The following is a 1126502-nucleotide window of genomic DNA, read 5'->3' on the forward strand; positions in this document are numbered from 1 at the left end:
ACCGATGCGCTTTTTGCCTTTCTTTATTTTCCGGTCTGACTCCGATCGACCGTATGTATACACACAGGACGCAGACGCTCTTCATAAATCGCGTGAATGTAAATTCAAACTCGCGCGAATATTTGTCTAATATAAATTCACGAATGAAAATTAAATTCAACGTAGAAGCGATAAACAAGCACCGTAGGCGGCAGAGCTCGCCAAAGTCAATTAAAAAAGTAAAGACCGCGAAGTACAGCTGTAGATTACGTCGCCGCAGCCGCAAGAGGATGGAGCTCGATAAATATTTCAGAAATTAAGTGCACCTGCAATTAAAAAATCTCGCCGTACATTAAAAGTAAATCAGCGTCGTTATAATCCCGCGTGAGTGTAATAATAAAATAAAAGCGCGATCGAAAATTTATGTAACAGTATATATAGTGGCGGCACATCCTCGCCGTAATCATTACGCACAATCGGCGACTCGTGCTCATGTAGGACACGAATAAATTTCGCAGCCTCGGTAGAGTGCTAAGCGAGTGCATATATGTGCGCATCCTTTCTTCTCTCCGGCGATTCGCTATCGCAATCGACCTTGTTCCTCTCCACCTCCTTCTTCTCTCTCTCTCTCTCTCTCTCTCTCTATCTCGATCCTTCGCCTCATGCTCTTCTATACCTATACTCTTTTCGTAATCCTTTCGAGTGTGTTGGTGTGATTCCTGCGCGCTGTGGATGTATAGTACGAGCATGAACTCGAGGGTATACTCGCGCTGCTGCAGAAGTGTAAGCATACGGTGCCTCTCGCCGCGACTCGCGAGAGAGATGCCCCTACTGCGTGAAAAACGGCGCAGGAGCGGAGCTATTGGGAGGTTCGCCCTGAGATATCTGTTGTAATTTTATTAAAATTTATTTTTACCGATTGATGCAGTCATGGGCTAATTTTAAAAATAATTTCTAATCTCTTATTGGTAGTTATGCGTGATTTAGGGTTTACGCATCTATTAGAAGATAAACTAAATTGTTTGATAAGAGTTCGCGATAAGAAGGCCGTTTGTATTATTGCCTGTGACGCGGGAAAGATAATTCATATATGGCTCTTATAGATTACCCAGCGCAATTTCAGCCGTTTCCTTTTTAGAAAAGCAACAATTTAGCGATAACTTTTAATACGATAATTTGTCACACGCGATAATTTCGTTTCCAACGATCTGCCTCGAAAGATCTTAAAAACAAGTAAAACGAGCAAAAAACGCTTTGTTTACAGCGACTCGATTATTTTCCCGGGTAACTTGCCAGAATCCGTTCGGGTCGCTTCTCGAGCTAGTTTAACTTCAGCCGTGAGCGTGTTATAATAAGACGAGTTGCTTAACGTGCAGCGCGCGGTGGAGTCGCGTGGCGCATAATCTTCCGCGCGCGAAACTTTTCGTGAAAAAAAAAAAAGTCCGCCTCAAAAGCCGAGAAATGTGAAATATTACACGATTGTTTGGCTTTAGAATGCGGGCTCTAAAAAAAGAACGCGGCCTTGACTCAGATAAGGAGAAGAGGCATAATTCCTAGCTGAATTCGGATGATTCGGAGAGCTGGTTCTAGAAGATTTTTATTGCGGTTTATTGTGTTTGTAAACTATTTTCTTCAAATATCAACTAAGAAATGTATTCTAGCGAAGCCGAGAGGCCGAAAAAAACCCGGCCTGACATGCACCTCACTGAAAGAGCTCGCCGCAGGTATGGTACGAAAAAAAAAAACACAACCTCGTGATACGCGCCTGAGAGTATACCGGCGGCGCAACCGCTTGGCAGCGCTGCGCGCGGCAGTTCTTTGACTCCAGTCCGGCGCTGCGCGAGTCCCGCGAGTCAGTCAACCCGGTGACGGCTGCCGAGCTACACCGCGTGTTCCCGCTTCACTGCCGTTCGCAGAATTCGCCCGCGGCGTTTGTACTGATGTAGGAACCGGTATTCTTTCCTGCATAACGTAATACTTACACAGTGTCGTCCGTACTTTACTCTCAATATAGTGCATTAAAATAAGTACAGTATGTGACTGAGGGACGTGATACATACGTATATAATAAAGTTCTTCAAGTGGATCGTGTGCCGGTCGCTCAAGGTCAGGCGCGTGTTTTACACCGCTCGGGTGTAGATTTCGGTGAACTCGGGACAAAGAAGAGTCGTGTCCCGGAATCGAACATAACCCCGCGCGCGGAAAAGTTCCGAGGAAAAATAGCGCGCGCTTTGCAGCACAGAGCCACTAATCTCGCTGGAAGCGCGCGTTCAAGATGTGAGAGATAACTCGTGCGCCTCTCACACACGTATATACAGCAGCAGCTTCACGAGTAATAATATACCTGTGGCGCAAGCGGAGAGAAGAGGAGGAGGAGGAGAAAAATAAATCCGGAGGGATAAGCATGCAGAGAGCCGCTTCCGGCCGCCGGCCGAAAATACGCTCGCGCCCTTTTTTCCCCAGGTCGTGAACGACACATAGGCCCGTCGAACCTGAGTCGAGATCCACAAGTTTTTTCCCTCGCTTCCCGAAGAAGCTTCAGCCGTTCCCAGGTGCAGGGAAAATCGGCCGTTCGTTATAACTATACTCGCAACCGTCATCAGCCTCGCGATGGAGGACGAGCTGCGCTGTCCAGCTTGCAAGAAATTCTTCAGCGACCCGGTGCTGCTTCCCTGTTGGCACGCGCTATGTCTAGCCTGTGCGGTGGGCATGCAGGCACCTCCGGACTCGCCTCCGGACTCTGCCTCCTCCAGCGGCGTCGGCGACTCGAACTCGATGAACAACGGCGCACCGGGTGACCAGGAGGCCGACAAGCTGAGCATCCTCTCGGAGACGGACTCCGGTGTGGTGTGCAGCAGCAGCACTTCCACGGGTTCTAGGCCGGGAAGCTACGTCGGCACACCGGGCAACGGAGGATGCTTCCCGCCGAGCGGTGGGACGCTGTGCCTGTCCTGTCCGGTTTGCCAGAAGACGGTCTTCTTCGACGAAGGCGGCGCACACAACCTGCCAAAATACAGGGCGATGCAGAGAATCGTCGACAAGTACGTCGAGGCGAGGAACGTCAAGCTCATGTGTCAGATGTGCGAGAAGGAGCCGCAGGAGGCCACCGTTGCATGCGAACAGTGCGAGGTGAGATTTTTTCTTTTTTTTCCAACACGCTGTGCGTGTGTGTTATCCCGACAGAGACTATATCTCCCCGAACTCGGTTATCGCGTCGGCTCCCTCTGATGGACGTTTTTACATTTCGCTCTTTTCACTCGCTCTCTCACACTATCCTTTGAAAATTCGCGCGACGTTAATAGACCAATCGAATTACCGGCGGCGCAAAACTTTGACGGGCGAGCGAGCGAGAGCCGAGCGGAATTTCGCGCAAAAATTAGATAGCGCTGCTGCAGCGTCGGCTCGAAATTCGGAATTTAATAATCACTCGTATGTGTGTGTGTGTGTGTCTGTCTGTCGGAGTTTGATTCGCGCGAGAGGCATAAAGTGAGAGACAATTGCAGTTCGTTATAAAGCTTTGTGTGCAAGCGTGAAAGAAACTATGCGATGCGGATTAGAAGTCGAGTTATTCCGCGACGGTTTTGAAAGAAAAATCTCGCTGTTGCGTAGCGTATTGTAACGTAACTCTCTTTCTCTCGGGTTTCAGCGGGACGGTATTAAAGTGCCTCTTGTGCGAGTAGTGGAGAGAGAGAGAGAGAGTTTTGTAAAGCGGATAGTGTTTGGAGAGCCGATAAGAATTCGAAGCAACAGAGGTATCTCTGTTTACCCGATAATTTTTAAGAAACACATACCGGCAAGTGGCGACGTTATAGGCGTTTTGTTCGTATCTAAATATTACGCCTCGACTTTCCTTTTCCTCTCTCGAAGCTTCTATCGCTTAACGCTGGATATAGAAACTTCTTCCAAACGCATAAAAAAAATACCAACGAATTCGTTCAATCTCGCTAATCATCGCTTGTTTGTTCCTATCGACGCGTCGGCGACATTTCAATAATAATCATCGTCCCCCCAAAAAAGCAATAAAATCCGGAGAACATCGTGCCCCGAAATTCCAACGACAATCTAACGCACATACAGACAAGAGCCAACCGAGCCGTGAAAATAATAGTTATATACACGTCTACATACACACTCATCTCTTCGCGACGTTTGATTAAGCAAATTGACGAACTCGACATCAAGAACCTCGGCAATTTCATTAAAAGCCCCATAGAAACACATACACCGCGACGACCCATACTAACACGTTATATTCCTTTTTCTCGCTCGCACGCGGCGTCAAATCGATTGCTCCACATAAACGCCGTCAAGCATTTCCGCGCCTTTCATTGCGAAATTGCGCGCGCGCTGTGTGTATTGTCGATCTCGTCCTCTCTCTCTTTCTGCCCATACTGTATATACGGGGATTCTAGCGCCTACTGGATATTCGGGATTCTAGCGCCTGGTGTGTTTCTTCGTTTTTTTCCCCGTCGACAACCGTACGTTTATTGCAAAAAGAGATATAGATTCCGTCGCAATCGCGTGCACGCTTTTTTTCTCTCACACTAGCGCGCGTTGAATATGAATCTATCGCCGTAGCTGCCTTCGATCTTTGTGTATAACGCAGTGTCGGCGCTTTTTTACACTACCAGTAAAGGATTGTGTTTTTAATTAAAAACTCGATTCCATTCGCGTGTGGATTTATCCTTATAATTGAAGCAACGCATCGTTACGAAGAAAAACCGGGCGTATTCATTGTGTGCGCGCGGAGCGAGTAAACGTGCAATTACTATGCGCTTAAATTATGAGAAAACCGAAGGAGGAAAAATACACACGGCCAATTTATATATTCCCGCAAGAGAGCAGCGAGCAGTAAACGGTTTAATGCACGTATATCGCAATTGGAGTCGCCGCCGCGTCGTCGTCGTCGTCGTCTCGCCGCACAATTTTATTGGTATAGCTTTGCGTGACTTCGCACACCGGTGCCGCCGAGCGCGTAATTTTACGCTGCGCCGCATATTAAACTCGTAAAATGCGTATATGAATACGTTCGTCCGCGGAGAGCCACGAATCGAACGCTCTTATATGTGCATACATCGAGAAAATATACGTGTTTATAGGCCGTACCCGAAGATTAAATCCGAGTCGAAAATTCGGTTACCGAAACACGATCCTAAATAGAGCCCGACCGGAGCAAATTAACTTCTCTCTCCTGTACACTCACACACACACACACACACACACACACACAGAGAGTATAAAACGATTTCCACGTTATGGCGCAAGACTTTCGCTCGCCGTGTGTGTCCCTGACTTTTACGATTTCCCCCTCGTATACTATATACTATACACTGCTGCAACAATGGAATAGGCTGCTGCACATCGCGGCACACACGAAGGTCAACAAATCCGCAAATGTGCAGCGCCTCGTCGATTATATGTCCTTTGAAAAGTCGCCGGCGCTTTATACACCAGTAGCAGCAGCGCTAGTGTCATGATGTAGGGAGAGGAAACGATACAAAAGCTGGAAAATCAATACTCGATCGTGAATTTTCGCACGCCGCCCCGCGAAGTCGTTAAGTTAAATTGGATTCCGCATTAAGCGCGAGCGGAGAGAGAAAATCCAAGCTGCGGCGGTTCTTACGAGTCCGGGGACAGATTTCAATTCGGTTTCTCCCGCGTTTGTATTAAACTCCGCGTTCTGCACTGCAGCGAAGTCCGAGGGGTTTTTTCTCTTTGTTCCACAAAGTATATTCTATATTCGAAATTAGCAATCGCGACAGCTTTGCTTCGAAACTCTTTCCTAGAACGCAATCTTTACGACTCGCGCGCGCTTTTTCAGATACGAAGAAGAATAATGTCGCGCGAATAACAATATAGTATCCTAGAGAGAGAGAGAGAGAGAGAGAGAGAGAGAGAGAGAGAGAGAGAGAGCCTGCAGTGACACATTTATTTACTGACACAGTGCGCGAGCTCGCGTTCGTTATACAGCGCGGAAAAGCCTGACGCAAAGCGCGCGTTGTTTCAGCGCTCTTATTACCATAACGAAGCTGCTTCATAGCGATTCATAACGAGGCCAGTAAAACATCTGGCATCAAAGAATATGAAAACGCGCCGCTCCGGCCTTTGCTCCTTCCACACTTATATTATATTCTCTCGTCGTCGCGATAAGAAAATCCTCGCCGAAATTTATATCTCCTTTAATAAAAGATCCCGCGTTTCACCGCACACTCGAATTCACCTTATTAAAAAAATACATCTTCCGTTCCAGGTGCTGTACTGCGAGAGCTGCCGCGAGTCCTGCCACCCGAAGCGCGGCCCGTTGGCCGCCCACAATCTCGGCCCGGCCCAGGGCAGCTGGGCCAGCTCGACGCTGAGCCGAGGCATCCGGGGTCCAGGAAGTCAGCAGGAGAACGGCGGCAATCCAGGTTGCCTCGAGCACGCCGGCGAGACGGTCAGCCTTTACTGCGCCCTCTGCAAGATCGCAGCCTGCGGGCTTTGTCTGCGAGACCGACACACGGCCCATCCGCACGACGTCCTGCCGCTGGCAGCCGCCTGCAAGGCACAAAAGGTGAGCGCATGATGCCGGTTCACTTTCCCCTCGTCTCTCGCGTGCGCTATATAGACAGCGTGTGTGTGTGTGTGTAGTAGACCGCTGCTGCTGCTGCTGCAAGAGTGGCCTTTGTTCGTGAGATTTGGGGAGAGAGAGAGAGAGGAGGTGAATGACGGGTGTCTTAAATGGCTGATGGGAGGGTGATTAACGCTTTTGATTTTGGGGATGTGTGCGTGAATTAGTTTATTTTCTGCTGTTTTCAGCCTCTAGTATCGGGTAAGCGATTGTAGGTGGCGCACGGATACTTTCTCATTTCCCACCATCGGTATCTGTGGATCAAGCGCATATACTGAAGCCATACGCTATACAGGCTAAAACTGCCTTCTGTTGGGTCTGCTTGTGCAGCTCGTGCTTAAGCAACTCCGAAACTGTAACAAGTATACGCACCGAATATATATTTAATGAAGACGAACAGCCATAAGCGTTCGCACTCTCGCATTGTTGACCGTCGGCTTCGCGGTCGGGGTTAAAATTCCCGTCATCGACAGCTTTATATATAGCTCTCCCTTAAACGCGTGAAAAATGACTGGCAAATGAAGCCAAGTTTACTCGGGCATTATATAAATTGAGGCTCTGTTTGCCCGAACATTGGCGTCGTTTAGCAAAGCCGCTTACACCGACGTCCCCGCGCACACACTCACGATTCTTCCATCAGCACAGCTCCTGCGAACATGCGCATAGATCAACACAGTTCAAACAAAAGTCTGAGCATATCGCTCTCGCTCATCGCGGATATTACAACGACCAACTATGTATCCAGATTAATATACTTGCTACAAAGGGCTTATCGCTGGTCCAAACTTTCCGTTTCATTTGACGACGAATAAGAACGCCCCCGCACACGATATATGCCTCCTAAACCATCGGCTGAATTGCGAGCACACGCGTCCTTGTCGCGCATCGGAGCACGGACCATTTTAAATGCTCGTAATTATATATGCGATGAGTGGCCGATAAGAGCCCTTAATTGTGATCGGATAACGATAGAGAGAAAGCCAGGCCTGCCGCTGTTTGTTTACGAGAACATTCGCGGCTGATTAGAGATACAGTGACGTATGCGAGTGTGCGTATAGAGGTATACAGGGTCGTTAGGGGCTATATAGTACGGAGAACGGCTGTAAAAAGGGCCTTTTGATGCTTGCGCTCGGAAATTTCGCGCTGCTGACGCTTCGAGAATTTATACGAAAGGGTCGTTGCTCCCTTATACTCTCTCGCAAGATCGTAAAAATAATTATTGGCTGGTGAGGTGATTTGTTGTCGTTCTCTACTAGACGCTCACATATGGCTCTGTATACGTGAATTGAGTAATTACGTAACGCACGTGATGTCGAATTGCAGCAATTTTCATTGCGCAAGTATAAAAAGCAAAATTTTAGCCTTTAGCGATCATTTTTTTGTCATCCGAGAGACGTCTGTTTTTATCCGAGAAAAAACATGTCACAACGCGCCTGCCTACGAATAAATCATGACTCTCCCGGCGATCGACATACGCGCGCGTGACAATTATCACGAATAATTTACGGCATTGTCGTCGGCGTGACGATGCGTCGATTTTTCTCTCTCTCTCTCTCTCTCTCTCTCTCTCTCTCTCTCTCTCTCGTATATAACGTCGGCCGTTTATTAGTACACGCGCTATAATGTAAAAGCAGTCCCGCTTCGTAATGGACGCTCGCGTTATCTGGCTCTGCCTCGTCATTCGAGCCGAAACACGTTCTCGTGACCCTTTTTCCGATCGTCAATGCATGCGTGTCTCCATTGTTAGCTCTCGAGAAACGCTCTCGCAGCCTTTTAAATTATCCCGCGGCATATGGCACACACATATCCTTCAATTCCAGAAAACTAAAGCCGATTCGAAAGTTTCGAGCGCTAAAAACTCGCGCGACGCAATTACACGCGCCCAGTTCGCAGTACACTATACGCTTTATGTCCATATGCATACATACAGATATACGTATGCATATGCAATTCGAGAGAGTGGGCGTGCGTTAGGGTTAAAAGCCCGCAGCGAGTCCGTGGAAAACTGCAGCTCAGCGGCCCAGAGAGCATTACGCGAAATGGAGCTCGTTAAGCGCGAGCTGCTCGCGGGATTTGTTGAATTTTTTAACACATTTAATTTGCTGCGCGCGTGATGCTTTTCGCGGAAATGACGTCACACGCGAACACACGCGTGATTTTGTAATTGAGCGCGGTTTGCGACTAACTGCGTGCCGTTGTGCGGATATGGGACTTGAGACGGTATACAACAAAGAGTTTTTACTGCAGTCGAGAGGGATCTCGTGATATTTCGTTGGTTTTTTGCCGTATCGTCGTCGTATAACTCTAAAATCTTCCTCGAGGATTATAGACACTCTCGTCTCTGCGTTTATGTCTCTCGAGTGAGAAAAAAGAGAGAGAAACAACAACACACAAGCGCACAATAATCTCCGGGGCATTCCCGCCGCGTGGAATAAAGAAGAAGAAGACTGCTGCTGTGCTCGGAGTAGAATTAAAAACGCAATTCTCTCCCGTGCGCTGCGCCATCATCATAATCAAGCTTTTTCGCCCTCGCGCGCTGAAATTTCGCCCTCGTAATTCTGAAAATAGCATAGTAGTCGTGCGCGCGCGCGCCCTTTTCTCATTAATTTTTCAAGCGGCTCTCATTCGCGACCCTTTCTCAACCCCTTCGATTAAGCCGCGTGCTGTCCTTGGCTCTTCTCTCTTCCTTTTGCGCGAGCCATATATCTTGACCCGTCCTGTCCTGGCTCTGTATAGCTAGACGTCTGTGCTTCGTCTCTCTTATTCTGGCGTGTGTTTTTTTTTCTCCGAGTCTCGATGAAGTTTCGCGGCGCCGAGTTCTCGAGAATGTATGGCTTTGTGTCGCCTGTACTCTGTTTTCGTGTTTGGCTTATTCTCGGGGCTCGACGTTACACATCGAGTGCAGTATGTCGATTGTGTCCGACTGCGGCAGATGCTTCGCTCTTTGGATATATTTTCCCGGTGGATAATTCCGAGGAAAGGAGAGTAAAAATAGCGAGCGCATTGTGTAACTCGCTCGCAAAGTATAAAGTACCTCCTTCGCAGCTATCCCAGGACTCCTTAAGCCCCCGTCATTCCTGCACACTCGTCCATCCCCTTCTCGCATCGTCACAATGCCATTCTTTCCTCTCTCTCTCTCTCTCTCTCTCTCTCCAGTGCACAACCCTTCCATCCCTTTTCACTCAGCGCCACACACACACACACACACACACACACACACACACACTCTGCAGCTACTCATCCCACACACACGCACGCGTTCATCCTTTCTCCATATCCTGCCGATGATAAACTCGCTCTTCAGCACTTGCGCAACCCCGCGCGCTTTTTATCCTTCCGTAATACATCGTGCATGACATTGTTCGACCAACTTCTCCCTCTCCCTCGTGCGGCAGAGTGCAACACCTGGTCGCTTCCCGACATATGGACGCGACGACCCCCTCGACCGAACTGCCGTAGTTGTAGCGGTAGTCTGACACACAAGAGAGAGAAAGACGAGTGAACCGCCGTCGTTGCTTCCTCGCGGCGATTAATCTAACAAATTGCCACCGGCAGACGTTTGGTAATTGATCTGTGTAATACGCGGGAGGATAGAGAGAGAGAGATACAAGAAGTTGTCGCATGTGTTACCTTCAGTCTGAAGCTTCTGACGGCGTGTTGTACCGCTCTCGCGAACTGATATACGCGAATTTGTAGCTGCTGTACACGATGAGGATGCTGCTGCGTGGGCCGCGCGCTTGATTGATGGTTGTGCGCGATTTTTTTCGACTACCGTCGCTCTCGCCGCGCCTGTTATGGGGCATATGTTGTTGTTATCGTTTCGCGGTTACACGATGCAGCAGCAGCGCAGTATACTATGGCTGAGAGAGAGAGAGAGAGAGAGAGAGAGAGAGAGAGAGAGAGAGAGAGAGAGAGAGAGAGAGAGAGAGAGAGAGAGAGAGAGATTGTTGATGTTGCGCCGAGTAGATGAAGAGGATAGACAGATGGCGCACGGTTGGCGCTTTGTTAGTGGGTTAATTGATTCTCGGTAGCGGCGTATTTCGGACCGGCTTTATTTTTAGAGAAATGATGGAAACTTTGTGTACGTTATGCGATTGACTCGGTGACCCCGATAAAAAAACTGCATCGTTGTCACGCTGAGTCATCGCTCGCCTCTTTCGCACGACGCACATCATAAAACACTCGTGCTCCACTCTATTCAATTGAGCCTCTCTATTAAAAACCCCTAAAATACACCGCTTCGTCGTCTACGTAAGCACTGCACTGCGGGTAAAAAGCGACCGCACACACGCGACTGAGATAAATCATCCCCGGCGCAATTAATCTCCCGTATCTCCGGCGGCCAAAAACCGCGCGAATCTTCCGGCCCAATTTCTCTCCCTATCTCTTTTGCGCGCGCGCGCGCGCGAAATTCGAATACGAGCTAATCGAAAACTCGCGCGCTGCTTGATATGCGCGACCGGCGCCGCGAGCTCTTTAAATCACGCGACTCCGCGCAGAGTTGTGCAGTGTGTGTATCTCACCGGGAAATTTACGATCATCGCTATACCGCACACAATCGTCACGTCCCGACGCGATTCGTCATTTTCTCTTTTCTCTCGTTGCCCAGGAGCGTTATTATCTGCGGAATGCGATGCGAGCTTCTGTGTGGATTGTGCGCTGGAAAGGATCGGATGGTTTCTAGAGACCAGCGAAGGTTTCTGCGGTCGCTCGAGCGGAAAGTTTATTTATAGCTCGAACACGCATAGGCTACTTGAGGCTATGCGTGTGTACACGCGCCGGGTAAATAATCACTCTGCGTATAATCCATTGTCTCCGAAAGTATAGTGTACACACGAGGCGCTAATTATAAGACCTAGAGGTGTTGATTTTCCCACGGTTCTGCACAAAAAAAAATCCCAAATCTCGAAACACCGGCCAATAATCCCACGCTGATTGGTGGAATCTCCGACCCCGGCATATTACGCATTAATTTTGATTTACGATCTGCGGCTTATGCCTCGCTGCCTCCCTCCCCTAATACACCCACACACGCGTTCGATAGTTTAGTAATTAGCAAAATCTCCGTCTCCCTCACGCGTGGGAGGCTTGTGCGCGCAACGACGTGCCTCGCGGTCAGTGCAGCGCGCGTGCAAGGTAATCGGCGCGGGCGATAATTTTCATTAACCCCTATATATACCCGCTGCGAAGCGACGACGCGCATATAGGCCGAAGATCCGCGTACGCGCGTGGGCAATAATGCAGTCGAGATATTTCGACGGTATTACGCCATCGGATCGAGTGGAAATGCGCGCGAGCGAATGAGGTTTTGCTCTGCGAGATTGAATTAGATTTCGAGGGACGTTAGCGTCGAACCGCTGTCTATTGGCGAATGATTGAAAGTCGCGGGGTTATACACTTTAACGGAATAAATGCTCGACCGACGGCTGGAATATTCCGCGAGTTCTCGGAGCGAAGAACCGCGAAGCTCGCGAGGAATAATACCTGCGCGCTGTGCCGTCATCGTCACGAAGACACACACACTACCCATAGATCCACACGACGGTACCCCCATCTCCATTCGCATTGAAATTCGCGAGATGGAGACGCGAAGATCCAGTTTGACACGCTGTCGCGCTACGACGACGTCGACTGTATCTCTCTCTTTCTCCTGAGCGAGAGCACTCGAAGCGAGCTTTTTTGTCTCGAGCGACTAATTAATACCGGTTGTCGGGGAATTTCGCGGCTCGCTATAGGTATATAGTCGTCTTCAGACGCAAATTGCTCCATCCCCGAGTCTAGCTTATTCAGAATATTTTTTGTTTTCTCACTAAATGAAAGATCAGCGATTTTCCATCCCGAATCAAGCCAAACGCGGTGTAAATCGTTCGCCAGCAGAAAATCCCACCGTCCGCTCGATATCCCTCGCGCAGCAGCGAAAAATTCGGCTACAGCAATCATTCCTCTCTCGCGAGAGTGCAAACACAAACTGCAGCGAACCTGCAATAAAAACCTATTTACACGCCTGGCATATCACCTTGTGTATACGATCGAAAAAAAAATTGATAATTTGCCCATCCGATCGCAAAATAAAGCATCGCGATAAATCACGAGAGTTCAGTGCAGGGAACTGCGCGGATGGAATTTTATTTCGTTTTCACGCTATCGTTGCGTACACGTCGAGAGAGTATCAATATTAACGGGACGTATATCCGAGAGCAATCTCGCCGAGCGGGTCTAAATATTCAAAACTGACCCCTGAGCCCGCGCACTGCAGTGAGAGTATTAGGCGTCTGCAGATGATATCGGACGATATGGTCTACTCTCCCGACCCTATAATGCTCTATGCCGCTGCAGTGAGTATACGGGGCCCGAAATGGCCTAATTAATATACATTATTCAAGCCCCTTGAACCGCAATGATTTGATCGCGGCGATGAATATTTCAGGCGCGCTGCTGCTGCTGCTGCACTTCTCGCGCGCCCCTGCGCGCGATGCATCTCTATAAACCACCCGTAGCTACTTCGACGTTTGAAAATGCAGATGCTAATTACGCGTGCTTCATTGACTCGTCGTCACAGGGGTGTTAATATACAACAAACCCGCCGCTGCGCACGCGTTATCTCGGGGGCGAAACTTGCGCATAAGCAATCGCGCGATTAATGCCCGACTCGAGAGCGGCGGCGGCGGCGGCGGCGGCGCCTGTGTAATAACGAGGTCAACTTTCGCGCGAGTACCTATAAGCGCGCGCGTAATTAACTCTCCGCGGGAGGGCGGCTCGTAAATTTTAAACGGATTTGCTGTTTATTATACCATGTACACCCATAATAGAATACAATATACACGTATTATACATCGATCGCTCGCGACGATAACCGGCCGATTGGATCCGCGGGGGAAATTTAATTCCGGCACACATCGCGTGCCGTGATGAAGAAGTCAGGAGCGCGAATTCATCGGTCAACGTCGTGTCTGCGCCGAAACGAGCCAATCAATGAGCCAATTCCACATCTCATATCCTCCCTCTCTTGACACAGCGCAGCTGCATCGAGGCAATCAAACTTCAAAGAGGGATAGAGAGGGATTACGATTGAAAAAGGCTTTTCCTCTCATTATAAGCCTTGGGAGTGCGAGTGTCGAAAATAGCATTCGCGCGAGGAAATTTGACCGGCACCGATGAAAAATCGATGACGCGTCGATATGCACACACTCCGCGCGCGAGCGAATCCTCTTGATCACTTATTAGGCCCCGGCGCGCTGTGTGTGACCCCCGACGTCATCCACCAAGCAGCAGTATCTGTATATAAACACGTACAGAGTGTGCCCTATACAGAGCTGGAGAAGCGAGAGAGAGAGAGAGAGCCGCTGTATTAACAAGGATTATTCGATAACACGGTAATTGGCTGTAAATAGGCAGCGAACCGCGCAGCTACGTCTATATACCTACCTACACACAACAGCAGCAGCAGCAGCAGCACCCTTCGCGTCGAGACCAGAGCCCTCTCTCCGCGATAATGTATTGTTGGCAAAGTGAGCGCGTATTAACGCGCCAGAATCTTGCGGGCATCGCGTGCGCTGCACTACCGTATAAAGCGCACACGACGACGACGACGTTAGCCCTCGCGAGAGTGAAAAGTTTTTCGATTCCCTCCTGTAACGAGCGTATTCGCAGCGAATTTATAGGTGTATATGTATAAGGTACGTCAGCTGGGGTCGTTGTTCCTGCTGCGCATCGATTTTCCCGCTGTACTCGCAGCGCACTGCTGCAGGAATTGCAGCGTCTTTGCGGTCGTCTCTCGGCTTTGCTTTGCGGAGAGAGAGAGAGAGAGAGAGAGAGAGAGAGAGAGAGAGAGAGAGAGAGAGAGAGGAGAGAGTGGCTCGTTAGCGAGTTTCTGATTCCGTAAGATTCCACTTCTGCCTCCTGAGATACTCTCTCTGCGTTGGCTTTGTGACACACGACTCTGCTGATGCGTATACAGGGTAGGCTGATGTGACGTGCGGTCTCGAAGCAAAAGTGCCTTTTAATCGCGGTGTACTAATGCCCCGCGCGAGGGGGAGCAGCTCCCGATGTACCTGAAACAGCGGGAAATTATTTTTTTCGTCGTCGCTGATACAGAGAGAGGGAGAGAACTTTAATATTACAAAATCCGTCGACGTCACTATCGCGGCATTATTCACAAATCCTCTAATCACAAAGGAAACGTCGCGGGCGCACAAAGCGACTGTACACACCCTTCCCCGCAAATATCATCCGTTGAAACTCCCTCCTCAGCTCTCTCTCTCTCTCTCTCTCTCTCTCTCTCTCTCTCTTTCTTCTCTCCTATGCAGCAGACGCAGAAAATAAAAGCCAACGAGGCGCAAAAAGCTCTCGCTCCCCCAAAACAAAGCTCGCAAACAGCCTCATTATATCCGCGCGTACGTACACACGCATTCTACACACATACACGCGTACTATAGCTCTCGGAGAAACGCCGAAATCTTCCGCGTCGACGAGCGGAGACCCTTTTAAAAAGTTCACGCCTCGCTGACCCCGCCGCCGTCAGCGTACGACCGGCCTGGATTTGCCTGTATGAGAACGCATTACCGACCTTGCCTCCTGCATCGGGTATACACGTTTGTACGAATGGGGCCGCGAGAGAAGGAATATTACGTACCCGTTTGACACACCGGGGGATTTTCGTTTTTCCGCGAATAACGATAAAAATAAAAGCGCCGAGATAGAGGGTCAGCAAAGCCTTCTTAATTTTATCTCTCCTGCGCGACATGAAGCTATTAAATCACGTTTTAGCGACTTTTCGCGGCTGACCGACGGGCGAGCCGTATATATACGTGCACCATATACTCGGAGCTGCCTCGAAGCCAAGGAGAGAGAGAGAGAGAGAGAACACGAGGGACGAGATTTGAGCCGTATACGCTCGATTGCCGCTCCGTCGTAGCGTGTAGCCTCCGACGTGTGTCTACGAGCGCAGTATATGGTCGCTGCAGTGCGCAGGAGAGAAGGAAGAAAGTGAAGAGGAGAGATAGGCGGCCTGGAAAAGGAAGAAGAGGAGAGAGAGAGAGGGGGGGGGGAAACCGGCCGTGACTCGAGCGCCGAGTGTACGTTGCTCTCTCTTTCTCTCTCTCTCTCTCTCTCCTCTCCGATATCGAGTATTACGTATCTCAGGACTCGTATACGCGGTGTCCCGGTTATAAGGACCTTCTCGGGGCAGATGATCTCGGAAAAAGTCGCGCCGAGACGTTGATGTACGAGCGCGAGTCATATAATACAGATCGATACGCGAGGGATTAGGAGATAGCACGATGTTTGCTCTGTGCAGCGCGCTTTCGCGTAGCGGATTGTTGAATCCGCATAACGGCTTAAACGCTCCTCCGCTCGGCGGAATTAATCAAAGCCGCCTTTATCAGTCTGCCTCAGGAATCTCCCTCTCTCTCGGCTGTGTATAGGCAGTACACAGCAGTCCCGGCCATAAAAGCGTAGAACGCGCGAATTACTCTCGCTCAAAGAGACTGACTGAGTGAACCGCGCGCGCGCGCGCGCGCTCTCTACAATGGGCCGCACCGGCGCGTACCGGTTATCGAGAGCCAGCAGCCATAGGCCAGTCACGTCTGCCTAAATAATATCCCGAAATAAAGGCCGTAAATCCCGGACTAGAGAGAGAGAGAGAGTCGAGTAATCTTTCGCGGACGCGACGGGCATTGTACGAGAAGGTGGACATGACAATGTGCTCTCTCTCTCTCTCTCTCTCTCTCTCGACACCCTGTATATTTTCGTGCAGCGCACGCGCGCTCTGATGGCTTGTGCCCTTCTCACCTCGCCTCTTCTTCTTCGAGCTTCTTTCCTCGACGCTCTCTCCGGAGAGTATCATTATACGCCTGTACGAAGGGCTTATTTCGAGAGAGAAAGACGAGTGCAGCGGAATGCGTAGAAAAAACCTTATATACTTCCTTCGGTCTAGACGTAATGAGCAGCGTTGCATTAACATATTCCGTCCTCTTTCTGTTCCAGGTGAGTCTCGAGAACAATCCACCGCATATACACGCTGTATACGTAAGTCCCGAGATTTTTTCGAACAAAAAAGAGAAGGAGGAAGGAAGCCCATCAGCTCGTTAAAGATCCTCCCTCTACACACACACACACACACACACAACGTCGGACCGCTTGTACCTCGACGCAAGAGCAGCGGGAGGAAGAACACGAGCCTCCCGCGAGGTACTTCGCGGCTCTGCGTGTATATACTGTATATCATACAGCCCTGCGCGCGCCTGTTTTCGTTCTCTCGTGTCTCTCCGTATGCAGCGAAACGTGCCGAGGGTATATCACCGGCATGCAAGCAGCGTCTGGAAATTATTCGCTGTCGAAACGCGCTTTTTTGCCTCGAGTCGAGCCGCGCGCGTGTGTATCCGTTTTTAGCGGAGGGACGCAGAGATGAAGGAGCTTTTGTGCGCGGGAATTTCTGAATGGATTGATTGTCGACGTTGTAAAATTTTAACCGTTTGTAAAGCGTCTAGTTTTAGCGTAAAAGCGGAGTTAACTCTTTAAAATACTTTTTTCTTAAAAAAAAATCAAATATTCCTCTCGAACAAAAAGGCCGTCAACAAAACCCTGCTATTCATCAGTCCGATAAGCCATACGACAACTCCCGACTCTTCTATCTCCCTGAAACATGCAGAGGCCCATGCATACGTCATACATCACTCGCTCGCGCAAGCTCTCTCAAATCGAAGCTCCGCAGTGCGTATAAATAATTCCCAGTCGCCTATCTCTCTCTCTCTCTCTCTCTCTCTCTCTCTCTCTCTCTCTCTCTCTCTCTCTCTCTCTCTCTCTCTCTCTCTCGCGAAAAATCCTCGAACGCAGGCTCTATGATCGGCTGAAAGATTCAGAGCCGCGTAAGAGTTGCAGAGGCAAATAATAAACTCTCAGCAGCTCTCCCGAAGCTCTCTCGAGGCATACTTACGTCCCAAGAGAGACTCGAGTATAGGGTGCCGACGTATACATGTTTCGCGCGAATTTTTCATATACAACGAAAAAAAAATCGGGAACAATACGTCGCGGGCTAGGTGTAACTCAAACTATAACGCGCATTTCGAGCACGTAATCGCGACAAGCCGGACACCCTCGCATGCGGAAATCCTCTCTCTCTCTCGCTCGTAAAATGATCGTCGACGTAGAGCAGCAGCAGCAGCAGCAGCTTGTCGGGCGTGTCTTCTTCTCTGTATATCCCGTTGCCGGTCGATCCGAGCTCTCGGCTCTCGAGCTGCCGGAGGCAGCGGATAATGTATTTAAATGACGAGCGCGCGCCGCTGTGGCAAAAACGCCTTCCTCCGCTCCTAATGCTCCGGAGAGCTTTTTCAGCTTCGATTTTCTTGCCCGGATTTGTCCCTGGGTTTGGACCAGCGCAAAAACGAGTTTTTCGAGAATTCGGTAAATTAAGCTGGGGGTGAACGTATGAGGAAGCTCGATGTACGCCAAATTAAATGAGATTCCGGCGCGCGAAAAGCTCTCGGATTACCGACACGAGGAGAGGGGAGAGTGAGTGCGCGGAAGTAATATAAAGAAAATATACTAGGCGGAAAGAAAAGTTTTGTTCGATGCCAATTTCCAAGTTTGCGCGTGCGGGCCGAGGAAAAGAGAGAAAAGACTTGCTCTTTGCTCGCCTTTTATTACGTCCTAGGATGGGTATATACACTTTGCTTTCTCGTTATCCAACTTATTCGTTTTCTGCGCGAACGGCTGGGAAAACGCGAGATATGTGTTTATGGACGCGTTTTCCTTGTCTTCGGGTATAGAGTGTCTAGCTTCGCTTTTCGCGTACAGCTGCTCGATGTTACGATAAGTATATCTAAAAAACTAACTTGTTACACAACAGTAAATAAATCGGCGCAAAATTACTCCCTGCACACTCGCGGGAAATATCTCGCCGATAACTCAAGAATATAACCCCTTGTATACCTCGTCGGACTCTAGCGCGAGAAATGATTCATGGCGATTCGCACACGCAATCCACTAAACAATAAATTAATACAAATTCGCGTGTCTCGCGGTATAGCGTGTACACACTCACGACGAGTGTATAAATTAACCGATAGCATAAATCAGCCTGTCCCCGTTTTTCTGCAATCGCCTCTTTCTCTTTCTCTCTTGAGAATATCGAAAACGGACAAACGTAAGAGAGAAGGAAAAGCCCCGCCATTACCGTCGAAGATCTCTGTAATAGGCGAGCATTTGTCGGCCACGCGCGAGTGTATACGTCGCGAGCCGCTTCTCTTTTTTTCTTCGCCAGCGTGTCCCGAGTGCTTTTAAAGTGATGAGAATCATTGTGAGGCTTTTCACCGACGTCGCGTGTGTACATGTATACGCTTTTTTTATTAGTACGTGTGTCTATGCAGCTCTCTCTCTCTATCTCTCTGTATTCAGGGTTCTCTCTACTTTAATTTTTCTCCTTTCTCTTTCGGGATGTGTCCGCAGCACTTTTGTGTATTAAAATACGTACTCTCTGACTCGCGTCGGTGAAAGCAGCGATTTTTCAAAGAAATCTATTCTAAAAAATCTCTTCTACATCCTAGCTTGAGAAAAATGCCTCCCCCGCATATACGGTCCGTCGCGTATTATCGACCTCTGCGGCGACTGAAAGCCTCGTGCGGTTTCTGTGGCGAAGAAATCGACAAGAGCGCGTTCTAGCTCTTTGCGGTTCTCGTCCTCCGCTGACCCTCGTTGTCTTGCGCTGCATATGCTTTTTTCTCCCCTGTTTTCCCGATGCGGAACTTTCGCAACAGAGAATAGACAATCGGCGTATTTTTTTACGATCGCCCGTTGTTACAGAGGGATTAAGCCACGACCGTTCGAATTCTTTAAACGGCCGTTCCGATCGCAGTTTTCGATTTTTATTACCCCCCGGACGAGTATGGCTGGTGTAATTGTTATACCGTCACGTTTGTTTGCTCTTGTGCGAAAATTATCGGGAAAACAGAGAGTCGAATATAATCAAGCCGCGCGAACGCGTGTTTTCGCCGTACATACACGAGCGCTCGTGTCGACGAATAATAAAAATGTTTTTATTATCTCTGCAGAGCTGTCGCGAGTGTAGAGTTACGTTTTCGAAAATAATATTTTTGTGTTAACGTTATCAGCCGTCGAAAGGATATACTCGAGAGCTCTGTGTGTGTGTGTAAAGAGTTATTTCCCCAGCGGGAGTATTCAATTCTACGTCATAATCACAATTCGAGGAAAGAGAGAAAGCGAGCGCATGAATTTTAAACAAAATCATTAGCAAAATCTAAGAAAACTCGCGCGAAACCTGTTTCAACCTCCGTGCGTTATTTTAATGTGGCGCATTAATTTTTGAGCTCTCCGACTTTTGATATATATATTTATACATATATTGCTATACCCGACGCGGATCGTTGTATATAGAGACCGAAATTGAAATTAATCATCTGCCGGGAAAGGCGCTGTATATAACGATCCGATTTTCCAGAGAGAGAATGAATCGCCGCAGGAAAAAAGTGTGTCAAAGAGACTTATTAGATGAAAAAAAAAGAAAGAACTCGGCCACACCCCCCCGGTTAATTGCTAATTAACGGCTCGATTCCCTCGGCTGGAGAAAAAAGCTCCGGGTCTAATTTGAATTTCGCCGCCGCGAGTCGTTTAGCCGCGCGAGAATTCGAGTCCTTTCGTCCTCTCTGCTCGTTACAATGGTTACCTTGAAGGAGAAGCTGAGGTATACGTAAGGGGGGGGGGGAGAAGAGGAGAAAACGTCTTTTGACGACTATTCGCTTTGCGTTTGAAACCGCACGGCTAAGAAGCGCGCAAAAAAAGACAAGAGAGAGAGAGAGAGAGATTTCCACTCGTCTGTCTGTCTGTCTCTTGGCTTTGAGCTGCGCTCGTAATGCGAGAACTGCGAGAGAGAGAGAGAGACGAATGGCGATGTACGACTCCTTCGCTCTTGCTCTCTTCCTTCCTTACCCTTTTAAGAGAATGTAATTGTCTCGAGAATGATATTCCTCTCCGTGATATTCCTCTTTGATTTTGATTTTTGCAGGGAGATGCGGATGACGTTGATTTTACTCTCTCGGAAATTCCAAAAGCCCTACTAAATCAACGAGCAACGACGCCACTACGCGTTCCTTATCAAATCCCAGCGTTAATTTTATAACTCTATACACACACGCGTGGAATATTTCCCATACAGCCGCGCAAAAACTCGCCTCCAGCTAAAATATGCAAATCACGCCCCCGTGCGAGCTTAGCTTTTTATACGCGGCTTATATCTCCCATCAGATATAAAACAATCGCGATTACACCCCCGCGAGAGCCTGCCGCCGCGCGAGCGAGCGATAATCCCGCTAATTTGCTCCGGGCCTTTCCACTCTCTACACCCTTCTTTCCACTGCCTTGTTACACACCCACACACACGTGGCCAGAGTTCCGCGTGTTAATCGGGTCGCCGCCGCCATGGAAAACCTTGAAAGTCCGCGATCGGAAACAATTTTAATATCTATATACACGATTAAATAGCTCGCGACAAAAAAGTATATACATGTAAATTACCCTCGACTATGCGCACGACACGACCGCATAGAGATTCTTTAACGCCATATTCGAGCATAAATTACTCCCGGCCGGCAGCGCAGCATCAGCGGCGGCTTTAATGGACCATCGGCCGCGGGGGCATTAATGGGAAATAAATGAGAGATTATCGGGTATCAAGCCAGCCGCGGCGATGAGAATTTACTACTTGACCCTTTCCGTATGCTCCGTAGCCGTGCGTGTGTGTACCGGTGTGCTGCAGAGGGAGAACAGCGCGCGCTGCACTGGACCGTGAGGTGATAAAGGAAGGGAATCGAAGCGCGATTGGCGCGACCGCGAAATTGCCTCTCTGGGGACGAGAGGATCTTAGATCGCGTGTGTGGGATTATGACTGTTATGTGTATACATATGTGTATGTGCGCGATGTGCTGTGTTATAACGAGGATGAATTTTCGTTCTCTTTCACGAGCCGCGCGTGTGTGCAACAATGGAGCTCGGGAGAAGAATAAAATCTCGCGAGAAAGCTGCTGCAGAGCCCGAGAGATTAATCGCGATTCTATCCGGCGCTATATTTACTCGAGATAAGGTAATTTATTGTACGTCGCGTGTGTATATATAATCGGCTCCTCGGGAACGAAGAAGTTAACGGGCCTCTCTCTCTCTCGGAGCTTAATCTCTTTTTCATAGTTATTTTTATCTCTTCCTCTTTTATCGCGACGCTTCGATCTGCCTCCAAGGAACTTGTTTATTTTTACGTTTATATACGCAAATCACCCGTGCGCGCATTTCCAATTAAAGCGAATAAAAAAAGAAGCACACCTCCCAATCAGCGGCTCTGCAGAAACAGCCGTGCAATCGTCTTCCCGGCTAACTTTCGTCAAAGCTCTTTGCGGGGGTAATTTTTCCCTTTCTCTCTCTTCCTCCGTAGCTTCGGAGAACGATTATTCAATTAATTTCCGCGCGGACGGGCCGCTCATTTAATTAAAGTCGCCGCTCGCTCGGACGCTGCTGCAAATCGAATCAGGCTCTCGTCCTCCCGAGAGTAGATGTATATGTATACGTGAGCATGTCTCTCTCTCTTTCTCTCTCTCTCTCTCTCTCTCTCTCTCTCTCTCTCTCTCTCTCTCTCTCTCTCTGCGGTAGAGCGAAGTGGATTTGAAAATCGCGGCCGATTGGATTCCGATGATTCGAGCTGACCGAGTGCCTCGGCTTCCACCGAAATCATTTCTCCGGCCAGATAATAGTATGCATTCGCGAAGTTCTGCGTATAGCTGAGAGAACAAGGTCACGAGAGGAGGACACTTTATCAGCTGCGCGACCCGCCCTGGGAAAGTTCGCGCCGCAAAAAGAATGTCTCGGAAGTGGGACGTTTATACAAAGTGTGCTGTGTGCATATATGCGCACGTGGGCGCGCGCGGATAGCGATCTCCGCGCGGCACACGTGGGAATCTGTCAGGCGAAGAAATTACAATCCGTCGATCGAGCGAGCTGATAGCCCAGCGAAAAACCGGAAAAACTGTGTATATAACGTCGTCGTTAAGCGATAGAGAATTTCCCTCTGGCCTAATCCTTCTCCACACGCGTATATAACACACACACACATAGAGAGCGTATAAGAGCCGATGCTACATCAATGTCGCGTATACAGCGCGATAATATCGCCGCGGCTCCATCTCCATAATCGAGCAGCTACCGCTCGAATTATTCGAGAGCGACGTCTATACGTATAGCACACGCACACACCTATAGAGCGGCAGAGAGCTGACAAGTGTCCTTATTATACCCTTCGACGTTGGCAGCAGCAGGGAGAGCCGTGTAGCTCTCTCGCGTCGATTCCCACGCTGCTTCGTCCTTGCTGTTGCTATAGAAGAGCTGGAGTACCTATAGGTGTATAGATGTATCGAGGTGTCGATTGGGGGGAGAGATTCTTTGTTTTTCGGGGAGGCGCTTCGTCTCTCCCAATTTATGTGTTTTTACTGCGCTTTTCGGGGGTTTTGTGTCGTTGACGATTAGCTCCGGCGTTTAAGAACCAGCAAACTTATCAACAATATAATTCCGTTTTATTCCCGAGCGAGTCCGAAAGCGTACTTTTTCATTTCTCTCTCCCTCTCGCCGCAGCAATTGCTCGAGACCTGTTCCTTTCTCCTCCTCTATATCATTACCACGTCATTTCTTTCTCTCTCCTCTCTCGGCGTCTTGTGCAATTTCCTCGTCTCTGTTTTTCTCCCCTCTCGCTCTAATTTCAGGGCCCCGCGTTCTTCGTTCTGCGGAACTGAATAAACCCCGGCGCTCGGCGGCGAATTGAAAAAAGCAAACGGCCGACGAGCTTTTTCCATCGTTAAACAATCCCGAGCTAAATATTTCCGATCCATTACCCGGAGTTGATTTCTCACATCGCCGCGAATGAAGCGACGAATAAAATAGCAGCTCGTTTTTAAGATAAGATAAGCCGACCACCAAGCTCTCAACCGGGATTATAACGATCCGCGCGCGCGAGTTTCGCCGCAGAAGAGCAGAACGTCCGCGTTATTTAAAATAAAGGCCGCCAAAGCGTCTGCAGCAGCCATTTCCCTCCATTTTCCTACTCCTCTCTCTCTCTCTTTCTCTCTCCCCCTCTCTCTCTCTCTCTCTCTCTCTCGCTTATCTCCGGATTCCTCATCGACCAGCGCCAGCGGAGAAAATTTGTCTTTTCATTATCCCCGCGTTTTTAACGCCTCCGTCGCGTCTTATACATTGTTTTCCTCCATCGACGCCGCGGCGTCGGAAATGAGCCCGAGAGGAAAGTCCGTGAAATCCCTTTGTGTGCTTCTTCGGCGGCAGTAATAGGCGACGGACCGTAGAGAGAATAAGAGCGATTTCTCTCTCTCTCTTTTTCTCGTATTTATGCGCGCGGCCGCCGCTTCAAATCCCCGTCGCCGTTTTTAAAGGATCTTTTCTCTCTCTCTCTCTCTCTCTCTCTCTCTCTCTCGAAGATCTGCCTTTTCTTCGGCGGCGGCGGCGCACCGTCCCTTGAATTAGCGCCGGCGATAAAGAGGGCTCGATGGGCGGTATTATTCAAAGGCGGAAAAGTTTCTAGCGAGAGCATAATTGCGTACTTTCGGCGGTTGTCTTTATTGACGAGAGAGAGAGGGCTTTTTTGTAATACTCTTTGCCTTTTATCGGCGCTTTGTTTCGCGGGAGCATAATGAGAGGGAGTATTTAGACGTTTTCTTTCGGTCTGCGGGGCTGTAAAAAAGTTTCGACGCTATTGTTGTGTACTCCCGGCGATTTAATTATCGGTTATTGCGCGTCGAATATCGATTCTCCGAACTTTCTCTCTCTCTCTCTCTCTCTCTCTCTCTCTCTCTCTCTCTCTCTCTCTCTCTCTCTCTCTCTCTCCACCCCGATTGCATTAAATCAGCGCAGGAAATAATTTACAATTTTTTTCTCTTCCCTCCAGAGTGTAAAGGGGCTGAATTTCTTCTTCTGCAAAAATTCCACTCGACAACTCTGCACGTTACCGTAGCCCTCCTCCCAAACAAGCGCGTAAACCAGCGGCCGTACACACACACACACACACACACACACACTCTCGCAGCTCGTAAATTCCAGTCGCACGCGTAATTGTTTCGCACGTGTCCTATGCTAAATATTCTCTCGCCTCTACCGCTGCTCTGCTCTCGCGCGTGTGTCTGCGAGTTACACGCGGCTAATCGTCGTCGCAATTCCGGGTTACGCGCGACGATTCGTCCGTAACGCAAGCTCGGAAAGCCGATTGCCGCCGCAGGTTTTCGCGCGCTGCGGTCGAGCCTTTGAGCGAGACCCTCCACTGATGCTGCCTGTGGCGACAGAGAGAGAGAGAGAGAGAGAGAGAGACCGTATACACGCGCGTGTGAGCCCTTTTTATTTGGGACGTATACGCGCAATTACTTTGGGTCGGCTCTCTGACTGCTGGGAGTTTTTTGCGCTGGTTTTCAGAGTTGGATATAAATTCTTTTTTTTTTCTCCGACTCGAGTTTCGTGTAGTTTTTGGCGACTGTGCGGAAACGTTGATTAAAACCGGCGAATCTGCATATTTCTGGTACGCTAGCTCCCGATATTCCGGACTTTGGATTTTGAAATTGAATATTCAAATGTTATAGAGCTGGATTTTTCATTTGGCCTTGGGGAGAAATATTCTCTCTAGCTTTTATCAAAAAAAAATATCGTTGTTACGCACGGATATAAAAGTATATTAAATTTTTCCGCGGATTATCACATTTTTTCCTCGTGCGCACCGGTCAGTATGTACATTCGGTGGAAAGAAACGCTGCAGAGTAACCTTCGCGCGTACAAGCACGCAGACAGTGCTTTACACGATTGGTCATAATTAAAACTTATACAGAAGCGAACAACGGTTTCCGATGATAATCAGATAATCCGCCTGGTGAAAAAAGGCAAATAACGCGAGAAAAGCGCTCGGTATTTTCCCTCGATCGCCCGCATCTTCGCTCATCTCTCGACGTCGTCTCTCCACTTTCGACGAGTTATATATCCGCAGATAATTCTTTATTCAGCGATTAATGCGATAATTTATTCGCGCTTGTTATCGGAAAAAAATTCCCGGCGTCGAAAACAAGATATTTTAAACGTTTATTTAAAGAAAAGTTCGCCGTAATATTATTCACATTTACGTCGACGAGAAGAACCGAGAACGTCGTATTATTATTCCCGGAAAAAACGTTAACTGCGCGCGCGCCAGCGAGATAAAAAAGCGAGCGAGCTCAGTGCACAAAAGTACGCGCAGTAGAGAAAGCGGGATCCAATTGTTGAAAAAATCCAAACTCATAAAACAAAGGGCGAATTAACACGGAGCTCGCGCGAATAGTGCATGGGAACAAACCCCGAAGTGTATTTTTGTTTCTCCGAGAGGGAGTATACGCAATCAAAAAAACAATAGCGCCGCAGCCTGTTGTCTCGCGTCGCTATCTTCAGAAGAAAAAAAAACGTTTTCCCATCGAAACTTATTTTTCTTTTAGAGCTAAAAAAATCAACTTTGTCCTTTTTAAAAGATACTCGCTTCTACTCCAGACACTCTCAAACCGGCAGCTAGCCTCTCCCATAAAAAAAGGCTCTTATACCAGCCCTCGCGCTCTGCACGCATGCAAATCCAAAATTTATCCGTTCGATTCCGCGGGATAACGGCGCCGCGCGTAATTCAGCAGCTCACCTCTGCCTATGTAGCTACAGCTATACCTGGCGCCTATACGGAGCTTCCCTTTATACGTTCGTCGGCGCGCGGGATTTTCTACGGCCCCGGATTTATTGGCTGCGCGCATATCCAACTTCGAGCTAGGCCTTTTTAAAGTGCCGCCGCCGCCGCCGCCGACGCCGACTTCGCTACACCCCCGGAAAGATACGGCCTGTATTTTGCCAAAGAGAGAGGGGGAATTTTTTCCAGAGAGCGGCCGCGAGAGGATTTTGCGAAAGTACGGCTGAACAGCCCGAGGCACGTTCCGGCTATCGGTCCTCCGCAGCAGCGTGATTTTGACGCGCGTGGGAGCTTGCGAGATAGTATTATCTACGTAGGGGAGCTGCGAGAAAAGTTTGTTTCGATGCGTCGAATCGTGAGCATATTTTAAAGCGAACGTACAGCGAAAATTATTCCAAAGCTCCCCTTCTATGCAGAGCATAGCTATGTCTAATCACGTGTACACACCCAAGAAATTTGCTCCTACTCGAGCGCATCAACACCTCGACCTTTGGGGGGTGTCTCTCGATTCTCTCTCGTCTGCAGCAGCAGCAGCCTCTCTCGTTGGGAAAGTAATTTCCTCGCGGAAATCCCCGCGATTATCCTCTCCACTCTGCTGCAGAGGTGAAACGACGACGACGACGCCGTTGCTACATCCCCCTACTTTAGCCGCTCTATACAGCGGCAGCAGCGCGGATTAAGGGGCGTCGGTGTTTACCTCGAATTCACGATCGCTCATCGGCAGCTGGTATACAGCGGACGTCGTTATAAGCTTGTTATGGAGACGCCGTACGTGTCTATACACGGGATCTCTTTCCTTCTTCTTTTTTTCATCGTCGTATACGCACGGGCTTATCTCGGCGGATTTTGCACTCTTGGCTGCTTTTTTCGGAGAGAGAGAGAGATAGGGAATCCGTACGCGATATCCGAGAGGAATACTTAGAAGTTGGATTATACACGAGATTTTGTACGGGATCGAAGTCTGCTGCTGATTTATCGCGTTATTCTTTCATTAAAAGCTCGCCGGACAACGAGAGAAGGTGTAAGGTACTTCCCGCCGCGCGCGGCTTCTTCATTTACGCGCTGAACAGCTGCCTCTTCCTCGAGAGAGTAGGGGAAGGAGGGAAAAAATAAACACAAAACATCGGCGCAGACTCGTGGTGCATAAAGCTCGAGCTTTCTCTCGCAAAAGCCTTGAAAAAGAGAACAAGGGGCGGAAGATTTCGCGCTGCTTTTCCGCGAATTAAACGCGGATCGGCGCTGCAATTTATGCTTTTTATACATGTCGTAGCTTCATCGTCGTGTGTCTGGATTTCATATATACTACATCGCGATGCTCCCTTTTACCCGTGTCTGTAGCAGAGGCGCGGATTCCTCTTTTTTCGCGCCGCTGCTTCGTCGGCAGGCTATGTGCTCTTATTATGTCGCGTTGAAAGGTTCGCGCAGCGTGTATGGGGTATACGTTGCCTGCAAGCTCGGCAGGAGCTTTGGAAGCTCGAGGAGAGGCATGCGCCGGTGGAGCGGAATTTTCGGAAAATTCTTGGATGGAGAGAGAGAGAAAGAGAAGGTTTTTCTGGATTGTGGGCTCGCTGGAATTTCGAATGGTATTTGAATTTTCGTAAGAAGTTGAATCGCTATTAAAACGCGCGCGCGCGATCTATGCGGAATCCAATTGCTCCTCCTCCGCAGTTCTGTACACGTACACTCACACACCGAGAAAGAAACGCATCTCTCTCTCTCCCTCCGGTTTATAACGGTTCTGCGCGCCCGAGAAGAGGAGGAGGACGGATAATCTCTCTTGACCCGACGCGAGCCTCTCGCTGCATGTACGTACGCACACACACTCCTGGGAATAAATGCGCTTCGCGTACTTACGAGCTCGGAACGCGCTATGCGGTATAAGTTCCATTGAAACGTCCGAAGAGAGTCACGTTCTCTCTTGCGCTGAATGGAACTCGATAGGCCCTTGAGATTTGCGCTTTTTAGCAAGGGACGTAATAATATATTTCCTCGAGAAAAGCGCGCTTTTAAAGCTCAAGAACAAAGAGGGCCAGCCGCTAATCGCTCGGCGAATAAAGCCAGCATCTCCGGAGCTGCGTATTAACCGACATTCGTCGCTTAAATTTTCCTCGGATCGAGCACGTTCTCCCGCAGTGTAGTTTCCAATACGCATATCGTACTCCCGCACGCACGAGTACTCACGGCTCCGAACGAGAAAGTCTCATCCTCCGCAAACTCCTTCCTTCCTTCCTCTCTTCTACTACTACCGCTACTACTACTCCTTCGCCACACGTAATTTGCATCGGGGCTGCGCTGCAGCTCTCGTGGCTTTTATAATGAATAGCTGAGGAGTCGGAGCTGCTGCTCAAATTGAGCCTGTCGTTTATGCGAGAGAGCGAACGTAATTCGACGGAGCTTAATAGATTCCCGGGAAAACTTGCCGCCGAGCGGTTCGACTAATAACGAGATGTTCGCGCGCTCGCGGTTTTTTTCTCTTCCGTAAATTCTCGTTTGCGAAAAATTTGGAGAATCTGCGAGAGCTGAGAGAAAAAAACGAGCGCGACGCTGCGAAGAAAGAATAAACGAACTGAAGAGCGAATTCCAAACTCGAGGCATCTCTCCGCGGAGTATAGAGCGGGGAGAGAAAAAGTGTGTGTATAGTCGAGGAAGAAGAAGAAGAAGAAGAAAAATCGAAGTAGCCCTCCTCGCAGTCGTCGTCGTCTGCGGTAGGTATTACCCTTAAGAATTCATGCGGGAACGTGAGAGAGAGAGAGAGAGAGAGAGAGAGAGAGAGAGAGAAAGAGAGAGAGAGAGAGAGAGAGAGAGAGAGTGAGAGGGGGGGGAGGATGAAGTTTGGCGGCGGAGTCGCGGCTTAGCCGTCCGTCCGACGACGACGAGCCGCGAATTCGCAAGAGCAGAGCTCCTACACGAAGGTTAGAGACCTCGCGATCATCTTGAAAATCGCACGGCGGCGAGGAAAAGTTGCGCGCGCGCGCGCGAGAGAAAAGTTGCCTTTACGAGCGATTTCGGACTTTAATGCTGTTATTATTATTGCGACAGGTGTGTCGTCGTTTTGCGGTGACACGGCAGTGTTACTCAATGTCTTATGAATGTCGTTCGATTTGGATTACGTAATCCTTTGTATGTGAAGACGTTAGCAACTCCCGCGTGAATTGCTAACGTCATCCGCAGACCGAATGTGTAATCGTGTCGAGTATGTTTGCACGACATAAAGTATACGGGAAAAAAATTCAATCGATCTCTATAAAAACTCTCGCATGATCGCGACAAATCGTTCTCCCCTCGACTCACTGCACAAAAGCAGAAGAAAAAAGAAACGGAAGCCGGCAGCCTAAACTCTGATAAACTTCCTCTCTTTCCTCCCTCCAAGCAGTAGCTCTGCCGTCGCGTCGTCGATCAGAAACAAAAAGAAGCCTTATACCTATACCTACTCCCTCACGGAGCAGAGAAGCTCTCGCGCGCATAAAAGGTGAAAAAAATTGACTTCCCTCCCGCAACAGCGGCAGCGGCGCCGACAGCCGTCAACGCTGCGCGAAAAGCCCCGTTGCGAAATATCCTGCCAAATCGAATACGCTTCATCGTAACTCTCGCGTTTCCTTGCATCGCAGCAGCAGCAGCTTCTCTCTATATCCCACCGATTTTTATTACTCCGTCTATATTCGCGCTCGCTCTCTCTTCGATGCATGTACCTATATATATACCTGCTGCCGCGGATTTGGTTACGCGAGCGCAGGTCTATATGCGCGCGAGAGTAAGAGCGATCGACAGCCGAGATATATCCGACGCACATACGTATGTATGTGCGCAGCTTCTTTCTCTGGCGCGCGATGTATGAGGATTGATAGGAATTCGTATTTTCGCTCTCGACGAATGAGGAGATTGTGAATGATTTCGGAGAGGGGCGTTATGTGAAGGGAAATTAGAGATTGATATGCAGTGCGCCGCGCTTGCGACGGCGAATCGAGTTTCCGTGCGTGTGTACTTCGAGTCCTCGAATGGCTGGCAAGACAAATACGGGCGAGTTTCGGTTTAATTTGAGCAATTGCAATTAGTTGAACCGACTCGACATTAGCTTTGACGATTTAATTTTGACGATCGTCGAATAGTACATGTTTCTAAAGAAAATAAAAAGCCGGTTCGGGAAAATCGAGAAAAAAGAAGGGAGGTATACCGATAAAACCTCCATCACCGAGAACAGTCCACAGAAACCCTCTCGAAACCCTCCGCAAACGCGATTGCTCTCCAGCGAAAAATCACCCAATACCTCTCTCTCCGCGAAGCAAATTTCGAAGGTCGACCTCCAGACCCAGGGGCACACAAAAACTGACACACACATTGAGAAAGCTCGTTTAACGAGAGAGTTCATTCCTTGGAAAGAGCCTCTGTGACTTTTCTCGCTCTCGCAGCTGAATAATGCATGAGCCGCCCGGCGATTAAGCATTCCGCGGCTCCACGTGCTCCGTCGCCCCATTTTTTACCTATATACACTCCGTACCCCCCCGCTTTTCAACTCCCTGTGCGCACCAGTGTGTGTGTGTGTGTGTGTGCGGGAGCATACAGCGCAGATACGGAAACGCCGGGAGCGCTCGCTGCCCGTACAAATAGCAATCGTTTCGAAAAGCAGCTGCCGCGAGAGAGAGAGAGAGAGAGAGAGAGAGAGAGAGAACCGTGCACCACCACCGGACGCCCGCTATGCGAAAGGCTTCGAGAGGCTGCCGTATGTGTTGTGTGTGTGTGTGTGTGTGTGCGTGTGCGATGAGCGTGACGGTGATGTGCGGTCGGTGTACTCTATGTGCGGGCTTTCGCGGGTCATTAGAGAGATTCGGTACATACTCGCCATTTTTGTCAATTAATCCGCCGGGGTGTCATTGTTCGAGAGCAAAGGCTCGCTATTTTTTATTATCTCGCTCAGGGCTCAATTCGATTAATTCATGTATCCACGCAGCGTAAAGAAAAAAGGGAATTATAAAGAAAAATTCATTACGAGCACTCAAGCCAATAAAAAAATTACGAGCCGCCTCCTCCTCGCGCGCGACCTTCCCCGCGAACTTTCCACTCTCTCTCCCTCCCACGCACACGTACACACACGATGGGGGACGTACACAACGCTAGATCCCTCCCCGCGAGCGCAGAGCAGGAAAAGAGGCAGCAGCAGCAGCAGCGGAGTGTCTTTGCAGCGACGAGCGCGTCGCACTCTGTTGAATTAGTAAAATTAGTTTGTCCTGCGGGCTTCGAGCGGGGCGAGGCTATGTAGTCTGCTGTATGGAAAAAGCTGCTCCTTCAGGAGAGAAGGGATGCTTTAATGTGTCGCGCGCCGGTTGGCAAATTATTTAGCGAATTTCGGAGACGGAATTTTCCTTTAAAGAGGAAGCGCGTGATTAGGGGGATGGATTTAAAATTCCCGCGCGCTGCTGCTGAGGAGTTGAATTATTCCAGGCGCGGGAGTATTTTAATAACGTTTTGCTTTTTTCCGGGAGGAGAGAGCGGAACCCGAGACGGATGAGCTTGCTGGAATAAAGAAAAAGTTAAAAATTGAGGGAGTAGACGGTATAAAAAAAGAAGCTCTGGGGTGATGGTTTTGTCGTGAAATAGTATTGTTTATATTTATAGAAAATGTTCTATTCCTTGCCGCTTGAATTTTTCGGTTTCCTCATAGCCTCTGGTCAGCGAAGATAGGTGGCGCATAGACAATATTTCGTATTCCCCTTCACAATCTGCGCGTCGAATAGTATATAAAGGTGTATGCCAAAACTGTCTTTTAATAAGCCTGCTGATCGGACCACTCATACTATAACTGCCAAAAGTGTCTGTCGTATATATCTTTGTATATCAATAAGGTAGAAGCTTGTTGCAACGCAACGAATTTCGTAAATTCGTAAGTCGTTCCAAATTCGATTGCTAAGGCCGATAATGCACGAATAAACATATTTGCAACATAAATAAACTATTTTTAACCCTGGGACTACGCTACATGGGGGTTGCTAATTTTGGATAGCTTTTGCCAGGCATTTTCGCATCAATGCTTTCCAACGAAGGATGAACTAATTAGTGTTGTTCGTTAATTTTCTCAGGAGATCTAGTTACACGCCCTTCCTTCAAATGCACGCGAGCCTAGTGTACAGAACATATCCATTTAAAACGCAATGTACATAGGAATACACATGGATTAGCGTTTTGTATAATCCTAATATATTTCTCGGAGTAATGAGCTGCAGTGTCCCGGGACGACGACGCTGAGCTTTATGCCGTCGAGAGCAGAAATGAACGATAATGTCGCGTTAGCATGTTTATGGGGCGTGTGCAGATGCAGCGCTTTTTGGCCGCCGACTGGTGTATTCGTCGTCGTCACGCGCTATACCGTATTAGAGCATAGCGCTTCCTTATCACCAAACTAATCTGCATACAAATCGATATTTCATTATGATTTACGTTTTCCTTCTACAATACCGCCCCCGCTAAAATGTAGAATCGCCTTTAATTAATCAATCGTTGCATTTTTCTTTATCATACGCAATTGCGAGACACACGCGAGAGCGAATCTCCCTCATATTAGGTCCTATTGTCAACAGGGCTCGCGATGCACATAAAGGGAGGCTGCTGCTGCGCGCCGGCACCGTGGCCGCGTGTAAACAGAGCCAGCGACGCGGTGATTTGTGCGACAGCCTGTACAAAATGTTGATCCAGCCGACGGGGCTGACCCGACGAAGCGGTTATGCTGGCGGTTTAATCGATCCGACGCCGCCGTGTATCTGCGCTCCCTGCTGCAGCAGCAGCAGCGACGAGACTGCTCAGCTTGGTTCGGCTGCTGCTGCCTTTGCTTTGTTGGCTGATTTTTAATTAAGATAATCGAATTGTGGCAGCGACTTTGTCGGACATATATCGATATATGGATGATGTTATCAAAAGTAAGGCTCTCTCATACGAGCTAAATTTAGCACACATCCGCGGCTCGAAAATCCTATCCCTGAAACTTTCACATAAACATAAATAACGATTAATCCGGCACAGCACAGCTTGGGCCCCGCCAGCCACGAGGTTATACACGTTCTCGCCGCCGCCCGCACGCAAGAAGTTTAGTTTCGAGCCTATTCTCAAGACGCCAGCTTGGCCAGTACGAGCAATTAGCCGCGATTTATGCAACTTCTTAGTTCGGAATTTCCCTTCGGGAATACCAGCCCGAGCTCTGCTTTTTTCCCTTCGTACGTTTCGTTATTTTAGGGGAAACACGAGCTGTTCCGCTGTTCCGTTTCGAGTAATTGCGTTTTCCCTATGAATTTTTATGCAGCGCTGCGCTGCTCCGGGTTAATTAAGCGTGGATTTCGCGCGCCCGCAAGAGACTGTTCTCTTTTTTTCGTGGGCTTTGTGATTGGATATGCTTTGCTTTTCATCCCGCTGCTTTTTCACGTATGATAAGTTCCTTTATAATTTTCAGATTTTTTTCAAATAAAACATAAATTCAGGCACAGACAATTTCTCACCAATAAATCCAATATTCAAAAACAAAACTGCAGTGATAAAAACATCGCGCGCGAGCCAAGCTCGTCTCTCTGCAACCCTCGCGCCAATTTCCCTCTTCTCGCCGTGGCTGTGCTCGTTTCCTTAAACTTCCCTCTTCTTAGTCGTCGTCGTCGTCTCTCTCCCCATCGCAGCTTTATGCACAGCTCCACGCGCGTGTATACACACTGCGGCGTCCCCAGACGTTAATGACAGCGGCAGCGACGACGACGGCACTTGACGGCTTTTATTTCGGCTGCAGACGCTATTTTTGTACACGTGCGCGCAGAGAGGCTTCGACGTTATATTACACTGTTGCGATGGCTGCAGCCGCGCATGGCCTGTAGAGTTTGAAGCTTGAGATTTCGAATGGGAGGCGGAGGATCGTAAATTTTTTTTTCGACTTTATAGGCTGAGGGGTGAGCGCACGCACTTGTAGTGAGTGACTGCAGAGGATGTGTGTTTTTTTTTCTCTCTATTGCAGAGTTTTTAAAGTTTCTTCAATGTAGCATAAAAATGTACGTGTATGTTTCTTCCGAGACTTTTTTACGACTCTCAAGATGAAGTGCGGTGTTGACTTTTGAAAAAATTATTAAAATTAAATCTCTAACGCGAATCCGTTCTTTTCTGTTCCAGGTAAGAAAAAATTCCGACAGCATCGAAGAAAAGCCATAATTGCAGTCCATTTGCGTAAGTGAAATCTCAAATCTCCGGCGCAGGCCTCGGAATAATTTGCTCACCCGCAAAGAGCTTACATTCTCAAACCAAAACCCAGCCGCTATATAAATGCGACCTTAGAAAGCTGTAAAGCGCGCGTCGGCGGTGGCACAAAGTCGGCTTTTCCCCGAAGCAACAAAAGTCGAGCATTTCTTTCTCTCTTTCCTTCACGTCTCGAATGATAAACAGACCGAGAAGCGTTGAAGCAGCAGCAGCAGCAGCGTATACACCTATTCACGGAAAAAGTAAATTGGTCCGAATTGGAGGCTGCTGCGAAGCGATTTTCCAAGGAGGTGAAGGCGCAAATCGTCTTAAGAAGGTGGAAAATCGTTCCGGGCAGAAACGGAAGCTAAGCGCGCGAACGCGGCAAATTGGGCAGGAAAGAGGGGCCGCGATAAGAAGAGTGAGAATTCGATATTTTCGTCGCGCGCGCGAACGTCGATTTCATACTGGATGGACTTATTTCGTCAACGGAAGCTTTGTTTACTCGTGTTTTGATGAAATCGGAGGCTGACAAAAAAAACAAAAAAAATATGAAATCGCGTCGACTATTATTTTCGACCCGACGGACTCAGCAGCGAGATGCTTATCAAAACAAACGAAAAGGTTTAAAGCGATTTGGAAATCGAGCCATAAAGTAGAAACGACGTCTGTCAAAATTCTACGTCGACGTGTATTGACGCAATCCTCGCGTATTTTTACAGTTGCGTTACATACTTCATTTATCACCGTTCGAAACACAGAGCCCGCCAATATTCTGAATTCTAGAGTAGCTAAAAATACATTTCCCACGCGACAAAAAAAAAATTGTCGTAAAACTCGCTCTGCTCTTCTGGAACATCCAAAAATCATAATTTACGCGACTGTCGCTGTATCCTTAACGTCAAAGCAGCTCAACCATACAGCATTCAGGAGCCGTAATACCCTTGCAACAGCGGTACATACCAAAAGCGAAAGTATACAAGCCTTGAACCGGTGCCAGAGCGGAGGAGCCGTGAGAGAGAAAGCTCTCTTATACCCTCCCTCGCGGTATAGCTAGTGCGTTGGCTACTGGCATCGCTTTCGTAAATAAACGCACGTGGCCGCACATTAAGACCCTCTATCTCTATACTCTCTTGGCTAAAGACAGGCGAACAAAAAAAAATAGAAAGAAAATCAAGTCGTATTTGTCTTTCGCGGACGTAGAGAGCAACGAGTCCTCCGGGGCCCCGGGCCATTTGAGCGCTGCAGCGGAATCCCTCTCTCCGTTCGTTATTAATTGCAGCGGTATTAAAAATAAATCGCTCTCTGGAAGCCCATTGAGAGAGAGAGAGAGAGAGAGAGAGAGAGAGAGAGAGTGTGTGGGAGCACAGCGCGCTGTGTAAACGTCACTTGGACGCGCGCCGTCGCACGGGGATACGGAAATTTATTAGGCGAGAGCGACAGGCTCGATGTGTCTTCCACGGCGGCGAGCTGGTAGACACAGGCTGTTCGTGCTTTGTGCCTGGGAATAGCGCTCTTTTATTTTTTTTATTTTAACGCGAGATCGAGGAGGCTGTAAATAGGTGTATACGGAGAAAAAAAACTATTTTGGGGTAAATCACTTCAGGTACGAATATTTCTCATACCTTAACCAGCTTATAAATTACCTCCCGAAAATTCGCCAGATCGCTCGTGTAATTTGTCGAAAAAAAAAATGATATCTCCTCGTCGTCGCTTCCCCCATTTTATCGCTGAGTGCCCAGACGTCGACGTCGTCGTCGTTGTCTGTTCGCCGTGGGGGGTGACACTTCGTTTCCCGATAGTTCGAACTTTTATTTCCTCTGCCGCGCGCCGCCACCGCTGGCCTCCTGCCGACGAGGGAAATGCATATAAACTCGAATGCGTTTTCGAGAGCGCACAGGAGATTGATGCTCTTCGATCTCCCCCGCGGAGAGAGAGAGGGAGTTTTGCCTTCAGCCCCCCGTTATACCATAACGCCTCGGCGCTATTGGATTCGCCGAGATAAAAGGCTTAATAATACTTCGTCGTTGGCTCTTCTCGTTTCTATTTTTTAAAGGAAAATTTAATTGGAAAAAGCAGCTCCGCAGCAAATATGTGGAATATTCGCGCTGCTAGCTGTTGCGAATTGTGAAAAAATGAGAATATTCCATGGAAACGACGGTGAATACGTAATTAAATGCAGTTAAAATATACGTAAACGGCAGCGCTCGCGTCGCGCAGAATATTATTATACCGTGTCCGCGTCAGCTGGCAATTATAAATATGAATTTGCATGCATTAAAGTATAGTTATTAATTCCTGTAACACGTTCGTACGTGCTTCGGTTGACGCGCGATAGAAGGGGTCGTCGTGTGCGTCTCTCTCAGAGCGCCCAGTGGCAACGAGACGATGAATTCGCTAATGATATTTCAGATTAAATCCTGACGTGCGGGGATTTGAACCGAAATCCTCTTGAAGGACACGACACATTGGAGCTCTCGAATTCAGCATACCTATAACACACGTAGTTAACGCAGTAAGACGATCTCGTATCAGCAGTTTCGAATTATTACTTAAAAGTCCCAAAATAGCCCTTGAAAGCGAACGCAATTACACGAGGGCTGTATGAAAAGCAGCGTTAAACGCCCGGCTACTTCCGAATCTCGAATTAATTGAAGCCAACGAGAGGGTCCTCTTCCTTCCCCGAACACAACGCTGCGGCGCCGATAAGCCCACGTTGATTCGCCCGCGCGTATAATGTATTTTCATTTTTCCATCGCGCGCTACGAGCTCTGCGCTGCATAAACAACAAAGGGGCTTAATAATCTCGAATGGCCAGATATACATCTTCCCTCCTCTCTCTGGGCGCACAGTCGCTATTTTCCGTGTCGGTAAATAAGGAGGGTTGCTTCTTCCTGCGCTGGCGGGAAGATCTGTCGCGGTGGATATTGAATGCTGCTGTGTATCTGTACGTTGTGGAGGGAGAGATAGCGAGATTTTGTAATAACCCGGCTTTTGTGTTTCGCTGTGTGCGATGCGATGTATAGGGAGGTGACTCGGGACTGCCCGCTCGAAGGGAGATTCGCCGGAGATTGATGAATAAGAAGTGGCTGAATTCTTCGCATAATTTGATTTCGTTCGTTCTTCTAGAACGCCAAGCAGCTCGCGATAATTACGCGTACGCAATTTACCCGATACGCAGACGTATCACACTGCAGTATTTATCGAGCTGCGACTATAATTACTCCGTATACGTCGACCGGCGCGTGGCATAATTCAATTTCCCCTCATTACCGCCTCCTATTCTTATTTCGCCGGCGTGAAGCCCAATCGATAATACTCGAACGTTGCGAGACATTCGTTTCGGGAGGGAAAATAACACACGTCGTGGTCCTCGCTGAATTGCGGTTATTAATGCCTCGACGATTTTTTTCCATTAACAGGCGCGTATACGGCGGCGTCACCAATCAGGCGACGAAAGAGCACCGAAATAGCAGCGGAACGAAAATAGCCGAGAGTGTTCTTATCGAAGTGGGTGACACGGGAGTGACGAGTGCGTCGTAGCGCGTGTTTACGGGACACTTTTGTCGTAACGAAAGGACAATAGAGACAGCAACTAATAACCTATTTTTCGGCAAAAAATCTCATCTCCCCCATATAGAGCGAAAAAGGAGAAAAGAATAGCGCAGCGTTTCTCTAAGAAGCTTCCTAACCAAAAGCCGTATTCGATTCCTCGCTTGCGCTGCAACTGCTGCTCCAACGTTTACGCGAATTACTCCGCTTTTCTCTTTCTCTCCCTCTTCACCCTGGTAGAAACGTTAACGGTTAATAGGCTAAGTTTTGGGCCACTTAGCTAAGTTGTGGTTAACAATTTAAATAAATAAGAGTTTAAACATTATAAATGCATAGATATACACATTAACTCAAGATAAAACAGAACATTTGCTTGAAATTTGTCAAATGTCTGTTACAATTCAGAAATTATAGAAAAAATAATTTTTAACTTAAAAATAATACTGTGTTGGTATAATAGACATGCATCACTAAAATTTTGTTTACATTCAAATTTGACAATAATGGTCAACTAAACTTAACTTTTTAACGGTTTTCACTCGTTAATTTTCTACCAGGGCACTCGTCCATAGAAAGAGCATACATATAGAGAGCACATAGAGCGAGGAAACGCCAGACAAGATCGCTAGAGAATCCACAAAGAAAAATCGCTCAGCTCAGCACAATTCAATCTCTCCCTGCCGTGCAGTTTGCATATCTAGAATCGCGGGGATGAGAGGCAGCGCGGTGTGGTATACATAGCATACTCTGACGGTCAGCGGAACTCGAACAGAAGCGCGCTGCACAGCTGCGCGCCCTGAGTCTCCGACCGCCGCCGACTAATTAAAATTACGGAAGAAACCCCCAAATGGATTTACCTCTTTCTCCGCGCGCCTCGTTCTTTCTTTCTCTCTCTCTCTCTCTCTCTCTCTCTCTCTCTCTCTCTCTCTCTCTCTCTCTCTCTCTCTCTCTATCTCTCTCTCTCTCTGTGTATAAAGGAGCCTCTTATCGCGGCGGCCGAAAGAAAGCAGACCGCAGAGGGAGAGTCGGATAAAAGGAGGACGAGGAAAACTACGACAAACAGCCCGTGAAAGCGTAGGCGGCTGCGAGCAACTCTCGTTCCGTCGAGACGGCCGGAGAAAAAACAAACAGAACAAGCCGGGTTTGCACTAGCGTTGTACTTCGTTTATGATTATTCAAAGTTTTCGCGCTATCGCGTTATACTATACTCCCGCGTTTATAGCTCTCGAAAGCCTCGATAATCGCGTATACGGAGATCAACGCTGCACCAGCCACACCCCTTTCACGCAAACAAATAGCGCAGTCGCGTCGACTTCCGCGCGAGAGAGAAACGCTTAAAATTCATGAGCCACCTAAGCCCCCTTCCAGTTTCCGTCGAGAGCCGTTTTCCAACACAAGCTCGCACGCAGTGTGAACGAGGCCTGACGCGAGAACGAGGGGGTTACACACTCGCCTCCTTTTTTCCCTCCTCTCCGAGTGTTTAGCTGGACGTGACTCCGTGGAAAAGAGCGAAATCCGAGCGAGCTTTTCACGCACGTTATTTCCCGAGGAGTCGATAAACAAACGACGACCCTAGGCTCTTTTATACCGTGATATCGACTTTTTTCTCGTATTATCGCACAGTGCCAAGCGTCGATAGAAAGAGCTGCACAATGAGCTTCGAGGGAGAGCGGAAAGCGGTTTTAATTATAAATGTTAATTAAAACGCGACAGCGAGACGGCTGGGTCCTGCGGGCGCTGTGTGCCTGTATTTTGATATTTTATAAATGCACGACGCGAGTCATGAATGCATTACGAGGTCGCCTCTCCGTCGCGCATCGCTGCGGCTAGTCCGATCCGGGCGATAAATATTAAAACGACTGCGGGCCGCGAAGCTTTAATATGCGATCGATGCTTATTTATCCAACTAATCGCGACCGAGTATGTGTCTAGCAAAATTGAAAATGAAACAGTACTAGGGGGGTTCGTCAACCGCATCAGAACGAGTATAAATCAATGATCGCCCGGTCGCGGGCCGAAAATAGGGATCGCCGCAAATAAAATAGACTCCGCTCTCTCACTCGATAACGCGCGCGTATCAGTGAGCGCTTTCAACTCCCTCTCTTTAATCCCCGTATCTCTCGAGCTCTCGGACTGACTGAGTAGGTAGTTTCATCGAGAAGATAAAAGCTCGAGCGTCGTCGACGTCGTCGTCGTCGTAGTCCCGCGAGACCACTAGAAGCTTTCTCTCGATAGCAAAAAGTGTGTGCGTGTGTGTCTTGTCGGTTATAATCAAGCGATAATCTCTTATATACGACTCGCTGCACCCGTGTGGTTTTCCTTTCCATTCGACTACTCGTTTATCAATGTTACAGACAAGAGGTAGTATAAGGTATGTCTATGGATTTATGCAAATAATAGTATAATCGAAAAATCTCGAAATTCGCGGCGCATCGCTTATTCAACGGCGCATTAGCGAGTCCTGGAATCGCGAAAACCCCCGCCGTTATACACGTCGTGATCGCGGATATTACCGCGCGCGCGCGCGTATGTGTCCGACAACGCCTTTTCAGCTCGCTATGCAAATTCGCCGCCTGTCGTTGCCTCTCTCTCTTTCTGAAGCGGTACGTGCGCGGGAAAATGCATATGCGAAGGGCGCGCGGAGGTCGGCATTGACATTTTTATTTATCGCCCTCCTATACTGCTGCAGAGATTATGAAAGACGCCGTTGGGATCGGTTTTTGCGGGAAATTCAATTTTTGCTAGAAGCGCATTCGGTATAAAATCTTCTCGACATCAGTTCGATTCCATAGTATATATAGAGAAGCGTTTCTTTCCGCGCTAATCTACCTGCCACGCACGTATAATACGGAGGGCTTATCCGAGAAATCCCGCCGAGAAAGGGAAAACAATAAAGCAAACGATAAGATAGCCGGGCAAACACAATGTCCTCTCTCTCTCTTCTATTATACACTGCATCGGAGAGAGGTGGAGCGCAACAGAAGAATGCACTCTATCGCGGGAGTCATATACGAGTCTTGCGCGCCAAAATCCACGCACGCGACGTCGACGGTCTGTCCCCGTATACACTCGAGGTTCGCTTTAATCCTGTTTACCAGCGACGTATTTATGGATGGACGACGAGGACGACGAGGTTATGTACTGCCAAGCGGCACGATATGTTTCGTGACGTATTTCCTCCTCTGAGTCTTGTTCGATGCGCTATCTAACGCTGCTGCTCTGCGGAAGGTGCAGCAGCGCTGTGTTGTGTGTGTGTGTGTGTGTGTTTTTTTACGCTGAGTGAGAGCTGGTTTATGATTTTTTAATGCTGTACGCCGCTCGAATGGTTTCGGAGGGCATTGCCTGCTGCTGTAATCTATGCGGTGCTCGAACGGTTTTTAAAGTCGATAGTTATGGGAGTGTATAGGTTTCAAATTGATGGGGATATTTTACGAGGCAGTTTGAAGTTAGCGAGCCCGTATAGCGAGGTTCGCAAAAACTAACAATTATTATTGTCGATTTTTACCTAGCTCTTAAACTCTCTCCGTGTGTCTCCGGCCAGCGAAGATAGATGGCGCATGGACGCTTTCTTATTTCTCACATCGGTATCTGCGAACCCAGTGTATGTGTAGAGGGATGTCACCTGTGCCAATTCAGCCTTGTTCGGCTTCCCGCTTGGGCCGCTCATATTATAACTGCCCGTTACTTAGAGACTTCAAAAGAAATTTTAATTTGATCTCGTTCTTTGTTCGTGCTGCGGATTATGAGTTAGCGAACCGGTGTCAAGTTTACGAATCTATCTATTATTATTATCAATGTTCGAATTCACGATATCGTATATATCAATCGAATGTTGCCTTCGTTAAAATCGACGCGTCATGCGCTCGTATATCACATTTGCAACATGCTCCGCTGTTCGACGTTGGATTCAAACATTCTAATCGTGCTATGCATGTTACATCGGTCATGATTTTCGGCTATCCCCGGTATACAATCAATCGACTGCCTTTATTGTTACGAAAGCCATATACCTACCACATATCGCGTGTTCGGAGTACAAAAGAGCGTTTACTATACGCTCGCGCAAAAAACATTCCATATTTTTCATTTCATAAAGCTAACAAACCTTTTTCGTATAAAAAATATATATATATATATATATATATATATATATATATATATATATATATATATATATCACGTCGGCGGCGCAGAGAAATTGCGCGCGCGCGGGCGCTCGAGCTTTTCACCGACAATTTTCAATAATTTCATTCTCCGACGGAAAAAAAATCCCCCAGCGAATGTGTACACAAACGAAGCTTCGTTTGCTTTGTGCGCCCACCTGTGTATATTCTCTGCAACCTCCCGAAGTTTCATTTTTCGCGCGCGTAAAAAAAAATAACACAAAGCATATCAGCCCCGCACACAGGTAAATATCGATCTCGCTGTATACGTATATATAAAGTCAGAGGAAGAACCAAAAGCTATACGTCTATATTTCCAAGCAATAATTTATCGGATTTAAAATATTCAAAGAAAATCGATGATTGATTTCGCCTCTCCGTTCAACGCAGGCTTTATTTGCAATCCATATTTCACGCTCCTCTGTATTTTTTTGTCCGTTACACAGTTCCCGCGCGTTGATTTTCGCCTTTTTGCACACTGCTTTTGTCCATCGTTTTTCCTCGGCCCTTGCTTTTTCGAGCACCGCGCCGCGTTGTACTTGTTTATTTTGCGTCTGCGTGCATTTTATTGAGTTCGTTCAATTTTTTCCCAGCGGAACTGCCCTATATATATATATATAACGTGTATTTCATTAGAACCAGATTTCCCGCTGCGCTCGATCGCGCGAATCGAAAAGTGTCTTCCATAGCATATTTTCATCGAAAAAAAATTTTCACGATATGGGATATGCGGAGAAGGAGAAAAAAATCGAGGAGAGAAAATATGGTCACTCAATTTGTCCCGCATATACATGGTCGGGAGGGGCTGTAGCCAGCGGCGTCGGTGCGGCCGCGACGAATCGATCATGTCCCGGACAGTCCGCGAAAATAGATACATTACGTGCCCTCTCAACGCGTCACGTACCTATGTACCTTCAGCCCTTCGCGTCCCGTATAAATTCCTTTTCTCTATCCCGGCTGCTGCTGCTATCGGATGGTAAAAAATATCGACAGACCTTAATCGAAATTGTTCGATTCGCACGGCGAAATCTGTCGGACGGGGGAAATCGCTGCTGTTGTTGTTTTATCTGCCGGACGCCGAGCTACGTCCGTGACGGTCTACGCGGATTCATCAAGCGTATAGTATGGAATGTTTTAGCACGTTTCCTTCGTTAATTGCAAAAATGGGGGAGTCGGAAGTTTTTATGCGGGATTAATTAAAATTTGATCATTCTCGCGCAACCACCCGCGCGTGCTGCTTAAACGCGGAGAAAAAAAGAAATTGCTTTTTCGCCCAGTGATGTACTATAAACGGCATCAGTCTAATAACCTTAATACCCGCGAAATCCAATTAAACTCGGAGCCATGATCATCAGCAGCATTGGAATTCCAGAAACTCGTTTAATCTACTCGGCCGTCTCTCTCGAAAAAGTGTCTTTAATCGCGACTCACGTACACCCCATGAGCGGGTGCGCAAGCATATATATATATATATATATATATATATATATATATATATATATCGGATGATTAATACGGTCCTCGCGCGCAGCCCCCGCTTCGCGCGTTTATATACACGCCCTGGTTTTTTGCTCCGTATTTTGTCAACGTCTCGGGGGCTGATTACTTTTTACACACTGACGAATCGTACTTAATTTCTCTCTCTCTCTCTCTCTCTTTCTCGCGCGACAGCAGGTATATCGCGATTGTCATTTTTTAATCGTCCGAGTAATCGACCGCGATAATGTGATTGGGCGCGAGCTTCTTGGAAAATGCACGACACACGCGCACTGATGGCTTTTGAAACTTCGCTAACAACAATGCACTCGATAGCAATCTCGCACCGCGGAGAGAGATTATTATCAACTACGAGGAAAATCTCTCACTGTACATATAGGTCACGGCCCGTACACAGCAGCAGCATCGACTCCCGCTAATTCCCTCTTCATTAAACGAGAGCGAGCTGAGCTTGAAAAGCTTTTTCCAAAAAGTTTCCAAATAACGGAGGGAAGAAAAAATCCCTCTACGGGAGAGAGCGTAAATTCTGAAAGCGACGCTTCGCACTGCACAGATTCGCGCAGGAAGCCGAAGAGAGAGAGAGAGAGAGCGCGAATTCTCTCGTAGGAGAAAGACTAAAGCCAGCGTTCGCGGATGAAAAAAAAGCTCCCGCGTCCCGCAGAAGCAGTTTTATCGGCACGACGAGCACGTGCGCGAGCGCGGACCGAGTTTTCACGCAGCGCAGCCTCTCGTCGTGCTCTGAACAATTGACAAAGCTCGCTCGCGCTCTCTGCACCCGCACCTCTAATACAAGCTCTCTTTTTTTCTCTCTATTTTTTCATTCTCGAGGTTCGCTCTCTTTCTTCTTAATCGTTGATGCTGCGCGCGATATCGACGCGCGTGTATGCGTCGCTAATAAATTATTCTCCTGAGGCTTTTTCCCATTAGGCGTCGGCATTCACGGTTACAATGCGAATGGAAAAGTTTGCGTCCCGAGAAGTCATTTGCAAGAAATTTAAATTTTACGCAATAGACTCCTGTACAGTCGCACTACCTACCGCACGGGAATTACTCAAAAAGGGCTTTTATCTCTTGCTTAAACTATCGCCAACAGACTCCTTTCTCGTCCCGGCGCCCTTGGCGCACGCACACACTCACATACACACTATACTGCAGCAGCGGAGAGAGGGAGAGCGATAACCGCGTGTGTATACTTTCTCGCTGGCACGAGTCGTCGCGTCCCCCGGGATATTGGGAAAAGAGATCGCGACCCTCGTACTCCCATTCCTGACGTACTTGGTTTCGCTTTCATCTCCCGCTGCTGCAGCCAAGAATAACCTTGGATCGTCGCCCCCTTATACTCGCTCGCGCAAAATTTTAACGAAGCCGTCTTCCGAGAAATCTCTTTCTCTCGCTCTCAGCGCATGTGTATACGCGTGTATAGCTATATATCATGTGCGCGATGTTATTACATTAATTGAGGCGGCGCCGAGACGCTAGATTCTCTCTCGCGACAAATCGGAGGCGTGTTATATTCCGTCGAGAGGTGGCCCGAGACGACGACCTCTTGCCGAGAGTCTTAATTAGCGGAGGCTGGTGAGGCTCTGTTGGTAAACAAGTTCTATTCCTAGAAAAGCTTAGCACATCGGTATGACACAGCGAAAAAATGCAAAACGTCCCTCGTCGACAAATCACAGCAATTTCATCGCACCCCATCGACCAGCTCGATATTATAAAAACAGCGGCACGTGCGCGTGTCCCTCTCCCTTTAGCGAATTAAAAAATTCCACTTCGCATAGCAGCATCGCGTATAATACAATCCCCGTCGCGCACCTCCGCGCGCGTTTTAATGAAAGGAACAAGCGGAGGATGTGCGGGGCGAGAGCTTGTCTCGCGCGTGCGAAGAGCGTTTAATCGGACAGGGCCTTTGAGAGAAGGTATACGTATACGAAGATCGCCGCCGGGCAGCAGTTTCTTTGATGTTGAAGCTTGCGCAAATACGAGAGAGTAGTCGCTCTCTATATGATTAAAGGCATACTACTCGCACGTATGGTTTGTAGAGAAAAATACGCGAGAAAAAATTGCAACCAAAGTATAGCTAGCTTCGATCGTTTGCTCGGCGCCATCCCTATCGCGTATAGTATTCTCTCCGGAAAATGACGCGAGGAAATAACGGAACACACTGCGCGTTTAGCCTCTTTTATATCCCTCGCGACGCCGGAGAGAGAACGTTTACACCACCAGCGACGGATGATCCCTGCATCAGGCTCAGGCGACGACGGATCCAATCAGTCGTCCGTTTGGTAAGCTCGACTGCTGCGCTTATATAGTAGTGTACAAATCCTCCTCTGAGCGTAGACGCGCAGCTTTTTTTCCCTCCAGTCTCGAATTTCACGCTTTGATAAGTGCCCGATGATAAGAGAGCCGAGTAGGGTGACCGGAAACTTTAGGAGACTATATACATGGGGTGTTTACGAGCGCGAGGGGAGACGTTTGATTGAATCTTGTGTTCGGAGAAGCATTACGGAAGCGGACTCGAAAGCTCGCGCTTCGCAGACGAAACAACGTGTATCGCTTTTAACTCCCCGTAATACACGCGTTTAACCCCGAGAGAGTCTGGAGCTTCTTTAAAATTGGCTTCGCTCCAGCCAAACAAATGAGCCAAGATAACCTTCCAGAGGCAAACATTGTGAATAAAGCCACCGTTTCTTCAAGCGAGGTACAAAGGGCGTGAGTTCTATTTCGAAAAAGGGAGAGAGAAAGAGACAAACGCTCGCCGCCTGCGAATATCTCCATTTGCAGACACAGCTATATAGCGCCAGGCATCTCTGGCACTCGCTTATAATCCGCGGGCGTCTGGCCGATAGTTGGTGTAGCCCCAGTGTGTTGTACAAGTAGAGACGGTATCTTGTACAGAGGAAATTCCGGTTGGTTTCTGTGGCGATAAACTTTTCATATTTCCCCGATTCCGTGATCCGTCATAATTAGCATAAACACTTCTATAAACAGCCACATGCCCCCATAATGACTCAGCAGATCAGGCATCTCGTGACATTTCCGTCGGCCGACTCTGAATTCGCGAACGTTCCTCAGCTCGGCTTATATATAAATAACCCCTCAGAGTAGAGCATAGCGAGAGAGGGCAGCATTATACATTCGTATTTCGCGTGTGCGCCCGTGTTTTTGGAAGCCAAGAGAGTGTACACACAGCGAACTGACTGACTGACTGACTGTCGGATGTAGGTGTCGCCGTATTTTTATTCTTTTCCGCTGTTCGCGCGCGTGGGCCGCGCTAAAATAACACTCGCTCTGGAAAAGTACTCTCGGAAAAGAGCCACAGCGGCGAATAGCTCGGCGTTTCATAATATTATTCATTAGGCTATTAATGTCCTTCGGATAACATCGCTGTGCAGTGCAGCGCATATATAACCTTTTGTGATTGGGCATCGGGGAAATTAAAATAATAGTCAATTTGTGTGTTGGATACGCACGAGAGAGGCTGATTTAGGGTCGCAAAAATAACTCGTACGCGTATAATGAATCTTCGATTTCGCGGAATTCCAGCGCCCTTTGACGTTGCTACAGCCATCAGGCCGGTGTGCATGTGTATTCCGAATTAACGTTCGCCGGAAATTCATTAATCAGCTGTTTGATACACGTCCCTGCTATACCCGGCCCGCGTGTCGTACATACGGAATTTCGAATTATTCTTCCATCCATCAACTCTGCGTGCAGGGCACATACACTGATTAATCGCGTTGATTGGATTCGAATTATAATTTATTAGCCCAATTGCAAATCGTCATTACGGCACGCGCGCGTGTACTGAAATTCCGATTTCGGTCCGACACGTGCGTCATTTTCTCCTGTATAATTGGAAAAAAAATTGAATGGACGATGATCGTATTATCGAAGATATATGCACGAATTCCTCGGTTATATCAAGAGAGAGGACGACGCGAATCGAAAGTGTAACGCAATTACATAAGAGCCGCTAGCTTCTCGTCGGCGGGCTGGCTGACATTTTCATCTTGGTAATTTAATTGCATCGGCAAACGCTTACTTCGACTCATCGTCGTCGTCGTCGTCGTCTCTCTTTAGCACCGGCGTCGCGGCGGCGGCGGCAAAGTAGATTCGGAAAGTGCAGCAGCAGCAGACTACTATGTACTTCTCGCGATGAGCGACGCCTAGGTATATACCCTATACCCGAGAGTTAACGCACCGCCTCAGGGAAAATTCAATCTTATCCCAGAGCCTCCTCCCGATAATATTCGCAGTTAATATCGCATTTACTTTCGTTGATTGGGTTTACCTTCTCGTTTCCCTCCTTTTCTCTCTCTCTCTCTCAGCTTCTCTCTAAGTCGAGGTAATAATCTGGTTTGCGAGTAATTTTTCGGCGGCTTCCTTTTCACACTGCACAGTCGAAGCGTCGGAAATCACTTAGCCCTTTGGAACCCTCGCTCCTCGATTCGAAGCTCGCTCGAGTACGCAGAGCCCTTCGTGAGGGATATAATCGCACGCATCGGATCAGTATTCATGTATGCCGGATCCATCCCTCGGCGCAAAAATCAATGCGTATATAGTTTTACAACGCCTTCGGGGACTCTCTCCGACGGTTTTTCGAACGATTGCGTTAGAGAAGCTTCTCTCGAACTCGCGTTAATAGCCCACCCCCGCATACCTGTCCGAATTTTCCGACCGACTGGAGCAGACCTTTCTCCCGTCAGTTTGTTCTCGCGCGTTATTGAGCTGTCTGTTTTCCACAGTCTCTACGCGCACGGCAACCGGTCTCTTTTCGGACTATTCCGGCCGTGCGCAAAGGAGGGAGAGCTTGCAGATACGACTTGGCCGCGGCGGTGTGCGGAGGTTTAATTGAATTTCCGGAGCTGTTGGAACAGTGGAAAATTTTAATTAGAAGTCTCTCTCTCTCTCCTCGCGCGAGAGCTTTTTTTGTGCCGCCGTGTGTGCGTAAACGTTTCTTTACTTTTGCAGCAGATATGCGCCGGGCTTTGTTTCTGCGCGCGCGCGCGCGAGATAGATAGAGAGAGAGAGAGAGAGAGAGAGAGAGAGAGAGAGAGAGAGAGAGAGAGACGGTTCGCGGGAGCTACTTTTTCGTTGCACATTTTTAACTAGATTCTTTGACGATTTTATATTAGAGAGTTGAACGTCCGCTGGTGTTTTATTACACGGTTTCAACGCAATCGCGTAGTATGGCAGGATTACACGCGAAAGAGCGCGAGACTTTGTGCCCCCTAAACAAGAAAGAAAACAGAGAGCATACGCGCTTCAAAAGAGATTGCACGTGCTCTCATTCATCCGCATTTTAATTTCTCATCAGCCGCAGTTGTGGAAATTCTCTTTCCTCTTTTTTCTCTCTCAAAACATGTATACATACACACGGTCTCTTTTTCCCGGAGAAATTCAAATATTCTTTGGCATCTCGCTCGCGCGGACGCTAAATAAAAGTCTCGCTCGCTCGTCCCTCGCCAGTAATTGAACTGCGCGAGCGGCGACACCGAAATTAAAACTCGCACCGAGAGAGAAAGACGATAATTTGGGGGAAAGAAGGTAACGCTACGCCCGGGGTCAGGAATTAATTTGAAATTCAACAATTTTCTCTGTGGAGTGTAGGAATGTTTTTTCGTTTAGGAGTAGGTTTAGAGCTTTGCTATTGTATCGATATGATTTGCAAGGGAATAACCGGATAATAAAATTATCGAAAGGCAATGCACGATATAAACTCTAATTTATTTATACGTAAGCTCGACGTGTTATAACAACCAAATTTCCTTGTGTAAACATTGCAATAATCCACGATTACGTTACACCACGAATCCGAGAGTTTGGATATTTAATAATTATCCCGGCTCAACTCGGATAATACTGTTTACCCGCACGCAAACCCCCACAATATACCTAACAGAAATGAACCAATGTTCACAAAATCGATAAATTCAATCATTCGATTCTCCATTACACTCACACTATTATACCAACGAAAATCTCAACGTCAAACAATGTTTGCATTGACTTATTAAGTAACACGAACCAAATTTCTCCCAGAACTCAAAACTGTAATACTCTTGCACTCCCCATAAATATCTTTCTTTTTCTCTCAACCCAACAATAGTTAAACTCACGACTGCACATTACCTAAAACTTTCTCTCCTCGAGACCGAAGAAAAAGCAGCAGCAGCGAATAAATAAAATCCTCCCACCCCCGCATCGATACGCAAAACTTGGAGGAGCGGAAGCGTAATTAAATAAGTGCGCGGGCGCGCTGGCGTGTGCCATTGAAATCCGAGTTTATTTTGCCCCCAGCGGCTCGAGATATATATATATATATAGATACCGGCGACGCAGCAGCCGATACAGAAGAATGAAGGGTTTAACGAGTAAGAGCCCCAAGCGCATCTGCAGCAGCCCCTCTTTCTTTCCTCCGACGCCGTTGTCGATGACAATGCGCCGCATCGGCGCGGAATACGCACGCCTATATATATATATATATATATATACATACATATTATTTTCCCGATCCGCGCGCGCGGCGGATGTATGCGTATATATAGCTGTACACATTATGTATATAGGACTCGACTGCGCAGGGAATGAAGTGTAGCGCGCGAAACGAGCGTCTGTGTTTTCCTACTGGTTCTCCTCGCAGCCGTAGTCGCTCTTTTCTCGTTTCTCCAGCTTTCTACATTTTTTCAATACATTATTTCTGCGGATTGGCAAACGCGTCGCCGTCGCCCACAGCCGTGGCTGGTACTTCGAAGAAAATTTTAAAGTCTATATAATAGATACAAACTCTCCGAGCTAATGCTTTTTTAAGAGGGTCCACGCTACACCCGATGAAGTCGTTCACCCCCACACAATCCAAACCGCAACCCCCCTGCTGCCGGTCAATAAATTTCAAGCTCATCGCTATGCACACCCATTCGAAAACGCAACAGCACCGCACCTCCTTCGTATAACGAATTCGTTCGGCATCGAAGAGTTAACGACGCGTTACGTCCTCGTCGTTGCCGGCGGACTTTGCTCTCCGCGTCTTCGTGTGCGTGTATAGTATAATAGGACACACGGAAAAATTGATATTCCTGAAGCGTGCGCGCGTCACGTGGCCCCGACATTGCGCGCGCGTGTGCCACTATATAGCGCACTGCGGGTCACGCGATACATTATATGCGCCTCGTCCCGCCTCTCATCGATCAAGCGCGACTGTTATACTTAAATTATCGGATGGGCTGAGCTCGACACTCTCTCTCTCTCTCTCTCTCTCTCTCTCTCTCTCTCTCTCTCTCTCTGGTTATCGGTCAGCGGGACGCGCTCGTGCGAGTAATTTGCACTTTTTCGAGCTCACTCGTGATTACGGGTAAACATCGAGAATTACAGACTCATTGAATATTTATCGCCTGCTGTACTCTCTCTATTCTCAACGTGTAGGTTCTGTAATTTAACTGCGAACAGTGTAGAGCTTCGCTTTCTAATTGCAGAGTTTTCACGAGCGTTTACCCTAAATCAAAGGGAAATTACATCGTCAGACAGGCCTAGGCCCCTCAAATTCGTCGAAAAATAACCATTGTTCAAGGACATGCACCTAATGCATAAGGGCTCAAACAGAAAATGTATTACGATAGGAAGAGAGTACGGGAAAAGAGCTTGAATTTAAAAAAAAATGCGTAGGAAATGCTTGATTTGGTCCAAAGTTACGCACAATTGAAAATACGGAAAAATAATGAAAAAAAAAAATTTTCTTGACTTGGAAAAATTCTGCAATTTTCATGATTTTTTCGCATTTTCAATTGTGCATAACTTTTGACCGAATAAAGCATTTTTAACGCATTCTTTTTAAATTGGAGCTCTTTTCCCGATCTTTCATCTTACACATTTTCTGTTTGTGCTCTTGTGCATTAGTTACATGCTGTTGAACAGTGGCTATTTTTCGACGATTTTGAAGGGCCTAGAAAACAGTGTCACAAGGCATTTTTTCGTTATTGGAACGTTCTACATGGTTCTAAACATGTAAAATAAGAAGAAAAATAGTTGCGGGCGCGTGCTCCTACATTTGTTTTGTTTTCGGTTTCTCCAACCAGAAAATTACATTTTTCCCGTAGAATTCCCCATATAACGGTATTTCCCGTAAAAAACGAAGACTTGCTTGGCACCTCGACGAGCCAAGAACATCAGCGCTGCATTTGTTTATTACGATATCCGGGGGTGGAAGATCCCGTTCTAACGAGACCCGCGAAATCCTTGGCGGAGCGGCATGCCAAACTCGAGGAGGTTTTTCGAGTCTCTTAAAAAGAAAGTCGAGTGAGAGGGAGAGCATATCGAGTGTGCCTCGGGTTACGCCGCGGGTCGAACGCGTTCGATCTCTCTCTCGAGAGAAGAGGAACCCCGGATTTTTAAAGAGGGTAGATGTCTTGGAGCGATTTTTGATGAGTGGTTTTACGGGAGGCTTTAACATCCTTATACCCGAGGGTGGAAATTTTTACGCGGAAGCCTAGTTACCATATAGATTCGGGGCTTTGAAATTTTAGGAGATCGCATCGTCTATATTCTTATAACGAGGAATCGAATATTTACGGCTAGCTTATAGGTGAAGCGATAACTATAGTATAATCTGCGTGTTTTGATCGCGATTGCGCAACCACGATTATTGCAAGCATCTCAACCGGCGTTTTAACTTGTCCCCCGCTCGCTCGCGGGAATAAATTAACGCTTTATCTAGCGAAATTTATTATGCGGACTGACAGTCGTTTAAACCGACGCCGTCGTCGTGGCGCAAAAGTTGCTCTCTCTCTCTCTCTCTCTCTCGAGAGAGAGAGAGAGAGAGAGAGAGAGAGAGAGAGAGAGAGAGAGAGAGAGCAGCGCAGCGCTACAAATGTAACGTAAGTGATTTTATTAAATGAAGATATGCTAATGCGCGCCCGACTATATAACGTTGCTCTGATGGAGCCGTTTTATTTCGCTGCCGCTGGCAGCGCTGGCTGCGTTTGACAAAAATAGATTTACGCCTTATGTCGCGCACGGGTATTTGATAATTGAACGATTTTACGGTGTGATAAATTAATGCTTGAGTTTAATATGCGACTCGACTAATCGAATCTTCTGTTTTCTTCCTGTTTCAGGTGAGTCGAGCTCCTCAAACCTTCAAATATTCAATGCGACACTTCATGAAAAAAGGTACGATACTTACCGACTTCCCAGACAGCATCTGCCTCTTCAAAGGCTTCCGGATAAAACGTCAATCCTCAGCAATTAAAAAAACTTCCCCTTTAACCAAGCGCTGCACTCATCATCATCAGATCTCAAAATAAACGCTATCCCCTAAAATCTCACCCAGTCTCTGCGCACATATGCTGCATACATCCGGATCCCAGAAAGTTAAGGCATATCATCGCTTAGACTCCGCGGAGCCATCCCTTTCCCTCTGGAGTGTTGTTTAACGACGTGATAGTGGCCCGCGCGCGCTCATTCATCCGAAATTCAGTTCGCGCACGGCAAGTTTAAACGAACTTTGCGTGTCTAACTAAACGGCTGTTATGTATGCATAGAGGATTTGAAAAATATACAATCGCGAGAAAATTCGCGCCAGAAACACTTTCTGTACGTGCACGTGCACACATAGCGGGACGAAACATCGAGAGAGAAGTAGGTGGCAAATTAAACTGCCGAAATTCGGAGGCGTGGCCGGAATAAAGTTTGCTCTTCTCGACGGAGCTTGTACACGCTGTCGGCCGAGAGTGCTGAATCCTGTAAGCGGCGATCGAGCAGTTTGGGTACAAGTGTGCCAACGCGAGGCTTTCCGCCGATCTTTTATCGCGTACAACTGTTCTGTACAGCGCTTCGCCTTTTTTGTGAGAAAACAAATTTTATTCTGCAAAGCTGTGTAAAAATATTTCTGAAAATTCAGCCGTATAACCGAAGCAAACACAAACTCCGTCAGAAATATCCTCACCCTCGTGCCGCATATGATCTACGAGCGTCAGAGAGCTATGGGGTCAGAGAGAAAGAGAAGCAAATGCAGCAGCCGCACTCGTTACGCGCGCGGGCCACTTAATGGCCGCTTTATAAAAATAAATTGGCAACTGGAGCGCCCGCGCCGACTCTTTCGCCGCACGCGCGCATTCGTTAGTCCCTTCGTGCTTTCCTTTTTTGCCCTTTGCACGTTCGAAGCTATACCTATATGGGTAATAATAGGCGGGAATAATTTTTACGACTCGGGAACATGGTCAATTAGAGCTGCCGGGATGGATATCGGCTATAATTGGGATTATGTGTCTTTTGGTTATCCCTCTAGGATATACATTCGCGTTTTGGATATCATTTCGCGCGGACGAGCTGAAAACGCGGCTCTAAATTACGCTCGGCGGTCCATCGAGAGAATGTATTTCAAGTCGACTGGTGTAGAGCGTGTATAGCAGTGCTCCATCAGCATAACTTTGATATTGATACAGAGCATAGTCCGCGTGTTTTGGCAACATTTCAACTCCCCGGCTCTCGAGTGATTTATGCCCGTTGAAATCTATAATCTATATTTAAAGTATCCTAGCTCGTTCGAACGCTCGAAAAATCCACGCAGGCTCGCGAAAATATTTCCTGATAAATAAATCAGCTGCATCGATGTACTAGTCGCTATAAGACACGATTCTACCCTCCGTTGAGAATAGGGTCAGCGAATATATTTCCGCGCTGAGCCCTAAAACGTCGTCTCGGGGCAGTCAAAATCCAATTTAAGTTTTGGAAAGCACGCGAAAAAGCCGCTCCGCCGTAAAGTTAGCCAGCCGCTTACAAAAAAGTCACCCAGAGAGAACGAGGGTCCGAAGCAATAAATTATTCCGATTTTTCGATAGGAAAAGAGGTCAGTCGCCCAAGTGCGGCCGCGCAGAGGTGGAGAGATGTATATAGCGAGGTTGACTCGATCCGACCGGACGAGCATCTCTCCAGCACGTAACGTAACGGAAGAGAGCTGCTGCGGCGCTCAATTTTATCGGCTCGATTGGCTTCGAAAAAGGCGGCGGCGATATCCCGCGAGAGCCGCAGCAAAAACACGAGAGGAAGAAAATTGCGGAGCGAAACGTTTCGGCTGTGTGAGGTATCTCGGATTCATCGGTGCGAGACGCGCGGAAAACAATTTTACATTTAGACGGTAATTCCATCGGGTGTACCACTGCTGCAGGAACTGAAGAAAATGATGAACGACTTTTCTTTTCTCTTTTTTTTTTTCGTTTCGAACACTCTGGAGATTTATACTCGCTGAACTGCACGTGTGTACCTGCACCGCCGGCTTCCTTTCGCGATTTATCTATGCGAATTTCTTAACGCACTAACGCGGCCCACGGATTAACGGTCCGCCCGCGGCATTTCTCACTTATCTGAGCTCGTTTACGATTTCGCGCTGTTATTTTTCAGTGTCTGCTTTCGAGTCTCGGATTTTTTCGTTCTCTCTGGAGCGCGTACGTGTTTATTGGGCGATAACCGATGTGTTTTTCGATAACGAACGGTATTTAGCAGGTGTCCGTTCGAACGTATAATTTCTGGAACTTTAAGAATAAGCTTCGGTCCCAAAACCATAAACGATTTCCTCACACCTCTCACGCAGCAGAGCCCAAAATAAGATCCATCAACTCCCCTATACACTAATCCAGCGCGATCTCTCTCGTACTTTGAAACTCCCACACCTCAGTCGATTAACATACGACGAGTCCGAAAATAACCTCTTCCCTCTCCATCCACTCCACCGACTCAGCATCAGGAATAAAATCTCGATTTACACGTTTTCCTTATCGTCCCTATAGACTGTGCGCCAGAACGAAATACAAAAAAAAGGGAGAATCCACCGCAGCGACGTCAACGACCTCCGCATCGATATTATTACCGCGTAGCGACTCGATTTTCCGCGCTGGCAAAACAGCGCCATTATACATGCACGCGCGGGCATAGAAAGACGCGTCTCTCTCTCTCTCTCTCTCTCTCTCTCTCTCTCTCTCTCTCTTTCTCTCTCTCTCTCTCTCTCTCTCTCTCTCTCTCTCCTTCCGCGACCGCTGCATTATAAATAATAAGGAGATGCGTCTCTCGGCCTTTTGCTTTTTTCTTATGCGCCACTATAGAAGAGTCTGGAAGTAATTAGCGTAGTGGCAGAGAGAAAGAGTTTGGTAATGTGCCCGCGCGGTCTATAATTGGCGCGATTAATTGTCATTTGGTTTAGTACACCGTCGCTGCACGGCTGCTATCCGGTTATTTTTTCGCGGGCTAATTAGATTGTAATTTTTTTATTGTTATTGCACGCGGTCTCGCATTGTGTGGGCTCTTAATTGGTGGTTATTTAATCAGCCGTTGCGCGGTGTATGGTTTTTATTATGCAAATTACGATTATTGCAATAAATTTTCTAATGGAATTTCCTCGTAACGATTTTAATTCGTGAAGTGTATTGATATAAGAGACTGGATTCTCGCGACGACAGCCATTATGCTCGTATGGAAATCGAAAACCACTGACAGTGGAAACTTGATATCACCCGCGTGCGCTGCCGCTACGTCAAGAATTCTCCTGAACACACTTCCTTCATTTATCACTACACGTATGGAGTATAGCCGCTCTTTTTACACATTTAATATTTATTATTTAATTAACAAATCCGCACCAAGGCCACGGTTCTCTGGATTTCATTCGGCATTAAACGCCCGGGTGCATAAGGGGAAGTTAGAGAGCGAATCCAGACACGCCATAGGGGACATTAGGGACCGCGATATCAGTTTTCACGTTCGGTTAACGAGCTCCGGCGTTCGTGTTCCGCACATGTCCCTTCTTCTCTTTATACGTGTTGGTGATACGCTAACGGCTCTCTCTATGCGCAGGAAATTTCTTTCATAAAGTCCACTAATTAAGCTCTTTATACATATATTATGTCTCAAAGTAAATAATAAACCTTTCACGATGTCATCGGCTCTAATCAAGAGCGAATGATTCATGTAACGATTCGGCTGCAGAAATGAAAATTCGCCGGAGCTATGCAGGCGCAAAATAACGGCGCGCCAAATCACGAACCCCCTAAACGACGTTACTTCCAATAAAAGTGAAGCACCTGCGCGGCGCGCAAACCCTCGAGCATCAAACCGGCCTCTAAACTCGGACCCTTATGCATCGCATCTCGTCGACCTTTACCTCTGCCGCGTACTCAAATTCAAAATCGCTCGAACCATGATAAACTCCATATAGAGAGGGGCGACGTATGTGCATTCTTACGGCTCATCAGCTGCGCGCAGTAGCGAAGCCCGTAACAGCAGCTATACATCGATGGACGTTGGCATTGCTGTTGCCTCCGCGAATTTCCGGCGACGAAGCTCTCTCTCTCTCTCCCTCTCTCTCTCTCTCTCTCTCTCTCTCTCTCTCTCTCTCTCTCTCTGAAATAAGAGCCCTTGTAAACACCGGGAATGGCCTCCGCTACTACGGTGCTATTGTAGCCGAGAGTGACTGCTACGGCCACTTTGCGAGAAGAGCAGCGCAAGGGAAAGTGTCGGCTGAGATTCGATTCTTCTAATTCGTCTTTATCGATTCGTTGCATAACTGCAATCATCCTCTCTCTCGCCTATAAAAAGCTCGCTCGCTTTAATCATGATAGCCCCACCCACTTGTATATAAGCGAGATGCTGAGTCACGGCTGCAATTTTCATTCCCAAATACGCGAAGAAAAAAAGCACAGCTTTCGCGAGTGCGAGATCCATTAACACTAATTACCCTCCCGACCCCCCGAGGAGGCTAATCAGCCGTGTAACACGATATCCGCGAAAGCTCTCTCTCTCTCTCTCTCTCTCTCTCGAAGTTTGTAAGCCGATCAGCGCCTTCCCACGCCTCTCTCGCAAGTTCATCGATGACTGCTATTAATCCTGTGGGTATACTGCAGCAGCGACTCGTTGCGGGCTTTTGACGGACGGCTCGAAGATTGCGGGGTCAAGTATGCGGTGCGCTCTCGGGGAAGCTTTTAATCGCAGCGAGTCAATCAATTTGTCAGCCGGAGCTTTGTGAGCTGCTGACGTTCGATCAGAAGTACGTATAGTAGTGCGCTTAGCTCGTTAGATAAGGTTAATTTAATAGACTGCTGGATATTGCCATTTGAAAAACAAAATACTCAGAACATACGTATATATATAGTGCACGTCGATAATTATAATATCCAACAGATTTGTGCATTATAGTTGGACGGATTGACGCACGGGCCAAACAGCCGGCAGATTGAATAATCTATTGAATTAATGGCCCGGTCAATCGCGCGCATTTTCCCGGCTAATGCACTGGCCTCTCTAAGCCCGGCGCGCATAAATATTCATAATTCGCCGGGCGATTATCAGAGAAATTTATGCGTAACATGCCGAGTTTAAGTTAGAGACCATAATGACGCGCGAGCGCGCCGGATATAATCTATTTAAACTCGCCCCCGCGCGCGCGCGCAAACATTATTATACGCTCCGTTGTTCGCCCAAAGCGCCTCTGTGTATTAGCCCGGCGTTAATTTCACCGAAAAAAAATTCAACCCTCATAATTATGCGCAGTAGTACATACCCGTGAGTTAATCGCGCGAACTACCGGACAATCGAAACGTATTATAGTGGTATTGTGGAGCTGGTCCGAAGAAAGAGAGCTCGCTTACATCGATTCGAGTGTTTCCTCCCCTTAACTCGATGAGTCTAGGTCGGAAACGAGCCTCGAGTAAACCAAGCTCGCTCTATCGCTCTCGGTGAGTCTTTTAAAGTGGCACTTGCAACGACGTTCTCTCTCTCTCTCTCTCTCTCTCTCTCTCTCTCTCTCTTACTCTTCGAGTTCGGAGCCAAGACTGTTCGGAAGACCGCCGCCGATCCTTAATGAACTCCGGCGGAACTATTTCGCGCTGCTTGGGATACCGGAACTATTTCGTCTTGTGACTGTGTGCGCGCGCGCGCGTGTGTGTGTGTGTGTGTGTGTGTGTGTGTGTGTGTGTACGTGGCTCGTCCGGACTATACCGTGGAAAACTTGTCCTCGTCGTCTGGCGGCATTCCGACACACGGCGGAAATTTTCCTCCGTACATGGCGCAGTAGCGGCTCACGGTTATATAATAATTAAATTTTCGGACTAATTTAACTTTGACTCTTCTTTGCACTCTACGCTGCAGTGTGTTTTCTCTCGGAGTTAATTTTGAGGAGGTGAGCACACGCTGTTGCAGATACTTTCGGCAAATTATAAAATAACACGACGCGGAGAGAGAGAGAGAGGAATTTCGCGGTAATTGTGCGCGAACGCGTTTATTTTCGATTAGGAAAGAATTTTCCGGGGAATACATGCCGGCGAAATTATACGATTGTATACCGTGCGCGAGTATGTTCGCTTTGGAAATTCTAATATATCCCGCTGTAATTATACACTGCGCTCGAGTTAATTAAATTATTCGACATAACAACGCTGTTCCCGCTAATTACATCTCAAACATTATGACTCGCCGTGTGTGTGTGTGTGCGATTCGAAACGTGGAATATAGTTCGGTGAAGAATATTTATATAGTTGAAAATATAAACCCTCGTGGGCAAGCGCGTAGGAACAAAGGGTAAATTTCAAAATCGCGTCTCTTGAGGAACGAGCCATAAATCGAGCCCTTTATACTCCTGCATCAACGCAGCCTCTCCCGTACGCACACATACACGCACGGACATAGAGGGCCGTAAAGAGCTCCGCTGGGAAAGGCGGTACACGAAATCGATTTTGCGCGCCACGCGCACAAGGTAATTGTCGATTATCGAGAAGAACAAGTTTATACTGATCTCTATATATAGCTTATACTGTACTCGGATTAGCAAGTTTAGAGAGAAATAGCGAGTCGCTCAAAGCAGCGGCTCTCAAATTGAAATTGCGGCAGGAGGTGGAATCCGAAATCCGGAATTTAATTTTAGATTGAATCGAAAGATGCAGTAGCGGCAGCTGAGCGATTCCTCTTCGCACAAACAGAGAGATCAACGGGTGTTGGCGAGAATCGGCGCGTGTATGATGCGAGAAAGGATTAGCTTGTGCTGCGGCTTGGGAATGCGAGTTGCAGAGCGGTATTCCGGCTATTCGCTCGCCAGACTGTTCCGGAAGTATTCGTACGAGTCTTTTTTGAATTACTAGGTTTGGTGGATTCTTTTTTCATTTTCCGAGGAATAAATTCGCCGATATAAATCTTCAAATTTCATATAACTCTCCCTTTCTCTCCGCCGGACACCGGACACAATAACCTAATGCTATTTCTCCGGGCAAGCGCATCTCCTAAAGCGTCGCCGGGCGATATAAAGCGAGAGAAAAGGAAAAAAGTGTCCCCCGCCCTCTCGCCGTCGAAAAAGAAACCGGAGGCGGCAGCGAATAAAACAAGCTGGACGAGAGACGAACGTGAGAGGAAGAAGCAGCAGACTACGACGACTCGAGGTCTCGTCGTTTACACAGACGAGCCGGACGTTTAGGAAAAAGCCAGGAAGAGCGTCGGGGGCTGCTCTGCTCTGCTCTGTGTGTACACGGCTATGGGGGACGAAAATGCGAAGTGGAAAAAGAGAGAGAGGAGAGGAACACTGTGCTGGGGGGGCCGGTAATAGCGGCCGAAAAGCCACGACGACGATTCCACGCGCGCGAGAGTGAAAGGGGCTGGAAATTTCTCGCGATCGGGGGGAGAGGCTTTTCTTTGCCCTGATGTGTATTTTGTTAGCGCTGTGTATTAGGAAATTGCGAGAGGGAGTATTAGGTCGTTCCCTCTGGCTGAGTTGTGCAGAAATTCGCGTACGCTGCCTGCACCGCCTCTTATAATTCTCGCGCAACACGCGCTTCAACGTTGCATACATCCTCGGAAATGTTCTCTCCTTATTTTCATTTTTCTGCAATATTGCATACAGTAGAGCGCAGACGTATTTCACCGCGCGCGCACCTGCAGCCGAAAGTTTAACAAAATTTCGCGAACAACTTCCGCGACGTTATTTCCCCGCAGCTGCATCGTACATATACCCTCTTCTCTCTCTCATCTCTCTCTCTCTCTTGCTGCAGTGTTTGCCTGCATCTCCTCGGGCGCTTTACTCTCTCTCCGCGCGCGCGATTCTTTACGAGTCGATTCGCGCGGCCGCAATATCGTCTGCCGAGGGCTATCCTCCCTGCGAACACGAAACACACACACACAGAGAAGCTTTACCCTCCGCGCGCGCGCGCGCGCGATGCACTTCCGTCGTAAAAAGAGAGAAGCCTTTACGAGGCAGGAGGAATTATTGATGTATCGAGGCCGGAAATTTGTCGGAGGGGTGCAGGACGCGCGCCCGAGCGTTTATTGGAATGATTGTAAAGGAATTTGCATTTTTATATGCCGGGGCGGTGAGCTTCTTTTTTTTTCCGCGCGTGTGTGTGTGTGTATTATTTTAATCAAGATCTGCGCGCAGCGAAGTTTTATGCAAATGGAGGATTACGGTTATTGTGCCGAGAGCTTTTTACGGCGAGCGAGCTACTATTTTACGATTCGCCGTTTATTTGTCGTGATTTAAATGGAAATTCGCGCGAGAGAGAACAATGAGAGAGAGAGAGAGAGCTTATTATACAGCAGCTTTTAAGGCGATAAATGTACGATGCTTTTTAAGCTATAATATAACGATGAAGGAGGAGGTTTAATAAATTTTTACGCGCACCGGGTGGTGTCGCGGCGCGGAAACTTTTTGAAAAATCGCCGCCACGCCATTCTTCTCCGGAGCGTGTGTGTATGTGAAAGACGCGGATTTCGCTCGTCGAACGATATTTTACGGGCTTTTCCTCCGCCCGCAACAGCAGCAGATTGATTCCCCTGGACGCGCCCGCGATAATGGACGTTTACGGCCCTCCTGTGTAGGTGTGTGTATGTGTCTGCTGCTGTATTTATATACGCTCCGCTGCTGTACAGATCGGCATATTAGAGGATTTCCTTTATTTATCTTGCCTCGAGTTTTCCTTTTCTTTCTACTATAGCGGAGAGAAAAATGCGCGCTGCTCGAAGCTCGTGACTAATGGCACAGGGGATCGGGAATGTTTTTCTCGTTATCGATCGGAAAACCTGTTACATCTCTTTGTATAAATATATCTCAGCCAGAGTCACTTGCGTCAATTACAAGTCGGCGTCTAGCTTCTCGTCCAACAACACGCCCACGCTGCAAGCTTCCTTCGATAGCGGACTCGTCCTCCCGTGTGTAATCGAGAAGAGCCGAGAGACAAGACACCATACACATCAGGGACGCGTGCTTTGATAGTCAAATTCAATTGGGTGTGTATAGGTATAAGTCAAAGACGTAAAAATCATATGCTTTATATTCACCGTAATCTGGATTCGACGCGAAAAAAAGCTGTTTTACCGCATGTTCCACCGTAATCCTCGAAAAAAAAACACAGACACACGCCATTAGCTCGTCTAATCCGCAAAACCCCCCAAACTGAATTCAATCGCCGTACGATCATCGGCCGGGAGCTTTCTCGCCATATGCGCACAAAGCGTTTCATCGACACACACAAAACACACGTATACAATATACACAGCGGGGGAAGATTGGCCGGTGACGCTAATGCCCGCGTAAAACACGAAGGACACTCGGTTGCAGTGTACCGAGTCTATCGATGTTTGCGCAGGGGCTGCTGCACGCGCCGCGCTGCTGCTGCTGCTGCTGCTGGGGTCAAAGGCCAATATAAGGGAGTCGGGGGTAGAATCGAATCGCTGATTGATCGAGGGTTTTACGCGCTTCTCTTCTCTTTTTTTGCGTTCGCTCACCGGTGTGCTTGCAGCCCATGTGTGTACGGGGGCGGAGGATGAAAGCGCACAGGCGCGGGGGAGGGGAGCTTTTTAATTATTTAGCCGGCGTAAGTGCCGTGATACGAGCTTGTTGTTGTGTGTACAGGAATCGATTTTTTTTTCTCCTCTATCCGCAAGAGAGCATCGTTCGAGGCGAACTGAAACTGCAATTATGGAGTCTGGGACAATGAATAGATAAGAACAACAATCGGCGAAACTTGCGCGGTGCAACGATAACCCCTCGCGAACTCTCTCGAAAATGACAAAGTAAAAGGCCACAATGCGTATGCTATATCGCAAAGCCAAAGCGCAGAGGTAGTACAGAGAGCTGCGGAGGAAAAAAGCTCGGAGTAAGCAAGAAACCATAGAGACAAAGAGCGGCCGCTGTGAGGAAGTTTCGCGTGGGGGGGAAAAGGGCCGGCTGCTACTGGCTGATAAGGACGAAGGAGAACGGATCTCTCCGCGTATATATAATACACAGTTCCAGCTTCTCTTTCTCTTAGTCTCTGCTGCGACGAGCTAGAGCGCGCGCGACGTGAATATATAACCGAGACAGCTGCCGCGGCGAAATGAATTTTCGGAATATCGCTCTCGAGCGACAGTTGTGCGAAAGAGCGAAAGACGCGCCATTTGGCGCATCTTGCGGAGAGGGGCGTTCGATTGTACATATACCTTATACCCCCGGAAACTTGAATATCCGCGCAACGCGGTCTCGTGGCTTGTTTCATGCATCGCTTTCGAATTGCAGTCTATGTAAGACCAAGAGCCGAGAGAAAAAAAACACGGATACAGAGTCTAATCTGAAAGTCGATCGTCTCCGGTGGCAAAAGCGAAATCCCATTCGGGTGAATTTCGCGACGCAATCGCGATAATGGTCGGCGAGTAGCTTGCACAACAAAGACAATGAAGAATAAGAGAGACGACGACGTCAGAGCGGAGCCTAGTACATAGCTGGGCTGAAGATTCGACTCTGAATTATTCATGTGTTGACTCGCTGTTCCGCAGTCCGTCTGTGGATTCGCGAAGCAGTAGTAGTCTAGGCTTCTCCAACAGAGCAGAGAGGAATCGATCGACAGGTCGACCCAGGCTGGATAAAGAGACGTGTGTAGCTGCCAGTGTTGGGGTAAAAATGAAGATTTATCTCCGACGGACGGACGTCGTAATCTCGCGTGTATGACCCCCGTAAACAAAAGTGTCGTCGCGCGATGGAGAGATCCGCTGAATATTCATCGCCGAGAAAAATGAGACGAACGCTTTCCACTCGAAAAGTCTCTTCGAGCGTCTCTCTCGTTCTTGAAAATTATTCACGCCGACGGCCAGGCTCTTCACAAGTAACTTAATTACCGCCGAGTACTAATGGCAGTTCGCTTATAAACGCGGAGAGAGAGAGAGAGAGAGAGAGAGAGAGAGAGAGCGGAAGGAGTGAGAGAAAAGGGGACTGCAGTGTCTCGAGTGGCGAGCGGTAAATTGAAAATGCTCGGACTGCGCGATTGGCCGTGTCTTTCCTCCGATGAAAAGTCATATACTCGGAATCGTCTAGAAGAAATAGATCCGCTGACTCTTCCCCTGGAGAGTTTAACGAAGCTGTACGTCGAATTCTCTGTACTTCGAAATTTTCCGATATAAGCTTTTGGCGTTTCGAGCACGAAAAATCGAAAAGCGCGCGCGAGACGAATACCGATGTTTTTTCGAGAGAAACGCGAGTGAAATCCTAACGAGCCCTATAAGTCTCTCGAAACTTCTCGGTTACCATAGCGATGAATAACGCATCGCTCTATCGCGACAAAGTGTTTTTTACGCTCGAAAATCCGCGACACAGCTGCCCCCCCCCCCTTATACGTAAGCGCGTATTACACACTTTAGGCGGGTAGCACAGCGCCAACTTTTTTCTCCCGCCTGTGTATATAAGTACACACGGCTCTTAAGAAGTTTTCCACCGCCGCCGATGCAGATGACTTTGAGCGGGTATAACTTTTCCCGGCGGCTCGAGTTTCGCTTTAATAAGCCCCGCGTCGCGCGCGTTTATTCACTTTTCGCATTCGCGCGCGATGTGTGCGTACAGCTCAGCCGGCGTGTAAATAAACGAAACGTGAATAAGTCGCGAGTAAGTATACATAGTAAGAAAAAAAATTGCTGATTCGAGTGAGAGAGCTGAGGGAAAATTCACACCTCGCGAAATAATTTGTTTACCTCTCTGCGAGCGCTTGGCGGGCTAAGGACGTTAATCCGCGCCGAAAGCCATGGGAGGCCGGCCATTTAAATGTAAAGCAAAAAATTATCATAATTTAACTTGCAAAATAAACTCTCGAAAGGGGAGCAGCAGCAGCGGCGGCTGCGAACTTCCTACTCTTCCACTCGAGCAGCAGCAGCAGCAGCAGCAGCTCGAAAAAGGAGTAGTAGGGTAAGAGGAAAGCGATTTACCTGCCGAATAGCCTAACTTTCTCGTCGTCCCTCTTCACCCCAATCTCTTCTTTCTCCTGTGTCTTTTGTTGAAGATTCAGCTCCTTCTCTCTCTCTCTCTCTCTCTCTCTCTCTCTCTCTCTCTCTGCTCGCGCGAATCCTAATCAGACTTCTTCATCGTTGTCGCTTCGTCCCCTTTGTATACGCTAACTTGCATTTTCTGTGGCAAAAGGCTTCGATATGCATTATTATTTTCGCATTATTCCGAAATAATCCCGCGAGCAGAAATCCAATCCGCGGAGAGAGACTGCATCATCCTATATCCACCTCGTCTGGTCCATTGTTTTCGCTCTCCCGCGTGTGCTATCTCGTCCCGCGTATCTTTTTCCGTGTCGATGGGCGCGAGCTCGCGTTCACAAGCGTATCGCGCGCGCAAACGAGACTCCGGAAAAAGGGAGGAATAAGCGACGGAGGAGTGGACTCTCTCCGGTGTGCGTATACGCGGAGGAAAAAATTCTCCTCTGCCGTCGTGCATCCCGGCAATGACGAAACATATCGGATGATGTACGCTCGATTAGTTGATGTTATAGAGAAAAATCCCGTAATTGAAACCTCCGTCAGACTCGTTAAAACGCAAACAATCGGGCGAAAACAAAGAGCCGTCCGCGTAAAAAGATGTAACCTCCGCTCGTATATTTCCCCGCGTTGGAAAAAAGAGGAGGCGAGGTGTCGATCAGGTCTGTTAACGAACAATGCCACAGCAACGGCTCTCGTCGTCCTCTGCGCCGAATTCACGCGCAAACAAAAGCCCTGCGTATACGTACGTACGCGTTGCTGCAATCGCGGCTAATGAATAATCAGCGACTCTCGCGCTTAACGGGCTTCTTTCTCCGGCTATTTAGTGCCGCGATTACGAAGCGATGTGGAGGAATTCCGAGAAAAATTTGTTTGTCGCGAAAATCGAACGGAAAGTTTTTCAATTCCGCGCGCGCGCGCGAGAGAGAGAGAGAGAGAGGGGAATGTCGAAGCGGTAAAATCATCCATCGATCAGGGGACCTTGACGCCCCGCCGATGGAGACGTATAAACTGCAATAAACTGGCTTTATAGATACCGATTACGAGGGAATTTACGAGAAAGGACAGCCGCGCGCGTTCAGCGTAGTCCATATGGTTGGCGTATCGATCGGCGTTTATCGAAATTTCAGTATTTTTTCACTAGTTTTTGCGTCCCCCGAAAATTCTACCGCGTTATTTCAACCTATGAGCAAAACGATCCCGAGTCATCATCCATCATGAAGCTGCATCAAATCCTCTCCAATTCTCTCTCGCACACAACGATTTCCACTCGACGCTCGCGAAATCACCCCCGCACACTCGCTCGCGCTAATATTATTTTCCACCCACGCAATCGCTCAAGAGCACACACGCGCGTATCGATCTGTTTGTTTCGCGCTGGCCCCTCCCGAAAAAGGGGTTCGCCTGAATTTTCGCGTTTCGCGCCAAAATATAGCGCGAACGCACTACGACGCTAAGACGGAAGTCGAGACGCTGATCTCCCTGTGTGCTGAGTGTTTGAAAAGCGGATTAATTAGCCCCCGAGCTTAACGATCCTGCGTCTCGAGTTTGCGCGTATCCCCCGCGAAACTGACGAGTATTATAATGTATGACCGCCTGCGGCTCGCGTTGTTATTGTCGTCGCGCCGGAATAATCATTACGGAGTCTGGACTTTTTCCCTATAGCGACGATATGTGGCGCATAGGCACTTTTCTTGTTCCCTCAACTTAATCTGCGAATTGAGTCTTGATATATAACGGTGTGCTGCACATATGCCAAAACTGCCTTCTTGGGTTTTCGTATTGTTTGGGTCGCTCATGCATGTGAATGTGTAGATAATGTATACTGTGCCATTCAGCCGGAGACAATAAAGGAATTTAATTATATCGTAGTGTGTATATTCCTATACACACGCGACGAAGCCACAAAAATAAAACACGAACCCGTGCGAGCGTTTACTTTATATTGACTCTATAATATTTGCGGTGCGCGCCGCGCTCGGCGCACTGATTTTCATCTCCTCGAATTGTTTGCTTTAATTATTATTGTTATTATGACTGCAACGAGCGACGAAGCTTAAAAATAAATGTAAAAGCTGCATAACTCACGAAATAATCCACGACCGAGCGTATAATTTCCAGCATATTACACGTTTGCCCCATCATGCGTGTGTGTATATGTGCGTACGCAATAAAAGCCGCAAAAAGCATCAGCGGCAGCTGCGGAGATCCGAATTATACGCGCGCATAATATTCAAATGCACATCATATAACGACGCTGCTCCGCGGCGCGTATACATCAAAGCACTAATTCTCTCTCTTGCAAAAAAATAACTAATTCTCTCCCTTGTGTTTCAGACGGAGCTATCGCAGAATCTCCAGCAACTGTCGGAACGAGCGAGGTCCACGACGGAGTTCATTCAAAGGCTCAAAAGAATGACGGATAAAGTGCACGTAAGTCTGTGTGTGTATACGTGTATATGTGATACCGCACGACGACGACGACCTTTTTTGCACCCCTTTGTACCGCACACGTCTTCTCTCTACGTAATTTTAGAGAGATAGAGAGAGAGAGACAGAGTAGTCTCACCGCGATTATAACAATATTGAAGCTCCGCTACGTAATAAACTTTTTGACGAAGAGAGAGCGAGAGCTTTTTCGTAAAAGAGCCGCGAGGCACGCCTGCCTTTGTCGGCGCAGCCTCTTCCGCACGCTCTCTATTTTCCTGACTTTTATCGGGCCGCTTCTTGCAAAACGATGCCAAAGCGACGCGGTGTGCGCCTGCGTGCGAGGAGTAGTTGATCACTTTATTGTATATTTTTTGTTCATGCGTGTGTTAGAGCCTGATGGAAAACCGATTGATTAACAGCACTTAACAGCGCAGAGTAACGAATTTGTTTCTAAAAATTTTCGCTCCACTACGCGCACACTTCCAATGAAAAGCGTCGCCTCTAATTAAAATCCCAAAGGGTGTAAACACGAACAAAACTATATATATTCGCGCAGCAAACGACTTAAGCAGCTCTCTTAATTTTCTTCCTCGGGTCCGCGCGCGAGCAATTACGCCCCCTCAAGCTTCTCGTATCGAGATAAGCGCGGCCAGCTGAGAGCTAGCGTCAATTTGTCCGTAAAAAAGTAATCTGCGCGCGACGAAAAAGAGAGAATCACGAAGGCGCGCGCGCGGCGACGCGTTAATTACGTTTATAACGACGCGACGTCGTCGCCGAGGTGAAGAAGAAGAAGTAGCAGTTTGTGCGCGCGCTTGTGTACACCTCCGCTGTGAGACGTTCATTTTCGCGTGACGCCCCGAGGAGAGAAACAACGAAAATCCAGATACCTCTCGCGACGTGACTTTGCGCACGAGCAAGCAAAAAACTCGATTAACCGAATCACGCAATCGCGTCTTCGTTTTTTTTTTTTTTTTTTTTTTTGGCAAAAATAAATTTTCCGGCGCGTGCATGCGAGAGAGCGAAAAGCGCAAATCACGTCGGCGTGTATGATAAATTCATGGGGGAATTTGCGATTAAAGCTTGCAGCAGGCACTTTGGCGTGTGTCTCGGCTGCTGGGTAAAAAAGCGCGCGCCTGCAAAGGGTTAAGCAAAAAATGCAAGGCGCGTCGCTCGCTCTCCCGTGGATTTAGCAAATTCGACGGGCATATAGAGCTCCGCCGTGCGCGCGTGCGCATCCACTTTGTCCTCGACGTGCGCAATAAAGCGATAATTAATACCCTCGGTAAGTGGATGTCGGAGATTGCTGATATAAAGGAGAACGTGTGCGCAGCCAAAGAGAGAGTATGTGAACTTTGCTCTAGGAAAAAACTGCTGCTGGAATTTTTTTGCCAATTAAACGTTTCGTTAATTAATAAGTTTGTATCGAGAGAGTAGAGGCTGCTTTCGATTTTTGCTATATGCACGACGTTTTACTACTAGAAATACGCGAGATTTATCGCAGCGGAGAAATTGAAAATCTTATGTGGGAGAGCTTTTATTAGCATTTTTACGAGGCTCGCGTTCGTAGATTATCCGCGCGAATCGCCGCGAAAAAATACTCCATAAATCTCGCCGCTTTCAATTAAGCTTATCTAAATTACGCATCACTGCAGCGCGCGCGAGCATTATACGCAAGACGTAACGACTCGCGCTGTAATAATTTCCCATAAACTTTGATTCACAGGAGGAATGCATCTCGCTGGAGGAAGAGGTCGAGGAGCGCATCAACGCGCTGATCGCCATGCTCCAGTCCCGCAAAGCTCGGCTCATCGAGGCGGCCCGTCAGACCCGCGAAGCCCGAGTTCGTCTGCTGCGGGACCAGGTGTCTCGCTGCGCCGGTCACCTGCAGACCACCACAGGCCTCCTCACCTTCTGCATCGAGGCTCTGAAAGAGACCGACAGCGCGGCCTTCCTGCAGATCGGCGGTATGCTGTCGATGCGAGCCGCCACGGCCGCCGGTTCCTGGGGGGCAGCCGAGGGTGTCCAGGAAATCGCCAGACTACCACTGCTGGATCTGACGCTCGACGACAAGCCCGTTAGGAGGGCCATCGACCAGCTGACCTTTGTCCAGATGAAGCGTGAGTGTCTCTCGGAGTGGGAGGAGTTTGTAGATAAAGGCTGCTGCTGCTGGTGGTGGGCTGCATAAGGGGGAGGCCTCCGTGCGGAGGCTTCTCTCTGTATAACGTACTATATAGCGTGTAGAGTTTGGTATTGTAATTAACCAGCTATACTGTACTTACTAATGTTAACCATTACTAATCTCGAGATAAGAGGGTCGAGACGATTTGCATACGTACGCGCTAGCTTCACTCGTGAGAGATGATGATTCGTAACCCCGACGCGTCTGAGGAACTTCGGCTTGTATTATTATTCGAGATAAACCTAAAGAGTCGTTCTTTTCCTTCCACCCGCGAAGTTTTAATCGTTGATGAAGGGCGAACGAAACGGATTAATATTCTCGCGTACAGAGGATGCGCGGAAGTTTTGATTAAAAATTACTTCTTCCTCCGCACTCCGGGCGCGTTTACGGAATCAATGTTTAATCTCGCGCCGATAGTCTCTCCACCCTCTCGTCCGCAGCGAAAAGGAAAAAAGTGCTTCTCTAATAACCCATTAAACCCCTGCGACGAACGAACGAACGAACGAAAAAAAAGTAAGAACCCAATCGAAAGAAAGAGCGCAAATGATCCAACTCGCCACTTTTTCTGCGGACGCTGCAGCGACGGAAGGCGAGGACCGCTACCCGACCTCAGGTAACGTATCCATCATGAAAAAAAGAAAATCACAATCCTGCACGTCTGCGCAAAATTATCCCTCCCGATGAACGTTCGACCGCCGTCTAGACGCAATTTCGGATTTACCTAATAGTCTCTCTATCTTTAACGTCTTTCGACCGTGAGATGGAGTGTTTCAAAAGCGGATTAATTAGCCCGAGCTTATAACGATCTCGTCTCGAGTTTGCGCGGATCTCGAGTAGGCTGAGGAGGATAATCTATGACCGCGTGCGGATCCTGTTGTCATTGTTGCTGGCTCGAGTGATTTGTGTAGTATATTTTCATTGTTGAATATGAAATTTTAAAACAAAATTTCGGACTGGCCTTTCCCCCACTAACTGCTCTCTAATCACCTATGCCAAATCTGTCTTGTTGGGCTGTAACTACAGAGTCAAACATCCGACATAATCAATTGCAAATATTATGACTCTTCCTTTAAACACTATCTGCATACACTCCCGAGCTTTAATCTGAATTCGCTCATTCAATTTCCTATGCGACTGCTTCTATGCATCCGTGTAATATATACTCACTTATACATAAGTTTAAGCGTCGCTTATATAACGCGCTTTGCCGGTCTATCCTCGCGCGCGAGCTTTTGTTTCCCGCTGCGTTGATGAGCCAATTCAGATAAGCTCTCGATACTGTATACACAGCCAGTGGATGCGTCTAAACGAAGAGTGAGCCGTAAGTTGCGATTGATCTGATAGTGCCGGATGTTTAGTGCGCGCACCTGCTTTTATTCGGGTTAACGTATACACTCGTTGGCTCGCTTCTCTGTGTGTGTGTGTGTGTGTGTGTGTGTTTATTCACTGCCGAATTTGCTCTCCAGCTTTTGCTTTGATTTAAGTTTGGCTTTCTGTGTATTTACTTTGCCGCTTGTATGTACGTAGCTTGTTTAATTTTACTTTATATATCATATATTATATAATTCAAATATAGTTACGTTTATTTGCATTTAGCGAAAAATACGATTTTCCGACGTACACGCCTCCTCGATAAGACTCTCGACTCACGGGCGACATTCGATCTCAATATTCCACCGCACAAACGCATATACCCCGCACTATCGCAAATATCCAGGTCAAAACGCTCTCGTTCGCCATCGGACTATATATAGCTGTGAGAGAGAGAGAGAGAGAGAGAGAGATATATCATCAGCAATTAATGCCCCGAGCGTTCGGACGACTGAAACGCTTACCTGCGTGTGCACTGTGCACTGCACGCAACAAGCGGTAATTTCAAATCTCCGGGCTCCTCGGATTTTATTTAATTCGAGCGTACATAACAGTCGCTTTGACCAAAGGCCCGTGTGTGCGTAATTAAATTCGCAAAACTCGCGGCGGAGCAACGAAGCTAACAGCGGCGCAGGCTACTGTTATCGGTTTAAAACGCAAATAAGGAAATGGAATTTTTCTCGCTCCTCGAGCTCACGGAATTTAATATAACGCGACGACTGTGCGCCTCTGTTTTTTTTCCGGAAAATCCTCGCTGTTTGTAACTATAATACGCGCGCAATCGGGTAAAAAGCTACTTAGAAAATCGCTTCCCCAGCCACGCGCGCACACAAAGCTTCGTTCGATTTACTTTCCGGCGTGGGTGTAAGCGCAGTATGTACTTTCCGCAGTAGACTTTTACGAGGAGGCTGCAAGCCGATGTTCTCGTCTCTCGAAAAGCTACGAGAGCTTTCGCAAACTGTCGGGCATCATCGATCCGTCGCAGATAGGGTATGCACCTATAAAAACCTTCAGCTCTCCTGTAATTGGATAGCGCGTTACGGGTCGTTCGTCAAAATATCTCTGGCATTTTTTCCGCGCCTCGAATCGAGCTCCTATACACTATAACACAAACATAACGTTGAAAAAAGTAAATATGCGCGCGCGCAACTCGGCGAACATTCGAAAACAATTTCTCACTGTACAGCGGCGCGAAATAGCACGCAGCAGCAGCAGCAGGCGACCCGTGTTAAAGGTGGACAACCGGTGCAGCGCAATAGCGGAGCGCCAGTCGGAGGAAATAACTTTGCTCGAAACCGCAGCTCGGAATGGTCGCCGGCGCAAGCTCGGCCCGAGTTTATTAGCGGTCGGTAGACAACTTTCCGGGGAAAAAAGTCCCGGCGACGACTGCGTTCGTGTGTGTGTGTGTGTGTGTGTGTGTGTGTAGGTGAGCCTCGTGCTGATGTATAGGGGGTGTCATCGAGGGAATTTTCGGCAGGACTTTTGCCTAAAATTCTTCGGGCTGTATACACGTCAGGTACACACTGCACCTGTGTTATTGTGCTTGCGCACGGACACATAATACAAGCCCCGGGCTATAGACAGCGAGCACATATACACATGACGGATCGGCGCGTTCGCATGTGATAATCATAATAATTATGGCTCAGCTCTCTCTCTCTCTCCGGAGGGGGTAGGCAGCGGCAGCAGTAGCCATTTAATCACGCGTGCAGTGCCTGGCCTTCTGCTTACCCGAGCCGCTGCAGTATTATATGCACATTATATTATGAGAAACTTCCGCGTGTATAAACGTCCTGCATAATATAATGCGCGTGTTTGCGTCGAACACTCTATGCATCCAGTGTTTTACCTCTCGGGAGGTGGTATCGCGCGCGATTGTTTGGATTCTGATGGAAACGTCGAGTCTTCGCTTTTTTTTTATTTCAACACAGGCACTTCGTCACACATAATTTCAATATTAATACACTGAGCATACACCTGAGGTGGTGGTAGCCGTGGGACAGAGCTGTGCGACGAGTATAGGAGTTTTAAGAGACCAGAGCATATAGGCGCGCTTAGCTTTGGAGAGCTCGCGCAGTGCGTTTCTCAAGTATTCCGCAACTATTTTCCATTATTTTACGAGCTTCTCTCGGCTCCCTCGGCCATTATAAACTTGGCTTTATGCGAAAGTTCGCAGCGCGCGCGTGAATGCTCGCGTTAATTGTACTTATTCGTTCGAAAATTGTGTGTTGCGCGAAGCTTAACTTTTAGGAGCTGCTGCTGCTGTAGAGAGCTTTTATTGTTGTGGGGAGGAGAGACGAGAGGTGACCGTTAAGAGTGCCTGTATTATTCAGCCGTTTGCTTCGTTAGCCACGATTATACACCTGCACTCGCCCTCTCTCTCTCTCTCTCTCTCTCTCTCTCTCTCTCTCTCTCTCTCTCGGTTATCGCGAGCTGAAGTTTCTATAGTGTTGTATTTTCAATATACTATACCAATGCTTTTTTCACGTACAGCGTTTCTCGCCTTAATGGCACATCTCCGAACGGTCTTCAATCTTTCGTAGCCCCGTTTTCAGCGGGGCAAAACAAAAGCCCGTCGATAGTCGACGCGGGAAAGCAAACACCTCTAACCCGCAATTCATTAAACTCCCGTATAAATCTCGGAGCGGCATAAAACACTCGCGATCGCGTTCTAATTAACATCCAAAGTCCCCGCGCGCGTGCGCGATAAAACAGCGGATCCATTAATCAACGGCTGCAGTGGCAAACAAAGCCGCGAGTCGAGAGTCAATTATCGCGCCCGCGGCTCTACGATTCTTCTCTCTACTATGGCTGATGCTCTGTGTGTCTTGACGTTATTTTCACTTATGTGTGCGTGTCGACGACGTTCGAGTTTTAAATCGAAGTTTACTTAATGCAGCACCAGGAGCACCGCTGCTGCTACCCGAGGAGTGCAGCGCGGAGAACAACAGCGTGACCGTAGCGTGGCAGGCGCCACCAGGATGTGGTCCAGGACAGAGGGGACCTGCGATCGAGGGATATCTGCTCGAGCTTGATGATGGATGCGCTGGAGAGTTTAGGGTGAGTTTTTGTTCTCGTGGTATTTTTAGAAATTATACAGAGTATTCTCAACTATACATCGGTGTTCGGTGATGAGAGGGGAAATATTTACACACCGCGGAACACGTTCAAACAGCTAGATACAAAGTTGGCGCGCACGCAACCAATCTTCGCGGTTCTAATAAAAATCAACATAGCGGAAAGTCCGTTTACACGGCCGCGCGCATAACGCGAAAACTAGCTAAAATTCAATTTTCCCTACGCATACGTAACAATCTATCCCGCCGCCGAAGGCATTTTATCATACACATCAACCGCGCACCGCGTTATATACAGCAGGAATTTAATTGGATTTAATTTTATGCCTTTCCGTCACGCATTTCTCTCTCTCTCTCTCTCTCTCTCTCTCTCTCTCTCTCTCTCTTCCTCTGCTACTTCGCGTTCTGCAAATAAGAAGTTGCAACGTTTGCCCGGCAGGCAGTGTTGACTCGTATCTTTTCCCTCGTTATTCCGCGAATCTTGAGGATTCTGCAAATACTCTCAGTTAACAGCGTGTTCAATTATGTTAATCATAAGACCTTGTGATTACTTGCTGATTTCAGGATTTAATTTAATCGATTTAATGCTTTCATTAGTGCACTTTGCTTCAAGTTATTGGCTGTCTAATCAGCAAACTCCGAAAATTTATGAACAAACCTGTAATCTAATGAACGTCACGAACTCATCGAAATAGAATTCTTATGATTCACGACGAAAAGTCCTCGCAAACGGAAAACCTAACGAAGCCATCTTTCCCGCTAAATATTAAGAGACACTCTCGGCTCCTTCAAACGCCGCAACTCACAAGCCGATAAAATTCCCCATGCATTTCCGAGCGCATAAAAAGATTCCCTAAAAGATCCCATAAAAAGAAAAACCTCGGCCCATCCGTTATTTTCTCAACAATCTCCGAGATAGTCGTCGGCGTCGTCGTCCCTCGAAATTTATAGACTACTCGGACGAACCATAAAACCCACACGTATAACGCCAAAATTCGCGGGCCACTTCGATACAATGGCATAGCACATATACACACACTGGCTCGTCTTGGGATTTATTAATAAATCACGCGCGCTGAGGGCACTGAGGAAGGAGAGCTGTACATAAGGGAGAGATGACTGCTTAAGAATTTATTTACGACGGCCGGCGCTATTGCCTATGAATTCATAACCACCTTGAGCTGTGCGGTCTATATACAGGCTGTCTTTATATCCGCGTGTAATAATTATCCGTAAAACGAGGCTCCGATGATCTCTGCAGCGACGAAGAGTCGCAGTTATAAAGCGAGAGAACGCGATATTCGCCGCTACGCTGAATATGATATTAAATTCAAAGAAGTCATAAAGGCGAAGCGAGCGAGGAATTATGAGGATAGCCGCGCGGCGCTTTAGTATTTCATAAAACGACTATTTACGCAGCTGCCGGAATCTGTTGTGCGTTTCAGCGCTCTTGGCGGGTTTATTAAAGATTTCCAGCTGGATCAAGTCCTCTATTTCGTAATCTCTGCATAAATCAAGGAAACATGCGCAGATCCAATTTGAAACGAATTCTCTGTTCTCTGCAGGAGGTGTACTGCGGTCGCGAGACCATCTGCACGGTGGACGGGCTGCACTTCAACTCGCTGTACAACGCCAGGGTTCGAGCCTTCAACAGCGCCGGCGAGGGCGACTACTCCGAGCTCATCGGTCTCCAGACCGCCGAGGGTAAGTGTTTTCTTTTTTTTTTATTTTTTTTTCTTCCCTTTTTATATCCGCGTATACGTCGAAAAATATAGCTTATCCGCTCGGTTCTAATAGAAACTCGCCGTGTTTTCCGTCGGATTTCGAGCTCGTTAGCTTCGTACATTATTGGCTGGGGCGCTCTTTGGCTCCGAATAATTGGATGGAAGTCCGTACTGCGGTACAGAGCGGGAATGGGATTTGATTGTTTTTGATGCTATCGGATTTTCTTCGGCTAATTGAAAGCAGGAGAGGCTTTTTACGATGGATGAGCGGATGCTGAAAATATTTTTCGTCTTCCTTTGTTCACAGTGGCCTGGTTCTCCTGGGCGATGTGCGCTCCGGGTCTGCCCCAGGAGATCTCGATGTCCGAGGACGCGATGAGCGCCTCCTGCGAAGGCTACGAGCACCGAGTCGTTCTGTCCACAGTCGGTTTCTCGCGCGGTATCCACTACTGGGAATTGACGATCGACCGGTACCACAGCGACACCGATCCGGCCTTCGGTATCGCTCGTGCCGACGTCTCCCGCGACCAGATGCTTGGTGAGTTTGAATACCTGTCATACTGTCCCTTTGTTAATGAAAACGAGTATTACATCAGTCCTTCCTCGATGATTGCAGGCAAAGACGACAGGGGCTGGAGCATGTACATAGACCGTCAGCGCTCCTGGTTCATGCACGGGGGCGTTCACGCTCAGCGCACCGAAGGCGGCATCCAGCAAGGCTCGACGGTTGGTCTCCTCCTCGACCTCGAGTCCACGCACACGTTGCGCTTCTTCGTCGACGGCCAACCCCAAGGCGGCATCGCTTTCCGAGACCTCTACGGCGTCTTCTATCCGGCGGTCAGTCTAAACCGAGGCGTCTGCGTCACTCTACACACAGCTCTGGACGTGCCCAGGCATCTACTGCTGCTCGATCACCAGCTCGAAGACGCCTACGTCTGCGGCGACGTGCTCCAGAGCTAGGGGTACCTCAACGTACTGAGAAAGGGCCTGCTCATGCAGCAGGAGCTACTGCAACTACCGTTTATGCAGCAGGTTGGTGCCTTCATTCGAATGAAGTTGTAAGCCTTTTGTTTCGTGTATTAAATTTATGTCACGCGAAGAATGAAAACAGGAAGCGCTGGTTCAGGATGTAGTCGCGGGTACTGCTCGTGAATGAGAAATAAGACAGACGGACGGACCTTGACATAACATTCAAATTTAGTCGATAGCGTTGAAGCTGTTCGAGACGTTGAAAAATCTGTTTTCGATACGACCTCCGTACTACGGTCTCGCCTTTTGAATGGCAATCTGTGTCCTATCGAACATTCTTCGAGAATGCCAATAAGAAATCAATTCAGGCTTTTTCGTATCCATTTTCCGGGACAACGAAAAATATGAAGAAAAAAATTCCAATCTTGTGTTATAGGGTCATGAACGTTTCAAGGAGCTCAGTGAGTTAGCCCAGGTGCAGACGCTCGAGAGGATCGTCGAGGAGAACGTGGCCGACGTTTGCGCCTAAGACGGGGGACGCCCCGTCGCTCGAGCTACTCATAACGCTGCGTTCTTATTTCCTCATTTCGGACGAGAGTAACTATAATACTGTATTGAATTTTCTCTTAGATGACTTTATTTTTTACACAAAACAGCGACTTGTCCGTGCGTTCCGCGGGATATTAAATGCCATATTATTAGTACTATACGTATGTATTATGACTACGTGAGCGGTAACGCATTTAACGCGATGATTGCGCAGAGAAACCTGTAGTATGGAAATACATTTTAAACGAATCGGCGGAGAGATACGGTGGTAAATTCTTTATTCCTCAAAGGCTTCCTCTGTGCAATCAGGATAATTTTAACAGTGTAAAGTACTTAGGCGTTTTGTTGAAGAAAATTCCTTTATGTTTATCATTGTTTGCTTAAAAGTATTATTTATTTGATAAATAATTGCGTGAGGGACGCGAAGCGAAATTTATGCACAGTGTACGAAAAGTGGTGCGATTTCCGATATTCGAGCTTTTCGAGTGCGTTTGCAAATTTATTATGAATGCACGACGACTGAGCGCGTCGTTAAAAAGAGAAGACTGTGTACGAGTACATACATAATATATATAAATCTATATTTACGCATAAGCCATGTGCGTTGGAACAATAATTCAAAAAAGGAGCTTCGTTACTAAATATTCGAGATACACTCTAACTGCATCATATCGATCGTCTTTAGTGTCATAATTACTTCGTATAAGCGTGTATACATTTTCTATTTGCGATTTTGGTGTTTGTCGAACAAAAATCACAGGAATCTGCCTTCAAGAATCGAAGTAAACGTGAGTAAAAAATTTACGTGTTTTGAGATATATCGATGATGACGCGTGCTGCTTTGTTTTGTTTTAAGATATAAGATAAAACGAATGATTGGTAAAGATTATCGACGTAAATGTATATTTTAACCCGAAGCGAAGACACCTGTCGCGTAAGTGCAGTGTAAGAGTTGTAAGGACTTTTTATCGATGAAACATAGGAACGATTTTTAAGACGATGTTTTGCTATTTAAAGATATAGGAGAAAGCTTATCGATACAGAGTATTTGCTAAGAAAATGAATGTCACTCGTCTTATATATAAGAATGTTTTCGTAAGTAAAACAAAATTTATACAAGACTTATACTATATAAAAATAACATAAATGTACCTAACGTTCGAGAGCGACTACTAAACGCGTCGTGTAATATAAAAAATAAACCTATGCATCGGTAGGTTTATTCGTCATTGAGCATCAAAATGTATTTAAAATACCTTTTTTGATTTGTGTTCAAATGGGTTTGTGTTTGCTCATTCGAATTAAAACCGTACGTTTTATCAAAGGCAGCTATATAAGAAAGTATTAGTTCATTTAACATGTAGTTACATATCTAACTGAGTGTATCAGTATCATTTTCTTTGAAATGTACTACATTGAAACACGAATAAATTGAAGTGAGAGGTGAATTATTTGATTGATATTATGTTTTAATAAAAGGTTGAACTCCAATATTTACATTATTTATTATTACGACCACATACCATATCATATTGTACTATCTATGAATATACTAAAATTTTGTTAAAGACTAAACGAATATTTCTACACCTTGCAAATGTTGCACAAAAAAATTGAAAACTTGTAAGGACGAACGATATTTGTACTTTCTATAGATTGAAAAAGCTGCATTGTCCGACTGAGAAACTGAAAACTTTTTCAATACAAAGAAAAAAAAATGATACATCCGCAAAGAAAACTCGACTGTAAGACGCTGTATAATTTTCCAATTTTCATCACTGTCAAAGATAACATGCGAAATATAAAGATCGGAAAGTCAGCGCTCGCCCGGGCACACGCACACACATATCATAAAAATCAGGATCTCCGCACAAGCGCACACGCGCATAGCCGCACAAACATCTGGAGAGAATAAAAGCCAAGGGAAAAGAAAAGAAGGCGAATCTTCTCATTTTCATACCGGGCGGGCTGCAGAGAGCGACATAGACGCATGCACGCGCTCGGCCGCTCGTATCCTAACGTATGATATTGCATAGCGCAGTAGTATGGAGAGACTCCGCAGTGCTAGACTCTCTCTTTCTCTCTCTCTCTCTCTCTCTCTCTCTCTCTCTCTCTCTCTCTCTCTCTCTCTCTCGCGGACACGAGCCCTGCGCGTCTCGCCTTACATGCCGAATGAGCTTGCCGCCTCCTCTGCTGTGCCGCCGCATCCACTCCAAAGTCTGGCCGTGACGCGTGTCTCGAACTGGAATATCGGAGGGCAGAGGATAGTCGTCGTCGGAATACAGAGGAGAAGAAAGGGAGAGAGAGAGCGCGCCTACGGCTTTGTGACTATGTGCATGCGGCTGTGCATTTACATCTGTATGCGCGCGCGAGCGAGATATGCACACGTCCGAGCTGACTGCTTTTATTGTACATAGCTGTACATATACATAGTGAGTGAGAGCGAGCCAGAGAGAGAGAAAGAGAGAGAGAGTCATGTATTGATTGTACACCCCACCGACAGGAAGATCGGGAACAAGTTGTATACTGTACCATTTCACCGATATATATTGTATCCGACCAATAAAACGTACATATATATTATATCTGTGTATTACATATAGACGGCTGGATGCTAGGAATCTCTTTCTCGGAGATATGTCTCTCCGTTATAATACACACACAATTCCTATATCAATTCCTTGGGTATTGTTTGGGGCACTCTCTCCGTCCCTCGATTACACGCTCGTACTTCAGGCTTTTGTCTCTCTCTCTCTCTATATATATATATATATATATATATATATGAGTCAAGACTGCACTCCCCGTCTCTGTCGCTGCGGCTATCCTTGCGCGTTTCCCTCTTATCGCTCTCGTTGTTGCTTTGTTTCCGCATTAACCGCTTCGCCGAGCCTCGATTAATGTTTGCCTTTGATCGCTTAGTCGACGAAATCCTTTCTAAATTATTAGTCCGAACATACAATCCTTCTTTCGCAAGCATTTTATTAGGTCTACGAAAAAAATCACGGACAACTCGAGAAGAAAACGAGCAGCCACTCCTTCCCCCTGCGATAATAACAACAACGATCGTAATACAGCCGCAGAAAAAAGCGAAGAAACAAAGAAAACGCCCGAGTACACGATAATCTCATTAACGAGAGCCCCAATTCAAAAGCTCGTGGCAGCAGCAGCCGTTTCCTAAAAAAGAAGCATCCCGACACGAAAGAACCGGCAGTATATACCGCAAGCCAGAAGAGAGAAGAGGGAAGAAACCCAAGAAACACAGCGGCTTTTTTTCAATTACACAAACCTGGCGCGCTCTGCGTGATCTCCTCTCCTTCCCTCGCATCCGCGCAGAGGGAAGAGGTCGAGATTAAGTTGGCCGTCGGGGCACGTCTTGGAGAGATCTTTCCTCTCCCCCCGTACACTACACAGCCGTAGTATACTCATAATCACGACGCGTGTGCGCCCTCGCCGTGCTGTCCATTAGGAAGAGGAGAGTTTCGTGCGCTGCTGAAGGGAGCGTTTGATTTCCGCGCGCGTCGAATCGAGGGGTGAGCTTGCTCGCGCAATTTCCTCTTTCTTCGACTGTGAAATTCGGGACGATATCGAAGTGTGTGTGTGTGCGTGTGTGTGTAGGAGACTTTTTTGCCATCATCAATTGCAGCCAAAACGGCTCTGAAAAATCCAAACAAACTACCTTTCGTACATTTCAATTCAGGCGTCGCGGCTCATCCTGTTTAAATCCTCCGTCCCTCAGCAGTATAGCTTACTATTCCATTCTCCGAGCCTATCCTTCTTACTTAGCGCTGACAGTGATAGCATTACGCGGCCCATTAAAATGATACATTCTTTCTTCATCGCCTCGTCGTCGCCGTCGTCTACTGCCAGCGGCGAAACCGCAGAGCTTCGCGAGTTTATCGGTTGCTGCAGTAGTAGACTCTATATATATACAGAGAGAGAGAGAGAGAGAGAGAGAGAGAAGAGATGCCTCGAGGGACATGAGTTTTTGGGAAGGGTCACGTTCCCGTCGTTTGATGCCGATTTACTTTGATTAGGAGAGTGAGAGGGAAGGGGATGATTAGAGGCGGGCTTTTCTTTCGTTAAAAAATTCTCAGCAGGGGTGAAAAGTTTGATTAGATGGGAAAGTTTCGCTCGTCGATGCTGTTGTATGTATAAATCATCCACGCTATATTTCGAGTCGTAAATTTTCTAGTCGAGTTTGTTCCTTCGATTTTCACAAATACGATGAGAAATGGAAATAAACGAAAAAGTTCGCGGACAGTGACATACTGTGCGAGAGGAGCTGGAATTCCGCGCGGACCATTTTTCCACATAGTACCTATACGTGTGAATAAGCGTCTCTCTCTCTCTCTCTCTCTCTCTCTCTCTTCAGCATTTGAAATTCGTTGTCTCAGCATTTTCCAGCCCTTTTCGCTCGGCGTATAATAAACATCGATAAGTCATACAAACTTTTTTCGGGTCAGCAAAGTCAACGGGGTTTACGTACGTGTAAAGGCGAGCGACTGTGGTAAGCTCCTCCGGTATATAAAGTTTCTCTCTCGCGGATGATGCTTATCGTTTGTCTGCGGCTCTCCGAGAGAGCCGGTAGCACTTTCGAGTTTACGATCCGCTCTGCGGCCTATTTATTATTAAGCTCATAAATATGCAGATTGACGTGCGGATATCGATTCGTACGGCTGCAGCGGGGAAAGTTTGCGCGAATTTCATGAAATTTTAAGAACCGCTGCACCGGCCGTAGCGTAACTTGGAGGAGCGTATTGGGAATATAGCGTTGGAGAGGAGATTGTGTGACTTTCCGGAGAATCCATATATAGCTCGATCTCGAATATAAGTGGCGGTAACTTGAAAAGTAGACCAAAAAGCCTTCATCGCAGCTCAATCTCGTTCGGAGCAGCCTCGGGCGCATCGCAACATCGATTCCCGACGTCGCGTCTGCTCGCGGTCGATTAGACTAAGCCGTAGGGGCGAGCTTATATACCTGCGCCCCGAGGATTTAGCCACTTCCGCGATGTCGCTTCACCTAAAGTCCCGAACGCGATTTGCCGGTTAACAAGCACCTCGGCGATGTTTTCGCTGAGAGAGAGAGAGAGAAAAAAGGGGAGGCTAAAAGCTCGAAAGCTCCTTTTCCAGAGCTTAATCGAATCGGCTGCAATCGACGCGCCGGAAGAGAGGTGTGGGCGGCACTTCGTTAACGAACTTGCTCGACGCTGATTAACCGTTTGCCGAATGGAGGAAGCTTAACTGCTGGCGCCTACCTTGTAACTAACTGCTCGCTCCACCTGCGCAGGGCCGCTCATTGTGCGGAACGTCTGTGGGAATAAGACAGCTGTGTGCGGGTAGGGACGAGGTTGGCTATTATGCGTGATTGCAGTCCGAAGAGTAAGAGAGATAATCGTTCCGGGGCCGGATCGATTTTTGGGGCGAGCTTGCGATCGACGCGGAATTTTCCATTCGCCTTACGTAAATCACTGTGGTGTAGTGTATGTATAGGAAAACGCGTAAACAACGATCCCTCAGCGCGAATTTACGGGCCGATTATTCGAGCGAAAAGTATGCGCCAACGCGTAAAATGTAATTCACCGAAAGGAGGATGATAAGTCTTTCGAAATTATGTATACGCGTGTAAAAGAGGCGGCGAATATAAATCCCGAGGCGCACACGAGCGAATTTTTATGCGCGAAACTTCGCGCCAAGAATCACGGGCCTATTCGACCCCCGACGACGACGTGATTTCTCGCGCGCGAGCGCGAATCCAATTTTCGAAAAGCTCGAGGGTGTGCCGCTACTCGTGCGGCTTTTCGGCAACTTTTTTTCTTTCGGTGACGATTTTTCTTTTAAATTAGGCGCGGCAGTCGTTAAGAAGCTTTTTGCAAGCTTGGTTGTACTAAACTTAATTCTGATACGTATACACGTATAGTAATAATGAGTATATAACAAGCGCAATGATTTCGACGCTTCAGCGCTGAGCAATGATTAAACCCGGCAATTTTCCGGCTCACGCATTCGCCGACGTAATTCAAATTTATGAGGCACATCCCGCGGCCGCGACGTCGAAGCGGCCCATGCATCATCCCGGCGATAAGTCGTCGGCTACCGCAGCGAGTAGGAAAATAAAGACGGTTCGTACTTTCGAGCGGGAAATTCGAATAAAGGACTTTATTATGCGTATAAAACAATATTCAAAAGCCACGAAAGCTTCCCGCGCAAAACGGAAAAATCCTGAGTATTAACCGATTTATCGATTCCCGATGTGAAAAACTCCCTACTCGCACGCGGAAGGCAGACGCGGCGCTATTAATTCCGTCGGAGATTTTCAGCGCTGCAGGAAAAAAAGCGCGCGACGACTCGTAATCTGATTTATCGTCCTCGCTTCCACCGGTACATATATTAATACATCACACACGGAATTGGCCGGCCAGATGCTTCATATACTCGGCGCCTCTGGAATTTCGCCATTTATAAATCGCTCGCGCGAGCGGGGGTGAAACGAATTCGCGAGAGGCTGACCTTTAAATCAAGCTCCATTTATCCGTGGGAGAGCCAGCAGCGCATTCGGCTTTATCAAGTCTGCGCAAGCTCTATATACACGCGATGGCTTCGGTTGATAGCTTTTTATTATCTTCCATAACACGCTATACCTTGAATTTCATCGCGCGACTAAATTCAATGTATAACCAAAGCTAATTTCGCCAAGGCTAATCATCTATAGGAGAACACATAAAAAGCTCGGGCGAGCTTCTGGCTCCAAGGAAATCTCGCACCTGCAGCAGCAGCAGCACCGGCAGAAGCCGCGTATATACATCCCATCAGCCTGATGGCTTTTACTTAGCGCGTGCATGAGGCGAGGCGAAGCGTAATCGAGGAGAGACGCCGGCGTAGTCTCCTCTCATCCCGCAGTACCTTATTGGCGTTTAGCTTATAGACACACTCCAAGGGTATACAAGAGGGACGCGCTACTGTACGAGAACCTCTTGTTCTATGACGCGATGCGAGAGGGAGTCGAGTTATTAGGGGGTGCGAGGGTTGTTCGCAGGTGAGCTTTTTTGTTAGGAATAGAGAGCTTCTTCTCGCGGGATATTGTGCTTTATGGGTAGGGCCTTGAAGAGTGTCTGGAGGATACTAAGGAAAAAAATTTCGAAATAACGCAATGATGAATTCCAATATCAGGCTAAACTACCCCCTACATACGTCCGTGAATCGCGCATAAAAGCATCCCCTAAAATTCCCCGATAGCTCTCTCTCTCTCTCTCTCTCTCTCGCATCGCGCGCGAATCGTCGCGACTCCGTCCACCAGCAGCACCGCAGTAGCAATAGTAATATCAGTAACCGTAGAAATCGGAAACGGGGCATTACGTGCCCCACCAGCCCCTACACGAGCGCGCATCGTATCTTCCAGGACATTATTCGCGCGCGCGCGCAGCTAGCTCTTATCGTTATCGGCCCAAGATCGTAGCGCCGCGCGAGTCGTTATACGCTATCGCGCGAATGCGTCTCCTATTTCTTCCTGTATATAGCTGTGTATTACATTTGTGCGTGTCGTCGGTCGATTATCGGTGGATAGGCTTCCCTTTTTCTCCTCTTATCTACAGTAGAACGTCTCATTAGTAAGCAGCGGATTATTCGACTCTCGAGAAGCAGCGACCGAAAGCCAAACTTTCAAGCTCAACTTACACTAGCATACAGCACCTCAGCGCGCGAAAATTCAATTCGGCTCGGGCAGAGTAGTGCAGGCGTCTGAATCGCGCATACGTACACACAGACACACGTCCGTCCTTAAACACAGCGAGCGCAGCAAAAGCTCCACCTCGCTCGCTAAGTACCCAAAAGAGCAAGAGCTGCAAAGAGAGAGAGAGAGAGGGGTAGGCAGGCGCCAAACAAGATCGAGCGCGCACGCGAAAGTTAGTTCCGTTCGCGCAACTTGCAATAAGGAGCTAACCGCCTGCTGCTGCCGCTACCGCTGCAAACTTCGAAATGAAAGCGCTCTATACGTGCCTCGCCTGTATAGCCGTAGTCTGTCATGTAGAACGTACATAAGGTATGCGAGATCATCTATGCTGTTTTGTCTTTTTGTTTCCTGGTAATTGTTTTTACACCCATAGGTAATATAATAGAAGAGCTTGAGCGCGGAGAGGCGTGAAATTGAAGTTCGCGCGCCGGCACTTAATGCTAATGCAAGCATCGGCCAATTAAGCTAATTGTGTTACACACAGCCTATCCTCGCGACAGAAGAGAGAGAGAGAGAGAGAGAGAGAGAGTATAGAGGAAGACGAGAGGCTCCGCAGGATCGATATGCAAAGAGGAGCTGCGTAATGCCGAGCTTCTGCCAAGAGCTTCTGCCTGCAAGACGACGGCTCTTATCGCGAGCTTGCAGAGCTCTACTTCCCCTGTGTTTGACTTTTGACGGTATTGGCGCCGCGCGCGGGATACAAACTTCCGCGCGGCGGATGATTCGCAAAGGAGTTATCTTTTATAACGAATGTTGCTCTTTGCAATTCAACGGATATAGCACTAACTATGACGAATTCAATCCACTCGACAAAAAGAAAAGCAGAGGAAGCGACTCGTCATCCGCGGCGTGAAAGCCGAGACTCGAGCCACTTTCCTGGCTTCTAACCTTTTGTAACTCGAATCTGCGGCTGCGGTGCGATACACACACACACACACACAATGATATTGCGGTCCGCGAACGTTAACCCACTGCAGGCAGAGCGCGAGGCTGGCCGAACAAAAAACAAGCGTACATATACAGCGCCGTGAAAGGGAGACGCGCGGATTTTTCCGGGGTGTTGTGCAGTGTTGTGAGCTTCGAGGGAGAGAGAGAGAGATGAGATGGACGTGTGGTTGGGTTACGCCGGGAGGTGAGAGGATATTGCACGGATCGTGGCTTTCGAATTTTCAGCTCCGCGCGTGTGTAGCTTTTACTGCTATTTCTCCTGTGACTGAGATTATACGTTGAATTTTCGTTTTCGACTCGGCGGAAGCTTTTTCGAATAAACTCCGAAAATCGCGCCGTGATTGACATCAGCGGTGAAGCACCCCTTTCGTAACGTAATACGATGCGTGCGAACAATCGCAAAGCGAATATTTTTAGAGCTCGCCGCAAGCACGCGGCTGTTTGCGCCCGCGCATTAGCGAGAGAAATTTCGCGAATTCATCAACGCCGCGCTCTGTTTCATCGACCCATACGGTTAAACTAAAAATTTTCCCGACAATTGTTATAACGTCAGTCATAGAGTAGCCGTCACACGTGCCTCAATGCAAACTCCTCGCCTCCCGCATACACCTGGTATATCCACAGCAGCGCGTCTGGATTCCCTCGGGGTTCAGCTCGCCCGAGAGCTAGAGCTTATGTTTGATAAATCGCGCGCTGCTCCATACGGCTTCTCTCTCTCTCTCTCTCCGCTGTACATTCACGCAGACTCTCTCTATATATCTCTCTCGTGCGATGTTATTGATCATCCCGTCGATGGACACTCGCACGATGCACACACCCCCTACTCGAACTTTCGTATGCTAATAATCGCGCCGGTCTGCCGGCGAATTATTTAAAGCATCGGGCTGCTCTTCGGCGTGCTTTCCAATGCGAGAGAGATTGTTTTTTTGCGCTTGTCCAATCCGTGTACTGCCTGTACTTTGCTCGTTTGTGCTTGCGTTTTCTTATGGTCAGACGACGTGGCTGCCGAGTGTTTGGTATGACTCTATAAAACATTTATGAAGTTCAACGATCGATATGCGTTAAAGTATATGCATAATGGATGTGGACGTAAGTCCGTTCTCGAGCGTGAATCTAGATTTATGAAAAATTGCGTGGTTTTGTAAAATTTATATAGTTTTATTTAAAATAGAATAATTTATCGCATACTTCAAAAGTGTGTATGAGAATATACGATTTACGCGTCGGCCAACAGGACTCCGAATTTGTTAGACACGGAGGATATCTGAGATTCGTGTTCAGACGAGTCTTCCTCGGAATCCTCGGATCTGTCCTTCTCGGAGGTCTCGTGCTCGTCGTTTGTTTCCACATCGTCCTCCTCAGTGTCAGACGATGAGTCGTTTCTTTCAGAGTACTTGTAAGTATCCTCGTCGGTACGACTTCTCGCCTGGATCCACTTGACGGTGTCAATGTCGGGATGAGATTCCCAGCGCTCTGCGGAAAATTCATACGAATATCGTTAACTATGAAACTAAAATCAAAGCGAATATTTATGCCTTATAATTACCCTTCTCTTTGGACCAGTTAGGAGGATAGGCGTAAACGCAAATCTTTCCTTCCAAAGCCATTCTCAACAATGAGTTAGCAGCTCTGTAAGTGTCCAGTCTAGCTGCCTTTGCAGTGTGATAATTCCTTTTGGCAGCCCAACTATCACAGATGTCCATTGCTGACCAGGTATCGTCGTTGTCCTGGTGCTGGAGTTTCAACAATTTGGGCAGATCAACTCTCTCTGCCATGAATTTGATCGTTGTGTATGGCTCTCTGACTTGAGCAATGGGGAATGATCCCATCAGAATTTGGAACTGCTTAGGTACAGTTGATGGAAAGACTAAACCGGGACAGTCACACAGGCACACGTTCTTTGTGAGATAGATGGTTTGGAAATGCTTGGTGTGGCCAGGAGTTCGAGACACACTCACAACCTTCTTGCCTGAAACCAATATAGGAAATATTAATGAATTGCCTGATTATTACTTGAACTTATGTTCTACTTTACTGACCCATCAAGGCATTAATTAATGATGACTTTCCAACGTTCGGGGTCCCAACACAACCAACCGTCAAAACTCCGCTTTTGTATTTCTCATGCGCGAAATAACTAGTGTCTTTCTTCTCTATGACAACATTATCTTTTCTCTCCAAGTCATCGAGATCATATTCTAAATGCATTTCTTCCTGAATCTTCTCATGCCAAGAAGTTAAATCTACTTTATCACCTACAATTTCCTTGCAAGTTTCCATGATCTTTTGGGCTCCTTCTGCAGCCATCTTCAATTTACCCTTCCTCCTTCTCGACTTCAAACCTTCTCCTTCTTCGCTGTAGTTCTGTCTTAGATTGTAAACTGGAAAAGATGTGAAGACCAAAATGTGAAGTTTAGGGTATTTAGTCTTAAAATACTCTTGCCATGCAACAACCAGTGCTGCAGGTGCCAAATCAACTTTGTTTAAAATCAAAATCATTTCTTTGCCCAAATCATTAGTGACATAGTTGTACAAATACGGTGGGAACATCATAACAGGATATCTAATATCAACAATAATCAACAGTATATCAGACATTTCAATTACTCTCCATAGCTGCCGCCAAGTTTCAAGATTAAGCTCAAAGTAGCTGATATTTGCCAGACTTTCAATATTCTTCAAGTAAGACTGCAAGAAAGACAATAAATTAAGCTTGAATCAATAATTGCAATAACAATATTCTGAAATGTATTCCTTACAGTAAAATATCTCTGCTCTCGAGCCTCAAGTTCTTCCTTGCTCATGCTAAAATCCCAGGCTGGCCTCTTCGGCATATCTAGACCAGTAGGAAAATAATCATCAGAAACTTCTTGTTGTTCTATTGTGCATTGCTCCAATGCTTTTCTCGCATCTTCTTTTCTTTTTTGCAATTCTTCTTTGGTTTCTTGAAAGAACTGTAAGGCATACCTATTTTTACCAGTGTTATCTCTTGGCTGTTTGTTGATTTTTTTAATACCACGCCCAAAGTCTGCAGCTTCCTGATCCGCTTCTTCCTCTTTACTGTAATTACCAGCTGCGAAATTAAAGTTATAGAACAAGTTTTAGAGCAAAATAATCTGATCCTATATGCAAAGCGCATTATCAATCGCTTTATAATTTATTAAGTAGAGCAAATTTTTAAATGCCTCGCTTTACTGGAAGGTTCTATAAATACACTCACTGAGCAAAACCCGAGTTTTTCGTTGTTTTTTAGCTTGCATCTGCTGTTTCTTGGCTTTTCCGCTAAACGGAGTTTTCCTCCTTCCCTGTGGCATCTTGACAATTCACTTACGTCTTACTTTCACAGATAATATCACAGTTAAATCAACATTTAATCTCAAGCCGGCGGATTTCTTTCTAGAGAAACAGGCAATTGAAAATTTCGTTTACCTACGTTGCGCATAAAACAGCTGACGGCATCTGGGCCGATTTCCATAATGCCTCGATGCAATACGCAAGCGCGCGCGTTGGAGACGCACATTTACGTGCAAAATCGTATCGTACGCCTAAGCCCTAACCTCTAATCTTATAAACAGAAAATCAGAAAGATGGCGGACATGGCTGGGAATTGGTGTTTGATAGAGAGTGATCCCGGCGTTTTTACTGAATTAATCAAAGAATTTGGTAAATATATCAATTTAAAGATCCTTATTATTCTGTAAATAATTCTGTTCACGCTCGCTATATCAAAATTTTGAGTCTCAACGGGTTTACCTGTTTCAACGACGATGACAAGACAAAAACACTTATAAATTGTCATTTGTTTCTTATTGCTTTATTTTTTAATTTACAGGTGTTAAGGGTGTCCAAGTTGAAGAATTGTACAGTCTCGACGATGACCAATTCGAAAATGTCAAGTAAGTTAATTTTACGAATTATTTTTATCTAGTAGAACTGGATAACCCTGCATTGTTGTTGTGCTTGCACTAGTTCAACATTTTGATGATTACCAATTTCGTTATTTGTTTATTACAGGCCAATTCATGGATTGATTTTTTTGTTCAAATGGGTACAAGATGATGAACCATCTGGAGCTATTGTTCAAGACAACAGACTGGACAAAATTTTCTTTGCCAAACAGGTTTGTTATTACATTGTTTACAATTATATTTTTTAATTAAGACCAGGTTATTATGACCTGTTTTAATCTAAAGTAGTTAAAAAATAATTGCACATTGTTTATAACTTGAATTATAACTTTATATTCATAATCTGTTTAGGTGATAAATAATGCCTGTGCAACCCAAGCCATTTTAAGCGTTTTGTTGAATTGTAAACATGCAGACATGTCGTTGGGTCCAAATCTAGAAGAACTGAAAACATTTTGTCAGTGTTTTGATCCAAAAATGAAAGGTCTTGCTCTTAGTAATTCAGATGTCATCAGAGAAGTTCATAACTCATTTGCAAGGTAATTTCTATTGCTACATTTATGAAAATATTTTGTAGTACACATGTTTATATCTTTAATATATATTTTTTTTAATTATAGGCAAACTTTGTTTGAAATTGATAGTAAACACTCTGCCAAAGATGAAGATGTCTTTCACTTTGTAAGTTATGTCCCAATTGATGGCCGTTTGTATGAATTAGATGGACTGAAGGAAGGCCCAATTGATTTGGGCCCATGTCCATCTGGAGATCAATGGGTACAGGCTGCTAAACCAACAATTGAAAAGAGAATTAAAAAGTAAGTTTTTTGAAAGAATCTGGGCATGAAGATGTAGGTGTACTTTGAGAAATAAATTATTTATTTGAATTTACAATTCATTACAGGTACAATGAAGGGGAAATACATTTCAATTTGATGGCAATAGTGAGTGACAGAAAAATGCTATACGAGAGACAAAAAAGTTTAACTACTGATCCTGGTGAAATTGCTAGATTACAAGCTCTTATTGATGAAGAAATATGGAAGTCAAAGAAATACAAGATTGAAAATATTAGAAGGAAGCATAATTATCTTCCACTGATCATAGAACTGCTAAAGATCCTAGCAAAAGAAGGTAAACTTGTTCCTCTTTATCAAAAAGCAAAGGAAAGGGCTATTGAAAAGGAGTCCAAAAAGCAAAAGGCATAAAATGCTTTGCAAAAAACAACAGATTTATTTCTAAGATTAAAAATTACTAACTGGAACTTCATATTATATAATTATATCATTTTTTTAAATATAAGAATTATGAAAAAACTCGATTATTTGTATAAAATTTATTTACATCAGTCTTTAGCCACAATTACTCAAAAGTACATAGTACTCTTTTTAGATTTATATCAACTGTCATTGATCATGATCTTCATATACTGCATTTAACTTCTCTATGTATGACATTCTTTTCTGTACATCAATTTCAAAATGTACAAGTTTATTATCGTCATATGTTAGTCTGGGTAGTATTTTATCTTCTGGCTGTTCTATTAAATGAGGTAGATATTCTGTGTATAAATATATTATTTGATCTGTAAATAATACTTTAGTAAGTACTTTTATCATTTTTTATTTTGCAAGTTACTTTAATTCATTTAATCGTTTTACCTTCGAATTCAACGCTTTCGGTTTTTATCCTAGCAACTTGCAGTAAGTTATTCAAAACTCGGTTCAAAAAAAGTTTTGTCATACCATCAAAACTTAAAGTCAAATTGTGCCAATTAATATCTCTGGTTTTTGTGATTCCTTTTTGATACACACTAAAAGAAATTGATTTTAACTTACGAAAATTTATTTTAAAAAATTACGCTTTTTTATTTTTTGACACTTACTATTCGACCATCTTTATTTTTGTATCTATCAAATAGATTGGTTGAGGACAGAATAGTTGCAAATGTAACTTAAAGTACCAAAGCTTTTTTAAAGACTCGCTGTTTGTGTTTAGCAATTTTTCTATTTTTTTCCAAACATATTCAGGTATTGTATAATTCTTTAATTCCTTTACATCATTGCATAAAGTAATATCCATTAATGTTTTGATAAATTCATCGATCATTTCTAATGTCCAATCATCAACTGTAATAATAAATTAAATAGTTCATAATATTTAAACTTTACTTCTTGAAAATCAATTTATCAATTTATAAATTACAATATTAACTTACTTGATGTATCTAATTTACTCTTATTATTTTTCGATGCCATTTAAAATTTAATTTTTATGCTGTACTTCAAAGAATATTCTACTTAATTTTTTTTTATTTTGCAACCACATGTGTCTTACATTGCTTTATAGGCACATCACATTGGATATAGATATAATTTCTATTTCTAGGTTAAGTTTTTGTATATATATATAGTATATGCGCTTTAGGAGTATCACACGTAAAAAGGAATAGCAGCTGACAGCCAATCAGAAGTAAGCGTTAAACGGACTTGTTCCTTATTGAGGTGGTGGGGAGAGAACATGAAGGAATGAGTCCGTTTAAAGATTGCTTCTGATTGGCTGTCAGCTGCTCTTCCTCGTGTACATTTTTACGTGTGAAATTGTGATAGCCGCCAATGTCAATTGGCCAATCATCATCATAGAAATTTTGAGCGCGAATCATCAATTATGAATATAAAACTAATTCATGTGTAGTAGAAGTATTTTTATTTATACAAAAATATTCTTATAATTGTATTTTACAAACTTTTTTGTATTATAAATATTGTTTTATATACACGGTAATGTAACTAACTCTTTTAAAAAGTAAATTTAATTGACATCATGCTGTCGAACTTTACAGGCTTAATTTAAAAAATTTTTGATAATCATATTTACAGAAGTCTAAAATTGCCAGTTATGTATCAAATACATTAATTGCCCTGCCATTACAATTATTATGTTATTCTTCTGCCAAAGGGTCACTAGTAATCCTGTTCAAAATTTTTTTCTCTGTACCTTTGTCTATACATATAATTCTACCACCTTTATAATATAATTTCGGCAAAATGACATCAGTTGTTTTGTCTTCTAATTCAGGAATATGGTTTTCGTATAAATATTGTACGATTTCTAGAAAAAATTTAACGTTTGAATTAAAAAGTTAATAAAAATGAATTTTATAATATATATCTATATCAATATATTAATATATACCTTTCAAGTTATTAGAGTCGATTTTGTTTTGACCATGCTGTATCAAATGATCAAATAATTTCGATAAAAAATCTGTAGTAATGCCATCAAAACTCAAGCAAACGTCTGCCCACAAGATATCCTCTAAATTTTTTTCTTTGTTCTCATGCATGCTGCAACATAGTTATGACAATTTTAATTGGATCGAATTATTTAAATCACTATAATACTTGTAAGACTATTTTGTATGCACTTACTACTCAATCAATTTCATTTTTGTATCATTTAAATAAATTGGCCCAGGGGAAAATAACTGCAAATGAAGTTGACAATGCCAAAAATTTTGTAATGTCGTGCGGTCCACACTTATACTTTTTTCTACTTTAATCCATACACTTTGATCAATTTTTTTATATTTTAAATCTTGTACGTTAGAACTTGACGTCTCCTTTATCAGTGTTTCAATAAATTTATTCACCAGTGGAGAGGTCCATTTAACATTAGTGTAAACTGGAAAAATGAAACCATGATTTATTGTAAAATATAAAATTATAAGTTTTAACGAAAAAAATTAATCAGTTAATACCTTTTTCATGAATAATCTTTTTTTGTCTTTTTGCATCACTGTACGACGTCTTACTTTTTCTAGATTTTGTCTTTACCTTCTTTTTATTTGAGACTTCCCTTTCATCACTTTCATAGTCACTTAAATCACTCTTTCTATTGGTCAAGTTGTGAATTTTTTTTAGTTTTTGATAACGAAGCCAGACTGAATGTCTTTTTCTTTTTAAAATTTCGGCTACTTTAGCACACTGATTAACGATTGCAGCAGCGGATGCGTCGCGAAAATGCGACATTATTATCTCATCTTCTTTAGATGAGTATTTACTAAATAATTTAATATTTTTTATTATTAATAAATAATAAAATTCATAATTATACTGCATGGTTCAATATTACTTACCCAGTACCTACATTTACATTGAATAAGTTTTTAAATCTAAAATAAACACTATATAGACTTCTCCATGGCAATCCATTAGCTAGAAATCGCACAAAGTTTTTTCTTTCAGTTAGTTCTGGAATATAATATTTTCCTTTGTGCCTCATACTTAGAAATGGGCTAACAATATTTTCATCCCATTCATGAATCTGAAAATTTTAATGAAGGCATCGTAACATAATTTTATTAGATGATTTTCTAATTAAAATACTCACCTCGCAAAAATCTTGCCAATTTTTTCTTATTATTTCGTCTTCACTTTTGGTGAATGAACCTCTTTTTAAAGGGCCATATGTTTCAAATTCTTTGGACTGTTCTTCACTCATTGGACGTGATCCTGCATTGTTCTCAATTTTATGCTGGGGTGGCACTTGATGTTGTAATTTGACTTTCATTAATTTTAGTTTCTGAAAAATAAATTAACAATTTATTATATTTTCACATAGGGAAAGTTGTAATTGAAAAAAAATAAATTTACCTTTCTAAGTTCATCAGGTAATGCATCTTCCATTTCCTTGTTTTTGGAATTAGATTTTCTTCTTGAATAATTTTCTTCTTCATCATGTGAACTATAACAAACTCTTTTTGAAGTTGATTTATCAAAGGTATTGCTTCTCGTTCTTTTTTTTGGTGGTGGACTCTGCAAGTGTTCAATTTCATCCTTTTCATCAATATGTAAAGGGTCTTGCACTGGATCGTTTTCTATTTGATCTTCAGGCATCTCCATTCCTATGATTGGTTGAGATAAAATATTTGAAATCAACTTAGGATCGGCTAGTAAACTACTTAAATCATGAGACAGCTCAATAGGCTCATAATCAGCAACATTGTCATACATATCCGTGACTAATTCATCTTTTACTAAACTAGTATCACCCAAATCACTTATGCTTAGATTTTGCTCAGATAAATTAGGTGTTGATATATTTTTCACCTTTTGTGGTGACACTTTAGGTGTTACAGATTTTTTTGACAAGCTTTGACCAATTTTTTGTCTTAACTTAGACTCGTTGCTAGATTGCGAACTTACGACAATATCATTGTCATCACTTTCATTTTCCTTATCTTCATATAAACTATTTGTTCCATTTATGATTGACTTTGAAATTTGTAATGGATCTTGATTTTTAAACTTTATTAATGGTGTTTTGAATTTTGTTACGGCATTCTCATTTCTGTTTTTATTTGAGTTATTTTCATGGCTTGTTTCAGCTTTAGAATTATTTTTACAAAACCAAGTTTCCGCAAGTGTTTTTTGATGTGATTTATTTTCTTCTAGAGTGTATTTAGGACACTTCATTTCAATTTTATTATATCTTATGCTTATTTTTTAGGCTTGATTTGCAATTGCTTTGAAAAAAACATGTGCATTGATCTACAATTTGATCAATATATTCCAACCGATTCCTTACATCTGACTATGTTGAAATAACAGAAATTTATCAATATTGGTATTTAATTTCCTTTAAGAGTATGAAATATTTTATAATTCCAAAAGTTATTAAGTTACTAACATACTAACTAAACTTACCTTTGAAAAAACTCATGCCATCCATACATAGACGTCTATGCATCCATAACCGTATTTCTAACCTCGTATCTATATGACATCCATCACTCGAAATTTCAACATGCATAAAATAAGTATGATGTGTTTATAACTTAAGAACATACTTATTTTGTATACTTAAATAAAAATATAGAACACTATATACGTAAAAACGCGGTTGAACAATAATAAATAATAAAGAACGGGTGTCCATGCAGCTGTATTATATTAGCGGGAACTGCCGTCCGCCGCACATGCGTATATATACGTATAACTTATGAATCAGCGCGGTGCTGTGCTAATTACTTATGCATACCTATATACTGCTATTCTTCATAATAGCGGCTACAAAAAAATGTTCGTTTGTTTTAAATGTTAGTAGATTAATTTAAATAATAATAAAATGAAATAAAAATATTAATGGGAAGATACTTAAAATATTGATGGAAAAAATATCAAGGCTCATTTTATTTAACATAGATGATTTATTGGTTTGACTTTGATTCTTTTTAAGCAATATTGCCTGCATATCGCTTCTTTTGAAAATTCCAAAAATAGATCTTTTCTACAAAAAGTGTTTATAATTTATAAATAAAAATAAAATTACCTATACATGAATAGAAGTCATTATCTCAAGAAAAATGTTATTTGCTTGGGACTATGTATATTTGCCATATTTAAAAGAAGGTTCATTAATTATTGATGTTCAATAATATCGTTCGACTCTTTGCCTCTGTAAATATATTAAACTGAAATCTGAAAATCCCTAATTGCAAATTTACACTATAAATTGCCTATTAATTAGACTACTAGAATCTTCAGTAAATTTAATACATTGAGAGGCTCGTTTTAAGACATTTCTGCAATCAGTGGTAGAAAATAACCACGGATTGTACAAATTAAGCAATATCTAGTCTGAGAAAGTTTCAAATATCAGTGTTCTGGTTCATTCTTTTTCTTGAGTAGATGCTGTTGGACCATATTGTAAACCATTCCACAAGTTATACATCCGACAACCATAGCTTGTGCACCAACTCGAAGTTGCATTAGAAAAAGAGAAGGGGAAACCAAGAATCCTTTAGTTTTGTATCTGTTATAACCATAACCAAGTGCTCCAATCATTCCCACAATACCTAGTAGAGAACCATAAAGATGTGCATTATCTGGACTTTTTAAAATTTTGTATAATCATGCTTAGTGATGATAGTATACATACCAGTCATTACTACAGGTTTTTCTTGGATTTGTCTGACAATTCCAGACCCAAAACGTTCTTCCTCATAAGTGCTGGTGAACTCAGCAATAGTCCCTGGTGGCTGATTGTTCGACATTTTAGATGAAGTTCAGTGTGCGTCCGCTAATCTAGAATATTAGAAATTGACATTGATGATGCAAAATGCATGATACAAGTTGAAAATGAAAGGCTGTATGGCACGTCTCCTATTCATGTGATAATCAATAATCAATTTTATCTTTTGCACTTTTTAGGTGAATCCCCTACAGCTTGTGAATTTGTATTGCATCATTGACCAAAAGGTTCTTTACTTAAATCCATTTCACATTATTTCGCAACCTAACCTCCGGAAACGATTAAGAACAAGATTGCTCGCTTTAAAAAATGACGATTACATCACTATTCTAAAAAAATCATTCACAAACTTTTCCTTCACTACAACGCCGACGACCAGTCGCCTTGCTCCAAAATATCCCGCCCTCGCCTAAAACATGCCATAATACTCTCAAATCTCAATTACCTTTCACTTTCACGAGTTTCGTACACTCACGATCGAAACAACCAATTGGCAAAGGAATCATGAATCGAAGGTGGTGTGGCTTACTTATACAGCCAAATTATCGCGGTATTTCGTTATACTAACCAACGATATATATAGCAGACAGTGAACTTGAAACTTTTCCCTTGAAGTAACTGCGAGAGAATCAAGGCCACGGGCTTTGCGATTCGATTAAGTATCGGGTGGTTCGTCGGCAGCTGTGAACTGAACGTCACGAGAACATCCTCACTGGCACTTTGACACTACCTACGTCCGCGACATTCACCTTCAGATCATCCCCAAAAGCCGCGTCGAACGAAACTGTACGTGCCAATGACAGCTTCTGCTATATGCACCTCGAGCCCCCCCCCTCCCCACCTCACCACTTCGCGCAAACTTTCCGCGACCGCGGTCCGCGATATCTATACGACACACGACGTTTCGCGTAAGAGGAGAATTTATATTTAACTCTGATATTCTGTTGGTATTTGGAGCTTTTATAGGTCAATGCGGGCTGAAACGATCGGTGCTGAAGTCTTTATGTGATATGCAAAAATCGTAAAGTCAGTTATTGATTATATGGATCGCTTTGCTTGTAAATGTATAAAATCAACCATTTTCCAGCTTAGCCTGATGAAGCGTTCAAATTTGCCGCTCGAGAAGCCACGTGGGCTCAGCTTTTTAGAAAGTCCGCTTCGGGGCGTTAGCGACTTCCGCGGATAAAGGAATGTAATATAGTCGCGAGTCGCGAGCTCTGCACTCTACTATAACCGACAGGCTGACACAGTTACGGATTCGGCCGTGAGTTACGGAGGTCCGCGAGTGATGACCAACGATGACTGATGAAAATGTTCGATAAGTTAATGGAAATAAGGAATCTCTGACGGTAATTATTATACTATCGTGGTGATAAGGAAAACTCTCGAGTCATGCTGGATTGGATGTTGTTTGTCTAACGTGCTCAGATCGCGTGCGCGAATATCCTTAGAATAGAATGGAAAATGTTGTTTTAAAATTCATAGAAAGTAGAAGTAGTATGCTAATAAATCACGGAATAAGTTGACGTTCACATTCAGCCTACGTGATTTTAATGAGAAGCACCTGATTAGTTTATCTTGCGACGTGCGTTATCCTGTATAAAGTATATTTTGCTGATTACGAAATCATTTTAAGCCATATTGTATGCATTCATGATACAGTTTCATAACTAAAGCTGACTTGCTCTGTGCTAGCTCTCATTTTTTAATTCCTGCTTTTTTTTTATTATGCGCAGTGGTGTCTACAATACAATGGCGACCGAAGAGCAGAATGTTTTTCGAGTGGGATCTCGAAAAAGTGAATTGGCTTTAATTCAGACAGAATATGTCATAAAATGTCTGAAGGACCTCAACCCCGACAAGGAGTTCAAGATAGTTACGATGAGCACCAAAGGAGATAAAATACTAAATATCTCATTGCCAAAAATAGGAGAAAAATCTCTGTTCACAGAAGAGCTGGAAAATGCTCTGGAAAATAACAGAGTCGACTTTTTAGTTCATTCCTTGAAAGATTTGCCAACTACGTTAAGGGAAGGCTTGGCTTTGGGTGCAATCCTAGAACGCGAAGATCCTCGTGATGCAGTAGTAATGTCCAAAGCCTTCAGTGCCTTTACATTAGATACGTTGCCACCTGGTAGTGTTATAGGTACAAGTTCACTCCGTAGATCTGCATATCTAGCTAGAAACATGCCACACTTGAAAGTAGAAAACATTAGAGGAAATCTGAACACAAGATTTAAAAAGTTGGACGACGAGAAAGGAGCTTACGCTGCTATAATTTTAGCAGTTGCAGGATTAAAAAGGATGGGTTTGGAAAACAGAATAAGCCAGTATTTGGACTCAGAGGAGACACTGTATTGTGTTGGCCAAGGAGCTTTAGCTGTCGAGTGCAGAGAAGTAGATCCAAGAGTTTTATCTCTCTTAGAACCCTTAAATCACTTCCATACAACGTTAAGATGTGTAGCAGAAAGATCATTCTTAAAATATTTAGGTGGTGGTTGTTCTGCACCAGTTGGTGTTTCAAGTACTTTGGAAAATAAAGAATTAAAAATCACAGGTGCAGTCCTGTCATTAAATGGAAAAGTGCTGATCAAAGACACCCTAAAATGTAAATTGTATATGCCCAGTGATGATGGAGAACCACCTAAAAAGTGCCCTTACAGAGAACCCAGAACTTATTGTGGTACTGTACCAGGCAACATGAATGCCATCAGTCTCTTTGGTGCTGAACAACTAGGCAAGGACATTGCAGAGAGTTTGATAAAACAGAATGCATTGGAAGTAATGATGGAAGCAAGAAATGAAATCCATAGTACAGTTTAGAACAAATTGATATATTTTAAGGGTGGGGGTTTATTATTGCATATTATATATGTAAAAAGTGTTTATACTCTCTATAACTGTGTATAAAATGAACTATTACGGAGGTTTTATTGTTTAGTCTTGTTATATTTTAAGTTGATATATTGTAAGTTACCAAATTATAAATATTGTATATTTATCTAAATTTCAAAGAAATAAAAATCCTTTTTTGCATTTAAAAGATTTGTTCTTTTAAACCTGATTCTATGATGCCAGAAAGATGCTGTATAAGTATATTATCAATAACTGCTTTACATGCAATATTGAGAAGACATAAATCAAATAAAAAAATATGATGATGATTTGCTTTGAGGATCATTATACATAAAAGACTTCTATAGACATTGACAAATTAAACGAAATGTGACGTTTAACTATATACTTAAAAATTGTAAATGACAAATGTAATTTTCTTAAAAAAAGGCCATAAAATGAAATATATTATGGAAACGGAATAAGAAACTAAACAGTATTTATCATTTAAAAATTGATGTGTATAGATATACAGCTTATTAACATTCAAATTTCCCGCCAGCGACCATTTTGTGAAAAAATCAATACATTGCTTTACAAATTCTTCACAGGTGGCAGTCGCTACATCCGGTCATATACTCGGTGTAACCAATAGCATACAGCCTTCAGTGGCTTCAGTTTTTTGCTTTGCTGCATTTCCTCTCTGACGGCGTTCCAGCGACGCGAGACGAAAATCAACACGCCTGACATTCGACTCCGGATTCTGGCTTTTTCTATTGACATATTCCAGTTGACTGCAACAATAATCGCAGTTCTTCTTTTTCCATAACAGTGAAGTTATAATCCCATAATGGGTGACATCAAGGCATTTCTGCATCAATGGTGTGCCAAGAATTCAACGGAGCCGTCATTCGAAGTCAGGCCCACTGGTATGTACAGCCATTTTTGCATCTATATGCGCCGGCTAGTCAATAGATTGTTATGCTTGGCATAATTTCCAAAGATTACGAGCCGCTGTTTATGTAAGATTTCACAGCGAACGATCTCTATTTCATTATTGTTTTGAGTGTATAATTATAGACCGATGACAGAGTTATGATATTGATGTATATGCAAAGGATGTAAGCCATGCACTATATGATGCGTTGCACATTAGGGAAACTTTCTGTTACCGCTGGGGAGGGGGTATGATTTAAGGATGTGCCTATAAGTAAACATCATCATTATTTACGATTATTTTTTGTTTTTCAGGACCCAAACATCGTCAGCGTTTCCTCTGTGAGCTACGCGTAAATGGCTATGATTATGTTGCCGTTGGTAATTCCACGAATAAGAAAGATGCCCAAGGAAACGCTTCCCGGGATTTTGTCAATTACCTAGTGCGTATAGGAAAGGTCAATGCCAAAGATGTGCCAGCTGACTTACCTGCAGCTGGAGGAGCAGGATCAGGAGAAGGATTAATTGGTGGTGCCATTAATATTAACACCCCAAGCAGACCAGTATTTAGAGATGGCATGACTCCAAATGATTTTGGTCAAGCCTACAGACCGTACAATGAGAGAGGAGAAAAAGACTACACATATATCGATAGATTGGCTGATCAGAAGAGGGTTGAAGAAGCAGAAGATGTAGACGTCAATGCTAGCATTCACGGAAATTGGACCATTGAAAATGCTAAATCTAAGCTTCACCAATTTATGCAAATTAATAAGCTTAATTCTGATTATAAATATACACCAGTGGGACCAGATCATACCAGGTATGCAGGACTTAGGTTTAGATGACATTTTGTAAAGTAGAAATCCTTGAAAAAAAGTAATGAAAAAATGAGAACAAATTTTGTGAGTTTCAAAAATTTGCAATGAATGTAAAGCATTATTCAAAGTGAATTTCTGAAATCTCAATGTAAACAAAAATCAAATCAAATTACTCAGTAAAATCAAGTTTGCTAACTTTGTTGTACTTAGTAAGTAGAGCGTTAAAAATATATTTTTTATTAAATTATGAACGAGACCATTTTGGAGTACAGCATCAAAGCAATAAAAAGCAAATGCAGTAACTTGTTGTTATACTGCTCAATTGAAAATATCAAAGTGACCAATAAGATCATTATTGAAACCCATCGAAGAACTTTGTCTTCTGATGGTATTCAATACTAGAATTGGTACATTTGATAATTTTGCAATACTCGTATAACCAAAACTTTTATTGAACTGATTCAATAATAGTTTTGGTGCTGCTTCTTGCAGATATATGAACTATGTGCTCCAATTTGGTCTTGGTTAATTTGGAAACTTGGTGAGTAATATTTATTTATTTTTTTATTGAACTTTTTAACACCCAAACAAATAAGTTGGCTTATTTTTTTCATTGATTAAAGATTTATTCTAATAATAATCAAACGTTTATAATTTTTACAGGAGTTTCATGGCTGAAATGAGTTTCTATGTTAAACAGCTTAATAGAAGTAAGAATAAATTTTCACCTACAATTACTTTGAATTAAATAATACATGTTCTAACTGCTAAAAATTTTACAGCTATTACTGGAAGAGAGACTGGATCCAATAAGCAGACAGCATCCAAAAGCTGTGCTTTATCAATAGTGAGGCAGTTGTTTCACTTGGGTGTTATTGAAGCATTCACTGGAACCTTGAAGACTAAAAAAGAAGGAGATCAAATGAAACCTTACACAGTGAAGATTTCTTCTGATGTTATAAATGAGTTGAAATCTCTTTTGGATGCTTTGGAGATCTCTCCAATCAATGTGCACGAGGTAAAAATCATAGCTTATCATTTGAAATTTGGTTTATATAAAAAGATACATTTTTTATCGAAAATGTCTGAATCATATTTTCTAGCCACCATATCCCAGGCCAGATGCACAAGGCACCTCAGAAGGTGGAAGTCAGGCAATCAATCTAATTACAGACCATGTTCTAGAAGATTTTATCTCTTCCAAACCTCAACCAGCGGGCGTTGTGAGCTGGTCTCCGCCTCAGCAGAACTGGAATCCCTGGACCGGCTGCAACATTGACGAAGGCCCATTGGCGTCAATGCCGCTTGATCAGCTATCTGATGATATCATGAAGGAGGCTCGCGACCGCATGCAACAGTCAAACGAGCTGCAGATGAGCAATGTGAACCGAGCTAAGCTGCCGGTATTCGCTAAGAAGCACGAAATCATGGACGCTATTAATGAGAATCCTGTCATCATTATCCGTGGTAACACTGGTTGCGGTAAAACCACTCAAGTTTGTCAGTTCATCCTCGACGACTATATCTCCACGGGACAGGGTGCCTACTGCTCCATAGCTGTGACGCAACCTAGGAGGATTTCCGCTGTTTCGGTGGCTGATCGTATCGCAGTTGAGAGGTGCGAACCCCTAGGACAGAGCGTTGGGTACTCCGTTCGTTTCGAATCCTGTCTACCTAGGCCCTATGCCAGCATCATGTTCTGCACCGTTGGCGTATTGCTTAGGAAATTAGGTATGCCGAGGCTTTATTATATTGTAATAAAAGTATTCTTTATTGATTTCGAGTAGTACATAAAAAATACTAATTACGATTTATATTATGTTTGACTAGAGGGAGGCTTAAGAGGTGTATCTCACGTAATTGTCGACGAAATTCACGAGCGCGACGTGAACTCTGACTTCATCATGGTCGTGCTCAGAGACATGATTCACATGTATCCTGATCTCAGAATCATTCTTATGTCAGCTACGATCGACACTTCTCTCTTCAGCAAGTACTTTGGCGACTGCCCTGTAATTGAAATTCCGGGTAGAGCTTATCCAGTCCAGCAATACTTCCTTGAGGACTGTATAGAAATGACCAAGTTTGTACCCGTGTTAGAGTCGAAAAAGCGCAAGTCTCGCAGCAACGATAATGACGACTTGCCTACCGATGAAGTAGAGGAAAATCTTAATAAGAATGTCGGCGGTAATTATAGCGTTCAAACCAAGAACGCTATGGAACAGCTGACCGAAAAGGAAATCAGCTTTGAGCTCATTGAGAGCCTGCTTCGTTACATCAAGGACCAGAATATTCCAGGTGCCGTTCTAATCTTTCTGCCTGGCTGGAATTTAATCTTTGCTCTTATGAAGCACCTCCAGCAGCATCCGCTCTTCGGTGGTGTTGATTACGTTATCATTCCACTACACTCGCAGCTGCCTCGTGAAGATCAACGCAAAGTCTTCGATCCTGTACCTCCAGGCAAGACAAAGATTATTCTGACAACAAACATTGCAGAAACATCCATTACTATCGATGACGTTGTTTACGTGATTGATTCATGCAAGGCCAAAATGAAGCTCTTTACCTCTCATAACAATATGACGAACTACGCAACTGTCTGGGCTAGCAAGACCAACTTAGAGCAGAGAAAAGGTCGCGCTGGTCGTGTGCGCCCTGGTTTCTGCTTCCATCTTTGCTCAAAGGCCAGGTATGAAAGGATGGACGAACATATGACTCCTGAAATGTTCCGTACTCCGCTGCATGAATTGGCTCTCAGCATCAAGCTGCTGAGACTGGGAAGCATCGGACAGTTCTTGTCCAAAGCTATTGAACCACCGCCTATCGATGCTGTCATCGAAGCCGAGGTCATGTTGAGAGGTAAAATTTGATATTTGGTGTAATGACTAAAACCAACTACTTATATCTAGATGATAAATTTAATTCAATTTTTTCCGTTTTTAGAAATGAAATGTTTGGACAAAAACGACGAGCTAACACCTCTTGGTAAGATCTTAGCTAGACTGCCGATCGAACCACGTCTTGGTAAGATGATGATCCTCGGCTGCATGTTCCGCGTGGGCGACGCTCTTTCAACTATGGCAGCCAACAGCTCAACTTTCCCGGAGGTTTATAACATGGGACCAGAAATGCGTCGTTTGACACCTCAACAAAGAGCTTTCGCTGGCGCTCGTTACAGTGATCACGTTGCAATGTTACACGTGTTCCAGTGCTGGGAGGAGGCCAGGACCGGAGGAGAGTACGCTGAAAACGCTTTCTGTGACTCGAAAAACGTCAGTCTACCTACCCTTCGTGTCACTTGGGAAGCAAAGGTTAGTGGATTGTCATTTTTTTAAGCAAATAACTCAAAAATCATACACTAAGTAGATTAAAAATGTTATATTGGATTTAAATTGTTTTCAGCATCAATTGCAAGCCCTTCTAATAAGTGCTGGATTCCCAGAGGAAACTTTGTGTCCAACACCTCTCAATTATCAGGCTGGTGCTGACCCACGACTTGATACTATTACAGCTTTACTTTGCATGGGTCTCTATCCCAATGTGTGTTACCACAAAGAAAAAAGGAAAGTTTTGACCACCGAATCTAAGGCTGCCCTCATCCATAAGACTTCTGTTAACTGCAGCAACTTTGAACAAAATTTCCCATACCCCTTCTTTGTTTTTGGCGAAAAGGTAATTCGAGTACAAATAGTGTTATTTAATCTTTCTCGTTGTAATTTAAGATTCTAATTTTTCCTTTTGTTTTTGTCTTACAGATTCGTACAAGAGCAGTATCTTGTAAACAAATGACGATGGTATCTCCCCTTCATTTACTGCTCTTTGGTTCTCGCAAGGTGGAATACGTAGATAATTTAATTAAACTAGACAATTGGATCAATCTGGATATGGATCCGGAGCATGCAGCGGCTATTGTTGCGCTTAGACCAGCTTTAGAGAGTTTGGTAGTTAAAGCAGCCAAAGATCCGGAAACTATTCTGGAACTCACTCCTTTGGACGATAAGGTTCGCAAATAATTTTAATATTTCTTTTGTCCTGTGATTCCACTGTTACTCGATCCTTTAATCTTCTATTTACAGATTGTAAGTCTCGTGCGAACGTTGTGTGGCATGAATACATGCCGTCACGAGATGGAACCTATCACCGGTGGTGGTTTCGCAAGCAGACGTCCACCTCGAGGACACATGACCGGCATGGGTCCCAACCGAAACTTTAACAATGACGTAGGTCCACCACCCAAGCTAATGGCCATGGATTCTGGATACCGAGGCGGCAATGATGGCGATGGCTACAGTGGGGGCGGTGGTAGTTACAGAGGAGGATACGGCGGCGGCGGTGGCGGTGGTGGTTACAGAGGTGGATACGGAGGCGGCGGTGGCTACAGAGGAGGATATGGAGGTGGCGGCTTCCGTGGCAGGGGAGGTGGCGGATTCCGCGGACGATACTAATATCTACATTACTTTATTTATACTGTAGCTTTTTTTAAAGAAATTTGTAACGAGATACAAAAAAATATTACACTTCCTCATTTGTTCACCTTGTTCTGACATGAATTTTGAATTAGATAACTGATAACTCAATAGGTAAAATGAGCAAAATTATTATCTGTACACCATTGAATATTTACTTGTGACAAGTATTATTCGCGTGATCAAAAATAATTTCTGTACAAAATGTATTAATGTACCTACATTCTTTGTAGTGTGACTAAGTCAATAAATATATAAATCCTAGACTAAAACATAACAACTTTATTGTAAAATAATAACAACCCTGATACAAGTGTATACAAGTATATACGATTTCCTATTACATAACCGGTGGCACATTAGTAGGAATTTTGTCGATTTATTATTACATTGGGCAAAATATTGAAGTAAGTATAACATTTTCGAATCCTCACGAAGTCGACTGGAAGCCATCTGCTGGTGACCACCTACCGGGATAATATTTGCCGATGCGCGCACGTGCTGCGTGAAGATACCGACTGCAGAGTACGCGTTCGGGCCTCTTTTTGCCTAACCTATGGTTCGGGTGCACCGTGCATGGTTCGCCCAACCTAAATATGTATTCTTTTGCCAAAAACCGAAATTAAATTGACTGACAATTGGCAATTGATTGTTTACAACCGACAGCTTAACGACAGCGTAAGTTCACGGGCGAATAATTGTTAACCATCAATTTCGGAATTGCTAGTTATAATGAGCGATATACGAGTGTCTGTATTAGTGCTTTTGGTCTCTTGTACTTGTGTGCTTTATGATTATATAAATAACGTTTTTGTAGTTTAATGGCAATGTTGCAACTCGGTGGAACGCTGTCCAATTCTACGGTAAGGATAACTCCACGGGTTTCCTGGTGGATCACTGCCCAGCATTTGCTGTCCGCAAGTTCGATGTCAACTATTCCCAATCCTGTTGAGGACAGCACCAAGGTGATTGACTGATCTTTATACAAATTTATTTTTAAACTCTTGCTGAAGTCGATCTGATTTTGTTATTATTTATGTGCTTAATAATTGTTATCTTACTGAGCAACATTTTATGATTTGACGTTTACAATGGAGATATTTCTTTTAATAGGATACGCAAACGTAGAAAATGTCATAGTGTCGATGGAGACAAACTTTTCTTTTTCAAATCAATAAAAATAAATAAGAAAAATTGTTAATCTAAGCATTATTGGCATGACATTTTTATGTGCTAGCCATTTCATGCTGACTCTATGTCATTGTTTTAGATATATTTGTAAAACTCTTGACATGACATTTCTGTAGACAACGCTTTTAAATAATCTCATAAAGTACAATATAAAATGTTTAAATTCAATATGAACTTTTTATAAATTTCAGCATGAGAAATTTGTTAAGACTCCAATAAAACAACGAACTGCGCAGAAGAAGATAAATGTTGATGGATCACTTATAACAGCTGCATTCAAAAGTTTATTAGAGCCTCCAGACAAGAAAGAAGAAATTACAGAAAATATTACGAAACTTAATGATAGGATAAATGCTGCAACTACTGTTGATGAAGTATTAAGCACAGTGGAGAATCCAGAATTCAATTCTCAAAATGCATATTCAGTCGTGTATGTTCTGTGCAATTGGGTTACAGCAGGAAAAATTAAAATGGATGAAATACAAACTGATAAGAGGTATTTGAAGATATGTAGTATGCTGGGTATAAAAACGAATACAGCAGTAGTAAATAGAAAACAAGATGAAGATGACAATTATAATTCAGCTGTGTATGGACTTTTACAAACAGAAAAAACAAAGAAGCAAATTGAAAGATTCAATGTTTATGAAATAATCACGGTGTGAACAGTTTTTTTTTTTTATATACCTAGATTGTTTGCAGTGAAGAGAAAAATAATTTTTTTTGTTTCTTTCATAGGTTTTGTCAACACTAGCAGCCAAGCAAAAGAGAACAACACCATTACTTAGAATGTTAACATCAGAAATAGCAAACACTAAGGAAAATCTCAATATAAAGCAGTTGGGAGATATTTTGTACAGTGTAGCTGTGCTTAATTTTTACGATGAGGTAAGGATATATTTATCTATTAAATATGACACTTCTATAATTAAGGATTAATAATTTATATTTAAAAATTCTTCTTCTAGGTGTTGATGAAGAAAGTCAGTAAAGATTTATATACAGCTATACCCTCAAATGAGAGACATGCAGTTATTGGGTCAATATTAACATCTTTAGGAGTGCTACGTTATAGAAATGAGCGATTGTTAAACTTATTATCAGTGTGGATTGTTGAACATAGAAATATAATAAGGCCTCAGGAAATAAGCAGTTTAATGAAGACCCTAGCTCATATGGGATTCACTCCAACAAATTTCAATGAAGTGTTAGAGGTATTTATTTATCATGGACAAATTAGTTTTAATTTTAAACATTATTAAAAAAAAAATTACATTAATTTGTGTGTCATGTAGCATATTATAACGCCACTGAAGGAAAGTGAAATGTGTCAAAGCAGTGACTGGCTAGATATCGTTTGGGCATTGACTGTGCTTAATAAAGCTACTCCAGAACATTATGCTTCTGTTTTAAACAGTGGGTTCTTAAATAGGCTATTCGGTTGGTATTTAATTAATTTAAAATTTTAAGTAAGTTATTGTATTTTCATTAACAATTATACTTTTGTTACTAGATTCTCCAGAAACAGAGTCAGTGAAAGCATTTAAACTGTTAAATGTTAATGCAGCAGCACGTTTGATGATAAAAGACTACACAGGTATGAAGTAAAATTTTTCCAAATCTAAAAACTGATGACGCATTTTGTAATAGCATCGTTTTACAGGGCCATTACTTCCCGAAGACTCTAAACTATTCGATACTACGATATTAAGGGCAAAAGAGAAGGCGGCTCTTTCGAATTCAGTCGTCAGTGCGCTGAAAATATTGTTACCTTCTGATTCTATTTATTTAAATATTAATATAAATACAAAAATGGGATTTTTGTTAGGTAATTATTTCGAGCTAAAGTAAAAACGTTTTATCGTTATTTTATGTATTAATATGTGGTAAAATTAATTTTCAGATGCTGAATTTTGTGTTGATAGTAAATGCGCGCCCCTACCTGTGAATTCAAAATCTGATCAGGATAAGCAAGTATTCAGGATAGGAGTCCTAACGTGTGCTTATCACGAATTCTGTCGAGGAGCGAATGTCGTGCTGGGGCCTGTAAATTTGCGCAAAAGTTTATTAGAACAACAAGGATATAAAGTTCTGTTAATACCTTATACAAAAGTAAATATCAAAGATAAGCTCGTTACACGAGTCAAGTACATAAACGATAATATTAAATTACTTGTGTGAAATTCCTCGACGCAATAAATTTTGTTATACAGAAACGATCTTTTGTAAATTAAACAAATAGACCAAATGACAAGATAAATGTGTAAATTGATAAAACGATTCAACGCATTGTATGTATCGCATACAATCAATGAACTTCAATTTGTGTAGATACTTAGTTAAAAATTTACTACGATTGTCATAAAATTATGCTTCGAGAAAAACATAATAAAGTTTTTAAAAAAAGCTGTACGAAAAAATGTAGTTTTCTTTTTTATGAACCAATGCCACCAATAGTTTCAATTTTGACCGCGTATCGTGTTAGGTATGGGGGTTTTGCGTGTATTTTGCGGCACTTATTAATTGTAGTTATTTGGAATACGCCGATTTGAAATACGCCAAGTCCGCGTATAGCTTATTTGGCACGCCATCTATAGCTACCTCGTGCGCTTTGGCTTTGCGACGGAAACACCGCCGGGAGTCGGGACTGCACCGGGATCTGGCCTTCTATATAATATAGGACATATAGGTATACATATATAACAACACAGTATCTACAATGGCGGCGCCTGCTCGTGACGAATAAAGTGGTGCTTCGTGGCATAAATTCGATACCTTTTGTTATCTATCGCTTTTTACATTAGATATAGGAGAGTGTTTATGGAATAGATACTCGTAAAGAGAAACATAACTGACGAAAAATGGTAAATTTGCGATTTCCGATCCTTTCTCATGTCTCTGAATTTCTCGGAGCTGCTTGGAACTCATTTTCGGGGGGGGGCCTTTCCCATCTGTTTTTCAGATGCAATTTATGCTGCTGTTCAGCCGTCAAGGCAAACTTCGTCTACAGAAATGGTACGTCGCGCACCCGGACAAATTGAAGAAGAAAATAACGCGAGAATTGATCACGACAATTCTCGCCAGGAAGCCAAAAATGTCGAGCTTTCTCGAGTGGAAAGATGTCAAGGTCGTCTACAAAAGGTACTTTTCAACTATTTGCAGTCAATTTTTATGTTTGCATATTGTCAACTAACACAAATTCATTTCATAGGTATGCCAGTTTATATTTCTGCTGTGCGATCGAACAGAATGACAATGAGTTGTTGACGCTTGAGATCATCCATCGATATGTTGAACTTTTGGACAAGTATTTTGGCAGTGTAAGTTGGGACTTTTTGCAAGAATCTCGTAATTATGAGAAATGAGTCATTAATCTCACTCTTTGTTGATAGGTATGCGAACTGGATATAATCTTCAACTTTGAAAAGGCTTATTTTATACTTGACGAGTTGCTGGTCGGTGGCGAGATTCAAGAGACCAGTAAGAAGAATGTCCTCAAAGCTATAGCAGCCCAGGATCTTTTGCAGGAGGTTAGTCATGGGGATGTTCCCATTGAGTTGTGATCTGTCTTATTGAATGTTGTTTATATGTCTATTTCCTAGACCTATGGATCATTATGGCTTCACATTAGTCTAAATGACTATTTAGGTGAATCACTAGATGAAATTCGTTTTGTTAAAGCGTGTGAATTTTTATTGTTTTATTTTTGTTGTTATATGAGATTGTTTATAATCAAATGAGTGTCTCAGGGCTCAATTCAAGTGATCTATATGCGCGCTTGATGAACTATTGTTCCTTGCAAATTTTAACGTATAGTTGACTTTATGAAAAAGTGAATATCTAGAATTCAGTATTAGCATATAGTGTGAATATGAACGTAACTATTAGTGATTCACCAGCAATTACCTTGTCGTTAAACGTACTAACTTGTCCATTATAAAATAGTACAAAAGTATTGATCTCTTGAATCCGGTACAAAAAAATTACTTAATAAGACAATTCTTTACTATTCGCACAATTATCGATGTGCCACAATGATCCACAGTCTTTGTTGCTCCCCTGACCCTCAGCCCCACCCCCCCCCCCCCCCCACCCCCCTTGGTAATTTATGTTTGTCATATCTAACATCAAGACAATGTGTGAGGTATATAATCCGCAAACTGAAAAGTTGCATGGCGAGCACTCTCGCATAACAGGATATAGTACAACTCAAATGTGTCAATTTCCAGTACATTAATATGAATTGTTTTCCTTGTGTGCGCGCCTGTATGTTATTATTTGTTGGTATACAGCATGCATAATACATATATACACGAGAAAATCTATATTAATATAATATAATACGGTATATATAACCAATGAGTACGAAGGCTTATACGAAGATAAGGCAAATGTCCGTTTGTTTTAACTTGTATATCGACACTTGTTACATATAGGGGAACTGCAGCGCGCATCCTATTTTATTTCTTGCCTTATTTTATACACGCCGTTTTCAAATGCCAGGACATTTACCTTATCATATATACGCATATAAAATTTTAAACTCGGTTTAATCATTGTCAAAGCTATATATAATTATTAATTATTTAACAAAAGTATACGGTACACAGAGCATAGTATTATTTAAACGAAAAAGATATATCTAGCTAAATTATAAATTATATATACACATTGTTAATCGTGCCTGATTTTCTATATAAAGTTGTGCAATATACGTGTTGAGTATCGATTCGTTCGCAATAATAATAATAATAATAATAATAATAACATAATGCATGACTCGACTCGCGTGCACGCTCTTATTGTCAAGCTCGAACTTTCGAACGTGTGTAAGCTCGCTGTTGTCTGCATCTCTCGAGGAAGAGCCTAGAGAGAGAATTAAAACTGTCGCAAGTGTCGATGTGTGCTGCAACGTTGCAAAAAAAAAAAAAAAAAAAAACACCGAGAGAGAAAGCTTAAATTAAAACAAGCCAGGCTCGAAGTGCGTGCTTTAAAGATTTATCCATATTATTATATTGTTAGTCCAAGCTTCTATTTTAGCGATATATCTGTAGACAAAGTTGTACCTATATACACACATTTGTAGCAGCATTTCCAGTAAAAGCGGCTACGCCTTGTATTACGTGTATGTATACACGCACTGCTCGTAAGTACTTTAAGAGCCATCAGCTGAGAGTAAGAGTTTGTCTTTTCGAAGTATATTCTTGAATTAGTAGTGTACTACTTATTGTGTGCCCTTTTTAAGCTTCTTTTTACTATAATATCGCTTATTATTATTATATTTTAGGGAAACAGACATCGACTCTGACGACGCATGCCATTATTATACTCGCTTTTTTATCGCGAGAATCAAGAGAATATCCTAACTTATGAGATTAGTGTGCTTCTAATGAGCGCGTGGTCGATTATGAAATTAATAGTATATCGTGTACCAAGGGCGTAAAGTGGGCTTTTTTAGGCCGAGTGTGGATTTTGCAGTACGAGTCAAGGCGAGTTAGCCCGAGCCGAAGGCGAGGGCGTTTACGAGCCGCAGACGAGTACTGCAAAATCCACGAGGCCAAAAAGCCCACTTAGCCCGTGGTGCACACCATATTTTATGTAACGCGCGGACGTGTTTTCGCGTTTTTTCGTACGTGTTAAGAGGGACTGATGTGACCATTTTTTGACACGGCAACCGTGCTCTTGTCTTGTTCAAACATTATATAAAAGTCAAATTCATTTTTGTTTTTTTTTTGTAAATAAATAATTGATTTTAACAGTACCGAATTTATAATGAGAAAATTGGAAAAAAATGAAATAAAGTATTATGTAAAGGGTTTTAATGAAAAAAATAAGAAATTTCGACAATGTTAATTTATATTTAATTATAAATTATATATTGTTCAAGAACATAACAGCTTGTACATTTTTTATTTAATAATAAATAATGCAAATTTATCAAAATCATCTTTTTTTTTAAATTACAAAAAAAAATTCTGCGGGCAATAAAGGCCATTATTGCCCGCTGTTTGAATATGCGGGCAATAAAGGTTTTTATTGCCCGCCGGTCAAAAAAGAGTCACTTTAGTCCCTATTAATAGGTACGAAAAACGCGAAAATCGTTCGCGTGTTACATAAATTTTGTTTTACTATGCTTCTTAATACTCAGTTTGTTTTTACAACTTTTTATTTTAACGAAAGTCTGTTTTGTCTGTTTCCTGTAGCCCAAATCTCACCCAGTATTCGAAAGGTGTGTTTCCCGTAGCTCAAGTAGTTTAATCTAGTCGAATATACCTATATATATATTGTTAAACCAATTTTCCGCCGCAGTTTGCCATTTCGCGGCTAAATATCCATTATTATATGCAAAGAAATTCCTGTATATCACAGAAAACCTACTTGTGAAGTTGATTACGATGATATATATTTATTATTATAAAAATTAATAAAAATTTACATACACTTGTTTCGAACATGGAAGTGCTGCTAGGCCGCATTGAATCATGTATAACTGTATACGTTTTTATTATTTGAGAACTTAATAAATTGCCTTTTTACCAAGTTTAACCAGAGCTTTTGAAATTTACATCTGCATTAATTGCTGTGTATACATATGCGAGCGAGTTCTATATGTACCTTATTTTATTCTGCTTGGTAGTCTCACATGTACATCTCAATACCCGCGTTGTGTCGTTTTGCCTCGTTTATTATATACATATATACATACTTTTACTCAGTGTCTACCATCTCTCTATGCATTATTATGATTCTTCATTTTTTTGTTCATTTTGTTCATCTGTACACATGTATATCCTGCGTTGAAGAGTGTGTCCGAGCATACATACATCCGATCCCGATTAACAATCTATAAAAACTCAGGTGAAATTGATCGGATGCAGGGGAGCTCTGGCATCCATTCAATTTCACGTGACTCCCCCGAACAATATCCATAATCTAGGGCTGCCGAAAATTTGCATATCCGGATATTCGAGAGATTCGAGTTCGCCACGGATACACGAATATTCATACATATGAATTATATCCGGATATTACTTACGCGTCGCTTTTAGTTTTCTTCTCTCTCTCTCGACTCTAAATTAATTAATAAAGCCTCGCACGCGCGCACGTGACAATAATCCGTATACGTACGCTCTCTCTCTCTCTCTCTCTCTCTCTCTCTACTGTATATTTATAAATATCCAGTATATCGATCGTTGCGAGCGCGCAGTTGTTTGTGTTTCCAAATGTGAATTAATCAGAGCCGGCCGCCGCTCGGCACAAGGGAGAGAGTTTCGGGCGAATTTTAGCAAACATGATACAACGCGCTCTCTCTCTCTCTCTTTCTCTCCGCTGCTGCCGCGTGTAATGCATTATTCCCAAGATCAATAAGCCAACGAGTATACGCGCAGCTCGAATGTAATTTTTGAAAATAATGAAAACAGAAAAAAAATCGGGTATCCGGATAGACGGCAAGCCCTATACTACTCTGCGATAGTCCCAAAATCAATCGATGCTAAAGACGGAGTGTGATATGTTTGTTTGCAAAAAAAAGGACGAAGCCGTGGAGGGTGCGCTGCGAGAGATAGGGCTTTTGTAAAACGATCGAAACGGTACCTAGGAGGGGGCAGAAGGATGCAGGATATATCATCGTCCGACGAGTGATCGAGATCAACGCAGAGCCAAAGAACATGAGTCCCTCAACCGCCTCTCGTCGTCGTCTTCGTCGCAGCTCCTTCGTTCAGGAATTCTCTGCACTTTTTACTTGTTATACACATCCGATATTCACTCGACACACACACACACACGTATTACCTTTTAAGCTATATATATATATACACTTACGCGCATTGAGAGAGAGAAAAAGAGTATAGAGAGAGAGAGAGAGAGAGAGAGAGAGAGAGAGAGAGAGAGAGAGCCTTGTACCAACGTTCAATATTCACGTCGGGACTGACAGCTCCTGCGGACTCGATGCATGAATTGTACATGAATTACGTCTGCTATCCCGCTCGCGTAAGCGGCTTTGATATGCGCTGAGATCGTATGCAGATCCGTGCGTTGTGATTGAAATGTTTCCGTTATGAGAATCCACCCAAGTGTGTTTTATTTTTCTTTGTGTACTTATATAGTTTTGCTTGTTTTTTTTTTTACGTTTTTCAGTGTAAATTTTATTCGTTGACTTTTTATGATACTTATTATTATCGACTTACTCTGCGAGACTGATATGTACTGCAGAGCGAGATGTGCAGACATTCCATATACGTATATGTTGTATTCAAAATCTGTCGAAATCCGCATATTACAGCTGCCGACTTTGAAACTACATGCTTTTTTTCCAAGTGATAATATATACGTGAAAAGTTTATATTTTTGTTTTTAATTTTACATGATACTTGATAACGAAAAATCTTCCTATGCGCATTTTACCGGGACAACAGCGTCTTTTTGCTTCCTAACACGACACGTGACTTTTACACACTTACACACACACACACACACGAATATGAATATGATGAACAAATGTAATCGATACGTCGTTTCTATACATACAAGACTGCAGACACAAACCTCGAAACCGTCGACTTGCCATATTTTTGTACGCGGACCCACGTGTTCGTCGATTTATAAATGTACGACTTGTATACATTGTAATACGAAAACGATGACGAAAAGATATAAGAAAAAAGAGAGAAAAGTGTGCTAGACCAAAAAAAATGAGAGATACAAGCGTCAAAGTAATATATTTTGTTAAAACGTAGATATGTAAGTAACCTTAGTCAACTTAATGATTTAGTCAATAGCTATACCTATAAATCTACTTAAGAATATACATAATTTACGGCAATAAACAAGCTGAGCCTGTCTATGTATAACACTTACACAGCAAATAGTGTAACATCATAATTATAGTCCAGTTCTATAAGCTGATGTAGCGTCGACAATTAACTGATGTAAAACGCGAGATTTTACTCCGAATCCTCGACGAGTCGAAGAATACACACATCACCCTTTTAGCAATCTATGTCAATTGTCAATGTGAATGCACTCGAGTACACACACGCACCTCTTAATATCAATCAGTAATAAAGCAATCTTTTGAAGTAGAAACCAACATGAACTTGTACAATCACTGTCGCATTTATTTGTTCTCACACCTTATATTATATCTTATATGAGTATACACGATGGCGAACCGAGCAGTTCGTTTATTTTTGTTATTGTTTTTATGTGTTTTGTTATTATTTTAATTTGTACTTTTCGATTTGAACGAAATTCGCAAAGGTATATCAGTCTGCCTTTGCCAGACGCGCGAACATAATGATAATAATAATTATTAACCGAATAATGGGGTGGTAATATATACTAACATCTTTGCATTGCAGCGTCTGGAATAATGTCGGTCTTGTTTGTTCTGTTTCTTTCTAAACCACTACCTCTATGTGTGTGTCTTACTAAAAAAACAAAAGGCGACGATGAGAAAGAGAGCCAAAAAAAGAGTATATGTAAAAATGTAGGCGTAAAAAGGCCTCTGATGTGTTACACGTATGAAAAGGGTTCAGTTCATCATTTGAAGCTGCCTCGAGACGACTAATAAGCTTTGATCTCTGAAAATGAAAACGTAGGTACGTGTCTGTTATACTACATACAATAATATCGTATTAAGCTGTACATAGTTAACAAATTGTCTTGTGATCGATGTGTAAGTGCAGCATCAAAGTAATTGATCCCTGTTCATATTATTTATGCATACGTCCACCGGCGAAAAATGTTCTCCTCGATTGAATAATAATAAGAGAACATTTTTCCACGTGTACGATGAAATGACCTTTTGTATACATTAACTATCTAAAATTTCCTTTTCCATGCGTTGCTCTAATTTTCCGCAAATTCTTCGACTGTTTCAGGAGGAGACACCCCAGGGATTCTTCGAGGATCACGGACTCGGCTAAGCTTTAGAATCTCGATCTAGTCTGTTCTCTCTCTCTCTCTCTCTCTCTCTCTCTCTCTCTCTCTGTAGTGAATCTGTGATCGCCGTTTTCTTCATCGACTGCTGACTACACGTTTCGGGGGATCAAATCAAAAGCTTCGCGCCAAAAAAGAGAGAGGGCAGATATTCACGTTATCAGCGCGCGCACACTGAACTATACAACATCGGTACTCGTACTGTCCTATTCCTTCTCCATATACACATATAGAACGGTGCTACGAATGCTCGGCTTACGTTTTGGCGAAATTCGCTTTTCATGGTATTTTTTTTTCTTTTTATCTAAAAATTCGTATTTTGGATCTGTTCAGTATTTGAAAAATTACTACATATGTATGAATGTATAAGAATCTCTTCAGAGTGAAAAAAAAAGAGGGAAAAACGTAAGCGGAGTGTTTAAGACGCACCGAAGCGAATGTTGACTTTTAATTTACTGTATTTCATCGATGGACGCCTAAGATTAATGTTTAAGCGTAAGGACTCCAGGACGTGTAAGCACCTTTTGTTCTCTCCTATGAACTTCCTTTTCATCTTTACATTCCTTTGAATACTTCGAATAAAATTTTGTGTCCCTAACCATACAATGAACTTACTATACACGAATCTACGCATCGCTATATACATGGAAATATAATATAATAGATATAAACATGCGCGTATAAAGTGAAACGAATTATATCTATTAACGGGCAGGTAAAAAATTTATTGTTGTTGTAATGACTCTATGTATACGGGTGCAGATTATATATACTTGGCCTTTTTAGTGATTAACATAATCGCACACACGCACAATAATTAGACGAGGAAAGTTTTTTCGGGCAATCTTTAGCAGGGACTTTGTACCTAATTCTCTCACAGATACGCATTACATGGTTTTTAGCTTTTTACTATACGCTATATAATTATTATTATTACAGTTATGGATTAAATCCCACTGAACTATTATTAACTATTAGCACTATATTGATGCTATGTTATACACTATTATATTGTCAGAACGAAGGAAGGGTTCGAGTGTTTTTTCATACAATGCCTTTTAACAATTTAATGCTTCATCATAATGCTGATTCTTGTGTTAATTGAAGACTTCTGTAATCAGTTGAAACTATGAAAATTCAAAAAATCCGTTAGTAATAATAGTAGGTTAAGCTATGATAGAGTATTCGAACACTGATAATTGTTCCGACGAAAGATTATATACAAGAAATATTTTGCTCAAGTCTGATGGTCGTTCATTTTGACGATGCATTGCCACTATATTGTATTATTATTAGAAACAATCAACTTATAGACGCTTGTTCGTAGTCTCGCCGAGTGGCGAGATTTTTTTCGATGGAAGTATATTATATATTCAAAACTTTGTAAAGGAAAGATGCCAACATTATGGTTATTGTCGTTATTGGTAATGAAGATTGTATTCTATGGAAATCGATTATCCCGTTATATACACACACGATAGACTATGCTTTCAGCTCCGTCCATATAATGAAAGAGTATATATGCCAATGATAAAAATATACGTAATGTATGCGAGTTTTCTCTGATTTTTAATGTTTCTGATACATACAATACATTATGATATAGGTGTATTCTTTTATCGTCGTACACGTGAATTTTGACTTTTAGCGTGATAACTTGTTTATTATCTTCAACTTTTTTTTAAAAAAAAAAAGAGTTAGAAATAGTTAGACATTATGAATTTTTGTAAAATAAAAACGATGTACAATAAAAACTTTTTTTTTTTCCAAAGCATCGCATTACCTTTTGTCTCCAACATCGATCGAGTAAAATTTCCCAAAAGCGTCACTAACACGTTCGCTAAAAAATCGAATCCTCTCGGCGGTAACGACGTCGCTCGTCCTCCACCTGCGGTCCGAGCCAAGTCGGATTTTTCTACTTGGACCATTGTCCGGCGCAGTGAAAAACGCGCGCGCTGGTCAGCCACAACAAACGCGCACAACAATGCCAAACTATAGATCGAGCATCGGTCGAAGTCAAGCGGAACGATTCAGGTAAGACACTCCCCGGGAAGAATAATAATCTCGTTTCCAATTATCCATCGAGAGAGAATTGCATCCAATCAAGCTCGGAAAATTACGAATCACCGCGCGCTGTACGCACGCGGGCAGTAGAACAAATTCCGGTATACGACAAGACCATATAGTCCCTCCTCCTCCTCCTCCTCCTCTGCACAAGTGGGTCAATTTTTTTCGAATCTCCCAGCTGACCAGAGCGAGGGGGAGAGAGGGAGCGATAATCATCGCGGCGGCCGCGTGTCTCCTCCGCGTTTATTTCCATTTTTACGAGGTCCTTCCGTGATCTGAGCTCGTTTGCGCGCGAATTCGCTTTTCCGAATTTAATTTTTTTAATTTTAATTTTTTTTCTCTCTCTCCACTCGCAGGCCGCTCTGTGCGCGAGATCGATTACGTCGATTTCGAAAAATCAATAGTATACAGTACAGAGAAAATCATAATTCCTCCCGACTGTGCAAGACAACGCTCCACATACGCTGTATATACGCTCTCGGGCATACAACTATACACTCCTCCTCGTGTCGGTGAAGTGTGGCCCTTTGGGGATATCTCAGAGCGAGAGAGAGAGAGAGAGAGAGAGAGAGCCTGGCGCGCGTGTATATAACGAAAAGGGACGTGAGCATCGAGCTGCTATGCTATACTGCGCGGGTACAGAGGGGCAGCTCCGAAAATCCGTGACGTCATCGCTCTCTGCGCCGGCGCACATACACACACACACACGCTCGCGTTTTTATTTATACACGCGCACTCGGCTCTCCCATCTCTATTTACCTACATAACCTATTCTCTTGTTCTCCCACGGCTGCTGCTGTCGCCGCCGCCGCTGCTTCTGCTGCTGCGTTTCCGGCCCCTCTCTCTCTCTCTCTCTCTCTCTATTTTTACCTTATCCCTCTCGCGCTCGTATATACACATGTGTAACACGTATATGCGGCAACAAACACATGGAAGCCCTCGCGGGTCGCGCGCGTCGAGAGCAGCGCCTGCGAGCTTTCTCTGCTCATGCGTGCGCGGGTCTAAATATATATGTGCCATCGAGTCGGCGTATAACTTTGCAGGCGACTCTGTGTGTGTGTGTGTGTGTGTGTCTGTGACTCCATCCTTCTCCCCTCGCGCGCGCGCGCGCGCGTGAACGAGAGAGAGAGAGAGAGAGAGAGAAAGAGCAGTGTGTCTCGGGGAAAAGTCGCCGACACAGTGTGTCCGCTGTAGCTCTCTCACCGGGTGCAGCTCGCTCTGCTGGAGCCGTCGTCGAGAGGTATACACCATAAGAGGGCTACGTAGTTACTATTCGAATCTGCTTATATACGTGCTGGTGGTGGTGCTGCTGTATACTGCGCATAGAATTTCGCCTTAATAACTTTCCACAAGGGGGAAGAGAAAGAGAGATAAAGAGAGAGAGAGAGTTTAATGGTGGCGCGGATCTCGCTGAGGCGGCCTGGTTGACACAGTGAACGAGTGGTGAATGCGACGAGCACACAACTGACCGAAATAACGCGCGTGTCGCGCGAGAAAGCGCTCGCGGTCGTCGAAATTTTTACGTAAGCTAATAGACCGTCCTGTGTGCGCGGCGTATAATAAAGTTTAATAAAGTCTCTCGCTTGTTCGCGTTTCGGTGCGTGCATTATCATCGCGCGGGCAGCTATTAGCCAAAGTGGACGGTAATAAGGCGCGCGCGCGCGCGCGTGTGTGTGTGTGTTGTCGACGCCCTTGTGTCTGTGTGCTACTGTCCATACCCATCCTCGCGGTGGCCACTTTTCTATATTTATACACTCACGCGTATAACAGACGTATACGGGAGATTAAATGAAAAATCCTTAATTAGCCCGGGAGCGCGTTCGTGTGTCGCACGCACCTGCGTGACACACCCGCTGAAAATACATCGGGTCACTCTCTATCTCTCTCTCTCTCACACTCTTCCAGCAGCTGTCCCGCATTCGTTATACAGTCTATATATATACCTATAACTAGCTCTATCACACTCCCTCCGGGGATGACAGCTCGCTGGAATTTTAGACGCGGGGTATAATACGCGTGTCGTGTGCGTGTGTGCGCCGAGTGGCTGCGAAATTTTCGTTTCTAATTCTGTCGCTTTAAGCATTATTGATTTGTATTGTGTGCGCGCTCGCTCGCTCGTGCGCTCTGCTGTGGCGCTGCTCTCTCTCTCTCTCTCTCTCTCTCTCTCTCTGCGCTATCTCTCTCTTTCTCTCCCCCAGCTCCGTGTATACCTATATACACGCATCGTATCTCTCCGTCTCGCTCGTTCTCTCGCCCCACCAGAAAGGTTAAGGATTGTCGCTTTCCAGCGAGCTCAATGGCTCGTGGAGGAGAGAGAGAGAGAGAGAGAGAGAGAGATTTCTTTGCATTGTTTTCGAGATCGCGACGGCCGTCAGCTGCGAGCTTGTAGCATTTTACTACTCGGCGCGCATAATGGCTTTTCAGTAGTACAACGCGTTCGAGTGCTATAAACAAACAAGTAGTAACAGTCGAGCGATCTTTGATCTCGGCTGTATACAATACTGCACGCGGAACAAGTGGCGTATAGCCTGCCAAGATTCAAGTGGGCTGGTAACACACACACACACACACACACACACACACACAGACCTCAGCTGTGCGCGCATAACATCGACATATCCGAGTCCATATAGTCGCGTATCAAAAATCGATCCGAACCGCACGAAAACCAACCTCTCTCCCCCGAAAAAATCATCCCCGAGTGAAAAACACGATCCCCCCTCCCCTTAACGCCGGCGCAGAAGTAGCCCCGACAGCGCTCCCCTCGCGCGCAAGCGCAATGTCCAGTGTATAGCAGACGACCGCACGAAAGCCAGTAGTGTATCTAATACAATATCTCTGTGTGTCTCTGTCCAGGAGTCGGCAGCAGCAGCGGCAGCAGGAGAAGAAGAGCATCGCCGCAGCTCCGGACGCCGCCCCCTCTCCGGGTCTCTCGCACACATCAGAGAGGGAGAGAGAGAGAGAGAGAGAGAGAGAGAGAGAGAGAGAGAGAGAAGAAGACAGAGCGTCGTGCGCACGCACTTGTCGAGGTGCGCGCGCGCCGGAGACGAGACCCGGGGACGGCGGGGAGCGAGCGCGCGCATCGTCGGATAGCAGCCACTATACATACTATACACGGAGAGCGTAGAGCGCCAGCGAGAAAGAGAGAGAGAGAGCAGTTGCGGAGCAGCCATCGAGTGCGTCTTCTCTCTCTCTCTCTCTGTCTCTCTCTCTTTCTCTCTCTTCCCCTCGGACACGTAAGAGCGAGAGGTGTAGAGAGAGCAGAGAGCAGTAGCCATGGTGAGCAGCCCGGCAGTAGCAGCTCCTGGGGAGTGAGAGGAAGTGCGCGCTTAATGTTGCCGATGCCGCGAGACGACGCGATATGATTAGCTGGCCAGTAACGAGGGAACGAAGAAGAAGACGAAGAAGGAGCAGCAGTGGCCAACATCACGATGAGGCAGCAGTACTCGGACAAGTGCAGCAGCAGCAGAAGAAGCAGCAGCAGCAGCAACAGCAGCAGCAGCTCGTCCCAGCAGCAGAAGCAGCAGCTGAGAGTCGGGCTCCTCGCTGCAGCGGCTTGAATCGGCTGCAGCCGCAGTCCAGTGCTGGAGCATCGCTAGCGGGGCTCGAGCAGTACCTGCAGCCGGCCTCGCGATGTCGCTCGCCTGCGGCTACTCCGAGATCACGTAGTAGCGCCGTAGCAGCCGCTTACTGCACGGACGACCACGACGACGACGACTACTACTACTACGACTACTACTACTACCGCAGCTACCTGCACTACGTCATGTGAATAGATCGTCGCCGCTGTCCCCCATCGCAGACAAGCAGCAGTGGTCGCTCACGCACACACGTACGCTGCGCGCACTCCTCTGCGGATAGATAGGGGCATAGAGAGATTGCGCGATCGTGTGTGTGCCTCGTAATAATAGTGATAGCTACATAATAGAGAGCTGAGAGGGAGAGAGAGAGATCTGCCGGAGCGCGCGCGCGCGCGCGATGCAGGATGCTGCACAAGAGGGCTCGCTTCTAGTGGAATCCGCGTCGACCAGCCGAGGCAACGAGGAAAAACACAGAGGAGCTCGCTGCTGAGATTAAGGAAGAGGAGGAGGAGGAGGAGGAGGAGGAGGAGGCGGGGGGTGTGTGCTTGCGAGGTAGCGTAGTTGGATCGGCGGCCTCACGGTGAAGATCTGGCGCGAGAGGCGCCAGCGCGGCGGCAGCGGGAGCGGCGCTGGCCCAGGAGCTGCTACGCTGCAGCAGATGGCGGCCCAGGGGCCCCCAACGACGAGTCAGGCTCAGCAGTCTGCTGCTGCTGCTGCAGCTGCGCTCGCACAACAGCAGCCGCAGCAACTGCAGCAGCAGCTCGAGCCGACAGTCGTTGTCGGACACGGGCACACCTTCGCCAAGAAGACCTTCCACAAGCCGACCTACTGCCACAGCTGCACCGACATGCTCTGGGGCATCATACAGCAGGGATACATTTGCGAAGGTGAGAGACACCCTCTTCTTCCTTACTATTTTGTTTTCGTCGCTCAGGATACTTGTAAAACAACAGCAGCCTAGCTAACAGGCCATGTAGACGAAAGTCATCGAGGCGTTGTGTGCAGCGCCGGCACTTTAATCCTTATTCCCTTCCGCGAGCGACGTGTGTGGGTATATAAGCTACGCTTGTGTGGCAGAACAGCCGACGCTTTTGAAGGGCGAGGGGTGAGAGAGCTAAAACGAGAGCTTGCGCATACATTGATTCGCTTCGGGAAGCTGTTTCATACACACCTCGTTGACGAGCTGCTGCCGTTACGCTTTATAATCGCGCTTAAAGTAACGAGCTCGCGGAATTCGACTCGTTCGATATTTTCGCGCGCACGGCAGTATTTCGGCAGTGCAGGCGCCTTAATTAGGCGACAGCTTCTTTAGTCCCCGTTCCGGCTTTCTCGCTCTCGAGAGGAGTCTCGTTCTTCTTTTAGAGAACCAACTCTCTTTCCCTACTTCTCTTTCGGTCTTAGAATCGACACTCGCTTCGATCAAAGGCTTCGATCGAGAGAGAGAGAGATGCCTCGTGCATAATTGGAAAATCCGATTCCCAAAATTAAAGCAGCTCGGTAGCGAGAGAAAGAAAGCCACCGCCGTCGCCGACGACGATTCAGGTCGCTCTTTGACAGAGAGAGAGAGAGAGAGAGAGAGACACGCCATCGCAGCCCGCAAAACTGGCTGACCTCCAAGCGCGGATGAATGGGAAGTGCTCATTCAGCGCTGTACTGCAGCCGCTGCCACTGCTTTTCTCTCTGTTTCTGTGTGTGTGTGTGTGTGTGTGTGTGTATGCGCCGCTGCTGTCTTCTTGGGCGTCTCGTTGTTGTCATACGGCTGGGCTTTGTCGTCGTCGACGAGTTGATTCTTTCGCGTGCGTTACACGAATTTTCACGTCTGTATGCGCGGAAAAGCGCAGCTCAGGAGGAGGAGGGAAATGAATGAACGAAGCGCGGGAAAAGTAGGTCAAATCTCTCTCGCCCAGACTGCCGCGCTCAAAACATTCCGGCCGCAAGCTCTCTCTCTCTCTCTCTCTCTCTCTTCTACGTCATAACTCGAAAGAATACTCGGGGATTTCCTGCACCCGCGTGTTATAACGTGCGCGCGGCTGAAAAATCGAGAGGGAATTTCAAAGCGCCTCGGCAGTTTACAACTTTTAAACTACAATTGTGTGCGCGCCAGCCGCGCTGCTGCTGGACTCGGGTATAGAGATAACGAAATCGATATATATATATATAACGATGCTGTGCGTACGGTGTAAGTATTATACATTCCGAAAGCGCGCGCGAGAGTTTGCGTCTCGCCGTCGGGTGTGTGTATATTAGAGGAGGAAAAAGGCGGAAGAAAAAATCAATCGGCCCACAGCCGCACGCGCGCGTGTGTCTCAAAGACGAACGGTTACACACAGCCTCTCTCGCCGCTGCTGCTGCTGCAGCAGCTATTCGTCCGCGTAACCCAGAGAGAAAGAGAGAGAGAGAGAGAGAGAGAGAAAAAAGGATGACAGAGAGAGAGAGGGCGCTGACGTCGCCGCTGCTCTTGTAAGCATTGATCGTGGGGGGTGGTGGTGTGCAAGAGCTTTCTCTCTCTCACTCGCGCGCGCAGCTGCCCAAAAGCGAGAGAGAATATACGATTCAGCGTGTGGCTTCTCTCTCTCTCTCTCTCTCTCTCTCCCGCTTGAGTGTGTGTGTGTATACAGGCGCTTGGAAGCTCTTGCGGATATGACGACGTTGTTTCGTCTCTCACTCCGTGTGTCCGTGTTCTGTGGCCCGGCTAATTATTGAATTTTTCATGCTTTGTTAATTGAGCCAGCAGCAGAGTAGCCGAAGCTTGCAAGCTCGCTGATGCCTTTTTCACGATCTAGCTGCTTATCTCGCATAAATCTAATACGCATACGAGCGATTCTACGTGAATATTGCACAGGAGTAGCCGATGCACACACTTCGTTCTCGTTTGCGGGGAAATTCGGGCTGAAAGAGAATCGAAGAGAGGGATATTCCAATCCGGTCAAGAAGTAGCGCCGGCGCGATATGGAAGTTTCGAAACTGCGGCGAGAGCTGTTTTTAAGCGTAATCGAACTGTCCTCCGCAGACTCCTCTCTTTCTGTGTATACTACATGTATCTGCGTACATTCGATTCGGCGAATATGTCGTTATAAGCGAGGTTGCATACCTAGAAATCCCGGACGAGCAGAATTAAATGTTGAAAGGGAGAAAAAAAATTAGATCCTCGTGTACACACAACGCAATCCTTGACTCTAAAAACCCACGCGATTAGCCTCTACTGGTTGTTCTAAAAAATCCTGTACAAGACCGTCCCTCGCGTGTATATAATTTTTCTCTCTCGCTGCATTATACACGGCTCGTGTGTGCATCGCGCGCAACTAGCTCATTGATTATTAATATCCCTCGCTTCTCTGCATCCTTCACACACACACACACATACGTACACGCAGACATAACGTATAATAATATATAGTCTCGTCCGCGCGCACACAAGACACCGAGAGTTTACAAAACTCGGTAATAAAGAACGCGGTCGTCGACGCCCTCATTATATGTTTATAAATATACGAGCGGCTGCTTCTGTATTATAGCCTTTCTCTCTCTCTCTCTCTCTCTCTCTCTCTCTTTGGTAGAGCGTTAATCAAGGTCGGGCTTTATTTTTAAGAAGCGGAAACACGCGCTGCACATACAGGGAGGAAGAGCCGATGCTCCTTCTCAGCTCTCTTTTCCTCTGCTATATATAGCGACGATCTATCGGACTTTCTTTTCAGAGGTGCGAGTATAGAGGGCTGGCTTTAATGAGCGGCGTATAATCATCGGAATCCGATGCTACGATTATCGCGTTAGACAAGCTCGGGCTTATTTCTAAACGAACCGCGATGTCGCCAACTTGATCGGATCTGTAATTATTCACAGGGTAAACACACCGATGCCAACGAAAATATCACCGATACATTCCCCGATGACTCATCGGGATATCCCGGAGAAATTTTCTCTGCATCAGCCGTCTACACGGCCGCTGTTTCTCCGAAGAATCGCTCGATTAAAACTCTCGCATCCTCTGTTAGAAGACTCGTATCCCACGCTCACGCACGTGTAGGCCGATTATTCATACCGACGCGTAAATTGCGAGGCTCGTGTGTCCGCGGCGACGACGAAAGCAGCTCTACACGCGAAATTGGCCGCATCGACTATATACGCCGCCGCCGACGTACACACACACACACACACACACAGGCTGGTTTTAAGGGTTGACCTAATTTTCATTAACATCATTACTCGCGCGCGCGCGCGCGGACAAACTCGAGTTTCTCTCTCTCTCTCTCTCTCCCACTCTCCCTACGGTACACCTTATACGCCTATGAATTTCATTATGTATATTTATGCTCCTCAGCCGCGCGCTCGGGCTCATTACCTAATTTGCGTGTCTGCCGTTTCACGCGAGTATCTCGAGGAAAAGTGGGATGATAATCGTTGTAGTTTAAATAAAATATTATACGTACTGCGCGTATAAGAGAGAAGACACGTCAGGTTCGGTTTACTCTCTCGCGGCAGTTTATCAATAGCCGAGAGCGCGGGCGAGTTTCTGCATTATACGATTATTGACAGAAACATGAATTAAACTTTGCAGCGCGACGAGGCAGAGACGAGGAGGAGGAGGAGGAGGAGGAGGAGGACGTGTAAAGTTGATAAAAACGCGCACAGCGGCTAAATTTAGCAACGATGTAATGGGAAAGCGCTATGCTGCACATAATATCTGATGCTTACTCGTCGTAGCGCGCAAGTAGTAGTAGCGCCGGTCTAGTCAGACGTCTACTTGGCTGCTGGCGCTGCACAACGTCCCAATTAATTCGACTCCGTATAGTTGTAACTAGTTTTACTCTTTCCCGTCTACTCCTCCTCGCTGTTCGCCCTCTCGTTAAAGTTACAGCCCTTGATTCCGCAGTACGTATAATCGCTCGGCGAAAAAGTCACTAAATTCCCCTCGCTCTCCGAAAATAAACCATACCCGCTCGCCAGACGCGCTTCGGGTTATAAATACGAAAATTCGCTTTAATGGAGCTGCGGGAACGAGCGAGTTCATTTTTACATGGGCCGTCGCGGCCACGTTATAACCATCTCCTCCGCTCGCGCACTAATGGACTTGATTATTCGTTCTAATGAAGTTACAGATAGAATGTATAAGATGGCTGGGAACACGAAGGAAGGAGACAATGCTTCGCGGGGCCACGTGCGCCGCGTGAATTTTCAACCGCTTAAAAAGTGTACTTGAGCTAACCGCGCATCTCTCTCGCTCGAGCGAGGAATAAAAGCCGGACGACACTACTGCGGCGCGAGACAGCGCTCTAAATATATATATATATATATATATATATATATATATATATATATATATATATATATATATATATATATAAGCCGAGTATTGAATGAATCGCGAGTGTCAGCGGAAGAGGCTGTACCTTAGACAAGCCTCTCTCTCGTGTTTTAATAGCGTTAAACGCCGCGACAATAGTCCGGCCTACATAAGCATTGTCAATAAATTCCCTTCCCCCGAGAGAGAGAGAGAGAGAGAGAACGAGAGCTGAACGTATACATGTATACAAGTATATGCACGCTCTCGCGCGCACACTCAAAGGCCCCTTTGAAAATCCTGACGTTTCCGTCGCGCCTTCGCTCAAAGATATACTAGCGACGGCGCTATATGGCGCACTGCGCGCATGAATGTTTGTCGCAGCCGAGCGTGAAATTTTCCCGCGTGTATGTGTGCGAGCTTGGAAAAATCGCGAGACGATTCTTTTGTGATTGTTTTATGACCGCCGCCGCGCTTATTTCGCTGAATTCGCTCGCTGTTTCGGGACCGATATGTCGGTCGGGAAAGTTATTGCAAATATAAGCGTTTTCAGTAGGATCGGTTATGTGTGTGAATAGGCGCTTGGAGGTGCGAAAGCGACGATTTTAATTCGAAACGATCGCGAGTTTCTTTGTATTTTAAGCGGTTCGGGAAACAATTGATAAACACTCGGCCGGAGCGACGGGCCGAAATTTAAATACTCTCTCGGTCAGGGCTGTGTATAAGCGATTCGTATATAATATGCCATGTGTGTTTTGGACATTAATCAACGGAACGACGTTTGCTTTCAGTTTGCAACTTCGTGGTGCACGAGCGCTGTCTCAAGACCGTCGTTTCTCCCTGCTCCAGCATCTCGGCAAACCTCATTAAGGTAACGTTTTTACTACACTATTTTCACATCATCATCATTATTGTGTGTATATGCATATCCGAGAATTCGAAGAATTCGTATAACTTTACGTGTACGAATAGTAGCCGATCGTGAAAAATTTAATCCGCGGTTTAATTATTAACGGCCCGCGAATTTCAAAGCTTTAGCAGGCACAATTCCAGGGCCATATACGTATACGTATATAATGAAAAATTTTCCTCGGCTTTTCAGAACCCGGTGGCGCATTGTTGGTCCGAGCCGGTACACCACAGGAAGAAATTCTGCAACGTTTGTCGGAAGCGGCTCGATGACAATCTGTCCATACACTGCGAAAGTGAGTATTATCAGCTGCGTTTAAAACTAGGATTTACGGAGATACACGTACATATTATAATGAAATCGTTGCAGTATGCGAGTACTACGTTCACACGGAATGCCAGGACTTTGCGGTGGCGGACTGCAAGGAGAACGCGACGTACCTGCCCGGCAAGGATCTGTCGTCGGTGAAGCACACGCATCACTGGCGAGAGGGAAACCTTCCGAGCACCTCCAAGTGTGCCCTGTGCAGAAAGACCTGCTTCTCCGTCGAGTGCCTGGCCGGCTATCGATGCGAGTGGTGTGGCATGACGGTTAGTAAAGGGATGAAAAAATATAGGCGGCCAACCGAACGCTCACCCTTACTACTTGAAATTTTTTATTACAATTCTATTAAAAACTCTCCGCGAGCCCGAGGCTCCTACTTGTGCGCCCTGTATAATTCCCGGAAGCGAAAGTCTGACCGAGATTCTTGTGGTTCGCAGTCGCATGCCGCCTGCTACAGGGAGATCCCCGAGGAGTGCACCTTCGGCATGCTCGAGCCGATCTACCTGCCGCCCCACGCGGTCAGCATTCCACGGACGGAAGTACCCATGGAGGCCATAATCGGGGTGCAAGTGCGCCGAAAAGAAATCCTGGCGCGTGAGTACTCACTTTGGCATCGCTCTATACGCTACTCTCTCTCTCTCTCTCTCTTCTCTATATCTTTATATATTATATATAGACCGTATAATGTATAGTCTCCCGAAACGCATTTTTCTTTTCATTATTCGCGCGCTCCGGCGCTAGAGGATTGAGATTCAACGGCAGAGTGAAAAATCGCGTTGTGCCGTGTACATATAGAGATGCGGGAAACGGTCGTAACACCCAGGGTTTATGCTCGCACACACTTGTTACACACACCTTTTTTTTTTTTTTTTTGTTTCGAGTTACGGACACTTTAGAGGAGTGTTAGAACGCTGTGATATTCGCAGGGGAGAATCGAAAGTTTTTTTGTCAGTGCATTGTTTCGTTTTAAAAGTATATATTACACGCTTGACACACATAGACTGTGTATACTATAGTTTTGTACAATCTTTTGACTTCCGTTCACTTATATTAGCTTTTTATTACTTTGAGTTTTTTTACCATAGGTTGCGATTATTTTGATTCTGCTTGAATTGACTTGCTTACACATCTCGATTTCACTTTTCGCTTCTGATTACGTATACTGCATACGTTTCAATACAAACTTGCAGTTGTACCACTGCATACGAGATAGCGAAAATTCTTCACCCAACCTCTTTAATATATAGACGCACACGTTTATGCAAACAAGATCCGAATACGTGTAAGATATATCACGCGGTGAAAAGAAGCGGTATATTTCGGAGCTCGAGACAAAAAGAAATATGAGAAAAATTAAATTAGGTCGACGGATGAGTAGCGCGCATCGTCTAAAAATAAGTGTCGTGTTTTTTTTTTTTTTTTAAATTGTAAAGTTTTCCATGAAAAAGCTCACACACACAGAGAAGGACTTTTCAAAAGACGCGCGCAGCGAGCAGCAGCGAAAATTGCAAATTTATATGCACGAGGTACGATAAAAGCCGTCGTCATCGATTTTTGGGCGCAGCACATCGCGTATGTATACGTAGTGAAAAGGAGAAAAGCTATAGAATAGCCGCACATGACGACTGCGGGGGTACACACGCGCGCGCACACACACACATTACAAAATCTCGTCTCGTCCCGCCCCCTATCTCGCTGTAAATATTTATGAATATATAATACACTGTACAGATATATCTATAGAACGAAGTGTCACATGCGGAGCTCGGAAGCTTTTGAAGTCACGTTTATTATACCTATATCTATTATATTATACGTGTATACAATGTTAAAGTCGTGTCTTATCTGTGTGTCTCGTGCATATTGCAAGTTATACACACACACACACACACACACACACACAATATACGGCTCGATTAAAGGTATAGAAATATTCTTGCCAACTGGGTCACGTTGTTGTTGCTGCTCTTCTTCCTTTTTTTGTTTTTGTTTTATTCTCTCTCTCTCTCTCTCCACCTTCCACACACACGCACACACACGTTCTTTTTTTTATTTTTACTCTTTCTCGCTGCGCCTCTTTATTTTATCTTCTCTCTCTCTCTCTCTCTCTCTCTCGCCCTCTGTCTTTTTTTCTAAAGCGTACGCTCGATCTGCGCTCAAGTGTCGTTACTTCGCGCGCTTTTACAGCGGCGGCAAGCCCTAGCGCAGGTGAAAGTTTTTTTATCTCTCTCTCTCTATCTCTCTCCGTGTACGTGATATCGCAGTATGTGTGCGCTCGCAGTATATATACGTAAAGACACGTACACAGGCAGACACGAGCGTTGAAGTAGCGAGAGCGGCGTTAATTTTTGACGAGAGCTAAGCGCTCCCCGAAACGAGGCTAGTTTGGAAATTGATGACGCTGCATTATAGTGTATATACCGCTCGTCGGTTTGCGAGCCATATAACTGCGAATTATTTATGTGTCCTTTTTTTCTTCTTCTTCTTCTTCTTTTTAAGTTGGATTTAGCTCAGGGTTTCCCCCCCGCCCCTCTAAATAAAAGGAAAGGAGGAAAATGTCGCGCGGGCGAGAGGGCAGCCGAGCAAAAAAGCCATACAGCCTTAATTGTGTGTGCAGCATATAGAATGAACCAACTGTTACCTTTTTGTTTTGTTTTTTCTCTCTCTCTGTCTGTGTTGGCGCAACCTCGTGTCTCTGATATTAAAGAGGAGAACAGCGGCGAGCAATTCGATTTTGCGGAGAGCGAACGTGTCGGCGACGCGGCGGGGACGGGCCGCCGGCTGGCCGCGGCTTTGAGGCGGCTTTCACTAGTTTTGCCACGTAGCTGCCATGGAAATTGTCATGCTTCCCCTCCCTACGTCGAAGGTATACCATACAGTCACACAATACACTATACTGACATGCATTGATTTTTTTGTTCTTCTACTACTTACTACTATTACTACCACTTACTACCACTCTTTTTTTTCTTGGTTTTTCCATGAAATATATCGACTAAAACGGACACGCATACACATTTGGTTTGCGGTTGATGATCTTTTCTTTTGTTTTTTTGTTTTTGTTTTTGTTTTTGTTTTTGTTTTTGGAGGAGGTTTTTCACTTGCGCAAATTGTTATACACACTAACTAACACCGTATGAGCGAGCAGTTTTTGTACACGGAAAACAGATCAGCACACTGAGCATCTTTGTATAGGCATCTTGCGGTCTCTTTTTGTTACAAAATAATAACTTGTCGAGAGAGAGAGCGTCGTCCCTTCCATTACGTGCAAGGAAGTGGTGCGCGCGCCCGACCGTTGTGTGGATTTTCAGCTGCTTGACATATATTATATCGTTGTTTTTCTTAGATGCAATATAACTATGTGGGACAAAATCCGAAGTGACCGACGATTGCAGCGCTTTTTAGATTTATTATATATGATGTGTTTGTATACCTAATTTTCGTTTGCTCTTGCGTTTACGATATGCGCAGCTTTCGTAGATTTGATGCCGCTTTTGTATATCTGATGCGCCGACGGCGAGTCATGTGTGTGCGTGTGCTCTGTACTTGTGTACTTGGAATTATTATTCATATATTAAATTTTCCTTCTACTTTTGTTTTTGCTGCTCCAACACACTAACCGACCGCGGAAGTCTTGTGTCGAAAAAAAATTGCTTTGAAAAGAATATTTCTCATACCTTTAACCGCGAGCTGTTCTTTTGGGATAAGTATAAGTGTAATATCTATTGTGTATACAGGCAATCGACGTATATATATACATCGGCACAAGTTCACGCAAGCCAACGTGTTTCGCATTCGGGTATCGATGATACGACGCTAATTGACGACTTCGATGTATAATTCACTGCATTATAGTGTTTGAAGTGCGAAACGCGCTATGCTTGTATAACAAAAGTCGCGGCTGCACAGATTCTTTCAATATCATATGCATAAACCATCAGCTCTCTGTAATATACAATCAACTCCGCACATTAAATTCCTCTATAACTATTATTTATTTTTGCTTGCTTTACATCAATCCGTCTTCTATTAAACCTTGTATTATTTTATACTCTATGCGACTATTATATATTATTTTCTCCGTTATATTATGACTTACTTTTTGTTTTCTCTCTCTCTCTCTCTTTCTCTCTCTCTCTGGCACTTTTCGTTTTAGCATGCAAAAAACAATGTGTATCGCTTCAGTGCACGAACAGTCAAAACAAACCCACCTCTTCTCTTCGTCATCTTCCGTCCGATCAGCCGCTCTCGTATGGAAGTGCGAGAGCCAAAAAACAAAAGAAAGTATATAATAGCACTACCCGTAAAAAAGAAAGAAAGAAAGAAAAGAAAAGAAAAGAAAGCTTCATTGTCACTACTCTACCCTCAATGTATATAGACGCAGTCTGCAGCTCTGGAATGCTCCACTGTCCGCTTTGCGCAATGTGCTTCGCTATAAGTCGTCGAGATAACTATCGGCCATGGGTAAGAGGTGCGAATAACACCAACATTAAAACCAACAACCACCAACCAATTAACCGCAAGAATTTGACATAATAGAGTTTTTTTACATTAATATAATCTATGGAACTGAGTGAAATGATGATATTGTTAACCCCATGATAATGAACCCCCGCGGAGGAGATGTGACGATGTTGCATATGTGTTTACACACCCGTAGAGATCGTGGTTCCCATTCTATAAACGAGATATATATATATATATATATATATATATATATATATATATATATATATATATTAATGCTCGTTGTGTCGCACTATAAATAGTGTATCATACACTCTTGATCGAGCACGCAACTTTGTAATCACATTTGTCTTTGTTATGCGCCCGACGTATGAGTAACTTTCGGAAAAACTTTTGTCTTTTTGAAAATACCCACATTTTCCGAAATCTACTCGTATATTCGTGTACTAAATGTTATTCACTAGCACCTTTATATATAACAGTCTTTAAAAAACGTCCAATGATAAAATAAATAAAAGTTTAAATATAAAGAATGATTAAAAACTCCAATCGCAATTGTACTCTAAAACTCGCTTCATAAAGATACGATATAAATACTGTAAATTGCTTACAATAAAATCCGCCAGTAAATACCATTGTGCCTTGTGTTTTAAGAAGGCTTACACGAAGACTTCCTTCCACCGAGCTGACTTCGATAATTAATTATTGTCTAGGAAAAATTAATTTGGAAAGTTTCGATAAGCCTACTTTCAACTTGAAACACGAACAAACGCACTGGTTTATACATAAACGTGTCGCATAACGCCCCGCTTCACCTCAAATATAATCATTCAAAGTATACTAAAGCGCAAGAAACTTTTTCATCTCTGAGCAAACTCGGCACTTGAACAGAAAATAGTCCAAAAAAAAAAAGGCGCCTGATGAAAATCCATAACTGTATAACAGATACATACTCCTCCCTTTTTCTCTGTAACCCACACGTAATTGTGAACCTGCATCGGCTTGACTAGAAAATTTAGACACTCTCTCTCTCTCTCTCTCTCTTTTTTCTCCGTTATTATATACATAAAGCTCCTTTTCAGGTAATCAAATTTTTCCACTCTAATAATTCTCGACCAGAGACTTTCCGTATACAGCATGCGAGCTATACATTATTCTATATGACCCCAGAGGGTTTTAAAAAAGCTCGATAAGGGAATGCGAGTGATGCAGGCGATGACCTTTATAGCATGCGAGAGACATAATAATAATGTAAAAGTTAAAATTTAAAAAAGTCAGCGATCCCGATCTAAAGCTCAGAGGGCAGTTTTCATCGAAAACTGCTCGCTGCACTCGTGGCAACGCCTATAGATAAAAAAAGACGAGAGGTGAAAGAAAGAGACGCGTACTGACTCGAGGCTCGTATGTCTGGCGGTTTTGCAGCGCGCAGCATCTCGGAGGAGTTCAGCAGCGGCGACACGCGCTGCCGGGACAACGAGGAGCACGCGGCGCAGCCGAGCACCGGGACACATCGAGATCCCCGGTCCGGCAAGGATAAGGACGACAAGGAACGAGACGAAGGTATGCGTCTTCTGTTTATGAGAGTTTTGGACTTGTACACCTGCTTGGAGGCTTAATGACGGCGATTTTTCAGAGATGATCAAAGTATACGACGGCAGCAATTCCCTGAGACGGCGAATATTCCGAGTGATCAGCGTGTCCCGACAGGCCACGATCGAGCAGATCCTGACGCTGGCACTGCAAGCATTCCACATTACCAAGGACCCGAGTAACTGTCTTCCAGAGCTTGCGTAGCGTTACTCCTCTTCAAAAGCTTGCTTCGATAATTAATCGTGGTTGTTTGTCGCAGGCAATTTTTACTTGACCGACCTGTACACGAACGAGGAGACACCCCTGTGCGATCCCACGCCGATCTCCAACCTGACGCGCAAGGAAGCCAAACGTCCGGCTGTCTTTCTGCGATACAAGTGAGTAGCCCACGCGACCTTTCGTTTTTAAGAAATAAAGAATAAGTTCATTAGGTAATAGACTAATGCAACAACGCGTTTTTCAAGGGATGTGGAGAGCGGCGAGGTGCGCGTGTACCCGGGCAAGCTGCAGGTGTCGGACGCCTTCTGTATAGTTTCCGTGACGGAGTCGACGACGGTCGCCGACCTGATAAAAGAGGCGATCCTGCGCTTCGGTCTGGAGAACAACAACTGCGAGAACTATCGCTGCAGCGAGATCCTCCTAGATCGCGGAGGTAAGGGCGTCGACGATCTGCACGCGATAACGTGCTATATTTAGCTGGGCGCGTGTGCTAATGAAGCGGAAAATGTCGCAGCGGTGACGGAACGAGTGCTGACGCGGGACGAGCGGCCGCTGGAGATCGTGAAGCTGCTGGGGAAGGACTCGATCAGGCAAATGGAATTGATGCGGTTCTACCTCCAGTTGAAGCAGGACCCGCACGGGCCGAACCTCGCTCTGTTCGTTGGCAACCTGCCGCCCGGACTCTCCGAGCGCATGTACGAGAACATGCTCATGGAGTTCCTGGGCAGGGAGAACAGGTTCTCCTCGATCGGGCCGATCTACTACGAGTACGGTTCGATGGTGATAATTTACGAGGACTCCAACACGGCGGTGCGCGCGCTCTACACGCTCCGCGAATCCAAATACGAAGACAAGCATCTCCTGGGTGGGTATATGCGTATACTTAGTCATACCTAGCGCCCCTGTCGTACTAAATCGATTTTAATCTCTCACCAGTGATGCTGCTTCCGAGCATCGAGCCGAGCATGGTGCCGTCGGGCGTGCAGCCGCTGCTCGTTTTTGTAAATGTCAAGTCGGGCGGCTGCCAGGGCCTGGACCTCATCTCGAACTTCCGCAAGCTGCTCAATCCGTACCAGGTTTTCGACCTGGACAACGGCGGTCCGCTACCCGGACTCTACGTGTTTCGGCACATCAAGAACTACAAGATTCTGGTCTGTGGCGGCGACGGCACGGTGGGCTGGGTCCTACAGTGCCTGGACAACGTCGGCCAGGACAGCGAGTGCTCCTCGCCGGCGTGCGCGATCGTGCCGCTCGGTACCGGCAACGACCTGGCTCGAGTGCTAAGGTGGGGATCGGGCTACACCGGCGGCGAGGATCCTCTCAGTCTGCTGAGGGACGTCATAGACGCGGAGGAGATTAGGCTAGACAGGTGGACTGTTGTCTTTCATCCCGAGGAGAAGGAGGACAAGTTTCAGGCGCTCGTACCCAATAACCAGGGTAGGTTTTTCTTTTAAACCCACGATTAGCCGGAGGAATTAATCGAACGCGTTTGCTTTGCTTTTTACAGTGGTCGCAGGATCGACTAGCGAAGACAATACGCAGATATACGTGATGAACAACTACTTCGGCATTGGGCTGGACGCAGCTCTGTGCCTGGACTTCCACAACGCGCGCGAGGAGAACCCCAACAAGTTCAACAGCCGACTGCACAATAAGAGCGTCTACGTCAAAATGGGACTGCGCAAGATGGTCGGCCGCAAACCCTGCAAAGACCTGCATCGCGAGATCAGGCTCGAGGTCGACGGCAAGGTCGTCGAACTACCGCAGGTCGAGGGCATCATCATCCTCAACATTCTCAGGTAATAATCGGCGAGCTCCGGACTCCATTCGGTCTGACTACACTCGACTGCGTCTACTTGCGAACAGTTGGGGTTCCGGCGCCAATCCCTGGGGTCCCGACAAGGAGGATCAGTTCAACAAGCCGAACCACTGGGACGGCATCCTGGAGGTCGTCGGCGTCACCGGCGTCATTCACCTCGGACAAATTCAGTCGGGGCTTCGCAATGGCATGCGGATAGCTCAGGTTTGCTTATAATCTGGAATTTATACTGGCCTTTGTTGCAGCTCTAGACATTTCTGAACTATTTAACGATGATTTTTTGATGCGACAGGGCGGACACATAAAAATCCACTTGCACTCGGACATCCCGGTACAAGTGGACGGCGAACCTTGGCTGCAAAGTCCCGGGGACGTCGTCGTACTGAGATCCGCGCTGAAGGTAAATGGCATTCCCGATGACTCTTTTCACGTTCCTCGCTTCCGATCCTATCGAATTATGCAATTTCTCTATACGAATTCGAGATATATGATTGAAAGCGAGGGACTATCTGTTTTTTTTTTTAATCTAAATGTGGCACGTTACGATTTTTCGCCAAAGGCATCCTCTGTATGTTTAACATATCCTCGTAGATACATCTATCTATCTTCTCCCTCTTTTTCACTCTCACGTTCGTTCTGTCTTCACTCCTCGTTTCTCGTTTCTATCTCTCTTTCTATACATGTGTCAATATTCTCTCACCACATCTCAGTCCCATTATCTCTCGAACGTGTCGTAACCTACAACGCTCACATCGCATCAATGCAAACTTCCCCCTTACTCTTCAACTCCCGCAGCATATCTCGCAGAACGGCATACTGGTTTACGAGGAAAACACGATTTAATAAAAATAAATAAACAATGCTATAGCAGCAGCGAGAGCAGCAAATTAGAGCAGTGACGTTGAACAATGCATCGCAGTCGGCGCGTTCCGCCGCGCACTGCTGGGAAAGTTCATTTTATTTAGCGCTGATCGAGGAAGCGCGCATTATGTATGCACACTCAGGTATATTTTTAGCATCGGAAAACAATGCTCGTTTAAACAATACGCGCGAAATATAATAAAGGCTCTTGGGTTTTTCTCAAGTGAGTCATCGCTGATAAGCGAGTGTTCAGTCTGTATACGCGTTGCTATCTTGACGTGAAAAAAAGTAATAATGATAAAGACTGAATAATCATCGTTAATATATACTTATGTTCATTTCGTGTTCCATAAACAGAAAAAACCAGATATGCTCGGACGAAGTTGCGTACATGCTCCACCCCCGCCTAAGGCGCACTGTCTATTCTGTCTCTTTCACCTTCTCTTCTACTCTCACTCTCTCTCTCTCTCTCTCTCTTTTTTGTATACTAATGAAAACTTTCCTTGTGTGTTCCTCTGTTCACTTCAGGCGACCATGTTGAAGAAAAATAAGATCAAGCGTCGGAATACCGAACCGTCGATCCTACCCGCTAACGGGGAGGGGGGCAAGAGCACGGACGAGTAGATGCCAAAGCCAACGTCCCCCCTCTCATATAATTACAAATTGTAGACAAAAATTATATATACGACTCTCGTTGAGCGGCTCGCTATGTATAAAATACTCTGATTAACGAACGCACACATCATACACACACGCGCAGACCTATTCGCGCGAGGTTCAACCTTTCGGAGTGTTTTTTTGGGCAAAGATAAACTCCGAGAAGCTCGGCGTTAACTGCGTAGTGAGGAAACCGCGTGCTTAAGATATATATATATAGGCCGAGAAAAACGATGTATATCGAAAGAGTGTATAGATGGACGGCGAGGCGATTTTCATGTGGAGACTCACGGGGCGTCCGCGCGACACGATGCCAATGAAAGCGACATGTTCTAATTGTCCTATATGCTTATTTTTCCAGAGTACAAAATACGATACACTATATAATATATATATATATATATCTGTGCGTTATCTAAGTATAAATATAAAGAGAATATAAATATATAACGAAAGGTGGACGCCCCGTTTGACGCGAAAGTCGCTTCCGCGGTCGTCGTCGTGCGCCGTTTTTCTCGGTTTGGAATGACGAAACGATGTATACGTGCGATGCGACGCATCGAAGCTATATACTTTAACTATTCGCTCATGTTATTCTTTCACTCTTCCCTATCTCTCTCTCTCTCTCTCTCTCTCTCTCTCTCTCTCCCCTTTTCTCTCGCAACGTGTCTTTGCGAATAACTCTCGATCTCACATGTGGCTATAATATGTTATACAGTGTTGTTGTCCGTTGCATGCGCGGTATGAAATGCGACCGTTTTTTTTCGGGCGAACGATCACTCGGCAAAAATGACGTCAGACGGAGAGCCGCTTTAAACAAAGTATACATATAAATAAATCATATATTAGACATATTATTCTAGTCAAGGGAAGTTCTCTCTCCTTATCCTCTTTTTCGACAATCACGTGTACGAAGATTTATTTTTACATGATGTCATAGTTTTTTCGACAGATTGATCATATCGTAGTATCCTAGTGTGAGAATACAATATTATATTGTTATACGATTATATTGCATTATTATACATATTCGACACGTATAGATTATATAGTTGACTCTCTCGCATGTGTATACTTGCAGTTTTTCTATAGAGTCACATTAACGCGCGCATATGTATTATATAGAGATCAGGTGTATAATTATAACGTCTATATATATATATCAGAGTTTATTGTAATAACGAGAAGCATTAAGGTGATATATTACGTACTTAAGTAGGTCGCGCCCGACGACGACTATAGTTGACAGAGAGAAAACTTTAATAAACGTTGTTGACCATATATTATAATCGAAGCGGCGGCTGTTGCTCGTTCTTTTTTCTTCTTTTACATTTTGTCGAGTGATCGAATCGCGACGAGAATTCGCTTCTCGAGCTACTGTGCGAAGGGAAAATCAATACGATCGTGCTTATCGAATACTTATATAGCGATGTGTATCATATTATGTATTCAGTAAGTATATTCTATACCGACTTGTTACGATAGAGAGAGTTGAATTTACGAAAATTTTAGAAGCTTCTGGCTTTTTTATCAAGTATACAAATTATAACATAGTTTAATATTAGAGAAGCTATATCTTAAACGATGAAAATTCACGCGCGCACGCATCGCAGAGGCACGACTAATTCGCTATTGAGAATTTCCATGGGGGAAAAAAAAAAGGTTACTACCCTGCCACTTCGAGTCAATATATGTATATCTTTCGCTCTCCATCTCTCAGTGCAAATTCTCGCATACGATTTTCCCGACACGTACACATACACATACGCATCTACAGACATACTGCACCTGCAGCGACGACATTTACATTTTGGTACATGCCTGCAACACACGAGTAGTTTCTCTCTCCACTTGTGGTCGGGTTATACACAGCAGACCCTATCTCCCTCTCGCGTAAGCTTTTCTCGCATATACACGTAGACTGTATACCGGCTATTATCCGCTTACCACACATGCCATTATGTCCGTCACTTGCGCGTACAGTAGAGTAAAAAGTCCATACGACGCAACACGCCGTTTTCCTTTTCTCTTTTCTCAACTGGCTATTCTATCACCAAGCTTATACTTACACACGTGACGATGACGATGATTTTTTTCCTATACTGCTGTATAACCCTGGTTCAAAGTCTTCCTGTATATTATATACGATGTCGAACTATCCCTCTGCTCTTTTTCTCTCTATCTCTTTTCTCTCTGTCTTTCTCTCTCCTTCCTTCTCTCCTAGATGATCATTCAGGTCGCCGTTCTATTTATGCGCCCTTTTATCGTAGACCGATTATTATTACTTATACATTATATACATACCCTGTATTTAATTAGCCGTATATTTTGTATGAACTTGCATTTCTCGCATTTGGAGGCTTATTATCCTTTCTCAAGCTTTGGACATTGTGATTTTGTAAATATGTATGTAATCTTTCGTTACACATATGTGTGCATCTGTATACAATTCGAGAAAGCTAGTCATGGCGCGTATGTGCTAGCTGCGAAAGGATGATTTTTCCAAGTGCGCTACTGTATTTCTTTTTTTTTTGGACCTGATCTGTTGTACTTTATATACCATCATAGTCATGCGTATGTATTAACTTTAGTATATCAGTGATGTAACGTATCTGTATTTATAACGTTTTGTTTTTCTTTACAAGTATATATTGTTTTATTTTCTATTTATTTGAGCGCCGAGTACTTGCGTAGTGCATTAAGTAGGTATACGTATGTATCTATCGTTTGTCACGTAACTATGTACCATATAAATTGTTAAATTAATGCCAATATTTTTGTTTTTCTCTGTATTTTTTTACTGTGTTTGGCCTCTTTATTTGCGCTCTCTCTCTCTCTCTCTCTCTCTCTCTCTCTCTCTCTCTCTCTCTCTATTATGCTGTGTGATCGCGAGCTGATATGAATTTTGTTTTTCTATATAGATTACATACTTACATACAGCCAACGTTCTGCGAGAAATCAGTTAGCTAACCATTAAAAAAATCAGCCAGCAAACGATTTCTCACAGAACGAAAGCTTCGCACTCAGCCTCTCCACCTTCCATACATCATATAATATATCACAGCTATAACGTTGTTGGGAAATCTGAAAAAAATTAAACACCCAAACACACATGGTAATCCGACCAGCATACATAGTCGGACTATCATATACATCACAAATAACACACCCACACAGTACGCTAAAAAAGAATGGCAAAAGTGAACCCAAAAAAATCTGTCTCGACCGCGCACAGGCGACGATGCTGAGGAAGCCGAAGAGCAAATGACGAAGGAACACGGAGTCGAGCGGCGGCCAACAGCAGCAGCTCGCGCTCCAGGCACCAACGGGTTCCAGCGGCCAGACGAGTTCATCAGCTGCTGCAGCGGGTACACCTACAGCACCGAACGAGCCGGACTCGGCCGACGACCTGTGAGCGCGATCATCGACTCCGTTAACGTTAGACATGCATACACACACAGAGACACGCGCGTTGTACATCGATTTTCAAAGAGCAGAGAGATGTATGATGCGGGGAGGATAATTATAATACGCTTGAAAAGCGACGACGCGGACGGTTGTGCTCGTCGCGGAGGGAGACGTGGGCCGGCGGAAGCTTCATGGCTTTTCCGCTGCTCCCCGACTCTCCCTTTCGTTCAGATAAACTTAATACACTAATAATAATAACGTGAAGAAAAAAATAAAACACACACTCATACAAACACACTCGAGATAGCGGCGAATATACTTCATCCTATGTTTTCCGGCACACATACGCGCTCTGTGAACGAAAGCCGATCGATCGCTTCTTTTTCGCGAGGGACGATGTGTTTTTTGTATACCGAGAGAGAGAGAGAGAGAGAGAAAGCATAATTATATGTAAAGCCTTGTTTCGCGTGAGCTATTGTAATAGGCTGATGCTGTACTCTCTGGTGCGCCAACGAAAAACACGCATTAATTCGCACAAACGATCTCCTCGTGTTTTTTTCTCGCGTTTACCGATTGAACGTTGTTATTATAAACACGTGTAAGAAGATTTGAAAAAACCAAACTGTATATCGTTTCGCCGCGTACTTTCCCTCTCCGTATACACTATACGTAAAGGCAATGTTTATCGCACGCAATTACGCGCTCTATATATTTTTATCGAACTTAACGGAATCTCCAGAATGACACGTTATATATGATACACGTATTGCACAATCTACACACACACATAAAGACAGGAATCCCGGCGAAGCGACCTCTCGCTTAGCAATTTTTATCGAAATTATTATTATGCACAAGAAATACATTATAATACACGCAAAACACGTACAAACAAAAAACGCCGCTGCGCGCGATATGATAAACACAGCGCGCGATGACGACGTCGCGCGCATAATAGGAGCGAAATAAAAAATAAATAAAAATAATAATTTTAAAAACGGCGAATCGTACATTATTAGCATTTACTCGTCATCGTGACGGCGCTAGTCGCGTGTCACGATGTAAAAGAAAAAAAAAACAAATTTAAGTAAATAATTAAATGAAGAGAGGATAAGAGAAAGAGAGGAAGATAGTACACTTGTTAGAGAAAGAGAAAAAAAGCGAGCGCGAACGAGAGAGAGAGAGAGAGAGAAAAAAGCCGGTTGTTATTACTGCATTACTCTATGAAATATTTACGATCGAGTGGATATATGATCGCCGCCGCACAGACGTTTTCCTTTCAATCATTCGTTATACCGTACTCATACACACATATGATAATATACATATTATTATGTTTCGACTATACATTTATTGCACACGTATGTACATTCACGATGCATCGGATATATCAATTCGTTGTACACACTACGTTGCCGCATCGTGTCTGAATAATTCTCTCGCGAATAAAAAGTAGCCTCTTCTCCAAAGCTCTCGCGCGAATTATTCAGCACATCACGTGCGCAGTAGTATACAGCCTCTCTCGCGCGCGCAGGAGGATGTGTACGTATGTGTAGCCTCGAAAAAAAAAAAAAAAAGAGAGAGAAAAACGTGCGCGGAGCTTAATTTGACCGTATGCAGGCCAAGTGGCACGTGCTCCTTTCCTTCGGACGAATCAAACGCGCGATGTGCTCTGTACTATTGTGTGAACGTGTATATGCGATGTGAGGCGACGATTTTTCCTCTCATGTTTTGTTGTTTTGCCGGCGATCGGTGTGACATCCCGAGATACAGGGACGGCACGGTGCCAAAGACAGATTACACATTAAACTCGAGAGCTGCGCGTATAGAGACGTATATTATAGACGTATAATCGACTGTTGAGCCGATCGCCGTGTATAAAGTCTGTACTTTTTGTTCTCGATTCTTTGTGTTCCGATGAAGACGTATACTTATACTTGAGAATCTTCGGAGTGTGTGTGTGCGTGTGTGTGTGTGTGTGTAACGAGATCAATCCGCAGCGCGTCCGTGGACGGTCCCGCGGACAGAGCGTGTGCCCGAGATAAGAGAGAGAAAAATCAATTCTGGTGTATAAAGTGCACACACATACACACACACTGCGCTGCTCCCCTTCCTATATACGCTAGCTAAATATCAATCTATGTAACACGTATACGACGGCGAGAGGCGTTTCTTATACTCGAAGGATATGCGTGTAAGCGACGGAGACTATACGTTTTCATTATACGGATTACTCTGTATTAAGCCACTGTAGACAGGAAGACAGGATTTCTCATTTCAACGTCTACCATTATTATTATTATTCATTATTGATTCATACGAGGATTATAAATATAGCTGTATATGGACTGGTTGACACAATGCGTGCGTTCGCGATTAGACGGTCGAACGTTAAAGCGACACGACTGCTCAACGGAGTATCTTATATAGTGTGTAAAGCCGCGGAGGGAGAGAGAGAATTCTATTATATGAAGAAATTTCCCTATTATACAAATATACGAGAGATAGAGAGGCGTTTTTGACGACGATGATCTGATAAACGATGATGATGACACACGCATATACACACACGCACACGCAACAAACAGAGATACGTAAAATAAAGCGCAAAACTTATAAGTGAACAAAAAAAAAAAAAAAATATTGTGTGGGAGAGAGAGAGAGAGAAAGGAGGAATTATAATTAGAAGAAAAAAAATAGGAGACGTGGGGAGGACGCGAGAGCGTACGATATTGCGCGTATGCTCTCGCGTCGATTAAACAAACAAAAAAAAAAAAAGAATTAAAAAAAATTAAACAAAAACCGAAGTGATAAAGAGGTATCGGACAAGCGAGTGACAAAAAAAAGCGCAGGTGCGAGAGAGGTATAGATAAAAGTCGAGAAGAAAAAATTATAAACGCGGATCGCAGAGAGAGAGAGCGTGCGCGCGCAGATTTTTTGAATTTGCGCGCGAAACGCACGAGGATAGGCGCGAAAGGCCGTCATACCCGGATTATTGACAGGCCTCTCGTACACCGAACCTGCCTTTCGATGTATAGGGCTCAGCCGTTCACGCTCGGGGCACATCCGGTGACTGATTCAGGTAGCGTGGGCAGCGCATCGTCCGGCAGATTCGCTGCATTCTTAACAAAATCAAGAGTCGCGTGTTATTACTATTATTACATAGTATAGTCGAGAAGGAGCGCGTTGACAAAAAAAAAAATAAATTGAAGCGAAGAAAAACGGAGAAAATTGAAAAAAAAAAAATTAACGATGCGAGCGAGGGAGCTGTGTGGGCGAAACACAAAAAAAGTTTGTTATTCTGACCAAGCTGTAATACTGTAATAATATTGCTGTTGCATAAAGGATAGACGAAATAATAAGCTATGAACAATCTACGTATAATAAATAAATGTATGTGCTATAAGAACATCATTCTTACCTCTTTCCCACAGTCATCCTTGAGTCTGACTATACGTTACTTATGTATGCGTGCGGTGTGCGAGTCGTCTTTTTTGTTTCGTCACCGGCTACTGCAGCATATGCTTACAACTGAACGATCATTCCTTTTTTTTATCTTAACTATTCCAATTGTTTTCTTAAAAATAGATGCGGACGAGTCGGGATGCAAAAGAGAACACAGCCGATATACGTATAAAAATATCTTTATTTAAAAAAAGATTGTTTCTAAGTATTTATCGCAAATGTAACGCTTGGTTTTTACAAGAATATTCGTGTGAACAATCTTGCTTCACGCAAATCACTTAGAATAAAAGGAAAAAAAAATCGTCTGCGACAAATAGTTACATGGCTCATACATACAAGACTTGGCGCATGCAACGATTCAGTCAATACCAATCGAGGTAGGTATGGTGTAAGTAATTTTTCTTAAGAAATTTTTCCTCTTTATCACAATCATTCGCACACGTGTATACACCGTGGCGCGCGCGTAACAATAATAGCGGTTTTACGATGTATAATGGCACCTCTTAATAATTTAGTATATTACGTATATAGCGGCGGCGCAACAAGCCGCAAGTCTATCTAACAGTTCACTCATTTTCATCAAAGTAATAATAATAATAATAATAATAATAATAACAACAGTAGGTTCTGCATAGGTACAAAACGCGTTACTTTGGATCAATTGGCAATAGGTTATTTCTGCATCACTTCGGTATATGCGATTAATGTCACTACGTACAGTTTTAGAAGTGGGAAAAATGTTAACGTATCTCTTTTCTTACAAAAAATGCGTCGTGGTATATCTATATACCCTCGGCTATGCTTTAGTAACATCATTTTGCAAGATTAACGCATATATAGTTCTATATAACTTTAGTCCGAAAATAGTTTAATTCAATTTTTGCTTTCGATAATGTAAAATCAACCGTAAGTAATGTTCAAATCTCGACTAAAATATTCTGCAGGTTTGTAAAAAAAAGGGATTCTCTTTAAAGGTCGATTGGTAAACCGAAGCTAGTGTACAAACGATATCGCACCATTATCTACAATTAAGTCATGTACACTATGTAGTATTTACTAATATGTAAAAAAATATTTCAATCAACAAATCAACTCAAAGTTCGAAACTACAAGTTTCCAGCATAAAAAAAATTAAAGAAGAAAAGTCGAGACCTGCTTGCTATTTACTCAGCAAATCGCTAATACATTACAAAAAATCAATATGAGTCAGCTCTCATTAGAGTACTTTGTAGGATTCTCTCGCGCTTTTCTACTGCTTTTCAACTTGCGCTCTCGTCTTGTACCGCTGGATCGGCAGTCGTTGTGCACGGCTTGGACGACACCGAATCAGACGGCAAGGAGTTTTTCCGGCTACTGGCAGAACTAGTCGAGATCGGGCTCAGATCAGCTTTCCCAGGTATGTCCCACTGGTCGCCAATTTCGTTTCCAGACTTTGTCTTGCTCGTTGCGGAACTTCCTAAAGCTTCGGGTGGCAGAGAACTCTTTCTCTTGATGGAGTCGAAAACAGGAGAAAGCGACGTCTTACGCAAGTCCGCGTAATTGCCCATGGCAGACTGGGTGAATCTGGGCGCCGACGGTGATCTAGTTTCCCATCGTAGCATAGAATTTATTTCGCCGAAAGATAGCGGCGAAGTCCGGGTCCATTTGTATTGGGATGGGGAGCGTTGGAAAATCCTGGCGCCGGGAGAAAGAGACGAGCGCCTGGAATTTCTATCGCCAGAAGGAGAAATTGATGATCGCGAGAAGCGTCTTTCGCTAGGAGGTGATGGCGAGCGCCTTAACGGTCTCTCGCTGGGGGGCATTTGTGTACGCTTGAACCGCTTGACGCTGGGAGAAGGAGACGAATACCTGTAACTCCTATTGGGAGGAGGGGAAACCGTCGACAACTGTCTGTCACTAGGAGATACCGACGAGCGCTTGAAACGTCTCTCGCTAGGAGATACTGGCGAGCGCTTGTACCGTCTGCTGCTAGGAGATACTGGCGAGCGCTTGAACCGTCTCTCGCTAGGAGATACTGGCGAGCGCTTGAACCGTCTCTCGCTAGGAGATACTGGCGAGCGCTTGAACCGTCTCTCGCTAGGAGATACTGGCGAGCGCTTAAACCTCCTCTCACGAGACAACGATGGCGAACGCCTAAGTTGACTTTCGCTAGACGATGAAGACGAGCGTCTCCGTCGTCTGCTAGAGCTGGGTGAAACAGATGAGCGTCTCGACCACCTATCTCTTGACGGTGAAGCGCGGCTGGGATATTTACCACTCGGCGATGGTGACTGTCTTATCCACCTTTCGAACTTAGTCGATGGCGATCGATTGGCGCGCCTGTACGCGGCTGGGGGCGATCTACCACCACGATCCCAATTCGTCGATGGCGATCTGTACCCGCGCTTTCTATCCGGCGATGGTGAAAGCGAGCAGTCGTAGCTGTCTCTCTGGCGTTTTAGTATCCTCTTTATCTTTCTCTTCTCGTCCATAAGCTGACGCATATCAAGGTCTAGGCCCTTATACTTTTTCTTTTTTTCCTTTTTGTACTTACTGTCGTACTTGCTCTTAGATTTTTCTTTTTCTTTTTTAACCTTCTTGGACTTTTTCTCAGCAATTATGCTGATTTCGTCGTCCTCGGAGTTGCTGATGTTGCCGAGCTTCTTAACCCTGATGATTGGTGGCTTTTCCTCGAACTTTTCGGGGCTCACTTCTCGCTTTACCGTGACAACCGGATCTGGTTGAGACGGTTTCGATATAGGTGTTTCATCTTGGTCTTCCAATTCTCCCTCTTCCACTTCAATTTCCTTCTTCACGGTCGTGCTGGCCATCCCGGACAAGTACGATTGATTGGGTTGGACCGAGAATTCGAATCCATCCATCGTCTTGAAATTAGCCGAGGCTGGAGGTGGTGATACTGAGTTTCGGTCTCTCTCAACCAGAGAGGCAGGGCGATGCACCGGTGTAGGCATATTCATGAAAGCTTCTCGGTCCAAGGTAGGCGAGAGCATCTCTTGCTTTATTTTAGTAGGAGGAGGCAACTCCGTTGTCGTCACTGGCTCATCTTCGTCGATAGGTTCGGTTTTTATGCGCACTGGGAGCTCAGTAGAATCAGGAAGCTCGGTCGAGGTGGGAGGCTCGTTAGTATGATCAGAAAGCTCGCTAGGATCGATGGGTTCGCTTTTGATACGCACCACAGGGAAGGTTTGTGTTGGCTCCTGCTTCGGTGTCACCTCCTTGGGGTCACCTTTGGATTTCTCTAATTCATTGTTCTGGACACTACTGTGCGGTTGTTCTCTCGGCAATTTCTCTTCGTTGCAGTCTTCGTCCAATTCCATAGGCTCGGATTTAATGATAGCATCGAGAAAGACATCATCGGGTTTGCTGCTTGCATCGGAATTCTGCTTGGGTAACTTATTAAAAGTACTGTCCGGACTCAGTTTTCCCTCTTCTTTCTCAACGGAAGAGCGCAGACTCTCTTGTTTGGGAAGCGGCGGGGGTACACTGAAGTCTGGTGCAGGAGGCATGAAGCTTGGTGTAGGTGGCATGAAGCCTGGTGTAGGTGGCATGAAGCCTGGAGCAGGCGGCATGAAGCCAGGTGCAGGCGCCATAAAACCCGGTGGAGGTATGCTGAAACCCGGTGGAGGTACGTTGAAGCTCGGTGGAGGTATGTTGAATCCCGGTGGGCGTACGTAGAAATTAGCAGGGGGCGCAACATAATCTGGTGGCCGTGCACTGTGCTTTGGAGGAAAATAACCAGGGAGAGGTGGACTATCAAATCGAGTTTCCTTCTTCACAGGAAACGTAGTAGAGTCGACAGTCTCTGTTTTGAATGTTGAAGGGATATTGAACGCTTTTCTAGTGATTGCAGTCTGAGTCGGAGCTTCGATTCGCGGTTCTTTCTTCATAGGTGGAGGAGATCTGGAATTCGAGTCTTGCGATGATGATGAATTTGGAAAACTTTGTTTTTCTTTTTTAATAGAAGGATAATCGAAGCGATTTTCTTTTTTTGGTCTCATTGAACCCGGATTATTTCGTTCCTTTTTACGTATAGGCACTTTTTTCTGATCAAAAGGCTCCCGATTCGGGTTGAAAGTGATTGCTTCTTCTAAAAAATCGCATCGTGGATCAGTGGATAGAGGCAACGAGGAGTCCGATCTCGACGAGAATCCACGCCGTGGATCAGTAGGTGCAGGAGACAAAGGCTTCATGTCTGAGAGAAAATCGCACCGTGGATCGTTAGACGTCCTTGATGGAACGTCCGATTCGGCTTTGATAGATTTTGTTAAGAATGAACTATCAGATTTCTTTGACTCAGCACTACTTGAATCGTTACTTTTTGGTAATAATGGACTATCGTACATTTTTTTAAGACATCGGTTCGTAACTGGGTTAGGTACCGATTCATACAACTTGGCTATATCTATAGTTGAGCCATCAGACTTCTTTGATTCGGCACTAGTTGAATCGTTACTTTTTGGTAATAATGGACTGTCGTAAATCTTTTTTAGCTGTCTGTGTACGACTGGGTCTGGTCTCGGTTCGTACAACTTGGCTATATCTAATGGTGGGAAAATTTTTACTGGTTTACCATAATCTGGAGGCAGTACACTTGTCGGCTCGTCATTGTTAGATGGTGGTGGTGCAATTACAGCTGTCACATTTTCACCTTTACTACCTTTTGGAAGCGCTGGACTGTCATACTGGCGGAATTTCCCATATCCTTTGCCTACAATTTCAGAAGTTTTGACATCAGGAATTACTACAGGTTTCACACATTTGGAATCAGAATCTTCCTTTAAGTTGAGCGTTGGACCAAATCCAATCAAATCTACAGATGGTTCAATTAAAGATTTTCTCTCGAATACCACGACAATATGAAAATCTTCAGGCATTGTCGGAGACTTCTCTACCACGCATGCTTGCATGGGTAAGAACTCATCACCCATGTGATGATCACTTGATGTTAAGATTGTTATGTGTTTTTGAAATTCTTTGGAAAATGTACCATATAATGCAACTCTCCATACAGTAGGTAAATTTCGTAAAGACTTCATAACATCAGGACCTAAATTTTATAAAAAGAAATAATTAATAACCAAGCTTCTACGTTATCCAACTTCACTAATGATAATCACAGCAATGAAAATAATTACTTTTTCCAAAAGGTGTAGCTAGATTAAGCACGGCAACTGATATATTCTTCTTGACCAATGATGAGCATTTGGTAAAAACATCTTTTGTTGTGCAGGAAATAAATGAAGCATTATGGATTTTATTAAGCTTCATGAGTTGATCCGCAAGTTTAATATCATTACTCTCGTGACTTAAACCAATAACTTTGTCACATTTCTGAATAAAAAATAATATGTTAAATGATAAAATTTTTCGATAGTTTAGCCTTTGATATTTCAGAAACTTTACATATTTTAAAAATTATATTACCGTTGCAAGCATTAGACTCAATACACCAATACCACACCCAATATCTATCACAGTGGTTTCTGGAGTTGGATTTAAATACTCCATCATTACTCTTCCTAACTGCTCTGATTCTGCAGAATTAAATGTTATTTTATTCTCTGCATTATAATTTATTATTATTGGTCCAACTTTGTCTCTCAAATCTATTGTTCCGTACAGATGTTTGGGAGCAGGTCCGTTTGGTTTATATTTTCTTAGAGACCTATAATAGTCATTAAAATCACTAATTTTTAATAAACTTAGTATTAAAAAAATTATTGGAATAATAATTACATACCATAGGCTATTTATGCACGATAGCGATACAACATTGCAAGTTCTTCCTACTCCGTACTTGAAAACCTTTTTCAAAGGTTCTAATAAGGGAGTAACCGCTTTTCCATAAGCAACCAGTAATATTTCATTTTTGTAATTAACTCTCACTCTTATTTCGGTCCAACTTGGTCTTTCGTATGTAGTATCAGGGACTACATCAGAATCCAAATATGGATTCGTTTTTGCTGTTGCGTTTACAAAATTTTGGAATAGCTAAAATATAAACTTAATGTATTATTTTATTCATAAAAAGAAAAAGTTTCATTTAAATCCAAAACGAGATTACTCTTTACCTCCACAGTACGCATTACATGATCAGGGAATTCTGTACGCATGATATTTTTAGTTTTTGTTGAAACATTTGTTGGAAAATGTTCCAGCAGTATCTCTTCACAGTCAGCAGTATGAGCATGGTTTGGTTCTGGTGGATCAACTTTGCACTTAGTATTACCTGTAAAAATATTGTTATTTAAAACATTAAATAACTAGGGAATTTACGTGGTTGTTAGAAGAGGTACAAACTTTTAAAATAATCTAATGATTTGAAATTCTCTTAGATATTTATACAATTTTCAAGATATTAATATAATGCATTTTGACACTATTTTTACAATAAGTTTCCAAAGCTAGCTTTCGTGAAATGCATAAATTTACTGTGAAATGTAATAAATACTTTGGCATATTGTCATAAAAATTAAAATAAAGGGTAATTTAATACTAACATCTGAATTTCCAGTAATTTTGCCAAGGTTTGTTTACTGGCGGATGCCTTGGTGGATTTATTTTGCAGAAGGGTGTATGATGATCATGTTCAATTCGTTTTATATGTTCCCATGCTTTTCGACTTGCATAACTAACAAGTAAGCTCAAACTTCTCAGGCGTTCTATAGCAAGCTGTTGTTTTCTGTCAAGCTAAACAATTTGAAAAAAGAAATATTAAAAATGAAACTATGACAGTGAATGTTTTTCTTTTTCAAAACAAGTAGAACTTGACTTACATTTTTCGAGTACCACAATGGGATTTCACCAATTGGCTCCTCAGGAGCAAACTCGTCATAAAAATCTTCATATTGGTCTCTGTCAGCCTTTACAATTGTAACGTTTTCAGCCTTTGGAACTGTAGAATCCTCTTCAAGTAATTCTTCTTCCACTTCTTCCAATAGTTTATTGACTTCCTCATCATAGTCTGGATCATATCCTAAGTCATTCTCCTCGGACCTGCTTGGTTCAGGAATACTTCCAAGCATCGACATGTGATTGAAGTCCCTGACCTCACTATCACGGCCATAATTGCCATGATAGTAACTAGTGGGTTCTTGATAGTAATTCATATCTTGATCATGAATGTACGCAAAATTGATACCACTGTTGCAATTCTTTAGTCTAAAATTTGCTTTTAGAAAATGACTGTCACCACTTTCTTTCTGAGGTTCTTCATAAGGACTCTCAAGTTCATCAAGGTAAAACTCATTGTAATCTAAAAAAAAAAAAATTAAAAAAAAATGGTTTACATCCTCTAGTAATAACACACAACTGGTATAACTCGTCAACAATCAAAAAACGTTTGAAATTTCTTGAAATAAACCTTCATATATACTGAAGAAAAATCTCATTTGTTAGGTAAATCTAAATAGAGTGCATCCACTCTATATACAGGAAATTACGTTCGAGTTAGCTCTTTGTACATTATACATAGGTAGCCCTGCATACGTTGCAATTCCACGCAAGCGTGGAGGAGGGGAGGATAACTTATACTTTCCCACCAAATGAAGGAAAGAGATAAACAAAATGTAATGGGCAAAAATCAAAGATCCCAATTGAATAAAGAAGCAAAAAGAAAATTCTTCGTCCGAAAAAGAACAAGATAGAAAATAAGGAAGGTTAAACGTTGTAGCGTCACACAGCGTACGCGTCGTAATAGACGCGACGCAACATAAACATCTCAAGTTTATAACAAGACGCGCGACTTCGTTTATTACAAAGCACACATACTTCAGACTATTTAGCGTATATAAATGGTAGCTCAGGATTGTCCCAAAACAAAGACGGCGACTCTGTGTGCAGTGTGGGTGTGTCCTTCAGCCTGCAGATCCTGGTATGATATCTGTTTGGTCACCGGCGTGGCGTCGTATAAGTATATACTCGTAGTACAGAAGGCAGTCGACGGTAGCGTATCCGTTGATGGCTCGACGTACAGTGGGCCGAGTCTCGATCCGTGGAGTCGTCGAGAGAAAAGCAAGCCAAGCGGCCTCAACATGGCCGCGGTTTGGATTCCGGCATCGCGCGCGCACAGTTGCTGCGGCGGTTGGGGAGCCAAGCGAGCGCCGCGAGGCGGGGGTCTTTGATCTCGCGGTAGACAGAGCTGGCAGCGCGGGCGTAGCTGTAGTCGCTGTATAAGCCGCAGCTGCGCGCCCAGTGTTGCTCTAAGCGAGTTTTTTGGGACCAGTAATAGCTTCTATATGGTTGGGCTGTGCGGTGGCGCGTCGTGTTTCATGCTTTTGTCGAAGATCGATGAAGGGCGCGAATACTTGTTTGAATTCCTTTTTGGTATTATAGTGGAATAGAAAGTTGTTTACGTATATACTATCATTGTATCACTTATATAAGAATTGTATGAAAGTATCTCGAAGCCAATAAGTGATTCTGTCAATCTGAGTATTTTTTTTTATGAAAAATTAGTTATTCCGATACTAGCAATTTTATGCAAGAACAAAATTCCGATAACTTTTTTTTTAGTCAGATAAAACATCATGTTTCTGGTCACCACCGCTGGACTACTTAATTCTCATATATTGCATTATTGTGCAATGTATATTCCAGATCATGATGAATGATAATTCAATTAAAGAAAAAAAATATCTATTTCATAGTATATCATCTTCTAGAAGCTCCTTCATTCGATTGCGAGTTTTGATCGTTTAGGCGACGAATGTATAGTATATACACAAGTTTATTTGCGAGTTTGCGTCGTAGAAGTAATATTTGCTCTTTAATTCGACAACGTAAACACAAGAAACTTTACTAGTAGGTACTAGGTGAAAAGGAACATGGTTTGTTTAGATAAAAGATGATCAATATAAACAAAGTACGGTTCGACACAAAAAACTTTGCAATAATGAAGGCATAAAGAACACTATAGCTAACCTATTTTATTTACGTTCTTCGTTTCGTCTTCTTTCGGCCATTTGACTTCCGAAAGATCAACATCTTTGTCCCAGCTGATGTCCCGCCAGCGGTTCGCAGCCTCCGTTGCATCGAAATGTGGGAACATAAATGACCAGTGTCTTTTAACCTTGACAGCTAGATATCTTCGTGATTTCTCAGGCTAAAACTGGCTAATTTTAAACCGTATAAGACAATCGTGTTCTTTCATTATAATGTGTACATACACGTAGAGCTATGTGCGATCAGCGTTTACGCACAAAAAAATTCATCACAAAGCACGTAACTGTATCTATTCTGTACAGACGCGTAATATCCGCGCACCACTTGTTGATGATGGCCAGTTACACAAAAGCCTATGATGTCAGCGACAGAATTTCGATCGTCGATTGATCAGAATCGAGTAGGTATTACACACACTAACAAAGCGCCCGGTTGATTCGCTTTTCACTGTTGAATGAACGATATATATCGTTGTATGCATGTATGTACACGCGTAAAATTAGGTGTATAAGCAGGACTAAAACAACCGGCATCACTCGCGAGCGACAAATGACTGAGCCGAGCGATGTCGGATAGGAGAGAGGATGTGTGAGATACCTACCGCTTGTCCGTGCGTGTTTTGTGTATATGTATACACACAATAACATACTCTAATATTTTCTAAGAAACTCGCGCCTGTTGCTGCGACTCTGCAGTTCTTCAGTTGTAGCCTACTCTGGTTTCCCATGACGCGAAAAATGGTATATTTGGATAGATAGCGTTTTTGTAAGATATATAAATAGCGCGTAGGAGTAAGATGATAGGCGACAATCGACGGTTTGATGAGACGTCGAGACGAGCATTTTGACCTGTCGTGGCTGCAGCGCCAAGGCTTTGCTTTGGTTTGTCGTGGACGATAGGGTGTATATGTTCAAGGTGAATATTTTTAGATCCTTTGTTGCTCAAGTATTTTCGTCGCGCGGACTCTTCTGTTGCTTTTTTTTGTTGTTGTATGTACCGTGTGTACACGTTTCTACTACACCTATTAATTGGTTATGAAATTATAATAATAGTCAGCCGTCAGGTCGGTGACACACGACAGGTGTCTGCTGTTTTTTATGCGTAATTGGAATAAAAACAAACTCGATTGTAATGTTATTTATCACGATCATACATTCTCACGTAGGTCGAAGATTTTTTCTTGTAAATTCTTTGTATCGAATATTCTCTTATTATGCAGGTTAGAACACGAAAAGCCAAACTCCGTCTACTTATGCTGAACTGCATCGCGATACGACCTCCGGCACACCTTTGTTGAAAAAAAATATTGCCAGCTATCGAAGGAAAGGGAAAATGTTATCCTCTTCGAGGGACGACTGCAGCTCTCACGAGTGCGCAATGTTCCGGTAATAGAATAAGCTTGTTCAATTAATAGTCGACTAAGCGTCATAATCACTGTTTCAGTTCTATTGACTTTCAGAATATTACATCGAAGCCTCGCAACCTTCACCCTCAGTCAGGATTTCCAAGAATCGAGAGGAAAAGATTTAGCGACATAGCGCGAACCTCCGTTTTCGCTGCTTTATTTATGAGAATGGATAGTTTGTAAGTAGTTATTTTTATTTAGATTGACGTATTACGAATCAAACTGCTCGAATTTTTATATAAATTTAAACAAATTCATAGGCGCAGCCATAAAATAGTATATGTTATTGACGTTGTTCGTTGGAATTGCGGTGTCTCCGAAAAATGATTTAGTATAAATGTTGTTCTCGAGAAACAAAATGTTTACCAGTTTCGAATATGTTTTTTTTTTGCCTATAAGTAAAAATAAAAAGTAAAAATAGAACGACATTATGCAAATATTGCGGTCGAATCTGAATTTGAAATAAGTAAACACGTTTCAAAGTCGATCAGCGATCCTCGATGAATATCGCCATTTCCAGATTTGTCTTATAATTCTAATTGGCCATTGAATGATCGATCAAACGTGTTCCACGTAGCTGACCGATCCGTAATTTTTCTGACACGTTCGGATACTCGATAGTCTCGGAGTAGTGGTCTACGTGATAAATGCGCAGAACTTTATTAAATTCCTCAACGCAGGTATCTGCAGCATAGGTTGAAAAAAAACGAGATTAAATTTAAATCTCCCCTATTGTGACCCCACGCGTGCATGTTTTATTTCAAGTTTTTTGCTTTTTCGTCTATTCTTATACATCGCTTTTCGTATGCGAATCAAAAATTCGATCGCGACAGGTTCAAGTCTCTTTTTTTAAAAATTAGCATGCGCATCCACGTTTCTCGGTGAAAAAAAATTAAATTTTTATTTAAAAATTAAAATACAATCAATGAAAAGTGCAGTCAACAGGCCCCTATGCACATACGTAACTTTATCGTCACGTATTGCGCGCGTGCGATACAATTAACGCGCATCAAACTCGTTTTCCCTACTCGCGGGAAAGATGATCGCGAACATCTCGAAATCTGCTCTCGGGAAATTTTCATCTCCCGCCGCGCGCGCAACGAAAAAACCATCGCTACTCCTAATCAAGCCGGTTTCCCTAATCTCTCGAAAAGCCGTATAAGCCTCCCCGAAAAAAAAATTCGCAAATAAACATTACGCTCTCGGGATCTCCGCGGAAAATACATTATCCGCGCACGCGTGCATATGTTGACGCTTGACACAGCCCTCTATATGTTACACACACATAGTCGTGCATATATACGCACTGCTGTAGTGGGGCTATATATATAAGATACTCGCGCACGCGCTCACACACATCGTGAAAAAGTGACGTCAGAGCCGCTATAGTGTATAGACAAACGCCGGAATATCGCGCGGGCAGCAGTGACTATACAGCGTCGCGGCGTTTTGCTTCTTTTCCCTGCAGCGACAGAGATCCGCTTTGGATTCTCGGAGCGCCTCAGTCAGTAGGCTGCGAGCCACGTCGCCGATCGCTCGGCGATTCGGCCGGCTCTTTTTTTTCTTCTCTATCTCGCGTCTCTCTGTCTACTATTCGTTTCCGGTGTACAGTGTGCCGGCAACACACGCGAACTCGCTATTTATAACGGTAAGTTTCGATTTAGTTCGGAAGTCGTTAAGTAACGATGAAAAAAAAACGCCGGTATGCTAGCTCTCCCTCTATATGCTGTCTCGCGTTCGGCATTTTGGCGCGATTTGTGCGTGTGTGTGTGTTATTGTCGTACAGTGCTGTTCTCTGGATTCCTCCGGCGTAATATTGCGCTCTGCGCTACTGGACGACGCCGATCGTAATAAATGGTTCGTTATACCCTACGACGAGAGAGAGAGAGAGAGAGAGAAGATAGACGATGAAAACCTTGACCCCCCCCCTCCCCGGCATCCAGCAACATCACAGCAAGCGGACAGAGTAGTTCTGCTGAATTATCTCGTTTAAAGCGTGTTATGCTTTATTATGCACGACGAGCTCGTGACGATCTTCTTATCGAATGCGCGGGACTGTTTTGCCGTTGCTGCTGCTCGCGCGACGAGCGCATCTGATAAGTGTCTTCCAAGTGTGCGAGTGAGATTCACCTCCGTGAAGTTCAATTTTATATCGAGCTTTGCGCCTCGCTCGATCGCCCTGAACTCGATGATTCACAGCGCAAATAAATGGATGCGTATCATCCGGGAACGGTTATTGGATTTTCGTCGTTGTTTTTCTTTATTCCCCGATCGTTTCGAGGAGAGCTTGTTTGTTTCTCTTGGCAGGAATTATGTACCGGTCTTCGGCGGCGCGATCGGTATCGATATTTTCATCCACAAACGACGAGATTTTTCGACGAATCGGAAGAAAGAAGAAGACTGGAAACGGGCCGGTGATAAGCGCAATTGGAATTCGAGATAGGCGTTTACTTGGCGCGTATATTTTTACAGCTCTTCTCTCTCTCTCTCTCTCTATCTCTTTCTTTCACTCTGCTGCAGTGTAGCGCTTGCTATTTATGTGAATAGGTGTATTAAACGATTTCCCGGCAATTGAAATCACGCGGTAATCGAGTCGAACCTGTGCGTGTTATATGTAACAGGAGGACAAAACAAGCCGGCGATCGACAAACTTATCGTCCGAGCTTAAGTAACGGTACCCACTTTGCGCGACTCGCAAAAAATGGCATCGCGTGTCCACGTGTTGTTTTTTTTCTCTGGTGAAATTTGATTTTTCGTAACTAAATCGCGATCGAAACGTATAATATAGGGTTTGTTTGGGTGCACGGATCGCGATTCGTATCTCATTCATGCTTTTGGGTTTGCCTCGCACGTACAGCGCGTGTGTGTACCTATGGACACTTTCTCTCGTCTGGAATAATTGTTTTCGTCTCTGCCGATTCTTTCGTCGATTTTTCCACAACTTTTGCATCAACTTGCTCGAGAATTCATCAAAATAAGCACTTGCAGCGCTCGATATTTCTGGACTGCCTCTCCACTATTCTTCAATCGGATACACACCGACATGTGTCGATGCCCAAAATAGACCTCGACTCTAATTCGATTCGGACTATTTTCGAATCGACAGACGATACACTCCTTTATTTTCGTCAAAACCGAAAATCCTCTTTTCTCTCCTTAAAAAATTACACACCCGCATCTCGTATTCATTCCAGGCTTACAACTCATAACTCGCAGTATTTCCCAAATACAATAAAGCTCTCCTCGCCTCGGAAGAAAATCGCACACGGAGGGCGAAAAAGTGGCTTCCAGAGGCCCGCGCGCATTTAACTCTCTCTCTCTCTCTCTCTCTCTCTCCCGGCGTTTCTTCTTCTTCTTCTCTCCTCCCTCTTCTTTCATTCGACCAAAACCGCAGACGGGCCGGACGTTACTTACCGAAAATAGAATCAGCGCAGACGGAGCAGTTCGAATTCTTGTGTTCGAAAGCAAGTGGAAAAAAGTGAGAGGGATATAGTCGCGGAAGAGAGCCACTATACACGTTGTTTATCGCGACGATGATGCGCGTGTGACATCGCGCGCGCTATCTCGGCGTCGGCCTGCGTGTGTGCTTTTTTCCATAATCATCGCTCCGGTCCATCTCTGTGTGTGTGTTGTCTGTGCGTCTGTTATACTTGTGAGCGTAGTGCTGATGCAGGATTCAGGCTCGTTTCTGCGTTGCGAAAAAAAAGAGAGAGTAGAGAGACACTTTTAGTTGGTCTGGCTTTTTAGCGCGGAATGTTAATTTAAGTCACGCGGGAACTCCTGAGCGTTTTTGAGGTGGTTTTGAGGGGAGCGATTATTGTATACTACAAAGAGGGAAAAACGAGAGTTGTTTCAGTTATTTAAACACTTGTACGCGCGAGAGTGATATCAGAAAATTATGACGATTGCGTTTGTTTGTTTTCGCCGAGGGGAAGTACGGAGGCCGATCGAAGACCTTGGAAAAAAATCCTATCGGTTTTCGTACGCGCGTAAGTGGTACGTAATTTTTTTCCATGTCGAACACCAAAGACATTGTTGATACAAGTCGGAGCAAATTATTATTTCGTTCAAGTATTACTATCATTTTTAATACGTACATCGGCCGAGTATATAAATATTCCACCACGGGTTAGGGTAACCCGAAAAGATCTTCTCTTTGTTGTTTGTATAAACATGCTTCTTTTTGCCAGGAACCGCCCGTAAACATCGTTACTCCGCAGATAATCCGTTTGGATGAATATTCCATTGTTCGCGTGGAGCAAAGAGAAAAAAGGTCTCCTATATACACGCAAGGCAAAACGAGGAAAAAGGTGGCTCCAAACCCACGCGAGCATGAAGAAAAATAAATCTAAATAATAGATAAGACGAGCGCGAGAGAGCGACTACAACAACGCATCAGCGAATCCTCTCGTTATACGTACACGCACACACACACACACACACTGCGTGGATAAAAAATTAGTCTTCAACTTGGGCTCAGAGCAACACAGCATCGTTACGCGATTCCAGCCCTTTTCATCCGTGTACGGACCGGCGATGAATGGAAAAAAAATTGATGAGAAATTCGCTATATCCGAGTGAATTTTAGATACACGCGTGTGTGTCCGGAAAAAAGCTGTCGGCCGTACGTTGAATAAATTACCGAGTTAATTCACAATTTAGGCGCCTCGGCGAATAAAAAGAAGGGGACGCGCGCTCTCACGTCGAGCGAAAAAATCTCTCTCTCTCTCTCAAGGTATACCATACATTTCCTCATGTGCGTTTTATCGGAAATCCGCAATCGCCCAATGATTGCCTAAGCAGGACCCGAGCTCGGGTGCACCTGCGATTTTGTTGTAAAATCTCACGGGATAAAATGTTGACCCGCATTGAGAGCGCAAAAAGTCGGTATTATCTCGAACGCACGTGCGCCGTAGGCGTGTCGATTCTCTCTCTCTCTCTCTCTCTCTCTCTCTCCGCAGCACGAAATATCGAACAGAGCCGGCGCGGCGTTGGCTTGATATCCTCTGCGGCGCCGAAAAAGGTCGAGACCGTCTAGACCTTGAGCCGCCGCGCGCTCTCTGAACCCCTCCGACTTCTCTCTCTCTCTCTCTCTCTCTCTCTCTCTCTCTCTCTCTCTCTCTCCTGATGTATAGTACTTATACACTTACAGCGCGTGCGTGTACGTATAAATACAAGGTGCTCCCGAAACGTTTTTGCGCGTTATCGGACGTATATTACGGATTCGAGGTCGCGGTTTTGCTGACACCTGCGAGTTTTTTTTTCCTTTTTCGGCTGTATAACATATAGGGAGGATCTAGAGTGAGACACAATATGGGCCTGTGTGTGATTTGTGCGGTTTTACTCTCCGTTTCGCTTTGATTGAAACCTCTCTCGGCGCGAGGATTCCATTGGAAATGGATTCGATGGAAGGATTGCTTTTGTCTCGTGTATGAAAATCATAGACGATAATTTTTCATTCCGAGAAAAAGCTCGGGTTTGCCAGACATGCCATACGCAAAAAAAAAAAAATATTGGCGTTACTCAGAGGCGGGAAATTTTTCGTTCGCCGTTTCTCGAAATTAGACCTCGTGGAAATGTACGGCGTCGCGAGAAAAGCCGTTTTTATATACGACAGGGACAATAAATAAGCATCGCGTTCACACTACTGCTGCCGGGGGACAATTGAATGAAAACTACTCGTACACACACACTGCGCGCTGTGAACGATAAATAAGGGCTATATAATGTGCCAGTATATAGGCGCATGACGCATAATATAAAAAGAGCTGCTGACGATACGGCGCGGCGCAACGTATACGAAAATTACTCACACCATTAAGGAATTATCAATCAGAGCGAGAGAGAGGCGAGAGGAGAACGATTGAATCCGTGTCACCTTTCCTACGACTGCTTGACATTTTAATTGTAATGGATCATCTTTTCGACTGATGGTCAATCGAGTCAGAGCGTATATACAATAAGGTCATGCGCCTCACCTATTAATGCTTTATGAATGACAGCGGTGCTTATCTTCATCAGAATTCCAAGTGCAACTGCTGGGATTGGACATATACACGTTCCCGTCGCTTGTATACGATCGTTTTATCTATATATACTGGGACTGTGTCCGATGATAAACTTCTGTAGAATCATTATCGGGGGAGGAAAACAAATAACAATACTCATCGTAATTGACACGTTGAGAGAGTCTATAATACTACCTTATCTTTCGTATATTGTTCTCCATCGATTGTAGAGTAAATATCTCGTACTCCCGCAGCCGTCCTTCGCAGGTTAAGCTGTTTGTTCAGCTGTTAATTGGGGCGAGGTTTAAATTTCGATTTGAATGCCCTATTAGTACCCCCTGAAAGAAAATCGCCTTTTTATTTTTCAGACCCGAGGCTCCGCACTATGCTCCACAATGGTTCGGCTCAAGTGCAACTGCCCACCGGTCATCGCCTGGCTTCTCGCCGTCGTGGTCATCCTCTCGGCAGCAACTCCCAGCGTTGCGGACGTCTGCCACTCGGATCGCTTGCTGAAAAACGCCGACTTCGAGGTGAGGTGTACCAACTCGCCGAACCTCCAGGTTCACATCCTCTGCAAGACCAGCAACAGCAATACCTGGTCGAACTTCCCTCGCGAACGGCTGAATCTCGTCAAAGTCGAGTCGACGATCTTCCGGAAGTGCAGCTTCGACTCGGACCTCAACCTCCTCGACATCACCAGCAAGTTCCTCAACCTGCGCAGCATCGACAGGCTCGTGTTCGAGCACTCGCTCGGTCCACCAGGTCGTGAGAATCTACGTGGCTTCAACCTCCAGCGACTGCAAATCGTCGACAATGACTTCGTCGAGTTGCCTGCCGACATGCTGCACGACGTCAAAGTCGACGAGCTCCGAGTCGAGCGCATACCCTTGAGTAGCATTCCCAGAGGCTTCTTCGGTAACTCCAGTGAGATCAGCAGCATCGACATCGTCGGCACGAAACTGAATCACATCGAAAGCGACGCCTTCAGCTCGCTGAGCAAACTCAGGAAGCTGGCGCTGTACAACAACAGCATCGAGACCATCGCGCCGGACGCGTTCGACGAACTGGTCAATCTGCGATTCCTTGATCTTGGCTTGAACAAGCTGCACAGCCTGCCCGGGGATGTTCTGAAGAAGCTCACGAAGCTCGAGATCGTCAACCTCAGTCAGAACGAGTTCGACGAGATGCCTGGCGACTTGCTGCAGATCGACAAGAGTCGGCTCCAAAAATTTCGGCTGTCTCACAATCGAGGAAAACTCAAGACCCTGCCTTCCGGATTCTTTCGTGGACTCAGTGGGCTTAACGAGACCGAGCTGACCAGCAATGGCTTCACAAGTCTGCCCGCTGATCTGTTCAATGACTCGATTAACCTCACCTCGCTGAACATGAGTAACAATAGTTTGATGAGTCTGCCGCCCAATATATTCGACAACACGAATCTCAGGCTGCTTGGACTATCGCGCAACAAGCTGGAGACGTTGCCGCAAGATATCTTCAGCCACGGTAATTTGCAGACACTCGATATGAACCACAATCGACTGAGGAACTTGTCCAAGTATGTATTTTTTCTACCAGTTGCAACGGTAGTAGCACATTATTTAAGACGTAATTGAATTTCTTTCGCAGAGACACTTTAGCCGAACTGGTGAAACTCGAGACGCTGCAAGTTTCACACAATGATTTGACGTACATCGATGGGGATGCTTGCAAAATCTTGAAAGAATTGCGAAACGTGGATCTGTCGTATAATCAGCTAACCCTTGATCATCCTAACAATTCCATGTCTATCCTACTTGACTGTAAGAACATCGTCGACGCTAACTTGTCTCACAACAAGATCACTCGGATTTTCGGCGACTGGTTGTATAAATCGCAATTGAAGAACTTGAATCTAGAGTACAACGACATCCGCTACGTCTCGGTGAGAATTGTTAACTTTCTTGTAAGGAATTTATTGGAGTTTCAGAGGATAGCATTGTAATCGATATTTATGTTTCGCAGGTGTCAGATCTGAGGATACTACGCCCAGATGCAGTGCTCAATCTCAAAAATAACAAGATTACTACGGTCAATCTAACGGGTCTCGTTGAAACGGTTGAGCAGTACAATAAGCATAATAAGAATATTTTTAGAAATGCCAAAGTTTATCTAGATCATAATCCCTTGCACTGTGACTGCCACCTGCTTCAGCTCTTTGAATACTACAATCGAACAATGAATAACGAAATCTACTCTTACGTAAAACTAGAGCCCAGAGATCTGAAATGCCAATCACCTGTACAGTTTACCAATATTTCCATTACCACTATCGGTCTGGATAATCTCAATTGTCCGGTCAAAACGAACGTGACAACCGACGCCTGCAATAACACCTGCACCTGCTGGGACTATCCAGGCAAGAAGGTCCTGGCAGTTGATTGCTCTTATCGCAATCTTACCAGTGTACCCAAGGATGTCGGCAATCCGAACAACCGATCGATTGAACTCGATCTTTCTGGAAACAAGCTGCTTAAGACCCCAGCGATGAACATCTCCTACCTGCTCAACGTGACCGTTCTAAATCTCTCGAGTAACAACATCTCCACGGTATCCCTGAGCGTCTTTTCTAGCAATTTGCAAAAACTCATGCTGCACAACAACAGCATCTCACGACTTGATAATAGTGTCGTTGAATACCTATCCGACTACAGCACGTTGAGCAAGTTGACCCTCTACCAGAATCGTTGGATCTGCGATTGCGAAGCTCGCAACTTTCTTATCGTCGTTCAAAAGAAGCTGTCGCAGAAGCAGTCGCAAACATTACATACCATCGATCTCCAAGAGGACACATGCAGCGGCACTAATCGTCTTTTCTCGAGCATGACCGTCAACGAGCTTTGCGAAGGCGCCATCGCCATTATCGTCGTAAGCTGTTTGCTCATCGCGCTCTTCGGTGTGATACTGGGACTCCTGGCAGCATTGTACTACAGGTATCAAAAGGAAATCAAGGTTTGGCTGTACTCGAAGCAGTGGTGTCTGTGGTTCGTTACCGAGGACGAACTTGACAAAGACAAAATGTATGATGCATTTATAAGCTTTTCACATAAAGACGAGGACTTTGTGGAAAAAGAGATCGTGGCTAAACTGGAAGATGGACCTAAGCCTTATAAGCTCTGTTTGCATTACCGCGACTGGCTAGCTGGTAAGTTATTGGCAAAAAGTTTCATTTCACAGTTTTTCATTGATCCCGAATTAACACTGGCAATTGATGGATACAGGTGAATGGATACCAGCCCAAATAGCCCGATCTGTTGATGAATCGAGAAGAACGATAGTTGTACTGTCTCCTAACTTTATTGAAAGTATTTGGGGACGAATGGAATTCCGAACTGCGCATAGCCAGGTAAATATAGAACTTTGGTTCGTTAAAGTTTTGGATTAGTTCAAATTTAATAAATCTCTGTTCAATTTTGCCAGGCGCTGAGTGAGGGCAGAGCCCGCGTTATAGTGATCCTGTATGGCGACATAGGCAACACAGAAGACCTGGATCCCGAATTGAAGGCTTACCTCAGCATGAACACGTACGTCAAGTGGGGTGACCCATGGTTCTGGGACAAACTCAGATATGCTCTACCACACAGGTATGAGCCATCAAAGCGTAGGACACGAACTGCCCGCATAATTGAAAATCATCTGGCACAGCTGCCTGTAAATAATCACAATGATCACGTCGGAAACAAGTCCGAAATCATTCCTATGCCCAAAATTAGCACCAGCTCTAACGATTCAGCTAAGCTGCTTGACTCGGCTGCCGAAGACGACCGAATCGTTCAAAACTGTTAGCATTCGCTTATTATCTAACTACGCATTTTCGTCAAGATACTTTGTGTTATATGAACTAAGGCATAGAAAACGTACAAAAGTGTATGTAGATTTGTGACATCGTGAGCGCACATTAACTCTATGTTAAACGCGTATAAAATATAGCGTGATAGTGCTATAGTTTTTAGTGCTCTGATAAAAGTGATTTTGGTTTTACGAAATCATATTTGTTTTAACTGTGCAGAATATCGATTGAAAATCTATTTATTTTTCATTAATTGAAAAGCTAAACAATATCCTAAAATATTATCGATTTATTCTGAGTAAGCTCGTTAGATTTGCTATGATATGCTGTTTAAGTATCTCTGTACCTATTCTGTTAAAAACACAAATATCTTCAATCGTTGTTGAATCCTAAATTATCGTTTACAGTGAATATAAAGCCTTGCTGTAAAAATGCAGTTTGATTTATTATTATATAATCAAGTATCAGAGTATGCTAAATATTAAATACCACCTTGTGTTGCTCCAAATTTGTTGAAAATGACTCATCTAGAAAAACATTTAAAAAATGATGAACAAACAATTTTGTACAATGCTTTTGCTATAAGTAAATCATTGTACGCTGAGTTTATTGAAAGACTTAAGTTCAAAAAGACTAATAAAATATTTGTATAAGGAACATTGAATCCTAGATGCGGTTAATGCGGTATTCAAGTGCTAAAATTATTTGAAATTTGAAAAATTAAATTGAATACATTTTTTACAAATATTTTACTAGTTTTTTTTTTTTAATCAACGTATTCGTGTAAATCTTTAAGATTTAGGTGTTAGTAGTAATAACGATATTAATGACTGACAGTAATCCCTCTAATGATGTCAAAATATGAATATTTTAGCAATGATTTTGCTTTTCGACATTATTAGAACCGAAAACAGTTGTTGTAAGATAAAATGTTTGTAACATATGCACGATTTCGGCGTTTTAAGGCACAAAAATCGCAGTATATCCCAAAGGCTAAGTGGGCTTTTTGACCTTGTGTGGTTGTGATACTCGTCTTTGGCTCGTGCTAGCTAGCCTCAACTTGTAATGCAATCTCCACACTCGATAAAAAAAAGAAAAAGAAACACTTTTCGCCTTTGGTACACAATATACTATTTAATTGATTGTATATCATTTTAATTTATCACTGAATCTTAAACATATTCATTAAGCTGTAACAAAAGTCACACTATCCTTATTTTTCTGGCAACTAAATTAAATTACGTCTCGACTTAATATCTGCTATATAGATGATTCAATTTAAACCTATAATATGTTCTATTGCCGCTATTATTTAAACATATTAAAAGTAGAATCTATAGACTTATAGTTTAATAAGCCTAAAGAAAATATCGATAACTGAAATGACATTTCTGGTCTTAACAAACACCAGTGTAATTATTTCACTTACAAGATTATTTTTACTTTGTAAGATTTCTTGTATATACTTTTGTTGTACATACATCGTGTCTTCGATTAAAAACGTTAGTAACTGTTGTAGAAATTAAAATTTATATTATAAATACATTTTTGTAAGTCGTAAAACAACTTACAAAAATGTATTTATAATATAACACAACTAAACAACAAGCGTAATAAATTACAGATGTAAAACTGTTTAATTGTTCAATTATCTTGTAATTTTGTATACTCATTAGCTGTAATTTTTTAATTTATATTTTTGTAAGAGATTGTCAAGAGATCGTAAAAATCGACCAAGGAAAAAATATATCTAATCGACTTTTTTATGTAAATACGTATTACATTAAGAATAAACTATAAATGAAAATATTTTGTTTCAGATTTATTGTTGTTCAAAGAATAATAAAATTAAAATCATGACTGAAATTCTTAACATAATATATACATAAATACGTTTCTTATCTGTTAAACTTATTAATGTTTAATTACATTTACAACATTACTTCAATAATGCAAGTCTTTTCACATCTTACACAAACTATTTTGAGTCATTATAATTCTGTTAGATTCACATGAAAAAAAAATCATCATACAAACATTTATAATTTAGCCTCGTCATTAGGTAAATAATTACACATTTTACAGGAAAATAGTCTCTGTACATACAGAAAATAGTCTCTGCATCTATACATTTCACTTGTACTCATCAAGTTCCACTTTTAAGGCGTCTTTTTAGTTTGACCAAGTACATTTTTAAGTACAGTAAAAAATTCGAGCTTAAAGATAATTTTGTTAGTAATCATTTGGAAAATGTTAGAAGGAAATGACTAGGCATCCAGAAGTTCATCATCATCACTTTCCGACTCTTCGACGGTCGGATCAGACTCATTTAAAAGCAGGTGAACTTCTTCCATGGTATTCACCTGCAATAATTAAATCAAATATAAGTTCGATTATGATGGGTGAAAAAAAAATTAAAACAATAATTTTATTTTTATTTTCAATTTATATTTTATACAAAAGCTTGTACATCGAAATCGACAGTATATGAGAATGGAAAAACTGTACATCGTTGTAAAAAAATAAACTTATAAGTTTCAAACTTATTCACTTTTTACAGGCACAATAGTTCTTACACTTTCTCATTTTTTTGTTGTTGCTGTTTTAAATATATTAATGCTGAAGGAACTTAATATTTTATAAAGCAAATATTTAAAGCTCAAAGTAGTTACAAATAAAGTACATAGGTAGTACCATCTTAAATTCTGTAATAAAAAAATTAAAAAAAAAATCTTATAAGCGATAATAGATAATGCGCATACGTAATAATGTCTTATACTCATTTTAATAACATTATTAAATAAGCCCTAAAACAACAATTTTTTTCAAATTTAAAATATTTATATAAGATTATAATCTAATAATGCTTATGTTATGTAAAGCTGACGATGATTTCTAAAGAATGATTTTTTTTGTAGTATTCTCGGTAATTAACATACGCATAGATTTTTTTAAATTTTATCTAACAATATAAATCTCGTTAAGAATGTTGAGTTATATATATATAATACTTCTACATATGGAACTAAAAAACGATTTCGTTGAGAGATGACGATGAGGTACGAATTTTTTTGCAACATACCCGAGAATACTTAACGCGATCACAATTTCTTGAAGTTGAGTTAGAAATCATCTCAAAAAGGTGCGTTCGTCTTGATTCGTTTAGAAGATAAAAAATTCCTATCACAACAATAAGTACAGGAACTATAATACCCATTATTTTGCCTCCTGAAACCAATGGAATATATAAACGTCGGCATTTTGGATTTATTATTTATTATAATACGATTGTACCTTACCGCTTAATGAAGCTGCTTCATTTGGAGCTATGCTATTTTTGGTATCAGTATCTTTAGAAATTGAATTTTCAGGAACGGACAGAAAACGACATATTTGCGGTCTATCCCATTCGAATTCCAAATAACATGAACTCTCCTAAACATTGAAATTAAACGTACATCATACACATGTCCCGCATCGATAATTGTAAAAATTTTAAAATTGTTATGAATGTTTAATTACCTTTAACAGAACTGGTGGACTCAAAATATTCTTGTTTCTACAATTTATACTTAAAACGGATTGAGCAAGCGATCCATCACTACATTTACTTCCTCCCGTAAAATGTAGTCGAATGATATCAGATGATTCAGCATAATCATAAAGGACACTTACACTGGTACCATAGTTGACCTTATCATCGCAAATAAACCCGCCATTACATTCTTTCTTATTTCCACAAAGGGAAATTTTATACACGGTATTATCTTTACCCGTGACCTGTAACTTATATTACATTAGTTTTTAATAAACTGTTGCTTTTGAGAGTAAACAAAATACATTGCATAATATACATACATAACTTATTAAGCCCTTGTTTTGGGATAATAATGATAAATTACGGAAATCTCCAAGTGTATTATTGATTGAACAATTGTCGTTAAAATATCCATCTACTTTCCCACACACTAAACTTGTTTTCCATTCAAAAAAATACGTACAGTTATGGTAGGATAGGAATCGTGGTTGCGTCTGCAATAAAATAGATACAGTTTATATAGACTATTTTTCAAGTAATATTTGGTTTACTTCTTTGAATCAATATTTACCATTTGGCTGTTGATATCACACAAGAACGAAATACTGGATTCAATTCTTCGTCTTTTATCATCTTCGCAAGCCGACCCATTATGGTAGACTATAACGGCACTTTGATCACTAGAAGTGTTCGGGGCGGAATCAAAACTTCCTAAATTCTATTTGTAAAATACAAGTTCTATAAGCGATACACGAATTTTAGACATACGTTCTCTTAAAATAAAATAAATATTAACTTACAGTTGTACTTATTACTTTTCCATTATTAATCCTAAGTTTACAAATACTGGCTTTTTCATCTGTGCAAACACTAAATTTGTCATACTTGACAAGTGGTTGACACAAATTTATATGATATTCTGTGTCATCAGATTTAATCACATAATTGGAAAGCTGTAACATTAATGGACTAAGATTGACTTGATTGTTATATGTTGAACAAGTCTTCTGCAAAAAATGTATTGTTAAATTACGAAAGCGTAATTTAAAGGAGAATCGTTTTAAATTTATATTATGCTATACCTGTATTTTGCATGCCAGTGGAGTACTATACTTAATTAGATCATAACACAAATCTATTACATCGATTTCATAGTCATCTGGACCACAATAAAATTCAATCACTGTATACTTTTGCTGTTTACCAAAACATACATCTCCATTCGTGTAATTCAAGTATGGTCCACTCTCTTTCCACATCAAATTTGAATTTCCAATTCCACCTGATGTACTTTTATGACGTTTACATGCTCCTAAAAAATCATAACAATATTCATAAATGTTTCGTACTTTGGTTAAAAAGAAGAAAAAACATTAATAGAATTAAATTTATTTACCTGTTTGTTTTTTGCAAGTAGTGTTTGTTATTGCATTACAAATAGTAAATTTGTAAAACTCATTTGTTCCAAATGGTTTCACACTTAATTCTTTATTCATTAATGCTGTGAAATTGTAAGTTTGGCCTGTTATTGGATTTTTCACTGCACACACATCAGAATTTGCTTTTTCTAAACTCTTGGCATGTAAGGCTTGTTCACTGCAAGCAGCTGCTGTTGTCCAGTTAAAACGGTAGTGACACAGTTCCATACCTCCTACATAGTCTGGTAATGTTCCCTATTTTTCAAATGAAGATCAAATGAATAAATTTAAAACAAATCTCGTTTTTTAAGCGATTTAAAATCCTCAAAACCATATTTACAATTGCATCCAAATCACAAATAAATGTTATTGTTGCTTCCAATTTTGAAGATGCATTTTCTACAGCAGATGAACATAGTGCACCATCCGTATATTTTAATGACAAAGTGCCATCTACATTGTATTTTAAATTTTCATTAGGTTCACCTAAAGGTGAGCTTTAACGATTGAAAATATATAAAAATTAATGGTATTCTTTTTCCATAATTTTGTAGAATACATGATGGTTATAAGTGATTACCTTTTAGCAGTTTCTAAATCAATTAGACAAGCTGCATTATTGGATTTGCATGTATTTGGTCCATAAATAACAGAGTGGCATATATTTAGAAGTACTTTTTTTGTATAATTGGCAAAATAGACTTCATAATTTCCGGAAATTTTTGTTAATTCACTGAGATCATAATGATCAGAATTATGATTAACAGTGCAGCTTATTTTTTTCGGTTCAGTGCAAGCAGCTGAAGTCCTCCAATCCAATTTGAAATCACATTCATTGTATCCCTTAATAACAAATTGCATTAGTAGTAATAAATTTAATATCAGATAAAGATTCAACAGATCAAACAAATTTATTTAATCAACTTTTTCAATTTAATTAAATAAATAAATATCTTACAGCCGCATATAGCTCCATGCCTTCATTGGCATCTGTAACTCCCAAATCACACTTCATCCGGATCTCTACCGTGTAATTATGCTGATTATCACATTTATCACCAGTATATTTGAAAATAATTTCACCAAACTCGCGAACAACTTCAGGTGGATTTTTTCCTACAACAATCATTTTATATCAAGATTATAATTAGTCGTATAGGTGATATTTATTTCATGTATTACTTGTTACTTGAAAAATAGCATACCTATGCCTATTTCTTGTCCGGTTTTATTAAGACAAATGGAGTAGCCATCTTGACCATTGCAATTAGTTTTTAACATGCCACAAGGTTGCAATCTCAAAATAGCATCAACATCATGCTGAATGCTATAATCCTTATTAGAATTTGACAGCCCCGTGAAATTAAATAAATGTGAAAATTCCGGTTCCCTAACTAAGCAGTAGTTTTCTCTGATAAATTTCTGTGATGGAACAGGAAACAGTGCACACCTTAGTCGTTTTTCCCCTTGTTTAGTGATATCATGAAAGAATATGATAAAGTGTACCTTACCTCTCTTTTAATTTTACTCGTTATGACTCGAGCCGCCAGAAAATTCGGCTGCAAAGCGGCTAATAAAATGAAAATGAAGAAACGCATCTTTGAAGTAACGCATACAAGAATTTCTACATCAAAATTCAGCAAGAATAGTCTCCTCTGCAACAGTAAAAAGGCACAAAGGTAGGTATGACGTTATCGCTCTTTCGCCGGTAAAAATAATCATGCAACTCCAGCATGGCGTTGCGCCTTTGTTTTGTCTACTTCAACTACTTATGCTTTACCTCGCGCTAGTTTTATCCTTTCTTGGCAGTAGCAGGCAGCGAATGCTCTCGATTTTCGGAGCATATCTCGCAGTTTCGTCTCTAAGCACTTTTTCCGCACTCGATGATGAACGGATTCATTCAATCCTCACGATTGCTCACATGTCTCTTGGAACACTGTAGAGCTGCACTGAAATTTAATCTCCGAGGACTGATATGCGTTTGTTTTACTCGGAATCCCAACGGAATATACATACCTATGCGAGTACGTCGTAAACAAATAATACAGGCCGGATTTCCAAGCACCAATGACAATGACCCAAAGACTGCGCGGGCGGCCGCGGCTAATGAGTAATGTGCGCGCGCAGCTCGATATTTGGGCTTTTCGGAATCGATGCGCTTTTTTTCAGACCGACTGAAAATTGACGAGACGTTTCTGAGCCCGTATGATCGATGGCTAATGATTGCTGTATTAATTTAATTACGTTCGATAGTATACTCGATAACTCCGTAACTTATCGCCTTTTTTATGAGAAGCGGACCTGCGGCTACGTCGGCACCTGCGCATAATTCGACCAGTCGCATAACTGCATATCTGTTTGTCCGCGATATGCCAATAAATAATGTATTTTTATCAGGACGGGTAAAACGTTGCGTGCAAAAATGATAAACGCAAAACTAATGCGTCGAAGAATTGCATGTGATAACTTTGTATTTGATTATCATAAGGAGATCGATACAAGCAAACGCTGAACAATCGAAGGTGGTTTTGATAAATTATTACATGCGCATTTTCGCAAGTCAGTTTTGTCGGCTGCACCGCGCATGCGATAACAGATCACGTGTGCACCTCCCACCATTAGCACGACTCAACCTGACTTGACGTTCTAACCTTGTGCATTTCAAACTTCGATGCAGCCGTAATCATTGTTTACTTTCAGCGAAAATGTTAAATGAAAAACTGATTGAGTTGATTTAATTGTCGTCATTTTAGTATAGATAAGTACTCGCTAAGATGGAGGAATTAACGATCGAGCAAGTGTTTTTAATTCTAAAACCAGAATGCGAGTCGTTTATGAGTGAGCCAAGTGCGAAAAAGGCTATGAAAATTGCAGCCATGGTGAACAGAACTTCAAAAGTATTTCTTAAGAAAATCTATGAAAACATACTGTTCCCGATCACTCATCACTTGAAAAACAATACTCTTAGGTAATTCATATGATTTTTGGAGTTAAAAATTCTTCGTTCTTTTTATTCGTTCCTATTTTTTACAGTAAAGATGACAATTTAGAATTGGTGAAAACTATTCGAGCTGTACTTTGCAATATAAGAGTAGAAAATTTACTTGTGTTTGTTCAGATTTACAATTGCTTACGCTGTCAAATATGTCAAGAGAAAAGCACAATGGAATGTAAGTCAGTCTAAAGATTTTATGACATTCTTCATTGAGGAATTGGAGTACTTTTAATATTTATATACATTACTTGCAGTGATAGAAGCGCATGAAGAGCTGAAAGAAGCTGTAGTTTTGTGTTTGAAAGATCTTGTTGAGAGCTGTTCTTTACATGTAATTGAATCTTTTTATACACGACAGCATGCTGCATTACTGAGCCACGGCATTTATCTATGTGTGAGACTAGCGAGGCTAGAAAAATCTAACTCTTTACGGTAGGGTTATAAATTTTTTTTCAATAATAATAAGGTATTCGAATACTCAGGATGGTCAAAACTAAAATTTCTTTATATTTTTCTTTTTCACAGATTAGCTGCTGTAGAAGCTGTCATGGCATTAGTTCAAGTTCATGATAAAGCTGATTCTCAGGATATTGTTTTACGTAGTCAAATAGCTGATGTTGTCATGTTATATCTACCTGGAGTGTCAAGTGGATTATTGGAAGTTGCTCTTAGGAGTGACATTCAAAATCACAAAGTAACAATGGTAATTTAGGCTATTGTACCTGATATTTGTAGTATGTAAAATAAAAAAAATTAATACGAAATTTTTGTACTCTAGGTGGCAATTCAGGCATGGAGCAGAGCAATGGCTCTGGTAATGCAGGATATGCCACACGAAGAAGATTGCGATTTGACAGCCCCTGCAATAACATTGGAAAGTATAATGAAAGAAAAAGATCTCAATGATAGTGAAAAAATGAAACGTGCCTTAGAAACTACCAAAAGAACTCCTCAGTGGTATTCTGCAGTGTCTGAAAAGTTTAAAATTCTGTTTAAAGAATTGGATGTTTTATCTGAACATTCTCATTTTAAAGTTAGAAAGGAGCTGGCTGTAGCTGTTAGTCTTTTACTCTTAAATTGTTCAAGGTACATTTTTGTATTATTTGCAATAAAAAAAAGTCATGTCTTACATGAAATTTTGTATCTTTTAGAAACATGAAACCTTGTTTTCAAACTCTATTGGAAGTATTAATAACGTTGTCGGAAGATGAAAATCAAGAAGTTTCTAAAACGGCAAATGATGCACTTCAAAAAGTGCAAGAAAAGTGCCTTCAAGATAAAAATATGAAGACTGCAGTCGAAACGCTTGAAGAGAATCTATATGAACTCTTAACGAAATTACCACGCATCATAAGAACGTCTGGTAAATTGATTTTTGAATAATTATCTTTTAAGTTATTTACTCTATTTATATTGTAAGAATAAATTCACAGGTGAATCCGTGCAAATAATGTGGCTAAATCGTTTAGCTGGATATTTAAAAGTACTTGGCAAGCAAAGATTATCTAGGATTTTGCTCTCCACAGCTCATTTACGAAAATTGTTGGTTACTCTTGTCTATATAGCTGAACTTGATTCTAGCAATGTTTCATTGTTGGAAGATATCACAACTACAAGTAAAACTTTTTAAAATAAAATCTGCATGTATTAAACAAATATTAAATACATGATTCTTATTTTTAGACTTTGAAGACTCCATGTACCAAGGAGTTTCTCATTCATGGAAACAGTTTAAGTTTTTATTTGATGTTGCCACCAGTGAAAAATTATATAGTATATTTAGGATACTTGGAGAATTCGGAGATCATAAAACATTAGTGGACAGTATTTTGAAAATGTCATTAGATGTGCCTAAATTTAAAAAAGAACTAACTTTGATTCTAAATACAATATTAGAAGGTAACAATTTAATTACGCAAATTTAAATAAGATAGTATTGTACTTAACTTAATTCAAATTTTGAGACAGTTCCTAGAGATACAACAGTTGAAATGCCAATGTACAAAAAAGTCGTTGAACATTATATAAATCCTGATTATTGGAATCTTCCAGTGAAAGTATCTGATGAAATTACACTTCAAACTGCACAAAGTAATATTGTGGAATGTTGTTTAATTTTAGAAGGTTTGGGAATAATAGCTAAAGTTCTAAAAGAGGACTACCAATGTTTTCTTCTAAAAACATTGTATTTAGTAATTGAAAGAGCAGGTAATTATGATGGATAAACTTGTTAAAATTAGTGACGCAATTGCTACCAAAACTTTTTTCATTTTTAGGAAGTGAACACAGTTTGATACGTTTGCTTGGACTCCAAACACTTGAAATCATTGCAAAATCTCAAAATTTAGAAACAATCGGAGATCTATTTCGAGTAAATTTTGATTACATTTCCTACCATGTAACGGTAAAACTTCGTAGGGTAGAAAGAAATCCCGGGGTTTTAGATGTTGTAGGAGTTGTAACTAATTATAGTACAATGGATTTCCTTCCACATTTGAAGGATATTGTGGATGACCTGCTCCTCCAATCCGGTTCCAATACTCAAAAACGAAATGTTAGCTCATTTTTAAAAGTATTCTATGCATTTGTAATATGCGTCAAAAGACTGACGCTGAATAAAGATTCAAAAGAGAATGACAAGTTCTTTGATGATTTGAGATCTTTGAGGTCAGCTGAAATAGTTATAAATTCCTTCTTAGAATATTATAATGCTAAAAAAGATTCATTGATGATCAATGTTAATGACAAGATGGAAGTAGATGAAGTTGCAAATCTTGAAAATAACTATGATAATGTCTGTGACTTTAAAGAGGGTTTGTATATTATTTATTATTTATTTTAAATTATTAGATTAGAAGCGAATAAATGTGTACATTTTACAGATGAAAATGAAGTAAAAGCACCTTACTTTGTCAATATGGTTAAAGATATCATGAAGAGGTGCTTGCATTTTCTACCATCACAAGAGTTCACAGAATCGTCCTTATCAATGTCAATATTGAAAGAAGGCGCTATAATTTTGAAGGATTGGGAAAATGAGTTATTGCCAATAGTGCATGAACTTTGGCATCCATTGGTTGACAGATTCCAAAATCCAAATCCACTCGTGATAAATTTAGCATGGCAATTACTGTGCTGTCTCGCTCAAGTTTCTCAAGATTTTATTCGATCTAGAACTTTGAAGTACTAAACTTATAAATTAATATTAACAATAACAATTTGGAAATAAGTATTATTAAAATTTTAAATATTCTTTTAGACAAATATTTCCGCCACTTTCAAAATTTTTGAAGAATTCCTCTAAAGAAAGTTATAAAAAAGATTCAGGAAGTACTTACAAGTTTACACAGATATTTAAATTACAGAAAGAAATACTAAGTAAACTAGGAGGTCTCATAAAGTATTTAAAATTGCTTGAAAAAGATACATGGGATATTTTAGATATAGCTGAGCCTTATCTTGATAGTTTACAACATACAGAACTTCAGGTACCTATGAAATAAAGAAAAAATGAATTTTGCTAAGTTATTTTGAATATTGAAAAATTCCGTTGATATTATTTCAATATATCCGCAGGAATATTGTGTAAATATGTATAAAGAAATTGCTGAATATAATGCTGATATCGTATGGATCAAATGCGTGGATATATGGCATCGGCAAGTTGAAACTGTGACACCACAAGATGATCTTAACACTTGGTACTCTAATATAAAAGATTGCAATGCGCAATCAACCTTTCAACATAATGTACAAAATATTTTAGTGTATATTTATGATAAGCAGAAACTGCTGTAATTTGTATTATTATTTTTTATATATCTTGTAAATAACTTGTTATATATGTTCATTGTTTTTAAAATAAAGTTTTCGTTACCTAATTATTTTAATCATTTAAATTGCATAAAAACCAAACAAAACAATCAGAAATTGAGTGTGAAAAGTATTTATTTTATTTATTTTATTATATATTAAGTAAAAAGTTGGTGATTTCAATTATTGATTCGCTGAGCTGGATTTCTCTTTAAAGTGAAATAATCGGTGATGAATTACCAAATAGTACTTACAATTGAAAATGCCGAGTGATGTACTAATTCATGTACAAAACCACGTTTATTGTGCTTTTTCTAAGTCATGTACGATTGTACATACATAATACATATAAATGTTTGTATCTATGAATTCTCCTTTGGTTCATTTTGGCCAGTTAACATTATAATGTATATTGCTTTAAATCAAACTTTATCCCAGAAAAAATGTATCGATACCTCTTATAATTTTTCAATGTCTTTTACACATTTATGCACATTTGGTTTTATAATTCTTAAAAATTATTAACATAATAATATAGACTAGTCCAACGATACAAAAGATCTTACAATATTAAAAGTTTGTCTGTACATTTAATATATCTTCTAATGAAGTTCGGTCTTCAACCATAGTTACTTTATTACACATGAATATATTCCAACTTGCATCTTAATGTTCAAGGTATGGAATACTTTTAAATAATTGTTTGCAATGACGCTAACATTAATTCTTTGAAAAATGTTCCCCCTTTTTAAATAGTACACGTTAGATGTTGCAAGTTCTTGGCAGTTGAAACTGAAAGCTTCTTTCTGATGTTATAAAAAGCCTTAATACTTGAATGCAGATATTGAGGAATCTTTAAATGCACTTGTGAAATAAGATAACTATTTACTAGTTGTAAACAATATTGATTAACCATTAAACGCTCAATACGTATTTGCTTTTCAACAGTCTTTTTAACTCGTTACAGTTATCACTCAAAAACTGTCGTTTACAAATGAGACACCAATCAATAATTTAGCCAAGTCCAAATTTCACATTTAAATAAATCTATAAACATGCGTATATGTATTTTTTTCAAACATGTTTCTAAAAATCATTCAACTATTGGTTTTCAAATCCTAAAAATTCAAATAGACAAATATTTCAATATATTTATCAAATGAATTTTTATGTTTATCCTCTTTTAATTCACATTAGATCCCTGAATCATTAGTATCACAACTATCATATACCTACAAGGATCATTGAATTGAGCGCAGGTTTAGGTGTTTGTAAGCGTAACTGTGTACGTGTGAATGTGTAATTCGTATCGTTAATGGCCATATCTTAAATTATTTTGTTGGAACGCATCTTATTCATATCTGACATCCACATATTAATGCGAATGAAAGCAGATTGAAGATGTCAGACGATCGAAAATATTAAATTATCCAGGACATCATTTCCATGCTTGCTTTTGTACCTTTTGTGAAGCTAATTTCTTCGTTACATACGAAGAGATTAACAAAGCCGAAAGTACTATGACAATTAAATAATAATCAAAATCTTCTTTCAGTACATCAAACGTTTTTGATGGCGCTACCCTTGTGTAAAATAGATCTACAAAATAAACATTAATTAGAACGGTGCACATCTATTTATATGATTTATTAAATTGATTGTTGTCAGTTTAAACTTACCAAGACCATGAACAAAAACTAGACATGTGCTCTCAAGGCCACTAGGACTTGTGTGTATTCCAGAAACCCTATAAACACTCTGGTTGTAGTTTATTATACCATCCATATGAATGGGTATTTCTGGCATATAAGGAATGACTCCCTCCTCTCTCATCTCTGGATTGACGGGTCTTCTTGGATCGACCAGCATCCAAGGCAACTCCAAAACTCCTCCATTAGCTAATGCGACTAAATCGAGACATATTTGTTTTTAAATAGAATTTATTAAGCAAACAATTAAGATTGTATCTTGAAAAATGCATACCTAAAATATGTTTGCTAGTAATGCCTTTCTCGGTGATTGTCTCTTGCATAGATTCTACTGAAGCAGGGAAAATGAAGGCCTGCCTCTCAACAATTGGTAACTTAGTTGTTGCCAACGACGAAAAAACTATAAAACGATAAAAGCAAATTGTTAGTACGTAATTATTTTGCCATATTTTATTGAATTTGAGTTAAAAAAATCTCATCCTACCTGTGGTATTGCTCTGAGTTTTTCCCTCGTAAAGTTCAAGAGTGGCTATCTCAGTCCTGCGACTCTTTTCGTTAAAGTAACTATACACTAGCCAGTTTTCGGAATGAACAACATGCACGGGACCTTTGGTGCGTTTGTGGACAATCGAGAACACCATCGAACCCGACACAACGTCCAGCAAATATAAATTAAGGGTATCTGCGAATTCAAGATTTAATTTGTGATACAAGTATCTTCATGATCGAACTATACAATGAGAGAAACTGTATCTTACTTTTGTGAGCACCGCTGGTGCCTTGCGTGACAACAGCTACCAGGTTCGGGTTGATGTACTTGTAGAGCACCGACCTATCACCCAGCACTCGACCCTGCGAATGCACGCGCTCGATGGGATCCTTCGAGACTACATGTGTTATGCGTTGGTTCTTCGGAGAGAACACTAGTTCCCACACCTTATGAGCGACAAGATTCTGCGGTGTGCTATACGAAAGGGAATAGCCAGACAACACTCCGGTCGTCTTATCGACAGTGAAGATGAAGGTGTTGGGTCCGGCAGAAGTGGCGATAGCGCTAGCGTTCTCTGGGAACACGTGTACACGCTCCTTGTCGTCGAGCAAAACGATGCTGCGCAAGAAGTTGTCGGTCGTCGCGTGAAGTAACAAGGATTGTTTTACCTTGTAGTTAAGCTTCTTCAGACCACCAAGCAATTCACCGTTTATTGGATTAAAGGTGAAAATGATGCCGTTGCCTGTATCCTGCAAGTAGTCACGGATCGGCTATAGCTAGACGACATGTTAAACTGCGATTTTTAGATATATGCATAGTATTAGAATTCGTGCAAACCTTATCAGCGGCGAGAAGTGAGCACTGAGGTGGATGTGGGTAGTGCCGACTACCGCGTTGCACGTAGAGGACCATGTTATTGCTTTCCTGAGAGAAGCCCCGAATGTTGGGTACTCGCAGCTGCCAGATTATCTCGCCTTTCTTTGACTCGATACCAAATATTTTTCCAGCCGAAGTAACAGCCACGATCATTTTGTGCAAGCCGAACTTGTCGCGCACTAAATCGGCTCGTTCGCTGGACTGCTGCGGCTCCAGCCCCAGTAGAGATTGGATGAAAGTGCTTGCCTGGTTGGCCTGGGAAGTCAGACGACGCACCAACATACCGATAACGTCCCCTAATATATAAATACGGTTATTAACATTTGCCGAAGTTATTCATTATAAAGACTCCAATCTATACATGGTTCAAAGAAAAACATGGGTGAAAAAAATCAATTCATATTCTAATACAGGTAATGTAAAAGTGCACATAAACGACAATGTTTATGTTGATACATTTTCGTTACAAGAATTTTAGGATCTTGCAAGTTGTGTTGATTACAAAATGTAGTTCTTGATATGAATTAGTAATCATTACGTAAGTATTTGAATTGTTTGCGTGCACTTCTAAAACTTAAATTACAGGTCGTTGACAAAAAACAGAAACTCTGTCGACCAAAAGCACACGTTTCCTAAAAGTCACTGAGCTGATAAAAAAGTAATCACAATTCCTACGAAAAACTCATGCTGAAAATCGAAAGAATCAAGCAGAAAACCAACTCGCTATTATGAGTCGTGAGATTTCATGCAAACTATACAGGGAAACTTAAAGAAAGCTCGTTTTCGACGAAATAAAAAAAAAACTTTTATCAGTAAATAGGTTTCAAATTTAAGAATTACGTCCATGCTACTGTAGGTCAGGTTCAATGCATTACCAAAATTCAAACAAAACTTTTTAATACTGCCTGCTCCGATTCGCTACTTACATGAACTGTCTACATCAAGACCTGACAGCAGCCATTCATAGAAGAAAGTTTGTTAATATATTGTTATAATAGTGGAGTATGTTTTATTTTTTAAATGGCGTTTTGCGAAAAACCACGTTCCCTTTTTTAATTGTGTTATTAAGAGAATAGGGTTCATTTTATATCATATTTTAGTCTTGTGCCTACTCACTCTCTTTTTGATCGAATTCTGTTTCAATAGCTCGATCCCGCTCCGACATGGGCAGTTCTATAAACTCAACGGCGACGATGTTTGCCAAAGCTTCTTCTCTCGTCCAGAATACTTTTTGCTGTAGTAGGCTGATGCTGTGATCCTCCGACGTCATTAGATATTTGCACATTTTAGCTTTCATTGATTGATAAGTACAATCTATAGCAACTAATGCAGGATTATAAAGTGCTTTGTGGTTCAAAGATCCTATCTTCTCAGGTTGAGCATCAGGTTTATTGAGTTCAGTAGCAGTAATTGTTGTTACCTGTACAGAAAATATTAAATTATATTTTTGTTAAACTATTCAAAACGAAAATGCAAATACTATGCTTACTTTGTTATCATACGATGATTCTAATACTACAATATTGTCACCAAACTTATTAACATATAAAAAGTTGTCTCCTTCGATATCTCGCGTATGAAGAGTAAGATTTTCATTCTCGTGAACATACATTAAACGCTTTCTACGATTATTATCAGCACTGATTGATATGGCAGCTACATTGCCAGGAACAAGAGAAATACGATAAGGTCCTTGGGAACCAGAACCCATTATATGATTAATTGTTAATGTCTCTGGCTGTTGTTTTGGTTTAAATATATTAATTGAGAATAATATCACGCTATCACTCTTCAAGCAAACATAGTGTGGAGCTGCTAGGACACATCTGCAAAATTAAATATCATTTAATATTTTCAGTTTCAGAACAAATCAAATCATGAAGTAAACTGAATGTTAATCAACTAACTCTGTGTCTTGAGATATAAAGGGCGCTGAAATCTTTGTAGTTTTCAATTTTTCACCAGTTTTGCTATCATATGAAGTAACTTCAATTCCACTGTTGTAAATTGGTAATATGTGATGTAATGTTCCATCTTTAATGTGCCACTTAACATCCTCTATTCTGTAAAAATATATAAATCTCATACAATTGTTGTTTTTTTTTTTAAATTGTGAAACATAGACGATTTGTAATTAATTTAAAATATAAATTTCAACACATCAAGTATATATAAACATCAATTTGTGAAACATATTGTGTATTTTTAATATGATTTAATATTGAGTTAAAGAAATTGTTTGAATGTGCATAATAGTGCACTCTGACAAGTTTTTGAAAAGAAACCTTTCACTACTGTAAAGCCCTTCAGTTGTATATGATATAAATGGAGAATCAATTCTGAAATAACAGATACAAATAAATTAAAGCTTAGGTAATGTAGAACTATCAACATCTGCTAAGATAAATTTTAGTTATATGGTGCTGTTTGAATATTGTACCTGATGCTTAATAAACCTGCAAAATTATAAATTATTAATAGATTTTTTATTCACTAACCTATCTGGATTTTGCTCAGCCAGTGTCCACTCGTTGATGATGTGCCCAGTAGCTGAATTCCAGTAACGCACTATAGCAGGAACTCCTCCATTGACTGAAATGAGTTCCCCATCCATAGTAGTTTCCATTGCTCGTATACGACCAGCATATCCTTTTTCCAAAACTCTCCTCCATAATATTTGACCTAATAATCAAACCAATTGTATCTTAGCACTCCATCGTACCAATTAGATATAGAAAACTATGAGCGAATACCTGTTTTAATGTTCAGAGCAGCAATGACATTTTCTTCAGTGGCTACAATGATCTTTTTTGCCGTAGAGACTGAGTCAAAACTAGCAAATTTGATTTTGCCCACATAGTTTTGTCTCCTGAAATGAAATTTAACAACCTACAGTTAATAATTATACGGTACAGTAATATGAATGCAGGAAAATCAATAAAAATGTATTTCATTGATTGACCAAAGGTTGAAAGGCAGCAACTTTGCAATTAAACTACAGCCTAGTGAAAACTTAATGTTGCCATCACAGCAGTTGCCAGGCAAGTGTAAAAATCACTGCATCAATCGAATATTCATGAATGAGAGAGACAGGCATATTGCTAATTTCCATTGTCTATCATTTTACAAAGCGCACGGCCCAATGTTCATAGCTGATCCCTATCGAAAAGCCAACGCGTTATCATATAGTCATCGCCGTGATCATAATCACGCGCTAGAAAAGCCCGAGCAGACCTCGCGGATGACTATTCAAAAAGCAACACGCCGCTAAGCTGCCCGATACCTTCTGAAGCTCAAAATAGCAAAAAAGCGCTCTATAGCAAGTAACTTATAATAGCGAAATAATAGCGTTCTTTTAGCATTTGGATTATTCAGCATGTGTGGCCGTGTAATAATCGAGTAGAGCTGCGGAGTAGTCACGGACGTAGATATCAGAGTCAATAGGTGCTCACCAGTCGAACTTGCCGACCTGATCCTCGTAGAGGCAGAGCGAAAGGTTGAACAAACTGAAGAGGAGGATGAGACACTGGAGAAACTGCGAGTCTGTGAACAGCCGGTTGAAGTTTCCTCGGAAATTCGGACTCGCGATCAGCGAAGGAGCCATGGCGATGTGGGTTGAGTCGACGTCGTCGTCGTACACACTCGTACGCGACCTAGCCTATATTATGCTGGATGATGGGTCTCGAGCGGGGGGGTACGTGTACCTATAGGTGTATAGTATATATATATATATATGTGCCGTCGCGCCAGGCAGCAGAGCAGCTGCTACGACGATATCCTCTCGCCCCCTTCCATAACCATAAGACCTCGAGCTGCGCCCCCTGTGGCTAAAATGGGTATCGGAAAAGCGAGTGTACGATGCGGGATGCCGATGCACAATACAAAACATGTGCATTTGTGATACTCTAACATTATGGTGCGACAATGAGATCATCTCATTGACGTCCTCCCTAATCTCATGCACAGATTTAGTATAGATTTCTTTATATCCCTTCTATAAAGTTAAACATAAAGTAGAATTGATAAAAATGATGGAACTTAGGGAACCAAAAAGGAAAAAAGGTGGAGGCAGACTGGTTCCTAAATCTTCGCTGCCACTTGTTTTTGGCAATAAGGGTGAAATAACTAAATTTCATGCTAATCTCACAGCCCTGGGATCATGCATAGCAGATCCTACAGAAATGGAAATAGTTTACAAAATGGTTGATTCGCATGCTTTTTTGTTTACTAAGAAATACTTGTTCCAAATTAATTTACTCATGATAATTATTATTTTTGTTAGGGTTGTTTTGGCAAAGGTTCTCTATCACGAAGTCATCCACAATTTGGAAGATCTAAATTCGGCGTACCACCTGTGATTCGTACTAGGCAATGGCAGCGTCGTCAAAACTGGATTAGTGAAGTACAAAAACTTAGTATAGAATCATTTTTTGATGACGATAATAATGAAACTGATCAATCAAAAAATGAAGAAAATATTAGCCAAGATGGTATGTAAGTCTTTAGTGATGTGCTTATTATAATTACTGGATAAATAATTTTTTAAAATAACTTTTAGGTGAAGACAGGTCTATTGATAATCAAGATTTGAATAATTCTATAGAGACAATCGAAAGTAATTGTGGATCAAGTACTGTACCTGATGGAGAATGTCCTGTAAATCAAGGGAAGCTAGCGTCGGACATTGAATTAGTAGGTGGTGGTGTAAATAGTATTCAAACCAATGGGCGAACCAGTCAGACAAACATGGAAGTAGATGAAGTTGTGCTTGACTCGACAGAAGAAGAAGATGTTTCTGAGGTTTCTGTAGACACTTACAACTTAGATAATTTTGATAAGACTGATCTCTTCAATAAAGATGTAAATGATGAGTTTCATAAAGATGTCAGGAGTATGGAAGGAACAGTTTTAGTTTTACCAGATAGTGACTCTGACACAGAAAATTATTTGATAGATATTAAACCAGAAATAAAGCATGAAAATTTCCCTGTCAGAGAAACGTTGCACCTCACATTTGAAGAAACCTTCTTTTTAATGTATGGGCTTGGGTGCTTAAGAGTCATAGACTTTGATGGAAAATTTCTTAGTATTAGTGAAACTTGGGAATATTTTTGTAAAGAACAAAAAAGTTTCTTACAGAAATATGTTGCATATCATTACTTTCGCAGTAAAGGGTGGGTTGTAAAAACTGGTCTTAAGTATGGTGGTGATTATTGTAAGTAATCAATCATTGGTCAGAGGTATTGTAATGTTTTTTAAATTCAGTTACAATTAATTATAAATATTGTTATATAGTACTCTACAAAGAAGGACCAGCATTTTACCATTCATCATACATTGTGATTATTGATGTTTTGGATGCAGTCACTCTCAAGAGGATTGAAAGTAAAGTAAATAGAAATATGACATGGAATAAATTTATTGGATTAGAAAGACTAGCAGAAACTGTTAAAAAGGTATACATTATAATGCAATATCAGTACGAAAGTTTATCACATTGTGATCTATTGTTTTTTATAATGGATATTATGCTTTGTAGGAAGTACTTATTGCTCAAGTACTATGGCCTTCAACAGTTCCAATAGACATAGTTCCAACATCTCCAGATGTTCTTTCTCAATTTACAGTTAGAGAAGTTTTATGGAGAAGATGGAAAATCACCCAAGAAACAGGATCTAACGATGGATATACATGTGATGCATCTTGTGAATATGATGAATACTACGAAAGTGACTATTCATCTTAAAATATAATTAAATGCATGTATAAAAGATGATTATGTATGTAAAATTAACAAATCAAATTCTTTGTATGTACATCGTTATTTATAGTTTTTTTATGAAAAGTAAATTACAGTTTTGCATAACATACTTAAAAGCTACTATCATGTATATATAAATATATTTAAAACATATTTCCAATACGAGCTTTAAAGTCTCTAATTTTCTTAGGCTCTCCAGTTCTCCGAAAATCTGATCTTTCTTTCAAATATTGCTGCTTGCATTCTTCCCAAAAATCTTCATCCTTGTACCAGCGAGTTAAACATTCTTTTAATTCAGCATTTTGTTTTCGACATGTGAACACCATTAAATATTTACTCTCTTTGCAACATTCATTGAAAGCTGAAACAAAAATTCTGTCAGTTGCATTCAAACAAAAATCAAGATGCTATTACAAATTTACCTGCAACTTCTGGTACACATTTCTCATCTCTTGTTCTATCTCGTACAACTTTAGCTACCAGTATGTCTTTTTCTACTTTCCTCATAGAAAGATCATCAGGATCTCCTGTATAAGAATAAAAATTATCATAATTAACAAACAATGTAGGTAATATGCTAAATTATAATAGCAGACAGTCACATAACCTGGCAGCAAAATTGAAATGTGTTTTAGAGATGAAATATAATGCAAGCAGTACTTAAATTCACATTGAAAATTTTTGAAAATAAAACTTTACCTAATCCATGTGGACCTCCTCCAAGTTTTTTACTCAACACTGTATATTTCACTTTTTCTTGTGTTTTCTGCTCCTCATCGGCCATTGTTTATTCAAAATCGTTTTTTTTTTTCTATTTTATCGGTCATACACTCAAAAAGTTTATAGATTCTGATATAGTATTCGGACAAAAGTACGGCTAAACTTGCTGATCTGTACACACACACACGCACATATATATATAGGACAACTATAACGACCTGTAGTGGTTGAGCTTGGTACTGATCTATTATTAAGTTATTACCGTAAATCGGTAAATTGCGTCAACAACTGTAATTGATTAAAACAAAAGCAATTATAAGTATGGTATATATGAAAAAAATTATATATGGATTTTCAGCTATAAAATCTGAATAAACGAATTTCTAATTGAGATTTGCAAATTTTTGATATTTTTTTTAGGAAATCAAACTTACTACGGCGTGTCGGCGTATATCACGTGACCTTGTTTCATCGCCCTCTGGTGGAAGTACTTGGCTGGCTTGGAATTCAGAAATAAGTTCAGTCCACAACTTACCTACACTTTGTTCGTGAGTTTGCAGATTTGAGGCTGTCAGCGTTGCTTTTCGAAGGGATGCTCAGCTGCGTCTGTTTTCCGTAGTCGAAAATACGGATAAGTTACTGAAAAAGATTATTTAAAAACGATTACTTCAAAGGTATTACTTTAAAGGTAAGTTTGGCTAACGGCTATTCTTCGTAATCGATAATATGGTAAACATTTTTACATTCGCTTTCGAAGCTTGGTGTTTAATTAGTAGCGTTTATAACCTTAAAATAACATTATCAGTGCCATTTTCATTTCGCAGGATATTTTTGTTGAAGAATCCACAAGTATACTTATATTTTTTATCGAATATTTTTCTTTTTTTAGAGTAAACTAAACCCACAAACATGGACAGGCTTTTACGGTTAGGAGGTGGCATGCCAGGATTAAACCAAGGTCCTCCACCCTCAGATGCTCCAGTTGTGGATACTGCTGAACAGGTAAAATAACTAATAATCAAGATGTTAATTATATACTGCCACGTTATTTATTCGGTATATTTATTCATAGGTGTACATTTCTTCCTTGGCATTATTGAAAATGCTGAAACACGGGCGAGCTGGAGTACCCATGGAAGTTATGGGTCTTATGCTTGGTGAATTTGTTGATGATTACACAGTTCGAGTTATCGATGTGTTTGCAATGCCACAGACTGGAACTGTAAGTTTTGTTTTTTTCTTAAACTTGTGTAAACCTTTTTTTATGTCTTTTAACTATATAAATTTGTTTTCTATATTAGGGTGTTAGTGTGGAAGCAGTGGATCCAGTGTTCCAAGCAAAAATGTTGGATATGCTGAAACAAACTGGTCGGCCAGAAATGGTAGTAGGCTGGTATCATTCCCATCCTGGATTTGGATGCTGGTTGTCTGGAGTTGATATCAATACACAACAGTCGTTTGAAGCTCTCAGTGAAAGAGCAGTAGCTGTTGTAATTGACCCTATTCAGTCAGTTAAAGGCAAAGTTGTAATCGATGCATTTAGGTTAATCAATCCAAATATGATGGTAAGTACTTGCTTGAATTCAGATACTAAAAGATAATGAAGATTGTAATTTATTTGTAACAAAATTTGAATTTTTACAGGTCCTTGGACAAGAACCTCGACAAACTACTTCTAACTTAGGTCACCTTCAAAAGCCATCCGTGCAAGCACTTATTCATGGACTGAACCGACATTATTATAGTATTAGCATTAATTACCGTAAAAATGAACTTGAGCAGAAAATGTTGCTAAACTTACACAAAAAAACATGGATGGATGGCTTGACCCTTGCAGAATATTCAGAGCACAGCAAACTCAATGAAAATGTAGTCCAAGAAATGCTTGAATTGGCTAAAAACTATAACAAGGTAAATAATTTACTTTTTGTTTTAAACAAAAAATTTCCCGTTAGGTTATTTAACAATTTTTGTTTAATGAAATTTCATCATTTATTTTAGGCGCTTGAGGACGAAGAAAAAATGACTCCAGAGCAGTTAGCAATCAAGAACGTTGGTAAGCAAGATCCAAAACGACATTTGGAAGAGAAGGTCGATAATCTTATGACGACCAACATCGTTCAATGCTTGGGTGCTATGCTTGATACCGTTGTCTTCAAATAACTATCTGAATTGACTTGCAATGCGAATTTACAAAAAAAGAAATATCTTTTTAATACTACCTTGACTAATTTTGTTTTTTATACTCATCAATTTTTCAATTGAAAGTGCTCACGGATGTGTAAAAAAAAGTAATGTATTAAGTACATTTTCAAATTTTTAATGAAAATAGTAAATTGTCTTTACAAAACTAATTTGGCCACGAATCGTGCGACTTTCATTGCCTGTGCCTTACCTCTTTCACCATCAACGTTCATACATGCATTCTTATAAACTTTGAAAAAATTTAATTCCCAATGAAAACAAATCTATCTACTTATTTTGTAAATAACTGCAATAGACAAAGAGTTTTTGTATAAAAAAATGTGAAAGCTTTTAAAAGATAAAAAAAATCTTTTTGTAATATATAATATTCTTTGTTTTGTTGAATGTGAAAATATTCTATTACAAATATTTATATACAGCTTAAATATTCACTGGCTTTCATCCATGAACATTATATGGAACTTAACTTTGGCAATATCTGGTAAAGCCAAATATCATATATAGCACAAATACATCATTTTGTAACTATCACGAGTTGTACTATTAGAATTTAAAAAAGTTCATTTTGAATTCTTGATGTAAATGCGCTCACAATCACTCATATACATTTTCAATACAAAATAATAAAAGGTAAGTCGTTAATTCTATAAAAGTTTTTAACATTTTCATTCTTCTGCAGGCTCCTCTTCTTTGCTCTTCTTCTTCTTCTTCTTCTTCTCTTTCACGGGTTGTTCCTAAACAAAAAATTACAATTAATATTTTCGAATATTTACTTTTATTTAAAGATTAATATCTTCATTCAACTCATTTACCTCAGTTTCTCCTTCTACAGCCATCGACGTTTCGGCTTCTGTGTCTGATTTGTCTTTCTTTTTGTCCTTCTTCTTCTTCTTTTCTTTTTTGTCCTTTTTCTTATCTTTAGGTGATGCTATCTCTGCGTCGACTGGTTCATCAGCAGGAGTTGCTTCGTCCTCTGCGACCAAAGTTTCATCGTGCTTTCGCTTTTTAGCGGAAGCCTCGCTAACTTGTTCTGTTGTGTCTTTGAATCCGTTTTCTTCAGTCTGAAATTAAATTGCATTTTAATTTTTTTATTCAATGATAATCGTGAGACATTCGTATTTTTATTTGATTTAAACAGTCTTACCTTGACTTTAGAAGCACTGTAATCTGTGTAACCAGATAACCAGTCTGATGGTGTGTTTTCATTTGGTTTTCCATGTTTGTCAAGTTTGCCTTCCACAATAAGGCGTTTCTTCTGAGAAGCTTTTGGACCCAAACCCCATTTTCTCGGATAGGCATCCCTTTCCATGATAACACGTTTTATCTTAGCAACTACTCCGTGGTCACAAGCGGACATTGTAGGTGTTGTCATGAGGGCAATAGCTAGAAGATTGCAAAAAATTAGTTTCTTAATTTTATAGATTTTTCTTTTTCTTTTTTATCAATTAGTAATATTTTAATGTCAATATATAGCGTTTAAGTATTTACCAAGCGCTACAGCTTCTCCTTTAGTGGTGACAATGACAATTTCTTGATTCAATTCAATGCCTTCATCATACATGAGAACACCAGGCAGCATTATTTTTGCTCCATAACATATAGCATTTACCTACGTGAAGGTATTTACCATTAGAAATATTTTGGAGCAAGATATTCTTATTTAAAATTTTCCGTGAATATAGTATTTTGTTTCATTGCAGTTAAGCAGCAAATCATCAAAACATTTCACATCATGAAATTGTTGGTTGAAATTAGTATATACTTACTGCGCTATCTTTGACAATAATTCTTTTGTGGTTGACAAGAAGAGATTCCAAAGGTCTGATGACTCTCCTCAAGTAGGATTCATCACCGTGATTTTCATAAAGCCATTGAGCATCAAGGATGTCATGCATGGTGACTAAGCCATCCTTCTCAGACATAATACCAGAACGATTTCTTCGCAGCTCCTGCATTTGGCAACCAGTACCAAGAAACAGACCAAGATGCACGCATATTGTTCTGATGTAAGAACCAGCTTCACAGCTAACTTTGAAGACTCCCATATTCCTATCCTCATCATAGTCCAAGAACCAACTGTCATACACAGTTCTTACTCTAAGTTGACGTTTGACAGCTGATATGAGAGGAGGTCTTTGGAACAAGGCACCTTTTAATTTCTCAAGGGCTTGGTGGATCTAAAAAACAATTAAGAATTTTTCGTTAAAAAATGTACATTGTACAAAAGCAAAATTCAAACATATATTTCTTACCTTCTTGACATTGTCTACTGCTGAATGAAGTTTAAAAACTGCCACATACTCCTTTCCAGCTGATTGTTGAGACTTTGCTAAACGTGTAGCTCTGTCAATACAAACAATCAAACAGCCAGATACCTTAGGATCTAAAGTACCAGAATGACCCGTCTTTTGAACTTTTAAAATTCTCTTAATCCATGCTACAACTTCATGTGAAGATGGATTGGAAGGCTTATCCAGGTTGATACAACCGGATTGAACGTACTCTGACAGAGTACGATGTAGAGGTGTGGATCCAGATGACAAAGGTGTAAAATGTTTTGTACGTGTCAACATTTTGTCAAAATTCTAAAAATTTATCATAAAGATTATAGCAATATTATCAAATATATTTTTAAACAAACAAAGTTTTGTAACAACAGATCATATATATACCTTGAACAACAAAGGCCAGTCTTTGCATTCAAGTTTGCCTACATCGTTGGAAGGCTCCATTTGACACTTCATCTTGGCTTGGATCTCGCCAAGAGACTTTTTGTTTTTCTTCTTCTCTTTCTCTGAAAGTAAAACTCGTGTGAGCAACGTGAGGCCATAACCTTAAATCGAAACTTTGTAACCTTGCCCAAATAACAACAACCGCTCCGAATCGCGAAATATAGCGATCAAACAGAAAAATTAATGAACAACATCGATATTGGATATCAAGCTTTCGCATTTTACAATGTACTTCGTTAAATTACGATAATCGGAAAATCGAGGAAACCACGTGTTTACTGCGTCGTTCGGACGGGCAATCATAACAGAAAATTATTACGCCGCAATTGCTTTTTAGCGTTAAGCAATTGCGTCCAAAACTTTTTTGTATAGCAAAATTGGATATAGTAAATCTTAGAGGAAATAAACAATGTTTAATTACCTATTTCAGCCATGGTTAAATTTAAAAAATACACGTGCAAACGATATTTGGCGTGCCGACGTCGCGGCTATACAAAACGCGGCCTGTCGCCACGGATCATGAAACTATAGTATAGTCTTTCCACATAGAAATCCGACCGATATATAGGGAAATAGTTCTAAAGTGAAATGCGCGATCTAGGGACTTATTCTTCTAATTTCAAGACACCTATTAAATTGTTATTTATTAATTTATTTTTTAAATTTTTTTATTAAAGGGAGTGTAAGTACCAGATACGGTATTAAATTTTCATTTGTTTAAACAACAATGACAATCGAAATTTGAATCCTACATACTTCGGTCGACCAATGAAAAATCAAATACCTGTCTTAAAGATTTTTGGAAACGGACTTTAAGTCGCAGTCAGATGTTATTTTGTTATTGTTATGATTATTTATGGTCCTACTGCTACGTTGACAGTACGCGAAGGTGGAATGCATAATCCAACCTTTTTATGGGACGATTTTTTAAATTTTTGCTCAAATAATTGTACATTTTGTTACTATGTGATTTGACAGTTTAATTGGTTTATCTTCGTTATTTGTGTATAGTGAAACTAGTCATAAGTTGATTGTTGTTAAAAATGGATATTGAAACAGAGAAAATTATTGACTTGTTATTTCCTGAGGGCATTCCAGGTAAATTTATATTTGAATATAAAAAAAATCAAATTTTAAAACGAGCTGATTAGAGTTTATGAATTTTGTTTAGAATCATGGAAAGACAATCCAGATTTTTATCAATACTTATCAAAAGTTGGAGGATACGATGTAGATGGATTGCGTGAGTTAACATTTTTTTCTATGGTACTTATGAACTTGAATACTAGCTCTAATTGCAATACACTTTTTTTAGTTAAAGAACCAGATCATCTTGCAGATGAAAAAAATGCTGTTCAACAAAGCACGCAAGAGCTAGTTTTTTCCAACTATAAAATATTTCTTCGCTCTGCTGAAGATTCTCGAGAGATATTTAGAGAGGTCAATAATTTACTCAAATTGAGTTGTGCTTTAAATCACATAAATGTATCTTAACGTCAATTTTTTTTCATAGTTTAATCAAACAGAAGACCGATTGGATGGCTTACTGGAAAAAATTCCACAATTCATGAATAAATGTAAATCTTTTTGTAATACTTCAAAGGATATAAACACTCATAAAAGACTGAATAGCTTAATACTTAGCAAAACTACAGAGCTTTTGGAAATTTTAGAACTACCACAATTAATGGAATCATGTTTACGAAGCAATCAGTATAGTGAAGCCTTGGAGCTTTCACAATATGTGAGACATTTAGGTGCAAAACATGGAGATATACCAATCATTGCTGTAATTTGATACCCTGTTTTATTATTGTAGTCCTAATACATTAATTTGGCGTAATTAAAAATAATATTTTTTTCAGAGTATAGTAAATGAAATTGAGAACAGTTGGTCTATAATGGTGAATCAGGTTGTAAATTCATTAAAAGAAGATTTACCACTTCCTCGATGCCTGCAGCTTATTGGCCTATTGCGCTCTATGGATGCTTTTACAGAGTCTGAACTACGTATTAAATTTATCCAAGCGCGAGATAGTTGGCTGCAAGCATTGTTAGACTCTATTCCTGCTGAAGATCGTAAGAAAATTTTAATATTGCTTGTATATTAATAATGCTACTTTACATACTTTTAAAGTTATAATTCATGTCCATTTTATTAGCTAATATTCATTTAACGAAAACAATTGAACTATCAAGGATACATTTATTTAATATTATAACACAATACAAAGCAATGTTCAATGATGATGATCATTTAGCCTTTGGAAGAGATAGTATAATAAATGATTCAGCAATATTTTATCAATGGTTAGAAGAGAAGGTAAAAGTGCTTTAAATAATCTGTAATAAGGTTTTATATATTACGATTTAAAGTAACGTTCTATTTTTTTTTTAAAGGTATCACAATTTCTTAAAACTTTGGAACAAGATTTACCACATGCCACATCAATTGATTCCATACTTGGTCAATGTACATACTTTGGATTATCTTTTGGAAGAGTTGGAGCAGACTTTACGGGTCGCATGTCCGATATATTTATAAAAGTAATAAGTAATAAATTCGAAAGTAATGTTTCAAAAACTACAAAGAAGTTTGAAAAGGACATAGACAATTTTACATTAATACATAAATCTCATAAATCAGATACAAAAATTGAAACTGTTATGAATTCTGTAAGTAATTTTAGATACATCATTTGACAAAAAATTTCTACATCAATTATGAATGACATTTTCAATTTATTCTAGGAAAATCCACCAGAGCAGTTGGTGGAGTATTATCCACTTGCTGAATATTGTAATGGCCTTATTGCAGCATTTAATGAGTTAAGATTAAACACTCCAGTAGCTCTTGCTCAATCATTTACAAATTTATTACAAAATTCTCTCCACACAGTTGCTAAAACTATGTTTTCCTACTACAAGAAACGTCAAAAGGTATTTGTTAATTCTTGAATATGTGATTACTTGATAAATAAAATATTTTTAGTAATATATTGTTGTAAATTAATAATTTATTTTCAATTAATAGAATTTCACACCTGCTGATAGGGAAAATATGGTCAGATTCACTGAGTGTTTTAGTGAACAATTGATTCCTTATATTCAGTATTGTATACATGCTCTATTTCCTCCAAATCAAGTAGCTACACATCTTGGTACTTCAGTCAGTCAGTTACAGAAGGAAGTATGTATATTGTTTCTTAAATATAATCTACATTATTTGATTATTTTAATGAATGAAAATTATTTTTTAAACAGGAAATATCATATTTGAATCAAAAGTCTATTGTTGAGCCTTTAGAGTCACTTTTACCAATTAAAAATATTCCCATGGATATTTATATGCCAGACATTTCTCCTAAGGATACTATCAATGCAGATTCTAATATTGAGATAGAACCATCCCAACACGAGCTCATAAAAGAAGCTGCTGCAGATGTGCAGCCTATAGAAGAAATGATTACTAGTACATCTCAACATGAACTCATAAAAGGTGATCCAACACATGTAACTACAGGAGAATTGATTGCTAATACATCCCAACATGAGCTCATGAAGGAAGCTGCTACAGATGTACCTATAGCAGAATCGATTAGTAGCACATCCCAACATGAACTGATAAAAGAAGCTGCTACACATTTACTTACTGAGGATTCAAACAGTAGTACAATCACTCACTCAAAAGATATATTAGAAGCTGTGCAGGACTTGGAAAGCTCAACAATCAAGGAAACTTTAACAGCAGATCATGATGCTATTGAAGTTGGTTCTAAAGTAAATAATTCATAGTAACTAAATAAAATAGACTTTTTAAATAAAAAATGACATGCATATTTATTTACAATGAAAAGATGCATACTTTTACAATTCTTAAAATGTCATATTTTTGGTTATTATTAGATTTTAGTCAAATCCTTTTTTATATATAAAGTGATGTTTCAGTTAATAACGCAAGATGACAAATTTTATTCAATAATTGTTATGACTGCTTGATCATCCAATATTACTGTATTGGAATTTGTTTTTACTTTCTTATTGTCTTTAGATGATTGTTCTTCATCTTCATCTTCACTTGTGTTTATCACTATAACATCAGATTTTCTCTTTTTCTGAAGATCATCAGCCTTAACTTTTGCAGTTTGTTTATTATTTACAGTTTTTGTATTGGTATCTTTCTTAATGGTTGAAGTGTTTTGAACTTGTGCAGGTTTATTTGTTGCTCTTTGTAAACTAACCACAGGGGTTGAAGTCTGTGGTTGTACAGATACTTTTTTTGCTGGTGTCTTTGATGTAACAATTGTGCTTGAAGGTTGTGGTTCTTTCACAAGTTTTTTTGCTGGTGTCTTAGATACTACAGTTGGAGTTGAAGTTTGTGGTTCATTTGCCAGTTTTTTGGCTTGTGTCTTTGATTCTACAGTTGGAGTTAAAGTTTGTCGTTGTATTACTACATTTGCTGCTGGTATCTTTGATTCTACAGTTGGGGTTGAACTTTGAGGTTCTTTTGCTAATCTTTTTGCTGGAGTCTTTGATTCAACACTTCTGGTTGAAGTTTGTGATCTTTTTGCCGGAGTCTTTAATTCAACAGTAGTAGTTGGAGTTTGAGGTTCTTTTGTTAATCTCACTGACGTTTTACGTAATTCAATAGTTGGGTTTAAAGTTTTTAGTTGTATTGTGGGAGTTTTTGTGGATTTCTTAAATACACCTGATGTTGATGTTTGTGGCTCTTTTGCAAGCTTCTGTAATTCTTTATTTGGAGTTGAAGTTTGTGGCTCGATCACTACTTTTTTAACAGTTTTCTGTGAATCAGTAGTAGGTGTCGATGTCTGTAGCTCTTCTCTTGGTTTTTGTACTTCAACAGTTGAAGTTGAAGTTTGTGGTTCTTTTGTTGGTTTTTTTGAAGTTTTCTGTAATTCGGTGGCAGAAGTTGAAATCTGTGTTTCTTTTGCTGGTTTGTTGGATTCTACACTTTGCGTTGAAACTTGTGATTCTTTTACTAATGGTTTTTGTGGTCCAACTGTTGAGTTTGGAATTTGCTGTTCTTTTGTTGGTTTCTGTAATTCAGTAGTTCCAGTTGAACTCTCTGTTTCTTTTGTAATATTTTCTTGGCTATCAGTTACTCCATTTTTTGAATTTGGAGTTTTACAGGAACTCTCATTGTCCTCTTCATTTCTTATTTCTTCTTGATTTCTCACAGGCTCTTGCAAAGGGCTTACTACATTTTCATTATTTTCTTTTGCCTTCTTTTTAGGAGAGCTAAAAAACAATATACAAATATTAAAATTAAATTCTATTTTTATTTATGATAAGTGAATCAGTATAATGGAGTATGTTACCTATTAATTTTCTTGGGGTTAGACTTTTTCTCATGGACATCAACAATATTGTTAGTTAATTTATCTCTTTTTTGTACTATGATTTCTCCAGTAGATGGATCAAATTTAAAAATCACTCTCTTAGTTGAGGTGACATCATCTATTTCAATTTCATCTAAACTATTATTTACCGTAGTGTTTTCTTCGTTTGTCACATTTGATTGATTATTATTTTTGTTTTCTCTTGCAGAATTCTCCAGCACAAAATCACTAGGAATGTCATTTATTTTTTTTTCAATCTGTATTTTTAATAGTACTTGTTTACTTTTCTGAGGTTTTGTAAAAGGTATCTTAGACTCTGCATTTTCAGAAACTATCAATATATATGGATTCAAACCTGGCTGCAAAGCTTTATTACTTTTTAGTGGAATATTTTTCATCCTCAAATTAGTTTGACTTTCTGTATTGATTTGTATCCTCGGATTTTTATGCAACTGCTCAGTTGGTGCACACAGAAGTACCATTGATTTCTGCCCCTCACCCGAGGTATGTTTGGAATCTATAAGGTTCATTTTCTTTTTACAGGCAATTGCTTTCTTTTTAAGATCCTTTGGACTGCATTTTTTGTTTTGACCTCCTTTCACAGAAGCTAATTCATCTACATAGATGTTTTGAAAGTGCTTCAATGGAAATATTACTGGTACAGCATTCTCTTTTAATCGAGGTTCAATATCACTAAAATCTATGTCATCAACATGAAAATGTGTACTGCATATTCGATGATGGTCTTCTGGTACCCAGTTTGGTATTCTAATTTGACTCAACCACTTTTCAAGTAATGGTATATTATCGAAAGGAAACCTGTAACAAAGTGAATAACTTTTTTACAATCTATACTTTTTTACTTTTCTAATGTTGTGTATTTGGAAGGATTTCCTCTCTGCAATACTTATTTGTACATCAAAAGAAGTTATGTTGAATAACTTACTTATAGTAACCTATTGTTTGTCTATTAAGAAATTTGTAACTTTCACAACCTTCAAGACAGCAACTTGGCATGTTGTATACAGTATTTATATATAAATACACCACAAAACACTTAACTTAGTTTCAATAAAATTTTTGCAAAAATCTATTGCTTAGCATTATTGTTCTTTGCTCAGCTAGTTATATTTACTTACAGCCTACGTTTGCTCCAAAATTACACAGTATGCAAACTCTTCCATTGCCAAGTATGTGGTATCTGCTCAGCGGCGTCGCCGCATATATATAGTCACCAACTGAAATGAAATCGATAAACTAGGCATCTTTTTACCATGTGTTTACTACCTATACGTGCGCAGATGGCACGCGTTCGGCCCGAATCGAATCCTGTTGCCGGGAAAGCAGTGCACGTGGGCCCAACCATATAACGCGCAACGACTAGAGGTTATTAAATAGTGAATCAAAACAACTTTTAAAGGGATGTCTATCGGTTATTGATTTTAAATTAGCGGTCGTAAAAATGGTTTCGACGGAACATAACGAGGGCTGGAGTACTCTCGGAGTACCTTCTGTTATAACAGAAGCCTTAGTGGAACAAAACTTTTATTCACCAACAGCGATTCAAGCCTTGGCACTTCCCCCAGCAATTTTGGGGCGAAGAGACATTCTAGGTGCAGCTGAGACTGGCAGTGGAAAAACTCTGGCCTTTGGGATACCCGTGTTGAATGGCATTCTGGAGCTGCAGAAAAAAGAGGGTAAAACGGTGCAAAGTACGAGTGGTAAATTCAGAGAAGTGAACAAGGATGAGGAAGCTGCAAGTGATATAAGTGACAATGAGGGTGATGAGAATGACGAACCTATGCCTGAAGAGCAATCCATTGATAAAAATGGTATTGGTTTAGTGAAAGTTGTAAATAATGTCAAATTCGATGAGTTTGATAATGTTAAACCAACAAAACCATTGTATGCTCTTATTCTAACTCCTACAAGAGAGTTGGCTATACAAATAAAGGATCACTTGACTAAAGCAGCAAAGTATACAGATATCAAGGTACTTTATTAATTCACTGATTCATTATACATTAGATAAATATTTAGTAACCTAATTTATTTGCAACAGATCGCAGTAGTTGTTGGCGGTATGGCAGCAGTGAAGCAAGAAAGAATTCTCAGTAAGGGTCCCGAGATCGTCATTGCTACTCCTGGTAGATTGTGGGAGCTCATAGATGAAGGAAATCCTCATTTGAGTCAATTACCATCCGTAAAGTAAAAATAAATACCTTTACTCTAATTTTCTTTCACGTTAAAACAGTTCTAATTTTTTTTCAATGACGATGTTACCAGGTATCTTGTCATTGATGAAACCGACAGAATGTTGGAGAAAGGCCATTTTTTGGAATTACACGATATTATAGAAAGGATAAACTCAGTAGAATCAAAAGTTAAAAGACGTCAAACGTTTGTGTTTTCTGCAACACTAACATTGGTACATGATATACCTGACTATTTGCAGAGGAAAAAAATTCGCAACTCTAAAAGCAAAATTTTCAAATTGACACCTGGGCAAAAATTACAAAAAGTTATCGACATGTTGAAAGTTAAGAATCCAAAAATTATCGATGTCACTAAAGACACAGGTAACATTTTAATTTAGTTAAAATATTTAGTGAAATAATTTAGGATCAACAGTGAATTATGCTATTTGATATGATTGACATAGGTACTGCCAGGAATTTGACAGAATGCAGAATAGCCTGTACTATTGATCACAAAGATTACTACCTTTATTACTTCCTAAAAAGACATTCAGGACGAACGTTAGTCTTTTGTAATAGTATCGGTTGTGTGAAGAGATTAGCTACTTTGTTTGGAATTTTAGAGTGCAAACCTTTGCCTCTGCATGCCAGTATGCCGCAAAGACAGAGATTGAAAAACCTTGAGAGGTTCCAAGCTGATGAAAATGGACTACTTATAGCTACAGATGTAGCAGCCAGAGGATTAGACATACCTTGTATTGAACACGTTATCCATTATCAAGTTCCTAGAACTTCTGAGGTACATATTTAAATGTAAAAATATTCATCATTTTACGCGTTCACAAAACGTGACATTTTTATTATCCTATTTCAGAGTTACGTTCATAGAAGTGGAAGAACAGCCAGAGCACAAAAAGAAGGTATTACTGTTTTAATGATGGAACCAACTGAAAAACCATACTACAGTAGGCTTTGCAAGACGCTTAATCGGAGTAAGTACAGAATTTGGCGATGAAAATTTTCGTTTGGATAACAGATTCGTGATTTATTTGGTTTTGTTTGTAGCTGAGGACTTACCAACTTTCCCGGTAGTCGATCGTTTACTCGTCGCTGTTAAAGAGAGAGTGAATGTAGCTCGGGAAATAGATAAGCTTGAATTAACGTGTCGAAGGGATAATTCTCAAAAAGGATGGTTGCAAAAGGCTGCTAAAGATATGGACTTGCTGTTGGACGATGAAGAATTGTTAGTATTATTTATTTTTGTCGATTATTAAACAGCTTTGATGATTATTGTACCATACTCAAAAGTAAATATTTTCTTATTTCAGTGAAACGACGATGGAAGTTAAAGAAATGGCCGATTTGAAACGGAAATTGAAAGGCAAACGCGCTCATTTGGCCAGTCTTTTGAAAAAGCCGCTGTTCCCTAAGAACTTTTCGGGTAAATTCTTGGATACTTCGCTAGAATTGTCGCTGAATCAAAACTCTCAAAAGGCAATAGATGTGATGAAAAAAGCTATAGATGATTATCCAAAGCTGAAGAAAAAGAAGTTATCCGTCATCCCCAAAACAAAGAATATCGCCTCAAAGAAACAACTTGGAAGAGAAAAAAAACGACGTGAAAAGAAATTAAAGTAAACTTGGTTCAAGTACAATTTTAGCTTGATTTCTGTGTTTAAAGAAACTTTGTACATTCGTATGATGGAACTAGGTTTTTGCAATGTTAGTATTCATAAGGATATGTGGAATTCTTACGTTACAAGATTCTGCAAATTTTTTTACAGATATGTACAGAATCTGTACATATGACTCGTTAATCTGCAGAAAATAGAAATGAAGTTCTATTTTCGAATAAAATAATATGAAACTTGAATTAATCGATGTTGAAAGCTTTATTGTCATTCGTTGTCGCGTTGTGTGTGGACGGGAATTGCCCAGGGTAGAAATAATATTCAGTCGCATTTAAGTTAGATTCTTTTATTTGAGAAAACCTCCTCGAGGTTCCATTTATAAACTTAGTAAATTAATATGACAGAACTAAGCTTTCGAACTGTTAGTATTTATAACAATACGTAGACTATGTACAGAGTGTTCTGTTACTCGAAAAGTTTCTAAAAAAACGGTCACTTTTTACATCTCATTTGTACATTGTACAATTCGTGCATCAGTCTGTACACACAACTCGTCGATACAAATGATAATTTCTTAGACAAATTTTAATTTGAATAGAAAATAAATGTTGTAAACTTACGACATAAGAGCTAATCGTTAATACCATGTACATAATTACAGAGTGATATAACCAAAGATAGTCTGAATAATCCGAAGAATCTCACAGGCCTCTCAGCGGCAGAGGTCAGAAGACGGTGTTATAGATGATCTCGTCCTCGGCGTTGACGATTGAATCCTGGTGATGGCTGTGACTGCTGGTCACGAAGATCGAGTTCACGTACTTCCTGTCAAGTTTCCTGCCGTCGATCACGTCTCTCTCCGGCTTGTACTGGTGGTCCTCCTTCACCAGAATCTTTATCCTGGCCATGACGTGGCTACCCGGACACTTGTTGGGACTCGGAGGCCGTGGCGGTGGCGGCGTCGGCCTCACGGGCACGTGGTTCTCGCAGATCTCGGCGTAGATCTCGTCGTTGACGACCGGCTTCAGGACCGTGATCGGCTCCGGCTTCGGAGTCGGTGTCGCCGGTGCCAGGCTATCCCTCACCCTCGAGTAGTCTGGCTGGAGCTGGACATTCGCGGACGACGAAGAAGAAGACGAGGAGGAGGAGGAGGATGCAGGCGGTACCTCAAGGACGCTGGTCGAGATCGATCTCTGGACCGGTTGCTTCGAGGAGGCTCCTCCGATCGGCTGATTCTGCGAGCCCGACTCGGATGGCTCGAGGCTGGAGTACTTCTGCGCAGCCTTCATAGCTATTTCCGGCCGCACGGCGAACGTGAACGACGCCGATTTCTTGGCCGGATTTCGACTGCGACTCGCCTGGCGGAGCTTACTGATTCGCTCCAAAAATCCACCGCCACCACCGGAACCGGCTCCGCTGCTGCTGTTATTGTTATTACTGGGATTGCTGGAGCTGCCGGTGCTGTTGTTCCGTGTCCGGTCGATCTTGCTTTCACGCGCGCTGCTGATGCTGCTGTTCAGACTGGCAGCCGGCTTTTTCAGCTGTTCCAGACCTTCGCGAAGACTCTGAAGAATCGGTTTAGTTTCGGGCTTGGGCTTGATCTTCTTCAGATGCATCTCCTTGAGGTTCTCGTCCTCGGAGTGAAGCTTCTGCGGGGCAACGCGAGGCTCGGTCGCTCGGTCTCCCACTGCGCGGCTGGAAATGGATTTTTTATTAGCAGAGAAGAGATTCTTATAGAAAAACAGAGTTGAAAAAGTGCTCGTTTGAATCTTGAAATCGGCTATAGTGTCGCAATGCAGATGCCATAAATGTACTTTTGCAAAAAGAAATCGATCGAATCGCGACGTTAACGTCTGTTTAGCCAACCGGAACCGATTCGCGAGTCTCCGTTTCTCTTTTTGCTCGATGTAAAACAGCGAGCCGAATAAATTCGAAACGACGCGTGTCACTTTTTCCTGTCGCGTATAGAAACTCGAAAGAGAGAGAGAGAGAGAGAGAGAGAGAGAAAATAGCACGAGTCTTAAAGGCGAATTTCAATTTGGTTGCAGTACGCGTTTTGCATGTCGAGTACTCGAGTTCGCGCGCGAAGCTCTGACGGGCACCTGTTTTTATCCCGCGACCATCTCGCTTTGTTTGGATAAAGAAAGTGCCGTTTTTAACCGGCTGTTTCACCAGCTCGGCTTAGCTCGAATTCGAGAAAATCGCACCAACTGCGTAAGAGAGGAAAGTGATTTTTCCGATGCACGTTCCATTACCGACGAAGAAAACACGCTTACCTGCAAGCGGTGAGTAACCGCTGCATTTTAGGCGACGCGAGAAGTCTAGCCTCGGAGGGATAACCGAGTCTGGCCCTCCTGACCCTCGGCGCGCCGTTACCGCTGACCAGTAGCTCAAGCATCTCCGGGTTGTAGACCGGCGTCTCCGGTACCAGACAGCCCAGGACGATGGGTCCGCGCGTCGACGACTCCAGCTGCATCAGACCGCCGTATTCGCGAGGCAGCGGTACCGGTAGCGGACCGGCTATCAGACGGACTCGCAGCGGCAGTTGTCGCCTCGCCAGTTGGTGCACCTTTGTAAATTCAATTGTCAATGTAAAACGATCGATCGACCTATGCGATATTGTAAAAGCGAGCTAGTTTACGTTCTGTAATGTTATACCTTGTAGAGAAGAGCGTCGCTGCCAGTGTCGATGCTGTTGCCGGACGCGTCGCTCTGGCAGACGGCGTAGAACTCGCCCCGGCCGGACAGGGGTGCGAAGACCTCGCGTCCGTGGGGGTCGAGGCACTGGGCGTACTGGTCGCGCTCCGACGAGTTGCCCGATATGCTGAAGGACATCGAACCGCACCTGCGCGTGTCCTGGAATATCGCCACCAGACGCAGCACTTCGCCGGCCCTTATCGTCGTTTTTGTGTAGTGAGCTCGCAGGTTGCCGTTCTCTGTAACGAAATTTTTATATTATTATTATCATTGTACGTGGGTGCACATTAGCTGCGTTAGTGCGATGCTCCGCCCTAGGTAAATAGCCGTGGTTTACTGCTGAAAATGCTCGGGAATGCGTGTGAAAATTCAGTCGAGCGAGGACTTATGCAAGTGTAGGATGCATATTGTGTTTGCGCGTCAAAGGTAGTTTCTATGAGCTTCTTCGCGCCGGGCTTTATAGGAGGCGATTACATAAGGTTTTGCATAAATTTCCATGTGAGAATGAGACTGTACTTTGCGAGTGCGCGAAGTAGTGCGGAGTGGGTCATTCCTCAAATCTTGCTTTGCATATCAGTATATACACCTCTATTCTCTATGGGCTTGGGTAATACACGTACAATGGTGAAATTACGCTTTTAAATCGCGTTATTTTTTGTAGTATCGTGGATACCTAGGCACATATACGCGTATATGTGCGGAGCTCGTTATCGTGATTTAGCGTTTTACAGTCGAGTTAAAGGTCGAGTGAAAATTAATAAGGACTCGTTTGCTTATGCAAAAGCTTTACATTATTGCTCACCTGCCCGGTGAGTTATTGTGCAGTTGCAGTATACTTGATAAATTATTCAATAATATATTTGCATATCTTAGTATATCCACGAGTAAAGTTCTGCTGTTCCTTGTATATTGTAATTCTCGTACCCGCGTGATTGACTCTTTTATACGCAGGAATAACGTCAAATACTCATTTTTCAATTCTATTTTTTATCTTTTTTTCTTTTTTTTATTCAATCATTTATTGGTACGCGCCTAAAGAGTATTTTACGATACGCGCAATTTTTGCCCTTTTTTCGTATCTCCCGCCAAAATGACGTCACACTGATATTTGAACAACAATCCCGCATATATTCGTATACTTCATGCAAATCGAGTTATCCTATAAATCCTAGAAATAAAGTATTAAAGAATTAATATTTTGCAGCATTGCAATCAATAGTATTAGTGAGATTTTTAAAAATCTCGAACTTCCGGTCGACACTTTTTGGGACGGGACATTAGCGCCCTCCGCGACCTCCGGCCCTCCACCCCGCGCATTTTCTCGGCGGCCGGCGAAGGAGAAACAGCAACCGTCAGTTAGCGCGTCGGGTTTTTTGTTCGCCCATAAAAGTTCTTTATCGTTGACTTCTTTGCTCTGTGCATACCAAGAAAGTATCGGTTTTAGAGTCAGTGCGTGTTCCAGATGATGATGTTCGTTAGGCCGGGTGAGAGAAAAAACCGTTAGACGAGAAGGTGTTCGAGGAAGCCGGGGGAAACCGACTCGCGCATTGGCGTTTTTCGCAAAGTTTTCGGTTAATTATGCGTTTAGCCACGCAAGTTTGACTTTTGGTAACGTTTTCTGTCGACACTCGGTAATTTTCGTTTTTATCGCTCGCGACAAGCGAAACAAAGCAAAGACTTTTCCGCCATTTTCGAGTCATGGCGGTACCTGACGTGCAGCCCTTCTACAGCTATAAGGTAAGACGATATCGTTACTACTCGTGCATAATTTTTGTGTTTGATGTTTATTTACCGGTGAGAGAAAATTCCGCCGCCTCTGATGTGTGACCGTTGTTGCAGCGCGTTGCCCCCCCCCCGTGGCGTCTCTCTCGACGCCATCTTTATTTTCCCGAATTTTTAACGACTTTTTGCTCACTCAGCTTTTCAAGAGGTTTCAATGCATTATTGAGTATTTACTAGCGAATAGCGAGTATTACGAACAAAAAATCCGTTGGCACATTACGCTTGCTCGAGAGAAGACTCGAGAACTCGAGTAAGTAGCGTTGACGTTTTCGATCTTTTGCAGTGCTCCCCGATATTGAAAGTCAATTTCCCTTTTGCAGTGCGATACTGAAACCGTCGCGATGCCCCCCCCCCCCCACCTCTCGCCCTGCCGCAATCGCAAGCCACGCATCCTCGGTAATTCAGTTTCAGAAGCTACGTCTATTCCGAGTGATGTAATGCTGTAGTAAATCGTCAGTGGCTGGTAAGTGTTTTTTAATAAACACATGCAATGGAATTTAAAAAAAAACCGTTACACGTCGAAACTCGATAGTCCGCGTCCTAATGCAGATCTCAGCGCGGCCGAGACGGATATATAATGTTTATTTGTTTTTAACGATCGTACACGATTTGTGCAGGAAGTTTATTAGCCTGTTTTTTAAAATTCTCCAGATAATTTTAAAACAAACACAGAAAGCATTAAGCGGCGCAAATCTGTGCATTGACAGCTACACAAAGTGGAGGATAACGAGTCCGTATAGCAGTGCTCAAACGCTCATCATCGGTCGTTCATCCCAAAATCATCCTCAGGCTATACAAGCGAACCACACACGCCATAATTATACCTGCGTGTACTTTTTCCTCCTCTCGACGTCCCTTTATTGTCTCTCATCTCCCGAGAGAGCGCACGCGAGGAGCGTGTCCTACGGACATCCACATACTTTTGATTCCACACTCGCAAACGGATCGCAATAATAGCTTAATAAATCCCCGATCGATTCCTGCCTTACGCATAAACTTTTACGCGCGTCGCGACTTTGGCAACGTCCGCTGCATGCACATGTGTGTGTGTGTGTGTGTGTTATACACCTCCATAACGCAGCGCCACAGACAAAGAAAGCTGCGCGCGTTCAGCTTTCATAATTAGATTCGATCTGCTCTCTCTCTCTCTCTCTCTCTCTCTCTCTCGTGCAGCGCCGCTCGCGTGTGTATTGAATAGCTCTCAGCTGTTACGGAGATAAAATTCGTAAGGCGCAAATCCCCGTAGGCGCACGCATTTCTGGCCAATTTCACGCTGCAGCGGTTCTCGCCACTCTGCGTCAGGCATTCGGGTCAAGACCACAGGCGCGCGATTCTATGCACGTTTAATACAGTATATAAACTATATGTGCCGACACGCGCTCGGTATATCTATCGGTCTTGCTCTGCGCAAAGCGGGCTGACATTCTCAATAGGGTTACGCTGCCTTTTTCGCGGCGCCGTGTGTCTATGTGTGTGTTCATGGGCGCGTTCGAGCCTCGTCACGAGAGAGAAATTGACGCAATACCGATTGCAAAGCCGCTCCCGTATATAAACGCCGCGAGATCGCGACCGCGTATGCGCGCACGTTACATGTATGTGTATTATGGTTTATAGACGTATCAGCCGAAATTTCTGGGGCCGATAAATCTCCGTGGAAAGACTGATGCTCGTTTTTCATTTTTTTTTTCTTTCGACGTTGTGTCTTCGGTGGGAACGAGCTTTCAACGGCGATCGTTATAGCAGTGCCTATAATTAAAATCACTTTCCTCCCGCATATTTTTTTCTCCGCTCGGTAAGTATAATCGCTCCGACGGATTTTATCCTCGGCTCGTTACTTGTCACGCGATTATCCCGCTTAAAGGCTCTATTTTAGCGGCGTTAAGTTTCGCGTCTATCCGAGTAAACAAAATTTTTCAAACCGATCAATTTACTAACTGCATTACGTCTCAGCGGCTTCTATCGCGCTGCTTCCTTTTTCGCGACGGATGACAGAATCCTCAATTGTCTCTCTCTCTCTCTCTCTCCCTCTATCTATCTTCGAGCAGCTCTCGCACAAGAGTATACAAGACCGTTAGAGAAAAATTAGCATAATCCCTTCGAAGCACAAGAGTCAGTGACAGCATCTCTGCAACAACGGCTCTCGCGTGTATAATAACAGACATCCGCGCGCGCGCGCGTTGTTGCAGCTGCCCACTCGGCCGCGCAAAAATCCGCGATGAATAATGCGCTTTGGGAGTTTCTCGCTCGCGGGATAAATCATCGCTAGCTGCAGCGCACATAATATGTATATAGAAAGTCAGAGGCTCGCGCGAGAGCGGATATATTTCATAGAAAGACTTACCCATTTTCGAGTGCGTGAGGATGTACGCCCGAAGCGGTGCCGCGAGCAGGAAAGCAGGAACTCCGGCTCGGACGAGCGTCTCGACGCGCCGGTAAACCCTGGCGCCGCCCGATGTGCCGTTTCCAGATATCACCGAGAACCAGCCTGTGTGCAGAGAGAAGAAGGAGGAAGTTGTAAATTGTATTGATACTGTGCCTGGTGGGTTATTATTTTTTTATTATCCCCCCCCCCCCTTGGCACGTCGGTCAGTCGCGTGCGCTGCAGTTTGTTCATACATCGTATTACGTGAACTGTGTGCGTGCGTTCATTGTTATGAAATGTAACGTTGCTTTCTTTGCCTTTGCACTCTCGCGCTTATGCGAACGAGCGAAATTTAAAACTATTATATTATTTCCTCCTAACGCGATTGCGATCGGGTAACTCCTTTCATAAGCGCAAAATTTATGATTTACCTATACACAATATTATCGCGGATAATTAAAGCGGTGTTCCCCCTTCGATTTTACAATTCCTTAATTAGTCGATTATCCATAAGCCAAAGGCGAGTATCGCATTTCCCCCCAGACGTGTGGATTTTTTCTCAGCCACAGCACAGAGAATAGAGCCATTACGTGCAATTACATAGACGCCCGTTCATTTTCACATTGGAAAATGTGTCTTCGTGATTCGCGCAGCGATACCGATCGGCTGCTTTGGAATTATGACGTATGAGCGATAATCGCCGGCCGAACGCGAATTTCAATCGACAAATCGCTTCTAACCACGCGACGTTTGTTCCGATTTTTCGCATACCGTTTCCAGGGCGTAACCTTTCTCTCCACGAGGCGTGATTATCATTATTATCGTATGGTAAAAATGCGCAGCTTTCGATCCGAGATAGGATATTATAAGCACACACACACACACACGCGCACACACATACACACACACAAGGGAGTTCAAATTCACGATCATAAATAATAGCCGGCCATTACGGTTCTAATTGACGTGAAATATCATGCGCTTCGTGTCCGGCGAGATCTACAGCTATGCGCGAGAAACGAGAAGAAGAAGAGAAGAAGAAGAAGAAGAAAGAGTTGGAACTCCGCGTGTAGTATAATTTGTAGGGAAATGCAAGCGCGTCTTCCGTTCCTCGACTAAACGGTTTCCCAACTGGCCGTATATAATACGACGATCCTGCGTATAGATATTAAATACGCAGCTGCCTCCGAGTTTCATCGAGTATAAAAATATGCGCGGCCAGGTCGACGTTGAAAAATACATTTTCGGCCGCGGCGTTGGAAATGTGGGACGCGTCTGTACCTAACGATCAAGGAAAGTTTTTAATCGTCTATGCAAATGTCCGGATTTGTAATTAACGTTAAAAAGAAGACCGAAACGCATGTATAAACGGCGCGATTTGCATTCGAATTAACAACGCTGCCTCTCGCACCCGATCCAGTTTGTCAAGGTTGAAAAAGTGCCAAAGTATATTCCTAACGCCCCCGAGAACCGAAGCCCCATCATCGATCTCCTCTCGAGACACAATACGCGTATGCACAGGCTCTCGTAGGCTCACATACACTAATTGAAGGTTCACGAAATCGCATCGCGAGATAAGAGCCGCATACCAGCGAGAGTGAAATATATAATCCTCCTCTCTGCCTCTATCCTCGCGGGCAAATAAAACTCGCGGCGGAAGGAAAAGAAAGCGCCAAGGCATTATACGTATTATATCCGATGAAGATAGCTCCGCGGATAATTGGATGGCTCAAGGACGCGCGCACTGGTGTGGTCGCGGCGGCGGCGGCAGAGGCGATTGTATGTATAGCATTATACGTACAGGGCGATATAAGCGAAAGAAGAGCGCCAAAAGCGCAAAAAAGGACGTCCTAAGCTACGGCGCGAGACGCGACGCTGCCGGCGCTGCTACAGCAGAGCGGCGAAGCTTGAAAGAATCGAAGGTCGCCCGCTTCTTTCGGTTTCGCGCTAATTCATCGGCGGCTCAGCGGGATACCACTGCTGCAGGTGGATATAATGGCGATCGTTCGCATCAGCCCTGCTGAAAGAGAGAGAGAGAGAAGGGGGAAGGTGATGTCCCTAAAAACGGGAGGCTTCTGTATACCTGTTTCGAGCCGTGCTAATCTGTGGGGAATTCGATTTTTTTCTCTCATTTTCATGGGTTGCCTGAGAAATTATTTGCCAGGAGATCGTGAGCTGCTTTGGGAATTCGACGTGAGAGAGCGACTGGTTTTTGGCGAGACTCTTTACACGGAATCTCCCGTACTTTTTACCCTGAAAATCGATGGCTTTTCTTATTCGCAACTGATGAACGATGATATTATACGTCTTCGAATAGAAGGGTCAAAATCCAATGCCAACGAAATTACTCAATCTGTCAATGCCGCGCTGTCCTAATTAGAAAGAGTATAATCGAAGACAAAAATCAGCCGCCCCCGGACAAAAGAACAAACAACAATCGCCGCATTAATTAAGCTTGGAAAAAATTGTATTCTGCACGCTGCACGTATACACGTTTTCCTCCGCCGGGTCGCGTGCGCCGGTAAACCACACCCGGAATTTCGCGGCGCGATTCAAATTACGCGCGCGCGCCAACGAGCCGATTGTGCCGAGCGCGATCGGAACGTATACGTTATTAAGTTGTTTATTGTATTCTAACCACTGCTATACACAGAAAGCCGAGCGTGTCCGAGATCTCTAAACGTATACTAAAATTGCAATCAGCTAGGAATCCGCTATACGCAAAATTCGGTCCGTTTTGCGAAACAGATCCAGCAACAAAGAAACCATACGCTACAACGAGTCTTAAATCTTCCGCGCGGTGTAACGCACACTGGGGCAAACAAAAGAAAGCATAAATGAAGCCATACACAACATCCTCGCATTCCCGCTTTACGAGCATGTAAATTCGCCGAATGAAGCGATAAAAGTCGCCGTCCAAAATAACGCGCTTGCGCCCACGCGTTTTATCTCCGGCACAGTCGTCCCTCGAATCTTCACACACGCGATGGTCGACCGAGCGACAAACGAGCCAACCATATAACCGTGCACACACGCGTGCTCTCGAATTACGCAAGAGCCATGCCTTCCTCCTTCACTTTCCATTTCCACGCGTCTGAATTCGTATACAGCCGAGAGAGCACAGAACAAAACAAGGACTTTCGGCGTTGCCCCCGATCTTACAATTAGCGAAGATCTCGTTGAGAAAATCTCGTCGCAATCGCGTGAGCATAGGCGCTTGGTTTGGTTGAAAAGAATGTGCTTTCTTTATTGTACATCGCGCGTCACACGTTGTGCAATGAACGTATTAACGGACTTATTATACTCGTTATAACGTGAATTCTTCCGTGCTTCCGATGAATTTTCGCTCTGGCAGTCGAAGGATTGTTCTCCGTGCATCTTTTTTCCTTATCGATTAGTTCGCGGCGATGCGCGTAATGCGCATTACGTTTAACGTCTTCTTTGCGTAACTTTAGCTGCGTGCGAAGGAATGCGTCTCGAGGTATTGTTGACTTCATCGGGTGGAGTAATTGCATGTCGTAAGAGCCGGCGCTATTGGGTGTAAATATTTTTTTCCCCGTGAAAATACCGGGCAATTTGGCTAGATTCTTATAGCTCGAGAGAAAACCAGATTAATTCATTAGCCGGGTAATCGGCCGGCGTTGGGAAAGCGAAGAAAGAGACTGGACTAAAATGCCCGGAGTAAAAGAATCGTTGCGCGTAAGTAGCGCCAATAAGCTTGAAAGCCGTCGTTACGCGCCGTACTACATTAATTTCGTGCGTATAATTTTTCCCTTTTCATTTCGCTCCGCTATATGAAAGACTCGAAAATAAAGCGCTATAACGGGGCCGCGCGCTGTTAAATAAAACACTCGGAGCAATTGTTGCCGGGGGCGTTTACCGCTGGACAATCTCCTGCCGTTAATATGCGTGAAACGTGTTTCGCATTATCTCGAAAGCCGCGCACTGGAATAACAGACGATCAAGCGCGTTCTGCTCCTCTCCTTAACAAACACTCTCGAACCTGCGCGAGTCAACGATACGCACGTCTCTCTCTGGCGCGTGATTTCGACATTAAAAGCCAATCGATCATTATTAACATTCTCACCGCAAGTGATTTCTTTTGACATCGATGATGACGATGCCTGAAATTGGAGCCCCGAGAGTCTTGGTACACTCTATGCGCTGTTTGCTTTGGTTCGAGTATGGCTCTCTAGTGTGTTTTTATTTCTCGAAGAGAAGGAGAATTTCTCGAACGAAAGCGTGTGGGGCCTTTTTTGTAATGAGGGGAAATGAAGGGAACAAAAAAATTTTTGGTAGATAAAATTAAATTGGTTATTAAGTCTGAAGTTGAATTATAGCGTGCTGAGAGCCGAATTGACTTTGTCAGTGCGGAGGAATTACAGAAAGCACTCGAGTTTTCTGGAGAAAAGAATTGTTCTCTTGCGAGTGTCAAGTAATTTTTCAGTGGCTAGAACCGAGAGATGCTTTGAGGTAAACGGCAAAATTTTCGGTGCAATGCCTAAAAATGTTTCGAAACGTGTCGCTCTCGAGACAACAAACGGCGCGCGTGTGATCCTAAAGAATTACATTCACGCGAGAGCAGCGCGGAATGTGCTCTTGCGAAAAGCCCTGCAGGTATATTATTCGCGCTCGAGTCAAGCTGAAAGAAAAAATCGGCCGATTTTTCTGCGGATCGGCGTGCGGGTGCTAAATCTGTCACAAGCGATGCGCTCGCGATGCAGACACTGTAGTCCCTTTCGCAAGCCCTATAGGCTCCGCAGTCAAACTTTCTCCGATAATCCAATCCGATTAGCCTCGATTCCGATCTCTCTGTCATCGAAGCGTGCCGGTGCATACGTATATCGGAGAAGACGTGATCGGCGTGCGCTATAGCCGTGTAATAGCGGCGTTCGACACTCTTCTTCGCGTATATAGTTATAGACCGCGGGGCTTAGACGTGTGACCTTTTTATATGCAGCCATAGATCGAGCGCGATGGTATTTTTCGGGGCGTTCGCCGATTCATCAACATCATCGGGCGCGTCTGGTGAGATAGGATCTGGCTTTTGTACGGCAGACATCAGCGTGATCGGCCCGTGTGTTATGTAGCTCCGAGAAGAACGGCCAGTTAGAGAAAGATATATTCTTAATTCGGGCTTGATGTACAGTGGAGTGAAAGCAAGTCGCTTAAATGGGAGAAAAATTTCTCGCTCTTTTGACTCTCTGCCCTGCTTGTATCGCCTTTTTTCTCTCGGTGCGTACATGTGACGTAAGGCCGCAAGTGAAAACGCGCCGGTTTTGTGCGTCGTGTGGTAGCACACGTGTAGCTACACGCGTCCATTTGTCAGGATTTAATTATGTTTCTCTCGTCGGTTTATAATACACGAGAAATACTCGCAACGAAATGCGATATTAATCCCGTCAGTCAGATACGTGTGTACTGTACATACGGACGCGAGTATTGTAATCCCTATATAAAAAAGTTATGACCGGATGAAGTGAAGCCAAGAATGCGTCGTCAATATGATTGGCTCATGTAGTGCGCATGCGTCAAAAGTATCGTTAGAATTTTTTTGATTTGTTTTTGATTTCTGAAATTGATTCAAATATTGATAAAGACGTAATATAATACTATAATACATATCAAATTATAATTTGTGTATTTATAATATTCTATTGTAAATATTATTATTGTTACGAAAAGAAACACGATGTGAACGTTGACGCGAACTGAGTTGAGACATAACCTTAAAATTTTAAAAGGAAGTTGGCGACGAAACCGTGGCAATTTTGAAATTTATATGAATAATATATTGTAAAGTTTGATATATTTCCGTGATAGAAAACAACTATTAAAAATATCAACCAAGCATTTATATTTCGTTTAATAAGCTAATGAAGTAATAGTCTACTCCAGTGCGCGCAGCGCCAAGTCTATTAACAAAAAGTTATATTGAATCAGTCGCGGAGAGGATATTTTGAGATAATTTTCAGCCTTGGAAGGCCGCGCGATCATTAATCATCTTGAATTTTAACGTCGCGTATTTAATTATAACGTGAAACCTCCGGGCGCGAGCGTCCCGCTCTCTGTGTATACGTACGAAGAAAACAACGAGCATTATGTGATTAAACTTTTGACGTGATAAATGTAGGCACGAGCTGAGAGCGAGAGGAGAACGCGTACAAGCGAGCGCTCAAAGGGATACATCTGTTTACGATTATTAAACTCTGAAATCTCAATCTCGCGCGCGAGCGCGACTTTCGATTTTTCAACAACGGACACTTTCCCGCGCGATGGATCTCGTTTTCACGCGCGTATATTCGAATGTAATTAATATACATAATAATACGAGGCTTTTTCCTCTTACGCAACGAATTATATTAGAAATCTATTACCGAGCTGTAAAAATATTTCCCCTCGCGCGCCCGCATTGTCCTGACGTAATATACTCGTATATTCGGATCAATTAATTCCACAAGGCTGAGCATATAGCTCTCGAAAATTTTCTCTCTCCGCGCACACACGCACACCTTATCTCTCGCCCCATCGCTCGATACGATACGTACTACGTGCCCAACAAAAAATCGAACGGATCTCCCGGTGCGAAAAGACGCTCTCTCTATTACACACACACACACACACACACACACACACACACAAAGAGCCCACGTGTTACAGCGTTGTTACAAAACTCCATTCCCGTCCCTCATCCCTCCCGAGATATATTCAATCGCGGCACCTACGACAACAAAGGCGAAGAAAAATCGTCCCGCATCCGCTATGCTATACCTGTGCTCGCCGAGCAGCTGTGTGTCGCCGCCGTCATCGACGAAAGCTCGCGTATAAAAAGCCGGGGACGGAAATTACAATCCCGCGCGCGCGAGCGGCCTCGAACTTTCCTCGCGGCCCTTGCACACACACACACACGCTGGCAAACGCGCGAGAGAAAGAGTGTGTATACCTGTAGCTATACAACAGAGAGAAAGAGAGAGAGAGAGAGAGAGAGAGAGGCACACGTAGACAGGTACGGAGGAGTCGGTTGCGCGCGGCGCGGACAATGCACTCTCCCTAAGGGAGCCCCTTCGGACAGATGCTGCGCTGCCGCTGCAGCTCTCCGCGCGGGGTCGTCGAACTCGCAAAACTTTATAGCGCGTGAGCGAGAGAGGAGTGTCGAGCGCTCGAACCCACGCGCTCTCTTGCTCTCTCAGTGATCTCTTCTCTCTCTCTCTCTCTCTCTCTCTCTCTCTCTCTCTCTCTCTCTCTCTCTCTCTCTCTCTCTCTATGTATGTGTGTACGTGTATACCTGTACGGAGAAGTGGACCGAAGGAGGAGGAATTTTAAGAGGGTGAAGAGAGAGAAGTTTGCGTGTGGCAGCGTATATTATACTATATGTGCACGCGAACGAGAGGGAAATCGTGGAATTTTTTAGGCGTTTTTCGAGCCGTGCGCCCCGCGGTTTGTTTTTTTTCTCGCCTCTTCGCTCGGGGCGACGCCTGGGTAATTGGAGCTGATGGAGCGGAGAGCGTAATTTTACATGACTTTCAGACCCGGAAATTGATAAATTGCCGCTCGCGCTCTTGTTAAGCTGACGGCTTTCGTTGTCTTCGAAACGCCCTAGCTGCATTCTAATACTTTCTTCCAGCACGTTTTCTCTCCTATACACCGAAGAAATTTGTATCGACTTAGCCGCGAACTAATTCGATAATTTCGAAGCCACTAATACCCAAGAGAAGTGGAGAGAGAGAGAGTAAAAGAAGTACGGCCCGGCGACAAATTGCTCGGTAATTTTAATGGTCAACTACACGTTCTCCGCTTACCTCACTCCGCGCGACATACACACGCATTTTTTCCCTCCAACCTTCGCTTCACGATAATTATTTAAAACATTATTGCTCGAGCCCTTCTCCGGAGACTCGCGCGTCGAAACTGAAAAATGTATAAATTCCGACAAATTACATTAATCTATAGTATCGCCGTGATCTTTTTTGCATAATAAATGCATGCGCTTAACGTCCGGCAAAATAAAAAAAAAACGACACACACACGTACGCGCGGAGGAGAATCGTTAAAGCGTGGAAAATGCAGCGCACACTCGACGCTACAAGAAAAATCCCGCGAGATAGTAAAATCCCACGTGCATGAAGTACTTATAATTTCTCGGACCTTTACTCGCCGACTCGAAGGTCTCTCTCGCTCTTTTACTCGTTCCATTGATACTGCAGCCCACTATAAGCTGCGCGCGCGAGAGTATCGGATATCGAAACGCTGCAAGCCGGTCGATCGAAGCTGGTTATACCTATATAGTTGCCACGAGTCGCGCGCGCGCGAGCGCGAGTGTACAGGGAGATCTATGGAAATCCAACGCGGGTTCATGGATCTGTATAATATGTGGGCTAACTTACACGAGCATTTGATATACAATACGCTGAGCTGCAGCTGCTGTGTGTGTAGTATCTTTGTTATAATACAAGCGGAGGATCTGCGTTATCTAATAATACACGAGATTCGAAAATACGTATAGATTCCGAGAGCGAAGATTCCCACATTATACGAGATGCGCGCGGGATCCATCGATAAAGTCGATAGGAAATAAGAATCGAATATACACAGGCGAGATAAAGGGATGCACACGGCGAGAGCGGTATAGAATAAATTTAATGGAATGCTCGAATAGGCGGAACACACGCTTGAAAAGAGTCGATTCACCGCTAAAATCGTGAGCGGACTTCTCACGAGATCCTCGCGGATACACCATCGCGTATACTATATACTCGCGCGTGTATATCCGAAGCGAAATAATAAAGAAGGTGTATCTCTTCGCCATTATTATATAGGTTGTGGCGCGTTGTACACGCGTACATTTTCTTGTCGTAATGGAGCGAAATGCGATGCGCTGATGGATTTTCGTTATTCGACAGTGTTGTAATCTAATATAAAGTGACCATTAGCGTATGTGACGCGTGATTTTATGCGATCCTTATCTCTCGCTTTGTTACGCTTGTTCGGCTCAAAAAAGCCAGATTATTGTGTGTGTCTCATTAATTATGATTATGCCAGAGCTGTTGCACTGTATCGGTTATACCCCCCGTTTTATTGCGTTTTCGTGTCCGCTTAATAAAATCTTTCCGTATATAATAAAGCTCGTAATTACAGAACGCCCGTTTACCGCGAATATATACCTACTCACTTCTGACGGACGATCGCAGATACGACTCGCTCTGTGCGCGGCGTTGATTAATTTGCCTCTGCTGGCACTCGTACACGCGCGTGTATACGGCCTCGGAGGGAAGGAAGAGAAAGAATTTTAAAAGGGTGGGTTTAATCCGAGGGAGAATCTACATCGAGTTCGGAGGATCTTAAAGGAACTCTTTCGTCCGATCATAAATTTTTATGAAGAGCTGCCTCGCGCGCGCGAGTATTATATACAAAAATGCATTACGCCAATCGGGAATCTCGTGAGAGAGGTCGTCGGGGCTTTTCGCGAAAAATATCGTCGATACACCTTTGATTTTGATGCACGTCCAGAGCTGATTAAAATTCATGACTCCCTCAGCACGGCAGAGAGCTGAAGAGATGCAGATCTGCTCGCGATTAATTGCTCGGGTGTAAGTACATTCCGCGAGAATAAATTAATACCGCGTGTCCCTCGCTCTTTTAGTTTCTCGTAAGCTACTTCATCGGAAGAGGTAGCTTGCACGACCAGAAAAAATTCAAAAGTATCTCTCTCTCTCTCTCTCTCTCTCGAGAAAAAAAGCACATCGATAATGGCTCGTCAGCAGTATCGGCGCGTATCGATCAGGCCCGCGCGTGCATATCTGGGGGGAGGGGGGGAGGGGTTATATAATACCACTCGCGACGAAAAGAAGAGAAGCAGAGGAAAAGGCGCTCGGGTACGTCGACCCTGGTACCAGTTTTACGCGTCTAATAAATTACCGTATAAACTGGATCCAAGCCCCCTCTCTCTTACTCTCAAGAGCGCGAGATGCCGAGTTAAAAGACGCTCGCTCGCGCGCGCGGTGATTTGTGCGATATCGTACGTTTGCGCGCGCGGCTATCGGTCCCTGGAATCGGATGCTCGGTTAAATCTCTCTCTCTCTCTCTCTCTCTCTCTCTCTTTCTCTCTCTCTCTCTCTCTCTCTTTCTCCCTCCGGTAATTTTATACCGAGAGGCTGCCGCTGCTGACCGGAGATTCCATTTCGCGCTACCACTCGCGAAGATGAGACTGGGGAGTTTTACGCGGAGGGGAATTTTTTTTGCTGATACCGGGAAAAGCGCGGTTGCAGGGGGTTCGTCGGCGAGGAGAGGGCTCTCGCTCCGTTGATTGGCGAACGAAATTATTGTCCATTAATTAGAAAAGCTTCGAGTGAATTTTTCCCCGATCGAAGGACTGCGCGCATCCCCTTATCTGTCCGACGACGCTCGTTTAAAATAGAAGACTCCCGACTAGCGCCGAGATTTCGCGCGCATATAATTGCGCTTATCGCGCGCGCGGAAACAGGTTTTTCCATTTATGCTGAGCGGCGGCGCATCCTTCGCGGTTAAAATTGTTTTCCATCGGAAAAATGCCCGCACCGCGCCACACGTTGTTAGAGAGCTATATATCGATAGGAGTTTGAATTTTCCCTGGATTTTCTCCGGAATGATTTATATCCGAGCGCGACCGCGGCGGAGACGAATAAGGAAAGATGTTTTAATCGTGCTTGTACCGAACCCGGACGCCTATTATATCCGCGGTGTATCGAGATACTGTGTGTCTATACGTTTCTCGCGCGTTGTTCCCTTACAAATTTCATAATTGCGCACACACGTTATTATGTACACATTATAATAACGTCCCCGAGAGTAATTGCAGCTCGGGCGACGATAGTTGTCGCGCAGCTTAATTACGCGGCGTTCCGAGAGCCATTAAATCGTTAAGACACTGTGTGTGCAGTATGTGTACTATACGTGTATATAAAAAGCCGATATACATAGCGCACAAAGAGCGATCTCGTCCCTTATGCACATGCGCACTTTTATTCAAAACTCGTCTGCACCGATGATTTACAGCGCTCGGGCTATAAATCACCGCGGCGGTGAATGTGTGTGTGTGTGTGTGTGTGTGTGTGAATTTTCGCGATATCCACGAAAAGCCGATGTGTATAAGCGGCGGCTCGTAAAAGTTAATTGAATGGCCGTTACATCTCCGGGTTGTCGAAAGAAACGCGCAAAAAGCGATTCTCGGAAAAATGGGCGGGAATTTCAAGCGATCAAGGTCGGCATTCCTCGATCTCGTATCGTTTATAAGATAGCTTGCGTTACATCTGACTCACATCGCAGAAACACGCACGTGAGAGCGCGACAGTCATCATCGTCGTCGTCGTGACGCAAGAAACGGTACCAGCAGCAGCAGCTGTGGGTCTAGTCTCACTCGCGTGTGTAGAGAAGATTCTGCAGCGGAATTCGTAGGCGTCGCGCGCGCGAGAGTAATGCTTTCCTACTCGATTTACTGTTACCGCCCTCGATAACCTGCCCCCGTGAGACTACGCCTCGAGATTTTAATTTACGAGTCTCTCTATACTCCTGTAATATGCGCGTGCGCAGCTTCTTGCGAAAGCTTTTCGACTGTTCGTAATGTGGCTCGCTTTCGTCGTCGTCGTCGTCGTCGTCGTCGTCGTGGTTTGATTGAAAACGTGTCAGCGCGCTCGACCGCGGCTAATTTATCGTTCGACTTATATATTGTGCGAGAGAGACTTTTTTTCAGCGCGTAACTTCTCGCTCTGTGCATAAATTAAATTACGCGGCCCGCGCGCTGAGATATACTAATATATTGTTACGAATTTATTATACCGGGCGCAATTAAAATTCTCCGCGCCGGAATCGGAGAGTTATTGCGCTCTAGGATCGAGCATTTGTTTGCCGATCGTTGAGTTCTCTCACCAGCAGCGTGTCGTTGTTAAGTAATAGAGAAATTCCGCTTTATTTATGTACCTGCCGTGTAATACGATAAAACGCGCGCGCGTGCCACTTTTTTCCTCGCACCTACGCACTAGCAGGAAACCGAAACCTCGATACAGGCCCTTTTGTTTCTCCTCGGAACAAACCGATTTTCACCCTCTCAAGGCAGTTTCCACGATAGCAATCGTCGCGCAAAAACCGAAAGTCCTCCCTACCTACTTTCCAGTCGGTTAGAGAGAAGAAAAAAAAGAACGGCTCCGACAAAAGAAGCGCGCGAACGACGCTTCCGAGAATCGTAATAATATAATACGCTTCGCTATACTCCCAGCGTCGTCGTCGCCGTCGTGTCGATGGTGCGAAGGAATGCCGATCCTTCCGAGTTCCGACGACCCCATTCTGCTGTCTATACGCGACACGCCTAATAATTACCGATTCTCTCCTCGAGAGCGCGCGGAAAACGAAATGCGATGGCGAGTCGGAGAGAGAGAGAGAGCGACGTCCTGCAGTGCTGTGTACATATAGCTGTATAGCCGATACTTATCGATCTCCCGGATAGCGCTGCTGAAATATACGACCTTATGCAGATTTTCTATCTATGATTGATAGTCCGGTTATGATCGGTATTATATTAAGGGGCCTGCCTTATCGATGTGATGAAATTCGCAGTTGTTCCCTGTGTGTACATATAGCGATCGGATTTGTTTATGTAAACGTTGCTTAAGGGATTTGTCGCTCGAAATCGAAGTCTCGTTTCGGCATTTAACGCGGCCAATTACGCAAAGGACGCGAGAGATGCTTTATCTCCGTATCTGCCGATCGTAGGTGAGATAGAGTGTCCGGGAGGAAAAATGCATACATTATAAACCGGCTTATTCATGCATCATCGGCTCTGCTATATGAGCGCGAGAACTGCGGAGATCTATTCTTAGCTTTTACTACGGCGCCGTATAATTTTACTACGCCCGCGAAAAAATGCTGTTTACGTTTTTTGCCAGCCGTGAAATATCGTTTCGCCTCGAAGCGTGCGCGCGCTCAGTCCAAACAATTTTTTCGCCCGAAACTAACAGCGACGGCTGTTAATTTCGTTCCTTCTATGTATCAGACGCGCGATAGAGTCGCCTGTTTTTCCGCCTTGGGCGCGCACGATTAATTCGACAGGAATTCCTAGGTAAACGAATTTACATTTCAATGGGATACGCGCGTGTGAGTCATAGTGGTCCTCGAGATCATCATCGTCGCGGGCGTAATAGTTGAGTGGACCAACAAAAACGTATCGGTAGTCGCCCACAGCCATCGGCATACAGTGTCCCATAGGAGAGGAAATCTTATAGGAGCGAACCAGTCTAGAAAATCGAGCGGAGATAAAGACGCTGGTAGGACGAGCTCTCGAGCAAGGTCGGCTGCAGCTGCTATCCAGTCGGACAAGCTCGGCTCGGCGCGTCATATAGCTCAGCATCGCAGTCGTTCTCGCGGAGAAAGCGTTGATTAGTTGTAAACGATGCCGTATAGTCGCGCGAAGCTCTATACCATCGGCGAAGGGACAATGTCGCACGCGGCGAATCGACGTCTGTATGGGCCGCGACGTGTGCGAATAAATCGCGATAATTGAACGCTGCGCGCTTCCGCGAGATGGAGTAGAATGGCTTTGGATTGGAGGCTTCTTTGCTCTTGTTTGTCGCTCACCTCTGTAGACTGTATACACAAGCGCTGATGTGAGTTATGGAATATCAATACTCATCTCGCGGGGAGAGAATAAGCCTTGTTTACCAGCAGTCGAGTATTTTTTAATTGCGCTGATTACGGCAGCGTAATTTTACGGCCGCTCGCGCAAGTATAGTCGTAAAGACTTTTTACCGCCGCTCTCGTTCGCCAGGACGTTAAAACAGTTTTTGGATGATTTATCGAACTGTTTGGGAGGGATCACCCACGAACCCGACGATAGCCGGTAATTACAGCTTTGTAAGACGAGGATAATCGATGGAGAGATAAGAAAATCGAAATTTACATTCGAAATTAAGAAAACCCGTTTCTTGAACGCGCTTTTCTATACGGGAGAGGCCTTTTCCAGCCGACGAGAAAGTAATCCCGAGCGTTGAGGTTTACACGACTACTTCGTACGGGAGAGGCATGTTATCGTCGCGGTGAAAACGAATTTTAGAAAATAGCCGTGCTCTCGATTTCATACGGACAATCGGGTCGCGTGTGGCTTCTCTTAAGCGAAGATTCAATTAAAACTCACGCATCTCGGACTTTCGTCACGTTGGATGACCGGATCCATATTAGGCACTCCGAATCGGTTGACGTTCTTACTTAACGATCGTGTTGCAATTTCCACCGAAAAAAAAATCGTTAATCACTCGCGCATGCGTTTCGCGATGTGTCCTCCCTGTCATCGGAATCGATCATTATAAAACCAGTTCGCGGAATAATCGGCCCATCATAAAGCCGCAGATGGAGTCCAATAGGAGACGATGACAAACAGCTTCTTCTCTCCCCTGATTGTCCAGGAATTTCTCAAACTCCCTCGGAACAATAGAGCTGCGGCTTTCCGCGAAGCAGCAGCTTCTCCGAACGGTTAAAGGCGACTCTTGGCAAAAAAAGCCTCCACTCGACCTAGCCATTCCCACAGTAAAATTAACCGACCTACTACTTATATCCTCTCTCGCTTTATATAGCGCCACGACGGCGTTAGTTTAATCGCAGCGTGTACGGTACACATGCACTCAGCTCTTGAAATCGCTATAATTGAATGGTCCAGTGGTTCCAGTTGGATATGGCTCGGCGCGCGTTCATTATCGCTTTGCGCTGATGCACAGACCAGTTCCTCTTTGTCCGCGGGACTACTACTGCTACACTGCTAATGGAGGCGACGTCGCGCGCGACACACACTTGACACCTCGCGCGGAATCCGGAAATGATTGCCGTATACGCAGGCTCGCGTTTATCACTCGCGGGATGAACTACTGCTGTTGCTAATGTCCTACGCAAATACGCGTCGGCTACCGCGGCTTTTGTCCAAAGAGGATGAAAAGGTAATGCAAATTTCAGAGATTCGTCATCGAGTTGCGAGTGGTTGGGGAAAAAGCTGCTGCGGCTATTATAATGTCATAAGGGGACTTGGTGTTTCTCGGGGTGATAATCGAAGTAATGATCACCGAGAGGTAGGTGCTTTGATCTTTTCACGACGACGACGGGAAAAGGAGTTTCCGACCTCTGTGATTGTTTCGATTCTATCGTGGATTTTCTCTCGTGCATTCGACGGATGACAATATCACGTGTTTGTGTGAATTAAATCGAATGAATCGCGTTTACGACACAATTACTCGCGAGCAAGGACTCCGTTCACTTCTTTTGTCGAACTGCGACTCTCCTTGCTATTACAGTACGTATACACATAGACGTATATAATCCATTTCAAACGCTGTATTCGCAGCCGAAGCTATGTCGCTGATTGAGAGGTGACACTCGTCTCGCGTCATTAGCATATATTCAAATTATTAAACTCGCGCGCGCTTTGATTTCGAATTTAGAAACGTCGTCGCGCTATACAGATAAAGATGCGTGGGAGTGCGTTATTAAGTAAGTCCGCAGGAAGCGCGCGCGCCTGTGATTTAATCTCGCTTAAACGAACAGGTCATTCGCGGTCTATTAAATCATAGTCGAGAGAGCCGCGTGTTCGCTTTTCAAAACACGCACATAATTGAGTTTAATACAGCGGTGCCTTTTTTTACACATAAGCGTTTCGTGATCTGTTGCGATTAATCTAATAGCCGTGTGTTGTACGAAAAACGAATTACACGATAAAATCGGCGATCATTAATCGATACATCGTTGCGGGAAGAGCGTGCGAAATTGAATTATATATTTCGCACGCGGGGCGCGTGTCGAAAAATAACATACAACCAGCTCACTTTGACAATTAACTCGTCATCATGCTCCTTGCACGCATATACTTGTAGCGAAAAGCTGTAGTATAGCTACCTCCGCGTATAAAAATCGGTAATGATAATGACACTTTACAGCTGGAAAATAAAGCAGCCTCGCCAATAATAAGCACCGGAAGAACCGACGAGCTCCGGCTCGTTTTCTCTCCCGGATAAAACGATCCCAGGAAATCGATGCTGTTGCGGCGGTGGCGGCGCTACCGCAGAGTGTAATTCATAATCGTCAGAGTATACGACTCGTCTCGCTCGAGGCGCATCATCCTCTCCCGCGGCTGGCAACCGATAATTTCTAATTAGCTAATAACCGAGCGAGACCCGCGTCCGAAAAAAAAGAATCGAAGCTCCTAACTGTGTTCTGTACACACGCACGGGGAAGTTGAAAAAGATAGTCTGTTTACTGCCGCGGCGTCGTTATTACAAATATCTTTTTGTGCCTTGATTCCAAAACCTCTGCTCATCGTTATATTTGCGAATCCATGGAAATCGATTCTTATACGCACATACGCATACGTATTCTAAATATAGCATCGGCTTTAAAATAGCCGGTATTTTTAGAATACCTCGCGCTGATGCTCTCGCAGCTAGATCGAGATACCGGGGATACTTTTCTTGGCCACATCGCCCCGTTATCGGGGATCATGAATTCTGCATTTAATCTCAATGCTCTCGGCGCGCGCGGCGTGAAGTGAAAAACAAAGTCCGGATCTATTTTCGTCCCTACTGCGTGCACCAGAACCAGTCCTACCGCACAGCGGCGCCGTAGAGAAAAATCGGTATGGCTACATTATCCAAGCTCTGCGTTTTTTTCTCTTCGTTGAACCGTCACGTCGTTATTACGCGAGCGAAAAGAAGAAACAGCCCTTCGTGATGATAAGCCGGGAGTCCGGAAAGCGATTATACCAACCAGTGCGATGTTATAATACCATAGCCTCGGAAAAATCGCTCCCGGCCCCGGCGTTGCGTGTTTTTAACGATCGCGTCGTGTGTGACACGGATACCGATCGTGTCGATTGCTGAACACACATTTGTTTGCCGCGCGCGCACGGGGATGTGTCTGTTTGCACTTGCACTTGTTATGTGTAATACTCTTATTTGGAGCGTATTCCACATTTATGTGGAACGCGAAGGTCTTTTTTCGTACCTCTTCTCTGCAGCAGCTCGCGTTTCCCAATAAAATTGCGTTTTAATAGAGGTTTCGTGTCGGGGCAATTTCCTCGGCCTCGCGGGTAATGAACGTTCTTTTTATTACAAGTCAATGACATAATATTATGTACAGGCTCGCGCGCGCGCGCGAGAGAGAGAGAGAGAGAGGCGAAAAATAAATATCCAAGCTTCTCTCTCTCTCTCTCTCGGGCTATTTCCGTAACGCCAAATTGCACAATTACAGCATTGCAGTGCAGTGTCGGGGGGAAGTTGCCGGCTGGACACACTCGTCAGATTTTTCCAGGAATTTAATGGATTGATTATTTATTAATCAGATATGCAAATCGCTTGAGTGTACACATACGCGCTATGCTAATGCAAACTTATTGCCAATAGAAACTTAGATAGTGTTTGCGCTGCGGGTAATTTTCTATCGTCCGTGCGTGTATGTGTATGCAACGTACAAGTTCGATAAATAATCCGGAAAATTAATTCCGCGATTTATTTAACGCCTGTAGTATGCGATCGCTCTCGGTGTAAAATAAAGTTCTCCAAAGCAAACGGACGAATAGATGATAATAGCAGCAACGGCAGCGATGTTATGTAAAATAACGCGTATAGTCTCTCGCGGGGCGGGCTGACGACTTGGGTAAAAACGCCGCGTAATTTATCGTTAATCGATTGAAATAAATGGTTCGGCTCGTCCAGCAATTTCTCGAATAATAGCGGAAATAAATCTCGCGCTCTCCTGTTGAATATTTACGCTGCGGACGGGCTATTACAAATATTATATACCTCGCATGTATAGACTTTTGCAAAGTGCATTCGATGACTCGTTTGAAATGCACTTTCATCGCTCGTCTCTCTCTCTCTCTCTCCCTCGCTCACGGTTTCGTAATACTTTCGCGTCAATATAAATAACAAGACCTTGTAACTCGCCATCATCGTAATTTAAGTTTCTCTTCGCCGTCTCTGTGCGTCTGTCGGAAGTAAAAGTGCAGACGCGAAAAAGTGTCGGCGGGGGATACGCCTCGCGTTTGTGAAAAAAAATTCGTAGAGCCCGCTCGCTTATTAAATCCAAAGCGCGTTGAATTGAGAATGTGTTTAAGTTTCGAAAAATAACAAACGCCGAGCGATCGTATGTAGTTGAAAGTCGGCGTTATTATGTCTTTAACTCTGTGTGTCGCTTGATTATTTTTAATTAGCTGGAACACATGCCCGCCGCGCGCGGACGATTACAGGTTTACAATGCAGCGAATCAGTCCTCTAATTGGCTGCAATTTTCAAATCAGCCACTTTGTTCTCCCATACACACAGAGCGGATTTAGCATACGCGGTTCAATCATCATTTCTAGAGCCAATTGCCGATTCGGAGCAGGCATCCCCCGGCGCGCATTTGCACCCGAATGATTTCTCGTATAAACGTTCGAACGACACGCACATAGCATGCGAGGATCACAATTCGGCATAAAGCATGATAATATCTTGATCAACGTCCGCATAAGATTATATTACCAGGCGGGCACGAAGCTCGTTTCATTGCGCAGCGCCGCAGCAGCCCAGAACGATCGTTCCACTGTTTTACCTTATCTCTCTCCTAATCTCTCGGACCTGAAGTATGAGTCGCAATCGCAATTAGGAATTATAATGGTCCTTTCTTAGGAAAGAACGCAAGTGCTGCGTAGACGCGAGGAAATAATACATATACTAGACTGCGAAGTGGATCGAAAAAATCCGCCATTACTTTCACCTCTCTCGCGCCCGATACGGCGAAAAAAAAGCCGCGCCGCAGTGTGTGTGTGTGTGTACCAGTGCGTACATGATGAAAGACTCTAATGCGCGCGTACGCACTCTGCAATTTCCTTTTACTCCGCCGCGGCCGCGCGCGTATGAAGGTGTGTATGAGGCGGAGAGAGAGAGAGAGAGAGAGAGAGAGAGAGAGAGAGAGAGAGAGAGAGAAAGAAAAGTCGACTTACCGGGATATCCCTCGGGAATGACGATCTCCGGGCCCACCTTGACGTCGTGGCGGTATCGGTGCATGAGGAGGGTCGCGGTGACCCTGAGCGAGCGCTGCTGCTGCTTGTAGAGCAGTACCGGTCGGCCGGCGCTACCCTCGAGGCGGACGACCCTCGGCAGGGAGAATCTGTCGAGGAAGTCGCGCAGAGGCATGTAGCCGCCGGAGGAATTGGAATTACCCTCGGCCGTGGCCTCCCGCGACGACGGCAGCGACTTGGGCAGCGAAGGCATTTCCCCGCTCGACATCGTGGAGAACTCGCCGTTTGATGACATCTTTCCCCGACTACCGATCGCTACCGGTTCTCTGTCCACTGCTGCAAAGGGTATGGTGAACGCTCGAGAAGAAGAGGATTACGCAGCCGATTTCTCAGCTTTCAAGCGCTGCTGCTGCTGCTGCTACTCTGGATACATACAACGGCGGCGGCGGCGGCGGCGGCGGCACTTTCTTCAATTATGTCACTCGGCACTGTCGCTTTCTGGCCCGACGACTGCGCCGTGCCATGACTGCGCAGCTGCCGGCCGCTGTCACGCCTCATGAGATCGGGCCGGATTCACTGTGCGAGCGATCGGCGGCTCGTGTCGTCGGGAGTAAGCACACGCACAAATACACGGACACACTCGGTGCTGGACTTAGATCCTCGTTGCTGGGCCGCAACGGTAAGCAGCAACCGGGCGCGTCATTACCGATCTCGCGCGAGCGAGAGAGAAGAAACGACGACGAGTCGAGCGGATCGTGCGGTTACACTGCGGCGCGATCGAAATCGAGAGTCGCTCGTTGTTGTTACACTTTCGACTTGTTTATTCGTGCATCCGGAGAGCTAGCCTAGCTCGTCCTCGCTTCCGTCGACGCTTCACTGCTCGATTTCTCTGTCACTGAGCGGCTCCCGCGTATATACCGATCGATCGGTCGCACTCGATATCCGCCAGGGGAGAATGCACTTAGTCCCTCTCCCTTCTCTCTGTGTACTCCTGTCTCTTTCTTTCTGCGGATGCCCCGCGGCGATTATGATTTACCGGCGACTCTCCTACCGATCTCTCGCTTGCGCGCGCGCGCGCGAGCGCTCGGCCGAGCGTATCGAGATCCTCTTCTCCCTCCCTCGATTTATATTCTCTCCCCCGTCGTCATTGCGCCGAGATCTCGCCCTCGCTTGTTCGCTATTTGCTCGGCTCGCTCATTTTCATACGACGGCCAGCATTTCTTCTCTTTCTCTCGAGGCGATCGTTGGCAGCGATGTGCGGCTGTAATGAGAAAAATGTCACTTTCAGAGATGCAGGGTATTATACCTACGACATAGGAATTTACGCCGCGAGAGAGGCTTTTTGATGCGGGCGCAGGAATGCGTCGCTCGGGGAAATCGTTTAGATATCGGAGCTATGTCGATTAGCGTTAAATTCAGCGGTTAGCAGTAGCATCCGATGATTGATAACGCATTCCTCTGCCGCTTTACCGATACTCAACCCCATTCATCTCGCGCCCGTGTGTGTGTATACTAAGGAGATATTATTCACGATTATATACGGTTATATGGAGCCAAATACGATGCACGCGGGATGTGTATAACCGATGAAAACGCGGTGTCCGTTAGATCTAGTTCTGCAAATCCTCCGGCACGGTCATTACTGTGACCAAGAAAAAGAAGAGGAGGAAGAAGTTACATCCTTATATATACCGATATATGCGTTTTATTGCGCTACGATCCTGATTACACATGATTATCCGACTCTGATCGCTCGCTCTCTTGGCTCGAAACGATCTCCTGCGCTCTTCCCGGTACGCGCATACGAGTGTAGTATAATTATCAATCGGTGTATACTGTCGTCCCGGGAACAAACCTCAGCGCAGCTCCCCGAACGAAAAGCGTCTCCTCAGCTCGCCTCGCACAGAGTATAACGTAGCAATATGTATATATGTACAGTCGCACGGACACACAAGATAGAGAACCAGTCCCTCGAGTAGGTATAGCGCACACTCTGCAGCGCAGCTCGTGCAGGACTGGCAGCCAGTCGCGCTGGTAATCGAGCGCTGCTCCGCCGCGGTGTATACCTCCACCATACCTCTCTCCCCACCGCTGTATCTCGGCGGGGCAGAGAGTCCTCTATCCTGGCAAGAGTCCCTCTCTCCTCTACACCTTCTCGAACGACTCGCGAGCTTACGCGCACGCAGCTGCGCTATACGACGACGACTGCGAGAGATGCAGGATTTTCACGCGCAGGGAGAGGCTCTCGATCCGACCCACGTGCTTATATGTTCCGCCGGTATGCGTATATGATAGTAGTACCATGTGTGTGGATATGTATACGCCAGAGAGAAAGAGAGAGAGAGAGAGAGAGAGAGAGAGAGAGAGAGAGAGAGAGAGAGAGAGAGAGAGAGAGGATTATCCAGGCGCTTGTAGCGTGTGTGTGTGAGCGCGTCTCTTATTCAATAAGATTCCATTGTCTGTCCCGCGGGGAAGAGCACAGCTCTCCGGTACATGCTTCGCGTATGTTATGAGAAAAAATTGCACAACCTGATAAACCTGCGCACGAGCTCGCTTTTCATTCCAGCCGCGCGATGTTTTTTACCACGGCTCTCTCTACCTTTTTTCCCCTCTTTCTCTCTCCGGATTCCTTGCGCTGCAGTGTGCACTTGCGCGCGCCGTTCTTTTTTCGGACGATCGGCGCGCATACCGAGGGTTTGTAATCGATATACGCTGTTGGAAAATTTTTTCGCGCGCGTACGGGTCATTGGCATCTCGACGTGGATGATGACAAATATTTAATAACACATTCCCGCCACGAGGCGCGCGCGAGCGCGGACTTCCATTGTGCGAGCTGCGGGGGAGGAAAGGCGCGCGTTTTGCATATGTACGCGCGACTCGTGTGTGCATGCAGCGGTGGAGAGGCTTTGTCGGTTTCTTTTTAAAATGTTTTGACGTCTCTGTTTTCCTTTTTTTAAGTAGGTGTATTATCGCTCGTGTTTAGAATCCGCGATCGTTTGCCTAATGATCGGTTCGAGAGAGCTGATTTCTGAATAATACATAAGCTCGCTGCACTCGTTCTATTATCGTCTCTCGGGCCATTGTCTGCGTCTGCGCGAGTGGTTTATGAGAAAAAAAAATGTACATGTGTATAGAAGAACTGCTCAGGAAATGTACGATTTCGACGGTAAACATCGAGTGCCTTTTAATGAACTTCTCCAGCCGGGTTTCGTAACACCAGTAGTAGTATACAGTAGTTTGGGAAGTGGGACGCGTTCTTAATTCGATAAAAGCGCGGGTAACGCGTCGAAATTTGAAAACCGAAAGTGCGACGAAGAAGTTTCTGGATCTTGGGTGTGTGAGGATTTTTCTCCCATGGAACATTCGCAAAGAGGGGGGAGAGAGAGAGATAGAGAGAGAGAGAGAGAGAGAGAGAGAGAGAGAGAGAGAGAGAGAGAGAGAGAGAGAGAGAGAGAGAGAGACATACGACCTTTACAAAATACGTAAACGCGCGCGCCTGCTTATTACGATAATATTTGTAATTAGACTCATTTTTCGAGCTTGAGCAAGAGAGCACACGGCGTGATTTTCTCAGATAAATTAATTTCACAAGCGAGCCGCGTGTATTATTTAGTGTGATTCAATGATTCATTGTGTCAAGGAAAAATCGCGCATATGAGAAAAAAAAAACAACTGTAACAAGAAATTTTGAATCATATTGTTCCCCAAAATACTGCGATGCGTATTTTCTCATAGAAGAGCGCAGTCCGAATCCTTGAGTTTTTTTCTTAAAAATTTACATGTCAAAGGGTACATTACAGCGCTGCGTTTGCAAACAAACAACGCCAGGTGTCTTTCCGAGATTTAACGGCCTGTGTGAGCGTTTCAGCATAGTTACAGCCCATAGGATTATAAATATGCAATATTGATTACACCAGTAAATATATGCTTATACAATTACGCAGCCGTTGCCCAACGCCCCGTTGTTCGCGCGCAGTGTTCCAATGTCACTTACGGCGCGTTTTTACAATGCAGCGCTATAGCTTCTCTGTGTGTCTTATTGCGCTACACCTGACTCATAGCGACCCATTATATTTCTCGCGCGCGATTTCTTATATCATTAAAAGCGCATTTCGCGCGTAATAACGATAACGGCGGCAAGAAACCCTTTTCCAAAACTACGCGCGCTAGGTCCAATTTTCGCGAAAAGCAAGCGCTCATCAGCGTAGTCGCTCCCTTATAATAATCGTTTCAGGAGAAACGTTAATCACGCATTATCGTCGATGCCGTTAGACAGCTCTCGCTCGAGCTCTATAAAGAAAGAGGCGCAGGTATATAAAGAAACATCGCGCACAGGAAGTACGTACGTACGCGCGTGCGCGTATGGGAAACGGGAACGACCTTGAATTTTTTCCTCGCTCTCGTAGGCTGGCTTCTCTTTTTTTTCGACGTGTATATAGCGAACTTCCTTTTATAATACACACAGCGCGAGAGAACGTTGCAACAGCAGCGTAGAGTCGTCGAGGATTACGATAAATCTCGCAGAGGCGCGAAGCAGTCACGTCGCGCGCGCGAGGATCTCTGGCCCCTTTAACGCGCTGATTATAATTTCGGCCTTTCGCAAGGACTACTTGTGGCTTGTGTCGTTTTTTCTTGCTTTTCGTTGTTCTCTATACCGTCTGTAGGGCGAGAAAAAGTCGCCGACGTTTCTTGGGCGGAGGTTGCTGGAGGACGCAAAGTCGGTCTTCTGCACGTGGTTTTTGTTTTCTGCGAGAGCCCAGGGATTTAGATTTACGACGCGACTGTCTGGCTCTCTTCAGCTGCTTTTTTTTCGAGGCGTGGAAGGTTGCCGGACTTTTTTCGCCAGAGAGAGAGAGAGAGAGAGAGAGAGAGAGAGAGAGAGAGAGAGAGAGAGAGAGAGAGAGAAGGCTGATGGGCTTTCGGGTTGGATGCGTGTATAATGTTCGCGGACGCGGTTTTTGCGATTGACATTTCCTCGCAAATGTACTATAATATGCGTTATCTAGCTCAAGAGTTCACGGAGCGAAAAAAGTGAAAGCATCGAGGATAAGTGTCGCGTCATCGCGCGCGGATCGGAACCAATTGGAAAAACCGTCGTGTGTCCCTCTTCACAACTAAGCAATTGCACAACTTCATCTCCGGAGCGGCGCATAAAAATAATTGAGCGAAGCGCGCGGGTTAAAAATCCGGAAAAAAGTGAGGCACCCACGACAAAAGAATACTCATTAAGTATACGCTTTGCTGGGCTTTTGTGCAGCAGCAGCGGCAGCAGGCTACTGAGTCATAATTATAAACCGTTTTACGAGGCATCTTCAAATTGGAATTCACCAGCCGACCTTCGGCTATCCGCTACACACGCGGAATGACGTATCCTAAACATCAACAACTGTTATAATGACATACTTTTTTCTCTCTCTTCCTTCACTCAGCGCTTTCAGAGAGATGCGCGTGTGCAGCGTGTCATTTATACTCTCCTTTTATTTTCTAACGAGCCAATCATTTTTTACGGCCTAAGCGACTGGTATCATACTGTAATATTTTTGTCTTCTCCTCTATCAACGCGAGATATTTTACTATTACAGAATAATTAACCAGCAGCATAGAGATATAGTCGAGCAAACAAACCGAAGCGCAATAAACGAGCATCCGAAACATCGCGATCGATCCGCGCAAAAAGAAAAAGCGTCGGCGGCGTTTCGCAGGAAAGAAAATTCCTCCGCATGGACGCACGCGAGCTTCGCACTATACTGCCATTGCACAACTGCGCTCTCTCGATAGCAATTATTCGATCCCCGTTAATTCCACGTTCGCGCGCGCGCGCGCGCGAGAGAGAGAAAGAAATAGAGCGAAGCAGGAAACTTTCGAGCGCGTGGAGAGGAAGTGTACGGCGGCGGCTGCGGTGTGCTGATGGAAGAAACGCGGAGAGAGAATCAATATAGAAAATAGAGCCAGAGAGAGGCTTCCCACGGTACGGAGCAGCCTTGGCAAGGACGATAAGGTATATAGCGGGGGAGTCGTCGTTTCGGATATGCAAAGGACTCGTGGGTGTGGCGACGACGACGATGCGGTTATGCTGCAGTGGAAAAAATGAGGGGGTATACGCTGCCGCAGGATGATAGCTATGAAATCGCGGAGAGCAGGAAGAGGGAGCTGCAGCTATTTTATTTTTACTCTTCGATTTCTCGACGTTGTTGCGTATTGTAATAAGCGCGCGATGATGCGGATTCCTCGTTAATAATCGTTGCGTGCGCGCGCGCGATGTACCGTAATTTAGATATACTGTTCGCTCTTCGATCCGGTCAGTGATTTACGAGGTGTATCGCGGAATCGATTTTATGCGCCGAAAATTCGCTCTCGCTTTCTAATCACCGCGTGAAACGCCGGGAGACGTTCCGATCGTTTTACACTCGCTTTTTTTTTCATCGTTCCGAATAAGACTGTAAATATTCCTATAACGCTTTTATTTCCTCTATACACACAGCCCGAGGCATTTCCATCTTATGCAAGTATTATTATGTCTCCAGGCTGGCCCCCATCAAGACAAAAGCGTAACGCAAACGAGCCGCCGACATCAATCACGACTACTTACTTCCCATCCGCTCTCGCGCTCGCTCACCGAAAAAAGCTGTGTCGGTTCTCGCGCAATAACCACGAAAAGAGGTAAAAAAAAAAAAAAAATAGGAACGCACCTAATATCGCCGCTCGAAAGTTTTCCAGCCGCAACTTTCCTCCTGGCGCGAGCGCGAAAAGGAGCGAAGCGTGCGATATCAGCCGATACGTCAACTCGCGCAATTCTCATCCGTTACGAAATCCGGGGGTATATACGCGCTGCAGCTGGGAACTTTGTCGTAGACTCACTCGTTATCCGTGTCGACATCTCTGTGCGAGAGTTGGCTCGTCTCTGATGCAACTCGAGTACACGCGTGTGTGCGTGAAGAGAGCAGTTGAATTTTCAGCTGCTGCTCTTGTTTTCGTCGTTACAGTTGCCTGGCTGTATTGTAGGAGCGGCGCGTGCGCTGGGAGCTGACGATTGGAAGGGATATTTTAACGGAACATTGATTTTCGCGGCTGTTAGACATGGAAATCGGTCTAACGTTCGCGAGTGGCAGCTATAGCTGCGATGGCATTCGTTCTTTATGAAAGTGAAAATAGCCGCAGCGAGGGATATCTGATTGGCTTGATCTTCGAGCTCGGACCTCGTTGTGATGGAATACCTTGAATTTCGTTTACCGTTGCGCGGATTTACCTCGCAGCTAGAGATCGGCTTTGTTTATTTTCTATTCCGCGCTCTGTGTGCCAGCTCGTGTTTGCAGATAGAGTAGATCAGGAGGAGCGATGAGGCTGACGCGTGCGCGCGGTTTATTGGCATGAATAACAGTGGTATAAAGCCGATGATGAACGACTGGATGGTGTACAAATTAAAGCGATCGGTATAATGCGATATAATCAAGTAGTTGGAGTCGTAACAATCGGTGCTTACACGGCCGCTGAAAATCGAGCTGTATGTGAGTAAAAGTCAATTAGGTATAGCAGAACGGAGATTTAATGGTGGCCTGACGCAACGAATTAAACGTAAGTGGCTTCATTCGGTGCATTGTTTTAGCGAACTAATGGGCGTAATAAAATATACTCGACAAAAAATCAATGATCCCTTCGAAATCCCTCTAAAGAGAAGAAAAAACGCATCCGAAAGTGTCACGCGCTGACCATCATCCCCATCATCATCATCATCATCGTCGTCGTCGTCGTCCTCATCACCGAGCGAACTCAGACAGCAGGAGCAGACGTGATCCGAATAGAGGTGCAATCGGCACTTTAGCCTGACGCTAATGAGGCTCGCTAATGCAAGCGTGCGCTGTAGTACGGCCTGGCTCCTCTCTCGGTAATTGGTTAGTTACCGCACTCTCCTCGGCTCCTGTTGCTACCACTGCCTATACCCCCACACACACACACACACACGTATACACAGCCGAGTCGCGATACAAATATCGCGAGCGTACCAGCCCGAGTTCTAATTGGCGAGAGAGAGAGAGAGAGAGAGAGAGAGAGAGAGAGAGAGAGAGAGAGAGAGAGAGAGAGAGCCTTTTCTGGAGCGACGATACCTATACTAGTACTTCTGGCTATGCTTAACATAAGTAGTCGGTTGCGTTTAAGTACTTTATTTATAGAACGATGCGAACCGAACTCTGGATCCAGATTCGCAAACGGATGTGTGTAGCAGCGATTGTTCGATTACGCGTTAATCAGCCGATTCGGTATTTGCTGCAGCTGCACACGATAGCGGATAGATAAGCCGGGTGTATAGTTACGCCCGTTGCGGAAAATATATCCGGCGGTTATTTTTTCGTTTTCCCTCGGCCGTTCGATGCTAATTGGGGAAAGTGAAAAGGATTATGAGCGTCTGGCGGAAACTCGCTCGCGCTTTACAATCAAACCGACATCGAAAGTGCGATCGGGAATCGAATACTGCGTTATCACCGCAAACGAGAGTCGTTTTTCTCGGATTCCCCTGAGCTTCGACCAGGCGTGAATAACAATTCCTATTTGCCACGATTGTTCATCGGAGCGTGATTTATATTTTTCTTCTCAGTCGCTCCTAGCTCAAAATCCCTCTACCTACAGCAGAACACAAGCCGTCTCTTCTTCTCCTCCTCTGTTCCGTCACTGCCTTCGTTTTCTCGCACCTTCGTCCTTTCTCTCTCTGCTGTCGTTCCTCCCTTTTGCTCGCTTTGTTTTTTCTTCCTTCTCGGCTTTTGTTTGTCATGTCGTTCCGCCGCGCCGCGGAGAGTCTCTCTTTTTTGTCGTTCGGCGCGCGTCTTTGCTCTTAAACTATAGCCGAGATAGGAATATATGGGAGGAGGCTGCCGAGGAGAGAGAGAGAGAGAGAGAGAGAGAGAGATAAAGCGATGCACACGTCGGCTGTACTTAAAGGAATAACGAACAAGTAGGCGAAGTCGTGAGCGCGCGAGCGGACGGCATTGGCAGGTGCCGCTCCACCCAGAGAGGTCAGGGATTTTTTTTTTTTGCTCGAGCTGGGTTAGATATCGACTTTTAAGACAGATCGGGCACGCTAAAAATGCTAATCGCGCTCTCTTACGAGTCGATAACAGTTCTCTCGGTGAGGGACCGTTTTGTGTGGATGTGAAATTTGCATTTCAATTGAAACTCGCGAACGGTTCAACGAGAGTAATCGATATACTTGTATTGGGAAATACTTTATCGCGATGTAAGTATAAGCTCGAGCGTTTGAATTTTTCCGATAAACCGCGGCATGAGTCAGTCGCATTGATTGCGTTACACGGCAACCTTGAGAGAAAAAATGGCGAGCTATGCGTGTATCCTTTTAAATTCCCCGCCTCGGAATTTCGAGCGTTATTTCCCCGCGACTAAATACGCGCGCGAGTTTCATAGAATTATTTCGTTATTTTATAAGCGACCGCGGGGGATTTTTGGTATCACAAACGAGTCGATGATTCACTTCGCGAAGGACTTGCTACTTGCCACGCTCGAATGAATTTATTTCCCGCCGATATATCCGAGAATATAACGCGCAGGGGAGATGCGAACTCGGTAATCAGTTAGCAGGAAAAACTTTCACCTCTTGCGCGCGGAAATCGAATGGTAACGCACACCTCGTCGATAATACACGCGCCGTGGGTTTTTATGAATGATTTAATGATTCGCCGAGTCATTGTGTATAACCGGCGTAGGTTTTATTGGCTGATTTTACAGTATAATTTTTCGGCTCTCTGCGCCCCGGAAAAGAAACGCGCGACCTATGAAGCCGTTTTCACTCGTCCGAGGAATATCGCGCGCGTTATTTTCACTTCTTTTGCATTATTCAACCGTGTATAGTGACTTTTGTTTATCGGAACGAGGTTAGCGCCCGGATAAATGGTTTTCCATTCAAATTTCTTTTCCTCCGATGTATGCACCGCAACGAATTTATATACATATCGGAAGTAGTAAGCCTCATTAGAACTCGTTACACCAGCCACGTGATCGATTTCAGTCGCGATATGAAAAATAATTTTTATCGCGAAAGCCGCCGGTTACTCGCTCTCTCGCTGCTAGGAAACAAGCAAGCGCTATCTGGAAATGATAAACTCGTACGATTTCAATTTAAATGCTCTGCTCGCAATAATTATGTTGTTCGAAGGGTGTTACTCCCGTATCTCAGTATTAATTTAGAAACGTCAGCCGAGAAAGAGAGCTGCACTGCCTCGTCGCGCGGCGACGCTATCTCGCGGGCAGAATCTCTCTCTCTCTCTCTCTCTCTCTCTCTCTCTCTCTCTCTCTCTCTCTCTCTCTCCACGCGAAAACCAGTTTCCAGAGAGCAGCAGTGCGCGCGAATGTATATAAGCAAATTCGCGAGAGCCGTTTTGGAAAATAATTTCAAAAATAATTATAATCCCGGGCGAAAACCGCAGCGCGTGTGGTGTAACGCCGGAGCGAGCGTAAGGTCGCTATATCCGTCGCATACTTTCCTCTCGCGCGCGAGTAGCGAGCGTAATTGCCGGCGTACTTTTTATCGTCGCGCGGTTCCAGATCTTATTGTTGTCGCTTTATCTCTCTTCGCAGCAGTCTGTAGCTTTTATAGGCGCAAAGCCGGGGCCCGAGGCGGCTCGCGCTCTTCCCATTTTTCTGATGGGGGTAATAATTAGCAGCGAGCGCGTTGTGGAATTGACGTCGAGGCGTTAAAAGTGCTCGTGATATATATATATATATATATATATATATATATATATATACGCTCGTAAATATACAGCGTAACCTTGCCTTATGACATCTTTGCGAGCGCGGATTTTTGCCCGCGCGGAGAGAGTTTTTCAAGAGGGAGATGCGTCCGGAGAAATTATTGCTCTGCAGCTCAATGCGGGAGGATGAATTAACACGTCATATTTTTTCGCGCAGTGCGCAATTCGTTCGGTTATTAGGAAAAGTGGAAAGTGCAGAATCACGCCTCAAGGAGCCACGAGTGTATACGTATACTCACGACGCCGTCGCGAGTGCATTGTTCAGTCGCTCGCGTGATGCAGTTACGCAAAGTAAAATTACACGCGTGATCCTTTCCCTGAAACGCTATAAAATCCCGATGCGCGCAAACGCACCCTTTTCTCCTGCACTGCAGACGCGTAGGAGTATATCGTATATACATATAGCATACGGACAGTGCACGCGCTCGCGGTAAGGATTTATCGAAGACAGGCCACGAGCCAAGTACGGTAAGCTCGGGTATATCCGCGAGGGGTATATGTGTGTGTGTGTATATATATATATATATATAAAACGGAGCCGCGTCGTCGTCGTGCAATCTCTCGACTCAACGAGCCAGAGGCACGCATGCAAATGCGCCTCCATTAGGATTGATCGACAACATTAATACAAGTTAGTGGCGACATGCGTGAGTCTCTCTCTTGAGAAAGGGAGAGAGAAAGAGCGAGAGCTGCCCCGTTCCGCTTGGCTATACGTGTCATTCGCGGCCTCGGTTTATCGAGAATCTATACTGCAGCTAGAGAGAGAGAGAGTGGGCTTCCGACATGCTCGCGCCAAAGATGCCCTTCGTGACTGAGTGAGACGTCGCGTTGAAATTTCGCGCTTTTTGTTCTAATAATTCTGGCGACGATTCGAATTAAAATCGGTATCACGTGCGCGTGGAGATGATCGATTTACGGACCGTTCAAGCGTAATGAGTGCGACGCGAGAGGTGCGATAATATTATATTTCGGAGAAGGGAGTCGCATTCCAAAATTTATCGTTACGTAATAATCTCGCCGAGCGTTATAGCATCGTCGAGAGGAGGAGGCTCTGTACAAATGAAAAAAGAAAGAGGAGATAACGATTTCACCTCGGCACTTCCTCGTCCGCCGAAAAATACCTGCAGTAGCATATAATGCGTGCATCGGACCCCTCGAGGCGGTTTCACTTTTCGGCGAGAGGAGTCTCTCTCTCTCTCTATCTCACCTTGCACACCGCCCGTCGCTTTATCGTGCGATTTATATGCCCCCTCGTTCCGTAAGACTTACGTAATTTTTTTCGGGGATCCTCGTAATCTACCTGCGCCGATTTTCTGGATCTTATTAATCGCGTGTGGTTATAAATTCTTTCGCGTCAGGTCGATCGGAATTTCTTCGTTTTTATGAAAATTTTAAAACTATAAAAGATCGCTGAATAGCGCTTTCGTATATTCGAATGCAGGTACACACAGTGCAGGTATAGTTTCTCGTCGGAGTCAAAAACGAGGAGAGAAGAGGACGCGGCGCGACGACGACGCCTCGAGCGCTTATTACACGTTTCTCCTCTCGACACAGAGGGAGACTGTATCCGCGCGCGCGCGCAACCTCGGAGAGGGATAAACCGGGAATGGAAACAAGAGGAAAAAAGCCTCGCTCCTCGTCTTCGCCGCTTCTCTCTCGCTTTCTTACGAGAAAAATTACGAGCCGGTGGAAAAGGGGAGAGAGAGAGAGAGAGAGAGAGAGAGAGAGAGAGAGAGAGAGAGAGAGAGAGAGAGAGAGAAGAGGCGATAAAAGTTTCACGCGCTCGCTCGCGCATACTTTTGGCCCAGGCTATTAAAGTTAAGGATTTGCAACGCCCACCGCAATCATAGTGATTACCCGCTCTCTCGCGCTCGCGCATTACAATGCATGTATACGCGCGCACGCGCAATCCAGCCTAGCAACCCTCCGCCCCCGAGCTTCGACGGAGTCTGCGCGAGTTTATGGCTGGCTCTGATGCGTTGGGGTTGTGTCTTCGGGAGATACTGGCTCCGTGGTGGTGGCGATTTTTCTCGTCCGTGGAGAGGGGATGCGCTGTGGCTTTTTTAAACGGCACCTGCGCTCTTCCACCGATGCAACGCTGCAGGATGACGCAAAGAGTCGTTGCGTAAGTTTTTGTGAAAATCGTGTCAAACGTGAATGCGCATGATTAATACTGGCACGTCCATCCCGTACGAATGATGGCTCTTCGATTTTCACCGAGTAAAAATTACGGATGAAATACTTGATATACAGGATGTAAAAAATATCGCTTTTACGATCGTCTCTTTTTGCGAACGTGTATGTCGCTCGTAAAAACACTGATTTACAGTGTTGCGTTGGGCAGATAAATTTGTTTCAAGGGTTCTCCACCGACGGCGAGACGAGCAATTTTTTGCCACAGTTCGAGCAACAAAGTGTATGGATATTTTTCAAAAGCTTCGAGTCCTAGCGTAAAAGTCCGAGTTTACAGCTCTCAGACGAAATATATTTCTCCTACACGCTTAATTGAGCGATTACGGTTATAAATACTGCGTGTGTACTATTATCGTATACACACAGCTCTCGGGAAGTCAATTGAGATAAATCAAGCCTCTTTATTTTTCGCATCGTTTCGTCTTTACCGAGCCAGACAGACGTCGGCGGAAAAAATGATCCCTATTAAGGCAAACTTGATTTTCTCTGTGAATGCGGTTCCCCTCGAGTTTATATTTTTCCCGCCGCGAGTCAATACTCGATTAATAACAACAAAGTTTGCCTCATCAATATAAATTCCCGCGTATAATCGGAAACATTTCGCAAGAAAGTTATCCCCGCGCATCGTCGTCGCGTTTCTCTCTCCCCCAATTTAAGCAGAAACGTAGTTATAATGAATCGCGCATGCGCGTGTGCGTATATATAGTAGTTTTCTCCTGAAAAAGCACGATATAAACAGCGATCATTACGAGGCAGATGGGTAGATAAACTTGCAGGAATGCAAGTGCCTTGAAATTGCAAATTGTAAAGTGTAAAATGGATTTTGCAAGCTGCGGAGCTGCAGCGCCAGCGTGTGTATATCTGTGTGTCTGTGCATACACCTGAGCCATACATCGAACAGTCATGCACCGCGAGGAATATTACGGTTGCATTCTTGTCTTGGGCCGCAGATTCTCCTTGTATACACACTCTTGCGCGGTTGAAACAGCTTTCGAGCTGAGCATATTTAGCCTCGGCTGTATAGACTGCGATGTTTTTCATCATTAAAAAAAAAAAATAGCAACGATAACAGTAACCTATATTTTCCCTGATAGTTATAACAATCGTGTATGAAACTGCGGAGAATCGGCGTAGCATCGATTCCAACGCGATTAGATAATAAAAAGCCGAGAGACGCTCGCAGTGCGAATATAAATCGAGCTCGGAAATAGCGACCAGAGAGAGAGAGAGAGGGGGGGGGGAGGGGGGAAGCAGTTAAGGAGAAGATGAAAGAGGCCTCGTTAGAGATAGGCCGAATGATCGTCTCTCGATACTGGCACGTGCGCTGCAGTCGCGGTGATCGGAAAATTAAGAGGTAATGACTGCTGCTGTGATGTATCGCCGACGAGCCGCACGGCGGCGGTGCAGCGCGAGAATCGAGCGATTGAATGAGTTTACGCTGCGTTACGTCTTATGTGTGTATACGGAGGATTCGATCTCTTTCTCTCCGTTGATGCTTCGGTGCAGCGAGTGTACTATTAACTCGAGGTTACTGGATTTAATTAACGAGAGAGTGGGCTGTCAGTGTTTTTGGAAAATGGGATTTCGATTCACATGATTGATAATATTCCTTTAATCTTTTTTCATTTCCTCTGCTTATCGAATCGATCGACTGAGATCTTCGCGATCTTAACACATATGAGTAATCGATTTACAAAGTTCAATATCACAACCATCATTACCCGTCGAGTGGTGCACACATATCAAACGGCAAATCCATAAATTGGCGAACGACAGTCCGTGCGAAAATCAGTTTCCTTTATCTGCTTGTTTGTTCGCTCAAAGATTGCCTGCAGACGGCCGGTTTGTTTTTATCGGCGATTAGGTGGCAGACTTCGCCGATAAAGTCCTCGGTGGCTTTTTTATTTTTGACCTGAAAACAAATGATCGATCGTTTCCGTTCCGTGAATATCGCAATCTCGTGCAAAAATCGATCGCTCTGATAATGTACATAAGTGTAAACTATCGCCTGAATATTATACTCACGCCATTGAGAGCAACGGACGGGACTCCCAGCAGAGGCGACTCGAAAGCTTTCGTCTCTTCTCCGTACGAGATCAAAAGTTCGTCACCCGTAATACCGTTGCTACAGCGTTCGATGTTATCGATCGATGCCTCGGTCAGACCAATCCTCTTAGCGCACTGAAAATTGGGAAAAAAATTATGCAATCGTATCGACAAGTGAAAAGTAGTACAAGAGAAAAAGCTTACGTCCAAAGCGGCCGAGGATTTACGACTGTTCGCCATAACGCATCCCACGATATCCACGGCTGCCCGTTGTCGGTGCGTAAGACTGACCGATTGTTGAATCTCGAAGAGAGCGCAAGCCTGCCGCTTGTTGCCCTGGCACTCGGCTGGACCATGTTGACACGTGAATCTCACCGGGAAGCCCTTCACGTACTGTTGAAATCGAGTGTTGCACGAAACAATTAATTTCAACAAGCCGGCAGGATCGTGTAGTACACGAAATTGCAGCGATGGTTCTTACCGAAGCCTTGCCGAATGGCACGAAATTCACCGTCACGTAGTCTTTCAAGTACTCGTAAGCAGGAACCAATTGCTGAGTAACGAACATAACGCTGTAGGGACATAACTGCTCGTAGTACACGTCGACCTTGACTCTTTCAGCGGCCGACTGAAAAGAACAATCGTTTTTTTTTCAATTCTCATTTCATTTTTTTTTTTTAGACGAGTCATACTTTATATTCGTTTTAAATAAATGAAACTCACCATACTGCCGGTCGACAGAATCGCCAGAGCGACGAGAGCAGCTGAGAAGCGAGGCATGTTTCTTTCGGTAAGACTACACGACAAATGAAATGATTGTCAATCGTTAGCTGTGCCCTGGTGGTCATCGCAGTTAGTCCCACGGAGGGGAAAGAACAAAAGCGGCAGAAGTGCGCGGAGAGAGGGAAATCGTATCGTTTAAAACTATCCACTCGGCGACAATGAACTGCTATCACAGATACACATACATACGATCAATTAAATCGATCCACTAATAGAGCCGGACTCTCCCGTCGGCGAGAGTACATACAAAAATAGAAGTGACCGTCGAGTTTTAAAAACGCCAGCCACGCGGTAATTGGCGTGCAGTTCTGACAGATCGAGCTCTCTCGCGACGACAGGTTCTCTCTTGGAGAAAAAGTGCCTCGAGACACTGCACACGCGCGCGTCGCGAAAGAGAAATGCCTTCGCCAAAAGCGGCTCTGCTCAGCGCGAAAAAAAGGATCAAGGCGAAGCGCTCTTCCAAACAAGACTCTCCGATCGCGCAGGGAGAGAAAAAGCGTATGCACCTGAAGATTTTTCGAAGGATTTTCGTTGCACACGCGCGAAGCTGCGCACGTATAAATCGCCGCAACGAGAGAGGGCGAAACGGAGACGTAACGGGACACGGGAGGAGCAGTTCTCCTTTGCAGGCTGCTCGTATACGAGAGAGATCCTCGCTCGTGACAGCGAAAAGAGAGTTAAGCGAGTCCGCGCGAGCGAGCGATCGGTCGCCGAGATTGCGCGAGAGTCGAGGAGTTACGTCAGCGTCTTATTGCTATACGCGCATAGGTACATTAAGCGGCCGATCAAAGGGACGCGTTGCTGCTGCGCTTTTCAGCGGATGGGCGTACTTTGCTCCTTTTTTACCCCTTTTCCGGCGCGGATTTTTCTCATCCACGGCTAAATTGATACGTCCCGATGTATCGACTCATCTCTCGAGCTTTTTTAATCGCTCTCGAAACATTCGGATGGGCTTCCGATGCAGCGAGAGGGACAAAGAGCAGCTAGTACGGCTCGTATACCGAATCGATTTAGCGGGTTCGGCGTGTTATAGCAGTACTTTCCGCTAGAGACCTCGTTGAACGGTCACTCCTATGTAGCGGCGCAGTTGACCTGACCTTCATTAATCAGGCCCCCGGCGCTTCCTGGGTGATAAATAATTCGCACCGTTTACACACGCTAACGTCCGCGTGTGTGTACACACACTGCAGTGCTTATACACGTGAGAATTTATTTATAATACCTATAGTGGTCTCCGAGTATATAGTGTCGTTGGAAAACGGAGGGAGAAAGTATGTGTTTTTTCACGCATAATGCGCAGAGGGAATTTCGCGCACGGCTTATACTTATAGGCATGGGATTAGCGGCTATTTTGTCGGGTTGTAAATTTTTTTCCCGTGCTCGCGCGCGCAGCTCGAAAGAGAGGCAGTAGGCACGAGTGTCTTTGTAATTATTGGAGAAGGAAATGATCGCCGCTGATTGTATAGCCGGTGGATATTGGAGTGCGAACTTGGAGAGCTCGTTCCGATGCAGTGCGGCCGAGTGTCGGGTATTAGTATAGACTATAAGCGAGTCTCGTTGCGAAATCCGAGGTAATGGAATTTTACGGAACTGCGGGGAGGGTGTATCGTTAACTTTTGTTTTTGCCGCACGATGGAAAACGCGTCGAGAGTCTTTCGAGTTATTACATTTTTACACCCAATCGATGCCTTATTCATGAGGCGACGATCGATCAAGCCTTAGTGGAATAAACTAAGATATATCTGCGTGTAATTAGTCCCGACTACGCGCGATTCGCATGCAAACTTCAGAAAACGTCTGTGTTAATACGTGATTAATAGACTCTCGTCTCAGGTATACAATTCGGCTGCGCAGTAGTGGATTAGCATACCATAATGAAAAAAGTCCGAATCCTTTGAATTCCACCACAGACGCCGCCGATGTGGATCACGAAGAATATTTTTAAAATCGTACCTAATCCCCGCAACGTCGACATTGTGTGTACGGAGTATCGTTCAAGGACGACTAGATTATACCTACTGCTAGTCAAAACATACACACAGCGGTACACGCTGGGGTCCTCGGCGTCGCGCATTAAAACGCCATTACATAATTCAGTTGACCGGTTCTCTCACTCGCGCAGCTTGTTATGTAAGGGACAGCGAATTCTAAGTACGAATTTATTGGTCATCAGGACGAAGAAGTCTTCTCTTCCTCATGGGGATCGTGATCGTCAAATATTTGCTTCCTCGCGTGCAGATCGGAGAGAAAATACGCGGAGGTAGATAACGGTACAGCCGACGCATTCTTTTTGGATTCTTTCATACGACGCTTGAACTCTCGAATTTTCCATCGATTTCTAATTCTTCTCTCCAGCCGAGCTAACGAAACCTAGCACTATACATCCGTTAAACCGCACCGATTAAAAGCCTGGCGCGACTCTCGTTAATTCGATGCAACACGTCACTTAGCGCGCGTTTTAGGACTCGAGCGAGTAAACCTCGGCCGCGAGCATAAATACGAGGAGCTGCCCGCGTGCGTAAGTGTGAAAACGTGTTCTGTAATACGGGATATAAGCGATTCCCGCATCGCGTCGTCGTCGTCTTAGAGGAAGAAAAAACAGTGGGAGAGAGACGAGCTCGTGAGATCGGCAACACCCACGCGAGCCACGGCTTTCACATTTCCCATAAGCCGACGCTGCTGCTGCCGAGTGTTTTCTTTCCAGCGAGCGCAAGCCTATAAAGATGCGCGAATACCGTTTTTTGCGCTGCCGCTGCTGAAAAAAAAAGGGTCGGACGGCTGTAATGTAACGAAAGTTATTCGCGGCCTTTAATTAGCCGTAACAAGCGCGTTGCGCAATTTCTCGCCGTTATTATTGCGGCTGTTCTGAAAATCGATGTACGTGTGTGCATTTCGTTCTTATACCTCCTTTTTTTGCGCGATCGTGAATTCGATCGTCCGCATTATACAACGATTTGTTTTTATTTACCTCGAATTTACGAGCTTGTTCTCCTTAATTCGCGCGATCAAAATCAATAAGCGCACAGCCGAACAAAAACAAATTTCTCCTCTCTCGGGTTCACAGCTGTAGACGACACCCGGCTTTTACGTAATCGACGCGCGCGATTTCCCGAGATCGTCTCTGCGACGATATGACGTATCGTGGATAATAGCTCGCGGTACGCCTTTCTTTCCCTTTCCGCCGTTTGACACGGGATATCGTGGGAGTCGATCGCGTTTTCACTCTCTCTCTCTCTCTCTGCGGTCTATGCCCTCGCAGCGCCACAAGCGATTCGACTGTCGGTTCCGTGAGGACAATCTGCATTGGAAAGTGCGAAAAAATCCGCCGGCGAACGCTTTCCGCGCGGCGAGGCCGATGGCGAGGATGAGGATCGGTCGCCGATTTATGCTAATGCCGAGTGAAGGAAAGCGCGATTGCGCGAATAAAGATGTTAGCTCTCTATACGGGCTCAACGATGCTGATGCGGTGAGGATTTGCACGGTTTTCGATACGCGAGAGAGAGAGAGAGAGAGAGAGAGAGAGAGAGAGAGAGAGACCGTGTCCGATTTGGATTTTACGTAATTTTCGACGTTTCTTCTCTCTCGCGGTATATTGTAAAATAAACAAAGTAATTTGCCGGATTTTTAAGTCTTTATAGGAGTCGGTTATTGCGTAAGCGTAATTAACACCAATGTACCCACGCTGCTGCTGCGGATATAAAAACGAAATTCCCTCCAGAGTGAGGTAAACTTCCTGGTCGTAAACTCTACGAGAGCAACTGCGTTTTCGCTAAATCCACACCGCAGCCTCGTTTCCCAATCGGAGAAAAATCGTCCCTCTCATAAGCGCGCGGTATAGCGCATTAGCGCAATAAATACACACCGCAGCGCACACATCCCTGCGCGCTCGGACTTTGACGAGGCTTCTACACGTATGTGCGACGCATCGAGAACCCGGTTTTACCGTTCTCTCCACTCCGCGGCGCCTCTCGCTCGGCCTTATCTAAGCTAATTCCCAGCTGCTCTCGTCGCTCGCGCTCGCGCTAATTCCATACGGCGCGCGGCGGTGCGATCTTGACTTCCGAACCCGATCGTTAGTGCGTACTCCGGTAGACACCTAACGATGCGCCTCCGACTCTCCTCTCCTCGCATACCTCGTTATCCGACGTATCGCGTATGCAGAGAGAGGTCCCATACTACGCTCGATTTATTATATAACGTAATGCTCGCCGGCGAAACAGTAGCCATTCAAGCGAACTATACTGTATGTGTGTGTGTATCTCGCGCGAGGATCACATGGAGGAGGAAGAAAGTAACAGTATCCCACTGTTTATTGGAGTCGTATAAATCGTCGGGTGGCGCGCGGCGCGCGAGCGAGAAGCGAGCAAATTGTCCGGTAGCGTCTTACATCGTGAGGGCCTGGAAAAAAAGACGGAACAACGGGAGAAGAAGAAGCTCTCGTACATAGTCTGTCGGTGCGCGGTGCAACTACGGTTAACAGGAAACGCGAGCGTGGTGTATATAGGCAGCGAGCGAATGTAGAGACTGTAGCTATTAGGTGTATCTTTGCGAGTTGGGAACTATAGAGAGCTGGTCGAATTCGCGTGTGTGAATCGCAAAGGGAAAGGGAAGGGGAAGATCGTCGGTGTTGCCTGTGTTGGCGATGTCAACAGACAGAACGAGGCCGAAGATCAGCTTGAAAGCAGAAACAATCTCGAGCCGCCAGTCTGAGTGTCCAGACGGTAGTGTCGTTTTGCAAGTATCTTGGAGTGACGCATCGGGCGATAATAAGCTATTCGGAAGCTAAACCAACGAACATGGCTATGCTACTTCGGTCTGTAGGGTCAGGACGTATTCCTCTTCCTTCTGTACCCATCGCTGCACCTACTGTGGATACAGCTGAACAGGTAGGATAACGTTTGAATCGACATACTGTTTACTGCTAAATCGTTTCTTCAGTTGTTATTTAATGAATATCTCATCGCACAGGTATACATTTCTTCCTTGGCATTGTTGAAAATGTTAAAACACGGCCGAGCTGGTGTACCAATGGAAGTCATGGGTCTTATGCTTGGTGAATTTGTTGATGATTACACGATCCGAGTTTATGATGTCTTTGCCATGCCACAGTCTGGAACTGTAAGTTTTGTTTACTTTTTCTTAAACTTTTTTTTATATGTCCTTTAACTATATTTATTTGTGGTCTGTATTAGGGTGTAAGTGTGGAAGCAGTGGATCCAGTGTTCCAAGCAGAAATGTTGTATATGTTGAAACAAACTGGCAGACCAGAAATGGTAGTAGGCTGGTACCACTCTCATCCTGGATTTGGATGCTGGTTGTCTCGAGTTGATATCAACACACAGCAGTCATTCGAAGCTCTCAGCAGTAGAGCAATAGCTGTCGTAATAGATCCCATTCAATCGGTTAAGGGCAAAGTCGTCATCGATGCGTTTCGGTTAATTAATCCAAATACGATAGTGAGTACTTTTTCAGATTTAAACCTTGTTAAATAATCGACATTTGTATTTCGAGATGTGAGACAACTTGTAATTTTAACAGCTTCTTAGACAAGAGCCCAGGCAAGTAACCTCCAACTTGGGTCACCTTCAAGAGCCATGCATGCAATCTCTTTGTCATGGCCTGAATCGACTTTATTATAGCATCAACATTAATTATCGCAAAAACGAACTTGAGCAGAAAATGTTACTCAACTTGCACAAAAAGACATGGATGGATGGCTTGACTCTTGAGAATTATTCAGAGCACTGTAAACTCAATGAAAATGTAGTCCAAGAAATGCTTGACTCAACTAAAGCTTATAAGAAGGCAATTGATTTACTTTTTCTTATCATGTAAAAAGTTGTCATTGGGTACTATAACCATTTTTTCATTAAATTGATTTCAGTCTCTTGAAGATGAGGAAAACTTGACTAAAGAAGAGCTAGCAATCAAGCATGTTGGTAACCAAGATCCAAAACGACATTTGGAAGAGAATATCGAAAAGCTCATGGTATCAAACATTGTTCAATGCATTAGAGCTATTACTGATACAATTGTCTTTAAATAACTATCTAATTTTTGTATTATCCATTGAAATCAAATTTACAAACATAATTGTCTTTACAAAATGATTTTGGTCACAAATCGTGCGATTTTTATTGCATGTACCTTACCTGTTCCAGAATTGACGTGTATATTACATACATTATAATAAAATCTGAAAGAAATTATAAGTTTTAATGCTTAGAACAGATCTATTGATTTATGTTATAAGTAACTACAATTGACAAATATTTTTCGCATGGAAAAATGTGAAAGCTCCTTAAAGATCACGAACAAATCTATTTTGTAATAGAAACCTATGTGATCTCGCCTAGGAATCAAGTTAAGAAAAATAAACTAACCGTGTCTCACTGCTTATTAGAGTCGCGTACAAATTGTCGAGTGACGCGAGAACAACACGAAAAGAACTTTTCGGATGTGGAAAAATAAAAGAGCGCATGGAGTGAGTGTATGTATATATATATATATGCATATAATGCAGTGAAGCAAGGTAGATTACATGCAGGTGTCTTAGCTATAGCCGGAGACCAGAGAGCTCGCCAAAGTCATTTTTGTAGTAAACACGGGTTACGGTGTGGGAAGAGGGGAGAGATCATCGGTGTTGTCCTCGCATCGATCGCGACAACAGGTTAGTAGCTGATCCTCATTGAACTGACAACACCAACGATCTTCTAGCTGGACGAAGCCAAAGATCGGCTCAAAAACAAAATGAATATCAAGCCACCAGTCTGAGTGTCCAGGCCGGACAGTAAGGTAGTGTTTCAAGTATCTAGAAGTGTCGTGTCGAGTAATAATATACACAAGAATTAGGAGGTTATTCGAAGCTTCTGATAGTTTATTTCTGGTAAGCTGTCAACTAAACCAACAAATATGGACAGAATTCTCGAAAGAATAATTTTGAGCACGGGGGGTCCATTGGAAGAATCAGATGAGGAGACTGTTATAGATGTACCAATTGCTGACACTGCTGAACAGGTAAAACAGCTAAATAATCGAGGTGTCAGTTGATCAGTAGCAAATCACACATACATTCCATCACACAGGTGTACATTTCTTCCTTGGCATTGATGAAAATGCTGAAACACGGCCGAGCTGGAGTACCTCTGGAAGTCATGGGTCTTCTGCTTGGTGAATTTATTGATGACTACACAGTTCGAGTTGTCGATGTTTTTGCGATGCCGCAGACTGGAACCGTGAGTTTTGGTGTTTATCTTACTTTTTGTAAACTCTTTACCAGAGTTTTTCATCTAGACTAATCAATATTTATTTGTGGTCTGCGTTAGGGTGTAAGTGTGGAAGCAGTGGATCCAGTGTTCCAAGCAGAAATGTTGCAAATGCTGAAACAAACTGGCAGACCAGAAATGGTAGTTGGCTGGTACCACTCCCATCCTGGATTCGGATGCTGGCTGTCTAATATTGATATCAGCACGCAGCAGTCGTTTGAAGCTCTCAGCAAAAGAGCAATAGCCGTTGTAATTGACCCCATTCAGTCGGTTAAGGGCAAAGTAGTTATCGATGCATTTAGGTTAATTAATCCAGATATCATAGTAAGTACTTGTTTGGATTTACTTGCTGGTGAATAATCGAGATTATTTTTGAGATGTAAAAATGGTACATTACGATACGTGTGAACCATTTAAGTCAAGAGTATCGTATAAAATTTTATAGCGCAGACTGCTAAAGTCCGCAAGTCTCGCCTATTCGTGACTTAATAGCGGATTTTAGCCACACTGTGCTATAAAGTACATTTTTTTAGCTTATGAGACAGGAGTCAAGACAGGTAACTTCCAACTTGGGTCACCTTCAAAAGGCATGCAAAAAGGCAGTGGTTCATGGATTGAACCTGCATTACTACAGCATTTGCATTACTTATCGCAAAAACGAACTCGAGCAGAAAATGTTGCTAAACTTGCACAAAAAGACATGGATGGATGGCTTGACACTTACAAAGTATTCAGAGCAAAGTAAAATCAATGATGATACAGTTCAAGAAATGCTTGAATTAATGAAAAATTATAAGAAGGTAACTGTCTTACTTTCGCGCTAGATATTTTAACGAACATCTAACAAAATTTTCCAATTAATTTCAGTCTCTCGAGGACGAGGAAATGTTAACTCCAGAACATTTGGCAATTAGACACATTGGTAGTCAAGATCCGAAACGACATTTGGAACAGAAAGTCGATACTCTCATGTCATCTAATATCGTTCAATATTTGGGTGCTATGCTCGATACCGTAGTCTTCAAATAACTATCTGAATTGATTTGAAAACCCGATTTAAAAAAATAGACACGTTCTTAATATTGCCTCGAGTATCGTTCTTTTCTTTTTTTACATCGATACAGAACTCTCTTCGCAATCGCGACTATTGTTGAAAATTTCATCGCGAGTTTTCACGAGAGAGAGAGAGAGAGAGAGAGAGAGAGAGAGAGAGAGAGAGGGGGGGGGGGACAGTTAACGCGCGCAAATTATGTACTTTTTGAATTTTAAGACGCATAAATAAGCCGCTGATGCCTCTCATTCCTCGGCGGAGCGAGTTGTAATTTCGTTCTCATTAGCTGAAAAAAATCATCGAGGAACTCGCTCTCGTCGGGGCCAATTTCCGCTGTTTAAATTTATCGCGGTAGCTAGCGATGATGCGACGACGTTGAAAATTTAACGATTTTCTCTCGCGAAAATGAGCTTTCTTGCCGGAGAGCGAGAGCTCTCGCGAGCACGGCCTGCAAGTTTATGCTCAAGGTCGTAATTTTATTTCGTTTTGCACTGCAGAGTACGAGGGTAACGAGAGGGGGGAGGGGAGAGGAGAGCTGGCTGTATACCCTTCTCGATCATTAAGCTCTCGATATCGAGAGGGATGAGTAGCTTGTATATACGTATACAGGCATCCAATCAGAGATTCCAGATCTACGACTCGGTAATGATGTCACGACGCTGTGTAACTTCTGCTCGTCGTAAAATTTTAACAATATTTTTACGAGATAGCCTCGCTGAAAATAATAAAACATTCGCGCTCGCTTTCATCTACATATATAAAAACTGGCTCGTCTTCGTATAATACTTTGGCGAACTCGGCGCAAAACAGGAGAAAGTGGGCTCAACGCGAGACGCATCCAAATTCTTATGTGTATATATACACACACACGCGGAAGTCTCAGCTCCTATATACGACGATTGTCATTCTCCTCGAGCTCGCGTAAGGTCGCCGGCGATAGTCGCGGCCCAGTTTTTTCGAGCGATATGTGTATACTGTTTTCGTTTATCACACACTTTCCCAAGCGCTCGTTCGCATAGCAATAAGTCGCGCGTGCAGATTTGTGCAGCGAAATGAAAACTCGGTCGACTGTTGGCTCGGACGTAGCATATTATAGCGTGTAGAAAAGCAGCCACTATCGCTTATCGCTCCGACTATGCGCTCTTATGGGAATGGCTGAACGTTTTACGGCGCGTGTAATAAAAATTAATCATCTTTTTTTTCTAAAAAAAAGGTCAGAAAATAAAATTCCCGCAGATAATACACGACTCGAAATGAAGTTTACAGTATAAGGAGGCTGTATCCGCGAGTTGTATCATCATGGACGCGGTGGTAATAAAGCGCGTCTGCGGGAATTATGAAATATTTTATTATATTCATGATGTTCGGCGTCGAAACGTTCTAAAGCCTCTCCTATAAGCGCATCGCGCTGCATCCACACCAGATATTCAGCCTCTCCTTTCGCGCACTTGCGTATATGTACAGCTATATAGCTTGGCCGCACAGCTGCCAGTATGTCATTGTCGCACGCGTCTCTTATCTCCCGCTGTATACGCGCGCGCGTACACCGCCTCTTCTCTATTTTCTATTAAAAAGCCCGTAAATCAGTTTGAGCCCCGGAGGATACGGATGTACCGTACGACGCTCTACTCGCATTCCCGGCGCTATGTCACTGTCGCGCGCGCGGGCGAGAAGAGGTCGACGCCACGTGTATGTGCTATATATACTACCATATACTTGTACGTGTGTATAACGCGTATTATGCAGCGCAGGGTAATCGAGGGCTGATCGCGCAATCCGAGAAATCGAGGACGTGCGAGGCTGCTGCGCGCGAGATGTGACGTAAGCTACATTCCCAGCAGCAGCTGGCGCTTTATAATCAGAGGCAATTAGGCAAGGACGTACGTCTCTCCGACTCGCTGTCTGTGTGTGTGTGTGTGTGTGTGTGTGTGTTGCACCTGATGCTGCTCGTTACACGCACCGTCGGCTCTTTTTCTCTTTTAGCTCGAGCTCGTTTCCGCGAACGCGATGATTTCTTAGCTCCCTCGAAATGTATAACGCATCGCGTGTGCATATCACTTATACGCTGAACGATTCTTCGGAATGGAAGCTCGTAAATAATCGCCGCGGCGAGAAACGACTCGCGGTCATACCTATAGCTCTCCCGCGATCGTCAATCACTTTTATCGGCCATTGTTTTTTCGGCGCGGCTATTTCCACACTGTACTCGCTAATTCGCTTTGCATCACTCGCGTGTGTGTACGTTATACCTATGCGTATATAATATGGTCGAGAAGCGCCGACGATCGAGAAACGCGCTAACGCGGAAAAACTCGCGCGCGAAATATAATCAGCCGGATCAGACGCGCAAGTGTCTTCGGAGTCGCAGCTCTCTCGTTATATGTATACGAGTTTCGTCATACCGGCAGTCCCACGGAGTTATGCCAACAATAGAGCCGTGTACGCGCGCGTTTGCGTTCGATAACAAAATACACGCTCCCGGCCAGATGGATATCGGATGTGTGTATGTGGGAATCGCGGCGTGTGTGTGTGCGAGGGTATAATACGTAACAAAAGCGAGCGCGACAATTAGACGCTCCGCTTCTGCAATTAGCCGCGCGATCTGCTCGAAAATTTCGCTCTTTATACTTACTCTCTCTTGCTGGAACCCCCACGCAGAGCCTTGTAACGAAAAAGCAAACGCACTTTCGTAATGACGACGTGTTTTTTGCTCGTTTGCGTAGTTATGCTCGCGCGAGCATTATTATGCCGTGTATACAGCTTCGCGGCGGAGTTTAGAGCTGCTGTAGGTCGAGGGGAATTTTGAGATTAATGAGTTGTGGTGCCCGGTGATGGGTCTTGCAAAACTGTCAGCTATATGGTGAAACTGGCGCGAAATTAATTCGTCGTGTGTGCATCGAGTTCGATTGTAGATTCGCGGATTTTTCGGGGCGCAGGAAGTCGACGCGTTCCCCTACGTCGCGCCTAATGAGCCGTAATTCGCTCTGTATGTGCTATATTAAATTAAAGTGAAACCGCTCTCGGAAACAGCGAGGCAGATCCTTATCTCGCCTCGGATTATGCGAGTCAAAGTTTGCCGCAATTCGACTGGGAAAATGAAGTCAAATAAAGTGAAAGTTTGCTCTAATTCACTTTAAATCTCTCAGCGAGAGAGTTTCTCGAGCACACACACGGTTGACTTTAATTGTCCGACGTAGGGATTACATTTTTGACACCGTCACGGTGAAATTTTCCTCTCCCGCACTAGTCGGCGCATCACAACGAGCTCGCGCACAGAACCAATGTACATTATGCATATATTCCCCGTCGATGATTTTTAATACTCACAGCTTTGAAAATTTTCTCCGCTTACATAAATCGCTTCTCGCGCCTCACGTTCAAAGCCATGGGAAGTGCATATCGGAATCGGGCGCAATAATATCTCGCTTTGCGAAACCGATTTTTCCAAAGAGTCTCTCTCTGCGCGTGATTTTTGCCCTATACGGGGATCGGTCGGCGAGCATATAAATACGTCCGTTGCGCAAAACTCTTCTCTCTCGCGTCGAGGGTCGCCTACACACACACACATGCACATAAGGAGCCGAATGTGAAACTCTCACTTTCGCCGTGGTATGCAGTCGAGCAAGGACCCAGAGCGCGCAACAAATGACATAAGGCTGCATCAGCCGCTTCGCGTGTGTGTTAGTATGTGTGTGTGTGTTGCACTGCTCGGTCCGATATATCCTTCATTGATTTATGAAGATTTCTCTCCCAAGCGGCAAATGGCCACGAGTGCAGTATATATACGGCGAGCATTCCTTCTTCTTTCTTCTCGAGCTCTCCTATTGCGCATGCGCATTTTGCACATATATCCCTCATTTTTCCGTTATAGCCATCACTACTGCAGCCGGTAGTCGTTGTCGGCGGGGAATTATATCGGTGAGCCTGTCTCCTATATACCGCGCTGCAGCAGTGCACGGTGCACTACCGGAATACACGATGCAAAACCGGTCATTATAAATGCTCCATTACGACGAGTGCTGCTCTCCGCTGCGCCTTTATAGGTGTATATACCTACCCGCGGAGAAATTGAAAGTATTGAAAAAGGAAAGCCTACAGAGCGATGGATCGGATGTATAAGTACGGAGTGATTAACGAGAGAGCTCGTGACGTTATCGTTTACGCGAGTCTTTCTTTCGACTGCGATCGCGGCGAAATTCATACGAGCGTCACAATTAGTCAAGCCAACGGTATGAAACTCTCTCGGTATATCCCCTGGAATGTCATTCGAACAGCTGAAATAAATATCTCGGCATTTACTATCGACAAGCCGAGAGCCGGCGCGCAAAAAGCCGGGACTATAAATAGGCGAGCGCGCGCGAGGAGAAAGAGAGAAAAAAAGGAGAATAAGTACATTAATAAAACACAGGCCGTAAAAGCGATAAGTAAACGACATTTGTCGCAGATATAAATCGCGCTATAGGGCTGCGCTGCGCACACATACCCACGTATCTCTCATTCGTCGGGCTCTCTCATTTTTCGCCGTTCTCACTTGCGCGGCTCCTTATCTCCAGCGCTCTTTCCAAGGGCCGTAAAGCATATGTGCTCCGGTAGTGGTATAGTAGCTACGCCCAAGAGACAATGTTGTAGGGAGAGAGAGAGAGAGAGAGAGAGAGAGAGAGAGAGAGAGAGAGAGAGAGAGAGAGAGAGAGAGAGAGAGAGAGCGATTATCGTGGGTTTGCCGCGACGTATTTAGCCGCGCAAAACGGCATAAATTCAGAACGGCATCTCGGACGGACACGACGGCTTAATAAATCCGCGCACGCGAGGCATTAGTATGCCACTGGTGTCCCGCGCGCACCAGACCCGGAATTTTCACGGTCCGACGAGCTGCGCTCCCGGCGGCTCTCGCTCCGTGTGTATGTGCCTTGTAGCCGGTGGAATTCGATTTCTCGCGTTCGCCCTGATTTTCGCTAATTATAAGCAGACGCCGCGTGCATTGTACTGTTACATTTCGGCGTCAAAGCTCCAAGCGCTCCTTCAAAAGCGAAAAAATATCATGCACTCTCCGACTTTTTCGAGCCGAGCGAGTATAAAGAAGTGATAACCGCCGCTTCTCTCGCCGTCTGCAGCAGCAGCAGCAGCAGCAGCGCGGCAGTATACACTGCAGTCAACGGCGGCGGCTGCGACGCGAAAGTGCACGGAGAGGTGGCACGAGGTCGTTAAAGGCGGCGGTCGAGGACGAACTGCATAGCCGCTCTCGGCACTGCTCTCGGTCCGTCGTTCTGGTAGTTCGACGACCCAAACGTTCAAGGCTATGCACTGCGCGCAAGCGCGGCTCTGCTTGCTGCACGCCGGCCGATCGTACGAGAGCGAAGAGGAAAGCTCAGGACCATGAGCGTCGCTGATATACACTGCTCCGAATTGCGCAAATTCTGGGAAGGCTTAGCTATTTTCTTTGCTCCCTTTTTTAGTAGTATCAAAATTCATTCACTCGTCTTTGTTCGGGAACAAAGACAAACGATCAAACGCGCTGTAAATAAAGATGATTTGTACCAAGTTTGCAGCTATGTACGTGCGGAATAATTGTTAAAAGTCTCAAGGACAACTTGACGTTAAAGCTGTTAAAGGATGACGGCAGTTTTCTCTCAAGAGAAAGAACGTTTGAAATACGCGAGTGATGCCGCGCGCGCGGCCGGTAGTAGCAAGAGGTTCCTGATTGCGCCCCGAGAGCTTTACGATGCGGAGGGAACGATACCCATTTGGAGCAAGCCGAGAGAGAGAGAGAGAGAGAGAGGACCCCTCGAGGTGAGAATCGACCTTGCGCATAAACTTCAAGTTTGTTATATGCCCTGGCCGACCTCAAGCTATATAGCCAGAGACGCGAAGTAAATACTTCGCAAGGCACCTGTGCTCGTGTCTGGAGAAATTTTTGCACCGTCGAAACCGAAGAATTTTGTGAACATCCGTACGAGAAGATTGATTACAATGTGTAATTACCATTACCCATCGACTCATCGCAGCTCGTTAGTCGCTCGCGTCTACAGCACAGATATCATTTTCCAGAAATTACCCAACCGACACGTACCAGTCGGCCAAACCCCTTTTCGCTTCCTCCTTTCCCAGCGTAATCTCAATCCCAAATCCCCGCATCCCGAAGCAATAAATCACCGGCTCTCGAACAAAAACCTGCTCGAGCAACACTCCATCATAAACAGTATTAGACTATGGCCGCACTCGCAGAGAGCTGCGAGTCAGTCCTGCGCAGCGCGAGAAACGCGCGCGCGGTAATTAACTTTTTCAGCGCAGCGTCCGTCTCTCGCGCGCGCGCGCCTGTATAATAGAAACGCGAGGAGAGAAGACACGGCACTCCCACTTCTCTCGAGCGACACACACACACACACACACACGCAGAGAGAGGGATGCAATCAATTGGTACTTTTTGCGCCGCGGACCTGACGTGCAGCACTGGACTATCCGCTTAACAGTATACGTAAGCGCTCGTTGATGCGCCGCTCTGCTCCCTGGTGTGGCGGGCTCTAACGGGGCTTCGGCTTTGCGTGCTTGCAGCTCTTGAGAGCGAGAGAGGACACGTGTTGAGCGTCGCCTTCGGCGCGGCTTGGCTTAGATTCGCGCGCGAGAACTTTGCGGAAGTGATATACTGAAATTTCACCTTATCTATGCGGATTCATATTTAAAAGCTCGCCTCGTAATGGCTCGTTTGGTTATTTTTTCGCGGCTCTGGGAGTTGTAAATCACCAGAAGGAATAGGCGACTTTCTATAATGCAACGCAAACGGGATTTCGTCGTCGTCGTGGTCGTTGTTATTGTTGATTTAATAATATACAGCCCAGGTACGTAATCGGCTGTTGCGGCATAAGGCCGAACAATCGCGAGTCGTTCGCAGCTGGCGCATTTCCAATTTAAATGCCCGAGTCGATATAAACACACACGAGGAGTTTCCCAACAACTCTCTACGTATGTACGTGCATGTGTCTTCGGTCAATTAGCTTCAGTCTCTTTGGGCTTTTTCAAAATCTCGACTTCGGCATCGTGGAAAATCAAGCCGCGGCGTGATGCAATTAAGATGATCCGCCGCCGCGACGCTGCCGTATAATAACTTTCTCGACCCCTTGTGCGGTTTGTCTATATGGTCTGCGTGTTGCAAGTGTAACATACCGAATAGGACGCCACCGTTAAAACTGCGGATAACTCGCGACTCTCACACTAGGCGCGACGCGCGGATTTCAAACGCAGATTATAAAAACGTCGAGACTCGAAAACTCGGGAACAGTAAAAGCATGGAACGGAAAAAAGCATAAGCAGCCATAAAACAGAGGCCCAAGCCGAGGACTAATAACGGTCTGGGGAAATCCCAACGCCGTCCAACGGCGCGGAGAAGGCAGCAGCACAGCAGAGTCAGGTCAACGCGGGCGTTCGCCACCGGCTTTGCGACGGATCTTTTCATCACTCCAGCCACCCGCGCGCACCCTCCCCCAGGGCCTCAAAACACCATCGAGGAGGGGGAAACCGAGGGGAAATGCTCCAGAACGAGAAACATTAGCAGACCAGTTCGAGACGCGTTCCGATCCACATCATATTTTTGTAACCTACAGTCGAATAAACGCAAGACATCTTTCTAAGTCTTGCTTACTGTCAATTCAGTTTGTTTCCATTACCGAATAGAATCCTGCTAAGATCAATTCCTTTCTTTTACACAACTTCAGCTCGGGCGTCAAATATAGTCAATTTGAATTGCGCGCACGAATCACGCTACCATTTTGGCCAAACGAACGCACTGGGTTATAACACAAGTATGCTATAGCGGCTTATTGCTCATGCATAGTCGTGCAGGCGTGTGCTGCATCTGTGCGCTTTCACAGAGTCCTCGCTAGATACTACTGGCTTTGCGCAGCGTGTAATCGTCATTGATTACTAATTGCACGTCCCACACACTCGAGCGAGAGACGTTTATTGGCGTCGATTATTCTCTCTCGTGTCTGTGTATAGACACAGCTCTGCTTAATAGATTCGATTAATTGCTCGGGAACGTTCCGCTGGCAGCTCTTCCTTCGACAAATTGTCATGAAAATTTACAGCTTTTTTCGCTGATCGATCGCCGGACTTCTTTCTTTTCAGCCCATACTCGTATTATACATAGCCGCGCGTATCTCTCATCGAAGTGCGTCTTTCGAGCTGCGCGCGAAAAAGTCCGAGAAACCCGCTCGTGCGCGAGATATCAGAGGAAAATAGGTAGTCGGCCTTGTAATGCGTGCGTACGTATACGTGCCTATGTGTTGCAGCTTATATGCGCGCGGCGTTGCGTAAGCCATTTGCTCGTGTGCAAAGGCGTCTCGTGGAAAAGCGCGCAACATGGGAAAGAGAGGCCCTGCTGATAATTCGCGCCGTAAAATTCTGCGAGAGAGAGAGAGAGAGAGAGAGAGAGAGAGAGAGAGAGAGAGAGAGAGAGAGATTCTACGCGGTGGCCGATCGGATGTCGTGCACGCGTGTGCGTGTGCGGGGCTTCTGCAGCAACTCGCTCGTTAACCGACGATTACGCGCAGCTATACGCGAGTTTCTTCAACCCTGCGCGCTGAGCTTGCGTATATTCCGAGATTCTCTCGGGTTAGTGGTCTTTCGAATCACGGCTTTAATGCAGCTGCTGCCGATGCTCGGCGAGGATATGGCTTAGGATTTTAGTGTCTGCGCAAAAAGTCGAAGGTTGCGAGACGAGCTTCTCGGTAGTACGGCTCTTGCTTGATTAATTTTTGCCAGTAACTTGATTTCGTGGGGTTTTTAATGAGCATCGTCGTTTTTTTATTAAAATAGTGTAAGTTCAACAAGTCTAAAGCTAGCAATTTTAACAGTGTGCAGTACTGCTTATCATTGATTAATTTTGGCTCCCTTCGCCATTTGCTCGTAAATCCAATCAATGTAGGCAGAAACTCTTGTGAGCACTTGTGGCTTACGTAAGAAACCAGCGCATCCTAAGTTGGGACTGAATGACACTATTCCTACCACTGTTTCATCTACGGTTAGAGGGCCTCCAGAATCACCCTAAACGAAATAAAAATCGTTTGTTATTCGTGAAGAAGAAATTTTTATTTTTATTTAGTCAAATAATCTATAGTTCTTACGTTGCAGAAGCCGGTGTCTGCCGTGGCATTCCGTATGCAAACGTTTGTCGGTCTTACAGGGTCACCGATTATCTCTCTTTGACAGTATTCTAAGGTCTCAATCAATACTTGAGCTTTTAATAGTTTTGGTGATAAAGGTCCCTCTTTCTGTAAGCAAGTTATAAATGTACAAAAAAATAATATATAGTAAAAGTGAAAATAGATTATCCATTTCTGCCAATAATTATTCACCTTGATTCTTCCAAAACCAGATACGACAGCTTCGTCCCCTGGATTAACTGCAGCATTTTTTATCGGAAGTTTTGCTGGTGCTATGTACTTGTTAAAGTTGAAAGGCGGTTTGACCTATGTGTGACAATTTTAAGATATTATGATAAATTGTGGCATTTAATCGACGAGAAATGTATTTATTGAAATCTTACTTTCAAAATAGCTATGTCATTTTTCCAGCCGTCGTCACCATCGTACTCTTTATGAACGTGAATTTCCGAGACGTTATGGGTTGTAGCGGACTCTGGTAACTTATATAAATTGGTAGTTCCCGCTATGATCTTCATAATACTTGTATCGTTCCTATGTTTAGCGTTTAGAACCAAAATAAAAAGTTGCAGTAAGAAATAAACTTTATTAATTAGTAGAAATTAAAAAATATTATACTTACGATCCTATACAATGAGCTGCTGTAAGTACATAGTCTTTATTCAAAATAGATCCGCCGCAGTCATGGGTACCATAAACGTTTAAAGATATCTAAAGATAGAATGGTGGTTTGAAAAGAGTATATTACTTATATTTTATTAAAAACCGTAAAAGAACTTATAAAATGCTAGAGCTCATGAAAATATATTATTACCTGGTACGGAAATTCGCCAGGTAGTGCTTCTGCTCCATTAACAATTCTACTCTGGGCTCTTCGTGCTGAACCACCTTGAAATATTTAAAAAAATTTTAATCCTTCGTAATCAAAACATTTACCGGTAATATTTAATAAATTTTGATTTAAATTAGAGCGGAGATCATCAAGTTATAATAGAGCAAAAGTTGTCGTTCATACGCGCATTTGCTTATATTACCTTGAAAGGTGATCAGCGCAATGGTAAGGCTTAATCCAAGATATTGCATTGTTGAGCGTTTCTTCCAATTCATCGAATTGACCCCAGCAAAGGTAGCTTTTATATGGATTACTAGGTTTAAACAGCTGATGCATGATATTTATAGTGCTGATCTTCAAGCTCGTTAAATATTCGTATTAACGCATGCTAAATAACGCGTAGTTTAAAAGACAAAAACTTTTATAATCTATGACAACAGCGGTGACAAACTATCCGGTTGTTCATACAAAGTATATGTTGATGTATACCTATTATTTCTTGTAATGTTAATTAGATTTCTAGTGAAGTGTGAATTTACAGTTTGATAGCCCCCCACGAATAAAAGAAAGTATAGCTCTTTGTCTGTCATGTGAAAGAATACAAATATGCATACGAGAAAGCGTAATTTCTAAAAAATCATATCAGTACAGTAAAAGACATTGTCTAATGAAATTCGACGTCAACTTATTAAGTAATTAAAAGTAGAAGTATCTTTTTAGCGTTGCTTGGTTATGAATAGTGTCATTTTTATCTATGTGATAGGACATCCAGTTTATATAAGTAGATGTAACATAGCGGTTTTGCCTCTACGTTGGAGCTACTGAAATGCCCCGCCAGCGCAGGGAATGGCCTAAAAAGCCACTTATAGTTAACAAAAGATCTTTAGAAAGATTTTTTAGTGTATTAATGCTCGATGAGAATGGCTTTGGGTTTTAATGTCGTCGCAAAAATTCGAAGTTGTGCGAGATTCCCGATTGTACAGCACTCATTTGGTTATTTCAGATGGACAGCGAATGTGGAATCAGTAAGAAGTATATGAATTTTGTGGGGTTTTTAATGACTGTTGGTTTTACTTAAATAATATAAATTAAACAACTCTAATACTAATTTTAAGTATATACATTTTTAATAGCGTACAAATATTGATCAGTGATTTATTTTTGCTTCTTTCTCCATTTGCTCGTGAATCCAATCGATATAGGCAGAAACTCTTGTCAATACTTGTGGACTACGATCCTCGTCAGCACATCCTCCTCAGCAAATGACACTATTCCTACCACTGTTTCATCTACAGTTAGAGGACCTCCAGAATCTCCCTAAATGAAATACAAATCATTCGTTAGTCGTGAAGAAGTAATTTTTATTTATATCGGGTCAGTTCTTACGTTGCAAAATCCTGTGTCTGCCGTAGCATTTTGTGTGCAAACATTTGTCAGTCTTATATAGTCTTTGGGTAGCTCTTTTTGACAATGTTCTACCGTTGTTGTCAAATTTAAGAATCAAAATAATAAGTTATAGTAAGAAACTAACTTTTTTGATTAGTAGAAATAAAAAAAAATGTTACTAACGATCCTATACAATGAGCTGCAGTAAGTACATAGTCTTCATTCAAAATAGATCCGCCGCAGTCATGGACACCATCAACGTTGAGAGATATCTGAGGATCAAAAACATGGTTTGGAAAGATTATAACTTATTAAAATGCTGATCTGATAGAACATTTGCTTTTTGCAATAATTCTTTAGGAATTTATAATATAGAATCCAGCTTTTTGGTTCTTTTTTATGAAAAAATATTATTACCTGGTAAGGAAATTAGCCAGGTCGTGCCTCTGCTCCATTAACAATTCTACTCTGGGCTCTTCGCGTTAGACCACCTTGAAATTTTTCATAAAAATTAAAAACCTTTATTAAATCAAAACCATCACCAAATAATATGCAATAAATTGCAAAAGTGACCGTTTATACACATTTGCTTATGTTACCTTGAATGGTGATCAGCGCAATGGCAAGGCTTAATCCAAGATATTGCATTCTTGAACGTGACTTATAATTTACTGAATTAACTCCAGCAAAGGTAGCTTTTATATTACTAGATTTAAACAGCCGATGCATAATATTTATTGTGCTGATCTGCAAGCTCATAAAATATTCGCATTAACGCACACTAACTAATGTCTACAGTTTATACAGCTGATTAGTGACAAGCTACCTGATTATTAACGCGTGCTTGGCCGCGTCTTCATTCATAAATCGTTCAAAAATTTGTTGATATTTGTAACTATGTGCGTAAATTTCTCAAATTTAATATTTGTAAATAAAGTAAACAGTATTTTATTTTTGTTGCAGAAAATTCGTTATATTTATTTTTTTTAATTTACTTGACGCTTCAAGTTTACAATATATTACTTAATATCCAGTCAATATAAGCAGAAACTTTAGTATACACTTGAGGTTTGAAATCATTGTCTATACAACCATTATTAGTAGAAAATGATACGACACCAAGAATTTTTCCATTCACACTTAGTGGACCGCCAGAATCAGCCTGTATAAAGACATAATTGCGTTATTATTAAGATTATATTAAATCACGTGTAATATTCGCTTCCAGAGTCTTACTTTGCAAAATCCAGTAGCTTTTAAAGTATTTTGTGTACAAATGTTGGTTAGTCTAACAGTAGACGTATAGTAACTTTGACAGTGTTCTAAGTCAACGATGTAACTTGTCGTTTTTAAAAGTTTTGACGAAAACTCTCCCTCTCGCTGTAAAAGTGGACATTTAAGAGGTAGGGCATATTTCAACTTATGTAATACTAAATAAAAATAATATTTACCGAAGTTTTTCCAAAGCCAGAAACAACTACAGTTTGATTGAGAGAAATAGTTTCATTCATTTGAGGAAGTTCTACTGGTGCTATATATTTATTGAATTTGAACGGTGGCTCTACCTACAATTAGATAGTCAATATTAACATCAATTGGAATTTTTCACACTAATAATTAGTTCGTTATTTACTTTTATTAAAGCAATGTCATTTTTCCAACCGTCTCCCGTCACATATTTTTTATGAGGCCGAATATTGACAACTTTATGGATTGTAGATGATCCAGATAGATTTTTCACATTAATGGTTCCCGCTATAATTTTATAAATTTTCGTCAGATTTCTCCTATTGAATCAAATAAAATTTAATCAGATTTTTATCGAGGCAATTATGGTTGTTGATAGAATAAAAGTACTAACGTTCCAACACAATGTGCAGCAGTAAGTACATAATTTTCATTTATGATGGCTCCTCCACAGGTGTGTGCATTATATCTTTGTAGAGATATCTGTAAATTGTATGCAAAAGCAAATCAGATGTATAAAAAAATAAAAATTGAATCGTCATTTCAACTTTCATTATAATTATTCAACATTTATATACGTAGATATTTGAAGACGAATATACATAAGCCAACATCTTACCTGATAAGGAAATTCACCAGGTCTCGCTTCTGTTCCATTTACAATTCTTGTTTGGGTATTTATCGCTGATCCTCCTGAAATAATCCATCATATATTTTATTGACAAGTTCGGTGCTGAATGCTCATTTGATTTTAAATTATACACAATTTTACCTTGAACTAAGATTAATAGAAAAGCATGAAGTAGGATAACGTATGACATCTTCACTTCACTCAGAAATGTTACTATTCACCAAAGTAGAATGGAAATCTCTCAGATATATACTGCTATATTATATTTAAATACGAAAAGTATTACAGACATGTAACTACCGGTGATATTTAGATAAAATAATTTGTTAGGACTTTATCGAGAAACGGAGATGAAGCCAATGCGCGCAATCACAATGTGACGGTATCAACTACCATTATAGACTGACATATATACGACGTCGAATTCTTCGGGCGAGAAATTCGACGTGTGGGGATCGTCGTCATTTTAGTGCCACGGCCTGATTTGCCTTTTGAGGTCGCGCATTCACATTAGCATTTGGCCATTGAGCCCGCATAGGTAATAAATATGAAACGTACGTTTTTTATCAAAAACTTTCATTTAAATTTGTAAACTTTAGATAGAGCTACAGTAGTAGGTAAATTAGTAGTACTTGCCTACTGGTTAGTATTACAATAATCTGGTTTACATACTTAATCATCATTAGAATTTTGATTAGTATCTCTGTTACAAGGTTTTGTACTTTATTTTTTAATTATATCTTGATAAAGCGTCTGCGATCGTTTGCTATGCACGACACGAAGGTGATTCGGCATCTGCCGTACCAACGATGAACGGTAGCCGCGTATGGGTTGCATTATAGGCGTAGAAATTTTATTCTGTAAAAATTTCAATGGTATACTCAAATAAAATACTCAATCACTATATAAAAATTTATTTTTTTGTATATCAATACTTATATATATATATATATATATGTATATAAATATCTATAATAATAATAACAATATTTTCAGCGTGAAACGGTTGCGTTGAAAAATATAGACGATTTAACTTATTTAACTTATCTTACGTTGACAGATCAAGAAAATGTTATACACAATTACATAAATTTCAGTCTCTTGGGAATGCCCGATCGACTCGATACGATCGTGCAACCTACGTCAGTTTCGATGACGTATACACTACAGTAAGACCGAGCGGATGTAAAACGACGATCCGGATCCAGCCGGATGTATGACTTAAATTAACTAACCACAAGGCCGTATGTGGCGGAGATCAATAGATATAAATAACGCTCCTGCAGGGCCCGAAGGCTGTCCACAGGAAGACGTGTCCAAGCGGTCACCGGGGTTATGATCAGGAACCAATGGAAGATGCTCAGAAAAAGGACTAGGAACGGATAAAGCTTATGGATTTAAATAATAGTAAGAAGGATCCAGCGGAAAAGGAACACTCGGTGTACTCAGCTGGACTCGCGCTTTCGCCACTAGAAGATATCGCTACTAGGTAGTCTCAACCAAGAAGAAAACGAAAACGACAGGGCCTTGTGGTCTTTTACAGTTCTGGAGCGTCGTCCATGTCCTCGTCGGTCGTAGTGTCGGTTGTTCCGTCGGTGTCGCGAGTTTCGGGGCTGCCGTCGTTGCGGTGTCGTGACCTGATGTGCCTTTCCAGATCGCGCCTCCTGACCAGAACTTTGTCGCAGAGATGGCAGCGGTAGGGAGTATCGCCGTCGGCGTGCAGTCTGACGTGCTTGTTCAGATTGCTCGGGTCGCCGAACGGCCTCAGACAGAATTTGCACTTAAGTGGCTTGTAGCCGGTGTGTGTTCTGAAATTAAAGCGAAAACGGATTAGATACAGTCGTCGATTGTCTGCAGTCTGAGTATCGTTCGAACTTCAGAGCGCCAAATTAAAAAGAAACCAGCAATCGTAAGTACCTGATGTGAATTTTTAATCCGTATTTTCTGGAGTAGATTTTGCCGCAGTAGATGCACTGGTGTCCAGCTTTCGATTTGCCCAGATTGCTGGCGACGGTTTCCATGTGAGCAGCGTGAGCATCCGGCTGAACTGGACCCGGACCCATCGGCATAAGAGCCACCGGAGGAGGAGGAGGTGGAGGTGGAGTGACGACGGTCAGGAGGTGATACGCCGGCATGATGGGTTTGAGAGCTGGCGGTGTCACAGAGCTCGGAACGACAGTGGGCTTGTGCATGCTGTACGGCTTGAAGGCCGAATGCCTCTGGCCGATGTTCCTCTTGACCGGCGAGAGAGGAGCGTTCGAGGAAGCGGACGAGCAGTACGACATCTGTCCCGGAGACTTTGGCGAGGTCTGAGTCGACGAGTTCGGCGAAGTCGAGGTCGAGAGCGAAGGCGACAGGGTGCTGCTGCCGCTGAGCAGAGCTTGGGTGCTGATGTTGAAAGTTCCTTCCAGGGCGATTGGTGAGATGCGAGCTGGCGTGAGCGTTCGGCTGGGCGTCGATGCATGAGCCGGTGGCGACACGCTAGCTGGGGACGGCGGCTGGCTGGGCAATCCTGTAAGCGTGAAGCTGAACGGTGGTGGCGGCTTCTGGAAGACGTCCAGGGAGAGCATCGGTAGCGGTACTCGGTTGAACTCCTTGCCCAGCTGTCTCCACAAGTGATTGCTGTCGAGACGGTTGCAGTCGAGTGCCAGGTGAATTTTCAAATTATTCGGATAGTCAAATTGAAGTTGGCACACGTGGCATACGTAGCGGTTGTAACATGCTACGGAAAGAGTAGAATGATTAGTTACGAGTTTACTTTTTGTAAAAATAAAAAAAAGATTAAGGGGCTGTCGGAGGAACAGCCGAACGGTGCAGCCGCAACGTCCAAGTGGCTCTGCGGTCAGGTGGCAAAATTCCGATTGAACAATAGATACAACAGAACCACGTATTTAAGAAAAAAAATCGCTCTTTACCGCCCTTCCTTTTATCCTAAAGTAATAGTAACCCGTGCAAAACATCGTATTAAGTGCATTTTTTCGATGTAGTATTGGAATTACGTTACATCAACAGAGCAGCCGAACAAGCAGCCATCTTGAATTTATATACAGCACCGTGCCTTGGTAGGTCATATCGTAATTCTAATAATCCGTCGAAAATATGCACTCAATGCCATGTTTTTCATGAATTACTATTACTTTAGGATAAAAGAAAGGGCGGTAAAGAGCGATTTTTTTTTCTTAAGTACGCGGTTCTGTTGTATTTGTTGTTCAATTGGGATTTTGCCACCTGATCGCAGCGCAACTTGGATGTTGTGGCGGCACCGTTCGGCTGCTCCTCCGACAGCCCCTTAATTGATGAGAATTGAGCGGATGCTTACTTTCAATATTCACACTGGTCAGGTAGGGCATGTTTAACATGGCCAGTATATTTTGCGTGAACCACAGCAGAAGCGTCTCTCCGGATACGATAGGTCTGATCGTTTTTAAAAAAACTCCTTTTTCGTCCGTCATCAGCAGAACGTTAGAACTTTGGCAATCTTTGGCAATGGTTATGATCTTGAGCCAGCACTCCGCTTTGATCTGATTATCCACGCAGTACAATTTACCCGCCGCCTCGGCGATTTCGACCTGGAAGATGAAAATTCGGAGATTAAAACGTGAAGAACTTTTCTTCGACAAAAGACTCGCGAGACGAGCGAAATCGCGAAGTTTAAAGTATACGATAGACGTGCGTATTAAACTTACGTATTGAACAAGAGGCCCTGGCGCCTCGTCCGTCATGAGACTGTCGACGTCGATGATTTCTGTGAAAGAGTCTTGACTGAGCATAGTGGACGCCTTGACGATTGGCCTGTGCTGCGAGACCGGTGGAGGTAGTGACAGCAGTCTGTTTGACGGCGACATTGCTGGGAGTGCAGGTTTGGCGAGCGCTCCGAGGCTCATTATCAGTGCGTTATTAGAGAATCGATGTGTGTACATATCACTGTTCTGCCTTCTCGCGACGTCCAACATCAGTGTAACTTTTATTCTTGCAGTATGCTCATTGAAAACGAAATTTTAACTCCGAGTCCCAGCCGCTTGCGCCTGGCACTACAATAGTTTTTTTTACACTTTCGACGCACTTTCTTGTAAACTCTAAACTGCGCTTGTTTCCGACGGAGTGACGACAGCGCTTTTCTCGCCAGTTTTGGAGAACGTCCCTTTGCAAGTCGGAATGCTTTCGACGGGGTTGACTAGAATTGGTTCGGTCATCTGTTCGATGACGATCGCTCTGTGTGGCGCTAAGTTTGAAACTGATCTGCCGCTGCAGTACGCAGCCCTTATATATGACGGGAAATCGAGGTGCCGTGGGTAGCGGTGCGCTAGGGGGAGAGCTGCGCTAATGTATCTCTTTGGCTGGCCACACCCTCCTTAATTCGAACCCCCGCCGAAATAGCATAGAGTAGACCACGCCTCGACGCTGAGATGCCGATCTAAACGACGCGACGTTAATCTGCGCGCGCTACAAGTGCATCGTCGGGCTGAGGATGCGCTGAGACCTCAAGAGAGGCGCTAATTTACGTCGCCCAACTTCTGGAGCCGGACTATATTGCCACTGTGGCGTTGGGTTATGGCTGACCTTCTCCGAATGTTGTTGATCCGAATTAAGGCGATCCTGTTTTGGAGCAAGTCTCAGGTACACACTACGCCGTCCCTTGTACTTGGTGTTTGGTACCGCAGCTGCTCGGCCGTTCGGCTAATCGTTCGTATTTAGAATAACGTGTGCCAAGCTCCAGGCGCACGCAATTGCTTCGCGACGGATTTTGCTGGTTGCGCAATTTCTTTTGTTTACCTATGGCCGTTTGACTTGTGCTCTCGATCCGTCAATCCGATTACGACTGTCTCTCTCTCTCTCTCTCTCTCTCTCTCTCTCTCTCTCTCTCTCTCTCTCTCTCTCTCTCTCTCGTACAAAATACGCTCGCTGGTATATAATTATAAATTGCAAATTTGTTGGTAAACTTTTGGCGCTCGATTCGAAGCACGCTCCCGCTCGCGATAGCGCCCCCTAATGGCACACACGATTCGAAAAATGCGACACGAATGGACCGCGCTTCGAACCGCAGGCTGCACGCGATCACCCCCTGCGCAGGTTCTCTCTCTCTCTTTCTGTGTACATACAGAAGGGGCTTGATAGCCGTGTCCGCATGACAGGGTCGTAAAAGCCCCGCGCACGTGAAGGGACATTGTGCGCGGCTCAGCTGCTCTCCGCGCTAGGTGCATCTGAATCGACGATTGATTAGCAAATTAAGTTCTTCGTTCTTGGCCAGATCGCAGAGGTGAGATAAGCCTGTGGGGATTTCGCCCGTAATCTCCGTATAAGGCAGCGAGAGCCGATCATATAGATGCGGCCTACGATCGTTGATGTTTTTTTTCTGATTCGCGGGGGGTTCACCGCGTATAATATGCATTGCGCGCATGTTCGTGTACGGAGATTGATACTTTGGATAAGGAATTAAGAGAGTGAACGCGGACACCCCGGTGGACCGAGAGGCGTGATTGTTGTTGATGCTGGATTCGATTATCGAATCAGGGGGGTGATCGTGAATCATGGCCGACGAGAGTGGTTGAATTTTTCGTGCAAAAAATAATCTCGAAGTTTTATTTATCATGTATAATCATGAAATTTATTGATAATAGAACGAAAGCAACTGAATGTACCTAACGATGCATGCAGAGTGATTTTGGAAAAACATTTTTTCAAATTATTTCAATTACACCTCTAAATACGTTTCAATGAATTTTAGGCGAAACTGTAATTCCACTATTACAAAGCTTCCTCTAGAAGCGGTGAGGGTAGACATTTTGAAAAATAAAAATTAGAAAGGGTAAAGATTAGAAATTCAAAATTTATAAACTAAGATTTTGAAATGAAAAAATTTATAAAACAAAAATGTTGAATTGAAATATTGCGAAAGGTCATATTTGTCGGAATTTCAAAATTTAGGTTTTTAAAATTATACCTTTCCAATATTCTGGGACTTAAAATTTTACCTTTCTTATAATTCAATTCGTAATTTTTGCTTTTCAAATATTTATTTTTCAAAATTTTTACCCTTACCCCTCTAGGAGTAAGCTAAATTTTTGAAAATGCAACAAATTTTAGATAAAGTGCTCTTAAACATAGATTTCTTTTTTGTAACGTATATTTGTAAACTTCCGGAATATACGTTAAGGCTGCTACGCGAACTATTAAGTTTCGAGCTTAATGAGTAGGACTAGTAACAAGGACTCGTCCGCTAATACTCGAAAACATTAAACAGGCGCCGGGAAAATTCACTAATTTATGACTTTTACTGCGGCCAGATTTTCCTCTGGCCGAGACCTCTTCGAATATGGTATAATTGGCTACCGATACGCCAATACCTGGCCTGCGTTCAAAGCTTACAATTTATGCTGCTTGTAAACCGTCACGACAATTCGCTGGCGTATCTTGGTTCCTATCTACAGCAAAGTTTGCCATTGCAGTGCAATAGTTTATTACGAAGCCGCAAGGACAATTTTCACGCGATTTTAATGGAAAAAATCCCTATCAATCTGCAACCCCAAATAAAAACCGCGACGCATCATCCATCCTTCCTCTCTCTCTCTCTCTCTCTCTCTCTAGGCCGTGATTCATCCTGCTCGGTCGTGCGCGAGTGCAAAAGATAAAACCTCGCGTCTCGCAATGACACGAGTGCAGCTCACCCCTTGGACGCGTATATACAAGTCCCTATGTACAGCGAAATTCGAGCACGGCTCGTCCTGTCTGTTTCGAAACGTTTTGCCACTTGGGCTCTCTGCCCCACATATATATCCATCCATCGCTCGAGGCCAGCTCCCTTGTACTTACTTATGAACCCTCGCTCGCGCGCGGATGCATCCCGGTGGCAGCAAGTGTTCCGCAGGCCACTTGCTTCTCTTTTCAGCTGTCGCTCGATATCTATGTGTGTGTGGAGGGAGTAGAAGGAGAGCGCCTAATTGAATGCCGAGAGGAAGATAAACAATAAACAAATCGGGGGTGCAAACGATTTTTCAGGGATGTGGGGATTGAATTACTGTAGGGTTGAACGAGCGTTTGAGATTTTTTTTCAATTCGAATAACCTGGCAATCACGGGTACAATTTTACTCGGCCGTGAGCCGAGGTTTATTATTATCGTCGAGATATGAAGTTGATAATTTTCACGAAATTGTTAGTTCCAGCTCTCGACAAGCATGAAGCGAGCCGCATCCGCGTACGAAAGCGCGCGCGAGATCTTATCCGTGGTGTATAGTACAGCCGTCTGCTGACCTTTCAAAAACGGCCTTTCGCACCAGGAACCTCCTCTCCAGCTCTCTTTCACCGCGCTCAGCAGTTCCGCATATCCATAACATTACGCATCTCCGATCCGTCTTTACAATCCCCTCCTGTGTAAAGGCCGTACACTATACGCGCGCCACTCACTCCCCCGAAAAATCAGGGTGCAGTAGTGTATACGGTATAGACGGCAAACCGCAGGGAGAGAAAGACGCGCGCGAGATGAGGAGGCTGCAAGTGTTCCGGCGTGACCAATGGCCGCTTGCACGCATGTGTGCGCCCTTTCCAATGCGATATTAATATCGCGATTATCATCTACGTATTATCGCGAGACCCCAAGCGCGGCTTGTATTATACAGCGAGATGGTTGGAGAGGACCCTTGTACAAGCGGGACGCCCCATTGCTGCAGTAGCGCGTGTTATAATACTGCCTTGTCGAATGCGATCGTCGTCATTTTTTGGTACGAGGGTGACACGACCGCACCGGTGCGCGCCGCCGATGAAAAATGACGGATGATGTTTCCTTTTTGTTTTCTGATTTCGCCGCCGCGATATCTATTGCTGAGGTATAAACAAATGGGGTTTGTTGATATCACTGGCACGCGCCAAATGGCAGCTTTTGGATTCGAGATTTTTATCGCTAATAAACGTATGCGCGCCTATTTTTTTGTTCGAATTTATCGACTCTCTGCATCACTGACATAGTGTACATAGTTTTTATATTCACCGAAATAAAACTTTACAACAAACTTGGCGTATACATCCCAGTAAAATTTGACACACTCCATGCTCGTACTTCTTAATCACGTGTCGGCGGGGCCGAGAGCAAAGCCGCAAAATAATTCCGCACTACGGGCGCAAGCTCCGTCATTAGCCACACTCCCGGTCGTCGCAGTCGTCACGCTTGTACGGCTACCCAAGACAGGGTGCATTTCTCTCTCTCTCTCTCTCTCTTCTTACACAGCTGAGGGCGAGTATAGCGTGAAGGAAATTTCATTGTACATCCCGCGCGTGGTGCCGATCCCCATTGTTGTTTGGTGGTCTCAGTGGCAGCGGCGATGCCTGAATTACGATCAGAAAGCTGACGCGCGGGGAGAGCCGGCTATAAAGCCGATTCGTCGCGGTTCTGCAAGTGTCAAAAGTGCGATTCTAATGGCGCGAGCGCCGCCGGTGCTGTAGCAGCAGCAGCCGCCTGCACGCGTTATTAATAATAATTGACCCGGAGCTCGATACCCGAGCTGTGTATGAGCGGGAGCATCCTTTGCCACAGTCCTTTGTGCGCTATGTTCGACGGGTCTCCTCTCCCCCTTTGGATATTCGAAAATTGTTATTCGTATATTGAATCGCGAAAGTATAAGTATGCAGTTCTTATCTCAGTTATTCCGGCAATGCCGCACTGTAAAACACAAACGGAATTCAATCGACAATATACTGGCGCTCTTATCGATCGACTCGCTTACGCGTGAAATTTCGATGACCGATACGCACCTCGGCAATTATGCAAACCGTCGTTATAAAAATCCCTCTGTTTTGATCCCATTCGCACGTCGGCAATAAACACTTTAGCGCACATTACTTCAAGAGAGAGAGAGAGGGAGAGTCACGTGCCGCGAACATATTGGCCTATACGGCGCGTGCAGTCGAGTGCGGGTAACGTGACACGTGACCATCTGATACCCTTCAAACAACTTGCTGCACTACACACGGAGGCGTCGTGCACACGTTAAACCATTAAGTTCTATTTGCCCGCGTTTCGAAAGTCAATCTGGCGGCGGCGGCGGCCTGCATTTCACGTATTTGCACAAGCGTTGCAGCTATCCTGCGCGCGATGTCTATCTTCGCGCGGAACCCTGGCTTTTGCGGGGTAATGATTGGCATAATACGCGCTGCATTGTGCCTGTAAGAGAGATAGGCTTATACTTGTATTTTTAATACACCCCTGGTAGCAAATGGCCGATAAGTTCCGGCCCGTTCCCTAGCGGTAGAAATGAAACCCAGAATCCGTCGAGAGAAATATGCGTAGTTTCTACGCTGAAACTTGAGTAGCAGAAGTTCTCTTAATTTTTTGCGCATGCGCGTACGGTTCAGGCCAGGCATACTAGAAGTATATGACGCGTATTGTAGAGGTTGTCTGCTATGTTATACAGCAGAATAGCGTAGCAGACAGAACTACAGTTCTCACAGTTTCAGTCAATGTGGAATGATGAATATTTAGCCTATTAATTCATCTAGAATGATTTTGAAGGGAAAATATGATTTTCAAAGTGCCCATTAAGAGTGGAAACCTAACCCTACACATGTATGCTGTCATATATGACAGTATGTGCAAACATGCTGTACTGACTGACTTTGTGTTGTTCAAGTGCAATTACTGTGTGAAAAGTGTCATCGATGCACTCAAAGTCACCAATGATGAGGTTTGCACACGTATTTCAATCTCATCAGTATGCAAGCGCAGTCACTGTCAACCACCAAATCTCTCATAATCATGCTAAATCCATGATATTCAAGTTTGATGTCTATTCTTTTGCATTAAGACTTGTTAAATTATTTAGAAACAACCTACCATCTCAGTTTTTACTTAACAGTCTTGGTTCAGCTTTGCACCCTGAACCCTATGGGTTCGGCGTTAAAAAGTACAGGTGGGTCTATACATGAAAGTTGAATTCATATCAGCTAGAATGAATTCAACTCAATATATTGTTACAACATGCCAACACAAATTAAGTTGCAAAATTTCAGCTCTCTAAGTATGATGGTTTTCAATTGAGAGCCAAAATAAAATTGTGAAAAAGTAATCAAAATCAATAAAATTTGATTTTGCTCTCAATTGAAAACTATCATACGAAGAGGGCTGAAACTTTGCAACTTAATTTGTATTGGCATGTCGAAACAGTATATTAAGTTGAATTCATTCTAGCTGATATGAATTCGACTTTCATGTATAGACCCACCTGTATTTTTTAACGCCGAACCCATAGGGTTCAGGGTGCAAAGCTGAACCAAGACTGTTAAGTAAAAACTGAGATGGCATGTTGTTTCTAAATAATTTAACAAGTCTTAATGCAAAAGAACAGACATCCACCTTTAATATCATAGATTTACCATGTTATGAGAGATTTGCTGGTCGAGAGTAACTGGCTTGCATACTCATAAGATTGAAATACCTGTGCAAACCTGATCATTGGTGTTATACATGTGTAGGATTAGGTTTTCACTCTTAATGGGCACTTTGAAAATCATTTTTCCCTTCAAAAAACGTTATAGATAAATTTATAGGGTGTATATATATATAAAATATATATATACAAAGTATATATATATATATATATATATATATATATATATATATATATATATATATATATATATATATATATATACATATATTCATCGATTTATGAATATTTTCAAACAATGTAAATGCAGAGCATGATCATTGGTGTGAAAAGTAAGGTTATATAAACAAATCATAGTGGAGAAAATATTTTACCGAGATTTCTTCAATAAATCATGTCTAATTTATCGGGGTTTTCATCTAGATTCTACTCTGAAAACCTGCTAGATTTGAAAAATCTCGGTAGCTTTCAGGTACTTTCTCGGGAACGCTGCTACCAGAGACCCACAACGCTTATTACGGAAGCAGGCGTCGAGCTCTCGATGCGGAAAGTGCGATTAGACGTGGTCTAGTTTTCGAGGTATCGACTGATCCGGAGAGACGTGAACTCTGTGTGTGAAGCAAGTGCTGTTTTGTCAATCGCTCCACTTTGCTTCGCGCATCATCCGATGGCTATCGGGATCGGGAGAAGCTACACGTGCGGCAAGATCGCGATTCCCGATACGCGTTCGCTTCTTCCTCCCGCCAGCGGTGCGCGCACACTACGTCATCGTGTAATTACACTCGCGTCGTTGCATATTGTGTTTGTCCAGCGCTGGAAATCACAGGTGAGCGAGCCGAGCGCATGTAATTTCGCCGAATCATCGTTGAATTGAAGAAAAAAATCGTCACTTGCCATCGAAGCCCTTAACTCATTCATGCCACATAAGCCAGCGATCGTCATCTCGTCAAGAGAAGAAGCTAAGCCCGGCACGTGCGCGCGCCCGGCGAGTAGAATAGGGCCAGATCGCACCTCTTGATATACGATTTTTTCTCGCAGGCAGGTGACACGAGATGAAATAATACTCGTATATGCAGTATAAAGCCTGAGCGCCCTACCCCCTTGAAAAACACGACTCACTTGGCTGCTGCTGCTGCTGCTACTACGCGACTACTCTATACTCCCCTCTGCTCGATTTAATCCAATACACAATATGCCGGCCGTCCCCACTGATCAGCTTGGTATACAGAGAAAGATGGGGTGGCGTGAAACGAGGGCCGCTCTGGCTTTTTAAAGCGACGCCGCCGCCGACCTCAATTCTCCATTAAACCTCATCCTATTATGATTGATATCTGCGCGCGCGCTCGACGATTGATTCGGGCTTTCGTCAAGCGCCATTGAGTCTAGGAGAGCTGTCGTGCGGCCTTTGTCCGTGTGCGCTGCGAGTTTTTGCAAATTTATGTGATGCCCGATGAGTAATTTGTCAAATTCGGTCAATGTTTTGGTCGTTAGAGGGGATAGAGAGTCGCGAGTTCGCGAACAAATGCCCGCGCTTTCATATGCTAATCGCTGTATGTAGCTGCGATGCGCAAGTGTATGTGTATAGGGACGGGCGTGAAGATTGAGGCTTTGTAGGGAATTGTTGCGATTGTCTGGAGTATTAATGAGAAAAAAACCTTTTTTTATCTATTAGGTTTTATTATTTTAAATAAAATATGAATTTTTTTTTTTTAATTGATGCGTATATAAATCTTTTTTAGACATGTAGGCGCCTTGCAAAGGGGTGCGCACTTGATGCTCGTACCCTGTCTCTGCATTCAATAACGTCGGATGAATATTTATTTTTTTACGAATCCTTCTATGCGTATGATATCTCTCCCTGTTTACGAAGCGTAACTATCTGGGCCGAGTTATTGTAGACGTGCAACAACAATTCTGAAAATAAAATACCAATATTTGTCATGTTTATTAATTTTTCTAATTGGCTCGATTAGCCCACGAGTATTTATTAGGCAAGTGCCTTATAGTTTTGTAATTATTCTTCACATCAGAGGTCTGGTGCGCTAAGTCGATCCAGAGTATACCAGTAAATCAAAATTACCTTGAATTTATGTACCAGCAGCTACAAATGAAAAATACTTTTGTCGATGATTACCGCGGAACCACAAGCAAATGCTTATTAAATGATTGGACTATAGTCGTCTTGTATACCTGAGCCAGCTTAGAAGGGGACTAGGGTATTGTATTGGCCTGGCAGCCAGTCCGGCGTATAGGACGCCACAGGCACAGGCTGAGGAGGTGGAGCTGTCGGCGCTACGGCTACGGGTGCTCAAGATACCTCCGACTGCGCCACTGTTCTAGTGGCCGCGTGCAACAGTCGGAAGGAAATATACAGCTTGTCTGAGGTTCATATGACGTGGAAACGAAGGTGGATATTTATGGTGGCATTGTTTATTATTGCTACATAGGCATTTTTCAGGTAACGCTGGCAAACGCCTGCAGACGCTTGGCAGACGCCAGACAACGTGTCTGATCGATATTAATATGTGCGCAAAGACAGGTTCAGTCTGGCTTGTTGATTTATTGCATTTTAATTCGTAGACCGACAGTTTTATAGAATAAATAAACATTTTTTATAAATAATTTGATTATTTTAATATTTAAGTTATCGTTCTCTAGATACAGAAAAAAATTTAGTTTTCCCAACTAAATTGTCATTGAATCAATGAAATTCAATCAAAAAATAATTAATTCCTTCGAACACTAGTACATTACGATACGTATGGCTTAAATAGCTCTTTTTTACACGGCGCAGTTAGCACCCGAGCGTAGCGAGGGCGCTAAGCGCCGTGTAAAACTGAACCATTCAAGTCAAGAGTATCGCATAAAATTTTATAGCACAGACTGCTAAAATCCGCAAGTCTCGCCTATTTGCGACTAAAGTAATCCTTATTTGCACCGCGAGGTTAGCGCACGAGCGTAGCGAGTGTGATAAACACGGTGCAAAAAAGGACTACTTTAGTCACAGATAGGCGTGACTTAACAGCGGGTTTTAGCCACACTGTGTTATAAATTTAATGTATTCAATAACATTCAATCAAAAAATTTTTTTTCGGTGTACGAACCATGTTATAATATTTAAAAGAAATAAAAAAATGTGTTTCGAGTGTTCAGTATTCGCTGTGGATTATTTACACTGCAGATATTTTAAATCAAATTTGCAACTTTATAATATCGACTTTCAAAGTTTGGGCGTTTAAAACGTAATCCCTATATCCTGGGTCCTCGCGAAACTTACATTTTCGTTGATTGTAGCCGATCGCTTCTTTCGATCTAGTTGAAAAACTAAAGTAAGGTCGAGCCATGCATAGAAAGCGATAGCGGCGTACTGTACTTTTGGCAGGGATTTTAACCGGTCAACGTCCTTAAGACGAATCATAATCAGAAAATGCTTAGCTAAGCTTAATCCGCATTTTAAGTAACCAGCGACGTTATTTCACTGTGAATTGAATGCGGTACACGAAATAGATGATAAATCGGATTACAATGATGTCATGTACCTTCAATTCAATGTAACTTATTAAAAAAAAAATTTCACAAATATAACCACCCATAACGCAGTGAAAGTGCGTCACGCATTATTTTCTCATCTGCACCTGTTAATGTTCTTTCTCCCCGTCCGAAGGAAGCTTTGGCCTAATGTAGCGAGTTGAGCGCGGCAGTTAAAATAAAATAAAAATTCTCGCTGACGGCGCACTGCAGCAGACCTTTAATACCCGCAATTTCTCGAAAGTAGATGCAATGCCGCGATAGCCGAGTCCTCTCCGCTGTCCACGTATTCGCGGGCGGCGCTTTCGGCCAGTTTACAACCTGCACGATCAAAATTTTGCAAATGGCCAGCTTTCTCAAAAGGTTCGATGATTCACCGCGTACACCCTGCTGAAACGGGTGTACGGTCAGGTTAGTGCGACACTAACTCAAAGCTAAACATCTTTATGACGATGGTGGGACCAATCGGTATTGTGTTGCCAAACGTCCAACTCGTAAAGGCACTCGCGACGCTTAGACTGCACGTCGGCTGGCTCGAACGCGCTTTGGCCGTGCGGTTAATTGTTTCGCGAATGTTTATTGGTTTTAAAGCGGGGATTATGGTGATGCGCCGTGAGATTATGGAAGACGTTGCCGGAAGGACCTTATGATTTTTGAGATAAAGACATTAGTCGTTGCCGATCGCCACGAGGAGATAGCGCGGACTTATACAGCCGTTGGTTATACGACGGTGCCTGCTCATCTTCGACACCAAAATGTAGGTGCGCATCGCATTGAGCGCAGGCTAGTGCCCGTTTTCCGATGACTACGAAAATTTTCACTTAGTTCTATTACAAGATCGTTTAAATGCATATTTTCAATACTTTTTACCGAGTATTTTTATTATAAATTTTTACCCCTAATTTTGTAGTAATTTGTAAAGAGAACAATTTATAAAAGTAAGCTTACAGTTTTTGGATTTTCAATGCTAAAATGAAACGCCTAGTCAAAACACCCAGCAAAGAGCAATCCACTGCTCTGTTTTTCTTCTCCAAGAGGAAAAAAAGCCTAGAAAAACAATTAAAAATCAAATGGACGCGCGCACCGAGCTCACCCATACCTCGGCATAAGTATTGTTTTTCAAAGAGGGGGAGCCGGTGATCGCTGCCACCCCTCGCTCGCGTACTGCAGCCGAAAGATGGATTTGTCCTGCAGCTGTGTACACTGCTTAATGTAGGAGAGATGCAGATACAACGCGGGGGGCTGGGCTGCGTTTGGTCCATTGCTGGTTAAGGTGTCCCTAAATCGAAAGCTAACTCGCGTCCCGTTTAACCGGACGCTACTACGGCCCCGGCGGGGATTATCGCTTTACTTCAATTACACGTCCGGGGAGCAAGTCAACAATTCGCTCGCGAGCGGATATTTTTTTCTCGTTAACGCTGCGTTGGCAGGTTGTCTTTGTCAAAGCTGGGATTTGCACTAGGAGAGCCAGAGTATTACGTCACTATACTTTATTATAGGTTTATATATACAAAAATCACGAAGCTTGTACGCTTTGATTATAATGGAATGAGTATTTCGAAGAATTCTGCATTGAATTTTTTTTGGTTAACGTTAGTAAGGAAATACTGAGATAGAGCTTTGACAATTTGAATTTCCCGCTTTTTTTATCGTATACCGGATTTTTAGTCTTGTCGATTGCTCTCGGCGTCGATGTTGGAACCTGTGCTCATGGACACCTCGTAAGTGTGCTCTTCTCTGCACACCTCCTCGATGCTCTCGATCTGCGATCTCCTCGAGGCGTCGTACTCCTCGCCAAGCTGTCTGTAGGTGTTTGCTCGATTCTCGATGATTTCTTTTACGATATCTGAAAATTCAAAGATTTTTACGTTAAAATTTGAACTAAAAAATTTTAGTTTCGTAAAAAACCTCTTAGCTATACTTTCGTCAAAAAAATCTCGAGAAAAAATTGACCGATTCTCCCAATGTTTACAAAAATTATTCCGAAAGCAAATTATGCACGCTCGGGGAAGTTTTCCAAAGCCCATTAGAGGCCAGAGGTATAAGCCCGGAAATTAGCGTGGTAAGGGGCCGGTACACCTGTTTTCCAGACTTCATACACGAAATCTCTCTTATCTTAATTGTACTATGTATTATTTACGATAGTCAGGCCGTAGGATTAGCCGATTGTCGCGACGCAGTGGCACCGTAGCCACAGGAGGATACGCGGGGAAGCCTCGCAAATGCGCACGTTATACTACCGTACCTAAGCGCTATGACGCTCTGCTGTGGGTATTTCAGGGTATTCCAAGTCAGGTACCACCGATTGTCTATCAGCAGAAGCGAGTAGGCTATCGAGAGCGTCCCAACCGCAAAGCGCCGCGCCGGCACGCGTTCCAAGTGTTCGAGTATTCTCCCGTCTCTATTTTTGCGCTGATCGTGTGTGTGTGCAAGCGAATACAGTTACGCGCGTTTAATTATAACGACGATGATTAGCGGTTTGCTCGACCATATAGGTGTGGGTGCAGCGATTCGTTTGTGATTTCTATTACGCTCTCCGGTCGCGCGCGTGTACCGTTAGGAATTATTAATTTAATTTTTTTACGGATCGATCGGAAAATATTTACCTTCCAATATTTCTCGGCTCTCGAACATAGTGCCCATCTCCTTCTTCACTTCTTTCATCAACCAGGGCATGAATCCTTCCTCCACGTCTGGAAAGAAGTAGCAGTTTTTTCTTATATACAAAGAAAATAACGCACACTGCGGATAGTCGTATACAAGTTGTAACAACATTTCCGATAATACTAATCGAATCTCGGGGAGGTAATAACGCTGCCGAACGACGATAAAAATATTAATCAACGTCAATCACCTGCTTTTATTTCATCAAGTAGGAAGCCAGATATCTTGAGACTCTCGAGAACGGTCGGAAGGAGCTCGGCGATGTAGCCCGTGAGAAGAACCGCCGCAGCCACGCGTTCCTCCGTTTCTTGTTGCGTTTTTATCGCCTCTTCGTGCTGCTTCACCCTGCGATCCTGCGTATAACGTTGTTGCCAATAAAGCAATGCGCGTGGCGGAGAAAGAAGCGAGAGCATAACAAAAATTTAAAAAAAGCCGATCGCGTGCCGATTTTCCGTATCGATGCTCGGGTATAGTACCTTTTCTTCGCGCAGACGCCTGTCCTGCTCCTCGAGCCTCTGTTGCTCGGCCTTTTCCGCAGCCCGGAGTTCGAGGAACTTTCGTTGCTGCTCGCGCAGCGTCGCTATCTCCTCTTCCTCGAGTACCTCGATCAGTGCTTGCTCGATAGTTTTACCGACTAAAACCTCGAGAATCGGCTGAACCTCGGTGTCGTAATCGAAGAGCTGCGAGAGATTTTATCATCATTTATCATTATTTTTTCGCTTACTACACGATGATAAAGAAAAGATAACTCACATCTCCGGGTTCAATCTGTGTACTAGCATCTTCACCTTTCTTTGGAGGACAAAAAGGTGGAGTAGCGGGTCGGTCCAGAAAATAGTCCGTCTGAACTGCTACTTCCGATTCATCTGGCTTCTCGAATAACTGCGAAAAGAGCACTTATGGTGAATGCACAAGTTGATGCTTTTCATTATACCAAGCGCGAGCGCGGGAAAATTGAATTTTTCAAAAAGAAAAATCGAACATCCACCGCAACCGCGCGCGCTCGACTTAATTATTCTAGTGCAAATTCATTATGTAACGAGCGTGCGTCGAGAGAGTGAATTTGAGAAACCGCAATGCGAAGTCCGCGAAGGCGTTGAAGTAATTTCTCCGGTCTAGCTTTTATGGCCACGTGCCGCGCAGACTTTATAACGGAAAAATTGCGGCATTACACGGAGAGAAATGTATCACTAAATATTCCTACAATTTTCATCAAAAATTACTATACCAATATAGTAAAGAGGTCACAAACTCGATTTATAGTAAATTATAGTATACGGTATGGTAAAATTTCAAATCATCAAATTTTACTATACTACATAGCAATTTTTACTATACCGCATACCAAATTTTACGGATAAAATATATTTTTGTCCCTTTCATTTTGTCGTCTGTTAATGTTTCTTCTTGTATTTATGTTTGTAGCGTGTTGGAGGGGAAAACTTTCATTATTTATTTGTCACATTCAATCTCGCAGTTTAAGAACGAAAGTCGCATCGCATAGAATTTCTTATATGATAACCTAATTTACATATGTCGTAAGCTAATTATTACACATTTCACATGTCGCAACCTAACAACGCATCGCTAGACTAATCGCATTTATATTTATATATAATGTTCCAATCTAGAAGTTATTATTATATACTTACCTTATATACTAACCGAACAGTTTTTCATCACTTGCGAGTGGAGTTTACGAGACACCCCCTAGCGGCAGTAAGTGAACAGGCGAATTTCTGTCGTCGGGTTAATTTACGACGAATTTTTGAGCTATGTCGATAACTTTTTACCGACGGAACACAGCAAGTCAGAGCGAATTGCAATTTTTACTATACTGGTATAGCAATTTTTGATAAATGTATAGTCAATTTTCACACAAACATACTAAATTTTCTGCACACGTCCGAATTCGTGCCCCGATTAGTATACAGTATAGTAATTTTTAGTGATACATTTATCTCCGTGTAGAGTAATAACCGCGCGCATAAAGCAGACGGGAAAGCGTCGACTATGTAAACAACCGTTCGCCTCCCGCATAAAAGCTTCAAGTTTATCCTGTCCAAATAAATACAGCCAATAAAAAAGGCCAAATAACAGACCCCGCGGTGAGTTTACGCGTCTCCGAGCTCGCGCTCGCACAGTCGATAAAGCAGGTGATTATATCGAGTGCAAGGAGCGAGAGTAGAGTAGTGTGCTTGTAGGCGGCTGTAAAGGAGAGAGAGAGAGAGAGACTATACGGTAGCCTTAAAACGTGCCTGTCGTTACCTCCTCGAGGAAAAGTTCCGTCTGCACGGGCTCGTGCTTCCGTCCTGGTACTGGAGGAGGTGTGCCGATTCGCACCAGCGTCGCCTTTGTTGCCTGCTGCTGGGCTCGCTTTCTTATCGCCTGGCGTCGACGCGATTCCGCCTGTCGTGCCGCCTGAGACAGCTCGCCATCGATCTGGGAAGTTTTTTCGTGTCGCTTAATTCTCATGGATAATGAAATTATTTCTGTTTTGAGATCGATGGTGTAAGTGCTGAGCGAAGGTGTAGAGCTTGTGACATTGTCGTAAAGTTTGAACGACTTATATAGTTGTGGTGCATATTAGGAGAGTACTTACGAGGACTGGAGTAGCGGCGAACATACTGCCGCGGACAATCCTTCGGTCGAACATGAGATTTCCGAATGGAGGCGGATGATCCCTTGAAAAATATGAGAAATTTAAGCAACTATTTCATAATATATAGACAGTGTAATTAATCGTAAAGAAGAGTGACTACGTCTACGCGCGTACTTGAGCTAGAAAGTATAAAATCTCGCTCATCAGTGCGCCACGTGTATGAGTAATTCATGCCATACTGAGTATTAATGAGAAAAACTTGTTTATTCAATTTTATCCCTCTAAAAGATTCATGTACTTCACCTTTATGAATGAGTAATATTTTGCAAAATAAAATCTTCACCGCTCCATTTATTTATAGCAATTCGGCAGCTTAATAATTAATGACAAATAAATCGATGCTTTTCAGGCCGATCGACATGGTTTTAAACAAAACACAACACTGCGGCACTGTGCAAGCGGCAAAAAAATGTAACGATTGGTCAGAAACGCTACAGCTGTACAAAAAGCCGGGCACAGCAAAATCCACGAAGAAAAGAATAAGAGATTCTAATCGCACTCTATTACTTTGCCACTTTTTTTACCGAATCGATTCTTTTTTCTCGTTTGACCGTCCAGTTGCTATCTGTTCAGCTATCAGTCACTCGTTGTGGAAAGGTATTTCTGCTCGAGCTCGATTTCACGCATTGCAGACATATACTTTTAGCGTTTCCTGGCCTACATATACCTTTCCAGTAATAACGGATTCGTGAACAATACGTATAGGTATAGAATAAATAAAGGTTAACTAAAATTAAGGAATAAGCCCGTCAAACAAAGAGCTATAGCATTCGATCGTTGGGGCGGAATAATAAAAGATTGGTATAGCAGTGTATGATATTGTCGTTACCAGGGCTTCGGCAGCATATTCTTTGCGCCCTCGATCGGATCCAACTTTTTCGGTAACGCTCGCGGCGTCAACGAGGTGGATCTAGAAAAATAATGCCCCCGTATTTTTGACGTACATTTTGACTCACTATTATTTTCATTTTGCATACAAGGAAACCATATGTGATAAGCTGCACAAAGCCGGCACGCAAGCGCTATATAAGGTATGCTGTACGCGCACCACTACTGCGTTGCATGCAGCTATAAAGCGGGATCGTCAATCTTGCGAATATGCATGTACGGGGGAGAATACGAAGTGAAAAGCTCTAATTTGCCGACTAATGAGCGATGCGTATTATTGCAGTGTTGGGAGTAACTTTTTATTAGCGATGAAACGCGTCTATGATTTTAAGGATTGATAGAGCCAAAGAATACGAAAAGTAATTGTTAATTGATTAAAGTTTGATCTATACCGTAATGTCATGCCGTGTGAAGATGTCCTATGAAATTGCTGTATTGGCTATAAGTAAATTGATCGTGCCAGTGACTGCTTTTTCAGAGGTCAAAAAAGATAAGTTCTCTTCAAAAAAGTGAAAAACAGAGGTACCTCATCCTGGTCTTCTTCGAGCGGCCGCGATACATTACTCTGACAAATCGTCGATGAAAAGTAGCGGGTTCCATTGTAAACAACCAAATTAATCATCAACGAGCCGGCTATACCGAAACCTTGAATCGAGCTTCGTTAAAAATAGCGGAGGTTCGTTACCGGAACCTGCTTTATTTTTGCACTCGATTCAATCCAATCTCCGACCGTGAATTAATCTTTAATCCCTGTTTACGTTCGCAGTAGCTTGCAAGCACACTCAAGCTCGGCTTCAGCCTAATTGCCGCTATTAAAAGCCTCGCTAGAGTCAGCACACAGTGAAAAAAGAAAAAAACCAAGGAATAATAGAGCGCGCGGCGACAATCGATGGCCCCAAAGAGCAGCGATCGAACTTACGTCAGGTGCGAGTCTCGCTTGCTGCTCTTCCTGGCGGTGCTCAGCGCACTAAAGTCCTCGGTCGCCTTCAGCGCCATCGGACACCTCGAGTTGTGCATCTGGTGCCTGACCTCTGGCTTCCTATTCAGCGAGACCAGCTGCTGTCGGAACTTGGTCCTGCTGCAGTAGCCGTCGATGTCGTCGATGTCCGAGTTGTTCGACCCTAGGTTTGGTGCGATACCTAGGAGGACCGCGACCTCTGGAGGCGGCATGAGGAACTCGCCGGTCTTAACGGTGGTGATAAAGGGTCGCGGGTGCTGTACATAGTTGGCGCGCACGGCCTGGCGACGCTGCTCGTCCTCCAGCTCCTGTTCCTGGATGCGCCGGAGCTTTTGACTGAGCGCCTCGTTGAAGTCCTCGGTCGACAAGTGCATCGAGTTCAGATTGCATCTCTGAGCTGCCGGCTTGACGCGCTCGTTGAGGTGTCCGTTGCTCTTGCTGTAGCCTCGAGTGAGCAGACGGCTGCAGGGCAGACTGCTGGCAAGCTGGTCGTTGGACCTGCTGAGCTGACGCCGTGCAAACACCGAGGACTCGTTGTTGCGGAAGTTGCGGTTGATCATGGTCAACCTGGAGGCGACCGAGTCGTCGTCCTCATCCTCGTCCTCGTCATCCTCTTCCTCGTCGGCAGCTCCGTCGTCGCCGTTGACGTGGAGCAGCGGCAGAGACGAATCCAGGCCGTCCTTCTGGAGGATGGTGAAGGCCTTGGCGGTGCTCAGCTCCAGGTCGACATGGTCGTGTGGGGCGGCCGGTGCCAAGGCCGAGATCCCCGCGGGCATTGCGGCGACCTTGTGTCCCGAATACTAGAGCGGTAGTAGCGCTGGTGGTAGTAGTCGTACAGCCGCCGCCGGGCGAGATTGATGGCGGTAGCGGCTGGTGCTGCTGCTTCCGGCAGCCTGAGCGTCATCGACACCGGGAAGAGCTTCGTTAGCCGCTTCTGCTGGCCTTGCTGCTGCTGCTGCTGTGGCTGCTGATAGGCATTTTCGTGCTGGACGACGATCCGAAGGATTCGACCGGTCGATGATCATGCATCTTTAATGTCGCGTGACTGCTCCGAGCCGAGTTGAGGCTTCTTGCAAGGAGAAAAATATCACGTCTCTCTCTCTCTCTCTCTCTCTCTCTCTCTCTCTCTCTCTCTCTCTCTCTCGGGAAGCTCCTATGGGGCACGAGCATTTAGCGCGAGACTTTAGACGAGTCGCTTGACTCGTTAACGGCGATGTTGCTATTTTCGGAGGGAGCTTGGCTGATTTTTTTTTAATTGCTGCAGATTTTTATAGAGCGCGGGTAATTTGTCGATATTTTTTATTGATTTATTGAGGGTATCTCGAACATTTGAGTACATTTACGATAATTTTCTCAGCAACTTTGTCCATAAAACTTAGACAATCGAGTTGACGATTGACATAAATGTGTATTGTACTTTTCTATTGACAAACGCCGATCAATAAGTCCACAAAATCGACGAAAACGCGCGGACACCGGCTACAATGTACTGTACACTTTACATAAAATTGATTTTTCAAAGGAACATAACGTGTTGTCAAGCTGACTGGCAGTGTCACTGCATTAACATATCTAAATTTATACGGAATGCATATTGCGTGTCACTAAACTAGGTCCCATAACGCGCGTGGTCTACATTCTCCGATAATTTGAAAATTTATAGAGAAAATTTATATTTTACGATGTACACAAAATCTTTAATTAGCAATAACACACGTTCGGCCTAAGGAAGGTCTTTGCAGTTGTACTTGATTCTAAATCTGACGTTCAAGCGATCAAAGGTCGCGGAGCATTATAAACGCGAGGCCTGTGTATAAGGTCAGTGACTTTTGAATTTAATAGCCGCGCAGCTCGATTAATGGTATAGTTTGTGATGTAAAAGGCCGGTTTCGACTGAAGTACACACGTGTACATTTTCTTTTACCTCCTCTTACTTCTGTATTGATTTTCGATTTGGCGGGGAAAACGTACATTTCGCATCCTGAGACGAAAAATGAATTTTTCGCTAGAACTGGAATTCGAACGGACACTGCGCAGCCAAGCTTGAAAACACTCGCGTGTATGAGTAATCGAAAAAACGTTATTATTTAATGCAACCAGTTTATATAGTCTATCCGAACAACCGTGACTCACTCGACCCTACTTTATATTTATAAAATTTCAAATGAAAAGTTCCTACACCGTAACCGCGTAAACACAACACTGCAACCTCCGAAAATAGCAACAAAGCCGACGAACGATCTCAGTCCTCTCGAAAGAAAAGAGCATCCGTCGAAAAAGAGCTAGCTGCGGGACTACTTACATGGATCGAAAATCGTCGCGTGAGTCCGAGTATCGCCGGGCATATCGCAGTCGCCTTTGGGGGGTTGCCGTGTGCGCGCGACTTGCGCCGAGTACCGAGACTGGACAGAGCGGCGTCTCACATCAGCTATGAGGGTTCCGCCGCCTCCAGGAGGGCGCTCGACTCTAGACCTATGCGGGTTTACGTGTGCGCGCGAGCCACACACGTGTATTTTTAACAGCCGACCACTCAATACCACTGACCGCGAGCTGCTTGCGCATGCCTCGCTCTTATAGCTCTACTCGCTCTCTGCTACTATAGTTGAGCTTTACTATGGCTATAGGCGTTCGCGTGTATGTGTGTGTGTATAGGGACACGAGGGGAGCGACACGAGTCGCGACGACGGTCAAGCGCTGCAGGTATAGCGTTGTTGGGCTTCAAGGTGAAATTTTCCTATCGGCGCCCTTATCGTTTGCCGCCCCCACAGGCGAAACGTCTTGGCGTGATCGGTCTTGGGCGAGGAATTACAGATCACCGCATCGCGTTACGCTGCCTTTTTTCTCTGATAGGTGTGCGTAACGACTTTGTAATTTCGCTGGGTGTTTGAAGAGCGTTTTTTTCTCGGTTTTTTGGGAAATCAATCGATCAATCGAGGATGGATGCACGCGAGTTGGGAAAAAACTAGTCATACGCTAAAGGGGAATAACCTCCGTATCGAACTCGCACGTGCTAAGCACGGGTCTGCGTCTTTATTGTGTGAGGCTACATTGATTTTTACCTGTTTGTCGTTCATATAGCCATTAATAAAGTATGTACGCCAGGCGCTTACTCAATCGCCTGCAATTGCCGATGCTCTTTGCCATTAATCTGAATATTATTGAGGTGTTTATATTTATATCGTTTCGGCCACTGCAGTGAACATCGGCGAGACTTTTGCGGCGCACCGGTGATTTGCATACCACTTCGTCACACAGGTGCTACCGCGAGTAGCATAAAAATTACAAGATGAAGAATGACTTACCTGATAAAGATACGCGTATAAAAGTCGATGACATGAACTCGAGAATAAACTTCAGATTCTGAACAAAAGCCGCGCGGAAAGCGTGAATAGAGTGTCGTGACAGATTTAAAAAACAACCGCGAGATTATTGAGAAAAAAAGTAGTTTACAGGAACTGGGCTACCTCGAAAGATCGTAATCGCTCACGCCACACACTTTTAAGAAAGCTCCTGCACAGCGTGCGCGACGATCATAGCGAAGTTTATTAACGAATTTCGATGTTGCGTACAGAGAGCAGTTAATAAGCATAGTTTCGCCTGGCCTACGAGTATCGATCGGCTTCTTATTTCGTGACTCGAGACTATTCTTGATTTTACAGCTAACGTGCGGGCACGAGGCTTTCTCTCTCTCTCTCTCTCATTCTTCTATACATTCGCAGCTCCGACAAGTGGGATGATAAAATCGCCCTCGTGAGGTCATTCCCTTCCTCGGACGCCGCGAAATGTACTCTCGGCTTAACCCTTTTTACGGCCCACCACCGCGAATAATTATCTTCAATTTTTGCGCAACGCTTTTCACGCTGAGAGAGAATTGTTTTCGTCCGGCGCGGAGATCGTTCTTGCGTGAATTTTTTAAGGCTAAAGCTGAGCGTAATGGCTTGCAAGCTTAGCAGGTGTATGCACCCTTGTGTGCGCTCTGTTTACACTGACTGTGGGAAGTGCTTGCGCTTTGATGACTAAAATCACGGCGTTGTGATGAAAATTGAGCAATTTGTTTCTAGGGGTATGTGCGAGCGACGAATAAAAAGCACCTGATAATCTCGGCAGCCATTCGTTGCTCGACTCATGCAAAGTATGCGAGTTAGAAAAATGAGGCATTTAATGAATAATTTTCGATCTGCAAAAATTGGCTTATCAGAGAATGCGAGTTTGGCGAAAGTATATGCATCTATTTTAGAAACTGGAGGTCAACCGAAAGTTATTGTCCCAGCACAAAGCACAGCATGTCTTTTTGTCACATTTCAAGATAGCGTATGATAAGTGCCTACGACTTCGAAGTCAACCCCGTTTTCTTCCTTTCAGCATATCTACGCGTGTTTATGTATATGCATGTGCCGCACGTGAGGAATGCGCGTCGTCCACTTTTTATTTCTACCGAGAATGAAAAACTACGTGGGAATAGTATTTTAACAAAAGACTATATTTTTGTCAGCAACGTATACGTTTTGACATAGTTTTAATAAAATCATTGCGATAAAATTGAATAAGCAAGTTTTTTTTTAATATTTATCCAGTGATTAAAAATACATTGCTCACGGCTATATGAAATGTTCAAAGTACTTACGCGGGTCGGCATTTTCGTTGAAGGCTTGTTAAGTGCACCGTCGTTCTTGGACTCTGTACAAGAGTGTAGGTCTGTGTTCCGCCGAATTTGTCGGCACCATTTCCAAAAGGAGTTATACCCCTATTGCACATTTGGCACTGCTGTGTTTTCATTGCCATTGTTCTGGACTGCTGTGGATACTATATTTCACTTAGCTTGAACTCATTCTGAAAATATTCTGTGTAAGAATGGAATTTTACTGGTTTATAGGCTCAATAGCAACAATTAAATTTCATTTTTCACTAAGATATGTATCGCGAAAAATAAATAACTTCAACAAAAACGTAAATAATGGACGAAGAGGTTATTGTTACGACGCAAACAAACTGAAGCTTATTCAATTCATTCGATGACGAACCTGAAAGTTGGCATGGAAACATAACAAGAGAGTTCGATCCTTTGTAAAACCATATTTGTTTTGCTCAAGTCATGAAAAACTATTACTGCGGATAATGATTTTCGCTCGATTGAAATATAACGAAACTAGTTAAGCGAGTAGTTCACTAAATTGACTATTACCTAAATGGATTAGGAATTTGCATTTAGTTTAACGGTTTGTGTTAATTTGCGATTCATGAAATAATTTTTGTTTTTAATTTTAAGTACAACTATTCAATTATTTGAATGGTTCAACTTATATTCAATAAAAGGTTATTTATTTTTATAAATACCATACATTATGCATATGAGAAATATTGAATTCAGACCGCAGTGCCATCTATCATCGCTTAGCATAATTAATTATTTATCATGTGTAGCCTCTATTATAAATATACCCTTTAGAACAATTACGAGATTTATATCGATATTTATCAGTAAAATAGGAAAGTTCAATAAATTTTTGCATTTTGATTACAGTGTTACTGTGTCGATATTGATTCGTCATAGGGAAAGGTAGATCACACACTTACCGAGCCTATTACCTGTTGCCGAGCTGCTTTGATCGTGATCTACTTTGCCGATAGCTGCATCTGAATTCCTGTGTGGTAAGTTATCGAACGTTGTTATGATGCTCATATTTTAATAATCAAATGAATTTCTATAATTTTTCGTTTTACGAATTGCGATTAATAATTTTTAATTGAATAAATCAATTTTTGAACATAAAATAATAACTTTTCTACTCTCGATGTGAATGAGTTCGTTCATAATCCACTAGAGGGCGTCGAGTAGGACTGCAAACTGCGTTATGCTACAGTGATTTTTCAAATACTTACTCGTATATAAAAGAACAATAGTTTTTAAAATTAATAGAATTATTATGTTTTTATACAACTGCGAGTCATTGAATTTGGCACCGCGGTCATCGCACATCACTCGAGGGCGGCTTTTCAAGCTAAGCTTCCTCTAGAAAAAAGAAAAAATATTTTTCAATATACTCGATTCTGTAGTCTGCCTCATTTATTACACCTACTCGCTGCATCAGAAAATCATTTGATTCAATTAAGAAAGCCGATTCAATAATTCTCACATCGACTGAGCACGCACAGCGCCATGAGGGATTTTTCAAAACAGAAGTGAAAAATATTGAAATACTTAATTATCACGTAACAAGGTGCATTTTTCAAGCGGCCGCAGCACTTGCGCGTTAAAAATGACTAGACGATTATTTCACGTCATCGGCGGGGATCCCCGAAGGGCAGGGCTGAGCCTCATGCTTCCTGGCAAACATTCAATCACTCTTGTGGTTTTGGCTGCGGCAGCTCCGAAAGAATGCTAACCGTAAAGAATCATTGGCATTTTAATTTCGGGTTGCGGTAAAACGGAACGAACGAATGGAGGTGTGTCGCGTCTCATCAGTATCTCGTTCTCTCTCTCTCTCTCTCTCTCTCTCCCGCTTTTCCACGTCCGAACGTTTCTGTTTTCCGACCTGCCTCTCGATGCACTTGATTCCTCGGGTTTATAATCACCAGTTTTACGAGTCAATAGATCCCGGTAATTGCGGTACACAAATCGGGTACGCACCCATATAATCGACGAAAAAGATTATACTTATAGCATCGTGTATTATCAGCCCGTTAAACGTATTTACTCAGCGCTCGACGTGTTTGCTTTGAGATCTCCGAAATTTCATTCGTTATAGAGGCGTCAAGCTTCACGAATCCCGGGCGAATATCAATTTGACGAAAAACCAACGGAGAAATGCCCGAGCTAAACGGGCATCGTCGAGAGGTTGATGATCAGCGCAGCGCGCATAGCACACATCAGCCTCCCAAAAAAAGAGCCAAACGAGTACAAAGTAGGCGGGTGGGAGTGTAAAAGGGGAGAAAAAAGAAGCGTAGGCCCCGCAAAGATTTTGGCACCCTGCTGAGGCTTCTAATTGCCTCGCCTCCTTGCAGCTGAGAGAGAGAGAGAGAGAGAGAGAGAGAGAGAGAGAGAGAGAGAGAGAGAGATAGAGAGAAAATCCTCTTTCGCTCTCCGGTGCATGAGCAGCACGCCCTTGAACCTTTGGGCCCGGGCCCCGAAACCCCATGCGGATCAGCATATCACGCTCGCGCGCCTTTTTTACTCGCTATCTCGCTCGCTCTTCCTATATACCGAATGAGCATCATCATCTATCACCCTGTGCGAAACGATATATTTGTTTTCGTTCCTCCTCCGCGCGTGCTTCTTCCTCCCTCTCTCTTTCTCTCTAATTATTTATTTACCCGTGCGCGAACGCTGGCCTAATGCCTGGCCCTATGCAAGAGAGCTTCTGAGCTTTCGTGCTTACTTTAACTCCGGTTTTACTCGAGTTTTCCGGACAATGTATGCCTTATCCTCTATAGGACATTACGCGGAGAATTATTCATTCCCGGGTTCTGTGAACATGACACAGTTGCATCGGTAAGGTTACCTCAGTCTTACATGTCGACGTCGGGTGGTATTATTTCCAGCTATCGCTTTAAGTCCGAAGCAAACGTTTGCTAATCGTTTCCCGAACGACGATCAGCCTCCGTTATCTCGACGTTTAATATAGTTAAAAATGTTCGATTCAAATTTTTTGTGACGAGGAAAGCCACAAATTAAAGTAGCCGAGCATCAATCACAAAGCCATTATCCCTCGTTTTTTCGTCCTCTCTCAGAAGAGCATCTCCAATGCGTATGGATACAGGTAATACAAGTAAAAAAAAGTAAATAGAAGTATAAAGCTAGAACGATACACGGCAGCAGAAGCAGGAGAGAGAGAGAGAGAGAGAGAGAGAGAGAGAGAGAGAGAGACGCGCGGATGCCTGGCATGCCATCGCGCAGTAGGGCCTAGAGAAGAAATATGTGCTCGCGATGGTATTCGGGGCCCGAGAATAGCCGGATAATGACTAGGAAGTGCGGAGGCGTGGTAATGAGAGCCCGATCGGACAGTCGACCGCGTGGATCTTTCGGCTCTCACGTGGCGCGAGCTGCACTCGCGTATCTCGAATTAAGAATCTTCCGCTGCTCATTTTCGATGTGGACATTGTGTGTCATTTATTCGCGCTGGATTTTCAAGTAAAAACGTCCCTGAGAATATTTCATTCGCTCCTAATTTCTGTTCTTTATTAAGCCAATGAAATAACTCCATCGGGCTATAATGAAACGCCAAGCGCATCTCGCGAAGGGATGAAAGCGCTGCAGCGGAGCAAAAAACAATGCAGCCCATTAGCATCTACCTGAAAGTCCTCCACCTACTCTCTCTCTCTCTCTCTCTCTCTCTCTCTCTCTCTCTCTCTTTCTCTCGCGCCTCGTATTATATATTGTGCAGAACTGCAAACTGCTTCGCCACATACAGTCCCTCTTCAGGCCACAGCAGCAGCAGCAGTCATCCTCGGATAGCCACTAACTCCTTTTCAGCCGAGGCTCCAGTTTTAGGTGTCGGCTGTCGGATGATATATAGACTCCGGCTCAACCGCGTGCCGATTGTTTTCGCGATCGCTTTCCGAAATTTCTTCCCGAGAAGAAGTCTCCAGGGGTGTCTCTCTCGGCGCCGTAGATCATGTCGGGAAATCTCGCGGCGGCGGACCATATACCATCACGCCTACTCTTCGCTCTTGCTTTCTCCCCTACAAAAATTGTACCTAAACGCTGTGGCCGAAATGCGGTACTCCGCCGTCCGATATTCCCAAGTGGCGGAGGTGCGGTATTCTTATGTAAGCCTGCGGGCTGTGTATGGGGATGCGCGCTGCAACCCTCGCAGTGCGGTGCTAATTATTTCAAAAAGAGCCTCTATAGTTTATTTACATCGCGTTATTTATGGTCGCTGCTGGCCTGCGCGGCTCTCCGAGAGAGCAAGTTATTTATTACACTGGGAAGCCATATATACTTCCGAACTGTTCATTGTATTCGGATATAAACATAATAAATTCGCCCTACTGTTTCGCTATTGACGTTCGTTAATAAAAGCATTAATTACGTAAGAATAAAATCGTAAAGTCTACATAGCCAGTATAATCAATGGACATTGTATGTCAGAAATACAATACCGATCTCTCAGCTCGCTCGGAATTCCAAAATGGCTATAATTCCAAGCTACGAAGACCATCTTCGCGCAGCACGACGAAGTCGAGCCAGTAGTGCCATTCTCAGCAGTCGGGCAATTTCGAAAAAGATCGGCACAGCACACCATACACGCAATCGGAGAAAGCAGCCGCAGCTGACGGATGTCTAGGCGACTACTCGCAGCAGTCCACTTCGCGGCGTATGGCGCTGCACAAAGGGAGGCCGTGAGAAAAGCGCCCGGGACTGCTTCGAAATTAAGTCTCTCTCCTCCAACGGGATCGCGATGAACGATTGGCCGATTTCTCGCGAGCGACACGTCGATTTTTTCCCCCCGCGCGCGACGATCATGAGCCGAGTAACGGAGCCGATTGGCCAAATTGGCGACGGCGGCGATATTATCGCAGAGAGAGAGAGGACTTTCGCGGAAAAGCGGCGTGTCGCTCGCGCGCAAGCACGCGCCACCGTGCCCCATGGCTGCCGCTTCGTAATGGCGCTCTAGCTATATAGCTCCTGCGGAACAATGTGCTCTTTTCCGCGGTCGTGCGATTTTTTTTCTCCGCGCGCGCTCTCGGGGGTCGCTAATTGGGCGAAAGTGAGGTATAGCTCGGATCGGCCTCAGTTTCGCTCACATTTTTGTTTTACAACTTTCCTATAATAACGGAGTGTGATATTGCGGTATAACGTAAACGATTCGAGGACGCAGATAAGAAAACACCTGTAAGGAGGCGTATTCACCGGAAAAGTAATTACGTTACTCCCACACACACACACACAACACACAGAGAGCAGTATAGGTCACTTGCTATTCTCGAAGCGCGCGACAACTTTTATCGCCGGAGCAGATTTCAGGGTAGCGCACTACCGATGTTCCTGCGTCCGCAAAGCATAGAGAGTAGAGTCTCTAGCCCGCGATAAGACGCATGCGACGATCATTTCCTCGCAGGCCCATTTCTCAGAAAGCTTGTAAACTCACCAGTCGTGTCGCACGTCCCGCGTCAATACCCGGGACAATAAGTTTGTCACACAGGAGTGGAGATATAGGCTCTTCTTCCTCTCTCGACTCCGTCCGTGCTTTTTAAATTGCAACGCGCGTTTCCGAGAAACACGTGTAGCCGGGCTTGTAGCCGAGATAACGGAAGGAGAAGAAAGGGACGTGATCACGTAAAATCTACAACACCGAAAGAGAGACAAAGATTCGTGGTACAGAGAGAGAGAGAGAGAGAGAGAGAGAGAGAGAGAGAGAGAGAGAGAGAGAGAGAGAGAGAGAGAGAGCGCGTGATAAAGCTTAGCCCGAAAATAACAGTAAGCGCCCTCTCGATCGCTGCAGGTAAGAGAGATCGTGTGGCGCGATCGCGAGTCGCTCGTCCTTGAGTCTCTCGTCCATATACCGATACCCATCGGCGCAGCAGAGGATATCGCGGAGTAATCTCGAGGGAAAACATGACGGGCTCGCTATGCAACCTGCACACTTTTCTGCCTTCTTCTATCGGGTGCTACACACCGCAGAGATGCGCCGCTGCCCTCTACCCTCTTGTGGCGCTCGTCTCGGCTCTTGAAAAATATGGAGAGAGTTGCGATTGTAGTGTGGCATATTCGAGGGGTTTCACTTTCACAAAATTGCGTGAAAGGAAAGTGAGAGGACGGAAAATGGATTATGAGCGAGCGAGAGAGAGAGAGAGAGAGAGAGAGAGAGAGAGAGAGAGACGGTTTTATGACACGTGAGAGCTGACACTACTCGGGGGTCGCGCAGCAGCCGCTTTTGTCCTGCGCCGAAGCTGCATTGTGGGCATTATACCTGCGGAGAGTCAAGTTTTTCTATACGCGCTAGCTGTTTTCCACTCGCCTAATTATTCTTATAATTGTTGGGTAAACAGTGCATTCATGAATACATATTTCGCCGCGTGACGAGCTTTCAATGCGCTTTCCCGGGGCTGACAGCGACGCGGGGTGCTGCATCGCAGCGTCGTTTCCACGAAAGATTTGTATGAATTTGAAATTCAAAGTCGCGCGCGACGCTTCCAGCTTCTCGAGTGTGCAGTTACTTCCAAATTAAAAACCATTTCCGAGTGTGCATGCGTGTAAGCGAAGCGTATTATCATCGATTGCGCAGCAACCGCCTCTTTTCCGCAGCTCTCGAGACGATTTCGTAATCGAGTCATCGCACCCTGTGAACACATACGCCGGTCGAAATTCGAATTTCGATCGAGCAAGGGTAAAACCCGCCACGTGTGTCGTCTATGAATATTAGCCGATCTCCCAACTATACACATGCATACGCGATCGGCCGATCTATCGAGAGCTCTTATAAACGCATGCAGCAGCCCGAGTCCCTTAACTCGCTCGCGCTCGCGATCTCGCGATACATAAATACATCGGATTTTTCTTTTTCCTCCTCCTATACGCCGCGGCGAGTGAGAAAAGCGCGCACGGAAACGCGATCGTCTAAGCCGAGCCGATAACGTCGCGAGAGCTGAGCGCATACATAATTCACGTATTATTTCGCGCATTACGTCGTCGTCGACGCAGAGAGACGACGAGGACTTATCGGACGCGACTATCGCGGCTGGCACCTTTACGTAAGCAACGACGACGACAGCGTGTTTTTATGGAGTCGATGAGTGGCCGTCATTAGCGCGTTAAATCACTAACCCCCTTTTTTATCTGCTACACGCGATAATTGCGGCGTGTCCCACGGAGAGTCGTTATTTTTTCTGGTGCTCCGTTCGACATTTGAAAGCAACTTTTCCGGTAACGACTGTTTACCCTCGACTCCTGACACCTGCGACCTGCCAGTTCAGCCTCCGAATCTCCAGAAAAACTAACTATCTTCTAATCCACCCTAAGTAAGCGATCATACAGCCGGGCGTGATTCAGCCTCGTCAAGTGCCTCGACTAATTGCCCCGAGCTCTCGTCCTCTATACACAGCAGTATAGACGAAGAGCTCGCGTGACTTTACAAAATACCAGTCTACCTGCACTGGTCCACGCGCAGGCGCATCATAGACGAAAATCGAGAAGGAGAGAAAAAAATCCGACTCCGCAAGGTAGAGAGGCGCTTCTTCCTTTCTTTTCTCGGACTCGGCGAGAAGGGTGGCGGGCGCACTTAAGATCCCGCGCTGATACAGGGGCCCTAGGGCCCAGTCCGTCAGTTTCTAAAACAAAAGAGAAGATCGCGCCGAAGATCCGACTGTCAACCAGGCCACTCGGTAGCCATACTGTTGCGCGCGTGTGCGACGCGCCAGCCGATGATCGCACGCGCCCCTGCGAAACAATACCCCTGAGGACCCAGGGCTTGTTGTACCCTCTTGCGCACAGGCGCCGTTTGAGTTATGCCCGAGACTTTCGCGGAATTGCGGCCCTTTTTTCGGCCCGTGCTCTCGGCTATTTTCCACAGTTTTGAGGCGATTAAGATTCCGAGTGAAAGGAGAGCCAGATAAGGGGGTGGGAGGAATTTTCGGACGTGATCTCCGGCCACGCTGGCTTTTGACTCGGGAGAGAGAAAGCGTGTGGCGACTGTATTATGAAAATTACGGGGTGACGGCGATACACACACACACACACACACACACCGGTCGTTAGGTACAAATGGATTGGCCTCGTTTGAATAATGCCTCGGCGATGTTTGGCAAATTTCGGAACGCATCGTATTCAAATGCCAGTTCTAATAGAATACTCCGCGGCGCAATTTGTTGTATCAATATTAATGCATAAAAATTTCGAAGTACCTGTCAAAACTCTCAAAAATTTGAATGCACCGTTGTGCGCAGCTCCCGCAACATTATCACCTGAAAGGACGATTCTCGAGTGGTCCACCTCTCGAAGATAAAAGGTCCTCTTTTTTCGGAAACGTTAAATATTAAAAGCAATTTTTCCCGATCCGCGAGGAGCCATTGTGTTACTGCGCAGGTGCTCTCAGCTCGTTCCTGTATTCTTTTCACAGGCGAACCTGCCTCTCGTCTCCTCCGAAAGTGTGTCGAAATGATAAAGGAATCGTTAGCTCGCTCGGGGGGTGTGTGTGTGTGTGAGCGACTGCGGAGAAAGAATAGCGTGTCAACTTTCAGGCTTTAAAAAACCCTCGCTGAAAACGGATTCGAAAGCGTGGGAGCACACGCGTATACGGCGGAGGAAAAGAAAGAGTGTGTATGTTGCGCGCAGCGGCAGCGGCGAAGATCCCCGAGGCCATAAATTGTCCAGTTTAGTCCTATTTAAGCGATAGATCATGTTTTAAACAAAAGTACACACACGGCAGCGCAACCTGCCGTTGATCCAGCGTTACACACACACACACACACACGCACACACACAGACGCAGACGGACATAGTGGAAAAATATTCCACGCTCGCGCGGGCGAGGACAGCGCGCTATGCTATACGCCCTTTTTTTAACAGACGCACGCGGGAATATAAGCCCATAAATCCTTCAGGCTTGCGGCTCGCCGCAGGTATTTTCCTCATATTTTGATTTATGCCGCTTTCACTGGGCCAATTTGATGGGCTTTATCCTTTATTTGCGAGCGAGCTGTGAGCGCGGGTGTTTAGGCATCGGAAATTTGTCCGGGCGTCACGCTATGCTAAGCAGTTCGCGGTTGCCGAGAGCCGGACAATGCGCTCTCGAGAGAGCTTTCTTTCGCCGACGAGAGCAGCCCTCATTGTTCCTGCGTGTGGTTCCACTGTGATGAGGGAAACCGCGCGCACGACGAGTCGTTACGTAAGCTTATAGATTTTTCATCTTCTTGTTTTCGAGTGCGCTTTTCTTCTGCTTCCTCTTCTTCTTCTTCTTCTTCTTCTCGGCGAGGGCTGGAGCTTGTTCTTCTGGAGGGAAAATATTCCTTTCAGCGATTATGCGTGTTTCGGACACTTCGGGGTGGTATGCATTATTCCTCCGGCCGAAATTGGGGTATTCATGTCCGAGCTCGGTGAATGCAGGAGTCAAGTGTGAGAAAAAGCGTGAAAGCAGATGCTGATAACACGCGCGCGTTTCTTGGAGAATTTCGGGATATTATATAGTTCTTCTCACACTACTATATACGATTTAATATTTCATATACTGAAAATGTAATTATTCGTGTTACCCTTTTGGGATAACACGGCTTCATTACCGAACTGCGATTGCGCTTACTCGAATAAGGACACGCTTCGCTGCGACGAAATCCGCGTAAGAAAACGGCACCCTCAACTGCACCAGGGGGTGCTGGGTGCACTGCTATACCCATAGGAAAGAATCGTAAATCATTCGCGCCAACGCGCGGATATGCTCCCGTTCCGGAGAGTCTCGGATTTAGATATCACAGGGATGAACGCGAAAAAAAAGATCGGCTAAACTTCCTCTCCGGGCATTGTGCGCCAGGCTAATGATTCGTTCTGATCCGGCGAGAGTCGAAGGGATGCGCGCGGAGAGTATTGTGTTATACGCGCGACTCTGACTCGGGATGACGAGATTGTGGGAGACAAGTAGGCTGTGAAAAGGGACGTGGGGTGGATATATGCGGAATGGACGGACGTAGAAATGGGCAACGGACGCGTGTGTGTCTAAAGAGAACGATGAGATCATATTTTTCACTCGGCGGTGCGGAGATAATGCGATGTGTGCGAGTCTGTTGGTTTTTCGAATCTTTGCTTTTTTAATTGTGCGTAATTATAGTGTAATTAAATTTGTACGAAATGTCAATAAAAGATGATAAAATAATAAGCACATACATAGGAAAACGATAAAAATGAAAAAAGAAGAAGCCACCGGAACGGCATATCGACACGGAGCTGCGTTATGTCCCCGGGTAATATACAGTCCGCAGGGAGGGAACACGTGCGCCTACGGCCGGAGTAATACAACGATTCAATCCCTTAACCGGCGTTACGCCGAGCTTCCCCTAATTTATCGTCGGGCCGACACACAGTGACGTCGCGTATTTTGTTGATAATATGACCGGAACTGCATTGGCCGATCGGCTCGCGATGACGCTCCTATAAAAGTGCCTTTATTGCCCTTTCACGACGCCGCATGCGCGCGTTCTTTTTTTCTCTCTTCTGTCCGGCTTCCGGCCGCCTGGCCTTTTGGATCATTGATGGAAGAATTTATTTTTGATCGCGCTACGATTGTCCGCTCCCGACGATAAAGACGCTTTTACGAGCGGCGTATAGGCCATAGGACTACTCGTGTGTGCTCTCGCGGAGAGTCGCGCAGAGGTCATGTGAATATTCAGAACGTCAATTCGTACGTATAGCGTATATGACGCGTTCGCCTTACGAGTTCCGATGTCGTGGACGTTTTAGTCGAAGGTAGATTTATGTACCGCGATTCGGGTGTTCGCTTTTTTTAATTCATGACGAGATTAGAAAAAAAAACACGTTTTTTTCGATAACGATGAAATAATTAAAATTTCTTCAGAGGATCCGAGGGTGTAAGCTCGTTGCGCACACGCAGCAAAGAGAAAGTGGCTCCGCTCCTCGCGCAGACGTAACCCATATCTCAGAGCTAATACGAGCGCGAGTATAATGCGCGCATTCGGCCATAGAGTCGAGAAAGAGAGAGAGAGAAAGAGAGAGAGAGAGAGAGAGAGAGAGAGAGAGAGAGAGAGAGAGAGAGAGAGAGAGACGGACCTTGTTTATAATGGGTTGAACAAGGGTGCTAGAAGTCAGTGGGGGCTCGAGACCCCCTAAGGCTCGGGGCCTCATGCGGCACGGTGTTAAACTGCCTTCTCTCATATTTGCTCTCTCTCTCTCTCTCTCTCGCTCTCTTTCTCTCTCTGTCCGTCTCTCTTTCGAGCGCCGCGCGCGTTGCGTATATTTAGGCATAACAAGGGAGCCACTTCATCATCTCTCGGCTGACCGCGCGCGCTATATGCACTCTGCGGCGAGAAAGTCAGCTCTTCTCTTGGCTCGGCCCGTAATGTTACCTTGACGCGCATTATTTAAAGCGCGTATTGGAATCGACGCTCGCGCTCGCTCGCGCTTTGTTTAATTTGTCGGATACGCGATATCTTAAAAAAAATGAGCCTCTCGCGGGAACGTGATATATTATACATTCGAAAAATCGTATGCGATTATATCCTAAACGCGCAGTAATGCGCCATACGTATGTGTAAAACGAGCGTAGAGATCGGGCGCATATTCTAATTTGATTTAAAAATTATCCAAGGGCTCGAATGCAAATCTGTAGATAATATCGTATCGCACACGCATCGGCTCCTCATTAGTGATTCGTGTTTTCGACCACGAATTTTCCGAACAATGCGTCCGCGCAGCGCACGCGCCGGTCATCGCGAGGAGCAAATGTCAGTCGCGCGTCACGGAGAAAGAGAACGTTTGCTCATTTAAAATGTAAATCGATTCTTTTTCGTCGTTCGGGCAGACGCTGCGATCGTTGTTTTATGCTTCCTCTGGCCGCACTCGCGCGATCGATCACCTGAATTTCGATCGTTTTCCTGCTCGCGTGCTCTTGGAAAATTCCTGATCTAAACTTGGTTGCGCAAGTCTTCGTTGGAAGGAAAGAAGTGTACGTAAATATTTTGCTGGCGGTAGAGCCAAGCTCGAGTTTGTAACCCGTGACTAGAAGAAGATTAACTAGATTTATCTCATTTCTTGAATCTATTCGACAGAAGTGGCGTATCTGGTCTCGGAAAATCGACTATCGGACAGAATTACTTTATGTCCCCCGGATAATAGGAGTCATCAAGTTAACATGTTTAACCTTCAATTTGTCAAGAGCTTTTTTCTCATTCAACGAGAGAGTCGACGAGCAGCTCCGACACATAAAACATCGACGCTCCTCCAACTATCGGACGACAAAAGTCCGACGTCTTCCTCGAAATCCGATTGCATCTCTGCCCGACATCCCTTTTTTCGGTTTTCCCCGTATTGACCATCGCCACCTCTCGATCCCTCCGATCTGACGTTTCTAGATCGTGAAGAGCATCAAAGTCACACGCCAGTCAATCCCTGATGCGCCTATTGGCCCTTTATGTTAATTCACCGTTTATGCGTTGACAGTCGGCCGCTTCCGAACCGCGGGGGAAAGCTGTGTATGTAAATCGCCGGGAGGAGACGAAAGATCGAATTTAAATCGTGGCGCCTGTCTTTTTTTTCGTACATTTATTATATTCGGCCACCTCGAGTCGTCGTTGTCTTTCTCTATAACCTTTCGACACTCGATCGACGACTCGACGATGACTATAGCCGTTGACCCCCCAGGCAGAGCGGGACACAGTATTCTTTCTTCTGTTTCGCTCTTTCTCTCGACTTCCTCTTTTAATATGCATTAAGCCGCGCGAGTCGCTGGCGACTTTTGACTTTGACTACACGGGCGGCTGTGTGTGTGTGTATGCGTGTACGTACACTGTATACCGGACGTCTGTAGCGCTTGCCGATCTTGACCCGAGGTTCAACGAGCCGTCACACATGCTCGTCATGCGCGCGTGTATTGTTTCCGTTTTTCACGGGTTTTCTTATTTTCGAGGCATATACATCGGTGCTAATTACCAGCGCGTTACCGATGAACGGTCGTGTTCTCCCTTTGTGGAAAATATCTAAATATTCCGAGAAAGCAAGGCGACGAAAATTTTCCCCGAAAAACACAAGTCCGATCGCTTCGAAAGTGCTTGTCAGAGAGCAGATATCGGCGGGCCATGTCAGCTTCCGTCGATTGCTGTGCCGATGTAAATCGCTCGAATGGCCGTCATGTAAATATCCTCGCGGAGCGCGCCGAGCGATGTATTCAAATACCGAGAGCGCGCGCGCAATTTAAAGTCAAATTTATTTTCGAGAGGAGATCGACAAACAAGATCGTTTCACAAGAACTTTGACGACGATCGCGTGTGATCAGCCGAGAGAGCGAGACACGACGACTTGTCGAACGCCGATGTTAACTAATGGCCTACCTAAACACTATCTTGTCCAGATAAGTCCTTGGCAACCCTTGAGGTCGAGGAAAAGAAAAAGAAAGGTGACAGGGTTCGATCTCTCACCTCTCTCGACTGGTGTAGCTTTCCCTTTTTTTCTTCCCCGAGCCGTTACGCTCTCGTGTACGACGGGAAAACGTCGGGGATGTAGATCCCAGCAGATTTCAGCCGATATTGCAGCGCGACCGATTTTTCACCGATTTTATTAATACCCCGCTTTCTTCCAGGGCCGACCGTGCGTCGCTCTTCTCGGTAACTTTAAAATTCCTCTCGGCATTGTTTTCCCTTACCGATCTTTTTGTTCTACTGCGGCTTATCTCGGCCGAGGCTTGCTGTCGATCCCTCGTCATTAGCAGTGATATTTTTCGTCAGTCAGCTGCGCGCGTGCGACCGAGGACTGTTGTTCTGTATTTATGTGCTGCCGCGCGTACGCGAAGGGTCTTTTTATACAAATGAAACGCTATGTCGCCTGCATAATCGAGCGCCTCTGCTTTTTCTAAATTGCGTATAATTAATTTACAGTTTAAGTAGGGGATCGCTGCTGTACACTGATTCCGTATCTGTGCCTCGTTGAATTACAAATTGTCGCTCGACATATGCAATCTCCCTCTTTATGTGTTCTTCTGGGAAGCTCAGTTTTCCCCCGATTTTTTCATCGCCCGGGCTATAAACTGCGTATAGGCTCATTACACATACTAAAAAAAGCCTCACGCGCCGCTGGGAATGATCGGGTAATTATATTCGAGGCTGGTTTTACCAAAATTGATAAAAATAGAGAGCCACTTGTCAGGAGAAAAAAGTCGGCAACGGCGGGCAGACGAGCGCTGTCGTGATGCATGCGTGCCGCAGATGTGGGCTATATAGGTAGCTGGTCTCTCGCGCGTGCGGGCGAAATAAGCAGCGTTCGTGATACCCTTTGGGCCTCTATCCGGGATTCGCGCGCGGGCAGCGAACGAGGCCTGTAATAACCAATTATTTTCGAGTGTATAATTAGAAAATTACTGGCCTGCTTCCCGCTCTTTTTCTATCCCTCGGCAGCACAGCGGTGCAGTTAGACGAGTCCTCGAGGAGGCGCGTCTTCCGCGAGAGCTTCGTATGTGCACACACACACACACACGCGTGAGTAGGAAGCGCGGCAGCTTTGGGAATGGAGATAGAGATACGCGCAGGACGCGCGGACTTAAGTATAGGGGATCCGCGAGTTTAAGTGCAAGGTGAGCTGGGGCTCGGATATACTCTGTTTCTGCGAGCGTATGTGCTGTATAGCGGAGAAGCTGCGTAAAGGGTGTGTAGGTGTGTAGGTGTGTACGAGGCGCAGAGGGGCAGGCAGACGAACTCATCGCCCTGGGCTACCGGGCTGCTTCGGGTATAACGTGTGCGACGATGTGGTCAAGAGTTTCGATGCTACCTGAAATATCACGGATTTCAACTCCTGAAAACGAAGTCAAAGAGAGCACGCGAGAAGGAGACCGTTCGCTTTATCCCTCAGTCCGCACACCACCCACACTTCCAGACTAGCAGCAGCAGCAGTGTGTCGGCGGATCGTGATACCCCGCGGACTAATGCCGATAATTGCATTTTGCAGTTCGTGAATTCCTCCTGTTCCTTCGTTGCCGCAGTTTCTCTCTCCTCCTCCTTCTCACCCCCTCTTATTCCGCACCTCCGATACTTGCCTTTCACGTCCTACGCTGCTGCTGCTGCTGCTGCTGCTGCACGATCGATCTTTTTCGTGCCCGGCCTCCTTCGCCTTTTCCTCCTTCTTTTTTCGCAGAGCTTCGACCTGTCCGCGTCGCGTTTAAAGTGTACACGTACTTTCGCAATGGTCGTACCGCATCGATACACAGCGCTAATTTGTCAAAGCTGCGAAATCTATAACGCGCGTGTACAGCGAAGTCGACACAGCCTCCTCTCGGCGTCATAAATACACGCGGCGCGGACACGGAGGAAGGCGCAAGTGTTCTTCCTCCTCTTATTCTCTCTCCTTATGCTCTTATTCTCCGCGCAGTCCATACAAGAAGATTTCCTCCTCGGCCGAGAGAGAAAGAACACGCGGTTCTTTCGGCGAAGGAAGAACGAGGAGAGTTAGAGAGAGAGAGAGAGAGAGAGAGAGAGAGAGAGAGAGAGAGAGAGAGAGAGAGAGAGAGAGAGAGAGAGAGAGAGAGAGAGAGCGGTACACGAGGCTAAGCAGCGCATCCTGTCCTGGAGGAACTACAGAAAATACGCATATACGCTTAACCGAGGCCGTTGGGATTTACGTGCGCTACTCATAGGATCGGTTGCCGCGCGTTGTTCCAGCCTCGCGCGCGAGTTGCTCTGCTCGCTTTGCTGCGTGTGTGTCTTTGTAGCGAGATAATGCATGGCTACAGCGGCGTGTGTTATTGCACATCGAAATTAACCCGAGAGCCGAGTAAACAGCGAGTGAAATTAATTTGCTCTCGAAAAATTGAGCGAAATATTTATCAGCGCGTTATCTACTCCAATCATGCTATAACTCACAGTTATTTGCGCACGATCGAGTTGAGCCCGTCATCGAGTCTCGGACAATGAAATAAAGCAGCCCAAGGCGTCGGCAGCGATATTAATCCATACTCGATGCGCGCGTACACCTCTCAATCCAAAATCGCGATATATATTACAGCCGGCGGTCCGATTACGGAGCGTGTCTGCATACACACAGGGGAGAAAATCCGCTTTACCGTACGCTTTTCTCTCCCGCACATACGATGCATCGATGTCGTGCGCTGGCCGATCCTCGCCGCCGTGGCCACTTATATGAAATATATCGTAAAGCCGCGGAGTTGCTAAGCCTGTAATCACGAGATTGCCAGGAGCTACCGCGAGCGCGCGCGGAGAGCCCGATTGTTATCTCTCTCTTGCTCTCTCTCTCTCTCTCTCTCTCTCTCTCTCTCTCTCTCTCTCTCTCTCTCTCTCTCTCTCTCTCTTCGGCGTGTACACGTATATCTACACCCACCACTTTATCGTCGGCCATCTTATTACCCGGTCGACATATTGACGTCACGCGCTCCTGTGTATAGGCGAATCTTCCGCGCGGCCCAGCTTTTCCGTCTTCATTTTCCGCGGAGGATTCGCATATATACCTCAGCCAAAGTCGCCGCGAGGATTATTCGACGATGTGCCGTTAAAACCGGTCTAATTCTACGCGCGGGAGCGTTTACGCCGTTGCTCTGGCTGCACAGAGCGAACGAACTCTCCCGGGCGCTTTACGTAAGCCGGCGCTGATTTCCGATGTTTATGTACAGTTGATGCCGCGGAAAAATCGGCGTAATGCCTTGCGTAATCGTTTCTGCCGATGTGCGATTCTCCAGGCGACGGCCGAGCCGTTTTCGCACACACGAACTTCGCCGCCGGCTCGGACAACTTTTTTTTTCCACAAAGAAAAAGCTGCACATCCACTCTTGTTTTTCTCATACGGTGTGCATAGCCGTACATCACGTATACGCCGGTGACTGCTACCTTGCGGCCCGTCTGTGTGTACCTCTTAATAATAATTTCGATCGGCACAAATTGGTGCGGTGCATATTTCAGCGGATATCGATCGCTATCTCGCGCAACTTTCGGGCCTTCTTGCGCAGCGGCGGAGCAGCCCCTGGTGGGCACTACCACGCTACACCGCTGCCCCGGGGATTTCTGTATAGTTTATAAGCCGCGGCGCAGATTCGAGAGAGCTGGGAAGCTATATGCATGCGAGTGAATTTTATGGGCATCTAAGTGCCGGGCTGCGCTGAGCGCCGCAGCCGAATTTCGGCTACTATGCGCCGGCGGATTATTTTTTAGATATTATACACGGTACATTGTAACTCGGACGTACCTGTAATTTCGATGCGAGAAAGGAGGGAAAAAAAACGCGGATGATTATTATATACCCGAAACTCTTCGAAAAGTCGGAGTAGGACCCCTGGACTCTTACGCACAGGTAGGAGGGCGGATAATTCACTTTCGGGCCGCTCAAAGTTAAAGAGGCATAACCGCTCGCGCTCGGATGATTTCAAACGCAAATTCGCGGCCGCGGTATATCAGACGCAAGGAGGTTTCTAGCTTTCGATTCCCAGGTGAATTTCGACCTCTCCCAGCACCGCTGCCGCCGATTGCGGTCCGGAAAGTTAGCCAAAGCAGCAGCAGCAGCAGCAGTGCACGTCGATTCGATCCGCAGCCACGACTACTATAATCCGCCGTCTGCGTGGAGATACATATAACTACGTTGTCTGCCGGCGCTGCTGCACCCGCGGGCGCTCTAATGATTAATCCATTTCTCTCAGGACTAACTATCGAGTATCTGCCTAACCGAATAGAGCCGCGCGGAATAATGCGCGAATGAGCAGTGCTAAAGTCGTTCTCTTACCAATTAAACGGAAATGCTCTTTCGCGAGAACTCGGCAGCCCACACCCTTGAGAAATCTCTCCAGTGCGCGCGCGCGTGTGTGTGTGTATGTGTGTGGCGCGTCGCGCGACTTTTTTGCCGAGGAGGCGATGGGAAAGTCGAGAGATTCGTCGCGGCTGTTTCACGCTTTGGATTTGGAATTGCGGCTGGTGGTTAAATTTCTCTTTTATAATCGATATGCACGTATAATACATATACAAGTGCGTATCGAATATTTTGGAGAAACTTGCGCATTATGCGGAGGTTTGATTTGTGGGATGAGAGGCCGACTTTTGAAATTTGCATACTTGCAAGCATAAGCGAATCGCGAGAAAGAAATTTCGAATTTTTAAATATTTATCGATTTTTCTATCTAGGCTGAGGTTGGGATTTGCTTGAAACGTTGTTAATATTCCATGGGATGAAAAAATAAAACGTCTAGACGGTGGATTGACAGTCGAAGGTTTTCGCTGACGATTGAATTTCAGGATTTACGAGAGAAATAAGCGCGGAATATCACTCGTGTGTTTCGGAAGCTGTCGTTACCACGCAAGTTACGTAGTACGCGACTCGGGCGGGGGATGGCAGCACGTGATCCTGGACTGCAGAGTGACGAATGTTTCATACAGCGTAGCATGTGAATATTTTATTTAAAGTTAAATAAATTTTTTTAAACTATTAACTTATATTCAGATAAGAATCTAAAAAAATTAATCCAAAACAATACTGCGTATCAGATCGAAACTCGTAAATCCCAAACGTGCAACAGCTCCCATATCCGAGTTAACAAACTAACAGCCCATAAACAAATCCAAGCATCCCCATAAACCCCCGTCGAAATCACTCCTCTGCTATACGCACGATCTCTCTCTCTCTCTCTCTCTCTCTCTCTCCCTCCCAACAGCGGCTAATAAACCAAATCAGCATATAAACTCGAGCAGTAGGCAAATGAAACTCTCTCGAGTGCACGCAGAAGTATCAATAAATCCGGCAAAGAAAAGCGATGAAGCAGAGGCTACAAGTCGATTCCTTACTCTCGATATAGCCGTGCGCTGCTGCCACCTGGTATTCAATCGCCGCAACGATCCCCCACCGTCTACCCTTGCTTTCTTTCGCTCGATCCACTCCTCCCTCTCTCTCTCTCTCTCTCTCTCTCTCTCTCTACAGCGTATAGAGTGCCTATACTCTAGGTGCAGCACTCCCTCGCTCGGGCGAAAATTTATCCCCGCTGATGCACTTTGTCCTCCGCAAACTCATTTTTTCCTCGCAGCTCCGAAGATACGCGCAACGGCCGGGAAAAGGAGCCTGGGCTGCTCCATAAAATCCCCGCGGCGCGTGTATTAAAATATTAAAATATTCATTCGCGAGAGAGCCAGTTCTCTCTCTGCCATTCACGTGCGCGCTCTTTTTTATGGGCACGTCGCCGTTGTCACGACCTACGACACGTTCTAAATACTCCGTTTACAAACTCGCTGCTGCTGCACGGTGTGCCAGCCGATGGGGCAGTATAATGCGGTAACGATGCCGTATTCGGGTAAACTAGCTGCCACGCTCTCTCCCCCTCCCTCCATTAAAAATATGAAAAGGGATTTTTTATTTGTTCTCTAAAGTTTTTACGCCTCGTCGTAATAATTTTACAACGCGCCCCTACGCCGATATTTTAAGATTCCTATTTTCTTTTTACCGCCGCCGCTTTTACGCCGGACTGAGCATGTGAGAAGAGCCTTTTCTTTTTCCTCTCTCTCCTCACATCCGCGACCTGTATACATAGTTTCAAGATTGCGTGCGTGATTTTTTTCGCGACGAGAAAAAGCCCTACACTACGCGTAATCACGGTGAGGGCGGTGCATCAGGTTTTCGATCATCCGGGCATTTTCAGCCGTTACTTTTAATTTTCCGTGTCCCGGCTCCGCGCGCGCGCGCCTGTTTATTGTCGCTGACGTCCGCGAGCGAGCTCTGATGTGTGTGTGTATGCGCAGCTAGTCTCTCTTTTGAAAATTCGACGGGTCAGCGAGGCGAAAGTTTGCGCTGCAGCGCCGGAAATAATACGGCTGTCGCGCCGCGGTCCCGCGCGTGTGAAAAGAGACATTTGTTGTCGTCGTCAGATGGAAACCATTATTTACTTTGGAAATTTTCAACATTTCCGAGTGGCATTGTCATGTAAAGCGGCTGCTCCGCGCTGCACCGAGAGCCAGAGAGTGCGTATATGCGCGCGAATATTGAAGAGCCGAGTGCGCGCAATTATTGTTTTTTTTTCGCGTGTTCGACTCGATATAAAGATATAATGAGAGACGAGCTGGGGATAGAATGAAAAATTCATAAGTGGAAGCACGCTGTCCTCTCCGCATGCGGGAGTGATTTCGTTGAGGAGCTGACACTAGCCCTCCCGAATCCCAAATCGCATCAAGTGTCGGAGCTACTGCTATCTATCCGAATCGCGTGTGCGTGTATCAGCTGTACAAACGAACAATCCCACGCGACGATATAACACAGTTGGAAAAGCGCTGCGAGTCTAGCTTATCTGATGGCCTTGAGGATATATCTTGACTCGTGAGGCTTTTCACAAATGTTTTCGCACCCTCGAGAGAAAAAGCCCGGCGCCGGCTAATTATGCAAGCGCAGGTAGCTGCACGCGCAGTGTGTAGCGGTATATAGCTACGCACAGAGAGTCCTAAACAAATATTTCGCCCCAGACATCCAATCCAATTTGACGCAGTGGCGAACGCGGAAATCGAATTAAAGGGGCATGTAGAGGAAAGCGGCAGCCGCGCGCGAGCGATCGATCGCCGCAGCGGCTGCAGCGGCGGCGGCGGCGGCGGCGTTTGTTCGTGCGAGCGCTTATTAGATGAGGTCCGTTTGCTTGTTTGTGTTGCGGCGGCTGCTCTCTCTCTCTCTCTCTCTCTCTCTCTCTCTCTCTCTCTCTCTCTCTCTCTCTCACTCTCTCTCCCTCATACGTGTCTGTATACACCGCTGTGTTTAACGCTAATAAGGAGAAAAACGCTTAGCCTTCGTCTTTCGCTGCAAATTGAAAGTCAATATATGGAGATTAATTAATTTTTCGTCGATGCTGTTACGGCCATCCCTTACGCGCAGCAACGACAGCTTTATAGAACTCGAGCTGTTTTGATCGCTATATGGCTTTTAACGGGAGCCGTCGCTCCGCGCGCGCGATATATCAATTCTCGCGTGCACACATCGCTCGCGTATGCTAATGCAATTGAGCGCTCGCATCGCGTTTTTAACGCCCCGCGCGCGTTGTATCCCGCTAAAGCAGTGCAGAAGAGTTACGCGGCCGATCGCGCGGCCTGTATACGTGTTATTATGCAATTTTGCAGTGTCTGTCTCCGCGACGACGTAGCTCTCTCTCTCTCTCTCTCTCTCTCTCTCTCTCTCTCTCTCTCTCTCTCTCGGTGTTTCGAACGCGTATTGCGGAGCGACTGTACGGTGCTGCCGCCGGTGGCGAGTTCAGGAACTAAGCCTGTGTGTGGCGTTTTATAAGGATGGACTTATGGCTTTCATAAATCGGGAGATGATGACGGGTATCGAGGGATTTTTTAATTTTTCAAAAATATTTATTGACCGGTGAACGACGTTGAATTTTTTACGCACATGCACACACGCACGTCAGCTCGCCGAATAAATCGAGGCTGATTACTCTCTCCCGGAAAATAATATATAACGATCGAAGTAATCGCGGCGTTAAACTATGCAGGGACTTATCAGCGAGAGCACAATACAATATCCCGGCCATGTTTGCTTTACAAATAAGATCGCGCAATAATTCATTACCCAAATCTCATGCGCGGCACGTTATATATATCCCGGACAACCTGTTTCTCTCTCTCTCTCTCTCTCTCTCTCTCTCTCTCTCTCTCTCTCTCTCTCTCTCTCTCTCTGTACAACACTAGCGTGTATAAAAAGTGATAAGATTAGGTACGAAGTAGACAAGTGGCTTATTTGCTATGGACATTTAAACGAAGCAGCTCTCTCGCGCGAAATCGGCCGCTCGCTTATGAAAAAAACATCGCCCTCGTGAAAATTTAATGCACGCGCCCGCACCTCCACACACACACACACACGCACACACACACACACACTCACACACATTGGCGCGTGTATAGTGATCTAACTCACCCCTCTTAAGGGGCGGCTGGCACGTAGAGCATAATGCTCGCTCTCCTACCTGTGGCTCTCATTTAAATGTATTAAAGCTCGAGCGCGAAACAGACTTGTTTCATTCGTCTACTCTCTCTTATTGACATCGTCCTGCCACTACTGCGCGGGCTAATTAATCGCGCGAGGAATAATGAGTGTGTACCTGTTGCTCTTTACGCACACACACACGGGCGCATGCGGGGGGTCAGTCGTGGGCTCTGAAAAATCGCACGGCTGAGAGAGATTATCCGCATTGTCTGCGAGATATACCTGCTGGGGACTATCTCGCATTGTTCGGCCGCGCGGAGATAGGCATCGGTGCGTATACCTGTCGCGCGGATCGTTCGAAAGTTACGCAAAGTCGAACGCGCTCAGTGTGTATAATAAATGGGATTCGCGCTCCATTTTTCCCGGGGAAATTACATCTCGCGAGAGATCAGAGAGAGAGAGAGAGAGAGAGAGAGAGAGAGAGAGAGAGACGGCGGTGGACCCGACGCGCGCGCGCGTTTATATCGAAAAGGGAAAAATATAGTAAAATAATATCGCGAGAGTGGAGCTGGATGCAGGAGGAAGGCAAAAAGGACGGGAGAGCAAGAAAAGCGGGGGGGGGGGGGGGGGGGCGACGGAAAGAGTCGCGTGGCGGGAGGGTTGGAAAAAGGAGAAAATAAGGAAAGATCCGAGGCTGCAGCGCGAGTGTATGCGTGCGAGCGCGCGCGCGCGAGGGAGAAGAGAAGAGAAGAGAGGGATCGGTGGGGAGAGCCGGAGGCGGGGCCGGCACAGCCCTCGGCCGAGGCGCGGATCGACGGCCACCTTGCCTCGCAGGCCAGCCAATGCAGGCCGCGAGCTCGGGCCTGGAGGGGATTCCCACTCCCGTGAGCGGGAGCCGCTGCGCCGCGGCGACGGTGGCGCGCATGACGGCCGGCTAGCCGCCGCCGCCGCCGCCGCCGCCGAGCCGCCGCAGCCGCTGACGAGAGAGCTCGGGCTCGCTCGCTCGCTTCGAGCCAGTCAGTCGCTCTCACTGCTCTACGACATGCATAACGCATGAGAGAGCCAGTCCGCGAGATCCATCTTTTCTCTCTCTTTCCGTCTCTCTGTCCAGTCTCGATACTCGAGTCAGCGGGAGTCAGCGGGAGTCAGAACGGCAGGCAGCAGCAGAGACTCGAGCCAGTCCGCGGCAGTGAGTGCGCGAATGTCGAGACAGTTGGCAGCGCGAGCCTGCACCATGCAACTGCGAGCCGAGTGTTTTTCCGTGGATTACAGTGCGGCCGAACAAGCTCGATCGTAGTTCGTTCGTTCGTTCGTTCGTTCGCCCGTTCGGTCGTTCGTCGACAAGTGCTCAGTACCCAAGTAGTATAATAGGGAAGAGAGGCTGCTCCGCTCGGCGTGTGACAACGTGTCGGAATCGAAGAGCGCGAGACAGAATCAGGAGAGAGCCAGGAGAGCGTGCAGCCAGGCGCGCCAGGAGTAGATGGCCGCTACGACGTACATGCCGATTAGCAGCGCAGTGTCTAACGAGCTGGATGGTGGCACGGGATCCGCGAGCGGGATGAACATCGCCGTGGGCGGCTACTCGTCGGGCTCGCCGCGCAGCGCGGCCGACGCCGGGGAGATGAAGTACATGCCCGCGCCCCAGCACCACCACCACCACCACCACCACCACCAGATGACCTCGTCGCCCTCGCCGAACGGGCTCTCGCACCCGGCGAGCCTCAGCTCGGCGAACCCCTGGGCGAGCCTGCAGCCCGGCAGCGATCCCTGGGCGGCCAGCATGGGCATGCACCACCCGACGCACCACCCGCACCACCACCCGCACCAGAGCAACTCGTCGCTCGACGTCAAGCCCCTCGCGGCGGCCGCGGCCGCGGCCAGCGCCAACGACGGCCAGGGCATGCACGGCGGCGGCGGCGGCGGCGGCGGGCACCGGGGCGGGCCCCACCAGTCGCCCGGCATGGCCTCGCCGCACTCGTGGCACGCGCCCGTGGTGCCCTCGGCCCACTACAACCCGAGCGGCGGCTCGCCCTCGCCGGCCACCCTGCAGCAGTACCACGCCGCGATGAACGGCATCCTGCACCAGCACAACCCGCACCAGCACCCGCACCAGCTGCACAACCACCAGGCGGGCCTGCAGCACCACCTGCGCGACGCCCACAACCACAGCCCGCCGTCGGGGCACCCGCTGCACCCGGGCGCCGGGGGCCACCCCCTCGACAGGGATCACAGCGCCGGCGAGGAGGACACGCCGACCTCCGACGACCTCGAGGCCTTCGCCAAGCAGTTCAAGCAGCGGCGCATCAAGCTCGGCTTCACCCAGGCCGACGTCGGCCTCGCGCTCGGCACCCTCTACGGCAACGTCTTCTCCCAGACGACGATATGCAGGTTCGAGGCGCTGCAGCTCAGCTTCAAGAACATGTGCAAGCTCAAGCCGCTGCTGCAGAAGTGGCTCGAGGAGGCCGACTCCTCGACGGGCTCGCCCACCAACATCGACAAGATCGCCGCCCAGGGCCGCAAGCGCAAGAAGCGCACGAGCATCGAGGTCTCGGTGAAGGGCGCCCTCGAGCAGCACTTCCACAAGCAGCCCAAGCCCTCGGCCCAGGAGATCACCAGCCTCGCGGACAGCCTGCAGCTGGAGAAGGAGGTCGTGCGGGTCTGGTTCTGCAACCGGCGGCAGAAGGAGAAGCGCATGACGCCGCCCAACACGCTCGGCGACGGCATCATCGAGGGCATGCCCCCGGGCCACCAGGGCCAGGCCGGCCTCCACCAGGGCTACCACCCCCAGGACCACCTTCACGGCTCGCCGATGGGCCACAGTCACAGCCCGCCGATGCTCAGTCCTCAGGGCCTCACGGCGCACTCGCTCGCGGCCCACTAGCGTTCGCCGGGGCCTCCCCCCCTGGGCCTCGTCACCTCTCAGGCCAACTCGCTCGCCGGCAACGCGCCGGAGTCCGTCTTGCCGCCCTTCTATCACCACTACCTCCAGGCGCGCTCGAGCAGCTACTCCAGCGGCTCGTAGCTGCTCGCGGCCGCCAGCTGCGCCGCGACCTTCGACCTGCTCCAGGGATGAGCCGGGAATCGAGGATCGGGGAGACTCGCGCAAGAGGATGGACGAGGGACAGACCAGCCGAGGACACACGACTGCACAGTGCGCGTCACCACGGGGAGGCTGCTAATCACGCGATCAGCGACAAACTATGCACTGAAATAAAGGACTACTTTGACTTTACCGCACACACAGACCCACGAGCGCGCGCGCGCGCGCGCACGCCACGCGAAGCGGGGGAGGATCGATCCAGCTCTCGCCGCGAGATGATGCCCCGCTTGCGTAGTGAGTAACAGTGCCGCCGCCGACGATGTATCTATTTCTCTATGCTCTGCATCGCATCGTGACGGACACATACACAGTGCGCGGCCGCTCAATTAAAAAACACACAGACACACGCCCACACACACACGTACACAACCACACACGCGTTCTATGTTAGCGGAGAAGCAACGCCGACGGAGAGGCCGCGCGGCGTCGCGGCTCCGTCGGAACCACTGTAACATAAGTAAATATGGACTGTAAATAATGTACCAGTTAAAGCTAGTAAGTTCTAAGTGAAGATTGTATAAGGCAGAGAGAGAGAGAGAGAGAGATAGAGGGAGAGAGAGAGAGAGAGCGAGAATGATGTAGAGGACAAGCTCGTGCTCCGCGCGAATCTCGGGGCTTGACAAAAGTGCGACGAGAGAGACAGCAGCAACGGCCGTCGCGAAAATTCGCGAGAGCGCAGCGAGCTGTCCCGTCGAGACAGACCCGCCAATTTTAACCACACGATTCTCTACGCAAGATTTCAAACGAATCTCTCGCACGCAAAGTCCCTTCTGTATAAAAAGAGTAAGTATATAATTACGACGACTAATGGCAAATGAGAATAAAAAAAAAATAAAAACAAAACAGATTACGAATATAAACGCAAAGATGTCGACAGATTTTAGATATATTATTAATGAATTATAATTGTCTCTCCTCGTCGTCGTCGTCCTCGTCGTCGTCGTCGTCGTCGCGATCGTATATATTGTATAATAACCGTCGTCGCCGCCCGCGATTCCGGATCCGCTGCGATCATTCTATTATTACTTATTATTGTCGGTCTACCACTTATAATTATTATCGTAACTATTAATGTTAGCGCGAGCGTTCACGGCCGGGATCGAGTGCAGAGTGAGCGATTATTTTTACTCTATTATGTACATTCCGTATGTATTTCTCTCGCGCGCGACTAGTTTGGAAAATTTCTTGAACGAAAAATTCTCGTGGCGATGGTGTTCGAAGTGTTCGGAGGCCTCAGTCTGCAGTCGATCTCGCGGCGCCGCGCCGACGCCTTTCATTATTATATTTGTGTAATATTAGTATTATGAGAACCTTTTCTTTTTTTGTTCTTTCTTTTGAGTTTATCATACGATGCGAGATGCGCGAGAACGGTTAGCTCCCGAGTTTTCTGTACATACTAGGCTCATTATTATTATTATCAATCAATATTATTATTATCGTTGTGTGATGGATTAAGAATTTCGCGCGAAAAATCAAGGGAGGAGACTATATGGATAATGCGTTGTTTTCTCTCATTTGAAATTTCACGATCGAGAGTCTCTGTGTGTATCTTCGCTCTTCCGCGAGCGATCATTTTGGTTGGCCCAATTCTCGCGTGTCTCAAAAATTGGCCGGTTATTGCAGCGCACAAAGAGTTCATTCGAATATTCGCCGACTTGGGCCCGTCAGAATGGTCGACTTTTCGCACGTATGGACAACAACGCTGAATTCCGCTGATCCCGGAATCGACGGACAGACGCGCGCGGTGTTATATATTCGTTCCACGTTTATTCGGCTATACACGCTGTATAATTTTTCTTTCTCGATCAGCGAGTCCCGAGATGACTCGAGCGAGGGGACGCGTTCTCAATCTAGTTGCTTATATGTATAAATTAATTGATTGTTTCGCGAGAGAGAGAGAGAGAGAGAGAGAGAGAGAGAGAGAGAGAGAGAGAGAGAGAGAGAGAGAGAGAGAGAGAGAGAGAGAGAGAGAGATATGTAGAGAAGAGTTGCGCGCGTTGTAATATTTTTGTTCATGTACATGTATATTATTGCTGCAGCATAGGCGAAGAGGCTGAGGAGTGATACGTAGTAGCGAGAAAATGTCGGGGAGAATCTCTCGGGTGAGAAAAAAAAACGCATCGCGAAAGCGCCGATCGATCGGTCGTTCGTTCGTTATTATTATTGCATTATTATTAATATTATTATTATTGCCCACTTTGGTTTTTGTTATTTTAATGAAACGTGAGGAAGAGAAGGAAGGAGAGTATATATTATATGAACATACGTGTACAGACGCCGAGTGGCTGACGATTTGCGATGACGATGTGATTGGATATATTATATATAGAAAGAACCACGTACGGGGTGAGTGTGTCTCGTTTTTTTTGTTCGGAGCGAAAACTATATACATAATATACATAGAAGAGAAAAGAAATCCGATTATGCGCTGATGAAAAACTCTCACACTCACACATCACACAGAGCCGAAAAATAAAAATGTAACGTTATTATACAGAAGTACCGCGCGCAGATAACGAAATTCTTCAAGCTCGACTGGGTGTGTATGCGTATACGGACGAAATGTGTGCGATCGTTTGCGTTGTGTTTTTTGCTGTGTGTATATTGTACAAGGAGCGAGAGAGAGAAAGAGAGATGCGTGTGACAAAGTATATCGAAGTGTTCGAACGAGGCCGGAATCGTCGTCGTCGTTTTCTCCAAAATCACGCGGCTCTATACCGTGTATAATTTATTCTTGAAAAGAATGAAAAAGTTTATTTTTGTTATGTACGCTTGGAGGATCCAAACACGTGTTGTGTATATTTACATTCGTTTTGTCGTTTCTTTTTTTTTAATCGAAAAGAGAGAGTCGAAGCGACGACGACGAGGATTCCGGACAGTCGCGTGTATGCGTACGATTTCCTTTCGAAATGGACGATTTTTGTGCAAAACTACAGCCGGATTCCGCTGGTACGGGAATATGTGCGCCGTCACACGTACACACATAAGCTTTTCCGAATATGTGGAAATTTTCAAAAAAGAGACTCTCGAACCAACGAAGCAATGAGACACCGCAGACACGGACACGCACACACACATCAGAATCGATCGACAAAATTAATTTGTAATACACGCGCGCCGAGAGACGAAAAGCGAGAATTGAAGTGAGAGAAAAACGAAAAACAAACGAATAAATAATGGTGAAACGAAGAGCCGTTGTTGTGCGAAAAATCTGACTCCTTCCCCTGTATATTATTATATTAAATATTAATTATTATTAACGTAAAAAGTAAACGGAGAAAAAAAAAACACGAGAACTGGCGAGTGGTAACGTTTTGTTAGAATGGCAGAAACTAAATTACTACTGAATTTTAATTAATAAACGAGATGAAAGTATACAACAGTATAAACATGACTTTTTATACCTTCCGTCACCACAACACCAACAACCCTCTCACATAACCTCCTCACATAACGATATCTAGTCTCTTAAGTTGCATGTTAGCGTTAAGCTTTTGCCTATACATCGAATCGTACATATTTCTAATCCAAGGCATACGTCTGTAGCGTGAACGCGTACCTTCGATGCTCTCAAATTTTCCGGGGCAGCTTGTGTGCCAGATCTGTTTGAATTTATACAGCTGGCTCGCGACGCACATTTTTTTTTCTCCACTTACGTACAGCCGCTACCGAAACTCAATAATAAATCAGATCGCTACGATGACTATCGATTTTGTTCTTATTTTGCTCGTTATTACGCCAAAATCATTCGCGGGATGCTACATCGTTGCGTCAAGCGCTTCGCTCGACTGAACTTGATCTTCTATATCATTGGTCATCTATTACAGCGAAAATTGGTTATACAATCCGTATGTTTGATTTCAATTATAGCCGAAGAAACTCTCCTGTACACGAGTGTGCGGGAGGATTGACATTTTTGACACTCCCGGGGTCGAGCATATCCAATCAAATATTGATCCACGAAATCATGTGTAGCCTATTGACACACGTCGATAAGAAGCCCCGCCGCCACATCACAGCATTATGACACTGATACTCGGCTGCCTTTTGTCATCGCATAGCGCATGGAATATTTCCCTCGATTTTTTCCTTTTCTCCTTATACTCAAGCTCGCAGAAATTTCCCGTCGGAAAAGCATCGTCAGACTCGCGCACGCGGCCCGGAATAAATTAGGAATCGGCGCATCGGAGGCTCTCGCAGCTCCTCCGAAAAGGAGGCCCAACCGCACGAGAGCATCAGGTAGAGGGAGAATTGTCTCGTAAATCTCGGCTGGAACGAGCGTCGCTTCTGTCACGTCGCCGCGCGCAACCTTTCGTCGAGAGGAGAGCAGAGCTGCTGCGCGCACGGCTTTCTTATAGTATTCGACGTTGCAAAACGCGCGCGCGTGTTTTTTCTCGCTCGTTGCGATTGTGCGCGCTTCGTCGTTGGCGGATCACGTGGACGAGTAGTCTCTCCTGTTCTCTTTTTTTCGAGTTGGCTTCTTTTCTTGCACCGCCGCGCGGAGAGCGAGTTTTTTTCGGTTGAAAAACGTAAGGTCTTTCCGCAGCGACTCTGTTTTGTTCGGACGCGAGTTTCGATTAGAAAAAAAGCTACTATCGATTATCGCCGGGAAAAATAGCGGCTTTCCTCGAGCGGTACATCAGCGCGGCGCGCGTTCATTACAGTGCCGTCATAAAACTGATATCACTGCATCGCGCGGGGCATTTTTTCATTTGAAAAACACACATTTTTCTCGCGCGCGCAGTCGCAGATCATTTTTCCTCGCCGAGGAGAGAGAGAGAGAGAGAGAGATAAAGGCATTTGCGTGTCGCTCGCAACTTTGCCTCACCTATTCGAATAAAACTCGCTCGCGCGCGCAGTGCATATACGGCGGCGTGACATTATAGAGCGGCCATTTTTCAATTGCACGCGCGCGCGCGCGATCTCGTTCCTCACTTTTACCCCAGGCCGGGTGAAATAGTGCGAGGAAAACGATAATTCGAGCGGAGAATAAAAAAAGTCAATCGCGCCAAAACACTCTCCCCACTCGAGGTGCCAAGCAATATCCGATACACCCAATAAAGCTTTCTCGAATTACAGGCTTCTCTCTCTCTCTCTCTCTCTCTCTCTCTCTCTCTCTCTCACCTGAGAGAAAAAAGAGACACACATCGGTGTCGATTCCCGCAACAATACCGCATATACTCGCGTGCAGCCCACTTCTTTATAAATATCCCGGCGTCTGAAGTGTGAGGCCGTCGTCGATAATAACCGTAGGTACATTACAGCACACACACACACACACACACACACTACTCGCGCGAGCCGTCGGAAAGCTTCGCGAGCACAGCCAGGTGTCACTGTCTATACAGAAAATCGGCGACGGCGGTTTTCCTACCGGTGCGTGACACGCTCGAACAATGACACACACACGCGCGCACACGTGTGCACGTATGCGAAAGCGAAAAAGAGAAAGCGAGAGCCGTATGTGTATGTGCGGCAGGGAGGATAGGGGAAAATCAGTATACGCGAGAGTAGAGGAAGGGATACGACTCGTCGGGGGGTAGGCGTGGGCGGTAGGGGGTGATGGATCGGGTGGAGTCCGCGGCTCGACTTTATGGGCATGCGCGGGCGCAGGCGCGAGCCAGCTACCCCCGGGTGCGGCGGAGAGCACTCGTTCACACCTACTGCGGCGACGCTTGCGGATGCGCGTGTACACGCGCTGCGCCAAGCTGGGAGAGGTTAGAGGAGCTGATATTCCTTCTTGCTTCCTTGGATTTTCCTACTGAGGCGAGTGTATTTTTTTCTGGTAAGGGTATATTGACTTCGCTCGTGTGGCACAAGGTTAGTATTGGATACGTGCGTGTGAGTGCGAGAGTCGCGGTGAAGAAAAAAAACGTGGTTGGTTTCTTCACTGCGATGCGCGTTTCGAAAGAGCTTCAAAAACCATACGCTGATTGATATCCCGATCCGAGCTGCGCTTTTTACGGCATAATTTTTGAGTCGTTAAAACGTGATAAACGTCGGATTCGACTGCACAATACGTGCACACATACAGCAGCTGAAGCTTTCTTTTTATTGTTTGTTTGTTTTACGCCGCGCGCGTCTCATTATCACATTATAAATTTAAATTCCCGGGCGAGAGAGATTCATAAATAATCTCGGTATGTACATAAAAAATAATTAGAATAGATACATTTTCGAGTGTGTATAAAGCGCGAGGAGAGCGTTGAACCGAGCAAAAGTGAAAATTATAGGTTTGGGGGACGAGGCGTCCTATAAATGACTCATGAATTTGTATTTAAATCTCTGTTTAAAATTTACATCACAAACGCGAGAGCGCGAGTGTATAGATGTGAATGTCTGATTCATAAAAAGTAACGTAAGAAGAGCGCCGCACTGATGTCAATACAGCTTAACCATATGCACTACTGCATTATGAATCGTTATGCATAATACTGTGTGTACATCTTGTGTTTAGGTTGTTATCCTCTGTAATATTGCACGATGATACGCGGAAGACCTCCGCTCACTTTTTTGCTCGATTATTATACTGTATTATATCAGAGTAGCGAGTGTGTGTGTGTGTGTGTGTGTGTGTGTGTGTGGCGAACAAACAATATTTTGTTAATCGACAAAGAATCGAACATGAACTTTATACAACTATTATACCGATCGATATGTATTATTTTGTTAAATAAACATCATCATTGTATATACAAAAAGCGTTGTTCATTCGTATCAGATAAGATGCTCCTTTATCATCTCTCAGTGTATACGCACGATATATTGGGTAATACGCAGTGTGTAACTGAGTTGCATAACTATCGTCAGTTGTATTCGAATTCAGATCGAAATCCAACTCCTTCATCTTACAAAACACATATTACTCTAATTTGTTTCATACACTCGACTTCTCTTCTCCGCGGCTGATGGGCCGAGAAAGAGTGAGATCGATTTGAATTAATTTCACAACCACACGCAGCGCGAAGAAGTAGGCACAGACCTGTCCATCAAGCTATCCCAAATACAAAAACAAATGCCATTCGGTCGTCGAGAGCCGAAAAAAGAGCAGCGAACGGATTATTAATGACACGGTCCAATTCTCTAACGTATATACACACACACACACATACACACCGGCACTTTATACGCCGTTCTTCATTAATTCGATACCATTAATTACGAGAGAGAAAAAAGCATGTTGCGCATTTAGCCGCGGCTATTGTTTGGACAGGTGTGGAAGTTTCATTTTTCTTCTCGCTCGCTATCAGTCTATATTTCCAGAGACGAGCCTCCGGCGCTATAATCACTGCCCGTTCCGATTCGGCAGCAAACCCGCGGCCAATCCGTCATCGTCGTTTCCTGCGCGTGAACAATACCAGCAGGGCATACATATAGCAACGCATCAGCGACATTCCTCGGGACTACATGTACGCATTAGCAAAGGCGCGAACAGATCGTCGCACGCGGCAACGCATTGATTTAATAGTCGATGCCCACGTACCGAAGCAGCAGTAGCAGCAGCAGAGCAGCGGCGGACGTGGATACCTACGTGTGCGCTGGCACTTGCGGCACGCGTGTGCGGAGGAAACAATTGAGCCGCCGCCGCCGCGCGCGAGCGCAAGTTCTTCCTTCGTCGTTGTCGTCGTCGTCAGTGTGTCTCTGTCCCCCACTTCTCTCAGCGGCCGGCTGACGAGAGCTTAATAAGCAACGCTACCTACATTCCATTTCCGGCGCTGCGCAGTGACGTCACTTTGGCCGCAGACGTGCGTGTGTACGTATATACATAAAACGAGGCTGTATGTACGCGAAACTCCCGGCGAGTGTGTGTGTGTGTGTGTATTATGCGCTTCTCGGAGGCTTCCCGGAACCGCGAGGATTTCCATCCTCCGTAAAAGCTCTCCCTTCTTATATTAGAAAGTACCTAGATATATAGCTCTGTGGAAAAAGCATACAGTCTGAGATTATTGGCTAATGGAGGGATAGACGTGTCCGAATTGGTGTCGTGCACTTTGATTCGGATCGCTCCGCGCGCGTGATGCAACTACACGGCTATTACTTTATGGGCTTTGTGAAATACGATCGGGCCTACCCGTCCTTTTATTCCCGGGAACGGATCGCAGTAAACTTTTCGATTAAGCTCTCGTTTTCGAGTTTACAGCGCTGTACAGAGCCGCGTACGTCTGTTCCGTTCTCGGGCGACGCTATATGTGCACCTGAGCGCGTATGCTGACCCAATTTCGAGCGACTCCGCCGCGCGAGTGTAACTCACTCTCGACAATAGAGAGAGGACATAGAAAAAAAATTTAGCGCAATAATTTGCCGCTGCTACATGCGCACACAGTTGACGGGTAATTAATACTCGAACCCGCGAGTATACGTGGATAAATCATCGTATCGACTTCCGAGTTGGATAAATCGTGCCGCGTATCCTCGAGGCTGGAATATTATATATAGTATACGCGCGTATGCGTGTAGCGGATCGTTTTGGCGAACGTCGCGCCGCGTCGCAATTTTATAATTAAGAAAACGGACGCAAGAACGTCACGGCGAGACTAAAGGGCTCTTACGTATGTGCGAGAGAGAGAGAGAGAGAGACTATTTCGGCTCGTCTGCCTTATATGAGCGGACGAAAATTGCAGCGACGTTTCAGCCAATTGCGCGGAACTTGGGAAAAGATCTAGCTTATTCGCGCGAGCGGCTTTTTCGATTTGACCCACTTGCCGCCGCGCGAGTGCTATATATGCGATCTATGTACATCGGCGAACATTATAGTGTCAGCTATTTCAATATCGCGCAAAGTATATGCGCGGATAGATTCGTAGATTAAATATTTATAATTTTGGTAATGAGTCGATAATTATGTACAGTATGTATATAGTTTGTATAACGAAGCACACGGGAGTGTAATCGATCGTGTATAACGGAAGTTTGCGGGCGCGGAGGTTAACGACCTCGGCGGGGAATTAACATATTCTTTTCGATTGCCAAGCTGCGCAGCACATTAGACGCTATATGTCCATGCTTTTCATTGAAAAAGACAACACATCTGTCGGGAGATTCGCATTTCGCAAAAATCGCTCATGTATAAAGTGGGCGTATCCTAGTAAAAATAAAATTTTTCCTACGCAAAACAAGCCGGGCCCGAAAATCCCGGAGAGCAACAAACAACCTCGTCACGCGTATTTTTCCCGCTCGTCGCGTTTCCCTTTTTTTCTCGCACGAGAGCTTCACACACACACACCGAGAGAGTCTCGAGTCCCGTCGTCAACGTTGCGTATACATAGCGAACCTTCTCTCTCTCTCTCTCTCTCTCTCTCTCTCTCTCTCTCTCTCTATGCGCGACTCGCTCGAGCCAATGGCGATCGGCTTTATCCGTGCGCGTATGTATATAGCATACACGCATACTAAAACACGCTCGCATATATAGTCGGGCAGGCCTTGAACGCCGTCGGGACCCACGCGCGCACTTTTCTAGGAGTGTTGCGGCGAGAGCTGAGCCTGTGTGTGTGTGTGTGTGTACCTATATAGGCACGCTATACACCTCGTCCCGTGGCGCTGCCGGCAAAAGACGGATAAATAACTCTCAGCGCACACGGCGTTGCGGCCAAGTAATCGAGCCTACGCACATACATGTGTGTGTGTACACAATACACACCTGTGGCTATTTTTCTCTCATTCGGCATTTATTTGTCTCTTCGGCCAGCCTATTCAGAGCTGCGAGTCTATCGGTATACTATATAGCGAGCTGTCGATTATACTAGCGCACGTGCAGCGGCCGGAGCCACGTGCTATGCGCGCCGAGCGCGTAAAAAATTCAGAGCGCGATATATGCAATTGGTACACACGGGATGTCCTTCCAGCGATATACCTTCCGCGAACGCGCGGATCTCTTTCTCTCTCTCACTTTCCAGGTGCAGGGACCGGCTCTCCTGGCCGGTGCAGCTTCTTTTTATTCTGCTTTCTTTGGGCTCTGGAGTCGCTGCCGCTGCTCTGCATTAACGAGCTCAGCCTCTCGCGGGACGATGAATGGACGAGGACGAGGAATGGAGAGCATGTGTGTGTGTGTGTGTGTGTGTGTGTGCGCGCGTTTGGAAGAAAGGCCGGTGAGGAAACGAGATGGAAATATGGATCTTGAGGTTTCGAAGGTATTAATTAGATGTCGCCGTTGGAAAAGTTTATTCTCGGTGATCGATAAATGTTCATGTACTACTTAATTTCTCTCTTAATACTCGTACTACTTAATTTCTACGAATTACATCAGCCCAACGTGATCCACACGAGCGTTAATACAGCGACGAGCATCCGTAAAAATGATCCAATACGATAATGCGGCAAATTATACAGGCACGCGCATAGCCGTAGCGCTCGAAGAGAGCCGGCGAGCATCTCGAAGAAAGACAATGAGAGGGAGAGAAAGAGCGAGGTACTTACATGTCGCTTGCTCGCGCGCGCGTCAGAGCCTCGATCTCGCGTAGGAGAGCGCGAATACGCACCGCTCCTAATTCCGACTCTTATAATCGTTGCCATCTCTCTTCGGACAATTACTTTATTGTCTCGTGTGTGTATATGTCCGCGTGCGCGTGCGCTCTTTCTCTCACTCTCTCTCTCTCTCTCTCCGCTTGTCTGCCTGGCTGCCCTCGAAGTGACGTTTTCCTTTCTCTCTCTGACTCTTCTTCTCCATCTTCTAAATTTAGACGACGATTTCAAGTTGTTCCTGCAATCATACACATACTGGTGACCATAAAAAAAGCCCAAATGAATCACGCCGTCTCATCATTAGAAAGCCATCAATCAAGCTACTGGAAACCGATCATCGTCTCGCTCGCGTCCACGAGATAGCCATATTCATCCGTACATATACATCAAAGATTTCTCGCTATTCCGCGATTCGGTCGCACGCAAACATCAGCCGAAAGTGCAGCGATTCGCGCGCGGCTGAATGAACGGCCGCGTTATAGGTATACACGTACACGGTACAGAGTACACATACGCCTGTACTCGCGAGAGATGCGGACGGACTGACAGACGGACGGGCGCACGCCTCCTTACTCACTTATGGAGTTAATTGAGGGCAAACGCGTCCATCTCCCAGCCTGCGCCTACTGACTAATCCGAAAACATTGTCCTCTCTCTCTCTCTCTCTCTCTCTCTCTCTCTCTCGCGGGAGCTTGCGGTCGAAGCTTGCGAGAGACGTGAAAATTTGTCTTTTTTCCAATCGATTAACTCCGCGATAAGCTGCTCAAATGAAGCGGTAATAGATCGTATAATACAAGGTGCGAGCGGGGAAAGAAATACGAGCCGCGCACACGGTAGCTCAAAGGGCGAACCGGCCCCGTCTATATATCGACGTCTTATCGGTGCGCGCGTATACACACAAGTTTCGGTTTTGCGAGGCTTATCGCCGGGGCAGTAGCCGATGCTCTCGCGTCCGAAGCTACATCGCAGCGAGAGCGGCTTCGAGGCTGGGAAGATTTAAAGGGCAGATTATCATCGCGCGCATTAACGTCTCTGTCGGTTATAGAGAAGCGCCGAAGGGGCGTCACCGCAAGTGCGCGTAAATCTACCGTTAATGAGAGCTGAGAGAAGGTGTACGCCGAGTCCAGCTGTACCCGTGATCCGTTTGTTCTATCACGCCGAAGTTACGTCGTATGGTAAATAGATTCGACACAATAGATTATAGCACCGGCGGTTAATTTCCATAAATTATGTAACATCCAGCCGAGTTAAGTCACACTTAGCGATAACAAAAAGGAAAAAGTCACCGGTATAAATGTTTGAGCCGCGCGTGCGTGTTTTAGTGCCCCGGCGATACACCCAATAGCGATGCAAAACACAGAGAGCGCGCGGCGCGAAATCTAATTTTGCAGAAAATTTATTAAAATTAAATATTAGCCCCGCTCAAATAAAGCGCCTGACACTGCTGCGCGCTGCTGCAGCTGTTCGAAAGTGCGCAGATAGCCATGCTAATTTTCGTGGGCCGCGGGCTTATCTGCCGTACACCTCGAATCGCTAAATTCTCCTCCAGCATGAATTTTTTGGGCGGAATAAAAATTCGCGCGCGAGAGTGACGTCTTTTGGAATTACAGCACTTTGCTCGGACTGATTTCGCGGATGAGAAAATTCGGCAAATATGTCGCACGCGTGTGTTCGTATCTGATAAGGCATAAAAATAAACGCACGTGCTAAGGACACTTTTGGCTGAGGTGCACCTCGCTGATATCGGTGTTGAGAATATTTTCAGTGTAGTAAAAAACATAACAATAAATTGCCGAATATATAGTCGAGTGTATGGAGATGGAGCGATGAATTATAGTGGCGTGATGAGCTACAAATATTGAATCTAATTATGGTAATGACGCCGCTCTGCTGATCTATTTGCGCTGCCTGGCACACACACACACACACACATAATGAAGACACAGGTGGCGCGGAAAGATCCCACACCCCGTGTGACTGACCCAGAGGAAGAGAGCATAGATGTATATAACGCGATTGACATCAGCCGAGAAGAAGAAAAAAAAACAAGGAAGCACACAAGGATTTATTAATCGCGTGCGGTTTATACTGCACATGCGCGACGAAAGCTGCACATACGTTCAAGTCTCTCTTTTGCGTGCAGTCGTCGAATAATCGCGTGAGAGAACAATTAGCAATCCGCGAGCTGCAAGAGCCTATTGTACAAGTTCGCGTTTATTAGTGAAAGTGTTTGTAAGTGCTTAACTGTCGTGACGAGGCCACCGCTTCTAATTTCTGCGATGATGGAACGCACAGTGCCACACTCGCTCTTTCCTCAATAAAACCTTTACTTCACATATACTTGCTCTCTAACGCAGTTCAATAATAAACACACACGCGCGTGTACTCCAGATCCATTGTATATACGCATATGGTGGACAAATACACGAGCGAGCAAAAAGTCCAGCGATCGCGAGTCGATTTGTACAGCGCGAAACATGTCGCGCTTGGGCACATAATACCCGCGCTGAGCAAATAGAAAACTCAGCGCTCTTTCTCTCTCGGCCGTGTGTACGCGGCAGTGGTATCGGAGATGTGCCTTAGAAAGGGAATTGCGGAAGGTGCATACGCACGCATAATACTCGCACACATACAGCCTGTGTGTGAGAGAAAATGTAAATCCCGATGCGGCGGGCAGGCTGTTAAAGTGCCGGTTCTTCCGCGCGCGCGCACGCGACCTTCGCCATCATTAATGCGCCGCGCGCACGCTGCTGCTGCTGCACATTCCGCGAACAGAAAGAGGGGGAAGGGGTCGATAAAGCGTATGCAGATTAAAACATTTTATTTGAATGATAATATAACACTTGTTGATGCGGCTTAGCATAATAACAAACGTTATGCTGCCACTGCTGCTACTGTGTATTTCGACGCCGAGATTTTTTTCTCCTACCGGAATTCTCTCTCTTAATTGATACCGCAACCCTTCCCTTTCTCTCTTTACGATGTCCGTGCGCGTGTACTATACTATGCACGCACTCGTCTCATTAAATCCGTTCCTCTCTCTCTCTCTCTCTCTCTCTCTCTCTCTCTCTCTCTCTCTCTCTCTCTCTCTCTCTCTCTCTCTCCCTCTTTCACTTTCCTCGAGACGTTCATTCATTAAACGAGCGCCGAGCCCATGTGTGTGCGTGCGCAATTTTATCGATACGCCGATCGACTTACTTCTCGAGACCGGCTCTCTCGCGAAAAGGTGTATGATTATCTGTAAGCGTGTGTGTATGTGTGGAGCTCATCGTCCTTTGTTTCTGCTCGTGAAGATAGCCGCGTAATTGCGCAGCTTCACTCGCAGCTCTTGTGCGTTAATCATGCTGGATTAATGCACTAGTGGTTGTATACATGGATATACGATTCGGTAATGTTACGACACGCTCGTAAAATCGCGCCGAAAAGTCAGCAGAAGCGCAGCATATAGCCGCACCGCGTATTTATATAAACGTGTCTCGCTGTTCTTCTGCTGGATGAGGGAGCAGTTTTAAAAACCCGTCGCGCAGCTTGTAATACGTGCCGGAACTGGATTTGATTTTGTTATAATGCAAAATCATTTTCGTATATATAACTCTGCAGGCTCCTTGTTTATTTTCCAGATTGAAAAACAGCGCGACAGACTTGAGAGAGAGAGAGAGAGAGAGAGAGAGAGAGAGAGAGAGAGAGAGAGAGAGAAAGATCTGCAGGCGCCGACCTTGGACCGAGCCCGTATAGATAGAGAGAAAAGTCTCCAGAGAGTGTCCATTTAGCCTGACAAGCGCGAGTGTATGCGTACAAGAGAGAAAGAGAGTGTCGTGCGCATGTAGCTACAGCGCGCGAGAATGCGTGTCGAGCTAGAATCGAGACTATCCGATAAGAGCCGGTGTGCACTTGCGCGCGCGGCGCAAGTGGTCGGCCGAGAGAGACAACGCTGCGCGCATAATACCGACGCACGCAATTGCGTCGAGTGGAATTTTCGAGCTAACAATGGTCGTGCGTGTGTCCTGTATGCTTTGAAAAATGGCTATCGAATATCCGAGCGGACTACTATGCAGCTGCCGGAACGGCCGTCCATCTCGAATCGCCGTTGTATTGTGAAAATAAAATTTAAAGTTAGGTAAGGAGTGTCAAGCCCTTTACAGTAATTCCCATCAATAATCGCGAGCGACGCAAGAATGCGTGTGAAAGCCAACAGGTGCCCCTGCACAGAATCCGTCTCAACCCCAGTGTCGATGTGTGTATAGAGAGAGCTGAGAAGCACATAAGATCAAACGCCGAGAATAGCAGAGTATACGGCCTATAATGTCCGGCAATTCCAATCCAACGGCGGCGGCGGCGGCGGCGCTGACGACGACCCCCCGTTTGTCAGATTACGAGTGAGTAGGCCACTCGTTGCCCACCGCTCTCTGACCGTATAGGTCATTCCTTCCTTCCGACGTTCGGCCTCTCGATACTCGCTCTCAGCCGGATCCTTTAGTTATACGTGTACAGAGCGACCCGACCCTTCTTCCGGCCGAAATACGCGACTCTCTCTTTCGCTCTGCCATTCGCAGTCGAGATTGCGATCGGATGTAAACGCGATGCAAATTTCCAAGACGGTCGCGCGCGTGCAAGAGGCCGTCGTCGTGGAAATTCACACCTGTGTGCAGCGGTGTACAGCTATGGTCTCTTTTTTCTTGCTGATTGAAAAATCAAAGCTCGATCGATCTCCCTTTTTTCTTCGCCGGACTGCATCTAATTCAGCTTTGTATGCATTACCGGCTCGTTTGTCAAGCCGCAAGCGACATAATGATGCCGAAATCTCGGGGAGAAGATCGACAGAAGGCGTCCGCCGAAAAAAGAACGTTCGCTCGCCCGTAATTCTCCATTAATAACGTCATCATTTCCCCGCATCATCATCATCATCATCGTCGTCGTCGTCGTCGTCGGCACGGCATCGGTAGCGAAAAACTGACCTCGTCTGCCTCGCGCCAATCAATTACCGAGCCGTCGCGGCGCCTCTGGCTGATGAAAAATTAATGTTGACAAATCGTCCTCCGCAGCGACTCTACGCCTCGCATTGTGCTGTCCGTCTGTCCGAGTCTCTTTTTCTCCCGCTCTCGCACACAATGGATCCTGTATACCGGTATATAGGCGTTTTGCGGCAGAAGCTTCGCGCGTAAGGGCGGGATATATAGGTGCTGCAGCGACAGACTTTCTTTTCGAGGGTAAAACGCGCGCACGCGTGCGGGAGAATTAGCGCGCGCGTGTGTGTACACGTATGTTTTTCGTTTTCAAAATAGGGGATGCGGAGAATCGAACGCGGCGCGTGATCGAACGCTTTTCTCCGGCTGTGTACCGCGCGCGCGCGCGCTCTACGCTTTTCTTTGCCGCTTCAGTAATACCCCCCTCGCACACTCTCAATTTGTCGCTCCCCTCGCGAGAGCGAGAGAGAGAGAGAGAGAGAAGTCATACTTTTAAAACCGTATATACAGTTTGTGCTTTTTTCCGGGGGGGATTTATGTTCTTGTTGTTTTTTTTTGTCGGGACACGCTGTATTGGGCATTGTTGCCGGCGCGCGTAAGTCGTAAAGACTCTTAAGTACGATTGTTGGGCTCGCACAATGATAGGAAGGTTTTTTTGGTTGGGTGAGGTAATCAGACACGGTTATTAATGGCCGGAGTGTTTGGAAATTTATCGCGGGGTAAGTATACATTTTTTCGGTGAAATCTCTGAAAATTTAGTTTTTTCAATATTCAAACTATACTTACACGCGCGCGACACCCGAGTATCCGTCTATACGCGCGAAACGGGCCTATCCCCCGAAAGAAGAGCCAGCGTGATCAGCGGCTTTGTGGAGACTGGCTCTCTCGCGCGCTCACAATGGCATATCGTCATTGTCGTCGCCCGGCGCGTCCATAGTCTTTTTGTGCTGCGTACACTCGTCTGCAGCGCGAAACGAGCCATGGGGTCCGGTAAAGAGAGACAGCTGGCCATCCGGTGCCCTGTGTACGCGCAAGCGAGCCTCACCTCCCGGATAATAATCGAACGAGAGGTGTCGCAGATAAGGTATAGGCGAAGGGCAGGACACGACCCTTGCTAATACTACTCCCCCTTCAACGTTTACACTCGCATTTGCGCCTAATGTCGGAGAGACGCGCGTCACAGCTTTTCACGGCTCGTTAGATCGATAATTGTTTATAGCTCTCTCTTGGTTTGCTAGCGATTTCATTCTCCATTTGCTCCGAGTATAGTCGAGAGATCGAAATCAGGGAGTTTGTTTATGCGCCGCTGATAATTCATAATTTATTCAACCTTCACCAATTAAAGAAACGCCGCGAGTCCCACAACACACCTCTATAACCCGTCGCCGCTGAGCTCAAAAAACTTGAAGTAGGTCGAACTACATCCGAACCTTGACGCCCGTCGCTCTGCTATCTCTGGAGATATTAGTTGGAGAGAGAGAGAGAGAGAGAGAGAGAGAGAGAGAGAGAGAGAGAGAGAGAGAGAGAGAAAAAAAATTAATAACCATAGGAATTCCAGTAGGCGCACGAGCGCAAAAAAAAGGAAAAAGGTGAGAGCGAAAAAATCCATCCCGTGCGTGCGAGTTACGCAATGTTATACGCGCGGGTATAACCGACAGGTCGTGGATATAACCGGTACATCATCAGCTGCGCGACGTTGATTGAAAAGCGTCAAGATTGGCCGGCACAGCGGGAAACGCGAGCTCTTTCTCGCTGCAAATCCGTAAAAGTTAAGAGATCGCGACAATGGGCCGAGCGGAGCGTAATAAGGGGCGTTTACAGGATTAGCCGCTTTCTCTCTCCTGGGCCAGGTAAGCGCATTTTCGTGCTGTCGTATTTATAGAGGAGAGACTATCACGTGTGAACGAATTTAGGACGGAGCTGCCCGAGAGATCCTCGCTCAGCTGACGAGCTTGATATACTCACTCGAGAGTGTCCGTGTGTCTGTGTGGAGGTAAGTATACGAGGATGTCACTTTCGTAACGTGGGCTCACAACCTTGGCGCGCGCGGGTTTTGGACTTTCTTAAAAGGTTCTCTCGACTAGTCTACCGTGACTGCTTCGACCTATTTTTTTTCTCTCCTGCAGAGCGCCTCCTCTCGACGCCGTTTCTCGCGAGCCAGCTATATTAATAATTTTGAGTTGACACCGCACGCGCGATGATGAACATTTCCGAAATAGCCTGCACTTTTAGCGGCTCTAAGAACACAAAGGCGCCCGTCGCGTCTTAATTGTTAATAGCCGGTTATATCGAGCGTTTACTCGCGCTGCTGAAAAAGAAGAACGTCAGCGCGCGGCAAGCTAATAATTTCAGATTTGACACGCGCTCGCGGCAAAAAAATCGAGAGAGGATCCGAGCGAGCGAGTCGATTTCGTGGTCGTAATCGCTCCTGGAATTGACTTTGAGCAAGCAACACAAGCAAAACAGTTCTGCTGATCGGCGTACACACACACGCGCGCGCGCGCGCGAGAGAGAGAGAGAGTATAATATTATAAGAGCGAGAATCGGTGCGGCGGTGGCGGGTGACGAGCATAAACGCACGCGAGGATTTTCGATCGGCTGCCGATTAGCAGCGCGCACGGCTAAATACGACGTTTCGAGAGCGTAATAGCTCGGCAATTATCGCGTTAGTATACAGAGCCGTATTCTCCTTCTTCATCTCGCTGAACGTATATAGCCACACGGAGACCTTTCCCCTGCGTTATATACGTGTATGTAATTACGTCTCGTTAAGCGCGAGCACCTGTCAGTGTAATAGACGCTCTCGTCTGTTTGTGTGTGGATCCGATCGGGCTACCGATCGAAAATCGACGGAAAGTGCGTGCGGAGATATAGGTTGCATCAACGGGTGGTCTCTCCCAATTATACATTATATATAGAGGAAAGGAGAACATTTTCCGAAAGGCCAGCTCCGAGGATCGTTGATGGTTATTGGGTCGTGTGTGTATACGATACAATTATACCGATCGGCGGATTTCGCCGCGTGGAATTTTTCCAGAAGATCGTCCTCGCGCGCGCTTTGCGCAATGGTAGCTCTATACGCACGACAAAACGTAACAGTATACCTATGGCGCTCGTAGAGAAAAAAATCTTGTTCCCCGATAAAATTAGCTATATCGATTAGCCGCTCTCGCGCAGCTGGTGTCGTAATTATTTTCTAAAAAACCTTGGTCGCTCCGGCGTCTTATAAAAGGTTAAATTCTCGTTCTCGTCGTCGTTCTCTCCTGGGAACGACGATACCTCGAGCTGAGAGAGAGAGAGAGAGAGAGAGAGAGAGAGAGAGAGAGAGAGAGAGAGAGAAACACGCACGAAAACAAGAAACTGATCATTTCCCATAATTCTCGAGCGCTTTTTTAGCATCGTGAATTCATGATATTCGCGAATCCAAAACCGCCGGGTTTTACCCGTATATATTTTTGCCAATTTCGCCGCATAAATTAACCATCGCAGCGAGTTGGTGCACAATGTACCAACTGCAGCAGTCGTCTGTGGAGATTAATTAACGCCGCAAAACACAACCTCCCCCCGACCGATAAGACCGTCGACGACGAATAAGGTCACGCGCAAAAGAGTCCTTGTATGCTCTCGCGCACCGGGAGAATCCCGCTGTAAGAGAGAAACGACGAGCTGAGGAAGAAAAAGAGAAGCATAGGAGCGTGTGGCGCTCGAGGCGGCGACGAGCTGCCCCCCGACATGACGCCTCTACCTAGGCTCTATCTCTCGCTGCGGCTGAGGTCAGGGGGGATACGTAATCCTTCGGCTCGTCCGGCTGGCACGATCCTCTTTTCGGAGAGAGAGAAAGCAAGCCGAGCGATGTGCATATAATATTCTAATGGACGCGCGGGATGCCTTTTTTTTTATAATGAAATCGCGCGTCGAGAAAACTTTTACGCTATATCGTTGCGCAATCGATCGCATCAGCGGGAGTATCTCGTGTTTAATCAAGTGCCGATAAATTCGGAGTGAGAAACGCACAGTTCTAGAATTCACGCGGGTGACGCAATTTGCGCAACATATCGCGCATATAATTCGGCAGAATCGGGGGGGAGGGGGGACATAAGGAAGCGCGCATATAGTATAACACTGTTTTATCGCTTATAAAAGCAAACACATCAGCTTACGCAATTGTGATTCACCAGCGAGTCGTAAACGCGGCAGAAATCGTTCCTACGCGATATTCCCGATCCTGTGCAATACTGGAGAAGAAAAAAATCGTCTCGTAAAGTAGCCTCGCGCGATATGTCGCTTATCGTAAAAGTCACTTTACGCAGCGCGGCGCACGCGAATAAGCGGGCGCATCAGTCGGAGAAAAAGAGCCAAGTACACAGACACACAATGACCGGGTCACGAGAGGTCGGTCATTAAGTAACGAAGAAAACGAGCAGCGCGGTGTGTGCTGTATGTAGAGAAAGGAGAGAGACAGACGGAGAGAATATAGGTACATATTGTCTGATGCCGCGACGCTCTACGTCATCGAGCGTGCGTTCCACCGCGATCGAGTCATCGTTTTGTCTCTCTCTTTCTCGCTCCGCTCACGCAGTTTCGCGAGATCCGTGGAAAGAGATCTGGTATCCTCGCCGGAATAGCTCGAATTCCCCGGGCGCGTGTCTGTACACCGATTTTATTTTTTCGTTACACTCCTCCGAAAATGAATCCCTGTATATTTTCCACTGTGGAAATAAACGGACATATACGCTCTCGAGTCGACCGGTTTCGCACAAACTCCTCTATAGCGTATACCGGCCATCAGCAGCCCTCGCGGCTGTTTCTCACCCTCTAGTTGCCCGCGACGACGATAGAACCGCGAGTGTGTGTCGTCGCACCGGGGAATCCTCGAGCTACTATGTAACGTTTCGACGAATCATTTATCACGTCGCGTGTGTGCAGCGCTTCGCGCGCGTATACAAGCGGCTCTCTCGTGTGCGAGTCATTCTTCGAGTTTGGATTGAGATGCTGGCGCCTCTCGGCTTGTCGGACGATGATTGTTTTTCGGTGCGCGCCACGATGATTTCGTTCGCGCGTCAGCCGTATGCGCGTCAGTTCGAAGAGAGAGAGAGAGAGAGAGAGAGAGAGAGAGAGAGAGAGAGAGAGAGAGAGAGGCTTGTACAAATAGGGTTATGCCGGAAATTAGTACATAATGTGCGAGTCATTTACCATAGACAGTTACGGAGTGTTTGCGTGATTAATTTCTCGATGTAGGAGCTTGGATTTTTCTCTTTTAAGAGAGCCGGGATGCGAGGATTTTCATTCCTTCTTGTTGATAAATACGCTGTTCGTTTGATCGGAAAAGGCTTATATTTATCAGCAGAGCGACGAGGAAATAATTACGATTTGCAAATCTGGAACGGAAACATAAATCACGCGTTATTTCAATGCTCCTCGCTTGCGCTCGAGAAAAAGAGTATAAGCCGAGCGAGTCGAGGATAGAAGCAACCTTAGCGCCTCCCCACGAGAGCGAGTGTATAGGTGTAAATCATCTCTCTCGCTCGACAATGCCTGGTAAAAATCCACCCGACCAATCAACGAATCTCGAGCGTAAATCAACGCGAGCTCGCTTTTTCGCGAAAATTTCGCTGCGTTTGATTATACAGAACCACATCAGGACAGAGGGGGGAGATCTTCTCGTGTTGTCGCGTCGCACAGGAAAAAAGGAGTCTCGGAATAGAGGACGCAGCTTATTTACCTTCGCCAAGAGAGAAGAGCTGGACTCGTCGTGCGGCTGAAACGGGACCGAAATCCAGTTTGAGAATCGAGTTCCAGCCGACGTAAATATACTCGCGACGGCCAGTCAGCTCTCTGCGCAGCAAACGGTCCAGCAGCTCTTCTCTCCTCTTTTCTCTGCTGGTGAGCTCGAGCTGCTGCTGCTGCTGCCCTTGCAGAACCAAACCTGCCGCTGCTGTGGATCCCGATGCAGGTGTTCGCAAGGGGTTGCCGCTACTACCCCCCGCGTAGGAATTACTTATGCAGGAACTGGCCGAGAGCTGTGTGGGATAGTAGGAAGAATCGTCGAAGAGGAGATCATGTGTGGGAACGAAGAGCTATTGACGGAAGTGCGAGGCTTATTTTTGTAATGCCGAAAAAAACAACTCGATCCTTAATAACAGAACCACAGCTTGCAAATCACGGCGAATTTCAAAGTCGATTCCTTATCGGCTTATCACGCACGCGCGGCGATAAATAACTCCGAGGAGGGCAGTACAGCCGCATGGACTCGCGGAGGGTAAGTATTATCGTTCCCAGACGAGAGGGATCACTCGTTAGATCGAGCGGCTACCGCTGCAGCCGAACGATAATTAAGCCTAACAAGAGCCGTCATTAGCACGGCATTACATAGTTATTATAGGGCGTCGGAGGATCTCGGGTGAGAAACGTCCGATGATCACGAAAGAACGACCGGCGACCAAGTTCAAGTTCACCGCGTCTTTTCTCCCTTTCGTATATGTATCGTGTACCTTCGGAACATCTTTGTAAAAATCTGTGCGTCCAATTAGAGAGAATGAGCGGTGAGCCTCAAAGAGCCGCGCGAGGTGAGTATCCGTATTAAGCGAAAGCGGAGCTCGCGTGATGAGAAACGAGCGAAATTACGTTTCTCGTATTGTCGACCGTTGGCGATTACTCGGGCATTTCGGGAATTTCGGGGATGCAATTTCCGCGCACGCGAAATTTCTTTTCAACATAACGCTGAAGCTCTTCTTCAAAAACAAAAATGATATCCTGGACCCGCACACCTTCTCTCGAGGTGTCGCGTCGGACGCTAAATTCCGCGTGCACCCTGGGAGAATAACTTGTTTATACAGGGAAAAAAATCCGCGCGCGCTCGCTTAAAAAAGCAGTAAAAAGCGCGTAAAAAATTTTTCAAAACGCGCGCGAGAGAGAAGCCCGCGAGCAAGAAATGGGTTAACGACGTATATAAAGTCAAGGTCGTCGCGAGAGAATATATAAGAGAGAAGAAGCTGTGCTCGGAGTATCGCGATCCTATTTTCTCTCTCTCTCTCTCTCTCTCTCTCTCTCTCTCTCTCCGAGCTCCTAACCCTTTCATTATATACACTGCAGCGTATATACGTACATGCACCGCGTGCGCGAGCGGAGCAGAAGAAGCCGCGGAGCGCATAATGATATTAATCAGGGCATCGTTCGGCTTCCTTAAAATTGCCAGAAGGCTCAATTTCTCACTTAAAGCCTAATTAGAGTGTGGAGCTTTCTATACGCGGCAGCTACCCTACTCGCGCGTCTGTGTGTGTGTGTGTGTATACAAGGCCGCGATTCGCGAGCTTTCTTTTGGCAGTGTATACGAGCTGCAGCCCGGAGGGACGAGGTTCTCTCTATACAAGACCCACTTTGCGAAATTGCAGTTTCCTGATTGCCGGACGCAGGCGAGTGGATTTGGCGCTCGAAATTACACGGGCTGATCCTTCGGCGCTCTATAATACAATGTCGAGTTATTTGGATGCGGGTATAGCGTGTTATATATGCGCCGGAATGCGGATCGAACTATTCGAAAAGTGCAGTCTGTCCCTTTACCAATAGCATAGACACGGGAAGAAGAAGCCGTGTAGACACTATATAGTACAGCGGCTAAAAAGAGATACGGAGCGAGAGAAAGGCCGTGTGCATACGCACAGCTTTGTCGAGTGAAAACATTATTGCGCGCGTGTACTTTACACACACGTATGGCCGTGTGCCTCGCTCGCTGAGAGGAGCCGCGAGAGATCGAAGCAAAAAGTCCTGTCGATCGTTAGCAAGGTACAAATTTCGCCATTTGCAGCAATAAACTTGCGGCCGCGCGCGAGAGAGAGAGAGAGAGAGAGAGAGAGAGAGAGAGAGAGAGAGAGCCGCTTGTAACTTCTTCTTATGGGAGGCATGAATAATCGCCTTGTTAGCCCTTATGGGCTATAGCTCGCGCGAGCACGAGGAGACGAAAAAAACGTGCGGCGAAACACTGCATGATACGCCATCGACATTGCGTAGAGGAAACGAGTCGAGCGCCGCGATGGACATCGACGCTGTGTGTGTGTGTGTGTGTGTATACGAGGGAGGAGAGAGAGAGAGAGAGAGGTGTATACGCGCGCACGGGAAATATGAGCGGCGCGTGCATTTATCACCTCTTTTTTCTCTCAGCTCGAGTGTCGATGAGTCTGCCATCGGCTCTTTTCCGTCTCCCTTATATCTTCGTCGGGATCTTTGTGTTCCGGCAATTAAAATTTCGCGGCTCTACACGGTGGCCCCCGCGTGTGTTATAATTCGAGGAATAAAAGCTGAATTTTCCAATGAACGTACAACCTCGTCGAAAGCTCTCGCGGCCGAGTTTATGCGCACGCGAACACGCGTGGCCTCGTATATTATCTCTCTTACGCGGCGGACCCATAGGGGGTCGCGCTGTTTTATCTTGTAGCCGATTAATAATTCTCTCTCTCTCTCTCTCTCTCTCTCTCTCTTGGATAGACGCCTGTGTGTGTACGCCTTTTTTGCGTAATTGATATATACAAGCTCTCGGCGCTCGCGAGTTTATGCGCGGCTTTTCGTCGGCGATCGAGATTTTTTTTTACTGTATCGCGTAGCTTTAATAATTCGGTCGCGATGAATTTAGGAGGTGTTAATTAACCCCCGAAATAAATCAGGAAACTGCTAAAGTCCGTAGACGGAATCGAGAGGGGGAACTAGATGGCTGGCTGCAGGCGAGAAGTTTAATAAATTCAGATTTAATGAAAGAAAAAGATTGATGCTGGCCGCTGTACTCGACGACGTTTAATAATACTTTTAAACAGCGCTAAAAAGTTCAACGAGTAGGTACAGCGCCGCGCTGTTCCGCGTATCCCCTCATCTGCGATGCGCAATTAAGAAAAGAAAGGGTTACTCCTTTTTTTCCTCGCTAGCTCGCTCTCAAGGCTTTGATTTATGCTTCATTTTCCTAAGTCGCGCGGCTGCGCTGCAAGTGTCACCGGGATATCGCGGCAGCATGTTGCTCTATATAATATTGCCTTAAGAGCCTGAAATGAGACTCCTTGGGGCGTTTTTTTACCCTCCGGGGAATATAGCGTTTAATTGCCGATTCAATTCGATCATACAATTTACTCGAAGTATAGCGTCAATCGGCGCGCGAGAAAGTCTAGCAAAGGATTTTTCCAGGCGCTCCGGGGGCAGCGCAAAGAAATAATATATCTCGTGCAGCAGCGCGCGCATCATCCCCAGAAAAACAGCGAGTCGCCAGGAGATATCGCCGAGGGAGTATAACGAACCCGGGGATATAGAAAGATGCATCAGTGTACAGGGGGGCAGAGAGAACGCCATGGGACGGTTGGCGCGCATAACTCGGGATTTGCCGGTAGTATAGGTGGTACACACGAGAGAACAGGGGGGAGGTAGTTGATCTCCTGCCAGAGAGACTGAGAGAGAGAGAGAGAGAGAGAGAGAGAGAGAGAGAGAGAGAGAGAGAGAGAGCGGGGGGCTATGAAATGACTTTATGGCAGATCGGAGGCTAGCTTTAGATTGCAGCGTAAAGGGGTACGCGCGGGAGCAGCCGCGGGTTATATGAGCAGCGGACGGCGAGTTGGAAATGGGTATATGGAGGGCCCCTGGGCTATATATGCGGCGGAACGTAAGTGGAGGAGGCGTGTGCGCCGCGGAGAGGGTGACAAGAACACTGTCAACGACAAGATCCGCCGTTGAGATCTATGAGCTGCGATTGCCCGCAGAGAGAGAGAGAGAGAGAGAGAGAGAGAGAGATGCTTCTTGCGCTCGGGATTCAATTTGACTGTACGTGTTTTTAGCGGAATAAATTCAATAATCCAAAATAGAATCGGCCGAAATTCCTCGAAGATGAGCTATCCGGCTATATTATACGTACAGTTTGAGCACCTCTTTTGTAATTCCGCAGCTCGGCAGCTCGTGGGGTGGCTAAAGCTGACGCAGTCTGGGGTTGCCTCAGCAGTAGTAGCCGACCTCTGCCGCCCGGTAGCCAATTCCCGACTGCCTCCCTCTTGCCTATACGTGCACGTGTATACATGTATACATGTATATACACACACGCAGCGAAGCTGCCGAGGCGGTGGGTCCATTCATCGCCGCGCACTACGTGACCGGTTTACCAATCCACCGGCGCGCAGCTATGCTATCTATGTGTTCCTCTGTCTACGTGTACACTGCGCGGCTATATAGGTGCGCGTCGACCAAACAACCCCTGCGGAGTTATATCGACCGGCTGCGAGAGACGCGAAATAATAGCGTGAGAGAGAGAGAGAGAGAGAAGAACAATTTTTCGTACAAGTTGACTTTCTTTTCTATGTGTTACCTTTGAACGTCAACTGCATTAGCCCAATCCGAGTGAGCTGCAACTTTTGGCAAAAGAACAATTAGTCACAAAAAAAGAATAAGAGACACGCGTCGATGATTGACTGCACCTCGTACGCACTCGAATATTCCTGATGACATGTTAATTTATGGACAACAGAGAGTTGACTGTCCCCGCGGATAGAGGGTGGTGCGCGCGCACGCGCGCCAAGTGTCCCCGAGAAAAGAGAGGAGCCATATTGTCATTGTCGCCCAGCCTTTTTAAATCTGCATACAATGCGATACGTCGCGTTATAATACGGCCGCCCATCGTCGAAAATTACAGAAAGAGAAACGGTTGACGCATACCACAGAGAGCGACGTATGGGCACGACGACGACGCGAAAATTCGTATGCGCGCGACCGCGCTCGAAGGCGTCAATTGCCGTAATTTATGCTCCGTGGAATACCTCGCCGCTGCATTCAAGGGCAGCGTTATATAAATTTATAAGTGTACGAGCGTTGGCGAAAAAATTTGAGGACGCGTCGAATTCGAAATATTCCGCGGGAAAATCTGGCGAGGATTAGCGCGTTTGCTTGAGAAAATCCCGGCAGCAGCGGCTCGTAAAAACAATAGACAGTAATAAACGTTAAAACGGCGAAAAAGGAGTATAAAACTACGCCGAGAGCACTGGCGCGTATGCCGATTAGAGCTGCGAAACGCTGCGGCGCTGGAGCGGAGGAGTGGATCGTAACTGTTAGTCCTGCTTCGTTTTCAGTTGAATGGAGGCAACAGTTGCGGTTTATGAAATTAAGTCAGCCTCGACGAGCGAAACGAGCGACACATTCTATCTTCTCTCTCTCTCTCTCTCTCTCTCTCTCTCTCTTCCACCCCGTACGCCGTCTTTCCCCCTTTAGTTGCGCGCACGGCTTATACGCGCATACACAGAGCTGCTCTTGGGATATATGGAGGGCGTCGCGAAAGAAATTTTTTTCTCCGCGTTCTATTTTTTCACAAAATAAAATATTATACAAGCAGTAATACAGCCATCAAACTGCGCGCTCTGGAAACAAGTTTAACGCCCGAGAGCCGTGTGCGCGCAGTAATACAGCATGAAACGCACTGCACAGCTATCCTCGGCGCGAAAAATTGAGCTATCAAAAGATCCGGAGCAGAAGCATCGCGAGAGCGACGCTCGGGAATCTCTCGCCCCGGCGGTGCATCGTGTGTGTGTGTGTGTGTGTGTGTGTGTAAGAGAGGCAGAATAAAAGAGCGCACGAACTCGGCATTTTTCAAGTATTAATTACCGAGGAATTTAAATTTAGCGAGACGACTTCCAAGATTTCCATCGCGATTAACCGCGCGCGCGCGCGCGCTGGGCCCGAGGCGAGTTCTCTTTCGAGCCCCCTCCGCGATCTCTCCCTTTCTCTCTCCGGGGCTGCATGGCAGAGAGCTCATTGTGCCTCGCGCGTATATTACACCGAGGTCGCGCCACTTTTATCTCTTCTATTAACCCCACTCGGGGTAATTAAATTAAATGATCCACGGGCACTCGATCATCCGCCGCCGCCGCTGTTATAGTGTCTATGTAGTCCCCAGCAGTACTGGCGCCCTCGGAAGTTTACTTATATTAATTTTCTCAACGCGGATGCAGATCTGCTCCGCCGGGCGTGAGGAACATCATCGTTCGACATCGTCTCGGAAACCTCTGTAATCCCATTAAAAAGTTCGTCCATGCACGCTTTCGAAAAAAAGCTGCATCGGCACGCGTTCTCGAATTTTTCGCCCCGTCGATCTCGGCTCCGAAAAAAAAATCAGCCAGTCTTCTTCTTCTCGTCTCTGCGTCTACTACACGCGTATACGTATATAGTATAGAGCTCGACGCAGTATAGACGCACGTGTAGGCTCGAGAAGGGGCTGCCTCTCCGGGGAGCTACGTGCCATTTTGCATAAATCGCGAGACACCCCGCGCACGAGGGAAAAGGGCGCGAAGACGAGGCAACTCGATATCCTGTACTTACTTCTCTCTCTCTCTCTCGGTGCAGTCTTTATCTCGGGCGCATATCCTGCGGGACTCGACTCTCTTTCTGTATAGGGACTACTGTGGAGTTGGGTATACGCGTTCCTCTACACGCCAGAAGCTTCCGTGCTTAGCGAGGAGATTTCGTTTTGAATTATGCGTCGTCAGTACGTTTCTCCTTTTATTACAAAGTCAATCTTTTTCGGTCGCTTCCGCCTGCCTAAGCCCGTGTGTGTTTAGATTTTCTGGGATTTCCCCCTGGTTGAGCCTACAGGCCAGCGGATTTGATATTCAGATGGGTCAACGTCGCGGAAAATCCTTCGACATTATAATTAGGACACACAATGGACAGATATCGAAGCGTGAGCGCTTATAAATGTTTAAGGAAAAGCGAGCGAACGTCCAAGTCACGTAAAAGCCATCGGGGAATTTTTCCGCGGAGAAACGATAAAAACTACTCGCAGAAAATCTTATCGGGAAGCCCATAAACCTCTCTCTCTCTCTCTCTCTCTCTGAGCCGCACTTTGAAAAAGCGCAGTGACCCCTTAGTCGAGCTTCATACGCGCCGCGTGTATGGCGTTCGCGTAGGTCTCCATCAGCCTCTACGCGTCTCTCGAACAAAGACTCACCTGTGAATTTGTAGTTTTAGAGCCGCGGTGAGTTATTGATGGAGATAAGTCCAACACCTCTCTCTCGGTGCGCCGCGTCGAACGTTAAATTCCACAGCAGCCAGCAGCAGCATCTCTCTCTCTCTCTCTCTCTCTCTCTCTCTCTCTCTCTCGGCTTAGCTCAACAATAACCGCAATATGCTCTCTCTCTCTCTCTCTCTCTCTCTCTCTCTCTCTCTCTCTCAGGCGCGTAACAGGGCTGTATTGTTTTATAGCCGGCGCGCGATAACTTGCGGGGGTGGGCCGACGCCCCGGACGAACGAAATGGAACAATAGCTCAGGGTGTAGTTAATGCGCTCGCGAGAGCTGCTGCCTTTGGCGAAATTGTAACGCGCAGCAGCCTGGGAAATTGCAAGCGGAGCAGCCAGTTGGGGAATTTTGAGGGTGATAATTCGGGGTGTACGCTTTGCCCTGCGTATCGACGAGTTAGTTAGTCGAAAATTTATGCGGGATACCTGCCTGCTGCGGCTTCTGTGTTTCGCAAGTTCGGCCAGCTTTTATGGGACAGATTATTTCGAACGCAAAAAATCGCTCCATGCCTCGATTCCACGTAGCTTTTCAGAAAATAGCAGCGCATAGCGCGGAGGAGAGTCTCTGTCTACGACGAGGATTGCGAATGACAAACAGAACGCGCGCGTTCAGCTCTTGGCGCACAAAGCTGTTTTTTTTATTGCTTTACACCTTTCATTTTCAAGGACTGGCATTCAGAAGGAAGCCGGCTACGCCTACATTTCCGACGATCTCTCGCCTATACACACTCGCGCATACACGTCTATACTAAGAGCCTTATGCGCGCGAATGACTCGTAGCTCGGGAGAGCTGCACCGTGTGTTATGAGATGATTTTTCTTCGTTAATCTCGTGCGCGTCTCTTACCATAAAGATCAGCGAGCCGAAAAGCCGTGTGTACAGTTAGATAGAAAAGTCGTGCGTGTATCGATTTTACTATCCGGAAAGTTCCTTCTCTGTGAATTTGACCCACTTCTCACTCGCTCGTTCTCGCTCTCGCCACTCCGAGAGTGGATTTCAGGTGCACCTTTGTACGGGGCCGCGACTCGAAGGGAGCAACGCTATGGATCGAAGAGCCAACACACTAGCGGCTCGGCGTATCGGCTCTGCTCGGACGTCGACGACGGCTTACGCAAGCCCTCATACCTATAACTTAAGATTAACCTTGCTTAGCCTCTCCTCGCGGCTAGTCTCTCGCTCGCTCTGAGTCAGGCGCGTTTCGGGACCGGGTAACGAATGAGGACACTTGACGGGATTAATTTATGTCCACTTTGGTAACCCAATGCTGCCGCCTATTCCCCCGTTGCGCGAGATATAGGTGTACACGCGTGCGCTTATGATTGTGTGTGTGGGTATAGAGCGACTCGAGGGAGATGATGAGACGGCAAGACAATAAATTATATGGAAACGTAACGAAAATGCGTGCACGGCCGGACCTTTTCCTTTTCTCTCGATCATCGCCGTGGGTGGAGTTGGATTTTTACTCGATTCGATCGCGGGAGAAATTGTTTCGGTTATTTACGAGCTGGCACTGAATCGGAGTATCATGAATCCGTTCGAGATGCAGCAGAGAACGCTGAACACTCGCCTGCGCAAAAGAAGTCGTCGACGACACATAGCAAGCGCACGTCCGTCTTGATTGATTTTTCTCTCCCGTCCGCTTTTTTCCGCCGCGATTATGACTCTCTGATCCTAACTCAAAGTCGCGCGCGCATTAGCATAATCGACTCGCGCGCACATTTCTATATTTATATACGCGAAGCAACAGCGCGTCGTGTGCAGGTATAATATACAGGTGAAGGTGAGCCGTTTTCTCTCTCTCTCTCTCTTCTGCCGCGCGGACTATCGGACGAAAAATATATATACATATACGTAAAAGCGAGGGTAGGCCGAGTCGTCCTCGCTCATAAGCGCGCGCGGGCAAGTGCGATATTGCCTTGCGCAGGCTCGGCAAATCGGGAAGTTAAATTCGCGAGTTTACGAGCGGCGACGCGAGGAATCCCATTGCCGCAGCATCGTGTCCTTTTCCTGCATCATCTCTCGGAGATAGCTTCGTTCGCTCGGCGCCTTCGCTATCCTCGCTTTCGTTAATTTTTTCTCTTTCTCTCGCTCTCGACCGACGCGATGACCGACTGAATATCAGGTTCTCAATCGGACGATTCGGCATTAAAGTAGGTAACCTTCGTCTTTTTGGGATTTTTTCCCGAGCCAAGCAGCTCTCGCTTGCCGCAGCTGTAAATTCTTTCTGGAACCGGTGCATCGATTCCGTAATATTGGTTATCCTTCGCGCGGTATTAAAGCCTCTTGATCCGAGTGTGACGATCCTCCAAACGATCCGAGCTCGGCCGATCGCCGCGCGTAAAGTATCGAGAGGAGTGTGGCGCTTGCGATTATTCCCGGTACTTTATTCGCGGCTTATCTGGAAAAGGAGCGCTCTTTTTTAAGAAAAATCTTGTTCGACTTCTCAAGTGCCATAATTTGCACGTCGTCCGGGGGCTTGTTTGTAAATTATTAATCGCCCCTAAAGTCCCGCGGTTTATTCGCACCAAGTGTCTTTGTATTTCGAGGTGTATTTTTACGTCTGTATCGAGCTTCGCTTATCCTTATTATTACGTCGATTTCTTAATACTATACTCTATTCCGTATTGAGCAGTTTTGAATTCCAATTCAGAAACGCACAAACAGTCGTCATATCGAAATCGGAACTCATCGATACGAAGCCAGCACGCCATACCGATCTCCTCCTCTCGCGCGCGACGTCCCACAGCGAGCGCGCGAAGGGAGCGGCTCGTTAAAACCATCCCTACTTCTCCCTCCTCGTCCGTAATTTATTTATCGCTCGCCTTCCTTCTCGCGCGCCAGCACAAAGCGGATTATAGGCCAGCTTGGGATTGGTTCGGCAGAAAAGTCGCCCGGTAGCCTCTCGCGCGCTCGCGGTGATTGATAGTGATTTGGCAGATAGCGATCGGCACCGAGAGAGAGAGAGAGAGAAGCTGCACCTGACCGGCGACTATCCGGAGGCTGCGGCGCATTTTTGTGCAACGGCTCAATGGAGAGAGAGAGAGAGAGAGAGAGAGAGAGAGAGAGAGAGAGAGAGAGAGAGAGAGAGAGAGAGATACAGTGCGGGAGAAGGACGTTCGGTTCGTTCATTCAGATTTTTTGCGAACGAAATGATGCATCGATTGAATATTTCCCCGGCTGCAGTTGAGCAACGTAAACTGGACGATAAGATACTGTACTCATTCGACTATGCGTGTCTTGATTGCGGTTTATGGTTAGCTCTGGGCTCGGATTTTACGGCGTGTGAAGAATTTCCTTAACTATACTTAGAAACTTGATTCAGCTCGCAGCGTGTATTCATACGCGCCGTATAAGAGCGCGGGTACAGGTTGAAATTTGCGTTTTCCCAGAAACGCGCGTACTGTGCGTAACCAGAGTCAAAATTTGTATCGGAGCGATCATCGTCAAAATCCATTCATCACTGCGTACGCGTGTATACCCATTTAAGCGATTACCATCGCGCCTCTTATCTGCGCACTCGATTGTCTCCAGTCGACGACGCAACCCACCCACGCGTAGAGTAACCAGAACCTCCTAATAATCCAGTAGCCCCGAAAAACCTCAGCTCGCAGGGGAATATCTCCGAGAGAATAGCCCCCGAAACGATCTCTCTCTCTCTCTCTCTCGCGCTGCACGAAAGACAACTGCGAGGCGAGGCTTAGCCCGCGGGCCATTGTATACCCATACGAGCGCACACACACACGCGCGCGCGCGCGCGGGGCTATTATCCTGCGCTATCAACCGGCACGATCTTCGGGCCACCCTGCGGAGAAAGAGAGAAACCGCCCCCGCGGAGAGTATTCGCCCACTATAGACACCTCCTTAGACACCCTTTCAATTTCCTATAGCCGAACGATAGGCATCTGCGGCCTTTTGTGCGTGCCACGATGACGTTGCTTCGCCGAAAATAAAAAAAAAGAAGAAGACTAAGAGAGGAGGTGGAAAATCGAAGGGTGACACTGCACTGCGAGGAGGAGGAGGACTGCACACGTCGATGCAATGCGTGTGTGACGGATTTGTCATTAGTTCTGGCTGTGATTGATTTTATTGGGCATAAGTAGAGAAAACAGTCGCGACGGGACGCGCCGCGATGATATGAAGATGTTACGTGGAGATTTTGAATGAAAGGCTCTCCACTCGCGCTATACTTTTCTTGCGATGATTTATGACGATTTAACGAGAAGTCGGCGATCGATTTCCAAGGGGACATTGGAAAATATCGATGAACCGTCGCTTATACATACAGATAATTATCATTCCTTTCAGAAGTAAAAAAGCAACGGCGATAGACTTTGTTGCCGGAAATTATACTGCGTAGCAATATACTGTTATATACCCCGACGGTTACACGATCTCTTCTCACCTATATATGCGCGGTTAGACCTGTTCGTCGGAATAACATTGTCGCGGCCACCCCTGGCAGCTAAATTTTCCAAAGTGCCCAATCACTCGGCGGGCATTTTTATGCAAAAATATCCCCGTATAGTCGTACACGCTGCACCTTAACGACGCGCACAATGCCCCGGCGTATAAATTCACGGGCGAAATAAACTTGGCGCGTTGCGTTATTATATACGCACATGCATGACACGCTGTATACGCACAGAGAGAGAGAGAGAGAGAGAGAGAGAGCCTGAGAACCAGTCGCGAGAATCGAAGCGGATTTTTGCCGTGGCGGCGCGCGATAAGCGTGATGTGTCTACTTAAGTGCGCGAGTATATATCTGCGGGAACGAGGCATCAATCATTTGTCAGGGGGAAACACACTCCATGCACGTGTGTGTGCATTTGAGGCTGCCAATCGGCCGAGATAAAAATTTAAATGGGATAATTTAATGTCAATAACTTATGCGACGATGAAAATGTTCATCATTTTAATTGATTGGAATATAAATTGCGAAAGAGCGTATACTCTGTGTTGGCTCTTCTCGTTTAAATTGCACTGAAAAAAACACAGCCATTTTAACTGGTCTCGCACCAGTAATCCGTTATTTTACGAAGACTTGTCAAAATTACCGTAGCGTTCAGCAGTTTTAAACAATCAGTTCGGTCGTTTTTGCTGGTGTCCCGCGTAAGCGACCAATTTTACGAGTCGCGACTCGCCAAAACTACCAGTGGCACACCACACCGTTGTTCTTACTGAACAGTCGTTACGGTGGCAGAACGGTCAAAACTACCGGACTTTACAGCAGAAACGACTGTGTTTTTTTCAGTGTGCCGCGTGTGTGTGTGTGTACCTACTTGCGAATTCGTTCTGTAAATTTTCCTAAGATCCATACGTCACCTTCGGTAAACTTCGCGTATAAATCCCTACAGGAAGTAAATAATTTCTGCAACTGGCTAACGGACACCTCAAAAAGACGACATCATTCACCCACTCCCACGCAAAGTCCACTAAATAAGCCTCGCTCTCTCAGCTGTTTGTAAGAGGCCCAAGCAAAAACGAGCATCGCGACTGCACACCGGGAGAAAATCGAAAGGAAGAAAGAAGTAGCGGCAGCAGCACAACAAGCCGGAGTCGTGTACAATCGAAAATACACAAAACGAAATTATTATCGCTGCAGGTGTTTCGTCCGAAAATTATCGCGAGCCATCACGCACACACACACATGAGAGAGCTTTCGCGGGAGTTACGAGCGGACGCTCGGCTGTGTAAACTGTCCAATAAGTAAGGCCCCGAACACGCGCCGAGGCTTGTAACCCTTTGCTTCTTGTACTTTGTCGAGAGAGAGGCATAACGCACCCGCTTGCGCGCCGCAGAGGAGAGTCTGCGCGCGCAGGCTAATAAAGAATATCGCGGGAGGGAGAATAAAAGGTCGGCGGAGGTTGACTTATCTGAACCGGTAGGTCTGCTCGGCAGGCTTTTTGTTGGCTTCTTTCTCTGATGCTCTCGTCGCTTTAGAGCTATGCCATTGATAGAGAGCGGAAGGAGAGATGCAGGCTACTGACTTATAATTAAAAGTATAAAAATACGATTATTTTTCCAACGAAGTACGAAAATATTAAGTCGAGAAAAAACAACCTTGTTTGTTTCCAGACATAACGCGCAAAATCTGCAAGAGAGCCTCTCGTCACGTCGATTGAATGCCGTTGCGCCGAGCCGTTCGAGCCGCGAGATGAAAGGAGCAGCGTGCAAATGTAAGTAATAGCAATTAACACAATGCTATAGATATTTTTCTCTCTCTCTCTCTCTCTTACCTCAGAGAGTCGCAGCGAACGCGAGTATTACACACGTTCTCTAGGCAGTTATTTTTAGAGGTCGAGTCATGTCAACCGGTCTCCCATAAAGACTTGCGCACATTTGCGCACTCGCGGCTCGTGCACTTAGTGTAAAGACGGACACGTGAGCACAACTGGACTTCCTAGTTTTCAGAAATTGACTTTGCCTGTCGGCTTCGCAATCCTCTCTCTCTCTCTCTCTCTCTCTTCTCTGCGGCGGACGTTTTTATTTGCAGCTTCGAGACACGGCTTCGGAGATTTTTGGCCAACTTGATCCACCCGAAGAGAAATGGAGTGTGTGACTGGTGGGTTAATAAGGAACTCACATATAGTCGACCTTTTTCTCTTCCTCAGCCCAATCATCGCCGCGAAGAGCTATCTAATTAAAGCAACGAGTATAAATCTATTTATGTAAGCGAATATGTACAGCAGTAAAGGCCTTAAATAACGTATCATTAAAGCGGCTTTAAGAGCTTGCGGTTTATCTAGTCAATTACTGCACTACCCGTGCGGCCCGCGCGCGAGTTTCAACATTTCCAGCGTATCCTTAACGTCGACGTTAAACCGACACTTGGAGGGAATAATTTCTTAATTATCAATAAAACACGTGCATCGCCGATATATTTTCTCCCGAATCAGCTCTCGACGACTAAGTAAAAGCTCGATGACGCAATGAGCGTACATCTCCGAGTTTACATCCTCCTCGCTGCAACTTTATTAAATGCGATCTCTCGGCTGATGTAAGCCTCGGGAATATTTATACCGATCTCTCGCGGTATAAAACTCGGACCTTTCGTGTAGTCCATCGATCGAGAAGCAGCAACGTTACCAGCGCTATGTATAATACGCACCGCTACGCACGCACGCAGGCTCTCGTAGCAGCAGCAGCGGAGCAGCCATTTCTCGTTTGCGACATGTATACAACATTTAAGCACTTGCAACAACGTCGCTGCGCGCTTGCGTAGTACGCAAGCAATTTTATGGGGACCTGTGCGCGCGTCTCTCTCTCTCTCTCTCTCTCTCTCTCTCTCTCGCGCGCGAGCGCAGCTGACCCTGAGAAACACGTTCTTCCTCCTTCTCTCCTCTCTCTCTCTCTCTTTCTCTGTCTAGCTGTCAAGAACGTAAATCCACGCGTTGACGACTACGCTCGTGTCTGTGAAATAAGAAAAATACATGCCGGCGCGTATAGAGAAGGCGTATAATACACACACACGCACACACGAGCGAGCGGGTCCTTTTAGAAGCGCAAGTATTTATTGACGCAATGTTTGCGGCTTTGTTTAATTTGTTAAGTGTTAATTTCCGATAATTTCTCGGCCAAACATAGCGCGAGTGCGCGAGAGATCGCACGCGAGACTAAACGGACGAGCAAATAACACCGGGAGCTCAGCTGCTGCTCCTGCGCCGCGGATGTCTGCTCGTGTGTGATGACTATTGTGCAGTCGCGAGAGAGGCTTGACTCGCCGGACAAAAAAGTCTCGCCGCGGAGAGAGATCTATGCGGAATTTATCGCTGTGTGGGAGATAGAGCTGTGTGATGTGCTTTTATGTCGAGGCGTGGAGAGAGAAAAAGGGTCTAGGATGCGAAAGAAGAGAGGATACTTTTGTGCGAGACGGTCTTACGTGACGCCTCAGCTATTCAGCTCTCGACGGATCTCGTCGTTTTTTCTCAAGAGTTTCTAGGTTGATATCGCTAACTAGATTCCGTCTAATGCCTTGACGAAAATTTTCAACGCGATCCTTACATAGCCCGTAATCCATTTTTACCCGGCAACAAACACCTCAACGTTAATCCTGCAAAAGCTAACAAATGATCGCAAATGCCGTATTAACGCGCGCATAAGCAGCCTACAAGCAGCCGCTCTCGCTGAACAGTAAGTCCGCATAGATCATGCCTCAAAGAAACGCGTATAGAACATGATCGCAAATGTAGGTGTATAACAGTTCTGCGCAAAGTTTTCGTTGTTATTTATTAGATCTCAGTCTGATCAAAATTTTTGTTTACTTTTGCCTTGAATTTTTGAGGATAACGTGTGTTTCTAGTAAATTTCATTATTTTGCCCATTTTTCACTTCAGTCGATAAATAGTTCCTGTAAAATATTAAATTTTCAGTTATTAATGAATTATTTTAAAAAGTATCATACATCTACTTACAATAAGAAGTCTAGCCAGTCTTTTCGTCTCATAATTGGATGTACTTTTGGGATTTGTAAACCATTGAACTCGTTCGCGCAACTTGTCGAATATGCACCGATGTCTGCCCAGACAAGCCAATCTCCCACATTAAATTCCGGTAGCATACTATTTTTTAAAACGACATCAAAAGAATCACAAGTAGGACCCCACACTGAGCTAGGATATTTTTCGTCGTCCGTTGATGTAGACTGGATAAGACGCTAAAATCATTTGTTGCTATGTTACTACACTTATAAATATTTTGTAGCAGATCGTATTAGAGGAGCATGTAAAATACTTACATTCCTAAAACTACTAACTGGACTCCTAAAGTAGTTATTAGTGCACAGTTCTTCATTGAAGGAACCATACACACCATCGGTGATATAATACATAAAAGTTTTTTGGTTTTCTTTCATCACAGTTTTCTTACCTATGACGTAAGCTGCAGAATTACAAGCCGATGCAACAATAAAACGACCAGGTTCGCTGATTATTTCTACAGACGAATCTATATCTTCAAGTGCATTATTAACCATGTCTGCAAACTGATTAAATTTGATTTTACGATCCATGAGTTAAAATAAGTTAATTTTAATATTTATTTTTTGTACCACAAGCACGATTTTCGCGTTTTCGTGCCTATTAAGGGCATCCCAAACGCGGGCGTAAAGTACCTTTTTTTTCAAACTGGTGGGCAAAAAAAAATCGTATATGCATGTGTTTGTGTGTGTGGAAACGCGGATACCAGTACATGCGTTACAAAAAATATGGTGTGCACCAAGGGGTAAGTGGGCTTCTTGGTTTCGTGTGGTTGCAGTAGTACTCTTCTACGGCTCGGACCAACTCGCCTTGACTCGTACTGCAAACTCCACACTCGGCCTAAAAAAGCCCACTTTACGCTCTTGGTATACAATATACCATTACTCGTTACCTCGTCAAGTATGAAATCTCGTTCACCCGGAAAGCCTCCACCGATATCGATTAATTTAACATCTCGACAACCCATCGTTTTTGCCGTATCGATTAAATCTTTACACCGATAAATTCCACGACAAATAGCCACTGCGTCCTCACATGGACTACCAGCGTGAAAACTAAATCCGTGGAGCTGTAAACCAAGATCCAAAGTCATTTTTATTAACTGAACAGCATCACTGGAATGATCACATCCGAATTTGTCATCTAAGCAGTGAGTTCTCGCAGTCTTGACTGTTGAATCGCAACGAATACGTATTACAACCCTGAAATCAAATTATTCATTTAAAATTGTAAAGCAACAGAATCAAATCAATAAGTTACTACTTTGCATCTGGGTAAAGTTTTCTAATTTTTTTCAACTCTTCTTCGCTGTCAGCTGTCATTGTATCTACTCCAACTTTTCTAGCATATTCTAGGTGGGATGGAAATTTTATCGGATTAGCAAAAATAATTTTATCACTTGGTACTTCATATTGCATAACTTGAACGATTTCTCCCTGCGAAATGTATTTACTGTTAGCACTTTATGATTTATGTAGTCTCCTACAATACAAATTATTTTTTTTTTTATAACCTTGGATGCACAATCAAAATGCCCTCCTAACGCTGCCAAGACTTTTATTATCGTTGGATTCGGATTGCATTTTACGGCTAAAAGTAAAGTTTATTTTTTACAGGCATAAGAAATTCACTAATAAAATTGTACAAGAAAACTATTATTAAGTCATACCATAGTAAGGAACCACTCTTGGTATCTTCTGTATCCAGAGTTGATGCTTTCGAATAATTTCTCCAACGTTCAACAGGTGTACTGTATTTTCATCATCCTTCTCGTCCACTAAATTTCTCAACATTTCTAATTCTGACGTATGATCGTCGACTATTTTTATTTCACTTAAATCGAAGGTAGCCATTTTTTTTTTTTTTTTTGACAATTCGTGAAAAGTAGTCGTATAATATCGTTCAAGTCCAGGAGCGTGAATGTTCAACACGAAAGTAATGTATAACCAAGAAGAGGAAAAAAGAACGGTATGGCCAAGTTGACTGGATCTGCAGAACTGGATTTGAAAACTGCCCGCGCTTGGACAATTAGCTATCGCAATTGGTCACCGCATCGACACTGATAAGGCATGGATCAGGTGGTATGCTCGGACTTTGCGAGCTTGCCACTTGCTTTATCTATTGACCGTGACGCTATTGTCCCGATTGTCCCGACACTTCCTCGTTGACTCTACATATAAAATACGTCACATCGTACAGCTGTAGCTGCGATATATTTGTGTATTAAAAAAAATAGAGCATACCTTCTAAGTTGCTATTAAATATGTGGGGGGAAGGAAACGAATTATCTTTCTAACTAACGTCATGGTGGGTATAGGGCCATATTTAATGGGTATAACAACAATAACGGTAACAAAAATAATAATATATAGATAGCTACAATATCTAGCGCGTTAGAGGCCGTCCGTCGTTTTTCCACTTGCGTACATAGGTGTGCGCGTGTATGGCTGATCGAGCTACCGGAATGTCCTTTCCACAGCGGCTCGTTATCGTGGCGAAGGCTTCATGCCCTGTCGAGCCCGAGAGAGTCGAGGACATTTCTGCGTCGCCGAGGCTGCTCTCTCGCTACAAAATCGAATTAGCCTTCGAGACATTTACCGAAACGAAGTCCTGAGCAGACTGTTGTTGAATTAACGTAGTTATAGACTCGGAGAGGTCCTTATACGCGCGAGAATTTCGTTAGTCCTGCAGCTGGAAGCGATAAATTGAGGAGGATAGGTTGGCCTGAGTTTAAAGTTGATCCATTATTTTCGATCGATTATTTATCGGAAAGTGTTTACTCAGTTAGCGCCAAGGCGTGTAAAAATTATGAAAATCACCTTTCATTACCTCGTTGAGCGAGACGGTAATGAAAGGTTAATGGACATTGTAATATGGACGGTAACTTATTTTAATTTCATGTTCGTATAAATGAATTTCAATTTATTCGATTAGCCTTAGAAATTAGCATAGGAAAAGCATAGGCACCCGTGGGGAGTACATTATGTCTCTTTCACTTGTATACTAATAACTGCAAAAATTATTCTCACTTTTATTCTAATTTATGGATACACAGAGACACACGATCGCGCTGGCGTAACTATGCGATAATTTTGATTAAATGGCTTTGAACTCCAGTGTTAATATATTTAAAAAAAAAACAACATCAAGCATCCGCAGACCGTAGAAATTTTTTGCTTCTCGGCGCATCGTCAACCCTCATCTCCTCGCGCCTGAGCTCGCGCCTCGCAACAGCCCCTAAACGTCAAAGCCGCGGAGAGAATAAAGCCGCCACTAAAGAACGCTCGTAAAGGCTGCTCTGATTTTTCACGTAAAAACGTGCAGCGGCAGCAGCAGCAGCAGCATGTCCCTCGTCACTTTTATGCGGAACAGCGAGAATTTTAATTAAAATCCCGCGACGCGCTCGCCGAATAAACCAAGGCGCCAAGACGCCAGGACGACGACGACGACGACGGCGCACCTACAACAGGATATGCACACGCGAGCAGGACTGCAGGTATGTATATAGGTATAGTACACGTGTAGTGAGGTATGTACTCTCGGGAGGAGGATGAAGATACGCGCGCGCGCGCGAGAGAGAGAGTGAGAGAGAGAGAGAGAGAGAGAGAGAGAGAGAGAGAGAGAGAGAGAGAGAGAGAGAGGGAAAAGGCCCCGGGCTACAGACGGCGATCATCGTCGGTCGGAGGAGCTGACCTGTGCGTGTGTGCGCTTATGCGTGTGTGTGGGTATATATGCAAGAGGAACTTCTATTCGCCAGAGTATGCCGGTGTCTTTCTTCTTTTATTATTTTTTTTTCTCGAGCTTTTCGTGCATGTGAGAGGAGATGGGATTGAGCGGAGAATAAATGAACAATCATGCGGTTAAAGGTGTGCTCCATTAACTCGGTGGACAAGTACGACTAATAACAGTAAATCTTTTATTTTCAATCGCGCGAACGCCTATCAGCTAGCGAGGAAGAAACAGTATACGAGCGTAAAATAACGACTCTCCAAAGTAACCTGCCGTAAACGTATAAACTAACGCGCGCCGAGGGCTACGCCCGGTATCGAAGTTGTCGCGGAATCCCGTTTCCGGGTCCTTGGGTTCAGGCTCGTACACGCATATCCAGCCAGTATAGTCGTCGTCGTCGTCGTCACCTCCAAAACCTCATCTCCAACACACGCTCGAGCGGGTACCTATGTGTACGGGATATTCTTGTTCCTTCCACTCCTCTTTTTTCCTATCTCTGTCTTTCTCTCTTTCCATACTCGTTCTTTTGCTTCTCGTCTATATTTCTTGTTAATTTATCGGGCTTCTCTAGACGAGCGAGGCTGCTGCTGCGTGTATGTGTGTGTATACGCGCGGAGCAGAACCCGTTCGATTTTATATTTCGGGCCAAATATTTTCGGCAGCTCCGCGTTGTACAGCCATGCGACGACACATATACATACAAACAGGCGGCGCTCGCGCGATTCGCCGGTTTGACGCTTAATTTATGGCAGTCGACAGCCAACGACCTTCCTCGCTTTTAATGAAATTCGAATCGTAGATATTTCGTTGAGAAACTCGAAGAAAGTATTACACGTGCAGATATAATGAATGAGTGTTTCTATCTCTCCGCTCGCTTGTAAGCGGGTTCTTTGCAGTTCGGTGGAGATATATAAAGTAGAGAGAGAGAGAAAAAAAACACGAAGGAGAGATGCTTTTGGCTCTGATGATGATGATGGTCAATTGAGCCGCGCGCGCGAGTGAGGATTTTAACTTAAATACGTTTTTCATGCTGCGGATTGCCGCGTTGCCTAGATTCGGGAATAAATTAGTTGTGTGTACGGCATTCCGAGGAGATCCTTACCTCGTTTTTGAAAGACTATAAACATTAGGTTTTTTAGTTCGTTTTGTGAGACGATTTGACTTTTTTCGGTCTCTCTCTATATCGAGATTCCGTTATATATTATGCCCGATTAAAAAACTTTTTTTTCCAAAACGAATAACCTAGTGACTTGCAAGCGTATTTTGGCTTCTTCTTTGACGAAGCCTTAAGCAGACATAACAGTGATCGGAGGTTGAATGTGTATTCTACTTGCTATAATTGCCCATCGAAACGCAAAATAACATTTAAGAAGTCAAGTGCCAATCACTCGATAAAAACACCATCCAAAAATCTTCGCTCATCAATCGGAACTTCCTGCGATGGCACGTGGGCACCTCGCATTTCCATCTTCCGTCTCGGCATACATTAGCATCAGTTTTACGCACTCCCCGTCTCGCGACTCGCGACTTTAACACAGCGGGCACGCGACTCCGGGCAGTGGGGGGATGTTCGAGAGAGCAGGATTTTTTTCGCAAAAAACGAAGGGAGCCAACTCGATCCGACCGAATCGCGGCTCGTGGAATTCGAAAGCACGCGAGAGAGACGGTAGCGGACGACACGTGTGTTAAGAGAGGAGGTAAAAAGTTTGTCGCGATCACGGACCAAGAGCCGCTCTAATGTTATGCGGGATTCGCTACCCCGTGAATATGAGAGAGAATCAGCGCGCGCGAGAAGCCACTTGTTCTCCGTATACTAATGAGAATGAAAATGAGACGAGTGCGTTTATTTTAATTTCATCAGGTGCATAAGTCTCTAACCCGTTTCTCCGCGACCACCTGTCCGTCATTCGCCTGCGCTCTTGGTATGCCGAGAATTTGCAAAGGTTGGGTTTTTTATTTTTTGAAAACTTCGACTATTCGAATAAGCCAACGCACGCGTCGATCATTCGAAAATAATTCAAACGGCAAAAAACTCCTCTCCTCCTCAAAACGACCCCAAACGACACCATCACCCCGTCGATCTTATATACGCATCTCCTCTGCATATACGTTACATCACTCTCTCCTCTCACCCATATCCTCCGGGAAAAATCCCGCCCCGCGCATCCGTTACGCCAGAAGCCAACGTCTCGAAAAAAAGATCGCTCGCGCGCGCGCGTCGAATAATAAAAAAACGGTTGGCCGAAAAAAAGTCGCTCCTTTGCCTAACAATGGAAGCTCGCGCGTGCAGCTATATGCACAGACAGCCACAGAAGCAGGCTCTACATCCGCATGAGAATCTCGCGGAAGAGATAGGCTCGTTACGTATGCACGATTGTCTCGGCTGCTACTGCTTCAGGAGGAGGGATGCAGGAAGTGCGAGAGAAGGACGAAGGGCGGAGGCTGCGGAAAAAAGGACACCTGGAGAGGAGGTGGTGGGAAGGGTTGGGATTTAGTCACGCAGCTTGCGCGACTACTGTCTGCACTGCGTTCGCTACGTGCGTTTACGTGATAGGAAGTTTTCCAGCATTTTTTTCGAAGAAAATTGCGCAAGATGGGTGGAGTCTCGAGTTTTTTGCGAAATTTCTGGGGCATCGCGGGCAATCCACCTGCTCGATGCAAGGTACATTAGTCCGAGAGCAGGCGCATACATAAGAATACATTAGTATAAAAACTAAGAGGATCGTTTAATATTTATGATGTATACAGGTTTGGTATACGATGCTGAATATTTTAGAAACACCTCTTGTCTATTAGACGCTTTACAAAGTGGTAGGTATCTCTCTCTCTCTCTCTCTCTCTCTCTCTCTCTCTCTTGCGCGCTCGCCGCGCATAAATTGCCTTTAATTTGTATAATTTGTGGCGTCTAATAAAACAAACAAGGCGACAAGTGCCGCGCTGACGAGCAACGACGCTGAAAGCTAGTATCAATATAGGAAGCTTCTTACGATATCGTGTACGTACGTATTACAGTTTAAGGATCGTTTCCGCAAAACTATTCCAAACCATCGGCGTCGGGGCATTGCGCAACAGGGCAGAGTAGCGCACACAATGCAGAACGTGGAAGAAGCGCGACAGGAAGGCTCAGCGCGTCGGTGACTACCGCGTCGGTGCAGCATCATCCTTCCGCGCAGCGGCAATCTATCTCAGGGGTGTGATCTGTTGGTTTCCCCTCTCCTCTCTGCGGCGCTCGCGCGCATCATCGCATCCTCGTAGCTCTCGGTCACACGCACCCCTAGCGCGAGCCGGCCGTGGGGGTCACAATGGTTTGCATACACTTTCCCATAGGGATGACACCGGCTCCACAGACACATACCTGGACTTTTAAACGCCCCGGAGAAAAAGGGATAACATATGGAGATCTATGCAAAATCGCGCACGACGAGAGCGAGAGGCATACCTGTGCGCGGAAGGAAGGATGTATCCGTCCGGTCGAGGGGTTGCGCCACATCGTCCCATTGTTCCAGATCTCTCTGGAAGGGTTGCTGCTACTGCTGCTGCTAGCCACCCTTGGAAGGACAAGAATTTAAATATATGCAAGCAGGAGACAGGGAGCTTTGGGCTTCTTGATCGCGATGCCTGCGTGTGTATTCAAATCGGGGCGCCCATTACCTGCCCTCTTCCTATTCAAACACCAGCGAGAGAGAGAGAGAGAGAGAGAGAGAGAGAGAGAGCCCGCCAACCCCCCCAACGTAGAGTCGCTGCAGATCATCGAAGATTTATAATAAAACAGAGCGGCGGCGGCCAGGAACCACCAGCGGACTGTGGGAAAAAACTCGTCGCTACTTTGCCTATCGTCGCAGTAGCGCTCAAGGGGGCCCTTTCCTCCTCTCTCTCTCTCTCTCTCTCTCTCTCTCTCTCTCTCTCTCCTTATTGCTCTTCGCGCTTATTGGGACATGTACGCGCTCTCGCATCGCCGATTATTTACATGCATACAATACGTATCGGCTCATCCGCGCGACCGTTAACTCGTTACGCTCCGCGTATGCGACGGAGATAGAGAGTAACGGATCGATCACACCTGCGATTATTTCGGATATTTAAATATATGCACCGCGCTCGCGCGCCTCGAACAACAGATCGTTGCTCCTTTCGCGCCGGCCTAAGCTACCGGAGCTGATTGATCGTGAGTTATATAATATCGCATCCAAGACGCTGTTTGTCGAAGGAAATGAGGGACTTTTTATCATGCAAATCGCCGCGGTAACTGAAAAAATCCTTTTTGCCGCGCTTCCGTAACGTATATCCATCGAAAAAAGTGTTACGTTGAGTCGATGCAGGAGAGAGAGGAGAGAGAAGGGGTCAACGAATCCTGGAAAGCCGAAACTTTTTCGGAGCCGAGGCATCGATTGCATTCCACCGATGCGAGAGAGAGAGAGAGAGAGAGAGAGAGAGAGAGAGAGAGAGAGAGAGAGAGATGTATTTATGGGCAGCGAAAGTTCGCTTTCGAAAAGAGACTACACTATCCGAGTTGTAAGAGAGTTTAGAATCATTTAAATGAGATCCTCAGGTGAATAACGCGATTTAATTATGTCTCCCGCGGCCGATTTATGGTGGGGTTTTAGTAGTATTTTAAGTGGTCTTATGATATGAGTTATGTGTTTAACTTTCCTATACACCGCTCACCGCTGCGGCCGCGACGAACTACTATTAAAGCGGACTTTCGAAATAGCTGTCGAGCGTAATTCATCGCCAATTTTGAATATACTCTAATTAACGCGGGAAAATCAAAGTCGCCAGCCCTTCTCATCTCTCTCTCTCTCTCTCTCTCTCTCTCTCTCTCTCTCTCTCTCTCTCTCTCTCAATAGAGAAGCTCGATTATCGGCTCCGCTACACACAGTCCATTGTCAGCGACACTCCATAAAAAAAGCGAGCCACTCATCAAATAAATTACACGGTTAATCGACTCTCTCTCTCGTGTCCGATGGAAATCAAGCCGCTCGAATCCACTTCACACTTCCACGTTAGACGCATTATTATAATACTCGTCCGTCCGCCGCGTTTTATTAGTCCTCGGCTGCTCAAATCTCATAAAAAAAGCAACGAGAGAAAGAAAGGAGAGAGAGAGAGAGAGAGAGAGAGAGAGAGAGAGGGAGAGAGAGAGTGAGAGAGCCGCAACATAATAGTTGGCGCCAGTGGCACGCGACCGCATGCTAATGCTTTTCCTTGAACGATAATTAGATGCCCGAGTGAGAGAGAGAGAGAGAGAGAGAGAGAGAGAGAGAGAGAGAGAGAGAGAGGAAGGTTTAAGGTCAGTCCTCGTGTGTGTGTGTGTGTCGCGCGCGGGATCGAAAATTAATGCAATGCACCGCGGGGAGATGCGGCGGCGGCGGTCGTATGCAAATGTGCAGCTACTACTACTCAGCTCGCGCCCAAAGCAGTCGAAACAAGGAAGAGAGAGATCCTAAGGACTGCTCTGTGTATTATACGCGCATTATGCCGTATACCCGTTTCGTTTCTGCTTCCTTCCTTTTTTAACTCGCGCGTATAGGCTGCTTTTTTTCTCCTGGACCCGCGGATAAATAATTCATCGGACCGCCGCGTGCTTTATGACGATTATGCTAATTTCGGCATAACGCGCGAGAAGAGGAACCTGTTGGTGCGTACGGTGCATCGCGAGAGAGAGAGAGAGAGAGAGAGAGAGAGAGAGAGAGAGAGAGAGAGAGAGAGAGAGAGAGAGAGAGAGAGACTAGATCTCTCGAAGGGAAGGCGGAACTGACACGCGCGGACCTTCATTAGGGATTCGCTCGTTTTGGCTTCTCGGAAAAAAATCCGCGTCTCTTTTCTTTTTTGCGATCCGCGCTGCTGTGTGTGTTAGCGCCGCCGCAACACATTGTTCGCCGCCCAATCTGAATACGAATAAGGACATTAGTTTTTATGCGCGCGCAAGCGCCTGTAAACACACTCGATTATGTATGATAATTTCGTTAGCTAACGTTTTGATTATGCGTATTTACACTTGTGAGTTTGTATCTCAACAGGTGAGCGATATATATATATATATATATATATATATATATATATATGGCCCGCGAAAGTGAAATTAATTTTTTCGAAACGATATGCGACGATCTTGAATTTTCGGGTACGCCGACAAAGGAGCGAAGCAACGGTGAAAAGTGAGATAAATCGATATGGGCGAGAAGAAATACATCGTGTCTCTCTCTATCCAGTTTCTGGAAAGCGGGACTTTTTGGGAGCTGCTCTTGTGGGCTTTGAGCGAGAGATATTTTTTCTTCCAGCGCACACAGCTTCTCGCGACGATGTATATGGTGTATAGCTGAAAGCGGCGGAGAAAAATGCGTGGCTTACAGGTGCACGTCGGGGGCCCCGAGAAGTGGGTAAGGCCCATTATCGAATAGTGGGAAACCGGTGACCCACTCCAAGCTGCCGCTGCCGGCGCAGACTCTCCGCTCGGTCCTTTTCTTCTTTAGGGAACGTCGACCCCAGAAATTCCATTTTATACTCTGCGCGTTTAGATCGTCTTTCCACTGCACTCTCGTTGTTCGCGAGGCGTCGACTGCTATTGAGGTTTATTATACACTGAGTATGCGTGACCCTTTATCGTTTTTTAAATTCGTATGCACGCGACAGCGAGTGTATTCCAGAGCTTATGGAATTAGATAGACAGAAGTATTAGCTTTTCTTATCGGACATGAATAGCAATTTAATTTTTCAATACAAAGGAACCCCGCATACGTAACCGCACGCAGCCATACAAAACTGGTATATCACAGGCGGTACGAACAAGATTTTACGCGCCAACCGCGTTGTCTCCTCCACAAATATTGAACCGTCAATATAGCAGAGCCGCGGAGCGAGTGTCCCACGATTGACAGAAAAGCCAAGCTGGCGCACGTGTAAGTAGATATCACCGTCGGCGCTGGGACAATCGATGCCGAGTCGAGAGGATGAGCATCTCCGCGAGATATCCGCTGCTCCTTATCTCTCCTCCGTCGCTATACTCGTTATTAGCGCTGGCGTTTATCCGGGCCTATGTAATAAATTGTCCGCGCCGCGGTGCCGTGTGTGCGTTAACGGTTAGAGGTCCGTTTCACGTGTGAGAGAGGACTAGAGAGATTCTCCCGAGGAATGTGGACGTACATACAGTCCGGATCGAAAGTGGCTATACGGGCGCGGAAAAAAAGGAAAAAAAATTGGTCGTTGATCCCCTGATGGATCGTCTATAAATCCGCGCATTAGGACTAGCCTTTTTTCGATTATTCACCGCCTCGACTTCGCGCGAGCGCGTGTATTACTCGGAGTGTTAAACCGAGTAACTGTAATTACCCACGTTTATAATGTAACATCGATCTGAAATAACCGTTAATTTCGCAGGCGTTAAAGCTTTTGGCGCAAACTGTATCGAGATACGCGTCTTGTCGGACGACTTGCGGATATGATTTCTCTCTTTCTGCCGTCCCGACGAAGATTATTTCGAGCAGTCATTCCATTACGGATCCGTCTCTCTTCGCGCGCGCGCGCGCGAGGAAAGTACAGTGATTACGGACGCACGGGGCGCGACAAGTGCCTGTCGATTCGGAAAAATTACACTCGTCCCCGTGATTCAGAGCAGGCATTATACCCGCGGGATATTTATTCCGTCGATCTCGCATTATCGAGTTTGCGATATAGGCGTGTTATGATTTACACGGAGACCTTCGCGTCGAGGATAATAAGCGCAGGCAAAAGAGGAACCCGCGTGTCCTGCCAGACACTCCTCCGCGTTTTTGCTCCCGAAAAAAAGAGCGCGACGGGTCATCTCTCTCTCTCTCTCTCTCTCTCTCTCTCTCTCTCTCTCTCTCTCTCTCTCTCTCTTACGCTCAAGCTTGAGAAAAACAGTCCCACTTCCGACGCGCAGTGTCTCCTTTCAGGAGATACTTGATTCCCCCGTCGGTCGATCCGATCGCGCAACCCTTGTGTCTGTGTGTATACACACGTGTACGTACGTAACCCTGGACCTTTTTTCTCTCCCTCTTTTTCCGCCGCGTCTCCACAATACACCCGTAGAGAGAGAGAGCGCGCGAACAGGTAGGAGAGCCGGAGAGCTGAAAAGAGCAGGTAGTGTGTGGTGCCTCGATGCACTTCTATACACGCACGTGAACGCCGAGCCAGCGCGGAAAAAGGGAAGAAAGGTGGCGGGCCAGCAGCAGCAGCAGCAGCAGCGAGTTAATGCGTTTCTTTTATTATGCAACGTAGAGGCGAACCTGACCTGCAGCCCCGGAACCGTTTAGGGAAATTTTTTCAGTGTTATTCAAACGAGGGTCCGAGGGTATGTGTGTGCGCGGTAGAAAAAAAGACCGAGGCTAACTCTTTCTCTCTCTCTCCCTACTTTTTTCGCCCATCATCCGAGCTCATATGCATATCGATCGCGCCGCGGAGAACTTCGATCAATGATGTGTGTACTCTGCGCGACAGTGGAAAACCCTTACATTACTGCAACGGTTTTTTTTGTCTGTTGTTTTCTAAGGTCTCGACGAGGCCTTCGGTTATATAGGAGGGGCGAAAGGAGCGCTCGTCAAAGAATTTGCATAAATTTAGCTCCGCTGCTCTGCTTCCCCTTTTTTGGCCGACGTATGCGCGCGTGTGTCAAGACTCGTACGGACGATTTCGCGCTGTGTTCCAAGGTGTGCTACAGCTTGCCTGTCTCGATCCTTGTTTTTTTTTTTTTTTTTTTAATAAAAAATATTGCACGCTGATAGAATCATCAATCGCTCGCGCGGCCAACTGCTCCCCCAAGTCGTATCGGAAACAAATCCACCATATACAAACTAGCCTTTCTCCGCTGCGTACAATACCAGGGGTATCCACGATCGACTGCGTTACACGTTTCTCGCGCTTTGCTCCGTAAGAAAAAGACCATCGCCGTAATAGTCCATACACAGCAGCAGCGGCTCAACTTTCTCCGGCGTTCGGATTAACCCTATACCAGTATAGAGCGTGTGCGCGGGAGAGTCTGTGGGCAAACAAATGAAATCCCCCGAAGTTCGACGCGTGTAATGCGAGTGTTTGCGGTGCGCGCGCGGTTGTTCTCTCTCTCGCTCTCCCGCGTCTTTTACCGGCAACAGCCGCAAGATATACGTTCTCTCCGCCGTGTTTGTGTTTGAGAAGTAAATTACAATAATTGAATAAACCGCTAATTCACTCCCTCGAAGCAGCAGCCTCCCTCTTCTACTTCGCAGACTGTCTGTGTTTGTATCTCGGCTATACGCGATGCACATGCAGGCGCCTATGCGTACTTTTGCCCCGGCCAGTATTTACGAAGTCATATTTTTCGCTTTAATCTCGTTAGCTACTCTATGCAAAGCCAAGGATTACAGTCGGACAAAGGCTTTTTCGAATATCACGCATTATTATTGTTTCGATCGTTTGAGCTAGTCGACTTAGCGCACCGGTGCGTTGCCGACGTTTTTTTTTAAATTATTTAATAACGAGCTGCGTTTACGTGCGCGCGGTGTGTAGCGAAGGCCGTTTCGCGCGCTGTATGAAACGCTTTTTAATAACGCTTAATGATTCGACAATCTTCGATCCTTACGGCGTGTATTGCCGTGGCGCTGCATAATGGCTATAATTGAAAGTCTAGAAAAAATAATAAGCAGCCGCAGTGAGTCAGGATTACGATTACATACATTAGCGCTAAGGTAAGCAAACATTATATGTGGAGAGAAGACAGCATCTCCGACGCACTCGTGAATTACGGCATTCCTCTTTCGTATACGCGCTATAATACTATATAGAATACGAGTGAAGAAGAAGCAGCAGCTCGAAACGCATTACTATATATACACAGACAACGCTCGCATGAATCATCGCAAGCGTGCATCGCGCGACTTGAATGCAAAGTCGCCGAAAAGTCTTGCGTGGAAAATTTTCGAGATGAGTATATTACACGGCGTATAAAAAAGCAGCAGCAGGTAGAGGTTTTCGGACCCGCGCGCGAGACAGTTACGCGACGAAAGGGACGAACATGCGGCGACGACGCTCTGTCTTCTCTTCTGCGCGTCTTTTGGCAAACATTCAAGAGAGTGTGTGACGCATCCGGCTGTAGGTACGCGGAGGAGTTTTTTTTTTCGTTTCCTCGAGTTTCTGCGGTGACTCTAGGAACGAGTTTCAGGTGGGCAGCGCATAAATATTTTCCGCTCAGGACACGAAAATAATATGTTTTTCGAAAAAGTTCAAGAGCTGCCGAATGCGGCGATGTGGTCAGGGTTTTTTTAATTTCACGCGGGAAAAATTTTGGATCGATTCTTGCGCAACTCATTGCTCGGGAAAAAAAAGGTAAAATTCCGTTTTGTCCCGAAGTTTCCTTTTTTTATCAGTGAATAAAGGCACTTGTGTGTTAGTCGCGGGCGAGAAAGAAGACGCGCGACGAGTCGTACCTTTACATAGGTGATTCGTTCAAAGTTCCGAGTATTCGTTATTTGTTTGTCGGACTCTCCACGCCGAATGGTTTGACTATTTCAGCTGCTTCTTCTCGCGCGCCGCGCGCGGGCACGTTCCTTTTCTCTCATTCTCGACTCGTTTTATTTTTAACGAAAATCCATCCACTCGCTCTTTCTCTCTCTCCTTCGCGTCATCCTTTGAAATCGCACAGGTATACACACACATGGAAGAGGGCGACTTTTGAGGCAGAGGCCAAAAAGAATTCGGCACCGGTATTTCCGTATCGGAAAAAACGAGCAGCAATAGCTCTATGCAAAGTCGGCTGAGAAACCTTAGAAGGCTTTTTTTCTGATTCCCTCTCAATTGAAAATTTCAGGCCGGCCAGTAGTAATCCGAATCTATACACGGCGCACAATTGATTCACAAAAGCATATACGCGCGACGAATAGCCTTGACTCGCACGGCGCATATCAAATAGCGGATTTTCAAGTATCTCGCTCTCGCTCTCTACTGTTTCGATTTTATTATACACGTGCGTATACCTGCAGCGCTGCAGTCGGCAATGCTTATACTGCAGCGCAACAGAAGCATTTCCGTTTAGCGATATCACTTCGCGTGTGTGCTGCGCGGAGTATATATAACGTATAGAGGAGAAGAAGAAGAAGAAGCGCCGGGAATGCTCTCGCTTGGGGCTATATAGCAGAGAGATGAGAGAGAGAGAGAGAGAAAAAAAATCGGGAGAGAAATACTGCGAAGGAGAGCGAGCGAGAGAGAGAGAGAGAGGGAGAGGTCCCCGTTGTACGGACTGACGATTATAAAGAACGGTAAAAAAGGAAGCAGAAGAATGGAGTGTAGCCATCGCGTCGTTGGCTGTGTTTAAAAAACCAGTTGTGCCAGCCGAGCCGACAACGCTCTCTCGCTCTCTCTCTCTCTCTCTCTCTCTCTCTCTCTCTCTCTCTCTCTCTCTCTCTCTCTTGACTCGACTTCGTTTTCTCGAGCGCGTGGGCCGCACGGGCCCTTAGGACGCGCGCGCGCGATGCTTTTGGCTTTCTCTCTACCGCGTATAGCGTGTGTCTCTTCTTTTCTTTTTCGGTGAGCCTCTCCCGCGTCTCTTTCTGTCTCTCGGCGCTTCTCCTTTTCTAGCTCGCTCTCGGCTTAATGAAAGCACTCGATAGCGATATTCTTTCCTTTGCGCTCTCTGTTTGCGTAGACTGTAGAATTTTAAAGAAAAGTCGATAAATCATCGGCGATCCGATCGATGTATGCTGCCGGCAGTCGGCCAAATGTTTACTGCTTCTCGCGTGGATATAATAGAGGCTGTCTAACGGGAGAGGATAACTTTTCCGTGTTTGATTTGCATTTTGCGCGCGGTGGTATGTTATGTAACCGAATATACAGCCTGTTAAGTCCGTATAAATGTGAGCCAATATTGGAGTACTTATTCGCTCCAGCGATCGTAATTTTTCGGCAAATATTTTAAGTCACCTTCCGGCGTTTGGACATCGTTTGCGCTACGCAGTCGAAAGGTTTGCCATATTTTTTCTCTCGGGTAATCGTACGGACGAGTCGAAGCCCATACGAATCTCTTAATGAACGACCGGCGGAATAAAGACGATTGAATAATAACCAGCTCCTCCGAGAGGAGAAAACGCGCTCGTAAAAGTCCGCGATTTTCCTTGATGAACGCGACGACTCAATAGTAAAACAGCATAATACACTATTCCGCGGTCGCTTCGAAATCCTCTTACGCGTCCTTCCAATTGCCCCGCGACAAGATCGACAGCCAAAAGTCAGTCAGTCAGTCTTTCTTTTCGCGATGGGCTTGGCTCTCTCTCTCTCTCTCTCTCTCTCTCTCCGTGACGTCATCCGCCTTCGCAGTCCTGCGGCGCGGATTACCTCGCGCGAGAGAGAAGTGCATCCGAAATTATGCAAATACCATGCAAATCCCGACACACTTCGTGACGCTAATCCGCGTCACAATATTAGAGGTAATTGGCCGCGAGTGCGCTGACATCTCGCTTTCCTTTTATCGCCCCGCTCGCGCTGTTTATGTAGCCCCGGGATGTTCCTCGTGTAATTGCCGCTACGCTTCGTCGCGGATCCGAAGTTCCACGGGCTCTCGTTGTAAATTATATGCTTTGATGATGAATCTTTGCGGGGATGCGTGGTGTGTGCACTTCGACACTGTACGCGTGCGCGAATTCGGTTTCATTGTTGTACGTAGCTTTGCTGTTTAACTTGTAAATACGATCATTCCAGCCAATGTTTTCGTTGTAAATCATTAAGTTATTTAAATTTTCGCGTGATTTAATCGTAGCGCTTATTGAATATAATAATAAAGCAGCGATAACGATGCTAATAGTATCTCTCACTCCGCTGGCTCAAGGCTGATCAAAACAAACATTTGGATAGAGACTGCTTTTTTCTGGAAACTCGACGATCGCGGATATTTTGGTTTTTCGCTCCTTCTCTCTCTCACTCCATGACATCACGAGTAACCAAACAAGAAGCAGAAGCTCACGGTGGTTCCTAGAAGGTAGCCGAGAAATTTTCCACCCATTTCCGCGATCGCGCGCGCGCGCGGCTGTGTAATCCGATATTTATTGGTTATCACGCAAAACTCGTCTCTGTTGCGCAATTGTCGCCTCTTCGCGGACTCCGATGCGTTATTCTCCTTAATTCTCCCCCTCCCCCTGGAAAACAATAACTCATATCAAACCGCGTGCGTGCGCGAGCTACCGGTCTTGATCTCGATCTCCGAGTGATCCGTGTTCGCGTCCGCAAGTCGAACGGTCAGACAAAAAGCCCTCCATCAATTTAAATTTCTTCATCGGTACGTACACCGCGGCTGTGACACACACACACACACACACACAACTGCGTTTTCGGCGTCGTTCGTTTTTCAGCCCGACTCCCCGTCGTTCATTCATTCCTCTCTCTCTCTCTCTCTCTCTCTCTCTCTCGATGCTGAATTATCTCCCTCTTCTGCGGCCGCGTGTATAATATCCTTTATCGGCTCCTTTCTCTCTTGCGCGTTCATTCATAATACCCGCTCTGTGTGTGTGCTCTTTGAGACGCGCGCGGTTAATTGAAACTTACTTTCCGCGTCCGTTTGTTATTGAGCGGGCGCGGCGCCGGTCATTACCCGCAATTTGAAAGTCAAATACTCGCGCGCGGCATTTAAATTTTGTATAAGCTGCCGCTGCTGCGTTCGTATAATTTGCCAACGTAATAATTTCGATTCTTCGTCGCTTTTTTTCTCTCTCGATCTCCGCATCACGTGCGAATGATGACGTTACACACGCAGCGAGCAAATGACACAGCAGTTTGATTCTCGTATAGAGTGTGTAAGAGCTGAGAGAAAATAAAAACACGAGCTCGTCCATTACCCCGCGCGCACTATAAAAATTCATATTTTCTGCGCCGGTGCAGTGCGCGTATACAACCTCGGCGAATAGGCGGCAAAGGAGTAGGTTGATGGATGATGGGCGGTCGGCCAGTACCTCGGTTAAAGTTATCTCCGGGTAATCTGAGCCTCGCGCTCCTCTCGCTCTTATACTATCTCCCAAGCAAGGGCGAGGTCAGACACGCGGGGTATTAAGGCGTTTCTCAAAGGAGGACTGGGTCAAGACGCCGCAGCGGCAGCGGCAGCAGCAGCAGCAGCAACAGCCGAGCGTTGCATCAGAGCGTGTGTGTACATACACGGCTCTCAGAGAGAGAGAGACTATATTACACACGCAGCGCATCGTTGCCATCAGACACTCACACGCGCACACACGCACGCACGTGTGTGTTGTTCCTAGCGCGGACAGAGTCCTTGACCCACTACGGGCGTGTAACATGTCGGGCAGCCACGGCGACCGCTGCCGGATTATCAAAATTTTTTTCGACGGGAATAAAATGTGGGAGACAATTTTGGCCGAGAGAGCTGGTTTTCAGAGAGAGACACGATCTTATCGCGCGAGAGAGCGACGTGGACGCTGTTTATGCTCGTGAGGAAGAGAGACGTATATAATTCGCGGAGTCATGGAGCGAGTTTTTTTTTATTAATACGAAAGTCGTCTCTTTGATAATTATTAATTTCGCAAGGTGTTTCTCGTTCTCGGCCCGAAAATAACCGCCCCGCGCGGTTGCGCAACCCGCGGTCGTAAAAAATGAAATAGCGACATCTGTGAAGTGGCGACGGAGAATAGCGCAGGTGAAATAATCGGTAAAGAGTTGAAAGAGCCTAGAGATACACACACACACAGGGCCCAAAAAAGAGCGTCGAGACGTCTACCTTACCCTTCGCTCGGCTCGCGACCCCAAGGGGTAAGTACCACACAAGGGCCCTTGTATCACCTCGACTCGCACCTGAGAAAATCTAATCTCCCCTTCGCTCTCTCTCCGACACAGACACACGCGCACACGGACGAAACTGGTCGGGTTGGTACTGCAGGCTGCAGCGCCGAAAAAAAGAAACGAGCGAGAAAGCGAACCGGGAGCGCCGATACACAGGCCCCTGTAATTTTTTGCTGCCGCGCGTACGTGCGCGCTGCCACTGTAGGAATCTGCAGCGATCGAATCCCGATGCTCGTCTATCCGCTCCGGGGCGTCACGATTCGGCAATTTTCAATACCGGGCGCGCAGCTCTTTTTCTCTCTCGAGCCTATACCCACACACGAGTGTATAATACACGCACACGAGCCTCGACTTTCGGAAAGGTCAGACAGGTTTTCGCTACCCGTTACCAGAAAGAGAGAGAGAGAGAGAGAGAGAGAGAGAGAGAGAGAGAGAAGCTGCGTGTCCGCGTCCGTGTGTATAGAGTCGCGTCGGCTTTAGATTTCGAGCCGATTACGAGCGGCAGACGAGAGAGAGAGAGAGTTTGACCCGCGGACCGGTTCGTTAGATCTTCTCCTGCGGCTCGACGAGCGCAGAAAATAATAAAGAAAAACAATGCAGCACGACGGAGTTATGCTCGCATGAGCTACGCTTGCGTGCGCTAGATCGTTTTCCGAAACGTCCTGATAGCAGCGCTGCGCTTTTTCGGCATACATAATTGCCTCCTAATAATCCACGAAAAATTTCAGCCCGCGACTGTTCAAAATTACAACAAAGTAGAAAGCTCTACATCAAAGGCCTGAGTATAAAAATTCTGAAAGGTATACACAGTAACGGAATCGCGCAAGCGTGACATCCCGCAGAAAACGGAAAAGGAGTACTCTTGCCCAATACCCTCCCGGCCGATAAAATCTTATCGAAGCCGGCGCTATTAGTTTTACAGCTCCCGCGCGGAGATTTAGAGTCACGCGAAGAGTCGAAATCGTGTTGCGCAATAAACGTGTATAACATGCAGCGAGCTGCGCCGTGTGACGTCAGGCCGCTGCATCCACCGAGAGCTTCCAGATCTGCCGCTGCTGCAAAAAGCGAGTGTATGTACGTCGCCGCTGCATAACAAGCCATGCACCCGCTGCTGCAAGAAGGTCACGCGCGGAAAAAAGAGGCGAAAAAAAGGAGGAAAATCCTGCGGCGGCGACGACGACCAGTTTCTACTCGCTGCTATAGGCTGACGTCATAGCGCGCAAGAGAGCTATGAGCTGTGTTGTGTGCGCGCGACTCGCGATGATGGTATATATATATGTGTGTGTGTGTGTGTGTGTGTTCCGAGATGCTTTTTCAGCGAATCGCGGGAGAGATGATGATCGGAGGCTTCATACTTTTATGGATATAAGTAATCGCGCTGTGGTGTGTACGTATCGAGGTATACATCGTCGAAGAATCGTTATATTACAAATAATTTCTGTTTGATTGTCGATTCTACGAGGGAGGCGTTAGTGCATTTGGCAGCCCACAGCCTCCTCGGTTACAAAAATTACATACTGGGTATGTCTTGATGGCCATACCCCGCCGCTCCACAATATTGCGGATCGACGCGCTATCGAAGTAGCGAGTACCCTTTTTAATTCTCGAGCCAGAGTCTGGCCGCGCTTAAGTCACCTCGCGGTCTCAACTCTCTTACGTGCAGCGTTTGCGCGACGCCGCCAAGCGGCCGATCCGCCGAACCAACCACACACGCGCTGCCTATATCCGCATATATATGCGTACAGGCACATTTGTATCGTCGTCGCGCTGTTTATCGAAAGTTTCATTGTTGCGCGCGCGCGCGCGAGCCTCGTAAAAGGAGTCGGCGGAGATGTGACGGGCTGATGTCATCAATAAGTTGGCAATTAATGCTTAGTTATAAGTACACGGCTTTATATACACGTAGGCTGGTAGCAATAAATTTCTCGGAACCAGCCGCTCGCTCGCGCTTTCGTGATGTAAGCTCTCAGCAATTCCCTCGTCTGAGGCTCTCGGCGTGCTCCTATTATTTTTTCCATAATCATCGGGATTCTTTGAAAACAACAACGCGTCGAAATATATCAGAGATCTCTTTCGCAAAAGTCATCTTTACATAACACTCAGCAGTATAGGAGCGACCGTAACAAGCCGATATTTTTGCGCAACTGTGTCACCCTGTACCCCGACACACTTCCAGAAAAAGGCGCGAGACACTATACGCCCACGCACTCGCGGGGACAAAGTAAGAGTGGACAACGAGAAGCAGTTCCTCTCTCTCTCTCTCTCTCTCTCTCTCTCTCTCTCTCTCGCGCGCGCGAGCGCCATTCAGTTATTCCTCATGAATGAGCTCTCGCCGGCGCGCACGAGTGTACACCGCGAAGAAATGACATCTTCATACACGGCTCTCTCGCGAGTCGCATTATACACGAAGGTATATATAATACGTGCTCGGCTCATTGCGCAACGCGGGGAGAAAGGAAGTGTAAGTACACACAATGCGTGAAAGGGAGAGAAAGAAGAGAAAGAAAGGAGTGTGCAGCGTCCGAGGAGCCGTATATGTGAGATAATAATAAAGAGCCGCGCGCGGCGAGAGAGATGAAGAGATATTTCGCGCGTTAGTCGTGTACGCTGGTATAGATACTCGCGCAGTGCGCCGACACGTTATTGTTGTTGTTATTCGGTAGCAATGGGGCAATTGATCGTCGCGGACGTGCCGACGAGTGAATGGATTATACAAGCTCGCGCGCGGTGAGGCCGCTCGGGGACTGTGCACACACCGGCTCATTGAATCGATCACTCGACTTATTGATCCGAAGCGATGCGTGTGTGATTTTTCGACGGTAAGCTCGATCAATCGCTCGAGTCGTGTGCTGGCTGCTTCGCAAAGAGACTTGCTCGGCTCTGCTGCAGCCTCTCTCTCTCTCTCTCTCTCACGCACACACGGGCGAATATTATTTCCTCGAGCGCAGGCAAAGGAGACGACGAGGCAGGGCTGCTACAGCAGTAAAGCGGACTTAACGCCACGTATAGCGAGTCCGCTGCAGCTGAGAGAGAGAGAGAGAGAGAGAGAGAGAGAGAGAGAGAGAGAGAGCCGAACCGGAGGCCCGACAACAGGAATGCCGTGTGTTAAAATACCTCTGCTCGCGGCGCGCTTAGCTTCTCTCGAGCGAGCGAGGCGTGTGTGTGTGTGTGTGTGTGCGAGCATGCCGTGAGAGTAGCTACGTGCAGCCTCGGGCCCAGCATCACCTGTCGGTCCCCCCTTTCTCATCCTTTGCCCCCCTTTTGCCTCGTGTGTGCGTGTGTGTAGAGATCGAAACGACGGCGCGATACGCGAGGATTATCGCAAGGGGCTGCTGCCGTTGCCGCGCAGCGTCTCTTTTTGCTCGGGTTATCTTCCTTCGGCCCGATTAGATGCCCGGTGATTAACGGAGTCGGGCCACGACGCGACGGACCGAACTCCGGGGAATTCGCCTACTTACCCGCTCGAGGCTTGTTGCTCTCTTTAGATCGCGAGGATCGTGAGTCTGCAGCGCTGGTTCGTTGCCGCTGTCTGCTTCCTCTTCTTTTTGTTCGATTAGGTAATGAGACGTTTTAATTATCCCGCGGAAATTCGAGCATGACTATCCGCCGCTGGATTTATGGTTTAATTAGCGCTCGAGTTTTCAAGGACAATATATATCGGAAGGATGAATCGTACTGCGGTATAATTTCTATGATCGCAGCTGGGCCAATTAATTAGGATTGATTGAAAAATTAACGATTGTCGTGCGCGGCGGGTCATGACTCGTAGCTATAGGAAAACAAAAACGTCGTTCGCGCAACGAAGTATATATGATTAGAACAACTCAGTTAAAGCGGCGAAGGAGGATTGAAAAAAAAATGAAGTGTAGTTTTTACAAGCGAAGAATCCGCCGCGAACGAAGCACTGCGGGCGAAATTATAACGTTAGCCGCGTCTCGTGTCACGGACACACCTCATCGCAACTGGCTCCATACATCACTAGCACGCAGGACTGCTCCTGTCTAACAACGGGCGCTACCCACATCAGCGGCGGACAAGAAAAGGGCGCGCGGAACGCGCTGGCTAAAAAGTGCGAAAATTCCGCGCAAGTTTCGCCGTTACTGCCCTCTCTCTCTCTCTCTGCGGTTTTGCGGTCTCTCTCTCTCTCTCTCTCTCACTCTCTTCTCGTCCCTACACACCTTGCGCGCATTGATCAGCTGCTGCGCGCCTGAAATAGCGGGAACCAACGCCGAGGCTCTCTCTCTCTCTCTCTGCTTAATGCCGCATGCGTGTGCGGGTATGAATTGTGATTTCCTTAACCGGTTGCCATATACTTGTCATTGACTTTTTGCAGGGGATGCTCTCGCGGCTACCGGCCGCTGTATACTACCGCCTGCTTATTAATTGGCTTTCTTCTCTCGCTTAACGCGCGAGAGAGCTGCGCGCTCGTAGATTTTCAATTTGTCGGCGGGAGCTACACGCGCTGATGGAAATTACGCGCGCGCGAGCTCGGCTGTAATTTCTATTATTTAACCATTATATACCGGCGGTTTTTAGAGTGACTCGACGATTTTACACCGGGAGTAGGTTAGCGTGCGAGTCGTAAATTATTTACAAGATGCTGATAACGTCGCTCGGGCGAAGCACTTAATCAGCGGTATGTATCGATGCTCGGTATCACGTATACGAAAATAATTAGCGATAATATCTCTCGGAAAAGTAGTAGCTGCAGCTACCGTATTACCGATTTACAAAACGCATGCCACGAGCCGGGCTGTATTAGCATAGAATCCAAATCGACGATGCTCCTCGCGATAGTAAACAAAACATTCCGTCGCTGCGTACAATCAATTTACCGATAATTTATACAAATCGGCATCAAAACTTTCGTAGCTCCCGCGTTCCGCATCTCCCACTTTCCTTCCCATCGCTACAGCAGAGAGTATTATACGGCCGTAAAATCAGCGCAATTAATCGACGGCCTATACAGAGAAAGTATATGTATATATAGTATACCCTCTCTCGCGGATATTACAAATCGGCGCTAGAAGCAACACGAGAAGCCGTCTAATGGTCGACCGCCGCTGTATAAAATTAATTACATACGCGTCCGCATCGAAGCTACACACCGGTAGGGATAAATTTCACGGCAGTTAAAAAGAGAGGCGTCGACTCTCTGAGATATACACGTGTAACGTATGCATATTCCTGGAACATTTCCGAGACTCCAGTAGAGGCACCTATTCGCATTGTTCCGCGAAAAAGTGTACCCGACAGAGCAGAGAGCAGTGCATATTCTGCATATACAGCTTTCTCTCTTGGTCCTTTGCTTATATTTACGGTCTAGCTTCGGGATTCCTCGGACGGCATTTTGTGCGGCTGGCCAAAAGCGGACGGGATGAAAGGCCCCGCGACGCGTTGATCTAGTGCCGCGCGCTTAACTAGGGTCGATACCGCGCGAGCGCTTGGATAAGAGCTGTCCCGCACATCCATTACGGGCTACCACTGCCCCCCCTCCCCTCTTGTCAGCGGCAATTTTCGCTTTTTGAGGGACAACAAGGAGCGAATAAGCGAGCAATTACACGAAATCGAGTAAATTGAATTAATAATATACGCAATTTCGAAGCCATAGCGCAGCTTCCGAGTATCGATGCAGATTCAGTGATTAAAGCTCTGCGCTTGCGCTTATGGAGTTGTTGATTTACGCGCGCATGTATTAAATTGTCGAGCGCGGAAGGATGACGTATGAAAATTGCCCGGCTCTCGAGCGAGACGACGGAGCGCGCACTTTTTCTCCGCGGATCACCGGCGTTATTAATGAGAGCAATTACAAACTCCGGCTTCTTCGCTCAGCCCGCGTAATTGTCCGCGACGCATATTTTGTTTAAACAACGCGAGCGAGAGCTGAATTATGTTCCAGGTAGATCGATCGAAGCGCGTATCACGGATATCGCGTCGGAAATAATTGAATGTAGAAACGCAGGACTACCGTTTCGGCCGTTGTGGCGGCGATCGTAAGATTGATCGGAGTGTCAAATACGAATCTCAACAATCCAGGAACGGGGCAGCGGTCAATCAAGATACTCTTCATCTCTCGACGTGAATTCCGGTAGGAGCCGAGAAGACAAGCGTGGAATTCGGTGCGCGACCGAGCTTCGAGTGATTTCAACAATACATCATATACATATACAACCTCTTGCGCAAGGCTTTCGTATTTGGATAGCTGTACGCTGTATATTGTCACGGGAGCTGCGTGTACTAAGCCGAAGATGTAGATTGAAATTAATGATCCCGCGCCCTCGCGGCTACCGGTTGTCACATTCGAGAACTTCATACTTATACTTACTCTGTCGTATCGGCCACAATTTTAACGAAGCTAGTACGGGCTTCTTCTTTTTTGCCCCGATAATCTCGTCCACCTATGTACTCGATCAATTAAAGGCGGAGCTCGTAATAAAGTCCCATTAGAATTCCCGCAACCTCATTCCCGTTGACAAAAAGCCGCGCGTTTACAGAGTAGGTGTCGCGAGCGCTCGAATCGCTGAACCAGAATAGCAAAATTGTGCAGCAATCGCATAAACGATCGGCAATTTTCTCGCTCGATCAGCGGCGTCGTTAATCGCGAGGAAAAGCGGCAATTAAACATTCGCTTCTCTCCGCTGCAAAAAGCGTGAGAAGTATGGGTGGGCACAGACACACGCGAGTGAGAGAGAGAGAGAGAGAGAGAGAGAAAGAGGTGGCAAAGGATCGCATACACGCGGTGTGTTGTAACGTTTTCTTCCTCAAGGTTCTGGCTCCGCTGCTGCTGTTGCTGCTGCTGTGTAGAGGCGTCCCGTAGGCGTCGAACGTTAAACGCATTCCACCTTAGAGGTTATGCATTGCGAAAGATCGCTGCTGTAGTGCGCGCACGCGGCTTGGGAGGAGAGTGTAGTGTGTCCGTGTGTTCTCGTTAGCCGCGATTCGCATGTCCTTGATTCAAGTTCACGCTGATCCCGTTTCTGTCGCCTGCGTCGGACCGCCACGCTGCGGCGACACCTATATATGAAGTATTTTTTTCTGATCCTAAAATTTTATTCGTCGGCGTTTTATATGGAAAACGTAATCATTTTACTGGGGCACGCGTGCCAGCCTTATAGTAGGCGAAGGTCTGAAATGATCCAAAAGTCAGTGGGGCAGCGTGAAAGGGAAAGTCTGACTCATACACATAGCGCGTGACAACTTTTGGAAATCGTGAGCGCAGTCTCTGCGGTGTCGGATTTCGATTTCGTTCTGAACGATTACGTACACGGTACAAGACTAGTAGCCCCGCACACGCACTGGTAACCTGTATTTTATGCTCTCTCGTGAAGATTGCAGGATATATCTTCTGAAATATTAATATCCAGTATACGTTTTATTATGCTGTAAACGCGCGTAATATTATTACGTTTATCGCCGTTTACGCACAACACGCGCCGATTCTAGATTCGAGTTCCAAGCGTGTGTATGCATTCTTTAATTGAAACGCATACTCCGCGCCTCGGATTAACGGTAATTCATATTAATTATATTAAAATCACGTACGGCGCATATCGTATGAGCGCGGTTTTTAAGGCTTCGAATACGATCGGAAGAAAATACTACGGCTCGCGCTTGATAGCTCAATAATTTTGGTTACAAATTGAGAGCTAAAAAACTCGTTTCTCCGCTGCACGTCGCCGTGCGGGAAGTTACGTTCGAAAATTCAATATTTACATAATGCGTATGGCATTATCATCGCGTTGAGGAGAAAAAAGGCAAGGGGGAAAGAGAGAAGAAAATTTTCTGAATATCCCGGCGAAATGTTAAATTACAATCGTCTCTTTGCCGCCCTGATGGCAGAACTGGTTTAACCGCGATGCAGCGGGCGAACTATTCAATAAACAATTCGGGCATCAGAATAAAAGGAGAAAGATCGCGCTGCCGTAATTAGAATTTAGCGTCGTATCTCCTATAACCGGCCGGCGACACCTCCATCGGCTCCGTCAAATAGCGTCGCGAGCGCGCGGGTAATTCCTGCAGCCCACAAATTCACCGACTCCCAGCTTATATACACTCCCGATACGTAGCGAGGGACAGCTTCTTAAGCTCGTTACGGCCGAGCAGCTTCTATACGCTATACCGACCAAACAACTTTGCGCGCGCTCGCTGGATTACGTAACGCGTACGCGAGAGAGAGAGAGGAACGAAGGCAAGCAGGATCGCAGAGTCCACTTGGCTGCGTTATAGTTGTATTATACGTGTGTGACAGGTATTTCTTTTTTTTCCCTCTCTCTCTCTCTCTCTCTCTCTCTCTCTCTGGAAGACGGAGAAAAAAGTCGCGACGGCTGCAGGAGGTATTTATCCGTAATATACTTCCGATCGGCCGTGCGCGCGAGTACGGCGCGCGGCGAGAGAGGAGGTGCGCACTTTTCGCGATCTCAGCCGCAGATAAGAGGCGCAGCGCCGGTTTTCTGGACTGGAAATTTCCTCGACGCGAGTTTCTTATCTAGGCTTCTATATACTCGTCTGTCTGTGTGCGTTTGTGAGTTTGTACGAGAATGAAAAAAAAGGAGGCGAGTGTGTGCATGTACCTGCAGAGCAGCGGATTATATCTGAAGTGGGACTTCTATAGAGAGAGAGAGAGAGAGAGAGGCATCAGAAGATCGCGCGTCGCGTATAATGAAACGGAAACGGTCTTCATACGCGCGCGCGTTTTCTTGAAAGTAAAAGCATCGCGAAATTCTAGCGGTGTATGTGCTCTCCGTGAGTGCACGCAGCTGATGTCTTCATGCGCGCGCTGGACGACACTTCTTTAAACGCGCGCTCGCGGCTTTTAAAATTCCAGCTCATCGCGTAGGCTGACTGTGGTGATTTCAAGGAATCTTTTTTGGATTCTTGGAATAATTCCGCTTAATATCATTGTTATTGAGCTTAGATCATTCTATACGTTGCCGGTCAATCTGTAAGCAAAAGCGAAACGTCAAGAGGACACATCAGAGGCGATTTTAATCCAATACCACCGGAAGGTGCAATCACGCGACTGTCGTATTAAAAGGCCCTCTCGAGTAGCGCTGCAGTCTCCCGCGGCGCTGATCTTCCGGCAGCTTGTCATTGGAGCGCGCGTGAATTATATTCCCTCGGCGGTCCTCTCTCGCGCGCGATTCGTTCGAGAGAGAAACTGGTAGCTGCGCCGCTCGGTCAATCGCGGCAGAGGGAGAGAGAGAGAGAGAGAGAGAGAGAGTCAGTCGCGAGATCGAGATAACGGGGGTTTTAAAGGCTCATCGCATACACGTCTATACTTGAGGCGGTTTCTTGCGCGGGAGCGACGTGACACAGACCTCGCGGGTAGAATCTCGCTCGAGAGAGAAAGGGACGGCGTACAATCTTATTAATTAACGCTTTTCATTGTAAATCATTAGCTTGACACGCGAGAGAGAGAGAGAGAGAGAGAGAGAGAGAGAGAGAGAGCACCGGGCGATCTCATAAATTCGTGGGCACACAATAAATAACGATCTTCGGCAGCTTGATTAATCGCGAGCTTTTTTCAATTATAATTGTTGCGCCGCAGAGTGTGCTTCGTTTTTTGCTTCTCTCTGATGATGCTGGTGGTACCGAGAAACGTCCGGTTGTCGCTTTTACATTTTTCGGCTCGACCGCGCTCCGCGGAAAGGCAGTTCCAGTGAAACGTTGTAAAAATAAAAAAAGATACACACAAGGTGGAATAAAACTCTAGGCGAACCGGGATAGTAGTTTCTCTCTCTCGGCTTGTTCGTGGATCCTTTCGAATGTTGTCATTCTCATGTGGCGCGCGAAGAGTGCACGGGTTGACCTTCGTAATGGAGTGGCACTTGTATAGTTAGCTGAAGAAATGGCTTTATCGTTATCTGAAATTTGAGACCATCGGCGTATACGATTAACCCGAGTTTCCTCAAAGGCAGTAGAGGAAAATTGAAACTTTACCGAGCACAGTAGAGCTAACAGCCGAAAATTGTCGGGTCGTCCTCTAATTTAAACAGCGACTGTAGCTTTGTGGATTACCATAAATCGTAACGAATCGGATGACCGTGTGCGCAGGGTGAGAAAGCGCAGCTGGATCGAAAGCCCGAAGGCCGTGGTCCGCATTAATAAAACAAACATATGCGGCTTGACGCAATATTGCATATAGCTGCTGTTGCTGCACACGAATATACACGCGAGGCTACTCGTCCCTGAGGCGATTCGACTGCCGATTTTTCGTGTTTGATGGTCGCGAGGATGGCCGCTGCAGCCGAGAGGCATAAATGTGCCCGAGCCATGAATAATTGTTCCGTAGCACATGAAAATCCTTCTGCGTGTCTGGCTCTCCGCTCGGTTACGGTTAATTCGACCGTACTTTCATCGGCTATAATATTTGTATACGTGACATCGACAGCTCTCTCTCTCTCTCTCTCTCTCTCTCTCTCTCTCTCTCTCTCTGTGCGCAGTGTTCGATTCCCTCTCTCGCTCTTTCTCTCGTTTTGTCTGTGGCCGCGCGCGACTGTTGTTTTTTTAGAGAGAGGATGCACGTTTTTTGCTCGTTTTATGGAGGCGATACGTGCACTCGGTTTTCTGCTCGTAAAAAAAATATTTTTTTGTTTTTCGTATCGAAATTGCATTTTTCTTGCCGCGTCGGTGTCATGTTTGTACGAGTCGGGCGAGTGGCCGAACGAGTGAGGAATCAGGGTTAGCTGTGGTATTAAATTGACGAGCTCTGCGTTGATCATAGTGTGTATGTGAGTGCGGATACGCCGTAAAGCAGGAGAACATATCGGTTACCGTGTACGACATAAAAGCCAACGGACCAACGCGCTCTGGAGCAAAGGGGCTAATTGCTCGGCAAAAGCGAGAGAACAATAGGCTGCGACAAAGATGCGAGTTGCCCTCCGATTATACTTTCAATAACCGCTTGTCTGTGTGTTATATACTAAACTTGCGAAATATGATAAATAGTATCCAGTTTATCTAAAGCGTCAGCCCCCATTCCAAAGTACCGAATCCCAGCGGGGTCTCTCAAACAATAATCGATCGGCGCCCGCCAAAAAAAAGAAAAAACAGTATAACCAAAATATCCTTCCGCACGAGCGATCACACTCGATCACAAGCACAGCACAGAACAACTCGAGCGCCGCCGTTATATTATCCAATGAATCCGTAATGGTTTCAACTTCCATAGGTACTACAAGCCGTACACAAGCGTACGTATCCAACTCGCGCTAATGAATGGCCAAGCGACGCATAATGCACGAGACTCTTTGCGCCTTTTCTTTCACTCTCTCTCTCTCTCTCTCTCTCTCTCTCTCTCTCTCTCTCTCGCGCTCGCGCGTCGGGTAATGAGAGAACGAGGGGCAAGGTGTAGGTACACGTGCTCTATTATGCACCGCGCGAGAGATGATCAGCAGCAGCAGCGAAAGGTCAAAGCCGATCTCGGAAACGCATTGTCCCCCTTAGCGGGACTTTCCAATGCGAAACCTCGACCCTCAGACTGTACACTCGCTGCGTATAACGTCTATTATCTTAAATGGAAAGTCCGTTAATTGCCTTCGCCTGCCAATCTTCTTTCTCTAGTGCAGTGCTGCTGCTGCCTTGGATATTGGGAGGAGGGATGTTATGCACGACGAGAATGAGTAATGACATGTTGATTCTGAGGAGGAGGAGAGGGCGGGGGCTTTGGGAAATTTGTTACGGTTAGCTTTAATGAGGCCATTTTTAATCCGCGAAAAGTGCAGCGTTCTTCTCTCTCGGGATGATTGAACAAGTCTCGTTTGTTTGCTTGATTGATGGGGGCAGAGATGGCGAGGAGAGAAGGTGAGCGCGATTATTTAGGCTGCGGCGATCGCTGTTGGTTTCTTTGGATCCTGAGCGCCTCCGCTGTGTGTCTTTCGATTTGTTATACGCGTCTTTTATATTTACTCTTTCTCTCTCTCTCTCTCGAAAGAGAAACGCAATGACGAAATCATTTCATTCTCTCTTCATCTAATGCACTAAGCTTGTCCGAATCGGAACAACGGCCGGGTGTGTGTGTGTGTGTGTCGTTAATGAAAAATGTCGCGCCGAACACAACTTTTGTCTCGCTCGAATTTAACGTTATCGTTATGCGTGTACACGCGCAAGTATAAATTTGACTTTCTCTCCTTTTTCTCTCCCGCCCCGGTGTGTGTATGTGTGTGTGACGCAACCGGCGTCACGAAACCCGCGCGCTTGTACCGTACGAGCACAAAATTCGCTTGTCGATAATACGAGCGACGCTCGACGAACGAATCCATTCCGCAAAATTTTAGCCGTAATAGCCTCGATAAAGCATATCTCTCGTTATGTACGTATATCTACGGGATAATGAACGGCCTCACGCTGAAAGTATCTATCTTCGTTATCTCTCTCCGCGCGGCTGGCGTTCTGTGCACACATGCACGCTAACGATTGTCTCGTTATCTAGCACCTTTCTTGTACCCCATGTGTGTGCATATAGCGTACGCGATCGATCGTCCAGTTATTGCTCGATCGGGGGGCCCTCGATAGATCGCTCGTTAATGCCCATGTAGCTCGTATAATGTATATATCCAGGTAGGTACACGCAGAGATCGGTATACCTACGGACACGCGAGGCGTTGCTGCAGCAGCTCTCCGCGACGCTGTTCAATGGAGAGTTGCGACACGGACTCTTCCAACGAGTCTTTCTCTCTCTCTCTCTCTCTTAAAGGCAGCCATCCTTGACTGCGTGGCAAGTTGCTCGTTTGTCTCTCCTCCTCTTTTTTTCTGCTTTTTTACGATCTCGCGAGTCTCTTTCGTTGTTTTTTTTTCTCCTTCGCTCTTTGTGTGACGAGAAGAGCTGCTGCTGCTGTCCGCATAGCTACGACGCTCGTATGCGTGTGGCGGAAAAAGTATGTTTTCTTGAAAAGTGCGCGAGCGCTGAGTTTTAGAGTTATTAAATTGCGAGAGACCTCTGACACCGCGAGAGTCTTCCATGTGTGTGCTCCTCCCGACGGGGGCTTGATGTATTACAGGTTTTTACGTCAATAAAGTTGAAAATTGATTGCCCCCGCCGAGAGCGGGACTTTTGTGCGCAAAGTATATTTAAAACGACTAGTTTTCAGAGCTCTTATGGCGAGGAGAATCTCGCTAATTGTGTTTTTAAACGGATTTTACTGTCTGCGTCTTTCATTTTCTCGAGCTGGGAAACCATTGTTTATACACTTCTAGAACAGCGTGCAGCGTGTACTCGCTTCGTCGATTATAAAAATCCGAGAGAACCAATTATATTTCACTCGCTTATTTCCGAGCTCAATCATCGTAAATCCGTCCTATTAATCACGCATAACTTAATACCTATCCTTTTTTTCGACCCATGATCGATTAGTCCGCGTCTAGTCCGAAAAGTAGTCTCTCCACCGCCGACCATCGAAGAGAGTGAGACTCCTATCAGCGGTTATAAATAAAACGCTCGATTGAATGTGTCAGGCATATAACGAGAGACACAACGACAAAAAATTCCGCGCGCTAACCGCGAGTGACAATTATCGAATTGTCGTACAGGAATGCCAGCATAGAGCGCAAAAGGCGCCAAATGACACGCTTTAAAGACACATTACGCCGCGACACGCAGTGATTTATCGCGCGCGAAAGTTCCCTTTCGCTGTCAATTGAACAATTTTACACATAAGCATCGATTAATATTATATTAGTTTCGCATATTATGTGCATACTTTGCGCGCATAAACGAAACCGATAAAACTCGCTCGACAATTAGCCAATGTAAACAGCCATACGGTTATACGACTACGGTTATACGCCCGTCACAGCGCGCTTAAGCAGGTCGACTTTTTTCACGCTTAATAAATAGGTGCATAATAAATACGTTGCTGCAAACTTTTTTCCCCACGACTTCCAGGAGATCGATGCGCTCGTGTACTTATTAAAACCTCTCGAAGCGCGCACGAACGTGAAATAAGCGCTATTACGGATATAAGGCGGTAGCAGCAGCGGTGGCGATTAGGCGCCGAGATATACAGGCGCGTGTGTGTGTGTGTCGAGACGCAGGTACATTAGCCAGTGGTACCAGCGTCTCTCTCGCAGCTCTCGGAATATGCTCTTTTCTGCGACGGCGAGAGAGCCGCGCGCGCGCGCGCGAATGAGGTCTCGGTGACAAAGTGAGCCTTGGGTGCGCCGCTCGCGCGCGCGCAATCCGTGCCGCGAAACGCGCTCCCGCTGTCGCTTCTGTGTGGCTATGTGTATTTATAATGTAACGCACACGCGTTCACCGGCTGGATCTTTTTTTATCTTTTCAGAAGTAGGACTTTTTCTCGGCCGCCGTCCTATCGTTTACGTGTCGCTGGCTGCTATTAATCGTAGTCCTCGATTTAATCCGTTTTTTCAACCCTTTCTTTTCGGCGCGGATCAGCTGGGAATTAATCGAATTAAACGGCACGGAGCCGTAACACGCCGGGAAGCATAAACCGCGCAGCCGTCAATTAAACAACAAATAAAGCGAATTATGCAATAACAATTATTTCTCGCGCATCGCCGGCTTTTTATCGCCGAATCGAAATCCTCGCGGCGCGAGCAGCTCACAACTTTAATTTACGCACATCGCATTTTTAATTTCAAGGATGTTGCGCTGCCGGCATCATGTGCATTTTATTATAGCTTTTATCGGGCAATAAAATTTTTTTATACCCAGAGATTGCATTACAGCCGCGCGTATAAGTGTGCGCGCGCACCGGTTAAGCGCCCCTGGCGCGCGAGCGCGAACAGGGAAGGGCGACAATATAACTTCCGTATTGATTTAAAGTGTTATTTTATGTTTCGTAGTATTTTAATGCATGAATCACTGAAACGCGCGCGGCGAATTAGTATTCTCAAATGTAACATCTGTTTACAGACGTCGTGGCCGCGGCGGCGGCGAGCTTGAATAATGACCGCGCTGTAAATTCAAATGCTCGCTTCAATTACATTATCGCACCCTTGAGTGATAACTCAGCCGCTGTCGTTTCGCAATTTTCCGCGTTAAATTACAAAGTTCAAGATCAGAATAAAGAGAGAAACGCAGCTAGAATCGTTATACAGCTGGCGGGCGCATTGACACCGCCGTCAAAAGAGAAATCCGTCTGCGAAATCTCTCCCGGGCAATTTACGAGCGAGAACAGACTGTAAATATCATTGATAGGAGGATTCACCCAAATAATTTGCATGCCTCGGCCGAATGAAGAAATCGGCGAAAATCGAGAGGTCGTCGGACCTGTCGAGACTATTTACAGCTTCGAGAAGCGCCATATGCAGATCGTATGCTAATACGCTGTGCTGTGCTGCGGCGCTGCATTGTCTCCTTCTCTCTCTCGCGCGCGCGCGCGTTTTAAAAGGATGTTTGCGCAGAGAGAGTGAGGGAGAAGAAGCGGTGAACGTCTATTACACATCCTGGACTGTATGATTACACGCTCGTGCGCGTAATATGTAGGTGAATTTTTAATGCGGTCGGCGAGCGGCTCCAAGGGCACTGGATGACGGAAGACGGATGTCTCTGGAGCTCTCGATCATATCGGCTGAAAGTTGTGCGCATTGTGCCGCGAGAGTTTCTCCTCTGCGCGCATTGTCGTCTCGATTTTTCCGAGATGACGATTGTGTCGCAAAAGACGAGAAAGTGTCGTAAGTAAGTAATTGCTCTTTTTGAATATACTCGCGATAATAAGAAGCTGTGGACGACTCTGTCTATTGCGGCGCCGTACGATTGTGTCATATCGATGTAATGCCAGGGTGGACGTTGTATTGTCATTTGTACACGAGAGTGACGTATGTTCAGCGGTTTTCAGAGTCGTCCGTGGAAATTTGAATTTCGATATAAGAACGTTTTTAAAATTCGCACAACAAACAAATTAACGAGCAGCGCGCAGTATTAACCTATTGGCTCGAGGCTGCACAAGGCAAGGAGCCAAAAAAAAAAGCGCTGACAATACGCGCGTGCGCGCGAGTATTTAAACGACCTTCTTTGCATTATTTCCATCATAACGACTCTCTTTTTTCCCCAAAGTTCTTGACACGCCGTGACCCAATGCGTCGCGTCGCAAAGTTCACACAACGCGCGTAAAAACCTTCTTCTCGCTATATAACGCACTCGTGCGCGCGCGCGAGAGAGATATTAAACCCGCGCAAAAATTCGGCGTAAAAAAAGGGCAGGTTACGTATACCGGATTTTCTGGAAATCCTAGAGCAGAACTCGTCGCCATAGATCAAGCCGGCGGTGCACGGAGAGTCTCGAGCAGGATCGAGGTCGCTTTTCGCGAAACGCGCGCTGAATTAACGGCCGATCGTGAGGCTCTCCTCGGCTCTTTCTCTGGCTCTCCTGACGAGTAGCTGCGCGCGCCATTAAAGTCTACTGACACTCGCGCAAGCCGTGACCCTTGCCGCCGCGCGAGAACGATCCTTCTCATGGAAATGGCTTTGTTGTCGCGCGCGCGCGAGCGAGAGAGAGAGAGAGAGAGAGAGAGAGAAAGAGCCGTTTCTGCGCGCCGCGAGGAGAGAATTCTCGGAGAGCAGCGCTCGGCGCCGACGAGGCTTTATGGATTGTTGCGCGCCGAGTTTTCTGCGGTGTGCTTTTGTTTCGAGATAGGCTATTTTTGATACGCCTCGTGTGCCATATAACAGCCTCGAAAGTGTAACGAAGATTTAAATATAATCTGCATTGGTATCGTGTATAAGGAAAAAATCGTTCTCACCTCTCAGTCGACCATCTGGTTACACCGTCATACAATGCAGCTACTCGATTGAGCCGTTTCGAAATATCCCATGAGTGCGAAAATATGATCCGAGAATTTTAATGACTCATTAAGGATCTCTCGCACCTAGCTCGCGCGCCTTCGAGACAGATAAACGTAATTCAGCCTACGTGGATATTAGACCACATAAAACTCCCATGAGTAATGAGATTCGAGAAGCCGATGTGTTTGTGTACATACACACATAGGCCGAAGCTGAAGCGAGCAATCAATCTTGGCTCCGTTTAACGGAGTAGAGAAAAAAGAACGTCGAACCGCAGCTTCCTCGATGCGCTAAACGGACACTTATCAGCGCCGGGGCCCCTGAAAATCTCCGAGGCGGCGTCCGTTAATGATTCGGTCATAGAGGGAGAAAATGCATGTATACGACCTCCATCGCCCTGGGAATTTTCTCTTTGCTCTTGCTTTGTGTCCCGCCGGCTGCTCTGGCTCTGTGTGTATACTCGTGTGCAGTCTATGCATCTCTCTCACTCGCGGAGCAGCCGATGGTCACGGCTTAATCGAGCGGATTAATTATTTATGAGGCGTGTTTCATTCATTCATTAAAGCGCGCCGAGAGAGGGAGAGAGATCATTATGACGTGATAATGTCTTAATTAACGGTGGTTAATGAATCCCTATCGCGCCGATCGTTGCGCCTTATATAAAGCTACTGCTATCTCGCGGTCTCTAAACTGCGAATTGACCTGCGGTTAATAAACCGATTCATCGACTTCTCTCTCGCTTCTGCAGCTCCTTTTTCCGTCATTACGAGAGGCGTGTGTGTGTGTGTGTGTGTGTGTGTGTGTGTTCTTCCGCGGGAGCAATGTGTGCGCTCTCTGGGCGATAAGTGAATGCGATTTTCAATCGACGACGTAGGGAGAGGCCGTCCGGCGCCTTACATCAGCGGCTTTACGAGGACTCGTTTCCGCAGCGCGAGATTAGGAGTGTTAAAGTAACAAGTTTACACCTAATAAGGAGCTGCGATACGCGAGTGGTGCCACTTATAGCGCGACTCTATACCGATAATACGAAAAATACCCGCGGAGGAATCCACTCGATCCTACGACGCGCAGACACGCACTTTCCTTTTCCGTGCGTCAACGGAATCTCGCTAAACAAACACTCGACGCGAGAAGTCGCACTCTTCGGACCGTCATCGGCATCTCTCTCGTGTGTCGCGACGACCTTGCCCCTGAAGTGCGAGCATCACGATCGGCAGTCGATGCTTCTCTTTCTTTCTCGCTCTCTTCCGTCGATAATTCTATTATGTACGGTTTAATGTACAATTACCCGATCACTTAGGGCTTGACGTAGTGCCGAGTCACGACGTCTTATTAAGTCCTTACTCCGCGAGGGGCAGCAACAGCTCGGCTTTTAACTACACGGCCTGTCTCTCGATCTTTCGCCTTCTCTTTCTCGAGCGATATACTGCACGTAAACAGCGGAACGGGATCGACGATCTATTATACCAGAGTGTTTAGCGCGAGATTTTCTCCGTTCCGCCGGAAAGTCACGACGAACACTTCCCGGGGGCTAATTAAAGCGAGCGTCAACCGCAGAGGACTCCACCGAAACGACGAAAATCCGGCGAGACTCGAGCCCGGAGAGAATCAATTAAAAGCACCAGCGAATGTTAATTGGTTCCGCGCTCTCTCTCTCTCTCTCTCTCTCTCTCCCGATCGCACCCTTGCCTCGGAACAACAGCGGAACACAGCGACCACACGGCTGATATTTCAATTTTAATTGCGAGCACGATATCCGCCGGAGGAGGAGGACGGCTAGCGAACGATTTCTAATCTCGAGAGTTCATTAGGGATGAGACTGTACACAGCGAAGCATTTTAAAGCGACCTCGTCGTCGTTGGCGCGTATTCTGGAAGCTATACGAGGCGACGTGTTTACCCCTCTCTATCTCTCTCTCTCGCGTGCGAGCCCGTCGTTCGTGTAAATTCGCCAACAGCAGCGCGCGCAGTGTACAGCGTGGCCGGCGAAGGATCTCCCACTCGATTTCCATTTTAATTGAACTCAACGCGACATCATACTTAATGCCAGAAACGCGTCAGAAGCTCCAATTAAATCGGCCGCCACGCTACCGTCGTTTCGCTTTATCGTACACATCCGTACACACACACACACACACATACACAGAGAGACTGCTGCACAGACTGATGGTGTCCGGTTAACGCTCTGCTCCCGCTGCTGCAGAATATATATAGCACGCTTGCATTTATCATTCGTAATTTAATCTAGAGGCTTATGCGCGAAAAGGGTGTGTGTGTAAGAAGCGGGAACACGCGATTGGCGTAATTTAGATGCGCGATTGAAACGTTATGCGCGTGTATAGAGCTATGATCTATCGTAAAAGCGAGACGTTCCCGCGATTTAACTCGCTCGTCTCGATGCCGCGAGCTTTATGGACACATGCCTCGTTTTACACAGTGGCGGCTTTTTGCGCGGGGAAATAACCAAATCGATCTATCGGGGATGTAAAAAGCGAATGACGAGTATGCGCTTCGCGAGATCGAGATTGTGTCCTATAAGTTATTGGCGAACTTTTACGATCACAGCTGAAATCGGCGTTAAAACGCGACGTCGCTGCGATATTCGATGTTTTGCGGTGCTTCGCGAATCTGCTTAGAGATCGATTAAAGTTTGTTTCTTTTTTTGCACCGATCGACGTCACTTTTTTCCAGCTATTATTGAACTTGCAACGAATCTTGATCTTGCTCGTTTTTATTGCGCGCTTGAGTAATGAGCCTTTAAAACGATCGGCCGCGAGTGATAAATCGCTTTTAATTTCAAATTTTCCGGCGCGAGCTTCTTTGTTGCGGCTAACGATCGGAGCATTTCAATTTGCAAAGCTTCGTCGTTCTACAATAACGATCTCTCTCTCCGTCGTCGCATCGATTTTTTTCCTCCCCGCCGCAAACGAACCCATAAATCGCCGCCGATTTTTTAACAAAAAGCTTCCCTCGAACTTACGACGCCATTAGAAAGCCTCCAGCTCGCATCGACGAAAGAACACAAAGCCTCGGTGCAGCGCAAAAACTGTGCAACTCGATCTCGATGAAGAACCGAAAAAAAAGAGCCGCGAATCGGAAGCTGGCGCAAAGAGAGAATCCCGATCTCCTCGAAAGACGGGGGGGGGGGGGAGGAGGAGGAGGAGAAGGATCGCGCGCGACGACGGCCGCAAGATGGACGGTAATGGAGGATGATGTTTTTTCAGTCGGGGCGAGCTGTCGCGCGCGCATGAATAAGGAAGCAGGGAGCGGCAGCAGAAATGCCGAGGCCAGCAGCAGCAGCAGCGGCAGCGGAGTCTCTATATACCAGTCGCTCGAGCGCTCGCTCGCGTTGATTTATTGACAGGAAAATCTAGTCGCGGCGGCGGCGAAGCGTTCGGGGGGGCTTACCTCACCTACTCGAGAGAGAGAGAGAGAGAGAGAGAGAGAGAGAGAGCGCGATCGAAGCGCGGCCTTCGGTATATACGCGACGCAGCTTTACTGCTTTTGTCGCTCGCGCGCGCGTATACGCACTTGGCTCGATCGAGATCGCGGCTTATGACGGGGTAATAAATCGGCCATGCGACCACTGTTTGATGGGTCACGGAGTTCGATAAAATTGCAGGTGCAGCCGCTTAACGATCCGCTGATTTACTTCCATCATCGCGCACGTCGAAAATTCTCATTCGCGCGTGTGTACGTTACACACGCGCGGGGTTTTATAATCGCTTTGCGTAACTCGCGGGATCGCTATACGCGCGAGAGGAGAAAAAAAGAGACGCGCGGAGTTAATGGAAATTCAACTAGTTTTTCACCGCGGCGCGGTGTCATTAGCGTTTTGCGCAGCGATCCCCTGCCTTGGAAAGAAGAAATCAAACGATAAGTCGGGATTATCACGATGAAGTGAAAAAAAACTCGCGGGTGTTTTCCGTGGAAAAACCTGCACGCGTGTACATACCGAAACACACGAGCGCGTGGAATCTTCCTAAGCCCGGTGTGAGCGATCAAGGCCGAAGATCGCGAGGAGGAGAGACCTCGGCGAGGCGAAGAATTTCGACTCGACGCGCTCACCTAGAGGAGGTCACGGTACAGTTAAATAGCCGACGACGAACGACTACCGCCACACTCGCGCGCGCACGGCTCTCTGTATATCCTATATATACATACTCGTTCGCAGCACGCGATAAAATTTCGAGGTGCTGCTGTGGATCGATTTTCGGAGGATTTATTTTTATTCGCCGACGACACTCGAGTATTGATTGCCGGGGATTCCCCAACGCGTCTGAATTTATTAGCGGAGGCTCGGCAGATCCTGATAACATTTTGGAAATCGAGGACGAAGCGTAGTGTATGCATATATATTCTATAATTTTTCGGATTTTCGAATTTAAATGTCTGTTGATCGGAGACTTTCGCAATAAAACGTTGAACGCATTGAACTACTGCGAGGAGATCGCCAGACCAGACTGTTTAAATTATACGAGCATCACACGCGAGGATGATGCGAGAGAAAAAAGTGCAGACACGAAATTCCACGCTTTACCATATATTAATTCGTCCTGTGCGCATAATTCTCTCTCTCTCTCTCTCTCTCTCTCTCTCTCTCTCTCTCTCTCTCTCTCTCTCTGTCGACTATATAACCTAATTCCTGCGTATGTACAGCTAATTGTGGCTACAAGTTCGTTATAAACATAATTGAATATCTCCGCGAGCGCTCGAGTCCGCCGCGCTTGAAATCAATTAAGCGAACTCGCGCGGGGCGATTAAAAATTTTAAACAGCCGCGCGGTGGCTCACTGCGGAATATAAACATTGTTTCGCGCGAGAGTCAACGACTCGGAATATCATCACCTTATGTATTTCGCTTTTGAATAATAAGAGCTGCGAGCGTGAGTTTCCGTTCTTTTTTTCCCTCTCGACGACGACCAGCACTCAAAATATATATCAAAAGGAAAAACGACAGTCGTCGCTCTCGGGGAGAGATTTATGGCCGACGGGCAGTTTACGCGCGTACTTAAATTCAATAATCAGCGCTCGGCATCACGCGACGTCCTCCTTCGCGGAATCAGTGGGCCGTCGGTCTCAGCTCCACAGTGTATGTATATCTGTATGCATATAGGCGCGCGCACACGAGATGATCGAGAGTAGCTCATTAGCAGCGGCGCGCAAACACACGCGCGCGTATAGATACAACTGGAGTGTTATACCATACATGTATATAGAGGTATCCAGCGGCGAAACAAATGCAATTCCCTTAATAATTCAATTCTCGGCGTAATCCGCTTAAGCCGCCGCCATTAGCCGCTCGTCGTCGTCGTCGTCGTCGTCGTCGTCGTCGCAGAGACGTTTGTAAAAGCGCGCGCACATATAATGCTCGACGCGCCTCTGCTTTGCGCGAAGCGGAAAGGAGAGAGAGAGAAAGGAGGAAGAGAGGGGGGCTAATGGATTTTTTAGATTGAGATGTGTGCGAGAGAGTCGCGCGCGAGCGCGATCCAGCTCTTCTCGTTTTTTGCGCGATAAAAATCCCGCGCGTGGCGCAATCTCGCGCGCTGCTGCAGTCATTGAAAAAAAGGACTTTTTTAATGGGCGGAACACTGTGTCCTGTTAGTGAAATTCATTGAATTTCGTGGAGGCCGGACGACGATTGCCGCGGCTGCTGCTGTGTTCCTTTTTTTTCTGCTCGTTGTCGACGACAAGTTTTGCGCTTTTTTTCGGCCGAGAGGATCGTTGCGAGCCGCGCGTTATTGCGTGTAATTGTGGGGTTAATCGAGTTAGCGCTCGCGCGGGGGAATTGCCTCGCCGTGATATAGCTTTGCTGTCTTATTGGATTCGGTCTCGTTTGTATCCATATACCCGAGAGCCCCTTTTTCGAAGGTACACCGCGCATGTGTATATGGAATTTCGAACTGTTATATTTCTCGAACTCGCGCAATTTCGAAACACGCTCTCCCGAGATATAAGGAAGGGGAAAAAATCGGCAAAGAACAAAAGCCGACGGAGGCGCGCGTTAAAAATTATTCTCCGAATGCTCGGATCTTGTATCGTATATAACTCGGCTGCAGCAGCAACTTCGGCGGCGGCGGCAGGAATGCACGCGAAAGAGCAGCCAACCGGTGTGTGCGACTCGCCCCCAGACCTCCTCCCCCTCCTCGCACACACACACACATGCGCAGTCTCGCGCTCCTCCGTCTGGTTTTCAGCTACCTCGCGTGCAAGATCAAGGTAGCAATGTATATCGTCGTCGGCGGCGGCGAATCGGAAGACAACGCCGCGGGGGCTACCGGTGTTGTTCGCCGCCAGACGAAGATAGCGAGAGAGAGAGAGAGAGAGAGAGAGAGAGAGAGAGAGAGAGAGAGAGAGAGAGAGCGAGAGAAGAGCCGGTAAGCACTTTGCTGCTGCTGCTATTGATCCCGAAGGGATTCGCACAAGCGAGAAAGAGAGAGAGAGAGAGAGAGAGAGAGAGAGAGAGAGAGAGAGAGAGAGAGAGAGAGTGAGAGAGGCCCAAACCTATCAGTCGGTCTCGCTCGCGCAGAGCCATTGAGATGCAGAGAGCGTGGTGCTACCGTGCGATGGTCCCGATACCACCTAATGGACTGTCCCGCCCTCTTTTCCCTTCATCCTCTCTCTCACCTCGCCCTTCGCGCTGTATATATACTCTCTATACACCTACTCGGCCGAGCGAGCGTTTATTAACAAATGCAGCGCGAAGAAAAAGAAGTGAGAGAGAGAGAGAGAGCTGCGGTGTAATTCGACGAGATGCGTGAAAATCGCCCCGACCGCGCGCGCGCTTCTCAAATTTTTAAATTAGAGGACCGACCGGAGAGTAATCGCCCTCTCGCTCTCGGCTCTGCGTTGTTTTGTTGCTCCCGCGCGTCTGTGCGGCAGCGCCTCGAGAAATATTGTAAATTGCAGTGCAGTAATCGCTTGCAAGAGAGAGAGGCTGTATGTGCAGACACGAGTGATTGAGCTCAATATGCGCGCAGATTGATAAGCCGAGGAATTCTTTCCTGGAACTGACTATGTGACCAAATTTCATTCGATGACACTAATGCCGTCGCAGACGTCAAAGATCAACAAAACTCACATCCTCGTATTGTCTGCGGCGCTGATCGATTACGTATTCCGTATATAACTACGTCTCATTAAAATCGACTTCACGTGAGCGCTTGCGCGAGATCCATTACGAATTTAAAATCGCTACACACGCCGCGAGCCGAGCGGGGATAATTAAGTCTTAATGCCGGCTCTGCCTAATTAAACGACTCCGCGGCGTTATCGATCCTCATCGCGATCACACAGGCCTAAAAATAAGCCGCCTCTATTTTTCGAAAAGTCCGATCGAATCGCGATTGCCGCAGCCAAATTCGTGACACACGTACGCGATAAGACGAGAGCGAGCACAATATCAATTAAGCCATTCGAGAGTATAATGTATTCCCGAGTACAGAGACTAACAAGGTAATACCGAAGACAATGCAACGGTGTGGCGCGCGACAGCAGTCATCGAAGCTATATACACTATATACTTGCACACGGAGAGAAAGTCTCCGAGCTGCAGCAGCACGACGGTCAACTATACAGCGTTTAATTTCTCGGCGATTGCTCATCCGGCCGCTGATAATCTCCGTCTGGTATACCTGGAAACGTTCGACTTACAAGCGGCGCCTACGATTACCGCTTCGCCGTTAGATACACTGCTATAATGCAGCGAATAACAGATTTATGCAGTCATTGAGCCGATGGATATATTGTCTAGTGTACTATGAGCTCTCTGAGTCACGCTGATCAACGTTGCGATACACGCGTGTGTAAGACTCATTTTTTTTCTTCGCGAGAACGACAGAGTCAAATGGCTTTATTTCGTGAGACGATTTCATCGAACTGTATAATTGCCGGAGACGTCTTCGATTAATTCGTATTGTACGCGCGGGTTATTTAATGAAGGAGTTGCTGCGCGCTGCATTTATCACGACGGTTGTAATTTTGATTCGGTTATACTGGGTTGTGTCGCGGTAGCGAGTATTGCACAAAGTCGCGGCTGTATGAGCGATAACGTAAATACACGACTGTATACATACCTCCGAGTCGAAGATGAAAAGGCAGAAGCTGCGCCTAATTTACAACCGCCTCGACGTAACACACGTCCAATCAATCAAACGCGTCGCGCACGCAGATAAAACTCTCTCTCTCTCTCTCTCTCTCTCATCTCAACCACCATAAAATTGTTTACACCTATATCCTACGCGGCATTTTTCGAATATTCCGCGCGCTAATACACCTCTTACGCTAAATAATCGAATCAATCGCCAGCCACACTACAACACTCGCTTACACAAAGGCCCCCGATGCATTGTTCCCGATCGGCGGAGGAGTACAGCGCATACAACGCTCCAGCTGCAGCGCAGCGCGCAAGAAAGAGAGAGTGTGAAAATATACGCGTCCGTATAGTCTTCATCCCGCGCGCAGACTCGAGCCGCCTCGGGCTATCCGCGTATATCCTCTCTCGCTTCGGCCTTTATTTTTCGCTGCGCGGTTCTTCCTTTTTTTTCACCGTCTCGAGCACGCACCGGCCACGCAGCGGCGCGATACATATATAGAGGAGCGAGCTATATTCTCGCACGTACACACATACAGCGAGGGCTTTCGTACGGTAGCTCGGCCATAACCGCGCGCGTCGCGGCATCATTTATATTTACGAGACATTGCGAGAGGGAGCGCGCGGCGGGCATTGTTACTGCCCAAGGGCCTTATAACCGGCGCGTCTCTGGGCCTTATAGGGCCCCGTGCGATCTTCGTGAGAGAGCGAGAGAGAGAGAGAGAGAGAGAGAGAAGCTTCTGCCGCCGCCGAGGTAAAGGGAGAAGAGATTCTCATCTCGATTGATCGGATTTAATGTACCGCCTGTGCGGGGGGCGCGAGTAGAGGTCTCCGCGATGCACAATTGGGTTAAAATGAGCTATTTCTCTTGTGTTGCAGGTTTCACTGGAGAAGCTGCGCTGAGCTGATGGGTGAGTACCGAAATTTTCAAATTTTTCCAAAAATAATAATTACCTAGCGTATTATAGCCAGAGGGGTATCTCTGCACTCCATGCCTTATTCAGCAAATTAGATTAGGACAAACGGCGCCGTATAACGCGGGAGCCGCGTGTCGAGCGTTCTTCATCTCCCCCTGTCAATCAGCCTTATTGCCGCGGCTACTCCTATACCCCGCGTGTGCGCAGGCAGCTATACTATGCCGAGTTATGAGCAGATAAAGCAGGACCTTAACCGCGTCCAGAACTGCCTCCTCTACTCGCGCGCACGCGAGAGCATCAATGATGCAGCCAACAGCCGGGCGTTTGTCTTCCTTTACGGAAGTTTACAGTCCCGCCGCTGTATATTATCCTTCGCGATCGCGCCTCTCATATATATATAATGCACAAGTTCTCATCCGCGCGACCTTCGATGCAGTGAGGAGTCTCGCGCGAACGGAATACCATTTCGTATTTGGGTTTCTCCCGAGCTCTTCCCGGAACTTTGCTACCGTCTCTTCTTCTTCTTCGACTTATAACGCGACGAATGCGCGCTTTGTATTCCGATATCGTCTGCGCGATTGTGTGCGTCTCTTTCTCAGCGCAGCGATCGAAATGAGAGATTTTGCGGAAATCGAGTCGCGTTGGTGTAAACTTTTTCCGAGATTGCGCTCTTTGTGACTCACGTGCGCGAGTGATTTAGATGCAGCCTGTGGACGCGTTTGTGATTCTCGTTCGAAATTCACGCGGTATTTTTATTCCGCATAATATTGGGAATAAGTCAATTTTCTGAGGTAAGCTCGAAATAAGCCCATTAGGGTGAGAGATTTCGAAAATAAGGAGATGAAGAAATCCCATCGGGAAGAAGACCGTGATTCGGCGTATCACACGCGGATATGAGGAAAAAAAAAAACATATATTCATCCCCGCGATAAAATACGTAAATACCGTATACACACAGCCGGTGTAGGAAAAGAAGAGACACAGCGCAGCCCCCACATTTCTCAAAATTCCTTCGTCCCTATACACACACGCGCGGAGAGTGGGTCGGTTCAATCACCCGTTTTCCGTCTCTGTATAGGCGTATACACGCGGCGGCGGTGGCGGCGCAGGACCTTAGGATTCTGCTGATCCTCGCGAAATCCCCGCTTTCTGGCCGACATCGAGGGTCCTCTCGAGCAATAGCCGCGTCGCCGAAAAGGGAACGACGTTTTAAACCGCAGCGATATCCGCTCGTTTCGACGAAGCAGAGAGAGAGAGAGAGAGAGAGAGAGAGAGAGACTTTGCGCGCACACGTAGAGAGAAAGTCCCTGTGGGACTTTGCTGGAAAACGAGGGGGTTGCTGCCTTTGCTGCTCCGGAGCTGATGTTCTTTTTGGCCGTGTTGCTGGCAAAAATTGCAAAGGGTTTTATTCCGACTGCGGTGGCTTTTGCCGGGGGTGGAGGGAGGGGGGATAGCTTGATTCCGTCGATTTTATATTTGAACGGCTGGGGTTAAATTATTACACGCGTTATTATCTCGATCAAAATAGCTTCAACGCGCGCGGTAAGCGCCTTTACAGAAACGAATCCTTTCTTCCTCAAATCCGCGAGAGAGCTCGTTTCTCACTCGGTTTAAATGCGCTCATAACAAAGATGATATACGAGCCCCGAAAACTCGTATCGTGACGACTTTCTCTCTCTTTTGGCCGCACGAGTGGGTAAAGATCGGGAGGGTAGTTAGGCGCCGGGGAAATAAGGGCCGAGAATCACGCAAAGAAATATAAAATTCCATCAATCCGACGACCGGCGAGCGATACATTTTTCCAGCGCTAACCGGAAGATTTTTCTTTACGCGCGTGTGTGTGCTGGGGTTTCAGGCCTTATTAATGATTGATCGGGGGATATCGACGTCCCCCCCCCCTGCGTACACAGACGCGCGACTGATATATGGGCCGGTCGCGCCGCCGGTTCGCACGTGACGCTATAAAACAACGCCGAGGAGAAAGATGATGCCGCTGCTGCGCTGCCCTTGCGGATTTCACGCTGCGTATGGTCCTGTGTATGGAAATGTTGTATATAGTTTGCTGGATTGATAAGGTATCAGCGTGTCGAAACGATTTTCCGGCGTGCGACGATATTTTTTTGTATCTATGTACATGCGTGTGGCTGAAATTAGACGCAATCTAGACGATAAATTGATTCGGACCTCGATAAATTCGCATAGGTTGAAATTTATTCTTACACGTATAACTATAGCCGGATGATTAATGCCTATCCCGAAGTTGCCCCCACGCGAACTCGGTTAAAAAGAAGTTTATTCTCGCTCGCATCCCCAGAGTCTCGCGTCCAACTTTCCCTATACACGCACACGTGACATATCCTCAAAAAATAAATTAACACTGACCTTATAGCAGGGCGCCGGCGTATAATACTAAAAACGCAATGAATCTTCGCCCCTCAGCGCGACTTCGGCCACCGCCGGGCAATTAAGCTCGGCGAATCTCCAGGTAGTTGAAAATAATTCTTGGATCCCGCACCGCCGGCAAGGCAGCGGAGAAAAAAAAAGAAACAGCAACACACACACACACACACACATAGGGGTTAAAGGTAGGCGTGCGCGCACGTGGATCCCCGAGGGTGGCATTAATCCCAGCAGAGGCTCGCTCTCACCCCCTGCGGCCCTAGACAACGGCGTAGGCAATCATATTTTCCGCCCCAGAGGCTCGATTCGCGTCAATGCGAATCAGACTTAGTGATCTAATGTGAATGCCGATAGCGTCTGATTTACTCGCTCCGGCTATGTGTGTATGGTGTAAAGCTCTTTTTCCGCGATAGCGCGCCTGCTTCTTTGGAATTATCGTGAGTGTGTGTAACGCCGGAAATTTGTATTCATGCTCGGCGGTCGCGGGATATTGAAAACCAGCTGAATATCGCCAAATGAATTTCCGCCTGAAAAATAAAAATCAAGCCTCGGATTTCGCTGATCGTGTATACTAGCCTCCAGATCTCTCGCGAACACATCGGTATATTCCCCTTTGGCTCATCTTGTTTCCTCCTCGTCTCTCTATACACCCGCTTGCGCTTTCGAACTTAAATTCGCGCTGTGCCCCGACGACGACTACTCCCTTGCCCCTTCTTCTCCTGGCGTTCTCGCGGCGGCGCACGTCCGCCTCTCTCTCCCCAGTGCTCTCGGCTTCCTTCCCCTTCGCGCGCGCTGGCTTTTTTCCGTTTTTCATTCGGATTCCCGTCACGTATGTGGCGAGAAAAATTGCAGCCGAGCGCTTTACTCGGTTCTGCACGCCTTCCCCTCTCGGTCTATCCCGTAGATCTCGAGACCTTATAAGGCACACGCCGGGGCTTGCGCCGCCGTGCTTGCGCGCCCAACCAACTTCCCCCGCGCTCTCTCTCTCTCTCTCTCTCTCTCTCTCTCTCTCTCTCTCTCTCTCTCTCTCTCTCTCGCGTACACAAGGATTCGATATATATCGCCGGAGCCGCTGCTGCTGCTGTAGGGAACTTCTCGGGAATCATTCGATAACAGACCGAGCGGAGAAATTTCTCATCGCTCCTGACGCTCGCGCGCGGGAGTATTTTTCCGAGGAATCACTCGCGAAGCGTCGGAATTATTCGAGAATTTCTTTTTTAACCGCTTACAGTTTTAGCTCGTGCGCTACTGCACGTCACAAATGTTTCAAGAGCGAATTGAAAGCGCGTGTCGCTATCGGGATTTCCATAACTTTGAATTGCAGAACCGCCGCTGAGGTTACGGAACTCTCGCGGCTGAATCGCGTCGCTTATTTTCAGAACTTCGGTATAAGTAAACAAACTCCGTTATCAGTCAGCCCCCGACAATAGCCAGATATACACACACAGAAAAGCAGTCGTTGGAGTCACTCCGTAAAAGAGTTAGAGCGAGGCAATGGCGCCGGCAGAGCGGAAGTGGCCGATCGCCGGGCACGAACTTCTATATGACCTACGGACGGACGTGTCTTTCCCTGAGCAGCCTCTCGCGTTCACACACACACACGCGCGCGGCTATGGCCATATACACGACATCCCAAGGAAAGACACGCGCATCCTGCGCGAGCCGTGACTACACGCGTCGTCGCTTCTTCCTCCGTCATTCTCTTTTAATACGTGTCCCCCTGTACACATCTCCTGGCGAGCGTCGACGGATGAGAGGACTGTTATATTCGCTCTGCGCGAGCTGAAATGCCAGACGAGTTCGGCGGCCGAAAAAACGGCGAAACAAAGCAGCCGCGCGCGATAACGAGCGTCCAGTGTACTATCCGCATTGTCTCTCGCAAAGCTCTCTCTCTCGCTTGCGATAAACATCTCATCTCACCTCGCGTATACGCGCTATAATACTCTCTCGGAACAGTGGCAAGGCCAACATAACAGAGAGAGAGAGAGAGAGAGAGAGAGAGAGAGAGAGAGAGCCAGCGACTATGCCTCGCTCGCTCACTCGGTAGAATGGGTGTTGCGCGCGCGGAACGCGGCATAAATATGTAAGAGCTACCCCCGTTCTCGTTCTGCGCTTCCTCCCTCTATTCAGCTCACGAGCTCCTCTCTCTCTCACTCTCTCTCTCTCTCTCTCTCTCTCTCTCTCTCTCTCTCTCTTTCTCTCTCGCTCCCGGCTGGCGCGACGTCATGGAGCAAGCTCGTGACGTAGCGCGGGCTGCGTGCAACGTCACACTGATCGAAGTCAGCTGGTGCCGGCGCTGGTGGTGGTGGAGCCTCCCCTGGAGGAGCCAGTTTCGCGCCCAGGGTCGTCCGAGAGCTTCGAGTTCGCGGCTTGCATGTATTCATGAGGCCCGTATACGTACGCCGCCGGATTCACTAGCTTTCGCTGCTCTCTCTCTCTCTCTCCGTGTCTCGCTTTCGCCTATCCGTTTCATTGCCAGGATGGGCTGGCTTTAAAGCACTGCGGCTTTCGTTTTTCTCGATTCGGCCGTGGTTTTCGCAGCTAACTAGTCTCGCATCGCGACGATAATCTGATACGGATCGGTACCTCTCGGAAGTCGCTCCTGCATCTGCATATCAGTCTTCCTCATCAGTGACGCAACAGAGAACTAGCCGGAAGGGCGAGCGTCGCACTCCTAGCCCAAAAAGGAAGCCCGCGGAAGGTATATACAAGGTGCTCATTGTGATGAAGCATGAGTCCGACCCAGTGGGGTAGTGGGGCAGGTCGGAACCGAGAGCGAGCGGATGATACATACATATTTATGTCGCGGCGTCGTCGCCGCCGCACACCCTCTCATCCCTTCTTCTCCCTCTCGCTTTCTCTCGTCGACTCTACTGGCCTGTGTCGTGCTATAGCAGCGGAGGAGCGACGTCGACGACTGCCGCTGCCATTGGCCTTCGCGCGCGAATGCGAGAGCTGCTGCAAGCGCGCGATGCTAATCAGGCTGTGCGCCGCATCCCAACGCGGACGAGAGAGCTTGCGCCGCACGATTCTGAAAAGCTGGCCCGTACGGCCGGCACGTGATGCGTCCGAAACTGGAGGCATCGATCCTTTTTTTTTCTCTTTCGACTAATGAATCTCAAACGTTCGCGATTTAAGTGTATACACACCCGGCGAATAATCAGCATCAATATGATCTCTCGCGCGCGCGCAGCGAAAATGAAGCAATTAAACGCAAGCCGTTTCATCAAATGACGCTCTCTTTTTTGCTCTCTCCGTAGCCGCAAAAACCGGCAAAATCGCTCGCGTAAAAAGTCGAGCACATCTGCGTCAGGATTTTATCCATCAAACGTCCGCTAGCAAAAAGTCAGCCTCTTAAAGCCTCATTAACTCGCGCAACTCGCTCATCGCAAACAAAGTAAATAGGAGAGCAAAAACAAATCACTCGCGCGCGAAGATGCCGTTGACTGATCCGATATAGCTGAGGTGTATGGAAAACTGGGTAAACTAGCGCGGAGAGCCTGATTTTAAGATCCGGGAATGCGAGAAAAACGAGCCGCTCGACAAACATCGCAAGAGCGACAGTAAACTAGTTGGCGACACTTCGAGTTTTCGATATTACTAGAAAATTTATCGATCGATTTACCGTCCCCTCAGGCTGCCCATACTTCAAAATTTTTCACTTTCGATGTATCCGCGGCTATTAATAGCTCCTCCCCCGACGAAACAACCGCGAAGATGTGCATACCACCTCCTCCTCCCGCGACAAGCTTCGAAGCGCATGATCGACGATAGGCGATACATCGCGGGGATAAGTGCAGCGCACGCACGCCTGTGCATATACACACATTCGCGAGGGGGGACAGACGACGACGTTGCGCGCGCGCTTGCATGTGTGTAGGCCCCGATTTATCGGCCGATAATATCCTTACGTAAAGTGTTTATGTCTCGGGCGCGCCATTAATAAGCCGTTTTCGCGACGCGGCTAGATAAGCGTCGCGGAGCCGTGCTCGAACGCGAATCATTATCGTCTGATTTTTTCCAACCAATGTCAGAGCGCTGACCGCTCTTTCGGCGCAAGCGGCGCCTTGGAACTCTCTGTGCGGGTATATCGCAGCGACAGGTTGATATTGAACTTTTCTCCGCTGAGTAGAGAACGAGTTTTTATTGGCCGCAGCTCGCTCGCGGGTGATTGATTCGCTTGTTTTCCACATAATTTTTCATTAGCCGCGAATATACGTGTCAATTAGGCGGAAAACTGCAGCCGTTCTGCTGATTAGCGACGATCACGCGGCGTCGCATCCCCCTGTGCTTTTCTTCTTTTTACGAGGCACGTTGTGTTCCGCGAAGCCTTACGCAACGAGATATAACTCCATTAGCGCGTAATATGTATCTCGTGCAGCCGATGATTCACTTTCAGGTTATATTGTACCTACGCGTTTTACTTAGCGCTCTCGCTTCATTATACGCACGTATACTCCCTCAGCCTCAGATAGCTGTAACCCACACTCGCGAATTCCTCACCCTAGGAAAAAAAAGCCATAAAATAATCCCTCGCGCACGAGCGCGATAAAACGCTGTATGCACAAAGTAATTTTACGTAAGAGCGATTTAGGAAATTCATAAATTACCGCGAGCGAGAGAGACCTCCTGACTCGCCAAAGATACATATTCATGAATCACACGTGCGACATCGAACAAAAGATCGATTAGCCGTCGATCGAGATTGTCTCTCTTAAGACAATATAGCAGCGCGTACGGCCGCCCACGCGGCTCTTGTCTCAAGGCGCTGCGCGCGAGCGGCGAAAGGAAAAATTTTCGGTGCGATATAAAATGCGCGCGCGCAAGAGAGAGAGAGAGAGAGTGTAATACGTCGTCGACCTCCCGTAATTCGACGTCCGCGAGATATATAAGCGACGCTATCGTTTTTCGCCTGAAAACTTTATTGCCCGCTTGTTATACCTCGAGCTGATAGCTCAAGGCTGAAGCGTCGCTAGGCGCCGTGCATGGGAGAGGAAGGATTTTTTTATTTTCCATCGCGGCTGCGAACCTCCGGGAAATTGTGTACGACGTCATATTTACGATAGAGAGCTGGTTATGGGTGTATTGCTCTATAGGAAGGTATTTTAGAGGCATAACTCTAGCTTTGTAGGTGGATCGAGCGACGCGGAATGACAACGCTTCGCCGACGACGAATATGGACCGTTAGTCATCTCGCGCGTTTTCTCGCAAACGCCTGTCTGCTTTGGGTGTGGTTGCTATGGTGACATTGCAAAAATATTCGTAAAAATACGCGCATATTATACTTCGAACTATTTGAAAATTCAAGGAAAGTATACCCTGCACTTCGCTCGTACACACGCGAGTTAATCATTTAACGCGTTGATGTGCCGCGCGGCGGCCCATTTAAAATTCAATCGTATTCTAATCGTAAAAGGCTCACGGCGCGCTTTTACATACATCAAAGTAATGTTTATCCGTGCCGGACGGCATTAGCATAAAAGGATAAACACTGTCATCAATTAAAGCTCGTTTTATTGGCCCATACTCCGCGGCACAACCTATACTAGCATTAGCCCCTTGCCTTTACTGTTAGGGCACGCTTCTGTCTCTCGGCCACGATATCGGCGGCACTTTTGAGCCACGAGATATGCGCGCGACTCCTTTGAGGACGACCGCGGTATAGTGTTAAGAGAGTCATCATCTCGATGGATTTTTCGGCGCTCGATACGGGTATAATCGAGTCGGCGGCGCGTTCCTGGCTGACTCACGGAAGTAATTTGTCGTTCGTGCAACGCTCTAGGAGTGCGAATGAAAAACGTAATTGCGATTGTTATTTGCATACATTATACGCGACTGCGTGCATATGTGAGTTAAACGTTTCTTAATTGCGGATTTTCTTTTTTTCATAGCCGGGAATTAAGCGCCTGAACGATGTACAATGTACGAGGAAGATTGTTTTTTTTCGTAAATTAAGAATCGATTTGCAACCAAAGCTCTATCCGACGCATGACCGATAGCGAGGCATAAAGTAGCTTTTAATCTCTATAACCTACATTGCGCAATCGACGCAACGCACACCTTATTTATTGTACACTCGTTACGCGGGCATCTTGTAAACAAAGTTGTTAAGATATCGAATGAAGATGGAGAAAAAAAAATAAATATAAAAGTTTGAAAAGAGAACGTCATGCGCATACACACGGAGAGACGATCGTCGACAGCAGCAGCACGTCGGAATGCTTTGTTTTTTCTCCCTCGAACCCGCAGCGTTATAAGATTTATTATACGTCGGCGCGTAACGACGCTTGAAAAACCAGCGGAGAATTAGACGCGAGCTCTCGATGAAAGCATCATCTCGCGGCCGAGAAATGCCGGGACTCTGCGAAAAAACGACGCGTCACATACGCACACACACATGCAGTATAACACACGGAGAGTAGCTTAAAACTCGTGCGCCTTGACTCTCATAACGCGCAGGACTGCAAGCTCTCTTGCGCGCCACGTGATCAAATTCCACGATGATAGTGCAACGCGCTAATGTTACGTAAGCATCCTCAGCTCTAGCCGCACACTATGCACGTATACGTGTGTAATAAACGCATTCCCCGTCTGAGTAATCCCCGGCTCTTTATGCCGCACACTGACGCGTCCGTGATCTTCGAAGCTCGCGACGACGAGAGAAAAGGAAAACGGATTAAACGCGCAGTTGGACCGCAAAAAGGAGAGACGGCGTAAGTGCGCTCGTCGATATACAGTGTCAATTAACGCGATTATATCGTATGGCGGGCACAACGATTCTCCGCGAGCATTAATAACTCCGATCCACGGTAATTACCGCTGAGACGATTTATCGCGGGTAATGGCGAGTAATGAGCCTCGACGACGCATCGCTCTCTCTCTCTCTCTCTCATTTTCTGGAAGAATATATACGTGTATCCATATGTTCCGCACCAGCTGTCCTTGCGACGCTGTCTTGAATAAACGAGAGAGAGAGAGAGAGAGAGAGAGAGACGCTTTTATCGTACGCCCACGCGCGGATATGCACGTGTTGCGAAGTATATGCATGACGGAGGTGTGAGAGCGTGTGTGCGTCGATCCGCTACTGCGTTAGGGCAGGCGACCTCGCGCAGCTCGGTGAGATTGAGAAAAGCGAGAGAGATGACTTTTTTTTAAAAATTCTCGGTTGTATCAAGGACGAGCTACTCGGCTTCTGGATCGGAAAACTACTTTCTGCGACACGTTGCGTTTCACGAATATAATCTGCGGATTAATGTACAGTAACAATGGCAATTATCGATGTCGGCTTTGTTCCAGTGCCCGATGTGTGCAATGAATCTCTCGAGAGTTTTCCTCCTCTCGTTTTCTCGAACATCTTAATTGTGTAACATTTATCCAACGTTGATTGCTCTGTAATCTTCTAATCTCAACAACAAAAACTTTTTCCTGATTCTCGCACGTACACGTCGCCGTTCCATACACTATCCTCATACGATATTTACTCCCTTACGCCGCTTATGCGATCGAATCAAAATCGCAGTGACACAGTTTGCGATTAATAGGCAATAAATCCTTCCAATATATAATCACATGCGCGCGCGAAAGCAGGTAGCCACTACCATTCCTAATTAGCCGTTCACAATCACACAAATATCTCAACACGAAAGTGCGCGACGCTCACAATCGATCACTCGTATACGCTGTGCGTATATTAGGTATCGACTTAATGTGATCGACTCTTGTACACGCATATCCTTGACTTTGGCTCGAGGGCACTCTATACGACTAGAGAAATCGTCTAGAAAAAAGCTTATAAAAATCGACTCGCGCGCGCGCAGATGGGATTATATTCAACGCGGAAGAAAGAAGAGAGAGAGAGAGAGAGAGAGAGAGAGAGAGAGAGAGAGAGAGGCCCGTAGGCGTATAGAGGAGCCGATCATTGCGGTGTAGTACGCACGCGGCGCGCGGCTCACCCCAATTTTAATCAGAAGCGATCCTAGAAGCTTCTTCCGAAACGGAACGTTACGATGCATGTAATTTATTTTTATTGCCGGCAATTTTTTCTCTCTCTCTCTCTCTCTCTCTTACCGACCCTCGCGAGAGCGAACGATCGGCTCTGCTAATTTCGCGCGAGGGCGTATAAAAGTGCCGTTCGAGCGCCGAGTGAGGAATGTCAAGTGTACGGTAATTCGAGCGATTGCGCGCCGTTTGGGGTAATTGATTTTTAAGAGCTATGGAATTAAACGTCGTGTATTTGTCATTCTCGAAAAAAAAAAACAAGATGTTATACCTTATCGTCAGATCTGACACACCTATCTCTTTACATCCGACCCTTATATTCTCGCGAAAGAGGCATAACGTACAGAGACGAGCGCCACACGGCTCGTGCGGCAAATTAAAGGGCGGATTCTCGGGGAAATAAAATTTTTCCCGGCACCGCAGAGACACACACACACGTATATATAAATAACCCGGGGTAAAAGTGTATATAACTCCTAATAAAAGCTCGCGGCCAGAGAACATAGCGCGCAAGGAATATAAGCCGCGGCGCTAACTCGCCTCTTTTTTTCGGGGGCAGATTCCATCTAACCGCGCGTATACGTATATACGCTTCTCTCCAGCTCTTATGTGGCGCTTCGCGGTTTATGCGCTTTCTCTCCACCGCCGCCGCCGCTGTTGTATTTTAAAGGCGCGGAAGATTTATCGCGACCAGAGAGAAAGAGATAAGTGTGCGTGTATGTGCGTGCGTGCGTGCGCCTCTTTTTTTCGGGGGCTATTATACGCGAGCGCGCTCTCGGAGGTTATTGCAGTAAGCCTTCTCTTGGGGGTTCAAGAATATTACGGGAGAGAGAAAGCGGAGCAGAAGCCTATACACACACCCCTGTACACAGGATCGGGCTCTCTCTCTCTCTCTCTTTATCCCTTGAGTTCGGATAGAGGAGCCGCTCTCGCTGCCTTGGGCTGTGTCAGAGTGTTCCGCCGCCGCCGCTTTTTTTGTCTCGCTCTGATTCTTTATCGCTCGCACTTTATTCTCCCTAAATTTCGCGGAGTCAAAGCCGAGGCACTACTGTATACTGGAGATAGGTGATCGGGACTCGAGTGGAGGCACTTATTCCGGGGGGTAATCAAATTGGATCGGGAAATTTAGGTGAGATCGTTTTTATTAAATGAATTTTACGCGTGTACGCAGGAAAGAAGGTGTCCCATGCTGTACTGAGCAATTACTGGATCCCTAAATAAAAGGCAGGTCGATTTACTTGTCGATCAATCATCAATATTATCGATTTACTCCCACCCGCAGATCTCATTTCTGCCGGCCACACTCGATTCGTCGTCCTCGCGGTTATCGCTCTCTCTCTCTCTCTCTCTCTCTTGCGCCTATACACGTCGCCTCACGTCCTCGGCGTCTCTCGCTTCTCTCTCGAATCTCAAGCGCCGGGCGGGGGAGGCGAGCTTTTTAAAGGCGCCCCACTTAAAAGAACACGCTTTACGTTTATAGCCACTCATTCGCCAGTACGTGAGCTGTCGGCAATTCCGTGCGGGGCGCGCGCGAGCGAGTGAGAGGAGCTACTCCGGAGTGTGATAAGCAATAACGACGGCGACGAGGTAGAGAGGGAGAGAGAGAGAGAGAGAGAGAGAGAGAGAGAGGAGCGTATGCTCCGGATCGTTTCGACCAATTGGGACCTGCGCGCGCGAGCGAGCGAGTTTTCTCCTCGGGGGTGGCTTTTTTCGATGCGCGCAATTGACGTTCATATCCGGGCTCGGGGATTGTGTGCAGGCTGAGCGAATTTTTTCCCTCTTGTAATTTCATTCGCCGAGCGTACGAGTATGATTTTAATAATTGCGTGTTGTAGATAAGATAAACAACGCGGAGGTCCGCATTGAAGGAAAAGAAAAATCAGCCCGACATTCCAACTTTTATCCTGAGCGCTCGAGCGCTTGCGTTCTTGGAAATTAAGCTCACGGTTCTCAATTTTCTGATTGGGTGGCGTCGGCGCTCGAGTTAGTTAAAAAATGAATTAAAAGTGTGATCCGGCAGTTGATCGAGAGACGGAAGAGAGAGAGAGAGAGAGAGAGAGAGTGAGAGAGAGAAAGACGGACGCCGCGCAGCCGAGAAAAGACTGGATCTGTTACGGCTCGTGATTCTCTCTCTCCGTCTGGCGCGTCTCGCTGCTGCTTATAGCATCTCTCCCTGGAGGACAAGAGAGAGAGAGAGAGAGAGAGAGAGAGAGAGAGAGAGAGAGACGAGTCGCTACCGAGAAAGAAACGGTCTAATTAAAGAAGAAGTCGAAGCGACAGAGTCCGACTCGATCTTTTTCTTCCTAGTAAGAACAACCTTACCCCTCATTTACCTACGAACGGCAGGAGAAAGCGAGAGACGTAAGATTCTCCTCCTCCTCCTCCCTCTTCTTCTCATCAGTGCGAGATCGCTTTTATTTTTTTTAATCGCCCGCCGCCGACGTAACTTTCCCACGACAAATTGCACCCTCCCAACGACCTCGCCGGGAAAACGAACGTCGATCTTTAACTAAAAAATTTCCGAATCTGGTATATCCCACAATAAACAATAAAAAAACAATCGCGCACCCCGAGCTCACTCGAGAACCACGAGGGGAGCTATCTCACACTGAGCCTATATCAAAAAGCCAATCCAGTCCTCTCTCTCTCTTTCTCCTCATCCAGCGCACGTGGCTCGTGGGTACAATTAAGCCGCGCGCGTGGAGCGTCGCGAGTCAATCTTCGAGGCTGGCGCTTAGCCTCGCTTTATTTAACGCGCGTTTAAAACTAATAAAAGCCGGGGGGTCGCGCGCGCCCGAAGTTGCCGTCTTAGCGGCGAATCTGCGCAATCAAAGTTGAAACTCGTAGGCCAAGCGCATTAGCTGTACGCAGGGCTGCTTTTCGGATATTTCCCGGACGCGACGCCGGAAAGAAAGCCGGCGGGACTGCGGATAATACCGCGATTAGCGTAGTCTCGCGCTTCGAGTTTTCGAGAGAAATAGGGGCTTGATAATACCGTCGGGTTTATTCTCAGACGACTCGAATTCGGATTCAGCTCGAAAACGACAACAGTCGAGAAATTTCGCACACGAACGTTATCGAGCAGTTTTTGCAGAATCATCATTTATCGCGCACTCGAGCGGCGCACTCCAGAGAGATACGCCGCGGCTGAAAATCGTTCCTGCGCAAACACCGAGGCTTGCGAAATTTTACGATACATACCCTCGTCGCCCTGCGCGCTGCACTTTCGAAAATCCTCAGAGCCTATACACTTGAGAAAATGCGTGCGATGCTGCTGCAGCACATCAAACAGACGTCTCCGCTGCACTTTAATGCAGGTAGTTTGAGTGCGACCTGCTGCTACGGCTGGTGGTCGTATTGACACGAGTCAGCAGGTGGTATGGCGTAGGACCTACCCCGCCTCTATGTAGGTATATAGCGGAATCGGCTGTTTGACGAGAGCGAGAGAGTTTGCGCTTATGGGAGGCGGAGACGTAGTCTCGTTAGGCGCGCATTGTTTTTCCTTGTTTATTCTGCTGGTGGTGGGTGGCGCAATCGGGAATGAACGTGCTGATCGCCCTAATGCGATTTTCGATGAGCCAACAACTTGTTCCCGTGGATTTGACGGCTGCTTCCGAGGTAAGAATGCCTCGAGGGTTGCGGAAGCGTGCGCGAAGGTAATTATGGAATTGGAACTGGAATTTGCATAAATATTTCGTTATATTATATGCGGTTATCAACGATTATTGCGATTTCAAAAGCGGCCATCTCGAACTCACCGTTAAAATTCCAGAAGTATGTATCCAGTAGTACTAAAACTACAGCTCCGTCAACACTTTTTACACCGTCTCGCAGAGCCCTCATCCGTAGCGCAAACCATAACTCGCACACACCTCTATAAACCAATAGAGCGAGAGAGAGAGAGCGAGCGCGCACTTATATTTACCTTTACCTCCAAACACTCTCTCTCTCTCCCGAAATCCGTCCTCCGACGCGCCGTCGAAAACAGCCCACACCCAAAATCAACAGCGGCAGCACAGTGTATAGGTGCGAAAAACCTGCCGCCGCCGTTCGCTGTCAATAAAACAATTAAACCTCCGGATGCCGGTAAGCGTCGCGCGCGCGCTCGTTCTCTTCCTTTAACGATTCCCACGTTTCGCGCTGCGTTTATAATACACCATAGAGCGGTACGGGGCCGAGGCCGCGCTAATACCAAACACATGTTGGACTACGACGTGCACCTGAGAGTAAGAGAGAGAGATGACCATCGCACCTTTCTCTCTCTTTACGGGGGTGGACTGCTGCGTCGCCACGTGTTGACCAGATGTGCGCGCTCTCGCACTTGCGCCGCGCTGCGAGAGGACGACAGGTACCATATAATATACCTGCGACGTGTCCCGGAAGGTGCCGCACGCACCGAATAGGGAGATAAACCGAAAATTTTGGAAGCTTCTGGGAAGTGGACGCGCGATGACGATAGCATCGGATTTATGGTCGGGGGAATGACAGTTTTTTCAGGGGGAGGAAAGAGAGAGAGAGCGGTACACACAGTTGTGTTTACAAGAGAGATTTGAGTCTTTTTTTTCTTCTTGCGTTTTGCTCGGTTTTTATCGCGGAACCATCTCCGCGAGAGCGTGTTATATTCTCGTATTTGTTGGTTGATATTGGTGTGTAACCATTTCGTGTTTCACTTATACGCTAACTTCTCTTCTGTATACGTAACTCGAAATTACACTCGATTAAGCGCCCTCCCACGCATTAATTCAAAGTTCGCGCGCAGGGGGTTGTACAAAGCGCGTACGAGCGAATTTCTCTAATTTTATTTTCCCGCTCCCTTTTTATTTAATAAAACGCCAAGAGCCGCCGCTGTGTACACCGATATAGGGCAAAACAAAGAAGAGGTGGCCGTTACACAAGACTGCTCGAATATAAGCCGAGAAAAAGCTCGAGGAGCAAAAGGTATGTATACGTATACGCAGCTATCCGGAAAAAAAAAGACGAAAGCCGGGGCAGAGGAAGGAAAGGGCGATAACGAGAAAGAGAGAGGAGGGAATCGTCGATCGCAAAAAGAGGAGAACGAGTGCCCGCGAGAGGAGGAGTATCCGGTCGTGTGCGCGCCGCGTGTGTTCTCCCTTAAAAGCAATCGGCTGTTCCTTCTAGTTTGAACGTTTCGTCGCCCCGCGCCGCGGCGGATCTCGATGCTGAGCCTCGCTTTACACCGGGGATGTGTATACCGCCTACGATGAAATTATTGCGGTCTGTAGTCCGCCGCCGCGGTAGGCTTTTGCGGTTCGTTCGTGAATTATATACGTCGGCGCAATGAACGCCCTCGTATAGCTCGCGTTTATACTCGATTTTTCTCCGGAGATAATACAGCAAATATAGTAATTCGTTCTCGTATTTACACACAACGAAAGCGTCAGCCGCCTCTGATTAATCTATCTTGGCTATTAGTATAGCCAACAATTTACAATTATGCAAAAAGGCAGCTTTTATGTTTATTCAATAGCTCGCGATCGGACTCGCGCAATTTTTTCCCCGCCATATAATAGCACTTAGGCCGAATTTTTTCAATCGCCGCTATCTCGAGTGCGCTCGCAATAATATAAATCGATCGAGCTCGACGGCGGCGGCACGTGTCGGCGACGCGCGCGAAATAACGATTCGATCGCGCGCGGGGCTACTATTATATACGTGACAGTGCAGTGCGCGCAAGGTGCAGGCATAAATTAAATCAATAATAACGCTCTCGCGCGCGATGTGTGTATAATGTATTCAGCGTCGATCCAGCGGACGCTGCTGGCCTCTAATCCGTCGTGAGCGCGAGCCGAACCTTTCAAACCAGTCCTTCTCGTTTCTTCGCGCTCGGATGTGTAACTCGGAGCTATATATACTACTATAGCGCGCGCAACGTTGTGACATAGCTCGCGCTCGTTTTTACGCAATACGGTGTGCGGTGTATATGTATATACGAGTTTGCAAGCGCGGATCGGAACCATTTTTCTTTTTTTCTTTTTGCATGGTGCACGACCAGCGCTGCGCTGTCATGGTTACTTGCGTTTGGGAGATATCGTTTACCGCGAGCGTATATTTTTGCGCTCGCCGAGTCGACTAATTGAACGCTCGTATCGATATCTACGAATTTCCACGTTACAGCTTTTCACGCACTGTACGATCGTGAACGTCCCGAAATGTAAAACACGGTAGTTATCTGTCTCTGCGTGAAATTCAAATTGCGAAAGTTGACTAATCCAGCGTGTCGGAAAACTCATACATCACTATACCTCTGCGACGGCCGAAACAAAGCGCGTCGCGCCGCAGCGCCAAAACTCAACGTACAACAATTTCAAAATTCGGCTATATTACACGCGCGCGCGTTTCGGATTACCCCATCAACCTCGCTCGCCGATCTCTGGACACGCACACACGGATACATCCACGCGACGAGGACGACACACGACCAAAAGTGTGCAGCACGTACGTGCGCACATACATACGCGGAGCGTTTTAAAAGCCCAAGGAAATTGTGACACAGGCGCGTCGGCTATTACGAAAGATCGTATCTCGCCGGTCTCTCTCTCTCTCTCTCTCGCGGTGGGCGTATTGCATCGGCATCGCTCTCTCTCTCTCTCTCTCTCTCTCTCTCTCTCTCTCTCTCTCTCTCTCTCTCTCTCTCTATCCACCTCCGCTCTCTCGCATCCCTCTCCCGACCGAAATAACGCGAGGAGAAAAAAAGCGAGCAGAGGAGGATATACTTCCGGTATACGTGCGGGATTGTGCCGAAAATTCATTTTGTTATTGTTTTGCTCGATCTACATAACGCGCACGTGTAGTATACCCGATACGCTCGGTAGATATAGTTGTGTGTAGGAATGTATGTGTCTACAAGGACTTTTTTTTTGAACGCACAATACGCGCGAAGCGAAGAACGAAGAAGAGACGACTTTTCAGGAGCGTAGGTGTAGAGAGAGGGAGAGAAAAATGAAAAGAGCGAAAGAAAGGATTGAGCAGTCGAGACGTTAGCAACAAAAGGGGTGTCGCGCGCGAGAAAGAGAGAGAGAGAGAGAGCAAGAGTAGAAGATGGCCCTTACAATGCGCCTCTGATAAACGAGCCGAGATTGTCTGTCTGACTGACTTGACTCTTCTGAAGCTTCTTCTTCTTCTCCTGCCTTTCTCTCTACGACTCCTTTTTTCACTCTCTGGACGCGCGTACGCGCGCCGGTTATTCTATGTGTCTGGCGCGAGCCAAGACGAGAAAACGAGATCATCGCCTCGATAGATTTTTCGAGCAAGAGGCTTCCGTGCATACAGCCATTGAACCGTCGCTTTTTTTCCATAATCGGTGTACGTGTATATTTAGACCATGAGTAGAAACAACGCAGTAGCCGCGCGATTATTGAGAATCTCACTCTTTCGCGCCACAAATCATGTTTTAACAGTTACACATTTGCGCGCCGCGAGAGAGATTATACCCGAGCGCGTAAAAAGCGCGCAATCAATCAGCCGCGACTTGAGCAAACAAAGGATCCATCAATAGGCGCCGTAAATTTTCCGTAATCGCGGCGAAAACCTAAACAAAAATCGAAGAAAAACCCACGAAAACTCGTGCCGAGTTTCAAAAAGCGTACTTATCTCGCGCGATATTAGCATGCGAGCTCGAGACACGCATTGTCCGGTTTTTCTCGCTTACTTTTTCTTTCATTCCGCGCGACACGTGTACACGTCTTACGTAACCCGAATTCGCCGTAAAATGTAAAATCCTTTACTCTTATATGCCTTCGGAGATGAACTCTCGGAATAGTCCACGTGCGTAGGTATAGGCTTTCCGCAAGACAATTACGCAAGTTCTCTCTCGCGCGAAATATCGAATCCTCAATAAGCAACGCGCGATCTTTATCGCCGGCGTATAGACTATGATTTACAATGCAGATCTCTCTCGCGGCGTTATTTTTTTTCTCGCCGCCGCTGCCGCCGCGATCTCAACAGGTGAATTGCCATCAGCGCTGATTACATCGGGATCAATATTTCGCGCGGATTCGTGTCTTTGTTCGACTGTTTTTTCTCTCCTCTAAATCGAGTGTCACAAGGAACATAATTAATGGCAGTTTGCATCGAGTTTCGTGTCGGCCGCAAAAAGACGAAATAATTAAAAGCGCAATCGCGCTATCGAGTGAGAAGATTGATCGTGTGTAGTTTCGAAAATGTTTAATAAAAGCGCTGCGCAGTGTATAATTATCCCCCGATAAAACTCTCCGGCGGTATAGAAGGAAAAAGCGTAGTTTTTCGCGGATCGGACTCGCCCATACACGGGGGTGGATCTCGCAAGAGTTATATAATCCATAATCTCGACGAGTCTACACGTATACAACACGCCGCGGACAGGATGTTACTGCTCGTTCTTGCTTCTCGTCCAGTATAGCGCTACTGGCGAAGCATTGTGTCGTTGGAATTCTCGTAAAATAATTAAGAGGCTTCTCCGCGCTGTTCGGTAGCCGGTGCAGCCTGGCTCACGGTATTTTAAAGGCTCGTAAAAGGGACATTAAAATCTCGCCGTCGCGAAAGATGCTCGCGCGAAAGTCGCTTCTTTCTTAGGAGGAATTAATTGACGCCGGTAAGAAACTCCTGTGCGCGGCCTCTGTGTGTGTGTGTGTGTGTGTATCGCTTTATAATTTCGGGCCCAGGATTTTCAGTTAACCTTTTTGCCGGGGGTAATAAATCCCCGGGGGTGCGAGAGAGAGTGTAGCTCTTCGTTAAGTCTATCGCTCCGTTGTAAATTTGCTCTCTCTTTTGTTCTCCGATCGGACGTAGTCGTATACTTGGCGACAAATTCGCGCGGCGCGATGTGTGTGTGCTGTGATAAATTATACCGACGGGTGTATCGAGGTAATTATAAGCCGATCGATCATTCAACAGCTAATGGTATATTTAGAAGGTATGATATGACGATCCGAAAAGGCAAAAAGTTTATCGCTTGATTACGGATTCCATTACTCGCGCGCTTTTCAGATACTCTTACGCAAGTCGTGTCAGCTGCAGAAACAAACACACACACACACACACACACACTCGTTTTAATCGATTCAATTTCTTCTGGTTCTCTTTGCGCGAGAGAGCGAGTTATATCCACTAATTCAAACCCGCGTGCGGCAGAATTTATGATTGACAAAAAGTGATTAAGAAATGCCGGTGACAAAAAGACGCGCGATCGGTAAAAAGCGACGGATAGAGTGGAATCGAAGCTCTCGACGCAAAAAAAGCGTACGTAATGAACCGGCGCTAGCCGTCCGTTAATTATGCCAAAGCGTAATGATGGTTATAGCCATCATCGCGGATGGTTCATTACGTGCGATAATTATTGGACACGTGTGTGTAGTGTTGATAATTGGATCGCTGCGCAGATCGATGTTCGGTGAAACGCGTAAGAATGGCCGTTATTGGAGGTACTTTTGTGTCGCCGGGTTCTAATCAGGTTGAATATTTCGGGCGGATAATCAAGTAATTTAGACCGAAACGTAGCTACAAATTAGAGCGGCATCAGCGACTATAAATCCTCCGCAGCACGTGATATTTCACGTTTATGAAATAAAACTATGCCCCGTACTCTCGCTTGAAATCCCATTATAGCAATAATCCCCGAAAAAACCATACCCCAAGTCCTCTCCCGCGGCGCATATAAAATACGACCGCGAGTAGTTTTCAAAATCCCGCGTCTCGTCGCGCGGAAGCAATAAAGCAGCGAGAGCGGAGGCAGGTAGTTCTCCTGGACATAATTAAAAAATAAAGTACCGCTATATCTACGCACACAGACGGTCACTTTCCCCGGCGCCGAAGATCGTCCGATTTTTTTCTTCGAGAAAAGCTCGACTAAGATGTAGAAATTTGAGGTCGGATGCACGCCGCAGGGGCTATGACCGTCGATCCGATCGTTCTCGTGCGGGTATACGTATATAAAGTGGGCTGATCGGCTGCCTCACCCAAAAACCAGTGTGGGGGACTGTGCCTACCTTTTGGCGCTCGCAGCAGAGAGGAGGCGAAACTAGTTTGGTGACAACCGAGAGGGCCTCCTTTCGACCGGGCTCGCTCTTTTTTTAATAGACTCTCCGTGCGTGTGTAGGTAGGATATACCTCGAGAAATCTCGCGGGAGAGAAAGTACGCGCGATGAAAAAAAAATAGTGCCGCTCGCTTTTTCGATAATTCGATCTATACGGACCTCTCCTCTCCTGAGAGATACGACGATCGCCGTGAGAAAAAAATCCCGTCATATGAAGAGAGAGAGAGAGAGAGAGAGAGAGAGAGAGAGAGAAGCTGCACGACGAGTTTCTTTATCGACGCACACTTCCTTCGATCTCGGTAATTGAAAGATAAGGTAAATGTCATGTACAGCGAGGAAGTGACACGATGCGAGGAACTTGGCTATTTTGTTAACAACAATCCCGATTCCATATTTATCGGCGGCAGAGGCCAACGCGCCTTTGAATCTCACTTAATTTATATAGGCATACGCCAAGCCGGCAACAGCGAAAAACCTCAAAAGAGCTGGGCCCGAAACAAAGGGACGAAACAAAACGGCGCGTGGAGAGATACACACATAATACGCCGGCAAAAAGTCCTCTCTCTCTCTCTCATTCTCGAAACACCTGAAAAAAAGGCGCAGATAAAGGAGGCTACTCGCGCGCGCGCGAGCCAAGAGCGTATCCGTATATATATATATATATATATATATATGTGTGTGTGTGTGTGTGTGTGTGTGTGTGTGTGTGTGTGTGTGTGTATAGAGGAGACACGATTCGCGCTCTCTGCAGCAGCCCTCGCTTATCTTGCATCGAGCATTGTCGCTCGCGCCGGCTGACAGTACCAGAATTGCCGCGAGTAGCTGCTGCGCACGAAGGAGTAGAGGAAGAGGAGATCGGAGAGATGCTGCTGCTGCGAGGAACAACCGCAGGGGGACGACAACGAGCTTCGTGTGTATAGGTATATACAGCTACTGCTGCTGCTGTGCTGGAGAGATCGAAACAGCGGCGACGCGACGCCCGTCAGGGACGTTACGCCGAGAGACAAGTTGCCGCAGATTCTACAATTACTCACGGGCTTTCTGCAAACTTACTCTCGCGCGCGGCTACTGCAATGAGCTCTCCGATCTATACTTTCGGCGTTTCAATGAGCGATTGTGTTATTTCGAAGATAATCTCGATATACGAGACTTACGCGCGAGTGTGTGTTTATGTGTGAAGATCGAAAGTCGTCGTTGCGCAAAGCTGGACTAGTGTTAATAAGCTCCGTTGATCGATGCAGACGTTATTACGCGTAGCTGATAAGCTCTTCGGTTTGGAAATACACGAAAGTGTAGACCCGCGATTATTCTACTCTCCGTGGCTGATCGACGTAACGTTGCGGAATATTGTCACACTCGCTCGACTATAGTTGCGTAAGTCGCGAGGAAAAGAAAAACACGCGTTATTCCCTTATCTGCAGCAGCATCCCGCGATGGCGAGAGAAGTCACGTTCCTTCAGCTTGGTACAATGATCGTATTGCAAATTTAGCGTCGAAACTCTCTTAAAACGATCGGTTAGAGACTGTATAATACCCTCTCGCCGCACCTCGTGCCATATACACGCGAGGATCCCGAATCTCTCTTGTATTTCCTCTGCACACATGGACGCTGCGAACATTCCATCCCGCTTGTTTTTATCGGCGCGCGAATGGGACTTTACGATGTCTCGTCACTCCGAGTTATCCTTTCCTCGCTTTTACGTCCCTTTCCACCTATATACACACATACGGAGCAGCTCTCCCTCTCACCCTTCGCAGAGTCAACCCCGTTTTTCTTTTCGCAGCTCTAGCACACGCATACGAGCTCCTTCTTCTCCCGAGACGTAACGACGTGTCACTAATACATCTGTTATGGAGAGACGCGACTACCGAATACGTCTGCTGTGTCTTATCGACACGTTGAATATTTCACGCTCGAGTATGCCCAGTTTTCCCTCAGCTATGCATTGAAGCCCTAATAATGCATAAGTGCTGTGCTGATTAAAATTTAGAGAGAACGAATTACCCGCGAAATGGAGTTTGAGTTTTATGACACTACACCTCGATCTAACGCGGAAAATTCTGTGCTATACACACACGAGAATCTTGTTTTTGCGTCGAGGAATTTTTTTTTCCAGAGGATCGGGTTACGTATAGCTTGCGAGAATGCAGGAAGATAGAGCGGGACTCGTAAATCTGTTGCGGCGGCCTGAATCTGCCTGCGATCGAAAAGAGTATTATTGATTGGAGCCGGATAGGTCGACACGTGTGCCTAAATTCTGAAGTGTCTGAGATATGCAAATCAGGGCGAGCCAATTCGCTTTTCTGCGGAAAACACAAGGTATTGTATTAACGAAAAAATATTAACGGCCAATCGATGCGACTCCTTATTGAGTTTGTAGGTTTACGGCCGAGGCGTTTACATAAAAGCGCGCGAAAACTCGAATATCATCGTCCCCCCGCGCGCTTATACAGTGTCTTCTAGCTCTCTCTCTCTCTCTCTCTCTCTCTCTCTCTCTCTCTCTCTCTCTCTCTCTCTCACGCGCCAAAAGCAAGTTTTACTAGCGCTTGCAGCTATATTCACTTTTACTGCGATGCATCAGATTTTAGTGCCTTTACACTCAGCTCTCAGTTCTCGTCCACACACACATCCTCGCGAGCTTTCTCGCCGCTGAAGAAAGTAAAGCATAAACCCTGATGTGTGTCTGCAGTGTAACTCTTGTGTGTCTCTCCGGCGCAAAAAGAGACTGCAGCCCAGAATTTCCGCGGCTTCCGGCTACCGGCGCTGCAACAGCACACACGCGACGATTTTTCCCTGCGGAGAGCATAAGATCGGCTGAACAGCGGGTGGTGTTTTCGGCGCTGACAGATTTATACGCCGGCGGTTGGCTTCTTTTTTAATCCTTCGCTCTCCGCACTCTCGTATCTGGCTTACGGCCGCGGCTCTCGTTGCGTAAGCGCGAGAGATATCGGCAGAAACCGGTAATCTAGAAGCGCACGCTCTCTCTCTCTCTCTCTCTCTCTCTCTCTCTCTCTCTCTCTCTCTCTCTCTCTCGTATGATGTATGGACGCCCGCGCGCGGCTTCTGATAATAAATAGCCCTAAGGGACATTGTATGCCACTTTTTCACCAGCGGCGCCGTCCTCGTGTACAGCCTTTGATGCGGATTCGTTTACAGGAACCGCGAGGCTTTAACCCCTCAGCGATCGATCGGACCGAAATTAAATCTGTTATAATTCCGGCATCAAAATGCAGCGCGGCACGCGCGAAATTATCGCATTATATGCAGATGCCCGCAATTTCGCGCTCGCACACGTAACGACTTAGAAACGAGCTGGCAAATATATCATTTATCCGCCGTCGACGAATCCGCGGGGAGGAGAAAAAAAAGAGCGGTTCTCGTACGTAGGAACGCTCGCGCACAAGAGATATATCCAGTCTCTGTCGTATAATTACCACTTTCGTAACGCGACATTAATCATGGACAGAGTCTCGCCTCGACCTTTCGAGTCGACAACGATCGATTTACGATCTGATCTTATAAATATTTTTCTCGATATTGAAAAAGAAACTGCGCACACTATACACGCGAGTCAACAAACAACACTTTTCGCTTATTGAAAATATGCGCCGTGCTTGCGAGCAAGGACTCGAGAGTGAGAGAGAGAGAGAGAGAGAGAGAGAGAGAGAGAGAGAGAGAGAGAGAGAGAGAGAGAGCAGAACTGCGTCGTAAAACGATATAGACGAGAAAAGTTTATTCCTCGTTGCGAGTGTGTGTTAACACAGATTTCTCGGTATTTTATGCTCGCGAAATGCCGAGCGAGCTCGGCTGTCGTAAAGCGAAGCTTTATAAACGAAAGCGATAAGTTGTAGCCTTATTTCCTGTGCGAGTAATGTAAAGTGTATACTCGCGCAAGTAAGAAGTTAATAAACCAACAGCGAGAGCATCCGTGTCATACAAGAAATTTGTCAGCGAATAGCGCTTAGGTAAGAAACGTCAACATTGAATAACGCCGTGAGGAATCCGCACACCTATGTATGTGTCCGTATTTTTCTACGAACCCTAGCACAGCTGACTCATATAATCCGCGCGAGCCAGAGCCCGCAGAGATTCCCGTCCGTCCAGAACGCATATTTGGTCAGCTCCATTCATCTCTCGCCCGAGAGAGGGAGAGAAGGTCTAGCGTATAAAAATCTCGCGACGTGAAATGTTTATACCGCGCGCCGGCGGCCGTCGTCCTCGGAAACAATATTCGCGGATACGGCGCTCGTAAAGTGGCCACCGGGGTGATCTATCAATCGACATCGGCTCTGGAATTATCGCGATGTGTCTCCAGATCGATGTGCCCGCTGTCGTTAGAGGGGAACCGGTATCCCGTACGTTATAACGCGCGGAGCATTTCCAACCGGAGCGTATATCCATCTCTCGAAGAGAGGGAGAGAGAGGACCAGCTGAAGGAACTCCACTGTGTGGTTCTGTAGAGGCCGTGAGCTCGGCGATAATTGGACGATGACGCCACGCGTTCCAGGTGAAAAAATTCTGAAAAATCGAGCGGTATCGATCGGTAGCAGCAGCAGCAGCGACACAGTTACCTTAGGCGACTAACGTTCGATTTCAGTGATAAAACGAGCCGGCTTGAATGATGGATGATGTTGACGCGCTTGTATCTAACGCACGTGTACCGGAGAGTGAGCGAGAGAGAGAGAGAGAGAGAGAGGCGTTACGCAGAAGCGGGAAAATATTTTTGTCTCCGCGAGCGAATAGGAATTGCTGATCGGTAAGCGATGCGTGCGCGAAATTCATCCCGCTGCTTTTCTTCGACGAGATTTCGCCGAGAGATAAGCGCTCGACTGCGCCGCTTGATTTTATTCCGAAATCGGAATTTTCAATTCTGTTATCGACGGCACGGTCGAGTGATGGATCGTTTTCAGTCGACGCGTATTGTCTCTCTTTATATACATTACCGATGGGGCATAAGGTTGTGAAACAGCTCTTCGTTAAAGAGCCCGCTGGGGTAATTGATTCGCTGGCAATTAAGGACCTAAAAAATAATATCTCCTTTAATGCGCTGACGGAAAGAAATCGATGACACGTCGGATCGGGAGATCTCTCGACTCCGCGCTGGCACTGCCGCCGCGCGCTGCGAGGAAGAATCGAGCCCCAGAAGTGCCCGATTAGCTTTCACGGCACGATCTGACCTAAAACCGTGCGGAGCTAGCACCGATCGGTTGGACTCTCTTCTCTCTCCCTCGGTCATCTCTCTCCTTTTCCTTATAACACTTCCATCTCTCTTCCGAGACGATCGAACAAATTCTGGGATCGCTCGCTCGCGAGAGCTGAGAGAGAGAAGCGGCTCGAGTTCTTGAAAAAATACGTTTTATAGCAACGCAGCAGCTATATAACAATGGATGAACAGGACTTGTGACTTTGAGTTTTATGCCTCCTGCGGGCGATGGACTTTTATCCTAAGTGCATTTCCAAATCGAATGTGGAGCGTAACAGTTCACTCGCTCGTCGAATTAAGTATTGAAGCGCGAATCAGCCGCATATCGGTGTGGAACAACAGCAACTCGTTTTTCTACGAAACCGCGTCCGCCTCTCTCTCTCTCTCTCTCTCTGGTATATCGTCGGCGCGGAATCGCGAAAAACCACCGGAATGATATGCAGAACGCTCGGACAGATTAGGTAAGAAGAAACGTTTTCGCTCCGAAACCGGACAACCGTATACGCCATACCCATCTTTCCGGTAGAGCACACCGATCGGCTCGCTCTTCTTTTTACTCCCATTCGCGTGTATACACGCGCCGGGGCAAAAAGCCGCGGCTCGCGAGCATTATATTCAAAGTCTCCTCGAAATAATTCTACATATATGAATATAATCGGCTGCGGGCGATGCACGCCGCCGCGCCGCGCGAGTCTCTCTCCTATTTCTGTTGCGCGCGCGCCCGCGCAGCTCGCGAACGGGGTATCAAAAAGAAGACGACCTTGCCGAGAGTTTCGTGTGTGTCGATCTGTGTCTGTTTCTTTTTTCCATCGTGGCTTCTTTATTTCGTCATTTTAATGCCTATTAGTGTCACCTTAGGCACGGGATGAATTTTATGGTAATGGGGGCTTGATTAACACTTTTAACCATTTGACGTTTTCTCGGATTACGCCGCGCTGGCTGTACAGTTGCGCTACGAGAGAGAGAGAGAGAGAGAGAGAGAGAGAGAGAGAGAGAGAGAGAGAGAGAGAGAGAGACGACTGTTTGCATAAGCGTTCGCACATCAATGCCATAAATTCATTTTTAAGCATCTCGCAGTACGTTGCTAACAAACACGTCGTTCACTAGTCAATTCAGGCTAATGCATCAACCCTTTTTTGGCATAGGTGTGGTAATAGCGATGAGGGAAGTAGAAAAGTGTCGATGCGCCACCTAGCGTCGCTAGCCAGAGACTAAAATAGTATGGAGGTATGGCCAGTCCAAAACTGCTTTGTTTTGCAACTTCTACGCAGGAGCTTGACGCTTCCACGACTGATTCCGTACGCTCGGGTAGACCGCTGTAGCGTGACGGGTCTTTTTTCTCATCCACGTGTATAACAACAAAGCAATTCAACGACTCCGGCAGAGAGTGAGCGACTTATCGATATCCACACGGCCAGCTACTCTAGCGCCGAGGAGATAGATAACGAAGACAAGCGAAGCGGGAGAGATGCACGAGCAGTGGAAAAAGAGAAAGAAAAGCTGCTGCAGCAGCATCGGGGTGTCCGCTCTCCTTCTTGTATATACGCGGGCGCGCGCGCGCATCGAGAATGCGGTTATGATAATGCACCGGCCACCGCACTACGCAGAGATCCGATCCGCGCGCGCGCGCGTGCAGGTCGGTAGGTGTATGTGTATACAGTTGGGAGATATACTCGAAATGCTTGCTTTCTTTTCTCTCTTCCCTCTGCTCCTTCTCCTCCTCCTCCTCCTTCTTCTTCATCGACTCGTTATCTGCTGGACCGCTGGAGAGTTTCTGTCTTTGTGCGGTCGTCGGGGTTTCTCGATTTCGCGATTTTCCGTATGTATACGAAGGAAATAAAAGTAGCGTATACACTGGCAATTAATCGGCGATTCCCAATCGGATCCAATTTCCCATCCGGTCGCGGCGAAATCGACGGAAATCGGGCGTTTGTATCCAGCTCTCGGAAGGGCGGGAATAAGTGTCGCGCGACATTAGAGCTAACGCATCGTCGCCTCTGCTACTCGGAATCAAGCTCGAGTCCGAGCCATAACCGCCGAGAGTATACGTATAGCTTATATTGTACAGTATAGGAAAACTCTTACGCGAAAGCTTGAGAGAGAGAGAGAGAGAGAGAGAGAGAGAGTCTCTGCTTCTCCGGTTAAATTGTTTCCAGTCCATTAGCCATTAACTACCGGCGCACCGCCTCGGGGATTCGGATTCGAGGTTTTCTTCCGTGCTCCGATTCGCAACGAGTATAAGCGAAATCCATGGAAGAGCTGCTGCTGCTGCTTCGATTCCTTCGGCCCAGAGCAGAGAAAAGAAGATGCGCGCGGGTATAAGTGAGTAAGCTTTAGCCCGCCGTATACACGTACATATATACATAGATAAGAAGAAAGGTATACACACTGTGGAGAAAAGACGCTCCTAGAGTCTCTTCGGAGAATACGAGAGAAGAGAGGAGAAAGAGAGTAGGAGCGTTTAAATAATTCCACTATTTCCATGCATATTGCAGGAAACAATTACAACTATAATTGCTAATAGAAGATTCCAGACGAGACCAGCTTTATCTCGCGCGGGCGGACTTCAAACTAGCTCGCTCGCTTTGCTTTTCGTGCGCGCGCGCGCTCGGTGCAGTGCGGACTCGTCTTTTTGCTGCGAGAGCAATACACAGCGAGAGACTGAGTTTATCAGCTTTTCCAGCCGTTTCAGCGTTATTTCAAAGGAAAAAATTTCTCCGTTTGATAAATCTCGCGCGCGAGTTATACACACCGCACGATAGCGGTGTAATGAGTTATTATCTCGACACGGTGTGAGTAACGCCCGCAAAAAGTGCGATTTATCGCCGCTACGCGGCGCTGATCCGGCTATCTCTTTCCCGCATTGAACTATAGTTTAATTAATTTTCGACTATGCGACGAACAAGTATATACCGTACTATATATAACGGCATTTATCACTCCCGTTCAATTTACCGCGGGGAGACAAACGCATTATACTTTTGTTTTTATATATCGAAAACACTCTGCTGCCCCGCGCGCGCGAGCTCTCTGCGTAGAGAGAAAGAGAGGAAGTCGGGCACACGGGATGGAAGAGAAGAAGAGGGAAAAAATCAAGAAAATTGGTATGCAGCACACAACAAGCGCCGGGAAGAGAGAGAGAGAGAGAGAGAGAGAGAGAGAGAGAGAGAGAGAGAGAGAGAGAGAGAGAGAGAGAGAGAGAGAGAGAGAGAGGTAAGGAGAGGACGGGCGGGTTTAGGCCAGCTGGGGGTTGCTCGGAGGGTGGGATCAATACTCTCTCTCTCTCTCTCTCTTGGAGCCCGGCTGCTGCTGCTGCTGCTGCTGCTGCCGCTACGCACGAGCTTCCTTTCTTCCGTCTCTCCTACAGTCTTTTCTCTCTCGCTCGTTCTCGCGGAGGGAGATACTAGCACTGTGCTGCTGATGCTGTCCCCGACGAGCTTCATCCAGAGATTACCTAATGCGCTGTCATTTTCTTGAGCTTCGAAACCGGATAGCTCGCTGCTACTGCCTTCCGCCTCTGCTATTAGCCGTTCTGGCGTCTTTTTTGCTCTCCGCCGTGTTGGGGTACTTTTCGTCATTAAATTCGTATCGTTTTATCAGGTTTAATGCCGTTTTAAAGTGCGCTACCTACACACAGCGTAGCCGTGGAAATCTATTTGCTCTGCTTTTCAGGGCACTTATGTAGAACGCGCGCGAATTTACATAGTTCCGCCGACACTTGTTTTTGAATCTTGAATCCTTCCGCTTTTTTTCCTCTCTCTCTCTCGAAACTCGATAGCGTATACGAATCCACGGGCGTGTACAAACACGCAGAGCTGTTGGATTACTATAACGAAACAAAATTTCAAACTTCTTCTTTCCAGCATGCGCGCGCGGGCGAAGATTACGTCCAAAGCGGGTCAAAGACTCGCGCTCTTCGCGCGCCTGACGTCAGTGGAAGTTGCACACGTGTAAGTATATAGGTATACAGGTATACGCGCACGTACAGCTGCACATCCGCGCGCGCACGCGATTCTCTGCTTTGCATCGAAGAGCTGCGCTTCGCGCTCTCTATACCAATAGGGGAAAACAATTGCTTGTCGCGCACTATGGAATTAGCCTGGCCGGCAAAGGGGGCGGACTCGCGCGCGTAAAACCTTCTTGGTATTTCTTTGCATACAAAGAAAGAGATAGTATGTGACAAAGGCAGCGCGCGCGAGAGGGAGAGAACGAGAGGGACAAAGAAAGATATATAGCGCCGACGCCGCCGCCGCCGCGAGACTGTGAAAAAAACTGTATTGTGCTCCGGCGAAATTCGAGAGACAATGAAAGTGAAAAAAAAGATATTTGCGACGAGCCCGCGCTGCCGAGTTAACTTCGATGATTATTCGAGTTATTATTTATGCGCTCTTGCATTGAATCTTACCCTCTTCAAAAAGTCATCCGTGAAGAGTGAAACCAATTTAATCGGCATCTGATTGGTAAGGTAACAAAAAACGTAAATTATTGCTTATGATGAGTTTTGGTTAATTTTGTTTGGAATTTCAGGTCCTGATAAATAAATAATCTTGATAAATAAACAAATGATTCAAATCTTTTGAATTTACCGCTCTTAAGCTCGCCGAGTTCCATGTCAAAGCGTCCTGCAGTGCTCAGTGTGGAAGAGGGCGCTGATTCTTCGGGATCGATGGTGCTGCCCTCACTTTGACAGGGATCAGCTGTTCTTTTAGAAGTGGGGGTAGCACCGACGCATTCCTAGCTGGTCAAGGCCGAAGGTCGCAGGAGAGAAATCATCAGTCTCAGCTTGAGCGTTGGAGAGTGTTGTTGCATTCTACTCAACTCAGTCTTTCTTGGAGTGTCGTATTAGTGAAATCGACGACATCACACACGAATAAAAATGTCTTACATGCTATGTCATCTAAAGAATGGTTGGCAGGTGGACCAGGCAATATTATCTGAAGAAGACCGTGTTGTGGTAAGTTAACCTCAAAGTTGATTTTTTCTTTGTGTAGTTCAGGACTATAGACATACATAAGAGCGTCTGTACGCAATGCACATGAGCAGCGTCCATACGCATTGCGCATGCGTAGCGTCTATAGATGCGCATGCTCATGAGACTCTCATGACGGACACATTTTAGTCGGATGCGTCGCCATTGATGAATCGTTACATGGAAAAACTTTTGGCACTCTTGGAGTCTAAGAGATTCCACTTTTGGACCTCTGGGGCCCCCACTCTGGCATGCAAGCCAAGACGGGCCGAGATGCAGGCTTTCCCCACCACCGTTTTCTTTGCGTGCGTAAACACGCTCGCGTGGTGGGGGAATGGCTTAGATTCGGGAATTGGGCGCCCCAGGGTTCCAAGTTGGAGTCTCTGTACATCCGAGAATCTCGGGTGTACAGAGCTTCCAAAATAATATAGCGTAGAGTCAAAACCGCGTCGTGAGGACTCCAAATAATGTGTATAATTTTTAGAGCTCCCCGGGTACCAAAAGTTTTTCCGTGTACATAAAACAAATCATTATTTGCAAAAGTTGAATTTTTATTCATTTGATTTGCAGGTGATTAGGTTTGGCCACGATTGGGACCCCATGTGCATGAAAATGGACGAAGTCTTGTACAGCATCGTAGAGAAAGTCAAGAATTTTGCTGTCGTCTACTTGGTAGACACGTCAGAAGTGTCGGACTTTAACAAAATGTATGAGCTGTACGATCCGTGTACAGTAATGTTCTTCTTCAGAAACAAGCACATCATGATTGATTTGGGCACTGGCAATAACAACAAAATCAACTGGATAATCGAAGATAAACAAGAGATGATCGACATTCTTGAGACGGTATACCGAGGAGCCAGGAAGGGTAGAGGTTTGGTGGTGTCGCCAAAAGATTATTCAACAAAATACCGTTATTAATATGTCTATGTATGATAAAAAAATGCATGCCTTGAGTCATTGATTTTTCGAAAAATAAATATGAAAAATTGAATTTAATAATGAAAAACTATAGCCTTTTGAAATATTCTCCCTGTTATTAAGGACATCACTCTGCACGCAATTGGTCTCGTATTGCAAAATACGAATACCTCGGATTTACAAAAAAGTATAGCACACAAGCTCGTTTCTAAGTACGTAGAATCACCACGCAAAAACTATGACGCCATCACTTGAAACAAGTGGCTCGGAACAAAAACGGCGATAAATCACGGAAAAATAAACTTGAGCAGCAGTTTTGCGCGCGGAGTGTTAATATATAATGACGATATTCGAGTTCGCGCGCGCGCAGCCTGTTACGGATTAACGAAGCGCACAGGCCTCGCTGGGGCATCCTCTCGCAAAGGGTTGAAATTCCCCCTCTATACAGTCGTTCTTTTTCCTCGACTATTAAACTCCTTAAGCTGTACTGTCTTTATTGTATCTCTCTCTTTCTCTCTCTCTCTCTCTCTCTCTCTCTCTCTCTCTCTCTCTCCACTGGATTGGCGTCACTCCTCCCGTGAGCTAACTACACTCCCTTATTCCGCAGCTGTAAGAAACGAGAAATTACTTTAAGACTCGGCGTTTGGGAGAGCTTTGAACTATATTGTTTTGATAGGATTCTTTTTATCATTGGGATTTCGCGATGGCTTGTTTTTAGTTGATAAATTCTTACGACAGTCTTTCGGGTGACGAAGACGGTGATTAGGGACGATTACGATAAGCGCAAACGCAAATTTAACCACCGCACTGTAAAATTCGTTTCTATAAAGGGGAAACTCGTGGTCGGAATTTAATCATGGAACTTTGTCATCTGTTCACTAACGACTAGTGCAAGTGAGAGCGGGGTGAACCCGAGAAGAGCCAGTATTTTGTAGGCCAGACCATCTGGGCTCTTTTTTAGAGTCCTAAGTATATACTTTATATTATACTTGGATCTTTGATGTTTGCTTGTAAAAAAATCTGGATTTTAATAAAACAGGATTAAGTGCGAATCGACGAATTTCTCTTACACCTGCCTGGAGCCGGTGTATTAAAATAATTCTAGAAACGCCGCGATTATTCATTCTCGAAAATCCTTCGACAAGCCATTAAACCGATAAAAGCAGCAAAACTCGTCGCGTCTCTCGGCAAGAAAGAGAGAGCAAGATACAACAAAACTCCGCGCGCACCATAAATTACACTTAATTCAACTTAATCGCCTCAATTTGTTACATACGAAGCCTCCGAACTCGCCGTTCTTTCCGCCAATTTCGCCGATAATGCATAATTTTTCAATCTCGAGCCTCATCGCGCGCGAAGGCTCCGAAGATACGCATCGCTCCGCGGCTTCTCGCAAAAACGTCGAGAAAAGAAATAAAATATTTGCGAGATCGGCTACCTGAAACAAAAATGAGAAGAAGGTTTCGTCGGCGGCGGCGATTACGAAAATCTTCTTGCACACGCGTTCGCGCGGGCAGCTCATTAGCATAGGGACAATCAGCTCGCGCGAGAGTGTGAGACATAACATTCGGCTGGTGATTTCCTGCCGAGTGACCCCGCGCACGCGTCGGCCTGACGGAAGTCGTTTTATACGGAAAAGGCGATTGGCCGCCGATCGAAACAATGACTCGCTGTGCCGTAGAGTTCACGGCTGAGGGCTTAGTTCAGGGGTTAGGATTTCCGGCCCCGATCGCTGATGATTCGTCGCTGCTGGTCTTTATCTAGCGTTTCGTGTGTCATCAAGGTCACCTACCTTTTGGACACGCGGAAATCGGCTGAACGACGAACTTTTCTCCGGGGACGCGTGTACTCGCTGTGCATTCGATTATATGAATTTGGCTCGAGACGACAAAGCACCTGAGGTACATCATCTTTTGTATTTAAATTGCTGTTTGTGGTATAATGCGGTTTATTAAAAGAAAACGGAACAAAAGAACGGTAAATTCGGCGGTGCTGGAATATAAGCGAAGCGTCACCGGCGGGGCGTCGAGTTGACGATGAATTTTCTAAGAGTGACGATGGCTTTTACGTAAACGTAATGAAAATTTATCGTTACACAGCAGATACGCATCGGTATAAAATACTTCGATTAGCCGAAGTTGCGTACATCGAGATTCGCTCAGTGCGACTTGGATTTCGGATCGTGAGTCACGCCGCCGCGCGAATCCGTGTGACTCACGTTAATGATGCGCGCGGCTATTGTGAAGGTATGTCACGTGCCGGTGACACGATTTCTTTTTGGGTCCTTCGATCTCGCGTTGTCGATACGCGATGCGTTGCCGTGTGGACTGACGCGCGCGGTTCCGAAGAACGTACGTGATTTTATATTAATTTTTCACGCCGCGACGTCGATGTAGAGGAAAGGGTTACGTGGAAATTTTCCCTAGATACAATGCGCACGCTGGTGTAAAAGCAACGCGACAGTTGGTCGACGTAGTGGGGATGAAAGATAAGCGAGTGAGAGAGAGAGAGAGAGAGAGAGAGAGAGAGAGAGAGAGAGAGACGAAAGAGAGAGAGAGAGAGACGAAAGAGAGGCGGCGGTTACGGCTAAAATGTGCAATAAATAATAATGATTGCCGCTACGTGTTCGCACAATGCGGCTCGGCGCTTAGAGGCTACCGCATTGCCGGTGCGTGTGCGCCGCTGAGCTATACATATACCGAGGGAGAGATGCAGCACAGTAAAGTCTCTACCAGCGGCATCAGTATATAAGGTTATACCTGATGCACCGCCCTTTACGGAGATTTGGCTTGACGCTCTTTTCTTTCCTAAGCCCGCTGTTTCCGGTTGCCGCGTTCTCCCTGCGTGTACGTGTGTGTTCGCGTCATTAATAACTTTCTATACGGCCGACGCAAAAAAACGTCGTCCAATATCACAACATTTATGTAGCCGGAGCGAGGAATTTTTCCACGGCATTATTGCGAAATCTCCATCATTTTTATACCTGCCCGCGACGCTGTATGCGCGGCGTATAATAATTTTGCGATATCTGGCCACAAGGGTCTCTCTCGCTCTCCGTACTACGGCAGCGTGCGTTTACACGTATGCGAGCATATAAAGTAGTTGAAAGTTTAGAACGGTATGCGAATGGATATTATAAGCCGGGCCTTTGTACTCGCGGCGATATGAATTCTTCTCCGGCTCTCCGGCGCTCGATGAGGTTAAATATTGGAGTGGGCTAGTAGCTCGTTTAACCACACCCTCATAAATAAGATTTCACTGTGTAATACGTAATATCGCGTGCGGGGACCTTTCCATTGCAGCGCAACGCGGTAGCCTTATCTTTATACGCCGCTTACGGCGAGCGCAGGACACAGAGGCCGAGACCGCGTACACACACATTCTTCTGTGTGTGACCTCATACCCCTTTGATCCCGCAGCGGAGATTTCGCTCTGTAATCACGTCCGATTTCCAGGCCAGATTAAACAAACTATTGCTTATTTGCCGATCGCCGGGTCATTTCCTCCTCCTTTGCAGCGCTAAACACCGTCATTATATTCCCCCGCAAATGACAGACTTACCTACACAGAGTCTGCCGTTTAAAAACGACTAAACGCGCATCGCGAAGCTAAAATTCATTTTACCAAATGCAAGCTTTTCACTCAACCACGAGTAAATCGCGTTTAGAAAAACGCGAAGAAAGAGCCGTGCGTGCGTGAGGCAGTAGGCGCGTAAGAGATCCCAAATTTTCAAAAGCAACAGTCGCCCGACTAACGAGGCTTCATTGAAACTTCACTCTCTTGTACGCGGCGCAGTACACACACACACACACACACACACACACGAAAGGCGGCGTTTCAAAGCGGCGCGTATTCCCCGGACGGATCCACCCTCGCCACCTGCGCGTCGCAAAAATCCCGGGTTGAAATATGCAAACTACCAGTCGCTGGGGGTCCTTGCCGAAACGAGCGAATTAAGAAGCGGGGAAAAGCGCCGCCGCCGCTGCCGCAGCCTCGTCAGCGCCATCGGCAAAGAAAAGATTGCTCGCGCGCGCGCGCGCGTCGGACCCCGCCGCGAACAAAGAGCTTTGATAATGATATCAATGCGTGGCTACAGGAGAGATGACGGGCTTTTGATTGTGGCTTCAGTGCGAGGGAAAAAATAACTGACTTTGTGTTATATATAGTGCGATGCAGAGGTGCGGGAGACGCAATCGATAATTCAAGTCTCGCGCAGCGCCTAAAAGCTGCGGCGCGCAATTTTTATAACGCTCTTACGTCGGCGACGGCGGCCGGAGAGCATTGAAACGTCATTTGTCGCAGTGCCCCGCAAGATGTCGAGCGTATAACAATTTCGCGGCGGCGGCGTCATACAGCGGCGGAGAGCGCTCGCAGAAAGCTCGAATTAGCCAGGTGTGCGTGCCGGCGCATAACTTTCCTCCGCTCCTCCTCGTCGTCGTCGTTGGCTTTATTGGCTTATACCTGTCCCACTTACACCTTATTATCGACGTCCTTATCTCTCTCTCTCTCTCTCTCTCTCTCTCTCTCGCTCTCTCTCTCTCTCTCTCTCTCTCTCTTCCTAGAATCATCTCTTTAGAGAGGCAGCCGCAAAACAAAATTGACGCGCGCAGCAGCGACACTTTTAAGTGGCCGCGCTTCGCATAAATAACCGGCCTGATTGAAGCTATTTTCGACGACGCGCGCGAGAGAGAGAGCTATGTAGGCTGTAAGCAGGGATATGCGAGTTCTTTTGAAAAAGCATCGAAAGGCTTAATCAGAAAAGTATTCGCGCGGGGGAAAAACGTGACGCTTGGACAGAGTCGCGGCTGTAGTGCACTGCTGGCTTTAGAATTCAACGGAGCATTGATCTTGCTCCGACGTTACGCACACGTGTCTCTTCTCTCTATATATATACGACGTCCCGCCGGCGTTCCTAAACATAATCGCCACATGCCGGGCATAGCATAGAGGAGGGACGAGAGCGGAGGAGATGTTGTGTGTAGCCAATATCGCCGCGAGAGGTATCATTTCCAAAATACGAACTGATTTCAACCTGTGTGATTTTCTCCGTGATTTACGAGACACGGCTTCCTGCTTTCTGAGAATTTTTACGATTCGGCCTTCGAGACGAGCTCTCTATTTTTTGTTTTGTTCACAGAGCGAAAAAGGTTTATTCACGCTTATCAATCTGGGGCAGTCGATCGTATACGCGCTATCAGCTCCGTCGGAGCAAAAAAGGAACGAGAAAAAAGTTCGAACCTCGACGACATCCCATAATCGCCGCGGCGTAATCATATTAAAAAGAGTGACAAATGAAGCTCTGCCCGCGGCGCACGGAAGATTCCGCACGCGGAGCAATTAGTTATCGTCAAGCGCAGAGACTCGCTCGACGCGTCGCTGTATCCTCTCGAAAAATCGACGCCCCGCGTGCGACATCCGCAAACACTCCTCTCTCTCTCTTTCTCGATGTAACGTCAAGATTTGACGCTGTCAGAGCTTTCCCCTCCGGAAAAAAAGCACACGCCGCATCAGCGCGCGTCGCGGAAAACATCGCCGCAGAGGGGGATCGTTGCGGCATGTCGTCTATACACAGATACGATAGATATACGTATATAGAGAGGGAGAGAAGCAAAGGGTGTGTAGCTCTCGCGCGCGAACGACGCTCACTTATTGGCGACGTGTCTGCCGGTATGGCGCTCGGAGAGACACACGCCACCGCCGCAAATGAAAGCGAGAGAGAGAGAGAGAGAGAGAGAGAGAGAGAGAGAGAAGTTGCGCGTTTTGACTCTCTCTCTCGGACCTATATCTATACATACACCAGGACGGCGGAGGTATAGGGTCTCCTCGCGTGTGCTGGCTGGAAACAGGTGGCGCCGAAAGCACGGCGTGGCTGTCAAATATTGCGGTTGCTTTAAAAATCGATCGGCCTCGATTCTTTCTCCTCCACCCCCTCCCCCCTTGCGCGCTATATATACGCTGCTGCTGCAGTGGTCGACCCCAGCAGCAGCAGCAGCAGTAGCCCGCGGGGTAAACGTACGTGCTTCTGCATAGGCCTGCCTGCTTTCGTATTAGGCGGAATGAAGCAGCCGTTTCTTCTCTGTGTTCTCGTTTCTTTCTCTCTCTCGCTTCTTTATAGGCTGGAGGTTTTCTTTTTTACAGCGAAATTGGGGAGGGAAATCCATCCTTCCGCGCGCTTTCAAACTGTTGTACGAGAGCTGCCGGATGATGAATGGTCAGGGATACGTGATAGGATGATTTTTGGGACACGGCGGCCGTTTCGAGGATTTCCCGAGGTTTCTCGGAAAATTTTGCCGCCTTTGAAATGTCGTGATTGTACAGCTCTCGTGCAGCGGGTATATCAAGGAAAGTGAATGTAATGAGCAAAAAATCACGGCGTGGTCTGCTTACGCGTGTTATATGCGTTCGGACATGATTTTACGAGAAGACTAAATGGTCCAATTACTTAGCTCTCGGTGAGCTGCCGTTGAAACCGCACAGCTCGTATATTTTCTGGGCTCGCTAGCCGCGCGATTATCGAGAGAGGCTTGCGCGATATTGAAACGCAGTTGCGAGGGTATTTTCGCATTTTTGAACGCGAGGAGAAATAGATAATAGGTTCCGTTGTTATTCTACACCCACGCGTTTTTTAGCGTAGCTCTTGGAGCCCGAAGATAGAAATTCTCGAAACTACTTTTTCACCGCGAAATCGTGAGAGAGCTGCTCCGAGAATATAGGCAAATACTCCCCGGGCGTAAAGCGAAGCCGAGCCTAGATACACATCTCTCTCTCTCGGCAATTATCGGTACCTAAAAGAAAAAATGAATATCGAGCTTATTTCACTCGAGGGAAGGTTCACCCGTTCCTTATTCCTGAAAATCCGGAGATTCAGCCTTGGACCGCATGTATGCGCCTTCGGTCACTCATTAGACAATTTAAGACACGTTATATCCCAATTCGCCACGGCACAGCTCTTCTCAGAAGAGACTCCCCCCTCGCGGCCCTTATACACACACATCGCGAATATAATACACATATAATATAACGAAGGATCATCTCAGCTGAAACTCATCCCTGTCACACTTTCTCAAAAGGCTCGGTCAATTTGTAATTTGAATTACGCGCCACGTCTCGGTCCCTGGAAATTAATTTCCGCTGGGCGCGCGCGCGCGCGACGAGCGGTAAAAAGGTACATACGCGCACATAGCTATATACGATTTCCGTCTTGTCCGGCTCTCCTCTTCCTCCTCCGCTTCGCCAGACGCATAATAACACGTTGCCGCGCGGCGGCGCTGCCGCTGCAGGGCTCAAAAACATCGAAAGTAAAACGACGACGGCGGCGGCCCACACGAAACTGCATGCGCGCAGGGACAAGCCCGCAGTCGGTATCTAATGACCCCTAATCTCGACGAAATACCCATAACGCCGGGGCTAACTAAAAGTTGTTCTATGCGTATAGCTCGTGAATTTTCGCCGGATTCCTAGCTGGAATTTACCTAATATTCGTATTATTACGGATGCGCTGACTGCTGGGTTGTTCGCTGCGCGGCGAGAAATTTGTTTATCCCTTTTACGGTTTTTCGGGCGAATCGCGTTCGAAATGTATAATTCCGAGTTATACGCAGACGCGGATAATTGTGCGGCTCCGATTTTGTGCACGGATTTTTCGGGCCTTTACGATTTTAAAAAATTTGAAAAATCCTGTCTATAACCCCTGCAGCTCGTAGACGCGCGCTCGTTAACCAAAAATCGAAACGAGAGAGAGCTAATTCCTGTCATCAGACTTGCACTCGGCCGAAACCGCATAATCCAGTGGCATCCGCGGAGCAGGTGAATATTCCACTCGATAAATCGCCCGCGCGCATAAGCATAAAGTCCGGGCTATTTGTCTCGTCGCGAAAAAATAAAGAACGAGCCGGCGGAGCAGATTTACGAGAAGAATTCATGCAAGAAATGGAAAAGGATCGACGAAACAGAGAGAGAGAGAGAGAGAGAGAGAGAGAGAGAGAGAGAGAGAGAGAGAGAGAGAGAGAGAGTGCGCGGAGCGAAGCTGGCGGCCCGGAAATGATGTATGTCCGCGGAGATGACCCCGTATGTGTGTGTGCGTGCGCAGAGAAGAGAGACTGGATGTATATCGAGGACGCGCGCAAGGGGCAATACGATATGCACGGTGCACCGCGAACAGACGTTGATTTATACTTCTCGGGTGTCAAGAGCGAGTACAGTGCAGAGCTGCTGTGGGGAAGAGCGTATGGCTGGACTTTCCGGCTGTGTAACAAAGACGAGAGCTTTATATGGCGAGAGAGGTGAGAATACTTTTTCAAAATATAACTCCGTAATCAATTATCGAAAAGCTAACGCGCACGTCTCCCAATGTATACGTATAGAGGCTAGTATACAGTGGTAGTGGTTGCATTCTGGTAGTCGCGCGAGGCGTCACGTATCCCCATATCGGCGCGGTGTCGATGTGGAAGCCGATATATTGGCATACCTCGAGACGCCAAAAAGAATTTCCCTTCGAGCTACTTTCCTCCGGTTCGTTTGTCTGCAGCAGCAGCAGTGCGACGGTCAGGAGCGCGCGAGAGAAGGGCTGATAGATGTCCCCGGAATGCTACGTCTGTCCGCCTTTCTTCCTTCTTCTGTGCGCTCCTGCTGCTGCCAGCCCTCGAGGAGAGTCATCGATTGATTTACCTCGATGATTTACGGTCGGACAGCCGAGAGCGCATTTTTCTTCCCCGGCCCGAGCTTTTTTCAATTACGAGTGTCTTCTCGCCTGTGTGAAAAGTCGTCGCGTCGAGCTAATAAAGTTCTGCGCCGATGGTATTGTTGGCGGGTTCGAATGAATTTTTGAGAGGTCATGCAAATCACACGCGCGCTGTACACAGAAACGCCATTACGAAGGCCTGTCGGTGCAGCAGCAGCGGAGTATATCAAAGTTTCACGTTTGAAAATAATGATTTTCCGATTTGAATACGTTCGCTCCGACCTAGAAACTATCTCGGATTTTTATCGACCCCGTTGATTGCCCAAGTCGCTCTCTCTCCCTCGCATTGTTTATTTATGGAATTTCAATAATAAATAACTCGGGCTAAGCGCGACTGCATCTAAATAACGCGGTAATCCCAGCGCTCGCTCTGGCGACCATTAAAAGCCAATGAATCACTCGCGCGAGCGCGCTACACGGCGAGCGAATTAAAAAAAGCGCTCGTAATATTTCTTTGTATGCTAATACCAAAAAGCAGAGTAATAATATGTACGAACGAAAAAAAGAAAAGACCCGGGCGAAAAGTTTTAAATCTCGTCGACGACGCGTACATAAAAGTGCTAGCTGATCCACTTTTTGCCAGGGCTTAAAAATATCTCATCTATATACTCGTATCTTATTTTCTCTAATAATTCTCGTCGACGGCCGTCGCTGCCAACGACAGATGAAAAAGTGCGCGCGAGCCGTGGCGCGGCCACGCTGCGCATAAAGCGGCGTTCATCACACACAATAGACAGCCATGAAACAAAACGGCGGCCCGCTGCGGCCGTAAACTGGAAATATGTCAAAGATAATAAAACAATTAGCCATAAAACATAACGACCCTCGTACGTATCATATAGATGGTGGGTGCGCGCGCGCGCGAGAGAGAGAGAGAAGGAAGCTGCATAGGCTGACGCATTCACGAATACAGTATAGAGGTGAAATGAGCGCTCGCGCGAGAGTTGTTGTGTGTTAGTTGTATGCGTGACGAGCGAGCGACTGTCGGGGGGATGAGTCGGAAAGAGTGAATAGGTATGTGTTTGTGTACGCTTGTGTAGAGGAAAATACGTATGGGTCTCTTTGAAAGAGATTAATCATCGATCGATGTGCTGCTGCTGCTGCTGGCTTCTTTCGAGGCGCGAGAGAATTAGAATACGATTTTTCGGTGAATAATGACGTGTTAACCCTTTGAAAAGCCTACACCAAACAACGGGATGAAAAATGAATCTCAAAGAGCCCGATTGAATGTTTTCGTATTTAGAAATCACTCTATCCCAATGTACATGCGTGAGGCTTACGAGACAAAGTTTTTCACGGCAGACAATGAAGCCAGACTGTACAGATATAAATTGCGCGAAAATTACCGGAACAAGAGACGCGTCATTAAAGTAAGCTCTCTCGCGCCTTGCGATAAATCACCGACGCAAGACGTTCCGCAACCGCCATTCAAATGAAACGATCTCCGCAGCTAACGAGGGCGACTTTTAATAAGAGGCATCTGTCGATCGCCGCTCTCGCGCGATCGACGAAAACATCCCCCGCCGCGACGCTATGCACACTCCACAGCGAGGAGAGAAGAAAAATTCCCTTCTCTCCCCTGCAGCACGCGCGGGCCGTTTAAAATCGTCCGCGGGGATGAGAGAGAGAGAGAGAAAAAAAGCGCGTGGGGGAGCCGATAGTGAGAGAGAAGAAAAAAGGGGCGAAGCGAGATGGAAAAACGCTACTTTAAGGTTCTCTACTCGGCGAGATCTAGGGTCGAAATGGTGAAAAAGAGGGTCGCGGCATCGATCGGGTTGTAATGAATTCGGAGATTAATGGCTATAGGAGAGAAGCAATAGGCTTGCGAGGATTGCGTGAACCCCTTGGATTCATAGGCGGTTTGTTTAACTTTTCTCATTGACTTTTATTTGGACAAGCCGAGAGTTATCTCTTTTCGATTTTTCTTTCGCGCAATTAAAATATCCTGTACCTCGAGCCACCCAAACAGCAGCATAACCCACATAGCTCTCAGAGCGGACATTCCGAGAAGGAACTGGGTCCATTCAGCTCTCTCAAAAGCGTCCGCGATTTTCCGCTAAATGGACCTGCCGTTCTTCTCTCTGCGCGATTGCGCAAGTTTCTCTCACACGCCGCAGCGAAGGCGCCTGCTGAAATAATAGCCGCGCGCGTACGACACGCCGCATTCCCGGTATAACGTCTTAACAGAGACGAGTTGCGCGCGCGCGCGCGCGACGAAAAAAACGTCAGGCTTTCTAGCGGCGTATAGGTGTATACGTATTCGTTTCCGGGGTCATGCCTCTCGAAATAGAAGTTGCAAACCGCACAAGAGAGAGAGAGAGGCCGTATCGTCAGCGAGTAGTTTTACGAGCCGGCGGAGCTACCTACGCGTGCGTATGCGTGCGTGTCTGTCTCTCGCGCGCGGCCACAAATCTCTTCTGTTGGTCTCTTTTTCGCAGCAGCGAGAGAGCTTCTTTACGATTCATCATCGGACGAGACGACGGCGAGCTTTTAAACGCCACGGGCATTTGAATATTTAAAGCCGCGAGAGAGAGAGAGAGAGCGCGACCGGATAATGGACAATCTCTGTGTCTTTGTTGTGAATGATCTCCGCTGCCGCGCGCTGCTTCTGTGTGTGCTGGCGCGAAATTGCCGGCGAGAGAGAACGGCCGTTTCGTTTTGTGCAGCCTAAGCGAGCGCGCGCTGTCTCTTATCGGTCGACGAGTGCGTTACTTGTAATGATCAATTTTCCGAGAAGTGCATGCGCGCGCTTTTTCTACCTCTGCCTCTTTCAAAGGACTAAACGGCCAGGGGAGTTTTATTGCCGTTGATGCCTGCGCGACACGACGGTGCGGTTACACCTATGGCCGTTGTTTTTAACAGTTCTCTCACTGCGCGCGTTAATCGCAAGTAATAAGCCCATCACACGAGCCTCGAAGACGTAGAGAGAAAAAGAATCGGAGAAAAAGGTCTGCTATATCGAATCGTTCACGCTTTGCGGAGCCACTCATCGAATCTTTCTGCCTGGGCGAGAAAGAGCGACGACGGTATTTTTTTTCCATTTCCACCCCCTCCGTATATATACGTCGCGCGCGATGTGACCTCAGGCCGTTCCACAATGGCAGAAAAAGGGAGCGAGTCGGCGAAATGATTCTATTAATTTTTCCATCGAGAGCGTCACTCGTGCATGCCGCCCCTTTTTTTTCCTACACCCGCGTCGTGGTAAACGAAGGCACGAGTCCGCAGGATTCCTCTCCGCGACCCCCAGACGTTATTTTTTTTTTTTGTGCTTCGTTCGACGGGGTGCAACGCGTGACTCCGATCCTGCTGTGGGTGGCACAGCCGACGGTTTTTTTTCTTTTCCCTGTGGCTGAGTTTTAAAGTTTCCGCGGTGGACTGGGATGTTTTGGGATTTGCTCGAGAAATAGGGATTGTTTTTCCTCTATATAACTTTGAGGGTAATAAGACTTTTGCGGACTGAGAGAAAAAAGTGAATTATTACGGCGCGCGATTCAATTAGCGACGACGAGGAGCCAGGGCAAGATCGATTAAAACCGAAGCAAAAAGCCGCGCAACAATGAAGCGCAGCGCAATACGAACTCGTAACTCTCCTGGCGCGTGTAGCCGTATAATTAGAAATACATAATTCTCGGTCTTGTATTATCAATAGCGGCTGGTCGCGGTGAACGAAGAGTAGGAAAAAAACGACGCCGAAGGTGAAATTATAAGAGAGTGTATAACGCGGACCTAACGCAAAGGTTAACGTCTGTCTGGTCCGCCCACGCACCTCCTCGCATTCGGACGACTCTATTGTCTTTGAAGTCGCGAGGAGAATCGGCGGGAGAGCGAATAACCGCGCGCATATACGAGAGGAGTGAGTGAGTCGTACAACTCAGTCCTGAAGAAATATTGGTACAACGCATGGATTCGCAGTCCGCGATTCATCATGCTGGCGCGCGTGTGTGTGTGTGTGTACGTTTTAATTAGGAGCGTTTTATCCGCGGCCAAACGGATGGATTTCAGCTTTCATTATCGGCGCTAATAAATGATCGCTTTTTGCCCTGTCTCTCTGTCGCGTCGAGAGAGGGGGAGAAAAAAGCTAGCCAAACAATACGAAGGGTCCCGGGACGCGCGGATAAGAAAAAAGTCCACTTTAGTTAAGGCTCGCCGTTGATGCGACTGAAAGGCGAGGACGACGTGGAGAAGAAGAGCCGCGCGAAAGAAGAGAAGGGACAGACAAGGGATATGGTACGTATTCGGCACAGGCGCCACCCTGACCCGACTCGACCTCGAATCATCCGTCACTCGGTTGATGCGTCGCTGCCGCACACCGCAGAATCAATGTGCCAGAAAACTAAAAGGCCCCGCGACCGCGAACGAGTTAACCGAATGACTCCTGACCTCCTCCTCCTCCTCCTCCTCTCTTTCTTCTTATATTCTCTCCGCGAGGCGTCCGTGTCGACGAGCTTGATTTTAGAATCACACAAAAATACTTCGCAGTCACCCTCTGCGGTATCCCTTCGATTCGCGAGTCAGTGCGTTCCGGCCGCGCAGAAAGGGGAGGTACAGCTCGCTCAAACACGAGCAAAAGAGAAAAGAAACGAGAGAGAGAGAGAGAGAGAGAGAGAGAGAGAGAGAGAGAGAGCGGAACAAAGGCTCTCTCTCTCTCTTTCTGCCACAACCAGCCTTCTTACGTGGGCGCCAAGACCGATGTAAATAGGTATATAGACACATTTTGATGAGTACCTACCTGCGTCGCAAGAGACAAAGAAAGTGGAGGCGCGTCGGGCGAGGAAAAAAGGAGAGACTCTATATATGCGCGCGCGCGCGAGAGAGAGAGAGAGAGTCGACAATGCCATGGATTACGAGCGTGTGTGTGCGTGCAGCAGTGCTTTTTGCACTCTTCCTTTATCGTCGTCCTTCGCTCGTCTCTCTTATCCCTCCTCCTCCTTCTTCTTCTTCCGTTTTGGGGGCGGTTTTTGCGGCAAAGCAGCTCGATCTCTCCTCGGGCGCAACAATAAATAAACGGCCTGTTTGCCTTTCGCGTGCTGGTATATAATAGTGTGCGAGAGTCTGAAATAGATCTATTAGACAAAAGCCGAAACCAATTCGGTTCGTCGCGTGCATCGCACGTGATTCTCTGCGAGTCATCCTCGAGGCTCGAAAAGAAGGCGAGCCCGCGGGTTATTGCTGTTATCGACGACGGACGGATGGAGGTCAAAGGAGGAATATTGTGATGTAGCAACACCCACGAGGCCGTGTTTACAAGTTGTCTAATCGAGCTGGGGAATCTGCCAGTGGATTAGTCGAGTCTCTGGTATAGAGGTATGTCTCGAAAATTCGTTTCCGGTCTACGTCGATCGGGTATATGAATATTTGTACTGTTAATTCATTGATGCTCGCGCCGGGCTCTCCGTTCATTCATGCGCCAGATCTGTCGAGTCATTACTTTTTTCTCTCGGTGAATGGACGAGGTGTTACGACGTATAGTAATTCGATTACTTTTCGTTGCTTCGCTCGCGTTTTGCAACGCACGACACGATCACCCGAGGCTCCGCGGAAAAATGCCCGGTCTCATGGTCTAACAGTATTGTAAGAGCTGAATGGCTATACACACGCGGCGATACATGAATGGATTAATCGGAAAGCAGCTCATGCCGCTGAATGAAAAAGTATCGGCGTATATCCCCGCACGGACTACCGGAGTCACGACTGTAACCCCAGCTCCGACCGCACGAAGAGCGCATCATCGCGCGTCCAAGGCCTCTCGAATGATTCAGCTCTCCGCCGACGAAACCGCAAATTAAATTAGCGAGTCGCGCAGAAAAAAGCGTCGCTACCGTCTGCTTAACCCTTGGAGCGTGCGGCTTAATTACCAATTATCCAATAAAAAGCCCGCTGTATTATATGCACCTTCGGGATAGTTATACGACGAAGGGCCCGGTTAGCGAGCTCGCTTGTGCCCACAGCCTCTTTCTATACGTCGAGCGCGAAAAACGAGCTTCTGTAATTATAAGTGGCAAAACACGCGCTACTTTTATTGCTTCTTCCCTTGTCTTCGATTTTCTTCGTTCGCGCTGCACGAGGGGCATTAATTTGCTTTATGGATGCGCGCCCGGAGAGAGAAAGAGCGTAATGAAATAAAGCTGGAATTTCCGAGCAAAAAGCGCGTGTGGCTGCCCGAGCGCGATAAAACTAGTTCAGAGAAAAATGCGCTCGCGCGTGCGCGCAGGCTTTGATTTATAATCATTGCGCGGAGTGTGTGTCCGCTGGTATATCACATGGAAAGCGAAAGGGGATTATGATTTCGAGAGGCTTATTAAACACATATATACCTACTAATCCAAGTGCGGAGTATAGAGATTTTGATGTCTTGTTTCAGTTATTTCCCGGTTTTTGCGCAATGATTATCGACTATACTGAGAGATGCAATTATCACGTCCTATACCGGGAGTTATATCACTCGGTTTGCATACGCGGTGACGATAGAAAAAAATAGCCGTAGGGCAATCCTTGTACTGTCGGAAAAGCCGCAACCGGCACTTCCGCGGTGATTTACGCATTTGTGATGCAAATAGGCATAATATAAACGCAGCTCGACAGATATATCCTACATATAGGTGCGTAAGAAGCTCAGCAGTGATCACCTACTTAATCGCAAAGCCCATTACGGCCGATAATACAATGCGTATGACCCACACACCCGTTGAAAAAAAGTCTGCAGCATCATCGTTTGGAGAACACTTCTGTCTTCCTCGCTCGCCGCGGGAGTGCTCGCGAGAGGTGTCAGGCCCGGTCCACCCAGCTTTTCCCCCTTGTGCCTTGTGTATTCTTGCTTTATCATCCGAAATCCCATTGACAAGGCCCGGTTCGAAAGTTTTCGAGACGCGCCTCTTGCGCGCGTGTTAGACGCCCACGTCGTTTCCGGTGTGCGCGCGCGCAGTACCTTTTTCGTGGGTCCTCTCGCTCGCCTATTAGAACAGCGTCGCGCGCATCAGCCTCACAAAGGCGAATTAAGAAACAAAAAGTCGGCGCAGAGAGCGAGTGAAAGAGAGGAACAAGAGCGCGCGCGCATCTCTCTCCTCGGGGGTCCCGCGGCTCGCGATAATTGCGTGGTGTGCTCGCTCCGCGACTGTTATTATTAAGCCGATATTTTACCAAGGGGACACACGTTCGCGCATATAATTTGCAAAAGCCTCTAATTATGGGTTGGCTCGACTGCGTCTCAACGCGTGTTTGTGTGCGCGTACGTGCGCGTGCGTTAGAGAAAAGGGCGAGGCTGTGCGTACGCGAGATTTGCCTATCTCTCGCTCTTCTTCGCGGAGAGAGCCTCGCCTACGCGTCAAATCAGGTTCGCGCGGTGGACTTATCATTATCATCGCCTCTCGTTCCTCCTTTTCTATCTCTCAAGAGGGATGATACGCGTACATGAACTTTCTTATATTTACCCGAGACTTATTCGCCGTTTTATAGAGACATTATTTTAGAAAATTTAATTTACGACGAGCGCTCGAGCAGCCTCGTACACTTAATAGAGATTTATTGTAGGATGTGCGAGAGCGTGATTATAGCTTTTCGACGTCGAGGAATGCGCGCCGGGATTGTCTGAAAAATTGCGAATAATTATCGCGTGTACTTTGATTGCTTTTCGCGATTTTTTCTTTCCGTTCGAAATAATCTCCAGATTTTTCCATCCCACGTTCTTTCGAAACCCCATTGTACCCCATTGTATCATCGTGAAGCGATTAGGCAATTTTTTTCTTCATCCCTCGAATGCATGCGCAGTTCGTTCACCCCACACACACACATACGCACGCCTCGCGGAGACAAGCATCTCCGTCTTATAAATACATTTTTCCACAATGCAGTCGCCGAAAATCGTATGCGCTCGAGAGAGAGAGAGATAGAAAATAAAATATGCTGCGCGGAGATAAGCTAAAATATGGGAATATAACGCAGCTCTCTCGATCTGACCTCTCCTCTCTCTCTCTCTCAATCTCTCTCTCTCGGGGTGTTCCTTACGTAACGCCACGTGAAAAGGAGTGCATCGCGGCTTCCTTTTCACCGTGGCAGAAGAAAGGAGCAAGATTACGCGAGAAAAGAAAGCGAGATAAGACGCTATACTGCGTATACAGACGCGCGCGAGCGCGTCATTGTCGTGCTCACGTATTTTGTGTGGTCCCGATGCAGCACAGCCGCAGAGAGACTCGAAAAGGGGCTATCGCGGATCTGGTCAATCGCAGGCGAGCCTTTGTGTTGCGTTATATCGGTCTCTATTGCGGTTATAAATGATGCCTTCGACGTGCCGGACTGCGCGAGCCGAGGAAAAATACGTCTATAAGAGGGCTGATGCGGGGAAAATATTTGGCGCTGTGGCGGGACACTCGTCGTATATTTCACAGACGCGCGAGCTCGGACGGAGATTTTGATTGACGTGGGCATAATGATGGGTTTTCCTTTTTGGGAAAAATGTAAACGTGTTCTGTGTGCGGGGTTTGTTGTATTTCAAACCTCGCGTGTGTGTATCGAGTCGATCTGATTTTCTTTTCACCTCGTGAGAATATGAGCGCGTGGAGCGTTAATTAAATTATTAATATAGATGAAAAAAGTCGTATAAACAAAAAAAAAAAAGAAAAACTTTACCGAGAGCCGCGCGCATAAAATTTCTGCCTCGAGCTTACTCGCACAAGGCTGAATTACGTGACATATGCAAGGTCCCATTAAGATTTTTCATTTCGTATCGACACCTATCCAGTCACTCCTTTAACTCAAGGACAAAACTCGGCGCTGCGCGCACACACTCACAATAAACGTCAACACCTCAGCAATAAACTTTAACCGCCTCAGTGGTCAACAGATATGATTCCAGCTAAAAATTGCCTCTCCTCGGAGCGTTATATAGTTACACGCTCTCCGTTGTCGTGCTTGCGGACTTATGGGACGCTTGCGGAACATTAGATCGGCCCGCGCCGATTGCCGTTTTATCGTTCGCTATTCGCTGACGTAGAAAAGTATAATCCAGGCCAGTACATAACAGCAGGACGAAAACGAGCTCGAACCAGGACACACACGCGCGTCGTAAAAGGAAAGCTCGCACGCATCTCCGCACGCGGTGCACAGCCTTTCGTCAAATCCGTCTCTGGCCTCTTTCACCGTAGTTGGTGTCTAGCGCGTGCAGCACCTGACCGCTTGCTTAGCGCAAGGTGCCCGGGATTGCGTGGGTTTCCCCGGCTGCAACTGGTGCGTGTCTATCGTGAGCCGTTTTCCACTCGCTGCTTATCGGCTGCGCTCCAGGAAACACGCGCGAGCAATGACGCAATCGACGGAGCGAGAGAGAGGGAGAGAGAGAGAGAGAACGAGGTTGCAGGACGATTCGCGTTTCTCTCTCCGATGGTGTTTTTTTAGCGTAAACGCACTCGGCGGCTGTACGAGAGACAGGTGTGAGAGAGAGAGAGAGAGAGAGAGAGAGAGAGAGCCTTGGAAAGGTAAAAATCCGGGCAGTGACACGTTTATGAATCTGTATTAAAGCCTGGGTGTGGAAACTGCGCTGGAAAATTAAATTCCAGCGCGCTCGTGTGACAAATTGATTAATCGCTGATATTCGCGCTCGTGCGCTCTGAGGAATTTTGCACACGACGAAGAAGTATATATTTGCAGAGGTGTTCGGAGCGTTTCTCACGAGATATAAGCAAAGCGTCGCGGTTAATCCTCGAGATCGAATCAGAAAAACAAGATCAGCGTCGGTAAAGAAAGCAAACAGGACCCGCCGGATCCTGAAAAACACACACACGGTAGACACCTCCCTCGCGATTTTGCAAACTCATTTCTTCCAAACACACACCCCACACGAGTCTCCTCATTGTTTCCCTTCCTCTCGAAATCCCGACGTCTCGAGTGTGTGTAGTCCGCGTATTTTTCGTGCGCGCGTATATGTTTGTGTTGACTACGATCGAGCTGTATGCGGAGAGGGGGCACACGCGCTGTTTGCTCAGCGGTGGGCGGAAACCTGCGTCGCGCTGCAAGTCATGAGCCAACAATAGTACAAATAATACGGCCGAGAGCGAGGGCTACCGTGTACGTACGTACTGTACGCTGCAGCACGCACGCTACCCTTGGACTGGCCGGCGCCAATGAGTTGTTTATGCACGCGGACTGGCATCATCGGAGAAGAGCATCGTAAACCGGGTGCAGGTATAGAGAGAGAGAGTAGCTGGATTCGAGACTTTTCAAGTGCGACTCCTCGGAATCGTATTTAACTCGTCCAGCTCCGATGTGATTGAACTACTTATTGCCGCGGGTATACACACGGTAGCCAACAATGCCCCGGCATGAATCAGCCGAACCATAACCACACAATCAGCCAATATACAACGCGAAGAAAGCGCATCTCTGTATTTGGTGCAAGCCTCTCTCAGTGTAGGTACTGCTGCATATATACACGGCTCTCTCGCGGAGTTATGCCCTCGCGAAGGGGTCCTATGCCCCGGGCGCGTACAACACGGCCGCGGGGACGTGGCCCACCCACAATGCACGATCTCCGGGAGGATCTTTCTCTCTCTCTCTCTCCCTCTCTCTCTCTTGCATCAGGGCTACCGGTATTGAATCCAGCCCGCGCGCATTGTTTCTCCAAGCAAGAAAGAGAGAGAGAGCTTCTGCCGCGGATTATTTGCATCGGTCGTCGGGAATTTCCTCTAGCGACGCCGGTCCTGCCCTACATGAGCGATACATTTACAAGTAGCCCCGATTCGTGCCTTACGTTCATTCACGAGCGCGTGTGTGTGTGTGTGTGTTCGTTTTGCGGCCGTGAATGATGTGCGCGCCGTATGCTGCTGCACTGCGCGCGTTTGATTTATGCCCGATTTGTTATTGGAAACAACTTGTTTGAATTCAGATTGCTTATTCCGATGATGAAAGGCCTCGTCAGCTGTTTCCTTCTCTTCTCTCTCTCTCTCTCTCTCTCTCTCTCTCTCTCTCTATCTCTCGTGTGCTGCTCGGAGGCTCTCCCGGTCACGATCGAGGACGACATACCGCGCATCGAGGGAAATATCGAGCTTCCTCTTGAGGACTGCGTTGATTTTTGTAATTCAATCGATTCGCGCGCGCGAAAAAGCTCCTCGTCGCGCTGAGGGGAAAAACTCCACGCTCAGCCCCCGTATAGCCTTCCCGTATAGTCGTATACGTCGGTAATGGCACCTAATACGGACACGTATATATAGCTCTCTCTCTCTCTCTCTCTCTCTCTCTCTCTCTCTCTCTCTCTCTCTCTCTCTCTCTCTCTCTCTGTCTCTCTCTCTCTCTCTCCACGCGCAAGAAGGAAGGCATAGTTTATAGTGATTACATGGGGTCAGGTCCCGGCAATAAACCATCTCACGGTGGCCGCCGCTGATCTCCCTTCTCTATACCTATATCTACAGCTCTCTCTCTCTCTCTATCTCTATCTCTCTCTCTCTCTCTCTCTCTCCTGCACGTATACTCGGACATCGCGACGTTAGACTACTGCGCGCGCCTACGCGCGGGCGGAGCGACCGGTCTCTCTCTCTCTCTCTCTCTCTCTCGGATGAGCCGAGTAAAGCGAATTCCGAAAGGCAAAACGAGCAAAGTAGCGCCGGCGTAAAAAGGGACGACGAGGACGAGCGGACGACGATGCATTCGAGTGCTGCTCCTGCTGCTGATGCAGCTCGCCTCGGAATAAAGAGAGAGAGAGAGAGAGAGAGAGAGAGAGAGAGAGAGAGAGAGTGTATAGCAGCAGCGAGACGGGGGGAGAGGAAAAAAACGAGGAGGGAAACAGGATGAGCGAGTAGTCGGGCCGCAACACCGGGAGCCATCCTACTGGAATTTAAATAATAATTATAGTGTTTAATATCATACGCGAGCGAACGAGAGAGTAAGGGCGACTCCCATCCTTCTCTCTCTATCTCGTCTCGACGCGAGCGATTACGATAAAGGCTACTGGTATGTCGAGATCGAGAGAAAGAGCGGCTGAAGCGTCACATCCGCAAATATGAGCGAGTAGCGCAGTGCATAGAAGCCAAGATAGGGATGCTCGATTACGTCATTTACCGTAAACGCGGGTATAATTTGTAAAAACATTGTCGGGATCAGAGAACTAGTTCTGCTCTATGCGCGAATCGGGCTTCGTAATTATTTTCTCCGTCGAAGAGTCTAATCGCTGATGATGCTCGCGGGACTGGTTATGCATATGGCCGCGACGCTGATGAGCGGATTTATCTTGTTCTCTTAACACCTCTCCGGGATTCTCAAAAATTTCCGGGATTACCAGCTGGTAGATCTTATAACTATACAGATTCAGTCGTCAACGTTTTGTTTTTCTAGTAGTACACCGCAGAGAAAAAAATAACGCCGGAGACATCTCCCGCGGTATACGTATACAATATCGATTCAAAATTGCCCATTGTTCGCCGCGGATTTTTCTCGACTACTGTTCCACGCAAGCCGCCGCACATCCCGGAAGGAAAACTGCGGTCTCAGAGACGCGTCCATTAAACGGCTCTAGTCGCTTCGTCGCTTTTATAGCTCGACCAATTCCACCGCGAGAGTCGTGTCTCGAAACTTAGCACGGCGTATCGTTATTACCTCTGCCGCTGCTACTGCTACCGCGGAGATGTATTAATAAAATTTATTAGCCGCGAGCCGACGGTTAATGGATTTTCAGCCATCGGCCGCCCATTGTGCCATCGTCTTGCGCAGGCGCCTATATACTTCCCTCGCGCGGTTGACGCGGATACGTCTCGGTTTAACGCGCAGAGAGATGAGTCGCGCTGCACATGTATCCGTCTCTGACGGCGGCGGCACTACTGTCCGACCTTTGCTTTTGATTAACTCGCCGCTACCGCGCACACTCGAGCAATTAGAGCCGGCGCCGATGAATTCGGTTACGCTGCGGAATTATTCAATTACGATCGCTTAAAATGATAATTCGCAAGCTAGCGGGCGCTTTTAACGATCGCCGATCGGATATGTATTGCTCGCGCGGATTTTTCAATAACCACGTTACACACTCTGCGTACTTTTCGCGCGCATTACCGAGGCATTATACTGTAACGAGCGCAACACACACCGCCTTGCGGCTCATTAGTCGCTTCGGAGAGAAAAAGAAGACACGCGCGTGGATAATTCCAGCGTATAGCCATCGATAATGAAATATCGATCGCGCCGTGATATTTACGCCGCGGTGATTCTCGACAAATAACTTACACAACTCGACGCGTAACGAGAGAAGAAACTGCGCGAAAAGAAAGAGCGCGACGCGGTTTATCTCTCCGAGAGCATGTTACATACTCGTGACTATTAATCAACGCGCGTCTAATCGCTCTCGCTCTCTCGGATAAACAATCGATAAATCAATAACTCGTCCCGAGATCTTACATCCCGCGCTTTGTCTTGTACGGCATATCCATTTTTTTTCTCCTCGTCACACGTCGCTCGTCTTCCTCGAAAAGCACGCGCGATTCAAGGCCGCCGCGAAGAAGAAAAAAAACAATGAATCCGAAGAGCCGTTAGGCGCCGTAATAACGAGCCGCAGCACCTGATGCCACTTCCGCGTCAATCCGCGCGATAAAACGCTCCTGCTTGCGCGATTCTTCTGTACTTACGGAGTCCGCAGAGGAGAAAAGAATGGAACGAGGGTGGCCTCAAGATAATCCGGCTATTAGAGCTGCTGCTGCTGCTGCTGGTAGTGTAGTCTCGGGGGTCGAACGCTGTGTGTCCGGCTCTCGCCAATTTGTCCTAACAGGACGATAGACGCTGCTGCTGTTTTTTCTCTCTCCGCCGGCCGACAGCGATGTAGACGACGATTCCTCCTAACTGGACAAACTGAATCACATTGATTGACCGTCTGGACCGGGGAATCTGTGCGCGATAGCGTTTTTCTTCGCCGGGGATGAAGGAGGGACGGCTGAGTAGAAGCTGCTGGTCAGTAGTCGAGACTTCTTTTTCACGGGGCTTATAGGGCTTTTTTAGGATCGAGGGTTGCTACATGTACGGGCTTGGATATCATTAGAATAACGCATTCCATCCCATCCAATTTATACCATTTTTCGCTACTCTTGCCACAAAAATCTCTTTCAACATTTTTCATTGAAAAAAATAAGAATATACCTCTATCCAGTCCAGAACCGCACACACGTCGAGCGCCACAGTATACGACAGCCCATACGTCGTCGGTCGGTGAAACGGTGCAGCGGCAGCGCCAGCGGAATCGTAATATCGTTGCCGCTTCCAAATACCGGCGCACGTGCATAACGGTCGCATTCTTGCTCGCGCGATCGGCGACGAGCGATTTCTCATCCGGCGGCGGGAGAATCGATGCCCAAGATGCGTCGCGCGAGTGATACTCGTTTTTCGGGGATAACTGTAGTTCGCCTCTCGTCGTCGCGCGAAATTAAAAGCGCTCTGCGTGTGCGGTAGCCCTGCTGCGTGCGTAATGATGTAATAACGGACGATTATGCGCGCTTTTTCGGGAAGGGAAAAACGCTATGCGCACCGCGAGGGAATAAGCGATGGGCTTTACGGTTGTTTCCGACAAAAAAAAAAGTGGAGAACGGTTGTCGCGAAATTTTTCCGCGATTTGAACGAAAGCACACTTTTGATTATAGGCCACAGATTTTGGCAAATTTTCGTACACCGGCCCCCTCGGTATTAAAACCTAACGATGAAGCATTAGCGTAATAATAATAAACGGTACCCGCTCGTCGTCGCTATACTCCCAAAATAAAGCATGAGCCCGACGCGAGCATCGACGGCGATCAGCATTCCAAAGAAATTAGCAAATAGTTGGTGGCGGCCGTTAGTCGCAGAGAGCGAGTCGAGCGATATTAAATGGCAGTCTGGTTACGCGACTTCTCTCTCCGCGCGTCGCGGCAGCGGCAGCAGCGTATAATCTCGTCGGTTATTAATGGCGGTGGTTTGGGAAACTGCTACCGTGCAAGTCCTCCCGCTGCCGCAGACGTGTACACCGGTCTATGCCCCCCCCCCCCTTTAGCCTCGTTTCTCTCTCGAGTGTCTCCTCGTTTTTTTTCCTCTTCTTTTTCTTCCTCTTCCCTTGCGGTTATATGCGCGCACGTTCGATCGCACCGCTGCAGGTTATCTCTCTCGCTCTCGCTCGGGCTCTATCTTCGTCGATATATCTTTTTTTAATATCATGCCTTAATTTTCTCGTCTCCTCGAAAAAATGTAGCAGGAGCAAAAGGTGCTCGGCGGCGGGCAATAAGTGCTTCTTCTCCTTTTTCTGGTCAAGAGGACGACTTTTTTTGCGTGTACGATTCCGTATTTTGTTTGCGGGATAAATTCGGTGAGTAAAGTTCGATCAAAATAGGGGAACAGGTGCGGTATTTACGGCGTCGTACTGCTCTCGATTAACCTCACGTCTCTCCGTAAGTAGTAACGGACAGGTTTGATTAGTCGTTACAGATAGTGGAAATATTTCGCGGATGCTGCATATGCTCTTATTTCGAAACGCGAAACGGACTCGAATCGTCGGACATCTATTTCGAAAAGTCGAATCATTAATTAAACGCGAAGCGAATCGAGGCAGTAGTGCGTAAATTATCACGGATGAAGATCGTATACGGGGTAATCGTTTCTCTCGAGTGTACAAGTAAAGCGAGAGAAATAAACAATTCAAGGCACTCATTTGGCCGTTCGCCGAATCGATCTCGCACGCGATTTTTAACGGGTTATCAATCATCGGTCTGCGCACTTAAAGCGGATCTCAAGGTAAATAATCAGGGAGAGAGCGGAGAGATCGGTAGCCCGGCCGCGAGCAAATATAAGTCTATCCGGTGCAGCAGCAGCAGCAGAAGAAGAACGACACGCTTCATTCTGGCGCGCGAATATCGCATGGGTCGCTCGTAAATCGAGCCCGGGTGAGATTTGCCCTGATGACCCTCCCGGGCGATAAAAGAGCGGGAAGTTCATTTAACGGGCCATAAAGGCGAGTTGGCCGCCGCTGGCAGTAGCTTCGTTTTCTGGCGCGGCGCCTTTAGGCGTGTCTTTAAGTCCCTCTTTCTTTCGTCTCGGCAGCAGCAGCAGCAGTAGCTTCGGTGCCGGTGCTGCTGGGGGGAGGCGCCGAATTTGCGAGAGATCAAGTGACTTTTCGTGAGCCGTCGAGAGGCTGTGCACGCTATCGACGAGATCGCTGGCTTATCTCGACCTGGGAGCCCACAGATTCCCGATGGCGCCCTTTGAGGAAAAAGGAAGCCACTTAGACGTTACGTAATAACGGCCACGCTTGTTTTTCCTCGGAATTCTATAATATAAACGCACGCGTAGTATTTTTTCTCGAAGATTAAAACGCTTCGACTCGCGGGATAATCGCGAGGATTTCTCGTGCGCTCTTGAATATTCCGCTTCTCCGAAGAAATCGCGGCGATAAAGTCGATCTATTCCCGATAGAAGGAAACCGCGAGATCGCGAGCGTGTAACAAATTATTGTGGCCATCAAATTCAGATATACATCCCGAGAGCTCCGGAATTCTCCTTTGTTCCAGTGCGCAGACGTCAATCTACCCGATTCCCAAGCGATTTTACTCGCGCATCATCATCCTTTTTCACCAGTGGTGCATAACATCCCCCGAAACGGCGCGAAACTTTCCTTCGGCTACTCGAGCGCATCGAGGGGTGACGAGAGCAGCGACTTGAATATACACGTACCGCCTGGGAATCCGTTCGCAGCTCTACTCCTCTCGCGATTAAGGAAGTGCCTATGGTCAGGCATCGGCTGGCCGGAAAATCGGCAGCAGTTCCGATCCCCGTGTCCACGCAGCGGAAAATCGAGCGGAGCGTTTATAGGCTGACCCCTTCCTCCTTCGATTTTTCTCTCCGTGCAAGAGAGAGAGAGAGAGAGAGAGAGAGAGAGAGAGAGAGAGAGAGAGAGAGAGAGAGAGAGAGAGAGAGAGAAAGAGAGAGAAGATACAGCGCCCAGGATGCCTGGAGGACCTCGAGCGTAACGGAGAATGGCATTTGCAAATGGAGGCCTCTAGCGTGGTACAGCAGATCGGAAAGACTGCTACTTGGGATTTTACGAGCGACAAATCGACGAGAGCCCCGACACTTGCAAAGCAGAAGCAGCAGCAGCAGCAGAGTACGTACGTACTGCACACAGTCTTGGGAGTCGAGTTTGGAGAAGCTTCACGGTTCCGATGACTGCTCGACTCCAATGCGGAAGCGCATATCTAATTCGCGGGAGATGACCTTAGCAGCTCTCATTTCCAGCCTAAATACTCAACTGCTGCTGCTGCTGTGTATACAGCTCGGTTTTGACTTTCAGATTCTGCGATTTTTACGGGAAGCCCATGGGAATATCGCGCTCTCGGCTCTCTCTCTCTCTCTCTCTCTCTCTCTCTCTCTGATCATTACGCAGGAACACGATGAGAGAGAGAAACGCAGGAGGCTCGTTTGCAAATTTATAAATATTTATCGAATAGACACCTGTCAGCAGGGCAGACTTTTCTCGCGCGCCCTCTTCCTTGTTCCGGAAGCGTCTTTAACATACCGGGCTCCTTCCTTATTTTCGAGACACTCCATCCCGTAAATTCACGCTTCTCCAGCACATCTCCAGCCGTAAAGTTTTACAGTGGCGAGTACACGTCGGTGTTTATATTTCGCTGACGTAACGCGCGCACACTACTGGGCAGTGTTTGCGGTGGCGAACCGTAGCCTCCCGTCGCGTGTCCAGCGGCCGACACTGATTGCCAATCAATATGCCCATCTCGCCCGGGAGTCTAATTCGCCGACAGTGTTGTTGATCAATCGGAACGCCCGCGCAGCTGCGTCGCCATTCGGTTCTGCGGCGGCGAAGATGGACTATAACCGCTGCGGATATACTGTAACTTTGCCGAGAGAACACTCCAGATAAACGTAACGAGCAGCGATATCGCGTATACGATTAAAAAATCAGCGCCCTGTCATCGGGACTGTCATTTTTGATGATCGAGCAAATATTTGCGGCTCACGCGCGTATCGCCGGCTGAAAGGGCCGAAATTAAGCATCGTCCTCGCCCAGTGATATTCAAATAAAACGATTGCTCGCTCGCGCGCGGCTCTCTTCACACACGGTCGCGCGGTGATTACCCATATATACGCCCGCGCGCATATCTATGTATATCTATACAGAGCAGAGCTCACCGAGGCACTATACGCGGGCACGAACGTCGAGCGCGCCATTCGACAGACGCGACGCTGATTGCCCTGGCGCGTGTTTGCACGCTGCGCCCGCGCCGCTGCAGCTTACCCTCGTTTCGGCTACTGCTGCTGCTCTGAGTGTATATTTTCGCGCGAGTGCAGCAGCACAGTACATGTGCAGCTCGGCGTTCGCCAAAAATCCGACGAGTCTATGCTAAACTGGATTTGCTCATCACTGAGCTGCTGGTAGTGCTGCTGCTGGCAAGCGAAAAGGTATACACGTTGGTAGCTCGAGAGCTGGAACTACTCGCCGGGTGAAAACGTTGCACTTCCCTGCTTCCCTGCAGTGGATATGTACACGCGTTGCTTTCGAGCTGCTACTGTGTAGTATGATCAAATTGCTCGAGCGGGCGTATATTCGCGGAAATGAAATAATTCCCGCGAGTGAAAATGCGATAACGATAGAGGGAGCGAACGACGAAGAAAAATGGTAATCCGTTCGTGGAGGAAGCTATTTAGATAGAGATAAAGCCACTTTTTTTCTTCTTCTTCTTCTTCGCGCAGCCTATGACTTTGTGCGAGTGGTATAGGGCGAGGGTTAGCGCGACGCAGACAAATGTAATGTTTCCGCCGCGAAGGGTCAGTCTCGGTGCCTAATGTAATATAAGCGTGTGCGGGAATATACATCTATATAATGGGGTGGACTCGGCCGCGCGGTCCACAGAGAAGACGAATATCGACCGGAAGAGCGTAGCTCGTAGCCGGAAACCCTTACGGCACCGTGTCCCTCTAATTTCTTTACAATCGCAGCGCCGTTGCTCAGCCGCTATATTACCGACTCGCAAGCTGTGTACACGATATATTTACAGTGAATTATATCTTTTCTTCGAATTCGGGTATAATCTTCAAATTTAAAAACCCTACCCCACAATAATACGCAGACGATAAAAAAGAAACAAAGAAAAGGTATACACACGAGAGTCAGGAGCACTTCGAGGCGGTGGTTGTGCCAGATAGCAGAGCCAGGCTATATACATATACGTAGCGGCTCAGGGCACAATGAGCCTATCAGATTATAATTCTATTTTCGACACGCGGCCTATCGCGCAATCCCATCTCCTCGGCTACCGCGACGCGACGCTTCACCCACACGTAGTAAAACTTTTCTCCGAGCTCTCTTTCTCTCTTTCTTCTCCTGCATCACAAATAACCACACGGCTCTTTCTCCGCTTGTGTATATAGCGTATACGTATACGAAAGATCGAATCTAAATACGGACGACTTTTCTTTATATCCGCTAAAGCTCGACGGGCGCAAAGTTTAAAAATTCCCGAGCGCAATTATTACGCGCCACAGAGTCCCATACTGCAGCTCATTACTTATAATGTAACAAGAGCAGAGCGACCCGACGCACAAAGAATAATTTCCGATCGCGAGAGCGAGCAGCGGAGAAAAGAAAGAAGAGTTTCACTCTCCCTATAACGAACGAAATGACTCTTCGGCCGCTCGCGCGCGCAAGCTTGCTCCCGGGCATCACGAACAACTGGTTGCCCTCGTCGACGTTTCGATGTTCTCTCTCTCTTTCTCTCTCTCTCTCTCTCTCTCTCTCTCTCTCTCGCTCGGCGCTGTTTTTCTTTCTCTTTGCCGCCGCCGCTGCTGCTGCTGGATTCTTTCCGTCGCGCAGATTGCGAGTCTCCGCGCGCGTGTGTGTATATATATATACACACACGCATGACGGTAGACGAGGACGGCCGGAGAATTAAACGATGAGAGAGAGAGAGAGAGAGAGAGAGAGAGAGCTGCGATATATACCTTCGGGCGGTGCAGCTTCTCTCCCGCGCGACGACGAGGTACTGCACTCTCTTTTCCTCTCGGAGTAGTCTTATTTTCGAGTGCGAGCTCCTGCGCTGCAGTTTGCGCCGAGGTCTAATCTGTCCATGTGTGTGTGTGTACCTGGGCGAGAGAAGCTCCTGGCTGTCTATTATTAGATTGAAGGGCGCGAGATTTAAAACACTTACAGGGGCCATTAGACGCGCTGAATCGACGCGGGCTTTTGTTTGAGCTATACGGTGATTTTCCTCGTTTTGCTGTCTATCGTTGAAAAAATAACAGGATGACCGTTCCCTTACTCGCCCGAGATATCTACGCACGCGCGAGCCGTCGGTGCATCGGCATCGCGAGCCGGACACGAAATCAAGATCCTCGTGTCTCCTTTTTCTCCCTCGCGGAGCTTTGACTAGCGGAAGATCTCTCGGTATGATCGTTTTTCTAATTGATGCGTCTTGGAATGCCACTAGACGTCTCTCTTTCGCAGAGCGGCAGCGACGCGCTTCTCCTTCCTTTTTTTTATGTTGCCTCCCTAGTGGACGGGAGAGACGCGCAGCTGTCAAAGGCCGAGAGCGCGGCGCAGTTATCACGACACTTGTTCGTCCGGGCGACGAGCTGCGCGCGCACGACACTGTAAAATTACCACGTCAGAAACAATCACGACACGGGCCAGCGCTCTTTAAACCGCAGAACAAACCGATGTATGCTCCGCTGCGGCCGCTCTCTTTTTCTCCTCGCCCGACACTTGGCGCCTGCTCGGCTCCGCGGACGCGAAGAAAAAGCAGCGAGTTCGCGAGTGGTCCGTCTGCTCGGCTCTAAGAGGAAATCAATTTTTCCCCTGGCATATTTCTCGCGACAGCGCGTAAATCCCGGCGCGATACACAGAGAGAGAGAGAGAGAGAGAGAGAGAGAGAGAGAGAGAGAGAGAGAGAGAGAGAGAAAAGGACGCATAAGAAGCGCACAAGGAGGAAAGAGCGTGAAAAGCACGAGAAAGCCTGAATCGAAAATGCAAAGCCCGGTACACATATCGCTTTCAGGAATATACCCGCCGCACTCGTACACAGCGAGAGAGGAGCTATCGTCTTAAAATCTACCTTTTTCGCGCAAGAAAGAGAGACTGCGCGGCTTTTTTGCTCTGTGCATTGTTCTTATTCCGCCATTACCAAGGTACAAAGTGAATGTAAACATATCTTGATCTTGCCCGCGGAAACCTGTGAAATTCGCGGTCTCCCTCTCTCTCTCTCTCTCTCTCTCTCTCTCTCTCTCTCTCGCGTAAACGCGTGCGCGACTTCTACCCATACACACACACACACACACACCCACACACACGGAGAGCAGTCGCGTCGGTGGTGCGACAACAATGGAACGCTTGATAATATCGCAACGAGGTTTGCTCCGACCAAGAGAGAGAGAGAGAGAGAGAGAGGGTAGTAGGTAGCTGCAGCAGCTTTGTGCCAGGGGTAAAGGGGTCCAATCAATCAGCCGCAAATCAGTATGCACGGCACGTTCTCCTAATGCCGCCACTCTTTCATCATATTCATTTGATCGCGAGCGCGGTAGCTGCTGCCGCCGCTGCTCTGCTGCTGCTGCTGCTGCTGCGACCCCCTCCTCCATCTCTCTCTCCTCTGCACGCAATCGCTAATGGCAGCGTTTAAAGATCGGAGAGAGGGCGCGTGCGGCTATATCGATCTGTGTGCTCGCGCATTTATAATGTGACGACGAGAGAGAGCGAGAAGCACATGCCGATAATATTGCCCGTCATATTTTTAGGCGAGTCCAGAAAATGGATTATTTTCAATAGCTCCATGTTTTACCTTTGCACCTAGGTATAGGTAATGGAAACCGGAGAGTTGCGCGCGCGTTGGCGGGTAAATTAGAGTAGGAGAGTGGACTACTAGGCGCACCTGCGTCGGCACTAAGTACCTTCGATGGATTTAAATGGCGGATTTTATCGGCTCTCTGCGCGCGTCAATCTCGCGCGCGCCCGACTTTTTACCGTTCGGATTCGACGCACTACTGTGTTTCCAGTCGGTTGAAAATTCTGTTGCGAAAAATTCGAGCTATCGATTTTCGTTCGCCAATGGGGTATACAGACACATCCCCATAAGTGTATTTTCAGCTCGCGAGAGCAACAACGTCGTTAAACCGGGAGCCGATGTTTGTCGACGAGCGCAAATGCGTCTTCGGCTCTCTCTCTCTCTCTCTCTCTCTCTCTCTCCCACTGTGTATAGCTCGAGAGATCGAGATGGCAGGGCAAATACGTAATCCGGATTATCGAGGATCCGCTTAGCTTAACGGACACTTGCGCCGATATACCGACGACGACCCAGCCGCGTCTTTTCTCTTTTTTATACTCTCTCTCTCTCTCTCCTTCTCTCGTCCTATCTGTGTATGGATATTGCCGAACCCTTTTGTTGTTTGCTTTTTGCCCGTCACTCGATTGCGTTGGAAGTATTCTCTCCTTTTTTTCTGGGCGCGCTAGTAGCTGCTTTTCAATCGATACACACGATCGGATCCGATGACGAAACGAAGATTTTGCGGAGAACCGAGGAAATTAATTGAGTTGGAAAGTTCGGTACATTGTGGATGATTGAAAAACTCGCCGGCGATCGTCGCGGGAAAAAAGTAGACCGAACGTTAATTAAGCAAAATCCAATAGCGGTCGTTTTAATTGGCAGACATATAGTTCGGTAAATTGAGAGCTCACGACACGGAATCGCTGAACTTACTTCGCGCGCAGCAGACGAACGCTCGTCATCGTCGTGCGCGGACGATTTTATGGAGTAATTAAACGTGACGAAATCTGGCTCGAACGTTACATACGCCGCAACTTTCGGAACAACAATAAAGCGTCCCGGCTTTAATCAAGCCTCATCAAAAGAGAATATAGCGGTGGCGCACGCGACGAGATCAAAAATTCAGAAAATATTTCTCGCACGACGCAACTTTTCCTCTCCCACTGCGCGCAAATATCAAAGAGGAGCAAAAAAAGATTAAAAAATTAATAAAGCCGGAGAGCTTCCGCGGGAAATTTGCATAAACGCCGCGCTGGGAAACTTTCCTTTTTTCCGCCGAAGCAATCGATACTTACAGCAGCGGCGGCGCAGCCAGTACGTACACACCACCGCAAGGGGCACCACTGCGAGAGGGTGAAGGCTCAGAGAGAGAATGAGAAAAAAAGAGTTCCAGCAAGCCTATCTACATACGTATAGTTAAAACGCAATTACCCAGAAGCGAGAGAGAGAGAGAGAGAGAGAGAGGAGCACCGGACGACAGACCGCGCGGGCGTACCGCGCTGTCAAAATAGATAACGCTTTGGGGGGCGGCGGCGGCGGCTGCGCACAGTCAAGTCGCCGCGGCAAAGTTAAAACCTACCCCCCTCGTGTATATATACGTATACAGCCCAGTGTGGTCCATTCACTTCGGGTTAACGTCGTTGACTAAGGGCGAAAAGAAGGGGAGACTATACTACTATGCCGCTGATGCTCTGCGCGCGTCTGACATCAAACGTCACGTTGGGGGGGTGCGCTGGAAAATTGCTTCGCACAATGCTGCGAGGAGTGGAAAATTTTATTCGCCTTTGAAGCGCGCTGAAAATTTCGACAACGACGCGGATGAAAAAGTACGACGACAAAGATTTTGCAATTACCAGCAGCAGTATAGTCTCGCGAGAGAGCTTCGTTATTCGCTCAACCCTTCTCTCTCGTGGCGTGTAATGAAATCGAATGTGCGCGTGCAGGCGTGTGTATACGAGAGAGAGAGAGAGAGAGAGAGAGAGAGAGAGAGAGAGAGAGAGAGAGAGCGGCCGGTCACGTGGTAACATTAGCAGAACCTGTTCGCTTTCTATATTGTTATTGCTCCTCGTAATGGCAAGACGGCGGCCCATTAAAACAATTAATCCGGCGCGTCTGGTATGTGCATATTTCAATCGCGCGCGCGCGCTTACGTACTCGGGAATTATTTCATTAGTCGCGCGCTGCGGTTTTACGATTTTATTAGGACTCATTTTGCTTGATTTATGAATTTTATTCCCATTGGGTTGGCGCTACATTGTTCATCGAGGTTTTAACTGCCGAGGGTTTGTGCCCTGATGAACAGCCGATAAAAAAGATTTTGACTGTATAATCTGGCTCCTTTCCTCGGCGCAAAATCCGCAATACTGAATCGAATGGATCATTTGAATATTAAAAACGACGCTCTTGCGTAAACCTCGCCGCATAAAATATCACTAGACTCTCCTCTATATAGCTCTGCTTCTGTGCGAAAACGATAAAATCTCTCTCCCAAACGCACCACCGCAGCGCACACGAAGATGATATTTCCTTATAAAATCGAGCCGCACACCGCTAATAACGTGTGTTATTGTCCTTATTTATACGCACAAACACCGTACGCGCAACTTTGCGCATAAGCAGGCTGAAAATCCGGCCGTAGAGCCACACGTACGCGCCGGCTTTTGAAATATTATATTCCGCGAATCGGTTTTTCACGTGCCCTATAAGTGGCCGGCATTAAACGGCGCGATAGCCGATGCCGATAGTGCCTTAACGGGCGGCTAGCTGCTGCTCTCTTTTCTCTCTCTTATGTGTGTAGCTTGCGTTAGATGCTATGCGCTGATACATCTCGCGAGCAAAGTGTGCGCGGTAGTCTGTGTGTGTGTGGGTATTACACACACATAGGCCGTGACTTGCACTCGTGCCTCGGAGCTGTTGGGATCGCTTATAGGCCGGACTGATGGCGTGTCCTTTATGAGCGATCAATCGCCTTTCGGCGGAATGTCTATGGCCGGTCAGCTCTCTGTCGGTTGTGTTGTTATATTGTAATGGCACCTGTAGCGATGGCGTATCGTAGGCGAGCTATTTATCCCGATTCGTACTTGCGTGTAATTTGAGCTTTATGTGGTCATGCGGGCAGATAATATTATACTACTGGTCTTTGAAGCTGCGTCGTTAAATTTAATTATGATGAGAAATATGATTGTCGGTCTTTCTCACCGCCGAATCAATCATTGTATGCATATTACGTCGTAAAGTATATGTATAGACGCGAAAAAAAAGAAAGCGACTGACTACCCGGAGCCAATCTTTTAAGATCGCAAAAATTACCCCGCTCACCGCAGCCGGCAGCCTGACTAATTTTTCGCGCACTTAATATTCGAAGAATCCGAGATAGGCGTCGGAACATCGATTAACCACCAGCAGAGCCGAGCGCGCCAAGATTCGAGAGTCGTGTTAGAAGGAACACGTGTACCGGCGTCGCCGTATCAAGGCATCGCCGGCTTCCCCTGCATTCCGCGATTGTGCATTACAATTGCTAATAAGCATCTCCTTCTCCTCCTCCCTACCTTCGCTCCTCTCTCCCTCCTTAGCAGCGTTGTCTCATCCGCCGCCGGAATAATGAGGATATCGAGCTGCTGCAGCTTCAAGTCTCCGCGTATACCCCGAAAAAAAAGAGCACACAGAGGACTCTGCCGCGTGATTTTATATACAATGACCGCAGGAGGATGTGTACACGCGAGAGAGAAAGAGTGGAAACAAAGAGGGGGATTGTGCAGCGCGGGGCAACAAAAATCGAGCGTTCATTCATGATTTTTCCTTTGTTTACACCGGCGGAATGTTTATTCTTCGAGTTTTTATTGAAGAGCCGCAGGGAGAGTATATAGCTTCGGCGCATGTAAATCTTCGGGGTATTTATAGCGGCGCGCGGGGATTTAAACTTTCGCGCGCTATGGGGACAATGTATACACTTCGTGATAAACTATCGCCGAGAAGGAATAATGTATGATGAAAAACCGGTGTGGAGAATTCTGATGTTTCAATTCTCGGGGCGCTTTCGAAGCGTCGATAATTCACCGCATACGCATCTCGCTCGACCTATAACGCGATTTTAATAGAAAGACAGCCACGTGTAAATAAAGCAGAGACTCGTGAATAATTCAGCGACTGCGCAGAGGGAAAAGATAGAGATCGGACTAATTACGGGAGAGAGTAGAGATCGATCCCCTGAAATTTCCGCGAAGGATTAATATAAAGAGGCGATGATAGATCCTTCTTCTGGCCGCTCGCGGTAATGTATTCAAACGTGGAAGGCAAGAATGCAAAAGAGACGCGACTCGCGCCATTATAATAGGTTACACGCGCGCGAGCGAGCGAGCTGCCGTCTTCTTCCTCTCCCTCTTCTCCTTTCGCGCTCTCTCTCTCTCTCTCTCTCTCTCTCTCTCTCTCTCTCTCTCTCTCTCTCTCTCGTGTGTTTTGATTGAGGCACGTGTCTCACATCACGAGATCCCGGAGCGGCTAATCGTCACGTTACAGCAGCCTGTGTATTCTCTCTTTCTGTCCGTCCGACTGTATTGATCAGTCGAAAAAAGTCGGAAGTCGATGTCTGCACGACTGATTATTGTAATCATCGCGCACGCCCTTTCCGCATAAGTGGCGCTGGAAACACACTCATCTCGTCGTTTCGGATTTGCATAAGCGAACGAATCAATTTCATCGATGCCTGCGCCTCGAGTGTGTATACGCTTAAACGGGTATACGTGTACAATTTTCTCTCTCATTCTCTCTCTTATTCTCGTTGCCCAACTTTCCTCATTTTTTTCTTTCAATTCGCGACTAAACAACCAACTTTCCTGCAGCAGCAGCGCCGCAATCATCCTTAATTCCAACGTGTTTCCATCAGCGCCGAGAAAACTCAAACGTTCGTCTGGCGGATCCGGCCCTAATCTACTTATCCCTCTCTCTCCTTTTCCTCCCGGCGGCGCAAATAAGTAGAAAATATATACGTACATCCAGCTCGGAGAATAAGACCGCAGCCCTCTCTGACTTACAGTCCCGGCGACTCGGCAATATTTAATACCGAGTAGAAGCTTACCCCGTCTCTGCCCTATATACGCTTACGATGCGCCATTCAATTCCCAAAAACAGCTCGCAGCAAATTCTGCGGCGCACTACTCTCATTATACCCGAGTAGCTCCGCGTCGCCAGTCGCGCAGTAGATAAGGAAATAAACTCTTCCCTCTCTCTCTCTCTCTCTCTCTCTTTCTCTGGTCAAGCCTCGCGCTAATCCGGGGCCAAAGCACATAAAAGTAATTCAGGAGAGTAGATACGTGCTCTCGCGCGCGCGGAAAGAAAGGAAGCCGAAGCAGAGAGCCGCGCGGCGGCAGCGACGATGGGAGAGAGGGGCGGCAAAGTACCGACGACGACGGGGAGGAGGAGGGGGGACGTACCGGCTGCAGGGGTGTAGCTACTTAGCATACTCCGGCCGGTTCTCTCCGACTCTCGTTTGGCCGGCGCTGCACGCAGATAGCACTCGGCTAGAGCGCGCGAGCCAGCCACTACCGTCGGGAGAGAGAGTCGCGCCGCGGGCGGGTGTAGTATACGCTGTGCGCATGCGCGAGATAATCGTGCGCTTAGAGGGCGCTCGGGATCGTGGGAGATCAGCTGATTGGCCTGTTTGGTTGTACTTACACGGAGAAGGATGGTTTTTGTTGAGCTATTTGGGACGAGAATCTCGGGATGGAGGACGAGGCCTCTTGTGCATCGAAGACGATGTAGCAGTGGTTTCAGCGACTGATGCAAAGGTTAGTGTTTTTTTAATTTAAGAAAATGTAAGACGATCAGTGAGCTAAGCGTAAATTTCACTCACCTATTCGAATAAGTAATCCGCGCAGATTTTCGACATCGCCGTTCCCGGCAATTATTCATAACTTTTTCTCTCTCCCTGTCTCTGCGAAGACAGCAGCATAAGAGCCCTGGCGGTAGAACCTGACGAATGCGAAAAAGAAGCGATGCCACCCGACTCTCTTCTCTCTTTCCACTACACTCGCTCTCGCTCGCTCGGCTGTGCGCGGACATACAGCATTGCCGGAAGCGCATATTTCACGTTGTGGCAGGTTATCGTAAGTCACGCTCGGCGAAAATATTTCAGCGCGCACTAACACCCCGTGAATCCAGAGCCAAGAATCTGAGTTATGTACGCGCTCTTCGGCTTTTTTGCGCCTCTCTCTGCTCTTCTCTCTCTCTCTCTCTCTCTCTCTCTCTCTCTCTCTCTCTCTCTCTCTCTCTCTTTCGGCTTAAAACGTCGTTTGGAGCCGTTCCTGCGATCGCCGCAGAAACGTTACTTGGCACACGGGCTAATTGGTCTCTCCGGCGTATCTGGCCGCGCCGTGTGCGTCGTGCTTTATCGCGCCATCCATAACCAGTTGAATAGCAACAACACACGGCCGAATAGACGATCCCTCTCGCCACCTGTTTTTCTTTCTCGCAGCGACACGCGCGAATACTTTATCGTTTGGCCGATTTATGGACCGCCTGGCCAATTGATAACTCACTCTAGTTGGTGTAATCAAAGAGCGACTGTGTTCTCGGGGCGAGAAAAAGCTCGCGCCTGTAGAAGTATAAAAAGAGAGCGAGAGGAATAGCCGAAAAAAAACCGGACTCACAACATGACGCGCGAAAAATTGAATCTGCCGCATGAATGACGGCTAACAAACCGCAGTTATATTTTAAAAAGCAATACAGAGAGCGGGACGCGAATTAATTTTGATTGGCAGCGCCCCGGACTTTTTACTCTCTCGCTCTCTCTCTCTCTCTCTCTCTCTTTCTCTCTCTCTCTCTCTCTCTTCGTCGCTCCTCCGAGCTGTTCTTTATAGGTGTATATCGTCCCGAGCCCTCAAACGGTCCCAAAATTCAATAAAGCCGAACGAGCGCGTGGGTGGATATGTCTGGCTCTCGTGTGGGTATAGGAGAGTCATCGCCGAGCGAGAGAAACTCGCTGCATACATTAACGCGCGGATAGTCCGACACACAAAAGGGAACTCCCTGTATCTTCTTCCGCTCGCCCTCTTCTTCTTCTCTCGACAAAAGACTGCACTTGCCCCGAGTCTCCATGGTTTTTTCCGCGGTGCACGGATCAGTAAAAAACGGAAGGTTCTCTCGTCTTCACGGCGAGATAGAGACGCGAGAGAAATAGAAAATATTCCGAGTCTCGCAATCACGGCGTCTCTATATTTGGCCGTATTAGCTTGTGACAGCGGGATTAAAGCGGGCGTGGCACGTTACACAATCCCGCAAACTTGACGCGCGCGCTCTCTCGGCCGCCACCGCTGCCGCGCGGACAGACGGCCTGACAGAACACAATATTGCAATAACTTCAATTACGGCGACACGACGTGCCGCAAAGGGTGGTTCACCCCGCGCCATATATAGAGAGAGCGAGTCGGCCCGGGCGTTTCATCCATTTATATTTCCAGTCTCGCGGTCGCCGGAGAGAGCAGTATTGGCTCGAGGCGTTCGTTCTCTCTCTCTCTCTCTCTCTCTCTCTCTCTCTCTCTCTCTCTCTCTGCTCGATGAGGGTGCCTTTAAACAAGTGCTTCTTAATAAGCCATTGACGCGCGAAATCCACCCCAGTGAAAATTTTCTGCCGACGACGCCCCGAGCCACAGAAGGGGGAATACGCGCGCTATACACTGCGTGTACGCATGGGCTAGCTCTCGCGTGCGCTGAAAGGGATGTGTCGCGCGTGAAAAATTAAGATGACGGACAGGCGCACGCCTTTGGCTTAAAAAGTGGAATCTGGGGAAACGAGCAGATGTTGCGGTGATTTATTTCACATAATCGGGATCGCGACGAGCTTGTATTTATGCTCCCTCTGCATGTGTGTGTAGACAGGAAGATCGGATTGAATTTAAAATTTTACACCCATTAGCTTCGTAATTCAAAGCTCATCGCGTATAAACTCCTGCAGCACACGGCCCAAACACACTCGAACGGCAACAACAAACGCGCGGATGAGGTATAGAGAGAAATAGGCTCTCTCGCGCGTATAAAATCGAGAGATATTTACTTTGGAGGCGTCAGCTCGCTTTGTTCTGGCGCTGATGGGGCGTCAGCGAAATTCGTTCCGGCGAGCCGTCAGCGCGATGACTTATCGATCGTCCCCCACACACGTACACACAGCACATATACTACGTATAAACGAACAGGATGAGGCTCGAGAACTCGAAACTCTGGAAAATCGGACGCGCGCTCTCACCGACTCTCTGCCCAGAGGCGGCTCCCGGGATATTCCGCTTCGCGAGGGGCGACCCCCGTTCGCCCGCTGTACACTCGAAATTCGCTCGGCTAGCGATTTTTTTTCCAACATTTATTTGACAGCTGTCGTCTGCACTGCGATGTACTGGCGCTCGTTTTGTAAGACGTGTGTAGTAGTAGTGGGAACGATTAAAATGTTAATTCGCGATAATGCATAACTTCTGGCCGATTCCGCGACGTGTGTACTCGAATCTCCCTCTCGCGCGCATACAATGAAAGAAAATACTCTGGCGCGCGATTCCCGCCACTGACAATTACTCGCGAGAGAGCGCGCTGCATGCACATTTGCATTTCTATCGCGTGCGCGCGGCAAAAGCGGCGCCCATTGTATACCGCCTAATTGAGATATTTGCAGATGTTCATTTCTTTTCCGCGCGACTATGCGCGAGAGATAAGCATCGGGAATTACTCCTAGATTTGTCGTATCAATGCTTCGCTCGATCTACGCGTACAAAAAGCCATGAAATACAAGTAAATACGTGCCTCTCGCGTGTGTATCGGAGAATTTCTCGGAAGCCCGGCGAGAACAACAACGCTGCACGCTCCGCGTTAATTGCTTTGTGTCATTAAGTACGTTTTAGCGAAGAATGCCGCCGGATTTTTCTTCCACAGAGTTCTCTCTCTCTCTCTCTCTCTCTCTCTCTCTCTCTCTCTCTCTCTCTCTCTCTCCTCGCTCAATTTATATACGGGAGCAGAGGCGGAAAAAAAACTTATCCCGGAGGACTTAATACTAGTTATCTTATAAAGCTCAAGAGGGAGAGAGCCTGTGAGAACTTTGTCAATTAGAGACAACAATTAGTCCCTGTACCAGCGCGATCGACGAGCGCCGTAGATTGGCCGAGTGATAGGTAATATAAGTAATACGACCGCGCGACAACAATCTATCCGAGAGACCGGTAGCTCTCGTGCTTTCTCGCTCGCTTGAACGTCTTTATACCGTCCGGCCGACTGCTATTAAAAATAGCTTCAATCGAGTTATGGATTGGAAAAAGTAGCAACGCCTCTATAGAAAGAAACCATTCCATTACCAAAAGCGCCGGAAAATATGACGCCAGAGAGTAACGAATGCAGCGCGTCGGATAAGGTGAAACAATGGGCTTCCGCGCGAACAATAATCCATCCTGCGTCACTCGCCGTATATTATATGCCCTCGCGCGTCATGCGATAAAAATCGGGCCGCAAGAATGCGCGCATCGACAGAGGACCTCCTCTCCCTCGAGACAGTTTTATACTTGTGCGTGCGCCTACTTTCCCGACAGGTCGCGCGAGCTGATCAGTCCGAAGGATTCCTCTCTTTCTTGTCACGCGGCCCAGAAAAACTCGGCTGTCCCGCTGCGTGAGTTACGCGACGCCGGATCGATATAGCCGATCTATACATCCATCGACCGGATGTGCGCCATTTTCTTATTATTATCGTTCGGTTTCTCTTCGTTTTCGACGCGCATAACGCCGAGCTTCGTTCACACGCGATTAGCGTCAAATACGAATCGATTATATTTGGACCTGCGAACGCTTCCGAGAACGCGCGTATATACGGCTAATCTCTCCCGAGCGCAGCAGCAGCTCTCTCTCTCTCTCTCTCTCTCTCTCTCTCTCTCTCTCTCTCTCTCTCTCTCTCTCTCTCGATATATCAAAAATCCGTCAGGCATTTTCGCGGAAACGAAAGAGTGCCGGGCTGCAATTTTCGGGCGGGTCGTCGAGGGAATAATGACGATCTTTATCCCTAATGAAATTAAGTCGCCCGCACGCGTGTTCTGAAATTACGTATAATGACTCAACCCACCTGTGTGCGCGTGTATACGCGCGTGTGCGTGTATGCGCCTATACCTGCCCACGCAAATCCGCGATTTTTTCCTCATTTTTCGTCCTAGTAGGACTTTTGAGTTATAACGAGAGTAGAGAGGGGGCGAGGGCACGAGCCTAAATATACCTCGCGTTTTTGCGGTGGATTTTGAAATTGCGGTCGTAAAACAGCCCGGGCCAAATTAGCCGGGACGATTCGAGCCTCGAGGGGTGTCTTTAGCGCAAACGCCGCCGCCGCCGCCGCCGCCGTGCTGCTCTCTGCCTACGCTTTTATGGAGAAATGCGGGGCTTTTTCCTTGCGCGCGCGAGTTTCGTCTTTTAATCTTCGCTCTGCGTGTGTGCACCTTTTGGAATCCTCGAACGTCAGCTCGTTTATTATCGCCGTTATTCCGATGCTCGATATCGAAAGACAATATTTCCTGTTTACCGGAGAAACACTGCGCAGTAGCGGATAATCAGGCGAAATTTTTCAATCAAACGGCACAAAGAATCCGGGCAATCGAGTGATATAACAGTAAAAACGAGCCGTAACAAAAGCGTAATGCACACACACGCGCTGACCGTCGCGCGGCGCCGCCTGCAGCAGCCTCTCCACACACTGGGTCGTTCTAGTGGAAACAATTGCTGCCGCGGGGCATCATTTACATCATAAGCAATCATAATGATCGAATTTTCGTCGAACGCGCGCGGCGATGATCCAACGAGTGGAACGAGCGAGAGGCAGAGAGAAGCGGGGGGTAGACGAACAGCCAATTCACAAGTGGGTACCCACTTATATAGTAGGTACGCGTTATATCCTGACCCCGCTTCTGCATCTTTCCTTCTTTCTTTCCTCCTCTTCGAGAGAGAATCGCTTCGGGCGTTTATTCCAACTGGCGCGTAGGTACCGGCAGTTTTGAAGGAAGGTAATTGTCCGGAGTGTAATATAGAGTGGTAGTGTGTGCAGCTCTCTCGAGTTTTCGTAGGAGGTCTTCGTCGTTTCTCCGGGGAGATGAAATTTTAGAGGGAAGAATGCGATGAAACGGTTGCTAGTATCGATTAACTGACCAGCGACGATATAGGTGGCGCATAGGCACTTCCTCGTCAACTATATTTGCGCAAGAAAGGAAATTTCGGCAAAACGCGTAATAAAAGCGCAAGCAATTTTCCTCTCTTGCTCTCGTTGTTGCTTGCTCCTCTTTTTCTGCCCCCCCCCCCCTCTCCTCCTTCTTCCTTTATCGGAGAAATTCGCTGTAAGGCGAAAGCGACAAAGTTTGTACGGGAGAGAGGGAGATCGTAAGATCCCTTTCGATAGTGTGTGTGTATACATATAGCGAAAGGAGAGAGAGAGAGAGAGAGAGAGAGAGAGAGACGCAAAGTCGAAGAGGCCAATCAGTATGCGAGCCACGAAAGGCAGTCCGTCCTGCACGTTTCCTCTCAGTCACCCGTCGTTGGCTCTCTCTCTCTCTCTCTCTCTCTCTCTCTCTCTCTCTCTCTCTTTCTCTCTCTCTCTCTTTCTCTGTCCCTGTTCTTAGGCTAAGGCCGGAGAGCGAACGAACTATAACGCAGTCCGTTTCGGGGAGACTCTGTTTCTCTCCTTAATGACGAGGCACTATTGATTGTCTTCTACTTTCGACGACTCGAGCATCGGAATGTATTTTCTGCTGAGGAGAGCGACTTTCGTCCTATTACACGTCGCTGAATTTTCGTTGACGGCGTCGTATAATCGCTCCTTTTTTCACCCGCGAGAGAAGATCGACTGCGAAATCCAATTACTCGGCGCAATTCGAGTCCGAAGAAGAATCGGCCGAGAAACTAGACTTGCTGCAATCGTTCCTTTGCTAAGTCTATCGAGTCGAGAGAGCTAGTCCCAGTATAGCCGCTGTAAAGGGTGGTAACGACGTTACAATGACCTTCGCACGGGGGTACGGCTCGCGCGCGAATAATTCGAAGGCCGAGAGAGAGAGAGAGAGAGAGAGAGAGAGAGAGAGACCCTACAGAGCAGCAGTTTCCATTCCGAGAGGTGGATTGGGTCCCGACAGATAATTAGACGGGTAATCGAGACGCGATGAGGGGGAGTGAGGGTATTACGAAGGGCTTTTCCTCGACGCCGTCGTCGAAAATGCCGATTCTCTCCTTTTTTTCGTCGAAGGGGGGGGGGTAATGATTCCTGCTTGGTCACCCTTTTGTGCCGAGAGAGCGATCTTATCGGGGCGCCTTACGAGCGGAGGATTTGCTTGTTTCGGGCATAATCGATGTTCAAGCTGATCCTAGTCGACCATTCGGGACGTGATTTGACGCTGTCCGGGTGATGAATAAAGCTAAAAATAACAGCTCACTCGCTTGTACAAAGTCTCAGGCCTAAATACCATTATATCTCACGATTTTGTCCAGCATAGAGAAAAAAATAGAAGACGCTTTTACCTTGATACTATACAGAGTATCCACTTATTCGCACCCGCAAAATCGGCCTCCTCTATCAAATTGGATAATGGCAGGTGCAGCAGCAGCGCCGTAAAGCGGCTCACCCACTAACCGCAGCGAATAATGGCCGAAGATTGTCTAGAATCAAGCCGAAATCATCTCTCTTCTGTGCAAACAACGGGTCTCCTCGAAAAAAACACTCCCTCTCTCAATTAAAACTACATAGAGAGAGGCTTGTAACATTAACTGCCACGCATTCCTTCCGCGATTTCCCATGAATAAACCCGAAAAAAAAGAATAAGCCCCGATATATCGTGTGACTGTTTCGGCCAAGTAACGAGCCGGATCGACGGCGCATTAGCATGACAATGAGCTGCCACCCCGCGCGCGCAGCAGCCAGCAATAACACAATTGATAGACGCGCGGAGTTTCGCGAGAAGCGGGAAAAAGCATATCGCGCATATACGGTGTATATAGCACACGCAGTAGGGGAGCCGCTGAGAGAGACTAGGAAGAGAGAGAGAAAAAAAAGGGAGGAAAAGTATAACGCACGCGCCGTCGACGGTCAGGCAGAGCCGAGCAGCTTATTAGCCGCGGCAATGTGATCTATTTGCCCTTCCACAACGATATTGTGCCTCTATGTTACGAAGAAGGGCGTTATTGCCCAACAGGGAGTACGCGGCCGCTTGTTCCTCGCTCGTTTCTACGACTTATGGTCTATATAGTTATGCCAGAGGCTGGTTCTATATACGATAGATGGTGACCTTCGTCTCATTCGCCGCCTGTGTGGACTTCCTTTCTCGTAATTATTTTATCCTCATCCGACGCGCGAGCGCGCTACTGTATTATATACGACTTCATTGACGTTGTTATACGTGCGCGGCTCGTATACTCTCGCGGATTCGATTCTGCGTTATTAATTCGCTTGTAAATACGATTATCGATCCTCTTATACGTATATACATTTCTCAGTACTACTCGGAGTAAATCCGCTCGCGGCGCCGAGTCAAAAGTGCGGCTATACCGTAAAGAAAAAAGCTCGGCGCGCGGCAGCGTTCCGCTTTTAGAAAATCCATACGGCTCTGGAAGAAAAACGCACAATAGCGCACGCAGCCTGTAGATAGGTGTGCACACCTACGCACACGCGGATAGAGAGGCTATATACGGTACACACACAGGGAAAAGCAAAGAGAGCGAGAGCAAGATAGAGGAGCGACGGGTAGGAGCTTGCGGCGGTCCTTGCCCCGCGTACGTGCTCCGCGTGTCAAAGCTCTCGCGCTCTCGCTCTGTCTCGCTTTACTTGTGTGTATGTGTATACCGGCCGACCCGTTCGTTTGTTCGCGGCTCTGCTGACTCTCACTCGCGCACAACACAACGCACAAGGTCCTTCGATCGATAAATATATAGGTATGCGCGTGTGCAGGCGAGAGAAACAGTAATGTTGAGTTATTTTGACTTTATTAAAGGGCTCTTTGATATTCCGGCCGGCGATGATGCAGTTTCGCGCGATACCTCCTTCGGATAGGTGTGTATGTGTAAGGAGTGCAGCGATGGCGCGAACGAGGTATGCGCGCATTCTCTCACGTCGGGCGATCATCTATTGTCTCGTTTATATTAGGAGCGCCGGCGGTATGTACGAGAGTGCGAACTTTTACTTAAATGGCACCCGCCGGCGGATGTCGACGAGTCGCGCGGCGTTTAAGACTCGTTTGTTTTTCTACATCGTCGGAATCTATTACGCGCGATTATGCCGAGATGAGCCATCAGCTTGCCCGAAATCCATGCATACTTTTATTACTCACGGGGCCGCTAGTACGTATTACTTGTTTCTAGCGGACAGCTCTTTCCGCGTTATACGTTGTAAACCGCAGAACCGATCCCGGCAAACATATGCGTGCTCATCCAATTCCTTGGCGGGCTTCGAATCCTCCCTCTACCCCCCCCCCCCCCGTCCAGTATTTAAGCCTCGTATGAATACGAAACGAACGGCAAATAACGCGACGCTACGATATCCACAATTAGCATACATCCAGCGCTCTACTCCTGTGTATACGTACCTACATACGTGGGGAGTGGATGTAATAACATCCAAAGAGCTGGCGACGCATTAGGCGCTCGTATCTCGCGCGGATCTGGCGCTGCACACACACACACACACACACACGTATATAGTTGTGTGTGCAGAGAGAGAAAGAGAGAGAAAGAGAGAGAGAGAGAGCCGCGGCTCGGCGTGAAATAAAATTTGACAGATCAGAGGCGCGAACTCCGCACAAGGGGGTGCAGCCACTGCCCCACGGGCATCAGCCCCTATCTCCATCTCGCTCGCGGCGTCGGCCCGTTTTATACAATTCTCTTTTATCTGTTGCAGCCTCCCTCCCTCCGCAGCACCAGCCCAGTCCCTCGGGGCATTCTCTCTCGCTCTCTCCTTCTCTCCTTAGTTCCAACCCGACACCTTTTTACAAATACATCACACGCCCTTCTGGAGCCGCTCGCACTTCGTTTCTTCTTTTTTTCCTCTCCCTCTCTCGCCGCTGTGTGTAGCGGGTGCCGGCGTGTAGCATAGTCGCATTAGCCTAAGTACGTCGAGGGGCCACTTGCCGCCGTATAGCCGCGCACTGACGGCTTCTTCTGGACACACGTTGCCGCGCTGATGTCAAATGAATTCGAAGTGTCGACTCGCGTTCTTACAGCGTGTTCAGCCTTCTGTGAGAGCATTCGAGGAAGCGTGGGACACTGTGAAATTATCCCGTGTGTCTGTACGTGTGTTTTTACGAGGACCAGTGAATTATTCAGCCCGTGGGTGCATTCTTGATGCTCGTAGTATGTGTGTATTTTTTTCGACTTTTCGGTTTTTCTAGCATGTAGTCGGCTCCTTGATTATTCAGCGACTTATCGAGCGCTTTCCAAGAGACTCGAATCGGGCTCGAATTATTCACCTCAATAGGTTTTTAATATAACGGGAAAATCCATGCTCGTTATATAACGAGCGATAAACGCGTATCGACAACGCAATAATATCCCCGTCACGTAGGCTGTCCGCAAAGAAATCCCCGATAATTGCGCAGAACAACGCTCGCCCGCTAGCACGAAAAAAGCGGAAAAATTCGTCAAGATGACAAATATGCATGTTTGACAGCTGCCCGGTGAAACGGGAATTATCGCGTCACCCTCTAATCTGTCAGGCGTCGGAGCGAGAATACTTTCTCTCTCTCTCTCTCTCACTCTCTCTCGATGTGTATTCCGCAACGAGTTTTTTTTCCACACGCAATAACACACACCCTTGATCCGACGAAACTTATCTTCTACACGATCAAAGTGTGTGTACTCGCGTACGTGCGCCTCGGACGTCATCATCGGACGTCATCTACGATCCTCGCTCGTGTGGGGTGCCTGTGTACAAGGATGCGACAGCTGTCCCGGTGAGCAGCGAAAAGCAAATTATACGCTCAGAGGAACGCTGATCTGTATTAAGATTCTTATCGGCGTCGCACAGAGAGAGAGAGAGAGAGAGAGAGAGAGAGAGAGAGAGAGAGAGGGAGAGAGAGTCCGGGTCCCAGTTGTGCAAGCACCGAAAAAGACAGGCGACAATGAGAATGCAAGCCGCTAAGTTATCCGCACGCGACACTCGATCTCTCGGTTTGTATGTTGGGGTATTGCGCGAGAGTGAACTCGTTCGCAGAGCTGCGCGTGATGCCTTTTAAGTAGAATCTCATTATTCCGACCTACTTTTGTCTCGTGTTCTTTTTTTTTTGAGAGAGAGAGAGAGAGAGAGAGAGAGAGAGAGAGAGAGAGAGAGAGAGAGAGAGAGAGAGATGAGGTTGTCGCCTGGTTGGATGCGAGATTCCGATTGTAAAGTCGATCTGAAATTAAAATGAAAATATCGTGATTGCGATCGTGACGAATTTGGTTATTGCGAAATTATTGAGTCTATTCTAGGGGAGATTCTATACCTCCTAAACTCCTCGAGTTTCTGGGCAGCGAATATAGGTGGCGCACAGGCGATTCCCTGCTTCCCTCATCTAAACCTGCGAGACCAGTGCACATGTAGAGGCATGTGCTAAAACTGCCTTTACTTAGGAATCCACACTACTTGGGACACTCATGCTGTTAGTTGGAAGCATTTTACTCCCCATACGAGAGTCAAACAGCCAATGGCATATTATCCGCCTAATAAACTCACCGTCTCCTCCTACAAATCTGTTCTCCAGCGGAAATCGGCGTCGCATGAAATCTGGCCGCATAAAAACCACCGCCCGAATATCGCGAATCAAATTCGAACGAACCACGCGCTCGCGCGTATATTTTAAACGGCGCACTTTCTCTCTCTCTCTCTCTCTCTCTCTCTCTCTTTCTCTCCGCAATTCCGTAATACCTCAGCTCTTTTATCGAGTCCCGGATGTTAGCCTCGCTCTCCTGCGGCGCGAGAAAAAAGCCCCGCCAGCAGCAACCGCATAGAAGAGCGAGCTCGCGGCGGAGGCCGAGGAAAAAAAGCACACGGGGAGCTAGTAGACTAGCATGCTATACGGGCAAACGGTAGAATTGAAAAGTTTGACGTAGCCAAGGTTTATGGGAGTTTTAGAACGCAGTAAAGTCGCGCGTTATTCCTCGTTCCGCGGATCGTTATATTTTTCTTCCGCACTTGGCGGGCTTTTCGCGGTAAGTTTTTGTCTCTCTCTCTCTCTCTCTCTCTCTCTCTCTCTCTCTCTCTCTCTCTCGCTCGCTCGCTCTCCTCTCCAAGTGTTTGTCGCTCGCGCGCAGTGAAACTTTACGACGCGCAGCTCTCTCTCGTCTATCTCTCGCGCTACTCGTGCACTTATCGCTCTCTTTCTCTTCCTCTTTTTCTCCGCGATATTGTGCGTCCCCGCGTATAAACACGAGTATAAAAGAAAGCTCGCCGCCGCCGGCCCAGAGATATGCTTAATTATTGACAGTGAAAGGCTATTAAAGCACTCTGCGAATGAAGCTGTATCAAGAGCGGAGGACTCGCGATAAAGGAGTAGCTCCCAATTATGCGCGCATTCCTTTCCTGCACCGCTGAAGTGTTAATCGCGTTGCGGCTTCGGAATTTTTGCTCCCCAAAGGGTTAGCCGCCGCCGCCGCCGCCGCGATGAAGTCGGTAATGAAGCGCCGAGTCTCTCTCTCTCTCTCTCTCTCTCTCTCTCTCTCTCTCTCTCTCTCTCTCTCTCTCTGCTTAGGATATATTTTATCGCGCCGAGAGTAGCAGTCCCGCTGCTTTATTACAACCCTTCCCTCGGCGACCCCTAGATGCTCAACGAGCCGTGGCGTTAGCACCCTCTTCGCCATTCGCAAAATCAACGCGCATTACGCAGTTGCCAAGAGTGAGAGAGAAAGAGGAATTGACGATTGGTCGGATGAAGAATGGACGGGGCGGGTTATAACGAGCAGCCGCGCTCGCGCTGCTTTTTCGCGCATGCGGACCAGTTGACGCCGGGGATTTTCGCCGCTGCGCGTTATGAGCCCGATCACGTCGTAACGTGTATAGCTCGTTTTGATTTTTTCCCCTTTTGCTTCTTCAGAAGCGACAGCTATTATTTTCAATTACGCGGTGTCACTTTCCTCGCCCTGTTACAGCCGAAATTATCGCGTAACGAGGGAGAGGCCCATAACACCGTGGCAGTTTCCTTCAGACTTTCACTCGCTGCCGTACTTATGGGCACTTCTTGCAAAATCTGTCCGAAAGCGTAACAGAAAACGACGTGCGCGGAACAGCGCGAGAAAGTCGCGACGTATATATCGGGCTCGAGGAAATATGCCAAAGCTTTTTGTCAATCAAAGGAAGGCCGTAAAGCATAGAGCGCTCGTGTTTTTATCGCTCATCTCGTATGTGGTTGCCGTTGGCGCGCGGCGTTATACGACCGACAACGGCCTGTAAAAGCCGGGCGTAACCGAAGGAGTACTGCTTGTATATAGCTTCGCTCTCGCGAGACGAGCTTAAAACTCTGATGCGATACGCCGTCTTCGCAAGAGATATTCCGACTGTTTAGTGGATCATATAAATGATGCGCTCGCGTTAGGGATCAAAGTATAATCCAGTATATACTCACACACGCGCGCGCGCGTAAACAAAAATCTCGGCAGTTTTCAAAGTTCCGCGCTGCAGGGAATTAGCATAAACCAGAACTTTCTCGAAAGCTCGCGAGCTTTGAAAAGAAAACTTTGGGGAAAAAGACGATCCAAAAGCGAAAATCACTTCCGCGCGTCTTGCAAACTGCTTCGCTCCGCAGACGAAGACGCTGCAGCGGGAGAGAGATCTCCTTGGTTTATCGGCGCTGCACGCCGCGAGAGCAATAACCAGCGTGTAACCTCGTCGTCGTCTCCGGTAGGCATCGGCACCTGTTCGCGAAGGAATTACGAGGTAACTTTGTCTCTCGGTGTAAGATAACGACGCTGTCCTCGATCCATCCACCCACACAGCCCTGCGCTCTATCCTCGCTCTGCTACACACACACACGCACATACACACACACACACACAGCAGCGCAGAGCGTAGTCGGAGGGAGAGAGAAGATAGAGGAGAGTGTGTATGATGGCTGAGGCTCGAGTTTCCATCGGGCTGGTTCTTGCGCGAGCGATATAACCCCCGCAGCGCTGCAGCAGAGAGTTTCTCCCGGCGCCTTTGGGAGACGCTCTCTCGCTCGCTCTACTCGCTGTGTCTGCGCCGTATAGATATACCACGGAAGGAGCCCTGTGAGACATAGAGCATAGCCACTATCAGCCGCAGATAGTGGTTCGGTCTCTCGGCAGTAGTAGTAGTAGTAGTGGTGGTGGTGGTGGTAGTGTGCCGGGATGTCGCGCGCGGCGGCGGCGGGCCTCATACATATTCAGCGAGATGCATCAGCCTCGACCTACGCTCTTCGCCGCTAGACGCGACGTCGGCCCGGTCATCTATTGGCCCGTCTTCACGTAGGAATTCGCTCGAGGACTCGGGGACGAAACTTAGCCAGCTAAGGCTCGCTTTATACATGCGGCTAAACTCAAATTACAGCCCAATTTTCGAGTCCGATTGATGTTTAGGCGTTCTATCAAAACCCTCTGATGTGGCGAGTTTGCGCGCGACGTTCATTGATTCGGCCTTCTTTCTTCGAGAAACTATAATCACAGTCGACGGATCGAGTTATAATTCGATATCTCGATAAAGAATCTGTTCCCAGGCAGTCGCCTCGCGTTTCCTCGGCCGCGCGATAGCGCTAATATACACTGTATGCGAGCGCAAGTGCCTGCTCCAGCTGTTATACGGCAATTGCCGCGATAGTGCCGAGGATTTAGCATGTCTGACGTCATAATTGGTTCAGAGAGCCTCGTTGTCACCGTCGTCGTCAATGACGGTGCCAATAGCCCCTGCGCGATCCTATCGGGTATTTACATAATAATCCGAGAGCGCCGCGTATGAATTGATATAAATATGCCGGCCTATACCCGAATATACAGTAAAATGCGCGAAAAACAGAGCGATAATGAAGTCGCAAAGTAGCCCATAGAGAGAGAGAGAGAGAGAGAGAGAGAGAGAGAGAGAGAGAGAGAGAGAAAGAGAGAGAGAGAGAGAGAAAGAGAGAGAGAGAGAGAGAAAGAGAGAGAGAGAGAGAGCACGGTGTACACATGTTCATCAGCTTCGTGACGTACAAGTGTAAGCAGTCATTTAGCTTGCTAAACGACGCTCTCTCTCTCTCTCTCTCTCTCTCTCACATTCCTGCAACGAAAGAGAATTTGCCGTCTGTCTCATCTTGCGCATTTTGATGCGCCGGCGGATATGCAAATGCTGCTCTGCAGTATGCCGTGTTATGCCAGCGGCGCTACTACCACTACTGCCGGCTCGGTTTTATATAATAGTCGTGGGTATGGAGCGTGCGAATAGCTACTGTTCTCGAGTGATGAGATAAAGGATCAATCGCTGCTGCTGCTGCTGCTGCGGAGAATCGTATTAATGGACGCGAGCGCGCGCGAGCGAGCGGCTGGATTGATCGCGGCTAACGAGTTTGATAATCTGACTGAGTTTTAATTGACCAGCTGTATGTGTCGGCGTATATCTATCTCTGCAAGCTCGAGGATCGAAAGTTATGGTTTTTGTAATTCGAACCTTCGGTTGCCTCCTTTGATCAGTGGTTATCGATTATGAATAAAAATCGCCAACCTCAGCGCAATGCGGCGATCGTAGCCTATAAATTTTTACGCGCGAAGCCTTTATAGACTCCTCGCGTGATAACGAGCGTCGCAGCATCGAAGCCAAGGGCTGCACACTGTAGCGCCCAGGACAGTAGCTCGCGCATCTCTCCTTTCGCGCGTGTGTACTCAAGACCGAATAGCGATGCTAATCTCTCGGCCGCGAATACCTGCGTGTCCCGCGACCATCCGAGTTCCAGATCCAATTCCGAGGAGCTCCGCGCATGTGCTTCTAATACGTTTTATCGGGAATTAAGATGTTGTCGCGGGCGACAGCGAAAACTACGCTCGGACACGTAACGCCTTCCTCGGAACTGCTGCTGCACTCGTACATCGCCGATATTATCGGGCAGCCTTGTTTTTTATTCGTCGAATCGGGGGTCGATAATCGATAAATAACTGAGAGCTACGTACGGCAATTTTCGAAATATATAAAGCGGGCAGCGGCAATTCTTCCTACCTATAAGCCACTTTCCACGCAGCTATCTCCCGACACATCTTTCCAGCCATTCGCTGCAGTTCGCTTGGTCCATTAGACCGGCGTCCCGTGTACGACGCCGTAAATAAAGCGACGCGTTCACGAGTCGCGGGACAGCATAAACTTTCAATAAAGTCCTCTTCCTATCACGAATCCGTTTACGAAAACCTGTTCGCTCGCGCAATTCGGTGGGAGAACGACACACGGAATCGCGCAGGCGGGGGTGCGGCTTTAGCACCCGCACTTACTTATACGCGCCGCAAAGGATTCCGCCAAGTTTCTAGTTCGTAACTTAGGATAATGGCGTGTCGCGCGCGGCACTTTTTGGCGCCGTATCGCGCCGCTATACACTTCCTCCGAGCGACCTGCACGTACCCCTTGAAGGAATATTTTTCGAGAGGGTTTTTATTTGCATAATCTTGGGTAATTACAAGGAATGGGGGGTGGGCGAGAGTCGCCGCTGCCAGCTACCGCCGCGCCGCATTAATTCTACTTGCGGGATTTTTGCGCTTTTTTACGCGTGCAGTAGCGATCAAGTGATAGTTGTTATTACATATATATATTCGAAATTAATCCGTGTAGCGTCGCGCGGCTTAATTCAATCTCGCGCGCAGCGCGTGTGCGTAATGGCTCTATAAAGCAATTAAAGGAGCGATCTCTCGCTCGCGCCTGAGTATTTATGTTTATTGATTTACACGAAAGCTCGCGTCGTAGCGATAAAAAGCCGAGTATCATAACACGTGCGCGCATACAAGCCCGGTCGAGTCATAAAAATTCATAAGGCTTCGCGGCATTCTTGAAGCGAGTTAAAAAGAGTCGGCGCGGCGATACGCGCGACTTGTTAGAGTTCGCTCGCCATTAAAATCCGCTTCCGCGTCCCTCTCTTCTCTGCGAGCAATTATCTGTCTCGAAGCAAAAAGGAAAAAGAAGCAGCAATAATCGGAGGACACGCAAATAAAATTAGTTAGTACTGCTCGATCCCCGGCGTTATCTATCCGTTTTAGCGATTTCAGGCCTTTGCGTTAAAATATGCCGCGCGCCTCGTGAGTTAGTTTAATATGCAAATCGCGCGAGATAAAGCGCCCCGAGATCCTTAAAAAGCCCGCGGAGTCGTGATATTCCGGTAGCCACGGGCGATCGTCTCCTGCTGCACTTTCTATCTGCTGCTGCTGCTTCTTCGAGGGGCCCAGTTTCACGTGCAAGCCGGGAGAGAGCGAATTGAGAGATAAGAGGGGAGTCCGCGTGCACTGGAACCTCTTAAATAATTAAGACTTTCCGGGGAATCCGACTGATCTTCTGATGCTAATCCATTGACACGTTCCTGATAAAAGCATGGCCAGTCGTGAGCCTGCTACTGGTCGCTGCGAGAGGCGATTGTGGGAGGTTTTTAGGCTTTCCCACGCCGTATGGCGCCGCCGTTATTCCTCGAAAGGGCTTTGCAGAATCATACTTCAGATTTTTTTTAATTGGGATCGATAATCGATGATGGAAGCAACGATTGCTCAAAGTACAAGGAGGAACCAACCAATTTTTGACTGCTCTTCTCTCCGCCACCTGCACTCATAGAGGGTAAACTCTCGATCTCATCAAGAGTACTGCGCTTCTCTCCTTCAAAAAAAGTAAAAGAAACCTGAGAATAAAACGACGATCAGTGGACCAAAGGAAAGAAAGAAAGCAAAAAAATCCTCAGCAAAGTGGCTGCTGCATCCGTGGAAGGTTAATTCCGTAATGGGTCCCGGCCGCTCACACAGCTCGCGTGGCGTGTCGTGCGGAGGTGTATCTTCTCTCCTCGGTGTCGCCGGCGCGACGGGGCCCACTCACATCTCCGGGCCCGATCCCCTTCTCTCTCTCTCTCTCTCTCTCTCTCTCTCTCTCTCTCTCTCTCTCTCTCTCTCTCTCTCACTCGGGCGTCCGCAAGCGTGATCGGCGAGGAAAGAAGGCTACTCGCATACACGTACCCGCACACACACACACACGCGGGAGTCTCGGAGGGCTCGGGTTAGCATCACGGCTCGTAAGGCTCTCCCTCCGTGTAGAGGTAGGTAAGCGCTTCATTAGGCCGCGAGAGCTCCCTAATTACACACGGCCTCATTAGCGGCTTCTATTTCCCCCCCTCGGTGTGTGTGTGTGTGTGCGCGTGTGCGCGCGCAGCGTCGAGCTATCCCTCTTTCGAGCTAGCGCCGCCTACGAGAGTACGTGTGCGAGGAGCGATGGATACGGCGGCGGCTTGATACCGCGAGAGCGATACCCCTTTGTTCGGAGATTCGTCGGAGAAAATGTTCGAGTGAGACGTCAACGAGAGCGAATTCCTCGACAGAGTCGGTGTCGGGGGAGCGAGAGCCAATCCGTCGCTTATGAAAAGCTTTCTCCCGCGGCAAAATTGCTTACGACTCTCCTCGGGCTCCTGTTCGATAATGAAGCGACGAGTTCTCTTTTGTCTCCTGACAGTTCAATCTGTCGTGGAAAAAATGGCTGCGTAATTAACGCTATCGCGGCAATCATCGACGCGCAGAACGGCTAATTCCCTCGATACCCAAGTGCGAACTTCCAGACCCTTTGAATAACGAATGAGAGAGAGAGAGAGAGAGAGAGAGAGAGAGTGTGAGCGAAAGAGAAACGGAGAAACACAGAGCGGGATGCGCGCGAGAAGGGGGGAATGTGCGAGTAGCGCGGTTCGTATTAATTAAGTAGCTTTGCTCGACGGTTCCGCCGCTGTTGCTGCTTACACCACCGCCAAACAGACGATAATAAGAACGATGTTTTGCGAGAATTCATCGTTTAAAGCCTCCTAGAATTGTTGTTATTGCAATATTCTCCGGTATAAACAAACAAGCCAATAACTCAGCCAGCGCTCATTATTTATGCATTTAAAAGGAGCCAACGCACACAGACACAGAGAGTCCCGCAACCCTTCCCAAGGCAAATCCAAATGCCATTAGCTCCCCTTTGCCGCGGGCGGCTCGTCCAATGGCGCAAAGCCGGCGACAGTGTGGGGCTGCGGTAAATTCGACACTGAAAGCCACCCTCCAGCAGGAGCAGCAGCGGCGGCAGCGGCAGTAGTGTTCCAGCCCCGCAGTATCAATGATTCCGCAGATATAGCTTTTAACAACGCGTTAACGTCCCGTATTCACCTGAGGATACGCCCGACTCGCTTGTACCCGCACGATGTTTCCCGTCAAAGTGATCCGTGCTGGAGTCGTATATGCGTCGTGTACCTGCAACTGATCAATAAAAAGTCGGTAATCCTCTGCTCATTCAACAACTTTTCTATATCCACGCGCGAATAAAAAAACAATTTCATCAAACCTCGTCGGCGCGCTGGTCTCCCGCAAAGCCGCAAAAAGAAGCTCCGGCGTCAGTGCAACCGAACGCTGCACCACAAAAAAAAATGCAAAGCGCCATGCACCGGCCTCTCGCAGCAAAATAGCTCGCGGTCTGACTGATCGATGCGCGTCGGGGTTGAGGGCGGCGGCAGACAGTCCCAGTCTACACACCACTAGTCCTAGCTTCTCTGTGTCTCTCCCGCGAGCGCGCGTCGACGGCGGAAACGGTCCATCACATGACCACGTGACCGCGCGACCACGTGACGGTCTCTGGCCTTTGTTCCGCGCGATCATTAGTCTGTCAATATGCCCAAACGACGCGAACGCTTTCTCTCTCACTCCCTCTCGCGCGCGGTAGCTTACGGCCCGCCGAATATCTACCTGTGTGTGTGTGTGTGCGCACAATGCCCCTATTGTCTTGGGCCGGGCGGCGCGCGTATTATACACCCCCATTATGCGCCCAGAGGACTCGACGCATGTATTGCGCGTGCGTTGCGTCTGTTTCTCTCTCTCTCTCTCTCTCTCTCTCTCTCTCTCTCTCTCTCTCTCTCTCGCTCGTTTGGCTTTTTTCTGCCTTTGGGGACTTTCTCCGGCTATGGATAGCAGTAGCGCTCGACTCGTTCGTTTTTCGGGAGTAGCGATCGGTCTTTTTTGCGCAGCCGCACGCGCTTCTTTGGAATGCCAGTTTTGAGGATCGGCGAAGAAAGTCGGGAGAGCATTTACATGAGCGCCGTCGCTTTTGTCGCTCGCTCGCGTATGTGCGCGTACGCGGTGTGTGTGTGTGTGTGTGTAATTATATGGCGGCCGGTTTTTCTGCATAGGCGGATGCGCGTCGAGCGAGCGGAATTGAAAATGTAGTCTTATGCAAATATCGTTAGCGAGAAAAAGGGCGAGAGGTGTGTATCGTTTGCGGTGCGCGTTACGCAATTTTTGAAAAACCCGCCGAGTAGTAGTGTCTCGAGTAAGAAATTGAGCAGTTGGGTAACATTTTTACGCGCGAGATGCGGCAGCGCCTTTCACGCGAGCTGCGGTTTCGGCGAGTGGGCTGATTATAGGTGTGTTTGTCAACCGGCGCGTCTCGCAGTGCCCGACTCGTTCCACTGTTGAGAGAAACTTTCATAGCTTTTTATCTCGCGGCTTGCCGGCAAAGTTCGCTCCACAAAAAAAGGAGGAGGAGGAAAGAAGAGCCGCACAGCTCTCGCTTTCTCGCCACCGCGGGTTATCCTCTAATCTTCAGGGTCATCCGGCATTCGCGTGTACACATTAGCATATCGACGGTCGTCCGAACGATTTGTCTTGCCAGCGCGCCTCCCCTTTCTCTCTCTCTCTCTCTCTCTCTCTCTCTCTCTCTCTCTCTCTCGTCTTCCAGTAGCCACTATACCACTGCACACACTCTCCCGCGCGAGCGCAAATATATCGTCCTGTCCTCGGCTCTCGGCTCGCGTAAATCACGTTTCAAGTTCATTGGGTAATCCGACGGTGTTAATGTCCCCGTGTGTATACCCAGAGCTTTCTCTCTGTCTCTCTTTCTGCGCTTGGATCCTTCGCTGATCCGGAAAGTACCCCTTCGCCGCGCGAGATTCAACCCCAAACGACGTATAACAGTAGGGGAAGAGAGAGTTCAGTCGAGTCCTCGCAAAGAACCGACGACGACGACGACGACGACGAGATGGAAGCTCCGCTTGTGTGTGATCGTCTGTGTGTGTATGTAGTCTCGGCTGCGCTAAATCCAGATATATGATGCGCGCCCGTGACATGCAAATCTCGTTAAAGCCCGCCGCCATTACGTTTTCAAATCTTTAAAGTGTGTTTAGACAGCGGCCGTTATCCGCGCACGCGTTGCTCGCTCGCTCTCGTCCTCCCCCATTGCACTGAGCAAGTATCTCTCTGCGCAGCTTTTTCGCCGGAAATTTCACAAAGGGGCTGCTGGAAACAAATCCACGGGCGTTTGTATTTGCCTATCCACAGCTCGTTGGAGTCGTTAAACAATACACTGCATAAATTCCGCGCGAAGGAGGTAATTAATCGCGTTAAGCGAGGTGCCAATCGCATCTGCATTATTATCCAATATACCCTATCCCGTCGTTATTTACGAGAGTAGAGACTCTCTGCCCGGGAATTTTTTGCCCCGCACTCCTCGAACAAGCTCCTCTACACACTGATCTCTTCTCTTCCCTCGTCTGTGGGCAATTTCGAAAATGCAGAATCCGGGCCCGGATTCCAGGCCGGCAGCACATAATATACACACAGCAGCGGCAGCAGCGGACGAATGAAGCTGCGCTGCAGAGATCGCGAGCGAGCACAAAGAGAAAGGGGAGAGAAGGATCGGAATCATTGAAAAGCGACAAGGATCGAGCTCGCGAGACACGATTGATGCCCCGAGCCTCTAGACGAGTTTTTGTCGTTGAAGGAGCGAGTCAGCTCAAGAGAGAGAGAGAGAGAGAGAGAGAGAGAGAGAGAGAGAGAGAGAGAGAGAGAGAGAGAGAGGTTTATTTCGAACGCAGCAAACGAGCCTCTGTGTGCGGCCGCAGCGCCGGAGCTTCTTATTTCTCCTGCCGTTTTATGCCCGCGGGCCAATTAATGCCCGGCAAAAAGCGCTCGCAGGCGATTCGAGGGTGGTCGCGCTAGCGCGTTCTCCTTCTCTCTTGGACCATTGTTTTGCGAGCGCGAGCGTTTTTTGCGGCCGGCACGCACACGATTCGTCAATGAAACTGCGCGGCTTCTTCTTCTCCTCATTTTCATGATCCGTTTCCTCTCGTCGTCGTCGAGATTTAACGCCCGGGCAAGGTTGTTAGGCTGAATTTTGGCCTCGTTATCGAGTGCACGTTGCGTATGCGGAGCGGCGCGGCTCATATTTCTCGCGAGGAGAGGACTTCTTTGCCGGGAGCTGATGCGGGCGATATTAAATCGTCTCACTTTTTCGAGGACGAGCCGTTAGCCGCTTCCTGCGAGTGACTTTTGGGGATATGGAAGATTCGAAAATGGAGACACTCCTGATGCCCGATAAATCTATAGAGCGGCGTATAGGTGCACCGCCGCGCGGAGATTCTTAATAAAGATAAGACAACCGAAAAGAGTCCGGGGAGCGAAATCGTAGATATAAGAAAACGCAGCCGCGAGAGACAGTCTTTCTTGTCCCCCGATCCTTAAATCGCTGGAATCGATGCAGCAGCAGCCGATGGATTCGGGATCGACAAACGCCGAAGCGACGCTTCAATATACTGTCCATCAAACGACGACTGCTCTGCCTCTTCGCAAGAGACGAGAGACAAAGCGATGGCTCCGAGGTATTTCGTTTCTTATGTTTCTTCTCTCTCTCTCTCTCTCTCTCTCTCTCTCTCTCTCTTGCGTCGCGTCGCTCCTCCCGACTGCTCATACATCTGCTATAGTTGGAAACGTATATTTCTCCGCGGAGCTCTCTTCTGCGCGCACAATGACATAAAGAACAAAGAGAGACTTGAGCCCGCGGAGCTCGCTTTTTCTTGCGCTGACTCTCTATCTTTCTCGAACTTTGTAATAGTTTTTTATCATGCTTTCGGGTAAATTGCCCGCTTCGATCGAAACCTTCACTCGCGATTATTTTCGAGAAAACTGTATCATCAGGCAGTTTTTAGCTTGCAACAATAGTAATTTTCAATCACAACAGCTTTAGGCAGTTATATCACGAGCGGACCGAGCAGGAGGCTCAACGAGGCTGATTTAGCGTAGTTGGCACACCGCTATATCTAGACTCGGCGCGAAAATCGTGCTGAGGGTTAGAGGAAAATGGCCATGCGCCATCTATCGTCGCTATCCAGAAATCCAGCTACTATAGTTCGTGATCGCTACACCGTCAGAATGGCGGTTCTTCTTTCAAATTCGTACGAAACCATAATTTTCAAATTAAACACACACACTCTCTCGCGGAACCCTCTCCCCCTCCCATTCATTCGGCGGCGGTCGCTCTCTTTAATAAATACAGAAGTGACCTACGAGCGTCTTATTGTACCAGCGAGGTATATGCCTATAGATATACGTACACACGTACAGCAGCCAAACTGATGCGACACGTAAGCGTGGAAGCATCCGTTCGGCTCTTGCTCGAACAATAGCAGTATATAGCTTCGGAGGCAAAAGAGTCGCCGCCGCCGCAGCAGTGAGAACGTAGTCGCGGCTGCTGCCGACACAATGCCTTTGGGGACCTATGGCGGCGGTCTGACCTCCGACCCCCGCGGCTCTGTGCGTCGCCGGTCCGATTGTGTGCTAATGCTCGCTACTGTTCGCCGCCGTGTGTGTATGTGAGTATACCGCCGAAAAAAGAACGAGTTGAGAAAGCTGCTGCTGCTGTTGGCCAACTGGAAAAGAAGGTGTATACATGTATGTGGGATACGGGGAGGTTTCTTCTTCGCTTCTCTCTGGCTCGCTTTTTGTGGAGCTGTATCACGCGTATATCGGTATACATACGCCGGATGTGCATCAGTCGCGGCGATGTGTTTCCGCTTGCGCGACGACGAACGTCTCAGGGACGCACGATCGATGCATCGACGGAAGAGTCGCTTCGGTTTGGCTCCGCGAAAGTAGCGCCTATTTAACCAAAACATGTTTACACTCGACGGCAAAAAAAATAACAGCTGTCCAAGGCCAGAAACAACTAAAACGCGCAAGCGACGTATACGCGGCAGCACATACTAAAAGGGTTATACATACGGACGGGCAAAATCCTCTCACTGCGAGTCAGCAGGATGAACGATCCTCTCCGTCGTCGTCGTCGTCGTTTCCAGTGGCCTTGCACCCGAATTTGAAACTTTCCCCGTTAGCGTCGCGCGCGCGGGATGACTACCTCGCACACACACACGCGCTGGAGAAGAGCACAGGAGGAGGAGGAATAGGGGAGCCGCTAGTACTACTGGCGTCGGTGCGAGTGGCACGAAGGTCAGTGTCTGCATAAAACCACAAGGCTAGAGGCTACGCGGCTCGCAGCCCGACGAACTAACCGGCCGCTTGCTATGCGGGCTGCGCGGCCGCCGCTACGTGCCTTGCCTCGCGAGTCAAATTCAACTCAAACTCCAAAGGTGCTGCTGCTGCTGCTGCTGCTCTGTCTCTTTGTGCCATAGAGTCACTACCTGATGCTCTTTTCTCCTCGTCTGCGCGGCTCTTTGTCGGAGCTGGTTTTGAAAAGCTTCCTGGACCAGTTTTCGGAATTTCAGCGCAGCAGCAGAGAGAGAGAGAGAGAGAGAGAGAGAGAGAGAGAGAGAGAGAGAGAGAGAGGATACGTACGATGTTTGCATGCCATTGCCGGAGATTCTCGCGACACGCGCGCGGCTGTGAAATGCGAACAATGAGAAAGTACACCACTATAATACGCTTCGCACTTGCTCGTAACTTACATCGTGAATCGAGAAAACTATTACGCTCCTAATTAATCCATCTCGCATTACCCGCTACTAAATCTCCACTACTCGCTCCCGCGTGAGCGCAAAAAGAGGAACTGTCCCACCGTTTAATACCCCGGTCCCCTGAAAGAGCATCCTGAGATATAAATCCAGCCGAGCCATCCATTTCTCTCTCTCTCTCTCTCTCTCTCTCTCTCTCTCTCTCTCTCTCCCGGAGAGAACCTCCGGCGAGGGATATCTTTTTCCGGGTTACCGCGCGATTAAATAATTTCTTTCAGCGCCGCGCGAGTTAGAGGCCGCATAAATCGAGGGCTCGCTTTTGGCACGCTCGCAATTGGCACGGCTTCTTTTCTTGCGCTCCGCGTCATCGTATACGCGCGTCGGCAGCAGCCAATCACGATATAATTAAAGCCGCTGCAGAAAAAAAACTGCGCACGCGAAAACAGCCGCTTTATAATTTGTCGATAATCGGCGCGCGCATGCGCCTTTCGGCGTAAACAACGGCGGTGGGAATCGATTTTTTTACTTAATGAAATTGCTTTTATTCGCGATGGAAAGTGAGCGAGTGCGAGGGACGGATATTTTTAATTTAGCCGTCGGAAATTGCTGAATCTGCAGTGCGTGTGTGCGTCGGATGAAGACACAGCGCGCGCGCGCGGTTGAAAGCGCATTGAATTTTAATCCGCGGCTGTATCGAGCGACTGTGCAGCGACGCTTTTAATAAACGGCTTTTTTTTCTTTCGTTTCAACGATTATTGCCCCCTAAGTGCATGTAATATTCAGCTGATATAATACACTCGGTACTCTGTTAACGACTTTCGTATACGCTGTTTAACTTATGCGCGCACGTGTATTAGATACGCTCTCGGCGGCAAAGCTCGCGAGCCGGAATTATCCCCCGTATTTATAAGTATATTAGAACTTATCGTGAACGAGCGATATTTTTAATGGTTTCGTCAGCTCGCGCTAAATAACTTGTTCACTTTTCGCTTTAGCGCGCTTATGCATAAAAGATCGAGCCTAAATTCCATTATAAAATAGGAAATGAGCTGCTCTCTCTTCGAGAACTTATCAGGCGCGTATCGGTCGCGGCGCGAAATATCGACACTTTTACACAATCGCGCGGATAAAATCGCGCATACGCGTGCAAGCAGGTTCAATAACCGTAAACTTTGAATTGCAAAAAACGCGCGCGCGTGGATTCGCTCAAAAATTCTCGGCCGCGCGGATGCCTATTGTTTCGGAAATTTCCGAATGAAATTGAATTTTCGAGTGTATCGTCGCACACACCTGTCAGCCGTAATAAGCATAAATCAATTACTTTATCCTTAGTAAGAAAAGTATGCGAAACGATCGCAGGACCCACACACACCTCCGAAACATCAGCAAATACAGAGCCTATACTCGTCGGTTTAGGGCCGAGAACAGCAGCAGAGCACGGCAGACCTGAATCAGCTGACTAGCAAAACTGACCTAATTATTATGCATTTATTCGCGCGTATTCAAATGCGCCGCAGCAGCTACTACGACGACGACCGCCGTATCTCCCTCTCTCTCTCTCGCTCTCACTCGCATATTCACGGCGCCACATGCGACGGCACGCGCGCTTCCTCCCTTTCTGTACGGTATAGTAGAGAGCGAGAGAGAGAGAGAGAGAGAGAGAGAGAGAGAAGGCCAATCGGACTAGCGAAATCGGCAGCGCAGCGGTCCGACTATTTTTGGCCATTTACCACTGTTACTGATTTTTACGAGTGTGTGAGTGTGTGTACACGCGCCTGTACAGCGCCCGGCGTTAAAGCTCTTTCGTTTCGGCTGGTCGGGCGATTTTTTTTCGACGCGCGCGCGGGCCGCAGCGAATATTTTTCGTATTTTGGAATATTGGATAAGTGGGAATGGAGCTTTTACGCGGTATTGAATGGAACGAAAATAGCGAGAGAGAGAGAGAGAGAGAGAGAGAGAGAGAGAGAGAGAGAGCCTTTGTTCGAGCGCGGCCTGTAAAAATGGCTTTGCGCGAGGTGAGCTCTCTTTTTTCCGGCCGCTCTCTCTGCGCAGGTGTGTAACGAGATTTAACGCATTTTTTCCATTCGACCGCGGCGGATCTGATTGGAAGTGCGCGCGATGATTCAGAAATTTTATACGATCGCTCGAACATTTACAAGATTACGTATATATTGCGGTTCGCGTACATGGAAAAAAAGTCGACGTTGCGTCAAATACATCAATGACTTAACTTCGCTACGATCAACAAGTACTCTGCAGCGCTAGAATATACCTATATAGTACACAGAGAGCGAGAGAGGCGAGCCGGAGCTCGGTCTCGCACGTATATAAGAATCTCGTTAAGGCATTTCTCGAATTGCTCGGCGAAACTTTATTATTAAATGCCTCGCGCGCTGCTCCGTAGCCCGGAGCCACGGAAAAATGCAAGAAGTTCCTCTAGGCTCTCCCCGCGCTCGCGCGCGAGAGACACTGCGAGAGATTATTATCTAACCGCGCGCAAGTAGTATTATACGTAAGTAAACAGCGGCTCGTCGCTAATAACGAATCGATCGTCGCCGAGGAATTCAATAATTGCGCTCGGAACAGTTTTAATTGGTCGTTCCGCGGATTGTGCACACTCGACTGAGTGACTGAGAGAGTGATCGGTTATGAAATCGGCCGAAGAATGCCCCCGTGGATCGGCTGATTCAAGGACGCGCACTGCGACGGCTAATTTTTCTTAGGAACAACGAGAGAGAAAAAAGGAGTGTTTTTCCCCGTTTCCAGGTTTCCTTGAACCAGCAGCCCGGCGCGAATCGAAAGCTCGTGTGTGCAGCTCATTTTTTATTCGTTGAGAGGTGGATTCGATCGGCGAGAGAGATACACAGCGCGCGCGCGCGCGAGTGATTCTGGAAACGAATGCGAGAGATTTATATATACGAGCCATCAGAAGCGCCGTACATGTGTGTGTATCGATCGATGCGCGAGAGCCGTTGTTGTTGTTGCGCGATTGAGCGATACTTTAGAATAGGCGGGCTGAAAACAGTTTCAAGGGTAAGGAAAGGTTGCCGTAAAAACGTCGGAGCCTATCGGTATTGTGCAACTTTACGTTTCGACGTTCATCGATATCCTCAACTGATAGCTCAAATCAGAATTATAAAGCAGTGTATAATGCGTATAAAACTCGGAGGATCGAAAGCCCGGAACATTTTTCAGCAACTCGTCGCCGCGCGGAGCCGTACACGCGCACGCAGGGGACGGCGACAAGGATCGGCCGACATTTCTCGAAATTCATCGGGATTGCGGGCTCGTGTTAACACCGACGAAACACACACACACACACACAGCACAGCAGACGGCTCGCTCCGCAGCCAGAGAGAGAGAGAGAGAGAGAGAGAGAGAGAGAGAGAGAGAGAGAGAGAGAGAGAGAGAGAGAGAGAGAGAGGACAAAATACCTAGCCCGTGTCGTCGCGGCTGGTCGATGCCACACGGTTTTGTCGGAGAGCGCGTATACCTCGCGGAGGGAGAGAAAGGGGTAGTAGGAGAAGTGAGGGGTAGCGCCAGAGGGTGGGAGAGAGCAGTAGCGGGGGCGTCTCGGCGCCATGCTGATTTGCATGCGCCGCCATGACGGCCGTTGGGAAGGGTGTACGGGCATCGATCGCTTGCCTCTCTCTCTCTCTCTCCCTCTCTTTTTTCACTCCCTCTCTCATCGCCGCGACTGCTCCGGCTCTTCATCGTTATTTGCCACGTCCTACTGTCCCCGACACTCTCTCTCGATTCTTCCTCCTGGGCTGCTTTTTATCGGTCTCTATTTGTCTATCCCGTTCTTCGTTTTGCTCTCTCGACCCGCGCGCTTATCTTCCATCGTGCACGAGCCTACATACATTCACTCCCAGCAATGTCTCTGTGTGTGTGAGTGTGTGTGAAATTCGAAATTTTACCCCATCAATGGGATGATAATCAGCGGCGCAAACTCGAAATCGGTATAGTCAGCTGCGGCGCATTTGCTTATGCGAGCGGGAGGAGAGGGGAAGCGGAGCAAGTGCCTGCGGGGCTCTCTCGGCACTGTTTGTTTCCGTTGGACCACATAGCGTGATACGTTTGCGTAATGCGGCTGTCTTCTCTATCCGCGCGTTATGTACCCCCGCGGAATCTGCTGCGCTGTAACTCATCCGCTCGGGTATATATATATGTATTTTTTTGCCGCAACCGTCGGGCCTGATAAATTTAAAAAGGGTTTTCCCGCTGTTTGGTTTTTATTTTTTTAAAAGAAGAGGATGGCTCGACGTTTGTTTTTACCGGGCGATAGGAGAGGCATCAGTCCGATCTTTTGACGGACATTATTTTTATTTTACTTTTTTTTTAATTTCCAGCGGGAGATAAGAGATTGCAGCGAGATGAATAATACACTAATGGAAATTACAATGTTTTTTGTTCCAGAACCCTCGGAAAAAAGGAACGTAAATTTCGAGGCAGAGTCGCAACGCGATACGAGAGAGGATGAGTCACAGAGCGTAGACGGCGAAATTCGGATTCACTCAGAGCGGTAAGTCCTTATACTCTCGGCTATGCCGTATTTATGTGCTTCAGAGGGGGGTATACAGCTCGAAATCTTGCTTTCGAGCGCTCGTAAAAAACAGACGGGATAAAGCGGCAAGGCGGCAGTCGCCGCGAGGATGTCTCGTAACTTGCAGAAATATAAAAAGCCCTTGAAACTTCTTGTGTAGCGTAATTAAGCACAGGTTTCAGCGTACCTATATACATGTAGCTTTGGCCCGTCAAAGGATTGTTCCGCTGAAACTTTTTATCGTCGCGACTTTGACTGTACACAATTAGTGTATCATCACAAAGTCGTCCTCCTCGTCGACGAGAGAAAGTTTTTCACTGCGAAAATACCCATTCAATTATACACGGATCTTTCTCCCCAAGGATCAGGAGTATTATATCCCGTTTCGTTGAAAATAATCCAACTGCGAGTAGTGTGTCAACCCTTTCATTGTACAGGACAAACAGAGAATGAGAGATATAGAAATTCCCCAAAAGCGAGGCATAAACAGGCCGGGGAGAGAAAAAAAGGGGTGATCGGTGTACCCCCCAGAAAAACCGATCGCTTCGCTCGGGGGCAGAGACACAACTCACGCAGTCCTCTTTCTCGCATTTATCCTCGCACAAATGGCTCCGCGATAGGTTTTCCTCGGCAGCTATACTGCGCGACGCGCGTACAGAAACAGAAGAAAGAATAAAATGAAAAGAGAGTCGAGGGTAGCAGTAGTGGCAGTCGAGGAACGTATACACACATACACATGCGCGTGCGCGAGCGCGAATGGACCCCTTGGATGCCAGCCTCATGAAAGATGCATAAGACGACTCACCGGGGGCGCGATAAAGAGTCGACAACAGACAGACCGACCGACAGTCAAGTCCTCTCTCTCTCTCTCTCTCTCTCTCTCTCTCTCTCTCTCTCTCCCTTTTCTGCACACACACCCTTCGGTAATTCTCGGTGCAATACACCGGACGACGACGAGAAAGTCTGTCTCTCTCTCTGTATACGGCAATTCCGCGGATGCTGTGCGCCACCCACCGCAGGGGGTGGTCGCTGGCTCCTATCAATTAATTATAATCTAGATTGATGGATCCGATCCTGGCTCTCTCTCTCTCTCTCTCTCTCTCTCTCTGTGTATCGGAGATTAGTCGCGCTGCTGTCGTCGTAGTCGTCGTCTCTCTCTCTCTACGTGACGCGAGTGTGGCACAGTCTCGGATTTTCCTTTGTGCGACGAGCTACTGCGCACCACTGTGTTGGAGATCGCCTACTTCATTAGCGTCCTGTCGACGTCTTTAATCGTCACGCTCGGCTGACTGCTCGACAGCGCTTTTGATTATTATATTGCGGCCAAGTAGAAAATACCGAATCGGTCAGCCGTGTGACGGGGGCTTTTAAAAAATACACGAGCAGGGAAAGAATTTTATAAATTCCATAAATAAAGCACATACAGCCAGCATCGTGTTTGATATTCAGTCGCGGCGTGTTGAGCGAAACGTAACAAGCGCTAAAAACCCACTTTTATCGCGACGAGAGCCGAAATACGCGCATCGGACACACGGAGCGAAAAAAAAACAGACAGTAGCAGCAGCAGCAGGTTCGCATATAACGATTTTCGAGAACGACGGCACATCCGAAACTCACTGTTTGTGCGCGGGAGGTCTCTGGGCTAATGGCATGCAGGCGGTAGTAGCGACGGCGCTCTGTGTGTTTCCCCATCGCGCCAGCGCCAGCGCCGGTCGATAAGGATTAGCATTTTTATGGGTCTATCTCCTCACGGTGCTAGCTAGCTACCACGCATCTCGTAAACATTTTTCCGGCTCGCGGAACTTTTGCAGAGAGAGAGAGAGAGAGAGAGAGAGAGAGAGAGAGAGAGAGAGAGAGAGAGAGAGAGAGAGAGCTAATGCCGAATTAGCCTTTTGCCTGTACATACAGACTCGCGCATACTCTCCAATTATTATGCTCTACTCTCGTTGCGAAACTGAAACGCTCGACCGAGCAGCTAAGGATCTTCCCACAGACTTCTCGGCGGCTGTGCTACTCGCTCTCTGGTCAATGTCAACAAACGCGGGGGGAGAGAAAGATCTGCTGCAATTTTCGCGGTGGTTTCGGATTTTTTCTCCTCCTCCAACTCGAAGCTCGCGCTGTAATAGCGCTCATTTTAGGATTGTTAGGCCGAGCAGCGAGGCGGAGGATATACGTAAACGCGCACAGCAGCAGCATATTGCGTGCGCTGCAGCTTTTATTTTGCATATTCGGATTATTTAAATACGCCGCTGATCGCGCGGTTATTAATTCACGATTAAATGACGGGTCTAGCGTAAAAACGTAACGACTCATTACAGACACTTACATTTCGTGGGTTCATATTAAAACGCGAGTGCGGTCAGCTGAAAATCATCGTTATCGCGATCGACTGCGTGTATTTATTTATCGGTGATTTTACAATTCAGTAATACACGAACCAATCGTTCACGCGTTAAATCCGCCTCATTACGCGCACTCGGTGTAATAGCCGTGTCACGAGGATTATTTTTAAATTCAATTACACGTTATACGCATTCGATTTTCGAGCCTCTATCCCGTATGCGTGCAGCAGTAGTTTCTCCTGGCTCGCGCACGGAGACTTCTTTACCTTGAAACGCGCTGGGATCGCGTGGATCGCGATAAAGCTGCGCGCTGCGATATTGCCGGGGCACACACACACACACACACACACACACACACATTCGCTCGCTCGGCACGTGGCTTGGCCGTCACGCTTCCGAAGGTCGATTCCATTCTTCGCGCACTCGCGAGGAGTAGTCGTCGCGCGAGGCGACACTCGATTTCCCTACTTGGATGTGCGTGGAAAATCTTTATCGGCTTGATTTATTATTCGCCTCTAGTGGTTTGTTTTTCTTACCTCGCGTTTTCTGCGCGCGAGCGCGCGGGTGTACGCGAAACGCTCCGAACTAGCCTCTATATAATTGTATTCGCGTTGCGTTCGATGCGCGCGCGTCTTTGTGTGCCGCAGTGGTCGTCGAACAAAGAGCCGTCGTGATTTCGACAATGTGGCGTTGCGCGATTTATAAAATTAAATTATTAAGTAGCATAATTGTAGGCGTTGCACTCGCGAAATATGATTTTTTTTTGTTCTCGGTTAGGAGCGAGACAAAGAGGAGAAAAAAGTGAAATTGGAATGTTTTCTCATGACCTACGAATTAATGCGTGCGCGCTCGTATGTTTAGCAACGCGATTCGATGCAAGTATATACAGAGTATGAGCGTGAGGCAATACAGCTCGTCATTTCGTCACGGAACGAGCGCAAAACAATCGGACGAGTTCACGGACGTTCTATGTCATGTTTACGTTTCCTAACTTATTTCAATTTCAAATAAGCATTTTAATTGCATTAGGATCTATATAAATTACACTGCCAGTGTTACGTAACTCGTGAGCTACAGAGAGATGTACATGCACACTTACTGTTCTCTCGCGCGCATCTTAATATTCATGCAGTGTCGTGTAAGATTGCCTCTTAAGATACGCGTTTAGACACATAAAAATACCGTTATTCATTAAGTGCCGCGCGCTAGAGAGAGAGAGAACAAAATTAGCCTCGCGAGAGAGAATCTTTGTCTGCCCGTAGTACAGTCGAAGATTCACTTTCGCAGCCATCAGACGTGCGCATTTAGAATTACGAGCTGCGCATTAAATCAATTTTCCGCCAGGTGTTTCGCCGATCTGCATAAACACGTCTCAATCGATGCTCAGCATGCACCGTTAGTTCATGCGTATGTTTTATTCCGATTCGAGCCTACGCAAAAAGCCATCATAATGACCCGCACGCTGATCTTGAGGGAAGCCATCCATGCCAGAGCTATGGGGTGTTTAGTGCGAGCATTAAGGGGAGAGACAGAACGGCAGAAGCGTCGGAGGGCGAAGACGGCAGCCATAGAGAGCGAGAGCGAGAGCGAGAGAGAGAGAGAGAGAGAGAGAGAGAGAGAGAGAGAGAGAGAGATCCGTCGAATAGCCGCGTTAAGGGTTGCAGTTGCTAAGCGCCTGCGCGAGCGTTTCCATGGGCACCACCAGGTCCACCCGCTGTACCGCTGTCTCTCTCTCTCTCTCTCTGTCTCTCTTGGACTGAGCCCGGAGACTGCGTGATGCTACTGCCGCTGCTACTACTGCTGCTGCACACAGCGATGCAGCAGTAGCTCGGGTTTACCGTACCATTACGCAGTTTACCACAGGAGCTGGATGTATAGGTCGCCGGCTCTGTGATGTAGGACGTACGCGGGGCTGATTGTTTCTTCGGATGTGGCTTGTATTTTCGATGTTTGCGCTAGCTGCGACGCTTTTGCTCGCTCGATGATGATGATTTTGTTCGATTGTTCGATTCACCGATCGATTGTCGACATAGGCAAAACAAAAGGGCCGCGTAAATCGTAAAGTATCAAAGTATTTTTCAAGAGGCTCTCCTCACTCGCGCCGAGAGTTTATATGTTTTAAAGGCGTTTATTGACACACGCGCTTGTTTCAACAGACACATGCGCGCGCGAGGGCGTGACTAGCGTAGTCATGAGGATGGTGCAACGTACCTACTGCTGCCTTGTGCGGCAGAGATGTGATATTATAGCAGCATAGTTCTATAATCAAACTGGCTCAGGCCAATAGCTACTACACACAACGTCGCTATGCTCGACTTTACAGTTTCTGCAATCCCTTTTGTTCGATCCTAATCGCGGCGGCTAATCGTCGTAATTCATACAAGCCACATCGAAGCCATCGTCGCTCCCACATAGAAAATCATATCGCGTTCGCAGCCAACAAAAGAATACGACTACGACGACGAGGCTCGCTCGCGATAAAAAAGAGTCGTTATCCAGCCAGCAGCTCCCAGGCCATTTTTACCTCAGCAGCAGCTCGCGCAAGTCGTCGACGTTAAGCAAAGAAACGATCGCGTTTATGATTTTTCTATTGAAGCGTATAACTAGGCGGCACGCGAGCCGCACGGCGCGAGTAATAAAGCCGTTTACGCGACGACTAACCGCGTATACGCTCGCGCAAGAGAGTATGGAACTCGCGCATATATACATACACACATAGACACGAAGTTTAGCATCAACGTGTATGTGTGTAGGGCTGCTCCTGGGCGTGCGAGCGCCGTTTACCGTCCTCGGGCCGTTATACAGCCGGTCGTACACATAAATCGCTTTACGATCTGTCGCTAAAAACGGATTTCATGCGAAAGTAGCTGCTGCTGTTGCTACTGCTCTCTCACTCACTCGGCGGCGGCGGCATCGTATGCTCCCGCGTGCGCGAATGCATTTTCCCGAGAGCGAGCTTTTGATTTGTCCGCGGGAGGCTTTGATTGCTACGCGCGCGCGCGACCTTATACGAGCGGCCGAACGTTGATAACACGCAAGGGGTGGCGGAGTATTTGGAAAAATTGAAAAGTTCGCGTCGAAAATTTTCAATTTCGTTTAGCAGGTGCCGCTGCTAGTGATCGCAAAAAATATAAACCCCCTTCGGTGGACTACACGCTTATACTGCTAATGCATATAACTGGTGCACGTTACAACGTGTGGCGTTGCATAAGATTTTCGCATTCTTCCGCCTGTTACTTTATTACGCCGACCTATAAATCTGAAATGCACTTGGCACCTATATGAAAACAGGTATACGACTCGCGAGCGCGCAATTTGCATAACAAGCTGCTCAAACGATAACAAAGCTCTCCGTGAAACACGACTCGGCTGCAGCAGCCTGTTTGTACGTGTATAGATACACACCTGTGCGTCGTCGCCGTCGTCGTAGACTGGACTCGTAAAAGTCGATTCCGTGTTGGAAGAATTAATTATTCCGTCCTACGCGCTGGCTATAGCCTTTCCATAACGAAGTCGTTATTTTTTTCTTATGTACATTAAATGGGTGTTATTTACAATTTTACAATGTACGACAGACACGAGTCACTGACCAGCTCTAGCGAACAAAAAAAATCAATATCGTCACCGCGGGACGATCCGTCAGCCGCCTCCTAGAGGAGGAAAAAAAAATACTCACCGCCCCCAAGATCAGGTATAAGCAAAGCGAGCATACCTCAGGCTGCAACGAGAGGGGTGTGGACCTCGTCGCCTAGAGAGAGAGAGAGAGAGAGTGAGAGAGAGAGAGAGCAAGGCATCTCGCGCAGAGAGCGAGAGAGGACAAGATGATGGATGGTCCTTCTCCGGTGTACAGCTTGCGGCTTGCCGAGTATAAGGGCGTCCCGGTGGCGGCGACGCTGACGACGACGATGCTGACGCTAATGAGCAAAATATGAGGCTCCACCCCCTCCTCGACCGCTATTTCTTAGCCGTGCTCGTAGTCGCTGCTTATATACACATAGACACATGCGCGGCTCTTCCCTGTATCTTGCCTCGCCCTCCTTTGTGCTGCAGCGCTCGCTGATATCGATTGTCCCGTAGCATCCTCCCGAGGAGATTGTTTCTTCCGTGGAAGTATATAACGTGTAAGAGCCCATGTACGCGGTGTGTTTAGCTGGAAAACCGCACGAGAGAGACGGAGCTGAGAAAAAGCAATTATCCGCACATGATAGCGGCAGCTTGTAGTTCGATCAGTCAGCGGCGAAAGGGGTGTCGACGAGCCGCGAGAGGGAAAGTAAGGGAGAGATGGATGCAGCGAGGGAGGATATCAAAGGCCAATGCGAGGGATATCAATCCCCGGGCGCGAGGGTCTCTCTCTCTCTCTCTCTCTCTCTCTCTCTCTCTGTAGTCTGGCTCCGCCGCCGCTTCCGCAGTTCTCAACCGCGAAATCCTCCCTTCGAATTTATCGCCGTCGTAACCGAACGTTTCCTTCCTATTCTCGAGCTCTGTGCGTCTCTGTGCCGAAGAGACGATGTGTAAAGCACGAATCTCTAAGTCCCGAGGAATCACTTTGCCAGATGCGATAATAAACTCGAGACCCCGACGCGCGCGAGCCTCAGCGCTGAAAAATGTCCGATCGATCGCTGCTGTCTACTCTAAATGGGTCAGGGCAGAGCCTTTTCTTTTTACAATGAAATATTCGAAATTGAAAAAGTACAAGAAGCTTGTACTGGTGTATACCAACGGCGCTAACAAGAGCCTCGCCATTTCCCGATCGTCGCTCCCGCCGCCGCGGAGTAAAGTTTTTTTAATTATCCTCGCAGGCTTCCAACCCTCGTATATAATAAACCAATTCTTTCTTTCTCTCCCGTTCGCTCGAAGGGGTATAGAGTCGACGCCGACGAAGAAGAAGAAGAAGCAGAAGAAGTAGGGTGCAGAGAGGAGGGGAGCCGCGGCGAGGGGATCGGGTGCTTATAGGGGGTGTTCTTTCCCTCCGTGACGGAGGAGTTGAGAGTGCCGTTGAATATGCATGAAGGCCTGGCTTTCTATCTGCCGTCCTAAAAACATTCGGCGAGAGCGACACGCGCCCCGCCGTCGCCGCGCGACGACCGTAGCAGCAGCTTGACTCACGCGCGCGCGCTAGCGAGTTTCTTTCCTCTCTGCAGCAACGGCGACGGCGGCAGCTCCTTCCCTTCGTTATACACTCGCCAATCAATGTCCCCGTAAGGGAAAGTGTTTCGCTGTCACGGTATGTTTCGCCGGAACTCATTCCACAGTCTCGGCGCTTTTTTTCCTCTGACGTGCTCGGCTCCTGCTTTTTTCCTCCGTTCGTTCTTTTGTTCGAGGCGAAACGTTGCTGGAAGTACACACGCGACGTTGAAAATGTTGCCGGAGAAATTTATACCCCGGATTGCGCGCGGGCTGTTTTGCCGGGTTTGCTGCTTTTTGTTTAGCGTGTGTGTGCGCGAGAGAGTTGGAGATTTTCGTCGGTCCGCCGCGCTGGTTTGTTTTGCCCGCTGATGCTCCGAGTTACACAAATGACGTATTCTCGAATTTCGGAGTTTTAAGACCGGCGAATGGGGTTGACAAAGTTTTCAGAATGGATCGAAATTATGCGAGTTTAAGCGTATTTTTATTCAAAGATCGCATTGCTAGCACTAACGAGTTTGAAACTGAAAATTCGATACTCTGAATTATAAGTTTGAAACTAATAGCATACGTCGCCCGTATACCTGTCTGTTACTACTGACCGCAGTGAAAAGTTTTAAATTATTCAGGCCGCTGAAAAATTCATCAACAGTCCGAATCTGATATTCCCGATTCGATAAAACATCATCTCCAGACTGTAGGTAAAACCAATTCCGTGTACTCGCTAACCTCTTCCACAATTAACTCGCTGTCAAAAAACTCGATAAAACCACGAATGTCCATCCCGATCCCCGCAGCGTCGTTCCACACCAGCAGGCTGCAGCAGAATCCCAAAACTCCTCGAAAACCCCAGAACCCTGAGAACACCCGCAGCACGGTCTCTCGCGACTGCTCGACCCGAGTGTCGCCATCTGTCGTGGAGCTTGCGAGTCACAGTAGCCATTTTGTTTCTGGAGGTGGCCAGAAGGTCGCCGTGGTGTCGCGTCACACCCGCGCATGTCCATTGGTCCCTCCTCTTCTTACCGCACGACGGTGCAAGCGGCGGCCGCGGCGGCGGGGGATTCCCCCTACCGCCTCGAGCGCGAACTCTCGCTATGTGTCTCTCCCCACTTGGCGCTGTACTTGTCCTATATCGCGGCCCCTACTACTGCGCTCTCGCGCACACAGCTGCCACCGCCGCCGGCCGCCTTCGCTCGGCTGCACACGTGAAAACGACGAGGAGTATAGCTTCTTGCTCGCCGCTGCCGTCGGATCGCTGCTCTCCTGCGTGCCCTGTTCCCTTATAGTAGTATCAGCTAGAGTAGTCACGAGGATTTTTTTCGAGATTTTTTTCGCGAAAAAGGCTTATTCATTCGCGTAAGGGAGGGTTAACTTTCTCGGGGGTAACTCGATATCGCGTCGCGGAGTAATCGAGTTCGCGCGCGAGTTGATTGTTCGACGGATCGGTTTCTAGCCTCTCGGAACTCGATTAAAGCTGTTCTCGGCTATAACGACGTTTGAATATCGATGTGACACGGAACTTCTAATCGAATCATTCCTCGCGATTATATACAAAGAGGGGGGGAGTAGGCGGAAAAACGAGTTCGAGTGTAAAACAGAGTCGTTCTCTGCTCGCGCGCGTAAACTTTGAAGGCAGCATAATAGCACAGTCCTGTTTAAGTACGAGGCAACGAGCGCATTTATTATCACTCGCCCGCGCGGTTTATCGGTCTTTATCAAGCGCCCGTTGCTGCCGCTGAGCGAGTCGACAACCGCGTCCTACATGTATATCTTTCGCGCATGTGTTATACCTATATATATATATATATATATATATATATATATATATATATACGCACACGAGGAGAAAGAGAGTGTGTATCGAGTCGATTCCCGCGCGACTTGTAATAATACGTGTATATATAGCGGGGCCCTCTCTGTATACTCTTTCTCTTTTTCGCGCTCGTCGTGTCGTCCTCGTAAATCAAAGGCCGTACATCCGCGCGCGTATTATGGCGCGAGCGGGCTCTGAATGTAAACGCTGACAAATCACGAGGGCTGTGTGGGAGAGATCGAGGAGGGAAAGGTGAATTTGGGATATATTCAATCGCTTTTCGACGAACTGGGAAGTAAAAGTTTTTTTTCCCCTTCCTTTCTCGCGACTATACCCTGTGGAAGTTGCAGTGTGTATGGATATTCGAAAAAGTTTCTTCTCTTCTCTTAATTGTTTACTATGTGTACGGGCTAGTGTTTCAAACTTTTATTGAGGTAAAATGTGAATAAGTTTGGATTCAGCAGTCCTCCTAAACAATCGAAATTCCCACAGCGCAGACAAGACTTCCCCGCACAAAATAAAGAGTAAAAAAAAGCAAGCATAAGCGCGCATAACGCAAAAGAAGCAGAGCAGCTCAAAAGCGTAAAAAAACTCGCAGAAACATCAGCATCGCTCCATATTCATACACGCAGACACATCGCGGCCTCAGAGAGAGAGAGAGAGAGAGAGAGAGAGAGAGAGAGAGAGAGTGTGGACTGTGTGCGTATGTGTATGTGTGTACATACCGACTGTCTGCGGCTCTCTCTCTCTCTCTCTCTCGGCGAGTTCGTGCTGTCGAGCCACGGTCTGGTGATTAGCGCCGCCCCTGGGGTACGAGAACCGCCAATCGGCGGAGGGCGTCGCGACGCCGGCCCGCACAATCGCGGACGAGCAAAGCCGCACGACAAAAATCAATCACCCGCTCTCTCCTCTCTCTCTCTATCTCTCTCTTTTGTTCCCCGTCAATCGCATGTTGCGTGCGCCGTACGGCGACCTTCTACTGTCAGCCGTCGACGTGCGACTCTGTGTACGTATACTCGTTCAATTTGCCGTTGTGTGTTGCTCTGCTTTCTTATCGATCTCTCTCTCTTGGCGTTAATTCTTTTTCTCAAGTTTGAGAGAGAACAAATTTCAGGCCGAAAAGGTATCATTAGACGCGAGCGGGGCAGGATTTCCTGCGGACGGTGATTTTTCGTTTCGACGCTCGAGGTGCCGATGGAGCGACCGAGAGGGTATAATGAGTATGGAATTATGTTTATTGATGTAAATTAAAACAAACACGGCCGCTGACGGCGTCGATATATACACACACGAGAGAGAGAGAGAGAGAGAGAGAGAGAGAGAGAGAGAGAGAAAGAGAGAGAGAGAGAGAGCGCCGCGGCTGGCTGGAATTTCAATGCAGTAGCAGCGAGCCGTAGGGAATTAATACACGAGCCATCGAGAGCTTGCACTGCGATGATGATGATAATGACGATGATGATACGGAAAAAATGTCGCACTCGGGAAAATCCGACGGATTTTCGAGTCGTTTACACATTCTATGCTAATCCGAGTTTCGCTCCCGCGCCGCGCCGTTTAATATGGAAGCAATAAACACGCGGCTCCTAATTAAACTCTCCTTTTTTTTTCAACGAGGCTACGCGGATGTCATCAATCAGGCATATTTAAAGATATAAATTTCTTGAATACCGCAATCAAAAGACCTCCAGGAATTTTACACCCATATACGCTTAACGACCCGTACTCCACTATACAGACACTCCCACGGACGTGTGAATCGCCGCGAGAGGTGTGATCCTTCTTTTTTTTCTCTCTCTCTTATCAACGCTCGCTTTTTTTCAAACGCACGCGCGCGCGCGTAAACCCCAGCCCTGAAATCACCCATAGATTCGCGTGCGAGGAGACAATGCGCGGGAGGTATTTTTTCACTCCGCGTATGTATGCATGTATACATATCCTTCTACATAGCTGTATAGCTATATAGAGAGGCGGCGGCGTGCGCGCGTACGCCGAATGTTCCCACGTGTCACATGGGGTCTTAAAGGCTGCGCCAGAGGCACGACTACACATAAGCTCCTTCGCGAGGGAACCGCGGACAAGTTTCCTCCTACGATCTTCCCACGATCTCGCGCTTATACGCGACCGCGCCGTATAGCAGAGACTTCTATCCTACCTCGCGATAGCTATACGTCTGCAGTGTGTATGTGTATCTATATAGTCGCGAGCTCCGGCGCTCATGAAGCGCGGGAGTAAACTTCAGTCCAATGGCCGCTCACGTACGCGCTGCTGTCGCGCGCGAGATTTTTTTTTTTATTGTCTTGGGTTGCTGTACACCCGGTGGATCGCGAGGATCGTGGCTGGTGGGGTTAGGATCGGTACAAGTACAGTTTTTCTTCCAACGCACACGATGATAAATCTCGCCGGGAGGAAAAACCAGGAGTAATTGCTGTTTTCGATCGCGAGATCACAATTGTAACCGCGCGGGCGATTGTCTCTCGCGACAATTAGCGGGAATATAGGAGGCGGCAATTACAAGTTAGTTGTACACTCGACAAAACGCTTTGCTCACGTTTTCATCTCGATGGTAGTGTTTAAATTTTCCCACAACCGCGGCGACGCTTAGGTTGTGTATAAATATCCCCGGAGTCGCGCAAAAAGACGGCATGAGAAATAAACAACGAAAATAGCTCCGAGATAGACGCTGGACGACCGGCGAGAGAAAAAGAAGGAAAACGTCGAGAGATTCGAGCTCGCGCATAAACGGCCGAGAAGAGAGAGAGAGAGAGAGAGGTTCCTGGTAAGCAGCCCGCGTCCGATTCGATTCGCACAGCAGTGATGCACACGCGAGCTTGAGCCTCTCTCTCTCTCTCTCTCTCTCTTACTCGGGAGTCCGTCTCGGAATACCGAACGAGATTCCCCATGCGTCATCTATAAAACACTGCTAAACTGATACGCGCGATAAAATCCCGGAATACATAAAAGGGGGTGCTGCACCCTCGCATATATGCAGCCTATACATGTCTCCCCGAAAAACAATTTTTTTGTACTATTCTTGTATAATTTTCGCTTTTCTAAATTAAAAACAAAATTTTCCCCCTCACAACAAGTATCAGCCCCGTGCGATCTCTAAACCCGCGCGCGAGAGAGCCGCGCGGCTAGTTTCTTCATTACCCGCCGCTCTCCCGCTTTTATCTCTCTTCCTCTTCCGATCTACTCTCGGCCATCTGTCAGTCGGAATCCGAAAGCGTGAAACTCACGCATTTTCCCCGCGCAGCGCGCTCGCATCACGCACATATACGTAATTTCCTCCGCGCGCGGAATTCCATCGTAATAATAATAGCAACAACGGCGACGCGCACGAAAGGAGAGTATATAGCATATATAGCCGCGCGCGCGACGGAAAACATCCCATGGCGATAGCGATCTCCCGGCGATTAATTGGTATGACAGTGGCACGCTGTCTCTCCCCCCCCCCCCTCTCTCTCTCTCTTCGGGGGTATACCTATATACGTATATATACGCGCGGCAAGGCGAGCACGCACGCGGATCGGATAGGTATAATCTACCGTACGTAGACGAGTCTCACGTATGGGGTGCTACGTGACAAAAAGCGTAAAACGAGCGCGCCGGATACGTTGGCTGCGCGCGCGCGAACGACAAAGAACTGCGCGCGTGAGGATGGCCGTGCAGCGCAGTAGCGTTGGCTTAGCTTGCGGGCGGATCACCGACGCTGATGCTTCTTTTCTGCGACTTTGTGACTCTGGATTTTTTTCGAATCGAATACACGTCTTATAAGTGCAGGGGTGACAGGTGTCGGGGAGCTGACGTTGCGATTTTTTAATTGGATACTAACGGGAATCGAATAATTTTACAGAAAAAAAAAATCTACACACACGCACAGCCCACATGTGCACCTGTCCGGCAAAGCGGCGCGCGAACGGTGATAAGGCCGATAAGGCAGGACTCGCTGTCTGGCTCTCAGCCGGAACTGTAGTTCCGGGCGAGCGCGACGGGAGGGAGCTCGAGCTCAGGGGCACAAGGCGCCGGCAGCGCCAGCGTCGCAAGCTCGTCGGCGAAAGCTCGGTCGAGCTTTTCACCCAGAGCCGCGCGGCGCGAGTAGCTCGACCGATAGCTGCGCGTTCTCTCTAGCCGTGAGCTTGCGCGGCTTTTGACCACATGAGGATACGCGCTGTGGTTTGGAAGCAGAGTTTTTCTTTTGAGTATTATTATTTTACAAGAGTTGGAAAAATTCTTGAAAATTTATGGATCAGATGTTCTATTAAAAATTAAAGAATCATTTTTCAAAAATTGACGCCCTGTTTTTTTTTTTTAAACGATACACATAAATTAAATATCCGCACATTACCACGTAACCCACCGCAACTCCTCACGTCATTACGAAAGCCAAATAATCCCCGAGGATATCTCAAGCGACATCGATCATCTCCAGCGGCTAACCGGCACCGGCAGCGTTACACACACATAGCCACGTCGTCCTTGCGCAGTAATACCGATCTCCCGAAGCAGCTGCCCCCAGCTCTCTCTCTCTCTCTCTCTCTCTCTCTCTCTCTCTCTCTCTCTCTCTCTCTCTCGGAGTTCCGTTGCGCGCACACGCGCTCAGCTCCGAAATAATAGCCGCTCACTCGCCGAGGTCAAAGCCGCCGGCGAGATCGGTTGCATGGTCCACCTGCGCCGGCTTCACCTGCGCGAAACAAACAGCCCCGCGCGCGTATACACTCTCCTGTCCGTGGAGAAGAGATAGCGAAGATAGCCGCGCGGACGCGAACCGTTGCGAGAAGGAGAGAGAGAAAGCTAAAGGTGTGTGTGGCTTCAGAAAAAAGCATTGACAGCCACTTTGCGGAGGGAGACTCGTAAAATTTTCGACGCGTGCTGCAGCGAGCAGCGTTTTTTGGGGAGACATTATATATACATATCCACGAGAGCGGCTAAGTAAGTGGGCAACGGCTCGCTTGTCTCTTTTGCGGTTTCGCGCTCTGTGGGTTTGATCTTTGGGGGATTAGCTACCGAAATTGCCCGGCCATTATGTCCGGGATTAGGGTAGGACTTGTTCCGCTGAAAAAGTCTTCATTACTTGATGATTGTATACACAGGGAAAAATGTCCGTAAGACGCGGTTTCAGAGATCATTAGCTATCTGTTCTTATAACGAAGAACACGCGAGCAAATCGCCGCCGCGGCTAATCCTTTGGAATGTCTTTATATGCCCCGCTCTCTCTCTCCTACTAAAGCTCGCACTTTACGACACTCTCCGCAACGGAAAGTCAATTTGCATCTCCTAAACGTACTAATTGGAATCGTATCTCCGTCAAGCTTGTCTTACCCACCGCGTGGCTGTTACTTACTCGCCAAAGTTATACCTGTTAAAACGAGCATCATCAGCGACTCTCTCGTTTCGCCGCGAACTTTACGACGAGCAGACGCGATTATTTCTCGCGAAAACGAGTGAGTCGAAGCGAGTAAGAGAGAGGGACAAATATCAACGGTGATTCGAAAACACCTTGCGTCGGCAGGTGCTGCTGCTGCTGCTGCTGCTGCTGCAGCGAAAAGCCGAGTGAAATAGGGCTACCTGAAAACACACGCGCCGTATAGCAGAGAGCAGAGCAGCAGCAACAGCAGAGGAAGAAGAAGAAGAAGAAGGAGCACATAAGCACCGTGACCTCCGCTCGCGGCGAGCGATACCATCTAAGGAAAGAGAGGCAGGTTCGGATGCGCCGCGTACGTGTGCTGCGAAGAGGGGAAGAGAGCGACGACGGGCAAGAAGAGCGCGCGACGACCGTGACTGGAACCCATCGGGAGAGAGAGGGCCTCCTCGCCGTGTGTGTATGTGTGTGTGTGTGTGTAATAAGCGCTGACTATCGTCCGTGGCATTGGCGTAACGGCGATTACAACCCCTTCGTGTGCACGAGAGCTGCTTTTTTCCCCGGTGCAGGGCTATATACTCAGAGTCGCGTGTGCTTTCTTGCGCGCGCGAGGGAAAGGATAAAGTTTTATTGCGCCGCTGCGCGGAGGAGCTTTTTCCCGTCGATATATGCTAACGAAGCGGCGCGCGAGGGCGTGTGATTATAGAGGAAGTTTGACGAGGTGAGAGGGATGTATATGGTATATACTCGAGTTTTTCTGGAAATTGACGTTATGCGCGAGCGGTTTACTGCTGCTGAATATAGCGCAGGTGTATAGAGGAATAAAATTCTTTTTTTTCGAAAACTTAACGACCTTCGCAGCTTTTATCAATCCGGAGACATTGTCTAAATCAGCGAGGAGAATAAAACGAAAAGGCCGCGCAGTCGTACATAAAACCCACGCATATAATTACAAGCTCGCGAGCGCGAGCCTCGGCAGCATTTTTCGTGAAACATCCGAAACAGGAACACTAACTCTTTCACACTCGCGGGCACAGGCATAACGGCATAATTACAGCGAAACGAGTCAGCTCCGGCGAGCGTCGCGGCAACTCTCTTTTCTCTCTTTTTCATTTTTTAAATCTCGCGCACGCTTCGCGGCACGAGTCAGTGTGTGCAGCCGTCGGCGTTTCCCTTTCGGCGGGATATGTCGCTTCGGAGATGCCATCTCGCGATATTATGCTCTTTTAAAGAACCGCACTTCCTGCTCGATTCGTCCCGCAATTGTGTATGCTGATTCTCGTCAATAATTCGCCAAGTTTACGATGACCCGACGCGCAGTTGCAGATAGATTTTGTGTCCGAGATACGGGAGTTTGAGTTTTCGATGAGACGACTTCGACTTTGTTTTAGATACTTTCGGAGCGTTCCAGGAATGACTCGAGGCAATACACAACGAAATTACACACCCCGAATAAACTCATCATCAGCGACGTGTATCCAGGCCAAAGCGCATAAACAAAAACGGTAAATTCAGCCCCCGAAATCCCGATGTTCAAAAGCGTCATCTCTCCGAGCTGCACACCCTACTCTCGGTAAATAAAAATGAAAATAAAAATCGCCGAGCGACTCGCGCGCGTATTATAACGTTAGCCAAAACAACGGCGTCCGGATCGCTCGACTGTCTAATAATTCATTTTATGGAAATCCGAGCGACGAAGCTTTGCGAGGGTGGTGGATGCTGGTGGAAGAGCGTATTTTCCCAGAAATTTAGAGCGGCCGATTTCGATGCCGATAAATCAAACTGACCGAACAAACGCGCGCCTGCTGCGCCCGATCTCCATCGAGATCCTTTAGCATATGTATGGACTGTCGCCCGCGCGTAATCCCGCGCGGAGATATAGGGACACACACTAGTCGTGTCCGCTACTCTGCTATGTCTATAAGGAGATGAGCGCGGATGAATTTCCGAAATAGGTGAACCCTTTGAGAAACACGCGATAAAATCGTATATTATTTTTACCGAGTCTCGGAGGTATCGCGGGGAATCAAGAGCTTTGGAGCGAACCCTCCACCCCCTAAAAGCTCCGCAAGCACCGCAAAACAACAGTAGCGATTATAACAAGCCGAAGAAACCGGCAGCAGCCGCATCGCTCCAAAAGAGCCAAGCCGCCCCCGAAGAAGAAAAGACTCGCGGAGAGGGTGAAAGTATACCGGAGGGGGGTTTGTTTAGCCCACCACCACCACCACTACCACCGAGAGCGGCTCCCGCAGCCTGGCTGAATAAAAATTATGGAATACGTTGCATATAAAGTAAGTGAAAAACAGACGGAGATGATGAATTGCCCGAGGAGAGCAGTGGCTAGAGGCTTGTGTGTGTGTGTGTGTACAGCTATACACAGAGTAGTAGCGAGGCCGTCGTCGTCGTCCAGAGGGGGTGAGTAGTCGAAGGAGATAACGGCCAGCGCCATCGATCACACGCCCCGGCCGGCAATGACGCGTCGTATATACCTTCTTCTTCTTCTTCTTCGTGCTATAGCTGCTGCAGCCCCTTGTTTGCGCTGAGATTCTAGTGTGCTCGCTCGGTTATTCTTCTTTTTGCGAGAGAGAGAGAGAGAGAGAGAGAGAGAGAGAGAGAGAGAAAGCTGCGATTCACGCGAGAGTAAGAGAGAGAGAGAGAGGGCCTAATGAGTCTCGCGGACATCACTCGTCGATTGTGTTCTACTCGATCGGCGTGATTGATTTTTCGCCGGGATTACGCGGCTCTCTGACTTATGATGATTCGGGGATAAGCCCCGCGCGTTTCTCCTATTCTCGAGTGAATCGCTCGCGGTTTTGGCAGTTCATTACCGAGTCATTCTTATATCCATTTCTCAGTAGCGTGACTTGGTGATTCTTTATTTTCTTTCATTATATTGTAAATACACACGCATATTGTTTCGCCCGTAAAACGAGCAAATAACGAGCAAAAGAAGCGCATCAGCTGCGCGAAATACGGCTGTATATAGTAGTAGTTCAGCAGCGCGTAAAGAAGCGAGCAGCGCGTCGAATATACATATATACCTTCTCTACCTCCAGCCTCGAAAGGCGTGTATAAAGTGAGTTCGAGCGCTAAGTAAATCCCGGGGCCGGGCTCGCGCGAGTTAAAGAAGCGGACTTTACTTCTCGCCTCGCTAAGATTGCAGCGCGCGGGAGGAGAGCTCGCTGCTTCTTCTCTCTTCCCCAGCTCGTATAGGACACGATGGGATAGAGAGAGAGAGAGAGAGAGAGAGAGAGAGAGAGCGAAAATTTCGCTCGGCTGAAATCTGCATTTCAGGCTTCCTTCCATTCCGAGAGCCTCGAGAGCTTTCGAGCGGCTCGCAAACACTCCGCGACGAGCTGTGCGGCTTCTGAGGTGTGCGCTGTGTATACATATATAGATTCGTAGGAGGTATATAAGGGCGAGGATTTCTTTTTAGCGCGAACGGCTTTAAGACTCTGGGAAGCTGGTATTTGGGGATGCCTATGTATGGAAATAACCGAAAATTCTGCATTCGTACGCATCAGCCCGTTGATTTTCGCGCAAGACGTTCAAGAGCCGCTGTCGGCGGCGGCACTTCATCGTGAACGAGAGAGAGAGATCGAAAATCGCCGTCGGCAGCAGCGTCGAATAATTAATTCGCGGTTTTTCCTCGTCTAATTAGCTGGATTTATTCTCGTGACCCTCTTATCCCCGGCGAGCCTCTCTCACTTGCAACCCCTCGCGCATCGTCGTCTCTGAGGTTTGACTCGAGCGCGCCTCTCTCTCTCTCTCTCTGTTTCTCGTTCTAGAAAAGCGACGAGCTCTCTCTCTCTCTCTCTCTCTCGTCCCTCTGATGTATGGAAATGTATGCGGGGAGACGGAGCCTCGCATTTTTCCGGGCACCGAGACTTCATTTCCACCGCGGTATTCTGTGTGTATACCGTCGTCGAGTGCGCGCCTCTGCTGCTTCGGACCGAAGCCATCAGCCGGAGACGACGTTCTTCTCTTTCCACTCCCGACACTTCTCGTTCTCGCTCTCGCCCCCTCTGCAGCCTCCTTCACTGTCACCTCTAATGACGCGTCTACTCGTTAAATCTGTGTCTGAGGTCTCTTCCATTCTGTCTCTAGTTCTCGCTTCATTTTTCTCTCTATCTACTTCGTATTTTTTACCCGCTCGCGTATACCTTCTTTTTTGCCGCTTCATATTTCGCGCTTTGTTTATGCGAGCACGGGTACATAAATCACGCGAGCTCTCGCGGTTTTATCCGTATTTTTCGAACTCGTTTGGCCTCGTTCCCTGTCGCGCGGAAGTATATGTTTTATTTTGAATTCGAGACACCCCAAGCCCCGGCTCACAATATCGAAACAGAAGTGCCTCCTCGAAACTATCGATTCCCGTCATTATATCCCGCAGATAAGCATCCTATATCCCGCGCACACAGCTCCACTTTCTCCGCCGCGGGGCCGAATAATGCAAAAAGCGAGTACGCGTAAACGACGTTACGTGAATCGATTACCTCGAGTATGATTATGCAGAGCCGGCCGCTCGCGAGCGCGAATTAGTCGATTTTAACGCCTCTGTGCGTATACGCGTGTGTATTACGTGTGTACACGCGTGTGCATTCGCTTCTTCGAGCGATGAAATTGCCGGAAATTAAAGGCGGCGGCGAGAGATCTGCACGGAATCTTATTAATAAATTACGCAGCGCCGCGCGCGATTTACACTTCCCGCATTTCGGTTGCGCGGCACCCTTGAAATTAGATAATGCCGCGAGCAATTGCGCTGCGCGCAGCACTGATGTATTGAGCTTTTTGCGCCGGGATTTTTATGCTAAGCAGCAGCGAACGTTCGCCGGATTGATGTTTGACAAATAATCGCTGCTTCATTTTACCGAGCGAGGCGTACTTTACGCGTGAATTCTCCGCGACTGTTTGGCTAGGATTAGCATTTTCCCGCTTTTTCTTTCTCGATTCTCCGCGATAACGAAGTAGAAAGAGAGAGAGAGAGAGAGAGAGAGAGAGAGAGAGAGAGAGAGAGGAGCTTATCGGGCTGTGTTCCACAAAAACGCAAGCGCGCACATCTAGGAAGTACAGCAGCGTTACACGGACCTCCACTATAGGCCGCAATCACGGCGGTGTTCGGCGCTCGGCGCTTGTTAGCCGCGATAGCGCGCTTGTGTCATCGCGTTGGCTGGCCCGCGCAGCGCGGCCATCAAAAAGAGATACTTGCGCCGCACACAAAGAGCGAGCTGCCAGCGACTTTTGTCTGCCTCGCGAAAGAGAGAAAGAGAGAGAGAGAGAGAGAGAGAGAGAGAGAGAGAGAGAGAGAGAGAGAGCTACGGCTGTATATAGCTGGCTGGCGAGTAAGTAGTAGGTACGTAATGGGCACTAGCTAGCTGCTGCAGGAGAGTAGGTGGCAAGGCTGCGTGACGGGGCGATTGCGGAGCGTGACTAAAATATTTAAAAATATGTATCTTTCTGGCCTGGCTGCCTGCCTGCCGTCCAGTTTTCAACTCCCGATCCCCACACCGCCGCTATATTTATTTCGCATTTCCTTCCTGCTGCCGCTGCTGCTACTGCTGGTGTGTATGTGTTTTACCTGTACACACTGTATAGTACTGGCCCGGGACTCCGTGTGTATATGTGTGTGTGTGTGTGTGTGTGTTACACACGACGTGTAGAACTCGCTCTCTTCCACTTCCGTTCGCCGGGCGATCCTCTATCTCTCGTTACCGCGCGTCGGTCTGACCGTTGTTGTGTTCGCTCGCTCGCTCTTTTTTTCACCGGCGCGCGTTCCGTTTTTACGGAGAAACCTGTGTACCGCCTGCTACTTATATCCGAGTCAGCTGTTGGTGCGGTGGACCCCGCTCGCGCGCGCGGGAAAATTTTTATTAGCCCTCTATACCGCACTACGTGAGAAAGCGCCGGCTCTTCGGTGACGACGACCGTTGGAACTCTATATACTCGAAGCAAAGAAGAAGCGCCTCGCTCGATTCTCTTTATCGTCTACGCAAACGCACTGCTGCTTACCAATCGGGCTGAAACGGCTGCAGCGGGTATATCGTGTTTTCGGTTTTGTACAGGCTTTAAATTGCAATCTGCGCGCCGGAACTCGCGGCTGTTGCGCTATGCTATACTGCTATACACGCGAGAGTGACAAGCAAGTGGAGTGTGAATCGCGGCGCGAGAAAAACGCTGTATTCCTCGTAGAGTATAATAGCGAGAGGGAAAAATTCCAATGCGATATGCGTCGTCGTTGGACGACCTTGTGTCGCTGCATCGCTCGCGGATGCGCACGAGTTGAATAAAGTATGGATCGCGCTTCGATTCGCGCGCTTTGCGCCCACCCCGCGTGTGTATGAGAGCCTTAGTGCGCATCAAGGAAACAAACAGCGGCTCGCGCTATGAATTAAACATGCTGATTAATAATTAACAAGCCGCGAGACTGCGGCGCAGGTTGATGCGCTCCCGGGACTGCTTCTTCTCTCGCGGGACTTTTCGCGGATGACTATGTACAATGACGGAGACGACCTTTGCAACTTGCCGGAATACTGTTAGCCCAGTTGCTGCGTTGTTGGAGGCACTTGAGAGAGGTGCTTATTATGCCCGCGCGCCTCTCGCTTATTCTCGCGGCTTTAGGCGCCGGGTCAGTTTCGTTATGATTTCGTGAAAAGCGAGAGTTGTGGGATCGTTGCTCTTGGCAGTTCAAGCTTTCAGAAATAAGTTCGAGGTAATAATGTAACGACATTTACAACCACGCTCAGTCTGACTCTTATACGATAGCTCGGATAATTAAGTATTCAAAGCAGATGCTTATACAATCGAATTCTTACAAAATCTGATTGTCCGCATCATTAGGTTGCTAACCCCTACTAATTACCATACGCCACGAGACCGAACCGAGCACAAAAGGCGGCACGAAATTTAAATTGTGCGCGCGAGCTAGCTACTCCGAGATTTTCCGATAAACGTTCAAAGCGAATCATTTAGAAGCAGTAAATATGTACGACGATCGGAATAACTCCGAGCGCTTCTGTTTTGCAATGTTAATGCCGACGTCGTCGAATTTCACTATACTCGATTCACTGAATTTAATTACCGCCGCAGCATAAAGTCGCAGTTCAATTTTGTGACGAGATCCATATCAGTCTAAGAAATTTCGTTTCTTCGTTCAACCCTTCTACGGACTATAAATTTCGCACACAACGAGCCGGGAAGACATAAATCGCCAATTAAAATCGCGCAGCGATACACACTCTCAATTAATAATTGCGCGTTAAGAGCTGAAATACCGCTATGAGCTTATTAAATGAGATTTTGATGTTTCCGATAATCATCGCAGCACACCTCCGACACACCGCGTAACACACGGCGCGCACGTGTACACCTCTCGCGCCTGCATATGCGTATACACGTATAAAATCGAATATGTATACATATACGCGCGCATCAGGAGGGAGGAAGCGAATCGCCGGCGCTGCTGCCATTCTCGGCGGCGAAGGACACGAGTCACGAGAGCCGTGACGCGCTAGATGTACGGATTAATTAACGATAAGGCCTAATGAGCGGCAGGTGAGCGAATAACCGGCTTCTCCGCGCTCGCACACACACACACACACAGACACGTAATAGCTGCAGCAGCGCACATCCCTGAAAGTTCATCGCGCGAGCCGATGGTAAATACACAAGTGCGGGGCGCGCTCGTACACACGCGAGTAGATGAAGGCGCCCAGATAACCGCGGAAAGTGCTCGAGTTGCAATTCCGAACGTCGTGTTGCTTTGCGCCGATAATGAGGGAAGGCGATGCTGGCTCGTAATTCGATTAGGTTTTCAATAAATTACCAAAGATTTGGATCGCTCAAAGTCGAATTCGAAAAGTCAATCGGAATCTGCGCGAAGCGAAGGATGCCGGAGAGAGATCGCCTCAAGTCGCGTAGTTCGAAAGGATCAAAAAGTCACGTCCTGTGAATTGTGGGCCACGTGACGGAGGCGTGAGCAAGGCGCGACGCAATGGAACAATGCCATCGGTGCTCTCTTCGAGGAGGAATGTCACCGACGAAGCTGCCGCACCCATCTTTCTTCTCTCTCTCTCTCTCTCTCTCTCTCTCTCTCTCTCTCTCTCTTTCTCGTCGGTGCCGATCAGTCCATATAATCGCGCGAGGAAAGACAGAGGGAAGCGCTCGCGTCGATGTGTATAAATTTTCTCTCTTGTAACAATGACGGCTTTGTTGCTTGCGTTTTTTTCACGCCCCGCTCTCTCATCTCCATTATAGAAATTACTGCCAAGCCGAGCTTCAACACGAGATGCTCGAATGTATAACCGGTGTTATTTTCTTGTTGCAAGGATGAGATATATCGCTCGTTTCGGAAATCGTTTAATTATAAATAGCTGCGATACGACACGTATGCGTGAGCGAAACGTATAAAAATTACGATGTGTAGCTTTTCGCTCACGTTTTTGATATCTCGGAGTGTGTATCAACGCCGTGATTAATATTTATTAGCTCGAACTTGAGATTGTAGTAACACTTCCTTCCAACATTCGAATAAATATTTATCGCTGTATTAATGCTCCTCCGATTTAACGAGCGCATGAAAAAATCCTTTAATCAACACATCGCCGGTTTCTGAAAAATCGCGCGGCGATAAACTACGCTGCAGCTCTGATAATAAAAAAGAAAACGCTCTTGCAGAGAGAGAGAGAGAGAGAGAGAGAGAGAGAAAAGCGCTCCTCCCGAGCGCCATAAAACATAAGCGAATACAGCGAGCCCAGCAACAATTCCCTCGTCGTTATATCGACTCGAGAGAGAGAGATGGAGGCGGGACTATAGAGAGCGCAGGTAAAAGTATACGCAGGTTGACGAGCGCCGAGCTGCCGCGGGTACGTGTCACGCACGTTATAAGAATGCGATAAGTCGCGCGGCCATGTCGCCTCCATACACACATACGCACAGTTATAGCGCGCTTATTGTGTGTGGGTAAGCAAAGGCGCACATATAACACACTCGCTTCTCCGAGGAGAGCCTGGCTTGACCCTGTTTTCCACTAAAATATACACGAGCCGCATGCGAAACGAGCTGCGCTCGCGGCATCAGCAGCGAACATGGCAACCGGTGGCCGTCGACGTCGCATCAGCCGTATAGCAGTAGTATAGCTGACCGATCGCTGCTGTATATAGTACGCGATGTCTATGTGTGTGCGGAGTTTTGCGCTGGAATGTGTACGGCTCGGGAGCATTTATCAAGCTGGCCGACGTTCGAACTTTGAGAAAACGATGATTTGCGGCGAGGCAGAAGAAAGCGACGGGACGCGTACGTTTCATTCCGCAATTTATTTCCATTCGAATTATCGTCGCGGATAAGATCTATAAGAGCCAACTCATCGACAGCAAAGATAAAATTGCTCTACAACCCCTTATTTCTCAACCACCGTGGAATAACGAACGTCGGCGAGAAAACCGCGCAAAGTCAAGGTCAAGCCTACACTCGACTCACGCACAAAGCCGCATAAAAGTGCCCAGCCATTAAAGCGCGAGCTTGCCTACCCACTGAGCGCAATTAATAAACGCTGCGAAGTAAGACGGCGTCGCCGGCACTTTTCCAGAAAAACGCTCCCGCGTATACGATCTCGATTACGCTGTATATCATAATTACCGCGTAATTTGCGACGCTCCCCCTTCGTAATAATAACAACAACGACCCAGTACTATATGGAGGGGCAAACTCGAAGAAGCCATCGCGTCGTGCAAAAAAGAAAAAAAAAGGAGGGCAAGACGAGAGTCTTCTTGGCCCGCGGGGCTTCGAAGATTATCGCGATACGTACTTGTGCAGCTCGCCGGGGGTGTAAGAACGGGCGTTACCTCGTTACACGCTTCTACCTGTGCGCGCTACCGCAGCTGCGCGTATACAGCGCTCTTATTATCGGCGGCGCTGCAATTAAAGAAGGCGAAGCCTAGAAATTAGCCGCGGCGCCGGTAAGTGCAGAGCCGTGTGCAGTATGCTGTGGTGTAGGCCAGGCAAAGGAGAGAAAAAAAGAGGGACTACTGCAGTGGGTATATAACGCGGAGAAAAGGAAAAGCGCGTCGCCACGGAGAGAGAAGACACTTTGAATATGCATGCGGGAGAGCCGAAACGGGACGACGCCGGGAGATAAGGGCGTAGCGACTTATTTTTCCTACTACTGCCTCCCGTTGTCGTCGTAGTCGTTTTTGTTTTATTTCGGCGCTAACTACCCGGCGAAGGAGAGATGCTGGCCTTATTCCACGGCGACGACACCCTCTGTTATAAGGATTATTCTTACGCTCTAGTTTCGTTTTAATCCCGCGATGATGATAGTGCGCCGATTTAATTTCCCGATCCGCATGCGCTGCGGCAGAGCCGAAATTTGTTTTATTTCCATCGAAGCGCGTCATCGCTCGGCAAGTTTTTCGTTTTATTGTATATATAAAATAGAGCGCGATGAATAAATCATCTCGCTGGTCGCTGATACAGAGTGCGATTGTTTCACTGAAATGGGGATTTTCACGGGAACGCGCGCGCAACTGGTATATATAGGGCTCTGCGATTAAATTAATACCATTTTCACCGGGGTGATAACGCTACGCTGCGTTTACGATTATATATCGAGCCCGGCGGCGGCGTGATCGCAATATTCGGCTATATAACGGGAAACTTTTTATTAAAGCCGTCCGCGCGAAATATTCGCGAGGGAAAAAAGCGAGAGTACGTGGGAATTTAAAAAAAAACTTTTATTTTATTATATACACTTCGCGCCGAGTGTAATACTCTCCGAGCAACGGAACAAGCTGTTCACGGAGGCGAAGAGGGAAAAAAGGACACTATCTGCAGGAGATCGCAGTCGGCGATCGGAATCAGTCGGTCGCAGACTACATTTTAAAGTAGCCATATCCTCTTCTCGCGGAAGAAGAAGAAGTCGCTGAAGGATGATGCGCCGAGCGGAAGAAAGTGTCGGAAGGCCCCTGTGGGGGGCGATTAGTATGCGCCCGTGGTCGGCCGTAGCTTTGTCCTTACCTTTTTCACGAGCTGCTGCTGCTGCTGCTGCTGCAGGAACTACTTCCTTTTTTCTCTCTCTACCCACGGCTCGATTATCGATCAAAAACCTCATGAATATTCATCCGGGACTCGAGCGAACGGGGGTCCTGGCGCACGCGCGCGCCTCCTCGTCGTCGTGCTGTTTTGTGGGAGCGAGAAGTAGCTGCGCGCGAACGTTAAAGTCAATGTGTATCGGGGAAAGAGTGAGAGACTCGGAAGAATGCGTGCTTGGTTTGATAGTTTTTTTTTTTTAGTTGCTATACGCGAAAATCGAAGTACGAACGAACTGCTATGAACAAACAGGAATTACGTATGCGTGTTTAACTAGGTATGCTAATTATCGTGCGTTGACACAGTCACCCCGCATATGTTGTCCGAATACCGTTACGAAAAAAATTTCCATTCTCGCGTGTCGATACAGTTTTGTAACAATACTTTCCATGCGACACGGCGGTCTGAAATCATTTTACTCGTCGCGTCAACAAACCGCACAGCGTATTTCTTGGCAAAGTGACTCTATCGCCGCAAAAGATCGTTTCCACCTCATCGCTCGCGGAAAAAGAAACCTCCATTATTCTTTTAATAACGTGGGAATAAATCTCGTTACGCTGAGATCCGTATACAGTTCCTTTGCCATTCTTTCAGCAAACACACACACACATACACGCGCCCGCATAATCAACCCCTTAAATCACAGCCGTAAAAAGTCCGAGCCGCGGCGTGTGTCACAGGACAAAATAAAAAAAACCTCATGATAGACGAGCTGCGCGACGAGCGTCCGAAAGAAATCCATAAAAATAGTCCACAATACACATCGATACACCCCTAATGAAGTCTCCTTGGTCAATAGACATTACGGACACAGTATATCGAGAGCAGCAGAGTCGACTGCAGCAGCAGTAGGGCTCTAGGTATATACACTATACGTTCGTGCGCTCGACACTTTATGTATCGGGGGTGTTTATGGGCATATTATGCGCGAGAGAGAGAGAGAGAGAGAGAGAGAGAGAGAGAGAGCCGCGTGCGCCTATCATACACGTAAGCGGGCGCGTTACGTTCGTCCACAGCATACACACGCGGGACCATAAAAAATATCCACGGAGTGAAAATAAATCTAGGTCCGTCGCGGCGCGCGTCTTAGGGGCGGTCCGCCGCGCTCTGTGTGTATATGGGCTATATACACTGGTAATAGAAACGAATGGTCGAGGGAGTATAAAAGAAAGAGGGATGCGCTCCGTGTCTGCTCGGGGATTCGCGGACTTTGGAAATAAGGTGGAGGTATCCAGCTGAGGATGGATTTACTGCGCCCGTGCGGATGTTTCTTTTTTTCTTCTGGGAAATACCGCCGAGGTGTTTGCACTGGGTTTTTCTGTGCGGTCGCTTTGGATTTGCGGGCTTGGAATATTGTCGAATGATGGAAATATCGAACGTCGTTTTTTATTGCTTTTGGTCGCTGCAGAGTAAATATGTGCCGGTGAAAATTTATTCTAAGAGCAACGTTACTCAGATCAAGGCAGCAATATACCCAGTCTGAGAAGTTAGACTTGCCTGCGGAGGAATTTTCCAATCAAGAAAGAGTATAAGCGATATTCGATGGAGATTTAGCGAATCCGATAAAGTATACAGTTTTTCCTTTTGTCTGCAGCAGCAGCAGCAGCAGCCGCGGGAGAAGATATCCGTGGAAGGAAAACGTTATTGAGTGCTGCTTGTTGACGGAACGAAGGAACGAACGAACGAACGAGCGAACGAAGGGGGAGCGCCGACGACGAGGACGAGGAGCAAGCGCAAGCAAGCAGGAGCTAAAAGAAGAGAGAAATCGAGCAAAAGAGGGTCGGGTGGAAAGAGGCGCAACGATCGACTCGGAAATAAGAGCAAGCTAGAGAGAGCGAGAGAGCGCCTGGGCTATATACAGTGCGGCTTCCCTCGTACAGAAGGTCTGCGAGTTCATTGCGCGAGTCATCAGTATCCATAAGCGATGAGTTACCCCCGCGCGTTTCCTCTCTCTCTCTCTCTCTCTCTCCCTCAACCTCTCGACCCTCCTCCGCCACTGAAGAGCCCGGCAAAGAGGTTAGCTGTATATACAGCTACGCCGAGCGAGCGAGAGAGTTGAACCGAGTCGAAAGCAGCGCAGGATAGACGGAGAGGAGGCTAGAGACAGACGGGGCGAACTGGGCTGGGTGGGCACCTGGTTTCGTTGTTCGCCACCCTTTCTTCGCGAGCGAGCGGTATAGACCGCGAGCAAAGGACGACGAGAGGGCGGTTGGAGGAGCCTGATTTTCTTAGGTCAACGTATAATGAAGTCTTGGGCTCGCACAGGGTAGCTACCGCCGCCGCTGCTGCTGCTGCTGGCGCATAGAGAGCCTGCGCGGACACCCGCCCACCTCCCGTATATAGCTCTACGCTCGGCGCTTCTCTATCTCTCCTCCTCCTACTCCTAGGAACCCCCTAGACCAATCCACGATCTTCCCCGCGGCGCCGGGGACCAACCGCGACGCGGGCAACCTTCCGGAAGGAGTGCACTGCTTCAGAGCTCTATATAGCGCGAGGAGGTTGCTGCTGCAGCCCTGGATTTTCCGAGGAGGGAATCCTGCGGTTTGCTGCAGGACTTGGGATTTAATAAAGGAGTGAGAGAGAGAGAGAGAGAGAGAGAGAGAGAGAGAGAGAGAGAGAGAGAGAGAGAGAGAGACAGGAGGCTGCGGCCCCTTTTTCGACGCCAATTTTCGGATTCAATTAAGCTCGCGCCAATACTCTCCGGTTCGTTCATTACGAGCAGTGAGATGTAGGGAGAGGGGCTTTTGTTATTTGCTCGGCGAATATCATTAGCGCAGTCTTTTGGGAGAAATTTAATTCGCTCTTTAGTATTTTAGGGAAATTTCGGATGTTGCTTCGCTGCTGGTCTGCCGGTTTGGGTAAACCAGGAGGAAAGTACTCTGTTTTCTCGAAATAATAAATTAAAAAAGTATTGCTTTTATTCAAAGATCCACACGTTTTAGAAAAGTTGGTCAACGTTTGTATTCCTGGCGGACGAAGATGCATTAGCACACGATGATAGCCAATCAAACTCTCCATTTGAATGGCATCTTCCTCCGACTCACGAACCTCATTCCCGACATAAATACCTCGGATAACTATTTCGCACGTGACTCACACCGATGCAAAAGTTACAAAACCAACTCACATCCAGTTCTCCTGTATAGAACGACGCCACCCCCTGGATAATAGGAAAAAAGCATACAGCTACGATCGGCACACATATAATATAGACTCCGATATCTCGGACCATTTAGACGCCGCGGCACACGGACGTCGTCGTCGCTTCGTAATCCCGTATGATTTTCTCGTTACGCCTCGTCGAGCTTTCGAGTCGCGTAGACGGCCAAAGACGTACTTATTGCTCGGACCATCGAACCGCGAGCCAGTATACGCCACGGAGAGCGAGAGGCGGAGAAAAAAAACGTCCGAGAAAATAAAAGAGAGAAGATGAAAAGAGGAGAGTATTGGGAGAGGGCAGAGCGAGCGTCCGAAAAGCGATGTTCTCGAGGAGCAACGGGGCGTGATGGAAAAATTGCCTCGATGTAAAAACATGAGGAGAGAGAGAGAGAGAGAGAGACTTCTTGGCCAGCCTCTCTCTCTCTCTCTCGATAAAACGAGCTCCGCGTAGATACGCGATCTCCACTAGACTCCGCGCGAGCGCGGAGAGCTCGATGCCCGGCCATCTCTCTCTCCTCTTCTTCTTCTTCTTCTTCTTCTTCTTCGCGTGGAAAAGGGGGCGGCGGATATTGCGGAACTGGTCAGCAGCAGCCAGTCGAGGGGGGCAATAATAAAAAATATACGAGGACTGCGCCGCGACAGAGGGACTGTGTAATACCCCGCGCGCTCCGGAATTATACTTCGAGACCGGCTCTAAGTGATCGCATTTCCACATAGACGAGCTGCCCGCTGCCGATGCGATATATATATGAAAGAGGAGAGAGAGTCCGAGGGAAACGCGAGAAGAAGACGCTCTGCGGGGGTATTATCGGGATATTTTCGGAGCCTTTACGATCTCTGCTTTATCCGAGGGAACGCATAATAAAAAAAAAGGAAAACAGAGAGAGACTCGCGAGGCTTTATGATTTGAAGGATTTGGAGATGAAGACGAAATGTAGATGGGGTGGTCGTCTTCCCTTTCGAGGAATGTTAATTCGAAGGGCGAGGGTGGAGAGGAAGAAAGAGATGGGGGCCGAGGGTGTCGGTCGCTTTTCACGCAACAACGTCGTATAGCAAACGTTATTATCACTCGGAGCGCTTTGGTATACAGTTTGCGTGGAGGTGATAGGTACTTTCCTAAATTTTGGTGCGTGTCTGGTAATTCTTCGATTTTCAGCAATAAGTTTACTTTGGAATATAAATACTCGACGAAAGATAAACGCAACGCATTCGTCACTCGAGTCGCGCTTATCTCGGGGCCATTCCTCAAAAACAATCGTCCGAAATAATCAAAGCGCCCCCTCAGATTTCCCAGCATCATTCTCGCAGACTTGGCAGCCCCGCGAAACAGCACTATAAGCCAGCGACTCGCCGAAAAGGTGATCCATTCGTCATAATATAAAAATGAATGTGACAGCCTTATCTGCGGCCATTTCCTGCAGAGCGCGGGCCGCCGCGCTCTCACTTGTCACTATACCGGAGGTAATGATCATTACCGCGCGGCTCCCTACTCTCGCAGTAGAAAAAGCCAAGATACCGACAGACCCACCGCTCGCGCGCGCGCGCAAGAGGAGGAAAAAGAGAAAAGCCAGAGACGAGGGAAAAAAGGACGGAAAGAAATAGCCGCAGCGGAGAGGTGGGATTCAATGATTATAGAAGAGGCTGATATGTACGTGTGTGCGTATACGCGTTAAGGTATACATATACACACGCACACCTTCCCCTCTCCTAGGGGTTACCGTTGTGCAGGAGGACAGACAAGATGGCCGCTGGTATATAAGGACTTTTCTCCTTCTCTCTCGCCCCGGCTCCTCTCAGGTTTATGTGTCGTAATAAATGGTAATTTAAAACAGCGAGAACTAACAATTTCTTTCTTTATTTCTCTTTGGGCTGCGCGCGTGGGCCGAGAGATTCAGCGCCTCTTCTCGCGCCCTTCTTTTTCTCCTCTTCCTTCGCGACGACGACGACGACGACGACGACGACGAGAGGAGAGAGAATCCGCTATGGTTGCACGTGTGCGAGAGAGTCTCGGGGCTCTTATGATGAACGTCGAGGTCGACACTTACACATAGCTGCGCGGCGGCGCTTATTTACTCTGGCGCGCGTTTGAAGGAAAAAAATACTCGAAACTTTGCTCTCGCGCGCGAGGGAAGAAGAAGCTGCGCGCCGAGGAGGAGCGCGAGAGAGAATAGCACCGAGGGGATTTAGTTTTCATTTTGCTGCGGCTCTCTCTCCTGATGCTTTTCTTTTCTTTTTGCATGAGAAGCTGGAATTTTCGCAGGTATGCACTGCCGGCTGTATAGGTGTGAGAAATAAAGGAGGTGTTTTGTTTGCTTTGACTTTATTTTTACTCTGAGAATCTGAGAAACGTGCATTGGATACACGTGGCTCTTTAAAATAATGCAATAAAAAAGCAAACACCCCAATATTCCGATTCAAAAATAAAATTCTCGCGAAGAATAACCCATGGATCATTCCGACTCCCCGCAATACGTCTGCTCGCACCTACGATCTCTGGAAAAAGGTGCGAAGCACCTACCGCAGGAAAAAAATAAAGAAGAAAAAAAGTATGAGCGAATAAGACGAAAACGAGCCGAGGCGCACAGGCCTTATATAAAGAGATATGTGCCGCGGAATAGCATTACCATTAGGAGATATAGTTTAGCGGCTGCGGCGGAGCAGAACCACCAGCGCGCGCGAGCACAGATGAAATGAGATACTGCGGCTGAATCATGCATGAGGCGGCCGCGAAGGTATACGCGATTCGCCACCTCTCGTCGTACCTACCGTCCGCGAGCTTAGGAGCCCTTTCCTCTCTCTCTCTCTCTCTCTCTCTCTCTCTCTCTCTCTCTCTCTCTCTCTCCACCCACGCGTCTTCTTTCGCCGCCGTTGCTTCTTTTTCGCCGGAGCCAACCCTCTCGGAGAAAAGTGAATATGCTACAATATTCAAATGTGCGGGATCGCGCGCGAACTACACTTTATTAAACGACTTATTTGCATCCCGCGGCGACCGCACACTACGGGCGATGAAGGGTGAAATTGCCAAAAATATGTGTAATCGCCGGCGAGCACCTCTTTTTCTCTCCTCCTTTCGGCAACGATCCCCTCGCTTTCTTCGTGTATATAGCTATACATACGTGTGTATACAAGGGTTCGTTCGGAGGTCATAAATTTTAATCGACCCGGGACGGAAGAAGCTCGTGCTCTGTGTGCGTGTACCTATAGGAGGTTGTTAGGAGCTTGCCGAGGCTTGTTTATTATTGACACGAGCTACTTACGATAACATCTGCCGTTGTACGTAAATTAGGCTCCTCTTGAATCTAATTAGCTCGCGTTATGTGTATAGAGGTTGCGAGCGAGAGCGAGCTTCACAAACAGCTTCATTCGCGGTGAGCCTGCGCCAACGACGTACATACGCTGCAGTGATAATTCCGAATTAATTTTTGCTAATTTCTTGACGGCCGGGAAATATTTACCCGAGCGCGAGATGCCGTGTTGTTGCCGGGGCCTTATTAATATTGAACGTCTTGTGTGTTATACGGCTTGAGACGCTGTGATACGCTGCGTTTGCTTCATGCTGAGGTAACATTCGTCATTCTAATTTTGAGTGCTTGGCACTTGCTACTTTGAGTTATACGATTTATCAATAACGGTACAGTAAAACCCTCACCCTCACCCCTCTATATTAATAACGAAGCCACTCGCTGATTGTTCATCAGCCAAAACCTACTCTCAAAAAAAGCCCATCGAAAGACGCCTTTCGATTAACTTCCCTCTCTCACTACTGCGGTGTGTCCTTAGGGCCGTCGCGCACGTGCGCGCAAGATCAGCAGTGTAGCGAGCGACGGCGCGTTATGCTAATTTGTCTTTTTAATCTTGCGCCTGATGTCGCGGTGCGCCGCTGGCTTTTTTGCTCTCGCTCACTCTCTCTCTCTCTCTCTCTCTCTCTCTCTCTCTCTCTCTCTCTCTCTCTCAGCAGCAACGGGATGAGCTTCATTTTTCCGCTTTCAATAACGCTAGCTTAAAAACCACTAATCTGCCGACCTCTAATGGCTCTTCTCTCTCCGCAGAGCTGCTCGTGATGATCTCTCGAGTAATCTGAGTGTATGAAGGCGTTTTATGTTAATTTGAGTTATGGCGGTATTATTCAATTTTGCGCGGTACTCATCCTGCACTTTGAAATAGTTTCGAGCGCTGGGCTGATTTATCGTCGCTCATTCGAATTAGTATACCAGGATGTATTGTACAGCAGATCGATTCGATGTAATTTGAAAACTATGCACGCGCCGAATATAAAAACCGCAGCGACAGCCGTACAAATCCTTCGTCGCGCTCTATACGTTACATGTAGAAAGTTCGATGGAAACGTCTATAGCTGCGGTTTTTCCCTCGAAAATAAAATACGTTCGGTCGCAGAAACGTCATTCCGATTCCGTAACCATCACGGCTTTCAGTATTTATACAATGCAGCCTCAAGCGCAAAATCACGCGAGAAAGTCTCTGCATCAGCACTCGTCGCGCCGAGCGAAAAATGCTCGACACGCGCTCGAGATCGTTCGCTGTGCGCGCCGAGAAAAATCTTTAATGGCAAAAAGGAGGAGAGCTGATGCAGGAGCGAAAAAGGGGTAAAACGGCCTATGCGGACTTCTCTCTCTCTCTCTCTCTCTCTCTTTCGCTCTTTGCTGCGGTGATTCCGAGCACCTATAGTCGCCGACGTCGTCGGCGTCTGGTGGGAGCACTTATGCATTTATGCATTCGTATTTCCGCGCTCTCGCGCCCGGTAAGAAGTCCCCGCGTGTCCTCGTCGCCGTCGCAAAGCCTTCTTGCAGCTGAGAGAGAGCGAGAGAGAGAGAGAGAGAGAGAGAGAGAGAGAGAGAGAGAGAGAGAAAAAAGGAGAGAGGCGGGGAGCAAAGTTGCTCCGGAATAATAATACACTCGCGCCGGCGGAGGGAAAAAATCTGAATACATGAAACGTAACGACGTCAGCGAGAGGAGAGAGAGAGTAAGAAAGAAGAGTTTGCCGTGGTGGGGGTAAGCGGCTTCATTCTGCAAGCGCGACGGCGCCTCGCGAGATCGAGCTCGATTTATCTATAGCGGAAAGTGACCGTATGAGTTTTTTTCACTCCAGGTGTCATCGAGGTTGTAAGCCGATTCCCAGCAAGATCTGCGCTGTTTTGCATGTTTCTCAGGTTCCGCCACACTTTATTGCCGATCTTTTTACCGATCTCTCGTGTATGTGCGCTGGGAAATCGGTGGGCCGAAAATTTGGAAATCAGGAAGGAAGGACGGAAGGAAGGAAGGAAGGATGGATGGAAGGCTGATGCCTTCGGAGAAGGGCGCCCGCGTCGACGAGAGAGAGAGAGAGAGAGAGAGAGCTGCGGTGGCTCCGCCTATCGCCGCCGCTCGCGCTGGTGAATACATTTAGCCTGGTTAGTTTACAAATGAATACAGCGATTGAGGCAACTTATAATATCAATGTACCTCCCGGCATCTCTCTCTCTCTCTCTCTCTCTCTCTCTCTCTCTCTCTCTCTCTCTCTCTCTCTCTCGCTCGCTCCCTCGCACACACCTATCTACCCTCGTTCTCTTTCGCGCTCGCTCGACGCTCGGCGCTTCCATACAGAATGGCCATATTAACTTGATAATTAGCTCGGTTATACGACTTGCAGATGAGCGAAAGACTCGGGACGGACGTCGGCTACCCCTACCCGGGGTGGCGTCGGCGGCGCTTACTCTCTCTCTCTCTCTCTCTCTCTCTCACTCGCTTCGGTCTTCCTTCGACGCTCCTTCCTTCACTCGCTCGGAGAGCAGCTCCGCCGTCGCCTGGCCTCGTGTCCGGATATAGGCACCCTTGCCGACAGTCCGTTCTCTGCTGCTGCTCTCTCCCTTAGTATTCCTGCCTCACCCTGTGCCACGCCAGGATGGATATTCGCGCGCGGAAACGGTTATCGCGCTCCGCTCTTTATTCCGCCACCGCCGCCGCCGCCGCTGTCTGCACGAGCGGCCAACTTACCATTTTAAATTCGCGCGCGCTCCGCGGCAAGTCCTGCTGCCGAACAGCATTCCGAGGCCGGCTGCGCCGCCGCGAGGACGAGTCTCCTGCGAGAGCTGGTGCCCAAGTCGAGACACGTGCGCCTAGGCCGGCTCGCTGAACCACGTGATCGCCTGTCAAGCTGTTGTCAGGTGAGTCCAGTCTTGTTTTGATACCACGTGACTCGTGTGCCGCCGGTTGTGCTTGTGAAAACAGTGTGTCATCGTCAGTGATCAAGAGATTCGGACTGAGTACCAAACCTTACCGCGGACATAACCTCAAAAACCAGCAGTACCAACCGTGTGAATCCAGACGCGTGTAGTTCCGTACACCGGCGATCAAACAAGTGAGAAAACAGTGACTCCCATAAGCTCACGCGCAGCAGTGCATCGGAGCGCGTTGCGTATCTCCCCGCGCGATCTCTCTCGAAATAGGTGGCGCCGCACGGTCCTCGTCAAAATGGCCGCCCGGGCGCGCGATTCACCTACATACACGATACTTTGCGCGCTACCAGGACTCGCGTTGCAGGCCATCTATATATGTATATACGTGTGTCCTCGAAAAGCGAATCGCGAAGGCCTCGGCTGCGCGCCGCGAATACAAAGTGCGTCGGCGCGCATACCACGAGATGACTGGCATTGAAAAGGCGCGCGCGACCGCACCCGCGCCAGCTTCTTTTGTATGACCGGAATACTGAGGACGAGCCTGGCGGCGGCCATCTTTTCAACCGGCTAGTCTCTCTCTCTCTCTCTACCCCTTCTACACACCCACCCCCACTACACCCTCTGCGTGTATACTTATGTGCTCGTACCTGTGGGTTGATATTTTTGCTCGATACTGTTGGTACCCACTTTGTGCTGAACTTTCGACTGGACTTTCATCAACCGAAAAGGTCTTCGAGGAGCTTGACCTCTTCTTTTCTCCTCGTTACTTTCAATCACCCGTTTCATACAAACGATTTTAAGCTGCCTTTCACAGCCTGAAATACACGTCCGCTGACAAAGCTACAGTAAATTTTTCAACCACTAAGCGGCTAGCAAACCGCAGAGCCGACGCGCGTAACGGAAAATCCAAATTCCACCACTTCGAAAGTACTCTTTCTTCAAAAAGAAACCCCGCGCGGCTCTAAACGACGCATAAATAATTCACATCGTTAAAATAAGAATGGATGTAATTACGCGTGCCTTTTCATCGGCAAGCGGCTACACAGCGGGCCGTACAGTCAGCAAGAATTATGGGAAGCCATATATATACACTCCTAGACTCTCCGCGTGCCGTCACGTATACGCGTATACATGCGTTCAGAGGCTCTTTTACACACGCGACTTTTACTCAAAATAAAGCGCGCACGAAAAAGAGCCGACACCGCGACGGCGGCGTGTCTTCCCAGGGATTCGCGCAATCGTGGGAGTAGCTGACCGCGTATAGCTTCTGTCTCTATCTCCTGCTGAGACTCTCTCGACTCGCTCACGCATTAGCATTTACGAGACGCAGAATTTACGGTGGAAGTTTACATCTGACGCGCTTTGAAAATTAGCGATTTGCTGCAGCCGAGAGAGAGAGAGAAAGAGGAAGTATGCGCGGAGAATGACAAGTGACGCGTTTCGGTTTTTCTGCGCGCGATGCGATAACGAAAGTTATACGTATATATACATAATTTCTTTGCATTCGTAATTAACTACATACAGGTTGCTCGCTGAGCGGCGCGTGCGGTGTGCGCCTTTACTCTCGCTCTTGTTTAACGATCCCTTGGCACGAGGAATTAAACGATGCCCGTATACGTAGCGACGGTAAAAGTGACAACGCGTCGGCTGTAGGTTATGAATTAAATCGTCCTGATGATACCTGCATCGTTCGAGAACACGAGTAAAATTAAAAGCGAACTCGATGAAATTAACGAATACGATCTACAATATATAAATCTCTTGAGTACAAAACGCGTGCTGCAATAATAACGTTTTGAAAACACTCTTCGAGTGCAGGCCGCTGCTGTTATTAGCCATAGCATCGAGTGGCAAACGAGCGAGTAAAAACTTAACGCGGAAGTCCCTCAAAGTGATTTAAGAACCTTTTCACACGGTCATTCATAACTGATTTATCGGCTCCTCCTCGCGCGCGCACACTCCACCGCCCTCTCGTGTTCCTTCGTCAGCTGGTAGCCATCAGTCGCGGTAGCCAAGCCATACACTCAATTAAGCGAGAGAGTATAGTGCGCCGGCAGCGCGCGTTATGTACAGTAACACCTGTCCCAACGGTGTGGGTGCCCCAAAAGTAGCTATAATGTATGCACCCTTCGCAGGGCCACCTGAAGCTGCTGCAGGACGGCTGCTCTCTGTGTACGCTCGTAATAAGGCTTTGATGGTTGGAGTTTGATTCGAGTTTGCGCGGGAAAGAAAAAGAGAGAGAGAGAGAGAGAAAAAAGCTCGCGCTTTTCCGGATAGCCTTAATGAGCGCAATCAGTCATTCTCTCTCGGAAACGACGATGCGTCATGTCGAGAGAAGTCGGCGTTTTGCGCACGGAAAGTGGAAGTTAGCCAGGCGCTTGGATTGTTATCGTTTATTAACGGAGTTGACATATTTTTCGATGGAGGGAACGAGAAACGCGAGGGGGTTAATTAGTACCACATCCCAGGCTCTCGCTAATCGAACGAAACAAACGCGATAGTACAGAGTCTCGAGGATGAGGAAGGACCTTCTGCGTCGCGTCGTGTGTAACTAACTACCGCGAGTCAGGCTAAAGCGTAGTTATTATTACACAGCTCTGCCGCCGCCGCCGCCGCCGCCGCGATTATTTTCATTATAGGAGAAGCAGTCAAGAAAGCTAGAGAGATCGTTATCAGTATACCGCTTCCCAATGTAATCCGCGAGGCGCGTCTTAGATTTCATGTTTTTTCTTAATGATTCGAGCAATTAGCTACGCTGACTGCCCTCCCTTCTTTATTGTATTGCCCTCGCCCTCTCTCTCTCTCTCTCTCTCTCTCTCTCTCTCTCTCTCTCTCTCGTACGCGAGCAATCTACGCCCTCCACTGCGATGATAACAGGCTGCTCAGAGAAAAAGAGCCTCGCGCAATCTCCCACAGCCATCTCTCTCTCTCTCTCTCTCTCTCTCTCTCTCTCTCTCTCTCTCTCTCTCTCTCTCTCTCTCTCGAGGTCGCGATTTTAGAAAAGAAAAAGAACGAAGAGGTTTAACGATCGATTGCCCAACTCTTGCATCACAGAGAGAGAGGTTTTACCTCATGCAGGTAATCTGCAGCGATGTATGGATAAGTACTCGCGCGCGCACGCGGATTAGGCGAGAGAGGTGGAGTCAACATTTGCTATTCAAATTTTTTTTGCGTTCGCGCGAGCGCGGATAAGTTTTATGATGCGAGAAATGGCTCTGCTTACTTTTGATTTTATCAATTCATGCATAAACATGCGCGCGAGAGCATATAATATTTAAGGCGAAACGCGCGCGTAAATTACTTAATTTGCGAAACTTTTCTATAAAGCTCCCGCGCGCTGCTAACTATACCCAGCCGGCTGATTTATACGCCGCGGCGCTACCGCGCTTTTTTTACGAGATGGCTAATGAAATTCTGGATTGTAAATTATATCTATACTGGATCTCTTTTGACGCGCGCCGGATACATCCTAGTTCTGGAACAATTTCCGCGGTGGTTGACCATAAATCACGAGTGTAGAAGATATAATCCTACTTGAAAACAGCATACTGGTGACAATGGCGGACGAGAAGCCCCTCGAGTCAAAATAAAGCACCATTGTCGCTCGGAATTATGCACGCTGCTAATTGAATCGCAACGAGATGCACCTCTTCCTTCTGAGTATATCATCATTCAAAAGCGCGAAAGACGTCGTTGGAATAATCCACTTTACGAACTTTCTCCACTCATCCCTCTAAAACTTCCACAATAAAAACTCCCGGCTTTTTGATACGAAAATGAAATCGAAGCTCGCGCAAGAGAAAAGAATAATAAGTTTCCGCGCAGCCGTGCATTGTCATGTTAACGCCCTTCCCTCGCCGTATAACAATCGCAGCTGGTGCAGCTCACACAATGCCGGAATTTCTTAGTTAGACTACAGCACCGTCACCGTGTCGCAGCTGTGGAAACACGCGCGACACCCGTTGTCAAGCATCGTCGCGCTCTTTTTTTTCTTATTTAATTCAAATCTTCCCGCGCTTCTGCAGTGCGTACTCGTCCAAAAAGAGAAGCGCCTCGATAATTCATCCTCGCGAAAGCCGAGCAGGAAACTCTACACGCACATACGCATTCGGGAAAAAAAGAAGCAGAAACGAAAGCTGACAAGCGCGCAACCGAGAAAAATACCCTTCCGCCGCGTTACCGCATTACAGCGCGCATATAAACATGACGTTCCGCGGCGCCGTTCAGTCCGGTCTTACGTGCAGCGCAGCGGCGTTCTGCCGAGTACACACATACTGGCGCGCGCGCGGCAAACAAAGATTTACGCCGATAGACGAAGACGCAAGCTCCGCCGGCATATCGCGAAAGCTCCGCCGGAAGGATTAATGGCCGTCGCCGCGTGCAGCGGGCCATACTGGAAAAACGGCTATACTTGTCGTGTACTTCGGCTACTGGCTCAAATAATATTTTATTGCGAGCAGCCGGCATCGAGATTTATACCTTCCTGGCTTGAATTATCAGCGCTCGTCGCGCGCTGTGTGACAAATGTCGAAGCGATAGGGTTTTTCTTGTTCGGCTACTGCGACTTTAAAAATAGAGAACTGCTATACTCTGTTGTGAACGCGTGTTTCGCGAGGTTTTTCGACTGCCGAATCTGCTGTAAATCGAGAACGCGATAATTTTTACCAAAGAACCAATCGCCTCCTTCGCGTAATCCAAACAAAGTGCACACAACCTTTTTATACTAAACGAAAAAACGCAGTACACGAATACAAGATTAAAGTCGCTCCGCGAAACAAATGGCCCAGCTCGAGTAATCTCGGTCCCTGCAGAAAAAAAGGGTGGAACGCGACCCTAATTCAATAAATACCCCTTTACGCACCTCCAGCTCGCTATCCTCGCGTATATAAACTACACGGCTCTCTCTCTCTCTCTCTCTCTCTCTCCCATATACATATATCGTCCTGAGTATAGTCGTCGGGAGAGCAAATCTGTCGTCCGCGCAAAAGTACAAGCCCATTTCAATTTAGCGTGATATTATACGGCGGCGCGCATTTAAATGTCGCGGGCGTAAATCCACGTCGGGCCCGCTCTTATACGTATAAGTGAGTTTAGGCGGCGCTAGTAGCCGGGCGATATTAACGACGCAAAAAAAGAGAAGGAAGGAAGGAAGAGCATCGCCGGAAAAAAAAGATTGCGCGACGAGGGGGTAGCGGCAAACCCTTTTTCCCTCTCTCTCGTATTCCATCCTTATAGCCCGTGTGTACGCGCGACATCGAGCCCTTGTGAATATGCAAATTTAATTGATATTACTTTTTAAATATTCCCCACTCTGTATCGGAGCCCGGTGCGTTGCTTTTATACGCTTTGCCAACCGTCTGTTGTCGGTTTGCCCAGCTCCGACGGTATGTATACGGATAGCGCAAAGAGGGAAGACTCTCTATGCCTTTTGCAGCGATTGTACCGTAGACGCACACCCCTTTGCGCGTGTGTATGTGTGTGTGTGTACTACCCCGCGAGGAAAGGTAATTAATAGGCCGGAGCTCGACGTTCTCTGGAGAAACTACTTCGGAGAGAGATCTCGCCTGAGATAACGCGCGCCGGCGACTCTGCGGTTGTTACAAGTGGCCCGTAACGAATTACCGTGTCATTAAGGTCGACACGCTCTTTTTCTTGTGCTGCCGCCACCGCCGCCGCTACCGCTGCCAACAACGACGACGAGTAGTCTTCTCTTTCTCTTAGGTGGGGTCAGCGAGGAACGTTCTTTTTACTCGAGGAACTTTTCGTATCGGCGCGATTTTTCAAATTACAGGGTACACGCTCTGAAATAAAGACGACATTGAACCGCGTTTTGTTCTGATGCTGTTCCCGCGATTTTGAGAAGGAGAGAGAACGAAACAATGCTCGACGCCAGCCGGAGAATGGTAAAATATTCAAATGATGAGAAGCAACCTTGATTAACTATGTGAACACACAATTGGCCTACAATTCGGTGTTGGCACATTCTGACGCTTTACACATTATACCCATAAAAACGCGCCGATTGTAATCTATATCGAAGCCGCCGGGCTATCTTTATCCTGCGCCAAAGTGCGCGTATACGAGAGAACGTAAACACGATCACTGCATAGTTTTGAATAATGCGTCGTTATCTTAGTAATACTAAGCAGTGTGATATTTTCTCAGTTTCTTTTTAAATCCGCAAAATTTTTTATTATTCCACGTTCCAAAAGAACAACCGTTACTAAGACACATAATCTACTCACTTCCCATCAGCGCAGCAAAAATATAAGCGACGGCCATTAAGTTAAGAAAATCCAAACGCGCAGCCCAGAAGAATTTCTCATTAACTCCTCTCCCGCTAAACCTGGCCGGATAGCATAAAAAGCCGGTAGCTATCGCGCTACACGTTTTCATTTTCATTGAAAACATTTATAAATCCCGGGGCGGCACAAAAGATTTAATAAGCGCGTATACGCGCGGGGAAAATAAGTAATTAAATCAGCGCACGAGACGTGTACAGCAGCAGCAGCCGCGCGCAATTAGAAGCCTCGCGACTACTATGCGGCCATTAGCATATCCGAGACAAAGTGAGTGTGTGTATTATACGCGCGCGTGCGCTTATAGCGATTTCTCATATGAGCTATACACTACGCGAGGGAAAAGCTGTATCCGTATTTTTTCAGTCGTCGACAATCTAACATCGCGCTCGCGGTGTTAATAACGATATCTCTAGTGAGGAGCTTTTCGCTGCAGATATAGAGTATACAGCAGCTCTAGTCTAGTATAGTTACACGCGGTAGTCCCTCGAGAGGAAGGGCATTAATATAAGCTCTAGCTCTCTTACTCGGCGCGGCGGCGGCAAAGCGACACACGCTCTAGGTGTACGGAGATTATATATATATATATATATATATATATATATACGTGTATAGAGGAGCGAGTTGCGTGCCGAAGATAATTACCGGAGTTCCTCGCTCCCCCGCTCCGTCTCTCTCTCTCTCTCTCTCTCTCTCTCTCTCTCTCTCTCTCTCTCTCTCTCTCTCTCTATGATATGGCGTGTATAAAGGCGGCACACGATGGCGTCGGCTCTGCGAGATTTCAGGCATTCGGGCGACGGTCTGCGCGCTCTCTCTGTGTTCTCGTCGTCACACCGCTGGTTTCAACGCCAATTAAACACCCGCTTGTCAAGGAGAGGGATATATACACACACATAGGTAGACCGGCCGACGATTCGCCCGCCGCGCGCCATCGCCATATACACAAAGCGAGAGATAGATGTATGGCGGTGCCGGTATGCCGTTATTACTTATACCTGCGTGTCATTGCCACCCACGCGCCATACAGGCAGCCAGCGCCATTTTGCTTTTTTTTTCATAGTCGTGCGCTGCAGTGGATCTGATTTTTACGCTCTTTTGACTCTTCCGCGACTGCCTTCTCTGGATGTATGCGAACGAACTGACAGATTGTTATGGCGTTATACGCCGTGAATATAGAATATATTCCAGCTGATGTATAAGTACCTCTACGAGTTATTTATCGATGCTCTACATGGGCTCGCAATTTCGCGCTGCCAGACCGTGAGGAATGATACAGAAAGATATGGAATCATCGAAAAATTCCTCGCAGCTCACGGTATAAGCTTCGAGACAACTCGTGGCACCGAGTCACCACAGTCGAGCTGTGCATATCGAGGCACATAAATTACCCGTGCCCGCGACGCTTTTCCCGATAGATTTTCCTCGTTTGCGGCTCGTCGGTCGACGCATTTACATGACAGCGCGGCGGCGATCGCGAGGAGAAAAATATACACGCGTACACGCGCAAATGGGTCAGCGCACAAGCGAAATCGCACAATGCCTGACAGCTAAGCCTCGCGAGCGCGCTCTCTTTTGATAAAAATGTCATATTATATGGCTAGACCCCCTTTACACGAGGGCTATGTAAATCAAGCGCGCGTATCCAATAATGCAGCCTATTGCGTAAACGCACTCGTGTCGTGGTCGTGGTTGTATGTTTTCCAAGTGTATTTATACTCGCGGAACGATGCGCCGTAATGTAACGAAAATAACGGCGTGCAGGGATGGAGCGCGTTTTTGAATTTTAAAATTTCAGCGCGCGGGAATTTTGAAAGTATAATGCATCGCTCGCCGAGGAACAATATGGGGTTTGTTGTTTCGGCGTTTTTGGGTGAATAATTGATATAGATTATACAGGCGAAATTTTGCGCTGTATATTCGCGCGAAATGTTCGTATTGTGCAGAAGGCATATAACGCGGTTCATTACTACGTTTGTTAACCTTGAGACTGATGCGCTCGAAATTTATAAATAAGTGACTTGGGGCTTAGGGCAGTTGGATTCGTTTTCTTTTTTTTTTCACTTTTTGTCGGAGATCAAGCGTGAAAACGAACGACCAATCGCTTCCAGCACACGGTGCTCGCATTAAATCTCGCTAAATAGACGCAAACAGCCTAATATCCAATCTATTAACCCTACCGAGTAAGAGGGTCGAGAAGAGAAGAAAAAACTATCAACCCGATGACAAATTATTAATCCCACGCTTCTCGCACGCTCGGTTTAATCGGCCGTAAAACGGGCGGCCGACGTGACGATAGCGCAATTCTCTGTCTCTCTAAGCGAGAAAAGAAATCGATGCTCGCGAACTACGACGACATCTCAATAAATTAGCTCTAAGCTCCGACCCTTTTGCGAACCCCAGCAGTAGCAGCAGGACAATCAACCCCCCGCGGGGCAAAGGCGAGAGAGTGAGAGTTCGGGGGGTTGCCTATCCGCACCGACGGATAGTTTTAATCATTTTTAGCCCAGGCAACTGCACCTTCTCTCACTCTCTATTTTGCCTGCGAAGGATTTAAATACCTCGCGCGCACGTGCTAGGCGCGAGCCGCCCATTAATGTCCACTTAGCCGACGATTTTATAAGCATTTTTCTCGGCGGTGGGGTTTGGCCGCCGCTGATAAAGAGATTGTTGCGTTCTTAGGAGGGTATACGCATTGATACTTTCTTCGTGATTTAAAGAGGATGAGAATCTCAGGCCTGAAAGTTACGAGATTACGTATGCGGCCGAGTCTATTATCGAATCGAGCCAACTGCACACTCCACCATTTTTTGGTGCTTTTATTCGCGAAGCGACAGGAGAAAAAAATGCGCAGTGCGTGAAACCCACTCGCGATATACTTTTTGCAGTAGACTTCCTATTTTTGAAAACGAAGGCTCGGTTCTCGCGTTCTTTTTGAAGCGCAAAGTAGTCGCGCTGAGCAGCAGCAACAACCGCGGAAGTCACTCGCTCTGCTAACGCTCTTCCACCAATTAACTCCGAGAGAGATTCCCCGCGCTCGCGTTCGGCGTTAATTACTGGGAGGCAACCTTCGTGATTTCAAGAGAACTCGTTCTTTTTAAAGGCTGCGTTGATTACTCGCGCACCGCGCGCTCGGCTATAGCTTGTAACTCTCCGAGGCCCCCCTTTTTTTGTATTTAACAAACTGCGAATCAGTACGTACTGTACACGGCTGAGAGAAAGAGAGAGAGAGAGAGAGGTTTCTTTTTCAGACCCTTAGCGAGCATTGAAGGATCGGTTATAGTTAACGAGGGAAATGTCGCGAGGATTTTTCCATCGATCATCGCGAGCCGTTATGATTAAGCGTTTAATTGTGGTGGCTGGATAAACGAACACGTTTATGCCGCGCGTATGTAAGTAGCTCTCGCGTATGTATATGCAGAAGTTTTATGAAGTGTAAAGGTTTACGAGTTTGTTTTACTTTTCATGCGATAGCGATTCATGAATAGTCATGTTATTCCGTGCAGTGTCAAACAGTAGCTTCAATTTTTAACGCGTCGGGAGTTAATACCTCTGAGACACGCCAACCATACTCTTTTTATAATACGTATGTAGAAAATCTTATTATTCCAGATGTTGTACACTTAGCTTTCCAATACGTGTTCAACAACAATTACTTTAATTCCGACTACATCCTACTTATATTATAAAAGTATAAAAAAAAATCGAGTCAGCCAGGCGAGTCTCGAGATCTGCTGCAACTGACAATGAAACGATCACGAACGTCAGTATATAAGCCCCTCGTGCAATTCCAGAGGGGCCATGCGTCATTTTAAAATTCACCAACGCTGAATTAGACGGGCAATTTCATTCGAACGCCTTCGCTTCTATCTAGCGATGAGTTAATTCGAAAACCCCTGGGACCGATACCAGCCCCGTTTCGAAGCTAAACCCCCGCGCGCGCGCGTACGTGACTCCTAAAACGCAGTGCCGTTGTCTTTATCCGATAGCGTATAGCTTCGATTCGCCGCTTAAAACGACTGGCATACACGATGCAACGCAAGAACGAAACGGCGAATCATCCTCTATAATACTAACACACATTACAGCAGCAGCTACTGTCGTTTTTTTTATTAATTTCCCATTACGGCTGGCGCAGCGAAACACGATTAAAATAATTATTTCCGGCGTGCGTGATACTTTGAATCCGCGAGCATCAAGGCTCGTTAATCTTTTTCCACACACTCACACGCTGAAATTATGCAACCCGAGCAGAAAAAAAAGAGGAAGCGTCATAAGAGCGTCGAGAGAATCATATTTGTCAGGATCACAATATTATTTTCCAATCTTACGTAAACCCCGCACGCCTAATCTCTGTGGCCTTACATAAGTCCATAATCACGCCAACACCTCCGCATCAGACACAATGTACAATCGGCCGATTAATTTCCAGCAGCTCTCGTCGCCCGCGCGCGCGCGCGTGTTTTATTATATAATAACAGAAGCAGCAGCAACGACTCTTCATAACGACGAGCCAAGTGCGAAAAATCCAAGAGGAGAGAAAGGCGCGTACGACAGGGTATAGCAGAGTATTCCCGCAGCTCGTGTACTCGCGCACGCACGTGCTATCTTTCCCCGGTGAGACTATGTGCCCGCCCGTAGCATAATGATTAGCCGCGTAGAGATACATTCCTCGCCAATGACGCTGCTGCAGCTGCTCCTATTATGCGGGCTATATAGCTCGCTATTCCAATCACTCTCCTCTATGTGCGTGTGTGTGTGTGTGTGTGGTTGGATCACTGAAAGTGCGACGGTATTCGCTTTCGCTTTAGCGGGAGACTCTATATTGCGTTTGATTGAAAATTTTCCAACTCTTTTGCAGATGCGACCACCGCGCGCTCGAGGGAATCTGGGTCGACGCTACTACCATGGACGAATTCGAGAGGCTTTTATTTACGTGATACGATGAAACCGCTCGCACGGGTATATGGACGCTGTAAATAAAGCCGAGGTAATCGTTGGTTTATTCTTTTTTATGAGGGAGAGGGTTATAGGCTTTTTTTTTAATGAATAAAGTCGAGCTTGCTTTTTTTATTATTTTATCAGCGATAAACGTTATTTTTTCGTTTTACGGCAAAAGCTACGATAAGCAAATGAACCGAAAAAATTTCAGGCAGCTAAACCGTACGAGTACCTTGTACGAGTTCTCGGTGATCGCGAAGTCGGACGCGTACCGTCGGACGCTCGCGGCAAGAAGCGACGGCTAGAATCACTCTTGACTGCTGTTCGCAACCGAAGGGAGAGAGTGTACACACGTGTGCCTCGAGTCGTTCGATCAAAGGCTCTTATGGCTCTTGGATCGACTTCCTAATAATAATCACGGCCCCTGTAATGGCCCTCGATCACGAACAGACGCAGTGTAGTCTATAGGTACACGGGCACGTAAGGACGATTCAAAGAGGCGAATCTAAAGCCGCGCGATTTCAGTTGTATGCGGCAGAAGAGCCATACGCTATAGTATTGCCGACGGGGCAGTTTGCCCCCGCGCGATACTGTTGCTCGACATGCGATCTGAATTTTCTCGCTGCGGACTGTGCGCACGGATTAGGGTTGGTTTTCGAAGTAATGTGCCTTTTCAAGATCGTTATAGAAGAGAAATCTAGATTTTTAGAATCAATTGCAGTTAGATAACTTCAGAGAAAACAATCCGACGCAAAAATGAACGGAAATATCGAACGTCGTGAAAAGCGTGTAACTCGGAATGAATTCCAAACGGAAAGAACCGGCCGTTTTTCCATTCAGCGACGCAAAACATCAGGCCAAGACAAAAAGCTCATTTCCATCGTCTTAATTATTCAAGCACCCCCGCATCTCTCAGCCTCTTTTCTACAAAATCAGGACCTTCCCGAAATAAGAATCTTCCTGCTCTCTTTCTCCCGACTCGAAGGGGCCGACGCGAAGAATGCCATCCCTAACTCGCGCGTAAACTCCAATTAAGAATTAACACCCCGCGCAAAAATAGTCCACGCCAACCCCCGGATGATCCTCGCAGGTATACGTACGCACACATACACCCGCCGGAATACCTACCGCACGTGTGCGCTCGCGGAATCCAAAGCGGCCGATTAATCAGCCGATCTCTCTTCCTCTCTCTCTCTCTCTCTTTCTGTTCGCGGAGTATACGACTTACTTAGTATGGATGCGCGCGCGAGGGTCCAAAGAGACGAGACGGCGCGTTTTTACGCGTCTGCACAGCCGAAAACAATCGCTGGTGGGTCCAGTGCGCGGCCATTAATCATCGGGCCCAATTCCGTAGATGGCCGGCTGTCCGCGATTCTAATTCGGGCACGAGAGAAGGACCAGCTGCCCATCAGAGTAAAAAGCGCGCGCTCAGGACCTGTTATGCTCCTTTGCCTCGATTTTTCATCCGACGGCCAGCCGCACGAAAGCTGAATGGAGCGACGAGGACTGCGATGCAAAAAGCCCAGTAGACTCTCGACGACGAGCGCTAGACACACTCTCGGCGTATTTGTTTTGGTAAATAGATCATGATTCAAACGAGTATATGCTACGCACTGTCCGCTATTAGCGAGAAAGAGGGGGAGGAGAAAGAGAGGTGTCTGATATAATCGCCGAGATACGAGCGTACGAATTCTATTTACACGTACAATTAGAGCCAAGCGAGTTTTGAATAATTGAATTTACATAATACATGTTAATACCGCATACATTTCATTTGAATTTTTTGCTCGTCTGCGCGCGCCCGCTCGTTCTCTCTCGCCGCGCCGCCGTTGTGTATAGTCTAATAGATCGGGAACTGGTTGCGGATCTCGAGATCCGAGTTATTTATACGCTTTATGAGAGATTGGCAGGCGTGAAAATACGGCTATCAGCGATTTGAATAATTTTACTCGAGCAAGTGCCGGCACTTCTTCTCTTTTTATTTTTTATTTTTTATAGAAGAAAATTGAGCCTTCGGTTTACCGAAACGAAAATCAATACGTTATTCGAAAAGTCAGCATCATCGCACAAATCTCGAGTCTTCCAATTGCGCCGCAGCGAAGCATAGCAGCTCTTACACACACGCAGGAGTAGAGCTGCAGTCGCGGCGACGGTCGCTCGCGGAGCGACGGCCGTCGGCAAAAACTGCCCGAGGCTCTCTCGACTCCTCTCTCCCTCTGGTTGACCACCGAGAGCGCATCTCTCTCTCTCGGCCCGATGTCCGAAACTTTAATCAATGCATTTAACCGAATTCCTCTGTCTCTGTCCCAAATAAAGGCAAGGCGCGAGCCCGCGCAAAAAACTCAGCCCTATGCTGCTGCTCCTTATACACTATATACTAGTAGGCCCCGCGACGCCCCCGTCTCTCTCTCTCTCTCTCTCTTTTCAGGGCCCGTCGCTCGTCGTTTGGTATTCCGCGAGTGTCGTCCGTCGTCGCCTGCGTTTTTTTCCTTTTCCTCGCTTCATGCCGTGCCTTCCTCTCTTTCAGGAGATTATAAAGCGAGAGGGTATACGTGTATTATATACGGGGGATACGGAGTCGATGGAAACGAGACGGAGACGCGCTCTGCGACGGAGCAATCATTACGACGGAATATATGTATAAGAGAGAGGGGGGAGAAAAAAAATCGACGACGACGGGGATGTTGCGCTCGTTTTTGCATTCCTCGTGAGCACTGAAAAAGCGAAGACGCGGAGCGAGAAAAAATCGACATTGTTTCCTGGGTGAGTATACAGCGCATTCCGATGTTTCGCGGCTGGCTTTGTCGGTTTGACGGGGGACTTGTTTTCGGGAAAGCCGAGTATAAGTGTATGCGCTTTATTCGAGTATTATAAAGTTAACTACGCTCGCGGAGCAATACATTAGGCGTTTAAAAAGTAATGAGGCTTGTAAGCAGTGCAGAGCACTTATACGCACGCAGCCCGCGCTATACCGTTTCGCGTATAGTCGCGAACTGCTTTTGCCTATACTTTTTACAAATAACCGCGACAAGGTGTAAACTCCGGGAGGCGATTGTTCCTGACCGACCTTGGGCAGAAAAGGCGCTTTCTCACGCGCAGCTCGATTTCCATAGGCTCTCTCTTGGCGCGTCTAGAAAATTAAACCGCATCGCACCGAATCCCCGAGAAGTGATTTTCATTACCTCCCGAGGAAAAATCTCCACTCGTTCATTGAGAGTCAGCGGAGGCTCGTCGTATCTCGGCGGACATCTCGCTCGCGCGCGGTGGCTCCCGACAAATAATAAATCTCGACTCTTCTCTCCCTCTACATCTCTTTCGCCTCTTCTTCTCCTCGTCCTTCGTCGCGGGACTTTTTTCGAGGCTGCACCGAGTTTTTCATGCGGAATTCTTAAAAGTCGTAAAAATCGACTAATTATAATCGAGTAATAATTTCCAAAAACGAGAAGCCCGCGCTTTTAATCCCGAGCAGCACTCATCTCCCTCAGGAAGTAGAAGAAAACTTTGAAAAGCCTCTCGCGAGCTTATCCGAGATGATCGCTTTACGAAGGAATCATCTGTGAGTGAGAGAGAGAGAGAGAGAGAGAGAGAGAAAGAGAGAGCGAGCGATATTAGCATAAGCCCCTCCACCCACACCTCTTTGAGGCCCCAAAAGTGCTTCCGTGCAGCGCGTACGACACCCAGCAACGTAGCTCGCATTAGTGCCACCGAAATGACGACGACGACGATGCAGCCGAATAAAAAAAAAAGAAATCACGTGCGCGCTCGTCGTCCCGTGGGAAAGCCGCGCGATGTGCTTCTGAAAGCGCCTACGCGCGCCAGCGCGGTGTCCGTTATCTGCGCGCGGACGCTATGGACTTTCGAAATAATCGGGTCAGGAAGCACGCGCTCGAAGAGAGAAGTTCGTCTATAAGTACGCGCACCTGTACGCGCAAACGAGAGCGAGGCGATAAATCTCTGGGCTGGTTTCTCGCTTCGCGGCTTTGATGCATTGGTGACTGCCGTTTTATTCATAGGGAAGATTCTACATTTTTTTTAAATTCCAACGTCGAATTAAGGATTAGCCCAATAAGTCAGAGCTAATTGAGTGTTTAGGAACACAAGTCTAGTGGACTAATTAATATTGAACAATAGTCGTGCGGCTGTACATCACGGGGAGAAAAAAGCGTCAATTAGCGGAATGCTCCTCGCGCGCATGCAACGAGATGTAGATTATACAAACGTGTGCGTTATGCGCGATATTTATTATAGTATGCAGCCCTTCGCTTTTATTACTATCAATAAGAGGACGTGAGCCGCGGAGACTATTTTCAAACTCGGCAGCGAATTTCGCTTCAAGGATAATTGCTTTGAGCGGCGCGTGATTTATGCCACATTCGGCCAAGTACACGTGCAAGCGCCTGGGAGTCACATTCGAGTTCACATTGTAATTCAGGACTTCTTCTCGACGACGACGATATATAGTTTTGCCCGTCGCGACAGTCCATAACGGTCTGACAATGCGTGCACATTATCTTAAAAACGTTCGCCGCCGCCTGAATTTTTAATTTTCTACCGCTCGCATGGCTCTCTCTCTCTCTCTCTCTCTCTCTCTCTCTCTCTCTCTCTCTCGCTTTATAAAGTCCTTGTTCGCGGTTTCGACCTGCTTTCGCAGTTCCTTATTTAGTTTATTTTTCCGCTACGATACTTTCCGCTGTACACACACAGCTGTACGTATTAACGTCAACGAAAGAAAAGCAAAACAATCAGCGACGTCTCTTCCTCGGAAGGCTGTCATTGAGACACAGGCCGTATAATATCCTCCTCTTCGCATTCGATTTTACACCTCGATAAGAGCACATCCGCGAAGAATACGCGGAACGCTCGCCTGCGCTCGCTACACAGCTGCAAGGAAAGTGTGACTGGCAAACTGAAAAAAAAAGAAGAAGACTCGGACGCGCGTACGCACTTACGCACCTGTCGGTCGGCGCGGGCCGGAAGCGAGCGTATATACAGTCCTATATCGTCGATATATCAAATTGCCCCCGGCCCCTTTTATACTCTCGAGAGATAAAGAATTAGGCGGACCGGTCTCTCGCTGTTGCGGCGACGGTTATTAGCGCTCGCGCTTTCGAGAAAATCTCTCTCACCTGCCTCGTTACGCCAGGCTACGCGTGTCTATCTTGATATCGAGAGACGCGCGCGCGCGACGGCACTTTTCGTAATCCTGATGGATCTTTGCGGTCAGGAAGCGGCACGCGAGAGAGAGAGTGGAAATAAGGGCGAGACCTGTTTTGACTTTTTTTCGAAGAGACAGAGGGGAACAATATAGACTATTTTCGAGACACGCTGCCGATGAAGTTGTTGACGAAATTAGCTGCTATTTTGGAGCTGAAATAGCGTTACTAAGTGGCAGACTGTTTTGCGGTCAGGCGCGCGACTGTTGTGCCTGCGGGGTGCAGGGTTATTTAGTTGGCCGTGTATTGTGTCTGCGAGGGAAAGTTTGAGTGGCTTTTAATGGCTTGTTAATTTTAAACGTTATGCTTTACGTGCGATTTCTCTCTACTGCACAGTGCACAATACCCTACTATCACGAGATATTCGGCGATAAAGCGAGTTTTAATTGCATATCAACAATTAGCGTATACAGTGGTATCTTGTCTGAAATGTCGCACGAATTAAACTTATCGAGAGATCGCGAAGCCGTCCCTCATGAAAATTCATGCGGAGGAGAGGAATTAGGATGCTCAATTCGTATAAGTCTCGATAATTGCGCGTAACGATGACAACGTGAGAGAAAAACTCAATTGCCCTCGCCGGCGCAGCGGCGGCCCGTCGTGCTTTATCGGAAAATCATAAAGCAATTAATAGCTGCCTTCATTAAAAAAGAAGCCGCTAGCGCGATAGAGATTGTAATTTTATTTGTTGGATAATTTTAGGAAGAGCAGCTGCGATGGCGCTAATTCAAAGTTTTACAGTCAGCGATAAAAGAAAAAAGCACCTAATACTAGGACACATCCCGAGCACCTGCACACTAGCTGGCAAGAAAAATCGCACAATACCGCGTGTCGCGCGCGCTGCAACAGCTCGCTCGCATAATCCCGTCGTTTGATATTTCCCGTTTTATGTAAAACCCCGCGGTTATACAGATCCCCATATTAAACGTTATCAAGAATTACGACCTTCCCATTTCTTTTATCATACGCTGCTGCGGCGTCTTCCATACATTTTTTCCTCCCAAGCGACTATAAGTGTATAAAAGATAAGAGAAGAGGAAGCACAGATTGGCCGCCGCGATGTGTATATAGCGCTCTAATTACACGCTCGCGCTTTTCGTCAAATTTACTGTCATCTGCTCTAATTATCGCAGGCGCGCTGCACTACGCTAATTAGTCTTTAAAATTAAAATTCCCTGCGAAAATCGCCGCGCCTCTCGCGGGACTGGCTTCCTGCGGGAAAGTGTATATAATGCTCGTGGTATAGATGCCGGATAGCTGATCCGACAAATTTTTCTCGCTTGTTAAGACCTGTTAATTCGCGCGTGTGTTTATACGCACATGTGTGTGTGTTTTTTTTTCTGGCACGCCCTGGTAGAAAATTAACGAGTGAAAACCGTTAAAAAGTTAAGTTTAGTTGACCATTAATATCAAATTTGAATGTAAAAAATAAAGCAAAATGTTGCTAATATTTTAGTGATGCGTGTCTATTATACCAACACAGTATTATTTTTAAGTTAAAAATTGTTTTTTCCTTTTTTTCTTACATTAAAACGTTTGCATGTTTTATTACAAATGTTTGGATTTTTCACGATTGCAAGATATTTTTCTATAATTTCTGGATTGTAACAGTCATTTGACGAATTTCAAGCATATGTTCTGTTTTATCTTGAGTTAATGTGTATATCTATGCATTTATAATGTTTAAACTCTTATTTATTTAAATTGTGAACCACAACTTAGCTAAGTGGCCCCAAACTTAGCTTATTAACCGTTAACGTTTCTACCAGGGCGGCTAATAATTTGAAGCCGATACGAGTCTCGCTATATACGCTCGTACATAACCCAACGCATTGTCTCTCAGTCTCGCGTGTAAGACGCTTATTCAATAAGTCGCAGAGAGATTAAGCGTAAGCCGTTTTCGCGAGTCGTCGTCGTCTCGTTTTTCCCTCCTCGCATATAATGCACACAACAACCGCAGACAACATAAAAGTAAGTAGCGCTTAAAGCCGTACAAAGAGAAAGAAAAAGCTCTCACCTCTTTACGCCGCGTGTGTGTGTGTCTCGCTTTCAAAAAGCGGATATATTTTATTCGGAATTACGTGTTCGTTAGAGCGTCTAACGCGTCTGCAGCGCTCTCTTCGCGAGAGTTGTTTATGCCCTGCCGTATATTTTACACGCAGAGCTAGAGTGTGTATGCGCGTATACATCCCTGTATATGCATACACTGCACAGTAGTAGTCAAGAGAAAGAGCGTATCAGCGAGCGATGAATATGTATACCTTAATTCGCGGGACTAATTGAATAATTTGTAAAACGCGCGCTCGCGAGAGAGAGAGAGAGAGAGAGAGAGAGAGAGAGAGAGAGAGAGAGAGAGAGAGTTACCCCATCTCTCTCGCGGTCCGGCCTCTTTGCATTTTCCCCTCAGCAGTGTGTGTACGTGTATACGTTTCGCGGAGTTAAGCGGACGAGTCGGAATGATATCCTCCTCTCGCGCGCGCGGACCAAAGTGCACTGATATAGATAATGCGGCCGAAAATGCGCAGGCCCCGCAACGAGTCGTCTTATGCATGAAGCCGCAAAAGCATTCATCGCCCTTATGCAAATCGCTGCGGCGCTGGTGGATTTTTTTTTCGTTCGGCGCTTGAATAGCGAAGAAACTCTCTGATGGTACATACCAATTAATGAGTAAGCGTCATCTTTCGGCGCAGTTGAGTGGAGTGTCCGGACATTTTTAACACGTGTAAAGGATAATTCGCTGCCGACCATTATACGATGAAAGCGGCTATAGTAATTTATGCACTCCGTGTATCTCGAAGGCGATAACCTTTTTGCATAATGAGGATACGGCTCGAGCATTGCACCGCCGCATAACACACGGCGGAGTTACATCACGCAGATTTCTGATTCGCAGCAGCGGTGGTATAGAAGAAGTGTCGGCTCTCTCTCTCTCTCTCTCTCTCTCTCTCTGTAGTGATATGACATAATTGCCACATTCGATTTGATCGGCGCGCGAACATTGTTTACCTTTACGGTCGTATCGCGGCAAATCGACTTCTCTTCTTTTTCCCTCAACGCAAGCTTCGACCTCAAAGAATCCACGCGCTCGACGGCACTTGGAAATTTCCAGAGTAGCGACTCTCAAAGGTTCGACGGCGGCGGTTATCTCAGGGGAAACATCCCGGAGCATAGATATCACATGACACCTTGGTAAGCAGCTCGAGAAAACCTCTTCTCTCTCGTCTTATACGTACCGATCGACAAAGGCTCAAACCTCCCCGTCGTCGTCGACTCGTAGCATAGCAGCCATCAGTGCAGCGGTATACCATAGAGAGAGATAGAGAGAGTCAGAGTATAGCCGCACTCGCTCTACAAGCGGCGCGCGACGAGGCAGTTTCCATTTTCGGATGAGGGAGCCGAAAGCTCCTTTGATCCTCGACAGTCGGTGTTGGCAAACAGGAACTCCAGCAGCAGCCGCTGCCACCGCGCTTTAATACCTCATGCAAATTTCGGGGAAAAGCGTCGCCAGGCGCGCCGGCGTTTGTGCGAAATGCTAGCCTCTCTCTCTCTCTCTCTCTCTCTCTCTCTCTCTCTCTCTCTCTCTCTCTCTCTCTCTCTCTCTCTCTCTCTCTCTCTCTCTCTCTCTCTATATTGCTTTCCCAACAAATCGCTATATCCGATTCCGCGCGTTGGACCGACAAGCGAGCCCCCGCGATATTCCCTGCTCCCGAAACACTCGAGAGAGATATATACGTAGCTATATATACAGGCAAGACTGTTCCTATATTGCGATTGCACTTGATTTCGCGGTCCTTTGCTTTTTAGCTTTGTGTGTACGCGCGCGCTTCGTTTTATTTCGCCGGCTAAATTTTCATGGAAATGTCGAGAATTTTTTTCCGCTTATACCAGCTCGAAAAGCATTTGCAAGGGAGATTTCCCGCGACCTCCTCATTTTTTATTTTCCCCGCCGCGACCGTCCGATTAATCGTTCCCCTCACGGTTAATGAAGAGCGCATAGGTACATAAATCCAACGACGCGTGACGTGACGAAGCGCGTTTTTCGAGGAATCAGATAAAAAATAAGCCAAGAGAGGGCTTCATCGGAAAGTACACAGCGCGGATAAAATAGCGTGTCCGCGCACTCTGACATCGGCCGGCACGATCTGAGCCGGACCTACTCGCGGCCCGACCGGCTACTGCATGCATGCATTCGTGTGTTTCCGAAGCCGCATTCCCATCGGCACCAGCAGAGCACACCGCGCTCTTTACATTGTCTTATGGCCACTTTGCGCCGCTCGCTGTGATTGTGTATGTGTGTGTGCATACGTGTAAGCTCAACCTCTGCAGCGGTCGTCCGCAAGCGCGATATACATACAATGCGCCAGATCAAACGGAGACAATCCGTTTTTCTTCTTGCGTAAAGGAGCCGTGCCTAGGTGCACTGAGAGGCCTTTTTTCTGATTTTTTATTTTCCTATAGAGAAAATCGATCTGATGGTTACTATCGGTATACGCGAAACTGCAAAAGAAGTGCTCGAAACGACGAAACAATACGGAAAAAAAGAAGTCGGGAGAGTAAAGACCCCTCCAAACAGACATCAGCGCAGAGATTGAATATTTAAAGAAGTCGTATGTAAAATACTTGACGGAGCGATTTGCATTCATTAGGCAAAGTTAACGGGCTCTATAATCTTTCGACGCGGCAGATGTTGCGGAGGATATAATACTCGAGAGCAAGAGGCGCGCAAAATGACGCTTTACGCCGCGGCGCGACTCTCGTAAAAATTGATGTACTTACACGCTCGCCTGTATACACTGGGCGAGATCTGCAATTACCTTCACCTCTCGCAAATTAATCAAAATGTACAATCTGCGTCGTGTAATATAGTGATAAATTTACTACCTACTGAAATTGAGATTTTACACGCGCTATCGTCAAACTTTTCATCCTTGCGTGTGTACCAGAGATCGGAGAGCTGTGATATTCTAAGAGAGAAAAATCTAAATTTCGTATGTTCCAGTATAACGAATGTTCGAGCGTCTCTCGTTTCTCAACGAGCGCAATCGTTCATCTCCCGCCGATTTTAACGACAGCGCTGCAATCTCGAAGAAATCGCTCTCTAGCGATGGCAGTATATAGTTTCGGAATCAATAGACAGACACACGTATATAGTATAGCAGAAAGAGAGAGAGAGCATGGAGTCAGTATCTTTTTGTCGCGGCGGCGGCGGCGGCGCGGACCTCCGCGAAATGTCATCCAATGAGGGAGAAGTAAAGGGAAAACAAGTAAAATAATGATAAAAGGCGGAGCTTGCGGCGTGATTTGATTGGTCGAGATATCGCGGCCGCGTTCGCCTGCGGAGGAGGGGGTTGTCCTCTCCTCTCTCGCACCGCTTCGGCTTGCCTTGCTCCTCTCTTCCTTCTTTCTCTCCTCTCTGCCGCGCTCTCTACTGCGAGAGAGAAAGAGAGAGAGAGACGCGGCCTTCGCTTCAGCGGCTCTCGTCTCTCCCTTTTTTTCGAAGCACACACAACGCTCCCACTACCACACGCTCGCTCTCCGCGCACTTTTCCACATACGCTCTCCTCTCGCCTTTTATTCTCCACGGCCAACGAGATGCTATCCTGGATCCGACAGCCGTCTCTCTCTCTCTCTCTCTCTCTCTCTCTCTCTCTCTCTCTCTCTCTCTCTCTCGAGTCGGCGCGTGCTATATAGTAGAACGCGCTCTTTTTACGGCGAGCCTTCGTGCACCCTTGGCGGGCGGTGGCTCGTAGTAGTGACCGATTCTCTTCCTCGGCCCTATGGTACTTAAGGAAAATTGAATCTATCCGCGCATGTAGATGCGAGAGCGCGAAATCGAAAGAGGGTTTTAAAATATGGCCGAGGGATATAACGCCTGTCTCGATATATCGTTCGAGCGCGAATCACCTGTGGGGATTGTAACAGCCCAGCATGGATTCCGTTGCTTTTTTTGTTGTATGTTTTGAGACGCTTGTCAAATATTCGAAAGCTACGGGTAATTGAAACAAAAATCATTTGGTACACACTTATTGACGTGCAATCGACTTAATTGCCCATTGTTAGAATCCGAGGATAATAAATTTCACGCCATCTCCATAACGAGACATTTGTCAATAAGGCACAGACACCAATCGGGAAGACCACACATCGCTCGCACAAAGGATTGACAAATTCGATCGATTATCTACAATTCTACCCCGTACGCAGTACACACTGCACGACTCGATTGCAGTGTGTGTCGCATGTGTCGAGTTAAATGAAAAAGTTAATCGAACATATGGCGAGAAAAGCGTCCGCGCGAAAAATCCAGGAATACGGATTTCGTGCCTGGCTTAGTACCTCGTGCGCACACTACTCGCTAAGTCTCTCCTCCACTCGTGCGAGCACGCGGCTATCCCGGAAAATTAATAAGCCAGCATGTGGTTCGCCGAAATGGGAAGTGCTGGTTAATTCCGCGGTGACGGCGGAGAGAGAGCCTCCATTCTCTCCTACGCGCCGACGAGTTTCGCTTCTCCCCCCTGCGTATACCGAAACGGCTGAATGTAATAACGATCGCAACATTAAACTCGACCCCCGCACAATAATTCAATCACGATATTTATTATCGATTTTCGCCGAGGCTAGACCTGCCCATGATGCAGTCAATCGAGAGTAAAAATTAATATCGCTGATGAGCAAACTTATCCATCACCCTAATGCGGTTTTAGTGATTAACGCGGTGGTCATAGAGGGAATATTCCATCGAAATCCATCAATTTATCGTTAACTGCAGCGCTATTTTTAATTCACTTTCCAGACCAATGCCTCTCAGCAGAACGACACCGCGTAAGTATACCTTTCACGACATCGAGCTCTAACAAAACAATTCCCCGACTAGCAAAAAAGAAATCCTCTCGAAACTCAGCGAGGCATCCGCTCGCACAGCAGTAGTTAACAGCGCACAGTAGTCGACTCAATCCATGCGCGGCATATCCCCGAAAGGTCGCCGCCTTGTGTATATAGCCGCAGCCAGGCTGAGCGAGGAAAATTAACGCCGGCGCGAATCAAGACGACAATGTGATTCATCAGTTAAATCCGCGTGCATAATCCTTTAGAGCTGCGCACTGCCAGCGTCACCGGCGCGCATTCTGTGTCCTTTCCCCCCGTCCTCGTCCTCGTCACATACAGGCACACACCGACTGTGCGAATTATAATCACAGTTGTGGTTAGCCCCGGGGTCGTCGGCTGCTGCCGCTACGAAGGGGGTATTTACCCGGGCCTGCATCCCAGTGTGTTGAGGTATATATATATATATATATATATATATATATAGAGAGAGAGAGAGAGAGAGAGAGAGAGAGAGAGAGAGAGAGAGAGAGAGAGAGAGAGAGAGAGAGAGAGAGAGAGAGAGAGAGAATCGTCGCGCGTTGCAGCCGCGGGCTAGATGGAAATCTGCGGCATTCAGAGGCACTGGCCAAGAAAATTGCCTGACAACATTCGCTCGCGCCCACCCGCCTTTCGCTCTCTCTCTCTCACTCTATATAGTATAGGCCGAATTATCCTGGCCGCAGCTCTATACCCACGCACACACACGCGCCCACGGGCCGTATAGTGGAGGCGACTAGACAAAGCGGGAATTACCTCGAGATTTTTCGTCGTCATCGGGCCGATCTCTCTCTTCTTTTATTTTTTCCTCGTTCCTTCGCTGGAGATTGCAGGCTGAGCTCGGAGAGAGGCATGCCTCGCTGCAGCGGAAAATATCCTTCTATTAAATCGTCCGACGTGATTGTCCCCGCGATTTGCATTATTCGCGCGCGACGACGCGGCTAAGCGATATTCCGCATATAGAGTCCTGATGTGTCCGCTGTGCGGACAGCACAGCTATACCGCCGTGCGTAATTCGTATCACCCTTTCGCCCGGAAGAACTCGATGACGACTGTATTTTGGGCTCTTATTAGCGCATTATGCGGTTCGTCTGCGGCCTGGGTGTGGAGTTGATGGGATTTCTCGCTAGGATATGGCTTATTTATTGTACTGTATTTTCGCGAAAAACAATCTTTCCCTCTGTGTACGGCCATAAAACACTCGGCGCGAGCAACAATTTGTCAGAGTCAGAAGCATCCATCGCCTGTGCCTATCTCCTGCATAAATCAAGCCATAATCACAACGCGTGCTGTGCGATCATCAAAAGCTCCTCAGCACAGCCGCGGAGATTCTTCCCGCCGCTTCTGGAATCAAAGAGACATTAACGATGAGCACGGCAGATAATGTTATAACAACGCTCGGCTCTCAGCATTGCTTGGCGGTATACTGTGGTGTACGTATAGTCGAAGGTCCGCGTCGGACGTTATAATACAACCGCGCATGAAGGAGACAATCGACTAAATAAGCCCGGCCTCTGATTGAATCATTGTCGCGCGAATCGCGTTAAATACCCGTGAAATTAACAGGAACGTCGTCGCAGGCGCACGCGAGAACTCGCTGTGCGTGGATACAGTCCCTCGGTCGGAAATTACGGGATTTGCCTGTCTGCGCACTGCGATTCTCGGACGCGATAACGAATTGTACGATCGACGCTTGTTGGATTTAAAAAAAAAAAGGTTAAACCTCATCACTTCTCGCGAAATCATTGCCAATTAGCCACCAAACCATAGCTACCGCACACTCCACTCAAATCGATCCCCCAACGCTCGATCTCTCTCTCTCCCGGAGTAAACAAACCGGATGGAAGCGTAAGCCGATCGTCCAACTCGGCATATCCCCTCGCGCAAACACAGCGCGTAGCCGGAATTTAATCCATCTTTAGCGCTTGCTTGCGCTTGCCGCCGATCGGCCGTATAACCACTAACAGTATATAGCGAGAGATTTGTCTACTCTGCGGTGCCGATAGGGCGAGCTTTCGCGCCGGACATATGGGCAGCGACGACATGTGGCCGGCCCGAGAAAACCGCATCACCCCATCTCGCGCGCTCAGTGTTTGCCTCGTCGTCGCCGTTTAGAGAGCGAGAGAGAGAAAGGACTAAATGCTCGACGCAATTTGTAGCAATTTGTTAAGTAGCAGCTAGCCGGAACATTACCTATATTGCCAAGAGAGAGAGAGACCCTAGTCCATCCTGAACAGAAGACCCTATGGCTTCGGAAGATATACGAGGCCAGTGGCCGGGCGACAGATTTATCGCTCCTCGAGAGGAAGGAACCTGACTCTCTGTATATGTGTCTGTGTACGTGTAGATGGTGCAAACGGAAAAACGCAAGACTGCACCTGAGTGTGCGGGGCTATACGTCGCGCTGGACCAATGATGTATCGACTTTGCGGCTATTCTTATTTTTCCACTTGTTTGATTAAGCCTCTTCGATCTCCGTCTCGCGGCGAGCGAGAGCACTTTGGTAATCAGTCGAATGGGCTTGCTGCTCAGTGGGCGGATAAATTTTTCCGCTGATTTCGCCTGCCGCTGTTTGTCTGGGTTAGCGCTCAGGCTTCCGAGGCTATTATGATAATTGCTTATTGAGAGACTGCGGACCGGAGCTAACTTCGAGTTTGTGGAAACTTGCGCGGCTGGGTCAACATTTCTTTTCTCGATGTAAACAGCGCAAGTTTCATCTCGAACTTTCGACCGAAGAAAAGCCCTAAAGATGTCGAGCTTCTTAATCCAATCACGGCACACCGAAGGCTTTTTTCCAAAAAGCACTCAGACTTATTCCTGTTAAAAGCGGCACACCTCACTCCAGCCGTAAATTTTTGTTTGTAAACACGTACACGGAGATCACGCATCCGAGTAAAAGCTCGAGTCACTAGATCGGCGCTTCGACAGTCACATCGCATCAGAGAGAGAGAGAGAGAAAGAGGATAGAACGCGCGAAAGCAAGGAATAAAGCCGGAATGACTCTCTGGTCTTCCGCGAATGCTTTTAGTCGATGAGTTCGGATACCTCGCAGCATCCCGTTATACGTTCCGTTTCGTACCACAGCCCTGATGCTCTCGCTCTTAGCCTCATCCATATGTAACAGTCGCCTGCTATTAATGACGCAAAAGGAGGGAGGGGGGAGAGTACGTACAGCGCATCAGAGAGAAGAAGTAGAGGAAGAAACAGTGTGGTATCCGCACCCCACTATAGCACTGTACAGCCGCCCTTTATCGTTGTCTTTTCCTTATCTGATAAATATAATGGAATTGTTTATGCGAGTATAGTGTCAACCTGTGCTGGGATTTATGCCAGCTTCTTCTTGATAGCGAGAGGGAGAGTGAAATTTCCGCGATTGACCTGATGATCTGATTGATTTATTAAGGTGCCTTTGCGCTCGGTTGCGGCTGATTTCATTAAGTAGGAGGCCATTAAGGATATAATTTTCGCGGGTGTCTTGAGGGATGATGAATGTTTAATTCAATTATCTGCTTTATCTCAGGGAATGCTTATCAAACTGAATTCTCGGGAGTCGTTGGCCCTTTTCCCACCATTCGAACTCGAGTGTCTACATAACGAGGGTTATCAAAAGAAATTCCTCGTCATTGATATTTCAATCCACACAGTGCAAGATTCATCGCCGCTCATGCATCAGCCGAGAAATAGAGATATCAATCCCAATCCAGCTACACCTGACGAATAATCGGTGAAAATCCAAGTACGTTAATCCGCCTTTCTTGAAACTCTGAAAAAATGCTCTCCTCATCTTTACACCCAAACTCCAAAGTACACACACCGCGCACGAGTGAGCCCGTGGCGTTCTAGAAAGTATTCCTCCTTCACAAGAAAAAAAAAGAAACGAAGAAAAAACACGCACCGCAACCGATCTCGACAAATGGCGCGTCTCCCTCGTGTTCTATTGTGCTCGACAGCGATGCGTGCCACCGGCGCCGCGCTGACCATTTTCACTCGTCGTCGTCCCCCTCATGGCTTCTCTATTTTTTCTTCCTCTTTTCTTCGCGGCACGCACAACATCCTCTTTGAATTTCGGCACGTACGTGACACCTGCTTCTTCTTTGAGATGCTCCTCTCTCTCTCTCTCTCTCTCTCTCTCTCTCTCTCTATCTCTCTCTCTCTCTCTCTCTCTCTCTCTCTCTCTCTAGTTCTCGGACGACATTGAGCAGGTAATTCTGACATATGCCGCGGGAATTTTCCAAAGGATGCCGATCGCTATTTCTAAAGGAGTCTAGCTCGCTTTTTACTTATGGGGCTAGCCGCTGGCAGTTTGAGAAATCGCTCGAATCTGTTATCTCTCTCTCTCTCTCTCTCTCTCTCTCTCTCTCTCTCTCTCTCTCTCTCTCTGTGTGTGCTCCGAGTATGTGCGGGCTGAGAAGAACGTGCTCTTATTTTCACACATTCGTCTCGAGAGAAGTTTTTTTGTGTGCGCTATGTGTGCTCATTTCTTATAGGTCCTTAATACACTATTGAAGGAATTCCATGTGATCTTCGTGTGATGTTTCAATTTGAGGCTCCAGTTTACGTTCGTAAGAGAAAAAAATATGGTTCGGAAAAATCTACGAAAATGAATTGCGTTTCTAATGCGCTTTTTACCGCCCTAATTGAAACAAAAGATCGTAGATCACGAGCTAACGATTCTCCCCCTCCCGTTTATCACACACCGAACCAATCAGCCGAAGAAAATACACGTCCGAGCCCCGTGTTTTCCCAAACTGAGCTCAAGGAAAAAAAATCCCTCCGTCCCAAAAGCGCAAGCGATAAGCAATTACGCGTCGCGTAAAGAAGGGCCATAAGGTACCATTAGCCGTCTAAGTGAGCGCGACCACGAGTGCGCTGCAACACACAGCTCGGGCGACTATACTCTTGCATCGAATGGTCCCCAAGCGGCTGTTAGCCCCGAACGTCTTCCCTTTCTTCCGACGACTTGATACAGCGTACGGGCAATCGGGCCCCAGTGGCGTAAATTATATCGCGTCGAGTACTGAAATTACCCTCGGAGTCAAGCGACGAACATGTGGCATCATTTGTTATATACGTGCGCGAGCGAGAGAGAGAGAGAGAGAGAGAGAAAATAGGATGAGTCGACTGGTTAGGGTATGGTGTGGGGCTCTCTCGATGTCATCCCCCCTGCTGTTAGAATTTGTCTACGCGTATATTATAACTATATGCGTAAGTGCGTGGATGCATGGGCAAAAAAGTTATTAGGACCTTTGAAAACGTCGTTGCGGATGGGACTGATTATTTACGGCCGTGATTACTTGCAGGTTCGAGGTTGCCTGCGATTTTGCACGGTTTGCGGGAGTCGTCGCGTGAGTTTGTTTTGGGCGAAGGTCGCTTCGAAGGGTATTATGTATTATGCAAATCGATTGGTTTCTCGGAGGCTATACTGTAGAAGATCGATGTGTGATCAGTTCCATCAACGCTGATGCGTCATTCGAGTTTGATCAAATAATAGAAAAGAACATATCCGACCAAGATTTTTCGCGATAAACGCAAAGTCGTTCCCGACAGTTAAATCAACGCGATACACCCCTCTTCGCGAATAATCAGCATCTAAACAAAGCCCCGAATACGCACAACCCTTCTCCATATCCCTGTGCGCCTCAACGAAGAATAACATTAACTTCTCTACAACATGGAACCAGGAGGAAGAAAGAGTCATTAATTTGCAAGTAGGTCGCTCGTGTGTGTCTGTGCAAAGTGCAAAACTCACCAGCCCTGTCTCTCTCTCTCTCTCTCTCTCTCTCTCTCTCTCTCTCTCTCTCTCTCGCTGCAGTCCCAGGACAAACTTCCAGCAGTCGTAGCGCATGTGGACATATGGTCAGCAGAGAAGCAACGCGCGCGAGCGCAAAAAGCGAGAAAAAAGCCGGCGGCCGCGACAGAAGTTGGGAGTGTCGCCGGGTGATATATCAAGGCTTAAACTGTCCTGGTGCCATGTTCTCTCCTCTCTATGCACACACACACACACAGACGTACTCGCGTATACACGAGCGTATGGCGCAGTGTATAGCATTAGTTAATAGCGTAGAGTCCGCCCTGCGGGGACTAATACGCCGGTACAGCACCTACGTATAGTGGAAATGCGGTTTCCAATCTGTTACGTTTTTACACTGCGCGGACCATCCGAGGATTCTTATTTCGGGGGGAGCGTTTATCGCGCCTTTTTGTCTCGGATCGTCGGACAAGAGCGAAATCCGATTTTTTTTTTTACTCCTCGTCCCAGTTTCTTTGTGCTCTGTTGCAGGGCTGATGCGTGTGCGAGCTCGCCCGCGCGATTAAGGTATACCGAGCAACAGGATTACGATTTTTTCCTCGCGATGTGTCGTTGATAGTAAGGGAAGGTTTTATCGGCGGATTTGCCGATGGTGATGGATTTTTATGGATTGTCGAGGCTCTTTGTCCGGCGGCGAGCTATGAATAATCTCGCGCGTAATATTACACGTCTGTGTTTGAGAAAGAGAATTCATTCATCGCGATGTGCTTCTTGACTAATTCCTGCAAATTTACAACGAGTCGCAGCAAAAACTCTTATTAGAATTCAAAACAGCGCGTCGGTATTATACGAACAAGTCGGCAACTTGTTCGATTTGCGATTCTCTCAACGAATACGTTAACACACTACTATCCTTCTCATGATTATGCGACATCGCGAGTAAACTAATTACGCGGATATACATCTGCCTCATCATCAAACCCGTGTACACACTCGGCTTGACCCATAACTTTCGCGCAGGTATACACACACAGAGTCTATCTCTCTCTTGCGGCGGCGCATCATTAATTCCGTTGATTGCGCGGCTCGAGCTTTGGCAAAAGAAGAAGCTCCGACTCGTCCTCGCATAAAGACGCGGCCCAGCTTCCGCGAGAGCTGCGTATAGGTATACATATATACACGTGCTCGCGCATCTACAGAGAGAGAGAGAGAGAGAGAGAGAGAGAGAGAGAGAGAGAGAAAAAAAGAAGAAGAGTATAGCTGGCGCGAAAGTAATCACAGTCGCTCGCGAGCGCTCGTTACATATTCAGCGAGACTCTAGGATTATCATATCCGAAGGTGTCCCTTTGACGGAGAGAGCGAGAGAAACTCGTGCAGCAGCGCGGGCTGCAGCCGTATATAAAAGTTCAGAAGTAATCGCCGGCAAGTTTGGCGGCTCCTCTCTCGCGTGATCGCAATATTTGAGCCCCGGAAAAGGGCTACCGACGCGCGATGAATAAAAACGTTTGAAGTATCGCTAGGTGCAAATTAACGCATAATTGTCAAACGTAATGAAGCCATAGCTACACACACACTCTCTCGCTTATGCTATAGCTATAGGAATCCTTGGACCTCTGCTCTCATTTAGCTGCTCCGTCGCGAGTAGTCTCTCTTGCCGGGGACGTCTTCACTTTTTCTCATCTACTCGCCGGGGGTGACGGCTCAGACGACGTCGGCAGCTTCTTCCTTTGCGCGCCGCGAAATGAGACGCCCTCACGCGCAAACTTTGATTATTTTTCTAACAACTTTCGCGCAGCTTGAATATGAATTCTCTATCGTCTCTCGAGGAGTAGATGCGCTGCAAGAGAGAAAGGCGTGATTTTTCGATATAAGTCGAGGGAGTACATTGGAAGTAGGCTCGAGGAGAGATTCTTATTGTACGTAGGTCGTGTGAAAAATAAACCAAACTTCACGACACGTCCATAAATCAAAAAAATCTCAAGCCATTAAAGCTCGAGCCTCGTAAACAGGCTTATCCTCCTCTCGATCTACACATCGTCCCCGTATCGCAGGGCAGTCCCGTTTCTCCCGAAAAATCCCTCGTCCAGTTTCAATTCTGTGTCGGCAAACTCTCATCTCGCTCTCATAACACACGCGAAACGAGGGTCGCGCGCGAAATCTCTCTCTCTCTCTCGAGTCGCACGTGCGCGACGCGCGGGCGCAAACAGAGAGCCAATCGCAGATAAAGCGCCGGTCGTTAAGCAGCACCGGACTCATCGATGCGGAATGAAAGTGTCGCTCTTTGTAGCGCGCACATCGAGAGCTACCGGTTACGCACGTTTCCGCCTCGTCTAAAATTGCGAAGAGGGAGGTGTGCTCGCAGAAACAACGAGCAAATGAGAAATTGAGACATCAAAGCACCCCTCAGTGGCCTGGATGGATGTATGCGATTTACACCTTATAAATAAATATTGCTAATTTGTATCGGATGCAGTCGGCTATATAGTCTACTTTCACGCCTGGGATTATGCGTTTTTTTTTTCGGTGCGAATGAAATTTTGATGGATTCCGATTTTGAATATGTACGCCGCCGATGCGTATTCATCGCGATTTTTGAATTATTCACAATAATATTTACACTCGTTGGGAGAAAAATGAAAATAAAAACAAAATAATAAACGGGAGAACAAAGCGACAGCAGCTATCGACTCTCCATCGTGACGAGGAGAAAAAAAAGAGAAAGGAGTGAGGGCCATACATTATATCCCCGAGTTATGCCTCCGCAGCATCAGCAGCAACACAAGTCACAATATATCCCTCGAGTCCTGCTGAAGGGTTGCGCGTATACCAGCTCCGAATGCCAGATCACGCGTGATCAATTAATTTGAGCTTTATCCGAAACGGCTCGTGAAAGAAAGAAGCGGCAGAGCGAGGCGGAGGACACTTTATTGTCGTATATAGCAGCCGGAGAATGCGATCCTGGTGCTGGCGCTGTGTGTACCGGGCGCCACGTGGACACAATGCGCGGCACGCGCGATTCTCTCTGACTCCATCAATTGCCGTGCTCTCGCAGCTCGCTCGCTCGCGCCCCCTAAAATACCAAAGGCAAACACGACTCACAGAGCCCCGCGTATACGGGGGCGTGTCTCTCTCACGCGTTTTGTCGCCTGGAAATTAATGATCTGCGGAGATCTGCGAAGCTAGAGTTTTTCGTGCACTGATACTATGGGGTTTGTGTTTTTGAGTGCAGTCGCGCGCGCGTCAGCGAGTCGGCCCTGAAAAATGAGTGCGCGATGTGTGTGCTCGAAAGATCGCGACTTTTCTCGTATTTGATAATTTTTTATAGCTTTATCGAGTGTATATTAAATGGCATAAGACCAATCGATATTCGTCTTCGAGTAAAGCTTCTTAAAGCATGCGATGCAAAAAAGTCTGCCGCTTATTTAACCCGGCATGTCGGCACCCACTACTGATGGATGAAGATCGATGTTCCGTTTTGCCCTTACCGCTCGTATTTTCTTTCAATACGAAGTTAAACTATCGCATTTGTTAGACAGGTGCCTTAGTATATTTTTTTTTATTTTTGAAAAATAAATGTCCTGGTGTGGTAGCAAAAAAATTATCTTTTCTGCCGCTTCATCATGTCATCCCCGCGAGAAGAGCGAGAAATAAACGAGCAGCAGCGGCGCTCGCCGAGAAGTGGGAAAAAAGCATAGCGGCGCATTTCCAGCATAAATAACGTCATCGCCCGGGCGACAAAATAGCCCGTGACGAAAGCCCGAGGCTGTGCAGTCCATTACCTCCGATATTCGAAGGCTCACGAGTTTTCCCGTCGAAGTGAATCCAGCGCGCGCGAGAGAAGCGAGCCAGAAGAAAGAAGACGACGGGACGACAAAAAAGGAGCAGAGGAGGAACGAGGGTGGGTATACTACACCCTTCATCGGAAAAATGAAAACTCGAGCGGGGGGAGAAAAGATGCGGCGCGGTATTATATTCGCGTTAGTGGCTATATGGGAGATATGAGCGAGTGGAGGCCGCGAAGGGCTGGTCAGTTGCGGCTCATCAATAATGCCTGCATGACGTGCGAGTAGTGCTTCTTTGGGAGGCGGTCCGCGAAATTTTGAAATTTCGCCCGTGACGAGCGTGAACGGCGCGCTTTAGGGGTTGATCGAGTGGTTGCAGTTCGACAAAATTGTTCATCCGGACTTGGTAAAATTACGCTTGATAGAACATAGTTTAAATAAAGTATGGAAATTGGAAAATAACCCGAGCAAAATGACCGAAGGATGACATTTTAATATCGAAATAATTGCAAGGCACACAACAATAGCGAAATTCCGGCATTTCCATCATCGCGCGCGCGCGCGCAGAAAAGGCGGAAGCGATCAGAGACTCGACGCACATAAGAGCCCCTCGCTTGGACAGTAAGTATCCAGCGCGTTCCACACTTTCTCTGTCTCACCCCTGCTTCCATGTCTCGCTCAGCTGCGACGCGATGCTACCATCCAAAGCACACACCTCGACCCACACAGGGGGTCGTCTCGCTTTCGTTGCGCAAATCCGAAGGGGATCGAAGTCAGCCGCATCGCCACGTGCACGCGTCTCTCTCTCTCTCTCTCTCTCTCTCTCTCTCTCTCTCTCTCTCTCTCGCTGTTTGCTGGGTACACAAACCCGGGGAAGCTCGCGCGCACACACGTCTATAGCCGCTCTTTTTCGCGGCAACAATGCTCCTCGACGGGTTACCAAAACAGCGGCGCCACGCCGGCATAAGCGATATTTATGTCAGCATAAAGAACCCCAAAAGCCGCGCAAGCTAAAAGAACAACCAGCGATGAGAGTATGGATGCTGCTGCTGCTGTCTCTCCCTTTTGCTCTCGAGAGATGGCCCTTTTCATTGCTAGTGCGTGAGTCGGCGGCGGAGAGGATTTTTCCCGAGAGGAAATGCGCGGGGGAGATGGACGCGACTAATCCTTCGAATTCACCTGATGACTCGCAAACGCCAGTGTCTTTCTCGATCTGGAGGGTTTTGGCTGGCCTTTCCGAGACTCTCATACATATTAACGCGGAGGATATAGCAGTGTTCGACCGATGACCGCTTCTACTCGAAGTATATCATATCACACTTGGTATTGGTATACTTGGTATTTCTTATCAACCGGAGCGTAGCGAGCCTATCAACTGTTATATATAAATCGCAAAGGCAATGACGCGCCGCGACACGAGCCGCACCGGCGCGACCGAGGGATGGTTTTACAGCGTTCGCGTCACGCTAAATCTCCGGCGCATTGTTCGCACCCCCTTGATTTTCCATTTGCACCCCTCGAGAGGCACACGTACGTATACGTACTCCCAGTCGACAGAACTGGCCTGTCCCTCCGACTGTCCTTCCTCTCGCGACGTCCACCCTCCGAATTTCTCCCTGTGTGTAGTACTGTATCTTTCGTTCTCTCCTCCTCCTGCTTCCTTCTCCTTCTTTTTTTACTATTTTCTGTATACGCTTGTGGCTACACGCTGACGCACTCGTGTTTTTCTTTTCCGCGCGTCTTTTACGACGCGTTTTATGGCCTCTGGTCGGCTTGAGAATATTCTCGATATACATATAGCTTATTGGGGAGCATATACTTTATGGGTTTTTGCGTGTAAGTGAATTTACAAAATTGGATGGCTGCGCGGCCGGGCTACTCGCATGCCGAATGCGTTCTTATACCAAAAAGAAGTGTAATCTTTTGATTATTGAAAAAAACATCGCCTTGGATATAACGTTATTCTTAATGAAGTCGTCGTCGTTAATTTTGAAATTTATCGTGCTCTTCCGATAACGGTCTCTTCGACAAGGCTGTTAAGTTTAAGAGGGATGATTAATAATTAAGAGTCGGGAAAGTTCGGGGCGTGCGCGAGTGCTGTAAACCCCTCGGTATATAGGAGTGTGCGATGATTCTCCGCTGCTGGATGCGGGGATACGGCACAATGGTAATTTACTTGTCCCGCAGGGCCAGATAACTTCGTATATATCTAGAAAGGTAATCGCTTATTTCTCTCAATGGTTATGACATTGCCGAATTAAATTAGATAAGAATAATTAAATACGACCTTTTCAGCCGGCTCGTTCTTCACGGTCGGATTTTATTACCGATATCGGAGATGATGCGAAAATGATTAATTTTATCGCCCCCTCTGTTCGTATCCGTAAACGACTGGCAGGGAATAATTATTTATAAACATATAAGCATATTCCTCTCTTTAAAAAGTGATGGGCTTTGTTGTGAAGCATTTAATTCGGAATCGGTCGCCTGGTACAAGAATTAAGGAACGCGAATCAGAAATACGGATTTTATTACATAACCTACAAACGCTTCAAACCGTTGGCGCTAAGCAGGCAGCAAAATTTAAATGTTAATTATGACGTGATAAGGAGTGCGCGAAGCGCACTTAAATTTCCTAGTAAATATAAAAATCCCATTGACAACATCATGAATAAGTATGCGGAAAAACTCGAGAAAAAAAATACATCCCGGCTCTTTTTGTCCTCGTGCGCGTTTGTTACGCTCGCCACAGTCTATACAGCTCCGCAGAATACAATGACCGGGAAAAATCGTGCCCGTCATCCCCGCAATACTCCTATCCCCAAAATATATATCATATATATCGAATCTTATCCAGCGATACGCACATGCGCCCTATAGACGCGTCTAGAAATATATCCGCGCGGCTCGACCGGCTGAAAATCACACCCCGGTAAATTGACCCTTCGTCGCTAAATACCTCCCTTTGACACGTCGATCCTATACCCCGATGCAGCGGGGGGTCACGTATACACACAACGGACAGAAGCCGAGGTGAGATTCGCTCTATAACTGTATACCTACACACACGCGCAGTTGGCCGAGTGACGGGTAAACTCCGGAGGGGACGACGACGAAATCGGTAGGAAATCATCGAAAACAGAGCGACAGAGAGAGAGAGAGAGAGAGAGAGAGAGAGAGGCTTTGACAGACGGACGGATGAGCCCTTTTGGATGATCCTGTATGGCGGCTGCTGCAGTGTAGGCGAATCCGTATACGTCAAAATCGAGCTGATACGGAGACAAGCGTGTAGGATCGAAGCTGGAGATCGAAAGGATGGATATAACGCGTGGGCTCGTTATGTGGATCGCCGAGAGAGAATGTCGGGTATTTTTGGAGAATGAGTTGGCGGATGTTGATGTGTGAATTAAGATTAAATACGGAGATCGTGATCGATGGGGTTAGGATTGATTGCGATATTATTGATTCCTGGTTGTGTCGTTGTTCGATCCTCATTCTTAAATATAGAAATCGTAGATAAAATTACAAATAAATTTTATTCTGCAAAAAGTAAAAAAAGCTGAAAGCTGTCACAACCCCTACGCCGTACACGCTCACCCTACTTTGCCATCAACTCGAACAATCCTTGCGCAACGAGAGCAAACAATTCCTCTGTGTTTGGCGAAATATTTTGGCGACACGGTCGCATCGCAGCTATACACCGAATACACTCGTGCACACGAGGCAAAATATTTACAGGCATGTATAGGAAAATACTCTCGAAAAAAAAGGGGTCAACTATAATGGCCAGGACAAACGTGTATGGGCTCGAGAGAGAGAGAGAGAGACGGTTATTGGCAATTCGTGCACCGCAGAAAAAGAAAGGCACCGCCGCAGTCTCGCTTTGTTATACCAGCGTGAGATCAGCTGCGCCACGTGCCGGAGATCAATGTGTTTTGATTCTTAGACTTCGCTTTATACGTCGGCGCTGGAGCCCCTGCTACATACATTGTGCATATATATAACCCTCGACTGTAAGGCAATGGCACTCGAGAGCATTCAGCTGCGCGCGCCCGAACGTGTATATTCCTACATAGTGCGATTCGGTGTAGAACTTGCATCGACGTTTCAATAATAGCAAAAGTTCTTCTTCATTCTTAAAATTATAATACAATAGTGTCCGAAGATAATCTTCCGCAAAGTGTCAAGTTCTCGTTATCCAAGCGCGTCGCTCACCCTCGAAAGTATATACTTATAATCAAAATCGCTTGTACATACAATCCCACAATCTCTCGACCCTCGGGCGAGAACAATACGCGCACCGGATCGCGTGTATAATTCTTCGACGACTCGTCGACCGCGCGACGCTATAAAAGTCCTCTCAGCCGCGCGTAATCAGCGTAAGGAAGAGAAAGAGGGCGAGAAAGAAGTGCCGCAGTCGCGCGGAAAATAAGCCAACGCTACGGACTACGAGATGCAATTAGCGAGTGTCGCTCTTAGGCGGTGAAGCACCTACTCTCCGATTTAATCAACCGTTAGCTAGCGCGCTTATACATACCGTATACCTTTGCGCTTGCCATCCACTTGAAACGAGCCATTAATTCCTTTGCCGGCGCGGCGGGGATATATATACATATACAGACACAGCGCGTAGGTGTGCACGCGCCGAAATAACAAACCTCTTGTCTGCAGCCATCCGCGCGCCGAGATACAAGGACGATAAAATCGGGAGGAGTCGCCGCCGTCGTGTGTCGAGCTGCTACGGCTTTCCACTTGCCGACTTTGGAGAGGAGAGAGAGAGAGAGAGAGAGGGCGAGACGACGGGAATAGCAATTAAAAGTATCTGGCACAGTCTTCGTTAAAACTTTTTCTACTTCTCGCGGAGGGGCAGATAAGCGCTACTGCGGCGTTATTAAAATGTCGCGCGCGCGCCGCGACAAGAAAGATTCTCGAATGGTCCGGGAGTTTTTGTATTCGACGTGAAGAGAAGCGCATCGCTTTATGATTTTGAGAATTTTGCGAAAAAGTTAGTACAATCGTACGAGCGCATGAGAACTGCGGCTGAGGAGGAAAAAAATAGAAACGCGGAGGAAAACTCGAAGGAGCGAAAGCGCCAAGTTCTCCGAGGTTTCTCCGAGTAATCCTGGCACGAAAGACCGTGGAATGAGATGAAAATACCTGCGGAGTTAGAGAGGTCTTACCGATCCCCTACTACTATGTATAGTCTCTTCCTCTCTCTCTCTCTCTCTCTCTCTCTCTCTCTCTCTCTCTCTCTCTCTCTCTCTCTCTCTCTCTCTCTCTCTCTCTCTCTCTCTCTCTCTCTCTTGCGCACGAGACGAAACCCGTAGCGAAGCCTGCAAATAAGACAGGAGTCTTTATATAATTCCGCGAGTAATACTCGGCCGTCGCCGAGCCGGTTAAAGCTTATACGACTGGAGGAGAGAGACTCGCCAGCGTCGTCGGGCCGTGTTAACGCCTGGCTTACATAGCTCTCGTCGGGGACTTTGGCAAGAGCTCGAATGTTTTATCCTATCGAACTTTGCCTATTTCCCTCTGCTCTCTCTCTCTCTCTTTCTCTCTCTCTCTCTCTCTCTCTCTCTCTCTCTCTCTCTCTCTCACAGTCTTATCGCGTTATCAGCTCGTACTTTTTGCTCCGTTCTGGTGTATTCAAATTTTTTGCTCGCTCGCGATTCGAGATGGAAAACCGAGTTTTGCGGACAAAGTCAGAAAAACAAAGAGTAGCGAGTCGAGGGTAAAAATTCGTGTGATCGCTTTGTTCGGCGCTTTGATTTCTTCCCTTCAACGATCTGTACAGGGCGGAGGGCGAAACACGATGGCGATGGCGGCAAGTGGAAAAGACAGAGAGAGAACGAGAGACTCTTGGAGCGAGTAGAGTGAGCGATATTTACATGCGATTTGCATACTAGTTGATCCCTATTGCTTCCATTTCCAACCCATTCACAGGGGCGACATACCCGCGCCAACTTCACTATCCTACTTCCCTTTCGGTTCCTATTTTTTTCTCTCTCTCTCTCTCTTACTCTCTCCCTCTGATGATGCGCCCCGTGTCCTTCCCCTCGCTTTGCCATTTCTTTATCGCTCGTTTTGCATCCTGCTTCTGCGTGCAAGCAAACACTCGTGCGCTTATAATTACAGGCTTAGGGAGTTAAAGCGATTGTTTTTGTTTCTTCGAATGCTGGATTGTATACAAACTGAATTACAAACGTTTTCTTTTTTGTTGCAGACTCTTCACACTCGGCCGGACATAAATCTGACAAAATCTACCCTGTAAGTATCATTCCAGGTGAAAGAAGAATAAAAATTCAAATCAAAAGCACAGCATTCTCACCTCCTGCGCAAATACAAAGCCTCCCGCGGAGATGAAGACGAGGCGTCGGCGGCGCCGCTCCGAGCAAATGACCCCTTCAGCGATACATCTTCTCTCCTCCTCCTGCTGCTGCTCACAGTAGCATTTCTGCACTCGTCGTCGGCCGTGCAGCACATTAGCCGCGAGAAGAGAGAGAGAGAGAGAGAGGGTGGCGATACGTGGACCTCTCTCTCTCTCTCTCTCTCTCTCTCTCTCTCTCTCTCTGTCCCTCCGAAGCCCAGCTTCAGAGAAGCAAGCGCGATTGATATCGAGGGACTCGAGTGGCCGCGGAGCACGACGAGCAGAGGACTCTAATTAACTCCGTGACTGGCTGACCCTTACATGGCGCCTAAGGCCACGATTATGCACTTAACGTGAGCGCGCGGCTGCAAGCGCACGTGTGAAAACGTGAGCTATACGAGAGAGAAGAAAGAGGGAGCAAGAGAGAGAGAGAGAGAGAGAGAGAGAGAGAGAGAGAACAGGAGCGTGCTCCGCTTTACCGATAAAGACATCATCGACTCGCCCTTGCGGTTGCGCGCACGCTCTCGATCTTTTTCTTTCTCTTCGGACGGCCTGCTCATTCCGCGACTTTCTTGCGCAAGTGAACGAGCTCTCGGGACAGCGAGCGAACCGGGAGCTTTTTTGTCGATGACACAGAGAGAGAGAGATAAGCATTCCGCTATGGCTGGTGCTTCTTTTCCGAGAGGCTGGCTAGTTTGTAAAATAAGTCTTTAACTCAGATAGACGATTAAAAATCCGCTCGAGTCAGCTTCCAATCTAACAAACTTGCGGCGTTACTGTCAGTCCCACTCTCGTTATTTCATAAACAACTTCTACTGATGGCTAGATCCAGCAATATAATTCCAATCAACAACCTGCCTCTATCTCCCTCAACGAAAACGTCGCGCATAACCTGTACACACAACAACTGCAGGCGTCGCGTCGGCTCGGACCCACACTATACTACTACTACTACTACCACTACTGTACGGCGTATAGGTCTCCGTGTTTCGTTAATTAAAAGCGAGCGAACGGGTTAATTTTATGCGGGTGGCGATTGCCCGGACGTGTGCGCGCACGGCTTTCCCATTACGAGAAACGCAGCTCGTGTCGTGGTTACATACGCGCAGCGATTCGATGCGGAAAAAACATAAACGAGCACGTGACTGTGAAATCCCGAAATAATATCGTTGAATATTATGCATAAATTATATTATTCGTCTTCTTCACCGATATGCGCTTATCTCCCGGAGATTTTCGTTTTCCATACTGCAGGGTGTTGGGACTCTTTTCTATCGGCGATAATTGCCAGCCGACGCGCTAATGGATTTAAAGCTCGCGTGCTCTGCTCTACGTGCCGGTGATAGTCGTGCGGAGAAGTTTGTTTTTTCCTGGATCTATCGGGTAGAAGGCGAGGTTACGGTTCTCCGAAGTGACTCGGAGATATCGTTTACTCGGTATTATGTTTAATTCCCGATTTATACAGAGAATTCTGGTTTTTAAAGCTACTTCGGCAAAGCCACGCGTAGGCGGTGAAATGCGCATCTCGTTAACTCAATGTCATCAATTATACATGTTTCGATTTTTTCCCCCAGATTTCAAACCAATCTTCAATACGTATAATTATTGAATTATTCTCGCTGTAATCACTCGCGTTTATTAACATTACAATTAGTTCTCGTTCCGAAATTGATGTATACCTCTCGTGCGATAAAGCGCAATTCGCTTATCAAAATTTTCGTGTACAAAAAAAAGACGTAAAGATTACCCTCAGCGTTATTTTTCACCGCTCGTTTCTCGTCGTGACTCATAGACCATTTAATGTACCGCGAAACAGTGATACACTGTTTATCGCCCGGCGGTCCGCAGAATTCTTGAATAGGGTCGAGTCGCGGCGCGACTATATTCCCGCACCCTCGGCAACATCGCCGTATAAAAATATTACCTGCAGGGAATGTAATGTATATCTATACGCTTTTATCTCCGCGTCCATTTCTCACACTCTGCGCTAAACGGATGCTCTTTTTTCAATCATGATTTTTCGTTACATTAACGCAGTGATCGCTTACAATTCACGAGATATAAATGTTCACCGCATCTTTATTCATCAATAGAATTACAATACACACACCACCGCGCTGTGTAATGCCATCAAATTCGAGCGCGCGAACGATATAATCTCGATTCATATAAAATTGCCGCGTAAACATGTGCGATATTATTCCCTCGTAATAATTTTCCAGCGAAACGAAATCAGCGCTGAAATTAATGCGTAAAATCAATAAAACGAGGAAGGGAGAGAGAGAATAACGCGAATTTCAAAATTTTGTGCCAGTGGCATCGACGCACTGGTAGATACATGGCATCAGCAGCCGGTGCGGAAAATAGCGCGTGCGAGAGAGAGAGAGAGAGAGAGAGAGAGAGAGAGAGAGAGAGAGAGAGCTGACTCACCTGAAACAACAAGCGTTTTCAGATGGCTGATCCCGCTCTCGTGTATATATACGCTCGTTTGATCCCTCCCTCTCTCACTATCTCTCTCAACTGTTGTTTCTCGCGTATATACATTTGCGCGCGCTTGCAGCGAGTCATTTTTACGCTTCGCCGGCGCAAAACTTGGAAAATATATACCAAATAAGGTGCAGTTTGCTGTCGATACACACAAGCGCCTATGCGGACTTATACGCGTGTGTGTGTTTATTTAATGTCCGATCGCGCCGCTCGCGAATAAACAAACGAGAGCGAGAGAGATGCGCGCTCTGTTTTGTAAGCTGAGACGCGCGATCGCGGCGGGAAAATTTGAAATATTCGTTGCATGCAAATTCGATCGGAGCATTGGATTCATTTTTAAATGCGTGTAAAATACAAGCGCGATGATTTTGGAATATATTATAACATAAAGCGCAATACAGGCAGCGAGAAACACGAGTCGGAAGGAATGGGAAATTTCACAATACAGGGCGCGACGAGAAAGAAAGTGTATTGGACTCTGCGGTACTACGCGCGGGAGGGTCTAAGACATCTGGCGCTCGCTCCTCTGATTCATTTTCTTTCTCTCTCTCTCTCTCTCTCTCGATATCAAACGCCGCGGTCTCGTCCCTCGCAACATCCTCTCCTACTCCTTCTTTTTCTTCGTTCGTTCGTTCGTTCGTTCGTTCCTCCCCGGCTAGGCTTATAAATATTCAATAGTCATGCGGCCAAGATAAACTAATTAAAACTTAGATCTCGGTAGTCACTTTAGATTTTTACTTACACAGGAAGCATCTCAGCCCCGGGAAAAAAGTATACACGGCTGCCTCTGCTGCTGCTACCGTCGCGCCAGCCAGAAAGCAATCCGATTCGAGGGAGGCCGCAAAGAAAGCTTTACTCTGTACACTCATTAAGAAAACCGAAATTCTTTTGCTCGTGTCGAGAACTCTCCTCTCTCGGCCTTATTTCAGTGATCACAAAGAATCAAACACAAAGCTCAGCTGGGGCCGACTAATTTATGGCGGACGCGACGCGACGGGTTTTATCCGGGAATCATGTCGCTGCTCAAAGTACGAGATATTATTACTGATTAAATTGAGAGAGAGAGAGAGAGCGAGAGAGAGAGAGAGAGAGAGAGAGAGAGAGAGAGAGAGAGTGAGAGAGAGAAAGGGATTGCTATTCCAGTTAAAGTAGAAAGAGAGGAGAGCGCAATGTTTTGCGGCCAATATACATTATACGCTGCTACGTTCGATCGGAAAATTCAAATATCTCCGGTGTTTATCCTGCATCGTTCGATCTTACACGAAAAATTCCGCTGATTTCCTCCCTCTCTCTCTGTCTGTCTGCGCAGTGCGGCCACAGAGACTATATTTATTCAAGCGCCGACTCGATATTACCTCACTGCTCCGTCGCTTTTGTTTAAACTCTCCCGCCCTTCCATCCCTCTCTCTCTCTCCTCTGGAATTTAAATTCGTTGTTTGTGCATCGCAGGCTTTGTTCGTCTGTCTGTACGTTAGTTTTCCAGTGTATATAGCCGCGCGGGCGACGCGAGGATGTCACTTATTTTTTATCCGTCCGCCAGGCGCTTGCGCTCGCGCGGGTTTACTTAAGATATTAAAGCACTTTCCGCTCGCATTCTTATCCGCCTTCTCGGCTTCTTTACTTTACTACCGTAAGAAGAAGGAAGAAGTTCTCGGCAGAGCTGGAAATAAAAGACGCTTTATTTTCGGAAGAGAGCTTTCGCGTACTTTACGCGCGCGCGCGGGCGGCTCTGGGGCGCGGCCTTATCTAATTTGTAAGTGGATTTTTGCACTAATCAACGGGGCTTAAGGAGGTCCGCCGCCGCCGCCGCCGTTATATACATTCACGCGGCTTTGGAGAGGCGGGAAAGAGACGCTACGCGGACGAAAGTCGAAGGACAAGGAAGTCATTTGAATTTATTTTAATTATACTAACGAACGCTGCCGCGCAGGACCCCAATGCAGCTTCCTTTTGCTAGACGCTCGCCCCGCGTATATTTCTCTCTCTCTCTCTCTCTCTCTCTCTCTCTCTCTCTCTCGTCTCTAACGAATTATTTGCACGGGAATATGATTGCGCGGAATCGCTAACGAGGAATCGATCTGCGGCTTCCCTTGGCTTCAGCAGACATACACCGAGCTCCAATCGAGGGGCTGAAAAATTTCGTCAAGTACGCGAGACTAATCGCGTCGACTTGTGTCGTCATCGAACCGAGAATAAAAAAACAAAAAACACCTAAAACCACACGGCTGTATCCTCGACGCAGGATCGGCCCGATCCGCGACTGGCAAACACGCGCCGATGCACAACACCCCCGATTCACTGCAGCAGGTCCAGGCAAAGAGAGAGAGAGAGAGAGAGAGAGAGAGAGAGAGAGAGACAGAGAGAGAGAGAGTATAGGCATCGCATACAGCCGCGAGGGCTATACGCTGCCGCCGTCGCATTTGCATTGCAAACGAGAGAGACGTATCGCACTCACGGCACAAATTCGCACTGCGCATGGAACGGCGCTCTTTATATCTATATATAGGTGTGTATCGCGTTCGCGAATGTTTCGTTTCGCGCGTCATATACGTGGGCGTGTGCGGGCTCTTCGATGCGAAGTTTTCGCGGTGATTATCGCGAGCCGATTTTTTCCCTCCTTTTTGTGAATGAGCGCGCGTTATTAAGAAACCTCGTGAAAGTGCAAGTAACCGGAGGAGTGTATTATTACTTTCGCGCTATGAGATTCTTCGAATGCGAATCGCGAGATAAACTTGATAGATTTTCATATTACGTGACCTGTTGGAGTAAAGGTGAGAAGTGACGAGAGTATATTGCTAGCGTGTTTTTAAAGCCGATTTAAAACTCGCGGGTGTTAACGCCGACACGCGCCGACACAGTTGTATGTACGAGAGAACTTGCAGTAGCCTTACCAAACTCGAAATTATGCGCAAAAAAGCTCCGATCATACTGCGCAACTCCAGCGAGTAAAGCGAAAATCGCGTAACATTCCGAGCTTCGGAAAAACGTACCGCCGACTCGTATAGAAAAAAAAACGCAATTAAACAACACACAAATAAAGGCAAAATAAAGCCCACGTCGCTCCTGCACACATCCGTTTTAGCAATGCGCCCGAGGCGAGGCTCGTTTAAGGTTAAGCCGACTTCTTTACTCGGCACTGTGTATAGCGGCTACTGCACACGAGCACACATACGCATACGTGAGGTATAGAGGTCGGCGATTAATCATTTAGAGGGGCTGCATTAGCGGTGGAAAAGGCCAGCTATATGTGCCAGAGAGTGGAGAGAAGGAAGCGCAAAATGACCAGCGCAGGACGGCGCAAGCCAAGTTCCGGCTGCGCGCGGGCTCTCTCGCTTATCGCCACCCCCATCGTTGAGCTAGGCTCTTCTAAGTGTGGTGTACGTGTGTACCTGAGAGAAATTTATACATATAGGTGTGCAGCTACGATGAGTCGGCATGAAACAGCCGCGAGTGGGTGTGTTGTGAGATTTGATATTAGCTACTAGGATTGACACGTTTTGGTGGAGTGCGTTGTTCCTCCATAATAATAATGTGAGTTTGAAATATTTAAGTTTAATTGAACACCTTTGTACACGCATCACATGCTATTATCGTAAAATATAGATCGCGCAATTTTTAAGCACACAACATGTAATAATAGGCTAAAATCGTAAAATCAAGGTAAAACTCGAGCTCTCCTTTATTTCCAAGGTTGCACTATATACGCAAGCAGCTCTGACGAAGAATTTCAGGTAGCAGAAAACGCAACGATCGCCCAGCAGCGGCAGTAGCAGTAGCAGCAGCGGCAGCAACGTTCGTTACGTCCCTTATCGCGATCCAGTCCACGCTCGATATAATAGTCAAGTCACTTTGTGAAGGCAATCGTCTTTCGACACGCGAAACAATCACGCGGCCACCTCACGACTCGCGCGCGAGGGTGTACTACCGCCACTGCATGCGGACGCATGTAGGAATGCCTCGGGCCACGGGCGGCTTTAATGAAGCCGGTATACACACTCGACCTGATAACGTTGCCCATAAGTGCGAGGCCTTTTTTTAATACTTTTATCACGATACGTGGATAAAAAACGAGCCGTTTTTCAAAATGTTGCACGTGCACTGATCGAACGTTTAAACTTTGTAATTGTCAGTAGGAGAGCGTAGGCGAGTACGTAAATCAAAGAGAACTTGTTTCTCGTTCATTTTGCCGAGAATTGCGTAACACGTGTATAAGAAGAAAAAAGTCACGCGTATATATTGATCAGCGTCAAAACTGGCTAGTCTCGTTTTCAGGAGCCACAGACCAACAGCTCCCCAGAGGCGGCATTAGGAGCCGACCTCGTAAATATCACGGCAAAGCGAGTGTCAAGCAACGGGTCAATTAACGTCGAAAGATACAATTAGCGGGAGAGCGACGAAATGCCGGCGGACGCGAAGGGTCCAAGGAAAAAGTTATGGATATACTACACAGACTGAGCTGAGACGTACTAACGAACGCTCCTAGGGATACGATGATGTCACTTGTTATTTCATTCGCTCGATTAAATAAACAAAGGAGTACACAACTGTACTAAATCAAAAATCGAGGCAAACCGTCCATTTCTTAAAGTACAAACATCAGGTATACAGCACATCCGTCTCCACAATTTTCATCGCGACAGATATACGGCGCGGGCCAAGCCGAACGGAAAGGAAAAAGAAGCTCGCGGTATCTCTTAAATCTCTCCGCGCTCGCTTCCGTCTGCGCAGTGCAGAGATCTCGCCATAAATCAGCGGCGCTTCGAGAGAGAGATGCTGAATTAGGAAATTGCCTGCTTAAAAACCGCAATGACGTTAATCCAGCGTGCGCGCAGGAGGTCGAAATAAAAGAGATACTGTATATCTCTCCCGCTTCCTTGGGCTGGTGTATATAAGGCTGCAGCGCGGAATAAAATCAACATAATTCAATCGACGTTGCTGCCGCGCTTCTGCTGTCTTGCGAGATCAAGCTACGTCTCTCGACGCAGTATAGGTATAGCTGATGAATGTTCTATAATACTCGGGGCGTCTGATGTGCAAACTTCGAACTGCTGCACAGATTACACGAGGGTTGCTCTCGAGATCGCTCGGCGTATTTTTTAAAATCGGATAATTATATCGTCGTGCGGTTATTTAGCGTTCGGGGATACGCATCGGGGCCATCAATCGGTGGAGCCATAACTCAGGCGCGGGCGGACGCATACGTTTTAGAGCGAGAGCGAGCTCGCCGCGAGCAGATTACGAGCTTAATTAGCAGTGGATTACATAATTAATTACCCGATTAATGCGCCGCGAGCCGTAACGTCTGCTCATTCATCCGTTGCTCGCCTCAGTCTCTCTCACTGTGGCCATAGTTCGATTCCCAGCGCAAGCGCGCACCTTTGTTATCCGAGAGCGCTTCCGCGTGCCGTATCGTCATCGTCATTTCGCATTCGAATTCGCGACTCTATTTATCTGCTTGTCAGCGCCATTCGTCATCAGAAATTTCGCTCCAATACGCCTCCGGTCGCCGGGCTATCGCGACGATTCCCGCGGCCGACCATACGGATCGAGCTGTCTCTCGAGCTTTTGTTCGTCTATACTGGAAATTAATGAACGCGTGCCGGCCGGAACGACCACCGCGGCGTTTCCTTCGCGTATGGAAGATTGTCGATATTCCTCCAATGCGGACCGTCATTTCCATAAATTTTCATGCGGCAACACCCCCTACACACGAAAATCTTTTTTTATTCAATCTCTCCCAATCAAAAAACGAAATCACACCCCCGCGAAGCAGACACACAATCTCAGCAGCCTATTTATACACACACACATGTGCCTTCGTGTCCCAGGGCATTCTTCCGCCCCCGTGCATATACCTGCGAGCGCGCGCGGCGGTCTACTCTCTCGCCACGGTTATTACACGCGTCACGTGAGGGCCTCGCGACACGCAGAGGAGAGAACCCTGGCAGCTTATCGGCCAGCTTTATCTTGTCAACGTGGCGTGGCTGCTCCGTTATGGTGCTTGCGGCAGCTCTTGTCGAGGAACCGCAACACGAATTGCCGCGGCTGCGAGGTGGTGGAATTAGCCGCAGGCGCTCTTTTTCCATCCGAGCTTGTGTAGCTACAAATTGTCGGTGATCGGGCTGCTTTGGGTTTTTTAATAGAAGCTCTGATTACAGCAAAGCAAGTCGAATTGTTTAAATTCGATGACTGCATGGATTCATAAAGTGTTACTCGTACGTTTCATCCCGTAAGTGGATTAAGTTTATCACGACTGATTTGCATGTAATGAAGGGGTAGAAGCGTTATGTTTCCCTCGAACGCGAGAAGAGTTTCTTAGTATAGCGGCCAGCTCATATCGAGTCCGTAAATCAGCGCTATTCATAATTTTTAATGTCGAACGCATTAAAACGCTGTAAAAGAAATCACCCGACTTATAAGCAAATTTTCAACACGTGCGCGTATACGTATACGTTTTTAAAGAGATTGTATAATTATGTTAATAATCATTCGCGCGCTGTGTGTCGCGGTACACCGAAGTCGTTAAATTAAAAAATCGCTCTATAATATGTGTGTTTATATGGTTTAAAATAATCACATACATCGAGAGCAAATTGTATAGTGACATTACAATTTTAAGTGCGCGTCGTTATACGCGAAAGATAAACATTGCCGATAAGTCCCGCGCGTTTTACGATTTAAATTTATGTCTTTACAAACACGCGCTATACCCTGCGGTGCATAATAATTCTCCCTCTCTCTCTCTCTCTCTCTTGAGAGAGAATGAAGAAGCTCGTCGAAAATTCCGAATCAGCCCAGCGGAAATTCGCAAAACAGAACCTGAGAGAGCTATCCAAGCCGAAATTGCGACGAAAAGCAACTCCGCTACAAAAATCCTTGCGAAAGCTCCAGCAGCCCGGAATTTTTCGAGCGTGCAAACGCGGAATTTGCCAAGGTATATTTTTCCTCCCCCCGTCGCTCCTCTCTCTCTCTCTCTCTCTCTCTCTCTCTCTCTCTCTCTCTCTCTTTCACCTACATCCACCCTCTGCAGCAGCTACGAAGAAGACTCCTCTTTCTCTCTTGCAGTATATAACGTCTTGAGGAGTAGGCGGTGGGCCGGGCGCCCGTTATCAGGCTGCCCGAGGATTGGCCGAGCCCTGGAGCTTAGCCGGCCAATGGGACGCTGGTCTCAGCTGCCACTGCTTTTCTTCCCTCTTTCGACCGAAAGCTCTCTCTCTCTCTCTCTCTCTCTCTCTCTCTCTCTCTCTCTCTCACTCTGTCTCCTGTGCGCGGAAACGCATATACCCGGGAAAAGAGAGAGAACCGCTCTCGGAATCCGAGAGACCCACCTACACGTCGGATCTATATATACGTATATATACGTCGCGCGAGGGTGGCCTGGAAATTGCGCGCTCGGTCCGAGAACCAATCTAAGCGCGCTCGCCCAGCGAGGGATGTGTGTGTGTATGTTGGAGGCGAATGGCGATCGCTCAGCCGTACTTTTCCAAGAAGAGAGTGAGAGAGCGCTTTTATCGCGTCCCTTTTTCACGCTTCCCCGGATCTCGGCTGCTGCTGCTGCGCCGAGTGTATATACCTTTGCTCTTTTGCTCCGGCTACTCTTTAGAGAAATTGCACCCGACCGCGCTTGCTGGAAATGTTTTTTCATACAGGACACACACGCGAGTTTATCTTGCGAGGAATCGAAGCCCCCGTGTCCGTTTGGTGTTTGTTTTAATCGAAACCATTTCTCGAAAAAATTCGTGGAAATACGACTTTATCGAATCTAAGAAGACTCTTTATTTATTTTCCAGCAGTCGATGAGGGTCGTCTTTATTGTCTCGGCAAGTCGCAGCTCTCGAGGGCCCTTCAGCGAGAGATAGAGAAGAAAACGAGCACCAGGCCACTCTATCCTCCGACGACGATGATGGCTAGAGGAAGAAGAGACTCTTGCTCACAGACGCCGTATTTTTTGCGTTACTTCAACGAGAGCTGAAAATTATGTGAGCCGACTGTTTCTGACGCGTCGTCACTCAAAAGTAACTTTATCACCGCGAAAGCTCGGATGTGATAAAACACACGATTTATGCTTTATGTATCTTGTCCAACGACGAGAGATAAATAGATAGTATATCTTTCGCCATGCACAACCTGTTATTGCTTTTTTCTTCACTGTATATAAGAGGAAATTTAATTAATCAAATCGTAATATTTCATAATAAAGGCGGAGCGATAAAAGAAAGCTATACGATCGCAGATAAGGAGAAACAGCTGTTGAGAGGTCGTAAAAAGCGCGAAAAGAGAAAAGAAGTCGAGCAAAGAGATCTCTCTCCCTGGCTCTCTCACTTTCGAGTGTATAACGCTGCGCGCGACGCTGTATTGATAACATTATCATAAAAGCGGCGTTAACCGCGAATACGCTCATACGCCGCGGAATCGCGGAGGCTGAAGTATAGCGAGCGAGAGAGCGGCAGCGGGGCACTATAAATGCCTTTACTTTGAGTCATAAAAGCGCTATGCTTCGGTTGCCGCACACACACACACATGCACACACTGCAGCAACATGTATACGAAAGCGGCGGCGCACACAGACAGTCGCGCGAAAACTCGCGTCAATAGAGAGCGGAGCTTTCGCTTTACTCGTAAAAGCTCTCTTTGAGGGATCCGTTTATTGGTTGCTAAACATCGATATATTGCTTTCCGGATGGCTCGGGCAAAGAGCGAGAGAAAGTCCCATATACGCTCGGAGCGAGCTTTTAAAAGCGCTCCGCCGGGCGCGCCCTCTGTGCACACTCTTCCATTTTCGCGCGCGCGCGCGTGTGCAGCCGCCGCTTTTGAAATATATTCTAAACCCTTGCGATACTGCATGTGCCTCGTCCTCTCCTGCGCTACTTCTCCTGTCGTTCGCCTCTTTGCTACTGCCGCTGCTTCTGCTGAGCCTCACCCTACGGCCTTTTAGATTGAATTTCTTTTTTCGGCTGTTTAAATTTTAATACGGCGCGACGCCGAGCTGTGTCACCTGTTCCGCCGAGTTTGCTCGGGCTTTAATCCTTCCTCTCTCGCGCTCTGTCGCTTGCTCTCTCTTTTTTTCGGAATTTGTTTAAAGCCCGGCAGTAGACTCATTTTGTCGGGAATATATAAAGTTTTTTCGGGGCTGAAAGGACGGGGAACAACACCCTAATATACGTTTCCCGGGATATATTGTAAAGCGAAGCTAGAGAATTTAGCGCTATATCCGATGGGAAAAAGGCGCTAGAAAATGCTTCTAAAAAAATAAAAAGGCAACTCAGATTATGTGATACGCACACGGAATGCTGGATGGCAGTGCTGTAATATGTTATTTACTTGCGATCTTCTGGGGTGACAAGAAAAAATTCGACAAAAATGCACTATTGATGAGATGAGCGATAGGCCATAAAAAATTCCGAGCAACTACACGCGTGGTGACACGCCATTGATTGGAACGTCTACACACGCGTGAGCAGTTAAGCGGGCGGGGGCAAATCCAGGCTAAGTGAACAAATTTCGCTCTATCGCCTCGGCCCACCCGATAAATATCGTAATACATAATAATAAGCGAGAAAAAAGCGCTTTCGTCGAAGGCGACAGCCGAGAGGACTTAAGGTGGCCGTGCCCGCGGCTTACCACGCTCGCGCTCACTCCTGTGTATATACATGTATATGCACGCTTTCGTAGTGATGGATCGATCAAAGATCCCCTGGGATAAGGCTGTCGCATCAACTGAGGATCAGCAAGCGCTTCACCTCGTAAACAGCTTCGCTTCTTTGCGCTCTCCTGCACGTATGCGCATTATTCCCTTCATATGTTGCTTAAATTTCCTATCAGAACGGGGCTGACTGAACCTTCGCGGCGTTCCTTTTTTTCGCGACAACGACGGTGATGGAATTTCTAGGTCCCTTTGAACGTCACTGATGACAGGAGATTGCTTTGGACGTTTTATCTAGACAGATATATTATTTTTCTCTTTTTTGATGGAAAGCTGTTTCATCGCCTACATTTTTACTTTTTCCATGATGCAATAGTTGTTCCTGAATTCTCGAGGAATTGTAATAATATAATTGTTACAGATAAACAAAAATAAAAAGTCTTCATTAAACAAAAAACTTTTGAAAAACACGTTTTATAGAAATTAACAATGATAACTTGAAGGACATTCAGTGAGCACACAACATTTGAAGCAATACAATAATATTATGTTGCGTTCAATGGTAATCAAGCCGTGCTATTCTACTTCCAAAAGAATGAATCCCACCCTTATCGAGGCGTGGGTTACTTTTAGAGTAGCAGCCGTAAAAACCACGCGCAAGGCTGATGAGAAGCACCGTTTCTAATCTTCAAACACATGCATTATGTATTAAATGTACTGATGCGCCAGCCTCAGTATATATGATACGTAAAAAAACATTTTAAATACTTATTACATTACAATTAAATGATAGCAAATATTTTACTAGATATAAAAGTTATGATCGCATCGAAATTTTATTAATATACAAGAACATGGTTAAATTTTATATGCATCCTTATCCTTAAGTTGAATTTAATTTAAATTAGTCATTCGATAAATATCATGTTTTTCTAGAAACGAGATAAAACAATGCATTTTACATTTCGAGGCCAATCACAAACTTGCTTAAAAGGGTTAAAACGTAATCCCGGTGGGCATCTTTGTAATATTTTTCTGCCATGATCACATGTGTAAAATAGAGAACAATTACTTTCATGTGAAATATGCACAGCATATTCTCCGTTAGTTGCAGGACATTTAGAAGGTGCAACAGAAGTTATTTTAGAAGTTGTTGGACGAGACGTCGGAGTTGTTGATACTGATGTCTTTTCTGAAGACACTGGTGTTGCTGGTGTTACTACAGATGTAGGTTCTGTAGCTATAGTCGTTTCTTTTAAGCACCCTGCATTTTGAGGGTAACCACAAGCCCGAGTAGAAGGATTAAAGTGCAATCCATTAGGGCACTTTTTGAGAGTTAACACACCATTACAGCATTCATAGAACTTTGAACAAACTTTAGGATGAGGAAAATAAACTGGTTCACTTGTATTAATATTCGCACAAGATGGGTACTCTGCAAATAAAGTGAATAAAAAACATTACTGAAATAAACATTTCAAACTCATTCGTATTATCAGATTTAAATTCCAGCTATCAACTAAGTACTTAAAAAATCACTAAAATTTTGTCGAAAAATAAATTACCTCCACTAGTTCCACCTGTCGTACTCTCAGGAAATAATGGCGTAGTCTTCTCAGTAGAAGCTGATAATGTCGTGCCAATGCTACTATTTGGCGAAACTGTACTTTCATCTGCCTCAGGTGATGTGCCTAATGACGAAGATCCGCTAACATTTATTACAGTTGAGTCAGTAACCTCCGTTGAACCTACTTCCGAAGTAGAAGACTGCTCTTCAGTCGTTGAGGTTAATACACTACTCAAGACCGTGCTAGGCGAGGTAGCAGCAGAGGTGGACTCTGTAATCTCCACTGTGCTTACTACTGAAGTAGTCGTTTCCTCGTCAGTTGTTGATGTTGATATACTACTAGAGGCCGTGCTAGGCGAAGTAGCAGCATAGGTGGACTCTGTAATCTCCACTGTGCTTACTTCTAAAGTAGTGGACTCCTCTTCAGTTGTTGATGTTGATATAGTACTAGAGGCCGTGCTAGGCGAGGTAGCAGCATAGGTGGACTCTGTAATCTCGACTGTACTTACTTCCGGAGTAGTCGTTTCCTCTTCAGTTGTTGATGTTGATATACTACTAGAGGCCGTGCTAGGCGAGGTAGCAGCAGAGGTAGACTCAGTAATCTCCACTGTACTTACTTCCGGAGTAGTCGTTTCCTTTTCAGTTGTTGAGGTTGATATAGTACTCGAGGCCGTGCTAGGCGAGGTAGCAGCAGAGCTTGACTCGTTAATCTCCACTGTGCTTACTTCTGAAGTAGTAGTTTCCTCTTCAGTTGTTGATGTTGATATAGTACTCGAGGCCGTGCTAGGCAAAGTAGCAGCAGAGGTTTGCTCAGTAATCTCGACTGTAGTTAGTTCCGGAGTAGTCGTTTCCTTTTCAGTTGTTGTGGTTGATATAGTACTCGAGGCCGTGCTAGGCGAGGTAGCAGCAGAGGTTGACTCAGTAATCTCGACTGTACTTACTTCCGGAGTAGTCGTTTCCTCTTCAGTTGTTGATGTTGATATACTACTAGAGGCCGTGCTAGGCGAGGTAGCAGCAGAGGTAGACTCAGTAATCTCCACTGTACTTACTTCTAAAGTAGTGGACTCCTCTTCAGTTGTTGATGTTGATGTAGTACTAGAGGCCGTGCTAGGCGAGGTAGCAGCATAGGTGGACTCTGTAATCTCGACTGTACTTACTTCCGGAGTAGTCGTTTCCTCTTCAGTTGTTGATGTTGATATACTACTAGAGGCCGTGCTAGGCGAGGTAGCAGCAGAGGTAGACTCAGTAATCTCCACTGTACTTAATTCTAAAGTAGTGGACTCCTCTTCAGTTGTTGATGTTGATATAGTACTAGAGGCCGTGCTAGGCGAGGTAGCAGCATAGGTGGACTCTGTAATCTCGACTGTACTTACTTCCGGAGTAGTCGTTTCCTCTTCAGTTGTTGATGTTGATATACTACTAGAGGCCGTGCTAGGCGAGGTAGCAGCAGAGGTAGACTCAGTAATCTCCACTGTACTTACTTCCGGAGTAGTCGTTTCCTTTTCAGTTGTTGAGGTTGATATAGTACTCGAGGCCGTGCTAGGCGAGGTAGCAGCAGAGCTTGACTCGTTAATCTCCACTGTGCTTACTTCTGAAGTAGTCGTTTCCTCTTCAGTTGTTGATGTTGATATAGTACTCGAGGCCGTGCTAGGCAAAGTAGCAGCAGAGGTTTGCTCAGTAATCTCGACTGTAGTTACTTCCGGAGTAGTCGTTTCCTTTTCAGTTGTTGTGGTTGATATAGTACTCGAGGCCGTGCTAGGCGAGGTAGCAGCAGAGGTTGACTCAGTAATCTCGACTGTACTTACTTCCGGAGTAGTCGTTTCCTCTTCAGTTGTTGATGTTGATATACTACTAGAGGCCGTGCTAGGCGAGGTAGCAGCAGAGGTAGACTCAGTAATCTCCACTGTACTTACTTCCGGAGTAGTCGTTTCCTTTTCAGTTGTTGAGGTTGATATAGTACTCGAGGCCGTGCTAGGCGAGGTAGCAGCAGAGCTTGACTCGTTAATCTCCACTGTGCTTACTTCTGAAGTAGTCGTTTCCTCTTCAGTTGTTGATGTTGATATAGTACTCGAGGCCGTGCTAGGCAAAGTAGCAGCAGAGGTTTGCTCAGTAATCTCGACTGTAGTTACTTCCGGAGTAGTCGTTTCCTTTTCAGTTGTTGTGGTTGATATAGTACTCGAGGCCGTGCTAGGCGAGGTAGCAGCAGAGGTTGACTCAGTAATCTCGACTGTACTTACTTCCGGAGTAGTCGTTTCCTCTTCAGTTGTTGATGTTGATATACTACTAGAGGCCGTGCTAGGCGAGGTAGCAGCAGAGGTAGACTCAGTAATCTCCACTGTACTTACTTCCGGAGTAGTCGTTTCCTTTTCAGTTGTTGAGGTTGATATAGTACTCGAGGCCGTGCTAGGCGAGGTAGCAGCAGAGCTTGACTCGTTAATCTCCACTGTGCTTACTTCTGAAGTAGTCGTTTCCTCTTCAGTTGTTGATGTTGATATAGTACTCGAGGCCGTGCTAGGCAAAGTAGCAGCAGAGGTTTGCTCAGTAATCTCGACTGTAGTTACTTCCGGAGTAGTCGTTTCCTTTTCAGTTGTTGTGGTTGATATAGTACTCGAGGCCGTGCTAGGCGAGGTAGCAGCAGAGGTTGACTCAGTAATCTCGACTGTACTTACTTCCGGAGTAGTCGTTTCCTCTTCAGTTGTTGATGTTGATATAGTACTCGAGGCCGTGCTAGGCAAAGTAGCAGCAGAGGTTTGCTCAGTAATCTCGACTGTAGTTACTTCCGGAGTAGTCGTTTCCTTTTCAGTTGTTGTGGTTGATATAGTACTCGAGGCCGTGCTAGGCGAGGTAGCAGCAGAGCTTGACTCGTTAATCTCCACTGTGCTTACTTCTGAAGTAGTCGTTTCCTCTTCAGTTGTTGATGTTGATATAGTACTCGAGGCCGTGCTAGGCAAAGTAGCAGCAGAGGTTTGCTCAGTAATCTCGACTGTAGTTACTTCCGGAGTAGTCGTTTCCTCTTCAGTTGTTGATGTTGATATAGTACTCGAGGCCGTGCTAGGCGAGGTAACAGCAGAGCTTGACGCATTAATCTCCACTGTGCTTACTTCTGAAGTAGTCGTTTCCTCTACAGTTGTTGATGTAGATATAGTACTCGAGGCCGTGCTAGGCGAGGTAGCAGCAGAGGTTGACTCAGTAATCTCGACTGTACTTACTTCCGGAGTAGTCGTTTCCTCTTCAGTTGTTGATGTTGATATACTACTAGAGGCCGTGCTAGGCGAGGTAGCAGCAGAGGTAGACTCAGTAATCTCCACTGTACTTACTTCTAAAGTAGTGGACTCCTCTTCAGTTGTTGATGTTGATGTAGTACTAGAGGCCGTGCTAGGCGAGGTAGCAGCATAGGTGGACTCTGTAATCTCGACTGTACTTACTTCCGGAGTAGTCGTTTCCTCTTCAGTTGTTGATGTTGATATACTACTAGAGGCCGTGCTAGGCGAGGTAGCAGCAGAGGTAGACTCAGTAATCTCCACTGTACTTACTTCCGGAGTAGTCGTTTCCTTTTCAGTTGTTAAGGTTGATATAGTACTCGAGGCCGTGCTAGGCGAGGTAGCATCAGAGCTTGACTCGTTAATCTCCACTGTGCTTACTTCTGAAGTAGTCGTTTCCTCTTCAGTTGTTGATGTTGATATAGTACTCGAGGCCGTGCTAGGCAAAGTAGCAGCAGAGGTTTGCTCAGCAATCTCGACTGTAGTTACTTCCGGAGTAGTCGTTTCCTTTTCAGTTGTTGTGGTTGATATAGTACTCGAGGCCGTGCTAGGCGAGGTAGCAGCAGAGGTTGACTCAGTAATCTCGACTGTACTTACTTCCGGAGTAGTTGTTTCCTCTTCAGTTGTTAATGTTGATATACTACTAGAGGCCGTGCTAGGCGAGGTAGCAGCAGAGGTTGACTCAGTAATCTCGACTGTACTTACTTCCGGAGTAGTCGTTTCCTCTTCAGTTGTTGATGTTGATATACTACTAGAGGCCGTGCTAGGCGAGGTAGCAGCAGAGCTTGACTCGTTAATCTCCACTGTGCTTACTTCTGAAGTAGTCGTTTCCTCTTCAGTTGTTGATGTTGATATAGTACTCGAGGCCGTGCTAGGCAAAGTAGCAGCAGAGGTAGACTCAGTAATCTCGACTGTACTTACTTCCGGAGTAGTCGTTTCCTTTTCAGTTGTTGAGGTTGATATAGTACTCGAGGCCGTGCTAGGCGAGGTAGCAGCAGAGCTTGACTCGTTAATCTCCACTGTGCTTACTTCTGAAGTAGTCGTTTCCTCTTCAGTTGTTGATGTTGATATAGTACTCGAGGCCGTGCTAGGCAAAGTAGCAGCAGAGGTTTGCTCAGTAATCTCGACTGTAGTTACTTCCGGAGTAGTCGTTTCCTTTTCAGTTGTTGTGGTTGATATAGTACTCGAGGCCGTGCTAGGCGAGGTAGCAGCAGAGGTTGACTCAGTAATCTCGACTGTACTTACTTCCGGAGTAGTCGTTTCCTCTTCAGTTGTTGATGTTGATATACTACTAGAGGCCGTGCTAGGCGAGGTAGCAGCAGAGGTAGACTCAGTAATCTCCACTGTACTTACTTCCGGAGTAGTCGTTTCCTTTTCAGTTGTTGAGGTTGATATAGTACTCGAGGCCGTGCTAGGCGAGGTAGCAGCAGAGCTTGACTCGTTAATCTCCACTGTGCTTACTTCTGAAGTAGTCGTTTCCTCTTCAGTTGTTGATGTTGATATAGTACTCGAGGCCGTGCTAGGCAAAGTAGCAGCAGAGGTTGACTCAGTAATCTCGACTGTACTTACTTCCGGAGTAGTCGTTTCCTCTTCAGTTGTTGATGTTGATATACTACTAGAGGCCGTGCTAGGCGAGGTAGCAGCAGAGGTAGACTCAGTAATCTCCACTGTACTTACTTCCGGAGTAGTCGTTTCCTTTTCAGTTGTTGAGGTTGATATAGTACTCGAGGCCGTGCTAGGCGAGGTAGCAGCAGAGCTTGACTCGTTAATCTCCACTGTGCTTACTTCTGAAGTAGTCGTTTCCTCTTCAGTTGTTGATGTTGATATAGTACTCGAGGCCGTGCTAGGCAAAGTAGCAGCAGAGGTTTGCTCAGTAATCTCGACTGTAGTTACTTCCGGAGTAGTCGTTTCCTTTTCAGTTGTTGTGGTTGATATAGTACTCGAGGCCGTGCTAGGCGAGGTAGCAGCAGAGGTTGACTCAGTAATCTCTACTGTACTTACTTCCGGAGTAGTCGGTTCCTTTTCAGTGGTTGATGTTGATATACTACTAGAGGCCGTGCTAGGCGAGGTAGCAGCAGAGGTAGACTCAGTAATCTCCACTGTACTTACTTCCGGAGTAGTCGTTTCCTTTTCAGTTGTTGAGGTTGATATAGTACTCGAGGCCGTTCTAGGCGAGGTAGCAGCAGAGCTTGACTCGTTAATCTCCACTGTACTTACTTCTGAAGTAGTTGTTTCCTCTTCAGTTGTTGATGTTGATATAGTACTCGAGGCCGTGCTAGGCGAGGTAACAGCAGAGCTTGACGCATTAATCTCCACTGTGCTTACTTCTGAAGTAGTCGTTTCCTCTACAGTTGTTGATGTAGAGATAGTACTCGAGGCCGTGCTAGGCGAGGTATCAGCAGAGCTTGACTCATTAATCTCCACTGTGCTTACTTCCTGAGTAGTCGTTTCCTCTTCAGTTGTTGATGTTGATATACTACTAGAGGCCGTGCTAGGCGAGGTAGCAGCAGAGGTAGACTCTGTAATCTCTACTGTACTTACTTCTGAAGAAGTCGTCTCCTCTTCAGTTGTTGATATTGATACGCTACTCGAGGCCGTGCTAGGCGAGGTATCAGCAGAGCTTGACTCGTTAATCTCCACTGTACTTACTTCTGAAGTAGTCGTTTCCTCGTCAACTGTTGATGTTGATATACTACTAGAGGCCGTGCTGGGCGAAGTAGGAGCAGATGTAGGCTCAGTAATCTCTACTGTAGTTACTTCCGGAGTAGTCGTTTCCTCTACAGTTGTTGATGTTGATATAGTACTCGTGGCCGTGCTAGGCCAGGTATCAGCAGAGGTAGACTCAGTAATCTCCACTGTGCTTACTTCTAAAGTAGTGGACTCCTCTTCAGTTGTTGATGTTGATATAGTACTCGAGGCCGTGCTAGGCGAGGTAACAGCAGAGCTTGACTCATTAATCTCGACTGTACTTACTTCCGGAGTAGTCGTTTCCTCTTCAGTTGTTGATGTTGATATACTACTAGAGGCCGTGCTAGGCGAGGTAGCAGCGGAGGTAGACTCTGTAATCTCTACTGTACTTACTTCTGAAGAAGTCGTCTCCTCTTCAGTTGTTGATATTGATACGCTACTCGAGGCCGTGCCAGGCGTAGTAGCAGCAGAGGTAGACACTGTAATCTCCACTGTGCTCACTTCCTGCGTAGTCGTTTCCTCTTCAGTTGTTGATGCTGATATACTACTCAAGGCCGTGCTGGGCGAAGTAGGAGCAGATGTAGGCTCAGTAATCTCTACTGTACTTACTTCCGGAGTAGTCGTTTCCTCTACAGTTGTTGATGTTGATATAGTACTCGAGGCCGTGCTAGGCGAGGTAGCAGCAGAGGTTGACTCAGTAATCTCGACTGTACTTACTTCCGGAGTAGTCGTTTCCTCTTCAGTTGTTGATGTTGATATACTACTAGAGGCCGTGCTGGGCGAAGTAGGAGCAGATGTAGGCTCAGTAATCTCTACTGTACTTACTTCCGGAGTAGTCGTTTCCTCTACAGTTGTTGATGTTGATATAGTACTCGAGGCCGTGCTAGGCGAGGTATCAGCAGAGCTTGACTCGTTAATCTCCACTGTGCTTACTTCTGAAGTAGTCGTTTCCTCTTCAGTTGTTGATGTTGATATAGTACTCGATGCCGTGCTAGGCGAGGTATCAGCAGAGCTTGACTCATTAATCTCCACTGTGCTTACTTCCGGAGTAGTCGTTTCCTCTTCAGTTGTTGATATTGATACGCTACTCGAGGCCGTGCTAGGCGAGGTATCAGCAGAGCTTGACTCGTTAATCTCCACTGTACTTACTTCTGAAGTAGTTGTTTCCTCTTCAGTTGTTGATGTTGATATAGTACTCGAGGCCGTGCTAGGCGAGGTAACAGCAGAGCTTGACGCATTAATCTCCACTGTGCTTACTTCTGAAGTAGTCGTTTCCTCTACAGTTGTTGATGTAGAGATAGTACTCGAGGCCGTGCTAGGCGAGGTATCAGCAGAGCTTGACTCATTAATCTCCACTGTGCTTACTTCCTGAGTAGTCGTTTCCTCTTCAGTTGTTGATGTTGATATACTACTAGAGGCCGTGCTAGGCGAGGTAGCAGCAGAGGTAGACTCTGTAATCTCTACTGTACTTACTTCTGAAGAAGTCGTCTCCTCTTCAGTTGTTGATATTGATACGCTACTCGAGGCCGTGCTAGGCGAGGTATCAGCAGAGCTTGACTCGTTAATCTCCACTGTACTTACTTCTGAAGTAGTCGTTTCCTCGTCAACTGTTGATGTTGATATACTACTAGAGGCCGTGCTGGGCGAAGTAGGAGCAGATGTAGGCTCAGTAATCTCTACTGTAGTTACTTCCGGAGTAGTCGTTTCCTCTACAGTTGTTGATGTTGATATAGTACTCGTGGCCGTGCTAGGCCAGGTATCAGCAGAGGTAGACTCAGTAATCTCCACTGTGCTTACTTCTAAAGTAGTGGACTCCTCTTCAGTTGTTGATGTTGATATAGTACTCGAGGCCGTGCTAGGCGAGGTAACAGCAGAGCTTGACTCATTAATCTCCACTGTGCTTACTTCTGAAGTAGTCAACTCCTCGTCAGTTGTTGATGTTGATATAGTACTCGAGGCCGTGCTAGGCGAGGTTGCAGCAGAGGTAGACTCTGTAATCTCTACTGTGCTTACTTCTGAAGAAGTCGTCTCCTCTTCAGTTGTTGATATTGATACGCTACTCGAGGCCATGCCAGGCGTAGTAGCAGCAGAGGTAGACACTGTAATCTCCACTGTGCTCACTTCCTGAGTAGTCGTTTCCTCTTCAGTTGTTGATGCTGATATACTACTCGAGGCCGTGCTGGGCGAAGTAGGAGCAGATGTAGGCTCAGTAATCTCTACTGTACTTACTTCCGGAGTAGTCGGTTTCTTTTCAGTGGTTGATGTTGATATAGTATTCGAGGCCGTGCTGGGCGAAGTAGGAGCAGATGTAGGCTCAGTAATCTCTACTGTACTTACTTCCGGAGTAGTCGGTTCCTTTTCAGTGGTTGATGTTGATATACTACTAGAGGCCGTGCTGGGCGAAGTAGGAGCAGATGTAGGCTCATTAATCTCCACTGTGCTTACTTCCGGAGTAGTCGTTTCCTCTTCAGTTGTTGATATTGATACGCTACTCGAGGCCGTGCTAGGCGAGGTATCAGCAGAGCTTGACTCGTTAATCTCCACTGTACTTACTTCTGAAGTAGTTGTTTCCTCTTCAGTTGTTGATGTTGATATAGTACTCGAGGCCGTGCTAGGCGAGGTAACAGCAGAGCTTGACGCATTAATCTCCACTGTGCTTACTTCTGAAGTAGTCGTTTCCTCTACAGTTGTTGATGTAGAGATAGTACTCGAGGCCGTGCTAGGCGAGGTATCAGCAGAGCTTGACTCATTAATCTCCACTGTGCTTACTTCCTGAGTAGTCGTTTCCTCTTCAGTTGTTGATGTTGATATACTACTAGAGGCCGTGCTAGGCGAGGTAGCAGCAGAGGTAGACTCTGTAATCTCTACTGTACTTACTTCTGAAGAAGTCGTCTCCTCTTCAGTTGTTGATATTGATACGCTACTCGAGGCCGTGCTAGGCGAGGTATCAGCAGAGCTTGACTCGTTAATCTCCACTGTACTTACTTCTGAAGTAGTCGTTTCCTCGTCAACTGTTGATGTTGATATACTACTAGAGGCCGTGCTGGGCGAAGTAGGAGCAGATGTAGGCTCAGTAATCTCTACTGTAGTTACTTCCGGAGTAGTCGTTTCCTCTACAGTTGTTGATGTTGATATAGTACTCGTGGCCGTGCTAGGCCAGGTATCAGCAGAGGTAGACTCAGTAATCTCCACTGTGCTTACTTCTAAAGTAGTGGACTCCTCTTCAGTTGTTGATGTTGATATAGTACTCGAGGCCGTGCTAGGCGAGGTAACAGCAGAGCTTGACTCATTAATCTCCACTGTGCTTACTTCTGAAGTAGTCAACTCCTCGTCAGTTGTTGATGTTGATATAGTACTCGAGGCCGTGCTAGGCGAGGTTGCAGCAGAGGTAGACTCTGTAATCTCTACTGTGCTTACTTCTGAAGAAGTCGTCTCCTCTTCAGTTGTTGATATTGATACGCTACTCGAGGCCATGCCAGGCGTAGTAGCAGCAGAGGTAGACACTGTAATCTCCACTGTGCTCACTTCCTGAGTAGTCGTTTCCTCTTCAGTTGTTGATGCTGATATACTACTCGAGGCCGTGCTGGGCGAAGTAGGAGCAGATGTAGGCTCAGTAATCTCTACTGTACTTACTTCCGGAGTAGTCGGTTTCTTTTCAGTGGTTGATGTTGATATAGTATTCGAGGCCGTGCTGGGCGAAGTAGGAGCAGATGTAGGCTCAGTAATCTCTACTGTACTTACTTCCGGAGTAGTCGGTTCCTTTTCAGTGGTTGATGTTGATATACTACTAGAGGCCGTGCTGGGCGAAGTAGGAGCAGATGTAGGCTCAGTAATCTCTACTGTACTTACTTCCGGAGTAGTCGTTTCCTCTACAGTTGTTGATGTTGATATAGTACTCGAGGCCGTGCTAGGCCAGGTATCAGCAGAGGTAGACTCAGTAATCTCCACTGTGCTTACTTCTAAAGTAGTGGACTCCTCTTCAGTTGTTGATGTTGATATAGTACTCGAGGCCGTGCTAGGCGAGGTAACAGCAGAGCTTGACTCATTAATCTCCACTGTGCTTACTTCTGAAGTAGTCAACTCCTCGTCAGTTGTTGATGTTGATATAGTACTCGAGGCCGTGCTAGGCGAGGTTGCAGCAGAGGTAGACTCTGTAATCTCTACTGTGCTTACTTCTGAAGAAGTCGTCTCCTCTTCAGTTGTTGATATTGATACGCTACTCGAGGCCATGCCAAGCGTAGTAGCAGCAGAGGTAGATACTGTAATCTCTACTGTACTTACTTCCGGAGTAGTCGTTTCCTCTTGAGTTTTTGATGTTGATACATTACTCGAGACCGTGCTAGGCGAGGTAGCAACAGAGGTAGACTCAGTAATCTCCACTGTACTTTCTTCTGAAGTAGTTGTTTCTTTTTTAGTTGTAGTCGATGAAACTGAACTTGAGACCGTACTAGACGAGATAGCAGTTGAGGGTGACTCGCTTACTTTTAGTGTAGTGGATGTTGGTAGTATTGTCGGTGTGGGACATCCAGTTCCTAACGGTAAGTCACAAAGACCGGTTATAATGTTATATCTTAAATATTTAGGACAATTCGATATAAATTTCATTCCGTATATGCACGCATAAAACTTGTTGCATATCGTTTCGTGCGGGAACGTTATTAATATTCCTGATTCTCCTTCTGGTGGACATTCTTGTTCTCTGCTATGGTCTCTAATTAATTTAGAGCTTATCCAACTTTTGTTTGCCATAGAACCAGTTGCGCAGAAAAGAATGATGCAACAGTAAGTGACTGCTGTAAACAAAATAATTTTTTACTTTCAGTATGTGTCAATTTTTGTGTAAGGTTTTTCGGTATTGTTTGTTTAATGTTAATTAAGTGTCTATTCTTAAGTTTACCTTTTGTTCCGAGCATCATGATGGCAGAGTACTGATTGTTAGAAAATCAGGGAACTGCCTAATCATGAAGTATGAGCATCTTTTATAGACATAGTAAGTGTTATCGTGTATTAGGACGATAATGATATTAGAGTAATAAACGTTGATTAGGGCATTTTTAAATGAATTCGAAACAACTTGAAGAATTCATTTAACTTATGTATCGTTTGTTATAATAATTATTTTTAATTGTCAATTGTTTTAATCCTTTTCTATTATGTCGATGTCAGATATTATTTTTATTATTTTTAATTTTCAAAATTTTTTAAGGAAAATTCAATTTTTATTCTTCATTATAAATGAACAATAGGATCGAAAGCAATTGTTAGAAAAAATAGTTCTGCACTACTAGTGCGTTTTTGTTTAGTGCATGTCTTGCCTACTACGAAGTTATGTGCACGTCATTAATAACCTGCTTATCTCGCACTTTGTTCCTTATAAAATTATGAACAATTAAACGTCAGATATTAATTGACGAAGCTTTACTTCTAATCTTAGGCAAATATAAAATTATACTGTCGCAAGATGATGCAAAGTTCAATAAAGATGATTAGCCTAGTCTATTTGTCATCAACATATTAACTTCTGCAGCCATCTGCACGCCGCTATAAAGTTTTCCTGTAATCGTGCGTCTTATTGATTCAGTTAATATCATGAAATTCTCCATACATATACGTAGTGAAATTCTTAATTACGAGGAAGTTCTTCAGTTCTCGTGGAATTTTTCCTCCTGGATATGCGACAGCACCTATACAACATGGCACGAAGAAAAAAACTTTGTTTACGAAAACGTTTATTCGGTGCAGCGGCAGCCAGGGGCAGGACGGCTTCGTCAGGTGCTGTTTTTACAGCCTGGGAGAAACAGAAGTTAGGTATACCGCCTCGGGGTCTAACGCGAGGGGAGGACAGACCGAGACAGACGAAGACAGCGAAATCCGCAACTTTCTCTCTCTCTCCCTCTCTCTCTTCTTCATAGACTGTACGACAGCACGATAGCTATGCGCATAAATATATCGAGTGCGTCCGCGGGTGTACATACATGTATACGAAGCGAGAAATCGAAACGTGAGCGCGAGCGCACTTGTGTGGAAATCACGTTAGGCAGGGTTTGCGCTCGCTCGCGCGCGTGTGGGAAAAGCCGCCTGTTGCGTCCATCCGCGTGGAATTGCAAAAATACCGACGGGGTTTATATATCGGAGCCACCGCGAGCTTGACACACGAACGCTGCACATTTGAAATTAACGAGGTATAAGAAAAACACTGCAGGCGAGCCAGAGACGCAGAGGCGGGGAATGCACACACGAGTGAACCGTTTCAAAATATACGCTCCGCGTTATTAGCTCTCGGGCGAACGCTGAGTGGACGCGCGTTTATCGATTGATTTTTGGTTATCGTATAGTCAAAGTCGATCACCGAATAATGCTGCATCGCATACGACGAAGAGACAAAGTGATTTTCCGCGAAACGGAAAACAGAATCACGCGAAGCGTTAAGCGCGGTTGCAAAAGCACTTATCCGCGTGTTATTAAGAACTCGCGCGCGCTGATATCAGGCGAAGAGCGTCGCCGTTGTCTTTATCGAGTCTGCTGTCTATTATGCAACGGCCTTGTCTGCAGTATAAAGCTGTTTTCCGGGCTCCGCGAATCGGAAAGACTCCGTTATGCGGAAAATCGATCTACAATGCTCGACAGTGCGTAGATAAACTACTTTGAGCGACAAATAAATATGCTAATGACATTTGAGAAACTTCAAATGCCATGCTCCTCCGCTCGCTTTACATCGGAGCGGAGTCGAGCGAACTTTGGCTAACTTTTCCATCGAGGCGCCGCCGCTGCTGCAGCGGCGAAATAGGTATGTATAGGTATGTATAGGTATACGCGGAGGAGTTGATGCGACTACGAGCGAGGGACTTGGAAACGGGCTAAGTGCAAAAAAGAGATGGAAAAAATGGCACTGGAGAAAGAAAGGAATGAGAAGCGAAGAAACAGAACAAGAAGCTACTGCTGGCTGCCCGAGGCAGGACGTCGGAACGAAAGCAAGAAAGAGTGAGAGAGCAGCTAGAAATTCTCTTAAATAATATAAAATTCAGAGGAAGTTGATAAGCTGCGCGACGCGCTCAAACTTTTCACTCGGCGCCGAGTGGCTCCTTCTGCTGCTAGTCCTCTCTTCCATTTCTTATTGTAATGAATGCATATCGGCTTAGCCGAAAGTGTAGAGCCGGAGGTGGAAACCCTTTTCAGTTCCTGCACCTCCGAGTCTTCTTCTGCTTCCTCTGGACTCGCGCCGAGCTGAGCAGAAGAGAAGGAGCGAGCGAAAGCTTCGAAAAAGCCTGAGCCGCGACTTAAGGGTCCGACCCTTCAGCTGCCAAGCAAAGCAGCAGACGAGAGACGGTATGGAAAAACTGCGTCACGCTAACTGACCCCGTTGATGTTTCTGCTAATGCACGTGCATACATTTGCCTGCGATGTAGGCGGCTTTGAGTTTATTTGGAATTTTCATACATATTTTAAGCATACCCTGCGAACTACTGTGACGCGTGACAGCTTGTCAACAAGTAAATTAATAATGATTTGGCAGAGAAGCAGCGAATGGTATGGGCGCGAAAATCAGGGTGAATAGCTGAATAAATTTTATAGTTATTTGAGGAAAAATATTGTGATCTTACGCAATGTAAAGAATCATTATTTTCTAGTTTTCAGTACAATGAAGGAGTGCCATATAAATTCTACATCAGTGCGTATTTTGATTTAAGAAGTTAATTACGAAAAATTTTTTTTTTTTGTTTCCGCACAACTAACGCTAAACCCGCATAAACGGCTCAAATCTAATAAATTACGACTTTTACTCAAGCAATAAAGATTCGTCTTACATCATTCGATAACGGCTTGTCAAGTCGCGCTTGTCAGAAGCAGATTGCGCCTATCGAACCGCAACCAGATGTAGCTCGGTGCGACTTTTGGCTTTGACTTGACATGTTGCGCGGCGAGCAACTGAAGTGTCTGTATATTTTGAGAGGCAGAACAACAGAGACGAGGGCGTACAACAGGCTGGAATATTTAATATTGTGCCACGTGAGGATGATATTGTGGCCAATTGTGATTGATGCCTCGGCGAAAAAGAAACCGTATTAGAAGTTATTTAGTAAGTGAAAGAATTAGCGATATTAATAAAGTTGATCACATTTTTATCATTTATTTTAATTTTTTTATTTATTACTTTTGTTTAGTGTAACAATCTTTATATTTAGTTTGTTTATAACAATCCATAATAGTATTTAAAATGTGATTTGTTTCGTTACGACGAAAGTATTCTTCCGTCTGAACAAGTATTGCAAGAATATAATTTTTATCATAAAATTGTAATAATATTATTTTGGCACTCGAAGAGTTGTTCAAAAGCAGTATTAAACGTTTAATCTTTTATTTGTTGTATATTATTTTGAAAATTTTGATCGCGACATCTACGATCGCCCTTCCAAATCTTATTGACGCGTCGGTAAGGTACATTTCTGCATTTGCTACCGACAACCATACATAATCGATACAGTAGGAACATTAAGATAAATCACACTTACTCACGGTTACATTACTCCTTTCGCGTCGGTAAATAAATTTAACAAAATATGTGATTCGTTATTTAACTGTTGAATAAAACTAATTATATTCATTAGATTATATAGAATTTTAATGGTTTTACCAATTTACTTAATACGATGTGCCTCTCTTAAACATTTAGCTGCTTTTGTCCTAAAATATTATAAGTTTCATTTAAATCTAATCAGTGTGTAATAACGCAGAATTAGAATAGTATTAATGTCTTACTGAATGAACTCTTCAAGACTTCTTTTACTGCATTGAGACCACACAATCGATTTTGCTTCCGAAATAAAAGGTGCCATCACAGTACTCACATCATTTTCGGGATATGGATTACAATCTTCCGCACTATCTGAACCGTCATGATAAAAGTTCATCCTAAAGATCGAATAATAGTTATATTTTATTAATGCGCTTTTAATGCTATTAAAGTATACTATATGACTTAAAAATGAACTTACAAATGCCCTAGTTCGTGCACTGCTGAGTGCAAACTCAAAAAATTAGCATCATCCAGAACAAATGCCGTGCTGTACAACCTATTGCAAATCCTACCAATATATGACATGCCTGAAAGAATCATCTATTTTGTAATATTGAAGTATACTGTACCAAGATCCTTTTGGTGTACAACATACCTGCTGTGGGTTTGGTATCCAATCTAAAAGAAAGTACTTATTTTAATGCAACAATACTATTTAATTTTTAAATCCTTAAAAATAATTACCCTGTCATAACAAAGATAGCATCATAATTTGTTATGCCCGTATCATTTATGAAATTTTTATAAAAATACATACGAGCTCTTTCCAAAAACTGAAAAGCATCAGCTTTACTTGGGTCTGCTTTATTACGACACTCATTTATAAAAGTAAGTGCATCCTCGTCCTGCAAAATTGTCAAACTAAATTCTCGCTCTCTTAATTAAGTCAGTATTTTAAGAAATTGAAATTATCGACTAACTGTAGCAATAACTACTCCCGTGACAGTTATTTCTATTTTTGAACGATCAATTTGACTAAACTGCATATCAACTGCATTCCAAAATGTTGCCACGTACTTCAAAGTTTCTTGAACATTTTCTCCTAATAAGCTATAAAATAAGCAAAGAGTGAGCCTCAGTGGCATCGTCTACTGATTAGAAAGTTGATTATGAAATTTTGAAACTTACTGGAAGAGTGCATAGTCAAGTACAGGTAAGATCTTTATGTGCAATTTTTCTACAGGCTCATTTAACTTATCCTTTTCATCTGTATTGTAACCGACGTCAACTAAAATATGAATTTGCTTAAGAACATAGAAAAACTTTTACCATTATATCCAAATAATATTTTACAGGATTAAATTTAGTTACGGAAAGAAGATCGAGCTTTCTTATTATGAGTTGATGGTCTGAACACAATGTGTTCATTGTTTTCTTTGCTGTTCGTCCTTTTAAAACTTTCGGTAGGTTTAGATATTGTTCTCCATTTTTCAGGCACGGACCGGATAACGTGCGTTTCCGTGCCAAGGCCAAAGATACCATCCTATGACATAGAGTTGACTGTTATATATATTATACATGCAAATATTTTATAGCACTATATATCTCGTAAAATACAAGAATCGATGTACTTACATACAAAATTCGACGTCGTTTTTTATCATAATATGCTAATAACGTTGCAACATTATCTAAATCTTCAAAGAAGACACCATCGATTATTTTTTTATCCTATAATCGAATGAAGTTGTATTACGTACAAAAGAAATATTTACTAAATTATTTTTCTTAAGTTTAATAAATGTTCATTCATCATTTCTTACTTCTTCGACAATTTTATACGCATAACTTCGAGTTTCATTCGAAACCGACGTGATTAATAATATCGGAGTAGACAGTTCCAAAACTGACCTTCTGCGCCAATTAAGCTTTAAACTATATTTGTATTTATCTATTTCAAACTGTACGAGGTGAAGACTGTATCCAGCATCGCGTTTACTGCGATATTTTGAATGGGAATCTACATGAACCGTATGGTAATCTGGAACTGATCATAAATATTCTAATAAAATTTAATTCTTTGTCAGAATTGTTTCTAAGTTAACGTGAAATGAGCATTTTCACATAATGACGTATCTACTTATGATTAAGATGACTATAGAATTCTAAGTACTTACTGCTATCAGCTTGTTGACGAAAAATAAATCTAGCTTTCTCTTTTGTCATTTCATTATTATCAAGCTAAAATATAATTCAATAGGTTAAATAAGCATTGTTTAGTACAGCATTAAAGTTATCCTTACCTCAAAACAGTGTGAAAGCTGAAGGACAAATCCAACAAGGCACAATATCAGGCGATAATCAAAATAAGCCATTTCAATATTTTCCTTTCAAGTATCCAGAACAGCGCGAAGCGTTTGAAACTAAATTTCTTTGACAGCATTTATATAGCTGTTATTCTTTTGACTCAGATCTCGGCCTTGCCACTTGTACAAACTTGCGCTTTCGAAACTTACAAAAATGTAATTATTAAAGGTCTCAACTCTCACTGTGGTTCAAACTTTCATATTTAACTACTTATGTTAAAGATAAATTAGTTTGCAAGCAAAATTAAACTGTACTGTTTTACTGTCGCAAAAGTTTTATTTTTATCACAATCAAAATTTGAATACAGGTACAAAACTAGTGTGTATTAAAATGTTATTAAGATACGGAATAAATACTCACAAAGAAAATATTTTAATTTCCATAGTATCTATACAACTTTACACTATTCTATAAGACACTACTCTAAACTGTTCACCTGGGATTCAGAGTAATTACCGTTTCTTATCTTTGATCTTGATAAGAAGTTGGCACCGCGTATGGACTGTGCAGTTTACGTCATATTGTAATTAAACGATACTCGTTCTCGTAAATGTACAGGATATTTCAATTTTTTTCAAAGCTTCTAAACTTTAATGAATACATTCACGTAAATACAAAGTTAGTTACTACTAAGTGGATTTAAATCTATTTTTTTTTTCACCTAATTTTTTTAGGGATAAAGTAGCCATGTATATCAGCTTTAGGTGGACAAAATAATTAAAAATAGAAGATATTTTTCAAAATATTTTAATTTATTTGAGATCGTTAAGTTTAACGAAATTCAATTCATTCATCAGAAAAAATATTATTCGTAACGGTAAGTAGATTTCAGGCACTGGGCAGCTTCGGTCCTGTAATATCAAGGTTATTTATAAACATTGTTTCATGCAAATGTGACATCAAGCAGAATAATTAATTTGTTTTTCATGGAAACTTACTTCGAGAACTCGTTAAGAATAACTCTGCTGCACTGAGACCAGTCAACAATGTTAGCGTCTACAGTTGATGGGGCCATAACAGTGGTGCTGTCTCCAGACTCCACTTTGCAGCTTTCAGCTTCATCAGATCCGTCATGGGGAAGGTTCAATCTGAGAAATAAAAAAATTTCGTAAAACAGGTCACTGTTTTTGTAAAATCGATAATCCTAATTGCCGATTCATAAATTAGTTTTGTACTTACAAGTGACCCAATTCGTGAGTTGCGGTGAGAAGTCCTCCAAAGCTGGCATCATCTTCGACGAAGGCAGTGCTGTACTGTCTGTTGCAGATGGAGCCAAGGTGAGATTGTCCCTGTACGGTCTTAGTGTTAGATCTGCAAAATGAGGAAGACATTATAAAAAAAATCTTTTTTCTAATCAACAATGCAAAATTTTATTATTAAAAATACTTACGCAGTCATAACGAATGCGCTGTCGTAATTGGTGTGTTCGGTGTCCTTGATGAACTCCTCAGTGAAGTAGTCACGAGCCTTTTCCAACAGACCAGTCTGTGCCTCCTGAACATATTAAACAAAATGTAAAGTATAACAGTTGCACAGAGAATTTTGTATGATAATCTTGTTATATTGAAATTCACCGTGACAATGACTATTCCAGTGCCGATAGTTTTAACGTATGGAGAATAGAGCTTGCTGTATCTCAAGTCGATGGCGCTCCAGAATGTAGCAACGTACTTAACAGTCTTCTGAATGTCTTTTCCTAATTTCCTAGATATCAAAGCATTAGTTATAAAAAAATGTCCAGTTTTACTTTTTTTTTTTTTTTGAATGAGTATAACACTTACTCAAAGAGAGTGTAGTCAACAACAACGAGTACTTTCGGGTGCAGAATAGACAAGGCTTCTTCTAATTTTCCAGTTTTCTCTCCAGGAACTAAGAATATAATGAAAAATTTAATAACTCGTATGAATACCGCATGAAGCTATTCATAATGTATCATTATTATATACCGTAGGCTGAACGGAGCTTGAGGATCTCTTCCTTAGTTTCTTCGCTTTTTTCCTTGACACTTTCAGAGTTGTCTTCGACATCATCATTGTCTGGGACAGGTACGGGTTTCCACCACTTTTCAGGGTAGGAGACTACGGTGTGGGCTTTTGTGCCTACTCCAACGACACCATTCTAATAAAAAACACATTTAGATGATTATTTTAATTAAAAAAATTAAAATAAGTCAATAAGAGATAAAAAGTCGTATAAAACTCACATAGCGAATCTGGGTTTCGTCCTCGCTGTAGGTTGCCAACAAAGTCGCCATAAACTCAGCATCATCGTAGAAAACACCGTTGATGTAACTTTTCTAAATACAAACAATTTTTATCACTGAATTTTTATAGACTATTCGTAGAATTGTTTTTCTTTCTGTCAACTTAAAACTTACGTCGGTAACATCAGCGAAGCTGAAACCTTCCTGGCCGGATTTAACAGTCCATACTGGAGTAGTGGAATAGATAACGTCGCGTTGGCGACTTTGGAGATTCAAGTTGTATTGTTCACCATCAACGTCAACTTGGACGTAACGGGTGTCAACTTGGGCATCGGCAGCGCTGTTATCACTGCGAAGCTGAAGAGTAATCAAAGTTATTGTATAGTGTAAAATGCATCGTTAAGATTGTTTTAAATTCTGAATTTGGCAAATTAAAAACTTTGTCACTTTTTAGAATAGTAAACATTTTATCGACACGATCATAGAAAATTATCACCACAGCAGAAACAAAGCGCAAACTTACCACAAAAGATTGGACAGCGACTCCGCAGAGGCACAAAGCCAGGAGGAAAAGTTTGCAGGCCATGTTTGGTGTGTAAGAGTAGCAGATCTGTTATGCTACTTAACGCAATTTAAGTTTACGTGCTGCCATTTATATATTTTTTATGCTTCTCATTATATTCCTCAACATACCACTTGTGCAAACTTTGTCTTTTTGCCTGTATGCAAATATAATCCCGACGCAGTTAATTTTACATGCATCAAAAGGTCATTAAATTTACTCAATTGAACAGGATAATAAATGAGTGAAATACATCGGATAATGAATTAAGAATGTTATGCAATAACTATATAACAACTATGCACTGCTATACTTGGTTCTTTTATCATTAATTTATCATAATATATAAATCTTGCTTCAACAAATTATATGTATGGAGCAAATCAAAGGACTTGTAAGACGCTCTTAACATAATGGGTACTGTTAAAGGAATTATAATAAATAATATTTTAACAGTAGGTTGATTATTATTTTCATAAAACAGTAATCATTATTTTATTTTGTGCGTCATGAAATCGCACTATACGATAAGGTAAAGTTATATCATAAAAACATGTGTACAAAATATGAAGATATGCCTAAGTATACGTCCAAATTGTATAATTAATGTCTTGCATAAACTCATGTTCATTTTAATTATAAGAAAGTATGATATTCAAACTTTTCAGAATTGCAGATTGGTTAAAGAAGAATTACTGTCAATATGATTCAGCTAACACCATGCATTTTAAATCCCACCATTAATTCTATGCAGATTATTTTGGCACTGAATGATAGGTAAATGCCAAATTACAATTCTATAGGCATGATTGTCCTTAAATTAAGTAAGTGAATTACATTTGGCACCGTCTTACACTTTCTACTACTTGTAAATGAAAATACTATAACGTTAGTTCAAGTACATACATTTCATAGATAAACATACATACACTTATTATAGGCTACATACAAATTCCTGGGTAGTCCACTTGCGCAAACTTTATTCGGACTCTCTAATTACTGTATACAAATATAATTAACTATGTATCTCATGAAATGCGTCATTAGATCTCGCTATTCCTGGCTATTGTAATTTTGTTATTGTAAGTTTTCGTGTACTTTCTAAACCAATTAAATTTTTTATAAAACGTCTAGCTTACAAGTAATCAGGTTTGGATGATACATAAAAGAACAGTTAACCTAAGTGAATACGCGAACAAGCAGATTAGTACAACTATGATTATAATCAAATAATTTCTTTCTTTAATTGTTGTCTATTTTTCACTTCAGCCCATAAGTAGTTCCTACAAGAATTAAGTTTAATTTGCAGTTGTGATTTATAAAATTGCAATGCATTGAATCTCAAAAATATTATTTATTACCAGTCTTTTCGCCTTATTATCGGATGTATTTTTGGAGCTTGGAAACCATTAAACTCTGTGGAAAGACATGTTGAATATGAACCAATATCTGACCAGGCAAGCCAATCTCCAACATTGAACTCCGGCAGCATATGGTTTTTCAAAAGAACATCATATGAATCACAAGTAGGACCCCATACTGTGCTCAAGTATTTTTCGTCGTTCGTTATAGATGTGGACTGAATTAAAAAATAACATTATTATTCAAATACCTACAGTGTATTCAATATTTTGTAGCAGATTTTATTAGAAAAGCATAAAATACTTACGTTAGTAAGTCTAACGGGATGTCTGGCTTTAATGTGCAATAGTTCTTCGATGAAGGAACCATACACGCCATCGCTGACATAATACATAAATGTTTTCTGGTTTTCTTTCATCAACGTTTTCTTACCAAAGACGTAAGCTGCAGATGTGAAAGCCGATGTAACATAATAACGGCCAGGTTCACTGATTATCTCTATAGATGAATCTATGTTTTCGAGTGCATCATTGATCAATTCTGAAAACTGATACAATTTAATTAAATCTGATATTATGATTGGCGCCAGGCGTCAAAAAAAAAAAACAATTTCCATATTCATTAATTATATAATTTTATATATGTTACCTCGTCGAGTATAAAATTTCGTTCACCCGGGATTCCGCCACCTATATCGATCAAGCTAACATCTCGACAACCCATCGCTTTTGCTGTATCGATTAAATTTTTACACCAAAGAATTCCACGACAAATAGCCATTGGTTCCCCACATGGACTACCGACGTGAAAACTAAATCCGTGAAGAGTCAAACCTAGATCTAAGGTCGCTTTTATTAGCTGAACAGCATCACTTGAAGGATCACATCCGAATTTCTCACCCAAGCATGCAGTAGTAACTTCAGTATCGCAACGAATACGTATTACGATTCTGAAATTAATTTATTCGGTTGGGTTGGTAAAAGCGCAAAGCAATTTAAATCAATTATTGACTAACTTGGCATCTGGATAGACGTCTTTGATTTTTTTCAACTCATCTTCACAATCAGCTGTCATCATAGCTACTCCAACCTTCCTAGCATATTCTATGTGAGATGAAAATTTCATTGGGTTAGCGTAAATTATCCTATCAGCCGAAACTCCCTGACTCATGGTTTGAATAATTTCTTGCTATAAAAAATGTATATGATTAGTCTCCTGCTTTATTTTATTTTTCTATCTGAATAGTTATATTTCTATAAGAAATAAATCAAGTTTCGTCTTACCTTAGAAGCACAATCAAAATGACCTCCTAACGCCGCTAAGACTTTGATTACCGTTGAATCTGGATTGCACTTTACAGCTGAAAATTCAACGCACCTTATAATAGCACGGCTAAAAGTAAACTCCTGATGTTTAGAAATATTATGAAATATATTCCAAAAATCATAATACCATAGTAAGGAACCACTCTTGGCATCTTTTCCATCCAAAGTTGATGCTTTCGAATAATATCTCCAACATCCAACATGTGAATTGGTTCTTCACCCTCTTTTTCATCTATTACCTTTCTCAATATTTCGAATTCTGATAAATCATCGTCGAAAATCTTAACTTCGTCTAACTTGAGCTCAATCATCTTGTTCTACATATAGTGTTATGCAAATACGTTGCGATGTTAAACCAGCCGCGTTACACGAATAACTGACATAAATGTTGTTTAAAACTTCCCTATTAAACATCCTATAAATGTCTGATAGATGCGTCTGAAACGATAACATTGTTGAATTAGCAATGCATTAATTCAACCCACTCGAGATATCATAGATAAAAGATTGCAATCATTTATTTACTTTAAAGTTTAATCATACCTCGTCATTAGGTAGTAAAATTTTGCACAAGCTTTTTATTTATACATATCTAGTGTAGGAATTTTTTTTCCCTGAATATATTTGTTATTTCTAATTCAGATGAACCTTCTTAATATGCTACTGTTTTAATACCCAAATACTATAAGCTCCATTTCTAGATTAATATGTATCAATCAGTCAATTGAAATTGCGCATTATAAATGGTATTTTCACTTCATCGAATAGGTCTCTTCAATCATACGAATTAAAAACTTAACAGATCAGATTGACAAATCAGATTTTAACATTTTTCCAAAGAATAATTTTTATTATTGAACGCGACCATTTTAAAATATTTAATTGTTATGTAAATTTAAAGACAAAATAAAAAATTGTCGGACTAAAAAATGAAGGTTCTTTGTAATCAAATCTGATAAATATAAAAAATGTGGGGATTCGCAGTGGGGAAATCATCGGAAGTGGGATGATAAAATTTAGTGAGATTCATTTCAAACTATGTGTTACACACAGTGAAGTTCTTTGTGCCTCTGTAGCTTGCAAGACCATACGAACTTTAATACTGTGCTTATAATTCAGTACCATTCCATCAAGCGTACAAAAATGACGCTTCTCCGCAGCTCGCTCGTTTTTAAAGCAGTATTTGCTACAATTTTTCTCCAATCACGTAAGCATTTACAAAGAAAACAAATGATAATAATATTGCGTACTAAACTGATTCTAAAATCATGAAAAATATTAACAATAGTTTTAGTCTTAGAAGTACATTCGTCGGAAGCAGTCGAAACAGCCTCCATCGTTGAAAACGACCAAGTTAAACGTATCGGTGATGAGGTTGAATTCAATTGCAGAGTAAATAATCCAAATGACAAAACTCTATTCTGGATGAGAATCAACGGAAATAATCGATCCGAACAATTCGTGGTTGCGATGGGCACGACTCCCACTTTAAAAGACAGATTTTCAGTAGACCATTACAGAGACACGGCCACCTATAGCCTGCGCGTAAGTCCAAGTGATAACAGCAGATTTACAATTGATTTTCATCGTTACTGTGCATATTTCAAACGTTATTTTTAATCCTCAAAGATCCGACGTCTGGAAGCGAACGACACTGGCTTCTACCAATGCCGAATCGCCGTGGACGCCAATAACAAAGTATCTGCGGAAGTGAAGCTCGATATAGAACGTCCTCCGGAAATAACCGCCAAGTCTTCGAGCTCTGTGACTGTAGTCGAAGGCGACTCCGCGGAGTTAAAATGCGAAGCCGATGGCTTTCCATCTCCCAGCATCACTTGGAAACGAGAAAACGACGAGATCCTACCGTTCGGAAATACTTGGACCAGGTGAATATACCTACCTTTATCTCATGTGCGCGCCGATACCCTTAATGCTCGTTAAACCCAAGCTTCGCATTAGCGATATCGACATAAAATCCGACCCGTGACTTTCCTCCGTACAGCAGTGAAGCTTTCCACTCGACGCCTTTTGATTATCGTTCGCATTCATCGCTCTGATAACGCTATTTCCATTCGCGTAAAAAAAAACATACCTCATACTCTGAACGTTTACCATCGACAGTGGCAACGTACTGAGAATACAAAGCGTCGATAAATCCGACCGAGGCAACTACTACTGCATCGCGAACAACACGATAGAGCCATCGGATTGGGCCACCATCAAACTGAATGTGGAATTCGCTCCGGTTGTGGACACCCCAAGGCCGAGGATCGGTCAAGCTAGAGGTCACGATGCGAAGCTTCAGTGCCACATAGTGGCGAATCCGACGCCAATCGTTACCTGGTTGAAGAATGGCAAAGTCATCGCTACGGAGACGCCACATGCCACTGGAGATGAGTTCATTCACATGCATCGAGTTAGCGTTATCGATTCGAAGGACTATGGAACCTACACCTGCAGGGTGAAGAACAAGTATGGAAAGGCGGAAGCTGTCATCGAACTTTTCAGTAAGCTTGTTTCACCTTATCTTGTTTATTTGCTTAGAGGTGGAAATAGATGATTGTATGAATTCGTTGCAGAAACAGAATTCGCGTGGATCAACGACAGAGATTGATGGCTGCTGTTTTGGAGGACATGGAATCTCAAAGGAAGAATATTTGACAAGACGTTTTTTATTCCATATTTTTTTAAAAAGTACTACTCCAATGTTATACAAAATGAATTAACCTTACACGCTAAATAAAAAAATTCTCGATACGAAACTTAACGATTATGATGTATGTACAGCGTATAATCCACGAGTAACATTATAAATATTTAAATATGTTTCACAAGATAGTTATTGTGGTACCCCTCGCTCTTATCGGCGATGCATTCGCCATTTATGCAGTGCTGAAAGTGCATTTTCAATGAGTATTCAATAAAAAGATAACTTTGTTCAGACCAAGACTCTTACCAGTCCATCTCCGCATGAAGAACCTTCTGCTGCTGGAGCCTTTCCAACGCATTTCATGTTCGTCATCGATTTTGTACAGTGTAATTTCCAGCAAACGGTAGCATTGAACTGAAAACGTTTGCAATGCCGTAATTCTTAATCGAAAAAATAAATAACTAAATAAAAACGATCTAAATAAAAAATAAGCCTTACAACGCATGGTTTCCCCCCGCGCGCAAGGCATTGTTCCTCCAGAGTCAGCACCTTTCCCGGCAGAGTCTGGGCTAAAAGTTCGCCCAAGTTTTCAGGTTTGTTCTCCAAACAATTCGAAGCTGTCAGGCTGTAAAACAAGTGAATACGTGAGTTAAGGTTTGGTAACGATCGATTTTCAAGTAAGGTCGGTAACCTTGCAAACTGCTCCAAAATTTTCCTACTGCACGGTGACCAGCAAAGACTGTTCACCGAGCGGAATTTCGCACTCGCCATAATGAAGCCGTCCTTTTGCGAGCAATCCGCTGCTTCGTCTTCGCCGTCGTGAGGTAAGCCGAGTCTTGAAATCACGGGAGCGATAAGAATCATTTGTTTTTATAAAAAATGAAGTTAATGTAAAGCTTATTATAAAGAATCTTACAAATGTCCGATCTCGTGTGTAGCTGTGATTATCCCTGCATATCCTCCGTTGTCTTCGAATATTGCTGTATTTTTCTTCTTGGAACATGCCTTCCCAGTAAACGCCTTACCTGTAAGCGGAATATTCAATCGCAGTTAAATCGGTATCCTAATAATTCATCCTTTGAAATAAATACCTAACGCTGAAGACTTGCAGTAGTTGGCATATTTTAAACTGCATATGTCACGCCTTGAAAGAAAAAAAAAACGATGATTGGTTACTTAAAAAGATAGGTTATTTGAAATAAGTGTGAAAATAGCACTCACTTTGTCATCGTCACGATTACGTCTTTGTTTCGGATGAATTTAGCGTTTGTACTGAAGTATTCCCCGGCGTCTATTAGAGCCTGTTTTGCCTGTATTCGTCCAGTCTCGTCTAAATTATCGTATATGTAACGCAGCGATGTTTCGTCCTGTAAAAATCAATAAGATGAATAATTGCCAAAATTGTATACGTAGTCAAGAAATATTCACCTTACCTGCGCTAAAATTACTCCAGCGATGTTAATCTTAACCCTTGGCGATTTCAAAAGTTTGTATCTCAGGTCGACACCGTTCCAGAAGGGCACCAAATAATTCATTGCTAGAAGTGGTTCCTCACCCAAATGCCTTTGTTGAAACGAGACATGTTAACGATTTATGAAAGGTGAATTATTTTGGGGATCAATATTCGTCCAGCTTACTTGTAAAACGTGGCGTCTACTACGACCAATATTTCTGGATACAAAGTTTTCAGCGGTTGTAGCCTGATTTGTTTTTTACTGTATTTTCTCATGTTATCGACAGCTAAAATAAAACGACGCGTTATTACTTACATTTACTTTATTTTAATTAATTATTAGCATGACGCAATGTAATACCAGGTGGCGTGTAATCTATCGTAGAGTTCTCGGCAACTATTCTATAAATAACGTGATCCTTAATATTATCATCATTACTCGTGTTTGCAATCATGTCGATCAAACGTTGAGGGAGAGGACTTATTGCTAAATCCGCGGCAATCGTTCCATCCTAAAACCATAAATAGTCTCAGTAAACTTTTATAAAATCCTGCAATCTATCGTGATTAAGATGACTTTTGGTATCTCAGTTCCGTCCCTATTATCGCAAATAAGTATGTACTTACGTAAAAGACTTGTCCGTTTTTCTGAAATTTGGTTTCCAGTAGCGAAACCATGTTTACGGAATCTTGGTAAATTCCATTGATACTGTCCAAAATCTACATGCAGTTGGTTTTGATTTTACAAATTATTAAATTCACACGTCGAATTTGAAATGTCACTTATTTATAGACTCACATTTCTCAACGGCTTGTACTCTATTTTGGAAGAGTTCAAAGGATCAGTTTTGACATGCCATATCGGCGTGTTTTTCCCAAGTAACACGTCATCGCGTAGTTTCAACTGCAAGTCATAGTGTCTACCAAAGGCAGTAAATGATAAAAATCGATCTTGGCTCGATAATCTTCGTTTAAACTGCGTGATCGGTGGATTCAATTTTACGAGCTCGTGCGATGGCACTAAAGTTTTATTAAACATTCGCAATAAAGAAAAATTATATTATTGACAAAATTATTAGAAATTTGTTAATAATACCTTGGCTGCGATCCGCTCGAAAGACTCGATAAAACTCCTCGTCGGTCATCATATCGTGAATCTTGAACAGACATATACGGTTCGACTTTGAATTAGAACAAAACTTTCAAACGTTCGAATAGCCGCATCTATAATTACCTGCTGTGTAGCGGTACACGTTTCAACGAGCAAACAAGCCGCAGCGACAAACAAAGCTTTGATAAACAACATCGTTTATAGTCTATAGGCACGAATCGGTTAAATAAAACTCGAGTCAACGGCGCCGGGAAGCCGGTATGTATGCGTAGCAGAGAAGAGAAAAGTGTTACAGTTATGGTTAACAATTCAATGAACTCTCCATTGAACGGAGTAAAAATTACGCTCGACTGCGCTATAAGGCCTGCGAGAACAGTAGATAGTCGTCGCGCCTTCACATGGCGAACTAACTCCTTTTTCAAAGGTACCATAAAGCAAGTAGTCTCATGGAGCTCATAAATAAACCAGCTAACATACGGGCCACATGTAATCATGTCGTTTCTCAGCGAGTGCAATACTACGAACGAATTTCATAAGTATGCCAGTATGTATACGTATGTGTTTGGAATGCAAACTGCATCTATTTTTTTTTTTTTTTTTTGATTAATGGGAATAATAATGCGGCTTTTCGCGGCGGCTGTCAGATAATCTTGTACTTATGAGGGTTGGGGCCGTTTTTAAACGTTTGTAAGAGTGCGAAATTTTATTATTAGAAAATTCGAAGAAGCCTTGCATAACGAGAGCGCGATTCGAAAATGATAAATCCATTGACAGAGCAATGATGAAAACCCATGAGCTAATAGTTATCTGAAAAGATTCGATGCGGGTCGTATCTCACTCTTCGCTGCACTTCGACACCAAAAGTATACACATCGACATCGGTGTCAACTCGAAAAACAGTGACCCAGATTGCTTAAGACTCGATTTCAAAAATCTCGAATACGCTTTTGCCGATAAGACAGATGTATCGCAAGTTACATAACAGCCACGATCTGTTTTCGAAACGGTCGGCTTTTTCCTCGGAATATCAATCAGATTCGTTCGAAACACCTGTGCGCGACATTTGTAATTCGAATCTTTCCCGCCGAAACTCCGAGAGCAATCCCGTCGCGCCGAAGAACCACTCGGACCAATGGCGAGTCGCCTATAGAACGCGGGGGTAAGAGAAGGTAAGTTCCCGAGGTTCCATCGCGCCTCCAACCACAGTCGCCCAACGAAGACAACTCGATCCCGTGGCAGGCCGCGGAACAGACTCGCACGCGAGCATCGCCTATAGTGGATTGTAGGTGTCGTGTTAGTCGATTTCGACTTCCGTTGACCCTTGGAACCCTTGGAACATGGCGGTGCTCAGCGGACAATGGTATGGATAGAGCAGGAAGCTCGTCCGTCCTGCATCATTGGCTAATCTAGAGACGCGAGTTCCAGGTGCGGACAGTAGACAGCAGCGGGCAAAGGAGGAGAACACAGTCGGATGGACTAGAATGAGATTCGGCTTTGCGTAGACTATAGCCAGCATCACCGCCGGGAAGTATCACCGCCGACGACACAATAGAGATAGCCACTCGCGGCCTCGTCTCGCCGCGCGCGAGGTAAGGGTCGACACATCGCGTTCTATACTTTCATAATAATTGCGTGTGTGTGTGTGTGTGCGAGTGTGTGTGCGTGTGCGTGTGCGTGTGGCGATATATCTCAACGTCGTCTCGTGCATTGCAGGCAGCCGCAACACAGTGTAGTGGATAGGACGGAGAGAGGAGAGCGCGAGAAGGAGCGGACGGGCGCGAGAGCGTTAAAGGAGAGGTGTACAGCTGGCCTGAGCCGCAGCGACGAATCCGGGGTCATTAGCATGAAGCTCGTCGACACGGTGGTGCGGAGCTTCAAGGTGGCCAAGATCTTCCGCGAGAACTCCGACCGGATCAACAGCATCGACTTCTCCACCACCGGCGACACCCTAATCTCCTGCTCCGAGGATGACCAGATCGTCATCTACGACTGCGAGAAGGGCACGCAGATGCGCACCGTCAATTCCAAGAAGTATGGCGTCGACCTCATACACTTCACCCACGCGAAGAACACCGCGATACACAGCAGCACCAAGATCGACGACACGATCCGCTACCTCAGCCTCCACGACAACAAGTACATACGCTACTTTCCCGGGCACACGAAGAAGGTCGTCTCGCTGTGCATCAGCCCGGTCGAGGACACATTCCTCTCGGGCTCGCTCGACAAGTCGCTCAGACTCTGGGATCTCCGCTCGCCGAATTGCCACGGGGTCATGAACGTCTCGGGCCGACCGGTCGCCGCCTATGACCCCGAGGGCCTCATCTTCGCCGCCGGAGTCAACTCCGAGTCGATCAAGCTCTACGATCTGCGCAGCTTCGACAAGGGGCCGTTCACCAACTTCAAGCTCTCCCACGAGAAGGAGTGCGACTGGACAGGCCTGAAATTCAGCAGGGACGGCAAGACGATTCTCGTTTCGACCAACGGCAGCATAATCCGGCTTATCGACGCCTTCCATGGCACACCGCTCCAGACATTCACGGGACACCTCAACAACAAGGGCATACCCATCGAGGCTAGCTTCAGTCCCGACTCGCAGTTTGTCTTCAGCGGTTCCACGGACGGCAGAGTGCACGTCTGGAATGCCGACACGGGTTACAAAGTTTGCGTGCTCAATGGGGACCATCCTGCGCCCGTGCAGTGCGTTCAGTTTAATCCCAAGTACATGATGCTAGCTTCGGCTTGCACCAACATGGCATTCTGGCTGCCCACCGTCGACGACGCGTCATAAGTCGATCCGGAAGAATAGGTCTTTTACCACAAGACAAGATAATCCTGAGTTCAAGAAGAGACGCAAGACAAGTCAAGATGCTGCACCAGCCAAGAGAAGCAGGCCTCCGACGAATGCCTGCCTTTCGCACGAATAAACATCGATGCTCAATGTCCACACTGGTGCGTGGAGCATCCCACTTCAAGTTCTTGTCGTCGTAATCGTCGTATATTCCTAGTGACAGCAAGGACACTAACCAAATTAATAGCATTGTTGTGCCACGAGATTATAATTACAAGTGGCTAGATTTTTTACATTAGCCGACTCAAGATGTTGACTAAATACTAAAGTATTTGAATATGTCGTCCACGTGAGGTTATTCCCTACAAAACTATGTTTGATAAATTTAACGATATCATTTCGTAGTCATTTTGTTATATGTACAATGTACACAGGCTTATTGACTCGTCAATACTGCATAGCTTACGATACCAAGTTTTCAGCATTTGATAGGATAGCTTTTCATTCTTACGTTACTCATATTATCAAACTATTATTTTCTATTGTACACGCATTAAGTTTTTAACTTATTGTAAGTAGACAAAGATGTATTTTTTACTTTGAACAGCTAATTTAAAAAGATTGTTATCAGAATGCGAGAAAACTAATATATTTTTTCAAAATTAACTCGTTCCCTGTATACTAAACTCATTTACATCTATGCAAAATCCTTTAAACTAATATAAAATTGATTATAAGTCAAACTGGCAAACCTATTTTAATGAAATTGAAAATCCATTTAGCTACTTATTTGTACAATACATGTGAAATTTTCTATCAGTTTTTTTTTTTCATTTTAATACTGTAGACAATGTAGCCTTGTGCGCCAGATGTTTGATAAAGTAATGTTATAACTGTCTGTTTTGCATACTGAGCAGAAAGTAAGCTTCCTTATCACATGTGGTGTGAAAACTATTTACTGCCGTAATTTCATCAATTGAGCAAACTGCATACACTTGTGTATGAACTTAACAAAGCACCACGATTTCCACAAGATTCCATATTGATTATATTGTAAACTATGCGTAAGGTAGCACTATGATTTTCACCCTGATGACATGTGTGATAGACGTATTGCGTTTGTCAAGGTGTAACTTGTTTGTGAGTGAGCGAGCATGTGTGAATGTTTTCTGTAAAATAGTATTTTTATAACAAAACAAAGACAAATTGTGAAGTGTAGTTCTAATTATAATTATTAATCGACAAACGAGTTCGTCGTCGCACAAGGCTCACTCACTGTCATCAAGAGAGAACCGTGTAAAAAAAAAAAATTTGTCAAATTGATGATCCAAAAGCTTCTTTTCTTTTGATATAATATACAAAAAAAAATGGTATCAATGAAGATATATTATAAGTTTCATGAGACACGTGTATAGATTATATCTCTGGACTCATACTGCCAGCAAATCGAGTGATATAATCTTTAAACAATTTGTATGCACTCAACATTTCTTCTCTTAAATAAATTTGTAATTATTTTGCATATCATTTGATCTCAAAATTTTTGCATTATTAAAAAGTAGTGAGCAAAAGTAAACTTGTAAACTTCCAATATGATAAGCAGAAGAAACTATTCTATAACCATGTTACTATGAACTAAGCTATTTACATATGTAATTTTCATAAAAGAAACCAGAATAAGACCAAAAAAAAATACAGAATGTTTTGACAGCTTTTTAAAGTTTCCACTTAAGCGTATAAAATTAATAGTGTCACTACTTCACTACTATCTGAAGACACAAAAATGTATTCATTCTTTTTGTGGATCAGTTTCATTAATGCCTAACAAATCTTATTCGTAATTCAATTCATAATAAACACATCTTTTTTGTACACCTTAAATATGTCTACTTTTTTTATAATTCTTAAATCCTTATTTTTGATAATATTCATTCTTTATGACGCATACAAAGAAAAACAAATATTTTAACTTGAATAAAAATCTTTTAATAATATACAAAAATTCTATTTACAGAATTAGATAAACAAGTTTTTAAAATTATTTCTCAACTTCATCTACGTTATCATTTGATACTTGTATGTGATACAACTTTTTGTCTTCTTCGGAAATACGAGCTGGAGCTCCTGACATTAAATCTCGTCCTTCCATAGTTTTTGGAAAAGCTATGACATCTCTGATACTAGGCGCTCCACAAATCACGGACATGTATCTATCTAATCCTGTATTTAGGTATTAAGTATTATTTTACATGTTACTGTCTAATATTATTTGAATAATCAATTCGAAACATTAATCTCAATCTTACCCAATGCAATCCCACCGTGTGGAGGAGCACCGCAGTCTAAAGCTTCTAGCATATAATACATGGTTGATGGATCAATGTTCAACATCTTAAAAATTTGTTCTTGCAGTGCTTTTTGGTGAATACGTATTGATCCACCTCCAATCTCTGATCCATTAAGAGTTAAATCATATTGCAATCCTCGAACCTATATTTAATTATTTACAATACTGATGTAGCTAAACAATTCATAAAATAATATGATTCGTGAATAAATTAATCAAAAACATGCCTTTAAAGGAGCTGTTAATAAATTCTGCATATCCTCAGGATGAGGCATAGTAAATGGATGATGGGTGGTTTTCAAACATTTAGTATCTTCATCAATTTCGAATAAGGGAAAATCGATTATCCACGCAAATTTATAACCGGATTCTCTGATAGTTAGTCCTTTTGATTCCATAATATCTGTGAATTCAACTCGAATTTTTCCAAGTAGTTGTCTCTAAAAATAATAATTTTTGAACAAATTTACAATCTTTGACTCAATATTGATTGCTACATAAGCTTCTTGCTTTATAAAACCTACAGCATCTTGCTTTGGACCATAAGCCATTAAAATCACGTCTTTTTCCTGCAACTTAAACTGGTTGACAATGTTTTGCCTTGTTAATCCAGAAAGTAAATAACTAAGTCCATTCAACTCTAGATCCTTGACTTTGTGCTTTACCAATTTGGCTTTTGGAAATGCTTGTTCAGCTAATCTAATTAGTTGCTCTTTGGCTGATTTAGTCAAGAATTCCTACAATAAAATAATTATTAAGATCATAATGATTGTGATTTGTTATTTAAATTTGATCACAAAAGCTTACCTGTTGTCCACTGAATACAGCTGCATACAATTCACATGATAAATCAAATCCATCTCCAGCATTATGTGCTATGTCAGTAATACTATGAATCTACAAATATTCAAAACAGATGATAAAAAGATATAACTTAATAAAATTTAAATATCAAAATAATTAATTCATTACTCTTCCAGGTATTCTTAAGTCCGGACTATCAGTACCATAGGTCTCCATTGATTCTTCATAAGTCAATCTTGGAAATGGTGGATAATGTTTTTCTACTGATTCAGGCCAACTATTAGCAATCAAGTTTTCAGTCAAATCCATTATGTCTTCTCGGTCTACAAAAGACATTTCGATATCTAACTGAAAAAAATAACATCCAAGTTTAATAATAGTTGAAAACTTTTCTAAAGTTTAAAATGATGATTATTAAAAAGCTAGTCAAACGTACTTGTGTAAATTCAGGCTGCCTGTCTTGTCTAGAACCTTCATCTCTATAACATTGAGCCATTTGAAAATATCTATCAATACCACCTACCATAAGTAACTGTTTGAATTGTTGTGGACTCTGAACAAGAGAATAAAACTTCCCTAAATGTTTAGTTGGAACAACAAATTCTTGAGCACCCTAAAAATAATCCAAGTATTGAGAACTTCTATATTTTTAAATGAATGAAAATGTAGGATAACTTTTACCAACACCTGGAGTTTTTCTAAATAAAGTTGGTGTAGCCACATCAACAAATTCACATTGATTGATTAAATACTCTCTCATCTTCATAGTCACCCATGATCTCAGCCTCAAATTCCTTTGCAATTCAGGAAATCTAAGAGCTAAATATCTGTACTGCATTTGAAGTGATTCTTTTGCCTTGTTAAAGTGTCTAATTGAAAAGGGCAACGGTTGCTTAGCTGTGTTCAAAATTTCCAATGATTCCACTTGTACCTCGATTTCACCTGTTTTTAGTTTTGGATTACATTGGCCTTCAGGTCTTGGAACAACAGTTCCATTTACAGTCAAAACTGTTTCAAGAGGCAAGTCCAGTAGCAATTTTCGCAGGTCAGCTTTCTGAAAAAAAAAGTTAAATTTTAATTTTATCCCATGTTTTCAATCCCTGTTTATAATAAATTTCCAATTGTTTACATCATCATCAATGATACATTGAGTAGATCCATAGGAGTCACGCAGTATGAGGAACTTGCCCAACCTTTCATGCTCCAACCATCCACAGAGAGTCACATTCTCGTTGGAATTGAAAATAGTTAATTCTCCACACGTGTGAGTCCTATTAACAAATTTATTGACTGCTTCTACCGATACCTTTGGCTTAATTTTTACTTTCTGTGTTGGTATTTGTTGGGTGTGTGCACTTGCGCTCATTCTGTAAACGTACTGCAGGCACTAAAGCAAAAAAAGCAAATGATTTTTATTAATTTATTAGTGAATCTTTAAGAAAGAAACACTTACTTTTGAACACTCTGCAGTAGTTTGGCGATATTTCACGAAACTCTGCTGACATAAGCAGCGCAAAAATTTACTTCTCACAAACATTATTGCTATTTAACGAGTAAATGAATTTACTAATTGATCAGTCTCAGTGGTAAGTTATAACAGCAAAGTACTTATTGCAAAAACGTTGAGCAAGCGTTTAGTTTACCGCAGGGTCGGTAACCATCTCGACCTGATGCTTATTTCACTGATGTCTATAGTGTGTTATATATATATATATATATATATATATATAGTTATAAAAAACCGGAGTACCGACGGAGCTGAATCTGTGTATACATATATATACGTATGTATATACCCGGATATCCTATATACAGCTGGTATATCTATATATACACAGATGCTACGGTGTGTTTATAAAGCTTGAACCGCTGCGAAATTTATACTAACTGTACAGTAAAAAATTTTACAAAATGGTAAGGACAAAAGAGCTCTAAATTATGAGATTTAAATTACTAATGTTTCTATGCAATAATTGCTTTATTTAATTTACAGTTACCCTTATCGTTATTGCGTACTGCACAAAATCATCCTATGGTAAGATTCTAACCTAGCTCTTCGAATTTTCAGAAATTGTTCAAAGTGAAAATATTTAAATTTTATTAATAATATAAACTTTCTTTTACAGTTAGTAGAATTGAAAAATGGAGAAACATATAACGGTCACTTAGTTAGTTGTGATAACTGGATGAACATCAACCTCAGAGAAGTCATCTGTACTTCAAGGGTAAGCTTTGTTGTTAGCTACGTGGATTTGTCACCTATTTTATTGGAAAATGTAGAATTGATTTTTTAAGTAATATAAAATCTCTACCGATTTATGACTTTTTTTTGTAATTTTATGGATACTTTTCAATTTGCTTGTCAACATTTTCATGTGAATACTTTATATGTTTAGGATGGTGACAAATTCTGGAGGATGCCTGAATGCTATATCAGAGGCAGCACGATAAAATATTTGCGAATACCTGATGAAGTTATTGACATGGTCAAAGAGGATGTTCAAATGAAATCCAGGGGTCGTGGTGACATGAAAGGCAGAGGTGGACAAAACCAAAGAGGTGGCCGTGGAGGTGGTAGAGGTATGCTCCAAAATTATGATATAAATTTTCATGGTCCATTATTTTTATCAAGTTTTATCGGGTAAATTTCTTTTTAATTATATTTTAAAATTTTAACTGTTGACTAAGAACTTTGGTTTTGAGGACAGAGGACAGTTAATGATACCTTAATTTTTAGTTTTTCTTATAATTTATTAAAACTTTTTGAGCATTAATTACATCTGATTTATAATTAACCATGATGTACTTATGAATCACTTTTGATAGGAAATGCTAATGAAGTTTATGAACAAAATTATTTTAATTTTAGGTACATTTGGTAATCGTGGAGGAAGAGGCCCAGTACCCATAGGTCGTGGTGGGGGCAACCAAGGCAACAAAAGTCGAAAATTAAATTAATTTATATCATGTGTATGACTAGTATTAATTCTAATATACAATATTTTTAAGTAAGAAAATAAAGAATTTTTTTCGTAATTACTTATATTTTGTTCACTAAACCTATTCACCATTATAGTGTAATTTTGATTTCAGGTATTATTTCTAGTTTCATGATAAGAAATACTAAACTTTACAAAACAAATTCACATGATTGTTTGGGTTTTATTATTGTGCTAATAAAATATAAATTATAATATGTATACTGGTAAGAGTGAGAAGATACATTTAGGTAAAAAATGTAGATCTTGATACAAGTCAATAATTTATCTTCCTTCAACTGAAAAACAAACAAAAATAGATTATTTAATATGTTTTCAAGTAGATAAGTAAATAAAAATAGTATCAAGTAAAAAATTTGAACTCACTATAGGAAGCTAAGTCAATTTCGTCTGGGAGTTCAGTGATATTTACATCGAATCTTTCTTGTACATCATTCAGAATTTTGGCATCTGCTTCATCACTAACAAGGGTGATAGCTAAACCTTTTGTACCGAATCGTCCAGCTCGAGCTACTCGATGAAGGTATGTGTCAGAATCTTCTGGCATGTCGTAATTAAACACGATGTTTACACGCTCAATATCCATACCACGACCAAACAGATTTGTAGCTACCAGAATTCTCTGTAAGAAAAATTAGAGCGATTAAAAAGGAAATATTAAAAAAATGTATTAATTAATAATTTGAACAAAAAAATGATCGACAAATACCTTCTGGAAATCTTTAAAAGCCTGATATTTAGTCAATCGTTCCTCTTGAGTCATTCCCCTATGAATACCGATCGCCGGGAAGTTCTGTTCTGTCAGAAGTTGAGCTAATGCCATACACCTCTGAACTGATTTTACAAAAATAACGACCTGCACAAAAAATTTAAATAATTTACCTTTTTCATTCATAGATTCGAAAATATTCAAGATTTGTAAAAAAAAATAAAAAATACATACTTGATTGAATTCGAGAATGTCCAAAAGTTCAAAGAGTTTCTTGTTTTTCTCATTCTCTTTGAGTTTGACATAATGTTGTTGTAATCCATGAAGGGTGAGCTTAGCTTCATCATCCACGTAGACCTCCATTGGCTGTAAAATTTAATAATCCAAACTATGAGCATATACAATTTTTATCAATAAAAAAATGTTGAGAATCACCAAGGTACTAAGAAGACAAAACATAAATTTCGCTTATAATATATAAGAAAAAAAAATTTCAATAGGTGTGAAGTTGAAAAATATAGTAATATTCTTTACATATTATGTACAAAGAAGTAAACTAACATCAGTATTAATATAAGATACCGAAGAATGTAAATATAAATATTGTCCACCAGAAAACCGTTACAACTTTTTGCGTTCATTCAGAATCATTTTAGTTTCCCAATGAAAATCGTTAGTTTTAAACTACATACGGTTCGGCGACTCCGATCACTCAGATGTGCCACGAACGAAAACTGTAGTCATCTGAATAGAAATAGGTGGTGCACCCATGGATTCAGCAACATCCACCACATCGTTACGCCAAACTCCTCGTTATATCACGCCGCGAACAAGTGTTTCCGGTATTAAATCATAAGATAATGAGTCGATAATAATACTCTTGCTCAAAAAATTTGTGGGATCCTGAGAAAATATTTTTCTCATATTTTTTTATCCTCACTGGACCACAAAGGTAATTAGCCTTCGTGAATGAGTGATCACTTTAACAGTGTAAAAAACCAATACTCATGTGGTGATACTCATTAAATCCAGTTGCTGATATTGTGTCGATCACTGATGATAAAGACCATTAATGAAAAAAGGAGTTTCTTTTTATACATGCATCGCGCTTTTTAGTATGGATTTAATTTTTATCCAAGTTGTGATAAAATTAAAGGTTTTAAATTTTAATGTTCGCGATTCCCTCAATCCTCTTGCATCTTCTTTCTTGATATCTTCTATCTTCAGGATGTCTTGATGTCTTCTCTAAAACCCCCCCAACCCTGACAGATGAATTTATTTAATTTCCTACCTTTTTTATTTCTAAATATCCGATCTCAGAAATTGAATATTTAAAGATTTTAACGTTGCATCAGACTTTTGTAATCATGAATTATTCGGCGAATAAAATATCCGTTTTAAAAATAATATTTTAAAGAACGCACGAACTTGGAAAATCAATCATCAGTGTCGACAACAATAGGGTTTTGGTTTTGGTTCTCGATTAAAAATTCAATCATTCTGTAATGATGCTATGCCTATTGTCGGTGGATAGTATCGCAACATCGATCCGTGAAAATCAATTGAAACTTCTGCGTTGAATTCCCGACGTAATTTGATCATCCCACCCCCCGTATAGCATTCAATCGGTATTTATAGTTGAGGATGGAATTGAAGAATAAAGTGAAGTCATCACATCTTACATCTTGCATGAATTTCTTGCAGACTGGACGAATTTCTTTGGACAAGGTAGCGCTGAACATCATAACTTGTTTGTTATGTGGAGTACTTCTGAAAATTTCTTGTACATCTTTGCGCATGTCTGTAATAAGTAAGAAAAAAAAATATAAAGATCCTAATTCAATATGTCGAAAATTTGTACATTTTAAAAATCAAAATTATAATTTACCTAGTTGTTCCAGCATCTTATCGCATTCATCAAGAATAAAATGTTTCAAATTCTTAAGGTTGAGTTTCTTACTCCTTATAAGAGCTAAAATACGTCCAGGTGTTCCCACAACAATGTGAGGGCAAGTATTTTTTAAGACTTCTTCATCCTTTTGAATAGGCAATCCACCAAAGAAAACTGATACCTGAAGCGAATTAAAATAAAGTAGATTCAAAAATTCTTTGAATTAAATAAAGATCGTAATTCTCATAAGGATGTCTCTTTATTAGAAGAAATATTGTACCTTGACTTGTGGTATGTATTTACTGAACCTCTCATACTCTTTGCTAATTTGGAAAGCTAACTCCCGAGTGTGACACATTACCAAAACCAAAACTTGGTTCTCTGCCAGTTCTAGTTGTTGCAAAGTAGCCAATACAAAAACTGCTGTCTTTCCCATACCAGACTTAGCTTGACATAAAATGTCCATTCCAAGTACAGCTTGAGGTATACATTCATGTTGAACTGAAATTACACAAATTGAAATTATAATTTATAATGAGAGATAAGATTTCACACTAACTAATGAAAATAAACAAATTACACAAATTATACCTTCTGATGGATGTTCAAAACCACAATCAGAAATGGCACGCAGGATTTCTGGTTTTAACAAGAAATCTCTGAAGCCACTGCTATGGATAGATACGTATGTTCCCTTAACTTCCTTCTTGGCTGGGGCAACTTCTCCATTGCCTGTTACAACTTGTTCAGTTTGCTCCTCGTCTTCGTAATCCAGAAGGTCATCATTGTCTGCCATTTTTGGTTATTTTTTTTGAAGCCTATAATTAAGAAGGATTAGTAAATAAAGTTAGGACTGTATCGTGGGCAAAATTTTGTGAAAATTCTAGCGAGTCCTTATAATCCACCTCAAAATATATAAACCTAAAAAGTTTAGGGTACTACTTATAATACACAATAATAACAACTCTTTTGCTTATTTACATAGGATGTACTTAACGATACCGGCTGACGTGATTGTCACAATTTGATAAAACTAGGCTATTTTTCGATGACTCAGTTTATATGCTTACTTTTTGCTTCCCTGAATCTAACGGTTATCTCATTTATCAAATTTACTCTATAAAACACAGGGTGACAGTTATCGGAAATGCTATCGCATCAGTTTACTAAAAAACACACCGCCATTTTCCTAGACGCCATCTTGATTTATTGTTGCCGAATATTTAATTCACACACTTGTGCATTCCGAAGAAATCTTTGAAAAATAACTATTTACGCATGAATATATGCAGATAACAACGAATCGACATTCACCGCTGGCTCTAGCGAAGAGCTGAATCAAAGAAAGTTTGCGTAAGATTCATAAAAACACTACATGCTACAGTATCACCGCCCGGTCACCCGGCAACACACACGATTATCTTGACATTTCACGGAAATAAATGGGTACAACTTTGTTCATGTATAGAAAACCGAAAATTCTTTATCACAGAGTTAGACTGTCGAAAACACACACACACACGATCAATACACAAGAACGGAAGACTTGTATAAGAACCGTAAATGCACTTACTCTTATGCGTATGAGCAGCCGGAATATAGAGACGAGTTCAACCCTTTATCAAAACCGTACGAAGTGAAAGACTGAAGAGGTGATGCACTTGAAGCAGTAGTAGGTTGCAAAAATGAGAAGTAAGTACGCTCCGTAAACTCTGTGTTGTTATCGCGGAAAACGGGTCAGAATTGAGTACACTGTCTCAACTGGCTGCCTGACAAGGACTGAAGGACAAGTTCGACCCTATATAGATCTGCCGCGACTCGCGAGCGGAGGAGGAGCGGCTAACCATAGCTAAGCCCTAAATATAGGTATACCATGTATATAACATTCGCATTGGCAGTGCGGTAACTGGTGGGGGAGGTGAACTCGCTAGTCGTGTTTGTATCAGCTAAAGTTTGCATCAAGTTTATGCATTTCGTTATTATTAACTATCCGTTATGTAAATGTAATTATATAGAGCATAGAAATTTTTCATAACAGCATTGGACGTCGGCGATGCTGCATAAAAGTAACATGATAAAAAGCTGCTTTAGATCATTTTAAGCTTAGACAAGATATGCATTGCCGACGATGTCGACTGAATTTTTTTTTTACTCAAGTAAATAAGTATACGGTTATCATTATCAGCACACATGCGTGCATGATGTATAGATAATCGTATGTGATATATGGCATACAAACACGAAACACTGTACAACATTGAATTATGTTGTTATTTCCACTATAGTTTCCGAAGCGAAATATACAAAACCTACGTAACGAAAGATAAAATTCTATTGATTTTTTTAACAAAATTGGCGGTAACTCCATAAATCCATATAAAATCGATGTATTTTGTTCTCTCAATAACCAGCTTACAATTATACGAAAAAACATCTTAATTTTATTTTTGCAATAGTCGGAAAAAAGATCATCATGAATTGTTGTAAATAAAATTTGTTTTTAGATTAATCGTGAACCTAAAGTAAAAGAGGGCGTCACTGTATTTCCGGTTCATAACTCAAATATAACCATAGAAAAAGAGAGTTTGCGTAGTGACAAATTGACGCTGCATCGCCATAAAATACCAAAAATATTACGAATCACCCCAATCAGACAAAACTTACTCTTCTAAAAAACCACGCACCCGATCGAAACGTGGCGTTCCTCGCCGCACTTCCAATAATTTCATTCATCAACTCTATTACTCTACCCATCACGCCATTAGCCAACGGCCAACGCCATTCGCGAGTAGGCCATCTGACTCGCGTAGTACGCACACCGCGACTTGGCGCGTCCGGAAGTCCTATATACATTCACCGGCATAAAATGGCTTGGCTTCTCCCCCCTCTTCTCTTCATGTCGGCGTTGCCCGGCCCGCGGGCAATCGAACTGCTCCGCCGTCCGTTCAGTCGTCGTTGATCGTCGAGGTGAGTAATACGTGCCCTTGCACTATAATCCACATTTATCGCCCGTTAAAACCGTCGATCCGTTGATAAAAGTTGTAACATTGAATTTTCGTGAATTTTTTGTGTACGGCATGCATATTATTTTTCTCGCTTGTGCGTTTGCGAAGTGTCTGTGCGAAATTGAAATTCGGCAAATCCGTGAGTGAGCGACGCCACGAGGCGGTGATTGCGCGCTATGGCGTACCTATGCGCTTGGGACGCGTAAACTGATGCTTAGAATTTTCCGTTGCTAATTCGTCGCTTGCGTTGCGAGTTTCCGCAAAGATTTGATTTCACTTAGCTACTTGGCACGCGTTGAAAACTCAGAGACGCGTATATGTTGACCTCTATAGCGGTGATCGAGTCACGAGTTCCGATGCGCATCGTGTGTAGCCATTTTAGAAAAGCCGCTTGATACGGTCGTGCGTACGTGTATATATGTAAGCCCGAGTTTACTTGTGTCCGTGAAACTAAGGAAACGAGGCGAGTTTAGGTGTAGGATTGTTTACCAAATATTGCGGTACGCGTCGCAACGTTTATTATGTAAAAGCCGTTGTAAACAAAGTTGTTACTTACGTAGATGCACTCGAAGCGTGACGCGAACTTTTGTATTGATCAAAGTACTTTCGAGCTATTTTTTAGAGTTAATTTTGTAAAGAGGATTCTGAATGATGTTTCACTTATCTTAGCCAAAGATGATGACACTCACTTTACCACTACCCACTACTGACAGAATCCTCTTTAATTTGTCTATAATACTTTGCATTTATATAACGCGAATTGCGGAATATAGAAGCAATTTTACTAAATAGATGATTTTTTATCTGTTTGCAGCTCTGTTCATTACTTTAATAGTGTCACATTCACCACTAATTCAAAATGGCAGACAATGACGATCTTTTGGACTACGAAGATGAGGAGCAGACCGAACAGATTGTGGAAGGAAATGGAGAAGTTGCCCCTGCCAAGAAGGAAGTCAAGGGAACATACGTATCTATACACAGCAGTGGCTTCAGGGACTTCTTGCTAAAACCAGAAATTCTTCGAGCAATTGTCGATTGTGGTTTTGAACATCCTTCAGAAGGTATTTAATTGATTTTTGTGTTTATCAGAATCTATTCTTTCTTTTTTTTCAAAATTGAAAATTACATGATGAGTTTACATAGATAGGGACAACTGATATTTTATGATTGCATTATCTATCCTGATTGATCAGAATCACAAAAACAAGTTATTACTTGTTAAGAAAAAATATTTAACAATTTTAATTTTTAATTTTACAGTTCAACACGAATGCATTCCACAAGCTGTGCTTGGTATGGACATCCTTTGCCAGGCTAAGTCTGGTATGGGAAAAACCGCTGTGTTTGTCCTAGCCACCCTGCAACAGTTGGAATCCACAGAAAACCATGTCTATGTATTGGTTATGTGCCATACTAGAGAATTGGCTTTCCAAATTAGCAAGGAGTATGAAAGGTTCAGCAAATACATGCAAAACGTCAAGGTAAATTTCTAACCGTTTAAAAATATGTAATAATTTGTAATGAGGATTTCAAATGATGTTACGCTTGTCTTAGCCAAAAATGATGACACTCACTTTACCACTACCCACTACTGATTGAATCCTCTTATTATGAAATGAAATCGTTAATTTCTAATTAGAAATGATTTTAATGTTCTGTTTGTCCTTTGCAGGTATCAGTATTCTTTGGTGGTTTACCAATCCAAAAAGACGAAGAGGTCTTGAAAAACACATGTCCCCATATTGTTGTGGGAACACCAGGACGTATCTTAGCTCTTATCAAAAGCAAAAAGTTGAACCTTAAACACCTGAAGCATTTCGTCTTGGATGAATGTGACAAAATGCTTGAACAGTTAGGTAAGTCGTCGCTTTAAAAAGTTAACAACAAAATTATCTATTAATTTAGCTGACAAAACATAAATCTAATAAATTTTTGTATGATTACAGACATGCGCAAAGATGTACAAGAAATTTTCCGAAGCACTCCTCATGGCAAGCAAGTTATGATGTTCAGCGCCACATTATCCAAGGAGATTCGTCCAGTCTGCAAGAAATTCATGCAAGATGTAAGATGTGATGACTTCACTATGATCTCCAATTCCGTCCTCGCCTATAAATACCGATTAGAAAACATCCGGGGGGTGGGGTAGATAAACAAGACCGTGAAGGCAATAGTCTGAAGTTTCATACGATTTAACGGAATGACTCCTGTGGATGTCATCAGAGTTCCAATATGCGTACTCTGGATGAGCCAGCCTCTTTATGCCATCCTCCATGTCTTTGTTCAAGATACATCTTTTTTAAAACTTAACCGTTCGCGACAACACATAACAGACGTATTACAGACCGCAATTTTTCGTTTTGAGTAAAGTTTTACAACGTACGTGCCTCGAATAGCATAAAGCTCACGAGAGATGTAGGGACAGATTTAAAAAAAGGGGGGTTGGATTTATATAACAATACTTTTTGCTGATGTGGGTGGGTTCAAGAGCTCAAGACATCCTGAAGAAAGAAGAGTTCAAGAAAGAAGATTCAAGAGGATTACCAGGGGACCTGATTAACTTAGAAATACCTTTTGTGGGTTCAGAAAAAAATTGCATTTCGCGTTCGGTCATAGTAAATATCCCGTTGTTAGAATATACAAGACATGGAAGGCATTCGGCTTATGATGTAACTCTCATAAGTCATTAAAATTTGGTATAAGAGAGCATTAAACTTAATATAATTAAGTTTAATGGCGCTGGAACTTGGCCAGTTAATATACTGCATAAGTACAAACGGGTTGTTGAAAAAAAAAAATGTAAAATCCAATCTCAATCATGCAATTGTACAACCCTGTCAACTGTATACATGATGCATGCTGAACAATTTTCAAGTACTCGCTAAGAGCGTGAGAGTGAGATGTTTGCCATTGACAAGACAGTGGATGAAGCTGAGCATTCCTGGGTGTGCTACCTTAGGTGTGTCGAGGCGACCGCAGAGTTCTTGTTATTGGCACGGCTAGGAGGTGGGAGTCGCCAAACAGTATGTAGTAAATCGGTACAAAAACAATACAATTCATGATGAGAGCAGAATATTTCGTCAGTGCCGTGTTTAAATTTGTATTGTTTTTTAATTATAGAAATTAAGTTGTTCATTCAATCAGAAATACTTAAAATACTTAAAGGTTCACAAAATCGAATTTTCGTCATATAGATATAAGTATTTTTTTTTAGTTTCGGTATATTTCTGTGTAATGTTGAACATTGTTTGATTATAAATTTTGTAAAAGCCTAATTTGTAACTACAAGTGTTATAATCGGGCCTCTGTCCAATCAGTAGTATTTGCAGTGAAAAATTCCAGAATTGTATTCCTAATGGAAACATGGAGTAAGTTGAATTAATCTTATCCAAAACTTTACTTGTTTGCGCAGCCTATGGAGGTCTATGTGGATGATGAAGCCAAACTTACACTTCACGGATTACAACAGCATTATATCAAACTGAAAGAAAATGAGAAAAATAAGAAACTTTTTGAACTTTTAGACGTTCTTGAATTCAATCAAGTGAGTTTACTTATAACACATTCGTTATCTTCATAAATATTTCATAAAAAAATAAAACTAATAATCTAAATTTTTTCAGGTCGTTATCTTCGTAAAATCAGTCCAGAGATGCATGGCGTTGGCTCAACTTCTCACCGAACAGAACTTCCCGGCAATCGGCATCCACAGAGGAATGACACAAGAAGAACGTTTGACAAAATATCAATCTTTCAAAGACTTCCAGAAGGTATATATAATTTTATTTTTTTACATATTTATTTAATAAATTAACACAATGAGGATATTATTCAAACATGATCACATCGTGATTCTCTTGAACTCTCTCACTGAGTGTTTTTGCATAAAAATACTAATTGCATTATTACGTATACTGCAAAATTTTCTAACTTATTAACGAATATTAATTTACTTGCAGAGAATTCTGGTAGCTACGAATCTCTTTGGGCGTGGTATGGATATTGAACGTGTGAACATTGTATTCAATTACGATATGCCCGAAAATTCCGACACATACCTCCATCGAGTAGCACGAGCTGGAAGATTTGGTACAAAAGGTTTAGCTATCACGTTCATCAGCGATGAGAGCGATGCCAAAATCTTAAATGACGTGCAGGAAAGATTTGACGTGAACATTACTGAATTACCTGATGAAATAGACTTAGCTTCCTACAGTAAGTTTGCACAAATATAATTTAATACGCAATTCGAAAAAATTTATTTGAAGCTAATTTTTGCTTATTTCTTTTTGCAGTTGAAGGACGATAACCACAAATTCCATGAATTGTCACAATTTTATCATTAATCATCGACAAAACACCCACACTGAACCTGACAATTTAATGCAATCGTTGCATAATTAATCAATTATTTATTGCGAATTTTTGTAATTTTTACAAAAGTAATTTTTTTCCAAAGTAAATTTGCTCTTAAAGGCTTTTGTAATTGTAGTCGTGATTTTTAAGCAATTGCTCATTCTTCATTTTTTTAAGATTGTTTTAATATCTAGTAAGACTTGTAAATAATGAACATTTTGATTTACAATAAAAAGGTGTACTTACTTTTTTGAAAACGCAGATGTATCTTATGTTTATCCTTTATCCCTCCTTTCGTTTTCTCGTAATTTTTTTTATAACAATGATATATATATATATATATATTTGTGTGAACTGGCGAATAAGCTAACGAAGTCGTGCTGAATAATCTAATAAATTTTGATTAGTCAATAAAAATGGAACTTATTTTTACAGTATTGAAAATAATAATATAAATTTTTCTATAATCGTAAATAAAAATCATTCAATTTAAGGAAAGATCTTCGATTCTAAATTCGTATTTACGAAAACATCGGCGCGCTTATTTAACGGAAAAATTTAAAAACGTTCGAATTTCGAAGTTAACGGTTTTTTACTATAGAACTCAAAACGTTGATTTGAGCGGACAGTGGTTACCCGAAACCAGAGCAAAGAGAATCAAATATTATTGTTACGCAAACAATTGAACAGTTTATAAACTTTTTACTAAAATGACCCATAAAACGGAAGTTAGTTTGAAGATTCCAAATACTGAAGACCTTTGTTGCATAAATTGCAAAGTGATTCCTTCCGATAAGCAGGATTCTATTGTCAAATCCTTATTTCATTCTCAAGTTTTAACGTGCAGGTAATCAATTGTTTTTTACTTGCTCTTTTTTAAATTTGTCAAAAAAAGAATAAAAAATGATCTATTTCTTCGTGCGCAAAATATATTTCAGGCTGATAATCTACTCTGTAAGATGCTGCGTCGCTTCCCCGTCGATACAAAACGTTGGAGATGCGGTTCATGTCGTAGTTAGTAGAAAGTTTTTTACGACTGGAAAATTACAGGAACATCTAAATGAACTAAAAATTAAGGTATAAAAAGAAGGTCTTTTATTAGGAAAGTTTGGTATTTCGATTTTTAACGCGAGAGTCCAATAGCTTCTACTATAACGATTACACAGCGCAAGAGCGCTTACACGATTTCTTCACATATATCGAGTTATTTTGTGATTTCGCGTGAAAATAAAATCAGTTTGCTCAATTTGTTTTAAAGGAATTTTTTTTATATAATTGACGCAAACATAATTTTTTTTATTTTCATGTAGTTCTCTGATCCTGAAGAAGTCCATCCAAAGATTTATGAAGCTTGTTTGAAGTACACATTTACATTTAAAATTGCACCGCATTGGAATTTGATTGGCACATCACTCTACCTTCGAGGTTGTAATTTTCTACCTTTTCCACCTGCTATTGATGCTTTAGATTGGAATATTCACTATAAGGGTATTTCAACTTTTTTTTTAATATACAGTACATATATTAAAATGATAAAGACTTTGGGTAATAAATTGCTCATTTATTATGATTATTTTCATTTTTAGATGATGATATAAAAATTGAATTAAAACCTATGAAATTAAATATACACACTCTCACACTTGAATTTTTGAAAATACCTCCGAGTATATTGGATAACTTTATATCAAATCCGAATTGCACTATCGATACTATCAACTTAACATTATTTCCTTGTCCATGGGTTTATGTCTTGCCTAAGTAATCACAAAACTAATAACACAAATTTTAAAAGTTAATTATCATACGCGTATTAAATAATTTTGATTTCTTATTCTTGTAGATTGACCAGAGCAAGACTTCTATCAGTTTCTAGGACATTACCAGACAAATGTCCTTTTGATACTTACAATGATCTTCGCAGGCATTGGAAAAATATGGTACTGTACATATGATCAAAAATTTCAAATCTTGCAATAGTTACATGGCATATATTTTCATTCTTTCATTTCTAGTATTCTTATCGCCTACCCAAAACCAGTGATGGTATGTTGTTTTATGAAGTGGTATTTCCTTCATATCCAAATGAGCCTTTCATATATCCAGAAGCATGTCTTTTATCTAAAACGCCAGAATTTCTAACGTGCGAAAGTAAGAATGAAATAGCTTCAGGATTTCTTAAAGATCTAGCTCAAAATGTACACGCAGTTTGTGGTGAAGTAATACACATCGGTCACATTTATCCTACACTTAATGTGGAATATTCCTGCTCTATTAAAAATAGATATGGCAGAGAAGTATGTATATTCGTGTGATAAATGGTATTCAAACTTTCATTCAAATATTTATATAAAATTTATTTCAATTTTACAGTATGAAGAAATTCTTAATAAATATAAAAGTCCTTTCTTTAGAACGCCTAGTGAATGTATAATTATACCAGCAAATAGCCAACCTAACTTATCTTCAAAGATCACAATTCAAGGAATGGATAAAATGAAGACACCTATGCGAAATCATACTCAGCGAGTACTTTCAATCATGGATAATCATAAACGAAGTAAAAAACATCTTAAGGAGAACAATAGTCGATTTTTATCACAGATGCCACCAAAAAATAAAGATGAAAGGTTTGGTACACAAAAATTTGGTGATAGTGGTCTCCCATTACCAGAAACTGATGAACCAACTATCATTGATAATACAGATGATATTATCTCGTTTTATGATATACCTTCAATGTACCCAAAAACATTTCAGAGTTCAGAAACTACAGAAGAAAATAAGGATGCACCTGAAAAAAATAAAGAAAATGAATTGAATTCAAATTCTAAAAATGTATCTGCAGCAGCTCAGCAATTATCTCATTCTAAACCAGTTATTAAAAATGTAGAAAATGTTCATTTTGATATATCTGCTATTAAAAAAGTTAGAACCAACGACAAAAGAAGCAGACAGAATGACAAGCCAAAAAATGTTAAAACTGATCAATTAAAAAAAACAACTGTCAAAGATTCATATAAAACACCAAATTCTCTTGGATACACGCCAAACTCATTTGAGAGAATCAGAGAAACTTTTTTTCCAAGTCAAAAATCAAAAGCACATTATGACGGTTTTCAAAAATTTGACTTTAAAAATGAAATCGAGTCGTTTAAATGCTCTCAGCCTCAAAAATTAAAATCTAGCTCACAAACTACAGTGAATAGCAAAAAATCATTGGAAATAAATAAAAGTATACAGGCAGAATCGAATGATGATTTACGCAAAGAATTAGCTGATTTTGATAAATACAATTTGGGTAACAACAATAATGAAACCATAGGAAGAAATGTTTCTGGTCAGGGTGACAATTTTTCATTTGTATCATCAAAGGAACAGGAGCAAAAATTTTCAAGATTTAAAAATCAGAAATGCAGTGATAAGAATTTGAAATTAGATGATTCATACAAAGTATCTGAGCAGTCAAAATTTCATCGTTTGAATGAAGAATTTAATTCTTCTCAAAATTTAGACACTTCCTCAAACTTATCACCATCTTTATTAGATTACAAAAGAAGTTTTAAATTGCACACTATAGATCACGAAAAACTAAATGAAATTCTGCGCGAAGAACATTCACCTGAAAATAGTGAGCCATGCAAATCTGACACTGATGAAGAAGAAGAAATACAGTGTTCACCGTCTTTTCTTGAAGCGATTACTAAATATTTTGATAGTCCAAAACATGACAATCAAATGGACATTGAAGAATCAGATCCTTCAATTAAAACATATACCAATGTCAAACCCAACGAAAAAATGTCTCAAGAACGTAAAACTATAGAAACTGATCAAATCTCAGAAAGCTTTAGTTTTTACAGAAATCAAAATAATTCATATAACATATCCCCAATTTCAAGTCCAAATACTGACTTGTTTGAAGGGTCTACAAACAGAAAATTATTACAAACATGCAAGTCACCACTTTCTATATTTAGTAAAAATGGATTTGAAGAAATTAATTGTAGTAAAGATTTCAGAACTGACAAAGAGAATTTTTTTAATAATTCACAATATTCTCCTTCTATTGTTGAAAAATACGAGTCACAAAGGAAAACATCACGCGAATCTAGCCATAATCAAAGCTATCAAAGTTATCTTAATAAGGATGTGCAAAATACAAAATCAGTTAAATCAAATGAAATCCAGGGACATCCTCCTCCTCCTATGGATGTAGATAATAGCGATTTCCATAGTATCTTATCTGAATCTTCAGACGAATCCAATTCTGAAAAATATGAAAGTTACAAGCAAGCTTGTACTGAAGCTTTAACATTTAATTAATTTTAACTCTCCTTATAGAGGATATAAATCAATTGTTACACATTATCCTTATTAAATATTATAATTGTCAAAAATCTTTTAAAGAAATCATTTTTATTATTTTAATTGTAAATTAATCACGATAAATTTCCGTTTTATAAGCAAAGGATTGCAATCAATTTTATAAAATTTATTAACAATTAAAGATGTAAAAATAATTATAAACAAACACAGTTATAAATACATTGTAAATCATTATATAATAGAATAAATTATCTTGGTTATATTTTATATAACTTTATGATCACAGTATTAGCAATGTTCAAGTTATGTTTCTCTTCCCTTTGCATTCGTTAATAACAGACAATAAAATTAAACGTTCAGATTTACTCTCTATCCCGATTTCAAGAAGATCTTGATCAGTAAGAGTAAAAAACAAATCTAAATCCACCTGAAAAATAATGGTAAAAAATGTTAAATTTATGCGTGTTTTCAAACAAAATATTAAAATTTACGATACTTACTTCTTGTTCTAAGAATGTAGGAATGTGTCTTTTCAGTCCAAATCGTTGTAGTATAAACATTAGTCTCGCAGTGCTTGGATCTAAGATTATTCCTCTTGGAGGTGTTTTGTACTTTGGTGGTGTTGGAGTCGATTCATCAAAAACATTGTCTTCATTTATGTCCTTTGGTAAATTCGGCGATTTCGTTGGAGTGAATTGCGGTGTAAAGCTTAAAGTAGCGTTTGAGTCATTGCTGGAATGCCTGAGCTTCAGGTTTGGCGGCCGTTTATTTTGACACCTATGTAAAAATAGAATACAGCATTATTTAGAAATCATATGATTTTGCTTTCTATTTAAAAAATGTTTACTACCTTCTCAAAACCAAAGGGGAAGTCATTGCATCTTCAGTTTTGTCCATATATGTATGGATATTATTATTTTTTGCCTTGATACTCTTCTCTTCAACATTTAATGTGAGCTTTGAGAATGCATGGACTGGATTATCTTCTGTGATAAAAGTGTTTGGAGTTGTAGGTAAGACATCTTTATTCACATATGACAAAGTCGGCGAGATGAGACTCTTTGAATTGCAATTTGTTTCCACTGGTTTCAAGTCCAAATATAAATTTATATTATTTTTGTTATTGTTCACTTCTTTAATAATTGCTGGTTTACTCATCTCCACACAAATCTTTGGGATGCAGTTATTTGCATTGCAAGTCTGCTCAGTATTTTGTACATTTTTAGCATTTGGACTAGGTGTATTGTTGCTATTATTGTCACTCTCAACATTCAGATAATCTTCAATTTGAGAAATGTCATTCCAGTAGTCTTCCGAACTCAAATGGTTCTTAGCAAGAGCAGCAATTTGTGGGTCTGTGGACTGCTTCATAATAGTATGTGTGAAAGCATCTAAAACAAATGATGTATCAACAAGATCGTACAACTGCATATACAATTTGTCAAAGTATGTAATTCCAATGAGATCTTACTTGCTTTGCGCACATCCAAACCAAGAGCTACGAGGTGAAAAAACAGCTCTTTGTCATTCTTCAAAGCAGCCACGCACAAAGGATTGATGTCATCGTGAGCCGCATATTCCAAAGCTTCAGGACAGCTGTTGTACAGCAGATCAAACATCTCCTTACTAATGGCGCATGCAAGGCTTATGACAGACAGTCCTGCTCGTGAAAACAAAAAATCAAATTTACTCTCAAGTATTACAGAAGAAAATTTAACGAGGCTCACCCAAAAAGGAAAAGTCATTGACAATGGCACCAGAATCCAGCAAGAACTTGACCATCTCCACGTTCTCGTTTCTAACGGCTTGCATAAGCGGCGTCCAGCCAAATGAATTTTTCCGCTCCAAACAGTGTTTGCCGTGTTTCTGCAAGATGCACTTGATCACGTCGACGCAGTTGTTAGCTGCACTCACGTGCAGGATGTTCTCCTTGTATCTATTGACGACGTTTAACGAGTAATCTAGACCCGAAATATGCTCGTGAGCTCAAAAGTTGAATAACTCGATAAGCACTCATAGAAGAGAAAATCGACTCACTCGTTTTCTCCAGGACCTGCACCACCTGGGCCTGGACTTTGCTCCTCTTTTTCTGAGGCGACTCCTTGCAGCTGACGACGCTCAGCATTTTCTTGGCGATGAACTTCCTGAGGCCACGGGTGCAGTTGAACTCCTTGGAGTAATCCATCGGTGGACTCGATTTATTTCCGGAGAAACTACGACAAGCCTGATGGACGGACCAACTCCTCGGAATTGTAGTCCGTAAGCGATGACTCGCCGACAGCCTGCTGTGCGGCTCGTCGGTTTGTTATTGTTTGGGTTTCGACCGGCGAGTGACTTCGGCGAACCCATAGTCCGCCGGTGTCGTACGCGCACGTGCTTATTGAGCGATCGCGCGAATCCTGATGATGCGCGCTGTTGCCGTTTTCGATCTGAATTTTTCCTTTTGCCGATTATATGGAATTGAGCGGTTCATTTGAATTATACTTCTTCGATAATAAGTATTAAGTGCCGTCGATGTATGAGAAATTGTGAATCGCAATCATTCGATAATTCAAGGAAGAAATAAAAATGTTTGAGCGATATGTCTATACAGTGTATGTGTATTTGCAGTATATTCTAGATCAATGTGTATGCTTTGTCGTGCCATATTTACTTAGTAGCACGATTTATGTACTTACAAGTGCGTTATTTTTTACACACCACTTGAAAGTTTCCACGTGGAAGCAGGATAGTTTTGAAGCGCACATTCTTCATTTTTTTTTTCTCTGTCGAAATGTTACAATGATGTATATAGCAAATACGTTGCAGCTGTCCCAGCTGCTAATTTATAGGCCGATATCCGACTCGTATAAAAAGTCTAGCCGTCATGCGCGATCTTTATCAGTGGCTTTTCTTATTCCTGCTGCTACTAGAGTAAAAAATTTTCAAGATACAAAAATGGGCGTTAAATTGAAAGCTAACAACAGCGTCTTATTGCTTTGTGTGATTTCCGTTTTGTCGTTTCAGCTGGTATTCGCACAAGGTACGATATACCTTTTCCGTTCTTATAACAATTGAAAATATTATATTTATATCCTGACATCCGTACCGATCTCCTCGGAAGCAGACGAATCGCCCAAAAACTCGACTTCGAGAACTGGGCTCTGTTTATCACCCTCCGGATCGTTGGGCCTATGCATCAGACTCAACTACTGCAAACCTCTTCTGGACTTTTTCAACCAAAATCCAGAATACGCCGAGCAGGTCGTATACAGTTATCTCTGCCCAGGAGGTAACCGCGGGTTCGTCGTCTGCTGTCCCCTAAGCACCAATCAGATTCAGTCTCCTAAACCAACCGATACGACATCAGCAGCATCGCCGGTGAACAATAACGGCGATTCGAAGGTTCAACCTCTGACACCACCTCGGTGCGGTCGTAGCTCTGCTAATCACGATAGGGTCGTTGGTGGCAATCCAGCCGAATTGGGTAACGATTCTTGGCTTCATAAGAGTATCGCAGTATATCGTGAAGCTAAATGTACCATTTTTTCTGCGACAGGTGCGTGGCCCTGGATAGGTCTCCTGGGATACGGAAGCAGAAACAGCAACCAGGTTGGCTTCAGATGCGGTGGAACCTTGGTATCCTCTCGGACTGTGGTCACCGCCGCCCATTGCGTTCACGACCAAAACGATCTTAAAGTCGTTCGTTTGGGAGAGCAAAATCTTAGACAGACCGACGGGGCTGTCGTTGATTATCCCATCCAGAAAAAGATCGTACATCCCAACTACGAGCCTGATACATCGGAAAATGACATTGCCTTGCTGATACTCGACGAAGATGTTCAGTTCACAGGTGAATAAGGTTTCGAGAATGATATACTTAGTATAGGGTGGAGAAATTTTTCCTAAGCGAGAATATTTGGACAGATCGAATTCGCCCCATCTGCTTGCCGGTATCGGACGATCTAAGGAAACGCGACTTTGTCCGGAACTTCCCGTTCGTCGCTGGATGGGGTAGGACGCAGTTTGGTAATTGAAGAAACACATTTTTCCTCGAAATTGTGATATATATATATATATATATATATATATATAACTCAATGCATCGATGAATAATTATTATCGTTACAGGGGGATCTGGTAGTTCTGTTCTCCTCGAAGCTCAGGTTCCAGTAGTCGACGCTGCAACGTGCAAAGCTCAATACAGATCAGTTATGAATACTGTGATCGACAATCGCGTTATATGCGCTGGTTATCCCCAGGGTGGCAAGGATGCTTGCCAGGTAATAATTTATTTCGAGGGAAAAAATAATTGTGAAAATGTAGCCAAGTCGATAAAAACAAATGCAAACGTCTCTTGCAGGGTGATAGCGGTGGTCCATTGATGTTCCCAGTGAAGAATAATTACTACTTGATCGGCGTCGTGTCAGGTGGTTACAAATGCGCTGAACCTGGTTTCTCGGGAATCTACACGCGCGTCACCTCTTTCCTCGATTTTATACTGAACAATCTTCAGTAATTCAGTATTTTCTATTACCATGAATGATTATTTTGTAGTCAGGATACAATAAATGTGCTAATATACTCATGAATTATACGAACAATTATTTTCTTTCCTTTTGGTAACGATGCGGGTTAACCCATTGCTAAACACATGTGTGAAGCCGATAATAGGCTTGTCTGTTCGTACCTGGTATATTTTGCAAGTAGTTTTTCGCAATCTTTTATACTTTTTTCCTAGTTTCAACAAATTTTTCATTGCGCTTATTTCGTCATCTCCTCTTGTCGAAGCGGAATAAACATAAAGATCATAATCGTTTCTGTGGTTCGTGTGAAAAAATTTCTATTCAATATTATCGCAAAAAATCTATGCACTCGATGAATTAGCCAACCCGTATATGAAAATGAATGAAGTGATTATAATGCTAATTGCAAAAAAGAAATGTTCTAAGTCTTATAAAGTTAGTCGAACGATTCGTTGCATTAATTTAGTCCTCGGTTTTACTGTTCATTCTTCAAATAGTGTGAATAATTTTTGTATCATGTTCAAAAAATTAAAAAATTATGTATATCGTAAATCAGATGACAATTATACAAAAAAAAACAAATTGTAAAAAAATGTTTAAACTGAAAAATGAATTTCTTATTAGCGAAAAACAATGAGAAACAAAGTGCATTGCAACGCACGTGCTGTAAGCGCAGCAGCGGAAACAGCTGCTAATCTATAGATCAATGTATGTCGTATAAAGTGTCTAGCATCTATCCGCGATATTTCAGTAGCATTTTCGAGTTTGCCGCAGAAAAATCCCAATATTGGAACAGCTGTCAAAAAGGTATATAATTCATTCATCTCTGCACATTAAGTGACGTGATAATATACGAGAGATTTTATGTGTTTAAATAATGATGAGTAAATATAATTGTCTCAAATTGTTATTGGATAATAATATTTTCGACACACGCATCACGTGTAGTAAAGAAAGCTCTTATAGAAGACGTATTTATGAGACGTGAATTGAAATTGCGCAACAAAATGATTATACCTGGACGTTGTGCAATACTAACTGCATCATTTGAATTCGCTGTAACAATAAACATTCTATCACACAATGTGAATAGAATTAATCACTACTATATAATCGGTATTAATATCGAATCCTACAATGTAAATAATTGAAAAGGGATTGAAAATCCTGTATTTCATTGATTTTGAACTAAGTATTATTTCAAAAATATATTTGTAGCATAAAATCAATCCCTGCGGTTATTCAAATTCTTTCGTATTTATATGCAGATTCAACGTTTGTTGAGTTTTTAATGCATGCAATTTAGCAATGATTAAAGCGAATCGGACGAGTCGAAGCTATTATAAACTAACTCATCATTTCCTTGTTTATCTCAGTTCCCAAGCTGCAGCCATAGCAAACTGAGGAAGATCTACTCTTTCTGTTGATATTTTCATGAGTTTCTATTCCAATAGTTTTAATTATGTCAATAATTACACCGAAAACTTGCAAGATACTATCATTCTACATCATTTGTATTTTGGTGCTCCAACAAGTATTATCGCAAGGTAAGCTCCTTTAACAATTACAAAAATTGGTAAAATCAAAAAAAAAATCTTCCAGATGAAGACGAAGTCTCGACGTCAAGAGCCCAATCCTGTCGCACACTGGCCGACAAACCAGGAAAATGCGTCAACGTCCTGAAATGCGAGTCAATAGTCACTCTTCTAAGGGAAGAACCGACGATAGGACGTCAAGCAGTTGCTCAACTCCGTTGTCCTGGAAACAGTGATCAGTTCAGAGTTTGCTGTCCCCAGGCAAAATTGAGCGCGCCTGAAGAACCTAAAGATCACAAAACCTCGGAACCAATTCAAACACACCCCAGCGCTCAAGCCCTTGTACCACCTCAATGTGGTCTCAGCAATGCTCGACACGATAGAGTAGTCGGTGGAAATCCGTCCGAACTTGGTGAATTTTCATAGCTCATTTTTCGAATAAAAACGAAGAACTCACTGATAAATAAATGTTGTGTAGGAGCTTGGCCTTGGCTAGGAATCTTAGGCTACGGTCAGAAATCGAGCAATCGCGTTGGCTTCAAATGCGGAGGGACTTTGATATCTTCTCGAACTGTCATCACCGCAGCCCACTGCGTCCAAGGACAGAACGATCTCAGGGTCGTTCGGTTGGGAGAGCACAACTTGCACAGCAAAGACGACGGCGCACATCCCGTTGATTACGTTATCAAGAAGAAGATCGTTCACCCTAATTACAATCCGGAAACTTCGGAAAACGACGTCGCTATACTGAAACTCGCCGAAGAAGTTCCATTCACAGGTGCAGTCAATTTGTTTAGCTGTGATTGATGGTTTAAAAACTAATGATCTCTTTTACAGACGCAGTGCACCCCATATGCTTGCCCGTAACGGATGAATTGAAGAACGACAACTTTGTCCGGAAGCTTCCTTTCATCGCCGGCTGGGGAGCTACGTCGTGGAGTAATTGAAATTCTTATACGTAGTACTTCAACGTTCAGTTAAATTAATGCTGATACACGTGATGTTTCACAGAGGGATCTTCCAGTGCCGCGCTTTTGGAAGCCCAAGTTCCCGTAGTTGACAGCAACACTTGCAAGGATCGGTACCGAAGAGTTAGAAACGCCGTTGTCGACGATCGCGTTATATGCGCTGGTTACGCTCAAGGCGGCAAAGATGCCTGCCAGGTACTTATGTGACTTTTTTTTTTTTCATCGTTAGCTACATTAACGCATATCGACTGTGTTTTCACAGGGTGACAGCGGCGGACCACTGATGTTCCCAGTGAAGAACACCTACTACCTCATAGGCGTAGTTTCAGGTGGTTACAAGTGCGCCGAAGCGGGCTATCCAGGACTTTACATGCGCGTTACGTCTTTCCTTGATTTTATATTGAAATACGTTGATTGAATCTTTGTTAGAGAATGTACAAAAATTTATCGAACAAATATACTCGAAATGTAGTACAAAATCACGGAGTATAGTTTATAATGATCTTGACGTGAAAGCAATTTCAATCGAATCATCTACTCTTTATTACAGTGCCATAGTAAAAACGACTGCAGCCTCGTTAAACCACGCAATATTACTCTAGCGGAAAATAACGCTCTGCCGATTTATCAGCTCGGCGTGTAAAACATAAAGTCGAGTTGTTGCAATTTTGGTGTTATTTTCTTACAGCTGCTCCAGAGGTATGATTTTAATTAAGTTGACGTATTGTATGATTAAATGATTTTCATATAATATTGTATCTTCAGCTTGTACTCAGCCAATATCCAAATGGGATTGAAATCGGCTTGAAATAATTATATAAAAACACGCATATCCTACGATTTCTCTCTAAATTTCGATGCATAAATTCTATAAGTTAGATGCGTGGCCATGATAGCCGTTCTGGCTTACGGTACCAGAACGCGTTGCAGCTTCAAGTGTGGCGGGACTTTGATATCTGCTCGAACCGTCATTACAGCTGCCCACTGTGTTGACATCCCGGATATCAAGTTTGCGCGGCTTGGAGAACACGTCCTATTCAACGATGACGACGGCGCTAATCCGATTGATTACAATATCGTAAAAGCGCTCGTACATCCCAATTAGAATGACGTGACTTTGGAAAAACGATGTTGCCTTGTTAACGCTTAACCGAGACGTTGAATTCACAGGTAGCATTATTTTAACTATTAAACATATGGAAACGGATGATTGTCTAAAAATATAATTTTTGATCCGTAGACGAAATTCATCCCATTTGCCTGACGGTACCGGATAGTGTGAAAAATCGGAACTTTGTCGCAAATTTCCTATTCGTAGCTGGATGGGGAGCAACGCCGTTCAGTAATTATGCCTATACGCATTAACCGTACTATCATTTGCACGAAATTATTTTTGCATCTTTTATATCTTTTACGGTATTAGATACCGATACGGTGATAGACGACACCGTCATATGCGCTGGTTACACTCAAGGGGGCAAGGATGCATGTCAGGTATTTTACTTTTTATTTTGAAAATATAAATTTCGTACATTTTAGATATGCGAGTTTAATGACTAATGTAATAATTCTGTATATTTCATAGGGTGACAGTGGCGGACCATTGATGTTCCCGGTGAAGAATACTTACTACTTGATTGGAGTAGTCTCGGGTGGTTATCAATGCGCGCGACCTGGTTTTCCTGGTCTGTACACGCGCGTAACCCATTACCTTGATTCCATACTGAATAATATGGTATAAATTTATGTTTATACAGTTGAGTGCCTAAAATAAACGATTTGTGCATAGTATTAATGATTAAAACAAATAAATTATACTTAGGCGATTATTCTGGTGAACCAAAGAAATACAATTACATTCTATTTCCTATCGAAAATTTGAGAGTAAATTTCAACGTACGCGCTTAAATTTTCATCTTCGTCCTTTCCTTTAGGGGTCGACTTCGAGTTTTTCGGTCGTAAAGTTAACTCGGTGATCTCGACAACGGACGGTGCTGCGATAACATGCACAACGGAATCGGCGACATCCTCTGGATTCATTGCAGGCCAATTTCTCAGTTTGGGATACGCATCCCAATATCTTTCCATTATCTCAGCTTTTATCATGCCTGGACTTATGTTCTAAAGGAAAAATATACGAAGTGCGCTATATTCAACGAGCTTTGTAATCAGAGAATGCGCAATCTTACCGAAACGCGTATTTTCGTGTCCAGAAGCTCTTGCCTCAAAGTTTTCGACAAAGCTCTGACGGCGAATTTACTTGCGGAATATATGTTGAGGAGGCCATTTTTTGCAGGAACAACCGTATGCCCCAGAATACTATACGAAGTCGAATCAATCGAATAATATAATATAATAAAATATTTTAATTGCAGTAAAATATATATCACTCACCTGCACATATTGACAATGTGCGACTCTTCCTGACTTTCCTTCATCAATTTTATCGCCTCTTTCGAACAGTACGAAAGTCCCAAGACATTTACGTTTAGGACGTGTTGAAGTTGAGACGAGGGCGTATCTGAATGAACAAATAGAATTGTAGATCTCACGTGTATATGTATAGATCATTATTAAGATATTCAATTATACAGACTTTCTACTGTCCCCAAGTAAGCTAATCCAGCGTTGTTTATTAAAATATTGGTAGATCCGAAAGTGTCTTTTATCCATTTAAACGAGTCAGTGACGTTTTCCTCTTGTGCAACATCGCATTTTACAGGGTGGAATCTACATGATCCATCCACGTTTTTCATACGACTCTGTTTACGTCGAGGCAATTGAATCGTTAAATCTTTAGGATTTTATTTTAAATTACATAGCATTTTTAAAGCCCTTACCGCCATCAGCTCTTTTCTTCGCGCCAAACCGACGACAATCATACCCTCTTGAATCAACGATTTCGAGAGCGCAAGTCCGATTCCCGAAGATGCTCCTGTTACTACGGCTACTTTCCCCTTCCAGCGGTTCATTTTTTAAGCTGATAAAATATCGAATCAATGTTGTCACTAGCTATTAAGGTCGTCGAACGATTGTAATCTATAATAATTTGAAATTTTACCTTTCAAGTCTAATGTGATTCTGGTCGAGAAATTAATTTATCGGAAGCTTCAGAAAATTCCTAATGGGCAATTAGTAATGGAGTCCTCGGTACAATTTTCCAAAATTTCCAATGACAATATTGCAATCGCTGCACAACTGATTCAATGAAAATGTAAATTTTAATTTGTTTTACTAACTCTCAACAAACAGTAACCAAAATCATCATACTCTGCCTGCTCTATATGTAATAATCGCTTGAGCTCCAAAGCCTTCTTGGTGATCGTAATCCGTCCTCTATCCTGGCCCCTGGTAGAGTGGCAGAGATACGTGACCGTTACCAGAAGATCAGCGTAAAACTAATCCAGGTTTTAGAATGATGACGTATGCGTTTTTTTTTCATTATTTCAGCAATTAAGAATATACGACCTTCTTCGATGATCGATTAATCGGTTATGTCTAATTCATAAGATTTAGCTACAAAACTTGTTGTTTATGATGACAAATAGAAGATTGTCGACCGATTGTAGGCCGCATCTATTTATTATCGCATAATTAAGCAATACGTATGCAAATATTGATGGTTTTTTCCTCTGTCAACTGTTATTGGATAAATAATTAAAATTGTATATACTGGGGCATACTTAAAAAAATAAAATTTATACAGCTGAAAGATAACTCAGAATGATATCAAGCTTTTCTGGCAATCGTGATTCATGCAAATAGCATAATTACTTCGACAAGATCGTGCAGCCTCAGCGAAATTCGTATTCAAAGTTTTCGATAAAGCAAATGCGGGACCAAAAATATACGAGGGAATAAAAAGCTACTTTAGTTCCTATAAATAAAATTGTCAAAGTAGCATAATTAGCCTATATACGCACTACCCGATAATCATCGTGAGATTTTTCATAAAATTACATTCGTAATATAAAGTCTTTATCGCAAAAAAAATGAATCGAAAGATTGAGCATTATAAATGCGCAGCGGCCGATTTAATCGGAAGAGGCTATTAAGAATAGAATTGTTGGAAAATTAATCTCGCGCGAGAAAGGAGCCGTAAACTACGGCGGCTCGAGCAGTAAAATCGTTCATTGCTCATATCTGCTAATTGGAAAGTTGTAAAAAATCGTTAATGATATGTTTTTATATACACGACTCGGCAGTACATCAACGCCTTGCTCATGACGTGTCAATATTGATAGGCGCTGTCGTATTCCGATCAACAACCGCATATACTGCGCTTTTTGCACTGCAGCCTACTATACTCATTTACTCATATGGAACTAATAAGCTTTGCCAAAATCGTTTCTATCGTTCTAATGGTAATGGTAGGATCGCAGAACTGCCGATTAGTCGCTTCGCGACACAATAAAGGTTTGATGGACCGGATCGAAGTACGTTAAAAGAATCTTCGTTTAAAAATAACCGACGGCGAATCAGATTACAGATGGAAAAAAATCGCCGAACTACCATCGCCACCGGACTGCGGCTTCCGTCAACAGGCTTTCCGACGAGTCGTCAGCGGGGTGCTGTCCAAAGAGCGTAATTATTCGCACCTGACTATATCTATTAAAAATTAGACTAAAAATTCATAAAATCGTTATCCCATCATCAGGCTCTTGGCCTTGGCTCGCCGCCATCGGTACCTACGACAAGAGTACCGGCTACGCGTACTACTCCTGCGGCGGCACTTTGATCACGAGTCGTCACGTAGTTTCGGCAGCACATTGCTTTTACGAGGTCAAGTTGAACGCGATCGCCACTTTGGGCAGTACTACCCTCGATACCGCTGACGACGCTGTTCACTATTCGATTAAGAAGATCTACATACATCCCAAGTACAACCACAGCGGTTTCGAGAACGATGTGGCTCTTTTGAAACTCGACGAGGAGGTGGAGTTCACGGGTACGATGATTCTTGAAAATTTTAACTTTCTAAGTACGCGTATAACGTTGATGAAAAGTGAGCTTTGCGTTCAGACGCCATACAGCCCATCTGCTTGCCTATCCAGTCGAGAAGAATCAACCGCAAGAATTTCGTGGGCGAATCTGCCTTCGTTGCTGGATGGGGTGCGCTGGAGTTTGGTGAGAATAATATACATAGTCGAAGGCCGTTTTATAATGTGGATGACATCGAATAATGCGCGATGTTCACAGATGGCACGCAGAGCAATGGTCTTCGAGAAGCCGAACTTCGAGTGATCAGGAACGACAAGTGCCAGAATGATCTGCGCTTGATGAACATCACGTCGAACGTCATATGCGCTGGGAATGAGAAAAAAAGTCCCTGTCAGGTAGCCGCATGCATATGATTATTAATAATTTTACATCCATATATCCGAAGTGTATGTTATAATTGAAAGTGAAAACTTTTAAAGGGTGACAGCGGCGGCCCACTCATGTACAGGGACGGCTCGATCTATTACCTGATCGGTATTGTCTCTAACGGTTACCGATGCGGAAGTGGAAACACTCCCGCGATCTTCATGCGCGCGACTTCTTTCACCGACTACATCTTGGCTAACATGCATTAGCGTCGTCGTCTTTTTCAAGGCAATTATTTAAAATGAAAGAATATAATAAAATTAATATTAAATCTGCTAGTGCATAATTGTTAATCCTATTGTGTGCGTATCGAGCGCTTCTTCCGCTCCAGCTTGTGCTGCTGATAATTGTTAGCTTTCAACTTATCACGCCGATCCCGAGCGCACGACGAAAGAATAAAGCCGCGGTATCGGTCAAACCGAAAACAAAATCCACTAAAAGTACTATGGTGTAATTCTAGTTTTCGCTTATCGTCTCAAAGATCTCTTACACCACGGATAAATTCGATCGCGAAAATTCCAACCCCAATCAACCGAATCGAAGAGTTACGTCAGTCTCCAGCATCGGCGACTCGATAATAACGTCACTCTCGCATCATTATATCGATGATTCACCCACTGCTGGCGCAACAATACTTGCACACCGCGAATAAAAGCAACAAACGAATATGTAATATATATTCATAATTCGCGCGCTCCGCCAGCAGATGTCTCCGCGGTCGGTAAGTCCGAGATTAGTAGTACAGAGGCCGTTGGCGCGCGAGCAATTGTACCATGTCGACGACGACGGCGACGTTGCACGTGTTACGTTGTCGCGGTTTGAATAGGCTCGCGCTCCTGCAGTCGCGCTCACCGTCCCGAGTACTAGTGCAGCAGCTGCGCCAGCCAGTGCAGGAGTCGTTAGCTCGCAAGTCCGTTATCGCCAGGAACATGTCGACGAGCTTCAGCACCGTAGAACGAGGCGCGCCCAACTCGCCCGAGTACCGGCTCTTCTTCCGTGAGTATTTCTTTTTTTATTATAAAGCTACTCGCCGGCTCTAACCTATCGCCGCCTTCGTTTTTTTTTTCTTCTTCGCCGAGTTTCCGCGAGCTTGATTATCGAGTTGGTGAGAGAGAACGGAAGGTCAAGGATTTTTTAGCTAGAACACGCGATCGATGAATATGTTTCCGAGCGCTGATCGACCTTTGCTTCTTGAACGGGCGAATGATTATCGACAAGTTACTGCATGCTGCTGTGTGTAGGTAGATTACGCGACGAGCCCCCGCAGTCTGTCTCACCTTTAACCCTGAGCTTCCTGCATTATACGTATACCAGACAATGACGAAACGCGTGCGGCAATTAGATGCAGCACTTTTTTTTGCGACTGTACTCATCCGCGCAATTATTTACGATTTTAGAATCGAGGAGCACTTATTTTTTGGAGTTCGGTTTTTTTCAGTTCTTGGCATTGATATCGCGCGTTATCTCTGATAGTCCGTCATAAACTAATAATAAACGCTGTTAATCTCGTAAAAGTTAGTTTGCTCAAGGCGTTTGCGAATGCATTATAGACAGGCATTCCACATACCTGACATTCACTGCTCTATACTTTGGCTGCAGGAGAAAGTAATGAATATGCATATATAAGAGGAGCAAACCTGTTTCCAGCATATATTGATGCATTCATTTCATGATGAAACTAGACTTTGATTCCAAGCTTATTAATATTAACTTTCTAGTATTTCGCGTGAATTTTCTACTGCAAATTAAGTATTGTTCATTGATACGCATATTTATGTTTGATCAATTGATTTATAAAATGATTATGTTTTATTGCAGAAAATGAAAACAGCCCAATTTCTCCTATGCATGACATCCCATTGTTTGCGGATGAAGCCAACAAAACATTCCACATGGTCGTTGAAGTACCAAGGTGGACAAATGCAAAAATGGAAATTAACTTGAAGGAAACGTTGAACCCAATCAAGCAAGATATTAAGAAGGGTAATCTCAGATTTGTTGCCAATTGCTTCCCCCACCACGGCTACATCTGGAATTATGGCGCACTTCCACAAGTATGTTGGATCATTATGAGTAATGCAGTCATGCTTGAATAATTCATTTATATCATACTGTAATATCTTGTCAGAAATAGCATTGTATCACATAGGAAGTGAACAATTTATTTAACCTTTGGGCAGAGGCTAAAGTCATTTTCTTGAAATCTACAATCAAATTCTGCACGAAAGATAATTGTAGCTTTGATAAGAGTTTACTAGTCAAGGTCAATGGCTCATCATTGATGAGCGTTTTTAAACATTAACTTAGATTAGATTTCTTACATGTGATTCAATGTTAAATTTCTTTACAGACATGGGAAAACCCAGATGTATTGGATGAGGCCACTGGTTTTAAAGGAGACAATGATCCCATTGATGTTTTGGAGATTGGCTACAGGGTAAATAAAATAAACTGTATTGCACACATTTAACTCATGATAATGATTATTAAATGAATTTAAGCTATTTTTTATGATTTCAGGTAGCCAAACGAGGTGAAGTGTTGAAAGTGAAAGTTCTAGGTTGCGTTGCACTTATTGATGAAGGTGTGTAGGAGATAATTTCAAAACTTTTCCATTGTTGATGATCTATTTAAGTACTTTGCTTATTATTTCAGGTGAAACTGATTGGAAGATTATTGTCATCGATGTGAATGACCCGTTGGCTAATCAGATGAATGGTAAATTTAATTTCACTGTGATAACTTTCTCCTTCAAAATAATGTCTTGCACACGTATATCAGTACTACAACTTGAACTTAAAAGAGACTTCAATCAAGGCCAATCTAATCGTATATTTCCATGATGAATATGGAGTTACATAATCAAAATTAAAGACATTGCTTGATTGTATGACGCTCCATTAGATACAGCAAAAAGTTGAATGTCATTGTTTTGTTAAAAAAGTGACAGAATTACTCTAAAACTTGAACGTCCTCTTCTACTTGAATACTAAAATAAAACTTATTATCTGTTTAGATGTTGCTGATATTGATAAGCATTATCCAGGTTTACTGAAAGCCACAGTTGAATGGTTCAAGATCTACAAAATTCCTGATGGCAAGCCAGAAAATCAATTTGCCTTCAATGGAGAAGCAAAATCGAGGGACTTTTCTTTACATGTTATTGAAGAAGTACACAAGCACTGGCAAAGCCTTATTAAGAAAGAAACTAGTTCTGGAAACATTTCATGGTTCGTTAAGCCTTTGTTAACGAACTATTTGTGCACTGAATTTTATTTTTAGTATCTAACTTTCATTAATTATTTTCAGTACAAATGTAACGGTAACGGACAGTCCGTTCCAAATCACAACAAATGCTGCAAATGAGGTCCTACAGAAATCTCCAGAACCACAAGTAGCACTGCCTATTGATCCTATTGGTAAGTTTAACAATAATTTTTCTCTTTTTCTAGTTTTTTCACCTTTGGATTTTATTACAGTCAACAAAATTTATTACCTGTCCAAAAGATTGATGAATAAATTATAATTTTTCTTCTGTTGCACACGTGTATTCTGTTTCTATTTCACTTTTTCTACTCCTAAATTAACAAATCTTTCAATACTTTCAGTCGATAAATGGCATTATGTTCACCTGCAGTGAAGAGGAAATTAGCAGCTATAAACAGAGAACTCTCATAGATAATGCAGAAATGAAACAAAGCTGTTTGTTCATTTTTGCTATGCACTTTATCTTGTCACTTTTTCAGTAATTGTGCAGCAAGCCTTAAGGTATTTAAGTTACTGTTGTAATAAACAGTTTTATTTATTGCAAATGTAGAATGATAATGAAGCATAATTAAAAAATTATAAGAAGCAGTTGATAGGAAAGGTTGTAATATATCTAAGATGAAGTGAAAGACAAAGACTTGGTATGTTATGAAAAAAAAAAAATATTTTTTTCACGCAAATAAGAGAATTCAATAAAAAGATTCATCTTTGATAACTTTTGTAAAAAATATTTATTCACTTCAACTTTACCAACATACTTGTTTATCTGCTAAAAGTATTTTTAATGTCTTTTGAGTTATTAGTCTCATTGTATGAGTAGGCACAGTAGATGTGTACAGTACGCAGAAAATATGATCTGTTTCTTTTAGTGCATGGCATTTATGATACTCCGAACACCAGTATGTTTCCTTAGCCCCTTTAAACTGATGTGCAGATTTGTTTGGCTCTTCCTCCTTTTCTGAGTTGTCATCTACGGGAAGTAGAAACGTTTCCACGGCATGATGGTAAAAAGTTCTTATAGTATCTAGTCGATGAGTCCCAGAAACGTGATTTTTTGAATGTTGAGCATTTCCACTGAGAACAAATTTTCCTATTTTGTAGTTGACTAGTAGAAACCTGTATCAGTTGAATTATTTTGTATTTCAGTTCAGTATTTTAAGCATATACATTAAAAAAAATTTAATTATAATTATAATTTACCCTAATATTGCAGAATCTAACGATATGCTTGAAGGGAAATTCCTGGGATAACACTGTTCTGATGTGCGCAAGGTTTCTATACTATTTCTCCAACATTGTATAGCTAGTCTTTCAATTTCAGGTAAATCAGGTGTTGGGCCGCATAAAGCCAAAACTTGAACATTATTGACCAAAGTCACATTTACTAAGCGATAGGCTAGCTAGTGAAATCCAAAAAATTGAATAATATTTTTTAACAGTTTTATTATATCTTGCAATGATAATTACTTACATTCGGACTTTTATTAGGCAAAAAAATTGGCAAATCTTTGGCAGTGCAGTTACTTTCTGCTGTAATTGCTAGAATCAGTAGTTTCCTCTCTATAGCATCAAGTGACCACCAACTTTCTGTTGCAACTGCCAAACAGTCGTGTATTAGAACACATCCGTACAGTGAATCCAAGCACTCCATGTAGCCCTCAAGACATATCTATCATTTCAAAATATTAATGACTTTTTCTCTGATTGTAGTTGTAAAATAAGTTATGTTCAATTACCTGTAGTAGATGGTTTTCAGAGCACATAATGCAGTCTGTGAGATCAACCAAATCAGTTTTAGTTCCCGTTCTGTCTGCTATATCCAAACACTCCAGTAGTCTGTCAATAATGGAATAACAAGCACGCAAATCCCTTTTCAATCTTTCCACACTTCTAGGCTGCTCTAGGTCCTTGAGGCCAACAATTAAAATCATGGCATTGAAGACTGCATCTAAAAATTTGTCAATGACTCGCTTTGTTGTGCCACTTGCAATTGCTATCAAGGTGATGCACCCTTTGAACTCTTTCCAGACAACTGTTGTATCTGGCATGTCTGTGTTTATTAACTCAACATTGTGAGTTTTCAAAAACATGTGCACTCCGTTCAGAGATGCCATTTTTGAAAAAGTCATCTGCATTGAAAACATTATTTTAATAGTACAGGTTACTTTAGGCAAAGATTTTTTACGTTAAGAAAAGGGTAATTACCAATTCTCCTTCTCCTTTTTTTCTCACAAACAGTGGAATACCTCCTGAAGAGGTCAGGCACATTACGTGAGCCGTCATGATTTTGAACGATTGCGATTATAAACTTTTTTTCAGCGTCATTTATCAGTTACGGATTTCAATTTATTTTCCGCAAGAAATATCCAAACTTGGAGGAATTCGTGAACAAACCAAAGCCAACAGGTGGTTTACAGCACTTGACAGGTTACTTTCTCGTTTTTCTCACCATCAAAGGACCAAGTTTACCGCCCCGATTTCACATTTCGTAAGTCGCTCTCAATCCGGTGTAATTAAAGTGCGATTTATAAAACAAAACTCGCGCCATTCCGAATGCGATAACAAATTTAATACATATAAGTACATATTATCAGATATGTTACGCGTACAAATGTCAAATTGCCATGTACTGAGCACCAGCGCCGAATCGCCGCAGCGGATGCTCTGCGAAATGACAAAAGAATGTAGTCGTGGATAAAACAGAGATCTGCAGATTATTTGGATTTAATTATTTTCTTTTTTTTTTTTTTATGATTCAATTTCAACTTGCAAATGCCAAGTTTCAGGGTTGTAAAAGATATAATGGGTCTTGTCTCCTTTGTGCGAAATTTAATTAATCTGTCTACAACAGCATTCAAGCATCGATGCTGGGTACTGAAAAAAAATCTTGTACTAAAATACAAGTAAACTTTTTTTTTCAAAAAAGAAGCCATTGAACCCATTATCAAAAAAAGTAGAGGAGTCGTAATCGTGAACGAATTTAATGACCAGGCAAAGATTAAGCACGCGCCAGATAAGGTTTTGGATAAAAATTGCATAATTTCCACATGGCTACAGCGATTCCGCAAAGCGGTCAGCTATCGCATCGTGCCGTAACTCGCCAATTGTGCAAAACTCCCAATCGAATAATCCAATAAACGTTCGCGAACAATTTAATATTAACTTTAAAAAGGGACAATCAAATCGATTCTCTAACGACAATCAACAGCAGGAAACCAAAGAAAAATGCTCTACTATTGCCAAGTCGAAAATCCACGTTACTCCCCATAACGCTGCGCACACATACATCCCTCGAATAATGGAGTCAGCGTCGACAGCGCATCCCATTACAGAGTACATAGCTACTGCACCGCCGACAAATTATCAGTTTCCAAAGGCTCTCCTTAATTGCTTTACGGCGCATCCGTTACGCCGCAGCGAACCAAACGAGCGTATAACATTAAGCCACTCGGTGCTCGCGCACATCGTCTCTCGTTACGGCCCGCTAAACCCATACGTATTCCACGATCTCCAAGCGAATAACTATACACCATTATACACGACTGTAAGACACGATTCTTATCGCAATTTCACGAGAGAGAGAGAGAGAGAACTATAACGCTCGCACGGATGGCCGAGTCGGCTCTTCAGTTCTGCTGTGCCGATCGTCGCGCGTTGACGAAATCCGCGAGCGCAATAATAGTTTCCATACAACGTTTTCTCTTCAGCAACTTTTAGTTGCTCCGCGCGCGATAAATACATTCGAGGAAGCATACACGAGGATAGTTCCGGCGAGTGCTGGAGCGGAGCTGACGATATAGAGAGGGTAAACGCGCGCGAGCTTTTCTAACTCGGTGTAAAGTTATGTTATTGGGGAAATTCTTTTAGTCGCGCAAGTCGCGCGCGCCCCGCGATGTAATTTACGAGTAGTTCGAGGAGAGAGAAAGGGATTTCGAGGAAGCTTTTGCTTTTTTTATTTTACTACGCATGCAGCCGTTGAATTGAATTAGAATTTTTCTTCTACCGAAGTTTCGAGTTTATCGAGTGTGTTCAGCTCCTGTTTTATACGAATTGCTTCTGTTCTTCGAAGAGAGAAGGTTTCTTTAAGCCAGAGAAAGAGAGGAAAAAATGGCCGATGCAGGGCTGGAACGATGAGGAGTGAACATGAGCTACAGTCACGGCGCTAATGATGCCAGTGTCGAGTGCGGTCGTTTGGTCAAGATCGATGGCGGTGAGTTACTGTATAAAAAAAGGAGGACGACATTTTTCACGCGAACGCGTATAACTCCCAATTAATTAAACTATACGAGTATACAGCCGATTGTGCGTTTCAGCAAACTCGCCCCGCGATATGGATTATCTCTAGCAAGTGCACTTGTATGTCACGGCTGCGCACATTGTAATCGCGCGTGAACTTTATACGCCGACGCTGCACTCCGAACTATATCGACTTATCGGGGATATTGGAGTGACACACTTTGTGTATTTTTTTTTTTTTTTTTTTTGCGTTTGCGAAATAGTTGTTTACCATTGTGCGATGAGCTTTTGTAGGCGCCGAGAAGCTTCCGGGGGAGGACTCGTCCGGACTGAAGATTCAAGTGTTGAGTGTGCTGAGGCAGAGGGACTGCAAGTGGATTGTGTTCTTGATTTCTTGCAACAGTCTCGTCGTGTACTACTTGTGCAATTGGTCGGCTTCCACTGAGAGTCTTGGTTAGTATGATGCTTTTTTGACGCGAACAGCGTCCTGACCTAATTACTGCAGGTATCATTTCTACAAAACTTAATCGCAAATCGACTCCACAGTTTGCTTTCGTTTCAAACGCTCGACGCATAATTTAAAACGTTCACCCAACAAAGTTAATTTTAAAAAAAGAGCCTCGACCAACGAACGAATAAATTTCTAAATTCGCAGCTCTGCTCGCCTACGTAAACACGGTAGTCTTCAACGTCTGCGCTCTGGCGGTCTGTCTGATTTCCATCTGGGTGGAGCAGAATACTTTACGGCAAAGCCAAAGATTCTCCGAACTCTGCATCGCTGCTCCATACAAATCCAAACCACCACCGCAGGAGCCGCAGCAGCAGCAGCAGCAGCGATGGGCCAAGTGTCAGAGGCCGTTTACAGCGCCGTCAGCTGTCGTCCACGACCTCAAGGATTCGATCTCGGTATTGGGCTTGGAAAAGTACGAGGTCCTGGCCCTCCTGGCTTCCTCTTGTCTCTCGCTCATCGTTGCGTTACTCGTCGCTATCGATGCCATTGCTAGGATTAGGGAACAGCCCGTCGTCGTTCACGAGTGAGTTTTATCGACATTTTATTTATCATAGATGGTTCACGGATTGTTAAAAACAAGACAACGCGAAAAACTCGCTCTGACGCAGATAATTAAATCTCTGTGTGTGTGTGGGTATAATGCGTGTTTATATACATCGAATCGTCGCGGCTGACTATAAACAATCTTGAAGAGCTTTCCGATAAAGCTCGCGCGCTGCACTGAATAATAAGCCATCTCGAATTCCTCGGCCAATATCTCGAACCAATATAATACACATAATCACGGGAAATCTCGCGGAAGTCCGTAGTATAAAAATCGCCGATTCACAAACGGCTTCACTTCGTACACACACTGCTCGAGCTATAGAGATAAAAGAAAAGCTTCGGCGCGATGACCTACGACCTCGAAATTATACCTCTTTATCTCTCTCCACACTAGTGAGAAAGAGAGGAAGAAAAGACGTACACAGTGTCCGCACAGCTGCACGATTATCGCTTATCTGTGGGCGAATAATTATTGTTCTCTCTCTCTCTCTCTTCCCTAAGGAAGAGCTTGCGCGCACTGGGATAAAGCGCGGAGGAGATATTGTTATGTAAACATCGTTGACGTAGAAATTGAATAATCGCGCATTGTGATTCCAGAGGCCGATTGGGACTGGGAGCTATTCTGGGACTGGTCGCGCATCTGGGGACGATCCTCGGTCATCCGGACGCTGGCTTGAATCATGTGGTTTGCAAAGCTCTGCCCTGTCCCACACTCAAGGGTGTCAATCCCATTCTCGGCAGCAACTTTATCAGCTTCGTCATTCTGTGCGGTGTGCACACGGCCATACACTATTGGTGAGTATTTAGTATAAAAAATTAAATTTCAGTTGTATCACTATATACTTGTGAAATTTACAGGGAGCTGTACACCGTAGATACGGCCGCGGCGTTTGCGGTCATCGGTCTGACCGTGGCGTCAATGCTGCCACTTGCATTTTTCACCGCTTCGATCATACTTCAGGTGAGAGTGCTGTGTTCGGTGTGTTTTTGACACTGAAAGTTCCGCCGCGGGGAAATTGCTTCGCAAAGTATCGAATCGTTGCGGTTTGTTTATAGAGGGACAATGAGGACATTCTCGAGAAATTGTTTACGGTTGGCTGTTGGTAAAGCGACTGCGGTGATGGCGTTTAGTCTTTTGGCAAATTTGCGTTATCTATTTCGACACTTTTTGCGATCTTTTTAGAGTAACGATTAAGCGAGAGTGGATTCGTTTGAATATACAGCTCGTCGTGTATGCACGGAGTTGTCATTATTAGAAGAGTAGCAAAGCGCGCTACCCGTCAGCTAAGCCGCTAACAAGGTTAAGGAGATCAGCTAAATTAAATATAGAGCTTGTGTATCTGGGATACTCTCATCGGTGTCGGGAATCTCGACCGACAGCTCGTATACTGGCTCGAGCTCAAGAGCTACTCTTGCGTGTGATTAATTTCCTTAATTAAAAATGCATCGGTTTTGTTTTAATCAAAGGCCACTTTTAATTTTTGCAACTAAATTAGGTCGTTATCCAATTTCGCAGAATTAACAAAAGCTCTTCTTCGTTATTTCAGAAGCTATCTCATCATATGAGTGAGCAGCTCGACAAGTGCCTACGCGAAGCCCTCATCATCGACGGCGTTCTGGAGTTCCGGAACGAGAGATTCTGGACAAAGTCCTTCGGAAAACTGGTAAGCCGTTTTAAAGTTAAATCAAAGCACCAACGGACATTAAAAAAAAAAACATTTGCTTACAGGCCGGTAGTCTGGAGGTACGCGTGCGAAAAAACGCCAACGAGCACTACGTCCTCCAAAAAGTCATGCAGAGGCTGTCGGAGGTAGTGTCGACCCTGAGCATCCAGGAATTTCGAGAACCCAATTTCTTGCAGTCTCGACACTCCTTGCCAGAGCTGCTTCCGCTCGAATATTACGTGAACGAACTACTTCAGAACAACGTCTCCGGAGAAAAAAAGCTCGAGACGAAAAAGGAGAAAGAGGAGGTGATACAGACCGTGAGAATCGAGGATATTCTCGGTGCGGAGAAGGAGAGTCAGATACATAGAGGAGGACGTGCAACGGCGACGTTGTTGCGCAACGCGGAAGATTTTGCGAAGCCTCACAAGAATTATTTGTACAGAGACGTGACAGTGACGAACGCCTTGTTACTGGGGAGCAGGAAGGATCTCGATGATCTGAGGTGTAACGCCAAACTGCACTGCCAGCCTTGATTTCTTTAATTGTAATTATTTATGTGTATATTCCACTCGAAAAGAGGTCAGAGGCTTTTTTTAAATATTCATGACACACGCGATACATGTGTAAATACACAGGTATGCGAAATCGAAAGTAATTGGCGCTCCAGCTTTGATGTGAAATAAATGTATAAGCGCGGATAAATTTTGTAAATCGTCGACGGCGATGATATCAGCGCATATTTCACTCTTACCCAACGACGACGACGACGACGCGATTATATTTAATTAAAATGTACATATCTGCGAAATAAACACAGGCGCATTTTTACGAAGAAAGTTCTTAGTCACTCGTCGCTATACCAAGAATCTCAAATTACCAGTAAGTTAATTTCGCTCTCAACATTTCCATTCCTCGACAGCGCGCGCGCGACAAAGCAAGCGCAATAATCAAATAGATTCTCAATTCAGCGATCCGCACACTGCAGAAGAGCCTCTGAAGCTATATACATCGCTGCTCGTTAAGTGCGCGCCGGAATATATAATTAAAAACGAAAGTCGTGCGCGATGCAGCGACGACGAGGACGAGGACAGAATTTAGCAGCGAGAGAGAGAGGTGAGAGTGTCCCGCTGTGAGAGGTGAGAGAAAGAGAAGCTTTAGACGCGCATAATAGCTATAGGGAAGCCGATCGGCGGCAAGTCAATCGATTTCTAATTAAGTGTCCCGCTTGACACGTTTCGAGACCGTTGCACTGGCAAATCACGACGAGTTCCGCGAGCGAGCGAGAGAGACGCGTTGGGTGAATTATTTGCGCAGGCTTTTACGTAATTTCGGAGATTTATCGGGTCCGTGTAACGAGCGGCTTTGGCCTTTTTTTATTCTGTATTATAACAATGTATGGAATATATTGTTATTTTAATACCGAAGTTTCCCGCGCGAGTAAGTGCGCGAGATTTACGAGGGAGTTAATAAACTTCCTCCCCGAGCCTTTATCCACTTATCGGCTCGACCATACGCTGATATATGGATCTTAAACATTATACGGCGTATACGCGTAAAAAAGTTTCTACGAAGAGAGACACACAGTCTAACGCTCGAAATTCATCAAACTCCCCAACGCCAATCAGAATCGCTGCAGTCGAACTCGTAAAAACATTTCAGACCTCGACGACGCGCAAAAAATAATGACGCATCTGCGAAAGCGAAAATCTGTTCCGGTCCAGTTTCCACTCTCTTTTTGTCATTCCCTTCGCCAGCGCGACTTTGCATATCGACAACAGCTCAAAACTGACACGCGTCCCGGAGATGAGTGTACGCTGCAGACGGTGAAATTTCTCTCTATCTCTCTCTCTCTCTCTATCCGTGACTTCGCTCTTGTAGACGTCTATATAAAGCTGCTTTTTCGCTTTGAGAGAAACTACGATCGCTTTTTTTCGGCGGAATTAATCGCTCTACCCGTCACCGTCGCGAGATTTTTCTCTTGCGCAACGAATTAATCACCTGTCGATTACCTAAATTGAGTAATAGCGTATGTGTTACGTCTAATTTATCCACAAAGTCACGTTATAACGAAAAAGAATTAATGGAAAATCGATGATCCTTCATTTTTCAAAGCAGCCCATAAACATATCCCTCCCGATGCGATAGAGAGCGAGAAGAGAAAAGAGGCGCTATCGGCGCGCAGAATCGCGAGTTTCTCGCATTTCCCTCTCGTTCCCTCTCTATATACCTGTACTTATAAGCTCGCGCGGAGGAGAAGAAAAAAAGGACGAACGCGCAGCTGCAGCAGCCGCGCTACACATATATGAAAGTCAATCTTTTTCGCGGCAGCGGCGGCGATCGTAAATTTCCCGCCGCAGATGGTATACGCGCATACATACCTGCGCATATCGAGATTGGTGAAAGTCGCGCGCACGAGCCTTTGATCGGGCTGATTCGCTGGTATATTGGAAGATGCTTTGCATGTACGTACAGTCACCCGAATTTACGACGCGGCCGCGAGCACACAGTGGGTTTGTTTATATGCGTAGGTGCGAGAAAAAAATAATTTACGGGCTATTAATGGTCAGCGCGCGTCGAGAGAGGCGACGTTGTATATAGAGATGGGAATTCATAATGGAATTTTGTAGATGGACGTATAACGCGCGTATATGCATGTGTCGGTGGTTATACGGCTTGCGCGGGAGAAGAAAGCGGGATTTATGCACTGTAAAATTGAGGAATGGAATCACTTGCACTAGATGTGTATGCGGAATTTACGAGGGAATCCGCGTGCGGAGTCTCTCAACCGACAGAGGGATGGCGTGTAGTGAGAATTTATGCGTCCTTTGGAGTGAAAAATTCGCTGTTTTCAAAATTGTCTACAGCAACCGGGTGTGTACAGTGTGGAGAATTTTCAATTGCGGATGTATTTTATTATTATTATTATTTTTTTAATAAGAAAAAGGGCGTAATAAAGAGCTCGATGTGTGTCATCGTTAAAATTCAGCGTAATAATGTGCCTAATTAAAAATTATTCGGCGCAATAAAGCTCGGAAATTTTGGATATTCCGCGCCATGTAACGTGATTAAAAGCTGCCATCGAGATCGCGAAGAATTTCAGTTGGCGCTGCACGCGCGTCATAAAACGAAAATTTTCATTAAAAATCCTCTACCTCTCGTATTATAAATCACCGCCTCATCCTAAAATGATAATCCAAAATTAAAACCCCGCGCAATAATCCTCCAAGCCCTAGATTACCCATTTTACCTAAAAGCTTTTTTCCTAAAGCTCTCGCCCTCCACCTCCTCTTCGGGCATATTTCATTTACACCGCGTTTACACGAAATCCCGCACGGAAGAATAGCCACATCTGCCGCTGAATCAATACGGCGAATCGTTCAAAACTCTCGGCGAAATCGTCTGCTCTGTATGAATGAATTCAACCGTCAATTTTCGCGCGTGAGTATAACGCGTCCTTCGAAAAAAAAAAATCGGGAAAAAAATAGAGTAAAAGCCGCGCAATCAGTGCTAGCTTTTTTCGAACGTGCAGACGTCGTGAGTTCGTGTGTATGAGTGTGCAGAGGACGAAAAATGAATGGCCAGTACAGCGATATCGCAAGGACAGGACAAAGCTCTTCGGGCTCAGTACACTTGACGGATTTTTCGTTATGCTCATTTTGCGGTGGGCTGCTAGCGTGAGGAATATATTTCCTGGTTCCTCTCTGTGTGTTTTTGTTTCCGATATCATATCCAGTGCCTTGTCGCAGGATATAATATGTGACTTTTGAGTCGGATTCTAGGCGATTTTTCGATTCTTAGCAGCAGCTGCTCGAAGTTTTAGCCTACGTTGTTTTGCGTATTTTTCCGACCCCTTTAAGCCTGTGTAGGTTAAATTAACGAGAAAACGTGCCGAGGTACCCAAATCGCGCGATAAATGAACGCCAGAAATTTGCGATTTTCGGGATCGGAAGCGAACCAAAATCACGCGATTTTGACGTTAAATATAAGTGACAATTCTGTAGCATCATAACACTGAGATTCTTCGATGTACTATGAATACATGAAATTAATAACAAATGTCGGAGCGAATTTCAAAGAAGGATTTGCGAATAAAACGTTAACGGAAAATAAATTCTATTTAGGAGACAAAATCTACTTTTTTCGTTACTTGCGCGTTATGTGTATACAAGACACTATTATATATATGTTTATATCTGTGCCACATTTTTCTGCCTCTCGCGCTCGCGCGGCGCGACCCTTTTGCCATGGAAGAAAGAGAAGATGAACTGAAAACGGAAAATTGGGTCACGTTCGATCGCGGACATCGTCGTAGGCACTCGGCAATTGCGTTATTTTTTCGCGAAACAAAATTTGCTCGACGGCTTTTTTTTGCCTTGACACTTGCTGTTAATTTGTTCTATGTACTACATTATAATAAAAGTTTCAGCAGATTTGTTTCAACCAAAACGTACGTATAAAGTTAGAATTCCAATACACGCTTTTGGAGAATAAACATTATGAATATACATCGTGTACGTACACGCGCACATCCGTTAATTTTTTATCCTTCGCTAGCGCCGCTTACAATGAAATCAGCTTTATGCACGCGCGTAGGTATGTGTATAAAACTGCGCGATAAAAATTAATTTCGCGAAAATAGATGGCAATAACGCAGCCGTGTGAAACTTTGTGCAATTAAATTAATTCAATTACTTTTTTCGCGTTACACACTGCGCGGATTAACGGCGGATGTGCTTTTTATATCTTTTACACGTGCGCGCACGCACGAAGGGAATGCGTTTCGATTCATCAATTTGATTGGTCGCTAAAGAGGTCCGCCGACGCTCGTTTCTCGCATGACGAATGGCGCTTACGTACAGTATCGCGTACCTGCGAGTTCTTTAATACGTATGCGTGTGTAAAAAAAGCGTAATCACACGTTTTTTTTTTTTCATCGACACGCCGATATTTCAACTTTTTTAAACAACCGCCCCCCGACCGAAGCTATAAACCGATGCGCGGCAGTGGCATCGCTTGTGCGTACGTATATAATAATACTGAATAATGTACACGCGAGAAAATTCACGCGGCAGCTCTTCTCGCCGTCGAACTTTGCGTCCTCGGCGGGTGAGTTTTCAGGGCCGGCTTATCGATTAGCGCGTAATTAAATTCGCCGTTGACTTTTCCGAGGGAAACTTTAATTTCCGCACGCGTGGTTGGGCGCAAGAGGGAAACGACCCAAGTTTTCGGCGGCTTGTAAACCGAGAGAGCCAAGTTGGCAATTAAAGTCTGATTCGGGGGGGCAACTTTTTTAAACTTGACAAGCGCAGCGCCGGCCGACGAATCCGGAGCGCGCCTGCGTATAGGCCAAAGCGTTTGATGCCGCTGCTGCTGTATAGCTTCATGTATGTAGGTGCTGCTGGCTTCTCTGAGGCCGAAAATTCATTAGCTTCGCAAACAGAAGTTTCGCGGGAGCGGCTAAGAGCCAAAAAAGTTCTTCTTCGAGGAGCTATACTGTGCGGACGCGGAGCGAAGTCTGTGCGTGGGAGTATCGAGAGGGATGATAATCGTTTGCTTATATTTCTGTACACTGCATTCTTACAAAAAAATGGAAACAAGAGTGAAAAAAATAATTATTAACTCGGGCAGTTATAGCGTGAGCGTCCCGAGCAGCTGATCTAACGAACGGTTGTTTTGGTACCTATTTTTGCTGGTCAGAGAACCGGTGATGAGGAAGCGCCAGTCCAAAATTTCATCGTTTGATTTATCGAATTTATCAATGTAACGTCTCGCAGAGGTCGTTGCGAGTAATTTACTCAGTTGCCAAGGATAATTGATTACCAAATTTTTCCCTATACTTATAGAACCAATGCAAAAGTTTAAAACTTACCAACGACCAGCCTCCAAATCCAACACCGCCAGTATCACCTCGCGTCTGTCCATTTGCACAGTTCACTCACACAACTATACCTATACATGTATACAGTCAGCCCTTCATCACACTGCACACACAGCGCAAGCTAACCTATCCTCTCGCGCCACCTGGCGGCGCGCGCGCGTCTTCTCGGAAAAATCGAAGGAGCGACAGAGACAGTATAGCGGCATTAGCGATAGCGTATACACATTGCGTCTCGCTTGCGCCGGCGCAGCGGAGAAGGAGAGCTTGAGAGCAGCAGCAGCAACGCGCGCCAGTCTACCCATCGGCTCGGTGCTGGCCACCTCTCGTACCTCGTCCCGCCGCTCAGTATGGCTTCGCCTGCCGGCGGGTAATCAGTGCGCGCCGCCTCTCTCTCTCTCTCTCTCTCTTCCTCATCCTCACTCGTGCTTCTTCGCTCTCCTCTTCTTCTTTTTTCCGCCCTTCCGATTCGCACACGCAGACTCGCGACGACGAGGACGATCCGCTGCTGCGTCGTACTAGGTTATGGCGAATTTTCGAGGGGCGTGCGCGCGCTACTCTTCCGCGCAATAATTTCACCGTAAACGCGAGAACCCTGTATGCGCGCGTGTTGCTGCCGTTTGTAAACAGAGGGTCAGAGCCAAGGCTGCGCTTCGACGCTAGCCTGCAGCGGCCGTAGAGGTTATACAAAAAGTGCCGGCGAGAGCGTTTCAAGGGACTTTTGGGCGTCGCGCACGCGTGTGTCGATAGATACAGATATACGTACCCACAGTTGTTCTATACTGATAAAGAAGGGAGAAGACACGAGGAGAGATGCGGCGCAATGTGAAGATAGTGCTGCTGCTGTCGTGCGCATGGATGTCCGGCTTTGTTTACTATTACCACGCCACGAGAGACAACAAGGTATGTGCCGCTGCTGCTGCATGCAATTGAACAGAGGGAGAAAAACGTGCTCGAGTGCGCCACGCTGCTCTGCACCGGCTCTCTCTCTCTCTCTCTCTCTCACTCGTTGTGCTTGGCATTGTTTTACGCGCGCTCGCTTTTTCTCCCTCTTGCGTATATTTTCATTCGAGAGGGGGTTTTCCCTGCCTCTCTTTTTTTCGGGAGCTTGATTGTTTTGTTTTCGGCTGCCTTTGTTCGCGGGAGGATTCATCGGTGCTTTTTTTACTCCTCGTTCACTATTAGTTTTACGCGTGGGTTGATGCGGGTGCATTATGCGATAGCCGAGTAATCGGTCGGTTGATAGCGAATGCGCCTGTGGTGGCCTATGTGTATGTGAAAAGAGATATGGACAACGCGAATTTTTGCGTGTCGAGTGTATACGGGAAATATTTAAAGCCGAACGCCTCGATGCAGGGCTTGAAAATTGGATGCAGTGGTTACGGACGGGAGTACGTTAGACTGTCCGCGCGCGCGCGTTCGGATACTAAGTATTAATCTATAGTTCGAGTGTACGCTTCGATTGTTGCACCGTTGGCGTTAATTATTCGAGCGGCCTTGGAGTGTACCGAGGAAAAGTGTCATTAGTGGAAAATATGAACGAGTGAGGCGATTCTTTATCGCGTTCGAGTTTGCTTTTAATAATCGCGACTGCGTATATTCGTACAGAACTCTGTTGCAAATCGGGAGCCTTTTCACTTTTGCAGGAGCTTCGTCTTGCGACTCTAACACTGATTTATTTAGCACTTCTCGCGCCTAATAACGCTGCTCTCTCGGAAATGATTTTATTTCGGCTGATTTAGCGCCAAGTTCGGAAAGTCAAATTTAACGCTGGAACATTTATACTTGTATATTCTTTTCAACACTTCCGGAGATCGTTCATTAAACGCGTCGATGTGCGAATCGTTGTTGAAACTACAGTCGGAGGCATTATTTCGGCTGGTATTATTAAATCAGGACAGATAAGAAAACTTTGAAAACTTGGCCCACTTTCATCCTAATTATAACTCCTGCTGCTTCAACTGCATAATTAGCAGAGTGATAAACTATTGCGTTACTTCGCGAACAGACTTATTCAGCCATAAATTTCGGTAAAATATTCACTCCCTCTATTCTGTCACGCGATTAATAAAACAATTTCACAAAATTCCTCCAACAGCGCTACACCCATCATTCGCGTTAAATTCGAATCCGCACATGCAAACTCGCACAAAAGCGCCGTAACTCCATGCGTGGAATCGAACATCCAGAGCGAACGCGTTACACTTTTATTCCTTTCAGCGCGAGAGTGTCAATCCGTTTTTCCCTCCATAAAAGAGAGAGAGAGAGAGACACGTATATGCGGATGTCCCTCTTTCGTCGGCTCTCAGGGCAATGTTAGTTATTTTATTGTTGCAAGCGCCGGCCGAAACTTGCGTGATCGCGTGCTAACCGACGATCGGAACGAGGTTTACTTTTGCCCCTCGCGCGCCGCTGATCACGGGGTCGAGAGAGTTCAACCTCGGCGGCGCTCGCTCGGCCCGCCTAAAGGGTATATACGTATACAGCGCGGAACTGGACTATTTTCCTTGTAAATTCGATTATCCCGCAGACCCTTCATCTAGTTTTTTAGCTCTATCCTGTAATTTATCGCGGTCTGTCTTTACGGTTTGCGTTTCATTAGTTTTATAGAGAATATTATTTTTGAGTGTGCGATTAATATAAATGCTGTTCTATGTTACGATATAAATAATAATAACGTATTCTTGAGCATGAAATAATTTATCTGTATTTCCGACTATTAAATAAAAATAAAGCCATACATTATTCGTTCGTTATTAATTTCTCCATTACGAGCTGGTCTCGGGCTGTCCATCGAATTTTGTGATAATCCCCATTTTCGCTTGATTTTAACGTAAATACAAGTTATACATTATATTTATATCGTCGTTATTTCATTGATGCATACAACGCATCGAGTTAAGCTTTGCAGTTTTATACGCAGCTCTAACATTTATACAATTCCATCGTTTCGTTGTATATCAAGTTTCAACCGCTCGAAATTGCTTCGCCTGCATTTTGGATATTCGAAAATTCAGTCTAGATATATCGCGTCAATGAAATTTCGTTAAATCTGCCAGCATTTCGCATTTCCAAGAATTGCTGCACATTTCTCGTTGCCAGAAAATCTCACGCGCGCTCTGCGCTGCTTATACAAATTATCGATCCTCCGCGCGTATATTTTGCAATTATACGAACGAGTATACGCTATCCCGGTCGTTTTTGAAGAGGCGAAATCTTCATTAAAATATTCACTCGCGTCGAGGCGTCTCGAAAAAGAAAGAAAGTGTAACGCACTGCCATAAATATGAAAATATCTTCAGAAACTGATCTCGAAACCCGCTCCACTACTCCCAAAACAATGGCCTCGTAGTCGACGCTTTCCCGCGAAGCGCGCGTAATATAACGCGCTAACTCTCCGCATATTAATTCACGCCTCTCACTCTTCCCACTATATATATATATATATATATAGAATCGAGAAATTCTTGAATGAACGGTCAAGAACAACGGCCGCCCGACAACTTCATCGAATTACGTATAGCTGCGAAGCTTGCATTTCCGGCCGCTCGTCTGTGACTTCATATGCGCCGTGTATAGCTCGCCTATACTCCTTGGCTGTGTATGTGAGCAGCGTATAATTGTCGTGCGAGCATATATATATGAATGGGAGCGACGATGCGTGAACGTGTGTGTAGGCTCCGCGGCGCGTGAACGGGCGCATTCGATATGATGCGGAGCGAGTCGGCCGGAGGTTTAATGGAAGTTAGATGTGTCCGGTCAACTGATAGGAGGGTGTAGACAGATGCTGTGGACTATTCGCGGGAAATTGCTTCTTTTCTCACGAGGTGAAAAGGAATTTTTGGAAATTTTTAGCGAGCTTATAGGCTTCTGAATAAAGCAGCGATAGGGGAAATTCAGCGCAGCTGCGACACGTTGCTCCGATATAAAAGCGCTGTCGTATTCCAGGCATTACCGAATATCGGAAAATATTGCGGACTGCGTGTGCGAGTCGCAATAAGCAAAATAATACGGCGCATTTATATACTTGTGAGTTACGTTTTTTCCTTTTCTCTGAGAATAATAATAAAAAAAAAATATTTCCACTAGAAAAACGAACTAGCGAACAGTCACACTCGAGCTCGCCATGTCGAACCGTCGTAATTCGACGCGAACTGAAAATACTACGCGACATCGGGAGCCGAGAGCAATAAAACCGACCGACGGCTGAGTGTGTGTACGCGAGAAGACGTCAAATATTTAGACAGCCCATGAAAAAGTCACTTTCAATCAGTGCCCGGGACTCCTCGAGTGTATATACGTATGTCTATATACACACATACAGCCGTTCGCGCGAAAGAACACAAACGCTCGCGATCCTCCTCCTCCGGCTCTCTCGAGAGAAAGGTAGCCACGTGCGTTAGACAAGCAGGAAAAAAGTTCTCTCTCGCGTACGTGTATTCTGTCAAATTGCTTTGAAAGATAAACGAGGTTGTACATCGCTGGAGTGTATCGTTTGTTGAAAATAGGGAATGAATAAAATTGCGCAACGCGATTCCGGCTGTATACTTGGAATTCAAACGCATCTTTATACGCGAACGTAGTAATGACGGATAAGCAGTTACGATGTGCATCTCGTGGCTGCAATTAAATTTCTAAAACGCGTTTTCTTGAGATAGACCGAGTCGCGTTAAAAAAGATTCGTGTATTACGGTCGAAGCTTTCGCAGCCGAGCTCGATCGATGTGTTTTATTTGCCCTTGCTCTCCCCGCGCCGACTTTCATGTCGATTTCAATCGCAAACGGAATGAATTAAAAGTCCTGTTTTCTTTTTCGACGCGTAAGGCTCATCTTAATTTGAAGTAAATGGGGCTAATTTGATGGCTTTGCTCCCCGGCTGGTACTCTCAAAGACGTGATGTAAAGTAAATTAGGACATTTCAGCATATTACATAATAAATGCAGTAAAAATGTAAAATTCTAATTACATTACCTTTGAAATCCATTAGTTATTCGAAAACTGTGCATACTGCATACATATATTAAAACTCTTAGCATCTAATTGCATAACTTCACACACACGTATAAATAAAGATACGCAATATAGGTACGTTGCAAGCTCGTTATTTATAAACGACAAGTTGAGCGACCAAACGCAAGGTCGAGCATCGACTCGGTTTATTTTCTGCTTTGCACACAAGTAGTAAGAGTCCGGAGCCGGTTAGACTCTCTCTCTCTCTCTATACACATCACGTATCTTCAGATCCCGAGCAACCGAGTGATATTTTAATCACGAGAGCGCGTTCCGCTCTCATTCATAACTCTCGAAGCTTGAAACTCTTCGAGTCCCACATATTTCTGACATTTTCCGCACGCGTCCCAGGTGTGAAATAAAACTCTCGAGCCATCGGTGCACAAAAAGAAAAAAAAATTATAAAACATATAAAAAATCGATTCGACCAGATACGGGAGGAGGCGCTTCGACTCGTGCACAGCTCTCTGCAGTGTGTGATCATTTAAAAATGATAAAAACTTCGTTAGCAATAACTCGCAATCTCTCCCTCGCGCTGCACGACCCGGATGCCTCTGCTAGCGCACAATAAAACGGAAGCCGATATCAGATCGCGAAACGAACGTTGTTTTCAACAACACACCGGCACACAGGGGGGCTAAATCTGCATACACCTACTCGGCCGCAATTTCGGCTACGTCGTAGTAGGCCCGAGCGCTAAACCACCGCTAGCGCTAATGGAGCGAAGCAATCGCGTTAAACGCGCGCTCGCACGTTTCAGTCATTAAGCCCAGCTCGTCCCTCTCTCCCTCTTGCGATAGGTAAACGCGAGACCCTTTGTCGATTCCGATCGCGCCAGCGCGAGGCTATATTGGCTTTGACGCGCGGACGTGTAACGAGATTGCTCGACAGGACACATTTCTTCTTCCCTCTTTTTTTTGGAATTCCTGTACGGGCGGTTTTTTTACGTGTACTTTTTTTTTCGAAGCGTTATTGAAATTGGAGGCGCGAAAGAGAGTATGGGTTCTACGGTTAATCGCTGCTGCGGGGGGAAAGCGTAATTGCAGTGTATGCGCGCGAAAGAGAGGATTGCTCCAGATATCGGGAATCGTAACGCGCGCTACTATGTGTAACGCGATTCTAAAGGCTGTGTTATTAACATAGATTGCGCGCGGGAGTTTCGTTCTATAATGGATCGAGATCATCGCGAACTACTGCTATGCGCGATTTACGCTTAGTTTGTAAAAATCGAAGGACGCGTATGAATCTTCGCAATTGAAACAGTCGCGGGGCATTAGCTTCAAAATTGAATCCCATAAGTATTATCCCTCGCGAAAACATGGAAAACAGCCGCCGCAGGACAAAATAACACACTGCGGCAATCCTTAAAATTCCACAGCCAAAAGACTGCCGCGTTTACCAGCGAGCGACAGTTTAACGACGACGCTTACAGCGCTCCCTTGGTATACCTACAAGCGTACCGTCCCCCCTGACCGCAAGTTCTCTCTCACCGTGTTGCTATATCCAGGGCATGGGATTTTGTCCGGTGCTCGCTCGCATATGGTAATCGCGACCATTATGCGTCCCGCGACACGTGCGCGGACTGCACCGGCCGTTACGCGACAATGACGATTTCAGCCGCTGCTGCTGCTTTCTTCGGCTTCGCCGAGCTTGTGATTTTCCGACTCAGCAGCTTGCCACTGCTGCTGTTGGTCGCCGGAGATTCGCTGAGGTTTTTTTGTTTGTCCGCTCTCTGGTAATGCGTGTGTGTGTGTGGGTTTCTCTGAATTTTTTAATGTTTAATATCCTGCCATTTCACGCTTACGCGATTCCATGGCGAATTTCAGCGCTGCGATCGCGCGTATGCACAATTAATAACGTCGCGACCATTAATACATTCACTTTATCGCGCGCGGCGGTATCGCGATATCGCCGCGGCAGCACGTACTAGTACACCCCAATGAATCAGAGCCCCTATCAAACCCGATTATTCGCCAAAAAGGGACAGCTATCGCGTGTTTATATCTAACCGATCTCTCGCGCTACTGCTGACGTTTTCTCTCTCTCTCTTTCTCTCTCTCTCTCTCTCTTCTGATAATGGCGCGTCGGTTATAAACCATATCCTCTGCATCATCTACTGCTTGCATAGGTGTACACACACATTTGCGAACGACGTGCATGTGTACAGGAATGATCGCTTCGAAAGGGACCATCATCAGTTCGAAACATCCTCTATATATTTCGCTGACCCTATTCAACGGGGCCGCCTCGCACCTTTGCCGTTAAACAGCTTTCTATGCATACATGTGGTGTGTGTATGTCTCGCGCTTGCTCCTATCAAATGCAGCGCCCCTGAGAAACTAACGTTTGAACTGTTCGGAGAGTTGCTTTGAATTTTCACTTTTAATTAATTTGGCTCTGCTGAAGCTCTCAGAGTAGCTGCGCTCTCGGAACTATGGAAATTGTCAAATGATGCTTTGCAAACATTTTCATTTATTTCATTAAAACTACTATGTGCGTGTCTCTCTCTCTCTCTCTCTCTCTCTCTCTCTCTCTCTCTCTCTCTCTCTCTCTCCGTGGGTGGGCTTTATACGGAAGAGGGAGTTCCCTCTTGCGCTTGTAAATTGGACTCCGTATGTGGCTTTATTAATATAATGCCGGCTGAACGAGCCAGGCGCAGCGTGTGTTTATTATACACAAAGTTGACATGCTGATGCTAGAATTAAACAATTCCGAGAATACGAGTCGGAACAATTATTCTATTTCCAGAATAAACTATATGCGTGTAATATGTAGTGTAAGGAATATTTTATGCATTATTCATTCTATAATTTTCTCTTTTTACGTTGCAGGTGAGTCAAAGATACTATCCGCTAACTACGCTTCCATCAACACGTGAGTTTAATTATAATAATTTTCCATACAATTTATATCTCACCTCTCGAGTTGCGTACCCCCCACATATTGCTGTAATGAAAACACAACGTCACTCGCATAATCCAAGTACACTTTTTTAATGGCTCGCCCCCGTAAATCAATCCCGATAACGATACTCCCGTTTGCCCTTTGTTAGGCGCACGCACACTTATCATTAAAGCTTCAAGAAAAAAAATGCCAGCATATCGACCGCATCTCCTACACAATGCGCAAGCAAACGCACTTGCGTAAAATTACCGAAAAAAAAGATCAATTTAAATAATCCAACAAGTGGTTCTAGCTCTGATCGCGGGTGTATCAGGGACGTAACAGCTTCCGTTTCAAAGACCGGCACACACCATTATTCTCAGGTCACAATCACGATAATGAGCGATGCGCGAGTTCGCGGCTTTACGATTCCATTTCAAAGTCACGTGCGAATGTATGTGCGTGTGTGTGTGTGTGTGTGTGTGAATGTGTGAGAGAGAGGTGGAGAGTTATTACTTTGCGTCGCTGCCAATTTATATCTCTTCGCGAGCCAACGCATATTTCATCGCGCTGTGTGTGTGTGTGTGTGTGTGTATACGTTAGTACATGCGTGTACGGAAAATTTTCCATTAATTATGTTTCCGACCACCATGGAGGCGTCGCCGGACGCTATCGGATAAACGAGTCTGCGCTGCGGACACGCGACAAGTTAAACAAACGCGGTTGAGACGATGGTATAGGGTTTGCGCGCACATTTTTCTTTTGCTATCGTCGTTTATTGGTATTGGCGGGTTGGGATCGATGGCTGACTATTTTTTGTATGGCGAAGGCGTGTCCAGGGTTTTAAGGGAGTGAAATGCTGATCTTTTTCATTCACTGGGGGCAAGTGCGTTAACTCTCATCCTTTATAGCAATCTTTCAATGAAAACTCTCAAAAATGCACCTCTCTCAAATATTGCATACTTTTTCGCTGTGCTCTTCAGCTGTGTGCTTGAAATTTCCTTCGTTATATCGAAGTACTCTATTATATTTGAGTCAGTTTAGTATTGGAAAAATTCAAAAATCGCAAAATTTTGAATACTCCTTCATAAATTCAATATTTAAAATAAGGTATAATCGAAATCCTATACAATTCGAAACTCGGCTGGTTTTCAGCGTCAGCCGCGCTTTATTGAAAATCATCGGCATCCGCTAAAATCTATAACGGGTAAAATTCGATAATTTGCTCAATATCTCTATACGAATATTAAAAAATTAAAAAAAAAGCAATGAATTTCGCGTTACGATCGCGTTATAAATTAAAGCCTTTAATATTCGAAATTAACTCGTTCGGGTATTACACTTCGCCCTAAACAGCGAAGAGAACCACGATTAATTTCCATTAAAGGGCGAATCAATTTTCTACATTCACTAGTCGCATTATCGGATTTTCTCCTCAAACGCAGGTATATTCGATCGCATCAGCAGTGGACTCTCTCGCTCTGAATGAACCCAAACGTGACTGCTTTTTTCCGGTTCTCGCATATATATTATATACACAGACAGTAGTAAGTACCGGAGAGTGAATTACACGCTCGGTGCGTTTATTATTCATCCACTCATTCCTTTATTTACCTATACACACGCCGCCGGCAGGTAGGACGAGACTCATAAATAACAGCAGCTGCCGTTGGGTATACATCTATACGGTATAGGCAGCCGTAGTAGCAGCAGCAGCATCGGAGCAGTAGTTCCACTTTGAAGCTTCCGGCACATTCTGGCATGTCAACGAGATCCATTTAATCAGCGAGGCCGCAAATTCCTCCGATGCTGCGAGGCTCCAGCTTCTCTCTAGCCTATAGCGTATTGACCAGCCGCGATCGATGCCGTATAAGTGAACTTTGATGAACTTTCTTGCTTCTCAGTACGCGCGACACGTTTTCTAATCAGCAGGTCGTAAAAATTCTCCTCGACGTTGCCCAAGAGTCGTGGAAATGTAAATAAAAGAAAAAAAAATACCGCACCACGTCAACTTCAGAGGATTTACACGAAGCTGTACAAGAGCCAAGCTCTCGTGTTTGCGGACGAACTCGGTAGTCGTACAACTGTTATTTTTTCCCCTCCTTGGTCTCGCTGAAGGATGAGCGCGTCACGATAAAGACCGCGTCGCGCATGACATAACAGACGGACGAACATACACACGACGCTGTGCGGAGAGGGAAAGTGACCCAAGAATAGAGAAGATTGAGTAGATCCGAATGAATGAAAGAGGGAGAAAGTGATATATAGAAACGGTGAGCAAGCGGGAGAGATGGATAGGAGGTAGGTAAACGCGCTCGTTCCCTCGCGGCGCTACTGCTGCTGTCAAGTCGCGCTGCTGACTCTTGCCGCGGCTCCGCGAGCATTTGCATACCGAACAATTTCCTGTCTTCCTCTCGGTTAGCTCTTGATGGCTACAGAGTGGATTCTCCCGCTGACTCTTGGCACTTTGCTATGCTTTTGGATTCGTCTTTTTCTTCGTCTTCTTCTGCTTGAACAGCTGAATGGGAAGAGAAATTGCCGAGAACCGAGATTTTGAGAGGGTATTTTTATTCGCGGTTGTCGCGGCGGCGCCATCTACTTGTGACTCGAGAACTATTGCCTTCCGTTTAGCCATTCGACTCGTCCCGTCTGTTAGAAATAAAAAGAAACAACAAGCTTATCACGCGTCGATCCTCGGTTGCTAAAAGGATTTCTCGCTCTCCGGGTACACACGGTTACCGCGAGCAAACCATTTCGGATTCAATTAAGCCGTGGTCTTTAGTATCGTACTTTAGTTCGAGCGTAAGCTCTCCTCTCCTCTCGAAGATTGCCTCTCTCGCCCGGCGACTTTAGTAGCACTACTTGCATCCGATACTCAAAGGATACGTCTGTGTAGCGTCACGTCCGCCGCCAAAGGCCAGACTGCTGCAAACTTCCCTTTACAGGAATGACTGGCGGTTGCGGTATTCTCTCTTAAAATTTTCCACGAGTTTAACTTTCCCTTTAACCACTTTTTTGTTCAAGCCAAGGCGTTGTTAAAAAATTCTTCCGAGTTCGAAAGCTCAATCGATTACCGTTACGCTCCTCTCAGGTGTGACGCCTTAATGGCGCGTAACGTAACGCTCGCGGAAAACTTTGCTATTTAAAACCTCGCCTGAAGATTGAGTTAATCATAAATTTAATTACGGTGTATATTTGGCCTTTGCCCCGCTCCAAGAGAGAGAACTCGCTTTGAAACTCTCTCTCTCTCTCTCTCTCTCTCTCTCTCTCTCTCTCTCTCTCTCTCGGTAGCAATTCATGCAGATCCGCAGCGCCACGGCGTAACATTCGTTACGCTCACAAAAGCGTGACTAAATCGCGCGTGCAGCGACGGCACTACAAAGATAAAACTACGACTTCTAACTCCTAATCCAGAAATGTGAAGGTACTTTCATTCTTGCAAGCTCTCTCTCCCTCTCTTACGCGCTCGCGCGGGACTTTGCATCAGAAAGCAAGATAATCCCTTGAAGTTTAATTAACCCAAGCCAGGTTGAACCGCGCGCCGATAAAATCTCCTTAAACCTTAACTCCCAACGGTATCGTACACACACGCGCGCGTGAAAAATACAAAGCTCGTCGCAGCTGAGAGCTTTTTTCTCCAGATTCGCTTCGATCAGCGCGCACTTACTTAGCCCAGCATGAAAACGCTCTAGGTATACAGCGCGGGCTCACCTCCGGAAACTAAGCTCTTACCGAAGGCCGTAAACACAGACTAGAAATGCGAGAGCAGCGGCGGTATAGCGGCGGCTCTCACGTTAATCGCGAAGGGAACCAGCAGCACACCTCCATATAGGTTACACGGCAGCAGCGCGTGCACGAAAGTAATCCGGCACAGGATTAATCACTTAAGTTTTTCCTTTACACATCCCTTCCGTTCGTTTTACCGAGGCGCGCACAAAACACGGCACACATCCAGCGCGTTATTCTCGATTCTAATCGAATGAATGCGCGGTGTGCTGGAGGGGGGGGGGGGAGCAACTTTACAGCCAACCGTTATACGCGGCGCGTGTCCCGATACTAAAAGATTGAGTTTCCGAGACTGGCTATATACATGAAGACGAAGCAGTCTCGGTCTTCGACTTTACTTCTCGAGCTTTTTTCCACTTTGAGCTTCGCGGTTAGCTCGAAACGTAATTTCATCTAACGGGGAGGGTCCCCCCGCCAACGACGCGCGCGCGACGGCGCAAATTCCCCGTGAAATCGCGCTGACGTTCATTCGTTCGAAAGTTTTCGTGTATTACACAGCCGGAGCTTAATCCGAGCGCGCGCACGCGTCTAATATACAAGTGCGAGCATCGGGCCAGGGGAGCAGGGGAAAACTCTCTCGGGCGCGAGAACGAGAGCTACTAGGCACTGGTGCTTCAACAAATCCGCTGCGGATCCCAAGTTGAATTTCGTACGGTCGATTTCGGTAATCCGGTTTCAGAATGCTCGCTCGAAACCTCGTACTTTTGACGGCTTTTTCGAGCTGCGCACGAACTCGAATGTGTGTGTATGCGCTTACAAACGGAGTGATCAGGCCAGTGCTGGGTAGTTCTTTTTTTTAATCCTTCGGTTCGAGAGTGTTACGCCGAGTCCATTAGCCATTAGTTTTTCCTCCTCGGAAGCTGCTTTTTAAGCTGCTTCGAAAACTCGAGAGCTGAGTTATCTCGTTTTTTTTTCCTCCATAACATCGTTTATCCAAAGACGAGATCTCTCTCGTGGGGTCCACAGTATATAAGAGCTCCCGGAGATGGCGATCTCGGGAATGATCGTCCCAATCAGCGTTATCTCGGATTCGAAATCTGTTTACACATGTCGCGCGCGTCAAAGTGGCTCTCGCGCGGCGGAGCAAACGGCCAGCGGCAGCAGCAGCAGCAGCGGAGGATTCGCTCTGAAGTGGAGAGATACCCCTCAGCCGGCGCGTCTAGACGTCTCGAAACGGCCTTCTCTCTCTAACGAGGTAATTGGAGGGCCATTAGCGGCGCACTCAAACCCCCGAAAAGTCGCGGCAAGGTCGCATCCCGATGCGCATCATACTGCACCCGTGTGTTTGAGTATACACTGCGGCACAGCGAAATGAAAATAAGAAAGAGTAGAGGAAGGGTCGAGAGACTATTTAAGGTGACACCTCGCGATTCGTTCCGTATACGTATGATAATGCCGTTAATTATTCCGAGGATAGCGCAGCTCTTATTCCACCGCAGGAATTATACTCGCGTGCGCTGCTATTCGTTAATTTCGCCCACAGTACGCGAACGTCGGCTAATTGTGAGCTTTGCCCTCCTATTTTACGCGTCGTCGCGCCCGCGAAAATTGCGAGCATCAGGCCAAAAGCTCCAGCTGTCCGCCCATGACCCGAGACGACTACTACTCTCTGCACTGGCGAAGTTGTATATTTTGCTGAGGGAGTCGCTGCGGATTTTCATTTAGACCCGCTGCTGCTGCTGCTACTGCTTTCGGCGTGATTTGTCGGGCTTTGAGGGACTGGTTATTAGTAGCTGCTCGTGTTGTCTCTTTGACGCGTCGTCGGCGGCATAGATAATTTTGCCTTTCGGCCTTGATTATTGGCTTCTTCCACTATTTAATTCCAGCTGTTTTTTCTTGCCTCGTCGTCCCTTTTTTGCACTTCCACTTCGCGCGCGAAACTGCAAGTGGACTCATTTATTCGACGACGACGCACTCTTTCGCCGTTGGACAAATCTCTTTAGTTTTCCGCTTTTCCGCGACTAATGGATAGAGGGTACGGTGCAGTGCTCCTGTGTGCCGTCGTCGTCTCGAAAAAGAAGAATAGCCTCTCCCTTTTTTCTTCGCCGCTATGTACACGCCGTGTGTACGCAGCGACCGCGAGCTTTTCCCCGGAGAGAAATTCGAGGTAAAAAAGTATTCTCGCCGGTTGATGGTAATTACACGCTTGTAAATTAAGCCGACCGAAGTTGCTCTCGCTCAAACTACTTTTTTTCTGCCTCTCACTGTCAATCTGCGGTTTTCGCGCTGGAATTACGTTCGTTAATTCTTCGGCATGTAGGTGTAATGTAAAAACGCGAATTTCGTATTAAAAAGCCAATTTCTCACCGTTTGTTATTGTTATTCGCCGGCGGGGGCGGTAAAATATGTTTACTCGCGCGTTTTATGCGCGCGCGTTCTTCTCCCCCCTATATGCGCATTTTCGCGTCCGTCTAGTCGTTTCCCTTCTTGGCAAGGGCACTTCCATGTATCATCGTAATGTACAGGAGGGGGAAAGCAAGCGTAGCAGTGTATTTTGAATTGTCAAGCCGGTAAAATAAGCCGCCCTGAGAGAAGAAACTGCGGAAATAAGATGTTGGCTCTCTGATATTTTGGTCTCATCGTATTTGAAAATAATAATGATAATCGAATGTAATGCCAAGCTCTGCTTGACAGATTCAAAGTAACCCTGGCATTTGAATCCCAAATTTCTAATCGAATCAACGAACTACGCCGCGACTGACTCGAGCGAACAAAGTTTATCTCTGTCTCCTCCGCAGTTGATTTCTTCGAGCGACTTTTCCAACTGAAATAACCCGGTAGAAATCTCTTCCCTATACACAGCGTCTGCGACATCTCCGGCCAATCTACATCCCTTGCGCTCTCGAACTTTCTATCGCATCGAAACTATTTACCGAGTCTATTACACGCGAGCATACGTTTTTCCGCGCAACAACTGTAGCAACGGCGCTTTTTCGCGCCGCGCAAGTTCGGAAGCTCGCGCATTATGTATTATAGAGAGATAGAGCTGGTGCAGTAATGTTATAGCATGGCAAGTTCTTCTCGGCACCTGCAAACTGTCTCATCCCCGCGGGCTGCGAATGCCGATAATGCGAGACTGCGGGGCCGTAATTCCTGTAACTATGCGCGGCCTGTCACGCCGCGCGCCACGTAATTGGACCAATGGCTCTTGCCCTCTACCCTCTCGCATACTATAGCCTCTTGTAAGCACCTATATACACTGTGTGTAACGCCACTGCTTTTGTGTATACGTGTGTCTGTGTACAGGGTGTGCGTGTGCGTAGGTAGTGCTTTTCCCTCTCAGGGGGGAAACTCGGAGGCGGAAAGTGCGCCAGGCCCTCTGATTACATTATGGCTGCCCGCGCGTTTACTGCAGCGGCCGACATTCGGCGTAATTACGCGGGCCGCGGTGCACCGCCTCTGTATTTTTTATCCTGCGTCGCTACTGCTGTCGCGGTATTTTAGCGGCTACTGCTGCCGCTATCTATTCCTTGCGTTCGCGCCGCGGCTGTTTTTCCCCTCCCGACGACGAGTTTTTGTTTTTCGGCTGTGGGTTTCTTTGCCGAGTAAAGGGGGATGCTCGGCTGCGTGTGCGAGGTTCGGTGTGTTTTTGTTATTGCGGGAGGAGACGGGGGACATTCGTTCGCGCGCGGGCTCGGTCATTTACATTGTTAATGGTATGCGCGTGAAAACTGCGACACTGGGATGCTGTTCGTATTTATTATTCCGGGTGTCTGGCTCGAATCTCGATGCGTTGGTGGATATTTTTTAAGTTTTATTCGTGAAAAAACATACCTACACTCAATAACAGAAACTCTCATCAGCTCAATCATACAACGTGAAAAAAGCCCATTTCCCCGTACAATACTCCTCGCATCGAAATCCCCAACGCGTCGTTCCAGCCCGCGCCGCGAAGAGAGCGATAAATAAGATAAGAAAAAAAATGTTGTTCACACCGCGGCGCAATGCCTCTCTCTGTTGCGGTGAGGAAGCAAAAATACGTGCTACCCCGAAATCGTCTTACGGGAGCTTTTCTAATGTTTTCATCCATCACGTGGATCGATGCTCCGAGATTTCAGGAAGCACACACACGGGGCTTTTCGGTTGTGCGCGGCGCCGAAGATTGATTGTTTCGCCGCTAGAATTCCAATAGGAAAAATACCTCGATTTCCGTAATCCTCCGGCATCCCAACTGCTGCTGCTGCTATTTTTGTATTGTAAGAAGCCTTCTTCGTTCGTCCCTCGTTTTCTCCGTCTTCCGGCCGACACTTCGTTTCGCTATACACTCCCAGAGAGAGAGAGAGAGAGAGAGAGAGAGAGAGAGAGAGAGAGAGAGAGAGAGAGAGAGAGAGAGAGAGAGAGAGAGAGAGAGAGAGAGAGAGAGAGAGAGAGAGAGAGAGAGAGGAGAGAGAGAGAGAGAGAGAGAGAGAGAGAGAGAGAGAGAGAGAGAGAGAGAGAGAGAGAGAGAGAGTTAATGCGCGTCGAGTTAACTGGAAACGTGGTGGAGAGGATGGCCGATCCATTAAAAGCGATGGATCGGAGTTTTTGTGCTCCGATAGGTGTGCGACTACGCTATGCTCCTTTTAACGAAATTGGAATATTGTATATACACCCGAGGCTTTTATAGATGCCAAGTGCAGCGCTGGATATTCGATACATAATAAATCGCTGAAAAATGCAAAATCCTCGCGAGCGAGCGCGCGGGCGAGTGATTTTTCTTCATCATCGCGCCGCGCGTATAAGAGAGAGAGAGAGAGAGAGAGAGTAAAAAGGCGACGAATGATCCCTAATAAAAAGAGACCTGAGAGAGATGGAGAGAGAAAAAAATCTTATCGCGACTCGGGCTATATTATGTCTCGCAACAATCGCTTATACTCCGGCGGCTCTTATCGCCTTGCTGGTAGTAGCAGCATCACATAGCGCTGCAGTAGAGAGCAGAGGAGGATCGATCGCCCCCGACGTCGTGCGGCCCGGTCCTAAGACTTTCCGGCTGACTCGCATCTCCGGGAGATCTATTCGCCCATCCCCTGCTTTCTCTTCATTCTCTTCTCGTACGTCTGCACCTGCTCACTTATCTTCGCCTGCTGCTGCTGCTTCTCGACGTCTCGTCTTCTTCTTTTTCTTCTTCTTCTCTTTTTGGACGTTATCTCGAGATGTTTCGTTAGAATCGCGCGTGCAGCCTAGAGATTATCGGGGGAGTAGTTATTTTTAATCTGAGATTGTGTAATTTGAAGTTCACTTGATTTGTACGCGTGTATGTTTTTCAATTTGTGTAAACTGTGGGAATCGTTCCTTTCACCTATTGTTTTGTGTACCCGACGAGTTTCTGGGAGACCAGCTCGTGTGTGCGTTAATTACAACGTAGTGCGCGCGCATAGAGGCGAAACCGCGAAATTCATAATCGTAAAAGCAAATTAGCGCGCAGCCAAATCCCTGTGTATATAAACTTATGAAAACGCTTTATTACAGCCTACAGCATTCGGACGGAAAGTAGACAAAAAATTTAGGTTATAATGAGCATATAAAAAAAAACGAAACTGTCTCTCTTACGCAGAACAGACACACGACACATACCAGCACCGTGAATCGTAATCCGACTAAGTGTCGATCATTATACGAATTTTACTATGTTGCACAAGACGGTATAACGGCATCCGTAACCTCAGTCCACTTAGCCGATAATTGCACGTGTCATAATCCCCCGTAATATCTCTCCAATCACGGGTGTGCTGAAAAAACTTTCGACGTATCCTCATTCCTCGTTAAAGCTCACACCTCGATTCCACGAGACGAGAGAGACAGGCGTTTCACTCTATTCCAGCGCGCGACGTTATACGAAACAGGAATTTTTTTAGCGCGCCGTTAATCAGCGCTAAACGGGCGAGTTTCGACCTTTAAATTCCGCTTCTTCTCTCGGAATAATTCAGCGCGGCGACGAATAGCGCCAACTTCTCTCCTGCTGCTGCTGCTGTGCTTCTTTTCAGTCACGGTTAATTCCACGGCCTTCCTTTTGCTTTCGTACGTACCACTCGCTGTTTCTGGGCTGCGACGCAGGTACGACGACGAGGCTATTATGATGCGCGACGTACGAGGCTGCTGCTGCTGGTCTGTTTTTTTAATGAAATTTTACCGGTGCTGCTGCTGCTGCTGCGACGTGCGCTGCAAAAAGGCCCGAGACAAGGAGTCCAGCCGGTGCGGAAAAGAATCTGGTTGATTCTAATGAAAATGTGTGGTGTGTGCTGTTTCTCTTTTATGTTATGCTCTCGTATTAATTTGTCTGAAAATAAATTGTGATTTGTTGCATAGTCGATGAATTTTTGGAAGCTTTATATGCGCGAATAAATTTTATTCCACCATCGCGGAAGAGCTAACGACGCGAGTGACACGGTTTTTATGATGCACTTCTTGGCTGTAAAATTTGATTTACACGACGATATGAAAATTGATGCGAGTCGGCTCTCTCCGGACGACGGGATAAATATATTCGTACATATTAATTTCACGGGTTTTAATCAACGTTGCACTCGCCGTTGTTGCTTTTTTTACGGTGCGCGCTCGAATTCGCCAAAAATCGTCAAACGAAACATAAACGAAATTCATTAGCGAAACGATCGGAACGACTAGCGCACACGTGATAACATTCAGATTTTATTCATTATTCACGATGGCAACGCGTATACACCGTGTCGTGCATATATTTATAAATCACCGAAAATTTGATCAAACAGGCTTTTAACAGCCGAATACACTACGTATGTTATTTTAGATTCGATTTTTATCCACAATTTTTTCGCTGATTGCTCCGCATGCAAAGCAGAGAAAGTTGCGCGCTAAGACAATTTCGAGAGAGCGCGAGCGCAGTCTTTATGATAATCATTGTCGGATAAGCTCTGTTTCGCGTTTTTTTCTCTCCCTATTCACAGCTGCGGAAGCTGCGAAGCTACAGCTCGACGTTTATCGCTATTTAGCGCCGACTGAGATGGACCGTTGGGAAACGTTCGTCTTTTTGCCTTTATCGGACCGACGTCGTCAGCGAGAGATGGCATTTTATCTGGAGACTTTTTTTCGAGCCAACTCCCCGGCTCTATACACTGCTAAAAGTTTAACTATTGATTTTGCGACTCTCTCTCCGCGCCCGACTTGGAGAGGAGAAAATAGCTGTTTTTACATCTTTGAATATGACATGCTATTTTGCCGATCGTACAAGATGTTTCGAAAAGTTTCGAACTGCAAGTAAAATAGTTAGAAGAACTGATAAAAGGAAAGCCGGATGAAATTGCGCGCTGTACCTTTTTTTCGCCTTTGTTTAATTTAAGCTTCCTCTTCTTTTTTGTAAGGTGAGCTTCTCCCACATGTTCACTGTAACTATTCGTTGAATATTTTTGCGAGGTAAAATATTATAATAACTCGGGTACGGCGTTGAAAAAATTTAATTAAAATTTACGAATAAGTAACGAGAAAGTTTGCGTACGTTTTACAAAACTAGAATACGTCCTTGCTATTTGCATGTTTAATGCTGACTTCGTGCATACAATGTCCCACCAGCCAGACGGAGAAAAAACCAGCTAAACTAGTGGTATGTGAACATGCGGAATCAGTTGCAGTAGTGCCAAGTCCGAGGTCAACCCATAAGTAGCGTTTTGGACTGGCCTTACCCCTACCCGCTGGAACCTTCTGGCTCTTTAGTATCCGGTCAGCAACGATAGGTGGCGCACAGGAGCTTTCCTATTACCCTCGTAACAATCCGATGCACAGAGAATGTATAAATATATCTGTGTGCCTCGTTGGGTCCGCCGCTTGGATTGCCTGATTCACGCCCTAATTGAATATTTCCTACCTTCGACAGCTTACTCTTGAGCGAGCTAGAAACACTGACAAAAGAGAAAATCGCACAGAATTTCCGCTCGACAAATCCTCTCCGCATAGTCAAAGCTAACCCCCCGGTATAAATCGCAATCAATACCATTCGAAGTTGATCGGAAGCTCTCGATAAAAAATATCGCAGCTCCATCTCGTCCGGCGCTTAATCCCCTGATGTCAAACGAACATTCGCTTTATATTGCAACGTCGACCCCTCGGAAAAATAGCCGCAGGCCTGGGAAAAATTGCGACAGCAGTAGCAGTGCCGCTTGACCGTAATCTCGGTGCTGAGGGTAAAAACTCACTCGGCGCGCGGGAAATTTAAGCAAACACGAATATCTTTTCTCGCTCGAGCTTCTTCTCTGCTGCTGCTGGGGGACGGAAAGAGATATTACTGCGGCGGTGCTCTCTCTCTCTCTCTCTCTCTCTCTCTCGCTCTCTCTCTCTCTCTCTCTCTCTCTCTCTCTCTCTCTCTCTCTCTCTCTCTCTCTCTCTCTCTCTCTCTCTCTCTCTCTCTCTCTCTCTCTATGAAAAATGACTTCCAGCCACGGGACGCTGCTTTTTTTCTCGAAAAAAGGAGGGATGCTCTCAAAGCCGCATTGGCTGTCGGCTCGAGTAAACAGCGAGTTATTTTAGTAGCGAAATACACTTTTAGCCGTGTATATACTCTCTGAGCGAGAGGATTGATAAGTTTAACGAGTTCGGGACTTTTTCGGGGCTGTATGTTTCGGAGTGATACACTCGCTGGAGACGATGATGAAGGAAAAGTTCGCAGCTGGATATAATAGGGGCTGAGCTGCGATGGATACCAATTAAAAGAACTCGGGGCCTCGGCATTTGGCGGCGAAAATTTTTATTCTTTAAACTTTTTCTCCTTTCCGCGCCGTCGACGAAAAATTTTCTCCTTTATATCCCCGGAACAGCGTGAGAACTTTGCGAAAAGTTGAGTTAATTAATACAGAGGCTAGCAATACCGGCTGTTTGCCTAAGCTCTCGAGCGAGAACATTGCGAATCTGCGAGTGAAAACCCAACGCTGTGCAATTCGATGAATCGGAGAGACTTTTTCACATAAGTAACAAGAAAGGAAAGGCGATGAAAAAATAAATCCCGGCAAATCGTGCATCAGCGTTATTACAACAAGGGGCATCATCGTGTGATCTTCTTTCATTATTCACGCTGTGCCGTACACGCCATAAATCTCTGGCGCGCGCGTGCAAAACATTAGAGAGAGAGAGAGAGAGAGAGAGAGAGAGAGAGAGAGCCAGCGGCCGAGTATACGTACACGTCGGGCAATACATTAGCAAAAGCACGACTTCTTCAATTCTTCATAAGCATCCGCTGCTGGCCGTATCGCGAAACGAAATCAATGCCACACATCGGGCCATAATTCAGTCGAGTCGTTGATGCGGTGTACGCTTTCTTCCAACTTCCTCTCCCTCTCCATACCTTTTCGCGCGCCGCCTGCTCTGTCATGCTTCCGCAAAGCTCTGCGGCTTTTGTTTAATTAAAGCTCCGGACTGTGGCAGTTCTCCACTACTGCTTCCATTACTACTACTACCGAAGTACAAACTTGGCTGCGTCGACATTTTTCATTTCCCTCTCTCTCCTCTTTTGCTCATTCTACTTTTCGACGCGCGCGCGAGGCTTTGACTGAGAGAGTTCCAAGTCCGTTCTTGCAGCTGCAGCTGAAAGTTCGACGGAGGAAGTACGTCGCCCTGGGGGCCCCTCTCTCTCTCTCTCTAGCTTACTCGAACATGACGTGATTCCTGATTTCGGAGAGGGAGAGAGTAATATGCCTGCGCTCGGTCGCGCATACGTTATCAGGGTCGAGGGTGAGGCCGAGGCGTTGATGAACGGGCTTCTGTGTGTGCTTTTCTTCCGCTTTTATTACTTCGTTCTTGCTTGTGTGTTATTCCCGCGAATAAACATCAGCCGTGCGCGTTCGTTCGATATTAGCGCTGAAATCGAATGTACTCGACGTATTGTTCGTTATACACATTTGCATGGAAATGTCAATCTTGTGGAGGATATAACGACACAAAGAGCGCCTGAGCGCAAGCTCTATTCCATATCCGGCTGCGCGATGATGCATCAATGCGAAAATTTTATGAAATAATTCAATATTACTCGATGGGAGGGTAATTGGAGAGCCAGCCGAGATAAAAGCATTAATACCGGATCCCTTTACTATACTATATTGTACGTGGTCGTCGCGTGTACGTATGCATGTATGACCAGCGTGTATCGGGAATCGGATTATCCTGCCGCTCCTTCTCTCTTTTTGTTCGATTTGTTTTATGGCTTCATCTACGGTTACGCTTGAGAAACAGAAAAACGCCATGAAAAAGTGATTGGTAAAAGGGAGAGAGCAAGCGAGAGAGATCGGAATAGCCCATTGACGTCGTATCAGTCCCTGCGGTGCTGTACGTCCGACACAATTGCATTTCATTCAGCTCTATTCGTATTTATTAGACTGTACGCGCGCGGATGGCCCTTTTTATCCCTCTTCTGTCCGTCATCCACGACGTCCCTTGTACACACTATGGCGAATATCATACCGCGCGGCTTTTTTTGCGTTACGAATACATAAATAATAATTCAGCACTGATAATACCTCTCCGCAGGTATACAAAAGCGATCCATCACCGAAAAACTGCCCGGCGCCACTTGCGCGTTTCGATAGATATAGATATCGATAGATCCACTTCCAAATGCCGATCTCTCGACGATCGTCAGCGCACGTCAAAGCCACTTCATCAAACCGTTCTACTTCGGAGTAAAAGTCGAGCCGACGTCACGAGCAGCGGCAGCAGCGAAAAGAGAATAAACCGGCTCTGATTTTTCGGTAAAAAGAAGGAATGGAACAAACACCGAACGATCGGGTTACATACAATGCGTCTCGGGCTAGCTCTCGACCCCGACCTTGGGAAGAAATTGCGGGAAGAGATCTCTCTTTCTCTCGGCGCTGTTTACGAGGCTCATTAATTCAAACGCCGCCGCGAAGAGCAGTTCTCCGGGCCAACATAACGGAAGATCCTCAACGGCGGCGGCGGCGCTTGAATTCCTGCCGGCAGCGGTTCACGATATAATGTGTATAATGTGTTTGCAGCTATAGAGCTGCGCGCTATGAAAGGATGTGTATAACGCGACCTTGCCGCTATCGTCGACGAGAGTTTGTCGCAGCAGCTCTCGTACATACTTATTTATTCTTCGAGCTTTATGTGTACACGACGAGAGTTTTTCCTGCGCTGAGCTTATATACACAAGCTCTCGTAAAGGTCTGCGAGTGCTTAAAGTTTTATACGAGGAAGGACGCGGCTTTGCGGTTGTGTGTGTTTTCGGTTCTGTAATCGAGTGCGCGAAGTTTTCTTATGAAGACACTTTTGCCGAACAGTCGATGGTTACTTACTGACGATCTCGGCTGCGTCATGTTTGACGAGCGCTTCTCCTCTCCCGCTGACGAAGTAATCCGGAATTTGAATTAATTTGAATTGATAAGTGTTTCCCGCGCAATATTGTCATAGCGGATTATGTTCCTAATCTCCGCGTTGAATAATGCATCATTCCCGCGCGCGCGGCTACAAATTATTTGCAGTCACGTGCGCGACAGTCTATGTGTACACACAGAATCGCTCTCGTGTTTTCATAAAGTCGAGCTGATGTGCGCGATATGTAACGATGGCTTATTACTGTCGCCGTGATGGCACGTGTCACACTCATATAGAGACAATGCGCTGCAGCGCGTTTGGAAATAGATACACTTTACGCTTTTATACAAAAAATACAAAAATACCTCCGCGAGAGCACATCTCCATATCACCGAATCAATCACTGTCTTTACGTAACTCGCGCATACGTGCACACAAGCGCAATAAGTCAGCGCATCAAAAGCTCGTGACTCTCTCGCGCGCGTCACACTCGCCGCCGCCAGGAATTTAGAAACTCCTCCGCGTCTGTATACCCGCGCACGAAAAATATTTAAATAAATTCTCGCCGCTCGCGAAAAAAGGATCGCTGCCGCCGCGTATATAACCGAGAAATATATCTCTCGCACGGCGGCGAGACGTAGCGTGAAAAAAAAAATGAATAATCCTCTCTTCCGCGTGTCGGGCATTCCAGGCGGAATTTCCGCGCGAAAGTATACGCGATTTACACGCGCGCGCGACGCCTCATTAGCATGTGGATTGCGCAAGTATATCGTGTGTGTCTCTGATATACAACGCGTAGAGGTCGATATATAATGTATACGGATAGACAGGTGCGGCGCGGGGATCACTTTCGTTTTATTCCGGCTCACCTACTTAAAGCGAGAACGTTGTTGCTGTGTGTGATATCACGCGCGCGCTGCTCTCGTACTCCAGTAACCGCGATACGTTTTCTTAGGCGGCGGTCAGAGCGCCCGCGTTTTTGCCGCCAGTCGCGCGCCGGTCTTCTCTCTTTTGCCCGTAGCAGCAGCAGCAGCGGTGATGATTGATTAGTCTCGCGCTTTTTGCTCCGGCTAATCCAGTTCGATGGAGAAGGAATTCCAAAAATCACACTCGGCTTTTTCCGAAGTGTACACACATGGAATTTGTTTCGCTCCGAGTAATCAACTACGCAATTAGCCGGTAATCGCGTGTGTTTGCGTCGAGACTTTATAATAAAGAACCCGAGAGACTAACTTCGTTTTTGACTTTGTAGTATTTGCGCATAGAGACTGTACTCCCCGCGAGTATATGCGGTGTTGTAACTGAAAGTTCGCCCAACAATTCCTATTAGAGCCGCCGCAGTTGTACATAATTTGCCCTCGCGGTACAAAGCTTCCTGACAATTCTAGTTTGCCTCGCTGCGCTCAGCTTTATTTCGGTAAATTCGTCTGATGCAGCTTTTGCCTCGGCTGCGTGTTTGCCCGCGAATATATTTTGCGCGAAACATTTTTCTTCCTCCGCTGGTATGTACACACAGCCGAGCTCTCTCTCTCTCTCTCTCTCTCTCTCTCTCTCTCTCTCTCTCTCTCTCTCTCTCTCTCTCTCTCTCTCTCTCTCTCTAGAATATGACTGACAAATGACGCGGATGTTTCGCGGGTAATTAGTTTGTTGCGATTTTACCGGGCGCGACACACAGGGGAATAAAATTATATACATCGCGCTGCGACATAGTTTTGGCCAGGATGACGATGTCATTCCGCGTTTTATTATAAACATTGAATTTAATCCAGTCGCGAAGCGTTTCTCGAATAAATACTGCAGGATTTAATTGTCGTTCGCTCTCCAATCAGCGGATAATTGTTAATTCTTCGCGTTTTTCCATCAATGTAAACAAGACAGCTGCACTTCATATTTACAAGCGCAGTAACGAATCCAATCACTTACTTTTTCCGAGCAAACAAGCGGCAGAGGGAGCAAATTTTTTTACAGCAAACCCAACCACCGTAGGCTCCATCTAAACTCTCTGCCAGCTAAAATCCCTTTATCGCACCTCTGGACACGAAAAAAAAGGTCGAGTAATCGAGTCACACACGCTTCTGCGTCGCATCCCATCAGTTCGTTTCTAGTGTAGAAGACAAATAGAACAAAAGGCAATCAAGCGGGCTCGCAAAATTTCGCCCGCTTCTATATCTACCGTATACACTTCTCTCTACTACTCTATACTCTCTGTCTCGATGTGAAAGCAGCGCATCCTCTCTCTCGCGGGATGTGTGCAACCCAGTTTTACGCTGTACCGCCACCTGCATTTCTCGTGGCCCACACCTCTCTCTCCCTCGTGTATATAGAGATTCGATATCGCAGCTGCCGATGTTGCCGAGAGAAGCTTCGCGTGTGTGTGCGCGCGCCGAGAGCGCTAGAAACGAGAACGGTCAAGTGTCTGGGATTCGCGCGATCTGTAATTTTGGCGAAAGTGTGAAGTGCAAGAGAGAGGGCCGGCTTTGTTGAGTGTGGGGTTGCGCCTTTTTTCGGATCTCTCTTCTTTCTTCGAGAGGCTTTGCTTGGCTTATGGACGTAATTATAGGATACGGAGTTTGTTTGCGGCAAACGTCGCGGGTTTTCAATACTTCTGTGTACAGAGGAGTCTGCTGGTAATATTTGTCGAACACTCGTCTGGGTGGAAACGCATTTGGAAAAATTTTACGAAAAACAAAACCAGCTTCAACGGATGCTTGAAATTCCGCAGCATAGTGTGCGAAACTGCAAGATTAATTAACGCGCCTTCGGTAAAATTGCTGCATGACAAAGAAGCAGTATCGGTTCCCTCTGGAAATTCTCTAGAAAACTTGGATTGAAAGCACTTCCTGCCTCGTACATAACTCGGTAATTCCCTCCGTTGTATTTAAATAAAATCCTAGAAATCTGCTTCTCCTCGAACCCGTGAACTCTCGGTTAATTACTCAACCACTTTCCCTTCTTCAGACTGCGAGACGCACTTATTCCACAATAAACGAGTCGCGTATTAAGTATCTCCGTAGCGCATCTACTCTCGAGAGCAAGAAGAAAGCATAACGCCGCGTCTTTTCCCAGAGACGCGGTGTCGCGTGACCATAAATAACTCGGCGATCAAAACAGTATCAAAATATAGAGTCTCGTACAGCGCGATAAATAATCTTCTTTTGAAAAAGCTCAAAGTTCCGCGACTGGTCCAGATCATTCATTATCGGCTTACCGCTGCACCGAGAGAACTCTACTGTGCGTCTCTCTCTCTCTCTCTCTCTCTCTCTCTCTCTCGTTGGTGCGAAATAAAATTCCGACGGGTAACTCTCTCCATTTATATATCGGAAAAGGGATAATGCGAGACTTCGTCGCCCCCTTGGCTGGACTCGTCGAGAGCTTTCGCGGCTGTGTATAGATATAGGCGTGCTGGAGTGTGTAGTGTAGTGGGGAAGGATTTATCTGTAGGGGACGAATTTGTCAGCGCTTATTGTGCGCTTTGGCTGTACTCGACGGCGAGATGTGAGAAAGTGAGGGAAAAGTTTTGATTGCTGTCGACACGCGGAAGAGTAAAGTGCTACAGTTTTAATTGTTCGTTTAATAAGGCTGTTTCGTGCGTGCGGGAAATTTTATCGCGAATGCGTAATAACTATTAATCGAAATTCTCGAGTGTAGATGATTTAAAAGTTGTCCGATCAATTAAATATTTTATTGGATTTAAAAATGGTTATGAGGTTTAGAAAGTAAAATAGGAAGTATGGATCGTTGAATTATTACGAGAAGACGTATTTATTGCAATTGATTCCGCGAACGAACGTTCATGAAAATAATTCTAAAACGCTGTATACCAAAACGTTCATAATGCAGAAGCATCGTAAATACAATGACTCGCATTTATCAAAGCAGACGTAGGTACTCTTCTACATAAATAATTTTGATTTATAGAAATGATTGTGCAAAGAACCGCGCGCGTGGATGAATTCGAATATTCATGCGTCTTTTGTGACTCACAATGATCGCGAGCTTTGAGGGGTTACCGTGACAGCCATTGTGTTCAGTCAAATACAGGATAAACTATCGCGCCAGGATCATTTATCATTTATACGAAGATTTTTCTTACTCTTGGAAAAATATAAGCAAGAATAAACTCGTCATCGATCCATAAACGATTATTCGACATGCACATAGCACTAACAAGTTCGAAATTACGCAAAAATCACTTCCAAAAGCTATCGATAGCCCCGTCCGCATTATCCGCTATAACTCCTACTTTCGAACTTTAAATTCAGCCATCAATTACGCCCTAATTGACCATTTAAATCCACATCAGAGCGCCGCGGTCTCCTCTCTCACGCCCCCATTGCAGGGCGAAAACAAAGAACCCAATCCAACACTGCCATAGCCCCCGCGGGCGCAAACACAGAAGAAAATAAGTCACTGCAGCCGCGGCGGCGGCCGTTATACCCGCAGCCGATCTCGCGCACGTCCGAAACAGCAGCGAAGCGGCTCTCTCTCACCCCCCCCCCCCACCCGTGGCTTTAATCGCTCACGTTCGCAACGTTAATTACGCAATCGGCGAACGCGTTCTCTCGCGTGCGATAATTGTAGGCTCTGCCGGACTCACTCGATAATTGATTCGACTGTACACTCGTTCGTGTATACACACGACGACACGGGGCGAAGGCTGGAAAAGCGCTGCGGCGAAACGATGATCGAGTCTCGAATGTTGTCGCGCAGTGTACATAGTGAATCGGCGGGTTATAATTTCATTCGAAACCGATCGCTCTCGATAATCCCACGACAGTCGAGGCGAGAGATTTCGATTGTGGGATTATGACGATCGGCTGTAGCTGTGTATATATATATATAGGTGTCTTTTTCGCTATGGATTTTTTGATGCGTGGTTACTTTGGTCCGTCTGCGCTGAATAATCCGATCGATCAGAGTGAATGCCGGTGTACCGCGACTGTGATTAGGTTATATGTCGAGTCTACTCGCCGACGCGTGTTTGCACTCGCGGTTCTCTCTCTGCCGGGGAATTTTCATCTGGAGAACAAACACGCGCGAGCTAGATTTTTCAACGATCGAACCGGCACACTTTCGACAAATTCCGAAACACTCTCCCGCAATAACCATTTCGTCGAACGTAATATCGCAAAAAGTTTTAAAATTCGCCAGAAATGCCACCTCAGCAGCAGCGGCAATCCTCCACATCTCTCTCGTATAATTTTCCTCGGAGACATCTGAAATTCCAAAATTCAGACCGATACAAAAGCTCATCCCATTCCGCACGTCGCCAAGAATCGAGCAGCATAGCACTTCGATTCCGCCGAGAAAATTAAGTGACTTATATCACAAGACAGCAGTAGCAGCGGCGCTGCACAGAAAGGAAGAAAGCGCAAAGCTTTCTTCGTCGCTTCGCGGAAAATCTCCCGCGACTTTGAGAGAGAGCCTCTCGCCAAGAGGCATTCCTCTCTCTTTTTTCCGCTTCGTCTGCGCAAAAAGGATCCGCCGCCGCCGCCGCTGCAGTTTTCCAACCCCATGCACTACACAGCCCCCGCACGCGTCGAATGCATAGTGATCCCCTTATTTCGCGCGGGGGCCGACCCTTTGTCCATCGTCTCTCTCTCTCTCTCTCTCTCTCTCTCTCTCTCTCTCTCTCTCTCTCTCTCTCTCTCTCTCTCGCTTTTCAGTTGTCGTCGTCTCTGATCCTTGTGTTCTTCTGGTTTCGCGCGTTCCATCTTTCGCGGGCCCGTTCGAGCGGGAAATATATTTTTCAGAATCACGTGCGTGGCTGCTGGCCGTGAATGAGATTATTACGAGAGAGGCGCGGCTGAATTTTTCATGAGACACGCGTGCCACCGCCGGGGGGACGTTACTCAAAATTTCGAATACATATTTTATGCAGAAAGAGAGAGGAAGAAGAAGCGGGTGTGCGCGAGGGGGTGAGCTAGAGTAGTTTTTTGGGCGCAGTTCAAAAATAGAGGAAGCGAATTGCCGGTTATAAATTCCAGCGAAAGAGAGAGAGAGAGAGAGAGAGAGAGAGAGAGAGAGAGAGAGAGAGAGAAGCATGATACTTCTCTTCGGGCGTCAAGTCGTGATAAATTCAGCGGTGAGAACTAATTACCTGCATTGCGGCAGTAGCGGCATAGCAGCCGAGAGAAAAGAAGAGGCGATGAGTCATTCTGTCGAGGAAATTGCGAGTGTGAAGGATTGCATAGTAGTATGTGTACGTCGTCTATACTTATACTATTAAACATCGACGTGTATCCGATCAATCCGTAATGCATAGGAGGCAATATTTCACTCTCCGACGCGGCTCTGTGATTATAAAATCCGACTACTCTCGCGGAGTCAAAGAATATTTCCATATAGAATCCCGGCTCTCGGTAGCACCGCGCGCAAAAACACGCCTCTCAAAGCAAGCGAATCTCGGTTATTTGCGCAGCGCAGCTCGAGCAAGAATATCAGTTTCTTTCTCCCTCTATCTCTCTATCTCTCAACTTCCAAGTCAAAAAGAACTCTCTGTTTACACACGTCCCCAAGTAAATACATATTCGAAATACACCTCTCCGTCTCCCTCGCGCTGCATTTTTGTATTTGCATGTAACAAGCGTTTGCTCGCGCGCGAAGGTGGCACGTCGTCGCGGAAGTTTGTGAAATATTTAAATGAAATCATAGGACATTATTCCGCGATACAGCTCTGAAACAGTAGTGGTACGGATGCGCGGGGGCCGTTTGCGTGTGTTCGCACTCCCTCGGCTTTATGGGTGCATCGCTGTTCCGAAGTCGTTCTAGCGCGAATAGCAGATAGCCGCTTTCTCTCGCGCTCTGGCTTAAAATTCGCGATTTGCAAGTCGAGCTGAAAGAGCCACGCGATGGACTTTGTGGCTTTATTATTTTTTAAGTGTCGCGACGAGACGCTTGTACTGTTGTAACTGACTCGCTATGGTTGTATTAGGTCCACACTTTTTGATTAAATACAACAAAGCGATAGGTCAAAGATCCGGAAAATTCAGCGGAAAAACGCTGATTACACTCTACAGTGCCATACAACATTTCCAATCGGCGTATACACTCGCTCTCTCCTGTCCGTTATTTTATATCGCGAAACATATATTCGATCAGAAACAAAGCCGAGAGCTGAACGAAATTCAATAAATGCCCGTTTAAGCATGAAATCCTCCAATTCATTTCATATATATTTTTCGCTGGCAGGCCGTTGCACTCAAAGTTCCCTAACCAAAAGCAGGTCAATCCAGCGCTGTTTTTAATTGCTTTTTTTCCGCCAAACATACGCCCGCTCGCTTGTATAACGATTTCACCGCAAAGCGCTTTTCCCGCGCTTCCTCTGCCCATAATATTATACGAAATCAAAGAATATCCTCCCGCGGCGACGTTTCGATTCTGTGATCGAACGTCGATACGAGACTCGAATCGAATCTTCGAAAATTCGAATTTCCCTCGCGGGAATAAACAGTTCCTGCGCGTGAGCGATGTCTGAAAGAGCCCTTTTTTAACCGTCGGCCGCAAGAATAAAATGAAATTTTTGCACGCATGCGCATCGAGTTGATTGCTTTTTGAATGAGATCGACATCGACTTTGATGGGGTCGCATCGCGCATTGCTTCTTTGTTATCCGAAGCTGATGCCGCTGCTTTGTGTACGGGACTACTATATGCGCAGTGCGCGTCTATTATTATTCCGAAGCGCTTTAGCGGGAAAGTGAGAGAGAGAGACATGCATATGCGCGCGGGCCGTTTGCTCCGGGAATAATCCGGTTCTATTGCGGGCTGAATGTCGAGCGTTCAATTTATTGATGATAGTAATAAGGGCTGTGAGCATCGCGTTTTCTCTCTCTCTCTCTCTCTCTCTCTCTCTCTCTCTCTCTCTTTTCTGGCTGCCGGCGGTGATAAAAAATAACTGGATTTTCGAGAGAGAGAGAGAGAGAGAGAGAGAGAGAGAGAGAGAGAGAGCAAGTTTGTCGGCTTGTGAACGAGCGATATTGCGTGCAATTATTGTTCTGCGTTCGAATTTGGAAACCTTTTGACGTTACTGACAATTACGCAGGGACGCGTGTTTTTCAATTTATATTTTCATTCTTTTCGGACGATCGGCCAACAAACCGATCGCGTATAGAGACAAACTTTTTGATAACTGAAAACGTTGAATAAATACAATCGTACGAAAGTATTTTTTTATTAAATAGCGCGAAGGTTCTCCATTTTTATTCTATCGAATACACGCACGAGAGTCGATCCGAATAGTAAAATCGTTTTCGTTTCGACCAAAATACCATGATTTAAAAACACAACGCACGTCCTGTGTTTACTCGCAACCCACGCGGCAAGATCAATCCTTACGACGAGGTACACAATTCGATACAATTACGGCGATAAATAAAATCCCTTCCAACCGAACGAATCGCACAATTTTCCCCAACGATATTTCATAATAGCGAGAGTAGAGAGGGATCGCGGCATTTTTCACGATTTCCTCCTTGTTTTTCCCTCCGCGTAAAGCGACGGCTGCCGCAGCTGCAGCTCGCGCGAAAAATGACAAAGCGCGCGCACGTCAATCCGCGCTTTATTCGTACTCATCCATGCGGGAAGATTCTCCTCTTTCGGAAAAATCCCGTCACGACCCCATTGATGTCGCGGCAACGAAATGTCGCCTGATTACCGAGTCTGCATTAAATTCGTTATCGTGAGCGCCGCTTTCGCTCGAAGAACTAGTCGCTGCTACAGCTCCTCCTATCTCTCTGTAGTCTGTGTATGTACCCAATGATGAAAAACAAGGTTAACTCGCTCGCGACCGCTTTGTGCTTTTACATCTGCTCTTTTTTTATTTATTTCGTGCCTTAGCTGTAAGCTCGTTTTGTAAGGAAATTTTTCAGAGCTCTTTCGAGGAGAGGAATAAAAAATTTTTCACCGCGCGCGGCGTTCAGTACTTTTTATCGTCCGTGTGTACTTTGGACTAATTCGGAAGTGCGGATTCAGCGCCGTGCCGGCGGGCTCTCTCTCTCTCTCTCTCGTGCTCACAATGATGATTACAAAAGTTATAATTAAGCTGCAGCCGCCGCCGCGGAAGGAGCAAAGAAATAACGAGATATGCGAAACTAAATTCCTTGTCAGCGCAGTGAATTAGCTCGCGCGGATGAGCGAACACGTCGCCCGGGTATTTGGTCTGGAATCGTCTCGTCGCACGTCGTCGTGGATTCGAATTGCGGCTTTTCTGTGGAGTGTGTATATATATATATATATATATATATATATATATATATATAATATATATATATATATATATATATATATATATATATATATATATTATATATATATATATATATATATATATATATATATATATATATATATATATATATATATATACAGTTCGCCGCTTAGTTTTTGCCTCGATTAATCGTTCCTCTCTGCGGAGAAGTTTACCGCTGAATCGGCGCTCGAAGAAGGAAAATCTCGTATTTTAAAAAATCCGATACACATTACAGTCTATATGCGTACGTGGAATAGATAACTCAGCGCGAAGTGCTCTCATCGCGCGCTGCAAAAAGGAGGAGGAGGAGCATATCAGCCGATATATCGGAATGCATCGAGAGCTCGTGCGATAAAGTACGACATCTGTACTGCTACGGAGAAAAAAAGAAACGATCGGACACGAAAATACACGCGTCGAGATCCGAATCGATACGTTCTCTCACACGAGGGTCCTCGAAGCTCTTGCACGCGAGCGTTTATGGGCGCAGTCAAATATCGGCCACTGGCTTATTGAATGCGATATTGGATTCGCGCTTTCTCTCTATTATGCCGTGCGAGAGTGAGAGCGGGAGAATTTCGAACTCGTCCCTCTCAGCCCCTCGTGGCCGGATTTTCTTTCTCTATCCCTCTCATCTGGTCTATACGTCGCGACGCGTGGAATCGATATTTTCCACGTGGGAGTGAAAAATGCGTAGCTTCTTCTGCCGTTGTTTCGAGATATATAGAAAGCTCGTGGAATGCGGGGGTGGAATTCCAGAGATGCGATCGATGAGGTACGATAATTCGAAAATTTTAATTTTATTTTATGCAGCGCGTAAAATCGACGAAATCACACGGCGAAGCATCATCGCAAACGAGGCTTTATAGTCTGCAGTGTAATGACAGACGAACGACGAGGGTTTTTCATTTTACAAGATATATATATAGGCAAAGTTATATCAGGCGTAAATTTTCGAAGCCAAAGTGCCTTTCAATTATTCACTTTACGCCCCTGTAAACCTTACATCGCTCTTTCAGCCTGTAAAATGCGCGCGCATTTTCCATATTTTTTTTCCGCTCGCACTCAAAATTTCATAGCGCGCATGCGGGCTCGAAAAAAAAATTTGATATTCACAGTTATTCCGCGCGACACGACGACGAATTCCCGGAATGCGTGTTTCCCGATGCTTTTACAAACGTAAACACGCTCGAACACAAAAACGTGGAATAATCTTTCTCTCTCTTTCTAGAGCTGCTTGCAGCAACAACAACGCGTCAAACAAAAAACGCTCGCGCTTTTTAATTGCAAAAATCGCAATTTCCGAGAGCGCTTGGGGGCTCTCTTTTAAATGCGTTCTCCGTTTTAAGCGCGCGACGGGGGTTTAACTTTGAAATCAGAAAAAGCTCGCGAGCTTCGCGTGTAAAGCTGCGTATTATGCTACACCTCTCCGTTAGAGAGGGCTGGAATGCTAATTGGCTTCGCTTTGGAAATTTTCGACCATACGCGATCATTTAAACATGCGAAAGCATGCAGAGAGTTGTTGGCTTTGTTGAACTGTTTAAACAACAAAAGCTGCTTAAATTTCGAGTATCGCGTACACGCGCATGCGTTCGGTGCGTGTGTCAGTGTGTGTATATAGCGCATAAATTTTGCCTTTGTGAAGTGTACCGCGGCGCCCCCGAAGTAGTACAAAATTGGAAGGTCAAACAGAAGTTGCAAAACTTATACCAGCGGAGGGTTAAACTCTCTCTCTCTCTCTCTCTCTCTCTCTCTCTCTCTCTCTCTCTCTCTCTCTCTCTCTCTCTCAACGTCCAACTTGCTAGATTCTATTACAAGATCGTAATAGTTGCGAAGTTTGCGTTACAACTGTTACGATTCCAACTTCTTCATTCCGTTGCGGAATTGAATTATGAGACACAGAGAAACTTCCGAAATACCCGGCGCGCATTTATTTCCTGCTGGCAAAATTTAACGTGCCTTAATATTTCGTCCGTGGATACATGGTATTATAGCGCACAGTAGCCGTTTACTGTATTCGGAGCCCCTTGGCCGATTACGCGAGAGACATCGAGATAAGGTCGTAGCTAGCATGACAAACTGCATATACATGCGGATTACGAAGGAGGAGCATTCGTTCTACATAATAACTAGAGAGGGACGTCGGCGATGTAACGTCGCTCGTTATTACAAGCTTCAAAGGTCCGATCTCGCACGAAATCCCCTTCGACAAATGAGGGCCATTACGAATTTTTATTGCTTCGCTGCTGAGAGACAGAGATACGTCTCGATCTCTCGGTCGTGTGGTGAAATAATTTATGTGGCTCACTCCGAGTGTCGTTTACATAAATTACGATCTTATCTGCGCTATAATACAGCGGCAGACGCGAAGTATATGCATGCTATGTATATGTATAGCAGTTGGTGTGTATCGAAAGTGTGGAAAGTATAAGATGCGCTTCTATATATTCATCAGTTATAGCTAATTCAGATTGAGTCGTAAGCTCTTTTCGTATCGATTTTCCATCCGTTAATTGAAACTTAACGGCGTCGTAAACGCGACGTAATTATATATAGCCGATGTCCGTTTGATTTAAAAATATACACAAACCGCAGCTCGTTTTCAACTCGGAAAAAGCAGCAGCAGCAGCAGCCACGCGACTCTTCTCTCTCCCTCGGATAAATAATAAACGACGAGGATTTAATCGAGTCTCATCCAATTAGTTGCTTCATTAGTTTCGAGTTGAAAAGTGTTTTATACACGCGGCGGGCAAAGCCGAGCTGAATCGATGAAAAATTAACAAAGTCGACCTTTGCAGCTCGTCCATAACGAACAATCCCCTCGATAAATATTGCTACGTCACTCATTGGCGCATCATCGACTTTTCCGCCTCGGAAATTGTTTCCGAATATTTTCCAGTATAAACATGACACAGCGCGCTCGCGAGAGGGTATTTTATTCCAGCGGACACATTTCAATGATATTTTTGACCTTATCATAAACGTTCAGCCGAATCGAATTCCCGCGTTAAGTCACACACACGTAAAATAAAGCCTCTCGACATGTTTCAATGGGTAAAATTCCCGCGTATACACTATAGCTTGCGCGCGGGAGTATCGAAAAACAGGAGCACTAGAGGGAATCTATGCGTCAAAGTTTGCACATTACCGGGGCGCAGCCCAAGCACTTTCCATCTCTGTCGTCGTCTCTCTCGACGTAACGCGCGCACACACGCGAGGAACTTTATGACGCGTCGAGATAAGGTGCTGCACACAGCGCAAGCTCGCTCGCGCCTGGGGACTTGAGTGCGCTTTATACAGCCCATTCACTTTCGCCCCAGAAGGGTTGCAGGAGTGCGCGGCGCTATATACACGCGGCTATGCGCAGCCGAGGGAGAGCCGAAGAACAGTCGTCAGCTCGCCGGCGTATAATATAACTTCGATCGTATTGGCTATGCAATGCAACACCTCTACACACACGCGTATGAGGCGGGCTGCTCTCTCGGTCAAGCATGTACTTACACGCGTGCGATAACCGAGGTATGGGCACGTAGAGCCTTAGAAACGTGTTACGGGCAGAGTTGCCGCCAGGGAAAAGTCTCATCTGGGGGAGTTTGGATTATATACACTTCTCGGACTTCGCCTTCGGACTCGGTTATATCCCTGGATACACACTGCGCACAATCTACGCTGTAAAAATGAGTTACTACCAATCGTCCCGGATCGGTTCTTTTTATCAACTTCTTTCTATACTTTTATACGGACGCTTCGTTAAACGCCCTGGCCTTTGCGCTTGATTCTGGAAAAAGAGTTTTTTTTTCTTTTGTTAAAGGGGAAGATTTAATTTGCGAATCCCGGAGAGCTTGCAGGAGCTTTCGTCGATGGAGCATGAAGAGATGCTGTAATTTAATGAAGCCTCCGGTATATAAAATTAGCCGTATCCGCTCGATCTCTGCTGCTGAATCAAATGTATTGAACTTTATAATTAAAGCCGATAGCAAATACCCGTTGAGAATGATTGATCGTATGCTCATCTTGGACGTGATTGCCGCGAATCTTATTCCCTTATTCATGTTTGCTTAATTCCTTATTATACCATCATCCGTTCCGAACAAACGTAATACTTCATCTTTCACATACTGATCAAATCGTAATTTTCTGTTTCAGGTAAGCACGCAGGGTCGATCGAACGCATTAAGGTAACGCAAGAGTCTCTCAAATACCTGTGCACTTTTTACAATAACAACCATTAGGGGACTCTTTTCTCGAGCCAAATCGACGCTATCGTTATTTGCCATCGATAATTTTTTCTCTCTACTTCCGCGTGTACATAACCGGGCGCAAAAATAAGCTCATAAATCTTCGGTTTTTCGCTTGCGGCCGTCAAAAGAAAATATTTTCTCCCCCTCCCCCCTCTCTCTCTCAATCTGTGGCGGCGAGCCTCGCACGCATCATTGGTTACACCCTTTGCCATGCGAGTGAGTTTGTACAAGAGGTGATTGATGCTACCGCGACGTTCCTCTGTGTGTGTGTGTGTGTGTGTGTGTGTGTGTATATGGCAGAGGTTAGAATACTCTTGAGTTTTGCTTCGCGTTAGCGTATACCCAGCGCGGCGGGAAGAGAGGATTTCCTTTTGCGATTGAGCACCTGAATAAACTCGAGCCTCGATGCTCGCTCCCGTGTTTTCGAATTTCCCGCGCTGCGCGATTACGTATAGCCGCGTGGACTATATCTGCACGATGTATATACAGGTATACCCGGTGATTGATCGGCGAATCGAGGAATTTGAAGTATTATCAGGAGAAACGCTATTGGAAATATTGTTATAAATTTCGCGATGATCGAGGGCCGACGCTCGTGAATTATTTGAAAAATAACGTTTTTCGTTAATCGTCGATGCAGGTATTTTTATAAAAGAATATAAGCGCATACGAATTCTCACGATTATTGACTTGGTATACACACGCGTACACGAATCGATTCACGGCGGCGTATCAATTAACCGTAATCGACTATTCAACGCAATGCCGTTAACAAAACCATCGAGCAGCGTAGTAGGTTCCGGCCTGTTGAGCGCGCGCGATTCTTTTGAAGCGATTCACCAGCCTGAAATGCACCGAGAGGATAAAAACTAGCCTAATTTGCTTTTATCTCTCATTGCCGAAGGTATGCAATTTCCGACGTTGTAAAATATAAAATCAAAGTTCATAACGGTATACAGACATAAAATCACGCCCAATAATAATAAAAAGCTGAAAAAGGAAACTCGATATTAATTCCACAGCGTCGCGAAATACCTCGAATCGGCTTTTTTTTCATTCAAAGCGCAGCCATTCATCGCTCTATACGGGAGGAAGATCGGCTCGAGTGCTTGCACGCGTCGACTTCGTCAGAGCTCGTTTAATGCGTGTGTCATGAAAATATGCGCTGTCTCAGTTGCCATGGCGCCTACGGGCTGAATTGATGGTACAGTCCGACTAGAGACTCGAGTCGCTCGAGTTACTTGTATACGTGAAACGTTACTCGCGTAACACTTTTGTATAGTAAAAGCTCGTTCCTCGGAACAATTTACAAAACGTCGCAGCGACGGATTTACCGTCGACAAAGCGCGAGCGAGTATTACGAAATTAATGCAGATTTCGAAACAATGTCTCCGCGCTCGGTTCAACTCTCGCAGTGTGTGTAATGCCCGTGTGTTTCAACAAAAACAACATATATACAGGAGAGAAGAGCGCGGAATCAAGCCCTCTTGGAGGATATAATTCCAGGTCGCGCGCGAAACTATGTGTTTTATACACCGCGTGCAATTTTCACATCGGACTGTACGACGGCGGGCATCCTTAATGTTTCAATATAACCGAGCGCTCAGCTCTCGGCATTTCTCCTTTACAAATGCGAGATGCGTCGCCGCGCGAGCGCTGCATTTTATTGCTTTCACTTTTCTTCGATTCGAGCGCTCGCGCTTTTTACAGCGGACGATTCGCATATCTCTGTATATACGTATAAGGTGATTTAGTCCTCGCCGTGTTTCTCATCGTGTCGAGAGAAAACGCCTTGGTTTTCCACGAGTGATATCGAGAGAGAGAGAGAGAGAGAGAGAGAGAGAGAGAGAGAGAGAGAGAGAGAGAGAGAGAGAGAGAGAGCGATAACATAGCGTTTAATCCAGCGAAACATCGATACTCGCTTCTCGCTAATTATGAGCTCTCGCGTGTGTAGTACCTTTTTATTCAGGCGTTAAATTTATTCTCCCAGAGCGAAGGATAAAAAAGCAGCAGTTTGCTCAGAGCCCTCCTGTCGTGTTTGCCGAGTCAAATTAAGCGCTTACCTTTGCCCGTAGTTTCGCCTTGTGCACAGAGCTGGCGCGATCAATCAAAACAGCCGCTCTCCCTTTTTCCTTCCCTTCCTCCTCTCTATTTAGCATGTAACCGCGCTAAATATGCGGCAGAGGGAAAAAGAAACCACTGAGTTCTCTCTCACATCAAAGCATTAGCGCAGAGAAGTGCGCGGCGGAAAAACAGTAGCGTCTGCGGAGTGGAGAGAAGAAGTAGTGGCACACAGTAGTACGTACATAGCGTCCCCGAGGGTAATATTTTTATTCCGCAGAAGAAAAAAAAACGAAAGCGCCGTGGCGACGAAGCGGCAGCTCTTCTCTGCACTGCGAATTAACAGGTTTGCTTTTTTCGGCCTTTTCACTTGGCGCCGCGAGAGCGAGCGTAGGAAAATAGTCGCGCGCCGGAAAAAAGGGCTTTCCATTTCTCTTTCCTGTCTTATATTTCCCTCACTCTACTCTTGTTTGCGTCTATTTCGCGCCTTCGCCCTCGACTGCCTCTCTCTCTGTCTTTCTCGTTTTTTGCTCTCTCTCTCTCTCTCTCTCTCCGCACTCGCGCACACGGCTGCTCTTCCCTCTGGCCCCTGTCTCTCTGCGTAATACTGGCAACGACGACCGGAAGAGGCGGATGTTACGGGCGACGTGATTTTTATGGTGTTTTTCGTACGCGCGGCAGCGCTACTTTCGGCTTCTGCTTTTTACCGCGCGGAGAGTTCTCTCTCTCTCTCTTGCGTCCGCCCCTTCTTTCCCTGCGATTTATCGGCCTCACTGCGTTATCGACGAAATGACGAGTGTGTGTGTGCGGTGGTTGGGAGTATAGAGGCTTTTTTTCGCTTTCTGGTCGAGTTCACTTTTTTGTCTGGTCGGTCGGCCGATCGACGGAGGGATGGAGAGGAGGAGCTGAGAGGCGAGTGAAATTGTTGTTGGAAACGGTCCAGGATTCTGATTCGAAGCGGAAAAATTACTGGGACTCGATAATGGTTTTCGATACCGGAGACCACTATGTGTAGTAGGTAATCGTTTTCGCGGGGACGCATTACCAACTTTGCAAACGGAACCAAAGCGGTTCGCTAGCTATACAAGGACAACAACAATCCCATCTCTCTCGCCCGACTCTCGCGCAGAGCAGTTGCGGTGACATCAAAGCATCGCTTGCCGTCTCGAAACTCTCCGGACTCTGGAACTCGCGCTGCACAACAATCGATCAACAAGTTGCGAGGACGATCCACACGACTGGGGCTCGTCGTCCCGCGCAGACACGGCACAGGGTGTTTCTCTCCCCTGTAGTATAGGTCGTAAAATCAGGCGCGTCCTAAGTGCGCGATTTTCAACTCCCCCTGGGCCAGCCCGTATATACTGTAAATACATGCATATACGGCGAGTGAACACACGGCGCGCAATGTTGAGTGAGTTTCTCGAGTCGGGGGTAATAGCCCCGACGCCTGTCTTGCTGTAATACCCCGTGTTCTCCTTCCCTCAATCTCTAGGGTACGTATACATAAGGAGCAGCGCCTCGAAATATCATATCCCCGTACATTATGCACCGTATATACAGCCACACATACACGATACCTATAACGAACTTCTTCGTGTTCGGGCAGGGTAAATGATACGCGCCCCGGGCATTCTATTTCGGCGGAAGTGCACATAGCAGTCGAGGATCTGCTAATGACGCGGTGTGCAGCGGAAGCTTTCCCCCTAGAGCCTTCGTCTTGTCGGCTGCGCGATGATGATGTTCTCGCTTATGGCATTAGGGGCATTGTTCGTTGTACGTGTATTACAGCCTGTGTATACTAGTGCGGAGGTATACACGTATATGCTTGTTTGCGCGCGCGGAGCCTTGGATCCTCTCGAAAAATGCGGTATCTCAATTTATGAGGCTGCCTATATCCTCAGCTCTATAAACGACCCCTGATTGATTGTTAGTACGAAAAGATAAACGAATTTATACACACAGCGTGGCAGTGTTGGGATTTACGGAAAGTAGCTCTCGCGAGATGCTGGATTCGTGATATTTATGCAATAGCGTATAACCGTAAACCTCATGATTGGACAATTTAGCTCGTAATAACGCTTCCATCATACGACCGTACGACAAATCTCGCCTGTGGTGATACTCGATTAAAGCCACAGGCTCTTCCAGAAGCGCACTTATGAAAGCGATATTTTCGCTAAACTGCGCTCTGTGCACACACAGGCTATTATCTCGCGAGTTTGAATTACGATCCGAAGAAATTACAGCCCAAGGCTCTCCGGCGACGGAGGATTTTAATGAAGCGTATGAATAAAGGCCGCCGTACGACTGTTCGTATTCCGCTGGACAAAACACACGCCGTGAATCTTTGGCCGTACATACGATCAAACACGACTTCGATTATACGCATAGCGAAACGCACACATAGTACAAGTTCGCTTACAGCGAGCGGAAAACGCGGGCACCGAGTGTGCGCCAGCTGCGATTACAATACTCATTACTAGAGATTCCTGAGCTAACATATATCTATTTTAGAGAGACTCGCTCAGCTTGCCGCTCTGTGGTCTGGACTACTAAACTCTCAACCAGCTCTTTGAGAGCAAATTCAAACGCGCGTATTCTCGCGGCTAACATTTCGCTGTTTGATTACGCAGCCGGCATGTGTAATGGAACTCGCGCCAGCGCTTAATGCTAACATCGCTGTGGAATAAAGTGGACTTCGTAATGTATGATTCGATACGATCGATACCCGATTGACACAAACGTCAACCAGCATACGCAATAGTGCATTGCGTTACAGTCTTCTCCCCCCCACAAAAAAGCGCAACTACAATGGGCGCTAATTACAGCCCTCGCTCTCCGCGCGGCATTAACCACCATCAATCTATCGAACATTATGATCCGGACGGCTTGGCCCGGTGTGTGTATTTGTCACTGGCGCGGCGTAATATACAGCAGCCACAATACGGCTGCTCCGTGTGCTGTGCGCTCACGGCAGCCCAAAATTTGGGCTTCGTGCATGAGTAACGCGATTCTCCCCCCTCCCTTCTCTCTCCCTCTCGCATAAACTTCGCACTGTAGGCTTGACAAGCCGTGCGCGCGTATTGTGCCCCGCTCTCTCCTTGCGCGGCTGATTCAATGCCGATAATAGCGTCGATCGCATTAGCATCCGTAGAGCTGCACAAAGGACACACACACGCATCTATAGGGAACGTGTGCTGCGGTATGAACTCCCAGGTGCGCGACGGAGTGAACTATGAGCTACGTTTTTCGACGTCGTAAATCATAGAAAACTATACGCCCACGCGTATGCATCTGTGTGTGTGTGCGCGCGCGCGCGTGTGTTCGCCATTCGCAAGTTTCTAACGGGCCGTATAACGGCTGATAATGCGAAGACGCGACTACGTGTGTCGCATAACGGCGCCGTCCCGGGAAAACACTTCCGAAGCTGTATTCCTATACGCTACCCCGCGGTATAGGTAACCTGATATGCAGGCGATGACTCGCTGCATACAAGAGTGAAACTTTCCTATTGTACGCGCATATATAGGTGCACGGCAGTCGGCGCTTCTTCTTCTCCGGAAAATTTAACGCTCTTTCACTCGGCAAAGACTGATCCCCAGTATATTCTGCATACGGAGACTCGATTGTTTTCTTTACGGCATGCTTCTGTATTTTTTGTGAAAGCGCGCTTCTGCGCTTTTCGAATCGTTCTCTCGCAGCTGCAATTTTCTCTCCATCTCGCCGCTTACGCGCGTGACCGATTCGAAAAATTCCAGATAGCTAATAAGCCTAACGATTACGTCTCGCTTCGTCGTCTCCATCTCTCTCACCTCCGACATCCTAATCTAGCACAGCGTGCAGCGCATCAAATCCCAACGCACATAAACTCGAGACAGAGAAGCTCGCCGACAAATTCGAAATTCCGACGTGCCACAGCGCGACGCGCGCGGTAAACAGTCGAGGCCTTAATTTGTTTTACTTTCAACGCCCCCGTCGTGTGCTATAGCGTTGGAGAGTAAGAGAGAGAATGCAAATCTCTCTCTCTCTCTCTCTCTCGGTACACCTATCGCCGCGCGTCATCTCGGTTTCGCTCGTAGATCAACCGCGGCTTTTCGCGCTTAGATACTATACACTCTCCTGGCGTATCGCATACGCGCGGATAGAGGTGCAGCACTCTAGTGCTGACGGCTTATCCGACGGAGGCATCTCTTCTATGCTGCACATACGGGAGTATTTCGTGACTCGTTTCGCGATCTCGAAAGAAGAATGTGCCGCTATGTGTAGTGTAACGAAATTTTTAGGAGACGGGATTAGCTAACGATGAAGAGGATTTATTGTGTGTGTGAGGAATGTCGTTTTTTTGTTCGACCATTGTTTGGATTTTACAGAGGGGATAATATATTTTGCGAGTTTCTCGACGGGATCGGAAAAGTATTATACGGTTATTTACGCACGGAGGGCAATAATAGACGGCAGAGATCAGTTTATCAAGAAGGTAATAGGAATTTTACAACAAAGTTACGGGATGTGTTTTATACGGTTCTCCGCAGTTTTCTCTCTCCTCTCCGACAAATTTAGTTGTACAGCGTGTGTTACGCCTGCCGGAAAAACATTGGTATAGCTCGTGATAGACGAAGAAGTTCAATGTTTATTGCCGCTCGCCGCGGCGCTCGATCATAAAAGTACAGGGGAAAAATGGATTTTTCCACCGAGTGAAATACCTGCACGTAGTTCCGAATTTCCAAGCGAGAGACGGCCTTTTTTCATCAATGAAGCGAAAAAAGGCCTTACTATGGACATCACGTGTTTCACGAACGGAGTGTCGGGTATTCCGACCGGAAGCAGGTCGATTTCACCGATGATGCATGTCATCACTTTTTCCATCGAGCCGAAAAAAAGACTAGCTTTCAGCAGCGACATAATTTTTAATAAGTCTCCCACCACACCTCCTCCACACTATACACGTATACAAGACACGTACGACTCAGCGAAGCTTTTATTCCTCTCGGCACACTTTAATCCCGAATTTTCTCTAAAACAATCGCGCGGCAAAGGGGGATCAGTGGCAGCAGACTTGCTCTCCGCTTGAAAAAGACGCAACCGCATCTCCTCCTCTCGTCCGAGTTAAAACAAAATCGCGCTTCTTCTTCTGCCCTCGAAACACAAAACAAACCCAGAGGAAGGAAGAAAAAAAGAAAGAGAGAAATAAAGGAAAAGCTCAGCAGTGGAAGCAGCAGCGGATCGTATAGAGCATTCAATAGTTGCATTCCGATAGCAAACTGCTGCAGTAAAATAAGAAAGCGCCGAGAGAGAGAGAGAGAGAGAGAGAGAGAGAGAGAGAGAGAGAGAGAGAGAGAGAGGATAAAAAGCATTTGAAGAGCTTCTCCTCCAGACGCGGAAAAAACGCGGCTCGCGCAAAAAAAAGAGAGAGCAAGAGGCCAACCCTTTTCCTGCCTTATCTCTCGAGCGGGGCGCCTCGATCAAAGATCTAAACTGTTTCCGAGCTCGTCTGGCGCAGCTGCTGCGAGGGAGGAGGAGAATTTTGCATCGTCCGGCTTCTTCGGGATGTGCCCGCTGCAGCGTATACACAAGAGTTACGCGTTCGTTGCTAGTTGGAGGAAGAGAGAGAGAGAGAGAGAGAGAGAGAAGGATGGATCTGTCACATTTCGCGTAGCGGCTCGGTTGAGCGCTGATTCTGAGACAATGCCGGAGAGAGCTTCTGGAAATGAAATGCCGAGAGGCAACGCGTCTGGTCGGCTTGTGCTGCTGTGTAGCGGCCTGGAAGTGATTCGCTCAAGCAACGAATAGATTCGCGCCAGATGTTGATGTGTAAATTTTCGAAAATTCATACCAGAATCGTTGCGCGCTGGGTGATGTCAGAAAGAAGAGTTCGTTCACTCGCTGATGTCACAGCTGCTGTTATACACTAGATGATACAATTTGAATTTGAATTTCATGCGGATGTGTAGCAGCGATTACAATGGAATCTAATTGGACATGGATTTTACGGCGGTGATTCGTATTTAGCGCCGACCCGAATTCAGCGATATATAACTTTCTATCAATTATATCACTCGCTACCGCGGTGTATCTTATGACGGGAAGCGATTTCCATCCATTACGTGTCAGGGCGGCGCTAAGAACGATAATTCCTCGATTTCGGTAATCTCGCCTAATTCGCACGGAAATTTGCGTTCGCTAATGCGCGTAACCCGAAATCGCTTCGAAAATGCGAATCGTTCGTTAAAAATATAATAATAAATACCCCAAACGGAGAAAGAGCGCTGAGAGGCAGAAAATACAAGCCCGCAAAGAAGATTTCCATTGCAAATGGAAGATTGTCCATTGTTTTCCCCTGATTATTCCCCCAACTTCGTCAGTCCCCACTACTCTCACGGCTGTTTTTCTTAGTACCTTGGCAAAAGTTCCATCGACGTTTCGAATTGCTCTTTTTCCAGCCGCTGCCGACGACGACGGCTTTCAGCCGAGGCGCGAGCCAAAAGTTTTTCAGCCCTTTTGCGGGGGTGGCCCGCGAGGGAAAATTAAAAATTCCGATTCGCTTTGCATATTTCTTGCTCCGCAGAGAGGGATTCCTACTACTACTACTACTACTACTGCTGCTGTACACGTCATCTTTATTCATAAAGCACTCGCTGCGATGGATATCCTCCTCGAGGTGTCTTACCTTTTGTTCTCGTCTTCGGAAAGTGTATCTCGATTAATATTAATGCGAGCTTTCGCTATATCGGGGACTGTTTTGTGGGACAGCACGCAACAAGACGGTTTGTATAGACGAGAGTTTCAGATTTGCGTGTATAGAGAGAGATTTTTTATTTTCGAATATGCGCGCCAACGAAAATATTCCGACTGAAAGATTCTCTATACAGTTTTAACAAGTAAAGCCTTTTTAAGCTCTTGAGCTCTGAAAGGTTTTTCTTGTTCCGAGGGTATGTAGATTATTACGGGCTTATGCGGCGGAAAGTTTCATTTGATTAGTATAATCCGAGGAATGAACAATCGTCATCAGACAGTCGTTATTCGCATCGAAGCTAGTCCGGAGCGATAAGGCGATGTATAACTAGGCGGTGCAAAAAAATAGAGCGAGTACACGGGGGATTATTTGTCGTAATAAAAGTTTCAAATTTGTTGAATGGCTCGAGCGTGCGGGGCCAGCAGTAGCAGCTCTCGCGAGTTCCGAGCTAGCCACGGAATGAGGGACTCGTGATTGTCGACTCGCGGAGTTATCCGACGGAAAGTTTTCCTCGTAAGTGGAAGAGCCATGGGAATTTTCAAGTTTTGCTTCCCCCAAGTCCGCCGCGCGCGTGTAAGAAACTCGACTCGCGTTTCGCTGATGTCTCTTATGCCTTGCTTTTTTTGCCCCCCCCCCCCTTCCCTTTCTTTCTCTCTCTGCAGCGCGCTGGATTTATATTTTTATCTTTGTTCTGGACGATTTAAGTGACCGATTTCTTTATCCGATTTGGAAAGCTGTGTGCGCCGCCGCGGTTATTGTTTTTGTTTACTTTTCCGAGTTTGCGCTCTCTGTCTTCCGCCGCAGCGTAATGGCTTTTCGAAGGCTATTTAATTTCCTCCTTTCGGCTACCGTCTGGGTGTAATAAAAGTAGTGTAGTTATACGTTTGGGAAATTAAGTCGTGTCGTAAGGAATTTGCTGTTACCACATCGTCTCAGCTATGATGACTGTGATTTAAAATTCAACGAGATCAAACAAAGTCATTACTCAATTGATTCCATAACCGAAAGTCGGATAATTAATAGCGTATATAGCGTTGAAACAGGATCCAATATCACGCGGTGAGTTTTTTTCTCGCTGCGCTGCTAACGACGTGTCAAGAGGTCAACGGTAAAATGTGGGTCTCTAGCTCTCGCGCGTATACCTTATGACCGCATACTAATAACTAAAATTATAGACGATTCTGGAATATCTGTCACCTATCTGCGCGAATTTACGGCTTCGAAATTGGGAAATATTTTATAAATAAATTTCATTCCAATCGTCGCGGCGCATTAACGCAGTATCGTATCTTCCATAACTATATTTTTCAACGAAGATCTCACACGAGCGTGCAATATCCACAACAGAAGTAGATACACATTTCAAGTTTAATAACTCGAGCGGTAACAACCGGAGCCAACGAAACTCTCGTTGCCCCGCGCGGAGTATGCGCACAAATTCGTAATAACAATCTCTCGCGCGTATACGTACACACAGCAGTATAGCAGCAGCGCCAACTGTTCTCCTTCGCGATTCTTTACGGCTCCTGTAATTCGAGCGAACTGGCCAGGCTTCTTTTTATCGCTGCCCCTCGTTACTCGCGCGAAGCATTGTTTTTTGATAACGCGCTATACTGCCGTAATAGAATTTCGATAAGGGAGGTCGAGGCGAAAATGATCGCGATGTGTAGCGTAATGAAGCTGCGCAATGTATAATATGATACACGTGTGTAATGATATCTGAAAAATTAGACGAAGTTGCGTAAGCTCATCGGTATACTATGGCGATGCGAGAATTGCGTAACGGAGAAAAAATAAAAGTGAAATCTAGGAAATATAGAACAGCGTTTACTTTCTTAAAATTAAAGACGAGAACGCCGTTATATTCGCTTCCTGCGCACGAGCGAGAAAAGAATCGCCGAGATAAAATATCAAACAGAGCAATTAGCTGTCTCTCGGCTTCATTTGTTCCGTTCCTTATACTCATCTCGGCTAATTACGCGAGCGTGAAAGTAATCCCGATCGCCTTCGTGTATTTCTGAAAAATTCAACAATTAAGACGTCGCAACGGAGCTAAAAAGCAGCCACCTCCAAATCGAGAGTGAAAATATTTTCAGCCTCGCGATCCAGAAACGGTTGGTGCATCTCGCGGAAGCTGTAAAGGCACAATAGCCTACTTCTTCGACCGATGATCGTTCCGATCACCCAGACGGTGTATACGCACTCTTTTCTCTCTTTCCGTCTTCATCCGCTTGATCTCCTTTCACCCGTATACTTATACGTATGTATTCACGCGTCTATACCTACATACACATGCGCACAAGAGACACGTAAGAGGATGTCTCTCACGATGACCTTTCGCGCGCGAGAGCTGGAACACTGTGCAGCATAAGTAAAACCGGTACACACGTGCGCGCATCCAGCGCATTCGTATTATATACGGGTCGATGTGCTTTTCCAAACTCGACGCGTCTCGCGCGATTAATTACGCGTGTTTTTCGCGGAAGTGCGCGAGCGCATCGTTAGCGTAGCTTTGAGGATTAACGAATATTCCCGGAAAATTTTCAAGCCGATTAAGTGCAGCGACGAGACGCGAGTAAATTAGGGAATTTCAATTTCGAGCGAATAGCGGCGCAGAGAGACCTGGATTTCGGGACGATGTTCCGCAGCTCGAAAGTGACGCTCGTGCCCGGAGAGGGAAGACGTTACATCGCGAGGATAATTGCGGAGTGGTACAGGCGTCAAAGGCGCGCGGGAAGCACGTTAGACAGAAGAATGTCCAAACGGTGCGCTATTACCTCGGAATTTTCGGGGGAGTGTATTTGTTGTTCGCATCATCCACGTGTGTAATAATTATTGGAAGAACGAGATATATCGCCGGCCGTATACGGTTTACAATTATACGAGGCGTCATTAAGCACCGATATAGCTTCGCCTAATTAATTGCCAACCGTGCGCGCTTATACCAACGTAGTGTATATAGTAGGTGATTAAAGATAATTTTGCAATTATCGAACGTCAGCATTAGCATTTTTTCTCCTTTTTTCAATCTCCTATTGGTATACAGTCGCTCTGGGGATTAAAAGGAAACTCGCGCGAGAAAGCGCATCACGTCTTCGAATGCAGCGCGTCGGCGTAGCTTTCATCGCATTAGCCGTACAAAATGCAAGATGCACGAGAGCGCGCTACGCCTGCGGCTGCAGCGTCTTCTTCGTGTATAGTAGTTTTTTAAGTATACGTTGTGTACGTCCTGATGCACAGCGAAATAGGTCAAGGCGACGTATAGAGCGAAGCTTATTTTACGTATAAAATTGTTATAGCGTATAGTGAAAAAGTTGATTGTTTGTTTCGAATTAGCAGCTTTCCATAATTTCGCGAAAAGTTGTCAATGCCTCTGGTTTCACACAGTCGCTTCACGGTCAAAACGTCAAATCAAGATAACACACTATATACTAGCCGTAATTACACGAGAGAGCTCTCGCGCTCGCGTGGATCGTAAACCAAGCGTAAAATGGGGCCATACCTGGTGTAATTATAGTCGGAAACTCGAAATTGTAATCTCGGCTACGGTAAATTTTAATCGATTTACATTATACTCTCTCACTCACGTGCGATCCCTTATCTCTCTCACATTATTCCCTCGGATTACAGCGCTCATTGTGTTCGCGGCAGCTGCGGCCTCTTCTTCGCCTAATACACTGTTCTGATTTTTCCAGCCACTGCCGGGCTTAACTCAATTTTCAAACTCGAAGAAGGAGCGTTAACTGCTTATTAACACCTTTTTCTTTTGTTTCACTGTTCGTAGGCACAGATTTCACTGCAGACAGTAGTTCATAAAACCGATATACATAGCGGTAAATCATTCGCACCATCCGTGCGCGCGAGCGCGAACCCATCGTGTTTCCGGAAGTTCCCAACAAGCTTCATTGTGTCGTCGTCGGCTCTGTGCGAGAGACGAGAGAGAAAAAGGCACGTGAGCCTGGGCTTAATTTAACTCGGACAAAATACTCGGCGTCGGAAAAGTTTAACGAACTCGCGAACAACTTTTTTCTCTTTCGCGCGAGAGTTAATCGCTGCGATTATTAGGTGCAGCAGTAGCGATTTCGGCCGATTTTGATGGGTATAACTCGTCGAAAGGAAGGAGAGCGTGTGTTACACGCGAGCAGGGCATACAGAGCGAGAAATTAGTCGGAGGAACGATAATTCGAGAAATTTTCGTCAACAAGCTTGTTTTCCCGCACTGAAATTAGCAAAAAAATGACCTGATGTAATTACGGAAGCTGAAATTTCGAAAATTGCAAGAAACTTCCTTCGCCCGGCTTTTTCGGCTCTCGCGCGAAATTTCGCCATATTTCACAAGCCCTTCGTGTCGTTAGACGCGCGAGTACACGTCTGGGGACACCAGCGCTCTGCCGAGAGTTTCGCTCGAGCTTTTTAGGATGGGAGGAGTATACACACTGCGTAAACTCAATTTTCTTGCACTGTATTCCGAGTGTTTTTTTGCATTAAAGTTGGATGGCTTGAAAGCACTCGTTATATACCTGCGCTATACACACCTCAAAGAGAATGTCGAGCTGATGCTTCTCTTGTGTCTACATCCCCTACATTATCTTCCATTAATTTTGAATCCTAGCCGTATGCGAAATCGAATAAAAAAAAATCGAGCCAGTTTCAGCAGACGAAGCCGTGCGGGGCCAAGAATAAGCAGAGAGTACACACAACGTCGCGGACGTATAAAGGGCCGCAAGCGCAGCGGCCGAGACTTTAGGGGGTAATTGATGTACCGCGAGTTTGCGTAACGCCGAAACTTGCGCCGCTCGCGCGCTATTATGCCGTGGGCATAAGCTACGCGAGTTGTTCGCTCAACTATATTAGGTTTCATCCATCTTACGCGGGGGGCCCACCTTATACTCACTGGACGCATCATTAACGCGCACTTCTGCCTACTCCCGTGTGATATTCCGGATTTTTCTTCATTACGTCTAATTAAAAAAGTTGCAGAGGCCGCCGCGGCAGCTCCTTTAATATTCAAATTTCCCGCCGCGCGCTGTAGCTCTGTGCGTTATATTCCTCGCGGCGTGTAATACTGGATGATAATTTAACGGCCGAACGAGCAAAACACTTCGAAGTTCGATTTTCTTCCTTCGAGTATAAGATAATGACTTATACACCTCTCGCGTGCGCGACCATTTCTCTTCGTATAAAACAGTCGCGGCGCCTCTTGATTGAATAAAATGACCCATCAGAGTATATATAAGAACCTCGAGCCATTATCACCGCGGCCGAAGAGCGAGAGAGAATAAGATAAGAAAAAAAGAGCGCGACGAAGAAAGAACAATAAGAGAACAGTGGGGATCAACGCGGACGATTTGATCCGCGCAAGCGCGAGCAATTGCAGAGAAAGAGAAGATCGGCACGGCAGAGGCAAACGACGCTTTGCATTAGCGACGCGCTCGCGCGAGGTATAAAGGAGAGCGAGCCGGGTATTAAGGATAACGACTCGCCGGCTCCCGTTTGCCTGGCCTCTGCGGAGAGCATCTGCAAAACGCTGTACACGACGGCTTGCGGCTGCAGCTTGCGGGGATTCTCGAGCTGTCTCTCTTTCTCCCAGCGAGAAGCGATTGGAGGACTGTAGTAAGAAGAGCGGCTGACGCGAAAATGTAATGGCTTCGGGGTGTACGTTTTATCCTCGAGTTTTTTCAAAAACGATGCAGCGCGTAGTGAGATGATTTTTCGAAATTTTCATTCAAATACAGCTAGCGAAAGCGCCTGATGAACGGCGAAAGAAAGAGCGAGTCGCTAATATTTCATCCGAATAAGCCCCCCTCGAAGATTAACCGTCTTATACGCACAAAGTTTCGTTATAAGTTACACGCTAGTTGCCCCGAGATTCTTCTCGTTATTCAGAGCTTACGTACCTGCTGCTACCTCGCGTTCGCTCGACTCTTCATAACGTCCCGGTGCGTATAATTCGCGCGGCGCGCTGATTTAACGAAAGTCATCTACTGCTGCGCTACTGCAGCGTTGTTGCGCGTCTCTATCGTAATTGAAAATTTATATCGTTTCAACGGCGTAGTTAGCCGCGCGCCGGTGAAAATAATGCGCGTTTGTCGAGCGCTTTCGACCCTAATAACAATATAGCCCCCTTAATGGGGGATCTAGATAGGGGATTTTCATTACACACTTGTGAGAGAGAGAGAGAGAGAGAGAGAGAGAGAGAGAGAGAGAGAGAGAGAGAGAGGGCTTTTTGGAAAATGCCTCGGTGCTGCGGAGACGTTCGCTCTCAGCTGGGAATTAACTCGAGAGTTGCGATGCTCGTTTTCGGAAACCTGTGTGTATTCTCGTTTGAGAATTACGTTATATCTTTCTCGCGTCGTTGAAAATTTTATCTCGAGTGAAATTAGCGAATCGAACGGGCGATTCAATTAAGTCGTCGATCGCGAGAGAGCTGAACTGACGAAGCGAAAAAGGAGAGAAAGAATCCCAGTTAAATTCGTCTTCCTCGAGATATCGCGTTAGCCAACGGGTTTTCACTCTGATCCGCGACGGGAGAGAATATTAATAGTCGATTAGAGACCGGAGAATCAATCAAAGAGACCCTGGCCCATTGGATGACTTCACTCTCCTATCGAGTTCCCCGAAAACTCGTCTTCCTTTATAGCAGGAAAAATACCTATCGGGACATCTTACGTAGTCCCTCGCTTCAGTAATTCATAAAGTGTTTCTTCTCATTCTCCCTCTGGTTTCCTCTTTGTGTGTATAGCGTAAACGCGAGAAAGGAGTCGTATCGCATTATGCAAGGTTTGCATTATGAAGAAGCTCATTTTTCCGGACTGTCGTCGTCGTCGGGGCTGCATTACGTGTGCGGGGTATGCTTTTGTTGCGCAAAGTGGCCTTGCGCTACTGCTGTGACGCTGATCGTCGTAGAGCGTCGACGAGAGGGTGTATTTGTGAATTCGAGTCGGTTATAATACGGACACCGGAGCTTCTTGTTTATCGAGCTCTTTAATTTTATAAACTTGACGAGTTTATCGCGAAATCGCATTTACGGGTATGAATGTATGAATGCGCATACTCGTTTATTTTACGAATTTTTAATGCGCGTTACGCGTTTTCGATACATAAGCATCGTATAATGCGTTTATTATTTTAAACGAATAAATACGTATCCGCGACTCATTCACCATTATAAATCCGTCGTTACATTATTTGAATAAAATATCTCGTAATTTCGAGATAAAACCTTTCCTCGCGCTCACTCGGAGTGTAATATCAAAAACGCATTACTTTAATAATCTCGAAAGGCTCGTCACCGGGTCTCCAAAAAAGTCCCCTCATCCCTCATCAGCGAGTTTCTCCCTCGCAAAAACCACGTAGCAGTGGTAGTTTCTTCATTCCAGCCAGCCCCCCGCTATACCCCCCCCCCCCCGCCGCACTCCCATCAGTCGCGCAGAATGTAAAAGATTTTTCGCGCACACTTTCATCTCCCGTCTCTCCGTAGCTGTCTCTGCGACGAACGTGATTTCGCAAAAGTAATTTCTATCGAACCCTCATCACCATCCCTCGGAGCAGCAAAAATTCCGAGAGCCGAGCAGTCGAATTGATCCTCTCTTCCTCTGGTTAAATTGCGAGGAAAATGAATGTTTTGTGCTCGCGCGAGAGAGAAAGGAACGAGAGGACAACCGCACGGGAAATAGCGCAGGACCGTCGTCGTCGTTGACGAAAAAAAAAAAATGCAGAGGGAATATATAGAAAGTAGAGAAAAAGAACGAGGAGACGACGACGATTGGAAATCGATGTCGGCGCGGGACGACGAATTCGCCGGTGTCTCGCGGTGCGGCGTCATAACCAAGAAGCCGCTTATATATTGGGCCGGAAATGGCACAGGCTCGTCCAATTACCGCCGCCACGGTGTGGTGGCAATCATCCTCCTCGCGGCCGTTAAAACCAAGGAGATCTCTCGCGACGTCGCCTAGTATTGTGCCAGCAGTAGACCAGCTTCCGCGCGTAAAAAGCTCTCGACTTTTACTCTGGAGCAAACTCACACACGTGACTGGGGCGACCTCTATGTACACCTTCTCGGCCTCGTATAAGGGAGAAGATCGTATGACTTTCCGTACGGTTCCTCCTCAAATTAAAAGCAATTTCAATTAGCCGCTCGCGGGCGGGGAACTGAGTGGAAACGTCCTCTTCAAATAGAGCGACTGTTACGCCGAAGTTCGGAGCTTCTGCTCAGATGCTTTGTACTCTCTTTCTCCCGAGGAACCCGGACTCGTTAGGCTCCTAACCGAGCCTGCTACACTTTCTTTCTTTTTCCTTACACCTCTCCGCTGCAGCGTGTCTGATTTTTATTATACAGCCTACTCGTCCGTTATTCTCAAAATCGCGTCGGTTTATTTCCAAAGCACTCGCTCGCAAATTATTCCAAAGCGGCAGTATAGCCCGTGAGTGAAGATGATGGCAAACAGGAAAACTAGCCAGGCGGGCCGCTAAATTCAGCTTTGATTGTCGAGAGTGCGCGCGTGGCGAGACTCAATGCGATTTTACGAGGAAAGCTGTTTGCGCTGCAACTGCAAATGGCACACTCGCTGTCGGAATATATATCGAAGTGATTTCCAAATTTGCTCTGACGAGCCCCCGCGTTAATTACCGGCGGCAATGACGATAATGAGCGATAAATAATAATGCCGCGCTAATTCGCGAAATGCTAACGATCCCCCCTCTCTACTCAAGCGTCGACCGGCCAAATAAAGATAATTCTCACGCTCATACGGGATATTAACATTATCGAGCCGTTCGCTTCGCGCATACGCCCTCCCCCGCGATATTCATTGAATTAACGTCACGAGCTGTAAACGAACGTTAAATCGCGGAGCAACTGCTGGAGTTTCGTAGGAATGATCGATAATGCAGAAGGTGAAGTGAAAGAGGAAGGGAAGGAGAAAAAACACACGAGGCTAGAGAACTCGTGAGCGGAATAGCGTATAGCGTATACGTCTGGCGCAGACGTGGCAGCGATCGAAACTCTATACGTGCGAGCAAGAATTAGCCGCGTGCTCCGAAGTAATCTAACTTTCGACAGTTATGCCAGCCGGTAAAGCACCTCGAGTACACTTATTACGGGATACTCGGAACTATTGAAGATTGCCAGTGGGGAGAGGTTATATCGATTCGCGGCTCCCCGCCGAGAGAAGCTTCTATTATTTCGAGCGGCTTTTCCTCCGAAGGCGATGATTCACCTGGTGTGTGGGCTGTTCTTTGAAATTCGCAGGTTGCAGTATACAAAAGAGGATGCGAGTTCTATTCCTGTCGCGAGAGCAGGAAAAGAAAGCTTGAATTTATATGATGTTTCAAGGTCTCTTCGAGATTACTTCGACTCTTCGCGCGAACGTTACGCGGCGAATCTCGAAAGTGTGCCGATATCGCGCTGCGCGTATGTGCGTGGCCTTAATAAGACTTTCTTCGAGTAAAAAGTGAGATATACTTATAATGCGTAAAGCATCTCTACAACGGTTTAACAGCGTAAATTTGGAATTTCATCAGCTCTCGAACACACACCCTTGAAAATTCCCTCGAGCGATATAACGCATCTAACGAAGCATCGACCGACTGCTGCAGTTAAAACTCCTCGAACTCTCCGCAGCAGCGGAATTTCCGGCTAATTCGTTAACAAAGTTCGACGAGCTCTGCAGCAGCGCAAAAACTCTCGTATACATACTCGAGAACACCTGCTCGGAATAAAAAGCTCGCTTATACAGCAGCCGATAAATACCAATCAGCAAAACGATTTCGCTCGATAACAGCTCTAGTAGAGCTCAAAAATCATCTGTCGAATTGCCAAACTAATATCAACGCGGCTCTCTCTCCTCGGAGGAAAATCGATATTCGCCGGCCGTCCGCGATCGCAATCAGTGCAAACATAACCGTTATACCCCCAGAGCGTTAATTCGCTCGTTCACACAGCCGCTGCAGGAGAGAACAGTTCGACGACTGAAATTCCGTCGACGAGCTTACCCCCCTCCCTCTGCAAGCAACTTCTCTAAACATCATCAAATCCATATAATCGTAAAGCCCTGTGTGCGCGTTATTGGTCTGCGCGAAACGAGAGTGATAAATTCAATTATAACCGCGTACGGGATGCTAGAGAGAGAGAGAGAGAGAGAGAGAGAGAGAGAGAGAGAGAGAGAGAGAGAGAGAGAGAGAGAGAGAGAGACGAGTCAAAGTGAATTGGCCCCGAAGACAGAGAGAGGAAGTTTACAACCAAAAAGCCGGTTATATAATTTCCGTTGCTGCAACCGCCAGACTCAAAGGATCAACGCTCTATATGCGAGGGACTTCCTGGTGTGCGAGGACCCATACCGCTTTGGCTTTGGCTCGTTAAAAGACCAAAGTAATATTATCCCCAGTCAAGCCCGACGATTATCGAGGCTTGCGGCAGGATAACGGCCAATTTGTGCTCCTCCTTTTTTCCGAGATTCCTCTCGCTTTCCTCGACGCGAATCTTCGGAATTTTCAGCCGTCTCTCGTTCATTAGCTGCTAATGAATGAGCACAGAGTGTGTGTGTGTGTGTCTTTGACGCGCGTCGTTCGATTTTTTCAGAACGACGCGCTTTACACGATTAATAAAACGCGACGAGTCTCAGCTCCCTCCCACGCAAACACCGTCGTTGCCGCCTCCGCCGTGTATACATTAAACAAAATAAAAACCTGCGCAGCAGCGGTGCTCGAAACGTATTCATGAATTCGCGAAATTGTCGTATTCCGGAGGAACGAGTACAGTAGTAGTAGTAGTAGTCCCTGCGCCGTTCAAGCTAGCGTGGAAAATATGCACGGCGGAACTAAATGTTTCGCTTGCTTACGTCGCGACGCCGGGGGGAGTAAACAATGTGCGCAAATAGCGCCGCAGACGGAAAGGCAAATATGCGCCGCTCTCTGTCCTGATGCTTTGCTCGCGGATAGAGCTTGTGAGGCTTTTCGACAAGAAATGCTAAATTATTAACGCTCGATATGGCAAAGAACGCGTATGTGTAATAACGGTATGGTGTATAGGACCTATTGTTATATTTTGACGCGCGCTGTTTGGTTTGAATGCGAGATAACGTGTGATACAAGGAAATTCCTCCGGAATACTGTATACTCGAGAAAGTTGAGCAGCTCCGGATTTAGGCCAGAATTTTCGAGTTGAAAACACGCAGGTCCGATCGAAATCTCATTATGCCGATCGGAGAGCGAGTAAAGTGAGAGGGAGAGGAATCCGACCGGACTCTCCTTTTACGTGGCATTAGCCAAATTGGCGCCAAGGTTCAATTCCTGCTCGGGCTAACGACCATCTCTCGAGGCATTAGCCTATATTCCCCACCGCCGAGTATTCTTTTCATTTTTCTCCTCTCCTTTCCGCTCGTATTATTGCCGATCTTGCGAGAAATCCTTGATTCCGTTACAGCTTTAGTATACATTGACTCGTGCATAATTCGGAGCAGTGGGTCACTCGGACGTAAAATCAAATTTTCCACACTGCGAACCGCGATAATTGTCGACATCCATTTCGTAAAGGATCACGTATATACTCTCCGTGCTTTTGATGCGCAATAAACATAAACGCGATACCGATTATAGGAGTAAAAGAAAAGCTCGCGTTCTCATATACAGCGGCAGAGCATTTCCGAGATCAAAAAGCGTAACGCGATAACGTTCCTCCATATTAAACTCCTTACCCCTGCCGCGTGTGTAAATTATGTATACCCAAGCCGTTTATTTGAGAGACGAGAGGAGAGAAGGCTCGGCTCCTCTTTGCGCTAAAAACACGCGCGCGCGCGCGCCGAATCGCAACTGCGAGCTTGCACGGAAAGCTCGTCGACGTCTCAAAGGTGTGCTACCACGGGTATAAGGTCTCTCCAGCGGCGCGAAATATAACCTCTCTCCTGATCCCCGTAGAAATTCCCGTGAAAGTCTTTTCTGGTCTCGGTTCCGCTGAAACTTTAATGACACCTAATTCCCCTCTCTCTCTCACTGCCGCGGTAGCGAATTTTCGATTTCGCACGCGCAAGCTCCCTTTTATTTCGCGCAGCTTTCTCGCCGCCGTCGTCGCTCTTAATTCGAATATTCGCAGATGAGCTCTCTAATATGTCTCTCGCTGCCGCCGCTGCTTCTGTCTAACGAGGAAGAGGCATACAATTAGCGCCGGGTTGTTAATTAGAGAGAAGAAATCGGCAGCGAGCAAATCAGCGTCGTCGCAAATATGTGCGTGAATATGCTATACCGTCGCGTGTAATCAGCTAGCGTGAAGTACAAAGTCGTTGGCTCTCTGATGAATTGCTAGTTCGAATGAGGTATGTATCTACCGTGGTTATCTGGTTGCATGCGATGTTGAATTTTCTAATGGCCGAATTTTATAGCGGGTGGAGAAAAGTGAGCGCAATCGCTTAATGAATTTATATTAAGTTTTAACGCGATTCCATCAGTTATGGAGTGCATGTTCATTCAATATGAATTGCGGCCTGAAAGAGTAAGTCACGTGTGTGTGTGTACTTGCAGGGATACCTACACCCCGAGATACGTGTCAGTCACGCAACCCTAAGCGACTTATATACGATAAAGCGAGCGCGCGCTAAGTATAAATATTAAAATTTTATTTCTCCCCTCAGAATTATATTCGTTTTTTTTTGCAAATATTTCTGTTTATAATGTAAAAAATTCCGTTTGAAAAAAAAGCTCACCTTAAAAATCCGAGAGAGAACACACGCGCTGTAAATAAACCCGACACAGCGTTCGCGGCAGTTCGAACAAACGACATAAAATATTCATAAAAGCCCGGAGGCGTCAGTTATACACGTTCGAAATTCCCCCCGATAAGTCTTTGACAGCGACAAGCGACGTCGTTTTCATACAGCAGCCCGCCTGGATCAAGCGCCGCGCCATCGAACGTATGTCCGCAGCATAAAAAAAAGGATAATCGATACACACACGAGTCACCCCGCAGAATCCCCTGTAGCCCATATTTTTCCAACTGCCATGTTTCGTTACCAGTAGCGCTAGTCGCAGGTGCATTAGCAGTTTAATGCCCAGTAATTACAGCGGCTCTCTCGCGCGCGCGACCTACACTTTTTGAGACGGTCCGCACTCAATTTTCCGAGGCTTAACTGCTCCGCGAGAGAGAGAGAGAGAGAGAGAGAGAGAGAGAGAGAGAGAGACCTCCTCCGGCTTTTTCCACGTAGGGGGTAGTAGCATCAGAGAGAGATGTGTTCTCTGTGTGTGTGTACGTCTCTCTTGTTCTTCGTCTTCTCTTGACTCTCGAAAACCACACGTAGTCTATCCATCTCTATCTGCAATTCCATCTATTTTTCCCCTTGTTTTTACGTCGGGGTCGTCGCGGCTGTGTGTTTCTCTCTCTCTCTCTCTCTCTCTCTCTCTCTCGGGTTGCTGTGTGTTCGGTTTCGTCCTGGCTATCCTTCGAGTGGTTCTTTTTTGTAGCTCGCTTGCGGCCTCGGAAGTTTTACTATCTCGCGTTCTTTGAAAACCCTCGCTGATTGTATTATTTTTACTTCTCTTCTTCTAATGTGTGCGTGTAATTAATTTCCATTAAAAAGCCGTTTAAAGCGCCTCCTTTTATTGCAGCAGGTCTAAACACCCGCGCACACGCGTCGTTGCGCAATAAAAGGCCTTTGAGGCGATAAAAAAAAGGAGGCATTAAGTAAGAGCATTTCGCGCGAACGAGTAAACGCTCTTTTTAAATCACCAACACCTACGCGCGCCTACTCGTGTAACGATTGCGTATAAATTTAGATTCGTACATTTCGCAACGTTCTCTACTTGTGTGTACACTACCTGCGCTGATGAGGAAGAGTTCGCGTGAGGCTAACGGACCTCGTAAAGTCCTCCGCTACAAATCGAAAGTTCGGAGCATCCACTTTTACTCTTATACTACTAGACATTCCGTATGGGAGATTAATTAAAAGATGGCGCGAAATTTATTCCGCGTGTACGTATTATAATCGCCGGGCGATAAATAGCAATATTTTTAACTGGTTCGATTTAAGTGCATCGCTAGAAGTGAAAGTGTGTGTATATGGTACATCGCCAAGTGCTGTAGAAAATAATATTAGCAGCCGTATCGAGTCGTGCGATTACTGCGAGTGGCTTTGCATATTCGATCGTGTCGAACTACCTTATTTTTTCCCAGTATGAAGAAGATTATATGGATTAGTTCTCTCTCACATCCCGATATTTACATAAGCTTCGCAGCGATCGTTTCGCATGAAAATTTTTTCATTTCTCTGTTTCAGGTAAGCACTTAGCGGAGCAATTCACTTTAACCTCTGCCGCAGTGAGTACATACGCGCAGCTTTTGTAAATCGAGGTTAGCTTAAAAGATTAAAACATATTGAAATATCAGAAATCGATCACTGAACCTTCGACCGGTAGGAGAGCCTGTGATACGACATTGTTAAACATGTGGGAACAGGGACATATATCCCAGAGCCTTCACAATTTCCAACTGTTTGCACTCCGACGTTGTAAAAGTCAAATCCCTCCGCGCGCGCGCACCGATAAAGTCGAGTTAATGTTTACCGAGAGCTATACACATCATCGCGCAAAATCGATACTACACAAAGTTTGACGACTCGACTCCTGAATCCGTAATGTCCCTCGTATACGCGCCTCACCCCGTAAACTTAACAATACCCTATAGCACCTGTATACAAGGAAAAATCTCGCCTTAATAAAAAAAAATATATATATACAAAAGCGTCATCGCGGCAATAATTCCAGAGAGCCACGACCACCTGGGAATGCTCAGTGGCTTGCCGAGGGGAAAAAATATCGCCTGGCACACTCTCTCTCTCTCTCTCTCTCTCTCTCTCTCTCTCTCTCTCTCTCTCTCTCTCGAAACATTAACCGGCGCTCGATCGCGTCGGGGTGATAAGGGCGCGAATGGATGCGGCGGCGCGCGGACTGCCGATTAGCCGCCGGATAACAATGTAAATTTCCCGCGCTCGCAAGACAGGAAACGACGGGCGAAATGACGCCGTTGCTGCTTGCTAGAGAGGAAACAAAAGGCGCCGAGCAATTTGCGCGAAAGTTAGCGCCGGCTGATTTTGGACGATGTTTATACGACGCGGCTTTTTAATCGTTTTCTAATTTACTGCCTGTATAGCTGTGTAATTAAGCCGTGGATACTTTACGAAAGAGAATTAAGCTCTCGACACACTACACAGGGCCATTGATTATGGTTCGATTGTCGTCGTGGTATGCATAATCTATCGGAGCTAATTTTTACGGCTGTCGTCGCGAGTTTCTATCGGCTTTGTTGAACGAGGAGCTGTAAATCGTGCGCTTCTCTCTTTCGTGATTTATGGATAACGAGAGAGAGAGAGGGCTTTTTGTTGTCCGGTGCAGAGTGAATCAAATCGAAAGCCGTTTGCGTTATACACTGTAGCTACTAAGTGAATTTGTTGTGAAAAATCGAGCCGCGCTGATGTTCGCGTGCGGCGTATAATGAAGTCATTTATTGCGACGAAAGGAACATTAAAAAGGCAGTTTTTAGGTGCACGCGCCGGCAAAGTATACACCCGAGCAGTAAATTACCGTTAGCCGCTCGCGCCTGGAAAAATAGCAACGAAACTCGGCGCGGCGGATCCTGATGTATACAATAATAGCCTGAATTAATCCGAAGAGGAAAGAGTAGTAAGTAACAGAGTTGGCTAAGTAAATAGCAAAGGACGTCATAATGAGGCAGAGAAGTTGCCAACTAAACGCGTTGATGTCAACACAAATTATGTTTGAATACGCAGTCAGAGCAGTTAGCACACGAAGTGCGAGAGGCTCCACAGTCGGCTGAAGTTGTTAATGTCATTTGAATACTAACTGCCATCGGGGACTCCGCGACTAGATATTGTGTATACGTGCGCACGTGAGAGCCTCCTGAATTCAAGCGCGTCTCGCCTCATTATCAAGGCATTTTTCAGCCGACGTCCTACTTCATCGCCTCCGCGAACTAGTATATGTAGAAAAGTGGAACGATTGCGTCATGGATTTTTCCTAATAATCGTCTTCCGATCCGGTGTCTAACGAACTTTATAATTGAAGAAAGAGCAGCAGCTGTTACGAAACCGACGCACTTCCTGAAGATCCAAGACGAAATGATCTGGTTATGTCACATCGGAGTTTCTATATACTATGTGCCGCTGATTGGAAAACGTTCCCGACTCGCGGCGAAAGTGAAATACCACGCGTGCAACCTGCTGGTCACGTTGTTTCTCTATGGAATATAATAACGACTGACCTTTATGCGCTGGACTGGTGAAAGTAGGTGATGTACGCGCGTAGAAGAAGTCGTCTCTTACTTTTTCTTTATCTCTCTCGGCGTAATTGGAAGGTAGATCAAAGGTAGGTAATAATCTTCTTCCATTTACACGATACTCTCGAGCTGCGGAGACGGAGGAAGAAAAAAGCGCAATAATACATTCAAAGCGCGGCCATTTCCAGAACAATTCGGCTGAACTTTCTTCATAAATTATACCGAACTACTCGCGCAAGGCGTTAAATCAAAATTCAGCCGAAGAATATTCCACTTAACTCGTAATTTCATTTCGACAAAGGCCCGCAGCCGAGCGCTCTCGAAGCGGCCCCAACAAGTTTCATTATTCCAGCTAATTGGACTTGCGCGCGCGTACGCCCTTTGTGCGCGACGCGCAAAAAAATCTGTTGCTCCTCTCCCGTTTTAGCTCATCCACATCAATTATGCCGCGTGTATTTAGCAACGAAATCTTCGATCCGACCTCCCCAAAAGCGATATCTGCGCGTGTAATTACGGAGGGAAGCCTCCGGAATAATGAGCTTTGTTTAAGAAGCTCAGGCACCGACTTTGAGGATATGCTTTTCTCAAATGAGAGAATCGTCGTAAAGATTCTATTAGCTGCGACTTGGGCGAGAATTAATATTCATAGGACGACTTTGAACTTTAACGCGCGAGCGCGCATATCGGCGTCGCGCGGAGAAAAAAGCTCGGCACGACAAAGCTGCGCCGTGGAGCTTGTAGAACGCGCGCTTCTGGGTTAAAAAGAAGGAGATCTCGCGAAGAAGGAAAGAAACGCGCGGCTGCTCCATTATTTCAGACAATGAGAAAATAACGATGCATTTTCTCCGCCGCGAGCTTTCCTTCGCCCTAAAGCACACAGAGCGCGGTCGCATACACACATACAACAACTTTCGCATTCGATCGTCGTCGTTTTGTCACGGGCTTTGTTCGTCCGCTGCGTGGAAACGGGGTCGCGCGATCGAATTTTCGAAAACGTTTCTCTCTTGTAATGCGCCTTTTGTCCGCACTCGCGACCGAAATCGCTAACGAGTCGTCGATGCGTCAGCGAGGAAAACACTCGCGGAAAAATCGCGCGGCGATTAGTTCTCTTCGCGGGCTTTTGGATTTACAGCGCAGCTTTTTTTCGGTTCGATGCGTGTACAAAACTGCGACGCTATTTTCCGCGAGCTATACTTCTTTATACTTCTGCTTTTTGTAATGAAGGCTTTACGAGCGACAGATGCAGATGGAATTAAAAAAGTCGCGGAAGCTTTTTTTTCGTAAAAACCAGTCTGCGCTCTGGGTCTGTGAATTTGCATAACGACAACGGAAGGAAAATTTTATTATCCTCTGCAATAATGTTTTTTTTTCGTCTTCAAAATTTAAATAAGAAAACGCTCTTTTTATCGTCCCCTCGGATTAAGAGCTGAATGGACGCATTCAACAAGTCTTGTGCACACGACGCTCTTGAATAATTGATCCACACGCTTATAGCTTGCAAGCTCGGGAACGGCGATCCGAATTATTCCGTTTATAAATGCCGCGCGCGGTTATTTCCGTACTGCGTATGGGCCGTGGCAATCGATTCGTCGTTAAGAAGCGTCGCGCGGGTTATAAAATAATTGTGATTTATTACATTAGTCGCGAGAGAGTGGATTATAGCGTCGATTTGTCATCCGGATAATTAAATTTCGTCCGCCCAAATAACGCATATGCAGCTGCAGCATCGATTTCCTCAACGAGACGAGTGTTTAAAATTCTCGTCCGGCAATTAGATTCTCGTAAACTCGAATCCGGATAATGCAAGAAACATGAAGGTGTACACCGTCGACCTAGAAGCCGGCCGCATCTTTCATCCCCCCTTGCGAACGAAATGAGATACAAATAAAGCAAGCCCACGCAAGTACAACTTTTAGCCCTTGCGTCGTCGGGGAGAGGAGAAAAAAATGGAAAACTGGAACAAGAAGAAGAAGAAGAAGAACGACGACGACGAGTCTTGCGGAGAAGGCGGAATAATCACTGCGACTTCCTCCCGCACCACATGCATCTATATAACTGTGCATCTCACCCCTCTCTCGGCGTTTGTCGTTCGCGCCAATCTCTCTTTTTTAGCCTCGGGCTAACTCACTGCGCTGCGCGCAATCTGCTAACTTTTCTCGCGAGGGCTGCATATTTATGCGCATTAGCCGTTCTTCTCTCTCTCTATGTACAGTGTATTTACGCGCGGCTGAAGTTCGCGAGAGATTTCTCGGCTTTTGATTAACGAGGTGGCGAGTGTGGTCCTAACGACGACGACGGGGACGGCGAAGGATTGTTTGCGGTGCGCGGATGGATGTATGCTGGGACATTATGGCTTGCGAGGAGGAGGAGGAGGAGGAGGAGGTGTAGGGCTGATATGCTTGATTAATCTGGTCACGTGTGTTCTGCGCGTGACGAGAATTGAATTCCGTCTTGGTTAATTTCTCAGCGCGATGATGATTGAGTCGTTATTGCTATTTCGTTACTTTTTAATCGCGACTCGATTGCCTGCAGTTTAATAAAACGCGCAAAGCATTTCAAATTTTGCGCGCGCCTGTGCTTTTATATATGTATGCACAAAAATGAAATTTAATATTTCACCGACGCACTGACACCATTTCTTCCGGGCTTAATATTCAACTCGAAGAGAGCAAGAAAGTAGTTCAAAAATTCATAAATCCCCCACGCCCCGAAAACCTGCATACACACACCTCAATCCCTGGGTATCCAAAAAAAGAGAAAATACTTGCCAAGTAGGATAAACAATCCGAATCCCCACAGCAACAAGGCAAACTCTCAATTGGATCCAGCGCGTTTCTCTCAGCGACGACGCGGCAAAATCCGATCTCCCTCTCTCCGTCGACGGCAAACCCTTTCTCCGATCCTCTAGCGATTCGTATTATCATACCGGTATGTGTGTGTCTCAAGGACGCGAGCAAAAGGAGCATCGGTACGAGTGAAAGGACGCGACGATGCTCTAACAACGCGAGAGGAAAGTGTGTTAGCGGAGCGTGTTGTGACGTCAGCTGCCGGATTTATAATTCCTTTTAACGAGCCTCGCACACACGTATACACACACCTTTGTTTGCGATGAGGCGTTTCGCGCTTCAAGAGCCTTTGTTTTTTCCCCGGCGCTACTGTGTTGCTGCCGGTATTACTGTTTCTCCTCACTCACCCGACTGTCCCCTAAGGAGGAGCGAGAGCCGCGCGCTCTGGCCTTTAAATTCTGAATTTATATTGTTCGCTAATTTGACGTTTATTGTTCATTTCAGCGCAGCTCGCTTTTAATTCAGGAGAGACAGCGCTTAGCCCGTCGCTACCGTGATTCCTTCGCTTTTCAGCGTTTATTCAAGACTGCGCCGCTATTTTTCCTTTTTTCCCAACTGATTTCCGCGCAAAGCTTTTACACGCGGCTCTCTCTCTCTCTCTCTCTTCCAGAACTGCTCGAATCAAAAAATCCCGTCCGAACACACACACACACACACGCACATAAGCGCTATCGGCTAGCGGAAAAAAGCGCAATATGCCGAGAGATTAATCGTAAACGCGCGGCTGGTGGCCGTTAATTACCATTTGCCCCCGCGTAAATATGACGCGCCTCGTAAAAAGTCTTTTACGCGGCTCGTAAAAGCTCCCCGGTCACGCGCGCGCGAGAGAGAGAGTCTATACGTATATAGAGTCTATATAGTGCAGTGTACCGTGCACACTGCACCGATGACGGCAATAAAGCCTCATCAAGGCGTAGTACGCGCGAGCGAAAGGAGCTTAGACCAATTGCCAATGAGTTTACCTCGCGCACTGCACGCTGGGGTCTTAGTTAGGCGAAGAGCAGCAGCAGCAGCAGCTACTGCATGCGTCTCCGTATCGCAACAGTTAACCGTAATTAATGCCGCAGAGCCGCGGTTTCGTGTCGATCGATTCGAGACTGCTGGCGCTGCTGCTCCTGCTGCCCTTCGATGAAATCTAATTGTCCCAGCTGTGTGCTGGATCGAGGCTGTTTGAATTTCATGCGCTGCGCCGGGGGAGGAGTGCGCGATGGCTCGGAGGCGCTTGACGAGGGAAAAATTGCCAGGGGAGAGGGAATTTCGGCTTTTGGAAAATTAGAAAATTATAGTTATGGCTGACTTTTAATTATAGATTTTCCCTCGGCATACATTATTCGACGATGCGCAGCTCACTCGGAGAGACGAAATTAAATTCAGATATTCCAAATTGAATTTTTCCCCCCTAAGAGGAGACGACGCGCCAAGTTTTCGCAAAGTCAAATAAAACAAAATCTCCGCCGTCGCCGCGTCCTCGGAATCGAAGTGTCCCCTCTCCCCTGGACTTAATATCAATTCTCCTCTTTTTTTCGCATAGAAATTCCGGCTGAAGCATAATAAAGGTGAGGCGCCAGCTGGATACTCGATAAGATTTCCCTTCGACGGCGGCGCCGATTATTAAAACCGATATCCGGTGCCAAGTGAAACCGAGTACCGACGGGTTTACCTTTCCCCCCTCTCGTATTCGACCATCGGAGAGGGGAAGAAAAAAGTGTTTTCCTTTGATTATCATAGACTCACTTTGGCTCTTGATTCCGCCGACGCTTTTTAATTCGAGTCATCGAACCGCGACGGCGTCACTTTCGTATAAATATGCAGATGGAAAAAATACAGAGTAGAGCCTGTACAGCGCGACGTGGCTGCCGAAATGAAAAAGGATGCAAATCGGGCGCAGTCGCCGGGACTGAAGCTATTTTCGTCAACGCAACGACGACAATGCCTACGCTGCGGAGCGTTGGAACCTTGGGGGATAGGAGCTTCTTCTGATGCTCTTTTTTGTCGTCGTTGTGTTGGGCCACAAGTTTTAGTCGGGTATGTATACGGAAGCGCGTTTTCGGTCTCGCGCGCTGATGAGAAAGATGATGGACTTGTAAAAGTTTGTTTTTGGCCATGTCCCTGATTTGCATTTTTATGATTCGCTTGCTTAAGCGGATGACTGCAGCATCAGGATCAGAGCTCGTGTATGCGTGAAACGAATTTCAGAGCTACCGCGGCGCTATACTCTAAAAATAGCAGCCCCTGTCGTGTCCGCTACTGCAATGAATTTTTAATCAACGATATCGCGCTCCGGGGATTTACATCTTGCCGTAAATCACGATGCAGAGAGCTGCGCTGAAGGATTAATAGCGCCTTTGTACGAGACGTCGAAAATCGGATACGATTCAATTTAGGAACACTGATCTGTACGCGCGTGTAATAAGCATCGGCTCAACAAGTTGTAAAAGCTCATGATCCGCGCGAGGGACTAGGAAATAGCCGCGGCGATGTTTCTTACTACGTTTAAAAGGGAAGAGGAACGAAGAGGAAAGTCATCGGTTGCGTTTTATTATCTTACAATTATCCCGTACCAGGAAACGCTGTAGAAGTAGTTTAAACTTGGCGCAAAACGAACTGTGCAGTAACAGGATTTTGCAAACTCGAGAGCCGCGCGAAGGAAGAAAGGTCTAAGCTTCGTCGACAAAAAACAGGATTTCATAAGGTGGCTTGTTTTATCGTCAAGGATCGTTCACGCTGGCATTTGGAAATACCCGTGTATTTCCAAAATATTTCGTAGCTGTTTACGTTTCTATATATAAATAAGTTCTTCACACCATACCACAGCGTAAAAAAAATACCCATTAGCTGCTTTTTACCGCATTCCACGTCGAACCATCCGAAAATTCTTCGAAAACAACGCCAAAATAGCAGACGACCTTAGCCGCATTCATCGCTCGACTGAAAAATTAATTACTCTACGATGCTCAATATTCGAATCTCCATATCCACCATTGTGAAATAGCCCGAACGTTCGCGCGGTGCGGCCTCTCACGGAAGAGAGAGAAAAAGAGCTCCGACTGGCGCGCGATCGTAAAACAAGTGAAATGGAAATTCCGCCGTCCAGTGTATAGCGCGAGTAAAAGAACTCGGTCATTTCGACAGGCGCGGGCAACTTCGAGAGCGCCGCGCGATCCTCTCTTCTCATCACTCGCGCTCTCTTACCCGCAGCCTTTCACGAATCGCCGCTGCATCCGCCGCTGGTCCAGATGACGCAATAAGCGTGTCTAGAAGCGTGAAATTATTGTAAACTAGTGATTTCGCAATTATACATCGATGAGAGAGAGAGAGAGAGAGAGAGAGAGAAATCTCGGACGGATGAATGACGAGGTCGAGCGAAAATGTGTGCCTGTGGGTATGTGTGGATAATTACGTTTTTGAATTGGGTCCGAGCAAATATTTGATTTTGTAAGATTGGACGCGGAGCGAATACTTTCTGATCTGTACTAATTACGAAGCTGTATTATTACTATATGAATATAAATAAATGATTCGAGTTAATGAGAACGGCTTTATCCGTTGGAAAACGTTAATGTCGACTTGCATTGAATTTGCGTTGTATTTAACAAGGACAATGAGAATGATAATAATAATAACAATTCACGATGCTATTACGCGAGCGTTGAAAAAACACGCGTATTTCCCATTTGACAGCATGAAAAGCCACTCGATTCTTTTTAATCTTTCGCCGGGAACGAGCTTCGAATTAAAATTGTAAAAACGCGCATTCCCGGCTTTGTCGGGATTAGCATATTTCACATTTTCCAAATTAAAAGATCTCTTCCTAGAATCCGTCGGAGCCCGAAAATCCTCTTTTCCTTGATTAAATTTCCCAAAATTCTCCAACATTTCGCGTCCGTATACCGATAGCCGTCGCGATCGAAAAAAAAAATCCATTTTCCCCCATCCACAGCGGCAAAGTTCACGGCACCAATTTGCCGTGCCAATTAAGCGTATTTTACGCTCTTATCCTCACGTATGCCCGCGTCGCGAGTTGCCTCATATTTGCGCGCGAGTTTCGCGATGCGCAAAGTGAAAGGACGTTACAGTTCACCCGGACACGCGCTTGCGCTAGTGAGAGAATCCTCACCTTTTTCCTAATTCCTTCTTCTCTCCTCTCTGTGTCTCCGGCGCTGCTCGTGTGCTTTCTCACAGCCTTTCCACGGTTGAAATGGAGATTCTTATCAAATTTTTCTCACGTTTCTTTTGAAAATCCCATGGTCGCGCATCGCGGTGTTTATTAATTAAAAATTTTTGAAATTTTCCTCGGTCCCTCGCGGTATCTTGACTCTTCTTACGAGCGAGGGATTTTTCACATACGTCGCTCTTGGAGGACGGAAGGAAGATGACATCGCGCAGCTTTGAAAAGTGGGACGCAGCGCGAAAATCTAATCTTTGAAATATTTCACCTCGAGCTTACGCGACGCGCTTATTTATCACGCGTTAAAATGCACGAGATAAGCTTCTGTAAAGCAGAAAAAAAGGTGCATCAAACAGCTCGTCGCGAAACTCGTCTCTAAACTCTCGGACTCGCTCAATCAGAGTCGGTCGCTGCAGTCGGGCAAAGTTCAAAAAGAATCTCACGCTACACCGGCAGCGGTAGCAGCTTCGTGCAGTCCGTGTAGTTAAAGCGTGTCCCCTCCTCTCTCTCTCTCTCTCTCTCTCTCTCTCTCTCTCTCTCAATCTCTATCTCCATCTGCCTGACTATCCGAGCAGATGGTGTCGGGTGTCGAGTGCAAGGTAGACCAGTTTACTTAAAGTTCGCGGCGCACGTTAGCGAGGACGATATCGTCGCCGAGTGAAAGGATGGATGTCGGCTCCTGTCCGTCGATTCGTCGTCGTCGCGTTGTCCTTGTCGCGCACACGCTCGAGAGAGCGCCTAGCTGCATGTACGTGGCTTTTACTAGATTGCTTTGCCTCCGGGAGCCTCAGGTAGTCTATACTCTACGTCATGCTTGCGTTCGACTTTGTACGGGCAATGTTGTAAAACAATGCTTGACCGTTTTTTCTTTAGAATAGAAAGGAGAATCGAGTTGATTAAAATTTTCGATTCTGTGGTTCAAAGAACATCCATATCCCCATTGTTCGCAAAAAATTGAATTCCAGTTTTCGCACAAAAGAAACCAAAAAAACAAAGCGATAACCAACAAAAGCCAGCAGTCTTCTTGTATACCAGGGCGGCTAAATTGCAAACCGAGTAACAAACGCGTTGCGCGCGCGCGCGTTTCGCATGCATAGGCTTATAACGCACGCATAGCGGCTTCTTCGCTTATTACGATTTACGAGCTCGGCCATCGCGCGTATAAATCAAGCTCAGCTTTCTCCCACACCCCCCCCCCCCCCTCTCTTCCAAAAGTGCATCTCACGCAGCGGAGCGATGAGGACGAATTTGCATGTGCAATTTTGGCCCGCGAAACTTTTCGAGTCAAGAAGGAGAGAGAGAGAGAGAGAGAGTAGCAGGCGACGCCTCGTGTCCTCGGGAGGGATTTACATTCATAAGTGCTGGCACTCGCGTAATCGCTGATCCGCTAAAGCCTCGTTAAAGCGAGCCTTTTGTGCGCGCGGGAAGCGCGAAATTGCCCTTGTGTCGCTGCAGGAGCCCGTTAATTTATTAATTTGTTTGGCGCTTGATTAACCGATGAGTTATTATTATTACAGGATTCTATTGTTGATAAGAAATCCTGTTACCGGGAAATGAATTTCGACCAGCTTTCAAAACTTAAGCACTTTCCTTTCAAAGTTTCCCTCTCGCTCTCTATTCTCTCCAGCGCGCAGTATAAGGCAAATCGCAATATCTGCGTATTACAGTGAGCTGCTGCCGCTGCTGTGCTCAGATGAAATATTGACTCTTCAATTTTTCAAACAAGCAATTACACAGCGTGTGCTCTGAAAGGCGATGACAACTTTCGCAGCTTTCGATATTACACGGACTCTCAGCTCCTCTCAGTATTGCCTCTTGGTGTACACACTTTGAAAAAAAGCGCCGCGCAGGGATCGCGTCGGAATAAAAAAAAGACGCTATATACTAGAGGGCCGATATAAAGGAGAAATTAATAAGGAACACGCATATACAGAGAGGACTTTATTACTCCGCAGTCGAGATTTTAATTTAGCTCTAAGTGAAAAATACAGCCTGGAGTGTAATGTATGCTCCTTTTCGACGCGAGCAATTTTTCGAAGGAAGCAATATTTTCCGCCAAGAAACAGCGCGATGACGGGCTCCCGCGTCTTTTGTAATAAATTGCTATTGCGTTTCGTCGCGTTTTCCTCTCGCGTGCGATATTTTTCTTGCTTCGCTCGAGGACCTCTCTTTGATATATTCCTCGTGAATATATTTCGCTTTTCCGCAGCGCTGTTGATCTCTTTATTACACACGCTTCATTAAGCCCTTCGCGCGCGGCAGTCGCGGCTAAGGGTCAAAGCTGCTTTTTAGCTTGGCGCGATTTTTCGGTCTTTAAGAAAACTTGCCGCTTGGGATTTCTTTTTTCCCTTCGAGATGCCGAGGGTAAGAGATGAGGAAGTTGAAATGCGATAAATGGAATTTTAATGCACCTGTCGAAAGTTCGCTCTAAGTCTTGGGCGCGGAGGGTCGTTACGGATTTTTTTAATGACTCGAAGAAGGAAAGACGGTGGGACGCTTCTTTAGCATTCAAACGCTGTAAAAAAGTTCGGCGGAGTTGGTATTCATAGAGATGTTTGTTGATGGGATTATTAATCTTGTTCGTCGACGGTCATTTTTTTCTTCTCCCTCGCTCGTTCAGTCCTTTGAAGAATTAATTTTTTTTTTTAATTGGAATTCTTAATCGACCTTTAACTAACAACGCAGCTCGTGTAATTATTATGCGAGGAGAACAAGGGAGGCGAAATTATCTTGGCTTTTCTTAGGCGAGCTAAGAAAATGGCTTTTTTATCGCGTTTTTGCAAACTCTTTGAGAGCCGGCAACTTTTTCAAATCCCTCGTTATTTCGCGAATTTATCAAGAGCGCATATACCATCCTCGCGAACAACAATGCGGCCCGGTATTTTTCAGCGAAATTTAAAAAATAAATAAATTACCTCGCCTTATCAATAGATTACTTAAAACCTTATCATCCACTGGCAATAATCCCCAAAGCTCTCAAGCTTGTTTCACTCACTCTCCGGTCCTAGAGAAGAAACTCCATTACTTAGATCTCTCTCTCTCTCTCTCTCTCTCTCTCTCTCTCTCTCTCTCTCTCTCTCTCTCTCTCTCTCTCTCTCTCTCTCTCTCTCTCTCTCTCTCTCTCTCTCTCGCTCCCAACTTCTTTCTACGAAATGAGGGAAAAAAGCAGCAGCGAGTCAAAAATGTTTTTACGAGGCCGTAGCCGGCGAACTAAGCTCCGGCTGGGATACGAGCTAGCTCTCGCGTTTAATTAAACGCACCAGTCGCGTTAAGGCCGGGTTATCTGTCTCGGGACGCTACTATAGCCAAACTATTCCAGGCATCACGCGCTGCACCGGCCGTTTTAAACTATCTACTCGCCAGGCCACTACCGGCAGAGACCGGCCCCCGACATAATCAACTTGACGCGTACACGCTGCTCGTCCTCTATGTATGCTCGTCGCTGTGTCTCATTATGCCGTCAATTTGAGCGCGACGCCACTTGTAAGCGCCGCCGACGCTGTGGACGCGTTTAGGGAAGTTATTGTACTCGGATGGGCTGAGTACATGACGAGGGATTTTTTCTTTAACGCGTGGAGGAGGTTCTGATTTTGACAGTCAGATAAACATTAGAAAGTAGGCGATGCATTTGGTGTGATTGAGAAGGAGGTATTATTATTTGAATTTTACACTATGACATGCAGTTTCTTTTGCATCAGTGAAAAGTTAATTCAATCGAGTATGCATTGTAATGCAGCCTACATTCTATCAATTGAAGCGTATTTGGGGAATTCTACGGGAAAAATGCCATTTTCTGGTTGAAGAAACCGAAAAAAACAAATGTTGGGGCACGCGCCCGCAACTTTTTTTTATTGTAAATAACATAAGAATACGTTATGCATCAATTTTTTGCTCATTTAGTACCTCTAGGCCCTAATATGATTAATTAAAAATTCATATGTTTGAGTAGTTTTTAAAACGGCAGCTCTCCAATATGGCGGCTCAAAGGATTTTTAAAGGCCTAACATACGGGCATTTGAGTGCATAAATTCAGTCATCATGAATCTATTTTGATTTTGAAGCATTATATTTCATCTCTATTATGATTTCGGAGAAAACAATAAGGTTATTTTATGTATTAAATTCACATACGTTTATACATCTATATATATTTTCATCCTTCGCGCCGCCATATTGATCACGTGAGCTCTCAATTGTTTAAACGTATTATTAACAAACTGAATTTTCAAAACAATATTACTTAACAAATATTGCAGTAAAAATCGTAGCTCTCATACTTTTGTGTAAGATTTATTCTTAACTTTATTTTAAAAAAGGTTTTAAAAATCATGTCTGTTCCCTATTGTGCCTAACTTTTGACCAAATCAAGCATTTCCAACGCATTTTGTTTTAATTGGAGCTCTTTTTCCGATCTTTCATCTTACCAATACACATTTTCTGTTTGTGCTCTTGTGCATTAGGTACATACCGTTGAACAGTGGCTATTTTTCGACGATTTTGAAGGGCCTAGAAAATAGTGTCACAAGGCACTTGTGAAGTTGCGGACGCGTGCTCCAACATTTGTTTTTTTTCGGTTTCTCCAACCAGAAAATGGCCATTTTCCCGTAGAATTCCCCATATACACACGAATGAAAGTAATTTGAACAGGGAGCCTTAATACGGGAAAAGTCATGAAATATTAATCCGCATACAGCGGTTTTTCCGGATCTAGCTGGTCGAAATCCTTTTAAAAGTTTTGTTTTTTTACGAGGAATCGAATGAAAGGGGTTAGAACAGGGTACCTCGATCGAGACGAACACAGTAAAGGAATTTCTGAAGGTCATGATTTTGCCGGCTTGTTATAAGGCTTTTGCGTATTAAGGCTTGATATACCCCTGTGTGTACGATTCTAGAGGCTTACAGGGCCCAGAAAGTTGTTATTTTATAAAATTATATTTTTTTTTTAAATGAGAAATATTAACAAAAATGTTTGATTTTTACAATATTTTGTCGGTCCCTACAAAGAGTAGTACGATTCAGATTTGCTACGAAGACTAGTACGGTTCAGATTTGCCGCGAAGACTAGTACGTTTCAGATCTTTCCCACATAATTTTAACCAAAATAACTATTTGTTTATCTCCAAAACAATTGGATTTTTTCATGTAGGAAAGATCTAAAACGTACTAGTCTTCGCGGCAAATCTGAACCGTACTAGTCTTCGTAGCAAATCTGAACCGTACTACTCTTTGTAGCAAATCTGAACCGTACTACTCTTTGTAGGGACCGACGATATATTTATTTTTATTAAAAAATTCTTAAACAATACAAAAAATAATTAGAAAAATAATAAATTTACACAAGTATATCTAAGTTACACAATAATATCTAAAACTAAAAAAATACTTAAAACTATCCGACCTATTGAGAGCTCATCCTGACTTTGAGCTGTATCCGCTGGACGATTCATCCTCGCTGGATCTGAAGAGAAATTTCAGAATATCCGAGGTATTCTTAATTTCTAACTTGGAAGCCAACTTCATTCGTGGGTCCATTTCTGCGGGCCTCTTCATCGTAGACTCGACATCGTAGGCTTGACCGATGACAGGCTTGTTATTTTTCACTGTCACTCCATATCTAACTTTTAGAACTTCCTCTTCGATGCTGGAAGTTGGTGTATAGCTTCTCGAAGGTGAAGTTGTCCAGCTGGAGTCGTTCGAACGGTCGTGTACATCCTCTTCTCGTTGAGGCTTCTTAACTACCCTCCATGTATTGTTGGCGTTACGAGCCAAGACTATAGAAAGTCGGGGCTTCTTATTTGGAGGCTCCAAGTCTTTGTCGGTTCTGCTTTCATAAACCCTCTTTTTGGCGGTCAAATTTCTTTTGGCCTCGGCAACGTTGTTCATCTTCTCGACGACGACCCAGCAAGCTTTCAAATCCATGTTTGTTTAAATAAATAAAGAAATATTCAGTAAAATATTGAATAAATCTGAAAAGAAAAAGAAGAGTTATTAGAATAGCCTAGCGTTACAAATGTGCAACTTACGGATTCTCAACAGAGACTGAATTCAGGTATGCTTCTGACTCATATTTCTAAGGGCTGAGAACAGGGGTGAATGTGCAGAACTTAAGGGGGGATGAGAAGTAGTAAATAGCATTCGACCAATGACTACTACTCTAGTGTAAAGAAGAAGTGGAGTGGGGGAGGGTCAGTATGGGCCAGGTATACTAGGCTGAATTCTACGAAGGTCTTAGGTAATTAGGCTATAGCTCATAAATCTGCCCTGACGTCAACCTGTCTAGAACGCGGAATCGGCGCCTTATTGTCGCACACAAGGTCGTTAAACGGTCTATCAACCTATACTATAAAATGGCAGGTATTAAAGCCTCACGTTACGGCGCCAGATTTTATGGTTAGGGCTCATTACGAAGAAAACCAATTTTTCGGAATATTGGGGTATTGACTGGATCTAGTAATAGACTGGGCGGGGTTGAGCGGACCCTTTTTGCGCACGGTTGGGGAAACCCACCGGGCCTAGAAAGTTATGTTTTTGCATATAAAATTAGTAATCGGGCCTATATTCTGATTATAACTGTCGGATAAATATTAAAATTTATTTAGGTAATAAATTTTGTTTGATTGAGAAGGAGGTATATTATTATTCTTAGAGAATTTTAATGGATGACATGCAGCTTTTTTTGCATCAGTGTAAAGTTCATTCATTTGACTTCTCACTGTCACGCAACTTATTTACTATTAATTAAAGCGTATATGCGCGCTCAATATAATATTTTCACTTTTATACACCGCTGCTTGCATATCAAATTGCGTTATTCGTTTGTATGTCCGATCACAATACAATATCTGATATTTCCATAATTAAACTCTCGATTCAGGTAACATAAGTAAAGCCATTGAAATTTAATCACGACCCGTGCCAACGATATTCGCCGCCTCTTTCTATAAATATACATTCAATTAATTATTATCGAATAATTTAACTATGTGCTCATTCGTGTATAAAACTCAATCCGAACGAAATTCTATAGCAAAGCACACATGCCTGAAATCCGAACTTTGAGCAATGCACCGAAACGTCAGCATTAACATTAACACAATTACGGCCGGTATTTTCCTACCCTAAAAAGAAATGTCACCTGTTTGTTCCGCCAGCTCACGTCATTGTTTATTGCCCGGCGACGCGTGATTCCACTCGATTGCGACTTTCTATTCATTGTACACCGCGTGGCCGTTTAAAATGCGCGTCGCGCACTCGCCGCTATACTATTTTCCGCTGTTTTGTTAATTATGGAGAGCTTCCGCGGGGAGTTGAAGCGAGTGAATGTGCTATGGACGAGCCAAACTCGATTATTTTACTTTGCGCAAATCAAACTTCCTGCGCAAATTTGGACAGCGAGTCAGTGGTGTGTTTTAAACTGTATTTAACTTTTGCTGCACCGCATACAACTGCTGCGATTTGGACTTGTAAATAGATCCTGTACTCGCTCGATTTTTCAGCTAATTTTTTTACATAAATATCTTAACGTTCGCTGGCGAGGTAGCTTCAAAACAAACCCTCTTTTTGCAGAACATTTTAATAATCCTCCAGAAGCCTTTGAAGCGCCTTGCAATATTAGCACGGCTTATACCGTTTGCATCGGCATCTCCGCAAACAGCGCGAAAAAATCCCCGCCGTAATCTAGATAAGCACTGCACTTTCTGGAAGTTAATATTCTTCCAGAAAAGCCCAGCATTGATTAATGGATTAATTAAAAAGTTATATTTTATCCGATACTCGCACTCTCTTCTCTCCGTGTTAAGATAAAAGTTTACAGCATCTCCTTGCGCGCTTGCGCGCCAGAGGCCAAAAGAAAGAAGCCGCTGCAGCGTTGCAAGTTTCAACAATGGATTACAATTAAAACTTCATAAAGTCAATAAAGATGTTTTACTCGCGAGCGTGTGCTGCTATGATATTTACTGCCCATTCATCCTGGCGTTAGTTTCAATGGGCTTTTCAACGCCACCGACGCTTCGTCGGCGCAAAACGCAATTCAGCGCTGCTGCTCGGCGGCTCTACTGTCCCTCTTTTATTTTCGGCAAGTGAGAGGACGGGAGAAAAAGAAGTTGCAAACGCCCAGTGGAAACTCATTTTGGCTTTTGCAGCTTGCGACTAGCGAGTATTGTATCCGAGGAAGAGAGAAAACGGGGCAAAAACATCGCTAAGCTAAGCATAAAAAACCTCGCGGAACACAGAGTGCAAATGAAAGTGGCGAGTACGCGAGCGGCGGAGATTGTGCGCGTCAAATGAAAGCGCTGATTTCTTTTCTGCTTCTTTAATTAAGTGCTCTTTTTCCCCGTGATTTTTCAACTGCTAATGGGTGCGTTATTCTTTTTCCGGCGGACGATTACGGATACGCTGATGCGCCGTTGCGTTCTGGCGGAATAAAATGTGGGTCGTTGTTGCATAAATGCGTTAGTAATATTCGTCATATAACCGAAATTTTCTCCGCTTTTCTGTTACAGGTAAGCGAGACACGAGAACTCTACTCCTGCACGAGACGTGAGTAGTTGCGCCGATAAAAAAAAAACTAGTTTACGCAAGACTTTTAACCATCGTAAAATTTTACGAGCCTTTGAATAATAGAATCCCGTATACAGGGAAAATATTTTTATCGTATAAAGTACTTTATAACCATGTCAAATTTATATGACGCAAGGTTGCAGCTGCTGTAGCAGCGACGGCAGTAGTAGCAGCAGACGACCGAATAAAGTCCGTAGTAAAAGTTCCCCCCAACATGCTGCGACTAACTTGATACTTTGTCTACACGAGTCAAGTGCCTCTCGTGTGCTGCGGTTTTTGCTTTACGCATTTTCAACTTGTACTCTCTCGCTCCCCCAAACTGCTTCACAATTAAACTAAAATTTCATTTTTGGTCCAGCTATGAGCGGACACGCGTCTTTTATAATTTCAATACCTTATGCGATACCACGCGTTTAATTTCTCTTTGAAAAATAGAGTTAACATTTCGTACTCCAGTAGTTATTAGTGTACACAGTATCGAGAAAAACAATCAATTTTTTGCGATCCGCGCGTCGATTGAAAAATCTCGCGTTACGCACCTCGACCGGTAAAATGAATAATGAAGGCGGCCGGCTCGAATTCGTCGATAATTACAGGAAACGCGCAGATGCTTGCGCGAAACGCTGCAAGTAAACATAAACTCGGCGCAAGTGCCTCGTCGATGTAGCTCGATCACGGGGGGATAACGCTGAGTAAAAGCCGACGAATAAGTAAATAGCGGGGCAATTCGGTCGAGCGCTCCATACTCGGCTAACGCTGCTAATTAAAAAAATGTCGAGTTTTATTTTCTTATTTCGATAACCAAAGAACAGCAACTTACGGAACGAGCCGTCCTCCCATTTTGCGCAGCTAGTGGATTATCCGTTACGCTGAAGAACAATAGTCAAGGATAATCCAGAGGCACTCCGCGGGCGCGTTTCAGCTCGTCATTGTTGACATCCAAAACTTTACGGATGAAAAAACTCGCTCCGCAGTCACTCGGCGCGCTGTTCTCTTTCTCTCGCTCTCTTTTCAGCTCGCTCGCGTTCATTCCGCCTTTATATTTCGGAACAATGCATCTCTCTCTCTCTCTCTCTCTCTCTCTCTCTCTCTACTCGTCCTCTTCGCATCGCTTCTGTACACCTATGCGCGATATCCTGTACAGATGAAACGGAGCCGCTTTGCGGCGCCGCGTATCCGTCCATCTCTGCCGTGTGCGGTCATTTTTATCGATTACATCTCCAGCGAACGCTGCACTGTATCGGCGATGCTTTCAGCGCGGAACTTTTTAAACTAACTCTCTCGCTCTCCCCGCCAGAGTCGCTGTATTTTTCGAGTCGTTGATCATCAGGGAGATTCAATGTCTCGCTGTGGAAAAAGTCGAGCCGCGAACTACGTGTGTGTATCGGATTGCAGCATTAGCCCAGGGAAAATAATGACAAACATCGCGCAGCCATCCATTAATTCCGAGGGAAAATACGTCGGCGCCGAGCGAAAAAGCTAATGTAAAACTCGACTCGCTGCAGCGGCGGCTCGCTTTTCACGCCTTTTTATCACGGAGGCATCACTCGAAATCGAAGGGAAAGCCGAACGGATGCGCGCGAAACGCGACGCTTTTCATCACCGCCGAATGATAGATCGGCCCCACAGCTGTGTATACACGAGCTGCGAGTTTTACATCGAAGCGAGGGAGAGAGAGAGAGAGACGGACGCGGACGCATAAAAGCGCGTAATTCGAGCCGACACTACGCGCGCGTCCTTTTTTCCGTCCGCGCGATGATGCAGTGCACACACACACGCGCGAGCGCGAGCGTAGTTTGTCACAAACACACACACGGGAGATAAGGTGATACTCCGCCGAGCGTGAAACGCAGTCAAAAATTAGCCCTGGCACACGCGGAAGCTAATTAATTTCCCCTAACGGATTTGCCCTGTAAATTAACGCTCGCGCGCTCGCGGAGAGAACTACGTGGATCGGATACAAAGTGCAGTGTGTAAACAGGCTTACACCAGAGTCTCAAGGAAAACTACCTAAACGAGATATCACGCACCTTTGTGCGAGGGTATACACAGAGAAGCTCGAAAATTTGCATATAGTGTAGTGGCGTGTAATCCAGCGCCGATCGGTAATTTTGCCGAAATCACAACCGCTGTTTAATCTCCGATTTAAAATTTCATACCGGACGACTCATCCCCTGCGGGAATATAAAGCAAATACTGCAGCTCTCCCGCGCGAGGATTTATATATTCCACTGTAGAATCGATCTCGCTTGAGATTCCATTTTAATATTCCGATGTTTGCGCCGCCAACTCGTTCCTCCTCATCTTTTTTATCTCCCTCCGTGTGAAATATCGCAATCTCCGAAAATTCCAGGCTCTCTCCGGAAATCAAAAATCCCTCACACGTACGTGCGCGTGAAATTTCAGCCGACGGAGAGATGCACGCGTTAATCTGCTCGATCGACCGAAGAATCGGCGAGGAATGCAGCCCCGGCGTCGTTGTCATCCGACGGAGGGCGTAGGTTAAAGGAGCGTCTGTCTGCCTTAGCTCTCTCTCTCTCTCTCTCTCTCTCTCTCTCTCTCTCTCTCTCTCTCTCTCTCTCTCTCTCTCCTCGGGAAATTGAATTACGACGCTCCGGGGACTCGTAATTCAAACCGCGCGCTTAAAACGGCGCGCGTCGCGTAATAACGTTTTGCCCTGAGACGCGCGCCAGAGAGCGTATTATATTTTTCACGCGCACAAAGAGAAGGAGCCGATCGCGGGGTATTATTTCGAGTCGCGCACCGAAAACCCTGCCATAAATCTCAAATCCCGGCATAAATCTCTATTTAGTAGCTACCCGCAGGATACGCGAATTTAATAACGCGAGAAAGGAGAGAAAAAAGAACGCGCGACGTTCAATTTCTCGTCTCGCGGCGCGAGTAGTGCATTAATATCTCGTCGCCTAGAGAGAGACGACTCGCGGTGACGTTGAAATGCTCTTCCGGCGTCCGCACTTAGTCTCCGAGGACGATTAATAGCCGGCGGTAGCATAAATCGTCCTCGGGATATTCGCGTATTAGAACTAAGTAGACAAGAGAGAGCTGCAGCGCGTATCGTGTGCTAATCGCGTTGACGTATTTTTACGCGCACGTGACCCCGAAAATATTGTATATAGCGTATCAGCACGTGGATGCGCGGCGGATGATGCATCAAGGATATATTTACGCGCGTGCGATTCTCATCTGATACCGCTGGATTACGAGAGGCTATATAGGAAGGTCGGGAAACTTTATCCCCCGGAGAGAGCTGACGCTGGGGATTATGCGATGCGGAGAGTCAAGGTGAGAGAAGGCTCGGCTGTACGCGTTTATTGGAAATAATTACGGGATTTGTCGCTATGGATTTTTTCATTTATTTTTAGAGTACACCGCAGCTAAGGAGATTGAGCGAGGCTGAAGCGTGTATAATAACGATATAAGTAGTCGTCTCGCGTTTCGATAAACCGCATAGCTAACAAATCTCCGATTCAGCGTCTCCCATTGTCGTAAACACAATGAGCCGGCCTCGTGACAAGCGGAAACCGCGGGCGGCCTCTCTCTCTTCCACGAGTCAATAACGTCGATGCACAGAGCCTTTCTCCCGAGAAGGAAAAATTCCCGGAACGCCGCTCTACACAAAAGCAGCCCAGTCGTCGCAGGGAATTTTTCTTCTTCCGGCAGCAGCGCAAAGTCTCCTGAATCGAAACTCGACTACGCGCGTGTGTGTATAAGGCGTTGCCCTTTTCTCCTATACACGCACATATGCTCGCGCTTTATCACCGGCGACGCTCCCTTCGAGACGCGATGCAGCCGTAGCGAATCCCGAGGCTTAGACCGTCGTATAATTCGGCTCTGGCTCTGTCTTGATACCGCGAGCTTTTTTCTTCGTGCCTGACTGTAAATCACTTCGAACGATCGCTTATTCGGGGACAGTAATGCAAAATTGAACGCCGTGGATAATTCGCTTTGATCCGTCGTACCTTCTGCAGTTTCGAAAATTTTAGCAGAGCAAAGTTGGTGTAAAGTTTCCGGCGGCTAACGCGCCGCGAAATATTTAGCGAGTCTCGCAAAAGTCGGCGTGAAAACGTCTGACCCAACTCTGTTTATTACTACTTAAACTTGGGCTGCGCAGCGTCTGCGAGAGATTTCGCTCCGATGGGTTGAATAGTTCCTCGCGTCGACTTTCGTCGACGTTGTTTTTCGACGGAAGAAAATTAAAAGGATTTTCACTCGAGGACGTCGGTCCGATGACGCAAACGAGGGAAAAAAGGACACGTTCTTCTACATCGATTTTTGAAGGCGCTATTTTCGGAAAAGAGGTCGGCTCGTGTTCGCTTTTGTGCAGTGATAGCGGGACCTACCTGAGGGAGAAAAAGAAGAGAGACTCGAGAGGCAGAACGGGAGCCAAGATTTCGAACGTGCAGAGCTTCCGCCCGTAAACGTCATCGCTTGTCGGATGATCGGAGCATTACGAGCTTTAACGTCCTTCCTCGGATTGACATAACGACTATCCATTATATTTTTGTTTTTTATCTCGAGAATAGTAGTTAAATTAATCCGGCAATAGGCGGCGTCATCAGCGCTAACTTCGGGCCCGTTAAACCCAGAAAAAACAAGCTTATATAGAGCGCGTCTTTCAAACCCCAGCAACGTCTCTTCGAAGCTTAAGTCGACCCAACAACCGGAAGTCCATCCTCGGCTTCTTGTCGTCCGGTGTAATACTGCTCGCTCTTCCAGCACAATAACCCCATCGCTGCTGCTGCTGCTACTCGAGTTTGGATATACTCGGAGGTCCAGTAGTATGTCGTTAGCGGCTTATCTGCGGAAGAGCCGATCTTAGCGTGAGTAGGGCCGGTGAGAATCTCGAATTTTAGGTGGTCGGGCTAACGTATATATACGTTATATAGCGAAAGGGCTGTACATTGTTGAGGAGATGGCTCGATGCTTCTCTCTCGAGAGAGTGGATAAAGCGCTGAGTGCCACACGGCCAATTGGACGAGCTTGCGAGCGGGAAGCTTTTTTACGCTCGAAATTCAAAAAAGTCAGCTAGATTGAATCGGATTACTTTTTTCCTTTTGCGCTCACAGAAGTCGAGCAGGTTTTTGCCAGTCGCAGAGGACGGATCGGAAGTCATCGGGGGTGTGGTCGTGGTGTACGCCGAAGAAAATAATTAATTACGCGAAGGAAAGAAGACGAGGGCGAGTAAAGTGGGAAAAGACAAACGAGCCGAAGAAAGAAGCGTCGCGACGACGACGACGACTCCTGCTTCTGCCTTTGTTCGAGCGTCCATTTCGAGAATCCTCGGCGGAGATAAAAGAAAAGCGGAAAATAAAAGAGAGCTCCCGTTGATTTCCGCGAGCGCGAGAGAGTGGACTCATTTTTATCGGCAGCCGCGCGCGTTTCTTGTATCATAAAAAGGGGGAGAGGGAGGGGAAAAGGCAGAGGATTGTCCTCGCACTAGTCGTCGAACAAATGCGCGCGTCTAAGGAAATGAAAGGACCCGATGACGGATCGGGGGTAGTTTAAGGAACAGCGACGAGGGAAAGTCGTATCTTTCTCTTAAGCCGAGTCTCTACTTTGAGAGTTATACGTGAATATAGACCTTCGTCTCACTATACTCCAAAGAGGAGGAAAGAGAGACAATGGGAATTAATTTTTGTACTTCCAATTTCCAGTTGGAGGAGGGGGAAATGAAAAGCTCCTTTCGAGGAATCGCCGCGATTTGACAGGCCGCTACGGATATTATGGAAATGAATGTTTTAATATTCCGGCGGAATAAAATCTGAAAGGCTATTATGAGGGGAGAGAGAGAGAAGGGTATTATATATACTGTGATAGCTGGTGTTAAAATGAAACAATTTCAAACCTCCCGCGCGAGCGGGAGCTTGAATTATACGCGAGTTATCTCGCCGAGCTATCTCGAGGGAGAGAGAGCTCGACCCTTTTTTATCCGTAATCTTCGCACGCAATGAAACTTAATTTTTACACTCGCGTTACTTCGCTTCTGAACAAATCCCAGCCCAGTCGATGTCTGTTTTCCCTGCAGAACGATAAAACTCACATATTTCTAACCGAAAGCCGCCGATCGATCCGTAAAGCGAGGAGAAAGCCTCGTGGGAAACCGGAAAAAAAGAAGAGAGTAACATAATAATCGGAAAAATATCAAGGAATCCTGAATTCGGCACGCGTCTCACGCTTGTTCCGCGCAAGCTCGCTCGCTTTTCCGCCACGCGCGCGCTTGCGCCTCCGTTTATCGGGGGCTGCAAAGTCGAGAGAGCAAATGATTCGACGGCTTTGATGTCTCTCGCCGGCGAGCATAAAAAAACCCCTTGCGCGCCGTCTGTCGAACAAAGGATATACGCTTTTCCGTTCAAACATACCGGGAGTAGGAGAAGAAAGAAGAAATTTCGCGGAAGGTGCGCGAGTGCAATTCGCGAGTAAACACGTCGTCGCTTGGTAATCTTCGAGAGAGAAAGTCGCGATTCCACGACAGAGAGCCAAAAGTGTGATTAAAAAGCTGCGCGGATTAAAGGAGGCCGCGAGCGGCGGCCAAAAACATCCTCTCTCCGGAGGCTTGAGTGCTTAAAGCATTTTCAATGTTCCGCGGCAGTGGCAGCGTTATTTTTTTTGCATCCTCGCCGAGAGCGAGAGAGAGAGAGAGAGAGAGAGAGAGAGAGAGAAGAAAGTACAAGCTTCCGGGCTTGTGCATTATCGTGAATTGTAGGGCAGAAACAACGGAAGCTTCTTACTCTCTATCCGCGCATGTGTGTGTGTCTGCAAGCTCTTCGTCTCTTTATTCTGTTTTCTGCCATCCCTCTGCTCTCTCTCTCTCTCTCGCTCCTCTTGAAAGTACCCTGGAGGATCGTTTGAGCTTTTAGGTGGAAACGCGACACCTAAAAGCTTGTCGCAAAATCTATAGCTCTTCTCTCTCACGAGATGCGTCGAGCTACGCGTTGTCGCTCTCTGATGTGCTTAAGGGCGTATATATCGGCCCTTCGCTTGCTCACCGAGTTTAAAAGTGGATACGCGCGAGGGGCTAAGTAGTGGTTAATAATAGTGGCTGTGTGCGTGTGTTGCTTTTTCGTTCTACGTCTATAAAGTATACACCAGCAGTACACAACGGTCGCTCTTTGTTTGGAGCTTGCGCTCGGAGATAGTAAAATGGTAATGAGCTTATTAGGTTAAAGTTTTAAAGTTGGATGGAACGAGCTCGCGCGCTGAGTTTAGTGGAGCGTAAGTAGAACACGTTGTGCATGGTTAGACCGGTCGTCTCGTCGTAATGCACCTTCGTATATACTTTATAAAACATTCTCGATGATAAAGTAAAAAATTTTATGATGCTCCCGCTGTACTCGATTACCGCGAAAAATATACGATATACTAAAAGCTTTTGTTTCCAAAACGAAAGCTCTCGCGCAATAATTCATTCTCCGCACAAAGCTCTCGCACGCGTCGTCCTTGAATCGACGTTTCCCTTTATCGCCGAACTAATTACCTCTCCATCGCTCGCTCTCTGCCAAAGAAAAGTTACTGTAAGGCTCGCTCTTCCCCTCGTGTCTCCCTCCGCGCACTTAAGACTCGAGACACTTGGACGGCCAATTGACCGAGAGACGACTTGGTAGGGAAAAAAGAGAGGGCAGGGGGGAAGTAAAGGAAAAAAATTATTTAACATCTGTTTTATCACCGTTGACCCTCCTCTCATTTATTTTTACGAGCTGCGAATGCCCAGGCTGAAGCGAATTTATCAGCCTTTACTTGCCGCTTGTGCGCGCGTACGTTTTATTATTCCCTTCAGCGCGAGCGCGGAATGTTTAATTAATCATTGTTGAACTTTCGCGCGCGCAGAGGAGAGAGCTAGCCTCGCTCTCGCGTCGTTTGCAAAAAAGGTAATAAATTCAGGAGAAAATTATGCGAGTGCCGAAATTAATGAGCGCGATATATTCGAATACATAAATTGCAGCGGAGCGAGCTCTCTTTTTTCCCGCGCTTTTGTTTTATTTTTCGCTCCGCTGTTAATTTGGGCTTTATGTTGAATTTCACTTTGTCACAGACACGAATTTCTTCGAATAGCTCGAATATCCCGTTCGTGAGTATAACAACAAGCTCCTCAGCGGCAGCTCCTACTCCGTAATAACCGATGAAAATGAGTCTCCGAGCGCTATACGGCTCGCGAAATACACGCAGGCGAATAAGCCACTCGCCTCCCACCGAATGAAATTCCAGTCTAAAAATTTCAACTCTCTCTCTCTCTCTCTCTCTCTCTCTCTCTCTCTCTCTCTCTCTCTCTCGCGTGGACTTAATGAACAAAAAAGACTCGCATAATGCATCGGCGAAACAGGCCGGAGACGTTTGCCGAGAGAGAGCGAGCGTCGTCTTATCAGAGGCTCCTGCACGCGGGGGAGGGCTCTCCGAGATGCATTAGCGCAATTTGCCGACGCATAAACAAAGCTTAGGATTATTTAGTCGCCAGCTCCCCCTACTATACAACTCGGTTAATTTGGACGACGCTAACGCGAATTTATTGCAAATTTAACTTCCGGTTTAAGGTTGCGTTCGGGAGGGGGAAGGGGGTATAAAGTCGGGATGAGCCTGCGCACCCTCGACGCAGTGGAATTCGCGAACACGGGCTCTCGTTTTGTTCCTTATTCTTCTTTTTCGGAGCGCGTGATTTTTCTGCTGCTGAAATTTTTATCCGCGTTCTTCGGCAGAGAAATTCAGGGCCGATTAATTGGAACGTTAGCTCTCGGGGAATTAATGCAGCGGCTGTTTTTTGCTCGAAGGGTTAGTTAGTCGGAGTGTTATTTTTCGAGAGAGAGAGAGAGAGAGGGGGGGGGAAGAGCTGAATTCCGGCAAAAAGTTAAAGCAGCTGCGGCGGGAGAATTTGAAAAATTCTGTTGCAGCTATAGCGCTTCTCTTAACAATATTTCCATCGCGAACTTTGCGAGCTGCTGCCGGAAGGAATTTTTCGTTGAAAAAGTTTCGAGAGAATTTCTCGTTTTTTTTTATCTTCGCCGCCACTGTCGTCGTCGAGTTATTTACGCAACAGCGAAGAAGCATTATGCATTACGACCTGCTTCATCGCGGCGCAAATTGATCGAGTGTGCGATTTCCAGCTGACTAGGTATTATCCGAAAGTTTTTTCTGCCGCAAGTCGAGACTCGCGCAGAGTTGGAGAATCGAATTGCGAAGCGATGGTAGTAGTCGTCGTCGTCCTCGGCGGCATTATCGAAATTTCATAAGCCGGTTCTCTCCGCGGACGAGCCTTAATCTCGCGGGTTAATTATTCGTTGGGATGACAAAAGGATGAGATCCAATTTCAGTCAGACTGCAATTTTCGTCCTCCTGATCCTCCTGTATAGTTTCTGCGTTTGAATTTATTCTACTCTACATATATGCGAGTTTTAGATACACAGCGGTATAATTTGTTTAATTGAACGTCACACCTACTTGCTTCCCTGGCACATTGAATCTACACTGATGGCAAAGCGTTGCCTGGAGGGTAAACATCAATATTATTAGTCACGTTGGCTATAATACTCAACCCCCGGCTTAAGATCCCTTCCTCGGACCATCGGCGCAGGGCTGTAACCCGGGCATCGTGATACTTGTTTATATACGGAGCCTGGATTATTATTATGATTGGATCAGTCCGGATTACGAGTTAAATATTTATACTCAACGCGAACGCAATATACAATTTTTTTTTACCATCGGGTTTAGTACGCGGCAATTTTTTTCTGTAACTCGATATTTTACGTCCCGCAGGGAAACCCAAGAAAAGCGCAGTATGTAAAGGAAGCGGCCAAAAAGCGCCGCAGCCATCAGATATCTCACTGGCAAAACATTCAATCAAAAGTTTATCGCAAACAAGCCGCCGCAGTAGTCGAAATCGATTCGACTCCCTCCTCGCGCTTAAAGCTATATGCATACACCGGAAGATCCATCGCGGTCTGTGAAAAGCGATTGAAAACGGCCGACTCGTGATCTGATTCTCCGCTTCCCCCTGCGCGACGAAAAAAAAACCCTCGCAAGCAAATCGTTCGCGCGCGCCGACGAATTTATACACGTCGGTCCGACGACCCAAAGATTCAATTATTTTTTTGCGCTCTCTCCGCCCACTGCTCGGCGAACGAATGAACGCCGACGGAAATCGGATCTGAATTTTCGCCGAAGGAAGGGAAATGCAAAGCGTGTACCGGGTAATGTTTTACCCGCGAATTATTATTAACGTTTGCCTGTGGGTGTGTAATATGAGTTATGTCCGCCGACTGAATTTTCAGCGGAAGAGCTGAGAGAAACTTTGGCTGGGCGAGGGCTATTCCCTGAAGAAATCTTGGGGTCCGCGGATGTGTATACAGATCCCGGATGTTGAAATGCAAAATTCCGTGATTGTGACTTGAATACGAAAGGGAGAAATGCGAATTTTGAAATATGCAGCCCGGAATAGCGATGGTCAAAATTTATAGGGAAAGCTTGCGCGCCTCTATAGAAAATTTGCGAAACGAAAGAAGGAGCCTTAAGGGGAGTAGGAGACCCGTCGCGCGAGACTTTGGAAGAGAGAATAAAGTACGCTTTCTTATACAAGTGGCTCGTGCGCTCGAATCCTTACACAACCGTGTACGGCTCAGTGCGGAGACGAGGTTTTTAATAAAAAGGGTGCGTACCGTGTCGTAATCAAAAATCTTTTTTTTTCCTCGTCGGATGAAAATAGCTGCGGCGTATACAGACACAGCTAGCGCAGTGGTATAGCAGCACAGAAAGAGAGCCACGTGCGCGCAGAAGCTCCCAGCTCTCGGGGAATCGAATTTATCTTCCCCGAGGAAATTACAAAAGGCATCTTTTGTAACAGCCGCCGCACCTTTTTTCGCATTTTCCTCCGCTCCTTTCTGCTGAGCTCCTTTGCACAGAGAAAGACTCAAGCTCGATACTAATTTTTTAAAAAGTATCATCGTCCACTGCGAGCCAAATGACTGTTCCTTTAACTTTTAATTCTCCCTCTGAATTCCAAGCATCCGCAGAGAGCAGATGGAAGAAGTCTCGAAGAAAGGGATTAGGGAGCTGAAATTTAGACGCAACGAGAGTCGCAAAGTTTCCGCGTCAGCGCGTCGGCGCGAATTAAATTTAATAATTTCTTCATTCACAAGGGCGAAAGTGTACTCAGAGCAAGTTGGCAATTCCTAACCTTGCAACGAATGAACAGCAGCGCGCGAAACTTGTGTGAGGAGGGGGCCACGGGAAAGTTCCACAGCCGAAGTGTAGTATAGGGGCCGAGAGTTGAAAAGTCTAATCAAATTAAATTTACTCTTCGGGGGGCTTGACTGTTTGTTTTGCGGTATTAGCCAGGCGAATTGCGCGTCTTGTAATTGCCTGTTAGGAAGTTCGCCGTCGAGACACAGGTCCGACCAATTGAAGAAGGAATTTTCCAAAATCTACTCTGGCAAAGAGTCTGTCGAAGCGATCCTTGTGTGTGTGGTGACATAACGAGGTTGGGAACGTGTCCAGATGGCGCAAGCGTGCCACATCCATCCTAGCAGACGACAAATTCACTCGAGGGCAAATAAGACGTCGGGCGGAGGAAGAAACGTGACGTAAGCGATATTCATGGCCGCATCTTCTTGCCAACCTCGTCACTTCAACAATGCATGGAATATTTCCCGACGCGCGTATAGTCTGCTCTCTCCCTCTGTCAACTTACGATCGGTCGTAGAACCCCCCCCCCTGTCCCTCTAGTTTTTGCTGACGCGTACAAAGGAGACGCTGCGCGCGAGTGCTGTCTCGTCACGGGATTGACAGTTTTAATCAGAGGCATAATTTATGCCAGACTTTGATGTAGATGGGGTGAGGCTAAATATTGATGTAAAGGCAGCTGCTGCGCGCGTTGGGCAAGTGACGAGGATATTGTTCAACGGCTCGCCAATGATGAAACGTGATACTTTGACGTGTTAATTAAATTTACAAGTTTGTCAGCTCGACTCCCCTCCGTAACGTGTATCATATATTATGTACGAGGGGTTGCGCATAAACGTACCGTCGAATTCAATGTACAGGACCCCGAAGCGAGATAAGCTTAAAAATGATCCCCCGCCGTCGTGTTCCTTTTGGCCCATAAGCCCTAATACGAGAGCCATCAAATATTCCGGCGCGCGTACTTAATGGCGTAGTCGCGAGAGCTTGACGGAAATGACCCTCGACGTCGAACATGTCCCCGATAACCGCGAGCCGTCGCTCGAGGAATTCTATTGGCGCTTCGGATTTTCGGCACGTTCGTCGCGCAGCTGTATTATGCGAGCCTTTTTCTGCTGAGTCGTTTGCCTCATTCTGCGGAAGAGGAAATTGACGAGTCGTTCGCGTGTGAATCTATAAATTGTGTTCTTGCAATAGAATTTTACGAAAATTATAAACGAATCGCCGACGGCGCTGTCCACCGCATCCCATTACTCTCAATCAGGTACTTCTATTCCTCAACAGATCTCTCGCTGCTTCAGCCTCTGGTCATCCGGCACCTTTTTCCTGGCGTCTCTCCTCTCAACCCTTCACTCGTCGCCGCGCTGAGTTTGCCTCTAAGCGACTGTCTAACGCGCCGAGTGCTGCTCGAGGAGGGGAAAAAAGACAAAGTTTGCTCAAGAAGAGCGAGAGGGAACTTGAGAGGTGGATTGTGTCCCGCTACGGTTTCACCGCGCAATGGAGTTTCGGGTTTCCCGGCGAGTTTCCCTCTCGCGCAATCAGCTCTCGCAGGCAAAGTGCTCCTCCGCTGGATTATATCGACCGTGTAATCGTATATTTTTTTCGATAATTGCTCGAAATATCTTCCTTGGGCGAGAATACCCGACGAAATTTGAATAGCGTAAATGCACAGCGCGTCACATCCAAAAATGATGCTTTGCGCGCGACCCTGGTAGAAAATTAACGGTTGAAATTCGTTAAAAAGTTAAGTTTAATTGGCCAGTTTTATCAAATTTGAATGTAAAAAAATTAATTAAAATATTGCTAATATTTTAGTGATGCGTATCTATAATACCACATCAGTATTATTATTAAGTTAAAAATTGTTTTTCCCTTTTTTGGCATTAAAACGTATACAACTATTTGGATTTTTTACGATTGTAACGTATTTTTTTACAATTTTTGGATTGTAACAGTCATTTGACAAATATATGCATATCTATGCATTTATAACGGTTAAACGCTTATTTAGTTAAATCGTTAACCACAAATTAGCTTATTAACCGTTAACATTTTTACCAGGGGAAGGATGCGGAGAGAGTCTTCGGGAGGTATAGAGGGAGAGAAGAGCGCGGCTAATTGCTAGACTTTCATTTTCTTGCTAGTTGGCACTGGCAGCGAGGTGTATAAGTTTGCATCAGATGTAAAGTTGCGAATTTCCAAGTTACGTGTCTCATTAACTACTCGCGTGCGCAGCCTGCCGTCTTTTCCCCTCTCTGCCCAACTTGATATCAACTTTCGGAGCGTCCCAGTGTGCCCCGACGATCAACAGCTCCATCCTCTCTTTATACACGCTCGCGTCTCAGCTCTCTTTTTCTATACATATATATTTTCACTCTCTCTCTCTCTCTCTCTCTCTCTCTCTCTCTCTCTCTCTCTCTCTCTCTCTCTCTCTCTCTCTCTCTCCGAGTGACTTCATAACTTTCCGTGTTCCTAAATCTCTCGCGCCCCAGAGTCATATTTCTCCTTTTTTTTCCATCGCGAGAGAGACCGTTCGGTTTGTCTCTCCCTCTCTCTCGCATATTTCGCCCGCTCGTCGTCTCTTTCTCTTTCATTACCCGCTTATACCAATCTTCTTCTTCTTCTTCTTGTTCTTCTTCTTCTTCTTCTTCTTCTTCTTCTTCTCCCACCGGTGTACCACCGTCTTTTTTTCAACTGCTCCGGAAACGATACAGAGACGACAGCGCTAATTAAATAAAGCTTCAGCTCTGCAGCAGCAGCAGAGAAAGCTAATTATTTTTCCGTTACCGCGTCTTTGATAAACGCTGTCCTGTTAATTTAAACGTTGCGTTTTAATTAAACGCGCTCGCTGCCCCGGCAAATTTATTCGCCCAGCAGCGCAACAATTATAATTAGGCGGTGTGTGTGTGTGTGTTTGTGTCATCTCTCTTTGGATTTGATAAATTAAGAGCGCACCGCTCTGGACAATTAGCGAAAATTTGAATGCGGAGAGGAAATCTCGAGCTAAGCGATCCTCGTCCCGACTCGCCGGATTTACATAATTTGATATCTCATTATAATACAGAGAGCCGGAGTTTCCAAGTTCGGCGAACGATCCGCGCGCGCGCACAAGTTCGGCGATTTTTGATAAGTGGCTATACGCTGGAAATTCGATAAGCGTTTAGATTCAAAGGTACAAGCCGGCGAAACAAAACCAATCCCGCAACTTCCTTCCCCTATATTCGTATAATACGATCGCCGATCGATTAGCGCGCGCTGCCGCATTATACACTACTATATATTCTCGGAGCGAGTACGGGCGACAATGGCCTCGCTTCTCTTTCTCTCTCTCTCTCTCTCTCTCTCTCTCTCTCTCTCTCTCTCTCTCTCTCTCTCTTACCCTCCAAACACACATTTCTGAGAGAGAGAGAGAGAGAGAGAGAGAGAGAGCGGCGGCAGCAGCCGTTGGAGCAGGTATTCAATTGCGGCCCCCCAGCGCACTCCTAATCGGCAATCGGCGTCGTCGTCCCCTCCAGACGGCCGAACAAGCCCGACAATTGGCCGAAATTGTCTGCCCCCGAGCGAGCCGTGCAGCGCAGTAGAAGCCCATAGGAGAGAGGTCTTCCCTCTGTTTCCGAATTCCAACGCCGCCAATGTACTTCGTGCATCTTTGATGCGCGATTGAACCCTACTGAGGGTGTGCATCTGTATACCCAGCGCGAACGACTGTTATTTCCGACGAAGCGTTCGCTTCGTTGTTGTTCTTCGCGAGAAACCGAGAGATATCGCTGCGCTTCCTCCAACTTGCGCGCCATTGTTTTCTCCGTTCGGAATTTGCAAGTTTTCAAACTTTCGAATGGCAAGCTTTCGATGCGTCTAAAAAATCTTTATTGTTTATCAGTGCGGCAAGCTGAAGCGCAGCATCTCCTCCAACTCGGCGCCCCTATGTTCCATCAGACTACGTAGTGCCCGCATCACCAGAGAGAGAGAGAGAGAGAGAGAGAGAGAGAGAGAGAGAGAGAGAGAGAGAGAGTGAGAGAGAGAGAGAGCACCTTACATCAGCATCATAAATAACCTGCGCCCATTCCGGCGTCGCTTACTGCCAATTACAGAGCCTCGTGCGATGTATATGAGTTATATATTCCAAGCGAAAACGCCGCGGCAATCTCGGTTAATCGCCGCGCGCGGTTTAACCACCAGAGGCTGTTTATACAATAATCGAACTTCGTTCGCGATTGCGTTAGAGGCTGCATATACTATATAGCCTTGTGAGAATTCATCAGTGCACGCGGGCTTGGGAATTAATGCAAATTCGCGGTATGCTGCGCAGCGCAGTAGCTCTTCCTCTCATTGTGCAATCAGCTGACGCTTCTGGGCAAAGGTGGATCTGTAACGTTGCGTTTCATCGCTCGAAATGTTTGATCAAGCAAAGACTAATCCTCTCCTCTCTCGTCGTCGCGATTTCAATATCGTGAAATGTCAGACGCTCCCCTGTATTTACTCGGCAAAATAAACACCCGACTCATCGCTCATTCTAGCGGATAATAATCTGCAGTAGAGGGAGAGGGTATCGAGCCCCGGCCTAATTATTGCCTTAAACACACTCTCGCGGTAATATCTTGCAAAAGCAGGCAGTCTATATATATATATACACACACTGTCGCGAGTATGTGCCGAGGCTGCAACGCAAACTGTCGATCCGATATGCGCGAGAGCGGTAAGCTCCTCAAGTCGTATGCCGACGCAGCCACCGCGCGCCGTTGTGTATATATACTGTTTGCACTCACCCCCATTGCACTTCTCTCTCTCGCACTGTGCGTATGCTTTCGTGTGTCGAGATGGCACCTGGGAACAAGAGCGAGGCTCTCTCTCTCTCTCTCTCTCTCTCTCACTGTATACGCGAACAATCGCGTCTTCGGTAGAGGTGTGTGCTCGGCTGAATGAAGATTGCTTGATTGGAGAATCCTCTGATTGTTCATAAAAATATAAGAGGATCGGGCCGTTTTGACCCGTTGCACGGTTTCCGGATGACCTCTATTTTTACCGTTGATAATCATTGGTTTGAGTACAGTCATGCGTGTAAAATGTATACACGCTGTGTAACCGGGGTACTTCAATATAAATGTATACATCAGTGTGTATTTATGTAGATCAGGGCATCGGTCATCAATACTAATGAGGGTCCAGTGTGTTTGCACGTACATCCGTAATTGGAGAAATCAACTAATTATTCGAGATTAATCCACTGCAGTATAGTGCAGGATTAAAATGTATAGTATTGATTTTAAAATACCGAGTAATATCGATTGCGAACCAATTAAAGATATCGATTGAACGCTATCAACGGTACTACTCTTGTTTTCTTTGGAGCACAACGAGAACACTCGTCGAAGAAGTCAAAGCTTGCAAAGTCACGACGTAACCTAGAACAATTCTTTTGTCCCTGTTCCAGGTAACGTATAACGAAGCCGTAAACTCGATTATACGAATCCCTCTCAAAGACCCTTGTAAGCAACGCGAAACGAGACTTACGTAAGTGAAGAAAAAAATAAAAGAGAAACCTATCGTTGCGGAGCGACATAGCAACGTTACGTCAAAGTGACAAAAGCAATCCCATCACCGTTCAGCTAATTCCCGATCCTAAAGCGTCTTACTAATTTAAGGGTCGAACGGTGTAAGCTAGTAGCAGCGCAGTCGATATAAAAGCCAGAGCACGTAGAGTATAAGCTCCCCTATACACGCATCTCTACCCCCCGCCGTCCAATCTTCATCCATCAAAATCAATCCATTTTGCGGATGCACTTAGGCGGCCGAGCGCTGCGCAGTAAGAGCTTTCGCGAGCTTTCCGCTCTGGCCTTTGCTTCATCAGGATGATTTCCGCGCGCGCGCGCGTATCGTTTGATGAATTAGCATCGGTGCAGCTTTAAAATTTTTTTAAAAATATTTTTCAATTTACCGCGTACAGTCGAGGTGTTTACTTTTAAACTATATAATATACTCTCGCGCATCTGCATGGAACACATTTCCACAGAGCTTTCTCGAGAATCGTACGAATAATTCGACCGTTTACATAAATTTCGCCCGTCGCGTTTTAAGTGCAGTAGTCAATGAATTATTTAGCCAGTAAGTGCGAATTTAATACGGCCGATGTGCAGGGAGGCTTTAATTTTAAAGCTTCTGACGCGCTGCTGTGTGTACCTATATACAGTACACCTGTATTGATTTCTCATTCAGCAGCGTTCGACTTAAGCGATCGTAAAAGAAATATGCTTCGGAAGGTGATTAATCGATCACGAGTAACCCGCGGATTAATAAACCAAAAGCTCTCGCGCGCCGTCGCGTTTTTCACCTCGATAATTCACTTCCTCGTCTCGCCTCTTTATCGTTATCATTATTATATTACTGTCTCGTAAAATAAACGTCGCTTGTATCGTATTTATTAAAACAGTATCAAAATCTCGTATATTTGCCGGCGGATTCGATTCTCTCGAGAGTGATCGTAAAAGAAATTTAATTTCATGCGCGCGCGTTATCGCCGCGGATGGCGAAACAATGAGGACCTTGCATCCTTCGGTTTACGAGCGAGCGAGCGCAGCTGGACGGGATTTTCTGGATTATCATGTTCCGAATGAGAGCTGAAACGCTGTTGTTGTTTCAAGTAGCCTTTTATACGTACATATAGCGCGCGTCGTTAAATATCGCATAAAAATCATATAAATGTCGCGCATCGCATTATATCGAGTGTCCATACTCCAAAGCTCAATAAAAATCACACTCCTCCGGTATACCTTAAATTTTACGCTATATACTAGAACGCAGGGAATTCGTTTGCGCGCTACACGCACGTCCTATATCAACTCGCGATAAAACGTCTCGTCAACGTAGCGTGGTGCGTAAAAAATGTTTATACATGCAGTGCGCAAAGGGGGAGCGTGTGCATGCTCAGGCGTATCCCATAGGTGTGCATAGAGTGTCTCCGGGGTGGAAGTTTTGAAATTCGATGCCTGACAAATCGTCGAAGGCTCGTGCATCTTCACTGTTGGAGTAGAGAGCTGGAGAAGAGTATATATTGGAAAAGAGACGTTTTTCCAAGAGAGCCGAGCTAGCGCATGACGTCGCAGCAGACTCATATCAAGCCTGCGAGCTTCAATTCGGTTGAGAGGACGAAGACGAGAGATAACGCAGGAGAATGCTGATACGACCTTTTCTCTCTCTCTCTCTCTACGTGTGTATTCTGCATCGTAAACTGTCCGGAGGCATCCAATCTTCCGCAGTCGATGTACACGCGCTTATACAGCAGACGACAACATTTCAGCTCGCAGCGCCTCTATAGCGACAGTTGAGCCGTATACCCGCCCCAAAGATCGTCCTGAAAACTTAATCCTCTCGGAGACTGTTTAATTAGTTTTGACTTTGCGCGGCGTCTCGCAAAGTCGACCCAGATATCTAAACGCCGAAGCGGTGTACAGCCTCGCTGCTTCGGAAAAGAATCACAAAGGAAGTCGCGAGGGAGACTTCCGAGGCAGAGAGAGAAAGGGATTAAATTCCAGCCGAGCGAAAGTTGGCGAAGACGCGCCGCCTGTTCGCGTAGACCTGGAAGCTCTCCAGTCGTTTGTCAGTAAGTTTCGAGTAGCCGTACGGCCCTAAAAAGTGCATTCGAAGAGAGGTCAGCGACGGTAAATCCATGTTAAGTCCGCATCAAGGACAGGGAAAAGCTCTCTCGAGCTTCGCTCAATGGCGGCTCTTGCACAGCAGTAGTTGTGTGCAGCTGATGCATGTTCGTGCACAGCTCTTCTGAATACGGAAGGGGGAGAAATCGCTTTTCCAATTTCTATTCGACGAAGCGGGCTTGGGATTTCGTATTAATTCGAATCCCCCGAGTTCGGCGACTCGCTACCTGTGTCCGACGAACGTGTACTCGATACCCTCTCCGTATGATTAAAAACATCTCGCTGCCGCGGATTCACGCACTATTTATCATCCGGTTAAATGAAAAGGTGAATTTCGCGAGCGTGTCATCCGCGGCTCGGAGAAAAAAAAAATTATCCAAATAGCGCATCGGAAGTAATCCCATTCGTCAAAGGATGCAGCTATAGTGCCTCCCAATATAACGACGTGCAAAATAAGAAAGCGATAAAACGACGCAGAATTTCCTGACGAGCGCGCACGTGAAAGGGAAGTCGCTGCGGCGGCGCCGGCAATCCCCCGGAAAAATACCGGACGCGATCTGTCATGCTACGACGTGAAGGAAAAAACGCCCGTGTTGCGGAAGGAGAGAGAGAGAGAGAGAGAGGCGGGGAGTGAAAAAAAGAAACGATGCGACGCGGCAATCGCTCTCTTTCACTAGTGAGACGGAAAGAAATAATAAAAAACCGCTGACGAGGAGGAAGCGGCTCGATTATGTATAGGTGTGAGAGTATAGCTGCTTAGGAAAAAAATTCCATTGTCTAGGCGATGGGATGTAAAGTCGAGCGGGAAAACATCGCTGTGAGTGTCGATTTTTAATTTCCGATGGATGTACTCTCTTTGCGTGGTTGAGATTGTCGCGGATTGATTGGAAAATGCGCGCGTTTTTTAAATCCTGTTATCCTCGTCATTGTATAATGTACAGTACAGAGTGAGACTGGAATTGAATTCGAATGGCTTCCCAATATAGCATTGACAAAAAGGAAAAACAAAGCCGACACCGTTGTTGTGCACTCAGAGTTTTTGGCCGCTGAACCGGACCACTTGCGCGCTCGACTAATTGCACACGTGCAAGACATGAAAAAAAGGGACTACTCTAACAAAAGCGACGCGATGCCCTAAAAAAGCACAGAGAAGCTTGTATACATTCGTGGCTCCAATTTCACCGTCGGAATACGTAAAGAGGATGCAATATCAAATTCGAACGACCCGCTGGCTTTTATTAAATTTAAAAATCTCTGCATCTCGCAAAAGTTTCGCCATCGGGGCGTATAGGAGAAACTCTAATAAGAATTACACGGAGACAAAGCCGAGTAGATACATTTCCCAGCAGCAGCCGGTGTAGCGACACACTGACTCTCTTTGTCCCCAGCGCGTAGAATCACAAAGCGGTATAAGGTTGGAAAAAGGCTCGGGGCACAGAACTCTCTCTCTCTCTCTCTCTCTCTCTCTCTCTCTCTCTCTCGTGTCCTGTGTGTACACTCGATTCTTGCTGAGCCGCAAAGGCCAGACGCCGTGACTTTTCTTGCCGCGCGCGCTTCTCAAACGCAGAGAAAGACTTAAGAAGCTTGAGAGCATCAGCTGGCATTTAATTATCCCGACGGGCTTTGACAAGTACGTTCTCTTGAGTGTATCCTGATTTTGGAAATTCTAATGCACGCGTGGCCCTCTATGAATATTCAAACGGGTAATTATGTGTTCGAGTCGCAAAAAAAAGAACAATCATGAATGAAACATAAAGCGAGCGACGCGGAGGAAAAAAGGTCGGGGCGCGGAAAGGGCTGGCGAGCTTGAAAATTGGGTCAATTAAAGGGTCTTTACGATTAGGTCGTAAAAAAAAGTTTCGAGGTCGATTGTTTCCACGCGGAGAGCCCTCGTAGCTTCATAATGTTCAGCTCTTCCTCTCTTCGTGGTTCTAAAAACTTTGGCAGTCATTTTTGCTATATTCACTCAGCCGAAGAGCTCGGCAGCTGGACGGCAGCGCTATTATTTTTTAATTATGCTTGATATTTACGCAGTGAACTTTTTAAAAGTTCCCGTCTATTAACAATTCGCCGAAGATCTCGCGAAAGAGTTTGCACAGTTAACCAAACGAAAATCCTCTTTACCTCTGGATAAAAAACCAACGGTACAGGAATAAAACTCTAATAACCGCCGCACTCTCTCCTCGATCGCGAAAAAGCGCACACATCTCTCGATGCGGCAAAAAAAAATATACATCCTTCCCAAACTCCATCAACTATACACAAGTCCGTGAATCCTCAGCTGCGCACAGCCGTCCGGCAGGAACAATACTCACCGCGTCGCGCTTGCAAATCAGCCCTCGAAGCGTACACCAAACTGCTGGATTCTCTGTCTCTCTTATGCATATACGTATACATATAAGCACCAGGAGGCTAGAGAGATAGAACAATGCTGCTGCTGCTGCTGCTGCTGCCTCCGCGAGTGTTTTCGCCGGCCACTCGACGCCGGCTGCTAAATCCCTGGTCCTCGCAGAATATTCTCTCGCGCGCCGAGTTATGCTATTGATTTTACGACGAGAGAGGGAACAGTCTCGGAGGATCGCTGCGACGGAGATTATGGGTTTTCTCGCGTGATTTTTCGCGGGGGCGTTTCATATATATATATATATATATATATATATATATATATATATATATATATATATATATATATATATATATATACGCGCTTAATCTTAGGTGAGCGCGCTCGTGAATTTTACTGCGGAGAAGAGAGTTGGTATAAGTAGATTCGGGGGTATCTCCTCTCAGTCGTAAAGCATTTTACTTCCAGCTGTACTCGTCACGCGGTTTAGAGCCTTGTAGATAAAGTGTCTTATTGAAATGTCTGTTTTATCAGTTTCTTCGTTCGACGCTGATGTCGCCGCTACTGCTGAGTTTCTTCATTGAATCGAAGCACAAACGGTCAAACTTCGAGAGCGACGCGTTTAATTTGCGAGTCGTCGTAAATGTCCGCGCAGCTATAACGAATATAGAAATCAAGCTCTGGTATAGATATAAAACGCTGTGCGCGAGGAATAACCGAGTAAAATACGATCGTTTGGTCGGCGATGTTTAAAAGTTAAGAACTCGAAAATCAGAGAGAGTTCCTCGAACTTTCGGCGCGCAATTGACGCGTCCGCGTTTTATTCCATTCCGCGGCCGTAAACTCGTTCCGCAAAACTCGTCGAAACATTTTTCAATGCTTGTCAGCGTCCCCGCCTCGATATTATATTCCACACAGTGACCGTAGTCCGCACATTGACTTTCGGTGACGTGCAAAGGTCCGAGATTCAATAAAATCCACGACGTTACGACTCGATCGTAATTTTTCCCCCCTAACCAAGTTTACGTACATCGTATACATTGTTGTGCTTATTACACGCGGTTTTATTCGAACGAGTCAATTTACGAGCTGGTCGAAGCCTGCGTCTCCCTCGATAAAATTCCTCGAATCTCTTCGTCAATCGCAGTCACCCAAAGTCGATAAGAAGGCTTCATTTGAAAATCAGAGAGAGAGTAGGCGGATACTCGAGCCAATTTCCATGAATTACAATGCTAATTTTTCCTTTTCCTCTACTGCGGCACAGAGCTCTCCCATTTTTCACGAGGCTTGAAATTCAATTTTTCTTCGGCAATTAGCGGCGCTCGGTCAGTGGAAAAAGTCAGGCTTTGCTCAGACGAGCTTCTTTTCACAGAAGGTTAAGAACTCGAGGCTTGATTGACCGCGTGGAGAGAGAGAGAGAGAGAGAGAGAGAGAGAGAGAGAGAGCACATCCCTCGCCTGTTTACAAGCCGTCTAATCCTTTGTTCTCTCTCCGGGCTTTCTGTGCGCTTCACCGGTCAATCGAAGTAGGCCGCTGATTGCTCTGAAGCATCGGCACTATATAGTCGTCGTCGTCGAGCTTTACTTTCAATTAAAGTGACATGTACTCTCGACTCTCCCGCTCGATCGTATAAATTTGCAAGAGAAATTCCGGGAGAGAAGAAATCATCCCAGCAGTAGCTGTCGCGTGTCTCCCGCCGGCGTACCTAATGCATTAATTATCGCGAACCGAGCTCACCTCAGCTCGTCGGGGAGTTTACCCCGCGGGCGCTGCTCCTCCTTTCTCCAGGGGCCCTTAAATTCTCGCGGATCGAAGGAAACCCGCCCGCGTCTTTGTTAGCGCTTAATTAAGGGGATTGATGAAAGATTAAATGATGGAGCGAGTGAGAGCCTGCCTTTCTTGGCGCATTTTGCTTTCTCTCTCCTGTGGATATCGGAAATTCCTGTCGGCAATACTTTAGCCGAAGATCCACGCGTGCATCTCGTTTCCTTTTTCAAAGAGAGTGTACACGCGATGCATCCTCGTTTTTTCGATTATTCATAGGAATTTCATCAAAGAGCGAGTGAGATAGAGACGGTACAAAGCTATCTGTATACACACACACACACAAGAGGGGCTACTCTGGATTATTAAATATTTTCCTTCTCTCTGCCGCCGCTCGCGGATATCCTCGTAAATTCGCAATAATCATCGGCGAAACAGCGCCAAGCGCGGTGCGTATCGCGCGCAATTAAATCACCCATCGAACAAAGCCTCGGCAGCCGACAAGCCCGAAGATAATAAACAGCGTCAGACGTATCTCTCGCGCGAGAAAAACCGCGCCGTACGTCCCATAAAGCAAATCAGCCCCGCGACGCGCTCAATCAATACCGCGAGGAACAATGCGCTGCGATACCCTCTTTTTTGCTGCAGCCACTGGCTCATGCTTTCTTCCCATCGGTCACACAGCCCATACGGCCTTTTGACGCGTCGATCGAGGGAAAGATCGAGCGGAGCTGCCAGAGTAAAAAGGAAGATATTATAGGAGAGAGAGAGAGAGAGAATTAGCACAGGCCCCGGGCTAATTAATTATCGACTCGGGTGTCGTCGAGGCGCGACGCTTATGATCATTAATATAAGAATCGAGCGAGCGCCGCACCAGAGGTCGATGGAACCCGCGGGAACGTTTATACCGACGAGCGTACGTAGTGCTGACTGTTCTCTCTCTCTCTCTCTCTCTCTCTCTCTCTCTCTCTCTCTCTCTCTCTCTCTCTCTCTCACTGCTTTTCTTGCTCGATTTCTTTCTCGGCGAGAAAGGCAGTGGAGAGAGAGAAGCTTCTTTTCCTTCCGGAGCTTTTTGCGCCGCGCGAGCTTTCTCAAGGGCGATGCTCGAGTGCAGTTCGTGATGAAATTAAAGAATGGCACGTTGCTGCCGCCGCCGCTGTATTATATTAGTCGAGGGGGGACGGATGATATTGCGCTGCTGTGTGTCTCTTGGGGTTGTCTGATCGCATCCGGCATTTTCTACTTAGGCTCGAGCTCCGCGTTAATCGAGCGCGAATTATCCTACGGGTTTTTAAACAAATAACACGAGAGAAGTAAATTTAATTTTTCACTCGATTTCCTCGGAGCTCTCGAGCGAACGACGTTATTCCGCGAATGTTTTAATTATGTTTGCGGAAATGAACGACCGTCAATGTCGAGATACGCACGGAGCGTTTAATTTAAAATCGACGATACATCGAAGCGAGATTAAATCGTTAAAAATAACACATCTCGTTCATCCGCCGTCTTTCGAAGCAGTATAATTCCAAAAGCGCCAGCTCGAAAATACCTCGACGGATTCTCATTAAACCCTCCGCCGACGATAGAATTTTCATAGCACGCCCTCCCATACACACACACACACACACACACACAGCAGCGGCTCTCGATACCAGCCAACGGTCAAGCGCGGGGCAAACAGCTATAGCGTCCAGTCGAGCAAGAATCCGTTGGAGCAGGGGAGGGCCGGCCACGAGAAAATTATCGAGAACCGCAGGGGCCATAATATCGCAAGAAGCGGCCTGCAATCGGCAGTAACCGCCGCCGGACGATCCTGAGCGCCGGGGAGAGAGAGTGAGAGACCGCAAGAATCGCTTATAGCCGCGCAAGAATGACTCGTGCCGCAGGCTAACGAGATTGCCGTGCCGCTCGAATTAATTTGCCTTCCAAGTAGCGCGAGCGCAAGCGACGATGAGCCGACGCTGAGGCGCGTGTGCGGGATGTATTTTCTTTTATCTTCCTTTTTGCTGTAGGGCTGGATTGATTAAAAATTTTCGCGTTTTTTGCGCTGGTTATCGGCGAGTGGAGGATTGAAAAATGTTGCTGCTGCTCTTGAAGGCGGTGATTTTACTTCTTTTTTTTTTATAGATACGGTGTATATAGAAACTTTATTAAAAAAGCAAAATACCTTCTCGGCGTAAAATCCACCACGACATATTGCGGATTTAATGGCTCGACTGACCGCAGCCGGCTCTCCCATGCAAATCCGCTCATAACTCAGGAGCCCGCGCTCTGTCCATTTTTCCGTCTTAAGGAAAACTTTGAGCGCGCGTTCCGCTGAAGCTGCGCTTCCAGCTCTGATCCCCTCCGTTTTCGACCAAGCCTGCGTGTGTATGTGGGTGCGCGTCTGAGCGAGGTTTTATATTCTAAGCTCGTGGGACGTGGCGATTTGTAAGGAGGGTTTCTTTTTTCCTCGTATATACCTACTACGCCTTTTCCAACTGGGGCGAGCTCCAGAATTGGAAATTTATTTACCCTACAGCTCGTGCGCCGAATCCTGTCAATATTTACGTTATTCGAACGAGCGCGATTTTTTCAGATATTTTTCACGCACAGTGAAGACCTATAGGTATCTTCCGACTCGTCTCTCGCGCCGAATGGAAATGGAAAAACAGCCGAAAACCTCAAGGAAAATCCCCGAGATCGAGTTCACTGCGAGGCTCACGCTACCAAAAGACGTCGCGACTTACGGCCTCGAGCGCGGTTATTTTCAAAATACGATTTATCACTTCTTATTTGACTTTTTACCCGCAGAGACGCGTCTCGTCGTCGTCGAATTTCGCGCTTCTCAAGCTCGTTATCCTCGCGAGTGGTATTTTTCTCTCACCAGCTAATAATATCACGTTGAAAAAGCGAACTCGATAATATATAAGAAGACCTCGGCGCGAAATTAATCCCGGGGCTATGTACATTTCAAATTAATTTCAGCCTCGGGTATATACATAACGGAAACTAACGAGAACGAATCAAACCATATCCCTCGCGCGCACTGATCCCCCGTCAGCCTATAAAGTATATTTAACCGCAGCCGACAAACGCTCGCCGGCGTAATAATACCCAGAGAGCCGCGCGTGCCGTGTATATGAAGTAGTTTAACGCGATTATAACCAACGAGCGGCGGCTCGTAATCGATGTTTTTCGCGGAGAGCCCCATTGTGGCTTACGCGTACATGCAATCCCTCGAAGCCTTCATATTCGCGAAAATCGTTAGAGAGAGAATGATCGAGTAAATAAAACGGTGATCGATAAAAAAAAAAAAATTGCGCTGGTCGAACACCTGCCCGCGTACACAGAAGCTCGACTTTCGACTCTGCCGCGAACACGCGGGGGAATTGTTTTAGCGCGTGTAAATTGCGCGGTATGGAAATTCTCGTTTCGCCGCGGTGGGGGATTTCGAATGGAAATGTATTTTCTATTTTCATTGAAATTATTCCGGCGCGCTGTTTTTGTATGAAAAATCCTCTGCAATTCGAATCCAGTTACGAAGTTTACTCCGCAATTATTCCGCGGCGAACCTTAGCATCATCGTCGTCCTCATCCTTTGTTACGGAACGACGACTCCATACTCTCTATCGGTAAAAAGAGCGTACCTTATAATACACATCTCAACAGCTCCCGATTGTTCACTCGTCCGCGCTTCCTTCCCACCGCTTATACGCTGCTGAATTAAAATTTTTTCTTCATTTCCGCGCGCTTTTTCATCTTTAGGCCGCGCGCGTTCGATTTTCCAGATGAGAGCGCGTTACCGTAATGATGCGTTCCGCTGGGCAAGTCATGCGGCAACAAAAGTTACAGGTCGCCGAGTGTGTGCATGTGTTATAACCTGCGCGATTGGTTGGCTCTTTTTTCCTCCTGTTTTTGAAGTTTGCAGCCGCCGGCTGAAGTGAAGTGCGAGAGGCTGCGCGTTTGGAATTGGGCGAGATTTCGATGTTATGCACGGATGATTTTATTTTTACAAAAGACTGATCGTTCTCGATTCGCTATAGTAATATTTCAAAAATGGTATAATACAAAGGGAAATAAACCCTACCTCGTACATCAGAGCAGCCCTTAGAGCCGATATTTTCCAATCAGCCTCGTCGAAAAAAGCATCCTTGCGCCCCACAGAGAGCGAGCGCCATTGTCCCGGTATCATCATCTCGCGCTGGCAAGGAAGCTTCTTTTTCCCACCTCCTATAACTTCAAAGCTCTGTACTTCCATCCCCTGGTGGCATCGCACCGAGATACAGCTCGAGACTGCGCAACGAAGGGAAGAAGCAGCGACTTCCGCAATCAGCGCAGTTCGCATCGTACACCTATCGCTGCACCACTACACACGAACGTGTAAATTGTCAACGACGAGGGTTGACAGTTGTTGGCTCTCAGCTGGTACTTCGCAGCGGCAGCCCGTTACAGTCACTGATATATAATAAAATTGCATTTCGCCCGCACGCGCCGGAGAAAAGAAGCGAGAGAAAGCGTACACCCGAGAGAATGTGATTTAAATTCAATCGAGAAGCTCGCAGCCGTTCGTATCTCATCATTACCGGGGCTCCTGCTGCTGCAGCTTTTTTGCGCGATATTTAGCATTGGAGAATCTTTTTGCCGAGTGCAGTATAGCAGCAGCGGTAGAGAAAGAGAGAATACACACAGCTGCTGGTTTGCCCGCGCGCCAGAGGGAAAATAGATGGGGATATTGAATTTGCCGCGGATGGATTCGCATTTTGTTTGTAATGGAAAACGAGTAATGCCGCACTGCGCGCGCTCGGATAAAATGCTAGTTGGTTTTTAATATCAAATATTTGCGCGGCTGGAATGATGTTAGCAGGGATTTTTTAATCGAATATGCGGCTTGAAATTTTTATAATTCGAATAGTTGCTCAATGCCTAAAGCCACAAAAGAAAATCACCGACCGTAAAATCTTGACCGCTCGCGTTAACGCGGTCCTCTATATCCAACTCGATTAGAAAAAAGTCCCTCTATAAAATAAAGATTCGCGTCCGCTAATTGAAGTGCCTATTATCCCACTTGCGGCGGCGCTGCTCGTAGCACAGCTTTTTCTTTCAGCTGGCTTCTCTCTAACCATCGTGTTTATTTCTTCTTCTCTCTGTTTCAGAACGAGAACAGAGCGCTGCGACTGAAGGAGCCGCCGGCTCCGCTGGGACTCTCCGCCGGAAGTCCCGGCGGCTACGCGGACCCGGACGGCACACCAGTTGTCATGTCATCGGAACTTCTACCTGCCCCCACGGCCGATCCTAGAGTCACCTGGAATTACTTCGACGAGCAGGGGTGAGTGTATATCGCGTTGTGTATTCGATTAAAACTTGTCTTCTTTGTGCAACTGGATTCGAAAGCTGTATTTATATATACGCTTCGATTTGCCGCTTTCAATCGGTTGTGTAATAACGCAGAGAAAAATTGTTTCAACGACAGATACATCTCGAGAGGCGGACTCCGAGCTGGCGAGGATCCATACGCGAGGAACAAGTTCAATCAGGAAGCTTCGGATGGCCTGCCGAGCAATCGCGATATTCCTGATACGCGCAGCGCAATGTGAGTACATCGTATATACATATACATATAATACATATAAAGCAATCTTCCTATCTATGTATAAGACGCGACACGCGTGCATATTCGAATTTCCCGCGAAATGCGCAGCATCATCAGTCAATGAAGTAGAGCCTCTGCGCGTATAATCAGGAGTCATCGTTTATACGAACAGAGGCGATAATTTACGCGGAACAGCCTATACGCAGAGACCTTTGAGCAGGGAAGATACGCACAATAGAAGCTGCAGCAACAGCAGCCGCCGCGACAGCTTTGATCGATATTCCGCACCATCGGCTAATAATGCAAATGAAGGAACCGCGTACATCTCCCTCTGCCTCGGTTCTCCGCGGTACATAAGCCCAAAACGCAATACACCTTATCTCTCTCCGCTACGCCGACGCAAATCGCGCTGGGTCAACATTATGCGCGCGCATTGTTATTCCATTGTTCGCATGAAAAATGCCCGATAAAAATCCGAACTTCCATTAAAGGATATATATTTATTCCAGCGGCTCGTCTTTCCTATATCTCCGAGGGAAATCTCATGGTATATAGTGTGTCTCGCGTCTTCCTGATCCTCCTTCGAGCGAAAGTTTACGTAATGCAAAAGAAATATACGAAACTCCGCGCGCGAGGCATTGCTAACGTCGATGCTCTCTCTCTCTCTCTCTCTCTCTCTCTCTCTCTCTCTCTCTCTCTCTCTCTCTCTCTCTCTCTCTCTCTCTCTCCACTGCGCGAAGTATGTCCTTGAATTTTAAATCCAGCTTACCGTATAATGCGCACTTGCCGTGTGTCCTCCTTCTATATATACATATAGCACGTCTTATCCGTACACACACACACTGCACTTTATGCTCGTAGAGGGTTACGTATTATTAACTTCCTTTATTCCTCTCGCTGCGATTCTTCAAGCGACGATCGTATACTTACATTCAACGCTGCTTTCTTCGCCGGTAACGATCGCGGGAATCGAAGGAGCTACTCCTCCCCTGAAATTGCGATATTTTCTGTATAATGTATCGAGGCACAGATTAGTCACGAAAAAAGTTCCTTTTCTTCAAAATCGCTTTGCTTACACTCACGCGCGGTTTGATTATTTTTAAAAAGCCATATCCCAAAATCCCATCATCCCGTCCCTTGACGTGTATCCTCCAAAACAATCAATTTCCAATTCGCCGACGGAATCCATCCCGAAAAAGCCCATACCTCGTTAGCCTACCCCTCCGCATAGGGATCGGAATATGGCAACGACGAGCATTAGATTCTCGTCGTGCGCGCGCGCGCGACAGAGGGTCAAAACTGACCCCTTACACCCACGTCCACGCGTACACACGATATGCAGAGAAATCGCAGAAACGAGCCGCTGTGCGCGGGGGATTGAGTTGGCGAAGTTCGCCAGGATTTGACCAGGGGAGATACCGCGAGGCAACCAAACTCGGCATAACTTTCGCCTTAATGGCACTGGCCTGCTTACAGGGACGGAGGAGAGATAGAGGATTGCACGTGTCGTTTGACGGAGATGGAGAAGATGGCGGGGGAGAGAGGAGCGGAATGAATTGAGAGAGGGATTTCGGGAGGCTAGTCAGTGAAATGTGTGATTGGATGATTCAGGCTTATTGGGAGAGTGTAAGATGTAATTTTCTTTTATTCGCTCCGTAGTCGTCGTCGGGAAATCTCTAATTAATCATTAATCGCTCTGGAAAAGCGAATCGTCGCCGGTAGCAATGAAAGCGTCTAGTCGGCGAAGCCGATAACACCCTTGCTTACGATCGTCCTTTTCAGCAAAAGCCCGGCTTCGTCGTCCTTAGAGAGAGAAGGCTACGCGGCGGTGGCCGTTAAAGGCGCTAGTTTACTGCGCGCCCTCGTAGAAGCTTGTTTTCATTCGAGGGCCTTGATTTCGCGATAGGACCCTGTCTCTCTCTCTCTCTCTCTCTCTCTCGTAAAGCCCAAACCGATTTTCATCTCTCCCTCTCACTTTCTCGGCGCTTAAAAAGCTCGCGATTATTACTCAGGCATTCCGTTGCGGGATTTGCGCGAAGAGTTTATGGAGAACTGGTCGCGCGCGCTGTGGTGCCCGGTACTAAAAGTGGATTAAATTTACGGGAGAGCGGGGAGGAAGCCCGTAAAAGCTCGCCCGGATCGTAAATTTTCCGATTGCTTATTGCTGTGTTGATTTATATACACACAGAGAGGCGCGAGCGAGGTGTTTTCTCCATACGCGGGGCTTATGATTGATGGAGTGCAATTTTTTTTCGCACGTCGCGCGGTCCAGGGCCGTTTGATTAACAAAGTTGGGATGTTTTTTGGAAGTGTTTTGCGGTGTGTTGTGCGCGGAACATTTTTTAGTTTCTTTCGGTCCCTGCAGATTACCGCTTTTTGACACAAAAGCAGGACATAAACAAATACTCTACTTTTTAATTAAAAACAGGCAATTCCTCAACAAAGTTCCAAAAGCCCCCGATATCGCACTAATTACGATCTCGAAAAGCCGAGCTCTTGATATAAAACATCGTCCGCGCGGTCATCCTAAGCTCCGCTAAAATTCATAATCCCCCGACATATGTCTCGGCATATCGCTCGCGGAGGTGACGCAGTTATCCGAAACCCGCAGCGCCGGGACGTTCTACTCAATTTCGATAAAACGCGATAGAAGGCTCTCGAATTTCCCGGGCCACATAGCCCTGATAAAATTCCTCCTCTCTGTCAGCTAGCACCGGGATTCATTAGCGTCACTACTAGCCACACTATCACCGACCTCGACTCGATTATCCGCCCTCTTTTTTTCACTTTCGCCCTAGTTCGATTTTCACCTGATATACTATATATACTAAGTGACATAAATATTGCGCGCCTCTGACACGCCGACCCGGGGAGATGGAGTATAGTAGCCTGAGATGTGTACTAATGGAAAACGGGAGAGATGCGCCTGCTGGAGAAGGATTATTAAAATGCCTCGTGGTACACGAAGCCGAGAGAGAGAAAGGTAGAGCGGCAAAGTAAACTCGAGGAGCCTGTATCTTTGGATTTCATTCGTTTCCTGGAATAGAGAATTTCGTGATGTACTGTAGCTTCGCGTCTGAGATGGAGAGATATTCCACTGCCGCTGCTGTGACGAGATGCTAATATTTGCGCGTGATTTATGGGAGTCGCTTCGAAATAGCCCAGCGTACGAATTTAAAAGCAGCTTCAGCCTGTATACAGCGAGGCCGTGCGTGAGGGGATATGGGTTTAATCCGTCGATAATTGATTACAGCCTGAAAGGAAAGCGGAGAATCTTTGAGCCTTTTCCTTCGAGTTTATATACCGGGAGCACTTTTTGCCGCTTTCAGCTTCTTTGTGAGCTGTGCTGTGCGCTGCAGCAAAAGTTTCCTCCTCCGATGCCCCAGTCCGATACAGCAACGGCTACTGCGGGTCTTAAGGGTATATCCAATAATCTGAAATTGACTTTGCAAGAAGGCAACATTGTGTAGGATTTATCGTCGCATCCTCGGGTGAATTGCGCGGGTGAACCTTCTATAAACATTCCATGAATGCGTAGTGTCCTGATTTTTACAATACAGGCAATAAATGATGATCTCGCAGGGATGTAAAGGCCGACGCTTAATTCCAATACCGGCTCGTAATTACGAAGCTCGTGTTCTTTTACGACTCGAGGTACCCTCCTTTGCTATAGAATCGCTTTATACAGCGGAAGGATCAAGATATTAAAAGGCTACCGTTCTCGCGCGAGCCTAAGCCCAAATGTCAGTCCATTACGACGGTTCATTCCACGCGTTTATTAAAAATTCTAAAAAGTCTGCAGCCGACACCGCTTCTAATGCGATTCTCCGGCCACGCGTCGTTTTACGCTTTACTTGAATGGACGTGTCGGAAAAAGAAAACTCTCGACTACTACCCCCACCACTCGACGATATACACTGTACACTGAAAACTCGTCGACAATGCCGCGCGAGGGCAAGTTGCTACGAGCCAACAGTTGTTAACGTCAGAAACTGCAGGTGTAATTAGCGCGCGCTCGTAAATAGTTCGTCTCCAGAAGTGCTTTCGTCGCCTCTACTATTTTTTTTTTTTTTGTGCCGCAGTATTTCATCGTCGATCTCGACCGCGTGTTATTATGCTCGAAGATCGAATCTCCGAGAGTCAACAGTGCAGCTTTGCATGCACGCGTGTGCGAACGTCCATCACGTACTGCGGGGGATGTAATTAACCTCGCGTATGGGCGATGCGTGGGTGATGTTTAATCAAGGTTTTTTGTAGGTAAATAATAAACAGTAGCGTACGCGCGATCCAAAAGCCAGTTTTTCCATGGCGAAAACAGAGCACAGCAGCAGACTTTACAGGCGTTAAGATTCACAAGGAAGCTAAATTGCGGTAGACGAGCGCATTGTCTGTCTATCCCTCTCGTTTGCGCACACGGAATGCGTAAGATCCACTTCTGCGGGCCCCTGAAGAGTAACCACTTGCCACTTCGGGGCTAATTGTGTTTGTATTCCATTTAAGTTGTTTACATTTCTATTTGCATCCTCCCGGCGGCCGCTCTTCGTTTAACTCGCACGGCTTCTTAAAAGCATCTCTCGCTCGCCGCAGCTGCGCCTCTATCTCTGTTATGGAAGCGACTTTATGAGCTTTTCTTTTCGTTGCTCCTGCGCGGGAGTGAATTTAATTTCGAAAAATTCGGATCTATTTCGACACTATTTTACACTGATTTAGGTACGTGTCTTTTGCTATTTTTCGCGGGTTGGGCCAACTTCGCTGATTGTATTTTCCTAACCAAATTTTATGGAGGAAACTTTTTTACGCTTGGTCCTGCGCTAGCTCTTATATACACATATGTATGCAACGAAAATAAAGTCGGCTTCTATTTCGAAAGTTTTTTCGCCCCGGAACAATCCTCTACTTTGGAAGTACGCTGCCAATTTGAGAAAATTAAATCAGACAATAAGATCATATTCCCGTAATTCGAGCAACTTTGCCAGAAAAAAAGACTGCGCTACTATTGTATACGTCATCGCTTATGCGTATCTTCTTTATTTCAAAAATATTCATGAGAATTCCACTCTAAACTTTTCGCTCGTAAAGCCAAAGCACCGGCAATTTTCCGAAATCGAGAAAAAGAAACGCACATCTCATTTAAAAAAACTTGCCGCATCAACCCTCTAGCAAATTCGTAACGAACTGCACGCCTGGAAACATAATCAAGAGCCCAACGACGATGCGCATGTCAAACAAAACCGCGACTCGAGGCGTCTGGTCTTTCTGAATAATACATCGGCCGCAAGTGAAAAAATCCAAAAACTTTTGTTTCCCTCCCCCAGAAGAGCTCTGGGCATCAAGCAGCTGGTGGCCTTCTCATTATGCCGCTCGTTTTTTCCTTCCACTCGTCGCCCTCGAGAACAAAGCTTTTACGTTACACCTCGCACCGCCCGCGTCGTGCGCGATTCGGTCGATCCGCTTGGCGTATTCCGTTGTTTTCTTTTTTCTCGTTTAAATTAAGACATGTAAATGCGAGAGCTTGCGCCTAAGAAAAGAGAGAATATCCGATGCAATTACGCCGAGTGGACGCGCGAGCGATCGGTACCTCTCGGTTCCCCATGAAAGTGTAATAAGGCTCTGTGCTTACCGACGATTATTTCGATAAATTCTTCCGCGCTAAATTCGTTAAAGGTTCATTAACAGACGCGGATTTCATTACGCAAGGCCGCTCGAAAGTGCGGCAGCGGCTGCGAGTGTAAAAATTATGTCTCGGAATGCAATTTCGATGTCGCCTCGCGTCGAGAGCTCTCGGCTGAAAGAGGATTTCCCGTAGCAAAAAGAGCAGAGCAGCGAGAGGCTGCGCTCTTATACTCTATACAGCGGCGGAAAAAGCTGCGCGCGCGCGACGAAAAGAAGAAAACGAGACGGGAAGAGGAAGTGGAGAAAGATGGCGCGGGTAATGAAAGACGCGCCGACGAGTGAAAACAAAAAGGGGCGAAGCTACTTCGGGTGCGCGACGACGAGAGCGCGAACGTATGTATGTATAAGTATACCGCGCTTACGTGTATAAGAAAGTAGATATAGCGGGTCATTGTAACCGAGCGCAATTGCGGCATCGCGTGAAATTACGGCTACGGGCTATACGTGTCCTCTCAGCTCTCTCTCTCTCTCTCTCTCTCTCTCTCTCTCTCTCTCTCTCTCTCTCTCTCTCTCTCTCTCTCTCTCACTCACTCTTGGAACTTATGCGAAATTAGATTTTAAATTCCATTGCCCCGCGCATCATCATCTTCGTCGGGCCCGGGGCGGTGCAGCGCTATATGCGAAAAGTTGGATCTTGGGCGAAAAAGTACGCGCGCGAGCGCAAGCGATGATGAAAACGCGTATACCATCTCTAGCTCTCTCTATTTTTTTCTTTTTCCACCGAGGCTGCCGCAGCAGCCAGCTCGAAAGTTCTGGCGCGGAGCTTCGAACTTTTGAAATAGCGCGCGCTTTAATTCACCGTAAATAGCACCGACGATTTTTTTCTCCTTTTTTTTTTTGTTTCGGGGTAGTAGAGCTATACGAGCGGGGAAAAAGTCGGCAATTACCCGCGAGCGATTTTTTCCGAAACACAACAGAGGTTCGAATGGGGGAGTATAACGAGTGGAGCGTGCGATGGAAGGAATACTGCAGTGCCGGAATAATTTGACGCGCACGACAATCCCAACTGGCGCCTCTGTCAACGAAATCGTTTGCTCGCTCCTGTCGTTTCCATAATGCGTACAGCCGCAGCGTTTCTTGTTTGATTTATACGTCGCGATACATCGAACGTTCGCTGCGCTTTTGAAATCTCTGGTTTATATACGCCGCTCTTTTTTATTTTTCCGGCGATTTTAATGATTTGTAAAAGCTTTGCGCGCGATTTCGGAGCTTTTTTTCAAACTTCGCTCAAGCGAAAACAGAACGGAAACATGAATATTCCATCGAAAAAAAAGCTTCACGCAGCTATCTCTCTCTATCGAAGAATCATAAATAACGTCGTAAAAAAGCTCGCTGCCACTGCGCTCACGCACTCGGGGGCAACAATATAAGCAGAAAACTTTACGATTTCATGACAGCAGCAGCAGAGCGACGAGAGACGCATACATCTCGTCCGATCGCGAGAGGAGTAAATGTTTTAGTGGCTCTTTCGCGTCCCCTTGTATTTTTCAGCGTCGCGCATCACGATCCATTAGAGAAAGAGAGCGTACGCGTAGCAGACGCTACAGCCACGGGCGTCGTCGTTATACATTCAAGACACAGAGGCGAAGATATACTTTTTCAATGGATAAGCGCGATGTATGCGAGAGAGGATTTTCCATTCGAATCGATCGTCGAATATGGAGAGTCGAGTGGATATGCGGAAATCGCTCATGTCGAGTGCATAATGTGATCAACATTGTGCGGGTAGGGATTGGGAAAATTGTTACAAGTCGTTCCGTCGCTCATGTATGTGTGTGAGCGTATTGGATCTTATTACCATAAATGGCCGGGAATATCGAACGGTGTACACGCGCTTTCTCGGATGATTCGACGAGGCTTTTATACGCAGCCGATTTGCAATTGATGATTGAGGTCGTTATTGCCGTGAATTTTTGCTTTTTCGATTAATACTGCGTTGTACATTTTGGCATTATCGTGTCCACGATCGAAATGACGCTTGATAAATTATTAACGCGAAATACTTGTAGCTCCCATGTTCGAAACATATGGACAATTGGTTCAGTAATAACTAGAATATCGTGAAATAATAATGATTCGTATAAATCGACTTATTTCCGAGTAATAACATCCGACGACAATCCGGAAAAAAAGAAATCGAATCCTCGCATAACCCAAAATAAATCCGGCGTCTTATAACCGTAAAAAAGAGTCAAGGAAGTAGAAGAAGAAAGCCAGGCGACTGTCTCTCTCATATACGCGCGCGAAAACGAATAGCGCCATAAAATTTTGAAAGCGCCGCCGGCGGCGACCTTGTCGGGAATTCCACGTCGGCGACAGTAGTCCAGTCTACTGTCTCCTCAATCTTCTTCCTCTGCGTGTTTTTTTTTTTTTGTCAACTCTCGAGATGCGCGGCGCGACTGACCCGTTCGCGAAATTCTCACCTCGTAAATCCTCTCTCTCTCTCCCACTACCGGCCGTGTTTACGAGGCCCAGTGGAACGTTATATACGGATCGGCTTACGCGCGCTCGACTGATTTCACCGATCGATCGATTCGCCGATTTTTCGATTTCCGTGGATGTGTTTACGCGCGAGGTCGAGTCGTAAATCTCAACGCTAATGAGCTGGATGTGTTAATTCGAGAATATGTACGATGAGGGGAATCGCTTGTTTATATGTTTTGAGGTACAATTAGGCTAGCGTTAGTTAATGCGAGGAATTCGTATTTTTGTCACGCTGCGTATTTAAATTTCGTTCGACGCAGAGGTATGCGGTTTAAGCGGATGAATATTAATCGAAATTTATTAACCGTGTTTGACGAGAGGGTGTAGGCAATTTTACTCGGTAATAAGTAATTCGATTTTTATTTGGGGGGAAATTAATTCTCGATGGGTTTTTGAAGTCGTTCATTTCTTACGGAAGATCGATATTCCAGAGCGGAAAAAACATCGCGTTGGCAAAAATGACAATTTATTTTTCACTTTGCGAAGCACACTCAGAAGTACAAAAAGCTTTCAAGAGGATTCCCCTTCAAACAAACCCTTCTGCATATCCATATCTCTCGCATTTGAAGTATTTTCGCCCTCGAAGCAATTGAAGTTTTCCAGAAAACTTTTCCAAATATCCATATCCCACCTGCGCAGTATATTAATACACTGAGAGAAATAGTGCGTAAATTTTACTATATGTTCATGATAATTTACTGGAAAGTTTGGTAATCTCGTCACAGACTGACAAAACTGACCTTTTTACTAGCTTTATATCAATTTTTACTAAACTTCCATATAAAATTTACCATACTCAATCGGAAAAATTAACAGAAACTATAGTGAAAATCGCCAATGTATGAATTTTTACCTGACAGTATAGTAATTTTTAATAGAACGTATAGTACTTTTCATCTGAAAATCGGAACTGATGCGTATTGACGCGTTATGCGCATGCGCGTTTAGCAAACATGGCGGCCGCGAGAAGAAGCACTTGAAAATAAGCATCATGGCAAGACTCGACTTCAGAGCAGCAGTTTGAAGCCGGTGCTGTTTCAAATAAAGTCAAACTGTTTTGTGTGCTGCCGCTAGGGGGTGCACGGGAAATAAAACCCGCAAGCGGTAAGAAGTTAGCTCAGTTAGTATATAAGTCCGTTTAGCAACCCTGTTGTAACAATTGCGAGCGTATAAGCATATGTACTGCGAATTGCGAACATGTATAATAATTAAGCGTTTAGTTGTAGGAAATGTATCTAGGTTAGTTTAATGTCTCTAAAAATCAACTGCGGCGAGTGAATCGACAATGTTCTCTGAATGAAGTGCGTTAGAAGAGTAACCCTCCATAACCATAAAAATTTAGAGCCATATAATAATTGAAAATAATTTTTCCACTATGTGCATTTTTATATTTAATTTAGTCAGGGTAAAAATTACTACTCAGTATAGTAAAATTTATAGTTTTATAAATTTTACTATACAGTTTAGTAAAAATTACTAGACTGTCAGTCTGTGAGTGGATTACCAAACTTTTTATTAAAATGTCCTATCCAGTATAGTAAAATTTACTATAAATTTCTCTCAGTGTATCGAAGAAAACCTTCGCGTACAATTGAACCTCCAAAATCTAAAGCTGGAAACGAATGCACGCACCGTTTTAAAAATCACTATACGCCACACAGCAAAGCAAAACAGCGAGGGAAGCTGTCGTTTGAAAAATAACAAAAATTCCAATTCAATCCACCCACGCGCATTGCCGATAACAACCCGCATGAAGAAATCAAAATCTCCCCGCGCTAACCAAAATAAAACGCGAAGCTCGCTCTAACAAACATTCATCCCGCCCCGAGCAATATTTTATAGCAATTCGTTTATATCCCTCGGAGAATCATCGCGCTGCAGTATCTGCTCCGCGGGCGGAATGTACATACACCCAACAAGTGTGCATTCGAGAAGCATAGCGAGGATCGCGTTACCTCCCAAACGTTTTCCCCTCTTATTCCGGACGCGATTCCGATACACACGAGGCGAGTCAAATTTAATCCGGAAACTTTTCCGCGTATACCCCTCGAGCGGAATAAATCGAAGAAGTAGCGCGCGTCTTTCTCGTTAACCCGCGCGGGTGTACCTTTTGCCCTGTATTTTCAAGCGGACGCTTCTATTACCTTTATACTGATTCTTCAAATGAAAGAAAGAGAGAAACGGGAAGGGAAATAACTAACCATCCGCTGATTACAATCAGCTCGCAATTTGCGATTCCTCAGCGCGCGTCATTTCCAGGGAATCAGCATCGGGAACGAAACCAGCGCGGCTCCGGAACAGTGTATACGTATATACAGCGTCTGCAGCAACAAAAATAAGAAGAAGAAGAAAGAAGCGAACTCGGAAGGCAAAGTACTGCAAAGAGAGCTCGGCCGCGCCGGCGAGAAATGAAAAATAGGAAAACTTGCCGCCGCGGCTCTGCAGGAAAAGAACGATGGGCAGAGAAGAGTCTCTATATGTATGTATGCGGGTATACATATACAGCGCGCTGCCCGAGGCCTCGTGTCATGAATGCTAAGGCCTGCTCGCGAGTTATGGGCGCTAGCTCCGTTATATTTTCCGCGTAGAGCAGAGGGACGTGCGGAAGGACGCGAAGCTGACAAAGAAGTTTGTCCGTCTCGATTTGCATCCCCGCGGCGGCGTTGACCTGACGGCAAGCGCGGTGTCTTTTGTTTACCGGAAATTTCGAGGGGGATGGATGATTCTCGCTCTTCTTTCCATTATATGTGTGCGGTGATAAATGCCGCGACGTGTGTCCGCATTGATAAATCGTTATATTTGCGGAAAAAGAGTCGCTTGTAGAAAGTGGGTCAGCTGCGCGCTCTATTGTTTACTCCGAAATGCTGTTTGATAAAACGATCGAATGTTTACTCTATATGTGCGCGCGGAATCGAGTTATTGAATTTCTGCTATACACGCGTGTGCGTGTGTACACCGGAGATATGCTCGTAGCTTTTATGCACGAGGTAGAGAGAGAGAGAGAGTCGTAGCCGTTGGCGTCTTCCCTTATCGTGAAAACTAATGGGGCATCATATGGCCATTGTCGAGGCGAATGCACGAGCGTCGCGAAAATTGAGCCGAGAGAAAGCTCTCTCTCTCTGTATACAGTTAAGCTCCGGGGAAAACACTTGGCGCCTTCCGAGTCTGCTGCTATTTTATAAATAACTGGCCGCATTCAATTTGCGCCTACGCGCCTCGCTGTTATGCCTCTTAGACATTCAAGCGGTCGTCGACTCGATCTCTCGTGTGCTTCGCCAGAATTTTTCACCTTTTGTGAAAAGGTGTCGCGCGCGGAAGTTCGTCCGGAATAAAGCACAATAAAGCGCCGTCGGATATTCTCCCGCGCAAGAAAGCTTGCCACACTGTATACACTTCCTCGAAGTGTCCAAGTAGAGAAGCGCAACTGTCGCGCGGCTTCTCGGGCCAGTGAGCCGAAATTTAGAACGCTAACTCGTCCAGCCTCGCGTTGCACTTTTTATTTGCACTGTTATTATCTTCGGCCAGCTCAAGAGAGAGAGAGAGAGAGAGAGAGAGAGAGAGAGAGAGAGAGAGAGAGAGAGAGAGAGAGAGAGAGAGAAGCTTGCGCGCAATCTCTTAGAGACGAGGGCTTTGTGCTTTTTACTACCCCTCGCTCTGTTGAGCTTCTTCATTTCGCGGCAATTAATGGCCGGCGCAAGGGCTGAAATGAGATTATTTTTTATGGTCTACACACCGCGCCACGGTATTAACTTCTTATAGGGCTGATGTACTCAGCTGCACGTCACGTGCGGCGGCGTTTGTAAGGGAGAATGCGGTTTTCTGCTACACTGAAGCGGTTAAGTCGATATTTATGTATTAACATTTTTTACCGCGTTTACTGGTAATTATACGGCTGTCTCGTTATCCGATAAATAAACACACGCGCAGGGATTATAATCGATGTCGGCCTCTTTAGTCGTTTTATACCGAGAGCGAGGTAGTCTCGTATTCTTTACGCCGGCCTCGCAGTTTGTTAGAGGATAATCGCCAACTATGGCTTTCACAGCCCCATTAGCCGTATGAAAAGACAATGGAACTCGCTGCTGCCGCGCAGTATAGCTATGCGGTTAAGGAAGCGGCATACCCCTTTAAATCAAATGGCTGACCTTATTACCACCTCGTAGTATCTCCTACATCTTTACTCCGATTTTACCGTTCCAGCGTATAATTTTGCAGTAATCTACTTCTGTCCGTCGAACGATTAATAAATAAACACACTCCGAAGGTGAGATAACACAGGATGGCTATAAATCTCGCTGGTCACCAATTTCGAAACGGGTAAATTGCCATTAGGAGGAAACGATTCTTTTGGCCGTGTGCGCGCAGGGGGGCGAAATAACTATCCCGAAAAATCAACGACACACGGCTCTCGGGACATAAATTTCCTTTACGCCATTGTATTTTTGTGTAACGCCCTGTGTATTGGGCTTGCGCGAATAAAGTATAATTAACGTTTCCGACGCGGTGCAAACAAAAGAAACCCAGTACAGCCCTTTGTCTCTTCCGAATACTTCTATAAAATTCACAAAACGCGAACACCTCCAAAAATTACAGACAGCTGTTCCAGAAGCAAAAACGTCGTAAAGACGACACTCCCTCGACCATCGGTGCGGCAAAGCTCTCGAAAAACGAGCTCGTAAATCGCTCGCGTCAGGCCAGCTGCATTAACCGCGCGCGTCGAACGCGAGAGAGACGCATCCTAGTACACCAGCAACGCTCATAATTCCTCGTTGCCGGGCAATTCATAATCTATCGGTCTTCCGCGCGGCCGCGGCTGTAAAACGCCCATAAAGCATCGGCGAGCGACCTGACGTACGCGCGTGCGGAAGTTACTTTTATGCGTTTTTCGATGTACCTGTCGATCCACTACACGCAATCCCTGTGCCTATAAACGTGTGCATAGGTATCCTACGCGTGTATGGAAAGAGTCGAGGGCAGCAGCGGAAAAAAAAAGTTTTTTTCGATGCGTGCGCGTTGACCAGATCGTTTTGAGTGAGACTGGACGAACGTGCTTTTCGAGAAGCTCGAGAGTTGCTGCATAACGCTGCCTGTCGTTGGGATTTCACGATGTTTGCATGACAACGGGACAGCGGTTTATGACGCGGGAGTTTCAAGAGCGCGCTCGACCCAGCTCTTTTTTGGCTCGGAGATTTTTATCGGGATACGATTCGATGGATGATTGAATCAGCGTTTTTCGATGCACGCATTTTTTTTTCCCTCGAAACAGAGCTGCTCTCGCTAATTAAATTTACACGCGATATCCAGCAGAAACTCGTCGCCCGGCGCTTTACGCGTACGTGTAAGAACGACTGTCTCGAGAGCGGCTCTCGCCTCGGTCGCTACATGCATGAATATTTCGTGCGAGCTGTAGCACAGTAGCCTGGATTTTCCGTTTGTGTAGCAGCAGCCCCCGGCCTAGAGTGAATTTCGTATGCATGAAGGGGAAATCGCTGATTGCTTTGCTGATATACCCGCGGGAGTAACCGGATGGCTCTTACGCCTACTTTTCCGCGGCTTTCTGCACGCGAGTGTTTGCGGAAGTTTTGATATCTGCGTATGGTTTTTTTTTTTTTTTTGGCGGTGCGTTTGGAAGCAAAGACGTTAGTTCTGCTCCGTGCCGCTGCACGGAGTCCGGATCTTGTTTTCCACAAGCGGGACCCGTCACTCGTTTCCACAAATATACCCACGATCCTGCCTTGTCCGCAAGTCACCCTTGATTCTACAATTTTCTCTGATAAAATAAAATGTTCCTCTTCATATCCTCAGTAGTGGTTGAATGCATTTTATTTATTCTGTATCTGTTGTGCGCAGTAGTTTTTCTGACTTTGCTCTGTTATGCGTGTGTTATCCTTTGGGCCATTTATATGACGTGGCGCTATGAATGTTACGATGATCACCGACGATTTTACGCAAGAGATTTCACGTAAATCGGTCGTTTCTGGATGATTGAAAGAGAGAATCAAATGTTTGACTAATTTGACCCTGCATTTCAATGTGTAACGTAGGGATTAATTCGAACGGGAAACTGATCGTCATCATGATATTAGTTCCATTTCTCGCCGCTGCACGGAACCTGATTCTCGTTCTCCGCTAGTAAAAACTATCACCTATCACCATAAGTATACCCGTCTCGACCAAGTCCTTTCTGACTCTGCAATTTTCGCATTTGAACATAATGGCGCTCTTCGTGTTTCTTATCCGCTGTAGTTTCTGGGGTTTCGTGTATCTATATTATTATTTTAATTTAACTATTTTGGTTTTTGCTCTCACTTCGCTGCTGGAAGGTATACTTGGACATCGACGTTTAAAAATTCTACGATTCATCATAAAACGTTTGTAAATGTGTAACTAACGCTTGACGATTGAAAGAAAATATAATTGACGCTAATTAATTATAGCAATCGAATTAGAAAAAATATCCATCAAACTCATACTTGTCCCAAGTATTAATTGTCACAGACGCACGCGTCTGCAACGCGAGCAGCGAAGACGAGTCAGCGATAAGAGTCCGCCGAGCCGCACTACGATGCATAGCGTCCGAATGCATCGTAGACGTTAGCTCAGTGGTTAGAGCTCCCGCTTGTTAATCTCGGGTTCAAGCCCGCGTCTACTCTTTTTCGCTTTCCGACTCGTCTCCTATCCGTCCGTTACATAATAAACACCGACGCTGCTAGTTGTGAATTTATAACATCATTACGAATTAGCGGCACATCGCGGAAGAGAGAGATATAATGAAGTCGAACGCACGTGCGAAGCTTGCATTTCGCGATAATGATAATACACCCACACACAGTTGTATATGATAATTTGTCCCTCTCCGCGTGCAGCGGTGCGCGCATATGACCCTCCTGTTTACCGCAGTCGAAATATCAAATCACTAATCGAAATAACAACAACAATCGAAATCGTTTATTCGTTATACTTCGGGGGAATTCAATTTCGATATCGTAAATTATTGTGTACAATATTCGGCCAGCAATTAGAATGATGAAGTGCGCGTTGCGGCGCTGCGCGGTCGATTCATTATTTCTAACCGTCGGACCAGTGGGGGCTCTTCTCTCCTCGAATTTCGGGCTATATAAGCGTAATTTCAAAATCGCATTTGCAAGGCTAATTTTGCGCCCGACCGAGCGTAAGTGCGCTGACGCGAGATATTTCGCTTCGACTAGAGATCTGTTGCTATAATGCCTATATAAGTACTGTTCTTTTATCTCTTATCGCGTAATAACACGAATAAACAGCGGAGGTGAAAAAATTCGAACGTCCAAGTGCGAAAATCTATCCCGGCAATCGCCTCTCTCACGTCAGCGCTAATGCAGCGCGACGCGTATTGGATTATGCGCGGGGACGGAGCTTTATGAAAATTGAAGTGCCATACGCTGCGGCGCTGCGGAATTAAGGTCAACAGGTGCGACGAAAAATCGCTGATTCGCACTCGTGGCATATAGGCTGCGGCGTGGAATCCTTTCTTCGAGTCGCGAAAGGTCGTAATATCTCACGAGTGAAAAAAAGCACACGTGTTCCACGCACCTAGTGCAGCAGAATCGAGCAATCTCGAGAGCATCGGTCACGTGTTATATACATGTATACGTAGGAGGTTGGTTCGACGAAGCCGCGCCGCGGGCGCTAAATTCCCGGGGCGGCGATAAAATCGACCGAATTTATGGCCGACCGGAGGATAAAGCTCTGCGCGCGTACGATTGCACTTTCTGCGGAGATAGAAAGAGAGAACTAGCGGAAGCGCGACGAAAACAACCTGCCGTTGGATTATCGAGACTCGAAATTTATACTCGAGGATCGCTGCGAGGCGTTTGCGAAAAAGGCCCCCGGCCTCCTAATCCTGCGAATGCAGGGGACGACGCTTTGAGATCTCTCTCGCGCGCGGATTTTCTCGGGTTTTCGAATTCGAATTATTTGAAAAATTTACGGCGGGTGTGGATCATCAAGCGGAGATGGGAGAGTTAAATTCGTCCCGAAAACACGACAGTCTGTCAAAGCCGACACCGCTGGTGCATAACGAACAACAACAGCATCGGGGGTGGGCAGCAGAGTGTATGGATACTATATATGGATAAAATCGTCGGGCTCGAAAAGTGCATTCTCGTGTGCAGCGGCAAAGGATTAAGCCGTTCGCTTCGGCTCTCAGTAGTCGAGCTCGGCGCTCGGTCCGACGTTATCCACTTTGCGAGTGCGCCACGGCCAAATCGAAGTTTCGAATTAAAGCCGACGCAGCTGCGGCTGCGGATCGGAGAGGGGATGAATGCGCGGCGTGTGTTTTTTCACCGGCTCATGTGCGACTCTGGGATGAATCATTACGTGGTTTAGGCGCTTTAGAGGGAAGAAATGTGTAGCGTCGTTTGTTGCCCTCGATATTTCCATGAGAAATCGAACGCCCCGAGCTTTTCCGGTCCGAGAGGCTTCCGAAGGCGACCCTGATTATCGCGGCAGCTTTGCGATAAGAGTAAAATATTTCGTCGCATATTGCCCCCCGATTCGTCTCTGTCGTTTGCGAATAAATTGCGCCGCGTATTTGGCGTGCAAAATTGATTCGCGCGCTGGACCGAAATCGCGCGAAATAAAATAGAATCAGCCTGTATTAGAGGACCGGCTATGGACAGCGGGCCGTCGGAGCGTGAAATTAAACTAAATAAACTAATTTAGCGGATAATTTAATCGTCCTCACCTGCATTTCAATTCGCGCATCGCCGAATAAATTCCATTAATCGGAAGCCAAATTGAAAAGAGGACCCTAATTGCGCACGTATACACGTCTATGTACCTGTGCGTGTGTGTTTCCCGCAGACTCATCGGAAATGCGAGCACCGCATCGCCGCGCAAAAAATATCCCCCCCGCAATCAAGATGCGCATGGAAACTCGAAAATTTCTCCTATACACGCAACATACACGCAGCTATTCGGCTCGTTCTTCCGGGCCACTTGATCCCGCGGCGCGTGCTTTTCAATTTCCCCGCGCGCATAACCAACTTCCCTCCTCACCCTGTCTGCTTTTTTACCATCTCACGACGCACGTCTTCGAGAGAGAGAGAGAGAGAGAGAGAGAGAGAGAGAGAGAGAGAGAGAGAGAGAGAGAGAGAGAGAGAGAGAACGTATACGAGTATTCCGCGCACGTAGGGGGCGCGAGTTTATCCGGGCGAACGCAGCGCCGCAGCAGCTAGCGCTACTATGGGATCATTCCTCGTCGCTTGGTTTTTTCTCGCGTGTAGGTGTACGTAGTGTGTGCTAGTATATAGTTTAAGTTTTGTCTGCGGCTTCGTATTGGAAAGTTTGCTGCTGCGGCTGTCTTTGGAGTGAGAGAGACGCTTTTTCTTCCCGTGATGGCTTTGTCTTTGGAGTTTTGCGAGGGGGCGTTTTTACGTATTTTGCATTCTCTGTATACGGCAACGAGTTGTTGTTGCTGCTTTTTTTTATTGTGTAATTTACGTGTAATCAACGACGCTTATCCCAGAAGTACCTCTTCATCGAAGCAATGAAAAAAAAGGCAATAAACCTGCGAAGGAACAAGAAGCAGTGTAAACAATAGCGAGCAACGATGAACCCTTCAGCATTGCCATGTTGTATGAATCGCTGACGCTCGACCGATGGTCTTACGACCCGCGTTGCACACACACAGCTGTATAAGTGTAATTAGAATTGCGATTAGCAACGGTTCCCATTTCATAGTCGCGTGATTTGCAATTACAACGACAAATCCCTCGTGTAATGCGCGACGTGCGTCGCTTAACGGCCATCGCCGCGCATATAACCCGCCGACGAGAAATCGCATCAAATTTCTACCGAAAGCCAGACCTACGCGCTCTTGATAAGCGCGTTAGCGCGAATTGCGATGACCAGCCTGCTATTGACCGCCTGTCGGTTTAATCCTCGTCTTAGTACATGCTATATACGTATATGAGGTTTTTAATTAAAAATAAAGAAATGTTTAATCACGACGCTCACTGCGCTCGAAGAGAGCTATCGAGCAACACTAATGACGCGTTCTAATTATGATTTCAGGTGTAGGCTGAAGCAGTGGAGGCAGGATCTTCCACCCACATCAGTAATTATCACTTTTCATAATGAGGCTCGCTCGACTCTCCTGCGAACCGTTGTCAGGTAATTGCTATATAGCTGCACCACCAAACGTTATATGTATCCATTTACATAAGCGCAGAGATCTCCCACGGCGCGCATTATCGACCCAATTTATATTCCGTCGCTGTACATACATTCGAGGATTGTATACGTAAGCGAGTATAAGAAAAGGCAAATGTTGCGAATAAAAATGCCGCGCGTATAGAGCTTTTTAACCGGCAGCAGTTTTTACGACGCAGCTTCGATTTTCTCCGCCGGAATAACTGCAGCCAAGTCCGTTACGCCGATTTATCGGCTGGTCTTTGATACTTTTCGATTTCCCGCGGCAATATCGCCCGCGCTTTCAATTATTCGCTCCGCGTATACGGATTTTTTAAAGCGTATGCGCAGCTCCATCCCATAGCTTTCGCTCACGTCTGGCATCGCTGCGAAGAAAAACCCATTTCACGATTCATACACATACTTAAAAAAAAAAAAGCGTCGTCGGAACATTCCCAATACGTGTAACCGCGCGGAGAAACGAGAGCTGCGCAGTAGCAGTCGAAGGGAGGAAGAAGCATCGGCTTTGCGATTCTTGTGGCGAGCAGCGCGCACGTCCTCTCTCTCTCTCTCTCTCTCTCTTCGGCAACCAGAGGAATTTTCTAATCGCCATTCCTTAGTCGACGCGCCGGCGATGGCATCCAATTTCTGCGCGACTACTGCCCCGACGCTAAGCGCCGCCGCCGACACATAAATCGCCGATCATTTTCTCACGCTCTTGCCGCTGGGATGGTATAGAGCGCGAAAATGCAAATTAGAGAGGGACTCGGCTTCTAATGGCTGCGATGGATCCTTAATGAGTTCTTTTACTCGTGCGCGAGTATTCCGATTACTTTCACTTTTATATAGAGTGTGTGCCGCTATTGTGGTATATTTTGAAAAGAATGTTTGATAAACGTTGATCATGAACAATAAGCAAAGCGCAGGAGCCAAGCAGGATTAGCTTGTTACGATACAGCTCTTTGCCGAATGAAACGCGAATTTTTCCATCTTCAACATTCATGCGCTCCCGCGCGGGAAATTCTCGGATAATATCGTCTCCTCTCGAATAAAGTAGCGAAAAGCCCAAACGAGTTTACACGGACTCGATAAAGTCGTAAAAGACACTTTGACTTCCATCTGCGCAGGCAACTCATTAACACGGCGCTATATATATATATATATATATATACTTACTGCGCATCTCGTCTGTTTTCAGCGTTCTCAACAGAAGCCCGGAGCACCTAATCAAAGAGATCATCCTGGTGGACGACTTCAGCGACCATCGTAAGTTTATACCAGAAGCTATACGTACACGCCTCTATAGCCGTGCGCACTTGGCGAGATTAATAATTTACATTCCCTTATCCCGACCTGTAATATGTACATCTGATAAATCCCTCGGAATTCGCGGGATGTACTCTGCGGATTGAATGAATTTCGCGCTAGCCTGGGATAAAAAACAGGCGAATACTCACCGCGCGCAATATTTAAATTCAAATCTCCCGCGCGCTCGCAATTAGCGAGCCGCGCGTTAACGATATCACTCTCGCTTTATTCACTGGTGCACCGAAATAAAATTCCGGGTATATATATTTTTCGAAAAATTATAAAAACAGACGCACGCTTTTCAAAGCAAACACGAAAATTTGCATGAAAACCCGCTCGCTTGGTATTCATAATCAACGAGGCGCGCGGTATACGCTGGGTGCAATTTTTTTACGTGAAATTTGACCTAAACAATCGACCAAACACAATAATAATCCTGTCGAAATTTCATCGCAGCCGAGGACGGCGATGAGCTGTCGAGGATCCACAAAGTGCGCGTGATCAGGAACGAGAAGCGCGAGGGTCTGATGAGATCGAGGGTTAGAGGTGCCGACGCCGCGACGGCCAACGTCCTCACCTTCCTCGACTCGCATTGCGAGTGCAACGCCGACTGGCTCGAGCCTTTGCTCGAGAGGGTAGCCGAGGATCCAAGCAGAGTCGTCTGTCCCGTCATCGATGTCATCAGCATGGACAACTTTCAGTATATAGGTGAGAGAGAGAGAGAGTGAGCTGACGCTTTATATATCGATTGACTGATGCCGGATTGACATCAGCGCTTCGTCGAATCGAGCTTGTAATGTAAACGCGCCGAATACATGAATTGTTAATGATTAAACTGCGGATCGGATTAATTCGCGGTAAATTGAACCCGCTCAGTGTATTCAGGATGGAGATGCTGTGAAATTTATCGATTACATTAATAATACGTAATTCTAGCGGTGGACTCGATATTATACCGTAGATTTTCGAGCGAATGAATAATGCAGGATCCGATTGTTCCGGATATATAACCGCTGCTGCGAATCCATTTTTTATTCGAATAATATTAACTGGCAATAATCTCTGCAATATCTGCTTCAATAATGTATTCGAATACGTGGATGTCGTACAATAGCGGCTGTATAGCCCTCTCCCCTCCCCACCACGAGCCAGTATACAGCTGCGCTGTGGTTCACGGAATCCGCCGCTAGGCGGCGCGTCGCCCATTTTCGCGTGTGATAGCTATAGGCTGCTGCGCTCTCGCAAGAGAAGTAGCTCTTGGAAAGAGTGAAATAGAGGAGCCGTAGCGGCTGAAAGCATACTTACCTGGCGCAGAGGCTACCGTGATCACGAAGGCGGTTCCTCCAGGGCGAGGCTCTTCCATTGCACTACGGTCGAGCTGACCCTTGCGAATATCCCTAATGTGGATATCTCGGGCGTATAATTTTTGTTAGCCGGGACTGCGTTCGCGCTATCCCGAATAAATAATTCAAACATAATTAACGCTCGTTGAAAAAAACGAGTTTATCCCAATTCCCGGTCCTTTCTCTCTTTTCTTCCAAAACTTCTGGGAACTTTTGGAGAATCACGAATGTTGACTATTGACGATTGTCACGCAAGCCAATCCCAATAAGTTTTTCCCTTCCTGATAGAGCAATAAATAAAGCCAAATTTCCTTGGGAAAATCCATCTCTTAGCGAGTAAACCCAATCAGCCCGAGAATTACGATCCATCCTCGGCTCATAAAAAATTCATAATTCACGCGTCGAATTAGCATCCTCGAATCGTTCGAATTAACTCGTCTCGCGAGCAATAATAACGCATGCTTAATAAACACGCAGGTGCCTCGGCGGACTTGAGAGGCGGTTTCGATTGGAGTCTGGTCTTCAAGTGGGAGTATCTCAGCCAGTCGGAGCGTCAGGCACGACAGAAAGATCCGACTCAGGCCATCAGGACGCCGATGATCGCCGGTGGTCTCTTCGTTATAAACAAGGCCTACTTCGAGAAATTAGGAAAGTACGATACTCAGATGGACGTCTGGGGCGGTGAGAATCTAGGTGAGATTTTCTTCTTCTTCTCTCCTTTTTTTTCTTCATATGACTTATGATGGATGATGGGACGGGAATCGAAGGAAAATTTGTCGGCGCTCGATTGTGCATTTTTATTGGAAATTATGAGGGAGAGAGCTATAGGTGGAAATTCAGGCGAAAAAGTACACTTGCAGACACGTGCACCGACAAGAGCGAAGCAGGGCTGCTCATCCTGTATCTACGTAGGTATATACACGTACAAATATGGCCTGAACTCTCTTTCAGAAATCTCGTTCCGAGTGTGGCAGTGCGGCGGCAGCCTGGAAATCATTCCGTGCTCGAGGGTCGGTCACGTATTCCGCAAGCGTCATCCGTATTCCTTCCCCGGCGGAAGCGGAAACGTATTCGCGCGCAATACCCGACGCGCCGCTGAGGTCTGGATGGACGACTACAAACAGTTCTACTACAATGCCGTGCCCCTCGCTCGCAACATTCCCTATGGAAAGTCAGTATTATACCCGCGCGCACAATATCGATCGCTCGCTGCATACTTATTATATATATTCTTTATTTTCTCATCGGAATATCCTTATAAAATTAACGACTTTATGCGCAGCATACAAGACAGAATGGAGCTGAAGCGCAAGCTGCACTGCAAGCCCTTTAGTTGGTACCTGAAGCACGTTTATCCGGAATTGATAATCCCGACGAGCGAAGGCGGCCCGGGCGGATCCTTGAAGCAGGGCACCGCCTGCCTCGATAGCATGGGTCACCTTCTCGACGGCAACGTCGGCCTCTATCCCTGCCACGACACGGGCGGCAATCAGGTAACCTTCATCTCATCCTTCGTCCAGCGAGATGAAAAAAAGTTTACGCAAGATATGGAAATAAAAAAAAAACAAAATTATTTTCAGGAATGGGGCATGACGAATGACGGCCTCATCAAGCATCACGACCTCTGCCTAACGCTGCCGGTCTACGCGAAAGGCACCTCGCTGTTGATGCAGATTTGCGACGGCAGCGAGAACCAAAAGTGGCGTCACCTCGAAGGTGGCTTGATCCGACACGCGAGGATACCGGTATGCATCGACTCGCGATATCACGCTCAGCGCGGCGTCACCGCCGAGAAGTGCGACTCCAACGCCGAGAGTCAGAGATGGCACCTGTACAACCACAGCCATTAGCCCTGGATGATGGCACTCGTAAACGCCACCCTCGCCCACTACTGAGTGTATATACACACGTCGCATGTGATATACGCGGACATTCTGAGTGAGAGCCGACTTGCGAACATTGAATACTATGATATGTAATACCGATGTGTTATGTGTGTGCGTGCGTGTGGCTAATTTTTCTTATCTTTACTTACTTATGCTATACAGTGTGCGGCGTTATTTATTTTTAGGAGAACGGAGATGAGATGTAAATAGTTTCAGCTTTTGGTCTCGATTGTGTCGGCGACGATGAGAATCAAAAATTTTTTATACTTATGCGTTTTGTTTTTCGATGTATACCGAGAGTGTGCGTGCATTTATCCGCGGCAGCGCTGACGGGCTCCATCTCCAAGTGGACCGGAAATGAAGGAAAGAGCGGTTATTTTCTGTAACTTTATAAAGATGATTAGATTTTTTAAATAGTCAATATATCGACGGACGAAGTATCGAAACCAAAATAATACGTGGATATCTAGAGCTACTCGGTTGGATCGTTGAAAAGGATTCTCTTTCGCGCTTATACACTGATTAGTCGAGAGTTTAATTGAGAGGACAATGAATTTTTTTCATTGCGTCGTTTTTGATGAATTTTATTTTTTTATTCTACTTTATTGCGTTGATTATTGCATAGTGACTTTTGCGTTAATTATTACGAAGACAAGATTTGTAAATATTTCGTGTGACTCCATTTTTTGCTAGTTGTGGTTTTACAAATCGATCGTGATTATTGTCTTTCCAGGCGAAGAATCAAAAACTACTTGAGACTCTTGTGATAACTCATTGTAGCAAGGAGAAAAAATGCAGTATTCCTTCAGAAGGAACAATTATCACCACAACTAGCCAAAGTTAAGATGAGGGATTATCTTTGAATATTTTATTTTTCAACATGCTCGCTGTACAGTTTTTTTTTCTTTAATTGTACGTTAAAGAACATGACTTCTCGATTGTATCGAGAAACCTTAAGAATATCGATCTCTGTTATAAATAATTAAAACCTCTATACCAGTTACAGGCTACTTAAAAGGTACTCTTGTATCCAAACAAAATTAAAACACACGTATATCAAATTTAGGGAAAATGAATTTTGATGAAGGCATTAAAAGAGCCAAAACCAAAATGTAAAGACCAGTCTTACTTATAAATGATGAAAAATCCAAGACAGACAACATGACTACTCATAGTTGCTGAGTACAGCTACTTGGTAATTTACATTGCAGAATCGGGAGTGCTGATAATCTGTTCTGCAGTTCGATTTATGCACCAAATGCTCCATAAACGTCATAACTGTAAACTGGGAATCAACCATTACAATTTCAATTTATCTTTTAGATGTAATTTTTATAAAAATTATATTTACAAAGTTTTGATACATAACAATGAATGTGAAAATGACAAAACGAGTGCTTGGAATTGAAAGCTAGCGCAAAAAATATATGAAAATCTATCTCGTCAACTTGAATCATTCTAGTTAGAAAACTTTGTTAAAAATAAAATAAATTTTCAACGAATGTTATTTTAAATAAATTAAACTTTGAACTACTCTGAATTTACTTTATAGCAATATTAAACTTTGAAATATTTTTGACAAAGTGTTCCACACTATAGAATCACCACTTATGAATCTCGGTTCTATACTTAAAAAATAAGGAATAATAATTACAGGCTGTAAAATAAAATGTGGTACTAAGATAAATTATGTGCAGCAAAACACTACCATTGTTAAAGAGTAATCATTAATTTTATTTAAGTAAGGTCGAATCGATTAAAATTTTATTGACTTGTAAATAAAATAACTGCAAATAGTTTATAAAACATAAAGAATTACTTTTACAAACTCTATAACTGCCGTATTCTGTAAGATATTACAATATGTATTTTCATCGGCATTTATTCTTATTTTACAAGGATTCAATCTGGTAAAATAAAACTGAGCTTCGAATGAGATCTAATTATCATTAGCTAGCCGTTCTAAATATCTCAATCAATATTCTAATATAGACTTATTTTTGTAAAAATAATAAAGTATATTGGTTGTGTACAAAAAGGTACAAAGATTCACCGTATTGCTTTTGCTTTTGCTTAAATACAAAAACCACAGATAAAATTCTTAACTTGAGTCAAATACTTTATGCACTTATCTAAGATACAAATATTTGGCTCCATGTATTTAAAAATCAAAATACGAAATCAAATTGTAATTTCAAACCGTCTTGATCACGAACCAAGTTGATTAATCAAGGAAATGATTACAAGAAATATGTTTAAATCAGCTTTTCCTTCCTTTCAAGTCCAGAACTGCTATAAAATATTACTTGTAAATTATATTTTTAAGTAAAATGTACAATTTTGTATGATAAAATTTAAAAGTACGAAAGTTCGTTAAACGTATGATTTATTTAAAACAAAACAAAAGGACGTTCATTGTCAGAAATAATGATTTTGATAATCATATAATACAAAAAAATAATCTCATAGAAAAGAATAATTGATAGTTTTTAAGGTTATCTATGCTACACATAGGTATATGCGTTGTACTGAAAAAATGAAGCATAGAAACATCAAATATAGAAATAGACAAAAATTTTATGCAGAATCAAAGTTTTGCTAATTGAGTTACTTAATGTTTTAGTACAATAATTACTTGATTCCTTTTATACCTTCTTCAGAGCCCGACATTAGTATACATTTTAAAAAGTGTAAATAATAAAAAATATTAAATAATCGGTTTCAAATATGATAATTTTAAAAAGCATAACGATTATCTGCATTATTCTAAGAAAATTATTGTCCAAGAAACAGATATGAAGCTTGGAGAACAAATTGATTTTCCATCACGTGCAGTGAGTGGTGCAAATCATAGTTTATAAATAATTTTTACTGTACGAAATACTTTTGATAGGTTTCCAACAATTTCAAAGTTGATTAGTTATTATTGCCCATTATAACCTATAAATTCATACTATGATTTGCAAATGTATTATAATGACTATATATATAAATGGCGTAAGTAAGGAAATGGTATTAAACATTAATTATAAGGTAAAGTTTTTTAATAAAACAAGGATCTTTCCAAAAAACTTTGTACAAATAATTATTTACTCAAACATCATTACACTACAACATTCACGTTTTCTTATCTTTCTTTTTCAGTCCCTTCTTAACTTTCTTTTTCAACTCATTTATGTCAATGTCACTTTTTGGTTCACTAACTTTCGCTTTTTTCTCTTCGGGTGGTACAAATGCTTGAGCCCTGCGCTCCTCTCGTTTCTTGGTAGCTTCTTCGTGTCTTGCTTCTTGTTCCTTGCGTTTCTTGGCTCTCTTCTGTTCTTCCTTAAGGAAGTACTCACCAGTTGCCAATTGCTTATCAATCTTGCTTTCTTGTTGTGGTGGTGGGAAGGGTGTGTACGGTTTCTTTTCCTTCTTATTCTTGGGTTGCTTCCGTTTGCTAACATTCTTACTGTTGAATTTAGGCAAGAATCTTTCCCAATTTTCACTTTTCAACTTTGGATCCTTGGCCAATTCCCTCTTGATCATCAATGCTTTAATGTTGTAGATAGGATGAATATTTTTCATAGTGTCCTCTGCGATGCGACGTACTTGTTGCAAACCCTTATAGGGGCCTAACGCAGCTACAGTTTGACCTTGTACTAACACATAACAGTTTGTCAACAGTTCAATAGACTTCAACGTACAACCATTTGGTCCAATCAGTCTCTGTCGCCTCTTCACAAACTTTTCCTTATTTCTAACAAAGGATGAAATCTTGATAATGTCAGCACCAATATCATCTTGAAGCACTCTAACTGCCTGTTCAAATGGCACTGAACGTGACATTAGTTTTATCATATCACGAGCTTTAATAATAATATATGGGTCCCACGTTTTTCGTGTGCTTTTCACTGTCATGCTACCCTCAATTAGGTCAAGCTCGGCTTTTACATGATGTTCGCTCAGGGCTTTCTGCACAAGAGGCCAACATTCCCTCAAATACTTTTCCCTGTACTTGGGAAAAAGTGTGGCAAAAGAACTTTCTTCCAAGAGACGATTTGGGTTGTCTTCTGGCTTGAATTCTGGAATTTTCAGAGACCAGGCATTGTCTACTGGTCCTGTAACTTTAAAATCTCCATCCTCTGAGTCACTCATTTTTACAAATAGTCGATAAAAATTGCGGAAAAATACTTCTGAAATCAGAAAATAGATTAAATTATTGCGATAATGTAAAATCGATATTATAAACAAACAGTGTAAGAGGTTAGAATTCTTAAAACACGCTTATTTTGACTACTACACAAGCAAAATCAAAAGTAACAAATTTTGAAAATATGTAAATTTTACCTGAATTTATTTCATCTTAATTCTGGCATACTGTTTGCACAAATTATCGTAAATAACTGCTATTATTGAATTTTTCTCGTTCTAGAACACCGACAACCCCGGCATAGCACACGTGTGTAAACTTTGACGATTTTGAGCAAAACACTTCCGCTAGATGTCGTGTAAAAGGCGCTAAATTTGAAGCTCACATGACGTTTTATATTTTATGATAATCCCAACCCAATCCATAAACATTACAGTTCACACGAAACATGGCTCCGAATGGTAATTACTGTTAAAAAGTATACTGTACTTAAGTTGAATGTATGTATACCAAAAAGATTATAAGAAATAAATAAAGTGGAATTAAAATATTATGCCAAATCTTAAACGTTCTTTAGTTATTCCAAAATAATAAATGGTATATTGTGTACCAACGGAGTAAAGCGGGCTTTTTCAGACCGAGTGTGGAGTTTTAGTCTGCGGCAGGAGGTATATCGTATATAGAAACTTTTTCGCATCTCGCCTACTCAAATAATTCGGTCAACCCAACGATCGAGAAATGGGAAAGTGCCTTATAATGCACCGCATCTATAAGTATATTTTTCAACTGCCACAGACACGGGGAGAGTTGAAGCGTTGCACGAATAAGTAAGGGCCAGTCGAAAACTTCTGTGTTTTCACAATTTATAAAAATGTTTGGTACGTAAGTAATCAGCAACAGTATAAGTAGTCTGCATGAAAAACCGCGACGCGTACCCATCGAGGGAAAACCACGGGAAAATCCTGTCCATAATCGCCAACCCCACCAGAAGAAAAGCCAATCACCACGAAAATTCCAAGAATAAGGGAGAGCAGATCTCTTCCTCGAGTTACAAAAACAGCTGGAACCCTCTCGCGCGCGTGCGGCTATTTTCAACCTCCCTCCCTCCCCCTCTCTCGCTAGTCACTCCACTCCACTCTCGGGTTCTCGCGACCTTCGGTGGACAGAGCGCAGCAAGTATAGTAAAGTATTATACTCGCGTATAGGTATACGGAGGCCGGCGGGGGAATCGCGGCGCGGTATAAGTATGCGTACACACATAGCTCGCGTCTGGTGGCGGCGCGTCGCTCTCTCCAGCTGCGCACGAGAGAAGGACGGCGTTAGCTAAACAAAGCCCAGTGAAAAAGGAGGACGGAGCGACGAGGAGATAGCTGCGCTGCTCTGCTACGTGCTGCTGCGTCGTGTGTGTGCCATTGCGTTTGCGCCGCGCACTTCCACTCGCGAGAGAGGGACACCAAGGACCTCGTCTCGTCGATAATATCAATACTTGTGGACGTCGTCAAGCAGATAGAGAGAGAGAGAGAGAGAGAAAAAGAAGACTCCGTGTGTCTGGCTGCTGCTCTGTGTGTGATACTGTGATGTCGTGAGCGACTTCCTGGTGCAGCGACGCCCCGAGAGGAGAGAAGAAAGAGAGAGAGAGAGAGACGAGTGTGCGCGGGTCCAAGGCTGAGAGAAGAGTTGGTAAAAACAGTTGTCGCTGGGGAGCAGAGAGAGAAAGAGACCGTGAACAAAAAAGGGAAAGAACAAGAGAGAAAGAGAGAGGCGAAGGCCGCTGCTCGAGCGAGCGCTTACATGAAGGAGCAGGACATTCCGGAGTACCTCGAGGGCTGCGGTTTGTCGGCTACGGCCAGCGACAACATGCCCGAGGCATGCGACCTCCTCAGAGAGTCTACCAACAAAGATGCAAGTACTCAGGTGAGTGAGCAGGTTCAGGGTTCTTTGCGTTGTTATGACCAAACTATTATTTCATGGTTTTGATTGCTTTGTGTGAAATGTATTGTACCAGCGATTGATCTGTGGGACCTTGGGTTATACAGCTGCTTTTAGATTTCAATTATTGGAGTTGTGCACTCCATGCGGTGTTTCAGAGCTTATCTTTTTGTGCTGGATATTCAATTAAACCCATCCAAGCTGCTCTTGGTTACATTAAGTTTAGAATTAAAAGAAGGATCAATAACATCGAATTGCTTGGGCTTATTTTAAGCTGTTACAATTTTACCTCTGGCAAGTCTGTACCTATGTATTTTCTTTTATCTGTGATAGCGCAGGGTTTCCTTTTTACCCATCATAACAAAATGGAAATTATTATCAGACCATTAATTGATATGAGGCAAACGTATTTTTTTGTAAAGTTCAATCAATTATGAGTTTCCACAATGTTGAGCAAATATCTGAATACTGATAAATTTTCTATAGGGAACAGCTCTCTTTGGCAATACAATGTATTGATTTATTCAGCAAGTATAATTAGCTAGACAAATCACAATTAACGTATTGATTAACAGACTGTATATGCACTGACAACTCGACATACAAAAATGATTATCTCTTTTGTTCTTTCTATGATGCATCATGATTCTTTATGAACAGTAGTTAATTTGTATTGTTTTGAACAGGTTAAGGAGCAGCCAAAGGAGAAGAAATTATCCAGCGCCTCCATATCTTCCAGCGACACAAAGAAGACTGTGACAGTCAAACATCCAGAATCTAACAAGCCCAAGCCCACAGCAAAAAAAGGTAAACCTATACAGGCTGACTTGGATGTTGCCAAAGAATTTATAAGATGTAGAGATGAGGGATTCAAGAGGCTCGACCTCAGCAAATCCAGCATAACAAATCTTCCAAACAGTGTGAGGGATCTCACTCATCTAGTCGAGTTCTATCTTTACGGCAACAAATTAGTTACTCTTCCTCCTGAGATAGGGTGCCTAGCAAATCTGAAGACACTGGCCCTCAGCGAGAACTCGCTGACAAGCCTACCCGACACTCTGGAGAATCTGAAACAGTTAAAAGTTCTCGATCTGAGGCACAACAAGCTGAATGAGATTCCAGATGTCGTTTACAAACTAACCTCTTTGACGACGCTTTTCCTGCGCTTTAATCGAGTCAGATACGTCAGCGACAACATACGCAATCTGACGAACCTGACGATGCTGAGTTTGAGAGAGAACAAAATCAAGGAGCTTCCTGCCGGTATTGGCAAACTTACAAATCTCGTGACGTTCGACGTCTCGCACAATCACTTGGAGCACCTACCCGCGGAGATCGGCAACTGCGATCAGCTGTCAACCCTCGATCTGCAACACAACGAGCTTCTGGATATTCCAGAAACGATCGGTAACCTCGTGTCCGTTACCAGACTAGGTTTAAGGTACAATCGTCTGTCCAGCATCCCCAAGTCTCTGGCCAACTGCAAGCTCATGGACGAGTTCAGCGTCGAAGGTAACCAGGTCTCGCAGCTGCCCGACGGCCTCCTCTCGAGTCTATCCAATCTCAAGACGATCACGCTATCGAGGAACGCCTTCACGGCCTACCCGTCCGGTGGTCCATCCCAGTTTACCAACGTCTATTCCATTAATCTCGAGCACAATAAGATCGACAAGATACCCTACGGCATCTTCTCGCGAGCCAAGAACCTCACGAAACTCAACATGAAGGAGAACCAGCTGACTGCCTTACCTCTCGACACTGGCACCTGGATCAACATGGTCGAGCTGAACCTGGGCACGAACCAGCTGGTCAAGATCCCGGACGACATTCAGTACTTGCAGAATCTTGAGATTCTGATTTTGTCGAACAACTTGTTGAAACGAATTCCTGCCAGTATAGCCAGCCTGAGCAAGCTGCGAGTGCTTGACCTCGAGGAGAACAAGATCGAGTCACTACCCAACGAAATCGGCTTTCTCAGAGACCTGCAGAAGCTGATCCTTCAGTCGAACCAGGTGACCTCGCTGCCGAGGGCCATAGGCCATTTGACGAACCTCACACATCTTAGCGTCGGCGAGAACAACCTCAACTATCTGCCCGAGGAGATCGGTACCCTCGAGAACCTCGACTGTCTCTACATCAACGACAACGCGAACCTACACAATTTGCCGTTTGAGCTGGCGCTCTGCACGAACCTTAGTATTATGTCAATTGAGAATTGTCCCCTGTCGCAGATACCGCCGGAGATCGTTGCAGGTGGACCATCGCTCGTCATTCAATTCCTCAAGATGCAGGGCCCATACAGGTCTATGTAACAAGATCATGAGCCAGAGACACCCAATAGCCGTAAAAAAAATCTTTGATATTGCGTTAGTTTGTAAAGAGAGGCCGGGAATTTCTAGTTAAACGCGTCACTTCTCTTTTGCTTCGAATAATTGTACGTAGACGTGTTCGCTCGACGAAGTTTTATTGTGAAATTGTACTAGACTTTTTGTTTTATTTTCTCATCAAGCGGGTCTTGACTTGGAAAACTCTATAGAATATTTTTGAAGATTATCGAATAACGAGCGTCAATTTTTTTCTAAATGATACGAACGGTTTAGGAGCGAACGGACGTTTGGTTCGAAGCAGAAGAGAGTATCCGTATTGTCTCTAAATTCTTGATTTCGACGGCGCGACAAAAAAAAAACAGATAAAGAAAGTAAACTTGTTGAACTGTATGCTGTGGCGAGACGCGCCGCAGGCCACACACATTGTTTTCCATCGATCGAGCCAGTTTAATACCATTGTAGTGCTATCGATCAAATGATTAAAGTGCCAGAATTTTATTACTGCAAGTCTTTCAACTATGCAAGTATTGCAACTAACTCTAAAGTTGGGCAATCCATGCGTCACAGATACATACACACGTTTCGAATTCGCAAATTTGTGTGATTAAATTTCCTCGTTTCTGAAGGCAAACGACCATTTGCTTTCTTTTCCACGTTTATCGCAAATTCAAATAAATAACGTTACTTTGAAAATGCAACGCTAATATTATTTAGGAATACTTTAGCATTTATATTCATCTTCACATACATTGAAGTCCGAACGAAGCTTTCGATTTTATTTTCAGTAGGTAGCTCTATACAGTAGTAGCTCTATACAATTAATGTTGAAATTACGAAGCTATCGTTTCAAGTGCAGAACAAGAAGCTACAGAGCACAACTCTATCTCCTTATTTTCATTTAGGAAAGGCCAAAAACTAGGCTAAGTAGCTGTCAATCACGAAACTTTTGGATGTAACGAGTCGTCTGAACTAAGACCATTATTTGTTATACATCTATATTTTTTTGCTAAGCACAAATGAAGGGTGCCAAATTTAAGTTAAATTAGCCACGTTAATGATGAATTATTAGAAAGCTTTATATCTTCAAATTTTGTTTTATTTCTTCAAATATTCTTTCATCATATGTTTATGTACCCAATGTTAAGCATTAGATTCTGTGTGCTAAAAATACGTTGATTTGATGTATATGTACTATGTTGAACATGTGTAAAGTGATTTAAGAAATGTTGCGTCTTGAACTATGGTTTGCTGACGACTAAGCTTTTTTCCACGACAGTAATTGTGTTAGCAATTGTATTATTGATGTTGGACCACAGCTGGTCAGTTGGTTTGCTTATGCTGGTCTTCCTCGCCTCTCAGTTTATTCTTTTCATCTTCTTCTATTCGTTTGAAAAAAAGTATGTTAAAAGTTTTAAATAGAAAGCAAATAATTTGATCAATTTTATGTTTCTTGAAAACTTTTTGTCTCGAACAAAGAAACTTTTCTTGTATGCATTAATGTATATCTGGTAAATGTGTCATTATCAGTGTTTTGATATAATTTCTTATTGGTAAAAATCTTAAACTTGTCTTATTGTATTCACATACATACGACTCTAGTGAAGAGCTATAACTAACTGCAAGCATAATTAATTTTTACGGTATAACTTACGATTACAAATTTTTTCACCATGAGTGGCATTTCATATATTTTAGACTCTACATTACTATGCAACAAGTTTTCATTTTTATGAAGAAAAACTGTTCATTAAGAGTAAATCTTTTGAAAATTCAGTTTTTCCTTTTCATGAATTTTCCTTGAATTAAATCAATGAATCCTAACTGCGGTATTTTAAAATCCATCAATGGCTGTGTATCGTGAAAATTATCAAAATTACTTTATTATTCTTGCATATAGTTCTATGCATATTGTTAATCTTGGATTTTATTTACTGTATGCTTGACAGAATTGTATGCGCACAAACGAAAATCGATTTTCCATCCTATTTATAGAATTTTACATGAGAGTTTCAAATCTCTGTACATACATAGCTATAATGAAACATTTAAAGTCTTCTTTAAAGACTTCTTCGTTATATTTTCAAGACTCGAAGAAGGAATTGTAGAAAGAAGCTGAATAATGTGCTTTAAGCATAGAAAAAGCTTAAGTATTTGGAAATGAAGGGAGTAATCTAGATGTCGTTCCCTGAATTGTATTATTCTTCGTTATGTATGTATTTATGTTATTATGTTGTATCATTAGGATCTAAATGGAAAAAATGCAACTTTGCAATTTTCCAAGATTTTATCTACATTGATCATTTTACTTGAGATAAAGTAACAGAGATGTTTTTTCCCTGCTAAAGTAAGATGTTAAAATTTTAAGCTGAAAGCAACCGTTGCCCTCTCGACTGTTTTAGAATATTTAACTTCTTTGTGCATGAAGAATATATTTGTGAGCAAATGTTTTTATGATTGTCCATGTACTAAAAAGTTCGAAAATACGATTAATAATGATGTAAGAGTGTACTGATGAAATAAAACTTAAAAATTCAAATTTATGAATTTTTTAGTTGCAAATTTTTACTATAGTATAATTCATGCATGAAAAGGTTAATTTTTCGTTCATGCACTAAGCATTTCTTGTTTTGAATGGATATTTATAATTTTCTACAGGTCATACATACAATGATTAGCTGATTTGTAATTTCGATAAGTGTAAAAGAAATTTTATATTAATGTTAAGATATGGTTAACCTAAAATTAAAGAAAATCTCGTGCGAGCTGTCAAGTCTCAACCAGATGGAAGGAAACGTATTGAAGTTTTAAAAAGATTGAATACAGAAAAGTTTGTGCTTTAAGAAGTTGTAGAGAGATAATATTTTGTTATAAACTTGCTAATCAATTTTTTATGTAAGTTTTCATTACGAGAATACACTGCAAGTGGTTTTTACTAAAGTAGCTACTCTATAAAGTCTTTGGAATAGTTGATGCTGATTAGCTACTATTTGCCACAAGAGCTTTTGCAATGTAGAACATACGACTTCTCAAGGGCAAAACTTTTTCATCTGTAGTAATGTTTTGTTCAACCTGAACAAATTTTTCAAATCAAATTGGCAAAGCAAGACACATAATTAGTTTTGTAAAGAAACTCAAAATTTTTCTGTTTTTATAAAAGTGCTTCATTTTGCAAATGTTCGCAGTTCAATATGCGAATAAAAATTTTTTTGTAGAAAAAACTGAACTTTTTTCACAGAAATACTGTCCATGTTTGGGCTAATGTACAGAAAACTAAAAATGGTTAGAAGTATATAAATACAAGAGCACCTACGTTCCTTCGATGATTCAAGTGTCCATGACATGACGAAGGCATTTTAACATGGTGAATGCTAAATAGAATTATATTTTATTATGTTTTTAATTCAACGAACAACAGGTGCAATCCGAGAGATTAAAGATTTTGTATTTTCACTCCATGCAATGAAAACCGTAATGGAGTTATTTTACACGAATGAAAAACTAAGACTTACATCTACTTTTAGTATGTATAGTGTAATATAAGGCAAGTGCAACTTTTTCGCGTATAAATTATCCGCTGCAGTTTAAATTAGACAACGACAGTAAACTTTGCGCATCGTGTATTTTCAGTCTCCGTTATTTAATGTTAGTGCTGACGATAATTTTTTTCGATAAGAATCACAAGATTAAAATTCGTTATTCAATCGGCATTTCAGTTGCTTATTTATAAAAATAAAAAGTATTCGAAAATTTGAAATTTTATTGACTAAATTGTGTACAAGTATTATTAGATAATTGTCAGCACAAGGTTTAACAAGTGTGCGTAAATTACCCTAGTTGATTGACATTTAAGGATTCACGATCATATAATTTGTTTCAGTATAGTGATTTGGCAGAGTAACGAAGTTGTAATTAATCAATGTAATCCTTCATGTACCTCAGGGCAGAAAACCCGCGACAAAAGTTCTTGTTGGTTGAAATCTTAGATAAGAAAATGACAAAGTATGAAAAAAATAAATAAATAACAGAAATACTTTATCTACGCTACCGCGTGTATGTACAAATGTGCATTTGTTACACTCAACGTGATTTCGTATTAAATAACAAAAAGATGCAGCGTTTGCTTTCTACAAGAAAGTTTTCAGATAATAGCTACACGAGTGCAATTTATTATTGTAAACTGTTAAACAGTCTTTATTAAGAAAAGCGAAAAAACCGTGCCGTAAAAACGACAGATTTAATTGATAACACGTCAATAAGAAAAAAAAAAGATTGATAGCACATTATTCTCATATTGTGAAACTTGTTGAATAATAGCCTGAAGGGCGCAATATTGTGTGTATTATTCACAGAATGTAATATTATAATTCAATCACTGTAATTCAATGTATATTATATGAAAATGACGACATAGATAACTGTATGATAATATTTCTTAATATACGTATGTATTATAAAATTGCGTTCACTTATTCGCATACTACCTCGCTTCTATACTATACACACACGGTTACCTGCTTAATTAACGCTTTTGTTTTCGTGTGATGGTACTTTTCTCTTTGAAAACGAATTTCTTCTTATTTCGTTCATTCTGAAAAATAACATAATTGACTTTTATACATTAAAAGTTCAACGCATGCAAATTAGACAAAAATAAAATTATATGCTCACAGTAGTAACTGCAGTAGTGCTCCCTGATGCAAAGTGCAGCTGGTATGGATTATCGATTTCCGTGTGATTCTCGATATCGCTCATAAAATCACGAGCTTTGACAAAGTGCGATCCAGTACTTGAGGTTTTGGCTTTCGGTTGTGGCGATCTCCTTTTGAATTTACTATTATTCGACTTTGGTCCAGCTTCTGGCGTTTTGGAAATACAGGATTTAATCCTTTCTGAGCAAGTGGTCGACGCAGGACTTAATCGTGATACGTTATTGTCTTCGGGCAGCATATGGTCATTGAAAAAGTCATAATTATAACTGAATTTTGCTCTGTTCAATTCTTTCAAATTAACGATCCGCTCTTCGCATTCGTCTATTTCTTTTCTCAACCTGAAAACCGAGAGAGTCGACATTTTCATTATTCGGTTATTTTATTCGCCGAAAACCGGTATAAGTGAGTACGTATATAGCATACGACGATTAAAATACTTTTGCATTTCTGGAGTTCCGTCCTCGGCTTCGCGAAGTTCCCTTTTGAGTCTTATCATATCTTCTTTTAATCCGTAGCCCCTTTGTGCTTCCAATTCTGCTTTGAGATCTTCAATCTCGAGTAATAGTAGTCGAGTTTCCGTGCGATCTTCAACAGCTAATATACAGGCATGTGCATAGAAGTTTGTATATTAATTTTAAAAAATATGAACAAAACGAATTTGAAAAAAAAAATATTCACTTTCTACTGGTTTCTCGGCGCGTGGTCCTTCGCAGTCGCAATCGAACGAAAAATCCCACGGTATATCAGGATAATTGTTCACAATCGTATCGAAGTCGTGCTTTCTCGAAAAATCCCAAACTTCATCGCACATTTTACTCTCAAGGCTCCAAACTCTATCGTGAAGTTTGTCCTGCGCAATAAGTATATACATATACAGTAAGTTATATCGCGCTATACGTATATATTATAATACAACTAAATTATGCTTTCTCACCAACTCTGAATTTTCTACTTTCAGTACTGTTTTCTTTTTCTGAATTTTCAACTCGTTACTCTGCAGCAAATCTTCGAGAACTTCGACTTTTACACATTTTTGCGTGAGCTCGTGCTGACGAATATCGCAAGAAAAATACATTTTATATCTGTAGTGGAACCAGTATATTGTTTCGATTGCGTATTGTTACTTTGGTATTTTAACGAAATCGACGCGCGATATTCAAAAGGCAAAAAATGTGCATATAACTGATCTGGTCTGCGGGGGACAACCAGCTGGCAACGGTATAGTCGGTCTGTCGGTAAAGCAGAACCAGTTGTCGTGACGGTGAGTATCCAATAGGTGTCGTCGTGCACTTGATGCATGTGCAGTCACGCGGTGCCTGCATGCGTGCACCTGTCACCTGTGCGCATGATGCCACGCGCACGGAGCGAAGAAGAGGGGGAAGAGGGGACGCGAAGAAGCTGCCAACTATACGAAAAATCAACATCTAGAAAATGCTCCGAAACTAATAGGCTTATAGACATCAGGAAAACTAACAATAGAGCAAACTAAAAATAGCATAACTTTTAATGAAATATACCTATGCACAAACAACATGATTATTCGTGTTTGTTAATTTCGGTGCATTTTCAGAATGTTTACATTTTTCGCACTTGGCAGCGTTACTTCCGTTCTACGACCCTGTCTTCCGTGGCCGCTCTGCAGCGATGCGAACGTACCGCCTCGAAAGTAAACATGTAGAAAACGCTCCGAAATTAATAGACTTATAGACATTAGGGAAACTAATAATGGCATAATTTTTAATAAAATATACCTATGCATAAACAACATGATTATTCGTGTCTGTTACTTTCGGTGCATTTTCAGAATGTTTACATTTTTCGCACTTGGCAGCGTTACTTCCGCTCTACGAGCCCGACTTCCGCCACCCCTCTGCACCCACGCTTCGATGCTATTCGCAGGGATTCGCAGAGGGAAGAAGATCGAAGGAGATCAGTAGTCGGCAAGACGCGCTCCAGTTCACTTCTCGAGTTTTCGCAGTGTTTAGTTGTACTTTGAGACTCCAACTGTTTACTCCGTATACAAGGTATATACACAAACCAGCTCCGTCCTCGTGGATATTTCACTCGCAGTTCGCAACAAAGTACGTTTTTAATCGTCCGCAAAATGGCTGTTGATCCTAGACTGTTTGTAATTAAATCGTCGTCAAAGAACGCGACTGCGAAGCTGCCCAAACTCGACAGAAAACTCATGTGGGCAGTGAGGCACAATAATGTCACGCTAGTCAAGAGCCTGCTTGACAATTGTCAAGTAAATATAAATTGTGCTGATGTCGATGAGATGACATGCCTCGATTTCGCGATAAAGAAAAACAATTTAAACATGGTCCGGCTATTACTAGCGCGCAACATCAACATGGATCCGCAAAGAAGGTAAGCATAGCTAGATATTATACACAATCGCGATTACTTTTCAATGAATTATATATCACAAGTGAATTCTGTGTGTATATTATATTATGCATTACAGTTTCTTCGCTTGCTTGATTTATTGTATTCCGCGCATTATCGAAGATATCGGACGACGCGGCGGCCGGCGTCTCTCTCGTGTCGCGATCGGCGCGGCGTCGGCCGGCGTCTATCTCGAGTCGCGATCGGCGCGGCGTCGTCTGCGCACGCATCTTTCAAATAGTATAGTAATATTGAAGTATCTCGATTCGCAAAATAATATGCGGCCACTCTTTTGGTTAACATAATATACACAATTATAATTAACATGTAAATTTTATTTCAGCAGTGATAAATGCTCACCACTACTCTTCGCCATCGCAAACAGACGACGAAAAGCGGCCGAGCTGCTCATTCGAGCAGGTGCAGTCAACTCTGTGACTCCTCTGATGACCGCCATAGCGCTTTCCGAATATAAGCTTACAAAGGAGTTGTTGGGCTTATTCAAGCCCGATTATTTATCCGGCTATACTAGGCTCTTTTGGTCCACTTACGAGAGCGAGCCTTCGATTAGAGTGTCCAAGCTGGTAGTAAATGAATTATTTTTGCGCTTGAGCCCATTAAATATACAAGGACAAGCTTTCTTACGAGAGTCGCTCTTGCGACATACCGGCAACCATGTAATAACGGAGCTTTTACTGGACAGACTGGGAGTTGATCCACTGTATTTTGAGAAGGGACTAGAGACGACCCTACACTTCGCAGCCAAGGGCCTCAACGACAATCCCGAAATGGTGCGCATATTATTAAAGAGGGGCGTAGAGATTGACGCTCTCGGGGAAGACTGCAAGACAGCGTTGCACTACGCAGCCCTTAAGGGCAAACCTAATATGGTAAGTTTATATTTTTTATTCATTTTCTCATCAGACTTGATCGAGTGCCGCTGAGATATAGACTTATATGTAACTTTTTGTTTTTTTTTTATTTGCCACAGATGCAGGAGCTCCTCGCCAACGGTGCCAACGTCAATTCAAGGACATGGTTAGAGGGAGCTTATCCGCTTCACCTTGCCTGCACGAATTACGGCATAGAAGATACGATCCATCAGCTGATCACCCACGGCGCCGACGTGAACGCCAGGACTAAATCAGGCGAGACGGCATTGCACAACGCCTGCCGACACATGGCGGAGGAAAGTATCGAAGCGCTCCTGGGCTACGGAGCCGATCCACTGCTGAGGGACGATAGCGGGCGCACCGCCTTTCAGCTATTGACCGATATAGATTTCAGAGGATCGGCTAAAGTGATGGTCAGACATATGACCGCGATCGAGCTCATCGAGCAGCAACAACTCGACGATACGGACTTGGAGTTAATCTCGCAGACACCGCAATTGCTCGAGTACAGGAATCAATGCGCGGCCGAAATTATGAAGATGAAGAGCTTACCGTTCTACAACGACTTCACCCTGTTCCACGTGCATTTCTTCCTGAGCGAGGAAAAACTGTCCAAGTTTCAGAGGCACGAAGAATTCCTGCGCTCGTTCGAAACAACTCTGGCTAAGCGAGATTTCCCTTGCTTCCAACCTTTGATTAGGTCCAAGTATTGTAGAGTGAAGGAAAAAATAGAGAGGCGACACGCGTTAGAAGAGCTCGTGCTGCGGCTCGGACCGGGCGCATCTCGCCTCACACTACCCGATATCGATCTCGTGGTAGATTACTTGATAGAGGGCTACGATGGCCCCAATAACCCAAGACCTAGTGAAAAGTTGGAAAAAAAGTGGAGAGACGTTTCATAAACGTCGTCAACTTACGACTCGCAAAAGTTTTAAATACGGTCTGTGTTATTAGGGTTACTGTGACAGCCAGATGTAGATATATTTTTGTACAAATTAAAATAATGTATCATACTTAAAACTGACTTTGATAATAAAAGAATAATTTATATAACCTACTGTATATGATTTTATTTTAATTCTTGCATCCGTTACATATATTATCTGCAGCAAACCAATTGGCAATTCAACGATAGCGCAGCGCCAAAAAGCCAATGTTAATTTCCATAAGATGCTGAGTTTTCAAAGCTGTGACCAACCCGATTTTAGTCTTTTTAGTGTGCATTATTATCTATATATATATTAAAATCGGGTGTTGCTCAGCTTCGAAAACTCGCCCCTTTATGGAAATTAGCATGGGCTTTTTGGCGCTGCGGTATCGTTGAATTGCCAATTACATGCAAACTTATCTCGCGCTATCAAAATCTTGGGATCTCACCAAGTATCCATTAATTTAGATGCAACCTTCATCTTATGACGAGCTGATCCGTAGACACACTCGTTAGATGAAGAATTTTTCAACTCCAGTGCAATTGTGTCGGCAAACCTTTATCACGGCCACAACATTTTTATTCTCGATCAGGTTTTTAAGTATACTTCCATTGTCGACGGTCTGCTAATTGAGTGCACGCGAATTATGTGATTTTCGTCTTAGGTAAGTATAGCGCTTTTTAGTCTGCTTAGGAAACGCTCTCACTATACAACAGTTGGCAGCATTTTTTATTTTAGTATGTAACAGTTGCCACACTTGCGCGCTCGCGCTGTACCTGTACGGCTGGTACGCATTTTCGTTAATAGCGTCTGCTTTATGCTTATTATGCCTTTCACAGCTTCGGTCGCCTACCGCTAGGGGTGCCACTTTTGCTTGAACTTGCCAATACACAAATCCGCCACCGCACGCTTGAACGCCATCACAGACCTTGGTACTCAATACCGTTCAAGTTGAGGTTATGTTTTGAAGTTTGTATACACAACATGAGTACCACAAAAGTAGTTTCGAAGTACGGAAAAAAAAGGTAAGTTAATGTTTGGGTTGATTTTTTTTTAAATAATGTACAGAACTCTACTCTATTTTTCTCAATCGATCTCTATATATACTCTACGATGAGCATGAATGTAAATACTACAGACTTTATTTTCTCTTGTTTATACTGTCACACAGTTATGCTTTTTGTAAATATCTATCGATTTTTCCGATTGTGATATAATATTTTTGTCAAATGCATCACAAAATTCATTACTTTTAACGACATTCATCCCTATTTTTGGTATTTCAGCGCTAATCCATATCCTCTGGAAAAAGTTCGTTGCCAAAAATGTCTTGAAATGGGCCATTGGAGTTATGAATGCAAAGGAAAAAGGAAATATCTTCATCGCAATTCTCGCACTGTTCAACTGAAAAAAGCCTTGGAAAAAAAGCCAGAAGATAGGTAAGAATCTCCTATTTTAAAAATCTTAACAATTGTACCTTCATACCGGTGCCTGCTACACAGAGATACATAACAAATTAACTTTATATTTAAGGTTCAATAATGAAGCCAGCAATACAGAAGAGCCAACAAACAAAAAATCCAAGGCTAAGGACAGCGCAAGCAGTGACAGTGACAGTGATAGCAGTAGCAGCAGCAGCAACAATAGTAGCCGTAGTAGCAGCAGCAGTAGCAGCAGCAGCAGCAGCAGTTCCTCAGACAGTGAGTCGGATTCAAGTGACTCGACTAGCTCCAACAGCAGTAGCTCTAGCAGTAGTAGCGCTGCTAGTAAAAAGAAAACAAATAAAAAAAAGAAATCTAGCTCTAACAAGAAGAAATGATAGCTCTAAGAAAAATTCTATCTTTTTTTATTACTTCAATTTCGAATTTAGATCTTTTTAAATTAAATTTAAACCTAAAACATTGTGATCAACACTATTTAATAATTGCATAAAAAAAGTATGCAAATACATATAGTTGTCTGCTACTCTAACAGCCGAGAACAAGACTGTAATTCAGATGTCTGAATTACGTGTATTTACTGATAGATGGTTTTATTTACTTCAACAAGAGACTGGGTAAAAAATTGTCAATACTACCCTGAAAAATATACAAATATTCTTAAATTTAATTGTACTTTTATTCAACCAAAACATATTTTTGGGCTAGCTAAATTAGTTGAACAAGGGATGAAATAATAAAATATTTCGATACACATAATCGATATATTTTTATAAAAATATTGCAATATCTTTTTACAACAAAAATATTTATATTTAAAATTAATAGTGATATTTTAATGAATTGTATAGCTAAAACAGAGCCTTACAGTTAAAACGATAGATAAAATGATTATAAATAGATCATTTTGATGATATCTTAATGTACGGATTTATAGTTTGAAATAAGGATCATATTAAAAAGTATTGACTTAAGTAAAACAGCTGATACAATAACTTAAATTCTAATCTTCATCCACAGCTGGCAAAGTTTGGATGATCATTTTTCGTTTTGGATCATATGTAAAATCGTTGGATCTAAATATGTTGCTCTTATAAAATTGTGTAAGGTTGTAAACTTTGAATTGCTTAGCCTGTAATTAAATATAAAATAGTTGTTAATAAAGCTATAATTGAAAAAAGTATTCATACGTATGAATTTTCATAATGATTGGCATACCCTTTCCAATAATTCTTTTTCAGGAATCTCGACCGAAGTTATGTGATGCTTGCTTGTAGCTTTTTTGAATGCCAGTTTATCTAATGTAAGTCCGCGAAGTGCAAAGTACAGCAATTCATTATGATTTTTCTCGAACGTCAAATATTTCTGTAACGACTGTAATAAAATAAAAAATGATGTCTTTCTGACGCAATTTAAAAACAATATTTGATAGATTAACAAAGCCTTACTTGTCGCATGTCTTTCATAACAGAATACTTTTGCGTCTCAACGAAGCTTTCAAGCTCCATTCGAATCGCAAGATTTATGTCTTCTTCTCTTACATATTCACGAAGATGCATTTTTGCATTCGCTTCCGACATACGAATAATACTTTCGATGTGTCGAACTGTAATTGGAAGACTTCCAGTTGCCTATAAAAATGCATAGTTTTGATTACTCATTTTCTTCTTCAATATCTTTAAAAATATTCCAATTGAAAATGTTTATACATACCAGACTCTCTTGCCTTAATTTACTGTACAGCTTTGCTATTTTATCTTGATCTACATTGCTCAATTTCGGATGAACATTTTGTTTGGCATATACAATATACTTCTTCAAAACATCTTGATCTAATGGCTCGAATTCATCAGGATCTTTCTCTGCTGTAGCTTCTAATTGCGATGGCACAGTTCTCTCTGAATTAGTTGGGTGATGTCTGATATGTGAATTTACAACAAAGTTAGCCAAATGTCTATCTTGCATGGGATCTACTTCATCTTTAACAATGCATAAAATATCGAATCGAGATAAAATTGGCTCTGACAAGTCGACCTGAAATCAAAAGGTTTTATTTGAGACAAAATTAACAGTTTTGGCAAATATGTTTTTAGTGGGAGACCTTACATTTTCTGAAAATGTCATACTGGGATCATATCTTCCACCAATTGGATTAGATGCAGCAATGACTGCACATCTCGCGTTAAGGGACGTGACAATTCCTGCTTTGGAAATCGAAATACTCTGCTGTTCCATGGCTTCGTGAATCGACGTCCTATCTTGATCATTCATCTTATCAAACTCGTCAATGAGACATATACCGGTATCAGCAAGAACTAAAGCACCAGCTTCTAAGGTCCACTCTTGGGTCATGGGTGATCTTCTAACGTAAGCGGTCAAACCGACGGCTGATGCACCTTGACCTGTTGTGAAAATTGCTCTTGGACAAATTTTCTCAGTATATTTGAGGAATTGCGATTTAGCTGTTCCAGGGTCTCCACAAATCAGTATGTTTATATCACCTCTTATTCTATGCTTCATACCTGCAATAAACAAAAAATGATTATTTATCGAAATGTTTGCTTGATTATAGCATTGGGGAAAAAAAACTTACCAGGATTCTTAGCGACTCCACCAAATATTGAAAGAGCTAACGCTCTTTTGATAAATTTGTGACCATAAATGGAAGGAGCAATACTTGCTGCAATACGATTCGCTATATGTGGATCTTTGCTTAATTTCAAAATATTGTTCACGTCTTCTTCTGTAAGAGAATCTACGATCTCTTTGGAATCTTTGACATGCAAATGATTGGCCAGAAGAACTGTCGAAAATACTGGGAATCCCTAAAAAAAAATCATGATGGATAAATATAAGAACTAACAATAAGTTTCTTGCAGCTCCTTGTTTGATGTCAAATTGATATATCTACCTCTTCTGTATTTAAAGATCCGTCGTAATTGGTTTTATAAATAGCAGTTAAATCTACTTCATCTCCAGGTTTACAACGATCAACAAGATCCGATAAGAGAATGCAGTCTTTGCTACGGGGTATTCTACCAGCAGGAATTCTTCCAGGAGATTCTTGGATTGTAATTTTTTGATAATTTCGGTAAACAGTTTGCTCCATATTGATCTGTTGACAAAAATTAGAAATAAGGTAAACGCAAGTATTACTGAAATTTCGAAGTAGAACAAAATAATGAAGTTAATAAAATTACTATGAATGGTCCAAGACTTTGACACTCAGGACATCTATTTGGTTTAATTTCTTGGTTCTGTGTCTGAGTGTATGGCCCTAAAGTGTATCCACATTTGCTACAATCGTATTTAACAATAGACAGCTGTGGCAAGACTCCGGTGGTTGCAGTTACAACACCTAATGTTCTCACTAATTGGTTCAAATGAAGTTTCCTAAAATTGTTAAAGAATAGATAAATAGTCTTATCAGACAAATAATAAAATAATTGAAATTTCAAATACTACCTAAATGTACGCAATTCTTCAATGAGTGGTAATTCTGATATCCTCACATGAATCTCCTTAGTAACTCTGTCATAACTTGGATAAATGGTCATAACAAAATTTTTAGCAACTTCATCAAATATTTCCAGCATTTCAGCTGGAGCCTCTGGTAAGAAATATGCAAGCACATGCTCTTTACTTGCCAGAAGTGGAAATTCGACTATAAAGCTTGCCTGCAAAAAAATCATTGCATAAGCACAACTTTATTTTTAACGACTCGAATATAAGATTCATTTTGAAAATAAATGTTACCTGATTGCTTTCACACATGAGTCGAATACGCTCTTTGTATATGTACTGTCCCTTAGAATTTGTGTAGGTTCTTAGAAAGCTTTTGAACCTGTTTGCAATTTCATTCCTAGGGGCAAGCATGCAGATCCATTCTTTAATGGAATGACCCTTGGTGTCATCTAAATTTTCAATGGATTCAATCATCTGATGTAAAAATAATTGAAAAGTTAATAAGTTTTATAAGCTTTATTATACAATTTTAATTATTCATTAAAACATACTTCAGTATCTTCAATTTCTCCAGTTGCAGCCTTTTCAGCCAAGCGACGCTTCCTTGTCATATCTTCATCATCGCTTTCATCTAGCAAAGGTCGTGCATTATATTGCAATATTGATTTTTCAAATTTCTCACGCTTTGTAAGTCAATGAATCATTTTTTTCAAAACTTACCATAAAGAAGATCCTTGTCATCTCGTATACCAGCAGCTCTATCTCTCTTTCGCATAGATGCTTCAGCTGCTGCACGCTCTCCCTGTGACATCTCTGAATAGTCCTCATCGTCCACCATATTAGGATCGTATCTGTCCAGGGCTGACATGGGTCGATAATCACTGAAATGACAAGCGAAGACAATTATAAATTAGAAATATCAGTAGTATATTTTGATTTATAGCGTAATAAAAATAACTTACGCCTCCATGTTATCCCCAAACAACTCCTCTCCATCCACCTCATCTTCGACAACATCGCTCACATTACCAATTAATCTGGACTCGTCTTCAAATTGGTCATAAAAGTCTGGAGCAGGCGATGTCATAGCATCGTGCCTGTCACTAGGCGCAGGCGAACTTGGTCGACTCTAAAAATCAACATACACAATACGATATTATGCATGTGTACTTATTATTGCAGCGTCAACAAATGATAGCTATGTGCGAAGGATATGCTTACCATCTTAGTATTCTGGGCTAATGCAACGAAATCTAGCAACTAGATAAACTATTTAAAACATTAAAAACTCACAATTTACAAACAAAACAACGAAACCGAATGTAAACTATCACAAATCCCTAAGTGCCCAGAAAAGTAAGATCCCAGGAACGTAAAAATCCAGCCAGCTAAGGAACAAAGCCAGTGAGCTAAGGCCGGCGGTAAACACGCGTGCCGCTCACCAAATCGCGCGGGAATTCGTGCGATAGATTCCACAGGTCTTTTCGTAAAAGCATCGGATTTTGCGCAACGTGTGAAAAGGCAAGTATCGCAATGCAGGAGAATAATTCACTTGAGCTGCGATCAATCATTGCTGAGTTTTATTTATTTATTTACGGCGAAGAGCAACGTTGATTGTGTTGTATATTAGTTTTGTATTTTCCTTATTTGTAATTATTATACAGCCTGAAGTTGTAAAATGTATTTGGATAAAAAATTATGATTTCAAAAATGTAATTTTAAAACGTGAAACACTCAAGTCATAATACTGCATCATATTTAATAACGTAAACTGCATTAAGTTCGACAATTCCAAAATATCGCGATTTTAGTATCATTTGAACGCACTCTGTTGAAAAATTTAAAAAACGGGTTTTTTATAAAAAAAAAACTAAATATATATATATATATTATGCATAAATAAGTGTAGTTCAAACCGTCTGCCTTTGCGAACGCACCACGCGTGACGTCACGCTTACAGTTCAGGTTAGTCCCGGAACATAGTCGGCCAATAGGACGAGCCAATCGGCGTGCCCCCATGGAATTCAAAAGATAAACGTTAGTATACGATCCCAAACGGCAAGAGGACAACGCGAGCGGTGTGCCCATCAACTCTTGTCTCCCCTACAGGATCTAGGACCCCATCCATCAGGATCGCGCGGATGCCACATCGGACAGCCACAGACGAGGACGAGGTTGCAGCGGTCGAGTTTTAGGATTCGCTTCACATCATCCAAGGAGGAGAGGACCTGCGAAAATGGATTCCGTCAGGTGAGTCTCTCTCAACGCTGCGGGCCGGCCGAGCTGCGGGCTCGCTTGTCAACCGTCACGCCGAGGAGAGGGTTTTCGAGGATTATGGGTGTGCTTGGATAATGCACGCTTGGCTCGGCTTTGTTTTGAGGAGGAACCGTTGCATCGATCGGAGAATGATTATTGACTCTGAGACTACTCGAGATCGTTGCGACTATACGGGAATTTCAGGCCCTCAGTGGAACAGGTGTCGCCAAAATGCGAGGTGTTTTGCGATCGATAAAAAGGGCCTTGCTCAATGTGTACTGGGTGAGAACGTGTTATGGCTTGCGTTCTTTCGATGATTTTTATGGAGTTTTCGGTGCAGTTGTAAAACTGAAGTTTGGATAGCGCGTGGTTTCACCATTGTTTATGATAACACTGTCAGGGCTCAATGAAGCCAAAATGAAGGCAAACGTGGAGTAACCGACGCGATGCACGGATTTGTTGAATTAGTCACTTTTATTGGCTGCTGTTGTATTTATTTATTCATGATTTAAATGTGAATAATTATTTTCGAAGATTTGTTATAAGTACAACATATTAACTGTAGAAGCTTAATGTGCAATTTTCGGATATTTTAAGCAAAGTTATTCATATGATTTTCAGGGCATCGACTATCGAACGGGCCAAGGAAATATGCGAGAAAGACATAGGAGAGCTCTTCAATATATGGGAGGAAACAGGTATCAAACCAGAGATACTGAATGCATATGCTGACACAGTTCTCAATCATCTACTTGTAAGTTTAAACATCAAATGAATTTTGCTAGTAATTATTTATTTATGTACTGTGATCAAATTATTTCTTTGTAATGCAGGGCTTAATGAAGGAAATGGTGAACGAATCTGTGCAAAAGAAGATGAATCTCGTAAAAAGCGTCAAAGCCATGGCCCAAGCTGCAAGAAAAATATCAAAAGTATGATTACTTTTTTCTTTCATTAGGTTTCTTTATGAGACCTTTTTACTGAATATTAATTTTATCTTTAATTTTTTGGAAAACAGGAATTGGGTACTAACTTTGTGGCAGACAGCTATGATGATTTGCCATTAATGGAGTTGGAGATCAAGTTAAGGCAAGAGGTCGAGGAACTGCAGCAAGAAAAAGAGAAGCGGTTGGAACTTGTTCAAAAATTGACAGACAGGGTAAATTCATCATTTTGCTGCATTTACAAAAACTTATCTAGGTTTGAATGAAGCTTATGATTTGATGTTTGACTTTTTTTTAGGAAGCGGAAATCTGTCAAAAACTGGGAAACAAACCTGTTGGATTTAAATCCAAACTTCCTACAGAAGAAGAGATTGATGAATTTAAAAGTTACATAGAGATACAAAAAACTGAAATGGTAGGTTTTATGATTAGATAAAATACTTGCTGCAATATTTGATTTCATGTATATGTTCTTTATTCATTCAATCTCTTTTTTCAGGTTGAACGTACAGAGTTGTTCGATAATACTAGGAGGTTGGTTCTTAAAATGATGGAAGAACTAGGCATCAGTCCAGCATTAGACTTTGAAATGATGGTCTGTCATGATCATGGTAACTTTATTTATTCACAGAATAACATGACAAAATTAAAAGATATGAAAGAAAGGTTAACCAATCAAGTTGAACATGCAAAATCTCAAGCTCAAGATAAAAGAGAATCATTGATTGCATTGTGGGATTATTTAGATGAACCTTTAGAAGTCCGTAAAGCTTTTCTTGATACTCACTCCGGTTATAGTTTGGCTACAATAAATGCTGTAAGTGTAATAAAGCTTACAAGTACAGAATAATTCTTTTTTTCATAATTATAATAAAAGTATTTTTATTTATTTTCTAGCTTAACGCTGAAATAAAAAGGTGTAAAGAGAAAAGAAGTGAAAACATTGCTAATTATGTTAACAAAATGCGCGCCGAAATTGAATCGTTGTGGAAATTATGCAAATATGGTGAACTTCAGAAGAAAGCATTTACAGCCATGAAATGTCAAACCTATACAGAAGATTTATTAACATTGCATGAAATGGAAGCAGATAATTTACGTGGATATTATAATGCGAACAGGTAAAAAAAGTTTTATTTCACGAAACAACATGAAAAATTTTCGTGCATTCAAAATTTTTGTTTTTACAGAAAACTCTTTGAGCTCTTACATGAATGGGAAGTCCAATTCGAGAAATTGAAAGAACTAGATCAAAGAGCTAATGATCCAGATCGGTACCACAATAGAGGAGGCCAGTTGTTGGCGGAGGAAAAGGAAAGAAAGGCTGCAGAAAAGGTTTGACATTTACATCACATGATTCATCAAATGCCCATAGAAAATGCTCTATTAATCGCTTCTAACATTTTTATTAGAAACTGCCAAAATTGGAAAGTCAGCTGCATGATTTGGTTGATGAATATGAAAGTATCCATAAATCGAATTTCTTAGTTCATGGATTCACTTTGAGAGAGTTTATGGATAACGCTCGAGAAAAATATGAAGTAGAAAAGGAAAACTTGAAATTAGCAAGGGTGCGTAAACTATAGTTCAACTTTTCTTCTTGTATGAATTTAGAGTATATGTTTTGATTAAAAAAATGAATTTACATTGTAGAAACAGGCAAAAGACAGGTCCGCTAAAAAGACGCCACTCAGCACTTCAAAACGGACACCTTGTGCTAGCATGCTTCGAATGACACCTGCAAGTAATCGATTGCGTACTCCAGGAACAAACATGTCGAGAGTTACTCCAGCGGCTAAAAGAAAGTTGCCTTATGATAAATCACCCAACACAACAGAAAATAAAAAACGAGTAGTTGGTACTGCTGAAAAGCATAAGGTCATTAGTTCAAAAGTCAGGAGAAGCGGCAGGGTAAAATTATTTTGTTACTAAATTTGAAATGTTCATGACTCATACATTGTATTAACGGAATCTCTTGTTTTTGACAGAAACCAAGCATGGGAAAATTGAAGCGAAAGTCGCGAAATGACACGTCTCTTTCGGTTTCTTCATATGGAAACTTTCAAGAACATCTGGATAATCGAGACGAACTACGTAGTTCTGTTTTACCAGATGAAGTACTTAAAAGGGCAGGCGGCAAGACACCTATGAAGACACCAATCAAGCCTGTTAGACGAAAGATAATAGCGAATAGTACACCTGCCAATGCAGTCAATTCGACGCGTACGTTACGGGGAACACCGCGAAGTCCTAGATTATTACATACACCACGATTGATTCCAATCAAAAGCTTATCTCCTACTGAATTTTAGTTGACAATGTAGTTTGTTGAAGAAAAATATTGTTATAATGCATTTTTCGCAATCCTGACTGACGTTTGACAAAATTTTATTTGCTCATCTCGTGGAACTGCATATTGAAAGTTGTACTCCGATGAGACGTTATTTTTCATGCATTTTCAATGTGATGACTGCAGTTTAAAGAAGTCGATAGCCTAAAAAGCTATTTTTTGTACGAATAACGCATTTTTGCTGCTGGAACAGTTTTATGCATCATTTACGTTCCTAACGAATGAAAGGTTTTTATGGGCATGTAACGATTGGACTCATTTTTTTTTATATACACGACGAAAAAACTTTTCTATTGATTTTTGCAAATGCATATTATTGACGATATTTATCATTTGTATTTGTATGCTAAGTATTGTGTGAAGCGGGAGTTTGATAGCTTGCCTTAGGTTGTTGTAAAATGTCCCTGTAAATAGTAAAAATTATTTTTATTAGAGGTGATACTCGGCAAGAGCTTCTAAGTTAAATTTATAACTAACGTATATAAACTCTGATTAATCTTAGACTTAATATTGGTATAACACTTAACTATATGCATAGAAAGCACACAGAATGATGCGCAATTTAATAGCATATTCTGTATATATTGCAATAAAAATAATGAGTATGTTACTTTAAATCATCACAGATTCATTCACCATATCAAAATATTTCATTTGCTATCAGAATTACGCACCTTGTATAACGTGAATATTAAAAAAAATTGTATTTAAAAACTTTATGATTTATGCATCTTGAATATCAAAAAATAAGAAAATATAGAGTCGGCAACAAGTCACTTTTCAAATCCATGTAACACACAGGGTCGTGGGTATGAGTAATCTAATGTTAGTATTATTGATTGAGTAAGCCTATGAAGTTTTTAATTTGAATTGTAAAATCACATATTTTATAATTTGTTCTCACGTTATAAAATGAAAAGGTAAAAAAAATCAATAAAATTGCAAGTTTGCTGAACAAATTCCGTGTTAACTGATACCTATCTTCCCTAAATTTAAGACTGCGGTAGTTTTTATGCAACGCACAAAGTACGCAATTTCAGAAAAAGTCTTATAAAGCTATAGGTATGTCGTAACCTCGTGCACCTATATAACGGTACGGTCTGTTTGTTTCAGAGCCTGGAAACGATTCGTGATGCGAGCTCCTCGTAGGAAATTTCCAGTTCGCAATCAATTAAAATTCATGTAACAAAAAGGAGGCACGTGAGTCAATTGTGAGGTATATTCTTTATTCGAAATGCTTATAACAACAAGTACGAAATATTTACTCGTTAAAAATATATTAATATCAACAAATCAGTCTTTCATTTATTTTTTTCAGTCGTCTCCACTCTTCATCACTCCGTCGAATCGTCGATTCCAGATAGCCGTCGTCTCTGCACCTGCAAAAAAAAAAAATAATCCGATCAATAAATCAACGAAAACAACTCGTCTCGTCGATTCTCGCCGAAAGCAATAAGCTTCATCGTACATAATTTCGGCCGGCCGACGTTCACCTGTCCACACCTATCTAGAAGCGAAGCGAGGACGACGACAGGTGAGTGGTCGAGTGCGAAGGTGCTGCAGGCGAATGGGAACGATCATCGATCGAGTAGGTGTGGCGTAGCCAGGTAGACACTGGCTCCACCCACCTGCGGCCTGTACAGCGCTTCATAACTACCTTTGTTCGAGCCCACCTACACGCTCGACACGGCGTCGCTACGCTGCACGTGACGCTGAGTCTTTATCTTGTCTCCCTTCCACTTGAGGAAATATTGTATTGGTGGGTCGAGCTGGCTCTCTCGTGGGTTTGAAAATGGACGAGGACAGGGGCGGGAAGGAGTGAATTTGTCATTCGTTTGTTCGACAACGCGAATTCGTATACACGATTAAATTTCAATTAATTGAATGTATGCGCGGACTAGTACCTATAAATCGGAAAGAATAAGCTGAACCACAAAAAATTACAGCTCATATACACACACACCGAGCAATCGACGATATTATCCCACGCGAATGGCATAATAGAACTTTCTACTCTCATCCGAAGTACAACCCTCCCATATCTTACTTCCTAATATCTTACATAATCCCGTGGATCCGGGTAGATTGTATGTATACCTTTACTTGAGCAAATGGGAGAAGCGGCAAAAGTGAATTGGACAAGGGGGGATTTTCTGATGAATGCGTGTGTGACGCGCCTGTTTACGTATAAATAATTTTCTCCGCGACTCATCGTATATTATTGCTATTTTGTTTTAGATAAAATTGCTTCGATCGCATCATGAACAACGAAAAAAGAAGAAAGCACGAGAATATCAGCCGCACGTGGCGCCGGTATGGAGTCGAATTAATTGGCAAGTTCCTTCCTCTCCTCGCAAACGAGAAAAGTCCCGGCGTCCATATTTTCCGGAGCCGCACGCGCGCACATTCAGCGCGTTTATCTCGTCCAAGTGACGCACTCGAGCCTACTTATACGTACGAGCAAGCAGGAGAAAAAGACATAAATACAGCCGGCCGACGGAAAGGAAGGTACAGCCCGGCGCATAAAATCGCGTGTATCGCTGCCCTCGATCGGCTCGTATACAGCCGATTTACGGCTGATAATTGTACACACAGAGAGACATACATATATATACGACGGATAGTGCAGGGAGCACTTTGACGGAAACGACTGTATATAGATGGGGAGAAGGGAAAAGTGCCGACTTTTCCACTTTTCCTTGGCTACATATAGCGAGGGGCTGAGATGCGCGCAGTTGTCCCGTCATCCGGGAAATCTTCATCTACTTTCGGACGAGGCATCACCTACTTGTATACGCCATTTACAGATTGAATGGATTTTCCGACGAGACGGAGAAGAGTCGACTGTTATCGTATGTAATATCGAGAGAGAAGTTTTAGGGTTGTGCTCTTGGCTGATGCGGAGATTCAAGAAGAGCGGAAGTTTCGAGGGAAATCTTTCGGAATTAATTGAGGCGGCAGATGATTTATCGGCAATTATTTGGCTTTTGGATTTTCCTGCGCGCCGCGCGTTGGGGGCTTTTCCGTGATATTCATGCGGCGGATCGTTTTGAGATTTATGTTTCGAAATCGGAGAGTGTAGCCCCGAAAAATATTCAAGAGAAAAAAAACTGACTCGACCGCGGTCAGCGTCGCCGGTCTTATCGGGCGTAGATAAAGCCGAGCAAAAAAAAGAGAGCACGCTCGGATTGATAAAGATTAAAGGTAGTAGTCGTACACAGGGAGAGAGAGAGAGAGAGAGAGAGAGAGAGAGAGAGGTGGCGACGCGGCGTCGGAGTCGACTGCTCGTCTCCCCGTTCGAGTCGCGCAGTCGTTGCTTGCTTGCGTGTGTCTCGTCCCGCAAAAGGGGAGAGAATATCTCTAGCTGGCGCACTGCTGGCGTCGCGGGGGCGCCCGTACCTATATCTAAGGGGGGGTCCAGAGGCGACAGAAGTCAGCAGCCGGCGAAACGAAGCGTGTAGCGCTGGGGGGATGATGTCACGCAGGGGTCGCTCGATTTTACCTCCCTTATACGCTACTTCTATAGGTGCTAGGTACAGTGGCGCCGGAGTTTGTCGACTCTTTCTTTATTTTTTCTTTCTCCAATAATAGTGCTGTAGTTATTCGACTGGGTCGTTCGTTATATTCTCACGCGGATCGATATATACGCGAAACTTTTGATTCAGCTCGATCGAGAACTTCCTCCTCGGTTATCCATTATCCGCGCTGAATCTTCCTTCCTTTCGCGCGTCTCCGGTCGACTGCATCGGGACAAGCGCAAAGACACATCGGCCATAGCCGAGATTGATGCGCTGACCGAGTCGGCTTGACGTACACATCCCCGGTGAGTGTACCTATAGGCGTATGCACCCCTCGTATACACACACGTCCGATATCAGCGACACAAAGCTCGAGTCACCGCGGCGGCCCCCAGCCAGTCGCATCCCCGTCGGTCCTTGCATTTTCGGAGATGACGCGCTCGAAAAACGATCCGAGGGGTCGCCTCTAAGCGCGCTCTCCTATAGCCAAGAGTCAAACCGCCCCCGTTATATACACTAGCTCGTATATATGTATATAGGTATATAGTGTGCTATATAAGGAGTCAAGGCCGCGTACGCGCGTTTGCGGGAAATCGGAGACGTCGAGCTTTGATTTTCTTTCTGTTTATCGACGATTCCGCGGGCGGAGGTGTAATGGCATGTATACATGTATAGAGAGATATAGGGCTAGTTTCGGAGGGGAGAGTCGGAGAGAGAGAGAGAGAGAGAGTGATTAGAGAAATTAAAGGCTTCTTACGAGCGTGGTTTTTCGCTGTCGGCGAGGATTTTGTCTTACTTAGCGAGATATAGAGAGGGACATAGGGGGAGAGCTTTTTGATCCGCGCGCCGGGGCTTTTCTAATTTCCTTGAGAGGAATTTCCTCTTATGTACTTCTTAATTCGGAACGATAAATTTGCGGTGAAAGCTAGTGCAATCACTTTAGCTGATCCGACATGCTCGCCTCTTTTCAACAACAATATATCTATACACTTGACTGTAAAAAGACGGTTTCTCGGAACCGCATGAATAACGATCGAGACACGAGCTGTAGGTATAAAAGATTTTTTTTCAACCGTCGTCATTCCGGCCGCTTAAAATAGTTCCGCGAAGCTCGAGGACAGTCGCGCGGGTATATTCACGTGCCATAAAAAGCAGATCGGCTTCTTAAAAATCATCAAACCAATCTCGCAGTACGTAGCGCCTCTAAACGATCCCGTTGTTGAACACACGCGCGCATTTGCCTAAAAGCGAATGGTACATCAGCCGAGAGAAAGAGAGAGAGAGAGAGAGACGTCGGGACTGCCCCATTTTTTTCCTCGCGTACATAAAGCCATCGGATGATGAAAAGCGGAAAGCTCGAATTTTCCCGAAAGCGCTACTATTACACATCAGGAATAAATAGAGGGAGCGAAAGGAGAAATAGATTCCATAAATCATGACAAAAGGAGAATACAACCGGGCGGGCTGAGCATCACCTCGAAAGATTCGCACTTATCAACGCTCGACTGAGTCACTAAAAAGCCCCCGAAAAACAGAGAAAACTAGAGAGAGAGAGAGAGAGAGAGAGAGAGAGAGAGAGAGAGAGCCGCCCATAGGAAAGTGGCAATCAAAACTTCCCGGAGATAAAACTCTCCTCCCCGACGACTCGGGCGGAGGAGGATGACTCACGGACGCCGTCGTCCCTATCTCTCTCTCTCTCTCGCATCACAATGGCGACTATCCGTAGTTCGGGTAGTTGAGGTAACTCTCACTCTAGCGGAAGAAGAAGCTGGGATGGTATTTTTTTTCCTCTCCTTCCGACGCGCCGGTCCGCTTGGAAAAACAGGGAGGAGTGCGTAGCGTTTTTCGGCGCACAGTATTATAGTAGCATAGGAGAGGGTAAACAGAGTACTGGGTTTCTCTCTCGGACTTTTTTTTCTTCCCGCGTGTTATTGTTTTCCTTTTTCTCGGGGCTGCAGGACGGGGTGGGCTGTATGCTATATTCCGTATTGATTAATTATTCTTTTTGTCGCGGGATGTAGGTCGAGCGATGAAGGAGGGATGCGCGATTGCGCAAATATACGGATCGTGACTTAAGGGGACAGGATGAGGTGGCAGTGATTTTTCTTTTCGACGTAGTAATAGAGTCGAAGATTCGGCGAAAAAATCGAAAATATAAACGTCGTCAATCACGCAGAGAAGCGCGAGGCCAACAATGAGACTATACACAGAGAGAAGGAGAGGGAGAGTCGAGGTTTGTTATGCAGCTATTTCGTTGCGTCGCGCGTCGAGACTCTTCTCACGAGGCAGTATAGTCGCACTTTGATATGTCCCGGCGGCTGATGATTGACCTCGCGGACAATTTGAAAGAATTGCCGCGCGCGCGATTGTGTGGATCTAGCCTGGCGTTTCTGACTCATCGTATATACACACAGACACTATAATACACGCCCGTATGAGAGATGTCGAGGCTGGAATTGAGAGAAAGAGGCTTGTGCGGGATACCGACTGGTTAGCGCGCGAGATGCTGGAATCTTTCGTTCGCGATGTCGTGACCTACGCTCTCGCTCTAATGGCCGATCGCATATAGCTGTGTGTAATGTTTATGATCCTTTGATCGGTGACGGGATCACTGTGTAGGTGTCGAGATTACGGTCTAATCTCCCACGGATTACATAACCGAGCGAGTCGATTTTTGAAAAGAGCGCGCGGCACATCTGTCCGCGGAGAAACCGCAATACAGAGCTGATGGGCACAATACGCGGCATTGTCGCGAGATAATACACACACGAGGAGGTGCGCATAGATAAGAGTCGACGCCGCGCCATCAGGCGTATATTACACCGAGGGGTTCTCTCTCTCTCTCTCTCTCCTCGACAAGTGCGACGATTCATCTATAGAATTTAAAGCTCTCGTGCGCGCGTATATATGGCCAGACAATCAACGCAGTAATTTCCACTCGGTGGAATACGCGCAGCTAGACACAAGAGTAGGGTCTCTCTCTCTCTCTCTCTCTCTTGCTCTCCGTACAGTCGGACGTCTTCACCCTTCTTTGCGGTTCTATACAATCATCCCCGTACGAAGTAATACATTTTCCGAGACGCTGCATGTCAGGCCTTGCGCGTAGATTTATATTATACGGTCGTATATTTATGTAAGAAAAATCTACACACGCACGAGTGGTAGGCTGAAGGTTTAATTCGGAGAGCAGTAAATTGCAAATTCCTGGAGTAATAAAGACCGGCATAGCAATCCCTTCTTGGTATACATACCGAGGCATTTTTTAATTAATTAATAAGCCACAATCGATCCAATTACCAGAGGAACGCACGCCCATGTCGCGGGCACACATTTCTCTCTCTTTCTTCGTTCGCAGCAGCAGTGGCAGCAGTATACGAAAGATAAAAATCTTAACTCGCGTCGTTTAGCGGCGGCGGCCAGAGAGTGAAGACCACGTGTTCCCCGCACGTATACATGTACACAACCGTGCGAGGCATTCGAACTCGTCTTTTTCTCTCTCTCTCTCTCTCTCTCTCTCTCTCTCTCTCTCTCTCTCTCGACTCATCGCTCACACACACATGCGCATATAGCAGCGTCAATTCGAGCGTGCGAAGCGCCTCCGGTGAAGATCCTTAATTAAACAATTACACCTAAATTGAGCGAAGGCTCACGGGGTAGAGACACACGTTAGTTTTATACATGTAATACTGGCCGCGTCTCTCTCTCTACCCGCATGAACGCAGGCGGTTTTCCTTTCTCTCTGCCGTGTGCGTATATATACCTATGTGTGTATCAATTTAACTCGTTGACGCAGCGACGACGACCTGTGGGTGTACGCGTATAAAAGGTGAGTGGCTGGAATTGACGGTGACGGGAATTTATTGTGGCCTGAGAGAGAGAGAGTGTGGCTGCTCCTGATTGGAAGTAATATTTCGTGTCGTCTTGAGAGTATAGAGGAAAAAAATAACAATACGCCTGTGTAACTTCAACGTCGGGCTTCTTTGTTCGATATACCATATATATACCGAGCATCAGCCTGTAATAATTCCTACCCCCGCATATCGGGCGTCTGTCGTCGCGGTCGCAGGTATTTTATTCCCGGGCTATTTCACCACGCTTATGTGTTTTTTTTTCTTCTCCTCCAGCTCCGATCCGCTCTTGGCTCGATCTTGATTGACTCAATGCCTTTCATTTAAGCGAGGGTGAATTCGTTCAATTTGATGCTGGTTGCCCGCACACATGTGCGCGTATATCAAGCGGGAATTTCCCAGCGGTGATGGTTTAAGATTACGAGATTAATGCGCCTTCTGTCGCGCGCGGGACTTTTAAACTTTACACGGGCTGCGGAGCACGCACTTTACTGCACGCGAAAAACGAAAATCTCATTTTCGGCGCTGCGTCGCACAAAAAGAGCGCACAGTAGCAGAAAAGCCCAGCGCGCACACATAGACGTATATATATATATCGAGACGACGATGGCTGTATGTCCGAAGGGGCTGTGTACAAGCGAGAGCCAAGGTAAGGGTAGCGTTAGCCCCGGAGGGTGCAGCAACCGTCGAAATTGCTTCTCTCTTCGCCACGTGGCTCGCGGCGAGCTTTTTTCGACCTCAACGAGATGTACACGTATATGTATATACGGCGCAGGATATATGGAATGGAATATTTATTAGGCTCTCGCTCTGGGCGAGAGATAAGGTCGCTGCGTGTGTGGGAATAGAAAAATTGGGGATGGATTTGAATGGGGTGTCTGCGGAGGATCGAATCTCGCCGCTGATAAGTGCGCGGTGCGGCTATGATGGAGTTCGCGCCTTCGTTAAAACGATCGTTAACACACTTTGAAAATATAATGTAACGGGGCGGTGACTTTGCATATACGGCTTCTTGATTGCAAAGGCGAGCGCAGCAATATAACGCATTAGCCAAAGGAACGTTTTCCGTACCCATAAGCCCGCAAAATCAAACCGACTCTCGTTTCCCCCTGTATAATCCATCGTCGCAGGCCACTCTGTCACCCGCAGCCGTTTCACCTATTCCTAAAGGTGAATGACTCTCCTCTCGCTCTCCCCGCGCGTCTTTCTCCAAATCTCATCCCCTGCGCCCGATGCACATCGCATACAGGAATATAAGGCAAAATCAAAAGAGAGAGAGAGAGAGAAAAAGTCCGAGAGCCATATGGACCCACGCGACTATTTAAACAAGGGGGTGGCACGCGCGCGCGAGCACATGGGCTCACCTTGTCTATATATATAGGGCTTGTATAGGTATAAGCAGGAGGGTGAGCGCATTGTGCTCAGGTGTGAGCTGCGCGCGTGCGTCGAGCTACTGCAGTAGCAGGGGCGGGGGGGGGGGGGGGGGGGGGGTAAACGCCGGATTTGCACACGCGGCGCGCACGAGCCGCTTTCGACAAAGGGATGGAACAGATTGGGAGAGAGCCGTTTCATTCATCTCGTACACGTCTCTCCGCTGCTGTACTCTGTCTTTTCTCTCGGCTGGTCTGATTCATGTGTGTTTGCGCATATGGATATACGCGAAATGAAAATTAAACGAGGGGCGCGAGTGGATTTTTATCTTAAATTACTTTACGAGCTATACAAGATCTCACTATGATGTACAGAAAAATTCAATCGATTTCCCAAAGCTAAATAAATCGGCCCGACGCGTGGCGCCAAAGGTGAACGAATCGCGCGCGCGCGCACAGCGTTTCTACCCCATCGACTCTATATACTCGGATGATTCGCAACGCACCTATACATATACATGCGTGTGCGCGCTCGTCCCCTGCTTTGATATGGTGGGGGTTGACTCACGCGTCGACCCCCGTATAACATCTATCCCTGCGATGCTGCTGATGATGATGATCAGGCCGCTGCCGCGCCTGCATCTCGTTATGCTCGAATTTTCTCTGGCTGGATATGGCTGGTTGACTTTGCGACGTTCACTGTACTGATTACTCACCGGGGGTGTGATTGTGCGTATTGTCGAAGCGAACGTTTTTCGGGGTAAGTTTTTTTTTTTTATCGGCGAAAACCGCTCACCTCTGCAGTACACACCCCAGCCATCGATCAGCTCCTGCTCGTCCATTTGCATATTACTATATATACACTCGGCGCAGAAATATTTTGTTCGCTAATGCACAATCTTCCTCTCTCTCTCTCTCTCCCTTGGCATCAAATCCATACACACAGAGAGATTCTCCCCTTCTATATATAACGCGGCGCATATATTGCACTCTAGCGTTTGAGGACTTTCTGCGCCGGGCAGATACACTACACTCTACATACATATTCACGTCGCTGATTTAGAGGGGCAGCTCCGTTTCTTCGGGAATAGAGAGAGAAAGCTAGAGATGAGGAATGGGGAAAAGTTCGGGAAAAGACTCGAGGAAAGATAAAGAAATGAATGTAGGACGAGAAGACGCAGCGACGAAGAATACTTCGTTTTCCGCGAGGCTTTATCCAATGAAAGTCGTCGGCGGAGGCTCTGTGTTTACGTTACATGTATATAAGAGGTTGTATTAAGCCGATGCGGCGTCGTCGCGAGAGCGGGGAAAAACAAAACCGTAATGAATTACACGCGGAAGCCTTTCTCGGATGATCTATGCGCTCGTCGGGATAAATATTCATGAGGTCGACTCTGCGCTGCGGCTGCCTCGATCTGTATAATAATACACGGAGAAAACGAAATTGCACTTCATTTATATAACGAAGAAATTCACTCTAGCCGAAATTTCGCAACCCCGAAAGAACACACCCCTGGCGAGATTAGAATAACCGATTGAGTTATATATCCGCGCAGCTCCCGTCCCACAAAACCGCATATCCGATCCCCAACGCGCGCACAAAAGAAGCCGAAAGAAACAATCGGCCCCGGCGCGCTATCATCCCGCATACCAAATCGATACAACATTGAAAATCATTTAATTATTATGCGGAGGAGCTGCGTGTAGGGCGTTATACAAAAGCCGGGATACAGATAAAGCAGCCCAGACGCGCCGGTTCTTTCCGCCGAGTAGACGCTCTCTATTCAACTTATTGCATTACCGGCTTATACAGTCGGTATACATATATATATATATAGGAGGTATAGGGGAGACGCCGCTGTAGAGATACGCGTTCGCGCAGACACACGTGTGTAGCAGGCGTCGAGCACCTTTTTCGAAAAAGGAGCCATGCGGCGGCGGCGGCGCTTTTCGACCTGCGATTTCACACGTGATGGATGCGGGAGAGAGAAAGTCGTTGGCTTGGGGTTTCGCTCTTAGCGGATTTGACGTGCGCGCGCGCGTGTGTGCAGAGGTGGGCGACTGTTTTTGATGGGCGCGTGCGAGCCTGCCGAGTCGAGTTTGATTGATATGTTTGAATTTTGTATTTTTGCAAAACTTCATTACCATATTATGCAGCCAACAATAAAGCCCTACTCAGCTGGCACATCGTTTTATGAAAAAAGTAATCATTGCCCAGAAAGGGTGTATTACATAAAGCTCGCAATATAGTCGTACGCAGAATCAATTACATCCCATACGGCGCTACAGCCTCGATACTATGTATACAGCCGCGCAACCGAGCGAACAATCCATGCGCGCAGGCGAAGGAAGAGGAGAAGCAGGTCCCATTGTCCCCGGCGTATTAATCCCGTTAATTTTTAGCCATGCGATACGCATCCGAACGCGCCTAAACCGTCGCGTGTCCATATGCCGTCCGGTTCATATTTTTATGTGTATGTGCGCATACACTCACCTCATCCTCCTCCTCCTTCACCGCCTCGACGATCTGCACCCTATGTAGCGATGTAAACACGGCCGCACAGATGATATTTTATACACAACAAACGCTATATTGTATCGCCCGTGTGTATACTCGCGGAGGGGAGGTATTATGCATTATGTGTGCGCGAGAAAGAGAGAGAGAGAGAGAGAGAGAGAGAGAGAGAGAGAGAGAAGCCCTTAATCGGCGCCCTCTCGTGGATCTGCATTGTGGCGTGAATTAAAGGATTATATACCGGGAGAGAGAGAGAGAGAGAAAGCGAAGAAGAAGCCGTTATATCGAACGACCTTTGACACTGAGGGACGTTGTAGGAGAGACCGAGGTATTATCGGAAAGCAGAGAGCTCTCGCTGCGGTTTTTAATTACTTTTTTTGCCATTGTTCGCCGCTCAAAAGTTCGGCGTAAGCTTCTTTCGACTCTCTCGAGTTTGATTAAAACGGACTTGGCCGCACTTTCTATGCGATATGATACTGTGCCGATAGATTTTCAATGGGATGAATCTCCGGAGTGAAACCGACGGCGTAGAGAAACAAAAAGAGAGAGAGAGAGAGAAACGTTGCGGCTACTCAAATTTCCGACGAGAGAGAGAGAGAGAGAGCAGTGTGGGACACTCACGAATATCTGGCCGAAAAGTTGCTGCTATTGTCAACGTCAAGAGCACAGGGCCATGTGCTGAGTGTAACCCGGCATTACCGGTCCATTTGCCCGATGGCTTATAACCTTCGCTCTCTGCATTATTTATCGAGTCGTACTATGGTCGACCGTCAGCCACGAAAACTTACACACACTGTTGCAGCGGTCACAGCGCATTAAAAACCCAATTCGAGCGAGAGCACTTTCCCAAAGAAGAAGAAGAAGAAGAAGCCTCGGAAAAACCTCAGCGCGCACAGCCAATCGAAAAAGTAGTAGACCTCGGGGAAATTAAAAACCGCTCCTCGAGCATCGCACAAAGAAGAAAGAGAGAAAGAGAGAGAGAGAGAGAGAGAGAGAGAGAGAAGCCCCTGTGCGAAAACAAAGCCGAGAGCGAACCCTATACACACCTCACCCATCGAACTGACGCGCGCGCGCGCCCGGGCGGAATAAGACAAAAAGGAGAGCTAGAGAGAGAGAGAAAGCAACCAATCGCAGAAGCAATCTATTCCCGCGGCGGTAGGTACATATAAAAGAGTATACTACACTAGCCTCGGCTACTACTTGAATTTCGAAAAGTTTCTTTCTCATGCGCGGCCCTTCCTCGACCATCCGAGCTCTCTACCTATACACACGCGTACGCGAACGTGTGCCGTCCCTTAGGGACACGAGAGTCTCTCTATATACCTCAGCCCGATCGATAAATCAGAATGAGCCCTTTCAGGCCGGCCTTTTATCAAATCTCCGACGACTATACTACTGTGTGTATGTGTGTATATACCTATCCGCTGAGCGAATGCATTAGCTGCCCGCGGGGGTATACACTAGTGCGCCGGCGAGCGAAGCACACCCTCGTCGCGTAGCAGCTATCACGGGGGTGACGTGTGCCTATACCGCGCGCGCGCGCGCGTATTATACGTATAGGAGAGAGGGAAAATGGTTTTACGGCGTATTATAGAGGCGACGAAATGGCGCTTCGCGGCAGATATATTTAAACATTATACTATTACGACGCGCGCGTTTGAATTAGCAAGCTATACTCGACGATTACCATTTTGTCGAGTCGAATTTATAGAGGTGCCTATACGGTGTTGTAACTCGGAGAGAAACTTTATATTACGCAAAACCACTGCCGCCGGCGATTAATCTCGCGCGACCCTTTTGTACGAATTAATTCGAGAGCGCGACATCTGGACGTCGAAGGATCGAAGTTTCTGCTTTCTGGAGAAGAAAAAACAGACGAATTCTCCTCTCTCACTCTTTCTCTTTCTCAAAACAAAGCTTCGCGCCTCTTCTACACACACATGCGCAGCCCGCGATCCATTAGCCGCGTCGCCGAGAGAACGATGCATTACCGCGCGTCATCTCCTCGTTATATCTATTGCTCGTAGAGCGAAGAGAGTCTCTCCTTAATCTCGCTTTCTTCGGCTGGAAATTCCGCCTCGTGTGTTTATGCTCGCTTCGCGATATTCCTCTTCTTCTTTCACCTGAATAATACAAGCTTTTTTTTCTCCTACAGCTCACATCAGTATTATCCAGTATATATATGGCGATGATCGGTGTGCATATCGAGAGAGAGAGAGAGAGCGATAAATCGCAACGACAGCTACATGCACTGATTGAGGTCGGAACGTAAAGAAGAGCCGTTCGCGCTTCGTGGAAAGCCACCACTGCTCGGAATTGGATCTTCAAGTGTGTCGCGACGCCACTTGCTTCTCATGAGAGTGAGAGAGAGAGAGAGAAAAACTTAGCTCACGTGCCGATCGTTATTTGTTTGCGAGTCTACCTCTCGCTCCGGCCTGCTGCACTGGAGAGAGTATATAAGTACGCGAGTGAGAGAGTGAGCTAGTTGATGAAAGGTATACGCGGACGATCGGACGAGTGAAAAGAAACGGGAGGGAGAAGCAATGAGGAAATAATAGTGGCTTATCCGTACAGTCGGAGCAGGAAGCGATGAATAAATTGTAACTCATCAGCTATCCTGAAACTTCAAGTTGCAGTGAGTGTAGAGCGAAGATGAGAGATTTCGAGGGAAGCGGTTCTCATCACATGGCCGAAGCATGCTCGACGATATATATATATATATATACGTATACGTGTGTGCACACTCATATTGTTCGCGCGCAGACACGTGTGCCCGAAGGTAGAACCGGCGCACGTTCGCAACAACCCTCGGGACCAGTGTCGCCCATATGGCGAGCAGTGTAGCCTCGGGAGAGAGACGGAGAGAAAAGGTAAGCACGACTTCTCCCTCTAGAGGCTTTCGCTCTCTTTTTTAACTCTCGATCCTTTGGCCGTTGCTGCTTTTCGCTCTCGCGGTGCTCACCGATAAACACAAGCTTCGGCGTAATTGCGGCTAATCGGCTTGACGTAATTAGTCAAGGCACACCGTAGTCGGAGGGAGATAAGATTATGAGAATATCCAGATGCGCGTCAGTGTGCTACACCTAAATATGGAGGAAAAATCTCGTGTTGGGTTTGTAACCGGAGACTCTCTCTCTCTCTCTCTCTCTCTCGGCTACAAAGTGGCATGTGAAATATTCAAAGGTTTCGTTATCTCTTTCCCTAATCCTCGAGTACAGAGACTCAGCTTCGCAGCGGTAGGTGTGCGTGAGAGAGTCTGTGCTTCATACCGTCTACTGTGTAGGTCTCGTTGATTTATGCATCCGTTGGAACGCGATTATTTTCACGTATACGCATATCGGTTAGGGAGGTGAGATAGGGATTCGTAATCTGACTTTGTCTAAATTTCACTGTCGAATTAGGTAAATCGTGGACTCGAGAAGAAATCCAGAGATTATTCCCAGCGTTAATTAGCCCTACTACCAGCAGTGTACAGGTATACCTGGGCGTGCGCCCGGATTACTCTCAGGCACCGGTAATAAAAGACCGTCTCCAAAGTGTGTCCAAAGTACATCAGCTCGGGCGTCATGTCGTAAAAATCATATGGGCACCAGTAGATACGCCATTAACCGGCTCTAATCATGGGAAGTGGATTTCCCGGAGGACCGGTGAAGGATTAGTCCCGTTATGCTCTGTACTCTTCATTGTGAAGCTTCTGTACCTTTGAAGTCTTTGTATACAGCTGATCGAGTCGGTCTAAGAAGCACGAGAAAAAGCGAGTAAATTAGTCCGGGGAATTGGGCTTATTCCGTTTCCAAAACGATTCTACAATGCACTCGATACAAGATTATTATTTAAGAGCATCGTAGTGTGTACTCTCATATAGAATAGCCGTACACGTTGAGAAGAAGATGAAAAAAAAAAACGAGGCTTGGTCGTCTGATAAACCACATATCGCTTGGCTCTCAGCGCTTGGCTCGTGAAGAGCTTGAATATGTATGTGTATCATAGACGCGAGCATTCATCAATCTTGATCGTACAATCTCCGAGCAGTATAGTCTTCGACTCGTTACTCCAAGGCTTTTTCATCTACTTTCTGTGCACGTGATATGCGCGCGCGCGCGCGTCGTCGTCGTCTCGAGAAACGTAAATCCGTGTGCTACTTTCAGCTGCTTATGATTGGCGTGTGGACGTGCGGCTTTGGTTTATCGGACGAGCATTTTGGAGCAACAATTATTGCGACGAGCGAATTTCGCTAATGATAAAGAACACGGACGCCCTCGATTCTTGTTTATAATTATGAGGTCTATGCAGGCCACCTTCGAGAAATATCGATAGTCGAATGAATGGCATTCGAAAAGAAAAAAAAAATTATTTATACAAGTCCACGCTGCGATGCGACACGCGCTGATTTACGCGCAAGTGTGTACACGCTCACGCGCGACTCGGTTTGCCCGGAGCAAATATTTGCCGCACGTGAAGCGTATAGGTACACACTTTCTTTCTCTTTTCCACTTTGAGTTTTGAAAACGCCGCAGCGATAATACGAGTACATGTACGCGCTGACGGAAACGCATCGACGATGCACTGCGGAGAGAAAGAGAGAAAAAGTGGGGGAGAGATAAGAGCCGATAACGAGTCGTGCGCGCGCGCGCGATGAGGTGACTCTCTTTTTCGTGTGCAGAGAGATGATAGTGTAGTTTGAGAACAATGAATTAGTTTGCTTATCTGACGAGGGAAAACATGTTGCTGTGCTATCTCGGCTGTAATGAGCTGTCGAGTGTGTGTGTGTGTGTGTGTGTGTGTGTGTGTTATTTTCAACGATTACGGGGATGATTGTGTTCCCGGGAAGGAGAGCATCACCTTTATGCACGCTATTAGTCGATATCGGTTTATTGATACGTATACGGACTCATGGAGCGTGAGTCGTCGTGTGTATTGACGCAGTGATTTATTATTTTCGATGATTTCGCGCACTCTACTGCGCCTTTGTTGTATACACTGTATATACTCGGTGTAATTTATTCGTCGGAGCGGACTCAATTTAGCAGTATATAAATTTACGATATAGCGCGCAAGAAAAAGGTAAGACGGAAGGTCAGAAATTCCTGCGGAATAAAGGCGACTCTGTCCGATGCGTCTTCTTCTCCTCTTCTCTCTCTCTCTCTCTCTCTGCGCGCACTTGCCAGACGCTCGCCGCGCGATAGAGCTATAAAACCGCGTATTATATATACCCTTCGTTTTTTGTCTGCGATATCCTCGGACTTTTTTAGCTAACTCTAGATACGAGCGTTTGCAATAATATTTCCTGCATCAGAGCCGACCTGAGGGATTAACGCTTAAAAAGAGAAGTCGAAGCTCTCCCACCTCGTTCCCACAGCGTTAGTATCCGATAAACAGTCGATATTTCTCGAGAAAAGCGAAAAAAGAGCGCCGTAAATCTGGAGCAGTCGAAAACAACTTATCTCCCGCGATAAAAATCCTTTAACGCCGCGTCAAAAGAAAAGCAGCGCAGCGACGACTTTCTCACCGCTCGGCCGAGTGTAAGAGAGGGAGCGTCACCTACGAGTCATCTCTCTTCTCTCTCTCTCTCTCTCTCTCTCCGCTGTTTATGCGTCTTTTTCTCCAGGCGATTCAGGCTATAGCGCTGCTGCCTGCGTTTCTCTCTACCCTCTCTCGGTTTCTCGATTGCCACCGTCACGGACTAAAAAAAGACGTGGACTCACTCACGCCTCGAGACGCCCAATGAATTCTCGCGACGGAGCACTTGCTTCTCTCGCTCCTTTCTCTCTTTAAGGAGAAAAAACCTGCGCGCACATGTCGGCTTTTTCGTGCGTTACATGCGTCGCTCGCTCTGGCTGGGAACAATGGGCTGAGGTATAATTTTGGAGTTCTCGGGAATCATTTCTCCCGGAGCTGAAACATCGATCAATTAGCGAAACGACGGGAACAAAGACGCGGATGAAAAATTAACGATGATGAATTATCACCTCAGCGCGGAATTATTCTTCCTCTAAAAGATCGCCTAAAGTCTACATTCCTATACCTCCTCGCGCGCTCGCGGGAGATGAAAACTACGAAAGACTCGGTGAGCGATAGTCGAAGAGCAGATTAAAAACGGCATAAAAAGCAACGTACTCTTGGGTCAAAGACCTTGCGACACGTTATACGCAGAGACGCCGGCGGGTGATATAGGTACGCAACGTCCTCCGCGACACGCTCTATATCAGTTCTGATTGGACCTGGGAGAGCGCGGGCTATAACGTGTTTTTTCTTTTTTTTTCACCCGCAAGAATTGCGTCACGGCAAGTGATATAAAACGCGGCAGCGACACGTGCTTGTCCGAATCTTTCCATACAATAGTCGACGCGCCGCGCGGCAGTCAAAACATACCTTCTCCCGCTCAGCTCTCGTATTTTCGAAGTATAACAAACGAGTCGCTTTTCCCGGACAAATTTTATCGGACTTTTTACACCTCGTAGTAGTGGTGCGACGGGTGAACCGAAAGCCATCCCATCGGAAACTCGGAAAAACAATCTAATCTGAGCGCAGATACGCTCTTACGACGGGAATCGACTCGTAGGATGCTATACTCCCACAGGGTCGGGCCAAGAGAGAGAGAGAGAGAGAGAGAGAGAGATACTTATTCGAACTTTCGAGGGAGATTACCGCCGCCGCACTGTAGCCCGTCGCCCTATCGCACGCGCAGTCGACGAGTCCGTCTCTCTTTACTCCTCCTCCTCCTACGTCTCGATAATTCCCGAAATAAAAATATCTCTCCCGCATACCTGCTCTCCTCTCTCTCTCTCTCTCTCTCTCTCTCTCTCTCTCTCTCTCTCTCTCTCTCTCTCTCTCTCTCTCTCTCTTTCCGCCGAGAGATAAAAGTCTCTTTCGTATATACGAGAGCTGCGGCGGCGCTTTTTGCTGCGCGCGATGCACGAGGGCTTCTGGCTTGTGTAATATTTCGCAGGCCTCAGTGAATCGTCCGGCAATATAATTTCGCTCTCGTTTATTTTATACTTAAATTCTAAATTTTGCAGAATAATTTTTTACCAACCAAATATAAGACTGACCATTCACGAGGCTCGAAAAATTCCGCGAAGTTAAAAAAAAAAAAAAGGAAAGCGAGCCACACCGCCGCAATTTATTCTGAACACTTCATTTAGTCGCTCGGACGAGCCTGGGGTTCCCTCTCTCGAAAAAAAGGCCGGGCCCGTGCGTTCCGCCTTTCTCTTTATCTCTCTCTCTCTCACTCGGTTCTCCGGTTCGTCCCTTGTATAGAGAAACAAGCGCTGATAGTTAACGTTTATTTTTTCTCCTCGGAGAGAGCGAGTATGAAGAAAAAGGACTCGACGACGACTATACGTGGATAAAAACGTCTTGTATAGGTATACGAGGAGTCACGTATATATAGGGATCGAGAGGAGAAAAGTGTGGAAGCGCGCAAGTGGCGCACACATGGCGCGCAGTTGTTCGAGAGGTCAGGTTTTTATCCGCTCCAGCTTCACGGATCTGTACCTATAGGCGATTTTCGAGAGGCTCCTCTCGCGCGTTGCCTTCTATAAGCGAGAAAGAGAGAAGACAGAAATAGAGCTGGAGGGGCCAATCGGAAATCGCCGAGTGCGAGAGTCATATACCTGCAGCAGCGAGAGACAGAGACGCTATACTGTGGCCTCTCCGTTGTCTCCTTTTCGCCCGTACCTTGTTTATTGCTCTTGGTAATGGACTTTTCTCTCGTGTACGAGTTTCCGCGAGTATTGTGCAGCAGAGCAACGCGTGGCTCGGTCTTATTACTGATTTTGTTTTTTTATTTACAAAAAAATAAACCTAGCTGCTCTGAAAATTTTCGAATCTCGAGGGCTGAAATTTCCGCCTGACAAATGGTCTTAACGTCGAGCTTGCTGGGTCTGCACGTACCTGGCATAAATTCACGCGCAGAGGCTGTATATTATACACTTTGCAAAGTCACCCGATCCCCGCATCATGTGTGTAAGTATATGACGCAGGAGTAAGGAAAGAGAGAGAGAGAGAGAGAGAGAGAGAGAGAGAGTAAAGCCTCGACTCGAAGGGGTTTTTAACTTTGGGAGCGAGTGACGACGGTGTTGTTGGGACTTTTTACCCGCCGCTGCTTTGCATTATTCCGACGTTTGTCAAGAGCTTTCGGACGTCGTTATCGCGATATATATATATATACATATACATACATTCAGTACAAGGTACAACGTCGCGTATTTATCTTCATCGACGGGCAAACAGAATTCTAATGAAGTTCGAACAAACATCATATCCAATCTCGATAACCATCGCCGCGTATAGTAGTACATCCTCTAGTCGAGAGACAGCGCAGACAACGAGCAGACAGACGGACGGTACAGCGTGCTCGTCATACACACAGCATCCCACTAATTTTCAGGCCACTGCTCGCCTAGGTATATATATATACCTCTATACGCTCTGTCTCTCTTTCGCGGCGAACGCAAATATTTGCACGGCATCCACACGCGGCTGGTGCGCGAGAGAGACAAAAGAAAAATCGCCCGCGCCGTTGTCCATCTGTGGCCTTTGTCGTGCAGCGCGAGGGCGTGTGTGTGTGTGTGTGTGTGTGTGTGTGTGTGTGACGAAACGCGAACATTATCAACGATGGAGAGAGAGCGCTAAATCGTGCCAAGGTATATATGAGGTTTGGTCACGAAGAGTTTCTTTGTTCGCGGATGTGCGCACTTTGTGTGAAATATATAAGCGTAAAGGTGATTTTTCACATCGAGAGCGTTTTCCAGCCTCGAAAGAGAGAGAGAGAGAGAGAGAGAGAGAGAGAGAGAGAGAGAGAGAGAGAGAGAGAGAGAGAGAGAGAGAGAGAGAGTTAAACGTCGTATCGCTCCCGAGTGTATTATTGTACGCAAAAAGCGCGAAACGGCCGTAATAGTAAAGTTGGCCGACAGCTCGATAGCCTCTCAAATGTGAAATACGACCGAGAGACAGAGAGAAGCGTATACATCGCGTCCGATAACTCTGTACCAGCGATGATTTTCTCGGTATAGAGGAGCATCACACAGTCGGTGACTTTGTTAATGACATTTCGTGTGTACCGAGAGTGAGCCCTCCGGCCCATTGTCGCGAGCGGCAAACAACGCATGCGCATGTCTAAGTACGCGTGTAGGAAGAAAACGGATGTATTTTTTTGCAACTTTTACCTGAGCGAAGTCATCAGTTTACAGAGGGAAAAAAAAACTCGAGATCATCGAGCGGAGGCTCGAGTGACTTGTGCGAGTCTCGGATGACATGTTAAATAAATGCTTTCATTCGACTCCGTAATGTAAGTTTAAAGAGGCCGACAATCCGCGCGCGCATCGGCTTACAGCTAGCCGTCGCACTTCTATATAATATCTCGATCTCTCCTCTCTCTCTCTCTCTCTCAGCGAGTCAGTGGCTTGAAATTGACTTATGATTCAATTAGATCCTATCGCCGAGTAATATAATTACGTAAGAACGTCCTTTTTCATTCGAATCCGCAAGCTTTTCCCGCCGAAAGCCAGAAATAAAAAAGCTACCAAGGTAAAGCACGCACGGTACACTCACCTCGGCGAGCATAGTCTAACCCACACAGAGAGACGTCTCGCGCACGCGATATAAAGAAAGGCATATAGAGTTGCGAATCACGCCGCGGCGGCGCCTAATGGGCGGCGACGAGCGAAGAGGGGAAGCCCCGGTGTATATACATAACGCTCTCTTCCCTCTCTCTCTCTCTCTCTCGTATCCCCACTGAGCGCGCTCGACTCGCGGCGGTTGTCGACTCACCGGACGCCCACGCGAGCGAGAGAGAGAGACAGAAGTAGATAGCCCGACCTGCCGACCGATAGCCCACCTAGATGCGCCTGCGAGTACACGTATACTTTGTTTATCAAGTGGAGGTTACTCTCTGAATATTTTTTTTCGGCATCGCTCTATACGTCGTATGTTTATGCAATTAATTCAAAGCTTGCAGTGGAAGTCTGGCAAGTTCGAGCGCAGGGCATCTCATCTCTCCTGCCCCGGAAGAGTCAGCCAAGCGTTCGAGCGAGATACACCGCTTATATAGTTTCGGTAGTTTACGCGTCGATTCGGTTGACTTCGGGATCTCCTCTAGTGCCGAGTCGGTGTACACCTACACAGAGATACATGTATAATACGAGCGAGAGAGAGAGAGAGAGAGAGAGAGAGAGAAAGCAGGGCTGTATCGCGTGACGAGGGTGCGCGACGATTGGCTCCATGGCATCGTCTGTGTGTATAACTATATACGAGAGAGAAGTCGCGATGCGGGATCGGTTTACCTGACGCCGCTCGCTCTCGGCGTACATAACACTGGCGGGAGCTTCAATTGAGCTTGATTGAGATTAAATGAGCGATACGAGCTCGTGTTATATACTCGGCGCGCGAAATTACAATTTTTCACATAAAACAACGTAGAGCGTAGAAAATTTACAACGATTAAATATTAATTAAAATTAAAAGCAACAAGCAGAAAAGATCGACTGTATGAAACTGCGTCGGTAAGTCGGGTCGTCGACGTCCCTCTCGCCGCGCATCGCAGCGTCTAATCGGAAAACAAATGTTACCCGCGCACTTCTCTCTCTCTCTCCCTCTTTCTCTCGTATATACTTGTACGAAGCATCACATGTGTATAGAGAAAGAGGGAGTAGAGATCCGTCCGTCCGGCCAAGCTCTCGCGCGGCCGATTAACGATACTAACGACTAGCGATATATCCCCCTCGGAGTCGCTAAGGGCATCGGCGTACATGTATGTACTATACTATGCTATACGCGGATGGATGAGGCCGTAATTTATGCTGATATAAAGCGGCCGCGCGAAATCTTGGCTCGAGAGCTATCATCTCTCTTTTACGCCGCCGCCGCCGCCGCCGCCGCCGCCGCCGCCGCCGCCGCCGCCGCCGAGACTAACGAGCCGACGAGAGTCGCTTCGCTCGTGGGTTCTTATTCACAATTGCACGTCGACGTCGGTATGTGTGTGTGTGTGTGCGGATGGTTGACTCTGCCTTTTCGCTGTCGGTTCGGGGCTGAAATCAGAGGTGGTTTGTAAATAATTTTCGTTTGTAAATAAAATCGATCAGAAGCTGCCAGTTGGCGAAGCTTAAAAACAAACGATCGAAAATTTCTCACACCCCTTGAAAAACCGCGTAAAAAAAGAACCCATTGTATAATCCACACCGGCGCCTCTCCATTGTCCAGCGACTCTCATTTGATAAACATTCTCTCTCTCTCTCTCGCTTACACAGAGACAGACTCACCTCTCCTAAAACAATGCACACCTCAACGCACCTAGACCTCACTGTGTCCGATGCGGCGTCGCGTCGCTCGTTTCGCCATTGTGTCCCCTACACTCTCGCGCGAGACTCCATTCAGCATCAGCAGCTGCGCACGCGGAGCCGCTAATAATAGTATCGACGACGCGACGCGCGACGCCTACCTATATACCTTATACCCCCGCTACTTTGGCCGTCAACTCTCTCTCTCTCTCACTGCGCACACATTATGCCAATGCCCCTTTCGCTGTGTGCGTGAGACGCATAGGTGCTGCTGTGCGGATTTTCTCTCTTCTCTTTGTGTTTGGACGGTTGCGCTTTTTTCGATGTGGGAAGCAGATATAGAGTGATTTGAGTTGAATTAGATTTATGATAAGGTATAATTATGGATGAATCCAATATAGGAGGTTGTCGAACTCTGGGATGAATTTGGTTTCTAAAAAGATTCATATACAATGCCCTATAAACAAGGGCTGAAATTCACAATGCGCATTCCAGCGCAAGGGGCTATACGAAAACCAATGTCCAGCAAGCTGACCCTAACGATTCGTTATACACAAGAGAGACATCAGAGGAAAACAAGCCATAAATCCGCGCATCATAATGAAACCGATCATCATCGTCCTCCTCCTCCTCCTCCAAGTTTCTATCTCGAAACTCTCTCGTCCACATATATACCTATATATACCTACACCCAACTTGGAAGTACAGACACCGAGATTCCGCGAAGAGTCGAACAATTGATTGCCGCGACTCTCGGCACGTTCGCCGCCCCTGATGTATATAATACCGTTTCGACGAGAGCAGGACAAGGGAATATCCTCGCGAGATATATACAGAACGTAATATATATTCAGCAGCGATTGTGTCCGGGCGTTATTATTGCAGCCATATAACAGTCGTCGAACTGCAACCCCTTTCTCGAGGTGTCTGTCTCTGTGTATGTGCGTATAATGCGAAAGCTATTGTATACACGTTATATACCGCGTATACGAGCTGGAGAGACGTCTTGATGCGCGAGGGAGTCAATGCCGCGTAAGCCATTTCTTTCAGCGGCGGATTCGACCCGAGATTTCGGCAGCATTAGAATGATACGGGCGCTGTATATTATATTGAAGACTTTTTTTTTATCGCACGAGTGTTGTACGAGTGTGAATAGGTGGAAATCCTTCGGAGATAAGGACGAACGCGAGGTTTAATTACTTTTGAGTTCGAGCTAAAGTCGTATTTCGTCTGATTTATGCTTCGCGGGAAAAAGAGCCTCGACGATAAGCTCGTCTTACTTTCCCGAGATACGAATAGAAAATCCCATGTCCAGAGAGCAAAAGAAAAAAAATTACTTTGATTAAAAAGCTATCAATATACACGCGCGGGTATATGTACCTTATTTACGACTGCACGTGTTTGTGCGAGCGGAGATACGTCCAATCTATATACATAAGTTTCCACGTGATAAGATGCGGGCGGGGCCGTAGACTTTTTTTCTATGCGTATGTACAAGTATAGCCCACATTTCGGTTCGACTATGCGTAACGCAATCAAGACTCTCAAGAGAGAGATCTGTACGTAGTAAGTAGTAGGGGCATGAGAAACTCGCGACGAGCTCGTGTGTACCTAACGGTTGGGCAATAGGCGATTATCTTAAAAAAGAGAACGCAGCGGACTTCATTTTCTAATAGCTCAGAGACCACAGTGCACGCATATACAATAGAACGTGTTTGTTGGACAGGAATGTCGAATCATATCAACGCGCGTTTCCGGCGACGATAAAAATTCATTCTCGGAGAAGCACACGATGTATTCTCGAGATTTCCGACACGTGAATAAGCGCCTATACGCTTTTTATTTTCAAAAATTGCCTAGACGCTCTCTCGCTATTTTCTTAAAATATATGTCGCTCCGAATGAATCATCCGGAATACCGTCGGATCAAAACACATCTCTCGATTCCAGTCCACACAAACACAGAGAAAGATCTCGCGGGGCAGAAACGATTAAAAAGATGCTTCAAACAAACAGTTATACAGAAAACGAGAGAGAGAGAGAGAGAGAGAGAGAGAGAGAAAAAAAGAGCCTTCGAAAGGTATAATATACGCCTAACCTTTGGCCCTCCCGAGAACCGAAAATAAATCCAGAGCCCCCCGTAAACAAATCCACGTAAAAGCAGAGCGCGCACGGGATTTCCACTGCAGAGCGGCGCAGCTTCGACGAAACGTCAAGCGCGCGGCGGCGGTGCAAGAAAAACAGAAAACAGCTGACGACGTGATCGCCCGTATATATAACGCTCCTCTCTCTCTCTCTCTCTCTCTCTCTCACTCGCGCGCGTTCGCGAGCTGTAAATATATACATAGGTGTGTGCGTCTGCGCGTGTGTATACCTATATATAGGTACGAGTTTACGCCCGGGGCGCGATTCCCCCGTCGTCCAACCCTGTGCGCGCGGAGTTTTTGGTACGGAGAGAGAAGCTGGAGAGATTTCCCCTCCGAGCGCGACGCACTCGTATTGTATATACATACACACGCATGCTCGGCCGGCGCACATGAGTGCGCGGTGTGTATACCCGCAGGTAGGGGACAATGCGAGTCATCTCTTTCTCGCTCACGTTCCCCTCCGCTGCCGGTTTTCTTTTTCGGTCTTGCTTCGCTCGTTTTCTCGTTCGGCAGAGCTTTTCCTTTTTTCGGAGGAGCTACGCTTTTGTCTTAGCTCTGGTCCTTTGTGCAGCTACTTATCGTCGTGTATAGGTAGCTCGCTTTATATTTACCGACTGGTTAATCATCGCGTGTTATCACCGTCCGCCTTATCTCCTCTCTCATTGTATATACCTATCGAGTAAAGCGGAGGCGATAAAAGTTGAAAAAGAAAAGAAAAAGCCATACCTCGAACTACTACTCCCCTTTCCGAAGGTGCGGCGCATTGCAGCTCTCTCTCTGCGCACCGAAAAAAGAAGAAGAAGAAGAAGAAGCTCAGCATCATTTAAAGAATCCACGCGGCGTTCCCAAAACTCTCTCAAGGCAGAGCACCATGTGTCTGGCATATCTTCTCCTCTCTCGGGCGATTCTCACGTGGGGGCGCGCGCTCGCGCGCGCACGTAAACACATAAAACGCAGAGCTCGGCTCTACACGCCGTGCCCCTACTTCGAAAACACACGTCGATTCTCCGGAAGGTGGGGGCGGAAGCGCGGAGTGGGGAGAGAGATAGAGAGCGAGTAGGTGCGCGAAAGGAGTAGGGCGAGTATAAGGTATACGCGCACTATAACTGATGCACGGGGGCGGTGGCTCGTCCGCCGCCATCTCGCTGCGCCGCCGCCGCCGCCGCCGCCGCCGCTCGCGCATGTGTATAGGTAGAGAGGGGTATACCTACTGCGCTGACGCCACGGCGGCCGCGGCGACGGCAGCAGTCGTCCGACGAGAGACAGACTAGACGGCAGAGCTCACAACGCTGCGCATCGCAAGCTTCGCAACGAGAGACAGGCGCGCGCGTGTGTGTGCGGTTAACATAGATAGATAGAGAGAGAGAGAGAGAGAGAGAGAGCTTCGAGATAAACCGCGCAGCAGCAGCCATGCCCTAGCGCTCGGTAGCCGGACGAGCTCAGTGTGCCTCTGGCTCTTCTTCTCTTCCTTCCTCCTCCTTCTCCTGGCACTGGTGTCTCTCTCTCTACTATCTCTCTCTACATCTCTCTCTCTCTTTGCACTGCCTGTCCTATTCTTTCTCTCCTCTCTTATCCCGTCTTCTCTCTCTCTCCCGTGCAGTCACACCTTTCGTTCACTGTCTCTCTCTCTCGCGCGCGCGTACGATATACCCGCGCGAGCACACAGAGGAGGTCCAGAGAGCAAGAGAGGAGCATCACCACGTATACCTCGACGAGAAGATACACAAGTGCAAAGAGATATACATACCTAGTGCGCGAGTTGCGTCCGTCTTTGTCCGTCTCTCTCTCCCGCCGCTACACTTCGCGCTGTCTATATATATATATATATGACGGCTCGCCGCGGGTGCGTTCGTTGCTCCTACGCAGGCTGCGTTAACGAATGAAAAGTGCCACTGATCGAGACGCAGCGCACACATAGCAGGGATTAGCACTCTAGCTTTTCGGCCGACGACGACTCGGCTCTAGGAAGCATAATCAGAGATACGGCCATGAGGAGCGCCGCCACGAGCTGCCGCCGCTGCACCGCCGCTCATCAGAGGAACGGCAGCAGCAGCGACGACGAGCTGCACAAAGCAGCCGCCCTGAGCTCCTGAGGAACTGCCGCCCCCTTTTCTTCTTATACACACACGCGCACTGGAAAATCTTATTCTTTTTTCGCGCCATCTCGTCTCCTGAGTTTTTTCCACTCGCGCTTGCGTACACCTACACACGGGATCTGTCTGTCTACACTTATACATTGTCTCTCTCTCTTGGTTATAACCTACGAGTGTGCGCGAGTGTGTTTTATCCTTGATTGAACTGTTCTATAACGTTGTGTTCGTTGAGTTGAACGACGAGGACCTGGACGCTTTTTTTCGAGTTTTGAGTTTTTTTGAAGAAGAAGTTGCTCTCTACGCTGCGATTGAAGATTCGAGAGGTAGTCCAGGAGGCGCCAGTGAGCAGATACGCAGCTCTGGAGCGGTGTGGAGTCGAGAGAGAGAGAGAGAGAGAGGAGTGTGGATCTCGAGGCAGCCGTGTGAGCCCACGTGAATATGAGCATGACTCTCGTACGGAATTCGTTTAAAGGTACGTTTTTTTTCTCACTTTGCTACCTCATTGTTTATACTGTGCGTGCTGAGTCTGTTTTGTTTTGGGGAGGGTTGGTTGATATTTTCATCCACACCTTCCAGGCATAATTACAACCATACATAATTACGCTTTCAAAAGCCCGACGGTATTTTCGGTTGGAAACGTCGCGCGTACCCCGCGGTGGGAGTCGAGGCGGAATTGAGGTTAGGTTTTTTTATTTACACCCACGACTCGCATTTTCAACGAAATAGCGCGGGCATTCTTTATCCGAAAAATTCGCGGAGAACCCGAGGTTTGCGCCACATTAATCAATATTTTGAAACTTTCCGAGCTTTTAAGCTCGCGCTGTGATTTACACAGCGAACCGACGGGAATTCGTTTTAATTCAAAAGCAGATTAAAATCCCTCTCGCCGCGCAACCCGCGCTTTCAGAGGATAAACAACAAAATTGCGCTTCGTATGTACACTTTCCGACAACGCAAATACTCGCACCCTTCGCGCATCTTTCTATATCTATATCGAAGCAACAACAGCAACAATTCATTACGCACCCCACAGTTATTTAAATACCCATGCGCACGAACTGCAACTTACAGATCGACGCTCGGTGAGCAGAACCTGTGTACACCCACGCGCTGTATACAGCGGTCCGATGGCGATCATCGGCCATATTTCATCTCGGTGTATTTGCGCGTTTCCGCCCGCCGCCGAGAGATGATGAATTCGAAGTCGCCGCGCACCTGTGTCGCTAATTCGCGCGCTTTCTACTTCGGATCTCGGATTGTTCTTGATTATTTTTCATCGGAATTTTTTTCGAAACTTCGACTCGACCTCGCGCTTAAGTAATTTACGACATCGCGGTAAATCGAATCGACGACTGCGAAGCGTATAACAATCGGAGCGTCGAAACGTCAGCGGCAGACTCGCGGACGTGTCAAAAATTCGCCGAAAAGTTAATTAATACCGTCTCCCGTAATTATTCCCCGTCACATGCCAACGCCACGTGTCTCTCTCACGTATACAACATATATATAGATCTACACGTACATCCATCCCTGACAACGGCACATCTCACGCGTCAAATAAACGACACTATATACGAGGCGCATAACCAGTTTTGCGCGAAAAATATACACACAAGCACGCTATAGGCGTGTGTGTATGTATGTATGGAACGAGCGATAAACGCGCGCGGATGTGCATTTTCCGCCAAGCGGCTTATCGGATTTTATTTGACGAGAGAGTGAGCTATAGCGCGCGGTGTTCTCAGAATATGGATGCATGTGTGAGCTGCGCCGTCGCGGTTTTTTTTTTTTATTCCTGCGCTCGAGATTGACCTGCTGGCTTTGTTTTTCTCGGCGGCGGATATTGTTTGGACGTCGATCGCCGCGCGCGGTTGTAGATGATGATTATAGCGCTTTAGCCTAGAGATAAATCCTATGTTGTTTACATTTTCTTCTCTCCGGCATACGATGCGCTCTCGTTTTCGTAAAATCTACCTCTTATTGTGACGGACGTCCACGAACTCTACCGACGACGATATCTCGCTTCGCAGAAAGCCTCAGCGCTCTCTCACCTCTCGCTATATATACACTCACCTCACATACCGATGAAACATATATACACACACAGGCATACGCGCGCAGAGAGGCCTCCGTTCGCGCTCTTTATAATCGGAGAACTGACGGCGGTAACGCGAGAACCGCGCCGGCGGTTATTATATTTCTCTCGCAGCTCTCTCTCTCTCTCTCTCTCTCTCTTTCTCTCGGCTCTCTGCGCTGCGGGTGAACGAGCGCGCGCGTTGTTCTGCTACAGCCCATGCCGATTTTGAAACATAGTTTTCGGCGCTGGTTTAGGGTTGCAGGACACGGCAGTTTTAGCGTTTTACGAGAATTCGTAATCGGTCATACACTGCGACGCAGCTGCTTCGAGCCTTTAATATACAAAAATGAAAATCGGATCTCCCCTGCGCGTATGAGCCCAGTGCTTTTGTGTCCAGTATTACAGCGCCGTGAGGGCTTTCCCGAATAAAGCTCATCTCTCTCTCTCTCTGTCACTGCGCGTTATATTATATACCTATAGCTGGGTGTTTACTCGCGAGCACGCGCCACCGTGTGTTTGATCTAACCCAATCCGAAAGTTCAAGCTGACGCTGCAGCGGCCGCCTTATCAGCGAGGACGTGAGCTCTGCAGCCTGTTTACCGCGCTATATACGTACTCCCTCGAACACGCTTTTATCGAGCGCTATGTAGCTCGGAGGAATTTTAGGTCGGTCTTTCCCCCCCCCCCTTTTTTTTTAATAAACATTCCGTAAGTCACTCGTATATTCCAAAGTCGAAACAAGGGGAAACACGTGGGACGATTATGCGTCGGCGGCAGAAACGGTCAAGGCCTCGTTCCCAGGTACCTATTCACACGTCGCCTCCAGATGCGTTGCATATCGTCGCGCATATGGACGGCAGATTCCTGCTTCTCTCACAGTCGGAGATCCCGGCTGCTGCGTGTACTCCTACGCCGCGCGGCGCACTGGCGGGAATTCTGAAACGAGCAATAAAGGGGTATAGTAAAGTGCCGCCTTGGGAAAGATACTCCCTCTCTCTCCCTCTCTCACGTGCTGGTACTCTCACGGTCTTTCTTCCGTTTTTTCGACTCTCGTAATTACGAGATTATGGGAAGTGGCATTTTTAGTAACGGCGTATAAGGTGAAATCTCAAAAGAAAAATACTATAAACTCGACGTCCCCGCAAAGACTAGAAGCTCGGAGAAAGCTCGTCTTCCCTCTTCATACAGTGTCAGCAGCCATCGCCCGAGTGGATAATGTTCGGACATGTCAGTAGCCGCTCTCTCTCTCTCTCTCTCTCTCTCTCTCTCTCTCTCTCTCTCTCCCGCGAGTGAGCGCAACGACCTCTCCTCTCGTCGGAGAGTAAGAGAGAGAGAGAGAGATTTATTCTCTCTTTCTGCCGCTGCTGCTCACACTATACGGTGTGCGACGCTCGTAGCCGAGGTCCCTTCGCTATGTGTACCGTCGCTCTCCGCCACTTCCAACGATAAACTTTTTACGCTCCGGTCCATCCGAACGATTGTTTTCCTCCTCGCGGGGATCGATCCGCTTATACTACATTCGCAGAGAAGAACAGGTGCAGCCATCTCTCCGACATCGCTCGAGTCCACATCGAGCTCTCAATTCTAATCAACGAGCGTCTCTTCATTGCGCGAATCAAGCGCTAGAATTGAAGGAAACAGACACGGCGCGCAACTGCTCGTTTACGCAACAGACACACACACTCCTCCCACTCGGCGGCGGCCAGTCCAGCTTCGAGAGGAAAAAAATCGTCTCGCGAAAAAAAGCTTTTCGTTGTCGTCGTCGCGATGGAAACGAGCCGCGACACATACACACGCGTCGCGCGCTCCAGATCCACGCCGCGCAATTATACTGATTATCCGCAATTCCCCGCGTGTTTCCACACACACACACACACATAGACACATAGACATTCCGCGGCTGACGTCACTGCTGCTCCCGCCGCGATCTATGCTCTCCTCGGAGAGCATATAGTATACCGGTCGTAATATGGCGGCGAGACGAGAGAGACATCATCATCGCGTCTCGCGTACACGTGCGCCGCTCTCAGGATTTCGTAAGATGCGCAGTTGGGGGGAGAGATGGATTTCTTTGTGGTCTGTACGCGCGGCTCTGCCACAGAGAGGATCTCTGGGGAGAGATTATTCGCCACGGAAAATGTCTCGTTCGCCGCTGTGCCCCAGTTGTCGTGGGAGGATGCATTGTTTTTTCTTCGCTTTAAGATTGTAAAAAATGAAAAAATGAAAGCACCCAACGCGCGCGACGATCTCTCGCAGGATCGTCGGCGCCGCTCGTAGCCTCGCCCAAGCGCTTCCCCCGCGCGCGCAAGCTCCTGGCCGCTGGTCACTTATCGACAAACCAGTCGCCGCGTGTAGCCGCGGCGCGCAGTCGCGCGGCGGGGGATGAAAAGCTCCCCCCCCCCCTCCTCTGCGCGCAACATCACCTCTCTTTTTTCTCTCCCTCGCGAGGACGACCTTAGCGCTCGCCTTACCGGCGAATAATTCATAGAGTAATGAAATCCCACGAGGTCGGGCGCAATGAAATTCCATAGCCTACGACGCGGTAATGGAGAGAAGCGATGATTAAAGTAACGGAGAGGAGGCTACGCGTTGTCTTTTTTTTCGCGCGACGGGATATGACAAAGTGCGTTTTCGCGGATTTATCGGCGGTTGTTAGCGGCTACTCTGATTTATACAGGCAGGGCTGTCTGCGTACTTGACCCAGAGCGCGATGACGGATCGATTCGATTACTGTTATAGGAAACACACGTGTTTCCAGTGAGCGTAAATAACGAGCGGCGAGTCTTCGCATTAGGAATATGTATAACGTAAACAGCCCCGGCAACGTGAGACCGAGAATGTGACCGAAGTGTCTTATCAGAAAAATATTGCAATGCACAGACACTCACTAGCGTCGCATTTAAATCCCTAAAAAGCGACGATAAAGCTTCATCTCTCAATCGTTTCCAGCATCGATAGGGATCGTCTCTCGTAGTGAATGGTATTATCTCCCCCTCCAATTACGCAGCTCCGCTGCTGTCGTCGTCGACGCACTTCCTCCTTTTCCCGAGAAACCTCGCACATACATCTTTTTCCCTGTTTTTCTTCTTGCTTCTTCCTCCTCCTTCTACATCCACCGCTATCTGTCTCTCTCCAGTATAGAGCGAAATTCGCGGGCGTACCACGTGTTGGGAATGATACACGGCGATCGATTGCGCAAACGAGCGATGTGTGGAAATTCGTGGACTAGTTGTATTATTCTATGCATAATTGCTTACGCTCGTGACACTGTTTCCGCGTGACTCTGCGGTTTTCGAATACGTCCGATTACACTATACACAATTCGTAAAATATATATACACACACACACGCGCGCGCGCGCGCGCGGTTGGATATAAAAGTACGGGGCACGTGTATAACGATAAGACGAGAGCGCTGTGTGTGGATCGTTGCGCGCACATTGCGATAGCGAATCGCCGCGCTGACGCATATTCGGCCCGATATCTGCTCTCGTAATTAAAGATGCGTGTAAACGATTTTCCAGGTCATCCAAAGTACAGCCTAAGAGAGGAGACTAAAGAGAGAAAACAACAAAGCTCGTGCGCGCGCGCGACCTTGCGATTTTCCTGATTTATGGTCTCTAGCTCTCTTTTGTCGAGAGTTAGCCGCAGCACACAATGAAGCAGCGCTGCACTTTGTTGATGCAGCCGAAAATAGCGCTTCGAAAAAACTCTCTTTTATTCTTTTAGGTGCAGCACACGCGTCTTCGTATAAAAGCGCCGGATAGACCCGCGCGCGCAAAAAGCGCTAACCTCGTTAGGTGCGCGCGAGGCAGTATATACATATCTGTATATGTGTGAGCGCGCGAGGGAGAGATACATAGAAGCTCTCTCGCAGAAAAGGTCGCGGCTTTGACCCGTTTCAGGCGACTCTCTTATCGAGCGCTCGTTTTCTCTCTCTCTCTCGCTCTATCCCTCGCGTGTGCGAAAATGTTTCTTGGCAAGCGTCGGTGCTCGCTCGCACACTCCTCGCGACCGAAAAACTATCGACTACATTACGCTTCCGCCTCGTGTGTGTGTGTGTGTGTGATCTCGTTGAGGATGATGCACGGCACGTGATGCTCTATAGGAGAGAGAGAGAGAGAGAAAAAAGCGAGATTGATAACGAGGTGGAAAACACGGTAGTTTAAATGCGCCGTGTTTTTGTTATTCCGCGCGGAATCTTGTTATTCGCGTTGCTGAGCGCATCGCTGAAACTATTGTACGTCGTGCTCGCTGCGATTATGTATTGCGGTATTTAGTCTAGGAGCGCGAGTTAATTAAGTTCGTTATCTCCGTTGAGGATTTTAAGCGATTTATGAGAATTTTAACGTTCTCTCTCGTATTTGCGCTCGCTCGCGAGTTTCTGCAACGATGCAAAACGAAATTCATTATACACTCCGTTCTCTCGATGTATTAAAATCCAATCTCAATAAACGCGTAAGCCTCCAGCGAAGCGTGATAAAGCGTAGCCTTTCAGTCTAATCCCCGAAATCGACACAATGCCTCCAATCTCCAGGTATCACACAATAAACAGAGCACACGTGCGCGCGCGCGTTGTCGCATTCACGGGCGCGCGTCCGAGTAGAAACCGATGATCGAAATATGAAAAGAAACGTGCGACAATATAACGAGATCTCTAATAACCCCGATGTGCCGCACGCGCCCGAACAATGGCAGTCCTGAAAATCGTCATATTATGCGCATTGACGAGAGACACCTAGTGACCTCTGGTATAATCACCGGTATGGGGGTCGGAGCAGGCGTTTAAATCCCCCGTATATGCGGGGCGCAGCAGCAGCAGCAGACGCTCTTTATGCGCCCGTTTCGACTGGGGTGAGCTCTCTCACCTTATATGTGTGTGTGTGTGTGTGTGTGTGTGAGATATGCAGGCGCGCTACGGGTTTTTGTCACACTCTGTGTTGGGGGAGATTAAACGCCCGAGGAGAATGGCTCGGGGATTTGTCTTTTTGTTGCGCTTATTGATTGGAATTTCACCGCGTCGATAAAAATTCGGGAAATGTGCGATGCACGAGGTGACTTTGCGGCTGTGAGTCATCGCGCGTTTCAAGAGACGAAAGTAAATCAGCCGGTTACACAGGAGGATTATACCGCAGCCGAGGGCCATTTGCATCTCTCTCTTGAAAGTTGCTCGGACTTTCGAAACATTAAAATTTCAGATTAGAATTTAATTAATTCGAGCGCGCCTATTATAATAATAGCCGTAATTTCGCAGTGAGTTCCAACATCTGCGAAGCTTCCGAAACTCGCAGAAGCTGCATCAGCTATTCTCACAGCAGGCGGAAGTCTCGCGTCGATCGTCAGCGAGAAAAAGACGGAAGCACGTAGCTTTTTCCACTCGATTAAGAAGAGAAAGAGAGAGACAGAGAGAGAGAGAGAGAGAGAAAAATCGGAATATAAAGCAGCGCGGAACCGACGCGCGTGTAGACACACGCGCGACACGGTAACAATGGAAGTCCGAGAGAAGACACGCGCGTCCTCGTGCCTTCCTCCCCTCCTGGCCCTTTTTTTCTCTCTCGCTCTCTTCGGATCAGCGGGTTAGACGAGCGAAAATCCCGACGACGACCCCCTGCGCACCACGAGGGGAACGACGACGCGATGGAAATTCGCTGGGGACGGCATCTGATGCGTCTGCGCGTGAATTGTGTGTTAGGGGTAGCGTGCGCGCGTGCGGCTGTACCTTTTTGGAGGGAGACGGCGATGCGATGTAAACGACGCTTTAGTGATTTTCTAATTTATTGCTTACCTTTTTTACGGCGCCCGCGCGGGGGTGTGCGCCGCGCAGATAGGGGCTTTTTTTTTTTTTAATTTTTCGGCTTATTTCTTATGGCAAATCTATATCGTACTCGTATAGTTATTTATCTTTCACTAACTCTCGACTATCTTTTCTGGTCAGCAGGGTGCAGCGAGGACGAAGCAGGTGCCGACGCGGAGGTGGGCGGCTGCGCGGACAACGCCGTCGTGTCGAATGGCATGAAGCATCATCAGCAGCGTCTACAGTCGGTCGAGGGCGTCTCCGAGGAGAGCAACAGCCAGAACACCAACAGCAACGACATTAGCGGGCCTGGCAACAAGAGCGAGCGCTGTCCCCAGTGCGGCATCGTCTGCCGCAATTCCCGCATACTTCAGCTTCATCTCGAGGACCAGCACAAGCCCCTCAACGCTGCTTACGCCATCGACAAGCACGACCTTCAGGCCCAGTTCTCCCATCAAGTCGTGAGTTATATTATACCGTACACGCCTACTTTCTTGGCCCTGCCTTGACTGCCTCCTTGTGTGTATATAGCTGCTCTCTCTCTCTCTCTCTCTCTCTCTCTCTCTTTCGAGATCCTTTGTGTTGCGCTTGAGACGAGGCGCTTGGCTCGGGGGGATTTACGTGTTGTTATGGAGGTACCTGCCCTGCGGTAGCCATACCTGCTCGCTAAGGATTATGGCGGCTCGTCTTCGGGCTGAATCGAATGCATTGTATACTTTTACGTCATCTAATAATGATTCATTTAAAAAGGCGTTTTCTATACCGATCGAAAGTTTGTATTTCAAGTTGAGAAACTCGTAAAAAACAACTCTCGCTCAGAGCCGTAATGAAAAAAGTCCTCGTCAGTCTTGCCGCAACACGCAGAAGAGAGAGAGAGAGAGAGAGAGAGAGAGAGATGCCCCCGCACTTTAATCATAAGTTCGCCGGCGTTAAAAATGCATCGACTAACTTTATCTTTCCTTCCCTCGCAGTCGTGCAAGGTATGCAGCAAAACTTTCGCCAACGTGTACAGACTACAGAGGCACATGATCAGCCACGACGAGAGCGCGGTGCTCCGCAAATTCAAGTGTCCTCACTGTGAGAAGGCCTTCAAATTCAAACATCATCTCAAGGTACGTTCTATACACATCAGCTCGCCTTTTTTTCTCTTCCTCTCCAGCGCGTGCACTCCTCGACTTTCCACTCTATTTGCATAATGGAGGAATCGCAATTTAACGCCCGGAAGTTTTCCTCTTTCTCTCGCGGAGCTACCGCTGCTCCGGTATTCGAAAGAGGATTATTAACGTTGATTAAAAGTGGGTCGTCGTCGTTCCTGGAGTGCGGCAAATATTTGTAATGATTTCGAGCGAGGCGAGGGGTGTAGTTTTTCGAATCGGATTCGTTCTTCCATCATCAGACCTCGCGTCGCCAATTAAGGTTTCCCGGTATACCTATCTGCTTGCCATACGTCGAGTCCGCTGCTGCGGGCGCGCTAATTGAAAAGAAAGCAAAAGAAAGCGCGCAGAGAGAGGAGAGAGAGAGAGAGAGAGAGAGAGAACGTTAACAAGTCCATTGCGACACTAAAGAATGCGTTCAATTACAGGAGCACTTGAGAATACACAGCGGGGAGAAGCCCTTCCAATGCAGCAACTGCAGCAAGCGCTTCTCCCACTCGGGTTCCTACTCGTCCCACATGACGTCGAAGAAGTGCCTCGTGGTCAATCTCAAGAAGTCGAGGCAAAGCTCCATCGGCGCGACGGCCAACACCGATCGCACTGCCGCCGGTAAGAAGTCCCAGTCCCAGCCACAGCAGCAGCAGCAGCAGCAGCATCAGCCGACGCTGCAGGTCAGACGCGAGGCCGAGCTGCTCGCGGCGAATAACAACACCCTGCTGCCCATCCTGCCTAAGCTGTCGCCCTCGGACTATCGGGACATCCAGCGAGACGCAGCGGGTCCTTACGATATGCCAACCCTGCTGCCTCAGATGGTCAACTTCGGCAGCTACTTCCTCCAGTCGTCGCTCGGCAAAATTCTCAGCCAGCTGCACGCCCAGCAGCAGGAACAGCAGCAACATCACCATCAGCCCCAGCAGCATCCGCATCACAACAGTCATCACCAGAACAGCCATCATCGTCTGGACGAGTCGGGCAGCGAGCACTACGACGCCCTGAGCCAGCAGAGCGAAGCTGCCCTCAGTCCCTCGACGACGGCCCCCGACTCCGAGGGCACGACTACCGAGGGTACCGAAGGTGGCAAAGAGTCCCCGGCACCGCCGCCACCGGCTCTGCGTCACCTGCCGCATCCGGAGCAGTCTCAGGGCCTCGACGCCGTGAGGAGACTGCTGGAGACCGTCAATACCTCGGTCACGAAGCAGCTGCTCGAGGCCAACGTGAAAAAGCTCGCGTCGTCGATCGCCATGGTCATAAAGCGCGACATGGACGAGGACTATCCGGATCAGGATAGCGAGATGTCGACCGAAGTGCCGCACTACCAGGACGATTGGTCGGCGACGGAGCAGTGCGACTCGCAGAGCGAGGGTCTGGCCGCGAAGCTCGAGGAGGTGCACCATAAAGCCGTGCCAGCGGCGGTGCCAATCGTACCGCAACGTCAGTCTTTGAAACGCAAGGCGGAGAATGGATTGTCAACGCATACCTCCGAAGCCGACAGCGAAGACGACGAAGAGCAAATGCTGCAACAGAATCAACAGGACAGCCAGAGCAACGGCGCCGCGCGCAGGGTCAGAGCGAGGTCGCTCATCGACGACGAGCAGCTTGCCGTGCTCAGAGGCTACTACGCCATAAACCCGAGGCCGAAGAAAGAGGAGATCACGATGATCGCTAACTACATCAAGTTTCCTACGCGCGTTGTGCAGGTTCGTACAATTTTTTTTTTCGAAATTCGCGACGACCTTAGAAGTACGAAGCGTCTGACAGGGTTTGATCGATTTCTAGGTCTGGTTCCAAAATTCCCGAGCAAGAGACCGTCGCGAAGCCAAGATACCGGCGCTGGTGCCGCTCTCGAGCCTGAACAATCACGTGTTCAACGACCAGCCGCTCGACCTCTCGAAGAAAGATGTCCTCAGAACGATATCGACGGCGAAAGACTGCAGCGACGCCTCGAGCAGGCACACCGCCTCGCCCTGCGGTCCCAAGGAGGACGCGCTTGTGCCGAAGGTACTCGCCAACAACAACATCGAGCCCGAGGACGCGGACGAATCGCCCCTCGTTATTGACGAGGAAACCACCGACTCCGCCGAGGTCAAGCAGCCGCCGGCTAGCATGCCCGTCGAGGTCATCATCAAGGTATTACTCACTCCTTTGTTTTGACTTTTATCGCGCGCGCGTGACTAAGTAGCCAACTAATATTTGAAGAAGTGAGCTCGGCAGAATGATTTGCGTCTGCGGCTTTGTCTTACCTTTTGCTTTGCTCCTCTATTGTCCAGGCTCAATCTCCGATTATACAAACTAAGAATGACGCCGAGGCGAGGGTGAATGCGGACCCTGCACCTCAAACAGAGACGGAACAAGAAGGACTGTACTTCTGCAACCAGTGCGATAAGACTTTCTCCAAGCACAGCTCCCTAGCCAGACATAAATACGAACATTCCGGTAAGTTTTAAATAATTTGACGAGTTTTTTCTTCTATTCTGAGATTCGCATTGAAGACTATTAAACTAACTGAGAATCGTTGCATTGTTTTGCAGGGCAAAGGCCGTACAAGTGTCAGGAGTGCCCGAAAGCATTTAAGCACAAGCATCACCTGACGGAACACAAGCGACTGCACAGCGGCGAGAAGCCCTTCCAGTGTTCCAAGTGCCTCAAGCGCTTCTCCCACTCCGGCTCCTACAGCCAGCACATGAACCATCGTTACTCATACTGCAAGCCTTACAGAGAATAGACCGAAGACGGTCGGAATCTTCGGCTCGTCGAAGCGAGCTAGCGAAGAGGAGACACTGAATAATGAAGAAATGCGACATCACCCCAGCAAGGAAACAAAGTAAAACGACGAAAGAACGTTTATTATATTGTATATGCACGTTATATAGATTTGTAAAAGCTCAAGGAAGACAGTAAACAAGTAAAATTGTTGAAGACAATGACGAAAAGGTAAAAGTTCGCTCAAAGCGCTGCTTTACCACAGGAAAACACGTTTTCGATTTGAATATGAGATATATTGTCGAGAGACGTAGGTAGGGTGGATAGGCGGGACGAAATGAGGAAAGAGACGAGTAAAGCGTTGAGTAGAATAACCAAAAGACGTAACGGTACCAAAAAAGCATAATGCAATAATCTATTATATACATACGATATAGCATACATAATATTTTATTATTTTTATTAACAAGATATTATATATACCATGACAATAATAAGGAAACTAATTAATGTACAAATTTGTTAGAAGAAAAAAAAAAACGTTTGCTCTATAAGGGTTTAAGGGGTGGGGGCGCGTATCCGCGGTTTCAAGAGATAAAGAAAAAACAATTTAGAGAGAGAGATTAGCGAGTACGCACTGTGTATATAGGATTATAATGCGCGAACGTCTATAATATGATGGACTATTTACATTATAAGCGTCGATGAGCGTAAGTTAAGAGGGATGTCTCGAATTTCTTGGTCAGAAACTCTTGCGTTCTCTTTTTATCATTGTACGAACCGCATGTTTTTTTTTATTTCATTTTTTAAGGTTTTTGATGTCTTATGTATGTTTAGAACTTGTTTTCTTTTGTTTTTCGTATATGTTTAGCAAAATTTCGTTTCTATTTGATGTCTATTCGTTGAAGTTTTATATACAATGGCGTTTCTCTTGAGCGTCGATACTTTGAGGTAATAAGAGTCGAACGAGACCTTAGCTCGGGTCAGTCTTTCAAGTCACTATTTTTTCTCCTGCAAAGGGGGCCTTACATAAGAGAAGCTGCTCGACTCGTGCTCATTCCATTAGAATCAAGACGCTCGAGACAAGCTCCAATTCGAGATGAACCTAGCAGGGGACGGTTTTGCGAATCAAGCCCACTCGATCACTTTACGAAGCGTTGAAATCACTTTGTTGAATGCACGATTTTACTTTCGTAACGATATAGAGATATATTTCCGTCACATAGTAGACGCGAATGATTTTTAAAGCACGTATTTATGAATAATCTAAGATTATCACAATAAATGCAATTTATTTTAAACACGAAAAATTCGTTCGATACTTATACGTGAAAATCTTATGAAATTGATTGTGTATGTGTAGTAGATTTTTTTTTAAAACTAACTCAAAGACAATAAGAGTAAACCTACAACAGTGCCATATTGTAAAAAGCAATCAACAAAGTGGTATAAACGAGCGGCGTACAACTAACATCGAGGGGCGCGCCAAAGATGACTATAATTAATAATAAAGCATTAAAGTAAACAGATTTACCGGTAAGAATCGGAATTTACAGGGCCTTGCGGATCGGTGTAAGAGGTCACTAGCGAGTAGCAAAGTCGAGGCCTGACACTTCCATAATATGTACCGGGGATCCACTACTTGCCAAAGAAAAATTAACCCCGGTTAGGAAGAATTGATGTCGTCATGCTTTGACGACGGAAATGCATTTGATTTTGATATACGATGCTTTTACTGATGAGACGTCGTGTGTACTTATTCTTTTTGATTTTTTCGTGTAATGCGTAGAAATATAAATCGTCAGCTCTCTTCCGTTCATTTTCGCGCGTCACTCTTTCCGTTTTTTATACGTTGGATATTCAAAGTGTACGAGGCGATTCATTTCGATGCACATTCCGTTTCTTTTTGTACGATGTATCAGTCATGCGAAAATGGAAAAAAAAAGAAAAACAGTGGACATACATTCTCGTCGCCTTCTACTTTTCACTTTCTGTGTACGCGTCCCGTTTGATTTTATTTTTGTACTTCTCTTACGTTTTTCGAACCGTGGACGTCGTGAGACAATAATAAATAAAAGTAAAATAGGGCGAACCGTCGACTGACTTGAACTTTTTTATTTAACCGCGCCGATGATCGAAGAAAAGATTTATAATTGTACATATATAAATATAGAGAGAGTAATGAAAATAGATAATGAATACAAAGCCCAGTGAAACGCGTTTTGTTTATCGACTCGCAAAGCGGATTTCTTCACGGCGATCTCCGAGGCCCGCTTTTTTAAAGGTTCTATAAGTATGATATTAAAATGCTTCCAAATACACTACTATTGTAAAGGTAAAGCAAATGAAAACCTAATGATCGTACGACGATTTATATGATTTTATTTGTTCGGCCGCATCTTTAGGTAAGCCAAAAAATAAGATGGAAAGAATTTACAGATGACGATAATTAATACTCGAGAATGTATTTTATAAGAGTTTATTCGTCTTTTTTATTTACACGTACCACGAGTGATAAGTGATATTGTTATTAATATTACGATTATCGTATACTTTATACATATATATATATATATATAAACAAAGAAACGCATTATAATCCACACGTGGATGCTAAAAGATATAGAAAGCGAGTAAGAATGATAATGATAATAAAGCGAGGCATTTACCTAAGAAAAATCGATATAGAATCTAATCGCCGGAGCATACGAAATGCAGGAATGGGCACTGCGCAATTGCTTTTCCGACGACTCTTTGATCAATTACACGTTACGACATATTTTTATAAATAAGAACTTTATATGAGACACAAAATGTAAATAAAATATTTTCGTCATTTATAACCACATAGCAAGAAGAGTTTATTCGATTCAGTGAAGTACTATTTTGCTGATTCAACGGTGATTTCCTTGTAAAAATCGACAATAATGCAGCACTGAAAGTACTGTATACTTAATAGCAAGATTATTCCTCGATTGAAACGATAACTTCCTTGGGTGAATTATATTACGAAATATATATGACTTCGACTAAGTACACCGAGTATAAAATATACTCGATGATAAAGTTCTATTTTCTACTTTCTTTCTCTATACAGTAGCATCAAAGAAAAATTTATACGACAACGTAATTGAGCTCGAGTCGTGCACGAAAGCAATTGGCCTGTCCATTCCTGGGAAAACCAGGAACAATACATAAAAAAACTACCGGCGAAACAAAACGAATCTGTGTACTTCCTTACGTAGAAGCTTCGGTTATCCGCGACAGGCATCGTGTCCACCACTAATATAATATATTATATAAATATATGAGAGAAGAAAAAAGGGAATAACAAACGGAGAAGCATCAAGGAAAGAATACAATGGAACGATACGAGCGACGATGCTTATAATACTCATTTATATTAGTGTTAACACTTAAGAAATATATTTTTATATAATTATAGCGTAATATTTACGATAAAAAGGTAACGACTAGAGTCGTCGAGGTGACCGTGCACGCTACGCGACTCAATATATATGTATACATACTTACTCAGCCCCCACCCCTTGAAACAACGATTTAAATCGAGCAGGGAAAAAAATCACTCCCTCCTCTACTGTTACAGTCTTGTGAACGATTCTGTAACGACGAGATGCAACAAAAGGAAAAAAAAAACAATGATGGAAGGATAAGGCCACACAAACGATACACTTACACTATATACATATTGTTATATGCATGTACGCAGTTGGATATTATTTGTACTTTCTTTTTTCATTAAAAAATAACATTAACATCCCATTTCGTTTGGTTCTTATTTTATTTTTACTCGTAAGTCTTATCACGTACACGAGTAGGGGATTCGCGTACTAGACCTGAGACGTAATAAGTATACCGCATATACTATCATTGAAAAATAAAATATAACAAAAGTGAAAGTAAAACCATACCTATATACGCTGAATCAAAAGACAATAAACTTCGAAATAAGGACATCTGCCAGAAGCGCTGAAAAAATACGATACCCCCAGGCGACCGTTTTTTTCCATCCATACATAGAGAATCTAAATCTCTCTCTCTCTCTCTCTCTCTCTCTCTCTCTCTCTCTCTCTCTCTCTCTCTCTCTCTCTCTCTCTCTACCATCCAACTGCGTGTTACACGCTTACCTCTCGTTCCGCTCCCGCTTTCGGCCATCTGGTCGGCTGCCGCCGGGTATATATATAGCCCGCATATAGGTATACCTGTGTGTGTACACGCGCAGGCACGTGGGCAACTATCAACGTTCGCCACGTGTGCACACCCCCTGCGAGATTTATTTTCGGTGAAAATCTCGCCGCTCGAGAATTTTTTTCCTTCTCCTCCTTCCGTACTTCTGTCCAATGGAGAGAAGGGAAAATTATCGGTCGACGTAGAGATGTATTACGAATATAGGTATACGCCGCTTTTAATGAATTATGCATTGTGTGTATTGTAAAAAAAAAAAGGAACGAAGAGAAGCTTTTGCCGTTGCATTTTTCCGAACTTAAGCTTTCGCGAGTGAATTATTCTATAGTAGGACACGCCGTGTTTTGAAGTATAATTAGTCGTTAAATAGAAGATAGGGAGGAAGGAGTTACGTATACGTATTGAGAGGTTTTTTTTTGTATGTTTTTATATTTCTGCTTAAGTTACATTAATTTTACTTTCGTATGCACTCTCACCACTTGTATAGAATATTTTAAAGTATACCTATATATACACTACAATTATACTTACGAAGCGTAAGAAAAAAGTTACGAACTCAGAAAATATATAGACACTGTAATATTACCGCTTGAAAGTGCCCCTTTCTATTCGAAAAAGTCGTTCTCGCATTCCGCTGAAAGAAAAATCCTTTCCCTATATAAAATATCCTCAAAGCTATAACAAATAAACTATGTCTATACACCTACACGTATACACACACTGACAGACACACCGGCGTTACGTATATGTAGTCTCAGATAAAGAAAGAGAGAAAAAAAACCAGAGCAACTCATCTCCGTGACTTCTTAAGCCGACGATAATAAAAGAAAATAAAATAAATGGAAAATTGTTACACGATTGTTGATGCAACGATTTAAATAAAGCGCCATACGATGCCTTCCGTGAACGACCGAGCTTGGCTAGCTGCCAAAAATGTGTCACAATTTGAATTAGGGAAAGACGAATGTGGGGTGTGAAAGAAAGAAAGAGAAAGAAAATTACGAGGAGAAACTTTTGTTTTCAGTGTTGATACCGAAACCTTGGCACTGCGATGCGGCATTCGATTTTCTCATCGGGTTCTTTAACGTGTGACGAAGCATTGAAGACAGTCCATTTTTTATCCGAAATAAGCAGAAAATGCATTTATAGATATTTTTTAAACGTTTACAAAAGAATTATAAAGAAAAAAACCAAGTGATTCTCGACAATAAACAGTACGATGGGAAAAGGTCAGCAAACTGTAAAACTGTTTGACAATATACGCATTCATAGTTCAACTTTGTAATCGAATGCCAAAGTGCAAATTTTTTGATTAGTAACGAAAAAGAAATGACGATCGCGAACGTATATTTTAGTGGATAATATATGTACTGATAATTACATTGTATACTTTGAGGCGGAAATCCCGAATGATTATACATGAGTTTTATACTTTAAACGAGAGTATATTCTACATAGGAGTGACCGAGTATCTTTTTCAAAACAAACTTTCCAACACTTCGAGATATTAGAGCAAATTAAAAGATACTTGGCGTTGATCAAAGTTGCAAAAATCATTTCCTTCTCGTAACATTGAATATTTTTATATGCGATATATTTATAATGCCTGTGTAATCAAAACTCAACTAATCATTTCTTTGACAAAAAATAAAAATAAGCGGAAGACAATATTTTCAACGGATTTTTTCAATAAGCGAATGCCGTTATTCGTGTGTCGAGGTTTCAGAGCCGGAAAATTCATAACGAGCGTATAAATATATAACGAAAACTGGTGGTCATGCCATTGAGCTTTCCATATGACTATAAAAGATAAGTACCGTATATGATAACTTTAAAGAAAAAAAAAAATAATTGAAAAATGTGTATATACGACTTCGATACCGCAGACAATAAATTGCCGTTTCTTGATAGATTATAGAGCGTAATTATATATAAATATATAAATAAAAAAAAACAACAACAAACATAGTATACCTGTAGACACATAAAATATAAATTTACGAAATTGGTATATTATATATATGAATGAAAAAATATATTATATTATATATACATAATTGCATTTGATTTAATGACGATTAATGATACTGAATCGATATTATAAATAAATAAATATATATATATTATAAAAGACAAAAAATGAAACTCACGCAACAGTGAATTGTAATGCAATACGTACTCAAGGACGATGCGAGAATAAACTGATGTAAAGGATAAGAATGTATATGAGAAAAAAGGACGAACTATTCGCTGGACGCATAATATATAAATGTGTAATAATAATAATTGAACATAATACGGTAGAGGGAGGAATGAAAAAATTTCTTTAGCGCACGTGTTAAAAAGCAAGTGACTTGCCGCACCGAGTAAAAAAGCAAAGATGATATACTCATGTAAAAATAACGAAGCTAATATTGGTATAGTTTATTTTTTTATTTAAATTTTAAGAAAACGAAAGGTTCCCCCAAAAAAAAGGAGTGAAAAAAATCCGACGTGTCCGTCCTTTTTTCTCGACGCGCTTATGCGACCGCCGCGTCGTGTTTGTTATACAGTGAAAATTACGAATATAGCGAGGCGATATTATAGTGAAGATAAAATAAAAGACGAGAATAAATAAAAAGTAAGAAGGATAATAAGGAAAAGATTAAAAAAAAATATTGTATTGTGACAAAGTTCCATCCATAAATAAATGAAATATTATACAGTTAGGCCGACTTTTCCGCCAGTTCGTGCCTTTTTTTCTGCAGTAAGAGCTTGCGCAGGCTTTGCGCGCGCTTTTGGAGTTTCGACATTACCGATAAAAATATGCACTCGATTATAAATGCGCCGTTATTATTATTGACCGTCGTTCTCTACAAGAAAATGTGGAAGAAAAAAAACGAAGCATTACAATCATGCATTTACAGTGTTTTATTATTTATAGTTTTTATCTATATTGTACTTGATATTGTATCGTTCTTTTTTTATTTTAATGTATGATGATTTACGATCGATGTAAAAACGACGGAAGGACAATACAATTTTATTAAACATACGTACGATATGTGAATTCAGTGATACGTACTTTTTACTTCAGATTCGCATGGATTACCTTAATTTTTAGTGTATAATTACATTAAAGTATGAAATATAATAAAATCATAATAATGATAATAAAAGCTCTGTTGTGTATTATTTATGATGACCAAATTTTTCCAAACACACATTGTTGTCAGTATTATTTGATACGTAAATAATAATTCGTTTGACGCGTTCGATTTGCTGCTAATCAAAAGTTCGAAATAATGCGCAATTGTATTCGCACATATATAAACGATGATAATAATAGCGACGACTCCAGAGAAAGCTCAAAAGATATATATTATGAATGAAACGTGAATGTTTGCAAAAATAACGAATCTTCGTGCGCAAGAGAGGGAAGAGGCTTAATGATTGATAATATAAAGTGAAACGTGAATAAACTGCTGAGAAAAAATTCCAAGCGATAGGAGGATTTATGAAAGGTACTGATGATATATATTTTCCGAGTATAAGGTCAAGCGGCACTACGATAATATTATATTATAAATAAATAAATATATGAAGTAAATAAATAAATGAATATAAATGAAAATTCTAACGCTATTCATTTATTTTTAATATTTTTGATAAACATCCATACATCTTATGTACATAAATAGTAATCAATAACAGTCTTACTGTTTAAAAAAATATAAAATTTCATAAACGTTCATTTTGATCACATAAGTTACAGAGGTACAACCAACTCTGTTCCAGGATACTCTGGTAGATTCAGTTCATACGTAGTTTCAAGCTTCTTAGGCACAAATCTGCCACCTAGATAATGATATCTTCCAGCAAAGCTGCGAGCACAGAGTTTTGGCGCTGTCAATGAAATTAACATATCTGGCTTGATATCACCTTCATCCGTTGCACCAGTTTCCACATTCCATCCAGATGGAATGTCGACGCTGCAGATAGGTGCACTTGAATTCTTTAAAATACCGATGATTGGCACAAAGTCAGGTCTTACAGGAGGCTTGAAGCTAAATCCAAATAAGGCATCCACTACTACTTTATAATTCTTTGTGTCTTTGATGTCTGTGACTGCTTCTAAAATTGGTATGTCATTCTCTATGCATTGATGGAGTAAATTGTGATACAGAACATTGTTCGTTCTCTTGGGATAATAAATTTCAGGTGAATATCCAAAGAGTTTTAAATGTCTTGCGCAGACAAGACCATCTCCACCATTATTTCCCGGTCCACAACATATCAATACGGCATTTTTGCCATCAGCAGAAAGGGGATAACACTTTGCGATTGCAATAGCACAACTTTGTCCAGCAAGTTCCATCAGCTGGTCAACGCTGAATTTGTATTTTTCAAATAAATCCTTGTCAACGTTGATGGCTTCGGTTTGATTAAGATATTTCACCATGTTTCGTTTATTTAAATTGCGTTTCAGCGACGAGGTACAAAAATAATGCAGTTGATTAAAGGACGATGCTTTCAGTAGTTTTGGCAACACAAACTTTCGCGCAAGATTAAAAGCAACTTGACGCATTGATCAGAGAAATATATTTTTAATCACTAAAGTGTGCAAAAAAATACCGGTACACGTCAGGGTTATCTCTGTTTCAGTCTACTAGCGCTAATTGGCCGATAGTAACAACAATATCTTCAACTCACGTTCTCAATTTTCGCCGAATTACGTTAACAGCAACAATATCACAACAATAACAACCGGAGAAAGTTTGTTATGAAAATAACAAGTCACAGGTTAGGTCGGTGTCGACATCTGTAGTTCGAAGTCGAAGAACACCGATGCGGATCCGTCGGTAAGAAAGCGCGGGAAATTTTCAAATGACATAATTTTGTCGAATCGTACAATTTCATTAAAAATTTATCGATCCATATCTACAAGCGATCGCCTAAGCCATTCATCAAACAAAAAAACCTGTGTTCCTTTTCAAAAATACGCATCCATCCTATTCTCAAAAGTAGGTCATGTTAAAAGCGCCTTAAACTCACTTGAAACACAATAGGTGTACTTTCAACATTCCAGATCTAAAATGCTCGTACGACCGACACTTACAATTCAACCAAACGACAAAAAATCATCCAAGTAAAGTTAATTCCCTCGTCAAAAAGTCACAAACCAAACGGATACTTCGAAAGTGTCACGCGATCCGCAGACCTGCGCATTGGTTTATCGATTCGAACGCGCAACTCGACCCCGAGCAACCACCCCCTAACATCAGTAACCCGTTGCAGCAGCAACCCTCAGCACGGGCGATTTTTCTACGCTGAATTTTCATCTAAAAATTCATCGTGAATCTCTCGAAAGAATCGTCACAATGAAGAATTCCGACAGTTGCTAGCAGCGAAACCATATCGAATCTCGCACAAGTGCCTTGGAGAGAAAGAGACCAGCGCGGAGGTGTTGCCCTGGAAGATTCTCGAGACGGGGCTGATTCGAGCACAGCTGCGGCCACGAAAATCGCGCAATCACGGAGCCCCCAGCGTTTTGTAAAGTAAATAGAAATGACGTATCCACGAGCGCTGCAGTCTTGCATTATACGTTGCGACACTATGCGTATGTTTTCTTTTTCGCGCGCGAGTTTTGTCAAAGTGGAGCAAACTTTGTATGCTATATTGATGATCGATTATTCTTATTTTGGATATTTATATTGGTCAAGTTAATGCAACCATCCTGTACATGTTTCTCTTTTTTTCTTTTAAGTAAAATGAAGATGATCATTCTTTAGAGCGATTCTGTTTTTGTTTGCTGTACATACAAAGGCTTGCGTTGATATTCTTTTCTATGATTTTATATGATAGTGTTGCGTATCACGTAGATGTACACTAATCGCGCATCAGTCTAAACCAATCTATGTAAATACTCGTACAACAAATGTATCCATAATCTATCGAATAAAAAAAATTAAATTACCGATAAAAATTTCTTCCAACGAAACAGGTGTACCCGGTGAGTCCGGTGACGGGTCCGGGATCAGCCAAGTCAGTATGGGAGCTGAGTCCAGATCCGGACATGGTTGGGCACCTGCTGCCCAACAGCCCTCTGTCTGTTGGCGCAAGTCAACATCAGGGCCAGGGCAGTTCCAAGAGCTCGAGAAACCGGCCGAGGAACGGACCCGACGACAGCGTATACACGGACGAGGCGGCCCCGGGACAGGGACCAACCGACGAGACCAAGCGCATCTTCGAGCTGCTGCGAGCTGGGTATAGCCTTTTCTTCGACAATTTTCGTTTGACGTCTAAGAGTGTTCATCAATTTGATGATGATTTGCAGGGAAATAGAGGCCATCGACGATTTGGTAGACAAAAACGGTCCTGGAATACTGAGCGTGAGAGACGAGTGGGGCTATACACCAGCCCACTGGGCTGCTCTTGACGGGAACATCGAGGTACGTTTCTTCTACTTATTACTGCCACAATCAACAACACCCGATTGAATTTTCAAATGTTCAGGTGATGCGATACTTGATCGAGAGAAACGGACCAGTCGATCTGTCGTGTCTCGGAACGCAAGGCCCCAGACCCATACACTGGGCATGTCGTAAGGGTCACAGTGCCATTGCTCAGCTGCTCCTCAAGGTAAGCTCCAACCAATTATAAAAATTTCACTATTTTAATCACACCTACGCTTATTCCAGTCAGGTGTAGCCGTAAATGCAGCAGATTTCAAAGGCCTTACTCCTTTAATGACCGCTTGCATGTTTGGCCGTTTCGCGACGGCGGCTTTTTTGTTGGGCAGCGGAGCCTTGGGCCACCTGACCGACATCAACGGCGACACTGCCCTGCACTGGGCGGCTTACAAAGGTCATTCGGACTTGATCCGACTGCTCATTTACAGCGGCGTCGATCTTCAGAAGCCCGATTACTTCGGCTCGACGCCGTTACATCTTGCCTGTCTGTCCGGACACGTGAGCTGCGTCAGGATTCTCTGCGAGAAGAGCAAGATCGAGCTCGAGCCGAAAGATAAAAATGGCAAGACTCCGTTGCAGTTGGCCAAGAGTCACAGGCATGCCGAGATCGTCAGGATACTCCAGACCGAGATGAGGAGGAGGGCTAGGTGGATTCCACCTGTAAATGAGCTATGGTTAGTGGGGGTAAAATAATAATTAAAAGATTCAAAAGAGGATTGTGCTATAATTAATAATGGCTTACAGGGCATTACTATTCGGCGGAGCAGGAAACAGCAAAGGTCCGTTACTGCTGTTTATGAGTTCGGTATTGCTGTGGGGCTACCCGATGTACCTGTTGAAATGCATTCCCATCACGTGGAATCTCCTGCGAGGAAGTCACTATTGTTTTATATACTGGAATCTCGTAATGTGGATATCTTGGATTGTGGCCAACCGGAAGGATCCTGGCTATATACCACAAAATAGTGATACCTACTATAGAGCTATAAAACAAGTGAGAAGAAAATTAATATTTGCATGAAAATAACTTTGGCAGAGAGTAATATCGCGACAATATTTTCTTAGATTCCTTACTTCGATAAATGGAAGAAGCGCAACGTTTTACTGTCCAGACTTTGTCATAGCTGTAAGTGTTTTAGACCTCTAAGAGCAAAGCACTGCCGAATCTGCAATCGCTGCGTTTCGTATTTTGATCACCATTGCCCTTTCATCTACAACTGTGTTGGACTTAGGAATCGGTAATGCATTTTCGATAATGCAATAATGAAAATGACTTTCTTGAATTATTACGAAATTGACGCTTTTTCAGAATGTGGTTTTTCCTCTTCGTCATGTGCGTCGCAATAAACTGTTCGTTCACTTTATACTTCGCTTGTTATTGTATAGCGATCGAAGGTATACAATTGCTCTACGTACTTGGTTTACTGGAAGCATTAGTGTTCTGCGGACTAGGCTGGATACTCACGTGCACTTCGGTGAGAATAATCAACTTTCTAAGGTTTTCCATCGATGATTATTAGTCATAATCTTAACTTTGAAAACACGACGATTTCAGGTCCTACACGCTTGCATGAATCTGACAACGAATGAGATGTTCAACTACAAGAGATACTCGTACTTGAGAGACAAGAAGGGGAGGTACTGGAATCCCTTTAGCAGAGGGCCAGTTCTCAATTTTGTCGAATTTTTCCTCTGTCCCTCGGATGAATATGCCAACAACCCACAGCATTATCACATATTTCAGGACGAGATGATGTGACGAGGCAAGTCAACATTTCAATAAAAAGAGAGACGTATGTTTCGCCGTCTGAAAATATGCTCAAAAAACGTAATCCACCAAGCCTATTTCCAAGCACTGCATTTTTTGTAAACGTTTACAGCGTTTGCTTGTATATCGGAATGGCTAAACGAAATCGTTATATTTTGTAAATTTATAAAATTATATATTTCGTTGCTTCGCTCAATCGATAATAGATGAATTTAACGATGTTATAATATTGTACTGTAAAAAATAAAACATTTTTACTACAATAAAAATCATATATATATATATATAATTTATTCAAAAACTTAGATTATTACAAAATACTGATATCATAAAATGCTCAGTGTACAGTCATATTATAAACCATTTAAAGAAGACTTTTATAAACAAAACAGGTGTAAAAATTACTTTATCATCGGCACGATATTGAAAAATTCAAAGTAATATATTGATAAACGAAACTTATTGAAGTACTCGTATTTTCAATTAAAGTTATCTTTATAATGAGGAACTCAAACGTTAGATTTGAAAGTTTTAATTGCGTTTAATTTTTTCCGTACCTCTTACGGAGCAACTAATTTGATTTAAGTTTAGTTGACCACTTGATGAGCGCTAGACTCATAAAATCAAGCATGATTTTTCTTAATTAAAACGTTCGTAAATCTAACTGTAACGCCTGGATTTCTCAATTTCTTAAAAAATCAAATTAAGGGGATGTGGGAGCTGAAAAAACTGTTTCTGGTCCATGTAACTTTTTGAATGAAGCTTGCAATGAAAAACCAAGACCAGAGCGTCATAGTGTTGAGTTTACTTAATCACTCTACCGAAAAAAAATACCAATCGGACTTTTGGTTTTTGTAAAAGTTGTGAAATACAAGCGGGTGTTTACGCGTGTTTATGCGATTACAGCGCCAACCTCAAAAACCAATTTTAGTATTAACTTTTTTTAATTTGAAATTTCATCAATATAATGAGCAGAGCGCCATAGGTTTGAGATAAGTGAATCATTCTACCGAAAGAAAATGTCAATACGGCTTTTAGTTTTTTTTGGCATTTGAAATACTAAATACCCCGTGGCGGATTTGCGAAGCTATAGCTCCCACCTCCTCTTAATGCATCATTAAAAAAAAATTTTTTTTTTTTTGCAAAAAATTATCTTTGGTCAAATTTCGTCTGAAATGTATTGTTAAATTAAGTTTGTTCTTTAACGGGTGAGTGATAAATAACTTAACTAATGTATACAAATCTTGCTGAATTCCTCAGTTCTCGTCATTACTTGCTGGTAGTCAATCACGTTAATGTTTTTTTCGTTTATAACGATTTTACGAATCGTGTAAGATTATACGTCATAGCAAAAGTCATAATTTGGTGGTGGATCCGGAATTGGCGGTGGATTTTGAGGAATATCAATCCCCAAAGTGTCTAGTAATCTCAGTTTAATATCCATTGATAAAAGAGTTTCTAAATCTTTTTCAGTTTCCTTACTAGTCATTTGATTACCTGTAAAATCACGTTCAAAACAACCTTAATTAACTTCTCAGATTATATATACATATTTTTTAAGCGAAATTGCAGACTCACCAAGTAAAGCATTGATACCATCAGTCCAATAATCAAAAACTTGTTCGTCAGGAGCTACGAAATCCAAGCTAGAGACGTCTACAGAGTCCAGAATCAAAGAAAAAGCCAATTGATGGGTTGTTTTGCGTCGCTGCAAATCCTTCATATGGGGACAATCTCTGCCAGTAAGAAGACCGCGAATTTCCACAACGGCTAATTTTGTCGGCAATTCATCTATGCTTGGCACCGACTTCTCGTCACAATCACCGTAATGGAAGACTTTATGATTCGGCGAAAGACGAACATACCAAAATTTGTCTTTAATTCTCTGCGAAAACCAATCGTATTAAAAACTAAGGAACATAGTATTTTTACCATAGCGAAAAGAATCGAAAGAAACTACAAACCTGTCCTCTTGTGCTGTATTTCGTGAATCTCGTGCCTTCCACGAGAAATCCCAGTCTTTGCTGTTGTATTAAAACCATGATATCAGGAGTGATTTGTTCTTTCAGCTCCAGAATCGGCCTGGCATGACTCTCCCATTCTTCTCGACTAGTTCTTTCTTGCTGCCACAAATTTGTGATGTGAGAATAGGTCAGTTGTTGTAATTTGTTCTTAAACTTGTCCAGCCCTGTTGGCTTTGACTCAAGGGCTCGCGTAATTTGTTCGCGAACTACCGAGAATACTTTGACAAAGTCTTCCGTGGTGGCCCTCATCTCTTTCCACGTTTTATTTAACAGAATTATGCAGGCACAGTAAAATTCTTCGAAAGGATGGTCATGCGTAAAGAACATCGGATGATAAGATTGACCTTGTTCGCTGGGTGCTTCGCCAATACATAAAATATCGCATAGCAGTTTCACAAGTTCTACGCTTGTCCTTCCAAATGGACACTCATGCTCATCTGCTCGACAGGAATTCTCGAGAACAACTTTGGTGTAATTTTCTGTGTGATTGCGAGCAAAGTAAACCATGCAGTCAAGAGCCAACATTCCCGGTGGAGTTTCTGTGAAATCTAAAGCTGGATTGATGTCACATTTGAATCCCAGTTTCTTGTAATCCTTAGCGAATAAACCTTGTTTTCGGGCTGTGACGTCGCTGCTGTTTGATCCTTCGGTATCAAAAGCTATTCTACGAAGTTCTTTGATTTTGTCATGAGCATCTTGGTCCTGATTATCCATTTTTGTATTCATTCGTTGCTCCAATAAATTTAACATTAATGTTTGAAATACGTACAATTGGTGAGCTATTTCTGCGCCAACCTGTGAAAGATTCAAATATCTGTGAATATTTTGGTTTTAAAAGATTTTTAAACTGGCAAACCCTCACAAATAAATGAAACTTACTTGACCAGTAGATTGTATGACATTGGCGAGAAAAACATTTCTGACTTGCTTAGACTGTAAAGTGTTGGAAACAGCTCTACGTTTAGGCATATCTGCTTTCATAAAAAGAGCATTTATCAATGCTATAGCATTTTGTTGGATTTGTGAATCTATACTCTCTAAATGATGCACAAGATTTGGGAATGTAATTTCTTTCTCCACTTGACCACATTTGGTAGTTGAGTTGATCACAATATTCTCCAAAATACTCAGTGAAGCTTTGATAACGTTGGAGTCAATGGCCACTGCTTGATTGTTCACATAGCTGGCAACTTTGTTGATAAATGGTGCCTCGAGGACATCCCATGATACAATTGTATGCTCCATCAATTCAACGAATGATTGCAAACAATAGGCTAATGCAGTGCCTTTGTACTTTTCTGTTTCAACCTAATTTATGCAAAATTATAGATCATAATCCAGTTTTTACATTCTTAAACGTTTATTAATCCAATACATCATACCTGTGAGATTATCAAAGCCAAGCCTTTTTTATTGATGAATTCTAAAGCAAAAGTGGTATCTCGACTTAGTCTACTCAGCTTCTCTAGAGCACCAATAACTTTTTCCTCCGGGGTTCCATTATTCAACTTAGCAAGTATATCAGTAGCTGTTTTTGAAGGTGAATGCTCTAAACGCAAAATGCTGCCATTTTTCACCTCATTTCTGTTCTTCTCTGTAATGTAGTTTTGATTGTTGTTCTCAGTGAACTGTAGTGCGTATGATTCAGGGTCTGGAAGGTCCCAGCCATTACAAAGTTCCTAAAGCAATAACCACAGTCATGATCGCCGCATCCAATGATTAGCACAAATAAACGAATACCAAAAAAACAAACCTGAATGATTCCAGTCAAAGGCTGCTTCTGATTGAACTCAATTAGCTGAGCCTGTCTGTTCGTCAACTCAACCGCGATTTTCACAATATTTGAGTCCTTTTGCACCGGCATCTTGATCGTTTGTGTGTACATGAAGGTGGCGACTCCAAAACTCCGTTTTCCACCGGAACCTTTCTTCCGTCTTTTTTTAATATTTACGTTGTCATTTGCGCGATATTAGCTGACACCCGATGGCCATTACTGCTTCCTCTGTAATACAGGCGTCATCTAAATTCTCGATGCCCCCCACCCCGGACGTGAAAAGCGACGATATATATGGCGTCGATGTGATTCCCTTGTATAGCAGATGATTCACGTGCCAGGTTAGGTTGGTCCGTGCCTTGTTGGCTGCGTTTCGTCATTTAAATGGATATCGAGGATATTTAAATTCAAATCGTGACGATTATGATTTTGTGTTTGCTCTGTATGTCATGGTTGAACTTCTTTTCTTGGAGAAAGAAGTCCGGATAACAATTTATACTTGTACATTATGTACACAGATTAAAAGAAACTTAAATATAAATCGTAATCTTACGTTCTATTTACAATTTTACAGTACCAGACTATTTAACAGTATAGTTTATCTTGACAGAGATTCTTCAAGATCAGTCTTTTCATTTGTTTATTAATTTATAGTGTTGCACCTTTTTTAAGGTGACTCGTCCTCGTTATTTCTCAGGCGGTCCTCTGGTTTTGGAGTAAGCTTTACTGCAGAAAACTGTTGTCCCAAGATTTTCATCACTTCACCATGTTTGATGCCAGCTCCATTTTGCTTAACCAAGTGATAGTTTTCCTTGACATAGAGTGCAAATCCAGAAGGCTCTTTTGTCTGAGCTGTACTTTTCTTCTGCACCATTCCGTCCTTTGTAACTTTGTTGATCAAAAGTTCAAATTGTCCATGACAGTAACCACATCGTTTTCTGCTTAGATCCAAGGATTTGGAATGCCTTCCAATACTGTAGCCGCAACTTAAACATTTATAGGTGTATTTTGTCTGAATTTCATAATTATGACATCGGGAAACAGGTGGCAACTCGGGAAAAACTTTCACTGCTTTGTTAGCCCATGCCTTCCAAAAGCTTCCATGTCCATCAGAGACATTGTTTATTAACCATGTGGCAGCATGACACATTTCATGAATCAGTGTGTCTCTCAGTCTGTCTGGTGAGTCCAAAATTTTGGTTGCTAAAACAAGTCTTGAAGATCTTACAGTTTTTCCCAAAGCTTTGAGCGATTGCTTGTTGTAACATTTGCCAGCAGTACCTCGTAATCTAGTGCTCCATTCTATTGGTATATTGTCTGGTAATTGACTATCAAAAACTTTTTCATTAAATAACTTGTATAAAACATTGCACAATTCTTCTCTCAGAGTATTGTATTTCACTCTGTAGGTCATTGCTTTGAAGTCTGCTTGATCCAAAGGCACATCCTTAGATAAAGATGCTAAGAAACTTTTTTTAGTAGGCTGCTTCTGTGCTTGTGGACAAGCTTTTGATTTAACTGGTTCACAGTTAACAGCTTTCTTTACTTTCAAGTTTTTTGTTGTAGGTCTGGGAGGCACTATGTCCTCTGGATCAAATTCACTAGTGCTAGAACTAGAAGAATCAAAACTAAGTTTTCTTTGATTATTTCTATCCACCCACTTGTCATTTTCCAGTTCAGATTCAGAATCACAAATTGACAAAACTTTTTTCAAATTATTATTGTTGTTATTGCGTTTAACTGCGGCAGTAGTTGCAGTATTGAAATTATTTTGTGCAGGATTAGATGTAGCTGTATAATAAGATAAATCTGGACTACTTTCAGTGGTTGAATCATCATTTAAAAAATCATCTCTGACTCTGTTTCTTACTTTGGATTTCTTTGACGTTGTTTGACTTTGTTTTTTCTGCACATTACGATAGTTTTCTTTATCTGACAATTCACTATCAGAATCAAATTCAAGCCTTGGGTTTCTGAAAGTTGTTTTCTTCTCGGTCTGCACATCTTTAATTAATTTTTTTGTAGTTTGCTTTCTTGGTTCTGTTGCGCATATAAGTGCACTTGCCTTATTTCTCCAAGTTGCTCCATATAAATTTTCTAAAATATCAGCACAATCATTGATTGTGGTATCATTTGTTATATTATTTGCTTGACTACTTTCTTGCTCATTTTCTTTGTTTTTTAAATCAATGTCAGATGATTCATCTAAGGTCTCAATATCATCACTTATCTCAAAAGATTCAGGAATTATAACTGTTTTCTGTGGCTTTGAATTGCCAATTGTTAGTTTTTTGAACGCATCTTGTGGTTCAGTGCTACTAGATTCAAAGGACTGAGTTTCAGGAATAACTGCTTTTTTAAAACTTGTCTTTTCATTGGTTACAGGAGTTCTGTTAGACTTATGGCTACTTGGTGTTTTGGAGTCAATAGCATCTGATTGGGGTATAATTGCTCTTCTGGGTTTAGTATTCACATTGTCTGATAGTATTTTATTAGATGTTTGACTACTTGGTGTTTTGGAGTCTTTAGATTCAGATTCAGGTATTAACACTCTTCTAGATTTAGTATTCACATTGTTTGTTGGAGTTTTGTTAGATTTTTGACTACTCGGTGTTTTGGAGCCGATAGATTCGGATTCAGGTATCAAAACTCTTCTAGATTTTGTATTTACATTATTTACTGGTGTTTTATCCGATTTTTGACTCCTTGGTGTCCTTGTGTCATAAGCTTCTGGTTCAGGTAGAATTACTCTTCTTGAAACTACTTTAACATTATTTACAGGAGTACTATCAGATTTCTTACTTCCAGGAGTCCTGTCCCTTACAATATCCAATTGTCCTTTTTTAGATTTATCGAAGTATTGATCAATAGTGTTTTGCTTCTCAAGATCACTCTGTTTTCTTCTGTTAGCTCTGTCAACTGTTCCTGGTTTTGATACTTTTCCACGATTATTTGGGGTTTCAAAATTCAACTCCAAGCGTTCCAAGCTGCTATTTCCTGAACTCAATCCACTTTTTCTACTATCAGCAATCGCACTTTCTTGACTGCAGGAACTTCCACATCTGGAGCTGTCAAAATTTGTTGAAAGCCACTGCAATATTTCTTTTTTCTTTCGTTCAGAAAGTGTTACACTTTCCACTACTGTACTTTTGATAATTTGTGGCAATGTACGCTCTTCAATTTCTGTATCACTCTCTTCAATGACTACATTACTCTCCTTGCTCTCTTTACTTTCTTTTGATTCTTGTCTAGCCAATGTCTTTAATAATTCATTGACTTTGTCAGATGTTCTAAAATCAAAATCTTGTACATCGAGATTGTCAGGAGTCTCATCGTCAGAAGTCTCCAAAACCTTGATTGTCTTTTTTTGGGACCTAAATCTGTTAGTGGAAGCTAATTTGCTTTTATTTCCAATTTCGTCTACAGAAAAAATACTTTCATCAGAGCTAGTGTCACTTATCAGAATAACCTCTTTTATTTGTTTTTCTTTTGTTTTTGGTTCTGAACTCTCCGGAGTCTCGTCGACGTATGATTCGGTCGATAATCGTAAACTAAAAGCTTGGGATTCAACCTGATGGCCATCGAGAGCTGTAGATGAAAAGATCTTTTCTGAGTCCATTTTTTCTGTGGAGAAATCTGGTGTGTCTCTGAAAAATCGCTGGTTGGTTGTTGCTTTCGTCTTCCATTGTTTGTAAAACTCATTGTCGAAGTCCATTTTTGCAGGAAAGTATCGGTTGAATGCGTGTTTGTTATGCCACTTTTTGTGCTTCTTTTAACAATAGCAGGTATATTGTCAGTTTTCACGATCTTTAATGAAAAACAAAGGAGAATCGGAAAAAATTTCGCTTACATTTTGTGATTTGTAAGGTTCGATTATTGGATATTTCTTTCAATTACTTACTGCTGGACACGATAAGGTGCTGCATCATTCTGAACAATTTATTTTGGGTGAAAAAGAGCATTTATCTTAAAATAATCAAGATTAAGAATAACAAACACGTCGTATTATGGAAGCAAACAACCACCATTTTTAAATTTCCAACGGTCACTCGATCATGGCGCCGCCAACCGCGCGTTGGCGCCAACTAGCCTTGAATGACAATGTGCGCGCTGTTTTAAAAACGAATATAAGGTATTTACATTATAATAAAAATCAAGCAAAGGCATTAGAAATGATTTCAAAATAATGTCTGTATTTCCATATATGTAGTTAACAGCCATTTAGTTTATTCTACGCAACCGCGTCGTTTACGTAAAACGATTAAGAATATGTAGGAAGAGTTCTTGTTTGTACTACAGTATTTTCAAGTATTGACATCAAATACAAAAATGCTTTCTTTCCAAACAAAGCAATCTTTATGTATATTATTTAACAATATAATTGATTTGTCACAATGAGTATTGTATGTACAGCAATGCATATGAAAGTAAGAATCTACCATTTACATAATTACAGGGTATAACTTAATCATCGATTCTAATTTGTACATTTTTTTACGTTTTTCATAATTTAGAAAACTTATTGACTACATATGCTGAATTAAAAAAAAATTTAAAGTCATAAAGATAATATATCATTTACAATTTTTTTTCGTAGTAAACTAAAAGTCAAATACAGTAGTAAGCGTTGTTGCCATTCTCGAAACACGATCTTTTTCAATGAAAAACGTTAATTTATAGTTTCCAGTCCCACGGAATACACAAAACTCCATCGCTCATAACGGAATAATAGTGTGTAACCCAGAGCAATACTCCATCTAGCATTGGCGTTAAAACGTTTTTATGCAACAATAAGCGTTCACAGCATTGAATCATCAGATCAGGAGTTATGCTGTCGTCTTTGTTCAGTGCAGCTAATTTTAATTCACGAATAGCTTTATCATGTAACGCACGTTCGATGTGTTTAATACTAAAAAAAATCAATAATCAAATCAGTTCATTCAATGAAAAGTTACTTATACTTTAAATTGTTGCAACTTACTTGTTGTAATGGTGCAATCTTTTTGTAGCTTCTTCAAGATTCTCTGTGATAAAACTGACTAGTAAGAAGCTTGGACATGAAGATGGTACAATAAATTGACCAGTTGGAGATAGCATGAGAGGCCCAGCTTCTCTATAGGCACGAAATATTATTCGTTTGTTACGCAATATCGGCTAGGTAAAAAGTGAAAGTTTCGCTTTAGATGCCGATAATACTCACGCCTCTATTACGATTTCATAAGCAGACAAGTTTTCTGGCCATGAACTAGGATATTTTCTTCTGCCGCGGTAGTCTGATAAAGTCGTTGTCAATTGGCGGAGTTGAGCTTCATATTGACCAACCATCACCTTTGGCATGAACTTCCTACACATACAGAATATCCTAAACCTAATTGTTACTCAATTTACGGTTTTTATTACGCACCTTCGTCCAACCTTTATGTCCAGTAATACTCTTGATACTGCTTTCTCAAAAGCTGGCAACCTAAGTAGAGTCGCATCGTACTTCTTAACGTTTTTGATCAGCTAAAAAACCAATATTTAAATTTTAAAGAAAGCGTTAACATTATATTCTGATTATAAAAGTCAGAACTCACATCCAGCCAATTATGACGGACTTCGCCAGAGTTCAGCATGACATTTCCTTCAAGTCCAATGCCTGTATCATTAGCAAACACAAGTGTTCTGTCTTTCAAAACTTCCATTGGTTTTGGATGGTGCTCTGCTAGTGCTTTAAAAGCAAGCAAGCAGCCTCGATAATGAGTTATGTTCCATCCACAATCCCAAATGATGTCTTTCAAGCCTAAATTTTTACAGAGTGCTATCTCTAGTTTCTTGATCTCTGATCTGACAGGCCTGCATGCTTCAAATTTGATATGAGCATCGTTGACATTCTTATCTAAGTAGGCTCTGCAAGCGAACAATAAAAAGGTGAAAAACAGATCAGAGTACTTATCATATTGATCGAATTGTTTTGCTCTGCAGCTTCTAAATACAAAACAGTTTATCAAATGTCTCTTGTTTGATGATAAAAAGATCAAGTCATGTGAATTCTCAAGGACACTTGCATTAACTGTATCAATGCTTATTTGAATCAGTCACTTACTTCAAAGTATCAGGCACTGTGTTCATTTTCCTCCTCATCAAAATGGAAGCATAGAGCGGATCATCCTCGAGCTCAGAAAAGTCAATATCAGCAGCAGAATAATTCTTGCTCCAGAACCTCGACTTATCCTTTCCATTGTTGAAGCTTGGAGGATTCTTCTCCTCGATTGTGTCGACAAAAGTTGTTGGTAAATTGCACGTCTTCAGAATGGAAAGAATAGTCTTGCGAAGGTCTTGCTCGTTCAGCTGTATGTTCACCAAAGTGAACTTTCCAGCTTTCAGCTCTTTCTCATCCTTTGAGCGAAGGTAGAATGCCAGAGTTGTCGGCCTGATGGCACGCTTCTGCTGCAGTGTCTCTATGGCAGAGCTCAGCTGTTTCAGCGAGTTCTCATTCACTGTCTAAAAATACAAAAGCTTTAATTTTAACCAAAGCCAAAAGATAAACGAATTCCCCCAAGCGCGCTAATGCAAATTTAACGAGCGCGAGAAATCCACATCCTCGTAATTAAGTATGCAGCTCGCGGGAAAAACACGCTCCGACTTTTTGTAAACAAACGCCGCTCGCGGCCTTGAATTTTATCACACGCGCCCGAACACTTTCAATATCTAGGTACACGTGTCAGCATAAACGAAAAAACACTTACCCTCTGCGTGGGAAACTGTCCGAATAAGTCGGGATGTACAGTGAAGTAAAAGGGCCTGAGGGCGGTGGAGATTTCACTAGTGCTCAGGGCGCGCACTGCCTCCTTGCCGCTGCAGAAGCTATGTTGGCCGCGAAACACAAAGAAATATGACCTTGAGATCGAGCGCGGTACGAAAAGTGCAACCAATTAAGTGCACGTGTACTCACCATCGTTTCAGCGTGCAGTACATGTTGAAAAAGTCGATGGTTCTTTTGGGAGGTAGGTGGTGGTACTTGAGGCGACGATCGTTTTCTCGACGTACAAACTTGTTGTTTATTTGATCTTCGTCCACACCTCCGTCGTCTCCATGTCGAAAGGAGCTGCGTCGCGATCGCTGTGGGGAACGAGATTGTAGCAGCGCTGCTACTGCTGATGCGATGTTTTGGCTCAGCTGATGATGCGCGCGGGAAGACGAGAACGCGCGATGTTGTCATGTCATACTAAACTTGCATGGAATCAGAATCAGAATATGGTTATTCGTGCGTGTCTCTTTTTAGCTCGTTGTATATATTACGTTTATACGCACCTATATATATATATATAGTTGAGTACAGCGACGCAGGTGGTGCTGAGTTGCACCAACGACTGAATAAGTAAATAAGTAAGGTATTTAGAATGAATATAATGTCTTGTGAATTATACAGGTACATACATTATTTCGAAATGAAATGTTGGACGATTTCTAGCTTGTATAGCGTATACGTCGACTTCTTATTTTGGGAGTTATCGGCTTCAGGCTAAGTAGGACATCCGACATACTCTTGTATACGACTTCTTAAAATACCGCATCGTTAGTTCAACTGACCGCCAACAAGTGTCGCTACTTTACTGAAATAGCCTTCGTTTATTTTAAAAATAATAACAAGCTTTATATCAATCAAGTCACAACTACACTTCATTTTCAAGCGAATCTCGAGGGCGGGTATATGCTCAGCGAGCAATAAACTCTGCGCGAGTCGCGTGACGGTAATAAATTAGCTGAGGTCAAAAGCGGTCGTTCCAACTTTCTCCCGAGTTTCGGTGTAAACGCTGTTTTCGTTCGGCTTCGCTATAATGTAAGTTGTTCGGAATTGTTAATTAATTTTATGACTTATATTCAAATAACAATCTGTATCACGCGGAACATTTTCAAAATACTCGCAATCAATGCAGCCGTAATCTCGTAGTTGCAAAAAGTTTTTAGAGCGACATATGGCGGCTTTCAACAATCGCGATAAGATCGGAAATCGTTAAGAACGCGCATTTGTTTTCGAGCATTCTCATAGTCGCAAAGAGCGACCGAGTGAACGTAGGTATAACATATTGTTTAATCATGCAGCTCTGCTTCGGCGCATAAATTACGCACATCGAGTTTACGGCAGTATAGGCGCGCAGAAGGTATAAGATTTCGCTTAAATTATCGATGGGCAAATAACGGTAGTCTAGAGAAGAAATGTTAACGAAAAGTGAAGGATAACGTTGGCGTCGAATGCGAATGACTCAGCATCGATAAGGCGACACTCGCCCCGTAGTCTGAGGGTAAGCCATGAGCGGTTCATCGAAAAAAATAAGGGGAGACAGATGGGTGTCGATTAGAATGTTGTTAGCTGCGCGTATACGTTATATACCGATGTTTTTCTGTTGTCGTTTTTTTCGGGCTTTGTTTGTGCACGTTTTCGTAATTGACGTTTACGAGCCGCGCGTGAATTGAACGACTGCGTAGTATCGGTCGAGGTTCTTTTTTCCCATCGACTCGAAAAGTCGTATAGAGAGTCTCTGAACATTTTTCTGAACTAAGTCGTGTACCGCAAGCAGACCCTATTGTAAACACGAATACGCTGTTGTGCAGTTTCTCGGTAACTTTCTTTGTGCTAAATTACAAAAGGTCCTTATTATCGCAAAGTATCGTCAACGGAACAAGAAAGAGCAGCGCGCGTGCTGCACTCCGGACATTTTAAAAATCTAGCGTAAAAGCATCGAGTATATAAAAATCAGCAGATCCAACTTTAACGCTCTCGACCCACTTTCTCAAAACTTTGCGAAGAGAAGCCGCAGCCCTGAAAAAATTCCGACTTGTTTTCCTTGCGCCCCTATCTACTCGTATATTTTCAACCGCCTCGTAACTTTGACGCCGGTCGTCATTACGTAAATCGCTTTCCGAAGCTCGCGGTGCAATAACAGAATGCGATCAGTAATTACGCCTACCCTCCGGATCTATCGGGCGATAAGTTTAAGCGTCGCTGCAGATTATTCGTTATTATTGATTCGTATAGCGCGACGCTTAGCGGACGACGTCTCGATCAGTCCGGTGCAAAAGCTCGATTCGAACGTACACGAAAATCAGAAAATCACTCAGGCCGATTTTTTTTCCTTCTCTGGGAGATGTCCGGTGACAGATTTTATCTCGAGCATGTGCGTGTCTTTTTCAAGTGTGTAAATTTCTTTTCTGCCCGGGAATTGATCGTTTCACCGCGGACACGATGAAGAGGACAGCGAAACAGAGTGATTCAAAGTTCCAGGTGAACTTTTCGCTTCCGCCGCTTCGGAAAGCGAGTTACGCCAAAAACTCGTCCAGCGGCAGCTCACCGAGCTCGTCGATCCAGGACATCCGTCCAACCTTCCTCATAGCTCGAGTCTTCGGTTTGGCGCCCTACGCGATAACCAACTCCAGCATCAACGTTTCCAAGCGCGGCATACTGTACTCGGTGCCTTGGTTGGGCTTCTATCTCTACGCTCTGTACAACCGTTTGAACTTGTACACCCACAGCGATCTCGAAACGAAATTCCGGATACTCTCGGTCACCAGGACGGCTCTGGCCGTCATTGCACTTCTCGTGGATTTGGTCGTCTGCACTTTCAGGGATGATAGGTTCCAGAACGCGCTCGACTGCGTGAGGAAGTACGACCTGGCTGTCAAGGTACGTCGATATTTTATAATTTTCTCAATTTCGTGCGTTTGTTTGCTGTATCGAGGAAAATTCTGTTTGTGGGCAAATATTTGACGGACCGGCGAATAACAAACTCCTTATTGGGATTTCAAAACACGCGGGGGGGGGGGGGGGATGATGTTTAAAGGCTGTGATGAAATTGGGGATTGTATCGGGAATATTATACTTGTTTGAGGCATTTCACGATCGATGGCATAATAAAGACACGACGTTATCCTCAGTACGACGTGGAGACGAACGCGAGGCTGATGAGGATACACAGCTGGACCATTTACAGTTTCATGATCACCTACTATCTGGCGATCGGTTGGTTCACCTACGTCGACGAGCCCTACGAGGGTGTAATGGCAGCAGTTATCTACGTCTATCTCTACCTGCCGCTATCCATCGCCGTCATGAAGTTCGTCGCGCTTATCACCTCGATATTGCTGAGGTTTCGACATCTGCATCGGATGCTGCTTCCAGGTTTTACAACGCTGCTATGAAATTTTATTTAATCTTAAAGCACAGAGCGTCTAAATAAAAGAGTTTCTCTCTCTCTTTCCAAGCTTTGACTACGCCAACTGAATGAAACTTTTCCATTTTACTTCAGCTCAAACACTTTCGACTTTCCGAAGTGCATATTTTCACCGCAAATTTCCCTCAGGCTTCCTCTCGATTATGATGGAGCTGGACAGCGAGCCGAAACGACTTCATCTACGCGACGTGTGTTGGCTGCACAGCTGTCTATGCGCCGCGGCGGCGAACGTCAACTCGCTTTATTCGCTGCAGTTGATGCTCTGGTTCGCCAATCTGACGTTCAACACGATCTCAAGGATTAACGACTTTGGTCAGCCGCAAAATAGCATCGACGCTTTCAAGCTCGCCAGAGACGCTGGCCTTGTGCTCATTTTCGTCACGTTGGTCTTCTTCATCGCCGGAGTTTGCCACGTTACTTCGACGCAGGTATACGAGCTTTTTCCCCTTCGTATATTTTACAATGTTTATATTCTTGAAGTTTTAACGAACAGCTGCGAGTCGTCTCTGCACTTTTCACGGACGAACGGAACGTTGGAAGATACAGGCAAAAACTTTGAAAAATCAAGCTCGGCCTCGGAAAAGCACGATTTTAAAGTGAAAGCGCATCGACGCGTGTCCGGATGATGAAATAATTTTCGGTCTCTCGCGAATGAATAAATCAGCTGGTATATTTATTTAAACCCTCGCGATAAAGCGAACAATAAATTCTCGAAGCCCGACCGCGACATGAAGGAGCACCGACAATCAGCATCGGTTTCACGCTCGGGCAAATCCAGAAAATTGATATTCGCTCTCGGATTTGTGAACGCGTATATATATATATATCCGGAACGGCGCGAATGAGGAGGAAAAATTTTCACGGCCGGTTTGGCGCGTACGGTCGGACCGAAAGTATATGAGAAATGTCTCGCGTCGAAAAAAGAGTATAGGCAGGCTCGAAGATGAAAAAAAAAGGCAAGGAATCGGATGAAATATCGAAGCGTAATAAAAGCAGGATTCGCTTGCCCTGATTTTCTTTCATTCTTTTGTTTTTTTCACTATACCTGTACTGCTGTACAAAAGGCGATCGATATGCGCACCTCGGAATTCGAAAAGCTTTGCGTAATTACGATGGTCAAGATAATAATAACAACTCGTGGGTTATCCACACGTGTGCCGTTTATTACCGCTGGTTATTACACTTTCCGCAGCGATGCCGCAATAACGAACTTTTTACAGCGCAAAAGCGCTTTTAGCACAAGCAATGAGTATTTAAAAAGTCTAGTCGCCCGACTGACGCTTCGTCCGCCCGCGTTTACGCAGTCACTTTGTAATTGCCGAAAGCAGAGGCAGAGAGAAAAAAAAAATGCTTTTCTAAGCCAACCTGCGATGACTCTGTGTTCGCAGGCCAACAAAGTCGGAGCCGTCGTCTTCTCGCCGGGCTCTAGGTACTTTCGCTCACGCGTCGTGGATCATCAGGACAAAGAGGTGAGCGGAGACACAATGATCATTTTTTACTCGAGCTTTTTGTGCAGTCGCGCATAACGTTTTCATCTCTCGGTGACAGCGGTGGGATGTTCCGGGGTTCATCAAACTCGAATTTGCTGCATTGCGGTCGTTATTTATATATTTGTTTTATTTCACAAAGGTATCGGAGCTCCGACGCCTACGCGGAGTCATAATAAAACGGGGGGTGTATATGAGTTTCTTTTATTGAGTATAAGGCGTCGCGCGTCGACGACGAAAATTCATAATGGCTTAGAAGGCTCGAGACAGAAAAGAGGCCGAGAGCTGTATCAAGATAATTCTCGCACCTCGAGATTTATCAACAGAGGCCAGTTACTCGTGTTCGACTTGATGAAGTGCGCCTCCGTTTGACCAAAGCGGCGCGAGCGGTAAATCCTGCGGCAGACTCGACTTCCCCCCGCGCATATATTTATATGTAATACCGACGTGGCATTAAACTCGCATCACATTTTTCCAAGCGGTCGAGAGCTAGAGCTTTGTGGAACTCGAAAAACTGGGTTGCCCGCGCGGGGAGAAATAATAATCTGCAGCTTTGAGATTGGAAAGCACGTGGAAAACAGAGTTTTTGCCATGAGAACACAATTTTGCAGCTTTAACGCGGCTTGACTTATTCTGATTTTCAGGACAAGTTCTACATCGGACAATACTTCGCGCTGCACCCATTACACTTTAGCGCGGCTTCTGGATTCTTCCAAATTAATCTGTCCCTTTTGCTGAAGGTAAGAACTCGACGACGACGACGACGACCTGCTTCTGAGAGCTCAGAGCAGATCTTTTGTCAAACGGGCTTTGATGTGGGAGAATGGAATGTAATTTCTTTATGCGCTGGCTGCCTGCTGTCCTCGGAAATTTCGTTTATTCTACCTGAGAATTTAGTGTGTACATTCTATATTGTTAAATTATGTTGTTAATCGGAGTTTTCTGTTTTTTTTTTAAACAGTAGAAATTAGATTAAAACTTTCATTCGCAATCAGTGTCTGTTATAAATTAACTTTTTACTCTCGCGTGAAAGTGACCCTGCGATTCATGCATAGAAAAAATTAATTCGTTATCGTACAAATATCATATTTTTCGCTAAAAGAAGGTTATCGGTTGAAATTCACAATTTTATCTTCTACAAAAAAATATTTTATTGTTACTGCGTCCACGAACAAAGCTCTTTTAATGAAACCCTCAATTTACTGATAATTGTATAAACGAAGCTTCAATACACCGATATGTGTACTGAATATCAACAGAGATATTGATATTGAACATTACTTATTTACCTTCGAAATAAAGGCAAATAAATACGTTCGATTCGCAAGCTGGCGGTATCATGATATTGAACACATCGAAGTCATATGCATACGAAGCGTAGTATTTACAAATGGATTGTTAGTAGCAGCCAGGGATTACTTACTAATCGAATATAGTTTAACCCAATAAACAAAACAACCAGGCAAAAAATCGCCGATAAAAAAAAAATCCAACGACTCACGCATCTGCCATTTCTTCAAACCGCAGATAGCCGGAGCCATGACCACGTACCTCGTCATCCTGAAGTCGCCGTCGAATTGCTGATCCCTTAGCGCCACTTTGAAAATAGCCGCTGAAGTGCAAACCTCACTCCTCACCGCACAGGACTTCGTCGCCGATATCGATCGCCGTCGCAAGATGTTTGCCGAGTCCAAAAAAAGCACTCATTACTCGTGCCTTCGATGCTATCGCATCATCTGTGTACACACGTTGGAAAAGAACCTTTGACTTTTGCTTCTCGAGTAGTCGAGGTCTTGGTTTCGTCGGCCAGTTTTCAATTAGCTTTTTCTCGTCGACCAATTGTGCGCGGGCTTGTATTTTGCCGAATTTTTTCCCTCTCGCAAGAGGCTGCGAAATTCGAGTCGTCGAGAAGATTTGTAAAACTTTTGATTATCTTGTAAACAAACTCGTCTTTACTGTATAATTATAATCAGATATTCGGAGGAAGATGCATTATCGTAGCGGCCGTAATGCAGGATCAACGCCAGTCTGAATTCCCGCTGATGTAAGTCGAATCGCATATACGTAACGCGCTTTATTCAGCGATTCCGAGAATTAATCTTTCAGAATTCCCGCACAGCTCGGTCACTTACTTTGTTTCCCGGAGCCGGCTTATTTATGCATTATTTAGCCGACGCTGGAACTTCCTCGGAAAGAAAACGAAATCATCGCTCGAATCGAAGCTATATACACTTCCGCGCATTATTTTCCTTCTTTCGAATGAGCGTATACTCGGCTGAATTCGAAGCGGGGCTTTTTGTGCCTTCCACGCCGGGATGTATTCGAAAAGCTGGGAGGTATAAAACAATAATATAATCATCGCTCCGCCTTTTCGAAATCAATCGATCGAGCAGTTCGTTTTCTTTGACGCAAATTTCTCTCTTTCCGGAGCGGCTGATATTCGTACGTAATCTGCGAAGCAGATAAGAGAAACGGGCAAGAAAATCACGATGTCCGCCTGTCTGACCAAACTCGGGCGCAATCTACTTAACCCCTAGGAAGAAATACTCACCCGTTGGTTAATTAGGTCGACGTGAACAAATTTTCCACTAATCAACAGTACTAAAGCCGCTTACGCGTCTGCGTTCACAGGCGGCGGCATAATGGTGAACCTCTCGGACATAAAGCCGCTCTTCTACGCGGCCCGTTTCTTCGGCTGCGCGCCTCACCGTGTGACCGACAGCGACGTCCTCCTGACCACCTCCGGGTTGATTTACTCCGGCATCTGGGCTCTGGGCTTCGTCTGCTGCTGCTGCTACGGTCTACGTCTCATCTGTGCCGGGGTGTACACCGGCGAGCGCAACATGCTCGCTTTGACCGCTGTGAGGACACTCCTGGCCTACGTCTGCTTCTTAGCCGACGACGCGTTGACTATGCGCTGGAACGAGAGGCTCCGATCGGCTCTTCTGCAGCTCAGGAATTTCGACGTGGCCGTCAGTTACGGACGGAAGCGTTCGGTCAATTGGAAGCTCAGATGCTGCTGTTGGATGCTCGTTGGGACGATCATCGCTTACTGGATCGGCGTGGGATACGTTACCTACAAGTGAGCTTTTGAAAATGTGAAATTCTTTCGAATCGACTCTGCACTCGTTAATATGCACGAGCAAATCGCGCGCGCTCGGTGCTTTTCGAAATTCAAACTTTTCGAATTCCTGCGAGCAAATAAAAACGTTTAACAAAGTTCGAGGGTCAATCTAGCTGGTGTGCCTCTGAAATTGAAAAATCTCGAAAAATTTCTTTTCCGTTATCCATTCACCCGCATGACGCGTAACGCGAGTCGAGCTTTTCGACGCATCCCTCGCGGTGAAAGCAATCCATAGAGGAAGCTCTGCGTAGAGAAACGCTGATGCCGGCGTGATTTTTTTTTTTTCATTCTCTCCGCAGATGCGAGATGACCAATCCTCTCTTCAATGCGATCACGTATGTCATAGCCAACGCGGCCATCTCCATGCAGCTGATTAAATTCGCCGGACTGCTGATCCTGCTGCGCCAGCGCTTCCGATATCTCCGCGAGTTACTGCCGCTCGAAGGTGAGATTCTGCTGCAGCTCGTGTGTAGATACAAACATTTGGTGTATAGCGTTATATATTCGTATAAGCTTCTCTTTGCGTTTTATCTGGGCTGCGCGAAAAGTGAAACGTTATTAGTCGGTCGAGCTGGTATAGTATCGGCTGAGCAAACGTCGATCTTATCACATATCTTCCTGCGCACACAAAGCTCGAGAGGGAATTGTTGATTTACGCCCTGTTACGGAGTTCGACTCGCGCCTGACCTACATCTCGCACGTACTTTTATCTTCGATCGCCGATGCGTCAAGTGAATACGCGTTTCCTCGCTGTAAATTTCGGAATATCGTCATTTTCCCGAGGAACGTTCGAACGTTTACACTGAAAACTCAATCGTGAACTCGATAGAATATACTTTCGTTTGACGTACAGAACGATGAATAATTATAGAATTACACCACCTACTCTCGGCGCGGACGGCTAAAAATCACGGCGCAGCTCGATCAAGCGGACATTTTTTGATTAGCCGGTGCGCGGAATATAATTACTCGTCCTAACGCTCGAGCGGAGCTGGCTGGGCTTCTTGCATAATCCGAGGCAATTAAACAGCTCTGGTGTAAAATTACGCGAAATTACAACTTGATCGCATTAGCACAACCAGGGCTTACAGGAATCATACTCCCCGTGAAAATTGTCCTGAACCTTGATCCACATCCTGTTCTCTCTGTAATTTCATCACGACGACCTCCTATAAGAAAGATTCTCCAGTCTATACGCGTATACGTTACTCTGAGAGAAGACGAGGAGCATAACAACGATGCTCGCGAGCATGCGGGCAAAAATAGATCCCATACACGACTTCACTCGTATATAGTTGACTCGAAGACGAACGAGCTGTCTGCGCGCGCGAATTGCTGACGTGATTTAGAGCCGCTCGCGCGGGGGGTTGGGAGAAATTGAGAAACTTGTCCCGCGCGCGCGCGCGCGCGTATGCGGTACGTGTTTATTTATTTATACTCCTATGGCAGAGAGGATTGGGACGGGTACCAGATGCAGCTGGAAGTGATTTTTTTTTTTTTTTTTGGAAAGTTGGTCTTGCACTAGTGGATGAAGATTTATTCATTCGTTGCATACACTCTCTACGTTCAAAATTATCGCGGTACCTTTTGACGAAAAATAAAAACAAATATTACAATCCGATGCAGATACGAGTTGGAAAAATTTTCACGCGTATAAGCGCGATGATAGAACAGAAGCTTATAATAACGCGCGGCAACATTCTTATACCCATGCTCCTCTCAACTTTGCCCCGCGCAATAACAAAGCGAACTTTTAAGCGTCCCGAGCGACCAGCTACATTCCCCCGAGACATCTCTCCGCGCAATATACCCCCAGCCCCGGCATCTTCTTATACGTACAGCTCTCAGCATTAGCCCAAACAGTATAGCGCAATGTGTGTGTGTGTGTGTGTGTGTGTGTGTGTGTGTGTGTGTGTTCACATCGCGTCTTTGTCAGCAGCGCATCCCAACTCGGCTCGTCGAGCAATACAGCTGCAGGACATCTGGTGGCTTCATTGTTCCTTGGCAAACGCCGCCGAGACGATAAACTCCTGCTACTCGCTCCAACTGCTGCTCTGGATCTTCACTATGTGGCTCAACGCGCTCTCCAGGATTTACGCGATGAACGAGACGCTAGTGGACAGTGGTCAGTTTTTGCTGATGCTCAGGGAGTCGCTCCTCGTCACCGCTTGTATCGGGAATCTCATGCTCATAGCTCTGGCCTGCCATTACACCGCTCGAGAGGTGAGTGCCTTTTTTTTTTACTTTTTTTTTCATGGGCATTGGAATTTACTCGTTCGACTCGATTAAAGGCCAACAGCGTCGGGAGAGCCGCGTTCGCGCCGCAAACGAGCTTTTCCCGGAAGCGCAGTCTCTTGGAGGTGAGCAAACTAGGATGGATATTTCACTTTCTCTCTCTCTCTCTCTCTCGACACACTGTTCGCCTTTACGAACCGTTTCCAATTCCAGCACAGCCTCGAGGTCGGCGTGTATTTCAGTCTACGGCAACTGCACTTCTCCGCCGCAGGTGGTTTCATACAGGTCGATTTGCCCCTGCTTCTGTCCGTAAGTTTCTTTATAAATGGATTTTCTTCCGCGAAAGTCTTTTGTTTGGCTCTACTTTTTTTTCGAAACTACGAACGAGAGCCGGCGAGATATAGATTAAAACGCGTCTCGCGATAAATCTTCGCTGCCGTATAGCACACGATGATTCGGTCAAGATTATAGTTTCTCTTTTTTCTGCGCGAACTTTAATCTCGAATTTTTCTCTCCGACAGGCGCACTTTTTCATATCTCTGTGTCGACGGGCCACGGATTTTCCTTGAAATGTTGAAAAAACACACACAAATACATGTCTATATTATTTATTATCCGAAGCTTTCAGGTGGAGTCGAAAGTTTACATTTTGACACATTTTTCGTTCGCCGCGTGTGTTTGCATTCGAAGCTCATAAAGCTCTTTTTCGAAAAATAAGTGTGCGAATATTTGATAAGTTTGTTTTTCTCAAAACAGAATTTCCATCAGCATTTTTAAAAACTCGCTACTGCTAGTAATTCGAACTATTCAAATTTCCAATTATCGTGGAACATCATGCAATGTATATTCGGTAAAGCTGTTCTCGCATCTCACGCGGTATAGCTCATGCGTATACTCGTTATAACATTTCGCGAAAATTAATACCCCACTGCACGCTCGTTATTCCGTATTTTCTAAGTCTTACGCGACGGAACTACATATATAGTTATGTGTTCCCACAAGCCATCATTATTTTAAATAGCCTCGACTAAATAGCCCAGTATAATTACTCGCTCTCCTGCACAGATCGCCGGCGCCATGACGACCTATCTCGTGGTTCTGCACAACAACTCCTAGTCTACGCGCACACGTCGACGAGAATGAAAAATCCAGCGGATATCCAGCGCAATTTTCCCCAAGCGTGTGCACATCTCTCCAGTTGCATATTTTATCAGGACCACCGCGACGTCTATTATTCAAGGTTGCGCCCATATGTGTCTGTATATTATAACATCGGAGCGCACAATATAAGCAGCTCAGCCGAGCTTGAGGGAAATGGCTCTCGATTTATGTGCATCGGCGGCTTTTCTACCTCATAATGCCGCGATTATGTTGCAGCGCGGAAAGGGAGGGAGAGAGAGAGAGAGAGAGAGAGGAAGCGTAAGTTTCGCGATAAGACGTACTTTGCGGCGCGATGATGGAATTTCGGTGTGTTTTGATATTTATAGAGGCGGAAGGTGCGGCTGAGCGTTTCTCTGCTGCTGCTGGGTTGCCGGTAATTGTTCTATGAATATTTACGATTTTGAGGGAAAACGCGGTGAGACACTACACAATGTGTATCGCGAAGTTGAAAAATTTTGTACGAGATTGTAGAAAATGTGTGTGCGTTAGTAATGTTATATCGAAGCTCGAAGCTGTTACGTCGGGTTGTTAGATGCACTGATGCGGTGCGATTGGCAGCTTATTGCAATCAATTTATGCCGCAAGAATAAATTGAAGCTCAAAGCTATACTCAACGTCGATGTCTGATCTGAAATGAAGCTGTTTCGTAATGAGCGCAAACTTACCATTTCCCATATCGAAGCTTCGCTGTAATTGTTCATTATCGTCCCGAGAAGTTCGTTAATTAGCATAACGGTACAAATCGGCATCGCTTCATTTGTCTTGGTCATCGTGTGGACCTGTGTCAAACACCTAATGCCGAAGCATAATCGCACAAAATCAAAGGCCCGTATATACACAACTCTCTCGCACCTATGATTATTCTCCGAAAAGTTTATCCAACCCATTGATCTAGAAACAATTGCCGATCAATCATGTATAACCGTCGGAAAAAATTCCATCAAATATTTCCGAACAATGCTCATCAGTGGAATAAAAGCTCCGAATCTTGGCAATAAAAAACTGTCTTTCCCCGACAGTTTCATCGTTTTTTTTTCCCTCTCTCTCTCTCTCTCTCTCTCTCTCTCTGTCTCTATATTTATTGCGGATAAGGCGACGAGGCTCCTAACGCAATATGACAGATTGACTCTCTGCCTCGCGCGGCCGTACTTTAACGCCGTAATTGAATACCCCTTGATATATCTCTGGTTCGCGCGTCCTTTCAAAGCGTTCGCTCTCTCGTCTGAGCAAATCCGGAGCTTTTTGCTCCTAACGCGTTGTTGCGCTCGCATCTGCAGCTGTCGTTTTATGCACACACATACACACAGACGAGGTGAAGCGCCAAGGTCGGCTATTCTACTGGGCTAAGTGTAAAACGAGCACGTCAACTGTGTTCGAATTCGAATAAAAGCTCGTCCGGTTTCGAATCGGTTTTAGCTCTCGTTAAAATTGACTCGTACACTGCTGCTACATCGCGTTCGTTATAGTTAATAGCCATAAAGAAAAAGGCCGCTAATGAATACAATCCACAAGCACTTCAAATTAGTCGTTCAAAAGCTCACGTACACCCACGCGGTACCAGCTGACTCGCTCTATATATCGCGCACGATGAAACCCATTAGAGGATTGAATTTCCTCGTGCCGCGGCGATAATAAGCCGGCGCGTCAGAAGCAGAAGGCCGTTTCACCTCAACTCGAGCTCAAGACACACAAGCTGCGGACTCTCCCTCTCTCCACGTGTCCACCTTCGAGCATCGTCATCGATCAAGTGAGTCTTAGTTTCTTCCCTGCTCGCGCTCGGGATTAGCACGAGGAAAGGGTGTCGTTCGGCTTTTTATCCCGATTGCGATAAATAAGAGAAGAGGAGGAGGAAGAAAAAAGAAGCAGCTAAGGCGGTCGGCTGATGCGATAAGAGAGAAAAAAAAAACAACGAACGCGCCGAGCCGGGGAGTTTTATTTCAACGAGTGGAGAGAGATTCAGGACGTCATTAGGGCAGATTGAATTCTTCCTCGTATAATGAAATGGCATGTGCTCGCCGCGCGGGTTTGTGCGCGATGATACGGCTGAAAACAGCGTTGCTTGTAATCTTGTCGACATTGATGGCGCATTGTTTCTTTGGCGGGCATAGTGTAAAAATGCTTTTTATCGGGATTCGGTCGGGCCGGCGAATTTGACGATATGAAAAGCTGATGGAGATAGAGAGAGAGAGAGAGAGAAGCGTGAAACTTTTTTCGATACGTGCTGTATAGGAAGCTCAATTTCAGAATGTAATCAATGTGCAAATTCTGTCGTCGAGAGATGACGAAAACGATAGGCAAAACCGAGCATAGTTTTGCTTCCTCCTAGAGGAAGCTTTGTAATAGTAAAATTTTGAGTTTCGTCAAAACTTCTAGAAAATACTTTTTGGTGTGTTAGAAGTTCAAATCACGTGTTTTTAGAAAATGTCCGTATGGATGTGTGCGTGTGTGTGTGTGTATATACCGTAATATTTCTCGAACTACTCGGTCAATATTAATAAAATTTTACATGCATATTTTTAGATTCTGAATTCGGGAAAAACATTTATTTTTTATTTTTCTACCTATTTTTATTATGGCCAATTTTTGATTTTTGAAAAACACTATTTTGCGTTTTTTCCAATCATCCCAAAACTGGAAAAAATTAGTTTTTTGTGCCTCGATTACAGTAAGTAGTACAGTTGTGTAAAACACAACAAGTAAAAAGGCTTTATTGCACTTGAGATTTTGGGAAAAAGTAGATATTTTATGTGTTTTGGCTAAGTTCATTGCGCAGCTTCCAAACCCCTATGGTTCTTAAGATATCAAGGTTTCAATTTTTTTTTGAAAATTGAAACGATTTTGTCGAGCGGTTCTCAAGTAAAGAGCTAAAACTAAAGGTGTCGTTGCACGTCGTTAAAGTCCCTCCCTATTAATTTATGTCAAAATGATATATATATATATATATATATATATATATATATATATATATATATATATATATATATATACACACACACACACATCAGTATGACATATAGTACATGAGTACTGCCATTCTTTGCGCAGATGGCTTGCTTAAACGCAGTAAAAATACTTTTTGGAAATATATTGAATTCAAATTATATTTCATTAAAATATGTTGTTTGTTTATTAAAACAATACATTTAACATTTTTTAATTATAATTTTAAACTTTTCGACGATTTCATCCGTTTCAGATCCACAAGATTTGGAACCTGATAATTGATTGATTTGGTATTCGGAGTTCTGATATACGACACTGTGTATGAATAATGCAAATGGTGAATCAACGTTCTAAAAGAAGTGGTGTAGAGTAAAAAAATAAAGTCTCAAGATATTCACTTGTTTTTTTTTTATTAGAAAAATAATAAAATATACATTTCTCTTGTGTTTATAATCTTTGTTGTACATAATACACTAGTTTGATTATTGAAAGTTTATCAATATGATTATGTATAATTAAAGAGGAATGGGAATGAGTCGTTAGGTTTTTGAAATAAGAAACACATCAATTTCGCGAAAAATTGAGCGGAAAAAAAGCAATTTGAGTCGTCACATAAAGTTTCATGACAATGAGAAACAAACATGCAGAACATGTGGTAAACAAGTGCGTAATCTATATAAACATGAGCAAGATGTGCACTCTTCTAAAAGGATGAGGTGCGAAGAGTGTAAAAAATATATAAGGAGTGGATCAATGAAACGGCACGTTGCTACTTGTGGTTCGGTTTGTACCATTTGTGATCGAAAATTTACGTCTAAGAGATATTTGACGCAACATATTAATCACAAACATTGACATATTGTAAAATATTAATAATACAATTGAAATATAAATAAAACTTTTCTTTTGTAGTTACCCTCTACTCAATTCCAACTTATTCAGATCCACAATATTTTGTATTATTTTTTAATTGCTCCTTCAGCAAAATAATCGAGATTGAAAATATTAAAAAAAAAGTATTAACATTGTATATTTAAATAATATTTTATCTATTGGTACTATAAATTTAGTTGGAGGAAGCTACGTGCCAATGAATTGGCAGCGGTTTTTTTAAATTGAAAAACGTACACACGAAGCTAAAACAAAGACGTATTAATAGATCGACAGAGTATCCCGATGCTCCGTCGAGTATCGGCCGTTAAAAACGCTTATGGACTCATAATAGAGCCTGGAAATGTGTGCCGAGCGAACTGATCGATGATGGCTATCGGGATAATTTGATTGCTCCGACGAGATATATAGAACATATATTGATACGCTCTATAATGAATGTCGCCCTGACGTGTAAATATACTTCTTTCCATACTACAGCTCTCGTGGATTCATTAATATTCATGCAAGCTCCGCAGCGGCTTAATATCTCACGGCTTTACATTAGTTGTTGTTTTCTAGACGGGAAAGTTCGCTATACGAAACAGATACATGCGCGGGAGGAAAAAGCGCGCGAAGCTCATTTCCCGTGTGTGCCATTGTTTAGCCTCGCATATAAAAGCAAATGGGTTTCAGAAGCCAAAAAAAGCAAGGCAAAAGACCGGGTCGACGTAAAAACGCCGTATAATTCATACCTGACTCGAAAACCGTATAACGAGAAAATACGCGTGTGTGCATCGCAAAAAATATCTACGGTTTAACAATAAGATTCTCGAAAAAAGGAAAAAACTTATTTTCAGGCCAATCTGTTGCGTATTAGGCGCGAGCTTTTATCCGCCGTCGCCGAAAGAGCCTTCGCTTAAAGCTCTCTTTGAACGCGCAGACGTAGGGCGCATTCGAGCTTTTTTGTTCGCGGAACGCATTTGCTCAAGAGGATCGCCGAGCGAATGGACGCTGCAGTCTCTATGTGTGAATGCGACACGCGTGGGTGTGCGTAAAAGCTCGACAATGACTGACAAAATTTTCTACACCTTCTCCGCGTACGTCAGCCGTAAAAAGTACCTCCGACGGCAATTTTCTCCGCGTACACTCTGGGGGTCAACGAAATTGTTCCCAGCGCATGTTTTCGCCATCTCAATGCGGAAGTCGCTCTAGCGCTTAAGAACTCTCGCTGTGCAATACGTCGCGCGCGTGCTTGATGTCGTTCGCCCCTGTACACGCCCACGCGCTTTTTTTCTCTAGATTTTTTTCTCTTTCTCTTGGTAATCGACGTGGACGGATCGCGGGCGAAACAAGCTTTTTTTCCCAAGCGACCAGGCTCCTGATGTACAATGGACCGGACAGCGATGACGGGGGCGTTTGTTTATCAAGTAGAGCTTAACGAGTTCGTTGATAAATGATAATGCGTGCGCGTCGCATGCAAAGCGCTAAACGCTAAACGTGTGGTGTGAGGACTTCTTTAGTTTTTCGTTTGAGCGATGCCCTTTTTATTTTTTTACAAATGATCGGGGAATGTGGGTCAGCGATGAGGGTTTAATTCGACGGGAAGATTAATGGTTCTCTCGGCTTTTTGGCAGCGAGCTGGTGCGTGGACGCGTATGTAAATATAGTACACCGGAGATTATACCTCATCTCGACTCTGCAGCTCGAGAGCTTTTTTAATAAAGAAACGAATTTCATCACCGAATACCTACTTCCAATCACTATTTGAAAGTACAATCCACGCATCATAGCACTGCTTCTATCGCTAAAAAAGCAAAACTCCATTCACCCGTGCGCTTGATAAACAAGCGTTCGAGAGCTTAACCGAGCTTTCACGGTTTTTTTATTCAAAGTGCACTCGACTCTTGGTGCATCGGGTCATCTCAGCTTTTGTGAAGTCGTCTGACTTTGTTCCCGGCTCAACTTTCAAAATGTGTATGTGTGTGATAACGGTATTATGTATCATTTCAGGGGTATATAGTTTCGCCCGTGGTCACTTTTCACTTTACAACTCGTACACGTGAACGGACAAGTCTCTGAAAAAATGTCTCTTCTTATTCTCGCATCAAGGCACGTATCCTGTTGCCGAGAAGAAGAGTCTTCCGACTTACCCATTCGTACGTGAGCAATGGTAAACTTCGTTTGACTCTCTCGCTGATTATTGAACCATCGGTTGCTTCACATTTACGAATTTTCGTGCAGCTTCGAGAGGAACGTCATTTCAAAATACTCCGCGTAATTTTCACACCTGGAAAATCGACGATGACTCTTCGAGTCACTGGAAGGTCAAGAGCTCGTGATGGATACGCGCGAGTTTCGAGAGAGAAAGTTAAAGGAGGTCGCCGAGGGACACGACGAGAGAGAGAGAAAAAAGGGACGGCCCCTCGTGTGTCGTTGGACGGCGCCGGCGGTGCTTATTATCGGCCTTACTTCTGTTCTATGCGGCGTATGGCTATATACATATGTGTGTCTGGAGAAATTCGAAGGGAGAGCTTTGAAATAAACATGAATGCCGATGTGGAATTTTCATTGCGCGGCTTTGACGTCCCGTGACTTTGCCCTCTCTCTCTCTCTCTCTCTCTCTCTCTCTCTCTCTCTCTCTCTCTGTAACGAAACGCGGGATGGCAGCTGCTGGCTCGAATCGAGTTTTTAAATCGCGCGGTACACTCTACGAGTGGCATACCTATGTGTTTTACTTTTAATATATGTAGAGTTGATGGAATATGATTTTTGCCGCGAAGAGGAACAAATATAAAATACGCGGAAATCGTAAAATTTTAAAATAACTGAACATATCACAAAGGTTTGTAAAATGAAGTAAAATCCGAAGTAATGCATCAAAGCGTTGTTATATAATGAAAAATCGTTATCTTTATTTAGTGTGATATAGATAGTATAATAGTCTTAAAAGCTATGTATTTTTAACAGTCGTTGGAGTCTTGAATTAGTTTACGCTTCTTGAAAAAAGCCTTTACATCGTAGCCATACATGCAAAGAAGTTTTCCAGAGTTTAACTCTCGATGTTTTAGTTGGATTTGAAATTGAGCTTTTATATAGTAAAAAGAAAGAATAGAACACTTGTATATACACATCTCTTAAAAAACGGCGTTCCATATACAAACGAGGATATGCGGCAAAACAAAAATATAAATGTTATCTTATAATGTACAATTCAAACGTGATAGTTGTAAGTTTCACACATAGTATTTTATATATATTATATATCACTTTCTTTAAATGCAAAAAATATTACACGTAATACAAAGAAACGTATCGCATAGCTAATAATACACGAGGGATTTCGTAAAAACATACACCTATTGGGGTCTAAAAATGAGACCATTTTTAGCTCTCCGAAAAAGGTGTGATTCATTAGCGGGATTCCTCGTGTACATATATTACGTAATATGTACTATTCGCGTTTATCATCAATTACACATTTACACATACTTCCTTACAGATTATCAAATTATCCTCGAAAACGCTCAACTATACTGTAATTGTAATAAATTTTACGATCACGAGAGCATGATCAAAAAATACCCTATATAGTGTGTGCGCGTGAAATGTATATACCGATCACAAGAGCATATAGGTACTATATCGTTCCCCTTTCCATCATCATCTCCGTTAATATAAGAAATAGTCTTCGAAAACGTTAATGTATATTTACAAAATATTTCGCACATATAACAACGACGACATACCAACTTGCGATCGATTACCACTTTTCTGCAGCCAGTGCAGCAATTAGCGCATTATATCCGATCGATTATTTCACAGCTCCTGAAGAACATCTTAACGAACCAGCGCATAGCGCGATCGTCCTTTTAGAAAGTTTCTACTCATAATCTTCGGCGTCGCCTCGTCCCCTGAAACAGAGAGATAGAGCAAAAGGAATATTCGATAATGCATATAGAATAAGTCGGGTCTGAAAGAAAGAAGACGAGCTCTTTTATTCCGTCCTCGGGATTAAGAGGATATACCGCGGGAACATTGTTCGTACGCGAGTGAGATATCGATTCGCTTTTGTGTAAGAGAGACAAGAGTCTGGAGCTTCGCTCTTTAGACTTTGCTCTCGTGAATATGGATCGGCCGAGAGGAGATTCGAAATGTTGAAAGTCGCATGACGAGTTTCTAATTTATGTGTCATCCTGCCTCTTTTTTCTTCTCGGAGAGGGTAGAAATGGAGATACCTATAATCCGTGATTGACGGATTGCGACGTGTGGGAGTTTCACCGGCGCTCCGGAGAGAGGGAGAGATAAGTTTTCAGATTTTTATTCGCAAACGATACAGTCACTTTCTTTTTGCGACTCGGATGTAACGGTTTAATTAATTCGAACAACGGCGAATTTAATCAACATTTTAATTGTATAAAAGTGTTTGCGCCTTGTTGAAACTTTTCGCTCTCCATTGTGTCGATGCAAAAGAACGCAGCTGCGCGTTGTAAAATTCAACGAGATACAGTTATCGCTGCGACGTACGAATTCGATTTTTTGTTTCTTTTAACTGTAGTATATTGTGCCGAAAAATTTACATGTGAAATATGCTCGTACGGATTACAAGTTTCTCGAGGCAGTCTTCTATCCCTGAACATTTTTTCTTTTCAGGACGCGCGCAGGTACACAGATGCGCGAGCGGGAAAGTCGTTATGGTGCGGGGATTTGCAAAGCCCTGTAGAGCGGCGATTCCTTGCGCGAGAAGTTTGCAAAAGTGAAACTACGAAATTCGATTACTCACGGAATAAGAGTTTTCGGAAGTTACTTCGCTATACTCGTTCGAAGGGTAGAGAGGTGTCACTTGCAAGGGAGTTAGTCGGAATGTAATTTAAAATTTATACGATTTTACGTCCACAGCGTTTGGCTCGACGATAAAGCGGAGTAAACAATCCTTTGTCAATCTCGTAATTGTCCTCGAAGGCGTATATTTCAGCCTTTTGTTTTTCTTCAAACTCGACCATCAACCAAAGCGTCTCGAGAGTACGATTATTTTCGTGCAAACTTTTTTACACCGCGGGCTTTAACGAACGCGTATCTTTTTATCGTCTTATATCAACACACAACTTTTTTACACTCGCCCGTTTGCGCTGATACACTTGTTTTCGTCGATCGACTGATTTGCAAGATTCTTCGATTCCTCTGTAATATTTTCGCAAAATACATTCGTCTTCCATAAGCGTTCGTGATGAAGGAAATTAGCCGGCAGACGATCGCCCCACGCGAATAGATCGCCAGAGCCAAGGTCAGGCAGAAAAAAAAGTTATACGGTCAGCCGCGAAATCTTAGCCCGAATACTTTTTCCAAATTCAAATCGCGTGTTCGTCGGCAGTTCGGTTTCTCGGGCTGGCGAAACTTTTTGCCGCGAGGCGAAAAAGTTTCGATCCCCGGGTCTTATCCATTTAGCTCCTTGGCTAATCCGCGAGGAATGATATCTGCAGCGGTATCCTTAGTATTATGAGAATGTGGAAATCATGTTCTTTACTCCTGACGGTAATTTACCTTGAAGTGTTTAAAGTAAGGGGTTCTGAGGAGGATCGAGAAGTTGAAAATAGTTAGTATAAGTATAAATGATTTCAATAAACGATGAAAACCATTTCTGATTCGCTGTTCCGTATATTGTTTCTATTTTTACCTTTCACATTAGCGCAAGCAACTACGTAACACGCACGAATCGCTCTATAATTTCCAAGCAGCATTTGTCATTCCGTTATACGAACGATGCAGGGCTCATAAATCCTTTGTCACGCCGACCGCTGATTGCGAAAGCGTATGCGCGAAGTAGATTTAACGATTACGGATATTGTCGGCGCAAATGCGTTTTTTTTTGCTCTGCTGTATAAGTCGATTATCCCTTAAAAGCAATTTTCCAGTTTTCCCAACAAATACCCTTTTCCCCCGCACAAAGTGAATTAAATCTATACGAAAAAAACGAACAGTAAAATATTATATGTGCGGCTTACCATCGACGCGGTATCATCCGCCTCGGAAGACAAAAATCGAGGAGCCAACACGAGAACGAACGGCTCACATGAACCTCTGTTCGTCGCTGCTAATGAGGCTACTCTGTTTACCGGCGTCGTAGCTGCCCCGGTGTATCCGACTGTGGGACGAACTAGTGCTGCTGCGCGAACTGTGGCTGTGTCGGTGAGACTTTTTGCTCGTCACGAGGACGTTGCAGTCCTCGTCGTTGCACTCTTTAGCTGGAGAAATAGCCTGTGAACGAACAGAAGAGTCAGTCTTTTTTCTTTCTTTTTTTTTTTTTTTGCGAAGCGTTACCGGATCCTCCGGTATATCTCGTCGTGGCCTGCATTATCGAGCAGCTGAGCGCGAATGTTCTTAAAGCCGATGGAACGATTCGTGAGATCTTCAACGCCTCGTATTTTCGCGAATTAATTCACCCACGCTTTCAAAGTGCGATAATAAACGATACGCTTTAACGCGTGTAATCGAAATGTAAGCTATGCATCTAAACAGGCAAACAAGCGTTCCAGCCATTGATACGATGATTCGCTGAATATCCAATCACTTTGACAGCGCGCGATGCGATTGATATCCCGGCTAATTGGCCAAAGGCTTCGATATTATATTGTGTTCGCCGCGATATCGTACACAACTTCGAGCAGCGAAAAAAACAGCGACTTCTCGACCTTGCTACACACACACACAGAGAGGCGTGCGCGATTGATCGGTGCAGCCCTTTGAGTCAAAAGCTCGAGAACGAAGGAAAAAGAGCAACGCATGAATGGACTCGCATCAGGCAGTCGCTTCTACACACACACACACACACACACACACACACACACACGCGCACACACATAGCAGGGGATCACACGCTGCAGTTGCAAGACTGTGACTAATCACAGAGGCAAAGAGACGCCGGTGCAAATAACCAAGAGGCCTCCAAGATGAAAGGTTACAGGGAGATAGGAGCGAAGCCTTTGACGCGGTCTACAGCCACGCGAGAGACGGCAATTATTCAAGAGACGTTTTCCGAACTGAGTTTCGTGTATCGTTCATTGGGTCGGGACACGACGCTCGACTGATGACAGAAGCTGATGGGGGGTTGCTTAATTGCAAGTGGCTCGTATGAAAATGAACTGCCCCGGCCACATTCCGGTGATAATGTGGACGAGCAGGTGCGGTTTGGCCAAGAGAGAGAGAGAGAGAGAGAGAGAGAGAGAGAGAGAGAGAGAGAGAGAGAGAGAGATGATTAGAGTTTGTGAGCCGTTATCTGCTTCCGCATGCTCGTGCTAGTGGAAATTCGCGATGAAAGCGTTGTCCGATGACGTTTTTCTCCATCGGTTTTTTGGGGGAAACACGGAGGCGAGCGACTTTGCATGGAAATCAACGATTTGAATTAAACTCGCCGTTCTTACCACCTGCTATTCGTCTTCGGCTATATGGAGATACACGGCCGGCGCGGGAGTATAGTACACGTACCTACTTATGAGCTAAAGTTCGGAGAGCTGTGAATAACGATCGGGCTCGGATTTGCCCTACTCCTCCGGTGCACACATTCAACGAAGAATTAATAGCGCGGATTACATCCCGACCGATGTACTATGCGCCAAGAACTCGCGAATTCTTGTCGGATTGTTCTGCGGACAATACCTACAAATCTCTCGAGGAGCGTAAACGCACCAACCTTGTGCCGCTCCTGATCCTGAGGCAGGCTCCTGAGCATGTAGCAGCGCCGGTGCGGACTGTGCCGGCTGTAGAAGCTGTCATAGCCGCTGCTCGAGCCGGTGTTGCTGGCGCTGTTGTTGCTGGCCGCGCGGAGAGCCAGAACCGCGTGAGCCGGCGTGGAACTCGGGCTCTGGTTCCCCTGAGAAGAGGCCTGATGGACGGCCGTCGTCGGGGCTCCGCCGGCCATCGTCGTACCCGTGGTCCCCGGCTGGAGGAGGGTCAGGCTGCTCGTCGGGCCCGCTGTGCCCGGCGTCGACTGCTGCTGCCCTGCCTGTCCAGACGGGGCGAAGATGCCCCGGCCTACGCTGTCGCCAGGATGGGCCTTCGGGTAGTAGGCCCGGCCCGCGCTGTTGTTGTTGCAGCCTGCGCAGACTCCGACAGCCGAGCCCAAAGTCTGGAACCACAACATACCGACTCCAACAGCACCGCCGCTCGACTTTCGACTATAAGCTATCCTTTAATATATTGTATATCGATCGTGATTTTTCCACGTGATCGATTGACACGTTAGACGAATCACGAAGAGTATACAATACTCTATAGTTATCATAATTGCTCGTTTCTTGGTCGAGCCGCGGACGCATCTACACGCGGGGGAGCAATTTAGGAGCTGCGAGCTCCGGGCGACGGCAAAATCAATGCGCTACGAATAATTTATCAGAATTCGATGGGATTATTGAAGCGGGACGGAGTGCGCTCGACAGCTTAATAAGACAATAACGATAACCGCGCGTGCCTCTAATTTCCGGGTTATTTTTAGACCGAGCCGCGTGAAACGCGCGCTCTCTGATTTAGCTTGCTTCTCGCTCGCTCACGTTCAGCCATGAATATGGAAGCTTGTATATTATACGCATCGTGAATGCAAAAGTCGAGAAAGCTAAAAATACCGATATTTTCTCTAACGCGCAGTTTCTACTCGACGTACGGATGAAAAATTTTTGCGATAAAGCCATGTTACAGAATATAATAGTTTTCCTATCAAAATGTCGATTCACCGCGCATTCCCCCATCATAACGCGTTCGCCGACGGCTGATAAATGCCGGGGTATGCAGCCGCGAATCTGCTCATATTCGGGACGAGCCTCGGGGCAATCGATTACGTCCTATAAACGCTGCAGAAGCCAGTACATTCAAGGAGTACAGTTTGCGGCTAAACGCGAGATTCTATTCCTTACATATAGCTCGACGTTTATAGTGCGCTGTTGTATGTACATCATGCTCAGCGGACGGATGAATTCCGGAGGCGACCTGGTTTACTCTACGTGGTACATCATTATAGTTTACTACGAGCTGCTATGAGGTATTTTCAAACGCGCATCGTTACAAACAGCCGCGTAAAAACTCTAGGCGGCGAAAGCTCGGCTTTGAACCTCAAAGAGCATAGCCAAACAGACGTCGGAAGAAAGGACGGAAATCCACGGTTATCTCACAAAGCAAATCGTGTACCGCCACTGCGACAACGAGTAAAAAAATCTGCTTATACGCGACATTGTAAAATTTCCGTCGGATGCAAACTAGCTATACTTTTGCAGGTTGTTGTCTTTCCAGGAATAAATTACTGTAATACCGGGAATGTAAAGCCCGCGAGTTTTCGAAACAAACAACAACAACGACGTCGTAATCAATCCAAGTTCACAGGTCGCGAGAGAAGTCCGTGCTTGCGCAAGCACGGCACGTGCACTTTCAAGAATATTAAAAAGTAGCCTTAACTCGGTTACGCTCGAAAAAATATCCACTTTCCATTTCACGATTAACGCGATTACGATTTCTTTTTCGCGAATGCGGGGCCCTATCGGCATAAAAGCTGCATCTCGAAAGCATTCGCCATCGGTGTGCACGGCCATAAAATATTTCCACGTGCAATTCGCTTGAGTGCCTGCAAACGCGTATACACCGCGAGTTATATTTAACCGAACAAAAACCGACTGCGGCGTGTAGAAGGAAGACAATAAATTTTTATCCCACAGGACTCTTCCTTTGAGTCGCACCGCAGCTGAAAAAACAGCGTTGGATTTCTTCAAACGCGCAGCGGAACACGTGTATACTCTCATCAATTTGCGATTAATAACGCGTCAGAGCAATATGCAATAAAACCGTGGCGAAAAGCTGAAGCAATAAAAATTATTCTCGCTCTCTGCTACTAATTTATTACGTCGTTCGTCTCTAGAACGAAGAAACTCACCGTCGTGTACACGCGCCAACCCCGACGACTTTTTCATTTTATAACGATAGCGGCAATACTTCTGTCGAGCGCATTTTTTCGCCCCCACTTCGCAGAACTAAAATCGATTGTACTTCTTTTGCGACAAGTTACCCTTTATATTTCAATGTAGACGGTGCACAGAGACGACTTTACAGTAAACGTATAATTCTGCGAAAGTGTCGATATACGTGCGCAACTCTACTCTCCACGTACACAGCCGTTCCGAGTAACGTAGCTCCGTGTGGAAAATTGACAGCTGCAGTAATAGAGCAAAGGCTCTTCTTCGAATCGCGAATATTCCAGCGTATAAACATTTCCCTGTAACTTCGAGACGCTACTGAAGCGCGGAAATTCTTAAGAGCTTCCCGACCGTGATCTTTTCATCGGATTACACACTCGTCGGATAATGACGCGACGAGAAGAAAAACTTTTCTGGCTATATCTGTACGTATAGAGACGGCATACGAGCGTCTTTATACAGGACGGGCGAATATGAATCTCGACACACAAAAGCAACAGCAGCAGCTTTCCATCATGGACGTCCTCGATCATCGGCGCGAGGGCCTTCAAGGCGTTCGAGAGAATTTCGCACGAGAGCTAATTCTAACGTCTGAGGTATCTTTAGGTACGACTTTTTTCTTTTTTTTTTTTTTTTTTTGAACGTAGGTGTATCTTTTCAATTCGAACGCGAAAGTCCAACCCTATATCGGTACAGAGCGTCAAAAGAAAATATTTCAATATAAAACTTTTTCCCCTCGTTATACTGCATTTACGCTCGTTGACGAGAAATAAGAGCGACGTTATCCGGGAGACTTCTTGCTACTCTTATCGCCCGACGAAAATAACATCTCTGCCGGCGAAAATAGAAGGCGATGCATCACCTATTGACGCGGGCTATACTTTATTTCGCCTCGAATTGCTCTTGGGCGCACGATATTCCGAGAGTAATTTTATTAATATTTTGGGAGATATGAATATACCTCCGGGGGTATACGTATTTGCTAAAATTGTTTCGCAGTCAATAATGCAGATTCTATCCGGTTTTCATTTCGGTACACGCGGCCAATCTTCCCTGAAAGAATCTCTAGAATATAAGCAGTTTAAATCGGGGCTGAAAGGAAGTGTGTATACTCGAGTGTTCTAAATAAGAGCAAAAACGTTTCCAAACGAGGCTATTGAGGTTTCTCTTATACGTACTTTCATTTGCATACGTATTCATCTTTAAGACTTTAATGCGGACTCGCCGAGAGCAGTGGCAAAGAGGAAGCAGTAGTGAGAGAGAAAAAAAAAACGTAAAAAAACAAGCAGCCGCGCTCATTCTCGAAACAATGCTGCTGTGCTTTTTCCGAGAGAGCTTTCGCGGCAGGATACGTTTTCGCCGTATAAGAGAGGAAAATAAAGCAGCGGATGTTTGATAAAGCGAACGATTGTTTTAATTTCCCCGATACATATAGTGCAAACCGGAGTCGATACTTACTTTGCGGTGTGGCTTGCGCCTGGCCAGTCCGTAATTACCCCTGCAGAGAATCTCGGCGACGCTCCTGCGGAAGTTCCTCGTCATGAAGCAGTAGACTACGGGATTGAGGGCGCTGTTCGCGTGACCGAGGAACAGGCAGTAGGACAGCACGTCGGAGATGAGTCTGCCCTCGCCTGGAATTCACGGCACGCGAGATTTTTTCCTTTCATCGATCAATCGCCAACAACTCGTAAATAGCCATATAATAAAACACTAAGCGTCGAGGGGAAAGTTCGAAAAAAAACAAAAACAAAAATAAACAATCTCAGGGATGACGGAAGCATTCGAGCGCGTAAGGCACTCCTGAAAATGAGAGCCGGCAGATTGTAGTATACAACTTACGAACGACGCCCAGATCGACGAGTAGTCGGAGTACGTTGTAGGGCAGCCAGCAGAGGGCAAAGAGGACGGCGAGCAGCAATAAAATCCAAGCTACTCGTCTTCGCTCGCGGACCAGCCGGAAACCCTGGAGGAAAGAGAAACAGAAGCATGAGACGATTATTATTCTCGAGGTGGGGGTTGGAAAAATGCTTAATTACTACAGAGACCCTGTAGTGTGTTCCGATCGATGAAGATCAAAGACTCGCCGTTGGTGAATGCCGTCTAATGAAGCGTCTTTTGATGCCACGGGAAAAGAGAAAAGCACGAAGCTTCGGACGCGCTAATTGGATCGACGGATACGGGATAATACGGGCGAGTGTATATCGATTGCCGATGGATTTCGAGGGGATGATACATAGAAGCGTTTTTTTTTTTTATCGAAAAATACCGACGTAAGCCAGCGATTATCATTAAGCTCGCCTATGACAGGGTCCACTCCGTATAGCTATGGCTGTAAAAATAGATGTGCGGGAGCCGAGATCGCGACGAGATTGCGAGGGAAAGCACGATAAGCCCCCGAAAGTGGACCACTTTCGCCGAGGACTCTGCCCGCATGAGATTTCGAGCTTTCGCGGCTCTCTATATATAGGTTTTATACAGCTCGATTGAAACGCGCACGTGTGAGTGAGATTAAATACTGCGTAAGCGTATGATGTAATTACTCGGTGTATTTAGCTTCGGGTAAGTCTAAATACAAACAGTGCAGTTAATTAGTACATAGACAGTGCAATCGCCGTGTAAACATGTTAACAACGACTGAATATTACAGAGCATAAACCGAGATTAACGTTTATGTCGTGTTATGGATAGCGTGTAATCAGGGATTTTGATACAATTCATATATATATATATACGTTACCTGCTGCGAACTCGCGCTACCCTCGATGCTGTCGCAGTCGAAGGGCGGCTTTCTGGCGCAGAGAGTCCGGCCCATCATGGAGTACGCCATTATCACAATGAAGCCTGAAACGTTTAACCGAGGATTACTTTCTGTATTAATTGCTCGTGTTATTTGTCCACAAAGACACGTGTACATTCCATTCGTCGCTTATGCAGCGTTTGGCCTTAACCGCGCTATAAAATGCTAAAATGCTAATAGCCGCGCATCGGACGGCAGTAAATCACTCTGATTTATCGCGCTATTTCGTAGGATTTAAACGGCCGATACAGGCAAATCCCGCGATTTCTTTTTTCCTATAAGGTTAACCAAAGCTCGATTTCGGGAGCTTTGCAACCCCTTATCATACATCCACGTTTCGCGCTCGCACACGTAGAGAGTGAATCACGTCCAATTAGAAAAAAAACGAAAAAGAACACGGATCACGTGGCGACTCACCTGGAACGGCGTAAACGAGAACGAAGCAGGCGGTGCCGAAAATGTGCGCGTGAATACCAAGCGGCTTGAAGTCCTCGGAGCATACGTAAAAAGTCGGGGGCTTGGGCATCTGCAGGCCTGGCTCGTCGCTCGCCCACTGGCCTGCCAGAGTTATGTTGTCCAAGTCCGTGATGGGACTCTGCAGCGTCACCTGTGGGCATGTGCGTATGATGGCGGTGAGGAGAGTTCGAATTTGTATTTGAAGCACGTGGCGGGAAGTTTCGAATGGGAGATGAGAAAACTTAAAATACGTAATATTGTGGATTACGTGCTTACTGTATTTTGCGCAGAATGAAATTTCAGGCCGTAATACGATTTCATTAACTTTCCATTCGAATCATTCAAAACCTTTCGACGTAATTAATCGATGAATTTCGATTTCTCAAGTAGAAAAGTCCGAGTTGCGCCAGACAACGCACTCTAACGCATATATAACTCACCGCTCTGAGAACAGGCGCGAAAATACTCAGCGCAACGATCCAGAGACCCGCAATAACGATGATCGTGCTCTTGCGATTGAAGACCCGCCTGAAGGCGATCGGGCTCCTTATCGCCAGGTACCTGTCGATGCTCATGGCCGTGATGGTGAAGACCGAGGCCGCGACCGCTACGCCTGCAAAGTAAAAATAAAAAGAAAACGAAAATATAGCTATATATCAGCTATATCGCCCAGGTATATAGACTCTGGAAATTAGCGGGAGAGGAGGGCGAATTAATGACCTCGTAAAGCCGATCGAGTTAATGAATGGAGACTTTATGCTCCCCCTGGTTGTAAAAGTTACTAATTTCGACTGCAGTTTACGCTCGCTTTTGATGCGGCTCGTCGGGACCTTTTATTTTTTTTTAATACACCTGTACGTACCGCTATAGCTCTCGGGATGCACTGAATTTTTCGCGTTTATATACCCTTGTTATGTTATTTGAAAAGAAAACGCTTGGGGTAAATAAATCCTTAAAGTGGGACGCTCGGAGACACAGCGCGGCGACGGTTTCTTCCTTACGCGATGTAAGGAGATATATAATCCGGCAGGGGGCTTGCGAGTTTATGTGTACGTACTCTCGAGAGTGCCCTCGATAAAGCTATATATTTACGCTTCGCTCGAGTCCAGTTGAGAAAATTCAAAAATACCCTCGAGCGCCTAGACGACCCTAATACAAGAATCTGTTTAATACAAAAGCAACACGTACTACTTGGCCGAGCAGCATCGACGCATTTGAATACCAAAAAAGTCCTGCTTCGGAATAGTTAAAGCTCTTATACTCGTTTGCATATAACGAAGCAAGCTCACCGATTACCATCGCAAAGTATAATTATTTCACTACCGGCAGAGAAAGAGGAAAAAAGGCCAACTTCATAAACAGCGATGACATCGTCGCGCGGCCGTGGAAGAAACAAAGTTTCCGCACTGTACAACCGCACAACAGGGCGTGGGAGTTTCGATGTCGCGCAGGTTGAATTCGAAATTGCCGTTTCGCATTACGCACGCGCGAAGTGGGAGGAAAACTCGACGTGTTTCTGCCCCCGCTGTAAGTGCCTTTCGAGGCTAATCCACCAGCCGAGGCTTGATAGATCGCTGCCTTTCTCCTCTGGCATTTTAATGCCTTAAGCCGCGAGAAGTTTCGCGCGCAAGCTCGTTTAAAATACATACACACGGCGCTGTATATTTCAGCTACGATATAGTCGAGAGAAAATTTTAGCTCAATATCTAGCTGCTATTGTCTGAGATTCCTCGGAACACAATCGGATACAAATTATAAAACGTTATCACGTAGGAGCGATCCACGCCGTCCTACAAACGTTACATTTTCCCGGTATCTCGATGAACTCGGCTATAATTGAGCGGAAATCGCGCAATTAGTTATATGACGCCGAGAATCAAGACGCGATAACGGCCCTCTTGCTGCGGCTGCGATTGAAATCAAGTGAATATATCCGATGTAGAAATCCACAGTTACGTTAGATAATTAGAATTCGAGCACAAAGGCGACGGAACGTTTACTTAAACAACACGCACATTCACAAGTTCGAATAAACAGTTTCAGGCAATTGCATCGCGGACTCGCAGAGAAGCTCATTACGCTTGCGAAAATAAAATGCGCTGACACATACACGCACAAGTAAACCACTCGACGGGGCACGCGATCTATCGAGTTGTAGGCGGCTGTGTATTAGCACCAGCATATAACGCTTGGTTCTTTATAAAGCTGCGTGGGCGATTAAAAGTTTGAATTTCGAGAGCCCGTATCTCTAGCAACAATCAGGAATAAAGTTTTTTTCTTTACATCATGCTCGACCTTTATTCTCGACTGAGCGGATTACGCGAATATGGAAATTTGTATATATTCGCGCGCGAGGAAAATCCATTGCTTTCTTCGTTGTTGCAGACACCTCGGCATTCGTGACGGCGAATAAGTTTCAGCCGAGTGAATCGCAATAAAGGCCTCGTGGAATTCGCAAGATGTGATATGCGTAGGTGTTCAGAGCGCGTCGGCCAATTTTTTCGGAATTGTCGCAGATAAAGCAAGCGATGCGGTGGAAAGTATATTTGACGAATTTCCAAGATTTTTACACGCCCACAGGTGTGTATCGCTTCGGATTTATTTGACATAGAAAAACAGAGCTTGCAAGTTTTGATTTTATTACGTTTCGTTATTTTTTGGGAATATTTTTTTTCAATTTCTTTCGCTTACTACTGGCTTTATGTTTTCAGAGGTTGCCCGAGATAAGACGAAAAAAAATATTGGAAATTTAAAGAAGCTGGTAAGGAAGGTTGTCGGCCGCGTGCGATTGAGTGCTTCCATTCGTGTGCTTTCACCTCGATTCGGTCGGTTATCCGAATGGAGTTTTTTTTTTTTAAACTCTGCGACAAGACTAGGGGTGAGCCGATATTTTCGCCTAGCTTTTTAAAATTGCCAAAACGTGTTTAATAGCCAATAATGTCCTTTAAAATGTATAGCCTTGAGAAAAAAAAAATATATATATATAAATAACACTCGCTCTCACTGATCAAAACCGTTCCACGATGCAGCCTGACTTCTGTAAACAGGCCGCAATCCTTTAAAAAATTCACGTCACCCGCCGGTGTTTGCTCGAAAAGTTCTTATGCATGTATACCGGGCCCAGAAACGCGAGACCGAATTAAAGGCACTAAAAGTGCCGAGGTCATTTTATTTAGGAATCCAGCGGGAACCGCACGTCCTCTCTCTCTCTCTCTCTCTCTCTCTCTCTCTCTCTCTCTCTCTCTCTTCCATATTATGTTTTATGCATGAGCCTATTCCCTTATCACTTCGCCGAGGTACAAGCGATTCAGCTCTCGTCCTTAACTTATTCTTCTTTTCGCCCTCAACCATATCTCTCCCACATACACACACCGATGCCTGGAGATGGCATGTGTATACAAAGAGGAGAATCTTTGTATTCCTCGGAAGGAAAAGGAAGAGAGAGAGAGAGAGAGAGAGAGAGAGAGAGAGAGAGAGAGAGAGAGAGAGAATTGGATTATTATACGCGCGGTGTTTATTAAAACGACTCGAGTCGCCTCCAGGGTGACTTTTCCTATTTATTTATAGCACTACGGCAATCTTCGAGGAATGCGGTTAACGACGCGGTTTGTACAGATTAATTCGAGATATTACGCTGATGTATCGTTCGAGCGGTAAGGAATTTTTATTATGTTCATACGTATACAATATAGACGGTGGGCTTTATAATATTTGTTTTCGATGAGCTTGCGGGGTATCGTTATTACGTTGTGGGAAGCTTAGTTGTTTTACTCGAAAGAGCTTCAAAGTTAGCGCATCGCTGAAAGTTGGACGAAACGAGCATCTGTAGCTTCTATACAAGCGAAATTTGAGTTAGATTATGTACCACAAAGCCAGCGCGGATATCCGATAGGTCTCGCACAAATAATATCGAATGATAAGCTAAAATCCAACGATGACAGATTTTCCCGTCGACATTATACATTATTCAGGGCCCTGAAAAGTATAATCGTTATTCTCGTATACCGGCAAGGGTGAGCATCGCGCGATCCTTCGGAGAAAAATTCCAAACATCAGCCGTTGCAAAAAGCTCGTCCCGGCGATAAATCAGGAGAGCTTACGCGAAAGTGCGAATTTTCCGGTTCGTCGCTATTAGAGTATAGCGAAATCTTTATTGACACCCGCTAAATTTATCGGCTTATCCGTAGGCTTCGAAATAACGCTGATTCATAAGCCGTTCGCTTATCGATTTTTTTTCTTCGCTTCTCTCCCTCTCGACCGCGTGTCCTCTCATATAGATTCAATTTAAACTTGACTCTCTCGCGGCGACTCAGAAAAAAGCCAAGACTCCGCGAAGTTCATAACTGCCCGGAGATTGCGACCCATTTCGAAAGTTTTTACGCGAGCTCCCTGTCCCTTGGAAAATTAATTTATTCCCTGAGAATGAAGCGACGAGGTTAAGAGTGAATTCGGCCATTTATCATGGCGAAACTTTCGTTCGTAAAATATAAAATAAAAATCGCTCGATAATTAAAAATCTCGAAAATGTAGGCAAACGCATCCTGCAATATTCAGAGCGAAACAAAAGCTCCGGGAGCTCGTTATCGGAGAGAGAAAAAACGACAGCGGGCATATGGGGCTGGAACAAAGGAAAAAAATCGATAAGCTCACTCACCTTGTAGATAGAAGAAGAGCTTGCACATAAGCTCGCCGTAGACCCAGATAATGGACACCGCCTGGCTGACGGCCATCGGCATGCAAATTATCGTCACGAGGAGATCGGCCACCGACAGGTTCACCACGAAGTAGTTGGTCACACTGCAAACAGAATAGGAGAGAAGTATTAAGCTCCAGGTTGATGAATGTCTCTCGCTCCGGAGTATGCGGGTTATATAGGCTGGAATTTTGATGCGACGTCGCAGAGGGACGGTTTTCGGAGCGATCGATCACGTTTCTCGAAGTAGGTATGAATAACTAGGCGAGATGCAGAAAATTAGCCATAAAGATAATTAGTTTCCTGTACCGAAAAAAACTCGTTAAATTTCCACCGAATTCAATTAGTACAATCCGAATTCGAAATTTCCGCGCGAGCTCAGCATAGTTGGCGGAACGCTAATTCCCGGGCTGAAGTATACACAGCCACACGTACGCACTAGTCGGTAAAAGCTTCCCCCGAAACGGGCGTGTAAACGTCGAGGAGGGAAATTATACGCGTCTGCCGCGCGCGAAATCTACAGTCGAAATTACGCGCCGCGGAGCTTGAAAGCTCTCGCTAGCTAACCGCGTATAAGGTTGCAACGCGAGCTGTTCTCATAACGGTCCATAAAAATTCTTATAAACGACGCTCGCTTGTCGTCACTGTATTTCGCGTGAGTGTAGGCAGCCCAGGGCCGTTTATTGTCGGGATGTAAGGATACGCGAGAGGACGTTAAATTGTTGAGCTTTACTACGCGAGCGTGTCTAGCAGGCGCTGAGGATTGGACGCGCGGTGTATGAGAATGAGCGCGAAATCGTACTAGAAAAAAAGCTCAGAGCTTTGGAGGAGCGCCAGGCTCTCGTTTTTATTAGCACAATCGATCTTGCTGTGCTAATAAAAACGAGTGACGGGAAAAGTATACACCACGCGCGCACGCGTATGTAAGATTTGTTTTTGCGCAGTGCACCGTTTTAAATTAAAGCTTGTTTTCGAAATTCGCGCGCGGCGTAAAAGCGATTCGACCCTTGACTCGGGGGGGCGCACGCACGCTCTGATTTCAACAACGAGCTTACTCTCCGCGCTGACTTAGGCCGTCGGATTCGCTAGTCAAGTGTGTATATAGTGAGCAGCCGTTGCGCCGCAACAAGTATTCACGCAAGCTTCTTAATGCCATTTATGTATCGGCCGGGGCCGTGATTTATTATCTCGCACCTCGCGTGACCGGTCACGCGTGCCAAATTCCCGGCTATCGATCGCCCAGACAGAGAGAGAGGGGGGGGGGGGGGGCAAATTAAATTGTTCCACTTTTTCCGCGAGAGCTTTTGCCTCGCATGATTGAAGCTCGGCACGAGATGTATATCCCTGCGCCAGTAGTGCTCGCGTATAAGAGCGTGAACGATTCGGAGATCTTTGACGGATAGAGGAGGGATTAGGCAGTTTCGAGATTTCGGGAGATCATTGCAGCGCCACTGATGATGATGATCGTTATTTGGCTGGGATGTATTTTGGTGTTATTGTGATAAAATTATATTTTTTCGGTCACAATAAACACTATTATACAACGATAAATTTACATGACGCCGGCTTTTCTTGCAGCAAAACAAGCTGCGCGACGATGACGGGCATTATCGAGCCATCCATTCGCCGCTTGAGATCCGCAGCCTTGATATCCCATGTCAACGTTCTTATTAAGCCTGTTCTCGGCAGCGTCGCGATTGACGCGCCATAAACGTCGCAGAGATAACCATGTATAATCAGGCCGCCGACTGACGTTGACCTAATCATAATTTGCTCGGCAAGATCGAGTGTTTGCGGGTTTTCGTCGTTGTGTGTTTTGCGAAATTTCGTTACGTCGAGGATTGTATTCTACGCGATATCGAAAACGACAACTTTTATATACAGGAGTTGACGAACAATGAATTTTTCATCGGTTTTTGATTGTACTCCAACGTTGCTGAACACAGGAGGACGTGCTTTGATTTGTGTTATTTTTCGGCCAATTCGAGCTTTCAATAAATCATAAACTCCAGGCGCGCGCGCGTATCGATGTATACTAGGAAAAATTCGGCGTCAACCTCTCGACGTTCATACACCGTCCGGAGTAATGGAATTCGATAATAAAACACAAAAATACAGCTGGTACATCTTCCACATAGGTTCCGGCGAATACAAACAATTTTCAATAACTGAGAAAATTGAAATATCCATCAGGCTCGAATCGTGAAATCCAATTCCCGCGAAACAAATCCTCGCGTAATCTACAGGAACATCAAAGCTTCGTCGAATAATCACCGCTAAATCCGATCCACGCGTTTGTGCGCATACCACGCGCGTTAAAAAAACGCATTCGCGAGAAAATCGCATTTATTTTCCGCTCTCGCGTTTCTCGCTCGAGTCAACACGGAGAAAGAAGATCAAGATCCGGTGCTCGCGTTCCGCGATCGCGCGCGAGCTTTCGGAAATAAACGCGCCGCCGCGGCGTTTGTTTGCTCGATGAGATGGCGAATAAGATTTCACGCTGACTGTGTGTACCTTGGCACCGCCGCGTGAATATCGCTGTTCTAATTTCCCGAAGCCCTATAAACTTTCGATCGAATTAAAAGTTTAGTTTTTATCGCCGAACACGTCCGACTAAACGCGCCGCGTGACTACTTACTCGGGGAACAGGCGAATCTTCGTCCCCATTAATTACCGAGTGCAGGAGGGCGGTGGGGGGGGGGGGCGCCAGCTCGTCGCAAAGCCGTAAATTCCGGCGATTATATTTATAGATCCCTGTCGCGGACACGCGTACAACGCAGCGCGCCGTCTTGAATATATGTATAAGCGGAGTGGAGAGCTTCTCCGTGTGTATGCATATGCGTCTATACATCTGTCTGTTTATGGGATTATTGAGGGTAGCTGCGCGATTTGAATATCGGAGAAGCTGATTTGCTATTGTAATATTGCCGCTTTGTGGTACGCGATCACCATACAGCTGATAATTCATTTCGCAGAGCCGTTGAAAGCTTTGTGTGTGCTAAAAAAGCTTCTGTTCTACCACTGCACAATCGTATACGACGAAAATTCGTCCAAAGTCGGACTAACGAGCGTTATCTGTTTACTGGGACTCCACACGCTCGCTTTTTCCGAGCAAAAGAAGCGTCGCCAAAGTAGAAAATGAACCAACTCTTTGATTAAAGCTCGAGCTTTCATTCATCCACGCACTTACGCGCCCTGGGGGTAACGGCACACCTCTGAAATGGAGGAAAAAAACACGCCCCCTCGCTTTCCCGCGGCGGACAAAAAGCTCTCTCTCTCTCTCTCTCGACGAAATCATTAATCTCCTTCTCCTGCCCGCACGTCCTTCCCGCGAGTGGGCTACTCGACAAAGTAGAGCGTGGTCCCTCGTTATGACCGAGAGAAGAGGAGCCTCGTGTAGAATCGCATCTGGGATTCATCGATAGCGTTCGAGTGTCGCTGTTGAGCTTGCAAGCACATCCGCGAGGGGATTGCTCTTATCACGGGAGGCCACGAGCTTGCGGACAGTGTCGCGCGTGGGTATTGTGTCTAGAGCTGTACTCAGCAGTAACTCCTGTATTACATTCTCTCACGAATTACTCGAGGCCAGTGAACTTTTCAATTACTTCTGCGTACACGGCTGCATTCTTCCCGCGGTGGATCGAGGGTGAGATCCCCTCGATAAGAACGTCGTTGTAACGTCATCGTAGTCGTCCCGAAGTGGACGAGCGCATCGGGGATAGTATCGGAATAGCAATAGGATAACGTATCCACATCCGGAAATATACTCTTATCCACTGCGTTACTCGACTTACCCGCGCGTATGCCTATAACACTTCGAGAATCTTATCCTCATTTTCTCTTTTTTCCTCCCTCTCCCTCACTCTCACTCTCACGTATGACTGCACAGATCATCATCCGAATATTCGTCCATAAAGGGACGATGGGATCTGCTCATGTTAATCGTCTTTTCTGCGTCTATCCCCAGTCCCTACGGTTATTTCAGTCTCGGCTCGAGGAGAGCAACCTATTCGTTATAATTCAAGACTATCGAGCCTCACTACACCGTAAGCAATGAGAGATTCGGCCAGTTGATTATGCCTCGAGTTGTGCGTCATCATCCGATCGATTCTTCTCGCTCGCTTTTATTTTTGCGACGTTATATATTGTTATTGTCAATTTTGTTCCCGATAAACTTTATAATTCATATGCGTGAGCGTGATTTATTTCCCCGGAGCTTGCAGTTCAACGAGTGACTAATTAATGATGTTTTAATTGGTCAACGTTTGAGCTAATTGTTTACGCGTCGTCAGAAGCGATGATTTCTGTCTCAATTGATACTGTTTGTCGCGTCAGTATAATGTTGAAATTGCACGTACGCGGCGTGCAAATGTCGGGAAATATCGGGAACACGCTCGGACCGTGTACTGATATATCGAGATATTTATTTAACGAAAGCGAACAAATATATACAGGTAATGCATCAAACGACGAATATTCAACTAAATTAACCAAAAACCATTCCAGCGACTCTATAAAAGTCAACTCACCCCAGAAAACGTCATCATCCCAATCTTCACTAAATTCCAACTCGCTTACCCGCGGCTCTACATCCTCTCTCCCAATCCTTTCCGCTTAATCAGGCCTCGCGAAACGCTGAAAATTTTTACGCCGACTCGGAGCAATTATCTCGTAGCTTCGGATTACCCCTAGCGTTGATTGTCCCGTGTGTGAGCTTCTCGCGCCGCGGCTGTATATAACATCCACACCACTGGGAATCGCTCGCGAAGTGCCGGAACACACAAATACACACATCGGTTCGTATGCTAGTGTGTATAGATAGACACAGTACTGATGGAAACGTACTACTACACCTCGGGGGCTTAGGGCGTTTCATGTTCGACTGTCTATACGTGCTCACGTGTAAGACTGAGAGAAACTCGGGCCTATGATTAAATTACAAGCTGGATATACCCCCGGCAGGTTACGAGGGCATTAAGTTCACGACACTATACTGGATGACTGACTTTTCCACTTCGATACTGTGACGGCTCTATAACTGGGGGACTACGCTGCGCTTGCACTGCCGCATCGGGTTTCTAGAGTTAAAGCTCGAAAGATTCCCGCGACAATCCGTCTGAAAAGCGAAGACGTCGGTCGATCCGAAAGCTCCATCGGGTCCCAGGTGCTCATTATAATCTGGGATCGAACGACGTAATTCCGCGGCTCCGAATTCCGATCGACTGCTGTACACTATCGGGAATGTTGTAGCTGTGCTGCTCTGTATCGACGGCGCTTAAACTACAAAAAAAAAAAAAAAAAAACGCATCGGCATCCGAGCGAGCGCATAACGACTTCCGCGTGAATAACCAAGCAGTTTCGCTGAATAATTTACCCTCGAATTCCGCGCATTCGTCGTGCGATAGTTTTGCACATGTCGACTATGTTTTACTATAGTCGATCAGTCGTACAAGCGGCCGCGGAAATCGATAGCGCGCGACGAGCGAATATCAATCACACGTACCAGACGCGCGAAAGCTCATTTTCCATTTACTCCGCTGGTTCGCTTAATTAAATGTGCCTCTGCCCTATGCGTACGAGGATAAGAGGGTCGAGTATCAGGTGTGAGTCGGAGGATCGGCCCGTGCGATAACATTTACAATCTCGGTTGATCATAGCTCCGCGTCATTAACTCCGTGCGTGAGCTCATTACTCGCCGGCGGGGGCAGGTCTAATGAGCTATTTCGTCGGCAGCTGGCCTGCGGATCCTAATATTACTCCGCACTATTCGATTGTCTCTGGTTTTTTTCTCTGCGTGGGTCGATCGAGAGCTTTTTTCTAGAATAGGGTACAGGACTTTGAGGTCTACTTGAAAGCTTTCGCTTTGATGCGCGTCTAATGAGGAAAATAATGCTGTTATAATGCGCAGGTCATTAACGCGTTTAACATGAAGCTTTTAGACCTATATGGCGTGGAAAAAGTGTGTACGACAAGCCTGTGTAATGGCGCGCAAGTTTAAACGTCGATATTAATGCAAGCACGGCGTTTAAGAGCTTCCGTGGACACTCAATTAAGCTCCAGCCTCGATTTACTGCTTCGGAATAACTGCGACTCATAAACGTACTTGCATAATAATCATCGTGCGGATCACTTCTGGATATAATTTTATCGGTATAACGAAGAACGTATAATTGATACGGTCACATGGGATGAAAATCTAGTTTATTCTTTGGTGATCAGCGATGTATTTATAATTCATGGTTGTAATGGTAAGCGGAATACTGCGTCAAAGGTCGAACTGGAAATGGTGCAGTTTTTCATAATCCATGATCGTAAATGGATATTAATTCGAGAAATCTCACTCATCGTTCAAATTCGGTGCTTCGAATATTTGTTAATGGATATTCCATCGAAGTAATCCTCTACCGCGAGTAATTCCCTAATTAATAATTTATAACCCCAATGCGTCGAGTCAAGCAGAACAATGAGAATAGACAAAGGCAATAATATAATCGGTACAAAATAATCGATCGAAATATGGCACCAAATCGGAAAACGATTTCGCGCTTTGGTATGTATAGACTCTATACTCTTCGTTTATATAACGTATATAGACCCGAAGCGATCTTGACCCCGAAGAGAAGTTCGTTTCCGCGGTGCTATATACACAGCGAAGTGTAAAGCCGCGGAAAAGTCGCCGCCGCAAGAGTCAAAGTTATACGAGATGCTCTCTTTTCTTCGTTGCGCCATTTCAATGTCACTTTTACATACAAGTATATACGTAACGGAAGCTGCGGACGGGTTTTTTCCGATTAGCGAAATACACTCGAAAAAATCGCAATTACAATCAGAAAAACGAAGTAGCTGCGCGACTCTTGCGTAGAGGTAAGTCGCAAAGGCTGACGCGATGCCGGCGTGCATGAAAAGCGGCTTTCCAGGAAAGCTCGACGCGTCTGCGTGATACGCCGTAACACGCGAGAAATCGGGCCGACTCGCGCAGTCGTTGTATGCATACAAAGGCCTCTATCTCTCTCTCTCTCTCTCTCTCTCTCGCTCTCTGCGTATACATGACTATAACCTACAGAGCCGCGTCTATATAGTTCCGGTACACAGCCAATTAGCAGTTCAGCGCGAAACGCGATGTGATCGTCCTCCATATGCTGCTATGACGTGACTACAGCCGCGTGAGCTTAATCTATCAACCGAAATCATAAGGGCTGTTTGGAATGAGAACAAAGTGTAGTTGAGTTTTCGCGCTGTTTACTGTCTTTACACACTACTTAGAAACATGGATTTTAATTAATATTTGACTCTCGATGCGTATGTAATATCCCTCAAGTGCACAACCCCGTCAAAGGGAAGATTTTGAAATAGTGCAAGCCACGCGCGCCAAAAAGATTAGACCGACGAGATAAGCCGATTTCGTTTCCGCGCGAGCTTCAATGAGAGATGGATGTGCTCATAGAAGGAAAGAGGAAATTACAGAAATGGGAGATGCGTCGAGCCATCGGTACGTCCGCGAGTGGAACTAGAGGCCGTATAAAGCATTGAATTTTTCGGTTTTATTTTTTTTTTATTGTACGGTGCAATGCTGTACGAAAAGTGAATTTCCAGCGGGATCCTTCCCGGTCGGCAAGTGTGCTTCCGAGCTTGCAAGCTCGTTAACTTTCGAAACGCGTTATATCCGCGCTCGGAATATCAGTCAAGGGTTATACTGCCACTTCTCTTTTACGAGCTCGATCCACAAGGCTCGCTTCTATTTACTGTTTCCCAGCTGTAAGGCCAAAAAATAAGTGTTCTCTATGCGTAAGCCTATCGCAAAGATTCGTCGTAAAACTAGCGATGAAAAAAAAGAAGAAAGTAAAAATATACCGGTCATCGAACCTTTCGGTCTAATTTTACTTCCCTATTATACCAAGTCAAAAGTCGATACGATTTGTACGGCCTTCTGCCATACGCACGCTCTATTGAGTCCGAATTTACATGTCCATTCAAACGGCGCTTTTCTCGTTCTCGCTACGCGCGTACTCCTTCCGTAGAATCTATTCAAATTTATACACTCGTCGATGTTATCCACAAATACACTCGGCGCGAATAATCTTTTTTCTCCTCCAGTAGTCTCTCTCTCTCTCTCTCTCTCTCTCTCTCTCTCTCTCTCTCTCTCTCTCTCCAGAGGCGCGAAAAAATATCGCATTTAAGCTCTCGAAATTTCATATAAAAATGACGACGCATCGATTATTCCTTCCACGCCTGCGGCGCAAACAAACGAAAGCTCACCGGCGATCCCGGCACACTTTATATACGTGTGACCTCTTTATAATAGCGCGAAATTTCCCGCTGAAAAGACGAACTCTACGTGCTCATTACGAGCCTCCGGGCAGAAAGCTCACCTCTGGGTGAAAATCTGTTTACGGCGAGTTGTATACGCGCTTGCACGTATTTTAATTAAGCGCCGGTGCATAGCGTGTGAGCTTTGCAGGATTCACGAGACGAAGCACCGCGCGTCGCGTTTTTTTTTTTGTTTGTTGCACCGCACGTCCCGATATTCGATTACGCTTCCGTTTAACGTTGCATCTCTCGCGGGTGTATACCCGCGTGTGCAATTTTTCTCGGGAGAGCGACTGCAGGAGGTATATACAAAAGCCCTCGAACTTTGATCTACGGCTGGGATGTAATTAAACGGGCGCGACTATTTGGCAGTGGTGCTGCTCTGCTTCGTAATTAATGGCTGGATAAAGCTGCGAATTTAAGTTACCCGAGTTCGGGCTGCTGACGAAAGTTTGACTTTTTGCTTAGTAGATTGTAGGTGGTAACACGTTCTTTTTGTTGAATTGCACGATGAGACAAAAAAGTTATTGCTCGTGTGAAAATCGGCTTTGCAACAGGACGTCGAGGCACTTTACGGTTTTTACATTATTCAACGGCGCTACATCGCCGAGAAGCTGGAACGTGTCCTCCGTAGAGTATAGAGTAATGGACATCATACGCGCGCTTGATTTCCATTCCAGCGAGAGCTGCTCGGATGGAAAAGCAGAAACTCTGGAAGAAAAGAAGCTTCTTCGTCTTTTCAAGCTGACTTGGAGCGTCGCGACAGAGAAGCAATGCGATTGTTCCGGAGAGAAATATTCTACGATAAAAAGTTGTATATGAAGTTGAAATACAGTGGAAGCTTGTCATAGTGGCTTTTAAAAATGACGAAGCATTTTTCATCGCTGAGCTTTCAGAAGATTATACATGAAAAGCTGTCCATGCTAGCTTGAAGGTACGGGATCAGTCAGCTTTACATTTGAATTTTAACATGGCGTATACACTGTTCGATAGATGAATAAACGCGATGGATCGTTAATTGAAATAAAAAGCTCGAAGCTTTAACGCAGAGTATAGACTCGGTTCGAACATTCACGATCATCCGAGTAATTCAGTTCGAGACTATATATTTTCGAACGAGTTCTTCCAAGCTGCTCGAAGATAGAGTTTGCTAAATCTCTTCTTATCGACACTCGCCGAGATACAAGGTTGGTCTCGTGGACCGTCGAGAGAGGAAAGATGGAGAGCCGTGTATATGAGCTATAGGAACAAGTCACGTCGTCGCATACGCGTGTGTGTACACACGAGTCGACGAGCGACAACGGAAGAAATTCCGTTGACACGTACATATATAGAGAGAGAGAGAGAGATAGAACTTTCAACGACTGCTGTGACGCGAGGATAGATGTTTACTTTGGCCGGCGTCATCTCGCGGAAGTTCTGCTCCGATATAGGAACTTTCCCTCGGGCACTTCCTTACTCAATCTCTCTCACTTGGCACGTGCGCTATGTACACGTATACACTCGAGAGCTTTTAACGGAGAATCGTTGATCTGCATGTGCGCATTTTGTGGAATTTCAATTTCGACGCTCGAGCTTTTTCTCGCGGTGGATGTGGAGGTCGTATAAAAGGCCTGAGTCTCGGGAATAGAAGCTGTCGGATTGCTGCGGTACACCTGAGAAAGAGAGGACGCGTGGGTTTTTCTCGGGGAACAATTTATCGGGGATCTCGAGATAGAACCGCGTAATTAAAGACGTCCCGACGAACTATTCGATTGAATCGCTCGCGCTTCGTTGGAGGCATGGGATCCCTCGACGTCGGAGGGCAGTGAAAGAAGGAATCTCGATTCTATTTGTGATGCGGCTTGATTGAATTTTGAAAATCACATCAAGATCGGCTACATGTAAAATAACAGAGAAAATTCATCAGACGCACCGTATAAGCCTGAGTACTGTTTTGGTATTCCCCGCACAACAGCTATACGTCCAAGGGTCGTATCAGTCGTATACGTCACGTAGGGCGTATATCGAGTATAGGTTTCTCTCGCGCGCGAATAAGGAAAATAAAGCCGGGGCGTAAAGTGCCTTTTATCGTTCTAATAAGACGAGGGACGATACGTGTGTCCTCCAGAAATAGACGTACTCGCCGATACGAATTTGCAATGCAGATGTGGATTGGCTGTATAATATCGACGACCTACGCGCTCATGCGTTTTTTGAATTCCTTTGAACTCCCACAAGCTTCTCTCCGTAACCTAGAATTTATGTATGCGGGACTTTGATCGCCTGTCCCGATAGGAAGCTGCTTGTAACTCTGTTTTCGAGAACGCGAAAAAAAAAACGCCGCATAATTCGCGTTATTACAGCCCATGAAAATCCGATAAATCGCCGCAATACATAAAATATTCACATCCAATCCTCTCCCATATCCATCACGTCGTCTCCCGAATTCTCTTCGGCCTCCGCCACTCGTCGGCGCTTGTTGCATAGTGACGCGTATAAAGCGACGGCTCCCAAGCAAATTACTCACCTTGTCTCCTGGCCACTTTCTCTCCTGCTTATCTATATAGGCTCTCCCACTGTAGCAGCCCTTTTTCTTTTTTCCCGCCCCCGCTTCTATTCGTCTCTCTCTCTCTCTCTCGAGCTTTTTTTCGCCCCAGGTTTCGATCCGTTACGCCTCGGGCCGGAGCTGCGGCGAATCCATATATGCGATGCGTTTCCTCTTCGAGCTACTGAAGCTATCTTTAAATGCGGATCCGATTTGTAAGTGGGATCAGTGCTCAAGAAGCCCTTGTACGATCGATCTTTGCTCGCGTGAGATCGATTGGCGATCGGTAGCGGCGATAAACCTAATTACCGCTTCTTCACCTTGCGCGAGTCACGCCCCCGCGACTCAAAGTGGTCCGCAATTAATCACATCTGAGAGCGAAGACGACGTCGTGGAACAATCTTGTTATAAAGGAAAAATACTCGCTCCTCACTGTTGCCGCCACACTTCATCGATCAATTATATGTATACATACTGTGCATGGGCCCGTCCAATTCACTCAGCCGGTCATCGTGTTGGCTATTTCTTTTTTCCTGTCCGCGTATGCGATTGAAAAGGACGTTATAAGCCTTTAAGCAGATTCTATTCTTCAAAATCATAAAACCAAGCGTCGTGTCCTACGAGGGCCTTAATTTAAAGCTCAATAGATGTCGAACTATTTCCCGACGCGATGCGCGGCGTTATAGGCCATCAAACGCAGTTACGGCAAAAATAGCGTCTCTACGGGTTTGATAATAAAAAAAGCGATGCTTCGTCGATCGAATAGTTTACGATCGATACACGCCCCAGTCGCTCAAAACAAGCGCGCGTAAACATATAATCCACATCCGCGAATCTTCTATATAATCGACGCTTCGTTAGGCCGATGCAACGGCAGCGAAAAGAGAAAAAATACGCAGCGAGCTTTGATTTGTAAACGCGAAATAAAATCCGGCGGAAAAATCCTTGATAAGGAGGTAATGGTCGGAGTGACAGCGAGAGGTCTTTTTCGTCGCTTAATGGAGTGATAAAAGTAAGGAAGAGAGAAAAAAAGCCACGTCGAAGCTTGTTTGCCTCGGACGATTTTTGTTCAGTCTCTCGGGCTGCGCGCTGACGTCAGGCGACTGTGCAAGTACGTACTTCGGGGCTGCGGCCGCGATAAGGCTCTCGAATTTTTAAGCTCGAAAGAAAGCCACTTCGCGCTTCCATTATGCATATAGATAGAGAGAAGGCGGTGGTGATCCCGTACGAGTTCGGGACACCTTGGCGTAAATCTCGTGGGTGTAGGGTTATATTCTGCGCGGGGCAGCTTTTACGAGCTCTTGCTCGTTTGCATGCGCGAATTCATTAGCGAGAAAAAGTATACAGGGCTGCTTACCTGCGCGGCATCGGAAAAACGCGGATTCGAATCGCTTATTACACCAAGAGAATCAGCATTGCAAAACGTCGCTCATTTCGAGGGGTGACTCGCTGCCTATAAGAAGCCCCGACTCTTTGGGACGGAGAAATTTAATAAAGCCGTTTTTCATTTCGAATGCTCGCGCGGGAAATTACACTATCCCGGAGTAAGCGTCGTTTTATCGTTATATATAGCTACTCTTTTATTCGAACTGACCGACGCGTGTCACACGTAAGCGACGGGTATATAATAGAAGAAGTAAATTGCGTTTCTGTCGTACACGTATTTTTGGCTTGTCCAAAAAATCGATCTATACGCAATATAGAAATCAATTTCAGCGCTCGGTTAGAAAAATTCCCGTCAGCTCGCGTTGCCTTTATACACGGATCAAGTGAATTCGCGGCAAAGCGAGGGAGAAATTTGTTCTAAAATCCATTGCCTCCGCTCGATCGGAAGCGCCTTTATACACATCCTGCAGCGCGGCCGTCGTATAAGTGATTTTTCATGCAAATTCCCGTTAATGGATACAATAACCGAGCGCCGGCGCGTATATATATATGTATCACTGTATTTATAAAGCAAAATCCAGCAGTGTCACGTATAATAAACTTTCTCGCGCTTGGCGTTTGATGAATGGAAAAATCGATCATATAACAGATTAGCCAGGAGGAGAAACCGTATATATGCAAATTATCGCGCGTATACCTTTTGTCGGGGCTGAGCGAGAGTGAATTTTTCTTTCTCATTCAATCACTTTTCTATATTCTCGCGCGACTGGAAAAGGTTTAGGCTCGCGATGGAATTTTCGACGCTTGCAATTTTACTGCATATCGATCGCTGCGACGTTCAATACGAAAAATGCAAATGTTATAACAATAGAGAGAGAGAGTTGCAAGTTTGTTCGGTGCTGTTGTTAAATGATAATAATAAAAAAAGAACAATACGCGAAAATTTGAATAGATGATGCGCCCCTTTGTTATTGCGTTCTCGTATGTTAAATTATCATTTTTCATTGCGTTGTAAAATCTTTTATAACGGGATAATTAATTGTTAGCGTAACACAATGGTATATTATATAATAATTACGTAAATGAATATCACGATAATTATGATAAAATATGATAATTATCGACGTTCGTTCAATGGCTTCAGTATACAACGGTAACGAACGAAAGCCAAAATCGCAAATTAAATGCGAAAACCGTGATTTTATAGGGCGTCGTTACGTCCTCGAGCGATAAAATTTATAACCTCGACAGAAGAAAAATCGACTCACCTGCGCATGTATTGGTACTTGAAGACGACGATGATAACAAGTATATTGGCAGTCATAGCGAGAATGATGACCGGGACATAGAGGCCAATCAGCAGATAATTGGTCTCGCTGTTGAAGTCCTCGTAGAAGCCCCGCAGAATCTCCGACATCTCTGCCATGTCGAGGCTGCTGTTCTCGGCTTTGTCGAGTTTCGGCGGCATGACCGCCGACGTGGCCGCTAATGCGGTTGCAGCCATCTTTTGGTTGAGTTTTTCGTTCGAAGCTACCGCGGCCGCAGAAAATGTCGATCTCGCGGCCAATTCATGAGGCCTCGTTTCTGCAAAAATGACGAAAGAATTAGGTCGTAGAAAAAGGGTATAAGGCGGGAGATTTAAATTTCAGGAAATCGGCGCGAAAGGAGCTTAAACAGAGTTTCTGATGCTAGTGGGCTGGAACTATTTTATCTTTTCAGGCTGCCAGGCGGAGTTCGTTGGCGCGTATTTTTTTTTTTTTAAGCGTTAAGCTCTCCTGGGCTGAAGTTATTCGAATCGAATATTTATATTGTGACATTTTTCAATCGCAAATAAGGATGGTTATAATAAATTTTCACTCGGATTTGTACGCTGCGCGACTTGCTGCCATAACTATATGCTAGTTTCGGCACTGTACAGCTTCTATAACGTGTTATCTTATCTGTATATCAGAGGAACGTGATGCGGGTAGTAATTTAAACAGGCTATTTTCTATATATATATATATATATTATATTCGTATCTGAAGACCTCATCTACGTAAAATGAATTGAAGCGAATAAAACTGTCTAATACGCGATGGATATAAAAGCGTGCGTATTATGCGCGACACTTTTATGAAGGAAGGGTCGAGAGTCGATTAGAAAAATTCAAATTCCGCGCCATAAAATTGCTGGCTATTTTTGCTTTGAACTTAAATTACAGCTTCCTTTTAGTAATTATTCGTCATATTTTTGCTGTTTGAATTTCATATTAAAATTCACACTCCACCGAATGAAATTTCAATTAAGCAACTTATATTAGCGGAATATATATCATATTATGAACTTGCAACAAATGCAATATTCTAGATTTAATTGCATAAAAGAGACCGAATATGCAGAGGTTTAATTACGTGTGTTGAACTAAAATTTTCAAAAAATTTTTGAGCATGACATTTCAATCGTTAGAATCTATTCTCTGAAGCGAATTGGGCATCTAATCAGCGCAATAATACCGAGAGCACATACAAGCGAGTCGATTTACTCGTCTCCTCATTGTTTCTTCCAATTTCCTGATCGTCTCTTGAATGGTCTGTTAAACGACTTTAAAACTTCGTTAATGACTGTTGCAATTGAACGCTATATACATAAGACCGAGACTAATGCTGCTCCCTCTCCCGAGAAAGCGCGCTATCCTTCCGTTGTAGAAGTTGCTCTTATAGGATCATTACTATAAGGAAACGGAATAAGATTGCCCTTCTGAATTGTGCCAGGAGCTCGGGCTAAAGTTCTCTTGTGTATATAAGTAGATTCGAGCGCATGATTGTATATTTATATCTTAACGAAGTTTTCTCCAATTGTTTACTCGATCGTATCGTGTTTCGTGCAAAGTGAGCCAGTCGAACCTTTGCTGATGATGTTCAACGGATCAATTATTCGGTAAAGCACGATATCCACACCACTCGAATAAGGTATTATTTACCAGGTATATACATTGAAAATCATCGCGAAAGCTTTATACTTTTCTTACGCCATGCCATGCGGCCCGTAAAACTCGCTTTTTATTATAATAACATGGCCTGTTCCCCTTGTTATACGCATGTATTGTAAACGTCTAAACTTTAAAATAAAATATGTTTAATGTTGATAATTTTCGTGCCTGTATGCACTGCTTACACCGAGTAGACGCGGAAACAAATTTTGAAAATATCCGCATAATGGAGCGGTACGTCTGTTCCACTAGAGACGAAGTCGTTTCGTACTTTACAGGCACTTATTTCTCCAGTCGTATAGTGTTCCTCGTTAAAATTGTGTACTGTAATACGTTTTTGGCCTTAAAACTTGGAGTTTGATCCAACGTAGCGAAGGCGAATTCTGCAGAGGACGTATTGAAATAAAACAGCGCACTGTATAGATATGATTCTTCAAGAATATAACAAATTTAAAGAAAAAATAAGGTTATAAAGCTCGAATTGTGTTCTCTAAGACAAAAAGAGATGCGACGGGTAACTTAAATTTTATCCGCGAGATACCCTCTATTTTCTTTGAAATTTACGGTCTGCGGAAATACGCAACGTATTTGATATAACCAAGGCAGGCCAAGGATTTTAAAGCATTTCCTTCGGAGCTTTACTCTCACATTTTTGTTTCTTACGCTTTTAAAAATAATCCAAATAGTATGGACTGCAGTCCTGACTATTCAATTAATTCCAAAAACAAAAAGACTATTTTACCGTTAAACCCGCATCATTACGCGAATTTGTACTTTAATTAAAAAAGCTAGTAAACACCTGCAAACGCACTCGTCAGTAAAAAAAAAAATATAATTCGCCAAACGACCAGACGTCACAGCAGCAATCAAAGCGACGCCGTCATTATTCCAGGAGTCGCTGTGTAGGAACGCTTTATTTATTTATTACACGCTTCTTTCACTGCTGCACAATCTACGAAAGTATGAACAAAATTGTAAGCAATAATTATCACCGAAGCAATAATTTTATTTAATTACTAACTTATACTCGTACCGAACAAGAGACCCACAATACACGTCACAGTCTGTAAGGGCACACCTTTCAGCCTAAGCGAACCATATCAATTCACCTTCGCGAATGTACAAAACATTCTATTAATCAAATTTCTCACCTACATACAATTCCGAGGCGAACAACAAGTCACCAAGCGCTCGCGTCGATTCATCTTTCTTCCCAGCGCGCTACTCGCGCACACGTAATCCGAGCCGCGCAGTGCGTCGCGGAAGTTGACACTGTCGTAAAGGCATTTCGCATTTCAGCGCGAGTCAAATGGAATTAAAATGGCATGAAAAATCGATCATATGTTCACACACAGCCCTATGCCTTTTGGAGCTTTGTTATACACCGAAAGCTCGTACATTAGCCTCTCTCTCTCTCTCTCTCTCTCTCTCGTCGCACTGTCAAGCGTTAGAGGAAAAAGAGCGACTAGCTTCCGACACCTCGTCATACCCAAAGTGATGTATGATGATTTCGCGCGCGACCAATCAATTTTTCCGCCTGCCAAGTTTCGTCTGTCGTTAGCGAAAGAACAATATTGCGGTCGCCTAGCGTTTTTACCCGTCCCAATGCGACGAAAAACGTGCGCTGCCGGGAAATGAAAGTCTCGGAAAGCTCGAGTGTGAATTCATTCGCTTTGGAATCCGAAGGTGAAGTGCCGGCTGACGAAGCCTCTCAATTCGAAGTGCGCCACGTGTGTGGACGATTAATTGCCGCCGAGAGTTTCTTCTCCAAATTGACCGTGACTCGATTAAGCGTCAAACGTCATCCGAATCAGAAAATTCCAAAACTTTCCAAGCCAAACACACCTGCCAATTGCTTGTACAATCAGCAACTCGTATTGGAGAGCCGACTAAGATGTTGTCGATTGGTGAAATTTAATTATGCCGGCGAATTAAACCGAGAAGCCGAGAGGTAGAAGCGCGCACGAGGTACAGCCCGGAAAACCCAAGACAAATAAGCTCTGGCTGCTGGCGAGAATTAGATATATAGCGACGAGCTCACCCACGTCTCTCGCGTCGATTCGGTTGATGCTTCTAAAGCTGCCGCCGAAGGAGGAAATCGATACATCGAGAGCTTCTACGTCGCTGCATTTCCTTGCGCTGGCGAGCGCGGGGGGACTGCTAATGAAAAAAGAGTTATCGGGGCCAACTGATAAACGGCTGGCTAATGCTTTTCACGCCGACGAGCAAACGTGAAGAATATGCGCTTCGCTCTTTCGCTTCGACGAGCTGAAATGGGTATTTACGATCAGTTGTACGCGAGACATATTTTATTCGTCCTCGAGTTCATAATACGCTGCAGGAGTCGGGTATACCTATCGCTATCAGCGCTTCACGTTTATTCCTTTGGTATATACTCGACTCGCAAAGAAGTAGCAAAAATATATTAAGAAGTACAGTCATCGGTATTAGAAGCCCTCGCGCGCGCGCGCGCCTTGGTTTGTTATCTCATGAGAATTCCATCGGCACTATTTGCAGTTCCGCCGGCGGCTTCCATTCCGGCCAGTGCATACAATCATAGAGCCACGTGATGGATGCAAAAGCTCGGCCACCGGATCAAACAACATTAATCGCCCTGGTCAGCAGATTACACTGCGCGCGCGCTGCAGGTGCGCCCACGCGTTAACTTTCCTGACGCTTTGCGAAGGAGAGAAGAGGAATCGCGTGTACTATATGTGGGCGGGGTACCTTAAGTGGATGAGTGTCGAATTCGGGGGAGAAGCTTGCGAGAAGCTCGCTATAGTTCTAGGAGGGAGATTTTTCAGTTTATTCACGATGCCACGCTGATGATGATCATGTGCGCCAGGTGAAAAGGCCCTGGGATCACGAGGGGATTTATATTTCTCTTTGAGGAGCTTTGCTGATGTGGCGTCTATGAATCTTGCAGTTCGGTGTTTGCGATGAAGTATAGTAGTGGGCGATACGCGGTGCAGGCGATTTTTAGATTATTCAGGAGCTTTAGGGAGAAATGTCAAGCGGTTGAATTATGCATCGATTTGGGTGTGCTTTGTAAGTGGTTGAAAAAGCTTGTGTCTTGGGTTATTCTGAAAATTAGAAGCTTCGATTTTCCAGAGGGAATGATCAACTGGAATAGCGTATGCAGAGTTTGATGAGGGTCGGGCAGGTGTCGAATGTTGCGGAAGTTCGAAAATTTTTGCTTTCGCAAGGGACGCACTTGTGGTGGTGTTGAAAATCAGGGACGTCAAAGGATTTGGAATAGCGATTCGAGTTTACGCTGCTACACTCGCCAAAATTACCGTGGAGTTTAGCAGTTTTAAAGAATCAGTTTGGTCGTTTTTGCTGGTGTCCCGCGTAAGCGACCAATTTTACGAGTCGCGACTCGCCAAAACTACCAGTGGCACACCGTTGTTCTTACTGAACAGTCGCTACGGTGGCAGAACGGTTAAAACTACCGGACTTTACAGCAGAAACGACTGTGTTTTTTTTTCAGTGTAAAGTGGTTCTGTTAAACCTTGATGGAACGAAAACATGTCAAAGAAATACAAGGAGAGAAGTGAGAGCCTTACGCGGTTTGAAATATCTAATTGGCTCGGTGTGAAATATCAATACTCGGCACTCGACTTACAATTTGCATTATTCAGATACTCGAACTCGATTGCCCTCGTGCACTTGCAACATCGATCGTTCGTTCACAAAGCTTCGAGTGGGCTATCAATCGGCGTTAAAATTCGTTTCAAATCCCTTCCGAGTTAATTGAGTCTCGTGCACGGTGAGATTGGAAATTCTCGAGAAAACCAAGAAGATTTCCAAGAGGCGAAAGTAAAAACAGTGTCGAAATTCCCACTGAAACTAGTGGATGAAAAAATCAGTTGTTCCAATCCGCAACTTCCGCCCACAGAGACGCCCTTAGGAGAGATAAAGAGCAGAAACCGACTCGGCCACTTATACGCTAATTCCCGGGCGTGGAAACTCTCCGGGACCTCGTGAGAGTGAAAACAGAAGGCGAATCACGCCCGGGAAAGTGAATATATATATATAGGACAGTGCGCGACAACGGGCTTGTGGCCAACTTTGGTGATTTCCCAGCTCGACTGTGAGAAAAGCCGCATTACTATCACTCGTAATTTATCGTCGCGGAAAATAGTCTCTCCGACCGACGAATGCGAATCTTCTCTTTTCTCACGCTGTCCTTTCTCAGCAAGACATCCTTCACTTTTCTTACCTTTTAACGAGAAATCAAGTTTATACAATGTTCGCTTCGCTCCCAACGATCATCGTCCAGGATTATCCCGACAAGGTTACATCCCCGGAAAATCGTTTGAGAGAGCCGCGGTAAACTCGTTTCACTTTAACGGCCGTGCATGACGCAACAAGAGAGTATAATACACATTCGCGCGCGTCTAAAATTGTTCCAGATGCTCGAGAGCTTTACACTGACACTTGTTCTTCTGCTCGCTCGACCTCGCGACAAGGCTAATCGGACGATATTAAATCATGCGTGCGCATACTGTTTTCTAGCTTCGCAGTTATATTTGCACAGATGAGTATAGTTTGGAATTTAATAAGCATTGTCGAGCTGACTCTATATACGGGTAAGTAATTTTTCATCTCGAGGCTGCAATCAATTGTGTAAGTTTAACTTCTTCGCGAGTCTCCACTTTTTTGACGAAATGTGTCGCAGTAGCGCAGGTATATCGGAAAACTTTGTTGCGGCGCTCGTTATACATTATAACGAGCTGTACTCGAGAGAGAATTCGTCCAGGAACGCTTTATGTAAGGTCGTCTATTTTCCCCTCTACCCCCTGCTCGTGTTATAAAATTTTCCACAAAAGAGCATCCCTGCGTGGGAGGATTATGTATGAAATTGTCATGATTTCATTTCCACTTGACGATTGCTATATATATATATATACCAAATCCCTCGACTTTATTATTCAGTAAGCTCTCGCATCAAAGTGAATATTAAATGTGATCAGGTATTCGAGTATTAAAATCTGAATACATTAAAGTAAATCAATAATGATCGCGATGAAATGAAGCAGCTTTTCAGTAGTGATTCGCAGCGCTTTCAAAAGATCTTCAATTATTCCACGCTTTTTCCGAAGCGCGCTTAAACTTCGATTCCCGAGAACTTCAATTTTATCCAAAGTTTTTCTTTTATCGAAAATCTTTTCACTTTTGCATTAGCATTAGCAGCCTATACTCAGATTTGTTCCCTTAATAATGGTAATTATTCATCGCCAGACGAGGTCGTTTATACCAAAGCTCGCGACAGAAAGGATTAAGAGTAAATTTGAAGAATGAACTGCGCGGGACGGATAAACTGCACCGGTTAAAATGAGCGAAGCTCCGCGCGCGTACCGCAGAGTTATTCCGCGGAACGAAAATGCCCTTGCGTTTGTGCTTTTGCTCGACTGGCAAATTAACCGCACGCTGATTCTGGCCTATTCGATTACGCGACGGTAAATTATCCGATTTTAATTGAAATTTAACTCAATTTACCGTCAAATTATGCGTACAAGGCTGTTTATTCGTTTCTAATAAGCGACCAGACCCGCTGCTCAAAACTTTATTAATCCAGTCTAAGTTTGCAGTTCACCTGCAAGCATCGTATTAGTTTGTATAGTTGGAAACTTGAATTGTTACGCGTAGCTTAGGATGTCCAATACGCGGAGCTTAGATTCATCAGCATAGTTGAGCTTCCACTTAGACGCTTACGAAATAGGCAAGTTACAATTTGCGTCGATCGATTCATGATGTGGAATTATCGTTAATTTAAACTGCGGCATACGCGTCTGGCCAGTTAGTTTCGATACGATGACCGCTAGCGTTTCAACAACAGTTCAATTTTCAACTGGTGCAAGCTGTACTAAAAAAAAAAACGTAGATTGTTCGATCATCCGCGTGAAACATTCGTAATTAACGCACTCGGTTCGTTAACGATCTCGACAGCCGATTCGCACTCGGTATACATTCAATTCACCTGCAAAGCTCCCTCAGCATCCGAGCGTCCCATACTCCTCCCTCATGGTATAGTACCACAGCTCTGGAACAGCACACTTTAAACCAACGACATAGTCAGCTTCTTCAGAAACTAGTCCACCGCATCTCATCGAGCTGCTCTTATATTACACGCGAACGATCGTCACCCCGATCATCGACTTCACTTTGCAAAATCGAAAACAAACGATTTTCTTATAAGCGCGCGCGCGCGCACTGGCAAGAGCGAGCGACGACGGGAAGAGAAAAGTTTACGCGGGAAGTTGAGCGCGAACTGGCACCTACGTCTGCCATTGTGCGCTGGCTCGACTCCCGCCGGTCTCAGTACGCAGGCGTCATCGTGTATGTCAGGGTGGGAAGAGAGAGAGAGAGAGAGAGAGAGAGAGAGAGAGAGAGAGAGAGAGAGAGAGAAAGAGAGAGCTGTAAGTATATGTATATAGATACCGCGTACACGTATTCTCACTCGCGATCACGTGCCGGACGCCGTAGGTTTTTATATTGTTTCTGCAGCGCGCGACTCCTTTTGTTTATACCCCCCTTTTCGAGGTGCTTTTTTTAGGAGCGCCTCGCCGACGCGTGTCGATGTCGTTCTGGTTTGTTGTTGTCGATGTGCAGAGGCTGTGTATACAAGCGCGTTTCTTTTCTCTTCTCGGAGCTTTTTTCTATTTTCGGCATGTGGTTATTTTCAGGCGGTACGGAAAGAACAATCTTGATTTCGCGAGCTTGACCTTTTTTTCGCGTATTTTAATCAGCGAGGAAAATTAACTATTTACCCGATAATTGCAACAATGGTTGGGAATTTTACTCGTTCGTGCAGTAGTAGGAACTGGGGACCAGGAGGGAAAACGAGACTACCGCAGGATTCTATAATATTCTCGGTTAGAATTTCTAATTTATAGCCGTATGTTTCGGTAAACTAATTCCGACGTGAAGCGTCAAACATGTAACGAACGTGGACACTCAGAGACAAATGAATGTATCGAACATGTTGTACCGGAATTTCAGCTATATGTATACACCAGGGATTTCGATCCGCGAATCAGCGAAGAAGCGTCATACGTATTTGGCGCATATTCGATGACGCAGGTATGCTATGATGAAGTTTGGACAATTATGCAGGAGATTTTTGTTGCAAAAATCGTTTATAACAGAAACAGAATTTCCAAAAATATATAATCTGTACATTGTTTACATCCTCAAAAACAAATACTTACCTCTTTCGTTTATTAGACACGCGCACGGTTCCTACTGCGGATTTCCTGCTCGTCTCTTACCGTTGTTATCTCCCCACGTGTGTGTGTGCGTGTGTGAGCGTGCGCGCGAGTGTGTACGCAGTCGAAGGGCTGAGAGCGAATCAACAAATCAAGGACCCCACACTCGACCTCCCGATGCGCAGCCAATGCGAATCCATTGAACGAAAATTCCGCGTGTACGCTTCTTGTTGTTGGCCGTTTAATGAAACCTTCGCCGCAAGATAATCCAGCGCGAATTATCACTTCTTTTCACTCCAGGTTTACTTGAAATATTTATTTTCTCCGAAGATACTTCTAGCATAATTGTACATTTTTTTCAGATAAAGTAAGTACGCCGCAATATTCAATTTATTTTTCTTTCGGGATGAAGAGCTCTTTAGTACGGAAATTAAATTGTCTCGCGCTCAGATTTCGTTTTAAAATTTAAATGACTCCCGCGATGACTCTCGCTCCGCGGAATCGCTTGGGAATTTCTCGGTCATACCTCTTTAATAATATAAGCCAAGCTTCCGTACTTGGATAGTAACGGCCGTTGCATTGTCAGGACAGTTCCTATAATTTTTATGATTCCATCGAGTATTCTCGAATAGCGATAGTTTTTCTATGCAAGCGCGAATTTCGAAGAAAAATATTGAAAGCGTAAAATTCTGATCGGATCCATAGACAGCCAGTCAGAGAAAAATTCACCAGAGAATTTTTCGCCTACGAAAAATTCGCTGCGTTGTTGGAAAAAAATAACAAGCATTAGGCAAGCCCTGAATCCATAGCAATCCCTTCCGTACAAAATCACAATCTCTTCTACTTCCGGCTCTCAAATGAGTTCTTCGATTGCACAGGCACATATCCAGCGAGACACACACGCAGAGCGATTCATCATCAAATAATTAAAATCAGGACGTGACAATCGACGACCAAGTCCTTCCACTCGCCCTCCGACTTTCTAGTCTGCGCGGATATCTCCTCGGCCAGCGGGATAGAGAGAGAAACTCATTTCCCGATCAATAATAAAAGCCACCGCGTGTAAACCTACACCCACGAACTTACATCAACTGCCAGCGGCGACTCGTGCACATCAGGCTTCCTCTCTCTCTCTCTCTCATACTTGCACAACCTTTTCCCGTCGAGTTCTCTGGCCTCTGTGTATATGTTTTCAAAGCGCCGCACACGTGTCGTATACTTCTCGAGCTTGAGCTTTCTTAATTAAAGCTCGACGCGCCGGATTCGGCGCCGTGTGCGGAGGAAATGTTTTTTTTTTAATTTTCCCTCGACCCCGCAACACGACACGTCTGTCTGATTGATTCTTCTCGATTGAGCAACGAGCAATTTTTCGAGAGAAAATACATCCGACTCACGCGAGGCAGAGCCGTTAGATACGGACTTCATCGAGAAGAAAGCTTTGTCAGTTCAGCTCCGAGATAACGTGTTTATCGAACCGACGTTTCTCGCTCGCGCGCGTATATGTATTTACGAGTATTTATACGTCTTCCGAAACGCGGCGGCCTCTGCGTTCAAATTTAGATGCGTCGTAAAGAGGCTCATATTAGCCGTTTTCCCCTGTACTTTCCGCGGCAAAGTACGCTGTAAAGACTGCAGCGGCGATTTGCACGCGCCATTAGAGCCGCGGGAGGGCAGAGCGACATCAGGCTACTGATAAAAGCCGTAAAATGTCCTCTATTAGAGTGCTACGTTATATTTAACAACGCTTGTACACGTGCGGAAGAAATGTAAAAAATATTCGACGTCTTCGCGAAGGATGATTAAAGCTTCTGTTGACGATCGATTCCAAAGTCTGTTTTCTTTGCTTCGAGTCGCGGAAGCCTCGGGAAATTGCACTCGCTTGTTTCGACAACTGGTGCAGGAATCCTTTTTACATTCGAGTCCACAACATCGCCGAGCTGAAACTTCTCCGCGGAAGCAATATAACTGTAAATGAATTCCTTCGTCCGCGATTGCAATGTCTCTGCTTTGATCTTTGCGTCAAGCCGAGTAATTGCTGTACAGTATAGAGATTTGGAAAAAAAAAGTTTATACGCTGCTGTGGATTTAATGTACACATTTTATTTCTAAATTCCACGCATCACACAAAAGGATGGCTATGACGATGCTTAATTTCAATAAAACGTATTGCGCGCTGTGCTTGCAAGCGCACGAGCTTCCATTATATACGATAAACAGCGCATTATTCGAGTTCGTTTTTATTATGCTCATTTTTCGCTCTGTTGAGCAATCAACATAATTGTGTTCTCGGTTTCAAAGTATTCGAGACTTTTTTTAGAAAACTTGTTGCTACCTCGATGTGGGTATAATTACATTTACAATTTTACTGCGAATGAGAAATGTTTTTATAAAATTATTTCGCTTATTTGTAGGAGGGCACATGGAGTAGTGAAAACCTCGATGAATACTGACATTTACACGTGATAAAAAATCTATTTTCTACAATACTGATGTATCGATGTATAATTTTAAGCACTTTTGGCCATAGCGACTTGAATTACTCGATCGAACTTGTTCCTCGAAATTACGATTATCTATGTTTAGAAAGACTAATATGGCTATTGTTACATTAATAATACTCTAAAGAAGACTAGAATGCACGTTCCAGCGGTAAAAATACTGATAATCAAGCCGTCCATATTAAACAACGAAATTATAATTCGATATAAAATATGCTTCTCCGAATCGCACTCCCGATTTACCCGCATATTATTACTTTAACCAAACAAAATCCGATTTACGTATATTTTCGTGTATCTCTGCGCTGGTCGGGAATCACATCAAATGCCGCGACTTGATATCCGTAATAAATACAATTTTCGTACATAACAGACAGCGCTGAGTGAATATCCAAAACCGATATTTTAAATTTGTATAATAAATCAATAAAAAACAAGAGAATCACCTTCAACAGGCATTATTGATATTTTTCTACAAACGAAACCTACGCCGTCTTTCTCTCTCCCTCGGCTGTTGAGGAAAATTCCCTCGCCGCCCGAGAAAGGATTTAATTAAGCGCCCTCGGCAGCCAGTGAATTTCGGACCATCAGAGATAAAGAGCACAATACACTCGCTCTACACATATAACGCGTTCGCAGTAGGTGAACAATTTTCCAACGCGAGCTTAAATTGATAATCGAGGTGGTACGTGTTTGTACGTGACGCGCTCGCGGTCAGTCTAATTCGATAAAAAATTTTGTTCCCTTTGCGACCGAGCTTCGCTTTATATAACGACGTCGGCTTGATTAGAAGAAACGAGTCTCTCTCTGTACACACATACACACACACACAATGCGGCTGTCGCATTAGCCGATGCTGCCGCTTCTCAGTTCCCTGTACATCGAGGCGGTAATGACGCCGTGGCTCTGGGCGTAGTAGCCGACGTTTTTCCCGCTGCTCAGTTTGCTGTTGATGATGTTGTTGTTCAACGAATGTTGAGAGCTTCGCAGGAGACTAGAGTCGGCCGACTTGTAACGGCTTTGAGGCTGATGGCGCTGATGGTTCAGGTAGTCGCGGATCGTACGGCTGTGATGGTCCCCGGCCTCGGGTGGTACCATGTGCCTACGGACTTCCTGAAATTTACGGTATTAGTTCTGAAGATTCGAAATTGATGCAAAGTATTATACGCTGTGGTGCAATAATAATGCGGCAATAGATTCGCGTTTGAGGCATGATTTATGTGGAATTGGGGAACATCGCGCGCCAATTCTTTTTTATACAGCGCGTTATAACGCTGCATCGTAAATTCACGCGTATACGCACGTCCCACATTCGTGCGGCTTTATTACTGCGAATGAAGGTAATTATACAAAGCTTTGGCACGTCCATAGGTCGAAGCAGATGTGGGTCACTTTTTGCCGAGACTATGGAGATCAGATAGATCGTTTCTAGAAAGAACTATTTTCCATTTGTACTGAAAGCTGTCATCCCCCGAAGCAAAAGTATTTACTTTTGATATTTTAATAATAATTTATTCCAAATCGACATTTGCGGATAACACGCTCAAAATGAAATTCACGCCATTCTACCCATCTGATATACATGTATATGTATATAGAGCTTACATACCTGCGGCAACCTCGTAATGTACTTGTTGGAGCGCAAAACCGGCGGCGAATCCTGACTCGTGCGCTTTTCGAGCCTCGTCTGCGGCTGGCCACAGAAACTCGTGACCGGGCGACACTGCTGGCTTTGTGTAATCGTCGATCTGCCGATTGTGCTTCCAATGCCGCCGCAAGCTCGGCGTAGTTTTACCTGCTGAGAATTCGAGCCGTAGCCGACGGTCGCTCGATTGTACTGAAATAGGTGTTGTTCTTTTGGTGAGTTGGAAAAATTGTATAGTTATCTGTATATCGGGATTCTTATTTTCGAAGCGTACTTGTAAATGATGTTTCTTGGAAATTTCACGCTGAACGGCTGCACGAGACTGAGCGATGAAACGAGATTTTTTTTTATTTAGGTGTACCAAAAAATGACAAATCCGTCTTTGCGGTTATGTATGGAGAACTGCGCTTTACAAGGTGAAATAATTCCGCGAAAAAGAGCCTTCGCTCATACTCCATAAGAGCGCGGCCTTTTGAATTTAGAAACTTAATGTGAATCCAAGATTCGTACAGGCTGTTCACAGAACTTTCGTTGCAAGAGTCTTGTGCAGCCATAAAAGTGAATGGGTAGCATGATCATTGAATGACGCCATACAAGTCAGTTTATTAATTGTCTCGATTCGTTGTAGGGATGATTTCGGATGCCGTAAATATAAAATATAGTAGTCGACAATAAGGTTACAGTGATTTGGAAGCGTTACATATATAGCAGATAGTATATCGAGCGCAGCTATCAGAGGCGTTTCCGAAAACCGAGACTTCAGAGAAATGCACTGGAAATACGTATACGTTATTGCAGAGAACTCTAGCGAAATCTCGGAAACTTATTAATTTGATAGCGGCAAATCATGCAGTAACCATAATTTATAAAATCAGCAACATTTTCGACATGCATACGAAATATACTTCTGGGAATCGAGTATACAGCTGCGCAACCTAATTATTACGTTAAAATTCATCGCATACACCGTTACTTATGGCTAATGTAAAATCATGCTTTTTACTTCGACTGTACGCACAGTCGCGAATAAATTCTCAGAACGCCATAGCTCGAAAATTCGCTTTCATCGCGGAGTTGTCCGTACGTTTCACATGCATATCCACGAATTTAAGGATGCAGCAATGCAGCGAAAAATTCTAAAGCATACATAGTTGAAAAAGCCAAGACTAAGTTACGGTACCTAAATAAGTTCCACACGATAAGTCGCCTGCAAAGACAGAATAAAAATTGATTTCGCTTTTAGTTGATACAAGCAATATAGAGAGTAAAAGCAACTAACACTATCTACGTTATCGCATTCGGCAGATTTAATCAAACTCTAAAGAAAAAAAAAACTCGGTTCAATTCAATCAATTCCATCATAAAAACACCTCGCGCGTCGGTCCTCTCTCTAGAATCGCAGTAGGTTTCAACGAAAAATTTAAATTGAATTTTCCAGCAAGCTCTGGCGTTAATCTCCTCCCAAACAAAGACACGGGCTACACTCGTCCGCCTACAGGAAGGTACTTCCGTCCAGCGAGTCTACGTATTCAATGGCTGCTTTTTTCAGCAAACTCCGCGCGCACAATACCCGAGCTTTTCGGGGCCATAGAAATGCGACAAAGTGTGACACGGGGAAGGGAAAGCGTAAACTTACGAGAGTTACCTGGTCCGATTGTATCGAGCGCTGCGACCTCGACATCTGCTGCTGCTGCTGCTGCTGCTGTGGCTGGTTCAGATACATGCAGCTTTTTGCTTGGCTCGTCGTACCGAAGTTCCGTAAATTTCCGTTCATTAATCTGTACGCGTACTGCAGCGCCATGTTTTTACTCGGCGGTTTGATTGTAGGAGCCGACGAGTATTTCGCTGGAGAATTAATCGTATCTCGTTGAATTTTTCAGGGTACAAGTATAGCTATCTGTGGCTGGAAAATATTCATACCATCCTGCCGAGAGATCTTGTCGCTCGTCGTCGTGCTTGCAAGCTTTCCATTGATGCTGGGCTTCTTACCAGCCAAGGACTGTCGGCTCTCCCCTGAGAATTCAGAGATATTTTTAATCGCAGAAGAAAGAAATTCCGGAGACATTTCTCAAGGCGATTCATAATTCACATCTCGGATCGCGGACTTGACAAAGCTAAAGCCGCGCGGCTGGATTGCAAATTGTTTCCTTACCTTCGAGGAACAAGGCTTTGTAGGTATCGCTCTTACTTTTTTCCCTGCGTAGATCGTCGCAGGACAGATGGAAGCTTTTCCTCGGCGGCACCGCGCAGTCAGCCGACGCGTTTGCCGTCGCTGATGGCTCCTTTCTCACATGCTCCGACAGACGCCTCGGCCGGGACTTGCTGGAGCTGTCGGAAAATTTTTGTTTTGACCTACACCCTTGCAAACTGTGTGTGTGTGTACGTATGTATACAGGTGTATATGACAGAAAGAAGAATGAAGCTGTGCCACCTTATCAGTGGTATTACTCGCGCTCGCGTAAATTTCCTTTACGACGCAATAAAGCTCGCGGGCTTTTTCTTTATTTTTCTCCGGCTTCTCTTTTTCCCACACACATACACACACACACACGCGCGCATATAATACAACGTGTCCGAATTTCCCAACGAGTTAGCGTTATACAGCGTACATGCGGACTCACGTGGTTTTGTGCTGCTTGCGGTGCTTCTCGTCCATCATGGAGTAGAGCTTGCTCCGGTACTCGTCCACCGACAGTTGGACGTCGTCTCGTAAAAATGGAACGACGCTCGAGCCTCTCGCCGGCTCGTTTCCTCGGGCGTGGAAACTGAAAAAACCAAGCGCTCGGATTTATGGGACGCGATTGTTGTGGAATCGAGCTTGTTGAAACCGAAAGACTCTGCAAAGCTTTAATGTCTGTTTGAAAGATTAGCGAGCTTTCGAGGAGAAGTATAGATAACAATGTCAAGAAGACGTCGAACGTTTTTCGAATAGCTCCGTGACATGCATGAGCTACTTTGGCCTTACCTGGCTACGTATGGATGCTCGAGAGCTTCGACTGCGGTGAGACGGTAATTTGGATTGAAAACTATCAAATTGTTTATTAGATCCAGAGCTTCGTGGGAAACGTTCGGCAAAAGCTCCTCCAACGATCTGTGCGGACTCGTGGGTGCTTTTTCCAGTAGGCTCGTTCCGTAGCCCGCGCTCACCGAGGCCAGATCTGAAAGCATAAATTTTCATCGATTTATGTCGGATTAATTAATTCTTAATCATGATATACATTTTTGCTTATGTGTATAATTCTATCCGGGCAATTAACAACCGACCGATTCGTTCGTCGAACTGTGCAGAAGAGGCCGTTAAAAATCGAGAAAGTTATAATAACGCCCTCTGGGCTGTATACCGACAAGTGTCATTCGTCAGTTCACGATACGAGTCAGAGCGTACGAACATTTAAAATTGAATTCTCGAAAAGAGGAGCGCATCGGTCGGTATTGAACTTTCCCCCTTTTTCCCCGAAACAAGCTATTCGAGATAATAAAATTCTCCGAAGCGTCGACACAGTGAATTAAATAGAAGCCCTTTACGGTCACTTGGACGCGAAACGGTATCAATTTCATTACAAGCGACACTTCACGTGCTCGCAATCGCCGAATATAAAAAAACTTGGCTCTTCGCTCGGAAAAAGTAAGTTCAACCCAGTTGGAATTCGCGCGCGCGGAAAATCGACAAGAACTCGGAAAAAAAAGCTCATAATTACAGTGTGTCGAGCAGAAAGCCGAAAGTTCGCGGGACAATCGCTAATCCGATCTCTCTGCAAACGTCGTTAAAAGTTACACTCGTATCGCTCGTCCGATAGAAAGTTTAATTGCGAGACCTGCAGCGCGCTTCTCTTTCGTTACGTGTGTGTACGTGTATGCGCGCGTGTGTACGCCCTGGCTTCTTTCTTATGGCTTTTCCTACATGTATATACACGCGGAGGAAAAGCTCCGGACTCTAGTGAAAATCTCCGAAACGACGACGTCGTGATCCAACGTCTCATCGTATCGCGGCCCATAAATCTCGCCTAGATTGGCGAAGAAAAATAGCCGCGCGGCGGTAAGGGACGGAGAGAGTGTATAGAAAAAAAGCTCACCTTCATCGGTGGGCGGCGGTAAGGTGGCCATGATCCTTTCCACCTGATTGATCGTCGAGGAACCGGGAAACAAGGGCTTACCGAGGAGCATCTCGCCAAGGATGCAGCCCAGCGACCACATGTCTATTCCTTTGGTGTACCTGTTATTCGCGGGAAGAGAAAAAAAGCGCCGATTGAGCCAAGTGCCTGTCAGTCTCTCTGCGGCCGTGTGTGTATATATATAGCGACGAGAAATCGAGTGAGATGCTGCTCGACGGAGAATGGATGTTGCGACTGTTGGTTTAACGATTTTTCCTATTGTCTGCGCTATATTGCGTGGCGTGCAAATATCTCCTGGGTATTTGCGCAGGTGGTTTGGTATAACGAGAAAACCACGTCAGAATTAAATTTACAGCATATTTTCATCGTCAGGCTTGTTTCGTGGAATCAGTCGTTCATCGTTCGTTTTGGTTGCCTTTTCGATTCGCGGAAAACGCGTTTGATCTCTCTTTTACCCAAAGCTTTCGTTTTCGGCAAAACGTAAGGAGGTCAGAGAGAATACCGCGAGTGTGATTCCCGGTGCCCAATCAACGCCGTGATCGCTCAAAAGTGCATACGACGACTATACAGTAAGCATCCGTAAATAGGTACACCAAAATCCACTGCGCTCGCACGAAAGGGCCAAAGGTCACGAGCAGTTTTCGATCGCGCGCACATTGTCTGCACGTCTCAGCTCAGCACACAAGTTCTCTTTTGTTATTACGTTTGAATACATATAGAAGCTTACCTCCTCGAGGCAATCAATATTTCCGGTGCCCTGTACCAGCGCGTCGCGACGTAATCCGTCAAGGTAGGGTCGCTTCCGTCCTCGCCGTCGCCCTCGCCCAACTGGCTCACCGAGCGCGCCAGACCAAAGTCCGCGATCTTGCAGTGGCACTGGGCGTTCAGCAGGATGTTCGATGGCTGGACAGATTGGCTTATATTGTGTCTGTGTCTCTTTGTGCGCCGGTGTACTGAATTTAATTTGCCATCTACTTCCTGCACGAGATACAGAGGGGGATACGCGGATTCTTACCTTGAGATCCCGGTGGATCACGTTCCCCGAGTGAATGTACTTTATGGCTTTTAGAAGCTGGTACATGATGAAGACTTTGTGGATGTCCTTCAGGATCGTGCCGCGTTTTATCACGTTGTGAAGGTCCGTCTCTACGGGCAATGACGTGTATATTCGTTGAGTCGCTGTGGAAGCGAAAAATACAATGTCTCTCGTATTATATCGAGCTCATACCCATGTACTCGAAAACGAGGTAGATGTCGCGATCGTTGTTGGCCTTGTGCAGACCGATCAGCTGGATGATGTTCTCGTGATCGGCGAACGACAGGAGGAACACGATTTCGCGGAACGTCCTCTGGGCGTCCGTTTGATTCCTGAAGGCGTCGAAAATTTTCTTCACGGCCAACGTCTCCTTCGTCCTCTTGTCGACTGCTTTCCACACGATGCCATATGCCTGATGGGGAAAATAACGATCATCTTTATACGATGAGACAATATGCATCATAGTCATCGGGTCAGAGATTCCGATAATATAGTAATATGCCTGGTCTGCAATAAGTGATTTCAGAAGTGACTTTTGTCCCCTTCGGCTTCTCTCGACTATGAGCTTTGACAGGAATATCGATTGCTTTCCAGTCGGAGAGGGTGTATCGTGTCTCGCTCTCTCGATTCAGAGACGGAGACACGCGCTTTTAACGGAAATATCAAGGGGATTGTTTTGTCTATAATATCACCATGCATTCTAATTTCTCGTTTCCATGCTAATTGAATTCGGTTTACAAAACGTCCTATGCACTATATACGCTCTACTCGTGGGTCGTGATCTATTGTTAGAGAAAATTAAACGACGACGATGATTATTTCGATTTTAGATTATAAAAACACAGGGCAATTATCGACGAGTTTCTAATAAAACTGCTCGGAAAGTGTCCCCGCGCGCAAGAGCGAATGAGGGGGTAAAGCAAGACCAACTGAAATAACGTTTTGTTTAATCAATCGACTTTAACTATACCGCGTGTACCGTATTATTTCTCTCGAAACGAGCTGCTATCTTCATATGCCACCAGCTAAATCGAGGCATACGTATATGGGCTAGAGATAATCTAACTTTGTGTAAAAGGCAATCTAGAAGTTTATAATCGTATTTCGAGTTATTTGTGCCCTACAACGATGAGTATAGAATCCCTCCCTGTGTGCGCTCGTTATTTCCAAAATCGCCGCACTTTCATTAAAATTACATTCGAAAGTTTTCCATTAAATAACGAGTTATATGTTATTAGCGAAGTATTGACCTGCGCGTATAAAGCAAATTGCATAGCATGCCTTAGAGGGATGAAAGATTCGAAAATAACATCAAAAATTATATCATAAAATAAACGGAATACTTAGAGCCATCCTTGGAAAATATCCAACAATAATACAGCCACAGCAGTGTAGCGCGTGCGACACTGTAGCGAGTGAAGTATCGATCTCGACAATTTTTCACTGAGCGCAAAAGTAGAAAGCTCGCAATTTCGATACTTATCTCTCGCGGAAGTACACGGCATTCCGCTACAGTGTCATATACGCGAATAATTAAAACAGCTATTATCCATCCAAACCGCGGAATCTAACCTTAATATCCCAAGTAAAAACGCACTTCTCTTCTCCCAACGTTTCCCAAACTCAAAAGAACCACATACATCCGTACACATCTGGCATAGCTCCAAAACGTTCTGTCAATCAAATACACGCGCTACCAAAACTCACCCCCTTGCCAAGTCGGCGAATTATGTCGTAGTGCTTGGTGACGTGCGAGTCGATCTCTGACAGCTTCTCGTTCGCGCTTTTCTTCCCGGACATCCTCGCCGCCGACGAAAACACTCAAACGAGAAGCGAAAAGAAAAAGCAAAACTCGCTGCTTTCCCTGCTACCCCTCATTGCTTGATAAGCGGCGCGACATTCGAGAGCCAAAAATCGGCGAACATGTGTGTATCGATAGAAAAAGAAAAAAAAAAAATTTTTTTACGCGGGTTATGCCAAGCTCGACGGCTGTGCATACGCGACTATTCTTCCGTAGGCCGCGTGTTTTATTTATCGGCGGCACGCGCTCCGTGTGTGTTTACGCGCGAGTCGTTGCCACGGCGACAGCTTTCGGTGCCGTATACCTGTGTATGGACTCTTTAATCCAAGCGGTTGTGCTATATATATATTCTGCTTCTCTGTATAGCAGGTGCGAGCCGGTATACCTGTTATGGGGATGCGATGCGAGTATGAGGGTGTAAAATAACGTGGGTGTATTTGTTATGAGTAATCGCGAGAATTCGTATTTTGAATTAGACTCGAGAACGACATACCGCAATATGCTTATCATAATAAACGTTGTCACGATCCTTTTATCCGCTGTACAAGCATTTTATTTATTTATTTATTTTTTTTTTTTTTTTGTAATCAGAAGTATGTAGATACGATTCACATCGATACTTTCGTATTTACACAGTTGCTCGCTGTTATTTTATTTTGAAAGAATTTTGCTTCAACTCCATACGACGTATCTGAAGCTCTGTAGCTCGGATTGCACAAGTCAGCGATTCCACCGGACGAGATTCTACCGCGGATGTGCTGAATTTTAAACTATGTATATATACGCTTACATTTGATCGCGTGAGAATAAAAGGTTTCAACAAAGTGTCGGTAGTTTTCACTCAAATCGATTTTTATTACATTTTATTAAAGTACAAAGAAGCATAAGTTTTCATAAAAATGTTAGAGCTCGCTTTTTCATTGATAGCGGCTTCGTAGTGCTTATAAACAAAGTGTTTTAATACAATAAAGAAATCATTTGATTTTCGCCAAAATATATAAACTTACACAACCAATTGGTGAACGACTTTAAAGCTCCGAATTTGTTTTTAATAATCAATCAATCACACACTTATGCGTTTAAATAAACGCACGAATTATCTTATCAATGGAACCAATTAAAAGTACATACATTAACTGGCCCCAGAGCGCTCAAGTTTTTTTGTATTTGCTTTCGTTTTCTTTGTCGTAATGTTATAACACAGTAGTTGCAGAAAACAGATTAATAATGATAAAAAATTTATGAAGTTTCTTTTAATCAAAACATGTATATATATATATATATCTAAATGCTTAGTGGAATCTTACAGCCTTTCGGGATAAAAATAATTTCTTTTTTAACAGTTGATAGACTCTTGCAATTCTTGGAACTTCTTTCGATCTTTACCAATTCGCTGTTCTTAAGAATATAATTTCAAAGAGTAATAGTCATCAAGGTATGCGCAAAGCTATTGCAGTGTAGGCTGCTTAAATGTAAAATGACATTTACAAAGTTCTTACTGACGACATACACGCGCATATAATTATTGTTCTGCTTTAAAAAATGTGATACTATCATACGTAGTATCATCCTTAAAATTAAGAAACCTAGTTCAGTACGACAGTATCACATCTCATCAAGCAACATTCCTTGATGGAGATAAAACGGAGTTGAGAAGAGAATAATCTACTTCCTGGGTTGCTGGATTACAATGGGACGCGAGTTGTGCGCTGAGCGATTGTCATGAGATGGAATTGGCTTGTCGTGATAGTGCTGTACAGCCTCTGGAGGGAAATCTGCGTGTCCTTTGGTCTGGACACCGCTGACAATCATAGCCTTTGGTGGACTGAAACAGTTTACAACAACACATTACTTAATGGGAACATTTGTTGTGGTATCTTCTTATATAAGAACTTATGATGACTTATGCTCTAAAAATGACACCCCTTTGATAATAGAGATTAAACTAAAATAACTGTTGCTGATAAGGTGCGGTTGTGTGCACACTGTAAACTTATCTCTGCATCTGTCTTAGAAAAACATGTTTTGATACAACACACAAAGTGTAACTGCAGAATACTCATTTTCAAATGTTATGTAAAGTAGCTTTATAGCCTCATGAAAAGAAAAAAAAACTACTATATTTGCATAATTATCACGTTGAACTCGGTTATTAAGTTAAAACATCTCATCGTATTTTATACATATGTAATCTATACCCTCCCGCGGATATTTCAAAAACAATTTTTTCGATTATTTGTTTCTCGAACACCCCCCCCCCCCACACCTGCGAAAAAATAATGAGCATCAAAACTTTCCACGCAGTTCAAAAGCCGGAAATCAATATACTGCATTTCGGCAGTCGCAAGTAAGATATGAACTTTCAAACGAAACGTTGATTTCGAACGATGACGTAGTTGCATACACAAGTATATATACGCCGTGTGTAAACAAAGAGCGAGCCTACGTGACCTATCGAAGTCTCTCTCACTCCGCAACGGTAAAAAATTTCCTCTCGCGAGTAAAACTGAAAATTCTACGTCTGACAAAAATACACAGAAAAAATCAACTCACCTCGTCGAAATCTTAGTCTCCTCGGACTCCTTGGCAGGCTTGACTTCGCGCTCCTTTTCAGGATTCTTGTGCTGCGTTATCCTCATGCCGCCGGCCTTGACTGTAAAAATGCGTAGAACAAGTTTGCCGACATTAGCGAATGTATATCTTTCTTTCTCCGTCGCGCTAACGCTTGACCTTGAGAATCTACGCCTCTCTCACTCTTGTGCATCGCGGTTTTATTTACGCGAAGAAGAGAAAAAATACGCAAATCAGTTGCAACGCTAACCTGCGGGTGGATGTCCGGCCTTGAGGGTCGTATCCTCGGTGCTCGACATCTTGACGTGGAGTTCGGATGAGACGTCGCCGGGAATCGAGTTCGGAATGGTGTTCAATATGTTTTGCCGACGTGTGTGTGTGTGTGTATATATCTATATGCAGCGACTGTACTTACAGAACGTTAAAGCATCAATGCGCTTTTCTGTTGCCAACAGAGCGACGCTGCGGTGGAGAGGGAGATACCTGGAAAAAGGATTCTGCCGGGGAGACTGCAGCGCGCTTGTGGATATAAACAACTATAACACGACGCCTGCGCGGGAGTTTTGAAGTCGCGCTTGAGTGAGTTCTGAGTTTTTTCAAATAGAAATATTAATTTTATTATATAATACAAAAGTTTTTAATCTTCACATAAAATAGAATTAAATTATTGAGCGGCAGCTTTCTTCTCTTCTGCGTACGCGTAATGCAAATCTTTGCAGTCTTGATCGGTAATGTGAACCCAACCAGTAGATTTCATGTGATAAACTGAAATGAACAATTATGGTTTTGGTAGAGTTCCCATTGAAATGGGTGCAAGAGTAATTTAAGCTTAGAACTTACCTCTTACGATACCACCAGAATAGGCATCTCTGTGCGTGGCATGGTAGATAGCTCTTCTGCCAAGTTCATAGGCCTCTTCGTCAGTCAAATCCCAGCGGTAGCCAGAGTCCAGCACACCATAGGCAAAGACTGAACCAGAACCGACACTGAATACTTTTCCCGGTGTGCGCGTACCTTCAGAATCGACATAGTATAGGCCAGGTCCTCTCTTGTCCCAGCCAGCAATCATCATACCTGTGGCAATTAGATAAAGCAATTAGTTCCAAAATTCGGTACAAATAATTTTCTAGAGAGACAAATTCATACCAATACTGAGGCCCATTCCTTTGTAGTTGTAAACCATGTTTGACATTAGTTTACTGGCTGCAGCAATAGAGATACGTGACCTGTTACGCAGTTCATACATGCGACACTGCTTTGCTAATACTCTGTCCCAGTAAACGCAATCAGCTGCACCACCAGCCAAAGTTCCCAACAGGTAGTCGTTTATTTCGACAATCTTCTTCATTACCTGTGAACCTGTAATTGAAAGTCAATTTAAAAAAAGACTATAAAATAAGATACATTATTTAAAAAATTTAACTTACCAATGAATTGACCTCCCGTGGCTCGAGAGTCAACTGAGAGTACAATACCTCCCTGGTACATGAAACCCAATGTTGTGGTTCCATGATCGAACTGGATTTTTAAGTGTCTTCCAGTCTCATCCGTACCACTGGCAAGTTGGCCTAAGAAGTTAGCTGGCTGAAATATCAGAGTCTCATTAAAATCTCAGAATCCTTAGAAACAAAATACCTTAGTCATCACGGATCAAAGTAACCTTAAAATTTAAAATGTGTATATTTCCATGCAAATCTTTCAAACTAAGGTTTTATGACGAAAAACATGAACACGAACAAGAAATTGCATTTAGACTTTTTTTTAAGTACAATAACGACGGAATCAATGATAAATAATAATAAAAACAAAGTATGATTCTGCAGATTTGGAGCAGGGGAACGAAGTCGAAATATGACAAAAGTACGTAAAAACTCACGTTGCTGAAGGGTGGCATGGCCAGAGCCATGTTATTTGTGAAGTTTCCATACTCCAGTTCCTCGGTGAATTCATCGTCCTTACGAGGATTCTTTAAATTAATGAAGGAATCGATACCACAGACCTCAGCGAGCGCCATGTTAACCGCTTGTAATGCTCTCGTCTCACTCCCCTCCCCAAGAAGGACTGGATTTTGGTATATCTATATAGAAAGATGACTCTGTCGGTACAATAGAACTTCATTGATTCAGTAATTCAGTTTATCTTATGGTAAGGAATCAATCGACTGCGATGATCTCGGATTTTGTTTCGTATTTACCGACCGCTTATATTAGCTTGTAATAGTATCATCAGTCGAAAAGTGCGAAATACTATTCATTATTCAGTATGCGTATCTTTCGATATTACACTATTTAAAGTGAAGAATCAACTTGTTAAAGTCATGAGCAGGTGGCAGCATAATGTTAATCAAACCATTGATTCGAATTCAAAAATAATCAATGTATTATTGTATACTTGATAAATAAGCTTTCTTTCCGAGCTATTGGGATAGATATTACTGTAATTTCGTGCCGAATTCCATTATATTTCAACTTAGTTGTATATTCACAATCATCTAATTATAATTTGAAAAAAAGAGCACATGCTTGTAATTGCAATTTTCGTGAAGTAAGCTATCCGAAAATTGAAATTTCTTAAATTCATGTCACAGACTTCAAAAGTTCAGTTGATGTCAATTCGATAAAATCGATAACTGTACAAGAATAACCTTTAGTCACCTGACCCAAAGTTCTATAGCCGCGTCTGACCAAACGCTATCTACATCCACTTACGCGCATTCAGTAGATATTCTTAAAATAAAAAATCAACTCTTTTCAAATCTCTTAACTCCAAGCGCCTCGGCCACAAATTAATAACCCCTACGGAAGTATCCCCCCAAGCGATTCTCATCGACCTGTATTATCATCTGCAGGAAAACACGCTTTTCCCGCGTCCAATCTCAACTTGTTGTTACATTACAGCCTTATTATTCTTGTCGTCTTGACTCTTTCGGTGGATCCCCGTGGGGTCAGCGATAGTGCCCCAGCCCACTCGCGGCCGATTGTACGAGCTCGTAAAGATCACGTGGCACGGGGGTAAGGCGCCAGAAGCCTTTCCGATTCGTCGCAACTGGCATCGCACCACCCATTGCTCTCCGAGCGACGATCACGTATGCGTCTCCCGGAGATTTTTATTATTGTTTTCCTGACGATTCCACTCGTCGTCGGCTATACTGCGATAGCCCCTTAATGACTTGGCTGCTATATACTTGTTTTCGCCCGATGTGCCAGAGAGTCGTTTTATTGGAAGAGCATATGTAGTGGGATGATAAATGGGTGCATAGTGTACGGCTGATAAAGTTCTAGGCGGGAGGGCTTGTATTACGTATGTATATTTAATTAATTCGAAGTTACCATATGGGTCGTTGAATTATTATACGTTTAAAATTAAAAAAAGGCCCATTTTAGAGCGTTAGGGTAACATAAATTTGTTCAAGTGCGCAGTAGGTATTTTTTGAGTTGTCCCAGTCTTCGAGTAGAAACCGACACGATAAAACTTCAGATACAGCCCGATATCTTCTGGTTGTTATTTCTTAGACATTTTTTTCTACTCATCTTCCGTGCACTTGATGCGTGAAGCCATAATGGATCGCGTCGTCTAGTGTCGATTGTAAATATGGGACATCTTGAAAATACACACGTAATTACTCAACTCCAGTAGGCTCGACCGTTTCATCCAATGAAAGCTCGAAGCTGCAGATACAAACAAGTTGAGCAACTGGCCGATGCTCTTATTAACATGCGTGCGTTCTTTCCCTCAAGACTTCGAATCTGAAAAGTTGTAGATATCGAAGTTTACGTATATGCAACACTTCCTCGATTCGAGAAGAAGAAAAGTCGTTTGAAAATCTAGAAATAGCTCGATTGTCACTCCTTTTTCAAAGCCTCACAGAGGCAGCAGTATATAGAGAATGAAGCTATTAATCCTTACTTTACGCGCCGATATACCTTTGTACCGACACACGCGTGGCGCCTCGGCTCTCTCGATAGCCGTTATCCTAATTGGCATACGAGTGTATAGTTATATCTAATGAAAACTTTCCTATTATGCTTAACTTATCGACTCTGTACTCGCTCGCGAGACTTTGGCGCGAAGGGAAACTAGTTTGCTCGATAATTTCCTCTCTGCGCTTTGTTTGACGTAAGCGACGACAGTGATTGACTGCCATAATATATAATAAAATTAGATTACTGAATTATGCGTGTATATGTTCCAGACGCGTCGCGACAGATATTTTTCTATACGGGATAAATGTCGTCTACGCAGTTTAGTTTCGCGATTGTCTCGAAGATTATTATAGAAATTATATTGTTAAAAAATGCCGTGACCAATATTAAGCAAACAATCGGCGAATTATCAGCAAATCGCTTGTACGGAGAAGAATAAAAAAGGGGCGAAACACGCATAATCCCCTTCCAGCGCGAGAGAAAAAAGTCGATCCGCGATAACAATGCGCTACGTCATGCGCGGCAGCATCAGCTTCCAGAGTATATAGCCGTATAGCAGAGATAAGTCTCTCCTTCGGACCATCGTCGTTTCGCCTCAGGATAACCTTATCGATGATAATACGACTTACACACATATATGCGCGTATATCCGAACGAGAAAAGGCTTATCGGGGGACGAAGGGTCGTCGAGGTCGTTGCTGTCGCGCAAGATTCGATAAGTTAAAGCAGCGCGTGCTGCTGCTCTCTCTCGAGATTTTTCGTCGCCTACAATATACTCCTCACCCTTTTTTTGCTCTTCTTGCGATGATCTAGTGTCGTTTTGTTTCCTGTGTTTATTTCGCGCGAGGCTGTGCGCTATAGATCGAGTTATGGTTGGAGCCGAGTGTGTTTTGGACTAGAATGGAGCTTGTGCGTACGAGGCGGTGATAAGATTCTTTATTGTGTTATTGCCGGGGAGATGATGTTCGCTATTTATAGATGCTTCGGAGGATTGACGTTGTTGCGGGGATTTTCGATATGCGTTATTGATTTTTTTTTTCTATGGAACAATAACAGTCCAAAAGTATGTCGGAAGTAGACAAAAAAATGTGAACGTTCCCGATAACACCGCCGAGAGGGAATACAATTTTGACGTTAACACTGTTTGCTTCGCGATCGACGAGTGAAAACATGTTTTTCCATGGAGTGCGTCAAAAAGGAGGAGCGTATTTTAGGGGTACAGCGGTTTTATCGCGCTTGAACATTCGTACTTTATATGACAGCTCTACACATATTCAGACGGCAAGTTACTCGGTCAACTCCGGAGCTGATAAATCTAAATCATCCAGAAACTCTCTTTTTTTTCTCAAACCGAGATAGCCGACAAGCTCTTCGAGTTCAATTAAAATTTCCACGCCACGGACAAAGCTTCAACTGCAATCACGTTTATTAATAGACCCGTAGTGACCTATGACTAACACCTGCACCGTTTCCCAGTATCGGACGCACTAATATCGATCCCCGCATTCAAATCGAAGGGATTAAGCTCGAGCTTTCCGGGGGGGGGGGTGAATCAAAACACATTGCGAGAGATCGAGTCGACGCACTGATGATTCACCGCGCTGAGGTGAAGCTCCGCAATTACGCTACATTGCCGCGGGAGAGTTCAATGTCACCGGCGCGAGCGGACGACGACTGTTATTTGTTCTCTCCGCGACGACGGTCGTTACGTGAAAATGCGCATACAACGCGCCGATCGGAGAAAAACGACGTGTTTACGTTGGGTCGTTCCCGAAAAACATGTTATATATGCTCGAGCATATGGAGGTCGGATCCTTGAGGAGTACAGCGAGTGGTTGCGAGGACACTGCAATGTGGATGGTAAACACGGGCTAACGTTGTATTTTCGTTTTTCTGATTCTTGGTTGCGAAACTTTGCCGAGGAAGGATTTTCGATGGAATCGGTGCAGTTGAATGTTTTTTTTATGTGTGTGCTGCGTTTGATAAGATATGGTAGCCAATTACGCGCATCGAATTATTTTCGTGGAAAGCGTTAATCTCGCTTTGTCGTGTGTGTTCTGTGCTGTATAATGCAGGCGTTTTCGAATCGAACTTCTCAGCAGTAGAGTCTAAACACACTGCCTATTCAATATTGCGACGATTTTTATCGACTTACGTATAACATAAAAAATTATACGCAGATAGCGTTATTCATCGCGACGCGAAATTAGTTGACCGATAAGAAATCTCTCACGCACTCGCCAACTTATTTATCAAGGATAGCGAAAGCTCGCGATTTCACAAAAGCGCCTTATCGGTCGCCGCTTAAAAAAAAAAAACTGCATCTCAAAACGCTTCTATGCAAATTAGCACGTACCTCGTACACCGCGGAGCTCATTGTCAGCACAAAGTAGTTCACCGATCAATGGGCTCCTACGTGTGTACGGTAAGCATACACGTATATTACTCAATACAAGAGACAACAACCTGCAGCGCTGAAAAGTTGAATAAGAAGCGTATAAGGTGAAGGTGAGCTTTGCGCGCCCGGTAAACATAATCGCGTGCGCAGTGTATTATTGTAACGTTGCGATATATGTGTCGCGCGCAGGTGAAAAAAGGAAAGTTAAGATCTCTGTTCGCGAGCTGCTCTGGGGAATCGACGGGAGAAGACAAAGGGGGAGCCTGGCTTTTCTAGGTTCGCTAAATTTACGACTCGACCGATAAAGACTCTCTCGGTGTAACGCGTATGTATTGTAAGAACAACCGACGGTTACTCTTTGTCCCGTGAAATCTCGGCTTTCCTAAGTCGAATCGTTTGATACGATTATTCTCGATTTTTCCCGTAAGATGTAGATCGAGGAGCTTTTAGTCGCGTTTAAATATTCGAAATAGTTGCTTGTTTTTTTAATTACGAAACGTTTAGCGCTGTATATAGGATTTTGCATTCATACCCGAGCGATATTTCACGTGGAGCGTTACGGTCTTGCGAGGCTACTAAATGTATAACGATTTTCAACTATTATGGTGGTTGTAAACGTCGGGAATAATTTAACATCTCGTCGCGTAGAATCAAGTGTTGCGCTATTAAGCTATTATTTGTTAAACGCAAAATTTCGGATAAACAAAAGAAGCTTCGAGAACGAAAAAATTCGCGCGCGTTGAATCAGTAGATATAGAAAGGATCCGGTCAGACGCCACACTCACCTCTGGAATTCCGCGAACCTCTACTCCCAGTCTCTCTCAGCATAACGATCTCGCTTATTCCAACCTCGCTCTTGCTAATTAAAAAGTTTTTCTTAATCTCATACACGACTCGCAGCACAGAGCGTTTCACCTAAAAAAGATCATACCCATATTACCCAATCGCATACCGATTCCTCTTTTACAGCCCAAATAAACATGTTTACAAGACGTGGGTATAGGAGCCAACCCTGTACTCGCTCACGCATAGTAGCCATATAACATCGCCGAATAGACGAGAAATTCCGAAGGTTGTCTAGGCGCGCATCAGCTGTTGTATATATCTCTTTCTCGCAGAGCCGCAGGAGAGAGCGAGCCGCCGTTCGCCGCTTTGTATTGGAATAGCGGAGCCACGTCGGGGAATACCTCAGGGTCGTTTCGAAACTTTTAGCGCTGCTGAATCGACGCTACAGCGTTACGATGTAGAATGTCGCGTGTATACGTGCGTGCATCGTGGATACGTGCGGGTTTTGCGGGGAAGCGACGATCGGTAACCTACTTTTCCTCGCAGGCGCTGAAAAATAAGCCTGGCGGATGTACTTGGGGGATCGGTTTTTCTGATGTTTGAGGATCGAGGAAAAATATTGGGTTTTTTGAACCTATTAAATTGATTTTTCAAATATTTCTTTTTGCAGTACACATTTAGTCTAGATTATGCCTTACCGATCTCGACGTAATACACCCGTTAAAGAAGCTCGTGTCGCCCATTAAAATAATGCATTTACTTAAAAAAAAAAAAAAAAAAAAAAATGAAAATAAATAAAATCGCCGTTACGTCACCTAATCGCGCCAGGCAGGCGACGGTAAAAAGTATCACGCGTTACATAAACTCATCAGTCTCTTTCAGGGAATCGGCTCATAACGAATGCATCGCACACTATACACACTTGCCCGCTGAGGTGATGGCTTTTACGAGGAAGCGTCGCCTGTAACCTACTTCTCGAGCTTCCGAAAAAGTACCACTCATGCACTATACCTATACTTCTCACTTCGACGAACGTCATAAGCGATCGCGCGCGCGCGATATACACGTAATCGGTAACGCCGATTTTTTCGTTTCCCCTGAATCCGGGATGATGATGACTCGGATTACACGCGAGAAGCGAGCGTACGGCAATGAATCTTCGAGAGCTGCTAGCGCGAGAGGATAGATGTTTAGGATGCCCTGTTAAGGTTATACGCGCGCGCGCGAGTTCTCGAGACAGATTTATTGCCGGCTTTTTATGCGCCAGACCGGAGCTTCGCTCGTATACGCGTCCCTTGTTTAATTTTCCTTATATTCTCTTTCGAGGCAAATGTGAGCGGGTTTTCTTCTGCAGATCGGGGTTGAGATACAAATTGCCGGTTGAGTAATTCGAGAATTTGTTGCTCCGTTTTAGCTGGCGATTATGAGCTTGAAAAAATTCTCTCTCTTCGATGCTACGTGTGTGTATCATAAGCTCGATTTGCATGTGCGGGCAATATGCACGCAAACACGCGAGCGAAGCGTCACGTCTCGTAATCTTGTTATTAATTATGTAGCTTTATGCGCCCAGTTCAACGTAGCGTGTTATTCAAGAGCAGATTACACAATCTCCCACTGCAGCGAGAGAGAAAAAACTAACAAAACGATCGCGAATACGTTATACACGACCGTTATACCGGTCAAATCCTGTTAGTGTTTGATTTTTTTTTCAAACCAGCCGCTCAAGGTCGAGACGCGCCGCGCACGTGCCGTTTTTTTCTCCGCCGAAGGGGTGAAAACTGTCTGCGTCGACGTGTAGACGATAAGCTTGTTTGTGGGGTATAGTATAGGAGAGGTGCGACGTCGTTACAATGGCCGATATTCACGAGTGCAACCGATCTCGCTGGCTCGCTTTATTAATTAAGGCTTGTTATTACCACGCCGGTCACGAGGGGTTATCGTCGCGGTTCTCTCTTTCGAGCACCCTTGAGAGAAAAAATCCGCCGACGCGCTGTTTTGTTTCTATGCGACGTCGTTATTATCTTGTGTACACGCGCATAACCGAACGTCATCCGATTCTTCGCTCGAACCGGTAAAAATCGGCAGACGATCTCTTCCGTTCGTTGCTATTTATGACCGGCTCTGCTGTTGAGATCGTTATCGGTAAGCGAAGATCGTTTATTTACGAGTGCTCCGAGCTTCAATCATGCAATTAGCCCGAGCTTTTTACTACTCTTCGCGGCTTTATCGTCTCGTGCGAAAGCAGCGGCTTCGGAAAATCGAAATAATCTCGGATCTATTATTTTCGCAAGCGCGAAAAAAAATCGCGCGTTTGCATCACAATCGGCCCGAACGACGATGCGTCGAAAACATTCTGCGTGTACGTATACGCGTGTTACTTCACGTGCCATTTAAAAACTCGTTGTGTTCGGCTATAATAATAGGGAAATACCGCGATTCCGTCGCTAGACGTTACCAAACATACCCCTCGCTGCTGCTGCTGCTGCTGCGTCGTGGTGGAGAACGATTCTCTCCTTGATGTTGGGATGTCGCAATGGGAGAAAAAATCGCCTCGACGACACTTTAGTCGCGCCTGGGCGTATGACGCAAGGACGAGATCGAGAAAGCGAGAAGAATTTAATTATAACGCGCAAAAGTGCGCGCGCGTGGCTGTTATAGACGAAAAATAAATATCGCGCAAGATCGGACCACCAGCGACGCTTATCGGGGAAGCGCGATAATGCTGTCCCCGGGGGGCCAAAGGGTTATCGAGTCCAGAGCGCTGAGTTGAGAGAGAACTGAAGCTCGCTGGTCTTTCTCTGCTTTTGGTCCGGAGATAAAACGCGCGCGCGAGGGAGAGAGAGATAGATTAAGACGCCCGTGGGGTATCTTGGAGAATTTAAAATTGGCGACGACGTCCACTAGGGACATTGCGTCAGGCTGTTTCTTTTATTTATTTATTTTTTCCCCAGCTTATCTCCCGGGGATTTTTAACGGCGCTGCGGTTCCGAGCTTTGGATTTTAATAATCCGACGTATGCCCGACGTTCTCTCTCGCTGTACATTACACGAACGCGTCGATATAATTACTATTTCGTAACGAGTCATGTATAATCGAGGCCAATAATTTCCCTAAATCATTAGCCTACTCGCGGGTATATGATAAAAAGCGCGCAGCTGCTGGCCTCCTTAAATTTCCCGCTTAAATAATCAAAGCGCTCGCTGCGCAGCAGAAAAGCGGATTCAACGGCTCTCCCTTTCGCTCGACATATCGCGCTGTGCGCACGGATTTCGCCGAGTCGGCGCTTTCCTTTTCCGCGACCTTCGCGGTATTGCTTTATTACTCGGCGGCGCGCTACCGCTACGCCGAAGCTTGCGCAACGCGCCGAGCACATCCACGTCGAACCAGGAGCGAGAGAAAGAGACTAGGCCAGATGGGGAACGCGAGCGAGTGAGCGAGAGGTACTCTATCGATGCTTTGCACGCGAGGCTGGCTTTTATGTATACGACCTGCCGCGATTTTTTTCATTTGGTTCGATGGATGGAGAAGTATGCGAAAAGAAGCACACGCGAAGGTGGGACGAAAGTGGAGCGGAGGAGCCTTGCGAAGAGGCGCTGCTGACTAATATTCTTTTGTACCGTTTGTTTTCGCGCGGTGTTTAAACTTCCTTTTTTGTTTTCGGCTGGGGCTACGGGTCGGTTGACCTTATTTCGTATTTTAGTGTTCAACGAGAAGAGCTTGCTTGTACACACTTGTATAACAAAGTTTCCATTGTGATTCCAATTCCAATTCCAGCTATGAAACGCATCATATCTGAAAGCGCTCTTATCGGCCAATATGTGGAATTACCCTGATCTCCCCTACGAGAACGTTTCCGTACCCGATGGATAGTGCGATTTTTTCAGCTAACCAGATGAAAGACTCGAAATATTTCCGCGCTCGATTCATACCATCGTTACATAAACCCATCCAATCTCTTCTCTTCGAAAAAAATAACCGTCAAATTAATATCACTTAACGACCCATAACTCAGCTAAGCCTAATCAACTCTCTCTCTCTCTCTCTCCCGTCGCCATGTATGCCACACGATAAACTCGATCCGACGAGCTTTTTCGCCTTATCGACGCTCGCTGATCATTGTTTTCCCTATAAGACGACGGCCGAGATAAAAGCTCGATCCGCGAGCGAAGCGTGTCCTTGTCCGGCGGTGTACGTCTATATACCGCACGTGCTGATCCGTCGCGCCCACGAAATAAACAGGGAGAGCAAAAAATATGACTTAATCGTCGTCACCCCACTGATTTGTCGGTATAATATATAGTCTTCTTCTTCTTCTTTCTTTCCTCCAGAAACAATATATAATTAGAAGATTTTATCGGAAGCAAATTCTGGCCCCTTGACCCCGGCAACGATTCCATTCGAGAGAGTGGATTTTTCATGACTTTTTTTTTCTGAATTTTAATTGGAAACAACTGCATATTTTTGCCAGAGTCCGATTATCGGGAGTCGAATTATGTTTAATTGATTCATAAACATCCGCGGCGTTGTTGTGCTGCCGGACTTTTTTCTGACGGCTGGGGTATCAACGACAATTAGTCTAAACGCGGTTGCAATCTGAAAAATTGAGAATGACGACGATCGAACGCGAAAATAAGCTGGTATCGCAGTGCGCGTACAGATTGGATAATTTGGGAATTAATTTTTTTTATCGTACGACTCTGAATATCAAAATTTTTTCATCAAAGTTCGGTCAAGGCGCAAGTCACAGCTATTTTGATAATTTTTCATCATTTTTATTTTTGAGTGTATTTTCGAGATGATAGTGTATCGAATGCAGTGCTATCAACGATGTTCGATAATTTATATTTACTGTTTTTGAGCGGCTATCTTTAAAAAGTGAAATAAAACTTACTCTTGTTGCTATATGGAACATTGCCGATAGCATTCAAACGATAGTATTGTGACCCTATCAACCACCTTGTATTCAAATTTTCAATTTCAAGCACGTAGATACGGACTGAAATATTCACACAAGATTCTCAACATACAAAAAACACACATACATTTTTCAAAAAACAATGCACTTCACTTATCTAAAACCCCTTAAATAACAAAGCTTCCTCCATAAACGCCTCACAAATCAAAAGGCCATTCTTCTCATTTATCTCATCAGCAGTAGGACTTTCCGCGTAAAAACGCGCTGATCTACGGTATCCAGAAGTCGGCTGCAGCCGAGCGAAAGTGTAGCTAAAAGCTCGAGACGCGTGGGCTTCCTGTATAGTCAGATCTTCTCGAGATGCGTCTCTAATGCGGCGCGTGAAATTTGTCGTCCGAATTGCGTCACTCTATACACTGTACATAGGCAAATGTTAATAACGCGCTTTTTTTCTCTCAGCTCTATAATGTAAACAGTTCGCCGCCCTTATGTAAGCTCGTCGGAACGAATTTATATAAGTGTCGGAATAGACTCTGCGATTTTTAAATTAAACAGCTTTCATTGTTCGATCTTCGGAGATTCTTTATGCCGGCCGACGTTACGAATACATTATTAAGCGCTTCTCGGAGTTGCATAAATATCGTTATCGTACGCGCACTTTTCTCTGTCTCGCGCGAGCTTACGAGCGGCGACTTTTACAAACAAATCGTAAAAATAGGATTATGCATTACAATTGTGCGATGCGCGCGCTTTATTACATTAGATCTGAAATTCGCGGCCGATTTTCGTCAGCACTCCGCGTTACACTATACTCTTCTTTCGCGTCGGCGCGAATATTCCTCGATAAGCTCGAGTCTCGGGTTCGGCGGACGTTATCGAGCTTTTCTTTTCCATTCCGGCGTCTATATAAGCTTTGACGTGGAAGAGAAGTTTCCACGATACCGAGAGCGCCGAAAGAACGTGGAATCTTTGGCTTATTCTGCGTATACACACACATCCAGCGCGATAATGAAAAATTTCATTGATTAAAAAGCGAAATCCGCCGCCGCCGCCGCCGCAGAGTCAAAGCCCTAAATACGCGATATCGTCGCGGCGCGCACATACACATATACGCACAGCACAGAGTTCAGGGTTACGCCTGTCGCTCTCGGAGGTCGTTAACAGCTATATACATATATGTACGCGTAGATGTGAGCTCGACTCTGGGTTAGGTGGCCGATAAGTGGCATCCGCAGTTCGCGGTACACGCGCGGCTTTATTATCCCTCTCGCTCGCGCGCAGCTCAGGAGCTTCGATGATTTATGTCAGCCGAGCGAATGCGTCATGCTCTCTCTCTCTCTCTAGCTGCTATCGATTGTTCACCTCTGTGTATTTCGCGAGACGCCTTTCTTTTTTTTTCTTGCTGCAGTGTGCGTTATAGGTGCAGTACACCGGTCGACGCTGATGTGTACTTTTTTTCGTTATCTGGAGAGTGGAGAGTTTTCCGACCGTGTATAGGTGAGCGGAAAAAATAACGCGTGATATGTTTTGTCCGGTATAGACTTGTTGAGTTTTGCGGTGTATTTTTTAAGGTGATGGAGCTTTTAGAGATTTTATGCACCTAGAAAATAATCCAATTTTAGCAGTAAGATGCATGAGAAAATTGATAACTTTGGTGAAACCACATTTTATCGTTCGATGCAAAGCTTTTGAAAAAGATTTAAAAACCATTTTCAAAATATCGATTGACGAGGCTACAAGAAGAATGAAGCCAATTCAATCGTGATCTAACGAAAGCCGATAACTCTGGGATGCGTATACAAGTCTCCAAAAAACCTTCGATACATTTTTCCTTGCATTATCGTCTTTTTCGTACAGCCCGCTATCACAGCGTCAATTAAAAAAAAATTACTCTGCATACTTCGGAAGGTCAATGATATAATTACCAACTAAAATGCCAAACAAGCATCTCACAAATCATCTCTCGATACGCATGATGCAAGATCTAAAATAGCGAATCCTAAAGACGAATCTTAAAGAGAAGAAAAAACGCCGTGCGGCAGAGCCGACAAGTGCAAGAACCTCTTGCACAAGTGGCCTATCCGCCGGCGACTCAATTAAATCGTCGGAAGACACGCCGAAAGAACACCGGTCAGTATGAAATCATCGATCCCGCGATTTCGCGATCGCACGCGACAAAGGCAATAAACTCGCTCGTACCTTTCCTCATCGTCGATTTCCCCTCGAGAGGCTATACCAGCGTAGAAAACAATAACTCGTATATGCGATGCAGCCGTCTTGTAGAGACGTGTACAGGCTTAGAAAATGCGAAAAGAGAAAGAGAGAGAGAGAGAGAGAGAGTGTGTGTGTGCCATGCGCGCGCGCGGACAGCGGCTAATATTAGCCAGTTCGACGCTTATTCTTGGCCGGTGGTGCCAGCTGCTCTACTGCCCAGAGTCAAGGTCACGAGTATTATAGGGCAGAGCGGCGAACGTTTTCGCGTAGCGCGGATCTTTCGCTGACGCTCGAATACCGATTAGGAGAGATGCTGAATTCTCGCGTTTTGCATCGAAAATTAGAAACAAACTCATTTCAGCGTAACGATCGTCATCAGAAGATTTCGTTTATTTTCGTGTAGCAACCCCTCGCTCATGGACAAAACTGCTCGAAACCCGACCTCAATCGACTCTAAAATTACCCTTGCGACATCGGCCGGCCAGGTGTATTAGTTCGTAGTTTTTTATTATTACTCTCCGTAAAGCTCCATCAGCGAGATGTGTGTATATAAATCGCGCGAGAAAGAGCCACTCAATTAGCCACGGTATTTTTCTCTTCGCGCGCACGTTCGATCTTGCCGATTTTAGCAATCCCTCTATGCAGTCAGCCGCGATTCGTTCCTCGGCCGCGAATAATTCGTCGCTCGCGAGAAAATCGATTTTGCAAGGAGTACGTATAGTCGAGGATTATTTTCTCGCGATTCATTTCACGCCCGAGAATACGTATCGACAATACCGATTTTCCGTACGTGTTCTACTTTCAGCCAGTTTCTGTCGATACCAGTACACGACCATCGCGTACAGGTGGTGATTATACACGAAGCGTCGCAAAAACTCCTTTCCGCTCCCAATACGAAAAGCGTCCCACACGACGTTCCTTGGCTCTCGTACACATGCCGATCGGTCAACGTCCAGCTGGAAGATTAATAATTTCCATCATCTCGTGCCTAATGGCAATGCAGCGGTAGGCTCTCTCGTATAATAATAATAAAAAACGGGAATATTAGAGAGGGGAAAAAGAGGGTCATTACGCGTAGGTATAACGACATCGTGTGCACTATAGAGTGAGTGAGTGAGAGAGAGAGAGAGAGAGAGAGCTACGCCAGCGACCGATTAACATTTTATCGCGATCGCGGCTTATGCACGCGCGCGAAGATAAAGAATCAATCGGTCGTAGGTACCAAGAGAGACTCCTCTCTCTCTCTCTCTCTCTCTCTCTCTCTCTCGTATTCATATGTACGCTACCGATCACCGGCAATAGCTGCCTCTCGATTTTTCCATATTCACTTTTCTCGAGCGCATGTATGCGCGCGCTCGTTACGGCCGACCGACGTTGCGTCACTACTGTTATATGGTTTCCATGAGGTTTATTAGTCGAAGTGAGAGATGGGATTTTTTCGCTCCGCGCGAGGTTGATCATTTTTACGAGTAGGGTGAGCTGTGCAGCCTGTGGGGAAAAACTGATATCGACGAGTTATGGGAGGTTATAGCGAGGAGTTCTCTCGCGCGTAAATCACGTCTTTATGTCGGTAGATTTAATTTTCGATGAATTTATGAAACTTATTCGCGTGGATGCCAACAACTTCCCTTTCTTCTCTAGGAAACATATCTCATCAGCTGTACTGTACCGGAACAATGCGTCCAGTGGGCTTCATAATAATAAACTCGTATGCGCTACAACTTGAACCACCTCGCGTAACCGCAAAAAAGGCTAGAGTAATTACAGTTCGCGCCAAATCGTAACATTGACTCTTCATGAATACGATCGACCTCATTCATAATTCATACTCCCTCTCGGCGCTCTCCAGAGAGTAAAACACGTACATTTTTTTGTAATTCCGTTAAATCCCCGTCCGCGCTTGCGCACATACCTACCCGTTTAAAACAGCACAGCAGCAGCAGCAGCAGCGGCGCGGCATTACCATAAGCTGACACTGCACCATGGCATGAATAAACAATATTAAATAGTATAAATCAACTCTCACCGCCGTCGCTGCTGCCCACGGCTCGGCGGCAAAATGTCATAATCACCGGTGAGCGAGCGTGCGATTCGTGGGATTTCTACCCACCGGTACCAGTTTTCATGTCCTTGGCCTATATCCGGCCGAGAGCTCGGCTCCGTCGTCGTGTGCACGCGGAATCCGAGAACGCTGCCGCCGTTTGCTTTTTCTATTATTCAACGTGGCGTCGACAGGGAGAGTGAGAGGGACGAGTGCATTATACGATGATTCCAGATAAGGTTCGGACGACGACGCCGAGTCGATTGACTCCGCGCGACTCCCACCCTTCCGGTGCTGACGCAGGAGCGAGAGCGAGAGTGACTGTCGCTTGAATGACTGATCGAGTGTGCGTAAGTGTGTGCTGTATTTTCAATCTTTCTTGTATGTGGGTGTACGCGCTCATACCGATCTTTGAATTTCAATCGAAACCCAACCGATCGAACGTCCGAGATACCCGCCAAAAGTTTCGCGGCACAGCCAGCTCTCCGCAATTAGAAAGCTTCAAAAATTAGTCGTCGCTAGCAACAGCATAGTACACGCGGTTTCCCTTTCCGCGGGAAATCCTCTTTGGCTAGAAAATCGGCGGAGCACGTCGCCCGCGTTGCTCAACCTCGCCGCCGTCTCAAACTCTTACCGGTTTAATTCATAAGTATTAAGAAGGCATTATCGGCACTGCTGCTGCTGCTGCTGCTGCTGCAGCCGAGCGACGTTGGATTACTTAATCGAAAGTGAGCAGCGCGGCTAGGCTCCGCCGAGCAACTGGGTCGAGAAGCGTACTACTGCGGGAGCACCGTTCGTGTCTTTCTTGGCTCCTTGCGCCGCCTTTTTTCCACTTTCTCTATCTATCTCTCTTTCGTGCTATACACGCGCGTCGGAGTTTTATTGCGCGTTTTAATACCCGCGCGCTTTTTTTCGAGAAAATGAGAATTCTGTAATGCGCGCGCGCGCGCGTCGATGTGTAAATTGAAAGAGTTACGAGGAGATCGGTTGATAGGGGGGAAAATGAGCGTTTTTTCCTTTATGGATGCATATGGATTATATACCGCTTGCAGGTCTCGCGGGGTAATGCCAGTAGTTGCTAAATATTCGCCGTATGTGTGTGTGTGTATCTTTATGGCGTTCTTAAATCTGGAAAATAATTAGGAAAGATTGTTTACGCCGCGGCGGCTCGTTTTAATTAGCGATGTCCGAAGGTGAACGCCGTAAAATCGTTTAACTCGATTAGCCGATTTTTATACCGATCTCGCGCCTGTGTATCCGATTGCTCAACATCGTAGACATAGCTCTCTTTCTCTCGGCCAAACGGGGATAAATCGTAAAAACTCGCTTCGACACTCGAGATGCGAGAATGCATCGGGCAGCGCAGCTCTGCCCGGTAAAACACGCCGCGCGGCGACTTTGGCAGCGAGCCCGCGCGCGGCTGAGGGTATAATTAAAAATGCTCTTCGAGGATGCGCCGCGTGTGCAGCATCGCAGCGTCCCCAACGATGTCATTGCTCGAGAGAGAGAGAGAGAGAGAGAGTCGCGAAAACGCGATTTTTATTTAAATCTATGGGTGGGATCGTTCGGGAAAACTATCGATTTTCGCGTTTTCCGACCTTACCTCCTCAAATCAACCCAAAACTAGTCGACGATCGCTCCAAAATTCTGAAAAAAGCTCCTCCCGCTCATTTCCGTCATTCTCAGCTTCTCTCTTCGTCTCTCGCAATGTGTACGGAAATCGAGAAGGACGTTGACTCGCTCGCGTCGTCGGCATTAAGTAACGCGATCTTCTGTATTGTACAAGTGCGTATACGGACGCGAATAACGGGCCGCCGCGAGAGAAGGAGAGCAGAAAGAGAGAAGGATGAAACGAGGCTGCGACCTTGGCCTTCGCTTCCAAGTGGCGCGCGCGCAACAACTGTCGCCCGGAGCAAAGCACCTCGTTCTCTCTCTCTCTCTCCGTCTATATAGGCGTGTGTATGTATACAGTATGCGAATACCGCTCTTGGCAAAGCCCGCCGCAAGCCAAGCCACGTGTGAGGCTGCGAGCGATCGCGATTCGAGATTAGAGAGTGTCGCGTTGTTTTTCTTTTTTTTTAAGATGCGATGGGGATGAAATTCGGGGAAGAGATTCCTCGCCTCGTTAGCTACGCGCGTAGTTGTTATCCGCTTGACTTGTCGTTTTCTCGTGCGGACAGTTCGCGAACGCGCGCTGTGTAACGCCGTGGAGGTAAAAAAGGCTTTCACATTTATGCAATGACGATCGTTTCGATAAAAAGACCGTTTTACTAGAACGTAGGACGCATCGGCGGTGTAATGAGAAAATAACGATGGGATGACGCGTAAAGCTGCAGTGCGCGGGAGTGTGATGCAACGGGATTCGCGCCGGCGTAATGTGTCGCAAAAAGCATGATCGAGAGATGGATGTCTTGACGTGGGCCGATTCTTTGCGACTTCTCGAGTTTTATATGCCTGTCGGCTGTTGTGGTTGTGCTATACGACACAATAATTGTTGATTGTGCCGATTAGTACTTTGTCGATGTGTCTGAGCGTATCCTGTTGGTATCTACTTATCTACGCACGAGCCTCGTTGCATTACGTTTATCGTATACTGAAAGCTGAGTTACGACGAATACACTGATTGAATAAATGGGAGAACAATGGTAATATCCTAAAATAGCGCGGGCAGTAAACACGTAACATTACATTCGAGTCTTACTCCTATATAAAGGCTTGAGAAAATATACAAGTAAAAGAGCACTTTCTTACTTCGGTTCGAGCCGCCAGTCTCTGCGATTTTTGGCTATAAAATTTAACGACCATTTGAAGAACATAAAGCCTACTTTAGTCGATTAAGATGAAGCCCTCGCACATTGCAGTTGTTCAATCGCATTATTTTCAGCGATTTACGGCACAATTTAGATTCGACGAGATGCTTCATTGTGTTCGTCCGTATATGATCGTTATCTCATCCAGAAACAGAAAAATTCTCAACATTTTTCCATCCTCGGAGTTACGCGAACGAGCAATTATCCTCGGCGAATCAATTCAAATTCCTCTGCCGAGAGAGCGACACCTCGAAATTAATAATTAAATTACACAATAGCAGCTCTCATCTCGGCAATTACCCCGGCGCGGATTTTTCATCCTCCGCAATAACCGAATTCCTCGCGCGGCTCTCTTTTCTCTAGAATTAAAAACAAAATAAAAGCGATTAGCCGGTGCGCGGAGAGGCGCTAAAAAGAAAATCCAGACGACGACTGTCACCCTGTAGTGCTGCGCAGATGTTTTGTAAGAGCTAGCTCTCTCGAGGCGTCTTCCTCGGCACATAATAACCGTGGTCGCTTAATATAACGATTAAATCCGGCGAGAATGTTGCATCAGGCGAGCTCGGAAACTCGTGGGTGCGAACGATAACGCGAATCACGAGCAGACGCCGCCGTGCGGTTGAGCAACGATCGCTGCTCTTTTTTTTTCGTATACCCCGTCCGTTACCCCTTAATTTCGCCGTCTGCCATTCTGCGCGCGCGGATAGAGTTAATCGTCGGGAGTGTCTTTTAGCCGTGACTAATTATGCACGTGATCGTCGATTTTCCCTTTTTAATTAGTCGGAGGCCAGACGCGTGGAGTGGATAAGAGAGTTTTTAGCGGCTCGTCTGAGAGTGTGGTTCGGTAGTTAGTGTATGTAGTGTATCAGTCGTAAATTCGCGACGGCGTAAGAATCGTCGGATAAAAACGAATCCGAATTAGTTCGGATATTTCCCAAATTTTTACTGCGCATTGTTCTCGCGAATGATCAGATCGAGGACGAATTAACCTTTTTCGTCCCGCGACGCGCAAAACAATGCCTCGTTTTAATTTTATCTTCGGATGCAATTTACACATCCCCCCCTCTCTCTCTCTCTCTCCAGACTCCTGTTTACCGTCCTGCGAATACGTTCACCGGGCAGTAAACGCGTTTGCCGCAACAGCGGCTGTTCCAAAATTCGCGTTTCGGGGCCTCGCACAATTATCATTAACGGCGAGTCGCTGCGCTCATAAAAGAGGAAAAACAATCAGCTTTTATCCCGTCGATCTCTCCCGGAGTCTGTCTCACGTTCCCGGCGCTTAACACACGCGTCTGGCGAACCTCGTAAAACTTCCTCGAGAGCTTGTTCTATCTGAAAACGAATCTCGAGTCGAAAAATCCCCAAAGATCGCGGAACAAGCTCGGATCGGCTTTCCGAAAAACCCGCGACACACCCGCTATATATAAGAACAATGAGCTAGCCTATATCGAATTTCAAGACAGTCTATATAGTGTTTCTCTCTCTTTCCTTCGCCTTCTCGAAACGAGGCATTGTGTGCCGCGCGCACGCGTAGCCCTTAGAGCAGACCGTAAAGATAATAAGTCATTTGTCAGCGCGGCGTCCCGGAAACTCTGAACGAAAAAAAAGTAGGTAAGAGCGAGTAGAAAAAAAAACAGCGGCAGATAACCCAGTCCGATTGTCGACTATACGCCGGCTGACGTAACCTCGCGGGAAAGTGTAACGCGGAGTCTGGAAAGAGAGAGAGAGAATCACAATAATTTGCCGGTCTCTCGCGCTCTTTTCATTATGACGCTGTCGAGGGAGAGAGAGAGAGAGTTAATTCGGAGGCGCGGAGAGCAAAGTGTAACCCCGGCGTCATTTCGGGCAATTTATGTTATTTCGGCGCGATGTCGCCGCGTGCTTTTCGCTGTAAATTGGGGCCTGAGCGAGATTAGCCGCTATTTTTCCTCGAAATTATTCTCGATTATTACGACGACTGTCGCAGGCGTACACGCGTAGTTTCGAAAAGCGATTCATCAACCGCGCGCCGATTTGTGTGTATATACACTTTCACATCGGCCCCGTGTATAACCCGCGACCGAAAAACGCCCAAGAAAGCGCCGCCGAACAAAAAACTCGACGTTGCGGCGGCGGTCGTTTGCATGAAAAAACACTCGCGGAAAAAGAATTTCATGCTCAGGCTTGTTTTTTTTTCTGCAGCGTATTATGTATACACCGCGGACAAAAAAAAACAGCCGGTGTCGTTTCTATTTTTCGCCGTCGATAATGGCTTCAGCCCGTAATAAAAGGAGCGATACGCGTGCGCGCACGTACGAACAGCGGGTAAAAGTGCGCCCGGCCTCGTAATGAAAGTGAAATCGGGGGGCCACTTGATGGAATTGTACTCCGGGGGTCGAACCCCGCCGGCGAATTTTCGGATTTTAGTGTCTTGAGGAGAGCTAAGTGCGTTGAGATTTCGTAGAAATGTACTTCGATCATACGTTTGAATTCTAGATAAAAAATAAAAAAAATTATTTACCGTTAGAAATGCAGATATTCGCAGGTGATTCGCATTGTAAACACAATGCGAAGTATCACTGGTGAATGATGTAACGATTAGTCATCGGCATTCAGCTCTCGAAGCGTAGTAAATTTACGCTGCGATTATAACAGTGCAAGTTTCATCATAGAGCTACTTAGATATCTTAACGTAAACAAAACACATGCGCGTCGCATTGCGAACATGCAAATTGATGCTGGCGGATCAGCACAGACGATTCGTTTCGCCTTTCGCGTGTAATCACTGATTTTTTTTCTTATAAAATTTTAGCCACACATACATCAGTTTTGGACTGGTTTATCTCTCACCGCCTCGACTATCCGGCTCTCCAGTTTCTGGGTAGCGACGATAGGTGGCGCATAGGCGCTTTCCTATTTTCCTTACTTCAAAGCTTATGCATACATTTTCATCGGCTACGAAGTAATACCGCAGTATCAACACCCCTTTATACAAGTGTCAGCATCGAGCACACACACACACACACGATGCAAAAAGCGCGCACCGGAAAGCTTTTATTTTTCCTCTTTATCACAATGCACGATCCGGTTCTCCTTTTATTCCTACACGCGATTGCGCTTCTTTTTTTACGACGCGCATACGCATAAGTCTTTTCTTTCCGTCCCTTTCGTTTGACCGAGTTTGGACTACGGAGGCTCTTTTTGCGTGTACTGTACGAGAGCGGGAATAATTCGCGCTTCTTTTGATTTTACGAAGATACGAAGATTTTAATTGTGTGAAAGAATGCACCGCCGAATGCGTTGGGAACTTGGTGAGGTGTCGAATTACGTTGATGTTTCTTCATTAATTGAACATGTTACGTGAATTCGTAGTACATTATGATACACAAAAAAATTGTTTTTTTTTATAAAAAAACTATTTTGTTATTGATTAAGCGTTAAAATAAATGCGCGGGGATCGAGGGAATATTTTTAATGAAAAATTTTATTAATAAAATCTCGCATTTTTAAAAAGATAAAGTACCGTTTTTTCATAAATCTGTTTGAGTATAAAACAAATTTTGTCAAGACGCGTTAAGAATCTGGCATGTAAACTTAAGGGCTCAAAGTTATCATCCAGAAGATTTATTATCGTCTCGCTTATCGCGACTGACACACATTTCTTCGACTTCCAGAAACGTTCTTCCTCTGGAATAATTTTCTTGATCAAACATCACGCTCTTTTCTTCTACGCAGTTACACACGCGGTGATTGTGCCTGTGCTATCTACCAAATTGTTGTGCTAATTTTCTAAAATGCCAGCTCTTCTAAATTTTTTACCACACTGTATAGTAGAAAATTTCTCCAATCAAATATTATAAAACCAAAATGAAAATCTGCATAATCTCAAGATATCCCGGAGTTTATTTTTAGCTCTCAAAGCGTCGCCCCATGAATCTCGAGGAGGTCCCTCTCTCGTATAACTCAAACACACTGTCGCTTGCATAATTTTCAATAAAACACACGAGTCATTTTAATCGTGCGGATTCCCCTGTCGCGCGAGTTGAGAAGAGGAAGAAATACAGAGGATATACGAACGACGAGTATAGGAGCAAGACAGACGGACAGATAGACATTCTCGGTTAATCGCGCCAGCGGAAACTTTCACTTTTTTCACTGGCTCCCCCCTCTCTTTCAACGATCGCGACTCCGCTGGCTATATTGCTTTTCGTGGATATATTTCGTCTCGATATTCCTCAGCTCTTTCCTTCGACTTATATACCCTCGAATTCTTTTGGCTTCCCATAAATCTCTTTTATTATACGCGCGCGAACTCCTTATACGTCTGTGCGTTTCCTGCTTCTTCTTCTCCTTCAGGGCGAATTATTTTTGGTAGCGGTGTGTTCCACTTCCCGTGTGTCTTTCTCTTTCGCTGACTCGCGGACGTTATCCTTGCGAGGTCTGAACGAGAAAGAGAGAGAGAGAGAGAGAGAGAGAGCCCTGAGATCCTTATGTAACTGACACCATTCCGTCGCGGAGTAACCGGGACAAAACAGCGGAGTCAAGCGTTTTATATGGAAAAGCACGCGCCCACGAGAGGCCCATCACATCCACAGGTATATACACACTGCTTTTGTACAATGCATCGCGTGCCTACTATTTTTGAAAGTTAATGGATTATACTTATGTAAGAAGTTTCTGGCGCTGACTTATTCATCTCTGCGTCGTGACTTTTTATTTTCGTTAGCTGTACAACCATAAGGATGTACGATGAATTTTTCGAAGCTCTTGATGATCGTCTGTATAAAGCGCTATTTCGATGCATATAATCGCCGGTGTATATTCCAGCCCCGGTGAACATTTCGAACAAAGAATAATCATAGCTGGAACGATGAATCCGGCGCAGATAAGCCGCCCCCGAACTATCTGGAAAAAAGTCTCACAGCGAATAAAGAAGATTTTTCTAATCTCGTGAGGCATCATCATCATCCATTATTTCGCAAGTGGCGGGTAGAGCGCACAGGCCCAACGGGAAAAAAGGCACGAGAGAACTGGAGCGGATTCGACGTGGCGGCTGTTGCATAGGAGGCTATATGCGCTTTTTTATTCTCTACCTTCCCTCTCATCATCCTCCTCTTATTCTTTTTGCCGTGGGCGGCGACAAAAGTTGCTTTTGCAATTTTCCCAGGCGCCGTGCGACGTTAGGCTAATTCGCTCCTACAAAGGGGCTCCATGCAAATCGAGCGCGCGAAAATTGGGCAATAACGCGTCGCGTGAATGCACTGCCGAAATATGTCGTGAATAGTGTACTATTACGAAATTTTTTAATTTTCATTCCCCTATACGATTTATATATATATATATATATATATATATATATATATATATATATATATATATATATATATATATATATATATATATATATATATATATATATATATATATATATATATATATATATATATATATATATATATATATATATATATATATATATATATATATATATATATATATATATATATATATATATATATATATATATATATATATATATATACGAAAAAGCGCGCGCAAATTCGAATTTACACCTTCTGGAAGATTTCCTCCTTTCGAAATTCATTCATTCATTTATTCATCCATCAGTTCGCACAAAGAATTCCAATTTCGGTCGCTTTATACAGCCGCCGATCGGTATAAAGCTCGTTCCTGTTCCATCTGCTTATTTCAATAAGCGGCGCTTTTATAAACCCACGCTCGGCTCTCTCATTGCACATAATACACAATGAATATTAATACTCCGGAGGTTAATAGCTCCGCTACAGCCGTTAATTGCGCATGCAAATCCGTGCAGATGCGCAACTTGTAGACGCGACAGAAAGGAAACATGGTATCTGTCGGTGCAGTGCTCGGCACTCTTTTATTGTTTTTTTCTTTTTTATTTATTCGATCGCGATCGTCGCGAAACGTTCGCGCTCGCGCACACGACTGTGACGGTTTTATGAATAATTAAACGATTACATTTCGAATCTGGGTCTTGGGGTTGTATAGTCCGAGAGGAGAACGATTACGGTTGTAATAAATTACGTTCAACGAGTACCTATGTACTATAGTTTTATTATTTTATTTATGCATAGTCAGGGCGTGGATACACGCGCATTAATTATCCTTCTGATAATGACGGCAAACACTATCAGCGCGGCAGAATCATCAATAAGAACATTTTTCACCCTATTACAAGTCGAGGCGTCGAGAAAGTGCAAGTATAGACGAAAATTATTACGCTATATATCATCCATCGCTCCTATATAAATAAATTCCCTTTGCATTCACGCGTAAATAGCTCTAAAATTTTACTAGCCCATATCCCGCCATATATATACTTTATACATCTCTCAGCCCCGGCATCGGTTACGTAACGCTTTCGATCCAAATGCATATAACCTTAAATCACTACTGGGCCTTCTCTGGTTAATAAGAAAACTCGGCTAAAAAGATCGAGTGAAAAAAAAGAGGAAATTCAGTCGAGTTACGACATTATTTAATCAACAAAATGTGTAACACACAACATCGATCCCCCGTCATGTAACACGAGTACAACACACACAACATTATTTCCCCATAACTCTTCGCTAGGGAAACAATATCGACGTTTCCCTCTCGCGCACATTGAACAATCGATTAACCACCGCCAGGTTATTAATTAGCCGCCGCTCCACACACTTGTGGTATACGCGTGATATAACGTACAGCTTCTCGAATTTCATCTCCGGAGTCCCCTAAATTGGCCTTCTTACTCTCCGGTGTATACAGCCTCGAGATTTACAGCCTCTTTTCCTCTCTCTCACTCGTTAAAGCTTATTTTTCTCTTCTCTCGTCGTACAATCGATCGATCGACGCCGTCGATGGTCAGACGCGCGTTTTATAATGCGTTTATTACTCTCGAGCGAGAATTGCAGGAGAGGCGTGAATCGTCATTGTTCGCGAGATCGGCCGCGACTGTGATTGATCGATCGAAAGAGAGAGAGAGAGAGAGAGAGAAAGAAGCATCGATGTATTGAGTCAGCGGCGCTGTGCTGTGCGATGCATCCCATTTATGCCGCGAGAAAGAGAGAGAGAGAGAGAGAGAGAGAGAGAGAGAGAGAGAGAGAGAGAGAGAGAGAGTGAGAGAGAGATGCCAAGTTGATGCTTTCGACGCGTACACGTACACGTGTACTAGCTATCCGAGGGTATTTGTTTCTAAGGATGCTTTACAAATTACATACGCCGATTTTCAAACCGATCACTTTTTCGATCTGAGAGAAGACTGCAGTTTTATTATTACGCCTATGCAAATCCCCGCTGTTTGCCCCCCGACCAAATTCAAATTAGTAATTCGGGTAGAAAAGATAAACACCGCACAGACACGTTCCCTCAAATATTATTCTCGCTCGCTGGCCACAAGCGTTTTTAATTAGCGCGCCGGTGCTAAGCCATCAAAGCGCCAGCTTCGTAGACAACCCAGCTCCGAAAATAGTCCTTGTACAAACACGGATGACAGCTTCGCTCACCAAATTTCCGATACGTGCTCATTACCCTTTTCGAGTGAAAAAAACAAAAATGAAAAAGAAGAAAAAGCACACATTCAGCGTGAAAAGAAAAAAATTAAATCCCATGAGCTATACCAGCCGCACACGCATTAACATTTTAACGAACGACTCCGCGTGCGAGTACACGTGTGCTATATCCATACTACGCAGACTGTACGTACATATACAGTCACTCTCTGAGCGGGGCCTATAGTGTCGGTCGGTCGCGAGAGACACGCTTCTCTCTCTCTCTCTCTCTCTCGCGGGGGGGGGGGGGGGCAGCGGCAGAGAGCAGAAGTGAAAGTGAGCCAAAGCATTGTTTAGGAAGCCTCGGCAGTGGCTCTCACGCGCCTCGAAAATTTCATAATACGCGCGCGAGCGCGATGCTCGCTGAATTTCGTATGGCGCTAGAGCGTGAAGGGATATGTATTATCATTCAGTTTCGGCTTCGAAAGTGCGTCGGCGATTCATTTTTTTTTCTGAATCGTTTTGCGTCGCTTTATGCGAAACTTTAACCAGATTATTTCGGCTGCTGCGCTGCTGTCGACGCGTCTGTACGACTGTATATTATGCCCACATGTGCGTCGTTCGAAGGGGGATAAACTTCGCTTCATAATCGAGTAACGCATTAATGCGATTTATCGTGGCCGTAATTTTCTGATATGTTTACAGAACTTTTTCAAATTCCTCCGACATTACATCACGTATAACGATTTTTTTTCGAATTAAATAAAAATATAGACACTCGTAAACGTAGGCATTAGTCACGGTACTCAGCGCGGATATACTTACGCGGAGAACACAAACATACCTGTTTAACAAAACCTGAAATCTCGAGTCTCTCGCGCCTACACTGCTGGCGATTACGTTGATAACTGGGTCAATCATTTATTTCCGTCGCTGAGAGCATATAATACAATGCTACCTGATATACATAACGATCTTTCTGGAAGTGAAGCCGCTTTTTCCTCGGAATTTCAAACGCACCTGCCCGGACTTTTACAAAAAGTAACTTTTCTAACAAAGTCTAACCAAATCACCGCATAAACAGCATAACCGTCCAACGCAGATTAGATAAAACGCACAGTAGCCTACAACCGGATAGCAGCTCCCGCGAGGCACCATAACGCTCTCTCAAAAATCCCGAAGCATCGCAGCCGATCATCAGCATACGTATACGCGTGCGCCGGCAAATTAGTCCTACAAAATATATTCTAGTAGTCGCTTTCCCTTTTCGAGAGCCTCTCCACGTCGTCGTCGTCGTCGGCGGCGGCGTCCGACAAAAGTTATTTATGCATTGCTCGCTGTGTACAAGTACAACGCGCGAGCGAGCGAGCGAGCGCTGCGTCGTCCCGCGGTATTATGCAACGTCGCGCCGACTAGATCGTCGAGTGTGTGTGTGTGTGTGTGTGTGTGAGCGCGAGGCTACTCGGCTTTTGGCGAGGCAACTTTCCTCTCACTTCGCTGCGGCGCGCATGTTAATGTTGATTTTCTCGTTCGCCAAGCGCGTCTCTTTTTTATTCCCGCAGTGCCGAGGAGCTGTAGTAAAAACGGAGAGTCGTGTGTGGCTTATGCGCATCGAGGATAGCTGCTGAATTGAATATCTCGATGCAGATCCTTTGGCGATCGAGAAGCAGCGAGTCACGCTGATGCGATTCAATGCGAGCTTTTAGCATACCTGAAAGCTGCATGTAGGAACAAAAGTATCGAAAATGTGGATCAAAGCCGCGGCTCAATTACCTCCTTCAGAGAGCTCTACGATGCAGCCTACTCCCGTCACGGGCTTTTAAACTTTCGTTTCTCCCTTTTCGAAGCATCCTCGCCGGGCACAATGTCTTTTTGTGTACTTCGTTATTAACACTCGCGTCAGCGGCTCACGTAACGGTATACACGCCGTCGTTGCATATAAAAGCTTCTCACTCTCTCTGCGCGAGAATATCAAGCGCAAACAGGTCGTATAATCCTTCGCGTCAAGAGCTGCTGCCCCCCCTCCCCCCGCCGCTAACGGTGCAGCTCTCGCTTACGCGTATATAGGTACACGCACACGTAGGTATATGTAATCTAGGATCGGTAGAATTTCTCTTTGTGGCGAGACGGCCTTTTCTCGATGATGCAGAGTAAGAGAGCGAGAGAGATAAGGTCGCGAGAGGCATAGCTCAAACACACGTGTGCAGCGCAGTTACGCCGCGATCTCACCTGATGGGGTGACGCGTATTCTTGTTTCCGTATTGTTAAAGCGCCAGAGCCTGTATAGTCGGTAAATTTTATTTTCACTGCTTCCTCCGTCCACGTATCTACGACACGGGCTTTTATGACGTCTTTATGGAGTGAAACCGGTGGTAATGGGTCCTATAACTTTCGACGGACGCGAAGCTTTAGAATCGCGGATCGAAGATGCGTGTGTTATTCAGGGGAATATATTTTAGATAATGTATAGAATATTTTTAAACCTTCGCGGAAGTCGCGAATGGCCCTTTGTATTCCGCGGGCTTTTTTTCGCGGCGAAATTATAATAGATAAATCCACGATCGTAAGGATGCTCGTAAAAGGCCGAGATGAGGAATGTCGTACACATGCTAATTCGTTCGGCGCGATTAATTGAAGAAGGTGGTAATTTTTGCAAATCGGCGCTCGCGAAACGAGACACAATATACTTTCTCGTGTGGGATTTCCGTCCGCGCGAACGCAAATAGCTCCGACCTTCAGCATCCATTGTTGTCAATTATGCAATGATACATACGAGCGCGCGCGACTCTGACATCAGAGATGCACCGGAGATTCCTCGTGCGCTTATACTCTTTTCCTCGCGAGAGAGAGAAAGAGAGACGATTCTTCGGTTTCCGCTTGTCACATACGGCGACTTTTATACGCCGACGCGTCGCTACTTTTTTTTCGCCGTGAATAATACAATCTGCGATGATGTAACTATATGCGGTGAACTTTCGTCACCGAGACTTTGTAGCTACGTTTAATTAACGATTTTTTGTAATTGATTCGGCGTCGTTTCGCATTCAAACTAAAGCTGATGCATAAAACTTAATTACTCCGGCAGACACGGCCCTGTACAATAAGTTGCACAAGCGCGACACAGCCTCCCATTTGGCGATCGTCAGGATCATATACACACGCGATTCCATTGACTCCATCCACCAGCTGTCTTCCATTCCATCGCTGTTGCTGCTGCTGCAAAAAAACCAAGATTTCAATTCTACGAATAGGTGGGAGAGCAGAGCCGATCGCCACGTGCGCCGTCACGTGAGCCAAGGACACTCACCCCTGATGTGTAGCTCGTAATAATACAGCTTAGCTAGGAACTTCTTCATTGGCGCTTTTTCTGGCATGAAAAGGTATATGTATAGAGCCAGCCCCCCCCCCCCGGAATCGTCTACCTGTTTCGCCGGCGTTCAGAGTCCCTTGACCTCCTCGCACCTGACTTGGTACTATTTTATAATGGCTGCGCGCGCGCATTTCACAGCCGGATGATTTTTTAAAATATGCTTCTCTCGCGATAAGACTAGAAATCGAAGTACTATTACGTGAGATCTGTGTGTTATTGAGATGATCGTGTGGCGAATTTAATCTTATAATTGCGGCGACCCACCGAGAGTATATCGAATTCGGGTCTTCACACTGTCGTTACGTCAGCGTGAAATAGTATCTCCGGTGATAAACAGTGGCGGGAAAAAATTTCGTGATGGAAAATCGATTAAAAGAAAGCACCTTATTATCTCGATTATATAAAGCCTCGCGATGCATTATATAACGTAATTTGGCCTTTCTGATTAGCGCGCCCGCGTGTGTGTGTGTGTGCGTTGCCTAAAGTTCCGAGGCCCGATTATAAATAAGTTACGTAAATCTATTTGGGGACCGAAAAATTGTTATTGCCCGCGTGCGTATTATTGACTCAACGAGCTGCCGAATTAATCCGGCGAATATGCGCTGATTTTGCGATAGCGCTGCATGAAATTTGTTTTTTAATGAGCTGGAATCTAATAATAATTTTTTCTTAAAGCGTTTTTCAGACCCGATTTTACAAAACAGCCGAGTCGTAAAATTCGTTCAAACAGACTAACGCGACATAATCGCCGTACAAGTCAATGAAGTTTCTTCTAAAATAGCGATATTCATTGTCCCAAAATAGATATCCCATATATAGATGCTGCAGAGTACATATTTATCTTTCAAATCATAAATGTGCGGCTCGCGCGCGATAACAATGTTTTCTCTAGCAATAAGTCCGAGCGTCTACAATATGTACTATCAATCTTGCTGCATTAAAAATTATTGCAAAGCGTCTAGTTGTTTATTCATAAAACACAGTTTATCAAAATCATCGCGTCTAATCAAAATTCAAGACACACATCGCACACACCCGTACAAAATTTCGAATCTCCCAAAGATCCCAATCTCCGATTCCACGAAGACATGCAGCCACAACATATACCGCGTAATGAGGTCACCTGCGCGCGTACCTAAAGGGTTAATCCAAGAATCACACACACACACACGTGCTCGTATAGCTCACGTATCTAATGCAGCTCGTATATAGCATATACGATTTCGGTGCGGGCGTGCGCGCGGTGCATCGGTGCAGGGGTCGACGACCCGCGCTCTCGGACAGCTAGGAATTTGGTGCAGGTGAGACTATACACCACGAAGCGGCGGCCCCCTTCCACGCTTCTTTTTCTTTCTCCTATCTCGCTCCGTCGTTCTTCTCGTTTTTTTTTCTTTTCGGGTCTGCACGACCGACTCCGGCTCTTCTTCTTCTTCTTCTTCTTCTTCTGCTTCTTCCTTCCGACGGGGGCCAACGACCCTATAGAGCGGCTTATGTGTTATACAGCTTAGTCGCGCACTTTTATTCGACGCCTTTTCCGTATTGGCTGCATTTTTCCGAAAGCGTTGACTCGTTCTACGAAGCTGATGCGCCGTTTTTTTTTTCTTCTTCTCCTTTTTGTTTCCCGTTCCGCGAGTCGCGTGTGTGATATAATACACGAGCCGACGTCGGAGGCAATGACTCCTGTGCGCGCAGGTGCAGTTTGTCGAGCGAGATTGTGTGTGTGTTTGTTTTTTTTCTGGATACGATGATGATGATGATGAGTTGGTTCTTTGTTTATTAATAGTGTTTGCTCTGAGGTGTGGGACTGCTCGATGATAATTAACGATTGCGCTAATATTGAGAATCTCGACTCGAGAGATAGCGGGGGACGCGGTATTGATCTTGATACGTGTGTGGATTATTATTGTCGAGTGTGAATTCCTTGACATTTACACAAGGATATCGCGATCGGAGAGAACGTTTCCGACGAAGATGTAAACGATTGTTATGTAAATTACGAAGCGAATATCGTTTTTAGTAACAACGTCGGCGGCTTGACTTTATTAGACACAATATTTTAAAACATATAAGAATGAAATATATCCACGACGCCGATTGAATGTATACCCTCGGAGCCGCTCCGACATAATTCCACGCCTTCAAAACGTTATTTATTACGCGCTATTTACATAATAGCTGTAGCGAACTTCGAGCTCGATCTCACATCAATTTGAAAAAGGGTCGCGCGCGCCGCCCGTCGTAAAAACGCGGAAGAAGGCAAAACCCCGTCATCCCACGAAAAAGGGCATTGCCACCGTGTATATAGCTACAGGTATACCTATATACAACAGTAAGCGTCGGCAACATCTCTCACGAGAGATCCCTTTTGTGGGTCCTTTGTTGGCGCGGCGTCGGTCAACACAGAGGCTTGATGCGCGGTCTCAAACACGTATATTATAACATAGGACCGCGAGGAGAGCTGAGAAAAGGTCGACGCCCTGTCTCGAGTATAGAGGATAATAAAAGTATATAGAGGAGGGCTCGTCCTATCTGGTTTCCCGGTATGCTCCTCCGGCCTGTTTTTTGGCCGAGTCGATGCTCTTCTTCTTTTTTCCGCCTTTTTTACTACGCGGCTTTACCTGCCTGCGTCGTCCGATGGCTTCGCGACTTTCGGCGGTGCCGCTTTGTCTTTTTGTCGTGGGTTTTTATCGTGACGCCGCGGCTCTGTTGTTGAGAAGAGTGTTTCCTGTAATGATATAGTGCGAACGTCATAATTGAATGGGTCAAGTCTAGAAAGCCGTTGGGTTCGAAATTATTTAATTTTTTCAAGTTAACTCATGCACCTGCCATTCGAACTTCAATATACTATGTATAAAAGTATAGATCGACCGTCTCGCACGTGCGCAGCCTCTCATCATTTGCACTGCGGAGGCTATGTTTGCCATCGGTTTTCGAGATAAAACGCGGCTAGACGCAGAGGCAGATAGTGCATACACGTCGGCGAGCTCTGAGTCAAAGGATCAACAGGGGAGCGGTACGTGCAGCCCACACAGACACACATCGCACGACTCGATATGTAATTCAGAGGCTCTCTATCGGTCAGGGAAACAAGCTTATCTGCGCCGGCGATCCGATGCTCGATAGCGTCAAGAATGCGGGAAGCCAATGCACTGCGCGCTTGAACTCTTATTCGCTGTGTTTTGAATCGTTGCACTCGATGGCGACATTTTTTTCTTCTTTACGGAATATTCGTACTCGTTTTTCGAAAATTCTTCAAGATCACTTTTCGCCATCGCCAGGAAGACATTCCACGAGAGAGAGAGAGAGAGAGAAAGAGTGAGCAAAACCGTCGAAAACGCGGAAGCTCGAGAATAAGATTGCGGCAACATGTCCCGAAGCGCAAACTTACGCAGCCCTTGACCTTTGTCGCCCGAAGCCAAAGTTTTCAGTGAAATCGGCGCAACCGAGCGAAAGGACAGGTATAATAATGAGCTTCTCTCGACGAGCCGTGTGTGCGTGTGTCTCTCTTTTCGCAATCGACGTCACTGACCTACGCTCAGCTCTCTTGCACGATCCTCGATCTTCGACTTGCCTGTAATACGTATTATTTCGAGAGCAGAGACCTAATTTACATACAGCGAGAGAGAAACATTTTCGCGCTCGATTTTTTTCCGCGCTCGCTGCGCGGCTTTATGCAAGCCGTGTATAATGACGCGCGCGTGCGCTCAGTGTCAGTGACATCCGCGACGAGCGAGCTGTCTATAAATATCAGTGATGACGATAAAAGAGGATTGCAATTATACTCGGGTTTTTTATTTATCAGATTTCGATAAACTCGTAATTTTCGATTAAACTATAACAGGCAGCTGTTCCTAATGACAGAGCGCCGGCGTTTAAAACCTATCGAGACGAGATTCCTTTAAAGCTTGCCTCCGAGCGAATTTCATAATTCGCACAGCGCGTGAGTTCCGTTCCTCTCTCGCGTATATTATGTATCCGCGCACGCGACGTAACCTAGACCGCCAATCGACTCCCGCGAGTCTTTTATAGTGTCTACACAGTTGTACGCATATAGCGAGATCTGCTTCCGTTTGTAACGGCGTCGCGGATTGTGAGATAACGCGCCGAGGCGAGTTTCGCAATCGCTGTGTCATCTTTCGCGTATACAGTGTATACACCGATGACGACGCGTGACGTAGTCGCGAACGTTTTTCTCTCCCTCTCTCTATTTCTTGCAGTTTTTAGTAGCCTCCTCGCGATCGTTAATATTCACCGAGGCGGCGTTGATTGAATTACGCGGATACATTGTAATAACTCGACGCTCGTTACACAAGCTCTGTGTGTACGCGCTTGGAGGTAAAGGTCGACGAATCGATGAACGATACGCGAGAGCGAGCGAGCGAGCGAGCGTTCACCTGTTATGTCCCATTTTTTTCGTTATTATAATTCGCGATAAGAGCTACCTTTGTCGAGGCATTTTATGCGCTGACGAAACGCTTAGCGTCGCGAGACATTGCACGCGAATCTTTGAGCCGCAGGTAACGAGATTATAAAGTGCACTGACACCGCCAGTGTATCGGGTCAACGCACCGGTTAAGAAATTTCTCTCAAGTTCTTCGTGTGCAATCCGTCTCTCTCTCTCTCTCTCTCTCTCTCTCTCTCTCTCTCTCTCTCTCTCTCTCTCTCCAATAATAGCCGTTTCAAAAGTCTCGATTTCTCAAACCCGCCGAATTTTCACGGCGCAAATAATCAAAGCAAAGGTCACGAGTGTAAACAAAGCCAATAGATAGTAGATAAGAAAAGTAAAAAACAGCTGTGCTTCCCCTGAGGCTCGTGCGTGACCTTTGTCACGCCCCCGGGTTCCATAAGCCACTGGTGTACGGCGAGCTTTTCGATAAACTTGCGCAAGCTTTCCTCGAGTCGAAAGTCTATACACGCACAGATAAATAGCGAGCGGGCACATGGACCAACGCGAAGCAGTCGAGAGCCGATTGGTCGGTTAGCCGAACGAGCCCACACAACAAGCCGTGACGCGTTGGATATGCTTACAGGCACTCGAGACACGCGTTTGCGCAAAGCGAGAGTTAACGAAGATTGTGGGTCGAGAGGATCGAAGGGGGGATGCACTCGAGGGAAAATCGGCGTGACGAGAGGAGTTTTTGTCGTGTTTTCGACGAGAATGTAGACTGGGGCAAAGTCCACGAACTTTGGTTTCGACGTTTTCGAAACGCGATGTTTATGTATCGAACGTGTCAAAGACGCTTTGGTGGACTAATTGGTCCGAGATACGAGCGAAATTTATGCGCTGGAGAAAATCGAAGCGAGAGTTCAGTTTCCGTCACACGTCTACGTGGGGTCTATTCATTCAAAAGCAAAACTTATCTGACAAGCGAACGTCAGGTGTTTACGAGGCTCGAGTGGCATCGGAGATTAGGAATCGCCGCGAATGTGTGCTCTGGAGTTAGCGCGATTCCTAGGTGTATAATGTACATAGACGTCCCCACCCTATGCGATGGGTATCACCGTATACTATTTGGCAAGTTAGGCTTATTAGCGTCTCTCGCGACGCCTGGCACGTGTGACATCATCGTGCTATTTTTCACTGTCTTCGAGCTATTTTTAGACGTGGCATAAGAGGCTGCGGCGAAAAGTGAAGGTTTGCGCGCTGATTTTCTCAAATTACCGCCTACAATCTTAACAGGCTGTATACGGGTGATATTGCCGAGGGGTAAAGTCCAATTCTTGGTCTGTCGCTGACGCGCTTAATGAATTTCATTTTTTTTTACACTCTGATTACGATATCGTTACAGCGATAACGATTACAAGTGTAACTTGTTTATTCACGTGTTTTCCAAGCCGATACAGAACTCCAAGTTTCAAGCTGCGTCGTTAAATATTCAAAACTTTAAAAATAAAAATCGCGTATTTACAAAAATCCATATCCACGAGACAAGGCCTGTCACACCGACATCCGCAGTCATCTTGTCGGCCGACGACAGCGCATCGATCCACCCTCCATCTTTCGCATTGTGCGCAGTCGCGAATACATTATACTCGTGTACAGTATGGAACAGCGTCGTGGGCTCAGCGGGGCGTGTCTCCCCGGCGAATCCAGTCGAACAGTTCTCATGATGCAGTAGTGCGGAGGTGTCGGGAAAACGGTTAGCTCAACAAGTGGGCGAGCGTATGGTTGATTCTTCCGCTGCATTATGATGCCGAATGGAAATTACACAGGACGACGCCGGGGTGTCGATGGAGTCGTCAGAGGAGATCGTGAGATCACCGGGTAATATCGCAAGATGCAATGTGCATTTTTTTTATTTTCTTGGATGTAGGCTCGATCGCCGCTGCTGTTTATGGATACGCGTGCGAGGTGGTTTTATGATTGATGATTGGGACTTTGATTCGTTTCCACGAAAACCGCATCGCTGGTATATACAATCGTGTACTTGTAGCCACTGACACCTGTATACAATATGCCAGAAACTGTCAACGCGGCGATTAATCATCCGAGCGCACCGCGATGCTAAACCTGTATTCCGAGGCTGCGCGCGCGGGCAAATTTAAATTGGAATGAGCTAAAAATTCGGCGGGCGTGACAAGAACTTTTTAAAAATACGCATCGATTATCCTCCCAGCCTCGAGAAGAAAAAAGTAATCGAACATTCTTTGCTTAACATTATACCAAGCGTCGTCCACGTGCCTCAGCTTCGAGATTATCGCCGCTGAATAATATCGAGAAAATTAGAAGCTGCACCTCCCCGATGATCTAGTTTTCATAATCTTAGCGCCTAATCAGTATTCCCAGATCACAAACGCGAGGAAATTCGAGAAGAAAGGACGACGATGCTGATGAAAAGGGAAGATTCGTATAGCTCTATAACTGTACACAACACAACAAGGCGTTGCGACATCGTAGCGGTTCCCGGAGATAAGCTCCTACGTTTGGGGAAAACTGAAGGATCCTCCGCGCCAATAACCTCCAGATTAACCCCTTACGAATCGCCCGAAAAAAAATACCAGTGACTCGAGACCCGGACGCGGACCCTCAAAATTCCGGGGCCTGTACGATACATAACCAGAAAAAAAAAACCCATAAGGCCGCGGCGAGAAGGTCGCCGAATCTTAATAATCGGAGTATATAGTCGCAGTGTCCGTTTGGCGTAAACAGCGACGACGAGCTGAGCGAACGCGCGAGAGAGCGCTTTTGAGTTACGACGGTAAATGGTACAAGGTCTCGCTCGGCCTCGAGGAATCCCGTAGCTGTATATTTTCGGGCCGCGCGCACGTGGTCATCAGCTGTTATAGGTGGAGGCGAAAATTTTTTCGGTGTAAACACGCAGGAAAATCGCTTTCTCGAGGAATGTTCATCGGTTGCTTATAGTAGTGGTACTTGTTTTATGGGAGATTAGAGAGAGAGAGAGAGAGAGAGAGAGAGAGAGAGAGAGAGAGAGAGAGAGAGAGAGAGAGAGAGAGAGAGAGTTTTGAATCGGCGCCAAGTTTACCGAGATCTGCGTTACTCAACGGAGAAATTTATAAATATTAGTGTATCGAGCTTTGTTTTCCGGATCGAAAAGATAAATACTGCGCCGAAAATTAACTCATCGAGAATATCCTTTAAAAAAACGTAAACAGTCCGAAAAAATCATTAATCTCCCGAGACGATATTCCTCGCTCGCCTTTATGACGGCTCGTTTCTCCTCACGTATAATTGCTCCAGCACGAAATTAAAGCGCAGCTCGCTATCGCGGGGAGAAAAACTGGAAAAACGGCCGCAACCTGTCGACGAATTTTACGATGGCAGCGGCTGGTCCCAACCGGTCGCGTGTAATGCTAGCTCGGGATCGTTTTTCTCGAAAATTTTGGAGAACCGCGACTCTTTCGGGGTAACTCGTCGACCTGTTCGCGTAATTGAGGGCAGGTTATTCGAGCTCGTCCTGTACTTTTGGAGCTTGTTAAATTTTTGTTTTTGTGCACGAAGCGCGAAAATTGAAAACATGAACATGTACTCGTTGATTATTTAGAAAATACGTACTTACCATTCATAAGGCTCGAGCACAATTCTATAAATAATGGCGTTGCGTAATAAATTTGTAACGATAACGTTGTGCCGAGAGGAAAGAAATCGAACCTCTCGAATGATGAACGATAAGGGTTAAGTCGAGTCGTAATACTAATTTACGCTCGTGCGTTATAGGTTATATAATAGAAAATCGGCTGACCTCCATTTAAAGTTGATATAAAACTTTTCAAGAATTTAAATATCTGGAACGTATATCTCGCGCGGGAGAGGCGATAGTGACTGACTAGCAAGACTAACATGTATAGCCGAGCCCGCGGGTATAGAGTTTACGCACTTGTGCACGATAAAACGTCCTTATATAATACGCTGATTTACGCGCGTAATATATAATAATATTGCTTTTTAATCTCGGAATAGTAAATACTCTCGAAGAACATGCTACGAGATTCCTCGCGTTCGTATAAGAAAAATCCATTATTATAAATCCCCACATTTTACGATTATTGTTCATACATCAGTATAACATAGTATACGTTCGTAACTCTCGGGATATTTTTTAAAGAAAGCCGCGCGTAGCCGAGAAAAACAAAAGAATAACAACAGAAAAGCCGACGCGCAGCCATATACTGACCAGTGAGCACAATCGTCGACATTGTGCTCGTGTAGCCAAGCGCGGAGCAAAGGATGCGCGGAGAAGCGCGACTACTTGTTCGCTCGTTACACGGCTCCATTATCAGCCCAGCCCTGCGGGCGAATTCAACGCGGTGAAAACGCGCTCGAGTTCTCTAATCGCTCTCGGCGATGCTACTTCGGCCTTATCGCCCCGGAGAATTTTAATATACGCTACGGACTCTCGCTTCGGCTATTAGGAGGTATAATATTTCGTAGAATCGTCATAATATGGTCGGTTGAAATTTTTCAAAACGTGAGTATACGTATCGAATCAATCTAAATACAAAAGATCCATTAGCCCGTCGATCCCACGTGGACACATTGTCCTGAAAAAGATTCATAGCCGCCATTCTTCCGTATTACCTCAGCAGCAGCGAGTTTCATCTTTTTTTTTTTTTTTCAAAATCGCTCGCACAATCGGCTACGACGACTCCTGCATTTATTTTTAGCCACGTACTCGCCATTCACTTCTATCTTTTATAAATAGTCAATGGCCATTATCGATTGTTATCGTCGCGAGAGATACGTATCTGTAGCGGCATTATACCGGTTATTAAGGGAGTATATTAGAAATCGGCGCGCGAGCACAATGTATTCCGCCGGCGAATTTATCACGAGCTGTCTATTAAAAGACAACGCACGTACGAGAAAACGCGCATACGTATAGCTTACACAGCACGTGCCTCTTAATTGGCATAAGCTCTCGCGAGAGATTATAGGGTATGCATTAGTGTATTTAGAGAAGTGCGGCGGTGGGTGACAATCGATTGTGCGCGCGATATAGTTGCCGATCGCGGGGTGGGCGCAGTGGAATTATTTCGATGATTCATATTATGCTGATTTTCTTGTATCTTGTACTCTCGTGCGCTCTGCTGTTATGCATATCGTTAATTCGGATAGCGCGAGTATTTTTGGAAACGAGATTTTCGCATCTTGTGACTCGTTTCTTATTTATAGAAGGACGCATCCTTGCGCGTTCATTGATTTCTATACTTCCTGATTTATAATATGCGGCTGGAGAGCAGAAGAAATAAAATGAAATTGTAAACGTAAGGCATGAAATAACCCAGTAGCAAAAATTTAACGTGAGTAGCCCTAGCAGGCCCAACAAAAGGTAGTTTTGGCACAGGTGACACACCACTAAATATGCACTGGGCTCGTCGGTTTCGACGAGGGAAACAGGAAAGCGAGCTGGCGCCACCTATCGCCGCTGGTCGGAAAGCTGACGTGCGCTCGCGCGCTGCGGCTCGAGCACTCGAATTTTTCATCGAAGAAACTTTTCTCTCTCGGAAAAACGTAAAAGCCGAGATCGCTCGTTACAGAGCTTCCACCGAGATATCACCCGCATATACATCCAAAAAGCAGGGGCACATAAACAGCCTCACGTATTATCCATCTGCGCATCGGGCCTATCTTACATAGAAAGAGAAAGAGCCGCAGAGTGTATAGACGCACACTCGAGGGTAATTGGTGTTACGGCACACGGCAATCGGCCGAGTAACAGCAGCAGCTCGAGTCTATATATAATACACTAGCACAGCGCAGCGCACTACACTCTCGCGCTGGTTTTGTTGTATAGTTGTATAAGCGGCCGGCCTTGATCCTTGGCGCTGCAGTCGCCCCGTCGCTCTCCGCTACTTTCACTAAGTGTATATCCCCGAACGCGCGCAGCGCCGTCACAGCGTCGTCATCGCGTTCGCCTTTCGCATTACGGAGTTTAGAAGCCCAAGCGACTCTCAACCGGAAACGCGCTTTTATGCTCCTGCAGCCCGCCGACAAGCTTTGCTCTGACCTCGGGACTCTCCGGAGTGTGTGTATAGGTGTACCTTTGTAATGCGCTGCCTTTCTTTTGGCCGAGAGATATGGAAGAGGTTGGAAGGAGCGAAGCAGAGAGAAAGATCGGAGTAAAAGTCGATCCGAGAGCCGTGTATTGTTTCGCGCGGAGGCGGAATCGTATGGAAGGAAAGACACCGTGGTGAACTTCGTTTTTCGTGAATGTCGCGTGCGTTTGAAAATTTGATCCGAATTAGACATAAAATTATCTTCCCGTATGCGTTGAAAGTGAAGGCCCTTATACGCGTGTGTGTCTACTTCAAATTTCATGAATTATGCATACGGATAAACCTATATGGGAGTCAATGCGAGCATTTGCATATCTAATTTTAGCGCAAATATAGATCACACATAATAGCGCGAACCTTATATACTCCGCGCGTATTAATTAACGCTATCAATAATTTTGTACCCGTTTATGCTCGCGAACAGCCAGTACATAAATCTTGTCAGTTTAACAAACGAGAAATTTCACGTGATACATGTCCGATCCGCTGCTGATTTTAAAGAGGATTTTACGGATTTGGGAGGACTAAAAAGCCACCTTTTTTGTATCCTGAAGGTGAAAAAAAAAACGTTCAAACGAATGGTTCTTATACACCTCCACGAAAGTCAAAAGTGAAAAGCAGACGAATATGAGTCCGGGCCGTTCGAATTTTGTAGAAAGTAGACCCGGAGGCTCGAGCGCGGGCTTCCCTCTCTCTAATGTTCTGGCGCCGATCGAATATGTTCCTCCGAAATTCTTCACTAAAAGAGTCGCTGCTAATAAGATCGACCTATGCCTAAAATTGTTATAAAAGTTCAAACAATCCCTCCACATCCTCATATCCAAATCGTGATCCAGATCCGCTTCACAATCACCCGAAAACTCTCAGAGCAGATCACGACTCGTCCCAAAAGCTGAACGTGCGGCCGAAAACTCCGCTCTCTCGGCTCACTGACTGCTGCATGACGTACTCCGGCAAAAATCCACTCGGTCGACTCTATGCACACAAAAAGGAGCTGAAAAAGCGCGGGCTATTCAAATTGAAAAAATAAATTGCGAAAATTACATAACTCTCCGCGCTAGGCACTCGTCTCTTTGCACAACTCCTCGACGTCGTCGTCGAGAAAATAATAGTCGAAGCGAAGAAGACGAAGAAGCAGGAGGCGGAGAGTGAAAAAAAAAGGAAAACGCGCAGAAAAGGAACGGGGAGGATATAGCCGCGCGCGCGCAGTAAAAGTGGCGATTACGTCGCGAGCGCGACGCCGAGTTGAGCACCGCTTAGCCATTTCTAGGTTACACGCGCAGCCGAGCCGCGAGTTTCACTTTTTCAGCCGACGAGGCACAGAGCGGCGAGCGGCGCGTGGATAGAACCAGTGTCTGTCTGTCTGTCTGACTGTGTGTATACGTGTTGTACACTGCGGCGCGCAGTCGGTCCGATCGGCTCTGATTTAACGATGCGACCTGACTGTAAATCCGCTCTATGGGACGTCGTCTCATCATGTCACGATGCTTTTTTACCAGCGGAAATTTTGCATTTCTCGTCTGTACGCACCACGTTTCTTTCATGGGGCAACTCGAGCCACGTTGCAGCATCTCGAGTCTGGATCTCTTTTTCTGAACCTATTGCGCCTGAGCTGTTTTACTCGATACCATAGAACGCCCAAAGCGCGTAATTCGCTCGCGAAGCTTCCTCGAAATTCATGCCCGCTTCCTGCAAGACATAAAGAAATTTCTCTCGCGCGCATAAAAACTTCTCTCTTCGTACGCATCGAATTATAAATTCACAAAGGCGCGCGCGTTCATCAGCCGCGAAATTTAAAACGTATAACTCCGGAGAGAGAGAGAGAGAAAACGATAAAAATCAATTTCTCTCTCTCTCTCCGAGGGAAACTCTGCGGCTCGCAGCCGAAAAAAATGTAATGTATAACGCACAAAGAATCAACTGTGCGCGTATGCTTACACCGCCCGCACAGAATAAACTCGCTCACGTCGCGACCGAGTGAAACTCGCGCGCAGACGTTATACGGACACATACGCCTTCGGAATACACTAGGAGCTCCGAGGCTCTCGGACTTTCGTTTTTTTGAAAGAGACCGGCTCTCGATGCTATCGCCTGCGTCTACGTCTGCTTAATTGTCCGACTCGTCACACGGAACTAACGCCGTGCGCGCGGCCATTGTGGTCGTGTGCTGCTGCTGTTTTTTCCTTTAGAACAGGACGCACAGTGGTGGAAAAAGAGAAACTCGGGAGCCGGTCCCCGAATTAATTGTGGTCTAATTCGCCTTTTTTTAGGAGGCCCCCTGGGAAAGGATTATTTGAGGAAAGTTCGCGTTTCCAAAATTCCGGTACAATTTCACTCCTTAATAACGCGAGCTTCCGATAAAAGAAGAACCGCAGGCTGTCATTACACTTCCAAAGACTTAATCAGCTTTTTTTCTCTCATCAAAACGATTAGCCCGAGCGCGGAGCGCACCCTTGCGTAATCCCAATTAAAATCCTAATCGCTTCATAAAAGTATCTACGCGCATTATCGTCAAGCCCCGCGCTCGCACAAAAATTTCTAATAGCTCCACATTAATCGCGAGATTTATCTGCCTCCTAGCATTAGCCCCAAAAGCGTGTCTAATCGCCTCATCAATCTTAGCTCGCTTGTATATAGGAGAAAAAGAAACACATAGCTAAAAAAAAGAAAAAGCCATCGACGTGTATAAGCATACGTGCAAAAAGTCTCGAGGATGCGCGTATACGAAATCTCATTTGTCGCATCAGGCTATAAAAGCTCGTCTCGACGAAAGTGAATCTCCCGATGCCGCGCGCGCGATTGACATAACAACTCGTCGAGGCCCACTGACACACTTATCGCGGATTCGCGAGAGAGACGGAAGGAGAAAGGCAGCAGTATAGCGTCGGGTATTACGCGCCGGGAGAGAGAAAGACAGAGAAGAAAGTTTCGCGAAATGACGTCGTTCCGCTTCTTCCGAGCGGTGTATAAGAGGAATATATCACTTTCGACTTCGTACACGGAATGTCCTATGGCTATACGCGATATTTTTTGCCGGACGCGCGAAGAGAAGGATGTAGAGCCTCGAGGCTTTGTTTTCGGATGATTTGTGAGGGCGATTTATTTTCACTTTCTTCGCCGATGAAAAACAGCTCGGCCGCTCCGCTGATAAATATTTTGCCGAGGATGATTAAAAATCGGCACGAGAGTCAGCACTTTTTTCAGATTTTACTGTACGCGGTGAAAACATCCCGCGCGAGCGCGAAGGAAATTTATCAACATCGATACCATTAATAACATTAATACGCTTACGAGGCATCTTGTATACCGAACCGCCGCTATAATCATCCGCTATGGAATGCCGTACACATTAAATCAATTTGCTTCAATAAATATATACCGTGTTGCGCGCGCGGATTTAAGTGCGTTCGCATGATTCAACTCCCGATCGAATGGAGTCATTTGCTGAATTAGTCTTCTTTTTTCTTGCGGCGCACACACACACACATACGCAATGTAAATTAAACTACTGCTGCAACTAGTATCGTTTTAGTTTTAGCTCGAGGGATACAGTGTGTTATACGAGAAAATAACGTCGCGTAAGCATTACGCACCGATCGACGCAAACATTTCATTCACGTGCGTGTGGCCCGAATATATGTGTCGGGGATATTTGAAAAACAAAATTTTTCCGAGAAAACTCGTCGCTTATGCTGTAAAAGCAGTTATCCAGCTACTTTTGCGAATTGATCGGTTTGTAAACTGCGTGTGTATTGAAAATTCAAGAAGACATTCCAGCGCACAAATTTCGAATCGCCGTGTATTAATCCCATAATTAATGACCACCATCATCATCATAGTTTCGCACGTATACCCACGGCGTGTACGTCCTGCATATCGACGACGTAACTCCGATCGTGCTCCTCGTCACTTTCGCCGCAGCGCTGCAGCAGAAGTGTGTCATTGGGTCTCTAATACTCGACCCCAGATGCACATCCCGAGGTATTCGGATGTTACGTAAAACCTTCCCTTTTTCTCGAGCGCCGCTAATGGCTCTGTAGATACGTGTTTATGAGCGCGTGCGTTTTATCGGATGTCTGCCTAATGTAACGGCGCTTATTATGCTGTATTAGTTTTTGATTCAAATAAGAGGTGTTGCGCAAGCTTTACGGCCGATCGAAGATTTTTTTTTCGACGGCGAGGAAAACCGTGTGGGCCATAAAGTGTCGCATAGACTACGAAAATCGAGAAGATCGATAAGCTGGACCTTAGATGCTAGATTGCGTAGTTACGTGACTCGATGAATTAATGCGCTTTATGAAAATTGATGGTTTTGTTTTCGGTAGCCGATGCGTGCGTGATCGATCGGTTCGATTCTAACGTCTCACTACGACCATCTATGCTCTACAAATCGATAAGAGATCGGTATCCCTTTACTGCATCAAAATCGCAGCAAAAAAAAAAAAAAAACAGGAAGTAGGTAGCACCCAGCGCTAATGTTTGCGGATGAGAGGAAGCAAAGCAAAGCAAAGGATCTTTGCGTAAGATCTCTCTCTCGCGAGCGCGCATCTTCCCGTTACGGGTTTCCTTCGAGCTGCTCTCGTCATCGGCATCCTTTTTCCAGGATTAGCCCGACGGAACCGGTTTCGCAAGTACATAAGTAAGCCGGCGCTCTTACTCTCCGCGCGCGCGCGCCTGGCGTGACTCGACGACCGGAGCAGCGAAACCCAGTTATGTCGAGTCGTAAGTCCCGGACTATCTCTCTCTGGTCGTCGTCTGCGGCCCCGTATAGGCGCCGCGAGAAGTAAGTAACGGCGTTGCTCTTTTTCTCGTACTTCTATGCTCGCGATTCATTTTCTCGCTTCTTTTTTTCAAAGGCGCAAAAATTGTCGAATTCCATTGTACAGTAATTCAAAACCGCCGACACGATCGCCGGCCGTAATAGTGGCAGCCGATCTCCTCTATACATAACAGTAGACAAAACGAAAGGAAAACCTCGTCGTCCGAACCCGCTTGCCGGCGATGGTTTCGCGCGGAGGTTTGTAGGTTAGCCACTTTTCCTTTTGCCCGCAGAAGAGAGAGAGAGAGAGAGAGAGAGAGAGAGAGAGAGAGAGAGAGAGAGAGAGAGAGAGAGAGAGAGAAGTTATCCAACTCGGCGGCGCGCCGCGGCGTGACGGGTTACGCCTGCGTTTAAGCGTTACGTTATATAGAGGCTGCTCTCGCGAGCTACTACTCCACTTTCAGTGGCAATGCTGTTGTCGTTGGCTATATACAGCGCTTTTACGTACACGTCATGTGTGTGTGTGTGTGTGTGTGTGTGTGTGTGTACACACCGGCGTTGTTGCCTCGTGGAAATGAGAGAGTAAGAGTGAGAGCGCGAGGAGATAGGAGAAAATATCGACAACGTAATATCGCGGAATTCTTGACAGTTGACCCTGGCAATCGTTGCTCTCCACGAGCGTAAGAAGGAGAGTATATATTGGCTAGTTGCGCGCGCGTGGATCTGCGTGGAATGTTTTGCTCGATATATTGTCTCTCTCTCTCTCGCGGTATCGATGTGACCTTATTATTATTTAACCAAACTGTTGTATAGCCAGTGTGTCGTTCGAAAAATTATCGTCTCTCTTCGCCGGCGATTAGTTCGCGAAAAATCGTGAGAACCGATGCTATACACATATCGTGTAATGAAATCGAATTCGAACAAGATCAGTGTTTTCAAGCGAGATCCGATATCCCGATAGCGCGTTTCCCACAAGTCAGCTGATGGCAGATGATGCGATTCCAATCGTCGCAAATCTCACGTATTCTAGAACGCGAGAGGCGCGACAGATTTGAAATTCAAACGTCTCTTCCGCGCGCCTTCTCTCGTGCAGATCTCTACGATCCCTCTCGTGCTTGCTATCCTCATTTCGTGAAGCGTTTATTATAATTTCGTAGGTTTTCCCACATGCTTTGCGCCGCCGCCGCCGCCGGGAATTTCGTAACTTTGGACTTTCGTTTTCAGAAATGTGATGTGCGCGCGTTGAGTTAGCATTGGAAAGATGCTTATCAGCGCGCCGCGCGGTGACTTTTCGAGCGAACTTTTTCCCCGCGTCGTCCGAGCGCTTCATAATGGGAAAGAGAAAATGCGCGAGTTTGGGATGGTTTTAAGTTGTTAATGAGCGGCGATTTTGAAATTTTGGTTTTTGGAGCAATTTTCACGCCGTTTTCCTCAATTACCGAGGTGTGAGGTTGGGCTTCTATGAAACAACGTAATTCGCTTCAGAACGCACTGCTAATGTGTTATTAATAAAATTATTTCAATTTGAAAAACTAGAGCTAAGAAATTGACAGATGTTCGATCCTATCTTTCCAAACTATCACTACACATTAACATGACTCGAATTCTACACGACAACGCGAGGTTCGCCTCTCAAATAGAACAAGCCTATATATCCGCCTAATTAAGCTTTTACTTTCTTCTCCGCTCTTACTTCTGTCACACTTTTTTCGGGCCTTTTCGTTCGCCCCAGCGCAAAAAGTAATTTCAACAAAAACACATCTCGCGCGTGCAATAATTTCACCTCGTACATCCCAAACCGTCACCGCACGCGCACAGTCATTTCATCCCAAAGCCAGTCTCTCTCGCGCAGTCGTACAAGATTCCGATCTCATACGTACGCACTACTCGCCTGGCCCGCGAGAGCATTAGAATGTGAAATGCGCGCCATATAGCTCTCAAGGTCCGACTCGGCTCTCGACGAGAGACTTTTACACGCGTGTGGGCCCGCGTGCATATCACGCATTCGTATAAGGGCCGGAAGCGTCGCTGGCGCGCAACTTTCCAAATACTTTCCAGAGAGCCTGGCCCGCCTCGCTCACAAGCGCGCGAGCGGCTATATTCGTGTGTCCGTGTGTGTGTGGATACAACACGAGCGAAGAGAGACTCGTTTTAGAGTCTCTTTTTCGCGGGCGAGTTTCACTTCCTAGTGAAAACGCGCCCGGGTTTGCTTTTCGGCGGTCACGGCCTGCGCGTATAATGATGTGCCCTTTGAAGGAGAAAATGCGCGAACGGTCGACAAGGCGCGTCTTTCTTTACTCGTGTTTGAGAATCGGCGCGTACGCTGAATTTTAATTTGAATTTTAGAAACCGAGTTAACGCGAGCGCGCGCCTGTGTATTAGAAGGGAAAAGTTGAGTTTGGGAGAGATTTGATGCTTTTGGCCTTTGTTTTCACTTTCGGCGCGATTCTCGAGAGAGAGAGAGGGAGAGAGAGAGAGAGAGAGAGAGAGAGAGAGAGAGAGAGAGAGAGAGAGAGAGTTATGATTAATTGGCTTATTGTATTCGGATTTTTCGGGAGAATCAAGGCGAGTAATTTCGTGAGCTAATTACATTGACGATTTTAGTTTATACGATGGAAAATAAACATTTGACAGAACCTAGAGAACTTGTCGCTGTGGCGGTACCTACACAGAAAGTTGAAAGTCAAAAGCCATTTGTTACATAAGGTTTTATTATTTTTCTCCTCTCTCCGTCTCTCGTTCGGCCCGCGCGCAAAAGTCAACTCTTACACACAACGAATATCCCAGCAAACAAACGAGGAAAATTGCATCATCCTTCAGAAAGAGGATATCCAGCGGTTTTCTCATGAAAGAAGAAGAAGAAGTCTGCAAGGGACGCCTCGAGAGTCCGCACCTTCGTCTCGTCCATATCCTAGAAGGAGCCGGCGCAGAAACGATCGTGCAGTTCTCCGGCTCACGATCCGTGACGCGCGCTCCGTGACTCAGGATCTAGGCCGGATTGTATAATGCAGGCAACTCGCGCGCGATCGTTTCACTAAAATCGTTAAATAACAGCCTACTTTGCCCCCTTCGCCAAAAGAGACGCTGTGTGATCTGGCTGACTGCCCGACACGCAGTAGCGACTTTGCCGCTCGGCCGAACTCGTGCGCACCTTTACCCGCGATCGGTGACTTTTTTTTGCGATCGATTTTTCGGGAGGCTTACACTTGTATAAAGAGAGAGAAATCGCGGTGGATTTACTTAGCGCTTGGAGCCTCGGCGTAATTGACGTTTGGACGGCCCGAGACACATCCTAATAAATAAGAGTACACAGACGAGTCGAAAAATAAACAAGTCCCGTGTGTATAAAGTATGCGCGAAGCTCTTTTAAATCCTCCGAGCGCTGCAGAGCGACGTCAATCACTCGTGCCTTTTCGCGGAGAGTTGAGCAACTCGCGCCCCGCGACTGGGGTAATGAGGATTGCACGTGACGTAAAAAATTAAATTACGCCTCGCCTCGAATAAAGTCGTTCAAAATTCGCGAGAGACCGGTTGTAATTTAATTAAACGCTATTACTGAATTTGCGGTGGAAGATTTCTGAACAGCTTTATTATCGATGCTCATTGTGACGTGTACATTATAATGAAGTAGTGAGTCTCAATTAAGTATTATGCACATCTCGTGACCGCCGTGAGCGACTCTGTGCTGAGGTCGTAAAAGTTGAGCCTTTTTTTCTAAATTCTTGAATGATTCGTAATTGTCGGCTACGTCACGGGATAGAAAATGCCGCTGGCTATGTATGGGAGGAAGATTTCGCGTCGATTTATACCTTAGAATATTCCATCGTAACTCATCTCGCCGGTAGGCATGAACATTACCGTCGCATTGTTTCTCCCATTGTTTATCGCTCTTACGCGATTCCTATCGTTGTAAATAACGCTTCGATCTTCTACGGTAATTTCTACAAAAGTAACTCAACGGAATTCGAGAAACGCTCCAAAAAGATAACCACACGTTCGTATGTACAACTAATGGCCCAAGTGAGAGTTTTACCGTTGCCGAAAAGCTGCTTTCGATAAGAAATTCGTAATTCAAACACGGGAAATGACAAAGAGACGCGCCGAGCCTCAAGCGTCCGGTTTCTCGCGGTTCCTCCGATGAGTCAAAAATTCGCGCATCACCCACGCCTCACGGCAAGGCCGGGATGACGAACTTTTTATTTTCAAGTGCGATTAAAATGCTAATCGAATGAATCTCTATACACTGTCCATCCGCTGGTGAGATTGAAAATTAAAAAAAAAATCAAGCAAAAAAATTCAAGCGTACACGCACTCAGTCGAAAAAGCGCAGTAGCACGTGACTAATTGTCGTCGTCGCTTTACATAAGCTCGCGCGCATTGTCTACTCTCCCTCGTACGCTACAAAGTGAAAATCCGGGCCATACACACGTTATACGGAACCGAAATTCGTCAAATCTCTCATACACGCACGGCTCTCGTTATATTAAATTCAAAGCTCTTTTTTCCCGGCGCGCCAAGTCGGCCCGGTCGACTTTCTAATTGTCGCTGCTGTGCGCGCGGCCTTTTGAAAGTGAGAGTCGGACTACTGCCGGTCATTGTTATTATTCACGCGTTCGCGCGTTATTATCCGAATAATTTAGCGATATAAGCCAAGCGCTCTCGAGCTCTGCGCGTATAAGAGGATCCGAGTGTGTGGGCGGAAGTCGTAAAATCTTCGCGAGAAACTTTCGATTATCAAGACCTACGCGCTTTCCTCAAAATTCTTAACGGTCCGCCTGCCGCTTAGTGGGGGGAACAAGAGAAGGAGCTTCTTTTCGCGCGTTTCTCTTTCGCGTGTTCGTATGATTATAATAACGTCGAGCTTGAATTTGTAGCAGCTTTTATTTACACTTTCTCGAGCGAAAAGTGAAACCGCGTGAAATGCGCTTTTTCATCCGCCGGCTAAAGCGCCCAAAATTAATCTCGACACGGTTAACGCTCTCTTTAAACTCCCGGTGTAATTATTCAATTGTGTCTCTCCGCTCGCGACGCGCTATCTTAGCTTCTGATCGTTTACCCTTAATTATCCGCAGTTGTGATTCCGCGGCCACCTAAAAACTGGGAAAATTCACATCAGTGTCGCTTTGTCACTCGATGATTAAAATTTCTGTCTAATTTAAGCTCGCAGAGTCGCACCTATCGAGTTACGGAGTAAAAATTCGATACTCAGCTCTTTCTCGAAAATTCAATCATCGAGAGGCGGCAGCTATAGCTCGCTCGAAGGAAATGGGGAAAAAAAGCGAAGCGTGCAGAAGTGACAGCGCGTTGAGAAACATCGCAGGAAAAAGAGCAGCCGCGCGAGAGAGGTATATAGACTCACAGGAGAGAAAAAAGGCGCCGCTCGCGCTACCGCTCTGAAATCTATTTCAAGTGAATTCGGAGCGAAAAATCGGTGAGGTCTCTCTCTCTCTCTCTCTCTCTCTCTCTCTCTCTCGAGCCGAAGGAAAAACGAAGTCACGAATGGAGAGTCTATATAGTATATACAGCACCTAGTGCACGCGCGAGCGAACCCGAGTTTCGAGCTGGTTATATAACAGCTTAATTACTCTGGCCCATTTTCACGAGGCATTGTCTCGATGAAGGCACTTACTTTCGAAGCTAGCGCGCCGCCACGTATTATACACACTAATCGCGCGCTCTCTGCTCTCTCGGTACGAGAGTAATAGCTAAGACTTTGGAGAATTTTTGAGCGCGTGCGGGAGATATTGCACAATGAGCGATATTTTTCACTAGATAGACAACGATTCGGCTCCTCCCGCGGTCACTTTTTGCGCGAATTTCGAGTTTACGATCTATACTCGCCGTGAAATATACTCGGATTATTCCTTTATTTTGTAACTCGGCGAGCTATAGAGTCCGATTAATTGGGTTAAGGATTGCAGGTTTATATACGTCTAATACACTCCGCGAGATTTGCATGTAGGAATTTGAGTAAACAAGCGCGCGCAATGTTTGATCTTTTCGATGCGGAGGGAGAGTAAAAAAAAGGCAGCAATATAATTAACGGCCTGAGTGTGCGGCGCAACTAGGTTAACTTGCCGCTCATTTTTTCTCCCCTGGAATTCTTAAACTTCACGCGGGCTCTCATGCATACACGCATGTGGTATTCCGCAGAAGTTATAATACATCTACGCGGAGACCGCAGATACGAGGCTTTTCGAAAATTTTCCCGCCGCGCGACTCTAAAGTTTAAAAAGTAAAGAGCGCGAGTTAAATAAAAAACGTTATAACCGCGTGTTTTTTTTTCTTCGGCATACTATAGCTGAAAAACGTTTATCTTTCATTACATTTTTACCGCGAGCGCGAGCGCTTTTTCTCGCGCGATGCGTACGGGCCACCTACTTCTCGAGCCTGTGCTATCCTTTATCAAAAGCCAAACAGTCGAGGAACTACTGCACTCGACCCACTTGTCTCTCTCTCTCTCTCTCTCTCTCTCTCTCTCTCTCTCTCTCTCTCTCTCTCTTTCTCTCTCGGTGTCCCAAAGTGTGTATGCACATACACGTGCATCGATATAGAGAACAAGGGATAGCACACACGCTTGGTCAAAACGCGTGCGCGCATATCTAATCGTCTGATCAACCTTTCCCTTTTTCTCGCGTTCTTACGACAAAATGGCAAATTCCTTTCCCTCTCGAAAGCGCTACTCTGCGGAGAGCGCTCGGTATATATCCGCTTCGATAACCGATCAAGCCAGACCGGCTACCGCTGGAAAAGCAGCAGCAGATAGTTGCGCCAGCGTCTGTTTACACTTCGAGTCCAACTTTATGTATACGCGCTGTGCCTCTACCTGTTGCGCCGCTTATACGAGAGAGCTCGATGCCGCAGCGCGCCGTCGAGGGGGTTGAGATTAATTTTCGTCGTTGACAACGTCTCGCCGTGTTTGGCTTGTTCTACTTGAGCGCCGCTATGATGGATGATCGATTATGCATCGAGCGCAGGCTTTGATGATGATGAGCAACTCGATGGCTGTGAATATAGAGAAGCAGTTTTTCACGCGCGGCTTGCACAAGACGCTAAAAAATCAATAGGAATTATTTATTATTGGTTCTGCGAGTATGCGGGCACGAAAAGCGAAAAATCGCGAAGGATTACGCAAAAGCTCGATATCTGATTATTGTTCTCATCAATTCCCCTCTGAACGTCTCGAATTCCCATAAACTTGCAGCAGCACATCGATCCCCCAAATAATCCAAGCGCTCGCACGGAGCAGAGTCGCTGGAAGTGGATCTAGGCTGCGACGCCGTGTGCTGCTGCACACGTATACAGCCTGCACCATACAGCCGTGCGCACACACACACACATAGACTGCAGAAGCAGACAGAGAGCACAGCTCTCGGTACTGTGCCACTTTCACTTGGTTACATAACTCGCGGCGGCGGCGCGGAGCGCGAGTCGAGCGAGAGGAACTGGGTAAATGGGAGAACCACAATCTACGCCATTTGCCCGCGCCCGTATAGCGGCTTTTGCGTGAGCTGTTGGAACGTTGAGAGAGAGAGAGAGAGAGAGAGAGAGAGAGAGAGAGAGAGAGAGAGAGAGAGAGAGATGACGAAGATGGAGTGGAGATGCAGACCGGTTTGCCAGAGAGGCTTCCGAGAGAGAGAGAGAGAGAGGATGGAATGATGGTGTGAGGTTGTGCGGTCGGTTGGGATGGAGAGGCTTCTGTGGTGTGTATGTGTGTGTGTGTGTGTGCCAGGCTGTGGGGTGAAGAATTTTTGGAAAGTGTCGGTGGGAAGATCGATTTTTCTCGGCGATGCATCGGGGGTTTATTTAAGGTCTACCTGCAGTAAACATCACCCCTGTTAAAATCGCAGAGTCAACCCAAAAACAAACTTACATAATTCTACCCGCGATCCGAAAACCAGTCGTTAAACAAAGCGCGGAATAAATCAATACCAGCCGAGTCTTTTCTTTCTCACACTCTCTCTTTCTGTCCGACGTCTCTCTACGTGCGCTTCTTACGCCTTTCGTAAACGCTTCTCGTCGCTGCATTTCTCGGTTCGCGACGTAGTTTCACGGCTCCTTCTCTCTATATCCAAGATCCCGAGGGTCGCATTTTAAATTTCGCCTCAGCCCAATAAGGATCCTTTCAAACTTCGCGTACGCGATGAAGCCTCTCGTGAGAGTATGCACGTACGCACTTCGCGCCAATATTAAATATCTCAAGAGCGAGAGACATATGCTGCGCCGCTGCAGCACGTCGTGGTGACGCGCGATGATGGCGAACTTAAGCGAAAGTAGCCCCAAGGTCGTTCGCAACATTAAGTTTCTAAGAACGACGAGGAGAACCAGTCATCGTCGCCGTGGAATATTCTGACGGGCTCTTCTCTCTCTCTCTTCACTACACAGGCTTGAAAGGGAATGCGCCGTCGCTAATAAAACTAAGAGCGATTACGCTCTTTATGTGTATACCTCTCGAGCGCAGGTTTTTTCCGACAGAAAATTCAGACGCCTATAGGGACTTTTCAAACACCGGCGATGCATGTTTACCGAAAAGATAGCGGTGGGTATCGCTTAGCCTCGATTTTTTCGTTATCACCACGAGAACTTGACTCGAATCCGCAGCCTCTGATCCTCGACGACGAGTCGTAAATCATCGCGACGGAGGAGAATGCCGAGTCCGGCGCCTCGGCGATCCTTCGCGGAAAAACCAGAGACGCGAGTATACTCTCCCCGATATGGAGCTCGGATTGCATAAGAGAAAACGGGGCCCATAAAGCTCGTTGTCGGGTCAGCTTCGTGCAGAGCGCGCCGGAACATGCATTATCGCGCGCCGCCGTGATTTAGCGCGGGGATATTATAAGGCGTAATGACACGACCGATATTAGATATTCCGAGTGTGTCTCTCCCCTGGGACGAGTTTCTGGTTCTCTCTCTCTCTCTCTAAGTGTGTAGTTGCGGCGAGTTAATTTATCACCGCAAGAATTACACCCGTAGTCTTCGATGTTGTTGCTGTAGTTTAAGGGATTCGTACCGGATTTTTACTTCGTCTGACGCAAGAAAAAGTTTCGTTGAATACACGGCGGGTAATTAAGCCGGGCTCGTTACGCCGCTGCCAATAATACTCGGCTGTATTATAATAAAGATTTAAAACTTTTACAAACGCGTTCACTTCAAGCTGCAGAGAGTTAATCGATTATGTAAAGGACTTTCCGAGCGAAACCAGTAGGGTGTTTACGTTATCCCGCCGTGAGAGATAAGAAAAAAAAACAGCGATGGGACCCCGGCAAACTGCGCACTTCGGCTGTATAAACAAATATACACACACGGTTATGTCACATCGCAGCGCGTTGCACAACGAGGAACAAACGTCGCGCATGCACTCGAAAAAACGACGAGGCGTTATAAGAGAGACACTTTTTCCCCAAACGTATCAAACTCTCGCGCAAACAGCCATCGCAAAAGCGAAAGTTGTGCCCGTGCACGTACGTACTTACCTCCTTCCCCCTTCGAAATGAATAAAAAAAAAAAAAAAACCGCACAAAAGGGCTGCGTGCGAATACGCGTTCGATTAATCGAGCAGCACATGGCGAGCACGAAAGAGAGAAGGTAAGAATTTTCGCTCCTGACGCGCTGCACAATAGCCGCGCGGTAATATCGTGTATCGACAAAGGAACCCCTGCAGTCGTGGATGTGATGACCCAAATATACGCGAAGTAGTGAAAGTGGCACGACGACACTCACACAGAGACAGAGTACGGAGAGACGTGTATTTACGCGCGACTACGTTGTTGCTCTATGCTGCGTAACGACGACGGCGCAGGGGCTTGACTTTTGAGAAGTCGCGCGGACTCCTCTGAATAATTAACGTTGGACAAATTGCAAACCCGGCTGCACAATGGCCGGTAAATTTTCCGAGAAACTCCGTGACTGGTTCATGCGAAAGAGAGACTGTCTCTGTGTGCGTGTGTTCCGTCAGTGCGTTATTCAAGCAAAGATGAATTGAATTTTAATTTTTGGAAGGATGCGCCTTTTCACCGCGAGTCGGAGGTTTAATTTATTTGTGTGCAGTGCTGAGGATGAAGTCGGGTAAAAATGATCGATTCAATTACGACTTACGTCAGCCGCTCGTGTGTATACTTGTAATACAAGCGCGGCGGCTCGAGTCAACTAATTGAAATATTTCATTATCCGCGACGTCTCTTTATTAGCCGATATAGAGTTTCTACGAGCGACCTGGACGCTTCCATAGAGGGAAAGTCTCCGTGAATAATGCCCGCGTGTGGAGATTTGACTTTGAAATTCATCCTAACGGTCGCACCTCGGGATCTAAATTTTGAAAAACTACCTCCTCGACGTAGCTTTTCGAAGCTCTGGAGTCGAAACAAGCCCTTTCGGCCCAAGAAGAAGAGCAACGACAACTCATTCTCCTATCGTCCTTCACCACACGGGGCCTAAAAAAGAAGGCGTTTTCAGTTCCGGGCCGCGGATTTCGTGCGCCGACCGACGTCTCCCCCCACTTCCCGCCAGATGGGTGAAGTAGGTCAGAGCGGAGAGTACATCGTGTAATTCCTACGCTCTCGCTTCCTGCCTGGGACATCGTCTCTCTTTCTCGAGAAGGAGAGTGAGAGAATGCCTTCTTTCTCCTCTCTTTCTTCTCTCCCGTGGGCTTGATTCTCTCTCTCTCTCTCTCTCTCTCTCTCTCTCTCTCTCTCTCTCTCTCTCTCTCTCTCTCTCTCTCCGATTCTGCCTTTATCTCCTCTCGATATGGTGATTTCTTTTTTTCGGCGCTTTCAGCGCCTCTATACTCGTATACATCCGGTTGATTCGATGACGTGAATATGGCAGCTTCCGGGAGACACAGTTGGGGTCGATTGAAGGGTTGCCGGTTGCGCCGTTGCGTAAGACCAGAGGGTGCTCAGATGGTCAGCGTGATTTCCAAATCTGCTGTTGTATACAGAGAAGGGCTGTCGGTTTTTATTATGCGGGTAATTGCACGACCTACTTTTCCTTATGTCATTTTTCGCGTTAGAAAGTTGGAAATAGTACTCGACGAGGGGTAAAACAATTGTTCGATTTGGGCGGCTTCAATTGCATTTTTTCGAGCTTTTACCAAGGCATTAAATGAAACGTATACAAAGCGCGTCTTATTCCGAGCATAGACGGACTAATATTATCAATCAAATGATGTCCCTCCGTCTCGTCTATATACTCCGCCGCGTATACGTATCCGATAATTTCTTTGCCTCCTTTTTGTTTTTATATTCCCGTCTCTTATCTTTAGACTCGTGATCTTTTCGGATGAATATGCTTGCAGCGACAGGAACGTCGGGGGAAAAGAGACACGCGTTGATAACGAGAGTCCAAAGTACAAAGTTTAGTTTGATTTCTATACGTACATGTGTGTACGAATAAGCGCTCGTTCTTAAAATTTCTAAAACTCAAGCGCTGCAGTTTCGCGTGATTCGAGAATTCGATAATCATCCCGCCTAAAAAAAAATCGAGATACGCATCTCGTGGTCCACATAACGAACGGGCCAATTAAGGAGGTTAAATTTCAAATTACGATGTAGAACAGCCGCGAATTAAGACTACACAGCGGCGGTAGGGAAAAAGAGGAGAATTCAATTTCACCGCTCGGATCGTGAAATAGATCCGATCAACGCTTACCATTGTGCGAAATTAATCGATGATCGGTATCGACACATCGAAAGGATTTCTCGGCACGTATATACTTCCACGGCGATGATGGTGCGAAAAAATTCGTGCGCGCGCATCGTATTTACGCATAAACACACACACAGATATAGATAGAGCGTATATAGCTCGAGGCGCTGAATTCAGGAACAGTAACAGTGTCGGCAGAGCCAAAATGAGGATCTTATATCAAAGTCGCGTAGCGCTCGAATCTAGTTCTAGTACGGCTATGAATAGCCGAGACTCCCCCTTGGCCCAAACTGCACACACGCGCGAGCTCGGCCGACGAGCCATCGCATCCTAATTGTCTTCTCTCTCGACCAATTTTCTCGCGCTCTTCTTTTCCTTTCTCTCGTCCCATATACCGATCGGACGCCGGATCGGTTGTGGATTAGCTCGTCTGTGTCTATTATAGAGCTCGGAGTCTGGACGGAATTCTTCTCGGGATCATAGGAAGAACTTTTCGTCGTAGCTTGTAGAAACAAGAGATTCTCGTGCGTATTTCGGGGGACTAGTACTATCAATCGAATGTGCTATGTAAGGGAACAAAAAAATTCATTATGCATTGAAGCTGTATTAGTGGGCTTTGACAGGTTGCCCCGTTGACAGGAGGCGACTCTGTTGGAGATTGAAAAAAACTTTCACCTTAGAACAATATCTCCGACGAGTCGCAGATAATACACAATGATGGCACCGGCATTAAATGAAGGCATTGTTTCACTTTTCAATCGAGCGATTATGCCTTCGTGCTCTACTACAGCTCGTTAACCAACACACAGACTCGTCGTTTATTTTGCCGATCTTTTTTCGGCTACTTTCGAGTGACCAACATCGTCGTCTTATCTCGACCGGATTTCGACGGGAAACGAATTTTGTTTGCCGAGTTAGGCAACGTGTACGCGAATCGTATCAAGTTTTTGTCGAATATGAGAATAGAACGATTAAACGTCGATTCGGTAATTAGACAAGCTCCTCTTCCAAGTGCCAACAGAGTATCCGGTAGTTTGCGTCCGATGTAGTTAGACAAATTCTGAACGTAGTTTCGCGCCAAAATGCGTCAGCGGCTGAAATTCCTCGCACACTTTCATTTATCATACGGAGAGCACCGAGCGAAATTGTCCTCGTTGTCGCAGAAAATCTTTCCGAGAAGCATCCACTGCGAGTTTGGACTGCACCTTGAAAATCACAAACCTTCCGCAGTCTGTATCTTATTTTCAGGCTAGAGCTGTATCTTATCAATCGTATTCTGGAAACGGATAAGTCCCGTCGTCGCGTCGACGAATGACGTGCAGCGCATCGAGAAAGACTCATCGCGGAAAAATCTAACGGATCGCGAGCGGCACAGTCATCGTATACAGTATATACGTACTGCGGAAGAATGAAAAAAATCCCCGTTCCAAGCGTGCCCTTATCAGTGAAAGCGGATTATTGGCACTTGTCGAGTGATATAATTATTCGATTGTGTGTTCGCGCGTTGAGTATACTTGAGGATATACAGTGTATGGATGGATTGTTTATAAATTTAACGTTGATCACGGGCATTTTATGAATGGGTTTACTTATTGCAAGAAAATTTCAGAATTCTGTCTAATATTGAACACGAATGGAGATGATTATTCTTGGCATCGAAAGGTGCCTCGTCGCACTAATTCTCTTATCAGTATATACCTATCATGCCATTCGTATCACAGACAAATTCAATCGGTTTGCATCAACTTGCACACTATTGACTTCTCGTAAATCCACCATACTCACATCCCTGTTGATCTCCGCGTCTTATAACCTAGAATACCCGCTCGAGCGGAGCCACAGCGCGCGGCGCACTCGGGCGCAGCATCCAAGGGCTAAAAATTTTCTCGGGCTGACTATTATTAGGAAGATGCCCTCAATACCAGCATCTATATCCGGCTTGCGAGCGAGCGGCCACGTGACCGAGGAACCGCGGCACAGCGGCAGTAGCAGCAGCTCGTTCTTTCTGTCTCTGTGTGCGATGTGTGACACTCTCTCTCTCTCTCTCTCTCATCCGGAATGTGTTTCCCTGCACATAATGCCCGCACGGATGATCGTCGAGGAAATGATCTGCCTGAGAAAAATGTCGGAAGAATAGGAAGAAGACTCGATCGAGATGGTAATGGTGCAGTGATCGGAGAGATTGGATCGCGTTTCTGGTGTGGGTGTGTTATATTTTTGAAAATTATTTTGGTTCTGCGCGCGCACGCGCTTGTGTACTTTGCACGAGCGAACATGATTTATCGTGTCAGGGATAAGTTTATTAGAGATCCTAATTGGACATCGCGGCGCCGTTTGACCGTGGTTGGGAGGAAAAAATGCCATCCACGCTCCATTTTTGGTGCTGACCCAATTTTTTCGAGGCGTCTTACCTTGTTATTGATTATCGACGAAAATATAATATACAATAGACGCGTATGTTCTCGGTTAATTGGAAAATTAAAATGCGCGCTCTCAAAGCGATATTGTTCGCAAATGGTGTATATCGTTAGCCGACGTTAATGCAGTCGTGGATATCTCAATGTACTTGTTACGCGTCTAATAAACGAGATGTAAAAGTTCAACAAGAATTATTCGACAGCAATAAAATATCCTGCACACACAATAATCGACTCGTGAATTCTTGACGCGATGTAGGGACACGTGAGCCGACTTTCAAGTGACTGACGACTGTGCGAGATATGTATGAGCTCGTTGTACAATAAATCACGGGGTTGTTCAAATATATTTTAACCTAATTACATTAATATAAATCAGGCCATATGAAAAGCAAATTTTGAGCACTTGTCTATTTACCCGAGCCCGATACTTTACGTTTGACAGATTTTCACCACAGGTATTCTACACAGCCTTCACACTCTCGAAACAAAAGTGTGATCGTCTCCTCGTTCTATGACAATCCCTATACGAGTAGTTCACTAATCGACTCGAAATTCCGGGTAACCGTCAACGCACTCTCCAACCAATTACCGGTGGTCCCCGCGAATACGTCGTCGTTAAGCCCCGGCGCTTGAAATAAGCCTCGTCGATTTTTACGATCATCAAGCGACTACCCGCAGCTTCGTGAAATCAACGCCGCGCTTATCTATCGCGAAGTTATTTTCCTACAGGGGCTTGTACCTACTATTAAAGACGAGTCCAGTCAAGCGTGTAGTAACGCGTAGTTTTTTCGGCAGGTTAGATTTAACTGGTGTACAATCTTGACGCAATATCTGATGGTGTGGATTGATCGATGGATTCAGGCGGCTCGTGAAGGTAAATACTGATAATTGTTCGAACTTATGCATAATCATCCTCGCTTATTCCTGGCGTACCGGTATCTATTTTCCACTCCGTATTTAGTAGAAACTTATCGTCTTTTCAAACTCTTAAAGAGCTTTGTCTTCGGGCTGGAAATTCCTGACTAATTTTAACGCGTCCGTACCATTTATTTTACCGAAGTAGACATTTCATAACGTCTATAGGTTCGTTTTCCTCGATCTGTGTACTCCGGCAGCTATACTATATTTATTGTAACAAGCTTTATGGGGCGAAAAATTCTTTTATCAGCGTACCTATATCCACACCGTCGTCAGCATCTTCCAGCGTGATACGAAAAATTCAAATGACTTCGATTTCAATTAACTCCCAAAAACATTTACCGCTATACACCAACTATACACTATTCTTCGAGTGCATAGCATTAGCGGCTCGTGTGTTCGGACGGAGATCACGAAGTGAAAAGTCTTATCTCTGCGTTACCGAGTAACTTTAGCCCGGCTGGAACACGTTCTTATAGGCCGGGGCGTCTATTACAGCGCGCCTATACGGCTGTCACTCGATATTTTCGGGCGGACATTTTCGGTCCTATTCACGCCCACCTTTCGCGAGCTTGAGTTTCGACCCTTTCTACGCTACGACGTATTTGTCTTCGCGCGAAGAAGAAGTGGAAAAATTGAGCCGAACCGTTACGTAAACGCGCGCGTATTGAAGTTTTCCGACTCCAGATACAAGTAGAGCCCCGAGATGTACGCTTCATCAAGAAAATGTAACGTGAGCAACGGAACGGTTATGTTACTTATTCCAAGTCCGCGAGCGTAACGCAATTGCGACGTCACGTTAATTGCCAAGTGACGTCACAATCGCGACGCGACGCGTGGCAACGAGGGTCAACACGACGCCTGGATGCGTTTGTCGAGAGGAAGATCGGGTTTAAAAGTGACTTTTTATCCGCGTCAGTAGAAAAGGGCGGTTATGTCAAGACGCACAAATAATCAGCCTCCAAGTTCCCGACCATGACAGAGATTAGCCGTCGCATATAAGAGCGACTGCACTCACTAATATACCTATATACCATTGAAACAATCGTCGCAGTGGCGTCAGCCTCTGATCATCGCTGCTGCTGCGCGTTTGCGGGGTCGGCAGCCTTGTACTTTATTATCTGCGTCGTCGTCTCCGTTAGATAGAAGCTCCTACACACATCCACGCACGCACTTTGAGCTATAAGGAAGTGCGACCCGACGGCTTATCTCTCGTCGTCGCTCGTTTATTGGCAAGGCGGCGAGGAGAGGAATAAGGTGCACATACACGGACGGATCATCGTCGGAATGGAAAAGAGCCAGACTCGCTCTGTGTGTGATAAGGAGGGAGACGGCGGTATGAAAATAGAGTAGCTTGTTCGAGCTCATTGGGGTTAAGGCTGCGCGGATCTCAGCGCCGGCTCTCATATATTTTATATTCGCGTTTCAGATCGACGCAGTGCTCGTGTGATCGGGATGCACCGAACGGCTGTAGATGGAAACTTTTGACGGAATCGCGCGCGGTTTCTTATTACGAGCCGCGTCGCGGAAGAAATGAGAAAGTTTGCTCTCGGCGAGAAAATAAATATTCATCGGTGATAAAAAAAGCGCGCGCAGAAGGAAGACGCAGCGATTACGTGATGCCGCGCGACGTATAGAGAGTGAGAGAAGAGCACGTGGAGTGGCACGCGCTACTGTACGCGCCGCCGTCGTCTGACGTTGATTTTTCACGACGTGCAAAGAGGGAAAAAAGCTTCTCTGCATTTTTCGCGCGATTACACGCGCGCGCCGAGCTTGGATCAGCGCGTTCGATCGATAGTTCGTTGACGTCGCGAGAGATATTAATTCAGAGCTCATTAGACTCCTAAAACACGTAACGATTAAAAAAAGCCTCCGGCATATACAAGCGACAATCGATTTCACACCCGGATCGCGCTTGGCGGGAAATTTAAAAGTCTCTCTCTCTCTCTCTCTCGCTCCGCCTTCGAAAAACACCTGCTCCCACGTAAACGTCCGGCGATACTAGCTGTCAACGATAGCCGCAAAAAGCTACACTACTACAGGTAATTGCTTTCCTCGTGCGCGAGCTGTGCCGTTCCCTTTTTACGGCTCCAAAGTATATACACCGCGTGGCCGGTATGTTATAGTAGTGCCGTTCGATTACTGTCACCCGCCTGGGATTACGTGTCCCGGCTCACGCGCGGGCCCCGAAAAAGCCGCGATTTCGTTTTTGCAGAGTATACCGACGTGCGCCGGAGAAATGGATAACGACACGCCGCGCTATGCGCTGAGACGATGAAATTTTTTCAATGGCACGCGCTTCAAACTGCTCGATCGCGAGATTTTCATTGTATTTTCATTATACGTTATACAGTATCCACGAAGATTCTCGAATAAACCCGGTACAGTGCAAAGAAGCGCGCGAGAAACCGAGCAGAGCCGCTGAAAGTCGTAGCTAAGCGAGCGAAGATCCTCATTAGTATATACGTATACACATATCCCCGCGTGCAGACGAGAAGAAAAGTGACGTGTTAATTAGGATCGCCGCGTGTGTGCAGCGTACGTATATACGCGGCTCTTATCGCGATCTCGCGAGAGATCCACACATACACACACGGTGCAACTCTTTCTCGATGTCGTCATACTCGGGGAACGCCGCGGCGCGTAATGAGTATAACGATTATGAGGATAAAATAATGGTTACGCTAATTTCAGAGCGCGCGCGCGCGCGCCCGCGCGGTGAGCGGCTCTTTTTCTTTCAGCTTCAGCGCCGAGCGTGATTTACGGGCTCGCGATAATCGGCGGGGATAAGGATCTCGTTGAGCTATTTTTTTTGCGGATTTTGAGTTTTCGAGAGCGAGTCGGAAGTCGATATCGCTTAGTGAATCTTACGCAACGTAGAGCTCTAGAAAACCTTCGCCGCATCCCCGTCACTCGCTCGAAACCTCTCGGCAGAAAAGGGATCGCCGAGGCTCGCTCGCGCGTCGTATAAAATAAAAAGAGACACCCAACGGCGCGAGCGCGCGGCACAGCAAACGTTCTCTCGTGCATACGCCGACGGTCCGGTCGGTCCGGCTTTCTCGAGAGGTGCACCTTGGCACACTTCTGGGCTCTCCGATCGACTCTAGCTCTCGAGCCAGGGAGAGAGAGAGAGAGAGAGAGAGAGAGAGAGAGAGAGAGAGACACGGCGATTCACCTCGCGTACACGCGACATGCACCTCTCTCTCTCTCTCTCTCTCTCTCTCTCTCTCTCTCTCTATCTATCTATCTACTGTGTGCTATAGCGTAATAGAATGTGCGCCTCGTGTGTCTTTATGCACGCACTTCGCTCGAGAGGATTGCAGTTGATGTACTTGTCCTTTATGCTGATGGACGAGAGAGACGGCTTTTTTCGCATTCTTGCGCTATCCCGTTTTTTCTCTTCTCTTCTATACCTGTACTCCTCGCACCTTGTGTATTCTCGAAGCGGATCGAAAGGGTTCTCCGCGCCTTTGGAACGCGCGTACGCGACTTCCTCGTTATACCATTGTTTATCCGCAGCGTTGAAGCTTCTTTATCTCCGCGCGCGGACGTAACTTTTGAAATTTCTTCTCGAGCGACGACGCTCCTGCATATTTCATGCGCCGCGGCTCTCTTCCGAAAGTTTCCTCTTCTCGATGCGAAAATACCTGTTGTGATCTGCGCTGTCTAACCCGATTTCAAACGCCGAATCGCTTATTCCCTCTGCTCTCCAAATCTTTCTCTCTCTCTCTCTCTCTCTCTCTCTCTCTCTCTCTCTCTCTCTCTCTCTCTCCTTAGATTTTCAAACAAAGATTATTTCTTCGCGACAGTTCGCTCGGAATTAGAATAGCAAATACTCGCTCTCGCGAAAAAACACCCTCCGCAGAAATATTCAACTCTCGTGTGCCACATCTCTCGCTCGCGCGAGAGCTCTGAGAATCGTCCGCTTACATAAGGCCGCCTCTTCTTCTTCGTAGCCTAGTCTCTCACACGGCTCGGCCTTATCTCGCGGCAGCCCATTCTTCCCAAAACTACGCTCGCCTCTAGGCGACCGGTTTCTACGCCGTGGCTTCAGCTCCTTTCGCTTCGCGCCGCCGTCGCCGCCGCCGCCGCTGCGTTTCTGTACACACGCGCGCGTAGCGAGTCTTCTTGACTTTTGTCTATTTTTGGTGGTACTGGGACGTGGTTTTCTTGCTTTTCGACTTTTCAGGATCTCTTTCACTCGAAATGACGGATATGCTTACCGATCTCCGCTGCAGGTACACCGTTACCGATTAAGCTTCCGAGAATTTCGCGTTTTTTTCTATCTCCGCAGTCGAGTGATCTATCGTTCGTCTGGCCACACTTCCTTCATCTCTTCTCTCCTCGCATCAGCCTTTCCATTTCTCCGGCGGTTCGATCGTCGGCGCCGATTTCCTTAAACGGTTCCTGCAGGCCGGTCCGAGCGGCTCGCGCGTCGTTTCTCTTTTTCGGGGTATACACGCACGCGCGTTGTTTACCCGACAAGGCAGATTCCGCGACCGGTATTTCAGCCCCGCATAGCGATCTATTTCTCTCTCTCTCTCACTCTCTTCTATCTCCTGCGAGCACCTTTTTTCCCTGCACAGCCGTCGGATTTGGGCATATATGCGGCGCGTCTGCGCCAAAAGCGCGCGTACGGCATGGGTTGTCTGCGGAAAGAATTTTCGTGCGTGATGTCTGCGTGATCGGGTGGTTTACGGATTAGAAATGACGCGGATTTTTTTTTAGATTAGTTTTCAGGTGTGTTTAATTGGAATACAGATCAAACAGGAAGCTTCTTCGTTACAGGCGTGAAAAATACTTATCCCAACCAGTCGAACCGATGTTTGTTCGGTTAAAAATAGAAGGTAACAACGGAAGAAGCAACAAAACCGATCGAAATTGACGCAAGCGATCAGATGTAACGAATTCGTTTTTGTCGCACCAGCGAGCATATAATATGCCTCGCGCGCGGGTTTTTTTCCCCGCACCTTTCATTTGGGATTTTGTAAATGTCCCGCGCGCGAAGCCCGTAATAAAGAAATTATCAATGACGACGCGCGACCGGCCCACGACGTTTTCACCGAGTTTCACCGTTCCAGCCGATAGATTCGATTTCGGCAACGAGTCTATAGCCGCTGCGCTATGTCGTTATGCAACTTCGAAGCCCAGAGCCCACTGGTCACGGAAGCTATTGGATAATAATCCATCCCCGCCACTTTTTTCTCGATGGAGACAAAAAATATATCGGCAAAACTTTCGTGCGCGCGGAGAGAGACCGTTACTCGCGGTCCTTCTTTTTTTCGACTCCTGATTCACGGCGTATAGATGCGTCGATTATTTTCGGCTTACACAACTTTTTTTCTAATTTCACTTTCCCGCGACCGGTTATACAGCCAGTGATTGATTCTGGTTATGGAGGCGATAATCCTGATTTAATTCTGAGTAATAGCATATTGGGGTACGTAGAGATTCGGTGTTTGCAGTAAATCACAAACTTTCCAAAAATGTGTGAATATGTTCTCCTATTTGAAAATTCATTGATTCGACTTATCTGTACAGTGTTGCAGCGCACATGCCGTCCGGAAGTTCACGAGCTTATAATAAAGTCAATAAAACTATTGTATAATGGCAACGCGAAAATCAAACAAGACACACATCATCGACGGAAACACAAATGTGTATCATCATCTGTGCACACGACCGAAGCACGCAGCTGAATGTTTGACTATTTGTTCTATATTTGAGAAAAAAGTTTTTAACACGTGGCTTATTAAACCGTTTTGATGATATACGCGGCGGACAAAGTTTGCAGATTCCTCTTCTATACTATTGCGCATCGACTTATCTCGCCAGCGCTTCTTGAATCCGAGGAAAATCCATTGATGAGCCGTATTTGTGCAGTCGTGCGTCTTTCTCGATACTAATTCGATGCGCGAGTAAACATACCACGCCTAAAGTATTCGCATAATTCATCAGATTTAATAGAACCCCACATCATTAGCATTAGCTAATACAGCCCGTTAGATAACCCTTCTTTTCGTTTGCAAAAAATCTCGATCGATTTCGATCTCAGAAATCGAGAAATAAAAACACCTGTTGATAGCAGGCTAACCTCTATGCCGTTAAAATTAGCACAGCCCGGCTTTTCGAAAAACTCCGCGAAAACAAGCTCTCGCGCAATCAATCATGCCCGAAATACAACACCAATGTGTACACGCGGAGGCGTCAGATCCACCTCCCGCACACGAACAATAAACTAGACACACCCGATCGTCTCCTCGATAATCAGCTGGAAAAGTACATTTGGCGCGAAATCTTCGCAACGAAGCGAGGCACGCAAGCGTGAATAATAAATCGTACAATCAAACGCTGAAGGTCAATTCTACGCGCACGTGTCTCTCTCTCTCTCTCTCTCTCTCTCTCTCTCTCTCTCTCTCTCTCTCTCTCTCTCTCTCTCACTCACTCGTTCATTGAGCGTTTGGTCCATTGATGCGACGGAGAGCGCGAGAAACGAGATAGAGAAAAATAGCGTACGACACCTGCTCTCTCATAAACAAACGGCTGCAATGACGCGCGATCGAGTGTCTATTATTGTCGGCTTTTTTTCCCTCTGCTAATAAACTGTGTAAAAAGAGGCGGAATGAATGTATCCACACACGCTACACTGGGATTGTTTACTGTTTTTAATCGCACGTTCGAAACGTGAATGATCTCCGTTTGCGCGTAATTTATGCGATTGGGTTTTGGCATGAACGATATCGAAATATATTTCGGGCGGCACAGCAGCAATATTAGCTTTGCATTAGTAATGCAAAGCTACAAGCCTATTTATACACCGATCTCTCTCACCTGCGTAACTTACGTGCGCAATCCACTTTCGATAAATTAAATATTTGCATAATAACTTGTTGTTTATGTTGAAAGATACGCGCACCGATTGTCTTCCCCGGATTTTCAACGGCGGGATTGACGCACGTCTATTTAGGAAGCCCGAAAAGCATATGAGACATTTTACACACACCCCACGTGTTCGGCTAATGTTGGACAGCAAATTTTCAAATCCCGCGCGCAGAGGAAAGACGCAAATCGTGGCCGAGCTCTCGACTCCCGCGTGAAATCGTCTCGTGGCGGGCCGATGACACTGATAAGAAGAGGCGCCTCGTGCGCGCGTCGCAGCTGATTATCGACGGTTCTCGGCGTGGCTTTTAAAAATAGATCGTTAGCCGCTACGCGAATCGAGAACTCGTGAGAGATGGAAGGAAAAACGTTCGAATTATTCTTCCGATTGAGTGAGCGCGATGTACCGTGATTGCTCGATACGAATCAGCGAAGATCGCGTGAATTTTAATAATTAAACGCACTTGGCATAACCGCTATCTCAACATGTGCGAGAAGGATCTCTGCGTGTGTGCTGAGAGATTGCTGTCTTGATGCTCGAGTTTTTAAAATTCCCCGCGGGCAGGTCGTTAATCTTGGCTATTTGCAGGTAATTTGTTGCTGTAACGCACTTGTTAAAACCGACCCGACGCGTTCTTCTGCTGGTTGTGCCAAAAATTGCTCGGTACTGTCCATTTGTTGACACCATAGCACTGACGTGATTGATACTGTACAGGAAACGAAAATGTTCCTATGCGAATTCAAATACAAGCGTGCGAGGGTTAGTTTTCATATAGAAGATGAATGTTTTGTCTTACGAGCTTATTTTTAGCGCTATACGATTGTTAATCTAATCGACGGAGTTCGTTCCGAAAATAAAAAACATAGTCCAATCGAATGAACTCCAATAATTATATGTACAATCAATTTCATATTAGTCATGACTTTGCTCGCGCGTATAGGTCAGCAGTGATTCAATCTCTACCGCAAGAAAAGCAGGTTAACGTACGATAAAAAAAATCTAACGTCCGAGAATAAAAGGGAAGAGATAAAGTGCACCTCTTCTTCATTACCATTTAGCTTTGCATCATTCAACAGCGAGAGCGAGAGAGACGCTGACTTATACGTCGTATTTATGGATATAGACGATCGCAGAGGAAGTAGAATTAATAGCACATCGTCGTATGTTATAAATGTGCCACTACTCGAGAGAGCGACTCTGTTTGAAATCAGACCACGTGATTGCTATGTGCAAACAGCGCAGCATTTACATTTGCAGTAGATAAAATTCGAAGAGCAAACACGCGTTCGCACACGCGATGGGAGTGATCTCTCGGCCGGATTGAATTACGATGGATTAGCGCGATGTGATACGGATCACGGGAGAGAAGATAAAAGTGTACTACCGTCTAATTATCGATATGGTGTAGTAGGCGGCTGTTATCTCTGTTTGCTGTCGGATTCTTGCGTAGCTCTGCAACTATCGAAAAGATACACAAATTTAAAAAAAAAATATCGGCCGTCTGACTGGTCCCGGAACTGACCTACTTGCGCCGTTCCCGAAATATCCACGCGGTAACGCGATGCATCAGCATCGCGAAAAAGAAAATTACGAGTGCATCTTATTACTCCGCGCAAAAATAAACTCTCGGAAGATGCGAAACCCGATACCCCCGGCTAAATAAACGTCTCGCGAAATTTAGCATCGCTCGATGGCGCTATTGACTCGAGAGAGTGACAATTTGCGAGAGGAAAGCGTTTATCGTCTATGTACTGCGCTCAAATGCAGGTGTAAATCTCTGCAGTCGGATGAGATAGAGTGAGCTATTGAACGGGATACGCTTCTCGATTCTATTGTCCTTTCGAGGCCTAATTATGCGCAGGACTGATGTTCGCTTCCGGGCGATGCTTCGCTTGGATTTTTGAACCGATTTAGATACGATTGTGCGTAATACAGAAAGGAAGATTTTTCCTTGTCAATCGCGACAGAAATACACAATGAGTCGATAAAAAGAAGTCTGTCGTAACCTTTCGACAAGAAGCGAAATCCCACTTTTTGATCGAAGCTTTTAATTTAACGTCACTCCTCGTCGTCGCGCATTGTCGAGTCAATCAAACTTCGCGCATAATTTGCGGAATCCATTAGGCCTGAATACAGCCGTATAATTTTTTAAACGCCAGTATTAGATAGTACATTTCATTATCTCCGGTCATCAATGCTTGTATGACTGATGGGCCATTCAGCGCTGAAAAAGTATTGTTTCTCCATACGCAGCTTTACACGATCGTCGTGTAATCGGCATGGGCGAGTTATCATCGCGCCTGAGTGTGAGCATTGTAATATATACGTGTAATATGAGCGTTGATTAACATTCAATGCTCGCGTCTCGCCTGTGTACACGTGGGCCAAGAACGTAGGTCGAGCGAGATTTTTTTCCTCCCATATCCCGCGCGAGAAAAGTGTCATCCATTATAAAATGCACCGAGTTATGTAATGGAAAAATATCATGGCGATGCGAAGCGAAAAGTAATTTTTATTTTTATTTTTGGAGACAATAACATCAGACTTGAGCTTATTCCAGCTATATCTCGAACAACCTGTGCGTCTACGTACAAAGTATCTTATCAAGTTCATTGTCTCCTCGGCCCGACACAAGTCGTCCACTCGAGCGGCTCGTAACACGAGCCCCTTTAAAACACAATGTATAAATAATACGTGCGAGCGAGAAAAACGATACTGTGCAGTGCAGCGATGTTGGTGTATACGGACATAAGCCGGGCGTGAATCGGCAGGTGTGATCGACCGGGTGTAATTAGCGAGGAGTCAACGACCTGCAGCTCTCTCTCTCTCTCTCTCTCCCAATAATTCGATGAGTCACATTTTTCTAGAGCTGCATTATTTTCGTCTCCGCTGTTTTTCGACGAGCAGAGGTATATCCTCGGAATAACGTCGGCCACATAATACGACACTGCGACGAGCTGACGCCGCGAATTGTCACCTGTGACGGTGTGCTTCATCTGGATGTGCGTCTGGTGTAGGAGTGTGACGTATGGGGTCAATGGAACTTGGAAGCTTTGATCATTGATTCGCGAGCCGCTTGGGCCGCTCATCCCACAACTGCCTCATCGGTCTTAATTAATAGCAGTATTCTTCCGTTATCTTCTTATACGTGTATGCGCTTCTCGTGGGCGAGTAATAGCTCGTGCGCAGAAAAGAAAGATCGATATAACACTCCGCACGCTGTATTCCTATTCGGATGACTTTTCTGCATAGGCCAGCTCTCTCGCTGCCCACATTCGTCATTGTGTGAAGCGAGGAAGCCATTAAACCTGCTTCGATTAAGAAACGGATGCGTTAATGAGAAAGAAAAAGAAGGTTCCGCGGGCGGCGAAAGAATACATCTACGCTAGCGCGATTTCCACACGCCCTGATTTTTCATATCGATCCCTGGGAAGAGAGCTCGCTCTTATGCGCTCGCTGCGAATCGGACGTTATTATTATGATAATTAGAGGGGGATTTTTATTGTTGCGAGCTGATGTTTATATGCGCGCGCGAGAGCGGGCTTAACGCAATCGCCATCGGGCGCAGACACACATCGGAATATATGAGAGAGCTCGTTTGTACGGCTGTAACCTTTTATATTTCGCGTTAATTGCAAGCAGGTCAGCGCTCGTGCCGCAATGGATCTGACTCGCGCTATTATGCATTTTTACTTTTCATCAGAAAGTCTAACAAACTCTATGCCTAGAACGAGAGCTATTTCGCGATCGAGTTATCTGCCCACTTAAAACAAGGATGTTTCGGAGCCATAACGTGACGAGCTCACGACCTTGTCGCCAGTGCATACTCGAGCCGTGCGCGCGGCTTGTATCAAGTCCCCCTCGCCGCATCGCGGGTGTATAACGAATGTTAACGAGCCAGCGTGCAAGTATCTCGATTAATCACCTACCGCCTCGAGCTGAATGTATAATACTCATGCGGGCCTGATTTCTTTATGACGGGCCGCGCGCTTTTGTCTTTTGATCGGTTCGCCTCTTTGACGATCGGCGAGAATTAATGTTTCACTACTTTTTTTTTTCATAATAGGAATTTAAATGGTGAGCATAATACTGTGCAGAGAGCTGAATAGAGTAGTTTTGAATTGACTATGTACTCGATGAAAGAATAGCGCTCGTGCGTGTGTGTGCTTTCAGAGAGCGATAATTCAAGCGATTTTAATGTCACGCGTTCGAATAAATCAAACAGCTGTCAAAAGCTCGTAAACATTACCCATAAAGTCGTGATTTGTTATTTAGGCCTTCTTGCGAACAAATGGAACACTGACGATTTTTCCGTGAAAATAAGGAGTTTCGATTTCGATCCTGAAAAGGAAAATACCGATTTTTTGCCGATTTCCGTAAAGATAATCTTATCCATGTAACATTAAGTAATATCGCGTTTATAAGTTTAATGTAGCTCGCGAGACTTCATTGTGCGCCGAGATCTATGGGACTATAAATTTCCAAGTGTCGAAAGGGTGAATTCAGATTTTAGTCGCGGCAACCATACGTGCAACCGATTTTATCGGCGTCGCTCTACACGAGATAACGAAAAGTTCAGTAAGTAAGCTGTATTATTATTATTATTTCGAAAATTGCCTTCAAAAGCCATAATCATTATTGCCGGCTTCAAGCAACCGCATGAATGAAACGCGTAAGTGGCTGCATTACGTCTATCATTACTACGCGTCATCGCACTCTTCTATCGACGTTTCTCCGCGATAAATCAAATTTTTGTAGAAACAAGTCATCTTCCGAACCTCAGTAATATAACGACTTACAAATGATCTGCCAGCAAAAGTCAAACCCTCTTGAGAGCTATATGCCAATTTTTACTACCGCACATAATTCGCCGCCAAAGTACAAGCCGCGCGGCAGTACCGATCATGGCCGGTAACGTACACCTATAGTTGACAAAACGTAGGCGCGCAAAGCTTCGGGACAGAGTCCATACGCGGGCCGTAAATCATCGGGAAAATGGAGTCCGAGGCGTAGCTCCGTAATTTACGTGCAGCCCGTTAATTTGACAAACCGTGACACACCTCGAAGGCGCGACACGCACGACGACGCCTTTTCTTCTTTTCTTCGGCTGCATATCCTTTCCCTCGAGCCCCGCGACGTACTGTTAGGGATATTTACGAGCGCGGATTTTTTTCTCGAATCAGGGTTGATGAGGAACTAAAAATACCCGGGAGTTTATTATACGCATGCGTGATGCGAGGCTGCTTATCGGAGCCGATTTTCGGGAATCGCTGCTTAATACGCAGAAGACGAAGGAGAAGAGCTGGACCGTCGATTTGGCTTTTTTAATTAGCGATAAGCGTGTCGACTCACGCGTTCTTCCTAATCGCGCTTTGAAGAAAAGTCGAGGGTCATAAGCGTTTACTTGATAACGCATTATTCCGTGGCTCGCGCGATGAAATGCCCGATCTCCGCTGCGGGACTACGTATAACTTTCACTCTTCTTGTTCTTATTACTCGATTATTTTCAATTTGTTTCGGGTTGCGTTGCGCTGCTCGCTAGACAAAAAATTTTTTAATGCTCCGGAATGATGGCTTAAATTTTAAATTGATGAGACGGCGATTTTTTCGTCTAGTCTTTAACAGATAGCGAGTTATGAATATTCAACGTACAGTGTAAAAATAAATCGATGATTCACAAAAACGTTCAATCTCGTGGTACAGATGATTGCGTCATCTTGGCAATTTTTTTTTTCCTCGTAAAAATCCGATCCCGATCGCCATGCATTCGTCACATGTCAAATTTCAGATTTTATTAAATTTACGTCAGAAAAGCTCGACATCCGTTGAAGTACTGCAGCGCGTCAGATAAAGTCTACGCACGCGAGCTCTTATCGTTTTTTTTTTCACTATACTCAACGAGATCGTAGTGGAAGACAGTTAAGGCGCAGTATTAGGGTTCATGCCGACGTAACGTGATAGATTTTCTTCGGCCTTCGCATCAGTGAAGCAGCTAATTGATGTCGCTCCACTTTCTTGCCCTCAACTCTCGACACTCGTTGAAAAGTACACGTTGTTTATTCTCAATAACATTATGTGGAACAGTAGGTCCTGTTGATTTTCCAATTGTCCCACACGATCATCCTCCTTAAAAGCTTTTTGGGTAATCGTCGATCATAAAGCGCGCACTTATCTTGTGTATACTCACGGAAAACCCGTTATACACGCGTGTCCGATAATAAAACGAAGGGGTTGTCGAAGATTCGTCCAAGATTCATCGGCGCCGCGTCGACGCGAGCAAAGCGACTTTATCTCTGAAAGATAGTGCGTCGATGTCTCGAAAAGTTCTTTACCCTGTTACTACGTTTCTCACTTCTTCCTATCTATCTGACCCACATTACATCTGTATAGTCATAGAAGCTGATAAAGAATTGGAGAGAGAATGTACGTGTGCACCTAAAAAACGAAGGCGGCACGAGGTTGCTCATAGATCAATTTTCTAAAACTTTGACAGAAGAGGTCATTTTGGACATAAATTACGCTTTTTTGCCCACATCTCCTGATCTTTCCGGACACATCTATTGATAAAATTATCTCGCGGATGGCGAGAAAAAAATTTTCTGTGCGTATTACGACTCCAAACAGTAGTCGGTGAACCTTCGTTCTCATACTTACGTTTCCCGCTGAAGACAAAAGAAAATTCATCATCGCGCAAAGCGTACGTAATCCACAAAACGCGCATGAACTTTTTCCTTCGCGCGCGCGTGCGTCCTTACACCTAAATCATTTCTCGAAAGAGCTATTCAGCCTTTTTTCACGGAGTTTAATGACCGGCGGGAGCTGCACTATGAGAAAAGAGACGATGGCTCAGATGGGGAGAAGGTGTCTCTCTTGAATTGCCCTCAACGCTTCGGTCTTCGGCGATTTTCGAGCGCGATGTGTGGCAAGTCGCGCGTGCGAATCGCCGTTGCGAAAATTTGAAAAACGAATAGCGCCATGGAGAGTAGCTGATATTACACTTGACGGGAATAGGATATTATGACACCGCGTTCGCTCTTCTCGCGTTATGAATATGAAGATTATTTTATTGTGTATGCGTGAGCTTCATGAATATTTCATGAGAGACTTTGTGTCTGCAGTATTTTCCTGAAAAATAGATTTGGATTTTACAGACAGAGACAATAAATAATCGCAGTGATGAGCTTCCATTGATGTGCAAAGTGCGAACGATCCTCCAAATGAAAAACTCGACCTAAATCGCGAAATAAATCATCATTATTATTACTCGCTATCAGATCCACCGAATTTCCATGGCTGCATTATCCACGCGCGCGAGAAACAAGTAAAAGCCAAATAGCACGTGCGAACTCGTTGCGAAAATTCGAGTCCCTCTCTAGCTCGTTCCACTGCGGCGCAGTCGTACACACAGCGATGAGAATCAAAATCAGAGTCGGCTTACTTTGCGCGAGCGGGGAAAATTGCGTCAGATCTAGAGCGCGCTCGAGACGTCTCCGCGCGGATGTAGGTACGTATAGTTTTAATCCAGTGCTAAGTAGATAAATGACGGTTTCCTCGCTGCGAGCACAATCATATATGTATGTCGGGAATTTTAGTGCAGCCGCTACCGGGAAAGGAAACATCGTCCCATTATGGACAGTAAAGCGCGAGTCGTGCGCCGTTCCGCGAAAATTGAAAAATTCAGTCGCTTTTTTTCACAAGGGGGTCTCGCGCGCGCCTGTAATAAAATCGCCGTTGGCCTTAATACGATGTTTAGACGTTGTCTTATGAAGTGCGTTTGCGCTTCTCGGAGAAGCCACGGTATTATCGCTTGGTCTTCGAAGAATTGTTTTTCTTTCCATTATATGCGACTGGGTCGCGAAAAAGCGAATTCCGAATCGCGAGGCAAAATACACGCGTGCCGATTTCGCAATGATCGGCGCGCAAAAACCCCATCTAGAACTAAAGCCATTCTCGCATCGACGCACAACGAAATGCACTCTCTCAGCGGCGGAGATAAAAAAGAAACAGACTGTGTACATCGCGTAAGCACAGTAGTCGCTCTCGCGCGCCGGTCGTAAAATATTCGCTTTGCGCGGAGTGTAAGTACCGTCGCGCGAGTATAGTCTACCGGCGCGCCGACGAGAAAGGAAGAGAGGATGATCTAGGCCAGTGGAAAAGGAAAGTGAGCGCCGCCGCCGTCTAGTGCTGCGGGCTGCTGCACATAGGTAATAGCTGCGTTATTATGCAATAATTACCATCATCGCGCCAACGGCAGCCGTCATTGTCATTATCGTCGATTCGCTGCTGAAATCGGCGAGCAGACCGATCGCGACACTTTTCTGCGGTGCTTGCTTGCGGGCGTCGCTACGTTTTTTTTTCGCTTTGTAGGTACCAGCAGTTCTGCTATTACGGATCTCGTTTTTTCCGAGACAATCTCGCGGAATGTCTGCTCGAGCGAGACGGCCGGATCGGTAATGGAAAATCGATTTCACTTTCGTCCGATATGATGGAAAAGTATTGCGCGGGAAACGATCGCTCGCGCGGAGAGACTTTGTGTACGGCGTGAATTCTCCGATTATATTCGGCGAAGCCAATACCGATCTTATCGCCAAGTATAGCGATTTCACTCGTAGGTATACGCACTTTGGAAAAAAATTCCAGGCGAGAAAATCGATTTCCAAGACGACGCAGCTGCGAAAATTCCCGAGTTGCGACAGAAGACTCGGCTCTCGAAATCCTCGGCGATAGTCGTCACGCTTGGAAATCATCGCCCGGGGAAAGAACACAAAGGCGATGAGTCGTCGTATGCGCGTCCGAGTCGTCCTTGCTGCGATCGGAATCCAGGAAGCTTGTGTGCCGCGAGTCCTGCGATGGTTGATACACTACGTACGTTTATGGCGTCTTTTGTTTCCGTTTTACGTAAACGAGAGGAATTCTCGAGAGAGGTCGGTTTTTTGCGGGGCCTGATGAGAAACGTTCGTTCCTCGCAACCGTATATGCCTTCCATTGATACGTTTTTTTTTCACGACGAACAATTTCTCAATCGCAATAGTCGCAATATCTCCGAGACCCTTTTTCAAATTACTCGTGCCGATCGACGCGACTCATCCGATTTCAATCTCATCCTCGGCTCGCGATCGAAAGGAAAAACGAGCTCGCAAATTCATTCGCGGCAGCGAATCCAATCACACTCGAGTCGGAAAACAACGATCCGCAACCCTTTAATCATCGCTCGACGGCGAGCTTTGTCGTGTTTTCGCGATAAGCCGCCGCGAGCGATCGACGCTCGGAAAAACACGTCACACGCGCGCGAGAGACCGGTACACGATCCCGACCCTGAATTGATATATTTTAACGCTCACCGCGTATGCGATCGCGTCATTATTGTACTCACGCAAGAGTAATTGAACCATGACCCATGAGAGAGCGAGAGAGAGCACGTACCGTTACATTGTGTGCGGCTTTTATCGATCCTCGTTCACACCCTCTTTTTATCGCTCTTCGCTCTCTCTCTCTCTCTCTCTCTCTCTCTCTCTCTCTCTCTCTCTCTCTCTCTCTCTCTCTCTCTCTCTCTCTTCTATCTCTCGGAGAGACGCCGCGATTTTTATGAAAAATATCGGTCGAGAGGGAGTGTTTGTTTTGAAAAACGAAGCGCTTCATTGCACTCGTCTTTATGTATCTACTATAGCTTATTTAATTATTCTCTCGAGCTATGTGTGGCTGGTTAAAAATAAGTTCTCTTTGTTGCGAAGACTAACCCACTTCTGTAGGTCAGCTCACCCATTTACTGTCTATATACAAAAACTACAAAGCTCGCACCTTTCCTTTCTATCCCCGTATCCTCGGAACCTCGGTTTTTACATCGTCGCGCGCAAAAACTCGGCTCTTTCCCTCTGATACGTCCATACTTCCCTCGTTATAACGCTGCAGTATATACGTATGCAGGAGACGGAGGATAATCGTAGCAAAATAGACTCTCGACGGCGTGTACACCTATATACACATAGCCGGTTAAACACGTAAATAAGTCCGCTCGGTAATTTATTGCCCCTCCGATCCGCTCGACCGATAATCGTCGCCGAGTAGCGAGTTTGTATATATAAGCGCGTATGGGAAAACGCCATTTATCGCGCATAATCCCGAGCACGTGGGACGCGACCGTTATTTATTGTAATTAAGCACCGCTGTATGTGTGTATTAAGACTTGTCTCTTTCTTTTACGCGCGAGTTTTGATATTTAGACTACGAGCTTTTCTCTGATCTCGCCGAGGCTTTTTGATTTAACGCGCGCTGGGCCGCTGGAGAAAAATTACTGGGAAATTAGAAGTATGTACGTGTAAAATTGTTTGTCATTTTTCTCCTGCTGTGTGTACAAGCGAGACTACTTATTCATTGCGTAACGTGCGATGATAAATCCTTTGAATACTCTCGGTTTCAGCGGTTTCTTGTCGCGCGATTGGCTCCCGCTACTCGTCGAAATTCAAACGATAGCTATCTTCCGAATAGGACTTTTTGATAGGACAAGGCAGCGCAAATTTTCCGAGTCTCTGAAGCGGGATATTATAAAACTTAATCTTCGGAGGCGTATTTTTGCCTCGAGTGTGCTACGCCGATAAGGGGCGGGAATACCTAATGGATGTTATTTCGCACATAAACAAAGATTGACTTATCTCTCCCCCGGTGTATTTTTATACACTCGATACCAACAGTCATGAACTTCGGTAGCTAATAATTCATTTTTTTTTTTTTCAAGCGCAGCAGCAGCCTCGTTCAACATTCGCTAGGCTTGAATTCAAAGAAAAATCGAAAAATGTCAAGCCAATAAATCCCACCTCGCTCGCACTCGTCCGATTATCATTCCTCTCGCGTGCATAACTCAACGCTGCAGTGGCCCATCGATCATACAAGAATTTTCGTCGTTCTGCGTACCCATGGAATCCGCACACGCGCAACGTTGTATACAGACCAAAAGTAGGCCAGCAACATTGCGTGCTCGCGAAAATGCGTATAATAGTCGCGGCTCGTTTTTTCTTTATATACCCCCTTTTCAAAGTGCAGCAGCAGTAGTCTCCTTTTTTGCTCGAGCTATAGCCGGCCGGGATTTTTTTCGAAAAGTTCCCTCGCTTAATAACGACTTATAACTCACACTTATGCACGAGAGAGAGCCTACGCACTCCACGCATGAATTATTTACTGTGCTCTCGGAATCTATTAGACGAACGAGTATCTCTAAGCTGCAGCGCGGGTATTTGCATGCACGTATACACTCGACGCGTTATAAGTATGCGCTCGGTGTAAGATCGTACCTGCGAAGGACGGCACGGCGTCGGTTCGATCATAAACTAGCGAAAACGAAAGGGAATATCGCTATTTTAATGACCCAGAGGCGAGTCGCTGCTGCTGCGGCTGCTGCTGTGAAAATGAAAGTGCGCGTGTGTGTATGTGTGAACGGAGCGCGTCGGGGATTTTCTTCAAGATTTTTCGCACCTGCGCGTTGTGTGGCGTGTAATAATAAACGCGGTTGATAGAAAGGAAATTTTGTCGGTTCATTGGATACAGTTCGATTGGATAGTGTTGTGTATGCACAAAGTGAGCGTTTTATATATTGTTGGCTGTGCAGAATGGGCGAGAGGGTTAATTTTAGAATTATATTAAACTGCACAATTCATTAGCATAACTCGTAGTAAGTGTCGTTCCGACGGGAGGTTCGTTAAAAATATTGTGTATATCAACATGTATTTGGAGCGAAGCTAACGACTTTATTACCTAATCCGCGATTTATTTCACGCACACGCGCGCTTAGCGGAAAGGTTAATAAACACGTACGGATCGAGAAGGGAAGAAAGAAAATACCTGCGGAATTTTCTCTCCGATCACAATCCTTTAAAAAACATCAAGCTCGAACGCGAAAAAAACTTTTCCCGCGCGTTTCCGAGCCCACGTCCTACACACACACACACACACACACACACACACACACACACACACATAGTCTTGTTGCGAAAGAGAACGTCTCTCTCCGCAGCAGCAAAGATCCTTCAGCATCGGAAACGTCATATACATTGCTTTCCCGCTGCAGCAGCAGAGCAGCTATTCGATAATTCTAATCCGCAGTCGAAGCGTGGCTTGCTTTCTTGCAGCGCAGTGACCTCATTCCTGGCCTGTGCGCCGCTGTGAGTAAGAGTGTTCTCTCTCTCTCTCTCTCTCTCTCTACTCTTGCTGTACAGTATATATCTAAAAGCGCGGAGAGGGAAAAGGCGGAGTGAGAGGGAAAGAGAGAGAGAGAGAGAGAGAGACACGTAATAGGCCGCAGCGTCACGGTAATAGCCGGCGCGCGATATTATGGCACCGGCGTAATGCCATTCATTTGCCGAGTTAATGGGGGGAACGCCGAGTCGAAAAAGAGAGAGAAAAAAAAATTGGGGATGCCGCGCGCGGTGATATTCTTGGAGCTTTTCCACTTCGGGAGACGTAGAGAGGAGCTATGGGAATGCTGTGTTTTTCTTCGAACTTGTACGGGCCTTTTTTCGAGCGCGGAGAGAGAGAGAGAGAGAGAGAGAGAGAGAGAGAAACGCGTGTGTGTCTGTGTGTGACCTAGTTTTCGAGAGCCGGGCTTTATGCATTTCGTGCGCGATGTGGTTTGATATATTAGATAGAGAAGTCGAGCTGCCGTCGTGCGTGTGTTGGAGAGAGAGAGAGAGAGAGAGAGAGAGAGAGAGAGAGAGAGAGAGAGAGAGGCTTAGTTTGCATGTGTAGAGGCAGGGCTTTCTTTTTTTCGGCGGCGACGACGGGTTGTACGGGCTTTTTTTGGAGCGATGCGGGCTTTTTTTTAGATTCTACGACCCACATCGTGTGTGATTCGCTTTGTTCTTTCTTATTCTATTTATTTTTTGTTTTAGGGGAAGCGGGCTATCGACGCGAAAATTGGGTTATAGAGAGGTCACGTTTGTAAAATCATACAAAATCATTGTAATTCATTCGTTGATTAGAAAGTCGTTATACTTGTAATTTCCGTGGCGTAAAAATTAGCGGGGCTGTATACAAGCCGATGAATGTCCGATAATTAATTCGATTTATGTTCGACGATACGAGGAGTGAAAAGTAGCAAATTATGAGCTTGCGCACAAAGACGATAATATGTGCTACGCTGATCAGTGATATAGCGAGCACACAAAGTTAATCTTTTTCACCGATTAAGATACACTCGATGATATAATTTCCATGCAAAGCGCGCAATTGCGTAACGTCAAATTACTAACCGACCACCTTTCGAGGAACTTTTCTCCGGATTTGAGAGAAAAGCACCGACTAATGCCTGGAAAAACACTTGCTAACCGAGAGCGAAGCTCAAATTTTTGATGTATTATTCCAGTAATACGACATAACAAGTGGCAGAGGGGAAAACATCGGTTATTAAGAGCTAATATACTAGAGCTACACGCACGGAGAAGCCAGTAATAAATCGTAAACGGCTCTTTGGCACTTCGCAGCCACTTCAAAGTCGCCATCCTCTATTTAGGTTATCCCACGTCTTGAAAGAGCGAGCGAGCGAGAGAGAGAGAGAGAGATAGAGAGAGATAGAGAGAGAGACGACGGCGCTTAGAATTTAGGTTAACCATATGGCGCATCTGAAGCAGTCTTCCTTTTTCTTTCTCCCTTCTATGCGCTGCCCGAGTCGTACAAGAGAGTCAGAGCGAGAGAGAGAGAGAGAGAGAAACGTTAATACGGCGAGAAGCGAAGCTCACATATGCGATGACTCAGCCGAGTAATTCGGTGCAATGAATGTCTGTTTCGCTCGCGTGCAGCGGTATCATACTCTAGTGAGATATTTTTTAATTGTACTTTTTCTTGAGCCTCGCGAGTCGACAGGTTTTTCATTTATTCCGAAGCTATGCGGTCTGTATAATCTGCTTGAAAAAACTTGATTAGCAATGAGTCGTTGCCTACACGTTTTGCTTCTTACATATACATGAAATAGTTCCCGCGTAAAACCATCCATACGTTATTAATCGTCAAGTGCACGACTGCATGTATATTATTAGTCTGACATTGCATTCATCAACTGTTGATTTTGCGTCGTAGCCAAAAGTTCGTCAACTTTTTTCTCCCAAAAAGTAACCGCGATTATTGTGATCGAAAACGTTTCAATCACGGCTGTCAGGTGCAACCGTATAAAATACAGCGAATAATTCATCATCTTCGCATATAACTGTAGCAGTTAGCGGTGAACGTTAACTCGAATCCAAACCGGAAAGCGCTGCGCTATTGGCTCTCGTTCTGCAAGGTTTGTAGCCTAACGAACGACGAAAATAAATCGTTCGTTTCCGTCGCGTATGGAAGCGGCGGCGATTCTATTTTTTGTTGGGCCTGGCCGGTATACGACGCCGTCGAGCGCTCAAAAATGCAGCGGAAAACTCGTTTTCAGGTTCCATCTGCACGAGCTGGTGCACGTACCATGATACCGGGAAAAAGTGAGATTCGCTACTTTGAAAGGTCTCGAAATCGTTAATTTTTTCAAAGTTGCGATTCTCGATACCTCGCCACGTGTGCTGCACACAGAAAGGCGTCTTCAAGAGCAACGAGACAGATCTGCATTAGACGGCGCTACGTCTTTGCCGGCTAACAATTAAAGCCAGCTTTATTCGAGGGACGGCCGGAATTTTTCATTCTAATTGTCGCGCGCCGCGAATTGATTGGCTTCGTTTGTACGGGCTCGGACCGTTCTCTGCTGTATATCGAATTACCGCCTTGTTTTTCCACTGATGTACTGCTGCGGGGTCGTGAACTGAATCGTCGAAAAATTGATTCGGCTCATCGAGTTGTGAGAAAAATTACTCCTGGTTAGATATAGTGCGTACTTAACTTTCGTCGATGCTATGCAAGCGACTTTCCTAAATCCGCTGCTAATCGAATGCTCCAAATACCGAGTGCCGTGAATCAGCCGCGTAATACTTTTCGTTTCTCGTCCGACACGATTTTCGTGCAAACGGACATACATAGAATTGGCGCTAACTGTGCCTTATTCACTTACTATCGGCTTTTCACTTTTATCTCGCACCTCACACACGCGGAGATAAAAGCTATAGGTATACACTTCCTCGATAGCATTGTAAGAGGCGAAAAGCAGGTATCGATTGCATAAATGTCAATACACACATCAGACCTACATATGCCGTGTCCCATACAAACAATCGAAAATTCTCCCAGTCTTTCACAAAATCTCTCTCTCCCTCAAACCCATTCTCCACACAATACACACACAAGCCAACGCGCTCTCACTTTCCTCGGCGCACATCCGCCACATTAATATAAGAATTTCGCAATTCGTCATATCGATCCATTGTATACACGCACAACCGGTTTCTCCAAACGAGCCCATTTATCAAAAAAAAAAAGACGCTTCCGCCTTGCGGTCTTATACGGACACTCCCATAAGATCCTTATAGCTCGCGTGTGATAGACGTCGACTCTCCGGTGAGCTAATTGGAAGCAGGTGGCAGAAGAGCGAGATATCTTACACGAAATGCAAATAGGTCGCTATTTCTAATCGATTCGACGACGCCGTGCAAATGTTTGAATCCCAAACAATCGGGAGTTAATTTACTCCTTCCGCTTAAGCTGGACCGCAGCAGAAAATACACAACCGAACGCTAAGCTCAAAGACAAAAGGAACGGAAGTACAGCCGGCTGGAAAAATTCGCACACGAACATTCTTGGCCCGCCGCGGCTCGGTTTGAAAATCGCTGAGCCAAGTAACGGTCTACTTAATTTGCAATGTTGATCCGCTGCGCGATCTGCTTATTTTTCGTGTACTTTTTTTTCAGTACCCTCTGGAATTTGCTATTACTGGCTCGGTTGGCTCGATTCAACATCCCGAGAGTGATTCGCTGGTAAATTCAGCGCTATTAGGTACACAAATAGATTTTTCCCGCTGGTATACACACACGCCGAACGGCTGATCGGTCATTAACGTCGTGGATTGAACTGTTTTGGAGATTCGTTTAGCTTTACGGTGATACTCTAAACTACATCGCATCGTACCTTCACCCGTCCATTGTTTTCATTGTGCGTCGTCCCACACGTATGCATTGTCGAAAAAAAAAATTCGTCATCGCTCACTGATTTCCGCGATCTCGCGATAACGTCCCTTATAACGCGCACAATAGTGTATATCCCGGCGCCGATATAACATAAGGATCGTGTCAACGGGTCAGTGGTGTGACCGCTTGCCGCGGCGGCGGCATCTTGAGAGGCCGCCTCGGGTGAGTGTGTGTATGTGCACTAGAAATTTGAAAGTCCGACGCGCGGCCTTATCTGACCCGAATGATAAAAATCTCTCGTATAGGGTATTATGTCGAGTCCCCTCGGCTAATTTCGATCTGATGCCTTTGTTCGCTGAAATATATACTCGTCGCACCGGTAAAATTGATTTAGACCGGGACAGCTATTGTGCGACGCTGCGCGAGCGTTTCCGGGATTGGCCGTCGGTTGTTTTTTTTTCTTTTTTTTTTTTTTTTTTTGAGCGCTATTTACATCGAAGAGTTTTCGGCTGTTTTTGGACGAATGTCGCTTATAGTAGCGGAACACCTTATTGTGCGAAAAATTCCCGACCTTATATCTATGCAGGCGGTGTGTCGACACCCGCGGCAAAAATCATATCAATCCCACATACTCGCCGACCTAAATTCCAAAAACACAGAGCACCGCCATTATATCGCCAAAAGTCTACCCTCACGAACGTATATAAAAACAAAAATCGCGACACACACGGAGAGCTCTCGCGAAAGATCTTATTCTAATTCCCGTGGGGTTCCGCACGTATGGCTCGCTCTCTCTCTCTCTCTCTCTCTCTCGCGGCTGTTACGGCCGGCATAACAATGCATGACGTAACGCGCACGCGAGAGCGTATAGAGCGCGCGCGGGGTCGGATCCTCCTTTGCGCGCCGCCACCTCCGTATGCAGCGCGGCTGCCGCGCGCGTACAGGAAAGTGAAACTCTCGGAAACCAGGTCACACCCACATCGCTGCCGCTGAATCGCGCGCGGCCGATCTCCCGCGCAGCCGGTATATTATACGCTCTGCACGTGCACGAGTGTGTGTATGTGCGAGAGTTACGGATTACGGCTTCCTCTTGCTGTTTTTGGACTGTCGAGGGGAAAAGTGTCTGAGCTTGACCGTCGCTGATTTTCTGCTTTTTATGTCGTGCGTGATGATGTTGTTTTTGTATAGAGGAAGCTTGAAAAATCTCTGGGAGAACGTTATATTTTGAATATTACATCGTGTGTGTCTATCTGAAATCGACGAAACCGATTCTTTCCCAGCAATTTGCCGCGTATGCGCCTATGCGGTTTTCTTTATTTCAGAAGCGGATGTGCCGCACTTGTCTAGAACCGGCGATTTTTAACCAATTATCGACTCCGCGCGCTATGATTTTATTGGGAAATCTCAGCCGCGCACGGTATACATTATCCTCTGCGCTCCGCATGATATACTCGATTGAGCAACGAGAACGTTTATTCCTCTATACTGTTTAAGGGAAGAAGTGTATTGGAAGAAAAATTATTATATGCATCCCACGAGAGATAGCTGCAATTTTGCAATATTTTTACAGCGCGACGATAAAACAAACCAAGCCATTAATATTCATCGGGAGTTTTACGAGAGCGAAAAATGTTATTATATGTCAAGTGCTTTTCTCAGCGAAGATAAAGTCCAGCATTAAAATCTCTGAATGTCTAGTTTATTGTATAATACACACCGCAGCGTCTCGGCAAATTCAAATGTTCCCGCGGGCCGAAACGAGGAAGGAGAACAGCGAAATGAATCGAACGCCCGTAAATCTCTCGTGGACCGCTGCAGCTGAGCAGCGTTAAAATATATTTAAAGCCGGTCATTTCTCGGAATAACCCGGCAGCTTTGGCGTATCAAGTGCAGCGTTTGCCCTCTCCACCTCTGTTCGCGTCAACCCTTTTCTATCTTCGTTCCGCTCATTCACTACTTTCGCGCGTGGTGCTACTGCTGCTCTAATTTATATATATATATATATATATATATATATATATATATGTGTGTGTGTGTGTGTGTGTGTGTGTGCGTGTGTGCATATGTATACCGTACACGTCGTATATAAAAATAAAATTCGTCTCGCTGTACTGGTTCGCCGTGAGCCGAATTTCTCTCCGAGAGACATTGTTCCTCGCTCTATCTTTGCCTTGCGTTCTCGCTCTCTCTTTCGTCGCGACAACTCTGTGTGTGTGTGTGTGTGTGTGCACGTCCGCCTGACTCATCTTCGACTTTCTCTCTTTTTCTCTGGCTTTGGAATCCGGAACTGGGATATGTTTTATACGCGTGTGTGGCTGATTTTTGGCAAGGGTTATTTATCCTCGAGTTTTTTTTTTTTGCGCGAAGAATTGACTGGGATACGCTGTTTACGGTGAATCTTTGTTTGTTATTACCGGTCTTTAACATTTTTTTTTTTGCTCAAACTCGAATAACCGGTTTCCGATATTAATCCGATAGCGATCCTCGCGAGTCTTTGTTTCGGATACATAAATAACGCGTTAACAATCGCGACTGCAATAATTAACGAATTTTAGCCGATGATCCAGCAGCATCTCGTATAGCGTAATCAGCTGTTCAATCAGCCGGAGCGACCTACACAACCTACCCCAAATCCATCATCGCACAAGCCATACCCCTTCATCACGATCTCCCTCTCACTTTCTCCATATCCATCTCCACAGGCTCTTTGCATACATTATGTGCGATATATCCCCGGCAGCCATACGCTCGGCTCGTAAAGCTCTCCCCACGTGTGCTGCGCAGCTTCGCTGTGTGTCGAGTGAGCGGCGTTGGCTGCGTCGGAGCTCTCTGGCCCTAACCTATATACGGCGCCGGCCAGAACGACTATGGGCGGCTAGCGAGAGATAAGTAGATGGATAAGCGCAGATATAGGTGTGGGCAGATGGATAGATTAATGGATTTCGATCCGCAAGACGAATGGCCGAGTTGGACTTTTTTTTATTTCAGCGCGGCGCACCGATCACCAGTGAGAGAGAAAGAGACTACCTTGAAACGCTGCCGTTGCTGTCGATCACTTGACTTAAGGGCAGAGAGAGAGAGAGAAAGAGAGAGAGAGAGAGAGAGAGAGAGAGAGCTTGGCTGCAGTATTATAGGTTTTCAAGAGCACATCATGGGAAAGTCGAATTGTCTCTGAAAGGAGCGGGCCGAACAATGGATTATTGAATCGAGTCTTAATTAGGGATACTTGATCGACGGTAACGATGATTCGCAGATTTCCTCTTCTTCTTCTCAACAGCGAAAGTGTACACGCGTGTATAACTTAAAAATGTATCCCCTATCCTTCAAATTAGCTCACGCGTCATCCCATCGAAAAACACAGCTATTCGCGCAATTACGCCAATAAAATCCCGAATACATAATCGCCAAACCAAAAAAATATAAAAAGAAGTCGCGAGGCTATCGCTCCAAAAGTGCATTCCTCCATACGCATAACACACGCGCTTATACACTGGGGATTATTTATAGCCGCGATTGGGTAATTATGCAAATAGCGAAGACGAAAAAAGAGCGCGAGTTATACGAGAGAGCCGCGTCCCCGCACGCGCTGAATTCGTAATCAGTTCATCTGTTTCGTCGCGTCTTCCTTTTCCTCTCTTCGTTCGCGCGTCTAGCGGATTTTCGCCGAAAGTTCGCGTCCTTCGCGTCGCTGCTGCAGACAAAGCGGCGTCAAAACTCAAAGCTCTCTCGCGTGTCGAGAGAGAGAGAGAGAGAGAGAGAGAGAGAGAGAGAGAGAGAGAGAGAGAGAGAGAGAGAGAGAATTGTGTCATACCTCAGCTGCTGCCGTCGAGCGAAATTTAGCGTCGGCTCGACGACGCGTATCGACGGATCGTTTCTCTTTGCGACGCAGTACTGCCAGTGTCTTCGAGACGGTTGACGTTTTTGATGGAATGTTGATTCGCCTATTCGCTCTAGGTAAATAAATGAATTGGATCTCGACCGGAATAGCTAAAAAAAAATCGTTAACCGTAGGGGGTGTCGTTCATGACGTCGACTCCAATCAAGCACAGGAAGCCGTAATGTATAGAATCGAAATTACGAAGCTAAGGGCTTCGCTCGATTTCTCATTAGCGCAGCGGCGAAGAAGACAAACAAACGAAATCTCGCGCGCTGCGACAAAGCTAACGGGCGGCGCGCGAATCCCTCACTATTTATAACGTCACGTCGGCCGACCGTAAGCGCGTGTCTCAAAATAACACGTCGTTAAAAACTGCACTTGACATACGCGTGCGTATTTTTTTCTTCGATGCATAATTGATTTGCGGCTACGATACGTACTTTGTTATTTTAAGTATATACGTTAACATCGTTCAATTTTTGTAAAAGGCTATCGCGTTGAAATTCGAGTGATTATCAGTGTCACGCGTATTATAAGTAGGAGGCACGTCTCCTAGTGAATGTAAAATATGTATGAGCACAGATAATGGATAATGCTCTTATCGCGAAGCAATTTTAGATCGAATCTCTACTACTGCTGTGCGGTTTATCGGTATTGTTTACAATTTTATTATTCATACGCTCGGTTATATTAAACTTTCGGAGTTGAGATTAAATTTAAAGTTATCTCCGTTGTATACGTGGCGCGCATGCATTTTTTCCTGTGGAGGAAAACACCGATACTTTCGATGAATTAATCATTAGTATCGGTTGGGTCGGGAACGAACAAAATTTTGATAATACTCACTCGAATTACAGTCGATCTATGACGTAAAAAACTGTAATACAACAATCGATGCGAATTCCCATCCTCCTAATCAAACTCTGTATATAAAATACCACACGTCTACATGCGATCACGGCTAGAACCAGCCGACACGTGCCCATGTGCAGAGTCACGTAAGAAAACAATAAATCGGCTTAAAAGCCACGATCGTTGAATTATTCCTAGTTTATATAGGATCTCTCGCATAATGAGTTTTCACACGATATATCCCGTCGGTCTTTTCGATTTCGTTCGAAGAAACCTGTTTTCGTCGCAGCGCTCGCGGGGGACACGCCTTTTGCCGTCGGCCAGCACTCGTAATCGGTAATTCGCGATAAGCCGAGACACATCGATGACGCGCTTATTGTGTACGATCTACGATTTTTTCCTCTCGCTCGCTCGCGCGATCTCTATCTGAAGAGCGTATACACGCGCGAACCGCTAATGATCGACGTGTGTGTGTGTGTGTATAGGCATATACACGAGCAGGAGATAGATCGGGAAAAAATCGTCGAGTTTACGAGCTGGAACCTCGTCAGATGCATTCTTTATAATACGAGTCTGAGTTTTATTGCTGTGTAGTCGGACGAATGCGCGCATCGACTGGGAAACGAAGCGGGCGGAATGCTATAGACACGTGTTCGAGGAAACTTGTTGCTTCTGTATTTTTTTTCGTGGTTTTGTAGACTTTGAGCGTATACGCGTGCACGATTGAAAGACTACGGATCTGATAAGGCGATTTTAATTAAGCGTATATGTATCGATTCGACGTGGTTTGGTTTTGTTTGGAAAATTTTGCCTTGGTAATTGATAAAAACTCTGGAGTAATGTATAGAATTTTGAAGTTGTAATTGTATGAACAAATATTTTCTCGATACATCGCGAAAACAAATGGAAAACAGCGATAAGAGAAAACCCTAAGATTGTACAATTCTGTGTTTTGAACTATCGAGATAAATGATACGGGCAAAGCACATGCTTTATTATCAACAGATTAATAATTACCATATTATATACTTCAGCAGCTGCAGGCCCCTGTAATTGGTGGCCAAGTATACCTCGTTTTGATTAACTGCATTCTCTTCCCAGAGCTGTGAAAATTTTTTATTTTCGACATTATTATTACACACTAAAATAGAAAGTCCTTAATGAACTTTATAGATAGCAGTAAATGTTAAAGATCATAAATCAGCGAACTCAACAGTACAATGTACTTCAATAATAACGTTACGTAATAATCTTTCGTATAGGTATATAGCAGCGAGTGTATTAATAGAATCCATCAATGAAAATGTAAATCTCAATAAACACCTATCAAAACGCGTATACTCGATCTTCTTTCATTATTTTTTCCCCTCCACATCGTACGATACTCTTCCTCTCCTCCTAAAAAGCAATAGCCTTATGCCACTCGTTTTTATTATTTCTTTTCTTCTTGAACGGCTTAACTGCATTGCGCGTTTTATTGACTCTCACGGACTCGACTCGTAGAGACACGAGAGCGAGTCGCGTTAGTCGCAATGGTGTTAATCTATTTATCCAGTCGTCAACGAAACTCGCGTATGTGTCACATGACTCACGTTCGATGAATTCGTATTTAAGGGACCTTCGCGCGGCGCTTCCACACATCTGTTTTGCATTTTTGTTGAATCGATGCTCCGTCTGCTTCGCAAGCAGGTGTGCTTTATTTACCCGATTTAAGAATAGCGACTTTAATTGAGTTTGATGTGTAGATACAAAGTTGTCTGGAACTAAACGGCAGACTTTATCAGTGCTGTAAACACTTGCTGTCTCGCAGCTTTTCAAAGTATCGTTTTTCTTTTCGATTAAAACATTGTAAGTACTGTGGGACGAGTTTCTTATATATTAGCATATTGGAGAGTATACCGAGTGAGTATGGTGATGAGGCTATATGAGGTCAGGAAGACGAAAAGACAAGTCAGCATGTGTATAGGTTTTATATCAAAATATATTTGTGCATAGACAAGATGACAACCGTGACAGGTAATATCGTATACCCAGTATGCGTCGTCGTTCGTTCTCATGCGCGTTACATCGCTCTCACTCACTCTCTCTCTCTCTCTCTCCCTACTCTTTCATTCGCATTTCCGCACAGTCACACTCAATTTTCTCTCGGCTTCGATGATCTTCTTCGCGAAACATTTATTTATATATATTTTTAATATATATAATGTTATATAATATACATAATATTTAACCTCTCACTCTCTTTACATTTCATCATATATATGTATTTTTTTTTGTCATCCTAGTGATATAAATCTTGTCTAATTGTATAATCTCACTCGCTCGCACACAACAGTCAACAGTCGAACGAATGAATAAAATGAAGCCCGCTTCACACGTTACGGTAACTGAATTCGGGACGCACGTATATGCAGTGGTGCTGGTCCCAGGTAACGCCGTTTGCCAACGATATTTCCATCCTCTTAATTACGCGCGCATTGTCACATCATTATCTTCTTTTTTTTTGTACATTTTCAATATATTTTTTTTTCTTTTACTTTTATTAAGTGCTGTTTAACGTACGTTTGACGCAATTTATACAATTATTATATCTATATAATATATCTCTCTCACTCTCTCACTCTTCGCCTCGATTGTGGCGATACACACAAAAAATTTCCTTTAGAAAAATATACATATTTATATATATATGGATCTTCGTTGAAAAAAAGACGAAAAAATCTCTCCTCACACACGAGCGATCGAACTTTAAAATTTAACGAATCACATTGTACTTTCGTTATAGAAAGGCTACATATAGAAACGCCGCGCATCAGTGACATAAAATCTCGCTGTACAAAATCGTTGTGTGTATATTATGTGAGTATATGCGATTTTCAGAAAACTCAGTATACAGAGTCGATTAAAACGCGTGAGAAGCAAGGCTGCATACGTAGCGGAAGGAGAAGAAAAAAGAGATCTCGAATAAGTTTGCAGAAATGTCGACGCCTCTCGACGCGAAGAAGAGGCCGCTTGTGTGGGTGTGTATCTTGTGTTCATCCCGACGAACGAGAGCGATAGTCTAATTACCTTAGCGTTATCCTAATGACCGTATCTAATCACAACGCCACGTGGAAGAGCCTTAAACGGTATATTAGGGCCTTCGGTCTCGTACAGAGTAAAAGGAGTCACGCCGGGGAATCCCCGGCCCTCTACTTGTGTGTGTGCGTGCGCGCAAGTCTCCCTCTTTTTCCGTAAAACAAACAAAAATCGAGACTCGGTACATCCGTGAGTGCAGCAGTATGCATGTGAGTCGGAGCGAAAGCGCCCAGTCTTAAGAACAAAAAAAAAAAAAAAAAAAAAAAAATTCAACGCTGTGATACACGAGAGAAGGTACAAGAGAGTATAGGGCCACCTTTGAGGTCCCCTCGCAAAATTAACTTCTGTCTATATTATACAAAAAGAAAAGGCCGCGCGCGGACGGGAGCGGAGGCGAATTGGCCGGGCGCAGCCGAGAGAGAGAAAAAAAAGTATCTACACAGCTGGCGTCGTATACATGTACATTATAAGACGCCGAAACGAGAGAAAGAGGGCCAGCGCCGCCAATCGATCTTTGCCCCCGAGCCGAGTCGTCGGGCCCTCTCCGAATACAAATAACGCTTGCTTTTCTTCATATATGTAATATATATATATATATATATATATATATATATATATATATATATATATACGTAAAAACAACGGCAAAGAGCGTCCATCGACATATACAGCGCGTCAGCACTCGCGGAACGATGCCGCGGCATGTCCGCGTTCCGCGTGTCTCTCTTCCTGGCGCTCATAGCCGGATTCCTTTGGAAGCTCCGGTGGTCCTCACCGGCCGTTTGTGTGTGTGTGTGTGCGCGTGTGTGTGTGTGTGTTTATGATAAGTAAGACGAGCCTTGTTCAGCGGCAGCCTATAGCCTATAAAGCACGGCTCCGCTGCTACATCGTCGGTCCGCCCACGTGCTGCTGAAACTGGTCGATGTGCCTGGAGATCTCGCGCTGCAGCTGTTCCGGTAGCACGCCGACGCTGCTGAAGAGCGACCTGAGGACGTTCAGCTCCTCCGAGAGTATCTCCACCTTCTTCCTCAGCACGTCGTTCTCCTTCACGAGATGCTTCACGCGCTCCTCGGTCTCGCGCGAGCGCACCTTCGCCTTCTCCCGGCTCTTGCGCACGGCGATGTTGTTGCGCTCGCGGCGCCGCCTGTACTCGTCGCTGGCCTTGTCCACGGACTTGCTCTGCTTGCGCGAACTCACGGCTCCGGGCATGCCCGCGTGCTGTTGGTGCGCCTGCATCACGGGCTTCATCGGCCCGGCGCGGCCCTGCTGCTGCTGCTGTTGCGGCTGCTGCTGCTGCTGCTGCTGCTGCTGGTGGACGCCCGGGTGGCCGGGCAGGCTGGAGGGCGTGAGCGTGGTGAAGGTCGGGCCGCCGTTGGCGAAGGGCCCGGCGGGGTTGTAGCCGCCGGGCGTGTACTGCTGGCAGTGCCTGCGGTAGTCCGCCGGGTCGAGCGGCTCCTCCTTGATGCTCGGCGACTCGCTGCTCGAGCTGTTGCTGTCGCTGCAGCTGTTGCTGCCGTGGTGATAGCTGGCCGCGCTGTGCACGGGCTGGGGCATGTAGGCCAGGGCCGCGGCCCTGGGGTAGCCAGCGGCCGCGGCCGCGGCGTTGCCGGCCGGGAGCCGGGCGTGCTTGACGCTGCCGTTGTTGCCGGCCCCGAGCATGTCCAGGAGGCCGTCGTTGAAGTGCGAGTCGTCGATGAGGTGCTGCAGGTCCAGAGAGATCTCCGGGGTGTTCAGGTCGGTCAGTTCACCGGCCGCGGCGCAGTGCTCCGCATACTGTTGGTGAAGAGTGGCTTTTGAGGCCGATACTTTGCTAACGCCATTCGTTTGCTGATTGTGATTTACCTGCAGGCTCGAGTTGTTGTTGTTGTTGTTATTGTTGTTGTTGTTGTTGTTGTTGTTGTTCTGGCCGAGAAGCTGGCCGGACTTTTTGAGCTCGGCCTGCAGTTGCTGCTGGCCCACTTGGTGGGCTTGCGTGTCGTACATGTTCGGGGACTCCATCGCACTTTCAGCGGATCAATCACACATCACAGAGACTATCGCAACATAAATAGAGGAGTCCGGTGCTCCGAGTGTCCAGTAGCTCAGTCCTCGATCCTCCCCTCAATACCTCTTTTACAAACTCAGCACAAGTTGTTCGCAATAGGAACACACAGTTTTCGCACTTTCAGAGGCAACAGTCACTTCTGCCGCAGCAAAAGACGTAGCAGACGACACGCGCGTATACACACACGACTCGTGGAGCTGGCTCACGTGGATCGACACTGCCAATAAATGAGCTAAAGATCCGAGCGGCTGATGGCTCGCAAGACACACATGCGACGACGACGACGACGACGACGACGACGACGACTACAAAACGGCGACGACGACGACGACGACGCAGAGTCAGCGAGGAGCTTATCAAAGCAGCTAGTGGCTCTCACGAGAGTTGGCGCGCGACTGAGCACCTCCGCGGCATGTCGCAAGCTTTCAATGTGTAGCGCCGCCGCCGGACCGAGCGAGCGCGTGTACACTCGGAGCTGCACGCCCGCGGCCAATGAGCGCCGTTCTCCTCCCCCTCTCTCCTCTCGCTCTCTCTCTCTCTCTCTCTCTCTCTCTCTCCCGCGAGTGCAGCGCAGCGGGTTTCTCTCCTCGCCCTCCCCCGCTACAGCTACCGCTTCTGCCGTCGCCGTTGTATAGTCATCCTCGAGGTGTACAAGCGCTGTCCCTCTCTTTCTGCGCTCTCTCTTTTGTTCTGCGCTTCCTATGCACTCGACATACTCTTTCGCTAGTCGCGTTTCCATTATTTCCTATGTCTTTTTTTCCGAATCACGGCGTGTTCGTATTTCCATGGTTTTCCCGCGCAATTCGAGTGACCGAAAATGACCCAGATCAACAAATTTTTTTCTCTCTAAAATTTAGAAACGAAACGTTTGCCGCATTCCACGCTATAACACGCACGGATTGTATTCGGTCTGCCGCTCTCGCTTTCTTGCCATCCGCGCGCGACACGCTGCGCTGTCGCCTCTCTCACTCTCTCTCTCTCTCTCTCTCGCGCGCGCGCCTGAGTCTTGGCGCTGCGCAGCATCTCGTCGCGGGGTATAACATAGCAGGAAAAGTTTTGCGGTCGTCTTTCTTGAGGCTATTTTTAGGAGCGCATATAGACGCCCGCGAGAGAGCGAAATCCCGAGAAGCGAGCTGCTGAGCGCGGCCGTTTCTGAATTTTTAAGCAAGTTTTATTCGGCTGTCCGTTAAAACTTAACCGACCGTAAGCATGCGATCGGGAGGCTGAAAAATCGTCGGGCCAAAACAGGTGCGCTTGAAAAATAAGATCCGTCGCCGAACGATCCGTCAACGTCATCAAAGCGTTCGTCACTCGTGAAAATCAATCCCGAATTAGCTTCCCCTCTATACACACAGCGTCTCGCTCCGCCGACTCCTATACGATAACACGTCGCTATACCTTCTCTCCGTCAAGTTCGACGAGTCGAAAATAATACACGATCGAAAAATCTGCGTAGAGCCGAGCACAAACCGTTTAATAAATGCCAATTCGATTGCACGAGGTTGTGCAATCGAGGGTAACCGAAAAAGGTCTCGCGAGCGCTTCTTCGTTTCGTTCGCGCGATCCTAAGGGTCGTGGGAGCGTTTTCTGATTGGTCGAGACTTAGCGGGGGTGGTTGGAAGCGGCTTTGGAGAAAACGTACAGGCGGAAGGCTAGTGGTTGAAGCAGAGGGCGAATCGCGTCCTTTGCGGAGAGTAAGCCACTCCTACTCTCTGCAGCGGTGTGCTGAGGGACCTGTTGCGCGCGCCTATAGCGGCTGATGCCCTTTGATATGGCGTCGTATTTTTTGCGCGTTTATTGAGTGTTTTGGATTATATCTTTGTATTTACAACTAAGAAAATTAATATCAAATTCGAATATTTATAAAAAATTGATCTTTGAATTTTTGCATGGCTGACGGCATAAAGTATATTTATTTTCATTGTGGAACCCGCATTTATTAATTACTCGGCCGTACTGTATCTAAAACGCCCTGATATCCGCGCTTTATACCAGACGGTTGATATTAGTTGATAAAAGACTAACGAAACCATACCAGCCCACCGCTTACCATCCGCAACAAAGCAGAAATTCAAATACCGATCAAAACAGATCTACCCAAAAATCAACAGTCGATAATCCAAAAATCCATTTACCGATTGAGACGATCCCCTTACAGCTTACCATACGTCGATAACCGCACGTGAAAAATCCCGCCAAACTTGCAGCATCAGCCGTCTTTCTCAGAACCCACGCGAATGTCGCGAGCAAGGAATCACGGTACTTTCCGATTTCTGCCGAGCGCATCCGATCGCTACCGAGTCGTGTCCCTTCTTCTTCAGATCAGAGCACGACTTGGACAGCACACAAGCAAAACGTCGTGTCTCCCCCACAACCCGCCGCCGCCAAAAGAAGTGAGACAACGCCAGCCGCAAACGCTCCGAAGCAACAGAACAGCGACAGTTCAGCGAATCTCACATATTCACCGCGTATACACGCACTTCAACGTATCCTGCGCCTCCAGCATCGTACACGTTTACCCGACGTTTCTCCTTCGCGCGAAACATCAGGAGAGAAGGAGAGAAAGAGAGAGAGAGAGAGACAGAGACAGACGTACACATCACGATCACGCACGGAGCATCGCGCATCGCAGTGAGGTAACGTAACGGCGAGAGAGAAAAAAGAAAGAAGCTGTGAGTGAGAAGGAGGAAGAGAGTATATCGGTACCGCTATAACGAAAACCTTCCGCGAACAATCATCGTCGTCATCGTTTCATCGATACGAGAGAGTTTCGACGCCGCCGTTTGATAATACACTCGTATTATTCGCAGCAGTGAGAACAGAGAAAGAAGACGCGTATAGACTCGTGGGTGCGCGCATTCGAAAATCAAGTGTCTGTCTGTTGTAAACCTATAAACTCTCTCATAATAGACCCTCGAGAAGAGAGGGCTTGGGTTTTTCGGTAACAAACTCTCCCCCCGCGCGCGGCAGCGCACACCTGCCTGTCCACGGCGCAAGCGATAGATTATCCCTCAAGAGGTAAGTTTCCTAGTGCGCGGACTTTCGTCTATCCCCGTCAGTATTTACCTTCTCGAGTTGTACTCTCGGTTTACGAAATTATAACCTACAAAAAAATCTCCGCGCGCTCCACTGCCGCAGCTTCTCCCCGTTACGTTCTTTTCTTATCGGGAGGTTAGCTAGCTCTCTCACGGTCGCCCAAAAGTTACTCTCTATCGCACGCATAGGGCGAGAGCTGGTGTATTTTAACGGTATCGATTGTTGCACTCGCCGTTTTATTTTTGTACTCTTGGGGGGAATCAGGAGAGAATAAGGAAGAGAGTGAGAGAGAGAGAGAGAGAGAGAGAGAGAGAGGGAGAGACTGTTGGGTAGTTTCATGTCTGTTTGTGTGTATGGCTTGCATATCATCATCCACCTGTGAATTTTAGATGTACTCAGCGAATAGTAATGGACCTTTCATTATGCAAGGATTGATTTTCAATATTTGCAGGTAGCAGCGGTTACTTGGTGGCTACTAAAATAACATCCACAGCGACACAATGGCAGGAGAGCAGCAGCAGTTTTTTCTCAAATGGAACGACTTCCAGTCGAATATGGTCTCGTCGTTCAAGCATCTCAGAGATGAGAAGAGCTTCACCGATGTGACACTGGCCTGCGACGGACAGACGTGTAAAGCACACAAAATGGTCCTGTCTGCATGCAGTCCTTACTTTAAGTCTTTGTTAGAGGTGAGTCTCCTAATCGAATAAACATTGCTGGCCTTAATGTAGTCGATGACTGTTCTAGAGAGTTACCGTAACTGTTATTTGTGTGTTGATCTCACAGGAAAATCCGTCCAAACATCCCATTATTATACTGAAAGATGTAGCGTATAGTCACCTTCAAGCAATCTTAGAATTTATGTATGCAGGAGAAGTTAATGTATCACAGGATCAACTGCCAGCATTTTTGAAAACAGCGGACCGATTGAAGGTCAAGGGTTTGGCAGAAGCTCCTGGTGCCATCAAAAGAGAGGGTTAAGTCTTCACGTGACTAGTTGCGGTAAGTCTCAGTTGATGCATTCTCAGATTCATCCATATTCACTAGCTGTTTATTCAATGCATTCGAGTGAGATCAAGGAGTTCTTATGTAACAATTCTGTTCTTTCAGATATTTTGGAAAACGTGCGGACTGATGAAACAGAGTGTAATGTTGTAAAGTGATTGCGTTAATACAAACAACACATACATGAACACCACACAAATCTTAACACACTTGCACTAAACACACTGACCTCTGGTTCTAGACTAGGATCAACACAACCGTAATACTATAACCACAACAAAACTACTTACCAAAACTTTTTTTTCTTTTCAATTAAGCTCAAATGCGACATTCGCGTTACCTGTTGATGTTTGTCTTGAACCCAATACAACTACAATCACAATAATTATATTTTTCAAACAAAATCGCAGAAATATAAACGACTTATCACAATAGTTAAATGATGTATACATAAGCTGGCCGGGGTCGTTTTGTGAATCGCTGAAAAATATTTATCGTTTATTTAAAGTAGTCCTTTTAAGCATACCATGTAATCGGTTAAGTTTTAAAAAACTCTCGCGCTTTACAATTTGTTCCTGTCAGTATTTCCTCATAACGTTTTAAACTTTGCTACAGTGGTTACGGTCTGCTTGAAAATATAGCGTTACTAAGCTCTGATTTCTTTACACCTGATACGATTTACAAAATTCCTGGCCAACCGATCATACAATTTTCAAGACGTCGTTGCTGCAAGTCGTGACGCTATGAATATTATAATTTTATTTAAGCTCTGTGATCTTTTTCTTATCGAAACCAAGTTATAATTTACAAAGTTAATAGGTGATCGAGAAATATTTATCGAATGACTTAGCGTGACGACTTTCAACAATGGTGACTTTGTGTAACCAAATACTGCCAGTAATTGTCATTGGCGTATTCACATTATTACCGATAGACCAAATTTATTTATGATAATAATATATTGAAAGGTTGGTTGTCCTGAACCGAGGGAAATGGATTATTGTAACATAAAGCGAGCAAATTTTGTAAAGCCGGAGCGCACAGTTCCTTTCTCCTCTTTAATAAATACAGGACCATTGTAGAGAGAAAAAAGAACATTGTAGATCAAGTGAGGGGTAAGGAAAAAAATAAAAATAAAAAAAAAACAAATGCGGATAAAAATAATTAAATAAATACGTCGTCGAGTCTCGCATTAATTCGGATAAGTATCTGATTTACAGATACATTTTGACAAGATTTTTTCGCGACATTCTACTTCGAGATAATTCTAATTTTTGATACTTCTATAGGATTCCTTTGTGTGAATTGCTGACGCAAATATTATTTCAAATCTTTATTACAATCTGTGAAATTTTGGGAGAAATAAATAATGTAATTTTTTATCTATAAATATACATTGTCTAAGAGGCATTTTCTTTTTTAAATGAATACGCCGGCTAACCGGAGAATTAATGCATAAACTGACGTAGAGATATGTGTACGTCATAAGACGTAGAAAAATAGTGAAAAAACGGTGAAGCGGCGCATTTAGTTCGAAGTTTGGAAAAGAACTGACTTTTATTTCGTTCTTCGAAGAGCTTAATTGTAAGCGTTGTTCTCATCGTTTCTGATAAAAAAAAGAATAGAATTGAAATGAAAATTATAGAAATGTCGGAGTTTCATTGTAGAAATAAATGTTTGATTGCAATTCATGTGGTTGACTTAAGTTTCTACAATGTCACGTGTACGGTTATTATGTAAACAGTTAATGAGAGTAACACATGTCGAAAGTGATTTTTACAGTCAAAGTATGTCTTTTTAAAAGTATCGGCGAATAACTTTTCAGCACGATCGAATTGTATATTTTAAATTTAGTTTATCGTTTTATTGAGCCACCAAAATTTAACTTTTGTTTTAGGAACATTCTCATTTCTAAATATTCTAAGCCTTTTGCTATTCCTAAACTAGATTATTTCTCTAATTATAGCCTTACTTTTGCTACTGACATGACTCGATGATGACTACGATTATGATATGAAGATGTTGAGATATAAAATAAATTGTGTAAATATATGAAATCATCGCTTTATTATTAATATGTTCACCTTCTTCCCGATTAATTAGTAACTTATAAAGAAAAAACGTACTTAAGGAATATACGTCATATTTTATTTGTTTTCCTAGTTGCATATGCATATAAAACAAATCATATAAAAAATACATTTAAAACAAGCCTTAAATACCTATGGAATACAATTCACAAGGAAGTTTATTCAACTCTGTCAAAATTTCGATTACTCTGAGTAACACGATCAACATAATGTATCAAACATTAAAACTATATCACTTACGTAGTAGTGAACGACTTTTGTTCGTAATTATCGTAAGACGTAGAATCGATTAAATACAATAAATGTTTTTTTGTTTCTGAAAGACAGTATAAAATTAAAAAGTTTGTAAGTAGTTATAAAAAGTATCATTATAATTGACTAAAATAGTTTTTGATCTTGTTTTATACATGCTATTACTCTTTAGGCAAATGGTGATCGTTTAGATACAGGAACATATTTTTCACGTTATCAATATCTTTCCGTCCATATTTTCACTTTCGTTTTCTATGTTTTGAATACGTTATAGATATTTTTCTTTTATTACAAACGGCAGATCTAACGTTAATATTCTTAACTAAGTTTAATTCTATGTTACAGACTCTACTTTAATGAATTTCATGTGATGATTGGCTTAAACACGTTTCAGAGTGAACCACTGCTTCCCTTCTATTCTATAGTGAATATTATTATCACAATCTCAGTCAGACTTTTTACTAAATTCTACTTAGGGCGGATCTGAAACAACACAATTTAAATCAGCGCAATTTTGTCAAAAAATAACTTACGATGTAATTTTTTCATGCGCAACACTTACAAGGCATAGGCATCGGGAATTTGTAAACCGGATACTTGGGCGCAAACTGCGTGTTGGATCCAATCATTCCCTTTTCGTTCGGATCTGCAATAGGATTACTTCCTCCTATACATTCTTCATACGATGGAGGCGCTGAAAACGACAAATCCTTTTGAAGACGGTTTTGAAAATTCTCTACTTATGGTAACTTCTACATGTACTACGTTTTTTATGCACATGCAGTTTAGATTCTTAGTTATCACTATAGTAAATGTATTTTAACAGTTTTCGTTTAGTCAATATTTTAAAATTTTTTGCTTTTTTCCAGCATCAAACTTACGCATTTCGGGCATCTGATGCACCGGAGCTCCAGCAGCCATGTAAGGAGGTGCGCTCATGACCACAAAACCGATTGGTTGCGATGCAGCCTGTTGCTGGTGTGGCAAGAGTTGAGTGTTGGGAGTGACCTGATCAATTGGTGGTGCTGAAGGAACCAACGAAGGCTGGGCCTGGCCCGACACCTGATAGTACAGCGGTACTGTGCCTATTTCTATTGGATACGACCGGTCTATGTCGCGATGCCTGAAATAAATTATCATTAGGAGTTAGCTCGTACATCGAGACGAAAAATTATAGGTATACTTACAATCCCGAAGTTTCAATTATTAGCACCAGTTTGTAGGAGACGTTAATGAGAGTGCAGTGCTCCAATTTCGAAGGTGGCATCGGGGGTACCTCGATGCACAAACTTTTTTCGCCCTTTTTGGGAAATGGGCCACCTATTTTCACCTTTTTCACGACGTCCGATGTGAACTTTTTGTCGGGGAAAGGTGTCGATGCGAAAAATTGTAATTCCTGTAAAGTTATCACGATGAGCTATCGGTTTCGCAAAAAAGCTTTGATCGAAAGAAAATCATTAGAAATATTCGAACCTTGTACAAGTACAGCTTCATCCTCTTCACCTCGACGGAAGTCGAGCTGTTATCGTAGCTGACATCCAGCTGTATCGTTTCACCAGGAACAAAACCACTGACTCTGCTCTTGACTATGGCCTTTATGCCACCTGCGTTTCCCAAACAGCAGCAGGAACGAAATCTTCGTTTAATCTCGTCACTTAGACCCGTCTAATCGAGAAATCAAACATATTCAAATTACTTCGAGTATACTCTTTGTGCGAGAATTCACAAACGGGTGCGGAGAATGAAAAACTTACGGCAAGATTCCGATGAGCATTTAAATCGTAGTCGGCAACGACGGTGAAGGCGGATACGACCTTGTGATCAAATCGCCAAGGTCTGTCGATTACGGCTTTCACGGTGTACCGAACGAATCCGAGAACGTGTTCGAAGCTGCAGGGAATATTCTGGGGTATGTGGAAACTGAAGGGGTACGTACTTGTACCGGACGGTATTGTTGCTGAACTTTCCCCTGTTAAAAAATATCATGGCAGCTTCTAATTATACTTTATACGTCGTGTATCATTTTATTTTCATAATAAGTAATTAGTTTCTATAATTCCGTGTGCTATAGTGGAACAGGATGTCGTAAAAATAATACGCTATTAGGAATATTAAAGAACGTAATTAAAACCAAAATAGAAAGACAAACATTTTTCTTACCACCTGTAGCGCCAACCAAACGATTGGACACGCTAAAATAAGTTTCCGAACCGTTGTAGTGGTCCGTGACTCTGTGGCTACCATTGCCGTTCGACTTTCGTCGTTGCTTCGTCCAGTGAACTTCGGCCTCACCCTTAGCTTCTATTCTTATTTCTGAAATCACGTAATATACGTCAATTAATCTGCCTCAAAACAAACATCCGGGACTTTCCCTAAACGCGAAAGTTTCTGCTGCATTTGCGCATGCGCTCAAACGCATTCGACAGGTGTGAAAACGGGTGTGCTATATATATATATATATAGCAAGAGTGTGTGTACACTGCAGGCTGGGAGAAACCGAATCGAAAAAGTGCAGATGTAAAAATAGATGCTATGTATGCTCTTGCGGATGGTATACGTTTACGTGGGAAGAGGAGTTGACGTATTACGAGAATGTTTTGAATATAGGTTGCACGAGATGTCGTATTATGTGCGTAGGTTTCTAGTTTGTAATAGATTTAGTCTTTTTGTGGATAACGAGCTCGATTTTGACGTTAATTTGCGAGAACAAAGCTGAAATTAATCGACGAACTGTAATCCATTGTTTCAAATGTGTCGGGATAATTAACGGTTGTTCCTGTGAGACTACTTTTACTTTTTATAGCCTTCGCGTACTCAGCTGTTTTCACAGTATTTTCCACTGTAGTCTGCAGTTAGATTATCTTGCTGTCAACGGTCGCTGCGATGATTCATTAATTTATTTTGCGAGTAATATGTGTTTCGTAGGGTTACAGTAAATTTGGAAATGCGATTGTAATTTTCTACGGTTTTAGTACCTTAAGGGAGAGATTACAGCGTATAATATGAACGCTATTTGCACTGTCACTTTATGTGATGGGATTCTCTATCTCTATTTCGGCCAATGAACGCCCGTTGCCCATGGCAATGTGTAAACAGAGTTTAGGACAACGAAACAACGAGTTAATTCTTCTTTTTCGATTTAGATGGTTGAATGGAAACATCCAACCGTCGGTTGTAACGAAAACAATCAATTATCAATAAAGGCAAGCGATAGTGACATCGAGAAGTAATAGCGTACGTTAGACGAATCGCTGCATGGCGACCTTATTTTGCAACATTAATAATGTCGCGATAGAGATTCGATGAACTCCCATTGCAGTCGAGGAATTCACTTGTTTGTTGCGAACCAAAACAACGGATACAAACACACGTAAGAACTACGAATTCACGTAACGAAAAAAAAACACATTTCCCCTCGCATCAAAGCTACAAGATATATAAACAAATCCACAGAAACTCACCGCGCATATTTTTCGTGCCGGACAGAGTGAGTATAACTTTGCCAGTGACAATCTCTCCAGGCGCATAAGTGGCGCCGGGTCTCTCGAACTCGATGCGGAAGTCTTGCAGTTTGCCCATCTTGTCTATTCCTTGTCGAACTTGTGTATTTATGTACTACTAGCGACTAGTCTTTATCTCTCTCTCTCTCTCTCTCTCGCTAAAGTGGTTACACTCAATTTTGGCTCGTGAATGAGCCGAGAGCGCAGGGCGCGGACGTCTGTATGCGACTGTTGACGTCGACCGAGTCATCGGATTATGGAGCTGTGGTCGAGTAGATAGGTATACCGGAGATTCCCTAGATGAACGCGCATTGGTGCGGTGAGGGGGGGGGGGGGTTTCAGGCGGTTCGTAGTGTGGGCTGTGGACGTCAGAGGCGCTGCACGTGACTGGATGAGTGCGTGCACGCGGTAATTTGATTCGATGGTTGGGATACTTGTATATATGTTATGCGCTTGTTTTGATGCGGACTATGATTGGGATTTAATCTTGGGTATATAATCAACCTGTTGCTTATTATATGCGTGCGGGTTTTCAAGACAGTTATTGGGATTTTTATAGAGTGATGGGTTTGAAAAACGTTTGTGAGACGGTTAAAAAAGAAATTCTTTTATTTAAAAAAAAATAAAGAGTACAATAATATTCGATGCTTTATCGATCGCGAATGTTACTTGTAGAATTAAAAAGTTTGGCTTTTTGAATCCATCTTTGTTCGTCAGAAAGGAAAGTACAGTTATTCACGATCACATCAGTTCATGTGTAAAATAAAATCTATACGTAATGGCTATACGCACACTGAAGCGATTTTTTCTACACAGAATATGGTTCTTATATAAGTCTTCCCTTGCGGTCTTGTCGTTATCACAGATAAGTACATGGAAAACTAGCATACTATATGCTCAAAGTCTCTCTTCAGTCCTTTTCGAATCTAATTCGAAAATTATAAGTCACATGACAGTAGTTTGAGCTTGTTACTTTCTTATGGTTTGCAACATTTAGGGGCGATTACAAAAATTAATTTGTATAAGTGCGCGGTGAAGGAACCTTTCTAAAGTAGGTTCAAGGGTTTCTCGGTGGTTCTGAAAAAAGAGACGTAGTCAGTGAAATTTCACGAGGAAAATAATTTAGAATTTTTCATGCAAAAAAACTTACGAGGCATAGGCATCGGCAAATTATAGACCGGATACTTTGGTGTAAACTGCATGTTGGATCCGACTATTCCCTTTTCGTTAGGATCTCCAATGAGTTTGCCTCCTCCTATACATTCCTCGTAGGACGGCGGCGCTGAAAAGAACGAAGCGATTATTAAATTTAGTTCACTTTCGTGAAAACTTCTGAAATTCCAAGGTCAAAACTTACGCATTTCAGCAGGGTAAGGTGGCGCGCTCGCGTCCGCGAAGCCGATCGGTAATGCTCCGGCTTGATCCTGATACGGAGGCAGTAGTTGAGTATCGACTGCGACCTGGTCGCTCGATGGGGCCGAAGGAACCAGCGATGGCTGGGTCTGGATTGGTCCCCGCTGGATAAGCGGTATCGTGCCAATCTCTACTGGGTAATATCGCTTAATTTTACGGTGGCTGAAAAATTATTGTCCAGTGTTAGCTGAAACTTTGTGTATAATTACGATAAGAAAGAGGTATACAACTTACAATCCCGAGGTATGAATTTTGAAGACCAGTTGGTAGGAAATGTCGATGATTCTGCAGTTCTGCAAATTCGAAGGTGGCACCGACGGTACTCTCACGGTTAAGCTCTGTTCGCCTTTTTTAGGGAAGGGACCACCTACTCTCATCTCTCTTATGTCCTCCTTTTTATGCTTGGATTTTGACGTTGCGTGGAACGACAAATGCTGCAAATAAATAGTTGTATAAACTGCTCGTTTCACACAAGAGCTTTAACAAAACATGTAGAGAAGTATTATGTACCTTATACAAGTGTAGCGTCATTTCCTCCACGTCGACGGAAGTCGAGCTGTTATCGTAGCTAACATCCAGTTGAATTATTTCTCCGGGAACAAAGCCTCTGACTCTGCTTTTGACTATAGCATCAAGGGTACCAGCGTTTCCGAAACAGAGACAGGTATTAAATTCTCGATTTATCTCGTCGTTGATTCCCCTCTGAAACAGAAATACAAAATCATGATTCTTTTACAGTTTCTTCTGTAAAAACTTGTAGATGCACACGATGAATGAAATAACTTACGCTTAGATTCGGAATGTCATTCAAGTTGTAGTCGGCGATAACGGTAAAGGCGGACATGACCTTGTGATCGAATCTCCAAGGTCTGTCCATTACTGCTTTGATACTGTACCGGACGTGTCCGATGTGGTGTTCGAAGCTACATGGAACGTTGGAGGGTATGTGAAAACTGAAGGGATAGGTATGTGTACCGGGTGGTATCTCTACTGAACTTTCTCCTGTAATGAATTTTACGTTTGATTTAACTCCTTTATGCTACTACGACGTTCAGTGTTTATTTTCAGATTGTTTGCTTACCACGGCTAGGACCAGCCAAAACAATGCAGACGTTGAAATAACTCTCCGAATTCCTGTAGTGGTCGGTAACCGTGCGACTTCTGCCATCGCTGTCCCTTACGGTGCGTGTCTCAGTCCAGTGAACCTCGGCTTCGCCCTTGGCTTTTAATCTTACTTCTGAAATCACATCATCGTATATTAATTTTACTTGAAACAAACATCCGCGCTTTCCCAAGATTTCATTCGAAACGCGAAAGTTCGTGTGAAAACACGCGTGCGGTCTGGGCAAAGTTGCACAACATGATCTCTTCTTTTGGTGTACAAGATAGGAATGCGCAGGTTCAAAGTTCACTTGAAATTTGAAGTATGCGCGTCCAAACAATAATCAATTTTAGCGTGCCGTATCTCTCTACTCAAATGTATATAAAGCTTACATTGCAGGCGTAGTGCTGGGAAAAACCCGACCCAAGTGTGGGAGTAAAAATAGACGATATTGCTCTCGCGGCCGATGTATACGTATGCGTTTACATTGAGAAATTTTGACCGCTCGAGACGTCGCATGCGCATCTTTCGAGTTTCTTATCGATTTATTTCTTTGGGGATAACGCGCCCAATTTGGCGCCAAATCACAAGGACGAAACTGGAATTGACTGACCTACTGCGATTTCATTGTCTGTGTGTCGGAATAATTAACGTTTGTTCTTGTGATGATACTTTTGCTATGGTAGTTTTTGAGATAAAGCATTTTCTACTGTGGACTAGTTTTTTTTTTTTTTTTTTTTTTTGACAATTCATTTTAACCTTTCATACTCACGCCAAGTTTTTTTACAACATACAGCCAATGCATCGTGTTAATATTTATAAAGAATGCCGCAATAGAGATTCAATCATCACTAATCAATCGAAAAATTCACTCTAACAGATACCCTCTGTAACCTGCGGACGTTACTTAAAAACTAAAACGCTTCTGGAATCAAAGGCGCTATTATACTCAAACGCATACAAAGAACTGCAAGTTTACGTAACGAAAAAATAAAAAAAAAGCAGTACCCGCCGGCGTCGATTGTAAAAGATTCTCCTCTCGCAGTATAGCTATATATTATCCTCGCAAATTACAGACACTCACCACGAACGTTTTTGGGACCCGCAAGAATCAGAATAACTTTGCCATTGACTGTATCTCCAGGCGAATAAGTGGCGCCGGCTCGCTCTAATACGATGCGGAAGTCTCGCAGTTTGCTCATCTTTTCTCGCACAGTAGTCTCCTCTTCCTTTTTCTTCAACGAACTTATATATTTATTCGCGTTGCACAGGCTAGTGATAAACTGGTCTTTTGTTTATTTCTCTCTTCTTTTCGCGGAGGTGGTAACACACTGTCGCGAGGCGTAAGCGCTGGGCGCAGACGTCTGCGCGACTGTTGGCGTCGACTGAATGATATTAGTTTTATATAGATGCAGTGGAACAGTGGAGCCATATAGATATACTGGGAATCCCCAGGACGTAGTTGGGAATTTTTGAGGCGATTGGTAGTTCGGAGTGTGGACGACAGAGGCGCTGGAGACGATCGGTAGTGCGGAGTGCTCCAGTCTCCAAGTGCGTGCGTATACGCGGAGTTTTGGATCGATGCTGTTGTATATAGTTATAAAGTATATGATTATCGCGTTGGTTGGATTTTCCAAAGATTATTGGTGTTTGGAGTAATGGGTTTAGAAAAAAATACACAGTTTTAAAATAGTATTTTTTATTTTAAACTCTATAGAATATGGCAATAGTACAAAATGCAACATTGAAATTCAACGATTTTTCATTTTTGTTCGCTCGTGAAAAAGAAGTTCGTCAGTTTAAAATAAGACCCATGCGATGGCGACGCCCTCTGAAGCGATTTTTGCTGCACATCGAAATGAGTTTTGATCTTTATAGTCTACTTATACGTTATCACAGATGCGCGGTTTAGCATAAAGTATACTATATGCTTGCGAACTCTCCCTTCAGCCCTTTACGAATCTATTTCAACGACAAAGAGTCATGCGGGCGTGGTTTGAACTTTATCGTGCTATTTTATGGCCTGCGGTAGACGATTAGCAGAAATCTTATAAGACCCCTGGATAAATGCGTGAAGGAACTTCTGAAATCGAGCACACTCATTTGCTTATTCCGTTGGGCCTAAAACATAAAAAAGATGTATAAATAAAAAAAAAATGTCATATTCGTTTAATTTCAATTCTGAATGTATACTCTACTTACGAGGCATAGGCATTGGAAACTTATAAACCGGATACTTGGGCGCAAATTGCAAGTCGGATCCAACCATTCCCTTTTCGTTCGGATCTCCGATAAGTTTACTTCCACCGATGCATTCCTCGTACGAAGGCGGCGCTGAAAAATGACAAAACCGACCCCTTCTTTGATAACAATTTTGAAAATCTCTTTATCAAATTCCCGAGCCAAACTTACGCATTTCGTCAGGGTAAGGTGGCGGAGTCATGCCTATGAAACCGATCGGTTGTAATCTGACCTCTTGCTGATACGGTGGCAACGATTCAGTATCGGAATCGCCGACCTGGTCGATCGTTGGTGCTGAAGGTTGGGTCAGGAAAGCTGGCCCCCGATTGTACAGAGGTATCGTGCCAATGACTATTGGATAATACCGCTTGATTTTACGGTGCCTGAAAAATTCTTGCAGCATAAGAGCAAAATGAAAAATAACACACGGACACAATTAACTTACATCCCCGACGTGTGAATTTTCAACTCCAGTCCGTAGTTAACGTCGATGATGGAGCAGTGTTCCAAATTCGAAGGTGGTATAGCGGGTACTTTGATGCACAGACTCTGGTCGCCCTTTTTAGGGAAAGGACCGCCTACTCTGACGTTTCGTATGTCCGTCCAGTCACTCTTCGATTTGGTCGTCGCATGGAACGTCAAACGCTGTGCAAGAATAAAAAATGTTAAGTTGTCGATTACATGCAGAAGCACTGTGATGAAATATTTCAAAAGACATCGTTTTCGAACCTTGTAGAAGCACAGTCTCATCATGTCCACGTCGACCGAACTCGAGCTGTTGTCGTAGCTGACGTCCAGCTGAATCGTTTCTCCGGGAACGAAACCCTTGACTCTGCTTTTAACCGCAGCATTTAGATTACCAGCGTTTACGAAACAGAGACAGGAATGAAATTCTCGATCTATCACGTCGTTGATTCCTCTCTAAACGTGAAGGAAACAAATTCAGATTTTCTTACAATTATTTCTGTAAAAATTTATATAGGCGTGATGAATGAAAGAAGAAACTCACGGAAAGATTAAAATAAGCATTTAAATCGTAGTCGGCAATGACGGTGAAGGCAGATAAGGTTTTGTGATCGAATCTCCAAGGTCTGTCGAGTACGGCCTTAGCGATGTACCGGACGTGTCCGATACTGTGCTCAAAGCTGCAGGGAACATTTGGAGGTATGCGAAAGCTAAAGGGGTAGCAATGCGTGCCAGCTGGTATCTCTGTTAAACTTTCTCCTGATGAAAATTTTACGTTTGATTAAACTATCTTCTTGTACATTTCTCGCATCTCATTAACTATAAGTACGATCATAAGGCTTTGCGAGAATCGTAAGAATCGTGAAAAGAAATTTTCATACAATTTTTTTCTTACCACCTGTGGGGCTGACCAAAGTAGAACTTTTGCTGAAATAGGTTTCTGAGTTGGTGTAGTAGTCGGTTTCCGTGTGGCTTTTACCATGGCTGTCCGTAACGGTGCGGTCCTCCGACCAGCGGACCTCTGCCTGGCCCTTGGCTTTTACTCTAATTTCTGGAATCACAATGCACGACAATTATTTGACGTAAACGCCATTGAATTGAAAATAGATGCTGATTTCCCAGCCGATATAATTCATTAGTGGCACAAGAACGTGAGCACACGTTTTAATGCGTCAATTTATATAAAAGAAGCTGACATCAATCAAAGAGATGTAATCTGTTTATCAAGTGTGTCGGTATAATTAAAGATCGCTCTGATTGCTTTCACATTGTACAGCGTTGGCGTAATCGATAGTTTTCACGATAAAATTTTTCCCACTAATTTTTGGATATCCTTATCAACGACCTTGCGATGTGATTCATTAATTAATTTTCGAGTGATGCTCATATACGGTTGCAAAAAGTCTGTAAATCCATTGGAGCTGCAATGGACGTTTTGGAAACTGTTTACTTTCAGATTTAATTTTAAACACTGCCGCGATTAATTTTCATGCAATTTTCATCTATTGAATGAAAAGGAGTCGTAGCATAATGCAAGCGTTATTTGCATTGTCGTTTCATGGGATTCCCAGTTTGGTCATTATCTATATGACCGTAACACACATACGCATAGTCATAAAGCGCATATTACCCACAGCTGATACTCACCGCGCACGTTTTTGGGACCCGTTAGAATCAGAATAACTTTGCCGGTAACCGTATCTCCAGGCGCGTAAATTGCGCCGCATTGATCAAACTCGATGCGAAATGCTTGCAGTTTGCCCATCTCCTCCCTCACAATCCTTTCTTCTCGTTATTTTTTTTTTCGGAATCAATTTACGTATTTGAATCGAGCTATAGTGCACAGCGATCAATGGCTAATCTTTTATCTCTCTTACGGATAGGGTTACACTTTATCACAACGCGTACATGCAGGCAGTGGACATCTGCGCGACTGTCGATGCTAATCGAATCATCCTCTTATATATAGATATATCGTCCGAATAGATAAATTTAGGTGCGTTCCTATGGATCCATGTGTGGAGTATCTAGCAGTGAAAGTTGGTAGTACTGCCTGACAGATGCGCGGTAGATATGAATCGTACTAATGAAGCTATTTCTACGCGAAGTATTGAAAAGTTTATAATGATTATCCATGAAAAAAAAAGAATATTACTTCTAAAGGCTCAGGCACATATAGGTCGCGCAGTTGATAAATGAGGTCAAGTTAATGAGTTCGAGTAGAGCCGTAAACGATTTGCTAAGCTCTCAAATTCTTAGCTAATTAAACTTTTCAAAAGTTTGACTTGCAAATATACAGTAAATGCATGAGCGAGTCGATGTGGCGATTTTATTGCAGTATATACCTATGTAGGCGAGTGGAGAGCCCTGCTGGTCGAATGCGACTTTTCCGTTACGCTTGACGGATACGACAGTATTTTTTTTTTTTGATGATTCTAAGAATTACACAATCACTCGACGCTGAACGCTATCGAACCCAAATCTGTTTATCCACTCCCGATTCATATCCGTCGACGCAGAAAGCTTTTGTCGCTTGCATACGCACGTTTTGCGTTCAGCGTTGTTGTAATGGAAAAGAGCATTGTTTATTCATTAGATCGTCGTCGAGCGTGTATGAAGGGCGCGCTCGGAAATGAAACGGGCAAAGTTTTATCTTGCGCGGCGTGTGGAAAACGCGCGAGCCACCCTCGTAAATTACTCTACCTGTTGGACGCGAAGCTGCAATATCGCGGAGCCTTTGTCATCGACGCGCGCAGGCGCGGCTGTAATCATTGCACAGCTTTTATTCGCAGCGGCGAACTTTTTTTTCGAGCGGAACAAAAGCAGCTTCGTTTCTTATCGCGCCGTGTTCTCGTGGGAGCACAATGGAGTATTAATTTAAACCGTTTTACCGAGACGGAATGAATTTAAAAATTTGCAGTGACTCCCTTTTCTATAAATTGTTGGTTGTGTTGCAAATTGTCAATTTCACGACCAGCTCGATAAATCAGTGGCTGCACTCGTAAATCCAAAAAGAGAAAGGCTTTGCTCTTCCTTATATACACCGTATCCCACATTGAACTGCGCAGATAAACCTCTCGGCCCTCTCTCTCTCTCTCTCTCCATCAACTGCAATATATCCGCACTAAACAACGCACCGACGTGCGGCTTGGTGACGCAAAAACCACTAACTCGAGGATTAATACGTGAAAGAGCCGTGAAAACGTCCGGCAACTTTCCTCATCTCTCGTCGCCTCCTCTGCGAAAGACACATTGCGCTCGCGCCGAAAAGTCCGCAGGGTAAAAAGCATAACACTGCCGAGGGAGAGAGAGTGAGAGAGAGAGAGAGAGAAGGAAACGCGAACTTTTCCTCTACACGGAGGAAGAAAAAAAAATACACGGAGAGATAGAGAGGAGAAGGCGGTGGAATAAAGTGAAACAAATGACAGACGGAGGGAAAAAATCTCTCCGAAGGGACGTGTATTAGAGAGGAAGAAAAACGGGGGCTAAGAAGCAGCTATTGACTGTCTCTCCCTTACTTCTGGAGTATAATAGATGTGCGTATGTGTGTATGTGCGTGGGAGGGAGCTGCGATATTGGGCTGTCGGTGTTTTGAGTCGCGAGCTTGATTAATTCGGCGTAGGATTGCGGCAGCGCGGGAAATTTAATTATTTTTCAACGACGAACTCGCGCGGTGACCGGAGAGGCGCAGCTGAATTCGAGATCCGGGGGATGGAGTTGCGAGAGAGCGGAGCTGGTGTACGTTTTCTTGTAATAACAGGTATTTGCTTTTCGTAAGCTCGGCTTTGGGTGGGATTCTTGAAATGGGTTTTTAGCTGATTGAAAAACTTTTTACATTCGTCGTCTTGAAAGATGCCGACGGTTTTTATCTGTGTATCAAACAAGCTTTATTATTATCTTATGATGATGTGTGGAGAGTAAACCTAGCGGCGGCTCAATTTGGAAATTCGTCGGGGATATCGATCACATCTCGAGATATTAGCAATCTAGCGGCTGAATTTCTCGAGTGAGCTTGCGGCGCGTGTGTCGGCCGTATGATCCTAATTACTTAATGGCTATAGTATTTCGACGCCGAAACACTGGGCCGAGAGAGAGAGAGAGAGAGAGAGAGATATTGATAAATTTTGGTAACGCGATATAACTCGAGCTTATAATTGCATTATAAATTATTTATACTTTATTGTGTAATAAATGCATAAGTATGCCGAGATATTAGCTGAGCCTTCAAGCGATGTGTTATCTATACAAAGCGAATGCTGAATATTCATTTTAAAAATATTCGAACGCATAACCAATAACCATAAAACTTGTTTTCACGGAAAAAGTATTTTATTATTTTCTGTATTGTAGAAAAGTAACATTTTTTTTCGCCTTTGGCGACGGAATCAATATGTCGGCGTGAAAGAGAAAACCTTAATGGCAAATTGAAAGGCGTATTAGATCCCCTCGATAGGTGAAAGGTGATGAGATCTTCATTTCCGACAAGTAATGACGCGCGACTCCTCGAGCAACTAAAGCCGTATTAGATGTAATAAGTAGGTTTACGCTTCTCATATCGAAAATACTACATCGGTGCAGGTGTATCGACTTCATATAATATCTACTCAACGTTAGTACCCTCACCTTCAACCCAAATTTGCATAACATCATCCCAAACATAACGTAACACGCAAAATTCGTAAACACAAAAGTTATGCCCGTCTTCGCTAATAAAATTTCCCCCTCGCCGATAAATCATCAATTTCCCGGCCAATAAAAATCTTAAAACATTTACAACTCGCCCCGGGGTGTCCGCGTTAATCTTTACAGCGCATTGCGAAATTCAAGAGCATCGCGCACAAACACGTACACATTCTACGCGCGCGCGGTTATGGAGGGGGACGAAAGCTCGTCGGAGGGTAGGGTAGAGCGGTAGGGGCTGGAAAAGCTCAGTATCGCGCCGAGCGCCGGGGGAGAACGAGCTGTCGCGCGTCGGCTGGACTCTCCCCCTGTGTATCGCACTTTTCTCTCCAACATCTCTCTGTATTCCTATACGTACACCTTACACCGCGTTTCAATCGCGTACCGGTGTGACGATGATTCTCAGCGATAGCTTCGAGACCCGTCGAGCTTGCAGCTGAGCTTGCGGATATCAACAGGTTGAGAGCGCGCGGATAGTGCAGTGTGTTTTAGTGTGAACTCTAAACTAGATTTCTTTTACTTTTCCTTCTTTTTTTTTTGCATCGACTCGGGACTAGATACCCTGCGATGGAAGATTTCGAGACAAAGTGATACGATTCGAATGCGGAACGCGTTGGGTAATTAGCCGACGAGGAGATTACCTCTCGCGAGAGATGACTCGCCGGGATGCGATCCGCTGGATCAATCGATGAGCTCGAAATGTCGTGGCGCCAAAGGAAGTACCATCCCGGCGCCGCGTGTACCTTCGCTACTGCCAGAGCTTGAGGATATTCCAAGCTTATGGTATGGCGACGAACGGCTTGGAATGCGGCCAGAGGAAGCTCCTACCGACGACGCACCGTTAGGTGGGCTTCTTCATTTTTACGACAGTTTCGCCGTTCGACTAGATCAGCCTGTAAATTCAAACCGTGTGTAGACTGTGAGGAGGTGCTCTCGAGTGTTCCTTTTTCTTTAATTAGGCGAGCGTAGCCTTGATTTTCTATTCAGATGGTGAATCCAATCGGAATCGATTGTCGGAGAAACAATGCGTGACATTAATTTTCATAGGACGCTGCATTGTTCGCGAATTACCTTAGCTCGAGTGGCACACACGTGTGACAAATATGATTCCCCGCTAGCTACGGAGGAACGATCGTATAATGCAAAGCTCGCGTCTGTATGTGCCTTGATGTATCCGGTGTGATATGTAATCAGGCGCAGCCAAACACGCGGCTGAATGGAAGACACGAAATTCTCGTGAAAATATATGGCTTTTAATTAAAGCATATATTTGTCGGTTTTTATTTCACCAGAACGAAGCTACTCGACTGCGCTACATCCGATGGAAGTGTTTTTTATAGGATCCATTTCGCGCACAGCGGAATCAATACTTTTTCGCGTGTACACATAGGTAGCACCACTTTACTAGGGGACACGTGCGCTGAAACTGTTGCATACAGAGAATAACGCGATATCGAAACATTGGGAATATCGCCTTACAAACTTTAATTTGAATATGTCGTATATTGTGTAAGCGATAGAAGTTATAAGCGAGCGTTTGCAAATTATTTTTATAAAAGCGAGTGCCCACGTGCGACGCGAAGATATAAATGCAGGCGCGTGTGGGATGAGGGAGAGAAAAAAGTCGAGTATTTTTAAACGAGCCAAGTAGCGTAATTGTTCGAAGCCACGAGCGTGGTGTACGATGAAAGAAAATGCGGTTTTAATTCGCATCGGAAGAAAGTGCCACAATGCGGTTAACCGAGGATGTACGCGCGCAACAAGTGCGCAATTAAACTTTGAAAAGTTAATTAGTCGAAAATTCCAAAATATTTTCGCACGACACTCTGGCACTACTGGAAAAATTCCTACGTTCAGACTCGAATCGCGTAACTGCGTGAAATAGCTCGGGACTCTATTTCTTCACAGCAAAGAGCGATAAAGTTATAGAGTCGGACAAACGAGTGTTTCGCGTATTAATTTCCGCCTCCTCTCCTCGAAATTCGCGAAGAAACTAGTTAGCGAGATATTCGTAGTACGAAAATTATGCAAATTGCTTCGTTTTTATTTACCGGGCGCGCGCGCGGACGGTATCTTCGAATTTGCAAGTCAATCCAAACTTCTATAGCGTATAGTTTACCGGAGCTGATTATAAATTCAAATGAACAGGGGGTATATGACAAACATGGAAAACGTCGAATCATAAAGTCGCAACCCCTTGTAAAATCAAAAAGTCGAGGAAAGTGTTCTCCCTCGTTTTTTCCTCGCGAGTATAAAGCGTTTAAAAAGAAGTCAAACACATCCTGGTTCTTTCTATAATGCCTGTTTCGTGTGCGGGCAAAAGTAAGGAAATGTCGAAACGATGACCTCCGCCCCGCACAATTCCGAGCTGATACTGGGAATAGTGATACAGGTTCGTGCGCGCATTATTTCGCATATGTCTGCATTATGGGCTTCCTCGTACGGATGAATACTGATATTTCAGGCGAGATGCTTCCATTTACCCAAACAACTGCGGAGCTGTACGTTACAAACGGCGCGTGTGTCCGACGGAATATTTATGCGTGAAAAAAACCGAACAATACACCACGTTTTAACAAAAACGTTACGATTCCAGCAAACGGCTCGAAAGCTCCAAGACCGATGCGATGTGAGGTCGTCGCCAGACGGACCACAGCGTTCGGCGCTTCGTCCTCCTAAGCTACATACGAAGAAACCACGAGAACAAACCAAGAAAAATGGCGACGAGCAGCAGCAACACGAGCAGCCCAGCCATGAGCTTCCCAAAGTCACCGAAGAGTCCGCGTCAGCTGCCTCAGCTACCTGGTCAGCGGAGCCCCAACAATCAGCTGTCCATCAGATCTCCGAGCACACCTCGAGTCTTCGAGTTTCCACCCGAGTTCTCCTCCGGAGGACAAGCCGCCGCCGAGACACCCAACACCAATTTCGACTTCGACGACTTTGCGCGCGCGGTCGATGCCAAGAGCCCACAGGTGCGCTACCGCTTTTCATTAATCGTTCGGCTGTCGAAAGTTTCTATGTCGCTTGGCATGATTGTTGTTGGGAATGGGCGAGGCGACGGTGAATTATTTGGATATTCAAGCCGAGCGTTAATTAGCGAGGGTATAATGCTGTTATAGCAATCGACAAAACGAAACACTCGAATCGCGCTCGTTTTTCATAAACAGGCCAATTGAACTTGGCTGTGGGTTTTACTAATTAAAACTCGGCGCTTTCTTTCGTTCGTTTATACAGCAGCTCCGAAAACTTTGTGATTAAATATTTTGATGAAGTAGCATCCATAAGCGAGTTTCAAAGCGAAATAATCACGCGGAGTACACAGCGCTCAAAGTATTAACTCACATGTCCATAGAACGTTCTATCACGACGCGAAATTCGCAGGCAAAAGAGCTTCAACTGCTAACACTGAAATCTCTCTGATCCCCAGGAATTCTCAGCGCCGAAAAGCCCGAGTCTCTACGGCAGCAGCTCGTCGGCGGGTCCGAAGAGCCCGAGTATATTCGGCGGTAGCTGCGGCACTCCGGTGACGTGCACCTCGAAGAGCCCGGGCACGGCGTCGCCCAGTCGAGCCAAGTCGCCGATCTTCCAGTTCTGCAACCCCCGTCGCAACATCAGCAAGACACTGAGCTACCCGCCGAAGTCGCCGCTCTCGCCGAGCGTCAGCATCCACAGTCAAGCCTCGAGTTCGCTCAAGTACGTCAGCGGACCCAAACAGATCGAGCGACGGCGCAACTCGAGCTTGAGCTCGCCGAGCATAGTCACGCCGCCGGGGAGGACGTCACCCAAACCTCAGGACTCGCCGGAGCTGGAGATGAGGGAGAGCAACAGTCCTGGCAACCCCCTGGGGAAGATACAGGGGAACGCGTGGAACAGGGAGAGCCTGAAGATGCACACGAGGCAGGGGAGAACGACGGGGTACCTGAACAAGAGCCAGGGCTGTCTGAACGAGGCTGTCAAGAAGGAGGTCAGGAGTGGAACGTCGGTCAAGAGCGAGAGGAACATGTCCAGGAAGTCCACCAGTGATCTGACCGAGCTTAACGATGCCGATACGGAGGTTACCATTCTGTCCAGTCCCAGGAGGAGAGGGTCTATGAAGGGAGGACTGGGTGAGTGAAATTTCAGTCAATTTTTTTCTGGTAATGATAATTTAGCGAGTTTTTATCTCGAGGAATAAAAAAAGTGGATTAAAATAAACAAGCTGCGCTCGTTTAAAATTCGTCCTTTTTAAAAAAGTTGGGATGATTCGGGGAGAGAGAAACTGACTGTGTGTATACTGTACATCGTGTCCTCGTCGAAGTTGCCCCGACTTTTTTGCCTCGAGACTCCTGGGTCGAAAGAATCCTCGATACGATTTAAAACTTTCCGTCTCATCTCTCCCGAACAGAGAACTTTCTTCCCCTGATAAAAAAGTCAACTGTCACATAATACACGAAACGTGGCTAAGGCCACGAAGCCGAAAAAAAATATTTCGAATTCGTCAAATACAGCTTTGCGGTAAAAAAAAATCACGAGTAAATAGAAAAAAAAACGCTCGACGTAAACATCTCTCCGGTGTAAAAAGAAGGACGAAAATCAAAGAAACCGAGAGAGCCAAGACCAAGGGGGAAACAAATTCGCGCAAAAAATCTCGACCTCTGGGGCTCAATATCAGGATGTCGAATTCCGATAATTACCCTTCATCGCGCCGCCGATTGGTTTCGCTTTCTATACGAGGCTTTGCCGCCGTGTCTTATCGCGCCTGATGACCGTCGGGCTTCTTCTTATCTAGCTTTTTTCCGAATTGAATTTCGCGTCTTTTCAAGGTTTTTGCGACACGTGTGGAACCCGGTTAATTCGGCGAGGAGAAAAGTCTTTTTTGTCCGCGCACGTGTTTTAGTTCAATTTCCGTAAAAACGATAGCTATATGTGCAGGAATGAAACGCGATTTATAATTAATTAGTTAATCGTGCGGCTTATATGGCTTCGGCCAATGGACAGCATCGATAAAATATATTCCGCGACGAAAACAGTATCTGCTATGTAACATCAATTACGATGATGGATACCAACAGTTCCGAGAAAAGCTTGTCGAGTCACTTCTGGAAAAAAAGCTCCTCGAACAAAGCCAAGTTTCCACGTGAAATTCACGATAAAAAAGTGTAGCTCTCGTTATGTATATACATCACAAGCAAATACACCTTCCACGCAATATAATTTGACTCGAAATCGTCGTTGCGTGTGTGTGTTACAGCCTATCTCGCATCTCGGCGCGGCTCACGGGACAGTCAAGCCTCGAATTTGTCAAACGTCAGCAATGAGGAAATCGGCCCGCTCAACTTCAGCGCTCACCCCCGTGTCCGACAAAGGAGAACGTCGAATTTCCTCGAGTTGCCAGGTGAGTATTTATTTTCGGATTCTGCGCGAGAACGCTTGCCAATTTTCAATGCCCAACAAATGGCGTACCGATGTGTCAATTAACCGCGACGTATATTTGCGGTTTGGCATTTTGCGCCGAGAATAAAAGAAGTGACGAATGCATCGGCGGAGGTATATTTTGCATACTGTTGATTTCTGCTCTTGGAGCGTGAAATCATTAGCGTGTCTAGAAGGTAAGTCGTGTACGGTATATAGGTATACAAATACAGAGAGGCAAGAAGTTAATGGTCGGCGCGTAGTTCGAGGGCCGATAAAATCTGGGAAGAAATAGCTCAGATTCTTTTTTTAAAGATACTAAAGAGCCGATAAGACGTAGGAGCATAATAAAGGTGACCTATGAAATATATCGCTGTACGTTATAACCGCGACTTTATCGCACGTGTCAGATCTGCTTCTCGCGTCTGCGTTATTATTAAGGAGTATTACTTTTTTCCCTCGCTCGAATTATTGTTTCACCGCTTCGGAATACCTGCGGAGAGAAAAGCTCACGTGTTTTGCAATAAATAGACGTGCATTGTACAGACGTATGCATATTAAAAATTGTGTACTTTTACCGCGTTGACATTCACGGTGCGGCATAAAATTTCATTAAATTCCATAATCCTCTGTCATTAAATCCTATATACCGAGGGATATAAGCTTCCTTAGGTTTAACGACCTGACCACGTCATAAAAAAGCACTACCAATTTACAATGAGAATAATATCAAAGCAACATTTTCTCCAGCGTTTCGCTCAGTCCCTGTGGCATCAGCTGCCTCTAAAAATAATACGTCGATAATCGCACCCCTAAAAAAAAAGAAGTTGGCCTCGCGTTTTGAGAAGGAAAAATTCACGTTCTTATCGTTCGCAGTTAAAGCGAAATTGACCAGCCTTTACACACTCGCCGATTCTCAAAAGTCCGCTGTAATATCGCGAGTGTACCGATGATATCTGTCCGCACGCGAGTCGAGACCGCCCCAGGAAGATTGATGAATTCGAGCATCGAATTCCCGCGTTACTATATGTGCAGTATAGTTACGCGAATGTTGTCGGCTATTTGCAAGCCAGGAATTTTGAACTGTATACAGCGGTGTGTGTGTGTGTGTGTGTGTGAAGGATGAAAGTGATTCATATCGTTGTGGGTGAATTTTCAGCGCGAGCTTTACAAATGCGGACTTTTGTTTGGACTGAGTACGAGGGATGAGGGGAAATTTGTAGCTGCTTTTGTGAGAAATGTTGGAGAGCGTATTTTAGAGAGATTAGAGTTTATTCGATGATTAAATAAAAATCTCGCGATAAGCGCGCTGACTTTGGTGCGCAGTTCCAAAAATAGATGGATATATGTGGAAAGGAATCTTTTTTTCCTGAATGTTTCAGTGTCATGAGCGCTGCTACCTTGAGATCCTGCCGTTATATTTTTTCTTTTTCTTTTTCTTTTGCTCTAGCTTGAGGTCCTCGAACGTATCCATTTTTCACTATCTTTATACATTTTGCTGTAATAACTCATCGTTTCTGGCCGAAAAGATAACATCGGCTACGTCCAATCGCTGTTCGCATCACACTCGGACAGCTGTGCGATCCATTTTTGGCACATTTCACTCTGTTGGCAGTCAAAATATTACTGTTGCATTTCGGCGATACTCCGTACGTTGAATAATTCGATAGCAAATAAGTGAAAAAGTTTGGATTCACAACGTCACATAGACATTCGGACTATAAAGCCATTATTGTGTTCCGCGTATGCATTTCGAGCAGCTACAAGTCACATATACCTTCAGAGAGGAATCTCTTCGACATAAAAGGCTTGAAACGCCATGTAGAGAGCACAATGGCAACTTTTATTTTCTATCATAGAAAAGTTCACGGCCTCGCTCAGTATCCCAGAAGCACTGCACACAGTGCTATAGAATACCCGACATCTATCCTTTTGTAATTTCGACAAGATTTCGGCTCCGACAATGCTCTTATTTGATGCTTCGTTTTATTCTTGGAAAAAGTCAACGGGTTTAGCATTATTTAAATTTTATTAAATTTCTTCAGTTTTGATAGAGCGACACTATCGCTTTTGATAATGTCGAGCGAGCATGCATGATCGTTTGAACTTCTCGAGTTTCTGGTCAGCGACAACAGGTAGCGCATAGGCACTTTCCTACAACCCTCGTCATAATATGCGAAACGAGTGTACATATAGAGCTGAGTCGACCGTGCTGAAACCGTCTTGTTGGCTTTGCTACTATTGTAATGGCTTTGCAACTATTGTATGTTATACAAAGTTCGTTAACGGCTGCTAATACTTAACTACCAACTGCCTTTCTTAGCGGAATCTCGCCGCACTGCTGTTGCCCGCTTTCCGCGACGAAATCCACGTCAACAGCCATTCCCTCAGCTCTCTCTCTCTCTCTCTCTCTCTCTCTCCCAATCCAGCAGCGGCGCATTTTTCTCATCTATCTCGAGGCCCGCAGCGCTATTCATATTTTTTTTTCCAAGGGACCATAATATACCGCACACATAGATATCTCCATCAGCCGCAGCAGCTCGTGTATAAGACAAAGGCCCCTGGCAGGCGGCGGGGAAAGAAAAAAAAAGAGCAAAGATAAAGGGGCGAAGAATAAAAAAGGAGCAGCAGCAACGGTATGCCGAAAGTGTCTCGAGGATTACGCGCGGCGAGTGTGTCGTTAAGGCTGCCGAGGGACTGAGTGGAAATTATTATCCGAGAGAAGGTTCGCGTGAAAATGGCTCAGGAACGAGGAAAACGTTGGCTGCAGTTTAAACGCCGAGGAACGAAAATTGATTTCTCTCTCCTCGACGGAGTCGCTGCGCCGAGTCTGTTTCTCGCGAGAGCTCTTTTACCAGGGGTTGCTAAACTGCGGTCAAGGACGAATTAAATCCCCGGCGACGAGCTCTTGCCGTATTACCGCGCTTTCTTTTCTCTCACTGCAGAGCTGTTTCTCTTTTGCGACTCTCGAGCAGCGGCTGCAGCTTTTTTTCGATCGGATACGCGTGTACATCTCAACGGAGATAAAGCTTTGTTTGTTCCGTACATCATCCGCAGGAACCTTATCGTCTTAATCGTGTTTGGACCGTAAATTCGAGTGTAAATCAAATTTACATAACGCGTCTTCATTGGGTTTTTCAAAGCCCTTACACAAGCTTATAATCGTCAGTCCGTACCGGGTATAGAAGGCATTAGTACACATGGCATTGCAACGGAACAAGCCTTTCACATCGGCGTGTCGGACTTTTCGCTCGTAAAAAGTTATAATCTCGTTATCGTTATATCCGCGGCGTTTCGTGCACTTCCCCGCCACGTCGATTGCTGTTGTTCGAAAGCTTATATACAGTCTGCAGTGTGTACACGGCTGCGCTTGGGAAGCATAATTATTAGCGGCGGTGGAAGAAGAAACTTTTGTTGCGAAGCCCATCGAGATTGATGAACGTGACTAATGAACTGATTACGGAGTCGGGGGAATCGTATTGATTTTCGTTTTTCTCTGGGTACAATATAGTTCTGTGAACTATCGAACGATAACAGGTCGCGAATATGAATATTTACACGTTTAACGGAGATGAACAAGTAAAAAATGATACACCTCCGGAGCTTCAGTCGCTGGCGACGACGTAAAATTCTTCATGGCTTTTTAATGCCTTCACGCCCTAGAAAACACTTTCATTAGTTACAGTAACTGCAATTGTTTGACACACACGGCGAGCTTTATCTATATTCCGAGTTAACATGCAAAATAGGCTCTCAAACAAGCCGTGCTCTGTAAAGCGTTGATTTTATATATGTGGAAATTCTCGCGCACGCATATTGAACTTTTCAAACTTGCCACTATATAATAGACTGCAGCGCGGTATTTCCGATAAAATTTGAATGCCATGTACGCGCGCTTTTACCAACACCTATTCTTTCGCGCGAATCGATATTCCAAAGTTTAATCTCATCTATAAAGAAATTCCGCGCGATCCTAAACAAGCTGCATATAATACAGAAAAAAAGCTCGATGATACAGCCTCCGGCGCGTCTCTCTCTCTCTAATCGATATTTCATCCGGACGACGACTAAAAACTCGTCCCTCAAGAGGAATTTCGGCTAAGACAAACACGCGCAGCACCTGCGCGCATCTCCCGCTTTCTGCGCAACAACAAAGTCCAGCGCGTCGTCGTCCCCCAGCTGTTTATACTCGCGCGGCGGTACACGTGCGATTTCGTATATTTCACTGTCATCCCCCAGTCCCGCGCATGCGCATTTCCGACGCAGTTTTTTTCTGCTATTCACATAGGTATATACGCGTAGCTTTGGTCCGGCTCCTTTTCTCCCCTGCGATGTCACGAGGGAAGTGGCGCGAAGCCCAGGAGCTTTCGGTCTGTGTGTGTGTGCGTTGAGGGGAGAGCAGTGGCGACGCGCCACAGGTTATCGAATCGATTTCGCGTATAAAGGATTTCGCTGAGCGCTTTTCCACTGCCGGGGGTTCGCTTGCTCGGAGGATCTGATGGTGCGTGATGATGCTTTTGGGAGATGCCGTCGGAAGCTTTTTGCGAAGGAGGAGCGCGTTTGACATTACGAGGCTTCTTTTAGAATCGTATGTACCTCTATTTGCACGGAAAATAAGACGATAGGTGGCGCATACAACTGCAAAGTGTCTAGGCGTTCCAATACCACGGGCAAAAAGCATGTTTTTCCTCATAAAGCTTAAGCACGCACACGTCCGCGGTCCGGGCGTTATAATCCGATAAACCGGAAAATCAACGATCCTCATAAACTCAACTCTCCTCTCTCTCTCTCTCTCTCTCTCTCTCTCTCTCTCTCTCTCTCTCTCTCTCTCTCCCATATCCCCGAATAGCAAAGTTGACTTTTAATACATACTTCATGTCAGGGATTACGAAGCGATTTAGGGTCGACCCGACGAGAGCCCCGACCAGTCTGATGGCGCTGAAATGCTCTCGCGACCATTGTCGCAGCGGCGGATTTGCGGTACTGTTTTAACTGCGCAGCTCTAAACTGAAAATATTGCCCATCTCGTATTCGTTATATCGTTCTGATGTTCCGGCTCGAATTTTGTTTATACGTCCCCCGAAAACGATATAGCTCTCGTAAGAAATAACTCGATGAAAAGCGCCGCAGCAAAAATCAACTCTATCGCTCCACACCCACATAGCAGCCTGATGTTATCATCCTCCATAGTTCAAAGTCAAAAACGTCGTTTGACATCCCTCGGTTATATCGAGCTGCTGGCGTTCGGGCAAATTAAGTGATCGGAGTTGCGCCACGTTTCCTTTGAAGCCATTGATTTCATCATCGTATACACGTCCCACGTATATCGCTGTAGGCTCTTCCGAGTGCGGGAGATGGACGGAGTTACCGGTATGAATACTAATGCGCAATGGAAATATCGCGTTGGGAGGATTAATTATTCCGGACTGGAGGTGGGGTTTACGTAACGTCCAATCTTCCCTCGGACCTAACGAGCTGACGCCGCTGGGCTTACGCGCTCTATATAGCTACCTACTGGCTTTCAATTAAACGGCTCGTTTGCCTCACGCGCGGAGCTCTGTGATTTTTGAATGCTTATCTTACGCCTCCGAGTGAAATAAGCAAGAAGTGCGAAATAGTCGATGAGTAGCGGCTGTGATTTTCTGGCGAAAAACTGAGCATATTGTGCACACTTTCAGCTGTTCGTTTCGAAACATGTCGCGTAAGCTCATTAATCTCGGCGCACGTGTTCATAAATCGATTCTTCTCGCCAAGAGACGAGTATAGAGGGAAAATGAAAAGTGCGCCGAGTGTGTATAGACTCGAGGCTTCGTATATTCGAGGGACGGTCTTAATATCTTGGAAATTGATTTTTCTACCCTCGCCGAGGTATAATGGAGGAGAGATTTTTTTCCTCACGTGGTACGGATGCACCGTATACTCTTCGAAGAAGCTCCGCTTTCAGGTCACAGGTTCGTTTGGGGAAAACTGCGCCAGCACTTCTAGTTTGTTTACGTGCAGCTGCACGAATATCGACTTATTCTCCGCCATAAATCGATTACCCGAGTTATACGCAAATATACGAGTCAGCTTCTCTGCGAAGCGAAGAAAAATTCTACGTGACTCCCGCGAAACTGCAGCGCCAAGACGCAGCGAAAGTTATTCCTCCAGTGTATAGGCACAGCAGAAGCATAAGAAAAAAAAACACACAGTCAGACAATGAACGCGGGGAGAAAAAAGAGCGACGCTGACAATGCTGTCCGTCTTCTCTCTCTCTCTCGAGCTTGCGCGCACGTGTAGAGAATCGAGAAGAGCTTGCGAGGGTCTTCCGGGAAAATTACCCCCACTTTTTTATCTCTCTCTCTCTCTCTCTCTCTCTCTCTCTCTCTCTCTCTCTCTCTCTCTCTCTCTTACTCGTGCGCTCGAAGTGGAAGGAAGCCGTTGTACGTACCAGTCGACTATACACATCGGCGATTCTGCAAATCTACAGTAATGAACGGGGTGTAATTGATTGGATCACGTAGCCCATACAACTGTCTTGCAGAAAATCCAGCTTTTTCTCTCTTCCGCCGATCGATACCGCCGGACGAGGGGTTGCGCGCCGGTGGTTAATTTTTCCGCCGCGAGACAATTGGCGCGAATGATTGGATCGTCGATCTTGCATTGTGCCAGTGACAGGGTCGTTATGGTTTCGCTATTGTTTTATATAAATTATATGACGCGTGTGTACGCTTCGTGCGTCGATGACGAAGTTGTCGTGATCGAGGAATTATAATTTGAGCGGCATATAAATCTCGAAGAAAGAGCGCACCCGGCGCGAATCTTTTCCTCGCGAGACTCGAGATCCCTCGGGTATCCAAGCAATTTGCTAATGGAATTCCGACATCAGATATGGATACGTGTGAACGTTTAACCCTCAGATAAGACACTATCACGGCGTCTTTATTTTTCGAGGGAATCTGGTAATAACGCTGGTTGGTGGAATTATTTCGCAGCAGCTTGACATCAATTAAAGTCACCCCGCACTACGCGAAAGGCGAGAAGCTGAGCAAGAAGCACAGCGCGAAAAAGAAGATCCTCGCCAGAACGTATGTGTCGTTCCTTTGACAGAAGAGCCTACGCTTAAGTGTCCTCGGCCATTAGTCTGCCGTGAAACGCGACCTTCGTTAAACTTGTAGCCAAAGGCTGTCGAGCCTCGTACCTCCCGTTATATTATATAGAACGAAACACTCGATTCCCGGCATGGCACACATTGAGCGGGAAATTAATAGCGATGCATCGAATGCGCTATCTCGTAAAAAAATTCAATCGAGCGTTATCAAGTTAAACTTCGTCGGCGGGAGCTTTCGCCGTAAAAACAGTCGAGGACGGGCGAGACGATGCGAAAGTTGGAAAACGTGGCACTTAGACAGTGTGTGTGTCTGAAACTAATAATGCGAGCGCAGCTATATATACGCTTTTCATTAAAAGCAAAGTTATATACGCGTGTTCGGACGGACAGTTGCACTTTAGAGTGTTCCAGAATCGGTAAATACTGACGCACTCGGCGACGACGCTGTGCGCGCATGTGTCCTCGATTCGAGGGACACGCGCGCGGTACACGATGGCATGGAACTCGTAAGAAGATTATATCGGGCGGTGTGTTGGTGAAAAATGGAGATATTGTGCGAGGGCTTAATTAAAGCAACTTTGCCGCTGTGTATTCAAAGTTCGTTATTAAATTAGCCGAGCATCTTGGGAGATATCAGTTTGAGACTGGTTGGCCCTCGTCGTGTTTCGTATAATTAATTTTGAAAGTTATATGCTCTGTTTAATTAATTTCATCGTAATAAGCATGATTTTTCAAAGAATTACGTCTTCGTGTTGTTTCAGTGCCTGATCACATACGACCGCGAGTCCACAGTCTGCCGGAAAAAGCGTACAATCCTCGAGCGGGAGACGACTTGTACAGACTGAGAGCATTTAGCATAACCCACAAAGGAGTCGTAAATCGAGGCGACTCCATCATCTCAAGACGAAGTAGGAGCAATACGTCCGTTAATAGCAGTAGGTAAGTACACGACATCCTAGAGCTTTAACGAAATTTTAGTGCCATAATTGGCATAATTAAGTAGAATACCTTATTAGTATTTCAAAAGTTGTGGTTCGACCCAGCCCTTCCATACACCAGTGGACAAGCCTCCAGCAAAAATGTTTTTTTCTTTACGACTATAGCACTTTTAGTTTTCGTCTTGTTAACGTATACAACACGACGGCCGTGAACTTTAAATTTGAATCCACTTTATTCGTGATTACGCTTGATGCGGAATTGCCCTCTCAAACAGGCTTAGCTTCGCAATTTATCCGTCCTTCGCTGGAATCTTCCTCGAAACGAATTTCTTCGGCGAGTTCATTTCTGACTCTTGAAACTAAAACTGCGCTTTACTCGAAAAAAAGTTCCACCGGCTAATTATAATCGTTAGAGCATCGCGTATACGTATAATATTATACCCCTTTCAGCCAGCTGGCTCCACTATCGATGAATACCCATTGATCAACCCCCTTGAATAGAGGCACTGCTTGTAATTAATCCTCCATAAGGCATAGACGACATAGTTCGTCTCGACGATTTTTTTTCATTCCCACGATTAGCTCGAAAAACTTCCTCACGCAGGACCGCAGCACCGCGGAAGCATCCGCCGAGGGATTTAGAGAGTGTAAGCGCAGGGGAGTAGCTCGAGCGACGCTTCGAGGGTTCAATATTGACTGAGCGTAGCTGCGCGACCGGATTCGCCTTATCAATATTTGCCAAATTTTCTATCGACTCACCCTCGCGCGATGCGTGTCCCGCTGCTTCCAGCACCTTTTTCTATATTCGGCCCTTGGCGTATACCTATAGCTTGGAAAATACGCGACCCACAGGACGTAGGAGTAGAGAGGAAATTAGGGTGTATACGGCGTGCGGTTCAATCTTCTTGTTTTCGTCGCTGTATGTATAATATCGTCAGAACGGAAATTCGCGTATTTGCCTCGAGTTCCCCTTTATCGGACGGTATACATACGCTTAACCCCGTATGGCTCGTAATACACGGTTTACAACCCTGGGGTTTGCGCGGTTTGACAAGTAGCGCAGCCTCGATTTCGTCAGACCCGTGTGTGTGTGTGTGTGTGTGTGTGTGTGCGTGTACACTATACTCTCTCTCTCTCTCTTCGACGAATTTCGCGTCGAAGAGCTGGGCGAAATCCACTTTATTTATTTAGTATACCGTGGGAGTGATTTACACTTTCGTCCATTTTTCAGAATTACATACACCCTGCGCGGTGATTAATGGCTCTCTGCGGCCGTCGAAAATGATCGATTTTTCTTACCCCCGCCCGCGCACTTTGTCCAATACACCGCGCAGACTTATTGTTCTGTATATAGCATCTTATGCCCTCTAGCTTTCTCGGTGATAACGGAGCAATTATTACTCGTTAAATTAAACTATAGCGACGGGGAAAACTCACGAGCCGCGGAGTCGTAAAAAGCGCATAAGCACGTTTTTATTACTCCGACGAGAGAATGAGCTAGATAGAGACAGAGAGAAGAAAGTAAAGAATCGCGTTTGCTCACCTCGTATTTAATAATTATATCTCTTGGACGGAGCTTCTCTCTCTCTCTCTCTCTCTCTCTCTCTCTCTCTCTCTCTGAAGCCATTTTCCTTCTCGAGAGCTTTCGCCGCCGCTGTTCTATCCTTCTTTTATTCCCTTTGGAGAGCGCAATCGCAGCCTTTCTGCAGCGAACTCCGCCGGCGCCTCTTATACAGTCCATTCACAGAGAAGAATCGAATGCATCTTCTCTTCAAAATATATCGCGGGATTAATGCCCATTGAGAGATAGAAGCTGGCGGCGCTGATGTATCGTAATTTAATCGAGAGAATAACGCGCTGTATTATTTGGGATCTCCGACGTGTATTTTCGCGGCTTCTTTTGTGTCGAACGTAAGACTCGGGGAAAAAGGCGAGACGGAACAATTTCGACGTTACGCAAGATAATATCCTGGAGAAATATGTCTCCGGAGAATGGACGATATTTATCACGACGGCGGCGTATATACGACTCTTAAAAAAAGGAGGGACAAAAGCTCCGTCGTGCAGCTAACGAAGATACACGACTGCGACTTCAAGGCAAATGCGTCTGGGCTTTTGTGTGGACTCTCTCTCACCGCGCCAATTGCTTCGCGCCGACTCTGTCCTATCCGAATAAAAGCTCCGCTTTAATGCGAGCCTTTCTATTATTTCTTTAATTAAATCCAGACCGCCCGTTTCAATTTCGGTGTATTCGTTACAGGGGTGCGTTCTCTTTTCGAATTTATATTGAAAAAACGAGCTGTACCAGCGCAATGTTACGAATACTTATAAGCATAATTTCCTCGTCGGGGAACAACAAATTATGATGAAATACGCCACGGAAAACCGAGCGCAAAGGCGAGTCGAGGACTCTCCTGAATGAATGTAAAAAAGGCCGAGGCAGGGAAAAAAATTTCTCCCTACACACACACACACACATGCGTGTAAATGTTTTTTAGAGAGCCGATTCGCGAAAGCAGCGAAACGTGTTCGCTGACCGAGTCGAGAGGTTTATTCGTCTTGCAATGCATTTTTCGTCGCGATACATACCCAAAGTCTAATTTCTCACTCGTAAACACCACACACATTCCACGAAATTTCGATGAGGTACAGCTCGCTGCACGTAAAGCTGAAATTACGCGATTACATGGCACAAAAGAAGATCGTTATTTACCGAGAGCGCCTTTTTCACGTACGCGCTATTAGAGGCGCGGGCACGTGATTCACTCGTTAACCGGCGGCGATTTATCGCAACACCTCTGTATACGTGCAACTGGAGAGAGATGACGGTTTTTGAAGAAGAAAACAAGAAGAAGTGCGCCGAAACACACGGAGCGACGTATAGAAAACGACGTTTAATCCTCCGGAGGGTATATAGCCCGGCGTCTCGCCGCAAATCTTCTCTTTACCGCGGCTTCCTCCCAATTCTGCGCGCGGCTTTACACACAACTCTTTCACCCTTTCGCGAGCTTTGTTCTATGGTCTTTGAGCTCCTGGCGACTTTGAGGGGTCGGCGTCTAATCCTTAGTTATTTCGGGTTTCGACTGTGTCCATCCGTTCGCTTGCTGTATACTGCGCTGTTTCTCGTTGCGAGCTCTCGGACGGGGCTTGGTTGTAAACATTTTATTTTGGAAAGTTTTTCGCGCTCGTTTTTGTTTGCCGCGAGTGGATTGACGAAATATCGGCGGAGGCAAGCTCGTAAAAAGTAAATCGAAAGGGAAATACAATACTTACTTATGAACATGTATATACCTGTTCGATCAAGCTTTCGTATGTTTTGATAGTAGGAGGGAAATATGGGTGGGGATATAGATTTCGGATAAGGAAAGCGATAGAAAAATTTGCGATTGTTCAAGACCGTCAATTAAAAAGCAAGATTGACAAAGCTTATTATTTCCCCGCAACAACAAATCCCATATCAATTTCCTTGATCTTCGCCCTCGATGTACCTTCTCACCATCTGCAATTTCGTATATCACGTCTCCTCGGCGGATAAACTTCAACGCCACAGGCGTTTGTCGCCCGAAATCGACGCGCGAGTTCGCTCTTTGATATAGACGATAATCTTGTCTCGGTACTTTCTTCCCTCCTTCCAAGGCGCCGAAGTCTCGGTCGTTTGTGTGTTTCCACGACCTACACGTGAATTATGCATGAGTCGCGTGAACTGCGGCGACGTCGAAACTTTTGTCATCAGAGGTGTGCTGTTGGCATGTTGGTTGACAGCTCTATTAACGTTCGATTAATAACATACTGTCCACGAGAATCGGGTTCTTTTTTTCTTCCAATAAGAGATGTGGCCTATAACTGCTCTGAAATTGACAGGTGTGGGGAACGGGTTAATCTCCGCGGGAATATAATGTTTCGGAAGCTTGCGAGTGAGCGACTCGCTGAAGAATGTTCAAAACTGCTATATACGCTGTGCAGTATATAACGCGCAAATTCGGCGGGATAATTTATCGGATGAGGCATTTAAGGGATATAAAGCTGTTAGAGTAGTTAAGCGAAAAAGTTTCGGGACCAACTTCGCTTAACACACCAGCGCGAGCTTTATAACGGCATTTATTGTAGAAGCGATGCACGCAAACAATCGTGGCGAATTGGAACGAATATTGTAAAAAGCTATTGCGTCGTTATCGGAAAAAAGAAAAAAATACACTTCGCCGAGGTTATCTATTCACAAAGTTCGAACATACGTAGTTTTCGATTTTCAAGCTCCGTACGCTTTCGCGCATTATGTATGAACGAGCGCCGCGCAGGAAGTGGCGAGGAAAACTTTGCAAAGCAGAGAACGTCTCTTGGGAAGAAAGTGGGAGAGAAAAAGGGTACGCGCAAGTCGACTGAATTTGCTGTCCGTTCTAAGTCGGCTTAGAAGGGGTTAAGGCTGATTAGGATTTAGAATTCGCTTTGAGTTTTGAATGACGATTAATTTAGTGAATAAAGCTTAAAATTAATCATGCATTTTCCTGTTTTTTTTTTTCATGGTACTGCGAAAGTGCGGTAACAAAGAATACCAGCAAAAAATCAAGTAGGAGCTTGCACTAAGTGCTTTGAAATGAAACTGATTTGTTTGCGTGGGCTTTTATTCATTTCTCCGTTATGAGCGCAGAGTGTGTATAGAGTCGATGATGAATAAGCACCAAAGCTGCAGTGCATTTATTTCGTTCCTCCCGCGAGTGTATTCCTCAAAGAGAAGCTTTTGCGCGATGGATACGGCGAGTTTTCAGTATACGCGAATGTGATTGATGGCTGCGAAAGAGAGAGAGAACTCGTAGTTTCTACTGCGATGATACTGTGTATGGACGCGCGAGTATACTGTAAATTGTAAAGGTTAGGAGGTTGGAAATACCGTGTGTTAACTTATAGGCATTTATTTTCCGTAAAATCGTGTCAGTTAGTAGACATGCTGGTTGTAGCAGGTGATGTGTGCTCGCGATGATAAGTTTGTTTAGACGCGAGCTTCTACGAGTTTCTATTTTCGAAGCGTTGAGAAATACATAAATTACCCTTTGGTATACTTAGGAGAAAAGTTCTTTCTCGCCGTAATTTGCCGGCGCTGCTTTTTGCTATTTTTGTAACAAAGTCGAAAAGTGGGACGGAAATCATCTATCTTGTCTTTATTTTGTTTTTCGCTTGGATTTTATCCTTTTGCCGAAGCTTCGTTTAGGATCTTTGAAATTAAGTTTCTCTTGAATATTAAGTTTAAAAAAAATTGTTGAGCATCAAGCAAAGCTGATTCCGATACGTTACGTACGAGCTAAAAATAAAATCGTCCACGTGAAAAATGTGCTTCTAGCCAACGACCAAAGTGCCAGTTAACTCGCGGCTTAGAGGCAGGCCAGACTTTACAAAGTGCTTAGCGGTAACAAATGACGATGGTTATGGCTCATATTTTATTCTAATGGGCTTTAATTTCATAAATATTAATGCGCTCGCTGTTTTATCGCGACGTTAACGAAAGAATCAAAGCCGCGCTAATGAACTTGGCCGAAGTTCGCGTTCGATACATCAAAGTCCGCCGTTAACTCTGCGAAAGAATATTCCCGGCGTCGGATAATACGCAAAAATTCCAGCGAATATTTCTCGCTTCGACAATTCGATAGTGGGAGAAAGATCCCCCCTCGAAAACATCCACCATGAGCATCGTCATTAGGACTCGAAGACTTTTAACGCCGTCGCGACGCCGTTAATTGGATCGTCGGAGCAATCACCTCCCACGACGGATAACCCTTTTTCCATCGGGATGATGATCCCCGATCTCATTTTCTGCGGAGGCTCTCTTTGTTCTTCGCTGTACACAGTTCTCACTTTCTTTTTCCTCGAGAGAGCTTTTTTATGAGAGGTCTCGGAGAGCCTATCATTTCGCGCGTTATTACCGTTATTGCGCGCGAGACTCGATGATCCGAGAAATTGGAGATTCCTGGGGGTGAACTATGTGTGTGTTATTGGTCCGGGGTCAATCGAGGGTATTGGTCGATTCTTCTTTTGTTTTTTGTTATATAGATCAGAGAAGTTTATCCAAGTATGCACTTGTAATTTTAGAAGTCGTCTGTGCATTTGAAGGATAAACTATGTTGTATAACGACGTAGGTACACTAGCTGGATTTCGAGATATTTCAACATTTTCCTATTGGCATTTACGGGGCATAAATCTTGTATACCGCAGGGTTGGGTTAAATTTTTCTGTAAGTGATGCATCAATGTTTGACATCCCGAGAAAACATAAATTCTCATCATAGACTGTTTTTCGAAACTGCTCTATTCATCACTTTTAAAGTGACGTGAGAGCCAGGGATGACTCACATTGTTTAAGCTACTCTGCGTTTTCTATCATTACTGTATCGAACCGCGAGTATAAAAATATTTTCTTTCAAACTGTGTTAATTACTTTTGTGTCTTCGTCTCGATATTTTAACAACTATTGCAACATTCGAGCACATCCGAACGTTATAAACCACCAGCTAATAAATTTATTGCTTTCGTCCCTGAGGACAATTAAGAAGGACGTTAAAAAAGATTCGACGAGTTTGGATGTAGTTCACATGTTGTGAATTTCAAGTGCCAATTGGCAACGTTTCCCTTTCATCAAACATGTGTATTGAAATTTACTCGCATCATAGAACGTTTTCAATTAAAAACATCGATCCATGCTGCTTTCCAACCTCTTTATTTTCAACAATATTTTTTTAACAAATTCATACAAATAGAAATCTTAACTTACGACAAGTAGGAAACTTACAATCAACAGCCTCTTTACACCTAGCCGAGTGTATTTTTAACTCTTTTCTAAACATTAGAATTCGTTTTCGACACGTCTTTCGTACAAAAAGAAAACACACACATAATTATATAAAGTCGTTTACCCCAAAATACACCGCGGAAAATCGCAACGTAAATGTTATCTCAAGCCCAAATATTTGCCTATACATTGATCCGCGCGCATTTTTCCCGAACAAAGGAGAAGAAGCGTGTATAACACTAAAGAGCTAAAAGTCTAATAATAAAGTCAGCCCCTCGCAACGAAGACCTCGAAATACACAAGTCAGTGCTCAGCAGCCGTGTAAACCGCGGGAACGTGCGAACAACAGCTGTCCTAATTAAACGAGCCGAAAAAGTTGAAAAAAAGCTGTTGGCGATAATAGTTGTCGTCGAAAATCAAACAATGTAAGCAGTGCAGCTGTGGGTGATAAATACCGGGACAAAAGGAATTATTATTCGCGCGTGCCTCTCTCGCTCGGTCGTCGCTTGGAAAACGTCCAGATAGCGATCGATCCAGAGAGCCTAACATTCCGTGTTCTCCTTTTCGCACGCTTTCGCACATCGTTTTGCTGTCTCTCGAGATTTCGTTGAGAATTTTGTTGCCGTTGTTGATATGCATATCAAAATAAATAACAGATTTTATTTGCCCTAGCTAAACACGTTTGACGGTATCACTAGTCCGTCGACAATATTTTTCGAGTCAATATGACGGAAAGCTTATTGAGAAACAAGAGAAACCAAAGCTCGACATCGGTTCGGGAGCTAATTTTTTCCCAAAATTCCCCAGCCGTCCCAGATTCGCCGAAAAAAGATTTTGCGGTAAGACGAGCGGCGGCGCAGGTCAAGTGAATTCGAGTAAAGCTCTTCTCACTTCCCGCACAGATCGAGGCTCCGATTCCCAAGCTCTATTCCTCGTACTCGATCTCCTCCTCGACTTCCACCGACTTGTGCGATCTCATCGAGCTGGAGGTGACGGTTTTGATGGATTGCGACGACTCGATGACCGACTTGCTCTGCACGCTCTGCGTCTTCGAGGAAGTCTTCACCGACTGCGAGAGCGCCGTGATGTTGGCCGAGTCCGACAACTGCTCGACCAGGCTCTGGGCGTTGTCGTTTACTGTTGACGAAGGATTGTCGGAATTATTTTTGGATTCGTTAATTATAATTGATGGGATCGATTAATTTGAACAATAATGAAGTGAAACCTCGGAATGCCGGTGTTTATTTTTTAACGAGGGGAACGTACATTTTATCGAGGAATACCGCACGGAAATAAGCCGATCGAATTTCCATTCAGTTCTGGCAATATTCAGATTAATTATAATAAACTCGAGTGTAAATTAAAATACAAGCATAAAATATCTGCCCTGATCAGCAGTTTGATAGTCAGTATATATTGCATAAAATAACGCGACGCGTGTTTGAAAGTGCGCCGTTAAAAGCTCGAAATCGAATTACACTGCAAGCCGCAACTTCACCTCGTGTATGAAATGTAAACAAAATGGAAACACACTCACCCTTAGCAACTTCCATTTTGAACTCGTTTACAACCTATCTCACACCTCTTTCTCTATCGAAAAAGAAACTCGCGACACCGTTTAATGTCTCTGCCTCAGAACGTGTTCTACTAGCAGCGAAAGCTCCGCAAGCTCGAAGTGTTGCGCGTTAAACCGTCAGCTAGACTTTGCCGGGAGAAGTGGCCGAGCGTCGCTTAATAGCTTCTCCGTCGGAGCCGACTGGTGGGGGGATGTACGAAAAGCTCTCGCGTGGTGGGAAGAGAGGCCGAGACGCGCGGCGACGAGAATTTCCGAATTCCTCGCGTGAGTCAATGATCTCGGACTTTTTCTTTTTCTCGAATCGTGATTCAGTCGAGAATCCGACCTCGTTCGGTCTTATTGGAGGCTTGTTTCTCGGGCAGTTTGACGAGAGCGCGACACTTCTAGGAGGGAAGGGGGCGGATTATTGCGCCTTTTATGGCGGAGATTATTGGCTAACGGACGATGATTTCGGTGATGGCTATACGGGGCTCGGCTTCCGGGGATATTAAAAATGTTGCGTTAGGGGGGGTCGGAGTTATTGCGAGGAGAGGGAATTTATTGCCCTTTTTCGTGGTTTCGGCGCCTCGGACGTTTCGAAACGTTCTCTCAGCCGGTGAGTTAAGTTTTTTTCGTTGCTGATGAGTCATTTACATAAGTGATGGGATGTGCAAGTTTATTTGTTTTCCGACGAGAGATTCGGCTGAGTGACGGGGGAACTATTTCTATAAACGTGTATAGATATAGTTTGCATATTCCGACGGTTCGAAAGGAAAAAAATTCTCACACCCCGTCCTCATTATGCGAGGGAATATTTTCCAGCTATATGCAGATTCTCTTTCAGGCGCGCGCGCGGTGCATTTGCATGAAAAATAAAATAAGAGAAAGATCTTTTGAATCATATCGCGCAGGACAATGGAATAACCGCGAAGGATTATGCATCTCGGATTTGAACCTCTCGATATGCGGCAGACTCGTAATCTTCGGCATTGTAGCTTTGCACGAGATGACCCACTGCTAAAAGTCTTCAAGGATATATCCGTGAGTTTATCTCGAGTAATCTGCTGATAAAGTAGGATGAGTTTAATTAGCGCTTAAAATCCTACGGATCTCTAAAACCTTTGGTCAAATTTATTCGAATCGGACGAGCTTCGCCAACTTCGAGCATAATTAGTTTGGTTTCCGCCTCAGTCGCGAATTCACGACTGATGGAAATCATTGGAAACTTTTGAGAAAGCGAATTAAATACATTTCGCCGCTAGGAACTTGATCATAAAAGTCCGGATTATGTCAATCGCGAAGTTTACGCAATTAATACACGCTTCAGCGAGCTTTTCGTTACATTGAAACAATTTACACGACTCGCTATATCAAAAGCAGTGTTTCCTCACGTCCGGATACGCTATTCGCGAAATTGGATGGCAAAAAAAGAGTCCTGATTTTCGCTAAAACCGAACTTTCCTGATAAATCGGGAAAGCTCGCACTAGAGCCGAGTGAGACAATGTAACGGACTTTCGCACTTCTTTAGAATCTGGAAAACTTTCCCCGATGTTACTATCGACGCCGTCTCAATGTTACGAGTTCGAACAGCTCGCAAAAAAAGTACAGCTTCTCGGATCAATGCACTTCAACACACCCCCTATACACGAGAGCCTCGTGTAGACACTAGAGGCGAGGAAAAGCCCTTGATTTTTCCAATTTGCGAGCACGCCCAAGAAGAAATTACTCATTACACGCGCGCCAGGAATCCTCTCAACGTCTTCTTGGCGCTTGTTGTGTGGGATGATGAGAGCAGAGCCGTTTCGACGATGCCGAGGTAAACTTTCTGAGCTAACGTTACTTCGAAGCGAGCTTTCTCGAGAGAAATTTCACGTCGATGTATCCGAAGCTTTGACGCATTTGTTGTGAATTTTCCGGAAAAACGCACATGTACAGGGATATACGAGAGACAAATCGTTAATCAAGCGCGTCGAGAGAGAAAGGAAAACAAAAGACGGACGAGCTTTTCGTAAGCTCCGCTGACGAATTGAGGTCTAAAAAAAGCAGCCCGACTCACACACGAAGTGTGTATGTTTGGGGGTCATCGTCGCGTCGTCGCGCAGTCACCGTCGTATTTCCGTCGTCTAGCAGCACTTTTTTCACGCCACTGCTGTGTTTGTGCGTGTCTGTGAGTCACGTTTCGAAATTTTCGCGCCAATTCTCGATGAAACGACTTTTTCTCCGATTTTAGGAGGTGAGCCAGAGTTGATGATAAATACATTCTCTCTCGCTCTCTTGGGGAGATTCATTCTGAGCTTGCGGCTCTATAGATCGTCACGTCCTCGAGGATAAATTATGCATGCGCTAAATTAATTTGTCCTTCTTCCCTGAATTCTGCGTCCCTTTTATCTGCCTCGCGAGCGCGAGGTTGCGAAATTGTACGTCTTCTTTCTTAAAAATGTAGCTTGATTAAATTCTGTTTATTCATATTCATTTACATTCTTTTCCAATTCAAATTCGAAAGCTGACAGGTGCCAAATCGTTTTTGGCGCCTTTTACTAATCGAGCCCAAAGAATAAATTTATACAACACGTTTCCTTTGCCTTTTTCTTCACAAAACCATTCATTTCAGCCTAACCCAATGCTGTCTACCCATCAGGCATTAAATTTCTTCCCGACGCCTCTCTTTTTCATTCCCTCCGTCCCATTCATCAACACAGCAATCAGCAAGTTTACAAGCCACGCGATTCCCATCGTTGTCCGCAACACACCGCTGTACACTCCAGAATAAGAAGGCGTCGGCTAAAACCGAGAGAGGAAACGACTGCGGCTACGCGATAACGGATGGGAGAGTGAGGGAGAACAGTAGGTCTTTTGTAAATAGACCGAGGCTCCGGTACATAGGCGGAAGGTAAGACGTAAATCTATTCCCGGCGCGTCAATGTCGAAGAGACCACTCTTACTCCTCTTCTATATAGTACTCGCTTATTCCCGAGCCTCTGAATCTCTCGGATATGGTCGGTAGTATAATGGTTTTTCATTTCATCAATTATTTAACGACACGGACTGAATAAAAAAGGAACTTATATAGTACGAGCGAGAGAATGCAGTCGCAAATTAACTGCCAGAGGTTTCGCCGCTTACGAAACTCATCGCATTCCTCGCGTCTGTCTATTCGGGGAAAAGCGATTGTTAGTGTTCGGTGCCTCTAAATTTATATACCCAGAGTCTATTATTCGCAGAGGGCCGAGAGCTATAATGCCTTACAGACTTTCGGAAAATAGCCAAAAGCTCGCGCGCGTTATCGATTCGCCTTCGCGATTCTATATAATTCGCGCTCATTGCTCAGACGTGACTAGAGCGAATTACCCGAGAATTTACCAGGCTAATCTCGCGTAGATCTCTCTCCTTCTCGCAGGATTTATTAAAAAAACCCTTCGAAAAGAAGAAGAAAAAAAGATCAACGTAACAGTTCAGGTGAGGGCCGCTCATTCGCTAAGTAGTCCAAGCCCTTTTTGCCGGCGCTATCTCCTCTATCCCGAGCCATTCTTCTCTAGAAATAAACGCGCTCGACGACACGTATTCCCGCTATGCATAGCGCGAATATTTCTCAGCTATACGTGTACGCGGTTTCCCTCTTTCCAGCATTTGCGTGCGGACGAAAGATCCTTTGGATTATCGCGAGAACAATGCGAGACTTGAAGCTTCGCTCGTTAAGAAATACATTACTGCAGCTTCGCGTGTTCATTAAAAGAGTAGTTTTTGAGTTTTCGATATATTTCGAAGGTTGTGTATTTGCGATGAAATTTGTGCGAAGCTTTCGGACTGATAAGCGTCGTCAAATTAGTCCACCTTATCAACCCGATTCGAATCTCCCGACACTGGTCAAAGATCATTTGAATTATCGAGGGGTGAACAATACGGGCATCGCAGCGGGTGTATACTATGGCTACTCGATACGTGCCCGACTGGACGGACCTAAAGATTATATCGGCTCAGTGGCATGTGGCGGGTGGGGAGAGTCGTTAATTATGCGCGCATACTCGACTATTTGCCTGTCATTTGAATACAGAGAGTTCCCAAGTTCGACGAGTAATCCTTAGGTTGCTAGAAGCGACACGATTGTTTTTCTCGAACTTTTTCTTGCGATTTTCACCAAAAATAAATTTTGGACGAAGTACGTGTCGTTATAATGATATTAGGCATTCCGAAATGCGAAATTGGATGAACCGATTAGTTCTCGCCGCTTTTTCTCCAACGTACCAGAGCCCGAGTGTTTTCCATTAAATCACCGTCACGTTCGTTTAAAGCCAAGCAGTTTTAGTGTAACTACAAATGAATAGCATTAGAGAGCTAAATTACATTACTATCCTCTAGAGCTCTCCACTATAGCCGCAGCAACTACATACAGCTATACCTGCAGCTTTCAACTTGTTACTGCGGCGACTGAAGCTGGACATTTTAGGTTTTTCTATTAGAATTTATCGACATTTAAACTGCTGCAACCACTTGGCCCAGTAATTACCTCAGGAATTCAAATCGAATTAATGAAAAAAAAAATTAATTCTCCGGCTTTCGGAAATTTATGTTAACCTCATTACCCAATATTCTAATCCGCAACAAAGTTCGCGCAAATCATCACCCGCGCAATTCGATGATGACCTAAATCGAGGAAGTATTTAGCGCTTGCGGAAATCTTTTCATCGTTTCGCAACTTCTCGGCTCTTGAAAGGGAAATTAATTAAGCGTATAATTGATTCTTCTAATCTAACCTGTAGGGCTTGCCGCGCCTTGTGATTGATTTGCAGATGCAAGCCGAGGAAATTTTAACGAGCTTGCGCGAGAGCTTTTCGCGTGCGGACTCGAGCCGTATCGCAAATCACGAGATTATCCGCAGAAAGAGCTTGGAAATTATATCGTGCTGTTGCAATTTTTTTTTTTTTTTCAGGAACGCGCGTATCTAGCTTTGCCATCTTTTGTTACAGTAATGACGATATCAACGGGGTTTCTTTTTTAATTTATTCGGACATTTCGAGTTTCGAATTCTATTTTTCGTCTAAATTGAGATTTTTTGCGCGCGACGGGATCGAACGCTTTTTTTCCCTCCTCGATCTAATCTATTCATCCGCGCATGGATATAGGTTTTTATTCGTTTTGCCTATAAAAGCTTCTAGGAACAAAGGACGGAAAATAAGTAAAATAGCAACGGCTCATCGGATTCATTAACGCTGTTATAACGAAGATTTCGCTAAACCCGAAGAAAGCGATATCCTATTATAAAATCTGATAATTCCGCAGTAAACTGTTATAATTAGATTTTAATTATTTAAACGACACTATGAAAGTTCCTTATTTCTCATCAAAAGGGAGCTTACCACGTTGAATTTCATAATCGGGATCCCAAATTGCTTCACTTGCTCGTTACATTCTTTTTACACTCTTCGCTTGCAGAACAAAGAAGAACACTGACTTCCTGAATCGAGAAACGGAAGAAAAATCTGACTTATCCATGACTCTTTCTTATTTCATTTCCCAGAGACCGTATCTTTGAAAAACTCGATATAAGACACCATTACTCCCTTCGGACACACATGTGCCCTGCGGAAGATAGTGAAAGCGCAAAGGAGGAAGTAGGCCGCTGATAAAGAAAGCGAGAAAGGGTGAAGCGAACCGTCATTCTTATTTCGCGCTTTGATCGAGCACGAGCTTTATTGTGCTTTGCCTCCATCGCGTGCACGGACATCAAAAGGGAGCCAGAAAGGGATATGCGTGTTCAATTATCAATCAGATTGCTGGTCAGCGCGGTGATGTAAAAGAAGCTTTTCAAAAGCTCTGCGCATAAGAGGGCGAATTTTTTACGGCGATGAGTTTTCATTTAGCTTTTTCAAAATGTTTTTAAAAGTTTGTACGCTTTGGTCTCAGTACTTTCGCGACACTGAATGAAATATCAGTTTTCAAGCTGTACTAATTGGAATACGCCATTAAAAGTATTATGTACGTATAAGAGAAGATAAACATATTTAATCGAGTGTATAAAGCGTCAAAATATAAATGTATCATTTATCGATGTCGGATGCTGGCGTCGATAAATACGATCAAAAATAAAACTTCGTAAACTCGCGTCGAAACTGCACAACGTGCGATCATAAAAATGCGCTAAAAAGCCGGCTATACGATCGCCGTTTCATATAAACATTTCCCCCTCCGTCTCTTACCCAGATTAATTGCCCGCAGGCTATTCGGCTACGGGAGGCTGAAACTTGTGTTGCGGACTGTTCGACGCAGGAACTTCCGCTAAAGCTTTGCCTCGAGCTCTCGAATCGCCTTATTAATTTTCCCCGCGCGAAGTCGTGCGGCACAAGAGGGTGAAAGAAAACAGCCTTACTACTATGTACTACTACGTATAAAATCAGTATTCGACGCGAGAAAACCGACCAAAGAAATTCGAGCTTTCCGTTCGCGTGTTCTTCAAATTAATCGCAGCGTGTTCTCTGATTTTTTCAACAAAAAAATAATCTACACTTCTTAATTGCTAGCCCAACATTATTCCACACTTAAGAACGCAGAGCTTGCGGTATATGAAAGGATAAAACACAGCAGCAGCCGCAACGGACTATTCAAGTCTCGCGCGCAAAGAGAGGTGCGCACTTGTCTTGTGCTTTTTCACAAAGGCACGCACGCGTGTAGCTACGTGCGCGCGGCTCCTAATTGCTGCCGTAATTGTAGCAATCCGCTCCGCTTGTTAGATTTTTCGACGAGGACTTTTTTTCTTCCTCCTACTCCTGCGGGACAGAGAGAAACAGGTAAATAGAATAAAGCTTTTCTTCGCTCATTCTATGCGCGCGACGCGGCTGTCTGGCTCTCTCTTTCTATGGTTTAGTCTTGAACGAGGTCGTCGTCAAGCTGAATTATTGAAACGCGATATGCGTTCATTTTTAATGGGACTTGGCCACACACCAGACGTTGAGTTTGCGGGCGAGTGATTTTTGAAAATGAGATGTGCGAACGCTGATGTAGGCGTTGATTAATTAACGAGTTTGTTTTTATTTTTTGCCTTTGTACTCGTTGTTTGCAGGTATACTCGAGTAGTCTCGATCATTTGATGCTGGTTTTTGCGCGTATACGGCGAGCTTGCGGAGCTTTCCTTCTCGTTTTATCCCGACCCAGTTTTTCTCGACTTCGCAGGACTGAAAAACTGCGCGGGGCAGAAAAAAATATCGATTTTCAGAGTTTAGCGTATTTCTAACCGGACTATATGTGCACTGGATGATGATGAAAATAATTCATTGATAAATTTCGCGGCGATGTAGGTTTATTCCTACCAAAGTTTTGTTTAATTTAGCAGACTCCGCTGGAAGCCCAACACGCGACGTTTTTCAATTTCGAAAAAACGCGCGCAAACGAAAAGTCAAAAGACTGTCAGATTCAGCCTCAATTTCCGTCCCAAAAAAATCATCCCTCTCAATCCCCTGAAAATTTGAAAATTCCATCCCTGTCTACCTATGACCTTCCCCTCGTTTAACGTGCATTAACGAATTCATTTGTCCGCGAGCGTAAGCTCTGCTTCGGCGGGTTACGCAAGCCCCTTCATTAGCACGCGTGCAAATCCCCGACGGGATACATAATAATCCATAGGCCTTTCATAATGAGAAGATTTTTTCTCCCCCCCCCCCCCTTTGGCCAGGTTACGCGACGCGGGACAACAATAATTACGTAACCCCGCTTTGAAACGCACAAAATGACCGTCGCGTCGCACACGCGTACACCTTCATAAATATGCATCCTGCGCACCCTCGAGGAATTCAATCGCTGCGCGTCGCGAATAAGCTCTATGCAAATCGTTCAAATTTCGCTCACATTTTTGCGCGCATAGCTCGCGTGGAATTGAACGATTTTGTAAAGAAGACTCGTGATACTCGCGGCGGTCACCCCGCGTTTAACTTCAAAAGCTCTGCTGTGTCAATATACCCTCGTGCGCGTTTGTGGGCTTAAGCAAAAGCCATTAAGGGGAGGAACGTCAAACACTTTATTAGCTTAATAGCGTTGGGGCGCGCGCAATCTCTGCTATTGCAATAAACAACTATATTCATTAGCCCAATTACGAATTCCCCGATCGCAAGCTCGGATTATACGAAGCTCCTTTGGCGGGAATTTTGAAAGAATAAAATCTCATGGTTCGTTTCTTTGTTCTTGTCTGTTCACACAGAAACAGCAACGTGTCGGGCGAACGATCGCCGTTCGAGGGCAGCTGCTGCAGTGGTCAGGGCGTCGCAGCCGACAGCACCGAGAGCGAGGGAGAGGAGGTCACGAAATACCGGGTCGTGCTACTCGGCGATTCCGGTGTCGGCAAGACAGCCTTGGTATCCCAGTTCATGACCAGCGAGTACATGAACACCTACGACGCCAGCCTTGGTAAGTTGGGTAATTGAGCCTTTTTATCATCGTTCTCTTTGATGTGGATGACAGATTTTATCGGGAGACGCATGCGGATAAGGTTTGTTGAAAAATCGAAAGGAAGTAGTGTGCGCTGATTCGCTTATAGTCTGTAGAAATTTATGCTTTTTATGCGACAACGTAGAGTGTTTCGGACGTAACCGAGGGCTGCTAGGGATAAAAGCAAGTGCGACGTAATTATTCTTTATCAATAATATATTCTACCCATTGGTAGTTTTAGCGAACGTTTCTCCGTCATTTGGCTCTCATATGCGCGAATCGACAAGGCGATTCGTGGCTTCGGGCCAGTACGGTTAGGAGTTATTTTATAATCATTCCTAGACTGCCACGACCCCCTCTAGGAGTTTTACTCCGCGGATTTTGAGAGTCACTTTCAGTGCGGAGAGGCTAAAGGGCTGATCTGTGACTACCAAGCCAGAGATTCGAGTGGCGGGAGGCGTTCGCGTGGGCACATGACTGCGTGTGTATAGCTATAGATATAGAGGAGCGCGCGCACTGTTTCGAGTCCCTTCGGTAGTCCTCGGGAAAGCGTCTTTGTTTTAGCGAGCCCGAGTTTTCGGCGGTGTTTAATGAGTAGAGCATCAGTTCTCGGCGACAACTTGTGAGAGAAGCTCACACCAGGACCTGATCGTTAGGAGATTTCAATAAAGTCATAATATCTGATCAACAATGATTTCAAAGTTTATTTTTGAACCTTAATGTAGTCTTGTCCCATACAATTTTTGTTGATTGAATATATACACGTTTATTTCCACGAGTGTCCTCACGCGGCGTGAAATTCACTTGGCTGACAGCGTTCGTGATTGCGTCTCGTGACATTTTTTTTTCAAACGCAAAAGCGCGAGATGTAATAAATTCCATGACGCTTTGATCCTGAGCAATGATTTCTTTTCGTCTCTTTGAAAGCTGCTTTCAACCCCTTTCGTTTTCCCAAGCAGCCGCTATATGTATAGAGGACGCCTAAGTAGTAGCTGCGGCTGTTTATATTTACATTAGACTCCCACGTAGTCGTTACCGAAGTTTCAAGCGCGAGTATGACTTTATCTTCTGACTTTCGGATGGCTCGGAGAAGCCAGGAGAAGCGGAGGTCGATAGGTCGACGTGTAATATCTATTGAAATAGGTTGAATTTTTCTAATACGATCGGCTTCGCCTTTATGAAATTATCATAATTGCAATATGCCGTCCAATGTCCATTATAGAACGCATACGGATGAGCTTTGGCCATTAATTATTCGTCGGCAGTTTAGCGTAGATACATAGCACAGTATGGATCGTTCGATTTAAACTTACAAAAAAAGGCGAAATCCTCTTAACAATAAATTCGATCTAGGCAAGCGAACTGCGCGAGTATCGAAGTTTTGATGTGCAGCGCTTGATGCGCGTCCATGAATACGGAGTATATCGCATGCATATCGAAACTCCAATAGAAACGAAAATGGAACTTTAGTTTCACGTCCCTCTCGCACCCAAGTATATGTATACACCATCGCTACGTTATCACATATTGATTGATGGCCTATCGAAGCCTCTACAGACTATTTCACTACAGTCCCCATTATATTTCATCAGCTCTTATTCGCACCGACAAATCTGCAATTATCCACGTTCATAGCGGCGCTCCATGAAAGCTCGCAAAGGCGCGAAATTCGAAAAAAAATGTTCCGTGTGGTTACCCACCGATTGAACTTTCTCTCTGTATTAAAAGTGAGCCAGACAGAGGGAAAAAATCCAGCCCAGTCATCGCGGACAATACTACACTCATTCGACTTCCGCGATCCGAACAAGCGAGCTCGTTTCTGGTGCTCCTTAGATTCCCGGCTCTCTCTCTCCCTCGAAAGTATTCGCCACGTTGAATCGTGCGCGAAATGGGAGGGAAAATGAGCGCTAGTCGCGCACAGTATAGCACAGTCCGAAACGGAATTAGACAATAGGCAGACCGAAAGGTCAGATTTTTTTGCTCGCTCACACACGTACACCTGCGAGTAGATGTAATATCCGAGTCGAACGCCGCGATGACGAATTTCCCGTTTAATGCGTAGGATAGACGTATTTCCAAACTCATCGATCTGCACTCTTTGGATCCGGGACTATTCACTATGCATAGCGAGATATGCCATTCGAGGCAGGATATCGAACGCGCTGCGTATTTCCGCTGATGCGTTCGAGTGTGCCGTCTTGTATGCCGTTGCGCAGTTGGGGTGTCCCTTATTATTCGGAAGAGCTCACTTGTAAGAATGTTTGTAATACACTATGTATACTTCTTTTATTATTCGTAAGCGGAGGACGAACGCGTTAACGATTGCGTCGTCGATAATAATCGTTTCAGCGCAGGAAACGTAATTTCAGTCGATGCTATCGCGCACATACGCGGTGGCATAAACCATCAACAGGTCGTGCTAGTGAAATAACAGAGGGTATATGGAAACGGCAATATCCGTGAGTGCTCGTTCGGTATCTTCTAAACCAACAAAATTATATATCCGCTTGGATAATTTCATTTCGCATCACCCAAGGGCGCATTATAATTTCTGTCTTTTTTTAAGCCTCTCCGACGCTGTGTATATTTTTAAATTAGAAATTTAACGCACTTCTCGCAAAACTTCCATAAAAGCTCTCTTTAAAGCTCCCGGCAATATTTATCGCGGCGACGCACGCCGTTGTCCTCGGCCGTATTCCCGCAGCTTCACAATCGCTCAACGCACCGACGTATAAAGCGCATCCGACTCGCAAACATCGTCCCAGAACACATATTCAATAAATTTCCCCCTAATTTATGACCCACACCGTCCCTCATAAAACCACAAGACACGCGGCGTTAAAAAAAAAAAAAAACGCAATCGCTCCCTCCTGCAGCGCAGCCCACGTTCTGCATACGCTCGCGTTATATGCGGAAATATCAGGGATTACAAACACTCGTCTTATCGCGCGCTTTCCGTATTATATTATATGGTGTATGCATAGGGGGTAGACGAGAGGAAATAGGGTCGAGCTTCTGAAATCCTTGTGTCGATATGCTCCGCTACGGTTGACATTCCGGGCAAAAACGCGCTGACAATTTATCGCTTTTGCGCCGCTGCATATATGTATTCTCACACGAACGCCAGAGAGGGGGAGGGGAGGAGATGCGTAATTTATCGAAGAATTCGCTACGCCCTGGCAATCAGGAACGACTACGGTATTTCTGTGCGTGGGTTCTGACGAAAATTTCTGCGAAAACTCCACGCTTTGTGATTATTTATTTATGCATTTTATATAAAAAATCTTCCATATTTACGTCATGCCAATATTTGCGTATAGTATAAAACCCTCTCAACCGCGTTCGAACTATAATCCTCGTAAAAACTGTGGACGGTAACACTGGAGCTTCTCTAATGCCCTTTAATAACGTCCCATAAAATGTCAGATAAAGCTCGCGTTTATGTGTATGTACGTATTTTTATACGTGGAAAAGCACTGAGAGCCTGTGTTTGCAACAGAATCGCTGTAGTTGAAATTAGGATCGAATAACGCTACTCCGAGCGTAAATTAAACAATTGTTAAATTCATCCGGTCCATTTGTTTCCCGATAAATTCGCACGAGCGCGCGTCCAACCGGACTCGGTCGTGTTCTACTAACATTCAAATGTAGATCACAGTAGAGAAAGTTCGGCGTAAAATTTTCTCTTTTCGGCTTTTCACAAAGCTGCGCGACACCGTAGGTACAGACAGAGAGTACTCTCTGACACACTTTTTCTCGAGGCATCAATTATTTAAAGACCCGTAAGTGGTAATTCTCTGGAACATACTTACTCCACTCGGAGTACTTAAGCGTAAAAGCAACCCGAGCAGGTTAATCGAATAATTCTTCAAGGGATTATGCAAATTCCTTTCAGGTAGGAGACGAGGAATATTTCGCGGCATTAACCGTACTTTTAACTCGTACAATTTTAACTTGCATTTTTTTTCTTTATAATACACGAGGCCTCGCACACATCCGAGAGAGAGAGAGAGAGAGAGAGAGAGAGAGAGAAAGAGAGAGAGAGAGAGAGAGAGCATCGTCACCTTGAACCTGAGAATCCATAATCTAATAAGAAAGAAAAAAAAAGTAAGAGACACGCAGACACACGCGCTCACCCCTTGACACGGTTTGCGTATACGCGTCGATAAACTCGGAGAGACGCGCAGCGGGAGTGTTCTTTCAGGCGCGCGAGCCTTTATCCCCCCGTGTTTTGTCCTCTCTCTCCCTCTCTTGCGATAATGGAAATTTCGTGTCTGCACTTTTCGCGGAAGAGTGGAAAAAGTGATTCATTATCTGCGTCGATTTCGTACGCCTGTACTCTTTCGTCATTTATAATTAAAAATGAAAACACACACGCGCACGAGACTGATTGACCAATCGAAGTACACGTCGCTTTGTACGTTAGTCTGCTTTGGCTTTGTTTATAATTGATATCTGTAGCCGAAGTTTTTGGACATAGCTGACGCTGATTTTTCGGACACGATGTTGCACGCGGGGGAACAAAGCTGACTCTGCATGATAAATTCCTCTCGCGGTGCACGACGAGATTCGACAGATTTTTTAATTAGCGTTATGAATTTATGGACGTGCCGGAGCGAAAAGTATTTGTATTTTGCTGAGCTTGATTGTGATCGCGTGTCGTTAGAAATGTGTGAAATTAATGAAATGAATTCTTTCGATTAAAGTGTCATTTATTTTGGCTTTTCAGACGATGAGTTTGGTGAAAAGACCGTTTCTATTTTGCTCGACGGCGAGGAGTCGGAAATGATCTTTATCGATCACCCTCACGTTGAAATGAGCGTAAGTAGAGCTTTTTTTTATATTTGATTACGTTATTCTTTTGTTTTTCGATGACTGGTGGGTTGTTTTGTTTAATGGCATATAATTATATTGGCAGGTTATTACACAGCGAGGTCGTTACGTCAATAATTAAATTGTTATTGATCATGACACTGTGAAGCATAACGAAGCTTTCAAGCGTTCATGAATAATAATTTCTATAAAGTATGAATATTAATTTCCGGCCAGTTAATACATAATAAATTCAAAAATGTCTGTATCATACAATAGAAATTTATATTCTTCTGACGCATACTCAGTTCAGCGGTAATTTCCAAAGCTTGATGTATTTTTTAATACACTGTTGTTGGTACTCAAAGTATGTCATCTATCACAAATTTGTATTCGATAAACCTCTCCTTAAAAGCAGAAGGAAGAAAAAAACAATCCCCAAATATCGAAAGTAATCATTCACACGTCAATATAATAACCCAGTTAATAAAACATCGCCTTTATTCCTTATTCAGCCAGCAGATCGATCCAATCCACACCTGTGTCCCTAATCCTCAAAGGTCCATCACAACATTGTCCCCCCCATCCCGTAGCTTCTGCGGTTTATCCTGTCCGATGGTCTACCCCGAAGGCTCTACACCAAATAAAAGATCACATCCCATTACGATCTTTTCTTCTTTTTCTCTCGCTCTCCCATATAACGCGTTTCGTCAGTCCTAAGTTACGAGATTCAATTAGCTCATTAATTATGGGATTCAATTAGCTCATTTTGCTTCGCCTCGAGCTCGGTTACGTACCTAAACGTTATTTACCGCGAGTAAAGAAGTCGATGGAAAATACGCATTTCTTTGGAAACTCGTGTCTTTTCACTGCTGTGAAAGATTCTTTACTTTAGAATTTCCTTTAATTAGTAAATTAACGTTTAAAGAATTCGCTATCTACTTCGTGTTTTTATACTATCGTCATATTCTCCGGTTCCATTTTATGATCTTATATAGCCTCTCTGGTATTTGAATACAGTATATAGTACCCAGCGATAACAGGTCACGTGACATCAAAGGCAGTGATATTCGACCTGTGAAATATGCTTCGACGGTCGCAATACTCATATACAAACCTACGCTTGTCGACTCTTTGACGCTCGTCTCTTCTTTGTGTCTTTCATCCTCGCGGATATACCCCCTTGCAGCACAAACAAATCGCTTTGCCGAGCACGACAAAGACACCGCTAACTATAGTTGAAACTCGCGAATAAAGAAGAAAATCTTCGAGATTTTCATTCCCATAAAACGCACGCGTGGAAAACAGAGCAAACCATCCATATCGAATAACATCAGCTGGGCAAGACTCGATATCATTATAACCTTCGGAAGAGTCTCAGCAGCAGCCGCGCGCGGCCGTAAGTGCGTATACGCGAGCCATCCACGTGTACGAAATTCGAGTAGCATCCCCTGCTCCTAAAGAGCTCGTTACAGTGTCGAGCGTCGATGAACATCGCCGGGGTAGAAAGCGCTTTTAGGCGCACCTGCGCAGCCTCTCTCTCGTCTTTCCTATATGTACCCTTGAAGCTTCAGAGCCATGATTGCTCGTCATACCTTGAGCTCTCGCTTGCGGAATACAAAGAGGAGAGAGCTACCGCACCGGTTGGATTTCGTCGCGCAATTTTGGAATCTAATTAAATCAGCGGCATCGTTTGTTCTAACGCTGTTTTGACTCAATTATATAGCTCGGCAGAGAGAGAGAGAGAGAGAGAGAGAGAGAGAGAGAGAGAGAGAGAGAGAGAGAGAGAGAGATGCTGCAATTAATGGTCGCGCGCGCGGGAGTTTCAGGGAAATGTGTGCGATAGTATCTATTGGCTTTGGTTCTTGGCCGTTGTGCTAGTAAGCTTTGATCAGAATTTATGGATCGTGTGTGTCCGCAATGACTGCGTATGGGCAAATCAAACGCTGCGGTCGTATAATGCCTAAAGTTCGATAGGGTAATAGAGAGTTGCGGTTGCATCATTTGTATATTAGTCGAATATCCTGCAGGTCGCACGCTGTCGTATTTCATTCGATTCATCCGGTCGGCAAGTAGTTAGCGTGGGATTACACGTTAATTATATTTTTTTCCTACTCCCAGAACTACAGGGGGTGTAACCGACATGAAAAACCCATTATAACCCATCTGTTGCTTAATGCACCGCATCCATTCCATCACACAATTTATACCATAATTACGTGAAAAATAAAAAAAAAAATAAATAAATCGCACCATCTTGCAGTTGGAAAACTCGCTCTCGACTTACGAGCCGCACGCCTGCGTGGTCGTCTACTCTATAGTATCGCGCCCCAGCTTCCAAGTCGCCGAAGAAATGCTCAACTACCTCTGGCGGGAGCATTACACGCAAGAGCGCTCCGTCATCGTAGTTGGCAACAAATCCGACCTCGCCAGAAGTCGCACGATCTCCGCGAACGGTAAGCAACAGCCGCGTATACACAGACCTCGGTGTAATTACCCTCGACCCGATCTCTGCTTGTGTATATACTCCTCTGAATTATGCGCGAAATTGAGTTATTGTTACGCCGATACTTTATGCGCGGAATTATAAATAAAGCCGAGCGCGCTAATGCGAGGAAATATATCGGCGCTTATGACCATTGGTTATTTATTTACGAGCCTGATTTATCGGATATTTCGAATAAAAGTCCGAAATAATGGCTTTGAGCTTGCAGTGCGAGCAAAATGATGAATAGTTTTTTGACAAAATTCGACAATGTTTCTCGTTCTTTTCGCAGAGGGAAAGCATCTGGCGACGTCTCGCGAGTGCAAGTTCATCGAGACCTCCTCGGGCATTCAGCACAACGTCGACGAGTTGCTGGTCGGTGTACTGAAACAGATTCGACTTCGCGAATCCCGTGACCGTAAGCTCCGCCGACAAGGCAGTAAAGGCAAGATGCTTTCAAAGCTGCACGGCAGCAAGACCGCCCTCAGCCTCAACCTGGCTCGCGAGATTCTCAACAAGATGTGCTTGAACGACAGCAAGAGCAAGAGCTGTGAGAATCTGCACGTCTTGTAAGGGATGGAACTTGACGATGGGCTGCTACGTGCCGCGAATGAGGGATTTTCTGTTTTTCCGATTCGAAAGCTCGCGCGCGGCTGTGTGGTAGAAAGCTTTCGCATGGAATTTTTCCAGTGAAACCCGTGGGGGGAAATGAGTGGGTTACCCGAGGAAAATGATCGAGTGGGATATTGTTTTCCGACGCGTGAAGAGTATGCGAATCGTTTTATTTGCGAAGATTCTTTTTTGGAGAACACTCAGATATATGGCATCTTTGGTTAAGTAAAATATTTTTAGCTGGGTAATTGTACACTCGGACTCGACCGAAAATTCCGAGAAGCCAAGCTTCTCGTTGACCTTAATTTATCGCCGTTCTTGCAAAAAAAAAAAATATATATATGTTACTCGAGAAAACATTCCTTTGTTTACTTGCAATTACGTTGTACCTTAAAAATGGAACGATCACTGCGTTGTTGTGATTTTTATATAAAGTCAAGAATCTCGAGCTTGAGAAAGCTTCCTCCGGTATGTAGGCCTTTATAGGAACCACGTGTAAGTCAGATTTGGGTTAGGTAAAAATAACCTTTTCATTTTACTTTTTCTTTCTCCTCGCGAAATGAGAATTGGCAGAGGTTCAATTTTCGTTGCCATGTCGGGATTTTCACTCTACACGTGCGCCTGATATTTCATATAATTTTGGTCTGTCGTATTCCGAAAACAATTTATTTACGCAAAATGATCAACGCGAACTGCTTATATAACACTGATATAATGAAATATCAGAGTCGAACCACTTTTCTACTTATTTTTACTTTGTGAGTAATATTTTATAATTGAGTTAATTGTAGTTTTTCAACTTATATTTTTAAACTTTGTAGAAGTGAAATTTCTTTCTTTATTTTTCGAAAGACTGATATATACTGATCTTTGTGAGGAGGTACACTACAAACAATTTTGGATGGTACAATATGCTCGTAATGCCGTTTGAAGTATCGTTTGTAACACCTATTGTAGTTCAGAACCTACAGTGTCAACTTGAAATTCGATAATTGTATTTCAAAGAAACTAAAGACTTGTTTATCAATTCGCGTTACCATTGCAAGAATGCTTTTTTATTTGAATCCTTAATTGTTACTATATTATATATTAAGCTAATATACGTACTATAAAAATGAAATTAAAAAATCATGTTATAACTGAAAGTAAAAATTACTTTCCATGTTTTTCTACTGATGATCTTTCGCAAAATAATATTCTAAAAAAACCATTCGTTATTTAGACAGCTGTTGTATAGCTTATTCTCGAAAATCGATTTACGTTGTGTATAGGGACTAAGTACGGCTTGTGCGACGGGACGGCCGTTAGTCTGCAATGCAGTGATTTGACTATTCATTAGTTGTGAGACGTATGCTAATCACCAATTACCTAATGTGTCGATGTAGCGTATAATTGAGAAATATAATTAAAGCACACTTGTTCTAAAGCGAAGATTTCCTAGCATCGCCGAGGATTGAAGCATATTAGACGCGCTCAAATTAGAATTAAGGAAATGATATATAGTTATTATATAGTTATAAAAGCAAAAGTGTAAACAAAATGAAAAAAAAAATTAAGATGGACGCTGGTTTCGTTCTCTTCGACGCTGGTCGTCTCTTATCTTTATATACTGTACATTAAAATGCCATATGCGATATGTATTAGGGGAATGGAGTACTGAATTTTAAGATGACGCTTTCGAAACCCGAGAAGCTCGCGCTCGGGAAGATCCTGGGAAAGCGTTACTTACGTATTCCGATGTTGCTTTATTTGTTTTCACTTCACATCAAAACATTTTTTCTCAATATTCTTGTACGTTGATGAATAAACATTTTGTTGCAAAAATCTACTATGCGGAGTCGAATAAACATAGTATTGCATAAACGAGTGGGATAAACGGCACTTCCTTATATTGTTCATTGAAATTTCATAGCCAGCGCAACAGACCGGAAAAGGATGAATTCCCACCCGTGAATTGGCCCAATCGATAACCGCCGTGCTCTTGAAGGGGAAAACCTGAAACATTGAAGACTACCATTATCTTTAGGCTCTATTGTGGAAGCCTTTACAGCCTTCGTTACAATTTTATCGTAATCAGAAGGTACGGAATTATGAAACGTGTGTATACGAGCAATTTTTAATTTAGAAATATCGTTAACCGCGAAAATTGGAAATTGGAATTTAGCGAAGGGAATCCTGATTGTTTAATCAAATCTCTTACATTTTCAATTTCATGAAAATCGAATTTCCTCTGCATATTTATACTCGACATATACACAGGACCGCCACCTCAAATTAAGCATATTGTTGACCTAGTATTTCGGAAGCATCGCTATCCGGAAAAAGTAGAGCGAAAGCATTCCGCGAAAATGGAATATTTACAATGTAACATCGAGTTTCGCAAGTGTACTGTACTTTCTGTCATCAAAATGTTAATTCAACGTTCGCCTTCGATTTCGGTAGTTTATTCGAAAAAAGTATCGCTGTAAAACTAACTTATTAGCATCTTGATCAAACGTAAAAGCGAAAAAAGACGACTTAAAATCAGTACTACATTTCCACTTTAATCGTAAGATTAAAAGACTCTCGTATCCGAGCGTTCTATATAGATAAGTCTCCCTATCGGTTCACGCATACATATACAGACACACAGAGACATCCTTAAATTCTGCAAAGGCGCCCCTTTCTCCGCGACACAATTATACATGCGCGCTGCGGGAGAAAGAGACATCCAGACACAGATGCGAGGGTGTATATCGCACCCCCGAAGCGAGAGAGAGACTATATACTAAGTACCCGTCGTTAAAATGCAAACATTCCGCGCCTGTTTTGCATCCATCTCGCGTATAGAAAAAAGATTCCCCTTCCCGAGGCGCTATATATACTGGCTTTTAGCGATTTATACGACTTCGCTCCCTTCGCCCGAGAATAAGACCGGGAGAGATCGTTAAGGTAGTCCTTGTGTCTGCTTGAGCTTTTTATGAGCTTCGAAGCGTTTATTTGATTTTTTTTTTTTTATTTCTCTTTAGTTTCGATCTACGCTCTTTATAATGATTGCAGTGCTCACACGTCGAGGGCTACCTTTAGATCGTCTCGGTTCGGCTTACTATCGAGAATCTATGAAACGGCAACAGATATTTAATTAATTAATAGGACCACAGAAAATGAGTAGACGAGGCCTAATCGCGTATTACATGCAACGAGAGAAATTCGCGTCTTGGTAAAGCTGCTGTCGAGCCGAAAGACGTAATGCATTTTTCTCTCTTGTACAGACAAAACTTCTTTTCAAGCTAAAAAGTAGAACAAAAATTATATCACATGTGCACATGAATTTTGTATAATTATGTACACGTTTTAAGAGAAATATCGAGTAACCGCTGAGTGGATTGTATTTTTATTCCCTTCGTAAAAAGTTTAAATTTTAATATACACCGAGATGTGTATCGTTCTATATGTGTACGCTTTTAAGTTAAACGGTAAGTACAACCTGAATGACCGCGTTCTCGTCGTTATCCCTTTCATTCGATTTGCAACTGATCTTAGTCATAAAAGAACGTTTAATTGCTGGCTGTATAGTAGAAGGACATTATAGAGAAACCGCAAAACTATTAACCGTTATTCGTTAAGTAAAGCGAACCTATTAATCTTAAGTGTATAAAGCTGTAGCCGATACAGAGAAGCTATATGCATCGGAGTGAGGATAGTGTAGTGTTAAAGGTTCGATCAAGTGCTGTAAGAAAGATGAAATAGTGAGGTATAAATAGGAAAAGGATTATACATATGTTGTACAATGTATGCGAGTTTTTTAAAGCCACGCACATATCCGATTGTTTGATGAATGTGCCAACAGTGTCGATGCGCTACTGACACTATATTACTGTCTCTACTATACTGCCTAGATTCTTGAATTGAAAATATTTGTAATTTCATTCTCAACGGCTATATTATTCTACTTTTATTCTTCTAACGTGTGTGGATATTCCGAAAAAAGAGATCTTAAATCAAATAAGCCACAATGAAGTTTCGATTGAATTAATGAATTTTACCGAGTGTGGGATTTGGAGCACAAACAATGATTCGATATTAATGGTAATTATATCTTAATGTGCCTAATTGAAGACGTACCTATTATTCGTGTTGAATATCGCACTAAGCGTATAATGTAATTTTAAATGTAAAAGAAGCCCCGCATATTTAAAAAAATAAGATAAGATTTATTTGATTTAAGATTTTTTTAACTTTCTATATGTCAACGTAAAACCTGCCACGTTTGATGATAGAAAATAAAAATGTATGTCTATATTTTTTTAGATTGATTAGTCAAGGGATTTGTACCAACATTATTCCATGTGTTTGACTGCACCGTTACTATTTTATCCGAAATAATAAGCTGTAAAATGTTTCTTACAACATATTATGATATAGAACATTCTAAATTAGGACAGTCAACAACTAAGATCGTTAGTCTAGCGTTATGTAAATGCAAAACGTGCACATTAAATTCTTTGTAAAATTAGCGATTAGTTAGAGTAAAAAAAAAATTATGATAACGTCACACGCAGCTTCTTTCATTAAGCAACGTTTTTACGCGTATCGAGCGCCAAGGCTTGTGTATGAAAGAAGTTCGAATAACAAGACGCAAAAAAGGGAAAAATCGCAAGCGACCATTATTGTATATTATTAAGTTGGATATGTTTGTCATACTGCTATGTATCCGTCTAAGGCTGTACTTCCGAAATATCTCATGTAAATCGATTGAAAAAATATAAAAAAAGTATATAAATAAATGAAAGAAAAAATGTATCGATATAAGGATAATATACATAATAATTATCGACTTGAGCGGCTTATATCGCACTTATATTATAATATATAATATCTCGACGCATATCTGTCCAGGGTGATCTATTTTTATAACGATTCGTTGACGTCTCACGTGACTCTTCGTTGGCGATCGTATATTGAGCTTTTCTACAAGCTGTATGTATAACCGGAAAACAATTATTATCAAATCTTTATATAGCATCTAAGTTTTATTCAATTTTTCAAGCGATCAGAAGCTGTGTATGTAAATTTGAACCATATGTGGAACATTTTCATCGGGAAAACGGAAATGAATAAGGAAAAAATTAAAATATAACACACCCATAATTATAGTTGATTGTTCTTCAGCGATTACCATGATTTATGAGTATATTGGATATGTTTCGCGCGCAATTTTAACGTTGGCCCCTTACACATCAACATGACAATCAACATATTTTTGTATTGTCTTCGATGTATATGTAGTTAAGTATTAAATGGTTCGAGTGCATGTGCGAAGGATCTAAAGCAATAATCGATCAAAGAAGGGAGTGTCTGGGATAAACATATGAATGGCGTTTTTCACCTAGTCGAAAGCTGCGTAATTTATATTTTGGTTTAATTCTATTTTTACCAAATCGAACAAAAAAATGGTTAGTGAACGTATGCCCATTTCAATTATAAGCAGTAATGCCTAATTTTAACATCAATATTGTATTTTCGTGTTCTGTATAATGAATAAAGTAAATTCCAACAATGAGTCTCGTGATTCACCTAGAACATGCATGTCTGACCAATTCTAAGCCCTTTACTACTGACAAAGTTATCAAATTCCTGCTCAACATATTTTTATATTTCCCGCTAAATACAGTAATCCAACTTATCAACCGCTGCTCCGGTATCTCTTCCATCCAGTGCTGCCCCCATCTACTCTCGCACCAACAATCGATAACCTTTCCCCCGCTCTGCCAAGCTCTATATTTGACACCTACATAGATATAATCGTACAGCTAACAAAACTAACCGCAGCTCCGTCGATAAGCACGACTAAATGCGTCGCCAAGGCCAGCAAGTGTCTCGCATATCACACGCACGTACAGTTACGGTCGTACACAGACTCACGTGCCATACAACATTCAACAGGGTCTGCTCCGCACACAACGACACAACACACACCTCCTTCAAAGAGTGATGGCCGCCAACGCAGAGTCTACAACAATCTCGTCATTCGAGCGCAATTTTTTGCAGTTTTTGTGATCTACGAACGAGAGAGAGAGAGAGAGAGAGAGAGAGAGAGACATCGAGCCGAGTCTAGTTGCCGCAGCAGTTAGCCCGCAGAGTCGCGAAAAATGGCGATGAGAGCAGGACGCAGTCTGTCCAGCGGAGATCTTCGCGGAGCTGAAGACGCGGAAAAAGTGAGGCTAACTTACGTCGAGAGACGGATATCGCTTTGCTAGAGATACACTTACTGCGCTGTTGTTGTTTTATATTTACTATAGAGTATACCGGTTGGTTTTGAAGAGAGACTATGTGTGTGTGTGTGGGTTTTGACGGGGATTCTTGTTTGTTTTAGGAGACACTTCTGGATCATGACAGCGAGCCCGACGAGGACATGCTTTTCAAGTGAGTTTTTTTCTTTTTTATTTCGGAGGTACTCCTTTTGCCTGCTGTAAGGTCACCCACGAATTTCGTGTATTTTGCCGGAGGGTTAGGATACTTGTTGGCAGAGGGAGCCTTTTTTGGCGGTTACGTCGATACGTTCGAATCTCTTACATTATGTGAATTCGTTATTTATCTATTTTTCAAAATATCTATACTTCGAGAAGAGCAGTGAACGAACTCGAGAATGCAACTGAATCGTACTTTCTGTTATTTCAGTCGTACGAGCTCCGCGGATGGCCAATTACACATCGATGGCAAGATATCGAGGTGAGTAATCGTTGATTCGTGTGGAACAAAAACTTATCTTTCTCACAATAACCGCAGCACATCGACGAACACGGAACAATTCGCCACGATTATAACGGTCGTGAGAAACGTAGTATCTACGAGGGCAAACTTTAATTATGCCTCGTCGACTTTTTTTAACAACTTACAGTACAAACAACTGCAAAACTATGTACTTGAAACTTCATCTAAAATGGTCATAAAATTAACACCATCAAGCATTTACTGACGTATTGCATTCATTCTTCGAAAACTTCTTCGTCAAGGGTCATCACTGCGAATATCCTCGAGATAAGACGCAAATATCCGAACAAAAACTCGTAATAATTTATTCCTCTAAAAATAATCCTCGCTTGCGTAATCAAACACAGATGTATCTCTCTCTCTCTCTCTCTCTGTCCGAGGTTTATTTCGACTGTCTCTGTCATTACCATATTTTTTACCCCGCAATCTCGCGTAATGACCGATCCACACAGCTGACACAAAAACACGCAAAAAGTTAACTTGAGTTTATCTTCAATAACACATGGCTCGATTCGAATTCCAGTGTGAAGATCCAGATCAGAGAGGTGACGGACGTGATGCGCGACAATGTGCACAAGGTGATGGAACGAGGCGAACGTATGGAGGACCTGCAGATGGCCAGTGAGAGACTCAGTTCGGCGGGAGACGAATTCCGCGAAGCTGCCAGAAAAGCTCAGAGAAGAGCCTGGATGCAGAACGTGCGCGGCAGGCTGATCATCATTGCCATCACGATAACTGCTATCCTCTGTATCGTAGGTGAGAAGAGAGAATGACACATTGCTTATCTGGTCTTTTTTTTATCTTTTTTGCTTTGGAGGTGCTGCGAATATGGGACGTCGGTTGGTTTCTTTTGGAAAGATGATCGAGTGATTCATTGATTCTTTTTATAGGTGTTTTCGATCCGGCGGCACTGGGAATACGCTTTTGAATTTTTCGAATTTCATTTATATACGTGTGACTAAAATTGGTGCTTCATTGAGGTTTGATCATCCTTTCATTCAACATATCAAGTCTTTGGGATAATTGTTTTCAATTTTACGTGCTCATGCTCGCATCACCTTCGTGGTCTGCACTTGACCCTTCTTTCTTTCTCTGTTTTTTTCGAGTTAGACACCGGCGTATGTGTGTGTATATACTTTTCAGTTCTGGATGTCTTGGCGCTTTACCTGGTTCTCAGGTAGCCAATCGCGCAGCCAGACCTCCGGCTTAGGTAATTACGTCGCACATGGACGATATTTTTTCTTTTATTTTTTCTATGCATACATTGTAACTTGAGCTTCAACATTTCTTGCGGTACTCGATGAGAATCGAAATAAAATGTATGAATCCTTAAATTATCTTACAATTTCTGAAATTTAATCTTTTTATGGATTTTTTCAAATTCATTCTTTGTGTTTTTAATCATACGACATCGCGAAATAAGTCCAGCTCAAATAAGAAAGGCATTGTTCAACCGCATGTTTTCAAAACGTCAAATAGAACTATTACGAAATCACCGTTGAGTTGAACTTTACCGAATGAATAACTAACAAATTCAATGTAACCATAGTCAAAAGTACTAACTGCAGTGTTTGCTTTTGTTGTTTCTCTGCCTCGTGACTGTTTAATTTTTACACAAATTTGCATTGATGAGGGATTCGATCATTTGGAATTCATTTCAACTATTATCTGTCTTTCAGTGCCCATCATCGTTAAATACTCTTGACCCATTCGAGCAACAAACGTGTCAACAACCAGAGGATCGTAATCGAGCGGTGTTGCGTCTTTTTACTAGTCGCAGTGCCTTTGCTTGATACCAGGCTGTTTACTATTATATAAGATACGTATATCAATAAGCGTTTTTAAAAGTATAATTGATGGTTTGTTATTTCTTTTCATAGGTTATACATAATTTATATTTATGCTTTACTATTATCGTCCTATGTAAAATTCATGTATGCTTAATTTTATGCTTACTACTTTTACGGTTTATAGATTTATTTTTTATATAAAATGAGAGTCAGAGTTTACTTTTAAGTGAACACTTGGCACATTTTGAGCGCACTTAAATTGTACGACATTGTATCTAGCCACAATTCCTTCTGTATACTTTTGATTATCTCGACTAAATGACTTAATTTCGTATGCAGCTGACAAATGTCAATTTTCGCACCTTTAACTTTGAAGTATCGTGCAATTTAATATTCTAACTTTTATGCCACGTGTAAAGCGAGCTTCGATGCATTTACTTTGAAATTCAATAGTCAACTTTGTCCCGAAACATCCGATTGCACCGACGTGCTCTTTTGACGTACAACAGTTATCCGGTACAATTTCTTACATGCATTGTACAAAGTTAGCTGAATGCGCATATTGACTGAAAATTATAAAAAATGTAAATAATATTTTTCTATTGCAAGTTAATAAAACGTTATTTTCGAACATTTTAGCTTCAGTCTGAATTATTAACTAAACTCTCCATCGATTCGTTCGACACCTGTCATTATCTAATTGAAACTCGTCTAATTCACAGATATTTTTATAGTTATTCAATTTCCTACCTCCGAGTGAAAGTTAACAGATACAGTCATCTCAATCGTCGTACTAATTACAAACCTGTCACCTCCAAAACAACCAACAGTTGCAATGGCAACTTCTCAAATCATCACATGTTCTCCAACTTAATAACAACTAAACTGAAAAATTATGTAAATATGTTCCACAGCGGTCCTAAATACCGACACTAAACAAACGGTCACGTGTTACGCGGTGTGATTCCATCAAGCTCTTGCCTCGCGCGCCAGACACCTGTTGCGCTACTTGGCGCGTTTAATGAGAGCGGCTATCGCTGGCTTTTTCTCGCTTTATTTTTCGAGCGCTTTTTTTTCGCCGTCGTTGTCGACGGCCGTGTCTCGACTGATCTATGCGCTTTTTCTCTTAATCACTTCCGGTGCTGCGCTTTTGCGCGCCGAGTGGAATATTCATGAAAGGTAGAGGCATCATATCGGTAGAATCGTCGGCGACGGTATGTGTTATTGTTGACTTTTAGCAATTTTCGAGAATTTTAAATGCTCCTATTGATTATTTATTTCAAGTGTACGCCTGACTACGTTCATCTTAATCTACTAGCATAAGCCATTGTCCTTTTAGTAACGACAATACTTTTTCAAGGATAATCAAATCGTGCGAGTTATTTCAATCGGATATTCCACAGATATATTTTTAGTAACAACACTAGTATGCTCGATGAAAATTGATAAAACAATCAATTATAATTATCTACTCACAAACGTCTCGACTATGTATCTACTCCATCAATCGGAAATTCTTGCGATACACGAAAAGTCTTCGACCAATAAACCGAACTTTTCAAAAATCTCAACAGACAAAAATTCATCAACTCCAAGAAAGCCAACCCACATCATCTCTCCCAGAACATTACACACTCAAACAACTAACCAACACCAGCACACAGACACACACGCTCAGTCCGTCCGGCCGTCCGTATCTCCGTCTTTGTCAGAGTAGCCACAGAGCCGCAGCGTCGCAGAGTGTACACCAGAGAAGGGGTCTCCGCGCGAGTAGAAGTGACGCTCAGCTATACTCGTTGTCAGTCGCGCTCGCGTATCTCGCCACGGAACAACGCCTCGCGCAACACACACACACACCCACACATTCTCGATAAAGCGAATGTCGCCGGCGAGGCATTCCGTTCGCGTCGCGGCTTCCTCCTAGCCCCAAAAGCTTGGAGTTTTTGAGAATCAACCGATAACGCACATATCCAGTCTGTCTACACGTCCAGAAAAGCTTCAAGAGATTAACAAAGGAGAGAGAGAGAGAGAGAAAGAGTCGAGCAGCATCATGACGTCGGTGCACCAGATCCTAGGCACGCTCGTGGCGCTGCTGATGCTCATCGTCTTCCTGCTGTCCGAAAGGCGACGCAGATTCCTCGAGATACTCTACAGGACACTGCCAAGGGACATTTTGTGAGTCGAGTTTGTCGTATTAATAAGCTTGATGACGTGGGAGCGCTGCTTTTCGAATTTTCGGCTCGACTGACCGCCGGACGGTGGCTTGCGGGTGCACTGAATGGCTTTTGTAATTGGTAATTGATGTTATCAAAGAGTTAATCTCGCGACGACGCGGTTGTTAACGATACGGTCGTGGATGGTGATGTTTGGGAGAAAAAGCGCTTAATCTCGCTGCTACTACGTTCGTATAAATCGCATCCAGTGATAATCCGCTAATCTAGAATTGACAAACATTCTTATTATAGATACAGACGGCTGTACGTACATACGTAAACAAATGCCGATAACCGGTTGTAAATCTGTGACTTTCAGAATTATTGCTGACGCCAAAATAAACTCGCACAGCTCGAGTCGAATCAATCAACGTATCGGTATCAGTTCCAGACAATTTTCGAAGATCAAAAACCTTCAACGTATAATCGTCCTATACGTGCGCGTATCACGAGAGAAGAGAAGAAGCATCAGAGAGATCAGAGCTCGTCGTACGTTGTAGCACCGAAACGAGAGCTTAATAGTAACATCGCGTGGTGCGTCGTCTCGGCTTTTGACAGTACACACTGCCGCGAGCAATTTGCTGACGGCCGTTGAAAAAGAAGAAGGAAATAAAATAAAAAGCGCGCGAGCCGCTCAATTGTTTACGCCCTCGGCTACAATTCGCTCGAAATTTTTCGAATGATTTGAAAATCAAAACTCAATTAACAGTATGATTAAAGTGTCAGGCGACGACTTCCGCTATAAGTACGTATACGCTCGAGACAGCGAGACGAAGAAGTCTGCACCGAAAAACACATACGACGTGATTGACGCTCCATTAGGGGGCAATTTTAGGGGGCTTCTTATGAGCGAGGCGTCATTTACCGCACACGGAACTGTCTCCCCCTCCGTCGTGATTACAATAATAACACACGCACGTAACGCGTCACTGACTTGGGATGTGGAACTTTCGCCTCGTCCGGTCTTTGAATGTATAAGGATTATGTACATGTAGGTATACCAGAGTCACGTGTAGACGCAACAAGTGCTCGCCGTGATAGCTGACATTTTCTGCGCTCCAGGCTTTGTAAGGAATGTTTACCTTGCGAACTGGATGATTGTTGGGAATTTTAAGTAACGCGACGGTTTTGTTTTTGTTGTTGATATAATTGTCTCGCGATTTAAAAATTGCGCGAGATAAGTGGACAGACGCTTAGGCATGCGATTGTCGTATTGCAATTAATATAATTTCTCTGATTGCTTTATAATAGGATCTTAATAACGACAACGCGGGTTTGCAATATCGATTTTTCACTCTCTGCAATTTACCGACCCAGATTCTGGAGAAAGTCTCTACCGCAAGATGCACCATAAACCTACAAGATTTCTAGGCCAGTCTTCGCAAGCTCTCCCGCGTTTAACAGTTTATTTACCACTCGGTCGATGTAAACAGCACTGAAAATTTCATTCCGAGATATTTCCACCAATTTCCCGACCGCGATAACTCCAATTGGCATTATCGCCTTAATGGCTGATTCTGGAACATTGCTTCATCAAAACCGAGCATCTGTTATTCCGACGAGCGTTCTACAAGGCTATTTATTGCACAAATCTGCTCACATTTATCGGAAAAAAAATGACATTTTCCCAATTTAGCAGATAAATCAGCCGATCGTATCAATCAACGACAACATCGGCAAGTCTGCGTTATCAGATTTCCCTCATACGACGTTCAACCTACAGCTCGAGCGAAATCACGAAGGGAAAATTACCTGCGCAAATATGCCCTCCGTTAAGCTTCATCTCTCTTTCGTTACGTAACGCGTTACTGCAGCACACGCGCTCGCACATGTGTGCACGTCCTATATAATGCAGCTCCGGTACGCGCCTATCGCGACTCCTGTGGCCGACCCTGGAACAAGTCGAGGTCGCGTAGGCGTCCGTTTCGCGCTTGATATTACACACATCGTGACGCTGGTCGTCGAACCTCGATCGCTTGTAAATGTTGTCGTCGCACGTGTGTCGCTGATGGATTTTCGTCTCCTCTGTATTTACGCGGCTGCGGGGATTGCGAGAGAAAGTTGGAAACGGGGAAGCTCTCGGCTTGATTGTTTTTCGTTGGATGTAATTGTTTCGTTGATGAGAGAGTTTATGTAGGGTAACTCGATTGAAATCTCTTCCGGAATCGCATGCGCCATTAGTTTCTCCGCGAACGCTTATGAATATACACATTGAAAGTTAAATTAAGCGATGGTAAGTCGTGGTAGAAAATACGCTTCGTTGACGGGTTTCTTCCGCTGACTCTAATGCACTGGCGATTCTCGTCTTCCCGACTCTCGTCTCACCGGAAGAAGCAATTAACGAGTCTAACTTCGATAAGTATATAAGCTATCGCAAATCAAATTTAAAAAATACTAACCAACTATCCAACAAAATTCCGCGCGAGCATACTCGTATACTGCTCCTTACCTCGTTCATCGCATAGTTGAGTCTGATCGTGACACACTGACACACGTCGAACATTGCGTCGGTGTGCGCTCTATACGTATACGTGCATTCAAATGAGAGCGCGTAGAGCAAATTGAAACATTGAGCTTCTCGTCGATTTACAACGAGCATACGTGCCTTGTACGTATGTGTCACTGTATTTGTTCAGGAATATCGAGTTTGACGATATTTCAGCGGGATAAGATTTTCGATTACGCTTCGGAGGATGGATCGTCTCGATGAAGGTCGTCGAGTATGGGCGGATTGGAATCTTCCACAGGAAGTGCCTGCATCTCTGCCCTGACGCAGTTATGCAACGATCTCGATAGTAGTCGAACCGGCCAATGTTTACGTTAGCGTTTTTTTACTGTTTTCAAACGTTTGTCTGTGACAAAAAGAAGCTTTTGATGCGTGTATTATTCGCGACTCCTTTGAGTATCAATGACGTCTTGTTGATAGTCAACAAACAATAAAAAAATCTGCGGCTCTCGGTGCATGTAAAGAGGCTATCATCATCCGGCGTTATTTCATTCGATCGTCGTGGACACAAGCTCGACCACGAGGTGTCGAGTGACAACCGCTGCGCACGAGAACTGCTCAGGGTTTTACGCTATTGTGCAGGTTCTCGAGAATGCTCTACTTTACTGCTTCGGTTCAAAATTCGCGACGTATTTGAATCCAAGAATAATTCAGACAAACACACTCCATGAATATTTATATAAAACGTCCAGTTCTGACCCAAAAACGAGGTCAATTTGCCATGCAAAGCGATTCGGCTTGACATGCGTTTTTCTTTTGTCCTCGGCTTTCTGTGCGTTATATCGAGCTCTCGTTTTATGCATTGCAGTATACAGACGCGCGCGTCGAGTAAAAAGTTCCGATTCGCATGTGGCACAAGTCACGCGTCTGGAGAGTGCGGCATTAACCAATTTAACGCTCGCGAGAGAGGAGAGGATGTTACGGGGGTCGTTCGCGCTCGCTGCGATCGCATATTGCCGGGATAGAAAACATTTGTTCTTGCATTTTTTTACGTAGCTCTGCGATATTTCTCTATGTACTTGTACATTCGATTCGATACTGTTGACAAACACGTGTTGTATTATGCTACTCAAAATATGCGCATCGGTTCGAATAGTTACATCAATGGAAATAAGGGGGACGACAAATGTTACGTGTTCGTGTGTTTGTGCGAGGAAGGGATCGAAAAGTGTATTACGTTTGTTTACGATCAGGAAGGAGGGGTCGTGACCCATTCGAATTCCTTGCCAATCATGCCCGTGCGTAAAGCCAACATAATTTTTATTAAATCACTCAGATTATTTTCGAACTGCGCAATGTTTCAGAGGTGCCTTCAGATTTTTAAAAGTCAATGCCCTTCTCTGGTGGTGGGAGACTCGAGGCTTCACAGTAGCCGGTATCTTCACGAGACTCGCCGCTGCTCATCCGGAGAAGATCGCTTACATCTTCGAAGATAAGGAATGGACTTATCAGCAGGTAAGATGTTATTTCATTTTTAAAGACGAGAATGATTATTCATAATGATGGATGGGGATCGGTTGTTCTTTTTCAAGAATGATAAACTGTAACAATCGTATAACGCAATATTTTATTAGTAAAGAGGTTGTTTTTCTCGACTATATATCCACGGTTAAAAGCTTCCTTCCTTAAAAAAATCCAACTCTCGACTGATACAGGAAACCATATCAGCTTCCGCGACTCTATCGACGAGAGTGAAAGTCCTGTGAATCGACAGGCATAACGAGTCGATTACGTACCCCTGCCATAAGTGGAGCCGCCATTCCTCGATCAACGACGATAAATAAGCGATCGAATTTAAACTGAAAAAATTGTTCAAACAGCTGGAAGACTTCAGCAACCGGGTGGGTCGATACTTCCGAGCGAAGCCGATGTCCCGAGGTGACAGCATCGCCCTGGTGATGGAGAGCCGAGTCGAGTACGTCGGCACTTGGCTGGGTCTCAGCAAAGCCGGCTACGTAACTGCCCTCGTGAACACGAACCTACGCGGGGACGTCCTTGTCCACAGCATCAACGTCGCCGGCTGCAAGGCCGTCATCTTCAGCGGCGAGTTCAAAGAAGGTATGCACATATAAGTCACAAATTTTCACGAAGTAAAATCGATGGAATTAACGATAAAAAAAATTGCAGCCATCAGCGAGATAAAGGAGAAGATCCCGGATCTGGCGCTGTACCAATGGTCGGAGCACTCGGACACGATTCTGCTGGAAGGCGCTTCTGACCTGAGCACTGGTCTGGCCGAGGCCGATTCGGAACCTCTCTTCGTCGACCTCTCCCTCGGCTGTCCCCGTGATAAGCTCATCTATATCTACACGTCCGGCACGACGGGCTTGCCCAAGGCTGCTGTTATCAACAATTTAAGGTATATTAACGTCATCGAACGATTCATCCCGATCGATTTATTAGAAAATTGCACACTTCGATTATACTAAGCCGAGTTCAATAATATTCCGACAGATACATGCTGATGTCGTGCGGTGTTTACTCGATGCTGGGCCTCAAGTCGACCGATCGTATTTACGACTCGCTGCCGCTCTATCACACGGCCGGTGGCATCGTTGGTGCTGGACAGGCTCTTCTCAGAGGCATTACCGTGGTGCTTCGTCGACGATTCAGCGCCTCCAAGTTCTGGCCCGATTGCGTCCACTACGAGTGCACGGTGAGGAGGAAATCGCGAAGTCTGACCTAGATTTGGAAAATAATCTATATAGATCTTATTTTGTTTAATCTCGAATGTCCATCGCAGGTTGCGCAATATATCGGGGAAATATGCCGCTATCTGCTCGCCGTACCGGCGAGCTCGGCCGACACTTCGCACAAAGTGCGGCTCATGTACGGAAATGGACTACGGCCACAGATCTGGAAGCCGTTTGTGGAGAGATTCCGCGTCAAGCAAATTGGAGAGTTCTATGGTGCTACGGAGGGCAACTCGAATCTCGGTGACTAATTTTTTTTCTTTCTTTTTAATACTGTCAAGAAATTGTCAACTAATATCAATGTATCGTTAACTTCAGTTAACATCGACAACAGAATCGGTGCGGTGGGCTTCGTTCCGCGTTACGCCGGTTCCCTGTACCCGGTCGCCCTGTTGAAGGTCGACGAGTCGACCGGTGAGCCCATAAGAGGTCCCGATGGGCTATGTATCCTCTGCCAGCCTGGAGAACCCGGTGTTTTTGTCGGCAAGATCAATCCCAAGAAGGCCGTTAACGACTTCAGCGGCTATGTCGACAAAAAGGCCTCGGAGAAGAAGATCATTCACGACGTCTTCAAAAAGGGAGATCGCGTTTTCAATTCTGGTTAGTAAGATTTTTAAATTCTTGAAAATTATTTTTGCCGCATGGCTCATTGATTTCGGTATTTTTAGGAGACCTCTTGGTGATGGACGAGTACGGATACTTCTACTTCAAGGATAGAACCGGAGATACTTTCAGGTAATGTACACGGAATTTGGAAGAATTCGAAAAACGAATATTAAATGTATACTGCTCTGCGATCTCTGGCAACAATGCCAAGACACGCTGCAAAAGAGCGTTAGCATACTTGGCTCTTTGCTCGCGATCTTCAATAAAAGTAAATACCATTTTCAGATGGCGAGGAGAGAACGTCGCTACTTCAGAAGTTGAAGCGGTTATCAGCAACGTCATTGGACTAAAGGATGCAGTGGTCTACGGCATTGAGGTATGATCAAATTAAAATATTTCCACATGTAACGATAAAATAAGAGATAGTGTATTCAGAATAAAAAATAATTTTTGTTCCACCTTAGGTTCCCGGAAATGAAGGAAAGGCCGGAATGGCAGCAATCTACGATCCCGATCAAAACATCAATTTCAACGAGTTGGCCGAAGGTGTGAAGAAAGCTTTGCCAACGTATGCAAGGCCTTTATTCGTTCGTGTCCTCGCTAGTCTTCCAATGACAGGTAAACCTTGATCAAACTTTGTTTTAAAATAATATTCATATTCATCAAGGTAACATTGTTTGTCATTGTTTGTTACAGGAACCTTCAAATTGAAAAAGAAGGAGCTGCAGCAAGAGGGAATCGATATTCACAAGGTTGAATGATTTTTGACGATAAATTATGCAAAATACACTCACAAAATAAAACCCAGCCTAATGCTCACTTTGTTCCTACAGGTGAAAGATCCAATCTACTTTTTGGAAAAGTCCGGGAAGTACGTCAAGCTCACAGAAGACCTGTACAACGATATCAAGCAAGAAAAAGTTCGACTATAAAAATAACGTAGTACATTTGAAATAGTTGATGAATCGCGATAAATGAAATTCATTGAAAAATTATAACGATTGTTCAAGACATGAGCAAAAGATTTCAAATGTTTCTGTTCTCCAAGGAAAAAAGGGGCGCGGTATCGCTCTCTAAGTCATGTCTCGAGACTGCTAAAGACTTCGTGTTGTAATAATTTTTATAAAAAAGAAGGAATCACAAGTGATATCCTAGTTTAAGTAATTTATAGCTGTGCTAAAAGCAATCTTAGAATGTAAGATGTCGAAAGAAGCGTGTACTATAAATTAGCGATCAAATCGGTGTATAATTATATGAATATTCTTCTCGAAAGTGAAGCAATTGTTTTAGTACGTACATGGTTGATAAGTGATTGTTAAGAATTCGATATTATCTAATAAAGTTACAAAAACTTTGTAAATTATTACATTAAATTTTTATATGATCATTTCGCTCTTATTATTTCTTATCATCTCTACCTCGACGTCGTATGTATCCATGGAAATCTGCTTTTACCGGTGCTTTTGCAGAACTCAAGCGACGAGACAAACAATAAACACGTTCGGTTATCTAAAAATTATGTAATAAAATAGATATACGTGTACCAGTACACTTGTACAAACAAAATTAACTAAGAAAATGAAAAACATCACAACTTAAAGAGTTGAAAAATAACAATAGTTCTCCGAATCTCCTGTTTGTGTCAGCTGTAAATTATAAGACATTTTATATCGTTGGCTCGAATTTTTACGATATTCGGGCAGATTTTCGCCTCACTTTTACATTTAATCAAAATTTTAGAGCATACCACTTATTGTCACTCGAAATCTGCGTCAGTACGATTCGTGAAACTTTATCTGATCGAGTTTATTTCCGAGAGTAAGTATGTATATAATATTCCACGAAGGTGTGGAATTTAGTCGCGTTGTGGCGCTCGTGGCCACTGGAATATAATCAGTTTCTCGTATCACGAGTTCTAGTCGGTAAGTCGACGAGAGAGCAACCAGCACTGCCGACGACATAGCCGGGCGATCAGCTGATTTCTGCTCCAAAATTGTATTTGATTCTACAGCAGGTCTAATTAAACCGGTAGGTGATAATATAACGGTAGTTTGAAGTTAATATTGTTGTGGCCGAATATAAAGTTCTGTGGTCAGTAAGAATTCGATAATGATTGCGCGTAGATTGTAACGTGGCTGTGTTGAGTCATTATGGATCAGGTGTTTGTTATTAAAAATATAGAGATTTAGAAAGAGTGAAATACGTTAAACTCGCAGTGTAATTGTTGGATTCTGTTGTTTCTTGAAGGTATTGGAAGGTAGGCTGTCGAATGGAAAATAGATCATACCAATTTTATTAACGCATGGTGATTTTATAACCAAGAAATCCGAATCATTACTGCAGGATAATCTTATTTTCGAAACTGCATAATAATAAATCGTAGTTAATTAAGACCTATTTTATCGGTTGAGAGACCTATGTTAAAACTGCAATATTTTGTTTATTCAGTAATCTCGAAATTGATCATCCGACGTACATAATATTTTCCGTACAATGCCTTCGTGGCGCGTTTACTTACAGCTTATAGCTACAAGCTCTCGAATATCATATTAAAAACTTGTTTACTTCAACACCTGACGTAGAGGCCGTGGGGGGCATTAGCTTATTACAGGTTACAATCTCGACGGTTATAAATTAGATGATAAATTATAAACGCTTTGAAAAATGAGATTTTTTAGGGCAACATAGACATCTTTTTGAAATATTCTCATCGTATACTGTTACATCGACGATGGATCCTAATAAAAAAGACGTACTTCTCGAGTCCGGTAACAAGTTACGATGTATCTTTCTTAGATTAGTTTTTTCCACTCGCGCGTTCTCAAAAAGTTGACATAGCTGCAAGACAACCTAATTTTTAAACGGCTTCGCGAGATACTCACTGCGATAATCATGCAAAATACAGATTCCCATCAAGCAGAGATTATCTAAATTGATTGATATACATCATCGCATCAGAAGATACGGATCTCGCTCTATTATTAGATAATAAATAGAATGCTTGATTGCCAATGCTCGAGTTCCTTTTGTTTGAAGACTGATATAAACTTTGATATAAACTCTACTATTTCATTCGCTTTTAAATTTTCTCGAAATTCAATTTTAAGACGTTCTCATTTTTTTTACTGGCGCTTCTAAAAAGCTCCGTTGACGCTTTCAAGGAAGCCACTTACCTTTACGTATATCCCTAATATACTCCTTAAATATTCATAACATTTTTCTCGTAGAAGCTTTAAAAATATTTTTCTAAACTTCCAGCGCAGGCTCTACCATAATGTCGGATAATCGTTTCCGTTTCGCTATCGATCGCGGCGGCACTTTCACGGACGTTTATGCGCGATGTCCGAATGGGAAAATTCGGGTAATGAAACTCTTGTCGGTGGATCCTGCAAATTATGAGGACGCCCCTCGAGAAGGAATTCGCCGAATTTTGGAGCAGGTAAAATTCAACTCGGCATTCCAAAATGAATGAACCGGTTAATTTTGCAAAAGTTGAATAATTTTCTTTAAAAAAAAAATTCAATCAGGAAACCGGAGTACCCATTAGAGGCGAGATCGATACCTCGCAAATTGCGTGGATTCGAATGGGAACGACTGTGGCGACGAACGCCCTACTCGAGAGAAAGGGTGCAAAGATGGCCTTGCTGATCAACGAAGGCTTCAGAGACTTGCTGTACATAGGAAATCAAGCTCGACCCAACATATTCGATCTTGTGAGTAGAGGATTCATTCGAAAAACGAGACGCTTTTCAAGGCGATAAAAAGCTCTGAAGAGCGAGGGGGCGAGCGCGCGAGCTCTGCAGAGCGTATAGCAGCCCAGTAGCTATGTAGAGTCATAATAAATAACGTTTGCGTAGGAAGTCGCGACGCCGGAAGTCCTTTATTCGGAAGTAGTAGAAGTGCAGGCTCGAGTTGTGCCCGCTTTACCGGGAAAATGCGAGCTGCCGAAAAATTCATGGAGGACAGTCAAAGGTTCCACCGGAGAGGAGCTTTTTGTGAGCCAAGAGCTGAATGAAGAGAAATTGAAACGGGATTTGAAAAAGCTCAAATCCAAGGGGATTGAGAGCTTAGCAGTTGTGCTTATGCACAGCTACACGTAAATTGCTCATTTTTATGACGTGCGACTCACTCGAGAGGAATGAGCATTTTTTTCATTACGCGTGATTTTTAATTTTACACGACGCTTTCAGCCATGCCGAGCACGAAATTCGCGTCGGACAGCTGGCCAAAGAAATTGGCTTTGAGCAGGTCTCTCTATCGCACGAGGTCATGCCGATGACGAGAATAGTACCTCGAGGATTCACCGCTTCGGCTGATGCTTACTTGACGCCGCATATCAAGACTTATTTGAAAGTAAGTGTTTTTTACAGATATCTACTTTGCAAGATCTATTTATAACAAATCGATTATATTACTTTTTAGGGATTCTCGAAAGGTTTCAAAGACAATCTCAAAGGCGTCAATGTGCTTTTCATGCAGAGCGACGGTGGACTGACGCCCATGCACTCGTAAGTAATTTTTTTTTCAAAAATTTTACTCCATGTACGCCCACAGTGAGCCTAGCACTTGTTCGAACGTCATGAACTGCAAGCTCTCGAAAGCTCTAAACCATCAGCGCAACGAGGAATTTATAGCTAATACCGCTTGGAACTTTGACAAAGTCAGATACAACTGTGTGTATGTGTGTGTGTGTGTGTGTGTATGGGTTAGCTCTGATATTTTGAAAAATCCGTGACAGGTTTAATGGCTCGAGAGCTATACTGTCGGGTCCGGCCGGCGGGGTTGTTGGCTACGCGATGACCACTTATCAGAAGGAAACCGAGTTGCCCGTGATCGGTTTTGACATGGGCGGCACTTCGACCGACGTCAGTCGTTTCGGCGGCAGTTACGAACACGTTTACGAGAGCACAACAGCCGGAGTTACGATCCAGGCAGCCCAGGTAAAGCAAAACATTTTTCACCCGTGCGCGAGCTTTTTTACTTTTTACTTTTAATACTATTCGAATCGTATTTTTTTTTTATTATATTCGCGCGCAAGATTATACACTTTGATGCCTTTTTTTATAAGCCCGCGCGAGCGCGCAAAGAGGAAATTTTTTATTAGCATAACAAAAAAGCTCGCAAGCTCTCGGAGAGTACAGCGGTGCATCAAGGCATCGTAGTGGGCGGATAAGCTTGCAAGCAGCGCGTGTATACGCTCTCGTGTCTTTCGACCTTCGATATATACACATGCCTAAAGCGACGAATTTATTGCCCGGCAAAATCTAATAACGAAAGGTGCAACTTAATTTACGTGTGGTGGCGCGATCGAAAATTCGCTCGGCTAGAGAGGGAAGGAGAATCTCGAATGCTGTTTGGGAAATAACGTCGCGTGCATTTTTCGAAATTTCCTCTCTTCCCGCTATTTCCAATTTACGAAACGACTTTAGCGTCGAAACGAGATGAATCGGGAGAATGCCTTGGGCAGAGAGAAAAGCAAAGAAGGCCTGGCAAAAAAAAGCTCTTTCCCATTTTAACAGCTCGACGTAAATACGGTGGCAGCGGGTGGCGGCTCGATGCTCTTCTTCAGATCGGGCTTGTTCGAGGTCGGGCCGGAAAGTGCAGGAGCTCATCCGGGTCCAGCTTGTTACAAGAAAGGCGGTCCTCTAGCCGTGACTGACGCGAACTTGGCCCTCGGCCGACTTCTGCCGGAATACTTTCCGAGGATCTTTGGACCGAAGGAAAACGAGCCGCTCGACAAGTCCCGAACCCTCGAGGGCTTCGCCAAATTGACTCAGGAGGTATTTAATTGTTTTCCTTTTCTCTGTACCGAACACATTTCCTATATAAAATTTTCGTCCGCAGATCAACGAGTTCCTCTCATCGGAGGGCAAATCCGAGGGTGAGAAGATGTCCATCGAGGAGGTGGCCATGGGCTTCATCAGAGTCGCCAACGAGGCCATGTGTCGGCCGATACGCGCGCTAACTCAGGTCGCTATATAACTACACGCATAGAACTTTAATTAACCGAAGGAATCAACTAATACGAATTTTCAATGCAAACATCAGGCGAAGGGCCACGATACATCGCTGCACGTTTTGGCCTGCTTCGGGGGCGCCGGAGGGCAGCACTCCTGCGCGATAGCTCGCTCCTTGGGCATGGGCACGGTCTTCGTTCACAAATACGCCGGTATTTTATCGGCTTACGGCATGGCGCTCGCTGATGTCGTTGAAGAAGCTCAAGAGCCTAGCGCTGAAACTTACAACGAAGGTATATTGTGTCTTATTGATAAAATGCTCCTGCGTAATAATATCCTCCTTGTTATGAGGCGATTACGTTTTCCTTTATTATTTCGAGGAATTGAATAACGCGTGTAGCTACAGCGTTAATGAAGCTGGAATTATTATTATACGAAGCTAAATAATGGAGCCGGGAATCGTTGTTTTCACTGCCCGAAATAATGTTTAAAAATCAACAATCATTGCTTATAGTAACGCATATGGCCCTTTTATTATTCACATTACGTTACTGACGTTAATAATGCTGTGATTATACAGTCGAGAGCGCAGTGGTGTTATACTTTCAGTCAGAATTAATAGCGAGAATTTCAAGAAACCCTGAAATATTCGTAAACGATTTAATAATTCGCCTCACCGACTCCAAACAACGCCTATTTTATTCATAATCTCTCGCAAGAAGCGCGATTATCACACACACAAACATACCAACCGCGCGCAACTCTCGCAAAACTCAGACGCATACTCCATTAAACTGCAAACTCGATCGATCCTCTCTCCTCCCCCGCAGAATCGTTCGGCCGCTTGGATGAAAGATTCAACGAGCTACGCGAAAGGGTGAGGTCGAAGCTCGCCTCCCAGGGCTTTTCCGAGGATAGAATCGAGACCGAGTGCTTCTTGCATTTGAGATACGAGGGAACCGATTGCTCGTTGATGTGTACCCCGAGTCTCGAAAAGAGTTTGCCTGGACCACGACACGGAGACTTCGCCACCTCGTTCGTCCAGCGTTATCAGAAGGAATTTGGATTCACTATGCCGGATAGGAAGATTCTGGTGAGCGACGTGAGAGTTCGAGGCGTCGGCAAAACAGAAGTTCTGGAGGAGCCGACTTTGGGAGCGTCGAGTCTGCCACCTAAGCCGGACAAGGTAAATTAGTTGCAGGAGCTCCTCGTGGAACTTAATATTGAGTTTCAAGATCGCGCGCTCGAAGACACTCGAGGAATTTGTTTTTCATTGTTGTTGGATTGTACAGGGCTGTTATAATAGGATTTTGAACGTGAACGTGGTTTCAATTTCACTCTTTTATGATATTTTCGAAAGTATAATCAGCACATATTTTCAGAAGATTTTGTTTAATTAGAAACAACAATACGAACAAATAGGCTTTTATTTCAAATAGTAACGAGCCCTCTATACAGAAAGTAATTTTATTGAAAAATAATCGTACGTCAGCTAAAACTAATCAAACAATAATGAATACTCCGACAAAAAAAAATGACGAGCGTATACACGTGGATTTGCATGCTTGTTGCAGAAAACAAAGGTGTATTTCGAGGGCGGCTATCGGGAAACAGATGTGTATCAACTCGCGAGCCTATCTGCCGGCCACGTAATCGATGGACCAGCCATCATAATGGACAGTTTGAGCACAATTTTAGTCGAGCCCGGCTGCAGCGCACAAATCACCACGCGAGGCAACATTAAAATCAAGATTGGAGCCGGTCTCAAATCAAAAGTCGGTACGGATCTTGACATGATTCAACTAAGCATATTTTCCCATCGATTTATGAGCATCGCCGAACAAATGGGCAGGTACGTATATCCTACGCACGTGTGTGTGTGTGTGCTATACACTGGATGCAGTAGTGAAAAGCGAAAAAGCTCTCTTTTTCGTTTATCGCGAGGGGAGAAAAAAGACGTATATAGAATCGCACGTGCGCTTTCTTCGCAGAATCCTGCAAAGGACGTCCATATCGACGAACATAAAGGAGCGACTGGATTTCTCCTGCGCCGTCTTCGGACCTGACGGTGGACTCGTGTCTAACGCTCCCCATATTCCCGTTCATCTCGGAGCCATGCAGGAGACGGTGCAGTATCAGATAAAGGCATTCAAGGGTATCTTCGAGCCTGGCGATTCGATACTCTCCAATCATCCGTCGGCCGGTGGATCGCATTTGCCCGATCTCACCGTCATCACTCCTGTTTTCTACCAGTGAGGATTTTTCAATTATGTTTCACGTCATCGAATACTCGATTTTCGCATTTCAATTCTGAAGCTACGGACAGTTGATCGACGCGTTGATGATTAACTCTGTTTCAAATATTTGTTGAGAATATTATTGAAGCTAAATTTAATACCTCTTCGTTGACAATTCAGGGACGTACCCAAGCCTGTGTTCTTCGTAGCCAGCAGAGGACATCACGCGGATATTGGCGGCATAACCCCTGGATCGATGCCACCGCATTCTACGATGCTGATACAAGTGAGACACGAACAATGAAAATATAATACAATTTTTTCGAAATTGAAATACTTCGAATATCTAATAAGCGTTCAATTAAAATTCTGCAATAACGCCGACTCGCGCCGGTGAAAAATTAAAACACTGTAAATTTCCTTCAAAAGACGCGCGAAATTGACGTCCTTTGTGTAAAGCGCCCGAGAAAAAGGGCGCCTGTATTATAATAACGGTTAATTTAAAATTTCGTAATAACGCGAGACTTCAATCATTTGCAGGAAGGCGCTTCATTTAAAAGTTTCTTGTTGGTGCACAAAGGCGTGTTCCGCGAGAAGGAAGTGACGGATGAATTGATGGCACCCGGCAAAATCCCCGGAAGCTCCGGGACAAGAAATCTCACGGACAATTTGAGTGACCTTAAAGCTCAGATCGCAGCTAATCTCAAGGTAAGTTATTTCCCTTAATCAGCTGTCCAAAGATGATTAGCACGATCTTATATAATCTTTTCGTTTTGCAAAAGGGAGCCCAGCTGGTCAACGAGTTGATAGACGTCTACGGGCTAGACGTGGTTCAGGCTTACATGAAGCACATCCAGGACAACGCCGAGCTTGCAGTTCGCGAGATGTTGAGATCGGTGGGTAGAAAGCTTCTCGAGAAGTCGAGTCAGAGCATCGTCACGTCGTCGGACTATCTGGACGACGGCAGCGAGATAAAAATGAAGCTGGAGATCAATGTCGAGAAGGGAGAGGCCGTGTGCGATTTCACGTGAGTGTATAAATATGATTCATCGAACGATTTATCGATCCTTGATACACACTGCGTCTCACACACACACACACACTCTCTCTCTCTCTCTTTCTCTCTCTCTGTACAGCGGGACGGGCTACGAGGTTTGGGGCAACTGCAACGCGCCGCGCGCTATCACTTTATCAGCTTTGATTTACTGCCTGAGAAGCATCGTTGGACGCGATGTACCTCTCAATCAGGTGACTATGCTCTAGCTTCGTCATTTTTTATTTGTACAAACATACGCGGAAATTTATTGAAATAATCCTCAATGGAACACATAACACACACACACACACACACACACACACACACGACTCTAACTAAACGAATGAACCGTGAAAAGGGCTGCCTGAAACCAGTGAAGGTGATAATACCCCGTGGCTCGCTGCTGGATCCTTCGGACACGGCTGCTGTTGTGGGCGGCAACGTGCAGACCTCTCAGCGCGTCGTCGACGTAATTCTTAGTGCGTTTGGCGCGTGCGCCGCATCCCAAGGCTGCATGAACAACATCACCCTCGGGACCGAGGAGTGGGGCTACTACGAGACCGTCGCAGGAGGCAGCGGAGCTGTAAGTCCACCTCGACTGTATTATTTACGCGGGAAAAAGGCAAACTCGTTATATTCCCGCAGAGAGTTATGCACTCGTTAGGTATTCATGAGCACACGGGATGATTGCGTTTCTCGGCTTTAAATGTCGAATATTTCTTTCTTTTCGCGATGATTGATGAGATTCGGGTGTACAGAGGTCGAACCATTGATTCGCGAGACGCAGTTTTCGAGAGCACACGTGCGCGCGGATGTGAGTTTGATCAAACACGGGTAATCACACTTATGATGAATATTCATCAATGGATGGTAAACTCATTTGGAATTAAACGCGGAAATTGGCAATTAAAAATTAGCTTTTTCAACGAAAAAAAAAAAAATCAACAAACTTTCTCACTGCGCAGTTATACGGACTCGCGGGGAAAACTCAGATTCGAATCTGTATTTATGCAATTAGTTCGAATGCGAAATGCAATCTGACATAACAATTACGTATCGCCAGCTGTGTGAAACACTGCTGATTAATTAACAGCTTCGTTACGTAAAGTACGTCTGAAAGAACCACTCGAGCTTTCGCTCGATATAACTACATACGCGTATATAATATCGACGAGCTTTTGCAGCAGTAATTGCCTAAAAATAACATCGATCTGTTATATCGAAAATCCGTGAAATATATACTCGAGCAGTTGTTGGCGATTTCATTCGAATGAAATAATACACACGTGCGTCGTTTGAGCGCGCACTGTTTGCAGTAGACATAAAGCCGGCTCTTTTTCGTTAATCATATCGCGAATCATACTATGAATCGTATCCATACTCGTTAACTCTCTTCCTGAAAAGAATAACATCCCCGGCGCGCATGAATAATTCATTCACGCTTCGTTTTCCCCGGAATTCGATAAAAATATGGCATGATCCGAAATGTCAAATGTCAACAAGAGCGACGTAGTAATAAATATTATCGAAACATACACATATGCAGGGTCCAACATGGAACGGCAGAAGCGGCGTTCACACCCACATGACCAATACGCGAATCACCGACCCTGAAATTTTGGAATTGCGATATCCGGTAATTCTGCGAAAATTCTCGCTGCGATCAGGAAGTGGCGGCGATGGTGCTCACCGAGGCGGTGATGGAGTTATTCGGGAAATTCTGTTCAGGTGAGGCTCTCTCTCTCTCTCTGCATGCAAACGCACATCAAAGAATTCGAAAGAGCTGCGATCGGCTTCGATAAATCTACATGAATTGCACGCATTTCCGATGCTTCGCGTAATTCGCATTCCATGACATAACGGCTATTCAACTAGATAATTTCATTTTTATAAAATTGTTCAAATTCGGAACGAACTGTATCATTGTTAATACGTAGAAGCAAATGGTGAATGCTAATTAGGCATCATGTCGAGAATGCGCGCAGTACACACGTTGTAAACCGCAATTCCGGTACGAGGGACAAAAATAATGATATGGCTGATTGCATTCCATCGCAGGGCGCCTATGACACTGTCGGTATTGACCGAAAGAAGGGTTCACTGTCCGCCGGGACTGGAGGGCGGCGATCCCGGAGCTCGAGGCAGGAACACGCTCAAGCGAGTCGACGACAGGACGATCAATTTGGGGCCGAAAACTGCCGTGGCCGTGAACCCTGGGGTAATTATCATTGAATTTATGTCGTATTTTTATTCATGACTTTCTGGCACAACGAGCTAAGAACAACAAGTCTATAAAAAAACAGTTGTAGAACGGGAAGTGCCGCATGGCGAGGCCGCGAGTGAATTAATTCGCTAAACAAAATTGATGAAGTGATTGTTTGCTCTGATATCGAGCGCAATACACGCGGTCGAGTTGACTTGGCCGCGCGCGGCAAATTGACCGTAATTAATTCTTCCACGGGCGTGCACGCGTAACGCGGAGCGTAAAATCCAATCAAACACACGTCCGCGCGTGTCTCTGTTTTTACCGATGCGTGTACACGCTTTTCTCTTTGTCAAGCTCGTGTACATGGATTAGACATGAGAAGCTTCGCCGATGAAAAGGTGCTGATTATCTGGGTATAAGAATTTTCCCGTGATCGAGATCGAAGCGCGAATGAAATTTATAATTATACAACATCTGCAGGCTGGAATATTTTAAAGCGTTTTATTGGAAACGCATATCGCGTCTGTTATACTTAACTCCTTGATTGTGCGGTTGGAGCTTGTTTTTTTCTCTTCTCTG

At 45.1% G+C, this 1126502-nt stretch overlaps 82 protein-coding genes, 4 long non-coding RNA genes, 2 other non-coding genes and 1 pseudogene across 182 annotated transcripts in view; 43 read left to right on the plus strand and 46 right to left on the minus strand.

Annotated features, from left to right (window-relative positions):
- Positions 1-1811: 1811 nt before the first annotated feature.
- On the plus strand, positions 1812-79848 carry LOC100121486 (E3 ubiquitin-protein ligase TRIM9). Of its 3 annotated transcripts, none has more exons than XM_008206706.4 (10): positions 1812-3108; positions 6230-6529; positions 67304-67399; positions 69120-69513; positions 70090-70188; positions 73846-74006; positions 75589-75727; positions 76055-76285; positions 76364-76779; positions 77153-79848. In XM_008206706.4, the coding sequence occupies exons 1-9, from the start codon at positions 2590-2592 to the stop codon at positions 76705-76707; spliced, it is 2283 nt and encodes a 760-aa protein (XP_008204928.1). In that variant the 5' UTR covers positions 1812-2589; the 3' UTR covers positions 76708-76779; positions 77153-79848. The 3 variants fall into 3 exon arrangements, with proteins under 3 accessions (XP_008204928.1, XP_001605097.2, XP_008204929.1); XM_001605047.6 differs by having other exon boundaries at positions 70156-70188; XM_008206707.4 differs by lacking the exon at positions 70090-70188.
- A 7231-nt stretch (positions 79849-87079) lies between these two features.
- Positions 87080-89745, minus strand: LOC100121448 (guanine nucleotide-binding protein-like 1). 4 transcript variants are annotated; one of them, XM_032596687.1, is made up of 7 exons: positions 89372-89696; positions 89163-89279; positions 88910-89015; positions 88702-88778; positions 87982-88630; positions 87489-87911; positions 87080-87415 (listed from the first exon to the last, which is right to left on the minus strand). In XM_032596687.1, the coding sequence occupies exons 4-7, from the start codon at positions 88774-88776 to the stop codon at positions 87159-87161; spliced, it is 1404 nt and encodes a 467-aa protein (XP_032452578.1). In that variant the 5' UTR covers positions 88777-88778; positions 88910-89015; positions 89163-89279; positions 89372-89696; the 3' UTR covers positions 87080-87158. The 4 variants fall into 4 exon arrangements, with proteins under 4 accessions (XP_032452578.1, XP_016838494.1, XP_008204925.1 ...); XM_016983005.3 differs by having other exon boundaries at positions 88702-89015; positions 89372-89745; XM_008206703.4 differs by having other exon boundaries at positions 88702-89015; positions 89376-89734.
- LOC100113979 (ubiquitin carboxyl-terminal hydrolase isozyme L5) lies at positions 89424-91171 on the plus strand. Its single transcript, XM_001607118.4, has 6 exons — positions 89424-89605; positions 89775-89838; positions 89957-90062; positions 90202-90389; positions 90471-90668; positions 90755-91171. Exons 1-6 carry the CDS (start codon positions 89530-89532, stop codon positions 91056-91058), a joined length of 936 nt encoding a protein of 311 aa, XP_001607168.1. The 5' UTR covers positions 89424-89529; the 3' UTR covers positions 91059-91171.
- On the minus strand, positions 91172-92254 carry LOC100679422. The gene is made up of 4 exons (XM_003425922.5): positions 92069-92254; positions 91736-91979; positions 91512-91663; positions 91172-91435 (listed from the first exon to the last, which is right to left on the minus strand). The coding sequence occupies exons 1-4, from the start codon at positions 92106-92108 to the stop codon at positions 91257-91259; spliced, it is 615 nt and encodes a 204-aa protein (XP_003425970.1). The 5' UTR covers positions 92109-92254; the 3' UTR covers positions 91172-91256.
- Positions 92255-92539: 285 nt separating this feature from the next.
- LOC100680494 lies at positions 92540-95843 on the minus strand. Its single transcript, XM_031924943.2, has 8 exons — positions 95559-95843; positions 94506-95445; positions 94243-94434; positions 93989-94176; positions 93611-93912; positions 93282-93534; positions 93046-93197; positions 92540-92961 (listed from the first exon to the last, which is right to left on the minus strand). The coding sequence occupies exons 2-8, from the start codon at positions 95325-95327 to the stop codon at positions 92792-92794; spliced, it is 2079 nt and encodes a 692-aa protein (XP_031780803.1). The 5' UTR covers positions 95328-95445; positions 95559-95843; the 3' UTR covers positions 92540-92791.
- A 198-nt stretch (positions 95844-96041) lies between these two features.
- Positions 96042-98192, minus strand: LOC100113942. 2 transcript variants are annotated; one of them, XM_001607054.4, is made up of 3 exons: positions 97454-98192; positions 96793-96938; positions 96042-96709 (listed from the first exon to the last, which is right to left on the minus strand). In XM_001607054.4, exons 2-3 carry the CDS (start codon positions 96905-96907, stop codon positions 96510-96512), a joined length of 315 nt encoding a protein of 104 aa, XP_001607104.1. In that variant the 5' UTR covers positions 96908-96938; positions 97454-98192; the 3' UTR covers positions 96042-96509. The 2 variants fall into 2 exon arrangements, with proteins under 2 accessions (XP_001607104.1, XP_003425969.1); XM_003425921.5 differs by having other exon boundaries at positions 97331-97714.
- On the plus strand, positions 98083-99928 carry Hmbs (hydroxymethylbilane synthase). 3 transcript variants are annotated; one of them, NM_001142341.1, is made up of 2 exons: positions 98083-98234; positions 98622-99928. In NM_001142341.1, exon 2 carries the CDS (start codon positions 98638-98640, stop codon positions 99706-99708), a length of 1071 nt encoding a protein of 356 aa, NP_001135813.1. In that variant the 5' UTR covers positions 98083-98234; positions 98622-98637; the 3' UTR covers positions 99709-99928. The 3 variants fall into 3 exon arrangements, with proteins under 3 accessions (NP_001135813.1, XP_031779947.1, XP_031779948.1); XM_031924087.2 differs by having other exon boundaries at positions 98134-98528; XM_031924088.2 differs by lacking the exon at positions 98083-98234 and adding an exon at positions 98242-98470.
- Positions 99929-100375: 447 nt separating this feature from the next.
- On the plus strand, positions 100376-106215 carry LOC100121353 (dosage compensation regulator). 2 transcript variants are annotated; one of them, XM_032596688.1, is made up of 11 exons: positions 100403-100649; positions 100972-101479; positions 101970-102018; positions 102141-102187; positions 102260-102495; positions 102581-103208; positions 103308-104336; positions 104421-104788; positions 104880-105149; positions 105233-105478; positions 105554-106215. In XM_032596688.1, the coding sequence occupies exons 3-11, from the start codon at positions 101981-101983 to the stop codon at positions 105920-105922; spliced, it is 3231 nt and encodes a 1076-aa protein (XP_032452579.1). In that variant the 5' UTR covers positions 100403-100649; positions 100972-101479; positions 101970-101980; the 3' UTR covers positions 105923-106215. The 2 variants fall into 2 exon arrangements, with proteins under 2 accessions (XP_001604965.2, XP_032452579.1); XM_001604915.6 differs by lacking the exon at positions 101970-102018 and having other exon boundaries at positions 100376-100649.
- Positions 106216-106446: 231 nt separating this feature from the next.
- LOC100121337 (FAST kinase domain-containing protein 4) lies at positions 106447-109554 on the plus strand. Of its 2 annotated transcripts, none has more exons than XM_008206699.4 (9): positions 106447-106621; positions 106761-106908; positions 107326-107793; positions 107873-108022; positions 108103-108348; positions 108430-108574; positions 108648-108731; positions 108798-108962; positions 109038-109554. In XM_008206699.4, exons 2-9 carry the CDS (start codon positions 106765-106767, stop codon positions 109313-109315), a joined length of 1680 nt encoding a protein of 559 aa, XP_008204921.1. In that variant the 5' UTR covers positions 106447-106621; positions 106761-106764; the 3' UTR covers positions 109316-109554. The 2 variants fall into 2 exon arrangements, with proteins under 2 accessions (XP_008204921.1, XP_008204920.1); XM_008206698.4 differs by having other exon boundaries at positions 106493-106692.
- Positions 109555-109775: 221 nt separating this feature from the next.
- On the plus strand, positions 109776-118838 carry LOC100113912 (AP-1 complex subunit sigma-2). 3 transcript variants are annotated; one of them, XM_001607098.6, is made up of 5 exons: positions 109776-109998; positions 110097-110275; positions 110346-110454; positions 110527-110664; positions 117016-118838. In XM_001607098.6, exons 1-5 carry the CDS (start codon positions 109996-109998, stop codon positions 117058-117060), a joined length of 474 nt encoding a protein of 157 aa, XP_001607148.2. In that variant the 5' UTR covers positions 109776-109995; the 3' UTR covers positions 117061-118838. The 3 variants fall into 3 exon arrangements, with proteins under 3 accessions (XP_001607148.2, XP_008204919.1, XP_031780755.1); XM_008206697.4 differs by lacking the exon at positions 117016-118838 and adding an exon at positions 114666-116222; XM_031924895.2 differs by lacking the exon at positions 117016-118838 and adding an exon at positions 112224-113680 and having other exon boundaries at positions 109827-109998.
- Positions 118839-120193: 1355 nt separating this feature from the next.
- On the plus strand, positions 120194-144900 carry LOC100121318 (diacylglycerol kinase theta). 9 transcript variants are annotated; one of them, XM_031924888.2, is made up of 17 exons: positions 120194-120380; positions 121997-123608; positions 128791-128870; positions 129102-129204; positions 129279-129499; positions 129671-129827; positions 131941-132099; positions 135123-135260; positions 135334-135468; positions 135550-135667; positions 135755-135942; positions 136024-136374; positions 136446-136946; positions 137017-137308; positions 137376-137532; positions 137621-137728; positions 138718-144900. In XM_031924888.2, exons 2-17 carry the CDS (start codon positions 123380-123382, stop codon positions 138811-138813), a joined length of 3033 nt encoding a protein of 1010 aa, XP_031780748.1. In that variant the 5' UTR covers positions 120194-120380; positions 121997-123379; the 3' UTR covers positions 138814-144900. The 9 variants fall into 9 exon arrangements, with proteins under 9 accessions (XP_031780748.1, XP_008204918.2, XP_031780749.1 ...); XM_008206696.4 differs by having other exon boundaries at positions 142082-144900; XM_031924889.2 differs by lacking the exon at positions 131941-132099 and adding an exon at positions 133612-133704.
- A 982-nt stretch (positions 144901-145882) lies between these two features.
- Positions 145883-155214, minus strand: LOC100680464 (serine/arginine repetitive matrix protein 2). Of its 2 annotated transcripts, none has more exons than XM_008206691.4 (8): positions 154642-155214; positions 152496-152974; positions 152220-152409; positions 151791-151948; positions 151460-151710; positions 151144-151384; positions 150855-151050; positions 145883-150766 (listed from the first exon to the last, which is right to left on the minus strand). In XM_008206691.4, the coding sequence occupies exons 1-8, from the start codon at positions 154766-154768 to the stop codon at positions 146979-146981; spliced, it is 5430 nt and encodes a 1809-aa protein (XP_008204913.1). In that variant the 5' UTR covers positions 154769-155214; the 3' UTR covers positions 145883-146978. The 2 variants fall into 2 exon arrangements, with proteins under 2 accessions (XP_008204913.1, XP_008204914.1); XM_008206692.4 differs by lacking the exon at positions 154642-155214 and adding an exon at positions 153490-153771.
- Positions 155215-155916: 702 nt separating this feature from the next.
- Positions 155917-167710, plus strand: LOC100121275 (toll-like receptor 4). 3 transcript variants are annotated; one of them, XM_016982467.3, is made up of 7 exons: positions 155917-156047; positions 156122-156246; positions 162444-163630; positions 163702-163996; positions 164077-165256; positions 165333-165457; positions 165532-167710. In XM_016982467.3, the coding sequence occupies exons 3-7, from the start codon at positions 162471-162473 to the stop codon at positions 165895-165897; spliced, it is 3126 nt and encodes a 1041-aa protein (XP_016837956.1). In that variant the 5' UTR covers positions 155917-156047; positions 156122-156246; positions 162444-162470; the 3' UTR covers positions 165898-167710. The 3 variants fall into 3 exon arrangements, with proteins under 3 accessions (XP_016837956.1, XP_003425965.1, XP_001604880.2); XM_003425917.5 differs by lacking the exons at positions 155917-156047; positions 156122-156246 and adding an exon at positions 157497-157715; XM_001604830.6 differs by lacking the exons at positions 155917-156047; positions 156122-156246 and adding an exon at positions 157500-157924.
- LOC100679106 (cation-independent mannose-6-phosphate receptor) lies at positions 165935-173064 on the minus strand. Of its 9 annotated transcripts, XM_016982471.3 has the most exons (16): positions 172874-173064; positions 172638-172806; positions 172369-172512; positions 172063-172279; positions 171816-171973; positions 171438-171700; positions 171198-171354; positions 170836-171112; positions 170522-170751; positions 170240-170446; positions 170011-170157; positions 169760-169933; positions 169424-169687; positions 169201-169336; positions 168984-169129; positions 168328-168606 (listed from the first exon to the last, which is right to left on the minus strand). In XM_016982471.3, exons 3-16 carry the CDS (start codon positions 172453-172455, stop codon positions 168484-168486), a joined length of 2586 nt encoding a protein of 861 aa, XP_016837960.1. In that variant the 5' UTR covers positions 172456-172512; positions 172638-172806; positions 172874-173064; the 3' UTR covers positions 168328-168483. The 9 variants fall into 9 exon arrangements, with proteins under 9 accessions (XP_032452588.1, XP_032452587.1, XP_032452586.1 ...); XM_032596697.1 differs by lacking the exon at positions 168328-168606 and adding an exon at positions 165935-168264 and having other exon boundaries at positions 169424-169681; positions 170240-170392; positions 172638-172921; XM_032596696.1 differs by lacking the exon at positions 168328-168606 and adding an exon at positions 165935-168264 and having other exon boundaries at positions 169424-169681; positions 170240-170443; positions 172638-172921.
- A 431-nt stretch (positions 173065-173495) lies between these two features.
- LOC100121236 (TELO2-interacting protein 1 homolog) lies at positions 173496-177733 on the plus strand. The gene is made up of 13 exons (XM_031924887.2): positions 173496-173825; positions 173891-174027; positions 174107-174284; positions 174378-174555; positions 174631-174938; positions 175004-175215; positions 175286-175468; positions 175536-175751; positions 175821-176060; positions 176129-176665; positions 176735-177035; positions 177112-177340; positions 177429-177733. The coding sequence occupies exons 1-13, from the start codon at positions 173632-173634 to the stop codon at positions 177648-177650; spliced, it is 3135 nt and encodes a 1044-aa protein (XP_031780747.1). The 5' UTR covers positions 173496-173631; the 3' UTR covers positions 177651-177733.
- Positions 177734-177915: 182 nt separating this feature from the next.
- On the minus strand, positions 177916-184529 carry LOC100121213 (ER membrane protein complex subunit 1). Of its 4 annotated transcripts, XM_031924891.2 has the most exons (14): positions 184193-184407; positions 183494-183609; positions 183239-183422; positions 183026-183079; positions 182648-182803; positions 182230-182566; positions 181857-182160; positions 181667-181687; positions 180702-181036; positions 180133-180613; positions 179859-180056; positions 179649-179774; positions 179345-179572; positions 177916-179264 (listed from the first exon to the last, which is right to left on the minus strand). In XM_031924891.2, exons 1-14 carry the CDS (start codon positions 184342-184344, stop codon positions 179104-179106), a joined length of 2853 nt encoding a protein of 950 aa, XP_031780751.1. In that variant the 5' UTR covers positions 184345-184407; the 3' UTR covers positions 177916-179103. The 4 variants fall into 4 exon arrangements, with proteins under 4 accessions (XP_031780751.1, XP_016838049.1, XP_031780752.1 ...); XM_016982560.3 differs by lacking the exon at positions 183026-183079 and having other exon boundaries at positions 184193-184529; XM_031924892.2 differs by lacking the exon at positions 181667-181687.
- Positions 183949-186663, plus strand: LOC100121189 (tRNA-splicing endonuclease subunit Sen2). Its single transcript, XM_001604729.6, has 5 exons — positions 183949-184942; positions 185023-185230; positions 185299-185955; positions 186036-186196; positions 186280-186663. Exons 1-5 carry the CDS (start codon positions 184769-184771, stop codon positions 186484-186486), a joined length of 1407 nt encoding a protein of 468 aa, XP_001604779.1. The 5' UTR covers positions 183949-184768; the 3' UTR covers positions 186487-186663.
- LOC100113876 (COX assembly mitochondrial protein homolog) lies at positions 186142-187857 on the minus strand. Its single transcript, XM_001606944.6, has 4 exons — positions 187656-187857; positions 187201-187509; positions 186924-187028; positions 186142-186862 (listed from the first exon to the last, which is right to left on the minus strand). Exons 2-4 carry the CDS (start codon positions 187283-187285, stop codon positions 186645-186647), a joined length of 408 nt encoding a protein of 135 aa, XP_001606994.1. The 5' UTR covers positions 187286-187509; positions 187656-187857; the 3' UTR covers positions 186142-186644.
- On the plus strand, positions 187543-189575 carry LOC100113844 (26S proteasome non-ATPase regulatory subunit 14). The gene is made up of 6 exons (XM_001606925.6): positions 187543-187909; positions 188111-188223; positions 188294-188443; positions 188523-188786; positions 188866-189132; positions 189223-189575. The coding sequence occupies exons 2-6, from the start codon at positions 188131-188133 to the stop codon at positions 189382-189384; spliced, it is 936 nt and encodes a 311-aa protein (XP_001606975.1). The 5' UTR covers positions 187543-187909; positions 188111-188130; the 3' UTR covers positions 189385-189575.
- A 205-nt stretch (positions 189576-189780) lies between these two features.
- On the minus strand, positions 189781-192592 carry Nop60b-like (Nucleolar protein at 60B homolog (Drosophila)). Its single transcript, NM_001134330.1, has 8 exons — positions 192580-192592; positions 192099-192220; positions 191679-192011; positions 191193-191603; positions 190915-191035; positions 190571-190809; positions 190239-190487; positions 189781-190160 (listed from the first exon to the last, which is right to left on the minus strand). Exons 1-8 carry the CDS (start codon positions 192590-192592, stop codon positions 190092-190094), a joined length of 1557 nt encoding a protein of 518 aa, NP_001127802.1. The 3' UTR covers positions 189781-190091.
- A 403-nt stretch (positions 192593-192995) lies between these two features.
- Positions 192996-195986, plus strand: LOC100121147 (conserved oligomeric Golgi complex subunit 8). Its single transcript, XM_001604683.6, has 10 exons — positions 192996-193256; positions 193330-193401; positions 193474-193598; positions 193672-193947; positions 194024-194237; positions 194321-194481; positions 194559-194834; positions 194910-195098; positions 195193-195348; positions 195423-195986. The coding sequence occupies exons 1-10, from the start codon at positions 193202-193204 to the stop codon at positions 195951-195953; spliced, it is 2055 nt and encodes a 684-aa protein (XP_001604733.1). The 5' UTR covers positions 192996-193201; the 3' UTR covers positions 195954-195986.
- On the minus strand, positions 195972-198772 carry LOC100121123 (mucin-5AC). Of its 2 annotated transcripts, none has more exons than XM_008206682.4 (3): positions 198658-198772; positions 197498-198337; positions 195972-197417 (listed from the first exon to the last, which is right to left on the minus strand). In XM_008206682.4, the coding sequence occupies exons 2-3, from the start codon at positions 198046-198048 to the stop codon at positions 196130-196132; spliced, it is 1839 nt and encodes a 612-aa protein (XP_008204904.1). In that variant the 5' UTR covers positions 198049-198337; positions 198658-198772; the 3' UTR covers positions 195972-196129. The 2 variants fall into 2 exon arrangements, with proteins under 2 accessions (XP_008204904.1, XP_001604709.1); XM_001604659.5 differs by having other exon boundaries at positions 198465-198754.
- Positions 198773-198847: 75 nt separating this feature from the next.
- On the plus strand, positions 198848-201966 carry LOC100121097 (ATP-dependent RNA helicase DDX24). The gene is made up of 7 exons (XM_001604632.6): positions 198848-199511; positions 199581-199726; positions 199805-200097; positions 200181-200515; positions 200591-200708; positions 200782-200959; positions 201045-201966. Exons 1-7 carry the CDS (start codon positions 198981-198983, stop codon positions 201352-201354), a joined length of 1911 nt encoding a protein of 636 aa, XP_001604682.1. The 5' UTR covers positions 198848-198980; the 3' UTR covers positions 201355-201966.
- LOC100678816 lies at positions 201678-229261 on the minus strand. The gene is made up of 6 exons (XM_031924893.2): positions 229044-229261; positions 227171-228449; positions 208168-208311; positions 204006-204283; positions 203624-203916; positions 201678-203042 (listed from the first exon to the last, which is right to left on the minus strand). The coding sequence occupies exons 2-6, from the start codon at positions 227481-227483 to the stop codon at positions 202073-202075; spliced, it is 1998 nt and encodes a 665-aa protein (XP_031780753.1). The 5' UTR covers positions 227484-228449; positions 229044-229261; the 3' UTR covers positions 201678-202072.
- Positions 204300-577897, plus strand: LOC103315844. 4 transcript variants are annotated; one of them, XR_004344579.1, is made up of 8 exons: positions 204300-205781; positions 291350-291477; positions 349979-350079; positions 396582-396613; positions 492897-493002; positions 539233-539361; positions 567141-567184; positions 577562-577897. It is a non-coding gene; the product is annotated as an uncharacterized LOC103315844 (long non-coding RNA). The 4 variants fall into 4 exon arrangements; XR_001728826.3 differs by lacking the exons at positions 204300-205781; positions 291350-291477 and adding an exon at positions 322925-323211; XR_004226837.2 differs by lacking the exons at positions 204300-205781; positions 291350-291477 and adding an exon at positions 349732-349902.
- Positions 241727-243269, minus strand: LOC100121049 (GILT-like protein 1). Its single transcript, XM_001606855.6, has 5 exons — positions 242908-243269; positions 242666-242812; positions 242389-242577; positions 242164-242319; positions 241727-242050 (listed from the first exon to the last, which is right to left on the minus strand). Exons 1-5 carry the CDS (start codon positions 242962-242964, stop codon positions 241937-241939), a joined length of 663 nt encoding a protein of 220 aa, XP_001606905.1. The 5' UTR covers positions 242965-243269; the 3' UTR covers positions 241727-241936.
- LOC100121022 (26S proteasome non-ATPase regulatory subunit 14-like) lies at positions 247384-249186 on the plus strand. The gene is made up of 5 exons (XM_001604557.6): positions 247384-247853; positions 247936-248085; positions 248160-248423; positions 248506-248772; positions 248852-249186. Exons 1-5 carry the CDS (start codon positions 247764-247766, stop codon positions 249011-249013), a joined length of 933 nt encoding a protein of 310 aa, XP_001604607.1. The 5' UTR covers positions 247384-247763; the 3' UTR covers positions 249014-249186.
- Positions 249627-251324, plus strand: LOC100121000 (26S proteasome non-ATPase regulatory subunit 14-like). The gene is made up of 5 exons (XM_001604538.5): positions 249627-249984; positions 250053-250202; positions 250293-250556; positions 250766-251032; positions 251100-251324. The coding sequence occupies exons 1-5, from the start codon at positions 249880-249882 to the stop codon at positions 251259-251261; spliced, it is 948 nt and encodes a 315-aa protein (XP_001604588.1). The 5' UTR covers positions 249627-249879; the 3' UTR covers positions 251262-251324.
- SPH125 (serine protease homolog 125) lies at positions 260049-261546 on the minus strand. Its single transcript, NM_001172784.1, has 7 exons — positions 261473-261546; positions 261253-261326; positions 261061-261149; positions 260822-260972; positions 260631-260744; positions 260400-260546; positions 260049-260319 (listed from the first exon to the last, which is right to left on the minus strand). The coding sequence occupies exons 1-7, from the start codon at positions 261543-261545 to the stop codon at positions 260146-260148; spliced, it is 822 nt and encodes a 273-aa protein (NP_001166255.1). The 5' UTR covers position 261546; the 3' UTR covers positions 260049-260145.
- LOC107980643 lies at positions 262411-263547 on the minus strand (annotated as a pseudogene).
- On the minus strand, positions 264219-265377 carry LOC100680297 (chymotrypsinogen A-like). The gene is made up of 3 exons (XM_031924896.1): positions 264896-265377; positions 264743-264816; positions 264219-264606 (listed from the first exon to the last, which is right to left on the minus strand). Exons 1-3 carry the CDS (start codon positions 264942-264944, stop codon positions 264487-264489), a joined length of 243 nt encoding a protein of 80 aa, XP_031780756.1. The 5' UTR covers positions 264945-265377; the 3' UTR covers positions 264219-264486.
- LOC100120926 (sal-like protein 3) lies at positions 265719-269064 on the minus strand. Its single transcript, XM_001604472.6, has 4 exons — positions 268441-269064; positions 268074-268323; positions 266672-267476; positions 265719-266562 (listed from the first exon to the last, which is right to left on the minus strand). The coding sequence occupies exons 1-4, from the start codon at positions 268705-268707 to the stop codon at positions 266292-266294; spliced, it is 1593 nt and encodes a 530-aa protein (XP_001604522.2). The 5' UTR covers positions 268708-269064; the 3' UTR covers positions 265719-266291.
- On the minus strand, positions 280130-288292 carry LOC100120901 (radial spoke head protein 3 homolog A). 3 transcript variants are annotated; one of them, XM_016981918.3, is made up of 10 exons: positions 288131-288292; positions 285790-286897; positions 284812-284892; positions 283923-284004; positions 283589-283762; positions 282074-282202; positions 281797-282000; positions 281511-281673; positions 281263-281349; positions 280130-280502 (listed from the first exon to the last, which is right to left on the minus strand). In XM_016981918.3, exons 2-10 carry the CDS (start codon positions 286602-286604, stop codon positions 280321-280323), a joined length of 1917 nt encoding a protein of 638 aa, XP_016837407.1. In that variant the 5' UTR covers positions 286605-286897; positions 288131-288292; the 3' UTR covers positions 280130-280320. The 3 variants fall into 3 exon arrangements, with proteins under 3 accessions (XP_016837407.1, XP_016837408.1, XP_001604495.2); XM_016981919.3 differs by having other exon boundaries at positions 280132-280502; positions 285790-286894; XM_001604445.5 differs by lacking the exon at positions 284812-284892 and having other exon boundaries at positions 280132-280502; positions 288131-288290.
- On the plus strand, positions 313323-318847 carry LOC100120876 (POU domain protein CF1A). The gene has a single exon (XM_031924894.1). It carries the CDS (start codon positions 313839-313841, stop codon positions 315237-315239), a length of 1401 nt encoding a protein of 466 aa, XP_031780754.1. The 5' UTR covers positions 313323-313838; the 3' UTR covers positions 315240-318847.
- On the minus strand, positions 352111-354842 carry LOC100120850 (ornithine decarboxylase). The gene is made up of 7 exons (XM_008206685.4): positions 354047-354842; positions 353891-353967; positions 353641-353813; positions 353270-353579; positions 352638-352883; positions 352315-352556; positions 352111-352250 (listed from the first exon to the last, which is right to left on the minus strand). The coding sequence occupies exons 1-7, from the start codon at positions 354228-354230 to the stop codon at positions 352199-352201; spliced, it is 1284 nt and encodes a 427-aa protein (XP_008204907.1). The 5' UTR covers positions 354231-354842; the 3' UTR covers positions 352111-352198.
- Positions 372332-372468, minus strand: LOC116416423. The gene has a single exon (XR_004226860.1). It is a non-coding gene; the product is annotated as a U11 spliceosomal RNA (small nuclear RNA).
- LOC100113811 (thioredoxin-like protein 4A) lies at positions 426514-428230 on the plus strand. The gene is made up of 2 exons (XM_001606760.5): positions 426514-427206; positions 427792-428230. Exons 1-2 carry the CDS (start codon positions 427129-427131, stop codon positions 428140-428142), a joined length of 429 nt encoding a protein of 142 aa, XP_001606810.1. The 5' UTR covers positions 426514-427128; the 3' UTR covers positions 428143-428230.
- A 1971-nt stretch (positions 577898-579868) lies between the features above and the next one.
- Positions 579869-592215, minus strand: LOC100120806 (serine-rich adhesin for platelets-like). 6 transcript variants are annotated; one of them, XM_031924884.2, is made up of 4 exons: positions 591827-592215; positions 590705-591722; positions 580980-589948; positions 579869-580849 (listed from the first exon to the last, which is right to left on the minus strand). In XM_031924884.2, the coding sequence occupies exons 1-4, from the start codon at positions 591843-591845 to the stop codon at positions 580347-580349; spliced, it is 10509 nt and encodes a 3502-aa protein (XP_031780744.1). In that variant the 5' UTR covers positions 591846-592215; the 3' UTR covers positions 579869-580346. The 6 variants fall into 6 exon arrangements, with proteins under 6 accessions (XP_031780744.1, XP_031780746.1, XP_031780742.1 ...); XM_031924886.2 differs by having other exon boundaries at positions 580980-589143; positions 590008-591722; XM_031924882.2 differs by having other exon boundaries at positions 580980-589300; positions 589949-591722.
- Positions 592216-595268: 3053 nt separating this feature from the next.
- LOC100680156 (venom metalloproteinase 3) lies at positions 595269-598259 on the minus strand. Of its 2 annotated transcripts, XM_016981920.2 has the most exons (13): positions 598172-598259; positions 597748-597955; positions 597622-597685; positions 597268-597491; positions 597080-597175; positions 596816-596987; positions 596633-596732; positions 596425-596554; positions 596189-596349; positions 596100-596122; positions 595923-596031; positions 595687-595839; positions 595269-595611 (listed from the first exon to the last, which is right to left on the minus strand). In XM_016981920.2, the coding sequence occupies exons 2-13, from the start codon at positions 597817-597819 to the stop codon at positions 595566-595568; spliced, it is 1350 nt and encodes a 449-aa protein (XP_016837409.1). In that variant the 5' UTR covers positions 597820-597955; positions 598172-598259; the 3' UTR covers positions 595269-595565. The 2 variants fall into 2 exon arrangements, with proteins under 2 accessions (XP_016837409.1, XP_016837410.1); XM_016981921.3 differs by lacking the exon at positions 598172-598259 and having other exon boundaries at positions 597748-598138.
- Positions 598260-598544: 285 nt separating this feature from the next.
- LOC100120758 (metalloprotease-like) lies at positions 598545-603736 on the minus strand. 3 transcript variants are annotated; one of them, XM_032596320.1, is made up of 16 exons: positions 603391-603662; positions 603222-603298; positions 602954-603126; positions 602587-602887; positions 602246-602485; positions 601938-602155; positions 600538-601859; positions 600189-600371; positions 600015-600107; positions 599758-599929; positions 599593-599680; positions 599386-599515; positions 599202-599305; positions 598991-599122; positions 598750-598899; positions 598545-598662 (listed from the first exon to the last, which is right to left on the minus strand). In XM_032596320.1, exons 7-16 carry the CDS (start codon positions 600598-600600, stop codon positions 598617-598619), a joined length of 1161 nt encoding a protein of 386 aa, XP_032452211.1. In that variant the 5' UTR covers positions 600601-601859; positions 601938-602155; positions 602246-602485; positions 602587-602887; positions 602954-603126; positions 603222-603298; positions 603391-603662; the 3' UTR covers positions 598545-598616.
- A 550-nt stretch (positions 603737-604286) lies between these two features.
- LOC100120715 (lachesin) lies at positions 604287-606206 on the plus strand. Of its 2 annotated transcripts, none has more exons than XM_008206680.4 (5): positions 604287-604470; positions 604558-604808; positions 604893-605149; positions 605385-605770; positions 605843-606206. In XM_008206680.4, the coding sequence occupies exons 1-5, from the start codon at positions 604407-604409 to the stop codon at positions 605875-605877; spliced, it is 993 nt and encodes a 330-aa protein (XP_008204902.1). In that variant the 5' UTR covers positions 604287-604406; the 3' UTR covers positions 605878-606206. The 2 variants fall into 2 exon arrangements, with proteins under 2 accessions (XP_008204902.1, XP_001604323.1); XM_001604273.4 differs by having other exon boundaries at positions 604290-604470; positions 604552-604808.
- On the minus strand, positions 605915-608590 carry LOC100680114 (venom metalloproteinase 3-like). 2 transcript variants are annotated; one of them, XM_031924805.2, is made up of 12 exons: positions 608463-608590; positions 607994-608386; positions 607728-607878; positions 607551-607653; positions 607347-607476; positions 607135-607280; positions 607005-607057; positions 606830-606938; positions 606605-606748; positions 606412-606538; positions 606220-606327; positions 605942-606155 (listed from the first exon to the last, which is right to left on the minus strand). In XM_031924805.2, the coding sequence occupies exons 2-12, from the start codon at positions 608042-608044 to the stop codon at positions 606081-606083; spliced, it is 1197 nt and encodes a 398-aa protein (XP_031780665.1). In that variant the 5' UTR covers positions 608045-608386; positions 608463-608590; the 3' UTR covers positions 605942-606080. The 2 variants fall into 2 exon arrangements, with proteins under 2 accessions (XP_032453374.1, XP_031780665.1); XM_032597483.1 differs by lacking the exon at positions 608463-608590 and having other exon boundaries at positions 605915-606155; positions 607994-608268.
- Positions 608591-609718: 1128 nt separating this feature from the next.
- Positions 609719-613149, plus strand: LOC100120675 (WD repeat-containing protein 82). 2 transcript variants are annotated; one of them, XM_008206679.4, is made up of 3 exons: positions 609719-609837; positions 609903-610066; positions 610191-613149. In XM_008206679.4, exon 3 carries the CDS (start codon positions 610321-610323, stop codon positions 611266-611268), a length of 948 nt encoding a protein of 315 aa, XP_008204901.1. In that variant the 5' UTR covers positions 609719-609837; positions 609903-610066; positions 610191-610320; the 3' UTR covers positions 611269-613149. The 2 variants fall into 2 exon arrangements, with proteins under 2 accessions (XP_008204901.1, XP_001604288.2); XM_001604238.6 differs by having other exon boundaries at positions 609765-610066.
- Positions 613150-613231: 82 nt separating this feature from the next.
- Positions 613232-616096, minus strand: LOC100120650 (aspartate--tRNA ligase, mitochondrial). Its single transcript, XM_001604216.5, has 10 exons — positions 615873-616096; positions 615549-615806; positions 615105-615473; positions 614856-615032; positions 614588-614767; positions 614423-614512; positions 614140-614352; positions 613843-614055; positions 613575-613758; positions 613232-613488 (listed from the first exon to the last, which is right to left on the minus strand). Exons 1-10 carry the CDS (start codon positions 615954-615956, stop codon positions 613307-613309), a joined length of 1950 nt encoding a protein of 649 aa, XP_001604266.2. The 5' UTR covers positions 615957-616096; the 3' UTR covers positions 613232-613306.
- A 94-nt stretch (positions 616097-616190) lies between these two features.
- On the plus strand, positions 616191-617458 carry LOC100678497 (U6 snRNA-associated Sm-like protein LSm4). Its single transcript, XM_003425915.5, has 5 exons — positions 616191-616333; positions 616413-616454; positions 616546-616644; positions 616816-616999; positions 617289-617458. Exons 1-5 carry the CDS (start codon positions 616331-616333, stop codon positions 617375-617377), a joined length of 417 nt encoding a protein of 138 aa, XP_003425963.1. The 5' UTR covers positions 616191-616330; the 3' UTR covers positions 617378-617458.
- Positions 617459-617561: 103 nt separating this feature from the next.
- LOC100113785 (ATP-dependent RNA helicase WM6) lies at positions 617562-623838 on the minus strand. Of its 4 annotated transcripts, none has more exons than XM_031924804.1 (9): positions 623580-623838; positions 620610-620836; positions 620299-620519; positions 620016-620199; positions 619810-619928; positions 618362-618493; positions 618128-618274; positions 617785-618040; positions 617562-617696 (listed from the first exon to the last, which is right to left on the minus strand). In XM_031924804.1, exons 2-9 carry the CDS (start codon positions 620812-620814, stop codon positions 617683-617685), a joined length of 1278 nt encoding a protein of 425 aa, XP_031780664.1. In that variant the 5' UTR covers positions 620815-620836; positions 623580-623838; the 3' UTR covers positions 617562-617682. The 4 variants fall into 4 exon arrangements, with proteins under 4 accessions (XP_031780664.1, XP_032453373.1, XP_031780662.1 ...); XM_032597482.1 differs by lacking the exon at positions 623580-623838 and adding an exon at positions 622683-622794; XM_031924802.2 differs by lacking the exon at positions 623580-623838 and adding an exon at positions 621592-621921.
- LOC100113749 (ATP-dependent RNA helicase WM6) lies at positions 622789-627643 on the plus strand. 9 transcript variants are annotated; one of them, XM_001606485.6, is made up of 9 exons: positions 622789-622985; positions 623838-624087; positions 624287-624507; positions 624699-624882; positions 624973-625091; positions 626439-626570; positions 626650-626796; positions 626986-627241; positions 627322-627643. In XM_001606485.6, exons 2-9 carry the CDS (start codon positions 623883-623885, stop codon positions 627333-627335), a joined length of 1278 nt encoding a protein of 425 aa, XP_001606535.1. In that variant the 5' UTR covers positions 622789-622985; positions 623838-623882; the 3' UTR covers positions 627336-627643. The 9 variants fall into 9 exon arrangements, with proteins under 9 accessions (XP_001606535.1, XP_032453371.1, XP_032453366.1 ...); XM_032597480.1 differs by lacking the exon at positions 622789-622985 and adding an exon at positions 623036-623056; XM_032597475.1 differs by lacking the exon at positions 622789-622985 and adding an exon at positions 623068-623088.
- Positions 627644-627903: 260 nt separating this feature from the next.
- On the plus strand, positions 627904-631784 carry LOC103315843. Its single transcript, XM_008206675.3, has 7 exons — positions 627904-628229; positions 628321-628459; positions 628693-628870; positions 628969-629143; positions 629226-629322; positions 629398-629679; positions 629756-631784. The coding sequence occupies exons 1-7, from the start codon at positions 628093-628095 to the stop codon at positions 631706-631708; spliced, it is 2961 nt and encodes a 986-aa protein (XP_008204897.3). The 5' UTR covers positions 627904-628092; the 3' UTR covers positions 631709-631784.
- Positions 631785-631834: 50 nt separating this feature from the next.
- On the minus strand, positions 631835-634218 carry LOC100678408 (ankyrin repeat and SAM domain-containing protein 6-like). Its single transcript, XM_003425914.5, has 6 exons — positions 633749-634218; positions 633439-633672; positions 633183-633371; positions 632562-633102; positions 632212-632488; positions 631835-632138 (listed from the first exon to the last, which is right to left on the minus strand). The coding sequence occupies exons 1-6, from the start codon at positions 633894-633896 to the stop codon at positions 632010-632012; spliced, it is 1518 nt and encodes a 505-aa protein (XP_003425962.1). The 5' UTR covers positions 633897-634218; the 3' UTR covers positions 631835-632009.
- Positions 634205-636282, plus strand: SP76 (serine protease 76). 2 transcript variants are annotated; one of them, XM_016981509.3, is made up of 6 exons: positions 634205-634733; positions 634815-635177; positions 635250-635543; positions 635618-635719; positions 635822-635973; positions 636054-636282. In XM_016981509.3, the coding sequence occupies exons 1-6, from the start codon at positions 634280-634282 to the stop codon at positions 636207-636209; spliced, it is 1521 nt and encodes a 506-aa protein (XP_016836998.2). In that variant the 5' UTR covers positions 634205-634279; the 3' UTR covers positions 636210-636282. The 2 variants fall into 2 exon arrangements, with proteins under 2 accessions (XP_016836998.2, NP_001166091.1); NM_001172620.1 differs by having other exon boundaries at positions 634591-634733; positions 634818-635177; positions 636054-636279.
- A 633-nt stretch (positions 636283-636915) lies between these two features.
- On the plus strand, positions 636916-640510 carry LOC100120555 (venom serine protease Bi-VSP). The gene is given in 11 exon segments (XM_032596423.1): positions 636916-637023; positions 637593-637763; positions 637819-638163; positions 638230-638529; positions 638589-638690; positions 638763-638914; positions 638982-639133; positions 639599-639842; positions 639844-639889; positions 639960-640213; positions 640305-640510. Coding segments are annotated over 10 exon segments (1836 nt in total). The 5' UTR covers positions 636916-637023; positions 637593-637678; the 3' UTR covers positions 640461-640510.
- LOC100678345 (farnesol dehydrogenase-like) lies at positions 640210-642836 on the minus strand. Its single transcript, XM_003425913.5, has 8 exons — positions 641990-642836; positions 641781-641917; positions 641560-641699; positions 641316-641481; positions 641114-641240; positions 640909-641038; positions 640620-640840; positions 640210-640484 (listed from the first exon to the last, which is right to left on the minus strand). Exons 3-8 carry the CDS (start codon positions 641689-641691, stop codon positions 640469-640471), a joined length of 792 nt encoding a protein of 263 aa, XP_003425961.1. The 5' UTR covers positions 641692-641699; positions 641781-641917; positions 641990-642836; the 3' UTR covers positions 640210-640468.
- Positions 642837-642933: 97 nt separating this feature from the next.
- On the plus strand, positions 642934-644361 carry LOC100379181 (serine protease). The gene is given in 6 exon segments (NM_001172592.1): positions 642934-643135; positions 643202-643303; positions 643377-643667; positions 643742-643846; positions 643919-644055; positions 644140-644361. Coding segments are annotated over 6 exon segments (888 nt in total). The 5' UTR covers positions 642934-643038; the 3' UTR covers positions 644296-644361.
- A 401-nt stretch (positions 644362-644762) lies between these two features.
- On the plus strand, positions 644763-648068 carry LOC100120530 (inorganic pyrophosphatase). 2 transcript variants are annotated; one of them, XM_001604116.6, is made up of 8 exons: positions 644763-645082; positions 645905-646140; positions 646437-646523; positions 646607-646670; positions 646742-646804; positions 647103-647316; positions 647396-647505; positions 647695-648068. In XM_001604116.6, exons 1-8 carry the CDS (start codon positions 644860-644862, stop codon positions 647724-647726), a joined length of 1029 nt encoding a protein of 342 aa, XP_001604166.1. In that variant the 5' UTR covers positions 644763-644859; the 3' UTR covers positions 647727-648068. The 2 variants fall into 2 exon arrangements, with proteins under 2 accessions (XP_001604166.1, XP_031780906.1); XM_031925046.2 differs by lacking the exon at positions 647695-648068 and adding an exon at positions 647566-647631 and having other exon boundaries at positions 644828-645082.
- LOC100120503 (protein fuzzy homolog) lies at positions 648066-650021 on the minus strand. The gene is made up of 5 exons (XM_001604091.6): positions 649559-650021; positions 649090-649482; positions 648825-649022; positions 648554-648753; positions 648066-648469 (listed from the first exon to the last, which is right to left on the minus strand). The coding sequence occupies exons 1-5, from the start codon at positions 649634-649636 to the stop codon at positions 648100-648102; spliced, it is 1239 nt and encodes a 412-aa protein (XP_001604141.1). The 5' UTR covers positions 649637-650021; the 3' UTR covers positions 648066-648099.
- Positions 650010-655145, plus strand: LOC100120479 (zinc transporter 6). The gene is made up of 8 exons (XM_032597485.1): positions 650010-651158; positions 651423-651563; positions 651884-652042; positions 652245-652623; positions 653244-653441; positions 653505-653607; positions 654194-654310; positions 654376-655145. Exons 2-8 carry the CDS (start codon positions 651497-651499, stop codon positions 654844-654846), a joined length of 1494 nt encoding a protein of 497 aa, XP_032453376.1. The 5' UTR covers positions 650010-651158; positions 651423-651496; the 3' UTR covers positions 654847-655145.
- Positions 655146-660416: 5271 nt separating this feature from the next.
- LOC100120429 (polypeptide N-acetylgalactosaminyltransferase 2) lies at positions 660417-790700 on the plus strand. 2 transcript variants are annotated; one of them, XM_003425911.5, is made up of 10 exons: positions 660417-661091; positions 765343-765515; positions 765660-765779; positions 783990-784088; positions 785305-785372; positions 785871-786122; positions 787235-787450; positions 787709-787928; positions 788040-788250; positions 788338-789689. In XM_003425911.5, the coding sequence occupies exons 1-10, from the start codon at positions 661002-661004 to the stop codon at positions 788605-788607; spliced, it is 1719 nt and encodes a 572-aa protein (XP_003425959.1). In that variant the 5' UTR covers positions 660417-661001; the 3' UTR covers positions 788608-789689. The 2 variants fall into 2 exon arrangements, with proteins under 2 accessions (XP_003425959.1, XP_031780285.1); XM_031924425.1 differs by lacking the exon at positions 660417-661091 and adding an exon at positions 696532-696560 and having other exon boundaries at positions 788338-790700.
- On the plus strand, positions 786712-786873 carry LOC116416420. Its single transcript, XR_004226857.1, has one exon. It is a non-coding gene; the product is annotated as a U1 spliceosomal RNA (small nuclear RNA).
- A 969-nt stretch (positions 790701-791669) lies between the features above and the next one.
- Positions 791670-793271, minus strand: LOC100120373 (KRR1 small subunit processome component homolog). Of its 2 annotated transcripts, none has more exons than XM_031924428.2 (2): positions 792973-793271; positions 791670-792815 (listed from the first exon to the last, which is right to left on the minus strand). In XM_031924428.2, exon 2 carries the CDS (start codon positions 792778-792780, stop codon positions 791761-791763), a length of 1020 nt encoding a protein of 339 aa, XP_031780288.1. In that variant the 5' UTR covers positions 792781-792815; positions 792973-793271; the 3' UTR covers positions 791670-791760. The 2 variants fall into 2 exon arrangements, with proteins under 2 accessions (XP_031780288.1, XP_001604019.1); XM_001603969.6 differs by having other exon boundaries at positions 791670-792818; positions 792973-793269.
- A 702-nt stretch (positions 793272-793973) lies between these two features.
- On the plus strand, positions 793974-801487 carry LOC100120349 (leucine-rich repeat protein soc-2 homolog). The gene is made up of 2 exons (XM_001603948.6): positions 793974-794689; positions 795391-801487. Exons 1-2 carry the CDS (start codon positions 794567-794569, stop codon positions 797014-797016), a joined length of 1749 nt encoding a protein of 582 aa, XP_001603998.1. The 5' UTR covers positions 793974-794566; the 3' UTR covers positions 797017-801487.
- On the minus strand, positions 800706-803007 carry LOC103315841. The gene is made up of 5 exons (XM_031924429.2): positions 802675-803007; positions 802419-802590; positions 802178-802334; positions 801700-802078; positions 800706-801619 (listed from the first exon to the last, which is right to left on the minus strand). Exons 1-5 carry the CDS (start codon positions 802813-802815, stop codon positions 801551-801553), a joined length of 918 nt encoding a protein of 305 aa, XP_031780289.1. The 5' UTR covers positions 802816-803007; the 3' UTR covers positions 800706-801550.
- Positions 803008-803636: 629 nt separating this feature from the next.
- Positions 803637-806083, plus strand: LOC103315871 (putative ankyrin repeat protein RF_0381). 2 transcript variants are annotated; one of them, XM_031924427.1, is made up of 3 exons: positions 803637-804110; positions 804475-805018; positions 805120-806083. In XM_031924427.1, the coding sequence occupies exons 1-3, from the start codon at positions 803845-803847 to the stop codon at positions 805921-805923; spliced, it is 1614 nt and encodes a 537-aa protein (XP_031780287.1). In that variant the 5' UTR covers positions 803637-803844; the 3' UTR covers positions 805924-806083. The 2 variants fall into 2 exon arrangements, with proteins under 2 accessions (XP_031780287.1, XP_008205044.1); XM_008206822.3 differs by having other exon boundaries at positions 803640-804110; positions 804472-805018.
- A 622-nt stretch (positions 806084-806705) lies between these two features.
- LOC100120258 (zinc finger CCHC domain-containing protein 10) lies at positions 806706-808572 on the plus strand. Its single transcript, XM_031924430.2, has 3 exons — positions 806706-806975; positions 807237-807389; positions 807484-808572. Exons 1-3 carry the CDS (start codon positions 806935-806937, stop codon positions 807767-807769), a joined length of 480 nt encoding a protein of 159 aa, XP_031780290.1. The 5' UTR covers positions 806706-806934; the 3' UTR covers positions 807770-808572.
- On the minus strand, positions 808179-812333 carry LOC100120235 (DNA replication licensing factor Mcm2). The gene is made up of 14 exons (XM_008206670.4): positions 812076-812333; positions 811817-811983; positions 811575-811735; positions 811406-811485; positions 811146-811328; positions 810855-811066; positions 810590-810782; positions 810301-810504; positions 809983-810214; positions 809496-809911; positions 809103-809423; positions 808838-809020; positions 808608-808763; positions 808179-808521 (listed from the first exon to the last, which is right to left on the minus strand). Exons 1-14 carry the CDS (start codon positions 812076-812078, stop codon positions 808393-808395), a joined length of 2640 nt encoding a protein of 879 aa, XP_008204892.1. The 5' UTR covers positions 812079-812333; the 3' UTR covers positions 808179-808392.
- A 531-nt stretch (positions 812334-812864) lies between these two features.
- Positions 812865-817345, plus strand: LOC100120202 (protein regulator of cytokinesis 1). Its single transcript, XM_001603812.6, has 11 exons — positions 812865-813104; positions 813732-813864; positions 813944-814042; positions 814129-814269; positions 814353-814469; positions 814554-814871; positions 814952-815175; positions 815245-815389; positions 815467-815625; positions 815708-815965; positions 816043-817345. Exons 1-11 carry the CDS (start codon positions 813091-813093, stop codon positions 816364-816366), a joined length of 1932 nt encoding a protein of 643 aa, XP_001603862.2. The 5' UTR covers positions 812865-813090; the 3' UTR covers positions 816367-817345.
- LOC116416361 lies at positions 816675-845571 on the minus strand. Of its 3 annotated transcripts, none has more exons than XR_004226803.2 (2): positions 845247-845571; positions 816675-817783 (listed from the first exon to the last, which is right to left on the minus strand). It is a non-coding gene; the product is annotated as an uncharacterized LOC116416361 (long non-coding RNA). The 3 variants fall into 3 exon arrangements; XR_004226804.2 differs by lacking the exon at positions 845247-845571 and adding an exon at positions 841807-842324; XR_004226802.1 differs by lacking the exon at positions 845247-845571 and adding an exon at positions 838917-839061.
- Positions 842315-859929, plus strand: LOC100120173 (zinc finger protein 1). 2 transcript variants are annotated; one of them, XM_031924423.2, is made up of 7 exons: positions 842315-843645; positions 851185-851504; positions 852015-852155; positions 852626-853894; positions 853974-854324; positions 854465-854630; positions 854726-859929. In XM_031924423.2, exons 1-7 carry the CDS (start codon positions 843612-843614, stop codon positions 854917-854919), a joined length of 2475 nt encoding a protein of 824 aa, XP_031780283.1. In that variant the 5' UTR covers positions 842315-843611; the 3' UTR covers positions 854920-859929. The 2 variants fall into 2 exon arrangements, with proteins under 2 accessions (XP_031780283.1, XP_001603836.2); XM_001603786.6 differs by having other exon boundaries at positions 851188-851504.
- On the minus strand, positions 845960-847011 carry LOC116416362. The gene is made up of 2 exons (XR_004226805.2): positions 846260-847011; positions 845960-846186 (listed from the first exon to the last, which is right to left on the minus strand). It is a non-coding gene; the product is annotated as an uncharacterized LOC116416362 (long non-coding RNA).
- A 2777-nt stretch (positions 859930-862706) lies between the features above and the next one.
- On the minus strand, positions 862707-864275 carry LOC100120148 (NAD(P)H-hydrate epimerase). The gene has a single exon (XM_001603762.5). The coding sequence runs from the start codon at positions 863668-863670 to the stop codon at positions 862852-862854; it is 819 nt and encodes a 272-aa protein (XP_001603812.2). The 5' UTR covers positions 863671-864275; the 3' UTR covers positions 862707-862851.
- A 92-nt stretch (positions 864276-864367) lies between these two features.
- LOC100120118 (probable protein S-acyltransferase 23) lies at positions 864368-867607 on the plus strand. Its single transcript, XM_001603737.6, has 9 exons — positions 864368-864640; positions 865087-865349; positions 865420-865534; positions 865599-865724; positions 865784-866229; positions 866300-866549; positions 866621-866793; positions 866865-867030; positions 867111-867607. Exons 2-9 carry the CDS (start codon positions 865159-865161, stop codon positions 867312-867314), a joined length of 1671 nt encoding a protein of 556 aa, XP_001603787.2. The 5' UTR covers positions 864368-864640; positions 865087-865158; the 3' UTR covers positions 867315-867607.
- Positions 867593-871899, minus strand: LOC100120080 (engulfment and cell motility protein 1). Of its 2 annotated transcripts, none has more exons than XM_008206664.4 (6): positions 871101-871899; positions 870730-871026; positions 870227-870655; positions 869288-870142; positions 868902-869208; positions 867593-868820 (listed from the first exon to the last, which is right to left on the minus strand). In XM_008206664.4, the coding sequence occupies exons 1-6, from the start codon at positions 871230-871232 to the stop codon at positions 868660-868662; spliced, it is 2181 nt and encodes a 726-aa protein (XP_008204886.1). In that variant the 5' UTR covers positions 871233-871899; the 3' UTR covers positions 867593-868659. The 2 variants fall into 2 exon arrangements, with proteins under 2 accessions (XP_008204886.1, XP_031780284.1); XM_031924424.2 differs by having other exon boundaries at positions 867593-868844; positions 871101-871887.
- On the minus strand, positions 871656-875214 carry LOC103315839 (acidic repeat-containing protein). Its single transcript, XM_008206665.4, has 2 exons — positions 875023-875214; positions 871656-874928 (listed from the first exon to the last, which is right to left on the minus strand). The coding sequence occupies exon 2, from the start codon at positions 874834-874836 to the stop codon at positions 871789-871791; it is 3048 nt and encodes a 1015-aa protein (XP_008204887.1). The 5' UTR covers positions 874837-874928; positions 875023-875214; the 3' UTR covers positions 871656-871788.
- Positions 875215-875292: 78 nt separating this feature from the next.
- Positions 875293-878690, minus strand: LOC100120015 (T-cell activation inhibitor, mitochondrial). 3 transcript variants are annotated; one of them, XM_008206666.4, is made up of 10 exons: positions 878541-878690; positions 878415-878473; positions 878056-878328; positions 877850-877967; positions 877207-877604; positions 876698-877010; positions 876526-876626; positions 876322-876483; positions 876103-876234; positions 875293-876030 (listed from the first exon to the last, which is right to left on the minus strand). In XM_008206666.4, exons 3-10 carry the CDS (start codon positions 878076-878078, stop codon positions 875796-875798), a joined length of 1482 nt encoding a protein of 493 aa, XP_008204888.1. In that variant the 5' UTR covers positions 878079-878328; positions 878415-878473; positions 878541-878690; the 3' UTR covers positions 875293-875795. The 3 variants fall into 3 exon arrangements, with proteins under 3 accessions (XP_008204888.1, XP_001603699.1, XP_032453377.1); XM_001603649.5 differs by having other exon boundaries at positions 875295-876030; positions 876322-876465; XM_032597486.1 differs by lacking the exon at positions 878415-878473 and having other exon boundaries at positions 875295-876030; positions 876322-876465; positions 878541-878640.
- Positions 878691-879021: 331 nt separating this feature from the next.
- Positions 879022-893184, plus strand: Gr7 (gustatory receptor 7). Of its 4 annotated transcripts, XR_004226766.2 has the most exons (8): positions 884402-884863; positions 885451-885901; positions 886243-886388; positions 887883-888166; positions 888235-888303; positions 888392-888487; positions 889244-889418; positions 892536-893184. XR_004226766.2 is itself a non-coding variant. In XM_031924097.2 (7 exons), the coding sequence occupies exons 2-7, from the start codon at positions 885462-885464 to the stop codon at positions 889292-889294; spliced, it is 1086 nt and encodes a 361-aa protein (XP_031779957.1). In that variant the 5' UTR covers positions 884402-884863; positions 885451-885461; the 3' UTR covers positions 889295-891741. The 4 variants fall into 4 exon arrangements, 3 of the variants coding, with proteins under 3 accessions (XP_031779956.1, NP_001177426.1, XP_031779957.1); XM_031924097.2 differs by lacking the exon at positions 892536-893184 and having other exon boundaries at positions 889244-891741; NM_001190497.1 differs by lacking the exons at positions 885451-885901; positions 886243-886388; positions 887883-888166; ... (2 more) ...; positions 889244-889418; positions 892536-893184 and adding exons at positions 880348-880785; positions 881037-881280; positions 881462-881760; positions 882721-882801; positions 883464-883559 and having other exon boundaries at positions 884347-884403.
- Gr10 (gustatory receptor 10) lies at positions 885462-889294 on the plus strand. Its single transcript, NM_001190507.1, has 6 exons — positions 885462-885901; positions 886243-886388; positions 887880-888166; positions 888235-888303; positions 888392-888487; positions 889244-889294. The coding sequence occupies exons 1-6, from the start codon at positions 885462-885464 to the stop codon at positions 889292-889294; spliced, it is 1089 nt and encodes a 362-aa protein (NP_001177436.1).
- Positions 893185-896039: 2855 nt separating the features above from the next.
- LOC100680534 (orexin receptor type 1) lies at positions 896040-932523 on the minus strand. Of its 2 annotated transcripts, none has more exons than XM_016983121.3 (11): positions 932223-932523; positions 924537-924852; positions 911010-911152; positions 906796-906968; positions 906317-906506; positions 905840-905943; positions 904942-905065; positions 904561-904733; positions 900840-901283; positions 899155-899407; positions 896040-897066 (listed from the first exon to the last, which is right to left on the minus strand). In XM_016983121.3, exons 2-10 carry the CDS (start codon positions 924770-924772, stop codon positions 899219-899221), a joined length of 1776 nt encoding a protein of 591 aa, XP_016838610.1. In that variant the 5' UTR covers positions 924773-924852; positions 932223-932523; the 3' UTR covers positions 896040-897066; positions 899155-899218. The 2 variants fall into 2 exon arrangements, with proteins under 2 accessions (XP_016838610.1, XP_008204885.1); XM_008206663.3 differs by having other exon boundaries at positions 900840-901274; positions 932223-932519.
- Positions 932524-935530: 3007 nt separating this feature from the next.
- On the minus strand, positions 935531-944801 carry LOC100119857 (extracellular signal-regulated kinase 2). Of its 7 annotated transcripts, none has more exons than XM_008206657.3 (13): positions 944449-944801; positions 942934-943153; positions 942721-942851; positions 942433-942608; positions 941667-941806; positions 940559-940751; positions 940215-940358; positions 939782-939921; positions 939514-939606; positions 939230-939438; positions 937868-937915; positions 937558-937785; positions 935531-937061 (listed from the first exon to the last, which is right to left on the minus strand). In XM_008206657.3, the coding sequence occupies exons 1-13, from the start codon at positions 944539-944541 to the stop codon at positions 936795-936797; spliced, it is 2082 nt and encodes a 693-aa protein (XP_008204879.1). In that variant the 5' UTR covers positions 944542-944801; the 3' UTR covers positions 935531-936794. The 7 variants fall into 7 exon arrangements, with proteins under 7 accessions (XP_008204879.1, XP_008204878.1, XP_008204877.1 ...); XM_008206656.3 differs by having other exon boundaries at positions 939239-939438; positions 939746-939921; XM_008206655.3 differs by having other exon boundaries at positions 939746-939921.
- A 572-nt stretch (positions 944802-945373) lies between these two features.
- On the minus strand, positions 945374-949185 carry LOC100679992 (proteasome subunit beta type-5). Its single transcript, XM_031924918.2, has 7 exons — positions 948990-949185; positions 948541-948697; positions 948260-948472; positions 947954-948187; positions 947364-947878; positions 947096-947195; positions 945374-946367 (listed from the first exon to the last, which is right to left on the minus strand). Exons 1-5 carry the CDS (start codon positions 949125-949127, stop codon positions 947778-947780), a joined length of 843 nt encoding a protein of 280 aa, XP_031780778.1. The 5' UTR covers positions 949128-949185; the 3' UTR covers positions 945374-946367; positions 947096-947195; positions 947364-947777.
- LOC100113720 (death-associated protein 1) lies at positions 946208-947412 on the minus strand. The gene is made up of 3 exons (XM_001605995.6): positions 947364-947412; positions 947096-947195; positions 946208-946367 (listed from the first exon to the last, which is right to left on the minus strand). The coding sequence occupies exons 1-3, from the start codon at positions 947410-947412 to the stop codon at positions 946208-946210; spliced, it is 309 nt and encodes a 102-aa protein (XP_001606045.1).
- On the plus strand, positions 947567-1046169 carry LOC100119753 (longitudinals lacking protein-like). Of its 7 annotated transcripts, none has more exons than XM_031924919.2 (4): positions 947567-947692; positions 1043559-1043796; positions 1043885-1044109; positions 1044218-1046169. In XM_031924919.2, the coding sequence occupies exons 2-3, from the start codon at positions 1043608-1043610 to the stop codon at positions 1044086-1044088; spliced, it is 393 nt and encodes a 130-aa protein (XP_031780779.1). In that variant the 5' UTR covers positions 947567-947692; positions 1043559-1043607; the 3' UTR covers positions 1044089-1044109; positions 1044218-1046169. The 7 variants fall into 7 exon arrangements, with proteins under 7 accessions (XP_031780779.1, XP_032453378.1, XP_003425953.1 ...); XM_032597487.1 differs by having other exon boundaries at positions 947568-947692; positions 1043894-1044109; XM_003425905.5 differs by lacking the exon at positions 947567-947692 and adding an exon at positions 1042345-1042707 and having other exon boundaries at positions 1043894-1044109.
- Positions 1038658-1040527, minus strand: LOC100119782 (CCAAT/enhancer-binding protein). 2 transcript variants are annotated; one of them, XM_008206654.4, is made up of 2 exons: positions 1039870-1040510; positions 1038658-1039800 (listed from the first exon to the last, which is right to left on the minus strand). In XM_008206654.4, the coding sequence occupies exons 1-2, from the start codon at positions 1040023-1040025 to the stop codon at positions 1038910-1038912; spliced, it is 1047 nt and encodes a 348-aa protein (XP_008204876.1). In that variant the 5' UTR covers positions 1040026-1040510; the 3' UTR covers positions 1038658-1038909. The 2 variants fall into 2 exon arrangements, with proteins under 2 accessions (XP_008204876.1, XP_016838564.1); XM_016983075.3 differs by having other exon boundaries at positions 1038658-1040527.
- Positions 1046157-1050241, minus strand: LOC100119723 (arrestin domain-containing protein 17). Its single transcript, XM_001603397.6, has 8 exons — positions 1049916-1050241; positions 1048615-1048767; positions 1048209-1048423; positions 1047928-1048119; positions 1047642-1047850; positions 1047336-1047577; positions 1047017-1047148; positions 1046157-1046937 (listed from the first exon to the last, which is right to left on the minus strand). Exons 1-8 carry the CDS (start codon positions 1050031-1050033, stop codon positions 1046927-1046929), a joined length of 1272 nt encoding a protein of 423 aa, XP_001603447.1. The 5' UTR covers positions 1050034-1050241; the 3' UTR covers positions 1046157-1046926.
- A 296-nt stretch (positions 1050242-1050537) lies between these two features.
- On the minus strand, positions 1050538-1053863 carry LOC100119696 (arrestin domain-containing protein 17). The gene is made up of 8 exons (XM_008206651.4): positions 1053554-1053863; positions 1052449-1052604; positions 1052155-1052369; positions 1051878-1052069; positions 1051602-1051801; positions 1051312-1051529; positions 1051105-1051236; positions 1050538-1051031 (listed from the first exon to the last, which is right to left on the minus strand). Exons 1-8 carry the CDS (start codon positions 1053669-1053671, stop codon positions 1051012-1051014), a joined length of 1251 nt encoding a protein of 416 aa, XP_008204873.1. The 5' UTR covers positions 1053672-1053863; the 3' UTR covers positions 1050538-1051011.
- Positions 1053864-1054151: 288 nt separating this feature from the next.
- Positions 1054152-1057108, minus strand: LOC100119661 (arrestin domain-containing protein 2). Its single transcript, XM_001603344.4, has 8 exons — positions 1056823-1057108; positions 1056071-1056226; positions 1055720-1055934; positions 1055440-1055631; positions 1055156-1055355; positions 1054882-1055093; positions 1054672-1054803; positions 1054152-1054590 (listed from the first exon to the last, which is right to left on the minus strand). Exons 1-8 carry the CDS (start codon positions 1056938-1056940, stop codon positions 1054577-1054579), a joined length of 1239 nt encoding a protein of 412 aa, XP_001603394.1. The 5' UTR covers positions 1056941-1057108; the 3' UTR covers positions 1054152-1054576.
- Positions 1057109-1060105: 2997 nt separating this feature from the next.
- On the plus strand, positions 1060106-1103468 carry LOC100119620. 2 transcript variants are annotated; one of them, XM_016982427.3, is made up of 9 exons: positions 1060106-1060700; positions 1062452-1062827; positions 1063283-1063961; positions 1065086-1065229; positions 1073098-1073275; positions 1089791-1090005; positions 1094747-1094838; positions 1097093-1097285; positions 1097607-1103468. In XM_016982427.3, exons 2-9 carry the CDS (start codon positions 1062573-1062575, stop codon positions 1097885-1097887), a joined length of 2037 nt encoding a protein of 678 aa, XP_016837916.1. In that variant the 5' UTR covers positions 1060106-1060700; positions 1062452-1062572; the 3' UTR covers positions 1097888-1103468. The 2 variants fall into 2 exon arrangements, with proteins under 2 accessions (XP_016837916.1, XP_008205042.2); XM_008206820.4 differs by having other exon boundaries at positions 1089791-1089996.
- On the minus strand, positions 1079957-1081845 carry LOC100680264. Its single transcript, XR_512104.4, has 2 exons — positions 1081587-1081845; positions 1079957-1081186 (listed from the first exon to the last, which is right to left on the minus strand). It is a non-coding gene; the product is annotated as an uncharacterized LOC100680264 (long non-coding RNA).
- Positions 1103469-1103771: 303 nt separating the features above from the next.
- Positions 1103772-1107107, plus strand: LOC103315838 (synaptobrevin homolog 1). Of its 2 annotated transcripts, XM_008206649.4 has the most exons (6): positions 1103790-1104123; positions 1104282-1104331; positions 1104587-1104637; positions 1105203-1105435; positions 1105823-1105889; positions 1106359-1107107. In XM_008206649.4, the coding sequence occupies exons 1-5, from the start codon at positions 1104058-1104060 to the stop codon at positions 1105858-1105860; spliced, it is 438 nt and encodes a 145-aa protein (XP_008204871.1). In that variant the 5' UTR covers positions 1103790-1104057; the 3' UTR covers positions 1105861-1105889; positions 1106359-1107107. The 2 variants fall into 2 exon arrangements, with proteins under 2 accessions (XP_008204872.1, XP_008204871.1); XM_008206650.4 differs by lacking the exon at positions 1105823-1105889 and having other exon boundaries at positions 1103772-1104123.
- On the plus strand, positions 1106359-1115874 carry LOC100119540 (long-chain fatty acid transport protein 4). The gene is made up of 12 exons (XM_008206648.4): positions 1106359-1108644; positions 1112493-1112643; positions 1113009-1113246; positions 1113316-1113547; positions 1113643-1113844; positions 1113932-1114124; positions 1114200-1114481; positions 1114550-1114616; positions 1114773-1114863; positions 1114952-1115105; positions 1115184-1115239; positions 1115321-1115874. The coding sequence occupies exons 1-12, from the start codon at positions 1108520-1108522 to the stop codon at positions 1115417-1115419; spliced, it is 1890 nt and encodes a 629-aa protein (XP_008204870.1). The 5' UTR covers positions 1106359-1108519; the 3' UTR covers positions 1115420-1115874.
- Positions 1115875-1116344: 470 nt separating this feature from the next.
- The window catches only part of LOC100119512 (5-oxoprolinase), an 11518-nt gene continuing 1360 nt past the window's right edge, over positions 1116345-1126502 (plus strand). Inside the window, exons 1-20 of one of the 3 annotated variants that reach the window (XM_031924720.2) lie at positions 1116345-1116515; positions 1117746-1117926; positions 1118015-1118200; positions 1118345-1118583; positions 1118678-1118840; positions 1118910-1118995; positions 1119226-1119427; positions 1120007-1120267; positions 1120332-1120457; positions 1120536-1120737; positions 1121275-1121630; positions 1122019-1122296; positions 1122436-1122696; positions 1122862-1122967; positions 1123222-1123389; positions 1123464-1123708; positions 1123818-1123929; positions 1124076-1124300; positions 1125264-1125445; positions 1125776-1125935. In XM_031924720.2, coding sequence (XP_031780580.1) covers positions 1117762-1117926; positions 1118015-1118200; positions 1118345-1118583; positions 1118678-1118840; positions 1118910-1118995; positions 1119226-1119427; positions 1120007-1120267; positions 1120332-1120457; positions 1120536-1120737; positions 1121275-1121630; positions 1122019-1122296; positions 1122436-1122696; positions 1122862-1122967; positions 1123222-1123389; positions 1123464-1123708; positions 1123818-1123929; positions 1124076-1124300; positions 1125264-1125445; positions 1125776-1125935 — 3723 coding nt within the window. In that variant the 5' untranslated portion in view covers positions 1116345-1116515; positions 1117746-1117761. Of the gene's footprint in view, positions 1116516-1116549; positions 1116745-1117745; positions 1117927-1118014; positions 1118201-1118344; positions 1118584-1118677; positions 1118841-1118909; positions 1118996-1119225; positions 1119428-1120006; positions 1120268-1120331; positions 1120458-1120535; positions 1120738-1121274; positions 1121631-1122018; positions 1122297-1122435; positions 1122697-1122861; positions 1122968-1123221; positions 1123390-1123463; positions 1123709-1123817; positions 1123930-1124075; positions 1124301-1125263; positions 1125446-1125775; positions 1125936-1126502 lie in introns of those variants that run through there. The other 2 variants (XM_031924721.2, XM_031924719.1) reach the window with 2 other exon arrangements.

The sequence above is a fragment of the Nasonia vitripennis genome, chromosome 2, assembly GCF_009193385.2.
Source record: "Nasonia vitripennis strain AsymCx chromosome 2, Nvit_psr_1.1, whole genome shotgun sequence".
Classification (NCBI taxonomy): domain Eukaryota; kingdom Metazoa; phylum Arthropoda; class Insecta; order Hymenoptera; family Pteromalidae; genus Nasonia; species Nasonia vitripennis.

Excerpts from the sequence above, each read along its gene's own strand:
- LOC100121000 (XM_001604538.5), top strand. The coding sequence starts at position 249,880 with ATGGACAGAATTCTCGAAAGAATAATTTTGAGCACGGGGGGTCCATTG. Across the intron at positions 250,557-250,765 it reads TAATTAATCCAGATATCATA|CTTATGAGACAGGAGTCAAG; the intron begins GTAAGTACTTGT and ends ACATTTTTTTAG. Across the intron at positions 251,033-251,099 it reads TAATGAAAAATTATAAGAAG|TCTCTCGAGGACGAGGAAAT; the intron begins GTAACTGTCTTA and ends AATTAATTTCAG.
- LOC100679992 (XM_031924918.2), bottom strand. The coding sequence starts at position 949,127 with ATGGCGCTCGCTGAGGTCTGTGGTATCGATTCCTTCATTAATTTAAAG. Across the intron at positions 948,698-948,989 it reads CCATGCCACCCTTCAGCAAC|CCAGCTAACTTCTTAGGCCA; the intron begins GTGAGTTTTTAC and ends CTGATATTTCAG. Across the intron at positions 947,879-947,953 it reads TTCTGGTGGTATCGTAAGAG|TTTATCACATGAAATCTACT; the intron begins GTAAGTTCTAAG and ends TGTTCATTTCAG.
- LOC100113942 (XM_001607054.4), bottom strand. The coding sequence starts at position 96,907 with ATGTCGAACAATCAGCCACCAGGGACTATTGCTGAGTTCACCAGCACT. Across the intron at positions 96,710-96,792 it reads AAAACCTGTAGTAATGACTG|GTATTGTGGGAATGATTGGA; the intron begins GTATGTATACTA and ends GTTCTCTACTAG.
- LOC100121236 (XM_031924887.2), top strand. The coding sequence starts at position 173,632 with ATGGAGGAATTAACGATCGAGCAAGTGTTTTTAATTCTAAAACCAGAA. Across the intron at positions 174,285-174,377 it reads GAAAAATCTAACTCTTTACG|ATTAGCTGCTGTAGAAGCTG; the intron begins GTAGGGTTATAA and ends TCTTTTTCACAG. Across the intron at positions 176,061-176,128 it reads TTTAGTAATTGAAAGAGCAG|GAAGTGAACACAGTTTGATA; the intron begins GTAATTATGATG and ends TTTCATTTTTAG.
- LOC100120876 (XM_031924894.1), top strand. The coding sequence starts at position 313,839 with ATGGCCGCTACGACGTACATGCCGATTAGCAGCGCAGTGTCTAACGAG.
- LOC100119857 (XM_008206655.3), bottom strand. The coding sequence starts at position 944,541 with ATGTCCGGGAAGAAAAGCGCGAACGAGAAGCTGTCAGAGATCGACTCG. Across the intron at positions 942,609-942,720 it reads TGATCCACCGGGATCTCAAG|CCATCGAACATCCTGCTGAA; the intron begins GTAAGAATCCGC and ends CAATCTGTCCAG. Across the intron at positions 939,922-940,214 it reads CGCAAGCAGCACAAAACCAC|CTCCAGCAAGTCCCGGCCGA; the intron begins GTGAGTCCGCAT and ends ATTTTCCGACAG.
- LOC100120148 (XM_001603762.5), bottom strand. The coding sequence starts at position 863,670 with ATGCGTCAAGTTGCTTTTAATCTTGCGCGAAAGTTTGTGTTGCCAAAA.
- LOC100680494 (XM_031924943.2), bottom strand. The coding sequence starts at position 95,327 with ATGAAGTGTCCTAAATACACTCTAGAAGAAAATAAATCACATCAAAAA. Across the intron at positions 94,435-94,505 it reads TACCTGATGAACTTAGAAAG|AAACTAAAATTAATGAAAGT; the intron begins GTAAATTTATTT and ends TTTATTTTTCAG. Across the intron at positions 94,177-94,242 it reads ATTGGCAAGATTTTTGCGAG|ATTCATGAATGGGATGAAAA; the intron begins GTGAGTATTTTA and ends TAAAATTTTCAG.
- LOC100680297 (XM_031924896.1), bottom strand. The coding sequence starts at position 264,944 with ATGTCATACGTTATCCTACTTCATGCTTTTCTATTAATCTTAGTTCAA. Across the intron at positions 264,817-264,895 it reads TCTATTAATCTTAGTTCAAG|GAGGATCAGCGATAAATACC; the intron begins GTAAAATTGTGT and ends GGATTATTTCAG. Across the intron at positions 264,607-264,742 it reads CTGGTGAATTTCCTTATCAG|ATATCTCTACAAAGATATAA; the intron begins GTAAGATGTTGG and ends TACAATTTACAG.
- LOC100121353 (XM_001604915.6), top strand. The coding sequence starts at position 100,571 with ATGGGTGACATCAAGGCATTTCTGCATCAATGGTGTGCCAAGAATTCA. Across the intron at positions 103,209-103,307 it reads CGTATTGCTTAGGAAATTAG|AGGGAGGCTTAAGAGGTGTA; the intron begins GTATGCCGAGGC and ends ATGTTTGACTAG. Across the intron at positions 104,789-104,879 it reads GTGTCACTTGGGAAGCAAAG|CATCAATTGCAAGCCCTTCT; the intron begins GTTAGTGGATTG and ends AATTGTTTTCAG.
- LOC100121049 (XM_001606855.6), bottom strand. The coding sequence starts at position 242,964 with ATGCCTCGCTTCTCAGCTGCTCTCGTCGCTCTGGCGATTCTGTCGACC. Across the intron at positions 242,578-242,665 it reads TGCCATTCGGCAAGGCTTCG|TACGTGAAGGGCTTCCCGGT; the intron begins GTAAGAACCATC and ends CGATTTCAACAG. Across the intron at positions 242,320-242,388 it reads AATCCTCGGCCGCTTTGGAC|TGCGCTAAGAGGATTGGTCT; the intron begins GTAAGCTTTTTC and ends CCCAATTTTCAG.
- LOC100120118 (XM_001603737.6), top strand. The coding sequence starts at position 865,159 with ATGGTTGGGCACCTGCTGCCCAACAGCCCTCTGTCTGTTGGCGCAAGT. Across the intron at positions 865,535-865,598 it reads CTCTTGACGGGAACATCGAG|GTGATGCGATACTTGATCGA; the intron begins GTACGTTTCTTC and ends TCAAATGTTCAG. Across the intron at positions 867,031-867,110 it reads GGATACTCACGTGCACTTCG|GTCCTACACGCTTGCATGAA; the intron begins GTGAGAATAATC and ends CGACGATTTCAG.
- LOC100120901 (XM_016981918.3), bottom strand. The coding sequence starts at position 286,604 with ATGCCCGCGGGGATCTCGGCCTTGGCACCGGCCGCCCCACACGACCAT. Across the intron at positions 283,763-283,922 it reads TCGCCGCTACTCCAGTCCTC|ATCGATGGCGAGCTGTCTCA; the intron begins GTAAGTACTCTC and ends AAAACTTCCCAG. Across the intron at positions 281,674-281,796 it reads GGCGTCTGCGCGAAGAAAAG|GATCGCAGGGTGAAGCAGCA; the intron begins GTACTATACCCG and ends CGTTATACGCAG.
- LOC100120373 (XM_031924428.2), bottom strand. The coding sequence starts at position 792,780 with ATGAGTGACTCAGAGGATGGAGATTTTAAAGTTACAGGACCAGTAGAC.
- Gr10 (NM_001190507.1), top strand. The coding sequence starts at position 885,462 with ATGGTGAACCTCTCGGACATAAAGCCGCTCTTCTACGCGGCCCGTTTC. Across the intron at positions 885,902-886,242 it reads GTGGGATACGTTACCTACAA|ATGCGAGATGACCAATCCTC; the intron begins GTGAGCTTTTGA and ends TTCTCTCCGCAG. Across the intron at positions 888,304-888,391 it reads GGAAGCGCAGTCTCTTGGAG|CACAGCCTCGAGGTCGGCGT; the intron begins GTGAGCAAACTA and ends TTCCAATTCCAG.
- LOC100121213 (XM_031924891.2), bottom strand. The coding sequence starts at position 184,344 with ATGGCTCCTTCGCTGATCGCGAGTCCGAATTTCCGAGGAAACTTCAAC. Across the intron at positions 181,037-181,666 it reads TCTTGATGTAGACAGTTCAT|GGGACGTTATCGGTATGTTG; the intron begins GTAAGTAGCGAA and ends TTTATATATTAG. Across the intron at positions 179,775-179,858 it reads AACTCAGAGCAATACCACAG|TTTTTTCGTCGTTGGCAACA; the intron begins GTAGGATGAGAT and ends ATCGTTTTATAG.
- LOC100678497 (XM_003425915.5), top strand. Across the intron at positions 616,455-616,545 it reads CTGCACAAAATCATCCTATG|TTAGTAGAATTGAAAAATGG; the intron begins GTAAGATTCTAA and ends TTTCTTTTACAG. Across the intron at positions 616,645-616,815 it reads AAGTCATCTGTACTTCAAGG|GATGGTGACAAATTCTGGAG; the intron begins GTAAGCTTTGTT and ends TTATATGTTTAG.
- SP76 (XM_016981509.3), top strand. The coding sequence starts at position 634,280 with ATGTTTGAGCGATATGTCTATACAGTGTATGTGTATTTGCAGTATATT. Across the intron at positions 635,178-635,249 it reads TGGCAATCCAGCCGAATTGG|GTGCGTGGCCCTGGATAGGT; the intron begins GTAACGATTCTT and ends TTTCTGCGACAG. Across the intron at positions 635,544-635,617 it reads CGAAGATGTTCAGTTCACAG|ATCGAATTCGCCCCATCTGC; the intron begins GTGAATAAGGTT and ends ATATTTGGACAG.
- LOC103315843 (XM_008206675.3), top strand. The coding sequence starts at position 628,093 with ATGACCCATAAAACGGAAGTTAGTTTGAAGATTCCAAATACTGAAGAC. Across the intron at positions 629,323-629,397 it reads GCAGGCATTGGAAAAATATG|TATTCTTATCGCCTACCCAA; the intron begins GTACTGTACATA and ends TTTCATTTCTAG. Across the intron at positions 629,680-629,755 it reads AAAATAGATATGGCAGAGAA|TATGAAGAAATTCTTAATAA; the intron begins GTATGTATATTC and ends TCAATTTTACAG.
- LOC100120530 (XM_031925046.2), top strand. The coding sequence starts at position 644,860 with ATGTCGACGACGACGGCGACGTTGCACGTGTTACGTTGTCGCGGTTTG. Across the intron at positions 646,671-646,741 it reads CGTTGCACTTATTGATGAAG|GTGAAACTGATTGGAAGATT; the intron begins GTGTGTAGGAGA and ends TTATTATTTCAG. Across the intron at positions 647,506-647,565 it reads ACTGCCTATTGATCCTATTG|TCAACAAAATTTATTACCTG; the intron begins GTAAGTTTAACA and ends ATTTTATTACAG.
- LOC100119696 (XM_008206651.4), bottom strand. The coding sequence starts at position 1,053,671 with ATGAGCAAACTGCGAGACTTCCGCATCGTATTAGAGCGAGCCGGCGCC. Across the intron at positions 1,051,237-1,051,311 it reads ACCTTACCCTGCTGAAATGC|CGCCGCCGTCCTACGAGGAA; the intron begins GTAAGTTTTGAC and ends CGTTCTTTTCAG. Across the intron at positions 1,051,032-1,051,104 it reads TTTGCCGATGCCTATGCCTC|AACCACCGAGAAACCCTTGA; the intron begins GTAAGTTTTTTT and ends CTCTTTTTTCAG.
- LOC100119540 (XM_008206648.4), top strand. The coding sequence starts at position 1,108,520 with ATGACGTCGGTGCACCAGATCCTAGGCACGCTCGTGGCGCTGCTGATG. Across the intron at positions 1,112,644-1,113,008 it reads AGGAATGGACTTATCAGCAG|CTGGAAGACTTCAGCAACCG; the intron begins GTAAGATGTTAT and ends TTGTTCAAACAG. Across the intron at positions 1,115,106-1,115,183 it reads CGCTAGTCTTCCAATGACAG|GAACCTTCAAATTGAAAAAG; the intron begins GTAAACCTTGAT and ends TGTTTGTTACAG.
- LOC100113720 (XM_001605995.6), bottom strand. The coding sequence starts at position 947,412 with ATGTCGAGCACCGAGGATACGACCCTCAAGGCCGGACATCCACCCGCA. Across the intron at positions 947,196-947,363 it reads GGCCGGACATCCACCCGCAG|TCAAGGCCGGCGGCATGAGG; the intron begins GTTAGCGTTGCA and ends GCATTTTTACAG. Across the intron at positions 946,368-947,095 it reads GAGACTAAGATTTCGACGAG|TCCACCAAAGGCTATGATTG; the intron begins GTGAGTTGATTT and ends AAACTGTTTCAG.
- LOC103315871 (XM_008206822.3), top strand. The coding sequence starts at position 803,845 with ATGGCTGTTGATCCTAGACTGTTTGTAATTAAATCGTCGTCAAAGAAC. Across the intron at positions 804,111-804,471 it reads AACATGGATCCGCAAAGAAG|CAGTGATAAATGCTCACCAC; the intron begins GTAAGCATAGCT and ends ATTTTATTTCAG. Across the intron at positions 805,019-805,119 it reads TTAAGGGCAAACCTAATATG|ATGCAGGAGCTCCTCGCCAA; the intron begins GTAAGTTTATAT and ends TATTTGCCACAG.
- LOC100678345 (XM_003425913.5), bottom strand. The coding sequence starts at position 641,691 with ATGAACCGCTGGAAGGGGAAAGTAGCCGTAGTAACAGGAGCATCTTCG. Across the intron at positions 641,482-641,559 it reads GAAGAAAAGAGCTGATGGCG|AGTCGTATGAAAAACGTGGA; the intron begins GTAAGGGCTTTA and ends CGACGTAAACAG. Across the intron at positions 641,241-641,315 it reads TTACTTGGGGACAGTAGAAA|ATACGCCCTCGTCTCAACTT; the intron begins GTCTGTATAATT and ends TTGTTCATTCAG.
- LOC100680534 (XM_016983121.3), bottom strand. The coding sequence starts at position 924,772 with ATGGCTGCAACCGCATTAGCGGCCACGTCGGCGGTCATGCCGCCGAAA. Across the intron at positions 905,066-905,839 it reads GTAGCGCGAGTTCGCAGCAG|GGTTTCCGGCTGGTCCGCGA; the intron begins GTAACGTATATA and ends TCTTTCCTCCAG. Across the intron at positions 899,408-900,839 it reads AGGATCAGGAGCGGCACAAG|GCTATTTCTCCAGCTAAAGA; the intron begins GTTGGTGCGTTT and ends GTTCGTTCACAG.
- LOC100680114 (XM_032597483.1), bottom strand. The coding sequence starts at position 608,044 with ATGGTTTCGCTACTGGAAACCAAATTTCAGAAAAACGGACAAGTCTTT. Across the intron at positions 607,879-607,993 it reads AAAACGGACAAGTCTTTTAC|GATGGAACGATTGCCGCGGA; the intron begins GTAAGTACATAC and ends TTATGGTTTTAG. Across the intron at positions 607,058-607,134 it reads GTAATCGTGACGATGACAAA|GCGTGACATATGCAGTTTAA; the intron begins GTGAGTGCTATT and ends TTTTCTTTCAAG.
- Gr7 (XM_031924096.1), top strand. The coding sequence starts at position 880,348 with ATGAAGAGGACAGCGAAACAGAGTGATTCAAAGTTCCAGGTGAACTTT. Across the intron at positions 880,786-881,036 it reads AGTACGACCTGGCTGTCAAG|TACGACGTGGAGACGAACGC; the intron begins GTACGTCGATAT and ends CGTTATCCTCAG. Across the intron at positions 881,281-881,461 it reads GCATCGGATGCTGCTTCCAG|GCTTCCTCTCGATTATGATG; the intron begins GTTTTACAACGC and ends AATTTCCCTCAG.
- LOC100121486 (XM_008206706.4), top strand. The coding sequence starts at position 2,590 with ATGGAGGACGAGCTGCGCTGTCCAGCTTGCAAGAAATTCTTCAGCGAC. Across the intron at positions 3,109-6,229 it reads TTGCATGCGAACAGTGCGAG|GTGCTGTACTGCGAGAGCTG; the intron begins GTGAGATTTTTT and ends CTTCCGTTCCAG. Across the intron at positions 74,007-75,588 it reads GATGCGCTGGAGAGTTTAGG|GAGGTGTACTGCGGTCGCGA; the intron begins GTGAGTTTTTGT and ends TGTTCTCTGCAG.
- LOC100120850 (XM_008206685.4), bottom strand. The coding sequence starts at position 354,230 with ATGGCTACCTTCGATTTAAGTGAAATAAAAATAGTCGACGATCATACG. Across the intron at positions 353,968-354,046 it reads AAGAGTGGTTCCTTACTATG|CCGTAAAATGCAATCCGAAT; the intron begins GTATGACTTAAT and ends CTTTACTTTTAG. Across the intron at positions 353,580-353,640 it reads AAACTTTACCCAGATGCAAA|GGTTGTAATACGTATTCGTT; the intron begins GTAGTAACTTAT and ends ATTTGATTTCAG.
- LOC100680464 (XM_008206691.4), bottom strand. The coding sequence starts at position 154,768 with ATGTTCCCACATTTCGATGCAACGGAGGCTGCGAACCGCTGGCGGGAC. Across the intron at positions 152,975-154,641 it reads GAAGAACGTAAATAAAATAG|ATTACAATGAGTTTTACCTT; the intron begins GTTAGCTATAGT and ends TTTTTTTTTTAG. Across the intron at positions 152,410-152,495 it reads CATTGTGGTACTCGAAAAAT|CTTGACAGAAAACAACAGCT; the intron begins GTAAGTCAAGTT and ends CAAATTGTTTAG.
- LOC100113811 (XM_001606760.5), top strand. The coding sequence starts at position 427,129 with ATGTCTTACATGCTATGTCATCTAAAGAATGGTTGGCAGGTGGACCAG. Across the intron at positions 427,207-427,791 it reads CTGAAGAAGACCGTGTTGTG|GTGATTAGGTTTGGCCACGA; the intron begins GTAAGTTAACCT and ends TTTGATTTGCAG.
- LOC103315839 (XM_008206665.4), bottom strand. The coding sequence starts at position 874,836 with ATGGACTTCGACAATGAGTTTTACAAACAATGGAAGACGAAAGCAACA.
- LOC100121448 (XM_016983005.3), bottom strand. The coding sequence starts at position 89,256 with ATGCCACAGGGAAGGAGGAAAACTCCGTTTAGCGGAAAAGCCAAGAAA. Across the intron at positions 89,016-89,162 it reads AAAAACTCGGGTTTTGCTCA|CTGGTAATTACAGTAAAGAG; the intron begins GTGAGTGTATTT and ends TTAATTTCGCAG. Across the intron at positions 88,631-88,701 it reads GAGAGCAGAGATATTTTACT|TCTTACTTGAAGAATATTGA; the intron begins GTAAGGAATACA and ends TCTTTCTTGCAG.
- LOC100120715 (XM_001604273.4), top strand. The coding sequence starts at position 604,407 with ATGACGCTTCTCCGCAGCTCGCTCGTTTTTAAAGCAGTATTTGCTACA. Across the intron at positions 604,471-604,551 it reads TACAATTTTTCTCCAATCAC|TTTTAGTCTTAGAAGTACAT; the intron begins GTAAGCATTTAC and ends TATTAACAATAG. Across the intron at positions 605,150-605,384 it reads TTCGGAAATACTTGGACCAG|TGGCAACGTACTGAGAATAC; the intron begins GTGAATATACCT and ends TACCATCGACAG.
- LOC100120015 (XM_008206666.4), bottom strand. The coding sequence starts at position 878,078 with ATGTACTGCACGCTGAAACGATG. Across the intron at positions 877,968-878,055 it reads TACTGCACGCTGAAACGATG|CTTCTGCAGCGGCAAGGAGG; the intron begins GTGAGTACACGT and ends CGGCCAACATAG. Across the intron at positions 876,484-876,525 it reads GACATAAAGGTTGGACGAAG|GATATTCTGTATGTGTAGGA; the intron begins GTGCGTAATAAA and ends AATTAGGTTTAG.
- LOC100119782 (XM_016983075.3), bottom strand. The coding sequence starts at position 1,040,025 with ATGGAGTCCCCGAACATGTACGACACGCAAGCCCACCAAGTGGGCCAG.
- LOC103315838 (XM_008206649.4), top strand. The coding sequence starts at position 1,104,058 with ATGGCGATGAGAGCAGGACGCAGTCTGTCCAGCGGAGATCTTCGCGGA. Across the intron at positions 1,104,124-1,104,281 it reads GAGCTGAAGACGCGGAAAAA|GAGACACTTCTGGATCATGA; the intron begins GTGAGGCTAACT and ends TGTTTGTTTTAG. Across the intron at positions 1,104,638-1,105,202 it reads ATCGATGGCAAGATATCGAG|TGTGAAGATCCAGATCAGAG; the intron begins GTGAGTAATCGT and ends TTCGAATTCCAG.
- LOC100120429 (XM_003425911.5), top strand. The coding sequence starts at position 661,002 with ATGCGGCGCAATGTGAAGATAGTGCTGCTGCTGTCGTGCGCATGGATG. Across the intron at positions 661,092-765,342 it reads ACGCCACGAGAGACAACAAG|AACGAGAACAGAGCGCTGCG; the intron begins GTATGTGCCGCT and ends TCTCTGTTTCAG. Across the intron at positions 787,451-787,708 it reads CTGGGGCGGTGAGAATCTAG|AAATCTCGTTCCGAGTGTGG; the intron begins GTGAGATTTTCT and ends ACTCTCTTTCAG.
- LOC100678816 (XM_031924893.2), bottom strand. The coding sequence starts at position 227,483 with ATGTCATCAAACGGCGAGTTCTCCACGATGTCGAGCGGGGAAATGCCT. Across the intron at positions 208,312-227,170 it reads CATTCCCGAGGGATATCCCG|GCTGGTTCTCGGTGATATCT; the intron begins GTAAGTCGACTT and ends CTCTGCACACAG. Across the intron at positions 203,917-204,005 it reads GCGACGCTCTTCTCTACAAG|GTGCACCAACTGGCGAGGCG; the intron begins GTATAACATTAC and ends GAATTTACAAAG.
- LOC100113749 (XM_001606485.6), top strand. The coding sequence starts at position 623,883 with ATGGCAGACAATGACGATCTTTTGGACTACGAAGATGAGGAGCAGACC. Across the intron at positions 626,571-626,649 it reads ACGTTCTTGAATTCAATCAA|GTCGTTATCTTCGTAAAATC; the intron begins GTGAGTTTACTT and ends AAATTTTTTCAG. Across the intron at positions 626,797-626,985 it reads CTTTCAAAGACTTCCAGAAG|AGAATTCTGGTAGCTACGAA; the intron begins GTATATATAATT and ends ATTTACTTGCAG.
- LOC100121147 (XM_001604683.6), top strand. The coding sequence starts at position 193,202 with ATGGATATTGAAACAGAGAAAATTATTGACTTGTTATTTCCTGAGGGC. Across the intron at positions 193,599-193,671 it reads CTCGAGAGATATTTAGAGAG|TTTAATCAAACAGAAGACCG; the intron begins GTCAATAATTTA and ends TTTTTTTCATAG. Across the intron at positions 194,482-194,558 it reads ATCAATGGTTAGAAGAGAAG|GTATCACAATTTCTTAAAAC; the intron begins GTAAAAGTGCTT and ends TTTTTTTTAAAG.
- LOC100120650 (XM_001604216.5), bottom strand. The coding sequence starts at position 615,956 with ATGTTTGTGAGAAGTAAATTTTTGCGCTGCTTATGTCAGCAGAGTTTC. Across the intron at positions 614,768-614,855 it reads GGCAGCCTGAATTTACACAA|TTAGATATCGAAATGTCTTT; the intron begins GTACGTTTGACT and ends TATTTTTTTCAG. Across the intron at positions 614,056-614,139 it reads ATGGTCCAAAGCAAGATGCT|AGACAACTACTTGGAAAAAT; the intron begins GTAGGTTTTATA and ends TATTATTTTTAG.
- LOC100120173 (XM_031924423.2), top strand. The coding sequence starts at position 843,612 with ATGAGCATGACTCTCGTACGGAATTCGTTTAAAG. Across the intron at positions 853,895-853,973 it reads TTCCTACGCGCGTTGTGCAG|GTCTGGTTCCAAAATTCCCG; the intron begins GTTCGTACAATT and ends ATCGATTTCTAG. Across the intron at positions 854,325-854,464 it reads CCGTCGAGGTCATCATCAAG|GCTCAATCTCCGATTATACA; the intron begins GTATTACTCACT and ends TCTATTGTCCAG.
- Hmbs (NM_001142341.1), top strand. The coding sequence starts at position 98,638 with ATGGCGACCGAAGAGCAGAATGTTTTTCGAGTGGGATCTCGAAAAAGT.
- LOC100113876 (XM_001606944.6), bottom strand. The coding sequence starts at position 187,285 with ATGGCCGATGAGGAGCAGAAAACACAAGAAAAAGTGAAATATACAGTG. Across the intron at positions 187,029-187,200 it reads AGGAGGTCCACATGGATTAG|GAGATCCTGATGATCTTTCT; the intron begins GTAAAGTTTTAT and ends ATTCTTATACAG. Across the intron at positions 186,863-186,923 it reads ATGTGTACCAGAAGTTGCAG|CTTTCAATGAATGTTGCAAA; the intron begins GTAAATTTGTAA and ends TTTTTGTTTCAG.
- LOC100121189 (XM_001604729.6), top strand. The coding sequence starts at position 184,769 with ATGATGGAACTTAGGGAACCAAAAAGGAAAAAAGGTGGAGGCAGACTG. Across the intron at positions 185,231-185,298 it reads AGAAAATATTAGCCAAGATG|GTGAAGACAGGTCTATTGAT; the intron begins GTATGTAAGTCT and ends AATAACTTTTAG. Across the intron at positions 186,197-186,279 it reads TAGCAGAAACTGTTAAAAAG|GAAGTACTTATTGCTCAAGT; the intron begins GTATACATTATA and ends TATGCTTTGTAG.
- LOC100113912 (XM_001607098.6), top strand. Across the intron at positions 110,276-110,345 it reads GTCAAGGTCGTCTACAAAAG|GTATGCCAGTTTATATTTCT; the intron begins GTACTTTTCAAC and ends TTCATTTCATAG. Across the intron at positions 110,455-110,526 it reads TGGACAAGTATTTTGGCAGT|GTATGCGAACTGGATATAAT; the intron begins GTAAGTTGGGAC and ends CTTTGTTGATAG.
- LOC100121097 (XM_001604632.6), top strand. The coding sequence starts at position 198,981 with ATGGTTTCGACGGAACATAACGAGGGCTGGAGTACTCTCGGAGTACCT. Across the intron at positions 200,516-200,590 it reads AAGTTCCTAGAACTTCTGAG|AGTTACGTTCATAGAAGTGG; the intron begins GTACATATTTAA and ends ATCCTATTTCAG. Across the intron at positions 200,960-201,044 it reads CTGTTGGACGATGAAGAATT|TGAAACGACGATGGAAGTTA; the intron begins GTTAGTATTATT and ends TTCTTATTTCAG.
- LOC100680156 (XM_016981920.2), bottom strand. The coding sequence starts at position 597,819 with ATGGCTTATTTTGATTATCGCCTGATATTGTGCCTTGTTGGATTTGTC. Across the intron at positions 596,123-596,188 it reads GCTATCTTTGTTATGACAGG|ATTGGATACCAAACCCACAG; the intron begins GTAATTATTTTT and ends ACTTTCTTTTAG. Across the intron at positions 595,612-595,686 it reads AGTCTTGAAGAGTTCATTCA|GACAAAAGCAGCTAAATGTT; the intron begins GTAAGACATTAA and ends ATAATATTTTAG.
- LOC100119620 (XM_016982427.3), top strand. The coding sequence starts at position 1,062,573 with ATGGCGACGAGCAGCAGCAACACGAGCAGCCCAGCCATGAGCTTCCCA. Across the intron at positions 1,073,276-1,089,790 it reads ACGTCCGTTAATAGCAGTAG|AAACAGCAACGTGTCGGGCG; the intron begins GTAAGTACACGA and ends CTGTTCACACAG. Across the intron at positions 1,097,286-1,097,606 it reads TCGCACGATCTCCGCGAACG|AGGGAAAGCATCTGGCGACG; the intron begins GTAAGCAACAGC and ends TTCTTTTCGCAG.
- LOC100120503 (XM_001604091.6), bottom strand. The coding sequence starts at position 649,636 with ATGACGGCTCACGTAATGTGCCTGACCTCTTCAGGAGGTATTCCACTG. Across the intron at positions 648,754-648,824 it reads TGCCTAATAAAAGTCCGAAT|CTAGCCTATCGCTTAGTAAA; the intron begins GTAAGTAATTAT and ends GGATTTCACTAG. Across the intron at positions 648,470-648,553 it reads TTAGATTCTGCAATATTAGG|GTTTCTACTAGTCAACTACA; the intron begins GTAAATTATAAT and ends CAACTGATACAG.
- LOC100121337 (XM_008206698.4), top strand. Across the intron at positions 108,732-108,797 it reads GATGATAAAAGACTACACAG|GGCCATTACTTCCCGAAGAC; the intron begins GTATGAAGTAAA and ends ATCGTTTTACAG. Across the intron at positions 108,963-109,037 it reads AAAAATGGGATTTTTGTTAG|ATGCTGAATTTTGTGTTGAT; the intron begins GTAATTATTTCG and ends ATTAATTTTCAG.
- LOC100679106 (XM_016982471.3), bottom strand. The coding sequence starts at position 172,455 with ATGCGTTTCTTCATTTTCATTTTATTAGCCGCTTTGCAGCCGAATTTT. Across the intron at positions 171,701-171,815 it reads GCATGGAGCTATATGCGGCT|GGATACAATGAATGTGATTT; the intron begins GTAAGATATTTA and ends TTTGTTATTAAG. Across the intron at positions 171,113-171,197 it reads TTTGTGATTTGGATGCAATT|GGAACATTACCAGACTATGT; the intron begins GTAAATATGGTT and ends TTTGAAAAATAG.
- LOC103315841 (XM_031924429.2), bottom strand. The coding sequence starts at position 802,815 with ATGTATTTTTCTTGCGATATTCGTCAGCACGAGCTCACGCAAAAATGT. Across the intron at positions 802,591-802,674 it reads AAGTAGAAAATTCAGAGTTG|GACAAACTTCACGATAGAGT; the intron begins GTGAGAAAGCAT and ends CTTATTGCGCAG. Across the intron at positions 802,335-802,418 it reads CGCCGAGAAACCAGTAGAAA|CTGTTGAAGATCGCACGGAA; the intron begins GTGAATATTTTT and ends CCTGTATATTAG.
- LOC100121318 (XM_031924888.2), top strand. The coding sequence starts at position 123,380 with ATGGCGGCCCAGGGGCCCCCAACGACGAGTCAGGCTCAGCAGTCTGCT. Across the intron at positions 135,943-136,023 it reads GATCCTCCTAGATCGCGGAG|CGGTGACGGAACGAGTGCTG; the intron begins GTAAGGGCGTCG and ends AAAATGTCGCAG. Across the intron at positions 137,309-137,375 it reads ATCATCCTCAACATTCTCAG|TTGGGGTTCCGGCGCCAATC; the intron begins GTAATAATCGGC and ends ACTTGCGAACAG.
- LOC100120479 (XM_032597485.1), top strand. The coding sequence starts at position 651,497 with ATGAGCTACAGTCACGGCGCTAATGATGCCAGTGTCGAGTGCGGTCGT. Across the intron at positions 652,624-653,243 it reads CAGCCCGTCGTCGTTCACGA|AGGCCGATTGGGACTGGGAG; the intron begins GTGAGTTTTATC and ends TTGTGATTCCAG. Across the intron at positions 654,311-654,375 it reads CAAAGTCCTTCGGAAAACTG|GCCGGTAGTCTGGAGGTACG; the intron begins GTAAGCCGTTTT and ends ATTTGCTTACAG.
- LOC100120080 (XM_031924424.2), bottom strand. The coding sequence starts at position 871,232 with ATGTACACACAAACGATCAAGATGCCGGTGCAAAAGGACTCAAATATT. Across the intron at positions 871,027-871,100 it reads CTTTGACTGGAATCATTCAG|GAACTTTGTAATGGCTGGGA; the intron begins GTTTGTTTTTTT and ends TTATTGCTTTAG. Across the intron at positions 869,209-869,287 it reads AATACAGCACAAGAGGACAG|AGAATTAAAGACAAATTTTG; the intron begins GTTTGTAGTTTC and ends TGGTTTTCGCAG.
- LOC100113979 (XM_001607118.4), top strand. The coding sequence starts at position 89,530 with ATGGCGGACATGGCTGGGAATTGGTGTTTGATAGAGAGTGATCCCGGC. Across the intron at positions 89,606-89,774 it reads TGAATTAATCAAAGAATTTG|GTGTTAAGGGTGTCCAAGTT; the intron begins GTAAATATATCA and ends TTTAATTTACAG. Across the intron at positions 90,669-90,754 it reads ATTGAAAAGAGAATTAAAAA|GTACAATGAAGGGGAAATAC; the intron begins GTAAGTTTTTTG and ends AATTCATTACAG.
- LOC100679422 (XM_003425922.5), bottom strand. The coding sequence starts at position 92,108 with ATGGCATCGAAAAATAATAAGAGTAAATTAGATACATCAA. Across the intron at positions 91,980-92,068 it reads GAGTAAATTAGATACATCAA|TTGATGATTGGACATTAGAA; the intron begins GTAAGTTAATAT and ends TTATTATTACAG. Across the intron at positions 91,664-91,735 it reads AAAATAAAGATGGTCGAATA|TGTGTATCAAAAAGGAATCA; the intron begins GTAAGTGTCAAA and ends AATTTCTTTTAG.
- LOC100120349 (XM_001603948.6), top strand. The coding sequence starts at position 794,567 with ATGAAGGAGCAGGACATTCCGGAGTACCTCGAGGGCTGCGGTTTGTCG. Across the intron at positions 794,690-795,390 it reads ACAAAGATGCAAGTACTCAG|GTTAAGGAGCAGCCAAAGGA; the intron begins GTGAGTGAGCAG and ends TGTTTTGAACAG.
- LOC100119661 (XM_001603344.4), bottom strand. The coding sequence starts at position 1,056,940 with ATGGGCAAACTGCAAGCATTTCGCATCGAGTTTGATCAATGCGGCGCA. Across the intron at positions 1,056,227-1,056,822 it reads GGGTCCCAAAAACGTGCGCG|AAATTAGAGTAAAAGCCAAG; the intron begins GTGAGTATCAGC and ends TTGTGATTCCAG. Across the intron at positions 1,054,804-1,054,881 it reads ACCTTACCCTGACGAAATGC|CGCCGCCTTCGTACGAGGAA; the intron begins GTAAGTTTGGCT and ends GTCATTTTTCAG.
- LOC100113785 (XM_031924804.1), bottom strand. The coding sequence starts at position 620,814 with ATGGCAGACAATGATGACCTTCTGGATTACGAAGACGAGGAGCAAACT. Across the intron at positions 620,200-620,298 it reads AATACATACCACAAGTCAAG|GTATCAGTTTTCTTTGGTGG; the intron begins GTACAATATTTC and ends AATTCGCTTCAG. Across the intron at positions 619,929-620,015 it reads TAAGATGCTGGAACAACTAG|ACATGCGCAAAGATGTACAA; the intron begins GTAAATTATAAT and ends TACTTATTACAG.
- LOC100121123 (XM_001604659.5), bottom strand. The coding sequence starts at position 198,535 with ATGCCAAGTTGCTGTCTTGAAGGTTGTGAAAGTTACAAATTTCTTAAT. Across the intron at positions 198,338-198,464 it reads CAAACAATAGGTTACTATAA|GTTTCCTTTCGATAATATAC; the intron begins GTAAGTTATTCA and ends ACTTTGTTACAG. Across the intron at positions 197,418-197,497 it reads AACCCCAAGAAAATTAATAG|CTCTCCTAAAAAGAAGGCAA; the intron begins GTAACATACTCC and ends ATTGTTTTTTAG.
- LOC100678408 (XM_003425914.5), bottom strand. The coding sequence starts at position 633,896 with ATGGATTACTCCAAGGAGTTCAACTGCACCCGTGGCCTCAGGAAGTTC. Across the intron at positions 633,673-633,748 it reads GCAGGTCCTGGAGAAAACGA|ATTACTCGTTAAACGTCGTC; the intron begins GTGAGTCGATTT and ends TTTCGGGTCTAG. Across the intron at positions 633,372-633,438 it reads CAATGACTTTTCCTTTTTGG|GACTGTCTGTCATAAGCCTT; the intron begins GTGAGCCTCGTT and ends TTTCACGAGCAG.
- LOC100120258 (XM_031924430.2), top strand. The coding sequence starts at position 806,935 with ATGAGTACCACAAAAGTAGTTTCGAAGTACGGAAAAAAAAG. Across the intron at positions 806,976-807,236 it reads TCGAAGTACGGAAAAAAAAG|CGCTAATCCATATCCTCTGG; the intron begins GTAAGTTAATGT and ends TTGGTATTTCAG. Across the intron at positions 807,390-807,483 it reads GAAAAAAAGCCAGAAGATAG|GTTCAATAATGAAGCCAGCA; the intron begins GTAAGAATCTCC and ends TTTATATTTAAG.
- LOC100120675 (XM_008206679.4), top strand. The coding sequence starts at position 610,321 with ATGAAGCTCGTCGACACGGTGGTGCGGAGCTTCAAGGTGGCCAAGATC.
- LOC100121022 (XM_001604557.6), top strand. The coding sequence starts at position 247,764 with ATGGCTATGCTACTTCGGTCTGTAGGGTCAGGACGTATTCCTCTTCCT. Across the intron at positions 248,086-248,159 it reads CCATGCCACAGTCTGGAACT|GGTGTAAGTGTGGAAGCAGT; the intron begins GTAAGTTTTGTT and ends GGTCTGTATTAG. Across the intron at positions 248,773-248,851 it reads CAACTAAAGCTTATAAGAAG|TCTCTTGAAGATGAGGAAAA; the intron begins GCAATTGATTTA and ends AATTGATTTCAG.
- LOC100120758 (XM_016981922.3), bottom strand. The coding sequence starts at position 603,574 with ATGATTGAGCTCAAGTTAGACGAAGTTAAGATTTTCGACGATGATTTA. Across the intron at positions 603,127-603,221 it reads ATTTTGATTGTGCTTCTAAG|CAAGAAATTATTCAAACCAT; the intron begins GTAAGACGAAAC and ends CATTTTTTATAG. Across the intron at positions 602,486-602,586 it reads GAAATTTTATACTCGACGAG|TTTTCAGAATTGATCAATGA; the intron begins GTAACATATATA and ends AAATTGTATCAG.
- SPH125 (NM_001172784.1), bottom strand. The coding sequence starts at position 261,545 with ATGAATTGGAAGAAACGCTCAACAATGCAATATCTTGGATTAAGCCTT. Across the intron at positions 261,327-261,472 it reads TGCGCTGATCACCTTTCAAG|GTGGTTCAGCACGAAGAGCC; the intron begins GTAATATAAGCA and ends AAATATTTCAAG. Across the intron at positions 260,320-260,399 it reads CAGACACCGGCTTCTGCAAC|GGTGATTCTGGAGGCCCTCT; the intron begins GTAAGAACTATA and ends TATTTCGTTTAG.
- LOC100120235 (XM_008206670.4), bottom strand. Across the intron at positions 810,215-810,300 it reads GATCTTTAAATACAGAAGAG|GGATTCCCAGTATTTTCGAC; the intron begins GTAGATATATCA and ends ATTTTTTTTTAG. Across the intron at positions 809,424-809,495 it reads GTATGACATTTTCAGAAAAT|GTCGACTTGTCAGAGCCAAT; the intron begins GTAAGGTCTCCC and ends TTTTGATTTCAG.
- Nop60b-like (NM_001134330.1), bottom strand. Across the intron at positions 191,036-191,192 it reads TTATTGTCAAAGATAGCGCA|GTAAATGCTATATGTTATGG; the intron begins GTAAGTATATAC and ends ACCTTCACGTAG. Across the intron at positions 190,488-190,570 it reads ACAGTGCTTCTAAAGTCAAG|ACTGAAGAAAACGGATTCAA; the intron begins GTAAGACTGTTT and ends ATTTAATTTCAG.
- LOC100120926 (XM_001604472.6), bottom strand. The coding sequence starts at position 268,707 with ATGTTGGACGTCGCGAGAAGGCAGAACAGTGATATGTACACACATCGA. Across the intron at positions 267,477-268,073 it reads GACCAGTGTGAATATTGAAA|CATGTTACAACCGCTACGTA; the intron begins GTAAGCATCCGC and ends CTCTTTCCGTAG. Across the intron at positions 266,563-266,671 it reads GGATTAAAAATTCACATCAG|AACACACACCGGCTACAAGC; the intron begins GTACTTACGATT and ends CTTTAATTTCAG.
- LOC100121275 (XM_001604830.6), top strand. Across the intron at positions 163,631-163,701 it reads CGACTGAGGAACTTGTCCAA|AGACACTTTAGCCGAACTGG; the intron begins GTATGTATTTTT and ends TTTCTTTCGCAG. Across the intron at positions 165,257-165,332 it reads TTACCGCGACTGGCTAGCTG|GTGAATGGATACCAGCCCAA; the intron begins GTAAGTTATTGG and ends TGATGGATACAG.
- LOC100119723 (XM_001603397.6), bottom strand. The coding sequence starts at position 1,050,033 with ATGGGCAAACTGCAAGACTTCCGCATCGAGTTCGAGAGACCCGGCGCC. Across the intron at positions 1,048,768-1,049,915 it reads CGGCACGAAAAATATGCGCG|AAATAAGAATAGAAGCTAAG; the intron begins GTGAGTTTCTGT and ends ACGTGATTTCAG. Across the intron at positions 1,047,851-1,047,927 it reads TGAAGCTGTACTTGTACAAG|GAATTACAATTTTTCGCATC; the intron begins GTTCGAATATTT and ends ATAACTTTACAG.
- LOC100120806 (XM_031924880.2), bottom strand. Across the intron at positions 580,850-580,979 it reads GACAGGTGGAACTAGTGGAG|AGTACCCATCTTGTGCGAAT; the intron begins GTAATTTATTTT and ends CTTTATTTGCAG.
- LOC100113844 (XM_001606925.6), top strand. The coding sequence starts at position 188,131 with ATGGACAGGCTTTTACGGTTAGGAGGTGGCATGCCAGGATTAAACCAA. Across the intron at positions 188,444-188,522 it reads CAATGCCACAGACTGGAACT|GGTGTTAGTGTGGAAGCAGT; the intron begins GTAAGTTTTGTT and ends TTTCTATATTAG. Across the intron at positions 188,787-188,865 it reads TAATCAATCCAAATATGATG|GTCCTTGGACAAGAACCTCG; the intron begins GTAAGTACTTGC and ends GAATTTTTACAG.
- LOC100120202 (XM_001603812.6), top strand. Across the intron at positions 814,043-814,128 it reads CTGCAAGAAAAATATCAAAA|GAATTGGGTACTAACTTTGT; the intron begins GTATGATTACTT and ends TTTGGAAAACAG. Across the intron at positions 814,270-814,352 it reads TTCAAAAATTGACAGACAGG|GAAGCGGAAATCTGTCAAAA; the intron begins GTAAATTCATCA and ends ACTTTTTTTTAG.
- LOC100119753 (XM_031924919.2), top strand. The coding sequence starts at position 1,043,608 with ATGGCAGGAGAGCAGCAGCAGTTTTTTCTCAAATGGAACGACTTCCAG. Across the intron at positions 1,043,797-1,043,884 it reads ACTTTAAGTCTTTGTTAGAG|ATCTCACAGGAAAATCCGTC; the intron begins GTGAGTCTCCTA and ends ATTTGTGTGTTG.